This window comes from Gopherus evgoodei, chromosome 2 (assembly GCF_007399415.2).
Source record: "Gopherus evgoodei ecotype Sinaloan lineage chromosome 2, rGopEvg1_v1.p, whole genome shotgun sequence".
NCBI classification, from domain to species: Eukaryota; Metazoa; Chordata; order Testudines; family Testudinidae; genus Gopherus; species Gopherus evgoodei.
In genome coordinates this window covers 66,417,785-67,571,217 of record NC_044323.1, presented here as the reverse complement: position 1 = coordinate 67,571,217, position 1,153,433 = coordinate 66,417,785, and the positions used below count along the sequence as shown (strand labels likewise).

General features: G+C 41.4%; 4 protein-coding genes and 1 pseudogene across 12 annotated transcripts; 2 read left to right on the top strand and 3 right to left on the bottom strand.

The window, feature by feature from the left end:
- Positions 1-115,209: 115,209 nt before the first annotated feature.
- On the bottom strand, positions 115,210-115,561 carry LOC115644876 (histone H4-like). Its single transcript, XM_030549333.1, has one exon. It carries the CDS (start codon positions 115,540-115,542, stop codon positions 115,231-115,233), a length of 312 nt encoding a protein of 103 aa, XP_030405193.1. The 5' UTR covers positions 115,543-115,561; the 3' UTR covers positions 115,210-115,230.
- Positions 115,562-183,552: 67,991 nt separating this feature from the next.
- On the top strand, positions 183,553-702,424 carry TBC1D5 (TBC1 domain family member 5). Of its 4 annotated transcripts, XM_030550914.1 has the most exons (25): positions 183,553-183,755; positions 221,471-221,532; positions 261,451-261,522; positions 352,506-352,608; positions 386,308-386,436; positions 437,109-437,175; positions 458,747-458,855; positions 460,854-460,943; positions 461,053-461,124; positions 464,317-464,384; positions 474,487-474,589; positions 480,863-480,951; positions 482,416-482,466; positions 482,561-482,630; positions 493,421-493,593; positions 549,858-550,000; positions 563,852-563,958; positions 580,458-580,543; positions 597,946-598,205; positions 607,303-607,368; positions 623,854-624,017; positions 651,614-651,713; positions 686,066-686,145; positions 686,841-687,017; positions 698,279-702,424. In XM_030550914.1, the coding sequence occupies exons 5-25, from the start codon at positions 386,337-386,339 to the stop codon at positions 698,570-698,572; spliced, it is 2,469 nt and encodes an 822-aa protein (XP_030406774.1). In that variant the 5' UTR covers positions 183,553-183,755; positions 221,471-221,532; positions 261,451-261,522; positions 352,506-352,608; positions 386,308-386,336; the 3' UTR covers positions 698,573-702,424. The 4 variants fall into 4 exon arrangements, with proteins under 4 accessions (XP_030406774.1, XP_030406773.1, XP_030406775.1 ...); XM_030550913.1 differs by lacking the exon at positions 352,506-352,608; XM_030550915.1 differs by lacking the exons at positions 261,451-261,522; positions 352,506-352,608.
- Positions 702,425-772,052: 69,628 nt separating this feature from the next.
- On the bottom strand, positions 772,053-978,292 carry PLCL2 (phospholipase C like 2). Of its 6 annotated transcripts, XR_003998822.1 has the most exons (8): positions 978,048-978,283; positions 976,552-977,095; positions 853,778-856,264; positions 849,160-849,363; positions 824,666-824,741; positions 796,965-797,074; positions 777,369-779,568; positions 772,053-772,064 (listed from the first exon to the last, which is right to left on the bottom strand). XR_003998822.1 is itself a non-coding variant. In XM_030550908.1 (7 exons), exons 2-7 carry the CDS (start codon positions 976,864-976,866, stop codon positions 779,389-779,391), a joined length of 3,372 nt encoding a protein of 1,123 aa, XP_030406768.1. In that variant the 5' UTR covers positions 976,867-977,095; positions 978,228-978,292; the 3' UTR covers positions 776,598-779,388. The 6 variants fall into 6 exon arrangements, 5 of the variants coding, with proteins under 5 accessions (XP_030406768.1, XP_030406767.1, XP_030406769.1 ...); XM_030550908.1 differs by lacking the exon at positions 772,053-772,064 and having other exon boundaries at positions 776,598-779,568; positions 978,228-978,292; XM_030550907.1 differs by lacking the exon at positions 772,053-772,064 and having other exon boundaries at positions 776,598-779,568.
- On the bottom strand, positions 879,370-879,465 carry LOC115647306 (annotated as a pseudogene).
- A 132,293-nt stretch (positions 978,293-1,110,585) lies between the features above and the next one.
- On the top strand, positions 1,110,586-1,149,328 carry DAZL (deleted in azoospermia like). Its single transcript, XM_030549332.1, has 10 exons — positions 1,110,586-1,110,639; positions 1,110,997-1,111,088; positions 1,112,042-1,112,093; positions 1,112,853-1,112,919; positions 1,113,331-1,113,467; positions 1,120,202-1,120,279; positions 1,138,037-1,138,087; positions 1,147,119-1,147,226; positions 1,148,157-1,148,255; positions 1,149,275-1,149,328. Exons 1-10 carry the CDS (start codon positions 1,110,601-1,110,603, stop codon positions 1,149,326-1,149,328), a joined length of 777 nt encoding a protein of 258 aa, XP_030405192.1. The 5' UTR covers positions 1,110,586-1,110,600.
- Positions 1,149,329-1,153,433: the final 4,105 nt, after the last annotated feature.

Sequence of the window (1,153,433 nt, the reverse complement as noted above, 5' to 3'; positions counted from 1 at the left end):
TAGCATGCTAGTGTTCAGCAACTACCGCAGGTAATAAGAGAGGCATTTTTCAAAAAAAAGAAAGAAAGAAATCATGGTCTAGTAATAATACTGAGGGGTTTGGCTTTTTTTTTTCCTCGGCAACAGTTTACAGCAGGTACACCTTCTCCACATTCATTAGCAATGCTAGAACATGACAATTCACTGCAGAAAGGATGCAAATTACAGCACACAAGCTTTGTGTTGCTGGCTTCAAAAGCATATAGGTAATATAAATATAAGATGGAAACATACTAATGCATTCGAATGCTGGTACACTTCTACCAATTCCTGTGTTATTTTCCAGAAGGTTATTTCCCTGATTTTTCCCTCTGCTAATTAAATCTTTATTTGATTTATTTTTTGTGTTAAAGTTAGCATCTGGCTCTCTCCTTCTCTGAATAAATTTTATTGAATTTTAAATAGATATAGATATATAATGGACATATCTAAATACAATCATATAGAAAAATCATATAGAAAACAACACTATGCATGCACTGGCATCCCAAAATGTACAGAATATATTATTTAAAGTGTTTGTTACTATTGCAGATTTCTTTAGTAGGAAAGACTAAAATGCTTCAATCATAGTAAAGAGAAAGCCTAGTTAGAGAGAAGGATCAAGAGATAAAGGCTAAAGAACAGAGAAGACCAGAGACTGTATTGTGCAAGATGCTGAGTACTTTCACTGAAGTCAGTGGCAAATGAAGGAGCACTACATCTTCCAGGATCAGGCCCACGTGGGCCAGAACCTCAGCTGGTATAAATCGGCTTAGTTCCATTCAAGTCAATGGCCATCTCCTCAGCTGGTGTAAACTCAATGTAGTTATGCTGATTTACACTGAGGATCTGGACCAGTATTTCTGAATCTCAGTATATAGGAATCTGTTGCCCACATCTCATCTGAAATCATTATAGATGTTATTGGTGATGGGGCTTGATATGTCCACGATGAAATATTTCTGCTCCTCCTTAGCACGTGCATTTCAGAATGGCACTGTACAATTGTCACAAAGACATGGTTGTCGGGGCAGGGGGGGTTATACCTATCACAGAGATGGCTGTTTTCTGCCTTGCAATGTGCCATTTCAAATGTGCACTCATTCAGATCTGTCTTTTTGTGTCATGAACCAGACAAAGGAAGGTTTGGGGCAACCATTATTTTTCAATAGGTTAAAGTGTCAGAGGGGAAGACCTTTCTGCACTTCGGCAAAGCAATGAAATGTTAGTTAAAATATACACTTTGTATGCTATTGAACAAAGGTCAAATACAATCCTGGTTAGTAGTGATGGAAAGCTATGTCCAGCAGATGGCTGTCTGGAGTCCTAAGTAAAATGGGATTGGTGGTCCCAAATCAGTTCCCAGTAGACAGATGCCCATCTAAAAACAGAACAAAGAACCTAATGCTAATTGGTATCCTTGTTGTGCATCTCAGCAGAAAGACCAAGGGTTGGATGAGTATGGAGGCTGACCTATCCTCTTTTCCCTACAGAGGGTTCCTGCCAGACCCATATGTAGGCTGCACGTAGAAGTTTGCTCTACCGTTGTTCTTGCTCTGCCTATTGTGTGGCTAGAAGATTTTTGGTCTTCTAGGCTGTTAATCCAACAACATTCACAAGCACAAAAGACAATAAAAACACTCCCTTGCATTAGGAAGTTATAATGTTTGAGCTGTAAAATGAAAAATAGGAAACAATTGCAGCGGGGGTAAGCTGGGACATAGCTGACACCAAATAGACGTTTAGGACACAATTCTGTATGTGAAACAGTCAATTCACCTCTCCCCTTGCAAGAACATAACATTAATGTTTAATGCTAGTAGCAAAAGTTCAACGTTCTCTGGAGTGGAGTGAATGAAAGTGTACATAGAGTTAACACAGTGCTCTGTGCTAGCCACTCAGAGAAGCTGGGAGGGCATTGATTTAACAATAAAGAAAACAACAGGGAGAGTTCTAAATGCCTGTTGCCAAAGAGAGGCAATTCCATTCTCTAGTAAACCCTACTTCATAATCCTAGCTTCTCATCCTTGATAGCCCCATGACTTTACATCTAGGATCCAATTAAGCCAGTCAGAGTTTTGCCATTGTTTTCCATGGGAAGAGGATTAGGCCCATAGTCAACAAATCAGATCTTCTTAAAAAAAGGTCAGACGTCCATAAACATAAATATTTCAGGCTAGCTAATGGACTGGTTTTCACATAAAGGTATTCAGATAAGACACCAAGCCAGAGAAAGATCTGACAGTAGTGGCAGAGAAAACACTAAACCAACAGTTAAACAAGCAAACAAAATTGTTAGTTGTACAAATAGAGCTATTGAACAAAGGTCAAAGAAAATTATCCGACTGCTGCCTAAGAAGTTGATTAGGAGACTGCATTTGGAATACTGTGCACAGTATTGGTCACGTTAATATGAAAAAGATATTATAGAAATTGAGAAAGTACAACAGCGGGCAACCAGCTTTGAGCAAGGACTCATAGATCTTAATTATTTTAAAGTGTTGGAAATATATGCCCCCTGCTCTTTGGGGAGGGGAGATTAAAAGGGACTAAAACAAAATTCAAAAGAGAACAGAGCAGAGGAAAGTAACAAAGGCCTTGTGTCAGATGGAAAATCATGTCAGATGGAAAAATTAAGCCAAGGATAAACTGGCTATTAAAAGAATTAGGGTGAAACTCTGGCGCTTATGAAAGTTAATGTGAGTTTTACCACTGACTTCCATGGAGCCTGGATTTCATTCTTTGAGTGAAATGTCTTTATAAAGAGAATAGTGAATTTAGGTGGTCTATACTAAATTAAGAGGCGCTACAGAATCTCCATCGATTATAAACTCAATTATATAAATATTTGGAAGGTAAAAATAATAGAAGGGAATAACGCTGTAAAGTCAAATACAGGTGGACATATTGGGCCAGCTCCTCAGTGGATATAAAATGGCACTGAAGTGAAGCTACTGGTTTACAGCTGAGGAACTGGCCCTTTGTCCTAAAATGTAATGTGGAATATTCAGTGCTATATAAATGAAACCCCAACTTAGATGTTAAAATAATACACCCACAGACCCCCACCAGCTATTGCAGTATTATTAATGCAGCCTCCTTGGGACAGATTTTCAAAAGATTTTTGTTGCCTTATAGATGCAGATGGTGGGATTTTTAAAAGCACATAAGCATAACTTTCAATGCAATTTTGCTTAGGCATTTTGGAAAATTCCATTAGGTGCCTAGCTGCATCTGTATGTGACTAAATTCCTTTGAAAATCTGGCCCAATGAGCCTAAGCAGCTCATCTGATATATAGAATCCTGCTGAGGTGCTCCTTAGGGGGGCAATGCCTGCTACAATACCTAAGCACAATGGGATGGATCCATACATTAATTTATATTTTTCAATCTTTTATGGTTAAAGTTAGAGACTTCGTTATCTCAAAACAATTTTTGTTGGTCAGATCCTGTTATGGGTGATATTCTGCTTACTAAGGCAGAGCGAGCTCCTGTTTGATTCTTACTATTTTTTTTTTATTTAAACAGAATATAACTCAAACACTAGAAAAACCAAAGCCTGGTAGACTGTGGCTGGCAGCTCCTTGCTATCCAGAGCCCTGCCTTCCAAAATATAGGCTGACCATTGGCCTCTCTGGTCACATCCCTACACAACAATGACAAGCTACACCACACATCATGTAAGCAGTCTCATTCCAATTCAATAGGACTATTTGCATAAGTAAGGCAAGTAGGAAACAGACCTGCATACGTATATTATTAATAGTGGTAAAAATCTGATGTCTGGCATTGAAATTATTTTGACATATTCCTATTGCATTGTAACTGTGTCACCAACAGGGCAGGAGGGTTCTGCCTGTTCTTGCGCTTCAATTAGTCTGCAGTTATAATGGTCTGGTAATGGAGTCTCCATAGAGTTACACTTAAATTGCTTTCCCCATCCTCATCTTACATTGTAATGGCATTGGAACGGGGTCTTCACAGACATGCCTTGCAGTCATCATTCATCATTGTGAAACTGGTGTTCTGCTAAATAAACTTTCCATGACTTTTTAAATGATGAACTCATCACTCAAGTGAACAGGAAGTTCATGTAATCTTGAAAAACAGGGTGAGAAGGAGGCTTGGAAGATGTTTTGTAAATGCAAATATTGTCATTGTTAGGAAACCTTTTTGTTTTTCAGATACCAAAAAGGTCTTGGTCCATTTTAAGGATTAAAGACTTAATCCTGGAGCTTTTCCTCAGGGAAAATTCCCAAGCATTGTATATATTATATTTGATTTAAATTAAATATTTTAATAAAATAATATTTTAAAGTTTATTTTGGAGCTTAGGGAAAAGGATCCAAATGTGAATATCTATATATTTACTACTGATTAACTAGGTTACTTAATAGATCCATACCAGCTCTAAATCCCCTCCAAAACATAACTGTAATAGTGCAGATGAGTGAACTGATGTGGCCAAGTATGTCAAACTGGATAGTGGGTTTGTAAAATGGATAGACTTTTATTTGGGATTATGTTGATCCTGGCAAACTTTTTCACTACTTACCAGATTTTATAGCTCTCCAAATAAATGTACTGATCCATCTGGCCCTTGGGTTTACTTAATCAGCTGTGCTTTATCAGGAAAGAGTATGTGCCCGGTTTTGGCCTCAAGAGAACTGGTCTGACACTAATGGAATTTCATTGTTTTCAGTGAGTCTACTCCCCATTCACAGTGGTGTAAATCCAAAGAGAGTGACTCTGAGACTTAGGGCTGCTACTACAAATAGGATTCAAATTCTCAGCTTACGCCTGCATAAATACTTCTCAACTCAGAATGCAAACATCTGTGACCTGACACTGGGTTGCCATGGAAAGGATTGTAATGGTATAAAGCTGGATAGAATAATGGGCAAAAGAACTATAGTGAGTTTTTCTCTTTAAACCAAGTTTATTGAAATTCCACATCAGGCTCACAAACTATACTTTAGGGACAGTGCCTGTGTCACCACATGGAATGTATTGTGCTGCAGAGTAGAAGGTCGTAACAGTGAGACTAGACTAGCTTTTCTTAGCCAGAGAATTGGCTAAGGCTGTGGATTTTGGAGTTTTTTTGTTTTTTTGAATTCTCATATGACTAGTGGGCCTGATTCTCAGCTGCTTTGCATGTTGTATAGTTATTACCCCTGTGCAATGTGAGCGTGCAACATGAGGGGGGTCATACACCACCATTCTGATTTGTTAGCAATTTCTACCCACTTCACACAGCTGTAAATGAACAACACCAGATGCAAAACTGTGGAGAATCAGATCCAATAACTTTTGACAGCTCCCAGAATACTAAATGTAAGAAAGAGATGAGTGGCAGTTTAGCAGGCTAGCTGCAAAAAGAAAGAAAGAAAGGAAGAAAGAACAGCAAGGGGCAGAGGACACTACTTCCATAGATATTTAATCACACAACCCAGGAGCATACAGTACTTGATGATACTACAGTATTTGACAGGCCAAAAGCAGAAACAGTTCCTTTTTGGTATTCCTGGAGGAGACAGCGTAGTGAGCCATGACTCACCACCTGCCCGACATGAAAACTACCACAGCTTACAGCAAGCTTTGAAAGAGATGTGCACTTGTATCTCCAGGTCACAAATGTTTCCTGCCTTATTAACATAAAGATTCTACAGCAGAAAAAAATTGCCTGTTTTCTTAGGATATTGCAAAAATAATTGAACAATCAAAAGGTCTTTCACCTGTTACAATGTACATACAGAGAAACTTAAAGTATTTTTTTTTAGTCAAAGTGATCATGCTGCGACTAGAATTTAAGATACAGATTGATTGATCTCTTTAATCTAATACTTGTTCATGGGGAGGCTGCTTTCTTTGTTGTGGTGACACCTGCTAGTGTCATTAAAGTTAGAGGCTTACTGTATTTCTATTATAAATGCTGGTTTGGGGATTTAATATCTCAGCAGATTTCCATTGCTTTGGGTTAAAAACTGGCCTGGAAGTTGTCAAGCCAAAGGCACACACATTTTTTTAAAAAAATCTATTCATTTGATTGCTACTCCCAACATGAATTAAAATCAGCCGGAATATGAACATACCATCATCACCTGTACTGGAAATGTGCTGAAGAACTGTATACTGATGTAATAATAAAAAAAAAAAACCTATGTGAAAGACCAAAGGCTGCTCTGCAGCAGATGGCCGATGTAAAGCCAGCAAGTCTGACCACTTGAGGATTCACCCTGCATGGAGGAATTTTCCAATAGCATAGGCATCTGTGGCGGCTCCTGCCTCATACTCGTCTACCTGTTGGTGCAGAGTACAAGGCTAAAGCATGCCAGTGCTCCAGTATTCCTAAATTTCGGAGCCAATGTAAATCAGAGCAGTCCTGAGGCTGTTCTAATCTCTTCCAGGGACTGGTCCAGCAACTGAACTGCCCTAGTATCAGGAGAGGGACGTAAAGGCAATCTGAAGTCAGCTAGTGCCATCTTTCTGAGCTGAGCTAAGCACACCTGGGCTGCAGCTGAGAATCTGGGCCAACTGTATCAAGCAGGAGGAAGATAACTAGTGTGATACTGTAAGGATCAGTTTAAGGTCTATTGAATATCTTCATTAATGATCTAGAAAAGGAAGTAAACAGCATACTACTGAAACTTGCAGATGAGTCTAAATTAGGAGGAGCTTCTTAACATCAGTCAGTACACAGAAATAATACAAAGGGATCCAGAGAGATTAGAAAAATGAGCAGAAAATTACAAAAAAGGCCTAACTTGGAACAGTGCAAGTGAACAAACCTGCGGAAAAGCGTATTTGGTGCTAAGGAGAAACTTAGAAAGCAGACAATCCTGAAAGACTTTGCAAAACAATATTCATTTAATTTATCCACATTTATAACTCCCTTCTCAGACTCTGTAAACTAGACAAAAATGGTGTCCATTCTAGAATTACACTTGAATCTGTAAGCAACAAAAAAGACTGTAACTGACTTGGGCAGAGACTGTTTTCTTTTATACTGGCTTGTAGAGTGCCTACCACAAGGGAGCCATGACACTTGATTACTATACCTAGGCATCACCAAAACAGAAATAATAAACAATAACAAGAAGTCCATTGCATGCTCTGTAGAATGAGAAATAATGGTGTCAGCAATGCCTAGCTATCTGACTAGCTGACTAGTCTTAGGTGCTTAGCCTAAGCATGAAACCGTTGATACTGCAAGCCTGGATGCTATTAAAAAAAAAAAAAACAACCTAAGATTTAAACTGTTTCTTTTTTGGTTCTCTCTTTTCTTTTCTTTTTTTTTAAATGTAAACACTCTAAGGTCCCCTTCCTCCACAAGTCAGTCCTCGCAGCTTCACCCACACCCACTCCCAGCTTCAGTTCTCATACCCTTATTCCATTTCCTTGCAATATACAATGCTCTCTCTCCATAGAAATTAGCAGTCCTCAGAGGTGATACCATGTTTCATATCAAGCAAATTCAAGTAATGTTTTTAAAAGCTCTGCACCTAAATTGTGCCTGCAAATTATTTGTGCTTTGTGAAAAGGCATGGTCCTCCTCCCACTCTCACAGCTAGACTGTATATTCACATGCACCATACACAAAGAGAGAGAGAGAGAGAGAGAGAGAGAGAAACCTATGTGCAAATACAGACACTTAGTGCTAGTGTCCAAAACTCATTTGCTTCCTAGAATTTTCCTTTATTCTTAACTTAAACACTGCAAATATGCTGAGCTTCTCCTTGAGTTGGATATTTCTAGGACCTCTTTTTCTGACTTCTATCCCCTCTCTTGCCTTAGAAACTGACCAGCTTTTACCATTCTAATGAGATCCACCTGATCTGGCTGCCAAGTTGAGTCAAGAATAGCTCTGTACTGCATCACCCCAGAGGACCCTAGAACCTGTAATGCTGTCACATGTGCATGTGCAAACAGGTTATTGTGTATGCAAAACATAGAATGTGTGTAAATCAGGTGTCAATTTTTTTAAAAAACAAATTAACTCTCTTTGATCACATTTACAAGAGAAAGCAGTTATTTATTTGTAGAGGTTGGTAGAAACAGGAAACCACCCTTCTCTAAACTATTTGTTCCCTAGCTCTAAATGTTCAATAACTTCCCAAACAGGGGATGTATTTTTTATTCATTATGCTTATTTTTCTGTAATTTACATTCTTATTGATTTAACTGTATTTTTACACATTATTTACCTCTGTCGCCCTCTGCAAACTCTTTGTAAAGCTTCTACCTTTCTAGGAATTTCACCAATTTATCCCTGGGAGCATGGCTATTTTTTAATCACTATCCATACTGTAGTAAATATAAATGACAAAAATCATCAGACATATGTTGCCTAAGTTGTATAAATATGCATATATGTTAAAGATGTGGTAGCAGGCAGGTGCACAGGAAATCTGCATAAAGTTAACAGCTACTGCAGCAATAATAAACTGATGTCACCCTTTCAAATGCTAGTCAGGATTTTGCAGACATTAGCCATCACCATGTGCTTTGAGCAGTGGCACTAATACTGATATCATGAAGCTGGCAAACTTTCCCCTCCTCCCTCCTTCCCCTCCCTGTAACAAAGAAACAGAGTGAGTTCATTAAAGTATAAATGCCATTTTCATCTTGTAACATTAACTGTGTTGTCTGTATCCCAAAGGTACTGAGCCAGTCAAAGCAAACAGCTGTGCCACCTACTTGCAACAGTTGTACGCCCACCACAAAGCACCAGTAGGAGGAGCAGGTTAAAGAGAACCGTAAAGCTGATAGTGTACCTCACTTCCCAGTTTACTCATTAGCTCGAGGGAAATTTCATCCCTTTTGAGACTATGCACAGTATGTAGAGCTCGTAGCACTGAGTATTCTTTAGCAACTCAACTCCTATAAACTACCTACTGCATTTTTATGTTCCACAATCACATACACCAAAACAGTGTTTAGCAAATTAACATCAAGCTAAATAAAAGGCATATCAACCAACTTAGCAGGCAGCTTTAGATGCTTCTGTACAAAGGATGTTGTGTGATCGTTAGGCTAAGTTAGTTGTATTTTCCTCACATTCTCATTTTTCAGTTTGAGAATAATTGGGGACAAGTTTAACAAGAACATTAATTTATTTTCACAGGTTTTAGCACTAACCCTGATTCCTAAATCATATGTAAATGGAGGAATAAGGCAAGCTTGAGGAGAGAGGATAGGCATTGATTCAGAACATCCCCTTGAGTAGCCTCCCCAGACCACAAGCTAGAGCTGGCTTATCACAACCATCCTCTCCTAGGGTGACTCCTGGGGTACAGTGACTCTGCCAGGCTTGGAGAAGTGCAAATTTTATATCAATGAGCAGTGCGTGCGTGCGTGCGTGCGTGCGTGTGTGCGTGTGTGTGTGTGTGTACATGAGTTCAGCCCATGATTTGCAAATTTCCACAGGCAGGCAAAGCATGCTTTGTTTTCATTCTATGAGAGGTGAATAATATAAGTCTCCCTCCTGTTTCCGACTCAGCTTTCTAGTCCCTTATGTGTCTATGCTGCAATTAAACACCCAAGTCTGGCCTGTGTCAGCTGACTCAGGCTTGTGGGGCTGGGGTTCCTGGGCTATAAAACTGCAAAGTAAATGTCTGTCCTCGGGCTGGAGCCCAGGCTCTGGAAACTTCCCCCTTCATGGGGTCTCAGAGCCCAGGCTCCAGTCTAAGCCTGGACATCCACACTGCAGTTTTATAGCCCCAATGCCCAAGCCCCACAAGCCTGAGTCAGTTGACATGGTACAGCCAGGAGTGTTTAATTGCAGTGTAAACATACCCTGGTGTAGTCTAGAAGCAGGAATGTGAGTGGTGAGTCAAGGACTGTATCAGGGTGAAAAGAAATCAGAGAAATCACACACACACACACACACACACACACACACACACACACACACACACACACACGCAATGATGTTTGCTTGCCCCATAATTTTATTTTGGTAAGTCTTATATGATCTAAAAGCAATAGCCCTACTCGCAGCTTCTCATGAAGTATTACATGGAAGTAAGATTCCCTAACACCATTGACATCCATGGCACAAATACAACTCCTGCAGCTCTGCTAAGTGATGTTTACTTGAGGACAATATTTGCATATCAATGGATGTTTAGGCCCTATAATCCTGATCCTCTGATAGAATAACAGGAACCACACAATCAGTATTGAGTGTTCATTTAAAAAAAGAAAACACTTTTAACTCCAGCATGATTAGTTGTGAGTTTCTTCCTGCCTGTTCAATATAATTAACTAGGGTTTTATCTTACCATTATCCTTGTATGCATTAGGGACTCAGGCTAGGAACTTCCTCCTCCTAGGACTCTAATATACTCTTATCTTTTTGTACTAATTGAGTTATCTCAGACTGTCACACCCCTAGAGAGCAGTTGAAGGAAAGATGGAGAAAAAGAATCAAAATCACACTCGTGGATTATTTGATCTCAAAGAACTGTCATTGAGTAAGTATTTGATCACCCACTAGAACACTTGCAATAGTCTAGTTTCCTGACCTTTTAGAAAATGGTTAGGGGAATCCCACTGCTTAGCTCAACTGCACTATCCTACTGTCTCCAATTTCCTATTATTTTAGAACTGGTTATTTCAGTATCCCTCAGTAGCACTGAAGACCACCACTACTTTTCCAGGAATTCAATTTCAGTAAACTTTATTGGCATACCAGCTTATACAAGTGTTGCCAAAGTTAATCCATTAAGGATCTGTGTATTGGACATGTTTATCAATAGTAACGAGATAAATAGGTTCCATGCAATGTTTCCATTTTGCAGTACTGTCCATTTCTGATTTGGCTGCAGGATGGCGCTTGCTGTGAGGTTGTTTCTGCTATTACTTTCTTTTCTCCTAAAATTCTATTGAATTCTCATTTCTCACTATTTAGGAAACTATTTGCTCCAAAAAAGACAGTTCTGCATAACAATTATACTTGTGCACTTGGCGCTAAATTTAGAAGCATTGCTGCTGTACTCAATAAAAAGTTAAAAGCTCAGTAGGTCAAAAAGTAAAGATAAGTTGTGGGGTCAGTGACACATTCTTGCCAGAAGTGATAGCACTGGCAGAATGTGCTTACAGACAATGTAATGCACCTAACTATATAGTTACCTTTAATTTAGCAGTACATGCCGTACATTCTTATTTTCCATGACCTTTTGGGGTGAGACTTGTTTCTTCAAAGAATCTATCTTGGCTTGGTATGTTATCACTATAATACTACATTAAGATGAAGGCAAGGGCTTGTAAAACTGTCCAAAGGAGTAAAACATCTCAAGCAATCTCATTGTGCCACGTTATCCCCAACCGGTTAGTGATTCCCAGATGGACTTATTACTGTACATGTCATTAAAAACACAAATCATTGACCTGGGTGACTAGTTATGAACTATTCCATATGTCTCTACTGGGGCAGCTTTTTAAAAAAAATTGATAAACTATATAAAAGACATTAAAAGGTTCAAGGGATCAATGTGTAGCTACTGGGTATGAATGCTAGCATTTCTCTGTGAATTAGAAATGTATAACAAAAATTCTTAGGAAATATCTTGAAAATAAGTTAAAGGTTTTGGGATTTGTCCTTCTGGCAAAAACCAAATCCATTTAAACAACATTTTGGTCTAATAATAATATATTTTCAAAATTCATTTTCTTTAAAAGAGCGTAGGCTATTTTAAAATTAAATAAGTGAAACAGAATGAATCAATAAAGTTCTGTGGGTCAAATTTTCAAAAGCCTCTGAGAGACTTAAGTGATTTTATCTTAGGTGCTTTTGAAAAATTTACCCTATATTTTCTGTTAAATTGGGTATCCTGACTATATATTATATTGTGACCTTAGGCACAGTTCCGAGCAAAGGATGAGTGAATAAACTGCACCACACCAGGATTAGCCTCAGGAGGCATTGTGACACCCTGCTATCTACTGGAATTCACAGCCCTGAGTTAGGTGCCCAGACTCCCCCATTCAATGCATCAAGAGAGTTAAAAAAAGGATTCACCAAAGCCAGCAAGATCTTCAAAGGTACTTAGTCAAAAAATCTACTGCCCATACATATAAATAGCTATTTTAAATGTTCATCTTTAAAAAATAAAGGATTGATTTTCTTTACACTTGGCTTCATTTTTAAGTTATGAAATCTACAAAACAGGCCAATTTAGAAGTCTTTAGCTTCAGCACTTAAGTACCTGAATCTAAAATATCTAGTTGAAACACATACAAAAAGTGTATTTTAATGCTTATATAATCTAATAATAAATTTACAAATTATGAACAAACTTTCCAAAAAATATTTAGCATTGGCTGAGATCAAGAAAGTAGAATATGAGGGTGAAAAGTATCTGTCTTAAAAAGTTTTGAACAACTGATTGGTAGAGGGGTATAAATAGAAACCAGAACATAACTAAAATGATGTCTCACTAGCCATATCCACTATATTAGGACAGGCAATGATTATGACTGATTTTCAACTTTCCTAATTAGATGTAGAAATAGTAATTGTGTTAGTACAGATTTAAAAAAAAAAATTAAAAGATTAAGAAATAGAAAACAACAGAAATATATGCTATTGGAATCAATATAAACAAAATCGACTGGCTTTATAGAAAATATATAGAGTATATAGAAAAATTATACTTTTCTCACCAGACCACAGAAACAGAGAATGTCCATTGGAGATTTATTTCAGGCTTCATTGTTTAATTCAAAGATATACTTAAGTCCCTATGTTTTCTGTAGAGCTGACAGAAATTTTTCCATCAAAATGTTTTTTCAGCACAAAGTGGCTTTTCAAAGGCATGGAATTTTTCACAAAATATTTTTATGAACCCCTCCTCCCCTCCAAAAACACCTTTTATTGTCATTTTTGGCAACAAAACTCCATATTTTTTCCAGTGTAAATTTTTCTAGCTGAACTATTTCAAGTTTTGATTATTGAAAATAACAAAAGAGGAGGAGAGGGGTTCAGTTCTTCAACAAAAACTCCGAATATTTTGATGAAAAATGTTGACAAAACAAAACAGAAGTCATATTCAGCAAAATTTGCTAGCTTTATTTTTTGTGAGCTCTCTATTTGGCAGTTCATTCCACTTCTGCAGCAAAAGTGTGCTCCAGAATCTAAGCTTTAGTTTAAAAGGAAAAAGAAAACTTGAAACAATAACTCTAAGGGAAAGACTCAGCCATGTAAGTTCCCAGGGAGATAAACAGATGAGGTTCTGCTGTGCAAGAAAAGGGTCTGGATTCCAGGGGTCTGTGCATGATGAGCACAGTGCTCAACTCAGTGGGAGCTCCTTGTGCAATCGCTTATTGATGGGAATGAGCAGAATATAGAAGGCTTAAGTATAGGGGGCAGATCCACACCATGGCTGGAGTGCCCTGCAGCTCCCTGAGGTTTTTCTAACTTACACTGGAGTCTTGGAAGGCCCCTGTATTGTACCCCTATCCCAAACAGTAGGAACAGTGTAACTGAAACTCAGATCCAATGGTGTCACTGTGTTAGATGGAGTGGTGGATAATGGAGGCATATTGGGGCATCTGATGCCTGGCATGTGGTAGTGAGGCAAGGAACTAGGAGTTTAAGATGCCAAAATATTTCAAGTCACCCATTCCTTACCCTCTGGTGTGTCTCATTGATCGAGCCGGAACCCTCAAATGAATCTGAAATGCCTCCTACCCCCTCCCAACAGCTCGCTCTCAAGTTGCCATCCCCCCTAACTTTGCACCAACAACTTCTGCAATTATACATTGTCAATACAAAATTCTGCAGCACTGTGAATACAGTGGGCCATTGAAATTAATGAAGCAAGGCAATTTACACCAGCTGAAGATCTGGCCCTGTAAATTTTGGGACTAAAACTAAAAACATTCCAACACTGAGGGCTCCATTGAATTTAATACCAAAATAAATAACGCTGTTGGTAGGATTCCTTTTAATATAAGAGGTCCAATTTGTTGGATCTGTCAAGCTAAATTTCCTGATCCTGGCCAAGGGCTGGTTTAGTCCCAGGCACAATTTAGAGCAGCCCATTTTTGCCTGGCCATGCTTAGGCCCAAGCATGCCAATTTTATATCAGCTAGAGATTGCCCCCATCCTCTCTCCCACACACATGCTGAATCCACAAGAGGTCAGTTAAGCCAGTTTCATGGCTCTCTTGTGTTTCCATAACACAATGCCTCCCAGCACTCCCCCTACATGGCTCCAGACTTCTTACTAACAGCACTATCTAACTCCAAGACAATACAACTAAATTAGAAGTAGTTCAATTAGAAGGATCAAGTAGCCACAATTAACTACTATGGACATGATCTGGATATAAGGGAAAACAGCATTTCTTTAAAAATAACGAAAGGCTTAATGTTCTACATGGGCATGCTTGAATGGAATGTGAGAGGGACTTAGACAAGTGGACTAGCACCAAATAATAAAGTACCAATTTAAGAAAAATACACCAGCCAAGATTACAGCAAATTATACACTCCTGTACCCAAGCAGCATTCACACTCTTGAATCAGAGATGTGCATATTTAACTCCAAGGATCAGCACAGAGCCCTTCATCTGTATGATATTTCCTTAGCAGAGAAATCCACATTTTTCACTCCTCTTGTATTTGCAAATGGCTCAACCATTTTTATTAAACTTTCTGAAAAAAAATTGTTCCCTGACTGACAAGAAGCATACCAAATTTCAGCCCAAAAGGTAGAACTTTGAGATAGTTTTAGTCATTTGGAAATGACCTTTTCTGTGAGAAACAATTAGACAGCCTTACATACAGATATCATTCTACATGGCCTATAAACTTATCAGGATCTAAGCAGAAAACTTCCCCATATCCTTCCTGACTCAAGCAGAGAGAGGAAAGGACCTGGCTGCATCTTCATTCTTGCCCACTTTTCCCTCCCAGTTAACCAATTCTCCCACTTTATGCTTGTGCAACATTGACCACACAAAATGAGACAGTTGGAAACTCATAGGAAAGAACATTGACACTGACAGTCAGATTCTGATCTCAGTCACACTGATGTATTGTCATCAGGATTCGGAGTCAACACATTGCTGAGAAGAATGGGGCAGTTCACAGCTCTCTTGGAGCTGTTGTTCCAGGCTGTGTCTCTTTGGACTACAGAAGAAAGCACCAAACTGCTTTACAGTTAGAAGATTTTCTTCACAACCGTAAGGGCTAGAAAACATGTTTTATTTTTAACTGCAAACTTAAATTTACCAAAGTTTGAAGGCCCACAAGGAAACATATGCAGGACACTGGCTGGTCCCTACAGCCTTAGAGGACCCTCTCAAGAGTGGGAATAATCTCTGAAAAGAAGATAACTATCTGACTCCAAGTGCCACTTGGCAAATAAGAAGATATTCAGAAGTAGCCTTAGGATATGGCTACACTTAAGCAGCGCTGGTAGTTACAGCTGTGTTCATGCAGTGTGGCCACACTGACAGCTACCAGTGCTGCAGTGTGGCCACGTTTGCAGCACTTGCAGCGCTGTTGGGAGTGGTGCATTGTGGGCAGCTATCCCACAGAGCACCTCGTCCCATTTTGGCGCTGTGGCTTGTGGGAAGGGGAAGGAAGTGTGCAGGTCTTTCCGCTTCCTGTTCCAACGCCCAGTGGTGCTTTGCTACACATTCTGAGCAGTTTGGCGGCATTGTGAGTCTGCAGCACGATTTCTGAGATTTCTATTACAAATGGAGCCTGAGCTGCTGAGGACCTTGCTGATGAATGTTGCCAGCACATCATGCATGGCAGTGGACCTATTCCTTCAGCTGCAAAGTGACAGTGAGGAGTTAGACGATGATATTGAAACGCCTGACGCTCAAGACACTCAATTGCTTGTGGCAGTAACAGACGTGCTCAGCACCGTGGAACGGCGCCTTTGGGCTCGGGGAACCAGCACTGAGTGGTGGGATCACATCGTCCTGCAAGCCTGGGATGACGAGCAGTGGCTGCAGAACTTTCAGATGAGAAAAGCCACTTTCATGGGACTGTGTGCTGAGCTCGCCCCTACCCTGCGGCAAAGGGACACAAGAATGAGAGCTGCCCTGCCAGTGGAGAAGCGGGTGGCTATTGCAATCTGGAAGCTGGCAACTCCAGACAGCTACCGATCGGTGGCGAACCAGTTTGGAGTGGGAAAGTCCACCGTTGGAATGGTGCTGATGCAAGTTTGCACAGCCATTAATCGCACCCTGCTAAGAAGAACTGTGACTCTGGGGAACGTGCAGGACATTGTGGATGGCTTTGCACAAATGGGTATCCCTAACTGTGGAGGGGCAATAGATGGGACGCATATTCCTATTCTGTCACCACCCCACCTGGCATCAGAGTACGTTAATCGCAAGGGGTATTTCTCCGTGGTTCTGCAAGCGCTTGTGGATCACCATGGGCATTTCACTGACATTTACTCAGGATGGCCTGGAAAGGTGCATGATGCACGCATCTTTCAGAACAATGCCCTGTTCAGGAAGCTGAGGGCCGGGACTTTTTTCCCAGACCGCAAGATCACAGTAGGGGACGTTGAAATGCCCACTGTGATCCTTGGAGACCCCGCTTACCCCTTAATGCCTTGGCTCATGAAACCGTATACAGGGAAGCTTGACAGGAGCAAGGACCGGTTCAACTACAGGCTGAGCCGGTGCAGAATGACTGTGGAGTGTGCTTTTGGCCGTTTGAAAGCCCGCTGGAGGTGTCTTTATGGGAAGCTAGATTTGGGGGAAAGCAGCATCTCCGCTGTTATATCCGCGTGCTGTACCCTCCATAATATTTGTGAAGGGAAGGGTGAAACATTCAGTGAGGAATGGACCTCCGAGGTTCACCACCTAGAGGCTGAATTTGCACAGCCAGAGAGCAGGGCTACTAGAGAGGCCCAGGAAAGGGCTTCAAGGATTAGGGATGCCTTAAGGGAGCAATTTGATGCTGAGAGCCAACAGTAATGTTTGGTGCCTTTGCTGTGCTCCTTTCTACCTTGGGGTACAGTATTTACCACTTTCTGCAATAATAAAAAGTATTGTAAAAGCCATAAAATCCTTTATTCAAAGTACAGTACATAAAAGGCCAGGGGGGTTAGGGTGGTGGACTGTACATTCAGAGGTTTGAATATGTCCTGTTTGGATTGCTGTTCAGTGTCTGCTGCACTTCAGGATTACTATGCTGCAGAGTAATGGGGGTGGAGTGCACAGGGTAAGGATTGTAGTTATCAGGGCTGGTAGGTGATCGTACGGTGTTGGGGGCAGCTGGGGGTAATAAGAAACTGGCTGCTGGAGAAAGGTGTTTTGTGCAAATACTGGGGAACAAGAAAGAGAGCTTTGGGAGGGGTGTGGGTTACCACGGTACAGATCTGCCTGCATGGCTACGAGAGACTCGAAAGAGTCAGTTTGGCAAGCCAGGAGGCTTATCAGGTTCTTTGAGGTTTTTTTGGTAGCCAATTCCTTTCTCTTGCTTTCTGTTTGCCTCAACTCATACATTTTCTCTCTCCATTCCTGCGTCTTCCTACTTTCTCTGTTGTAGTGATTCATAACTGCTTTGATCAATTCTTCTTTTGATTTTCGCGGATTTTTTCTCAAGTTCTGCAACCGACGTGAGGCCGGTGATCTGGCTGCTTTAGTCAAGGTCACTAAAAAAAACATAGATAGAAACATGTAATACACAGAGGCTACATTGTTTATTATCACACAGTGAAGGAGTTTGTAGACTTTATGTAGCATCATTCCCACATACCTAACATAACACAGAGAGGCCAGGGAAGCCAAGGCATGGCGAGCAATGGGGTGAGTGTTTCTGCCCCGACTCCACCTGGGAGGGGGAACTGACTGATGGCTCACTGGGGTTTATCTGCACTGGGTAGAGGAGGTAGCTGGTGGCCTGCACAGGGGACAGTAGGGAACATGAAGCTGGCGACCTGCTGGCGGGGGGGGGCGGCGGTCGGCGGAACTGCCGGCCTGCTGGGGGGGGGGGTCGGAATGCACAGCGGTGCTGGCGACCTGCTGGCGGGGGGGGGGGAGAGACCGGAACGCACCGCAGTGCTGGCTACTTGCTGGCGGGGGGGGGGGGGGAGACTGGAATGCACCGCGGTGCTGGCTACCTGCTGGCGGGAGGAGGGCCGGAACGCAGCGCGCTGCTGGCAACCTGCTGGCGGGGGGGGGGCCGGAACGCACAGCGGTGCTGGCTACCTGCTGGCGGGGGCGGGGGGGCCGCGGCAGAAATGCCGGCCTGCTGGGGGGGGGTCGGAACACACAGCGGTGCTGGCTACCTGCTGGCGGGGGGGGAGACCGGAACGCACCGCGGTGCTGGCTACCTGCTGGCGGGGGGGGGAGACTGGAACACACTGCGGTGCTGGCTACCTGCTGGCGGGAGGGGGGCCGGAATGCAGCGAGGTGCTGGCTACCTGCTGGCGGGGGGGAGCCGGAACGCACAGCGGTGCTGGCTACCTGCTGGTGGGGGGGGGGGCCCGGAACGCATAGCGGTGCTGGCAACCTGCTGGCAGGGGGGGAGCCGGAACGCACAGCGGTGCTGGCTACCTGCTGGTGGGGGGGGGGCCCGGAACGCACTGCGGTGCTGGCTACCTGCTGGCGGGGGAGGGGAGACTGGAACGCACCGCGGTGCTGGCTACCTGCTGGCGGGAGGGGGGCCGGAACGCAGCGCGGTGCTGGCTACCTGCTGGCAGGGGGGAGCCGGAATGCACAGCGGTGCTGGCTACCTGCTGGCGGGGGGCGGCCGGAACACAATGCGGTGCTCGCGACCTGCTGGCGGGGGAGAGGGGCCGCGAACCTGGCGCCCTGCACTGAGTAGTATCCCTAAATTCTCAACAGGGTTTTCTACTGCCAGATATATCACTGCTGTGTGTTACCTGGGAAGAGAGGGAGGGTCTTCTACAGCAATGTGGATTTCGCCCTGGTCCCTATGCAGCTTGCCTGTGTGCAGCCATGGTCCCCCCACGCCTCGCTGCACAGTGGATCGGACGAGTTAGCCTGACTGGGACAAGGACCACGGTGGCTCTCCCTATAAACTTGTGAAAGCACATTGCCCACGCTCTGGCTGCAACTTTTCAAGAGATTACCGAGGCCGATTACAGAGACTTGATAGAGCAAATCAATGGGCTATTCCACGTTTAGGCATGCATGCAGGCAGCCATAACCCAAACCGTCCTCTCCCAAAACATAAAATCTGCTTACCCCGAGCATGCTCCTCTGCTTCTTCTTCACCAGCAACTTCCCGCTGCTGAGACTGGCTAGCCTCCTCCTGGCTTGAGAAGAGCTCCTGGCTGCATGCCTCCTGGGACTCCGGGGTGTTTCCCCTCCACCCCAGTAGCCTCACTCTCGGCTTCCTCTACACCCTCCCCCACTTCTCCCTGCTCTGAACTCTCCATCGTGCTCCTAGGATTGGCAGTGGGGTCACACCCAAGTATGGCATCCAGCTCCTTGTAAAAACGGCGGGTCGTGGGGGCAGCTCCTGAGCGGCTATTTCCCTCACGGGCTTTGCAATAAGCACTTCGCAGCTCCTTAATTTTTACCCTGCACTGCAATGCGTCCCGTTCATGGCCCCTTATCAGCAAGGACGTTGATATCTGCCCATAGGTATCATAATTTCTCCTGCTGGAGGGCAGCTGTGCTTGCACAGCTTCCTCACCCCAAACACTGATGAGGTCCTGCAGCTCGGAAGTGTTCCATGCTGGGGCTCGTCTGGGGCGTGGAGGCATGGTCGCTGATTGATTGATTGATTGCACTCCACACCTGGCTGAGCAAACAGGAAGGGGATTTTTAAAATTCCCAGGGCATTTAAAGGTGGGGTCAGCTGAGCCCAGGGCAGTGGAGGGTGCAGGATTACCAGAAAGGCTTAAAAGGTATGCTGGGATACCTCCTTATACCCCGGAGGTCAATAAAAGCACTGGTGGGGTCCACACTTGCTGACCAGCGCTGGATCACCAGCACTGGAATCGCTACACCCGAGGCACGACCGGGTGTACAGCCAGCAGCGCTGGCCGTGCTTTGCAAGTGTGGCCACATCCTGAGCTGCAGCGCTGTAACCCCATCACCAGCGCTGCAACTCTCCAGTGTAGCCAAGCCCTTAATTGTATCTATACAGAAGGATGAGACTATCATCTTCCCTAACAACCAAGAACCCAGCAGAGACCTTTTAAAGAGTATCATCTCCATTAAGTTGTCGCCTGCTTGCAAGCAGCAGCAATAACGGCATTCACCAGCTTTCAGATGGAAATGATCAGAGGAGAGTTCAGCAGCTAAATTAATGCTTTGCTGGGACATTACATATGTACCCATGGAATTAGCTCATTGTGGCACTCAGCCGTAGAACTCAAGGGCATTAGGAATCACTTCTCAGCCTATGCCTAAGGTGCTGTGATTCCTCAGAATGTAGAACACACACATACACACACACAAATCAGCTTTCACAAATATGACATAATGCCAGTGAAATATTACTTCAATGAAAAATTAAAATGAAGATACAATGCCCTGGAAAGCCATCTGCAGCGTGCAACAGTGCTAATGCATACTGATGGCTATTTTTAATTTATATTACAATAACTTTAAGTTTAAAGTGGCAGGAGAATGACCACAACTTAATTGTGCCTAAAGGCACAGTGGGAAAAAAAATCACAAACATCTGCTCTTTTGGAAAGTAAGTCTCCGCTTACTGGTGGATTTCAATAATCAGCAACCAAAAATAACTTCTGTAGTCTGAACTTTTTGGGCAATCAGTTTATTTCAAATTATCCTGCCAATGATAAGAGAAATAAGATTCTTCTCTGGGAGATGAGATGCTTTTTTCCCCTCACCAGTGCTTCAAAGAAAAGATCAGAACCTCTCTCAAAAGCTCAAAGTGCCCACTTGTGTTGACTAATCAGGGACCAAAACTGGGTTACGCAAAGAGAACAGTAAAGAAGAAATTCCAGTGCTACAAGATATCCTGGAACCAAGATCAGCCCGAGAATAGAAGAGGGGACCCTTAGGGGTGAAAAAGGAGATTGGGATAGACATATTAACTGAAGAGAAGAGCTTGAAGTGTTCAAGAAGCAGAGGAGTCTGAAGATTTGATGGAGAGACTACAGTAATATATATAGACATTCTATGAGTGGAGTAGTAGAGAATGAGAAGAAAATGTTGATTTATAAACAAAAAAATATCTGTAACCAAGGCCTGAAACTCATTAGATCATTCGGTTCATCCCAGTGCTCTTTCAGCTCTGCTTCAAGATGGTACTCACAATTTCCAGTGCCCTTGATGGAGTATCTCACTCCTGGGAGGTTAGAGTTCAGATATCTGCCCCAACAGTGCTTCACCCCATCTTACAAGTTTTCATATCCAAAAACAGTTATCTAAAATACAACTAACATTTCAATCCAGTCCTGCAAGGTGCTTCACCTCTCACATAGTCTTCATTTTAGTCCCAAAGTGACCTATCTCCCACAAAAATTTGGTACTCTCTTACGTGTACATTTTGTGCATCAGAAAAAAATAATCTTGAAATGGAGGTTGTATAAACAACCATTTGCACTGAAGGAATGAACCCCACAGCATTTTAATTTCTCTGTATCAATATTTTTTTGTGTCCTTCATTTGGTGTCATGTCACACTTTGTGTCCATCATTTGAGTGTTGGTAGCTCGGCAGGCAAGCTAAGTACTCTCAAATCCAATAAGCTTCAGTGGGAGTTGAAACAACGAGGAGTCCTTGTAGCACCTTAGAGACTAACAAATATATTTGGGCATAAGCTTTTGTGGGATATGACCCACTTGATCAGATACATGGAGTGGAAAATACAGTAAGCAGGTATAAATATACAGCACATGAAAAAATGGGATTTGCCTAACCAAGTGGGGGGTCAGTGTTAAGGAGGCCAGTTCCCAACAGTTGACAAGAAGAGGTGAATATCAACAGAGGGGAAATTACTTTTTGTAGTGCTAATGAGGCCAATTTAGTCAAAGTGGATGTGGCCCACTTACAGCATTACAAAATATGAAAATATTATCTATTAGATGGCTTAGTGATGCCACTCTCATTCTAACAGGTTGTCCATTACAGGCCAATCAGTCTATGACTTCTTAGCCAAGCTGTGTTAGATCAAGATCATATGTCCAGGATGTCAAAAGTGGATTAGTTAGGTCTCCTCCATAGCTGAAGGGAAGTGAGTTCTTTGTTGTATCCTAGGCAGACACTACCATTACCTCATTTTCCAACCACCGATATGGGTCTAAATCATCCTTCCTCCTTGAATAATTTTGTATGGATATTAGGCAATATCCACCCAGTTTCACAATAGTAGTTATTATGGGCTATTTTTCAATGACTCTACATAAACATGGCCACAGGCTAAATCCCTAGATGGTCTGAAATGGGGCTTAACTGAATAACATGCAAGTTATGTCAGGTTGAAACAATAAACATCAATATTTTCAGAGCTAGTAAAATTTGGAGCAGACAGGACAGTCTGTCACAAGATTATAGAAACATCTCGAGATTCTGGTGGTGAAATCTCACATTACCCAAGCTTCAAGATCATGGCAAATTACTCTGATGTCAACTGTAGAATTTCTTGCCTAACTACAGTATATCCATCAGGTAAACTATGTGGCTTGATTACACTAGGACACTTGAAATCTATTGCTCTCAATTTACATTGAGATGTTGGCTGGTCACACCTACTTTCATGATCAACCAATCAAAAATATGTATGTGATTTTCCATAGAAACACCTCTACCAATAGCCTGAATATGCTGAAATAACCAATTACATCCTGGCACACTCAGAAAATACATAGCAACAGCAATGACAGCATGGCAACAGCAGCTGCTGCACAAAGGAAAAATTAGAAAATTACTCTTCAGAAAAAATACATTCCGCTAATTCATTTTGGTTATATTTTTGTGCATGAAGGTTCAGTAGAAAAACAGGAAGATATATACTGTATATACAGTTAACCTTATTTACAGTAGAATCCTCTTACTGTATAGTGATTAAATTTTATTTAAATAAAAAATAATTTCTCTTTAAGAGGAGATTCACTTTAATCATAAATGCAAGCTGCACAATGCAGTTCATTGAAAGAAATAAGACTTTCCTTCTACTTATATATACAGAGTATATAAACAGAGTTTCGCGGTATCAGAGTTGACCATGAGCCATTTGCACTGTATGTAAAATGTATGATGACTTGAGCATGAAGTAAATTATCTTCACCAATGGGAAGACATCTGATAACTGATGAATGACACAACCATTGAGTTATTGGATGTGTCTCTTTCTGAAGTAAGATAAATATCATATCAGGCCTATGCTATCATGTTTTCTTTCCATACAGCATGGTGTTTGCCATATTATCAGATTATCTGCATGATTTTGCACTTGTTTAGAGGTGTTTTTAAATAGCCATACATGAAAGCACATTCAGCCAAAACAAATTTAAAGTGCTATGGTCCAAATTCTGCATTTGGATGTACATGAACGGCTGCCATTCCCTCCAACAGGAATTTCTCATTTTTATAGACAGAACTTGTCCATCAGAATGATTAGATTGTATTTGCCTTACACCACACCAGCTTTGAAAAAGCAGTGAACAAGCAAATAGTTGTTGTTGTTCTCTTTGGAGTGGGCGGAATGGGCATTTCCTCATCAGAAGTATCATTTGAATTTAAAAACAGAGCTACAAAATGTGGTAACATACATTGCTATTGTGAGAACAACAAGAATGCAAAAGAGATTCTGGAAGAAAAACTGATTTTCACAGTGACTGTGTCATGTGTCTAAATAACATTTCTTGTATTTTGTCTCATTTATAGATTTATACCATATTCTCCTGGGATACTAAAGTAACTCATTTGTGTCACTCTAGTTAAGAATCAGGTAGTTTTTCTAGTCTAAATCCTGACATTCTATAGCTATTATCATCAGCAAAGTTAATCTACTCCATGGTTAGGCTTAAGTGGATTCTGACATGCTAGAAAAGTGACTAAATAAGAGTTTATCTCACAATGTGTAGTTATGTAAATAATATACAAGATCGTCTAATGGATTCCAAGGTAACAATAAGGAGGGCTAAAATATGGAGTTTCAGCCTTATCCCTGCACTTCCTGGCTTCCATAAGCAGGGCCATCCGTAGGGGGGAGCAGGGCCTGGGGCAGAAATGATGAATCCGTCACTTCCAGGACTGACCACGCCAGCCAATCACACCGGCCTGTGAGGCCCCCAAAAGCACGGGCCCCAGAGTGGTCGCCCCAATTCGCCATACCGAAGGGATGGCTCTGTCCACGGGTTCAAGTCTGATTCCTGATACGTGTCAGCTTTCTGTATACATGTATACATTTTTCTTCTTTGAATTCTGCAACCTCTTCAGATCAGTTAAAAATTATTAAAAATTCAATAACCTCAGCAACATATTGATGATGCCAGTGATTAATTATGAGCCAGATGGTTTGGTGGCAAGAATTAAAAAGTTAGGAATTCGAACTTTGTTTATAAAATAGCCCACAATGTTGACTTTGTAGGCAGTAACAGCTATGTCCATGATCCTGCAAAGACTGACACACATTGACTTCATTGGAACTGTACTACTTAGCAGGAAAGGATAGGTAATAACTGATTATGTCAAAAAAGCTGCGGCGTTTAATGCCCATTTTGCTTCAATCTTCACTAAAATGGTTAATTGTGACCAGATGCTTAATACAATTAGTATTAACAACAAGGTGGAAGAAACACAAGCCAGAATATGGAAAAAACAGTTTAAAAAACATTTAGATAAGTTAGATGTATTCAAGTGGGCAGGGTCTGATGAAATTCACACTAGAATACCTAAGGAACTAGCTGAAGCAATCTCAGAACCATTAGCAATTATTTTCAAGAACTCATGGAGGACCGATGAGGTCCCGTGGGACTGGAGAAGGGCAAACATAGTAACTTTATTTTAAAAGAGGAACGAAGGAGCCCAGGGAATTATAGACCAGTCAGCCTAACTTTGATACCTGGAAAGATACTGAAACAAATTATTAAACAATCTATTTGTAAATACTTAGTGGATAATATGGTTATAAGTAATAGCCAACATGGATTTGTCAAGAACAAATCATGCCAAACTACTTAATTTCTTTCTTTGATAGGGTTACTGGCCTAGCAGATGGGGGGAAGCAGTAGATGTGATATATCTTATTTTAACAAGGCTTTTGACACAATCCGACATGACATTCTCATAAGCAAACTAGGGAACTGTTGTCTAGAAGATGGAATTACTATCTTGCTATTACTATTACAACTAAAAAGCCATACTCAAATAGCAGCTATCAATTGGTCACATCAAACTGGAAAGATGGATTCCAGAGGGATCTGTCCTATCTCCAGTGCAATTCAATATTTTCATTAATTACCTGGATAATGGAGTGGAGAGCATGTTTATAAACTTTGAGGATGATACCAAGCCAGGAGGGTATGCCAGCACTTTGGAGGACAGCACTAGAATTCAAAATTACCGTGATTAATCAATAAGATGAAATTCAGTAAAGATAAGTGCAAGGTCCGATCCTTAGGAAGGAAAAATAAAGGCATGTACACAAAATGGGAAATAACTGGCTAGGCAGTAGTACTGCTGAAAAGGATCTGGAGGTTATTGTGTGTCACAAATTGAACATGAGCCAGCAATGTGATGCAGTTGTGAAAAAGGCTAATATCCTTCTGAGGGGTATTAGCAAGAGTGTCATATTTAAAACGCAGGAAGTAATTGTTCCACTGAGCACTAGTGAGGCCTCAGCTGTGGTATTGTGTCCAGTTTTGAGCACCACACTTTAAGACACATATGGACAAACTAGAGAGAATCCAGATGAAAGCAACAGTCTCCAAATATGTCAAAGGCTGTTATAAAGAGAACAAGTAATCAATTGTTCTCTATGTCCACTGAAAGTAAAAGAAGAAATAAGGGGCTTAATCTGCAGCAAGGGAGCTTTAGGTCAGATATTAGAAAAAAAATTTCTATCTATAAGAATATTTAAATACTGGAATAGGATATCAAGGGAAGTTGTGAAATCTCTATCACTGGAAGTTTTTAAGAACAGGTTAGATGAACACCTGTCAAGGATAGTGTAGGTATACTTAGTCCTATCTCAGAGTGGAGGGATGGATTCAATGTCCCTTTCAGCCCTACATTTCTAGGATTGTAGGATAGATCGACTTCAGTGGGGCAACTCAGAGTGTCTAAAGTTGAGCACATGCATAAATCTTCACAGTATCAGGGACTATGCCATTTTTAAACAGAAGATCTTCACAAATAGGGGGTTAATATAAACATCATAACCATAAGTGGGGCCCATAACTGGCATATACAAAACCAAAATGTCTATGATGTTCTCACAGCAGTCCAATCACAGCTGTAGATTTCACCATATTGTGCTAGTAATCATTCTGCTTATTATTTGGCCCCATCTTGCAAGGTGCTATGTAAACGTAGAGGCAAACCTTTCCCCTGCCCAGAAGAGGTCTGAAGCATAAGTTCAAACTTTAAGGCTTGAGATGATCACCATCTGAAGGCAGGAAGACACTTCCCTTCATTTATATTTGTAATACAGCATGGCCAGAGGGCAGTAGGAGAGTGTTAGCAGGGAGCCTTATTCCCTGCAAGGAGAGGAAGGTTTGCTATAGATTAATTAGAGCACCTGAAGCCGATTAGAGCACCAGCAGTCAGTCATGTGATAAAAACCTCCTGCTTCAGTCAGACAGTGTAAGAGCCGGAGCAGGAAGGTTTGGTTGGAGCAGAGAGTAGTTTGAAGGAGTTGGAGCAGAGAACAGTTTTCAAGAGAGACCAAAAGGAAAGTTTGGAGGAGTGCTGTGGTGGGCTGAGAAATCCAAAAAAAACCCTAGGTAAGGGGCACCTGGCTTATGTAGAAGGAAGGCAAGAAGCCCCTTTACAAGCTGAAGGGCAGGAAAGGGAAGTAGCCCAGGGGAAGGAACTGCTAGTTCAAGTGGTTCACCCCAAACCTCAGGGCCCCTGGGTTGGGACCTGGAGAAGAGAGCGGGCCCAGGTCCCTCCCTTCCTCTCCACTTTCCTCCTCAAGGACAATAGTGGGGTAATTAAAATACTGATTCAGAGGCAAACAATGGCACCTTGAACCTTCCCCAAAGAAGAGAAAGTGCGAGACCCAGCATAACAGTACCGGCAATTTGCCACATATTATTGCACAGCAAGACACATGATGGATGTTAAAACACTTTCTTCTAATATCTAACTTTGGCCACTGTTGGAAACAGATTCCAGACAGGATGGACCTTTAATCTGTTCTGGTATAGCATTTCCTCTGTCCTTTTGTTCTTGCTCAATAGGTTGTTTGGGTGGTTCTGAATTTTATTTTTGGATCCAACAAAAAATCTCTCAAGGATTTTTGATCACGACTTCTCTGAGGGACGGCAGTATTTTCTGAAGTGTTGTTTATTGTCCTTATGCTACATATATAATTGTTATGCTTCATCTTCTACTTCTCTTCTTTTTATTCTATTGATCAGATTCATGGCAGACATGTCTATGATGAAGATCATTATCATCAGTTACAATCACTCTCTTTTATTTTTAGCTAACACTCCTCTTGGTTGTGAATGGTGGGGTGTGCATTGCTGCTAGCAGAGTACCTAATGGCTGATTTGGCTATTATCATTTCTCAAACCATCAATGAACAGTCATTATTGTCTTTCCACTTCTCTTTTTATTGTGAGAACAGTCACTTATCTTATTTCTCATGAAGCTCTCTATTTTGTACATTAGCTGCCATTTTAATCCTCTTTCATTCTAATATGGAAAGTTGTTCAACCCTTCCCCCCCACAATCCATTTCCTCTACTAACATTTACGAAACACTATGCAGGATAAATTACCCATTGGCCATGTGAATCAAAGTAAGATGCAAAATCAATAAGCTTTAGCAAAGGTTCTGTTTTCTCCCTCCCTTGCTAGTACACAGAAACAATATCTCTTTTAAAATCTCACGTGAACACATACCTTTCCCCCCTTTACCGTGTAATTTTCCACTCTCCTCCTGCTGTTAATTTAACTCCCTATGGGCTAGATTGCGCTTTTACACTTTGCCCTGTGTAAGAGGCTGCAAGTAGTTGCACCACTCAGGAGCAGTGCAGAGCTGGAAACATTTCTCAGAGAAGCATATCCCTTTCCCTACTCTTCCTTTCCCCAGAAGGCTAGTAATCTGCTACTGCCGAGGTCCCTGCCCTGCTACTGCCCAGCTATAATGCCTGATGGAAGAGGGGGAGCATTAAGCCAGAGTTCCATACTTCCCACCCACCCACCAATTTGCTCAGTGCTCACTTATCCCTGCATACCAGACCCAATATCCATCACCTCACAAAGCTGTGGTGAGGTGGAGTCACTCGCCTTCCACTGCTACATGGTCAGAGCTAGGCTCACAACTGGGCCCTATAGGCTTTGTAATACACTTTATAGCATATGTACCATAGAGAATAAGTTTGTTTTGTGTTTTGCAACATGGCGATTGATCTGGTTAAGAGAGGCTGCAATCTCCTCAGAAATATTTTCTCACCAGGCTTCTCCAGAAGCATTGGTGCTTATAGGAATTACCACTGGTATCAGGAGAAAGTTAGGCTCTCCCTTCCACAGATGTGAGAGAGGCCACCTGATTCTGCAGCCTTTGCTTACACACTCAATGGGAGCTGTACCTGAGTAAGGGATGCAGCAGAATCTGTAATCACAGTTCAGCAACCAAAATGCCAAACATAATGATACAGAAAAATTACAACAAGGAAAGTTATTGTCAGTCTCACCTCAAGAATTCATGGTCTTGTCTGGTTACTGGGATATTGATGAAGGTTTCTGACACTATCTCTGTTGTCCACCATCTGAGGGCCAGATTCGGGTACCCTTTTCTGCTGTTGAGTAGCATCTTAGCCTAGGAATGTTGAATGTTGAACCTCCCACAGAGTAAGGTACAACTTACTGGGAGCAAGGATATCGGAATCCAGCCTTACAGTAGCTGTCATTCCATCCATATTATCTCTAAATCACTCCACTGACTTTCCCTTGACTTCTGTATCTAGTTTAAACTTCTGCTCTTTACCATCAAGGCCCTATACAACTTTGCACCCTCCTGCATCATAGATCTTGCCTCTTATTGCTTGCCTACTACCCCTCAATTACAAGGCCAACAATGCCAGCCTTGGTGCCCCATCCATCACCCTCTCTGTGCCATTTTCTCTCACATCTATCATATATATCAAATGCTGCCCCAATCCATTTCTCCAAGCCACCACTTTCTGCTCAGTCAGCTCTTTCCTAAAAATTCACTTCTTGAAATCTCTCCTCTTTTTATGCTGCTGCATGTGTACTTGAAGTAGAGAGTTTACAGTTTGGTTCAATGGCTCTCAGGACCCCCACTATAAAATTGTTCCAGCACCTCTGCACAGGTTTGTTCGATGCTGTCCAGTGAGAGAACATCTTTTGAGTGTTAACACTGGCCACCCACTTGATAAAAGCAGGCATAATACTAAAAATACCCAAGGCCAACTGTCTCTTCCTCCTTGCCCTTCACATAACCGTCTTAAAAAAATTGAGATCAATAGCAGTGCTGAGGAAACTGATGCACATGCAGCAGGTGGCAACACCTGTGTCCTATTTCTAGCTCAGATAATATTCAGAAGAGGTAAAGAATGAGATAATGATGCAGAGTCAGAAAGGAAAGGGAAAGTATTGCTGTGGCCCAAGCAATGACCCTGTGATGGGGGAAGATTATTCTGTGACATGGGCAATTGAAGTGATATAGGCAATTCTCTTACCCTTTCTCTCATACAGCCAATGTTGACACACTCCACAGAATCTGGCTGCTTTCATCCAAGCTATTCTATAAAAGCAGATAACACCTGTGTACCAGATACATAAAGATGTATGTAATCTGCTCATGATCTATTTGCAGAATGTGCTAGCTGTCAGTTGCTTGATGTATGGTGGGTTGGTGGGAAAGAAAGAAAGTAAAAGAGAGACTGGCTGACTCCATAGCAAAGATTTCTTTAATTTTTGCTGTTATTTTTTTCTTTCATTCCATATCTGTTTGGACCCCACATAATCATTTTGGGGGAAATAATATCAGGTTTATCAACCCTTAATCCACATTTTTTATGAACTGAGATTTACCGGCCTAACATATTTTTGTGGTGCCCACAGATCCTAGCAAGTTGGATATTCCTATACATGACCATCTCTAATCCACAAACAGATAATGACAATAAATATAACACAACTCTGAAATGAAGGATTTTTGAGTTTTCAGATAAATACAGCAATATATTCTTATTTCATAAGAGAGGTAGTTTCTGTCAATCAGCCTGAATTCCCTTTAAGCCTCAAACAGATAAATCACATTGAAAGGCTTATGCATTTTCACAAGTGGATTTATGTATAAATACTTGCTCTGGGTCCAGTTCAACACAACAAGAGAAGTCAAACATTAGTCCGTATTTGCAGATCTTCACTGAAGTGTTTTGACATAAACTGCATACAATTCTAGCTGAAAAGTGCCGTGCAGTTTGGAACAAACTGCTACTTACACTTACCCTGACTGACACAATTAATAGCTAAAAATAAAATGTACGCTAGATACAGTGATCACTCTCTGATTACAATGGAGCTATCTTTCTCACAAGCTTCTCATATACTAATACTTGCCATTTATCTAGCACTTTTCTGTATTGTATATGATGATTTCCTGGGTCAAATGCTGAACTCAGTTATATTGGTGTAAATGTAGGATAACATCATGGAAGTCAGTGAAGTTACTCTAGATTTACCCTGGAGAGTAAAATTCCCTCATGCCCCCAGATTTATAATAGATAATGGTCTTCAGTCTTCAGCTGACCTCAGTAAGAGTTTAGTGGAGGGGCTGCTTCTACTCAGTAACCATCCCCATCACAACACAGAGCAGGGGTTCTCAAACCGAGGGTCAAGACCCTTCATGGGGTAATGAGGTTATTACAATGGGGTGTTGCAAGCTGTCAGCCTCCGCCCCAAACTCTGCTTTGCCTCCAGCATTTACAATGGCGTTAAATATATTAAAAAAAAATTATTTATAAGTGGGGGTCACACTCAGAGGCTTGCTGTGTGAAAGGGGTCACCAATACAAAAGTTTGAGAACCACTGGCACAGAGCAACCTAAGGGCTTCTCTCAACTGAGATGACTGGAAAAGGCCCCACGGAGCTGGTATGTGACTTGAGGATTGTTGAAGCACAATGAAATTCTGGCCATATCATTTTCCTCCTGGGCTGCTCTGCTCTGTTATATTCTGGGGACAACATGTAGACTAACCCCCAGTACTGGATTGCCATGACAGGCTCTCTGATGCCCTCTCCCCAATTCTCTGTGCCAAACAAGTCAGACACAGGGGGCATGTTAGCCTCATATCTCTGCAATGAGGAATTCTGCTAGAAACAGTAAAATCTTTAAGAACAGTAGAAAATGTTAAAGGTGCTTGACTTTACTTAGATTAAAATATTTGGGCACAGCCCAGAGTTGTATTGTCTGTAAGAACATGTTCCATTCCACAAACATGTTGCTTTTATAAGCACAGTATATTCACTGGCTTGAACTAGTTTTCAGTGGTCCCGATGAAAAAGGGCTGGATTCATTAGACCTCCAGTACTGTTGTTTTGTTCAATTAGTTTAATTATCAGAAAGAACAAAATGCAAGTAAGATGTATATGAGCCTGAATTGAAATGGGCTGGTTTTGGAAAACAAAGCATTGGTTTCAATGAAAATCTACTGGTGTTAGTGAAAATCTTCTGCCTTGAAAGAAAATCTATTAATTTCCATAAAAATATAGTGGCTTGAGTATGCATGGATTGGTTCCACTGGGGATGTTTTGGATTCAATGAAACTATTAGTTTCAAAGTATATTTATCCAAGCAGTAAAAATGTATAGGTTAGAAGAATTAAAGAGGCATGATGATGGCTGCCCTGAAGTCTGTGATCTGAAATAGAACTCCTATTAAAATTGATTAAATTGACTTAACAATAATATGTTCAAAATTCCCAGATAAAACCTACTTTGATATGGCCATATCTACACCTTAGGAAAACTAACTGTATCAAGATTCTTCAGGAATCTATGAATACGTGATATTACTTACCTCCTCTGCCCCCCAAAAAAGTAAGTATGGGCAATTTAGGCTCATTTTCAATCAAAAGTGCAAGCAAAATATAATGGTTATTTTTTCTTTCTTAGGGTCAAATTTATCCCTGTACAGAGGACCAGTACAAGGTAATGCACTATTCAAATCTCACTGATCCCCCTGAGGTCTTAAGAGAGGCTTAAGCAGAATGCAGGCTTGTGTTGTCTGTCTATCTTCAGAGGGTTGCCAGCCCTCCCAGAATTGGCCTCAATCTCCTGGTGACTATTAAAAGCAATCTGGGAGATTTTAATAGGCCAAAGTCCATTCAGCAGCACAAAGAGGCTAAGGCATGCTCCCTGGCTTTGCACAGCTCCAGGAAACAGACAGGATGTTCGCTCCTAAGCACAGGGGCAGCCAGGGCGTCTCTGTGTGCTGCCTCTGCCCTGAGCACCAACTCTGCAGCTTCCATTGGCTGAGAACCACAGCCAATGGCAGCTGTGGGAGTGGTGCCTACAGGCAGAGGCAGCACGCAGAGCTGCCTGGCCACCCCTGAGCCTAGGAGCTGCTGCCAGATATGCTGCCGTTTCTAGAAGCCACCCAAGGTAAGCACCACCTGGCCAGAGCCTGCACCCTTCATCCTCTCCTGCACACCAGTTCATCGCCCCAGCCCTGAGCCCCCTCCAGCACCCAAACTCCCTCCCAGAGCCCATACCCCCTCTTACACCTCAACCCCCTGCCCCAGACTCAGCCTGGAGCCCCCTCCCACACTTCAACCCCTTGTCCCCACCTCCCAGCGTAGAGCCCGCACCTCTAACCCTCTGCCCCAGCCTCAGCCCAGTGAAAAAGAGTGAGGGTGTGGGAGAGTGAGCAACGGAGGGAGGAGGGATGGAGTGAGTGGGGACGGGGCCTTGGAGAAGAAGCAGGACAGCGGCATAGCCTCAGGGAAGGGGCGGGAAATGGGTATGGCCTCAGGGAAGGGGAGCAAGGGTGTTTGAATTTGTGCGATTAGAGAGTTGGCAACCCTATTCGCACTAATTGACTGCATCTCTAATATCAGAAAAAATGTGTAATATAATACTATAGAATAACAGAAGGCCTGATCCTGCAAAGTGTGTGCAAGGAATGTTGGATCGAGCCTATAGTTTTGTTTTGTGTTTTAAACTTACATCTGTCTGCTGCATTGAGCTGCTTCCAAACACTTGCTACTCTGAGCAATAAAAACATTTAAAAAAAACATCTTTCACTATATTTTCCCATGAAAACAGCAGTGTTTAAAAATGCAGAATTAATTGATAGGTGTTTCAGTTGCATCTTGTTTCACAATAGGGCTGTGGCTAAAGTTACAAGTAGGCTTGGCAAAAAAAATTTTTTTTTGTAATTTTGATGGGTAACATAGATGTTTGTTTTAAAGCATTTTTATTTATTTAAATTTCCACAGTTGCATTAAATTACAGGGTAGGTGTCCAGGCACTGGGAGAGATCAGACAATAATTATTTAATGACAGTCATTATTAAGATTCAAAAATGTAAAGCTTTACAACTGATAAAATTATCAACATCACATGTCAAAATATGCAAAGTAAATATCCTTAACCCAAACTCTAATAAGTTCTCAAGCAGCATTTTTCGTACATTGCCTATCTCTAGATATCAATTATCAATGGAAATATTTTGTCATCAGTTTCTGTGTGTAGAGTGAAATCAACATTTACCGGCATCTACCAATAAAAATTGAATCCTTCCAAGCCTAGTTATAGGTATTATGTTGCAAACACAACATATGGAATCACTCAGGCTTCTGCAGCTGCTCCCATTGTAGAGATGGATCCTGAGTGATTCTAAAAGTTCAGATATTTGTTTTGATTTGTCTATAAAAATGTATCAGTAACTTTATTATTTAGTTTGTCCTGCTGACTAACACAGCTACCCACTCATGCTAAAGAATGCACATAATACAAAGGCTGCTAAGTGCCTGTACTATTTTTATAAGCAAAAACATCAATAAGTACTTGACTTTGAAGTTTTTACCATCCATTTTCCAGTATGACTCTGAATGATAAAAGAAAACAATCTTCAACTTGCTGGTTTGCGGTGTACAATAAAGCATGACTTTTTCATAATGGGACCTTGGTTTATCCCCAGATAGACATGCTCATTTCCCCTAATTCACAACATAGGCATGAGAAAGATAATTTTTACATAGTTATAGAATTGAACCTTCCCGATAGCCAGAACTATCCAATATTTTCACATTAGTCAGTAGTAAATATCCCAGGTCCCAATCCTGCAACTGGATCCCTGTCAACACACCCATTATGACAATTACAGGATCATAGCCCAAGCCAGTCTGCATTTAGTACTTCTTATGGGGAAGGGCAAACTGTTCATCTCATCACAGCAGAGAGCATTTGCCTGTTGACATCACCTCTTTTTTACTGGCATGTCATCAGTTAAAAGCTTATGGCTGCTACATATGAAAAATAATGCTTTTGATTGTATTTTAATGTAGTAATTAAGCGACATTCAAGGTATCTTTCACACAGAAAAGGATTCATGCATGAAGAGTCAGAGGGCTATCGTTCATGAAGAGAGGAATCATTTCTTGTCTAATTACACATTTTAAAGAGGCAGTTGAGCCAGATTCTTAGTTGGTGTAAATAAGCAGAGCAAAGAGCTATGCCATTTTTACACCATCTGAAGATCTGGTCCAGCTGACTCCAATTTAGAAGCTTTAACATACATCCAATTCCTAAATAAAATGTACCTTTAGCAAGCTGGATCAACTGGGTTTTACTTAGATTAACTTTGGATAGTAGGAGGCAAAATGGCACAGGGAAAATATACTTCCATTTTTAACAAATAACGTTACTGTTATAAAGCTTATTATTAAAAACACACATTGGTCTATGATATCTGACATACAGCAGTAGTTCTCTACCTTTAGGCCTGGTCTACACTACGCTGTTAAACCGATTTTAACAGCGTTAAATCAATTTAACGCTGCACCCGTCCACACTACACTGCTCTTTATATCGATTTAAAGGACTCTTTAAATCAATTTCTGTACTCCTACAAAACGAGAGGAGTAACTCTAAAATCGATATTACTATATCGGATTAGGGTTAGTGTGGACGCAAATCAATGTTATTGGCCTCATTATTTTACAGTAGCTACCCACAGTGCACCGCTCCAGAAATTGATGCTAGCCTTGGACCATGGACGCACACCACCGAATAAATGTGCCTAGTGTGGACGCGCACAATCGACTTTATAATATCTGTTTTATAAAATCGGTTTAAGCTAATTCGAATTTATTCTGTAGTGTAGATGTAGCATTAGTGCAGAAAATAAATGTGCTTTCTCCAATATTGTGACATGATAGCTTTTGGTAAGTTTTGAATTCATAGTGGGACTCACTGTACATGTGGGAGAAAGGCTTTCTCCAAGTTAATGGGAATTTTCCTCAAGTAAGTATTGCCTACAGTGAATTCTTATTTTTTAAGTTCTCTCTAAAATGGTCATCTATCTATTGTGATTTATTATATGCTATATCTGGGTGGAAATTTTTGAGCTATCAGAGAAATTTCCCATCCCATATCAGAATAAAAATATACATCTCAAAAATGTTCGTGAACTAAAAGTCCAAAAAATTGTTGGGTCAGATGAATTGAGATATTCTGTTTTGATAATTTCTAAATGGCTTGTCTGAATTTTGACCTTTTTTATTATAATTAGTTTACATTTAAAAATTTAACGTCATTTGGAATTTTTCATTTTCATTTTGAAATTTTTTCCAAAAAATTTTCAAGTTGAATAATGCAGCTGTGTATATTAATAGAGCCATTTTTAGACCTTATTGCTTTCTCCTATAGCACAGCTGTATTTTAGTCATCTTATTTTTATTACTATTTCTGTATTTTTATTACTAGAGAGACTAAAAGCCCCATTCTGGAAGGTGCTGTACAAACCCCAAAGAGACATAGACCTTACCCTAAATAATTTACAGTCTAAGTGTCTGATCCAGCAAATGTTTACACATGTAAGTAGTTTCATTGATTCAGTGAAACTACTAACAAAATAAGTAACATTTCTCACTCAAATGTGTGTTTGCAGGATTGGGCGCTAATTTAAGACATGGTGTAACAAATGGATATAATAAAACTTTGGTCCCAAACCTGTAATCTTACCCATTTGAGAAGATGCTTATTATGCTCATGCAGTATCCCACTGAAATCAGAGGGATCCAACATGAGTTCAGGGGCCTACCCATGTGGACCTGACTGCAGGACAGTGGTTTATAGGAAGCAGAAAGGAGGAGAAAGGATGAGGAAAACAAGTATTAGATCACTGTGTTGTGTCAGCTGGAGAGCACGTGACTTGATTATTAGTCCCATTTACTTAAAAATATCAGATGGGTTGGGACTTTTTGTTTATAAAACTTCCAGTGTCTTTCCATTCCAATGCATATTGTGAATGTTTATTAGATATATAAATCTCCACCTCTGCCTATTTCCAAGTTTTAAAACAATTATTATAAACATTTTACAATTTCAAAAATGAAAACACTGCAAAATAGTATGATCAGAAAAGTCCAGTGTGTGTACTGGATACTATCTTTTCATCCTGGCCACTCCCTTTCAAATGTTCAATCACCTCCACAGAGAGCCAAGCCCTCTTGAACAGAACAAAAGTAACACATAGTTAATAGCTGTGATGTCATTGGGGCCCTTCGAGTAAAGAAAGTGTCATCCCCTGCTGTTCCTGATGCTGCTGCACTTCTCTGCCTGCCTACTAGGGCACAGTATATAACATATGTACTACTTTACATGCGACAGCTCAAATGTATCAAGCACTATATGAAATAACAACTATTTCAAATTCCACAGATCTCAATCTTGACCAAAACAATTCTCTAAACAGATTTCACTTTGAAAATCATTACTGCCTTTCCCTACCATTCATAAAGCCTCAGAATCATATTCAGCTTCTGGCACAAGTAGGTGAAATGCCCATTGCATCAGGGGTGAATTTGACCCTGGGTCAAATACTACCTGACCTCTAAAATGAATTGAATTATATACTTAAGAGCAATAGATAACAATGAGGACTAGGAAACCGTAAAGCACAGGAGCTGTGTCTTGTAAATCTGCAACTCTGAGCTACACCCAACTTTGGGCAAAATTCTGCTCTCAGTTATATTGATGTAAATGTGGATTAATTCCACTGACTTCCATTTAATTGCTCCAGTTTTACATTGGTGTAAACAAGAACAGAATTTGGTTGAGGAGCTCTAGGCAAGCTGAGAAATTGCCCTCCCAGAACATGTATTTCAATATCATGCCTTGGGTGATGGCAAAATCACTATCTTTATGCTTTTCCTGCACTATCAAGCTTCCATGAGCGATAGATACATCTTTGTGTTTTCTTGGCTGCTTCTTGGATTAAAAAAAACACTGGGTTGATTTTTTTCCATTTTATAAGAATATACATCTTCAAGTCTAAATAAACAAAATGTATTCACTCCTTAATTGGCTTTTATCGAGAGACATTCTTCCTTTCAGCTAAAAAAAATGTATTCTTTGATGTCTTCATTAAAAGATCTCACCATTTATATATATATATATGGCCTGGTAAGCTTTTGTCTCCAACTTTGATTGTTCCGTAATGCCAAGAATGCCATTTTAAATGTGTGTTATTTTTAACAGGGTTTCTGTTAAGCAATGAGGTGGATATTAGTCTTTAAATCTAAATTTAAACAGTATAAGGAGTGTAGCCAATTGAAGTAAATCATAATTGCTAAACAGGATTAAGTTTGCAACAGCTTCTTAAAAGTCTGTAAGACAGTAGATATAAAAATAGATCCAAAGAGCGGAAATACATTTTGTATGTAGCTTCTATGCAAGACCTTCACTCTCTGAAATTTCAGTATTATGAATCAGCTGTAGTGCAATAATAACCTTAGTAGTCTTACATTTTCACTCAGTGCAAATAATTTATGTTTCACATGGTGCTGCTTTCTTTCTGAACTGGCAAATGTCTTCAATGGTAGAAATCATGTGCTACCAATGATGATGTGCTATCAAACTGAATTTTCTTCTTACACATTAGTAAATTAGGGCAATCTAGCTCAATCGCTCTAGCTCATACAGTCTTCAGGTCTGATCCCACAGAGCTCCATTAATTTTAAAGGAGTTCTATACATGAGGTGTAATTCACCACTGGTAGAAAAAAGCTCTGCAGTCCTGAAGAGGAGCTGCTCAAGGCAGGGCTGCCCAGAGGATTCAAGGGGCCTGGGGTCTTTGGCGGCAGGGGCCCCCGCCGTCAAATTGCCGCCAAAGACCCGGCACTTCAGCCACAGGTCCCGGGGAGGAAGGACCCTCCACCACAGGTCTTAGGGGCACTTCAGCGGCAGGTCCCAGAGTGGAAGGACTCCCCGCTGCCAAATTGCTCCCAAAGACCCGGAGCAGAAGAAGCTCCAGGGGCCCGGGCACCGCAAGAGTTTTCCGGGGCCCCTGGAGTGAGTGAAAGACCCTAGTTCAGGGACCCCAAAAACTCTCATGGGGGTCCCTGCAGGGTCTGGGGCAAAATGCCCCACTTGTCCCCCTTCTGGGTGGCCCTGGCTCAAGGAGGCTGCATGCAGAGTGGATGGTCATGGTTCCTGTTAGAAAAGAGTTAAGATTGGAAGTATGTTTCAATAGAGTCCAGCAAACAGTGTACCCCTCCCCACAGAAAAATTGCTCTCTTTATAAAACAGACACCTTCAAAATACCCAAATGCTAAAAATGCTTAAAATGAACAGTCAGGCAGTCAGGCCAGTTCTATACTACTGTGTCATCCTTCTTCACCTTCTCTCACCCCAACCAACTTTCCCTCTAGTCCTCTCCTGATCCCCTTCCCCCAACCTATCCAATGATCCTCAGTCCTCTCCATCTCCCACTCCATGCCCACCCTGGAGTCATTTGCCACCCTATCCCATGACCCCACATTCCATGCTCTCTTGTCTCCTGCCCCCATGCCAAGAGATGCTCCCTGTGTCAGACTGCTGCAGGCTAACAAGTGAGCCAGCCCTCTGATCTCTTACGCACCAATTAATTCCCCTGGAGAAGGCTGATTGGGGAATACGTGGCTAATTAGCTGATTAATCTGGGGTTTGATGAATCAATGACCCATCAACTGAGGGCTACAAAAGAAGACACAGGAAGGATGTGAGGGAGAGGGGATTGGGTTAGCTGAGCCTAGTATGCTCTGAGATCCCAAGGAAGGGAGAGCGATATTCCTCTCTGGCCCTGTGGGAAAGAGGAAGGAAACCCTATAAATACTTGGCTGCACAAGACTATATTCGTGTTGGTGATGGGAATGTAACTAAATAACATGGAGGTACCACTTGATGGAGGGGCTGGGCATCAGAGGATGGGGACAGAGCAAGCCCCGTTTCACTCCCCATTTCTTGCTCCTTGAATAGTCTCCCTCTATGCCCCCAATAATTTGTACTCCCTCCTCTAGACCCCTTTCATGCACCACACTATCTCTTAAGGTATCATCCAATCCCTTGATAGTCCTCTATATAACCCATCCATACCTTCGCCTGTCCCTTGCATACATAATCTCTGTCTCCCCCATGGATCCTGCACCCCCTCCCGTGAATTCCCAAATATCCTTGTCCTTCGCACCTATTCTGTGCACCCTCTATGAACTCCAGTCCTTTGCCTACCTTCTGTACTCATCTCTATGCCCTCTATCCCTGTCTACAACCTCTCTGTACCCCGTCAATCCAAAAAGTATTACGATTATATTTGACAAACCACTCTGAAAAGTTACCTACTGTGAACAAAAGGGAGCAAGCGAAGTTTCAGGAGGATTGAATTCTTTTAAGGAAAGTGAATCCTACCAAGCTGAAAATCAGGTTTATAATAGGAAGCTAGCTTCTGCCTTAATTGTGGAGCAGCTACTGCCGTGCCATAACACAACAGATGGAAGAGAAGGAGATAGATATTCCATTATTTCATGTTTACTAATTTGGTCTCTGAACCTGCAAATATGCACCGGAGTAACTTTACCGATGTGAAGAGTCCTATTGAGTGTGCGCACACATACACATATACACACAGACATATCTATACACAAAGTATCTAAATATATTATAATTCAATCATCTCTGTGGGTGGGCACTGATGAGGACTGAAGGGCAGAACTTGTGAGATGCTGAGTGCCCAACTCCCATTTATGGAAACATTTCCCATTGGTGTCTGCAGGGAATTGGATCAGGTCCTTAGTGGGTGCCAGGGGGCAAAAGTATCTTCAACCCCGACCCTAAGAAAAAGCAAAACTCTGTAAATATATATATATATATTAATGGAAGAAAGAGGAATTTGATAGTAATGAATATAAATTGGAAGTTAGGCATTGAAAAAAAAATTGATATGGGAAGCCAAGGGACACAAGCAGAAATCTCTGTCCAGCAGATTTAAGGACAATAAGAAGGAGGATTTTTTTACTACATTAAGAAAAAAAGAATGTTGACAATTATATTGATCTATTACTAGATGGAAATGACAAAATTATCAATAATGATGTAAAAAAGGCAGAAGGGTTCAATATATATTTCTGTTCTGTATTTTGAGAAAAAACAGGTGATACAATATCATCATGTGGTGATGATAACACTCTTTCCATTCCACTAGTATCTCTGGAGGATGTTAAGCAGAAGCTACTGAAGTTAGACATTTTTAAACCAGCAGGTTAAAAACAACTTGCACCCAGGAGTTTTAAAAGAGCTGGCTAACAATATCACTAAACCATCAATCTTGATATTCAATAAGTCTTGGAGCATGGGGCAAGTTCCAGAAGACTATGAGAAAGCTAATGTTGTGGCAATTTTTTAAAAGGGTAAATGGGATGATCTGGATAATTATAGGCCTGTCAGTCTCATATCAATCCTGGGCAAGATAATGTAGCAGCTGTTACAGATTCAATTAATAAAGAACTAAAGGAAGATAATATAATTAATATAAATTAACATGGGTTTATGGAAAATAGATCCTGTCAAACTATCTTGATATCTTTTTTTGATGAGATTACAAGTTTGGTTGATGGGATAACAGTATTGATGTAATATAGTTATATTTTTCTAAGGCATTTGACTAGGTATCATATAGCATTTTGATTAAAAAAATAGAATCATATAAAATTAACTCAGCACACATTAAATAGATTTTAAAACTAGCTAACTGATAGGTCTCAAAATGTAGCAGTAAACAGGGAATCATCATCTAGCAGGTCTGTTTTTAGTGGGGCCCATAGGGATCAGTTCTTGGCCCTATGATATTTAATAATTTTATCAATGACAGAAGAAAACATAAAATCATCACTGATAAAGTTTGCAGATGACACAAAGATGGAGGGAGTGGTAAATAATGAAGAGGACAGAGTCACTGAATCAGAGCAATCTAGATCATGTAGTACACTGGGAGCAAACAAACCATATGCATTTCAATATGCCTAAATTTAAATATCTGGGAATAAAGAGCGTACACCATACTTACAGGATGGGGGACTCTATCCTGGGAAGCAGTGACTCTGGAAAAGGTTTGAGGGTTGTGCTGGATAATCAGCTGAATATGAGTTCCTACTGTGACACTGTGGCCAAAAAAGCAAATGTGATCCTGATATGCTGTAGTGGTTCAGCGGTGGGGTTCCTCCGCCTCCGGGTCTGTAGGGAGGCCAGTCCACCCCACTATGTCCCTGGGCATCCCCTGTCATGGGGAATTAGCAGCATGGCAAGAGTCTATAGCTCATTCCTGTAGTCAGAGGCTGAGCAGCAAGCACAGTTAGATGGGCCCAAGCCCTCAGGCAGGGTGGGGCAACAAACATCTATGGCTTGGGCCAAGCAGCAAGGGTTCGAGTATCCTAGCTCCAGCGGATGGCTGACACACAGTGGCTCTTTGGTCTAGAGAGGGGGAAACTGCCGTCCCTGGGTTGGGGTGGCGGGGGGGTGCAGGCACAACCACTCTACTGTGCCCTGGCCCAGGGCCCTAACGGTGGCAGCGGGATCTGCTACTGGGTGAGCAGGGATCCTGACTACAACACACTGACCTATGCTCAGGCGGTGCTGCAGCCAGACTAGTGTGGGCTGCACCTTGCCCATTTCCTGACTCCTCCTTGGAGTGTACCTGGTCCTGTAGAGGGTCTCCAGATCGTCCGGGTAGAAGGCCTGTGGTAGTGCTGGCAGCTTCTCTGCAGTTGGGTCAGTATGCAGCTTTGGCCAGCCCTCAGTTTCCCAGGGGGCGGCAGCAGTCTCACAGCTCAGGAGCAAGCAGGAGGCATCCGCTCCTCCGGCGGCTGCAATCCAACTGAGACTTTTATACTTCCTGCCCAGCCCACTGACTTCCATCAGGAGGGACAAGCATGGCCTGGCTCTGCCCACCAAGGCTCAGTGAGGGGTTCCTCCTGCTCCGGGTCCATGGGAGGCCAGTCCGCCTCACTACAGATAATCTCAAGTAGGAGTGGAGAGGTTATTTTACCTCTGTCTTTGGCACGGGGCAAATGCTGCTGGAATACTGTGTCCAGCTCTGGTAAGCAAATTCAAGGATGTTGATATATTGGAGAGGGTTCAGAGAAGAGCCATGACAATGTTTAAAGGATTAGAAAACATGACTTACAGTAACAGACTCAAAGAGCTCATTCTACTTATTTTAACAATGAAAAGGTTAAGTGGTGACTTGACTGCAATCTATAATTATCTACATGAGGAACAAAAATTTAATAATGGGCTCTTCAATTTAGCAGAGAAAGGTATAGCACAATCCAATAGCAGGAAGCTGAAGCTAAACAATTTCAGACTGGAAATAAGGAGTACATTTTTAACAGTGAGAGTAATTAACCATTGGAACAAGTTTCCATTGTGATCACAGTGGTCCCTTCTGGCATTAGAATCTATGAATCTATAAATCCCTCTGTGCCCCCAACCAAGCATGAAACCTATTTCAGTCCACAAGAGTTGCAACTCATGGCATTCTACTCAGAGTAGGATCTCACACAACAAATGTTCCAAAGAGATCCTTTTTTGGAAGACACTATCACAACAGGGACAGTCCAACTAATAAGCTTCAAGAAGAAAGGCAATAGAAATGGAAAGAATTGATCAAAGGAGTAGATGTGACCCACACAAGTAGGAAAGCATGGTTGACCATTTGCAAGCTGAATAATGATCTGAAGAAAGTAGAGCAACACCACATCACAGCCAATCAGGTGGCACACCTGATTCTGCTCAATGGGAAATCTCTGAATAAGTAACCTATTAATTAGATGGAAATCTGATCTGGAAGAAAATACTTTCAGCATGCCATGCACCACAGATGAACTCAAGGCTGGAATAAATCACTTGAAGAATGGCAAAGCAGCTGGAAGATTACTCATTTTGGTCTTGCAACCAAGTTATGGTATTATGTCTTTTTAACAATTGCTCATCAACCCTTAGAATACCTAAATTATGGTGATGACCCCATGTATTAGCTCTATTGAAGTCAGGGAAGGATGCCTCTGATCCAAAGAACTGCAGGCCAATATCACTTCTATGCGACCTTTATAAACTTTAGAAAAGCCTCCTTCTCAATCGCGTCTCACCTCATATCAAACAACATTTAATACTGCAGGATTTACAAGCCGGATTTAAACCAGGCAAGTCCTATACTGGCCAAATATTAAATATCACTCAGCATTTAGATGATGGATTTGAGAAAGGGATGATAACAGTTGCTGGGTCCATAGATCTGTCTGTGGCATACAATATAGTCAACCATCAAAACGTGCTTGCCGAAGTCTACGATATGATGCACAACTACCGCCTAGTGCAGCTCATCCAATCTCTTCTGAAGAACAGACTTTTTATATAAAACTGTGCAAGAAACAGAGCTGCTGGAGATGACAACAAAATGGCCTCTCACAGGGCAATGTGTTAGCATCATTCCTTTTCAACATATATACCAATGACTAGCCCATACAAAGCAATATGAGGAGCTTTATATACACCGATGATCTATGCATCATGTCACAGAAGAAGGACTTTGCCACTGTCAAGAATAGACTTACATGTGCACTGAGCAACCTCTCAATTTATTACAATGAGAATCAGCTTCATGCCAATCCGACCAACATACAGGTGACAACCTTTCACTATGCCCTCAGGAATCCAAGCAGAAACTAATCATCACCTGGATGGAATCCCACTGACTAATCACCCAAACCCTATCTACCTGGAGGGTGATATTGGACCAGACACTTTCCTTCAAAGAATATGTAGAGAAGACTAAAGGGAGCGTTAGTGCCCATAACAACATCTGCCAAAAGCTGGTCACCTGAAAATGTGGAGCCAATCCAGTTACTTTGCGGACCACTGTTATTCCCATGAGCTACTCCATAGCAGAGTATGCATGTCCAGTGTGGGAATGATCCATCCATGCTAAGAAATTAGACCCTGTTCTAAGCAACCATTGTTATGGAATAACAGGATGTCTAATGCCAACACCAAAGGATAACCAAAGGTGGAAGGTAGCAAGCCAAAGGGAAAGATTATGGCAGATGGAAGATTCAAGGCATCCATTGTATGGTCACATAGGAGTAATCAAATGTGTTAAATCGTGAAAGAGTGTTGTGCCTTTGGATTCGACAGCTGGCAAGGCATGACCAAGGTTGTGGAATGAAAGATTACACGCAGTGGGACACACTGAAATAGATTTGGAACCCCAGGAGGGCCTTCCCGTAGGGGCCAATACAGACTGGTCAACGTGGTGATGCCTGAATCCCCTGCACGTGCAAACTGGCAGATCAAAGACTAATATGATCAAATTGGACTTCTCTAATTACACGAATATACGTGAGTGCAGTGAGGTGCAGACCATGGAACACCTGCTTGTTTGCTGACTCTTTGAGGAGACCTGTACGAAGGAGGATCTTGCTACAAAGACGGAAAGAGCCATTACTTGTGCACATCTAGTTTGTGACAAGGACACAAGAAGAAGAAGACACATCTAATTTCACACAGAACTTTGCAACATCTAGGGCCATCCCTGCATTTACATCATATGCAAACACATAAACCAAAGCCATTGCAAAGACTCTGGATCCACATATCTCTAATAGAGCTGATATACAAACGGCAGGATTATCATCAGCTCATCCTCCTCAGAATGCAGAAGAACATCTTGTAGCAACACAATACATTTAATGACATTCGATTGTATACAAAATTCAGTAATTTGCAAAGGGTCTCCAGTCATGAGTGAGAATTAATGAAGTTCTACTGTAATAAAATCTTACTTCAAAATACAGAGTTTTACCAGAACATATGGGATTATAAAAGTAAATGTGCATCACACATAATCTTATGCCACATTATATGGCACATTTTTTAAAAGGAAACACCCACAGGTCTGAACAACTTTATTTTTATGCAAATTCAATATGCACTGAGATGTGCTTACTTGTCACTTTTTTGTTGTATCGCCACAGTGCCTTAGGGAGGTATCATGTCTCACTTCGCCTTGCCATTGTCAGTCTACCTTTACAAATACTCTTACCATTTCCAAGCAAAAGGACTTCTGGCACTGCAAAACAGTTTTCTGTTCACATCTATCTTATGTGACACGTAGAAAGAAGCCACTGTAAGAGCTATGTAACCCAATCCTCCTTGGGAATTCAATACGCTGCACAACTTATGCCCAACCCTTCACGATTTTTATAATCATAGCCATCATCTTTTTATTATGTCTTGGACTTGAAGAGTCCTGAAAGCAGATGTAACTCATGATGACCTGACTTCAATGGGAGAATGAACCAGGTGGCTAATTGTCTCTAAAACAAATACACTGATAATTAGCAGGAGAGCACAATGCAACAGAAGCCTAACCACCAACCTTTATTTAACTTAAGCAAATGGGTGAGCAAATGGTGCAGCTGCATTGTACTTTGACAAGTTAATAAGGGAGTCATACTTCATCTAGTCAGCTACACTAGCCAAAGCATGCCCTCAGGACCAGATATCAATGATTCTAAAATTGTGAACATAGACAAAATGTGGAAAATTATCAGCTCTCATATGGAAAAGCTCTTCTTTGAAAACTCCCTGGTACAGCAGGTTAAATGCCTTAGCCTTGCGCCCTGGAAACTGGGTTCAAATCCCCCTTAGGTCAGAAATGAAAATGAGTGTGATGGTCTCATCTTGCTTACCATTTGTCCATATTATAAAACCAAGCACAGTTGGCAGTCTCTACCGAGGAATAGTCTAGGAATGAATGGCAGAGCATTGCCTGTCAGGACTGAATTGCACTGGCAAAGGAGCATAGAGAGTGTTGCCTGCTCACAGTATGCCTGGCTTTAGCAAACATCACCAATACCTCATCTTTAAAAGCACTAAGTACCAGATTTGTCCCATAAAATGTGAGGGAAGAAAAGGTATTAGAGACTCAATGAATATGCTCACCACTGACTACTCTATAAACAGTATCAAAAGAACAGTCAAAGCAGAGCACAATGTAAAGGACTTAGTGCAAAATACCAGAGCACTGTTGACGGAGAGGTGGAAAGACAAACATTTCCAGGTAATTCCTAATGGTCTTTTTTTTATTTGTGAGAATGATCAGAGAATTCAATACTTTCAAGTGCTGAGTATAATGTTCCTGCTTCTGTCATCTTACTTCAGCATTAACCAGTTTTTATGGGTAATACAAATGCTAGGGAGATTGTTTGATGATCTGGAAATATATTGCAGAGTTGGAGATGAAGCCTCTTTATTGGGTAACTAGGTATCTATTGCATATATATTTCTTAAGACTTTTACACAAAAATACAAAGGGGCACTTATCCAACATGCTAATTCCAGTTCAGAGTGAAAGATAGTTTAGTCACAGCCCCTGTTGGAGCAATTCACATACACATCAAAATTTAGTAGTGGATGAGAACTGGAAAACAAAACTGACATTAGCCAGAGGGCCCAATTCACTGCTGTGTCACTCCACATTTACCCTCGTATAACACTACGGGTACATCTACACTATAAGATTATTCCGATTTTACATAAACCAGTTTTGTAAAACAGATTGTATAAAGTCGACTGCACATGGCCACACAAAGCACATTAATTCTGCCTTGTGCGTCCATGTGCCGAGGCTAGTGTCGATTTCCAGAGCCTTGCACTGTGGGTAGCTATCCCATAGCTATCCCATAGTTCCCGCAGTCTCCCCTGCCCCTTGGAATTCTGGGTTGAAATCCCAGTGCCTGATGGGGCAAAAAACATAGTCGCGGGTGGTTCTGGGTACAGCTTCACCCCTCCCTCCGTAAAAGCAGCAGACAACCGTTTCGCACCTTTTTTCCTGGCTGAACTGTGCAAACGCCATAGCACAGCAAGCATGGACCCTGCTCAGATCAAGACCACAATCGTGGATGTTGTAAACACCTCGCGCATTCTCGTGCAGTCTATGCTGAACGGGGACCTGCAAAGCCAGGCGAGGAAGAGGCAGCTACGGAAGAGCGGCAATGAGAGTGATGAGGACATGGACACAGAATTCTCTCAAACTGTGGGCCCCTGTGCTTTGGAGATCCTGCTGGTAATGGGGCAGGTTCCAGCCATTGAACGCCGATTTTGGGCCAGGGAAACAAGCACAGACTGGTGGGACCGCATAGTTTTGCAGGTTTGGGACTATTCGCAGTGGCTGCGAAACTTTCGCATGCGTAAGGGCACTTTCATGGAACTTTGTGACTTGCTTTCCCCTGCCCTGAAATGACAGAATACCAAGATGAGACCAGCCCTCACAGTTGAGAAGGGAGTGACAATAGCCCTCTGGAAGCTTGCAATGCCAGATAGCTACCAGTTAGTTGGGAATCAATTTGGAGTGGAAAAATCTACTGTGGGGGCTGCTGTGATGCAAGTAGCCAAAGCAATCATTAAGCTGCTGCTACGAAAGATTGTGACTCTGGGAAACGTACAGGTCATAGTGGATGGCTTTGCTGCAATGGGATTCCCTAACTGTGGGGAGGCGATAGATGGAACCCATATCCCTATTTTGGCACTGGAGCACCAGGGCACCCAGTACGTAAACCGCAAGGGGTACTTTTCAGTGGTGCTGCAAGCACTGGTGGATCACAAGGGACGTTTCACCCACATCCACATGGGATGGCAAGGCAGGGTTCATGACGCTCGCGTCTTCAGGAACACTACTCTGTTTAAACAGCTGCAGCAAGGGAATTACTTCCCAGACCAGAAAATAACAGTTGGGGATGTTGAAATGCCTGTAGTTATCCTGGGGGACCCAGCCTACCCCTTGATGCCATGGCTCATGAAACCATTCACAGGCAGCCTGGACAGTAGTCAGGAGCAGTTCAACTACTGTCTGAGCAAGTGCAGAATGGTGGTAGAATGTGCATTTGGCCGTTTAAAGGCGCGCTGGCGCACATTACTGACTCGGTCAGACCTCAGCCAAACCAACGTTCCCATTGTTATTGCTGCTTGCTGTGTGCTCCCCAATCTCTGTGAGAGTAAGGGGGAGACCTTTATGGCAGGGTGGGAGGCTGAGGCAAATCACCTGGCCGCTGATTACGCACAGCCAGACACCAGGACAATTAGAAGAGCACACCACGAAGCAGTGCACATTAGAGAAGCTTTGAAAACGAGTTTCATCACGGGCCAGGGTATGGTGTGACTGTTGTGTGTGTTTCCCCTTGATGAACCCCCCCCTTAATTGACTCATTCCCTGTAAGCACCCTACCCTCCCCCTTCGATTACAGCTTGCTTAAGGAAATAAAGTCACTATCGTTTAAAAATCATGTATTCTTTATTAAAAAGTTATTATAAAAAGAGGGAGAGAACTGACAAGGTATTCCAGGTGTGGTTTGGGAGGAGGATAGGAGGGAAGGAAAAGGCCACTAAAAATATTTCAAAGTAATGACAGCCTTTTGGTTGGGCTGTCCACAGGGATGGAGTGGGCAGGTGCACGAAGCCTTACACATCTGGGTGAGGAAGATATGGAACATGGTGAGTGGTGAGGGTGGTTACACAGCGGCTGCAGCGGCACTTTGTGACCCTGCTGCTGTTCCTGAAGCTCCACCAGACGTCGGAGGATGTCAGTTTGATCATGCAGCAGCTCCAGCATTGCATCCCATCACTGCTGATCTTCCTGCCTACACCTCTGATCTTCCTGCCGCCACTTCTCATCTCGAGCGTCCCTCCTCACGTTCGTCCCTCCTATCCTCACGTTGGTCTTTCCTGTCCTCACGTTCACTGGCATCTTTCCTGTAATTTGATACTATGTCCTTCCACTCATTCAGATGAGCTCTTTCATTGCGGGTTACTTCCATGATTTCCGAGAACATTTCATCTCGCATCTTTTTTTTCCTCCACCTTATCTGAGATAGCCGTCGGGATGGAGTAGGGAGGCTTGAAAAATTTGCAGCTGCATGAGGGAGGTAAAAAAGGGAGAGAAGTATTTAAAAAGATACATTTTACAGAACAATGGTTATACTCTTTCACAATGAACAACACTATTCACCTTACATAGCACATGTGATTTCACTACAAGGTCACATTTTGCATCTTAATATTGAGTGCCTGCGGCTCTGGTGTTAGAGATCTCACAGACGCAGGTCCGGGCAGCAGAATTCAGCTTGCATGCGGCCATGGTAAGCCATTGTCTTTCGGCTTCTGCAGCCTTCATATACACAGTGCCCTCCTTTCCCAAATACCAAGCAAAGCCTGTTCAGTGCTGCTTCTTTCCTGTTAACATGCAGCAGCAGAAACCACCCCCCCCATCCAATTCTCTGGGATGATCGCTTTACCCCTCCCCCCACCGCGTGGCTGGTCTCATGGAAGATCACTGCTAATCAACCCCTTTCACCCCCCACCGCATGGCTGGTAGCAGGGAAGATCCCTGCTAGCCAAACACAAAAAAGCTCAGCGCCATTCCCCCTCCCTCCCCCTGCTTGGCTACCTACAAGGAAGGATTTCTTTTAAGCAACAGGCAAACAGCCCAGTAGGAATGGCCATCTCTGTCCCCTTAATTCAATTCCTGAAATTCAACCAGGTTACCATGAACGATATCACTCTCCTGAGGATAACACAGTGAGATAAAGAACGGATGTTGCTTGAATGCCAGCAACCATCGGGACCATACGCAGCTAGGCTTTGTCATGCAGTGATACCAGACTACTTGCTACATGCATGGCATGGTCAAGTGTCCTATCACGGTGGATGGAATAAGGCTGCCTTACCCAGGAACCTTCTGCAAAGGCTTTTGGAGTACCTCCAGGAGCGCTTCATGGAGATGTCTCTGGAGGATTTCCGCTCCATCCCCAGACATGTTAACAAACTTCTCCAATAACTGTACTGACCGCGAATGCATCCCAGGTCCTCAGGGCAAATCAATCATTAAAAACGCTTGCTTTTAAACCATGTTTTATATTTACAAAGGTACACTCACCAGAGGTCGCTTCCATGGCTTCATTGTCTGGGCTAGAGGCTTGGGAGGGCTGGGAGGGTAATTCCGTCTGAGTGAGAAAAAGCTCCTGGCTGTTGGGGAGAACAGAGTGCTGTGTGCTCTCTGCAAGCTCATCCTCCTCTTCCTCCTCCTCCTCATCTTCCCCATCTGCAGAATCCTCAGCCATGGCTGAGATTACCACCCCCACCTCGGAATCCACGGACAGGGGTGGGGTAGTGGTGGCAGACCCCCCTAGAATTGCATGCAGCTCAGCATAGAAGCAGCATGTTTTCGGCCCTGCCCTGGACCTTCCGTTTGCTTCTTTCTTTTCTGGTAGGCTTGTCTGAGCTCCTTAACTTTCACTCTGCACTGCACTGAGTCCCTGGTGTGGCCTTTCTCCATCACAGCCTTGGAAATTTTTTTCATTTCGTCTTTTGGAATGGTGTTCTGTTAGCACAGAATCCTCTCCCCCTATAGCGATCAGATCCAGTACCTCCCATGCGGTCCATGCTGGAGATCTTTTTTGATTCTCAGGAGACTGCATTGTTACCTGTGCTGATGAGCTCTGCATGGTCACCTGTGCTTGTGAGCTCTCCACGCTGGCCAAACAGGAAATGAAATTCAAAAGTTCGTGGGGCTTTTCCTGTCTACTTGGCCAGTGCATCCGAGTTCAGATTGCTTTCCAGAAAGGTCACAGTGCTGCACTGTGGGATACCGCCCGGAGGCCAATACCGTCAATTTGCGGCCACACTAACCCTAATCTGATATGGTAATACCGATTTCAGAGCTACTCCTCTCGTCGGGGAGGAGTACAGAAACTGGTTTAAAGAGCCCTTTATATCAATATAAAGGGCCTCGTTGTATGGACGGGTGCAGCGTTAAATCAGTTTAACTCTGCTAAAATCGGTATAAACGCATAGTGTAGACCAGGCCCACTAGTGCAAACAGCAGGACACCTCACAGAAATGTGCAAGGAGGTTAATGCCCAACTCATACTCCACACAAGCTTGCACACTGGTGTAAAGTTGGCAGTGGTTAATCAGGCCCAGAAAGTGAGATTGTCCAATCTATTTTTGCTATCCAAGGCAAGCAAAGCATAAAATGGAAACAGACCAGGAAAATGGTGAGAAGTAATTTTTTTCCAATAACATGTTTCAGACTTCCTGCTTTAATAGTCTATGGAACTCTTATGAACATGATCAAAGGGAAAAAATCATAAATGTGATAAATAGGACAACATTGCACTGAGCTTGTATGGCAAAGAGGATTGGTTCCCTTTCATTTCCTGCAGTTCTGGCGGGACCCAACTGAGAGTGCCAATTCAGGACCAATTGCTCAAACAGGGCAGTTACAGCCCTAGGCTGAGGTTTTTCCACCTCTAAGGCAAACCAAACCAGCCAGACAAAAATGACTTCAGTTTCACCCCACTGGCTAACCACAAGTCACACAAGCAATTTCCTTAGACACTCCAGTCTCCCAGTATCACCACCGGCGCCACTTGTCCTGGAGATGAATGGTTATGAAAACCAACACCCCAGTAAAAGAAAAAGGTTCTCTCGATCCCAAAGGACCAAGCCCCAGACCCAGGTCAATATACACATCAGATCTTACCCTCAAATCACACTGTTGCCAATCCTTTAGAATCTAAAATCTAAAGGTTTATTCATAAAGGGAAAAAGATAGAGATGAGAGTTAGAATTGGTTAAAAGGAATCAACTGCATACAGTAATGGCAAAGTTCTTAGTTCAGGCTTGTAGCAGTGATGGAGTAAACTGCAGGTTCAAATCAAGTCTCTGGAGAACATCCCCCACTGGGATGGGTCATCAGTCCCTTGTGTAGAGCTTCAGTTTGTAGCAAAGTCCCTCCAGAGGTAGGAAGCAGGATTGAAGACAAAATGGAGATGAGGCATCAGTCTTATATAGGTACTTCCAGGTGTAAGAACACTTATTTGTTTTTACTGTGGAAAATTACAGCAAAATGGAGTTTGGAGTGACATGGGCAAGTCCCTGCATACTTTGCTGAATCACAAGGCGTATCTGCCTCCTCTCAATGGGTCAATTGTGTAGCTGATGGTCCTTAATGGGCCATCAAGCAGGCTAAGCAAAGCTAACACCAACTTGTCTGGGGTGTTTCCCAGAACTGCAGCACCAATTTGAAATACAGACAGTATACAACCAATACTTATAACTTCAACTACATAATGATACAGACATACAGACAGGATAATCATAACCAGTAACCCATAACTTGGTCTTAGACACCTTATATGACTCCCTTTACATAGGATTTGGTGCCACTACAGGACCTTGGTTGCAAACCATGTTATATATGGTCCCAGTTTATATCAATAACGACACAATGATCAAAGGGAAAAAGTCATAAATGTGATAAATAGGACAACATTGCACTGAGTTTGTATGGCAAAGAGGATTGGTTCCCTTCCATTTCCAGTTAATCACAGCTACTGAACTTCATTTTGATCTGGATTTTACAAAATTCTTGTTGTATTTCAGCTTCTGGTACAGAGGTTTCAGCAAAGAAAAAGAATAAAAGGAAAGTGTTCAGGGACCATCAGAACAATAGCTCCTTCAAAATCCCAAAAAGTCTGCTGAGGCTTTAGGTTTGCAGAGTTTACTTTGGCAAATAGATAAAACATTGGGGAAAAAAACACTCCTCTCTAGTCTTGCTGCTTCTTAAAACAATTGACTATTCACTAAGCCCCATGTACTTTCTTCTTAATTCATAAATAATTAGCTATAATTTAATAGTCTAGGTAAAGAGTGGGTTAAATACCGCTCCTTTCCATTTTTATAAGCTGTTAAATAGGGAATACAGTAGCAGGTAGGATTTTTTTTTCTTTCTCCATATCATCGTCATTTAATTGTCACATTAAAGGACAGAAATCTAGATTCCTGCCAAGTTCAAAATAAGCTTGGTATTTATTATCCGCTCATTGAAATGTATACAAACATTAATAAATAAATAGTAGGCAAGAAGCAGTTTGCTAGCTTTGAAGGGATATGTACTTCTACTTCACTTACTATTTAACTATGGTAAAAGTTATACTCATCAAAATGCTCCCAGAGCCCAAATCTTCCTGCACTCTGCCCAGTAAAACCATGGTTTACTACTGTCTGGCTCCTGCCTAGCATTTGTTGTTTGACTCAATTAATTTGCTGAATAGCTGGCAAAGTGCCATCATTTGAGCCATTTGTGACTTTAGTTTAGGCATATTTTGAGCTTCCTTGCTATTTGTTAGGCATCCCCTTGTCTTTTCTAGATCTCTGGGAAAACTTTCTTTCTGTTGAAAGCGTGAAAAGACGTAAATTGTGGGAACTAGGATTCCATAGTTCTTTTATCATTTGAAGGATTTAATGAGGATACTTCACAAATAAGTAATATTCAAAATATATCTCTTCAAATGGCCATCATGGTTCTTTTCTTGAACCCAGTGGTCTAGTTCCAGCAGGCATTAACAAACATCCACCCAGTTCTGAAAAGCTTTTCCCCTGAGAATAAAAGTGGGCAGCATCTGTCACATAGCACACTTTTCTGTCTGGAGCTACAGTCTCATCAGAATTAGTTCTGTTTCTATCCCCAATTATACGGCAATTGACGGTAGAAAATGAAAGGCTGATGTTCAAAGTTAACAAATACATTTATTAGCTTTGTTGGAATGATTGTTCCTCTGAAAACAATCATTATAAAGATGGCAACACATCAGAAGTTTTTCTTTTAAAAAATAATAGCATTTCCTGCAAAATAACATATATATTTGTAAGGAGGGAACATCTCTAGAAACGATGAAAATCCTAACATTTCTTTTTTAAACTTTGTGTCAGTAATAAGCTGTGTACCAAAGCACACTGAAACCTTTTAAATACAAGGCTGCAAACTTCTCCCTTTCATTCAGAACTGAAACAAATGCTCCTTTATAATTTGTATCTTCCTCTTTTTCCTCAGGATCATTTCCTTATTTCATAAAATATGTTGGTTATGGGGAAAAGAAATAGTGCACTCTCACATTAAGCAGGAATCTTTATTTTCTTTCCTCTCTAGCCATTTTCAAAATTCTATTAGACACTTCATTGAAATATTGATGCCTTCATACAATCACCTGTGCATTTTGCCTGGATTTTATTTTCACTCAATGGTGAACTGTAGTGCTTCTTGTACATAAATACCATTAGCACCTTTATGTTCATACTGTAGGAAGCCATGGTAATAAATTTCAGCTTCATTTCCTCTGTCTCAATGACTTAAAAACAAAACAAACTCATGAGAGAAGGGGTGGAAGTTCTGAGTGTGGCTACACATCAGTACTAGGGAAACCACTTCCCCAAAATAGACACGTGGGTATGAGGCCTGTCTTTCCTTCTGTCAGGCTTTTAAAAAGTGAATTATACACAGTGAACCAATTTCTGCCCTCGGTTACATCAGTATCTAGTGTTAGAAAATGTCTATGTACTGTACTGATTCCAAATATACTGTACCACTCTACTGATATTATTTTTACAAGTTTGGAATGAAGGGAGTAGTTACATGTTGAATCTTCTGGACTTTCAGTACAAAACAAATGTGCAGAGGGTTAATTAACCTGTAAAACTCATTGTGACAAGATATCACATTTGTCAAGACTTTAGCAGGATTCAATAAGAGATTATACATTTAAATGAACAACAAGACCTTGGGAGACAAGTCAGTCCTCTCCTACAGACAGCCCCCCAGCCTGAAGCAAATACTCACCAGCAACTACACACCACACAACAAAAACACCAACCCAGGAACCAAACCCTGCTACAAACCTTGGTGCCAACTCTGTCCACATATCAATTCAAGGGGCACCATATTAGGACCTAACCACATCAGCCACGCCATCTGGAGCTCGTTCACCTGCACATCTACCATTGTGATAGATGCCATCATGTGCCAGCAATGCCCCTCTGCCATGTACATTGGCCAAACCGGACAGTCTCTACACAAAAGAATAAATGGACACAAATCTAACATCAGGAATCATAACATTCAAATACCACTAGGAGAACACTTCAATCTCTCTGGTCACTCAATAACAGAACTAAAAGTGGCAATTCTTCAACAAAAAACCTTCAAAAACAGACTCCAACGTGAAGCTGAAGAACTGGAATTAATTTGCAAACTGGATATCATCAGATTAGGCCTGAATAAAGACTGAGAGTGGTTGGGTAATTAAAAAACCTAGACTTAATTTCCCCAATACTAATTTCTCCCTACTGTTACTCACACCTTCTTGTCAACTATCTGTAATGGGCCACTCTCTTACCACTTCAAAAGTTATTTGTCCTCTCTTGGTATCCTGCTGTTAATTGATTTATCTCGTTAGACTGACCTCACACTTGGTAAAGCAACCCCCATCCTTTCGTGTACTTATGCCTGTTCCTGTATTTTTCACTTCATGCATCCGATGAAGTGGGTTCTAGCCCACGAAAGCTTATGCCCAAATAAATTTGTTAGTCTCTAAGGTGCCACAAGGATTTCTTGTTGTTTTTCCTGATACAGACTAACACGGCTACCACTCTGAAACCTGAAGAATATTCAGAGTTATAATAGCAAGGATGAAAAACAACAGAGTTTTGGAAGGCATGTGATACTGGGTACAAGCCAATGTCTAATAATGGAGGTTAGAAAGAAACTTTGCCAGGAAGCAGGTCATTCCATATATGTCTATTACAGAGTTTCTTGCATCTTCCTCTGAACCACTAGCTATTGTTAGACACAGGACAGTGGACTATATGGACCGTTGATCTAATCCAATATGAAAATTCATGTTTCTGTACGAATTTAACAGAATCTCAGCTGCCTCCGACTCTTCCCCAAATAAGTTTAAAGGTGGTCAGCTTTGTTTAATAAGGTTGTGGTTAGTGTCCTTGTTTTACTGTGTGTGTTTATGGGAGTGTGGCTGTTTGTCTGTCTCTCCTTCTTTGGCTTAATAAACATACAAAAGAAGAATGATTTTAGAGACATGTACCAAGACATAGAGAGGATCAACAGAAGACACTGCAATCTGAAAGATGTGGCACATTGGATGGGGACTGGAATTCTCCATGTAAACCCCAGCAAGGAGCCCAGCAGAGATTACTGAACTTCTGAAAACAAGAAGCCCTTACTCATTAGTGAAAAGGTAGTTCTGATTATTTCTGTGTCTATTCTGGCGATATGTCCTCAGAGTCAACTTAATGAGAAAACATTGGTGATGGGAATAAACTATAATAATACAAATATAACAGCAAGTGGGGAGGAATGGAGATAAAGATGGTTTTAAAATAAGAAATGTCTCTTATAAGTGCTGGTAATATGGTGTGGTGACGAGAGGCCAGATAGAGAGACTAACAATGTCAGCTACTAGTCATGCATAATCATTCATGTTCTACAACCGCATGTTGCCTGCCTTTATCTTTTTTTTTATTATCTACCATTAACACAGCTTTTTGAACAATTATAAAAGTCTTGTAAGATAAAACACTGAAGATTAGATTCCACCTCACCCTCAGTGATGTGCCAGAGGGGGGGGAAGGGCATAAAGAGCTTCCTCTGTGTACAGGAGCCAAGTATAGTCTCATTGCTGGCAGCCCTGGCCTCCCAAATCCTCTCGCACCCTATGCACTGGCCAGCAAAATTCCTCCTGGGACCCCTGTTACTGTAAAGCCCCTCATTCCCTTTCTCTTCTCCTTCCTCAGTGCAGGCTGTGGAGTTAAAGCCACTGTCTGGGCCTATATACAGTCAAGACTCCTTGGCACAGTTACAAGCCAGATAAAGGCATCATACTTGTCAAAGGCTCGTTGTTCAAACTTCAGTGGAGGCTGACAACATTTGTGGTGGGAGGGAGGCAGATAGCGGGGAAAGGATATTCTTTGGAAAAGGGTGTTCTGCTCCCAGAGCAGGACGCTGTTTCAAACTGGTGAAGTTTATGAAGCTTTCTGCCTGAGACCAGCAAGTACACACAGCTGGCACAAGCCCCACTACTGGACAATCTCCCAGGAGCTCCAACCACAGCCACTGTGATTACACTTTGCTGTGTCCTGGCTCTAACCTCTTCAGCAGAGTTCCAAGTCTTAAAAAGACAGGACTCTAAAACACACATCTGGCATTCCACCCCAAAAAAGGCTACATTTATTCTAATATCCACATTATAACCACTGAGTTCCACAAAGAGAAGGGTCTTAGTTATTACTGTAATTAGTACTGTTTGCTCTCTAGGATGGATTTTCTTTATTCAGTCACTTTCCATTATCTGTTCCTCTAGCTCTTAGTGTCTGTAACTGGGCAGGTAAATCAGCTGGAAATAATCAGAGTAGACCCCCATCTTCCTTGCCTAATTTAACTGGCCATCTCCCTCTCTCTCAAAATCCAAACCCTTTCTTATTTTTAATTTCCGTACATGCTAAAGATATTCCCGTTAAAGGAATAATTCACTTAACTGAATTAAAAAAGAAATCCCATGTCAGGAGTCCTTTAAGCATTGCAATTCCCAATCATTTAACCCAAGCTCTACGGTGAAGTGATAATTAGGTGTTAAAAGCTAACCAGATAACCGCAGAAGTCTCTCCAGACAGCCATTAAATATCCAAACAAGAGTTAAAATAATAAAATATGACTTTCTCAGAAGCGTTCAGACCCTAATAAATTTTAAAACAGTTTAAAAACATTTGGAATTACATTGGAACATTGGCTTGTCTTTATAACCTCCCTCCACTGTGACACAGCCCAGTATGCTATAAAGGCATCACCCACTTAGACAACTCAATATTCATGACAAATACATAATTCTTTTAAGCCAGTTAGATCTACTTTGGCCCCTTCTCTCCAGTGGGTATAACACACTGAAAAAAAGTTCTCACTGATATCCACAGATAAAACAACATGATTCCTTCATAGCAGTGGATTTTGAAATATGTTTTTCATATTAAATCTGTGTAAATGCTATGTTATAGAGACAAAAATTCATTTAGTTGTTTCCTTCATACAGTGTCTCTATATGCTGAATTCACATGAAATCTGAGACTTGCCATTACAAGATCTTTATCATATACAATTCAAAGGTGCTTTGCAATGGTGTAGATTTCTGTACATTTCATTCTCTTCCTTTCTGATGCCATTTTTACACTGATTTTATTTTTCTGCAAGGATTCCAAGTTTTAATTCACAAAGAAGGTCCCCTGAGACATTTAAGAAGTTAAATCACTTGCATCATGTCTCAGGTGATATGCCAATAATTTTGAAAGATATTTCCTTTATCGTGATGCTAAGAAGCATCTGATAAATCATGATAATCACTATCACTAGAATAGAGTACTTACCTGATCAATCATTTGACCAGCATACCAGCTGATATTGTAATAACTCTCTGATTAACTGGGTCATTTCAAAACAACATTTGAGTGTATTCCACTATTCTCATAAGTACAAAAACACATCTTTTAGATCCATATATAAAGTGATGAATTTGGCCCACCCTCGTTTTGGTTGTTGTGTTTCCCAGACATTATCTAGTTTTCTTTCAGGTAGATTCTTTACTTCAGGAAAGATGACAACACACTGCAATTCCTTATCAGATAATGTTTTATTAAGCTACAGACCAATAGCTAAGAAAACAAGGAACGTAAGACAACATTTTCAATTATTGAAACATTTTTGCACTTCATACCCTTTTTTCTTCCTTTATCTATTGTTTAAGGACCAGTTTTCTCCTTTCTTTCTAAAGACACTAACAATTTCACCCAAGAGTCTCCAAATAATGTTTTCTCTCAAAAGTTTGAAAATTATTCCCCAGAGAAGCCTTTTCACAAGCCGCCTCAATAAACTGACTTTCCATTGTCACCTTAGGTGTCTGGACAACTGCAATGAGGTCTCCACTGTTTTGTCTAGCCCAGTTTGGATCAATTCAGGCTCATAATGGTTGTAAACTTGCCCTAAAAAGGTGTACAAAGGAAACATACATTTAGCATACAATTCAATATTGTCGTATTCCTAATGCAATTAGCATCAAGACAAATAATAATTAGCTTGTGAGACACTTTAAAAACATACTAAACACATTTATGTAAAAATTACCATAATATCACTAACACAAATATGCACATACGAAAACATCTAAAAGTAAACATAACATTTGCACATAGTAAATACCCATATGTCTCAGTAAACACAATTTAAAACTTTAATACGGCAAATGATTTCTTTAATTGATGCTGAAAGATTAAGTATGTGCCATTTTAGGACTAAATCCCAACCTGTGTTGTGTGGGTGCACTAATGAGGGAAGAGAACAAAGAGGACTACTTACCCCTATGCCCTGCATGCCCAATACTTTGTTGAGTCCAAGGAGAAAGGTGTGGCTAATGTTCATGCCAAAACTACACAGACCAAGAGAGTGTGGCCTGCTGTTTTGATGCTGCAGCAAAGCCCCCTGTCCCCTGAACATAAGCTGCATTCAGCAGCTGACCAGAATATACACAGCTCTTTTTTGGAGCAACAGTAACATGTTCCCTGCCATACATTTGCTCACTGCCTCATTGAACCATCCTGTCTTGTGCTGAAAGGCTAACAAAGGGCCCCTCCATGAGGTGATTGACATTCAATTCCTCTCTCTCCATGGCTCCTGACAGTAAGGGCTGGATTTTGCCCTTCATTTCCTTAATCATTGTCTGCTAGGGCCCTGTACTGTTCTCCACTCACTGCCTCAGATAGTCACATCTGTTCCTTTGATTTCCTGTTTCTCAGACTATGCTCAGAGTCACTTTTCGAGGCTATATTAGCAGACAGTAAATCAATAATAATGAAAACTTAGGTTAGTTTTCTGGAATGTGGTTTCTGCAATTTGATTTTGCTTCCTGATACTCTTCTCTCCTTCTTGCTACTGGGTTGTTTATTATGCATAATAGTTTTCTTACACTTGTCTATAGTAAACATACAGATAGTTTGACAGGATTACATTCTGCCCTGAGTTACTCTTTTTCAACAAGGTGCAGTCCCACAGTGTTTTTACAAAAGATAAGTTGTGCTGGCAGTCCCTGGAGAGCAATAACTCTTGTCAGTCTGATGGACTCTGTCCCTCTAGCATGGACATCTGAAAATACAAAACATAAACTAATTTTCCTCCCAATTGTTTCCTTTGGCACTGGACCAAATTAACTTCCCTTTAGCTCCTTACAAAGCAAAGGCTATTTCCAAGCTTAGTGGATGTTTCAGGAGCGTAGCTGAGACCATATATGACTTGGTTTTCAGACCCTAGGCTGAGTTTCCACTGCTGGACAGTATGCAAAATGAAAATATCATTTAACTGGTCAACTGGACTACTGTGGTATGGAACACCAAGATGTCATTTCCATGGAGTCACTTTTCTGATCATTTTTGTACAGTAAAATTTAAACACACCATGACATATGTTTTTACCCACTCTCCCTGTCTATGGCAAATACATTACTCAATGATATTAATGTTAGTGTTCAGGTAAATTAAGTCAAGAGTCCTGCATACCCCAATGCAGCTTTTACATATTCTAAACCAGATCTATTGCCTGAATTTTTCTTCAAATCCCTGAATGCAAAATAGAAATTGGGCAGCAAAGTTTATAGCTGAGACCCTGCACTCATAAACAGCTGCAGTGAACCATAATTTTTCTTGAAAATGAGATCCACACTGCCATGACATTTTGATTATGAATGTTAGTGTGTGAATCTGAATCCCAAATGTTCTGAATTTTGGGAATTTCATGCTGAAGCCAAATCCCTGAGTTATGCTGTTTGCCATGATCAGGACATGGGCAGACAAACCTAGTGGTCACAACAGGAATCAGGCCAAGTCAGGTACCAGGGAGTAAGAGTTTGAGACAGGTCAGTGGGCAGACCAAGAATCAGGCATCAGGAGGCAAACTCGGTCAGTTACCAGGAGATCAGGGTCAGGCATCAGATTACAGACAACAATCAGATAGCAAAGTCAAGGACAGACCACAGCTGGAAGCTGGAGACTAGGGTCTATCACAAGCAGGGTCTGGAGCAGAGACAGAGGCAGTCTTTTTTATTGATGAGACGGTTCCCCTTAAGTACTGGTACAGGCAGTGGGGGGCTGCCACTCAGGTCCTGCTGCGTGGTACTTCCAGCTAAAAAATGCTGGCTCCAGCCCGAACATCTACACAACAATTTTTAGCCCTGCTACCAGAGCTACCGGGCATGGCTGTGTTGCAGGGTTTTTATCCCTCCTGTAGATACACAGCCTTAGCCTCCTGTGGTGATGCACAGTTGTCAGCAGTTTACAACTCCAAGTTTTCAGCCCTGCAGTATCTTACACTTGGAGTAGTGGTCTCATAACAGTTTGTCTGACCCTTTCAAAAATACTTCCTGGGGCTGGAAATGACCCCATGTTGTCCTTTAATGGGAGAATAGACCAGGTGATAAAGGAAGGAGATGTATATCACTGAGGAAATGGTTAACAGACCACAATAACACAGGCAGACAGGATGGGTAGCCACACCACTGCAACTAACTAAATTATTAACACTAAGCAGTTTAGGAGCTTAGCTAAGAATAAGCAGTATATTAGACACTGAGTAGACAGAAGCAAAGTGTAGCATTCCATTATCAGTCAGATAAAAAAATTGTTTTTTGCCCTGAAAAGAGTCAATTTAAAACTCAACTATAATAGCCCAGTCTTTGCCCATCATGGGGAAATATGTTGTAAAGGGCTGTAACAGACCCATTTTTTGCATTTGCAAATAAGAGTGCTTACGCTCCAACTACCATTGGCACTCACAATCCTGTAGCTAGAGGTTCAAGTACTTGGATGAAAACCTGAGGTTACAAACTTTACTTATGCAAATCTGCACACACAAAAAGAAAGCTGCCCCTTCTGAAAATCTGGCCCAGAATGCGGGTTACACACATATGTATTTTTGCAAGAGTATCTTAGGACTCAAGTTTTGAAAATTTGGCCTTTAGGGAGAAGCTAATTGCATCCACATGGAGCTATTTTTAAGGGGTACATTTCTATATCATACCTCACACTTTAGAGCATCTGTTTAACTCACTAAACAACAGCCTGTTAACGCTGAAGGTGATCCCTTAAAATCTGTGTTTGTTTGACCAACACTGAGTAAAATTAGAAAAAAAAATTAAATGAAAGCAGCTGGTCAGCTACCAGCCACAATATTGGCCCAATTTCCTTCACAGGAAACATTGCAGTAATCTTTTATTTCTTTTTTGCCCTGCTTGCTGTCACTGGAGTGTAATATTTCTTTCATGCTGCTGATAGCTCAAGAGCACTTCTGTTGGATTCAGATTGTAATGCATGCTGTCACCAAGACACTCAGAGCATAGTCTCAATTCAACAAGCTCAATCCCATGTCAAAGTGTGGAGAAGAACAACAGCCTGTTAACATCTCGACCATGCAGATATCATCTCAAGGTTTGCTCCTTTTTTTGTGGAAGCCAGTGGTTTTCTTCCTCTGAACTTTTGTAAATTTCAAGCATGTCTTCTATGACACCCACTGGTAATTGAACCTAGGTTTCATTTGAGCCGATCTATGCACACATTCACTTCAGGGTCACGCATCCAGTTATAAATGACTGGTCCAGGGAGTCTCTCTGTGCTGTATGAAAACTACCTTTGAACATCAGATCCCCTTTTTTTATTTTTAATCTTTTTTTTCTTTCAGTTTAGGAATAATAAAAAAATGTGGATGCCCAGGCTCCGAGCTCCCTGTCAAGTATTTAAAATTACAAATTCAAATATACATTTTAGTTACCTCACCCTCAGCCAAGATCATACAAATACTAATGATCACATCTCTACCCACTAGTATCTCAGTCTCGCCAACTCTCCTTAAAGATGCCTTAATATATATTTAGGTACTTAAATCTAGCCATTCATAGTTGAAAATTTTCCCCCAGGCCTTGACTACACTACATTTTTTGTACCAGCTGGACTGTATCAACACTAGGAGTTGGATCTGGATAGCTACATTGGTGATGTGTCTTACTCTCAAAAGACCCTACTCTGGTATATTCAGGGACAGGAATTAATGCTCTTTCAAACCGAACCAGTTTTGTATGACTCCTCTTTCACCAAGCTCCCTACAGACAAGGACAATAAGCCATTTCTCCGTGGATTGTCCCTGGCCAGTTTTGCATGTTCTTCTTCGTCCAGGGAGCATCTTTGTTTCCATACTGTCATGATATTTTTAAGGGTTTGAATGCCATCTTTACATAATATTTTTTGCAATGGGCCTTTAAGCCTAGTCTACACCACAAGAGGTTTGTTGATATAGCTGTACTGGTATAGCTATATAAGAAACCCCTCCTACTGTAGATGCAGCTTATAGCGGCAAATGGGGAAGGCAGAGGTTAACTTTTGGGAAAGCTATGCCAGGAAAAGCACTTTTTTGCCATTCTAGAAGTGTTATTAAAAATATCACACCCCTAGCCAACTATACCAGCAAAAGTTTCTAGTTAGACCTGGCTTGATATAATTATATATATGGAATAATTACATTGATATAATTATATATATGGAATAATTACATTGGTTTAACTATTATGGTATAACTTGTTCATAGGTCTGGGATGACACCTCCCCACTACATGCATAAAAAGATAGTAGATTCACCCACCTTCAGTAACCAACAGTGTGTTTATCTGGAAGCTATATGGAGTTTAAGGGCTTGTCTACCTGGAGCATTATACTACTTTAAGGTATAATATGAATTTAAACCAATATCATTATAACCTCTGCTGCACACTCTTATTCCAGTGTAACAGGGTCTTTCTCCAGTTTAGTTAACTTTGTTTCAGAAACAGTTTAAGCTAAAGTGGCAAAAGGCACTTTTAGTCCAGAAAAAAATTGTTCATATGGAGAGTGATACCAGTGTAACTTTAGTGGTTTAATTCTATCTGTGTAATTATACCAATACAACTTCCCTTGTAGACAGATACAATTGGTTCATAGGGCAAGCTAAAAGTCCAATATCATATTTTCAGATATAGCTCCCTGTGACAGCTATCATTTGCATTTCAGCCATTTGCATTTCTTCTTGCAAATTAAAAAAAAAATCAACTGAGATTTGCAAATGAGCAGCGGCAGCCAGGTGAAAGCAATGAGGTGAGACTGAGGGTCTGAAGATGAAGGTGAAAGCATAATAAGAAACTACAAAATATCAGCTTAAGCCAATGAGGCCACTTTTGCTCCTACAAAACTTGGTGCATCCAAACCTGGAAGAGTCTATATGACTCTGTTTGCACAGCTTCAACAATTCTCTTTTCTAAAAAAGCAGTTACTGATTTACCATAGTGCAGGTTACTACATAATTCTCATATTACACACATATGCTGTGCAGTTACCATTGTAAACCTAGATATTATTCATAACATTAAAATAATGAGAATATAAGAATGGCCATACCGGGTCAGACCAATGGTCCATCTAGACCAGTATCCTGACTTCCAACAGTGACTGACGCCAGATGCTTCAAAGGGAATGAACAGAACAGGGCAATTTATCCAATGATCCATCCCCTGCCGTCCAGTCCCAGCTTCTGGCAGTCAGAGGTTTTGGGACACCCTTGTGGATATTAAAATAACAATATATTGGAGGAATCATTGCTCCCATTTTTGAAACTGCATTAATGCTCAATATTTATGTAATATATGCGTTTAGAAGATACTGTATCAAGGGTTGGTTTTGAACTTCCTCACTAGTATAAAAATCTTTGTTTTCTGGGAACCCATGTTACTCAAATGAATGATGGTTCCCTTGTTTTATATAATGGTAAAGGACAAATATATATGCACATGTTCAAAAATACATTATACATTTTATATTTACTGTATGTGGCACTCTTCATGTAAAAAATGTCTCAGAGCACTTCACAGAATATATCCAGAGACAGAGCTATTGTTTGGGGAAAGCCAGATTAAACAAACATGCCTGTAGTCTTGACTTGAAGGCATTTCTGGAATTAACATTCTGAGTCTCAGCTGGCATCATGCTTCAGAGCTGGGGGCAAAACAGGCAAAGTCTTTGGCACCTAATAGTTTTTAGTGATATTCCTGTACAGACAACAGCCCAGCATTTTATAGAACTCAAAGTCAAACCCTGACATGTGCATTAGGGGAACCCAAAGGTTTAATTAGATATTCAGGGGACTAAATTATATAGTTCTTTCAAGACAACAGCAGGATCTTGTAACTGACCTGATACCTACCTGGAAGGCATTGACATTATCTTAATATAGAAGTGATACATTTCATTCGGGTTATTAATATTCAGGGCAACTGAGTTCTCCACAGGCTGTGATTTGTAAAGAGATCTGTGATCAGGGATTTATCGTAACCTAGACTAGAAGTGACAAAACAGTGGAATATTTCAGTAATTATCTGGGACTGCAGTGTTCCCAGTCTAACCTGTTTATAATGTTGGACCTAGGTTTATTTGGCATTTGATGCAAAGTAACAGGTGAAGAGGCCGATTCAAATTCCTCCTTGGCTTTGACCAGGTTCTCCACCATCATGTTCATGACACTCCCTGGCTACCTTCAACCTGTGAACTCCTCCCAGTGCCCCAGAGGCCTTCTGATCTCTGGTGTCACCACCTCTACTTTGACTGAGAGAGAGAGAGAGAAATATGAAGTACAGCTTTCTAAGTGGGGAACAGAAGAAGAGTGGACAGTTAGGAACTTCAGTCTCTAATGTGGTCTGTTGGCACAAGAATGAGGAGGGTCCAGAGACAGGAGGTTGTGGATAATGTTCTGCTGGCAAGTTGGTTGTAAACATGTGTAGGGCCCTATGTATAGATTATATCATTTTAGCACATGCAGAAACACCATCCACTTCTGATGAGATCCTCTCTGCCTGTGCAGATATAGCATAGTTACATTGTATATTGGTTTTAGAGAATGATATTCATAGAATCATAGACTTTAAGGTCAGAAGAGACCATTATGATCGTCTAGTCTGACCTCCTGGCCACAGAATCTCACCCACCCACTCCTGTATCAAATCTCTAACCTATATTTGAGCACTTCAGCTATTGAAGTCCTCAGATCATGGTTTAAAGACTTCAAGGTGCAGAGAATCCTCCAACAAGTGACCCATGCTGCAGAGGAAGGCAAAAAAACCCCAGGGCCTCTGCCAATCTGGCCCGGAGGAAAATTTCTTCCTGATCTCAAATATGGCAATCAGCTAACCCTGAGCATGTGGGCAAGACTTACCAGCCAGACACCCAGGAGGGAATTCTCTGTAGTAATTCAGATCCCACCCCATCTAACATCCCATCACAGACCACTGGGCATATTTATCACTAATAGTCAACGACAAATTAATTGCCAAAATTAGGCTATCCCATCATACCATCCCCTCCATAAACTTATCAAGCTTAGTCTTGAAGCCAGATATGTTTTTTGCCCCCACTACTCAGGGCCAGTGCAACCATTTAGGCAACCTAGACGGTCACCTAGGGCACTATGATTTGGGGGGTGCTATTTTCTTTGGCAGCGGCCACAGCAGCGGATCTTCGGCCGCCCCGGTCACCACCGGAATTTAGGTGGAGGGAGCTGAGGCAGAGGAGCGCGAGGAGGGCCACCTGCAGCAAGTAAGGGGGGGCAGCATGCAGGGGAGCTCCTCCCCAAGCACGCTGTGGCTGCTTCACTTCTCTTGCCTCCCAGGCTTGTGGCACCAATCAGCTTAGGCACTGCAAGCCTAAGAGGCGGGAGAAGTGAAGCAGCGACGGCATGCTTGGGGTGGAGACGGAGCAGGGGTGAGCTGGGGCAGGGGGAGTGCCTCAGGGCGGAGGGTGGTAGGTGGGGAGCTGCCACAAGGGGGGGGCGGCTCAGGGCAGAGGGGGGCAGCTGCCATGGGGGGCGCCTCAGGGCGGAGGGGGGGAAGTATCTCAGGGCGGGGGGGTGCTCAAGGTGAAAATTTTGCCTAGGGTGCGAAACATCCTTGCACCGGCCCTGCCACTGCTCCCCTTGGAAGACTGTTCCAGAACTTCACTCCTCTGATATTCTAGTGCATAACATTAATTTCTTTCTTGTTCTGCAAAGGTGGATTCTTCCCACCCACCTGTTGTAGTAATTTAGATAGAATATATGGGCCCAAAGAGTCAAAGGTGTTAATATGACCCTGTCACTGTCCAACATTAAACAGTGTTAAACAAGGTTTGGGGTTCAGGATACAGAAATCTCAGCCTGCTTAGTACCATGGCAAATATGTCATAAAAAAATCATTTTGACCTTTTATGAAAGATCCAGAAAAGATGAAAAAACAGTGAAAGCATCTGAAATATAAAATATTACATAAGACTTTTATTTTAACACCATCTCTTGTTCCCTTTCCGTTTAGCTGGAGAGATTCTTTAAAGGAAAATAGCCCTTATTTGACAGCCTCTTAAATGGTAACCAGGACATCTCTCAGAAGTAAGACAAAGAAGGCCCAGGGTTCCAGGAGATGATGACAGCAACAATGGGCAAGCTAGCTCCTTCCTGTTCTCTTGTCAGCCAGCATTGTGGTAGCCAGCTTTCATTAAAAAAATGAAAGAGGAGTGGTGAGTAGACTATCCCATCCCCTCATTAGTTTGTCCAGCAGTTAGGCCTAATTTCTGACACACTAATTTTGTCCATTGATTTCTCTTGCTTACCAAGCATGATTTTTAACATAGTCCTTCAGTTATATCAGTAGGCTGTTTTGTTTATACTAATTCAGTTTTTCTGTCCCCTTTTGCACTTCTTCCCATTATTACAAATTATGGTGACATCTTATGAACTTTCACTCACTTTTCACGGTAACATTTCAGGGTAACTTTGTAGGCCCAATTATTACAAGTCTTCCCCCACCCCATTTCAGTCCATCCCCAACTAGGAATAAAAGAACAAAGTACTGTGGCATAAGTCAATTCATCAGTAACCTTTGGTACAGCCCCTTTTCACCTTTTACATTATTCCCAAACCATCTTGTACATAGAATTATTTTAGTGTTATTACCACACTAGTAGCACTTATTACCCGGAGCAACACAACCTGGGTATAGCAAACGTCATAGTTTCTAAACGGTGCAATGTGATGTGTAGCATTCTTTGATGATGTCCCCAACAGACAGATTCAGGGCAAAGATTTTATTAAAGTGCCATGAGAGAATAGGATTTATGGCTGGTATTTATGAAAAGCCTGCACCAAGATCATAGAATCATGGAATATCAGTGTTGGAAAGGACCTCAGGAGGTCATCTAGTCCAACCCCTTGCTCAAAGCAGGATCAATCCCCAACTTCCTTTAGATCTTCCTTTAGAGATGGGTAATGTTACATATTTTCACTTCCATGGACTGGTGCTACCACACAGGGCACAAGGCAATGCAGAACGTCCTTTGCCTGGAACTTCTGTGCAATTCCAACATTGTTGCATTCATGAATTTCCAGTGCAGTATCTGAAAATGCAAGACATCCTACACATCCCTCCAGATATTTGTCTCAACCAGACCCTGAGGAACATTCACATTAACATGTCTCCAAGAGGGTTCCCAGGCCTGTACCCTGCCTCTCCCTTATAAGGAACTCCTTTCTTCTCCAGAATTTTTAATGGCTGCTGGGTGGTTGCCTCTCCAGAAGGGTTTCAAGAGGGCTCATCAGCATAGTAGAAAATAGACTATTTCCCATGTTGCTGAACTGTTAGGGGACAGGCACAACTCTCCTCCCTTCAAGACTGTATAGATTGTGATAGCCACCCCAGCAAGCTGTAATGGGAACAGCCAGCTGGCACCTCAGGAAAATCCTGGGGGAGTCTCCCTGAAGACTCCAAATGGAAGGTGAGGAGGTCCCAGGACCCTTGTGGAGTAGTAAAGGGCATTGTTAAGCAGGTTCCTGAGCAATGGAGTATTGAACTTCCTGGATTGCAACAGATCCCAAACCCACTCTGATTTCAAGTGAGTCCAGGGTTCTATGCTGCACTTGATAGACAAATAGTCTGATCCATTAAGATAAATCTATGTTCCATCAAACAAAGGGATCTTCCTAATAAGGACATGAATAGGAGTTATGGCTTTAGACTGAGAGATACTATTGTAGTGTAGAGTCCAGGAGATGGAGTCACTTCACACACACACACACACACTTAAAATATGTTATCAAATCAGGCACCTTGGGGGCTGTGATCAAGCCAGGTTCAAAAGTTCTAAAAGCAGGAATCATAATGGAAGATATTGTCAAAACTGTGCCTTTTGCCAATGACAACCTGTACTAAGAACTATAAAAGGGTTTAAAGAATTATCATAGCATACCAGGGACATCATAAAAAGTCCTTAATCCATCTATGTCTTCTACTATTACATTGTTCCTCTACTTCCCCGATAAGAAGAAAAATGGGTTTCCCAGAAGTATCATCTGGCCATGCACCATAGAGTTAAGGAATTAGGGTTTGCCAGATGTGCCCAAATTCTTTTGGCAGCCTAAACCGCTGGTGGAAAGACCTGGGTTGGCTGGCACTCATGCCAAGCCATGGGAGCAGAATATCTACATGAAACCCCACCAAACAATGAAACACAAATCTAATTGAGTGAAGCTGCCTACGTTTACAAATAGGGCTAAGATAAATGTTTTATCTCTCAGTTCAGTGTTCATACATTTCAGCAAAGTCGTAGCACTCAGATATTTGAAAATTATGTGATTTCAGAAAAAAATTAAAAGGAGTACCTGCCCTTTTATATTTCATCCAAAATTATGATTAATTTTACTCTATTTTTAAAATAGTTCTCCATTTAACTCAGATATTTTGGTGTATGGATTAGCAAGCATTCAGTGTCTCTAGAGCTTTAAACAAACTGTTTTAATGAAAATATAACCTGAAATCAGGCAGTATTTTGAAAAAAAAACAGTTTACTGGAACTCCATTTCTCCACTGACATTAAAAATAGTCGACATAACTCTAGGATGAGGCAGAAATTTAACTTTCGTACATTTTTATTACACCCAGAATATCAAAGATAACTGGATTTATTCATAGAATGGCACTCATTGAATTCAGTTTTCTGGTACAATTTTCTCCCTATATAAACCCATAAAAATGATGTGTGAAATATTAGGAATGCTTAAAACAGCTGCTGACGTATACTCGTACAGAAAGGATAGATAGATTGCAAAATGTTTATGCCTTTTACATTTTTTACAGTATTAATAAGGAAACACTGTGATTACCAATCAAAAAAGACTCAGGAGTGCTGCTTGTAAAGTGCACCATTATAAAGATTTATATCTGTATCTGGGGAATAATATAGAGCATTGATATTTTAAGGAGCTCAATTCAAAATCTCTTTATTCAATGAAAGCCCATGAGAGTGAAATATATTTTTTCCTGTGGCTGCAGTGTGAGCATCATTGTTTGATTATGATATGAGCTGTAGAAAAATACACTTTCTCCTATATATATATGTGTGTGTGTGTGTGTGTGTATATATTTCAGAATTAATTATAAGGGAGTTTTCCTCTATTTCACTGAAATTCTTTGCAATGTGGCATTAGACAACCAAATGAATACCAGTTCAGTGCACACACATTTGGTTAACTCCAAACAAGACAATATCTGTATTGAATGTACATTACTTGAACAGAAAGGTACACCTCAAGATACTTGGAATCAATATTTGCTTTACGTATATTTAGGAACACAGAACCAAGAGAAGCGAAAAAAACAGACTGACCACTAGATTGTGGGGGGAATTCACCTATCTTATGACACTTTGTTTTGTTGGTAACATTTGTATATACTTTAGGCTAAGTTCTGCAAACCTCCTCCCACTGAATCAAGAACTGGTTCTTAATAATCATTTAATAGAAATTGTTGTTTTTATCCTACTAAATGTTCATAAACCGGGATTAGTACATGCTAGAGTAACATATAGAAATATTTGTATTTACTCCAGGTAAGGCTTAGTCAAAGGTTGTGCTTAATCTGTTACCTATTGTAAAACCATTTGTGCATCATCTAACATTTGGTAAAATTATTACATTTTTCTCTGCAACATGACATGTAACATATTACATTAGTAATATATAAAAACTCAGATATCATCGGAGTAATTACACAGGTTAATACAGAGCAAAGTATTATGCTTAGGATGACTATGGCAGCTCATTTCTTAAGAAGCAGTTAAAGTTAGGAAACCACCAGAGCAAAACTATACTTTAAAAATACATTTGTAAAGCATTTTACAGTTTTTTCAATTTTTTTTCTGGTACAGCAAAGTGTCTGGTCTCTCTTCTGGTTTAGAGATATCTGGTGTTTGTTGAACCACATTGGACTTTCTCTGTGTTAAGTCAGATTCTGATCTGACATCTGGGGATCACCTTATTGCATACTTTCAAAATCGTGGGACTTCACATATGTCATGCCTTTAAAAAATCACAGTCTAGGCAATAAAGATGGTTTCAGCAAGTAAAAAAATTAAATAAAACAGGTTGTAACATGTTAGTATTTTTATTTCTTCCATGTAATTGTTGGAACTTCATCTTCTGTCTGGATTGTCATCCTCAATTCATGATATACATCAAATCCACGGGGCTGGCCCAGCTCCCCACTCCTCCCCATTGGCTCTCTCCACAGCATGCAGGCAGGGTCTTTCCTGTCCCAACCCTCTTCCTGGCCTTGGGTTGTTTTTTGTGTGAGAGGGGTTTTTTTCAGAGGGGGATGCTTTGTTTTATTTTATTTTGGGAGGTTTTTCCCCTCCGATTTGGGGGGTGGCGTGTCCTGACATGGGGACCCTGTGCAAGTGCACATCATGCATATTGGTTAATCCAGGCCTGCCCAAAATGTATCATATAATTCCCAGATCTGCATAGCTTGCTCTGCAAGAACATGAAAACAAACAAACAAACAGCACAAAGGGAAAGATTTTCAGATTTACTCTTAGCTTTTTAAAGAACCTGCTGCAGAGATTGTATCTGACAGTGGGGAGCTTTCCCTCTAGCTTCAGCTTCCACAAGAACCAAGCATGAACATCAGAGCCCCCAGAGACAAATAAATGCCTAGCATTCCTGTCTGCTTCATCTGTTTTCACTAGTCATATGATGAGAAAATAAATACATGATCTTGTTTTTAAAAGCAGCTATTGTATTGAACAGTGGGTGTGTGTGCAAGCCAGTTGCTAGGGTTGTCATCTAGGCTCCAAGTGCAGGCCTACGTCATTTACACTCAACAATGCAAACCAAAGTTCAGGAGTGGAAGATATTGAAGGAAAAGGGCAGCCAGTGCAGCCATTACTTCTGCTCCCACAAGTTCTTACAAATTGTCAGATTATAGTGACAAGTGTGCTCTGACAGTCAAGCTTGTTTCCAGAGTACCACGCCTGCTTTCTCAACACAAAGAATAGCTCAGCGTTCTGTCTCAGCAACGCGTCATCTTCAGGAAGGAAATTTCGAGCCCAAAAAGGGAGGGAAACAGCAAAAAGCCCTTGTTCCTTTTTTATTCCTTCAAAAGTGATGGTTAAGAAAGCCTATCTACAACTATATATATACTTCAATCATGCACTCATAAAATTCCTGATTTATATAAAATTTGAGGAATTTTATGAGTACATGAATTGATAGTCTTGAATTTGTTCCAGACTATAAGAAGTTGAAAATCATGTCATATGCCATTCAAAAAGTACCAGTAAGGTTTCCTTGTTGCATAATATCTCACATTTGCAATTCTCATACCTAAACTATGAGCTACTCTTCATATATCCTTTCCTCTTAAAGGAACTTCTAATGGAAAAACTCATAAAGGATCTAATTCTGATGCCATGCCAGTTATACACAGGTGTAACTTTATTGCCTTCAGAGGAGTTAGTCCTGATTTGCACTGTTGTGAGTGAGATCAAATTCAGGTCCAAAGAGTTTTCACAAATTGTCCACACAAGACTGTGGTATTATGGCCTTGGTCTTTTTAGGGGCATTGTGAGGGGTCTCACAACTCTAGGAATTGCTCCATGAGTTCCGATGAACAAAAGGAATATACAGGCTACAGTATCTATTACGCAGACAAGAAGCTTCCTCCCCATGGTATGCCCAGCCTAATCCATGGGGAGGGGAATGGGGCCATGGAAATGTGCACTCTCAAAGACTCACAAAGGGAGCAGTCTCAGTTATAGATTCATAGACTTTAAGGCCAGGAGGGACCCTACAGATCTTCTAGTCTGACCTCCTGCACATCACAGGCCACAGAACCTCACCCACTCACACCTATAATAGACTTATAACCTCTTATCATAAACCTAGTCCCAGATTTGGACCTTAGCGTCCAAAATATGGGCATTGGATAGTTGTCTGGACGAGTTACCGCATTTAGCTTACGGTAGTCCACGCAAAAGCATATTTCCCCATCTGGTTTGGGTACCAGAACCACTGGAGATGCCCATGCACTGGTAGATGAGCGGATTATACCCATCTGTAGCATGTTCTGGATCTCCCGTTCTATAGCAGCTTGGGCATGAGGAGACACCCGGTAGGGTGGGGTTCTAATGGGGTGAGCATTACCTGTGTCAATGGAGTGGTATGCCTGTTCAGTCCGTCCTGGGGTGGCTGAGAACAATGGGGCGAAGCTAGTGCACAGCTCCTTGATTTGCCGCCGCTGCAGACATTCCAAGGTTTTAACATTGTGTCCTGATATCCAGGCCTCATAATTTTTCCCAACGTAGTAGGCATGTTTGGGAAATGACACATCTGGTTTCCACTTTTGGGTTCTGAAACGCCGATGGGCATGATCTGGAGTTATCCCCATTCTGTATCTGGCCTTGGTTTGAAAAAGTTTATAGTCGTTTATGTTCTCCTTAGGCATTTCAGCTGCCACCTCTGCTAAAGGTCCACTGAGCTGTGGCCTCAATTCTACCATGTACTGGTCTTCAGAGATGCGGTATCCAAGACAGGCTCTTTCAAAATTTTCCAAGAAGGCCTCAGTGTCATCACCTGCCTTGTAGGTGGGAAATTTTCTGTGATGTGGAACCATAATTGGCGAAGGGTTGTTAGGATTGGCTGGCGCATGCAGCCCAGCTTGCGCTAAGTCCAGTTCATGTTTTCTCTGTTTTTCCTTCTCTTCATTTTCTTTTCGTTGTTTTTCCATTTCTTTTTGTTGTTTTTCCATGTCTCGGCGGTGGGCCGCCTCTTCTTCTTCTTGTTTCCTTTGGTGGGCCACCTCTTCTTCTTCTAGTTTTCTTTTGTGGGCTGCCTCTTCGGCTGCTTGTTCTCTTTTGTAGGCTGCCAGTTTGATGCTTTCTTCCTTTTCTTTCAGCTCCACCTCTTTTTGTCTTTTTTCCAGTTGTCACCTATGTTCAGCTTCTTTGATTTGTTCTTCGGCCTCCATTTTTTGTATTGGAAGGCATGGTTCCTGTTTTCTCGTGTTGGGGTGCCCTCCGGTGTTTATCTTCTGAACTTCAGGTTCTCTCTTGCCTCCTGGCGTCTGCCTAGCAACAGTGCCTTTTTCCCTTTCTTTCTCTAGCTAATTTTTTCAATGTAAAGTAAACCAGAAAAACCACTTTATTTGCATGAATATAGTGCTGGTATCTGCCTCCTAATGGGAGTGCTACTGTGTGACAAAAGACCCTTAATAGTCTCTTAATGGTTTCTTGCTTAATATGCAAGCCACAACTGCCAGAGAGAGCAAAAAAAAAATCTCTCTGGTTCCCTTTTAAAACCAAACTGTTCCTCTCTGCTTAAAAGCCCCTAGCAGAGAAAAGAAAAATATAATATTCCTACTGGCTTCTGGATTCTATCTATCCCACCGCTGCCACCATATCATAAACCTAGTCCCAGATTTGGACCTTAGCATCCAAAATATGGGGGTTAGCATGAAAACCTCCAAGCTTAGTTACCAGCTTGGACCTGGTAAAGCTGCCACCACCCAAAAAATTAGAGTGTTTTGGGGCACTCTGGTCCCCCCCCAAAAAACCTTCCCTGGGGACCCCAAGACCCAAATCCCTTGAGTCTCACAACAAAGGGAAATAAACCTTTTCCCTTCCCCCCTCCAGGTGTTCCTGGAGAGATACACGGACACAAGCTCCGTGAATCTAAACAGAGGGAGTCCACCCTCTCTATTTCCAGTCCTGGAAACACAAGCACTTCCCTCTTCACCCAGAGGGAATGCAAAGTCAGGCTAGTAAATCTAACACACACAGATTTCCCCCTGACTTCTTCCTCCCACCAACTCCCTGGTGAGCACAGACTCAATTCCCTAGAGTTCCCCACTAAAGGAAAAACTCCAACAGGTCTTACAAAGAAAGCTTTATATAAAAAGAAAGAAAAATACATAAAAATGGTCTCTCTGTATTAAGGTGACAAATACAGGGTCATTTGCTTAAAAGAATATTAATAAACAGCCTTATTCAAAAAGAATGCAATTCAAAGCACTCCAGCAACTATAGACATGTAAATACAAAAAGAAAAACAATAGAAACCTTACTGCATTACTATATTGTACTTACAACTTGGAAACAGAAGATTAGAAAGCAGGAAACAGAAATCCCCTCATAGCCGAGAGAGCATACAGGCAGAAGAACCAAGGACAAAGGACTCACACACAAAAAAACCCTCCACCCAGATTTGAAAAAGTCTTGTTTCCTGATTGGTCCTCTGGTCAGGTGTTCAGATTACTTCTTTCCAGGTGAAAGAGACGTTAACCCTTAGCTATCTGTTTATGACACCTCTGGCTGAGTTGCCTAAGTCCTCAAATCATGATTCAAAGAATTCAAATTACAGAGAATACACCATTTACACTAATTTAAACCTGCAAGTGACCCATGCCCCATGCTTCAGAGGAAGTTGAAAACACCCAAAGGTCTCTGCCAATCTGACAAATATGGCAATCAGTTAGACCCTGAGCATGTGGGCAAGACCCACCTGCCAGACACCTGGGAAAGAATTCTCTATAGTTACTTAGAGCCCTCCCCATCTAGTTTCCCATCACCAGCCATTGGGGAAATTTGCTACTAGCAGTCGCAGATTAGCTACATGCTGTTATAGACAGTCTCATCATACCATCACCTCCATAAATTTATCAAGTCTGTCTTGAAGCCAGTTAGGTTTTTTGCCCCCACTGCTCCCCTTGGGAGGCTGTTCCAGAACTTCACTCCTCTGATGGTTAGAAACCTTCATCTAATTTCAAGCCTAAACTTATTAATGGCCAGTTTATATCATTTGTTTTTGTGTCAACATTGGCATTTAACTTAAATAACTCCTCCCTCTCCCTGGTATTTATCCCTTTGATATATTTATAGAGAGCACTCATATCTCCCCTCAACCTTCTTTTAGTTAGATTAAACAAGCCAAGCTCTTTGAGTCTCCTCTGATAAGTTAGGTTTCCATGCATCTGCTCATCCTAGTAGCCCTACTCCACACCTCCTTCAGTTTGAATTAATCTTTCTTAAACATGGGAGACCAGAATTGCACACGGTATTCCAGATGAAGTCTCATGCCAGTGCCTTGTATAATGGTATTAACACTTCCCTGTCTCTGCTGTAAATACCTCACCTGATTCATTCTAGAACTGTATTAGCCTTTTTTACAGCTGCATCACATTGGCAGCACATAGTCATTCAATATAACCAGGTTTTTCTCCATCCTCAGTCACTTCCATCTGATAAGTCCCTAGTTTATAGCAAAAAAAATTTTGTTGTTAGTCCTTAAGTGCATGATCTTGAACTTTGCACTATTAAATTTCATCTCATTTCTATTACTTCAGTTTTCAAGGTCATCCAGATCTTCTTATATGATATGCAATACCTCCCAACTTTGTGTCTTATGCAAAATTTATTAATACACTCCCACTTTTTGTGTCAAGCTCTTTAATAAAAACGTTAAATAAGACTGGTCCCAGGACCAGTCCCTGAGACACTCCACTAGTAATCTCTCTCTTTAGTAACAGTTCTCCTTTTGATCTCCTCTTTAACAAGTTCCTTATCCACCTTTTAATTCTCATAATCCCCATCTTATCCAATTTAACTAATAATTCCCATGGGGAACTGTATCAAATGCCTTACATAAATCCAAGTACCGTATACACTTATTCATAAGCTGAATATTTTGGGTAAAAAAGTGATGCATCAAAGAGCAGGGGTCGGCTTATAAATAGGTCTATACCAAAATTTGATTATTTTAAACTCTATGGAATCATTGAATTGAATATCTAATACATTGTCATTTTGTTTACCTGAAGCATCTGCAGGCATGGAGCCCCTCAGCTCCCTGTGGCTGCGGTTCACCATTCCCAGCCAATGGGAGCTGCGGGAAGTGGCGCATTGGCTGGGAACGGCAAACTGCGGCCACTGGGAGCTGAGGGGCTCCGTGCCTGTGAATGCTCCAGGTAAACAAAACGTCCCAACCTGCCAGTGGCTTATCCTGACAGGACAGGAGCCAAAGTTTTCCAACTGCTGAAATATAGGGTCAGCTTATGAAAGGGTCATACAGTTTTTGCTATTTTTACCTATCCATTTTCGGGGGTTGGTTTATAAATGAACAGGCTAATGCACGAGTATATACAGTAGATTAGATCTATTGCATTTACTTAGTCTAAAAAATCAGTTATCTTCTCAAAGAAGGATGTCAGGTTGGTCTGACACAATCTACCTTTTGTAAAACCCAGTTGTATCTTATCCCAATTACCATTTACCTCTATATCTTTAACTTCTTTCTCTTTCAAAATTTGTTCTAAGACCTTGCATACAACTGAGGTCAAACTAACAGGCCTATAGTTTCCCAGATCACTTTTTTCCTTTAGAACATAAGAATGGCCATATTGTGTCAGATCAATGGTCCATCTAGTCCTGTATCCAGTCTTCCAACAGTGGCCAATGCCAGGCGCTTCAGAAGGAATAAGCAGAACAGGTAATCATCAAGTGATCCATCCCCTGTCGCCCATTCCCAGCATCTGGCAAACAGAAGCTAGGGACAATTCAGAGCATGATTTTGCATCTCTGCCCATCCTGACTAATAGCCATTGATAGACCTATCCTCCATGAACTTGTCTAGTTGTTTTTAGAACCCTGTTATAGTATTGGTCTTCACAACATCCTCTAGCAAAGAGTTCCACAGGTTGACCGTGTGTTGTGTGAAGAAATACTTCCTTTTGTTTGTTTTAAACCTGCTGCCTAGTAATTTCATTTGGTGACCCCTTATTCTTGTGTTATGAGAAGGAGTAAATAACACTTCCTTACTTGCCTTCTCAACACCAGTCATGATTTTATAGACCTCTATCATATTCCCCCATAGTTGTCTCTTTTCCAAGCTGAAAAATTCCAGTCTTGTTAATCTCTCCTCATATGGAAGCTGTTCCATACCCTTAATTGTTTTTGTTGCTCTTTTCTGTGCCTTTTCCAATTTCAATATATCTTTTTTGAGACAGGGTGACCAGATCTGCACACAGTATTCAGGATGTGGGTGAACCATGGATTTATATAGAGGCAATATGATATTTTCTGTCTTATTATCTATCCCTTTCCTAATGATTCCAAACATTCTTTTAGCTTTTTGACTGCCACTGCACATTGAGTGGATATATACCTTAAAAATAGGTACTATATTAGCAATTCTATAGTCATAGAGTACAACCCTCAAGTTTACAGATTCATTAGAAATCTTTGCTATGGGGTTGCAATTTCATGTGCCAGTTCCTTTAACATTCTTGGACGGAGATTGTCCGGGTTCCTTTAATTTAATCCCACCAAGCTGTTTGAGTTTGACTTCCACCTCGAAGAATGGGGAGAGCAAGAATAATTGACCCCTAGCACCACAATGCTTCCACACAAAAGGTCTGGGACAAAGTAGCATGCTGATTAATACACCAGAATTGGATGCCTATCACAAAAAATTTTCATGAATAGTTGTTCGTGTCTGTTTTGTCTCACTTTCCACAAACACTCAAGTGCTTGACTTCTATTCACAGGAATGTTTGCAGAAAGTAAATTTTAAGCTTACGTGCTTGAGTACTTGCATACAGAGAAATTTAAAATCAATTGTGTGAGTATTCAAATAATCAGATGGGAAACAGAGTTCTCCCCCTCTCCTTGCCATAGCCTGGTACAGGGACAATTAAATAAATCAGACAAATATCTGACTACCCCCTTTGCAACTAGAATTACATATGCACATACAATTAATTTTGTGTCAATGATTGTGCTTATGACACACAAGTCAATACAATGCACTTATGTCATGGCCCAGTGTATATGGCCCTGGACTGGGAATATCAAGATCTGGGTCCTATGCCCAATACAACAGCCAATATTGTTACTTTCCATGACTAAGACACTTTCCGAGCCTCAGTTTCCCCATCTGTAAAATTGAGATAATACATTCTTATCTAACATTCTTTGAGATTTACAGATGAGAAGTGCACTATAAGTTCTTATATTAATATTACTGTTTGTTATATTTTACAGAGAATGAGATCATGGGACACTGCTTGTTACAGCAGGGGGAAAGAGTTTTCAAAACCCATCATTAGAGCTCTGGCAGAGCATTCAGGAACAGAATCAGATACTGACAAAAAACCAAAGGTTTCCAAAGTGCCCACTGATTTTTGGATACCTGAGTTTTTGGGTGCCCAGCTTTAGACACTGAGGGCAAAACCCTGGCCCCATTAAGTCAATGGGAAATTTCTATTTATTTCAGAGAGTTCAGGATTTCACTTTTGGTTCCTATAAATTTCACCCTTAGTTCTTAATGTGTAGAAATTTAGCTCATAAGTCACAAGTAATATATATCTGCAGAGGATAGCCTGCTAAATTGTGGTTCAGGTTAAAGTAGTGACAATGAGGTGGGAGGAATAAAAGGAAAGAGACATCACATCTATCAGAATGTAAGAGACAGGAGATTAAGAAAATAATGAAAAAGAAAAAGAAAACATACAAAAAGGCAATAATAAGGACCAATATGGGACATACTGGCCAAATTTATCCCGACTGTAACTACTGAATAAAAGCAGATGAACTGAGCTTGCTAACTATTATAAAACAATATGCACCAATATGAAAACAACCAGAAGCTGAGCACAAGCAATTTAATGAAAATTAGTTTTATTCTCCCTGAGTATTAACTGATTCCACAAACTCAAGAAAAAGGAAATCCACATCAACATGTGGCAGTTTATTTCACACTAACCCAGCCAACATACATTGAGTATCATACTCTTTACCAACCACACAAATGTCCGTTGAAAGGAGGAAGGACACCTGGAGGCCCTAACCTTAAAATTAGATCTGTGAACGTTTGCAAAAAACACCCTATTAACAAGCTCTCTTATTTATTTTCTAGTGCTGCTAGATCTCTGTGCTTTGCAGCTCTCTCAGTTCACCCCGCTGCAGCTTTTCTAGTCTGTAAGCACTTATTTGCAGTAACTCATGCTATAGAGCTTGATCCCCAGGGGCGGCTCTAGGATTTTGCCACCCCAAGCACAGCAGGCAGGGGCTACCTCCGGCGGTTTGCCTGCGGAGGGTCCGCTGGTCCTGCGGCTTCGGCAGACCTTCCGCAAGCGTGCCTGTGGGAGGTCCTCCGAAGCTGTGGGACTAGCAGACCCTCCACAGACACGCCTGCAGGAGGTCCAGCAAAGCCGCGGGACCAGCGGACCCTCCGCCGGCAAGCCACTGGAGGCAGCCTGCCTGCCACCCTTACGGCGCCGGCAGAGTGCCCCCCGCAGCTTGCCACCCCAATCACGCGCTTGGCGTGCTGGAGCCTGGAGCCACTCCTGTTGATCCCATGCCTTCTTCAGTCTCTCCCTCTCTCTCTCCAAGGACTTAGACACAAGCACCATTACAGATCAATAACTTTGCATACCTAACAGCTGGGAATTTCCCTTTTGGGAGCAGGGCAAGGAGAGGTCAATTAATTTAGCATAGAGAATTAAGTGACTGGGCCTAATTTTGAACCACAGGTACTTACAAGGAATATCCCAATCCAACATTTAAAATCACTAACTGGCACATAAGGCCTGATCCAAACTTATTGAAGTCAATGGAAAGACTTCATGGGCTTCGGATCAGGCCCATAAAATCCCATTTTATGGCCTAGAGTCAGGGATAATTTGAGTACCCAATTAAAAGTTTGAAAATGGGGCCATTACCATTTCTTTTTTTTCTTGCATGTAAACTTCCACTGCCCTCATAAACCTAATAATAGGTACACGAGTTCTATTCTTGGATTTATTAATAAAGAACAGGCCTTTTTGCCAGACTTTTTCCAGACTTCATCAATCAGTTCACTTCAGTTCTAATTAGTTTATGTTTAATAAGTAAATTATAAAGGTTACCATTAAAAGTCAGCATTTAGCTATAGTTACCACATCACGGTGTCTAACTACCACAGAATTTCCCTGTGCTTAGACTAGGAAATGGTGGCTCAGATGCTGGGGTGCTTTGGAGAGGGTCATTCAATTCTAGCAGGCTCGCTTTGTGTTGCCAAGACCTTGGATTCTGATGAACACCTGGTTGCCAAATAGCAGCAGACTTATCAATTCTGCTCCAAAAGAGGATAAGCATCTTCACTGCTCCCACACACCACAAGGCAGATAGCAATAGTGGCACCCTGCCTTTTTTTTTTTTTTTACAAGCATTTTATTACCATTGGAAATTGTGGTTCTCTATGGTGTGTGTGTATGTGTGTGTTTTGCCAAACTACAAAGAGAATTAAAATATTTTTAAAAGGGGGAAGCAATAGACGGTATAGGTAATTTGGGCGGGACCTATAAACCATTGCCTTATCTTAGGCCAGAATAGAGGTGAGAATTTCTGTCACACTACAGTCCTCTGTTCTTTTTCTTTTCTTTTTTTCTTCCGACTCTTCCTCACTCACCAGTATTTTCATCTATGATGCCAACTAGTTTGCTGATAAATACATTACATACCTGGGAGTATGAGATGTCAACAGTATAGCACACATTTGCCAATAAGTTAGGAAAAACAAAAAGACGTAGCAAAAAACCATTACTGAGGACCAGGGGACATGTTACTGCTCTGCTGAGGATGAATGTGCTTTGAAAATTCATTTACACATTGTCACTCATCCCTTTGTGGTTAATTCCTCAACCCTTTTTCAATTGCAAACATGATAGGTCTGAACAAAAATTTGTCTGGGCCTTTCTCAAAAAAATCAATGTCTGAAACATGACTCAAGCAAAGCAGATCTAGGGTCTGATTTTGTCTCTGACTTACAACAGGTTTACACCAGTGTAATTCCACTGACTTCTGTGGAGTCATTGTTGATTTAGATTGGCGTAAATGAGAAGAGAGACAGGCTAAAATCAATCCTAACATCTGAAGCCAAAGTCAATGATATTGTGCCTTGCAGAACCACAACTGAGTTTGACCCTCATGTTTGCTAATGTTAGTATTTATGGACGTGATCCAAAGCCCACTGAAGTCATTATGATCAGATTGTCCAAAAGAAAACAGATATGGAAAGGGGTCAGACTGCATGGTGATAAAGATGCAACATGTTAACCCAATATACTGAATAATAAAGAGAAAAACATAATTTTTCTTATTTATTGCATATAAAGTTTTGCCAACTCCTTGGAGACAAAGAACTATAGCCCAATAAAGGAATGTCAGAAAAATTAACAACAGAAGCTACCGATATTGAAAGCATAATATTATTTGCCAGGGTTCCCTGATAAAATCAGTAAATTTTTAAGAAATAATTAAATACCTGTCCAAAAATGAGAATCAAGGCCCATTTAGGCAAATGTGAACTAAATTAAATATTGTAGCTCATTACAAATGCAGTATATGAAACCCACATGCAACCCTATTGAGTTACTGATAAATTGAAATTTATGCACCAGTGTAAAAGAGTCACTGGAGTGAAAGGCATTGAGTCAACTTCTATTGGTACCATGTCATTCACACTCATGAGAACCAGTCACAAAGTTTAAGTCAAATATGGCTAAATGTAGGATTTGGTTAAATGACTGCAACAATAACACAGTTTGTGGTTAAACATACTGGGTGAAATTCTGACCTCATTGGAATCAATGGCAAAACATCTATTGATTTCTTTGAGGGCTTAATTTCATCCATTGCCTAACATATAGGTAGTGTATTCTGAGTATTAAGGAAGTCATAGAGTTTAAGGGCAGAAAGGACCATCGGCTCATCTAATATGACCTCCTGCAGTTCACAGGCCACTAAACACCACCCAGCCACCTTCAGCTCCTTAATGATAAATATAACTTAAAATACATAGAGATCATCATTACACCTTCCATGTGTACCATCCTCTGGAACATTAAGAGAGAAAATCTGCTTGCTTTCACCTTTTAAATGTGTGCTTAGTGCCCTTGGAAGCACAGCCTAAATTTTCCTAAAGACCCTTTGGGATTCCTAGATTCTTGCATGAGGATCCTGTGCTAGTCTTTCATTCTGGACATTACTGAAAAACCTATTCATTGTCAAATGAAATACAACAAGTTGTCATGATTAAAAATTACCATCCTGGCCATCATAAATAAAGCCATTTTCCTTCTCATTTTTAAGCATTCTGAGAAATCAGTGGGTAATTAGGGGAATATGTTTATCAATCTATTTATATACTACGATTACTGTAATGCACATGAGCAAAACCGAAAAGCAATTCTTTTAGATTTCTGCACACATCTACTTGCTTGTTTTCTATTGGACAGGCCCTTCATTAATAATCTTAATTGTATGTATTTTTTTTTGCTCTTTCTTCCCTGATATATAATGCTCTTCAAACGTGGCTCCTATATTTTGTATTAAAGCCCCTTAAGCTCTGGGTTTTGGTATGTCTCCTTGGGTAGGTAAACATGACAGAACAAAAGTGCCTGGAAATGCAAACAGTCTCTGAATTATTATGCCTATTACTTTTTATTAGTAGTAAAAACAAAAAGAAGCAAGGAACAGTTCTATTTATGGAGAGCAGTTAGAATATAAATAATAGTAAAACGTTAAAACTATAAAACTACTTATGCCATATTAATTTAATTCTAATAAAAAGTAGGCTTAGGTCTTGCCTCCAACACAGCAAATCTGGTGCAGCTTTGCTTTCATCCAATATTTATACTCAAAAACATTTTGGTTTAGGAAATAAACTAGTGATAAAAAATTACAGTCTCAGAATATTGGGCTTTGACTAGTCCCCTGCTGCCCTTTATATTAGGTTTCAGTAAAATACAGTACATCTTGCTGTTTTATTTCATTGTTTGTTGCCCATGCAAAATCCTATTGTCCAGCTGCCCGGCATAAATGAACAACAAATCAGGAAAGCACAACTGATTAAACTAGGTCAGAATTTTTGCCTGCACAGTTAGAAATATGACTTTATTCAGGTTTTCGTACATGTTTACATCACCTTGAATAGCCATGAGGAAGCCTATTGATGGACCATTTCATTTTTAAGTGCTTACAGACAAGCAAGCCACGCCAGCTCTCTTTAGTATGAATTTTCAAGTTGCATTTTTTTGCTGATTTTTTTTATTTTTAATTATTGCAAATCGGGTGCCAATCCTGCACAGGGTTAAGCAGTGCTTAAGTGCATGGGGAGAGGAACTGTGGTACAGAGCAGGTGCTCCAACTGGCAAAGCTGGCATGGTAAATGTACATTGTGTCCTCCACAGTTTTGCTCATCCCAGCCCAGATTGCCCCTACTGGGTCTGTGCGCAGAAGGGACCCTCCAAGCACAGATCTCCCTGCTGTGCAAAAGGTCAGCTCAGTCACTTCTGCAGCACAGTACCTCTCTCTCAGAACCTGCTTAGACTCTCCTGCATGGTCTCGGGTCCATAAACGGGAAGAGGATAGAGCAGGGCAAGCCAGCAGAGGAGGAGTGTGTAGATGGCAATGCAGATGCCTGCAGTTTCTTGCACGTTCCCTGTGGATGACAGCCTGTGGATTCTGGGTGAACTGCCAGGTTTGGAAGTTGCTCCATGACTTTTCCTGTGCATGAGGAAAGAAAGGACAAGCCATCAGATGGAATGACATGGGGAAACTTCATGAGGGGACCTTCACTGACCCCTCCCCCATGAGATTTTCTGCAGGAGGGGACAAGTTGGTCCCTTGAGCCCACATCTTACCCAGTACTGGCAAACCTCTTAAAAATCATGAGTCCAGTTTACAAATCATGAGGTTTATAATCACATGCCTCCAGGTGCTGGAATTTAAGGAAAACACCAAAGATAACAAGACTGTATGTTGTGAACTATGAAGCCTTTTGTATTCTATGCACTGAATCTTCACAGGTCTAACAGCAATTCTTGCATGCAAAGTTCTATAGGCTTCCAGAGCTTTTGCCTGCAAACGAGGGGACATTATTGGGCTCCAGACTAGAAATTGCTTTTGTTCTTAATTGTTGTTGGTTTTCCTTATTCTAAAATAAAGCTCTTTTTAGAAAGAAAGATCATGTTTGCTCTTTGCACATGAGAACATAACAGCTACCATAAGAACAGAACAATGAGGGAGCATGTTTGGAGAGCAGGACAGTCAGTGCATCTTAATGGACTCCACACCATGTTGTGTGCTGCTTTTAAAGACTTGAGCAGCAGCCATCTTACATTAAAAAAGCCTGCCTTTCTTCTTGAGTAGAAGGCCCTGTTCTGCTCACAGTAATGCAGCTCTGAAGCTCAGTCTGGAGGAATGTGATGTAATAACAGGATGTCACGGAGACAGAGAGTTCTTTTCCCTATTCCCCTCTCATTTCTGAAATGATCAGGTCACATTCCATTTTTTTTTCTGTGTAAATACACCACTATGGGGGTACAATGCATGGCTGGAAAAATAAAGTATTTTTCTGACATGTTACTAAGGCATTGAGATTCCTCACTTGTGAAGGTCATCAGCCTCCTTGAGGTTTAGGCTGGTCAAAATTACCTGAACACAAATGTATGTACAATATTGTAGGTGCATAGGGTGAAATTCTAAAAAAGTCCATAAATCCAGAACAATCTGAATTTTTGTGAGGTGCTGTCTAGGGCCTATGGAGTGTAATAGTGACTACTGTCTCTCTGCACTTTGTTCAGGTAGGAGTTTCTGGGTGTGCAGAAAATGTGGACCTAGTAACCCATCACTGGACCATCTCCAGAGTGCTTTTCCACTTGGCCTTTTCCTGGCTGGTGCAAAGCTCATGGCTGTGGCGTATAGGAGACAGAGCGACCTTCCCCTAGACTGCCACTTTTCTCATCCCTCTCCCCAACCCCCGCAGCATACTGTGAGGAATCTATGTAATGACCCTTAGTGAAGGGGATAATTTTACTTCTAACGAAGCACTTCCTTTGTCCATTCACAGGTGAATGGCATGAAATTCCTGCTGGGCCCAACTGTATTAAGTAAGAATGTGACACTTCACCAGAGCTCCTTGCTCATTTAAATAGTTACCCAAAATGGCACTCATTCTACTGCCCTCTGTTTTTACACAAGGTTTGGTGTTGCCTTGGATCAAAGCTAAAGCATTTCCAGTTGACTGAAAAAACAAGGGTAAATGTTTGCATTGCTGAAATTCACTCTGGTGCCATAAATGGATTTAAGGCAAACTGAGTTGTATAAACAAAATAAAAAGATGGCATTTCAACAGAAATATGTAAAAAGATACTGGGTAGAAATACTTCAGAGAAGCAGTCTGCTTAGTTGTAAAATGAGTTTAAATTAGGCTTTAAAAAGGATTGCTAAATCCTGACACATATATGAGCAGCTTATTATCATGCAATTGTGCAGTAGTTGCTTGATCTTGTTACTGATGTGCCACATATGAATAAGTGATTAATTACCACAAAGGCTAAAACAGAGCAGAGTGAGAGTACTGTAGCTCACCCTGAAAGAGGGGCTTAAACACGTTTATTGCCCTTTAAGTGCATTTCATTAAGGCCAATTAAGGAATTTCATGTCTTATTAGAAAAATGAAGTAGATTTATGAGGTTTTTGTTGGCTATAAATGCTGGTGCTAGCAGATACAAAACTGTGCAGAAATGTAGTAGTTAGGAGCTAAGAAAATATGTAAAGATGCACACAGAAAGCAATTCGTTGCACTAAAGAACCAGATCAACACGAAGGTGATCATTGCATAGACAAAACAAGCAGCAGTAAAACCACTGTTCACACTTTCTTCCAGTTTTCCTCATTAAATTTCACGGTCAATTTCTGTATACTTACTCACTTTGGGGCCTGATTCTCCGCTGCACCTTACATGCAGTGTTCAGCTGTGCAAAGTTCAAACTGAGTGTAAAATGCTACCATATATTCATGGGAGCTTAAATTCATAACTTAGCTAGCCACTAAGAATCATGGACTGAATAGAGACACTAGGTTTAGTGGGGTTGTTAGTAGGTTATAACAATCTGTAATCCACTAACAACCTTCCCCCGCCCGTCAGCTGCTTTCCCCCATCCATTTCTTCCTCCCTATGACTGGAAGGGCATTACAGGCCACTTCATCTTGAGTGATTCCTTGAAATATGTGTTAACTACTTATGCTAAACAATCTGTTCAAATCTTGTATTCAGTTAGTTTTCCAGACCTGAAGAAGAGCTCGGTGTAATCGCCAAAGCTTGTCTCTCTCACCAACAGAAGCTGATCCAATAAAAGATATTATCTCACCCACCTTACCATTCAGATTTGCTAGTTTGTCTTTTTGCACAAGGCTCAAGATAGTGGAGAATCAGATTTGTTGCCCAGCACTGTACTCTAAATCCCACTCCTGTTAGTTTAAAGTTAAACTCATATGTACAAGTTTGCAGGATGGGGCTTTATTCGAAACCTCTTCATGAGAATACAATCCGGCCTGATGCACTAGTTCAGAAAAGCAAAGAACATGCTTTAAGCTGAGTCAGTTGGAGAACATGCTCAAGTACTTTATTCAACAGAGATAAACTTAAGCATGTCTGAAAAGTTCAGCATGTGCTTGAGTGTTTTGCTGCACTGAGGCCTAAAACACTATCTCCCATATATGGGGCATGAGTCTGCATTCCCTATAGCCACAGGAGTTCTGGGTACAGAGGCTTGGTCTCACATTTCTTTTGAACAGAAATTAATTTTTAAAAAATTAGTTAACTCTAAAAATGACTGTTTAAACACCAGAGGGGTAGCCATGTTAGTCTGGATCTGTAAAAGCACCAAAGAGTCCTGTGGCACCTTATAGACTAACAGATGTCTTGGAGCATGAGCTTTCGTGGGTGAATATCCACTTGTTTGTGACAAGCTTACAAGGCCCAGAAATGAAGCACAAGTGCTGACACTTTCTTCTTGACTCAGAATGTTATTAAGCAGGGCAGTGGAAGAAGGGGAAAAGCCCAGCAGTATACAAACTTCATCTTGAATCTGCAGAATAATGTCAGCTTGTGTCACAGTCTTAAGGTTATTTCAATGGAATTTACTTGGTTTATTTATTTGTTCATCATTATCCTTTGGTACTGTAGCTGCTTCAGCACCAGCCCAGTTTCTAGGCTCCATATATACACAATCTAGACAGCTTTTTTACACATTATAAGTATTTATAAATTTTTTAAAATGTGCATTATTTTCTCAGTGGACCAGAACAGCTCTGTCAATTGGGGGAATATGTATTTAGAAATGTTTTTTAAAATGCACATTATTTACCCCGCAGACCAAGCTGCGCCAGTATATCATGTATAGTCTTAGCCACCTAATTAAAAATCTTATGGAGCTTCTTTGAAAAATGTTTACAGTGCATGTGCAGCAGCAACTTTTGGAGTTTTATTATCTCAGCCCTTTTATTTATTTTTTTTCAAAATACACAAAGCATTTAGGCATATTATGGTCTAATCACTTGCCAAATTTCATGTTAAACAGAAGTTGTATAAAAGTTAGACAAGCACAAAAAAGCATCAAAAACTGATCAACTATTTTTGTGCTTTTTTCCTTTTTTTTTGCACAGCACTCACATCATTTTAAAACTAATTTTTTACTTTTTAATTCAGTGGAAAAAAATTCATTCCCACACTGAGATTTCTCTGCTGTCTTTTTTAATTAGGTTTTAATAATTTTTTGTGCCAACTTATTTTTAAAGGTGTTCCTACTAGAAAAAAAAAAAACCCTGACAATATTAGACCAGCACAATCCTGTGCTGAGGTGAGGGAGTGTAAATTCAAAAGCAGACCAGACCACATAGGGTGACCAGATGTCCCAATTTTATAGGGACAGTTCCAATATTTGGGGCTTTGTCTCATATAGGCGCCTATTACCCCCACACACACACACCTTGTCCCGATTTTTCACACTTGCTATCTGGTAACCCTACACTGGCAGCTTTTGTCATGAAGGACTTGTGGACTGGCTTTTTCTGGGGTTTGTGAGGTGTGAAGATTAGGATGGAAAATATTTGCCCATGCTCATGTTGTATTTCAGGGGTCAGCAACCTTTCAGAAGTGGTGTGCCCTGTCTTCATTTATTCACTCTAATTTAAGGTTTCGCATGCCAGTAATACATGTTAACGTTTTTAGAAGGTCTCTTTCTATATGTCTATAATATATAACTAAACTATTGTCGTATGTAAAGTAAATAAGGTTAAAATGTTTAAGAAGCTTCATTTAAAATTAAATGAAAATGCAGAGCCCCCCAGAACAGTGGCCAGGCCCCAGCAGCGTGAGTGCGACTGAAAATCAGCTCGTGTGCCGTGCCATAGGTTGCTTATCCCTGTTGTATTTAGCTATCAGGATAGCACCACTGTAGTTCAGAGCAGCAGTCACAGTACTCTCAGCATTCTCCCCGGACTCTTAAACAGAAAGTATTGAAGTTTCTACATATAAGAATTGTGAAAGGGCATTTTTTCAGCTTGGTATCTGAGTTCTTTTTCCAAAGTTTATTAAGACTTATGGATACTTCTGAGCGATTGAAAATTTCATTTTTATTTCTACATCACCAACACAAACAAACATTACATAAGCATAAGCACATATTACCATTTTTGGTAATTCCGAAAATCCCCACAATAATTGAGAGAGTGCAAATTAATTAAGTATGTTGCTCACTGGGATAGCTTCATGAGATGTTATATCTAATTTTTGTAAGGTTTCCAGATGGTCATTGATTTTATCGGAGATGGAAAAATACTTTCTTTGATGGTATTTTGAGTATGTAACATGCTTAAATAAGCACTTGAGATCTTGTTGAAAATTGAAATAGCAGGTTTAGGCATTACAGCTGTAAAGTATTCTGGTCCAAACAGAATCTTATACATCTTAGGAAATAGTAAAGTAAAGGATAGAAATAGTAACATGGGCATTGGCCCTTCTTGGACTGTGCACCTCCAAATAGAATTTTTTCTTTAAGTATCTTTGGGTGAAAAAATTGGAGATGAATTGAATATGTAGTAGTTCTGGAAGTAATAGTACTGAATCAGTAGGCTACATCATGCTTGTGACAAGGCTTTGCTTTGGGATACAATGGTTGGAATATCAGTAAAACAGCAGTAGAGAGGTGCATATTGAATTCCCCCTGCATATTTGCACCTTGAGTGGGTCTATAGCATGTACTTAAAGCATGAGAGGGAAACAGAAAAATGCAAGAAAATAAATCAGTGTAACCTCTGCAGCGTCTACAGATATAGATACAAACATACCTTTGTTCAGTTATCTGCTAAACAATCTGATTCACCATTTTCCCATTGCATTCTTTTTTAAAAAATGTTGGTCAAGACTTTTCCAAACAAAATACAACTTCATAATGCTAGAGGTGTGTATGATAGGCTTCCCATCAAGCTGCCATAGACACCTGCATCTCACACACACACACATACCCTTTGATCACATAGCTTTATGTGTGTAAGACAGCAGCAGTATGCTGCAAACTGGGAGACCCTAGAAATAGGAAGCACACTTGGAACTCAGGCTTCAGACTCCTGGAGGCAGAGAATAACAGACCAGTAAGGCCTGCATTCACTAGCCAGGGGGTAGGTACCACCTGCAGATTTATATAGTGCCACAGAAGTTTTATCCAGAAGCAATTCCTCATTCTTCCTACCAGCCCATTCTAGTAGGATGGGCGTATAGGTACCTGGAGAGAAAGGAGTGGAAATATGTATAAAAGACAAGATTAAGGACAGTTGTTAAAAGATATAAAACCTTCAGGTTAACCAGTTGCTAAAAAACAGTTATTTGCCCTCCGTGGCTCACATGGGCACTGCTTTCCGCTGTCTTGCAAGTTGTCCAGTTTCAGTCTCTTGTTGAGTTCATGGTCTCTCACTCACGAAGCCGGCAACCATGGGGTGAGTGGAATGTCTCACATTGCACTTATGGTGGATTAAAGAGCAACACTGATGATTTCTCAAGTGAGTTGCATCCTGTCCTCAATCATAAGAATACTGGCCAGATCCCAATATGAGATCTTGAGGGTCCAGGTGTTAATGTAGATTAAAAATGGTGGACTCTTCAGGCCTTCATCAGGCATATGGTGGATTCTCCTATCCAAGGGAAGATCAGGTGGGCTTTATCTATGAGCAAATGTTTTGATTTAAAATTCTCTCAGCTCAAGTGAGACAATTGAGAGTATGGGGCTCAGGCTAGAAAACCTACTGTGCTGAGAAAGGAGAGCACCCCGATTTGGCTGTAAGACGGCACTGCACATTCATGTGTCTGAAGTGGAGTCTGCATGACAGAAACACGTTCCTGATAATCAAGGGTAATTTGAAAGGCAAACAGTGACCAGAAGAGCATACTAGCCAGCAGAAGACTAATCCTGAACCCAGCTCCATACACAGTTGCACAGCCTGCTGCAGTGCCAGGGCAGATGCTAGGGAAGAGACTACCCACAAACCTAACAGACATACAGTCCAGAGCTTGGCATCTGGGTTCTTCAGCTGCCAACCTTGCCTCATGAGTAGCCACAATGGTTGGCTCTTGTGCAGAAAACAACAGAGAAAGAGGCTAAAGAGGTCCATGTGCCACACTGCCAACAATGGGAACAAGCTGTGCCAAGTGAGTATTGCAGTTTCATGCATGTGCCAATGTGCTTTGGAACTGGTTTCAAAAGTAACAGCAGAATTCCTCCATAAAGCACAACAAGCTCCAACATCAAGAACAGTTTTGCTTGCTTTTATCAAAATTCTTTCTTCGGCATTTTTTCATTTTCATTCTTGTTATTTAGCTAAAAATCCAATATTTGTATCTTTAACAGGCATGGCCGGGAAGTCGCTGTCATCCCCCCGATCCATAGAAGGATGAATACCAATAAAATATTTTCTAACTTAGCCAAATATGAACACAGCATGAGTTTATTTCATACCCGAATTACAAAGGTGACTGTGAACCCCTCATTCTCACTGAGCAGTTACTCACCCAAATAGCCCCATTAACTCCAGCCCCATTACTTATGTGAGTAACTACTCAGCAGTGTGAGTAAGGGGTTTTCAGTCTTGCCCTAAGAGCCTGATTCTGCCAGCCCTAGTCATGTTGAGTCATATCTTACTCTGCTAGCAAGGAACTTCAGAAGAGTCAGGATCTCCATGTTTATTCACTTGGGGGCAGAAATATTTTCCATCAGAAAGGTTCAGCACTAAAGGAAAATTGTGAATGGCTCCCCCCCCCCCCAATCTGCATCTCTGCTGTACTGGCAGGTAACTTTAACGCCTCCCCCTCCCTCCTCCCCCCTCTGCCTTGGCAATTAGTAGCGATAATTCCTGCTGCCCAAATGCTTTAGAGACACCTCCCCGTAGGAATTTGCAGGTTTTTACCATCCCCCACATGGCTAACTGCCAGGAAAGGTTTTCTATTAAAGGAGCAAGAAAGCAGAAACGAAGGAATGGTCATCTCTGTCCCCTTAATAAAGTACATTAATTTTTAACAGGTGACCATGAACGATATCACTCTCCTGAGGATAACAGAAAGAGAAAAAGAAATTATGCTTCTTGAATGCCAGCAATCCCCAGGGCCATTCGCAGCTAGGCTTTGTCATGCAATGATACCTGATTACGTGCTCCAGGCATGGCGTGGTAAAGTTTCGTACCATGGTGGACGAAATAAGGCTGCCCTGCCCAGAAACCTTCTGAAAAGGCTATTGGGGTACCTCCAGGAGTGCTTCATAGAGATGTCCCTGGAGGATTTCCGCTCCATCCCCAGACATGTTAACAGACTTTTCCAGTAACTTTAATGCCAGCTACTGCATGCAAGCCCTCATGGCAAATCAATCATTAAAAAACGGTTGCTTTTAAACTATGGTTTTTATTTAAAAAAGTACACTCACCAGAGGACGCTTCCACGGCTTCATTATCTGTGCTACTGGCTTGAGAGGGCTGGGAGGGTACTTCTGTCAGGGTGAGGAAAAGATCCTGGCTGTTGGGGGGAATGGAGTGCTGTGTGGTCTCTGCCATCTCGTCCTCCTCCAGTTCCTCCTCCACATCTTCGCCGTCCTCAAAATCATCAGCAGTAGCAGAGATCACTACCCCCACCTCTGAATCCACAGACAAGGGGTGGCTTGTCGTGGCGCAGTTACCTAAAATTGCGTTAAGCTCCTCGTAGAAGCGGCATGTTTTGGGGCCAGATCCGGATCTGCCCTTTGCTGCCTTGGTCTTCTGGTACGCTTGTCTGAGCTCCTTCACTTTAACTCTGCACTGCAACGAGTCTCTGCTATGTCCTCTCTGCCTCATGGCATTAGAAATCTTTTCAAAGGTTTTCTCATTTCGTCTACTGGAACGCAGTTCTGATAGCACAGACTCTTCTCCCCATACAGCTATCAGATCCAATAACTCCTGTGTGTTCCACGCTGGAGCTCTTTTCCTATTCTCAGGAGACTGCATTGTTACCTGTGCTGCTGAGAGCTCCACGCTGGCCAAACAGGAAATGAAATTTAAAAGTTCCCGAGGCTTTTCCTGTGTACCTGGCCAGCAGTAGAGTTCCTTTAGCTGTGCAGAGCAGCCACTGGTGCACTGTGGGATACCTCCCGGAGGCCATTAACTTCGATTTCCGTCCACACTAGCTTAAAATCGATTTTGTAAAATCGATTTTAGGGTTACTCCTTTCGTTTAGCTGGAGTACAGAAATCGATTTTAAGACCCCTTAAAATCGATTTTAAGTGCCTTGTAGTGTGGACGGTTACAGCGTTAAATCGATTTAACACTGTTTAAATCGATTTAACGCTCTAGTGTGGACCTGGCCTATGATTTACACTCCTCTAGTGTGGACTAATGCACCATGTAGACAAGTCCTTAAAATCTAGCCTGCCTCAACCCTGTCTCCTTTTTTGGACCTGCAGTTTTGTGGGTGCAAGTAACTACAAGGTAATTCCTATAGCTTAGATGTGCCCCTGACAGTGCATACACATCAGGCCATTACATAGCTTCCTACATGAGATTTTTAAAAGCACTCAGCCTTGGTCTAACTCTGCTCCCACTGAACTCTCTGATATAACTCCCACTTACTTCTCTGGAGTGTGAATTAAGGCAATGTACCATTGGCTTCAATGGGAGCAGAATTAGGCCAACACTAAGTAATCCTGAAAATCCCTAATATAATTCTCGGCACAAAAAAGGTGCATGGGTCTTAGAAATTTGGCCCCTAATGTTCATACTTTATCTATTGGATTAATTACAGTATACACAACATTCTTTAACCTTCCAGTGAATTCTCCATTCATTGGCATTTGGTTTTTGTTACTGCACCTGAACTCAGTTTCATTTCCAACATTTTTGTTGGTCATTGTTGTTAAAGCAGTCAAGCTTCCACAGTACTTTGTAGAGGATGAAGGCAGCAGTACTTAAACATTAAGGAAAGGTCTGAGTGTGAAGAAGTTCCTTCCCCAACAGAGTAGTAATAGACGAATTGTGTTTGCCCGCATTTAACTAAATACTCAGGAGCAGTTTTTTGTGAGTGAGCATAAAACCCCCAATGAGGTTAATGGAACTATCCACTTAACCAGGTTCACCTCATTTGCAACCTGCTGTGTGATTGAGGTTAGATCTCTTGTGAACAAAGACCTGATCCTGCTCTTGTTAAAATCAAGGGCAAAGCCATCACTGGCATCTGTAGGAGCAGGAGCAGGAGCAGGCCTTGCTGATGATGGGTCTTATAAACAAAAAAATCAACCAATTTAATTGACAAAGTCCAGGTACCCGACTTAGCTAACGTACTGTACACAGTGTATCTGACTAGACGTATTAAGCTTTTTGTTTGTTTGTTTTACTTTTCTCCCTTTGAATCTTTAGGTGCAGGCCACTTTCAGAGTATGGGACTAGACAAGTGTTCTGATCTAATATGGTAAATCCTGTTTTCTTAAAAACCTGCATTTAGATCCTTAGATGGTCTAAATTGACATACCTCAGTTTACTGCAATGGAGCTACCCCAGTTTGCACCAATGGAGGATCCGGTCCCCATTTTCCAAACACAGAGAGTTAGTTACAAATGTTATTGGAAACATGGCCCACAATGTTTTTTATTTACGATATGTGGGATAAGCAAGGCAGGTCACAAACAAATACTAGACATCACTGACATGCAGTAGAGCCTCATCTATCCAAAACTTCCTCTGATCCAAAACAAGGTCGTATCCTTCAATGTCTCTGCATTACATTGAAAATCACCTACTTTAATAATGACAGATAACAAAGGCATGACTCTCCACATATTGGACTTCTGTGGTTTCAGTTCTTAGGGCACAATCCTGAAAAATCTGCCTATTTCCCCTCATCTCAGCTTGTCAGGTAGGCCATGAGTGGTTGCCTAACTAACACATAAGGACTGGGGAAGTTTGCTTTGCGCTTATCCTTATGCTCCTACTCCATGAAGCAAGCAAGACAAATTATTAATGCTATCATTTATAAGTGTCACTCATCTCAGAATACAGTCTCTGCCATGTAAATCAATGGCTACAGTTCATAAAATGTTACTGCATTACCAGACGGATTTTCTCCAGTCACCCATTCAAAGTTCACTCCTGTTCTCAATGGCAAAACTCTCGTTGGCTGCAGGAGCAGACCCTCCAGTACATGCCTAATGTTTTAAGATAAAAAGCAAGGAAAATCATGCTGGATTTCTTTCTCAGCTATCACAAGTATAGAGCCAAATTCAGCTCTCAGTAGCACCTACAACCCACCCCCATTGACATCTGAGAACAGAATGTGGTCCATGGAATGCAGAGAAAAATAATCTCATTTTGATCTGGAAAAACTGGGCTAGTTTCATAGAAGGGTGTTGGACTGAAAAATTAATTTGGACTGGAGAGACAGGGATTCTACCCCGCCCTACCCCTATTCCCCTGCAAAGGTCTTCTGGACACTCAGACTGGGAGACATCCATTCTTGTGCCAGTCACTAGCCTCACATCTAAACTTCATTGATCGAGATAACTGTTTGCTAAAAAACAAAGCTCCCACAATTTAATCCTGACTGATCTAAATTCAATTTCCACAAGCTCAACATTGACCTATGCAAAACCAAAGCTTAACATTCACTTGCCTGATTCTCTAGCAAAGTTCACTGGAGATCATTTATTTTCTCTCCTCTTCCCAGTCAATATGTACATTCTTTCCCCTTTCCAGTCAGCAATGTATATTTTCAGTGGGTACTTCAGCTCATAGTTTCAATGCTTGTATAATCCCCAGATATTCACTCCAGTTCTTTTATTCACACTTACTCACCAGTGTTTATTCCTTTTATTCTAATTTCTCTGCTTGTAGACAATTGGCAATGTATACAAGGAATTCTATTTTACTGGACAGATTTTGTAGCATCTATGATGCATGTAAAATACTTCACTTTTAACACAGTTCTAAATCTGTTCTTCAGCAATGATATTCTCCACTTGCGACTTCAATCTATTCAATATGACTTTCAACATCACTTTGCTTGGATGGCTAATTGAGCTTATGGTCCAGTAATTTTGACACAACTGCAGGTTGCTTTTCTTTGGCACAGTGATGATTAGTGGCTGTGTCCAGGTGGAGGGCCACTCATCGGTCTGACAGATCTTGTTGCAGATCTTGGTGAGGAGATCTATTACTATTTCTCCTCCGAATATCATCAGTTCAGCTGGGATGTTGTTAAAACTGTAGCCTTTCACAGCTGTCTCCACTTCTTCCGGCAGTATTGGAAAATCATCCTCCTCTGTTGAATCTGGGCTGTCTAGGACACTAGGTTCTCCATTTGTCTGGTGGTTGTACAGATTGAAGCAATTTGTCCACCTATTAATGATGTCCTTTTCCTCTGTAAGGCTGTTCCCTTCTTTGTCTTGAATTGCATTAGTTTTGGTCCATCTTTCCTTCATCAGATTTTTTACAATCTGGAAGGCTCGTTTAATATTTTTATTATTGATACACTCTTCAATTTTAGACATTGTTTTTCGATTCATATCTCCTTGGTCCCCACCTATCCCCTCCAAATTCAGTGAATTCTGAAACAGTGTTAAAAAAATAAAAATAAAATAAAATAAAATAAAAAGCATCAGCCATGTCTAGAACCTGTTTTCAATGCAAGCCCAGCAATCTAAGTCAGACCTATGATGCAAAGATACTGGATCCATCCATTTCCCCTTCCAGGTAAAATCATTTTATATAAATTCATACACTATTCATAAACACGATCCTCAGTTACTCTATCTACTGGTTGGGGCAGGGACTGGGGTTAAGGCCCTTGTATTCCTTTACACCCGAAGGCCTCTGTATTCTGGGCCATGCAGGAGTCTGCTTGGCTCCTAGAATAAGTTACAGCAGCCCCTATGGGCCCTGGGAAGCAAAGATTAACTATAGTGCAGAGCATTCTGGACACACCTCTTACACCAAAGGCTGGTAGAAGGACTGGTGTAGAGCCCTTACAACAGCTCTGCACAGCTCTAGGAGCCCCTGGCTCAGTACATTTTCACAAGGGGTCATTTCCACCTACTTTAAGGCCCTTTTACCCTGCCAGCTCAGCATAAAAGGCCTATTGTAAGTGGAAAAAAATCAGTCCCCAGAAGCTTATGCACACCATACAGTAGCATATCATACCATATTATATGCTTATGCACACTGTACCAGGCAGTCTATATTTAGGGTATTATTGCATTACTTTAGATGTCATTCTTGATCATTATCACCAAGCACATTGCTTCCGCTTGCACGCAAAATAAAAACTACACTAATCTTTAGCTATACAATTCCGGAATCAGTCATATATTTTTCCCTTCACAACCCAAGTACATGTAGAGAAGGAAACAAAAAATTAAAAATATTAGCTGTTGCCTTTTGACTTGGCTGCTCAGACAATAAAGCAGCATCATAAACTGAATCATGGAAGTCTGCAGTTTTCATTGCTCCCTTTGCTGGTATTACTTCATGGATATTGGAGCCCTTAGGGATACTGGAATATGAATAAAGATTTTGTTTTAAATCAGCCGTTTTTTCTTGGTTCTGTTTCTAAAAATAATGCAGTTTGCAAAAAACAGAAGGTTTGGTTTATAACACAAACAAAATTGTTACATTCTGAATGGGTTGTAAGTACCTGATTCTTTGCCTTTTTACTCATCCCTGCTTAAAAAAAAAAAAAATCTGCAAATCCATTTGCTAACCAGCTGCACCTCTGTACTGAACAGATAACAACCTGTGCAAGCCAGGCTTTGCTGTGAATCGGTGCTGATAGGCCTGAATCTCATAGCTTTTTTTAAATGCTAATGACAAGAAACATTTCCTAAGCCAAAACGCTCTTGTAGATCTGTCTACTTCTATTATGACTGATATTTGCTTGTAAGTACATAGAACACTTGTTCACTGTGCCTTATCTGCTATGGTGCAGCATGCTGACCTACATACCATCCAGCACAATATGATGCACAAACATCTTCTATATAATTTTTCATTTTCGACTTTAAAACAGTAGAGGCAAAATAGGATTGCTGCAAATCTAACAAAGAGATGGCATTATTTCCAAGTAAAAATGTGCATTTTTCCAAAGAATTTATTTGTCTAGCAGCATGAAGTTCATACATAGCAATGCTTAAAAAGAGTGTTGAATTACGATTAGGAAGGAAGGACTTAGGAAGAAGAACAAACCACATCTTTTCTGCTTACATAGAATAATTAAGCTAACTTATTTCTCATCACAATTAAAAGTTCAGCCTTTATGAACTGTGTTTTCGCAGTGTCACTAAATGCTGCTGATATAAGAATGCTGAAGTAAGTTTGATAATAACAATAAAGAATGAAGGCTAGAAAAGGATACAGTAGCTAAGGGAACTGAAATGATAGTCTATTACCTGCCATTGACAATTAGCACAGAACTACAGTATTTATGATTTTCGGGTGGTGCGTGCTATGTTGAATAAACCTAACCTTTATGGAGATATTCGTCCACTGAATTAAATAATTACTATATCTGATTTTATTGCAAATAAATACAGGTCTATCCATTGCACCTACATTTTTCATACTAGGTAACAGAAATATAGCTGAAAATATATCTCAATCTTGTGAGGAAAATGTACTTAAAGAGCTAAATTTTAAAAGAAAAAATGAATAATCTTATGAAACAGAATGTCCTCATCAACTGTGAACATTCCTAACCAGTACGTATATGTAAATTACTTGGCAAATCTTGAAAAACTGTCCTGTTAACTAATAGATAAAGAGGATACTTTGTATTGGCTACAGCTATTATTTTAAAAAAATGTATAACTAAACATGATTCCTGCATACTAAAACAAGCTAAAATCGTCTTAGCTGTAATACCTGTTTTATAACTATGTGCTTGTGTATATATTGAATTGAGCTGTATTTATTGCAAAGTTATTACCTGAAAATGAAAAATACACTATACAAATTATAAGGAAAATGAACTTCTACTTCTACTGTAAGTTTAAATGAACTATGCAGTCTATATTTAATACATATTAATTTTTTTTTAAATAAGAGTTTTTATACCCACCAGGCACTGGAATATTTTCCTGTTACAGTGAGTTAGATCCACAGCCAACCCTCAAAGCAATCAATGGGAGTGTTACCATTGGCTGGATTAGCCTGGTAGCCACAAAAAGGATTATTCTGGTTCATCACTATATTTTTTAAGCAGAACTTGGTAAGTCACTGTTAACATGTACAATAACCTCTATTTACTGGGGTAGGGAGTGTTTGGGTTGAGTTGGGTTTTTTATATTCTAATAGCTTCAGCCTAGCTGAAGCTTTTGGTCTTGTCGGTTTTGTCTGGAATGTTTATAATTCAAAGGGGGCTTTTTTGTGTACGTTTGATAGATTTCTACTAACAAGACATACAGTGTTTTGATTCCCGTTCATTCTACATCATTAATAGCAACAGATATCCACAGGTATCTCTATAAGTCTAACTTATTAATGACTTGTACTGATGTGATTTCCAAAAAAAGCTTATTATCAGCACACTTTCTGCAATTACACTGCAGACAAAGTTTAACCATTGGATAAATTGCTCTGAATAGATTTGGCAACATGGGAAAGATGCATTTACCATTCAGATATCAGAAAGGTATTTCTAATTTCCTTTGTGATTTCCTAATATTTGTCAGACCAACATTGTCTAGAGCAGGGGTTCTCAGACTTCTTTGCATTGCGACCCCCTTCTGACAACAAAAACTACTACATGATCCCAGGATGGGGAAGTGAAGCCTGAATCCACCCGAGTTCTGTCACCCGGGGGTGGGAGGGCAAAGCCAAAGTCCAGGGGCTTCAGCCCCAGACAAAGGGCCTATAACCTGAGCCCCGCTGCCCAGAGCTAAAGTCCTCAGGTTTCAGTCCAGGGCAGTGGGGCCTAGACTTCAGCCCTGCGCTCGCACAAGTCTAAGCAAGCCCTGGCGACCCCATTAAAATGGGGTTGCGACCCACTTTGGGGTCCCAACCCATAGTTTGAGAACTGCTGATCTAGAGAACCTGCAGCTCTCCCTCATTTCAGTCACCCTTAGGCATGCACACGTTGCTATTCATCTCAATAAGACCACTGTCACGAGTAAGAACTACTCACAAAAGACCAAGATCCTTGCTAGTATTCTAGAATGTAATTTTATATTTCTTAAAGCAAACTGTTATGACGTGGTGTTTACATGTTACATCCTGGATGCTTTTCACACTTACAACATCCATCAGGAGCAGGTGTTATGATGATGCCCAATTTACAGATAAGGAAAGTGCGGCACAGAGAGGTTAAGGGTCATATTCAAGGTCACATGGAAGTCTATGACAGAGCTAGGAACTGAATCCAAATCTTCTGACTCTCAATTTTGTACATTAACCAGTAGACCACGTGGCTTCATCTGTAATTCCTGGAAAACAGTTGGATGCTTAAATAACCCAGGACATCTTGGAAAATGTTATCTTATCCATAAATTTTAAAAGGACTCTGTGGTCTCCATATTATGATAGCATTGGACAGGTAAATATTATCATACTGAATGCTGATTCTTTCCATTAAATGGCATTTTGCAAACAAATTAAGTCATCTAAAACAAATTTAGCTAGTGTCTAATTATTAGTAGAGTTCTGTGAATAATGTATTATTCAGTTCACAGGCAATTCAAAAATATCAGGTAAAAACATCATTTTGGGTTGACCCAAACACAAAATTTTTCAGAATTTTCAGCAAATCAAAAAGTTGGAAAAAAGTTGTTTTGGGTTCAATAAACTATTACATAGATTTTGGGAATATAAAACATATTTTAAAATAAAATTAAAGAAAATTTTAAACAAAATGCCATTTGAACCCAAACATTAACTTTTTAAGGGTTTTTTTTAACCAAAACAATTTGCAGAAATTGACACAAATTTGCAACATTTTGATTGTTCCAAATCTACACTTTTCACCAAAAAGCACTTCAGGCAAAAAATTTCACCCAGCTCTACTTATTAGTCATCATGTCCTGAGCAGATCACTATTTACCGCCCTATTCTTCATCTTGAGCAGCCTAAACTCCCACTGAAATGAACAGAATGAAAGATGAAACCCTCATTTTGGAACAAACCTGCAGTGGAACACTGTTATGTCTTTTAGAAAATATTCCTGAAAATCTCACCGAGAGTTTTTTAGGGTGACCAGACAGCAAGTGTGAAAAATCTGGACAGGAGGTGGGAGGTTATAGGAGCCTATATAAGAAAAAGAACCAAAAATAGGGGCTGTCCCTATAAAATCAGGACATCTGGTCACCCTAGGGTTTTTTCACAATAGAGTAAGGGCTTTATTGTGCTAGACTGTGCAGATTGTGTGGAGAGCTTGCAAGCAGTCTTCTCCCCATATCATTCACTGACATCACTGTGTAGGGGGCCAATAACAAACCTAATACTTCTATTTGTGTAGAGCAGGAGTAGTCAATTAGTTTTTGTCAAGGTCCAGATTTCTTGGTCAAGATGTGGTCAAAGTCTGGACTCCAAAGAAACATTTTTCACACCACATGTGTCCCTGTTCAATGAACAGATACAATGCTATGTAATAGACTGAGGGCCTATTGCAGGGGTGGGTCAGTAGGTGGACTGTGGGCCAAATCCAGACTGCCAAGAGTTTTTTGACCAGACCACGAAACTCTGGGGGCCATGGGCAGTTAATGTGGGTGGGGCTGATGGAGGTAGAGGACTGGCTGCATGCTGGCGGGCTTGGGGGAGCTGACATGGAAAGCAGGGTGGTGGGTGCCCCCCTACCATCTCTAAATGGAGCCCCAATCCTGGGAGGGGCTGACAGCAGGAGCCAAACAGATGCCTGGGGCTGACTCATAATTGAGGAGCAGTTGTTCCCCCACCCTCCCTAAATTGAGCCCTGCCAGGGTGCACCAGGGCTTGGGGCTTCAGCTGAAACCCCAGTCTGAAGCCCCAAGCTCTGGCGTACCCAGGAGGGACTGAAGCCATGAGCCCTGACATTCCAGGTGGGGCTGACACCCCGAGTCCCGGTATAAGTCCTAGCGGAGTCCTGGCATGCCTCAGGTGAGCCAGAAGCCCCAAGTCCCAGCACGCCTCCCACTCATGCTGGGGCTTGGGGCTTCGGGTGCACCAGGACTCGGTGCTTCAGCCTATGGGGGAGGGGCCCTGCAGTCTTGGTGCACCTCCTGCAGGGCTGAAGCCCCAAGTTCTGGCACAAGTCCTGGTGGGACTGAAGCTGCGAGTTCAATTTATCCCTGATCCCTGGGAAAGAAAATGAAAGTATGGTTAAGGTTCCTATCCTTTTGACCAGATGTATGCATAACTCAAAGCCATTCTCTATTTTAATAAAAGAAAATGAGGTAATACTACAAAAATAACTTCCTTTGATCCTAGAAGCGCTTTCATTACAAAGTTTGCAAGCCGGGGAATAAAACACTTTAAATAAAAAATTAATGCAAAAAAGCAAGGCTGGAAGAAGATAGATTTAAGAAATATTGTCTCTTTCTCCTCAGAACTTTTGCAAGAAATATTTTTTGGGAAAAAATATTGATACCCCTTTCAACTCATTCTAGGCACAATTTTACAGGTAGGTTCTACAACTCATTAAAATTTAGCTTTAAAGATGCACCGTAGCATACAATATTACAGTTATCATATGCTCTAAAACCCTGTCTGAAAATTAGTTCAGTAAATTTTATTAATGATCTGAAAGTGGAGGTAAATTTACAGATAATGCTTAAACTGGGAGAATTGCTAACTCAGAGAAATACAAAGAGACTAAAGAGGACAGGCAGAAAATAACAGAATGAGGTTTAATTTGGAAAAAAAATTAAGCTAAGACTTCTGAGAAAAAATTATCTGACACTTTGCTCCGCAAAATAGAAACCTGCTCTTCTGATATGTCTCTAAAGCACTATTCTCACACACCTAGCTCTATACAAATAATAAGAGCCTGATCTGATGCCCTTTGAAGTCAGTGAAAAGACTCCTCTGTACTTCAGTAGGTTTTGGATCAAGCCCTAAATAATAAATACCGTTTTCCTGGAATGCAATACAGTAGAACCTCAGAGTTACGAACACCAGAGTTACGAATTGACCAGTCAACTGGGAGTACGCAATCAGGCAGCAGCAGAGACAACAACAACAAAAACAATACAGTACAATACTGTGTTAAACTAAACTACTAAAACAATAAAGGGAACATTTAAAAAAAAAGATTTGACAAGATTGGGAAATTGTTTCTGTGCTTGTTGCATTTAAATTAGAATGGTTAAAAGCAGCATTTTTCTTCTACATACTAAAGTTTCAAAGGTGTATTAAGTCAATGTTCAATTGCAAACTTTTGAAAGAACAACCATAATGTTTTGTTCAGAGTTACGAACATTTCAGAATTACGTACAGCCCCCATTCCCAAGGTGCTAGTAACTATGAGTTTCTATTGTAATTCTAAAAGAAACCTAGGGGGTGAGAGAGGACAGCAGATTAGACATGATTTTGCAATGTGATTTGCATTTGATAGGAGAAAAGGGCCCATACAGATTTGGGCTTCATAGAAAGAACATCCTCCCATGGAGGAAGGAGATAACAACCCCTCTCCAAACAGCTATATATGACCACACCTCGAATACTATATTCAGAAAGATATTGACAAATTTGAGGAGGGGGGTTAGAAAAGGCCAGCAAATGGCTGAGTGATGGAAAGATTACATTATAAGGGAAAGCTAAAAGAATTAAATATGATGTATACATCTAGTTTGGTCAAGTGAAAAGTAAATAAGGAAAAAATAACAATGTATAAATATTTGAAAGGTGTCAACTCCAAGAAATTAAAGGAACTATTTTGGATGTTACAAGTGTGTGTAACTCAGAGCAAAGGGATGAAATTAAAATTAATATTATTTAAGAGGAATCTAAGTTGAATATGGGGGGGGGAATTCTTGATAGGGAGATCTATTAGTCTATTAATAGGGAAGTAGTAGAACCCCCATCGTTTGTGACATTTAAAATTTGACTGGCTACAGCTCTAGAAAATGTATTATAGCGAATGATCAGACACTGGCATGGAGAGGGTGGGGTGGATCAGATCAGAACTTTATGCCTGTGATAGGGGGCATGGAGGATTGGGTGAGCTAGCAATTAGCACACCTGTCCTCCAGCCCCTTGGCTTTCTGTCAGGAGGGCAGTAGGGATGTCTGGTTCCTGCTCCTAGGCCAGAAGTGATCTGGCCTCAACCCACATCTGGGCCTTTTCCCTTAAGTAGGGTGTGGTAGGGAGACCCAGGCCCAACCTCTTTATCAGATCCCAGCCCAGATCCCTGTGGAAAGTAGTATGGGCAAGGTCCTCTCTGCAGGGAGTGTGGTTACTTCCTATCTATGTGATCCTTCATTTTGAATCATAGCCCTTACAGTCCAAACACTCAATAATTTAACAAGAAAGTCCAAATAAGCAAAGCCGTGCCAGATCTGCTGGTTCTCGAAGGTGATAATGTTCAGAGAAGGCACTGCCTGGGGTCTTACTCACCCATGGACCACTCTCAGGCTCAAACTTCTGCCTGGCTTCCTAGAGAAGGATTCATCTCTCCTGCAGCCCGTCCATCACTCTTTGCTTTGGCTTCTACCTTCCTTTGAACCTGCTCCTCCAGTCAGAGCATGCTCAGCGGACCTGGAGTTGGGGTCCTTTAACCACTTTTGGCCCAGCATAGGGTTTGTATACTCCATCACAGTGTCATGCAACTGATTAGTTACCACATTTTATGCAGAGGGGGTGATTCTGCAAGACACTGAGCACCTGCTGGGAAGTGGCAAACACTCTCCACTCCCACTAAAGTCCAGCCCAAGCCCAAGATAAGTTCTGAATGCAAAAAATGGAAATCTAGAATGTACAAAGGTGCCATCTGAAGGGCAGATTTTGTCATCGTTCCCTATTCTGCACTGCCAATAAAATCACTGAGAGTTTTTCCTTAAAATCAATGTAAGGATATGTCTCTGTGTACAAATATAATAAGCATAGTTAGTGTAAAGGAATATTTTTGAAAGCCAGTGAGCGTTGACTTATTAATCACAATGCAAGGGCTCTCTGTTCTACATTGTAAGATGAAGACATTTGCCCAGCGATAAGACAATGGTTCTACAATATCTCACAGTATCCCTTTATCTTCTTTTCCCCTGAAGAAGATGTCAAGGAAAAGTATCCCAAATGCTTCCCCTTGTCTTTTCAAAAATACTTTTCTAGACAAGAGAACTTAGTCCTGCCGGGGGGATTACTGCATAAGAACTAACAAAAAAGAACCTGCCACCAGATTAAAAAATCAGACCATGACATGGATCATGCTGGAGCACACTAGTCCAAAGAGTTTGAAACAAAAATCAGCTTTTGGTCAGTCTGAACAAAGCTGTGTTCTGATTTAGGGCCAAATTTCAAGACTGTCCTGATGCACCATTATTCAATGAAGTAACAATGTGGGAGATGGTTGCATAAGTAAAACTTATTAAAAACTGCTGGGTTTGAACCATAGTATAGAGGTCAGGAAGATATTCCATTTACAATCACCATTTAGATACTATGCTAATAAGTGGCTTTGAAATTAGATAGCTAGATATACATACTATATTGTTTAATATATCACACAATGTATTGTACTGAATTATTTCTCTATACATTTGATAATTTAATAACTGTACTGTATTTGGGAAGCAAGTCCATTTCATATTAATTGCTATGCCTAATAGAATATAATAGGTCATATAATTTCCTTTGCGCAAACATAGGATGACAACCTGATGGATCTGCATCAGAGTAAAAAAGGTGGAGAAATGCTGCGTCTGCATCTTCATCTTCCATTTCCCCAGTGCTGCAGTAACTTCCATAGGCTGCGTGTGAAAAGGGAGCAACGCTGGGAAAATGACCTCTTTCCACACCTCTTTCCACCATGCAACAATCAGAGAGTAAGGGAAATGAATCAGGCTCCCCTTCCATGCTCTGAACAAGACATCTGGGGCCAGAAGTCATCAGGGAAGCTCATAGCAATATGGCTTCTGAAGGTTCTAGAGGGGGTTGGAGCTGCCTAGGGAGCGGTACAGAGGTGATGGCATTCAACATTGACAGCCCTAACCTGTGGCAGATTTCCCAAGATCCATGAGTTGTTTGGGCTTAAATCCCTGCCATTTTCACAGAACCAAAATGACTCATGGGAATGATGATGAGGAAATTCCATGGGGGAAAACTTGTGGATTTTCTCAGGCCTTTCCCCCCCTCACCCCGCCCCACTAGAATAGCCCATTTATGGAATTCAGTGGCACACTATATAGACCAATAAAAGGACCCATTAAAATATAAATTAGTTATTTGACTTCTGTGCAAGAAATTGATATGGGGGAGCCAAGAAGGAAACCTAAACTGGTTAACTGAAGCAATAGCCAACAAGGCAGTCAAAAACGAGCATGTAAATACATTATTAATTATTTATATTACTATTAATAATGTTTAGTAGTAGTATTGCAGCAGCTCCTAACAATCCCAGTAATAGATTAGGACCCCATGGTGCAAGATACTGTAAAACAGATAACAAAAAGAATCCTGTCCTGGGAATATTACAATCTGAGCAGGTTTCAACCTGGACTTTTTCACCTGTGTGTTTTCGTACCTTTCCTTTGATCAGTAAAGACACAGTAAAGGTCGTTTTGGAAAAGTAAAGACAATTATGGTTTGCCAGATTATTCTACTGGTTCAGCAAATGCTATTAGCATATTTTATTTTAGATCACCAGTTTTATAGTTAATTATATAACTGTAAAATTCACATTAGCATATTATTCGTATCACGTCAATACTGCCCCTGTCAGTATTTGCAAAGTATGTAATACATGTAACTGAGCCTATAACCATATGGAACTAGAGCAAGTTTCTAAATTTATGAATAAGGTTTTCTCTTAAATGCATTTCCTGGGAGTGCACAGAAGCCATCCTTCCATGGGCAGATGTTTACTTCTTCTCTCAGTCTGTACACTTAATTTAACTCTTCTCTCCAATCCCATTATGCAGGTGATAGGCACGGCAGAGTTTTGTGGGTGCATAAGTGAGGCTTAGAACATGTAAATTATTCACCCATACAGAGCAAATGTGGGAGTTTTCACTTATACAAAGTGCGTATCATTTCCCAGGAACAAACCCTGCCTCTCTATGATTGAGAGCAGAACCCTGTAGAAAGAACAGGTGCAGATCCTCTCACGAAAGGGAGGCATGATCTGCAGGGAGGAAAAAGGCTGCAAAGAACTCACAGACATACCTCATGTGGAGAGCCCTGCTTCGTAGTGCAACAACACACAGAAGAGATTTGCGGACAGGGCAGTGGGGGCTTGGGCCATAGGTTCTGCCATTACTATCTGATCTTGCAGTCCTTCCACCACTGGAATGAGAGACAAGAGGCCTGGAATATCCTCTATGAAGGGATTCACTCGCCACTTCACAGTTTTGTGGGGAGAATTCTTACCCCTTGTCCTCATGGATTGCCCCAGCACGCCACTACTCAAGCTAGGCACAAGGGTGTGGCTTTGGAGCTTAAAATCTACATTTGTAAAGTGGAAGCATCATGATAAAGGAAATTATTTAAAAATGCCATTTAAGGGCTCACTACTGATCTAACTAGGGATATAAAATCTGAATTTAAGCTCCCAGAAAGTTTTATCACCAGCACGGCACAAAGTTTATATTATCCAAAGTATTAAATAAGAATTCTATTTCTATCAAATATGCACTGCCTAGCAGCTGGCACCACAGAGTATGCTGGGCAGAACTTTAGCCTTTTATATCTGTGACCTTACTGATGAACCAAACCTTTTGGCTTTATTAGGAAATCTTTTGTTTCGACGTGTGATTTGGAGCTGGTTACTGTGAAAAGAAAGGTTTATGAAGGAAAGAATTGGATCAAAGCAACCCATATAAATTCACAGACACAAGTTTACATTTACCAGGAAACAAAAGAATACACAGTGAAACCAGCGAGTCCCGTTGGTTACACACTCATCTGTGCAAACACTGTAAATTTGGGCTCTACCATGCTAATAGGACGCATTAACTGTGCAGAAGAAATTCCATGATGCATTCTAATGATGTCAGAAACAGAGGCTGTGGTTACCTCGTAACCTCATTTTCTTTTGAATAATGCAGGGTTTCAGTTTTCTTACTATTTTTTTAATGTTTTTAAAGCACTTTTGAATAAAAAAGTAGTTGACTGAAAATTTTGATTGCTATTTTTATTTGCATAGTGACCAACAGAGGGCTAGGCACTTTGCAGCCAGCTATGAAGACATGCTTCCTGCCCTGCAGGCCTTACAGTCTAAAAAGATAATGCACAAATGAGAGAAGGGGAAAGGAGCTCAGCACAAGACAAAGCTACGGAATGATGGAAATAAGCACATGTATCTTTTTCAGTAAGTTGAAGAAGTTGAGCTGGCTGACATTAGTACAAAGCAGTCAGGCAGCCCAGATTTCAGAGCCTTAGTTAATACTGAAGACTGACACTTCTGTATTTTGATTTGGGTTTTTTTAGCTTTTGTCCCTTACTCTAAATATTCCTTAAATGAAAAAAAGGGATACTTTTATTTATTCATCTTCTTTCTTCCCTGTTCCTCACACACCTCCAGCACCTTCTGCAATTTACTCATTCCCATGCCCTCCTTCTTATAATCACACAACTGAATAACTACAACGGGACAGTAATTCCACTTCCTTAATTTCAGGTCAGTTTAGAAATGAACATAGCATAACAGTGTAGCACATCCCATTCCCCTCTTTCATCCAGGCATCCCAAAAATGTCCTACTACCCATGTGATGGGGAAAGAGGTAGATAGCTGTCTAGAGAAGAAAATTTCTTTCTGTCATCTGTTTCCACAGGGATCCAAGTCTAACTCTTTTCCAATGAGTTTTTAACATGAAAAGGCCACAGCACCACCATTGTGTAGCTCTCTCTTCACACTGGAACTGTCAGCTATAGTAAAAGAATCCATGTATCATATTTCCAGTGGAAAAAAGTACACAGATGTATAGTTTGCATTTGTGTACCATGGGGCACCCTTGAATCGTGTTAAAATATGTCAGTCAAGACATCTGGTCAGCTGTCCTAATCCATATTGGGGTTTTTAGACTCCTGTTATGCCCCAATATGCTTTGAACATTGCCAATATGCTTTCTCTGTTGCAGCAGCAGTGTCCCCCCTTTGGTTTCACAGCCCATCCCCAGCATTGTTTTTTATAGTGTCACGTACTGAGAAAATGCAAAACCACATACTGTAGCTCATGTGTCTGGCTAATTAAACGGGCAGGACAAACCTTGTGCGATTAGAAGCAGGGACAGATTGGCTTAGGTCTAGTTCATCTTACGGACTGCAAAAAGAATTAGCTGTCACTTGTGCCATGCAGCAGATGGACAGTTTGCATCCGATTTACATTCAGGCGCCAAAGCCTTTAGAAGCTTTGGCAACCCACTTGCCATCAGGCAGCAGACGTTGATGTCCTACAGATGGTTACAGCAGCCATCTTGCATTTGTGTTGTGTGGCACTGTTGCGCCTCCTTTCTGCACTCAGTATTCTGCTGGTCCTTATTCAATGCCTTTGGAATTATTGCAACCCAACAGCACAGAAAAGTGCTATATCCACCCAGGCTTGGTCATGTCCCAGGCATACTTGTACATTTATTTAAATATAAAGCTCTGCGGGGGGGGAGGGCGGATATGTTTGCACCCATATTAAAAAACCTAGTGGTGCCCATCACAAGCTGTCCCCACTCCCCCTCCACAGAGTTATGCTTTATTTCACAGTCCCTACCTAGAACCCTGACAAATCTGCCTCCTCCACTCACCCAAACCATAATAGCATCATTTCAGAATAATCGCTGATCCCCTTTCCTTATGAATTTAGCTCATCAGTACAGCTTTGCCTGACTTTGGTTCAACCCGTACTAGGTAATGAGACAGAACAAAGAGTTTTCTTCCTGATGGTCAGGCTAATCTTGCTCCATGAATAGCCCAGAGTAATCTGTCAGCAGTGGAAAGCTGTGGCTGGAGGTCTTCCAAAATCAGCTCTTTCACATTTGGTGGGAGCAGTTAGGAATTCTGACTGGCACTATCAGTCAGAAGTCATGTCATTGCTCTGCAAAATGGACTGCAGTTGTCCCCACTAGGTAGAATCAGCCCAGAATATTCAACCGTGTTTTCCCGTCCTGGAGTGTTATTGGGAATTCAGCGAAAGTATCTGATAAAGCTTTAAAAAAAACCAACATAGCAGAGGCCAACTCAGTAATGCATGATTTCCAGTCACTTTAAAGTAATGGATAATATTTGGTGGAGATCTATATATATATATATATTGTCCATTAATGCACACTGGTTACAGCCAGCAAATGAGTACAAAAAACAAACAGTTAATTAGAGCTTTTTGAATCATTGTTATATATGCCGTACATCATTTGCAGGTGCTACAAAAGTGAAAAATAACCATTATAATTACTAGTATTCAAAGATTCATATTTTTCCCCTTGTAATTGATTTAGGATTATCAGTTTTCTTGTTGTTATACAAAAGCCCTGTCAAGGTGTTTCACACGTGTTTGGCTCATGCGTCTTCCAAAAACAAGTCAAAACACTGTTGTGTTTTACACGGTGCAGTTAAAGCACTGAAAAATAGGCCAAGTTTTACCTGGATCTTTATCATGGTTAAATTATCTTACATATGTTTTAATTTTTTTGTTCATTCTTTCTTTCTCTTTCTCTCCCTCTCTCTCTTTTTGTTAAAATACATCTGTGTTTGTTGACTGCCCCAGATTATATCTAAGTGAGGAGTGGGAGTACTTGCACCTGGTACAGTATATGTAGCTTAACAATACATATCATTACATTATTTACAGCTCATTTTATGTTATTCAATACTAAACTGCACATTAACCCTTTGAGAACCTGCATGAAACTGTTCGACAAGGCAGAAGAGATCTGTGTTTTTCATGATTGTAAGAGCACATCTATAATTGTATTCATAAACATGGAAGTGTGTTCATTACAACAGGGATCACCACCAGAGCCTGCTAATTCCTCTCTCAGGAAATCTGTTTCATAATGATATTCCTTACTACACCACACTTGTACTTCTGCTGATAACACAGGTTATAAAAGGGACTCAGTACTGGAGTCAATTAATGTACTGGCTTTTTAACCTCCTTTATTGGACTACATTCGGCACCAAAGGGACCTAATGTTGTGCTGCTGGCAGTAGAAGGACCCAAGTGATGCAATTTCCTGCAGCCTCAGCCTTGTCTTTAGTTCACAGAAGTACACATCATGATCTGACCTCATTAGTCACTGACTCAGCAGCCTCAATTCCTTGACAATATACAGTAGAGTTGAGTAAGGACAGAAAAACTGACTCTCTATATCCTTGCCAAAAGAGGGAATACTATCTCCAGCCTAAGGACTGATCTATTGGAGCCTGAAGTATACCTTTCAAATTCCTATATATACGGTCACCGTGTTCTATATGATGCCAGGAACATGATGATTGATGCCAGAACAGGGGCAATATGAATAAAATGCCATGCAAAAGATTTCCAAATACTTTAGAAATAATTTGAATGGTCACAACATCCAGAAGAAATCATCCTGTTTCTGATGCATAAATTGATCCTTCCTGTCTCTGATCATTTGTGTCACACATGGGTCACATATCTGTCCTAGACCAAAATGTTGCATATGTCGCACAATGCAGAAATAATCCTTAATGTATGGCAAGGAAAGAAATAGGAAAGGAATCCTGCACTATGATGCTGCTTTCCTAACCTTTAAATACTCACCAATATCTCTGTTGCTGAATTAATCATTCGCAAGATTATCAGCAATTTAGTTGCATTTTGTTGGTAATTAGCTTGATAAATTAGCATCTGCAATATAAAACTTGACATCTTATTGTTCCCTCAGTTTTATGGTACTTCTGAAAAACTGTAGCTTACTTTAAAAATGATCATTTCTGTTACAATAAAAACAGATACAAAACCAAAGTTTGACAAGCCTGGTAACAGACAGAAACAAGCTCCATTTACATCCACTGGGCAAAATATCAAAGATTAGTAGTTCATAATGCAAACTTCAAACGTGTGTTTTAAAAAATAAAATTTGAATCCTTTCTCTGTGGGCAGCTGCTTCTAGTGAGTAAAATATATGCTCAATTAATTCATTTTCTGTGTTTTCTGTGGAAAGGCTGGCAAGCAGACTTTGAAATATGGAGGACAACAGAACTGATAGGGAGTATATTTATTTATTTCATGATTGCCTCTGCACGAGTTGGATTTTTTGAATACTAGGTGAGAAGTTAACCCTGTTGTCATCAAATGTCCTCTTTCCGCTCAAGGCCAAATAGTTATGCAGGATGCCAAGGATCTTTTACGTTTTAGAAGCAATTTTCAAAAGGACTGAAGAAGCATCTTCCTAAATAGCATCCAAAGGCGCACCAGTGTGCCAATTTCCTCACTTTCACAATGAATGGAAATGAGGGTAGGTATCTCCCTCTGAAAAAATGCTAAAAATATAGCAATTATCCAGTACAGATGTGATGTTATAAACTCAAGATTCCCTGGCATTTTGTTTCAGCTATTATTTCCATTGCAGAAGACTGTACTAATAGAACCATCCCTATTAATCTGAATTTGAGATATTTCATACAATGTATATTACCTTTCTGTTGCCTGCAACCTTCTGCCAGGTTTTTTTTTTTTTTTAGGAGGTGCTTTGAGAGGAATATACCATGAGAACAATACACAGCTGCTGCTGTATAGAGATATCTAATTGTCAATATTGTGGAATTTCTACAGCTTATTACTTGCATTCAGTCTAATTCTGGGCAAATTGCCAGTCACTTCAGGGACATTCAAGCGAGCCATATTACACGTGGTACGGCATCACAGCTTTAAGATACCCGGCTGTTTTGCCTCTGGCCAGGGAATGTTTGTATCAATGCTGCCGAGTGAAGGGGGGGTAACTACAAATAAAATAAAATTTGTATTTTTTCAAGTGGGCTGCATTTCAAGCCCAGATGTTAGTAATGAAAGATTCAATTTAAGGATTTAAATTACAAATAAATAAAGTATGAAACAGATGTGATTTTTAAGGAAGTTCAAATTATCCAGGAAGAAAAATATCTCTGTGCATGACAAAGTAATCGGGATTGTCTTGAGAGTCTGTTGAAAACAATCTGCTGTGCTAGATACACCCTTAGGACAGGATTGGTTTGGAATGGGAAGGACTGGTGGAGCTTGTCATTAAACAAAAATTGTGTTTAATAAAACTTTATAACCGTGATTAATCCTATGAGGCCCTAAAGGAGTTTGCAGTTTCTGATAAACACATTTTCCTTGTTTGCAATGGTAATGATATTTTGAAGTGAAAGGAATCCAAACAAAAAAACTCTAAGGGTAAAAAAAGACTTGTCAGGTACCACCTATGAAGAAATTACCATGTCACAAAGGAAAGATGGGCCACCCATAAGGGAAGCCTTAGATGATATGATTGAAACAAAAAAAACAGAGGTAGTTGCAGGTCTTCCTTTACTGGGCTCTGATCAGTATAGATTTGCCTAAAAGAGGAATGGAAATTATTCAACGCCATCTAGCATGTGGAGTTTAGAATCCCACATCCAAGATGCAGGTGTTCGCCTATAAATGTATAAAGGACATAACCTACAGCAGCAATTTGAAGTAATACACACACAGACAGCAAGGGATATTGCTCAGCAAGGTACTTTGCTGACCAGCACAAACGTCCAGGAGTACTGATTTTAAAGGGTCAGACCTTATAAGGAGAGTTTTGGAAGAGAATTACTGGCACAGCTTAGCCTCCAAATCCATACAGAGTACGACCCTGGTGCTTCAACGCATAAACAACGTCCATAGCAGTCACAGTCTTCCGCTTCGCATGCTCAGTGTAAGTAACAGCATCTCGGATCACGTTCTCCAGAAACACTTTCAGCACCCCGCGAGTCTCCTCATAAATGAGACCTGAAATACGCTTCACTCCCCCACGACGAGCCAAACGATGAATAGCGGGTTTCATAATGCCCTGGATGTTATCCCTCAACACCTTCCTATGGCGCTTAGCGCCTCCTTTCCCGAGACCCTTGCCTCCCTTACCACGACCAGACATATTCGCTAGAGTTGCAAACAAAGCTGCTGCTGAGAGTGAGGATTGAGGTCTTGATTCAGCAAGGTGCCTAAGTACATGCCTAACTTTAAGTATTGAAGTCAATGGAAGTAAGTACTTTGCTGAATCTTGGGTCTAACTGCTGTTTGCCATTACAAAAGCAAGTTTCAAATGTGAGGAGAGCAATCAATAAATCTATATATACAGGTTCTTGAATGGACCCTCCTCATTAATACCTGAACATCTAACCTGTTTTTTTAAGGTTGAAATGATTCCACAGTGTATAAAAGAGAAGAGAAGTTTGGATGCTCCCTCAAAAAAGTATGTGGATGCAATAGTTACAGAGACTGAGGGAAACAATAGCTCCATGTCAGAATAGCTCCAAACATGAAGTACTGAATAGGGTGGGTGAATATTTTGCTACGTGCCTTCCACCTAGATTCTGCTTGAGACTCCATATACAATAGTTCAGCTGACTTGCATGTATTATACATACTGCATACTAGTTCTGGGTAACTGGTATGGCTTTCCCTTGCCCCAGAAGACAGCCTTCTGTCATGTGAACTCTTCATGACTTTCCGGAACTGCCAGCAACCATTTCAGCATGATTCTGATTGGCACAAAGCAATATTGTCTGTGTGGCATCAAAAGGGATTTTTTTTTAAATATGAGAACCTGAAAACTTTCAAGATGCGCTACAACCAAAATCCTTTAATGGACTTTCACATTTTCTGTAGTTTTTTTAAAGGTTAACTTTTGTTTGAGACTTCTGAGACTGGAGTCCTTTGCCTGCTATGTCTCAATTTGCTTTCACAAGGCACACTACAGCATGACCCTGTCTATCTCCTTGTTCTTTCTGAAAGCTTTTTCATTTCCTTCAGCATTTACAACTTCTTGCAGTAATTTCATATTGCCTGGATAGTACTGTATACATCCTTACTGTAAATGAAGAAAATAGACAAAAATCTTTGCACTACCATATCATGAGCAACACTCACAGTAAAAGAAAGGAATATCATTTCTTCATTGGCAAAGAGATGGCTTGGATGATCTACTAAAGTCTTTGCAATTTCTAACTTCTATGATCCTAGAAACATACACAGCCCTAAGACTGGGTAAAAAAAGATAATTGGGGCTCAATTTAAAGTTTCTGGCAATACTATTGAACAGTACAAGATAATCAGCACAAACAGCAGAGCCACATAATCTTATCACCAAGTAAAAGGGAAATATAGAGGACTCCAACTGTAGAATGCTGTTTTTTTTCTAGACAAATGGACAAATGAAAGTTGGGGTGACGATGTGCACATGGCTGCATGTGTGTTTTTCTCCTCACTGCACAGTAAGCAAAAGCTTTTGTCTAGGGAACATGGATGTGAAGGCTGGATCCCACACAGGTCCAGGGCCACCCAGAGGATTCAGGGGGCCTGGGGCAAAGCAATTTCAGGGGCCCCTTCCATAAAAAAAATTTGCAATATTATAGAATACTATATCTCATGGGGGCCCCTGAGAGGCTCAAGGCCTGGGGCAAATTTCCTCCCTTGCCCCCCCGGCAGCCCTGCACAGGGCAGAGTGCTATTAACTGATATTCACTTCAGTGGGAATTGAGAGCACCCAGCACCTCGCAGGGCACTCTCTGTATCTTGCACAATTTGGGCCTCTGTGCATTGGCACAAGGATGCATAGTTGCCTTAGCTAGATCTGGCACTGTCTGTCCTGTCAAGCTACACTGATGAACTCTTTCATTTTAGAACAAAATTATAACTACCACAGACAACAAAGACCTTAATTTAGCAAAATACTTAAGCACATGCTTAAGTTCCATTGAAGCCAATGGGACTTAGCGATTTTATAATGGGGTGCCCATCCCACACAAGGCCTGAGGGGTTTAAATTGGCTAGGCATGCCAATTAACTGCCCAAGATGCACCTGAAGAAGAAGACAGGGAACAGACCACAAATTGGAAATGGGATCAGCTGGGCAGGAACAAGAGGGACCTGTAAAAAGCCCAGGAGCTGTGAGCAGCAATGGGCTGTAAGGAAGTAGTCTAGAGTCATTCCCTGGAAGGTGGGAGCTTGGGCTGGCAAACCCAGAAAGAGGGGGAAGACAGATAAAAAGGAAGAAACCATGGGAAATAGCAGCAAGGGGTAGGACTGTATAGACCTTGGCTGCTTGTTATGGGGTCCAGGGACTGGAACCCAATGTAGAGGGCAGGCTTGGGTTCTCCTACCAGCCACTGGGTAGTGGTGTAGGGCATTGGAGAAGCCAACTGAACAGCTGGTTTGGAAAGACTTTGATTTTTCCAGGCTGAAGAGGAAAGACTTAGTGACCTGGCCAGAGGGCCAAGCCATGAACAGGAAGCTACATCTCTGGGAATGAGAGAGGCTGCAGGGTGAAAGAGATGATGTGTAGAGACACCACCAGAAGGCAGTGCCTGGCCAAAGCTAATCTGCAGAGCTGCCAAGAGAAGGCGCCATTTGAGGTGAGTGCACCCTGTGACATGTGATTAAAGGTAAGCTCATGTGTAAGTGCTATGCTACCTTTTTATTCATACTGAGCAGGCAGTGATTTAATTCTTTGAGCTACTAGCCCTGTGTTAGATGTTTCCTCAGATTCTGTGGTAGCTAACTGAGAAGTCATCTTCCAGTTAAATCAAAGGGGGCAGGGAGTAACTCATAGAGAAGATTCTACATGGACAGTGTCACTCAGAACAGGAAAACAAGTGGATATTCATTTATCATTATTTATATGCTCCAAACATGGCAGCTCAGTCATTTTTCTCTCAGTATTTGTATTACAGGAACACCTTGAAGCACCAGTCAGGCATGAGGACCCCATTGTGTTAGATGATGATCAAACATGTAATAAGACAGTCCCTTCCCCAATAAGGCTACAGTCTGCCTTGCCTAGTGTTATCCTTCCTTGCCCTCATAGGGATGATAGTTTGGAAAGATCTATAGGTACAGTTCTGCTAGTTATGGAGGCATTCAAGCCGGTGTGGCTTCATCCTTGCCCAACAACCACATCACACATCTTAACTTATCATTTTCTGTGGTCTTTTGAGTATAAGTGCACATCTGCAGAAATATTTCTAAAGCTACATGTAAAGTTTAATGTATAATACATAAACAACAGATGCACAAGTGCATCTTGAGATGAACAAATTCTGTGAGCATATTCATAATTAGAGATTATAACACACTGCAGACTTAAGGAAAGATATTTTCTATGAGGAATTATAGGCATTGATGCATTGCAGAGTGAGGGGATGTATTTCAATCATGATTTTTTTTTTCCAATTTATAAAGCTACCTAAAGGAGTAGGTAAATGAATTGATAGGTCCCATGCTATAAAGGTTTAGGCTTTAAAAGGAAGCTTAAAGTTGCTACACATCTTGCAAGTGGCACACTTCCTCTTGGTTCGCTCAGACACCAGAATATTTGTGTGAGCCGGGTAGAGCATTGTTATACCCATTTTACAGTAGGCTAAACTGAAGCAGACTTGCTTGTAAGGTTTTTGTAGAGCTAGGAACAGCTATCCGCACACCAGACTCTAACACTCACTATCTTGTGACTAGTGCGCCGCAGTTAAATTACCTATTCAGGATGCTGCCCTCTGGCATTCTATAATGGGGTGGTCACCCGCTCCTGCCCTGAGGGGTTTAAAAACAGCACAGGAGTGGGCTGTGCCTGGGGCAAGAAGCCTGGGCTGATTGGGGAAAGTAGGCTCAGCTGAGGCAATGAGCCAGGACCCAGTCAGTCCCTTCCTCTCTGTTTGTAGTGGGAGATGGCTGCAGGGAGTTAGAGACAGGGTACTTGAGTGGAGCAGGGCTGGGGAAAGGCAAAGGAGCCGGGGAGCTCCAGCCTGGAAAGCCCCAGACTGCAGCCTAGCATTGGGCTAATAGGTACTGGGGGTTGCAGAGGGCAGCCCAGGGGTAGGCCAAGGCAGCAGGTCCCAGCCCAACCTTGCCAGTGATGAGTAGGCTGATACTGCAATCTGCCCTAGGGCATGGGGGCTAGACAATAACTGTCAGCCTCAAACAGAGGTGAGGAGGGGATAGTGGGTGGGAGTTAATTGGGGAGGGGAGACCCTAAGACAGAGGGGTTACTGCCAGGGGGCAGCTCCCCAGATAACAGGGGACCAGGTCTGGGAGGAACACGGAGGCTAAGCGGTAGCAGAACACTGCCCTGCAGAGGGCACTCCAGAGGCTGGAGAGCTAATTCCTGGAAGACCCCAGCAGGAGGCAGTGCAGGGGTGAGTCCTGCACCCTTACACATTCCAAGCAGGAAAGAGTAAAAAGTGTGATGGTCTGGGGATGGGTGCACTGATTTTGCCACTATTGTACCTGTTCCATGGGTTAAAAGAGAACTTTGGTTTCCAGAGCTGTCAGTCTGGCAGCTTTCATGAGCACTAAATCAACTTGTAAAAAATGGAAGCCCTCAATGGAATTATAGTTCTGTAATTCAGTTATTTATTCTATATTTAATAATCCCTTTCTGTGACACACATTGGAGATATAGGAGATACACTCATAAACTTTTGAAGATAAACCCATTTCTTTCCCAGGAGGTTCCAGTCTGACACAAGCCATTACTGAAGATTGACAGGAAATGTTCTGGTAGCCAAGACATGCTATACAACAGGCAGAGGATATTTAAATGATTTATTTGTGGTGAGGTGTTTGAGGAGCTGCTAGGCCTCTGCAGAAAAGAATTATGGAGATACTGCACCACCAACCTCAGATAGTATTTTGGGGGATAAATTAAATTATAGGACTTTCAGCCTTCTCACGAGTCAGAGTTGGATCATTTCTTAAACCCAGGGTTGTTTTTCCACACCTATTAGCCAGATATCATTCTTTTCTAATTAGCAAGGTGAAAAAGCTAAAGGTTTAAAGTGCCCTTGGGACTCCTATCCTCAGAGGAAGATAGAAGAATGTATTTTGATCACCTGCTGTGCAGCAAGAATTTGACAGCACGTCATGTTTAATCAATTTCAAACTCAATAATGCAAACTCAGTAAAAGTACAGAAGCAAAAAGTGGGGAGAAATCTTCCAGAAATCTGACTGACAAGAAATACCAATAAGTCAAAGTACCCACAAAGAAACTAGAAGATTTGGGTGGCCTTAAGGTGACACCAAGTTTTCTGCAAATAAAAATGTATTTTACTCCTCAAATACATAAACACAATACTCTAGGATGTGGGTTCTCGGTGAATTTTCACCCAGAAGGTCATAAATTAAGTGAATTTGGTAGCATCCTTTTTTTGCCCTCTTGCTGCCACTACATAAAAACCATGCACCAGATTCTGTCCCTATTTATACCCATGCATGTCACAGATTTCACAAGGGTTGTGTGGGTATAACAGAGGGCAAAGGTTGGCCATGTTTCTCATAAAGGTTATGTATTTTTGAATGCACAAAATACTAGCCTGAGAGATGTGGTGAATCAATTAGGACTTACCACTAAGTACCCCCAACTTCTTAAAATTAGGAGGAAGGGCTAAAATGAAGTGCCTCCTTTCTCTCCATCACTGTCTTCACAAGGCAAAGGAGCTTTATCATGCCTTGCAGGGGCTAAGGAGATGAGGAGGAGGAGGAGGAAAACCCTAGTTTATGAATGAAAACATCTTCAGAAAAAGAGTCCCGTGCTTCTCTACATGGGAATAATCAACCTAAGGAAAGGGCAACTTCCCCAGCCGCATGTCATACTCAAGCTGAGAGACACGTAGTACAGGAATAAGGTTGGTGTGACAGAGTGAGGGCAACAGCAGCTGATCCAGCATGCTGATCACTGAAACTTCAATTAGTTGACCCATGCACACCTGAATATGGGAACTGTGCCAGATTGATAGATTAAAGATAGGCTAGAGACAGCTAAAACCTCCTTACCTCAGAGAGTACAGGAAAGAAATGCAAGAAGAGGGGAGAGAACATGAAAGAGCTGTAAGATGGTAGAGCCATAGACACAAAAGGTCTCTCCCATGCTGGGCTTAGGAGTCTTTAGAGCCCCAGATAAAGTTAAAGCTGCTGCACACTCTATAAAGGTAGGGGGAATGAACTTTGTAAATAAATCACTGGTTTTCTACCTGCAGGAGCAGTATGTTTCTCTGGAATGAGGCAGGAGCAGAGCATGTGCTTGCCAGAGATGGGAGGTGGACAGCAAAGAAGGCTTTAAGCTACCTTTGTGTCCTCCTGCATCTGTACTGAGTGCCTGACATAAAATAGAGCAGTTTCAGGGCTGATCCATATTATGCCCAGCAGTCCAAGCCCTCTAGAGTCTGTGTGCCACCCAAGCACACCCAGAGGACAGCATGCTCTGGACACACTCCCCTGACATGCCTTTGCAACTGCTTGAACTAAAGGAATACTTCGGTAGCTTTAAAAAGGGCCTTTATATTCTGCGACCAGCCATTTCTCTCTCACACACAGTTCCTGTTCTTCCTTCAGCTAAAATCAATGGCAAAAATACCTTGTCTTGACATTAGTGGCACCAGGCATGAGTGAGCGCTCTACTCCCAAGGATATCTGTGAAAGCTGGATTAGGCCAAATGCATTCATTCAAAATTTATCTTTTTTGTTTTTTTCACAGTTTATTCTCCTTGAGCGTGGTGTTGCTGGCTCATGAGTTTTTGAGGATATTTAACTATATAGGGTTTAAACGAGGGGGTTTTATAATTAGAAGAAAACAAAGAAATTAGATGACAATAGAGAAGTCAAAATTTCAAATACTGTTTATTTGTCATTACTGTTCAAACCTTGAAGAAACATATTTACTACCAGAGAAAATCTAGCAAATTCCAAGCCAACCAGGTTTTCCAAACAAGAGTTATAAGGGGCCTAAATTAAGGCTTTATTATAGAAGCTTCTAGCAACCTTAATTATAGCAAGGCTACTGCCTCTCCTTACTGTCTGCTCAATTTAAACCAGTTTACACCTCACACCAGCCCTGATCCAGCAAAGCACATATGTGCATATGCTCAATCTTAATTCATTGGGATTAATCACATGCTTAAAGTAGAGCATGTGCCTTCATTCTTTGCTGGATCAAGGCCATAATGCAACATCTTTGACATCTGATTGGCTTAAGAATTTGAGCTGCTGTTTGGGATCAGTCACCAATGCCTCTTTCTCTGCAGTCAATATTCCCTTGCATCTCAGTAATTTGACTTTCCGTTGTTTATGCCATTAACATCTTGTTAATGCTGGGCAGGTGTTTCCCAGGGCAAGGGCTTCCATTAACTGGATGTCAGTGGGACAAACACAGGAGAGTGGGATTACTGGAGCTGTGGGAAACTGGCACAGTATCTGAAACTGTGCTGAGAAACAGCATGGTGTAGAAATTTACTTTTTAGAAATGGTTTAAGGTTCAGATCTTGTGTCACCTATTTGACTAAATTATACTTGCCTCCAAATCCCTGCCCCCCTCTTTTTCCCTCAATGTAATATCTGAATCAGCAGATTTTAAATACTCAATATATCTTTAAATGCCAATGCACAACAAGTATAGCAGGTGTTTAATTGCCATTTAAAGATCCACATTTTTCACATTTTATAATCACAATTAAAATTAAGCAATAACACCAAAGGAGTTCCGGTATGCAGCAATAATACTTACCCATATAGTGAAATTGATAAGGATCCAGATATAATGATGCCCATTGTAGTAACCCTGTGGTGACTGATTGCTATTCTGCTGTTAGCAAACAACCAAGAAATACTTTATTTTTTCAGAATTATCAATTTGTTTCTAGGGTATGAGAACAATGAAAACCTAGAGGGAGAAAGCAATAGTTAGTGAGGTATTAAAACAGTTATATAACTAATAAAAACACTAAATCAAGTTAGATATGCAGCAGTGTGTCATTTCTATTTTAATAAAAAAGTACATTATTCTCTTCTCAAAATTACAAAATTTTATTTTTTACTCATTGCCAATATAATCGGAAAGAAAAAAAGTCATAAATCTACAGTTTCTGGAATTGTCATTTATATGATTTTCTTCCCTTTAAAAAGACACAATAAAACTGGCATGTTCATAAGATGATCTATTTGAAAAATTATTTGCATCCATTTTTTTGGGATTTTTTTGAGGGGAGAGCTTGGGGAATTGCAAATAAAACGTTTGATTTTCATAATGTCTCTATACTTTCAGTGTTTGGATCTAGGCATGGGAGGGATGTAAAAGACCTCTTTTCAGGAGATGCTGTGGATTGACCTCAAGACAAGGCTGAGGCTGCAGGAAATTGCATCACTTGGGTCCTTCTACTGCCAGCAGCACAACCGTATGTCCCCCTTTGGTGCCAAATGTACTCCAATACACATCATGATCTGACCTCATTAGTCACTGACTCAGCAGCCTCAATTCCGTGACAATATACAGTACAGTTAAGAGTAAAGACAGAAGAACTGACTCTCTATACCCCTGCCAACAGAGGGAATACTATCTCCAGCCTAAAGACTGATCTACTGGAGCCTGAAGTATACCTTTCAAATTCCTGCTGCAACATTAAGAGATGTAATAGATTGTAAAGGAACTGTATTGGATCCAGGCTCCACTGTACAAAGGGAAATGAGGGGACAGATAAACTGAGTTTATTATAGTACAAGCTCATGTAAAAGATGTGAATATATCCTCCAGCATTTTTTGAATAACAAGTTAAGTGTTAACTTGTTATTCCTCAGCTTAAAAAAAAAAGGCAAATGATGACACTTATATGCCAAGAATGACACACATGCTTTTGGTGAATTGACATTCATAACATATTACTTGGTAGTGTGGGGCCCAATCTTGTGGTCCCAGCTCAAGCAAATTTCCCTTTGATGTCCCTAATTTGTATAGTTATGTAGAAACAGCTCAAAATATCATTATGATCTTGGAACACTCAAAAGAACATGTGGTCTGGGTGTTGGAGTGTTAGAAAAGGTGGAGAGAAGAAATGGCAGCCGCTGCTTAGGGCTTGTCGATAGGGTGTTGCAATGTGCACTGAAGGGGTCTGGTTCTAAAGAGCACTAAAGTGTTGGGCATTAATTGGTCTGCCTAGACCCTGCTGGTGTACACTAAAGATTCCCTAGTGTGCTTTAATGTTGTGCTATTTGCTGGATCCTTATAAATATTAACCCTTTCATTCACATAATGAAACAGTATTTTTGTCATGAGAAACCAACAATTTCTAAGGGACTTCTAGAATCATAGTGCCTGATCATGTCTGCAAGCAGAGACGAGCCCAAATTGGGTGAGTGGAAAGGAGACTACCACTTCCACAGCATCCCCCTCCTCCACCTCAGTCTTCTAGGGAAGTTTCTCAGTAGGGACTCCCCGGGGAGGCAGGGAATTCTGGGAATGAGAAGTATTGCATCTGGAAAACAGCTGTTCTCAGTAGCATCACCTCCTCAAAAGCTTATTAGAAATACAGGTAAAAGGGGAGCTGGTCAGCCAAAATACAGACACTGGGATAGATCCTTAGCTGGTACAAATCAGTGTAGCTTCATTGACTTCAGTGGAGCTATGCTGAGGGGCTGGCCCACTGTTTGGGGCTCGTAATCAGGTCCCTGTATACCCTGCAGCACGGTGGCACCAAATTCTGCTGCAACATTAATGTATTATACTGCCCTGAAATACCTTTCATTCCCATCCCACCCCCATACACTGGCACAGCTAAGTCTCATTAACACAACATTCTGCTATGATTACTTTTTGTCTATGACTATTTCTGAGGATGGGTTGTGGTGGCCTGGTTCCAGTCCTCAGCTCTTGCATCATTGTCCAGATGACCCTGTTCTGAGCCTCCTTCCCCCTCTATGCTCTAGAGAGGAGAGGACTTCTAGCCAGCTTTGTGGGGTCTCTTCCTTAGCTCCTCAGGTTTTGTGTATTGCACTTTCTCAGGGAGCCCAACTGGTTCTACATTTCTGATTTCCTCTACTCAAAGGTAGCAAGCTGGACTCCAGCTTGGGGTCCCAACCTCCTACTGCCTAGATCCAAAACGTATGCACCGTAATCCAATGAACTCTGTGTTATGTGAAAAACTGGAGAATGAGGGGCATTGCAGGCAGGTCCTAGCCAAGCAAGGATCCAGAAAACTGAAGGTTTAACATGTGACTGTAGCAAATGCTGTGGCATGTTGGAAAAATATCAGATTTCCTGGCTGTACACTTGCAAGTCCACTGGGCTCTGACTGAGGTGAATGGGACAGTTCACATCCTTCAAGGCTATTATTTCAGGCTCTCTGCAGACTCAAGTGACACTGAGTTTACACTTTATCCATGTTTTTGAGACTTTCTCCACAACCATGAGGGCTGAAAACATTTTTAAATGAAAGCTGAGATTCTGAAGCCCAATTTTGCAATTAGGGGTGAATTCAGCACCCATGGAATCGTAGAGTACATCTTGCAGTGATTGAGTTTGGATGGGTCAGGTGGGAGAAGGGGAAGGATTACTAAACTGAGAATTCTGAGCCTTAGGAGGTTGAGTGGGAGAAGGGAAATCTGAATTGAGGTCTGGTAGATGGGAAGGTCTAACCAGGAGGAAGTGCTGGGTATGAGTATGGTGATATTATGTATTCAGTATTACAGTAGTGTGTATAGGCCTCAACTGAGATCAGGGCCTCACTGTGCAAGGCACTGTACATATACATAGTAAGAAACAGCCCTTCCCCCAAAGAGCTTACAGTCTAAACAGACAAAGGGTGGGAGAGAGAATACTGAGACAGTGAGAGGTCTTCACTATGTTGAAGACACCAAGCTCTCTGTTTCCTTCACATCAGAGCTGGTTGGTGAGTCTTTTTACAGATGCATTTATGATGTGCTTAACAAAATGTATTCACTTGGTCCAGTTGGCAAACTCAAGTGTTGCATCAAAAATCTTTGATGGGAAGTATCAGCATTTTTATAGTTTTTTTCCTTTTGCGTGTGTCTAATAACAGGGAAATAGCAAACAACAGCTGTGTAAAAGGGAAGAGCATACATAAATAATGGCTCATGCTACATAATGTGGAAAGATAGGAAATTCAGATAGGGAATTTCCCCAGATTGCAACCAGATGCATTGTGAATAGATTACACCAGAGTGCAGCACAGGAAGAGAGTGGTGATAACACATTGTGCCAGAGTGTAGTTCTCCGCAGGGGAACTTGTGCTTATCTGATAAGGACAGACTTTCTTTTGGGGCAAAGCCTGATGCTACCTTACGCAGAGGGCACCAAAATCCAGAGCTCTCTGAGCACAGAAGGAAGCACATCCTACTGTGAGCGTGCTCACCTACGCACTGATGAGCTCTGACAGTGGTTCTTGAGGTGAAACCCTGTCCCATTGAAGTCAATGGCAAAACTCCCACCTCTCCTGATTCTCTGACTGGGGTGGTGTGGGTCTGTACTGCCCTTGATTAAGGGCTGTGCCTGTCTGAGCCACATTTTAGGAGAGTTGTCTGTGGATGGTGAGGGTTTTTTTATCCTCCCCTGTCTCCCTGGATCTGAGGATGCTGCCCTAAACCAAATGATGCCAAATAATACCAGAATTAAACTGGTTACCTTTTAACTCTGTGTTCAGCTTGGTAACAATATATTGTCTGGGTTCTGAAACAATCTCATGTCTGTTGTTTTCCAGATTGGTGCCATTTAGGCATGTCACACTGGAGATGATGGAGAAAGGAGGCCTGACTCTTATGGTCTCCTTACTGACCACATTATGTCTGCATAGTGTAGCAAAAATAATGACTGTAGCTACAGGCTGAGACTTACAAAGGAGCCTGAGGGAGTTAGGAACTCAAATCCCTTTGTATCCTCGGGCTTACGTTGACTGTATGCTGTTCCTGTGCTAGAATGGTATATGGGGACCAGAGCAGTGGCCAGAATTGGCCCCAATTTTTTTTAAATGATTTTTGTGCCTAGCATTGAATGATTAATCACCCCAGGAAAAAGCAACATCACATGCTCCTGCAAAAATCTATGTCTTGCTTTAAGTGTAGGAGTTAGCTTGTACTTTTATACAGGAATGTCAGCAAGTGTATACATTTTGGACAAGCATTACCCGTGTTCATTCTTGTATATTGAAAAAAACAACATAAACTCTTGCCAGTGTATTGTTTGCTGGCAGTCGCAAACAAACCAAATGCTGAACAGTCATGTTTCATCCAACAAGCTTTGCTGCTAGCCAAATGCACGCTTGCAGTTGTTTGGATGAGAAAGAGACTACCATCCATTCACCTCTGTATTAAGGATGTGATGAACTGTGCTGTAGCAGAGTAGTAATCAATCTTTTGGAAAGAACTAATGTGCATTCTTACTCCAGGACATGGCAAAGAACGTGGTCTTTTTAGACCCACATCCTGCAAAACAGCTGTAAGCCTCGAACCATACAGATGGGGTAAAGAGAAACCCTAACACCCTCATCGACAGGAACCATATTTGGACTCTCAGACATTGACCTATATTCTGTTTCCAGCACCTCTCTCTTTGTACTGCTTTAGTGGCACAAAAAGGGGGGATAATTGGCCTGATCTCCCCAGATGGGGCTTTCCCCATTGTGGGGGAGTCCTCAAGTTGGCTTGCAGCCACCACAGACAGCGCTATGCCACCTCCTCTGTAGTCTCTGACATAATGGGCAGAGAGAGGTGGGGAAAGGGCAGAGCCTGAATGCGGTGGACTCTGCCAATCCCTTGATGGATGGCTCCCAGGCTAGAGAATCAGGAAGCCATTGGAGGCTCTATGACAACCTCCCTTTCTGTTGCACCAAGAAGAGCTTTCATGCTAAGCAAAAATATGGCCTCTCATATGGGAACGTACTGTCTACTTTTATATTAATATCCTTTTGAAATATTAGGTCAAATTAATCCAGGATTTATGCCATGTTATTTGATTGTAAACACTGGAGGGGAGAGTCGCCAAAGTGGAACATCAGTTGTGGGAGGCTCTGGCACTGGAAAGTAGCTACAGTCTTTCTCTCATCAGGGGACCACAGGGAGCCAGAGCAGCACAAAAGGTGGGTGGGACAGCTGGGAAAAGGTAGCTGGAGGAATCTCTACTGTAGAATATTCGAAAGGTAGGAGCTGCTCAGGAGCTATAATTGAAAACTGCTCCCCCTCATCCCAAGAATAGAGGCAGTCCAAGGACAGTGGCAGCAGACACTGCCTGTTCTCCTTCAGGGTAAAGTTCCAGTGGGGTAAGGGAAGGTGAATCTGGCCCTTAAAGTATATTGATAGGCAGCAGCCTGTTGACATGATATGTCCCGCAGTTAGAAACCATATTCTAAGCACTGTAGGTGTCCTCTACATGAGGAAATCTTAAATACAGAGTTTAAAAATATCCTGCAACTTACAGTAACTCCACCTGGCAAAGAAATGGATGCATTCACAGACTACATTTTCTGAGCATGCAGCCAGAAAATACTATGGGAGCCCTCTTAAAAAAATAACCATTAATGGAATAAACCAGTTAAAATAATTCCTTTTTCGTGCACAAAGGTTATGGGTTTAATAGATTTTACTGTATTAGCACAGAATTGTACTTTCGCTTGCTGTAGCTAATCTTCAAGGAATACACATTAACACACTGTATTTTTCTACTGTGTTAGTTAATATTACAACTAAGGCAGTATTATACTCATTATGAACCTAATAACTAACACATGATCACAAAGCCTTATGTTAACACTTTAATGCAAAGATGTGAAATGAATAGAGTCTGTTTCGATGGTTATTAAAGACTCTTGCTTAAAGAAACAGGGAGCAATGTATAGTCTCCTCCTAATCACTTTAGAACCTACCTGAAATTCCAAGAACAACAAATTCAGCCAGCTTCACATGTAGAACAGATGTACCATCAGGGTTTAGATGTTTAGTGAGACACTGAGAGCCTTTATTGAGCAAAAATAATGTGTGGCAAAGCAATTGACATCAATGGAGTGACACCAGGGATTAGTTTGGCCCATTGACTTCTTATTGGAGTTATTTAGGCTCCAGTAAGTATTCACTGGTTTTAAAGAAACAGATTGTTGCACATGTTATCTGACAATATGAATGTAAAAACATCTCACAATCACAGACCCTTTATAGGATATCCTAGTTGACTTTCTCTCTGTATTTTGCATCCTTTCTTTTTGTGTCCATATTCCCCTTTGTGTTGCCGTGCATTGCTATTTTGGCTACCAGCCTCTCCTCATGACTGACTAGCCTTAAGCACAAGTGACTGTTTGTTACCCTGGATCAACTGCAAAACTCACAGGCTGGCCCACTCTTCCTGTCTGGCAGCGGGTCAGAAGGGGAAGATTATTCACCATCATTATCTCAACGCCAACCCTGGTATCTCTTCCCATAGGGCCCCAATTTTGCCTGGGATCCAGCAAATCATAAATCTTCCTTCATGCCTTCCTGACCCTTCTTCTCACCTGTGGCACAAGCCAATGCTATTGCCCCACATCCTACCTTCCAATTCTCATGTCTGTTCTTCTAATTTTGCTGCCACTCTTCATGCATGTTACATCCTGCCCCTCACTTATACTCTACAATATGATTGGCAGATTTTGCAATCAGTAAGGAGAGTCACTGAACTTCCATTCAATTTTTCTCTCTTCCAGCCAGTTAGCTTTAAAGGGACAAACAATGAAAAGAACAGAAACTCAAAAGAGTTGGTTGATTCAAAATGATTTCCCTTCACAAAGTTTTCTCATTGCTTACCATATGTTAATAACCTAAGTATAATTCTTAATTTAAATCACTGAAACTTTGTTGAGGAAAATTTCAGGATTATAAAAATAAAAGGTCCATTTCTGCAACATTTCTGGGAATTAATATCCCATTGGCACAGAAAATAATATTATGACATACCTCATGCCCATAAATGGCAGTTGGCTTACACTGATACATATTACTGATGATGACACATTAGCAAGAGAGATCCAAGGCTAACTACAACCAAAAAACCTCCATCTTAAACCTCCATCTTAAACGAAAACAAATATGACCTGTATAGCTATCTGCTTGTGTTGTAACAGGCATTTCTAGGCTCTGGATTTTTGAGGTTGTGCTTACAGGTGCTCCGATAGCCAACTGTTCTTTTATGAATGGGTGTAACTTCAGTGAAGCTAGGTTTAATTTGATATTATATGAATCTTCATGGAAGCCAGGAATAAATTAGGTCCATGGTGCTTTGGACACTATTGAAATCCTCAAAAGTACATAGGTGTCTACTAATTTCAAGGGAGTTAGACACCTAAATAGCTTTGAGGATCTAGGCCTATATTTTTTATTTTTGTTTTAGAGCTTTTTTTCCGGTGCCATTATCTGACTTGCTTTGAAGGATTGCAGCCTTTTCTCTGATGTTACTACTATACATACACAATGATTTCCCAAGTATAGTTGGTGTCTGTGGCAACATAAACTATGTTATTAGCAACCAAAAGTGTCCATGAATTTAGGGTCTTTCCCTTTTCCAATGCACATGCTCTGCCTGTGCCCAGGAATAACTCAGCTGAAAAGGAGCAGTGAAGGACTGGGAGTAGGAATCATTGTTCTGTCTCCCTGCCCTCCATTGGCAGTTGCCAGGGAAGCAGACAGCATCTCTTAAAGGGGTATTGCAGATTGCTCTTTTCCCCCCTGCAGCTCAACCTAGGAAGTTCATGTTATTTTCCTTTAACATCTTGATAATGGCACTGCCAATAAATAATTTTTGTGCTAATTTTCTGGTCTGGTATTTTCCCTCCTTTGGACCAGATTGTGCCTGGCTTTCTCCTGGATGCACAGAGGAAAAAAAGCTAACAATCTTTTCTCCACACCTCATCAATGTGTATTAAGTGTTCTCCACGACAAATCCACAGAGGAGGTGAGTCCATTCCAGCCACCAGATACAGTGTGTGGGTCTTTCCCTTAAACTGCACAGGCTTGTGCTTTTAGTCCCTGGTTGGTGGTCATCACATTTGTGCAGCCCCTGTAAGAACTAGGCAGAATTACAGCACCTTCTGTGCTTCCCCATCTCTCCTGCCTGGAGAGTATGGCTCTGGCCTTCAGACACACCAGCCACAAGAGCTGACCAGCTGTGTGTGTGGCGGGGGGCAGTTAGCTGCATCCTAAAAAGGTGAATAAGAGTAGGTGTGCAGATACCACATACCAGAAAGCTCCAGAAGGCACTCTGATTCCTCACTTCCTAAGTCAATATGACTTATGCTTCTAAATCATGCGGGTGCTTTAGAAAATCCCACCCAAAATGTGTAACTGCCTCTCTGAGCCAGGAAATACTTGCTGGACCTTACAGCTTGTGACTGAATTCAGAGGTGTGCATTTCATAATTAAATACATTGAGTCATTACATTGAGGGGCTTTTTGAGTAATAAATGCAAGTACTTGGTGCACAACTAAGTTCATATGTTTATATATATATTCCACTTCCTCCAAGCAGAGACTATGTAAAATAACATATATTTGTTATGCCTCAATTGTGCCATCCTCCTCATATTGAATAGTGCTTTACTACACAAGTAACAGGGCCGGCTCCAGGCCCCAGCACCCCAAGCGTGTGCTTGGGGCTGCACGCTGCAGGTGATGCTCTGCCGGTTGCCAGGAGGGTGGCAGGCGGCTCCGGTGGACCTCCCACAGGCGTCCCTGTTGAGGGTCTGCTGGTCCCGTGGCTCCGGTGGAACATCCGCAGGCACGCCTGCTGGAGGTCCACCAAAGCCGCGGGACCGGCGAGCGGCAGAGCACTCCCCGCAGCGTGCTGTCGTGCTTGGGGTGGCGAAATGGCTAGAGCCGGCCCTGACAAGTAATCCCATTGCAACTTGCGTATTAAGGCAATGTAAGTATTACTGAGACAGGTCTGAACAGTCTTACTATTCCTAGAATTCTCTTTTAAAAAGCACAAATACTATGAGAGTGAGAGTGCCACATGAGAACTATTTTTCATGGCAGCAAATCCCCAGCAATATAACATTTCTAGTCATTAAATACTGCTGTAATTCTATAAGTGACAAAAATATTGAAAATTTCAGAGTGGCAGCTTTGATTTGAAGATACACTTCATTGACTATCTAATTCACTCCTAATGATATAATCATTGGTGAACAGTAAATGCAACTCAGAAGGTCAGAACTCTAATAGCTTTTATATCCAAGGTGCTCTTTTACTACTGATTCCTCTATTTTACTTTCAAAAAAAAGGGAAGAAAGTATTGCTTGTTTTAGAGTGGGTGATAGAAGGCACCTACACAAAATGAACATTAATGCAACTGTAGGTGTGAATTGGTCCTAAATGAAAATATTTTCATGACAACTTTAAAAATACATACATACATTAATTTTTAAATGAAGCTTCTTAAACATTTTAAAAACCTTATTTAGTTTACGTACAATAATAGTTTAGTTATATATTATTGATATACAAAGAGACCTTCTAAAAACATTAAAATGTATTACTGGCATGCAAAACCTTAAATTAGAGTGAATAAATGAAGACTCAGCACACTACTTCTGAAAGGTTGCCGACCCCTGCTTTCGATTAACTACTGCATTATGTTCCATGTGGAAAACAAGTTCTAGATGCCCTACTCTTTGTTTACAGTAAACAATCAATATTTTACTATCTTACCATATTTAACTTTACAAGTATATCTAAATCTCTTTCTTCTAGCAATTCCAGTACAATTCTCTGATCACAACTCACTGTTATATTCAGATGAATTAATGATTCCTTGAAATACACCATGCAAAGGAATCCATATTTCATCTGCATCTATTTCTCTTACTCATTACCTAATCTTTCAAACCACAAATCTCTATGCAGCTCTTTGTGGATTTAAACAAAACATGTTCTACTGGTTTCTTCCGGTTTCTTCCTTAGCAAGGATAAATCGTACCCTATCACAGACCGTTAAAGGAAGGCCAGCCAAAAAAGAAAAAACAAACAAAACATCATATACTAGATAAATAGCTACATGTGTCAAAATGGTTGCTGAAAGGCTTATGAACTTAATTACAGAACTGCCTTTGACATTTGTCTTTCTGCTAAATTCCTTTTGACTTTAGTGAAGACATTGATAGGTGACCTGAGGTGTCTCTAAGGGTACATCTACTCTACGGGATTATTCCGATTTTACATAAACAGGTTTTGTAAAACAGATTGTATAAAGTCGAGTGCAAGCAGCCACACTAAGCACATTAATTCGGTGGTGTGCGTCCATGTACCGAGGCTAGCGTCTATTTCCAGAGCGTTGCACTGTGGGTAGCTATCCCATAGCTATCCCATAGTTCCCACAGTCTCCCCCGCCCCTTGAAATTCTGGGTTGAGATCCCAGTGCCTGATGGGGCAAAAAACATTGTTGCGGGCGGTTCTGGGTACAGCCTCACCCCTCCCTCCGTGAAAGCAGCAGACAACCGTTTCGCGCCTTTTTTCCTGGCTGAACTGTGCGAACGCCATAGCACAGCAGGCATGGACCCTGCTCAGATCAAGACCACAATCGTGGACGTTGTAAACATCTCGCTCATTCTTGTGCAGTCTATGCTGAACGGGGACCAGCAAAGCCAAGCGAGGAGGGGCAGCTACGGCAAAGCGGCGACGAGAGTGATGAGGACATGGACACAGAATTCTCTCAAACTGCAGGCCCCTGCGCTTTGGAGATCCTGCTGGTAATGGGGCAGGTTCTAGTTATTGAACGCCGATTTTGGGCCCGGGAAACAAGCACAGACTGGTGGGACCGCATAGTTTTGCAGGTGTGGGACGATTCGCAGTGGCTGCGAAACTTTCGCGTGTGTAAAGGCACTTTCATGGAAGTGCCCTGCTTTCCCCTGCCCTGAAACACCATAATACCAAGATGAGAGCAGCCCTCACAGTTGAGAAGCGAGTGACAATAGCCCTCTGGAAGCTTGCAACGTCAGACAGCTACCGCTCAGTCTGGAATCAATTTGGAGCAGGAAAATCTACTGTGGGGGCTGCTGTGATGCAAGTAGCCAAAGCAATCATTAAGCTGCTGCTACGAAAGATTGTGACTCTGGGAAACATGCAGGTCATAGTGGATGGCTTTGCTGCAATGGGATTCCCTAACTATGGGGGGGGGGGCCATAGATGGAACCCATATCCCTATCTTGGCACCGGAGCACCAGGGCACCCAGTACGTAAACCACAAGGGGTACTTTGCAATGGTGCTGCAAGCACTGGTGGATCACAGGGGACGTTTCACCAACATCCATGTGGGATAGCCAGGAAGGGTTCATTACCCTCACATCTTCAGGAACACTACTCTGTTTAAACAGCTGCAGCAAGGGAATTACTTCCCAGACCAGAAAATAACAATTGGGGATGTTGAAATGCCTGTAGTTATCCTGGGGGACCCAGCCTACCCCTTGATGCCATGGCTCATGTAGCCATACACAGGCAGCCTGGACAGTAGTCAAGAGCTCTTCAACTACAGGCTGAGCAAGTGCAGAATGGTTGTAGAATGTGCACTTGGCCATTTAAAGGCACGCTGGCGCACATTACTGACTCGCTCAGACCTCAGCCAAACCAATGTCCCCATTGTTACTGCTGCTTGCTGTGTGCTCCACAATCTCTGTGAGAGTAAGGGGGAGAACTTTATGGAGGGGTGGGAGGCTGAGACAAATCACCCGGCCACTGATTACGCACAGCCAGACACCAGGGCGATTAGAAGAGCAGACCAGGAAGCGGTGCGCATCAGAGAAGCTTTGAAAACGAGTTTCATCACGGGTCAGTGTATGGTGTGACTGTTGTGTGTGTTTCCCCTTGATGAACCCTGGCTTGATTGACTCATTCCCTGTAAGCAACCCACCCTCCCCCTTCGATTACAGCTTGCTTAAAGAAATAAAGTCACTATCGTTTAAAAATCACGTATTCTTTATTAAAAGTCATTATAAAAAGAGGGAGAGAACTGACAAGGTATCCCAGGTGTGGTTTGGGAGGAGGATAAGAGGGAAGGAAAAGGCCACTAAAAATATTTCAAAGTAATGACAGCCTTTTGGTTGGGCTGTCCACAGGGGTGGAGTGGATGGGTACACGAAGCCTTACACGTCTGGGTGAGGAAGATATGGAACATGGTGAGTGGTGAGGGTGGTTACACAGGGGCTGCAGCAGCACTTTGTGACCCTGCTGCTGTTCCTGAAGCTCCACCAGACATCGGAGGGTGTCAGTTTGATCACGCAGCAGCCCCAGCGTTGCATCTCACCACCACTGATCCTCCTGCCGCCACCTCTCATTGCGTCTCTTGTCTCTTCACGTTCGTCCCTCCTATCCTCACAGTTGGTCCCTCCTGTCCTCACGTTCGCTGGCATCTTTCCTGTAGTTTGATACCACGTCCTTCCACTCATTCAGATGAGCTCTTTCATTGCGGATTACTTCCATGATTTCCGAGAACATGTCATCTCACGTCTTTTTTTTCCTCTGCCTTATCTGAGATAGCTGTCGGGATGGAGTAGGGAGGCTTGAAAAATTTGCAGCTGCATGAGGGAGGTGAAAAAGGGAGAGAAGTATTTAAAAAGATACATTTTACAGAACAATGGTTATACTCTTTCACAGTGAACAACACTATTCACCTTTCATAGCACATGTGATTTCACTACAAGGTCACATTTTGCATCTTAATATTGAGTGCCTGCGGCTCTGGTGTTAGAGATCTCACAGACGCAGGTCCGGGCACCAGAATTCAGCTTGCATGCGGCAATGGTAAGCCATTGTCTTTCGGCTTCTGCAGTCTTCATATACACAGTGTCCTCCTTTCCCAAATACCAAGCAAATCCTGTTCAGTGCTGCTTCTTTCCTGTTAACATGCAGCAGCAGAAACCACCCCCCATCCAACTCTCTGGGATGATCGTTTAACCCTTCCCCCCACCGCCTGGCTGGTCTCATGGAAGATCACTGCTAATCACCCCCTCCCCCCCACCACATGGCTGGTAGCAGGGAAGATCCCTGCTAGCCAAACACAAAAAAGCTCAGCACCATTACCCCCCCTCACCTCCCCTCCCCTCCCCTGGCTTGGCTACCTGCAAGGAAGGTTTTCTTTTAAGCAACAGGCAAACAGCCCAGTAGGAATGGCCATCTCTGTCCCCTTAATTCAATTCCTGAATTTCAGCCAGGTTACCATGAACGATATCACTCTCTTGAGGATAACACAGTGAGATAAAGAATGGATATTGCTTGAATGCCAGCAATCACCAGGACCATACGCAGCTAGGCTTTGTCATGCAATGATACCAGTTTACTTGCTACATGCATGGCGTGGTCAAGTGTCCTACCATGGTGGACGGAATAAGGCTGCCTTGCCAAGAAACCTTCTGCAAAGGCTTTTGGAGTACCTCCAGGAGAGCTTCATGGAGATGTCCCTGGAGGATTTCCACTCCATCCCCCGATATGTTAACAAACTTTTCCAATAACTGTACTGGCCGCGAACGCATCCCAAGTCCTCAGGGCAAATCAATAATTAAAAAACGCTTGCTTTTAAACCATGTTTTATATTTACAAAGGTACACTCACCAGAGGTCGCTTCCATGGCTTCATTGTCTGGGCTAGAGGCTTGGGAGGGCTGGGAGGGTAATTCCGTCTGAGTGAGAAAAAGCTCCTGGCTGTTGGGGAGAACGGAGTGCTGTGTGCTCTCTGCAAGCTTGTCCTCCTCTTCCTCCTCCTCATCTTCCCCGTCTGCAGAATCCTCAGCCATGGCTGAGATTACTACCACCACCTTGGAATCCACGGACAGGGGTGGGATAGTGGTGGCGGACCCCCCTAGAATTGCATGCAGCTCAGCGTAGAAGCGGCATGTTTTCAGCTCTGCCCTGGACCTTCCATTTGCTTCTTTGTTTTCTGGTAGGCTTGTCTGAGCTCCTTAACTTTCACTCTGCACTGCACTGAGTCCCTGGTGTGGCCTTTCTCCATCATAGCCTTGGAAATTTTTTTCATTTCGTCTTTTGGAATGGAGTTCTGTTAGCACAGAATCCTCTCCCCATATAGCGATCAGATCCAGTACCTCCCATGCGGTCCATGCTGGAGATCTTTTTTGATTCTCAGGAGACTGCATTGTTACCTGTGCTGATGAGCTCTGCATGGTCACCTGTGCTGGTGAGCTCTCCACGCTGGCCAAACAGGAAATGAAATTCAAAAGTTCGAGGGGCTTTTCCTGTCTACCTGGCCAGTGCATCCGAGTTCAGATTGCTGTCCAGAGCGGTCACAGTGGTGCTCTGTGGGATACCGCCCGGAGGCCAATACCGTCAATTTGCGGCCACGCTAACCCTAATTCAATATGGTAATACTGATTTCAGCGCTACTCCTCTCATTGGGGAGGAGTACAGAAATCGGTTTAAAGAGCCCTTTATATCGATATAAAGGGCCTCGTTGTGTGGACAGGTGCAGCATTAAATCGGTTTAACTCTGCTAAAATCGGTATAAACGCGTTGTGTAGAGCAGGCCTAAAAAGAGGGCACCTCAAGCTCCCTTTGAAGCCATTGAGAGTTTAGGATGTGCAAATACAGGACTGGAACCAAAGTTTGAAAACTCTTTGGCGGTTTTTGTAAGAAATATTCAGTGAAAAATTCCAAACAAGTTTAATCATGATTTTAAGATGTACTCTTACCACGAGTTACAACTTAACTCTCCAGCTTCAAAACTTTAAATGACTCATGGTCATTGATGTATTTTCTGTGCAGAGGAATGATGAAGAAATGATAGATACAGATTAAAGATGATAGTCAAGTATAGTAGACTATAAGGCCCAGTGATTGTTCCCACTTGTTTACCTTTTCTGCCTATGAATGTTTAATGATCCCATCACTACAGTTTTTAGGCCTCAGTTTAGCAAGGTCCTAAAGCACATGCTTAAATCCATCCCTATTTGGGAAAATATTTAAAGAGGTACTAAACTTTAAGCAAGTGCATTAAAGCCAATGGAACTCATACCTGCTTAAGTTAAACACATGTTCAGGGCTGGATTTAGAAGCAGGCGACCTCAGTCTAGAGGGGTGCCAGACTCAGGGTGCTTCTTTTTGTTGTTTGCGACAAAAGGGAAAATAAAATGTTTGAAGAAAAATGTAAATACAGATTTACAGATCCTAGCATGCACATTTATCATCTTATATGACAGGGACAAATCATGCATCAAAGTTGTGAAATGGGTTACAAATGCAATAAAAATAAAGTATTCAAAAGTTTAAGAGATAGAGGGGGCTGCTGAAAACTAAGGTTGTCAACCCTCCAGGATTGCCCTGGAGTCTCCAGGAATTAAAGATTAATCTTTAATTAAAGATTATGTCATTTGAAGAAACCTCCAGGAATATGTCCAACCAAATTTGGCAACCCTACTGAAGATGCTCCTCACCTGGGGTGTCATTTGGTGTAGGGTCAGCCCTGCACATGCTTAAGCGCTTTCCTGAACAGGGATGGCTTGCTGAATTAGAGCTTCAGGCACCAATATCTTTGGTCCAACCTTGCACCATTGAAATCCATGGTAAAATTCCCACTGCATTTATTGGAACAGGGATCATAATCTTTCTTTTAAGAAATTGAGTTGGATGAGTATTTGACATTTATATTTTTGTATGTGTTACTTACATTTGTACTATGTAGTTAATTAGGAGAATAACGTATTTTTAAAATAGTATCATTTTGCAAATGTCACTAATTTCTCAAAAAGCATAATAAAAGATACAAATGATAAGGATTTTAAAATTAGGGAGGTGGGGAGTGATAGTATAGATGGTTGTTGGGTCTCACTCTTGGCTAAGCAATTGTATGTGTGTGAGAGAGAGAGAGAGAGATGCTCACTCCAATGTATTACACATTTTTATTTATGAAAAGGAAAGGAGCAAAGAGCTATAAATGGGAATAAAAGACGTAGCAAGTACTTCTGAGGTAAAGAATGTGAACAAGATCTTCATTCTGCCATATCCTAACCCACCAAAAAAAAATAAAAACTACTTAAACAAAAGGGAGCTCACCTGCTTGGCAGTTAGCACTTTGAATGTTGTGCACTCAGATCCCAATGCTATATCATGATTTTTTAAAAAAAATTACTGGACCCAGTTCTAGCTGAGTAACCTGTAGCCATCTTAGTGACTAAGCCACAAAAGGTCATATAAACTGGCTGTAAACCAGAGTGACCTGGATCCTTCAGTAAATCAGCCCAGTATATAAGATTAATGGAGCTGTGTAGGATGGCACTGTGGAGATACTAAGGGCAAACAAACTCATAAATTCTTATCCCTGTATTTCTATCCCTGACCCTCTTTCTCCCCTAATTTTTCTCATCCAAAAATTGAACACTCAAAAAAGTTCAGTTTTTGATCCCAAACTGAAATATTTTTGATGAAAACCAAAATATTTCAATTCTGAAATGCATCATGGGATTTGTAATTTGTGTGCTGCCTCCCCTAACAAGAGGGGAGACTGTGGTGCATCATCTGACCAGGGAGTCCTATATATATATATATATATATATATATATATATATATATATATATATATATATATATATATTGCTAAAACAGATTTTCAATTGAAATATTTCAGTTCTCAATTTGTCACCAAAAAAATCAACATTTTCCATGGAAAAATAACTTTTTTTTTCATTTTCATCAATTTTCCACCGTGGGAAAAAAAAACAATTTTCTGACTAGCTTTAGTCACAATCCTATCTCCCCAATCTCACCATTACTACTTTTCTACCAGTTCAGAGTAAGTGGTTAAAAAATAAAACCTGGAGACAATTTAGTTATTCAATGAAGAGATTAAAAATGAAGAGTTTCTTAAATTATTTTTGTTTTTACCAGTGTATTTATTTTAGTCTATTTCTTTGTCCTGTCATCTGGCTGGCTACCATTCACCCTCTCCTAGCTTGTTTCATTGTAACTATGTGCACAACTAGTTATATAGGCAGCAGTCAGGCCAAGAATAGAATGCTCAAGAAATTTGAGTACAGTACTTGAAAGAGTATCAGAAAAAATAGACTCATGTCTGTCTAGGTTTGCCCTAAGATTTATCTCCCCAGTATTCATCTCCACCCCCTATAAAGTGAAGGAGAAAGAAAATGCAGATGCATAGATGCACTGATACTGTTTTGTCTTTTCTGAGTTGAGAAAAAGGATGACGACAAGGTCTGAAGCTTTTGTATTTTGTTGTACACCCTTTCAGTATTCTAAGTAGATCTTAATATTTTTCAATATTCTATCATGAACTACAGTACTTCATGGCTAAGTAAGTTTACACAGTCTATAAAGTATATCATACAGGAAGATCTGGATGACCTTGTAAACTGGAGTAATAGTAATAGGATGAAATTTAATAGTGAAAAGTGCGAGGTCATGCACTTAGGGATTAATAATAAGAATTTTAGATATACACTGGGGACACATCAGTTGGAAGCAACAGAGGAGGAGAAGGACCTTGGAGTATTGGTTGATCACAGGATGACTATGATTATGAACTGCCAATGTGATATGGCCGTTAAAAAAGCTAATGTGGTTTTAGGATGCATCAGGCGAGGTATTTCCAGCAAAGATAAGGAGGTGTTAGTACCGTTATATAAGGCACTGGTGACACCTCACCTGGAATACTGTGTGCAGTTCTGGTCTCCCATGTTTAAGAAGGATGAATTCAAACTGGAACAGGTTCAGAGATGGGCTACTAGGATGATCTGAGGAATGGAAAACTTGTCATATGAAAGGAGAGTCAAAGAGCTTGGCTTGTTTAGTCTAGCTAAAAGAAGGCTGAGGAGGGATATGCTTGTTCTTTATAAATATATGAGAGGGATTAATATTAGGGAGGGAGAGGAATTATTTAAGCTTAGTACCAATGTAGACATAAGAACGAATGGGTATAAACTGGACACTAGGAAGTTTAGACTTGAAATTAGACGAAGGTTTCTAACCATTAGAGGAGTGAAGTTCTGGAACAGCCTTCCAAGGGGAGTAGTGGGGGCAAAAGACGTATCTGGCTTTAAGACTAAGCTTGATAAGTTTATGGAGGGGATGGTATGATACCAGCTTAATTTTGGCAATTGATCTTTGATTACCAGCAGATAAGTATGCCCAGTGGTCGGTGACGGGATGTGGGATGGGATGGGATCTGAGTTACTGCAGAGAATTCTTTCCTGAGTGCTGGCTGGTGAGTCTTGCCCACATGCTCATCGCCATATTTGGGGTCGGGAAGGAATTTTCCTCCAGGGCAGATTGGCAGAGGCCCTGGAGGTTTTTCGCCTTCCGCTGCAGCATGGGGCATGAGTCACTTGCTGGTGGATTCTCTGCAGCTTGAGGTCTTCAAACCACGATTTGAAGACTTGGACATAGGTTTGTTATAGAAGTGGATGGGTAGGGTTCTGTGGCCTGCTTTGTGCAGGAGGTCAGACTAGATGATCACATTGGTCCCTTCTGACCCTAAAGTCTATATGAGTCTATAAGTCTATGAGTATGGTTTGTGTACATAACAAGAGCCACTGTCCTTGAATTCAATCTCACATTGAAGTTACTGCCTGAAGAAATGTTTCCTAGTACTTTAATAGTTTCCTTAACTATGTGCTCGTTGTCCTAATTACAAAAGTGGCCTCTAAATTTCAGCATCCAAGTTATTTGCACTTGCAATATTGGGAAGCCATGATTTTATAGATCTCCCTGTTTTCAAGTGTGCAAAACTGGACAAGCAAAAACACTTAGTTTGCTCACAGATGTTTAAGCAGAGGTTTCTCTAAGCAAGATTTAAGATTTTTCTAGTCCCTCCTCTGTATATTGGAAAAAGTGAAGACACTTCTTTATAATTAGTGTTTTGCTGTGATATTTAAGTGTTCTGTGTATATAAAATTTAGCTCAGATCCAGGTAGGCAAGCCTGCCAAGATAGGCTTTTCTGATATATATAAAAAGGCAAAATATTTTGTCTTTTGTTTATAAATGCTACTTATTTTTTGTCCTGCTTCATCAGGTACCTCATCTTTCAGGAAGCAATCTAAGGAAGCTGAAGGTTTTATAACAGCAAAGCTACCACTGACAAAAGTAATACATACTAAGTATACACCTCAATGCTTTTAATGTTTCATTAGTATTTGCATGAAAGACAATTTCGGAAACATTTGTAACTATAGCTGTTTTCCCATTATGCAATTTTTTTTTATTTTGAGATTTCAAACATTTTTACTATTCTGCATTGGGACGAAACAGAGACTTTTCAAGAAATTTCACAAAAACCGAGGGAGAGGCTCCAGAATAACCAGTAGCTTGGTGGTTAAGGAACTCATCTGGTTCAAGTCCCTGCACTGAATCATGCCAAGCAGAGCTATAGAGTCAATTCTCTCTATTTCAGTCTCCTCTGTTCAAGCTGTTCCACTTTATATAAATATAGGTTCCACTATCTTCCACACCTAAGGAGAGTGCCTAACTACAGAGCTATAATCAGTCTTGCCTGCTGGCCCCATGAATATTTAATTATTTAAACAAAGTGAAACTGCTCCAACATAAGAACCCCACTATGGAATACCCAATAGCCCAGCAGTTAGTCTCATGTAGGCCATGAGAAACCTAGGTTGAAGTTTCTGTTCTGTCTGATTTGGAACAGGACTTGAACCTGAGTCTATTCACATCCAAGGTGAGTGCTGTAACCACCAACGGTGCTGATCTGAGGAATCTATATTTATCAGTCCTGGTTGATATGGAGGGCCCTTTATATGTATATCTGTGTCAGACTGCAGACTCCATTTTGGATGGGGCATTCTTAACTTTCTGTTGCTCTATTACCTCCGTGCTGGACAGGAATTCCAAAGGCTAATGGCAAAGCTAATAATAGAAGGTTATTGACTTAAATGCTCTCCTGTTGAAACAGAATTATTCTACACAATAAGTGGCAGGGCTGGCTCCAAGCACTAGCTAAAGAAGCAGGTGCTTGGAGTGGCCAATACAAAGGGGCAGCTCTCCGTCCGCTATTGGGGTGGCCCATCCAGGTCTTCGGCAGCAATTCAGCAGTGGGTCCCTCAGTCCCTCTCTTTCTCTTTGAGCTGCCACTGAAGAGGAAGGGAGGGAGTGAAGGACTCGCCACTGAACTGCCTCCGAAGAATGGAGTGGCGCAATTGAGCTGCCGCTGAAGTGCCGCCAATTGACTTTTTTTTCTGCCACTTGGGGCAGCAGAAAACCTGGAGTCAGCCCTGGTAAGTGGGCTCCTATCCAAGATAACTTGTTTATTGGGGAAGAGGCTGCCTAAATATGAAGTCACTGCATAAAGGTTTGGAATTACATGAAGAGGCTGATATGGGAGTCATCTGACTGAGGGACAGAAAGGAAAGAGACAATTATCAAATAATTGTTTCCCAGGTAGGTTATGGGATGTAATCAAGTCACTCCTTAATCTTCTCTTTGTTAAGCTAAATACATCAAAGTCCTTGAGTCTGTCGCTATAAGGCATGTTTTCTAATCCTTTAATCACTCTTGTGGCACTTCTCTGACCCTTCTCCAATTTATCAACATCCTTCTTGAATTGCAGACAACAGAACTGAACACTATATTCCAACAGCAGTCACACTAGTACAAAGAGAGTGTGTTTAAGTTATGGGGGGAAATTGAGGGGTCACCATTGGTTCTTGGGGCAGGGCTGAAGGCCATGTGGTCTCAGCTCTCAGAAGGTGGTGCTATATAGAGAATTTGCACAAATATAAGAATAGTGCATGGTCCATGCTCAAATTCCAGAAGCTTAAAATACCTGGGGATTCAGCAGCTGGCTCCCCTTCCTCCAGTCTTGTGAGTGGCCAAGAGGGGGTGCTTGACTGGACCTGTGACATGGTCAGTGTCTCCCTGGTTTTGACCAGAAATTCCAGCCTAGACCTGAGAAACCTGTGCTGTGAAACTTTCAGGTCCAGCAAAAACCACTTAGTTGAAAAATTCCCAACCAGCTCTCCTGTAGCCTGTCTGCCAGATGCCAATGACAGGAAGAAGAGCCAGGTTCAATCTGTCTAGGGATTCTCCAGTTTCCTTCCCTTTCTAGTAACTATTAAAAAAAACTTACTTTCTGAGCTAGAGTCTCTGATATAAATTCTCTTTGCTTCTTTCACTTTCATGGAGCAATGCCAATTTATTCAAGCTGAGGATTTGACCTTCTGTCTTACGCTATGTCTACACTACTGCTGAATCAACACTCCAGCATTCGATGCACTGGGAGTCGATTTAGCAAGTCTGATGAAGACTCATCAAATCAACCACGGGTCACTCTCCGGTTGACCCTAGTACTCCACCCCAAACTAGAGGAGTAACGTAAGTCAACGGGAGACACTCTCCCGTCAACCCTGCATGGTGTAGACACTGCAGTAAGTCAGCCTAAGCTATGTCAATTCCAGCTACATTATTCACATAGCTGGAGTTGTGTAACTTAGGTTGACTTACCACAGTAGTGTAGACATAGCCTTAAAGTGGGAAGGTCAAAGGTGGAGGAGGAGAGAAAGCAAGATGATCCAGCCAGAAAGTATGGTCTCTTGGTATTGGGACACATCAGGAAGGAGAGGGACCTCATCAGGAAGTGAAATAAAAAAGGACACTCTTGAAACTATCCCCAAAGCCCTTGGGTCCCAAATAACTCTCCAGATCTCTTCACACACTCTAGATAGAAGGGATACTTGGAATGATACAGAAAGGCCAAGTTCTCTGCTTGTGATATGGGAAACTGGGGCACAGATCAAAAGATTATGCTCCCTTCTGAGATACAACTACTCGAGCTACAACATTACCAAGATCTATGGGATTTCTTGGGTCAAAATGTCACAGAGATGATCTGCCCACTTGATAAGAGACACCCTCTTAAGCCCTTCCCTTTCATAGGCATACTGGTGGGATTCACGGAATAGGCAAGAGAGGGTTAAAGATTTAGGGCAGAAAGGTCCAGCTGTCTTCTATGCCAAACAGGAAGAGGAGGCTGAGGGTTTGTGTGAGGAGGAAGCCATTCTGGTCAAAGCAGCTGGAGATTGTCAGACGCTCAGAGTGAAAAGGCCAGTATTTATTTCCGGTTACTGTTTGTATGCTGAAAGGGAACAACTTTATTTTGGAGACTGTTGTGAGGGAATTTTCTGGCAGTGCCAGTTATGTGGGCATGAGCGTGGGTAGTATTGTCCTCTGAGGTGTAAAACGGTATAGGCTGTCAGTCTCCTCTGAGTGCTAACAGGCTACGTTCCTTTTCTCCTTTAAATTGTTTGTCATTTGCCGCACTATTACAGATAGACTTAATCTTCCAAAAGCACATTACGCTCTAAAATGTTTGCAGCTAAAAGCATCATCATGACTTTTTCACAACTTGTTAATGGAACAAAACCCAGTTAGATACTATGTTCTAGATATTGCAATGGGTGCTTATTCCTGCATTCACTGAACCCATCAGTGGTGTTTCACAGACATCAAGGAAGCCTATTTGTTTCATAAATCATTGTACCATTTCAAAACCTTATGTATAAACCAGAAATATTCTTAAATATTAATATTAATAATGAAAAGTGGCACCACAACATCTTAAGCAGTCTAAAATGTGGCATAGTCAGATTTAGTTTGACTTTCATTAAATGATTTCTAAAAATAAGAATATGTCATCAGGACTGACCTCTTGCATAGTGGCTCAATGCAGTGGGGGACCTTATTGCTCTTGAGGATGCTGTGCTTCATTGCTTAATGCCCTACAACCATGCCATTGTTTTCAGCTCTAAATGTGAGATGGAAAGAAACCCACACTTCAGGATTTTAAACTACTTTTTGAAGAGCAAGAAACCGTTAAATCTTCAACCCTGAATGGGCTCGGTGGAGAGAGTGCACTTACCAGCACAGCACTGTCAACTCTCATAATGTCACTGTGAGGCTGGCAATATTTGATGCTATCCCTAAAACTCCAGCAGCTGAAATCAAGAGATGAGGTGAGATTAAAACTTAAAAGTAAGTTTCTAGCCCTCGTGTTTGTAGAGAAAATCTTGAAACTGTGAAGTGAGTGCACCTGAGAGGCCCATAACTAAAGATAACCCAAAATTTAGTAATGTTTTAAAATCTCAGAATTTTAAACCAATCTCATTATTCTTTGAATGCTTGGGATTGGCAATACTGCTAGTAATATTATCTACTGTAAAGTTACTTTCTCTGGGTCTCAAAACTAAGAATACTACAGGTGGGAGGAGTTGTAATAAGAGAAGACTGGGGGAGAGAAATATCAGTGTAGATGATATGTCAAAAATGCTACAGTAGAGATCAGTGCAAGGATGGGGCACTCAAAGCCGTAAGGATTAGCTGTGATATTTGAACTGTCACACCTTTATGCTGTAATAGGAAACATTTAACCCACTGATATAGTTCAAGTAGAAACATTTTCTTTTTGACTTACAAAGAATTGGTTCTGCCCATTAAACCACTTATTGTGCATTAAGTCATTCCTAAGAAGTGCATATCATTTGATTAATATTACACTAATGATGTAAGCAAAGTGATGTATTTCTCTGGTAAATGTGTGCTATCTTTAATAGAAAGTGGAGATCTAGGTCAGGATCCTATTGAAATCAATGGAGCAATGCTGAATTATACCAGCTGAGGTTATTGCCCCCTTATCCCCAATATGCTCTAGGTTCTGAAATACGAAATACAAGCTATGTAACCAGGTTGTCTAGTCAGCAACCCTTTGTGACCTGTCAGGGCAGACTTCCCTGCTGCAGGCCCCTCATGGTTAGCTGTCACCCTTTAGCTCTGGTACAGTGATGCCTTAGCCCTCCATCTAAATCACACTGGAGTCCTACTTTTTCCAGCATGTCTGAGTTCAAAAAAAAAGAAAAAGGAAAAAAATGAATCAAAAGTTAGGTTTGTCTGAAGATTCATTGGCTGGACCCTGCCCTTCTGCTCCAGGTTTGTCTTTGTGTGGGCAGACCCTTCTTGTTCACCTTCCTAGACCTAGTCATTCCATCCATCAAATGGCTTGTCAAGGTAACAAGCTGTTTTACCTCGGCAGGAATCAGGCTTCCTTAATTTAAGAAGTAGGAAAGCTCTGATCCCCTTCCTGGTCACAGTGGTCAGCCTTCAGCTGGACTAGGCCTCCTCTTTTTAATTCCCTTCTCCACTCCTGACTTGGGCTGCAGGTGTAGCAGGGATTAACTGGGTCTACAGGCTCTCCTTAACTCCCTCAGTGCCAGTGTGGAGCCTATTTGCCCGCATCACAAGTCCCCAATACAGTACAACTCCAGAAAATCATAGGGATTTTCTCATGGTGAAACAACATTTTGGGATCTCTAGAACCAGAATGTAGATTTCACTCCCTATCCTGAAGAGATACTTCCCCCTGGGATGTGGAGGCATAATAGACTCTGCCTTTGGCTGGTCAATGATACTCTAACTAGAGCTATGGAGAGACAGGTCATTCTGTTTCATGGAGCCTCACTCTGCAGCATCCTGCCTGGCAAGCTGCAAAGGAGCTGAGGAACCAGGAACCAGCTGGGAGTTTAGGAGTTTGGGAACCAGGGCTCTGGGGAGGTGGGATAGCTGTCAGGAAACCACAAAAACAAACAATCTCTGCAAAACATTTTGATTTCAAGGAATCCGTGTTCTCCAAAGGAAAAACATTCAGTCAGAAACTTTCCAACCAGCTCTAATCCTAACATTAAGGCACGAGTGGAGGAGGGAAGGATTTTCCCTTGGCAAATGGTGATTGTCAGATAGAGAAGAAAACATGGGAGGCCACTTGGCCCCAAACTGAGATTTCCCTAAAACACAGCTCCCTTGCAGAGTTTTCAGGGAAGAGGAGACTGAGTCTATTGGATGTTCTGACTTGGGTTTGGGAGTATAGTGGACACAGAGCAGCTTAGCTGCTTCAGCATGACCCTGGGGATGTAAAAGATACTCTCATGAGCAAAACCGTTTACTCAAACTGTGTGCAGGTGAGATAATTTAACTCCTCAAGATGGATCTAAACCCCAAAGTAAGCTTCATAAACATATCAGACCTCCTCAAATTTAGGATTTGAGATTTAGGTTTGGGCCAGTTTCTATACATGATCATCTTATAATGCTGGAAATTTAAAATATTTTTCATTTCATGTTACACCTTGGGACATATTTTCAAATACAAGCACCAAAAATGGATGCAGTCTTTGACACACACCTGACTTGCATGCACATGGACTGTGATGCCCTGGGGCAGCCTTTGATTTGCACACACGTTAAAAGTATTTGAATATGCAAATCAGGGAGTGTGAACATTCACTGATGTTTGCATACACATGAGTCTATAGTCTGTAAGGCCTAGAAGTGTACCAGGCATGTTTGTGCAAAAACATTTGAAAGATTAGTCCTTAAAATGGAGTGATTTATCTTTACATAGATATATCTTATATGTTATAGGCAGGGGTGGCAACACCACCTATGATTAAGGTCACCTGGGACTTCCCAATATAAGACCTTGTTTTCAGTGCTTGTAACTTTGCCAGATTTGAACCATTTGGTCTGCATTTTCCATGTTGCATGTTGGTCTCCTCCTCAGACTAACTTTATAGAAAATTTCTGCCAGTATGGTTTAGCCATTTCCAAGAACAAGGCTAGGGGAAAAAATACATTGTTTGAATGTCAAAAAATTCTGGTGACATTTCTTTGAGAAACTCTACTGCCCCCATTCTTTGGCGCGGGAGCTTGGCATTTGGCAGGAGAGTGTAAGGGATGTCCTTTTTAGTCCCAATGAAAACCTGCCCAGTTTCGACCAAGTTATAAGTCTTTGAAAAATTGCAGTTTGCACATGCTCCGTAAAGATTTGCTATAGCTTCACAACTAAAATCACTGAAGATTCCATATACACCAAGCATGAGGAGGAAGCTGACTGATATAAAAGCAAAGAGGATAGGAGCTGGACCTGGGGAGGGAGTAGATTGGGACAAAGAGCCTGGGAAGGGAGAGTGGAAACTAGACGCTGGGGTAGAGACTGAGATTGGCTGGGCAAGGACACTGGGACTGGAAGATTGGGAGAGAGACTGCGAGCCAGTGAGCTGTGCAAGACTGAAGCTGAATGAGGAGCTCAAGGGAGACTGAGACAGGGAACCTGTGGAGAGTGGGGGGAAGGAGCCAGGAGGCAGAGGAGGCAGATCTTCTGAGAAGCTGAGTGCAGAGGGATAATGGGAAGAGGTTGGGCAAAGAGACTGGGATAAGGCACACAAGGAGTTGAGGGGGGAGTGGATACTGATTGGACGAGGAGCCTGGGGAAGAGAGTCTGGGACTGGGGGACAGGGGAGGGAGCAGTGTGAGGCCAGGCAGAGAGAGGGAGAGATCAGACAAGGAGCCAAGAGGGGAGGAATTAGGACTGTGTGGACAAGGAGACTTGGATTGGGAGAGACTGCAACTGGGTGGGGAGGTGAGAAGGGGGAGTCCGGAAGGCTGAGACTAGAACTCGTAAGGAGACTGGGACTGGGATGAAGAGTCAAGGGTTAGGGAAGAGACAGAACTGAGACAGAGCCAGACTGGAGGGAATGGGACAAAAAGTGCCAAGTTTATGGGAATGGGCAGAAGAGTCTGTATCCATAAGAGGCACACTCCCCTCCATAATCTCAAATGTAACCCAAGATTCCATTCCTCTGATGTCAGCAAATATCTGTGGAACCCAACGGCAACATTTCCCATCCACCTTTAGTGCTGGTCCAGATATAGGATGACAGCTTACTATTGCTGTCAGTTACTCTGTTAGTTCAAGTGGAAGAGGTCTGTGTGGTGGATCTAAAGGTTCCAATTTTGCTAATGAACCATGTGACTTTCAATATGATGGGAGAATTTCAGGGGAGGGAGGGTCAGTTTACTCTTTTACAAAATTAGAAAATAAAAAAAATCACTATTCTAAAAGAACATTATTAAAATTGTAAAGTCAACTACTCAAAAGTCTGATACAGTCTTGATCACATGCCATTTTTCCCCAGAACCTCTCCCTCACTCATTGCACAGGACAAATCAGCTCTGGGGCTATGCATTAAAGAAAACTATTGTCTACAGAACTCTTGCTCTCATTTGTTACAGTAGTTGGAAGGTGTGTAGTGAATGAGGCAGGGAAAGAAAGGAGGGTCCCGTGGTTAAGGCAGTTGAGTGGTGCTCTGGAGAACTAGATTCTATTCCAGCCTCTGCCACAGAGTTCCTATGTGATGATGAGCAAGTCACTCGACTCAAACTTTTCACAAGTTGTCACTACTTCTACGTCCCTGTTTTCGGGGTGCCTGACTTGAGACCAGAAGTGCAGATGAATCTCTGGGTGCTGAGCTTGAACATATAAGATGCATATATAATTGCACAGACAACCTTAAGTCTGGCATTTCTAACTTTTGAGTGCTTGACTTGGCCACCTTAGTGTTTTTTTTTAATGGTGTCTGGGGTGTGTGTGTGTACGTATCTATAGATAAAGAAAATAAAATAGAACTGTTGGTTTATATGATTGATTTATGATTAGTGGTCCAATGAGCACAACTCCAGATCTATTTTTGCCTAATTTAGGGCTACAATTTGTCACAAGAACACACCCCATATCAAGATGTAGTATATGTCAGACCATAAAATTCTTACATGCACAATTTCTAAAAGGAAGATTCACCTGTATAAATGTAATCAAAAATGGTTATTCCTTAAATTACTATACCAAGAAAATCCCACATACATGGTGATATGTGCAGTGTATCTGAGAGCACGACAGCATCCAAGGGTAGAAAATAAACCCATAGTTATGATTTTAACTATCCTAAAAGAGAATATCCTAAAAATAAGCACACGGGATATGAAAATATGAAAAGTTGAAGCTTCAACAAGAAGTAGCGGTAGCTGAATACAGCATGGAGTATTTTCTCTATTAATCACTGCCAACATTTCTCCACTTGCAGGTTATTTCAGCAAAACTGCTCACCCCACTGGAATTATTGTACATTAATGGTAAGTATGTTTACAATAGGGTTAAAGCTGAATAAATAACTGAAAATTGCTGTGCAGCATAGGCAACTGCCAGCAAAAATGAGGAAGGAGTTGATATATGGGACACGTTTAAAAAAAGAAACATAGAATCTGGCAACCTTTTCAGGGTTTAAACTATACTCTGATAACGTGACCACAGACAATTTACAATTGCCCTAAACCTACAGTACTGCAAGTTATTTCCACAGGACACATGGCAGAGCAGAGCAAACTGTCAGTATTTACATGTTCACTTAAAGCCTGCCTGCAGGAGTTTAATAAAAGGTGTGGGTAAATGTCAAGCACCAATGTTACTATGATCTCTGTAGGGGGATATAAGAGAAAAGGAAACCCTCTGCCTGTTTTGAAAAAGTTTTAGAAGTGTATATACTATAGCGCTGTCAGGCATCCTAATGGACCAACAACATACATTTTTATGTACGTTTCTAAACACTGGCATCCCAAATAAGGCTCAGTGCAAAAATTACACAGAACCTTGCCTGTGATTCAAGGAAAGGTCACTGAATCCAAACTCTTTCCACAAAACATTCAGATTTGACAAACCATCATTTCCCAACAAAACTATTGCATTGGAAAATTTCTGATCAGCTCTCATTGCTGGATTGGCCCATTTTTCAAAATTCAAAGTGCTTCTAGACAGCAGACCATTGAGCAAGAAGCATGATTTATATATGTCAGGAAGGCAACCATTTATCATTGACCCACCAGGCACACACACTTTAGTAGAAATATTACGCAAGCTGCTTAGTTCTTTTTTGGTGAAGACAGTTCACAGTGTCAGTGAACAAGATGTCCAGCAAGAGGCAGCAGGTTGTAACCCTTTCTATGTGCTAACCCCAAAACTTTAAGAAAAAAACCAATTAAAACAACTAGAAGTTCATTGGCAATTTATTAAGAGTGAAAACACAACTCTGCTTGGTTTTTACATTATTTGCTAGAGTCTGATCCTTCCCTGCAGATATCAAAAAATTGTTGGGTCACTTATGTTTCAGTACTTAAATCTACAGATAAATCTTCCTCCTTCTGACACCATAACTGTAACATTTATTTTCCTTCATTATAGAAAGAGGATGTTATTTTGTCAGGAAAAAGGTGACACTATTAGATATATTTAAAATATCCAGCTAGTTCTAAAATTATTCATTCTAGATGTAAAAAAACTAGTCCTGTTTAGAGCAGAATTTTCTGATCATGGTATTTTTTGCTTGTCTTGTTTCTTGCCAAGCTTAGATTAATTAAAGACCAAAAGTATTATATTGTTTTTATTATGACCATGTAAAAACCTTCCTTACTTCTCAAATTAAAACTCAGGATGGTGGTTCTGAGCTAGATATGGTTCTGATATTGAGCAAACCAATTTAGATTTTTGAGACAGCTGCCTGTAACTAAACATCTATGTAATGATTATTCTCAGGCCAATCTGAGCAACAATAATTGTCAGATTAATATTATAAAATAGAGGTTTGTGTAAATTCTTTCCTTTAAAAACAATTCGCTGAGAACTTGTCTTTCTAGATAAACAGTTATGAATTATTTATATTGATTTTTAGAATCTTTTTCCATAATATTTAGTCTCTTGTTATGAATTAATCTGAATTATTAATTGATACATTAAAAACACCCACATGCTATACCAAATTCACTAGAGGAGCACTAGCTTTTTGATGTAATCTGTGACAGGAGTACTTGTAAAGAAAGGTACTGAAGCTGGTCTCTGTCTTGAAAGAACTGCCCTTCAGAATCAATAATTCCAAAAAACAGCATGACAGTGAAGCTGTTGGGTAAATGTATGGTAAATGGGTTTGGGGTTTTTCTGCGCCAGCATGTGAAAAAAAAATCCAATCACAGAGCCAAATGCTGTCCTCAGTTTGTCAGGCCCTGAGGATCTTAAACCCGGGTCAATGGGGTGAATCATCACACTCCTATCCTGACCCAGCAACTCCCAGACAGCAGCCTGGACCAGGGACCATGAAGAGCAACTGAGGCACAAGCCCCTCCCCTAAACTCTGACTGGGAGAGCTCTATGGCTCCTGATTGGGCTGCAGTCCCTATTTAAGCCAGGAGAAAAAGCAGGAAGTTATCTAAACAGCTGGGCCTTACCCTGCCCTGGACCACTTCCCTTGTGTTTACCTGTTTCTGGCATCCTGACCTGCCCAGACTCTTGAAACTGCCTTCTGGTTCCTGCCTTCTGGTATTCTTGCCTGATCAAGATTCTGTCTGCCTGTTGACACCTATCTCTTGGTTTTGGTACTTGGGTTGTCACTTGACTCCTATTTCCTAGCATTCCAGACAGGCCTGGTTCTGCTAATTAGCTCCTTGCCCCTGCATCTTTGGCCTATGCCTGATGCTAGCCCCTAGGTCAGGCTACCATGCTGGGCCCTGACGCTGCTACACCAAATTAACCCTATTGAAGTCAATGGGGTTGCTGTGGCGAAATGGACAGAAAATCATGACCCATGATGTCCAGTTTCAAATTAATGTGGATTTGTTTTGAGGGGCAAGGGAGGGTTGGATGGGTGAAATTTGCCCCTATACAGCAGAGGATCTAGGCACCATTAACATCCTACTTAAGCCCTATTTGGAGGATTTAAATAGGACAGTTTTTTGGAGGGTCCTCTGTGTAGGGATGAATTTCACCCAGATGCAAATAAAAAAGGCTTGTGTCACTGCTTCAGAGAGTGTCATGCATTGGACCACCAGCTGGTCATCATTTTTGTTAGGTTGGGAAGCTGAAGGTTAACCATATTGTGCTAGTCCTGTACAAACACAGGACAGTCTCTGCCCCAAGAAGAATACAATGTAAGTATAAGATAAGAGACAACAGGGGGATGCAGGAGTCAGCATGACTATTGTCAAGTTACTTGTTGGCATCACAGCAAAGGAGAGTTTTGAGGGGGTATCTGAAGGGGGATAGTGAAGTGATTTTGTGGATATTTAAGGGGAGCACCTCCCAAGTGGGAGGGGCAGCTTAGGAGAAAGCACAAAAGTGCTTGTTCACAAATTTAACAAGTAGGTGATAGAGGCTGCTATCATGGGCCAACTGGAGATAGGAGTTGGTAGCACAATAGGAAATGAGAGGATAGGTAGGGTGGCTTTTGTTTGATGTGATGGTGTCTGTAGCTGACCAATGCCGCAACTGGCTGAGGACTAAATATTAAGTTCTTTTTATATTAATCTAGGTCAAGAGAGTTAGAAATTGATACAAGATTATATACACTGTTAGTTTAATTTCCTCTAAACCTACTCATAACGGTACAACAAACCAATAGATATTTTAGATAACAGAAAATTCTCCAAACATGAACTAATTTGTAACGAAGTCATTATTGCTACCATTACCTCTTCTGAAATTCTACCATGACCACAATGTTTTTATTTTTTATTAGCTCTGTACAAATAGTATGTAACTTCCAGCATATTCACTGATCAATATTTTCTCCTTCAGTACTCTGAGAAAATAAGGGTATTCAAATGATGTTTTCTTAAATGCCTTAGAAGAATGTCTAAGGCATCTGAAATGCCAATAATGCTAATCTGAAAACAAAAATATAACACTCATCTTCCCACCCCATCTCCTATCACTCATGCACAGTTTCATTGCACAGTAGGTAATTTTCCACACAGAGATGATCAAGTTCTGGAATAATGGTAAACAATACTTAAGTGCAGATCGAAGCTCACCATAAAACTTATCACTCTATTCTTATCAAAACATACAAAAAATTTTCACTGGAGGAATGGCAGAAATGACATCTATTTTGTGCATTAGGGATTAGATCCAAAGTCTATTGAAATGAACGGGAAGACATCCACTGAATTCAGTGGCATTTGGAGCAGGCCCTAAATCATCTTTTCTCTTCTGTTAGAGTGGAACCATATGTTTCTCTTTAATTTAGTAAAGAAGAATGAGTTATCTACTTATAGCACAAAAGAGCAGAATCACTTTGTCCTGAATTTATGTGGCTGAAAAATTATGGTTGGAATAGCCAACTTATAAAACTGTTTGTTTTTTGCTATTGAGATGTTTAAATACTGTATATGCAGTGTGGGCCCAATCATGCTCCCACAGAAGTTAATGACAAACCTCCTATTGAGCACAATGGGAGTAGGAGTGATCTCTGGGGGCCAGGTTTTCAAAAAAGTCCAGCTCCAATTTAGGCACCTCAATAAAGTGACCAGATTTTTAAGTGGTTGACTCCCATTATTCTCAATGACAGCAGCTGAGTGCCTAGAATTTATAATAACCTGACCCTGAGCGTTCTGATTTATGGCCTAATAACATATATGTATTTGGAAGGTACATTAGCCATAAATAACACTTCAGTGCTAGGTTGTCCCTTCCCATAGAGGAATCTCATGGGTGGGGATACTGTGAGGGTGACCTTAGTTTCCAAGTAATCATCTCCTTGGGTAGGACACATTTTGGGGCCTACACTGGTAGGGAACAAAGATGGAAACCTAGGAATCTTGAGTAATGAGGCTATTGCTAGGAATGCAGAGGCATCTGAATAGCAGACTGGCCCTTTCACCCTTTTAGCATCCATAAAGCTCCCTGGGAGCACAGCTTTTGAAAGTGCAGTAGCAGATGAGGAAGGGACATAGCAGCAGGTAACACAGCTTCAAGCTGAAAGTTCATTGGGGAAAAAAAATCTGTCCCAGAGGTCATTGTGGAATATCCACATAGTGAGTTCTGTCCTTGCCTGGGGTAAGTACTTGGATAACAGATATCTACTAATTCATTGTGATATATGTAATTGCTTCTGAGAAGCACTAATGAAAGAGCTGATGCAGGGTCATAAAATGCCAGACAGGCTATAGAATAGGCTAAATGAGGGCTTATTTGAGTGTGACTAAAAGAAACATTTACTATTAACTGAATGTTACTCTAAATTCATGGAGATTTCTAAACAAAAAAACAAGTGGTAGCATGGTGATTGTCCACGTCAAATCATGCTCTGCAAGTAATGGAATACCAGAGTTTCTGATTTCTGATAGCTGACTCCAATTCACTGGTCTGAAAGGTCAGAAGTTTGTGAAGACCTGTTTGGGCACTTCACCTTGTTGGCAAAATATCTACATAGTAAGACAGCTGAGAGAGCTAATCTGAAAGATATTTTGAAGAAAGCTAGTTACGACAACAAAGATCCATAGCTAACCGTTGGATCTTTGAAATATAATAGAACAATAGAAACTGGCTTCCCCAGCACAGATGGAAATGAGCAGATGAAAAATGACTAGCTCCCACAAGACCTCAGTTACTCAAACCTAAACAAAACCAGACATAAATACAACTGGAAAAAGTGTATCTTGGTGCTAGCATTGAATTAGTTCAGCAAATGAGAGGATGTAATACTACTATAGGAGTGATTGTACTAAGCCTATGAGCAAGCCAACTATGAACTAATTTTTTTCCAGGGTGTTGAAATGACTCAGTCTGTGCAGTGTGCTGAAATAGTTGAGTATCTCCCAAGTATTTTATTTAATAAGAAAGCAGAAAAGGAGGAATAATGCCATAGAGAGGGAACAATTCCCTCTTATCTGCCCTCAAGAAAGAAGCCAACTCCACATGTGGAAATAGACAAGATGGTCTTAGCAAGGATGTTGGTTCAGTTTTCCAACCTTGCTAATTCTGTCCTTGGATATACACAATGACAGCATTTGGGCATTCGTCTTTGTGCTTCTTTATAAAGATAATTGTTAGTGTGATGTGCTAACAAATTTTGAAGATGAGAACAAACCCATGTAAAAAACTCAAAGAAATGAGATCTTTTTTTGGCCTAAGAAAGCTGGCATATGATTTATATAATCCCCCTTGAAACGTTAGCAACTTTTAAATATTGTTGAAGGCATGTATAGCTTAATTAGAATTCTGCAAGTAACTTCTAAATTCACTATGTAAAGTATAGTGGGGGTGGGCCCAATCTGGAGTTTCATTTCCCAGACTAGCATAAGCTAAAAGAGTAACAGATGCAATGAAGGGAGAGAGGGCTGTGTTATACAGTGATCCTGTACCCAAGCAAGGACTTGGAACCTTGGCAAGAAGTATGGCAACTGAGACACCAGACCTGAAAAGCGAAAGACTATAAAGAGATGGAAAATGACAGTGGCTAAGAAAAATTCGGCAGGGCTCCAAGGAGGATACAGGAAATCTCTGGGGAAAGAGGAAGAGTTTGAAGAGTCTGACTTAGACCAACAAAAACAGGAAATTAAGCTAAAAGTTTGACAAATTAGTTATCAGCTCATCACTCTGCTGGGTAGTTCAGTGATATCAGGGCAAAAATGAGTGTTAAATTTTGTATATGCTGTAACAAGGAGGAGTAACTTAGCAAGCTGAGTGGAGTGTCCTATCTTAATTCTTGGTCAGCCCAGACATGTTCTACTGAGAGAGATTTTTGTATGTAATTTTTATTATATTTTATTTATGCATTGTTATTAGCAAGATCAGTGTACAAAGGGAAAAACTAAAACACAAAGTTCTTCACATTCTATCAGGTCCTAATGAAATGGTTACACTGTCCCCATTGACATTTAATTCAAAGGCGTTCGAATGCAAGCCTCTTGCCAGGATTTTACACTGTTACAATGTACTGACTTCTACTGACGGGATTTACTTCGCAGTGTTTCATACTGTAAGAATAGTACCCACTGTTCTTATTCATCATACCAACTAGCAGTTCTCCAGAACCATTAATTTGACTGAGTACCTATATACCATGGTGCTGGACACATTACAAATACCCTAGATAGAATGTTAGTCTGCATAACAGTATAATTCTGTTGTAATGCTTTTAGTTTCACAATAAAGACACTGGGGCGAATTTTCAAAATGGGAGCCTCCCTTTTGCTCTCATATTTTTGTGTCCACAGTTTAACTACCTGACTTCAAGTACCTGGCAGGTAAGTGAGGTCCAATTGAAACACACACACACACACAAACACAGTTAGCAGTAGCAAAAAATTCAGGTGCAAACTTTTCAGGTCCAAGTGGTACCCATTTGCATTGGGATCTCAACCCAGAATTCCAGTGTTTTTCTTTTTGTTTTGCTTTTTTTGCCAAAAGTTTTGAAAGACAAGAAAAGGGGAGGGGAATCCACAATCTGAGGCTTTCTTATGGTTAGAAAATTTAGTCTTTTTTTAACCCATGTTACAAATTCAGTTTCCACAACAGTTAACAATAAAGAATGAAAACCTTTCCTTTGCTTCACATGGCCACTTGTACCTGTGCTCCTTTCTACACTAAGCAACAGAGAAAAGGATGTGTTAGTGATAGGAAGAGTATACACTCCCATTACAGCTAGACACTGTGTGTAGTTGATTTGATGAATTACACTGCATTAGAAGGGGAAATACCTTCTGTGAGGCCAGGAATAGGCTCAGATTGCTGATCTATGCCTGTGAGATAGACTAATGACAATGGAAGTAACTCAGTTTGCAGGATCCTCTATTAGAGGGATAATAGTTCGAATAAAGGAGCACCATCACAATCTTTGTTAGTAGCTGCCTTGAGTCAGCCTGGATGATCAGTGACTGACTGGACCACAGAGATGTTCAAAAACAGTCAAAAGGTATGTCTACACTATGGGATTATTCCGATTTTACATAAACCAGTTTTGTAAAACAGATTGTATAAGTTGAGTGCACGCGGCTACACTAAGCACATTAATTCAGCAGTGTGCGTCCATGTACCGAGGCTAGTGTCGATTTCCGGAGCATTGCACTGCGGGTAGCTATCCCGTAGCTATCCCATAGTTTCCGCAGTCTCCCCCGCCCACTGGAATTCTGGGTTGAGATCCCAATGCAAAAACAGTGTCGTGGGTGATTCTGGGTAAAAGTCGTCACTCAATCCTTCCTCCGTGAAAGCAACGGCAGACAATCATTTTCCTTGGATTGCCCTGGCAGACGCCATAGCATAGCAACCATGGAGCCCGTTTTGCCTTGTTACTGGCACCGTATGTGTACTGGATGCTGCAGACAGACGCAGTACTGCAGTGCTACATAGCAGCATTCACTTGCCTTTGCAAGGTAGCAGAGACAGTTACCATCCCTATTGCACCATCTGCCATTGTAAATTGACGATGAGATGATGGTTATCAGTCATTTTGCACCGTTTGCAATTGGAAATTGGCGATGGTGGTTATCAATCATTTTGTACCGTCTGCTGCTGTCATGGGTGTTCCTGGCTGGCCTCGCTGAGGTCAGCCGGGGGGCGCATGGACAAAAATGGGAATGACTCCCCGGGTCATTCCCTTCTTTATCTTTTGTCTAAAAATAGAGTCAGTCCTGCCTAGAATATGGAGCAAGTGTATTAGAGAACCAGAGAGCACAGCTGCTCCGGGTCAGAGCCCCTGAGATCCCACAGAAATGATGAGCTGCATGCCATTCTAGGGGGTGCCCCTGCAACAACCCCACCCATTGCTTCCCTCCTCCCCCAACCCTCCTGGGCTACCGTAGCAGTGTCCCCCCATTTGTGTGATGAAGTAATAAAGAATGCAGGAATAAGAAACACTGACTTTTTAGTGAGATAAAATGAGGGGGAGGAAGCCTCCAGTGCTATGATAGACCAGGCAGGACATTAAACGGTCGGGGAGGGGAAGAAGCGCAGCCTCCCCTGCTGTGATAGTCCAGGTGGTACAGAATCTTTTCTTTAGACATGAAAGGAAGGGGCTGATGGAGCTTAGCCTCCAGTTGCTATGATGAGGACGGTTACCAACCATTTTGTACCATCTGCTGGGAATGACCGGGAGTCATTCCCATTTTTACCCAGGCGCCCCCAGCCAACCTCACCGAGGCCAGCCAGGAGCACTCATGGGCTGATGATGAAGACGGATATCAGTCATATTGCACCATCTGCCACCAGGAAGGGGATGCTGGTGTTCAGCGCTGCAGCACCCCGTCTACATCATCCAGCAGCATCCAGTAGACATACGGTGACATTGAAAAAAGGCAAGAAATGATTTTTTTCCCTTTTCTTTTGGGGGGGGGAGGGTGTAAATTGACGACATATACCCTGAAACACCCGGGAAAATGATTTTGACCCTTCAGGCATTGGGAGCTCAGCCAAGAATGCAAATGCTTTTCGGAGACTGTGGGGACTGTGGGATAGCTGGAGTCTTCAGTACCCCCTCCCTCCCTCCATGAGCATCCATTTGATTCTTTGGCTTTCCGTTACACTTATCACACAGCACTTTGCTATGGACTCATAGCCTGGAGATTTTTTCAAATGCTTTGGCATTTCGTCTTCTGTAAGGGAGCTCTGATAGAACAGATTTCTCTCCCCATACAGCGATCAGATCCAGTATCTCCCAGACAGTCCATGCTGGAGCTCTTTTTGGATTTGGGACTGCATCGCCACCCGTGCTGATCAGAGCTCCATGCTGGGCAAACAGGAAATGAAATTCAAAAGTTCGCGGGGCTTTTCCTGGCTACCTGGCCAGTGCATCCAAATTCAGATTGCTTTCCAGAGCGGTCACAATGGTGCACTGTGAGATATCACCCGGAGGCCAATACCATCGAATTGGGGCCACACTAAACCTAATCCGACGTGGCAATACCAATTTCAGCGCTACTCCCCTTGTCAGGGAGGAGTACAGAAATCGGTTTAAAGAGCCTTTTATATCGATATAAAGGGCTTCGTTGTGTGGATGGGTGCAGGGTTAATTCAGTTTAACGCTGCTAAATTTGGTTTAAACACGTAGTGTAGACCAGGCCTAAGTAAAGCTGCAGATGGGGGTGGGTGTCACAAATTCCTTTTTAATACTGGCTCTAGTTCCAATTCAAAAGCCTCATCCATACTCTGCCAGAGTCATCTTTTGCACACACATACTTTTAGGGCCTTCTCATACAGATGCACCCTCATCAGGAGGGGAGGAGATTAGGGGTAGAGCAAATTATAATCTAGAAGAAAATAGGAAGGTTTAATTAAAAAGGAGTTTATACAGACCTTAACTGAAGGAAAAGCAGGATTTTCCATGTATAAAGAGTAACTATATACACTATGAAGGATTTTTTGTTTGTTTGTTTTGATTTGTTGTTTAGTTTTTTTAATATAAAAAACAAGATTAAAATTAAAATATCCCTGAAAAGCATAGTTCTGTGTAACAAAATAGCAGTGCTGTACCCAGAAAAGAGTTAACAGTTACATAGCTATTTATACCACAGAAATCAGGGAGGAAGAACGTTCATTTGAAACATACTTTTGTCAGATTCCAAGTTCCAGAAGACTTTTTCCTTTTTATGGATTTATGGAAAAAGAATCCAAAGACAAAGGTCACATGTCTGAGTGTAGGGATTCCTCGGGAATTTTTCTGAACTTTATACAGTGCCGCCAAAATACACTGTATGGAGAAAACCTAAGAAAACTGAGGCAGCAGTAGAAACTGAGCAAAGTCTGAAGGTGGATTGTTTATTTTTTGTTTTATTTTTTGCAAACAGCACTTATGACTCTTGCAGTTCTGGAAAATGACAGTCAGTACAGTGTAAACAGGGAAGGCCCAAGAATACTGAAGAGCCCAGATCCAAAGTTGTAGTCAAGGAACACATTCTACAAATCAAGAGAGACTTGCAAATATAGATTTTGTACACTCAAAAAGTAGAATTATGGTGTTTTATTGCCCAGTTATGTTTCTCATGAATCCAGTTATAAACAAACAGCCATTTGGAATGGAAACCTTTTAGACAATTGGATGAATTTGGATCCAACAAGTCTGCATAAAATATTTCCATAACTGAGTATTTTAGGAAAAGGAGCTTATTTTTCATGTTGTTCTTATTTTCTGCCTCTCTTCCAGCAGAATATACAAAAATAGTTGTGGTATCATCCCTTTTTTGAGTATTCATGGGTATTGGGCTTGATTGGGTAGAGTTACAGAAATAAATACCCCTTTTTGAGGTCTCTAACTTATGCCCAACAAGACTACAGCACAATGGTTACAATATACATCCTCAGTCACAAAGGTGAGGTACAAATCCCCCATCCAGACCTGTGTATATGAGCTATGCACAAACAAGTAACCTGGGAGACGAAAACCTTCCCAACAGCATTCAGGCAGAGTGCAGGTCACCCATGCAGTCACTGCTCAAATTCTACTATAGCTCATGGACTATCGTAGTGGCCTAAATCCACACATATTAGTGGGCAGTGAATCTACACATTTTGTGGGCACAGTGGTCATGCTCCTATAACTAACCTACACAGTCCACTCATATTCCCATTACCTGTGCGCCAATGGAGCAGGTCACCACAGTGCACAGAGAAATGTATGGATGTTTTGCTTCCTAACTTCTCCCTGCAGCAGAATCATGACAGTTCTACTGTGTTCTGGCCCATTCAAATGACATTTAAGTTTTGTATCTCTTCAAGATGAAATCTACTTGACTTTTTAAAAGCCTGGGGTTTTTTTCACTTAAACAAATTTGGTTGAAAAAAATCAAGTAAACATTTTAGCTACACAGTTATTAAAAATGGTAAACTTTCATTTTGATTTTAGAATGGCTCGTGGTGCCATATTTTAATGATTAAAATGATCAACATAGCTTATGGGCCTTATCCTTTTCCCACTGAAGCCAGTGGGAGTAGGAGTAGACCCTAAACCATTTAGAAAACAAAACAAACTGGGAAGTTTTCAAAGAGAAAAGAGAGTGCAACTGGATGCCATAACGATATATGTAAAGAAGCTTATTCCACAGAAAACATGACCATGACATGATTATTTTTACATGGATAGGCCTGTAATATTTGGTGTTGTATTCTTTCCAATGTTGTAGTTAACTTTCTTGAATTTTATAGTGATGACATACAACAAAAATTCCCCTGGGACTAATCACAAATATTTTCAAAAGATGAGGCTTCGTTATATCTTTGTTCTTTGTATCTTGGCTTTTGTTAGCGCATTTTAATTAGGATCTGGTATCTGCAATAAACAGTAAACATAAAGAGCTTTGCAAAAATGTATTAGACTGTTTGTTTTCACACTCTAATGCATATTTGCACAATTTTACCATGAAAAAAGGAAAACATGCTAAGCTCTTGGGCTCTATCCCAAATGTCCTGGAATAGAATCCGGAAATTACTAAGAATGCAACCAAATCACATCATATTTCAGCAATTAACCTAAGAAAAAAGGGTACATTACCTATGTGAAAGACAGTTTTGTGGAAGGCATTTGAGAGGGAAAGAAGCTTCAGGAAAACGTACATATTATTATTTAAAATTTGGTTTCATTCTCTTTCATCTGGGAAAAGCCTAATAAATTCACTAAGGTCAGAAACTTTTGTTCCTTTCGCTACAACACAGACAAAACCGTTGTTCATCACTTAGACCTAAATTCATCATTTAGCAAATGATATCCAAAAGAAATCACAAAATGAAAATACTGACTGAAATTCACAGCAGCCCCACTTATCCTAAGAGTTTCCTGGATACTAAAAGCATACAGAAAAACAAGTTTATATATAATCTGGGAATTTATGGGGTAAGTGAATTTACAGTGGATGACAGAACCTAGATTCTCATAACAGAGAGTTTCAGATTTAAGGGGTTCAGATAAATAGATTTCAACATGATCTTATGTATACTCATTGCAAGAAGGCTCTAGGGACTAACATTATTTCTGTAATACAATATAACACTATTAAAAAAGTAGAATAATTGAAAATGCCACTTGTCAAAGACAGATGTACTTTCATTTTAAAGTATTCCTATCAAACTCTATCAGAAAACTTGAAAGGTTTAAAATGTGGCTCTTGTGAACACTTGTTATTGATATGACACCTTGATAGAGTTTGAACGTGACACAAAAGCCATAAAAGTATATAAGCAATTCTAAGGTGTAAAGTGATTTTTTTTTCCACCAGAGCTAGGCTTTAATGTGTTTCCAAATAAAACACAAGATTAAGTAATTTATTTTGTCATATGATTTATTTATGGTCTGAAACACAGTAAACAACAGATAAAAGATACAGACTCAGATGTCAAAGTAAAAGATGAAAATCATTACATTTTATTAGCAGAAGATACATAAAACTGCCAAAATGAACTGTAAAGAGAGAGGAAGTGTTATACTCAGAGGTCCCACGTCTGAGTTGCATTTGTTTTTCCCACCTCCCCTAAAGGGGAATAATAGCTCTGAATTTAATTAAAAATCTATTTTTTAAGATTAAAGTCATGAAAAAGTTAAAAGACTGGATCACAAAGAAGAGTAACTGTAAGGATCTCAGGGAATTTGAACTGATGTACTCCCTTATATTTTATTTCCTCTAGTCTATTGGTGGGAGGATCACCAGAGCTGCATAGGAATTGTTAGTCTTGGATAAAAGGAAGGATTTTATAAACCAATTAATTTTTCATTAGATTTACATAAATTTTAGTAGCAATAGTTTAATTCCAGTCAAATTATTGCAAAGAGAAGAGTCACTGCAGAATGCAACATTATATAGTCTATTAATTTGTTTGGGATTTTAGAACCCTGATTCCTAACCCCACTTCAATGCTTTGGACATTGTTTCCGATAAGATTTTCTTTACATATCAAATTAAAAAATGAGAACAGAAAAATCAAACAAAAAAAAGACTGGTAGAAAAAATTTCCCAAATCTTGAGAGTTTTTTAAAAGAGTGATAGTATTCAGACAGAACATTTAGAGAAGATGTTATATTTGATTTAACATATTTATATGAATGAAATGTGTAGGGTACCATGTAAATAATATAGAGCTAAATAATAGGACAAAAGCATCATACAATGAAACACCAGCTTCTTAAACTGCTCCCTCTTCATCTACCCCATTATCTCAAACAACGTGCTGTTGCTTCAGGAAAAGTTTGAAAGAACCAATCAGCCTTGCAGCAGGCTGTGACAATCACCAAATCTGAACTGTGGCAGTCCAAGGAGGCAGGGGAGCCGGGGGGGACATGGCCTAGTCAACAGCCCTCTGCTGAGTGTGCCCTCCCAAAAGGCACCTACTGCTCAAAACAGGTGTTTAAGCATCTTAGCTGATCTCAGGACTAAGGGATCACATGGAGAAAGGGGCAGTGTCTCAGCTAATGAAAAGGCAACACATTTAAGGCTTTGTAGGTCAAAACTAACTTCTGCTACTTCACCTAGAAATCAATTGGTTGTTAGGGCAGATCACAGAAACAAGTGTAAGGGAAATGTCATTTAAGGAGCACAGAACTACAAACTCCATTTCATGCAGTCACTGAACACCTTTCAAATGTAGCCCTTTTCATAGTGCATTCCTGGTCCTGCAGTTCTTACTGAGACAAAAATCCTCATTTTGCCTCAGGCAGAACCGTAGTGCTGCACCCAACATGTAGATGTAGGTCTGCATACAGTGCTCACCAGTGCCAACTGAAATTGAACAGATCTTTCTTTGCTGTATGATTTATAATTTTCTTGATCCTCACTTCAATGGAAATGCTGTGTGTGGAACGATGACAAGATTGGGCCCTGAGGCAACAGCTCTGTAGAAAAACGAAGGAATGAAATTGCCAGAATTTTAAAGAACCAGTTCTCCAAGTGGGGCCAAACCCTATACATCTCATCCATGCAAGTCGTTAATGGGAATACTCATGTGAGTAAGGAGAATAGCTTTAATCCATTATGGGTAACTATTTGTTTGCTGAAAATAAGCTTTATCTTTTTGAGACTATGTCCTTGGTACCAACATGCATTTGTATTCATTTCAGGTAGTTGACATTGTGGATTGTTTGCTACCTCATCAATCCCAAGATATAGATAAGTGTGTTGGCCTTCATCTAGTTCCTAGTGGATATTTATCTATATTTATTCCAAAACCAGCACGCATTTTACCATCTCTACTACAAAAAGGCTCAACTGGAAACAGAAGGAGCTTTCCATATTTAGACACTTGCAAAACTGTATGTGGAAACTTGCAAAACTGGCTACATAATGCTTAGCACAACCCATCCCTCACTTTCATGAGCAATAAGTTATTATACAAAAAATTCTAATTCAGGTAGCCATTCAAAATATCTTAGCCTTGCTCTTTTAAATTCTACAGTTCATAATAACTTGGCTGTTCTCACAGTAACTATTTTAATGGGCTACTTAATGACCTCAGTAAAGTTCATAATAACTCAGTTCATTTTTATGCAATTATGTAACATATTTTAGCTGTTAAAGGAATACAGTTACTGTTTCTTGCATGTGTGCCCACACAGAGTACTTTTTACTGATGAACTTACAAAATGTAGAACCTTCTTTATAGTATTCAATTCCGGAGCAGATGACAGGGAAAAAAATAAAATGATCATGAGGATATATAATAATAAATTGTTAATCTTTATTGTTTGATGTTCCCTGAGAATCTTGGAAGTACAACTATTTTCCCTTCGAATTTTGTCCTCTGTTTGCCCAACATTTTAATTTGTTGTTTTTCTAGCACTGAAGCAGCCAGTATGGCTTTACCTTTTTCATGCATTTCTGTTGGTGTGTTAAAATCATACTATTGTATTAGTAAAGGTGTCAGTAGCAATGTGCAAAGCTCTGGAAACACAGTAGTATACTAGAAAATTGCCATGTAGTCCACCAATTGCTTTTCCTTTGTATAAAAGGCACATTGCTTGTTAATTACACACCACAGTACATAGAACAGAGGGAAGTCAGGCAGGCAATGAACACATTGAGCTGTATCATCCCCTGTAGTGTAAAAAGGAGTGTAGAGTAAAAAGATGAACCAAAAATCTACTTTCAAACAGAGCAGTGTAAAAAGCACCCTAAGTCCCCATTAACTCTAGGTGAGTTTGTAATGTGAGCAGAAATCAAGTGGTGTTGTTTCAATGAGTGGGGATGTTTCCAATAATGAAAAGGCAATGTTTACCTCAATGCAGTAAAAGCATCTGCACTTACATCTCTTGGAGACCTAATATCTTGCCAATCATATGTAGCTGTAGCAATCAGATGTGGTATTAGAGCTCTCTGTTATATTAAGAAAAGAGGTAATGCAAGGCAGCAGATACTATCAGTTCAGGCTGATATAATGAGGGTACAATTGAAGAAGGATAACTGTGGAAAAGGAATCATCTAAGCCAGGTTACATGGGCAAGGAGGCACCATTTTATGGAAGTGGGGATCATAGCTGGCATAAGTACAGACGGTTGAAGCATTCACCATATGTGGGATGTCTGAACTGATACATTAGTTCTTGCTGGCTTTCACTGAACTCATGTCACTTCAAAGAACAGGCTGATTCCTAGTGGTCTCCAATGTCTCATGCAGCATATAACTACCTCAAGAATTAAACAAGCCAAGCGATAAAAGCATTCTGAGTATAAATGGTGAAAGATAGACTTATCCTGTGTGACACACAGTCAGGAAAATATTGTTTAATATTGACCATCACAGACAATAGCTAAGAAGCAGAAAAAATATCCATAAGAGACATCTTACCAATTATGAGAATAATAAATCATGGATGTAGAGCCCCAGCACGTACTAACTGAAAACAGAACACAGAATGGCATATATTCACAAGGAGACAAGTTCAAATTGATGCATTTTTCAACAAGAAACCATCCATCCCATATATACAGTGTTCACAGAAGAGCAGTGATCCTACAGGAGCATCATTAATGGCTGTGTTTGCAGGTGCAAAGGTGAAAATGAGCATTTGATTGCTGTCTTGGCCAGAAGTTGCTCCCTCTTTACTTGCATGTTTTAGCTGCTTCTAGAGGGCAACACAAACCTGAATGGACTTGGCCCTGAAACCATCTTTCTAAAAGGCTTTGCCTACTTTTTGTCACATAGGGGCCTCATCATAGGAGTCTTTCCACTGATTTCAAGGGGCTTTAAGATCAGGCCCAGAATGCATAATACATTCCACCCTCATGGCCCCTACTCATGACGGCAGCATTGTGCTACTTTTTTCTTCTGTATTTTGTCTGCTAGGATGAAACACTCTCATGCTTTTCAATATGTTTCTAGCACATTTTGTAGCAATATGTGTCATAGAATCTTGCAAGTTCATCCTAAAATGGTAGCTGATTTGCTAGCTTTGATTTTTCATTTGATCAGAAGTAGGTGATTTTTTAAATATTCCCAAATGCTCTTGATTCAGGCTGTTAATTAATCGCGATTAAAAAAATTAATCACGATTGATCACACTTATAACAATAGAATACCAATTGAAATTTATTAAACATTTTTGGATGTTTTTCTACATTTTCAATGTTGATTTCAATTACAACACATAATACAAAGTGCACAGTGCTCACTTTACATTTTTTATTACAAATATATGTATTGTAATAATTATATGATAAACAAAAGAAATCGTATTTTTCAGTTCACCTCATACAAGTACTGAAGTACAATCTCTTTATTTTGAAAGTGTAACTTACAAATGCAGTTTTTTTGTTACATAACTGCACTCAAAAACAAAACAGTGTAAAACTTTAGAGCCTACAAGTCCACTCAGTCCTACTTCTTATTCTACCAATTGCTAAGGCAAACAAGTTTGTTTACATTGGCGGGAGATACTGCTGCCTGCTTCTCATTTACAATGTCACCTGAAACTGAGAGCAGATGTTCACATGGCATTGTTGTCGCCAGATATTTACGTACCAGATATGCTAAACATTCGTATGCCCCTTCATGCCTTGGCCACCATTCCAGAGGACATGCTTCCATGCTGATGATACTTGTTAAAAAAATAATGCATAGATTTAAATTGTGACTGTACTCCTGGAAGGGGACGGGGGAGAATTGTGTGTGTCCTTCTCTGTTTTACCCACATTATGCATAATTTCATGTTATAGCATTCTCACATGATGACCCAGAACATGTTCATTTTACAAATACTTTCACAGCAGATTTGACAAAATGCAAAGAAGGCACCAAGGTGAGATTTCTAAAAACAGCCACAGCAATGGACCCAAGAATCTGAAGCACCTTCCAATTTAAGAATCTGAAGCACCTTCCAAAATGTGAGAGGGAGGAAGTGTGGAGCATGCTTTTAAAGAAGTCAAAAGAGCAACACTCTGATGTGGAAACTACAGAACTCAAACCACCAAAACAGAAAATCAAGCTTCTGCTGGTTGCATCTTACTCAGATGATGAAAATGAACATGTGTCAGTCTGCATTGCTTTGGATCATTATCAAGCAGAACCCATCATCAATGTGGAAGCATGTCCTCTGGAATGGTGGTTGAAGCATGAAGGGACATATGAATCTTTAGTGCATCTGGCACGTAAATATCTTTCAACACCAGCTACAACAGTGCCATGCGAATGCCTGTTCTCACTTTCAGGTGACATTGTAAACAAGAAGCAGACAGCATTATTTCCTGCAAATTGTAACCAACCTTGTTTGTCTGAATGATTGGCTGACCAAGAAGTAGGACTGAGTAGACTTGTAGATTCTAAAGTTTTATATTGTTTTATTTTTGAGTGCAGTTATTTTTTGTACATAATTTTACATTTGTATGATAAACAGATTTTGCTACAGTACTTGTATGAGGTGAATTGAAAAATATATTTTTTATTTTTTACAGTGCAAATATTTGTGATCAAAATAAAGTGAGCACTGTACACTTTGTTTTCTGTGTTGTAATTAAACTAATATATTTGAAAATGTAGTAAACATCCAAACATGTTTAAAATAAATGGTATTCTATTATTGTTTAACCGCACGATTTATCGCAATTCAATTTTTTAATCGCTTGACATCCCTACTCTTGATATTTATAGCCTGGATGACATTCATAGAGGAGTAAATCCTGTCCTCCCTTGCATGGTGTACACGTAAGCTTGAGAGGATTAGATTTTTATTGGTAAATGGCAATAAGCATCGATTTCACTGTGCACACACAAATCAACAAAAGACATTTCCCTCAATGATGATAGAAATTTACAGATAGGCAAAGTAAGAAAAATGCTGCTTGAGAACTTCTTAGTTTGATTTAAGAATATTTACTTTGTATACTTTTATATGTGGTGGTGACAATTCATGTTTTAATGGTTATATAAAGCTTTAACTTTTTGAATTTCAACATCTACTTTCATTAAATAATTATTGTCTGACTTCTCCCTATAATTTCCTGCAACTTCAAAAATTTAAATTAGTAATAATTCAACAAATTCTTAAAATACACATTGATATCATCCATTGAAATTATATAGATATATATTTTTAAAAATGAATTCTTCCAAGACTATGTACAATGCACAGAACGCAGCAGAATCACACCGTGCTGTGATTCAATGCAACTATGCAGATCAAATAGTCCAAATCACTCTTATGATAAACTCAGTAGGAGCTCCTACTACAGTCAATAGGTTCTAGCAGCAGCAGCAGACATTTTGTGCCTGTAAAGGGCCGCACCTTTTGTAGGGATGGTTGATGTGATGAGGGGGGAAACAGTCATTTTGCTAATGTAAATAGGCATAGCTCTACTGAAGCCAAAGAAGCTATACAGATCTGACCCAGACACTCTATTCCAACCCGCCAAAGTAAAGGCAGAGAGAAAACACCTTGTAAATACAAGCACATTCTTGTTGCAACGGTTTTCTTACCCAGGCAAAGGAAGCAAAAACCATGGCAAAAAGAGCTTAAAACATATTGGAGCATTCTACCTTTCAGCCAGCATGAGAAACATCAGTTTAAATAAAACTAACACTGAAAGAAATACATTGTAGCACAAATTAACATTTAAGGTAAGCCATTTTGGCAGGAGACTGCAGATATCCTTTTAACTGCTACTTATTTTTGCACCACATTATATGGGACAGGCTCATTAAAATAAACATCTTGTTAGCTTGTCTTTAAAAGTGAAACTGATAACACATCAGATTGACTCATGCAATTCTCGTCTTTCCAGTATAGAATGGCTCTTGTATTACCATGCAGCCTTCACAAAAGATGACCAGCAAGCCTTGTGTTATTCAATCATAGGTTACTTTTTGTGGTACGTTGCTTATTGTCTGTTTTCATCATACTTTGCTTTGGTGTTTGTAACAATTTGGACCGATATTATAAAGCTGTTACTGATTAATAATGTCAGCAAAAGAATAAGAAAACAAAGTGACTACATTAATAATTGAAGCATCACAATTATATGACCAAAATAAGGAATTAAATTAGAAAATGTAACCCAAATCCTGATCTCTGAAGAGGTTTCCTAAGTGCTATGGTAATACAAATAATTATTATTAATAATAAATTTGAGTATTTCTCAAGTAAATCACTAAAAGACTTGTGTTAAAGGTGAAAGCACAAAGTTCTTCAATGAGTTGCTTAATCAGTAGTCTCCCAATGCACTGGTCAATTCTACACAATACTGGGGTAGATTCCTATATCACCTCATTAAAATACATTTGACAAATAAAAATTTAAAAGGAACAGAAGATAAATTAAAATATACACTTGGAAGTTCTTTTGCTTCTTTGGGAAATACAGAAAGGAATTTTGATTATTTTTGATGAGCTTGCTGTCTTCATGGGGACAGATTGTGCCACCATTACTCATTAGGAAGTACCTAGGATTTCAATTGTTTTCAAGGAGACTACTCCAGAAGGAAAGTACTAATCAACAGGAGGAAAGTTAGCAGAACCTGGTTTTTAGGTTTTCTTGTGACATTTTTCATAGAAATTGTGTAAGAAAAGTGCTTATTTAAGTTCAGTTATGGAACAGAGACAGGACATAACATGGAAAGAAAATAAGGGAAGTTGAATTTCTGATTCTATACACATGCACATGAGTAACTTTATGCACATGGACTTCACTGAGTGTTGGATCAGGCTTCTTATTCAGAGGTAAATCAGTCTTAAGTGAGAGCGGATATTTTTGCATAGACAAAAACTATTTGGGAATATATTGAGAATGAAGGTACATGGTTTCTTTTTATGTAATCACACACAACTGGAATAATAGAGATAAGATGAACAGATGAGAATAAAAAGGGTTTGTATTGGAGATTCAATACTCTATTATTGAAGGATAAAGAATTTCTAATAGCCATTCAAATGAAAATCAAGGAATATATAAAATTTATTTTAACTCTGCATTATATCATATAGATTGAAGGCTTTCAAAGTGACTTTCAGAAGCTGGATTTTTAGGTGTATGTCATTAAATTAGGGAATGCCAAAGGCAAGAAAAATTGGAGCTATTAACAAAGCTAACAATAAAAAAATTAGAACATAAAAAACTCCCATAGTAAAAAGCTTATGTAGAATTGATACAGATGAAGGAACTATTGAATAATATTGCTGTTAAAGAAGCCAATTATTTTTAGAGAGCAAATACTATTTCTATAATTCAAATAAAACTGGTAAATGGTTAACTGTTTAAATAAAAGGGGAAGAGAAATCTCAACATAGCAGCAATTTATACAAAACAAAGGGTGATAATGAACCAATAAGAATAGGATAAGTGATATCTTTAAGGCATATTATGAGACTAGAGCATCTGGAGATGAAATCCAAATTTGGGGGTAAAAATTAAAATCTTAAATTGTATGTGTCTTTTTAAACCAAAGGAATAGAAAGATGAACCATTTATACTGGATGAAATTTCAACGAAGGAATGAAATAGTTAACACTTGATAACACATCAGGAGAAGATGGCTATCCAACAGAATTTTTTTGTACTGTCTTTGAAGCAGTGGGCCCTTTGATGCTACAGACCCTTTTTTTTTTTAAACGGAGCCACAGGCATAAATCAACATGTGATGCTATTATAACATTTATATTGGACAATGATAAAAGATCTACTTGATTGTTCAATTTGTCACCTTATTTTTCTAATTTATTGCAATAATACCTAAAAAGTGAGCCAACAGAATGAGTGAGGTGATGAAACAAATAATTCATGGAGATCAGATTCACTTCATCATATAAGCTTCTATCAGACAATATGAACAAAGTATTGAATATTATTAGTTGTGCCCAAAATATTTCATCTTCAATAACTGGCAGTAGCAATAGATTCTGAGAGAGGGTTTGATCAGAATGATTGGCAGTGCTGTATATATTTGTTTGAAGTATTATACTAAAAGGAGGGCCAATTTTGTTCCCACTGAAATCAGTTGAGAAACTCTCACTGACTTCAATGCTCAGGGTCAATGGCTGGTTTCAGGGAATCATTTATTAGACGATTAAAGGGGTGACCCTTTTCAGAATTTCTCTAAGACAACTCTTATCATTAATGGGTATGAATCTGAATTCTTCAATACAAAGAGAAGAACTCTGTCTCCGTTATTATTTTTGTTGGCTACTGACTAATTGTGATGGGGCATCTGCCCCACAGTGGCAGAGAAGGAGTTGCTAGAGTCCTGGGGAGGCTGCATGGGAAGCAAACAATAGTAGAGGGGCTGTGAAGAACAGCCAATCAGGGCCCAGGATGCCCATAAAAAAAGAGCTGCAGGCCAGGGTAGGTTCAGTTGCTGTTGGAAGCCTAGGGAGTAAGGACTGTGTTCCTAGATAGCTGAGAAAACTGTAAGCACCTTGGATAGAGCAGTTGAGGCCTTGAGATAAGGGCGAAGAAAGTGCTGGGGCCCTGGGAATAGAGGGAATGTCCCAGGGAAATAGAGCAGCATTGACTGAGGTTACAAAGGAGCAGCAGGAGGCTGCTATATTCAGGATCCCTGAGTTAAGGGCCTGGAGTAGTGGGTGGGCCCAGGTTCCCGCCCACTAGCCATTGGGGAAATGGCTGGAGTGTGAGAGAGAGATACCTACCCCCAGGAGGGGGAAACACAGACAATGACCTAGCCGGAGGACTGAGTCGAAAAGAGACCACTGTGGGTCTGGCAGCTGAGAGAGAAGCCATAGGTGGGAGCAGAGACAGAGTGCTGATGTGCAGACTATGGACATGGGTATTGGTCTCGAGCTAATCTCTAGCATGACCAGGAGGAGATGCTATTCTAATGATGAGGGCTGTATCCTGTGACACTCATGCACACAGTTAATGAGACAACATGTGTTAATAGAGGAGATTGTAACAGACATTACTGAGGTGAAAGTTAATCTAATGTGAACAGTGTGCTGCTCACATAATTTCTTATGAATATTTATTAGGTAATGAATTTCACACCATAAGAGTCAAATCTTGCTCACCTTATTCACTAAAGTAGATCCATTGACTTCCTGGTGTATGATCATACATCGAGCAGGGGTCTTAATGCCCCTAATGTGAGGCAAAACTAGCTTCCATTGAAGTCAGTGGCAGATCCCCCCATGACTTAAATGAATACTCAGTTTCATGGGAATCACATTTGATGTGACTGGGGAGAATTATCCCAGAAAGTCAGGAAGGACTGGCTGCACCTGTTTATCCTCCTTTTTTGTTTGTCTTGCCATGAGGAGCAAAGTTAACCTTGTGATCCAGCTGCTTTTTCAACCACCCTGGAGTATTGGAAAAAGGGGGTAGTAAAAATGTATTGTAGACATAGACTCAAATGGTGTTTTTCCACTGAAGAGATTAAAAGAGGTGCCAAGTTGGCAGCCTGAAGTGCCTCCAAGATACTCTATACTGGTACACTTGTATACTTGTTTGAGGAGGTACTATTTTCCTCTGTTTATATAAGTAAAGTTTTATGTTGGGTTTTGTGGGACAATTGGTTTCACAAACTAGAACTCATTCAAACGCATCCTGATACTTGAGATCAAGAAGGAATATCCTTTCCTCCCCGTCCATTGCTTAAACTTGCTGGATTTTTCATGCCCATCCCCCATACATTGCTTCAACTAGTTGGATTATTTTTTCACCTTCCACTAGACCACTGAGTAGAAACCTTCCAGTGAGGACAGAAGTTTGAAGGGTTGGTACTCAGGTTGGTTGCAGTAGTGTATGGTTAATTGCCCGGTTCAAAATAACTTTTCCAAATGGTGCACTTTAGCTACAAAGCCTGGGATTTTTGTTAGTAATATCACAACATGACAGGTGGAGTCCTCTGCAGTAGAAGTTGATTTGTTGTGGTTTCCTTTCCAATAATTTTTCATAGATTTGGGAATGGGTATGTTAAGAACAGGGCCTGGGTATGTAAGGGGTATGGAGGAGAATCCCATTCTTATGCACAAAGATAGCCCCCCCCCCCCCGAAAAACAAATGCTTGTCTCGTGTTCGTATGGTTTGTGATTTGCAGTTTGTGGAGGGGTTGCATCTGATTGGTATCTAGGCATGTGGTAAGTACCCTCAAGCTTCATATTATTTAGTACCACAGGGACTATTAACTGCTGGGTAACACTGCAGTTTGAATGATTGGATTTCAATAATGGTTGCTTGCAGCCTTGGCCTTTAATCTAATTACCAGTGTGCTGTGTTTTATTTCTGGTGTCAGCAATGCAGGATCAGGCCCTCTGAATTTGTTTACTAACTACTAATAAAATTGGACTTAAAAGTCATGCTTCTCTATCAGGGGTTTAATATAGGATGCATACAAGACATTCCTTACAGAGAGATATTTAATTGGTTAAAGTATTAGAAATGTCATGTATCTTGTGATCTGGAAGATATTTTTATTTAAAATGGGCTGAATAAATGAGACGTATAATATCTTAAAGGTGACATAAGCTACCCTCAGTTACCAATATAAAAATATTAATTGCTATGTGATTGCTTTATTCAAACAGCTTATTTAAATAGATTATCAGCAATAATATTTCCATTTGTTTCTTATAAAATAAATAAGGTCAGTGTTATTTTCCCCTCCATTATTTCCCCTTCCCTAGCTGCCACCATGTGCTGGCAACAGCATGGTGAGAACTTTCTTTGGCCTTGCAAATGATGTGGAAATGAATCTGATTTTTATTTTTAAATTGCAGTTTAATTTTGCCATAATATGCAGGCTTTGTGTGAAATATTTTTAAGATTCAGATTTTTTGCTGAAGTGCAGCCTTTCCTACACAGATTGGAGTTTCGCTGCACTTAGCTCCATTATCATGTACACTGACTGCAATCTGATTCACTGGCTGTTGTTCATCAGCACACTGCTAGTATGCTGATCACTGAATTGTGACTATGGCCATGTCTACATCTAAAATTTTGCAGCGCTGGTAGTTACAGCTGTATTAGTACAGCTGTATAGGGCCAGCGCTGCAGAGTGGCCACACTTACAGCAACCAGCGCTGCAAGTGGTGTTAGATGTGGCCACACTGCAGCGCTGTTGGGCGGCTTCAAGGGGAGTTCCGGGAACGCGAGAGCAAACCGGGGAAGGAGACCAGCTTCGCCGCGGTTTGCTCTCTCGTTCCCGGAGCCACCCTGCAAACCGCAGGGAAGGAGAACCGCTTGCTCGGCGGTTCGGGGAACGAGAGAGCAAACCGGGAAAGGAGACCAGCTTCGCCGCGGTTTGCTCTCGCGTTCCCGGAGCCACCCTGCAAACCGCAGGGAAGGAGACCTGCTTGCTCGGGGTTCCGGGAACGAGAGAGCAAACCGGGAAAGGAGATCAGCTTGATTACCAGAGGCTTCCTCCTTCCACGGAGGTCAAGAAAAGCGCTGGTAAGTGTTTACATTGGATTACCAGCGCTGGATCACCAGCGCTGGATCCTCTACACCCGAGACAAAACGGGAGTACGGCCAGCGCTGCAAACAGGGAGTTGCAGCGCTGGTGATGCCCTGCAGATGTGTACACCTTCAAAGTTGCAGCGCTGTAACTCCCTCACCAGCGCTGCAACTTTCTGATGTAGACAAGCCCTAAGAAAGACTTGGGTTGCATCTTTCATCCCCATGCCAATGCAGAATTGCAACCTCTTTTTATTTAGTGCTAGGTCTGCTCTAGTTTTAAATAACTCAGCTACTGAAACTTTTCTCAGAATCTATTCCACACACTAGGGCCCAAGTCTTACAAACAATTTACGCACATGAGTATCTTTAGGGTTAGAGTTAATCCCAGTTAACCCTGCTTAACTGACCTTGATTTAGGAAAGCACTTGAGCTTTAGTGAAATCAATGAGACTAAAGCACATGCCTAAGGGCTATCTACTGGAGGAAGGTTTTTTTTTAAATCAGACTGCCTCATGCATATTATTTAACTGGCAATAAGTAAGCTGCAGAAATAGTGTGCACACGGGACACGGTCCCTACTTTCAGGTCTCATCACTGTGTACACATGACAGCAGTTTGCTGCATACAAAGCTCAGGGAGTTCTCTGAGGGTATCCCATGGCCCTTTGCCTACCCGGTCTGCAGTATGAATTCTGGGATTTTTCTCACTTTGCATTTTGGGATGCATAGCAGAAGCCAAGCCGGTTAAAATGTTAGAAAATCTAATGCTTCTATTGTCTCCGCCCCATACTTCCTTTCCAGGTGGACTAATGCCATTTTTGAATTGCTGTCATGCACCTGGCTTTCATGGGTCAGCTTTTCACTGGCCTCCTCATGTTTATCCACCAATGAATCTTGCTGGTTTTCCTCAGGGGGTGGGAAGCAGGCAGCAAGGTCCACAACCTTCTTGGGTTGAATAGTCATGTAATTGTACAAAATCTTGTTCAGCTCCTCCAAAAATGGACAGGTCACTTTTCCACTGCTGGACTTTTTCCTAGCATCCCTGGTTTGAATGTAAGTCCTCCTGAGCTGCTTGCTGTTATTCAGCACTGATCAGTGTCCTGGTTGTAGTCTTTAGTGGCTATCTGCTTAGCAATGTCCACATAAAAGTCTTTACTCCAGGGACTAAACACAAGAGCTTCCTCTACCAACACTTCTCCCCAGATGGTAGTGAGATCTAGGGTCTCAGCATGGCTTCAAGCAGCTGCTCGAGGCATGTTGTAGGTCTTCTGGAGTATTATTGCAGGAATGCTGATATACTTGAATCCATGAACAAATGGGCAAATTCTGGACCCACACCTGTTTTTAACTGGGGAAAGTGACATTGGGTCAACTTTACAACACAGCAGTGGAGGTGCACAGGTAAGCAGATAAGTCACTAATGGTTGCTCACAAAGCAGTGTGGGCTTGCTGTGGAAGACTGCCAAAATAGTGCACAACAGCATTGCATGCCCATGAAAAACATACTGAACCGAGTCAATTTGCTGCAATTTTCTTAGTTAACTTTGAAAGAGGGCTTCAGAGTTCCCAATAAATACAGAGTTAGTGCGCTATAATTAATTGAGTTGTGCATACACGAGCATTTTTAAACCAGTGTAATGTAACTTAATCTTATTTAAACCTCTCTGTAGACCAGCCCTAAGTGTTTTCGACTGAAAATTATTCACATTCATAGATGTTTGCGGGGTTGAGCCCTGATAGACCTTGTCATTAGGAACTTTACCAAATATTCAGCCTCTATTATCCTTTATTCACTTGCAACTAAGGTGACCATATTTCCCAAAGGGAAAATGGGACACCACCAGCTGCTCAACTGAGCACTCCCTCCCTCGTAATCTTCCCCCTGCCGCAACTGTTGCTAGTCACTGGAACCCTGCTGGCCCCCAGCATGCTGGAACGCTGTCTCCCCCTGCCCCACACAAGGCTGGTCTCTTCACTTGCCCCCCCCACATTCCTCCACACCTCACCCCACTTTTTTTTTTTTTAACAAAAGTGGGTATTTGTCCTGTTTGCTCTTGCCAACTTATCAAATCAGCAAGGGCAAACTGGACAAATGCCCAATTTTGCAAAAAAAAAAGTTAGGACAGCTTAAAAAATGGGACTGTCCCAGCCAAAACTGGACATATGTTCACCCTACTTGCAACTTATTATTCCTCCTTCTAGCCTTAATCCTGCAATAAGTATGGTGCACCATACCAGACAGGTGCAGCAGTCTGCCCACTTACTATCTGTTTTAGGTTTGTTTTTACTCCTTTAAAAATAAGTAGATGGTTATGTCCCACTGTAGCATGGTACTGGTGCAAAAGCACCTAATTAGCCCCTGCCCAGTTAGCTCCAATCAGGGGAAGCAGATTGGGGCTGATGGAAAAGCCTTGATGCTGGCCTGAGGATTGGCAATACCTGCTAGCCTGACAAGTCAAAGGCTAGGAGGGAGCCAGGGAGGGAACTGTAGGTCCCTAAGCTGAAGGCTGAGTTTGCCTGTAAAGGGGGTGACTCATCTTGTAAAGTTTGTATATAGACAGACACTGGTGGTGGGACAACCTTAAGTAAATAAAGACATGGGTGTTGCACAACCCTGAAGCCTCTCTGAGCCTTATTGAGGGCAGTAAGTGGGCCCCAGGAAGAGGGGTGGATCATGAACCTTTACACCCACCTTAGCTGTGTTTTATCTGAACTATAATTTTTCCACCTCAATGCATCATTCCATACTCTTCCTTCTTAATAACTCTGTACTGAATCCTCTGCAATATGTGGGAGAAGTAAGCAATGATGCCTTTTTATCAAAATATAGTGCATAATTTTCTTTCTGTAAATATTGTTTTAAAAAATCATGATATGCATGTTTACTTAAAACGCACAGCTGTTTGGTTCCCTATCAGCATATAGGCAGTGTATTTTGGTTAGTTCTCTGGAAGGCATAAACAGTAGTAGGTGGGTAGGACTGACTTTTGTGCATCTGACAAGAAAACTGACTGCAATGATACCTGATCTGAACTCCCTTACAAATAAATATTTTAAGACTCAAATATTTCAGTTAAAATCTGCATGTTTAAATTGACTAAGCCACAAGTACTAGGTTGAGATTGCATCTTACATTTTGTAAAAAAACAGGAAATCTGTATGATTGCAACACAAGCTGTAACCTTGCTAACCTACACATATGTTCTGTATTATTTTCTATCTATTTGGTGAACAAACCGTGGAATCCACATGCCAGGGGTTTGGACACATGCTGACTGAATCTCTGCCAGTCCCTTACCAGGTGAGAGTTCTGGAAGTGATCAATAGGAAGTGCCAGTCAGCATTTGCTAGACTTGCTTATTCTTAAATTAGCTGTGATCTTGTACCTGGCTCTCTGTAAACTATCCTTACTAAGGACTATGCAGGGCAATCTTAAACTATCAGAACAAAACCATCTAAGGCCTCAATCCTGTAAAGGCATATGCATGTAAGCAGTCTCATTGAAGACAATAGGACTATTCTTATTAGGAAGGTTAAGCATGTCTGTAAGTCTTTGCAGGATTAAGGTTTACATTATTTAAGTGCAATAACAGCACCAGCAAAAATGAATTTAAAATATAAAACCTGCTTTTGCAAACCTGGGCAGTTGAGAACATCTATTGTGATATGATCTCAGCTGCCCAACATTTTGAAACACTTATTTTGCTAAGTGTGTTTATCTTTAGACAAATGTTAGATAGCTGATTATGTGGTTTTTAACATAATCAGGATCCTCTATAACACTAAGTAAATGTAAGGAAAGATAAATGGAAATTTAGATCTCTCACAGAAAATACAATGATTGGAGTGAAATGGGGGATATAGAGGAAAACCTTGTCTATATTCAGCAGGGGTTTTTTAAAAACAAACAAACTGGTAATTAACTTTAAATTGCTGTTACTATAGTAAGCTTACAAACTTTACTCTGCTTAAGTTAGGGCAGAATGTTGAGGCAAGCTGCTGTAAAATACCATTGCCAGCAATCTAGTATTTACATTCGTTTCTTTTTTCTGTCAAAAGCTGGGGGAATTAAGATTACTATTAGGCTGCTAAGAAGGTACAATTTCTTCGTAAGAAAATCCTTTGCCAAGTTAAACAGCTAGGTTTTCTTAAATAACCAAAAATGGCTTAGAGGAACCTGCTCAGTTCTTGAGATAAGGAGAATAAGATACCTTACAGGTATATTTTACATGATGAATGTGTTATATTTTATAATTTTTTTGGTATCAGAACTGGTCAACATTTCTTCCTGGTTCATACCTATATTGATATAAAAATACCACTCTATTCTAATAAAATGCAATCCAGGGAATTTGTTTACTTTTTAAATAATCATAAATATATAGGTCCTTATATATGCTGCTAATATTTTGCTGCAAGTTAAATGAACTTCCAAGTGGCACAGGCTCTTATAATTGTAAATTTTTGAACATTTCTAATGGAGAAAGGGCCCCGGCAAACAAATGTAAAAAGATTTACTGAATTCCTAAAATGAACCTCTTACTTAAGGAAAGTGTGTCTTTTTGATACACTCAAGCAGACATGCTCTGATACAAAAGTCTGACTTGGAAAATCAGATATTTTGCCTCATCTGAATAATTACTAGCTTGCAGAAAAATGTTTGCAGTGTTGAAATTGCTGTGTTGGTGCCAAGCTAGAAGAGAGACAAGGTTGATGAGGTAATATCTTTTACTGGATCAACTTTGGTGGTGAAAGAGACAAGCTTTCAAACTCTTCTTCATGGCAAATATCAGTATCCCATTTCCTGGCAAGTTAAGCAGAGGGGTGCACAAACGATAGTAGCCAGGAAGACACTGTATTACAGTGACCAGCTGACTCTTTTTAACTGGGCAAGAATTAAAGGCCTTTATGATGATAGGTGAAGTATAAAACAAGAATATTGGGGTCCTACTTCATCCTGCACTGGACCTCTTGAGTTCCCTTCCAGTCCTAAAATTCTGTGTCTATTCAGTTGAGCACGACCAAGTCACCTACACTTTTCTTTCACTTGGAGTTAATTTTAAAAGTGTTTAAAGTCTCTTAATTTGACAAGGAGTTTTCCATGTACATCTGAGGCTGGTCAGTCATTGCCAAAGGCCCAGTGAATTAAATTTTCTTTAAAGTATCTCATTTTAAACTGTGGGCCTACATGCCCACCTCCACCTCACAGCTGGCTAAACTGTAGGCATATTGTGATACAGCATGGCCAGAGGGTAGCAGGAGAGTATTAGCAGGAAGCCTTATTCCCTGCAAGGGGAGGAAGGTTTGCTATAGATTAACTAGAGCACCTGAAGCCAATTAGAGCACCAGCAGTCAGTCACGTGATAAAACCCCCTGCTTCAGCCAGACAGTGTGGGAATTGAAGTAGGAAGGTTTGGTTGAAGCAGAGAGACAAAAGGAAAGTTTGGAGGAGTGCTGTGGTGGGCTCAGAAATCCAAAAGAAACCCTGGGTAAGGGGCACCTGGCTTGTGTAGAAAGACGGAAGGCAAGAAGCCCCTTCACAAGCTGAAGGGCAAGAGAGAGAAGTAGCTCAGGGGAAGGAACTGCTAGTTCAAGTGGTTCACCACAAACCTCAGGGCCCCTGGGTTGGGACCTGGAGAAGAGGGTGGGCCCAGGTCCCTCCCTCTCAACTCTCCTCCTCAAGGACACTAGTGGGATAATTAAAATACCAGTTCAGAGTCAAGCAATGGTGCCCTGAACCTTCCCCAAAGAAGAGAAAGCATGAGACCCAGCATAACAGTACCGGCAATTTGTCACACTATATAGAAATGCATTGGGCTCCCCACAGGGTAAAAGGCTCTGAATAAATGTGAAATTGGTATTTGTGCAATTTAATGTAATAAAATACATTGTATGTTTATAGTGCTGTCTTTGAAGGCTTTCAAAGCACTTTTGCCCACCACTAGCTTCACAGTTTCCCAAATTACATGGAATTTTCAAAAACATTCTTGTGAGGGGAATCAATGAAGTGCATGGGATCACACCCCTCTGGCAGTATCTCCTCTCCGATACTGTCTTCTCTCACCCACAGATCAATACCTTTCCTCTCCCAATTCAATTTGTAATTCTCTATGGGCATGACCAGCTGGGGAATGTTTCTGCAAGGGACATGGTAGAGCCTCTGCTCCACACATGGCCTTCAGGGTGTATGGGGGACTTGGTCCTGTGGCCCCTGGGGTATGTGTGTGTCCTGACTCAGGGTTGGGGTTGCTCCATAACATCAGTTGCTCAGGCGGTTGCTCCATAACATCAGTAATACACTGGCCTCCGCTCCACCCTAAAACACAGAGTCAGGAAGCTTCATGATCAGCCTCCCCCCTGCCAGCCTCTCTGGTGGGAAAGAGGGAGGATATTGGATTGTGACCGCACAGCCCACGCTCAGGGACAGCGAGTGCGGCAGAGGGATGGAGCAAGCCGGGAGGGCCTCGTAGAAGGGGCGGGGCTTCAGGGGGAATCAGTGTTCTGCAGATAGACGGTTGGGAATCCGAGCTTCCAGCCTCACAGTTCGCCTTCCCTTGCCCGCGCGGGCCTTGGCCCTCCCTCTCCTAGCGCTGCTCGGCCCCGCCCACAGCGGGGTCGGGCCGGGCGAGCGCGAGCAGGCGCGCTCCTGCAGCTGCGGTGGGCGGCCTCCGCTTCCCTGCAGCCCGGGCGCCTGCGTGCGGGAGGTGGGGGGTGCTACGCGCGCGCGCACGTACGTCTGTGTGCGGGTAGAGCCCATCCCCTTCCCTTTCTCTGCCCCGCTTCCCTTGCGGGTCGCTGCCGGGCGGCGTGGGTTTGGGGTCTGGGCAGCACGGGGGGGCGGGGTAGGGAGAGAGGCTGCGCCAGATCTTCGTGCCGCAGCGGCCGCAGCAGGTAAAACCAGCCCCAGAGCATCTTACCCTCCCCCCCAGCCTGACCCACTGCCCGCCTCCGCCCAAGCCTCCTGCAATAAAAGTGACCCCCCCCCACAAGCCTCCCTGACCCCTTCACCCCATACCTCTCTCATCCCCCAGCTGACACTGAGTTGCAGCAGAAGCGCTAGGAAGTGGCGGTGAGGCCTGTATGCTAGAACTGCTGTGGGCTGCCCCTTCTCTCGCCTCTCAGAAACTTCCTCAGGGTCATTTTGGGGAATTGATCGGTGCCTGGAGGTTAATTTATTACAAGTTGAGAGTAGACAGTGTCAAGCAGATTTTTTTTTTCCTGTTTCCCTTTCTTTCCTGGCTGTGGAAGTGGATGGGGAGGAGGGGGCATGATCTGCCATCAGATTTTTTTCCCTGGAGAGAGAGACATTTTTGTTTGTTTTCATTCCGCTCTTGGGAAGTTAAGAAAATTCAGCGTTCCTCCCAGTTCCTTATAAATAGTTCACAGAAGTTAGTTTTTCCTTCCTGTCCTTAAGCCCCACTCCTCCCCATCCCTGTTCTTTTCACCTTTTGGTTTCAGTTCACCCTAATTATCAGTCGGTTGCCTTAAAAAGCTCAGTTTCAGACATTCAATTGTTCCCTTCAAATTTGTTTTCTTCTCCTCTAGGGTATAGTAGTTTGAGTTACTTAGCATAAGTTTCAAGGCAAGGACTGTTGTTAGCATACTTTCAACTGTTATAAACTGCTGTATACTCTTAGAGTGCTATACTATATCTCCATAAGTAGTTTGGTTTAGCTAGAGATCCTTGTGGCTTTTTTGCATCATGGAGCCTTTGTGGACTAATCCTAGAAAAAGTTTTGCTGCTGCCATATTGGCACCTTGCCTTAGTGCTGTGATTGTACATGTTTGTAAATGTTTAGAAACCATTTATTTATGTTAGGGAAGAAGCATGTGGGTATAACATTGAGTGGGAGCCAGGAGACATGGGTTCTTTCCCCAGTTCTGCCACTTGCCTCCTATGTGACATGTGAAATACACTTCTCTGTACCTCCGTTTTCCCCCATGGCAAAAATTGGTAATAATACCTACCTTTGAGATTTATGGAGGAAAAGCTCTAAGTCAGAAAAGCATTGCTATACGAGTGACCATCATCTTTGCTTTTATAAAATGTGCTAATTGATGGATGTTATTTTTATGTCTGTTTATTACACAGTAGTTATTTGTTTACTTGTATTATCTCTGTCAAGGATTTTAGGCCAAAAAAATCCCTACAAATGTTTTACAAGCAAATCTGGTCTACATTGTTGACAGTGAAAATATTTAATTAAAAAATGTAGAGAGATAAAGTGGAATTAGTAACCTCATATTATATAATGTATGCATACCTCAGTTTGAGTCATCACATACTGTTATGTTTGGGGCTTGGCTGGTTGGGATTTTATATTCCTTGATAATGGCCCACAGAGAAAGGAACCTAATGCTTTTACTTTTTTCAAACCAGTTTGTGTTTTGAAAATGTAACAGATGTATGGCTTGCTGTCATTGCTGAGAGGTTAATTGTTAAACGTATTTCTAAAGACTCACCTAATAAGGAAATCTCCAATTTTGGTAGTGGAAGGCTCTAGCCGCTGTCCCTCCGAAGTACATAGGTGAAAGAAACGAAGTGGAATGTAAGTTCATTGATAGTAGTTGATCAATTTTCAGCAGGCTTTTCTATTAATTATTTATATTGTGATGGCACCCAGAATGTTCCAGGCAAGTGCTGAGGGAGAAACCCCCTGTACTGAAGAATTTGTAGTCTCAAGAATTTGATTATTTTTACAGCTTCATTCTCGAAGTTAATAACTTCAGTTACTCCTGAGCCAATGAAAACAGAGTAATTGTCATCTGTTAGACATACACATGTGGCAGAGTGTGCGTGCGTGTATTTTTTATACTTTGCGATGACTTCATAATTCAAATGAAGCTACAAATAGATCAATTGAAGGCAAAAGCTATTTCAAGAAGCTATTCATGGGCTCTCTGTTGGTTCACAAGGTAGGGTGGAGACTCTGTACCCTTTTTAGTACCATACCCTGCTTCCAAAGTGATAGGCTTGAGTCTTTGTTTCTGCTGCTTATGTTTTCATCAGTAGTTAAATGAAAATGGAGATACTGGTGTAAAGTTCTTTCAGTTACACTGATGAAAAGCACTGTTAAAAGCTATGGCTTTTGATTATTATCTAGTCACAGTAGCATATCAGCTGAAAACCAAGGTGGGACCTGCAACTGGCTTAATGACCACTAACTCCTACCAACAAACTTCTTAGTTTTTAAACAGAAATTAAATGTCAAAAATCTTCCTTAACACAGAGGTAAGGTTGCTTGATGATAGCTTGTGCCCCTCCAGAATGTTCAGTTCAGCAAAACTCAGACTTCTGAAAACCAGGAAATACAGAATTAAGGAAAATGCTCTGAAAATTAAGGAAAATGCTCTGCCTTCTTTGAGCAATACACCACAATGCCCATAGCGTACATACTCGCACTATGCCTTTTCGCTGTAGTGGACAGGCAATACCTGCATTTGCCTTACACACAAATGCTGTGCCTACTCCCCCAGCAGAAGACCACACCTGTTAAATTTAACAACCACATTATACCCTTTTACAACCCCTTCATACTTAAACATAAGAGATCACTTAAACGTCTACTTTCTCCTACCCATCATTAAATCCACAGACTGCTTTGATATCCAACCTCACTACTGACTGTACCTCTGGCTACTGACACAATCTATACAATTCTGCATTGAAATGATGCAGACATTTGTGGGGACTCAAACCCAGATTTCCTTATATCACAGTCACATCTACATGATGCCCCTCAAACTAATCCCCAGATAGCCTCATCTCACAGTCAGAGCTCTTCGAACCTGTTCCAGGTCCATGATTCAGTACAGCTAACACAAGGAATACAGCTGGTATGCATACAGATAATTCCAAAAATGGCTATTGCAGCACAAGCGTGGGGCAGAATTAAGGTTTTGTGGACATTTACTTTAATTCTGTATTTCAGAAATTTGAGTTTTGCTAATTTTGACGTTCTGGAAGGGCACGAGCTACCACTGGGCAACCTTAGATCTGCGTTAACTAAATCTTTTCCCATTTAATATCTACTGGTTTAGTCTGTCCTCTCTTTGACCGTATCTAATGTAATCAGGTATCAGAGGGGTAGCCGAGTTAGTCTGTATCCTCAAAAACAACTAGGAGTCCAGTGGCACCTTAAAAACTAACAGTTTTATTTGGCATAAGTTTTTATGGGTAAAAAACCCACTTCTTCAGATGCATGGAGTGAAAATTTCTTGTTGAAGTCTGTTTTTGAAGGTTTTTTTGGTTGAAGTATGGCTATTTTTAAATCTGTTATCGAATGTCCAGGGAGACTGAAGTGTTTTCCTACTGGCTTTTGTATATTACCATTCCTGGCCCCACAGGATGCCAACATTTTTATGGCTGACTTAGAACAACTCTTCCTCATCTCGCGTCCCTAGTGCCTTCAAAGAGAAACTGCAGAGCTACAATTCATTTGCAAATTTAACACCATTAACTTGGGCTTGACAGGGACTGGAAGTGGCTGGGTCACTACAAAAGCAATTTTCCCTGTCTTGGTATTGACACCTCCTCATCAATTATTGGGCATGGACCACATCCACTCTGATTGAATTGGCCTTGTCAGCACTGGTTCTCCATTTGTAAGGGAACTCCCTTCTCTTCATGTGTCAGCATACTTATGGCTGCATCTGTAATTTTCACTCCATGCATCTGAAGAAGTGGAGTTTTTTACCCATGAAAGCTTATGCCCAAATAAATCAGTTAGTCTTTAAGGTGCCACTGGACTCCCTGTTGTTAATGTAATCAAGTAATTATCATTGCTCCCTTGCCAACTCCCAGTTTGGTGATTAATTTATCTTTATCTGTTATAAATCACAAAATAGTTACCTTGTGCGGTGCTTTGCCTTTTGTGTTAGAAAAGTATCACCTATAATTTTTAGACACTCAAATGATGTTTTACTACTGGCTGAATGAGACCTCCAGCATGTGTTTCTTATTGCAATACATTCCCCCCTCCCGCCACATGTTATGGACAAGTGTTTAAGGAGTAACTCAGCTATTCTCTGTTTTGATTTGATTGTCTATAACATACTCCCACCAGTACCCCTGCCTAGATTTGTTAGTTAGCACAGCGTTTCTCTAACTGGGGTCTGTAAGGGTACTCCAGGGGATCTGTGGGCCCCACTGATCAACTCCTTTCCCTCCCTCCCTCCCTCAACTCTTCCCCCTCCCTCCCAGTGCCTCCTGCATGCCAGGGAACAGTTGTTCCCCTGATGTGCAGGAGACGCTAGGAGGGAGAGGGTGGAGTGAGAGTGGGGTATTGGGGAAAGGGTGGAGCGGGGACGGGGGCCTGGGGCTGAGCAGAGGGACTTGGGAGTCTGTGAAAAATTTTAAATCAATATGGGGGTCCTCAGGTTGCTAAAGTTTGAGAACCACTGAGTTAGCATATTGATCCATAAGTATTCAAGTTACCGTGGTTCTGAGTTATTGATAACCCTAAACTATGAATGTATGAACTATGTTTAGCATGAAATTCACATATTTGATAAACATGCCCATTATTATGTAGTATATAACTTTTCTTTATATATGCTTTGAGAGTAGCCTTTTCTTTTTACCGGGAGAAATAAATATGGTTATTTGTTAAAACAGGATTGGACTTACATTTCAAGAAAGGCATGGGGTCTTAATGGACCCTCTAGAACTGTTACTAAATATTTTTGATATTTTAATTTTATTTCCATGTAATATCAGAATGGCCATGCTGGATCAGACTGTTGATCATCTGGACTAGTATTCTGTCCCCAATGGTGGCCAAAACCATATGTTTCAAAGGAATTTTTAACCCCCCCATAATATATAACTGTAGAATAAGTTGGCTATAGCAAAGGTTTCAACAAATTCCTATATCATACTAGTTGGCATGTGGCCTAAAGCATGAAAGTTTGCATCTTTTAGAATACTTTTTCTTTTTAATATACATCTTCTGTATTGTGGATGTTTTCATTATCCAAATATCTCACCCTTTTACAAATACGACTAAGTTCTTGTTTTTTATTTAGCTAGCCACAATAATGCTCAGCTCTTATGAATGGTTAGAGAAATGTAGAACACAGCAATACATATGAGTAATTTAAATTATTTCTTCCAGTATGCATTACCTTGCATTTGTCAACAATAAATTTAATCAGCTATCATGCTGTCCATTCATCTAGGTTTTGTAGATATCTTTGAAGTTCTTCAATCTTCTGTAGTGTTGACTAATCTAAATAATTTTATTTTTCTGCCAGTTCTGCTGTATGGAGCTGTAAGAAACCCCACCATTAACCTTTTGCCATGCTGAAAATAGTCCATATGCATTTTCTGTATCTGTAAGCCATATTCTTTTCTATAGTAGTAATGTACTACTTATATCATAATTAATTTTCCTTAACAGCCTTGTTATGAGATATACTGTCAGAGGCCTTTTTGAAAGTGTTTTTTCTTTACCCACTATTTTGTTGATTATATATTTAAAGAATTCCTGTAGATTAGAGAAGGCCGATTTTTCCTTTGCAGAAGCAGTATGGGTTTATTTCTATTCAGTTTACAGAGGATGCATGTGTTACCTAAATTATCTTCTGTAAGACAGTTATTTTGTACACTTCTACACTACATTAAGTAATTCTATAAGATCTTCTTTGAAAAGTAACTTGTAAAAATGGCATTGTAGATTTTATGTTAATCTCATAATGGTTCCCATATAAATGTGCTCTGTTTGGTATAACTCTGACTACAACTTGAATAAATCTGAGTATTAAAGTGCCATCTCTACATAGCCACTTTTCAGTCTTTGATCACAGGCTAGTCAAAAATGAGCAAAGAATTTTCTCTACATTATTCATGTGATTAATACTTACTGGTATTTTAGTGCTTTCCATCTATAGATGTTCGTGCTTAATAAAGGTGAATATCATTTTCAGTGAGAGGCTAGTGATTTGTCCAAGGCCTAACAACAAGTCAATGATGAAGCTGTAATCAGAACCCAGGACTCTTGATATCCCATCCCAGAGTCAATCCACCAGCATGAACCAAAATATTTGATAAGTCACTTGATTTATTGTTTGTCCTTTCTCTTCCAAACTTTAAAATCTAAACACGTTAAATAATGGTGTCTTTTAAAGAAACTCCAGAAATATAATGAAGGAGCAGGCTCAGAATGAAGAGTTGGTACTAGTGCATTCAGGAAGAATGCAAAGAAGTGTTTAGGAACATAGTTGCTGCTAGAATAAAGCCATATAAGTCAATGGAGTTAGTCTAGAAGAAATTTTGGCCCTTAGTTTGTAGATTTAGTCGGGATTGTTTTTAGTTTGTAGAACAGTACTGATGCCTGATCTTGGCTGCCCTGCTTTCCTCAAGTCTTTTGTACTGGAATGATAGTGGCTGGGGGTATTGGAAAGTGGGGCTGTTTTATGTTCAGTGAACACAAAGTAATTAGGAAATAAGCTGTTAGTAAAGAAAGTTCTGTGCCTACTTCCTTTCCACCCCAAAAATATAGAATATCTCTACATAGAACCAAATACTGGACATGGTTACTTGAAAATGGGTGCTTCGCTTGACTTTCAGTTAGTCATGAGTCAGTGACATCCTGTTTCCTCCTTTAGGCCTCAACCTATGTTGGGGGGGAAGTTAATAAATTCAGCTAATATATCTGTTCTTCTTTTTTCCTTTGGCTTTTTATATCACTTCTGTATGCTGAAAAAACAAAGCAGGTGCTGCTTGTGGTGATACCTGAAGTTCATCATAATATCCCTGAATCTTTATGTACACTGCATCCAGTTGTTTAGACTAGCAGGCCAAGAATTTGATTTTGGTTTTTTTTTTTTTCGAATTGTAGACACTCATTTTCACTTAATGCTTATCCTGCCTATGCCTTGTTACCTTTTTTCCAGGAAAAAAGTTAAGTTAACAGGTAACATTTAAAATAATCTATTCTTTGAAGTGTTCAGAGAGCTGGACTCTTGTAACTTTCACTTCCTAGTCTGATGAAAGAACAGTGAACAGCACTGAAGAGGAACATGTTACATGCAGGAAGTTTGTGTTTTACTGTGATTAAAGAGAACTGCATTTATATCACTCTGCGTGTCAAAGCCATTGCAAAACTTTTTGAAAGAAATCAGTGGTTTGTATACACTCTTTCTAGCTGGTTACCCAGTGTTTGTATTATTTTGAGTTTTTTGTATCTTCTTAATAATGAAACCTGCCTTAAAGAAGGGAGATTGATTAAGTAGTGGTTGGTTACTTTATTCCTTCTTCCCTGGTTTATGAATTTGCCTACAAACTTACTTACATATTTCCACAATGACATACTTTAAATTATAACATTAAGGATAGAAAAGCTGCTCTTAGCCCCAGGCTGAATCTTTCTCATCATGGGACTTGGGCAGATGCAACTTCGGAAGGAAATTCCGTATTTGGAGAGACGAGTTGAAAACATTTTTGTCAGATCATTTTTTTTTTTAAATGGCAGCTATTTGAAAGATTAGATTAAATCCTGGGAGAGTTGGCAGAGAGTAGCTGAGGTGGTCAAAGGTGACTGCTAAATTTATCACGTGGACTACACCTTCACATGTATAGGAGAGCATGTGTATAATTCATGTCTGTGATAACTTTGCCCATTAGAATGAAGTGTGAGTTGGAGGGGAATCAGTCCTGATGAAACTGGATGAGGAAAAAGCAAGGAACAATAGTAGCTACTGTCACTGGACATAGGTGCACTATGAAATTATGCCCAATTGAGACTGATTTAAGGTCCCCAATACAGAAGAAACAAGTGACGACATAACCTGGTTCCAAACCCAGCTGAACTTGCATATGATTCTGGTAGCAATTGTATGCACGCCACTGCTTTAGTGAAAGGAGATGATTCTGGAGAATCCTGAACCTGTCAAACAGGACTCTGTACCATTGGGATTTGATAATCTAAGTGAATCAACTGGATAAAGCCCTCTCCAAGACTGGAAGTTTGCCAGATCCGGGTAAGAAGAGAAACTTATGTTTTAGCTAGACTTTGTGGGAAGAAGCTGGAGAAGAAAGAGTAAATAAGGGTATAAGGGCGAGGGAGAGGGCAAAAGAGGAGACAGACATTGAAGAAAACTTGGGAAGAGATACGCCATGATTTATTGTAGTAAAGAAAAAGTGGTGTAAAACCAGTACAAAAATGTAATGCACTCTTTTATTGCCCTAATTAGTATATGTTGTGGGATTGTATGACCTTGGTTGGCATAGCAGTACAGGTATTTTTCTCCCAGGTTAGTAGGTTTTGTCCTTGGTCTAATCATGTCAGTTTTTTTCTGAGCTCTGGATACTGGAATTGGAATACAGTACATAGCTTTTTACCTATAGATCAGAAATTAAAATCTGAAATAGGTCAATAGTGAGTGAAAGCCATTGCCATTTTATAGCTGTTTAATGAAACTTTTTTAGACTGCTACTTGCTGGAGCTGGCATCTGACCATGGTTTTAACTGTCACCCTTGTTGGTAATCTCAGTTGAGGTAGCTCACAACTAAGTTGAGATAGGACACAAGGGGGTTAATTATCTCTCATACCCTCGTTCCCCCCATGTAACCTAAACTCAGAACTGTTCAGGGAACACCTCCACTTTGAGGATATCAGAGTCCATATAGCTCCCGCCATGTGAGCCTGAAGAAGAAAGAAACTGCTGGGATGGGCTGCCTAGAGATGCAGCTGGCAGGACCAGAGGTGAGCAGCTGCTGCAGGGACTTTCAGACACTGATGATGTTGTCAATGCTAGATAGCTTTCTACATTTTTTACTCTGGACTTTCTCTCTCCTTTGCTGTTTGGCTGCTCACTTCAACTCCCTCCCACCTCCTTCCTCAGTTGTTTTTTCAGCCTAAATCTGCATGATCTCCTTCCCCTCTCTTCCTTTGTCTCTCTTTAGCTAATCTCCCAAAAAATCCCAACCAAAAAGTTTAATCATGCCCCAAAACCCACAGTAAAACACTGAAACAAAACACAAATTGTAGCACTAACGTGACATTTGCTGACCATCACACTTTTCATTGTGCTTGCATATTATATTTTCTCCATTAATGATTTGTCTGCTTTGTCTATTTAGCTTGAAAACTCTTCAGGGCAGAGACTGTGCAAATACGGAATAAAAGAGGAGTGCCTACGTGATACCATAATGTAAATAATAGTGAGATGTAGGTGAGGAAGGACAGATGTCATATCAATACTATTACATGGTTAATCACTGAAGTGCAGAGCATGATGGAGTACTTTCTAAGATAAACAAGTAGATGATTTTGGCTAATTGTAGGTGTAATGGAAGAAGTAGGCCTTGTGGTGGGATATAAATAAAAATAAGGCTTTTTTGAACCATCTCATAGAGGGTATTCATGTGCTGCTGGGATTATTAAAAAAAATCTTGGAGCTGGCTAGGGGAGAGAGAGAATTAGGGTACAGAGAGGCAGAGACATGTAGAGTCTTAAAGATCACTGGATAAAGCTGAATTTCCTTGTTAAAGTGTGAAGCCATGGAAGTATTTTAAGAGTAGGGTGATCTGGTCAGATCATCTTACTGGCATCATTTTGAATGGATTGGAGGGAAACTGATGTAGGTTACACTAAAGGGGGGAAGTTGCAGTAGTAAACTCTGGAGATGAGTTTTAACTGTGTGGACAATGAAAAGGTTGGATCTTAATTATATGGGTGAAGAGGTAACAGGGTTTGGACATGGCCTGAATGTGCAGGGCAAAAGCAGGAGCTGAGCCTGAGGAAGGGACAGGGAAGATAATGATGTGTTTGACAGGGATAGAGGGCTCAGAGAACTTTCAATCCAGCACTTCTCAAAAACATTCTGTTCACTTAACAGAATAAAACCAATCGGCATTAGTGCTTTAATGATTACATTAGACTTTGAGACTTACTCTGCAGTGTTTGTGCTATGTATTGTATATATTTCCCCTCTAGTTTAAAAAAAAAAATAAAAAAAGTCAAGCTGCCTGTGGGTCCCTAAATTGCCAAAGTGTTACATTTTAACTAACATCTCTCATTTGCTATGACCAGACTACTCCTAACATCAGTAATCAAATTAACCTCCAAGTAAATGAAAAAATTGAGTACTAATTCTGATTATTTCCAAGTCAGTGAGAAATTACCTTTCAAAGCCCTGAGCTACAATTTTCAATGATTTCATCATTATATGTTATTAGGGACAGGAATAAAATAGCTGTCGTTTGACTTGGGTCCAATTTTCAATATATAGCTAAGGATTTTGATTGGTAAAGATAATAGTTACACCAATTTATATTGCTGTTTATTTTGCTGAAATTTTCAAGAATAGAAATATACTTTTAATTCCAAAATGCTTTTGTAGCAGCCAGCACAACTTTCTTGTTTTCTAACAATTCGTCACTGTACTTAGCTGCAGTATTCAACAAATATTATGGCTGTCTGGGTGTAGACTGACGTGTTAACTTCTTTGCTGCTCCTCTTGGGACTGGGGTTTCCCCAGTTCTCTTGCCTTTGACAATGCTCACATTTTTTCCTCTCCCATTGATTTGGCATTCTCTGGAATTAAAGATGGGTTTCCTTTTCGTAGTTTTCAGTCTCTACTACCAATATTGGCTACCTTAACGTAGTTTTTGGAATTTAAATTTAAGAGGATATTACCAAAAATAAAGTGTTAGGTTATTCCTGTGATAAGCAACCATAGCTGTCTGAATTTAGTAACAATCTGTTGATTTAGCAAGTTGAAAATGTTACATAGCAGTAAGCTGCTGTCCCTCCTAATAGCAGCATGTTGTGTCTTAACATCTGTCTTAGTCTTTTATGACTGATCAAGCTGTGCCCATGGTCAGTGGCTGTCAGTTTTGCCTTGACTTGTCTCCTTGTGTAGCCAGAAGCCCTCTGTTTTTAATTCTCTGAGGGCTTTATTAGCCCAGGTGTTAAGTCTTCATTAGCTTGTTGTGTATTATGTTGGCCTTTAATTCAAATATCCTTACACAATTACATGTAACTACAGATTTAATTAAGTCCATACCTATTTTGTTTAGCTCCACTACTTGGTTATAAAGTCATTCTTGTGTGCAGGGCAAGGTTTTTTATTTTCCCATTTTAAAAGATGCTTTAAATGTGTATTTTAGACTTTCAAATTGGATACTTTACACATAATTACTAATTAAAGTCAACATAATTACCTTTGACGCTTTGTATCCAATTGAAGAGTCTTCATCCCAACTTGGTGTCCGAGTATTCCTGTTTTAGGAGTGTCTCTCTGATTGGATAACATACACTGCATAGATGCAATAACAAAATTATAATAGTTTAATATTAATTCTGGTTTATTAGATAGTCAAGGCACCAGCTGTCACAAATATTCATTGATCTGCTTCATTGTGAAAAACAAAATTATATCAGACAGCTTTGTTACAGCAGGTAAAATGGTTCTTTCTCAAAAACAGAACTGAGCGATCAGTAAAGTTTTCAGATTATTTACAGTAATAAGAAATCTTGGAGCACTTAATGTTTGGACTTAACTTTATTTAGAAATTTAGCTTGCACATTTCAGTTTTACAGCTCTTCAGCTTACTCACTTTAAACAATTGTTACGGAAAACAAGTCAGGAATGTTGGTTCCAGGAATCTCTGGAATCTTAGATCCAACATTAAGAAAAATGACTGCGGATGGCAGGGAAATGGAGATACAAATGCCAATAACTAAGCATACACCTATCCTGTCAAAAATCTTAAATGATTTAATTGTCTTGATTTACTTTATTTTGTCATGTGAATAGAAAATTGAGCAAATTTCTTCTTGCAGTATCATTCGAGATTGGTATTCATATAGTGCTGCTTTTGACCCTGAAGGTAATCCCTCATCACGAATGTTAAAGAACATTGATTACATTTTCTAAGGTGATGTATTTTGCCTTGGTAAAAAAATATGAAAGATTAGAAACTACACTGTATAAAACTTGTGTGGACATAATTTCTGCTGTTTATATTTGACTTTGCTTCATGTTTAGATTTTGTTATTTAGATTATTTCATTAGCTATTTTTAAAAATAGTCATTTATACTGCATGTAAAACATAAGGTTAAAATGAAATGAATTCCTCTAATGGAGTGGAGCTCTGGATAGGTGCCTTATAAATAATAAATAAAATAATGCTGTCTCTTTCTGACAACCATATGATTTCATAAAATTAGTTTACTGTGAAGTACAGCATTTGATACTATACATGACTCAAAAGATGAAGCTTGTACGGTAGGAATAGAAAATTACTTCTGCACAGTTTGCTTTTAAATTAGACATTTCATCTCACTGAATATATTTGGGTTGCCACAGGCTTTCTCCAGTATTGGAGATCATTTTTTTCTGTGTTGCCTTGTTTTGCTGTTCTCGTGACATTGTCATTGATAAGGAAATTAATTGACCTGACAGGGGTCAGACAAAATATCTGTTGTTTGCCCATATGTTTTGCAGTATGTCAAACATACACTTGTTGTTATGGATTCTTATGTAAAATGGTAATAATGCTAGCATGGTTAAGTGGAGTAATGCATTATCTTCTGGATGCCTGCTGAGTAAGCACTTAGTTCATGAAGTCGAACATTGCCGTTCTAGGTTGCAGATTGTTTGAGATTTGTTCCAGGAAGGGAAAATGGGTCTGTTCTCATAGGCGTGGAGTCATGAATGGCATTGCTGCTGACTTCAGCAGTTGAAAAGCCACCATTTAAATAAACTTTGAACTAACTGTTCAATATAATTACAATCAATATATATTTACTAAGAGGCTTGAGAGGGAGGGTGAGTGTGGAGCATACCAGGCAGTTATCAAGTTAAGCCACTTTCTCTTCATTGCTTCTGCCTTTGTTTCTGTTCGTTGTGTATATGTTTCTATTGATTTTTGGTGTAGAGGCAGTGGTGGTTGAAATGTGTTTTAATGTGTACCAATTAGTTATTTGCCTTACAGGTTAATATTTTGTTCCAAATGCAGTGAGATTTAAAAAATAGAATCCATTTCAGTTTTTCTATTTCAAATAAGTAGTAGCAGGAATACTACTGAAAAAGGTTGAATGAACAATACATGCATTTCCTAAAGAATAAAGAAGAGATGGTCAGAGCTATATAGGGCCTTGAAAGTGATTATAGGAAATTTGAGCTTGATGTGCTGTGGGAACTAAGGGAAGAATTTGAAGAGAGCAAGTCAGATGGTCCGAGTGATGACCAGGAGACATAATTATCTTTGTGTCTACAGTTTTTTTAGGAATAGGAATGGGGTGGAAATGGGTGTTGTGGCAGCTAGTGAGGAAAAGGTTAGAATAAGTAGAAGTGGCGAAGACCTGCCTGATGGTTTTATCTGTGTGGACCAAGGAAGATGTAGATCTTACAAATGTAATGAATGAAGTTGCAAGACTGGGATGCTCTCTGGAGGTGTGAAGACAAAGGGGGCTAAGGGGAGTTTCAGGTGACCCCTTGGGTTATAGGTCTCAAAGACTCACACAGGACGATGGTATGCACACAATGAGAATTTGTGAGGATTAGGGAGAGGAGATTTTTGTAGGAAAAATCATGTTTTGCTGTTAAGTTTGAGTTGATGGTAATAATCTCAACAGTATATTTTATGGATGTTACCTTTTTAGCAGGATGAATTTAGATAGCATTTGTTTCAGGGAAGTATCTGATTTTGAAACATTTAAAGGACGCCATCAAAATTTTGCCAAAGATTTCATCTGAGAATCAGAGTACGCATAAATGTAGGAATTCAGTCTTTGGAGTAGTTTTTTGGGGAATGCAAGAAAAAAAAAATTAAGCAAGTGGCTAAAACTTTAATTTACAGTTAATATTTTGAATCTTGTTTATTAATGACATTGGCATTTAAGTGACAAAATCATAAAAGTAAGGCTAGTAGGTTAAACCAGTATCATAGACTGTTTTCTGATCCTGATGTTCATAGGCCTTGGTCTTACATGTTCACCTTAACTTTTTCCCACTAAGGTTAAGAATTTCCGCAAATACACTATGACTTCTGGCATCAATAAATTCATTGAGGAAGAAAGGTGGAGTATGTCTCAGAGCATTGGGAAAGATTTTACATTTGGATTTGAAGAAACTGACTCATTTTATATATGTAGTCAATGATCAGTGCAATTATTTGAGACTTGACTTTTTTGTTCAATGTGCTTGACAGAAAAAAATGCAGCCAGCCCTGTCAGGCTTTTGTTGCTTAAGTTTAGTTCTTTGACTCACTGACACTATAATGAGGCGTAAACAAGCACCCTTTCTTTGAGTTTATAGTGTCTAGTAGATTCCTAAATTAATAGTACTTGTTTAATAGTTATTAAACCATGTCGCTTTAGTAAGATTTCATTGTACACATGAACATGGAACAGTTTGCTTATCAAATAAGATTACTTAAATTATTTGCTTTCACCTATTCACTTGAAGTATAGTCCCACTAGCAGTGCATGACATATCTGTGCTACTACATCCTTTTGGGTTCTCTATACACTTTTTCTGCACTCTGTGCAAAAGGAGCCCACATAGGAAGGCAGAGTTATGCGGCTGTTGCTCCTGATGAGCAAGCTAATCTGAGTGTCGGCCTAGTGGACTCAAAGCTGGATTGGCTCCAGGCTTGTTAAGACTTCACAACTGCCAGCTGCTTAGAATCCTTTTCTAGTAGTGAGACATGAAAGAAAGTAGTGTCAGGGAAGGGGACACTTGGGTTTTGCGGGATGAGGTCAATGTCCATTCATATTCGATCCCAAGTTGCCTTCATCTGGTGCTTATTGCTTTGAACTGGGGGCTTCCTCCAAGAACCCTCTTCCCTACTTCTTTACACTCCCTGTTCTTTGGGAGTTATCCTCTCTGCTTCATGCTGTCCCTTGCGGAGGGGTTCCTTCTCATTCCTCATATCTTCTGGTTCTGCCCTCAACTGTTCCTGGCACCCAACTGCTTGCCAATTGCTGACTATCCCTGCACCATTTATGTCTTCTTCCATGTCTAGTCACTCGTTTTGCGCCTTCCATGTCTAGTCACTCGTTTTGCACCATCCTATTTCTTCCCATCCCCAGTCAGCCTATCCCTTCATTACCTTTCCCATGTGTGTCTCTCACTAAACACACTGGTATTGGGAATATTGTTAGTTGCTGCTGATCCAGAGCAGCAACATACAATTTTGATCAGAATCATGGAGAAGTAATGGGGGTAGAATATGTACACTCCCTTATGTCCATTCCACTTCCCTACATTGGATTCCTCCACAGTTCTATATTTTTGTCCCTCTCCACCCTCCCCAAAAATCTTTTGTGCTTTTATTATCTTATTTTGTTTCTTTACCTGGTTTCAGCAATCCTTTCTCTCCCCACCCATCTACTTGTCACACATACACCCATGTTCTGGTTCACTCTCATAGGACTGAAAATTTTTGCGAAATACTGAATAAACAAGGACTCTCTGGTGTTCAGGGGCAGCATGCAGGTGAGAAGCCAAGCCTCCTCTTTTCCACTGTTGCTGGAAAAGAGGACGGCTCTTGTATTTTTACCTCTCCCCTAGGAATTACTATGGGACATTCGCCATTGAGTAGGTATGATAAATACAAAGCCTCCAACCTCTTTGGCTGTTAAAAGGAAGAAGGGGGATGTTCTTTGTTTTTCCTCCTTTCATCATCTTTACTGAAAAATCCTGGAGAGTGATAGAAGCTAGTAGAGTCCTGAATTCAAATTTAGTTTCTAATTAAATGAGTTTGATCTTAATCTATTCCTGAATGGACACCACATAATTTACTGGTGGTGGTGGTCTCTATTTAAAAGGCCCAAAATCAGAATAGCTTGGCTATTTCAAGTTGAGAAAGAGGTACATTCACATAATTATCTGAGGAAACTTACACAGCTCACGCTGTACCAGTCTCATACCATTGCAAGTAGGCCCTCAGTTCACATTTTAAAAACACATTTGTAGAGTAAATATTGATATAGATATTAAAAGCAAACTGATTTTGTTAAATTAGAAAAACTTAGCAAAATTCATCTTGCTTGTTCACCTGGGAAATAATAAAGGTCAAGTAAAATATCATTAATTTTTTTCTTCATTTTCATGGAAAAGGTGGACAGATTTTGTGTCTGGGCTGCCAACTTTTCAATAATTTGGTAAGGCAACAGAGAAGTCTATAGGGAGAGGAGGAGGTAAAGCTTTTTCTGCCCCCTTCCCCTGGCCAAGATATTGCTGCCCATCTATAAAGTGAAGCATTAAAAACTTTTTCCTCTGTGGCAAAACATTTTTCCCTGATGAACTGGAAAAATGTGTAACGTAACTGTTATGATCATTTATAAAAACTCAGTGGAACTTATAAGATTTTAACCAGGGTTTAAAAGACTTGGTTTAAAAGACTTGATTTAATCATGGATTTCCACATAAAAGCATTCTTGTTGGTTGTTAGAACTTTAATACATATTCGTCACAACTCCGAGATAGATGTAGGTTTCATTTTTAGAAGGTACACACTATATATTTTTAAAGTGATTTATTTGAAAACTTTTCAGATTAGTTTTACAGCTATGTTAGAAAATGAAGATTGTGTAGTTATTTCATTTACCAAAGGTTACTGAAGCAGATATTTATGAAGTCATTGGGAGGTGAACTATCTCCAGTTTAACAGGTTAATCATTAATATTTGGAGGATTTTCTTGCCATGCTGTATTAGGAGAACATCACCAGACAGACATTTACGTTGTTTTATTTAACTGAAACAAGATTATGTATTCTGGATTTTTTTCTTCAACAGCAAACATATAATATTTTAATAAAACAAGCATATTACTTTTTGAATTTAGCTAAACATTCAAGTTTTTTAAAATCAGCTTTGTTTTTGTTAAAATTGTTTTTAACTAAAATAGTTAAATGAAATATTAAATCGCCTATGTCAGCCAAGTCAACGTGAGAAACTTAAAATATTGGCTTCTGCAGCTAACTCAGTCATCTTCACCTTCATTTTCCTGTTTGTTCATAATCTGGAAAAGAAAAACAGGCTTTCTTGCTTTTTCAGGTCCCAAACAATTTCTCAATTTGGAATAAATTAGTCCAAAGGAGAAAAATATATTCTTTCTACACCAGCAGCAGAAGCTACTGCTGTTAAAATTGAGATTATCACTTCAGTGGTCTCTGAATCCAAGTGCTTAAGTGACCTCCAACAGTTCACTGGTATGACTTACTTTAAAACATCATCAGCAAACATCCATTTCTTGAATGGTTCACCCTTAGCTCTGAAGTTTATTATAGTTTGAATTATGGAGGGATGATTGCTGGATGTCCATGTCATAGCCAACTCCTCCTCTTCAGCAGTTAAGGTTTGACCCTGGTACTGAGTATTGAGAATATTTGCAAGAAAATGAGCTGGACATAGTGCTTGTCCCATTTGGTTTTTTATGCTTGTAATTTAATTCTGTCACTGCATATTTCTCTTTTTAAGGTCTTACTGAGTTTGTTCCAAATTTCAACAGCATCAACAATAAAACAGCTATTTCCCTGCTACTGAAATAGGCTTCAGGGTACTCAGCATGTGTTCAACTTTTCTCTTAAGCCCAATGTTGAGAACTTTGGCTATGACAGTACCATCTATTTTTTCACAATTTTGTTCACAAACTTGTCATCAGATTACGTCAGTTCTTGATATAGTGCTCAAAACAGTTCACTACTGAGTTCCATCACACATCTTGTGGGAGAGTTAGCTTGGTTCCTCCCACTTTTTTTCAGAGCAGCTGCTGCAAAGCGGTTTTATGGAAGTATTTTGCAATTTCAGCAACATTAGACTTTATTTCTGGAACACTGAAATCTCTGGCTAGGAGGTGCATCAAATGAGCACTGCAACTGTATGTTATTAGCTTGAGACTCTCTTCTAAATATTTTGTTCTCATCTTGGATACATTTGCAGCATTGTCTGTGACCAAGCTGCATACTAGACATTTGAATTTTTTTTCAGTTTGATAGCTTTTACTGCCGCTACTTTGTATGTATTCTGCTGTGTGTGCATTTCCTGATGTATCAATTGTTACTGTAAGGAAGACATTCCCTTCTTCTGTTGTCATACAAGCACATACAACAGGATCATCGTGGACACTGCTTCACCCATCAAGACTCAGGTTAACAATTTTACTCTCTCGACCTTTTGCACAGTGCTCAATTTCTCTTTCATACACTTTATCCAGCAATTTGCCTGTGACATCTGCACTGTTGGGTGGACTGTATCCTGGTCTTAATGACTGAACCATGTTAATGAAGTGTAGGTTCTCAATCATACGGAAAGGAGAGTTTGTTGCATAAACAAACGGCAATTTTTTCATCAACTACCTCTTTTTGTAATCTGCTGGTTCTTATCACCAACTTATCTGTGGTTGTTTCTGGATGGTGGAGATTTTTTTTCTTTTTGTTATAGTGGATATATTGTGGCTATGTGACTTACATGATGGGCCTGAAACACTATCATTGGCAGATAACTCTGAAACTATAGGAAATGATGGTGATCTTGAAGATGGATAGTTTTCAGAAACCTGTATGTTGAGGATGGATTCTCCTAAACAAAATAAGTCAATGCAGTTACTTAATTATTATTACCATACTGCTCATTTAGTATTACTCATTGCATTCACTGACACTCAGTACTACTTTAAAGATGAAATTGTAAAAGCAGGCTTTGCCTTTTTCAGCTATTTATTTTTTATCACAATTGCATCTAAAATGATAGTACCATAGAGTAACAACTATATTTTTGCTCAAACATGAGAATTCAAGAATAGTCCAGAAGGAAGACAGGCAGTCCTCATGAAAGAAGTATGAATTAAAAAAGTTTACCAACCTGAAGATCCTGCGTGTTCAGACATGTTCCTTTCATCATCTCCAAGGCAGCTTCCTCCTGAGCAGGAACACTTCTCATGATATTGTTTCATTCGGGCAATAAGGCCTTGCATTTTTGTTGCACTGTTTGCATTTTACACGCATGTCTGTCTTACCCAGAGGTAGAGAACTTAATTAAAATATTCCCAAACTGGGTCTCTTTTACAACCTGCTGCCATTATAGGTTTCTGTTTCTAGTCAGAGAATGGTATGGTAGATCTCAAATCAATGAACGCTACACTCTAAGACTTCTGGAATATGCTGCTCAGTTTCACTTTTACAGCGTCAGTGAATACAGTTGTGATGCTTCCAGGAGTACCTAGGGTTGAGAGGCATCTTGCTTCTACTGCCTGTCCTTCCTTTCTCACATTTATCTCCAGACTACTTCTCCTTGTCCAGATCTATTCCACCCCCAACAATCTTCTACTCATTGCACTTTTTGAAACTTTGCACTTTTAGAGAGAGGTAAGGGATTGCCTCTGTGTACAGAAATTTGCAGAGGGACAATAGGATTGAGGTCTGTTATTTCTCACCTCTATATATTTATTTAAAAACATTTTTGTTGTTAACAAGCATGTTATCTCTGGAGAGACAACTCCACAGTTTGAGAACAGCAAAATTAAGCATCTCTGATGTTATCTTCTAGACTGAGCACTGAGTCTCATTGGGGAGATAAAAAGATTAACCTAAATAATCTATACAGAAGCCCCTGAAGCCCCAGAAGATTGGGTCCCTAATCCATGAACTATTGGAACTCATTTGCCGAACTTTTCTTTAACATTACATGAATATATTGTCTCATAGTATAGAATTAGAATTTATAATCCCTATTCCATGATGAGACATTATAGCTCAAAGATATGTCTTAATTGAAACTATCTTAGATATTGTTCTTTCCTGAAAATATTTTATCAAAAAATCAATTTTTTTAATTAAAAAAATCATTGATTTTTATCCACCCCGATTTTAACAAATGCTATCATGGATGCCTAGTATTATATGTAACAATCTTTGTTTCCCTGATTTTCCATTCCATTGATAAATGTTAATAAGTAAGGGGTAAAAAGCTTGAAGAAATTACAAAGCATAAATTGGAGCTCTCCAAATATTTATTAGTAATCCTAAAGATAATGTATTAAATCAAAGGGAAAAATGCAACTTTGTGTATAGATTTTTGTTTTCAGTTGAAACTGAAATCAGCCAATGAATCATGCTGAACATAGTTAACAATAATTACTTTTAAAAAGCAGTGTTACAGGTGTGATCTGTCAGCAGTCAGCAATTACTCCCTGTAACAATGCTGCTGTACAGGCCATTTTGAGTGTCCATTGGACTATGTGAATAGGAGTTGTGATCTGGAGTTGACACAGAGAAACTGAGTGTTCTGTTGAACAAGGGTAAAATACTCTGTTTCCGGTTCCAGTTGTCTCCAAACTAGGATACTTTTTTCTCCTTGGTGGCATAAGTTTAGGTAACAGATATTTGTTGCTAGTGCAGTTTATAGAAACACAATTAGTAATCTGAAACATTTTACCTAATTTAAATCTCTCACACAATTTATTTTTATTAATGCTTTTTGTTTTTTCCCCACTGTAAGAACTTCATTCTTCAGTATCTGATCCTATTAATGAATGAATTGGACTCTGCTCAAACTCTGTTACATAGTGGACAGAAAATAGCCTAACGCAGTACCGTTATTTTATGTAAAATAATTTCTCTTAATGGGAGATTTTGCTTTATTTAAAGGCATGTAAATATTAGAAGGTTGACAGAATGAGATGTAGCCTAAAATGGCAAAAAGCATATTCATAATCGCACATATAATGCAAAAAACATTAAAGGAACACAAAAGATGTGTATTCTATTTAAACACAGACTGCGGATGTTCTCATAGCAACTTTAATTAGTTCTCAGTGAATACAGTTGTGATGCTTCCAGGAGTATCCAGGGTTGAGAGGCACCTTGCTACTGTCTGTCCTTAGTGTGAGGAAGTCTTGTCTGTGCCTGCTATTGAACAGCTCTCTGACTCCACCAGCCTCTGGCAACTCAAGCCCTATTTTACGGGTTAGTGTTAGACACATACACACTCCCAAATCTTCCAATCATTGCTCTAGAGTCCTCAACTCCTCTTCTACTGAATGCTCACAGAACTCCCAGATTCTGTATTTCTGAAGGAATAGTGTACACCAACTTACAAAATTTAACTCAGGATCACCACTTGCTTAACACACAGCACTTAGATTTGTTTACAGTGAAAACAAGAATAAGTTTATCATCAAAGAACAGAGATTCAAATGATTGTAAGAATAAAAACCGATCACTCTGGGTCAGATCAATGGCCCATTTAGCCTAGTATCCTGTCTTCCCATAGTGGCCAATGCCACATGCTTCAGAGGGAATGAACAGAACAGGGAAGTCATCAAGTGACCCATCCCGTTTTCCACTCCCAGATTCGGGGAATCAGAGGCCAGGGACACCCAGAACATGGGATTGCATCCCTGACCATCTTGGCTAATAGCCATTGATGGAGCTATCCTTCATGAACTTATCTACAGTAATTCTTTTTTGAACTCTGTTATAGTTTTGTTCTTCACAACATCCCCTGGCAACAAATTCCCCAGGTTGACTCTGCATTTCTTTGTCGTCATTGTCGTCAAACCTGCCTGTTAATTTCACTGGGTGACCCTTGGTTCTTGTGTTACGGGAAGGAGTAAATAACACTTGCTTATTCACTTTCTCCACACCAGTCATGATTTTATGGACCTCTATCATATCCCCTCTTAGGGCTTGTCTTCACTACCATGCTAAATTAGTGCTAAATCGGGAGAGTGTCTCCTGCTGACATAGCACAGTGTAGCCCCCTCTTTAAGTCCATGTAAGTTACGTTGCTCAAGGGTTGTTTTTTTCCCACACCTGGAGTGATGTAATTTACATCGACTTAAGTGGTAGTGTAGACATGCCCTTAGTCATCTCTCTTCTAAACTGAAAAGTGCTAGTCTTTAATCTCTCCTTTTACAGAAACTATTCCATACCCTTAATTGTTTTTGTTGCCATTTTCTGTATCTTTTCCAATTTTTATATATATCTTTTTTGAGGTGGGGTGACCAGAACTGTATGCAATTTTCAAGATGTGGGACTATTGGAAACAAAGGATTACACATAAAGCAAAATCATAACCTTTTGTTTTTTAAGTGCTTAAACTTAATTCACAAGATGCTCCCGTTTCTTACAGGGAAGTCCTTTTCTCATCTCTTACAAGTCCTTTTCTCAGCATTTTCAGCCAGGACGGCTGAGATTCCCCTTTATAAGATTAAGCTTCGGGTAATTTGTCTTCACACACTGTAGGATGCCAGAGCACGTGTTTGCACCCCAGATAGACCAGACCTTTGATCTTCACCTGAAATACAGGTCATCCCTCCTCCCCACTGTTTTCCTCTTCCTGTTAATTTCCTTCAGAAGTCTCTGCAAGCTTTTCATTAGCTTTTGACTCATTATGCTAATAGTCTGCTAGTGTGAGAGAGACTGGTTCACCAGGGAGGTAAGTGCCTCCAGTCTGGAGCAGTTTTCCTCAATGCATGCTGTATTTGATAGAGAACAGAATTTTCAGCATGTATAAATAACTGCTCACACAGTTTCTGGTCATACATCTCACAATGATGACCAATGTGACACCGGCTTTCATTAGGGAATTTACAGGGGTGAATGCAGGGGATTTCTGTACCCGTATGTATGCTTGTGCACTCTGCCACTTGGCAACAAGAGGTCCTTGTGTCAGAATACTTTAGTTAGACATTTGGGTTTTCCCATGGTTTGGAGTTCAGAGCCACTTTTTTTCAGTAGTTTAAAAACCTCAAACAGTGTCTTAATAGAAATGAGTTTTTATAGACGCTCATAATCTGAAAACAAAGTAGTTTGCCAGCCTCCATTACCTTTCTGCATTTCATGATTTATTCTATTTAAGAATATATAATCTTAATGTAACATTGGTTTTTACATTATTTTGCATTTCATTCCCTAGTTTTTGTTAGAGAGAGAAACTTCTCATGTATGTTAGCATTCACATTTCTCCAGCTAGGTTTTGATGTTCATACACTTCTTGGAAATAAACGATATTCTGGAAGACAGAACTCAGTACCCAGGGAGGGGAATGGAGTGATGAAAGGGTTATTCATATATTTCTGTCCTGTTGGCATCAGCACAGCACATCCAAAAAAGCAAAAGATGAGAATTATCAATTCATTAATGGATTCATAAATAGAAAACATTTGAAAAAAATCTGATATAATACTTGATCTTTTGCAGTACTGGCCAGTTGCATGTGACAGAGTTTGAGTGTAGGTATGTTCCCCGAGTTTGTTTTAAGAGAGATCCTAATTTGTAAGAAAAACTTCTTCTTGATGCTGCCAATAAGTTAGACACAGATAATAATATTCTTCATCAAGAATACAAGTTTTTCCCTTTACTTTTTTCTCATACTTAAATAATTTTTCTGTTTCCCATTTGTAATGGCTAGTACAAAGAAATGTATCGCTATGTGACAGATTTTTCTTTCAGTTTTGTGGGGCACAGCATTTTGTTTTAGTTATTTATTTCTTTATACAAGGCTCCACTTAATCAGAGCTCCAGTGCAGTTGATTAACCAGAAGGAATTGCTAAACCCTACATCATCATTTTCATCTTTTGCAGACAAAAGCGTTTCCCTCCTTTATATTGAATGTTGGGGCACTCATCTTTGCTCCTTGCTACCATAAGAGGCTCCAAATTTGATGGTGTCAAATTCTGAAATTCAGACCATCCATACAAGTGGTTTGTGTTGATGTATTTCTCCCATTGTAGTGGATGAAACCACCTTGTTCACTGTGTGCCAATGAGGGTGGCTGTTCTGATGAATATGAAAAAGTGTGTAGTCCAGTGCTTTGTTCCATTCCTCTAATTTATGATACACATAATAATGGATGATGAATGAGATAATCTATCAATGTTTTGGCTATCTTAAAAGGTATACTAAATCAAAGAGGAGGAGACTAAGAAAATAATCTTATAATACCTCCAAGAAAAGTAAGCTAGTTCCAGCGTTATTTATTCGGCAACATGAAAAAGTCACTGAGAGAAACTTTGAAAGGGAAGTGCTGCAGTTAGTGAAACAGTAACATAACTCAGCATTCCACATGTGGATTTTATGTCACATTACGTGCCAAGAATTTTAAAGGGACAGGGTACAGTTTGAAATAATTTCCATGTATTTAATGATTTCTAATGTCTTAAAATGTAGAACTTAAGTGTGTTCAAATAACTGTTTTGCTTCACAGATGCAATATGTCCTTCCTCTGCCCTACATTCATTCCTACTAATGGTGAAAAAGGCAGCAGTATTCTGTTATTTACAGATTTACATTAACCATTCTGGTGACATAGGGCTGTGCATTGTTCTGGGAAACTCCTGTTCCATAGAGGAACAGAGTTTCATACAGTTAAACTGTTGCTATATTTTCATATTTAATATTAGCAAATGTGGGGACACTTAGCGTATTTTACAATGGTGGATAAGATTCAGCAATGAAGTAAAAAATGCTGCTGTTTTTAGAGGTGTTAAAACAGTCTGAATGTAGGCTTGTTTAGTAATGGTTTCAGCTTCACATAACTTTTAGAGCAGGGGTGGACAAACTATGGCTCGGGGTCCGTATCCGGCCCTTCAGACATTTTAATCTGGCCCTTGAGCTCTCACCGGGGAGTGTGGTCAGGGGCTTGACCCGCTCCACATGTGCTGTGGCTCCCGGAAGCAGCGACATGTTCCCGCCCCCCCCAGCTCCTATGTTTAGGGGAAACCAGGAGGCTCTGCACGCTGCCCTCCCCCAAGCACCACCCCCGTGGCTCCCATTGGCTATGGGCCGGTGCCTGCAGATAGGGGAGCCCTGATCCCCTTCCTGCCCTCTGAACCCCTCGGTCCTAGCCCAGAGCACTCTCCTGTACCCCCAACCCCTCATCCCCACTCCAGAGCCGGCATCCCCAGCTGGAGTCCTCACCCCTGCACCCCAACTGCCTGCCCCAGCCCAGAGCCCCATCCCACACCTTGAAGTCATTTCTGGCCCCATGCCAGAGCCCTTACCCCTCCTTCGCCCCAACCCCCAATTTCATGAGTATTCATGGCCTGCCATACAATTTCCGTACCCAGATGTGGCCCTCAATCCAAAAAGTTTGCTCACCCCTGTTTTAGAGGGACTAACTTTTTTTCTTCTCCCCCAGCAACAGTTTTCTTAATGTTCACTCGTATGTTAAGACTCTAATCAGCTATTATTTTGAATTCCCGTGAAGCCTGACTTTTTTTCCCTAGTTACTTTTGAAGAACATTTAACTTTTGACCATCTCCCATAATCTCCAGCTTCCACAATCATGTTCTATTTAGGTTCTGATACTGTACTCTTTATTTTAGTATCAGAGTATCTGCCACATCCTTTGGAGGGCTCAAACCACCAAGCTATTTCACAACTGAATGTACTTGGCCTTTGCACCACAGACACGCAACACTCACCTCCAGGTTGTTCAAGTTTGTGTATAGAAGAAAGGGAAAGGAAATTCATTTCTGTCTCACACAGAGCCTATCTCAAAACACAAGATTTTGCTTCCTTGTGCTAGTGAAAAATATAAACAGATACTGTAGCTATATAAAATGCTCATTAAAAACTATTAAAATTAATGTTTTTGAAATAATAGTAAACAAACTTAATAATTAAAAATAAAGACCACATACTTTGTAAAATTGACAGCTTCAGGTAAAGTATCTGTTTCTATATTTGTTCCCTTCATATTACAAAACAGAGAGAGAGAGTATCTGATTGTTTCCTGTATCAGTGCAATTTTAATTGAGATGTATGAAAAATGTAATTTTAAAATAATTTTGAGACTAAGTAACTTGCATCCACATGCAGACTTGAAACTCTTTTTATTTGTTTTGTTCTCCGCTATATATATATTTTTTCCTTGAGCATCAGTGACCAAAAGCGACCATAGTGCTTTGGATGATGCCTTACTACTATTAAACTATTCATAATCTGTAAAGACAAATGCGAAGTAATGCACTTAGGGAAAATCAGACACACACATACAAAATGGAGAATAAGTGGTTAGGTAGCAGTACTGAAAGAAAGGACCACAGGTTATAATGGATCACAGATTGAATATGAGCCAACAGTGTGGTCTTGGTGCAAAAAAGGCAAATGTCATTCTGGGATGTGTTAATAGGACACAAATGGTAAGTGTTCCACTCTACTTGTTGGCAGTTGGAGTATTTATGGGCACTATACTTTAAGAAAGATTTGAACAAATTGGAGAAATTGAGGAGGAGAGCAACAAAAATACAAGGTTTAGAAGAAATGACCCGTAGAAAAAGTCTAGAGAAGAGAAGGCTAAGGATGCACAAATCTTCAAATATGTAAATGATTTTAAAGAGGATGGTGATTAATTGTTCTCCATGGTCACTTAGGGTGGGACAAAAAGTAATGGTTTAGTTTGCCATAAGGGAGATGGTGTTGGAAACTTTGTAACTATAAAGATAATTAAGCACTGGAACAGGCTATCTAGGGAAGTTGTGCAATCCCCATTGCTGGAGGTTAAGAAAAGGTTAGACAAACACCTATGTGAGATGGTAGATATTTGTATTCCTGTTTTAGCACAGGGAGATGGGGTAGATAACCTTTTGAGGTCCATTCCAGTCCTACATTTGTATGCTTCTATAATGATTCTTGGGTGTCTTCAGTGAGAAAATAATGCAAGTTAAAAACCTACCATCATAAATTTTTGCTACCTGCATTATTTTGTAGATTTCCCAAATTAAATCTGATCTGTCTTCCTTCTCCTCAATCCATCTGTTTTTTATTCAATTGGGTCTGGAATTCTTCACATTCTTGGTTCTTTAACTTATAAATTGTCATTAGCAAACTTCACCAATTTGCTTTCTACTACTTTTATCAAATCCGTAATAAATACACTAGACATCACTCATCTAAAGTCATTTCTAGTCCCCGATTTTCCTTCTGATGAGTAGTTGGTTAGTATACGTACACACACAGAGCTTTTATTTTTCTTCGAGTGACAGCTCCTGTGTATTCCACAGTAGGTGTGCATGCTCGCCACATGCACTGGTGCCAGAAGTTTTTACCTTAGCAGTACCCATATGGGGGGGAGCTTTGCTGCGACCCGTGGAGTGGTACCTCTATATTGCACTGTAAGGGGAGCTGTGCTCTCCCCCCACCCTCAGTTCCTTCTTGCCACCAGTGAAGGTAGTTGGAACTTCGTCCTCCAGCCTTGCTGCAGCTTCTCTAGTTAGCCTTAGTAGTACAGTTCTTCAATAGTTAAATAGTTTCTCCAGTTAGTTGTCTGGGCTCGGAGCATGCCCCCTGCCCCAGGCTTCAAGTCGTGCGACTCCTGTTGCAATTCTATGCCAAGAAGTGATCCGCACACGCAGTGTCTCCACTGCTTGGGCAAGACCCATGTAAGTGAGCGCTGTAGGATCTGTAGATCTTCCAAACTGTGGACTAAGAGGGAGAGGGACATTAGACTTCACGGTCTCCTAATGGAATCAGCGCTGGCACCGGCATGCCAAACAGATTCAGTGCCCAGCACTGCGTCTTTGGTACAGAGTGAAGTCCCCTCAACTAGCTGGCACTGCTCCCCTTCAAAGAAGCAAGGGAAGACTTAGCGGCACCGAAAGATAGAGGTGAGGCTGGACCCAAGCTGGGCAGCCTGCGATCCCCCTTGGGACCCAGACCTCGGACTCATGTTGAACAGAGCAGCCCAGTCCTGTCCGTGCGTGCCTCCTCGACGCTGGAGGTGGCACAGGCTGCGCATGACTTTTTAACTCTTCTGGTTCCTGGAGTGCTGCTGAGATGGGCCCCCAGTCTTGAGGGAAGCCACCACTGGGGGCACAACAATCATCCCTGACACGGCACAGTCCCCGCTCAGAGGACCACTCGCCACCTTGCTCGATGTGGTCTTCCTGCAGCTCACGCCAGCCCTCTACCCCGCTTAGGCTAACTGGCTTGCCACCTGTGAGGTGAGGGAGCCTCGGGGCTCCTCTACGCCCTGCAGCTGGGGACGCAGGCACTAGGATAAGTGATGCTGATGCTCCTCCTCGTGTCAAAGCTGCTGAAGGTGATCCTATCGCCACCAACGTAGACACTCCGACTCGAGCTCCTGCTCTACCAGATATCGTGCATGGGACTCATCTTGCGATTCACCGGCACCGAACTGTCGTAGCTCTGGCCCCCAGAGCTAGTACAGGAGCAGCACCTTGTATCGTCCCCTTCAGAGAAATCTCCCCCTCACTAGACCTGATGTTGGATGCTTTGGACCTAGGCTGGGGAGCCCATATAGGTAACGTTGAAACTCAAGGGGGATGATCGGCCTTGGAATTATCCCTACACATAAACGTCAAGTAGCTCAGGGCGATACGGCTGGTGTGCATTGCCTTCAGTGGGCATCTTCACTGGAAGATGGTCAGAGTCCTCACGGACAATATGGCTGTGATGTATTACATCAACAGACAGGGAGGAACACGCTCCTCGGCCCTATGCCTGGAAGCCCTGACCTGTGGGAGTTCTGGATAGCCCACGATATCTCCCTGCGAGCCTTTCACCGACCCGGCGCCCGCAATGTGCAGGCCGATCACCTCAGCAGGGTTTTTTCCTACCAGTAGAAGTGGTCACTCCACTGGGAGGTCGCCCTACAACTCTTCCGAGAGTGGGGAGTTTCCCGGGTTGACCTCTTTGCAACCGCCTAGAACTGACACTGTCCCCAGTTCTGGTCCAGGGGAGGGGCGGGAAGGGGGACAATCTTGGATGCCTTCCTCCTTTGGTGGTTGGGCCAACTCTTCTATACCTTCCCACCTTTCCCCCTTATAGGCAAAGTCCTGCAAAAAGTAAAAGCAGACAGGAAGCAGGTCATCCTCATAGCCCCGGATTGGGCCTGTCAACACTGGTACGAGACCCTCCTGCAACTCATAGTGGCTCCCCTGTGGAGGCTGCCGCTTCACCTGGATCTCCTTTCCCAGGAAGGGGGATGCCTCCTCCACCTCAACCTGGCCGCGCTTCACCTGACAGCGTGGTTGCTCCATGGCTAAATGAGGAGGAGGAGAGGTGTTTGGAGAACGTCAAACGAGTTCTGTCCTGCAATGGGATCTAAACCTACTGTTGTTCTGCCTCGCTGGTCCTCCCTTTGAACCCTGGGCCTCGTGTTCCTGGTCCCACCTGTCATGGAAGGTAGCATTCCTTGTTGCTATCACATCAGCTCATCATTCTCGGAGCTTAGGGCCTTGATCTCAGAACCCCGTTTATGGTCTTCCACAAGGATAAGGTCCAACTTCTCCCACACCCTGCTTTTCTCCCGAAGGTGGTCTCCACCTTCCATATGGATCAGGACATCTTCCTACCGGTACTCTGTCCTAAGCCCCATTCCTGGAATGAGGAACACCGTCTACACATGCTAGATGTGCATAGGGCACTGGCCTTTTACTTGGACCGTACCAGGCCATTCTGGAAATCCTTGCAGCTGTTCGTTGCATTGGCTGAATGTATGAAGGGGCAACCAATTTCAACCTAGCGCGTTTCTCACTGGATCACCTTGTGCATACGCACGTGTTACGGCCTGGCAGAGATTCCCCTGCCGCCTATCGTTAAGGCTCATTCTACGTGAGCTCAGGCCTCGTCAGCCGCCCAGGTAGCTCATGTCCCTATCCAGGACATAGGTAGAGCTGCCACGTGGTCCTCTGTCCACACCTTTTCTTCACATTATATGATCGTCTCCCAAGCATGGGATGACGCCGGGTTTGGTAGGGTGGTACTGTGTCCCGGAAACTCCTACCCACCTCCACATCACCTACTGTGGAAAACATATGAGCAATCACTCGAAGAAGAAAGGACAGTTACCTGTTCTGTAACTGGCGTTCTTCGAGATGTGTTGCTCAGGTTATTCCACATCCCGCCCTCCTTACCCTCTTTTGGAGTTATCTGGCAAGAAAGGAACCTTGGGTAGGGGGAGTGCACAGCTCCCCTTATAGCGCAATATAGAGGCGCCACTTCAGGGGTCGCAGCGGTACTCCCCTCTGTACGGGTACTGCTAAAGGAAAAACTTCTGGCAATGGTGCACGTGACGAGCACGCACACCTACTGTGGAATACACCTGAGCAACGCATCTTGAATGCCAGTTATGGAACAGGTAACTGTCCTTTGCATACCTACATTTAGTAAGTGACAGTTACTGATTATTGACACTTGCTTTGTAATTATTTTCTTTAATCTCAAATCAAGGACATTACCAAAATTTTGGTAATCCAAGTAAATTGTCTTCAATTGTCTCCTTATCCATTAGCTCAAGGTTTCGCAAACATAATTGCACCATGACCCCTTTCTGACAATAAAAATTACTACACGACCCCAGAAGAGGGGACTGAAGCCTGAGCCCTCCCAAGCCCCTATGCTGTGGGTGGTGAGGCCAAAGTCCGAGCCCCAGTGTTCCAGGCAGTGGGCCTATAACCTGAGCCCTGCCACCCAGGGCAGTGGGGCTTGGGTTTCGCCTTGGGTGCCGGGGTGGGCTTTGGCTTTGGCCCTGGGCCTCAGCAAATCTAAGCCAGCCCTGGCAACCCCATTAAAATTGGATCGCGATCCACTTTGGGGTCCTGATCCACAATTTGAGAACCACCTCTTTAGCTTATTTCCACTTTCAATTAATACTAAAGAGTTCAAGTCATTTACCTTTACAGAAGCAAGGCTGGTCTGACCAAATCAGTTTATATTTATCAAAGTGTTAATTACTTTTACAATCAATTTTCTCCCAGAGCTAAAGTGTGATTAAATATGTTTCTAATTTCTAAAATCACCCTTTTCTTTGTTCTTTTTTTAAACTTGAGGCATCTTCAGGAATGGGAACTGTTGCTTGTTATAAGAATATATTAGATAGCCATATCAGTGCATCTGCTATCTTACCTGATTTCTGTTGAAATTATTGCCTTCTAGTTCTGATCATTTATTATACTGGAGTTTTACAGCTTATTCCTTAAACCCTTCACTTGATGCTTACTTTCTGATTAAAATGGAAGCTATTTTTTAATCAGACTTTAATATAGGTTATTTTGTATTAATGAGTTTTGAAGAGCTGCAGACATTCTACTTACTTTGTGTATAATTACCTTAGATAAGCTACAAACCTGTATGTGCTTTGTACAACTTAATGTATCTGACCATACACACATCCTACATCTTATGATCTCATTCCATCCTTTTCTTTATCATTAGCTATAATTATAAAACATCTTTCATCTCTTCTGTAAGTGAAAGCAGATGCTGATGTTACTCATTGTTGTGCTAAAAGATGTATAAAGGACCCATAGGTCCACCCACATTTTCCATAGATTATGAAATATTCTCATCAGTGCCAACAGTTTCATTAATGGGGGAAATGGACAATTCTTGCTTTGCAACTGGCATAGTATAGCTTCTTGTGAACTGTTGATAGTTAAGGCCTAAATGAGGAGACCCCTTGGCTGTGGAATGAGACCAAGCCTGATCTTTTTGAGAACAGGATGAGACCTATTTTTCTGTAGATGACTTTTGTCTGGAAGAAGAACCTGACATCACGTCTCAGAGATGATGATTTTAAAACATGCACTAAGTAAAACGGTGTAATCAAAGAATGGTGGAGGATAATTCATGGGGAAGTTCTGTGCAATTCTTAACATTGCATTTGGTGCTACAATGATGGGCAAATTATAATATACAGGTAATTAGAAAGCATCTTACTTTGGCCATTAAAATAAAACTCTGTCTCAATTACCTCTTTGTGGAGATGATTGTTGGAATGCATTGGTCTTAAACCACCTTTCTCCTAGAAAGTGTTTTCCTTTAGAAATAAGCATCCTAATAATACAGCTGTGAGCTCTCTTGGATGGGATTTTGGGAGCTTATTAGAATCATATCTGAGGTACATAATTTAGATTTTTTCAGAGGACTGTTCTCTTAGTTATCATATTTCAACAGAGAAAAGAACCTTAAATATTAAAATCTGACCAGCAAATAACCACAAAATCATCCTTTGTTTATTCTCTATTTACTTAATCAGCATTAATGTGTTTCATCATTTCTGTTTTAGTGGATAATAAAATGTTTAAATAAAGTAATTTTATTTGTATAAACTGTGTAAAGAGAAATATCTCTGATAGTAAAATATAATTTATCATCAAAAAGAGGATCTTATTGTAGAATACAGTTTGTAATAAAAATATTTCCCTGATCATATTTCAGACAATGTAATATGACCAACTGTAATGATGAGCATCTTGTAGGCAGATACTAGAAAAGGAGGCATAGTGGAAATTGATAGAATTGTGTAAGGGATATTGTTTTCAAAAAATAAAGGGATTAGTAAAATATAGGTTTAATGTTGATAATAAAAATACATTGATTAGCATGCATATCCAATGATTGATTCTATAAATATGAAAGTCGAATAATTATAATTGTTAACCATGGCTTCAGGTCATGTGAGTTGTCAGATTAAAAAAAAATAACTAGAGGAGAAAGAGGTTAATTTGCATATATTTAATGTGGCATGCTGTACATGTGGGAATATGAGATAAACATTTGCTAGTGATCAGTTAGTTTTTTCCTAGGAATCACCTATTAGGAAACCTGGCTGCTAGATATCTACAGTGAACTGCATGTTGTATTAATAGCCATTGATTCAATAATATATTGTCTAATAAGGTAAAACATTCTGCATTACTACTTTATAGGAAACAGTGTGGAGAGGACTATATAAATTGTATCCCATCTTAATGCTTTAGGATTTATATATAAAATATGCATGTCAAGGTGAAATATCCCCCCTGTGTGTCATGGAAAAGTTTGGCCTTCCAAAAGAAGAACTTAGCTAGTATTGGCCTAAAATGATAAGTCATAAAAAGAAGGTCGCTGAAAACATACTTATATATAATACCACTACATACACTTAAAATGCTATAGCGGCAGGGCTGCTGCTGTAGCTTTTAAAATGTTGACACTCACTACACAGGCAGGACAGATTTTCCTGTCACTGTAGTTAATTCATCTCCCCAAGAGGTGATAGCTAGGTCAGCAGAAGAAATTTTCCATCGACCTAGCTCTGTGTACATTGGGGGTTAGGTCGGTGTAGCTACATCTCTATGTAGATTTTTCACACTCCTGAGAGACATCACTGTGCTGATGTAAATTTTCAGCATAGACCAGCCATTGGTCTCCAAACGTCCAAGAAGTCTTTTCCTAGACCATACTGAAGGTAATTCTATAACTATTTGATATGCTGGATTATTTTAAAAATCTTTAGTTAAGATTCAGTAATAACCCTTCCCCTGCTATTTACAAATTTGAAAAATCAAAATCAGTAGGAAGAATAATGGAGGTGTATGTATGCATTCTAGTCATATACAGTACAAATAGTACAGTAAACTACAGTCATTGAAGTATGAAGATGAAATATAAACAGGAGGTTTTTGATCAAAGCACAAAAAATCATTAATATATTAAAAGTGTGGTAATTAGAGAAAACAATTGGAAAAACAGCCCATTCCCTTGAAAGTCTTCAGTGTAACACCCAGTACTAAAGTTCCTAGATAGAATGACCCACTGAAGTCAAAATTACTTTGATATTTAGATACAAAATATTTCACATAACCTCATAGCAGTTGAAATCTTGGAACCTATGTGAATATTAAATGATCAGAACCTTTCTTTGCATACAATTTGGTCAGATTGAGATCTGATGCATGTGTATATCTCTTCCCCCTAAGGTCCCTTATTTTTGTTTGCATTTTTATTTAGAAAGCTTCTCCCTCTTGGTCCTAATTTTAAAATTATATACTTTTCTTAAGTCCTGACTGTCTTCTCTGGGACACTGTTTACTCCATCAGAGGTAACAAATAGTGTGTTCTTGTGACACTGGCTAGTGCCTGCAAACTGAGGAAACATAACATCTTCATCCAAGGTAATTGATGATGCTTTTATAGATGCAGATGTTACCTCCATGGAAAGTTTTAGGCAACCTCAACTGTATTTTATAAACTCTTGTTTTCAGTCACTTATAACTTTGCCAAACAGCAACCATTCAGGGTGAATTTTTATGCTTGCTCTCTGCCTCATGCTGAATTTGTTTGGAAAGCTTTTCAGTAGAAATAGTGCAACCATTTCAGAGAATGATGTTAGGAAAACATAAGTAGTTTTACCAGTGTTAAAATTTTTCCAACCATTTCTTTGATGAGCTATAGTGGTTTTATGACTTGAAGCAGGAACTTGAAATTAGGCAGAGGGATGGTGTTGGATTCAGAGACAAGTGCTTTGCAATCTCAGTGAAAATCCATTGAGACTTGGCTAAGGATATAAACTTTTAAAAATCATAATTTGTATATCAGTGGAATTCATTACACTTACTGTTAAAATCTCTGTCATGCCATTTGTACTGAACATACTCCAGTTTCCAGAGCTCCTTACATATCCAAAGGATCTCAGAAAACTGGACAGTTGGTCAAGAAAATGGCAAATCCAGTTAAATATTGATAAATGCAAACTAATGTATATTGGAAAACATAATACCAACATAATACCATACAAAATGCTGGGGTCTAAATTAGCTGGTACCACTCAAGAAAGAGATCTTTGTATCTTTGTGGATAGTTCTCTGAAAACATCTGCTCAATGTACAGCAGCATTCAAGAGAGCGAATAGAATGTTAGGAACCAATTAGGAAAGGGACAGAGAAGAAGACAGAAAATATAATACCACTATATAAATCCATTGTACATCCACACCTTGAATACTGGGTGAAGTTCTGGTCACCCCATCTAAGAAAAGATACTTTAGAATATGAATAAATACAGAGAAGGGCAACAAAAATGATTCGGGATGTGGAACAGTTTCCATAGGAGGAAAGATTAAAAAGACTGGGACTGTTCATCTTGGAAAAGTGATGGCTTAGGGAGGATATGAAAGAGGTCTATAAAATCACAAATGGTATGGAGAAAGTGAATACCCCTTTACATAACATTTGAAATAGGGTCTCCCAATGAAATGAATAGGCAGCACATTTAAAACATATAAGGAAGTACTTTTTCACATAATGCAGAGTCATCCTGTGGAACTTGTTGCCAGGGGATGTTGTGAAGACCAAAAGTATAAGGGGTTCAAGAATGAATAAGATAAATTTATGGAGGATAGTTTCATCAATGGCTATTAGCCAAGATGGTCAGGGACGTAACCCCATGCCCTGGGTATCCCTAAACCTCTGACTGCCAGAAGCTGGGACTGGATGACAGGAAATGGATCACTCTATACATTTCCCTGTTGTGTTCACTTCCTCTGAAACATCTGGCACCAGCCACTGTCAGAAGACAGGATACTGGCTAGATGGGCCTTTGGATTGACCCTTTGGCTATTCTTATGAAGTTTTCTGCATTGCTTCCCTTGCACCTTTGCCTCCTACTAACCTGACAACTCACATCACTTTTGGTAAGAGAAAGAGATGTTTCTCTCCATCCCCGTATCCCAGGTTGTGCCCAGTTTTTGTGGGGTGTGCGTCTCAACCTGCCTCCCAAACTGGCTATGCTATCTTTAGATTTTCCAGATTCTCGATGAGGTGATAAGTTAACCTTCAAGCTGCTTCCTGTTTCTGGGAAAATGTTTCTTTTTTTGCTCCCCAGCCTGTCCCAAGGATTCCTGAAAGGGCTGGTGGGGTGCTCCTTGCCAATCCTTCTTGCAGTCTTTCTACCATATGCTGTGCGTATGGCAGTGTAAGATGTTTCTTCCTAGGTTTTCCTAATGCTGTCTGGGTCCTTTCAAAGATGACAGAATCTATTGTCCTCCTTGATCCTTCCCTGGCCCTCTTAGAGCTACTGGTCTTTAAAATAGCTGCAATCTCTGCTAGTTTAGGTGCCCCCAACATAATGATGTACAAATGTATCTGAACAGAGGAAGTGAGCCTCTACCTTGCCAAAAAAGGAAGAAAAATAAGTAGGTAACTCCTGAGGCCCTTATGGTCCAAATTAAGCATTAATTAAGAACAAAGCACAGTTAAAAACCTCGCCACTTACCTTGACTCATACTTTTATAAAACATACTGATGAATATAATTGTTCTTAACTCTACTGTAATTCATTAGTGAATATCACATTGTGACACACTTACAAATAGTAAATAAAGTCCTGTAGCTTAGTGGTACAGTGTAGAAACTCAGATTCTAGAGGCTCAGGATCAAGCCTGGTTCATTGTGTATCCCAGGAAACTCTAAATCCTTTCATCTATGAAGAATTCATGCTGTGTAGTTTGAAGGAGAGTAACATTACTAAGGAAAGTAAGTTTGTTTCTTATTCACATAATGAAATCTCAATACAGGAGAAAATATCTTCTTTAGGTACAGCTCACTTATCCCCAATTTAGAAGATTATATCCTGAGACAGGTGCATTTCAGATTCCTTAAAATAGAAGGAACTATTCTAACAAATGCTGTGTTTTAGGGTTTGTAGTGTTAGCTCAAAAGAGAGGTGTGCTTTTTCAGGATGACTATATTTAGCCAGGAGGAATAGTCCTTTTTAAAGCAAATTGAAACGAGAGTATGAGAGCGTGAAATTATCAGCAGCGCTAGTGCACATTTACATTACTTCTACATACTCTTTTGAATGACCACACAACAGAACAAGTACTTCGTTTCCACTGTGTTGATTTTTCTTGACAAAACATGGCAGTCTATCCAAAGGAGGTTTTTTAGCCAAGATAAATATAAAATTTATGATTAAGCAAGTGTTTCCTTATTATAATCCCTAAAGAGAATTTGAGACTTGTTAAATATAACGTGTCTAAGTTCTTTTAGGAATGAATTTTCATTTGTACTTTGAATGCAGAAATACACACAAACTAATGCAATTTAAAATCTTATCTGTAGAGGAAAACAATTCTGCCTACCCATTTTCTTTGGCTTGAATAGCAATATTCATGAGTATGTGACATTTGTTTAGTGACATACTGTAATTTTTGTACATAACATCTTCATTCAATTTCACACACTTGTACAGAATCCAAAAATACTTGTAGGTGACATTGCTTATAAGGGTGTATTACGAAAGGGGGCTCATAAGTCTATCTCAGTTTGGAGAGTACAGGTAAAATCAATGCATGCTTAACGTTTCCTTTAAAAGACTATTTACAGAATACCACTTTTTGAAGCAAACTACAGTGTGTGTCAATATCATGTATTAAAATAAATGCAGAATAAAGGCTGTTTTATGAGGGCAGTAGTTTCTTGACTCTTCTTGGTGTCACTGTTGGATTTGGAGTGCCGTGTTCTAATTACATTGTGAATGAATTTAGATAGTGGAAATTAAGTGGTCTTGTGTTCTTTGCAGGGTTATGAGCTTCCAAAATCCAGAGCATTAGATGTCAGCCAAGCATTTGTCCTTCTTACGTTCTGTCTTCACATTTGAATTAGTGCCAGTTTGCACAGATTGCGTGTCAGTTTAAATACAAGAAACAGGCCTCAGTTTGCTTGAACTCATTCCACTAAAGACTTCTAAAAACTTTAGGTAGTCTGCAAACAGCAATGGTTGTTTCACATTAAGTTGCTTTGTGGAATTATAAAACAGCTTTTCTTGTGCTTTCAAATAAAATGTTGTCATCTACTAATGAATGAGATACCATCTGTAATAATTAAGGTTATTATACTTGTTTTCCCCCTGCAGCACAACTTCTAAAGGTTTGGAGAAGACAACGAGAGAACCACCAAGAAGGCTATAGAAGTATTGTAAGTACTGCACTGAGAAGAAAATGTGAATTAAGAGTGTTATAAAGAGGCTGTCCATTTATATTTGGGAAAAATGAGCTACATAAAAGGATTGCATGTAAAATACAGAGCAGGAATTGTAGGAATCGTGTTAATAATTTATAAGGAAAAAACTGCTGCCTTGTAAAATCTGAATTGTATCCTTATACAGTGTAATCAGGAATTTACCAATAGCAGTGAAAAATATTTCTCTATCCAAAAAAGATTGATCTACGTTATATACATTTGTTTATTTAAAACTATCAGAATTTAGAAAATTATTGTAGTTTTGCAGATTTGTCATTTGTTTTAGTGACTTATTGTTTAGGTTATTTTGCAGAATTATTTATTTGCTGATTTATTTATGTATTTCATTATTTATTTATTTGATTATTTAGTAAATTATTTATCTGATGAATTATTAATACATCTTCATGACATGCTTTAAATTATTTATAACTTAATTTTGAGTTTATTGCTTTTCGACGCTGCATTGTTACTGACTAGTTTTTATTTTTTTTCTTGGTTCTTGAAAATTAAAGTATTAGCTCTAAGGGAAAAGTATAGTCATTGCAAGATCTATAGATGTTTTCTATATGAAGTAATTTACCCTATAGAGACACATTGTGTATAGTTCTATTTTTCTTAACATTACTGTTTACCTTCGAGTTTTTACCCTGCTTATTCCTAGAAATATAAACATGAAATGAGTGACCTTCAGGAGCAAAGATTAAAAATGTATAAAAATAGGATTGTTTCTTATACAGCTTTAATTACCATTCCTACAGTTGTTGAAATCGATCCTAGCATTTTTAGTAAAAAAACAAACAAACAAAAAAACAAAATTGGTGCTTTTTTGATGAAGCCTCTTGATAGCAAAAATAACTACTTCTGTTAAGAAAAAATGGAATTAAAATCACAAGAACTCTTCTCAAGGGGAGAATCAGTCCTACTGAGACCATTTTAAACATATGATACGTATAGATGTATATGTAAGATTAATATTTACACATAACTAGGAGGAATAAGTGGACCAGCATGTAAGAAGTGTTTAAAATTCTTGACTGCATATTTTTGTAAATGAATGGGGAATTTATAAATTCCCCAAACTTAGCATTTGTGTATTCCTATAGGTAAATAACTGTTAGCCACTATTTTATATAATTCACAAAGAACCATTCTTAGTGTACTGAATATCGTGACCACTTTTTGATGGTGTTTTCTTTAGGCAGTTCTCTTAAATCTGGGTTTTTACCCAATGAAGGATTGATGTAATGTGTAAAACCAAAACTAAGGGTTAAAAATCTTGCTTCCTATGAGTGTCAACTTCCGGGAGTTGTGTACATACATCTGAGGTCTGAAAATGTCTGCCTTACTTACGGCTGCTGTGATTTGAGAAGCTATCAATTTTGTATCTAAAGTTATGTGTTTAGATTCTGGATCTAATAAGTAAATTGCTTCTCTAATCTGACTCTACCTGATACTAGGGTTACCAGATAGCAACTGTGAAAAAAATGGGACGGGGATGGGGGGTAATAGGTGCCTATAAAAAAAAAATTCCCAAAATGTGGGACTGTCCCTTTAAAAACAGGACAGATGGTCACCCTACCTGATCCCCTGTGGGAAAGCATACTCTACCTTATAGGAAAATGTTATGATTAGGGCCTTTTTGCATAGCATTGAAGGGGGTTTAATGAACAGAGCAAAGCAGTACTTCCCTTAGAAAAGTGCCGTGTGCATAACATGGCCTTTATTCTGTGTTTAGTGCTTGAAATGAATTACTATATACTTTAAAGTTTTAACACAGCATGGAAAGGCTGCATTGTACATTTCAAGTTAGGATGCTCTTGAAATACAGTAGAAGTGGCCTCTGTAGACAGGTTTCACTATAGAACTTAAATTATGCATGTGTATATCCAAATTCCTTATTTTGAAATATTGAATATATGAATATTTAATTGGTATCTTGCTTTAGTATCTTCATATGCTTGCCTTAAAGGAAGCCGTTTCCTTTGATTTATATACATGGATTAAAAACGTGTGTACAGTATGTATCAATGGCTTTTTCTCTCCACAATATTACATGAACAGCTTCAGATGATAGCTAAAGATTTTTATTCTAAGAGTTACCACTGTTGTGTAAAACATGCAGAAGTGGCATAACTCCTTTAGATTCTTTTACATTCCAGAAATATTTTTTCACATGTTTGGAAAGGTCAGGTATATTGCAACTTTTAATGCTCACATAAACCCCCAAATATTTTCATTATTTGGAGAAGAATTTTATTTTGATTTTTTTTGTTTTCTCTTTATTTGAATACTTTGGTTAAAGCTGCAAACTCCATGAGAGTTCCTGAATGTACGTTAATATTTCGTGGCATGTTTTATGAAATTTTGTACTGTTACTCTTATTTTCCTGCATACATGAAATCTTATTGTTCAGTAAGGCCTATTACACATTGTTACAGATAACAGCAGGTAAAGTGCTGTCAGTATATTCTGCCTCCAGTTTTTCATAGTATGAAACATTTCCTGAAATATGAATTACTATAGTTATAGGGGTAATATAATGAAGCTTATGTGTTGGCACTGAGAGTAGCTACCTTGTAATTATGACAAGTGAAAGTACAGCCAAAGGTCACATTAAGCAGGAGATTTCTTTCACACCTAATCCTTTTTCTGGATGGCGCAAAAAATGAATTTGGTCCCTACACTACCATATTTTTAAAGAGAAAAGGAAAGCACTGATTCAGTTGCCATGAAATGTTTTTTATGGCTTATGTATTATTTTATTCATAGTTCAAGAACTTATGCATAGAACTTTTGTATGTTGACTTAAGTGCTGCTACACTGTTCTAAAGTAACTTAAATTCTGGATAAAATTATACAGTATCAATAAATAATATTTCTTCTTTAATATATTTTTTAACATATATATTTAGTTAAAAGCATAATTTCAAATTCTAGAAAGAGAAATGTGTGTCCATGTGTGCAAACTGATGTTTGTATTAATGTGTTACGACTATAACGATGGTTTTTCTCTTGCAGTTCAAGTGGGAAAATGCTGATTTAATTTTTAACAGTTTTGTAGGTGAATTTTATCCTCTTATAAAGTGCTAGGTTCACTGTCTTGGTAACTGAAGTCTGCTATTTAGCAGCAGAAAAAGGAAGTAGAAGCCACTCCATGCTGACCAACCGTTTTTCAGCCCCATCTTAAAGGGTTCCTATTATTAAGGATGAGAGAGTAGTTCATTTCGTTGGGCTATTCTGTTCTTGGCCTTGTGCCGAAATTGCCAACCAAGATGCTAAAAATGACAATAGTTTTTGTGTTGTGGATACTTGTTTATCAGGCAATGAAGTGAAACTACTAATGCACTTCACATTAGCTACTGACCAGCCATGGGATAGAGATTTTATGTCCTGAGATTAGGTGTACTACTGACCTGAATGGTATGGTTCCATAGAAGTCAGATTGAATCCTATTTGAACTCCTGACTTGTAGATGAAAGGATTTGCATCCTCTTAGTAAATCCCCCTGAATCATATAGACTCCCTATTGTGTTTGTTTAATATTTCAATGTTTAGCATTTGTCTTCTTTTGTCCCCCTCTCCCTCTTTCCTGTTCCTATGGAGTCTGTGGAGGAGCACTGCCATCTAGGAGTTTATAATGTCCTCCATCACCATGATAGTATAGAGACACCAAGAGAAGTAAATATCTCCCATTCAGTTAGAGCGAAAAGGTGGGTGAGATAATCTCAGAGTTGGTCCAATAAAAGAGATGAACTCACCCATCTTGTCACTCTAATTGCCTGGGACCCACATGGCTACAACTACACTCTCCTGTAATTTTAATCAAATAACACCCCTGTGAAAACTACAGCAATTGTGCTTCCATTTAAAAGTGATAGTAGGGAAGTATTAATGTACTTCTGGCTTATTAATGCAGTTTAGTTTTAGGAAATAAGGAGAAGCCAGCAGCAGATGACCAGTCAGTTGTCTGCAAAGCTGTTTCCTTTGCTTTATATACATGGATAAAAACGTGTGCACAGTATATATCAATGGCTTTTTCTCTCCACAATATTAGATGAACTACTTAGATAATGAAAACTTAAAGATTTTTATTCTAAGATTTACCACTGTTGTGTAAAACATGCAGATGTGACATCAGGCAACACAGTCAGTTTTTGAAACTGAACCTATTGCTGCTTCATGGATGAAATGGCCCAATGTGCTTGGTCTCAGGCAGTGTTTTCTCTTGCTACTGTGAGGCTTATCTGTGTCATCCTAATGACACAGGGTAAGTCTACAGTGCAAAAAGAGGAGTGTTCTTAACTTGGATTAGCTAACCCAGGTGAAAATAGTACTGAAGACATGGCAGCTCTGCTTTTAAGTTGGGTTAGCAGCTACGGTTATAGGTTTCAACTTGAGCTGCTAAGGTGAGTTAAAAACACCAGTTGTCATGTCTTCACTGCTATTTTAACCCAAATTAGCTAACCTGAGCTAAAATCTTTTTTTTCAGTATACACATACTGTACCAGAATGTAGGTTTGAGAGGAGACTGGTGATCCCATCTTTAAAATTTATCTATCTGTTTTAGAAGAGTATGCTCCAAGAATTGCTAGAGAAATACTAATAAATATCTTAGAGTAAAGTATTTGCTGTGAAAATACATGTATTGGATTAGATAAAATGAAGGTTAATGAAACTGATAGTTTTACCTCACTTACTAGAAAAGAGACTCTACAGCATATATTTTCAATCTGCAATGTAAGACTGGTTAGAACTGACAGTGATGGCAGCATGACATTTTAAAGAAAAATTGCAGGCACCTTAAAGAAAAAATATTAGGTTCAAAGAAGGTGAAGACCACAGAATGTCTACTATTTTAAGTTAAAATGTCCAGAGGCACAATATTGATTTAAAAGAAAATTCACAATAAATCTTTGCTGCAGTGACCAGGAAAAGAAAATTGTCTTGGGGGGAGGAGGAGGAGATTTCCTCTAGAGAAATTGCTGTACCAAACCTAAGATCACACTCTATGTTGTGGTCAAAGTGGAGTAAACAGTTGTTCTTAATTGAACTCAAGAGTCCCAGGGGAAGACAGAGTTGTGGAAACATGTGAAGTCAAGAGGAAATAGCATAGGCATGAGAAGGCAGTATAATGATAGGAACTTGTGGGCATAGGGCTAACAGCAGGCGTGTGCTTTTGGACAACCTGTACTGGGACTTTGATGAGCATTTGTGAGCAACACTCGGGATAAATCTTCTAGTATTGTTGAAGTATAATACTTTCCTCAACAAGAATATATTTGTGTGTACACATAGGTAATATGTATGTATATTATACAGTTATTAAGCACTCAGATAATGCACCCATCTCTGAGAGAGCGGAATGCAAGTATTTTGTGCCACCAAGGGGCATGAATACTTATATACCCACCCTGCTCCTAACTCCCTGGTGGTTGAGTCGGTCAACCACAGGGAACGGCAGGGCCAGCCAGCCCCTACCCCAAAAAATAAAGATTCAAGGAGGCTGGACTCTTTTGGAAGGAAATTATATTTGTCCTTGAGCTTCCAGTTATGGGTGGCGAACCACCAGGCCCTCTTGGGCCGGTATGAGTTCAGTCTCTCCAGGAGCGTGACAGGAAGGAGTTCAAAGTGCTGGTGGATGAGGGTACAGCGGCCACCAGGGCAACTCTGCAGGCAGATTCGGATGCAACTGACACAGCCGCACGGTCTATGGCCTCTGCGATGTCCATGTGAAGGGTGTCATGGGTCCTGCTCTCTGGGCTATCCAGCAAGGTGCAGACCTCCTTGCAGGACCTCCTGTTTGACAGCAAAGCTCTGTTTGCGGAACAAACAGATACAAAGCTGCATGGCCTGAAAGACTCCTGCACGACACTTCAGACTCTGGGTCTCTATGTTCCGGCTTTGGCTAAACCTAAGTTCAAGCTGCAGCACACTCCCGCTCAGGCCACCCACCCAAAATACCACACTGCTTATAAGAAGTTGCGAGACTATAAGAGGTGCCCACAGAGGCAGTCTCGGTCTGCTCCCCAGCCTGAGTCCTCCAAGGTCAAGCAGGTGGGGAAAACGCGGTTTTGATGGGACGCCCAGGGGCGCTGTGCCAGTTCTCATCAGGGATCCAGCCTCAATAAAGCTTCCCTTCTCCAACCGGTTATGTGCTTTCCTCTCTGAGTGATTGCAGCTGACCCTGGACCAATGGGTCCTCGACGTCATCTCCTGGGGCTACACCCTCGCGTTTACTTCCTCCCCACGCAATCACCACTCGCCCCTGGCCCTCCTGGGGAACACTTCAAATGAGGCTCTGCTCGAGCAGGAGGTTGGGTGGCTGCTGGGCCTAGGAGCAGTGGAAGTGGTAGCTAGGGAGTTCAAGGGTAAGGGGTACTACTCCTGCTATTTCCTTATCCTGAAGGCCAAATGGTGGCTTAAGTCCATCTTGGACCTGCGAGGCCTGAACCAATACATGATGAAGCTCAAGTTCTTTTTCGAGTGCTTGCTCTTACCCATTCCAGTAGGTGTGCGCGCGCCGCGTTCACGTCCGTCGGAGACTTTTACCCTAGCAACACTCGGTGGGCCGGCAGGGTGCTCCCTGGAGTGGCGCCGCTACGGCGCCGGTTATGTACCCCTGCCGGCCCGCCGCTCCTCGGTTCCTTTTTACCGCCGTATCGGTCGTTGGAACTGTGGAGCGCAGCTTGCTGTTCTCCACCTCCCTAGCGATTCACTCGTCTTCTCTTATATTGTATATAGTTCGATCAATTGTAGTTAGTTATTGTTATTTAGTAGTTTTGTTTGTGGTATTGTAGATAGTTTAACGGGATTGGGGGTTAGCCCCTTCCCCGACCCCGGTACCGGGCCCATGCCCGGCTCACCGGGCTTCAAACCGTGCGCGATCTGTCGTCGGCCGATGCCCACTGGTGACCTGCACGATGCCTGCCTTAAGTGCTTGGGCGAGGCTCATTTGACAGATAAGTGCCAGATCTGTAAGGCTTTTAAGCCCTGAACTAAAAAAGAGCGGGACGTTCGCCTCAAGCAGTTACTGATGGAGGCGGCGCTGACTCCCCACTCCTCGGCACCGGCACCGAGATCAACTGCTTCATCGGCACCGGAGCATACTGCTTCAGCGAAGACTCCGAGTCACCGACCTTCTCCAGCATCAGCTTCTACCCGGCACCGCTCACTTTCACCTTTGAGCAAGAAGCGCAAGCCTCCTGCGGCTACTATGTCCACACCACAGTCAGAGCGCTTAGCCAGGCCGGACCGCCCGGCACTGCCGTCTGCCGCGGCATCTACTTCCACCGCACCATTGATTCCGGCCTCGGAAGAGCCGTCGAGTCCGGTGCCTACCGGCTCCCCGGCGCGGGCCGTGGTTGAGCTTGTCGTGCCCTCCACTCCGGAGACGTTCTCTGCGGCATGGGACCTGATCGCCTTAACAGAGCCTGAGCTGCCTCGACCCCCGGCACCACCGGTGCGGGTCCCTCAATCCACAGGCAAGCCGGCACTTGTAAGACCTTCTTCGTCGGTCCCGGTCCAGGTCCCGCAGACGCTCATGGTCCCGCCATCGATCTTGGTCCCGCGGCCGCTCGCAGTCCCGGTACCGTTCCCCGTCACAGTACCGGTCGTACTCGCGGTACCGCTCGAGGTCCTGGTCGCCGTCCAGGTACTACCGGCACCGTTCCAGATCCCATCATCACTCGTGGCACCGGACTTCCCGCAGCCGATCTCGGCACGACGGCTCCCAGCAGCGGTCGACCTCCCGGCACCGCGCTGGTCGCAGATCCCGGTCACAATCTCGGCACCGTCGAGGCTCTCGGCACCGCTCCCCGACACCACGTAGGGACGGTTCCAGTGGACGCAGGGACCATCACTTCACGGTCTCCGCCCCGCCATGGCCATCTCGTCAGCCATCAATCTCCTCCCATGCCAGGTCGGCATCCTATGGGGACTCGGACAATCAGCAGGACCCTCATCAGTGGTCCTTTTGGACACCTTGGTCCTACCATCAGAGCCAAGGTGCCCCACATCCGCCGCCGCGCTCGGGCCCCTCCGAACATAGGGCGCCAGAGGCCACGGTGAGCAGACCTCCTCCAGTGGGTACAGAACATCTCCCAGCGCAGGTCTCGGACGTGCAAGAACCACCCCAGGACGTTCCACAGGACCAGGAGTCGCTTCAAGACCCATTGGTCCCCGGGGTCTCTTCCTCTTCTTCACCAGACGAGGCAGTAGCAGGGACGGCCACATCTGGACCGCCCCCAATCGACCTTCGGTCGCACCAGGACCTCCTCCGCCGGGTCGCTTTTAACATAAACCTACCCATGGAGGAAGTTCCTGAGGTGGAAGACCCAGTAGTCACCATTCTATCAGCGGAGGCTCCGACAAGGGTGGCCCTCCTCTTCATTCGTACCATACAGGCTTGGGCAGATACAATCTGGCAAACCCCAGCATCCGTTCCACCTACAGCCAAGGGGGGTCGAACGCAAATATATGGTTCCATCCAAGGGGTATGAGTACCTATACGTACACCCTCCCCCTTTTCCTTAGTAGTCCAATCCGTTAATGAATGAGAGCGTCACGGCCAACAAGCCCCTGCACCTAAATCGAGGGAGGCCAGACGCATGGACTTGTTGGGAAGGAAGATCTACTCCGCGGGAGGCCTCCAGCTCAGGGTGGCAAATCAGCAAGCCCTCTTGAGTAGATACAATTATAATACCTGGGAGTCAATAGGGAAATTTGTAGAACTAGTCCCACAGGATTCCCGCCAGGAGTTCTCGGCTCTCCTGGAGGAAGGGAAAAAAGTTGCACGGACCTCCCTCCAGGCCTCGTTAGATGCCGCTGATTCGGCAGCTCGAACTGTCGCCTCCGGGATTGCTATGAGGCGCATATCGTGGTTGCAAGCATTGGGTCTGCCACCCGAGCTGCAGTATACGATACAGGACCTACCATTTGACGGTCAGGGCCTTTTTTCCCAAAAGACAGATCCTCGCCTCCAGAGTTTGAAGGACAACCGTGCGATCATGCGTTCTCTGGGAATGCATACGCCGCAAACTCAGAGGCGATCTTTCCGCCCGCAACCCCAGCGCCCCTCTCCCCCACCTTGGCCAAGCCAGGACTTCTCCAGAAGGAGAGGCCATAACTCCCGGAGACGCCAGTCTGGCCCATAAGGGGGTAATAACTCCGGCCCCACCAAACCACCGGCGGGACCGAAGCCAAACTTTTGAGGTTGCGCCTGAGAGCTCTGTACCAATTACCTCCCAGGATCCTTTTCAGTTCGCCAACCGCCTTGCCGCATTCTTCCCTGCATGGTCCCAGCTAACATCGGACCGCTGGGTTCTCAGCACGGTGGAGTGTGGCTACCGTCTTCAGTTTATTTCGTCCCCTCCTTCCCACCCTCCCTCCCTGTCCCTCTTCAGGGACCCCTCTCACGAGCAACTCCTTCTGCAGGAAGTTTCCAGGCTCCTTGCGTTGGAAGCTATAGAGGAGGTTCCAGAGGACCTAAGGGGAAGAGGGTTCTATTCCAGATACTTCCTAATCCCCAAGGCGAAAGGGGGCCTCCGGCCCATCCTGGACCTGCGAGCTCTGAACAAATTCATCACGAAGTTCAAGTTCCGTATGGTATCCCTGGGAAACATTATACCCTCCCTGAATCCCGGAGATTGGTACGTTGCTCTCAACATGAGGGATGCATATTTTCATATTGCGATTTACCCCCCACACAAAAGGTTCCTTCGCTTCATGGTAAATCGTCATCACTACCAATTTGCGGTCCTTCCCTTCGACCTCTCCTCGGGCCCTCGAGTATTCACAAAGTGTATGGCAGTAGTCGCCGCCTACCTCCGTCGCCGTCAAGTCCATGTTTTCCCATATCTTGACGACTGGCTTATTCGAGGGACCTCCGAGGCTCAGGTTACCGCACACGTAAATGTCATCAAGGACCTATTCCCCCATCTAGGTCTGATCCTCAACCTAGACAAATCCATTCTGCTTCTTACGCAGAGAATAGAATTCATCGGGGCCATGCTGGACTCGAATCTTGCAACCGCCAGTCTACCTCCACAGAGGTTCCAGGCTATAGTCTCCCTCATCCAGAGACTACAAGCCTTCCCAACAACCTCTGTCCATACCACCCTCGCTCTACTCGGCCACATGGCTGCGTGCACTTTCGTGATGAAGCACGCAAGACTATGTATGTGCCCTCTCCAGACTTGGCTTGCCTTAGTTTATCGTCTGCGCAGGGATGCCCTGGACATGATAGTCGCAATCCCAACAAAAGTGCTGGACTCCCTCAACTGGTGGCTGACACCTTCCCTGGTGAGTGCCGGTCGCCTGTTCCACCCACCACAGCCTTCGGTGTCGCTAACGACGGACGCTTCATCCCTGGGCTGGGGTGCACACTTAGGGCAACTTCACACCCAGGGCCTTTGGTCCTTGCAAGAGCTGAGTCTGCATATCAATGTCCGTGAACTGAGAGCGGTCCGATTGGCATGCCAGACCTTCCAACACCATCTACAGGGCTGTTGTGTTGGGATTTTCACGGACAACACAACGGCCATGTATTACATAAACAAACAAGGAGGCACACGGTCTTCCCCCCTTTGCCAAGAGGCAATGCGACTGTGGGACTTCTATATAGCCCACTCGATAGACCTCGTAGCCTCCTTCCTTCCGGGAGTCCAGAACTCTCTCGCAGATCACCTGAGCAGGTCTTTCCTGTCCCACGAATGGTCCATCCTTCTTTCTGTATTCCGGAAATGGGGCTTTCCCCAAATAGACCTGTTTGCCTCAAGGGAGAACAGGAAATGCCAGGTGTTCTGCTCCCTTCAGGGCCGCTCCCCGGGCTCTCTGTCGGACGCATTCCTGATCCCCTGGAAGGGACGTCTTCTCTATGCCTTTCCACCCTTTCCCCTAGTCCACAGAGTCCTGCTCAAGCTCCGCAGGGACAGGGACAGACTGATCCTGATCGCTCCGGCATGGCCGAGGCAGCACTGGTATTCCATGCTGCTTGACCTATCCCTAACGACTCCGATGCCACTGCCACTCTGCCCGGATCTTATAACGCAGGACTTTGGCAGGCTTCAACATCCGGACCTGCAGTCCCTGCACCTGACAGTGTGGCTCCTGTCTGGTTGAACCAATCCGAGCTCTGCTGCTCTGCCGAGGTTCAGCGGGTCCTTTTGGGAAGCAGAAAACCCTCCACGAGGGCGACATACCTCGCCAAGTGGAAGCGGTTTTCTCTTTGGTGTGCACAGCGTTCCCTAGTTCCGGAGGCCGTTTTGATCCCTATTATCCTGGACTACTTGTGGTACCTCAAGGAACAAGGCTTGGCACTCTCTTCAGTAAGGGTGCATTTAGCCGCAATCTCCACCTTCCATCAAGGGGAGTCGAACAGTTCCACCTTATCTCACCCGACCGCCTTCCTGGCACACATTCCCATCCAGGAGATATGCCGCACAGCTACCTGGTCGTCAGTGCATACATTCACTTCTCGCTATGCACTCGCTGCGCAATCAAGAGACGATGCCGCCTTTGGCTCAGAGATCTTACATTCCACAACGTCTCACTCCGACCCCCACCGCCTAGGTAAGGCTTGGGAATCACCTACTGGAATGGATATGAGCAAGCACTCGAAGAAGAAAAGACGGTTACTCACCTTTGTAACTTCTTCTTCGAGATATGTTGCTCATATCCATTCCACACCCGCCCTCCTTCCCCACTGTCGGAGTAGCCGGCAAGAAGGAACTGAGGAGTGGCTAGCCGGCAGGGGTATATAACTGGCGCCATGGCGGCGCCACTCCAGGGGGTGCCCTGCCGGCCCACTGAGTGTTGCTAGGGTAAAAGTCTCCGACGAATGTGCACGCGGCGTGCGCACACCTACTGGAATGGATATGAGCAACACATCTCGAAGAACAATAGTTACAGAGGTGAGTAACCGTCTTTTCCGCATGGTCTCTCTGGCCTCCATCATGCCCCCCCTGGATCCCGGGGACTGGTACGCCGCCCTTGATCTGCAGGACGCGTACTTCCACATTCATATATTCAAGGGGCACAGACACTTCCTCCATTTCATAGTGGGGCAGGAACACTACCAATTTACGGTCCTCCCGTTTGTCCTGTCCACTGCCCCCTGGGTATTCATGAAATGTATGTCGGCGGTGGTGGCAGCCTCTGGTGCTGAGGGGTCCGGATCTTCCCCATCTGGATGACTGGTTGGTTAAGGGCAGCTCCCGGTCACAGGTGCGGGATCACGTGGGGCTCCTTCTGTCCACGTGCACTACTTTGGGCCTGTGGGTAAATAACACCAAATACACATTAGTCCCGGTTCAATGCATAAAGTTTATTGGGGCTGTCCTGGATGCCTCATCGGCCAGAGCCTCCCTCCCACCAGACAGGTTCGAGACCCTGAAGGGGCTCATCAACACGGTCACAAGGTGTATGGTGAGAACAGCCAGACCATGCCTCCAGCTCTTCAGTCACATGTCAGCGTGCACGTATGTGGTCCATCATGCCAGACTCAGGATGAGGCTCTTCCAGCTCTGGTTGGCCTCAGAGTTCTTCCAGGCCAGGGACAGGATGGAAAAAGTTCTCATGGTACCTGAGCCAGTGATCACCTCCCTATGGTGGTGGTCCTCCCCAAGAAACATACTCCAAGGGGTCCTGTTCAGGGACAGGGCCCCATTGCTGGAGCTGGTGTCCGACACGTCGGACCTGGGATGGGGGACCTATGTGGGGAATGTTCAGACCCAAGGTCTATGGTCGGCTCAGGATCTGACCCTCCACATAAACATCAAGGAGCTCAGGGTGGTACGGCTGGCATGCATGGCCTCCGCTTGCACCTGGAGGGCCAGGTGGTCAGGGTTCTCATGGACAACACGACCTCAACGTTCTACATCAACAGGCAAGGCCGAGCCCGAACCTCTGCCACAAAGCCCTCAGGCTGCATGATTTTTGTATAGCCCATATCATCTGCCTACAGGCCTTCCATCTGCCAGGCACTAAGAATGCGCGAGTGGATGGATTGAGCAGGGACTTCTCCTCTCAGCATGAGTGGTCTCTCCACCCAGAGGTGGTGCACAGACTTTCCCAAGTGTGGGGAACTCCCCAGGTGGACCTGTTCAGACTCGGCAGAACCATCGCTGCTCCCGGTTCTGCTCGGGGGGGATAGGCTGGGACGGGGCGCTATCTCTGATGCCATCCTCCTGTCCTGGTCAGGCCAGTTTCTCTATGCCTTTCCCCAGTTCCCACTGATCGGCATGGTCCTGGAAAAAATAGACACCCCGGCATGGCCCAGGCAGCATTGGTACGGGACCCTCACGGGCCTGGAGGTTGCCCTGCCACGGCCGTTGCTGTCCCACCCGGACCTCCTCTCCCTGGACCAGGGCCGCCTCCTCCACCCCAACCTAGCGGCACTCCACCTCATGGTGTGGCTGCTCAATGGTTAGGTTAAGAGGAAAGGATGTGCTTGGACGGGGTTCAGCGCATCCTCCTAGAAAGCAGGCAGCCCTCCACTTGCCAAGCTTATTTGGCAAAATGGTCTCGGTTTTCCAGATGGGTGGATGAGCAGGGTGTTTCCCAGTGGCCGCCTTGATCCAGTTTATTCTGGACTACCTCCTTCATCTTAGAGCCCAGGGCCTCGTGCCCTTGCCAGTTGAGGTGTACCTGGTGGCCATATTGGCCTTCCATCTGCTGGTGCAGGGCCATACGGTATTCTCCCATGCTATGACCAATTCTTAAGAGGTTAAATCACCTCTTCCCATATGTTAGGCCCCGTCCTGAAGTGAGACCTAAACCTGGTGTTGGCTCATCTCAGGGGGCCCCTGTTTGAGCCACTAACTACGTGCTCCTGGTCATACTGCTCGTGGAAGGTGGCCTCGCTGGTTGTGATCATGTCAGCTAGGCGGGTCTCGGAGCTCGGGGCCCTGATCTCCGAGCCCCTGTACACGGTGTTCCATAAAGATAATGTCCGGTTCCCCCTGCACCCTTGGTTCCTCCCGAAGGTGGTCTCCACCTATCACGTGGGTCAGGACATTTTTCTGCTGGTCCTCTGCCCCAGGCCCCATGCGTCCAGTGAGGAGCGCAGTCTCCACACGCTGGATGTGAGACGGGCTCTGGCTTTCTACCTGGAGTGGACTAAGCTGTTTAGAAAGTCCTTGCAACCATTCATTGCCTCAGCCGAGCGTATGAACGGTCGGCCGATCTCCACTCAGCGGCTCTCCAACTGGATCACTTCGTGCAGCCGTACCTGTTATGACCTGGCAGCAATTCCTCTGCCACCAATTGTGAAGGCACACTTGACTGGGGCGCAGGCCTCGTCGGCTGCCTTTTTGGCCCATGCCCCCATTCAGAGCATTTGTAGGGCTGCCATGTGGTCTTTAGTTCACACATTCAACTTGCACTATGCGATCGGCTCCCAGACCAGGGATGACACTGGGTTCAGCAGGGCTGTGCTCCATCCCGAGAATTTGTGAACTCCTACCCACCTCCCAACAGATATCGCTTGAAATCACCTATTGTGGAATACACATGAGCAATCACTCAAAGAAGAAAAGAAGCTACCTTTCCATAACTGGTGTTCTTTGAGATGTGTTGCTCCTGCTCTCGTTCCCCTCTGTCGGAGTTGACCTGGCAAAAAGGAACTGAGGGTTGGGGGAGCGTGCAACACCTCTTATTTTGTGCCATGGAGGCGCCACTCGAAGAGTCTCTGGGGCACTCCCCTACGGGTACTGCTATGGAAAAAGCTTCCAGCACCAGTGCACATGATAAGCACGCACACCTATTGTGGAATAGAAATGAGTAAGACATCTCAAAGAACACCAGTTATGGAAAAGATAACTGTCTTTTTAAGAGTGCCTCTCCTTCCTTCAATGAGTGTGTGGACCACCTCGAACTCTAGGTTTTTATAAGATCCATCATCATGGTATCTCAGTGTCTCCATGAGAATTAAACATTTCCCATTCAATTAGCAATCAATTATCATCCCTGTGAAAACTATAGGAACTGTGCTTGCATTTAAAAGGGATCATAGGAAAGTATTTAATGTACTTCTGTACATTATAAGTATTTAATGTACTTATTAATGCAGTTTAGCTTTAGGAAGTAAGGAGGCACCAACAGCAGTTGGAGATGACCATCCAGTTCTCTGCAGACCAGCAGTTGGTAGTGCATAGACCATAGTTTGAGAACCACAAACTCAGAACACATATGATAGATTTCTCTTTTCTCTTTGTAGGTGGGCTGACTCATCCCTGCGGCGCCTCCTGCTGGTCGCCCTCAGGAATTAGCTCAGTCCAGCCCAGAGCGCCCTCTGCAGGCTGGTGATCTGCCTTCTAGCTACTGGCCCAGGACCCCGGTGCCCCTTTAACTGGGTCTCCCCCTCCCAGGGGAACCTCCACCCCGCTATCCCCACTTTACCTCAGTATTGGCTACTCCCCAGTCTCCATCTAGCCCCCTGTTCACTGGGGCAGACTACAGTATCAGCCACTCATCATTGGCAAAGGGGTTTGGACCTGCTGCCTTTGCCTACCCCTGGGCTGCCCCCTGCAACCCCCAGTACTTCTTGGCCTAATGCTAGGCCACAGCCTGGGGCTTTCCAGGCAGGAGCTCCCCACTCCTCTGCCTTTCCCCAGCCCTGCTCCATTCTAAGTACCTTGTCTAGCTCCCTGCAGCCAGGCCCTTCTCCCTCTGCAGGCAGAGGGAGAGTGTTTGCTCTTGACTTCCCTGGCCTTTTTATACAGACCAGCTGTGGCCTGATTAGGTGTGGCCCAGCTGCGGCCGCTTCCCCAATCAGCCCAGCTTTTAGAGCTGGGCTTTCAAGCCCTGCCAGGCCACTTTTTAAACCTCTAATGATTCAGGCTAAGTCTATGCTAGGAGTGCTTTGCTGATATAGCTGTAGAGATGTACATACCAGCAAAGTACTACTAGTGTGGATGCAGAATATATCAGCAAAACTATTCTTTTGCCAGTGTAGCTTATTCCAGCTCCCTGAACAAAATAAACTATAACAGCAAAAGTGCAGTTCTGCTGGAATAACTGTATCTACACTAAGGGTTTTTGCTAGTATAGCTATGTTGAACAGAGATCACATGTCATCACAATCTGACACAGTCATGCTAGCAAATGTTTGTGGTGTAGAATTGGTCTTACATAGTAGCCATACACTATACAGTGTATTTTTAATCACTGACAAAGTCTTCCACAGGGGTGTCAAACCCTAAAAGTGCCCCCTCCTGGTCACCCTATGTGGGGTATTTCCCTCCCTTGGTATGTGGGGAATCCAAGTTCTGTGTTCTGGATTCTCCGGGGAGTGCTAAGCTTTTGGAGCCTCAACAAGCTGCAACAATTGTTCCTTCCTTGGTCTCTCTGGCACACTTCCTGGGCGATGACTCTGCTATCCCTCTTGGAAATAGGTCTCCCCAGCCCAGCTGTCCTAGGCCTCAGGACCTGTGCTGACCCCTGAAATAACCCAGTAATTTATACCACCCCTGTCACAGAGCTCAACCCCAAAGATGTGAAGTTTTTGGATTACAATTTAGCTCTCTGTAGTTGTGAAACAGTTGACATGCATACATTTTGCACAGTCTACACCTTTATACCTTTTTATATTAATCATGTAAACCACAGGAGACTATAGATCATTAAATAATAAATCTGAAACCACAATATCCCTCACTTTCTAGCTCAACCTTCCATTGTGAGTCCTGGAAGAACCATCTTGGTCCAGGAAGGCAGGCAGGACAGGTGTCCCCTGCCTCATGCAGTTACATGGAGAGCGGAATCTGCCTCATGGATTAGAGAAAATGGCCCTTTTCCTATGTGTTTCTTTATTTTGGAAGTCTAAACATTCCTTTGTATCTGTCTGGGGTTGTTTGCTACAGGACCTATCAGCAATGGTTGATCCTCGTACATATAGGCATTTGTGATACAGCAAGTTTTCATAATACAATTTCACAATATCAATCAGAATTCATAAGTTGTACAGTCATAGCCCCAGTACATCACAAAGTGTAACTGGGAGATGAAGCAGCTAACTATAAAACTGACTTAGCTTCACACTTAAGTGTTCTGTATATGCCCAAAAGTTTCCGTTATTACTTTGTTGTACTTAATATAGTGTACGTTGTATAAAATTGATTTACTATTGTATTTTACTTTCTGTATATAACTGTTTTGTCTAGCATATACAGAATAGTATACAGAACTTTAAGATGCTTCATGGTTTGTGTAGTTGTAGAAAAGTGTATATTACAGAATTTGAAAAATATCTAATTGTGTAAATAAAATAGAACATACTTGCAAGGGGACATATTTAAGACTGCAGTGCGACTTTAAGTTTATAATTTACTGACTTCAAGCACTTAACCAGGCAACCTTAATTTCTGCTAAATTTAGTTATGGTACTTCTCAGAATGATTTTCTTGAAAGAAAAAAAAATCTGTAACCTTTTGCTAAGCTAAACTCCACAAGAACACTAATGTACTTTTAAATCATCATAGTATCTGAGTGCTTCACAATCATTAAACACCTATTTTACAGATGGAGAACTGAGGCATATAGAGGTTCAGTGACTTGAAGGTCACACAGGAAGTCTGGGGTAGAGCAGGAAACTGAATCCAGGTCTGTCAAGCCCCAGGCTAGTGCTATAACTACTGGATCATCCTGCCTCTGAATATGTGCTCCCTCCTGCAAACATTTAGGCATGTGCTTAGCTTAAAACATGTGACTAGTCTGAAAGTTGATGAGTATGTTCTCTTGCAATCATATATTTAGCAAACACCCACCGCTTTCAAAATGCTGTCTTCATCCCGGACTCTAGCCAGCTAATGCATTTCACATATGGTGGTAGCTGGATTAATGTTCCTCACTCTTTTGTGAGGATCAACAGACATTAGAAACGTTGTTAGTTGCTGTGAAAATAGTCAGCAAAAACATGGAGATTAAAGGGTTTTATCATCCTCCAATTTCATAGTTGTCTGTGGTGTAGGAGAAAACAATGAAGAGACTAACATTTCTTTGGGCATAAGCTTTTGTGGGTTAAAACCCACTTCAGATGCATGGAGTGAAAAATACAGTAAGCAGAATATATATTATAGCATATGAAAAGATGGGAGTTGTCTTACCAAGTGAGGGGTTAGTGCTAATGAGCCAATTCAGTTAAGGTGGAAGTGGCCTATTCTCAACAGTTGACAAGAAGGGGGGAATACCAAGGGAGGGAAAATTACTTTTGTATTGCTAACAGAGCCAATGCAATCAAGGTGTCCCATCTCCAACAGTTAACAAGAAGGTGTGAGTATCAGCAGAGGGAAAATTACTTTTTGTAAGGACCCATCCACTCCCAGTCTTTATTCAGGCCTAATTTGATGGTGTCCAATTTGCAAATTAATTCCAATTCTGCAGTTTCTCGTTGGAGTCTGTTTTTGAAGGATTTTTGTTGAAGAATTGCCACTTAAGTCTGTTATTGAGTGTCCAGGGAGATTGAAGTGTTCTCCTACTGGTTTTTGAAGGTTACAATTCTTGATGTCTGATTTGTGTCCATCTTTGGGGTAGGGACTGTCCATTTTGGCCAATGTACATGGCAGAGGGGCATTGCTGGCACATGATGGCATATATCACATTGGTAGATGTGCAGGTGAACAAGCCCCTGATGGTGTGGCTGATGTGGTTAGGTCCTGTGATGGTGACACAATACCAGAGTGGAGTTGATATGCACGGGCAAAGTGGAGGAATGATATAAGCTTTGAGAGTGAAGTATCTCCTAATATACTTTCAACTTAGACCTCAGCAGGAGAAAACTTGTTGTTATTTTAAGATTAGGCTACTTTAGTTATATTGTTTTTTGGTTTTCTGCTGTGCTGAAAAGATGTTTAATATTTAGTAATTCTGTTTTAGAATAGATTAGCTATTTGAAAAATATGTGGCTTTAAGGAAGCATTATTTCCTATTTAAATTGCTCTAGTGCTAAAAATGTGTATCTTACTTTCTAAATGCAGAAGATTTTCCCTGCCCTAAAGAACATAACATGTAAACATAAATTGTTCAGAGTTGTTTATAAGATTTGATGCTCATTGTTTCAGAGAGTGCTTAAGTGTACATTATAGGAGCATGCTGTTCAGTGTTATCTCCTTACTATTAATTGTTGATTACTGATTACTCTCGCCCCTTGCTCCACCGATATGGCTACCAGGTGCCCGTTATCTACCGGGTAATGAGCGTTGGGGTAGGGCGGAGGTTCGATCACTGGATGCCCTGGGGGGGGGTGTCAAGTGCCCAAGGGTAGCGACGGAGAAAACGCAAGCAATCACTTTTAGTGTTAAAGAGAATGAGGGTTTATTAACTAAGTCACAGACTAGGATAAGGGACAACACAATTAGTTACAGCTTGGGCTTACAATATAATACCAGAACGAATAATACAAATACTGCGATTACAAATAGAAGCTGGCCCTGATATTTTTCCAAGTCCCAGTAATTATTCAGGTCGTTCCAGGGGTTAGTAAAAGTGATATTGGTGCTATTAGTAATCATAAATGCAGCAACTAATTTCCCTAAACAAATTGTGAGGCTCGACTGGTCCCCCTTGCTTTCAAGGTTTCCTGGTCAATGGGTTTCCCCTAGCAGGAGCCTTGGGGCGGCTGGAATCAGTCTTTGCCTCTTATCTAGCAGCACAGTTATACTTAACAGCTAATTCTACTTACACATACAAACCACAAAAGTTTCATTACGGCCGGCAAGCGGTTAGGCTTCAGGAAACGCGTGAGCCGAGAGAGATCTTCAGGTTGATCAGGCCTGGGTACGGTTCGACGGGAATTCGAGTTCTCTCCGCCCGTCCCCGGGAGGGGGCCGGCAATATATAGCAAATTTTTCGTCATAATTTATAATAAGCCAATTGCGGAGTCGCGAGTGGCTTATGCCCATACAAGGGAGGCAATTGGGCCCCAACATCCCTACCCAGGAAGCAACCGTCGCGGGGGAACTTCGTCCCTCCAGGCCAGCCGACCACAAGGTTGCTTTTTCCTGTTGCAAGTTCTGCTTTCTAAGCGACTACGTGACCAGTGGCAGTTCTGGGGGCTGGGGGAGAAATCTGTTGGGGGATGGAGGCCGGAGCACCCGTTGTCTGGCCCTGGGGCCCCAGCTTGGGGGTTTAACATTAATGATTATAGATAGGGCCCTACCAAATTCGTGGCCATGAAAAACATGTCATGGACCATGAAATCTGGTCTCTCCCCATGAAATCTGGTCTTTTGTGTGCTTTTACCCTATATTATACCAATTTCACAGGGGAGATAAGACTTTCTCAAATTGGGGGTTCTGACCCAAAAGGGAGTTGCAGGGTGGTGTCACAAGGTTATTTTAGGGGTGATGGTATTGCCACCCATACTTTTGTGCTGTTTTCAGACTGGGTGGCTGGAGGATGACGGCTGTTGGCCGGGAACCCAGCTCTGAAGGCAGTGCCCTGCCAGCAGCAGTGCAGAAGTAAAGGTGGCAATGCCGTACTGTGCCACCCTTACTTCTGCGCTGCTGCCTTCAGAGCTGAGCGTCTGGAAAGTGGTGGCTGCTGATTGAGGGTCCAGCTCTGCAGGCAGTGCAGAAATAAGGGTGGCAACACTATACCATGACATCCTTACTGCTGCTGGTGGCAGCTCTGCCTTCAGAGCTGAGCTCCTGGACAGTAGCCTCTGCTCTCTGGCCACCCTCCTCTGAAGGCAGCACTGCTGCTTGCGGCAGTGCAGAAGTAAGGGTAGTAGTATTGCAACCCTCCCACCTCCTACAATAACCTTGCAGCCCCCCACAACTCCTTTTTGGGTCAGGACCCCTACAGCACCATGAAATTTCAGATTTAAATAGCTGAAATCATGAAATTTACTAATTTTGAAATCCTATGACCATGAAATTGACCAAAGTGGATTGTGAATTTGGTAGGGCCCTAATTATAGAGAGATAATACTTTATATAGCAAAAGCAACTGTTCAACATTTTGTTTCATTGTTTTTACCATTGAGCGATTTAATTAACTCAAAAGACAAGACCTGTTGTTAAACGTCTTTTTTATAAATACCCACAATAGTTGGAAGGAAATAAATGTGACCTCAAGTCAGTGAAATGAATGAACAAACAGAACACCCACATATTTGAACAACTTTTAGAAAAATCTTGCCTTTAGTAGTAGTAGTCTATAAATGTACAGTATTAGTCTTAGGATTTTGTCCACAAAGTGAATGGATTTCATGTAATGTTCCTTGGTTTTACTTTCTGTCTCAAAACACTTGTGAAGGGATATAATGTACGTTAGTTATCTTAGAGTACAGAAATTTTAAATCAGGACCTAATCTGTTAAGTGAAGTTGTCCATTGCTTCTAAAGGGTGCTTGTCAACCATATGGTGAATGAAAGTAGTGATAGTTTAGAATTGCATGCCTTCATGAAAAGGAGTGACAATCATTAATATGATTTGGGGACTTCATGACTTATGTGTATTGGAGAATAATGGAGAGTTTCATTTTTAGGTAACTCGTCTGAATCCAGCTTTGATCAGTAATGAAAACATTTCTGCCTTGTGATGGTAGCTTGGTGACTCATGCACACTTATTTAGTGGCATCTTAATTCATTCAAATTACTGAAACTCCACCACAGCTGACAGCCTGTTCAGTTTCAGTAGAAAGACTAACACCTAAATAGATTTGGAGGCTGAATTTATTTCTCAACTCCAGAGATAATCTGCTTACAACAACAACAACAACAAAAAAAACCTACAGCAGGGACAGTAACTTGTCTGGAAGCTGTTATTTTGTACCCATTATATTGATAAACAGAAGTCATAGAAGTCGTATCTGCAGGACTGTCAGTCCAATAATCAAATAGACCAGAGCCTGTTACAAGGATTTAAAAACCAAAGACAATGTAAACAATAGCAGTAGGGATGAAGAGAAAAAACATAATTTGGGTTGCTTACCCAAGTCTAATGAGAGACATATAGATCCTGTAGTATGTGTCACAGGCCAGAGATAGGGACTAGAGAAATTTGTCTTTGATATTATGTTCAGCCACTTCTAAGCTCTCAGAATAAGGCTGTTGTTTAAAAAAATGGGAAATTCATGAGACAAATAGGCAGTCTGTCAGAACTTCATGCTTTATAACATCCTCTTTTCTGCCTTCCAGGGCTGGCAGGGAGTTGAACAGAGGCAAAATGCTCAGCTTTCTAGGAAGAGCTATGGCTCTTGTAAGCTGTTCAGATACCCTGCTGCTGGTGGGTTGTATAAATATCTAGATGGATAGATAGAAGTGACTTGTCATTCATTGACCCCCATAATCAGTTTTTCATTGGTGTGATGGTTTCTAAAAGGGAGGCCTGTCCAGTTCTCCTAGCTAAAAATGTGGTGGCTTTAATGTGAGTCCCTGAGGATGGAAGAGGAGGAGTGACTTTGATGAGAAAAATGGGTGTGGTCATAGGTGATTTGACAAGGGAATGTCTTCCCTTCTGCCTTTTAACCCTCATATGGAAGAATAATGCAAAACTCTTAAAATATATACAGCGGTTACTAGAATAATGATGGTACAGTCCCTAATGGTATAATGCACTGCTTCTAAAACAGTTAAGGCTGTTAAAATATTGGTATCTTGATAGAGAATTTCAGAACATTGTTTCTGATATTCCAGAATATAAATCTATGCAGCCACTCAGTTTGCAGTCACTGTCTGTTTGTCTTTAAACATGAATGAATATACTGGGTGGTATTGAGACTACACTTTACAAAGTTAAAATGGTCTATGTCCTGACAGCTCCAGACCAAAAAATTCCAGTTTTGATTATTGGACTACTTCCCCACACTACGATTATCAAGCATTTTTTACAAAAAGAGCTCAAGACTTCAATCACCAACTATATATCCCGGGCAAGACTCTCACACAGCCGGCTGTTGTTCTCCCTGCAGTGACCTGGACCAGGCAGCCTAGCATCTGCTGCTGCTTTCTCTTCAGTGACCCCAGCCAGATTTCTTTGAAGCCTATTGCTGATTTTTCCTGCAGTCACTTATGCTAATGTCTTTTATATGCTACAGCTGTTTTGTAAGGCCTCTTCACTTTTCCTTTTTCTATCTCTGTCTTTTTTTAAAAACTTGTAAAGCGCTCTTTTTTTCATCTTGAGTTCCTGGGTAGTGTTTATCTTAAAGATTGATACTGTGAATATTTTTGTACAAAAAGGGGAGAGGAAAAAAAAAAGAGCACATGCCAGCTGCTATGGATTATGGGGGAAACAAGGTGACACTAAAAATATTCCATGCAGTCTGGCCTCTTGATAGCCTGGGGAAGATCTTGAGCTGAGTTAGTTTTATTAAGGTGAAAGAAATTAAGGTGAAACTGCTGCTGGAGGAATGGGATTGAGTAAAGATATTGCATGCAGAAACAGAAGATAAAATGGGGAACAAGTTTTATTTTTGTGATCAAGTAACAGTGTGAAGAAATATATTAATGTTTAGTTAAATAGATTTTTTTATTTCCAATTAATAATACATGACACAAATATAAATAATCTCGGGATGAAAGTTTAGCACTTTAATATATATGAATCAACTATGAAGTTTAGATGTTATACTCTGAGAAATCTAGTTTTTCCTCAGTTCCTAGACGGTTTATTTAGATACCCCTCCCCCCCAACCATCATTGCCAATTGAAGTTGTGGAAATTCCATATGTATTGGTGAATTATGCCTCTTCTAAAACCAAACTGCCCTGTCGTGATCTCATTGTCAATGTTAAGTAACATTGAGTTGAGGAAGAGGCTCTCAAGTTTTCCATGATGACATATTAACAGAGTATCTTGTGTGCCTTCCCTTCCATTTGCAATCACATAACATCGCTATGGCAATTTAACAGTTACTTACATGGAAGAGTGATGTTAGAAAAATATGTAGTCTATATTTTGCTGCCTTTAATGTGATTTAGTAGCTGGAAATGAGGAGAACCAGCATAATGTGATCAGCCACCACTGCTTGGATCACCATCTCTTGTGGGTAAAAGTTTGGGAATCACTGGTCTATCAGTACTTGAATGGGAGGCATCCAAGAAAAATGCATGTTGGTTGCAGAGCTAGTAGCTAGTAGTCTTGCTTCTGAGTTCCTACTTAACCAGGGACCTAATATGATGATATAAGGCACCGTCTTTCTGGTGATATATAAAATGTTAGAGAATGATGGCCACTTGCGATCATTAAAGTTCTATGGCACTACAGTAGAACCTCAGAGTTACAAACTGACGAGTCAACCACACACTTCATTTGGAACTGGAAGTATGCAATCAGGCAGCACTAGAGACAAAAAATAAAAGCAGACACTTAAACTACTAAAAATATAAAGGGAAAGTTTTATAAAGGTCTTACATGGTAAGGAATCTGTGTCTGTGCTTGTTTCATTTAAAACAACATGGTTAAAAGCAGTATTTTTCTTCTGCATAGTAAAGTTTCAAAGCTGCATTAAGTCAATGTTCAGCTGTAAACTTTTGAAAGAACCATAACACTTTGTTCAGAATTATGAACATGTCAGAGTTAAAAACAACATCCATTCCCAAGATGTTCGTAACTCTGAGGTTCTCCTGTACTTTGCAACAGCAAGTGATCTTTCTCTAAATTCTGTATTCTGCTCAATTCTGCTTTTGCAAATCTTTTCAGAAAACACAGCTTGCGTTTGAAAGAGTGTCATTATGCACTGGAAAATATATGTAGGGGAAAAATTCTGCACAGACTAGAAGGAATGGGGTATTTGACTTAATACTGTAGGCCTTTTCCATCTCTACCTTATATCTGTGACTCTAGTAATGTTAGCATTTTTCTAAGATAAAAAATGTTGCGAAGATTGCAAGGACTTCAATGTAATTTGTTAATTTACAATATGAAATTATAAGGCTTTACTTGCAAACTCCCCCACTAGTCCTACAATCAGTGGTTCTCAACCTTGTCCATACTTGGACCAAGTTTTTTATACCATGATCTCCCTCTTTTAGCTAGAATCTTGCCTTTCTCTCACATAGTAAGACACCTGGTTATGACTCCCGTATTGAGAACTCGTGTGGGCTAAATTAATTAAACATTCTGTACATGTAGGTGTGTGTGTGTAGATATATATATGAAATTTAAAGAATTACTTTCCTGTGATGCTAATTTGATCTTCATGGAACAAAGTACAGTATTCTACTCTTACTGTACTTTTGTTTTTCTCTGATATATTCAGAACACACAAAAATGCATCATTTCACAATTTTAGTTTTTTGATGAAAGCAGAGGACTTCAATAGCGATTTGTTTGACCTAAATCAACAAGCAATTTAAGGTGATACACTTACACAAACATTTAAGTTTAAGAATAATTAACGAGAGTGATATGTAAGATCTGTCCAGAACAAAACTTGAGTAAAAACATGATATTCAAGAAATTGAGTTAGTTGAGAAGAGATTTCCAGTTGCAGAGGAGAGGATCAGAGGGGGACACACTAAAAAAGCAGGTTGGGAAATATGTGAAAAAGGGGAGCAAAAACTTTTCACGCTCTCCACCCTTGCAAGTCTTTATTTTGTGGTAGAAGGACTTATGAGCTGAGGTGGGAAAAAGGGATGTTTGGTAAAGATTCTATTTCTACACAGACTTCTAAGAAAACACGAGAATACAAAATAGTCTACTGCGCAGCCTTTCAAAGTCTCAATCAAGGTTTAGTTCTCTTCCTCATGTCTTAGTAACAATAAAACATAAAAAACAGGATCTTCCTCAATAACACTTTTTGCCACTCCAACCCATAAATCCTGACTAGTAGATAAAAATGGGGGCATGAGTAAGAAAATAAGGCTCTTGTGATCAAAAGTTTGCCTGACTGAATGTGGTGATTGGTTTCCAGCATGTGGAAGAAGCTCTTCTGATCCAGTTAGGCTTTTGTCTGTTACCTTTTATTTTTCTTTGGTTGCCGTAGCTTTTTGTTTCTGCCAAAACACCTACCTTAGAGTTGGATGCTCTTGTAGATAATTTTTAAATATTTTTCTCCTCAAGCTGATAAGAGCTCTTTGTGCAGAGATGACCCCACTGGTTGGTTCTCACATCTGCTCTAACTGGTAGATAAAACCTTTGAAGAAACAACCCTCTGATTGCATCCTGTCCTGCTTCTAATAAAGGATCAAAGATTTAGTGCTTTAGAGTGCACAGAAGCCCAGCAGAAGTGAATCCAGCTCATTCAGCCCCAACATTTCACCAGTTCTGCATGGCTTCATTCGTCCACCTGTTGGGCAAAATGCACGGTAAGGCCTGCAGGTGACTGTTGCATCTGGGGTTGCCTTAGGCATGGTAACTACAGGAATAAGGCAGTCCTTTCTGAGGGAAAAACTTCTGGATACAAATTAGCACCATTCTTCACTTTCACTTACCATGCTTGTTGTTGACAGGGTCCTGACCTTGTCACATAAAGCAACATGAAGAAGTAATTTACATCAGTATATTTTTACCTTGTCTGTTCAGAGAAAATCATAGCACCCTTGCATGACTCTGGAGACTCTAAATGTCTGGCTTACCCCAGAGCACCAGATCTTTCCTCTGCCAGGATGGAGAAAATCTAAATGAGGCCAGTTCGTCCTGCATGATATCCCTCCTTTCTCTTTCTGATGTAATGCCAATTCCTACCTTAACTCTACATATACCAGTCTTTCCATTCTTCAAGAATGTTTTTCTTATTTGAAGAGATGGAAAAAATCAGTGTTCCTCTCCTGCAAACTCGATATCGACAGATGATGCAGGAACTGTTATGGATGAAATACCTTCGGAGGGAGTAGTTGGATTTCTCAAGAGTCAGACTTTTCAAAATGGGTATTCTGCCTGTGCTGACTAGGTGAATAGCTTGCACATTAAAACTAAAAGATTATTCTCTAGGGTCTGTGGATGAGGAGAAGCTATTTTGGCTAGGACTCCAGACATTCATTATTTGATTATTTTATTTAAGACACGTCATGATGCGGGCTGTTCCTAACAAGAAATTGCACCTCTTTAGATACTTCAGGTGGCTTTACACCTTCATAGAGATGTGGTTCATGTGGCCTAAGGGTAGATTCAGCGTCTGGTAAGTAGACAAGAAATCTGCTCCACTATTTGATGCCTTGTGGTCCTGAGTGGGATGGAAAGTAGTGGTGTCCCTTAAAAGCTACAGATGTCCTTACAAACATTCTTTTATAGAGATTATTTGGCAAGGGCTCAAGTAAAATAGCTGGAAAAATTGGTATCCAAGGAAGATGGTGTATAAACATTCTCTCCTAAATAACATTTCTCCTCCCTTATTTTAGATTTTTTTTCTACAGTCTCATTTGAACTTTCTTTGTAGTAATATGCCCTGCCAAGAGGTACAGCTGTGGATGATCTTACAATACTCCAAATTTGTTTTGTTTGCTCTTTCTTTAAAGTGGGAATAGCTTTGCGGTGTCTCAGCTTAGAACAAAGTTCTTTAAGAAGAAGTGTGAGCAAGGGTGGTGATGAACGTAGTGACAGATCGATGTCAAGATGTTAATTTCTTTACAATTGACTGTACGATTGACTGGAAGTCAGGAGATTTGGGTTGATTCCTGGTTTTAGCACTGATTCTGCTATATGACCTTGGGCAAGCCACTTAGCCTCAATTTTCCTCTGTAAAATGGAGATGACACCTTTCTCTCCGACGTGAGATTGAAAGATGAAAAATGCTATATAAGAGTTAGGTATTATTCCTAAATATCCTCTCCCTTTGCCTTATATTTATACTTTGCTTGGGTATACAAATGGTCTGTGATCAATAAACATGAAGGGAGGAAACTACAGGGAGAAAGGTGAAAAAAATCACACTGAAGTTGACTGTGATATAGAAAATTGTGATCTTATGCGTTAGCTGGAGAGTTATCAAAGCTGATATTTTTCAAGTTCTGTTCTTGTTTGTGTTGTACTTAAATTATTGTAAAATGCGAGATTCCTGATCATTGCATATTTCACAAATCAAAAACTAAACATTCCTGGTTATGGCATTCCTATCAGTCTTTCATTACAGCCTGACTAAAGGTCCATTGTCAGTTTCTTGTATATTGATGCAGCAGCTATTGTGTTTTGAAGAAACACAAGAGAACATTCCTTTGTGGGTTCCCACATGGAGGTGGTGAATTTTTAGAGCAGCCGGTAAGCTGAAGATGAAATTCCGGCTTTATAGGATTTCCATCCATTGCAGAGTGGTATCTCAAACATTCCCTCCCCCCCATCCCTAAAAAAGGGATTTTACAATTCTGCTCTCTTAAAACTGATTTACTAGTGCTTGTATGTTCAGTTGATTTGGGAAGCTTCAGCCTATATCAATCAAGAATCAGTATTTGCTTTTTCATCAGAAAAAGATACAGATCAAGCCCCATTTACTTATCAAGATGGTTCCATCCTATATTTTTCATTTGGATCAATTTGTTCTGTCCATAACAAGGTACCATCATGCCCTTGGTATGAGGAACTTTGCATAACTATCCAAACAAGTCACTATTGTTGTTGTATTCAGTGTGGTTGTAGTAGTGTTGTTCCCAGGATATTACAAGAGACAAGGTGGGTGAGGTAATACCTTGTATTGGACCAACTTCTGTTGGTGACAGAGGCAGGCTTTTGAGCCACACCCAACTGTTCTTCAGGTCTGGAAAAGTTACTTGAAGCATTACAGCTAAATGCCAGGTGGAACACAGAAACACTGGATTTATGGCTTATTACAAAAATATGTAACCCACTAACCCCTTCTTCTTATCCTATGACTTCAGAGGTTTTAATGGATCACTCTACCTTGAATGGTCTCTTAGAATATGAGCTAACTATTTGTGCTAAAGAATCTGTTTCACCTCGCATTTAGCTATGATGCTCACAGTACTTTTACCAGATCTGAAAAAGAGCTCTGTGTGGCTCGAAAGCTTGTGACTCACCAGCAGAAGTTGGTCCAGTTAAAGATATTACCCCCTCTACCTTGTCTCTCTGAGCAAGATACTGGAAGTTAAAAAGTCAAATCATCTGTTTGCTGTTTCAGGGCCCTAAGGAAAGTATGCATGACTCTTAAGCTTCATTGTCGTAGTCTCCACTTACTGATTCTGCATCAAAGACATACAGGCATATCCCAAGCATTGTTTGCTTAGAAAAATGGATACCACAATGAGTAATTTGCATACATGTGAGGGAGGAAAGGGAATGAAGCTGATGTGAATGATGTAGGACTATCTACAGAGAGAAAGGAGAAGTCTTGTTCATGAGATCTGGGTTATTCTTCCCAAGAGGAGGAACCTTTTACAGGAGAAATATGCTGTATGCCTAAGCTGTCTATTTTTTTAAAAATTACTTCTCACCTCAACATTCCACATGTCCCATTTGACTGACTTGTCTTACCTAGGACTGGGAGACGGGGGAATAGTTAGGGGATGCCACCTTGCTGGATGGGAATTGCTTATACATGCCTCCTGGCTGCTGCTGGCTAGTATGGGCTGCAGGAATAAGCAGAATGGTAGGCGAGGCCTCACCTGTTATCTGCTCTTGACAGCAGCAGAGCTGGAATCTGGAGTAGAGCTGAAACTGGCAGAGTGCTGTAGCCTGTGGTCTTGAGCAGTATTAAACAGCCAGCAGCAAGTGGATGAAGAACTTTGAGCCAGTCCCTCAGACCAACTGGAAGACTTCCATTTCCAGTCCCTGTATTGGCTAGGAATGCATAGTGGCAAGTTGTATCCGGCTCACAATGCTGTTCTCAAGCTGAAACGTCTGGGTGGCCTATGTGGGCCTTTCCTGTATGTTTGTTCTCTTCGGTATGTTTTTCAAGGTACATCTCTTATGTTTGCTATGAGTCTAGGTACTGTTTTTGTCCCACTGCTTGAGAAAGCATGGAGAATGGCAATTTCTTGCCTTTTAATTTGGTTTTTCCGTGTTTCATTTTTGTTGCCAAACTGCACTGGGTTTTTTTGTTATTGGTTTGGGGCTTTTTTAAGACCCCGTTACCCATATGAAGGAATTTTTTTCAATCCCTTTAGAAAGTAGCTGTTAGAGTTTGACTGAAATATGACAGTATTAACTGAATCAATTATAGCAGATCAGGTTCTAGAGCTGAACTGAAGGAAGGAGACCTCTTACTATCCCGTAGAGTTGATATACAAATTTTAGAATTTTAACTCTTAAAGGCAAAGTTAATTGATGATGTTTAAGAAAAGGACATATAGGGGCCAATTAATTCCTTTTCACTTTTCATTTTAGAGAATTGTTTATACAAGCTATTTTGTATTATTTAAAGTAGTGTAAAGAAATACCATAGTTGTGATTTGTATGTTGAGTTTTTTTCTGGACTCATGTAGTTCATACTGTAGTTTTCTCTATATTGAGATTAATGAGGAGAAAAAGGGTAAGGCATTTTTGTTATGGCCAATTTATTTCATTTCAGACTGTATTATCATTTGGTGAAAGCCCTATTGATCAGCCTTCAGAGCTTTTCTTCTAAGCACTTAAAGTTTGAGTTGTTTCAGTCCCATAGGACTGAAAAGAAAGCTGTTAGTACCATGAAGTTCTTCTTCGTATGTTTCCAACAGCTTGACTCTTCTTCTGAGAATGCAAAATATTAACACATTAATGTTGTTAACCCATTTAGTACAAAAATACATTTGGAAGCAAAAATATTTTTTGTATCATCAAAGTCTGGGTGGTTTCTTCCATATGAGTACAGTTTCTTAAAGCTGAAAAATGTGTTATGCTGTGCAACAAACAGATGCTGCTCTAACAATGCAAACCATTATGTACCAAAAATGATCTCTGTTTTAATCATAGATGCTGATTTAATGAGACAAGACTAGCTTATATCAAAAATGGATTTAGGGTGTGATTTTGTTTTCTCTACATAATTAATAGAAATATAGTATCTTATATACTCTAAATTTGAAAGTGTACTATAGTTTTATATTATTTTTATGCTCTTTGGTCCTAAATCTGCCTTGCGTAATACTCTTTTCCCCTCTTCATGCTTTGAATTAAAAGACATATCCTAGCAAATCTATAGTATAGTTAATTAAAATTTGATTTAAAATAATTAAGATATTTCCATAGGTCTTCTCTTCTTATAGCTGTGAGAATATTTAATCTCTCTTGGTTATTTTTTTTTCTATTTTACGACTTCTCCAACCTTCTCCCATCCAATGGCTTTGTTTTATGTTTACGTTGTAGGCTACGTTAGCAGTTTCTCTCTAATGCTGGTATTAATTCATGGATCAGAGAGGCGATGCTGATCAATATGCTCGGTTCATATCTGTACCTTATATCTTGAACACACTCCTGATCCCCTGGGAATGTTTCATTGTTGCTGTCCCTCCAGTTTAACTTTCTAATTTTATTCCATGGATATTCTGATTCCACATTAGTTACCAGATCTAATCATTTAAATTTTTCTGTCACCAGATATAAATAGTGATTGACAATTTTACCTTTAGATACAGTCAGATAATATACTTGAGAGGAAGCAGGGAGGAATCTTCCTATTGTGTTTCTAATTCCACTGAACCCAGCAGAGTTAAATGTAGTTTGGATGCACAGGGAAGAATTAATGATTGGAAGATACAGAGTTGGTAAATTATTTATTCTGGCCCTGAGGAAGCTGAAAAGCTGAGTGAAAGACTAATAAATCATTTGTGGTAGTGCTGGTTGTCACTTCCAATTATTTTAGACGGTTTTGTGATAAACTGCAGCACCTGCTAGGTATCCCTACACCATCCCTTGATACTTGCAGTGCAGCTTGTTCAGTCGATTATCAAAGGCAAGTTTGTCTAAACTTTCTTCAGGTTGGAGAGAGAATTACTCTTCCCAGTCGCCCCAAATCCCATTTTTGTTAACTTCCTTTTCATTGCATATGTGAGCTAGGTGCAGTATGTGATGTACAGAGTAGAGAATGCTGAGTGATACTGTAACATTGAACTATTTTCTGTTGATCCAGAGGTGTGTGCATAAGTCTAACTGGCAAAGACTGCTTTTATTTCCTCTTAAAAGTAACTGCTTGAAGAAATGCATCCCACCTTATCCTCTCCATGATAACTATAGTAAGGTTCACTTCAGACCACTAAGCTGGTTCCTGACCTGAAAGGGGAAAAGAGACCACTGAGGAGAGAGGGACAGGTGTTTCACCTGCTGTGACCACTCAGTCAGAAGCAATGACAAAATAAAGGGACAGGAGAGCAGCAGAGGGAAGTCTCCTTCCTATTTCAGAAACACCCTGGAGCTAGGTTGAAACTGCAGAGCAGATTGTGACTTCAATTTCAACTCATCTTGTCACCTGCTGGCTTCTCTTCCTTTTCTTTCAGGAAGCCACATCTAGAATGCTTATTGTCTGCAAGGAGGACCTGTCCCTCTCGACCTACAGCATGAGGAGTCAGGGGCAGGGGGATAGAGGCAGGTAAATTGAGGAAAGAGAAGAAAGGAAAGAAACCAGATGAGGGAACTGAAGCAGAGTGAGATAAGTGAAAATATAATTTAGAAAGGGAGAAGTGAGGGAGGGACTTCAGAGGGTGAGGAGGGGAAATTGGATAGGGGAAAAAAATTGAGGTAACTGGCCTCAGATAGTATGGGCAGGTCTGCAGTATAAACTTTTGCATTTCAGAACTGAAAACTTTAAAAATATAAACCAGATATATACACATTACTCAGATGTAATAGGGCTTTTACATTGGTGGTCTCCTTTGCAAAAAGGTAATTTACAAGGTAGGACTTAATTATCTTCAAATAGCCCTTAAGTTTAAGGGAAGGGCTGCTATATGTTAAAGAATTCAAGAAAATATAGTTTCTGTCCCACTCCAAGAGTTCAGGATTAATGTCCCATATTGTCTCAGTTGTGGCTCTAAGTGAGTTTCCATAGGTACAGGTTTAGGAACATCAGTTTGGGCAACTAGCTGTAAATCAATTTAAAGAGCGCTTTAATCAACTTTCATCACCAGAGAGAGGGTAGAGGAGCATCAAATAATCAGCTTGAAGTTGCTGAGGCCAATTCACATCCCCATTACTAATGGAAAAATAGGATTTATTTCATGCCTGGGTCCAAAAGACTAGTTAGTGAGCCCTAGATAGTATCTCTTTTTGGCCTACAATAGAGTCAGTGGAGAATCTTTCAGTAGCTCTTTCATTTAGTCTTCCTGATCTGGTCCATCCAAAGAGCACAAAATACAAAACATTTTGAGCTACCCTCTTGAAACCATAGCTCCAGTCCCAGAGGGTTAGAAGTGTAAAGGAGTTTATCTGATCTATTTCACCATCCCAAGAATCATAGGAGACCTGCATGTGGTCTTGGGTTTGAAGAGTGATTTTTTTTTGTCTTGTCTTCAGGGTGTCAAGCTTCAAAACAGAGTCTGAGTCGTGTCGTTCAGGTGAATGATTATCAGCGTGTATTCATTTTCAGTCTCAGTGTACCTACATTTAGTTATTCTGTGCCAAACATAGGCTGTTCTGTTTGGCCTAACTACAATTCCAAGAACCTTTATCAAGGTCATGGCACTGCTGGCAACTGAATTAAGAAAACAGAGGTTGTGTGCTAGCTGATTATTTCAAACTGAAGCAATTGGCCACACTAGTGATTAATAAAATTTGCAGCATCTTGGAGACCAAAAGTTGGATAATTGAGGAGAAGAGCTCCGTTGTCTTTTCATTGGGCTTGTTTTATCTGGAGGTATGGTTCAACACTAACCTTTTCTAGCACAGAAAAGAATAATCAAGTGAACATCCTAGCTACTCTCCAGAGGTTTCAGTATGGGGCTACCTACAAAACTTAAGTTCTAAAGCATTGAATCTTGAAGTGATCCATGAATTGCTTCAGAGTGTGGTCTGAATTAATTCTAGAGCCGACCCCCCCCTCCCCAAGAAGTTCTGTGTCGCACACAAACAAGCTTTATCCTTATGGTAGAGAGTTCCATTGTGCCAGAGGAGCATAGTTCTTGATCATGGTCTTCATCGCAGAGCTTTAGGTGGTCTTTTAGATGTCCTGGGCCCAGATCATGGAGGGCCTTGAAAATGAGGACTAAGACCTTGAACTTTATTTACTATTCATGGGAAGCCAGTGTAGAGAGTGAAGAACAGGTTTAATGTGTTTCCTGTAGCTAGTGTTGCTGAGAAGACATGCTGCAGCTTTCTGAAACTATTTCTGAATTTCCCAAGTGCAGTGCTTCATGCCCAGGTTTCATATTACTCTAGTCCAGCCAAGAGTGATAAAGGCGTGAATAACTGAGGCCAGGTCATCATCAGCCAGGAAGGGACAGAGTCTGCTAGCCACCTGAAGATGATAGAAGTTGTTACTCATTGATGCTGCTATGTGAAAGCTTAGCATCAGCGAGGAATCCAAGAGTACTTAAAAACAATGTCCAGAATGAGTCAATTATGGATGTGTACATTCAAAGGAGACTGCACAATGGCTGCAGACTCTTCAAAATGCTTTCCTCTCCATCAGTACCGTCTCTGTCTTGCTCAGATTTAGATTCAGCCAGCTGTTCTTTGTCCATGAACTCTCATCCAAGCAATAGGCTGTTTTGGTAGTAGTGGTGGGATTGTGTGGTGAAGAATAGGTAAACCTCTGTGTCATCTGCATTTTAGCACTTGAGTCAATGTTATGTGACCAGTTCACTTAGTGGTTGCATGTACATGTTGAAAGAAATGGAAGAGAGAATTGGTTCTTGTGGGAGTCCATAAGTGAGAGGTCTTGTGGTGGAGTTGCAGTTTCACATCACTATTTATTGGGTATATCCCTCCAGGAAGGACTGTAACTAGTGTATTAACCTGGACCCCTGCTGCCTCTTTCAAGTGAGAAAGTAGCATCTCATGGTGTTGAATGCTGCAGAGAAGTCCAGGAGGATGAGAATGGTTGTCTGCTCTTTTTCCATTGATGGAGGAGACCCTCCATAGTGCTCCAAGGGCAGTTTTGGTTCCATGTGCTGGACTGAATCCAGATTGTGTCAGGTCTAGACTGTTAACTTCAGGCTAATCTAACTGAAGCCTCCCTTTTGCTAGTTTTCCTTGCTCAGGAAAGGTAGGGTTTAACATGGGCAGTAATTAGTTGGTATCTACTTTGGATACATTGGTTTCTTCAGTGTTAGACTGCTGACACTGTGTGTTCTGACACTGGCTGTTTTGGTCAAGAATGTGTCAGTTCCTCGTGACTCTTTCACAAATCAGGAATGTCCTGGGTTAGAGTCACAAGTCTTGGATTGAGACTCCTTTATGGTGGCGAGAACTTATTGTGTGTACTTATTTGTGTGTACTGAACTCTGGGAAGGCAGAGGTTGGGCTTTTGTGTGGTTATAGACAGTTTGCAGTTTGAGAGAGCTTCCTGAATGTAATATTTTCAGTGAAGTAGGACTTTTTTGGGGGTATGTAGTGCTAGTTCTGATACATGTTGTAGGCAGTCAGGATCCATGAAGTGATTTACCACCCTGGAAAACTCCTTGGGATGGGATTTGGCATCTTCAGTGGAGGATGATTGGAAGGTACTCTTGGCCTATAACAGGGGTAGGCAACCTGTGGCACGCATGCCGAAGGTGGCACGTGAGCTGATTTTCAGTGGCACTTACCCTGCCCTGGTCCTGGCCACCAGTCCGGGGGGCTCTGCATTTTAATTTAATTTTAAATGAAGCTTCTTAAACATTTTAAAACCTTATTTCCTTTACGTACAACAATAATTTAGTTATATATTATAGACTTATAGAAAGTGACCTTCTAAAACATTAAAATATATTACTGGCACTTGAAACCTTAAATTAGAGTGAATAAATGAAGACTTGGCACACCACTTCTGAAAGGTTGCCGACCCCTGGCCTTTAATATTGCCTCATACAAGGATTTGGGGGAATTGTTTCATCCTGTCTGTTTCAGCCTTTGTTTTCCACTGTTGATGTCCAAGTTTCCTCCCCTTTCTATTTGGTGCAGAGTGTCAAAAAACCAAGGTGATCTCTACTGGAGATGGGGAGAAGGGGCTGTTTGGGAGCCAGTGTGTCAATGGTTGAGGCTAGTGTACAATGAGGATGATTCACCAGATTCTTGACTACTCATCTTGTGGTTGGAGTACTGTGGTTTAGTAGTCTTTGGAATCTGTTGAAGACCGTGAGTTTTCATAGTCAAATCAGGATCATTGGTTGGTCATGTTGCCTGGGGGCTGGAAGATTTCTAATCACTGGCTTAATGAGATTATGGTATGTCCAAGACAGTAGCTAGGTTGTACTGTCCTTGATCTTGACATCTAGGCTGAAGATCAGGTTTCTGGGGTTTGACCTAACTCTCCCATAGATCTTTGTCTGCTCAACTTTTGAGATGCTGTGTCACCTGCCTGTTTCAGGAGGTCATGCAAACAGAGATCTCCCAAGTACTATTTTCAGGAATAATAGTGAAGAACTACAATAAAGGTAGGACACGTTTTGTTGGTCCAAACTGTTGCTTTATTTCTAAAACTTCCTAGGGGTGAATCAAAATTCTGTCTGTCCATAATACCGTGAACAGTGTATAAATACTAAGTAACCTGCAAATAAAACTCTTCTGAAATATGAGGAAGGGAAGACACTATTCTTTTGGTCCCTCACTAATGAAACTGTTGTGACTAACTATACAGTAATTAACTCTTAAGAGTACTTAACTCTTTTTTACCTTTATTGTTAGCTGAGAGAAATTACAAATAACACTTGATATCTAACACTCTGCTATTTAAGATTAGGAAACAGAGCATTGATGTTTTTTTTTTTTTAGCTGTTGGTTGCAATAAATGTGTACCTTTGTTTGAAAATGTGTAATGAGATGTAATTATTTATATAATCAATTACTCATTCCAAATTTTTGTTGTTAAAAATGGTAGATTTAAGGCGGTTTGTGTGTTTCTTTTGCCTGACAATGTATCAGAATCAGTGTTATGATTTGCTTTTGTAATGTTTTCTGTAGAATTTGCACTGGAGTTTAGACTTAAGCTTTCAGCTTAAAAAATTTAAGAAAAAAGCTGTTATACCTGTTAAATTTTATAACTGTTAAAATTTGTAGTCAGAGTTCTACCCCTGTTCCATATAAGGATCTCTTGGATTGATTATAAAGGTATGTCTATACTTATAGCGATGTGTAGCGTACAGACAATGCACACCCAGCTAGCACCAGTATAAAATAGCGGTGTAGATGGTGAGGCACAGCTGAGGTGAGTAGAGTACTCTACATGCCTGAACCTGCAAGGTATATACTGTACTCTACATGGCTCTCTACACACCCTAGCAGTGCCTCCCGCTTCTACACTGCTAAAAATAATAGTATCCTGCTGCCTGCCTTGTTGTCTCCACCCTGCCAGAACCTTTCACTGCCATGTGTAGCTACACACTGCAGTGACAAAGGTGTACACAGCCTGTTTTTACTATGGTGTGTAGTGCCTGTACTCTAGTTGTTGCATAGAATACAACCAAAAATGGAGTTACCTAGGGCAGAACTTGTTTAGAATAGCATGTTGCAGCTGGGAGACATTGTAAGACAAAATGGGCATTCTGGATGTTGGGTAAATCAAGGTGGTACTCTGTTTTCTGAGAGTGCACTTCAAATTTCAATCTTCAATTATATTTCAAGTATGTAGTTTTTATTATTTTTGGTTTGCTGAGATTTTCAACATCACGGTTACTGGAAGATTTATTATTTTAATGATGCATTGACGCAATATTTGTATGATGTATTTGAGTAAAGGTGGTACCAAATCATATGTTGCCTCTTAAGAATACTGTTAAATCACATGGAACTATTTAAACTCACCATTAATTACTTTCAATAACAGCAGTTTTGGGAGGAATGTCATACTAGCCTAGTTATAGATACACATGATTCTGGCTGCTTGAAAAAGTTTCTTTTTAGATATATTTATGAAGTGGTTGCTTGATTTCTGCGGCAGTAATAGTTACATTTTGAAGAGGAGGAGGTGTGTGTTGTACAATTGTAGAGTATAACATTGTTGACTCTGGTAATTGTAATAGAACAGTGGTACTATTAGGATCCAGATGGAACTTTAATCTGGCTTCTGATTGAGCAGAGTGTCCTTGTAGAGTCTCTTAGCATCTGCTTTGAAAATGTATATGACATTATTCAAAATTTGTACCAAATTAAACCACCTTCAGGCTATAATTCAATTTTTCTTTATTGAGAAATGTATTGTCAACAAATTTATGCCACAGAGTAAAATCTACACTGAATCTATTATTTATTTGGCTATTAACTGGTCATTTAGATTACTGTGATTGAATTTCAAATGACTTCAAGTTTATATTAGGAATAGAAAGTTTCCAGTAGCAAATATGGTCAGATAATGAAAAAACCCTGAACTTCAATCAATTGACATGATGCAGCACAAACCATTTCTATTGGTTTACATTTTTATTTATAAATACCTCATGAGATTTTGTTTCTAGATATTTCTAGTGGGTCAATCTGAGATTAGTTTTTGACATTTGCATTTCATCAGCAATCTTGGAAAAGTATTGGAAGCATTTAGTCCCATTCATTTAACTTGTGTCAAAAGAGTTAGTTCCTCTTATGTCTTAATTGCTTGCAATTGTGTTTTTTGTAAGTCCTTTTATTCCAGAAGTTTGCTGCATTTAATAATTATACTTTAAAACTGTATTTTGGAAACTCCTCTTCCTTCCTTTCCCTCAACAAATGGACACGCTGTAGTTGATTTTTGATAGGATTTCCTTTAGCAAATATGGCCAGATACTTTTTGCTAGACTTAAAATAATTGACATGATGCGGTGCAAATCATTTCTGTTGACACATTTATGATATTGCCTGGCAAAATTGACTAGTTCTGCTTGAAAAGACTGAAATCATTTTACTTTTAAGATAAAAATCTGAGACTTTAGTGTACTGGTGGCTCCTGCTGAATTTTTCCAGCCTTAGGAACATTTTGTTCAAAACCTCACAGTGCAGTTTGATCCAATCTTGATTGAGAGCTGAGCAGTTTTGAAAATCTGGCCACTCCTTTCAGGTGCCTAAATAGGAGGTATGCTCTTTTGGAAATCTGGTCTATAGTCTTTTATCCATGACTATTGAAGAATTACTACACTACTGCTAATTTTGATAAATGAGCCCTTCTCTTGAATAAGTCTTTGCTTCCTCCAAATTCTCTAAGCCTTTGGTGTTTAGATTCTCTAGCATATCTTCACCCTGTCCCTGGCATAAAACTATTCAGGAAGGTTGCACAGAGCATAGGGGTCTGTTGTGTGTGTTTCCCACCCTAATTGCATCCTTCCGGTCTTCCACAGCAGAAACTGACTGACATCTCTGTTGCCAATTTGACAAAAGATGCTGATTCAGTGAAACTACAACATTTTCCACAAAACCTTCATTGGGAAAGCTTTAGCAGAGAGACAGAGTGACAGACTGGCTGGGTGGTTAGGGTATTGGCCTGGGATGTAGGAGATCCAGGTGTTCAAGTCCCTGCTGTCCCTGATTGGGATGGAAAAACTCTGCTCTACACAAGGAAGGAAGAGATCTGATCCTGGGCCTACTATATCTCAGGCCAGTACCCTTGCTGCCAGGCTATAATGTGACATGTCCATGTTTTTTTATTCAATGGTAGAATGAAAACAAATTTTGAAAACTTGAAAGTTGCTGAAAAATGAACGGTCATCCTCTGGTCAGCTGTAGTTACCACCACCTACCTTTTAGAAGGGTTATTGCATTCCCCTCCTCATCCTCTTCCCTAATGTTGCTGAGTGGGGAAGTAGAATATTCCTCCCCAGTATCCCAGTTCTTGAGATTAAAAAAGAACCCCAGTTTCCTGATCTTGCTGCAGCAGCTCCCTCTTGGAATGAATAGAAAATACACCGGTCTTGCTTACAACTGCATCCCAGTAGGTGTGAAGTTAAAACTACTATCATATCTTTAACTTTAGGGGTGAAGAAGGGACTGAACACATTTCTTAAGGTGAAAACAGAGATCTTTTGCCTCATTTGGTCTGCTCTTGGTAAGGTGAAACTCTGCTTATGGTTCTATTTTTTATTTATAAAGACTGAATTATAAGAGACTTGCACTGTATTGCATGTATTGCTTTTATTAATGATAAATAACAATAAAAAAGTTATCTTAGAACCGATGAAATAAGAACATTTGTTCACAAATAGAACATAGCAATAAAAGACCATTTTATACCAAATAAAACAAAAATAAATTCTGTTTTTATCTTACTGGTAGATAAAGGGTAATGCAAGCATATATTTGACATATTTTTGTAGCCTTTAACTGTATATAGGAAAAAGTCCCAGATGTCTATGAAAATTCTTATTTTCAATCTTTGGTTTGGGAAAAGGTGGTGGTTGAGTGCTTGGGGAAATTATAGTGATAGAAAACTCTTAATAAGTATCTCATTGGTATGTTAAACTTTGAGACAGACTATGGTAAGGAAAATATCCACTGTATTAAGGTGTACTCTTTGTGAAATTATATTTGTGAATTTACAGACTGTTTTCATTTTCTGCGAATAAGTTAAAGCAATTAACTACCTTGCATCTGAAAACTCAACTCCAGTTACATGCTCAAGGACACTATTTTAAATTGGACTTAGTTTGCCTCGCTTCCTACTACTATGATGGGACTCCTACTCCATGGCTGGGACCCATTTGATCTTCAGAACTTGCTTAGGAAACATTGTCACTGAACTATAGAATAAGGTCTTAAATAAAAATTACTTGAAATGAGAACACTCTAGGAACAGACTTCTTCCAGACATTTTAAAAATGTCACTGTGTAAATTTCTCTAGGTTTTGTGCATCCCAACACTCAGACTGGAGCAATGTATTGGCTTCATGCATGCATACTCAGGCCATTGTTGATCCACCACTGTGCTGTTTGTAATGAGTCCATCTCTGTGAATCCCTTTTTCTAACACAATAAACCAAACACGCTTCTCAGAAAGTAAAAGTATGGGGAAAAATATTCTGTTGTGTATATAACTAGTTATACCACCCTCATCGCCACAGTATCTTCGCATCTACCACTTTGACTGCTTCTTATGGAACACAGAATTTGCAATGGCAGTGCTAATGTCTCCACACCATCCCACTAATTTGCTGGGCCTCAGTCTTCACCTAGGGGAGACAGTTCTTGGTATGTGAAAGTGGCTTTTTCTGTTGCTTATTTGGTCCTTAGTATTCCTTGTGAGATGATTGATATTAGTACGAATTGGTACTAACTGTAGTGATGGTTTAAATTTCATCACTTCTAAATTAGGATTTCTAGCTGAATTTTTAAATTAATCTTTTGAACATTTATATATTCATTCAGATTTAGAAAGACAGGAATTATTTATCTTACTTTGGACAGTTGATCAAAAACACAATAAAATCAATATAACAATATGAAAAGAGAAACAAAATGCAGCCCACAACATATAGTAGCTGAATAGCCATACAGCACAAAACAGATTAAAAAGAAATTGCCCGCCTTCCTTATACATCATTTCTTGGAGAGTATTTGTTTCCTCAACCTCCATCTTAAAAACAAGTTTCAGAGGGGTAGCTGTTTTAGTCTGGATCTGTAAAAGCAGCAAAGAGTCCTGTGGCACATTATAGACTCTCAGACATATTGGAGCATGAGCCTTCGTGAGTGAATACCCACTTCGTCGGATGCATCCGACGAAGTGGGTATTCACCCACGGAAGTTCATGCTCCAATACGTCTGTGAGTCTATAAGGTGCCACAGGATTCTTCGCTGATCTTAAAAACAGGAGCTCTACAGCATAGCCACTAAGCAAACAGATTTGGGCTATTTCTGATCATAAGTGGAGTGCATTCCAAAGGAAAGTGGCTTTCAAGGAACTGATCCCCCTTGTGTGCTGAGATGAAGTACCTCCATAGATCTTAACTATGGCAATAAGGGAGAGAGATATGACCTCTTAGACAGGAAGGTCCTAAAACATTTAGAATTTTATAGGTAAATTTCAACATTTATTTTCATCTGGAAACCAATAAGCAGCCAGTGTGGCTCATGTAGTACTGGTTGAATATGCAGTTGGACATTCTGCTTAATTAGCCAACTCCATGTTCTGTACTAGCCTTATCTTTTGAATGGATTTCAAATGTAGCTCCAAATCGAGCATAGAATCATAGAATATCAGGATTGGAAGGGACCTCAGGAGGTCATCTAGTCCAACTCCCTGCTCAAAGCAGGACCAATTCCCAACTAAATCATCCCAGCCAGGGCTCTGTCAAGCCTGACCTTAAAAACCTAAGGAAGGAGAGTCCACCACCTCCCTAGGTAACCCATTCCAGTGCTTCACCACCCTCCTAGTGAAACGTTTTTCCGAATATCCAACCTAAACCTCCCCCACTGCAACTTGAGACCATTACTCCTTGTTCTGTCATCAGGTACCACTGAGAACAGTCTAGATCCATCCTCTTTGGAATCCCCTTTCAGATAGTTGAAATAGCTATCAAATCCTCCCTCATTCTTCTCTTCTGTAGACTAAACAATCCCAGTTCCCTCAGCCTCTTCTCATAAGTCATGTGCTCCAGCCCCCTAATCATTTTTTGTTGTCTTCTGCTGGACTCTTTTTTTCCAATTTTTCCACATCCTTCTTGTAGTATGGGGCCCAAAACTGGACACAGTACTCCAACTGAGGCCTCACCAATGTCAAATAGAGGGGAATGATCACGTCCCTTAATCTGTTGGCAATGCCCTTACTTATGCAGCCCAAAATGCCATTAGCCTTCCTGGCAACAAGGGCACACTGTTGACTCATATCCAGCTTCTCATCCACTGTAACCCTCTAGTTCCTTTTCTGCAGAACTGCTTCCTAACCATTTGGTCCCTAGTCTGTAACAGTGAATGGGATTCTTCCGTCCTAAGTGCAGGGCTCTGCACTTGTCCTTGTTGAACCTCATCAGGTTTCTTTTGGCCCAATCCTCTAATTTGTCTAGGTCCCTCTGTATCCTATCCGAACTCTCCAGCGTATCTACCACTCCTCCCAGTTTAGTGTCATCTGCAAATTTGCAGTGTGTGCAGTCCAGGCCATCCTCCAGATCATTAATGAAGATATTTGACAAAACCGACCCTTGGGACACTCTGCTTGAAACCAGCTGCCACCTAGACATGGAGCCATTGTCAGGGAATACATCCACTGCTTTTCCCTCATCCACAGACCCAATTATCTCCTCATAGAAGGCAATTAGGTTAGTCAGACATGATTTGTCCTTGATGAATCCATGCTAACTGTTGCTGATCACTTTCCTCTCCAAGTGCTTCAGAATTGATTCCTTGAGGACTTGGTCCATGATTTTTCCAGGAACTGAGGTGAGGCTGACTGGCCTGTAGTTCCCCGGATCCTCCTCCTTCTAGATTAGCTTTTTTCCAGTCATCCAGGACCTCCCTCGATCACCATGAGTTTTCAAAGATAATGGCCAATCAGGGCCGGCGCTTTCATTTAGGTGGCCTAGGCAATCGCCTAGGGCACCAGGATTATTGGTGGGCGGCGTTTTGCCGGAGGGGGCGGCAGGCGGCTCCAGTGGAGCTGCCGCAGTCGTGCCTGTGGACGGTCGGCTGCTCACGCGGCTCTGGTGGACCTCCTGCAGGCACGACTGTGGCAGCTCCACCGGAGCCACGGGAGCAGCTGACCATCTGCAGCCACCGCTGCGGCAGCTCCACCGGAGCTGCGGGAACAGCGTGCGGGGTGGTGAAATTGCCGTGCGCCTAGGGCGCTAAAACCCCTAGCACCGGTCCTGTGGCCAATGGCTCTGCAATCATATCCGCCAACTCCTTTAGCACCCTCGGATGCAGCGCATCCGGCTCCATGGACTTGTGCTCATCCAGTTTTTCTAAATAGTCCTGAACCACTTCTTTTTCCACAGAGGACTGGTCACCTTCTTCCCATACTGTCCTGCCCAGTGCAGCACTTTGGGAGCTGACTTTGTTTGTGAAGACAGAGGCAAAAAAATCATTGAGTACATTAGCTTTTTTCCACATCCTCTGTCACTGGGTTGCCTCCCTCATTCAATAAGGGGCCTACACTTTCCTTGACTTTCTTCTTGTTGCTAACATACCTGAAGAAACCCTTCTTGTTACTTTTAACATCTCTTGCTAGCTGAAAGTCCAAGCGTTACAGTAATCCATCCTTAAGGTACAAGGTAAGTGAGTCTAATATCTTATTATTGGACCAACTTCCATTGGCAAAATAGACAAGCTTTCAGTGTACACAGAGTACACATACTCTTCTTTGGGTCTGGGAAACAGTGTCACAACAATCTCTTCCACCTTGTATTTTGCTTAGCATAGGTAGTTAATACATATTTCAAGAGATCATTTAAGATGAAGTGGTGACAGTCATGAGAGAGACAACTTCCTAAACAAATGCAAATAACAAAAAGCTAATACTGAAAGGTGATTGTCCAGCAAAAATTTGGAGTCTAGTTGGATTCCTAGTTTCCAAACATAGACTCATAGACTTTAAGGTCAGAAGGGACCATTATGATCATCTAGTCTGACCTCCTGCACAATGCAGGCCACAGAATCTCACCCACCCGCTTCTGTAACAAACCCCTAACCTATGTCTGAGTTATTGAAGTCCTCAAATTGTGGTTTGAAGACCTCTGCAGAGAATCCTCCCGCAAGTGACCCATGCCCCATGCTGCAGAGGAAGGTGAAAAACCTCCAGGGCCTCTGCCAATCTGCCCTGGAGGAAAATTCCTTCCCAACCCCAAATATGGCGATCAGTTAAACCCTGGGCATGTGGGCAAGAGTCATGAGCAAAACTTGGTGGGAAGACATCTCCAATGGATGGACAGGTACAATTTTTGCCTTATCTTCAGGTTGTATTCTTCAACCCACCTCATCACATTTGTCTTACCTGAATTGACTCTCTGCCAGTTTCTTTATCCATGCCCAAATCTCCTCCAGACAGTGGAGAAGGAAGTCAGTTCAGTACCAGCATCTGGGTGAGAGGAGATTAGAACACGGATAAGTGTCATCAAATTGCTAAAGATGTTACAACCCATGTTTCCTCACTCGTACTCCTCACAGCCTCATATACTTATTGAACAAGCGAGAGGACAGGTGGAAGATTGTACAACACCATGTGGTTGCTCTTGTGGTAGATGTACAATTGCCCAATATTACCATCTGGGATTTGGTTGAGAGAAGAATGAATTCATTTAAGAGTTATGCCATCAACTTCTGCTGAAGACTGCATGTGTGTGGTGAAAACCTCATAATCAACTGTGTTGAAAGCAGCTGAAAGATAGATGAAACCAGCCTGGATACGTCATCTTCATCCATTGTTAGCTCATCCAGCAATGCAGCAGGAATAACCCAGGTCAATGCTTAGATTAATGAGAGTCAAAAAAATGGGGCATCTAGATACTGAGTGATACTGATTATTCTAACTCTGCAGATTTGTTTAAAAAATTTATAATTTGAGTGCTTCTGAGGAATTTACCCACTGTCTCTTGAACATTTCTTGTTAAAATATTTTTACAGAATTCTCATGTTTGTGAAAGTTATAAAAGCCTCTTATGCTGCTTTGTAATCCTGTTTTCTATTTCAGTAGCCCACAAATTCCCATTATTTATATACATTCAGACAATTGTTTAAATTGGGTTAATATTTGTTATGTTACATGTTTTGAATTGTGAAAGACCTCATATCTATAAACTAGCTGCCATTTTTATTGATAAATATGACAATATTTTAACTTCCTTTAAAGAATTGATTACAACTTTTATTGCATATGGATCACAGTTAGAGCTGTTTCTTCTGATTGATCTTATCTCATAATGTAGAATTTACAAGCTAAGCACACTGCAAAAAGGACAACATAAAGCATGCAATATAAAGCTGCTTCCTTCTGATATCAAAAACTTTCTTTGCAGCTTGAACACACCACCATATGTATAGTTTGATCCCCGTGAAATGGTGGTTTGCATGTCAGCTACAGAACTGAAATAATTTGAACCCCTGTGTGTTACTTGCATGAGTACAGTAACAGGAGTCATAGATCCTGACAGAGACTTTAAAAATTGTATGCTTGACAACAAAGGTTTCTATTTTGCATTGTTACTTTGGTGGCAGAAGTGCAGAAAATAATGAGTTAGTTCAGCTGGGCTTTTACCCATTAATATTGGCAAACTTAACTCCTCTACATTAAAAAATTAAATCATACACTATGTATCTTTAATAAATTAAGATAATTTTTGTTGCAAAGTAGCAAAAAATCTGTTAAACTTGAAAAGAGAATAGATGAAAGGAAGACAATTATTTAATGTTTAGATTTTGAATGTCAGCATGACCTATGTATGTTTAAGGAAGACACATTTGTCATACAGATGAAGCTGTTTTTTCCAGACCTCACTGTTGACAGAATCTCACCTACTTCTCCCATTTATTATGATAATAGTCTACTGGATGTCGTATGCTACAGACTAATGAAGTTGTCTGTCTGTTACTACGTTGCATATACTGTGTATTTTGTTTCTTTTCTTTGAATTTAGATAATATTATATGCTCTTTGACATTTGTGGAGTTAATTTACAAGAAAAGAAAAAAATGGGTGTTTAATAATTAAGAGCTTTTGAGAGTAATTTAAGGGATTTTAGTTTTTCCAAATGCAAGTATCCTTCATAAATGTTGAGACACGTCATTGTGTTTAGCTTGCATCTCTTGAGGAATGGTCAGACTAGAAACTTTTGCAGTATGCATTAATTCACTTATGGATAAAAGAGTAACAATGTAGCTACTATATGCAACTGTCAGTTTCCTAAGAAGCTTATTAGATCATTTATTTTTGTCTGTTATGCTTATATATCTTTTATTGTATCGTTAAACTTTTTCAAATGCACATTTGGAAAATGTCACCTTCTGGGGTGCAGTGCAGGCCAGTGGGAGGTTGTCACTACTTGTCCTGTAACCTTGAGTGCCTTAAAATGTTCTGCTGCTGAACCTGGCCTATAAGCATGCACTGAGTGTCTGTATGTTGAACAGCCCTGGTTCAGCAAGTCTGACTCCAGCAGTCTGCTTGTTATACCACAGTCGCACTATGGTCTTCCACCAACCTTGGTTCCTCTAGTCAATAGACCACAGCACAACGACAATTTCTGATTTCCGCAGAACCAACTGTCCTGAGATGTCCAGTCCTCCCTTAGAACACTGAGAAGTAATAATGTCTGTTGCTCTTTTAAAGAGACAAAAGCACAGCAGCTTGTTGCTTTTACTGGAGTTAATAATCACTTCAAGTCAAACACAGCATTGGGTTGATCTAGAGTGAAAGTGAAACAAATGTGTTTAATCAAAAAGAGAGAGGGTTTGCGTAAGTTCAAGTATGAGGGATAAAATCCTGAATGGTTACAAACAAGTAGAAATGAAAATCACTTTCTACTTACCAAAACATCACAAAACTACAGTCTTGTTTCAAGGTAAAATTATTACCACACCTCCTTCCAGCAAGATGGCTGACTACCCTCTTGGTTAATCTCTCCCACAAAGTCCAAAATGCTCAGTTCAGTTTTCTTAGTTGAAAGAGAACTTGAGGTTCTTTGCCCGTCTCTTTTGTAGTCCAGTGAACTTCTTAAATGTATCTTTCTCCAAGTCCAGTGTCTTTGCTGTGAGGTAAGTACCATGGAGTTAGATGGGGAAAGTTCTATGCTGGTTCTTCCATCCTGGTGCTTTCTACAGTGCAAATTGATCTGTCTCTACTGCTTCTGACATGCCAGCCAACGGCCACTTGATTGTGTTTGCATCTGGCTGGAGGCATCAGCCTTTCCTTTGTCTGGAAAAAAAACTGTTTACTCGTTCCCCAGACTTGTCTGCTTCAAATGCATTTTAGTCCCATATTTCTTTCACATTTGTTCATTCCTTTAGGCGCTTAACATACATACACCATGCAAGAATATTAATAATCAGTGGATTATTGGTTTTACAATCATACCTTAGATACAGACTGTGACATAAGTGAATTGGGGTACTGAACTGGGCAAGCCAACTGAAACTCACTACCTGATACCAGTGAGCCCCTTGTCCTCTGGTGGTGGAATGTTCGTAAGGTCACAGAAAACAAAATTGTTTCTATCTAAATTTTAGCAGATGTTAAGTCCAGCAACTCCTTTAGAGCTCTTCTCTTCAGTGTATATAATATAGATATAAGATAATAAATGTTCCAAGAGCACAAAGTACAGTATGTAGCTGATTTTAGTGACAGTGGCAAAGGATGCCCAAAATTCTTCTCTAAAGCCTACAAAAGAAATGGCTAAGATTTGTTATTCATGATAAATTTAAACTTGACATCCCTCAAATGGTGTCTGTCCTCTCCCTTATTTTGCCTTTAATTGAGTTTTGGTGCAGTATACAGTAGTGAAACAGTGTAGTGTCTTACAATTCACATTTTGTGAGCAATTTAAGAGTTTCCAGTCCTGTCTATTCAAAATGTGGTCACTTTGCTTCTGTTTCATGCATGCACAACTCTATGGAGGATCATATTTCTCTGTTTGATTAGAAAGTTGTCCAAGTCTAGAAATCTGTAACCATGTAAATACATTGAATTTTTGCAGTCTTATTCCCTAAAATAATTGCATTTTTTTTCCTATAGCAAGAATATTTGGTCTCAGTGGTATGACTATGTAGCGACAAAGAGGGCTTACTGTCAAGGAAAACTGTTGCTACTTTTATCCATCTTGTCCAAATATATACTAGTCGTTTAAACACCAGTGATCATGTAGTTTCAGCAGTTCTAGGTGTATATCCAGACTGTAGATTTAAGCTGTCAGTCACCTATCAAGTTTTCATGGTCAGGTTTGTTTAGACCCTGTGGGTGAAGGTAGGAAAATTCATATTTCGTTTTCTTCTAGGTGTATATACATGAGAAATGCTCCAGAAGAATAATACTAGGTGTTTGCTGCAGTTAACGTGGGGGAACAAAACATTGCAATGACGTTTCAAAAGAGAATTAGATCCGTTGCACTTGAAATCATGGTCTGAGATCATGCATTGCTTCTGTCATAACTTTAGTCCCAGATTTGGACCTTAGCGTCCAAAATATGGGGGTTAGCATGAAAACCTCCAAGCTTAGCTACCAGCTTGGACCTGGTACTTGCTGCCACCACCCAAAAAATTAGAGTGTTTTGGGGCACTCTGGTCCCCCTGAAAAACCTTCCCTGGGGACCCCAAGACCCAAATCCCTTGAGTCTCACAACAAAGGAAAATAATCCTTTTTCCCTTCCCCCCTCCAGGTGCTCCTGGAGAGATACACAGACACAAGCTCTGTGAATCCAAACAGAGTGACTCCCCCTCTCTGTTCCCAGTCCTGGAAACAAAAGCACTTTCCTCTTCACCCAGAGGGAATGCAAAATCAGGCTAGCAAATCCAACACACACAGATCTCCCCCTGATTTCTTCCTCCCACCAATTCCCTGGTGAGTAAAGAAAAACTCCACCAGGTCTTAAAAGAAAGCTTTATATAAAAAAGAAAGAAAAATACATACAAATGGTCTCTCTGTATTAAGGTGACAAAATACAGGGTTAATTGCTTAAAAGAAATATGAATAAACAGCCTTATTCAAAAAGAATACAAATCAAAGCACTCCAGCACTTATATTCATGCAAATACCAAAGAAAAGAAACCATATAACTTAATATCTGAGCTCTTTGTCCTTACACTTAGAAACAGAAGATTAGAAAGCAGAAACTACTTCTCCAAAGCTCAGAGAAAGCAGGCAGACAGACAAAGACCTCAGACACAAAATTCCCTCCACCCAAAGTTGAAAAAATCCGGTTTCCTGATTGGTCCTCTGGTCAGGTGCTTCAGGTGAAAGAGACATTAACCCTTAGCTATCTGTTTATGACAGCTTCATGCGTCTTTCCTGTAGCAGAAAATTCAGATTATGATCGGTGGTGTGGTATATATTGAAGATTTTCATTTTTGAAGTCAGTGAAAAAAACTCTTGCTTTAGGTTAGGAGCATTCTGACAGTACTGATCTAAAGTGTTCTGGTACACCAAAGTTCTTGCTTAAATGATGGTCTCTTGAAAGGTTTTTCTGCCTTTCCTTTTTCTACTTGTGTGAAAGGTTTTCCACTTGCTTTATGTAATGGCCACCGAAATTATTCTTGGCCTACCTTCTTCCCTTTTCTCTCTTGTGAATTTTTTTCTATTCAGTTAAATCTGCTGTAATTTGGGAAATGTTTCCTAGATCTACAGGTTTGGAGTCATATATACTAGAAAGGAAGAGTTATCTAGGGAAAAGCTCCGTTATAACACCTAATTTTCCTTTAAAAATGAATTTTGAGATGCCTAAAAGACTTTGCCATATTTCATGAGCTGAAGCAAGAGGGTGGCTTGTTCATAGGAGTAGATAGTGTGGATCTATTTGCCAGCCTTCCTGTATCTTGTTGTGAAACCCTTGAAGTAGAAGATTACTTTGTTCTTCAAGGAAGGTAAATATTTTAGCAAAAATACTCCGTTCTCTGTAAGCTCCTGAAGGGAGTAGCTCAAGTTGCAAGACTGCAATATGTACAGTAGATACATTTGGACCAAATCACCATGTGAAGCTGCTATTTTTGAAGAAAGGCAACAGATAGTAAGTCTCAGGAAGAGGTTCCTATATGCTTTCCAATACAAAAGTTCCTGTAAAGATGGGGGAAAGCCAAAATGTCAGTGTTTTTTTTTGTTTTTTGTTTTTTTTTTAATGTCCATTGCCTGGGCTAGCCCTCACTTAAACTGATTTCCAAAACATTGTTTTGATCACTTGGAAAGCAAAATGTGCACAACCGGAATACCAAGTAGGTATGAAAATATGGCAAAAAATTACAAATTTGACTTGCTTTTAAAGTCCAATTAACTCCTCTTCCCAGAACTCAAACCAGAATTTGTTACCCAAAAATTCTATCGTCCCACATCTGAAATGCCTATCAAAACCAATTTTCATTTTGAGTTAAAATTGATATTACAGGTTTTGATTTGTGCTTATGAACCTTCGCTTACCTGTTTCAAATTAGTCCTTTGCTGTACAACTCAGTCTTTTCAATCCATGCCTGTGTTTCTATTTTAAAAGTGTATAAAGACTAAATACCTTTGTTGTTACTCTGAGAAAATATTGAAAGTTTGAAGACCCGCAAACATTGTACAATTCCAAATAAGAAAATCAAACTTACCTCCAAAGTGATTTGGGTTTTTGTAACAGAATGCAATTGTAATACATTAAATTGAAGGCACGCCTAACCATATCCAGTAGAATGGCACCTTTTTGAGTCCTAGTTTAGTATAAGTTTCAAACAGAGAAAAGTTTGTGATGCAATAGTAAATGTTTAGATCTTTTTCCAAAAAAGAAGAAAAATAGGGTATTTCTAAATGGATTCTAGTAGTGTGGCATCAAATCTCAGGATATTTTTATTGTCATGTGGACAAATATAGAATAGTTAAACTGTATACGTAACTGTCTTAATTTCTGATAGTGGGGTTTGAGTCACTTCAGACTTCGCCTTTGTCAAATGGATATGTGAATTGGTTTGCTGATAGAATCAAAGAAACCCTAATTGCTTTACCTTTTAGCTATTACATTATTAGGTTGATGTATCAAAACCTAACCTCTCAGAAAAACATTGTAAGATGAAGTGAATTGATGTCATAGCACAAAATTTTATTATGTTTTGTTTTAGTATTGTAGTCTCAGCTATATATCCTGGAGATTTTTATTTACTTGTTATGGTAACTTGAACTGATGGAATCAGAGAAGGTTAAACTCTAACAGATTCAAAATATGATCAACTCTGAGTATGCATCGTTATAATATTTTCATAGACAGGTAAGTCAGAAAAACACCAATAATACTTGTTATAGTTTTCAGCTTCAGTGCTGGCGCGTATCATAAAGCAAATCTATAAACTCTTAGTTCTAGGTATAGCCACAAAAGTAAAGGATGGGTTATTTAGTTAGACTCAAGTGGGTATTGACATTTGTATTGCCGGAATTTAAATATTATTGCTGGATTGCTTTTAACAGCAATTCGGTGTTCGTATGATATCAGTTTAAGTAATTGTTTAGTTCCATCTCTTCTCTTGTATGTTGATTTATATGCAAGTCTGTTGCATTGTCTTGGTATACCAAAAATGGTTAGCATATAGACTTTATCTGAGGTATTTTGCTGAAGCCAAGATTTTGCATTTAGGAGAAGAGATTGCAAGAAGAAGACTACTTCCAGCACCGTGCATTGAGTAAGAATTTTAACTCTGACAAGTAAAGTAATATATCAAATCTTACCTTCAGTACATTTTAATCTAATATGATAAATGATTCTCTTTGAGTGATTTGGGCATTCAATGCAATAGTGGAGTTCACCTTTAAAGCTTCTGAAGTGTTTTATAATCAGTTCTTTGCTTATTAAAAACTTTATGTAATCCCTGAGGCCATTTTATAAATTGACACTATTTAAATTTATAGATGACATCTTGGCCCTTTGTTTTTTGCATGCAATGTCACTTCAGCTCTGAATCCAAGTTTGGGAATATGTATTTAATTTGTATTTTAGCTTGAGTTCCATTAAATTATATACTCCACCCATCCAATTGGGTCAGTTAAGCCAAAGTGAGAGTAATGGCTTGGTATAAAAATTAATGTTAATTTATGAATCATTTTATTTGTGAATTAGCATCCTAATAGTTAAAGATTCTGGTGGTGTGTGATAGCACAGAAAAAGAATTCTCCAAATACCTTGTACATTAAGTAGACTACCAAATATTTAACATTGTTAGAACTCAGCACAGAAGATATCAGGTTTTAGGACATGAATGCACTTAGTCTCCCTAAAGTAGTTTTACAATCTCTAAACACACCTTGTTGAGAATAGGTATAATCTGACGCATCATAGAATCTTACTGATTTCAGTAGAAGTCCTTCCTTTTCTTAATCAAAGTCAGTTCAACTACACAGGAAAGTGTCTTCGGCTACAGTAGTGGCTGACTCATGAGCAGAACTATAGAGTTACTAGTTGTTCATAGCTGCAAGCCAGCCTCTGGGCATCTTTCTAAATTTGCAAATGTAATTATACAGTAGACTTCCATAAACAAATTTTGTTTTCCCAGCTATAATTAAAACAGCTTTTCTTGCCTCTAGCCTGTTCCCTTATCTTACAACCTACCTCCAGATCTCCCACTGCAGGTTAGTGCTATCTAGTGAAGCTGATGTATCTAGAAAAAATAGAATGTCTACTCTTTATCTTTGCAAGGATGGTTTCCTCGTCGCATAAGAGCCTGTCTTTCTCTCTACTGTACTCTGATTTACATCTCTCAGGAAGCTAAATATTGTACTCAAGGTTGTACAAAGAATCGTTAACTAACGTACTACTTTTTATTCTGAAAATTCAGTTGGCTTTGTAAATTAAAGTAATAGGTAGGAAATCAGGAAGTGCTGAAGATGAAATAGTTCAATGAGAAGGGGAATACACATTTTCCTATTACAAGCACTTTACTTTCCTGCAGTTGTATTAAGAGTATAATTATTTTTCTACTGGTTGTGCATTAGGTTTTCATACAGATAGCACTGCATGCTCACTGATGGTACATGTATCTAACACAGAGGTTTTCAAACGGGGGGTGTGTGCAGGAATGTTTGGGGGAGGGCAAGCGTCAGGTGGCTCGGGACAGCCTCATGTGTCAGGGCATGGGGAGGGAGCACCACCTCCACCCTCTGACTCACCTCAACAGACCACCAAGCCTGTAGGTCAGTGTCTGCGATGACTGCACTGTTTCTGGAAGCCTCCATGCCCAGCGGTGGCTTTGTCCCCAGAGATGGTCATACGTTCCTTCCCTGACCCTGAAAACCCGAGGGAGGAGAGACAGGTATTGTATCTATTTTTGTCTGGGTTGGGAAGGGGCGCAACTAATAAGTCTAACTCAAAGCATGGGGCTCAGCTCAAAAAGTTTGAAAACTGCTGATGTAACGTACACAAGATTACTCTTTTTATGCATAGTGGTTTGTAGTGCCAGCCAGGGGTAAACCAGAAAGGAAGAAATGAAAAGTCATCCATAACATAGGTTATAAAGTTTCCATATTCCATGAAGCCCTGACACATGATCCTCTCATTATACTGTACTGAGAAAACTTAATGTTGAATATGTAATAACACAGATGTGTCCAGATATTAACAAATACATTGCAAAATAGGAGCTCTGAAAATCACAATGCAGGATCAAAATAAAAAAGTGGTAACGGCTATTATGTATTTTCTCAGTTTTATGTGTTGCATCTCCAACCCCAAATTTATAAAAGTAGAATCCAAAATGTTTTTATACCAAACTGATAATCTCTTTAGAATGCTATGTTGTTTTTACAGTTTGAACAATCATTTTTTTACCTTTCAGTTTACTACGTTTTCTAGGTCATGTAATATTTGTTGCATTTCTTTAGTATGAACTAAAAAGAGACTACTGCTGAATATGCTAAAGTAGGTATTGTTGGGTTTTTTGTTTTTTAGCCTGGCATTTAAGTAGACGAGTAAGAATCATGTTTAATGCTGCTTTGATAATAAATAGTACTATAATTGATTGTTGATAGAAACCCTTAAAATACATTTTTATGGTTGAAATGAACTTTGGGTAAACAGCATTCAATTTGCCTATTAAAATAATTCACTGTGTATTGTGGTTGCTTTGAGTATTAAGGAGGCAAGACTTTTCCAGCAACAGTAATTGGTTGACACTTTTTGACCTTAATGCAAAGCTACAGTATTTAATGAACAAAAAAGGAGAATAAAGTTTTGATAAATAAGGCAGTATTCCTGAAACCTTTAGAAATATGGTTGAAGTCTTTTAGTGTTAGATTGACGGTTTCTTCTTTTGTGAAAAGAATAAGTGAATAAGGTTATATTTCATGTTTTCAGATCTTCATTCTGTCATATAAATAATAGACTGCTGAAGTGTGGAAGTGTCTGCATTCACAGCTTCAGTAGACCTATATTAGTGAGCTTCTTACCCCATTTCTGGATCTTGTAATCCTTTTTGCCCACTTGCATTGGAAAGAATTTAATTTCTAATCTGGAGAAGTGGGACATTAATAGGTACTCCTCAGTTTTCTTTTAATTCTTTAGAATATCTGTATTCCCCAAACCTTAAAAATACCATGATTATCCACTTTTAAATGAGACTTTCTATTTCTAATCTTTAATACAACATCATGTTGGCTTTAATATTTTTACTTTTAAAAATCCTGTAAGTTATATAGAATGTTAGGAGTGATAGTTGTCATAAAAATACAATACATATATCCTCAAAACCAAAGCCTGATAGAAATTTCCAATTGACATAAATGGGAAGACACTTACTCAGTTCATTGAGACTTGAATCAAGCACCCTCTTTTTGGGACTTGGGACATAATCAGATCTTGATGAAATGAAACTTGTATGTCTAGTATAGGACCTTGTTACATTAATTGGCAGAAAACAAGATATATATGCAGTGTATGTGTATATGTGTGTGTATATACATACTCATATTACATATACATGATATTCTTATCAATAAAGTAGGCAAATACAACTTAGATGGGGCTACTATAAGGTGGGTGCATAACTGGCTGGATAAGAACATAAGAACGGCCGTACCGGGTCAGACCAAAGGTCCATCTAGCTCAGTATCTGTCTACCGACAGTGGCCAATGCCAGGTGCCCCAGAGGGAGTGAAGCTAACACATAGTGATCAAGTGATCTCTCTCCTGCCATCCATCTCCATCCTCTGATGAACAGAGGCTAGGAATACCATTCTTTATCCTTCCAGGCTAATAGTCATTTATGGACTTAGCCACCATGAATTTATCCAGTTCTCTTTTAAACATTGTTATAGTCCCAGCCTTCACAACCTCCTCAGGTTAGGTATTCCACAAGTTGACAGTGCGCTGTGTGAAGAACTTCCTTTTATTTGTTTTAAACCTGCTACCTATTAATTTCATTTGGTGACCCCTAGTTCTTGTATTATGGGAATAAGTAAATAACTTTTCCTTATCCACTTTCTCTACATCACTCATGATTTTATATACCTCTATCATATCCCCCCTTAGTCTCTTCTTTTCCAAGCTGAAGAGACCTAGCCTCTTTAATCTTTCCTCATATGGGACCCTCTCCAAACCCCTAATCATTTTAGTTGCCCTTTTCTGAACCTTTTCTAGTGCTAGAATATCTTTTTTGAGGTGAGAAGACCACATCTGTACACAGTATTCAAGATGTGGGCATACCATGGATTTATATAAGGGCAATAATATATTCTCAGTCTTATTCTCTATCCCCTTTTTAATGATTCCTAACATCTTGTTTGCTTTTTTGACTGCCTCTGCACACTTCGTGGACACCTTCAGAGAACTATCCACGATGGCGCCAAGATCTTTTTCCTGACTCGTTGTAGCTAAATTAGCCCCCATTATATTGTATGTATAGTTGGGGTTATTTTTTCCAATGTGCATTACTTTACATTTATCCACATTAAATTTCATTTGCCATTTTGTTGCCTAGTCACTTAGTTTTGTGAGATCTTTTTGAAGTTCTTCACAATCTGCAAGATGGTCTTAACTATCTTGAGTAGTTTGGTATCATCTGCAAACTTTGTCACCTCACTGTTTACTCCTTTCTCTGGATCATTTATGAATAAATTGAATAGGATTGGTCCTAGGACTGACCCTTGGGGAACACCACTAGTTACCCCTCTCCATTCTGAGAATTTATCATTAATTCCTACCCTTTGTTCCCTGTCTTTTAGCCAGTTCTCAGTTCATGAAAGGACCTTCCCTTTTATCCCATGTCAGCTTAATTTACGTAAGAGCCTTTGGTGAGAGACCTTGTCAAAGGCTTTCTGGAAATCTAAGTACACTATGTCCACTGGATCCCCCTTGTCCATATGTTTGTTGACCCCTTCAAAGAACTCTAATGGATTGGTAAGACACCATTTTCCTTTACAGAAACCATGTTGACTATTGCTCAACAGTTTGTTTTTCTATGTATCTGACAATTTTATTCTTAACTATTGTTTCGACTGATTTGCCCGGTACCGATGTTAGACTTACCGGTCTGTAATTGCCTGGATCACCTCGAGCCCTTTTTAAATATTGGCATTACATTAGCTAACTTCCGGTCATTGGGTACCGAAGCCGATTTAAAGGACAGGTTACAAACCTTAATTAATAGTTCCGCAACTTCACATTTGAGTTCTTTCAGAACTCTTGGGTGAATGCCATCTGGTCCCGGTGACTTGTTAATGTTGAGTTTATCAATTAATTCCAAAATCACCTCTAGTGACACTTCAATCTGTGACAGTTCCTCAGATATGTCACCTACAAAAGCCAGTTCAGGTTTGGGAATCTCCCTAACATCCTCAGCCATGAAGACTGAAGCAAAGAATCCATTTAGTTTCTCCGCAATGACTTTATTGTCTTTAAGCGCTCCTTTTGTATTTCGATCGTCAAGGGGCCCCACTGGTTGTTTAGCAGGCTTCCTGCTTCTGATGTACTTGAAAAACATCTTGTTATGACCTTTGGAGTTTTTGGCTAGCTGTTCTTCAAACTCCTCTTTGGCTTTTCTTATTACACTCTTACACTTAAGCTGGAGTGTTTGTGCTCCTTTCTATTTGCCTCACTAGGATTTGGCTTCCACTTTTTAAAAGAAGTCTTTTTATCTCTCACTGCTTCTTTTACATGGTTGTTAAGCCACGGTGGCTCTTTTTTTAGTTCTTTTACTGTGTTTCTTAATTTGGGTTATACATTGAAGTTGGGCCTCTATTATGGTGTCTTTAAAAAGGGCCCATGCAACTTGCAGGGATTTCACTTTAGTCACTGTACCTTTTAACTTTTGTTTAACTAACCCCCTCATTTTGGTATAGTTCCCCCTTTTGAAATTAAATGCCACAGTGTTGGGCTGTTGAGGTGTTCTTCCCACCACAGGGATGTTGAATGTTGTTGTATAATGGTCAGTATTTTCAAGCGGTTCTGCTATAGTTACCTCTTGGACCAGCTTCTGTGCTCCACTCAGGATTAAGTCTAGAGTTGCCTCTCCCCTTGTGGGTTCCCGTACCAGCTGCTCCATGAAGCAGTCATTTAAAGTATCGAGAAATTTCATCTCTGCATTTCATCCTGAATGAAATGTTCCCAGTCAGTATGGGGATAATTGAAATCCCCCACTATTATTGGGTTCTTAATTTTGATAGCCTCTCTAATTTCCCTTAGCATTTCAACATCACTATTACTGTCCTAGTCAGGTGGTCAATAATAGATCCCTAATGTTATATTTTTATTAGAGCATGAAATATCTATCCATAGCGATTCTATGGAACATGTGGATTCGCTTAAGATTTTTACTTCATTTGAATCTACATTTTCTTTCACATATAGTGCCACTCCTCCTCCTGCACGACCTGTTCTGTCCTTCCGATATATTTTGTACCCCGGAATGATTGTGTCCCATTGATTGCTCTCAGTCCACCAGGTTTCTGTGATGCCTATTATATCAATATCATCCTTTATCACAAGGCACATTATCCTCTTCCATCCTTTGTTCCTGAATATAAGCTGGAGATTCTCTATCATCAGACTTTCCCCTAAGAGAAGTCTGAGTCCGATCCATATGCTCCTCTGCAGCAGTCGGCTTTCCCCCATCTCCTAGTTTAAAAACTGCTCTACAACCTTTTTAATGTTTAGTGCCAGCAGTCTAGTTCCATTCTCTCCTGTACAGGCTCCTCCCATCCCAAAAGTTTCCCCAGTTCCTAATGAACGTAAACCCCTCCTCTCTACACCATTGTCTCATCCACGCATTGAGACTCTGAAGCTCTGATAACCGTACTCAGAGAGTAGTTATAAACAGTTCCCAATCCTGCTGGAAAGGTATAACAAGTGGGGTTCCGCAGGGGTCTGTTTTGGGACTGGCTTTGTTCAATATCTTCATCAGTGACTTAGATATTGGCATAGAAAATATGCTTAAGTTTGCAGATGATACCAAGCTGGGAGGGATTGCAACTGCTTTGGAGGATAGGGTTATAATTCAAAAAAATCTGGACAAATTGGAGAAATGGTCAGAGATAAACAAGATGAAGTTTAATAAAGACAAATGCAAAGGGCTCCACTTAGGAAGGAACAATCAGTTTCACACATACAGAATGGGAAGAGACCTTCTAGAAAGGATTATGGCAGAAAGAGATCTAGGGGTTATAGTGGATCACAAGCTAAATATGAGTCAACAGTGTGATGCTATTGCAAAAAAAGCAAATGTGATTCTGGAATGCATTAACAGGTGTGTTATGAGCAAGACATGAGAAGTCATTCCTCCACTCTACTCTGCACTGGTTAGGCCTCAACTGGAGTAATGTGTCCAGTTCTGGGCACTGCACTTCAAGAAAGATATGGAGAAATTGGAGAGTGTTCAGAGAAGAGCAACAAGAATGATTAAAGGTCTAGAGAATGTGAACTATGAAGGAAGGCTGAAAGAATTGGGTTTGTTTAGTTTGGAAAAGAGAAGACTGAGAGGGGACAGTTTTCAGGTATCTAAAAGGGTGTCATAAGGAGGAGGGAGAAAACTTGTTAATCTTAGCACCTAAGGATGGAACAAGTAGCAATGGGCTTAAACTGCAGCAAGGGATGTTTAGGTTGGACATTAGGAAAAAGTTCCTAACTGTCAGAGTAGTTAAACACTGGAATAAATTGCTTAGGGAGGTTGTGGAATTTCCATCTCTGGAGATATTTAAGAGTAGGTTTGATAAATGTCTATCGGGGTGGTCTAGACAGTATTTGGATCTGCCATGAGGGCAGGGGACTGGATTCAATGACCTCTCAAGGTCCCTTCCAGTCCTAGAGTCTGTCTGTCTGTCCTATCTATCCTATCTATCTAATAATTTTGGGGAGGAGAAGAGGAGCAATTGATCACTGATTAAACAAAGAAACAATAGGCAGCCTTAGTCTGCTATATGTTGCATCTAAAATGAGCTATTAAGAACGTGTCTTAAGCAACATGGGTCATCGCCTGATAGCAGGAACGTGGTTTGAGGACTTTCTCTTAATGGAATGAAAAGTATGTATGTAAAAATCTCCTTATATATAAACATATCTGACGAAGTGAAGGATCTTTATCTTCATCTTCCTTCTTCTAAATACATCTCTACCTTGATATAAACCTATCCTTGGGAGCCAAAAAATCTTAGTGCGTTTTAGGTGAAATTGTGTTATACTGAACTTGTTTTGATCCACCGGAGTGTTCAGCGCCACCCCACCCCCTTCCCCGGAGCACTGCTTTACTGCATTATATCCAAATTCGTGGTAGCGGTGTATCATATTCATTCTTCTAGATTACAACATCACAGTAACTTGAACTGTCAGGAACTTGTTCAGTTTGACATAGCACTGTTGCCTCCATCTCCCAAGTTACACACATGCCTACTGTCAGTGACGAATAGTCCTCATCTGACATTTTCATTACTATTTTATTTCCTAAAAGTAGGATTTGGATGGAATAGCATTGTTATGCATTTTCATTGGTCCGCATAGTCATTTTTCCTGCTTTCAAAAGTCACTGGTCCTTGATGCTTCAGAGAAAAGTGAAAACTCTCCATTCGTGCTCCTGACCAATTGCACTTGTTTGCAACATGGGAGGTTTCCTGTCTAACCCTGCCCACCTATACCCTTTATTTCGTAGGCAAATTCCTTTCCTCTTACTTTTCAAGATCAATAATTCATTTTGTAATCTGATGTCATACGCTATGTAAATCTTGCTGTCTTTTATTTCCACTGCTCTAGATTGTCTCGTTAACTTATTTTTGTATTGATTTCTCATTTCTGCTCATGTCATTTTCTTCCCTGTATTTTTTTTACGTCTCAAATCTTTTAACTTTCAAAACTGGAAAATCCACTTCTCAGAAATCTCTACTGGTCACCTCTACATCTTAAATATAAAAAATACTTCTCATAGTTAAGAATTTAAATTGGGGTTAGGGTAATTGTTGATCTTCTAGGCCACTTCAGAGCTTGACTTGTCACTAACTACCCTTTTCCCCATAACTGATGTCTGTGGACGCTCCTCCTGTAGCCCTTTATTTAATTCAATGTTGCATACTCAGTCTTCAGTGTGGTGCAGATATCTGCGTGGTTAAAGGGGAGGGTAAAGAGAGAGACAAACATGAGATGAGTGAGGATGATATGGAAAAGTAATATTTTAGTAGAACGGAGGAAATAAGGTAGTCAAATGTCACTAGCAGATATCCTAAAAAATTATATACTATGAAATTTTTTTGAATGAAAACATAAATGTTCACACACACTTTCGAATATCATTAAATAATGCAATTATATGAACACAGTAATATCTCCTCTGATAATAGTTATTTTCCATTTATACGGTAGCTGTAACTTAGAATGCCATGGTTTATGTTATATGCATAATGGCTTGTGGCATCACATTGACATGAAATAACTGGTGTCACCATTGTTTTCAAAACATTCCTGCAGTAATACTTTGTTTTCCTACTATTCACATTTTATTTAAATCAAAGGTAGAGATTTCTGTTTATTTCTGCAAGACTTAGCGACTCTGAAAGCAGCACTGCCACCGCCATCAGCAGCGCAGGACTGCAGAAGTAAGGGTGGCTATGCCATACCAGGCATCTGACGAAGTGGATATTCACCCACGAAAGCTCATGCTCCAATACGTCTGTTAGTCTATAAGGTGCCACAGGAGTCTTTGCTGCTTTTTCATATAACCATTTGTAACACATACTACTCAACGTAGAGTGTGACTGATAAATTTGTACACTAGAAGTCTTTGATGATTATAACACAGGGAGAGGAATTCACAATAGTACTAAGATGTAGCCTGACGTAGCCTGAAATAGAGGAAAATAAAAGTTTATGTTGAATTTTAGAGAATATTTCTAATGATGGGACTTTGGAATTGTCTCTCAAGAGACGTCGTGGCAGCTCCATCACTTGGATCATTGCCTGGTAGGTCTTTTCTATCTCTTAATTTGTGATTCTTTGTAATTTGATCATATGAAATAATTATCTGAGCAGAACTGAAAGTTCAATTTGTCCAGTGTTATGTTTCTATTTTATTAATAGATTAATGGATTGTAAAGCAAGAAGGGATCATTGTGATAATCAAGTGTAACCTACTGTGTAATACAGGCTACAGAACTTCCCCCAAAATAATTCCTAGAGCATATTTTTTAGAAAAACAGCCCATCTGGCTTTACAAATTATTAGTGATGGAGAATCTACCACGATCCTTGGTGAATTGTTCAAATGGTTAATTACTCTCACCATTAAAAAGATGCGCCTTATTTCCAGTTTGAATTTGTCTAGCTTCAACATGCAGTCATTGGAGCTTGTTATACCTTTCTCTGCTGGATTGAAAAGCCCATTATTAAATATTTGTAGATACTTAAAAACTGTAATGAAACATCCATTAACTGTCTCCTTGTTAAGATAAATAGACAGAGCTCTTTGAGTCCATCACTATATGGAAATCACCACAGTAATCTATAATTTCTCCATGCAATAGGTCTAATTCACAATTAAAGAAGTTTAGCAATTCATCTAGTGTTTTCCCCAGGTGCATCTCTTGAACTTACCTAGAAACAAGATTGACCTCAGAGATTGTCAGAAATTTTAATCTAGCTGCCTGGTTATTCTGATGAATGGGTCGTGTTCCAGTAGTGTCTCTGGACTGCTGAATGATCTGAGAATACAATTTAAAGAAAAGATAGATTATCCTGTTTATAGTTGAACCACCTGTCAATGATAAGCAACATAATTTTGTTGTGATTTTTTTTCAGGAGTCTATTCAGTTTCCTTGGTTTTATTGATGGCATAATTTCTTGTGTCTAGTCCTAGTCCTGCCATCTATGAACATATTGATTATTAATTTGTGATACGTTTCCAATAGTTTTCCAAAGCCTAAAGTCCACTGTCCTTTAAAATGTTGCCTCCTTCCATGCCTTTCTTTACTGTGTACTTAATTGCATAAATAGACTTTTCTCACTTTAATGTCAGATATAAGATGATAAATGCTCCCAAACAGTTGATTTTAGTTCTTGAAGATGATGGGTTGATAGCATTAAATATTAAAGTCTGCTTTCCCCAGGCCAAATGGAACATAGAATTCATCAGTAAAAACTTTCCTATGCCTTCTTACAAATGTGGCTCATTCATGACATGGAAGGATGATTCAAACTTATTCTGACCTTCCTGACAAAGGAATATTTGGTAATGATGCAAAGTTTGCTTTTAAATGCTTCCTAGTTTTACCTTAAATAGCTAGATTATATTACTTCAATATTTGCAATATTCTGTCTGCTTAGATTAGGAATAACCAGGTTAGAAGAGAAGAGTTAAAGAAGAGCTCTGTGGGAGCTAAAAGCTTCTCTCTCACCAATAGAAGTTGGTCTAATAAAAGATATCACCCCACCCACCTTGAGTTTTATGTAAGGCAATTGAAAATGTTAAGTGCTAACACTGCTGATTTAGAATATTGCCACTGGTCTGCTGGAAAACACCAGCTCATACTGATTATAGGCCTCCAAAATGCTTTTTGATAGGAATACCTTTTGAGCCCAGTGGTCGGTGATGGGATGTTAGATGGGGTGGGATCTGAGTTACTACAGAGAATTCTTTCCTGTGAGCTGGCTGGTGACTCTTGCCCACATGGTCAGAGTTTAACTGATCGCCATATTTGGGGTTGGGAAGGAATTTTCCTCCAGGGCAGATTGGCAGAGGCCCTGGAGGTTTTTTGCCTTCCTCTGCAGCATGGGGCATGAGTCACTTGCTGGAGGATTCTCTGCAGCTTGAGGTCTTTAAACCACAGTTTGAGGACTTCAGTAACTCAGACATAGGTTAGGGGTTTGTTACAGGAGTGAGTGGGTGAGATTCTGTGGCTGCATTGTGCAGGAGGTCAGACTAAATGATCATCATGGTCCCTTCTGACCTTGAAGTCTGAGTCTATGAGCACTACTGGCCTGCATTGCATTCAAACCAGTAGCTATTATTAGTTTTATTTTATATGCAGGTGTATGGAATGCTTTGGACACTCACTTTTTTTATTGCTATCCACTTTCAAGGAATTATCTTCTTTCCAGAGACACTCCCTCAGTAGAGGGGAATAAGTGTTGAATGGACTAGGTGTGGGTCACGCTGTTCATTCATACGAAGCCAGACATGTCTATCAAGAATTGTCAACACGACAGTAAAGTTACTATAGAAATACAATGTAGACAAATGACCGCGTCATTAACACTTAATGAGAACTGGCAAAGGGGACTTCTTGAAATATGGATGGGTTATTACCTGTGTGACCATATCCATCTCCTTACCTGAACTGGGCTGTTGAAAGGAAGGGAGTACATGTGAAAACAGAGTGACTGTTTCAAAACCCTCATCCTTTTCAAAGGACACAGGCGTTAGGGAGCTTTTATAAAATACTTGCTCTCCTGGCCGAGGAAAGGGAATTCCAATCTGAGATCTGTTGGCCAGGGTTAGGGAGGTGAGCTGCAGACCTACAGTCTATCTTTCAGGCTAGTGCAAAGAGGGAGCTCCCTAACTGAGTTAAAGGAAAAATGACAGATTATAGGCTTTTCTTTACAATTTTAATCCAATGTCTCTGATCATTGTATTGCCGATGACTAATAAATGTCTTGTTTTGAAAAGGCTTTCCTTTATTTCTGCAAACTTTGGCTGATCACATAGCTCCCAAGAGAATAAGTCCTTGTCTACATTACACAGGCTCTTCTGATACTGATATAGCTATGCTTGTGGAGTCTCTAAGTACAGAATGCAGGTTACGCCATGAGAAGGAATTTTGCTGGCATACTCACACCACCTCCCTGAGCAACATTAACTATGCCAACAGAAGCACTCTTCTGTCTGCATAGCTGTGTCCACACTGTTTTTTTGCTAGCATAGCTGTGTTGGCTAGGAAGTGAGATTTTTTTTTCCTCACACCTCTGACGGGCATAGCTATGGTGACAAAACTTTATTGTAGATCTGGCCTAAATCGCCAGTGTGTTCTGGGCTCATTTAGATCTGTTGAAGTGGGGTCACAGTGAGAAACAGAAGCGCTGAAGCCCGGGACTGAGTCTCAGAGTAGAGGAGTCTTGGGACTCCCTTGAGCAAAGTGGAAGGCCTATCAGTAAGCAGAGTACATTTCCAACAAGGGTCAGAGGCTCAACATTCCCTGTAATATTTTGTGTATGTGTGTGCATTTTAAAATATATTTTGTGTAGCCACAGTTGCAATAGAAGCACTATACAGTAAATTAAAGAAATAGAGCCTATGCATCAGAACAATTTTCATGCCTCACTCAATTCCTAATGTAAATTAGTAGGAACATTGGTTATCCATTTGAGAAATTGAGTTGGTATAAAAATAAAAATGCACTTATGGTGTGTGGTGCTTTGTGTATCATCTTGGGAGTGTTTTTCTGTTTATCTGTCACTTGCATTAGAAAAAGCAGTCACTGGCTGCAGGTGACATTAAAAATTAAAGGTTAACCTCAATTTCTTTACTGACCAGACATAGGGCAGAAAGTTCTTCTGGATGTGTGCCTGAATTCTGGAACTATCAAAAAGAGATTTAAGAAGTGAAGACTTGTAGTTTGGTGTTTTATTTTTTTCCCTCTGCATGTATGTGTGGGTATGTGATTTTAATATTATCATATATTCTTATCGGTTGCATTTGGTTATTTCAGTAGCATTTCTCATCGCAACCAAGTGCCTGAAATTTGAAAATGAAATTGTAATTCTCTAGTTACAAATTGCAGTGAGTTCAGGTTATAGTGGCCTTTATCAATTTCGGGATGACTTGCTCTTAAAACTTAGAAAAATGTTGAATTGTCAAATGCTTATGTACCAGCCAACTATTTAAAGAGCATGTGATAGTTTCAGAAATAAGTGAAAATTGTAGTTGAAAATCAGTAGAAAAGCTTTTTTTAAAAACTCAAATTCTTTCAATGTAAATATAAATCAGCTGTAATTTGCAAGTTAATGAACAGTGCTGGAAACTCTTCCTCTGAATGCCAAGGGTTTGGACAAGAATGGCCTCTCCCTTCCCTTAAGTTTCAGGTAAGCCAGATTTAGTAGGGTGATAGTGTTATGTATCTCTCATCTCTCAGTGTACCACTGGAAAAAGTCCTCTGTACTAGTTTGACTCTAGCATTAAGGAACAGGTGGTGAAAAGTGTTCTCTGTGTAACCTGCATATATCTTCTGTTCAAGAAATAGGTCCAGCATGTTTATTCAGTGGTGTACCTAAGCCAGGAGCAAACTTTTTGGCATGTGTGCTGCAAAGTTATTACAAATCGACGTTCTGGCTTAAGCTCTTCTAGGGCTGCTGCTCTTACCAGCGTTTTGCCTCCTGACTTTACTTCATAGATTCCAAGGGCAAAAGGGACCATTGTGATCATCTAGTCCAGGGGTTGGCAACCTTTCAGAAGTGGTGTGCCGAGTCTTCATTTATTCACTCTAATTTAAGGTTTTGTGTGCCGGTAATACATTTTAACGTTTTTAGAAGGTCTCTTTCTAGAAGTCTATAATATATAATTAAACTATTGTATGTAAAATAAACAAGTTTTTTAAATGTTTAAGAAGCTTCATTTAAAATTAAATTAAAATGCAGAGCCCCCTGGACCGGTGGCCAGGACCCGGGCAGTGTGAGTACTACTGAAAATCAGCTCGCATGCCGTCTTTGGCATGCGTGCCATAGCTTACCTACCCCTGATCGAGTCTGACCTGTGTAAAACAGTTAATAGAACTTTCCCTAAATAATTCCTAGAGTGTATTTTTAGAAAAACATCCAATCTTGATTTAAAAATGGTCAGTGATGGAAAATCCATCATGACCGTCGGCAAATTGTTCAAATGGTTAATTACTCTCAATGCTAAATATGTATGCCTTATTATTTCCAGGCTGAATTTGTCTAGCTCCAACTTCCAGCCATTGGATCTATACCATTCTCTTCTAGATTGAAGATCTCATGATTAAATGTGTTCCCCATGTAAGCACTTATTGACTGTAATCAAGTTACCCCTTAACCTTCTCTTTGTTAAATTAAATAGATTGAGCTCTCTAAGTCTTATCACGATAAGGCATGTTTTCTAATGGCTTCATCATTCTTATGGCTCTTCTCTGAATCGTCTGATTTATCAGCATTCTTCTTGAATTGTGAATACTAGAATTGGGCACAATATTCCAGCAGCGATCACACCAGTGCCAAATAAAGAAATAACTTCTCTACTTCCCCTGCTTATGCATCCGTGGATCGCATAACTCTTTTGGCCAGTGTGTCACACTGCAAGCTTATGTTCAGCTGATTATCCACCTCAGTGCCCAAATCTTTTTCAAAGAGAGACTTCTTCCCACAATAGAATCTCCCATCCTGTAACAATGGCCTGTGTTCTTTGTTCCTCATAGACTCATAGGTCAGAAGGGACCAATATGATCATCTAGTCTGACCTCCTGCACAAGGCAGGCCACAGAACCCTACCCATCCACTTTTATAACAACCCCTAACCCAGGACTGAGTTATTGAAATCCTCAAAATTGGTTTGAAGACCTCAAGCTGCAGAGAATCCACCAGCAAGCGACCCATGCCCCACGCTGCAGGGGAAGGCGAAAAACCTCCAGGGCCCCTGCCAATCCGCCCTGGAGGAAAATTCCTTCCCGACCCCAATATGGCGATCAGCTAAACCCTGAGCATGTGGGCAAGACTCACCAGCCAGCACCCAAGAAGGAATTCTCTGCAGTAACTCAGTTCGCATCCCATCCAACATCTCCCCGCAGACCACTGAGCAGACTTATCTGGTGATAATCCAAGATCAATTGCCCAAATTAAACTATCCTATCATAACATCCCCTCCATATACTTATCAAGCTTAGTTTTAAAGCCAGATAAGTCTTTTGCCCCCACTACTTCCCTCGGAAGGCTGTTCCAGAACTTCAATCCCCTAATGGTTAGAAACCTTCGTCTAATTTCAAGTCTAAACTTCCTAATATCCAGTTTGTACCCATTCGTCCTCGTGCCTACATTAGTACTAAACTTAAATAATTCCTCTCCCTCCCTTTGTTCCTAGATGTATACTTTTACATATAACCGTATTAAAACACACATTATTTTCTTGTGCCCAGTTTACCAAGTGATCCAGATTGCTCTTTATCAGTGACTGGTCCTTTTCATTTTTACCACTGCCCCAATTTTTGTGTCAGTTGCAAATTTTATCTTCCCCTCCTCCCCCTGGACCCATGAGAAACACACCTACTTGATGGTGATTCCCCATTTACAGTTACCTTTTGAGACCTATCAGTTAGCCAGCTTTTACTCTATTTAATGTACACCATGTTAACTTTATATCTTTGTAGTTTTTGAGTCTAAATGATGCGCAGTACCAAGTGAAATGCCTTACATCAACACTATTACCTTTATCAACCAAACTTGCAATCTTATCAATAAAATATCAAGTTAGTTCAACATCATCTATTTTCCATAAACCCATGTTGACTGGCATTAGTTATATTACCATTCCATTATCTGCTTGTTAGACTGACAGGTCTTTAAATACCGGGGTCATCTCGCTTACCTGTTTTAAGTATTGGCACATTAGCTTTCTTCCAAACTTTTGCAACTTCCCTTTTGTTTCAAGATTACTCGTGATAACATAGTTTGTATATAATCAATATATTTATTGGTTTATTTTGACTGCTAAGTGAAAAAGAACAGGTAAGAAAGAAAAATGAAATTGTCGGCATGATTAAAATAGACTACTAAAATGCACTTGCTTCCTTTTTCTTTGCCAAGGGGTCAATCTCTTCTATCTCTTGCTGCTTCTCCACTTACACCTCCATTAAAAATGTATTTAGAGGATGTAATGAATATGAATGTAAGAGAGAATCTGGGGATTGAGGTTTTAGGAACCCTAATATACAGACCATTTCTAGCGTTGTACTAAAATGACACGTCCATGTATTGTACTTCATAATAAGCTTGACATAGAGCCTTTGGTATTCGGTAGATGTGTTTTTTTTGTTTGTTTTTCAATCGTTGGATTAAATTACATCATTCTTTGGTGGAAAAATATGCATATTTCACACGATTTACCTATTTTTTTTGTTGAACCTATATTTTAAACCAAGAATTTCTTCTAAGATACAAAGTAAAATTTAAATACAAACAAGTTACTTATTTTTTAATTCAATCCAAAAATAGACTACTTTATGTTTTTAAAGTCAGGGTGAAACTTTGTACTTACTCATTTGTTGGGTAATCAGGCTGCTTTATTTTTAAGTTAGATAATAATGAAATTGATCAAATATTTAATTTACTAAGTTATGTACAAGGAAACAAATATACTGTGTAACTCTACATTTATTTACCATGACTTCAGAAATCTGATGTAAATTCCCAGAGTAAGAGTTGATCCTCCTCTTTTTGATTCCTGGATTTATTTGCATGGTTACATTACATACTGCAGTTCTGTTTCTTAAAGGTAACTTGTCAGGCAGATTCACTTGCAAATGCCACAGCTTCTGTATAGAACTGCACTGTAACACAGATTTAACAAAGTTATGTACTAATCTTTAACAGCGCTATTTGAGGACACCAATAGTATTACAAATAATGTGTCTACTTCAATAATCTGTGGCTTGTGGAGCAAGTAAATTACCCATATGGTGCACCAGTATGCAGCACGTGCTGGGCTGCTCGTGTATCTGCAAGAGTGTAGAATATATATATATATTTTTTAAATGAGTCCATTCACTGTAAGCTCTCTTCCATGTTGTACTGCAGTATGGAAGCTTTATGAACTTAGTGCTTGTCTACCCTTAGAGTGCTGCAGTGGTGCAGCGGTGCTACTGGAGCGCTTAGTGACTATGCTACCAATGCTAACAGGAGAGCTTCTCCCATCGGCGTAGGTAGTCCACATCACCAAGATGCAGTAGCTATGTTGATGAGAGAACCCCTCCCATTGATGTAGCGCTGTCTACGCTGTTGGTTACATCGTCATAACTACATCATTAAATCCATACCCTTGAGAGATGTAGTTAAAACAACACAAGTTGGTAGTGCAGACCAAGCCTTAGTTCTTCTACTTAGTTGATAGCTCCATTGCAAGGGTGAATCAGAGAGAGAGAAGTCCATTGAGCCAGACTCCCTCCCCTGTTGTAGCAACACGTGCAGGATTTTCAGCTATAGGGACGGGGAGAGGAACAGATTTAAGATTGAGCTGCATTGCACAGCAGTGAAATTGTTACAACAGATTCTCACGTGTGCGCACGTGCACACTCACATCAAGACTAGTTACTTCGTAGCTTTATCTATCAATAGTTGTTAAATCACCTCACCAGCCACAGCATGTTTTCCTGTGATGAGGTGGCATAAACTCCATAATTTCGAATGCTAGCCAAATACAATTCTAGCTCTCTTTTACCTCCAGTGCTGAACCCTGCCCCCGTGCACATGCAAATGGCTTAACATTCTACCTTCTCAAAGTAGGTAATGTTCTTTGAATCTGAATTCATTCAGTCTCAAATTCTCATTAACATATTGAAGATCAGGATAATTTCTGACCATCAGTTTTTCATTGGGATCATTTTAATTGAAATCCCAAAATCCCCAGGTATTGATTTGGTCTGTATGAAGCTAATAATTTGAGCCAGTTGATATAAAGTTTAAGGCTTGCTCCAGGTCACAGTGAGTGATCTCCACTGACTGATTCACCCTAAACTAAGTTTCACTAGAATAAGGTGGTTCTGCAGAATCCTACAAGAGTCTTTTCAGAAGGGTGTTAAAGTACTACTATCATCAATTACCCTGGCATTCCTGAATGTCCATTCTAGCAAGACCTTTTTGAATAAGTGTAATGGTAACTTCCATTTGATTGTGGTAAAAATGGTCAAGCTAGAGTCAGAAGAATTGTTTGAATGACAGATTGCATTTGTTAGTTATGCCTTGGCATAGAATCATAGGACTAGAGAGTTATGCTGTGTAATTTTAGGACCATATTAAAGCACATTCAGAGGGTTATTGGCATCTGTAGCATGTTTCACATCTATTGCTTTGCAAGGAATTTCCAGAGCAACCACATGGAATTCTGTGTCTGTGGCGCCTATTTCTGATCCCTCCTAAGGTCACATCTCCAGGCATAGTTCCTGTGGTGTCCACTGCTTCCTTGGGCACCTTTGAGGAGCCAGTAGTTGCTGTTCGGCGTTTTTGGCTTGGTTTCCCCCTCTGGATCACTGATTTTATACCTTTGACCTTCACTCACATCCCGTTTTTTTTTTCCTTCCATTTGTTTTTCCCTGTGATTAGTTGATGCCTGGGTCCAGTGGCTTCTCCCCTTAAGCCAAGGGGGCAGGAGGTCTTTAGTAATGGGCAGGCCTACACCCATCCATACTCAGCGCTTCAATAGGTACATGGAATTCTGTATTTTTACAAAGTATTATTGCTTTAAGCTCTTGGGTCATGAATCTAGTTTTTCCCTTTGAATGGTACAGGGCCTGTTTCTAGGGTTAACATGAGATTTAGTTTTATTTTGGAGGGGTTTTGTAAAATATTTCAGGAATAGGGATCTATTTTATGTCTTTTGGGGAGAAATTTTCTTTTACTGAATGAACTATAGAGATGATAATAAAGAGGAAATCCCTACTTTACTTTCACTACGGATTTGGGTACACAACTTACATTTTTCATAATGTTTTATTTGTATCGTAAAGGTGAGACAGTGCGGGGAGGCTTCTGCAACCCCAGTAGATACCTAATAGTAAGGTGGGTTTAGTGACCTATCGAGAGCTCTGGTATTTTCTTCCTGTTTTGAAAGTGACCAAAGAGTGGAGAGATTTTATTACACATACCTTCTGAGAGCACAAATTACATATTGTTTTCTGTTTGCCCATTTAGGCTTTGATTTAGGAAAGTAATTAAGCATTAATTACTTAATAAATCTTAATTTGTGAGTTTTGTCAATATCAATATAAATATTTAAATAATTGTTAGTACTGTAAATGAAAAGAAGCTGTTCTGCTTTTATTTTTTATATCAGGTTGTATTGGGTAGAGTATGTCTAGTTTGGTTTTACTGTTAAACTTTAAAAGGCACTTACAGTTGTAAGCTCTGTCAGTAGTAGGGGTAATGGGTAAAATGTTTCACTTGTGAATTCATCTAGCTTCCTGTGATCATGTATTAGGTCAAAGAAAGGACAGATTTTAACAGAAACCCTTACTCCAAATGAATAGTGACCGGAAGCTGGATTGAATAGTACAATAATTATACATTGACTATCATGCAATTAATTAAATGCATTTTGATTAATGGAATGTTATGATACATGAATGATTGGATATAAGTTGACTGTTTCAGGTTGTATCTTGTGTGTGGCTATCCTAGATATGTAAATTACATGCATACTCAAGCAAAATGATATTTTTCAGAATTTTACAAAAAATGCAAATTGTTTTTGCTTTGTTCATTAATTTAGTTAATTAATTCCTTAATTAGAGGTTAAGCATGCTTAAATATTTTAATTCTTTAATATTTTTCCCACTTAACTTATTACCTTATTACATTTACTATACAAGAGGTCAGATTAGATGATCTAGTGATCCCTTCTGGCCTTAAACTCTATGGCTCACTCCAGACATTCCAGTGTTTTTGCTTTGTAGGTAATGCTGTGCACTGGCCCTCTTGATTGTGCAGAAGCGGGATTTTGACAAATGTAGCCTCTCTTATCAGAGGGTAGCCGTGTTAGTCTGGATCTGTAAAAGCAGCAAAGAATCCTGTGGCACCTTATAGACTAACAGACGTTTTGGAGCATGAGCTTTCGTGGGTGAATACCCACTTCCTCAGATGCATGTAATGGAAATATCCAGGGGCAGGTATATATATGTGTGCTAGCAAGCAAGCTAGAGATAACGAGGTCAGTTCAATCAGGGAGGATGAGGCCCTGTTCTAGCAGTTGAGGTGTGAAAACCAAGAGAGGAGAAACTGGTTCTGTAATTGGCAAGCCATTCACAGTCTTTGTTCAATCCTGAGCTGATGGTGTCAAATTTGCAGATGAACTGAAGCTCAGCAGTTTCTCTTTGAAGTCTGGTCCTGAAGTTTTTTTGCTGCAGGATGGCCACCTTAATGTCTGCTATAGTGTGGCCAGGGAGGTTGAAGTGCTCTCCTACAGGTTTTTGTATATTAGCCAAGCACTGAGGTACAACCGCATCTGCTCTAACCCCTCAGACAGAGACCAACACCTACAAAATCTCCACCAAGCATTCTCAAAACTACAATACCCGCATGAGGAAATAAAGAAACAGATCAACAGAGCCAGACGTGTACCCAGAAGCCTCCTACTGCAAGACAAACCCAAGAGAGAAAGCAACAGGACTCCACTGGCCATCACATACAGCCCCCAGCTAAAACCCCTCCAACGCATCATCAAGGATCTACAACCCATCCTGGACAATGATCCCACACTTTCACAGGCCTTGGGTGGCAGGCCAATCCTTGCCCACAGACAACCTGCCAACCTGAAACATATTCTCACCAGTAACTGCACATCACACCATAATAACTCTAGCTCAGGAACCAATCCATGCAACAAACCTCGATGCCAACTCTGCCCACATATCTACACCAGCGACACCATCACAGGACCTAACCAGATCAGCCACACCATCACTGGTTCATTCACCTGCACATCCACCAATGTAATATACGCCATCATATGCCAGCAATGCCCCTCTGCTATGTACATCGGCCAAACTGGACAGTCTCTACGGAAAAGGATAAATGGACACAAATCAGACATTAGGAATGGCAATATACAAAAACCTGTAGGGGAGCACTTCAACCTCCCTGGCCACACTATAGCAGACCTTAAGGTGGCCATCCTGCAGCAAAAAAACTTCAGGACCAGACTTCAAAGAGAAACTGCTGAGCTTCAGTTCATCTGCAAATTTGACACCATCAGCTCAGGATTGAACAAAGACTGTGAATGGCTTGCCAATTACAGAACCAGTTTCTCCTCTCTTGGTTTTCACACCTCAACTGCTAGAACAGGGCCTCATCCTCCCTGATTGAACTGACCTCGTTATCTCTAGCTTGCTTGCTAGCACACATATATATACCTGCCCCTGGATATTTCCATTACATGCATCTGAGGAAGTGGGTATTCACCCACGAAAGCTCATGCTCCAAAACGTCTGTTAGTCTATAAGGTGCCACAGGATTCTTTGTAGCCTCTCTTGTTATTGCTGTGTTAGTGCTTTCTTGCACATTTCAGCAACACAGAGCTAAGAGGCCTAAAACATAGGGAAAATGTTGCTCAGATTTCTTTGGCAAAGCAGAGGAAGAAAACCTGTATGCACATGCACATACTAGTGAATGAACCAGTTCAAATGCTTTGTTCATAGAAGTATTTTAATTATATGATTAATAGAGGAAGAAGGCGGGTGGGAAGGGTTTGAAGGTTCACATCAACTTGTTTGTTTTTTCCAGGAAATTAATTTAGAATATATGCTTTCTTTGAGCAGTTTATCCTTCTGTTACTTGGGGTTTTCAAGATTGTATTGGTTATGTTAAAAGAATAATTGTCACTTTATTTTTTCTTCTAATTAAATATGCAATTATATAATAGCACTGATTTATATGAAGAAAGATATTACTGGCTTTGCGTGGTTGTTGTTAAGGACCTTTTGAAGTTGGAATTAATCCTTGATTGGTGATCTACTTTCTGAATTCTTATGGTAATTGTTTATTGCCTCCCTTTATTATCTTGTCCAGCCAAATTCTTTATTGGAATGCTTAACAGAAGTGCTTATGTCCTTTTAAAAAACTGCTGTAGGCACCTTAGGATTGGAGGTGGAATACAGAGTGTTACACTCCTAGATTTTCATCTATAGGATCCAGGAGTCATGTTTAAATGGCTTTGCTTTTTCCTGTGATTAGATTCCAGAGTTTTGATGGGCAGCTCCACTAAGATTTTGCTGTAATGGAATCTCACAACTCTATCATATCCTCTCTTCTTCATCGTATTTGTAGGGCCGTGGGGTTGGGGGGGGGGGATTGCCTAACGATAACCATGTTTCATATCAATATGTTAATGTCACCCTACTCTGTCTGCTCATTGTCAGGCACAGATAGGCAGATTTCTGCTGTCCCAGTGTCTAAGGGAAATGGGTACTTACATGGAAAATATCTGGCTCATTCTTAATCTAGGAAAGAGAAATGATAATAGGCAGGAGAAGCATTTTGAGGGGCTGTTATCTCACGATTGATTGATAACCTTTGCTTTCGATTTGTCAAGCTCATCCACTAACTTTGTGTCTTTTTACGCTCATCTCTGCATATTGATGTCCACAAAGCAGCAGTAGCCAGAAGACTCTTCTTCCGTTTCAGTGGTCTAGAAGAATGTGCCCCTATCGCACAAATGTGGACTTACCTGTAGTGTTCTATATCTTTGCACTTTACCTCTGGGCAGTTGTATTTCATTCTACTTTAGGTTGGCCTTGAACAATGCCTTGAAAAAAACAGTTCAACACCTATCTATCTGCTTCATAAAGCAGACCAACACTAGTACACTGTACTTATGATTTATTCCACTTGCTTGAGGTGACTAACATATTTCTATATGTATGTAATGTTGCCCAGATATAGAGGAATCAGCACCATAGAAATGACTTGTATGTGTCCCAGGCTGTGGTAGTTACAAAAAGCGGTTGCTATCAAGTGTCTAAAACCATAGTTTGCAAATGTCATATAAAGGCCTAACAAAAATGTTTTTCATCCCAATATAACATTTCACAGTATAGGAGTCTCATTTGTTAAATTTTAAATGCACAAGAGTGGGGGTGTCAGGGTCAGGCCCTAGGTATGAAATAAACAAAGGAAATACAGCTAGCTCTCATCATTCCAGAATCAAAGTGAAAGTGGTGACGTGCACGTAAAAATTTGCAATCTGTATTAAGGATGTATGGTGTTAGGTATCAGAGTTGTATACGTATTCTTAACAGGTGATTTCCATAGTTTTCCATGTTGAAAATTTCTTAATGTATGTAATCATGTCTTTTTTTGGAGTGTTGTTTTTGAAACTTAACTGTTAGCTAATGAAGTTTTCTATTTGGAATTTCGATTTTTTTATGTTTGTGGTCTTTGGTTACAACTCTATAATTAACACAATGCTTTCAAAACATTTTGGCAATGGATAGGCAAATTGAGTTTTGATATGTACAGATGCAAAAGGAACTACTTTTTATTTCATAAAGCTAGTGGTAATTAGTAGGTTGGAGTAAATTGTAAAGATCTATGTAAAATTATAGAGAAAACTATGAAAGGCAGTTTTATTTAAAAGTTTTTAAAATGCCTGTTATGCTTAATGTGGTCCAAGTGCAGAAGGAGACCAACTAAAGGAACAACTGCAGTAGGTTCACATATTAAGTCTAGCTCCCTGTTTGCACAGAAGTAAGAACAATTTAGAAGTAGAGGCATAACTCCTTTTACAGAAAGCATTTAGTTTTTAGCCATTGTTTCAGTTCTTGGACAGCTTCTTTATTTTCCATGGGAGTTTTCACAGCTTGTAATATACATAGAAAGTTAATGATGAAAGTAGTAAAGTAGTCTGTGAAACCAAAAATTAGAGAATTTGCAAATGTAAAATCATAATTTACATAAATGTTATAGTTAAGAACACTGTGAATGTAAATATGCCTTCATCTACTCTGTCCTGTAATGCCATTCTTTGTCCAGTGGGAGATGAAGAATGATTTGAGGCTGCTGTTTAACCTATTATAACAGTTTGAAAAAAATTAAATAGCACTGATGTAAATATGAGGTGGGAAAAGAGTATTTATCTCCATTAAGTTCACAAAAAACAGCAGAAAGAATAACAGGCGGGTGGGTGTGCATTAAGCAGTGAAATCCCTAAATTCAGACACTAATTATAAGCACAAGGACAATTGCCTCCCACATACTTAACTGTTGTTATGGGATTTTTCAGACAGAAAATATGCTTCACAGTTCTTCAGGCACTAAATATGGATTTTATTTTCCATCCTTTTTTTTAAACCTGATACTTAAAGTTCTGATATTAGTGCATGACAGCCTAATGCTGAAGATTGAATTCAGTGTTAATTACTAGGTAAGTTTAAGTCTTTGTGCTGTTTTGCCATTTGATATAGGCCTCAGATTTGATCTAAACAAATCCTATACAGTTTTTGTTTTCAGATAAGAAACTGTTGCAACACTATGCTCTGGTGATTTAGGGCATTGTTTGGTTAACATGCTTTGCTTTAATTGTTTCTGATTCCTATTAGCTTTCTTTGAATTAGACCAGTAGTTCTCAAACTGTAGTCTGTGGATTATCAATGGTCTGAATAAAGCTATTGAATCATAGGATACTGGTTGTTTTCCTTGGTTTTAGATGATGCATTCTGTTAAAGAAGGCTAAAATACTTTCTAATATTACTTTTCCATTTAAGCAATTGCTCTAGTTACTACAGAGATGTCGAGTAACACTTAAGAGGAAGGTAGGTAGCCCAGACAGTCACAAACAAGGAAGGAGATGATCTATAAACATGCAAGAACCCCTGGTCAGGTGACTCTTAACATTAAAATTTTAGGTTAGAAGAGACCATTGATGATCATCTAGTCTGACCTGCATAATATACGCTAAAGAATCTCATCCAGTAGTTTTTACATTGAGCTCATAACTTCTATTTGAGTTATAACACATCTTTTAGAAAGATATCTAGTTTTGATTTAAAAACTTCAGATGATGAAGAATGTACCATGTCCCTACCTAAGTTGTTCCAGTGATTAATTACTCACTGTTAAAATTGTGTCTCATTTCTAGTCTCAATTTGCCTACCTTCAGCCTCTATCATTGGATTTCTTCATGCCTTTTTCTGCTTGATTTAAGAGCTGTATAGCATCAAACTTTTCCCTCCTGCAGGTACTTGTACACTGTGATCAATTCATCTCTGAAACTTTTCTCTTCAGTAACCAAATATACTGAGCTTCTTAAGTCTCTCTCACTACAGGCAGGTTTTCCAGATGTCTAATCATTCTGGAATTCTTTTCTGTGCCTTTTCCAATTTATCAACATCATTTTTGAAGTGTAGACACTAGATGAGGATGCACTATTCCAGTAGTGGTCTCACTAAAGCCATATACAGAGCTAATAACACCTCCCTACTCCTATTTGGTATTTCCATACTCACGCATCAAAGATCAGAGGGGTAGCCATGTTAGTCTGGATCTGAAAAAGCAGCAAAGAATCCTGTGGCACCTTATAGACTAACTGTTAGACTGTTAGTCTATAAGGTGCCACAGGATTCTTTGCTGCTTTTATGCCTCAAAGAATTGCATTCAGCAGCTTAGCTAAAACATCACAGTAAGAGTTCATCTTCATGTATTTATTTACCATGACTATATCAAGTCTACTTTTCAGAGTTAATTGGTTCCCCCCCTCCATCTTATATGCTATTCTTTGTTCCAAATGTAAGTAATGTAATATGTAAATTCGTGTAATATGTACCCTTAGATACATTTGATATATGCCCCATTTGGAAGGATTTACACTTACTTTGGCCCAGTCAGAATTCTAACTAGTGCTACAGCAGTGAAAAGTCAGTGACTAGGCTTTAACTATTTTATATGGTTTATATATTTAAAAGAAAATGACCTCATGATACATTAGAACCTTAATAATACTGCACAAAGAAGGTTTTACAATGTGTTTGACTTGTTCAGAGACCTAATAATACAGCAAAAAATCACCCTTCTTAGAAGTCTGCTTTTAAGATCCAAGGGAATGAGAAGAAATGTTAAGAATTATGGATTACATTTCTTGGATTAATATTTTTAAAGTTTATTTTTAGGAACAGAAGCACAAAAATCCTGTCTTAATCTTTCTATTTCTTTTAGTTATGCTGCTTATTTAGCTTTTAGTAACTTGTAATTTAAGATCACAGTTATTAGGTGTATTTCTGCATTTTATATATCGCTCCCAGATGCTACAGTATTAGTTTTTATCACTGCATATTTTATGAAATGTCAGCCTTCTGTTGGCTGTTCGCACAGCATTGTTAGTGATCAAAGCCACAACATAAAGGCGAGGAATCTAAACAGTTGGCTTATCTTTGTCCTTCATTGTGACACATATACCATAAAATTACTTTACTCAAAAAGCAAAAGCCTCATGTAGCATGTTTTGAAAAGATGAACTTTTTTGTGAGTCTCAATGAAATTGATAAATTCTTTTTACAATATTTATATATATAAAAACTGAAGTTTGCAGGTATGTGCTTTTTAAAAAAAATTTTTTTCCCAAAATTTTAAACTTGCACAATGTGTTCTTCTTAAACATAACTGATCGGTAAAAATTTTTCCTCATAAAATTTTTTTGAAATGATGACCGTATATCTTAGCAAAATCCATGGTGTATATGACATAACTTTTCTGAGAGACTTACAGAATGTAGTTAGCCCTACCATGCTAAATCCATTTGAGCTAAAAACAGGAGAGTTGAATCAAATTTTGTATTATGGATACTATTGTGAATGCAAAAAATATTTGGTTTTCATTTTGTCAGAGTGGGAAATTTTTTTGATCTGGGTTGTATTTATAGTTATGACCCTTGCCATATAGATATAAGTGGGCCCTTAATTTTCCTGTTTGCCTTTAGTGAGTTCTGAATCAGAATTGAAGTGATACGGTGTTGTGGAAAAAAATCCACAAAACCTCTACATGCTCTGGAGAGATTCTGTAGGAATAAAAATCTTGAATGATTTTGATCAGCTGTTGTGTATGCCCTGCACAGCAGTTGGTTCAATCAATTTTATGTTTTGGGATGGTTTTATTAAAACGAGCTGCTGCTTTCAGTAAATCATTGAGAAAGATGCTAACTTTGTACATGCATTTTTTGGCCTGTAGTTTACCATGCAGTTTCTCAAATTAGTGTGCTTGAGTCCATTCACAGAGAGGTGGATTGGATCAGTGACTCTTACAATGCAGGGTGTGTTATCTGGAGTATGCAATGAAGAAAGTAATTTAAAAAAAAAGATTATGATGGGAAAAATATTTTAAAAAAACCTTTGGTAGATGGTCTTTAATGGTTATCTAGGGGCAACATTATCATAATGATCTGATTGGTCAAGAACAGGAAAGAGAGTTCACACAAGAATCTGTCAAGTGGTGTAAAGAAAGAAAAGAGAGTCTTTTTTTTTGTTAAATGTTTTCCCTTTTGAGTGACTTAATTTTGTATATTGCTGTGCCCTGCTCTATGGCTGGCTCTCTGATCACTTAGAGACTGTGTTCGAAACATTCTTGCATCTATGTAAAGTTAGATCAATTTGATAGAGGAACATCTTGTTTCTAAGAGAAGTCCTATGAGAAATAATATCTGTGTAAAGGGAAGAAAATGTTTTTATCCCAAATATTGAGATAAATATTTTGTTAAATGGAGAAGTATTTAGTTACTTACTGCGTTTAGGAGGAAAGGAACCTGCCATTTATGGAGTAGTTGCTGGTATGTATTGTATATAATAAGGAGTCAGGGCAGTAACGGAAATTTGCATGGGTCATGCTATAAGGCAGTTCCTTATGGTGAAGATGTCAATTTTCATTTCAGTTTCCATCTGTTTTTGTCATCTGTTCTGATATGTTTTCCAATTGATTTATAAGCTTCCTTGTAGTCCCTCATACCCCACAAGAGGGCCTTTACCCCAACGGAGGGCAGATGTTGTTTCTACCACTTCCACCTTTGGATTTGCTTCAAGTGAGGTGGTGGCTTTACACTACTCGACAAGAGCTCCAGTAGCAGGAATTGCTGAGGGGAAGTGCTGAATCAGTCTGCTCTCAGGCTATGTCTTCACTGACAAAAAAGTTTGGTTTTACAACGGCATAACTAATGTGCATTTGCTTTCCTTGCTCAAAAACATAGTGTAGACAAAGTACTTTATCTTACCCTGAGGTAAACTAGGTGAGGTCAACCATGGGTTAGGGGTTGATTGCTGACCTCACTTAGCTACCTCATAGTGAACACTACAATTGTCTTGTGTCCACTTAGGATTTTACAGCAAGATAACTATCCCGTTTATCTCGCTGTTATTGTTTGGGGTTATTTTAATTTCCTTTTATGTCAGTGAAGACAAAGCCTCAGGCTGTCCTGACTGTGCTGCATTTTGAGCCAACACTGACCACATTTTGCCCTGTCCTGTCCTCTTCTCCCCTTCCAGAAGAGGAGAACATGGGGGTCACATTGAGCTACTGCAATCTTCTTTCCCTGCTGGACTTTCCACCACCATGGCTACATAAATTGAGCGAATCTGTCCGTATGACTGTAATAAGCAGTCAAGCGATTGTTTGTTTGTTTGTTTTGGTGAATTTAGGGAATACGTCAGGCCAAAAATCAAATTCACACATACAAGCTTGGTTAAGGTTGAAGGCACATACTGGTGGGTTGAGTGCAGGTTACTGTAAAAAAGTTTGATTAAAAATAACATTGGAGAATGAGGAAAAATTTCTCAGAGGAAAATCAGACGCTCATATTAAGGATCCATAAATTTCATTGTCCTGAAGACCCCAGGGAGGCAAGACAGGACACCAAGAGTGTGGTTCAAATAGGCCACAATTATATTAGGTAACATATCTGGGAAACTGGTAATACCTCCTTCCATCATATGGATGACCTGGGGGCTGCTGTCAGTGTCCTGCCCCTCCCTCCACCCAAATTGCACACATTTAGCCTGGTCCGAGCAATGTTGCTGGAATCTTGTTGCCCTTCCCTCATACTAGAGCTAAAGGAGTGGTCTACTTGCTTTACCAGACATTAGGAGAAGGCACTTCCTGACGAAGATGAGGAACAGGATTGGTGATCCTAATCTGCTTCTAATTTCAATTTACCAGGGAACGAAACTGTTTATTGAATAAGTTCCTACCTGGAACACTTGCAAAGTTGTGACCAATGTAAATTTTGCAGCCTAATCTACCTACTGTCTCTGGTCTCAAATGCAGATTTATGGGAGTGGCCACACTCCAACCCTCCACCTGGCACCCTGCTGACAACTGCTTACATAGAATCCACCAAGCCCATTACCAGTTTGAAGCTCCTCCCCAAGGTCCTATTGGTGGAGTCCCAGAGCAGCCGTTACTGCTGCTGGCTTAAGCAGGCCCAGAGGACCTAACAGGAAGCTGTCCAAATAACTTATCTCCTTTCTGCACTGGACTATGTGCCTCGCACTTCCTGCTTCCCTGGCCTGACTTCTTGTCATCCTGACCTGGCTTGACTCCTGGTATCTGATTTTGAGGTTCCCGACACCCAGTTTGTTTCCTGCCTCTGATCTTGTGCTATTCTGATCTGGCCTGACTCTAGGTCCTGATTCGTTGTTCTGATCTCACATTGGTTTCCTGCTTCTAGTCTCCCAGTATCCTGACCCAGCTGACTCTTGACTCCTGTTTTGTCACTGGGGATTCCAGCTCTGACCACTAGGTCTGGCGGCCTTGCTTGAATGGTTTGAAGGAAACCATTGGAGGTTCTAGGGCTTCATTAACCAGTGCTGCCATCTGTTTCAGATGCATCCCCAAATCTATGCCTCTGAGCAGTCCAAGATTGCCTTGGTAATCAGCCCGCTGACAGGAGATGCATTAGATTAGACACCCCCCCGCCCAACTGGAAGGCCAGAACGCAGTGCTGTCAAATTGGGATGCCTTTCTCCAGTCAATATCAACCATCTTTGAGCACCGAGCTCGAATGGCCCAGGCCACTCTGAGGAGACTCTGGTAGGGGCAAGGCACAGTGGCCTCTTACGCAGCATGCTTGCACTGCCTTACAGCAGACAGAGAGTGGACCATTGCAAAACAGCTGTACCAATTCCGGTGGAGCTTTCAGTAAGAAATCCAAGAGGAATATGTGTAACAGTGCCTACAGGCATACATGCCCTTGTGGACTGCACAGATGATTAGCTGAGGAGATAAAAAAGAAGAGAAATGAGGTTCCCTGCAGTCCCTCTACCATTACCTGACCTTTGGTATTGCCTGCGGAAGCTATACAAGCTGATCTGGCTCATCAGCAGCTCACTCCTGAAGAAAAGGAATGGTGCTGTTGGCAGCACCTGTGCTTCTACTGCAGTGAACCTGGCTGTGCCATCTTGGTCTGCCCCGTACAAACACTGATGAGCTTGGAGAAACAAGCTAGTCCAGGCACTGTGAGGGGAACTGACCTGGTCCTTGAGAGAAGAGAATTTCCCCATACAATAGTCCTCACTGAGATATATCCTGAGCCCTATCCAGGGGCTTCCCATTTGCAGGTGTCTGTCCAGCTGTGCATCTGAGGGAACCGCGAACAGATTCCCCTCCAACAACCCCTTGTTGATTCAGGACCAGCAGACAATTTTATGGATGCAGCTATGGATCAGACCCTATAGATTCCCTTGCAACACAGGGCCACACTGGACAAGATTTAATCTCTTGACGGCTCTCTGCTGTATTTGGGTTGGGTTGTGGAGGAGACTGGCCCCCGGGTGACTGTTGTTCAGGGACACAGAAAAATAATACAATTTGGCATGATCAATTCCCCGCGTTTTCCCCTGTTGTTTGGCATCTCCTGGCTAACACTTCACGACCCCCCACAGTCATCAACAAGAACAGACTGTTACTTTCCCATCAGAATTCTGCCAACGGCATGGCCAGGGATCAGTAGGCATTGCACTCAGGCTCAAGAAGGTTCAAGTAGGTTTAGTCTCCTTCACTGAAACACCTACTGAAGGAACTATGGAATTCACCCCATCCAGTACTATGATTATGCTGACATCTTTGAGAAGAAGAATGCAGAAAGCCTCCATCCTCATCAAGACTATGGTTGCCCCAGAGAAATCCAGTCAGGGGGAAGATACAGTTTGGGTGGATATACACAATGTTGGAGTTAAACTGGCTGTGTTGCAGAAATACCTCCAAGAGAAACTGGCCTGGGAGTTCATCCGCAAGTCAGCTTCACCAGCCAATGCCCCAGTCATTTTGGTTTAAAAAAAAAATATGGCGGCCGTTGCCTCTGTGTTGATTATTGAGCCCTAAATCAGATAACAGTCCTGAATCACTATCCGCTAGCCTGATCCCTGAGTTGTTGAACTGTGTGGTAGCTACCTATGTATTTACTTTACTCTAGAGAGCTTACAATCTCATCCTTATCCAAGAGCAGGAAAAATGGAAGACTACCATTCAGACCCGCTGGCTACTTTGAATATTTAGTTGTGCTATGTGAGTTGACTAATAACCCAGCAACATTGTGGCACTTCATTAACCATGTATGAGACCTGCTGAACCCAGTTTGTAATGGTGAATTCTGATGATATATTGATCTTGCTAGATGATCTGGGCCAACACATCGCTCACTTCCGCACAATCCTGGAGAGACACTGACAACATTGTCTTTATTGCTAAATTATAGAGGTGCTCAGTTGAATTCCTGGGTTTCATCCTGACCCCGCACAGAATCAAGATGGATCAGCACAAGGTCCAGGCTGTCTACAACTGGGCACCTTCCCCGCCCGGCAATGTGTGCAACCTAAAATGTTTTTTAGGCTTCACAAACTTTTACCAAAGGTGCATCTCGAACTTTTCAAAACAAACCAAGGCCCTCACTGATCTTCTCTAGAAAAATAGCCAGTGCCCAGGGCCCAGCAGGCACTGATGCAGTTAAAGTTTGCCTTCACCACTGCTCCAGTATTGGCCCATGCTAGATGTGCTACAAGTTTTCATTATAGAAGCCAATGCCTTTAGCATAGTGATTTGAGGCAGTCCTCTCCCAGAAGCACTGATACAATGAAATACTGCACCCTATCGTGTACTACTTGAGGAAACTTACTCCTGCTGAACGAAATGATATCTTCTACAAAGAACTCTCAGCAATTAAGACTGCCTTTGAAGAGTGGCAACACTACTTATAAGGGGCCTTTATCTGGTCCAAATGTTTACCAATCACAGGAAGCTGGAGTAACTGCATAGGGCCAAGGCACTAAACCAATGATAGCTCTGGTGGGCCCTATTCTTTTCCCAGCTCAACTTTACCCTGACCTACTACCCTGGGACTAGAAATGGCAAGGTTCTGAATGTATGGCTCCAACCCCTGAGAATCCAGAACCATCCCACATTCTCAAGTCCTGTAATTTTCTGTACACAACCTACCACCAGGATTTGCGGATGAGCCCGAGCTCTGTCTCTGGAATTCTACCCAATCACATGGTCATTATCAGCTGAGAACCACATGACACCTGGGGAGGGGATAACATTCAGAAGGGACCTCATTTGTGTTCCACCAGTACCTGCAGTTCTTTAACTGTGCTATGACTGCACCCTGGCAGGACACATGGGGTGATGTAAAACCCAACAATTAGTATCCAAGTACTTCTGGTGGCCCTGTATGCAACCCACAAAAGGGATGTTTGTTGCTTCTTGCCAGGTGTGTGCCTTTAACAAGATCTCATGCCAGAAACTGTGAGGTCTCCTCCAACTGCTGGACACCCTGTCTGGGCCCTTCGAGGCCATCTCCTTGGACTTTGTGGCAGAACTACCAGAATCCAGTGGCTTCATGGCCATCCTGTCAGTGATGGATTGCTATTCTAAAATGTCCCACTTAATTCCCTGCACAGGTTTACCCTTTTGCAGGGGAAGCTGTCTGGCTCTGGATAAACAATGCGTAGTCCATTTTCAAGGCCTCCTGGGTCATGTCATCTCCAACAGGGGTCCTAGTTTACTGCCTGCTTCTGGCACGAGGCATTGTGTTTTTTAAAGGTCTATGTGCACCTGTCCTCTGCCTACCATTTCCAGTCAAATGACCACACAGAAAAATCAACCAGATCCTGGAGCAATACTTATGATTCTACACCAAACATCACCAGGTTGAATAGAAGCTGACTGTTGTAAGAGGCCTGAAGAGTCATCTTTGGCATTGGGAGCCAGGCCTGTCAGTGGGAGACTAGAGAAGTTTTGGCAATAAGGGAAGAGTAGTTTCAGGCAATGATGGAGGTTATCATCCCTGTGGTTCTGTTGAAATTGTGTTTTGGGGCTTTTAGGGAAGTTATAACCCCAGTTTATTATTATTTGTGTTGTAGTTGCACCTAGAGACAGTGTACAAACATAAAGAAAGACACGGTTCCTCCTCCAGAGAACCATTTAATTTTAAATGAAGATGAAGCAAGGTGGAGAAAGAGCAATGGGGAGAAATGAGGGTAACAATGATAATTTAGAGCTTTTTCTATATTAACTATCTGATATAGGTATATCAATGAGCCCCATTTGCCATGTACCTAGCCCGCAGAGGGCACTTTGCTTAGACTCTGAGGCATATATAATTGGTGAAGTCTCAGATTTCAGTGGAATTCTGTACAACTAAAATGATTGTCATCATGAGACTGCAGCCATTTTGTATTCATAATGTGCATTTTGATTTTTTTTTTGTATTCAAATACTACAAATTGCAGAATGGTAGCCGTGTTAGTCTGTATCAGCAAAAAGAACAGGAGTACTTGTGGCACCTTAGAGACCAACAAATTTATTTGGGCATAAGCTTTCGTGGGCTAAAACCCACTTCATCAGATGCATGCAGTGGAAAATAATGTCTGAAGTGAGTTTTAGCCCACAAAAGCAGTACTCCTCATTCTTTTGACAAATTGCTGCTATTCATGTATGAGTAGAATGTTCATAATATCTTTAATAATTTTTATCATCAAACCTCTTGTAAAATAGTCTTAATGGAAACTTAGCATATTATATAATGTCTCAATTCTGGGTCAACTAATTATTTTAAAACCGAATGGTAAAATACCAATGTGGCCATTATTCAATTTTAGGGATACATAGAGAAAAAAATACTTTTTTGAAGAAAATGAGGGACTGGTTCTGTTTTGCAGTAATTGGAAAAAAGTGTTTTCTTCCTGAGTTGGAAATGTTTTTTTAATATCAAGTGTTTGGAGCTCGTGGGGGAGGAGGGTGTTTAATTTTAAAATAACTTATTTTGGGAATAAAAATGGCTTGCTGCATGTGTTAATTCTTTTGAAAAGAGGTGTTGTTACTGTCAGTTGATAGCAGATTGCTGGGACATAGAACCAAAGACATCTCTGGTGGCTGCTTTGAGGCACCTGTCAACCAATGGCGTGCTACCACTTGATGTGGTGTTTTGGCTAGCCTTACAGTTCATGGATCCATAACCTTTGGAAGCAGAGGTAGAAGGGAGGCAGTAGTCATGCCTCCCAAACCTGTGGAGAGTGTTAGTTCGGAACTGTGCCTTTTTCCTCATACAAAACACTAATCTCTCATATCAGGCTGACCACAGGAGTGCTCTAACTCTCAATGAATGTCTCGCTGGCTTAGTATCATGTGAAGGACTGCAGGCCCATTTAAGCTTAGATGTAGGTGTTAGGAATCAGTGGGCTGTTGCATTGAATGTTGAGATGGGGAAGAACATGACAGACTGGGCAGCTGTAACTTCCTCCACACACACACATTGTCTTGTTGATTCTCAAATCTTTCAGACAAGTGAAGCAGAACTATAAGAAAACCAAAGCTAATGTAGAATGTGTACAAAAGCAGTGGCATGTACTCTTCTGCTTCTCCTTATGGTCTGCAGCCACAGTTCACCTAATAACATTGGTATGAAAATATTGGTGCACAAAATATTAGACAAGCCAAGAAATTTTCCTTTAAAAAAGGGTAAGAAATATCAGTATTTACAAAATGGGAAAACCCATGACTGGTAGGAAGGAAATGAGTAAGGTATATCTTTATTCATAGCCCGAGACCTGGTAAAGAAGAATCTGGTATAATCTTACAGAATCTAGAAAATAGTTTCTTTGCTTAAACAAAATTAAACAGTTAAACTCTGTCCATTACTCCGAATTTTCTTCCTTTTTTAGATTCATTCCCTAACCTTAAATATAGTTTGTGTGAACACATTACAAGAGCAACTTTTACATTATAATCCCACTTTTTTGTGGCTATTATTGTGATCCACTTGTACTATTTTCTCTGTGTATGTTAATACCTTGAGGCTTGAGAATAGGGGACTTTTTAAATAACATGAATTTATATCTCTAATAAGAAATTAATTATAAAAGTCCCCAATTTTTTGCTCCCTATTTTAATAAGAGCTAAAATTGATTACAGAGATACTATAAATTGGAGTTTAACTCTTTTGGGTCTGTTGTCTCCCGTGTAAATCTCATGGCGTTCAGACATGTCATGGATTAAGAAAAAGATGTGTCCCTTTTAGATTTTATTTAATTTTATATAATAAGTAATTGAAGTAAAATTCTTGTACTTGTGCACAACAGGTTTATCTACTTTCGGGTAACACTTTCTGAAATATTTTTTGTTTACAATTCACCTGACCCCTCTTCAACCACATTTAATGTTCTATGTATCGTGAACACCTCCCAGGAGTATACAACTTCAAAAAGGGACAAAGTCAGCAGAAAGAGTGGTCTGAGCATTTATGCGTTAAATATGCATGTTAATTAGAAAAAAATTGAAATATGAAAACAGATGTTACATAAATTATTGTAGTCCCAGCATAGCAGTAACTTATACACTGACAATAACTTTTATATGTGCATATGCATGTGTATATCTGTTTCTATATTTCTGAACAGTGATGCAACTCCTAAGTGGGTAACACTAGAAAAATAACTTCTTGTTTTAGCAGAGTCTTGGCGCCTTGGAATTGAAACTTTCCTCCAGGGGAATTCCTGTCCTGCAGCAAGAATTTGATTGGGTAATAGTGAGTTCCTTTAAAATACACTGCCTGCCAGACAGGTCTAATCTTAAGGCTCCAGGACTGTTCTGCAAGTAGCTGAGATATTTTCACAGAGAAAACATTCTTACTGCCTACAGATGTCAGAGATGCTGGAATTTTAAAATGTAACTCCAGTTGAATTAGGGTTCTCTTAGACCATCTTTCATCCTTCCATATCCTATCCTTTAATCTTGTGTCTCGTCTCACTGTTCCGCAATATACCCTGTTGTGAAAGGACCGCTTCCCAACAGCCAGTTAGCAGAATGTAACCTAGCAGCAACTAAAATGGTGAGAAGTTGTAAAATGATTGTTTTAGAGCAGGGTTTTTCTTATATTATAAACAGCTGGAATTCATTTGCTTTCAGTACAAATGTATTTTGTTTTTCTAAGATACTTCTGATTGATCCAATTCTTCCAAAATAAATTCTGACATAATTGGAATAATTACATAACTGTATCCACATTAAGAAACAGACAATGCATAAAAATGTGCACTTTGTAAACTAAGTATTCGAAAAGTTGACTTCTGAGCGAATTAGATAAAGATGCAATAAAAGGAGACAATGAGGATTACAGAACTTTTTTTATTCTGTAATGTAAATTTCAGATAATTAATCCAGGATAACATTCTGCTTCTCTAGCATATTGTTTGAACTGTTATATTGTAACTTTTACAACTTTCTTCCTTATCATATTTTTAGTTCTGTAAAACCCTACACATATTGTAGGAAGACACAAAGGCTGCAAGAAGTAGATGACAAATTCTGAAAGAAGAGGAATGACATTTCTAGCCAATTGCTGATATTGAAGAGTTTTCAAAATAGTGTTCAGGGTATGCGATTGGTGTTCTAGTAGATGCATTACAGTATTAAATGTGGGAGAGTGTAGTACCATATGAAAATCTATTAAGGAATACCTATTTATGTGTTGAAGAGGAAATAAATTACCATAATCTAACATTATACCAATAAATTGAGTTACCAGCACAGATGTATTTAAACAGGAAGAAAATGTGTTAATCTTTCACTACGCATGTATTCATTCACAATGTGAGAGTCAAGTTGCATGGGGGAGGGAGAGGAAGTTGTATAAAAGGAAAGTAGAATTGTTCTGGCTATGTGCCTTGACCTTTCAGTAAAAAGCTGAATATTTAGTATCTGGGAGTCTATCGTTCACAACCAATTCATAATGAAATTCAAATCCTAGTTTATGCCCCTTTTTCCTGGCTCCTTTTGCAAGAGAGAAATAGGATTAAAACATATTTTTCAAATGTCATCTATTTTGGTTGGCCTGTAATGAGTGTCTGCTTTGTATTTCAGTGATGATCTCAAATATAACTTTTTGCCCTTAAAATAACTTAATTTATTCTATGTTACTGGTTGCTTCACCTGGATTTGCTTCAGACCTTAGCAGTTTCTAGCTTCTCTGTTTTTGCGTTTATAATCAGCTGCCACAAAAAAAGTGAATCATATAAAAGCAAAGATTGAAGATTGACAGACCTGGACTTCAGTGTAGTGTTCAGTGCTGGACCAGTGACAGCTGAAGTTCCAGTACCTAAGGAACCACTATTTGCTGCATTACATTAGATTCCTGGTCTTCCACAGCTTTTGATCCTAGCTAGCCAGGACAAGTTGCAAGAAATCAAATCTTTAAATTCTGGCATCTTAATTTATAGAAAAATTATTTTTGATAATTTTAAGAATTTAAAAATTGGTTGATTCTAACTATTCTAAGAGCCTGCAGCCTGTACATATAAAATCAGGTGACCTTACAAGTTTTTAAGTGCTAAAATGTGAAAAATAGCACCTATAAAACATCTTGGCTCTCAGTAACTCAAAAGAAGGCAGTCAAACTTTTATAACTTCTGTTTTTGTCTGTCTTTCTGCCACTGAAAGCTGCAGAGAAATGAGTGGAACTGATAGAAAACTTTTCTGTATTTTCCGATGATGAAATCCAAAACCTCCACACATTTGGATGCCCAAACATATTATTCCCAGACCACTTGTATTTCAGACCTCCTATTGCTCACCATGCATAATTATGACCAGTATGTTTTGAATACTTCATCGGTCTCCCAACACCTATATTTTCCTCACACCTGGATTCTTACGTATCAGTAACATTCTGAGAAAATTGTAGTTCTAGAGGTAATATAGTTTACAGCACATAAAACATTAAAGGCATGGTTTACACCCAGTTCTATGTAGGTTTTTTTTTTGTCCTCCCCTTATCACTCTACTATCAGAGCACTTTCAAGTAGTGCATTCTCGCAGTTGAGCCTGGTCCCTTTAACGAGAGTGGTCCAGCCTACTTGTAATCAATTGCTTTTTGCCCTTTATCCCTCATTGCTGGGCCTAATGAGGGATACAAATTAGCAGGAAAACTCTGTGGGGAGGATGTTCTTAGAGATCAGAAAGTCTCTGGCAGGAACCCGAGTTTGGGAGGGGGAAGAAGGAACGGTACTGTATTTGCCCCTTTTTTTGGTCTCTGCTGTTGCCTGATTATGTACTTCTGGTTCCAGATGAGGTGTGTGGTTAATTGATCAGTTCATAACTATAGTGTTCGTAACTCTGAGGTTCTACTGTACATAGATTAAAAGATAATCATACTGTAATGACAGATATTAGGTATTTGAAGAAAATAGGATTTAACAATGTGTAAATTGCAAAAATATTGTAAACTCGCCTCTGCTGAGAAACTGACCTTTTGCTGACAATCGTTACTAGCCACTGGTCCTCCTAAACGGGCCTTAAAAATAGGTAAAAGAACAATTTTCAACATCATTATGGAAAACATGATTGAAGCTCAGTGAAGGTGTGTTGAAAATCTCTTCCATCTGCACAAGCAGTTAACTTTGTCTCCACACAAGTTCATGGAGACTTGTTCATGACAACTACTGTTAATAATGGGTCAGTTTCCTAATGTAGACAGGGTTGATCTGTGTACAGACTGCTGATGATAAAAGTTTCTTGCCTTTTTAGCACTGCACCTTGCTTTACAAAAGTAGGACAAACATAAGATGGTACGTACAAAACATTTGTCAGACTTATCTTAGGACAAGCAAAGAATATATTGACCCGCTGAAACATAGGACAATCCCACCAAAGATGGTGGTGGTAATAATTATATAACATTTTCATTTGAAGAACTTGCTGTGCTTTACAAATATGGCTAAGTATTATCCACAATATAGACTGCAGTTCAGAAAAACATCCCTATTCAGGAATGGTGCTTAAGCATGTGCTGAAATAACTTTGAAAGTCAAGGACATGCTGTAGTGATTTCCGGAATCAGGGCTTTACAGTTGGAGAAGTTGAGGTACAGATAAAATTGCCTGCATAAATACACATCCTGGATGTGGCAAGGACCCATACACAGACATCACAGTTAAAGAGTGCGTTTCGGCTTTTGACCACTTCATACTGAGCTTTCTTAGGAGAACTCATTGCTGATACGTGTGGGGAAAAACATGGAGTGGTAGGCTGGTGAGGTACTGGAATATTGGATGATCAGGAAACAGGTTGGGTGTTGGAAGGAAACCATAATAGCAGACAAGAAGTCAGCACACTGCTAGCAACTGCAGTTGAACTGGCTAGCTGAAAAGCAATTGTGACAGCTGCATGCCATTGGCATACAATAGAAGGAAACTTCCCTTCTCTCCCAGACTGGGGGATTGGAAAGGGGGCGGAGTTTAGAGGTGAAGAGACAGAGAGAAGAGATGCTTACCAGTGTGTTTCAGTTCATCTAAGAGCATAGAAATCCTTTGATTTTTTTTTCATCCTGAGTGCACCACTGAAGTGGTGTCTCTGGACCTAAATGGTTAACTCTGAATTTCTTGCCTTCTCTTGTGTTGTCGTATTATTAATGCTATAATGTATTTAAGGCCAAAGAGGTAACCAAAGAGAAATCATCCATAGAAGTATTTGAGATGCTGCACTTCAATGGATTTTCCTGTCCCCCTTTTAAAGATCTGTAAAAACACTGAGTTTTTAAAGTGCATGTTCAGACAATAGACTAGCAACCATTTGGGAGCTGTTGTGGCCTTTTCAAGAACAGTACAACAGAATATATATTACATCAAATATATTTGTACAGTGGGCAAAATATTGAAAGTATCTATTGGCATGGGCTGTAGTCAGCGTTTAAAGTTAAAATAGCCTTTTTTGAATATCAAATATGATGAAGTGGTCAGTTAACCTAATGAGTCATTTGTGTAATAAAATTCACCTTTTTAATATTGATGTTAAAAGCTGTCACACAAATGCAAAAAATCTAATCAATAAGCTCTTATGATCTTGAAATGTAACAGTGCCTGAGGTGTTTTTCAGAAGTTGTATTTAAACAATACAAAAATCGCAGCCTTATTACATGATCAATTAAATAGATTTTGTTAAAGCCAAACAGAAACAGCAACTGTTCCAGTTAAAATTCTGTCTGTGTTGGGCAGCATTGCCTTAATATCAATAGCAACCTTATCAATTAAGCTTACCGCTTCTATTGGGCTGGACTAGTGAGACTGGCTTTATTATTAGTGGGAAGTTTTACTTTTGATATGGTTTTTGTGTGTGCGTGCGCACGCAGGTGAGGTCATATGTATGTAAATAAATATATTTTTCTTTACTCTGATTTGATAATCTGATTGCCACTGTTAGCTGCAGATTAGAGAGAATTTTGCCCTGATGGTGGGTTGTACAGCCTTGACATTGTTTTAATCTGATAACGAATGGCTTTAAGTTCATGTTCTTTCAGTTGTTGGCAACAAATCTAAACCTGTGTTTTTTGGATTTATGAGGATAAGTCCTGCTTTGGCAATCTTGTAGATCCTCAGGAGAATAGTTAAACAGTGATTAATCATTGTTTCTTCACTGAGTGTGCAGAGAAGAATGGAAAAGCTGCATTTCACACTTCTGAAGCAATTAATCCCCATGATCTTAGCCAGGTTTGTCTTGTAGATAAGATGGGATACAAAACTGTACCTAATTTATCAATGTATGCATGCCATAAAGTATAAAACACACAATTTATTTCGTATCATTTATAGTCAAATGTAAAAAAAGAGTGACTTTGCCATATTCAAGAGTGTTTTACATTACCTTCATATAAACTAAGTACCAGAGATTACAATGGGATTCCTGTTTATTGTGCACATCTGGTGCAGTCACTATGCATTTTCTCATTCACTTGCTGGCATTTTTAGTGATTGTGGCATAAATCACCTTGCTAATCAGAAACATAAGTGACGGGAAGTCATCTCCTTTTTTTGAACAATGGGAAAAAACATATGGCTGCTTAGACAGGACTTGGCTGTTATACTATTTATGTGGCATTATATTCTGTATTTAGAATTTCATATTAATTGCAATGGTTTGATTGAAGGCATAGAATGCCCAAGGTTTATGGTCAAAGTATTTGTTCTATGTTTTGTTCATGACACACTTCATGCTTAACTTTTATTGTACACCTGGAAACAAAGGTGCAGTTTCAACATAGAATATATGTTAAAATACAACAAAATGCTTTCAACCAGTTTTTAATTAGTGTGATATAGGTGTTGTATGTTTTGAGTGGTGCCGTATAATCAAAAGTTATTGCAAATTGCATGGTATAAACCTGAAAGAGGCAAAAGAAAATATTCGTTGCTAAATTAGTCCTGCTGGGGAACATATACTCTTTAAAGGCCTGATCCGGCAAAATATTCCAGGCATGGTACTTATTATTGGATGTATTTCACATAGTAATGCTTATAGGATTGTACAAAATTAGGTTGGGAATCAATGGTGGTGGTTTTTGAAGGAGAATGGCCATGGTAGTTCTGTATCAAAATTCCCTTTGGGCCAGAGTTTAAAAAAATGTCAAAATTGTGTCAACAAAATGTACAAGATAATTACTCACAAAACTGCACAAAATGTGATCACATTTTGCCTCTAGTCCCCTTTTATGTATATGTACATATTTTTTCACTTCATTTGCTGTCACTTAACCAGTGTTTGATCCATGAAAAAATGTTTACTCCTTAGCCAAATGGTTTATTATTCTTCATAGTTCCAGTGAGAAATTTTGTCAAAACACTTCTGAAAGTCTAGATTAACTTATATCCAACTAGCAACACTTCTATCTGCTGTTTTATTAATTCTTCTAAATAATTCAAATTTTGTTTTATTACATAATAATACTATAATAATATGGTGCCATGATGATTTTCTCCTAACCAATTTAACACATTATAATAACAATAATGGGATATACTCGTTTATGAATGGCAAAGTGACTGGTATGCTGTGTCTAATTCAGAAATCCTGTTCTAGCACAGGAAAATTAAGAGTTTGATAAAAATTAATTAAGATTTCTCAGATCTGGAGGGGAATTCCAAATAAAGTTGCCTTTTGTTACTTTTTTTTGAGGGCCAACATGATGACTCAGCTGGTGTCATGATACAGGAAACCTTGATCCTTGACTGACTTTGAGACTCATGCATTCCAGGCTCTAGGGGACAGAATAGGATACAGAGAGTGGTGGTCTGAGTTGCAGGGAAATGGCAGTACTATTAATCGCTCTCTGGCAATACAGATTTGCAGCATGTATAACGTGGGAAAAGTAGTGAGTGGGAGAGTAAAGAATAGAGGTTACAAACTCAGGGAACACTCTTCAAACTATATTATATTTTCAGTCACCTTCCATTCCAAGGAACTAAGAGCTTGCTTGTCTAAGATTCAAATTTAGGACAGTGACTAAACCGACACTTGAAAGTCCTTGTTTCCGAATGCTCTATCAGAAAGTCAGTTTTTGCCACATTATTTTTTTAGCATATATTTGTTACACTGCAAAATGATGAAAAGATAGGTAGATGACCTGAAGATACCATTTATGAAGAATAGACAAAGAATATATATTATAAAAAGGTAATTAATATATGTAACTTTATTATATTTTTACAATTTTTAGTACAGTTTTGGTGCTGGTTTACCTGTGCCCCATGCCCATTCAATTGTCATTTTCAGTGTAGATCACAAATTGAAATTCAGCTTTCTAGGCCAGGGTTTTCAAAAATGGGTGCCTGGAGCCAGACTGTGAAATCCGTACATAGGGACCTAAATAAATGGCATTTTAAAAAATGCTAACCCCCTGCTAGCTCCCACTGATTTTCTTATTGAATCAGTTGTACTAAAATATTAATTCCTTGTTGATAGAACTTACCTAGTTTGGTATAATAACAAGCATCTTCTTCCGATAATAATTTTGTAATATGCGTCATTGATATATATTGAAGTGAAGAGTTAATAAATGGTACTTACAAACAGTGCAGCAGTGGTCAAAAATGTTCATGACTGAAAACAAGACCGTTGTCTGATTTTGCAAGGTACTGCATGGTCGTCATCCTCTCCTTGTTGAAGACTCAGCTTGAATATCCACAGTACTTCGTAAATCAGGGTGGAAGTGCAGTGACAGAGCTCTGTTGGAAAGCTGGCACATTGCCTTGCCACACTATACTTAGCTCAAGTCAATAGTGTAATCCATTACTTAATAAACAATAAATTCACCAATAGAAATTTTAAAAGAAAGCAAATGGAAAGTAAACAGCTATCCTCTTCATCGTAACATCTTATGTGCTGTTAGTGTTTAGGTATGGGGATGTGATATAAGTCATTCCTCTTAAGACAGATTCTTGTCCTCAAGGAATTCCATTCCTCCTCTCTGCACTTTTCTTATAGCTATCTCTACCTGATACACCCAAACCTGTAATTCCTTGCATGTAAAGGATTCTGAGGTGGATACCCAACATATGTTTTTTAAATTGAGAATTTTGGAACTTTGGATAAAGGCAGCTTGTCCAGTTAGCCTCCCCTCAGTGGCCTCCTTAAGGAGGATGTAATGGAATGTTAAAATGTATAATACTGTTCAGCCACTAGATGGTCCTGTGTGTAAAATCTCATTTAAATGCACCTCAGCCGTACTTGGCAAAGCCTTACAATATCTTATAATGAACACATCTGGTGTATATAAACAAGCTCCATGCGCAGTCTGTATCTGGTACAGAAGAGCATGATATGGTGTCAGGAGTAAACTAGAATCAGAAACAGATGTAAACCAGCAACATAGGTAGTGGGCAGAAGGAACAAAGCAACAAAGGTTGCAGGATCTCATCAACATGCCACTCTTCAAGGCCCCAGAGAACTTCAGCATTGAGAAATCTTCACAATGGATATCCTGGAAGCAATAGTTTGCAAGATTTCAAATTGCAAACAGAGAAAGAAACTGGAAATATGTATATATCTTCTCAAATTTATACTATGGACAAGCAGCTAGAGTATCTTTTAAAATCCTTTGATTTACTGAAGACAGTCTCAAGGCTGACTATAAGAGGGTCTGGCTATGTTTGATGCATACTTGATACTTCAGAGAACTGTGGTTTATGAAAGAGCATGTTTTCACCAGGGAATTCAGGAAGTGAGGGAAATGTTGAATGTTTTATATAAGCTCTGCGTACATTGGCTGAGAACTCTGATTTTTGGAAATGCAAAACATGAAAATATCAGAAACAGGACAGTTATTGCTTTAACAAAACAAAAGGTAGGAGCAACTTGAAAAACCTGTAACTAGCTTAGAAGCTGTGAACAGACACTTGAGTGTTAAAAGTCGTCATTATAAAAGCTCGAGGCAGTGAGAAAGAACTCCGAGGCTAAGAGTGACAAATTCCAGCTTCCATGAGCAAGTGTGGAAAAAGTCATATACTAAGAAAGGATGCTTGTCCAGCCAGAGGCACATGATGTAATAAATGCATGAAATATTGACATTTTGCATCTGTTTGCTGCACCTAAGCAGTCAGTGAGCTGACTCATATTACAGACAATCTAGAGCCATTGCCTTTGTCTGGAATCTGTCATTTGTGATGACGGAGAGCCTGCCTGGAGAGTGAAATTGAATAACCAGGTGAAAACTATTAACTTCAAAATTGACTTAGGAGTTGATGTCCGTCATCTCAAAATCGCCTTAAAGCTCAGAGCTGAAGTAACCTGATACAGCTCTGTCTAGCCCTGGAGGTATTCTCAGCTGCAGGGGCCAGTTCACCACAGAAATAATTTACAAAGACAAAAGATATGTATTCAGAGTATATGGGATCAAAGAGCAATAACCTTCTTAGCCAGGATGGCAACCATGATGGGCCTTGTGAGAAAGGTGGAAGAACTTAAGTGTTTGTTTGTTTGTTTGATGGCATTGGTCTTTTGAAAGGAGATTCAGTATGAATCCATTTGAGACAATGTTGAACCATAGAGTATACAAACACCTCTATCAGAGAGACCTTGGAAGACACTAGCTGCAGATTTATGTGAATTCAGAGGTTTATGCAAATTTACCTGGTCACCGTGGACTATTTTCCAGGTGTTTAGAAATAATGTACTTGAAAGCCATAACATGTTGCAATGTTATCAAGAAACTGAAGTACACTTTTGTTCATTTTGGTATTCCAGAACAACTTGTGATGGACAATGGATTATGATTATGATTTTGATATTACTAGCAGCCTGCATTACCCATAACCTAATGGAGAGGCTGAGAGAGTTGTACAAACAGCCAAGAAAATCCTGCAGCAGGAAGATCCATTCTTTGCTCTTCTGAGGTTCAGAGCAAAACCAGTAGAGGCTCCTGGATAGAATCCGCCACAACTCCTGATGAGAAGACAACACAGATTCTTTTCCAAAGTTGGAACAGTAATTCTATCTCCAACATGTCCAGACATGAAGAGAATAGCCAAACCAGATAAAAAGGCTAAAAAACCTTATGAACACTTTACAAGCGACATCACTTGGAGAACTGCCAAGTCTAGAATTGTGTTCATGTCTGTTTAGATGGGGAAAAGTGGTTAACAGCTCAGGTATCATGAAGAAATAGAATTCAGTGGCAGATCACACGTGATCAAGATGAACAATGGAGATTCAACAGAAACTGTTGACATCTACAGTTCCTTAGAAAGAACAATCAACAGAGAAAACTACAGATGGCAGATGCAGTACAAGAGGAAGAAGATTCAAGGATTCCAAGCTGACCATGGCCAGTTGGTTCAACTAATGGACATCCAGATGACCAAGTTATGATGTGTTTGGGTCATGTAATTAGAAAACTAGCATGATTCAGAGACATTTAAAAGACTGATATGTACTGAACTTCAAAGAGTGCGATAGTGTAAATATTGTAAATAGTAGGAATATAGAATTTAAAGGGGGAGATGTAATAGAATGTAAAATTGTATTATACTGTTCAATGACTAGGTGGCACTGTGTACAGAACATCTTATTGAAATGAACCTCAGCCGTACCTGCCAGAGCATTAAAGGATCTGATAATGAACACATTTGGTGTGTATAAGCAGCTATTGTGACCAGTCCATATCTGCTATGGAAGAACATGACAGAGGGTTAGGAGGAGAGTTGTCTTCAAGCAGTGTGGGGGGTGGGGAACGTCTGATTATCAGAAGGACCTCCACTTCTATGATGAATGGTCTAAGGAGCTGCGGTGAAGGAAGAATCTGGAACTCTATTCTGGGAGAGAGCTGCAGAAAAGAAGTGTGTTGATTTAAACTGACTTTTAGTCCATCTTTTAGCCATATGAAACCTGTACCTGGAAATGACATTTAAGTCATAGATAGCCACTAGCAAGTGGGTGTGCATGTCACTGATTGTCTGTGCACCTTCTTCCTGCTTCATTAGTCTGTGCCCTATCCATTCTCATTTATTTCACTTCAGCCAATAAGGATATCAGAATGAAAACTGAAGAAGACAAGAAGGGTGGGAGAAAAGAAGGGAAGTAATGATTTTATCGTTGATGTCACAGTACCACCATTTAAAAGAGAAGCTCATTAGAGAACAGTGGGTGGCAGGGAAGGAGAGGAGACACTGAATGTTCACAGGAATTAGAGACACTGGGTATGTCTACACAGCAAAGAAAAATCTGTGACTGGTCCATGCCAGCCAGATCAAGCTCGCGGGGCTTGGCCTGTGGGGCTGTTTCATTGCTGTATAGACTTCCAGGCTTAGGCTGGAGTCCAAGTTCTGGGATCTTCCCACCTCTCAGGGTCCTGGAGCAGGGGTTACAGTCAGAGTCCAGAAGTCTATACAACAATGAAACAGCCTCATAGCCCAAGCACTGTGAGCCGAAGTTGGCTGGCACAGGCCAGCCACAGGTGTTTAGTTGCTGTGTACAGATTCCCAGTGAGCTATGACACTGCTACAGGATAACTGTAACTCCTGATATTTCACAAGAAAAAAAGTTAACAGATCCTTAATCTTTTAGGGAAACATGACCTAAGGTGACAGCATTACTCCATGAGTGTTGGAAGCAGTTTTAATAGGTTAAACTAGACTGTTATGTATGCACTGTCTGCCAAAGACCTGCATTTTGTTTTACACTCTTGTTGTACCTTGTAGAAAAGTTGCAGTTTAAAAGGACTTTTTAAGATTGATAGGTGTTAAATCTCCTCCTCTGTGTACCCCTCCCCAATCAGGAAACTATTTTTATTTCAATAATGGTCATACGTGACTTCAGAGTGCGTGCAAACTGTACAATGGTATCTTTACTTCCTACCTCCCTATGTTCTTAGGAGCTGGGTGGATAAAATCATTTACTTCATTTTAATGTAGTTTTTTAAAACTTAAATTTGAGTTTACAGCCATCTGTCTCAAGGGCTAAGCTCACTTTAAACTATTCTAATCATTTAAATTGAGGAAAACCAATCAGCTCAATATGTTGAATCAATATGTCATGCTTTGCATATCTACATATTTTCCCTCATATTAAGATCCATGACACATGTACTATACGATCTATAAATAAGATGGATAAAAAATTGGATAGCTGGGATTGTGGAGTGACTGCTAGTGTTCTCCAGAATTCAGTACTTTGGTTTTGGTTGTGGACAAGCTTTTGCCCAATCAAAACATGTTTCATATTCAAACCAACTGATTTTAACAAGAAGAATAAATGGAATGAGTGTGAGAGAACTGAATGTATTTTTTTCAACCAGGTTTTCTAGAACATGGAATCTTCATCTGCCATCTGGCTTGTGTCCATAGCCTGGAATAGAATAGAAGATTAGCCTGGCTTACTTCTGTCGTTCCATTCAGTTTCTCCATCGTGAGTGAACTCATTCAAATAAAGAAAACATTTTCTTTTCACCTGTTGAAGAGCCTACCTCAGGCAAAGTCAGGTTTTCCACTTCAACAATCTGCATTTAGGTGGTTAATTTAGGTAACAGATCAGAAGTTCTCAAATGTGGTCTGCGAGCTCCATTCAGGTGGTCCGTGGATAGTTACCTTTAAGGTGCGCACCTGGGAAGCCACACACCTAATTAGTGGAGCCACTGTGTAATACTGTGTATTATGGGGAGAATGGAGGTCCAACAGACTTTAGTGCTCTCAATAGTGAAGGTTGCTTTTTAAAACTTGTATCCATGGACACTGGCATTCCATCAAGAACTGTAAGTTGACAGTATTAGAAATATATTTATTATGTGACAGTTGCTATATTTTTGTTAGTTTGCAGAACATATACCTAGTGTTCAAAAGGGGTTATGGCAGCAGAAGAAACTTGAGATAAATAGAGCACAGGGGATAAATGTAAAGTAAGAGTGAGTGCTGGCTCACTGACCCTCAACTAATTGCATCCTCTCCACCTTCTCTAAAGTTGTTTCTTTTAATCTTCCATTGATTCATTCATTATTACCGTTATTCTTGTTCAAATGATTTCAGTTTTTACTGCAGAGCAGAGAAACTTCTGCTCAGTTTGAATACTGAATATAAAAGACTATAAAACATGTTATTGTATAATGAATATTTTTCATCTCCCATAAAGTGTGAATTGTATTATATATTATAAGTCTGCTCAGATAGACTAACTCCTGAGTACTAGTGGGGAAACAGAGAGAGAGATGTAAATATAGTCAGTGGATGAAATTAATTTAAATAAATCTTACAACAATTTTTATTCCAACATCAGTCTTGAGTCAGCTTTGGCCAAGAGAGACTATCTTCATTATCACCAGTTAAGACAAAAAATATTGTTTTATCTGTTAAAGTACTTCTTAATAATTTAAAGTAGTTTCACAGGGTGATGTGCTATGAAAATATGGTGGGGACAGATTTGCTGTAAAAATAAGGATTTAATATTTTGTCAGATGAAGTACACTTTAAATGTAATTTTCTCATTATTTATTAGGTACAGTGTAAAGCTGAATATAGAAATGTCAGATATATATGTCACTGCCTACCTGACCATATCAGATTTATTGTTATGGATTGGCCTTGGCCTTTGAGCCATGTGTAAAGAACAAAATTACAACTATTAGTCCCAGTTAGTTCTGTTTCAAAGAGGATTAGATCAAAGCATATTTAATTAACTGTAATGCATGACACCAGGGTCGACATGGACAGTTCCTGCAGCAGGTTAGTGAGGGGCTAGTGAGATTGCTGCAAACTAATTGTTTATGTAGACTAACCCCATTCAGGGGTTGTAGTGACATCATAAACTATGAGACCTGTTTATAATGTCACCAGAATCCCCTGATGAAATTATAACCCAATAATTCACTGTTACCTTTCCCTATTTCTGGGAAAAACAAAGAGTAGTAATGCAAGGTATAAATCCCCTCCCCGCCCCCAACCTCTCAGTTCTGTCTATCTAAAGAATGATGTATGTATTATCTTGATGTTATCTACCGCTTCTCTGTTGCACAAATAATATTCAAGTGAGTCAATGAGTCAAATACTACTTGCTTATTCAGTATGGAGGAGTACGGTGCAATAGTTAGAGCAAAGGATTAGACGTCAAGAATTCTAATTTCTAATGCCAGCTGTGATACTGACTTTTGGGCCCTGGTACTGCAGGTTACTCCATGAGAGAAGACCCCAGTGTTATACCCCACTGAAGTCCTCACATGCCTGATACCATTCTGGATCAATGTGAAAAGATGGTTACTTACCAGTGTTGTAAGTGTTCTTTGAGATGTGGGTGTCGATGTGTATTCCACACAGGTGTGCATGTAACCAGCACGCTGAAACCATTGAACTTTGCTTAGCAGAACCTGTTGCGGATGTGCTTGTGCCATCTGATTCTCTCAGAGCTATATAAAGGCAATGCTATCCTGACACCACCCCCTGTCAGTTCCTTCACACCAGAATCTAAGACTAGAGACTCCACTGCAGAAGGGTTGGAGGGTGAGTTGTGGAATACTTGTCTGTACCTGTATATCAAAGAACAGTTAGTATGGGTAAATAAGCATCTCCTCTTCTTTGAGTGGTTGCAGACACGTATTACGCTTAGGTGACTCTCAAGCAGTACCAGTAGGAGGTGGGGCTCGGAGTCTACTTAAATAACTAGTCTGACCTAGATGTCATGGTAAGAGCTTAATGTTTAGTAAAAGTATGTTCAAAAGGCAACATAGCCCTGCAGATGTCCAGTATTGAAACATCTCTGAGAAATGCAATTGATGTCATTTGGCCCTTGTTGATTGAGCCTCTAATTGTTTGTGGAGGTGTGGTCTGAACTACATGCATCCGACGAAGTGAGTATTCACCCACGAAAGCTCATGCTCCAATACATCTGTTAGTCTATAAGGTGCCAGAGGACTCTTGGTTGCTTTTACAGATCTGGACTAACACGGCTACTCCTCTGATACTTGCCTCCATAAACTCTGGTAATCAGGAATGTATCCACCTGGAAATCGTCTGCATGGAGACTGTCTGACTTTTCATCCGATCTGCATAAGAGATAAAAGTCGAGGTGATGAACAAAATGGTTTAGTCCTGTCCAGACAGAATGTTAAAGGCCACCTCATATCTAACGTATGAAGATGCTGATCATCTGCATTTTTGTGTGTTTTAGGAAACAATACAGGTAAGTAAATTATCTAGTTAAGGTGAAACTATGTGAAGTCATTTTGGGCAAAAACTTCAGATGTAGCCTCAAGGACACTTTATCTTTGAAGAATTGTGTATACGGAGGCCTGCCCTTAGGATATGCAGTTCACTGACTATGGATGTTATAGCAACAAGAAAGTCTGTCTTTTGGGAAAGGAGAGACAACGAGCACGTTGCTGGTGACTAAAACAGAGGACCCAGGAGGGTAGCATGTACGGTATTAAGGTTTCCTTCACAAGTAAAAACAGGCAGACAATGCCTTTTAGAAATATCATTATCAAGGAGTTTTAGAAAACTGACTGTCTTGGTATTGGAGAATGGAACACTAATATCACCACCAAGTGAATCCTCAACAAGCTAAGAGCCAGACCTGTGGACTTGAGGTATAACGAGTAATCCAAAATGTCCTGAACACAAGATAACATTGGCTGAATTCCCTTAAATGTTGATCAAAGCGAAAAATGCTTCCACTTGGCCAGGTAGGTAGTCTTAGTAAATGGCTTTCTACTATCAAGTAGGACACTCCAAATTGCTTCCAAACATTGCCCTTCCTCCTAATCTAATTGTATACCATCCACACTATGAGGTATAGACTGCTTAGCACTGGATGTGCAAGCTGGCAGTGGTGTTGAGTCAGTAGTTTGGGAAGGAGAGAAAGAGATCTGGGAAGTAAAACAGGCTGAGAAGGGTAGAGAACCAACACTGTCTTGGCCAACCCAGTGCAAGTTTCAGTTTGTTATGGTCCAACTTCAGTTTGAGGATAACCTGAGAGATGACAGGAAAGGCATACATCAGGACCAATCCCCAATTCAGCTGAAAGGCATTGGAAAAAAACCCCTGGGCTGAGTCCCATTCGCAGACAAACTTGATGGCACTTCTTGTTGTCCTTTATTGCAAACAGGTCAACTGACAGAATGCCCATCTTCTGGAAGATAGACCTCACCATACTGCTGTTCAGAGACCACTTGTGGTTCTCAGCGAAAGTTCTGCTAAGATGGTCAACCAACTGGTTTTGAGAGCCCCGGTAAATGTGTGGTTGTGGGCATGATGCCAAAACTTCATTGCTCTCTGACAAAACTGATTGGCGCAGGCTTCTCCCTGTTCGTTCACATAACACATAGGGTGGTATTGTTGATGAGTCTGTAAACTGCTACTCCCTTATCTGATCCCAAAAGGCATAAAATTCGTTGTAAATGGCTCAAAGCTCCAAATAAGTTCATAGGAAAAGATACTTCCTGTTCCAACCACACAACCTGAACCTTTAATGTCCCTAGATGCACTCTCTAACCTATGGTCCTGTTGGATAGAGGATGGGCAAAGGGAACACCCAGACATAATTGTTCTGTTCTGCCTACCAATGTAGAAAGTTCAGTATCTCTGGAGGCATTCAGACAAACCTGTCCATTGACTGGCAGCACAGATGCTAGATCAACTTCAACTGTGACTGAAGAGGATTAAGATGTGATCTCACATGCTTGACCACAGAAGTCCATGCATCCATATGAGCAAATAGGCACACATTGACTATAGCTGAAGGTTGAGATTGGAGGTCCAGACACAGGCGTCAAACCAAATGGTCTAGAATTGTTCATATGGAAGAAGGACCCTTGAATTCGTAGAGTCTAGTACAGACCCAGTGAACTCAGTTTTTTTTTTAAATCAGCGTTGATTTTCCTTTGCTGTAAATCAACCCCGGTTGGTTAAAGAGGTCCAGTTTGAACTGGACATGACTGAAGACTTGTTCTTTGGATCTGCCCCTCACTAGCCAATTTTCTATGTACAGGAAGACATGAATTCTCCTCCTTCTGAGATAAGCTGCTACCAATGTCATGCATTTAGTAAATACGCATAGGCTGACGACAGGCCAAAGGAGAGAACCATGTACTGATAAATTTGACCAGTTTCTGGGAACCTCAAAAACTTCCCATGATTTGGGAAAATCATCACATTGAGATAACCATCCTGAAAATCAAGAGCAGCAGACCAGCCCAGTGCGGGAAGATTAGTAGCAAGGACAGCCATGTGGAATCTCACATATTGTACTGTTGAGAGCGTGGAGATTGAGGATCGGTTTCTAATCATCCCTTAGATTTGGGGATCAGAAGGTACCAGGAGTAGAATCCTTTTCCCCATTAAAGAGGAGGAACCTCCTCTGTAGCTCCCATAGCACAGTCTGGATATTCTGTAGAAATAGTGACTCATAAGTGGTCCCTGAAAAGGGACAGTATGTGTGTGTGTGTGGGGAGGATGGACAGGAATTGGATGGCATAACTTAATCCTATAGTGTTTAGGATTCAGCTCTGAGTTATTGCTTCACAAGCATTGTAGAGGCAAGACAATCTCTCTCTGAGCGGTGGTTTTGTATTTGAGATGTTCACAACTGGTTTACTGCTCTTGATATGCAAGTAAGTGGAGGACAATGGGCTGATTGGTTAAATTAGATCCATAAAGTCTTCTTTCTGTGATTTATACCTCTCTGAGGGAAAGTCACTGCTGATAAGTGCTGTTGCTGACCCCCAGAACGATATCTTTGTGGTCTGAATATAAACCATCAATAACTGAAATGTAGCAACTAAGTCCATAAAATAATGCAACATCTTGTCCATTTTCTTAAAAAACAAAAATGACCATCAAGAGGTAAGTCTTCAATGCTCTGTTGGACCTCAGGAGTTATGCCAGAGCTCTGTAACCATGAGCCCCTTCTCATTGCTATAGCTGAGACCATAAGTCTGGACGAAGTATTTGCCACATCGAGTGCTGACTCCGAAGACATCTTTACCACCAAACAGCCTTCTGCAATAAATGCCTTAGTTTTTTTCCCTGGAGGATTTTGGCAATTTAGCCAAAAACTTGGACAATTTGCAAAGTCATATTTGGATAATATGTCTGCTGGGGGTAGTGCACATTTGTAACAGAGTTTGAATAAACTTTTCTCCCCATCCAATCTAACCTCTTAAATTCTCTGTCTTTAAGTGTGGATTTATATCTCCCCTGCTGTGATCTCTTGTTTGTCGCTGTAACAATTAGGGAATTAGGAGCTGGATGTGAGGAAAAAACTCTTGAAACCTTGCATGGGGATCTAATAGCTCTTACCAGTATGCTTTGTGGTGGGTGTCAAAGATACTGGGTTATTCCACTGAGGCTTGGCAGGCTCTAATATTGCTCTCCCAGGACTCTCCCAGGAGCTGGGGACTGAAGAATATCCACTAACTTATGGGTGTTCTCCTGAGCAAACTCAGCCTGAATACCCACGGTCAACACCATTTGTCTCAGAGATCTTTATATGAGTTAGGCACTGGAGATGAAGAATTCAGCACTGTAGCATCAGTGAAGAGGAAGGAGAGATGTGAGACAAATGGAACCTCCTATAGCAACATAAACAATGAGGAGTCCTTGGAAATGCATCTGATGAAGTGGGTTTTAGCCCACGAAAGCTTATGCCCAAATAAATTTGTTAGTCTCTAAGGTGCCACAAGCACTCCTTGTTGTTTTTGCTGATACAGACTAATACGGCTGCCACTCTGAAACCTATAGCAACATGTGGCTGTAACAAGGGCTTCAATTTGCACCAGCTCAGAGGGAGCCCTCTCAATTTGTGGTTGCAGCACAGGTGGCTTAGGAGGGGAAACTTCTGGGACAACAGGTGATCTTACCCTGGACTAAGCAGAATGAGGAACCTCTCAGGGATTCCAAGGAGGCCATTGTGGATAGGAGTACAGCATTGGTGGCCTGTAGGAGCTCGGCCAGGGAACCTTTATCCCTACTGTTGGAGTAATATCGATTCTGATAAAGATCGTGGCTCCCAGGAGGTCTTGATGATCTTCGTAATCAGTATTCCGAAGTTGAAGGAGTGAGCGGTCTCTGTACTCAATCCTGTAGACCCTTCCACAGTAATGGAGGAGCCACTCCAGGCAGAGCTAGTAAACACTCCACATCTTCCACAGCCCGGAGCACTGATCTCATCAGTACAGATGAGGGGACAACAGATGGCATACTGTCATCAGGAGGAGGGAGAAAACTTGTTCACCTTAGCCTCCAATGATAGAACAAGAAGCAATGGGCTTAAACTGCAGCAAGGGAGATTTAGGTTGGACATTAGGAAAAAGTTTCTAACTGTCAGAGTGGTTAAACACTGGAATAGATTGCCTAGGGAAGTTGTGGAATCTCCATCTCTGGAGATATTTCAGAGTAGGTTAGATAAATGTCTATTAGGGGTGGTCTAGATAATATTTGGTCCTGCCATGAGGGCAGGGGACTGGACTTGATGACCTCTCGAGGTCCCTTCCAGTCCTAGAGTCTATGAATCTATGAAGGCACCAGTACTGAAAACAAAGTTGGTATCAGCCCTGCAGATATAAACTGCATCGCAGTCGTCATCAGCACCAAAGATAGTATTGGTGCTGCAAACTCCTTGGTACTAAGCAGGAAGCTGACTCCAACTCTGCCCTGTGGGTATGAGGCAGTGTGGATGATGATGATGACAACAGCGATAACTCTGCAACCAATCCAGGAGGTGCTAAAGCCACCCAAGATGAAGCCACCACAGTTTTATGCTCTTGAATAAGTGATAAATCAAGAGCAGAAAGGTGCAACAAATCCATTGCTGCCTGATAGGCGACCGTATGAAAACAGTCAGTGTCAGTATCTCTGTTGTAGGTACTGGACTCTATGGGATACCAGCATTAATGGTATGGTGTCCAACTAGTCTTGCATCAGTACTGGAAAATGGATTGAGGGTCCACTTCTACCCCACGTACTGGAAAAATCATGATGCCTTTTTGCACGCCTCTTAAAAGGGGAGGAGAAATCTCTCCAAGCTCTGGAGCAACCTGATTGCATTTTGGGAATTTTTTCTTAGAGAACCAGAGGAAGGAGAGTGATCTCTCTTCCTTGTGGGCTCAGAATCCAAGTCTGGTCATGGAGCCCCAGGCTGTGGTGGCTCATATTCTGTTTGTGGGGAGACTGATGATCTGCCCAGGTGGGCCTCATGACCTACTCCATAGGGTGCTACTTCAAGCACAAGTCTCTAGCCATCTGTATTCCCTTCTTGAGTGACTTACAGATAGAGGACCTTTCCTTAATGTGCCCTTTCATAAGGCACACTAAGCATGATGGACAATGTGAAGGAATCACACCCGGCTAAAACTCTACTAACTACACTGAGCGAACTAACCCGTTACTCAACTATTTAGAGAAAAACCCCATAGAAATACTGTGATGGAGAATGTGAGGTGAGACACAACACTGAACACTCCAACTCAAGCCGCAGGTGGAAAGAAGGAACTGGTGGGGGGCCTTTTAAAGCTATGGTAGGGGGCTACAAGGACCAGAGGGTTCTCTGGCTTCAGTGTGCCAGGCATGCACACACACGAGTGGAATACACATCTGCAACTACTCAAAACAGAACACAGGTTCACTTGGAGTAATTTACAGGATTGGGGCCTTGGTATATGATTGAGTGTCACTTAATTTCTCTGTGCAACTGTTTCCCCATCTGTAAAGTAAGAAATGCACCACTACAGGGTTGTTAACATTAGTAATGTTTGTAAAGCACCTGCTTAATACTCAGATGAAATGATCTGTATATGTGCAGAGTATAATTTGTTGTTCAAAAATACCTAACTCCTCCGCTGATAAACAAGTTTTTATCCAGTGACTTCTGTCATTGTAAATGATAGGGTCAATCAAACTCTTGAAACACAAATTGTGTATTGAATAAAAATGTCGGTTTGCTTTTGCAGCTTCTTAATATAGCAATTGTAATTACTATAGGGTCTTCATTTTAGATAAAATTTACCTTATGTATCAGGGACCCTGTCTGGCAGCTGTTTGTCTAATGCTATCATACCTTTTCCACCTTACTTTGTTTAATGTTCTGCAATGTCTTTTCAGTTATTTTTCTGAATGTTATTAGTACTTAATAAAACTCAACTATTTTTGTAGTTTGGATGAAAACAAATCTCGCTTTCCTACATTTTGATTGGTTGTTTGGTTCAATGGTAAATAACATGATACTTTACAATCTATTTAAAATTTGACTTTTTTTTAACCTTTTCTTCTAGAGGTTTTCTTACCATTTTCAACTTGATTAGCAAAAATGTGTATTTGTTTGTCGAGATCTATTTGTACTTATGCATGCCAAGAAGCAGTGAAGGCTGAACTCCCTCTGTAATTTATTTTCAGTGTGTAGTGTAAACTGCTGTGCTGTATATACATTTTATATTTATGTCAGAAAAGGGTTGCAGAGGGGTGCTTTAAAACCACCTTTTCGGCTCTAAATAGCTATTGTGTACATATGGTAAGGTACTGCTGCTTAACAATTAGTAACTGCTTTGATGAAACTAAATTACATGTTTAAGTTCCCATCAGGAAGTCGCTTCACATATCTGTATTAATGTATTCAAGGCTTGAGAAGGAAAGTTAATTTTCTAGCTTAAATATTTAATTCAAGCTTAAAATTTAGTCTGTAATTAGAGCTCCCAAATGGCAGGAACATGGAGTATTTGTCCATTTTAATTAGATTGTTGTTTACCTATTAATTATATATCATATCTTGTCATATAGTTTTGATGGTAACAGATGGTGCTAGGAGTTAGTAAGGGTTTGAACAAAATAAGATTCCACATGATTTATTAAGTTGCACTTTATTAGTGCGTGGTCTGCTTTAGTCAGGTTATTCTCTGGAGTAAGAACTTTGAAACATTTCACACTAATTTTGGTGAAATTCTTTTATGGGCTCTGTGGAAATATGAAACTTAAAAAAGAAGAGATGCAAGTTTTTTTGTTTGAAAGAAAAAATATTACAACTTCAGAAAAAAGAGAAATATCCTATCATGTTGCATAGCCGACACTGAAGCTTTTTATTTTTTAAAAAGCAGCATAAATCTGTATGTATAAGGTATGTTGTATCTATAGCAGTTAGTCGTCTCAGTATGGAAATCACAATATTTAGTAAAGAGATTAGAATCTGCAAGGTTAGGTGTCAGAGTTTGTCCCAAATTGAGAAAGGGATAAAAACAGCACACTCCATTTCATGAATGGCAAATTCCGATGTCAAGTGAATAACTGTACATTTGAGTGGCAAAATAGCAAAATACTAGACGTTAGCACTCTGTTAAGCACGAGAATTAAAGAAGATTAATATCAAAAGCAAGTTTTCAAAGTTCTGTTATGGGTTGAATGAGTCATATATGATATGACTCATATAAAAACTAGTTTCCTTATCCTTTGGCAATGGCTGAGTAGACTATTCAACAGTCTATGTGGGCACTCTTTACCTAATTCTCTTTGCTATGTATGCAATGTAACTTTATTTGTCTGTAGTGTCTCTGTTACAAAGTGTATCCAACAATGTTTTACAGAATTAATTCAGGGAAGTATATTATAAAGAAATATATGGAAAAAATAAAAATGATGAGTTTAATTACAGTATTCAGTTTAAGATAAGGAGCAGAGGGAGAGAAACTGAAGTTTAAGTAAGGGCAGAAAAGGATTTCTGTTGAAATTTGAAAAAAACTGCAGTAATGATGGGAGAATATAGGATTGCTGTGGGAATGTGCTCATAAAGAGTATTGAGTTGTGGAAAGGGCATGGAGAGACCGCACTAGTTGAGAGGAGGAGAGATCTGGGAAATAGAGAGCACAACAAGGCAAGGCCCTGAGAGAGACTGAGCTGTTCATGGAGAAGTTTAAAATACAGATCCTCGTCACCATGAGAGAAATGTAAGTGGTTCCTAAAGAGAATAAGGATCAGGTAGAGGTTGAGGATGCAGCTAATATGGCATATTTGATTCATGTGAGAAAGCAGGCAGCCCCTTGCTGTACATGTGTAGAAAATGAATTCTAGAAACTAAGGCCAGCCAGCAAAGGAATGTAAAAGATCCATTGTCTGTCTGAAATTTGGGGGTTAACTGAGGTAAGTGAGTCCTTAAATGCACATTATCTTTAGCCTAGAGAATTTCAAACCTGTTGTGGGTCACTGGAGGAGAAAGCTTCTTGTCTCAAACTCCTTATCTCCATGTTATATCAGAAACTTTATGCTATAGAGCAGATGATTATTCTCAAATAGGCTTGTGTGGCAGGCCAACCTTGCTACTTGTATGCATCAGCCTCCTAGGGTATGTCTGTGCTGCAAGTAGACACCCGTGGCTGACCTGTGCCAGCTGACTTGGACTTGCAGGACTCGTACTAAGTGGCTGTTTAATTGCAGAGTAGACATTCAGGCTTGCAGCCTAAGCTCTGGGATTCTCCCCCCTCACAGTGTCCAAGAGCCCGGGCTCCAGCCTGAACATCTACATTGCAATTAAATGGCCCCTTAGCCCAAGCGTTATGAGCCTGAGTCACCTGGCATTGACCAGCCATGGGTTTTTAATGGCAGTATAGATATACCCCTAGAGGCCCTGGGGGTCTGTTCCTGTTGGCAAATAATATATCTAAATAAACAGAGATATTATTTATACTATCTTTTTCAAGATTTAATTGGGTCCATTTTTATGTAGCTCTTTTCCCCAAAGTTAAGAAACATGCATGATCATAGTACAGTAACAATATTTGTGTTTTTGACATGGACTCTTAGTATTTCTTTTGAAGCCACAGTCAGAGTTTTGATAGTGAAAAGTAAACAGATGGCAACAGTACATGCACTGATTTCAAGACTTGCTTCAGTGGGCGACTCGACAAACAGTAGATCCACAAAACTGCTTCCTTGTTCTGGCATACAGTTTGTCCACACACTAGCAGGAATAGATTTCTTATGCTGATACTAGCTCATTCCCCCCCTATAACTTTTGTCACATATTCATATTGTGTATACTGTGACCTTTCTGGTTTCATAATTTGCCCCTTAAAGCATGTTACTTTTAGATGTATTTGGTAAGCATGCCTGTGTTCAAATCAACAGGAGGTAGAGTGAGCAAGCGGAGGTGTTTGTGAGTGTGTTATATGCCTTGGATGTGTTCCCAAGCCCAGCAGCATTTCATCACCACCTACATCTTAAAAGAACTGTGACACTGAAGCTATGCAGATTCCTTAGCTAGGATAAGCTATGGGTTTGTCTACATGGTGCATGTCCATGTCAGAAGGGTATATAAATTCTAGTGCACGCTAGCCTGTCGCACACTAACTGGCCCATGTAGCCCCTGCTGATGTGCCCTAGAAGTTCCCTGTTGCACATTAACATACTGTTCAAAACTATATCAGTGGATCCCAGGGAATGCCAGCAGGGTCCACCTGGGTCAACTGTAGTATGCAACATGCTACTGTGCACTAGAGTTTACACCACTATGGTGCAAACTAACACACCAGGTGGGCAAACTCTAAGTGACTTGGCCTATTACCTCCTCTATGTGCGAAAAGACCCCCTTCTTAAAATGTGACCTTTTATCTTGTTTGCTCAGATATGAATTTTTCATAGAACTGTTAAAACTGTAATGGATTTTTAGTGACTGAAATGTAGTGATTACCAAAAAAAAAATCAAGACAATGTTAGTTTCAACAAAATATTCCACTAAATACACAGAGGCTGAGTTTGCATTATCAGCATTTATTTATACATTTTGTATAAAATGTACAGGGGTAATTTTTACTCCTTTGACCCTATTTATCAAATGTGATAAAATATGCTCTCCTGCCACTAATAGCAGATGGAAAAATAAGTGAAGAGCTGCATTAATGCAGTCTTATCCAAATTTATATAAAATATTACAAAAATAAGAGACATAACTGGGTCATTGAAATGTTCCTTAAGAAGGGCTGCTTTATGCAACAAAATTACACCACTTTTAAATACTGTAGTTCATGATATTCTTTAAAAATAAAAATTAAAAGCTGATGAAAGATGATAAAATGGCTCAGCAGGATTTTTAGTTTGTTTTAAAAGCTTACGGTGATTTAGGCCAATCTTCCCTTAATAATGCAAGTATAAAATAGTTTTTCATAGCTTACAAACAACAAAAACAGTGAGACTTTATCTAAGGTGTCAGAATATCAAGGTTCTAATCTGTTTTACTCCCATGAGATGGAAAGGTTCACAGCAGAATCACTGTCTCTGAGTTTATTTACAGTGTCTCATAAGGCTTCTGTTTTACCTATTTGATTTTGGTTTGCAGCACTTGTAATTTCTAGAAAGATTCAGTTTTCACATTTGGTTCTTGAATTGTAATTGTCTGAATGGGTAGTTGTAAAATGTCCAATTAATACAAAATACCTCATGTAAACCCTGGGGTGCATTAAGATGACGTACCTTCATTTTTCAGAAGTGATTGTTCATGTGGTGAGATAAATGCTGTTAGTAGGAAAATGAACACTCCACTTTTATATGCTGGCTTTGTGGGGATGAGATGCATTGTTTATGTAATGTGGATATAGATATGGGAAGTGGGCTTCCCACAGAAGACTGCCACCAAGCAAATATTTACACTTAAAAGTATCTGAGCACTTAGATGGCATTAATAAAAAAAGCTGCCTTTGTCAATATGTGTGAGAAAGTGTGGTTTCGAGTGCTGTGTGGGAACAACTGGGCCACCCTAATACTATCACAATCTCGATGTTGATGCTGCCACTTTTGATGTCATAAAGTGATTGCCTCCTTCTTCTTCAATAAATGCCAGTGCCCACATGAGCTAAGGATTACACAGAGACCACACACCGTGCATTAAAATATCAAAATGAAGAAAATAATTCTGCCACCAAAAGATGGAATTTCTGGTGCAGAAAACTAGACTAGAATTTGAAGGAAGGAGAACTCACAAGCATGGAATATGATCTATTAGTTCCTAAGAGAATCTGAAGAACATACCGGGAACCTTTAACAGAGATATTTTGTCATCTTGTCTATAGAAAAGATTTATGTACTAAATTAATAAATAGCATAACATGGAGGTACACATCAGAAAAAGTTTTTTCTTTCTCACCCACTTTGATCTATGTTCTTATGCTACTGTCACGGTCAATTTTTATATAGGTTATTTGCACCAGAAGTTAGTGGCCTCAGGGAAGTTTTCAAATTGCCCACAGGGCTTCTTCATCCATGAACGTTTTTCATGCTGAATTTTCCCATTGTATTTAGTTGGCTCTGTTTGGACTCATGAAAACATTTTGTTGTGCAGCAAGTAATCAACACCATCTATTTTTGATTTCATCAGAGAGATATGGAGACGTGCAGTATAAGTTACATGTGGGATGCTAGTCTTATCAATGTAAATAAAAGAATAAACTAGCCTAGTAAACAAGAAATAATTGGCATCAAACACCTCATCTTGTTAAATTACATTTTGGCAGGAGCATTTATTCTGATATCCAAAAACAACCCCCTTCTTTATTAGAAGTTTGCTTTATGGTATAAGTACAGGGGAATGGAGAAGCATACTTGAATATTAAAGTCTGAACATAATGTTTGACTTCATTGTTTGTCAGAGAGAATTTAGCTTACCTTATTTAGTAAAAGCCTGATGGAACTTAAAAAGGGTTACTTTATAAGAATGAGGAAATGGTTAGCCTGTTTCTTTGCTTTGTATCAATGAGTTGTTTGTTTAAAACCTCAGTTGTTAAAGCTTTTGTTATGAGGCTGAAAACTTGGTAATAATTTTGGACCAGAATTTGATGCACATCTCTCCTTTTACCCAGTGATGAGTAGTTACTCCCACAAGTAGTCCTACCAAAACAAGCAAAGTGACTTAGGGATGAAGAAGGGTTGCAGTCTATCTGGAAATTGCTTCTAGGATAGTTGTTACATTATCTGGTTAGATTATACCAGCAGTTCACTGTTTCTTCTGTTTCCATGGGTACCAATTTGATAGACTAGAATGAGGTTATGGTCGTCCATATCAATACTGACTTGAGTCATGTAAATGGGAGTCTTATTCTATTGACCATTAAGTTAATGCTGTAGACTGTTAATTTACCCTTTCAGAATACAGATTGTTACTAAATATATACTATATTATGATATTAATGGTGTGTTGCAGTGTTTGAGACCTGTAAAGAGAGGTGCAAACATTACTATATTGAGTACCCCTAAGTAGTGTAAGATGACCTTTGAAGCCATTCAGATGTACTTAAAATGTGGTGTCTTCATTCTTAGTCTGCTTGTATTGAAGGCCCGCAAGGTATTACAAAAGTGAATCATCTTCTACTCTTACCTGAAGTAATATTCCAAAATGAACTTTGTTGGTGACTTCACCTCACAGCGGAAGAGTGTTCAGAACATGCATAGCTTCTCACAGCTCCCATTGGCTGGGAACGGTGAACCATCCATCCTGGGCACACCACAACGATCCATTGTCTACAGCCAAGCACTGAGGTTCAACCGCATCTGCTCTAACCCCTCAGACAGGACCAACACCTACAAAATCACCAAGCATTCTCAAAACTACAATACCTGCACGAGGAAATAAGGAAACAGATCAACAGAGGCCAGACATGTACCCAGAAGCTTCCTACTGCAAGACAAAGCCAGAAAGAAACCAACAGGACTCCACTGGCCACACATAAGTCCCCAGCTAAAAACCTCTCCAACGCATCATCAGGGATCTACAACCCATCCTGGACAATGATCCCACACTTTCACAGGCCTTGGATGGCAGGCCAGTCCTCGCCCACAGGCAACCTACCAGCCTGAAGCATATTCTCACCGCACCATAGTAACTCTAACTCAGGAACCAATCCATGCACAAACCTCGATTGCCAACTCGCCCCACATATCTACACCAGCAACACATCACAGGACTAAGCAGATCAGCCACACCATCACCGGTTCATTCACCTGCACGTCCACAAATGTATATACGCCATCATATGCCAGCAATGCCCCTTTGCTGTGTACATCGGCTAAACTGGACAGTCTCTACGGAAAAGGATAAATGGAAACAATCAGATATTAGGAATGGCAATATATAAAACGTGTAGGAGAACTCTTCAATCACCCTGGCCACAACATAGTAGATCTTAAGGTGGCCATCCTGCAGCAAAAAAAAACTTCAGGACCAGACTTCAAAGAGAAACTGCTGAGCTTCAATTCATCTGCAAATTTGACACCATCAACTCAGGATTAAACAAAGACTTTGAATGGCTTGCCAACTACAAACCAGTTTCTCCTCCCTTGGTTTTCACACCTCAGCTGCTAGAAGAGGGCTTCATCCTCCCTGATTGAACTAACCTCGTTATCTCTAGCCTGCTCTTGCTTGCTTATATATACCTGCTCCTGGAGATTTCCACTGCATGCATCACCCACGAAAGCTCATGCTCCAAAACATCTGTTAGTCTATAGGTGCCACAGGACTCTTTGCTGCTTTACAGATCCAGACTAACATGGCTACCCCTCTGATACTATAGATAAAGTTAGTTTGTATTCTCTCTAGTACTAAGCAAATTTCAAAAGTTAAAATTTTATTTTATATCTTATAAGGTATAGAATATTAAACATTAAAATGCATAGTATTGAAAGAAAATCTAGATTTACCATTACTTCATGTGCAGCTTACCTTCCAGGGCTCTTCAGAGGTTTGCGATGTCACTAGCTGCAGTTATAACACCAAGCTGGGAACTCCGATCCATGATGGAGCTGCATTAAAGAGAGAAATAAGTGTCTTAAGTTAGTGGTTAAGTTGATGGTCATGCGCTGTTAATTTGAAAGCAGTTGGTACATAATGTGTTTTTTCTTTTTTGAATTTGAACATAACCTTTAATGTGGGGGTTGAATAGTTTGGGGTCTTACAGGGATATACAAATCATTTGTGATAAGGCAATTGGTTTGAATCCAACAGGAGTCAATAGTAAGCTAAAGTTACTAATACCTGATAGTAGATAAACATGCAATTCTAGTTTAATTTCTAATGGATAACGTACAGCATCCCCAAACCCTCCATTATGATTGGCACTCTTGCGGGTTGCCTTAGCAGACTCAATTGCCTTCTCACCTTAGAATGTCCTCTCAGATTGAAGGCTATATTGATGCATCAGTGAAAAAAGCTTGTACTGCTACTGCCCATTGTTATGCCTGCTATGTGGATAGCAGATGTCCATCTGACATCTTTCTTAAAGATTAAACCTGGCATTTAAAAAGATAAGAATCTGTCAACTCGCACTACCCCCAAATCCAGGAAATTCAGACTTAGTTTCTTACACCATTGTTCTCACATATTGCAAGCGTATGAGAATAGCGTATGATCTTACATGCCATATGTGCAGCAAAAGGTGGGGCATAGTGGAATGAATTAAGGATGTAGTGAGAAGCTTTTTCTCTGAATTCCTAGAATTGTAGATTTAGACCCTGAACATTATTTTATTATACAATTATTTTTGTGTTTATGTTCTGTTTTGATCACTGTTCAGTATTTAAACATTTTCAAATGTGCAAAGATTAATGTTTAATAAAATTGCTTGGTGTTTCAACATCTGTGTTCGAGAACAAATGGCTCACTGGAGTGCAGGAAAGCTTGTAAAGTTTTCAAATGTATTGAGAATGACGAAAGTTCAGTGAAGAGTTTGCTTTCCTCATTACAGAACTACTTCTGTGGCTGCGATTACACTAAGAGCATCTTTAATTGCTTTAAAATCGAATGCATGATAAGAATGGATTAATTTGATTTTTCTGTTACTACAAGTAGCAGATGGTTTATGTCTTAGGAATGCTCATGTTGTAAAATGAGATCCCCAGCTCATTCGTGATTGGTCACTGTTAATGAAGCATGCTGTGCTGATTATTGATTTAGAAAATGAGGATGACATGAGTATTGTGTGTGTTGCTGTAATAAATTAAAGAGGAGTATTTTAATAGCCAGCAGACATACACCTTAAATAACATGAAATATTTGATTTTCTATTCAGGTGGTCTCTGCCCTGTCAAAGTAATTTTATTGTTTATTAAAAAGATGTACTTTTATAGTTTCAGCTAACAAGCAGATGGTCGTCTTTACTTATTTCTGTTTTGTATCGCTGTATGACCGATCAGATGCATGATAGGAACCCAAATTAGCTTGTTGTCTGCAAAGCAATGGTATAGCCATGGGAGGAAATCTTTTGTAAGTTGTGTGTGTGTGGGCATGTCTCTCTTTTTACATTCTGTAGTGTTTAATCCTCATTTGTTAGTCTGGGAAGTGAAGCTAAATGTGCTGAAATGCATTAAAAGTTTTCAGTTTAACAGTTTTGATTCTTTCACCTTCAAACTTTTGAAAAATAGAGGAGAAGAATGTAGTTAAAACATTTTAGTTATATAGAATCACATAAACCTTGAGTAAATTACATTTCTAAATCATGTAACAGGTACATCATAAAAGCGAAAGTAGTAGTTTATAATTGCTCAGTTATAACTGTAACTTTTAAGCTTCACGTACTGTAGCAGCTGTGGATTGTGGTGTTAGTCAAGGTCCAATGGTGCATAAGTGACCTGTATAGTAAAATATGACCTCTTAATACAAACATATGGATTCCTGCCTTGTGCTTAGTGAAGAGTTCCTATAGCATATTCTACAGTTGTAAAGAAACACACAAGGACAGTTTTGAATGCTCTGTATTATAATAATATATAGTACATTTCACATGTTAAAGAACACATCATTGTTTTTTTCTCTTTTCAGTTTGCTCTTTTCATTCAACAAACATGACCTAAATCTTTCTTCCTTGACCACAAATCCAGGTTCGGTGCACTAGACTCATATACCTCAGAGACAACTCTAGCCAATTGTTTATGTATATGAATGTGAACCTGGCTCTAGTGCCAAGAGACAGAGCCCTCATGCCCATTAATTTTTGTAGGTATACTGGGTGGCAGTTTGGTTAATCCCTGTTGTGAGCCCTGCCTGTTTCTGACTGGGCATTTCCAAACCCAGATGGAGTGAATCCAGTAATTGCTTCGGGGACACCTTTTAAAGTCCAGTGTCTGCAAAGGCTATCTAGGAATTTATTTTTGATAAGGAGGAACAAGGGGAAAGGTAGTCCTCAACCACTGCAGCCAGGCATTCTCCTATACTATGATGACTGAGCTGTCTCCTCTTTTGGTCCGTCTATGAGAGGTGGAGTTCAAGGGATTCTATCCCATGCTTATGTACATGCTTTTCTGACAGCTCTTTCTTGGTATCTCATAGACTTTAAGGCCGGAAGGGACCATTATGATCATCTAGTCTGACCTCTCCCATATTGCAGGCCACAGAACCTCGCCCACCCACTTCTATAGCAAACCTATAGCCTCTAGCTGACTTACTGCAGTTCTCAAATCATAAATTAAAGACGTAATTTAAAGTTACAGATAATCCACCATTTACACTACTTTAAACCTGCAGGTAACCCATGCATCATGTTGCAGAGGAAGGCAAAAATCTTCCAGGGTCTCTGCCACTTGACTCGAATGAGCTTAAGAAGGCAGCTTAGAAGAACTAATGTTTTGGTCAACACGTCTCATGATATATAGGATATTAGGATCATTTCTGTCTTGGGGAAATATGTGGTTCCTTCTCTCATCCCTTCCTTCATTGTTCAGATGGTGAAGATCATGAATGGATCAGTTGTAAATGGACTGTTTGTTAGAGAAAGATGGCCGTCATATATGAGCTGGAGATGAAAAATTAGAATCCCTGATCCCCCTTTGTTATGGTTTACTATAAGTAAGGCTAAGGGCAGGTCTTAGTGATCGATATATCAGGGATCGATTTATTGCATCTAGTGTAGATACGATAAATCGATCCCTGATCGCTCTGCCGTTGACTCCGGAATTCCACCATTGCCAAGAGGCAGAAGCGGGGTCAATGGGGGAGCGGCAGCAGTCAACCCTGTGCCATGAGGATGTGAGGAAAGTCCATCTAAGATACGTCAACTTCAGCTACGCTATTCTTGTAGCTGAAGTTGTGTATCTTAGATCAATTTCTTCCTCTCCCCCCAACAGTGTAGACCAGGATTAAGATTTAGTCATGGGTATTTTTACTAAATGTCATGGACCGGTCACGGCAATAAACAAAAATTCACTGCCAGTGACCGGTCCGTAACTTTTTTACTATAAATACCCCGACTAAAACTTAGCAGCTCCTTGGGCCCTGGGACACAGCTACTCTGGGGGGCCCCATGGGCCGACAGCTGGCCCCAGGTCTGGTGGCGGGGGCTGACTGCACCATTCCACCTGTTTCTTCGAAGCCCCTGGAGACCGCTGCTCTTATGGCCTCCGGGGCTGCCCCTGGGACCACTGCTGCTTGGGGGCTGCTGCTGCTCCAGCAGCCCTTGGGGCTGCCCAAGCGGCTGCCCTGGAGTCTATCCCAGCAGCCAGCCAGTGAGGCTGCCTCCATTGGCCTCCAGCAGCTGCTTGAATGGCTGGCCTTAGGGCCAGCTGCTCAGGCGGCCCTGAGGTCAGCTGCAAAAGTAATTGCAGCTACAGAAGTCACTCAGGTCCCAGAAAGTCACGGAATCCATGATCTTACTGACGACTTGCAGACTTAACTATAAGATACAGAAGGGGACAACACCTTAATTGTTCAGCCTGTTGGGCATCCTGTATGGGAATCAGTGCATTATAACATTTCAGATGTCCTTGTACTCAGGGCAAAATCTGTCCTCCTGAAAACAAGTCAGCTGTACTATTAACAATGCTTGGAATGCGGTGAGCCCTGTAGTATATGCTATAGATGAGGCAGGCAGTACAAAGGCTCATATCAGTTGCATAACTTGAGAATTTGGATGTCTAGTTGTTAATGTGTGAGCTGCTGTCTTATTCTCAGACCAAAACAAAACCTTTTTATCTTCTTATCCCACAACCTGGAAAAACTTCAGAGGGATAATATTGTGGTGAGTCCAAATTCACACCAGTTTAGAGACAGTCTCTTGAAACTCATAGCTCTTGCATAGCAAACACTGAAATGCAGATCCCTGACTTGTTAGAGTATATAGCAGGAGTTCAGGTGACTGATGCTATACAGTTGCAGATGCATACTCCATTCTCATTCTAAAAGATAGCCTACTGTATTGCCATTCCTGACTCTTCCTTTGACCTCCTTGCGGTGATGAGCAGGAAAGATGGGACCACTGAGTTAAAGTTATTGCAAAAGGTGAATCCCAGGATCTCACATCCATGTCTCCATCCACCTCCCTTAATTAGTCCCTTTTTTCCTATGTAAGCCTCAGTTTGCCAGTAATTATCTGTCTACCCCAGATTGGTCAAGGTCCTGATGGAGTCTTTTTTTTCTGGCTCTCTTTCATCTTCCAGCAGGAGAAAATTGCAAGCTGGCCCCCATATTTCTAGCAGTTGTACAGTTAGATTTATATAAGAACAATGCTCTTGCTTAAATGCTCAGAGTTGTCTTTCCCTGTTAGGGGAACTTTCGGAAGTTTGGAAGCCCTTCTTGATGGGGAGATAGTGGAAGACTCGCTGGTGCATCTGTGACCAACAGCCTGCTGGTTCTGAATTGAGGCTCCACACATGAATGAGATATCATGAGTGTGTTATTTCCTCAGATATAAATGAGGGCAAACACTGCTCCACAAGAAACACTTTTACTGTGATGCCTACAAGAAATCACCCAACCAAGAAGACTAATTTATACAACAGTCAGAATTAGCTGATTGTATCATTTATTTTAAAAGTAAGATGATTTGGAACCATCAAGGAACCATTAAGTTGTACAATAGCTACGTTGTGACTACATGGTATTTTCATTATTTTCACTTTTGTCTCCTTGACACTCATTGTTTTGTTTCACACTTGCCATGTATTGTATCAAATTAGGCTCTAAGTTTTTTGTGGGGCAGAGATCATGGAGCAGAGGCCAGGCCTACCTGTGCATTTAATTGTACATTGCCTAATGCAATGGGGCCTTGATCCTGACTGAAGTTCCTAGGCACTACCACAGCTAATCAATCCACCTCATATGTACAGTACAGTATAGTTTCTACTAGTGTATGTTCTCAACAACAGTGGATGGCTGGAAAACCCCCCAGATATTTAGACTCTAGAGTGTCTAATCTCTAAATATTGTTTTGATTTTAATAAAGCAGAAAAGCTAGCTAATTACATTCAAAATTTAATTCCTTGTATCTCATTTCTTTCGGGGAATTTTAAAGATTTTTAAACACTGTATATTTTAGCTAATGTACTGAAAAGAAGTTACCTCTATGGTGGGACCTAGTTACCATTGAGCAGTAGCAAACGAAACTGTTCCCATTTATTGTGACTTAATTTTTTCCCATCAGTAGTTTTCAGTGCAGTGGACGGTGGCAGTAATATCTGTAACACCTGGAGGGCAGAAAACTCATTTACCATGTATGTCCCAGGCAAGAATTGAACTCAAATCTCAAAAGCAAAAGGGCACTTAAATTACTGTGCCACCTATCAATTTATCTTGAATAGCAAAAATGCATTACTTTCCTACATGTAGGGTAATGTTAGTGGAAAGAGATTATAACAGCACAAAAATTTAGGTAGATTATAAATGTCTATATGTATATATGTATGCCTATGGTATTCTTCAGTCATTTGGGGAGATATAGTTTTGTTACCAAGCATAGCAAGGGCTGAAAGAGCTTTGCAGACTTACAGGGAAGGGAATATTTCACAGGAGCAGCCCACTCACCAGTTAAAGGGGTGACATCTGTGGATTCTGAATTGTCCAGGTCTCAGCTGAATTTATGGTAACTCCAACATTGGCCTTGTAACATAAAAAGTAAACGGAGAACATTAAATGCCTCGTTAGACACAGATGATCCTTTGGGGGGAGGGGCGGAAGAACTCCGTAAAAGATTAAACAATATCAAACCATTTTAAAATAGCTTATTGCATAGCTGCTGATGAATTGAATGTTAATTGTAGATAATAGAATGCAACACGTGTAAACTTCCCTATATCTTGAGCTAACTTAGAATAAAATGTCTCTTTATATCAATTACTGTATACTAGTAAAGATCCCTACTGTTTTTGTTTTGTTTTGCTTCCTAAAACCCCCTGCTGCTGTTGATTACACCTAGATCTGCTACTGATTGCAACTGTTAAAAGGCAAAGATAGTGTGGATGGTTGCTGAATCATTTAATTGTAGAACTAATAAGATGTTTTCTCTGGGACATAACAGAACTGACTATATTAATAACCATATGTAAACTGTCCTCAAAAACTCCCATTGCTTTTAAATTTTTTTGTAGATGTGAATCTAGTACTTTAAAGCTTAATGTGGCATGTTGGGTACAAGTTTCTTTTTTGATATGGTTGAAAGGAAGAGGTGAGGACGGAGGGGAGGGACCTGAGAGAAAATATGTAGTAGAGGATTTTCTTTGAAATCTTACATTTACAATTGTGTTTAAGTGCACTGTAGGAAAATTGAAATGAGTAGATAATTATATGAATAAAATATCATCGATGGAATGTTAAGGTTGTGATTATAGCTGCATAAAATTTCAGAAAATTCAGAGTTAAAGGAAAACTGGTTAAAATTCATAGTGTGTATTTAAAAACAAAATTCCTTACATATTGCTTCAGATTACTAAAGCTAAAACCTTTAAAAATCTATTTTGCTTTCCACCATTAATAATGATGCATTTGTCAGTATGGGTGATTTTAATGTTTCACTTCCTGGCTTTCATTAACTAGCACAACACAGTGGAATGCTTAAACATCATCACATTTACAGTGTATTGCTTTGAGGGTTTGTAAAGTCTTATTTTAATCAAATGTCAATATGGGGAGGAGCTTAGGTCAACTTGACATTATTCTATCAAGGTTTCCACAATAATTTAAAATCTTTATGTGTAGGTGTTTTAATAATGTCTTTAATAATGTGGAAATACTACATATATCTCTCAGGTTATGGTAAAAACACATTATTTTAAGTGTAAATAACAATAGACAGTTCCACTTATTTTATCATGATTAATTTTTTCACAGTTTTAATGATTTAAAAGATTTTTTTGTTTAAAGTGCACATGTAGTAATGCATAATGCTACATAAATCCAGCTGTAGAAGAAATGAAGTTACTCAGGGTATGGCTACACTCGGAACTTTAAAGCGCTGCCGCGGCAGCGCATTGGAGTGTGAGTGTGGTTGCAGCGCCCGCGCTGAGAGAGAGCTCTCCCAGCGCTGCGTGTACTCCAGCTCCTGATAGGGATTAGCTTGCAGCGCTGGGAGCCGTGCTCCTAGCGCTGCGGCACTGTTTACACTGGCGCTTTACAGCGCTGTATCTTGCAGCGCTCAGGGTAAGTGAGTGAGAAAGTTCTCACCTCTGAGTGAGAAAGTTGCAGCGCTGTAAAGCACCAGTGTAGCCAAGGCCTTAGTATAGTATTATTTGCCAAATAGCATGTCACTTTCCCTAGTGTTGTGTGCTCACATAATGAAAGATGCTAGTCTCCCTTATCTGTCCATCAGCCATCCACTTCAAGTTATACCTTTAACTTGCAAAAGCCCAAATGTGGAAATCAGTGTGTGACAAAGACCTAAAATGACAGAGAGAAAGGAAAGTTGAAATTCTAAGTGTGTAAATTATTCTTCGTACAACCTCAGTTTTCATGACTTTTTATTACTGACGAAAATAACTTTCAACAGTAAGAGTGAGGGGACACCAAATGTGTGTGGAACTTCTGGACTGAAATGAGTGTTCTCCCTCAAAATGAGATATGTTTGAGAGGCAGTATGCTGTAAGGTGTTGTGCCTTTGGGCTGGTCCACACTAGGGGGGGGAAATCGATCTTAGATACACAACTGAAGTCGAATATTTAAGATCGGATTACTCACCTGTCCACACCGCGCGGGATCGATGTTCGTGGCTCTCCCTGTCGATTCCGGAACTCTGTTGGGGTTGATGGAGTTCCGGAATCGATATAAGCGCGCTCGGGGATCGATATATCGCGTCTAGATTAGACACAATATATCGATCCCCGAGCAATCGATTTTAACCTGCTGATACGGCGGGTAGTCTGGATGTGGCCTTTGTGAGGATTTAGATGTGTTTGAAACAGATACCTATGAGACAGGACATCTAGAAGAGCTTTGCTCCACTACAGATTCTCACCAGCTAACTCAGATAAATGATAGTTGGAGCTCTCATTTCTTTGTTTTTTAATTCTAATTGTTCCTAACTAATAACTGAATTCTGAGTATCCTAAAGTCATTAATTACATCTACATTGTTGCTATTATTTTTATGACTAGAAATGAATGCCTACGTTTTTTCTTTAGGCCATGTGAATACCCATGGTAGGAGCAAAGCTTTCAGTTACGTTTATCAAGGTGAAAAAAAAATCAAGAAATACCATAAAAGTAGGAAACATAGCACCTGTTTTGTTGATTGCCAGCCTTGCACTGAAGATTTCAAGGGTAAAAAAACCCAGCGCTTGACTTATGCTCTTGGGAGGTAATGTTGAAAGGATACATCTCTCTGAATTGGAGACTGAATCTCAATATGAACTTAGCTTCCCCCAAAATTTATTCAGGTTTGGGTAAAAATTTCCAGTACATGAGGAGTTGCAAGAGGAAAATAGGTTAGTTGAGGAGAACAGAGGAATGTTCCTAATCCCCTGAAGATTTGAAAAAGGGCTAGTTAACCCCATTCCTGGGTCTTCCTTAAAGGCAACTGGCTAAATTAATTCCAGGGTCAGTTCCTTGAGTCAGTGAGGCAAAGGAAGGTTGTAGAATAATCCAAACGTGGCCCCCACAGACTTCAGCTGTCGTTTATTTCTTTGAGCACTTCCCATTCAGGTCAAGATCTCAATACATTACATCAGTTGATCTATAAAGAATGATATGTAAATCAGTAAAGCTTTGTCTAAGGTAACCTATAGAAAATGTTAGTTTTCTCAGGGCTTGGCTACACTGGAGAGTTGCAGCGCTGGTGAGGGGGTTATAGCGCTGCAACTCAGGATGTGGCCACACTTGCAAAGCACAGCCAGCGCTGCAACTCCCTGGTTGCAGCACTGGCTGTACACCTGGTCTGCCTCGGGTGTAGCGATTCCAGCGCTGGTGATGCAGCGCTGGTCAGCAAGTGTGGACGCCACCAGCGCTTTTATTGACCTCCGGGGTATAAGGAGGTATCCCAGAATTCCTGTCCACAACAAACCAGAAGAATGGCTGAACTCCGATCTCCCTGTAGCTACTTGCTAAAAAAACAAACACAGCTGCTCTTTGCTCCAGTGAGCGAGCCAGCGAAGGCAGGAGAATTGCTTTGGAATGTTCAAAGCTGTTTGCTTGAGGAGAGAGGGGGGAGGGGTAACGTTGAGCAACTGTTTATGTGGTCTGACGGCTATTTAGGAGTGCATAGTTAGCATTTAGTGAATAAGAAACAGGTGGGGGAAAGGTCAAAACTTTTAAAATGATTGAAGGTAGGCACTGTGTATCTTCCAGTCCTTAGAACTTGCAAGGCAGGGAGCTGTGAACAGTGTCAGCTCCAAAAATCCACTCTCTCTGTCTCCCCCACGCTCCCTGTCACATTCCACCCCACCCCCCCTCTTTTGAAAAGCACGTTGCAGCCACTTGAATGCTGAGATAGCTGCCCACAATGCACCACTCCCAACAGCGCTGCAAATGTGGCCACACTGCAGCGCTGGTAGCTGTCAGTGTGGCCACACTGGAGCGCTGGCCCTACACAGCTGTACGAACACAGCTGTAACTACCAGCGCTGCAGAACTGTAAGTGTAGCCATGGCCTCAATTTACAGAGTTAAGCCTAGCCTTTAATGCCATGTTAATTTAGTTTTTTGTATATATTCCCTATGTTTTTTTAATTAAAAAAAATCCTCTGATGGAATAATTCAAACAATAGAAAATATGTACTTAAGTCATCATCATACCTTCCAATACCTGTTTTGAAACAGGTACTGTGTGGTAGAGAGTACAAGGGAATAGAAGTGTGTGAGCTGAGATTGGTAGAAATAATAGAGTTGTGGAGGATTCATCTTACCCCTTACACTCCTGTGAAGGGAAATGAGAGTACACATGAGTAGAAGAGATCTCAAGTCTTCCGACTGAGGTCCCTTTCCCTACAGGCTATTAGAGTCCACCAGCTATCTCTTGAGTCCCTTACCTGTGTTTATTTCTGGGAGCTGGGGCCTCTCACCTGCATTGCATACCGGCCACAAGTTGCAACCAAACTGGGGACTCCGCTTCTTACTTATATAATTCATTATTAATCTAAAACCAGGCCTCCAACATGCTGTGAGGAAAGTGAAAAAATCTGCTGGATGTCCTTACCCTGAGGGAAAACTTCTTTCCTGATCCTAAAAAATTTGTGATCTGGTCAGATCCATAGCATTTTGGAAATGCAGTGTGAACTGTAACTCCATTAAAAAGCGGCAATGGAAGGGTGGCAGCTCCTGCATGCCCAGAAAGGATTTGCATACAGTGATGGAGCCCACAGATCTTAGAGCCTGGTCTGAGGTTGGCAAGGGGAGGTGGGAAGCCTCTCCCCTTCCCTCCCTAGGCATAATTCCAGAAGTGGTTTGGATTGACAAATTGGAGGATTGGGCCAAAAGAAATCTGAGGTTCAGCAAGGACAAGTGCAGAGTTCTGAAGCCAGGAAGGAAGAATCCCATGCACCGCTACAGGCTGGGGACCAACTGGCTAAGCAGCAGTTTTGCAGAAAAGGACCTGGGGATTATAGTGGACAAGAAGCTGGACATGAGTCAGCAGTGTGCCCTTGTTGCCAAGAAGACCCTGTCATAAACAGATAGCTAAGGGTTAATGTCTCTTTCACCTGTAAAGGGTTAACAAACAGTGACCTGCAACACCTGACCAGAGGACCAATCAGGAGATAAGATACTTTCAAATCTGGGTGGAGGGAAGTTTGGGTGTGGGTCCTTTGTTCTTGGGCTGTTCTCTCTAGGCTCTGAGAGTGAGCACACATACTTACAGGCTCTCTAATCTTCTGTTCCAATTTTTTAAGTACAAAAGTAGAAAGACAGTTTAGTCTTTTTAATTGTTTTTCTGTATTTGCAACTGTGTATCTGGCTGGTAGAGTTTTACTGTGTATTTGGGTGAAAGTATTCTAAATTGTATTTCTGCTGGAGAAAGCTTTCTTTCTATTGTCTATAAGCTGAAAAACCCTGTATATTTACCATCTTGATTACAGAGACAAGTTTTATGTTTTTTTCTTCTTTTATTAAAGTTTTCCTCTTTTTTAGAATCTAATTGATTTTTTGATTATCTTTTGTAAAACTCCAGGGGAGGGAGTCTGCACTCACCAGGGAATTGGTGGGGAAAAGATCTGGGAGGAAGAAAGGAGAAGGAAGAATCCCTTTGTTTAGATTCAAGGAGCTTGAATCTGTATATTTCTCCAGGAGCCCAGGGAGGGAACACCTGGAGGGGAGGAGGGCGAAGGGAAATGGTTTATTCCCCTTTGTTGTGAGACTCAGGGAATCTGGGTCTTGGGGGTCCCCAGGGAAGGGTTTGGAGAGACCAGAGTCTGTCAGGTGCTCTACCTAAGTCCTGATTGGTGGCAGCCTATCAGATCTAAGCTGGTAATTAAGCTTAGGGGAATTCATGCTAGTACCCATATTTTGGACGCTAAGGTCCAGATTTGGGAATTATACTATGACAGGCCCCCCATTACAGAAGGGATATGGACAAATTGGAGAGAGTCCAGTGGAGGGCAGTGAAAATGATTAGGAGTTTGGGGCACATGACTTACGAGGAGAGGCTGAGGGACCTGGGGTTATTTAGTCTGCAGAAGAGAACAGTGAGGGGGGGATTTGATAGCAGCCTTCAATTACCTGAAGAGGGGTTCCAAAGAGGATGGAGCTAGGCTGTTCTCGATGGCAGATGACAGAACAAGAAACAATGATCTCAAGCTGCAGTGGGGAATGTCTGGGTTGGATATTTGGAAACACTATTTCACTAGGAGGGTGGTGAAGCACTGGAATGGGTTACCTAGGGAGATGGTGGAATCTCCATCCTTAGAGATTTTTAAGGCCCAGCTTGACAGAGCCTTGCCTGGGATCATTTAGTAGGTGTTGGTCCTGCTTTGAGCAAGCAATTGGACTAGATGACCTTTTGAGCACAGATAGGGAAGGCTTCAGACGAACTGAACCTCAGGTTTCCAGGCAGGTACTGAGGAGCACCATTTAAAGTGTGTGTGAGAGACACAGAGAGAGATGTCAAAGTTAATAGCATGTTTAAAACAAACAAAATGCACAGTCAACCTGTGGAACTCCTTGCCAGAGGATGTTGTGAAGGCGAAGACTATAACAGGATACTGGGCTTTGATGGACCTTTGATCTCACCCAGTATTTCTGTTCTTATGTTCTTAGTTTTGCTCCCCTCCTCTTCCCCTCTCAGGCATCCCACCCCCAGCAGCCTGACCCTTCTGGTCTGTGAGCCCCTACATCCATCGTCTCCATACAAATTTGAGTGAATGGCATTCTGACCTGGTGTGTGGGGTAACAGCACCCCGAGGGCTTAACCCGGTCAAAATGTGGTTGAGCTGATGACTGGGTGGCCCGTCAGCTCAGCACCTTGTGTCTCTAGTGTTGCCTGTCCCCTGCCAGCCCAATCAAATCCAGGCTCCTTTCTCCCACACCAGCTAGACAGGGGTGAGATATGTTTAAAAATTAGATGTCCTTCCCTGTTACTAACTTTTAAAAGATAATTTGCTTTTTACCTTTTTGATTTACATTTGACTGTGCCAATGAAAATAGATGCTACTTTTATGGTTTCTTATAGTCAGTTTATAATCCATTTCACACTCTGATTCTCCCACATTAGCATGGGGCTGCAGTGTTTGGCTTCGAATACCAGGAAATTAAATTCTTTTTAAAATAAGTTTTTTCTTTTTTTTTAAATTTCAGGGAAATATTTGTATTGAGTTTTATAAAAACTCTTAATCACTTTCCTCCAAAAACAAAATTTGAGGTCTCAGTTGAGAGAGACTGCATTTAACCTGTAGAAGTGCCAGTGTACTAAAATAGTAATGCACTTCATTTTTGCCTCTCTTCTCTCTAGTTAAATTCTAGAATTAAACTATAAGATAGTGCAAACCAGATGTTATTCTAACAGCATTGTGAGGCGTTAGAGAAAAAGCAGCATCATGTGCACGGATAATGAAATGATAGGGTTTTTTTGTGTGTGTGTGTTGCGTATATATGCTACAGATTTAGAAACTAGTGCTGGAAGGGGAACAGCTAATCTGAACTTCAGATATTTGTGATATTTTGCTGGAGCATACTGTACATGCAGTAAAAATGTTTAAAAACTGTAAAACATTAGTTGCAATACATATTCATTTATTCCATACAAATTTCAGTTTTAAAGTTACAAAGCTCAGCAAGGGACTATAATAATATCTTGTGGAATAAAGGGTCAAATGGTTTACTTTGGCTTCTTAGTCCCTCTGACTAATTATCCAAATTCATTATTCTTTGATTAACAGGGAGAATAGGAGAAAACTATTCTGTTGTTTCTGAGAAGAAAAGTCACAGAACTTACTTTTCTTCTTCTGTTCCTGCCTTCCTTTACTTTCTGCAAAGACTAAGGTATTGTTGTACTCCTTATTTTAAATTAATATATAACAACATCATATTTGGGTGGTGTAGGAGTTGGCTTTCCTCTTCAGTCTGATTTGGTGTTATTTTCTTGAACTTGTTTTTTTCAGAGTTCAATCTTATCATGCTTTAAATAACGAATGGTGAGAATATGGGATAATATATTAGAGGTCCAGGGAAAATAGATTTAATCTTTTACCATGTGACAAGTGAGTCTGGAGATGGCTTTCTGGACTTGCACGTAGGGTTCTCAAAGACATCCAGAGATAGTGGGGTTCTGGTTACAAGTAAACTATGTTTTCTAAATGCAAATAGTGAACATTCAACCTGAACTCTGAAAGTCCAGCTGCTGTTCTTTTTGACTTTGACATAACTAATAAAGATTCTGCAGTTAGAATTTCATTGTACTGATGTGAACCAGGATAAAATGAATCTTGGAATATGTATGAGTATAGTGTGTGTGTGTGTGTGTGTGTGTGTGTGTGTGTGTGTGTGTGTGTGTGTGTGTGTGTGTGTGTGTGTGTGTGTGTGTGAGAGAGAGAGAGAGAGAGAGAGAGAGAGAGAGAGGAAACAAATGCAAACTGTAAAGAGGAGCAATAATAGTCAACCCTAGTTCCTGCTTCCTCATCCCAAACATGAAAAACCAGATGATCATGTTGACAATCGCCTATTTGCTGTTGAACTCTTCTAGTGTACCAATGTTTGCAAGAGGTGTTTATTTGCATACTAAGATCAAATATCTGTACTCAACATGAGCTTTTCGTTGCAGTTTGCAGAAAGGTCAAACTAAAGCTCACCAACTCACGGGAAACAACTGCAGTCCCATTGTGCTTTTGCAGAGTATTCTTTTCTTAAACCCCTATCACCACCTCCTCCATTTCTTTGGCTTGTCATGAACAGCTCAATCAGAATAAAACCCAATACTCCTAACAAGAAACAAGCCTTGTGAGGGGAAAAAAATCACATTCTTGGCAGAAATAGTTCCCTTATTTAACTTAATAGCAGGCAAGTATGCATGTCAAAAAACACACTTGTTTGGTGTGAGGTATGCGATAGCTGATCAGTAAAGAAACTTAATTGCTGCTCAGGGTTTAGGTCACTGTTCATTCATTCATTTATTCCTGGAGCTATGAACTATTCATATGTTGCCACAGTATGTTACTTACACAAGACTGATGGTGAAGGAAATAAGAGCTTAGATGCCTCACAGATATAGACATTGGGGGATTAACATGTCTACTTCATTAATATATATGTGCATACATTAATGTTGGAGTATTGAAGTTGTTTCCAATAAGATCAAAATAGCTATCTTTCTTAAGGTCTGCTGTAGCCATTAAAAGTATTTTAAAAATCAGCATTAGCTTTATCAGTTTCTTAATAGTTTGACTTTTCTCTGTTTCTTTTTGTTTGTCAGTAGGGATCAAAGTGCAGACAAAACCTGCCCTTATTCTGATGCTCAGTTTTCCCTTTATTTTTCCCTAGTAGGTCTTTCCTATCCATCTGCTTGCTCTCACTGAGCATATATGATTCTCTATGGATTGGCATGCATGCATACTATGAGTGATATTTCTGGCAGCATATCCCCTGTACATGGTACTAGGTCTGACCTTCAAAAGTGCTAGGCATCCGTAGTCCACATTTACTTTATCTGGATATATGGGTGCTGAGCACTATTGAAAATGAGGTCCCCCATACCTAATTTCAACTAGCCTAGGAAATGAAGTTGTAATTTCTTAGGGTTCTGGAGACTATATGGATCTGTTACTTGAAAATAGGTCCCCTAATGAAACAGCGCACCCTCCTCCACACCGTACTGCATTGCCACTGCTATTTGTTTGTTTAATGATCTAGCATTCTGGCCCTGCAAAAGTCGGTTTTGACATTGTTAAACACTTCAGTACCAATCTTTATTGGAGCTCTTTAAAATATATTTAGAATGTGTAAACCACTTTGATATATAGAAACACGCACCCTAATGAGATTACATTAAGTATCCTAATAAGATCAAGGCTTGAAATTATGCTTTTCCGGATTTGGATGATATAAATTAATTTTGCTTTAAACCAGTGTCTGTGTTCTAGTTCAGTTTAGATATTGGTTTCAAATATTCTCAGTGCAATTTATTTGGGCATCTCTTTAAATAAAAATCTTCTCTCAATTCTGCTATTAACTTTTCCTCTCATTCCAAGACACTGAAGCTACAGATTATCTTGGCATTGTTGTAATTATTAAACTAGCAAGTAAATTATGAAGAGAAAAACAGTGGCTGATCACTGAACCCTGCTGACGCTGGTCTTTCACTTCTCGTTTGAGTCTAAAAGTAAAATATAAAATTAATACAGTATTATCAATTTAGATTCCTTGTGAACAGAAATCCTCATCACAAAACCATCATACAGAGAAAGTGATTTCTCTTCAGAAAGTCTCTACAAGTACGTTTGAACCTAAAATATACATGAAACTTCTAGGACAGCCTAAATTAATTGTTATTCTTAGTAACTGAATGGTGGTGGCTGAAGTGTTGGGTGGGGAAGTTCATGTACAGTAATATATCAATAATACCCATGTGGTAATTCTTTTTAGTCCATTTTATCCACTAGTCATTGTTGATTATGATTTTGCTGCCAACTGTTGCACAGTTTAAAGTCAGAGGGACTGCAAGAGCAACTAGTCTGACCTGCATTTTTCACCACCCAGCACCTGCATGCTAACCCAACAGCTGAAACTAGACCAAAGTATTACAGATCACAGAATTCTTGCTTGTTATGTACCACAGGCACAGAGAATAACTGTATATTGTTCCTGTGGTATTCAGTGATCTATTTTAACATAGATGGTTATTACACGATACACAAGTGTGTGTGTGTGTGTGTGTGTGTGTATGTATACATATGTATGTGTGTATATTACGGCTGTCAAGCGATTAAAAAAAGAATCACAATTAATTGCACTGTTAAACAATAGAATAACATTTAAATATTTTGGATGTTTTCTACATTTTCAAATATATTATTTTCAATAACACAGAATACAAAGTGTACAGTGCTTACTTTATATTTATTTTTGATTACAAGCATCTTTGCAATGTAAAAAAATCAAAAGAAAATACTGTTTTTCAATTAATCTAATACAAGTACTGTAATGCAATCTGTTTATCATGAAATTTGAACCTACAAATGTAGAATTATGTACAAAAAACTGCATTTAAAAATAAAACAATGTAAAATTTTAGAGCCTGCAAGTCCACTCAGTCCTCCTTCTTGTTCAGCCAGTCATTCAGACAAACAAATTTGTTTATGTTTGCAGGAGACAATGCTGCCCCCTTCTTGTTTACAATGTCATCTGAAAGTGAGAACAGGTGTTCTCATGGCACTGTTGTAGCCAGCATCACAAGATATTTACGTGCTAGATGTGCTAAAGATTCACATGTCCCTTCATGCTTCAACTATGATTCCAGGGAACAGGCATCCATGCTGATGATGGTTTCTGCTTGATAACAATCCAAAACAGTGCGAACAGTTGCATGTTCATTTTCATTATCTGATTCAGATTCCACCAGAAAAAGGTTGATTTTCTTTTTTGGTGGTTCAGGTTCTGTAGTTTCCGCATTGGAGTGTTCTCTTTAAAGACTTCTGAAAGCATGCTCCACACCTTGTCCCTCTCAGATTTGGAAGGCATTTCAGATTCTTAAACCTTGGGTCAAGTGCTGTAGCTATCTTTAGAAATCTCACATTGGTCCCTTCTTTGCATTTTGTCAAATCTGCCGCGAAAGTGTTCTTCAAATGAACATGTGCTGAATCATCTTCGGAGACTACTATAACATGAAATGTATGGCAGAATGCGGGTAAAACAGAGTAGGGGACATACTACTCTCCCCCAAGGAATTTAGTCACAAATTTAATTAATGCATTATTTTTTTTTAACAAGCATCATCATCATGAAAGCATGTCTTCTGGAATGGTGGCTGAAGCATGAAGGAGCATATGAATGTTTAGCATATCTGGCACTTAATAAGTTGCAATGCCAGCTACAAAAGTACCTGTTCTCACTTTCTGGTGACATTGTAAATAAGAAGAGGGCTGCATTATCTCCTGTAAATGTAAACAAACGTGTTAATCTTAGCGATTGGCTGAATGAGAAGTAGGACTGAGTAGACTTGTAGGCTCTGAAGCTTTACATTGTTTTGTTTTTGAGTGCAGTTATGTAACAAAAAATTTACATTTGTAAGTTGCACTTTCATGATAGAGATTGCATTATAGTACTAGAATGAGGTGAAATGAAAAATACTATCTTTTATCATTTTTACAGTGCAAATATTTGTAATAAAATACACTTTGATTTCAAATACAACACAGAATACAATATATATGAACATGTAAATAAATCAAAAATATTTATTACATTTCCATTGGCATTATAATGCTTAGCAGTGCGATTAAAACTGCGATTAATCGTGATTAATTTTTGAGTTAATTGTGAGTTAACTGCAATTGACAGTCCTAGTGTGTGTATGTGTGTGTTTTGTCATGGTATAAATGCCCACTCTGAACTTTAGCATCCAAAAGATGGGGTACCAGCATGAATTCCTCTAAGCTCAATTACCAGCTTAGTACTTGTAGCGCTGCCACCAACCAGGAATTCCAGTGCCTGGTACACTCTGATCCCCCCAAAACCTTGCCCGGGGACCCCCAAGACCCAGTTCCTCTGGATCTTAACACAAGGAAAGTAAACCCTTTCCCTCACCATTTCCTCTCCCAGGCTTCCCCTCCCTGGGTTACCCTGGAAGATCACTGTGATTCAAACTCCTTGAATCTTAAAATGGAGAGGACAATTCACCTTCCCCCCTCCTTCTCTCTCCCCCTCCCAGACTCTCCCTGAGAGAGAAAGTAATCCTAACACAGAGAGAAATTAACCTTTCTCTCCCCCTTCCCTCCTTTCGCCCCACCAATTCCCTGGTGAATCCAGACCTCGTCTCCTGGGATCTCACACCAGAATAAAAAAAACAATCAGGTTCTTAAACAAGAAAAGCTTTTAATTAAAGAGAGAAAAACAGTAAAAATTATCTTTCTAAATTTAAGATGGAATATGTTACAGGGTCTTTCAGCTATAGACACTGGGAATACCCTCCCAGCCTAAGTATATAAGTACAAATTAAAATCCTTTCAGCAAAATACACCTTTGAACTCCTTCTAGCCAAATACACATTTGCAAATAAAGAAAACAAACATAAGCGTAACTCACCTTATCTACCTAGTACTTACTATTCTAAGCACATAAGAGCCTGGATTGGAGAGAAACCTGGTTGCACGTCTGGTCGCTCTCAGAACCCAGAGAGAACAACAACCAAATTCTAACAGCACACACACCAACTTCCCTCCCTCAAGATTTGAAAGTATCCTGTCCTGATTGGTGCTCTGGTCAAGTGACAGCCAGGCTCACTGATCTTGTTTACCCTTTACAGGCAAAAGAGATATGAAGTACTTCTGTTCTATTAACTCTTACTTATCTGTTTATGACAGTGTTAGAGAGCTATATCTAGATCTAGACATATATAATTACATTTGTGTGTGTTAGTACAGCACACACCCCTATCAGCCTGATATGGAAGATGACATCCTAAGGAAACTCTCCAAATTCCTTCAACTTTAGCAGTATGTATTGATTATTCACAATAGTATGACCAATTATTATTTATTTGTATTATTATAGTACCTAGGAGCCCCAGTCATGGATCAGAATCTCAGTTGCTAGGTGCTATATAAACACAGGGAAAAAAATGATCCCTGCCCCAAAGTACTTACAATCCAAGTAGAAGGCAAGAGACGAAAATATAAATAAATATATACATACACACGGAGATGGGGGAGTATAAGGAAACAATGGAACGCTATTGATCAGTATGTTAGGCACTGATATCAGTGCACCAGTAGTCTAAACACTGTTAAGTTTTAAGTATCAGAGGGGTAGCCGTGTTAGTCTGGATCTGTAAAAGCAGCAAAGAATCCTATGGCACCATATAGACTAACAGATGTTTTGGAGCATGAGCTTTCGTGGGTGAATACCCACTTCCTCAGATGCATGCATGCATCTGAGGAAGTGGGTATTCACCCACGAAAGCTCATGCATGCATCTGAGGGAAGTGGGTATTCACCCACGAAAGCTCATGCTCCAAAACGTCTGTTAGTCTATATGGTGCCACAGGATTCTTTGCTGCTGTTAAGTTTTAGGGTCAGTCAGTATACGAGTAAAATATTTATCTTTTTGCTTTAATTTTTAAAATATTAATGTTCTGCTTTCTCCTCTTTAAGCTGGCCATTGGGGACATTTAACACATGCTTCCTTAATAAAATTGTTCTCCTGTCTTAATTATTTCAAGTTCAGACATTGATTTTTTGCTTAGGACTCTTTAATGTATGCTGTATTTTAGAAAATTAACAGTAACCATAATACATCCATCTGACATAGATTAGAGGTTGATTACAAATAAAAATGTTATAAAGTGCCCACCTCCCCACTCAGAAGCAGCCCTTGCCCAAGGCCTTTGGGGTTTGCTTATTTTACTGTTTATCAAAAACATAATTATCTTGATGGAAAAAATGCAGAAAGGGCTCATCAGAACTGTTAGGAAAGAGCCAAAGGTTTGTTTTTGTTTTTTTTTTTGTGGTGAGTTTTACATGATGAACTTGACAACATTTTAAGAAGTGAAGTGTTTGTGGTGTTGTCAAGGCTGAATTCCCCACTTTGTCACTCTGAGTGCAGAAGGTGGGGGCCTGCAAGGATTCTAAAAATTAATGCTTGCCACTCCAGGCTTGTATTACGCTCCCAAGGTTACAGCTTTTCTCTGACCTTGTTTTGGTAAATGCTGCCACCAGCCAAATGCAGAAAAAAACTTGGACTCAGGAAGGAGTTCTTGGGAGTACCCTGTGGAGTACCCTCAAGCCCTTTCTCGCACACCCTCCGGGGAAGAGCTGAGCAAGAAAACAAAGACAATTGGCTGTTGCTACCAGCTAATCAAACAGCATATGCTCAAACTTCTTAGGACACCAGAAATCCAATCCTGTTCTTAAAAAAGGTAAATTTTATTAAAAACAAAAAGAAAGAAAATACATCTGGAACTCAGGCTTTTGCTAGATTTTAAAAGAGCAATTCTAAAAATCAAGCACCCAAAATAGCTTTTTTGAGGGTTCAGCTTAAAGGTTACAAGCAAACAAAAGCATCTGGGGTTAGCACAGAGGAGTCCACAAGCCAATAAAAGAGAGAACCCTAATCTTGTCTTTTTAGATATTTTTTAATTTTACTTACATATCTGAGGCTCCAGATAAGCAGGTTTGGTGGTATGACTTGATAATCATTTATAATCATACCTGGCTTAAAGCTGGTTACAGCATTGCTGCTCCATCCCCCTGCAGCCCAGAGAACAACAGACAAAGGGAAAGTTTCTTTCTTAATTTTAAGAAGTTCTACTTTCCCATTGGCTCTTCTGGTCAGGTGCCCCACTCCTTTTCTTTTACCTTTGGGCTTGTTAACACTTTACCTATAAAGTAAGCAGAGAACAGACCAAGAGGGATTTTACAGCTAACTGGCTGGCCAAATGTCCATCAAAGGGAGCTACCCCATCCCCGTTCATGTATCACAGTTGTAATGACGTAAAGAGGTTGTTCTAGTTAGGCTTTCAGATAGTCTGAATAAGAACTGGTAAGTGTTGATTCATTACACTTAATTTTCAGATATCTGTCTATCCTATCCAACTACACTGCAGATGTTTACTTTGGCGATTGCCTTAACTTATGAAAAAACAGTGCATTCTGCCTGTCTTTCTGGCATGCAGCAGTGCACCCAGTGTAAAATCAATCTTGTATCTATATTTCTCCAGAGTACCAGGCATGGATTGTATCAATTTTTTTTACTACTTTGTTTGCTTAAAACCTTCATACCAAGCTTTGGAGCAAGAATAGTAATGACCTTGAAAGTTAATTTTCCAATATTCAATTCACACTGTAACACAAAACATCCCCTTCATTTTGTCTCCTATTTCTCTCCCCTCCTGATTATCACTTAGTTTACAGTAAAACTTTTTGTATATGTTATACATTTTTTCTTTTAAAAAGTTGCACATTTTTCCTTTATACAAGAAATATTTTAATTAATACTTTTTCATTTTAAGAGGCCTTTTGTCTTCATAAACATATAAAAAATTTCTATTCAGTGAGACCAATGTAAAGTTTAAACATCTATGAAAATATAAAAGGTAACTTAAAAATGTGTTTTGTCTTGGAAACTTCTGGCCAGAAATCCCTTTTGGGAAAAGAGGAGCATATATAGTCAGTTTTAATATTTTTAATGCTTTTCACTTTGTGTTTTATAGATTACATAAAGACTTCTTATATTAATATATATTCAAGATTTGGGATTTATAGTTTTTCTCATTTACCTTAACTTATTTGTCCTTAGACACTTCCATCTTCTTCTGAATTTACAGAATCCTAGCTATTGTGCATGCAGATGGAGACGCCTGTTCTTCTTTGAGTGCTTGTTCATGTCAGTTCCATTCTAGGGTGTGCATGTGCCCATGTGCACAATTGTCAGAGACTTTTGCCATAGCAGTATCTGTAGGGTCGGCTGCTGCACCCCCTTGACTGCCACACTCATGTGTCAGTATATCTGGCAGTGCTGACCTTATGTCCTCTCAGTTCCTTCTTACCACCCATGACATTGGTCAGAATGCCTAGTCTTCCATTGCAAGAGTGTAAGCGATTCTTTCAGACCCATTGTAGGTAGTTGTTAGGGACTTAGTTTGACCATTAAATTAAGTGTTAGATAATAGTTTTAGTTATTAGAGTCCAGGCTGGGACTTTGCTGCAGAATAGGAATGCCCCATTCCCCAAGCTTTAAGCCATGTTCATTGTGTACCCGGCCAATGCACATTAGTGACCTCCCATGATAGCTGTTTGAAGTGTCTGGGGGAATTGCACAGAAAAGATAAGTGAAGGATCTGCAAAAACTTTCACCCTCGAACTCTAAAGGAATGGGATATCCACTTGAGAACATAAGAATGGCCATACTGGGTCAGACCAAAGGTCCATCTAGCCCAATATGCTGTCTTCCAACAGTGGCCAGTGCCAGGTGACCCAGAGGGAATGAACAGAACAGGTAATCATTAACTGATCCATCCCCTGTCACCCATTCCCACTTCTGGCAAATGGAGGGTAGGGACACCATCCCTGCCCATCCTGGCTAATAGCCATTGATGGACCTATCCTCCATGAACTTATTCTTTTTTGACGCCATTATAGTCTGTGCCTTCACAACATCCTCTGGCAAGGAGTTCCACACGTTGTCTGTGATGTGTGGAAAAAAATACTTCTTTTTGTATGTTTTCAATTTACTGCCTATTAATTTCGTTTGGTGACCTCTAGTTCTTGTGTCATGAGGAGGAGTAAATAACACTTCCTTATTCACTTTCTCCACATCAGTCGTGTTTTTATAGACCTCAATCATATCCCCCCCATAGTTGTCTCTTTTCCAAGCTGAAAAGTCCCAGTCTTATTAATCTCTCCTCATACGGAAGCCGTTCCATACCTTTGATAGTTTTTGTTGCCCTTTTCCTAACCTTTTCCAATTCCAATATATCTTTTTTGAGATGGGGCGACCATATCTGCACAAAGTATTCAAGATGTTGGGTACCATGAATTTATATAGAGGCAATATATTTTCTGTCTTATTATCGATCCTTGTCTTAATGATTCCCAACATTCTTTTCATTTTTTGGACTGCTGCTGCACATTGAGTGGATGTTTTCAGAGAGCTATCCACAATGGCTCCAAGATCTCTTTGAGTGGTAACAACTAATTTAGACCCCATCATTTTATATGTGCAGCTTTGACCTGTCTCAGAGCTCTCCCGATCGGACTCCACACCTAGTACTTTGGAGTCGGCATGCAGTGCACTGCCAGTGCTCAAGAAGCGGCTGAAGCCCAACGGTCTGTTGGCACCATAAAACAAGGGGGCTTCGGGCAAAGGACCCGTGTTAGGCCACGTGCCCACCCCAGAGCTACACAGGGGTACCACTGTGGTCGGACACCCTAGCCTAGCCAGGGGTCTGCCTCCGACTTCTGGGAGCATCAGGGGATCCTGTACCCTCGTAAGGCCAGCTGTGTCCAAGGTGGCCCCGGTGGCCAAGGACCAAGTAGGCGGGCTGACACCACAGATGCCAGGCCAGGCCAGGTGATGAACTTGGTTAAGGTCTAGACCTCTAAGGGCAAGCTGGTTGTGGGACCTCTCTCTAAACCAACAGAGCATCCTCAGTCCCCGGACTGAAGGTGTTGATCCCTATCACCATGGCCTAAGACCCTGGCACCACAATTTGGTCTTTGGTTAGAAGACCTAAGTCCCTAACCAAGGTCGCCATCTACGAGGCATGGGACACCCGAGTCACGATGCCAATCCCTGTTCTCACAGTACTGCCAGAGATGACTGCAGCGCATATCCCTATCGCCTAGGCAGTCCCCGCAGCATCGATCCTCCTCAGTGCGGGATCGTTCCTGGTTGCGGCACCGGTCTCTGACTCCCTGGTACTGCTCTTCAGGCAGGCACCGTTCCTTTCTCTTTCCTTACCAGTTGCTGAGAAGGGTCAACTGACAGACTCAAGCATCTGTGTTTCTGCCCTGTTGCCAGAAGGGCAGTGGTCCAATTTGGAGGCAGAGTTCAGCCCCTCGCCTGGGTGAGGTGAATCGCCAGTGGCCTATGAGACAGGCACAGCTCCGGTGGCAGTGGCGTGGCAGCAGTGACAGTACTGGAGTCCACGTGGTGTACCCATCATGCTGGTCCCGTAGTCCCACTGTTTCTCTTAGGCCACGTCAGATAAACTGCCTTTGGACCAGGCGGCACCAGCATCGGAGCACAGTGCCAAGTCTGACACGGGAGCATTGCAGCAGGCCCAGACATCCAAGGTGCCGTCCTCCAGCCCACAAGGTGAAGCCATTTGTCCTCCTGTGATACAGCAGCTTCGTTGTCTCTGGATGAGGCAGTGGCGGGCCCCTCGCAAGTGAGCAGTGCCCCTACTCCACTCCCGAAGACTTGAAAGAGCACCAGGTCCTGCTCAAAAGGGTGGCTTCTAACCTGAAATTAGAGGTCAAGGAGCTAATGAAGGAGTCCAATGATCTCTTCAACGTCACATCCTCCTCCACGCCTGCCCAGGTCTGTCCACCCACGGGTCCTGAAAATTGCCAAGTCTGTGTGGCAGATCGCCTCTTCCATTCCACCTACCTCCAAGAAAGTGGAAAAGAAATATTATGTCCCAGCAAAGGGAGTTGACTATCTGTACACTGACCCTCCAGCAGAGTCCATGGTAATGTCTGCCGTCAATGAAAAGGCCAGGCCAGTGGCACACCCAAAAATGAAGGTGACAAGTGACTGGACTTGTTTGGCAGGAAAACTTATTCAACAGCCAGCCTTCAATTTCAGAGTTTAACCATCAGGCCCCACTAGGCAGGTACAACTTCGACTTGTGGGACTCCAAAGTGGTGGTGAGAGGCGCTCTCCAGATGGCCTGGGATGCTACGGACTTGGTGGCCAGGGTGGTTGTCTGCAGTCGTCAAGAGGCGGAGCTCCTGGTTACAGTCCTCCGGGCTGTCCCAGGAGATGCAGGCTACCCTTCAGGACCTCCCGTTTGAGGGAGAAGAGTTCTTTTCGGTAGAGCAGTACTGCAAGCCGCTAGACTGTGAACTTCGAGCCCACGTCTGAGGATACTGCTTGTGAGTCACCTAGAATGGAATTGACATGCACAAGCACTCGACGAAAAAATGTTACCTACCTTCTGTAACTGTTCTTCGAGATGTGTTGCTCGTGTCCGTTCCATAACCTGCTCTCCTGTTCCTCTGTCGTTGTTGACAGCAAGAAGGAACTGAGAGGGCATAGGATCGGTGGCATCTGATATACCGACACATGAGTGAGGCACTCATAGGGTGCTACAGCCGACCCTGGATACCGCTAAAGCAAAAGTCTCTGGCGACTATGCATGTGAGCGCACACACCCTAGAATGGAATGGACATGAGCAACACATCTTGAAGAACAACAGTTACAGAAGGTAGGTAACCGTTTTTTCCTGCTGCCAGCTTTTCACCACCCAATTAGTTGACACTATTAGTCCATCAGAAGTGCCAACTGTTAACCTGTTGTTTGAATAGTGCTCAGTTAGGATATTTTGAGTTTGAGAGTAAGATGCTGCCTCTTAAAGGAAAAAAAAACATTAATTTTTTCAGAAGATTTTAGTTTTTCAGCTATTGATGATCTGATATGAAATAAAATGACTTAAGATAAGCATCTTAACTCTTTGCATATATTTTAAGTTTAGCAATTAAAAAGTTATCAATCCCAAAAACGTAATATTGTAGCTGGATTTAAAGAACCAATAGCAGAGCAAATATTGGAATTCTTTCCACAGTAATTGATTTTTTAGGAGGCTATAGCTTAAATTAAAATATTACTGGACTATTCAGGTTGTTTAACTCATTGATTTAGAATTAGTTTTCCAAACAATTTTTTAAATATTGACTGTTACTGAATTGCTACATCAAACAATATTGGGCCTAGCCATTGCAGCTTTTCTATCCAAGAACAAACCTTGATGAGATTTTGCGCAGTCACTCATGAAAGGTTTAACCATCATTGCTTTCTTTACTTGTCAATAAAAGAGAGTAGAGAGGACTGGGAACTATTGATTTAATCGATAGAAAAGATACATATTCCTAAACCTAACACATTTCTGAAACTAATAATGCATATTTTCCCTATTTGGTGCTATTGTTTGTATATCAAGTTTGGGTGTCCTAATATGATGCTTCCTATCATAAACATACATGAACTGATCTTTCTCCAAGTTATAGAAACCTTACTTGGAAAAAAAAATAATCAGGGAGTTCAAGAAATATTTGTGGCAACTGCAGCACATGTGTATAAATTACCATTTCTCTCCCCCCCCCCCGTACAACTCTTACTATAATTAGCCAGCATTAACAGCAAATGTTTGCTTTGGTTAAATTATTCAGAACATTTATTTTACTTGTCAAAGGTTAGATCAGGTTGTTTGAACTAGTAATTAAATGCAGCCTAATACTTTCGTGTTTATATGCATTATAAGTCCTGTTTCCTGCTCATTCTGTGTAATTTTATAATGTGCAAGGTTGACATTTAGAAAGCCTTTTTGACTCAAGTTCTGTTCTCTAGCAAAGGAGTCAAAAATTTTAGTTCTTATACTGTTGTTCATGTGCAGTCTCAGTAAAACCAATACAGGGATATTTAGAATGTCACAGCTGTAGTGTTTCTTCTAAAATTTTTGGTTTGTTGGGGGCCTTCTTGAATTTTTATAATTGTACATAGAAAAGAGTCATTTGGTAGCACTCAAAACATACATAGTGTGCATTTTTCATAGAGTAAGGCCAGAAAAAAATGCATCTCTTTCACTAAGAAATGGATGGAAGAAAAAAAGCTCTGTACTGTGAAGCAAACAAATGAAATGTGTATGATTTTTTTCCTCTTTGTTCTTAATGTGTTTAAAAGAACTTAGCTTTTTGGCAGGTCATTCCCGTATCACATGCAGCTGGGGTGAAAGTAACTTAAAGAACTTACCAGTGTGCCGGAGTTCTGAGCATGGGTGGGAGGGGCCTTTAAATCCGTGGGGCTGTGGCTGCAGTTGCGGTGGCTGGGACCCCAGGCCCTTTAAATCACTGCAGGAGCCCCATGATAGCAGTAGCTGCAGCGGCAGCTGGGAGCCCCAGGGCTTGGGTAGCAATTTAAAGGGCCTCGGGCTCTGGCCACTGTCGGGAGCCCCAGGCCCTTTAAATTATTGGCCTGGGAAAACTGTCCCCTGCCAGTACAGTCGGCGTAATGGACCATACTGGTTTGGTTTCACCTCTGCATGCAGCCTATTTAATAAGTCAACTAAAATACTTTTGGTATGCAAGTAAATGAATATTGAACATTAAGCTCCCAATTCTTTTGACAGAAAATAGCATAGAGACAAAAGTTTAAAAGAAATGTTTCTAAAAATTTTAAAATTCCACTAAATAAATGTAGTTAAGAGAATGGTATGGTTGTATCAAATAAACATTCACAAGTTAGGAAATGTCAAGGTTAAGCTTGCTGCTTCTTTCAGTAGATGCAGATGTATATTACACTTAGTTCTGTGCATGCCCAGCACATCAGAGCCAGAGAAATTACCTAGCAGTACCCATACAGGGATGGCGCTCATGCCTTGGAGTCGTAGACCCCAGGGAGTTGGTGCCCACGCATGGGGTGGCGCAGGTATTTCCAACCCTTTCCTGGGACCAAGTATGGAGGTTAGAAACCCTGTACCATCCTGCTCCTGGCCTCCTGTTAAGGCAGTACTATTGTCCAGTTATCGTAAGTAACTGTTTTTTATGTATGGAGTCATTGCCTATGCTGGCGAGGGAGACAGCAGGAGCCTTTCCTCACTACCTCTCTGCTGCTGGAGCCTTCCTCAGCTGCAGAGAGCTGCCAGAATCTTTCCCTGCTATAAGGAAAGACTCCTGAATCAGGGAGCTGCCAGAGCCTTTACCTTTCCCTGCAGCGGGGAAAGACTCCAGCAGCAGGGAGGCAGCAGGATGCTATACTGCTAAAAATAACAATGTAGATGGGGAGGCACTGGTTTGGCAAGTAGAGAGCCTGTAGGGTATGTACCTGGGTATATATATACCCGCAGGTTCAGGTGTATTTTTTACTCTACTTCCCTAAGCAGTGCCTTACTATCTATTCTGCTGTTTATACCCATGCTAAGGGTTTACATGGCATATATATTCCACATGCCGCTCCAAGGAGTATGCAGTATACATGTATCCTTAATTAATCCTGTTTGTCTAGTAATTGTGGCATCAAAGGTGTGCTATGTCTCTAAGGCTGTAGAAAAGTTGTGTGTTGTATTATTTGAAAAAGTCAGAAATAGTATGTGATCACTTCAATTACACTGTATTGTAATGTATATGCAAAAGAAGAGGCTTTGAGAGTGTGCATGCAAGTTTAACTTTGTCATTTCCTGACTTTGCTTTACTATTGCAATCTGACTGTCTCTTAATAGACTTTCTAGTTTGGAGGAGAAAAAAATCCATAAAAGGTGAATTCTTGAGTATACAGCCCCAGGACTTCCTATCCCACATCCTTTACAACATCTAAAAAAGGAAAAAAATCTCTCCTCTCACTGAAAAAAAAACAAGCACTGAAAAGAGGAAAAAACATAGCAACCCTTGCATCATTCACTATATAGCATGTGTGATGCACATTGAGGCAAGGGTTCTTGAGGTGCCATGCCTCCTCCACTGCACATACTTTACCATTTTTCACCATGCAGCTGAATTTCAGCCTACCTTTCCTTGGAGCATTGCTAAAATATGTTTTGAAAATCGTACCAATTGTACTGCAGGTGCTGGAAATGCAATTTTCAAAGTCTCACAATTCTGTCTAATCAAAACCAGCTTTCACTGGTGCACATTGTCACGTCACTTCTCATCACTGTCACTTCACTATTACACGCTGTCACTTCTTGATGGTAGTTCAGTTCTAATTTATTTTGCCCACTATTTTATAGATCCACCAAACTACATTTTGTGGCTGAGATAGAAAAGGGATCAGATGCATCTGAACAATATCTTGAGACTGAAAACCACATTTTTTCCCCCATGCATAAGTAACTTAAAAGCCACTGAATTGATTTTCTTAACTTACCTTTCCACCGCCAAATCACTTCTGGGTTTAGAACAAGAATGAGACACTGAAGTCCAAAAGGTAAATTTTCAAGGAGGGTTGTAAGTCACTGAAAAGAGGGTTTAGAATGAAAGTGTATTCTCAACCATAATTGCAGCATTGCTAGCATGACACTAGTGAAACTGTGCATTCCAGGCAATTTTTGTGTTTTGCAGCTTGCTAATTTTTATACTTCTGGTTGTGGGAGGTAGCTAAAAACAAAAGAATACTTTGTACCCTTATGAAAATGATTTAGGGCCACTATGCACAGTACATTTGTTTGTCTATGCATAGTATGAACTGTGGGTTGCTCTGATTGATGTAATAGGTTGTGAATACATGTGGCATACAGAAGACCTAGGATTAGAAGAAAGCTTTAGACTTTTGTTTCTGAAATGTCTACACGCAAACTGGAATTGAAATAACTAAATTTAGTTTTAATTCACATCTTTAATTTTTTTTGGTAAAAGTCTGTGTGGGGGACACACTTATTTCAGATTAAGATTATTCATTGATTTGAGTTGGATGAATGGTCTTAAATTAAATAAAAAAAATAGTTGATCTGTTAATGTGAAATAAGTGTCCATGCATAGATATGCACCAAAATAACTAAATGTGTGAATTAAAGCCAATGAAGTTGTTTCAGTTTGTGTAGAGACAAGCCCTTAGGTGAGTAGGGGAATGGAGCACAAGCCAGCGAGCATCGGTGGACACAGTATTTGATGCATCCTTAGAAGTTAACATGGTACTGTTAAACAGATTTGAAAGGTGAATGGAATGATAGCTAGATATTGGATAAAGCTAAAAGCATTTATCCCAAAATTTAGGGGGATTGGATTAAATGGGATTTGAATCTGAATGTCCTGGTGTTTTGTTTTTCAAAAACCAAGCCCCAGTCATGTTTTTGCATATATCTAATGATCAGTCTTGTTGCTGTGAGGAAAAGAAAGCAAATTATTATAGAAAAATGCTTTCTTGCATGTCTCAATTTACATTTAAAAGACTACCTTTATGCTCTATGGATTGTCTATGGGAAGGTGAGAGCCCCTTACTAATCTGCCATTCCTGTAGTTGATGGATTGCTGCAGACCTACTGACCACATAGTCACCCATTGGCTCAAAGTGGACAAGTGAAAGTTCCGCAGGAGTAAATTTCCAAAATTTAGACCGAATAATTATAAAAAAAAATAAATCTAAAACAGGATTATTTAGTTATTTCTGGAAATTGTTTCATATTCTCGTGTGCTTCTTTACAAATAGAGGTATTTCCTGTCTGACCAAATCATTGTGTCAGTTATTTCTGATGTTTCAGCCCACTGTTCTCAGAACACGGTTAAAACCTCTAAGCCAAAAATGGAACGTAACTTTGAAGTTATGTATTCTCACCATAGGGAATATCATAGTATATGTATTCACCACATTGTTTATAAATGTGGCACAGAATAAATTCAGTGTTTGAAAGTGCTGTTTTTAAGTTTATTTCTAATTTACTGCTCTATGGATTAAAACTTTATAAAAAAGAATCATAACCAGTGTGCAATTTAATTATTTTTATGAAGAATTTGGTGATATTCCTTAGCTCTAGATATTTGACTAGAAAGAATTATTTTAATTGCTTACAGAAATTACACATTTGTAACATGAAAAATATGCTTTCTCTATTTTTATTTTCATACAGCCAATAGATTGGGTAACAGAATATTAGTATCCAGTCTTAAATCATCATAGTGCAGGTTTTAAAATATGGTTTTTACTTGTCACTAAAGAATGAGTCAAGACTTTGACCTTACTTTCTAAAGGCATCTGTACACAGATGGTCAAAAGAATGTTGAGTTTGGATTGAGCTGTGCACTGGGGAACAGAGTAAAAAGTCATGTGGGGAGACACAGGTCCTCCTTCTCTGCTAAAAGCAGAGAGTTCTCCATCATTCTTAGCTGTGGAAGTGAGGGACTTGCCAGGCACAAAAGATTGAAGGAGGAGCATTTAAAGGAACTGGTACCTGGCTGTGAAGAGTCTTTGAGGTGCCCAACTTCTCTGAGAACAGATGGCATAGGAATAAGCACCCCTGTCAAGAGTCCCCTATCTGTCGCCTCTCCTCTAAAGAAAGATTTGTCCCTTGAGTCAACTCTTCCCTCTTTCCCCATCAGAAAGGTGAAGAACACCTGGTCCTGATAGTTCACCTGTCCCTTTGAGAAGAGAGACTGATAAATAATATGTGATGGCCCAAATTTTCAAAAGTAACTGGTGATTTTGAGTACCTCAGGAACACTGCAGCCTATCAATTAATCAAGAGAGACAAGTGAGAGCACATCACACCTGTGTTTTATGTGCTTGACTGTCTTTCCATTTAATTCTGGCTCCAGTTCAAAATTCTGATCTACTGATAACTGCAGCAACATGTGGAACAATGCATTCTCAGTGGCCCCTGACTGTGGAACTCCTTAAACAGGAGATCATATAGGGTCCAGGCCAGAGTAAAATCTAAAACCCTCTTTTTTGCAAAACTTCTAACAACTTAACAACATTCCTCATGTCTAGAAGAAGAGGAAAGAAGAACATTGACCAAGATGGGGAGGAAGGAGATAGAGAGCAGATAATAATTGCAACAGATGTATGAAAGTGGCTCAGTATTTGGTCCTTTAGGACTGTAGTATTATAAATTGCAGTTTATGGCAATTGCACTTGTATTGCCCCTCACAGTCCAGCAAGGACACCCACTCTAGGCTCCTAGTTCCTCAGCCGTCACCTGTCATGGGCAAAGATATGCATCTCTTTCCCTCTTGACTGGGATATTTCCAGGCTGCCCAGCTCCCTGCCTAAACTGTGAGCTCCCCAGCAAAGTCAGGCTGCCCAAGCTGGCCTGCTTTACCCTTCTCCTCAGAGATGGTAAACAGTGTAATTGCCACATAGCTCTTTCTAAGCAAGTATGTTTTATTCCTAAGGTAAAAACATTACTCAAAAAACATATAAAAACAATGAAAGAACCTGCATGCATGCTAATAAGCTTACCAGAGCTCATCCCTGACTCCAGCAAGGACGCTGGCTGGTGAACAGTCCTTCAAACTCTGCCCAGTGACTTTCCTATGATTACCAGTTCATCATTCCTTTTGCTCAGAACGAGAAACCCTCCTGAGAAAGTTAATTACTCCTTCATATGCTTTTTAAAACTTTCTTTATGTAACAAGTGCTCAGCAGACAAAAGGTTCCCCCCACCCTCAGAACTTCTCAGAAACTGAGTCTGTAACAGGGAGTTTTCAGTCCTCTCCTCCTAAGTACTTACTAGGAATTCCCCTTCACACTTTGTGTCTGCTTCGTTGTTCAGTGTAGTCTTTTGAAGCTCACAGTCTTTCCTAGAGATTGCACTGATCTTATTTCCTCCTAAGGAAGTTCCATACAGTCCTAAAATACAGTATACTCCTGTTTAGCCAAAATCCTATTTTCTGAATCTTTGCATTCTCTCTTCCTTGTCCCCCTCTGCAACAGATATCTTGTGCTGGGGGACAAGGAAGAGATTTGGATAATCTGAAAGTTAAGAAAATAGAGCAGAGATCTCTGGCCAGGACAGCGAGGAGGAGGAGGAAGAGTAGAGCCCTGCAAATCCAGGGGTAACACTTTGTATCCATGGATATCCATAGACCATTGTTGTGGATAGCAGCGCGGATGCGGATACAAATTTTGTATCCGCACGGGACTCTGCAGTACACAGTCACCTGAACGGAGTGATTGTCACCCAGCCTGCAGGCTCCAGCTTGGCTCTCTGAATCATGCAATAGCATGCTGGTCATTCTGGGAGTTGTAGTACCCAGCTTGCTTGGAGGGAGGAGGTAAATTGCAGCTTCCAAAAGGGAGTGAGCCAAGTGTCATTTTTAATGATGGAATTGTTCTTTAAACAAGCAGGAGGCAATGGCTGTGTGCATTAGAGCCACTGCAACTGTGTAGGGGTGTCCAAGCCCCCCTGGGGAGGGCAGCACTGCATAGAAGGACCCAGAATCATAGCCTCCCTGCCTAGAGCGGGGAAGGAGGTATGGCAGGGCAGGAGGTCTTGGGGGTGGGGGGGGAATTGACACAGCCCTGTATCCTGCTGCACAGTGACCTATGGAGCTGTTTAGAGCCCTGCAAATCTGCAGATGCGGATATCCACAGACAATTTTTGCAGTTCAGATGTGGATGCACCTTTTTGTATCCATGCAGATCTCTAAGAATGAGCCCCCAGCCATGCGGGAGGACACTCTACTACTGAATGGCTCCTACAGCAACGCGGGGAGCCCTCTGCAGCCCTGCTGTCACAGGGAGTGAGCATGTGGGGTCACCACAGCGGAGGTAAGAGGGCTCCCCTGTGCTGCCGCAGGACTGGTGACACCTGATCCCTGCAGGTGCAAGGTTTGGGGAAGGTTGCAGTTCTGGCAGGGCAGAGCAGAGTCCCAGCTGGGACTCTCTGCTCTGTCTCACCAGGATCACAGCCTCCCTATTGCACAGGGTAGCACAAGGAGCCCTTTGCATCCCCACTGTCATGGGAGTGAGTGAGCGGGACAGAGTAGAGACCACTGGCTGGGACTGTGAGGAGGAATACAACAACAAGCTCCTGGCTGCAGGGGAGGCTACCCTGCTGCTGAATGTCTCCTGTTCTCTTGATTATATGAACTCCTGATTTAGCCAAATAAAATCCACATCCCCTATGCTATTCGGATAATTTGGCGTATACTGCAATACATAAACATTTGCATTTTAATACAATTATCTCCTAAAATACTTAAATTTAATTCAGTATGGGTTCTCTAGGAAATTACAGGACATTGCCATAACTATCACATCTGCCCCTTGAAGCGATTGTAACGAGGGTGCTTGATTGGCACCTGAGGGAAGCCATTGACATAGTTCCCAGACAGAGCACCAGGAACCAAATTTGCATTGCCTTTAACATGAATCACTTCCGTGTCATAATAGTGTCACAGTAAGCTCCATCCCAGATCTTGGCACTGGTCCCTTCCGTTTGATGTAGCTAGAGTGGTCAATGTACACAAGGAAATGTCACCCCAATAAGTAGGACTGTAAATCACTGAGGGCCCACACTCTGGCCAAACATTCTTTTTCTATTGTTGCATAGTTTTTCTGTTAGTGATGTAATTTCTTGCTCAGGAACACTATAGTGCTTATTTTATGTACTTGATACTTACCGTAGATACCATGGTGATGGATTATGAGTTATAATAATAGGTAGAACATACAAATAAAAATGCAGAGTGCAGGGGCATTTCTAAAAACAAAAGAAAAAATTAATCAAGGAGGTGTATAACCATATTTTGTTTACATCTGTTCTATTTTTAATAAAATTGACTTAAAAGCTTAGCCTCTAAGGTATTGCAAGCTTCTGTAAAATATAAAGCCAGATGTTATTCTAATACACTTCTTCAAACCTCTTTAATATTGAGTGGGGGCTCCATTTCTGTTTTGTTTGTTATACACAAGTAATGTGTATATATAAAGGATGCTTGCAAATTCAGTTATGCTGTGGTGTAGGGTGGGATTTTCAAAAATTATGTAGCTGCATAAGTCTCATTGAAAATCAAGGCACTTTTGAAACAGCCCCCCTGTAAGGTGGAGTGTGTGTGTGGTGGTAGTGGAGGAGGTGATGGGAAGGTGACTGGCAAGCACAAGAGGTTCTTGACAGTGGTAGATCCTTTGGTCCCAAACCTGCTTATCACCTACTCCCACCACCTGTGCATTGCTCTATAAGAAAGTCACACAAAGCAGGGCTCCGTATTGCATAGAGTATGTACAGTCCAGCAGCCCCACCCCTCACCTTTAAATTCAAAGGAGCCCTCTATAACGACAGAGGTGGTGTCTGAATTTGCTCCTAAAAAACTCATTTCTGTTATGGATTGTGGTGGTGGTGAAAACAGTGCGTCCTCTACCAGCAGGTGGAGTGGGGTGAAAACAGCACCCTGCCGGCTGTGGGGGGAGAGGATGAAAATAGCACCCACGGATTACAGGAAAGCAACGCAGACGCCAGTGCTGCTTCTGCTCCGGCTGCCTTGGGCTAGCACTGGGGGCTCACAGCTTTGCCTTCAAATATGTGTTTTCACTTCCTAGCTGTAAGTGGGTGCCTTTCACATGGGGGCGGGGGTAGGAGTGGGGACAGGCAGCCCAGATGTGCCTACCTTTAAGATGCAATACAGGCACAGTACAGTATTTGCTTTTTGTGTGTTTGTCTGTTGCTGCCTGATTGGTTACTTCTGGTTTCACATGGTGTCTGATTGATCCGTCAGTCCATAGCTCTGGTGTTTGTATCTTTGAGGTTCTACTGTGTAAGTAATTTACTGCTTACTCTGATAGCATTTGTGTACATCAGTTTCTTCAATGTTGTTCTGTCAAGGAGCAGGGGATGTCCAAACATTTGTTCAGTGCTCTTGTGTAGAATAAAATGCTCTGTATGTAACTGTTGAAATCAGAATCATTGTGCTCAGAGAACCGAGCCTGCCTAGTTCCTTTGTCACTGGAGATTTCATCAGGACCTCTCACCACCTTCACATTTTCAAATTTTGTAAGATAGATGCAAAAATCTTTACCCTGCTGCTCAGGAGCTTAAGGAGGTCAGGTTCGGGGAGTAGGGGGAGGAGAAAAATGAGATGTAACAACACTTGAAAATCACACTCTGAAAAGGGAGTGGACTGGACTATAATTCTTCTCCCCTTTATTCCTCCTCTGCACCCCACTTCCCCAGACAGAGGATAGTACTGCTAGATTCTACTGTAATATCAATAATGATAACAGAGGGGAAGGGAAGTGTGTAGGGCTGCAGTTGGTTTCTCTCTTCTGTTGCTTGTGTAAGAAAGAGACTGGGAATCAAGCCCAGAGTGATTTGTCTCTAAACACCGATGGTGTTCCTCAGCCTCCTATTTTCATTCTTGGAAGGATGCAACATTGGTTGTGATGTGCAGAGCGACAACACAAGCATACTTTTAAAATGTTAGTGTAAAACATGCTTATAATAATAATAAAAATTACCTTGGCATAGGGCATTACCTTGTGATTAATGGTCAGGTGGTGGTAGCAGCCTTCAGCTGTTCCATGGATCATAAATTCCTTCTGGCTGGTCTTTAATTCCCAGGAACTCCCCTGCTCTTAAGGCATTATAGTGTAAATGCAGCCTTCCCATAGAGTAGACTGTTAAGGTACTGCTAAAGAAGCTTGTGAAAAAATAGTGTGAATCTCTGGAAGAGCATCTGTTACTCATGATCCAGTAAGGTTGAAGTAATGGGCTAAGAACAGACACTGCATGGTGGTTGACATAAATGCTGTACCGAGCACAGAGTAAATTGAGAGTGTGAACAATTGGCTATGAGGGATGATGTTCATGGGAAACTTGAGAATAGTTTGTCTGTGGCTGGCCCCCTTGGTTGCCCTGGCTTTCATTTTTCTCTAAATACAGCTTTTCAGTATACACAAGTAAGCTGCTACTCCCTTTGGCATTATAAGTAATTGAAAAACCTAACAGTGATTGTTACACACATCGTATGTATTCACTGGATTGCACTTGAACAACAGTTCAGATTGCACCTTGTCTCCTCCACCCTCCCTCAATGGTACTTTCAACAACTGATGAAACTGAGTCCTTTTTTCACAGTGAATGGGGACCTATACTAGCATTCTTTGTACCTCAGTATGAGAATATGCCCCTTAGCATGTGTATATTGAATGCCCAGGAAAACTAGAACAGAAATATTTTATGTAAATGCCTCTATGCGTGCATGAACACTCTGGGTGTTTCTATAAAAATATTGTCAGACCAGTAAAAGAATAAAGGCTGAATCTTAAATTAATTGCTTACTACTTTAAAACTGTGATATCCTGGAAACTTATTTGATTTTAATACACTTTTAGCGTCTAAGCTAGTTACTATCATTTTGGGTAAAGCTGCAGGCTAAGCTGCCATTTTTTCCAGTTCACTGTTTAAAAGATTTCTTTCAGTCTTGACATTCTTTGGCCCTTTGAGTTACAAAGATATTACTAAAACATAAAGTGCATAGCATTACATCGCGCTTGTGTTCTTGAAAGGAAAACTCTTGAATACTTCCGAGGAGAATAGTTTCCATGCAGTAAACGATATTACACTACTTTAATCTCTCAACTGTATTTGGATACACTATATTTAATTTCCATTTTATTTAACAGTTTTGAAAACAGGTCACTAGAATATACCTTAAAGTTTATTCAAAATATGGATGATTTTTAATGTTTGGACCTCAGTTTGTCACTGATCTTTAAGTGGTTCTCCAACTTGTATACATCGTTGTTTTTTTAAGTATTGGGGAAGGAAAACTTTATAGTGTTTTTTGAAATACTGGGAGAGAGAAATCAAGGGGTGAATTTATATTTGCAGAGAGAGCGTTCTAAAGCCAATTCTGCATTTCGTACTTTTTTGAAACACTTTGTAACTATTGACTTCTGCATCCAGAATATTTTAGACTTAGATTTTAGAATTTTTTAGACTGTTTTTTCCCTCTCCTCTAGGGAGGAATAGAGAGGACCAGTAAACTCCATCAGATTGATCCAATGCAGTTTCTGAGATATAGCTCCAGTTGGTGGAAAGGACTTTGGGAGGCGGATGCAGAGTGGGCTGGAACCCACATCTTCCAAACTTTGGAGCCCCAAGAAGAAGACCTAGATCTGCAGATCCGTGGCATCCATATGGATGCTACTGCACCGCTACCTCAATATAATGCCACCCAATATAACACGAATTTGGATATAACGCGGTAAAGCAGTGCTCCAGGGGTGGGGGGGCAGGTCTGCACACTCCAGTGGATCAAAGCAAGTTCAGTATAACACGGTTTCACCTATAGCGTGGTAAGATTTTTTGGCTTCCAAGGACAGCTTTATATCGAGGTAGAGATGTATTACACCTAGGAGAGACAGGCATGGAGAGTAGCAAATTGTCTGCTCTGCTCGATTCCACTTCCACAACTGAGGATTCTAAAATACTTCTGAGCACCAATCATAGCTATGCATGGCCCTCCCTTGGAGCACTGTGTCATGGAAGGGAGATGATGGAGGGAATAACCGGGGCAGGGGAACAGTCCAATACTTTAATGTCCTCTAGTTTTTTATTAAAAAGACAAGTGAATAAATACATTTCCAAATAAAGAATACTTTATACCAAATAGGAGTTCTTCATAGATATCTTAATAATCGTTTTGGGAGTTAGAGTTGAAAATACAAATTACAATGAAATATAAAGTGTTGATTTCACACCTGCTGGTGGGCAGCTAGGTGCTCAGTGATGTTCTGTTGGCTTACTTTCTGTTGTTCTAGGCTCTGAGTTGCCCTAGCTGTGGAAGAGTTTGCATATGTGGGGACTTGAGTAGTTACTGAGTTCATAAGTCTGGGTGACTCATCAGTGATCAAGCATCTTCCTTTATTGTCCATTTGCTTGTTCTGAAATCTAGGTTAAGATTTTTCAGCTAAAGATATGCCCTCTCCCAATCTTATATTTGAATGTGGAAAAAATTAAGATTTTTCATCAAAGTAAACCAGAGAAATCTGCACAGTCTGTCTCAGTTTCACATGAATTTTTTGTTTTAGAAAACTCTGTTATTGAAGCTGTTATATGCTAGAACCTATTGCCTGCTGTTCCCCTATGTGCATTCTTAACCTGTGTTGGAAAATGGTTGTCCTGCCTGCACAGAGTACCAAACATGTTGAACCCCACTTTCTTACAGTGGAAATTTAATATAGTCGACACTATATCTATCAGTGGGACACTATCTATATCTATCAAAGAAGCCCTGTGTCAAATACAAACCTTTCCTAATGTGGGCAAGGCTATAGATAATATGGTTAGCAGGGACTCCATGGTTCATAATTATCTGGTCCAATGATCTACATGAGGTAAGAAATCCCTTCTCCCAGGGTCCTTATCCCATACACTGCTTAATGTTTTCTTCTATGAAACAACTAGAAGTATTTTGAAGAAGTATGGTAACCAAGAGTAAACTAGCTATCAGCCAAATAAACTTGTTCTGTGCTTTGACAGACTTCTATTTTAGAATTTCCTGTCCTTGTTGTAAGCAAGGACTGGGTTTTTTAAATACAGTGCTCTTTTCTCATTGTAATATGAAAAGTTTTAAACCCTCATGTGAACTGCCAAAAACATATTTTGTCATGATTCCAACTATTTCTATTGTATTTCGTGCCTGACATTTTAATTCACCATTGAGTTTATGTCCTGTATGTTTAAGTGCTAGTAAGACATGAAAGTTGTAGGGTTAAGTCTGCAGCCTGTGCTTTAAAGCTCTTATGATAATTGTTCTTAGGTATGTAGCCCTTCACTGTGGCTCTAGAGACAACTATTTAATAGACAACATTTGAATAATACAAATGTGCGGTTGGTAAAAATGGATTAGAGTTTCAGGGTGGTACCAATGGGTGATATTTAATATTGAATGACATGTATTAAGACAAATGCTTTTATATATAATTTATTTGGCATCGTAAATGCATTTATCTTGTGAGATTCAGACCCCCTGTTGCCATATGAAGTATTCTGGAAAGGTTTGCAGTAAATAAATAATAAAACCACTTTGATATACAATCTAACAATATTAAATATTAAGACTTTCACATGACTGATTTTAATACTTAATTAACTTATTTAGAGTCCAATGTAACTCTGTTTTTATTAAAGATTAGATAGAAGTTAAAATATAGGAATTTTTATTAAATGGGACAAAATTAATTGCATTTCACAATATCAGACTCACTGACTGTTAACATATCCTTCATCAGTGATGTGATCTAATTTGTTTCATTCTGGACCCCAGCTGATGGTAATGTTAACTAACGTACTTCACAATGTCAGCCCATTTTAGTGTTTGCATCATTCCATTTTAATGATATATAATCTGATGCATTTTATAAAACAAAAATGTCATGTTTTGTGCTATCTAAAATTTGTCAAATTGTGCATGTTTCCTCGTAGTAAATAAGTGCACTATCTAAAGAAGATGCTTGTTCAATGGATAGCAGTTGTACTGATCTGTAGAAGTAGTTCAGTAAGGGTCCTGCTGGTTTGGGTCCTAGCTAGTATAAAAATCACTAGTCTCTCTTGAGAATCTTGGCCTAAGGCCCTAACCCTGCTAGTTACTCCATGCAGGGTCCTCAGAGGTTCAGAGATGTGCCCAGGAGGATCATTTAGCAAGATTGGTGCCTAACCCAATCCAGATATATGGGGCACTACCTCATTTATCGTGAATTACTCATTCCTCTTCAAGATGCTGATGGAGTTCTGCCTTAATGAACCTATCAGTCTGCCAACATTCTTTGCCTGCCAGTGTTTAAAAAGTCAACTTATTCCAGCTTTGTTAGAAAGGTCTTTGTTATAATTGGTTGAACTAAAACCTTTAGAAAGTCCACCTAACATTTTGTTGTTACCAAGAGGACATCTAATTGCATTTTACATTGCCATGACTTAAATGGACATAGCAGTTAGCTATATAAAATAAAGTGCTATGGAGACTCACTCAGTTAAAGGCAAGACTACCACTGCTTTCAATCGCAAGAGATCTGCAAAGTAGCTATGTGGTCCTCTCTCTGTTGACTAAGCAATATTGCTTAGGTTCAGCAACCAGCAGCGAACCTGTTTAGAGCTATCCATGCTTCAGACCTCATTTCCAAGATTGCCATTGAAACAGTGAAGGTTAATGTATTTTAAATATTATACTTTCACTTAGTTTTTTTATTAGTATGTTATTCAGTTTGAAATAAGTAATGTTGATATTATGTGGTGATTCTGTTAAGTGTTGGTGTTTTTCATGCTCTGTGTTTTGTGCTAATTCACCAACATACCAATGTCATCAGTTAGCCACTGGACGTTGTATTCTGACTCTCCTGTCCATATTCAGTTAAGGAGATCAATGTTGCGTTGATGAAAACCAAAACCTGGAAAGCTGAAGGGATTGATGGCATCCTTCCAGAGGGGGAACCTGCCAACCCACCTTATAGATCAGACATGTTCATATGAACTTCGGTTCCTGCTCTCAGATGCTACCCTGAATGTGGTCTTTGAACCTTTTGAGGTTCATCCATCATTATATGGCAATATAAGCAATGAAAATATTAAATTTGTCATTCACTATGAGTTGGAATGTAATATTAATAAGGGTTTTGCCTTTCTAAGGTGCAGTAGTTTTGTTTTCCTCATTATACTAGATCTGTGGGAACTTTTTAACTATTTCAGACAATTTTTAACTAACTGTTTATCCTCGTAAGATTGTTACCTGACTTCTCATACCTTTCCTAATAGTAACACTTATTGCTAGGTAAAAGCTGTAGGAGTAATTATTCTGACAAGCAGATATTGTTCAGCAGTGTATGTTCAGATTATATTTTAAAGGTGATGTGGAGCCAAAATACTGCACAATTTCAGTCATGTTCTGAAAGTGTCTTTTGTTTTGTTCCTGAACAGTCCTGTTTGTTTATTAACCTTTCATGGACACTCATAACTGTAATATCTGAGCATCTCACATACATTGAAGAATTTATCCTCACAATATCACTGTGACGTAGGATACATCACAGATAAGGAACTGATTTACAGAGAATGAGGACCTGATCCCACATCACTTGTTTTGGTGACCTTGGCTGTTAATTTCAGTGGAATCAGGATTGGAAACTAAGTGACATGGCCAAAGTCACATGTCTGTGGAAGAGCTGGAAACCAATTCTCAATCTCATAAACCACACTCTAATGCCTTAACTGCAACCATCCTTCCCTACCTTTCTAATAGCTCATTTTAAAACAGTTGTAAACCTGCCTTGTACTTCATGGAGAATCTCTCCTTTCTGAACTAACTCCCTTGATTACGTTGTACAACTGTAAGTAAGGGAAGCTGTGAACCCTCACAAACATGATGCTGTGATACTTAAACAAAACATAAGACCATTACCACTTTGACATATGCTTTTAGCCAGGACATTTTAATCCGTCTGACTTTGTGGGTAGCAAATAATTTATCATTTAGCTAACCATGAGTTTCCTCTACTCATCCTTGGCTTTGATAATTAAAAGGGGAAGGATGCATAGTATATTTTTTATCTGGTATATAATGAAGGACCAAGAACTTTTGGTGAAGGTGGATGAAGTACTCAAATATTAGTGCAAAGACTATATGTAGTTTCAATACATATAATTCACACATACTTAAGTGACCTGTAGAGATAAATTTCAGTAACTTTACCACTGTTATTACGTGCTGAATGCCATTCCTAGCCTTGCCAAGAAGTAGCATTAACATCCTTTTTCCCTGAAAATATGCTTTATTTTTCTTTCAGTAATTATGAGGATAATGTAGTTTGCCTGTGTTTTATGGGCCTTCAACACATAGTGAATGTTTACAGAACTTGATTAATTTTGTAGGTTACCTTTTAGATTGGTGTGGGTTGTCCAGATAAAATCCCTTTCCACCCAGCCAAACAGACTTTCCTCAAGGATATGTCTGTGTAATGGCACAGACCTTGGTGTGGGCTGTACAAGCCCACCTGGAACTCTGGGTACATTCTCACATTACTAGCCTGTGCTGGGGTCCGTGCCACTGTGTCTTTTAGCCGTACTATGTAGATTAAAGCTAGAGTGGGTATGCCTATGTGAGTTTCAATCTGATCTCCAGTTATAAGGTAAATGTACCCTGAGACATGCCAAGATGTACTGAAAGTCATTTTATGTGCTATCTGATAGTCCTGTTCTGATCTGGTATTGCCTTGGCTCTTTTCCTTCTTTTCTCCATCCTGTCCTTATGCCCTCCCTCATTCCTGCAGTTTGTCTGCTTCCCTCCCTCCAACCTTATTTTTTTAGGAAAACTCCATTTCTGCCTTAATGGGCATTGTATAAGGTGGATACACTGGGCTACACCTAATTCTCTTTATATATCCTGTACTTTACACTTCCTAGTATTCCTATCTGATTATATATATTTCAGACTTACAAAAATAATTTGATTAAATTTTACTATTTTAAACATTCCTATTTGTGGTTTGAATAACTCACATGTTCAGATGCTAAGAAGAGAAAATACTCCTGCCTTTGCTTTTTATCTCACATCTTGGTAAGAATAGATTGCACTAATTTTTACTGATGAAATTTCAAGGAAACTTCTTAAATGTTAAATTTTTGAGGATTTTTTTAAATCAAAAGGCAGTTAATAACTGATCAATATTTATATATTATCCACACGCAGCTCCTTTGAATGTGTCTTATTATCTATGTATTACAATACAATTATTTATGCACATGATGGAGTGAAGTGAATTAACGTCAATAATTTGGTATAGTGAACGTTGAGGTATACTTCAGTTGAGGTATACTGAAACTATAATGTGCCTTCTAAATTTCCATTTGAAATTGAAGAATAAAAGGATCCTAGCCCTGTAGAAATGCTGCTGAAGCTGAAAGCCATGTTCCTTTCAAGTTTTACAAATAACTTGAGGCAAGAGGAAATCCTAGACCCACTTTTGGTCCAAGCAGTGACAGTAGAATTAACTGGATAGAAAACCCTGAGTCATGTCATTCGGTAGCCTGTAAATTCTTTCAAATGATTTTTCTAAACCTTATAATGTTTCACAATGAAAATGCTGTTAAATTACATCTTATTTAATATGAACAATATGTTATGGGCCATTACAAATCAAAAACAAATCTGTAAAGAATTAATCTTTCTCAACGCAAGATCCCATGGGTAATCTTAATAGTTTTGTTTGCTTATTTTTGGAAGAACTGGAAAGAATTAAAGTATAAAACTATCAAGAAAATTGCTTGGAATACAAAGAATGGGCAGACTAATTATAATATTGCAGCACTAATCCCACGTATCAGTAACCAAATACAAATAAACAGTGTGATCAATTGTAAGTATAGGAGTCAAAAGAATGTCTCTTCAGCTATTTAAAAGTGCCTAAGTAGTCTGTGTATAGTAAATTATGCCACCAAACATAGATTAGGGGTGCGAAGGCATGATTGTTGGGAAGTGCTAAAGGAAGGAAGGGATAAGGGATCGAGGGGCGGGGGAGAATATAAAATACAACAAATGCATTGGAGCAAAAGCCTTGTTTTGTAGGTAGAGCTCCAAGCACGTTGTGCGTGTTAAACAAATAGCAAGTCTAGAAATCTGAAACAAATCCTATGAATTAACTATGTGAATATTGTTGAAATTGTAAAGACCAGCGAAATGATTTTTGAATCTGATTCTCAATTTGAAAGGCATTCAGTGTAATTGCACAAATTGTGAAGCAATGTCAGAGGGGCCATAACAGCAAGAAGTTAAGTTCTGGCAATAAAATTCTAAATAAGCTTGTGAATTTAGTAAAGAAGAAACTTGAAGGTCAATAGCATATCAGAGAAAACCAAGGCAGAAGCTAAAAAACTCCAGCAAGTGGAAACAGTCCTAAAAATAATCTCTCTGTGGATATTTTCTGGATAGTTTCATAGTTTTAATTCTTTCCAGCTTTTTATCCATTTATCTCTATTTCTCTCCCGCCCTTTTCCAGCTCCTCTCAGACCACTTGGTCATAAACAACTCTCCGTCTTTGTTCTGTTCTGATGCCTAAGAATTCAGGTAAAGCTTGAATCATTTTTACTGTGGTTAAAAATTCTACAAATATTCTGTTGATTAGCATGAAGTTATGTAGCAAAATTGCATTGGAAAAACCTAAAGTGGCCTCACACTCATGTATCAGTCTATGTAACATGCTTGTTTTGAGTTAGTATGTAGAAGTATAAATATATTGAGCATCTAGTCTGTTCATGATTTTTAGCTATACCTCTCTATCCAGAGAATCCCTTTGTTTCTTTGTTTAATACAACATTAGGAGAAGCAAGACATAGAAAAGATATATAAAACTGGGGAAATCTCAAAGATCCAAGGCCCATTTTGAATCAGGAGTTGCCAGCAAACTGTAGGTGTACACCATGTGATTAGCACCATACTTCATGTGAGCAGAAAGAAAAGTGATTGTGAGGTGATTGAATTTTGTGCGTATTTACTCTTTGGTATTGATAGTTCTCTATATATTTATGTTTTTATTTATTGTAAAATATTCTTCCTGCTCCTCTCCTGGTCTTTTAGATAGAAATTTTCCTGATGGGCTTAGAAAGTCAGTAAGCTTGGTAAAAATGGCAAAGAATGACGACCTTAGGTGGTGGTAGTGAGCATTCTATAATCTCTGAAGGGATGGCACCCTTAGATAAGGTAATTACTTAGCTTGGGAAAATCATACATTTCTTTTCTGTGGTAAGCTACCTACATATCTTTCAAGATGTAAAGGTTGAAATGTTTAATAAAGACCCAAAATGTCATCTTGCTTTTCTCATTTCTCTTGAGAATGCTGCTGTGAAGATAATTTTCCTAACCTGCTGTTGTGACAGTGTAAACCCTCTCGTTGCATTCCTTCATTGGCTTCCGATTCTCTAGTACAGGGGTTCTCATGACATATTTTTTGGTGGCCTCAGAGTGCAGCCACCAACTCTTGCTGGTGGCCATGCTAGCAATTTTTCTTAAAATACTTAATTAACTTTAGGAAAAACAAATAAATATGCACATATACATGTCCAGATCATTGTAATTTATTTATGTAGGTTTATTTTGCAGACTCAAAAATAAATATAATGCCTCTATTCTTTACTGGACCTAAACAGAATAGAAACAAAAATAAGGTACTTTGCATGTTTTAATTTTTTTATGTATATATTGCTAGTTAGGAAATCTGCTACTGTGAAAAGTGATTGTTGTATATTTGTTAATATCATTCTTCACAGCAGACTTAATCAGCCGTGGCATGCTGGGGTACAAATTAAGCCCTGGATGAGGAGGAGGGTAAGGAGGCAGGGGGACCAGGGACAATGGGGATCTGAAGGAGGCAGCAGAGGTCGAGATGATGGTGGGATGAGTCCAGGGATGGAGCCCAAAACCCTGCCACTGGGGCACAGAGCACGTGGCCAGAGCCTGCCACCTGTCACTCCAGGGCTGAAGCCTGAGCCACACCATCCTGGTCACCTGCTCCTACAGTATTTGTAGCTCCAGAGGGGTTAGGCAGGCAGCCCCATGGGAGAAGCCACTGCTTTGCCACAGCCCCACCCCAATCACAGCTCAGGAGGCTGTGGCCTCAAGAAAAGCTCCTGATGGCTGCATTTGAGAAATCTGCTCTAGTAGCAGACATAAACTATTTTCTTTGCTTTTAAAGCTCTTTGTGTCGTATTCCCACTCTACCTATCATGTCTCATTCATTAACAGTATGGCTACTGTCTCCTCCAGCCAGCCCATAGTGCCTCCATCACACACTTGTTAAATCGTCAAACAACCACCTTTGTACTTCCATGCTACTCATCACACTTGGGAGCAGTTCCCTGTTAGCATTCATAGACTACCTCATTAATGCTCCTTAAAGCTCTCTTTCCTTTTCTGTGATGCCAATGAGAAACTTGGCAATGATAAGGTTGCTAGTGTGCTGAGACTACTGCCTATATTGCTGACCAATACTATGTCCTTGTTTCCTTGTACTTCCCCATCTGTCTGTGTCCAGTGTGTCTTATTCTTAGATGGTAATCTCTTTGGGGCAGAGACCATCTTACTGTTCTGATTATACAGCACCTCGAACAGTGGAATCCTGGCCCATGACTTCTAGGTGCTACTGTAATACAAATAATAATAATAATACAAATTAAGGATGTCTCAGAAACACCTGAGCAGAAGTTAAGTGATTTGGAATTAATTTTCTTTAACATAATTTTCTTTAATATGCTTACCAGACATATAATGGTAACATGCTAGAAATCAGGAAAGCGTTCTAAGCATTTACAGCATTAAGCTTTCTGCTGCCTTTTTGTTATTGTAAAGTAATGAAAGAAACGCTTACATATTAGTTGTGTCTCTGTTTTCCCTTCCCAGATAATCGCTCTTTAGTGGAAATTGCCAATATGTATCATTCCATATCTGAAACCAGTCACCCGTTGCAAACAGAAGAGCAAGAAATAGGCATTGATCCCTTGCAGGGTTACTTGAACAAGCCCGAAGAAGGTGAGTTTAATATTTCTATACTTTTTACTTTGTACTTAGAAACCTTACGTAAGAGTCTCATGATTGCTATGCCTGTCATAATTTGTTTAATTCTGTCAATGAAGTTGAGCAGGGCAACTTTAAGAACATTTCACAGAGTATATGTACAGCACTCTGATACTAATGAAAACCATGGAAAGTCAACTTTCAATTACAGATAGAAACATTAGCCAAATGTTTAATGCGCTGTCATCCTTTTTTAATCATAAACCAAACAGTGATTTCAGCATAAAAATATTGAAATGAAACATGGCCTTTGTTACAACTTTTTTCAAAGATGGGCTCTTTTGGCTGTTCTACACTGTTGATTTTTTTCTTTGATAAAATTTAGCATTTTATTTTGAGTGAGGTTATGCTGATGAAAAAAGACTGTTTTCTTTTTTTATTCCTTTGAATCATAACACTTCTCTCTCCTGGTTTCCTTAAATAAAAACCTAAAGTAGAACAGGTGGAATTAAAATGGAAATTACTGTGTAACTCAAGGTAAATTAACACAAGGCAGTATTCAGACTACCCAAATGAACAGTGAGAAGAAACTGCTTGCATAATGCAAGTGCTTGTCTGTGTTACTTGTCCTTTCTACTTATTTGCTAGTAATGACAACATGGTTGGTTAGAAGGAAACGATAAGCTTAACAAGATACTTGAAACCTCATCCTTGTCATGAAAACATTCTTCAAGTACTCAGTTATACACAATGACACCTTAACTACCTCTAATTTTCCAGTCATTGAACGCATGTACCAGGAATGCAAGATAAAAAATTCATTTTAAATTAGAATTGAAATGGCTTAGTCATGTGTTTTCTGTGTGCCTCTGTGTAAGTCTGCAATATAATAAAATGTATTAAAGAGAGCAACATTTCAATTTTCAATTCAGATATCAATTATTTTGTAAAAAGCTAAAATCACAGCACTAAGTTTTTACTGCTTTATAAAGCTTTTTTCAATGTGAGGAAAAGTAGAATGGACATCTTGGTGGAACCCATTCTATAAAGGTGGTAGTTTTTTCAAGTGAATGTCACTACGCTTTTACGCTTCACATCTAAAAGGTTAATAGCCATCTTAGTTTGATAAAGCAAATGCATTCTTAGTACAAATTTTCAGAAGCCTAGGAATAAAGATTTATAAAATTCTGAAGTTTTACATGTTTTCCAAATGAAATATTTGTTATGTACTTTAGGTTAGTGGAGGGGTCGGCAACCTTTCAGAAGTGGTGTGCCGAGTCTTCATTTATTCACTCTAATTTAAGGTTGTGTGTGCCGTTAATACATTTTAATGTTTTTAGAAGGTCTCTTTCTATAAGTCTATAATATATCACTAAACAATTGTTGTATGTAAAGTAAATAAGGTTTTCAAAATGTTTAAGAAGCTTCATTTAAAATTAAATTAAAATGCAGAGCCCCCCGGTCCGGTGACCAGGACCTGGGCAGCGTGAGTGCCGCTGAAAATCAGCTTGTGTGCCGCCTTCGGCACACGTGCCGTAGGTTGCCTACCCCTGGGTTAGTGTGTAGCCAACACTGATAAAAAATTGCAAGTTTCTTGTTTAGTTTAAAAAAAAACCTACACGTCTCTCTCAGCTCCGTTTCAAGACAAGTCAAGATTTTAACCCTGTTACAAAAACATTTTAAATTAATTTTACCCTTTATTGTGCCCAAGAGTGATTAGTTACCTTGAATGAACAGGCTTTTAGTTTTCATCCCAACCTTAACATTTCTATGACATACAAAGTTATTAATATTGAATTGATGTTTAAAAGTGCCATTAATTCATTTACCCCAAATGTTCATTAACAATGTAAATGTATGCTGATGTTCTATGAGACAAGGAAGTGACTAATGACTCTTCCCACTAACAACACTTAAAATGAATAGAAACTTCAGATAGCTCATCTTGAAGTAATCAAGGCCCTCATTCAGCTTGGCATCTCTGTATGCTCTAAAACAGCTGTCAACTGTTAAAAATATATACACAACACACACACGGGAAGATAAGGATATGTAAATACATGGTTCCCCCAAAATCATAAGGGGTTACCAACCATAGTACAGTTTTTTTTCACATTCTATATATGTAAATATTTTATATAATGCATCCATTTCATTTTCATAGCTTTTTTTTTTTTACTGTGAAACACATATTGCATTTTAATTTGGTGCCATATGTAAGCAAGATCAATCTTCTACGTTTTATCATTTAATTTTAAATAAAGTATATTTTTGGATTGCTGTGGGAGAGGGCTTGTATATCAAAGCATGTAATTTTCCTTGCCCATCCAATCCGCCTCAGAAATTCAGTGTAAGGAGGCAATCACGGATTCCTAAATGAGTATTCTAACCATTGGGATGGATCCATCTGTTGATCAGAGACTTTGGTAGGGCCCTAGGTATGTGTAATACAACAAGTCAGGCTAAGTGATCATAATGGTCCCTTCTACTGAAATAAATTTAGTCATTCATTGGGAAGAGTATCCCTACGATCATATGCTGGCCTCATATGTGAGCATCAAAGTGTCACTCATGAACCCATTTCTCTCACATGGTAATATGTTGTACTACTAATGTACCATTTGTCTATGCTGGGATTTGAATTTATCTTTTGAATTGCTATCTTAATATTTTGCTAAAATACTGTCCACATCCCTATATTTTAAGATAAACATGTTTCCCTGTTATAGTTGAAGATGTACCCAATATACATTGTTTTGGTTACGCTATTTAGAGGATAATAAAAAATCACTAAAGAATTTTTCCAGGCAATTTTGTCAAGCAGTATAGAAATTCACAAGAGATACAGCATATTGCTTAGAGATGACTTGTAGAATATTGTGAAATATCAGGCCCTATGTGTTATTGTTTTGAAGCGGTGATAGATGTTTAGAGTATTATCTTGGAGACTAAATGGTAAAGGTCTTTATAGAGATGAGTTAAAGAAAATAAGGCAGATCATTAGTAAGTATAAGCATTGTGAAAATAGATCTCATTAATGTCAGAAACTAGTCTGACTTGGCAAGCTACAGGAAATACTAAATTTGGGGAGCATGTATCTTTATTATAGATATAAAATATAGAGTTGTAGGATTGCCACATTTGTCTTTGATTTTCCTGAATTTTTTTTAGAGCCTTTGACTAAAATTAAAGGGGTGATTATTTTGAGAAAAAAAGTTATCCATTCAATTTTTGTGTGGTTAAGGAAATTGGGATTTTGAATCAGAGTGAAATCTCATGAGTGTGTGTTTGTTTGCAATTATCCAAATCAAGACAGCCGTATTCAGGCCACTAATTGATCAATAACAGGAAAGACGTTTTGATTTTTAAATGAGTTGTGAAATCTTTAATTATATTACTGATACTTAGGATCTGTAGAAATCTTCTGTGTAAAAATACTTGCTTATATGTAGCTTTATATTTTAAAGGCACTACACAAACAATTCTTAAAACAGCGCTGTGAGGTAAGTATCCCCATTTTACTGATAGGGAAATTGAAACAAAAGTAAAATTTTCCTTAAGACCTGTGCAAATGAGTTGCAGATTTGGAATCAGCTCCTTCTTATGGGTAACCTGAACACAGTCATGAGGCAAAGTATTTCTTTTCAAAGAATGAACAGAATGCATCATTTCAAGAGTCCAAGCACATGAATGCTTAAATCTGTCCTTCAAGAGGAAATCACACTTTCTACTTGAGCAGTTTTCATAGATAAATAATAATCTCCTGTTAACATGAAAATCTGCATGCAATGTATATTTTAACTAAAAATGGAAACAAAATAAAATATATTTGTGCATTTAAATATAGATTCTTCCTCCATATATAGAATCATAAACCTATCCTGACAGTTGGATTTTTGCCAATCCCTGAACTTCTCACTGTCATCCAGTGTCAGACCTCCACTGACTCCTGTATTTTCTCTCTCTCAACATGCACAGCTGCCTTCTTTGCATCCTGTTTCTGCGGTGCATTCTTGTTCCCATACTGTATTTTTAGGAATTGGATTATTTGTGTACCTGAGATTCATCATGGTTGTCAGTACTACACTTTCTGGACAGAAGAATTTAAATAGGGAGCCACAATATGGATTCTGGACCTGTTCATTTATTAGCGTGTTTCCCCCTTTCAGCAGAGTTGAAATGAATTTCAAGCCCTCTAACCCAAGGATCAGGTATCTAAGTTACTTCTAAAGTCTGATTCTTTGTATGAACTTAAAAATGAACTTTTTAGCACAATGACTTCTCATTCATACTTTTTACATCAAGTAACATTCCAACTACTTATTGTTTCGTGCATGGAGTATTTGAAATGTGGTTGCACTTTGCTAGGGAAAATTCAGGTTTATGAACCTCTACCCTTTTCTAGAAAAGTCTTGAACCCTGGAGATGAGGAGAGATGGTTGGAGGCAGCATTTCAGAATCTGATTTTCTCCATTTCACTATGTACTGTACCTAGCAAATTATTTTGTTCTTTTCCAAGTTCTTGATGATTAAATTGCAGTGAAGTGGTAAAACTTGGAGTAGCTTTATTTCAGAGTTGCAGTAATTATCTGTAACATAGTTTATAGCATTATCTAATTTTTTAATGCACGTTTTGAAGAATGCAGTAGGCGCTGTTCCCCTTTCATGGGGAAGTTTATCCTCCAAGGATAGACTAGAACAATGTATTAATCCATTTCAATATAATTTGCTTAATATTACAATTAATACAGTTAAGGTCACTTGAAATGAAATTATTAATGAATTGGGTAATTTACTTTTACAGTGTCAGTGTGTTCTCACAATTTCATTTGCTTTAATTAGTTTACAAGCTATTATTTAATAGCATACTTCACATAGAAAAATGTAATATGTTCTTGGCTTCTGTTAAAGGAAAGGAAAAACTTGTGATGAGTTATGAGTGATTTTCTTTTTTAAAGAGGCTGTTAGATGTGAGAGAGGAAAAGGGTGATATAGTTAGAAAGATAGATATCATAGGGTATGACTGAAATGAGCACAATCAAAGAGTGTGAAACTGCCCATCTCAGGGGCCAGGTCAATATGGGTCTGTAGTATTTTACAATACTTTGACTACATACATGCTATAGTCTATATCAGGGGTTGGCAACTTTTCAGAAGTGATGTGCCGAGTCTTCATTTATTCACTCTAATTTAAGCTTTTGCCTGCCAGTAATACATGTTAATGCTTTTAGAAAGGTCTCTTTCTATAAGTCTATAATATATAACTAAACGATTGTATGTAAAGTAAATAAGGTTTTTAAAATGTTTAAGAAGCTTCGTTTAAAATTAAATTAAAAGGCAGAGGCCCCCGGACCAGTGGCCAGAACCCAGGCAGTATGAGTGCCACTGAAAATCAGCTCGCGTGCCGCCTTCGGCACATGTGCCATAGGTTGCCTACCCCAGTCTATATTTATTTTAAAATGTACTATGCGTTTATTTAAAAACAAATGTGACGTTTCTCTTGAACTCCTCTTTACCATCCTCTTTGGGATGGTGAGCCTCTGGTTGATCCACTGTGGTGATATGGCAGTGGTCCTGCTTTTGTTCCTATATTTTGAATAGACGGAATTGGGCTATGACAAGAGTTTCTAATCATGTGAGCACAAGCACCTCAGGCTAGGAATAACTACAAGAAGAACATAGTGCTTTTGGGACTTTCCCTCAGACAGATCACTGCTGCTACTTATGACCATGCCTGTTAAAGCTGAAAGTTCAGAAATCTGGAGAATTTATGCAAATAACTGAATCCCCTAAAATGCATGTTTGATGAATATATATTGCCTTACTTAAATGACAGAAAATATCCTGATTACCAGTACTTAGGACTAACAAAGCTGCAGCATGATTTGAGCATTTGGAGCATACAAATTGCTATGTTCCTGGATGGCTCTGGTATCTTCTTGGGTTGGTGTGCAGGTAACTCTGGCAAATTCCTAAGCTGCTGCTCCTTGTCTTTTTCAGGACAGTCTGGAGCTCTGGTTGAGTTGCTCGCTGTGCTATATACCACTTTCCCTGGATGGATGGAAGTTCTGGCTTTTCCAGCAGTCAGTTGGGGGAATGCTCTGGATGGGCTGCAGCCCCTAGCTGGGTCCAGCTCTGGCTGCTCATGCCTGCTGCTTCCTGGCTGGGTTTGCTGTATACTCGTTATGGCTGCTGTTCCCTGACTTGCTTGCAGGCTTGAGAGATGGCTAAAACACTACCCAGTGTTGTCCAAGTGCTAGCTCCAAGTCTGTGGTGCTGGGTGCTTTGGGGATCAATGGTATAGGCTACATCTCTGTGGTTAGAGTCCTCCTGGGTGGGTCTCTATGGTTAGTCCTGAAGGAGTCTAACTGGAGAGATGCAACCTACAGTGTCCCCTCAGCTCCACCAATCAAGAGACATAAACTCCTAGGTGGGAGCAGTTCAGAAAGTAGCTAAAACTAGGAGCCTGCTGGCCAGAGATGGTCTAGATAATACTTGCTGCTGCCTCAGGGCAAAGGATCAGACCAGACAGCCTTTTGAGATCTCTTCCAGTCCTACATTTCTGTGATACTATTTAACGAATATGAGTGACCCTGCAGCCACTTGCTCCCAGCTGTCGCAGTATGGCCAACCTTGAGAGTAAAATCATGAGGGTTTAAACAAAATTGTGGTTTGTTTTGTCTTTTGATTATTGAAACCCCCCTGCCCATCTCCTGTCTGTGTGAGACAATTAGTGCTGCCCACTCCCCAGACTTGTTGAGTAAGGTTATTTTGGCTCCCTGTTGAAGGAACTCTCACCTACTTATCTTCCTGTTCCTGCCTAGCAATTAATTCTGCCCCCGCCCCCTTCAGTTCAGCCCACCATCAGTTCAGCTTGCCCCCCGCATCAGTTCAAGCCTTCCCTTAAATCTACCCCCCATCACTTCAGTCCATCCAGTTCACAACCCCATCAGTTCATCCTTTACCCCCAGACCAGCCTTCCCCTTCACAGCCTCTTCTTTGCTCTTTTTGGGTTCTTCATCCCCTTTCCCAGACTTGCAGTGTTGCCAACTCTTGAAGGTTTTGGTGAGTGACGTGATTTTGGCTGGGGTTGGAGCCAGTCTCAGGATCAAATGAGAACCTCTAGCCCAGGGGTCATCAGTAGGCAGACAGCAAGCCAAATCTGGGCTGCCAGATGCTTTTGAACAGACCCCAGTATTTTTAATTTACTTATTATTAACAGTACTATTGTTTATTATTATTTTCTTTGGTATCTGGACCTTGACTATAGCTTCGCCGAGAAATTTGGACCTTGACAAAAAAACAAATTGACTACCCTGGCTCTAGCCAATCTGAGCCCTCTGATTGGCTGCCTGGCCCACTTGCCCACCTTGTGGGGCAGAATAACTAATTAGAGCAGATATAGGCAGATCTCTCTTCCTCTCCACCCCCTGTAGCAACCTGGAGCCATCCTCACAGGATGGGATGAGAGAACTAAAGAGCCTTGCTGCCTCCTCCCATCACTTCCTGAGAGCAGCAGGGATGGGACAGTGCCTCTGCCCCTTCACTCCCTCTTCTCCCTCTCTGCAGGCACTCAGCCTGGGTAGGGGCAGAAGGGAGGTGAAGAGCCCCTGGAGCCACCCCCACCCCACAGCCTGGAAGGAGGAGAGGGCACCCCTCTGTGTTCCCCCAGCACTGATGCCAAACAGAGCTTGGTGACAACTCTCCATTGCCATTACTGAGACACATTATCTCCTGGTGTCTAACTTCTATTCCAAATCCAGAAAGCACACTTTAAAAATAAATACATTACTCGTCAACTACTACACACACACCTCACAATGATTATGAATCTTAGCAAGTTACAAGCTTTCTATGGATACATTACATGCTGCTCTTTAGGATAGTTTGTAAGTTTTAGGTTTAATACAGTGAGTTTGTCAGGTTTGAAGTGAGAGATGTCTACAAAAAACAGGGGACGCTTTGCCAAGGGGTCTCTGCATCACACACATCCTCTTCAACCTAAATATATTTTGCTTTGTTTTTTCAATATATTCTAACACTGACATGTTTAATCAAAAGCAATTCCTTGTTCATCACCCTCTTCTGTCTGTAAGCCAGACTGAAAATTTCCTACATATCGTAACACGCACACATCAAGCCCTCTGCACTTTACTTCTCCCTCCGTCATCTACAAGAGTTAGGTGGGGCTGGCCACTTTAAGAGACAGGTCGCTGCACTAGAAGGATCACAGGTCTGATTCAGTATGGCAATTCTACTGACACAATTCAAGGCACAATTGTTTAGCCTTGTGCAATACTAAGACTTTGAATGGGAGGCCATCAGATGCAATGACAAAGGATCAAGACCTCTTAAAGGTAGAAATGAAACTTTACAACAATACAAGAGCTCAACCTATTTGAAGAGAAACAGAAAGGTTTTCAGAATAACACAGAGGAGGGAGAAGCACTCCGTATCCATTCATTGAAGAACCCCCGGTAAAGCGAGGGTACTTTCATGAACATTTGGATCCTTGTACTTGTGACACTGGCCAGCTTGACAACAAACTGAACTTTGGTGGTGGTGTTGGTGAGGGATTAACCTATTTTATTATATTGGAGAGGTGACTATTGATAAGTGTCGGCCCTCGTACAAATTTTATGATTTTGTTTTGTATTGTAACCATTTCTTTCCACTACTCTCTCTTGTTTCTAGCTAAATCTTTATTCTTTCTTAAATCTACTTTTATTTTATTATAAGCACTCACAAGTGCTCTGTGGTTTACAGGAGTGGTGGTTTAAGTTAAAAGCGATAAACTGTACTTTTGGATGCAGAGGGTCTGGAACTTCTGTGAGTACCCAATGTTGGGCTGGATATCAGAGTAATGCTTCAAAGGGACTTGAGAATTGGGCTTGGCACCTATTGTTAACCTGCCAGGTGAAGTTAGGACTGGCATAGCCCAGAGGAGTGACTGAAAGACTGGAGGTGGTAGGAAGCTGACACTCAGCTACCACAAGAGAGACTCCCTCATGCTCTATTCAGGGGTTAACAAAGTGACTCTCAGTCCTGGGTGCACCCCAAGAACTGATACAAAATGGAAAACTGCTTTTGAAATCTGTGAAACTAGAGAGGATGTTTTTCATATGATCGTAAATTCGAGCCTGGAGCAGGATGGTGATGCAGGGCTCAGAGGTCTTCTGTACCGTTCTGTACTATATAAGTTCTTATATAATCCTTGCCATTGTAGTATCTGAACGCCTTCCAGTAGTGTATTAAGCAGTGTGACTAACATATGGCATGTGAGATATGTTCTTTCTCTCAGTTTCTCCCCAGGGGAAAATTGTGTGTTCCATGTAGTGTTTTGTTTTGAGGGATTTTTTTAAAATGTAAATGCTGGTGTGCATATATAAAGGTAGAAGAAGTGTGCCTTGCACTTGGAGAAGACAGTGGTGAGGTTTGTGATGGTCCTTAATTCCTTTGGGAGTTCATTCCACAGTCTCATACTAGTGTCCAAAAAAGTGCTATCTTCTGAACCTTTACCTTTATGGTAGAAAGTCCCATTCTATCTGAGGAGCAGAGTTGTTGATCATGATCCTGGTCCCAAAGCTTTAGTTGATCTTTTAGAAAGGCTGGGCCCAGGCTACTCAGCACCTCGAAGATAAGGACAGAGCTGCAGGGATAAAATTTCACTACTGCATAGAAGAATGAGCTCTATTAAGTCTGCCTCATATTGTGGTGGCTGAGCAGAAACAAGGATATTTTCTGCATCTTCCAACACCAGATGCTAACATAACACTGTTTTTAATATTCATTTATTAATAATAGCTACTGTTTAGTCTGCTTTTAACAGTAACAGAATTGTGGTGACTACCAGGCCATGGGAACACTTCCTCTTCATTTACATTTTGCATTAACTGTACCTGTCACTTTCTCTCTCAATTCTACTTTCATTTCCTTTTCTAATTTCTTTCTTGGAAAAACGTTCTGAATTGGATATCAGGCAGGAGGAAAAATGGTAATGCTTTAAAAATATTACATTACATTATAAAGCCAGTTGACGATGGATAATACCCAACATTTTTATTTAAAAATAAATTGTATTTAAAGTACTTTTGGATTTTACTGTATTGTATAATTGGTGTTAATTAGTTGTAGACTATAGGCATGCCCCAGATCACCTCATGCAGAACTTCAGAGTAGAAGGGTGGGTTTTACACCGGGCCCCAAAGATCATCAAGCTCGTGCTCCGTGAAACTGAGGAAGGAAATGAGTTGCCACACTTTGACCCTCCTTAATGACCTGCCTCAATGTTCAAATCTATGAACAGTTAAAGCACAGACTTGTGAGTTACCGGGACCCAACCCATACATGGTTCTATAACAATCAGCAAGTTTGCAGCTGAAAATCATGTGATTTTTCTACCTATAGCTAACACTGCATAGCTATATCCTACACTAATTGTAGCTTCATGAATTGTGCTGTGCAGTAGTCCAATCTGGATATCACAAAGGCCTGCATAGCTGCCAGTCAACATATAGGGAAACTGTCATAAATGGATTGTCAAGGAGACATGAAAGAAGGCCTTCTGGTGACAGAATGACACTTGATCTAGATGTGCATCAAATTATGAACATCCGTCCTTGACAGTAAACCCTCTCAATAATAAAGGTAGGGACACCACCATCAATGCTTCTCCTAGTTTTTCTTGCTATCCCTCTTGTCTCTGAGGCCTATCAACTGTGCTTTCATCTTGATCCCTATTGTAGCCAGGGGCGGCTCTATGTATTTTGTTGCCCCAAGCACGGCAGTCAGGATGCTTTCAGTGGCGCGCCTGTGGGAGGTCCACTGGTAACATGGTAACACAGGTTCGGCAGCGAGCCTGTGGGAGGTCTGCCGGTCCCGCATCTTTGGTGGACCTGCCACCAAATTGCCGCTGAAGCCGCGGGACGCGGATCTCCCGCAGGCATGCCACTGAAGGCAGCCTGATGGCTGCCCTTGGTGCGCTGGTGTCTGGAGCCGCCCCTGATTGTAGCTAAAGTAGATGCCATAGGATCCAGGTTTGATTAAAACAAAATGCGTGAGAGTTTCAGCCTACTTCGTTTTTTTAGATGAGGGGTCCGATGAAGACACAACTTGTAAAAGTATGTGGTTTGCAAATTAAATGAAAAGGGAAGTTATTTTTTAAGAAAGCCGCATCATTTTAAATTCATTTTACTGGCAGTCTGCAGTTCTGAACAAGAATAAGATTTCTATAAACATGATGTTTGTAAAGATGACTATACCTCTGTGCATGGTTCTGTCTCTGTAGTCGTTCATTATAGTTAAATGACGTAAAAAATATTTTTGGAATGATCAGTACTTTGACCTACATGGTTCACTTACTGTGGCTGCCCTTAAGAAGGTTCTTCCATTTGTGGGAGCTTATCAGTTCTAGCAGTATTCTTCATTTTAAATGTAGGCACTCCTCTCAAATGGTAGTCTTTAAAAACAGAAGACATTTTTCAAGTGTGACCATTGTAATTGTAATTAACTGTATATTAAAACTAGCTCATTGCGAGTAACATAGCAGTACAAAAGGAGGCCTTCATTCTCTCCTTTTACATTTCATTGAAAGTTGATACAAAAATTATGAACGTGCAGTTATACATTTCACACAAGTGATTCCATGCGAAAAGAAATAATTTCATTCTTTATTTCTATGTTTCTCTCCTGCATTGGGAAGAGACAGTTGGATAGTATGTGATTAAATAGTAATATGATTAAATCATAGTATGATTAATCATAGTAATATGATTAAAATTATATAATAAACATAGTTTTGAAAGGGAATATATGTACAGTACATGTCTATATAATCCTACATATCAAATCTCAGGATGTTAATTGGATTTGTTTTTTCTTTGGTATCGTGAAAGAGGAACACATGAATCATAATCCTAAATGTGGGTAATATGTTGGATTGATCAGTTTGTACTCAAATATTTTTGAGTTCACTTCTGTTCTTCGATGCAGAGGAATGCAGGTTGTACAGTAGTTACGACCTGAACAAGCACAACACAATAAAGCTGGAGTTAGTCCTATGTATCTCAAGCCCTTAGTTTGTTTATGCTATTTTGATTGCCTTAGAAACTAATTTCTAAACTGCAGCAAAATATGTCAATATGTACTGAAATTTTCCTGACTTTTGATTTTTTGATCATTTCCTTTTATTTTTAAAGATCTGGAATTTCCTGTTTTAAAAATTAGGGAATTAAGCCTTGTGTTTCATTTAATTGTCAAAAGCTTACCCTTGCAAAGGTCAGATTTTAGGCTTCAGATCAGTAGGCCTAAAAGTGCCTTAATCTTTTGCCATCTTGTATAACTTTGCAGTGTCTTCTCTATAGGTGCATAAGTAAGTAAAGGTGCTCAGCATGAGGGGAAAAACAAAGTACCATAATACTTACTAGCTAATTTCTTACTATTCACAATAAGATGTTTATATTTATCAACAATCTGGCATCTTAACAAAGAAAGATAAGCCTACATTTAGGTGCCACTACTACAAACAAAGCAGCTGATGCTTTAATGAATACCATACCGAGGGCCATGCAGGACATAAGGCGAATTAAGCAGGTTACAAACTGCACATCTTCTATTTAGATATAGGAGATTTCCCCAGCACTGACAATTAGTTGTACTGATCAGGCAAGCAGACAGACAGAAACAGAAGGAGACCATTTGTATCAATTTGAGTAACACAACTAGTAATGAAGTAAAATAGCCACACAATGTAGTTTCACCTCCACTTTGGAATACACTGTTCCCATCTCCACAAAATAAATAAATAAGTGCGGCATTTAACAAAAGCTTGTTTTCTGTTGTTTACAAATCGAGCACGAAGGAATAATACACTTCTAACCCAGAATATTTTTTTAAGAAGAAAACATTTTCTGGACATACAAACAAATTTGAATCTCAGTAACCTGACAGCTTTGTTTAAACGCGGAATGAGTTTCCTTTTATGAGAATCTTTTCAAAGTACAGCAATTCAGCTGTGAAAACCTGAATACATTAATGATGACAAAGAACCTCCAGAATGAGCCAACATTTGCTTTTGTTCTTTTACAACATTTCCTGATGAATTGCATATACAAAAGTGTTACAGGTTATTTTAATTTTCCTATTTTACTTTGATAACAAATGTCTCTACTGTTTATCTTTTCAGTTACAGTACCTTATTATTACTAATCAACTTTAATTATTTTTAACAAAATGATTGAGACTCTTTTTTTCCCTCTGACTTTTTCTGTATAATGGACTGTCCTAATACTGTTTAAATTAATGGCAAAGTTCCCATGGACTGCAGTGGTAGCCGGGTTGAAGGCAGTATGGTTTAAGTGAGGCAGTAGTGTAGGCCAAGCTACTTAAAAGTCATTGGTCATTTTGCCTACATTTTTGGGTGTCCATCCTGAGATGTTATAAAAGGACCTCATTTTCAGACGTTAGATGCTCAGCAGTTTCTGAAGATCAGGCCCCTGTTAAGGTATCTCAAATCGAGTACCCAACATCATATTTTTAAAAAATCTTGGCCTAAAGGTTTTACTTATAAGAAATTAAAAAAAAAATTACAGTAACATTCATGTTCTTGTCTAGCTTTAGACCTAAACGTGCTCAAAATTCAGTGAACCAACAAAAGCAAGGGCGCAGGCCAGATGGGATTAGAAACACCATCCTAACACATATGTGTACATGGTTTAGTTTGGTACAAATTCCATGTAGTAGCTCCTTGTTGATAAACAAGGCCCTTTTTGTTTTTGTTTAACATTTCCCAGAAATGTATCTGTTTATTGCACAAAACAAATGGGTGAAAATTGGTGCAAGAATTAACTTCATGCTTTTCTGGGTAAAATACCCAGGTTAATATTGGATGACAGGAAGACAGAACAAATGCAACAAATAAAGAAAAAAGTAAGAGTACTTATGATCCATGTTCCCGTTCCAGAAGGAGAGGGGGCAGGTCAGTTTCCTGGGCCACACAGGTTACTGAACCACTCTCTCTCCTTACAGAGTGGGGAGTTGGATCTGGGAAGTACCAGCACTTCTATTTTTAGGACTCATGCACTGGCGTACACATACACATGTACTTGGTCGTGTTTATCTTTCACTAGATTGCCTTACTTTAACACACAGACCCACATTTTACTCCTGGGGGAATTCTGCGCCACTGCGTAATGCAGAATTTTTCAGAAATAAACGTGTATGCAGAATTTCCTTTTCTCCACAGAAATGGGCTGCAGTGGTGCTAGCTGCCACTAGGGGCTGCTGGACCTGGCAGAGCCCAGCTCGCACATAGAAGAGACTGCTGGAGGGAGGGGAAGGGAGCTAGAGGGTTCCTGGCATGTGCAGTTCCCAGCATGCCCTGAAGGAAGGAGAAGGTGATGCACAGGAAACGCCATGCAAGCCTGGGACCGAGCATCAAGCTATTTCTCCTCTGGATCCCTGGGCTCTTGGGGTGGGAGGTGGGAGGGGAGTGTCTAGACAAGGGGGAGCATGGCATGGCTCTGGGGAGAGGTGGACGTGTGGGTATCTGGGCCGGGGGTGTGTGGGTATCTCTCTCCCCAGCTGAGCTCTGGGGCGGGGGGGGGGAAGGGGGGCAGAGAACAGGAACTGGGTTATCATAAGGGTTTCTTTAACTCTACTCTGGGAGGAATTTGTTTGTGTCTGTATTGTTACAGACATACTTGCTGACACGTATTTTGAAATAAATTACCCAAATAATTGAAACTGGTGTGATTATGTAGTGTTATTTTGACAAATAAAATTTGCAGAATTTCTTATTTTTTGGTGCAGAATGCTCCCCAGGAGTAACATTTACACTTAGACTAATCTATTAACATAAACACAACTACCTTATGTAATATATTGGATTTTCTTAACATAATTAGTATTTTCATGTACTTAAGTGGTCTAACATTTGGGTAAAAGTTGGTAAAAACTTAAAATGAAGGGGCTTGTTGATAGCTGTTTTTTGGTATTCAAGTTTAAAAAGAAATACTTTTTGTAAAGTTAAAAATGCAGTAAAAACACTTGTACTAAAATGTAGCGGATTTTTTTAGTCATTCATAAGTATTCATTAAAATTAAAAAACTAAAAAACCCAGGCTTTCCTGTAAAATCATAAATATTTGGAAGATGGTATGATGTCAGAGTGGGTGCATGTAACATTACTAAGGCTTTTATGACAGATTTTTCCCACGATTCAGATGGAGCTATTTATATGCTATAGATGTAACTAAAAAAAAAGTAGTTAACTTTTTCTTATGTTCAAATATTGTGTGCCTCAGTACTTCCAGATTCCCACCTGAAGTATCAGAAGTGCAAAAATATTGCCCAATTGGATGTTCTTTCAAAGTTTCTAAACCATTTTGATGCACCAGGAGACTTAAGCAATTCTTTGAATTACTAGGTGCTTAGTCTGTCACTGCAACTGTAGTTGCTATACTAGGCTGACGGTTACTGAAACTCAGTGCAACTCACAAATTATTTGATATAATAATATGTTCATATTAAGTCTGTGGATAATTTAGATAAGATTTGATGCAAATGGAAGAGCCATGTTTTTAATGTTATGCCATATAGGTAAAAAGGTTAAAAAAAGAAGCTGCATAGGAGCATATGTAAAATATAATAGCCATTTTTCAAAAAATAAATAAATCTGTTTTTCTTTTTAAATAGCTAATGCCCTTCCCAGTTGTAAATAAGTCAGTTGTGGTCTGTCGCTTGAATCCATCCCATGTATCCTTCTCATCTGTCTGCATTTCCTAATCAAATTGAATTCAAATAGAATCCAATCCAATCAAATAGAATCGGCAATTTACTGTTTAAAAATGTATAGTATGTCATATACATTACATGAAAAAAGAATGCTTTCTTTTAAGGCGAAAATGTCATATTTTGGTTAGGGTTAGAATACCTCTTCCATATGCTTGCCCCTTAATTATTTTTTAAGATACTATAGTTGCTTTTGTTTATTTTTTAATTCAAAAATGTAAAAGCTTCACTGAAGGAGGGAAAAAAACCCATAAATCTGTCCATTAGTACGCCTTTTTACCTTGCACTCAAATGAATTCTCATCAAATTTGATTTGCTGACTGGTGGCCAGAACAGATGTTATCTTAATGGAATAGAGAAGAAAATTAAGCATGTTGAGCCACAGAGCCACCTTCAAATTTCTGCGACCTGGTGTTATTTTTTTCTTATACGAGTATGATTTAAAATGTTCTAAAACTTGTTCTTTGCAAATGCTGTACAAAGCTCAGCTCTGAATTCTCACTCGCCAGCTGACTGCAATATTTTATTTTTAAGATTGATTTTATTTTACTTCATGAAATAACATCTCATTAATGTAGCATGTTTAAAAATAATACACTTCCAAATCTGAGTCTCCTATCCCAACCATACAAGAAGTATGACATATACTTAAGAAAATTCCAGATTTTTTGTAAGTGTAAACTGGCTGTATACAGTTAATTGTGAGTTATTCTAACCATTTACCTCAGGTTTCTGTTGGTTAGAACTCAGTGAATCCCAGCTTTTTGCTTTAAATATTCTAGTGTTAACATAAAGACTTTTGTGAATTTGGGCCCCAAATAAAATTTCATCAGTTTAATTAATAAACAGTTTTGTATGCTTAAATGATGAGAATTCTTCCTAATCTGATAGCTCGCAGGATGCCAACGTGACAGGTTTAAGTGTGTGGTCTACATGAGGTGAATTGCACTCTGGTCGTGGCATTAATTCAATGGCAGTTAATTCAGTTGTTCAAACAGGTTTTTAATGCTGCTGTGTTGTAGTATAGCTCCATCTCAAGTAAGCTTCTCACTTGAAAGATGTCATGGAAAACCCATATTGATTGGGGTTGGGCTCTTCCTCATATTTATGCACTTTTGCATGCAAAAACTATTTTGTTTGCATAAACAGACAAATTAAAACAACAAATTATTTGTGGTTGTGAAAAATATGATATAGTTTTTCACACCTCTAAGCTGATAATATCTTGCTAAGATTCTATTGTAGAATGTGTTAGATGTGTTTGTACTTAACAGTTTGATTTTAAGATTCTTGTGGAAAATTTCCTTGGATGGTAGGATCGTGACATCAGGGTGAGTCAGCTAGTTAAAATAAAATTTCTATCTTTTGCATATTTCGTTCCTGTTGGTTAAAGTTGCAGTTCACAATAGTGATATTGAGGCTTTTAAATGGACACTAGTATAAATTTCTCAGAATGGTTGATGTTAATATTTTACTCTATTTGTAATACTATGTGAGAACTTTGAAAACATCTTATTACTATTTACTCCTTTGTCAAATATGTTTGATTTCTGTAGAATTTGTCAACATGACATTAGATACTTGGCTTGGGGCTTTTTCTTTTGTTTCTTAAAAAACACCATTGATTGTCATCAGAGTGGAGGCTAATAACATCAGAAACTTGTTCAATACAGTTGATGTGCAAAAGTGCTAGCTCCAAACCAGTGTATATTAACGCATGATGATCATTTGTATGCGGGGTGCTTGAACAATATGTATAGCGGGGGTGCTGAAAGCCATTGAACCAAACTGTAAAACCTGTATATAATGGAAACCATTGCAAGCCAGGGGGTGGGGCAGCACCACCAGCACCCCTAGTTCCCGCACCTGAATGTGACTCAACAGGGGGTTGACTAAGCCTACTCTGAAGAGCCTCCTGTGGCATGTGCGATGTCAGCACATTTTGCGACTAGGATTTGTGAATTTGAGATCCATGCTGGTTATTTGCTATAAAAGAATAAATGTATAGACTGTTCATGTTTTTATTTCTTGGCACCAAAATGGGCATTAGAAATATAGCGAAGATTGTAGAGGAATTTAATCCACCAGATTGTTTAAAGTAGGTCACATGTTGGGCCTAAATTATTTGTAAAAGCAGCAAAGAGTCCTGTGGCACCTTATAGACTAACAGACGTATTGGAGCATGAGCTTTCGTGGGTTGCATCCAGTGAAGTGGGTATTCACCCACGAAAGCTCATGCTCCAATATGTCTGTTTTTACAGATTGAGACTAACATGGCTACCCCTGATACTAAATTATTTGAGTACCCTTTTGAATGGTAGCTTGAAGTTTTGTCATGGCGATGAATTGATTTTGTTGCAAACTCATAGAATGTTATATGAATTTATGTACGCCATCTATAATTAAGAATTTAGTTTTATTTGTTTGAGCACTTTAATATATTAATCAACAAGTAGTTTCCACTTATAATTTTTGCCACTATTTTAAAGATGTTATTATAAAGCATTACAGTTTTACTTTATTAATTACAGATCACTTCTTCTGGGGTTATACTGTGGCTAATTAAAATAAAATTACCTTTAAAATTCATCACTTTGACCAAAGTATGTATTTAAGGATGAGATTCTTTACATTTGGATGTTTACAAATTATGATGTTTAATCTTTGCCTAGAGGTGGGGCGGAGTGTCTGAAAGATAGGATGGTTAACTAAAATGACTATAGAGGCAAGTAATCTTCCATTTTAGTGTATTTCTTCTTCTGAATAAGTTATGTTCTAATAAAAATTAAAGAGCAAGTTGCATTTGGAAGATCAGGTCATCGTAATTCATTGACATTAGGCCACATAACTGAATAATGTCTTACTTCAGTGAAATACATCAAATGAGATCAACAATTATGACTCATAAACATGCCTCGCAGGCATAAAACAGCAGGGAATTAGCATGTGAGGTTGATAAATATGCATGTAAATAAGCTCCCAAAGGAATAACATGGGTTTGATTGATAGGTTTAGAATTGGAACATATGTAAACCCCTTTATTCCTCATTCTGGTGTAGCTAAGTAAAGATGCATTTTACTTGTTAAAAAGTTTCAATAACTTTGTAAATCTTAGTGCCACATCTGTTTCTCTGTGTGTGTGTGTGCGCGCGTGTGCGTGTCACTTGTGAGATTAATTGAATTATCTACAGGGTAGATAGCCCTCACACATAGTGTATATGGAATACCGTGGGAGAGGGTGGGATGGATGTGTGGGTGGCGTGAGGTAAGGATCTTTGTTAAAAGTCTAGTTCTATATTTAGAAATTGTCAGCTTGTAAGTGACCCTGCCAGCAGGCAGGGGATCTTGGGGGACAACTACTGCACTGGTGGGGTGCAAAATAAACTTTATTAAGAAAATGCAAAAACAGGGAAAATTCAATAGTGAGGGGTATGGGGTTTGTTAAGGTAGACAGTTGGGGAGGGGTTTCTTTTAGTAAATAGTATAGGGGGTTTCAATAGTGGGGTACAATACAGTGGGGTACAATACAGTTGGTAACCAATTAACACTGAAGTATAAATGTAACAGGTAGCTAACAATTTCTTTGTAAAGGGTGTGTCACCGCAGCATATAACCAACTAATAGTTATGGGTAAAATGTGTTAAATAACCAACAACTCTAGGTAAAAATGTGCCACAGTGGTGTAAATGTAAAATGTGAGGTGTGTCAGAGAGAAAAAGGGTAACCAATGGGGTTTTATGCTAGACTTCAGTAATACAATTGAGGTTTGGCAGCAGTAGGAGCGGGGTGAACACGTGGGGGAGGGATTAAAAGAAAGAGAGAGAGAAAGGCAGTAGTAGAGGAATAGAGGTTGGGGGACGGGGGAAGAGGAGCACGTGGTGGAGCAGTGACCGAAGGCAGAGGCGCTGCAGAGGGAGATTTAAACTCAGGGAAACACAAAGAGCAGACAGGCTGCAAGTTTAAACAGCAGAGAGACTGCAACGAGTGACTGGGGAGCTCGGGGGGAGACATGGGCAAGCTTGGGGGGGGTGGGTTAGGGCAGCAGGAAGACAAACTTAACCACAATTATACAGAACACAGCAAAATCTTATTTATGATCTAACTTAACCAAGACTACACAAATTAGCAAGTAACAACACAATGCAACAATTCTTTTTCAAACCTAACTTACAGAGCACAATACAAACAATTCTTTAAACTTAACTTAACCACAGCTATGCAAAATGAAATTACAACTTATCTAGACTAAGAACCTGATTCTAATAGGTGCACCTTACACTATGTCGATTCTTTGATCAAGAGGGGGAGCAGTTCCAGAGGGCAGAGTGGTGTGTGCCCAGGGTACAGCCCTGCTGGGGGGGTGGCTGCAGCAGTGGGGCGGCTGGAAGCTGACGGCCCAGGATATAGTCCAGGAAGGCACAGCTTATTAGCGGCACAGGCTTATTTTTAGCAGCAAAGGCACTGCGGAGCAAGAAACAGATTACAGATACAGACCAAGGAGTTAGCTTGGGTCTGTCTGCTGGGGAAACAAGGCCAGCAACTAGGACAGGGAGAGTTTGCAAGAGGGAGTTCTTACCAATCCCCAGGACAGCAGCAAGCACAGAGGCAGGAACAGCAGTAGCATCGGAGGATGGAGAGAGGACTCTTTTCGCTTACAATAATCAGGAGATCTCCAGGCACGAATTCGTTGTTCAGAGGAGGGGAGTTTAAAAACAGGGGTACGCTCAAAAACAAACGAGAGCGGGGAGAGGGCCTCTCCAAAGACCCCTAGCTGATCAGACCAGGTGGCAAAGCAAGGACCTTCTCCGAGGTCTGATCAGAAAATGTCCGGCTTTAAAGGCAAACTCAGGCAGTTTCCCACCAGTACTTTTGATTGGCTCCTCTTGATACAGGGGAGGGGAGAAGGCAGGGAAAGGCTGCAGGTAAGCATAGGCATGCCTGGGCATGTTCTGAGCCACAGCTATGACTCACATGCTTAATTAGTTGGCCACTTCAGGTCTTGCATTTCTGGGCAGCGCCCCCCACACCGAGCCCAGGTCTGAACAAAGGAGCCAAACAAAGAAGCAGGAAGCCCCCTCCCTAGGCAGAGCAATGGCTTCAGTTAGTCTGTACAAGCCATTCCTATGAATAGGGCTGTGACTTTAGTTAGCACAATGGCCGGGAGGGGCGGCCACACAGGACAAACAGAAAGGAGAGGGGAAAAAGGAATGCAGCAGAGGGACAGCTGTAACAGACAGTAAGTAGTAAATTATCAGCATTGGTAAAGGTGCCAGTATATTTTTTTTCTCTAATTATATTTTGCCCTTAAAATTCTTAATCTATTTACATTGTACTGTGTCACAAGTGCTGCTACATTTGAGTCTGGCAGTGATTCCCAGAAGCCCCCATTGTGGCGGAGTTTTATACTTGATTGCTCGAAGGTAACTTCAGAATGTCAGAGGTATTGCTCACATTAAGAAAAAAGGAAGGTTCATTTAAGCCACCCAACACAGAATTATTCTGTGCAAAAACTAGATTTGCCTCCCCATTGATTGGAGTAATAGATACTGTACTCTGTGTGTGTATGAATATTTATAAACACCTTGGCTTGCCAGATGCAGACCAATTGGTAAGTCATGGTCATGTGACCTAATATACCTTTGCTCCATTGCCATCCCTACCTAGTAAGTAGTGTTTAATCTCAAAACTTTTTTCTAACTTTTGGCTGAAACAGGGTTGCATGACTCTGTAGCATATAATAGGGAAGCTAAAGTAGCCTTAGCACAGCCACTGTAGCTGTGTTCTTGAGCACACTTAAGCAGCATAGTAATTTTTAAATGGTACTAAAACATGTCCTGACTGAAGTTTTTATAGATCTAGAAATTCCAGCGGGCAGTAATGCCCTCAGTTTTCAGGTATTGTAGGTATCCCGTTATCCGCCACTTTCTTAACCGCAGCTGGGTAATAGGTATTCATAACATCAAATCCAATCTGCTTGTGTTTATAGAGAATATAGCCTACTAGAAAATGATGAGTGCAGGAGTTACAAACCGAAGATTAATATTATAAATTGGAGAGGCAAACATTTTAATCAAGAAAAAGTTAAAACAGTTAAATATTTTTTAAAACAATATTTAGTATCCTGATACTGATGTATATATTTAGTATTTTTTCAATAAAAACTGTGTAAGAACAATTTGTTATGCTTCTACTGGATGGTACACACTGTAAATGAGATGTTTGAATTCATTCAAGGTGCCAAAGAACTGTGTTGCATCTTACAACACATCTTGTAGTATTGCCTGCAGAGGTGTGAGTGTGCACATAGATTTAGAACAGATATCTGCCAGTTAAGATGGCTAAACTATTCCCATGTTTGCGCACATACATTTTCTACTGTGTTCATCTTTTGAACTACAATTTCAATGCCTGGTGGGAGGGGTGTGGGGTAGGGCGGGGAGGGGGGAAACCTAAGCAAAACCACTTCTATTGTCGGACTTTTGAGAAATGGACAAATTAGTTTTCCTATCAAGTTAGATTTTGTACACCCAGAGAGACACTCTTCAGCCCATGACATGCATCTGAGGAAGTGGGTATTCACCCACGAAAGCTCATGTTCCAAAACGTCTGTTAGTCTATAAGGTGCCACAGGATTCTTTGCTGCTTTTACAGATCCAGACTAACACGGCTGCCCTCTGATACTCTTCAGCCCCAGACCCCTACCTCCGTTTGCTGCTGTTCTTCATTTGAATTATAATAACCTCAATCAGAAATGATTATAATAACCTCAACCAGATGGAGATCCTATAAGCAATGTATATACATATTATACAGTCTCTATAAACATAATAAAATGCTCCTGTTCCCAAAAGATTATGCTCTAGTTTAAGCCAAGACTAAGAGAGGGGTGACACCAACAAATGATGGGTATGAAGGTAGTTTGTTCCCTTCATAGACTGTATATACAATTTGATTCAGAGTTTTCTTGGAGGGACTCTTATTAATGGAGACATATAAGCAGATCAGTTTCGGTTGTCTCAGTTCATTTCCTGCCTGCCTGTGCGATATTACTCCTTTTCATAGAAAAGTTTCCTACATCTAGGATAACCTCTTGGGCCACCAAAAATTAGCAGAGCACAGAACCAGAAATGCAACCCTTGTTTTCCAAGAGTTTATTTATTTACAGCAGTAGTTGTGGAAGCATTTACAATCTATTACCGCTGGCTGAACCCTACCCTTTCTTAATGGCAAAAGAAAGAACAACACCCCTGGGATCCCTGCTAAGAGATTCCCTTCAAAGGATATTTTGACAATCTACAGCCCACCCTAAAACATGCAATAATCCAACCATTACTAAAGAAATTATCACTTGTCACTGGAGACCTCTCAAACTGTGGTCCAGAGTCTAATTTCCCTTTTCTAAGCAACCCAATTCAGAAACAAACAAAAAATATCCAACATCTGCTTGTTAGCTGCTAGTATTCTGGTCAGGCTTCATGCCAGGGCATGTAGATGACCACCTTCTGTTCATAGGCAATGGAAGTGCATGCTTATCTTCCTGGATTTCTCTTGAGCATCTGATACAGTTGATTACCAGATAGTCTTACCCTAGCTCAAGAGACGGTATGGCTAATGGAAATGTCTGAAAGGGTCCAGGTATTCCTTTGAGATAGAAAACCAAAGGGTCATTACAGACCATTTCTCCATTGCTAGAGTCCTCTCCACATACTATCCAATATGTGTGAAGCCATTGGAGAGCTGGTGAGATATAGTCTGACTTGACAGAAGTGTGCAGACAACGCCTAGCTCTGCATCTTACGTCAAATATAAACAGCACCATCTCCAGGCTTTATCATCACCTAGTCAAAATCAGTACTTGCACGAAGAGCAGCTAGCTCAGGGGTCAGCAACCTTTCAGAAGTGATGTGCCAAATCTTCAATTATTCACTCTAATTTAAGGTTTCGCGTGCCAGTAATATATTTTAATATTTTTAGAAGGTCTCTTTCTATAAGTCTATAATATATAACTAAACTATTGTATGTAAACTAAATAAGGCTTTTAAAATGTTTAAGAAGTTTCATTTAAAATTAAAATGCAGCGCCCCCTGGACTGGTGGCCAGAACTTGGGCAGTGAGAGTGCCACTGAAAATCAGCTCGTGTGCCACCTTCGGCACCCGTATCATAGGTTGCCTACCCCTGAGCTAGCTAAAGCTGAACCTATGCGAGGCTCAGGTGATATTGATAGGACAAGGGAAGCACTTAAAAAACAACAACAACAACAAAAAACCCAACCACCTTACTTCTGTTATATCCCTTACTACTTAGAGCATTGAACTTTGGCAGTTGATGTCTTTTTGGATTCCTCAGTGCTATTGGATATCCAAAATATATGGTTGCAAAAAACCATCATCTTGCATCTGAGAGTGACTATAAGATTGAGCCCCAATGTATTAGATTCAGACCTGACCACAATTATTTTCACTTTTATTACCTTCAGGTTGGATCATTCATATAAGAATGAAGCCACATACTTAAGAAAAGTTCTAGGTGGTACAAAATGCAGCAGCTGATCTGGCTCCCCATTTATCAGAGTCCAAATAAAAATTATCTTAATGTACAAATTAATCCATGGTATTGGCCTTAGTTTCCCTGAAAGAGGTATTTATTCACATTGAGGGTCGGGGAGTGCCTTAGTTTTTTATCTCACAAAATTGTGAATGCTCTTGGAGGACAAAATGCACATCATCTTGCATCTGGATAACAAGTTTGTTGGAGAAATGCTGAATGTGGAACTTATCAGTTGTCCACTAGCAACTGCCAAGTCAAGGACTGAACAGAAGTGCTATGAAATTTTCTAGGCATCCTCAACACGGCCTCTCAGTCTTTGCATACATATTATGTTTCCAATTGAAATGCCTTATACCTGATTGTCTGCTATGAGAATTTAGATTTTTTTCTGACTTTAGTATCAGGAATTTAAATTCATAGACGGTTAACAAATAGATACCAGATTTTTGAGTATGACATTTGCAATTTGATCTTATCTGTAACCAAACCACTTTTCTCCCTACTTCCTCCAAACAAACTGGATGGATAGTAAAGGGACCGTTATCTGTATCAAACATAAAGATTACTCTTGATGAGTACAATAATCAGTCTTCAAATTCAGAAAATATATTGGCCACGTGCAGGCAGCTGAATATTTGTAAATAACATTTGTTGATATGTATTCAGTTCACCTGTCCCGTTTCACCAATATCAGTGTGTGATACTAACAAACCTGAACTAGGTGTACATGAGCTAATGTGCATTTAACTCTGCCTAGTCAAGTCTTTGGTAAAGCACTTGTAGGTTAAGCTGAAACCATCAACAACTGACCATGTTATTCAGTTCCTCAGTATCATAGTTCATCTCTGTAGTGTGGGTGTGACTACTGGATGTGCAGGTCTCTGAGCATGCCCAGTGCAAATTAGGTGTTTCTAGGAGGCTGACCAGTCAGACTAAAGTGAGTGCTCACATTGTGAAGTGCAGGGTCTTTCTCCTGACAAACATGATCTGAGTGCTTACTAAAACTTGCAGTCTCATTCCCTGATAAAAGCTTTAAAACAAAAGATGAAAACAGTGTGTCCTAGAAGTAGTGTAAATCTAGGCACAGGAGGAAGAGTTTAAAAACATGGTGTTCTTACCTGTTAACAATCTCATAATGTCACTTGGTTGCATTATTGTGTTTGTGTAATTGATAACATGATTCATAAGAATCTTGCATTTTCTGTAAAATAACCCTGATTCACCCTTTAGTGCTGCTTGTTGCCTTACTTTATGCAACTGAAATCATATGTAATTTATCCCTCAAACAATTCCCCCTTGGATTTCTCATGCACTGAAAAGTCAGATACCTGACATTACTGTGTAAAGTTAAGTGCTTGGGGTTAATGAATGGCATTAAATTTTATGAGGTCATGTCCAGTAGATGTTAAAAGAAGCTTAAGGGAACTTTATCACTGATCGAAATTAACAGTTGGCACGAAAGAATGCCTCAGGGAGTTCAGTTCTAAGTAAAATAAAATTAGTGGTATAAAAACTAAAATATAGAGTCATTATGATTAATGTAAACATTTTTGTTAGGTAATTGGTTACATGTTGCTATAAAAGGAAAAGGACTTCACTCAGATATTGAAGTAAGCTAGTTTGAAATGGAAGGATATTGTATTTTGAAAGCAATGTTTCTACTCAAACATCTACATTTGGTGCAACATTTGTATTCTTTCAGTAAACATATAACCTTCAGGGCTGTATTTATGAAATAATCAGTCTCTAATTATTTACAGTAGGTTTTTTTGTGGGCCAAATGTATGTTCCCAAGTGGAGTACTTGATTTTTTTTCATTCAGCCTTTTTTTTTCTATCCGTGTGAACAACCTATGTTATGGACCAGCTAACAAATTGTGTTCTCCAGATAACTAAGGTTTGTATTTTATGGGTAGCTATTGGGTGGGATGAAAATATTTTTGAAAAGGAAAATGGCCAAATTAATTTACGGATAGATCTGTTTTGCCAATTATGTGGGAAATTTTGTTTGTTACCCTAGTATTCACGTGCTGTAAGTTTCATGTTCTTCATTCACTGTCATTCCATTAAGAGCAGAAAGAGAACTTGTGCAAACACACAAGCTCTATATTACTCACTTTGTCCTATGACCTACAGTAACTAATAGTATACACATTAGGATACATATACATTCTTTGCTGCTCCATCACTTCCCAGATTACATTATGCTCTCATGTTTAAGTACAAAAATACAGTACTGTTTGCATTATTCCAGTGTCATACATAATTCAAAGGGATTTATGGCTTATTGAGGATTTTGGAAAGGGGTCAGATCAGGTACCCCATCAGATGCCCAATGGTATTTTCTTTCTGCCCCTTGCATGATTTCATTTTGGCAAAACGGGTGTTACATATTCTCCTTACAGAGTTAGATAGACCAACCACAAAAAACTGACTACTACTAAATGTTTTTTGTTGGCTCCTATTATTGTGTAAACTAAATTGTGTAAACCTTTTTAGATAACTTGAAATATAATTGGGGTGCAGGAGGGGGTGAGGTCTCCAGGCTGGGTGTGCAGGCTCTGGGGTGGGGCCGGGGATGAGGGGCTTGAGGTGCAGGAGGGGGTTCTGGATTTGGGGTGAGCTCAGGGCTGGGGCAGGGGATTTGGGGTTGGGTCTGGGTGTGGGCTTACCTCTGGCAGCTCCTGGTCAGTGGCACAGTGCAGGGACTAAGGCAGGCTAGTCCCTACCAGCCCTGGCTCCATGTTGCGCCCAAAAGCAGCAAGCAGGTCTGGCTCCTAGGCAGAGGTACAGCAGGTGACTCTGCATGCTGCTCCCATTGACCACAGTTCCTGGCCAGTGGGACTGTGGAGCCAGTGCTTGGGGCGGGGGGCAGCGTGTGGAGCCCCTTGGCGTCCCACCTAGGAGCCAGACCTGCTGGCCACTTCCGGGGCACAGCATGGAGGCAGGACTGGTAGAGACTTCCCTGCCTTAGCTCTTAAGCACCACTGACTGAACTGGGTCTCTTTTCGACCAGGTATTCTGGTCGAAAACTGGAGACCTGATAATCCTAAAAGCTTTGTAAAAATAAGTTCTACTCAAAAGTAATGTTTTCCGTTTGGATTATGGGAGATTCTTTCCAGTGCAACGTTGGATACCTAATCCAACAATTGCTTTTAATATTCAGTTGACATTGTTTGCTCCACTTATATGGAAAGAGGTTAATTGTGTTCCAGTGCTGTTTTATAATTTTATGTTTAAAATGTAGTCTCCAGTACCACCTCTTGGTGCTGGTCTAGCGACTGCATCAGGTGGTCAGTCAGAGTCAGGTCTTCTAATGCTGAGTGCATCCAAAGAGGCCAGGATTTTCTTGTGTCAGCTTGCAAGGGCATATAGGGTTTGGGTAGCCAGGTGGTGTATGCTGTATGCTTTTTCCAGGGTGGGCTTCCTTTATATAGACCAATTCAGTTGAGGCAAGGGGTACTCTGAAGGGCCTGGGAATCTCAGGTATATGAGACAGGTTGGGGATTGGTGCTGTCTTCTTGGCCATTAATGTTTAATGCATGGGGCTGGCTGCCAGATACTGGTATTAAGTTAACATGATTTTGTTGTCTTAATAAAAGTTTCCGTCAGTTTCCTTTTTAACCATGCACTTGGTTTGTGTCTTACCCTCTTGAGTATGGCAATGGCAATGCATTCTTTAAATTCTACCTAGATGCAATCAGATTATCAGGTTCCTTTTAAAATCAGTCACATAATAGATTTGTAATAGAATGCCAACATGTTTTTTTTGTTTTGTTTTATGCATGCTGCTCTTGATTTCACAAATATTTGTCATCTTCTGCCTCTTGTGCATTTGTATTTAATAGTGTTAAAATATATCAAATAGTCACCCTTGACCCCGCTTGCCTCTCCAACCACCATCTTCTCCATCTCCCTTCCACCTTTCATCTCTAAGTTCATTGAAACTGCTTTTTACAATTTCTTTCTGGATTTCCTCTGCTCCATATCTATTTGTAGACCCTCAATAATCTTCCCCCTTGCACTCAACTGAAACTACTCTTGCCACAGTCTCTAATGGCTTCTTCTTAGCAAAATCTGAGAACCAGTACTCTATGCCTGTGAGTTGTTGGCTGCCTCCGACACAATTGACCATGCAGTTTGTCTTGAAATCTTGGCCTCTTTGGCTTCTGTGACTCTGTTTTCTCCTGGTTCTTTTCCTACCTGTTTAACTGCTCCTTCAGATGTGTCCCTTGGATGATACTCCTTATCCTTCTCCCGCTTTCTATGGTGGTTCCACAGGGCTTTATCCTTGTCTCCTTCTCTACTCCCTGTACACTTTGTCTCTGGGTAATTCTATCTGCAAACACAAATTCAACTACCATCTCTGTGCAGACAAATCACAGATCTACTTCTTTATTCCAGACCTGTCTCTTTCTGTCCAAACTAATATCTCCCCCTGTCTCTGACATCATCTTCTGGGTGTCTAGCCATCTTCTCAGGCTCAGCATAACTATGACTCTTCCTCAAGCTCTCCTCGCTACCTCCTTTCTTGATCACTGTGCTCAACCCCACCGTCCTGCCTGTCACTGAGGCCCATAAGCTGTGTATCATCTTTGAGTCAGATCTCTCGCTTGTCCTTACATCCAAGCTATGTCTCAATCTTTCTGATTGTTTATGCATAACATCTTTAGGATACAGCCTTTCGTACCCATCCACATAGCTAAAACTCTCACCTAACTTCTTATCTTGATTATGACAAATGTAATGTTGTTCCATTCATATTCATTCATAATGTTGCTGCAAAGATTATTTTCTTAACCCATCACAATAACCGTATCACCTCTCTTTTTGCATTTCTCTGCTGGCTCCCTCTCTTTCTCAAACAATAAATGACTTGTTTTCACTTTCAAGGCACTTCCTGGACTCTCCACTCCCTGCCTATCATCTCTCACTCAGTATCGAAATCATAAAGATGTAGGGCTGGAAGGGACCTCAAGAAGTCATCTAATCCAGACCCCTGCGCTGAGGCAGGACGAAATAAATGTAGGTCATTTCCTGATAGGTTTTTCTCTAAGATGTTCTTTAAAACATCCAGTGATGGGGGTTCCACAACTTCCCTTGGAAGCCTATTCCAGAACCTAACTGCCCTTATAGTTATACTGTTGTTCTAAATATCTAAACTAAATATCCCTTGCTACAGATGAAGCTGATTCTTCAAGTGCTGGTACCTGTATGTGTTCCACTATAGGTGCACATGCACTCCAGGTGCCTGGAGCCAGAGAATTTTGAAAGCAGAGTCCGTTGGTCTGCACATGTGTTCTGACTCAAATTGTTCTTCTGACTGAGGAAATAAAGGGCAGGGCAGATTGACTGCCTCTCCAGTTCCTGCTCATAGCTGCATAGTGCACGTCAGAACCTCCAGTGTCTAAAGCTTCGGCTTTCTTCTTTATCTGTGAAAATATATTTAGATAGCTGTAACCAGTTTTTACCTGTTACTTTTAGTATTTTATAGTTAGTCTCCCTGACCTAGTGAGCACATGCCATCCCACTTCTAGTATCCTGCTTGAGTACTGAACTATGCCCAGCACTCTGGGCTTCAAAATTTGTTTTTCCTGCCTGCAGTCCTTCTCGGTCAGCAACAAGCATGAATGCTGGTTGTGCTGCCTTTGAGAAGCCCACATCATGGCAAGATGCAGTGTCTGCTGTTCATTCCTAAGCCGTACCTGGAAAGGTTGGGAACTTCACCTTAGAAAGCACCTAATGGAAAAGGCTATGAGGCCGCAATCAGCCCTAGGCTGGGAGGATCCTTTCGGTACATCAGCCTGACTCAGCAAGTAGTGCACCTCCTACTGCTATGTCCAAATCAGGAGCTAAGCAGTCTACCCCCAGAGATCCCTCAGTGGGGACTTGTCTGGAGAGAAGAGAGCATTCTCATAAACACAAGGCTGAGTTTTCCTCCAAAACCACTTTGAAGAAGTCAAATCCAGCCCTGCCTAAACTGAGCACTAACTCTGCCCAAGAGAACTTAGAATGTATTAAGTCTCAGAGGCATGATGATAAGAGCCCACAAGTCTAGGGCTCCATAGGCACCAGATCGTGATGTGATGGTACCATGCTTCTGGTGCCTCCCAAGCACAAATCCCAGGATCCATCAGTACTGATGAAGATTAACAGCTGAGAGCATCTGTCACCTGCAGTTTTGTCTTTCTTTAATGACTGTGGCACAGACTATCTCTTCTGTGGTTCCAGTGGTTCAGGCAGACAGGACCCCTCTCAAGCTGGAAAGAGTTGAGACCTACACTCCTCCTGAGGATATCTTCACCTTTCCAAACCTCAAGGCTCTCACTTTTTCAGCTGCCTCCCTTTTGAGAGAGGTTATGACTCCAGCAGGGGTGCAGCCCTTTGAAAGGAGTTTGTCTTAATTCCATCTTTGGGCTATAATATCTCTTCAGTGTCACCATTGGTGGAACCAAATCAGTTTTCTCCTCATAAGGAGATTCTGAACTGCCAGATGAAATATTATGCCCTCCCTCCTCTTCCAAGACACACCTTCCTGGACAGACGATCTGGACCAATTGAGTCCATCCCCTACTTCATCCTCTGCCTCAGAATTGGTTCCTCACACCTTGGGCACCATCACGACCCTCATTTAACTCCTCCTGTTGGCCATACTGGGGACCATGGGACCAGTAAAATCTTGCAGAGTTTGTCTGTTCTGCTAAGGAGTCACGCCTTCCTCCCCTTTGAGGGAACAACTCGAGTACTCCCAGATTGTACTGAGGAGGAAGAGTATGCTCCAGATCTGGCGAGTCCACCAGATCTCATGAGATTGCAGTCTTCGTTGCCAGATGTGGTGGTAATTCCGACGTGTCTGTCAGCTCCTGATGACTATAAGCAATTCCAAGGGAGTTGCAGATTCCTCTTGAGGATCAGGGTCCTCAACACAAGCTCCTGGACATCCTTCAGTCCTCTAGCTCCAGTAGAATTAACATAATTAACAAAGCCATACTGGAGCCAGCTACAGTGGTCTGGCAAACCAGAGCTTACCTGCATACTTACCCCTAAGAGGGCAGAGAAGTGGTACTATGTCCCAACCAAGGGAATAGAATTTCAGTTCTCTCACTCTGTTCCTACTTCTTAATGGTCCAAGTCATGTCAGAGAGATATAGGCAGCAAACCCCCTGAACTATTCTGAGTGATAAAGAGGGGAAGTATCTTAATTTATTGGGAAAGGAGGGTCTTCTCTTCTTCTAGCCTCCAGTTCAGGATAGTCAGTTACCAAGTACTACTGGATAAACATGGCTTCCTGAACCGTTGAAAATTCTCTGACTTTACTGACAGTCTCCCAGAGGACAGATCATGTTTCCAGACTCTCATAAAGGTAGCTAAAATGTTGCCAGGATCATTACCCAATCAGCAGTAGATGTATCTGATGCATCTTCGAATGCAGTGGCTGCTGTCATCATTATGGTCATGGCTCCATGTTTGGTTTTCCCAGAGAGATCCAGAACACCATTGAGGAGCTTGCTTCAGTGAGACTCTTCTGTTTAATCAGAAGACAGGTGAGTCCTTATACATTTTAAAGGACTCCAGGACTTCCCTCCACTCCCTAGAAATATATACACCTGCCTTGAAGAGAAAATTCCACCAGCAATATTATAAGCCTTGACCAGTGGCTCAACAGTTCTTCCACCAGAGACTTTGAGCCACTTTGTAAGAAGCAAATAGTTCAAAAGATCTGCTTCTCCACACCTTCTGCAGCAGATTCCTCATTCCAATCCCAGCCCTTGGCTAAAAATTATTTTTGACAGGAGTTTAAGAGCTGTAAATCATGGAGTCCAACACAGTTTGGGGGTTTTCTAGCACTTTTTCAACACCTGGAGTGCAATACAGACAGACAAGTGAGCGCTCAGCATCATCCATTCTGGCTATATGAGAATTTGCATCCCCACCCCTTTTTTGGGGGGCCACTCTCAAGAACATTCTCAAACAAAAAGTGGAATCTCTCTTTAGAGTGGGTTCCTCTTGAATATCGAGATTTTACTCAACATATTTCCTAGTGCCTGAAAAGAAAGGCAGTTGAAACCCATTCTCAACCTCTGCCATCTCAGTGGCTTTATTTATGAACTCAGGTTTCACATGGTAACGTTGGCATTTAAAAAAAGACATGTGGTTTACAATTTTCGACATGAAGGATGCCTTCTTTCACTTGGACATTCATCCCACCCACCGATACTTTCTCTTCCCCTACCTCAGTGATTGGCTCCTTGTCGCCATGTCATGCCTGGAGGCCCAGGCATTTCTCTTTTTTCTGGTGGTCAGCATAAACGCCAACAAATCAGTTCTTATCCCACTGTATACTTTGGACTTCATCAGGGTGTGCCTACATTCCATCACTGCAAAGGCTTACTTGCCAAGAGACTGGTCTTAGGCTATGAAGATTATCACTGACCAGATCATAACCAGCCCCAGAGTGCCTGTCAAGACCTGTCTCTCTCTCCTAGGTTAAGTTGCCTTTTGCAAGACTCCACCTTTGTTGACCACCAGCATGGCTTCAAGCTGTGTACTCACCAAACTGACAGTCCATGAGAAACACAGTGACTGTTCCCACCAAAGTGATATAATCCCTAGCATGGTGGAAGAATTCCCATCATATTTGTGTCTGCATTCCTTTCCTCACCTCCTCCCCAGTCAGAATGATTATTACCGACACGTCCCTGTTAGGTTGGGGAGCTCACATAGACATCTCAAGAATCCAGGGTGCACATCAGTGTTCTAGTGCTAGGAGCAGTTTGAAGGGCTTGTGAAACATTTCTCCTGTTCTTCAAGGTCACCATGCTCCAATAATTTCAGACAACCATCTTTTACATCAACAAACAGGGAGGAGCGAGAGCTACCCTGCTGCGTACAGAAGCGGTCAGTCTATGGAACTGGTGCATTGGCAACCAGATTACGCTGCCAGTATTCTACCTCCCAGGAAACCTCCCAGAATGTGCTAGCAGACTGTCTCAGTAAACACTGTGCAGATGATCACAAGTAGGAGCCTCACAACTCTATGGTAAATAGTATATTTTCCCTCCACAGGGGAACTCTCCCAGGGACCCGTTTGCCTCCCAAGCAAATAGTAAGTGCAACATTTGCTGTCTTAGGGAAGCCTTGGTTGCCACTCACAGGATGATGCTCTACTCCTACCATGGCCAGATCTTCTGAACTGTGCCTTCCTCTACTACCAATCCTTCTTTGAGTTTTGCTCAAGATTCGGCAGGACAGGGCATAAGTTTGTGTCATTGCCTCCCACTGGTCCAGACGGTGGTTCTTCGAGTGATTGCTCATATCCATTCCAGTTATTTAGGTGTGCGCGCGCCGCGTGCACGTTCGTCGGAGAAACTTTTACCCTAGCAACCCAGGCGGGTCGGCTGGGCGCCCCCTGGAGTGGCTCCGCTATGGCGCCCAATATATATCCCAGCCGACCCAGCCACCCTTCAGTTCCTTCTTACCGCCCGTGTCGGTCGTTGGAACTGTGGAGCGTGGCTTCGCTGACCTCCACACTCCCTAGCAGCTCATTTCGCTATTGTTGTATATAGTAGTTATAGTTTATTGTTGTACATATATATATAGTTAGTTAGTTATCTAGTGTTATTAGTGTAGTTCTTAGTTGTAGTTTGAGGGGATCGGGGACCCCCCCCCTTCCCCGCACCGGGAGCCGGAGCTCATGCCCGGCTCATCGGGCTTCAAGCAGTGCTCGGCTTGTCACAAGCCCATGCCAGTCGGAGACCCCCATGACTCCTGCTTGAAGTGCCTCGGGGAGTCGCACTTATCGGCCAAGTGCTCAATCTGCAAGTCTTTCAAGCCGAGAACCAAGAAGGAGCGGGACATTAGATTAAGACAGCTCCTTATGGAAGCGGCCCTGACACCTCCGCCCTCGGCACCGAGCACAAGTCAGCCGATAAGCAAGGGCACCGCCACGGCACCGAGTGCTGCCACCAAGAAGCCGGCACCGAAACAGACTCCGAGCCGCCCCCTCTCCCCAAGGCCGAAGGCGGCGAAGGCGCAGATCATCCCGCCACCAATTGCCTCGCAGTCAGAGCCTGCGCCAAAGACGGATCGCCCGGCACTGATACCTGTCGCGGCACCGTCTAAACCGGTACTGTTGACTCCGACCCCACGAGGGCCGTTGAGTCTGGCACCTGGTGGCTCCCCGGTGCACACAGGGGTAGAGCCCGCTTCGCCTTCTATCCCGGAGATGTTTGTCGCAGCGAGGGATCTGATCGCGATCACCGAGGCACCGTTGCGCTTACCCCCGGCACCGCCGGTGCGGGTACTCCACTCCATGGGCAAACCGACTCTGACCAGAAGAGCTTCGGTCAGCGTAGCAGACCGGCACCGCTCCAGATCGCGGTCCCGCGGGCGCTCTGCATCGAGGCATCGCTCATGCTGTCGACGTCGATCTCGGTCCCGACGCCGGTCAGACTCCCAGCACTGATCACCTCGGCACCGGTCGAGCTCCCGGCACCGGTCACCTCGGCACCGATCACGCTCCCGGCACCACTCAGGCTCCCGGCACCGGTCAACGTCCTGAGCGTCAACCAGGTACTCCCGGTGCCGCTCCAGCTCACGGCACCGCGGTGGGCGCCACGCCTCCAGGAGCAGATCAAGACAGAGGCACTCGGGATCCCGGTCGACCTCCCGGCACCGAGCCGGTCGCAGGTCCCGGTCTCGCTCTCAACACCGTCACCAATACCGACACCGGTCACCACTACCCAGAGGTGTAAGGTCTGTCGGTACCTCGGCACTGACTTTCGCCGCTCCACCTTGGCCATCTAGAGGCACGTCGGCATCCTCCCAGGCGGGTAGCTACTATGAACGGGACCAGGATCCCGAAATACCACTGGGAGTGTTCCAGGACCCCCACCCGCAGGACGCGGGTACCCAACAGTGGGGTTTTTGGACACCCTGGGCATATCATCAGACCCAGGGTTCCCCCGTGCCCCAGACACGTTCTACCGCCTCAGAGCATCGGGTGCCAGAGGCCACTGTTTCCCGCCCCCCCCCGTGGTTGAGTCGGATAAACAGCCGCCACCAGACTCCCCGGGTCAGCTCGAGCAGGAGCCAGGCCAAGAACAGCAGACCGCACAGGAGGCCCTCATCCCCGGAGTATCCTCCTCCTCCTCCTCGCCAGATGACACAGTGGCTGGGTCTTCAGCGTCAGGACCCCACCGATAGACCTCAGGGCCCACCAGGACCTCCTCCGTAGAGTGGCCCTCAATATCAACCTACCTGTGGAGGAGGTCCCAGAGGTTGAGGACCCGGTAGTGAGCATCCTCTCGGCTGATGCACCTACCCGGGTAGCCCTCCCATTCATAAAGACTATCCAGTCTACCGCCGATAACTTGTGGCAGTCACCAGCCTCCATCCCGCCGACAGCTAAGGGAATGGAAAGGAAGTACATGGTACCCTCTCGGGGGTACGAGTACCTATATGTCCACCCTCCTCCTTCCTCCCTAGTTGTCCAGTCCGTCAACGACAGGGAACGGCACAGCCAACAGGCTCCGGCCCCTAAGGCCAAGGAAGCTAGGCGAATGGACCTTATGGGGCGCAAGGTGTATTCGGCTGGGGCCTTGCAACTCCGTGTGGCCAACCAGCAGGCCCTACTGGGATGTTATAACTATAATATATGGGCGGAGGTGGGTAAGTTCTCCGAACTTCTACCCCAGGACTCATGCTCGGAATTTAATGCGTTCCTGGAGGAGGGTAAGAAGGTGGCCAGGACCTCCCTCCAGGCCTCCCTCGACGCGGCTGACTCAGCAGCCAGAACCCTAGCCTCAGGAATAACCATGAGGCGCCTTTCATGGCTTCAAGCCTCCACACTACCTCCGGAACTCCAATATACAGTCCAGGACTTACCCTTTGATGGGAAAGGGTTGTTCTCGGACAAGACAGACTCCAAATTACAAAACCTGAAGGACAATCGAGTCATCATACGCTCGCTGGGGATGCATACACCTTCCACCCAGCGTAGACCCTTCAGGCCCCAAGCACGACGCCCATATTTCCCACCCCGTCAGAGGCAGGACCTCAATAGACGGCGTGGCAGGGGGGGCCGCAGACGCCAATCCGGCTCCCAGGGAGGCCAAAGCCAAGGGCCCTCCAAGGCACCACCGGGCTCCAAGTCCGGCTTTTGAAGGTGCGCCCGGGGACGACATACCAGGCGCAAGACAGGATCCTTCCCCTACCTTCTCCAACCGCCTCTCCCACTTCCTCCCGGCGTGGTCCTGGTTAACTTCAGACCGTGTGCTACGCACAGTGAAGCACGGATACCATCTGCAATTTGCTTCCTCGCCCCCTTCCCTCCCCCCTTCCCGGGCCCTCTTCAGGGACCCCTCTCACGAGCAAACCCTCCTGCAGGAGGTTCGTTCCCTCCTCGCGGCGGGAGCTATAGAGGAGGTACCTCTAGGCGAGAGAGGCAAGGGGTTCTACTCCTGATATTTTCTGATCCCCAAGTCCAAGGGAGGTCTCAGACCCATCCTAGACCTGCGGGGCCTCAACAAATGGATGCTCAAGTTGAAGTTCCGCATGATCTCCCTGGGAACCATTATCCCATCCCTGGATCCTGGAGACTGGTATGCTGCCCTCGACATGAAGGACGCGTACTTCCATATCGCCATCTTTCCACCGCACAGGAAGTACCTTCGCTTCATGGTCAGGCATCAGCACTTCCAGTTCGCAGTCCTACCCTTTGGCCTCTCCACGGCCCCGAGGGTGTTTACCAAGTGCATGGCCGTTGTGGCCACCCACCTCCGTCGGCGGAAAATCCACGTCTTTCCGTACCTCGACGACTGGCTCCTGAAGGGGTCCTCCCAGTCACAAGTGCGGAGACATGTCGAGGCCGTTACGGACCTCTTCTCCCAACTAGGCCTGCTTCTCAATGCCGAGAAATCCAGCCTGGTCCCCACACAGAGGTTGGACTTCATAGGCGCGACCCTGGACTCTACCCAAGCCAGGGCTTACTTGCCTCAACCTCGCTTCCAGACAATCGTCGTGATCATACGGAGCTTGCAGGCCTCCCCAATCACCTCAGCTCGCACCTGCCTCACACTACTAGGGCATATGGCCGCATGCACTTACGTGACGAAGTATGCCAGGCTCCGAATGAGGCCCTTCCAAACGTGGCTTCACTCCATATTCCGCCCGGGCAGGGACCACCTGGATGTATTGGTGACGGTCCCCCCCGACCCTCTCTGCTCCCTCGACTGGTGGCTGACCCCATCCCTAGTATGCGCGGGGATGCCGTTCCATCCACAGCAACCGTCGATGACTCTGACAACCGATGCGTCATCCCTGGGGTGGGGAACCCACTTAGGACACCTGCGTACCCAGGGCCTTTGGTCGTCCCAAGAGCTGTCACTCCACATAAATCTCCGGGAGTTGAGGGCAGTCCGTCTCGCCTGCCAGGCGTTTCAGCGACGCCTACGCGGCCGTTGTGTTTCCGTACTCACGGACAACAAACACAACGGCCATGTATTATATCAACAAACAGGGGGGAACCCGTTCGTCTCCCCTATGTCAGGAAGCCATTCGACTCTGGGACTTCTGCATAGCCCAGTCGATACATCTGGTGGCATCCTTCCTCCCAGAGGTCAAGAACACGCTGGCGGACAGACTCAGCCGATCCTTCCTATGCCACAAATGGTCGATCAGACCGGATGTCATCCATTCCATCTTCCAGAGGCGGGGATTTCCCCGCATAGACCTCTTCACGATCATGTCCAACAGGAAGTGCCAGGAGTTTTGCTCCTTTCAGGGTCTCTCTCCCGGGTCGATCACGGACGCATTTCTCCTGCCATGGACCCGCCACCTACTGTATGCCTTCCCTCCGTTCCCTCTGGTGCACAAAGTCCTGTTGAAACTACGCAGGGACAAAGCGCATCTAATCCTGATCGCACCTGCGTGGCCCAGACAGCACTGGTTCACCGCCTTGCTGGACCTATCGGTGGACCCTCCAATCCCCGTTCCTCTCCACCCAGACCTGATTACGCAGGATCACGGCAGGCTCTGTCACCCAGATCTACGAGCCTGCACCTCATGGCGTGGCTTCTGCGTGGCTGAACATGGCGGAGCTCAGCTGTTCCGCACCGGTCCAGCACATCCTCCTTAACAGCAGGAAGCCTTCCACTTGCTCAACGTACAGGGCCAAGTGGAAGCGCTTCTCTTGCTGGTGCGCTACTCAGGGGGTGAACCCTACGCAGGCCCTGATTCCCACGGTCCTAGACTACCTCTGGTACCTTAAGCAGCAGGGCCTGGCGACATCCTCCTTAAAGGTACACTTAGTGGTCATATCCGCCTTTCGACCAGGAGAGGGTGGCCACTCCGTATTTTCCCACCCCTTGGTCGCCAGATTTGTTAAAGGCCTGGAGCGTCTCTACCCCCCCGTATGCCGCCCTGCTCTTACCTGGGACCTTAACTTGGTCCTAAACAGGCTCACTCTCCCACCATTCGAGCCACTGGCGACTTGCTCGCTCACGTACCTGTCATGGAAGGCGGCCTTCTTGGTGGCCATTACATCGGCCAGACGGGTCTCCGAGCTCAGAGCTCTCACAGTCGACCCACCCTACACCGTCTTCCATAAGGGCAAAGTGCACCTGCGACCCCACCCGGCGTTCCTCCCTAAGGTTGTTTCTGCCTTCCATACCAACCAAGACATCTTCCTCCCGGTCTTCTTCCCGAAGCCACACTCTTCTCGGAGAGAGCAGCAGCTACACTCCTTAGATGTACGCAGAGCGCTCGCTTTCTACATTGAGTGAACAAAGCCATTCTGGAAGTCCCCTCAGCTGTTTGTGGCGGTTGCAGAACGGATGAGGGGTCAGCCAATCTCCTCTCAGAGGATTTCCTCCTGGGTGACTGCATGCATTCGCGCATGCTACGACCTAGCTCGTGTCCCCTCTAGCCACCTCACGGCACATTCCACGAGAGCTCAGGCGGCGTCGGCAGCGTTCCTGGCGCACGTGCCTATCCAGGAGATATGCTGTGCAGCGACCTGGTCATCGGTCCACACATTCACCGCACACTATGCGCTAGTCAGACAATCAAGAGATGATGCGGCCTTTGGCGTAGCAGTTTTAAATACCGCCACATCTCACTCCGACCCCACCGCCTAGGTAAGGCTTGGGAATCACCTAACTGGAATGGATATGAGCAATCACTCGAAGAAGAAAAGACGGTTACTCACCTTTGTAACTGTTGTTCTTCGAGATGTGTTGCTCATATCCATTCCAAACCCACCCTCCTTCCCCACTGTCGGAGTAGCCGGCAAGAAGGAACTGAAGGGTGGCTGGGTCGGCTGGGATATATATTGGGCGCCATAGCGGTGCCACTCCAGGGGGCGCCCAGCCGACCCGCCTGGGTTGCTAGGGTAAAAGTTTCTCCGACGAACGTGCACGCGGCGCGCGCAGACCTAACTAACTGGAATGGATATGAGCAACACATCTCGAGGAACAACAGTTACAAAGGTGAGTAACCGTCTTTTTTGATTCCCAAACATCCTACATATGTCATCTCAGGCACCTATCATTATTCTTACATTTCCTGATCTCCTGACTCAGAGGAATGGCAAGATCAGGCAACCCCCAGCTGCTTCATCTCAGAGCCTAGCTTTTGAAGAGAGATCATCTTTAGAGCAATCATGTTCTGAAGCTGCCTGGAATGTCCTTTTTAAAAGTAGGAAGGATTCCACTAGGAATTACTTGCCAGGTGGAAGCATTTCTCTATCTGGGCATATGAGACATATTTCTCCAGAAGCCATAGGTATACCTTTCATTCTGGACTATATTATTTCCGTTAACACGGCAGGATTTTTCCATCAGTTCCTTGAGATGTGCAATCCGTGCATACAGAGCTGCTTGGTCTTCTCTCACCCTCTGACTAGCATATTCTGGAGAGGCCTAATCCAAACCATTCTGCCTATAAAAAGCCTGCTTCTCAATGGGACTTGAACCTTGTGCAGGTCACATTCCTGGTAGTCATTACCTCAGCCAGAAGGGTTGGCAAGCTCGGGATGTTGATGGTGGATCCTCCCTACACTATATTCCATAAGAACAATGTTTCATTACATTTGCACTCTAAATTCACCCCCAAAGTACTCTTTCACCTGAACCAATCTAGCTACTTACCTGTGTTTTTTCCGAAAACCTCTCACATCCTCGGAAGAAAGGGGGCTCTGTTCCTTTGACATTCAGTGAGCCTTTTACCTGCAGAGAATGAAAACAATCTGCAAATCTCCTAGGCTATTCGTTGCCATTGTGGAAAGGGTCAGGGTTCAGGCTGTATTCTCTCAAAGAATCTCAAAATGGATTTTGGGCTGTAATTTGCTCTGCTGTCATGTGTCTAATGTTCCCCCTCATGGGGTAAGAGCTCCACAAGTGTGCAGGCAACATCTATGGCATTGCTTCAAGGGGTGCCTCTACTTGATATGTATCGATATAGATATAGATATAGATACACATACACGTGGAGCTCAGTCTTCATGTTCATTAGACTTTGCCTTGGTACAAGATTCCTCTGCTGTTGCATCTGTTGGGCCAGCAGTCCTTCATTTGGCTGTGCCATCTATGACCTCACGCCTTTTGAGCACTGCTGTCACACAGGAGTAATTTATAAAGTCAAAATGGCTGAGAATTTAAAAATTAGGCAATACAGATCCCAGATCCCAGGGGTGACTGAACCTGATGATATTCTACAGAAAAATAGCACTCAACCATGCTTATAACTGTTTCCTTGTTTCAGACTGACTAAACATACATTCTAGGGGCTGGTCTACGCTGGGGGGGTATCGATATATGCAACTTCAGCTACGTGAATAGCATAGCTGAAGTCGAAGTATCTTAGATCGATTTACCTCAAGTCCTCACGGTGCGAGATCGACGTCTGCGGCTCCCCATGTTGACTCCGCTAGGGTCGCTCGCTCTGGTGGAGTTCCGGAGTCGACAGGAGTGCGTTCGGGAATCGATATATCGCGTCTAGATGAGACGCGATATATCGATCCCCGAAAAATCGATCGCTACCCACCTATACGGTGGGTAGTCTGGACATACCCTAGGCTTCAGAATGAGACACAGGCAGAGTGACAGTCTTGGAATCTTTTTATATAGATAATAGGTATATTGTGAGAACCTTCATTTTGGTATAGGAGTAGCATTCTATTTCTAGTTAAATTTAGTAGGCCAGATTCTTCTTCAACTTATGTTGGTGTAAAGTCAAAGTAGCTCAGTTGTTACTCCAGATTTACAGAGATCTACAACTTGATTCAAAGTCTGCCCCATTGTTTCCAAGCCAATTTTAGTTGCCAGCGTGCTAGGTATAGTTTCCTGTAGAAAGTGTTCCGTTATTTTAGCCAATAAGAGTTTTGTTCTAAGTATTTAATAGCAATTTCTAAGTATGGCAAAGCATCAAGAAGGCAGAAAACTTCCTGTCCTATATAATCGTCAATCTTTTGGCTCCAACTTTATTAGAATCGTTGGGCATGAAGCAGTTATTCCTTTTGGTCAGTTTGAAAATGAAAACAACATTTAACTATGATTTATTTTTCCAAAATAGGATGATTGTATATACTTGTATTTTACAGTTTGTAGTCTTAAATTGAGTGCAGTTGAAGAAATATTGAGCACACTAAAGAACCATAGTAACCCTGAGATTTAAAAAGGAAGTGGTGGTATATTTTTGCTATTATTAAAGTAAAAGGTCTCCAGAGACCACCTTTATACCCTGATTGTGCACATCTAAAACTAAGCAAAGCTGTGTGACCAGTGTTGTCTCAGGAGGATGCTGAGTCATTAACTCCTATTTATTACATCTCGGCTGGATTATTGCAATTTACTGTTCACAGGCCTTTCAGGCTGTGTTTATTTTAAATTAAAATTAGCTGCAACATTCTGGATGCAAGCAGTAAGTCACTCAAGATTTTGTCTATCATGTTATAGCAATTTATAGCAATAGTTCCAGACTGATTCAAAGATTTTTCTTTCTGTGAAAATATGATTATTCATGGCCTTGTCCATTGCTGTAATAGACCACTACAACCTCTTTATTTCACTAAATACTCATTTTATGATCTCTAAGGACTCTCTTGAGGTTTAGAGGTGGCCATTATTTATTGGTTGCAGACAATCCACTTGATGCTGGGATGAATGCAGCACGGAGTAAATGGAGCTAAATCTTACTGAAGTGTTTGTGTCAAATTAATTGGTGATTTAAACACTAATTTAAGTTACATGTTGTAAATGATTGACAGCAGTAAGTGTAACTGGCACAAATGTGATATTCAATGCATGAAACAGAAGAGGAGCAAGAAAATCAGTGTGGCCAGAATGGGTGAGATAAAGCATATTCACTATAATCTAATTTCATCTTCTGCTAACAGCAATCGCAGGACTCCTAGTACTAAACTATCAGACTATAACCAGGTATATGTTGGGAAAATAACACCGCGGGGCACAGACTGTCCAATAAGTTCCTGGATTGCATTGCAGACAACTTTTTATTTCAGAAGGTTGAAAAAGCTACTGGGGGGAAGCTGTTCTAGACTTGATTTTAACAAATAGGGAGGAACTCGATGAGAATTTGAAAGTAGAAGGAAGCTTGGGTGAAAGTGATCATGAAATCATAAAGAGTTTGCAATTCTAAGGAAAGATAGAAGGGAGTACAGCAAAACAGAGACAATGGATTTCAGGAAGGCAGATTTTGGTAAACTCAGAGAGCTGATAGGTAAGGTCCCATGGGAATCAAGACTGAGGGGGAAAACAACTGAGGAGAGTTGGCAGTTTTTCAAAGGGACACTATTAAGGGCCCCAAAGCAAGCTATTCCGATGCGTAGGAAAGATAGAAAATGTGGCAAAAGATCACCTTGGCTTAACCACGAGATCTTGCATGACCTACAAAATAAAAAGGAGTCATATAAAAATGGAAACTAGGTCAGATTACAAAGGATGAATATAGGCAAACAACGCAGGAATGCAGGGGCAAGATTAGAAAGGCAAAGGCACAAAATGAGCTCAAACTAGCTATGGGAATAAAGGGAAACAAGAAGACTTTTTATCAATACATTAGAAGCAAGAGGAAGACCAAGGACAGGGTAGGCCCATTGCTCAGTGAGGAGGGAGAAACAGTAACAGGAAACTTGGAAATGGCAGAGATGCTTAATGACTTCTTTGTTTCGGTCTTCACTGAGAAGTCTGAAGGAATGTCTAACATAGTGAATGCTTATGGGAAGGGGGTAGGGTTAGAAGATAAAATAAAAAAAAGAGCAAGTTAAAAATCACTTCAAAAAGTTAGATGCCTGCAAGTCACCAGGGCCTGATGAAATGCATCCTAGAATACTCAAGGAGTTAATGGAGGAGGTATCTGAGCCTCTAGCTATTATCTTTGGAAAGTCATGGGAGACGGGAGAGATTCTAGAAGACTGGAAAAGGGCAAATATAGTGCCCATCTATAAAAAGGGAAATAAAAACAACCCAGGAAACTACAGACCAGTTAGTTTAACTTCTGTTCCAGGGAAGATAATGGAGCAAGTAATTAAAGAAATCATCTGCAAACACTTGGAAGGTGGTAAGGTGATAGGGAATAGCCAGCATGGAATAGTAAAGAACAAATCTTGTCAAACCAATCTGATAGCTTTCTTTGATAGGATAACGAGTCTTGTGGATAAGGGAGAAGCGGTGGATGTGGTATACCTAGACTTCAGTAAGGCATTTGATACGGTCTCGCATGATATCCTTATCGATAAACTAGGCAAATACAATTTAGATGGGGCTACTATAAGGTGAGTCCATAACTGGCTGGATAACCATACTCAGTAGTTATTAATGGCTCCCAATCCTGCTGGAAAGGTATAACAAGTGGGGTTCCGCAGGGATCTGTTTTGGGACCGGCTCTGTTCAATATCTTCATCAACGACTTAGATGTTGGCATAGAAAGTATGCTTATTAAGTTTGCAGACGATACCAAACTGGGAGGGATTGCAACTGCTTTGGAGGACAGGGTCAAAATTCAAAATGATCTGGACAAGTTGGAGAAATGGTCTAAGGTAAACCGGGTGAAGTTCAATAAAGACAAATGCAAAGTGCTCCATTTAGGAAGGAACAATCAGTTTCACACATACAGAATGGGAAGGAGTATGGCAGAAAGAGATCTAGGGGTCATAGTGGACCACAAGCTAAATATGAGTCAACGGTGTGATACTGTTGCAAAAAAAGCAAACGTGATTCTGGGATGTATTAACAGGTGTGTTGTAAACAAGACACGAGAAGTCATTCTTCCACTCTACTCTGCACTGGTTAGGCCTTAACTGGAGTATTGTGTCCAGTTCTGGGCACTGCATTTCAAGAAAGATGTGGAGAAATTGGATAGGGTCCAGAGAAGAGCAACAAGAATGATTAAAGGTCTTGAGAACATGACCTATGAAGGAAGGCTGAAAGAATTGGGTTTATTTAGTTTGGAAAAGAGAAGACTGAGAGGGGACATGATAGCAGTTTTCAGGTATCTAAAAGGATGTCATCAAGAGGAGGGAGAAAACTTGTTCACCTTAGCCTCTAATGATAGAACAAGAAGCAATGGGCTTAAACTGCAGCAAGGGAGATTTAGGTTGGACATTAGGAAAAAGTTCCTAACTGTCAGGGTAGTTAAACTCTGGAATAAATTGCCTAGGGAGGTTGTGGAATCTCCCTCTCTGGAGATATTTAAGAGTAGGTTAGATAAATGTCTATCAGGGATGGTCTAGACAGTATTTGGTCCTGCCATGAGGGCAGGGACTGGACTCGATGACCTCTCAAGGTCCCTTCCAGTCCTAGAGTCTGTGAATCTATGAATCTATAAATTGAACCCTGGCATACCCAGACTAAACTTTTACTGACTTCACTGGAAGAGGTATTGCATGTCTGCTGGCCAGTGCTGTGCGGCTCCCACAAAATGTTGAATCGGTGCACATTACTTTCTGTTTACAGCCACACATTGACCAGTTACACCACTGTTAACATCATCATTGAATTTGGCCTATTCTTCCTGGAAAGGGCTTACACTAAGTCACAACTGCATGTGTATTAATATAGTATTGGTGCACACCTACCACCTGAGAATCCTTCCCAGGCACATCATGGAGGGCTTATTTTCTGTTAGAATATGTTCATGATTTACATATTTTTTAAAAACAGCTTAAAATTCGTTTTGGGAATGGAGGGTTGTCTTAGTAGATAAGTAAAAGACAAGAGTAGCTAAAAGATGATAAATCTCACTCTCTTCTCTGAAGGTATTTTTGTTGAATTTAATTTACATTTTAAACTTTTAAGTGGCATATTTGAACACCATCTCCGTCCCACATAAATCTGGCCATGGTTGCCCCCTGGAGTTTGTGGATCTGTAGTTGTTACTTTAAATCCTTTTTCTAGTTACAAAAATAAAAGTCCAATCTTTCTAAATCAAAAGTGAGTTAAAGAGGTCAGAGAGCCACAAAGTATTGTGGAAACTACAGGAGAGGGGATAATTGAAAACTGCTTCTTCTCCACTACCCTGGTTGGTTGGTCTGTTTTTATCTGCTACTCCTTCCTTCTGTTTCTCCTTTCCTTGGCCTCCTACCACAGCAAAGTTTGATTGCAAAGCACCCTGAAAGTGGGGGCTGTTTCAGACAGAAGAGGTAGCATGGAAGATGTTACAAAGTAAAAAATAGGATAAAAATATTTTATAATGTAGTGCTATTGAAATTCTTCGAGTAGAGTAATTATGAACTTGAAGACACAAAGGGTCAAATTTTCAAATGACCCCACTTAAATTTTATCCCAATTTCATGCACTCCTTTTTTATTTTGTGTACATTTCCTAGCCATGTTTTTGCCCTCACAAATTCACTGTGGGCATACAAATCTTTGTATTTTGCATATGAAAAGTTGTGCATGTAATTCTTGGTTAAACTATTAAAAACAGATTTTTTTTTTTGCTTAAAGAAAACATAATAATCTATTATGCACCTACATTTTGCCATGCTTTTATATGTATACATCATTGCAAAATGCCAGTTTAGTCTAGCAAAGTAGAAATCCAAAAGACAGATCAGATCAAGTTTTTTGCAATCCTGGTTATTCTTGCCCATACAAAATGTTTTCTTTTATAAGTGACTGCAAAACAGTGGAAGCTTCTCAGGATAGATTTTCCTACCATATTGTTCACCAGATATGCTATCTTTCCCTACTGCTATAAACAGGCTCTCATTCTGCTCCTTTATGTGTCAGTTTTGCCTACCCACTTTCAGATGTCACCATCCTCCACTGTTGCAAAACTAGTCTATGCGTGGGTACTGTGGAATATCTTGCTCCAGTGTCCGCTTTGCTGAAAACTCAAATATATATAAGGAAAATATATCTCTCTAGAAATGTGCAAAAGCTAATCAATGTTCAGGGTAATTGCTCTCATTTTGGTTAATTTGCAAGATGAACATATTACACACTTCATGTAGTGCAAGAGTTCTTGACCGTTGGTGAGCATGGTGCACAATTTTTAACTGTTCACATGCATCTCATTACCAGAATATTCTTTTTCATTTATGGCAAAGATTGTTTTGACACAGTATTAATATTTAAAATGCTACCAAAAGATCTTTAAAAAGCAATGCATGCATGCAAAGTATGCATCTGTCAATGCCTAAATTACTTCAGAAGCAAGGAGGGGAAAGGTTTGAATGTAAAAGATTGCTCTAATGTGCTCACCAAAAAGTTGCATCATTTTTATTTCAGACAACTTCAACAACTTTCTCAGAGTGAAATGTTCTTCTCAATTTTGTAGCCTAATAATTATTTTATAAATATCAGAAGTGCAGTGCACTTAATTCTTTAGCTGAAGGCATTATTTTCAGTTTCTGTACACTGCTTCAAGCTTGCGCCATTCAATCATTTTAAAAGCTTATGTGGTGTAAATTGAATTTAACACTGTAGCTGCAAGGGTGTTATGTAAAAAAGTCCAAGAGAGCGTCGGAGCCTAGGATCTTATACAAACGATTGAACTTCAGAAGTGGAGCAGCTACTGAATCATCTTAAACTCTCTAGTACCCTCTGTTGACACGAATAGGTAATGTCAAGCGTACTCTGTTCTTACTCCTTTATTAAATGCATAAGATAGAAATCAATATATCCATTACATGTTATTTTGTATAGACTAAAGTTATGTAGTACAGGCTTAATTTGTGGTGTTCATAGATCCTGGTTTTACTTTTATTTTATCACCTTCAGTCAAGTTAGACCAGTTGAAGATTTTACTGATTTGTCTGTTTCAGCTAGTCTTTTTGTATTTTGTGTTATTTTTCTTTGCCGCAGAGATCCTCAGGACATTGCAAACTACATATATCGTGCTGTAGAAAATCAAATCTCCTGTTCTTTTGTAAACCTTTCAATTTTCAGACTGTTCTTTCAAAATAATAGGAAGCCTAGAATCGCCCATGCTAAAATTAAGAATTTATAACTGCATGGAACAGATGTTTTCATAAACATTTGCTATAATTAATTTCAACTAGGGGATTGAAGGAACAAAGCAGTTTTTCCCTCTTCAAAACTTTATTGCTTTTTCCTTATGCAGCGAACTCAGAAATCTTAGCTTTAATATTGTTAATGAAACAAATTTACTCTTCTGTTTAGTTTTCACTGTGAGAAAAAAAAGATTAATTTGTACAGGATAATGGCCTTTGAAACAATGGAGGAATAAGTTGAATTAGAAGCGTCATGTGGAAGGAATGAAAATACTGAGGATGAGTCAATGAGTTAATATTTTATGAGGCCAAAACTCTATGCTGTCAAGTGTCAGCATCCCTTAATTATTAGAATAATTTTATGTGAATCAGTTTGATATTGAATATATACCTATGGAGTGAAATCTGATGGGATTTGATGTTTGAAGAGTTGTGAACCTTAGTGTTACAAAGAAGCAAAGGAGTCTTTTGTGACATTATATATAGTTTTAATGCATAGTATAATGCTTATTGTATGTTGATTACCCCTTTATACTCAAGATCTGCAATCTGTTAAGTAATTTTTTTGTTTGCATTACACAGCAAACACATTTTGACTAACATCAGTCTTCCATATTTGTGTTGTCGCTGGGTGTTCATTTTGTTTAACAAAATGGTCTTCTAATAAAATAGCTGATACTGCCTTGCAGATGTGTTCTGTTTTTTCAGGGCTAGGGCTTGAAAAGAAAGTACATTGTAGAACCAGAATTTGCTGACATTAAACAGAAAAAAAATGTTTTATCACTATTTTCTTCATCTCATTTCTGTGAACAGAATTTTTTTTCTCTATATAGCAAAATAATCTTTAAAATAAGATTTTTTTTAAAGTTTCAAAATAAGCACAGCTTAAATTTTCTATACCTGAAAGCTCAGTACAGAGTACAAAGTACAGCTGCAAGGAATTTTGAGTAAACTAGTATTCTTGACTTATCTGTCGTCTATAAAATGTACTAAGAAAAATAGGTAGCTGTCACTAAAATTACATTTCAGCTTTCAATAACCATTTAATGAGTAGCGTAATTATATAACTGTGGTACCTCAAGTACTTCACTCAATAATTAAAATAATCTCATCTTTAAAGTGAAAGCTCTATAATTATTATTTGACTTAACCAGGACCACTGTTATGATCTCCAGTGGCATCTCTGATTGTTCAGAGTGGTTTGAAAGTACAAATTAAAATTGTATAAATCATTAAATTATTAAGCTTTAAATATGCTAAAACCAAATGTAACGTGGTATTTGAAAGTCATGCTATAGGAATTTACAGGCTTATAAAGTAAGCAAATACTTGTCTGTTACATTCTCCTTGTCTCTCAGCATAAAACACTGCATTGTTAATAATAATAAACAAGTGTTTTATATAAACTAAACTTAGAATTGTTTTACAGCTGAAAATAAAGATGTTTATTAACAAAATTCATTTTCAGTTAAAAATAAAATTTTAAGAAGAGTGCAAACTTGTCAGCAGGAAGATATCTCTTCATTCTGGCAAGGGTAAGCAGCTTTTGCAACTGGGGAATGCACGATCTGATTTCCTAAGTGAAATCACTTTTATCTCTGATTCTGAAACTGACAGCCTCAAAGCCCTTCCCTGCTTAGTGCAAGGTTTAAGAAAATAGTTATGATTTTATAATATATATGTAGAGCAGTTTCTTTTGTGTTAAATATACTTTCCAAAGATGTGAGATCTAAAGAGTTCACAGGTATTTCTTCAATAGGTATGAAAGTAGCAAAGGGCAGCAACTCTTCATTTCAGAATTCTGAACTAGTAGTAGAAGCTGTTTAGGATCAGATCCCATTCCTTTTCAACAACTAGCCTTGTACAGTATCACATTTTGACTCTTAAAATGCCAGCATGTCGAGGGATGAGGGACTGGTTTGCTCAGAAAGACAATCTTTGCTGCCTTGGTTATGAGTTTTATTTTATCCTAGGGCGGGAGTTACTGAAAAATAGTTTTCATTTGAGTTGTCATTGGCTTATATGAAATAAGTTAGTAATAGTAGTGTCTAGTTCTTGGATAGTGCTTTTCATTCTGAGATCTCAGAGTGCTTTACAAAGCCAGTTGGTATCATTATGCCTCCGTTACAGATCAAAAAACGGAGGCAGAGGGAAGTGAAGTAAGTTGCCCAAGGTCACACAGCAGCAAGGTGGCAGAGCCAGGAGTAGACTCCAAGCCTCCTGAGTCCCGGTGTGAAATTCTATTCACTGGGCCATATGGCCGTACCTCTTGGACAAGTGTTTATTTGAATAAGCATCATAACTCAATCTTGATGGGAAAAGACCAAGGATTCAGGGGTATTGATGGTGGACCACCCTCTCTTTTGTAAGTAGTCTGTCTTGCTTGGAGGCATGTTGCTGAGGCAATGTGAGGGAAACTTGAACTGCTCTGGCCGCCTTCTGTGGAAAGAAAACTTCATTTTACTATTCACTTAGTTACAAACGTTTCACAATATATAAATTGACTTCAGATAGGGAAAACATATTTCTTTTTCATCCATTTTTATTAGGCATTATCTTTTAAAAACATCTTATTCACTTAGGCTTGTCTCTACTTGTTAAACTCAAAACTCCAGATACAAACACCTTTGAGGTCTGGGAAAATTTATATCCAGAACTGAAGTTTGAGACTTGAGGTCCTCTCTAGTTACAATTAATAACATTATTTAAGGTGGAAGGATGAGACCTATCCAGGTAAGGTTGTCTGTTTCTTAGCCATGAAACACATTTGCCAGATAGATTAAGATCACTTACATATGCACTTATACATTGCTGCGTTCAGTATCAGTGTATCCTTGTCTTATGACTAAGGTCACTTCTTTCATTTTTGTTTGTTAGGAGGATCCCATGAGAATGGAAGAACACATCATGCCTTAGACTCTGATGGAACATTTATTTCTTACAGGTAGGTACTTGTTTGCTATTTTTGTTTGACTAGAGTGGGAATCATCACCTATTTAAAGCCAAAGAGCAGTCTGAGATTATTTGAGAATATTATACAATTTAAACTGAAGCATGCTTTTTCAATAGATTGATTTGATATCTCGTTTCTGATTAATTAGTGAATGCTATGAAAAAACAGATTGATTTGTGGAGCATATTTTTTTAGAGGGAGCAAGCTAGTTAAACATTTCAACAACAAAAAGCTCAAATGTCCATGAAGTGTGTTTTTTAAGTGATGGTGCCAAAGTCGAAGTGTGTCACTTAAGTTCAATCATGTGCTAATACAATATTTAATTCACCAGGATCATCTTTGTGATCTTCTGCAAAGTCACTGAATCTACTGATCACATGGGAGCCTAATAGCACTTAAATTGTAATTCACAAGAGAATTAAATGTTGTTGGTAATATGTAATTTTGATTTATCATCTGCAATCATGACACTATTACATCTCAATTAGTAATAAATACTAGAAATACCATTTAAGGAAAATAGAATACTAAGTTAACTTTTTTGTTACCATTGTCATCAGAACTTTGAATCTTGCTTGAGTAAATGTTTGAGGATGTTTGTACTTGAAAACAGAGAAAGCTAATAGGAAGAAAAATTCAAGTGCTGCTTCCTGTGTTAGTTTATAACTTAGATTATGGATAAAAGTGGTAGAAGTGTCATTTCAGACTTTATATAAACAAAGAGCCAGTTCCATTATTAAATTAACATTTGAGAACCGTCCGTGATTGGGAAAATCCATAGTTTTGGTACAAGTATAGTGTAAATTATGTCTGCATAACGAAATCTGATTCTTAAATGTGCAGTAAGTAAAACCATGCTAATCATCAGAGTCTTTCAGATTTATTTATGCAATGTGCTAATGAGAGTCTCTGAACAAATACAAAATATCAAAATGAATAACAGAAATAATTAACAAACTTAGCGAATGTTAACTAAAGAGTTGAAAATCTCCACCCAAAAAAGATCTTTAAACCTCTCAGGCAAAACAAAAACCAAAACCTGTGTAAATAGATAGACCTTGCAGCAATCCCTGAAGGATCAGCAAGGAGAGTGAACTCAGAAATTGAAGGCTCTTGACTGAGAACATGCTGCCGTTATTTTCAGGACATTTAAGTCTGGAAGCTGTTATCTCAAGCACCTCAGCTGATCTCAACTTCCAGATTATAGCATGAAAGGAGAGTCTGTTTCATTTGGGAATTGAGAGTACCCTGCACTTTGCAGGATGGGACCCGTAAAGTAAAGTTTTCTGCACAAAGGAACTGCAGTCTGAGTCAAGTCCTACAGGCAAGATTCTAGCCCACACTAAAGCCCCTTTGCACTGCTTGAGCCAGGAGGATGCCATAAAGCTGCACTAAAGGGACAGCAAGGGATTCCTCCTGTGTTAAGAATTCTTTGCTTGGGTAAAGGCTTCGTTGTGTCACTGTCTTCCAGCTTAGGGGTGTAGAGGGTGAACCAAGGGAGGGAGGGGCATACCTATAACACGAACTGCATCTTGTCAGTACCTGGCTGTGCTGTCATGTCTTTGGGGCTGTTAAAAGCCAGTGTAACAGAGCAGCCCTGGCATTGCTCTAAGTTATGGTGGGGAATCGGGGAGCACAATGTTGTCTTTTGTTCTCCCTCAACCCTAGGAGTAAAATATAATAGTATCTTGGTCACACCACTACTGAATAGTAAGTGCATTCTGAAAGAGATGTTTCCAACCCAACTTTATAAAACTACCATTGAAGCTAATAAATATTTATTGCAGTGCCAGAGTATTAATTTATTATTATAATTAGAGGCAAGATGATAAGCAAGGTAATACAGTATATTAAAAAAACTTTGGCTTTGAATAGTTGGCAAATCAGTGTTGTTATTAAGTAGCATTACAGTACTTAAGTTGTGAAATGAATGTTTTCTGCTCAGCGGCAAGTGGCTCCTACCATATAACAAGATTGACTCTAAATTTGCTGATAGGTTTGAATGTAGCATTGATAACATGCAACACAGAGCTGTGACTATGTTAAGGTGAACAGGCAAAAACTTGATGAGCAAGAAAACATGAATGTTAAACTACATTGATTTTGTGCGGTGTTGTTGTAGCAGTGTTGGATATTAGAGAGACAAGATGGGTGAAGTAATACCTTTTATTGTACCAACTTCTGTTGGTAAGAGAGAAAAGTTCTTGAGCTTGCACAGAGCTTGAAAGCTTCTGTCTCTCTCACCAACAGAATTTGGTCTAATAAAATATATTACTTCATCCATGTCTCTTTAAACTACTTTGAAACATAATGGTGGTAAAGATTTTACCTGTACATACATGTTGTTTGTTTACTAATCTGTTTCCGTGCTGTCCGAGTATCCTTCAAGGATGTAATTCCATCAGAGAACATTTTTAAATGAATATTATTTTGAGTAAAATTATTTTCGTGAGTAAATTACTAATTTGATAGACTATAGCAGCTCCTGACCGTTCTATTACAGTTCACCATAGGTCAGTAACCCATTAACAAAGTCTCTAACAGACAGTAGTCTTTTGTGTCAATGCAAGTGTAATACGTGCAGTTAGCTGATGTGCACTAAGAGCAACTGAAAGTTTTCATTGGAAGAAACAAATTTTCTTGGATGTTTAAAAATAATATGTTTCTTTTAAGTATCAACAGCAGTTGCATTCGAGTTTGATTTAGGAAAAACAGGTAGTTACAGGTGCTTTAGAACGTTTGAAAAGTGCAGTACTAACATTTTTTTCGGTTGTTAATTAATCCCAAGAGCTTGTTTTTTAAACAAAATTTGAAAATAAATGGTTTAAAAGTTTTAGTCTGGAGTTAATATTCATCATCAATTAAAGGTTCGTATGTCTGATTTTTAACTACAGCTATACTGATGGAGCTGCCTTAGTATTTGTTACTTGAAATGTTTTATACATAGTCTGCATCTTTTTAGGGTGTGTGGATTTTGTTTGCATTTGTTATAGCGGATGTAGTTAATTCTCCTTAAATTTAGATGAGTGGGTGTTTTCTCTTAGCTAATTAAGCAGTGGAAATGGGAAGTATGTGAGATTGGGACATTTCTAAATATTCTGGGAAGTTTATGGATACATCCTGGTTAGGTAGCAGAGAATTTGTTAGTTGATCTTCAGCTTCTGATTCAGATTATTCTGTGTGTGCTTGAAAAGAAGCTTTAGTAGAGTAAGATGTGTTTAAATAGTCTATCTTTGTAAAATATCATTGAAAGCCTGAAGTTCACTAATGGTAACATTTAAACCATGTGGATTGTTTGTGGGTTTTTTAGTATTTGAGTGCTCTTATCATTAATAAAACCTGAATTTGATTATTTTGGAAGAACTTGTTATTTCCATTAAATGTGTGTTTGATCTTAACACTGTGGTGGTGTCACACCACCACAATGGAAGCTTTTGCTAGGTGTGCAAATTATTCACTTGGCCAACAAATGAAGCTGGACTCTAACCTTGCTATCTGTAATACAGTGTCACTGGAAAGTAGAAATATTGTCTTTCTTTACTTCTCAAGGGCAGCTGACCCCCTCCTCGCCAAAGAGGTGAACCCCTTGCCAGCACATGTGACTACAGACTATTACATTAATCTGTTTAGCCGTAGTACCAGCTGCTTGCATGTTTTTAATTATCTTATTAGATGGTAAAACAGTGACCTATGAAATAAAATGAAGGTGAGTATTTTTTAACTTTTTATTTTACAAGCTATTTTTCTAAATTTATTTTAATGATCTAATTGTTACTTTTAGGAAGAGCTATAGATGCAGATATTCATTTTGTCTGTATAGAATCTAACATCTCGAGGACACTTATTTTCTTCAAAGGAGTTTTCGTACATTAGACCTGCTAATAACAAAGATGTGGACTGAAAAAGCTCACTTTTTATACTTTTTGGTTGATTAACATATGTTATGATTCTGAGACTTATGACCAATATGCTTAAATAATTTCTGAATAATTTTTTGAATCATACATGACTGTAATTCTAGATTCCCAGTATATCCCAACAAAACCTTTTCTTTAGTGGGGACTAATTTCCATGACAACATTTGATCATTCAAAGTTCTGGGATGTGCAGAAACTGTGTTCTCCTCTTTCTGCTGTATGCAGTGTTTTTGTATGTGTGTCAGTTCCAGGATATTAGAGAGACAAGGTCAGTAAGGTAGTATCTTTTATTGGAAGTTGGTTCAGCGATATTACCTCTCCCACCATGTCTTTCTAATATCTTTGGACTGACATGGCTACAACATCAAAATTTTGTCTGTCTAACTAATAAAATATATTACCTCACCCAACTTGTCCCTCTTCTGCTATGATTCAGGCAAAGCAATGATCTGGGTATGAAAAGATGTTGGCACACAATCTTCCTCTTCTTGACAGGCTCTGCTTCTCAGTTGTTTCCTCTCTCCCTGCAGTTTGGTCTTGCTGGCTGAGTGTTTTCCTGTGCTCCAGCCAGCTTCTGGAATCCCTATGGAGTACACACCAAAGAAAGGAAGCAAGAGAGAGAAGCTGTGTCTCCATTTCTCCATCCCTCTCTAGCTGTCTGTCATAAGGCTAGTTTGCACAGTGCTCCCATCTTATGTACTACTTGTCTTCCCCTTGCTAAGAAGTAGCTTTTTCCCATCATCACAATCATCCTTGGTTGTCTTCACTGATTTTAGTAAAACCACCTGCAGGCAAGAATATGGCTCCTATTTATCATGTGGCCAAAGATCTCCCAGAGGAGAGGAAAATAGAGGCAAATCTGGAGCCCTCTGCCATTACAGTTGCCCCTTTTCTCCTCCTGCCTTCTATGTCCTCCATAAATAACATCAAGAGATTGTTCCTATGTTTTTTCACATAGCTCAGACTAAAAATTAGAGCAGAAGACCTACTGGACTCCTATCTTTCTACAAGGAAGTTCCTTTCAGAGCTTCACTTCCTGTCCACCCTTCTGTTTCCAAGATCAAAGAATCCGGCTATCCCAATCCCACAAAGCTTGCCCTTACCAAGAAACCTGAAAATTGATGGCTTCTCAGTTTGGTTCCCATGCTGACAACAAGGCCTCCCAATTAAGATTTGATTTTATCTGTAAAACCTCAATCTCTCCTTGTTAGTCCTCTGTTCTGACCCTTTGAATCATTGCATTTGATAGCCTTTGACCTTCTCTTAGTGGAGATGGCCTGTTTGGTTTCTGTCTCTTCATCTCCATGTGTGTGTACTCCAGTTCTGATTTTCTGTGAGGGGAAGGTAATCCTCTGTACCCATCCTGGTTTTCTCCTTATGTGATTTTTCTCTGAATACCAGGAGTCCCTAAAAGGCCCTCTGGCATTTCCTGCAGAGAGCTTTGAAGATTTGTATTCTTCTCTAAGTCATTCAGAAATCCCCTTCCTTTCTCATTATGTTGTGTGCAGCTCTCTCCTATCCTCACAATCCTCCTTGGTTGTCTTCACTGATATTTTTTTTTTTAAACAATCTACAGGCAAGAATATGGCTCCTTTTTCTCATGTGGATATGTCTTATCACTTTTTTTAATCCAGATTCTTTATTCCACGGCTGATCATCTCTATACAAACCTCTTCCTGGCCACTCCAGTAGAGGAATTTCCACCTTTTTGAACCAAAAAGGAAGAAGTCTCAGTTGAGGCATTTTGTCTAAACACTACTGTGTGGCTCTAACTAGTTTAGCTAGCACTGATGGCAGGTGCTTTCTGTTCTTCCTAAGTAGTGGAGCTGCTCTTTATTTTCTGGGAAGCAGAGAAGGTAGTGCAAGCCTCCAGTGTAGTTGTCCTTTTGGGTACAAGACATGGGTAAGTGGTTAGAAATAGGAGGGTGAGTGCAAGCTAACATGCTTGAGAAGTTCTGAACTGGAGATCAGAGCCTATGAGAAGAATTGGGTGCCAAAATCATCTTTACCCACAAGGGGTCCTTGAGAGTTTGATGTTAAAAGGAGAAAAAACAAGGATTGGCATTGCCTTCCTCACATCCCCAAAAAGCATTTCTACATTTTTTAATTTTTTCGTACAGGAAAAGTACAGTGTGTACAAGTGTCATAGTATTGTGAGACTGTGTTTTTCATGAATTATTCAGTTGTTCACTGTGTGCACCCAGTAAATGAGTCCCTAGTATCTGATCATGTTGAATCAGGATCCATCACTGAGTTTAGCTTTCTGATTCAAAAAAGAGCTGATAAAAACATGGAAACTGTTGATTCCATAAGAAGAATGTAATGGTTGTCTTCTAAACGTCTGGCAAAGGGTATTCCTTTCCCTGTCTTTCATTTCCCCATATTAATTAAATTACACTACTTTTTTCCATTAAAGGTTGGTTTCCTCTCCTACTCTGATTTCAGACACGTCGGTGAAATGGGTCTGTTCATGAAACACCAGTTCAGCAGTTTTCAGGGACATTGGTTGAAACTATTTGTACATATAAGAAAGCCATCAATAAGGCATTCTTGATGGAAGGTGTCTGGGTGAAATCTCTAAGGCTATGTCTACACTGCAATTAAAAACCCACATGTGGCCTGTACCAGCTGACCCAGATTTGTGGGGCTTGAGCTAAGGGGCAGTTTAATTCTGGTCTAGATGCTCAGGCTCAGGCTAGAGACCAAGCTTTAGGGATCTGCAAGGTGAGAGGGTCCCAGAGCTTGGGCTGCAGCTGACCCCCAAACATCTACACCTCAATTAAACAGCCCCTTAGCTTCAGTTAGCTGGGCTGGGCCGGGCCAGGCCAGCTACGGGTGTCTTATTGCAATGTAGACATACCCTAAGTGCTCCTGTAATGTAAGTAAATAAGAAAGGTGCTCAGTTGTGGAAGTCTGACACAAGAAGTCAGAATGAATTCAAGTCTTCCTTTGTTTAGTGAGCACTTCAAGTCCCATCTCTTTGCACCAGCCTCATCTTAGTAAGAGATGGTGATAAATACACAAGCAGCATCCACGGATGGAACAGAGAACTTTGTCCTTACAAGGATCAAGCTGAAGCTAAATATTATGATGAATGTCTCAATATAGAAATAAAATGCAGTAGATATCAATACAGCTTTTGCCTAAAATTGTAGCAGACAGTCCACTGAGAAGAGTGACCAAGGAAATAGCACCTAGTTTGACACACATACAGTGTAATGAACCTGGTATAACATTGGTTGGAAACAATATAACTTACTGATGATTTTTAGATATAAATGGTACCGCTAGATGTACAGGTATGATTTAGATAACCACAGAACATATGCAAAGAGGTCCTTTGGTAATCACAGATACAAATGACATTTTCTTAATTGGCAAAATATATTCCGGTTGTTGATCTACTGTATGCACACAGTAACCACAGTGGTTAAATGTACTTTATATGAGTGAAAAACATTGCACTGGTTGCTAAAATGTTCCTAAACCCCAGCAAAATTAAAAACCACAATAATAGAATTACTGTTTGTTCTGAAATCTGAAGGAGGAGACACCTGTGGTAAGAGGAGGGAACAGAAAATGCATTTAACTGATAAACATCATCTTCCAAAACACAGTTTAATGAAAGGGTTATGATGAAGAACAAAACCTGTAAATAAGCTGCGTAGCATTTGGGGTCAGTCTTGTCCTATTTGCAGAATTTAAAAAAAATGTTCTAATTTATAGTAAGCACTACCAGTCTTTTAATCTTTTTTTAAATAAATAAATAAACTATGTGCATTAATGTCATTGTCATGGGATTTAAAACTTTTTATAAATCCCCCTATATCCTACACAGTCTGACAACTGTTCATTACTAAAAAGAGCATGAATTAAAATATTTATTAAAAGTTCTTAAGCACTGCAAGTCTAAGTAATGCAGTATCAGGATTCCTTTAAAACTCAAAGCTCAAATCATCTTTGTGCCAGTGTAACTGAAATTGACAGATAAATGGCACTACAATCTTCTTGGTATTGAGTTGTACATTTTCAGATCTTAATCATACTGGCATTTCTCCTTGGAGAGAAAAACTAGTCAATAAGGTTCTTAGTGACCTAAAAGCAAGAACATCTGCTGCAGAACCATGAGTGAGTTGTTGGCTGACTTCTAGCAGCAAGGGAGCCTGCAGATGATCAATTCCTTTCTCAGCACTAGGTGTCATTGCAGCCAGTAGGATTTTAAATGAGGGAGTATTGTATTGCAAGTTGCAACAGAACTACTGCAGCTTGCCCAAGATAACTTGGTTTTCATATAGATTCTGCTGAAAGTAAATAGGATTAGTAATTTCATTTTGCTAAAGAAACTACAATGCTGAAGTTATATGTAAGGTATATAAACGAGCTGAGGACTGATTAGTTTTAGTCCAAAAAGTTTGAACAGAAATTTTTCTGAAACTAGTGTTAAACTGAAATAATTCTGAAGAGCAATGAGCATCATCTTTGCAACATAAGAATATCTTGAATTTAACCTGCTGAATAAAGCCAATCTGAGCTAATAGGGAAAAAATAGAATATTTGTTTCATGAAATCACTAAGTCACTTGGACATGATGATGGTGTCAAAATAAATAGATTTGTAGAGAGAGAGGACATTTTTATGTCTTTCTAACCAATAAGAGTGCAATATGCTCATGAACTAAAAGAAGTTGTAACTGAGTCACCCTGCATGTCCTCATAATCAGTTGCATAAATGTTTTGAAATTGTAAATATGTGTACATGCTTTTTTTTAAACTCTTGTAATGAGATATCTCTGATGCAAGATAACTCTTTCCTGATAATTCTTCTGTGCCCTAGTTACACCAGTGCAGACTATCTCTAGTGAGGCAGGTGTCAACAAAGAGAAATATAGAAATGTTGGTACCCTCTAGCAGCACAGTTGCACCTCTACCCTTCCTGTGTGACTCTCTTTAGCTTGATGATTGTCAGAGCTGTAACTTTTAACTTTCATTATTAGCATCTACAAAACACTACAATTTTAGACCATCTTGAAAAGCAGGTGTTTGTAGTGGTATAACGAGGGGACATAAGGGAAGTACTTGGGGCCTGGCTAATAGTTTACTAGTAGATATAAATACAAGAAATGGGAAACACAAATCTAATGTTAGACCTATTTGTTGCCTGAATATTAACTTAGGAGAACTAGTACATGGTACCTGGAGGACTCACTAATTAAAAAAAAATGACTGTGCAATGCTAATAAAAAGTGTGCAAGGTCCTCCACGTGGTGACCTCACACAACTTATTAAAATGGCTTCTGTTCCAGAGGACTGGAGGGTAACAAAGATGGTACCTTTATTTACAAAGGGCTCTAAGTATGATCTGGGAATTAGACAGGCCTTATATCGTAAATGGCAAGTTGGTTGAAAAAAAAAAATGAATTCCCTGTAACACCATGCTATGATAGGATCTAGCCAACACATTTGTGTCAATCAAAATCGTGTCTCTCTAATCACTTGAAATTCTTTGTGTGTCAATAAATTAGTGGATAAGGGAAAAGCAGTGATTATGACTTATTTCCTTCCAAATGCATTGTGGACAAAATCCATTAACAGAGGGTTCTTTAGCTAAGTAGTCATGAGGTGAGAGACAGTATTGTCATGGATCAAAACTGTCTGGGATTAGAAAACAAAGAGTAGGATTAAATGGTAAATTTTCTTCTTAACAAAAGGTTTCTCACGGTCCCCTACTAGTTTCAATGCTGCCAGTTATATTAATGTTCTGATAAGGTAGGTGAGCAGTAATGTAGCAAAATTTACAGATATGACCAAGTTATTTAGGTTAGTGAGGACCAGTGAGGACTGAGTAACTGCAGAGGAGCCTAACCAAACTAGGTTTAATGGGCAACACAGTGAAGTTCGATGCTGATAAATGCAAAGAGGAAAAAAATATTAATCTACTTGTATACCTTACATGGTTCTAAATAACTTTCCTGAGTGGATACTGCTCTTTGAGCATCCTCAATGAACACCTCTACTCAATGTGCAACTGCAGTCAAAAAAAAAACCCAAACAAGATGTTAGGATGTACAAGGAATGGGATAAAGAGCAAAACAGAAAATATTGCAATGTATTATAGAAATCAGTGGCATGGCCTCATCTGGAATATCAGCACAGTACTGGCACCCCAGTTTCAAAAAGGATATTGCTGGGGGTTCAGAGAAGGGCAGCATGATTTGATTGATATGGGGCATGAAACAACCTCATAACAGATTGGAAAAAAGTTCTAATTATTTGCCTTAGAAAGGAGATGAATAAGAGGGGTCATGATAAAGCATATTAAAATATGAGTGATATAGAGGAAAGTCGATCAGGAGCTTCAGTTCTCCTGTCTAATAACACAAGAAGGAAGAAGCATTCAATTAAATCAAAAGTGGCAAATTAAAAACTTACTTTTACACATTGTGCAATTAGGCTGCCACATCCCTATCTCATTGCCACATGTCACTAAGGCCAAGATCTTCGGAAGATTGTACATATACCTCTACCCCGATATAACGCAACCCGATAGAACACAAATTGGGATATAATGCAGTAAAGCAGTCTCTGGGACGGCGGGGGAGAGGGTGGAGGGGCAGTGCTGTGCACTCCGGTGGATCAAAGCAAGTTTGATATAACCGGTTTCACCTATAACACAGTAAGATTTTTTTGGTTCCCGAGAACAGCGTTATATCGAAGTAGGGGTGTGTATATATAGTTAACAAGAATATCCAAAGTCTTATAGTTAATGCTAACAAATTTTTGAAGGGATATTAAACCTCATGCTTCAGAGCTAAAGACAGCTTCTAACTATTAGAGATCAGAATGATACCTGTTTGGGATTAGGATAGCAAATTACCCCACATCTGTCTCCTGCAGGTTTCTCTGAAGCATCTGGCGTTGGCCACTGTCTTAGGATACTAGATGAACTACAGGTCTGATCCATTATGGCAGGTTCCTGTGCTTATCAGTTGATGAATTTCCCTGTCCTGACTAGGTGGTTGAAAAGTCTTTAGTAGAATGAGCTTAGATCTTGACAGAAGAGACAGCATCCTCCTTGGAGCTTATTTGGTCATTATTGCTTCTGTTGTCTTTTGTCATGTTATCTAAGATTTGCAGAACAGTTAAATGTAGCTTGAAACATAGTACCACCCACAGACTTCCTGCCTGACCATGGAAAGATTGCTCTGCTTCTCTTTGCCACAGTTTTCCCATCTGTAAAAATGAGATTTCTGTACCTCATAGGCTTAATATATTGATGTTTATGAAGAGTTCTGATACCACAGTGATTGCTGTAGAAAAGCGTATACAAAAAAAAAAGCACTCAGCTATATTCTTCTGGCAGTGGACTTGTGGTTATTACTTAAATGAGGAGAACTAGCAATGCAATGTCATGATGATGAAAAGTACAGCTTTCTTACTAGTTACTGGAATTCTCAGAGTTCTTGCCTCCAAGGTCCTCACTTGCTTTCTCTCCTACCTCAGTTGTAAAGAGTTTCTGTCTCTCTTTCATGCAGGAACTAGGGACGAATGTGCCATTCACCTCTCATGGTCTCTGCAGCTCTTTCTCAGAGCAATGGAATTTTCTGAGTGCATAGCACTTTAAGTGCCTAAATGGGGATCATATAAGTACCTTAGATAGATAAATGAGACCTGAGTTCTTTGGGAAATCTGGCTTTTAATCTTGAACCTTGCAGCCATGGGGATTAATATGACTTCATAGTGGACTCAAGATTTTCTCCGCATGCTATATCTGTGTGGAACTTCTGGACAGAGCAGGAAAAATAATTGTATTTTCCAAGCAAAAACAGTCACTAGTCCAAATGGGGAAAGTGATGCTTGAGGGTGAATAAACTATCTTTGTTTCAGGTTTGTTTTGCTCTACATACTTGAGTGGTCCTCAAAAATACCGTTCTTTTGATTTTTGTGCAGTAAATGCCTGTACTTTCATCACATTGCTTTCTGCTACTTCCCCTTTTTAAAATACCATTTTATGCTGTCATAAATAAAACAAATTCTGTGTGTTTCTTGGATGCATGCAGGAGCTGTATGTTTGACAAGAGCTGTTGCTTTCATTTAAATGTAAATATTACATTTAGATATTCAGATTTTCTCATCAATAATGACCTCAAATTGCAGAGCATAAGGCACAATAATTAGGGAAATCATTTAGTCTGACAGCATATAACATCAATAACTTGTTGCTTCATTGGGTGCTTGTGGAGGTTGAGTTGGGTCGCAACACATTTAAATAAAAACATTTTAAATACGTAAACTGAATAAAAATGGCAAATCAGGTTTACTGGGCCCCAGGTACATTGTGCTACTTCACATCTTTTTTTCTGACAGTAACAGCATTGCTTAAATGTTCTTTTAACCTATTTCTTTGGGGGTCATTCTGCTGGGGATCCTTTTTTTCCCCACTTGAGTAGTGGCCCAGAGCAGGGAACCAGACTGGGAGATAGACCATGATCTGGAATCTAAGTGTAAATGTTTGAGCCTCAACAGTAGTGTTATAATATCCTCTCCTGGGCTACAGTACTGTGTGTAACATTTGTTATCTGAATATTGTTTTAAGGATTAAACTGTTGTGATTCATAATGAAAAAAAAAATCTTTAAAAATAAGTTTAAAATATTTCCAGATACAGGAAGCAGAAGAGCCGTGTACAGTTCTTAATTGCCTTTTAGATAGTATGAGTTCCCTCATTACCTGTGATTAAGCTAAAAATTAAGTCATTATGGATAACAGTGTTTATCTGGTTGATCTTGGCACCTGCAGTCCTAATGCTCAAGCTTTTCCCATTTTGCTGATGTTCCTAATTTCCACCTCTTATACTTCCACTGATTTTAATGCCTGGTGTCCAATATGAAATCCTACCTTGTTTGAATACTATACTGTGTAAAGGCTCATCGTTGTAGCTGGTAGCCTTCCTAGGACATGTGTTCATGTAAATCAACAGGATCATAGAATGGTCCTATTTTTGGATACAAAGTTACCTGATGTGGATTAGTAGGATTTCGACTCTCCCTTCCTCTTTCTCCTTTTGATCTATCTGAATAGAACTTATTTATTTCATAGTGTCTTTGGGTAGGCCCAAACCACATTCTTTAGCATTTTGATGTCCATATATTTTACTTTAGGTTTTCCATTATTTTGTAGATCTGGAGTCAGCAGCAGATCTGGGAACTGCTGGCATAGGAGCTAAGCTTTATTCATTGAAAAGTCTCCCTTTCAGCTCCCCTTCCAGAACTACAACAGCCAAACCGCGTCCTCTTCAGAATAGTAGAAAATTCTTATTCAATAAACACCAGAATTATTTACCAGAACAAAATATTCTTATCCTTCTCTGTTTTGGCTCCTAATTACATCCTTTGGACTGGATTTCAGAGAAATAATTCCTCTCTGAGACTTTGCAGTCTCCTGCTACTTTGCCATCCCACTGATGCAGAAAAGGCAAAGAGGGTAACACATCTTTTTCAGAAGCACCTAAGTGATGTAGAAACAAAGTACCATTGACTTTTAATACGTATTAAGCTTATGCCAAGGCCACTTACAAAAATGGGGTTTAGGAGCTGAAGTCTCTTAGGCCAGCATGTGTGAAAATTTTACCCAGAGTACCTAGGTCAAAACTATAAACTCATAGACTTTTATGATCAGAAGGGACCATGCTGATCATTGCAGGCCACGGAACCTCACTCACTCCTGAAACAGAAGTAAAATTCTGCCCATTATTCTCCCTCCTTTCCTACAAGGTATAGTACTTTCTTTTTCCTTTAAATGTTACAGAGCCACTCAATTCACCCCGGCTCGGGAAAGGATCACACTGGATCCCTCCTTCACACCTGTATCTCAGCCAAGTGGCAGGGTGTGGCAGGCTGTCCCAGTAGTTCAGCAGCCATGGATAAAATGGAGCTGCTCCTACTCTCTGAGTGGACTCCACCTTCTTGTGGTGTGAATTCCATCTCCTGGGGCAGCTTAATGAGAAAAGTAGTTTCAGCTGCTGGCACATTTAGTTTCATCTTAGCAACCACTGTTGCTGACTGTAGTACTTACAATGCTTCTGCTCCCTTTCCAGCTGCACATAGGCAGTGGGAAGGTGGTGCAGCCGCTGGTGCTTAGGCCTCAGCAGAGCAAGCCAATGTCGTAAGGATTTCTGATTCTCAATTTCCAAAGAGGTAAGTCATCTTTTTATTCTTTATGGGGCCTAGTCATTGTTCCTTCAAGCTCAGCAACCAAGCAGTGGGACCACACAGAACATGCTACAATGGTTTTCACAGTGAAGAGCAGCTTCTCCTGTGGGTCATAGCATCTTTAACAAAAGTCTTTCCTTTTGGATCCATGCACTTATGCTCAGATTTCAGGTCGTTGTGCGGATCCCATGTTAGTTCTCCTCCAAGGGAAAGATCATCTCCAAGAAGTTAATAAATAGGTATCAGAGAGATGGGCAGAGGAAACCATTGAGCAGCGGTATGAGAGCAGTACCCTTGATCAATCAATTTTGGGTTCTTTGAGGCAGCCCAACATTTCACAGTCCCTGTCTGGCTCAGACCATCAGCAATAAACAAAAAGCACTTGGGAATTATTTGAAGGCCAAAGCTTCCATTACTTCCCAAATTATTGGGTACTAAGGGAAAAACACAAAAATACACTTAAATATTTAAAAGATCCGAACAGGAGTCTGGAAAAAGGAACACAATGAGGCAGCAGAAGATTTTTTTTTTCCTTCTGGACCCTTTTTTTGGAATTTCCAGCTAAACCACAATAAGCACAAACAAGGCACATCACCTTTTGCCTGCAAAGATGCTAGGGTCACTATCCCAGTTACAGTGAGGTACAGTGATTCCCACAGGTGGATGGGTGGAATTTCAAAAGAACTCACAATTTTAAAAAAAGCAGTGAGCTTACACAGGTCCATGCAAGGTATACCTGTGGATTCATTTATTCTGGGATACCTCTCTAGAAGATAACCTGTACATGTGGTCATGGCCATTGAAGGCTCATCTCCAGAAGAAAATGTCTCGTACCTTGAGCATTTTGCTGTAGGATACATTTTACTTGATTAGTGGATAAGATCATTCAGGTCCTCCAGAAAATGAGCATTTACCTTTCTTCATCCAAATAGAGTAGGTGAGAAAAACAGGTGTAGGGGACACGGGATCAGAGGAGTCCACTTAGGCATGGTACTTACTCCTTTTCCACGCATACCTTTCCAAGTGGGGAAGCATGAGACAGACACTTCAGTTTTGTGAAGAAGGCACCTCTCCTCGCTTCATGGATAGATATTAGAAATAATCAGTAACTGATTCTTGCTACAACCCAGTATCTCGGGTACCTAATGTTTGATCCACGACATCTGATATCTTTGAAAAAAAATCTGCTTTAAAGAAGGCATTTGTCTCCTCCTGCAGATTCATAGAATTAGAGTCGTGAAATGTAGGCCTGGAAGGGACTTCTATTGATCATCGCATCCAGAGCCCTGTGTTGTGGCAGCACCAAGATCATCCCTGGCAGGTATTTGTCCAACCTGTTCTTAAGCATCTTCAGTGATAGGGATTCCACAACCTCACTGAAAAGCTTATTCCAGAGCCTAACTATCTTTATAGTTAGAAAGTTTCTCCTAATATCTTAACATAAATCTCTCTTGCTGCATATTAAGCTCATACTTCTTATTCTACCCTCACTGGGCATGGCAAACAATTGATCACTGTCCTCTTTATAACAGCCCTTAACATATTTAAAGACTGTTGTTAGGCTTCCCCTCAGTCATCTTTTATTAGCCCAGTTTGTTTTTAACCTGTCCTCTTAGGTCAAGTTTTCTAACCTTTTTATCATTTTGTTTCTCTCCTCCAATTTGTCCACATCTTTCTTGAAGTGTGGTGCCCAGAACTGGACACAGTACTTCAGCTGAGGCCTCACCAGAGCTGAGTAGAGTGGGATATTCTTCCTGTGTCTTACATAGGACATTCACGTTCATACATCTCAGAATATTAGCCTCTTTCACAGCTGCATCACATTGCTGAGAAATATTTACTTTGTGATCCATTTATAATCCCCTTGAAACCTTTTCAGCTGTTATTCAGTCTAGCCAGTTTATTCCCAAAATGGGAACTCAGTGTGTGGTTGTGTTTGATTTTTCCTTCCTCTGTGAAGTACTTTGTACTTGTCTTTTTTGAATTTCATCGTGTTAATTTCAGGCTGATTCTCTAATTTGTCAAAGTTGCTTGGAGGACAGGATTAGAATTCAAAAGTGCTTGCAACCCCTCCCAATCTAATGTCACCTTCAGATTTTTAAAGCACACTCTCCACTCCATTAGCGAAGTCATTAATGAAATATTGAATGGTATTGGACCCAGGACTGACCACTGCATGCCTCCACTTATATGCACCCTACCAGTTTGACAGCAGACTATTGATATCTATTCTTTTAATACAGCCGTTCAACTAGTTGTGCACCCACCTTATAGTAATTTAACCTAGATCACATTTTTCTAGTGTGGTTATGAGAATGTTATGTGGGACAATGTGAAAAGCTTTGTTAAAATGAAGATATACCAAATCTACAGCTTCCCTTTCTCCACTAAACCAGTAACTCAGTCAAAGATGATTTCTAAGAGTTCATTGTTCTTTCTTGTAACTTAGAGAGTATGCGTGAATGGTGCAAGCTGGAATCTAAAATTCCTTTTCATACATATGAAAACACTTTATATTCAAGAGGGTAATACAGGTGTTAAAGAATAGAGAAGAGAAAGAGAACTGAGGTGTCTAAGGGCTCGTCCAGACTGGGGGTGGGGGGAATCGATCTTAGATACGCAACTTCAGCTACGTGAATAACGTAGCTGAAGTCGAATATCTAAGATCGAATTACTCACCCGTCCAGACAGCGCGGGATCGATGTCCGCGGCTCTCCGTGTCGATTCCGGAACTCCGTTCGGGTTGATGGAGTTCCGGAATCGATATAAGCGTGCTCGGGGATCGATATATCGCGTCTAGATTAGACGCGATATATCGATCCCCAAGCAATCGATTTTAACCCGCCAATACGGCGGGTAGTCTGGACGTACCCTAAGAGAGAGAAACTGACTCCTTCAGCCACCTGCAGACTAAACGTTCATTCCAGAGATCTGCCTCCCTTCCCATTCATGAGCATAGAGTACTTTTTCACATGAAAGTAATGCAGCCATCCCAAATTCACTCCAATAATACTTTTATGCCACACACTTGCCATTAAAGATGCAGTCAAAAGCAAGGTAAGAAATGTAGAAGTTAAGGTTCTATAAGTAACATTATTTCAGCTGCATGTTTTCTAATGTAAACTTCAAAATATGACCATTAATATATTAGGCTACACATTTAACCCGTTAAGGAGGAATATTAAATACAAACTATGTGCAAGACAGCCTAAATATTAGAATTTGCATTTTCCTTTATTTTAATTATGCAATGCAAATGTTGTATCAACACATGCTTTTGCATTTAATTTTCTACTATGATATAAAACAATTGCTTCTGCTTATTAATGGTTTAAATCAGGGGTCTGCAACCTTTCAGAAGTGGTGTGCCAAGTGTTCATTATTCACTCTAATTGAAGGTTTCGTGTGCCAGTAATACATTTTAATGTTTTTAGAAGGTCTTTTTCTATAAGTCTATAATATATAACTAAACTATTGTTGTATGTAAAGTAAATAAGGTTTTTAAAATGTTTAAGAAACTTCTTTTAAAATTAAATTAAAATGCAGAATCCCCCGAACCGGTGGCCAGGACCCGGGCAGCGTGAGTGCCACAGAAAATCAGCTTGCGTGCCGCCATTGGCACCCATACCACAGGTTGCCTACCCCTGGTTCAAATGGTTCCAATTGGCTCTTGAAGTTCACACCTCAGTGAAGCAAATGGGGTGTGGTAGACCTAGTTCCAATCTTCATTACTCATTTCATTTTGACTTATAAATTTTCTGCAAACTTGGGTTAACGAAGCACCTGCGTATGAGTTTACTTTGTGGAGGATACATCATCTTTGAAGGAAATCTTTTAAAAAGTTTTTTTTTAAAAATGAAAGCTAAATATTTGCTGAATGTTGTAAAATGTCACCAATATAGTAAATAGCCCGAAAATTGTGGGATTTATGGTTTTTTTAAAACACCTTGTCTTCTTCAGTCTCTGATTTAAAGCAAGTTTTCCTGGCTTATTTTGTGTTAAATTCCAAATAAATATTAAATTTCCATCATGTAAAATGTCTGAGCAGCGACCTCTGTGCATGCCTGGCTGGTCAAAGAGCGTTGTTGAGTGATGTCCAGCAGGGCAGAACTTCGTTAAACTCTGCTATCGAGTGTGCTCAGAGTAATTTTTGGCAGTTGCTTTTATACCTTTTTGTTTGTTTGTTTTTCCACAAGTCCAAACAGGGTGTGGATTATGTACTTGCCAAATTTCAGCTTCAGCGGTTTTACTGTAGGTCTGTTGAAAACATGTCTTCAGAATTTAGTTACACAGAGAAAAATATATCATTTCCACTCTAGTAACTCAAACTGTTGAAGTCATTTTGCTCAAATTTTCCAAAATAACTTAGGCAGAGAGCAAGCCTAGAAATTTTCAGCACAAAAGCAGAGGAATGTTTTGGAAGTTTTACTGATATGTGAAATCTAAGTTATAGTGAGACTTTAAAAAAAATTAACTGGCAACTTCTGTAATAAACATATTGGGACAGATTCTGTTCTCAGTTACGCTTGCTTACCTCTGCACTAACTCAGCTGATGTTAGGATGACCAGACAGCAAATGTGAAAAATGGGGATGAGGTGGGGGGTAATAGGAGCCTATATAAGAAAAAGACCCAAAAATCAGTACTGTCTCTATAAAATCGGGACATCTGATCACCCTAGCTGACATGGCCATGTCAGTGCAGAGTAATTCAGTGAATATAATTCATTTTAAAACTGTAACTGACACCAGCATCTGACCCAGTGTGTATATAATAAGCTCTGCTTGGCAGCTGTTATAATGGCATCAGTAATGCTTCAAAACTGGTTAGGAAAGGAAATGAAAAATACTGTGTCCAGTAGAAACCACAGGGGAATTTAGGTAGGCAGAATACTATAGTTACTCATGTTTAAATTTAAACAGGGGCCAGATTCACCCTTAAACTGTGTCCACTTTACACTACACATCCAACACAAAGCAGCCCTAAAGCCAGAATAGCCAGCCTAGAAGCAAGATCCTCTGGTATAGACAGAGCTGGCTCTAGGCACCAGCGCTCCAAGCATGTGCTTTGGGGCGGTACTCCAGCTCCTTCTTTTTTGTTTTGTTTTTTTGTTTGGAGCGCAAAAAGCCAGGAGCCGGCCCTGAGTGGAGGTGAGCTGCGGCGGTGGGGGGTGTGGGGAGGGCCGCAGGAAGTAATCGGGGGGGGAGAGGGGCAGAGGAGCCGCTCCCCTCCCCGCAGCTCACCTCTGCTCCACGGCCGCCTGCTCCCCTGAGCGTGCTGCTGCTCTGCTTTTTCCGCCTCCCTCCCAGGCTTGCTGTGTGAATCAGCTGTTTTGCGGCAAGCTTGGGAGGGAGGGGGGAGAGGCAGAGTGGCGGCAGCATGCTCAGTGAAGCAGGCGAAGGGGAGGTGAGCTGCGGCAGTGGGGGGCGTGGGGAGGGCCACAGGAAGTAACCCTGGGGGAGGAGGCAGAGGAACCGCTCACCTCCCCAGCTCATCTCTCCCTCCCACCCCCAGCTCATCTCTCCCTCCTCCACCAAGCGCGCAGCTGCTCTGTTTCTCCCCATTCCTGCCTGGGAGAGAGGGGTAGGAGGGGAAATGTGGCGCGCCTGGGGGAGGAGACGGGGCTGGGGATTTGGGGAAGGGGTTGGAATGGGACAGGGAAGGGGCGGAGTCGGGGTGGGGGCGGGAGGGGGGTATGGGAAATTTTTTTTGCTTGGGGTGGCAAAAAACTTAGAGCTGGCCCTGAGTATAGAGCCAGCTCAGTGACTTATATCGTGTCATGCCTCCTTCTGGCTGACATTGTAGGGGTCAGAGCTGGCACCCTGGCAATCTGCTGCCATATGAGCCAATTAGGCATGACCAGATGTCCCGATTTTATAGGGACAGTCCTGATATTTGGGGCTTTGTCTTACATAGGCACCTGTTACCTCCCACCCCCTGCCCTGATTTTTCACACTTGCTGTCTGGTCACCCTAGAGCCCCTTGGGGCTGTTGGCAGATGGCACAAGTTTAAAGCAACCTTTAGCCCAGACAGATCAAAATTGAGGAGCCCAAAGATTTCTTAAAGCAGCCTTCACATACCGCCCCAAATTTTGTTCACCTCTTCAGCTGCAGCCAAGGAACTGGGCCTTGAAGTAAATCATTAATGTAGAAAACAATGCTATGAGAAATTCACCTCCTCTTAACTGAAAAATGACATCTTCACCAGCATAGTGCCCCAACAGTCACATTTGGGGGTATTTGTTTAGAATGATCTCAGAGGAACTGGGGCGGTGGTGGTGGGAGAAGTTCTTACAGCACCTGCCTGACTTATCTTGACCCTATTTAGGCAATGATATCTGATATGATCACATCTTGAGATTAAGAGTGATTTCTCCATTTCTGGTTTAGTTTCTTTCTAGGAAACCAGGTGAATCTCCTAAGAGAGGGACATAACTTTAACAACAGCGCCGCCATGCTGCTGAGGCACATATGCCCCTGAATATGTCCCTGATGATTTACAGTAAAATTACTATTTGAATTTGTGATTGACTTCAAGAAGTCTTTCTGAGAAGGTCTAGGTTACTTTACTTAGATCATCAAGTGGCTAGTAGTATTCTTGAGATTCAATTCAGAGGAGGATGTAGGAAATATAGGTTTAATTCTTCTATTCAAACTCAGTAAATGGTTTGGGACAATTAATTTCCAATTGTTTCCCAGTAGAGCAGATTTACTTGTATATTAATGAGGCACAGGTGTTAGGCCCCTGGTGTCTGCATGCCTGGGAGGCATATTTAGGTTGTTTATCTAGTCAGCCATAGGTACTGCAAGGTACTCAAGCTTGCCTTTAACAGTTTATACAGTGAGGCTTTTTAATTTTTTGATGTTTTTTTAAATTTGCTAGCACCTGTTAAAATTTTAAAACTGATCATGTAGAAAGAAGTTGAAGTGATTTCAATAGTAAATAGCACTAAATGTTAAAGAAAGTCCTCTTCTATTATGCTTAACTGCCCAGCTTGACATTAAGAAGAAAAGAAGCTTCATTTATGCAAATATGTCATGTGAGGAACTAATACAGTCAACAGTATACTTTTCTGTTGTATATTTTTGGAATAGGTACCTCTTTGTCTATGGCTGAAACATGAATGTTCTTATATTAATATTCATTTTTCTTGTTTATTCACTGAACTGCAGTACCAATATTTTAGAGAAAATGGAATAACCTCCATAGACATTATGAATTTCAGTTGCTGGCATAATTATAGCGATCTACATATTCATTAAATCCAGAGAAGAAATGTGTCCAAAAAGACAGCCATGCGTTCAGAAACAGTACACAACTAAATATATACATTAAAAAAGTTCCCTTCCTTCTGCTTATCCAAAATTACTTAGTGTGATATAGCCCTTAAGTCAGCTGAGGGTTTTTAATAATGTTCATTCTTCTTTTCTTTCATGTAGTAAAGAATGGGAAGAACTATTTGTAAACAACAATTACTTGGCAACAATACGGCTGAAGGGGATTAATGGGCAGCTGAGAAGCAGCAGGTTCCGTAGTGTTTGCTGGAAGGTAAGAAGAAAATATTTATTTACAGTTTGTGGTTGCAATATATCAACACATTACCTGATGCGTTGGAAAATTATTGATGCAAAGAATTACTGAATTTTCCAAGAGGCTTCATTCCAATGTTTTCCTATCCATTTTATAATTCATAGGACATTTGCTAATCATATTATGTTGCCTTAAAGCTGAATTACTGGTGATAGTGAAAAATTTATATGAAAAAACATCTTTGTGTTGCGTAGCATTTTATTTTTAGTGTACAATTCCGTGTGACACATCCATGTTTCCTGATACTGTTTTTACATTGAAAACATGCATGTTGAGTGAAAAGGGGGACTTTGGCCTATAATTCATATTTTAGGAACTAACTTTGACTTGTTTATAACCTACATACTGCCTCTCCTAAGCAACAACTGGAGAATCTTTCCCAATAACAATGAGAAAATTAGGAGATTCTTGGCCTTTTTGTAGTTAGTGGATAATGTAGAAACTTCCAGTCATGCAAAACAAGAAGGCCATCAGAAACCTTTTTTCCTCCTTGGGCAAAATAAATAATATTGAGATACACAGGATGGAGATCTACAGTAATGTGTAACACAGAGGTCAGAGCTTTCTCTCTCTGATAGAGGAGAAAGTTTTCCCCAATACACTTGCTGTATGTGATGAGTGATAACTTAAGTTACTTCACTTGAGGTGGAAGTTTTTCAGCTTGACGTTAGTACAAAGACCTACAAAAAGAAACGTAAAATACACAGAGTAAGTGAAAGAAAGAGAAGTAAGAAATTGAATGTATACAATATTAAACAGTTTTACAATTTATAAAAAATATTTTTCTTCAGGAAAGATAAGAAAATGTCTGCCCCAGAATTTGTACCCAAACATTTTTGCACCAGCCTATTCCACCTTGTGTCCTAGAATTAGTTGCCTAAATCTGTATTTAGCCACCTAAATAAATATGGCGTGATTTCTGAGGTGCTGAGCACCCACAACTTCCATTTAAATTAAATGAAGAGGAACTTATCATCTCTGAAAATCACGCCATTTTAATTTGGGAAACTGTCTGTTTTTAGGATACGTGTTTGAAAATGTGGTCCAACGTTTTCATTAAGTTCTTAATATTGAATATTCTAAAAAGAATTGTTTGGAGGAATTTATGTTCTTGACAGTATCTCCTACTATTTTAAGAATAGTTTAGAATCTTTAAGAGAGAGAACTTTTACATCTTTTAAAAATGATCAAATCCTACTACTGTTTGTCCATATCTTACATCTAGTTCAAATAATCTTCCCCAGTTCAAAGGGGGAAATTTACCACCCTGCGTGTCTGATCCTCTAACACACAAATATAAAAGAACATTTATCCTCTAAAATTCAGAGCTTAGACTACATAGTATCTGGACCTCATCTGCAAAGTCAGGCCTGTAAACTACCTCAAAGAAATGTGGAGGCTTTTTTTTTTTTTTTTTTTGGGTCCACAGTTGCCTTCCAGTTTATCTCAGAATATATTTTTGAATACCTAGCTTCTCTTCTGTAATCTCATTGGTTGTAAATATGTTGCATCATCTCCATTCATGGTATGCCTGCAGCTCCAAGCTTGTATTTTTCTACTTTGATCTCTTCCTATATTTTTTATCTGCTTTGGGAACCTGAATCTGCAAAGGCAGATCCTAAGCTGATGTAAATTGTCATAGCTTCACTGATTTCGATGGAGGTCTAACAGTTTATACCAGCTGAGGTTCTGCCCCATAGATTGTTGCTGGACCTTTCTGTTGTATCTCAGAACTAGATTCTAGCTTCTTATCAGTAGTTTTTGGAAATCAAATTCTGAGGCCTAGGTATCACTTCTAGGTGTTTTACTATATCATACTTGTGTAGAATCTTTATATTTTAATACCACTTCTCATCCTTGAGATGATTTAGACTGTCCTATAGGACTTTTATTTGGAAAGTTACATTAAAGTGATGAAAATTCTTCTCTTTCTAACATCTTTTCCTTTGTTGATAGCTGTTTCTAAATGTTCTTCCACAAGACAGAAGTCAGTGGATAAATAAAACGTCAAAATTAAGAACATGGTATAACAAGATTAAAGAAATAGTAAGTAGAATATAAAAAGCATCTTCCACTCTATGCCTGGATTTTGGAACAGTACTTCCGATATGAGAGAAGTCTGAAAGTAGAAACCATGTTCTGTTTTTCCCCCCAGCATATTACAAACCCTCGAAAAGCTGGACAGCAGGATTTGATCATCAATAATCCACTTTCACAGGATGAGGGGGTAAGCTGAGCTTCACTTGTATCATATGTTGTGCATGCAACAACAACAACAAAATAATCTTGGTGCTCATCGTCGGATTGGCAATAAGAGAACTCCTGGCCTGTGAAGACTAAATGGGAGTACTATAGTGCCACTCCTAAACTGAGCTGCTGTTGAGCAGTGGTGCTGCCTCTCCAGGAGCTAAGTATTCTGCCTATTCAACTCTCCCCACTGCTGATGCATTGCTGAGTAGGAGATCAATATTGGGATTTGATTCCACTTTCACTGAATCTTGCCAGTTGGTTGGCCATGCAATATGGCTTGTATCATCAGCTTTCTTACTGAAATGTCTGCACTTTTAAAACCAAATGAATTATTGCTAAGTGAATATGCAATGGAACTAATAATGATTTGCTGCATATTTTGAAATATTGCCTGTTAAAATAATTATTCTTTATTTTTTCAAAATAAATGTAAAATGCTGTACATTAATATCAATTGAGTTGGTTAGATAGCATGTCCAGCAAAATATTTGTAAGTTGATTGGTGATTTACCACGCATGAAGATTCTCAGTCAAATTGTGGGATGAATTGCTTTCAGTCCTGTATTATTAAAACATGTTTACTATTATGTTCTCTCTCTCTGCCATTTAATAGTTAAAAAATTAGTATAATGAGATAGAACTGGGATGAAAAAGATCATCAACCCCCACTCCTTTTAGGTCATTTAAAGACTTGATTTTACACACAGGGTTGCATGAACTTATCATTCTAGGCCGGGGGTTCTCAGCCTCAGTGCTGTGACTCTCAAAAGGTGTCAAAGGCTAGTAACCACCCTGCCCTTCCTGTGTTGCTGGATGGAAGAGATGTCTGTTACAGAAGAGATTGAGAACCACTGTTCTAGAGTCTTGAGTACTCTTTGTTAGTAGGGGATTATTTTCTGTAGGTCATCACAAGCGAGGAGAAATTAAGTCTTTGTTATCGAGGACCTAGAATTTAAAGTAATACCAAAAACATGAAAAACATGTTTGGCCTGATTTTCAAAAATGCTGAGTAGCCAGCAACTCTTATTGAAGTTTGCAGGAGGTGTGGGAGTGCAGCACTTTTGAAATCAAGCCACTTAGGTGTGTACATTTAGATTTAGTAGCCTAAATTGTTGCCACCCATTTTTAAAGCTCTTAGCTGCTGTTCTTAATAGTGCTGTGTCTATTGCACAGTAATATATCATTAAGCTATTTTATTAATCACCACTTTTCCAGCTTGTTATGGTTTTGGAAAATTTTGGTTTTAACGTTTGCTAAGTAATTCATGACGATTCAGAAGAGAAATACAATTACTTGGCTGGATTTATGGAATATGCATCTGTTTTACAGATATTTGTGCTGGAGCAGTGTTCTGTGCATTTCTGTTTTGTTCTCAAATTAATAACCAATAACTGATGTGTTTTAATTTATTACTATGTTCACCTGTGTTGTATAGAGAGACATTTGAAAGGACAATTGAGTTATAAAACAGAACATCAAAAGCCAGATAATGAAAATAGGATCATCTATAGCCTATAAACAAGGAGGGACTTTACATGCAATAGATCCAAACATAGGTCCAGTTATACACAAGCCTTGGAGTCATCGCATTTCTATTGTATTGGTGGTCTATACAAAGGGAGTCCAAACCTCCGTTCTGCACTGTGGGTGAAAAAAGGCTAATGAGAAGTCAAAGAGAACGTGGCAGGGCAAATACCAAGTGAGTTCAAACGTACCACAGACTCTCAGTGCCAAATCAAAAGTAGGAATAAAGCAGCGGTCGATCTTTATGCATCCGTTTATACAGAGGTGCTGGAACAATTTGTATAGTGGGGGTGCTGAGAGTCATAGAACCAAACTGTAAACCTTGTATACAATGGAAACCACTTCAATCCAGGGAGTGCAACAGCAGCCCTAGATCCAGCACCTGTGCCCTTATATCCAGTGGGGTAGCCAGATCCACCACACCTTTGTGCTGTCCTGGGCCTTTTTAGCCATGGGGATTCTGTTTCCCTGCTCCCTCACAGTGTCTGATGAGCAGACACTCTTTTCTAGGGCCTTACTTAAGTTGTAATCTGAGTGTCATATAAGAAGGTGTAACTAAGTTTAAGTTAAGTGAAGAGAGAGTGTTAGCCTGGATGGGACAGTGTCAGATAAACATTTAAATATTTTAACGTCTGTTTTGTTTTTCACTGTTTGTAGAAACTAACGAAAAAGTTATAGAAGCTAAATAAAAAAATATTTCCATACTAGTTTTATCCTCCAGCAGTTAGCAGACATTGATTTACTTTCCCCTTTATTTCTTGTGTAGTATAAGCCACGATGGTAATAAAACATTTTATTTTCTGTAAACAATTCAAGGTTGTAGATGTCCCTGTTTTCTTTTCCTGGCTTGATATTTTGTGTACATGTGTAAATGTCTTTTCAAATCTCTCTCTATACAACACAAGAGAACACAGTAATATAGTAAAATAAATCAACAATTGGTTATCTGCTGTGAATTTTGCCCCTTTTGTGCTCTGATCAGTACTATCAAGCCGCCCATTGAAAGGGTAAAATGAGCAACCTTCATTCAGGTTAGCTTTTGGGAGAGGTTGGTGAACAGGACCTGGATGGCAGAGGAAAAAGAGGAGCACAAATCCAGATACAGAAGTCACTGAAGTTAACTTAAACTATATTTTAGTTTAGGCTTTTTTACATTAACAATTAGTTATCTCCTTCTGCTCCACATATGAGACTCTTCTTTGCATAGTGTATTTGAGGGACTAGAGAGATGTCTTTTGTGTGACTCGTATTTTATTGTCATGCATTCCCCATTTGATTTATTTCTGCCAGGGCTCAATAGTTCACTTGCACATAATTGGCCAACGTGCAAGTTAAGCCAATTTGTAACTGCTTCTGAATACTTGAAAATTAATGTGGTCAAGTGGATTGTGCATGGAGCTAGGAAGGCCAGAAACTCATGAGTTTTAATCCCTGCTCAACACTGACTTACTGTGAGGCCTGGGGCAAGTCACTAACCTAGCTGTCTATTTCTTCATCTGTAAAATAGTGATAATACCTTCCTCCCAGCGATGCTGAGGATTAATTGGTTAAATTTTTACAGCACTTTGCAGATAGAACTTTCTGTACAAGACTAAGGTATTGTAGTATTTTTTTTGTTTCATGAAATTATTTTGCCTTTTTTCAGTCCCTTTGGAACAAATTTTTCCAGGATAAAGAGCTTCGAGCGATGATTGAACAAGATGTGACAAGAACGTATGTAGACCTATAAGGAACTTTCTTTTTAAAATTCTAACTGTTTTTTTATGCTGTGTACACTGCTTTGTCTTTCTTGACCTAAAATTTCATTACAATACAAGGATTGGTGTGTGCGTGTATGGAAAAGTTTTCTTTGAGAGAAAAAGGACAAAAAAGTATTGAGTTAAATATTAAGCTCTAGAGATTTGTTGATGGTATTGAAATGACGTTCTCCTAAATTAAGATATTAGGAAATGTTATATTAAATATAAAATACATTTTCTGTATGAAACAAAAATTGAGTAAGAGAACCTGAAAAGTCTTTTAACTAAATTATGTTCATAATAAAAGATTGAACAGATGATTTTCTGTAATTCTTAACACTTATTCAATCAATAATAAAAAGCAGTATGTAATTAGTGAGAAGTGTCATTCATCGAGAGAAGTTTAGCATTTCTATTTTTAAGTATCATTTTTCTAGTGTTGTTTGTCACAGATGCCTTTTAAAATTTGCCCTAACATCTCTGTGACTATTCTTTCATCTTTTTGACCCTGAGGTTATTCCTGTTTAGAAACTTTTCTGAGTTAGAATACTCAGTTCCTGAAAATATTGGATTACTGACTGCAATGTGTAAATCTAAGTAAATTCAATTATAGTTTTTTTAAATATGTGACATGTCACTATACTATACGGTATACATTTTACTTATAACTTGAAATAAGATAGTATTGGTCTCAGTCTTTTAAAAAACCTTACCTTTAACACATTTCATTTACTATATAAATGTATAAAAACAAAGCAATAAGGAAGAATCATTAATATCGGTTTCTGGAATATTTTGTATGTCCATCCCTAGACCTGTTTGAATGAATTTTTATCTGTAGTATAATTAAAATGTGAATATGCTTTAATATAAGTTCTCACAGATGGTAATTTTTGTTTGTAAATGGAAATGGTTCAGGATGTTCCAAGATTAAAATATATACATATCTAAACTATAAGTGGGGAATGAACATTAGTATAGTGATAGATAATGGTAGTTAGAGGACCATTGTAAAAGACGAATATAAAGTCCAGACTGCTCTGATGTTAGCAATAGAGCACAATGAATGGATATCTGTGTTGTCCATTTATCTAAATAAATGTGAATAATGTACATTCTGCATGGCCATTTATCCAAAATGTTGTCTGCTTCCAAAAATAACAGTACTTCATCACAAGTCATCGGTATCGAAATAAGTCATGAAATGTGAAAGTTAACATTCTCACAGTAACATTAATTTACCTACACTGCACATGCGGTACATACTTATTGAATTGCTAATTATAAAACATGTTATATGTAAAGTGGGTGAGTTAATTTTTCTATGAAAATGTTAGATTTTACATTTCCTGGCTTTTGTGTTTAAAACAGTTTTTAATGTTGCATTCATAATTTTTCATTTAAATTCTTATTAAAAATGGGTTGGCGGAAGGTAGGCTAAACTATCAGGGTTTGCATTTAATGGGACTCTATCAATTTTAAATGTCATAAATAAATATAAAATGGTTTGGGGTGCCATTTTTATGATTCCCACATTTTAAAAAAGTTTTCATTTTCCTTGTCATTGCAGTCCAATGGATTAGCTTGCTATACATGTGATTCTGAGACATAAGCTGCATACACAAGCACAAAGTAACCACATCAGAAAAACTGGAAAAAATAATTTTCTTTAATCTTTCAGTTACAGTAATCTTAAGTATAATAGTAGTAAGCATTAATAAACTTGGACAGAAATGTGATTTTTTTTTTTAGGTTGGAGTTTCTGTAATAGGCTCTAAATTTTAAATTTCAAAATTAATTTAAATAAATGGGACTGCGAGAGGTGTGAATTCATACTTTTTCTACTGCTGAAAACATTTTTCTACAAGGCTGAGTTAATATGGCAGCTGCATACCTGAAAGAGCAACAGAAAGATATAATTGTAATTTGCATTTTTTGAGAGTTATGGTGTATGTTTCAAGCAGACATTTATAATCCCCCCTGAAGCCAAGTTGGAACACTGCATTGGGAATGTCAGAATGTGAGCATGGCTTATTAGTCCTGCTAAAATTTAGCAGGTTATTCAGCATATTCAGAACTGACTTTTAAATAATTTAATGTTTGAATATTTTTCAAATTAAATCTGGCAAAGGGGCCTATTCCTTAATAAGAACTATTTACAAGCAAAGTATTAAGGTTTTTGATAAGCCAATTTTAAGTTATTCATGATGAAAATCTAAATGATGAAGTTTCTTGTTTCGCTGTCCAAGATCTGAGAGGTATCAGAATTGATTTTTCTGTAGCTTTACAGAAATATTCACTTCTGAGCTTTAACTAAGCATGGTTAGTTTCTGCCTCAAATTAGAAGCTTTTCAGAGAGCTGTGAAACTAGGTGGTTATAGCGAAAGTACTAACCTAAACTTAATTATATGTAACAGCCACTACCAGCCAGCCACTATAATACTATATTCTATTATTCCACTAAAAAAGAAATTCCTATCTGAGCATACACAATAGTTACTCATAGTAGATGTAAGAAAGTCATGATTAATTACTGTCATTCAGCAAATGCACTAAAGAACAATGCTGGTGTATTTTCTATTAATAAAATAGCTAAAGCATAGCTTTTAAAAGTTCTTCCCAGCTCTCTGTCTCAGAAACCCACTGTTTCACCTCAGATGCAAAAAATTATTTTCATGCTATAAAATGTGTACAAATGATTTTGTTTTGTGAGGATACATCTGTGTACTCAAACTAAGATACCAGTCCACTCACTGGCATCACCTTCTTTTCTTTTAAGTTAGGATTCTGAATAGCCAGTCTTGAACCTGTCTCTCAAACATTCCAAGTTAAGATAATTTGTAGGGATGTCCACTGGACCGTCTCCTGTGTTTTCCCTTTTACAATAGAACCTCTGCCTGCTGCTAAAATGGATTTGTACATCAAGATCTATATATCTGAAGGAAAAGTAGTGGCAGTTGCTATTTTTTCAAAGAAAAGAAACTTAGGTTGGGGGAGGTGAAGGAGGTCTTTCCAAGGTTATGAGAGAGCTGGGAAGAAAGGAGCATCTCTGCAGTTGACGGGCCTATCTACCACAAACTCACTGAATTCTCTCTTTGAAGCTACTTACACTTTTGGCCTTCAACATCACCTTACAATGAGTTCCACAGGTTGATGGTGTGTTGTATGAAGAAGTACTTCCTTTTGCTTGTTTTGAACCTGCTGCTTGCTAATTTCATTGGGTGCCACTTGGTTCTTGTGTTGTGTAAAGGTGTAAATAACGTGTCATTCATTTTCTCCACACCATTCATGATTTTATAGGCCTCTATCACATCTCTTTTCCAACCTGAACAGTCCCAGTCTTTTTAACCTCATACAGAAGCTGTTTCATACCCTTAATCATTTTTGTTGCCATCTCTGTACCTTGGTGAGGGATGATTTCCCTTTACAAAAGCAATTTTGACTCTTTCTCAACAAATTGTTTTAACACAGGTCTGATAATTCTGTTTTTTACTATAGTTTCAACCTCTTATTTTGGGGAGAGGTATTTTTCTCTTTGCCCTACTGTGCTTGCTGCTGTCTTTCCCCTATTTGGCATAATTCTTTTGGGGTGCCTAGAAGTTCATTTCTTCACAGGCCACGTGATGTCTTTGGGTAGCCCAGTATTCCTGGGGAAAGGGACAATTTCTTTTCTTTCCTCCTCCAACCCCAAATTGTTGAAATAGTAGCAATAGTTTCTGCATTTCTGGCAGTTTCTGCAATCCTTGGCAGGGTTTTCCCACCCATGCTGATAAAGTACAGCCCAGCTGAGCAGAGGGTGGGGGATATGTCTGAGAAAAGAAAGAAAAATATGCCTCTGGAGCCCCTAAATATCTTAAATTAACTTTTAGAAAAACAGTTCACTCACTCTGACTTTCACTTGTATGAAGTGAGAGTATTTTTTTAAAGCAGACTTCAGTGCTCATTCATTTGCTTCCACTAGCTGCAGTAAAACATGATGAAAAAATACCTGTTTTTAATCTGATCCTCACTCTGAGCTATAATTAGACGTAGTACCCTAGTTTGCTCTAAAATGTTTCCTACTTCTTTTGATCTGAAGGGACTGTACTTCTAAAACAGACTTTAATTGTACACTAATATTCTCTGCAAAATTCTTCCTGAGCTGATAGTTCTCTCTTATGCATCATGGTCTCTTGTGTTTGCATTTACCATAATTAACACTTCAGCCAGCTTATTCATGAGTTCATTATTATCCTTCCTTCCAGAATCTCTGATATTGCTAGATATTCAGAGATATCTTTGTGTATTTTTGAGTTTTCTGTGTTTCTTTCTTTCCTAAACTCCATAGGGCAGGGCTGAATAACAGTCCTTCATACATAATCTCTTCAAAATCCTAAATTATGTTGATTGCCATCTGCTGTACTGTACCTTTGAAGTCTCAGATGTGTCCTTCCTTTACAGTAATGTGATTATTACAAATGCAGACAAGTTTCCAACTGTTGGTCTAACATTTTCCCCATCAAATGCCAGGAAAATGTTACATTCTTCAGCCGAATACCAAGGCCATAACCAGGGCAGGGTGAATTGAGTAGCCACCTAGGGTGCACAGCTGGCGGGGGAGGAGACAAAAAAAATGAGATGGCCAAAAAATACCCAACAAAACAGTAAGCGGTAAAGACCTGCAGTGAGACTGGGATCCACGGGTCCAGTTACCATACCATGCCACCCTTCCTTCTGTGCGCTGCTGCTGGCAGCGCTGCCTTCAGAGCTGGGCAACCGGAGAGTGGAGGCTGCTGGCTGGGACATTCATGTTGTTTGCAGCATGGGAGGACTGTTTTGTTTTTCTTTTTAATCCCGCTCCCATCCTGCCCTGCAATACCTGCTCCTAGTTCCATCTGCTCCCACATTGCTTGTTGAATTTTTATCCCACTCCCGCTATTATGGCAGCAGGACCTGTGGGATCCCAGTCCCACTGCCCTCTGGGATTGGGATCCTGCAGGACCCGCTGCCTTAACAGTGGGAATGGGATAAAAATTCAACAAACAGTGCGGGAGCAGGTGGGAAGAGTAGGTATTGTGGGGCAGGATGGGAGCAGGATTAAAAAAAATAGTCCCGCGCAGGACTTTAGTTGGGGGCACAAATATGCTTGCTCGCCTCGGGCACTAAAATCTGTAGTAATGGCACTGCCTAATACCTTTCTTATTATCCTCAGCGCCACAATTTTCAAGTCACTTAACTGTGTCTCAATACCTGACATTTGTATAGTGGCTCACATCTGAGGATTTCAAAGCATTTTTCAAGTATTAAATAATTAAGCCTTTATTATTTTTGTGAGTACCCACAGTGTTGCTAACTCCCACAGTTTTCTCTCAAGTCTCATTACAATTGGTGTTTTTCTTAATCTCAGCTGCTGGAATCAAAGAAATATGTGAGAATTCATTTCATTTAAAGAAATGGTTCTGGCCCTCATGGTTGTGACGAAAAGCGTGAAAATGTGAACCCACTGAACCTTAATGGCTCAAAACCCAGCAGCTAAATGAAGGAACACCAAATTCATCTTTAAAATTATTTCCAAATAATTCTCTTTATTTGTTAACATTTGGGGTTGGCAGTATTGTATCCAATTTGCAGCTGGTTAACCTGAGCCACAGAGTTAAGTAATTTACACAGCCAGGCACAACAGGAGAGTGCAAAAGCCAGAAATAGAAGGCAGAAATACTGTTCTAACTGGAGTACCTTATGCCCTGTTCATATTTTACTTTACATGAAGCTTTTATTTTTGGATAATTTGTAGTCTGGTAGTACCTAGAGGCTCCATTATGCGTGGCACTGTACAGTTTTATCCACAATCACTCACTTGTCTTTCTCCAAGCAGATATTTCATGTTACGCTTCCTTTTGGGCTATAGTTTCTGACATAGGTACTGATGCTAGACCTGAGATAATTAAACTGTTCCAACCCCTGAGCACCATCTGAGCCTCTATCTATCTAATCTATCTTTCCATTGTATATTTGCAAATTCCTTTTGAATGGTCAACACAATAACAACAAAACTATTCTCTTTAAAAAATAAATGTAAATAATGAGCCCTATGCTGCAGTATTTCACTTATTGTATCTCCTCCCTCAACTGTTCTTCTATAGCCTTCTTTCACTGTTATCATCTACGACAGAGGAAAAGTTTAGAAGAGGCTGTTCCAATAACATTTAAAACACAGTTCAGTTATATGTTAAAGATGTATGTTTGCCCAAATTTTTGGATTTTTTAAAGGAACCAACTTCAACCTCTCACAACTCTCCCTCGGTATCACATTTTTAATCTAACTGAAGCAAAAACATTTCCATGAGTAATTGAATAGAATTGATTTTGGCGTGTTAATCTTGATAATCTGCCCAATGTTATAATGTTAAAGAAGAAAAACCTGCCACATATTTGGGTGATCACACCAAAATAGCAGCTTGTGTTTACGTTTTCACACTCTTTGAGGTGGACAGTAGAGACATATGAATGACTATTTTATGTTCATTGTTCCTATGTAATATACACAAAATACTTGCTTGTGCGCACACAACCAGGTTTCACATATGCACCTATTCACAGCCTGGAAAGTGAAAACTTAAATACAAGGCATTTTTGAGAGTTGTCAGCCACTGCTGTGTGTTTATTTTAATTAATAGAAAAATTAAGCAGACTTTCAGGAATAAGTGTCAACAATCAGACTGCTGCCCAATAGACCCTATACTTCTCAGTTATCTTTTGAAGTGTTCTTCTAGTCCAGAGGTGCCAACCTGTGGCTCTGGAGTCACATGTGGCTTTTCAAAATGTAATATATGGTTCCTTGTAAAGGCACCGACTCTGGGGCTGGTGCTAGAGGTGCCAACTTTCCAATGTGCCGGGAGGTGCTCACTTCTCAACCCCCTGGCTCTGCCACAGGCCCTACCCCCACTCCACTCCACCCCTGAGCCTGCCGTGCCCTCGCTCCTCCTCCTCCCTTCAGAGCCTTCTGCATGCCATGAAACAGCTGATCAGGCGGTGTGGGGAGGAAGTGGGAGGCACTGATTGGCGGGGCTGCCGGTGGGTGGGAGGCTCTTGAGTGTTAGGGAGGGGAGCTCATGGGAGGCTGCTGACATATTACTGTGGCTCTTTGGCAATGTACATTGGTAAATTCTGGTGCCTTCTCAAGCTCAGGTTGGCCACCCCGTTCTATTCCTTTGTCTAGTTCTCTGCACCATACCCTCCTCTTCTGTTTGTTGCTGTTTCAAACAGTCACTATTTCTCGCAAGTCTGGGGCCTTCTCAAATACAGGCTGCTTTGGTGTGGGCTTATTTTTTGAGGAACATCCTGTTACTTTAAATCCTTCAGTTTGCCTCTCCTTTGACTGTTCCAGTAGCAGATTATACAGGAATACATTGCTTGCCAGTAGTTGCACATAAATATTTGCATTGCCTCGGATTGCTGGGCAATAGGATTTTCCTCAGCCTTCTCACATCTTCTATTTCCTGCTTCTTAAGTTTTTTTAACACTTGTTCATAGGTTATTCTCTCCTGTCATAAATTTTATTTCTGCAAAAGTATCAAGTGATTTCTTGAAATCAAGGTGGTTCCCCAGACTGCCACTTCTGAAAATCTGATATAGGACGATTAGGCATCACAGAAAGTTTCAATAGGACTAGGATAAATGGGAGTTTGCTAGACTTCAAGAATTTCAGGAACCAGGAGCGGCGCCAGGGTTTTTGGCTCCCTAGACGGGGGTCCTTCCACACTCCCAGTCGCTGGCTGCAATTCTGTGGCGGGAGGGGGGGGGGTCCTTCCACGCTCCGGGTCTTCAGCGGCAATTCTGCGGTGGGTCCCAGAGCGAGTGAAGGCCCCGCCGCAGAATTGTCACTGAAGACCTGGAGCACGGAAGGACCCCCCGCCACCGAATTGCCACAGAGAGTGGCAAAATGCCATCCCTCCCAAATCCTAGCGGTTGCCTAAATGGAAGCGCCGGCCCTCTCAGGAACCCTATTATTTCTTCAGTTTGAATGCAACTCCCATTATCTATTAATCAGATCCCAGAGTTTTAGGTATTACTTGAGCAGTTTCCTAGACATCTTTGTAACATAGTAAAACATTAATTACAGCATCCCTTTTTATAAAAATACCTTAAGAATCCACAAAAATAAGCACAAATTATTGAATTTCGATATAAATTAATCTTCACACTTGTACTCTCTGTATATTGTTTTGACGATTTATAAATCAGTGAATGTATCAGTTGCACTATTTTTAACGGCTTCCTTTGTCTATTTTTTAATCGTGCAAATGGAAATGAGGACTGAGTACTGATCTTGAAATAGCAGGATAGTCCTAATATTTCAGTTACAGTTGGCAACCTCAATCACATTCAAAACATTCAAGCAAGTATATTTTAATTATTTGAGGCCTTTTGTTTCTTCAGTGTTTCATTTTCCTGAAATAAAATGTTTAGTAGTCTCTTTTGCCATAGCACGAATACATCCTGAGCTATTTTTGAATCCTTTAGTGCATAACTGATCAACCAGTGGGCACAAACTGGAAGTAGAAGCAATTGGAGATGTTGTGGTAGGTCACATACTGCCTCCTGAGAGCAGCACAGTCCCCAGTTTGCTCGATCTTACAGCAGGAGTCTGGGTACAGGAGGGAAGGAGCCTTCCCCCCTTGCTTTCCCACTTCCTTGCCCCATTCATTCCAGCTTCTTACTCTCCCCTTGAGCAAGGGTCTCTTCAAGGAGAAGCCATGGGATCTCCATACTTTGGAACTCTGGCAATGGGTATCATGTTCTTATATAGCACACTGTCTTGTGGCTTAGATTCTCCAGGTCAGTCACATTGTCTGACTATGCCAAAAGAAGGATAGGAGACACTTGATATGGATTTAATCAGGCTGCAACTTTATTATTAGACGTCTGGGACTACCCGGAAGATAAAAGTGTACAGTGCAGGCAACTCCATGTTCATTGAAATAACTATCCAGGGCTTCCATCCGCCCCCCTACATTTTCCATCTAGGTCCTCCAGCCAACTCATGGCTTGGACCTTACCATCCACCTCCCTCTCTCCCTCTGCCCCCCTCTCCCAGTAGGAAGAGTAAGGTGCGCTGTAAGAAGGGGGGTTGGCTCCCTGCCATACCAATCATAGGAGCCCTGAACCACTCCCCATTCCGTTCTTTTAACCAGCACCTCCTTTCCAAGTCCTTTACCAGGCCATTTATCTGGTCACTGGATGCCTTCCCTGTGGAGTACCTGCACTAGACATCTGCCCCACACTTACAAAATAAGTTCTGACATATAGCTTTATCCCCCTTTCCTCCTCACCATAATAGGTCCTCTCTGATGCCCGATGTGGGGAAGGTGAAAAAACCCCACTCTACCTATGCTAATATGGTGGTGAGGGGAAAATTCCTTCCGATCCCTCCTAAAAAGGAGTGACTAGTGCAATTCCCACAGCAAGTCCTAACTTAACCTGATATTTGCACCTCGAGAGGTGGGAGGGTGAATGCTGCCTTGCTTGCTGCCTGGAGAAAGGGCTTCTAACACCAGGGTTTGTGCCTTTCAAAAGCATCCACCCTTACGTTCCCAGGGGATGAATCAGTGTCACCAAACTGATCTCCAGCCACCTTTTTACAGCAGTTTCTGACCTCCTTCCCGCCCCCCCCATAAAGCACTGCTACCTTCCTGCAGCAAGCCTGGACAACGTGTTCTCCCCCTCGCCCGGCTTCAGGCTTGATTACTTACAAAAAATTTGGTAATCAGAACAGTATACCTGCCATTTAATTTTATTCTTGTATAACTCTAGTCTTTAGTCCTAGAGTATCATGCCTTCAATGTGATATATACTTAAAGGCTTGATATATGCTAAATTATATGTTTCACAAAGTTTTGTTTGCAAAATAAATACTTCAACTTTTTCCTTTAATTGTTATTCCAGAAGAACCCCAATACACAGAAAAAATGGGTAACGGAGAACAGATATAATAGCATACCTAGGACTGTTTATAGATGCCCAGGTGTATATCTAAATCAAGTGTCTAAGGTAATTTTTGTGAGCTATGTGATTTACATTAATAATTTTTTTTTCAGATTTCCTGAAATGCAGTATTTCCAGCAAGAGAGTGTGAGAAAAATTCTTACAGATGTTCTGTTCTGTTATGCTAGAGAAAATGAGCAGTTGCTTTATAAACAGGTAATGCAAATATCATACAGGTGGCATCCATTGACTCAACATTTTCTATAGAGCTTGACAAATGATTGAACAATAATGTAGGTTTTATTGTATCCAAAGTTGTATCATAATGCTTAAGCAATCAAAAAGCTACTTGTCAGCTACATGGTAAGAAATGTAAGCACATTCAAGTACATATGCATCCTCCTCATGATAAGACATTCCCTCAAATTGTCTTCTGTAAGCTGCTGAATCTTATCTTCCAACTTTTCTGAATGTTTATTAACAACCTCTTTTAAACGAAAAGCTTTTCTGGACTTAGATGGATAAATACTGAATATATGCACCAAAGTTAAAATATATGATACTGAATAACAATATAATGAAGTTGAAGGGTTAATTAGGGATAATCAAGCAGTTTTACAACATACGTAACATTTGAAATTCTTCTGATTTCTACAACATAATGCAGATATACTGTACGTTCGCTCTTTGGCCATTGACCATATACTGCAGCACCAAACTATGATGCAATATAGTCGGTGCAGCTGAAAAGTTTTTATCTTTTTATCTCTATATATGTTAATACAAGTTCCATTATATTACTAGATAGAATATCTACTCAAACCAATAGTCTCCTATTGTTAAAAGGTTAAAGATAACATTTCAAATGCACCAATTGTGCATTCATTTTAAGATGAAAGCTAAATACAGCATTTGCACCTCAGGTTTTAAAATGAGTATAATGTATAAATGCTTTAACAAGACTCATGTAGAGTACTTAAAGGAACAGAAATCAAAATATTTTATGTTTACTTTTTGGAGTAATTCAACATACTGTGCTGAGACTAAGAACTGAGTAACAATGAACGAGGACTAAACTGTAGAGAAACCGGGGGGGTGAGGGGAGAGAGCTCAGTGGTTTGAGCATTAGCCTGCTAAACCCAGGGTTGTGAGTTCAATCCTTGAGGGGGGCCATTTGGGGATTGGTCCTGCTTTGAGCAGGGGGTTGGACTAGATGATCTGCTGAGGTCCCTTCCAACCCTAATAATCTATGATTCTGTGTACATGGACAGAAAATGATTTATGACAAAAATGCAGAGTTGCTATAAGCATACAAATATTTTATAATATAGTGTATCCTTTCACACATTCTGCAACCACTCCATTCCCCAGCGAGGAAATTGAGTCTCATGAAAAGATTGGCATATTTGAGTGAAACTCATCAAGAGCTGTCTTATAGATGATATCGAAAATCAAATATACAGTTAACAAAAACAGCAAATCTCTATCAGCTGGCTATTTTTTATTTTGATGGACTGCGAGTGGAGTGCTACCTTGTGTCATGGAGAGAAAAAATTAGATCAGCAAGCCATATTTTTCAGGGCACTGTTGTGGAAAACACTCCAACAGTACCCAGCCTTCCTCATTTCTAGTATATATAACCCATAGTATATGCAATGAGGAGGTGATGGGGGAGAGGAAGATCGCATTCTAGCTAATTTAGTGTATCATTTATTAAACAAGAAGTATAATTTCACCTCTTTGATATGACTTAAAAAGACTTAATTACCCCCTGCTTGTGTTTAAAAATCCTGTTGATTCCTTAAGAGAAATAATACCTTGCTACGTAAGGCTTGAATATTTAGCTAGATTCAAATTAAAAAAAAAAACAAACCCACCCAGAGTTTCATCACAAGCTGTTAAAGCTATTATTTTGTACTAGGTGACACCCCGTTTAACATAGACCATATTGTTAATAGTTATGGGATTTTATTGAATTAATGAGACTGTTATCATGTAGTAGAGTGTCTTGCTGAGTTAATTGAAACTGCAGAGATTATATAAATGGTATTAATGAACTTTGACTGCCTGATGCCTCGGCTTTAATAAAGACTGCTTGGTGGGCTAAATGAACATAGGCAGATAAAGAACAGGTTCAATTTTGCGAGCCTACAGGCTGTTGAGAAAGAGAACTTCTTTTTACCTCTGTTTTAACTGGTATCATTTCAACAGTGCAGTAATTTCAGAAGAAAGTTGTCATGCCAGTAAAGGGAGGGGTAAAGGGCAGAAAATAAAATGAATCGGAATGGTGAAAATGGCTAATATCTATGACAAGCCTTCAGTGCAGTATTCAAGAATTGTGGTGCTCTGCCAAAGTCACAAAACACCCAACTAATCTTTCTCTCCTTCGTCCTTCTTTTTCCACTCCCATCACCACTGCTTGTTTCAGGATCTGCATTCTTGAACCAAAAATGCCTCCACAAAACTATCGTCAATAATAACCATCTTTTCTTTGTATTCTTGGCCCTCTTGCCCATGGATGACTCGTTCTTTCAAAGGCCCTGTCAATACTGTGTCAAGGATTAGCTGACAAAAAATACTGCGTATGTGGTGAGGTCAACATATAATTTTTGGTCTCTCTTAATCCTGTCATACCTGTCCATGGTAACCAACTCATTCATGACCTACACCCTTGCTTATTTCATTTTGTATCTAGGAATGAAGCCACACATCCCAAAATAGCTTCAGCTAACAAAACATGGCACTCCTCTGCTTAGCAGTTAGAGTTGCACATCATTCAAGTATTCATGCTGGCTCCCAAGAGAGCCACAATGTCCAGTACAATGTATTTGCCCTGATATTCAAGCCCTTCGTGGGACTGGCCCTAGCTACCTTCGAGATCCCCTCTGCCTTTGTGATCTGGATCTCCCATGACAGCTACATTCCTTGGTATATTGCAACAGTTAACTGGTAGGGGGAGATTCATGCATGCAGTAGATAACATTTTTACAGGAACTGGACCTAAATTCTGAAAGTCAATCCTTTAAGAAATTGGTGTAATAAGTTTTAGAACTAAATACAAATGATGTACCTTTCTCTCAGTTTCTACACACCAAACACTTACTTGTACACAAATGTAAACAAGCAAACAAAAACCTTTTATCTTATTGAAGCTATTTCTCTGAAAGGCTAGTGTGGAAGAATGAAAGCTTGTTGTTGTTAGTTCTGGGTTTAAATATTTGGGAGGCACCCTGGGTCTACAGTGACTTGGGTCAATATAAACCTAGCTAGATTGTAGATTTCCAAGGTCTCGAACATTATTATACCTCATCAGTTATAAAAGTGGTCAAGTTCACAGCTTTTAATTGAAACTGTTACTGTACTTAAAAAAAATTAATGCACAATATCAGCAAAGTTTACACTGCTTTCTTACAAGGAGCAATTTGTATGTTTGTTCAATGTGTGTAGAGTGTTGTCTTTGTAGTAGGTTTCATTGTCTTTTTTGACCAATATATAAAGTAAGATTTTATTTGACTAGCAAAATATACTGCTCTCCTAGTCATATTTATGGGTGAGTAGAATTTTACAAAACAGTAATAGAGACTTTTAAGATTTAAACATCAGTAGATCTTTGATTTTCTAAAAAGCTTTGGTGCAAGTAGAAGTATAAAGCAAGTATGTTTATTTTTCATAAAAAATGTAAAAATTATCTTAACATTATCTTCAAAAGGCCGTACAAATTTGGGTGCCAAAATTCTGGCTCTAGTTAATTAAAGAGAAATAAAATAATTAAGCTAAGCCATTAGGTCAGCCATTGTTCATTCATAATTGTATTGTCTTTTTCTAAATGTATCAATTTGTATTTCATTTCTAGAAATGCTGTATTTCTGGTTTTCTTTTAAGACCAGAGACACTATTATGAAATCAGCGTTTTGCTGTTGACAAGTGTCATAAAATTATCTGAATTCTGTCAACCCTTTTATTAACACTAAAAAGTTCTAGTAAACTATTGATTTACTGTAGAAAAATGTGTGTATAATACACTAGTGGCTTCTACTACCAAGCCCGAAAGCTCTAAATGTTTAAAGTGCTCTTTTAACTGAAGGATCAGAGGTGTCTTTTTGAAATCCTGATATTTTATCATCATTTGCTTTGTACTGTTTTATGTGGATAGTCACTTTCTGATTCTGCTTTAATCACAGGTAGTTATGCTATAATATTAGGAAATTGTGTGCTGTGCTAGGCTCTTATCTTCTATAACTAATCCTATCTTATGTCCTTTTATGTTCTTACTCTGTAGTTTGTATGTTTAATTTTGGTAGTCAGCTTGAGTTAGACAATCATTCTTGGCAGGCCTCATTTCTCTTACACAATTTTTCATATGTGTGGGGTGATAGAAGATTTAGACAACAGTAGATTTTTATATTTATTCTTAACTTTTAGGGAGTGGGAGTCAATAACATTAGAGCCTATGTAGCCTGCAATTTATCTCTATAGTTTTGGTACTTTTGTCTATCTTCCTCTCTCTGGCCTTACAAACTCTCCTTTCTCTTCTCCATTCCCATACTCAGGTCCATACCTCTCTCCCAAACCTGGTGGTGCTAACTATGATCTTATCACAAGTCTTGACATGTTTGATTATTTGAAGGCAGCTGTTCATGGAATAATCAAATGCTTTAAATAAAAAAACACCCAGACATACATTTCTAATCCTCATTGTTGCAGAGAAAAGCTTGAAAACATTACCCAAATGTTCCCTAAAAACTCAGAAATCAGAAGGCAAAGAGAAAACCTTCCAATGTATTGTTAAAAATCTTATGACTAGGAAGGGAGGGCTGACTCATGATTTTGAATGTGTAGGATTGGTAATACTGCAACCTCTCTTATAAAACCTGCCCTTCAATATCTGTGTCCTCTTCAAGGGCCACCCCCTCCCTACAATATCCTGCTCCCTTGTGTTCTAGGAGTGGTATTGAACAGGGAGTTTCTTTTCAGCATACTACTGCTGTTGTATTCTGGCACCCCTACATTCTACAGATGAGCAGCTCCTCCCTCTGTGGGCTTTTGCTGCTGAAGGGACCCATCTGTGGTTCCGGGCTCCATGTTGTTTAACTGGCTGTGACACACCGTCCACATGAATTGCATCATCTTGTGGCAGGAGGCTGGAATGGCAGTGTAGTAAGTGGTCAAGAAGGTGATTTGTGGTCCTACCTGGGTCGGATACTTTCCTAACTGGCATGCAAAAAATCTGAATACACTCTAGGAATTTTAGGGAACCTAACACAGAATATCCAATTCTTAATACCCAGTTGTCCCTGAAAAGAATGGTGGGTTAATTGTCTAAGTGAGCTGCATGAGAAATACAGTAGTACACATATTTATGAAATTACATCTGTGAAAATATTTCATGTGTGCTAAGGTGTCTGACTGAAACCCGTACTGCATGGCATTTTCTCTCACACTGCATCTGTTTCTGCAAAGGTTGTTGTTTTTTCTCTTCATTTAAAAATTAAGGCTGGGATCATCAAAGGGGCCTAAGGCAGTTCAGGCTTCTTTGACGAACCAGCTTGACATCCTAAGTGCCTCTGATGGGGGGGTGAGGGGGGGAAAGCTTTCAAATGTAACCTCAGTACGTACAAATAGAGGCAGAAGCAATAATTTGGAAGAGGTTTGCTTTGCCTTTTTAATCTCCTTAATGGGGTTAATCTTTTCAGCCAAGTGATGACAATTTAAAATGTCAATAATGAAGTATTTCACTGCTGATCATTCTTTGCAAAACATTCATCTGATCTAAGATTGTGGGAGGAGTTTGAATAGGCATCATCACTGGTTCGACCTCTGTACTTCTTGACTCAGGGTTTTTTGGGTTTGCACTGTAGATACCAAACATCTGAAATAGCAGTATTAAGGTTTTGCCACATATTGGCTTGCAAAGGTTTTATACATCTTTCCGAATAAATCTTTCATATAACATAATGAAGATACTTTAAAAAGAAATCTTGAGTTTTGGTCTCCATAGGCATGGGTATCTCATTTTCTGTTTCCCCAAATGGCTGCCTTTATTTTTTCCAAAGGCTACTGAGATCTCAGATTTAGAATATTATCAAATGAAAGTCAGTTTAGATTTCATAATTTGTCCTTATTGCAGATCTTGATACTATAGCTCATGATTGTAATTATCATGAATAAAATTCATATTTATGAACATAGATCTTGGAGTAACTGCCAGGTGCGGGTTTGTCTACCCTTGCCAAATTGTTGTCTGTTACGTAATGAAAAGGGAGAATAACTTGCTTCCCATATTTTATAGGCGAATAAACACTTAGATTTAATCAGAATTTAAAACAAAACCCATTGATTATGAATCAAGTCTAAGAATGTAAATTTTCTTGCTTTTCATTATGCTGCTGTTGCTTATATTATTGGCTGCTGGATGCTGAGGTGGAGCATTACTGTGCTGGTGCATGAATGAAACATCTTATTGTACTTCTGTTTCCTTTTAATGTTTAGGGTATGCATGAACTTTTAGCACCTATAATCTTTATCCTGCATTGTGACCACCAAGCTTTTTTACATGCGAGTGAAGCTGCACAACCAAGGCAAGTGTTGAATATTTATCCATGTAATATAGAAATTGTCACATTTTCCATGTTATTGTAGAGTTAAGAATTAACTGTATCTTCTGTAGAATTAACATATTGGCTTTAAGGTCTATCCAGATAAAACTGATAGTTAAGTTTTCTTTTATTAGTTTTTTGTTTTATCATGATTAATAGGCTAATCCTTGAGATTATTAATTGTCCCCATGCCTCCATGAAAGTGAAAAGTAACTCATAAAGGGGATTTTTGGAGAAATAGTAATTCTTACATTTTAGTCAGTGAAAAAGGGAGAGGGACCAACCAGGGGAAAAGTTTCAACTTAACACTGGTACATATAGTGCTTTAATCTCTATCGTTGTAGAGAGGAGGCAGATCAGAGAGGTCCAGTCCAGGAATGGATAAGTTGTGTATCAATATTTTCTTCTCATACCTTTAAATAATCACTATAGAAACAAATTTCAGTGATAGATAATTCTTTCATCCCATACAAGATTTTTAATAGCTATATTATATGACTGTCATTTAACTTTAAAGTAATATTAAGTTTAGGCATTAGTTCTCCATTTCATGAAAATAGTGTACACCTAAAAATTGCAACACACGATTGTCCCTCAACTAAATTCAGATGCTTTTTATTCCCTTTCTCCATGAATAAAGCTTTTACTTGTTTTTTTAACAAGTTGCCTGCTTGAATCACTTAGTGTTGTGCAGCCATATTTTGCAGTTGTCTTACTACATTTGCTTTTGGAACCCAGCTGCATTAATATAATTTAATTACCCCTATTATAACATAACCTCTCTTAGCAAGATTGTCTAAAGATCAGTGTTAGCATAGGGATGGAGTGTGCTTACATGTATTTGTTTTCATTCAGTGTCTATCATTAGAAATGCTGAAGTTGCATTATAGGATGCTCTTCAGTGAAAAGTAAGCTTGCAGGATGCTCAGAATAACCATGTAATATGCATCCCATCCCATCCCCGCTGAAAAGTGAGCTAAGCAGCAAAGTAGATGGATAAGAGGTACTGTCACTGATTAATTGCTGTTAAAATACAATAAAAATAGAAGCTATTAAAACAAAATTAATTAATGTTTTGATATTGCATATTTGACCGGTAACCATATTTTTTTTGTTTTGGACAAACAGTGATAGATTGTGCAGTAATCAATTAGTCTAGATCAAGCATTTCAAATAATACATTGTGACATTCAGTAATTTGTTATTTGGAATAATTAGATGGTTACTTCATTGTAACTCAGACAGGGCAGCTAATTTGTTTTTGATCTTTAAAGAAAGGAAAGACTTCATTTGTTCAATGGAGTTACTCTTTTTAATTAAAAAAAAGACTAGTTTTTCTCATTTGCACTTTATACCAAGTTGGCTTATAAGTACATAATAGTACATGAGGAACACTGACCAAAAATAAATATTCAAATTTTGATTGTTCATTCTTGGCTGTTTCAGTGAGGAAATGAAAGCTCTTTTGAACCCTGGATATCTGGAACATGATGCCTAGTAAGTTTTAACAACTTCCTGTTGTCTTTACATTTCCTTTACTTCTGTGGGCAATGTATTATCTAACATCAGTTTTCCATTTTTTCCCCCTCAGTGCAATGTTCACACATCTTATGAAAACTGCAGAACATTGGTTTTCAACTTTTGAACATGACGGTCAGAAGGTAAATATTGTTGTAAAATATATATATTTATAGTACTTGCAAGTGAACATGCTTTAACACAGCAAAATGAAATAAGTTGAAAGTAACAGTCATCTTCTTAATTAAATAAAAAATAAATTCCTTGTGGGTTTCCTGAGTATCCTTGTTGGTTGCCTCACTTGTAGAAAGTTATCTAGTTGACTGCTTGTGTAGATTGAAGGAGAATATTGTAATTGTAATTCAGTTTACAATTTGATGTTCAATCATGGTAATCATTATGTAGAGTAAAGCAGATGTTTGTCTTGAGTTTGTTCTGGGCAGAGACTTCTGTCTTGCATACAGTTGTTGCCCTGACCTCCCTCTAATGATGATGATGTGTTCACCTATTTAGGAAGAATAGAGTGTGCAAAACAGGATGGGGAGTGGCACTCTGTGATAAGAATTGACATTACCTGTTTTGAGTAACTGATTACTCAGAAGAAATTTGAATGCTTATGGATCCGTGTCCTAACAGACCACTAAAAAACATTGAGAACAGGATGATTGCCTGCTTACAGGCCTATCTACAATGTGTCCAGGGAAAAAAGCTGTGTGATCATAGGAGATTTCACTTAGAGTGACCATATGCTGGAGATCTCCTGCTGCCAGTACTAAAATATCTGTGGAATTTTTAAACATTATATATGACAATTTTGTAACTCAAGAAGTGTTGCAGCCCACACGAGGGAAATCTTTATTGTCCGGCTGTAGTGAAAGGAAGGCAGGATACGCTCAATATGATTTTAATCAGGCAGCAACTTTATTATTAGATGTTTAGGACTGCCTGACAGGTAAAAGTGCACAGTGCCGATAAACCCAACTTCATTCAATAACTTCTGCCAGCTCCCTGTCTTTTTCCATCCAGGTCCCTGAGCCAATCCATTTCTGGGACCTTCCTCCCTCCACATAGGAGAGTTAAGGTGGGCCATAAGAAAGCGGGGTGGGCTCCCTCCTATACCATTCATAGGAATCCCGCACACCCCTGCTCTCTTCTGTTCCTTTAACCAACACCTCGTCTGTCCTTTATCAAGCCATTTATCCAGTGACTGTATATACCTTCCCTGTGAAGAACCTGCATTGCACAGTCGCTCCACACTTACATATTGAGTTGTGACATATTAGCCTAACTCCCTTCATGCCTCACATCAACAAATCCCTCCCTGAACCCAATGTGGGGAAGGCGAAAAAATCTCCACTCCACCTAGGCCAATCTGATGATGAGGGAAAAATTCCTTCCCAGCTCTCCTAAAAAGAGGTGGCTAGCACAATCTTCACAGCAGGTCCTGATCAGACCTAAAGGTCATGGAGGATGGATGCTCTATGGAACAGGACACTTGGGCTTGCCCCCTTTTTAAATCCTTCTGCCCTTCTGGTCTCAGGGGATAAATCAGTGACACAATGCCTGACCCATTCCTCGATTTTGCAGCAGCTTCTGATCTCTCCCCTCCCCACCCACCGATAGACAACTGTTCCTCTTCACTAAGCCAGCCAGATATTTCCCCTCCCCCACTTAAAGGTGCAGTGCGGTCATTAGACCTTATCCTAGCAGATAAAGAGGAATTGATCACAAAACTAAAAATTAATTGTTGTTTAGGTACAAGTGATCATGACTTGATCACATTTATAATATGCAAGCAGAATAAAATCAAGAATTGTTACATATATACCTGTGCTTTAATAGCTCCAATTTCACAAAACTGAAAACCATTAGGAGCCAAATCAATTGTGAGGAAGAATTTTAATCAGAAAAATGTGAATGATCATTGGGAGTCATTTAAAAACACCTTACTAGATTCCCAAAAAGCCACAATTGAGGAAAAAGGCCATACTGATTGATAAGTCTTTCTGGTTTAGAAGGGCAGTGAAGGCAGCTGTAAAAATTTAAAAAATAATATATAACAAATGGAAAACAACAGACTGGATGTTTTCTGAAAGATTTGCTCTAGCACCTTTAATAACGCCTCCCTGTTCACCTTGACCAAGTGTCCTCATGGCTTCATGAAAATATCCTTTTGATAAATGTTTCCAAAGTTGAAATATTACACTTGGACAAGAAGATCGTACTCAGGCAGATTGAATCATCTCCTTTTCCCGCCTCAACTCGGATTTCCTATTTGTCTTCACTCTTGGTAACTTAATAACACTGCAGTCTCCTTCTCTTCTTTCCTCAACTCTCTCATCCACAGCTACTTATCTCCACCTCCACAACACTGCGAGTGTATCTTTGCCTGAATTCCACCTTTGCTTCACTCCTGATCTGTGCCTTCATGTCCTCTCTTCTTAACTATTGAATTCTTTGTTACCTCTTCTTCCCCGGTTTCTGCTCTTTAGACTTAGACTTAAGTTTTCTGCATATTTTAATCACATGCATAAAGCCAGGCTATATTAGTTCATTACTCTACTCCAGGGGTAGGTAACCTATGGCATGGGTGCCAAAGGCAGCACGTGAGCTGATTTTCAGTGGCACTCTCACTGCCAGGGTCCTGGCCACCAGGCTGGGGGGGGTCTCTGCATTTTAATTTAATTTTAAATGAAGCTTCTTAAATATTTTAAAAGCCTTATTTACTTTACATACAACAATAGTTTAGTTATATATTATAGACTTATAGAAAGAGACCTTCTAAAAACGTTAAAATGTATTACTGGCACATGAAACCTTAAATCAGAGTGAATAAATGAAGACTCGGCACACCGCTTCTGAAAGTGCTGACCCCTGCTCTACTCCATTAAGTTTCTTATTTATTTCAAAATTTAGTTAAAACAATGCCAGGCCCTTGATAGTTTCTCTCCAGTTTACTTGTTGTAGCTTGTCTTTCTGTACTTTTACCCAAGCACCCTTTGCTCATGCAGCACTGGCCTCCTTTCTCATCCTCATTATGCAACAAAATTCCTGTATTTTCCTACCTCATGGACACTCTTTTCAAATCTAAGGTTTTTTTTCCCCTGTATATTTGTCTCTTAATTTCTTTCTTACCTGATTATGTGTTTTAACTCCCTGGAGTGTTTTGGGACAGTTTGTATGAAAGACATTATGTGAAATGTAGTCATGCTGTGTATGACCCAGACTCATTAATAAATTACTTCCTAAGAGACCTTCAGGTTTGAGTTCACTTGCTGCACTTCAGTTTTCTCCTGATCTCAAAAAGAATATCAGAAGTTCATGAATTTGTCGGACCAAACTGTAGTTTTCTGGGTGCCTGATTGTGTGCACTTAAACCTGTATTTAGGCAGGTGAAAAAGAGTGGTGTTCTCCCACAGCTCCCATAAAAGCAACTCTTTTTATCTAGATGCCTCAATATAGCCTTAAGTGCATATCTCTAGGTACCTGGTATAAACATTTTGGCCTCAGTTAGCTGGGGCCAATAAGGTATGTACTTAATGGACTTTTAAATAATTGCCTGTAATTCAGGTAAAACTCTTGTTATACATTTCATTAACTCATTACATAGTCATTTTTATTCTAAATGATGCTGTGAGATGTGTCTTTCGTCACCAACTGTTCAGAACTCAGCTTATTAAACATTTAAATTGTTCCAACTTCTTAGTAAAACTAGTGAAGTTTGAGCTTGAATTTTACATTGAAACTAGCTAAGTCAATCTAGAGATTTACAGTGCTTAGGTAGAAGGTAAAGGTTTACATTACATTGCCTTTTCCATGACGCTTGTGTAAATAATTAGCAATACAGAGCATATGGATTAATATCTAATTGCATATGGTTTTGTGTTTTTATAAAACATGTATAATCTTTAACAACCCTTTGTCTTTTACAATAATTACTTTGAGGGTTGGCCATGTAATAAAGTTTGAAACTTCACAAATGAGGTAGAAGAAGCATGTGCTATGTGATATGTGTTAAATTTTATAGCCTCTAACAGTTGGTTCCATTACTCCCAATTGCCATTAGAGGAGCTTCTTCAGCTACTGCATTCCCTAGTGGTTAATGAGAGAAATCTGTCTGTGTTTTGTATGTGTATGTTGTCCTAGCCTTTCTACTGCTATATTGCTTTTCTCCTAACACACATATGCATTAATTACACTGATGTGTAATTATACATTTATATCAACCATCTGAGTTCGTTCACTTTAGGGCATATTTGTTTATGTGGCAAGGTTTTGGAGATGTTCTTCCTCATGCTTGATCTAAAATGTTGTCATTGTATTTGGCTCCTATAGATATTCATATTTGTTCTTATATCTTCTGCATGGCATATAGCACATTTCTGGACTCCCTGTACTATCTGCCTATTTGTCTTTTATGGTGCAACTACTCTCTATTTGGGAATTAGTGTTTGTGATTCAGGTTAACAAAAGATAGTTGAATCCTGGCTTGCATTAAATGTTTTCTGAAAAATGTTCATTACATCAGTTTTCATTTCATGGAGCTTATTTGTTGGGGTTGGCAAGCTAACATAAAAATAGAGTATGGAGTTCAACACAACAGTATACTGTCAACCTGTCTTTTCTACTTCTGGAGACAGATATGATATTTTCCATTGCCAGTGACCGTTTTGGCTGGTGATGGTGCTTTAAATTTCAGTGTCTTTTTGTTGGAATCAGTTCTTCCCCATCAGTTTGATATGATTTACACATTGTCATAAATATGTTGGAACAATTTGATTTGACTACATGTATAGTCATTTTCTTAGCTGGATTAGAGGAAGGAGTACACCAAATATATTGTAAACATTTTTCTCATTCAGCCTGGAACACATCAAATCTGGATGTCTGCATCGTCACTGTATTGCTACATGGTCAAATGCATGTTCCATCATACCACATACTCTTCATGGCTCTTCAGAGTAAGACATGCTGCATTGCTATTAGTGTGATTAATGTCTTTGATATTAGAAATTAACCATTAGCCAACATTGTGGTTAATTGCTGGGATACTGATGTGCTGCAGTTAGATGCATACTCTCTACTTATATCTCTTAAAAACATATGCCATTTGATGCACTTAGCCTCAGTGATGAAATATTCAGTCAGCAATATGTCACTGTTACATTATGTCGAGGTCCACAGAAAGTGCATGTGAAGAATGACTCTCAGTTTTGGCATACTTCCTTAATATTCTTGATTATTTGAAATAGACTTTTGATACTCAGAACCTTGTTATAGCTTGATTTTGATATACTGATAGCCAAACTTGTATGGGTGCTTTAGCCTAGTTTCTGACTTCACAGGCGCAGTTTTGTGCCTACAGTCAATTGTGAGCACAAATGGTAGCATTTTGTTAACCAACTGTTGTATCGGTTTTGAGGTGCAATCAAGTAGTTAGATATCTAAATATAATAATTTATGCCTGTAATTAAAGGAAGTTTTAAAAATCAAGGTCTTAATGTCTCCAATAGTATGAGAGCATGCAGTGACTAGACTGAAAAGGCCAGATCCTCAGCTATTGTAAACCGGCATCTATCAATTGATTTTAATGGGTTATACTGATGTTACACCAGCTGCAGATATAGCCTATGTGTTTAGTGCATATTATAGATGTGTTCTGTCCATAGCCTACCTATTTTAGTATGCCTTACACAAAGACAGGAGGTAAACAAATGGTTTCAAAGGTAAATGGAGATGTTTGTGCAGGAAGTCAGTAAGACAGACATGAATTCTTACTGTATTGTACCAAATGAAAGTGAATGTTTTTCTTGTATTCCTGCATTTCTCATATTGTTTTTCTTGTATTTCATACATAGAGAATAAACACTCCTTTTCCATTTTTTTGGCATTTTAATTTTAATATATAACTAATGAAATAGTAGAAAGGGTCACAAACAGGAGGAGGAAACGAGCAGTGGAGAAACAAAAAGCCAGGCAATACTCCTGGGGAAATTCTGCACCACTGCGCAATGCAGAATTTTGCAGAAATTAATGTGTGCGCAGAATTTCCTTTCCCCCACAAAAATGGGTTGCAGTGCTGCTATCCGCCACTAGGGGTCACTGGACTCAGCAGAGCCCAGCTTGCACAATGAAGACACTTCTGGGAGATAGGGAGCTCGAGGGTTCCTGGCAGTTGCAGTTCCCAGCATGCCTTGAGGGAAGGAGAGGGTGGTGCACAGGAAATTCTGTGCAATCCTGGACCCAAGCATCAGTCTGTTTATCCCTCTGGATCCGTGGGTTCTGGGGCGGTTGGGGGGTGGGGGGAGATACTGGTGTCTGGGCAAGGGGGCACTGCAGGTAGGCTCGGGAGGGGCAGGGATCTGGTCTCAGGAGGGAGGTATGGTTGAGCTCTGGGGAGGAGAGCTTTTGGGTGTCTGGCCCCCCGGCTGGGCTCTGTGGGGAAAGGGGGCAGAGAAACAGGAACTGGGTTGTTATCGGGGTTTCTTTAACTCTCTACTCCCGGGGGAAATTTTGCGTGTCTGTATTGTTACAGACATACTTGCTGACAGGTAGTTTGAAATAAATTACCAAAATAATTGAAACTGGCAAGATTATATAGCATTATTTTGACACATAACATTTTCAGAATTATAAAATATTGTATGCAGAATTTCTAATTTTTTGGCACAGATTTTTTTGGTGCAGAATGCCCCGGGGAGTAAGGCAAGCTAGGCAGAAAGAAAGCTGGCCAATCTGGTGACCTGTTTCTGAAAGACTAGTGAGAATGGCGAGCAAGGGAGGAGTCTTCCTATGGCCACGTCCAGACTAGGTATTAAAATCGATTTTAGATACGCAACTTCAGCTATGAGAATAACGTAGCTGAAGTCGAATTTCTAAAATCGAGGTACTCACCAGTCTGGACGGCGCTGCATCGATGTCCGCGGCTCTCCGTGTCGATTCCGGAACTCCGTTCGGATTGATGGAGTTCCGGAATCGATGTAAGCGCGCTCGGGGATCGATACATCGCGTCCAGACTAGACGCGATATATCGATCCCCGAGCTATCGATTTTAACCCGCCGATGCCGCGGGTTAGTCTGGACGAGGGCTATGATTAGCTGTGGGTGACGACATGTATCCCACTCTTCCTTTCTCACTTCAAAGCATATACTTATTGTGGCTTTTCAGGCGTGGCCAGTTATGCTTACTGAACTCTCTCCTTGTCTCACTTCCTCTCTGTGCTGCTATGGCTCAGTCATTCTTGTTCTCCATCAGCCCAAGAGAGTGTTCAGCCCATCCTACCCCCAAACAGCAGTAGGTTATGATCACCTTTGTCTTTATGCAGGGGAGGAATCCTCCTTTCCGCACATGGATGAGGCAGTATCGGGTTTACGGTGGCCCCATAGTACCAGCCCACATGCAGAAGGGGCCCCCAAGCCTGGACCATGGCCTCGCCCCTACTCTATCCATGCTGTGCTCCAAGGCCCTGCCCTCACTCAATCTCTTTCCTCCAAGACCCGACCCACTGATCGCTCTTCACTGCCCCTTCCCATTCTGCTTGCTCCTGTCTGATTTGACCTCTGCACATCTACCAGTGTGATATATGCCATCATGTGCCAGCAATGCCCCTCTACTGTGTACATTAGCCAAACCAGACAGTCTCTATGCAAAAGAATAAATAGACACAAATCAGACATCAAGAATTATAACATTCAAAAACCAGTCGGAAAACACTTCAGCCTCCCTGGTCACTCAATTACAGACCTAAAATTCACAGTTCTCCAACAAAAAAAACTTCAAAAACAGTCTCCAGTGAGAAACTGCAGAATTGGAATTAATTTGCAAACTGGACACCACTAAATTAGGCTTGAATAAAGACTGGGAGTGGATGGGTCATTACACAAAGTAAAAATTATTTCCCCCTGCTAATTTTCCCCCTAATGTTACTCACACTTTCTTGTCAACTGTTTTGTAGTGATAATCAGAATGGCCTATTTCAAAGTATTTTTTCTCCTGCTGATAATAGCTCACCTTAATTGATTAGTCTCGTTAGAGTTGGTATGGCAACACCCATTTTTCATGTTCTCTGTGTATATATATCTTCCTTCTGTATTTTCCACTGCATGCATCCGATGAAATGGGGTTTAGCCCATGAAAGCTTATGCCCAAATAAATTTGTTAGTCTCTAAGGTGCCACAAGTACTCCTGTTCTTTTTGCTGATGCAGACTAAGGGTACGTCTTCACTACCGGCCGTATTGGCGGGTAGAAATCGATTTCTCGGGAATTGATGTATCGCGTCTCATCTAGACGCGATATATCGATCCCCGAATGCGCTCCTGTCGACTCCGTAACGCCTCCAACACGAACGGTGGTAGCAGAGTCGACAGGGGGAGCCGCGGACGTCGATCCCGCGCCATGAAGACGGTAGGTAACTCGATCTAAGATACTTTGACTTCAGCTACGTTATTCACATCGCTGAAGTTGCGTTTCTTAGATCGATCCCCTCCCCTAGTGTAGACCAGCCCTAACACGGCTACCACTCTGAAACTTGATTCCATTGGTGTTTCAAGATGCCAGCCTAGTGATACTGAACACTGGCAGCTCAAGCCATGTATTGCCTCCACTGAAGCCCCAAGCTTCACCTGTAGTGAGAATATACTACTCTATCTCTGATCTGCAACAGTTTGTGTTTCTATTTAGGCACAAAAGAGACAGAAAACTCTCCTGAGGCTACGTATCTCTCCACTGGGGATGAAGAGAAGGGCAATGAATGTTACAGAGATCTGGCATTCCCATTACTTAGAGATAATGTGACTAAAATAATCAATCTCTTATATACAGAAGACCATCCATGATAGGCAGTCCAAGGTGGTGGTGGCTCCCTCTGTAGGTAGTTTGGCATTGTCACCCACCATTTCCTGTACAGGTTGGTAGATGGGCAGCCAGCTGGGAACTCCAGCTAGTAAGACCAGAAAGAGCCAATGTGGAAGTCAAAACTGTAGAGTGTTCTCACTTTTTCTGCCCTGTGCTGATTGGTCATTTCCTCCAGATCTCCCCTTCTTGTCTCTCAGACTCTTCTCCTAAGATTCACACCACACCTGCCTCTCCTCCCTTGCCCCTTCTTCCTCCTAACTAAAGCCACACACACATCTTCAAAAAAATCAGTGAACTGACATGCTGTTCGCTGCCATCACCTAGTTCACTCTGCTTGAGTGTAATGCCCCTTTCCCCACCCTGTCTGTGTCTTGTCCATTTGGATGATATTATCTCTTGGTTTCCTTGTATTCCTCCAGCTATCTGTATCCATCCATCGCCTCTTGCCTTATATAGGGGCTGTAAGTGCTTGGAGTCTGGGACTGGTGTTTTGTTCTGTGTCTGTACATCACCTAGTGCATTGAAAACCTGGTTTATGACTGGAGCTCCTGGATGCTGTGATGATAAGAATAAATATTAATAAAGGGAGTGTCTGTTTAAAAAAAAAATTGTACCATATAAAAGATTCTACCATTTCTTGTAGCTTTCCTTTAGAAATGAGTAGAACCATTCAAACCAGCTGTAATGAAGAGCATACTCTGTAGCTAGTCCGTGGCTATGAGGTTAATAAGGGACTGCTACATTGTTATGGGGTAATACAATGCTCCTAATCTGATGAATGGTTCCCTTTTAGTAACTCAATTCCTGGGAGTTCATATTTCATACAGGGAAAGCCATTTGCCTCACTTTGCAGAGTGACTGAGCTGCAAGCCTCTGTGACACACACCTTACTTTTCTCAGGAATAAGCTGGTGGTGTCAGTTACAGTTTAATCATCCTGCTGTGGAAATCCCTTTGTAGGCTTGATGTCAAAAAGGTTCCTATGCTTTTATCTGGGTCAGACTAAAGCTTTTACAATGTCTACCCAGGTTTTTGTTTCATTTTACGTTAACTTAATAGATTCCACTGTCTCCAAGAGCATTGTGTCTTAAATAGCTGCCTTACTGCTCTCATTATAACAGTCTTGTGGGCCAGCAATTCAAAGACCATGTCAAAGCCCATTCTGGGCAGAACAAAGCCTGGATCCTACAAATACTTAAGGATATAAAAGACTTTTATTTGTGAGACTACTCACAGTACTTAAAGTTCAGCATGTGCATGAGTGTGTACAGGACTGGGGTCTCAGTTTTCTGTGGCAGTGAGCTTTGGATTTATTCCATGAAAGATTTTGAAAGTCAATTAGATGTTTTTTTTTCTGCAAATTTTCATTAAAATCTAGGGACTTTGATTTGTCCTATGCTTTCCAGAATCAGATTTGTATTAAGCTGTAAACCTTTCTGGAGTCTTGTGATCACTTTCCCCAACCCTGATATTGTTTCACAATTTCTCTATTTTGTGGTTTCCCACTTATTTTTTTTTCAGTGTGGTATCTTATTCACCATATCTGTTAATTTTAAAAGTTTAACAGTTTAGGTTGGCATGTTACTTCACCTGAGTTTTCTCTTTTTTTAAAAAAACATACCTTTATAAGAAGACTGGTCCAAGCACATTCACTTTGTTTCTTTTTAAAAAAAAAAGTTTGCTTTATTAAATTTTTTCCATTTATTTGTTACTGGATTTTTTAGTGCCTGAGAGTAGGAAATCTGCACAGACTTGTGATTCTGTCATTATGATGACATTTTTACGCTTTACCAACAAGGGAGCATATTGACCAATAGAACGAAGTTAACTTGAAGTGAGGGGCAGGTGCCTACAACAGGTTGTCCTGAGGCACTCCTACTACCACAGAACTCTGAGCGTGAGTAAGGTGATTTCTTGAGATGTTTACTTCAGAAGTCAGTGATTACGGGAACGTAATTATTTCTCATGTACATCTATACTGACGTTTCATGCAAAGTGTTTTAATTTTTTTAAATAATAATAATTCATTCAATAATTAAAAAATAATAATTCATTTCCTGATTGTTTTTCTGTCTTTAGGAGAAAGATGCAATGATGACGCCTATACCATTTGCGAGGCCACAGGATTTAGGTCCATCTATTGCTATTGTAACTAAAGTAAACCAGATACAGGATCACCTGCTGAAGAAACATGATATTGAGCTGTACATGCATCTGAACAGGCTAGAAATTGCTCCACAGATTTATGGACTGTAAGTGTTTATAATGCCTTCTTTACTTTAATTGCTTGCAATTTGTTTTTCTTAAAATAGGGAATATTTGCCCCACTTGTTTTAAAACATTGTCTTCTGGAATAAAGGGAAATGTAATTAAGAAAAAGCACTACTTAGTTTTGCGTGCATGTGCTTATTCTGTTAACCACACTTCATAAATGGAAAATGCTTTATTATATGCCTGGAAGTATTCTGAAGTATTTTTGTACAACAGTTTTCTGAAGTATTTCTTTGAAATATTTTTGAGTTGGAATTTCTAGAAAAAGACTTTTCTAATGTCACCCATCTTCAGTTTTCTAAAATGCAGAAGTTCAGTTCAGTATACATGGGACAGTTGGGAACCTATGTATACAGTTGCCATAAGAGAATATGTTGTAAGTAATGCTGACTAACAATTTTACCTTAAGTTGGGCTTTGTTGTGTTGTTTCCTTGGATCTGAATATTGCAGATTTATCAAGGTTGGTAGACTATCTGTGTTTTTTACAAATGTTAAGGTTTTATTGTGATCTTTAAAGATGAAGTCTATCTTGAATCTATAGTAAAATGGAAGGCATATTAAGAGATGTACTCATTTAAGATCTAGAGGATAATGGAACTGAGAACAATAAATAGCTTAGGTTTATAAAGAACACATTTTATCACACCTGGTTGTTTTTTATAAAATTACCTTCATCTACTAATTTTGTAACATGGTATGAATATATTTAGACTTTAGTAAAGTCTTTGATACAATCTCCTGCATAATCTTGCAAAGTTAAGCTAAGTGGGCTGTGATGTGAACCCTATCGCATAAATTAAAAATTGTGTGAAGGGGCTGCAAACAAGGAAAGATAAATGACAAGGTGTTAAAATTGGGGACAGGGCAGATTATCTAGTTGGGATACCGTATGGGTCTCATTTTATTTAATAATTTCACTAATGATCTGGAAGAAGAGGCAGACAGTTCTTTACTGAACTTCACAAATCATATTAAATTGAAAAGTGGTATAAGCATCAATGAGGACAGAAAAATAATGCTCACATACCTTGAGAGTTTAGAAATATGGATAAAAAGAAAAATAAGAAACAACTTGGAAGAATACAAACTGATATGCTGGGACAAAACTAATCCATAACACAAATATACACTGGGAAGGCAAAACCTGAAACTCAGTATTGGTGAGGAGTAAACATGGAAGGCAAAGTAGATGTGATTTTGTGGTACGATATGGCAACAATAATAGAACAATGTGTTCTCAGGTGACACACAGGTAGAAAGGGTGGAGACTTTATGCTTGTGGGATGAAACTTAAAACGAGGAAAGCTTCAGAGAGTATCAAGAAAACTTTCTTGACAGGGAGGTATTAAGCTGTAAAATTATCAATAGAAGCAGTGAAAGCCCATCAGTTAGGACACTTTTAACCTAGGCTGGGCAAAGCTCTAAAATATGTATCATAGAGAACAAACCAGCATTGGCAAGGTAGCGGAGTAGATTTTCTAGCAGGTCATTTCCATTACGAATTTCTAATTCAGTGTGAAGTACTTGGAAAAAGTGAGGAAAAATAATGTGAGCATATTGTAATTATTCTTGCCTCTAGTGCTGTCAGATAGGCATTTTTCTGAATAATGGTTTCCAGTTGTGCACAAGTTCACTGCTTCAGATGCCAAATTTTGTGTTACAGTTAATGGTTTTTGAACTAGAGGAGACATTTCTAGTCATTTTAACTATTAGTAATAGTTGCTTTACATTTCCAGCTTAAGTAAGGTAACTACATCAAGGGCTCATGAGAGCACTTTGATTAAATTAGTTGCAAAAAGTGTTTACTAACAAAGAAGATTTGGTTTGGTTTAGTATTTAACCGTAATTTAAACCTCACAATGCACAACCCTGGGAATATTCTACTAAAATGGTGCAGGAGCAAGAGGAAGGAGGTAAGATAAACAGCAGAGTGAAAGGTTTGTAATATGTAATGGATTTGGGATAGCCAGTTAGACTGAGTTTGGCAGGCTGTAGGTCTCTTTACAAATACAACGTCTTATAACTTTTCATACTTTCAATTGTAGGTGAAGTGGTAAATATTTGTTTATAATTTATATAACTTCATATATTTGCTTTTAACATTTTACATTTAGCAGCAGTCATTCTTCTATTTGTAATGACAGAGAAACTTGTTCTGATCAGGAGTCTAGTCACCGGGTCAGGATTTTGTGTATGCTTTTATACTAATTTTCAAAATTTTCTTGCTTATGTGGCTAATATTCAGAAATATGACTTGGTTACCTCCTTTAAAAAAAAACTGTATACTTGAGCACTAAATCAATACAATACTTGTGGTATGACTAATAATTTTGGTGGTTCAGATCAAGCATCTGAATGTTCTGCTTGATGATTTCTTTATTTAGTGCTAGTTTTATTTGAGACAGCAATCAACAATATCTATGTTTGTCCATACCATATGGCTTGCTGAATGAGGGACCAGAGATATCTGACCTTGCATTACAAGCTCTATGATAGGACGAATTACATCACAGTGATGAAAACAATTTATGGGAGGAAAGGTTCACTAGTGGGTTGTGTGTGCTTGTGGTCTCATTCAAATTGAAGGGGTAAAAGTAGGATGGAAACGTTCGTAATTCACTGTACAGTAACTCCTCACTTAAAGTCATCCCGGTTAACCTCGTTTCATTGTTATGTTGGTGATCAAACATGCTTGTTTAAGGTTGCACAATGCTCCCTTATAGCGTTGTTTGGCAGCCGCCTGCTTTGTCCACTGCTTGCAGGAAGAGCAGTCCATTGCAGCTAGCTGGTTGGGGCTTAGAACTAGGGTGGACTGGCAGCCCCCCTATCAGTTCCCCTAAGTTCCTTGTGCAGCAGCTGCCCAGCAGGCTACCAATTGCCAGCAGTTCAGCTGTCCCTCTCCCCACTGCCATGTGCTGCTCCTGTCTTCTGCCTTGGAGCTGCTCCCGGAAGCCTCCTGCTTGTTGTGCAAGGGAGGGGGAAAGTGAGGGGCTCATGTCAGGGTATCCCCCTCCCCCCTACTTCTGCCCCCCGCTTACCCCTTCTCCATATAGAGCAGGGTGGGGACAGGATAGGGCTCAGAACGGAGAGAACTTGTTGGCCGCAACTGCTGTCTCAACTTCCTGATTTTTTTTAAAGGCAAATACTTAGAGTTGTGTTAGCGTACTTAAAGGGGCAATGCGCATCTCTCTCTCCCCCCTCCCTCCACAAGATTTGTGTCTCAGTCTCTGTCTGCCATGCTGTCTCCCCTCCCCTCCATTCATGCTGCCTTGTAGAATGTGAGGCTACATTAACAACGTGTTAACCCTTGAGGGCTCAGTCCAGTGCTAGTTCATCATTTAGCAGTAAGGCATTCCTGGGAAGTATCCCACCCTCTTCCCACCTGTAACTTTACCACCTTAACCAAGCTTCACAATCATCATTTCTGTGTACAGTATTTAATTGTTTTTTTAAAAACTTACGCTGTGTGTGTGTGTATATATAGATAGATAAAAACATTTAGTTTTTTGTCTTGTGAAAAAAATTTCCCTGGAACCTAACCCCCCCATTTACATTAATTCTTATGGGGAAATGGATTTGCTTAATTTTATTTCACTTAAAGTCAAATTTTTCAGGAACATAACTACAACGTTAAGCGAGGAGTTACTGTATTCATCTTGTAGCCAGAATAGTGATATTTCTTTGGATTGTATTAAATATACAGAGAATTTGGCCATTAGAAAGAGGGGCCCAGGAGACTAATTTTTTTTTTTAAATCCACGACATTGGGACCTGTATTCCTGTACCCTGCCATTGAGAATCTATGCTGGCCAAAAAGAAAACCCCATTAGGCGTGATAAGCTAGTTTACTTTTCATATCCATTTAGTCTTTTATCTCTCGGATGCCGAAAATGGGTGCCAGATGTGGTCGTTTTAATATGGACACGTGTCTACTATGTGAAATTTGACCACCAATTCATTTAATATATAGTTGGCCGCTGTGCATCCTTCAGATAATTTTTCAGCGACTACCAACATGGGCTGGGTTTGAATGAGCAAAATAAAGTGAAAGGCTATTTAACTCTTTATTAACCTTATGAGTTATTTCCCGTGTTTCTGGGGTTTTTAACGCTTTAAATAGTATGTGTCTGGATAAGGTTTTTTAACGTTCATGTTGATTTTACACATTGAGTATGCAATGCAAAATAAATGAATCTGTCTGTTATGTCTCGTTTGACTATTTTTTAGTTGGAAAGTAAAATGTACAAAAATATATTTAAATAAAACTGTAAATTGATTACATTGGTAGTTCAATGACAGGCTTCCAGACAATAAACGTCCCATAAATTTTTTTTTTAAAGTTTAAATCTGAATAGAAGGATTAGATACTTAGAGAGGTTGACAGACTGAATATTCAGTTTAACTGTAGAATTAGATGGGTTAACGATGATTAATGTCCTAGATTAAATGGTATTTAAATGTTAATTTCTCTGACCCTTACATCTAATTCATGTTAAAGTGCAAAATAATTATTGCAAAACCATTTTGTTGCTTCTTATACAGGCAGTGTTTCCAGTGTCAGCTTTAAGCCAGGCTGTATTCTCAACTTGAGAAAGGAAATTTTTTAAAGACAAGGTTTTTAAGGCATTTTCTTCCATTTAAAGTAATTTGTACTGGAGGATTATTTTACATTTCATTTAAAATTTGATGAATAAATTAAAAAAGATATTACCACGTAATATTTTTACAACTAGTTGTTTTATGTAATAAGGGTTTCAGAATGAATTACATATATTAATATTGAACTGAATGAAATTCTCAAGAATCTGCATGCAATAACTGCCATCAGGTGATATTAATGTTTATCATATGGGTTCATAAAAAATAATACACACAAACACAGTGCCACATGTCCTGAGTGTAAAAGCTTTCTTTATGAGAAAATTGACACCATTGGCTTATACTTGGAAACTGCTTCATCATAACACTGAAGGCAGATTATATACCAATATCATATTGGTTAAACAAATTCTGTATAAGCACATCCGTACGAATATAAAGCTTTTGTAGAGTTTTTTATAAATATTTCATGACAGTTTTGTCTGAGCACAGAAAAAGCTCTCCTTTGAACAGTATGTGTCAATGTCTTTGCTCCCCCCATGGTTCCACTTTATGAAGATGAGTCAGATAGCTAGGATAGCTTGTTGTTGGCACTGCAGTGTGAGGTTCAGATTCAGGCACTGTAGGTTGATATTAGAATTATATTCCAGTATAGCCATGTGGTAGCAAAAAATATTTTTGTTCGAGCGTAGTAGTAGCAAGTTTATAGGGTAACTTTTGACACCAGTCATTAGCATAGATCAGTAGGTAGCATTAGAAAGGTTGTGTTACAGAAAAGACAACAGCAGCTGTGCAGCTCCACTACTATTTTTGTTAGCTGCTTTGCTTATGAGCTCTGCTGTAGGGCTTCCACCTGTTTCTCTTTCTCTCTCATGCCACCTCAGTACAAGCCAGAATTCTTTCCCCTAACTGTATCACTCTTGGGAGGGAGAAATGAAATGAAAGAATTTCATTAATACAGTAAAGGAATATATGTATTACTTCATCTAGGAAAAAAAATTAGCAGTGTGCAACACTGGAGGGGCTAGTCATCACATTAGGAGATAACTTTGATGGTGTCCTGAAAATGTAACCACAGGCATCACTCCTCTTCAAGGAAAAGCCAGAACACCTCGATTTTTACCTATGCCCTTCATACTTCCCCTCCAAAAAGGAGAGAAATAGTCTATGGCATAGTGCAAACCAATTATGTTAACTCTATAGTTTTAATCCACAATGATCAATTAGCTGGACAGCAGTTACAGTAAAAACAAATTTGATTGACTCTTCAGTTAATAGAGAAACCATCTAATCTGCCTGTTGATACTGAAACAAATTAACATATAAAAATCAAATAATGGTATAGTAAAAACTAAGCAAATGCAAACTTTTGTCCAGCAAAGGAAAAATTAAACTTCTAAGTATTTGGGACTAAATTCTGGCCTACGTTAAGTAAATACAACTTTCATGGACTTCTTGGGTTGAATTTGTCCTGTAATGTTTTATTATTTGAATTAGGCAGAGCATTGCATGTAAAAGGGAAGCTTTTGGAAAGCATATTCAGTACTTTATAATCACTAGTCTGACCTACCTGTAGAATGAGTTTATGCTAATTATGCCCACATGTCTTTCTAGGAAAATTCATAATCCTCTGCCAATCCCACAGATTAAACCATGTGTAAGTGTAGTTCACAGGGATCTAAGATGGGTTTTGTTTTTGTTTTTGGTTTTGGTTTTTTTGGGCTGGGGTTGGATCAGATATTAGCTTTAATACCTAAGAGTTTATGGATTTGTTCTGTCAATCATCTTTTGAATAGCAAAACAGTAGTAGTAAGGAAGTTACAAATGCAGAAGTAAATGTTAAGGTGAGAAGTCGTCTGAAGGTCATTTGGAAAGCTGTGTTTTATTTTGATGTGGGAGGGACTGTCTGAGTAGCTTTTCACTATTTGAAATAGAGGTTGTTTATCTGTTCTTGTCATATGGTTCCTCATGATCAGTAGATGTAACTAATTTTTGTTTTATGCAAATAAATGTGAGTAATTCCTGAAGCATCACAGTTAAATACCTTATTGGGGCAACAAATAAATGCCAGTTAGTTCTGTAAGATTCATTTCTTTGTTTTTAAACCCATACTACCTGCTTTTAGTTTTCTTAAATGATTGATATCCTCACTGCTTCTTGGGCTTCTCCAAAAGTTTGCAATTCTTTTGATTGAAACAGTGCCTTCTGTTCTTTTACATTTTCTTGTGCTGTTGTGTATTAGACTGGAAATGATAGTCTGATACATTTGAGCTTATATCCTCTTTCCCTCACCTTCACAAACTGTATACATTTAGACTTAAGATTTCCTACTGTAGCGTCTGCAATGTTAGAAGCCTACATTATAAAGAGAATGAAAGATTGGGTGAGGAGTGGAAAGTGTTCATCTGTCTTTTATTCTCTTGCTACATAATTATGTGCTGAGATGATAATGAGTAGTACTGGGTGGCTGTGAGGATGGAATGCAGATTTGTCATTATATTGTTCCTTGATGCAGGTGGTGTGCTTCCCGTTTGAAGTACAGGGAAAAGTCTGTTATTTGAGAAAGAAGCATAGCAAGAAAGCTTCCATTTTGGCTTTTGTCATAATGTTTTTTAAAACAAACTTGGCACTATGAAGCATATCTAAGCATTATAATCCAGTAGATTTATGGGGAATGAATAGCTTCTGATGCATGGGCTTGTAGGATGAATTTAATATTCCGAGAGATATGGAAGGCTGCCATAGGTTCAATTTACTGTAATATGAAGATTTAAGCTAACTAACAGTTATAAAGATGGAACAGTAAAGGGAGAGAATCGTTACAGTGAATTCATGAAGCGTTGTTTACATGAATCAAATATACACTTGTCCTTTGTTAACCTTACTGTATATTTGTGCATTTCAACTGCTTAGATCAATCATTGCTGCTTGCTCTGACTCCTGTTATTTTCTTTCTTTCAAGAGAGGGAATTATAGTCTAGAAAACTTAGGATAAAAATGAGTAGTAAAAAAGCCAGTAGAGCTTGAATGACTGTTGGGAAAATAATTCTCCGTGTGTATAGGGCTCCAAGTTCGTGTCAGCACCGTGTATACCACACAGGAATGGACAATCACTTTTGTATCCTGCTATCAATCCTTAGATAAAGACCAATACTTTTGAAGACTAAAATGTGTCTCTGATATCCTTTATTCTTTCTAATAAAACATGGGTTTACATGAAAATCGTGCTGGTGGATTTAGGGCTAGAACTGCACAAAGGAGAAATAGTATGGCAATATCTGCCAACACAATTTAGAGATTGAAGAATTTAAAATTATGTATTCTCATCATACAACTCTGCACCCATGGAGCATGGACAAACAGCTTGGCTCAGATAAGGTTGATTTTATCTACAAGTTCCTTAGAAAAGTATGTGAAATACATAAATCTGTAACATAGTGAAGACATCCAGTTAACCAGGTTATTCACCACACTGAACAGCTCCAATGACCAGGACTTTATGGATGTTATGATGAAAGCAAAGAAAACGTTTTTCACTTCGTGCATTTCCACAAGACATCCTAGCGTTTAATGTTACGATAGGTATTATTCAATTGAGACATCTGCCACTGGCATGGTAAATTTTTCTTCGCAATTCACTTGTCCAAAGCTATCTATAAAGCTTGGAACTTATAGAATCATCTGGAAACAGAATTTGACTGCCCATTTGTTATGCAGTACTTCTTGCAGGAAGCATATTACTCCGTTGCCCTGAGGCAAAGGGCCTTAAGAAGCAATTGTATTGATGATCAAGGACAGCAAACCATTGTATCTTTCAAAGACTATTGACAGAATGATCTGTTAAAACAGTACTCATCTTCAGAGCCATTTAAAATCAAACTGTTATCAAGATGGTGGGCCAATGAAATTACTAACTTTTGTCCCAAATGGCATTGGTGCTTCTGACTTCATTATATTCATGATGAGGTTCTCAAAACCATACTCAGAAATACAGATCCAGAAGATAGCCTGCTGTGTGCAAAGCCAGAAGTTCCCGTATGTGTCCTGGTGGCCAAGTAATTAGAAAGTAGCCCAGAAGTGTTGTTTGCGTGGGAATTTAGGTCACCCAGAACAATCGGTCTTAGTCATTGCTGTGGAAACAAGTATCAAATAGGAAAGGAGCAAGGTTAACTCAGATTGAGAGGCATCATGAAGACCTATCCACCAAAATCATCCCCATCTTAATTCTTTCCTGGGAATCTCACACAAAGTGAGGCTCAAAGGAATCATTTTCTACATCTGATACCTCCTTTAACTCCTGGGAATGATCATATATCTCCATCAGTTATTAAGAATGATAATATCATGTATGGAAGTCCTCTAGTTGGACCTGACCAGGGGAACAAGAAATAGTCTTTCTATCCCCATTGATCCTTTGCTGTCTGGAATAATGGAGTTCAGAAAGACCCATAATGCAGTGAATCCCACTAACATACCATCTAGAGAAATTATAATAGACAAGTGTCTGGCACTAAGATGAGGGCACACTCAGCTCAAAGAATGTGGTCCAAACAGATATCAAAACATTGTGCAACACCTGGACTAACTTTCATATGATATTATCCAGTGGCGATGTTAATGTTGTTTAGGTTAGATACTGAAAACACTGTTATTATGGTGGCTTTGAGAAAGCAATCAGAAATGGTATAGCCTTCTTGATTTCAGGTACATGTCCATCATTTATTATCACAGTGTGAAGGTCTGCTTAGATACTCAACTGTTTTCAAATTATCAAATAACAGGTCTCATAGTCTCTGATTTTCCATTTGAGTCAGTCTGTCCAAAAGATTGCAATCTTTTCTTTTTTGCTGGGGAAATTTGTTCCTGTCTTTAGTCCTAGGGCAGACTGACTGCAGTGCACGATATGTGGGGCTGAGCTATAAGTCCATTCAGAAGCTTAAACTAATGCAGAATGTGGTGGCCCATGTTATTGGTGTTTCTTGCTGTGAGAATATGACATCAGTGTTCTATGATCTCACGGTTAACTTCCAGGGAAAGTCTAAGGTATTGGTTCTGACCTGCGTAATGGCCTTAGGGCCCGCTTATCAGAGAGACTATTTTCTCCCTATGTGACTGGTCTTCCCTGAGCAGAAATTATGTGGTATTTTGTACTACAGTACAATACTTTAGAAAGGACATGTGTGAATATTTTTTGGTCATTAAACTTCCTAACAGTGAAGTAAGCTTTCCTAATAAACATTACTTCCTCAAGGAGATTATCTGAACTCTAGATGTCAGTGGATAGCAAATCAGATGTGAGTTTGCTCTATGCAGTGTTGTTGTAGCCATGTTGGTACCAGGATATTACAGAAACAAGGTAGGTGAGATAATAATTCCTCATCCACCTTGTGTGTCTAATGAATTTGCTCTGTAATAAGAACAAAAAAGGTCTAAACAGTTTCAGGCTGCATACTTAGAAGTGTCACAGCTTCAGAATTACATTTCTGGTGCAAAAAGAGCTGAAGTATTTCTTTCAGTTGTGAGCATCACGTTACCAGAAAGGACATGCAGGAGAAAAACAGACTCTTGGATTTTAAGTGGTAGGCTGCAACTTTAGTAATGTAACAGTGAGGAGGGGAGGTTTATGCCCACCCATCTCAAATATCAGGCATTTAACTAGGTCTAGTGCCAGGTTACAGACCTTCATCCATATAACCAATAACCCTGGATAGACCCTTTGGCCTACCCTCCAGGCCTCAGCTCACTTTTGAGTCCACATATTTTCCCATCCCTGTGGGGTTGGTAAAGAGTACTAAGGGGGACTTTGGTCTATGAAGACTTCAGGTCTCCCCTACTCCTTACAAGCACAGCGTCCCCCAGTGAAAATGCTGAGTCCTCATTTACCTGTTTTCGTTTGTTTCCTCACTAGAACGCCAACCATCAGCTGCGACAACTGCAGATTCCTGTATTAGCTCTTAGTATTAGACTTTTAAATCCTAGTCTTCTTACTCCAATCATGCCTTCGCAATGCTGCAAGGAAGGTAAAAACCCCTCCATATGTCAGCCATTTGGCCCAGTATGAAAAAATTCCTTCCTGATCTCCAAAACAGGAAATTGTTCACACCTACAACATCCTGGAAATGCAGCTCACAGGCTAGGCTTATTGGAAGAGAGATCAAAGCAGCTGAAGAAGCAAAGCGCTCCTGCAAACTGAGGAAAAGTTTAAATGGTTGGAACAGGGAGCATGGGGGCCAGTCAGCTCCAGCATTTTGGGGCATGCATTCTGCTTTCCCTGAGAACAGTTCATCCCCTTCTCCGGTCCAAGGGTCCGGTCCAGATATTGAGCTGTGGGAGGTTTCAGGCATGGGCTCCCCCCCAGCACACTCCTCCCTTTCATGGATAGTGCATTCTCCCTGTGCTTGAACCAAATGTGTATATCTCCTAGGGTGACCAGATGTCCTGATTTTATAGGGACAGTCCCGATTTTTGGGTCTTTTTCTGATATAGGTTCCTATTACCCCCCACCCTCCATCTCAGTTTTTCACATTTGCCGTCTGGTCACCCTATATCTCCCCTTCTGAGATGAGGTGGGGAAGAATGGAAAAGTGGAGGGAGTTCTGCAAAGAAAATAAAAATCATTAGAAGCTCATTGAATTGACTGGAAAGAATAGTATGTGAATGCTAAGCAGTGACATAGCACAAATGTTAGAAAGGTGTAAACATCAAATCATATCCAAGTAGTGTGTGCAATATACACTGAACACTAGAAAGGATAATGGGACCTTTGATGACTTTTTCAATTCTAGATGTTGTTCAGCGTATTTAATCTGTGGAGTCACTTCTTTAAAAATAAATTCTTTTAAAAGGAATTTTAATTCTCCATTTTATTATTTCAGTTACACTAGTGAGGACAACTTTCATTTTGAGGCAATGTCACATCCAGCATATGAAAGCATTTAGTCGTGCATCATGCTTCACTATTCATTTGAGGGGTGCAGCTGTCCCACTGAAACACATGCCCTAATGTCTTCTGTGTTTAAAATACACTTTTACATGATAGCTCTGTGCTGCAGTTTTCAGCATGCCCTGTGATGTCACAAAGCAGCTGTGTTGCATTACACTTAAATGGTATTAAACCTTTACATTTTAAATTAATATATTTCTTTTCCGTGATATAAATAGAATACATAATAAGCATCTGTGGGATATGCAATTAATGTCACTTGTGAGGAAAGACCTTCATGATGCACTTGGGCTTTGGCACTCTTAAATTACAAGCTCTTTACTACACTCGTGGGATAAATTCCATATCCCCCAGATGCTTATTATGTATCGTCTATGTCCCTTAATTCCTATTAGCTGGATTAGCAGTTGTTGTGATGTTGAGGTTTATGGTAATTTAACTGGGATTGTTCTCTGTGATCAATACATAAACTTTAAAAGTTTAGTGATTTTATTCTGTCAATTCCAACATGTGCAATGTGTCACTAATTGTTACCTGCACGTACAGGAAACCTTTGGTCATATGTGAATATTTGTGCTGTGCTATGTTAAAAATAATAATAAGCAGCTGAGCAATATGAAAATCTAAATAGATAATGTAAAAATGACTAGAATGACCATAAATATACTGTCATTCTGATGAGAATTCTTTGAGAGGAATAATTCATATGTTAAACTGATAAAATAGTTAAAAATTGTAGAAGTCCTGATGTTGACTCTCATAACCGTAGTATATCAGTGCATGTCCATTACATAATAGTTGTATATTTATATTTTAAGAAAAATCAAAGTATTTAAATAGGAAAGAATGAGTTGGATTGCACAGATTTTACTTCTGAAATAAAAGGAGAAAGGGTATGTGTTTGATCCTGAATCATCCAGAGAAGACTCCTTGGTCTTTTTTCTTTAATTTTATTATTCTTATAGCCGCAGCCATTGTCAAAAGGGCTTGTCAGATTTGTACAAAATGTCACATATTAGTTACCAGCTCAAGAGCAAATAAGATTGTAACAGGACTCAATAAAGCCCTGTGATTGATTGTTTTATATTCTAATTCATGCCTATTATATTTTATCTAATTTAATAAAAGTCTAAAATGATGATTAATCTTTTCACAGCAGCAGTTGCTGGTTCATCCATTACATGTCCAAACTGAATTCCACTCCCAAGGAGTTAACTACTATTTTGAACTTAGTGTGAAAAATATCATTATCAATTTCATTAATCTGATCATCAAATTTTAAAAAGTCAACTAATAAAATCCATTACCACACATCACGCATCAAAGATTAAAAACTGGTCCTTAGTGGCCAGGAATAGTCAGACTTAAATTCCCGCAACATATGTTTAAAGTGCTCATGTGACGTTATTGTATCTGTAATTATCAGAATGTTATGTTTATTAACCCAAGGGAATTAAGATTCTTGTTTCATGAAAAATTTAGCATGCATATTAAATTGATCATGAATTCAGAGCCTATCAATATATATGCGGCTGTTATATATAGATATTTGATCAGCATACTGATCGTGAGAAATTTTTGTTTTTCCCCCTTGGATAACATTGAAGAAATAAATGTCTATATATCAATGCCTTCACTTGGCTGCCTTTGTATGAAGGAGACTCCAATGTGATCTAGACTTAAACATTGCGGAAAACAATCCTTCTGGAGGGAAGCTTGCATGGTGGATGCTTCCTTTGTATCAGTGCTATAACTAATAAAACTTCAGCTTCTTTGAGGCATGTTTCCAGATATGTGCAGTACTTGTTGGCCAATCTATAGTCAGCAGATTTACTGCTCTACAGCCTGAGTAGAGAAACGGTTGCAAAAGTGCACAGCTGTTAAGAATTTTAAACTTGATAAGCCTTTATCCAATTTTTCGTTGTTCAGGTGTAGGGAAAGCAGTGACTGTTCAGTAAACTGACTAATGATTACCCCAGATAACGAGTCAACAAATTCAGAAGAAACAAGACCTACACACTAGTGAAGATGGAAAAAATCGTAAAACGATTTTCTCAATGTCAATTGAAGCCCAAAATTTTGGTTTTGTGAAAATGAACTTCTGCAAAGTCCATTTCATCAACAGAAATTGAGTTTATTTTCATTTAAATGAAAGCAGTTCATTGTATTAAACCCAAACATTACAGAAACCAACTATAGTATGAGAACCAGAAAATGAAACTGACTATAAACAAAAGTGAAACTGGCAGGTCTAGTTTTATTGTCAAGATGAATGAAATGCAAAAGTAAACTAACACCATAGGAGGGTTAAAATAAATGTTCAATAAATTTTTATAAATAGTGTGTTATGGAAAATACAATAATTTTAAAACTTAATATCTCTTTTATGCAAATACTTATTTGCTGATTTTAAACATTTGCAAGACTAGGATGTATTTTCTGTGGCTTCTTCAATAACCTCTTGCTACAATATATAAATAAATATAATGTATTAATTTTACAGGTATGTTGGGTCTTTACAGTCCTGCCAGACTAGTGATAATAAGTTGATAGTTGCTGATCCTTTTATCACAGATGTCTAGACAGGGTTTTTGTTTATACTTGTACTGTAGACTTTTACAAAGCATATTTGAACTTAGGCCATAGTGCCCCTCTAGCCATTCCCTGAAACTCTGCCCACAATTCTGTCACTTTGAAAACTCATCCAATTAAATTGCTTCCAAGCAGTTTCCTAGGTAACCAACACACTGTCACAGTAAGAGGACTACCACACATTAGAAAAAAACAAAAACAAATGGCACAATTTCCAGTTTTTCAATACGTTTGACTTATAAAATGTTACCAAAAGATTAATATACTAATTTTAAATATTATGTACTGTAAAAACAAATAGAAAATAGGTATTTGTGACATAATGCTTTTATCTCTGCCCATTCATTAGGAAGGAATTATATAACAGATTATTGCAAAATATAGTCCCTTGTTTGACTCCAGAAATAGTGGTTATAAGTAGCTTCCCATTCTGTGCCTTACAGTACTCTTAGGTTTACATATGTAGAATTTCTATATAACTGTTGGTATGAAGATATTGTTGTCTTACCATATTTCCTTGCCAGTCAAAGTGCCTACTAGTGTGCATTGTCCCTAACGTAAACAATTCACAAAGGGGAACAAACTAATATGAAAATTTTAAGGTTTTTACACCCCTCCCCCCATCATTATTTATTTTATATTGCCCAAAAAAGTGTGTTGAAGCAAACATAAAAATGTGAAGTCTGTTCCTGAAAGACCTTCATCTTCCATGCTTCACTCAGGCCCCACACTGAATGGAAGCATGGCAGGCTTCTGGCAATGCTTCAGTCAGTGACTGGCTGCTGGCTGTGTTTTGTGCCTCCTCCAAGGGGACTCTGAGTACATGGCTCAGAGCACTGTGCAGGAGGTTCTTAGCACCCTGATGCGTGCTGGGCTTTATCATGATTTTAATCCATAGTGTAGGTGTAACAGAATACTCTGCTGCTTAGTGTGGCTTCATCCTGGATCATCTCCCATTTTCTTGTTTTACCTGCTTTATCCATGTGACCCCTCTGTGAGCAGTTGTTTTGTAGTGGTTGCTGATGCAGGTACGTAGGGTGGGAGGACATCTGCTTAGCCACATTTTTCCTTTCCCCTTCCTTCTTTCCTATCTGGGTTTTCTCCCTTCTGCTTCATAGGAGCCCTATATCATTTCTACTGGCAAAAGTGTCGCTTACAGAAATGATATTTCAGGATATTAGGTCAGATTACCCACCAAAGGTGAATTATCTGTTTATAGATTTTCATGTATTGGGTTTATCAATATTAGATATGCTCAGTTACTTGTATTGCGAGTATATGTTGATCTTCAGATATTGGGAAAGAAAGGGGATTAGGAGAATACTTAACTCATGGATGGACCAAAAATATAAGAAGTTAATGATTTAAAACATTAGTTTTACCAAACACTGTTTTTTTTAAACCCCACATTTTAGTCTATAAAATTCAGACAGTTGTGAAATCTTGGTCTTTTAACACTGCATTGACTTACTTTCTTTTGAAATTGATCTGCTTTGCTGATGAAAATGTTTGGTTTAGGACAATGTTTTCTTTTTAATTAAATGTGTTTTAAGTTACCTGATTTTAATACCTTTTTTGCACACCTCCAAGGAGAGCAACTTAAACAGAATACTATTGCCCCGTAGATTTGAATAATAGCAACAAGATATTACTAGGACCAAAAATGTGCTGTTACTGCTAAATCATTTTTAACCCCCAGGGAAAACTAGTATCTAAACCTCATTGAATATATGTTTTATATTAATTGTCATGGGTTAGAGAAAAGCAGCTCCACTTTTTCCATTTTAAAATAGACAACACATGACATGCTGTACCTGTGCCTTTCTGGTGGCCCTATTATAACTTTAAGCTTTCTCTTCATAAAAAACAAACAGCCAAATTTTCAGAGATGCTGAGCACTCAGATTGCCTATTAAAGTTACATGTGCTGCCATTTTGGATTTGGCTTCGTTCTCTACCTGTGACACAACGCTCTTCTACCCTATTCTGAAGTAATTTTGGCGTTTCCTGTAGAACAACTTGTAATGGATTTCTTCAGGACTCAAATGTACCCTTGGGATCCTCTTTCCTAACCACTGATTTACTTCACAAGAGATGTTATTTGTGCTAAAAAGGTACCTCTGAGTCTCCAAAGTGCCAGTTCACCTGGTACCTTTTTTTATTTTTTTTAAACTGCTACTGTATCTGGCAGCAGACACACAATCTGCAAAACCATTGATACAGACTATTCACAGAAACAAACCAAATCATTGTCAGAAAAGAAGTTAGCACACTGAACATATTGATGGTGAGATGAGGTGAGGCTTGCAAAATGGTAGCACATTAGAAAAACTGAGCAGAATGATAGGAATGTGGGGTAGAGGCATGTCAGGAAGGGAAGACAGAGCCCTCCTCACAGGATTGCTAAATTTAGTCTGCTTGGCTGAAACCAGTTTTTTTCTCCTCATATTTCAGTCAATGAATTATGCAAGAGGGTTTACGTCACATGACCAATCACAGTCAATTGGAATGTCTGACAATCTCAGGATGAAATAAATATCTACTGCCTGTACCCGAATGGGGAGGAGGGGTATGGGCGTGTGTGTGAGTATAATAAATACAGTGCACATTTTAAACACAATATAGGTTTCCATAGACTGTGTGTGTTTGTAGCTATGGATAAGTTCTCACATACACAGATTTTATTTTAAAAATAAATGTTATACTGTTTAGCTAACTCCTAAGTAACAGAATGGCAAAAATATCTAGTTAAACTGGTTTCTGTGGGGTTTTATTCTTTTTTCCGTGTTTCCTCCAGTTGTAAAAATTATAGTGATTACACATCATAAAGCCTATCTGTAATAAAACGCATCAGCTGGCCAAGGTTTTCATCGCTCACTCAATAATCCATTAATACAGCAACGCTGCCCAGGCATCTTTATAATACCAACTCGGAGGTAATTTTAATCAGCTAGACCAGCTGGTATTTAACAGCAGCTGCTGGAGACGCCACAAATATACTCAATAGCTGACATCTTTATTTGCAGTTTTTCAAGGGGAGAAGAGATCCTCCTGTGGTTACTTATATTGAGCATTAACAACAGCAAAAAAGTATTGAGTATCAGAGGATTATACCTGAATGGGGGGTGTGGGGGGGGAGAGTTTATACAAAAAATAAAAATGGTTGATTCTTGGAGACAGAGAGAGGTTTTTGCATGAAGTCTTCTCCATAAGCAAAAATACATGCCGACTTTGTTGGAGTTGAGAACCTTTTCCTGGTACATTTACACTAATCTCCGACATCATTTACAGCATAAAATATATTCTGCAGTGCTGCATCTTCCTGTCTTTCTGAAGCGTTCCTGTCTTTTTATAATATAAATATGTCATAAATAGTGTTCTTGCTAGAAAAAGTGGTGCTTGCTTCCATGTGTTCAGTTTTAGCTGATGCATACCATCTTTTTATGTTCCTTGTTTTGTTTTAGTGCGTTGATACACAGAGTTTGTGTATATCTATACTTAAACGTGTGTATGTATATAAATATATAGTTTGTTTATACATCTGTACTTCTCATCTTCTCTGTAAGAGTAGTGATAAATTTAACATTGCACACTACTCAGTAGTAAATGTGGAATACCATTTCACATGGGGGGGATGTTAGGGGGAAGCAAGCAGAGGCAACATGAATTTAACAGTCACAAACACATTATAAATAAAATTTTAATTACACTTGGGGGAGCTTGGCTTACAAAGCTCACAAATCCATAATGGAACTTGCTAGTAATAAAGGCCTGATCTGTTTGTTAAACTCCAATATTCCCCTTCTCCTGTACCTCTTCTTTTATATAAAGCTTCAACTTCTGAGTACCAAATTGCTAAAAGTTCTGATTTCATTAGTAGTTTCTTCTGCCAGATACAGAATTTCATATTTTCCTATTAAGAAAACAGTTATGACTCTTAGGTGGGGAAGGAGGAGTACAGTAAAAAAATGTAAGGAGAACTATTTTCTTTGGTTATTTATGTATGATGTGGTATAGCTGATTAATTTAATGCTTAATATGAATGACTTGTTGGAAATAATTTCCAGTTTCTGTTTTGTGCATATGTGTATGTGTGCAACGTGTAATATAACGTCATCTTCATAATGAAGACCTAGATGGATTCATGGAATAATTTCAATTGAGTTATGCACCTTGAAATACAGAAGTAGTAAATTTGTTAGAGGCATAGTTTTAATACCAGGGGCCCTTATAATGGGAAGTACTCCATATTTTCCTTGTGCTGATATTGTCCTTCTAAGATTAATATTTCAGAGCCAAAAGAAGTACCAAGAGAGAAGAAAAACCCGAATACATAGTTATTAAAGATTAACTAAATTTCTGGTGAAACCAGTCATTTGCAGGTACTTTCATTTATTAGTGCCAGTGAGTTACCTCTTTATAGCCAAATAGGGATCTGTCCTGTTTGAGACTATGAATAAATACTTAAAATTAAAATCCAGTGACAGAATGGATTACTGAGATTGCAGTTTGACTAAAAATTTACTTAGCAAACATATTTTCTTGTATTTGCAGTAAAAAGAGTCTGTTTAAGTTTGTTTAGTGTGTTTGACAACAGACAGTTTGATATATTGCTGGGCACAGCGGTAGGTTGGACTTGAGTGATATTAGCTCTCAGTGTTTTGATTAATGGTAATTGTTTTGATGAAAAGGCATGTTTTACGTACAACTCATAGTTCTGGAAAACAGAAGTCAACTTGTAACATCTGTAATTACTATTCTGAGCTAGCATATAAAAAGAGCCCAGAGAACATGCAAGCAAAGCACAGCAGGGTTTTTGTGTGTGTTTATTTTGTATTGTGTTGCATTTACACACTGTTCCTCGTGTCAGAAAATAAATCTTGGCATATTGCTCTTTCGTTGAACATTATGATGTGCTTTGTGACACTGTACTGAATCACAAAGCCTAGCTGAATCTTGTAATGGTTAAATGTACCTATCTGTTCATCAACAAAAAATAAACTAGAGAACCTTGATATTTTCAGGCAAGAAATACGAATGTGTTCATCCTTTCTGAGTCTGGATTCTTTTGTTAGAAAGACACTGCTTTACTCCATTGTCAGAATGTATATTCTATTTTTCTAAGGATACGTTTTGTTTGGAAAATATTTCATAGTCTTTTTGCATCATGAAAATGAAATAGTTGATAATTTTTGTACTTTGGTAAATAAAAGATTGCAATGATAGCTTCAGATTCAAGTGAATATCAGCTTTGTAAGAAGATGTCAAACTCATATTGCTAATATCTTTCATTTATATAGTGCTTTTTATGCAGAAGAATGCTGATTTCTAGAAAACGTAGATTTTAAGCCAAAAATACAATTAAAAATACATCTCCTTGTCCCTGCATGTTAGCTTCGAAGTGCTCTTCATCAGCTTCACGGTCAACGCCAAAAAATCTCTCTTCCATTTTTAGGATGCAAAAAGTATCGTGAAATGAATACACTGGGAGTAGTGTAAACCATCTTTAGAATATGAGAACATTAGTTTTACAGGTTCCTTATTTTATTACAGGCTTTCTTCTCATATTTAATATTTTGCAACACATTCTAAAAGAAGAAATGAGCAGATAGTGCTTTTCTCTATTTGAAACATGTAGAGGCATCAAAACCTACCTGAATTGTCCCCTAGGCAGTATTAAAAAGAAAGCAGTAATAACAACACTGTAGAGGGAGGGAACTAGATTTCTAAGTCTGGTGCCAATGTTTGTAGTCAACAATGAGACATAAAAAAAAAAAATTGTAGTTCATGTTGATAATAGCAGGATTTGAGGATTATATTATTAGAGCTAGCCTAAAAATATTAGCACACAAGTCGTGTGTAGCCTTTATATAAGATATGCTCTATTATATATTTTGGGGGGAAATAAAATCTGTAAAGCATGAAATTGTGGTGTTACAAAATGATTATTTCTAAAAGTGAATTATCTCATTCTAAAGTAGAACTAGCTTGGATTGCGCTGTCAGAAGTCAGGTGGCTTATTTCTTTGCAAAATACCAATTAATAAAGAAATGCTTTAATACACACCTAAATCCATGACCTGAAAATAATGCTATTTTTTAATTTTCCTTCTGGTTAACAACCATGTGTCATTGTGGTATCTTTTATTGAAAGGAACTTTATTTAAGTAGCATAAACTTGTTGGATGGGCTTCAATTAAATGATGATTTGTTAATGCAAATGTGTAGCGAATGACTGGTAGTACATCTGTCTCTTCATCCATAGGCCATTACTGTGCAGCATTAGCACATGATTGTGAAAAACTGGAAATCATTATATGCAGGTAGTACATATTCAATCAATTCTGACCTTATGTCTCCTACGAAATAAAAAAAAAGGATGTAATGTAAATAATATTTAATCTGAACTGACAAAAAAGGAGAATCTTTGAATATCTGTGGTTCAAGCTGTTAGATGATGTGAGGTGACTGCTGTTTGGGATTTATTGTTATTGGTGTCCCCAGTGGGGAACAGCCAGCACGTTAATCCTCTGTTACTCCTCCCACATGCTCCTCCAATCCAAATAAGTTTTTCTGTTTGTTTATATTAGAAAATAAATATTCTGCTTATTTTGTAATTTGGTATATATTTCCTTAGTGGAGGTGGGGATGGAGTGGGGAGCTTTGCACTGATGACCAATGTTAGCCAGTTAAGCAGGCGGTGACAATTAATACAAAAAAAAAATGTACAATTAGCTTCAGCTCCATAAGTGTCTAATGAGCCATTTGTCAGTCTTTTGGTGAAATAAACTACTCTATCTTAATTCTCCACTCCTGCAGCAAATAAATAGAAGTTATGAAACACCCGGGCAGCAATAAAATATAATTTATTTCATAGGGCATGACAGAACTCTTTACGTATCTAAAATGAACATGTTATTTACAAACGACTTGTAATACTAATATAAAAAAGGATTCCAATGCTAACTGCTTTAGTTATGCACTAGATATGTTTTTTCCTGATTTGTTTAATCATTTAAATGTATAATTACTCCTAAAGGCATGTGAGCTAAAATGACTCCTCCTGATGTGATTAACTCATAAAGCCCAAAAGAACCTCAGAAAAGAACCTGTGAAATGCTAGGGACCCGCATTCTGCAGGTGAAGACATTGAGGATTTGCTGGAAAGAACAAAATAATCATTTATTTGGCAACACTTCTCTTCCTGTCCTCTTTGGCCTTGTCAATATTAGCCTTATTTTCTTAAAATTTACCGCCACTGCCATTGTTATTGCAGCACCACTATTAGTGGGAGGGGAACAAGTGTAGACAAGCTGCCAGCATTTTAACCATGGTCTCATCTAGACCTGCTCTGAGCAGAATTTGATGACCAGCCACCAGAGCTTTAACCATCAGGGCTCCACATGTAGTTACCAGCAGTGCAGCTGCACTAGTGATAGAAAAAGTGACAAGCACAGCACTGCAATTATCCTCCCTCACCCAACTGGCCCCTGTATTAGACTGACCGACCTATATTGTCAGACATAAGGAACTGAGCTCTTCCTCTATTCTGTGCTCTGATTTTTAGCTAAAATTTACATACAGCACAATACAACTGAGAAATGCCATTCTGCAGCTGAAGACAGAGGACACCAACTTGGGAGGGGTTACAAGCCCTTTGGAGGACAGGATTAGAATTCAAAACACCCTTGACAAATTGAAGAATTGGTCTGAATTCAGTTAGGTGAAGTCCAGTAAAGACAAGTGCAAAGTACTTCACTTAGTATGGCAATTTTTAAATGCACAGCTATAAACTGAGGGAATAACAGGTTAAGTAGTAGTGCTAATGGAAAAAGATCTGGTTATAGTGAATCACAAATTGAATGAATCAACAATGTGACACAATTGCAAAAAAGACTAATATCATTCTGGGGTGTATTAACAGAAGTGTTGTATGTAAGAGACGGGAGGTAATTGTCCTGCTCCATTCAGCACAGGTGAGGCCTCACCTGGAGTCCTGTGCCCAGTTCTGGGAGGCACACTTCAAGAATATATGTGCAAATTGGAGAGGGTCCAAAGGAAACCAACAAAAATGATAAATGGGTTAGAAAACCTGACCTATCTGGGAAATGTTTAGTCTTGAGAAGAAAAGGAAGGGGTAGATAATTCTTCAAATCTACTAAGGCTATTATAAAGAGGATGGTGATCAATTGTCCTTCGTGTACATTGAAGGTAGGACAAGAAGTAATGGGCTTAATCTACAGCAAGAAAAAATTAGGTTAGCTATTTGAAGAACTTTCTAACTGCAAGGGTAGTTAAGCTCTGAAATAGGCTTCCAAAGGAGGCTGTGGAATCCCCGTCACTGGAGGTTTTTAAGAACATGTTGAACATATGCCTGTCGGGGATATTCTATGTTTTTTTGATCCTGCCACAGTGCAGGGGGCTGGATTTGATGACTGATTGAAGTCCCTTCTTTCTACAAGTCTATGATTTTGTGTAATGTCTTGGATCCAAACTATATTCCCAAGTATTTATTTACTAGTAAATAATTTAAATAAAAAACCAACCAGATGTAGAGGGAAAGCAAGAGGTACGATATAGGAAAAGAAAGCTGGATATATTGTCCAGTCACATCAGAAGAAAAAGGGTGAATGTGGTTTAATTAAGGCAGTGGCAATGGATGTGGTTTAATTAATCTGCAACTTTATTCACTAAAATTTCTGGTGTGCCTGGCAGTAAGTTGTACAGTGCAAGACATCATCATTTTCTTAATCATTTCCACATAATCTCCAGCTTGCTTCCAGCCATTCTGCTGGTGGGACCTGACCACCGCCAGGAGTGGCTCCAGGCCTCAGCACTCCAAGTGCACGCTTGGGGCGGCATGCTGCGGGGGGGATGTGCTCTGCCAGTTGCTCTGTGGGAGGTCCACCAGAGCCGCGGGACCGGCGATCGGCAGAGCACCCCCCATGGCATGCCACCATGCTTGGGGCGGCAAAATGTCTAGAGCCGCCCCTGACCACCACCCCCTTATATGAGGGTTTAGGGGCCTATAAAGGAAGGGGATGGCTCACTACTTTACAAGACACAGGAGTCCTCTTACTCAGCTCTCTTAAGGGATGCTTTCCTTCAGATTCTTTTCCAATCCATTTTATCTGATTCCAATATCCCTTCCATAATGAGTATTGGACTGGACATCCACCACAATTTTTACATACTAAGTTGCAACATTTATAACATTACCCTTCTACCTCACCAACGGGTTCCAGACTTGCTGTGGGGAAGGTGGAAAAAAAAAAACCCACTCCACTTTGCCAATCTGGCAGTGAGGGGGAAAAATTCATTCCCAGTCCCCAAGGAAAAAATACATCTATTATGAGGCTCTCAGCAGATCATGAAGGGATCCTATCCCAGCCGATCCATGTAAAAGAGACCTTCTCTGGGACTGCATAGGATACAAATTCCACCTTCCCAACCTCTTCTGATCAGCTAGAAGGCAATCCGCCCCCTCCTTGACCTGGTCCAGCTGCTTCCTGTTCCTACTCACTCCATCCAGGTATAGTTTGTCCTCCTTCCCCTTCTGCTGCGTAGGGAGCGATTAACCCCTTTTCTGCCAGCCAGCCAAACAAGGACTCATCCCACATGCAGTTGTGGTGAACACATTTTCAGATTATATTTGAAAAGAGGTGAATCATTAAGGCAAAGAGATACATACTCCTCTGTATGACAGAAAATTCAGAGAAGATTCTGACCTGTCACAAAAGGAACAGAAGATAGTGCTGGATGATAAGGGAAACTGCCCAAGAAAGTAAAAAGAAGCAATGTCACTGCATTAGTCTGGAAGAAGTCCACAGATTTTTTTGGCGGTTTAAAATTAATTTTTAAATGAATAGTTATCCAGTTCATTTGCTTGAAGGTAAAGTTGTTCTGCTTGCCTTGAAGAACATAGGCAGCAACATTCTGGAAGGCAGTGAGTTGGGGAGACCATATAGTAGAATTGCAGTAGTGAAGGGTAAACTGTTAAAGACATGGTTAGCATTTCAGCCAAGGTGAGACTATGGCTGTAGAGGAACCACAGACAGCGTTGTAAATGTAGTAGCCAGATTTGGACAGATATAGAACAAGGGAAATCATGACTAAAGAAGGGAAATTCCAGGAAAATTATGGACAGTAACATTCATAATGGTGCTGAATTGATAATAAACATAAGTATATCATAATCCACTCGAGTACACTGTAAGGGAAATCCAGCTTTGGCAAGTGATTGAGCAAGATGATTCAATAGATATCACACATGAGAGTAATTGGGGAGAGATTTCCAGACGAAAATTAGAAGTTGCAGGTAATGGAGGTGATTTAATAGTTCTTTCATATTCGCTTCTGGTATTGAATCACGATCTTGAATTAGTTCTATGAGTGGAGGAGTCTCGTGATGCTAGGTACAGTGTTACTGGGATGTAGGAGAGAAAATTTGCCAGACCACCACAAAGATTTCATAAGACATCCAAGGCTGAAATTTTGACTTTCCTAGAGATATCTTCTTCTGTGCCTAGAGCAGTAGTGTTGCCTCCCTTTCTTCCTATCAGTAAAGTCAGGTTTTTTAAAGTCCTTGAAGTGAATATCTAATTAACCAGTATCCTCCTCTAAAGACCTCCTTATGAGAGCAAGGCTAAGAGTCTTTTAACTCCAGTGGTCCCTTTTCACCTCAGATGGGTGAGTCCTCCCCATTTTGAAGTGGAGTTTGTCTCAGAGAAGTTCTATCTATCACCTCATCATTTTTCAAGGATGCATTGAAATTCACCAGTATCTGAAAAAGACATCACCGGAAATGTATTGCCATTGATTCTGTTCACCCACCCAAGGGAAGAGAATGGATGTTGTTAGTTCCTGAATTCCAGAGAGAGGTTGGCTAAGGAATACCATGGATCTCAGCGAGAAGGAGGAAAATTGAGCATTTTCTAGAGATAGGCAAAAGCCTGTCTATCTGCTGACAAAAGATTGTCTGTTTTGCACCTCCAAGATGCTTTCTCACAATGCACACTTCATACATCACAGCCACTGAATGTATTTGATGTCTGATAAGAGAAATGGCACTATTTCAGCATGTTACATTTAGACTAGTGTCAGTGGAAAAGGTATGCAATTACATAGCGCTTTTAATACACAGGTTTCCAAGTGCTTGACAAGGGTTGGGAATAATTATTAAACTCCATTAATATGGAAACGGAGGCATGAAGAGTGGTAATTTGCCTTAAGATGTTTCCTGATTCCTAATCTGGTGCCCTATCCACTGAGCTGTGCTGCCATCCCAGGTTGACAATGCATGTTATCTGAAAAATTAACTAACAAGGACAGCACTTTGGAAAGGATTTACATGAACTTCCATAGCACCATCCTGCTTATTTCTTTTGACACTAGTACGATAGGTTCCACTGTCTGTAAGAGGTTCGTTGTCTAAGGTTAATTCTGAATTAAACAAAATCTCAGTTTGTTCCCTAGAGAGAAACAGAATACTTAGGAGCTCCTCCAGACCACAACTTATTTCAAAGCCTTCCTGAACCAAGACATGATCTGAAAAGTTGTGGATTTGGTGGAGAATGTTTGCTAGAGACAACAAATTTCAGCAAGACAGCAAATTTCATCTTAGTCCTGATGGATGCAACCATTTTTGTGGTACACATTGCATGCCTCCATTTGGTTGCAACCTCAGTGGAGCCTGAGGTCTGGTCACAAATCACTAGATTTGAGTGTATCTAGGGAAAAGCCTGTAAAAATAACAGTCAAACTGCAAATGGGAAAGTTTTCCAATCCAAATCATAGTAACTACTGATTCAATTAGCTTGGGACCCAGAAGCCGCAGAAGGTGATTTCAAACCAAACTCTCTCCAAAAAGTTCCTGTCCACACACATTCTGGAGATTAATTCAGTTCTTTATTCACATAGGGCTCTTAAAGACTTGGAATCGTAGTCTCATGTGGGATTGGGCAGACTCACACAAGTTGTCAGGAAAGAAAAACTCAATTCCAGCAGAAGGAGCTATCCTCCACTTCATCCCACTGCCATTTCCCTGCCTGTAAACTAGTTGTTTTTCCCAGTCAGTGAAGGTGTCAGATATGTAGGAGGTCACCTGTGCTCTTCATACAGATTAAGGGGCATCCTACAGTGACAAGGAGAAGCAGAGGAGAAGGGACTGTAAATCATTCCCCTACTCCCACCTGCCATCGTGTTGGAATGTAGGCATTTTGGAAAAATATCTGCTTTATTTTGGTGTTTCTCCCTAGATTTAAGTTCAAATACTTTTTCTTTTTAAATTTTGATCGGTTTCTTTAAAAAAGTCATATAATTCAAATGAGTGTTATCTTGAAATGTGTGTAATTTCAAGTGTATGAGCATGCTACAGTTTTCTTGCCAAAGAAGTGCCAAAAAGTGGCCCCTCAGCCAACATTTCTGAGAAGTGTGAACATTTTTTCAATTTTTATTTCTTTTCTGAAGGAACTCTTCTTACTGGCCAGAAACCTGCAAAATTCAGACAAATGAAAATGAGTGTTTTTTCTGGCTTCTGAAACTGAGCAACTGTTTAGGATACACAAAGGGCTTAAATTCCTGTCAAGGCAAAAAGGTTGACCCAATTTTAATTATGGTGTTCCTATTTCTGTCTATAAAAATAATAGTCTTAAAACAGTGAATTAACAGTCAAATGTCCACTCGGTTTATTTGTATTACAGTAGTGTCTGAAAGCCCCATCCAAGATTGGGATCCCATTGTACTAGGCATTGCACAAACACACAAAAAAGCCCTGCCCAAAAGCTTTTACAATTGAAGTAAAGCAGTTTAAAGTGAGAGGGTAAATTGAGGCACAGAGAGGGGAGGGGAAGTGACATTCCCAGTGTTACAAAGCAGGTCAGAAATAGAAGAGAGGTTTCTCGGGATTCCCAATCCAGCCTCCTAACCATTAGACCATGCTGTCTCTAGCGGTGACTCATCCTCCATCTCAGTGCAGACAGCATTGTGTTCTTGAGGCCCTACACAATATAAAGCATGTTGCTGGGACAGTGAAGAGTGGGACAGTGCCTGAGAGAAGACAGCCTTCAACTCCCTCATCTGCCTGAAAAAGACTGACTCAGAGAGTTCCCTCTCTATAACTTTCTCCCCTCTTCAACCATCAGGTTGTGGGCAGAGGCCTGCAGTCAGTTCCACTCTGAAGATGTGGGCTAATGGATGTTTACTGTTGGCTGTTCTTCCCCATGGAGCATTTGTTGCTCCCCTCACCCACTGTCCAGACACTGTACCCGCTGCAGATGAAGAAAAACCGCTTCCACTGTTAGGGACTGGAGCTGAACCCAGTAGCCAAATTGCCCACATATCATGATGTGCAGTTCAACTCATCTGTCTCTCTCAGACCCTGTGCCCCTTAGGGCCTGTGAAAGGGACCAATGTTCAATATGGAACCCAGTGTGGGTACACATGTGCCTCATGTGCAATATCACATTTATTTGGAATAGCAGTGTCCCTCAGGGCCATGCTTCACCCTGTGCTGCCTTGTGCTCCCATGCAAGAGCATAAATGGCAGAGCAGTCTCAGCCCTCCCCCAGGTCCCTCTGATGACCAGTGGTGACCAAATGGAACCTGGAGTGTCTGAGATCAGTTTCTGTTCTTCTGAACATTCAGAATTCTAACCTGTGCAGAAACCTCTCTTCATCCCCTTTTTGAAAAAGAAGGAAGAAGACGGAGGGAGACACCGCCCCTTTACCTCATGATTGATATGCTTCTTATCCATAATTAGTAATGTTGGGCTCTAAACTCAGTGGGTTCAAACTCGGTCCTTGCTATGATCCGATGCCATTAATCAATGGGCACAGGAGATGTCTGAGGGATGGACACATCCTCAACATGTTTTCCATCTGCCTCTCCTCATCCTGCACCCAAAAATTTCAAGATGCAAGGCTGAAACTACACCTAATGGAACCATCCATCAAGGTTACATCCAACTCTGGAGAGGAGACAAGAAGACTATCTTCAGCAAGTGCCCCAGCTAGCAGGCACTGCACCTCCAGCTCCAGCAGAGAGAGAAAACAAAAGAGAGTGCCAATAACTTTAGCGATGGTGCTGGCATCCATCACCTCGCACATTAACCTTACCCCATCAGCATTGGCACTGACCCTCGACAGACAAACCCAGTGCCAGCCTCTTTAGATGCCGAACAGCACTCCTGCACTGAGCACAAACACAGCTCACCATGGTCAATGTGACCAGGCCACAAGGAGGACTTGAAGCTCAGAAATACCTTTTGAGGGCATGTACCTATTTAGAGCCTGAATGGATGAGGTGAACCATTCCCTCAGGGAATTGAGGGCAATGCTTAGATCCTTGGGGATTTATACCTCAGTGCTGTACTGCAAACTCTTCCTGTATCAAAGACTCAGACACAGAACAGTGTCTTATTCACAGGTTGCCAGCTGGAATATCTACCCAAAAAGTGACTGCTCTAGTCTAGGAGGTGCGAATCCTCCTCCTCCTCCATCAATACCAAACTTCCTCCCAGTGGCAGCAGGCAGTTGAGAGCCCGTGCCAAAACCCACAATGAGGCTGACATTTAGAAATCACTCACTTCCCTTCATCAAATGCTGACAGACATTATGGCCGGTAGATGGGTGCAGAGCATTGTCACCCATAGCTGCTCCATCCAGTTCCTTTCCCTTCTCCACTCCACGGCCCCATTTCTCTTCAGAGACCCTTCTCATAATACCTGTTACAAAAAGAAGTGGTCTTTATACTTGATATAGAAGCCACAGAAGTGGTTCTGCAGGACTACAGGGGAACAGGCTTCTACTTCTAGTACCTCCTTATCCCCAAGAAGGATATCCATCTTGTCCCAGATCTCAGAAGACTGAACAAATACGTATGCCATCTCAGATTCAGGATGGTAATGTTTAACTTTTGATGCATTCTCACTTCTGGCTGAGGATTGGTTTGTGGCTTTTGGCTTACAGGATGCATCTTTCCACATTGCCAAACACAGAAAATACCTAAGATTTTCAGTGGAGCCCAAACACTCACTGTCAGTACAAAGTACTGCTCTTCAGAATCTTCATGACTCTGAGAGTCTATATGAAATGCCTCACTGTGGTGGTGGCACACCTAAGGAAAAAGAGGTATTCACGTCTACTTGTATCTGGATGATAGGCTGATCAGAGGCCGATCACATCAGGAAATGCTGAGAAGCCTCAGTTGTGTGTGCTTTCTGTCTTTACCCAGCTGGGCCTGTTGGTGAACTATGAGAAGTCATCTCCCATCCCATCACAGCCAGTAGAGTTCATAGAGGCCAGGATATATTCCGTGACAGCAAGGGCATACTTATCTCAGACAGATTCCTTGCACTTCAGTCCTTACTGTACATGGTGATATCACACCTGGCTACATTAGTATAAACTTGCCTCATGTTGTTATGCCATAGTTCGTGTGTACATGCATGATGCCACTTGCCAGATTGTGCCTGAGGCCTCTACAGGTCAGGTCATTTTTCATCACAGAGATTTTCAAAATGGGTAACACACATTGCATCTCACTGTGCTGCTAACTGACTGATGTACATCTCCCACTGACTATTAAGGCTTACTCCACCAGAGTCCAAGCAGCATCCTTGGCCTGTTTCCAAAATGTACTGAAATGTGCAAGGCTGCTACATGAAGCAATCCATTCACATTTGTCAAGCATAATGTGTCAAGGTAAGAGATTTTTGGACAAAAAGTTTATTCTCTGAAAATGGCATTTTTGGGTCAACCAAAATTATTTGGCAAGTCAATATAGTTTCATCCACAAAACAAAACAAAACAAAAACAGAGGAGCTAAATTCACAAGCAGACTTAGGCACTGTTCCACTTTGTATAAATAATTAAATATTCATCGGAGCAAGGACTGGAATCTGAGTCTTTCCCCGCCCCCCCACCGAGTGCTCTAACCAGTCAGGCAGAGTCTCCCACCTTTCAGATGAGTGCTCTAACCATGAGGCTATAGGGTATAATGAATGAATTACTACCCTACAGATAACTGTGGTTCTTTGAGATGTTTCAGTCTGTGTCGATTCCATGACCCAATCTCCATCCCCACTTTTTGGAATCCTCAGCAGTCATGGGCTTTGAATTGTAATGGAACTGAGTGAATGTTGCACCTTTTATACCCTCAAAAGGGAGCAGAAGGAGGTATAGGGCACATGCATAGCCCTGAAAGACAGTGCTATTAAAAATAAATCTCTCACAAGTGAGATGCATGTGCACAGACACTGGAATCCACACTGATTACAACAATCTTGAAGAATCACAGTGACTATAGGGAAAGTGTTTTTTGTTTAGGCTTTAAACTAATTTCAGCTATGGACTCAATATTCATTTTCCACAGATGATTGTATGAAAAAAATTTAACTTGCTCGAATATGTCTGAAAAGTTAATACTAAAGGGGTGTGAATGTGGTGAGTAAGAATTCAGTTTCTTATTCATCCACTATCATTTTTCCAACTCTTCACCTTGCTCTACTTCAAATGTTATAGAACCTATTCCTGAGCTGACTGCGAAAATTCCTCATTCCCCCAACCCTGCAGTAATTTTATTTTGCTGATATTTCTGAGTTACTAGTGAGTTATGCAAAGCACCGTTGTCTTTGAATACTGCATATTATGCTAGTTTTCTAACTGGAAAATCAAAAGATGCGTTACCAAGTTTTATATTAAAGGGATATTGTCAGTTTGAAATCTTGTTAGTTTAAAAATGAGTTAAAAAACATTTCAGATACACCTCCCCAGAGTTCCCTGCCATTTCTATTTCTTTATAATCATTTTGCTATCTTTAAAAATTATATTTCTCTCTCCCTGATCCAGTACTGTGTGAAAGATCCACACAAAGGGGAGAAACTTCCTACACAAGAAAAACTGTGCAATTAGGATTACAATATAAATATAAAGTGCTGTCAAATGCACAATGTAAATGAGCTGGGAAAATAGAGAAGTATTTTTTCCCTGATCCCATTCAATTACAGTAATCTTTGTATGTACATTTCCAGAAAGAATTGTTCCACTGTCCTTTTAAAACACTTCATTGCGATCACCTAGAACTTCTGTTTACAGCTCCCTTCCAAGGCCACCTTCCCCATCCCATGTCCCCAAAGTGCATCAGCTCCGCTTCATCAGTAGGCTATGCAGAATCTCTGCATAACAAGATGTTAGTGTTCCTAACGCCTTTTAAAGGAACTAAATCAGTAACATACTGGATCCCAAATGTAGATGACTGGGCAAGTCAAGTTGAGGGTTCTCTTTGATTAGTTGCAAAAAATCTATTTGGTTTTGATTGACCTGCAGCTGTAAGTACATTTGTGTCTTAACTGAATTACAAGAAGGGTTACAAAATTAATACGTTTTATAGCTTTTGCTGTATTTTTAAACAGTTGTAAAAAACTTCCACTGATTAACTGTGGAACATGGTTTAAAAAGTTCTTTATTACGATAATTACATTGAATCTTCGGGATGATTTTTGTATGGATTTATTTTGACCAAAAAGAAGAAAAAAGGCCAGTTTTTTTTTTAATTTGTTTAGAAGGATAATTCTCACAGAAAGGTCAGTTTAGGTACCCATCAGATCTGCTAGCCAAAGTGACAGTGCTGCTGTCCCAGCATCCCTGTGCTTATAGATATAGATTTCAAATGCATTGTAATGCATACCTCAAAGGTGTATAAAATCATAATAGAACATTTTATCATGACTATGTAAGGGGAGGGAACATACAGTCTGAATGGGTAACCATTGAAAACATTCTGTTCAAGGCATTTGACACTAATTTTACTGGTCAAATCCTTCTATGAAAAAAGTCTATCTTGACAAGCAGTTTACTAGATCCCTTTGCAGGGAGAGCATGCCTTGATGGGTTGTTGCATAAGCTATTTGACATTTGTCCCCAGTCAGACCGGATGCCACATGAAAAATTTACTCCAGCAAGGAGCTCCCAGGAATAAACAGTTCTCTAGCGTTGCTCACAGGGGACTCAGCAAGGTGAGCGGAACTTCAACTTGTCACGGATGCTCTGTTCTGACAAACATAAGTAGATGCTAATGGCTAAATCGTGACAGAATAAAGTCCCACAACCATATGGCTAATTGCCACAACAATATCTTCAGTGTTATTAATCAAGTTTTCATAGTGTGCCATGATAATTGGAATAATTAGAAACAGCATAGGCATTGCTTGCCTCTGCTACACATACTGCAGACAGGGACCTGGAACAACCGCAGTTGCACTTTCAGTACTGTTTTTTTAAATGCTTTTCTTTCCAGAAAATACTGTGGTTAATTAATGAATTAGCTGTTTGCCATTAGAGTCTTTTGTTGCTAGCAGGGCTTCTGAGGTGGCGCCTAGGTAGCTAAATGACACCAGTAAGCCCCTTGTGTCCCTTTTTAAAGATGCATTATTCCCATAAGGCAGGAACCACACAGCAGAGAACTTTGCCACTCCGAGATACTGTAGATTATAACACTTGAAAGTTCTTACTTTTTTACATTAATTTGTAAAGCATACATCTAAGTATGTATGAACAAACAAAAGAGCCTCAATGTATAATACTTTTGCTGTATAACAAGTTTAACAAAAGCAACCCACTCCCCAGTAAGTAGTGACTAAATTAAAGTAGAGAGAAGCAATATCTAAATAAATATGGTTAGATGTACAAAAAGAACACGTCTGTTGCTCACATTTTCCTGTTACAGAAACTAAAAGAATTTTTAAGTTGTAACTATTTTGTGAGCTACCAGTACTGATCAATGTAAACAATAATTACCAAATATAACTTATCAAAACCTGTTCTTCCTTATGCTGTATGGTAGTGGAATAGATCTGAATAATTATACTCTACCTCTGGAACTAAGGATATAAATAAAACAGTGTTTGCAGCAGTTTTATTTACACTGAATAGCTGAATTATCTTGTCTTTCGTACTGGAATAGTTATTCACTGGACACTGATGTCTGGGACTGCAATATCAATGAGGAAACACTGGTGTTTCTTAGCTGTATGTATAAACATCAGTTGACTGGTCAGTAAAACTGTCAGATTGATGATAATGACTCTCTTCACTGGGTATATGAAGGCATTTAGCCAAACTAATGGATTGAAATGGACTGCAACATGTATGGCCTCTGAACAGCTTCTTAATTTGGTTTTACAGTTTACAATAGATAAAATATTGAATTCAGAGACAATATAAATGTTCCCTCTCCCTATTTTAAAAAAAATGCTTTCCTGATTTGAGAAGTACCACACAAGGAGATTTTGAAATGTTATATATTTAATTACACGTGGGCCTGCAGCAATCAAAACCTGATTTTGATCAAAGGCAGTAGGCATTCTGTTTCCTTTGCACCCAGTCTCTTTTTAATGATGACTCTTAAGGAGAAAGCAGTGTAACAGTCTTCTTACAATACAAATAAGATGGAAACACATTTCTGCAATCAGGATTCTCTACCGTTTTAAGGGCTGTCCAGGATGATACTCTGCTACAAAATAATGGCCTGATTTAACAACAGCTCTGAGCGTGAAACTCCCATAAAAGTGCCTTGAGTTGAGTTGGTGCAGAATTGGGTGCTCCAAGTGCTTCACAATAATTAGGAATCTTGGCTGCTGGGTAGATGAAAAAGGACCAGTGAATACAATATAAAACTAATCTCTTTCCAAAGATCTTACATCAGATTCAGCCTCTTACCATCCCCTTAATTCTTTCTCTCTTCCCTACCTCCCTGGCTTGAGGTAGAACAGGGTTCAGCAACCTTTCAGAAGTGATGTTCTCAGTCTTCATTTATTCACTCTGATTTAAGGTTTCACATGCCAGTAATACATTTTAATGTTTTTAGAAGGTCTCTTTCTGTAAGTCTATAATATATAACCAAACTATTGTTGTATGTAAAGTAAATAAGGTTTTTAAAATGTTGAAGAAACTTCATTTAAAATTAAATTAAAATGCAGAGCCCCCCGGACCGGTGGCCAGGACCCGGGCAGTGTGAGTGCCACTGAAAATCAGCTCACGTGCCGCCTTTGGCATGCATGCCATAAGTTGCCTACCCTTGAGGTAGAACAGTGCCTGAAGTTAGTTTTGCGTACGTAACTACTTAAATCCACTTAGCAGGTTTTATCTGTCCAAATAATAAAATAAATTGTGGTTCTAGAAGGAGTAGTCATCCATACAGATAGATTTCTATTACGTTAACGAGACCCAAATCCCTCTCACTAGTGCTAGTAATATATTTTTGTATTCTGGACATGATTCCTCCTGAGGTATTAGACGCTTCCCGGGTTACGCGAATCTGACTTACACAAACCCACACTTACAGGAAAAGTTCCATAAGCCTTTTTTTTGCGTAATTGTCAGGTATATGTCCCCAACTTGCGCACGGTGTTCTGGAACAGAACGCTTGTGTAAGTTGGGGAGCGTCTGTACTTAATGTATTGATAGGTTAACTGTATTTTGCAGCTGGGAATCCTCACACCAGTTTCAGCATTCCCTGTGCTTTAAATCTAAATATAAGCTTTTTCGATTGTAAGTGGTTTGGCTTTGTACATTAAATATATCAAAGATGTACGCTCACCACTTTTGTGCAGCTAAGCATTCAGTTTTACCATTTTCTTGTTAATGCGTAGTTTGTGTCACTGGCCATACTGCCATAGTTGATTTTACTGTGGAAAACTGTTGCATCTCCTTTTTCCTGAAATCTAAAATTGTCTCCACTATTAACTAGATTCTTGATAACATAGCAGAGGAATACATTGTATAAACTGTAAGAAGTAAAGGCAGAATGATGACATTTTCAGGTTGTATTGTTTGAAATGATGTCTGGACTTTATTTGTGTTTGAAGTAAGCTGCTTCTCTGGGGTTGTGAGGCACCTCGCTACCACCTGCATTTAGCGTGAAGAAGTCTTGTACCACATCTGCCATGGGTCACTTTCCCTACACTACCAGCACCGGCAACACAAGCACTCCACTGTAGGACACACAGGTCCTGCTATCAGGTTAGCAATAGGCACACTACAGCCCTCCAAGCATCTTCGTGGAGTGTCCAGCCGCTGGTCTCTTGGATATTCACAATATTCATTGAACCAGTGCTTCCAAAGTAACAGTACATCCCACCTTACTGGTTCCACCTCAGTTCACTGCTCTACTTAACTCGCAGCACCTACATATGTTTATAGTGAAATCAAATACGTTTATTTAACAAAGCATAGAGAGTCAAGTAGTAACAACTAGAAATATGGGAAACAAGTGGTTACCTACAAAATTAAATCGTAACACACATTCTAGAACCTAAAATTAATTAACAAGGTACTCTCGTGTCTAATAGAGCATGGCTTACCCAAAAATCTTGTAGCATTGTATAGCCAGGCTGACTGTGTGCCTTTGTTCATGAGTCCTGCACACTGTCAGTTTGCCACCTAGATGAAGGATTCAGCATGTCTCTTTGCACTCCAAGGTATACCAGACCAATCCTTTGTCTTTACTCATAAACAGGACAATTCCCTGGTGTATATTTTCTTCCGGTAGATTCCCCCTCTCATAAATTTTTCAGTTTCCCAATTTGCACCTGATTCAGTATGCAAATAGGCTTACAGTGTGAAGCATACAATACACAAATGGCCAGACAGGAAAATAGATGATAGTTACCTCCTGCCTGAAAGGAATACCTCTGAGGTATGTTACCTCCTGGTGACCTGCCTGAACTCCAGGATCTTAAAAGCATAATTTTTAGTATGGATACATTAACTATTATCAATACGTATATTTTGCAATGATTCCTGTAAAACCCTCTACACACCCTGTGCCTTCTGCCAGTGAGCACCACAGGTTCCCTGGATCACAGTTGATTCCTCTAGTTCAGTTATTCTGTTCATATATTGAACATTTATTTTACACTGGCTGTATAAAATGATTGTCCAATTGTCCTGCAGAATGTCATCAGATTTTGACAGTTCTTCTTCGAGTGATTGCTCATATCCATTCCAGTTAGGTGTGTGCGCCGTGCGTGCACATTCGTCGGAAAACTTTTACCCTAGCAACTCAGTGGGCCGGCAGGTCGCCCCCTAGAGTGGCGCCATCATGGCGCTTGATATATACCCCTGCCGGCCCACCCGCTCCTCAGTTCCTTCTTACCGCCCGTGTCGGTCGTTGGAACAGTGGAGCACGGCTTAGCTGACCTCCACTTCCCTAGCTACTCGTAGTTCTCGTATATAGTTATGCAGTTATAATCCTTTTATATATATATTTGTATAGTTATACGTTTTTTCTTTGCTAACATAGTTAGTTTAGTAATTGTTAGCGGGGTTCAGGAAGTAGCCCCTTCCCTGCACCCGGTGCCGGAGCCCATGCACGGCTCACCGGGTTTTAAAATGGGCTCGGCCTGCCAGAAGCCGATGCCGAAGGGAGATCCACACGACTCCTGTTTGAAGTGCCTCAGGGAATCACACTTGACAGCTAAGTGCCCCATTTGCAAGGCTTTTAAGCTGAGAACAAAAAGGAGCGGGACTTTCACTTACCCCTCCACCTTTGGTGCCGAGCGATGATCAAGCGGCTGGCAGAAGCGCCTCCTCGGCACCGGACCCCGCCGGTACTGCCAAGGCCTTTCGGCACCGGCCGTCGCCGGCACCGAAGTCAACTCGGCACCGCTCCCTTCCTCCGAGGTCGAGAAAGCCTACGATTCCTGCTGGTGCCTGACGGCTCCCCGGTACGCGCCGTGGTTGAGCCCCCTGCTCCTGCTGCTTCCGTGCCACCTGCATCGCAGCCAGAGAGCTCGTCTAGGTCGGATTGCCTGGCACCGACACCTGCAGAGGCACCGATGACATCGGCACCGTCGATTCCAGTCCCCCAGGGCCATTGAATCCGGTGCCTGACAGCTCCCCGGCACGAGCCGTGGTAGAGCTTACTGCTCCTGCTGCTTCCGTGCCAACTGCACCGCAGCCAGAGAGCTCGTCTAAGTCGGATCGCCCGGCACCGACACCTGCTGAGGCACCGACGACGTCGGCACCGTCGATCCCGGTCCCACAAGGGCCGTAGAATCCGGTGCCTGACGGCTCCCCCGCACGCGCCGTGGTTGAGCTACTGCTCCTGCTGCTTCCGTGCCAACGGCACCGCAGCCAGAGAGCTCGTCTAAGTTGGATCGCCCGGCACCGACACCCGCTGAGGCACCGACGACGTCGGCACCATCGATCCCGGTCTCACAAGGGCCGTAGAATCCGGTGCCTGACGGCTCCCCGTCACGCGCCGTGGTTGAGCTACTGCTCCTGCTGCTTCCGTGCCGAAGGCACCGCAGCCAGAGAGCTCATCTAACTCGAATCGCCCGGCACCGACACCTACCGAAGCTCTGACGACCTCGGTACCGTCGTTCCCGGTCACACAAGGGCCGTCGAATCCGGTGCCTGACAGCTCCCCAGTATGCACTGTGGTTGAGCCTGCTGTTCCCTCCACGCCGGAGACATTACCAACGGCGAGGGATCTCATTGCCATGACAGAGTCGATGCTGCCTGACCCCGGCACCGCCGGTGCGGGTAATACAGTCTCTTCATGTGACCGTCCTCTGTCAGCACAGCAGAGCGGCACCGTTCATGATCACGGTCCCGCAGACACTCCAGGTCCTGTCGGCATGCCCGACACCACTGGCAGTCCCGGTGCTGTTTTTCCTCATCGGTACTGGTCGCACTCGCTGCACCGGTCGGTATCCCGTTCGCCGACCCGCTATCGGCACCGTTCCAACTCCCGGCACCGCGACAGCTACCTTGACTCCTGTAGCCTCTCCCCGAGCCTCGAGATCTCGGTCGACCTCCCGGCACCGTTCTGGTTGCGAGTCTGGATCTCGTTCCAGGTACCCGTATGCCTCCCGGTGTCGGTCCCTGGTGCCAAGTTGGGCAAGGTCCGATAGAGTCAGAGACTCTGCCTGTGCCTTCTTTTAGTACCTCCATGGCCATCCAGACACGCATCCGTGTCATCCCACATGCGCAGATCTTATGCTCAGGACCATGATTCTGATATGATGGCCAGCGGGCGCCAGCCCCGAAACCAAAAGAGGCTTGGCGAATGAACCTGCTTGGCCGCCAGGTGTACTCTGCAGAGGCCCTGCAGCTCTGGGTAGCAAAGCAACAAGCCTTGCTTAGCTGCTATAATTATAGCACCTGGGTGAATGGAGGACGGGGGAAAAAGGTACCCAGAGCGTTCCTCCAGGCCTCGTTGGACGCAGCAGACTCTGCAGCCAGGACTCTGGCCTTTGGTGTCACCATGAGGTGCATCTCATGGCTTCAGGTTTCAAACCTCCGGCCGGAGCTGCAGTATGCCATTCAGGATTTACCCTTTGTTGGTAAAGGCCTCTTCGTGGCAAAGACAGCCCCAGGCTGCGAAGCCTGATGAACAATAGGGTCCTAATGCGCTCTCTCAGCATGCATATGCCAGCGACCAAACGCAGGCCTTTCTGTCCCCAGCCGCCATACTCTGTGCCTAGCCAGAGACAGGACTTTGGCAGACGGCGAGGCCAAGGTGGTCGCAGACGAACGTCAGGACCCCTAGAGAGCCAAGGTCAAGGTCCCTCGCAATTACCACTGGGACCAAAGACGAACCTTCCAAGGTGCGCCTGAGGGCGGTGTACCAGTCACAGGCCGGGATCCCAATCCCGCTTTCTCCTCGCGTGGCCCCAGTTAATTTCAGATCGCTGGGTCCTGCACACGGTGGAGCATAGGTAGCACCTCTAATTTGTTCCAGCCCTGTCCCCCTTGAGGGACCCCTCTCACGAGCAATTCCTCGTACAAGAGGTGCAGACGCCGACTGACGAAAGGGGCAAGGGGGTTTACTCCCGTTATGCCCTAGTCCCCCACTCGAATGGAGGTCTCAGACCTTCCTACTCCTGCACGGACTCAACCGGTTTAGGATAACGTTGAAGTTCCGCACGGTATCCCTGGGAACCATTATTCCATCCTTGCCTCCTGGGGGCTACTATGCCGCCCTTGATATGAAGGACGCGTACTTTCGCAACGCCGTCTTCCCTACGCACAGGAGATACCTCCGCTTTCTAGCCAACTGTCAGTACTTCTGGTTTACGGCCATAGTCGCCGCCTACCTTCGCTGATGTCGGATATGCGTTTTTCCGTATCTGGATGATTCGCTTATCCGAGGAGACTCTGAGACACAAACCACTCAGCGCGTGGGCATCGTCACGGTCTTATTCACAGGTCAAGGCCTGATGATTACTATAGAGCAATCCACTCTGGTTCCCACGCAGAGTTTGGACTTCCTAGGGGCTATCCTGGTCTCCTATCTAGCCGGAGCTTGCTTATCACAACTGCGGTTTTAGGCGATGGCAACAATCATCTGAGGTCTGCAGGCTTTCCCAACGACCTCGGCTCGTACTTGTCTCAGTCTCCTGGGTCCATGGCTGCCTGCAAGTTTGTAACCAAACACGCCAAGCTCCGCCTCCGTCCTCTCCAAGTCCGGCTCACCTCGGCGTACCACCCGGACAGGGAGCCAATGGTCATGGTAGTCACCGTTCCCTCGAGCACCTTCGGCTCCCTAGAGTGGTGGCTAACTCCCTCCCTGGTGTGGGCAGGGATGCGGTTCCATCCGCCCCAGCCCTCACTGCCCCTGACGACGGACGCGTCATCTCTCTGAGTGCTCATGGTCACCTCCGAGCTTAAGGCCTTTGGTCTTCTCGGGAGCTGGCATTCCACATCAATGCCCCAAAAATGAGAGTAGTCCGCCTGGCGTGCCAGGGGTTCCAGCGGCGGCTGCGAGTCCGTGGTATCTCGGTGTTTACAGCCAACATAATGGCCATGTGCTTCATAAATAACCAGGGAGGGACATGGTCCTCCCCCCTTTTGTCAGGAGGCCATCCATTTCCGGGACTTTTGCATGGCCCACTCGATGGAGCTGGTGACGTCCTTTCTCCCAGGCGTTCGGAACGTCTTGGCGCTTTGACTCAGCAGGTCTTTCCTGTCTTACAAGTGATCACTCTGCCCCATGTGAGGTGTTCTGCTTTCCAGAAGTGGAGATGTTTCCTCACATAGACCTGTTCGCTCACCACGAGAGCAGAAAATGCCAGATGTTCTGCTCCTTCCAAGGTCTCTCCTCGGGATCGATCTAGGACGCATTCCTGATGCCGTGGAAAGGCCAACTCCGTTATGCCTTCCCACTGTTCCCACTGGTTCATTAGGTCCTGCTCAAACTCCGCAGGGGCAGAGCGTGCATCATCATGATCACTCCAGAGTGGTCCAGGCAGCACTGATATACCACGTTGCTTAGCCTGTCAATAACCGACCCAATTACCCTGCCACCCCACCCAGACCTCATCACTCAGGGCAACGACAGACTTCGTCACCCGGACCTGCAGCCTCTTCGCCTCACGGTGTGGCTGCTGCGTAACTGAGCCGGGGTGACAGGAAGCCTTCCACCTGGTCAACGTACCGGGCCGGGTGGAAGCGTTTCTTGTACAGCTGCAATACGCTCGATCTTGCTCCTGCTGGGGTCTCGATCCCCTCTATTTGGCCTGCCTCTGGCCTTCAGTGGCAGGACCTGGCGATATCATCGCTGAGGACACACTCAGCAGCCATCTCTACCTTCCAGCCAGGCTAAGGTGGACGTTCCGTGTTCTCACACTCTATGGGTTCGAGCATAGGTACCACCTCTAATTTGTTCCAGCCCTGTCCCCCTTCAGGGACCCCTCTCATGAGCAATTCCTCGTACAAGAGGTGCAGACGCCGACTGACAAAAGGGGCAAGGGGGTTTACTCCCGTTATGCCCTAGTCCCCCACTAGGTTGAGGTCACTCAAGGGCTTGGAGTGCTTGCACCCTCGGGTGCGCCGCCCAGCCCCAACCTGGGACCTCAACCTAGTTTTAACCAGACTTATGTCTCCCTCATTCAAGCCGTTCACGACCGGCCCTCTGCTATACCTGTCTTGGACAACAACTTTCCTCGTATCTGTTACATCGGCCAGACGGGTCTCCGAGCTCAGAGCTCTTACAGTGGTTCCGCCGTACACTAGGTTTCACAAAGACAAGGTGCAGTTATGATCGCACCCGGCTTTCCTCCCTAAGGTGGTTTCGGCCTTTCATGTTACCCACAGCTCAACGCAATGGGCACAACCATTGCACTCCTTGGACATCTGTGGAGTACTCGCTGACAGAACCATTTCGTAAGGTGCCCCAGCTCTGTCACGGTAGCGGGCCAAAGGGAGGGCTTGCTTGTTTTCCTCTCGGAGGATCTCATCTTGGGTGATGGCGTACATCCGCACTTGTTATGATTTGGCTCATATTTCCCCAAGCCACATCATCGTACATTCTACCAGGGCTCAGGCTTCATCTGCCGCCTTGCTGGCTCGTGTTCCTACCCACGAGATCTGTCGCGCAGCTCCATTGGTCCTCGGTCCATATCTTTGCTTCGCAGTATGCCCTGGTTCAACAGTCAAGAGATGCTGTAGCCTCTGGCTCAGCAGTTTTCATTCTGCCACATTTCACTCCGACCCCACCGCCTACGTAAGGCTTGGGATTCACCTAACTGGAATGGATATGAGCAATCACTCGAAGAAGAAAAGACGGTTACTCACCTTTGTAACTGTTGTTCTTCGAGATGTGTTGCTCATATCCATTCCACACCCGCCCTCCTTCCCCACTGTCGGAGTAGCCGGCAAGAAGGAACTGAGGAGCAGGTGGGCCGGCAGGGGTATATATCAAGCGCCATGATGGCGCCACTCTAGGGGGTGACCTGCCGGCCCACTGAGTTGCTAGGGTAAAAGTTTTCCGACGAATGTGCACGCGCGGCGCACACACCTAACTGGAATGGACATGAGCAACACATCTCGAAGAACAACAGTTACAAAGGTGAGTAACTGTCTTTTCCTATTCAGTCCTCTGGGATTAAGTCTAATCCATTTTAAAGGAAATATTAAGCATCTAACCCATAAGGGATTCTAAATTGCCTGCTAGTCCTAATGTGTGGATGCCCTTCTGATGTGAAGGTGCTATATACGGGACCGGCGCTAGGGGTTTGAGTACCCTAGGCGGACAGTAATTTCGCCGCCCCGGGTGCTGGTCCCGCGGCTCCGGTGGAGCTGCCGCAGTGGTGCCTGCGGAGGGTCCGGTGCTCCGTGGCTCCAGTGGAGCTGCCGCAGTGATGCCTGCGGGCGGTCCATCGGAGCTGCGTGAGCAGCCGACCTTCTGCAGGCACGACTGCGGCAGCTCCACCGGAGCCGTGCGAGGAGCCGACCGTCCGCAGCCATCACTGCGGCAGCTCCACCGGAGCCGCCTGCCGCCCCCTCCGGCAAAACGGCACCCACCATTTATTCTGGCGCCCCAGGCGATTGCCTGGGCTGCCTAAATGGTAGTGCCGGCCCTGGCTATATAGCTATTACACCAGTTGTTTTCAACTTGTGGTCTGTGGACCCTAGGAATCCACAGACAACATCTAAGACTTCCAAAGTGGTCTACACCTCCATTTGAAATTCTTAGGGGACCGCAAATGAAAAAAGATTGAAAACCACTGTGTTAGACCAACTCAATTCTCCTGTTAATAAAGGGCATATTTACATTTTTTTGTAAAATACAGAATATTTTATATAAACCTCACTGACAAAGTGCCCTCTTTTCAAGAATATCTATTTAGACTGAATGTTCTATAAAATATTTGAAAATTCATAAATATGAGGATGGTTTATTCCCTGAGGGTTTGTTGACAGATATGAAGTCTTGTTAGAAGAGTCTGGGTAACTTTTTGCCAAACTCTCCATTTCTCATGAGCCCCAGTTTAATCTTAAATATATGCAAATACTTTGCACTTTTATAGCATTTTCATTCATTTATTTCAGTGCTTTACAAAGCTCTCTAGGAGTCTTCATCTACATTTTTTGTAGATGGATAATCTCACTAGTGTGTTAAGATTAAGACAAGTTTTCCAATAACTATTCTATTGCTTTATGGATACCTTTTTTCGGCCTCCAGTAGCTCAGTTGCCTGACCTCTTTACTGAAAAACTTCCTTCAGTGTAATGGAAGAAGTTTATGTAGTACACTGTAATGTGACAGTATAATAATAAAGTGGTGGTATTCTGGATTACATGTTTTAAAATGATGGATTACAAATGTACACCTGTCATAAACAGATAGCTAAGGGTTGATGTTCTTTTACCTGTAAAGGGTTAACACAGGGAACCAAACACCTGCCCAGAGGACCAATCAGGAAACAAGACTTTTTCAAATCTGGGTGGAGGGAAGTTTTGGGTGTCAGTTCTTTGTTCTTTGTCTTGGGTCTGTGCCCTCTCGGCTCTGAGAGTGATTTTTCTATCTCCAGGTTTTCTAATCTTCTGTTTCCAAGTTGTAAATACAAGGATAGTAAGACAATAGGTTTATATTGTTTTTTTTATATTTACGTGTGTGTAGTTGCTGGAATGTGTTAAATTGTATTCTTTTTGGATAAGGCTGTTTGTTCATTTTTTTTCCTTTAAGCAATTGACCCTGTATATTGTCACCTTAATACAGAGACTATTTTTAATGTCCTTTTCTTTCTTTCTTTTTTTATAAAGCTTTCTTTTTAAGACCTGTTGGAGTTTTCTTTAGTGGGGACTCCAGGGAATTGAGTCTGCAGCTCACCAAGGAATTGATGGGAGGAAGAAGTCAGGGAAAAAATCTCTTTGTGTTAGATTTACTAAACCTGACTTTGCATACCCTCTGGGTGAGGGGGAAGAGAGATTAGATCTCTCGGTACTTGCGTTTCCAGGACTGGAAGCAGGGAATCTCCTAGGGTCGTCCAGGGAGGGGAGCCTGGGAGGAAGTAACAAGGAAACAAGGGGAGGGGATTATTTCCCTTTGTTGTAAGACTCAAGGCATCTGAGTCTGGGGGCCCCCTAGGGAAGTTTTTGGGGAGACCACAGTGAGCTAGGCACCGTATAATTCCTAGCTGGTGGCAGCGATACCAGGTCCAAGCTGGTAACTAAGCTTGGAGGTTTTCATGCTAACACCCATATTTTGGACGCTAAGGTCCAGATCTGGGAAGAAATGTTATGACAACACCAGTAGTAAAGTCTGCTGCTTTAATGCTTGTGATGGGGAAGTCTCCTACATAGAATATGAATGGTAAAAGCTTGATAAAACATTTCAGTACATATTTGGACATTTAAAAAAAAGTCAATAAAATTACGTTAATCCTTTTTATGATAGAAAGATAATAAATGAACTTTCAGATAAAGCTGACTGTCTTCATTGTCCTTGATTATTCTACATGGAAATGTAGTAACTCTAGCAGAATTTTAATACCCAAGGTGGCTAAAACTATATATACTGTACAAAAGAAGAATGCAGCTTCAGTGAACCCTATTGTATGTATCCCCAAAGCATTAGGTGTAAAGACATTATCTAATATAGTCTAATGCCTTTAAAATAGCCTTTATGAAACACTGACAAATAATTGTTTTCTAATATAGTTTTCTATTTTAAAATTTATGTAGCCTGTAACTGCCAAAGCAAACTTTAATCAGTGCGTTCTCATTTTTGGAGAATAAAAAGCAGGAGGAAAGAGTTCAAAATTGCTAATAGCTGATACGCTAGAAGTATCACTAATTTAGCAGTGACTTTTTTGTTTCTGTAGGTTTATTGCTACATACAGTATTTAAAATCATGCAGCCATATTATTTTTGTTAAAAAAGAAAATGTGCCCATTACTTTGCAGTGTTTTTCAAAAAGCAAATGTATAGGTATCATCACTAGTTAAGACTGTAATTTTGGAATGAGTGTAAATAATAAACAGTTGAAATTCAATAGCCATTCTTGCATTTCTCTCTTCTGAACATGGATTTTTGTCATTGAAATACATTATTTTATAGCTACAAGAGGTGAAATCCAGAACCCATTGAATTCAATGGGAGTTTTCACACTGTAGTCAGGACAGGATTTCACCAAAGGAATATAACAAAACTTTGTACATTTCTACTTTGTTTCCCACGCTATTCTGTGCTACCCAGTTTACTTCTGTGCATCATTAAAAGGGACACAGTTGTCCCTGCTTTTTAAAGTTGGCTGTTGTCCAAGCTCTTCCATCTCAGTTACTTTGCAGAAATATAGCAGTCTTTCTCAGTCTCTACCCTTGGGGGAAAAAAATACATTACAAGGCAGACTACTTCTCAATGAATCATACTTCTAGCAAGACAGCTGGAAACTTGATCACTTTTCCATATTTTTTGTTCCTCTGTATCATGTCCAGAACTGGGGCCACAATTTACAAAAATGAGTGCCTCGAGTTAGACTCAGAAGTCCAGAGTGAAACAACCCATTTTGAAAATCTTGGACTGGTCCTCCAAATACTTCCATTATTAACAAGCCTGCAAGGATTGAAATGTCATCAACTGATTTTATAATTCTAGGTCTAGATAACTAGCGAAGTACAGCAATTATTCTAATTAATTCTTATTCACATTTTATCTTGAGGTTCTGTTTATAATATTCTATTGAAGTGGTAATAAATTAATAATACATGTTTTAATAAATGCACAGTGAATTGCTATATTCCAACAGCATGGCTTTTAAACCTTACTGATAGTCTTATAATCATAGTAATTACACATAACCAACAAATACAACTCATGTCTGTAACACGTTTATAACATCTATTACTTATTTCCTCTTTTTAAAAAGTATTGTTCACTTGGAATATTTAATGTTAAAGTATTTTTTATCTTTTGCTACTTAGTAGGTGAGAAAGCAGTTAAAACCAGTGAACAACATTCTCTGCAAAGACCATGATCAAGTGCTCTAATTGAATTAGCACTATTCTATTCTTTATCTAAACTTTTAACCACACTCATCCCCATCAAATATCACCACTTAATATAATTATTACCGTCATAATATGAAAGTCCATATAAGTCTACAGCTCCCTCATTCCTTCCTTTTAAGGCAGCTGGGAGATTTTTTCAGTGGCCCCTCCCACTTTAAACTTCATGTTCTTTGTTGTTTTTTTGTTGTGAACGTGGGAATTGAAAGTTGAAGAGGTAAGTTTTATACTTCTTTTTGAAAGTGGAGAGATTGTGGTCCCTCCCACCCCTGCCAGAACTGAATTCCATTGTATTGAGCCAGCTGATGGGAAAACTTTGTCTTATACTTTCATGAGCTTTGTCCTCCAGGCTGACAATTTTATAATTTTTGAGAAACATGGTAGCCTCTGAAGATTGTTAGCATGGAGAAGAGAGAGAGAGAGGGGTCTTACAGATATCTTGGTCCAACACAGCAAACTGAAACTGCCTGAGGTCAGATAATACTGGTCCCTTCTGGCCTTAAATCTGTGATTCTGTAATACTACTAAGGAAAACTTTAGAGTTAAGTCTTTCCAAAATGAAATGTTCTTTACTTGATGTAAAAAATGAGTGCCAAAGCTAGAGAGTAAAGCAACAAAAAACTGTAGTCATCTGTCTTTGAAATACAATGTGGAAATAGAGTAAAATCAAAGATCTATAAGTCAGAGAGAAGAAATCTAAAGAAAGCCAATCCATTAGATAAAGAAAAGCTTGTCCAGCAGTAACATGCATGTTATTTCTGTTATGTTTTGGGGTTTTACATTACAGAAGGCCAATGAAATAATTGCAAAATTAGAGTGGTCTTCATAGATTTTAAGGCAGGAAGGGACCTTCTGGTCTGACTTCCTGCATAACACAGGCTGTAGAATCTTACCAAAGTGATTTCTGCCTCAGACCCATACCTTCTGTTGGAACCATAGCGCATATTTCAGAAAAACATCCACTCTTGATTTAAAGACTTAAAGTGATGGTGAATCCATGACATCCCAAAGTAAGTTATTTCAATGGTTAATTACGTTCATTATTCAAATTGTACACTTTATTTCTAATCCCAGTTTGTCTAGCTTCAATGTTTTGTGCTCCTTCTCATTCTGTACAAGTAAACATCCCCCTTCCTCTATCTCTGAAATTAGTTAGGGGTTGGGGGGGGGGCTCGAAGGGCAAAAACCCCTTTTCTTCCAGCCACACTGGACAAGGACCCACACATACTGTTGCAGTTAGCACAGTATTTAAGCATCTGCACAAGAAAATAACTTAATCTTGCTATGGAAGTTAAGGAACACCATGCCTTTATATATCTAGATAAGAGTTCTTATAGCAAGAAGTCAGCATGGCCCCCCCAAAAATATAATTGGAACCAGAAAATCCAGACAAATCATAGAAGCTACCTAGCACTGGAGTTGAATAGTGGAAATGGTTCATGAGTTTCAGGCAGCTGCATGCTAGTTGTGTATAAAGAGACAAGCCCAGGCAGCACACCACCTGTCCAGCTAGCTGTGACACATAAGACATTCATATGGAAATATCAGCAGTGTGCCATAGATCCATACAACAATACAGTTGTATTTAGATAGTGATCTCCCCCCAAAGCACTCATTGCACCGTCCAACAGAACAATTAAAAGGATGGTATTTTATTTAGTTTTTTAAGTATGAAAACAAATGAGGGAGATTTAAGAGAAGGAAACCCCTCACCCCCATGAGCTTTGCATTGTGTTCTTATCTCTGATTTTTAGGAGAAGCTGAATAATTCTTCAGATCCCAGAAAACGTGCATCTTATCTTTTTCACTTTTGTAGGAAACAGGATTTGCTATAGCAATGAGTGTTACAGAAATATCTAAGATTCATAGATTTTTAAGGACACATGGAACCATTACAATCATCTTGTCTGTCCTCATACACAGCATAGACCATAGAATTTCACCCAATAATTCTGGCAATAAGCCTGTAATTTATTGCTGAGGTATCTTTAGAGACACAGACATTTCCATTCCTTCAGTCACAACAACTTAAAGTATTGGATGGATTTTTTGATTGTGACTATCTCCTGATATGCCATTTATGTAAGGATGCTTGCTATGGAAGTTGGTCTATGTACTGTTCTCAACATTAAGAACTAGCACTTTATCAAGCAGAGAGTTTCCTGACATGCTACTTACAGCAAATTCTGTGGCCTGTTATGAATTTCTTTTTCTTCCTCTCTCCATCTTAGAGAAATATTGGTATATAATAAGGCCTTATTTTTGAAATGTTCTCAATTTTTATTAACTGTTGCATGCAGCCCCTTCAACTCTCTTATCTATGGTTATGAGGAGTGTTTCATGCAGTGTTATGATTCATTTCAGTAACACCTCTTGTGTGAAAGGACCCATTAAGATTCCTGGTCAAAAAAGATTGAATGGGATTATGCTCCAGACGTCCTTCCTTTACTCTTTTTTTGTGTTGGTTGGAGATTGTTCCATCTCTTTGGGACAGTCTATGTGAAATCCCCAAACTGTGTGCAACTGCAGGGGGCCTTAATAAACACAAGATTTATTAAGAGACAGAAAACTAGAGAAACAGACTATGTAACATACATAATCTGAAATGCTGCAAAAGATCTAGATGGGTGCCCTTAGTGATGTTACAAGAAAGTAAACAATGTCTTGCATTTCTAAAAAGTCATCTATTCTGAATGAGCTTCTCTTTTTCTCTCCTCTGACGGTTTTTAACAACCAGCAAGTCAGAGGATATGTCTACGCTATGGGATTATTCCGATTGTACATAAACCGGTTTTGTAAAACAGATTGTATAAAGTCGAGTGCACGCGGCCACACTAAGCACATTAATTCGGCGGTGTGTGTCCATGTACCGAGGCTAGTGTCAATTTCCGGAGCGTTGCACTCTGGGTAGCTATCCTGTAGCTATCCCATAGTTCCCGCAGTCTCCCCCGCCCGCTGGAATTCTGGATTGAGATCCCAATGCAAAAACAGTGTTGCGGGTGATTCTGGGTAAATGTCATCACTCAGTCCTTCCTCTGTGAAAGCAACGGCACACAATCATTTCGCACTCTTTTTCCCTGGATTGTCCTGGCAGACGCCATAGCATGGTAACCATGGAGCCCGTTTTGCCTTGTCACTGTCACCATATGTGTACTGGAAACAGCTGACAGACGCGGTACTGCAGTGCCACACAGCAGAATTTATTTGCCTTTGCAAGGTAGCAGAGATGGTTACCATCCCTATTGCACCGTCTGCAATTGTAAATTGGCAATGAGATGATGGTTATCAGTCATTTTGTACCATCTGCTGCTGTCATGGGTGCTCACTGAGGTCGGCCGGGGGCACATGGACAAAAATGACCCGGGGGTCATTCCCTTCTTTGTTTTGTCTAAAAATAGTCAGTCCTGCCTAGAATATGGGGCAAGTCTACTAGAGAACCAGAGAGCACAGCCGCTCCGTGTCAGAGCCCCAGATATCCTGCAGAAATGATGAGCTGCATGCCATTCTAGGGGGTGCCCTGCAACAACCCCACCCGTTGCTTCCCTCCTCCCTCAACCCTCCTGTGCTACCATGGCAATGTCTCCCCATTTGTGTGATGAAGTAATAAAGAATGCAGGAATAAGAAACACTGACTTTTTAGTGAGATAAAATTAGGGGGAGGAAGCCTCCAGCTGCTATGATAGTCCAGGCAGGACATTAAAGGGTGGCGGGGGAGAGGAGCGCAGCCTCCCGCAGCTATGATAGTCCAGGCAGTACAGAATCTTTTCTTTAGACATGAAAGCAGGGGGGCTGATGGAGCTCAGCCTCCAGTTGCTATGATGAGGACGGTTACCAGCCATTTTGTACCATCTGCTGGGAATGACCCGGAGTCATTCCCATTTTTACCCAGGCGCCCCCGGCCGACCTTACCGAGGCCAGCCAGGAGCACTCACAGGCTGCTGATGAAGACGGATATCAGTCATATTGCACCATCTGCCACAGGGAAGGGGATGCTGGTGTTCAGCGCTGCAGCACCCCGTCTACCAGCAGCATGCAGTAGACATAGGGTGACATTGAAAAAAGACGAGAAGCTTTTTTTTTCCCCTTTTCTTTCCGGGGTGGGGGGAAGGGTGTAAATTGACGACGTATACCCTGAAACACCCGGAAAATGTTTTTGACCCTTCTGGCATTGGGGGAACTCAGCCAAGAATGTAAATGCTTTTCAGAGACTGCGGGGACTGTGGGATAGCTGGAGTTCTCAGTACCCTCTCCCTCCCTCCCTCCTTGAGCGTCCATTTGATTCTTTGGCTTTCCGTTACGCTTGTCACACAGCACTGTGCTGTGAACTCTGTATCATAGCCTGGAGATATTTTCAAATGCTTTGTCATTTCGTCTTCTGTAACGGAGCTCTGATAAAACAGATTTGTCTCCCCATACAGCGATCAGATCCAGTATCTCCCTTTCGGTCCACGCTGGAGCTCTTTTTGGATTTGGGACTGCATCACCACCCGTGCTGATCAGAGCTCCACACTGGGCAAACAGGAAATGAAATTCAAAAGTTCGCAGGGCTTTTCCTGTGTACCTGGTCCGTGCATCCAAGTTCAGATTGCTTTCCAGAGCGGTCACAATGGTGCACTGTGGGATACCACCTGGAGGCCAATACCGTTGATTTGCGGCCACACTGACCCTAATCCGACATGGCAATACCAATTTCAGCGCTGCTCCCCTCATCGGGGAGGAGTACAGAAATCGGTTTAAAGAGCCCTTTATATCGATATAAAGGGCTTCGCTGTGTGGACGGGTGCAGGGTTAAATCGGTTTAACGCTGCTAAATTCGGTTTAAATGCTTAATGTAGACCAGGCCAGAGACAGCTTCTTGTATTAAATGTCTCGACATATTCCCTAGTCTGTATTTCCTGGGATACTTCAGTTAAACTTTTCAGGTTACTTTGCTCTTCCGCCTGCATTCTCATTCAGAAAGCTATTTACATACATGTAGCTAGTGATTAAATGAACTGCATTTGAAATATCTCTCATGCATCGCAAATCCATCCAAAATTGTGTTCACTACTTGGGAGAAACTGTTTGTTTTGATTTTCCTTTACAGCGTAAAGTTCTTTTGAAGTTGTATATGCACAATAGTTATTACTCACTCTTGTTTCACATCTTATTTCCATATGATACCATACCTGAAAGGCTGTCTGCTGTTCATTCTAGCCTATTTGATCATGCTTTTATACGTTCAATTGTTCTAGCTGAAGGCGTAAACCTGAATGTAATTTGTTGTTTGTACTAGATCTGAGTTCAAAGAGAGGGCTTTCCACTTGTGTATAATTTTCTCAGTATCAATTCACCTGCAATATTAATTCTGGTGTTTCCTAATTTTTGAGTGTTTGATTTTGCAATCTTAACATTCTTTTAAGGTAGGGTTTTGGAGTGTAATTTCCTAAGTTTTTTAAAAAAGTTAAATTGAAAATCCCAATTATGTCATGTGGAACCATGCTGACACCCTCCACCCCCATCAGTCTCAGTGGATTTGGGATCTTCAGCTCCATGGCACAGTTCCCTACCCCTTGAGCTAACAGAGTGATTGATAGCAACAGCAGGCTCTTATCTTCTATGTGGACCTACCACTACAAAGGAATGACATGCACACTTTGCCAGTGCGTTTTGCTGCTGTTTGTTAGTCAGCAATGGTATGTACCGACTCAGCAAATCCTGAGTTCTATTGCAGATTCTGTAGGGGAATTACAGACCCTTCTGCTGCTGTCCTCCCACCCATCCTTCTCCTTGGCTTCTGCCCTTTTCCCCACCTCACCACTGCTCTTAATCTCCCCCATCTATGGCTCATCTATTGCTTTTGTCTCCCCTTTCTTACTGTTTCCGGCTCATTGCTCCTCCTTCCCCAGATGCCCCATACCTGTTCCTCTCCCCCTCTGCATTTGAGTCCGGCATCTTCCTCCTCCTGATTACTGTCTGGAGCCCAGCAAGGGGAGCATTGAGAGCACAAGTGTCTTAGTTCCTATGCCTGACACCTTAACAGCCCTGGACAATTGTGAGGGGCAGTTGCTCTGTGGGGATGGTGCTTGTGCAGTCCAGCAGGCATGTAGGAATTATGAGGGGATGGACCATGTTCATTCCCAATGGAATCTTCAGAGAAATTTAGCTGTCAAATTAATACGTCTCTATTGAGCATGTGTAAGCTAAGATTTTTTTCAGAGCATTATAAATTGCCAGGTTTGAGCGCACATTCATGGAGATGGTGAACAGCAAATCACAGACATCAGTGTGACCCATTGCCAAATTTCATGTCTCTCCTCTGACATATGGAGGACTACAGCTTGTAAAACAAACAAACAAATGTTAACACGGGCAAAACATTTTTCCTACATTTGTTCTTACAAACAGATAAACCACTTTATCAAAAACTAGAAAAAAAGAAAAATCAGCCTGAGGCAGACACCCAATATGGAAAATTGCAGTCTGAGAATAAATTTGGAAAAGTTATAACTGGAAAACAGGATCTTATACTGAAAAGTATTGGGCAATGTTAATCATAGGTGTTGCTCTGTGTACAGCATGTAATATATTGAAAGATTGGCATTACTCTTTATTATAAACACAAACCTTTACTAGCTCTGTTGCATGTGTAATGCAATATTAAGTCTTGTCAATTCCCTGTGAGATTATTTAGCAGCATGATCACTGCTTCAAACCTCCCTTCCAAAGAAGTCATAATTGTCTGAAATACATCTGGTCTTATTAGTGCAGGCTAATGTAAGGGGACTCTTTTATATTTGTCTCATTGAGGAGGAGTCAGTCAGCTTGTACATAGCCTGTAGCGATGGGGCCTACATTTCACTCAAAAGTCAGAGTCTTGGTTTAAGAAAATCACCTTTAGCTCTTAGTTTGGGGATTCAGTGTTCTTAGAACTTTCAGTGACTATTTCTGGATTCATGATTTAGCCCCATCCAACTAATTTCAAAATGCCTGAAGAGTAGTCTCTGTGTTTGTGGTCCATGTTTGAAGTTATGCTACACCCTTCTTACAAACATGGCTTCCCATCTATGTGTGTTCATCTGTTTTGCTCCAGTGTCTTCCATTGTGCTGCACTAGCTCTCCATCATAACTACTCCCATTCTGTTACGTTACTTCTACTTTCCTATCCCAAGTCTTAAGGCTTATGTAGTTCAGGTCAGTAATTTTTAAAGATTTCATTGCTCTTAATGAAGAAGGAAGACACATATACAGATAAAACCTAAATGCCAAATCAATAGCTAAAATAAAGTATATGGCTTCTAAATGATACTGCTTATAGAATTGTCCAGTTAATCTTAATCAAAATGGTGGCGATCTTTATTTAAATCTGGTAAAGACTGGGTCATTCCGATAATTAATAGATATACCAGAGAATTGATGTCCTTTGGTTTGTTCTATTCTGTATGGCCATTAATGAATCATTATCTCTTGCAAGTAATTACTGATCTCTTGAGAGCTGTGGTTTAATTATATGGGAATCATAAGTAGAAGCTAGGGTTAGGTATTCCAGAGGTAAATAGTAGTACTCTTGGATGGTTTATTGGTGCTTTAAAAATTCTGGACTTTTTGTTTTTGTAGAACTTAATTGTTAAGTAGGTCTGGTAAAATATGAATTATTGTATTATTGCAGGGGATAAAAGGTACACCGTTGTGACAATGTAACAGATATAAAGCAAGATTAACAAGACAGACTAATAATTAAACCATAGCCAACCAGCAAAGAGGAAAAGCGGTTATCTTGTCCAATGCTATCATTAAGTGCAACTTAAATTCTCTGTAAATATTTGTAAGATCCATAGAAGCATGTAAATTTTGAAGAAAACGCTCCAATGTAAAACTTGATTCATTAAACTAAATGTCCCTTTTTATAAATGTAAAGGCTCATGGAAATCATGTCATATGGCAACATGGTTCATAGGTGATAGGATCCTTGGGTTACAGATGCTATGAGCTAAATGTTACAGAAGAAGAGAAGTCACTATGCATGCATTTACAGTGGTGTGAATTGTTTGCTCCCATTAGGACAAAGGGGTTCAAATAATGGTAGTATCATGGTTGCTAAAGGAGTCCAGTTGTTCTTCTGCACTCTATAACTCTGAAACATGATATCTCTGGAGACTGAGATTTAACTTTCCCAGGAGAAAATATAAAAACAGAATAAAAGGAATAATTTCTGCTTGAGCAGAATAAACCTGCATCCACAAATGATTAACACTGCATAATGAAGTAGTAAAGAAGCAAAAGAGATTTCTAATAAGTCTAATAACAAATCCTATTACACCATAGTGTATATTTTCCCTTGAAGTGTATTAGAGTTTTATCAAACCTCCCGAATTAGATTTCAGTAGGTTGTGAGCAAAGTCTGCTCAAATGCTTCAAGCATAGCTGAGCTTTCACTCCTAACAGCTTGTGCAACATGAAAGTTGTGGGTTTAAGGGTGGGAGGGTTTGTTACTGCAAGTAATAGGCTTCATGCAGAGTTGGGGTAATGTTTGTGTCACCATCGGATAATAGTTTCCTGTAGACTAGGCACTGTAGGGTAATGTGCCACTATATGGTAAAACACCTTATACAGAACATTAAATGTGCTAGATTAGCCTTGCTTTGAGTTAAAACAGTGGCTCTGTTTTGTTGCAACACCCAGCCTTAAAGATAGGATTTACAGAAAGTAGTAGAAATAGGGGAGGCAGCGCACATTTGATTTTAGTGGAGAGAAGAACATTGAACATTATAAAGTAAACAGTTATATTAATTTTTATATTAACAAATAACAGATTGACAGAAGAGCACAGATGTAAGATAATTTTATATGCAAAGTTTAAATATTTTGGTTTTAAAACTGTAATGTTCCTTATGGGGGGAAAAAAATCTGCTTAGAGTTCTGCAAATTCTGTCTTCAACAAAGGTTTATTACTGTACAGTGGGTTAGCACTCATACATATACAGTTCCACTAAAGGAAAAAAAAATTGGAATGAAAGTTTTGAGAAGTGAATGGAATCTGATTCATAACATGAGCTTCTTTTACTGGGCACAGATTCATGCAACAATTAAGTTTTCCTAAATTTGTAATTGATTGATCATTGGCTCACATTTGTGTAGAAATGAACTTCTGGTACAAGGCCTCCCCCAAAAAAATTTGTTACTTTATAATTCCAGTGAGATAAGGTACAAAGATTGTCAAATGGCAACTCTTGGAAGTAAGTTTAGTCTAGTTGTGAATTCTAGCTGCCTTTTAGTTCCATTTTTCTTACATAAGCTGCCAGCTTTAAAAAGTGGCTTAATTTGCTTAGAGGAAAATTATAATAAATCTCTCTTTTCACTTTCCATTGACTAAAAGATTTTATGGTAAATAAAGTATATATACCAGTTAAGAATATAATTATTTCCTTATAAGCCCAGTATGAAACCACTTTAAATGTAATACTACTATTACGTGCCATTTGAGTAACATTTTATATTTTTCAAACAGCTGTAAAATGTTAATCCTTGCTACAGACCTGTGAGATAGGAATAATAATACTAGCAACCTATTTTATGATGTGAAAACTAAGATATACAGAGGCTGACTTGCCTGAAACCACAGAGTGATGAGTTCTTAGTTAACACTGCAATGCTCACTCTGCACTATCAGTGTTGACCAAATACTGCATGTAATCTAGATAGATCTCCACATTTTGGTAAATATGAAAACACATGTATATACAGCATGGAATGGGATTCTACTTGTAGAAATGTCTCTAAATTTTATTAAAATTGAAGTATACATACATAATCAAAATGGTGTATATAACATATTTTTTACATACCTGCAAACAGTGTAGTTTCATAAAGGGAAGAGGTCCCTTTCTGGTAACTCCAATCCAATCCATAATGATTCCTGCTTCATATATCTGGACTTTTTGGAGGTTTAAATGAACCACTGGCTTCATCCTGCTGCTTAGCTCTTCCAGACCTACTTTAATGATATTTTCTCACCCTCTTTTTAAATCAATATTAATTTAAATGTACTAGATGATAATATGCAGACTGGTATACAATTTCTCCACTGTGTCCCGCACGTACAATAACATTTTAGTCAATTGAAACTTTTGAAGTCCTTAATGTATTTCCTCCTATAACTGTGTTAGGATATAGAACAGCACTTCCCAAAATAAAATTCTTAATAAAAAGATTGTCAAATAACTTAATGCTTTTTAAAATTCCATACATTGTTTCAGATCATGTCTGATTTTATGATAAATATGTTGACTTAGTAATATTTGTAATTATTTCTACTGAATATATATCAACATATTTTTTCTAGGCGATGGGTAAGGCTCCTGTTTGGACGAGAATTCCCACTCCAGGACCTTCTTGTTGTCTGGGATGCTTTATTTGCTGACAGCATCACCCTGGATTTAGTTGACTACATTTTTGTAGCCATGTTGTTGTATATTAGAGATGCCTGTAAGTATCAATTATCTTATGATCTTTTTTTTTTAAAGTGCAATCCAAATTTTTTAAAAGAAAAAGGGTGGAGAGCATCAGAAATTTCTGAATTTCATTTTGAAAGTGTTTTGTGTAATTGAAAATTACTTAAAATGCTAACTACAGTAGGAGCCCCTTGTTACCAAATGTGGTCTGATATATTCATGAAAGACATTGAATGTTGGCGTTAAAACCAAGATTTGTTTTCCGAATATTGTTCTTTTTTATACAGGGTTGTGAGTTGCATATATAAAGCAGAGTTATACAGATATGTGAAGAGCTCCATCTTCTGACAAAGCTGACATACAGAAAATGTCTCCCTTTGTGGAAATATCTTTATGCTGTTCTCATTCATACGAGGAATAGAGAATGTTAAAGGCAGTGATCATTTAATCATAATTTTCTAACATATATATTTAAGGAAATTTACATATGGAGATAAAATCACATATATGTTATGTTTATTCTATGGGAGTATATTATTTAAATAACAAATGACTTAAAATTATTTTAACATGCACCTCTGAGATTTGCTCAATGGTGAAATCTTTATTGTGTTAATGGTGTGCAGTAGATACATCTGAATGTTAGGCTGGGACAAGTAAGAACATCAAAAGTTAAAGTTAACACTCTATCCTTAACTTCTATCTTTGTGAATGGGGGGAAAAGACACTAAATGATTAATTAAGGAGCTCTTATTTATAAACGAGAACATATTTCTAGTCATTACAAGTGTAAGATACTGGTTTTTTTAAAAGGACAATACGAATCACATCTTTCCATAATGAGATGTATTTATGTCGTAAAATATGTATCACTTTTTATTATAGAGACAACGTGGGTGAGGTAATATCTTCTGTTGGACTAACTTACTACTTCTGGTGAGAGAAAAAGATACTTTCAAGCTCTGTGTTGATCAACAGCGTCTCTCTCTTACCAACAGAAGTTGGTTTAGTGTAAGATATTACCTCACCCGTCTTGTGCCTCTCAGATTTAGGGACGGACACAACTACAATAACACTATACAAATTTTATAGCGCACTTGTGAAAATTTTACACATGCCCATTGCCATTAGTTTATATCAGTACTTTAGGTCCAACAAGATCTAGGGGACACAGTTCCAAACACATCTGTGCCTGCTATTTTAGAGTCCAATCCTACAGATTCTGAAGCATGTGCTTTATACATGCCCTAGTTCCACTGACTGTTGTGGGACTATTTATGTACATAAAGTTAATCGTGTATAAGCACTAGCAGAATAGGGACCTTAGATTCCTCATGATGATGCTGCCACTGAACTCATTGTAGCAGTTTTAAAATGCCTGTTTCTGTTTGAGAATGACCTTATTCAAAGCCATGATGGTCTTTAAAAGTAAATCTGACTGTTGTTCAGATGCATTAAGCAGAACTAGTCTTGAAAATTTTGTTGGAAAAATGTAGTGTAAAACGTATAGTAACAGATTTTTTAAAAAATCAATATTTTATTTATTATGTTACCCTCTAAAAAAGGATGGTGTGGGAAAATGCACACATGAGCATTCCCTAAACTTTTGGTTTCTTGCAGACTTAGACACAAGCACTGGTATGAAGTAGCTATGAACTGAAATAGTGTTCTGAGAATCAGTATGGGATCAGCATATCAAGCTCCTCTTTTACTTTTCAGTTCCCATGACTAGTACAGCCACTATAAGTAGCTTTTACAAATGGGAGCTAGTTTGCCAAAGCCAGATATACTGTATTTGCAATTCATGGCAGAGCACCTTCACTGTTTAAGGAAACATAAATATAAAAATAAATAACTTAAACTCATGTAGACATTTTTAAGCTTATGAGGGTGGTACAGCAATGTAGCCAGACATAAGTACAGAATATACTGTCAAACCCAGACTCAAAATAGGTATGGAGGCTTTTCATATTTCTTGACTTTAGAGAGAAAGTGTGTCTGTGGATCAATACTCAGTATGCTTTTACAGTTTTCAGCAATTTTTTTTATCATTGCTAGTAACTGAGCTTTGAGGAGAAAACAAAACATTTTAGAAGTCTTGTGATACTAAGTTCTGTTCTGAAATTTTTTAAAGCAAATATTGTGGAAAAACTTCCATTTGTAGTATTAATTTGTTAGGGTCTTGTTTTGCTTTAATTAAAAATACTCAATAGTAATTACTCATCCTTTAAATGAATGGACTGGAAAGTTTGAAATTTAAAACTCTATAAATTTTAAACAATGAGAGTTAATATTAGATGTTCTAAGACAAACTGAATGATTGCAAAGCCAACCACAACCTATGATAAAGCTGTAGTAATGACAAGATTTTCATGTATAAAGTTGCCCTTAAATACCGTGCATGTTAGATTTTTTAAAATATTCCTTGTTTGTTTTTTGTTCTCGCTGCCATACATACAGTATTCCGTTTTCTTGTTCTCAAGAGCATGGCTTCCAAAAACTCTATTTCTGCTATAATTTTATTCTGTATTTTAAAAATAGACTAGATATGAAGCAAAAAATTTAGATTGTTTACATATATTACCTATGAAAAATGTGGTTGTAATGACATGATCATTCAGAAGATTACGGATATTTAAGCATGTTCATGAAGTTCCGATTCTAAAACCTGCCCTGCACAGATGCACCTCTGTAAACATGCAAAGCCCCATCAGTCCATGAGAGTCTGCACAGGCTGACAGAGCCCACAGTTAATGTCCAATTTCAAGATCAAGGCTTAATGCATTTTTGTGGTCATAAATTATCTGCCATTTTGTGGAAAGATTCATGCACAACATCAAAGGTATTTTCCTATCTGTTAAATCTTGGATCTGAAGTATGCACATAGCCTTTTCTTATGTCAGGGTGGGGGAGGCAACCTAATGCTCGTGAGCTGATTTTCAGTGGCACTCACGCTGTGCCTGCGTCCTGGTCACCGGTCTGGGGGGCTCTGCATTTTAATTTAATTTTAAGGTTTTTAAAATGTTTAAGCAGCTTCATTTATTTACTTTACATACAACAATAGTTGAGTTATATATTATAGACTTAGAGAGAGAGACCTTCTAAAAACGTTGGCACACCATTTCTGAAAGTTCATGACCCCTGTGTTAGAGCATGGAAATATATCGTCTCTATGAGCAATAGCTGATGAGTTCAGAAAGGAGGTTTGAGGACATTTATTTCATGGGTTTTGTTTCACTGCATAAATGTGCAACTGTAGTACCACTGCATATTTTTGTATTTCAGAAAAAAATAAATCAGAAAATACAGCAGTGAAATGTCTTTTCTTTCAAGGAAAAAAAACAGATAGGCTGCTAATGTTTTGCATATTTGTCTGATGTGAGTCCATTGTCAGTACATCAGCATTTGATACTAGCTGAATCGGCAAAATGACTGCTTTTCCATTTGTACGATTTGTTTCAGCTTTAAAACCAGATATGTCCATTATTATTATTATTGCATGCCCAAAAGTGTGCTGGATACTTTGCAGAAGTAAACGAGCCACAGTCCCGGCTCTGAAAAGTTTACTTAGTATTTTTGTGATATCTGTTATACAACAAGATGTTCAGGAAGTTATATTTATTTCAACTAAATGGCTATTCTATACGAAAAATTATTATGTAAAATAGAAGGGAAAATCAGTATCGCCATTCCTGTGTTGGGACTCCATCTGGATGCAGGAGGTCAGACTAGATGATCATGATGGTCCCTTCTGGCCTAAAAGTCTGAGGACTAGGCAACGTCAGACATTACACTACTAGGCATCACTTGGCTGGCAAGAAATTAAAACTTGATCACAGACAGGCACAGTTAATCTACAGACCCCTGCCTCTGCCCATGAATGGTTGCTGGGTCGAGGGAAACTGGATCTTTCTTTAATGGAGGAGCACCAGGGAAAGATCTATTTCATATTTCTGTGAGCACAGAATGACCAGTGTTCATCAAGACTGCAATAGATGCCCCATCACCAGCGATAGGAAAGATCCTGACCAAGTTTTGGAAAAACAAAGGTTTCATTTTCTTAATTAGCCATCTGTTGTCCTAGGCAAATATGGTGTCCATTCCATTTACGGTTGGCGGTGATCATCATGAAAACCTTATAACATCAGATGATTCTGAACCCGGACTTTCTTTATCCCGACATTTGTCTAGTGTCCCAAGGATTCACTAATCTTGCATATTGTTAACAGTCAGAATGTACCCAACTATACTTCCTTCTCTTTATATTATTTTATTTATCTTCAAATTTTGTTACATTTTGTTCTTATTTTGGAGTGTCTTATTCCTCACATATTATATTTTTACAAGTTCTGTGGTTCATCAATCCCTAATAGAGAAGAGTCACTCTTCTGTCAAATGTTTATTTATTTCCAACTATCCAGAGCCTGATCTTCGAGATGTTACAAACACTGAACTGTTGGAAAATTAGACCTTTTGTGTGCACCCACATCAGTTTTTCCGCACAGCGTTTATAAAGATCTTTAGTATGCATTCATGTTACAGACTCATATGAGTTGAACATTCCATACAATTTAAAATAACTAGATACAAAGGGAGACCATTTAACTGACTTCTTGAGATAATCAGTGGGATTGAGCTGGTTCATTAAGTTAATCAAACAGGTGGCTTTTCTGATACTGCCATTTTGTTCTCCAGTATGTTAAGATCTAGTCCTTCTGGTTGCTAAGAAAACCTTCAGAATGTTAGCTGAGTATAAATTGCCTGAGATGGGCTACAGACTGAAACAATAGTACTGAAAGATGTGAACTGCCCCTAATTCTATAACTCAGCCATAGTTAAGATGGAGACTAGTTTACTATTTAGCAGCCCATTTGTCTAAGTGCTCTAAAACCCACATATTTTACTTGGATTCTCTTGAAATTTGCTGTGCCTCATGGAAATCCATGATAGTTGTCCAAATCTGAGATTGTTTAATCCAATGGTTCATGAGTTACAGCCCCCTCTTTAAAAAACAAAACAAAAAAAAAATAATCAAAATTTTATAGTTCTTTTAACTTCTCTTTGCACTCTTCTGAGGATCAAACTCTAGCTTGCTTTTTACCCAACAACTCAGAATAGATCTCAGCGAGTGCCGTGCACCCATTATTCCTTTCGAAGAAGCATTATTTTAAAAATTATCCAGGGTAAAATTTGGACCTACAATGTGGCTAGGGTCAAGATGCTTGCACATATGTAGCAGGACTAAGGCTCGTTGAAAGCTCGAGTGTTTGCAGATAGCCGGATATCAGAATAAGTTGGTATGCTAAGTAAGATGGCTACTTGAACCTGAGCAGCACCATGTGCATCCTACCTGTGGCTGCTTTCTGAGAATGTGTTTTGTACATGTTAGTTGCTCTCTGGATGCGTTCTGCAGAACTTGCTTCTGGAAATTTTGCCCTGTGAACAAAATTTCTGGTTTAAGAGTCAATACATCAGAGTTCTCCAAAATCCACATGCATACTCCAATTCTGCTTTAGAAGTATCATCAAGGAAAATAACATTAATTAAATAGAAGGAAGATGAAGGACACTAGTCCACAGCAACATTAAGGTAATGTAGTCATGCCATATTCTCCTCACCCATTTTCTGAACCAATTGGATTGAATGTGACCAAACCAAAGCAAGTAGCAGTACCTCTCATCCCATTCAGCATGGTCAAAGTGGTTGCTGAGCATCAGGAAAGTATCCATAATGGAAAACTCTGTTTGAAGGACAGATTGACATTGACTGTGATGCCAGGATTCTGTGATCAGTCAAAACAGTAATTTATCTTGAAAAATAAACACAGAAAACAAATTTCAGCATTCTAAAATAACAAACCCCAGATAATATTTTCCCCACAAACTGCTATAAAATAATCAAGTAGTGCAGAAACTATGAGGACATTGAAAAACGGTGCTCTAACCCCAAAGACAGAATTTTTTAGACCTCTTTTCACCTCTATTAAAATGGAAATGCTGGTGTCTCCTTAACTGTGCCCCTACTACTGCCCTGCAACTTTAATCCTACCTTCTTGGAGTGATCTCCCAGCTTGCCTTGACAGACATCATAGCACTCTGTCCTTCCAGATGGAGCACTTTGGGGATGCAGCATAAGGATATAGCAGGAGAAACTGTCAGACCTTGTCCTCACTAAGGCAAAAGTCACATTTAGAGCAGACTGAATGAGCATCATCTCCCCTATTCTTGACTGCCCCAGAGTTCCTAGATGTCACTACCTGTTGACCTTTGTGCGAAGGATTCCCTCTGGAACATTATGTATCTCTGACCTGTAGTGCACTGATATCAAGTATGCTACCAGATTTCTCTGAATACCCATAGCAAGAATAGACTATTGTGTTGCTTTACTTATACAACACACACAAATGAGTGGTCCACGATCCCTTTGAGAGCAGATGCACCTCTCCTTATATCACAGTGTGATCTGTGGCAAACTGGTACAAAGTAATCCCTGCACCAGTCAATACAGCTGTCCCTAGCACAGTGAAGGGAAGTTGGAGTGCATAAAAAAGAGAGAGAATACAGTTCTGTGGGACTCAACATTCCCATATAAAATGGCATATATAAACCTCTACCTCGATATAACGTTGTCCTTGGGAGCCAAAAAATCTTACTGCGTTATAGGTGAAACTGCGTTATAGCCAACTTGCTTTGATCCACCAGAGTGGCAGCTCTCCCCTCCCCACCCCGGAGCACTGCTTTACCGCTTTATATCCAAATTCGTGTTATATCAGGTTGAGTTATACTGAGATAGAGGTGTACTTAGTTATGCCTCATGTCTGCTTATTGTCGGACAGGCTGAGCTAAAACATTTTTTAAAAGGTCTCTATATAAGTCTAGATATTATATAACCAAACTACTGCTATATGTAAAGTAAACAATGTTTTCACAATGTTTTAGAAACTTTATTTAAAATTAAATTAAAATGCACATCTTATCAGTTTTGTGTGATCCTTGCCCTTGCTTTTCCTTGCTGAATTTTCCAGTGTCTAGCATGTATTTGTATACTTTAAGCTGCACACAGGCTTCTGAGTGATCAGTTGTTAACCGGCTGGCAGGAGGTTAGCGGCTGGAACCTCAGATTGGCAGCTGAGATGAGTGGAACTGGCAGCTGGTAGGGCTAAGCAGGACCGGAGGCCTGGACCATGTCTGGGAGGGGGCCTGCGCTGGAACTCCAACTGGAAACAAGGTGAGTGGGGCTGCTGTGGGGACCCTGGTTGGCAAAGGGCCAGCAGCCAGAACCCCAGAGCAGCGACTGAGCAGCTCAGCCTGCCGTCCCTCTGGGGCTCTGGCCGCTGGCTCCTGCCAGCAAGGTTCTCAGCCCACTGCCAGCCTGGGGTTCCTTCACCCAGGCCAGCCGCAGGCACTGAGTGGGACCGGGAGCGGGGACCCCTGCTGGCAATGGGCCAGCAGCCGGAACCTCATAGAGTCTCAGCCTGCCGCTGCTCTGGGGTTCCGGCTGCTGGCTCGTGCCAGCCGGAGTCTCAGCCTTCTGCCAGCCTGGGGTTTTTCATAGATTCTAGGACTGGAAGGGACCTCGAGAGGTCATCGAGTCCAGTCCCCTGCCATCATGGCAGGACCAAATACTGTCTAGACCATCCCTGATAGACATTTATCCAACCTACTCTTAAATATCTCCAGAGATGGAGATTCCACAGCCTCCCTAGGCAATTTATTCCAGTGTTTAACCACTCTGACAGTTAGGAACTTTTTCCTAATGTCCAGCCTAAACCTCCCTTGCTGAAGTTTAAGCCCATTGCTTCTTGTTCTATCCTTAGAGGCTGAGGTGAACAAGTTTTCTCCCTCCTCCTGATGACATCCTTTTAGATACCTGAAAACTGCTATCATGTCCCCTCTCAGTCTTCTCTTTTCCAAACTAATCAAACCCAATTCTTTCAGCCTTCCTTCATAGGTCATGTTCTCAAGACCTTTTTAATCATTCTTGTTGCTCTTCTCTGGACCCTCTCCAGTTTCTCCACATCCTTCTTGAAATGCGGTGCCCAGAACTGGACACAATACTCCAGTTGAGGTCTAACCAGCGCAGAGTAGAGCAGAAGAATGACTTCTCGTGTCTTGCTCACAGCACACCTGTCCTTCACCCAGGCCAGCAGCAGGCACTAAGTGGGACCAGTGGTGGGACCCCGGCTGACAGGAGCCGGTGGTGGAAACCCCAGAGTGGTGGCAGGCTGAGCGGCTCAGCCTGGTGCCGCATGCCATCAAAAATTGGCTCACGTGCTGTAGGTTGCCGACCCCTGTTCTAGAGCATCCAGTGTCACTACTGTTACTCTAATAGGTATGTTGATGAAAAGCCCTGATGCACAACCAAAGGAAATTCATACACAAACATGTTTGTGAGTCAGATTTAATAGCCCTGGTGAAAACTTTTTCTCAGAAGGAAAGAGATGTGCATCTGGTGTTACCTCTTTGTCAGGAAGGCCTGTATGCTTTGAAACACAACTAACAGTGTGTCCAGACAACGCAGAATTGTTAACCTGTATTTATTCTGATACAACTACCTACAGAAGGTCTGCCAAGTTAAATTAATCAAGGCTCTCTTTCTTGTAGATGAGGTTTAGTATGTCTTTCAGAAGGTTCCAGCTGGTTCTATAAAAAGGCTGCTAAAGAGATAAAGAACATCACAGAAACCATCAAAGTGTTTAGAGGACGGTGTGTCTACTTTCCTCTGGAGCCATTGAGACAGATCACTATCACTCAAATAAGGCAGTTTTCATAAAGACAAGATGCTGCATTCCATAGTGAACAGAATTTCCAGAAGCCATAAACCACACAACAAAAACCATCTCTGACAGTTTAATATTATCTATATTTTCTCATGCTGAAGAATGCTCAACATCTGGCAGTTTTTCTCTTTTTGCTTTTTTCAGGTACTGATCATTGGAAAACTTTCTTTCTCTCCTTGTTTAATATTTAGGATACAGGTTGCAATTCTTTCTACAGCTTATCTAATTGTTATCTAATTTTGCATTTTGCATCTCCTATTCAGCATGCTTGGGAAGGCTGTAAAATATGTAAACACAAGTAAATTTGCCCTTTCAGGAAAATGCAAACATATTTTGCAAGCAGTCGTAAATATGTAAAAATATTTCCAGTTCGTAGGCTAGCGAATTCTTGTCTCACACATATAATGATGTCCTGCAGAAACTTTTGCTCTTTGTCCCAGAATCCTGCTTTCAAATGAATGCTGTCCTTTAAACTAAACTGAATAGGAAAACAGATGAAATTAAAACTTGCAGGCGTTATGTTTAAAGTCATTTACTAGTCAAACCAATGCTGCTAGTTCAGACAAAATCCAGATAAGAAAAAGTTTTATAGCGTGAGTTAAACTTTATTTATTTCACTGCATTGAATTCTTATCTGCCTCCCCAAATTTTTTCAACAATGTTCAACTCTTCGCCCAAGGTGGATCGTCCTTGCCTTTTTATGCCGACTTCCCAGGTGATTTTCTCTAAGTCAAAGGGAGTTCGATTGGGCTATAAAGTAGGAAGCTTTTAAAAAAATCTGTTCTGAAGGAGCTCATTTGAATTAGACTGGAAGTGATAAAAGTAATAGCCACTCTTTATAACTTTAAGATTATGTACAGTTGCAGCTTTGTTTGACAAATTGTATCATATAATGAAAACAATTCAGTACAAGGACCAACCATTACAGAAAGGCTAACAAATTGCTTATTCCAAGTACTAATACTGGATTTCCCAATATCCAAAAATGGTCATGATGGGTTATTTTGTGCATCAGAGAAATATTTACCATAAGGAAAAATCTTTCCTTTTCTTTTTCCTGTAGCTGCCCTCTCAACTAGAGGGTTAGCTCCCTCCTGGACAGAACAGCCAAAAAAAAAGCCTGTGGCAAATATCTGCCAGGCCATCTTTCTGGATGTCTTTCATTATATTTCAAAAGACCGTACAAGTGCCATAGCATGCTACTGTGCTTGGTTATCCCTAAGACTGTCCTTTCTACCACTTGTCACAGACATTTCTAGATTTTTCCCTCATCTGGGATATGCCATCCTCTCATGTGTAGTAGCACAGAGAATTAGAGGAACCAGGAAGCAAGATTATCTCTGAATTAGCTGTTTCTCCTTTCTGGAACAAAGCTTCTATATTACAATATACTATATACTTTCCTCCGTATTGAGGAGACCCTTCTTTTTCAGTACTTATTTTTATCCTTGAGAAAAGTTAGCTTTTCCACAATACACTAGGTTTATTTCTGTTACTTTCTGGTGGGTATTAGAGGCATTCAAAACTTTGCAAGTCTCCTTAAAAACTATTTCAACTTATTTTTCACAAAAGAAGATAGGATCAATTCTTGTTTTTACTTTTTTCCTATCTACTGAATTTGAAATTTTTTTCCCTGAGGAAAGTTTGCAGTCATTGTCCAGACAAAAGTATAGTGTATTTCTACTATTGTGTTTAGATTTTAACCTGTTCCATATTTGGCAGAGTTTCACTTCATACTTCTTTTCTTTGCATGATTTTATCTTTCTTGCTTTTGCCTTTGAAATGTTATTTTATTTGACTGCTACTTCAGTTTCCCAAGAAACTCTCCATAGGCGGTAGTGTTGTTTAGTGGGTAAATAAGAGGATTGTGAGACCAAACTCCTAGGTTTTATTTCTGGCTATCCCATTGGTTTGCTGTGTGGTCTCAGGGAAGTCACATAATCCTTCTCTGTTAACCCTTCTTTTAAACGCTTATTAGAGTACTTTTTTACTGTGCCTCATTGGCAGATCTTAGTTGATATTACAGTTCGCCTGAAGTCTGTTAATGATGTATATTTCATGGCAAAGGCAAATTGATAAGAGGGTTTTGAAAAAAAGTAAATCCATGCTACCACAATGACCAGCTGAGATGGAAATTGGATAGTTCTTGTAATGGGGACATGGACTTCGGCATTTCCTCCCAATGTTACTCCTGATCAAACTCTTTTTTATGGAAAAGTTACTATCACCTACCCTGATATGATAATGAATTCTAATGGCTTGGTCTTGATAAGCAGAGCAGGTAAGAAATATGGTGATATTTCTCTGGACAGGAGGGAGAGGCTGTCAGGTTGACCAGGGAATTATCACAGAGGGACTAGATTTGTAGGTATGTAAGAGGTTCTTTTCTTCTGCTTGTAAATTAAGGGGAATATGCCTCAGTGGGATTTACAAAGTTTTCAGATGAGGTTTGCTAGGCAAACCATTTCTTTTGTTTCAATATCATTTTCTCTCTACTTTTAATAAATCTTTTTTAAGAAGACCACAGTTGTATAGGCTTACTCACATACTTGGCCTCAAAGAAATGTGAACCCATCAGTCTCTCTAAGGAGAGGAGCTGAAGGAAATTTCAGCAACCTAACTTTTTATTCCGAGTCTTGGTCAGACGAGGCCCGGGCAGAGATGGTCTCTCCCATAAAGATGTCTCGCAAAAGACTGGAGACAATTGAGTACAAGGGGAGAGCCTAATGACCAAGGAGAGGATGTGAGTGAGTGTAGGGTGGGGGATGAATGACAAAGGCACTTCCAGATCCATGTATGACAGGCCCTATACTATATACATGAAAAGTATTTATACTGCTGAAGAGCCTACCTTTCTATTCTATTCTAGATCAGTTTTTATATGGCTCTCATCACAGTAATGTCTAAGCACCTTGCAATAGTGCACATCTGTCATGTGTTGTTTGTTCTCTCATCCTTTCCCCAGAGGAAGAAGCATGTGCAGTGAACTGTCTTTTGGTAGGGTTTTTGTGTTGAAGACCCAAATGTACCTATTTCTATGCGCTTACATTAGAGAAGGCAAGGTCAGAGAAATGTGCCTTATACTTGGTGTAGAAATAAGTGAGGTCTGTGACGGTCCTTAGTTCCTGGGAGATTTCATTCCACAGTCTCAGGCTGCCTTTGGAGAAAGTTTTGTCTCAGTGAGTTGAGCTTTATTCTTCCCTTGAGATAAGGTTTGATTTTGAAATTTAGCTTCCTTTTTTTTTATAATGCTTCCAATGAAATTTAAAGCTTTACTGTAATTCTCTTATAGTTAGAAATACCAGTTTTATCAGTGTTTAAATCTTCATCATTTAAATAAATTTGGGGGTTTTTTTCAATTTACTCATTTTCTCCTTAAAAAACAAACAAACAAACAAAAACTGAGGGGGGAAAAGGAGCATAAAAATTTATCTCCAAGTCCCCAAGAAAGAAAAAGAGAGAGAGAAGATATTTAATACCTTTTAAATTACAAAATAGAAGACTGGCTGGCATGTTAAAATGGAAATACTTTAGTTAAATGTCTATACTTTATAGAAGCATTTAGAATTTAGTATCCATTTTCAGCATTTTTATTTCCTCTAATAAAATAAAAAGTATCCTAATCATAACTGCTGTACAGTGTGTTTAAATCTGATTTAAAGATGATAATTTGATTGATTATATAATATGTGGTAGTTGCATTATACTCGGCTGAAAGAACTCTGCCTGAGACTATTGTACTTGTGTTCTTTATGCTAGCTTTGTGACTTCAAGAAGAAAAAACAGGTATCTGAATGTGAACAAGAAAAACAAAAGGATTGAAAAAGAACAGGCAGAACAGATAAAGGATGAGTAGGATAAGTGAGTGCTTTACAAATGAAAGCAGATGTATGAAATTACAAGCTGTCGGATCAGCAACGGAAATGAAGATGATAAAGTGGTTCCCTACACAGATTATAATTATTCATTTTGCCCAGTCCTGCATCTTTTCCCCATAATTCATTTGGGGGGAGGGAGGGGTACAGGAGGAAATGAGGTTTACTCACATGAAAGAAAAAAAATCAGATGGTAAGTCTGCATGGTCACAAAACAATAATTTATTTTGGCTTTTTTATTGTATCAGAATAACTTTGTATGTTCTGCAAGGATATTTTCTCACTTAGGATTCTGACTGTTCTCAAAACAGTAAAGTTTCTTTACAATTTATTTACAGTTAATATTGTTGGAGGCAGTCTGTATGGTGCACAGCATAAGCATCATTAATAGGCACTGCTTTGACAGCTGTAGCAGATGGATTGCCTGAATTTAAATAGAGCAAAAGAAATGAAGTAGTTTACATAGACCTGCCTGAAAAGATGTGTTTAATAATTGCACTCATAATTAGGTTGATTTGCCAAAAAAGAGAGCAAGCAAACACCTACAAGGTGTACTTAGCTTAGAATGGAAATGTTCACATCTCTTTACAATGGGAGATGAACTTCAGGCAGAGAAAAGTCTGTTCAAGTCACAAAATTCTAAGAGGTATGTTAAAAGTATTTAAAAGTAAAAGCAAGAATTCAGAATCCTTGGCTGTTCAAGATTTTCAGGCATTTCTCTGGGATTCTCCAACAGGTAAATGTAGGAGCATGAACAGCAGAGATCCAAATATTACACAGGCTAATGTTAAATGAGGTCTTATCAAAAATAGAATTTTAATTAATCTAAAGAGAACAAAAAGTGATAGATGATTGTTTAATAATATCTATTTGAAGAGCATACAGAGTATTTTAGTAAAAAATAGTTGTAGGGGAAAGTGTTTCTTCATGAAAGAGAACATAACTAATTGCATCGTAAATCTCGGGGTGCCCCGCTGAAGTCAATGGGAACTTTAACATTGACGTCCATGGGCACAGGGTCGAGCCCACACAACACATAAGGCTTGATTCTGTAACCTCTTCCTTGTGTTAAGCAAAACTTGAGTTCAGAGGGTCTGTTTGTACTCATCATGAGAACGTGCTGCTAAATCTGCCCATGACTGGTGTGTAGTAAAAAATGTTTCCTTTAGAAGACCAAAACATGTGTGTGTATATTCCCCTCTTTTTATTTTTATTAATTTTTATTTTTTAGTGATCTCAAGTAATTATCAGACCTGTTTGGGACTTCTGATGCATTATCCACCTATAGGAGATGTACACTCACTCATCCTAAGAGCACTGTTTCTCAGAGATCCAAAGGTAAGATACTCATTGCTAAATATTACCAGTACTGGAAATAAACCTCTTTAATAAAATATTCCAAGTGCTACAAAATGAGACACAGTATTCTGCATTGGGGGAGGAGGGGGGCAGGGAAGGGAAGGGAAACGGGGACATTCTTACTTATTGACTACTCATGGGGAGAATTGTCTGGTGAAATTAGATTATGGTTCCTCCAGGTTTTAAGTGGTCATCTTCATCTTCTGCCCTTGTGCTAAGCAAACAGCTCCAGAAAGTCAAATAACTACCCAGTAAAGGTTTTCCCCACTTGTTAGTAGTTCATACTAGTCAGTAGTTCATATTCTTCACAGAGGACCACATGCCAAAGTATACCTACAGGGCTATGGTAAAATATATTTATATTTAAAGTGTAGGGTAACGTAAACTGTCTTAGCACAATTTCCTAGTAGACTTTTATACATGTGATATATTAATTCTGCAAGCTAACTATAGCTGCGCCTAGGGGGTCAGTAGCATCCAAATGTAGTAGAATGTCATTTTTTAATTAAAAATGAGATCCACTTGTACTCTTCAAAGTTTCACGCAGATTTTATTTACACTTGTTAAAGTGTGTTCTTGTTTTACTAATGTAATGTTTCTGACATCAGTAAAATTACTGATCTACGGGTTTTAAAAAAAAAAGAACACTGCAGCTTTAGAGCTAACCTTATATTTAAAATAAAGTATTTGATTTAATGCTGTGGATGACAGTCTTCTCAGTATCTGGATCCTTAGCAGTTCTCAGAAGCTGTGCTGCGAGCTTTAGGATTGTCTGAGCATGTCACATCACTAGGTTGCCAATGGACAGTCTAAGATAGCTTCCTTCAAGTCACCTCTGAATAGAAGAATTTCTGCACTTTTATCAGTTGGTGACTGTCTTCTGCAAAATGTCATTCGATTCTGACATGTATTCTTTTATAGATTAAGAAAAATTGTCTCCTTGTTTCTGTGTCAGTTTTCTGCAGAAATCTGTGTCCTCACAGCTGCTTGCCTCATTCCTCTTGTGCATAGATTTCTTTCAAGATAAGAAATAAAATCCGTCATCTCCCTGACGCTTAAGAAAGTTTGTAATATTAAGTTTGTTTTTTTTTAAGATTTAGGCAGCAGACTGTGAAATCAAACTATTCAGCATTTACATACTTGCCTTCTCTTTTCAAAACAAAGCAGAAATATTTTTAAAGGGAAGATGTTGAGGGGAGGGGGAAGAAATTGTGCTAAGCCATCAAACTGAATCTGGCACGTTTAATTCAGCAAAAAGAATATGTTGGTACATGAGACTAATTTAATAATGATTAAAAATTCTCAAACTGCCCTGTGTGTCAGCTCAGGCAATGTGTGTATAGATCTTCCTACTAGCAGATGGGGCCAACCTCCCACTCCCTGACTTCTTGCTCAATTGTTTTCCTGTCTCCAGCAGATGGAAGCTGACAAGCTAAAGACAAGGTCCACCCATTCTGAGCCTCATGAGACTTCAGTTTCATGCTATACATCCTAATGCATGCTTTTGTAGGGTGCATGTAGCTCTGCGTTGGAGTGAAAAGCAGGCTGTGTCCATCCTGCAGTGTTTAGCTCCATGTCACAGTGAAAGGATCTGGCAAGGGGAAGCAGCAGGGAAAGACTCCAACAGCGGGGAGATGCCAGAGCCTTTCCCCTCTGCTGAAACTTTCCTTGCTGTGTAGGAAGGCTCCGGCAGTGGGGAAGCAACGTGACCCTACGCTGCTAAAAATAGTAGTGTAGACATGGGAGGCACTACTTGAGTATGTAGAGAGCTATGTAAGGTGTAGACCTTAAGATTCTGGCATTGTCTTTACTCACCGTCTAAACTGTGCCTAATCGTGCCTCACTGTCTACACTGCTCTTTATACCCATGCTAGGGGGGCATGCAGTGTATGTACTCTTCATGCCGCTGTAAGTGTAGAAATAGCCTAAGAGAGGTCTGGACATATTTCTTACCTTACCTTTCAAGTAGTCTTCTGTTCAGTGAGAAGAGCCTGCATGAAAATGAGCCTTTCATCCCTAATTGTATTACCATGCGGATAAGGATAATTAAGACCATTCCCCTTTTTCTACGCAAGATGATTTCCCCCAATACTTGTCACAAAGTGATCCTCCTTTTTTTGTCTGTCCTCACAAACACAAATGAAAAGTGCCTTCACATCCACTGTATGGCTGTGCTTGTCTACTTGAACAAAACTCTGGAAGTTAGAAAGCAGATCTTCCCAGAGGTGGTGATGATGATGGATTATTATTATTTTGATATGTGCAATCCGGTGAAGCCAAGCGACAGCATTCTTATCAACAATGTTCAAGGCCCTAAGACCTCCAGAAAGTTGAGTCATTTTGCAGTCCTCAACAATGTGAGAGAATGAAGAGCCCTAAGAAGGGCTTAATAGCCTCTCAGATGACATTGGCTTGCTGGTTTTAAGACTGCAAAATGACTCATGAGAGAGGGGATATATACTCCCTTTACCTGTTCCTTATTTTCCCTAGACAAACTTAAAGGTTCATCTCTGTGTCCTTAAGCACATGTGAGTTAAACCCAGTTTCTAAATGAGTTGGGATTCGTTAGTAGTGGTTTGAATTCTGTGCTGTGGAAGACTTACATATTAAATATTGTATAAGTCCATCATAATTGCCATGGATTGAAAGAAACGAATGAAAAGAAAGGAGTTCTGTGGTTGTTACGCAAGGATGTATGCATCTATATCTGCAGCCTTTTGGGTCACAGAAACTCCAGAAGTCTGTATGGGGCTGTGTGCTAGTACACGTGGGAGAATTAAAATGTCCTCTCTGCTGCAGGTGTAACAATAGTTCGATTCTTCTTTTCTCCCTGAGGGGAGAGGCAAAGAGAGGCTAGAAGGCTCTACAGAGTAGTGTAACCTGGAAGCTATGACTAGCACATTCAGTACTTGCTGACTTCTCTACCCCTTAAGGCTTTCCTGTGCACTTCCCATTAGGAACATTAGATGCAGAAGGCATATTACAGTGGTCCCCAACCTTTTTGTCTGGCGGGTGCCAGACAAAGGACTGTGGCGGCGGTCGAGCATCCACCGAAATGCCGCTGAATTTCTACGGCGACGCCTCTCAATGACACCGCTTGTCAGTGGCAAGCGGTGTCATCAAGAGGCGTCAGCAACATTTTGGCAGATGCTCAACCGCTGACCAGGACGCGGGCACACCGCGTTGGGGACCCCGGCATATTAGGTTAAATGCAATTTGCCTCCCGTGAGCTAGGGCAGGTTCCCTGTAAAGTTTCGTCTGAGGCTTTCTATGATTTTAATTGTGCCGTTCCATGGAGCTTCCACTGTACTCTATGGGCAGTTGTTCATGGTCCAGTATGACTTGTTTCACATAGCAAGTGCGCTCAGTGTCTTGTAAACATGTAAGGGAGACCTGGTCTCTATCCGTCAGAGCTTGAAATCTCAACTGGACAGACAGTTAAGTTCAGAAGTGTAGTGGAAGGAGCAGGGTTTCAGCTTGAAAGCAGTGTAATATGTATTTCTTTGGGAAGTTATCCTTGAAAGATAGCTAAATGCCAAATAATCTCACTCTTGAGGAGTTTTTCTTGCGGTCTAGACAAAACTGTAGAAAATATTATGTGGGGAACAATCTTGCCATAGCCTCTGGGGAATGGAGTAGATGGACCTAACTAATGTGGCTTTTCCAGCTCTGGATCTATGATTCTGTAGTCAATCTGAATTTGCTTTTTCTTCATTGCATTTCTTTATACCTCCTGGTATCAATGCCACGTACTTCCTCTGTTGTCTTGTTGAGGATTGTTGGTAAGGTTTTGGCCTGATGGCCCTCTCACTTTTTGTAGACTGAAATTGATAACTGTCATTAGTGGAAGAGCCTGGAAGTGTCCTGGAAACAGAGCATACAGCTCTGTAATAGCCAACAAGTTAATGCAACTGCTTCTGAGGGGAAGCATAGAAGATTTCATATTTACAGAGCCACATTTGGGCCTACATAGTGCCCAAAGTGCATTTGATTATCCCCAGTTGGTAAGAAAATCTGGAATTCAGACTTGAAATTTGAAATCTGTGTTGTTGACCCCACTCAGGGCTACACTGGGAACTCGCTTAGCCAGATGCTTATTCCGAATTTTCAATTCTTCAGTAAGCAGTAATTCTTCTCAATTATATCTACCGATGGGATTTCTATCTATTTAGGCTTTTTCAGAATAGAAAGTTGTGTGAAAACTGACTTTATATGTAAAAGTGTGTGTGTGTGAAGTGAGAAACTGGAGCAATAGTAGGAATTGTTCTTTTAATATACCCAAAGGAATTAATTGTAGGTGTGTCTCTGAATAGAATACCACAAAAGTACCTAATTTTTTCCATTTTTTTTCATATCACCACTGTTGGGTAGTGCTGTGAATTTTCAAAGCAAATACTGTTAGATGAACAAGTAGAGATGTTGAGAGAGAGCAGTCAGAAGAATGTAAAGTGATTAAAAACATAGTTCTAACTAGAGTTGTTCAAATAAAAAAAAAATTAAAAAACCCAATTAGAAATAAAAGTCATCGAAAATGTGAACATATTGTGTTCCTTAAATAACCAGATGTTCTCTCCCTCCTGAAGGCAGTCAGGGCTCGGAATAAAAGGTTTAAAACTATTGTTTTAAGTTGACTGTGAATTTTGCAAATCTGTTTTTACCCTTTAGCAAATAAAATTCTAATACAGCAACATAAGCAAAGTAATTTTCATCTTTGGGTATTCTTATTTATATGGTGTTGTGTGTTGAAGTGTTAACCTTATCACAGTGACTTATTATAAAACTAAAGCACTACATAGAACATTACCATTTTCGATTACATACTAAGAACCTGACAACCATCCTTTGTTCGAGAGCTTACAATATTTATCCAAAATATTTCTGCAAAATAAAAGTTTGTCTGCAAACCTTTTAGCAGGAATGGTTGTATTACTTGCGAGCAAGCTAGTTAGAAATAATACAGTTTTATTCAACTCTGAAGTGTTACTACTCAATAACAGTCTATTAAAATATCATTTAAAATGTTATATTTGGCTGTTTAAAATTAACTCTTATTCTGTTTGTCTGATTTTTTTTCAACATAGTATTTTAAGAAATTTAGTAACATTTTAAAATATTGGTTTAATATATTAATGGTGAATTACAACAGAATCCCTGTACACATGGCATCTCAAAGATGCTATATTAATTAATCAGAACTGATATTACAGTGGCTACCTTAGAAAGTAAGCAATAATATATGTTTTTAAGGTCATGATCCTACATATAATGACCAGCTAGAGGAATTTTCATTTCAGCCTTCAACACTCATCATGATCTGTGCAGTAAATGGCAGGAGAAAAAAAATTACATTACTAAGATTGTGAACTGAGCTGTTTGTACATTATTTTCAGCTGAATTTTCTTCTTAAGTAGCTGCTGCCACATCTCAGAGATTTCTCTGAGCTGGTTTCATGTGCCTGAAAGGCTGTTTAGCTTCTCTTTCTTCTTCTTCAGATAAATTCTTTTCTATACACTCATTAGCTGAGGTGCTTCTGAATAGCTGGAACTATTCTTTGAAAGCTGCCGTTATTTCAGAATTGTTTGTTTCAATGTTTGTGAAAGGAGAGGAGCAGGTTTTAATTTGTTTTGTTGGTTAGCACTGTGTGCAATCTGTCATTAATTACCACTCTTTAATGACCAGATTGTGGCCAATCCGGAGTTAGTCTCTTTCAGCATTTGGACATTAGCGACTCATTAATTAATATCTACTCGAGGTGGAATTTTGATATCTAGTTTATAATGGCTAGTTTATCACTTTAGAGTAATAGCAGCTACAGTTGTCTCCCTTCTCCCCAAATAATTCTTTATAATGCTTATAATTTATTTTTAAATAATGTATGCTGTTCAACCATGAGTCAGCTGACTCATTTCTAGGAGGCTGAAAACTGGGCATTGGCTAATTTTTTTAAGTGCTCTGTGCTGATAGGGAGGGAAGAAAGAAGGATTTTTAAACACTTGTGGAGCAGATGACCAGGAGCTTTCAGTGGCTCAAGTCCCAGCCCAGCTCAGCTTGCTTTTCTAGTCCTCCTGACAGAGTTACCTCACTAGCAGCTAAAGCCAGAAATCAATATTGAGGAGGCAGAAGGCCAGAAGTGAGACAGAAATGAGGTAGGCGCCATGGGTGAACTTGTAGGAAGGGCAATCAGGTGGGAAGTGTGAGGTCACCAGTGCTCTCGAAAGAGGGCAAGATGTTCTTGCCACTAAGTGATGGGTTTGAGGTCGAGTAAGAAGGCCTGTGTGATTGTGACAGAAAGGGAGGAAGATAGTAGAAAAAAAACTACTAATGGAGAAGAGGAAGTTAGGAGAAACTGAAGACAAATGAATTTATCTTTAACTTTTCAGTGGTAGAACACGGAGAACCCTGATATTTGCCCTTAGTGTGTGAAGCATTAAGGTTCCATATATTTAACAAATGCATATACATTTTAAGGACCAAAAGTATGAAGGGTACTTCAGCCTTTAGCTTTATACACACAGTAAATTCCTGCCACATTAAAGCATTTAGATGGTTAACTACCTGATTTACATATGTAATAAGATAGTTGTAATCTAAATACTGTTGTTTGCCTTCCCAGTTATATGTGCTTGCAATTGACTGCCAGCCCCAAATAGGAGGACAATTTTAGGATCACATTTTGAAAACTATAAATATACGTTCATTTTAAAACACAATTGTCTTGAGTTTTCAAGTTCAACTCTTGTGTTGTCTTTCACTGTTAGAGCAAAGGTGATACAGGCAGCTACCAATTTAATGAAACAGTGTTTGGAATAGCCATATTGTCATAGGCCCGTATAAAAGTAATATATGCACAGTGAGTCAATAGTTACTATTCGTTTACATATATTTAATTTAAAACCAACATATCCCAGGCACTTTTTCAAATATTTTGATATATTAAAAAACTAAAGGGTCAGTATTCATAATAAAGACTTACCCATCCTTGCCAAAACTGATCCCCATCTTCCCAAATATGCCAGTCATTTAATCAACCTATCATAACTTAGCCTTCCCAGCCATAGCATCTTATAGATCTCAACCAGTATTTTCAGGAAAAACCTTGGAAAACAGAGTGATCAAAACTAATCAATACCATTGGACCTCCCCGTTAAGCCAGGGGCTTGTTACCTAGAGAACCTGCATCAGTCATCATAACCCTGGTGGTAACACATGGAATGTAGAGGCAGTTTCTTAGCTAGCTGAATATATTTGTGATAGTACCATTTATATTGTCAGTTTAAATAAATAATGGAGATACACCTATCTCCTAGAACTGGAAGGGACCCCCCCCCAAAGGTCATTCAGTCCAGCCCCCTGCCTTAACTAGCAGGACCAAGTACTGATTTTGCCCCAGATTCCTAAGTGGCCCCCTCAAGGATTGAACTCATAACCCTGGGTTTAGCAGGCCAATGCTCAAACTACTGAACTATCTTCATAACACTTGGTGGATGGGCATCTTAAGTAACTAATAGCATGCAAATATTATGACAATCCACCTTAATCAGCAAGTGCATTTAAATGGAAATGGAGATTTGGGGAACTCAGAGTATATCAGAATAATTCCTGAAATTAGTTGAGAAATTGGGGTGAGTTCAGCGAAGAACCACAAGAATGATTAAAAAGAATTAGAAAACATGCTTTATCATAGTAGACACAGAACTCAATCTATTTAGCTTAACAAAGCAAAGGTTAAGGGGTGACTTGATTACAGTCTATAAATATCTACATGGGGAACAAATATATAATAATGGATGACTCAGTCTAGCTAAGAAAGGTATAATGTGTTCCATGTCTGGAAGTTGAAGCTAGCCAAATTCAGACTCTAAATAAGATGTAAATTTTTAATAGTGAGAATAATTAACTACTGGAACAATTTACCAAGGTTCATGGTGGATTCTCCATCCCTGACCATTTGTAAATCAAATTGGATGTTTTTCTGAAAGAGATGCTCTAGGAATTATTTGAGGGAAGTTCTATGGCCTGTGTGATGCAGCAGATCACACTACATGATCACAATTATCCCTTCTGGCCTTGGAATCTATGATTTGGATGCTGCTCTACAAACCATGGTGTGCCTATAGTCAAGTGATATCAAAGCAAGAGTATGGTAGTGTTCCAATAGTAAGGAATTAAGCAACACAATTACTGTGCCATAACTAATTTACCTGTCCTTTGTATTTCTATAAAGCAATATATACAATTGCCACATAAAAATCTTGGTGAGGTAATGGCTAGTCAAAAGAAACATTACACATGTTGATAACTTCATGACCCCAAACATTTTTTTAAAAGTTCCTTGAATTTTCTGACTGCTGGGTACCCAGGCAACTTTAATTCTGCCCCTATAGAGAGACCCTGGCAAAAAAAAGCAGTACCGGGGGGTATTAAATGTAGAGATGTGGTGTTTGAGGACATGGGATTATTGGGGAAGAGTTGGGGAGGACATAAATAGGTAGGGCAGAAGTTCTTTTTCTGTACTCCACTGTGGTAATGAATCCCTAACCAATGTCAGAGAAGCTCCATCTTCTAATAAGCGAGGTTTCCTTATGGTGAGATAGAAAGACAGGAGAGAAAAAGACTGGCATTAAAATACCCAAAAATAATGTCACCTCCAAACAGCAAACTGATTTTTAAAGACCGAATCTTTTTCTTCTTTGAACAGGAGAAAATAACAGTGGTAGAGGCAAAAGCAAACCTGATAATGTTTGATTTTTTTTTTTTTTAAGTAAGAGTGAGAGGAAAATGAAGCACCTTGTAGCTCTTAATTACCTGGTGCCAATAAAACTTACTGCACGTGAATTTGTTGGGGCTGTTTCTTTCAAATGACTACTTTACTTCTATTTGAAAAGCCATCTAAAGCTACTGATCCTGTCCTAAAGAATAACGATATTAGCTATCCAATGATATAATAAACCATATTTAACAATGTTAGAATGAGGTGATAATGGTTCTTCTTGTGTGCAATCTGACAATTCAATTAATCACTTCTATTTTGTGAAGTAGTTTATCAAAAAGTACCACTTAGAACAATTTCTCTCTAATGAAAACTTCTCCACATCATAGTTAACGTATTTAACTAAAATTTACAAAACAGAAACTGAGAGTTGTATAAAATGGATTCTGAACTTCTTAATATATGCAAGAAAGACTACTGTACTATGTCTAGTATAGTGTGATAAAATTATAGTGCAGGCTATTTTGACATGAATTCAGATATACTATTGGTATGCTGACACTTAAATTCAGCATAGTAAATATTAATATATTAACCATTACAATATGTACAACTCTTAACTATATTATAGAATATTTCTGTCATCTCATTTTTGACTGGCAGGAAATTTTGGGTGTCAAAAGAAATTGCAAGATACATGTTATCCTTTTCAGCCACTATTTTATGGATAGTTAGGTTTGGAGATTTGAGGTGGAGTTTTATTCTTTTAATCTTTTTAAGGAGCAACATTTACCAAAGTGTGTCTGCAGCTTCCTTTATTTTCAGATTCCCAAAGTGAATAGATCTTCCTATCCCGTGACTCCAAAAACTTAACTTGTCTCCATCCTTCATGGATATAGGCATAAATACCATACCACTTTTATTGTGGTAAGCAGATATGTAGATCTCAGAAGGTGCCTATTCCAGTCCTTTAGGAACCTCTTTCAAATTTTTTACATATCACATTGTATACAAAACACAATAAAATCATCATCTTTGCTCTCCAGATAGCATAAATATAAAAATGTTATGTTTTAAATCTGAAAACTTGGAACATGGGCAGGGTTAGAAGCAAGTCTAGCTGTGTGTTCCATTTTTAAGCTTGGATTTCCCTTTTCTAATGCTGTAAAACTTCTATTTACTAGCCATCTAAGGTTTTGAGATACCAGGTCATAAATCTGTCATTGGTACCCGGGCTCACTATTTAGTTACTTTACTTCTGAAAACAAGGGTTCAGGGGAAAAAAAGGGTGATTAAATTGAAACACAGATTGAAATTATGTGGTTAAGCAACGTTGTTTATGCAAGATGTGGAATTTACACAGGTTAGAACATTAGCAGGGTATTTTTTCTGTCTGGAATACTGATAAAGGCTGGTTTGGTATGCTTTGATCTGCCTGTTAAAAATATGATGTATTGTAAAAACATAAGTGAAAAAGAGCATCAACTAGTTAGGACAAGGAGCTAAAATATATGTGACCAAAATTTTCTTTAATTCAGTTAAAAGATATTATTTAAAATCTAAATTAACATTTTTACCATTTTTCTTCTTCTCCAGAGAGAGAGAGAGAGAGAAGACCATAACGTACAATAGTATGTAATGCAGACCATAATGTAAAATACTTTTCTAGCATTTGAAACTCCCACTCACCGTAGGGATGCAGACTTGATATGTAAGGAAACTGGAGTCGGTCATTATTTCTAGTTGGTATGAGTTCAGGGAGTTTTTGTTTTTACCCAGTGAAGTGAATTCTTAAATTCTTTTGGGGCATTTTATTTGTTTCAGGAAAAATATTTCCTTGATTTTCCATTCAATCAATTGACATACAATAGTAATTCGTTGTACTTTTATAGCATTGTCTGTAGGCAATTCTCAAAGGTATTTTTATTTTTGACAAGCATTAATTAATTGAAGCCCACAGCATCCCTTTGAGAATGGTAAGTAGGTAGTTTACAGATAAGAAAGCTATAACACAGGGAGGGTTATAGCATATCACTACAAGAACCATTGACAGAGTTTGTCTCCTGACCCCTGGTGTCATGCTGTGGTTAGTAACAATGCTGTACCTCTTCTTTTGATGCAATGTTAGATGTTAATATAGATATGGTAACAAAATATAGATTGGCTTATATTTTAATCCATTGGCACTGAACTCGTTTACAGTGAGCAGTGGGGTATGGTGTCTGACAATACTGTAAAATAATAATGCCCCAAACAGTCATTACTATACAACATATAACTTCATTTCTTACAATCAGGTCTTTTTGAGATGTCTGAAAGTTTACTAAAAATGTTGAGCTGTTGTTTATATCTTATTTGCCAAACGCATAGCAAAGATATAGCTTCTTGGATACATAACAAAGAAAAAGAGTGGAGAGGTTACATTTTCTGGGCACCTAAGCTATTAGGTAGTCATTAATATGCACAGTCAAATTAATTATTGGTGCATAATGGAAAGTGACAGCTGTGAAACTGAACAAACTGTCTTCCTTATCTGCATTTTAGTTGTACTTCACTTCTGTTCCCAATCCACATTTTAACTCTGTATGTATCTATTTTTATTGACGCGTTTCTTCTATTGCATTAGAGAAGGAAAAAGTACAACCTTCACAGTGAATATGGGATCACAGATTTCCCCAACTTTAATTACAGGCAAATGAAAAGGAAAAAAATTAGCATTTTAATATAGAAATATCTTAGGCTTTAGAAGAATTATGATAAATCTAATGTTGCATAGTGAACTAAATAAGGATATTACAACAAACTGTCTCCTTAGAAATATTTGTTTAAATAGAGGCTACGATACTTCATCTTTATCTTTTTTGGATAATTATTGCTATTTCAGGTGGTTTCTTGTTCCAGGTTTAAAATACTGTTAGTTTTTCAAAAAATTATAATTGGCAGCATTTCTTTGCTATAAAACTACTGGATGGAAAAAAAATTCCAGTTTGCTTGTGAGATAATTATTTTAGTGAGAGCTTTGTTCTATGTGAGATAATTACTTTGGTGAGAGTTTTGTTATGCGTATATAGTTCACTATTTCTGTTTCTTTCTCACTTGGTGGCATTTAGGTTATCTAGTTTCAGTTGCAATCTATTAAGCTAAGTCTTTTTCAGTGGTTGAGGTTTTCCCACCTGTCTAGCCTAAAACACCTGCAACATATGTTTGCATAACCCTGCAATGCTTTGCGTTTTGGGCCTTGAGAAATTCTCCCAGAGCTTTTTGCTTATAAACAGCTGAGCAATTCATTTCTCTAATGACGAGTGTTTTTCCCCTGGCATTGAGGCAATAATATGTTCACTAAAATAAGTCTCATTTTTCATCAGAGAGGCACATTTTAGACATCGTTTTACAGTGCTGTTTCATCTTCTGAACTTTCAGTATCTGGAATATTTAAAAACAAAAGGAAGGAGAGGAAAAACTAAATCTTAAATTGTGTTCTGTAGATTTCATCACCAGCACCTGCGCGCACACACTGGAAACCACCACATACTCACATAGTTAAAGCATTAGATTTATGTTAGTAAAAAAGCTTCCTTGATATATGATACAACGATCTTTCTATGGCTTGTATCACTGAAGCTTGCCCCATTATAAGATATTTAACTACATAAATAATTTTATATAATTTTCTTGTTCAACTTTTTTTTAATTACATGATTTGGGTTTAGCAAAACATTTTTCCTTTTTTCCCACCAGTACCTCAGTAAAGTCTAGCTCAGGGAACCAGGCAGGCATGTTAGAATTTCTGTGACCACTGATGGTCTAAGCAATCAAATGTTTCACTCAGTTTTATCCGAAATGCTATCTAAAGTTATAACAAAGAGTTTAAAGACATGAAGCAGAACCTTCGCTGGTGTAATTCACACCATCTGAGCATCTGCCTGATTGGGTGAGATTCTCACCTCTGCTCCCACTCCTTAGCCAACTAAAATGGCCAAAGGTAAGTGAAGCATCTCTCAAAACTAGGGATCTGGTCTGGAACAGAGAAAGACAGCACAGATTGTCCTTGGGGACTCCCTTGCAAGCCCTGATGTTAATATATGCATGGAGTTGACCTGGGCATGGGAGAGGTCTGGCTGGGGGTGGGCAGGACCCAGCCCATGATGCTGTAGAGTTTTTGGACAGCACTGCTTTCTCATAGGCAGGTTGCTATAATTTAGACAGCCGCTCAGGACTGTCTAATTATGCAGAGGGCTGTTGCAGTTCTCAGAGTGGCTTAGAATCAAGATGGCACAAGGGTGACTCAAAGCCACAATAGTCACCCACTCCCTCTGGGCTGTGAATTCTGTGCTGTGCTTCTAAGAGATGCAGCACAGAATCCTTCACACGTATAGCCCTACTTTACATGCTTGTTACTATAGCTCTGCATAATATTTGCCCCTTTTAAAATCTGTTAATTCAAAATTAAAACGTTAGAATGCCTAACATAGGCTATCCAGTTATAAAGGAGAGAATTGAAAAGTAATTGAAAAACCCGCAGAAGGTTGTTAAAAGAATGGTATTTACCATTCCCCTATAGACAGACTATGGATTCCTAGACTCTTCTGACTAATGTGACATCCCTAGAAGAAAAATCCATGGTAATGCTGCATTTCACAGACCTATAGAAAGGTAGAGGAGGAGTTAATTTGTTAATCTTCTTAATATTCTTTTTATACTCTTTATCAAGGACAATCAGCACATAGTACTAAGGTTAGGGTGTAGCAGATGTAAAGTATTGATCAAAGTACTTACAATAGTTGAGAAATAAAGGTATGAAAACTTTACTAACAAGTTATTAAACATGTAACTATAACTATACTTAATTGGAATCTACTTGGGGAAAAAGTAAAATTTGGTTGTGAATGCTCTGGTCAGTAGATCAGATTAATGTATTCTATGTGTCCTGAATACACAGCACATCTAGTACAGGGGTGACACAAAGTTGGGTATGTCTAGGAGAGAAATTAGTTTGAAATTGATAGAGAAAAAAATTGCATTTTTCTAGGAGTATTTCTCATCATGAAACTTATGCAATGGATTTTTTTTAAAAAAATATGAAAAATAGAGAAGGGGCTATCAATAAAATCTGTGTGTCAAAATCTTAATTTCTGTTACTGTCTGTTTGAAATGCAGCTTTCAGAAATATTGACTATGTTTAGGTTAGTAGTTTTCAGATATCTGCATGTTAACATGTATGTCAGGTTTTTAAAAATAATAGGATTTTCTTAGAGGATATCTTGCAGTGCTAAAAACCATTTCCAACCATAATCCTCTTGGTTTTTATTGCCTTACATTTTAAATGCTGTTTTTTCAACATCATTTTTTCTGAGGATTGTTTCCAACCCCCCCTTCCATGTAATAGTACTTTAAACTGCTTCTCCCTTTGATACCAGTAAGCCTCACGGGAATTTAAACAGGCCCCACTGAAAGCAATACTTGAGCCTCATTCATGCGTTCAAGTTAGATTATTATTCCTATTAATGGCTTTAAGTGCTTAGATAGTAGATCAGCATTTCATGCCTTGAATTGCTCGTCATTTCTGCATAAATATGTATTTCAAGAAATTGCTCCCCATGATCTCATCCCTCACTTTCTTCCAGAAAAGAAAGTAGCATAATCCTTTCTTGATTTCTTGGAAGTTGGAAAAGAAACAGTTTATTTTTGCTAAAACAAAAAAGCTATGTCCAATTTCTGGAAACAGGTTGCAAAACTGGGCATGTGTGATAGCCTTGTGAAAGTGAATTTTTCAATTGAATCTGAATCAACTGGAAATATGCCAGTAATTTTATCTTCTTCCTCCTCTTGTACATTGGTTCAAATGGTCATCAGGTCTCATAAAGAAAAATAGAAGTCTATTAAATTTGTAGGAGAAAAGTTACACTATTTGATTACTAGTATAGTAGTCATAGAACCATCAGTTATCCTCATCATGTCAGTTCAGATTCGATTATCATAGAAATGCATTGAATTACCAAACCAGAGCAATAGTAACTAAAGCTCATTCATTGTTATTGCTATCAGTTGACGAGGACTGACTTACAAGCCATATAATGGGACAGAGTTATGCAAATATTGTTATAACAAGAGAAGAAAAATGTATGGTGACCATTACAGTGCAGGTGACAGAATAAATGGGAATTTGTTTTAATGCTTGTCTAATAGCCTCAAGTTTTTTATAACACTGCAACCAGTACATATTTAAACAATGTTTAATGTATTCCTGTAGGGAGGAAAAGTAATTTAATACAAAGGTAAATCTGACAGCATGAAAAAGTCAGGAAATTCTCACTGAGGGGTTCCATCACCAACTTTTACTTAGACCCCAGCAATCCTTCTGGCCCTTTGATATCTATTGACTCTTTAGCGTTAACTCTTCTTCCTTTGTCATATGCATTCTACAATATTCTGTTACTTGAAATGCAAACCACACCTACTCCTAAAAACACGAGAAGACTGGTCAAAAAGGAAGGGTTTCCATCAATTTCCTGGAGAGTGACAGAGCATGGGTTCCCCAGCCCATTACAACAGTGGGCAAGGAAAATGAATTTCCCACATGCGGAGGTGGGAAAGCATATAAGAAAGTTTTCCATTCCCTTGTGTACTCCCAGCACATCAAGATGAAAATGTAATGTACTTTTTCCTTGTTTAAAAAAAAAAAAATTCAGAAAGCATATTGTATTGCATTGATTAATAAATTGTATGTATTACAATAAATACCAAAAGAATGACGTCAGGATATTTCAAATTAATGTATAAAAGCAAGAGGGGAAAAAACAGTTTTAGAAAAGAATAAGTTTGTAACACAAATCTTTCAACAGGTATTTATTTGTATCAAATAGTGCAGTTTTATGCACTATATTTAGATTATTGCACAGAAAAATGTATTACTTTAATTTATCCCTTTGAATATTCATGGTGGAAGGGATAGCTCATTAGTTTGAGCAATGTGAGTTCAATCCTTGGTACATAATTCTGTGGTATAGGTTCTTCAGTATTCCGTAGAATATTAAGTCCCAAAATAAGTAATTTAAGTTCTACTTAAGGCAAAGTATATCAATACATTAGTTTATCTGAGGTGAAAATAGGGACTAACAGACAAACTCTGTTTTCAGCATTAATTGTGTACAGGATAGTACAATGGAATCCTGGCCTAGATTCTGAATACTGTGAGGTTTGGGGGGGAAAAAAGGTTCTGTGTGCCATCTAGTGGATATATTTGATTTGAGCAGCAAAACATAATTCTAACATTAAACCAATCTTTGTTTAACTAAAATGTTCACTAACAAGTCGGTACATTAACTTTAAATTAGAAATTATAGCTTGTCCTTACTATTAATGTTTTATTTAATATGATCTCTTTATAGGTAGATGTTTTAGTGATACACTTCTATAGTCAGAACCAGAGAAAAGACAAAACTAGCTTGGAACAGAACTTCCCCAGAAAGTTCAGATCCAAACTCGAATATTGTAGCTCAGTCCCCTTTCTACATGGATGAGTATATGCTTAGTTATGGTATTTGTATAAGAGTCTTAAAGTCATGAGATGATAACAATGGAATCTAAAATATTTCAAAGCTGGCTTTCTTTTTTTATATATTGTTCCTACCTTTATCAACTATGGTCCTGGGAATAAAGAAATGAGTTTTTAATCTATAATCCTTATTAACTTTTATATTAAGAGACTGATGCCTAATTTTTATCAAATATTTTCAAACTTAAAACATTGTAACACTCTTTTCTGTAGAAAAATCCAAGACCGGTGACTTACCAATTCCAACAAAATTTAGATTATTACAAAGCACGTGGAGCAGACTTGATGAATAAAACCCGGTAAGACACTTTCATATACATTGCATTTTAATTAACACTTACCCCAAAATAGTTAATATTTTATATGTTGCTTTGATTCAAAACAGGAATTATGCAAGCAGTATATGGAACACAACTGAATATTATCATATTTTAGAAATGTAGGGCTGGAAGTGAACTTGAGTTGTCATTTGTTCCAGCACCCAATGCTGAGGCAGGACCATGTATATCTAGACTATCCCTGATGGATATGTCTAACCTGTTATAAAAAGTGTTCAGTGGCAGGGATTCCACAGCCTCCCTGGGAAGCCTGTTTCAGCATAACTATCTTTATAGTTACACATAGTTTTTCCTAATATCTAACCTAAATCCCCCTTGCTGCAGATTAAGCCCATTACTTCTTGTTCTGCCGGCAACATGGAGAACAATTGGTCACTATCCTCTTTATAACAGTCCTTAACTTATCTGAAGACTGATATCAGGTTCTCCCTCAGTCTTCTCTTCTCAAGACTCAACGTGCCCAATTTTTTTAACTTTTCCTCGTAGGTCAGCTTTTCTAAACCTTTCATCATTTTTGTTGCTTTTCTCTACACTCTCTCCAATTTGTCCATGTCTTTCTTAAAGTGAGGCTTCTGGAACTGCACACAGTCCTGCATCTGAGGCCTCAGCAACATCAAGTAGAGTAGAACAGTTATCTCTCATGTCTTACATACAACACTCCTGTTAATACACTCCAAAATGATGTTAGCCTTCCGTGCAACTGCTTCATGTTATTGACTCAAGCAATTTGTGATTCCATATACCCCTGGTTCTTTTCAGTAGAACGACTGCCTACCCAGTTACTTCCCATTTTTGTAGTTGTTCAGTTGGTTGTTTTTTTTTTCTTCATAAGTATAGTACTTTGCACTTGTCTTCATTAATTATGTTGAAATTAATTTTTTAATCTTTGCACAATATTCTAAAAAATATTATTACAAAGCGTGCTATATTCTAGCTTGCACACTCTCTCTCCCAGGCTAGGGTCTTGTCTACCCTTGCACTAGCTTAAAACTGATCTAGTGAAATTGGTGCAAACCACTGTATGGACATTCTTCAATCAGTCTGTCACAGCTTCTATTACTTTATCTTATTCCTTTTAAACTGATTGAAGAATGGCACACAGCAGTTTGCAACAGTTCAACTAAACCAGTTTTAAAACACATCCTTGGTTAAGCCAGAGATCTAAATTCCATTACACTAGGTACTGTACAATCATATAACATAAAGATGGTTTCTGCCTCAGAGCACTTAAAGTCTAAGTATAGCGACCAAGTTTCCAAACAATACCCAGTCAAAGCATAAAGGGCCAAATCCTGCTTGCCTTACTTATGGTTTTATTTCATTGAAATCAGTGGGTCTACTTTCGTGGTAAGGAAAAGCACAATTTGATCCTTAAAATACAAGATGCATTTGTAAGACCCATGTTTGTAGTGCTATCTGACCAAAAAGCTCTGTTTTATTAGAATAACCACTGTATGAGCAAACTACTACAAATGTAAAAATTCCAGGATGGGTTTAATATTTGTATTTTTTATCAGGCTTAAAATGAGTTGATGTTATCCCATGGATTGCAAACTTTGGATATTGAAATGGTGGTTACGGAATGTGCTGCCATGCCCGTGCTAATCTTATCATTGTAAAATAAATAAAAGGGCCACCAATTTTTCACACACCTCTCCTAATACAGTACCAGCTTGCAATGTGCAAGGAATTTTAAATTTTGAGGGACTGGAAACATAAAAAGCTTCTTTTTTCTAGGTTCTCTCTGTGTCTTATGATGATATCAAGTGACAATTTGCGAAAAAGACAATGATATTACATCACAATGTGATTAGCAGTGTTACTGTACTATAAAATAATGTTCTAGTTATTTGTCCTGTTAAGAAACTTAGAAAGATGGCTATCCACAGGAGGATGTCCTGCCCCAGGAATCATGGTATTCTTTTTGTATTAACCGAGCCTCATTCCTTGATCTGTAGGGTCCATATTCTTGCTGCTCCTGCATTTTGACTTGTGGCATGAGGACTTTGTTTCTTTCTGATGGACAGGGAAAACCCAAAATATAGTCTCCACCTGAGCTATCCTACAGAAGATTCTACAACCTTTCTTCTGCTAACCTCCAAGTCTGCATTCTTCGTACTACTGTTTTAGGAGGCCCAACTGTAGCTTATTATATTTTCTCTCTCTCTCAGGTATTCTCATTGTACACTCTTTAGTGGAACACCCAGGCACTCTATTAACTCCTACCGCAAGACTTCTTGACCAGTTTGCTTCTGAAGAGCCCCTTGGTCTCTTTTTCAAAATAAAGGATCTCTAGGATTTCTGTGTCCTGCACACACTTGTGGTGTGCTGCAGCTGCTTGCTGTTGTGTCTCAGATGGGCCATGCTGCAGAAACATACTAAAGTATAATTGTAGGACTTATGTTCTAGTGGCTCTCCCTGCAGCTATCGTGGAACTTGCATGATAACAGTATTGCAGCTGCTGGCAAAGCTTTCTTCCCCACTTGAGGCTTCCTGGAAGGAGACAATTCTAATTAGGGCTGTCAAGCGATTATTTAAAAAAGTAATCACGATTAATCATGCTGTTAAACAACAATGGAATACTATTTATTTTAAATATTTTTGGATGTTTACTACATTTTCAAATATATTAATTTCAGTTACAACAGAATACAAAGTGTACAGTGATCACTTTATATTTATTTTTTATAACAAATATTTGCAATGTAAAAAACAACAAAATGTATTTTTCAGTTCACCTCATACAAGTATTGTTGTGCAATCTCTTTATCATGAAAGTTGAAATTACAAATGTAGAATTATGTTAAAAAAAAAACAAAAAACCCTGCATTCAAAAATTAAAGAATGTAAAACTTTAGAGCCAACAAGTCCATTCAGTCCTACTTCGTAGTCAACCAGTCACTCAGACAAACAAGCTTGGTTACAATTTGCAGGAGATAATGCTGCCTGCTTCTTGTTTACAATGTCACCTGAAAGCGAGAACAGGCATTCGTATGGCACTGTTGTAGCTGGCGTTGCAAGATATTTACGTGCCAGCCACACTAAAGATTCATATGTCCCTTCATGCTTCAATCACCATTCCAGAGGACATGCTTCCATGCTGATGATGGGTTCCACTTGATAACAATCCAAATCAGAGTGGTCTGACACATGTTCATTTTCATCATCTGAGTCAGATGCTACCAGCAGAAGGTTAATTTTCTTTTTTAGTGGTTTGGGTTCTGTAGTTTCCACATCAGAGTGTTGCTCTTTTAAGACTTATAAAAGCATTCTCCACACTTCGTCCCTCTTAGAATTTGGAAGGCACTTCAGATTCTTAAACTTTGGGTCGAGTGCTGTAGTTATTTTTAGAAATCTCACATTGATACCTTCTTTGCATTTTGTCAAATCTGCCGTGAAAGTGTTCTTAAAACAAACATGTGCTGTGTCGTCATCTGAGACTGCAATAACATGAAATATATGCAGAATGCCGATAAAACAGAGAAGGAGACATACAATTCTTCCCCCCAAGGAATACAGTCACAAATTTAATTGATGCATTATTTTTTTAACGAACATCATCAGTATGAAAGTATGTCCTCTGGAATGGTGGCCGAAGCATGAAGGGGCATACGAATGTTTAGCATATCTGGCATGTAAATACTTTGCAGCGCTGACTACAGAAGTGCCATGCGAACACCTGTTCTCACTTTCAGGTGATGTCGTAAATAAGCAGGCAGCAGTATCTCCCATAAATGTAAAGAAACTTATTTATCTTAGTGATTGGCAGAATAAGAAGTAGGACCGAGTGGACTTGTAGGTTTTAAAGTTTTACATTGTTTTGTTTTTGAGTGCAGTTATGTAACAAGAAAATCTGCATTTGTAAGTTAGAGTTTCATGATAGATATTGCACGTCAGTACTTGTATGAGGTGCACTGAAAAATACTATTTTTATCATTTTTACAGTGCATATACTTGTCATAAAAAATATGTGAGCACTTTGTACTCTGTGCTGTAATAGAAATCAATATTGAAAATGTAGAAAAACATCCAAAAACATTTAATACATTTCAATTGGTATTCTATCGATATAAGTGCGATTAATTGCAATTAATTTTTTTGAGTTAATCATGTGAGTTAGCCGATTAATTGACAGCCCTAATTCTAACCATTACATGTGGCACTGGAGGGTAGAGCGCTTTGATTCTGACATAGTGGCGAGATGAGGACAGACACATGGATGGATTTTAACTCGCAGGCCACAACATTTATTAAGTTTAAATGCAGGGGAGAGCCAAAACCTGCCCATCATGTAGGGGTTACAGGGCTCCTACCATATAACCTGTAACTCTGAATGGATGTCCTCAGCCTAACCTCTAGGACTCTGCTCACCCCACAATGGGGACAGAGGGTGCAGAAAGGTGGAGACCTTGACTGGTGAGGACCACAAGCTCTGAACTCAACCCACGAGGGCCACAAGATCTCACCCTATCCCATGACCCCAAAGTCCATCACCAGAATACCAGGTCTTTTATCCTTTTAACTGCACTGGAAACTGGCCACAAGTTGCGACAAGTTAACTCCACCAGGTAGCTGAGTTGGATACTAAGCACATTCCTCTGTAATCCACTGTGGCATGAAGGTGCTGCAAGGGCTGTGAAAAACTCCCCAGACCTCTGCCAATTGTCCCTGTTGGAGAAAATATTCCTTCCTGACCCCCTATGCAGGCAATGGGCTAGACCTGCAGCATCTGCCAAACTTTTTTCCCATTTCATGTTCAGATGTGATTGGGTGGGACTGCTGGAATAGAGCTGAAAAAGAGCATGGCCCATGCTCCAGGTGAAATCCTGGCACCTGGGGAATGCTTGCCAATGAGCAGCACTCCCTGTCCCACATGTGGCCTTGTGGGTTCCAGAGACTCTGACAGGGAACAAGCTACCTGGTTTCCCTACTGAGTCTCCTTCCCTTGCTGCTGGGATTATCCCCCTTTGCAGCTGGCCCAGTCAAGTTCCTCCACTTGTTGAGGTGGGTAGATGGCATATGGAATTGGTCTGGGTGCAGCTCTTAATTAGGTTCAGTTTCTGCTATGTAGTTTAAATACTTTTTAATTATTTGGGGAATAGATGAAGGGTCCATCCATTCCTCCCTACCTTTCTTGCCTGTAGGCAAAGTGATAAAGGATTCTCCTGGTACTATACTGATGGCAAATATTATAATTTGTTTCATACAGTGAGGTACTTTCTTACCACCATATAGTAATGGTGAAATACTCCTAGAATACTGCATCAGACCCTAGTGCCTCAGTATATCACAAAGATGTCAATAAAATGGAGAGAGTTCACTGATAAGAGCAAAAACAATTAAGGAGTTGCCAGAATGACACATGGTATAAGTTCAAAACTACTAATCAAGACAGCTAAACTGCTGTTGGGAATAAAGCTTCATTGCAAAGGAAGAGGATAAATACCAGTGTGGTAGAGGAATTGTTTAGCATAGGTCAAAGAAGGAATAAATAGGAGGAATGGATTTTAACAAAGAAATATTTAGGCTGTATCATTTCAATAGTATTGTATTTTGATATACTCTCCCAAAAGAAGTGGTGGCCTCTTTAAAAAATATACTGAACAAAGCACTGGAAAATATATCATTAGGGATTGGCTCTGCAATGCGTGATGAATGGATTCAATAATTAAATGGATCTTTTAATCTTTAATTTCTGAGATTTTTGATACATTTAAAATATCTTTACAAATCTACACTATATTGCTTAATTTATTGTTTTAAAACTTTTAAATGTGTCATTCATGTAGATTTTTCTCTTCTTAAAACAAAACATTTTAATCTTAGCAGAAAACTGAAGAGATTGAATCATCTTGTTTAAAAATATACCATTCATAGTCAAGGTCAATGATGCTTATTGTGATGAAACAAAATTGTTTGCTTCATAGATTGGTTTCACGTCTCCTTGGCATTCATGATTTTAAACCGATGTCTTACTTTTAAATGCATCTGCTGATAACTCTATAATATAATCAATCCTCATTTTTCTTGTAATTGTCGTGCATGTTTGATACATTTTGATGGCTCAAGTGCAGACATTGATCCATGTTTAATGGCTTCAATCATTCTTTGCACTAGTATACAAACTTAATGTACGACTTTAGGTGGTAGGAAATAGATATATTGCCCTTATTCTTCTGAACTTCAATCTGGTGTCAAAGCATCTCATCCTGCAGACCTAATGCCCTGTCATTGCTTGCGTTTCCTGAAACTGCAACTTGAGGAAGACACCGCATAACTCCACTTAGGGATCTGAGGGAAAAAAATAGCATCAGCTTTTCGTGGCAAGCCAGTAAAGTACCAAAATCATTGTTTGGCTTCTTGTGTTCGTGTCCTGAGGTGATCATTGCCAATGCAAGGTCAGTTCATAAGAGACCTGAATCGTGGCAAATGTTTGAAGCTGAATAACCAATTCTCATCTAATTCTCAGATGATATGTAACAACCTTTTATAGTTATGATTAAAAAAAAAAGTTCTCCAACAACATTGCAGACCTCTGGGTCTGAGTTGAGTGGTTTGGGGTTTTTTTTTTTGTTGTTTTGGTAAGTTAAAGGCACATTCAACCTGCCCCTCTCCTACTCCTCCCCGAAAATTCTAAATAAATATTTCTCCTGCATCACCATCTAATTTTCATGTTCTGGTGTTAACTGGATTATGTCAGAGCATCAGTGCCTTTGTTCCTTTCACAGCCTACCAGAGAGCAAGGCTTCACTTCCCTGCTAGCACTTATGGTCTCTGCCAATTCAGTTACTGTACATGATCAGTCAAGATCTCCAGAAATTCCAGGCCTGGTAGTCAACATAGATAAGTCATATCCATGATTCCAGGACATACTATAGCCTATCATTCTCCTTCCAAGACACTGTTGTCATAAACAGATAGCTAAGGGTTAATGTCTCTTTCACCTGAAACACCTGACCAGAGAACCAATCAGGAAACCGGATTTTTTCAACTTTGGGTGGAGGGAATTGTGTGTCTGAGTCTTTTGTCTGTCTGCCTGCTGTCTCTGAGCTTTGGAGAAGTAGTTCTATTTTCTAATCTTCTGTTTCTAAGTGTAAGGACAAAGAGATCAGATAGTAAGTTATATGGTTTCTTTTCTTTGGTATTTGCATGAATATAAGTGCTGGAGTGCTTTGATTTGTATTCTTTTTGAATAAGGCTGTTTATTCAATATTCTTTTAAGAAATTGCCCTGTATTGTGTTATCTGAATACAGAGAGATCATTTGTATTTTTTCTTTCTTTTTATATAAAGCTTTCTTTTAAGACCTGTTGAAGTTTTTCTTTACTTCAGGGAAATTGAGTCTGTACTCACCAGGGAATTGGTGGGAGGAAGAAGTCAGGGGAGATGTGTGTGTGTTGAATTGGCTAGCCTGATTTTGCATTCCCTCTGGGGGAATAGGAAAGTACTTTTTGTGTCCAGGATTGGAAACGGAGAGGGCAAGTCCCTCGGTTTGGATTCACAGAGCTTGTGTCTGTGTATCTCTCCAGGAGCATCTGGAGGGGGGAAGGGAAAAAGGATTATTTCCCTTTGTTGTGAGACTCAAGGGATTTGGGTCTTGGGGTCCCCAGGGAAGGTTTTTCAGGGGGACCAGAGTGCCCCAAAACACTCTAATTTTTTGGGTGGTGGCAGCAAGTACCAGGTCCAAGCTGGTAACTAAGCTTGGAGGTTTTCATGCTAACCCCCATATTTCGGACGCTAAGGTCCAAATCTGGTACTAAGGTTATAACATGGTGGCAGTAGGTGGGATCTAGACAGAATCCAGAAGCCAGTAGGAATATTATATTTTTCTTTTCTCTGCTAAGGGCTTTTTAGCAGAGAGAAACAGTTTGGTTTTAAAAGGGAACCAGAGAGAATTTTTTTTTTCTGCTCTCTCTAGCAGTTTGTGCCTTGCATGTTAAGCAAGAAGTCGTTAAGGGCTATCACCAGTCTTTTGTCATGCAATAGCCCTCCCATTAGGAGGCAAGTACCAGCACTTATATGCATGCAAATAAAGTGGTTTTTCTGGTTTCCCTTCATTGAACATTAGCTAGAGAGAGAAAGGGAAAAAAGCACTGTTGCTAGGCAGACTCCAGGAGGGAACAGAGCCTGCAGTTCAGAAGATAAACACCGGAGGGCACCCCAACACAAGAAAACAGGAACCATGTCTACCAGGACAAAAATGGAGGCTGAAGATCAATTCAAAGAAGCTGAACACAGGCGACAGATGGAGATAAAAGAAAAGGAAGAAAACATGAAACTGGCAGCCTTCCAAAGAGAACAGGCAACCCAAGAGGCAGCACACAAAAGAAAACTAGAAGAAGAAGAGGTGGCCTACCGAAGGAAACAAGCAGAAGATGAGGCGGCCCACCGCCGAGACATGGAAAACCAACAAAAACAAATGGAAAAAGAAAATGAAGAGAAGGAAAAACAGAGAAAACATGAACTGGAGTTGGCAAAATCTGGGCTGCATGTGCCAGCCACCCCTAACAACCCGGCACCAATTATTGCTCCACAGCACAGAAAATTTCCCACCTACAAGGCAGGTGATGACACCGAGGCCTTCTTGGAAAATTTTGAAAGAGCCTGTCTTGGGTACAGCATCCCCGAAGACCAGTACATGGTAGAATTAAGGCCACACCTCAGTGGTCCTTTAGCAGAGGTGGCAGCTGAAATGCCTAAGCGGCAAATGAATGACTATAAACTTTTTCAAACCAAGGCCAGATACAGAATGGGGATAACCCCAGATCATGCCCGTCGGCGCTTCAGAACCCAAAAGTGGAAACCAGAGGTGTCATTTCCCAAACACGCCTACTACATTGCAAAAAACTATGAGGCCTGGCTAACAGGAAACAACATTCAAACCTTGGAAGAACTGAACCTCCTCATACAAATGGAGCAGTTCTTGGATGGTGTTCCTGAAGACATCACACGGTACATACAAGATAGAAATCCCAAAGATATCGCTGAGGCGGGGGAGATTGGAGCCAAATGGATGGAACTGGCAGAAAGCAAGAAAGCTACTGTCAAGGGGAACGATTACCACAGGGGGCACACAGATCATAAACCCTACAACCGAGGACAGCCAAAGACCCCACACACCACCCAAGTAAAGCCACAGATACCCTACTCTTCAACCTCACCAGTCTCCAGTAACTCACCTCGGCCCAGTGACCCATCAGATGGAAGATGCTTTAAGTGTAATGAACTGGGACATATCAAGGCCAACTGTCCCAAGAACACCATGCGAGTACAATTCATTACACCTCCATCACACCAAAGATCCCCAGGCCCAGATGCCTCTCAAATACCCGTGGAGCGAAGGGAAAATTTGAGAGTGGGCAGAAAGAAGGTTACTGCGTGGAGAGACACGGGGGCACAAGTGTCAGCTATCCACCAATCCTTCGTTGACCCCAAATTCATCAACCCAAAGGCCAAAGTTACAATTTACCCCTTCATGTCACAAGCTGTAGACTTGCCTACAGCTCAACTGCCTGTCCAGTACAAAGGCTGGTCAGGAATGTGGACTTTTGCAGTCTATGACAATTATCCTATCCCCATGCTACTGGGGGAAGACTTGGCCAACCAGGTGAGGCGGGCCAAGAGAGTGGGAATGGTTACCCGTAGCCAAACCAGGCAAGCTTCCAGACCCATTCCTGTTCCTGAGCCGTCCACAGAGGCCCCGTCTGTGTTACCAGAGACCCAGACAAAGGTAGTGGACCCGGATTCCATGCCTACCACTGAAACAGCCACAGCATCTCCAGTCCCAGGCCCGGAACTGGAACAGCAACCAGCACCAGCAAGTGCAACCACATCTTCAAACTTAACGCCAGTGGGCGCCAGCGAGCCAGAACTGGCAGAAACAACAGACAGCCATACCCAAAAGGCTCAGCCAGAGCCTCAAATACCCTCAGGTGCACCAGCGGAGAGCGGTTCACCAGCAACGGAAACAAACCCATCACCTACATTGCTTCCAGAGGGACCAAGCCCAAGTCCACAGTCTGAGGAAGAACTGGTGACCCCAGCCTCAAGGGAACAGTTCCAGGCTGAGCAGGGAGCAGATGACAGCCTTCAGAAAGCTTGGGCGGCGGCACGGAGCGCCCCACCGCCTCTCAGCTCTTCTAATCGATCCCGGTTTGTTATAGACCAAGGACTTTTATACAAGGAAATTCTTTCTGGTGGACACCGGGAAGAATGGCAGCCACAAAAACAGTTGGTGGTTCCAACTAAGTACCGGGGGAAGCTCTTAAGCTTAGCCCATGATCATCCCAGTGGCCATGCTGGGGTGAACAGAACCAAGGACCGGTTGGGGAAGTCCTTCCACTGGGAGGGGATGGGCAAGGACGTTGCCAAGTATGTCCGGTCTTGTGAGGTATGCCAAAGAGTGGGAAAGCCTCAAGACCAGGTCAAGGCCCCTCTCCAGCCACTCCCCATAATTGAGGTCCCATTTCAGCGAGTAGCTGTGGATATTCTGGGCCCTTTCCCAAAAAAGACGCCCAGAGGAAAGCAGTACGTACTGACTTTAGTGGACTTTGCTACCCGATGGCCAGAAGCAGTAGCTCTAGGCAACACCAGAGCTAACACTGTGTGCCTGGCCCTAACAGACATCTTTGCCAGGGTAGGTTGGCCCTCTGACATCCTTACAGATTCAGGGTCTAATTTCCTGGCAGGGACCATGGAAAAACTGTGGGAAACTCATGGGGTGAATCACTTGGTTGCCACCCCGTACCACCATCAAACCAATGGCCTGGTGGAAAGGTTCAATGGAACTTTGGGGGCCATGATACGAAAATTCATCAACGAATTCTCCAATAATTGGGACCTAGTGTTGCAGCAGTTGCTGTTTGCCTACAGGGCTGTACCACATCCCAGTTTAGGGTTTTCACCATTTGAACTTGTATATGGTCACGAGGTTAAGGGGCCATTACAGTTGGTGAAGCAGCAATGGGAGGGGTTTACGCCTTCTCCAGGAACTAACATTCTGGACTTTGTAAGCAACCTACAAAGCACCCTCCAACACTCTTTAGCCCTTGCTAGAGAGAACCTAAAGGATGCTCAGGAAGAGCAAAAGGCCTGGTATGACAGACATGCCAGAGAACGTTCCTTCAAGGTAGGAGACCAGGTTATGGTCTTGAAGGCGCAACAGGCCCATAAGATGGAAGCATCATGGGAAGGGCCATTCACGGTCCAAGAGCGCCTGGGAAATGTAAACTACCTCATAGCATTTCCCAATTCCCCACTAAAGCCTAAAGTGTACCATGTTAATTCTCTCAAGCCTTTCTATTCCAGAGACTTACAGGTTTGTCAGTTTACAGTCCAGGGAGATGATGCTGAGTGGCCTGACGGTGTCTACTACGACGGAAAAAAAGACGGTGGCGTGGAAGAGGTGAACCTCTCAACCACCCTGGAACGTCTGCAGCGGCAACAAATCAAGGAGCTGTGCACTAGCTTCACCCCATTGTTCTCAGCCACCCCAGGACGAACTGAACGGGCATACCACTCCATTGATACAGGTAATGCTCACCCAATCAGAACCCCACCCTACCGAGTGTCTCCTCATGCCCAAGCTGCTATAGAACGGGAGATCCAAAACATGCTACAGATGGGTATAATCCGCCCATCGACCAGTGCATGGGCATCTCCAGTGGTTCTGGTACCCAAACCAGATGGGGAAATACGCTTTTGCGTGGACTACCGTAAGCTAAATGCGGTAACTCGTCCGGACAACTATCCAATGCCACGCACCGATGAGCTATTGGAGAAGTTGGGACGTGCCCAGTTCATCTCTACAATAGACTTAACCAAGGGGTACTGGCAAGTACCGCTAGATGAACCTGCCAAGGAGAGGTCAGCATTCGTCACCCATGCGGGGGTGTATGAATTCAATGTCCTTCCTTTCGGCCTTCGAAATGCACCCGCCACCTTCCAGAGGCTGGTAGATGGTCTACTAGCTGGACTGGGAGAATTTGCAGTTGCCTACCTCGATGATGTGGCCATTTTTTCCGACTCCTGGCCCGAACACCTACTCCACCTGGAAAAGGTCTTTGAGCGCATCAGGCAGGCAGGACTAACTGTTAAGGCCAAAAAGTGTCAAATAGGCCAAAACAGAGTGACTTACCTGGGGCACCAGGTGGGTCGAGGAACCATAAACCCCCTACAGGCCAAGGTGGATGCTATCCAAAAGTGGCCTGTCCCAAGGTCAAAGAAACAGGTCCAATCCTTCTTAGGCTTGGCCGGATACTACAGGCGATTTGTACCACACTACAGCCAAATCGCTGCCCCATTGACCGACCTAACCAAAAACACCCAGCCAAATGCCGTTAAGTGGACTGATGAGTGTCAAAAAGCCTTTACCCAGCTTAAGGCAACGCTCATGTCGGACCCTGTGCTCAGGGCCCCGGACTTTGACAAGCCATTCCTAGTAACCACGGATGCATCTGAGCATGGTATAGGAGCAGTACTCATGCAGGAAGCAACAGATCACAACTTCCATCCTGTCGTGTTCCTCAGCAAAAAACTGTCTGAGAGGGAAAGTCACTGGTCAGTCAGTGAAAAGGAATGCTATGCCATTGTGTACGCCCTGGAAAAGCTACGCCCATATGTTTGGGGACGGCGGTTCCAACTACAAACTGACCATGCTGCACTAAAGTGGCTTCATACTGCCAAGGGGAACAACAAGAAACTTCTTCGTTGGAGTTTAGCTCTCCAACACATCACAGGAGCTTCTAACAAAGTTGCTGATGCACTCTCCCGTGAGAGTTTCCCAGAATCCAGTAGTTAAAAAGTGTTCTTAAAATATAAAAGTCTGTTAGTTATGTACTTAGTGGTATATGTAAAGGTGCATGTGTTGTATTACCCTGGTTATTTTCAAGTTCTAGAAGGAAATTGCCGCCAGTGAGCTTCCCCACTGTCTGCAATTTGGGGGGCGTGTCATAAACAGATAGCTAAGGGTTAATGTCTCTTTCACCTGAAACACCTGACCAGAGAACCAATCAGGAAACCGGATTTTTTCAACTTTGGGTGGAGGGAATTGTGTGTCTGAGTCTTTTGTCTGTCTGCCTGCTGTCTCTGAGCTTTGGAGAAGTAGTTCTATTTTCTAATCTTCTGTTTCTAAGTGTAAGGACAAAGAGATCAGATAGTAAGTTATATGGTTTCTTTTCTTTGGTATTTGCATGAATATAAGTGCTGGAGTGCTTTGATTTGTATTCTTTTTGAATAAGGCTGTTTATTCAATATTCTTTTAAGAAATTGCCCTGTATTGTGTTATCTGAATACAGAGAGATCATTTGTATTTTTTCTTTCTTTTTATATAAAGCTTTCTTTTAAGACCTGTTGAAGTTTTTCTTTACTTCAGGGAAATTGAGTCTGTACTCACCAGGGAATTGGTGGGAGGAAGAAGTCAGGGGAGATGTGTGTGTGTTGAATTGGCTAGCCTGATTTTGCATTCCCTCTGGGGGAATAGGAAAGTACTTTTTGTGTCCAGGATTGGAAACGGAGAGGGCAAGTCCCTCGGTTTGGATTCACAGAGCTTGTGTCTGTGTATCTCTCCAGGAGCATCTGGAGGGGGGAAGGGAAAAAGGATTATTTCCCTTTGTTGTGAGACTCAAGGGATTTGGGTCTTGGGGTCCCCAGGGAAGGTTTTTCAGGGGGACCAGAGTGCCCCAAAACACTCTAATTTTTTGGGTGGTGGCAGCAAGTACCAGGTCCAAGCTGGTAACTAAGCTTGGAGGTTTTCATGCTAACCCCCATATTTCGGACGCTAAGGTCTAAATCTGGGACTAAGGTTATAACAACTGTATAGCCAGTAGAACTGTGGGGTCCTGGTTCATGACTAGGGCTCCTAGGTACGATGGTAATACAAATAATTGCTTCAAGTTGATGAGGATGTATAGTCTAAAGCCTGGTCTCAGTACTAAATGCATTCAGAGCACTGAAGTCAGAAAGTGTACCAAATATATCAGAGTCAAGACTTATGCTCTGAGCCTTAATACTCTCAATGCACTTAGCCACCAGTGTGTGCCCTGAACAAATTTCCTTATTATTAATGAGGCAAATAACTTAAGTGCATTAAAATAGCCACTATAGTTGAAAACAAAAGAGAACAATAATAAGGATTACATTATGATATATAGATCCAATCCTGAAATCATTATTCAGTCCGGATCCTCTGTGGCAAATACACCTCTACCCCGATATAACACTGTCCTCGGGAGACAAAAAAACTCACCGCTTTATAGGTGAGACCGTGCTATATCGAACTTGCTTTGCCCCCCCCCCCCGTTCCTTGTACCCTGACTGCCCCTTCCAGAGACCCCCATCCCTAATCACCCCCAGGACCCCCCGTCCCCTGACTGCTCCGACCCCTATCCACCCCACCCCCTTACAGGCACTCACCGGCAGCAGCAGGAAGCAGAGCAGCCCAGCCCCAGCCCACTCCACTCCGTCACCTTCCAGCCGCGGCGCTGCGCTTCCCACTGCCGGTGAGTGCGGGAAGGTTGGGGAAAACCAGCTCACGTCCCCCACCTCTCCACCTCTGCACTCACCGGCAGTGGGAAGTGGAACAGCCCAGCCCAGCCCCCCAGCCAGCTCCACTCCACCAGCTCCCAGCCATGGCGCTCCACTTCCCGCCAGGCAGGTGAGTGCAGAACCTTTCCCCAGCCGCCCCCCAGTGCCACAGCTGGGGCCAGGGCAAGGAAAGCGGAGCGGGCTGGGGCCACATCGCTCCGCTTCCTGCCTCAGGTGAGTGCAGGGAGGTTGGGGAAAGGATGCCGCCCGTACTCACCTGTGGCGGGAAGTGGAGTGCTGGGGCTCGGAGCTGGAGGAGTGGGCTGTGGCTGGGCTGCGCCGCTTCCACCTTCCTCCAAGCCCCCTCCCACGAGCAACACGGCCGGGGACGGGGCAAGGGAAGCAGAGCAGGCTGCTCCCAGCCCCCCACTAATCCCCCCTGCCACTCTGGGACTGCGGGGCCCTCAAAAGTGCCCTCCCACCAGACCCTGAGGGGGGGAGCCCCTGACCACCCCCGAGACCTTGTACCCCTTATCGAACCCCTCGGCCCCAGCCTGGACCCTTAACACGCTGCTCTGAGCAGCATGTCAGAGCTTTACCATGTTGTATGTGAACCTGTGTTCAATCAGGTCACGTTATATCGGGGTACAGGTGTACTTAGCCTTGTATACACCTCAAATAACCAAGCTGAGTTTAATATGGGGTAGGAGCAAAAGAAAACGAATGTCAATTGTCAATATGATTCCGAAGGATAACATACTATACCTTCAGCGTAGTAGCCGTGCTAGTCTGTATGCGCAATAAGAACAGGAGCAAAAACAGACCCCAATGAGAGATTGCTGAACTGGAATTAATTTGCAAAATGGACACCATTAAATTAGGCTTGAATAAAGACTGAAAGTGGATGGGTCATTACACATTATAATATAGACAGACTTCCCAACCTAACGCTTAAACAGAGGTTGTTTGTGTATTGCCTAGACTGTTCACCAGATAAGTATATGCTCTGTGACTTCATAGACTTCCCTTGGTACTTTGTATCAGAGGGGTAGCCGTGTTAGTTTGGATCTGTAAAAGCAGCAAAGAATCCTGTGGCACCTTATAGACTAACAGACGTTTTGGAGCATGAGCTTTCGTGGGTGAATACTGGTGCATCTGAGAAAGTGGGTATTCACCCACGAAAGCTCATACTCCAAAACGTCTGTTAGTCTATAAGGTGCCACAGGATTCTTTGCTGCTTGGTACTTTGGTTGGTCATCTCATTTTCCCAGTGCACTATAATAATTTTTTTAGTTCTGTTGGCAGCCAGCCTAATTACCTTTAAAATGACTAGTAATATCATACACTTTATTTAAAAAAGTTGTTCCGTGCATTTAAAATTAATCAAAGTGCCATACAACTATTCACTTCATGCCTGATCAGGGTCATGTTCTTGGTCTTTATTCTTCCAAAGAAAAAAAGTAAACAATTTCTATCCATGAAAAAGAGAGAGAATTCCTGGGAAACAGAGGAAAAAGAGTATCCACAATGGCATAATGCACTTAAATTGTGGAGTTACAAAGGACCCATGTTTATTTCCCCCTCACACACACTGTTCCTCACACCTTCTTGTCAACTGCTGCAAATGGGCCATTTTGATTACCACTACAAAACATTTTTTTCTCTCCTGCTGGTAATAGCTCACCTTAACTTATCACTCTCATTAGAGTGTGTATGGTAACACCCATTGTTTCATGTTCTCTGTGTGTGTGTGTGTGTGTGTGTGTGTATGTATGTATGTGTGTGTGTATGTATGTGTGTATGTAGATATATAATATCTCTTCCAACTATATTTTCCACTGCATGCATCTGATGAAGTGGGCTGTAGTCCACGAAAGCTTATACTCAAATAAATTTGTTAGTCTCTAAAGTGCCACAAATACTCCTATGCTATACCTTAATTTCCATGAATTGTAGCTTCTTAGAATGAGTTCAAATTGCACAGCATTTGCCAAAATCTAATGTTTTCATTGAATGGAGCATTTCAATTTCCCATTCATACTTGGGGTGAAGTTTTCCTCAAATAGGTAAAACAGCAATTCTCAAACTGTGTGAAAAATTGGCTGGCAATATGGTAGCTTTCTTTGTTTGCATTTACAAGGACCGTGGAATAACATTCCTTCACTCACAGAAAGAAGGGATACAGAGCTTGCCACTTCATTATTACAATATTCTTTTCTGGGCAGCTCATGAGGTGGAATGATCAAGCCCAAAGCTGTTGATAACCATATTCTTTAACTGAAGTAACGCTTAGCTGGATTAGCCAGTATGAGAGCACACTGCGTAACGCAAATGGAGGAGCAAAAGAACAACACAGAATAATCAGAATAGAATGCACATGCCATACGGTAGTCTAACTTTTTCGAAGCGCCATTCCAAAAAAAAACATTGTTTGTACCACAGTTTATATGTGGCCTGGTTTTACTAAGAGTCAGTGGATGCCATAAAAATGCACAAACTATCCTTGCTCCATAATGTAGCAGTAGTGCTTTTGTCAACATATTACAGCATTCAATATGGATGGGAATACAACAGAGTATAAATACTCTTTTCAGTATAAAGCTTTCAGTTATATTAAACTCCATCATGATCACCCACTTTGCAACATTCTCAGCATTTGCCCCCTGTTGACACTGTATTTGGATTTATGCACAAATTCATGTGTGCATGTGAAATTCTATATGTGTAATGTCTTTGTGCCTTAGAAGATTTTTTCCACTCTTTGAAAAACACTGTATATATTTGTAATGCTCTATAAATTACTAATGATCGTGATATTTTCATTTCCATTTTATTTTTCAGTGCCAGTGCAAAGGTTGCTCCACTGAACATTAATAAAGTCTCCAATAGCTTGCTTAATTTTGGTCGAAAGCTGATTGCCCCAGCTATGGCTTCAGGTAGTCCTGCAGGCCCAGCTATTAGCGCTAGCAGCAGCAGCTTTCCTTCTGCTGTAATGCCCATCAGGACTATTGTGGAGCCCCTCCAGCACCAACACCTGCAGGCGCAGCAGCAACAGCAGAGAATGATGAAATCGGAAAGCATGCCAGTTCAGCTGAGCAAAGGTAAAAATGAGACATAAGAAAAGACTCTAGGTGCGGCATGGAATTCCACAAATCTCAAAAGGAATCTTGTGGTCAAAAATTAGCCCAAGAGGGAGAAATTTTTTATATTGATTTTATCTGGTATTTCTATAGATTAACATTGCTGAAACTGAATAGTCAACTTGCTGCTAAACTTAGACATATTTTCTATGTACTGTGGTATGTTTGCACCTTAATGTGATTCAGTTTAGAAATTGTGGCTGTAGAGAACATACAAATAGGATTTTTCTATCTTTTAAAATGAACAAAAAATGTTCAGGGAAGAAATAGTGGATAAAACAACCTAACACAAAATCTTAGCTGCCCCTTTAGATGTTATTTTCTTCCCTCTTAAATGGATAATGTTACATTTTGGGCTAGTTGAGGAAATGGCTATCAGGCATAAAGCTCTTACGTAACAGTACTAGCTGAGTACTTATGAAGGAACATAATGTCACTGTAAAATGTTCTGTGATTGATCCATATCTTATTCCATTCAGAATGCTGGTGTCTGATTTTGATTACAGTTAATAGCATAAAACATATTTGCTTTTGACAATTGGCATTACACCTGGAGGGAGCCACTACTCCTTTTAAGAAATACTGACTTTTTTCTTGAGGCTTAAAATGATTCTATTTCCTACATTTCTCAATTCATTTTTTTTTTTTTACAGTCAGTAAAATAAATAGTGGGTGATCTAAACCTCAACCACAGTACAGTGAACTGTACAGGTGACAGACTTATGCTTCTTGGGCTAATGATCACCAAAGAGGTAACATTATTCTTTATAAGGAAGGAGTATGTAGACTCTGTGTATTCATTTCTGTCTACCTCCAAGCATCTTCTAGTGGATTATGAGCTTGAAGGCTGACGGTTCTCCTGAGCCCCACAGTAAGCACACAGCAGGAAGTTACTTTTTGGTCAGAGCTGAAAATATATGGGGAGGAAAATAATAATACAAAAATAATACTTTGCACATCTAGGACCCAAATTTCCTCCTCCTTCTTACCTGCCATATCAAGGGTCCTGATGGGCCAACTCTAGCTTCTTATCAGGCATCATGTGGCCAGTGGCTATTGGTTGAGCAGAACCCAAAAGGACAGTCACAGTAGCCCTCCTTTTCCTACACATGTATAGAGTAATTTGAAACACTTTTCTAGGTGCCTGGCTGAAGTCCAGCTAAGTCGTTCCTTAGCAACGCCAACTCAGACTTGGGGCACTGCAGAAACTGCCCCAGCAAGGCTCTACAATCTGTAAAAGTGACGTTCCTTGCATAGTGGTAGTTGTAAGTGGGCTGAAGGAGAAACTGGAAATCAATTAGTTCCTTAATGGCTCTCTGTTGAAGCAGGGCCCCATCTGACTCACAGGTAGAAATGTCAGACAACCCAATCGTGCTCCTATTGAATCTTTGATAAAACTCCTAGTCACTTCAGTGTAAGCAGATTGGGGACTGAAGAGAAACAATTCCAATGATTTTTGATCTTTTTAAAAATAATATTCCTCTTCAGCAATTTCACAGCCCCGTTTTCTTTGTCCCTATTTTTTGTGGGGCAGGGTGGTAATAAAGTGAGGTCCTTGTAAATTTTGGAGGTTGTCTGCTTCAGAAAAAAGGAGTGAACGAGCTGAGAACACTAGATATGTCTACACTAGGAAAAAGGTGAGTTTTTACATCATGACAACTGACAGCAAGTTGTAGTTCTATCTAGATTTAGGTGAACCCAAAGGTTTCCCTGTCTACTAGGATTTTACAACATGCTACCTGTCACATGTTAGCCATCATGTTGTAAAAACAGCCTCTAAATACAGTAACCAGTGAGAACAGAGATTTGTGGGGGTCAGTCAGAGCAGAGAGATTTGTAATCCTGCTACAGTTGTTACAAAAGTTACCATATAATGTTTATTTACAACTTCCTGCACAAGTAGCAGTACAGGGATTTACATGCTGTACTGTTACTGACAAATAATAGTAGGGATGCAAGTTAGAGATCGAGAACCAGTCTGGGTACAGGGAACTTCATAGTTGGAAAAATCCTACAGTTATACTTCAGTAATGTACAGCATCCATGCATTATGTTAGACTATTCCATTTCAATATAATGAAGGGTAATAAGCATCTTTGTGTATCTGTAATTGGTATTTTTCTTTAGTCCAGTATTCTGTCACAGGTTTACACTGATTTAAGATTTCTCCTTATTGTTTAATATAGCACCATTAGATATGATTTAAAGACCAAAAAGACTTCAAACCATTAACTGTGTCTAAATTTTTTGTGTATGTAGTGAGAATGGTAACGATTGCTGTTTTCTATATTAGTTGACTCTACTGTTTGTTTTTCTAAATAGATATTTCAGTTTTCCTTTTATAAGATACAGTTGATCAGTAATTCTAAATTGTGGCAAACAAATGAGTCTAAAAGTGCTGTGATTTAGTTTTTTGAGAAACCAAGCCCAAATGGCTATAGAAATGTTAACTCATGTTTCTAAAGGATTATCAGATGTTACAACCATGGTCAAAGAGAAAGTAAATTAATATATATAGAGCAGCTGATGAACACAGATTCCTTATCTGCCTAGAGACATTGCTGTAGCTAGACACATCACTGTCTTTTTGTAATGATTATTTTGCAGATATTAGCATCGTGAAAGAAAGGGGTGCCTTGGGTACCTTCCACCTTAGATCTTTCTCTTCTCATGTAAACAAAGCAAAGACTTTGAGATGTTGCTAATATGTACAAAAACGTAATAGTTTGAGACCATACTTATTTTTTTAAAACTGTAAGTAAGCTATTTTTATTATCATGGTATAAACTCAGGATACCATGAGGATTTTATAGGGGATTATTGGAGATCGGGGATGTGTGCATAGATGGGTCTGGTAGCTAAGGTGTGGATGTGCCTTCTTCCCCTTGCTTCAACCATCTGCTTTTTTCCTCCTCAGTTCTCACCACTGTATCTCTCCTCAGTTTCCTTCTGCCACACACATTCTTTCTCTCTGTTGCATTTGCTCTTAGGCTCTCATTCAAAGAACACTTGTGCACATGTTTAAGTACATGAATGGGCCCCCTGAAGTCAGGGGGACTATTCAAGTGCATAAAGTTAAGCCATGTATAAGCATTTGCAGGATTGGAGATTGTCTTCGTTTTCACTCTCACCCACATCTTTCTTCTTTTTATTCCCTAATGCTCTCAATACACTTCCACTATCTGGTACTCTCTCGTGATCCAATTGAGATGACTAGAAACATGGATACCAGCCCAAAGTCCAACAGATACCAGCACTTCAAGTAGTGCCTACAGTCTTATGCTGTACCTGGTTCTGACATGTGGGGAGAACTGGCTATAGATGCCTGCTAAGGGGGAGGCTTTAGCTAGACCATAATAACAGATCCAGGAATGGTCCCTCAGGTACATATGCGCTCACCTATTCTGCTGGCAGTTTCACCAGCTCAGCTGGCTGACAGCTCCTTGAGGTGACAGTATGCTGTTCTTTACAAAAACAAAGCACTGTATTCTGTAAATCTGATCAGTGCAGACCCTGTAAAAGAGGCATTCCTGGTTTTTCAAGATCATGATTATCCTAGTTGTTTTGAAAAGCTGAAGTTATGGCATTCATTTACATTAATGTATGGCGGGTTGTAACCATGGTGGACAAGAGAGATTGCTTACTCTTTTCTTGGGCTAGGGGTATGGGAGTAGTCGGTTGCAAAATGTATTGCATACCTGACAGAATAAAGCCAGCATCTGTCCTGGATGGCATAGCTCTTCCAGATTAACACACCCTGCTGAACAGTCACCAACTAGCTGTGGCAGCAGTTGCAATAGTGGTGTTGTGCCTGTTGCTGCTTCTTCAAGTAGTGTGCCTGTGAGGCTTCACTGTAGGTGTGGCTGTGTCCCTGCGCTGCTGATCGGAGAACTTCAGCAGCAGTATCTGTTGGGCCCACACATGCGCTGTCTCTCCTCTTGCTGCACCATGAGGCTAGGCAGCGCACATGGGCTAAGTTCCTTCTCAACTGCCCCTGGCTAGAGACAGAGCCTTTAGCTGTCCATTAGCAAATAGATAACTCTCCTTTTCGGTTGTTAATCTTTAACTTTTAGAAACCCTTTAGCCTTTGATTTTTATTTGTCCATGCCCTAAAGAAAAAACAAGAAAAAAAGAAAAGACCCCTGGTGTTGGGGGCATCCCTGAACAAGGGTATGCCCAGCTCTTCAGACTTCAAGAAGTGTCGCACTTGCAATCCTGGTCATGGGCCAGCACTCTCAGCGCATTCACTGCCTCAGCAAGGGCCACATCCAGCAAAAGAGTTCCCTCTGCCAGCAGCTCTGACTGAGATTTTGCAAGGACAGAGAGCTCCACCAGAAAATCATCTTTATGGAGATGGCTCTCTGAGCCCAGCCCTCCAGAAGGCATGCGTCTTCCCCTCAGCCTTCGACTTCAAAGGATAGTGGGCCAAAGAAACAGTTCGGAGACTACTCTCCCAGGTCAGAAAAGAAAGCAGGAAGTCCCCTCAGCAAGCTCAGGAATAGCCAAAAGCAATCACCTTCTCAGTATCCTTGGCACTGCCGGCACAAGGATCATCCAGCACCCACGCCTCACGGGAACCGTCAGTGTCCAGTGCCTTTGATAGGCCCACAGACTCTTTGAACATGAATACTGAATCTTCAGTACAGAGACACAATGGCAAATCCCCTAAGAAGCTCCTAGTACACGAGCTGTCATCTGTACCAGTGGTGGCATTGGCCCGTTCAGCACCAGAGAGATCAGTATGTGTGAGGTCCCTATCTCCCCTGGCACTACCATCATCACTCAGATACTCGGTAAAGGCAGAATTCCATCAGGCTACTGACCTGGCTATGTTGGAAGCTCCTGGCTCTTCACCCCTTGGTACTGAGCCATGGCCGACCCGGGCTATTCTCCCATAGTCATGTCATGCCCCTTCGATATCGAGTTAGGGATCGGTCAGTAAGTCAGAGAGGGTTTCTCTGTACTCCTCTCAAGCTCCATATAGGGCCCAATATTAACAGGGTCTGAGAATGTGTCACCAGACAGCACCATCACCATCTTGGTATTGTCACCCATGGGCATGTCCACCAGGCCCTAAGCCACCCTAGTGGCCATACTGGGACCCCCTTGGTGGCGCACCAGCAGCCTGCCTCATGGGCACCGAGTATCATCCTGGACCTCAGAGTTCTCAACAAGTTTGTCAGAACTCAGAAGTTCCAGATGGTCACACTATCAATGATCATTCTGTCACCAGAACAGGGAGACTGGTTTTCAGCCCTCAACCTGCAAGGGCTGGTTTTACTCTGGAAAACAACCATTACCAATACAGGACCCTTCCCTTCAGATTTTTATCAGCCCTGAGAATATTTTTCGAAGTTTCCTCAGTGATGCCCACATATTTAAAATCTCAAGGGATAATGATCTGTCCTTACTTAGATTACTCTCTTTGGTGCCCAGTCACTTCAGGAGGCTCATCAAGACAGTGAGGGCATGATGCACTCGTTCGTGAAACTGGACCTTCAGATGAATGCCCAAAATTCACCCCTCACACCAGTGCAACGCCTAGAATTCATAGGGGCCGACCTAGATGGACTACAGGACAAAGCCTTCCTACCTCAGGACAGATTTCTGTCCCTGATATCACTTACAGACATGACTCAATGCAGCCCTCAAGTGCCAGCCACAATCTGCCTCCAGCTCCTGGGGCATATGGCAGCCGGCATGGTGGTGATTCCACATGCCAGACTTCACGTGTGTTGCCTACAGCTGTGATTCAGCTTGATTTACAGGCCGAATAGGGACAGATTGGATAAACCTGTCACTGTCCACCATGATCAAGAACTCCCTGGACTGGTGGAAGAACCCAGCCAGTGCATGCAAAGGAATCCCTTTCTTTCAGTGCTACCTTCATCACTCCTTACCACAGACACATCATAGGCTAGGGCATGTATTTAAACTGTCTCACAGCGCAACACAAATACCATACATCCCAACTTGAGGATCCTCCACCTTAAAGCATGGCTCTTATGTGGCTCCAGCACCTATAGATCTCATGCTCAAAGGATGTGCAAGAGGTTCTACTACCCAGTAGAAAGTCCTTCACACAACACACTTACCTTCAGAAATGGTCCAGGTTCCAGATTTTGTGCACATCCCAACAAATCTCTCCAGTGTCAGCAGCTCTTTCACATTCTGGAATATACTCTGACACTTAAAAAATCAGGGTTATCCCTGAGTGCTCTCAAGGTTCACCTAGCTGCTTTTACAGCATTTCACCAGGCCATAGAGGGTACTCCGTACTTTTGCACCCAACCACTAAAAGGTTCCTTAAGAGAATAACAAGTCTCTTCCCTCAACCTCAACTTCCCACCCCTCGTGGTACCTAAACCTAGAGCTGAAAGGGCTGTCTGGGCCCTGTCTTTCACTAGCATACCCATTGATGAAAACAGTCTTTCTGGTTGCAATTTTCTCAGCAAGGAGAAATAGCAGCTCTGATGGCGCATCGCAAGTACACAATATTCTTCTCTGACAAGGTTAAATTCAGGCTGCATCTGAGGTTCATCCCTGAGGTGACCACCTCGTTTCACGTGAGTCAGTCTGTTCACCTTCCCGCTTTCTACCCCAAGCCTCACTGAGACAATAAGGAGGCCATATTGCATACCCTGGACTTTAGGAGAGCCCTTGCTTTCTACCGCAACAGGACAAAGGCCTTCAGGATGTCCCTTTGACTATTTCTCTCTATGGCGGAAAGATCTAAGGCCTCAGCAATATCAGCCCAAAGACTCTCCAAGTGGGTCTCGAATTGCATCAAGCAGTGCTGCCAAATTCATAACATGGCCCCTCCAGATTCGATCCATACACATTTCATGAGATCTATCTCCTCATTTGTTACCTTCCTCACGGATGTTCCCATTTCAGAGATCTGCAGAGTAGCAACGTGTCATTCCACACCTTCGCAGAACAGTATGTGAGCACCGGGGACTCTGTCTCCGATGCCATCTTTGGCTTCACAGTACTGTCATCTGACTAACTCTACTCCAAAGTCCCAGCCCTGCAAGAGGATACTGCTCAGGAGTCACTTACAGTGGAGCACCCTTAGGGACACTACTCAAAGAAGAAGGTTACCTTATGTAGTAATGGTGATGCTTCGAGATATGTGTTCCTATGGGTGTTTAACAACCCGCCCTCCTCCTCTCTGCTTCAGAGTTCTCGCTGTTACTCTGTGGTAGAGAAGGATCTCAGGACGGTTAGCCCGCGCGCGCTGGTTAGCCTTGTGGCGCAGCACAAGGAGAGACAGCACACGTTTGGGCCTAATGGACACTGCTACCGAAGTTCTTCAATCAGCAGCATAGGGACGCAGACACACCTACAGCAGACCACTCATAGGGGCTCTACTCAAAGAACCATTGTTACTACCCAAGGTGTAAGTAACTACTTCTTCCACCTGTAAAGTTGCTCACAGTACATTTATAATGAGGGGAACTTATTTTTTATCAGAAGTTTATTTTTAAAAGATCAATAATTGGTGTTCTTTCTTCATTTTAAAGTTTTTGTCATGTGCTGAATTCTTGTTAGGATAATGCCTATGCACTACAGTAAGGTAAATGGGGAACTGTAGACTGATCTAAAAGAATACAGTTAAAAATCTGCAAATTCCAGATTAGTCTGTAATGGTACAAATAATAGTTGAACTGAATACCAAGGCACTGAGGGTGCCACCTAATTGAAAAATCAAATTCTGCTAATATTAAATTAACCTTACTCAGCCTACCCTACATTACAGGAAAAGATTGGGCATCAATACTGCTTTCTTGTGCAAGATAGCATGCTAACAGCATAAGAATTAAAATATTTTCTTGTTCGTACTGAAGGAAGGACTTCATGGTCACTGAGGTTAAATTTAAAGCTTGAGTTCAGTGTACTGTATATAGCGCTTGTTATCCTAAAAGGAAAATAAATGTGATGGTGAAAATGTCTCTGGAAAAAAAACTGGCTAAGTTGTTTCCCTTTGTGTGTCACAGGATTTCTTGTATTTTCAGAAGCCACTTACTCTTTAATTACCAGCTGGTGATGTGTTCATAGAAGAAAAGAGTTTCTCCTTCAGTTCATCTCTGTGATATTGACTGTACCTAATTTTTGTATCATTTAAACTACGCTATAAGATTTAGTTTTCCTTTAGGGTCCTTGACTGAAAAAGGCTTTTGATTTGAATGCCATTTTATCACAAGCACATATTAAATGACCAATATGAAAATGAAATGCCACCAAAATTATGTTCAGCTATTGGAGTGTCCAGGCTACTATTCATTTTGCATGTTTACCTTTCTGAAGTAGTTGTAGTAACACAAGATCTTTGTAATCAATATAACATTATGACATGGCACTCAACACAGTGTATTTGAATTCACTATATTTTAACTTCCTGCTGATTATGTCTGGAAAACAAGTGTGTTGTTTCTGGGGCAAAAGGGAGCAGCTGTGCTTACTCAAAGCAGAGCTACATAGTAATGAATAGAATAAACTGCAGACTAATAAATCTGTTGCTTTTTTTGTTGATTTTCGTACTGCATTACCGATAAGACAATTTCATACGCGATTAAGACAACGCATATTAAAATCAGCAACATAAAGGTGTGAGTTTAGCAGCGCCCTAAAACAAATTGCCACAACTAAACATATTTTGCTTCTAGCACTTCACAATAATAGCACAACACTCTGATACTATTTTGTGCATTAGTATCAGTTGTACTATCATTGTGAAGAGCCAGAAGCAAATCATGTTTAGCTGTGCAAATTTGTTCACATCTTTATGTAAATAAAAAAATCGTTTTTACGCATTGGGGTTTTTTTCCAGCATACCTGCTTTATTTAAAAAAAAACACACCTTTCTTTGCCAAACAGCCCATTAATTTTTGCCAACTCTTTTACACATTTTTCAGCTACTGTTTTTGCTTGGTTCATGTTTCTTGTGTGGAGTTAGTGTCACCATCGTTCAGTGAACCAAAGGTTAAAAGACTATATTTCAATCATTTGTATTTGTTCTTGTAAAAATCCTAAGATGTTTTTATTTATTTACTAGGAGATGTAGTTACAGGCAGCGAAGCACAGATGTCTGTTCCTGCTCAGAATCTAACAGCCCTCCAAGGTACAGTTGCTATGGCAACTCATAGTATCTCTTTACCTGCAGCATTATCATTGGTCTGTCAAGGAACCCCCCCCACTGATTTCATCTGTGACGTTTCCATTTCCAGTGCTTATTAACTCACTGTCCTCATCCATCCACTGAGTGGCACTGTTGTTCAGAAGAAAAAAGGTTTCCCTTCAATTCATTAACATGATGATGCTGAGTGTGGCTGTGATACTGATTTACATTCACTATGTGCCAGCTTCAGTATTTGCTAAAAATCTGATTTATCTTGTATTTTGTAGTTAATTACACATGTTACTTTGTTAATATTCAGGTGCTCTTTTTTGGTGCATATATTCACAATGATCATCTTCAACTGAGACATTTTGGACTGGAAGCTTGCTGTAATTAGCAGGAGATGCACTTTTATAGTTTACTTAAAGAGAAGGCTTAGCTGCCTGAATGTGAAATATTTAGATATAGATATCTGTAGGTTAAATTGTTTTAAATAAATTGAAAAACTGAGTTGAAAAAATTTATACCACTTAGAGTTTGGTAAAGACAGGGGAATTGTACAGTAGTTTGCATGAACTTTGAAAATCATTAGCAAAGTCAAGTTAATAAGAAACAACACCTGTGGAAATCATTCTTTTTCAAATTTCAGTACTACAGCCTAGTTACTGCAACTGCCGTATTATAGATTAGCACATCTGAGTACTCTTTCACTTCTCCTTGAAATCCTGTCCTACTTTGGCTTTCATGGCATAGTCCTCACTTTTCTTATCCTCTTCCCCTTTTCCTTGGACTTCAGAGGGCTCTCTCCTTGATCCTTATCTTGCTCCATTCTTTATCCCTGGACAGCCTCCTCAGCCAACATGGATTCAACTATTATCTTTATGCTCACCAATGACAAATCAACTTCTCTACGGCTGATCTGTTTTCCTCCTGACCGGTCCCTGAGTTCAGTATGGCTCACCAGTGTTTGTTTCTGTTTGCCTCATCTACAACTCCCCCTTAGTAAAGCTAAAACCAAACTGTTTTTTTTTTCTTCCTAAATCGTCTCCACTTTCCCCATCCTCCACTGAAGGTACTGCCACCATACTTGAGGCTTACAGCCTGGAAAGTAACTTTAGCCCCTTACTCTTATTATTCCCTCATATCCAGGCAGTATCTAAATCTTGCTGCTACTTCCTCCAGAATGTATAGAAAATCAGAAACTTCCTCTCTCTGTCCTGAAACGAAAATGTTCATAACCTTTCTTATCCAATTTTGATTATCACAACCTCCTCCTCTTTAGCCTGACTTATATCTGAGTCATCATCTCCAATACCTTCAAAATGCAGTCACTAATATTCTTTCCCCTGCACACCAGTCTGTCATCCCCTCTCTGAGTCCTTCTCCTGGCTTCCCATTGTACTCTGCATTCATTTTAATCTCTCATTTTTGCCTTCAAGGCTCTGCACGCCTCCACCTCAGCCCTTTCACCAACAATGCCAACCATGATATACAATTCAGTTTCTTCTCCTAACCCAGCATCTGCACCTTTTTCCAGGGGTAAAGAAACAGAGCCTTTGTAACCACAGGACCAGATAGAACATCAGCTGCCTTTAGCAGCAGGCAAATAGTCAGTGTTGTGGGAGCACTGCTTCTTCTGGCATGGGGAACGTATGGTAGCTGGAGTACTCTCTGCATTTTGACTTGGCATCCTGAATCTCTGTGAGCAAATAGGCAACCATTTCTGCATCCATGCACATGTATATACATAGTAAACATACTGTGTGGTAGTGTGCTCAGACTAGTCTTACATTTAGTACTGCATCGTTTTTTATTTTCTTCTTTACATTCCTGTGATGTTTTTACCTTGAGGTTTCTGAAGTCCGTTGTGCCTCGATTGAAGGGCTCCCCCCATGCATGTTTCCATTCTAGAAGGTTGGACTATTAGTATGCTATTTTGAGCTCCTTTTAATGAGGATGGAGTGTATTGATCTTAGATTGAGTAGCAGCGGGGAGAGGGTTGTTGTGATTCAGTGATGTTCCAAGGTTGCTAGTTGAAGTACTAGAGAAGAATGGGCTGTATTTAGCTAGTGGTATTGTCTCGTTACTCTATATAGTTCTGTTTGTCGCCTTCTTACACATTGTGGCAGCACATTTGAGGAAGGGGTTCTGTTCCTTATTTATTTATTTATTTATTCTGTTCCTTATTTATTTATTTTGATTCTACTTGATTTTCCCAAATTATATGCTTCCTTAGATGTCCTCATTGTGGTTAGCCATTCTGTAGGGTGAGTGTACTATGCCATTAGTTGGTAAGTGTGGTGAATCAGTGGGACATGACACACAGTCCCAGATGTTATTTTGTATTTACTCTGCTGAGGTCCTGAAACCTGTGCCATGCAGGCAATGTTCAAATGTGTTCTTCCAACATAGAGTGAAGATTCTTAAGTTTTCAAAAATGGACACAGGTGGAATAAATCTGAAATAGTTGACAGAAGCATTATGGTAAGACTTTGTGATTTCTACAATGCAAGTCTCAAGGGAGCTGCAACTCTGCCAAATTTTAGACTGACAGCGTTGGAGTTTGCTATTTAAATGGGTCCTGTTTTGTTAATCAAAGCATATAGGGCTGGTTTGACTTTCTTTGATTTGTTTTCTCCAATTTTAGATTTGGCAGCCTTTCTGGTCATTGATGATAGCCTGTTTTAATTAATTATGATTCGCCCCTTGTCATAAATAGATAGTTAAGGGTTAATGTCTCTTTTACCTGTAAAGGGTTAACAAGCTCAGTGAACCTGGCTGATACCTGACCAAAGGACCAATTGGGAGACAAGATACTTTCAAATCTTGGTGGAGGGAAGTTTTTTTTTTGTGCTTTTTGTCCTGTTCTTTGTTCTCTCATGGGATTAAGAGAAGCCAGACATGTAACCAGATTTCTCCAATCTTACTGAACAGCCTCTCAGGTTCCAGATAGTAAGTAATAGATAGAAAGCGGATTAGATTTATGTTTGTTTTCTTTATTTGCAAATGTGTATTTTGCTGGAAGGATATTTCACTTCTATTCGCTGTAACTTATACTTAGGCTGGGAGGGGGAGTCCCTCTGGTCTAGGTGAAGCTGAGACCCTGTAAACATTTTTCCATCTTGATTTTACAGAGATAATTTTTACTTTTTCTTTCTTTAATTAAAAGCTTTTCTTTTAAGAACCTGATTGATTTTTTTATTCCAAGGGAACTGGGTCTGAACTCACCAGGGATTGGTGGGGGGAAAGGAGAGAAGGGGGAGGGAAAGGTTAATTTCTCTCTGTGTTAGGATCCAAGGAGTTGGGATCAGTGTCTCTCTCTCAGAGAGAGTCGGGGGGGGGAGGTGAATTTCCTCTCTGTTTTAAAATTCAAGGAGTTTGAATCACAGTGATCTCCCAGTGTAACCCAGGGAGGGGAAAATCTGGGAGGAAGAAAGGAGAGGGGAATGGTTTATTTCCCTTTGTTTTAAGACCCAAGGGGTTTGGGTTTTGCGTCCCCCAGGGAAGGTTTTGGGGGACAGGGAGTGTACCCAAACACTATATTTTGGGTTGGTGGCAGCGTGATAAAATCTAAGCTAGGAATTAAGCTTAGAAGGTTCATGCAGGTCCCCAATTTCTGAACACTAACGTTCCAAGTGGGAAAGAGACCCTGACACCCCTCCTTTCTGATTCTTGATATGTAGTTTTTGATCTTCCCAATAATTGTCGATATCACAGTAGTGCCCACCGGAATGAAGTAGACACAAAGTTCAGTGGTGATTATTTTCCTTAGGTTTTCTCAAATTTATGTGCAAGTTCTTTTTTCATAGTCTAGTGTCCATTTGAGCAATCATAGACTCTAAGGTCAGAAGGGACCATTATGATCATCTAGTCTGACCTCCTGCACAATGCAGGCCAGAGAATCTCACCCCTCCACTCCTGTAACAAACTCCTAACCTATGTCTGAGTTATTGAAGTCCTCAAATTGTGGTTTGAAGACCTCAAGCTGCAGAGAATCCTCCTGCAAGTGACCCATGCCCCATGCTGCAGAGGAAGGTGAAAAACCTCCAGGGCCTCTGCCAGTCTGCCCTGGAGGAAAATTCCTTCCCGACCCCAAATATGGCGATCAGTTAAACCCTGAGCATATGGGCAAGACTCACCAGCCAGCACCCAGGAAAGAATTCTCTGTAGTAACTCAGATCCCACCCCATCTAACATCCCATCACAGACCACTGGGCACACTTACCTGCTGATCATCGAAGATCAGTTGCCAAAATAATTGCCAAAATTAGGTTATCCCATCATATCACCCCCTCTATAAACTTATCAAGCTTAGTCTTAAAACCAGATATGTCTTTTGCCCCCGCTATTCCCCTTGGAAGGCTATTCCAGAACTTCACTCCTCTAATGGTTAGAAACCTTGGTCTAATTTCAAGTCTAAACTTCCTGGTGTCCAGTTTTTATCCATTTGTTCTTGTGTCCACATTGGTACTAAGCTTAAATAATTCCTCTCCCTCCCTAATATTTATCCCTCTAATATATTTATAAAGAGCAATCATATTCCCCACCCCCCCACACCTTCTTTTGGTTAGGCTAAACAAGCCAAGCTCTTTATGTCTCCTTTCATAAGACAGGTTTTCCATTCCTCGGATCATCCTAGTAGCCCTTCTCTGTACCTGTTCCAGTTTGAATTCATCCTTTTTAAACATGGGAGACCAGAAATGCATACAGTATTTCAGATGAGGTCTCACCAGTGCCTTGTATAATGGTACTAACACCGCCTTATGTCTACTGGAAATACCTTGCCTATTGCATCCTAAAACCTAATTAGTTTTTTTAACAGCCATATCACATTGGCAGCTCATAGTCATCCTGTGATCAACCAACACTCTGAGGTCCTTCTCCTCCTCTGTCACTTCCCCAATTTATAACTAAAATTCTTGTTGTTAATCTCTAAATGCATGACCTTGCACTTTTCACTATTAAATTTCATCCTATTACTATTACTCCAGTTTACAAGGTCATCCAGATCTTCATGTATGATATCCTGGTCCTTCTCTGTTTTAGCAATACATCCCAGCTTTGTGTCATCCACAGACTTTATTAGCACATTCCCACTTTTTGTGGCAAGGTTAGTAATAAGAAGATTAAATAAGATTAGTCCCAAAACTGATCCCTGAGGAACTGCACTAGTAACCTCCTTCCAGCCTGAGAGTTCACCTTTCAGTATGACCCATTGTAGTCTCCCCTTTAACCAGTTCCTTATACATCTTTCAATTTTCATATTGATCCCCATCTTTTCCAATTTAACTAATAATTCCCCATGTGGAGCCGTATCAAATGCCTTACTGAAATCAAGGTAAATTAGATCCACTGCGTTTCCTTTGTCTAAAAAATCTGTTGCCTTCTCAAAGAAAGAGATCAGGTTGGTTTGGCACAACCTACCTTTTGTAAAACCATGTTGTATTTTATCCCAATTACACTGACCTCAATGTCCTTAACTACTTTCTGCTTCCAAATTTTTTCCAAGACCTTGCATACTACAGATGTCAAACTAACAGGCCTATAGTTACTTATGTCTGAAAAATATAGGTATATATTTATGCTCATCATTTCTTCTGTTTAGTGCTTTCTATATTTTAGCTTTCATAGCATTCCATGTAATTTTTTCTAGTTGTCATTTGATTATCCATTTGTATTGAGTAAGTGTTCCAATTGTTCCAAATCTCTTGATCTCATTTAAGTAATTCCTCTGTAGAACAGTGTTGTTGTGCAGTCCACTGAGCTCCTTGTTGTAGATAGTTTTTCTACTGCCAGGGTAGTATGCCAGGGTCATTTATAAGTATTGGTTTATTTTAATCTTTTCTGTAAACTGTAGTCCTTTCTTTGCGATCAGTCCGATGACATGGTATTTACCAAAAGGACAGTTTGCTGCCCTTTTCCATTTCCTGTGTGATTTATATTTTTGGGGGTTAGTCCTGTGAGAACATGCAAAAATACTTTCACTTTTACAACTCACCTTTTCCGTTATGTGGGTTTGATTGAAACTGTGGTATTATTTGCATGCATGATGCTGTGATGTGTTCCAAGTACTGTATATCTATTTCTGCGTACATTGATGGTATTTGTGAACCTATTGCTACATCATCTGCTGGCCCACAGTGTTCACTAATATAGTTAAAACAGGTTGAGCACAAAAGTATGTAATGGGATCAGATGTAATATAAGATCTGTCATTTTTTTCACATTGTTCTTTGTTTCAATTACCCTGAACAAATATAGAAGTTACCTAGTTATCACTTATTCAGGGGGAAGAAAGCTTATTTAGCTTACCCTTTATATGTTATGTATTTTTTTAGATTTCTTTCTTCTCATTGTATCTTTGATTTCACATTCCTCACCCAGTAAGTTATTCTTATTTTTAGCATTTATATTTCCCAGCCATGACTTAAGATCCTTGAAATATACCCTTCAGATTACATCGTAACTATAAAAATTTTATGCAAAATTCTGAAAAGTTGCTATCAACCATTGTGATGGGTTAGAAAAAGAGATGGTATATAAGGTAGGTAGGACCTAAACTTTCTAAGATTTATTTCTCAATCAATACCAACAACTTGGATTGTATTCAAAAATGACCTGAAGTGTCTTATACTTCCCCCACTGCACCCTAACAGGTATGGATGGAACAATGCAAGTTGCTCCATTCTTTCTTTCTCTGAGAGGGTCCACGTCTTAGTTTTGGGTAATTCTGCCTCAGGACTTTCTCATATGAGAAACACAGGGGTCCTGTACTATCCATCTTCCTTTCAGTGGGTACATGATGCTACTGTGGTAAAATTGTTCAGATAAGGGCTAGCTGCTGAAACTGAGTCCTTACAATATGGGAGATTATGCTGCTTGTCTGGGGCAAATACCAGGAAGATACAGTAGATAGATATCTACCTTCTCAGTTGAGGGGGCATTTACCTTTTGTTAACAAATTTAGTCTTGGGGCCCACTAGATACTACCTACTTTGGGCTTTCAGAGAGCAGTAGTATCCAATATTGTTTTTATTCATGTTCATTATTAAAGAAGGTTGGGACTTTTCCTTTGGGCACTGACCCCTTCCTAATTTTGTCACCTCCAGATTAGTTTACTGTGACATGAAACTTCTATTAACATAAGCAGAAAGTGGCTTCCAACTTGTTTAGCGGTGGTTTTCACATGGAGCATATTACAGCAGTGCTCCATCTGTACTGGATCCCAGAGTGTTTACAAGTCTAATTCAAGGTGCTAATTTGATCTCTACTGCTCTATGTCATTTAGTATAAATCCTGGCTATCTTGGAGATTGCCTCTTTCCTCATGTCCCTTCCCTAGAGTTGAAATTAGCAGAGGTGATTGATTATTGTTGCTGCTGCTGCTATTATCTAAAGCTTCAAGATTTAAACCATTAAGGGATGGAGACAGAGCACTTTCACTGTGTCGCCCTCGTCTCAGGAACTTATTTCTTCCAACAAAGCCAAAGTTAGCTGACTGCAAAGCCTATCAGTTTTTTTCAGTTCTTTCCTGAGGGACATGGCTTAGGAGCTGAAGGTTAGTCTGAGTGAAAGCTGTTTACTCCTTTTAGTTGTCACTGTATTAGATTTTTTTTTGTATCAATGTGGCTTTTTTTTAAACGTGTATATTACCCAAGAGAGCATCAGAGGCCACTTTATAAACTAAATTGCTAGGGAGAACATTCATAAAGCAAAAAATATTGAGAAAAATTAGACTAATTATCTTTTGTAGAAGATCTTCAACCACCATCTCCTACATTCAGAATGATTCCAACTAGAATACCAAATATGGGATTAAAAAAAAAAAAAGCTGAAATTTCAGGAAGTTTGAATTCAAACTAAATTTCAAATCCAAGCCTAGTGAGTCAGGCTCATCTCTATTTGTTATTTAGTCATAAAATACTATGCACATATTGGAGCATTTATAAAATAATTCAGATGATGTTTCAGAGCATAAGGCCAAAAGTGGTGATTATGAATAGAAAAGTGCAGGAATCATCCTGAATTGTGTTGTGCCTTAGCAGTGTTTTCCATGGCAATGGTTTCATGTTTTATCCTGAACCTTGTTTTTTAGCCCTGCTTTGTCATCATTTCAGAACCACACTGAACATTGTTTTCTACTGTAGAAGATCAATATCAGGCATTCAATATATTCATTCATTTATTTAGACAATTACATTTTAATGTGCAACTTTCAGCGTGCTACCTGAAGCCTTTCTTGTTTCAGTAAAGCAGCTAGAAAAATAGCAGCTTTGTTGGATCGTGAGAAATATGACCCTTTTTAAAGGTTCTTGTAATTTTATAATTTCTGCTTTCAAAGATGGCCACCATCACCCACACTTTCCAATGGGGCTGAAGCCAGGCTGACCATGTAAAGGTTGAGAAGAGAATGGAAACTGGGAGTGCATCAGGGAAGGGGGAATGTGTTAGAGGATGGGACAGGAAGCTCTGAGAGACAGAAGGCAGGGTGAGGTCAGTGCAGAGAAATGTAGAGAGACGGAGACAGACTTGGGGGGGAATGAGGGAGAGGAAGGCAAAAGGAAACTACAGGGAATTCGGGGAAAAGTGTGAAAAGGTTTATTCATCACCTTTTCTACCCCTCAGGAAGCTTATTGTACATTCAAATCAATCTTCCTTGCATTCTGCTCAATTACCCATGATCTGATTCTGCAGTGTATGGTGTCTTATTTACTGTTGTCTGAAGAATTGGCCAGGACACAAGATTTCAATGTATCCAGTTGTTTGTTTTTAAATAGTTTTCATTTGAAGCATCTTCCCAAGATCACATGTTTGTTTGGGTTTGTACGTTTTCTTTAAGAAAAACTATAATTTTATCCAAAAATTAAACCCAGTATTATGTGCAGTACATATTGCAAGTATCAGAATGCTATTGAGAACTCTACAATGGGACCCAGCCAGCCAGAGTCTCTTGGACGTCTAGGAGACTTTGCATTGGTGGACCTCATTCTAGGATCGAGGCCTTAGATGACACTGCAGAGTGTTAATGTATTTTCTAAATATATATAATAATAAAAAGTAGACTTGTGTTTCCTAGTCTTTTAATTTTTATTAATCTGTGGTGTTAATGTTCCATGTGGCTTTTTGGTATCTTAATCTCTCTCTTGCTTTCTACAGCCTTTTCTAACTTTGTTTTCTATTGTAGTTTTCTATTGTTTTATCTCTGTATGGTGTAGATTTATTATGGAAACACATTTCGAGGAGTAAAACTGCAGTCCATATTGGAGGGAGGAATGTGATTTACCACAGATAGGGAGTTGTTAAATTTTTCAAAATAGTTTAAGCAACAACCCTTACAAAATACAGACCATGCTAGTAGCTGTATGCAATTATATATAGTATGTGCAAGAGTGAAATTGACATAGAAGGTTGAAGCAGCAATAAGCTTTTTGTAAAATCAAGGTCAGATTGTAAGGAGATTTACCAGAAAACCAGTGAGTAACTTTATATCTGTGCACGCAGGTCACTTCCTTTTGTGAATAATTTTTGATGTCATAGAGGTTAGTAAAGCAAAAGGGATTCACAGTTAGAATAGCTGACCATCCAATGTGATGACTGTAGTGTACACTGAATTCACAGATGTGAGCATGTATGACATCAAATATAAGGCCCTACCTAGTTTGTGATATTGCAGAAATTGCAGATCCTGCAATATTAGGATTCCATCGCCATTTTGTCAACCAGGTGCCTGACAGTGGGACACTGGCTGCCAGCCACCTGGTGCTAACAGAAAGACCCCAGCCACCCGGGGCTGATGGAGGGAGCCCTTTGCATTAATGACTGTAATATGGATGCACCAAGTGTCTGGTTATCAAAAAAAGTAGTAGGCATAACGTCGTATGTGAATGTTTATATTGTTCCAGCAAATTTTTCTGAAATAGGTTTTCTCTGGCTTTTCCAAATTACTGCAATTAATAAAGGTCTAGTATTATTTTTCCGCCATTTTCAATGTCTTGTCCACAACTCAGCTGCAATTATTTGACAATCATCCCATGATTCAAGTAGGGTCCTAATTATATATCAATTCACAGAAGCAGCAAAATCAGAAAAGAGAAGTGAGAACGAAAATAATTACAGAAGACTTAAAAGAATCCTGATCCGTAATTTCTCATGGCATTTTATCACTTTTTTCACTGCAATAGTATTTAACTTTCCTTTCAAATTAGGATTTTGTGCCCCTTATACTAGATCCACTTTCCCATATGCACCTTTAAAAAAGCTTTTTTAAAAACCCTAGCTCCGCTTTTATCCTCCATCCCAATTCATCTTTGCAACCCTACTGGCAGTACATCACTTAATGAAAACTGGGATATTAGTTGTTTTTATTATGGGGCTATTAAATTAATATTTTAAATATTAAAAGCAACCCTGTGGACCTAAATAAACGTTTTTGTTTCTTGCCAAGGCTAACTCTATTGGTAATATAGGAATTATCATTTTGCATCAGATCAGTGGGCCATCTAATCCATTATCTTTTCTCTGATAGTGGCCAGCACCAGATGCTTCAGAGGAAGGTGCAAGAAACCCCACAGTAAATTGCCCCCTATGAAGGCCTCATCCTAATATCTGATCGTTGTAGAGCGGCTTAAGCCCTGAAGCATGAGATTTTTATATTTCTTCCCAAAATGTGATCAGCATTAACTGTAATAACTCTAGATTTCCATCCTGGTTAAGTTCTTGACCTAAACATCACCATGTGGCAATTATGCACTGTGTGAATAGTTTTTCCTTTTCAGTTTTGAATTTGCTACCTATCAATGTCATTGAATGTCTCCTTGTTCTTGAGTGATATGAGACAGGGAACAGAGAAGCTCTTGATCTACATCTTCTATATTATTTGTAGGTGGTGCTGTTCTCTTAAAACCACTGTCATATTTCATTTTTATCAACAGTAGTAGAGGCAAAAGCTGTCTTAGCTCCCTGAATACCTTACCTGTTGTGAACTCAGGGACCTTGAAATTTTTTTCCCCACTACGCTAAACAAAAAATCCATAGGACTTGGAGAAGTGTAGCTCCACGTGCCATAGTGCCATGCAAACATTAGGCAAGTGAAAATAAACTTTTTTTCTTTTTTTTTTTTTTTTACATAATGTTCAGTGGAAACAAGTATTTCCTTTTTGGAACTCGCATCTCCTTATCTTCAAAATGCTTCAGTTCAGCTGTTGAGAACATTGATTGGATCAGCTGTTATGAGGCAAAGTATAAAAACAGTTGGGTGTACTCTGAACTTTCTTTCAATATTCTGATTTGCATATTTCTAAACTATGCTTCAGAGAAAATGGGCAGAGTAAGACGTAGGGTATCTTTACACTGCAATTAAAAACCTGTGCTGGCCCATGCCAGCTGATTTGGGTGTGTGGGGCTTGGGCTGTGAGGCTGTTTAATTGCAGTGTAGATTTCCAGGCTCGGGCTGCAGCCCAAGCTCTGGGACCCTCCCACCTCTCAGGGCCCTAGAGCCTAGACTCCAGCCTGAGCCTGGAAGTCTACACTGCAGTTAAACAGCCCTGCAGTCCAAACCCCAGAAGCCTAAGTCAGCTGGCACAGACCAGCTGCGGGTGTCTAATAGCAGTGTAGACATATCCATAGGCTTTAAGCGCCTAATGAATGATAGCACGTAACAGGTGACGAGCCCTATATTTATATTTCAAATGTTATTATGAGTCGAAGAGCCAGGAGCTTATATGCTCAACCTTTCCATAATGTGAATTCATTTTATTTTGTTTTATTTTATGTATTATAGCACTGCCTGGTGTGCTCGATGCTGCACAGGCGTATAGGAGGATACAGTCAGAATATAAAAAAATGTATGTGTTAGCTCTGCACCACTATGATAGAAAATACAGTTTTGGGGCTAGCGGATCAGAAGGGAGAATCGACTTTCTTTTTATACTTATTTAGCAACCCTAATAAGCTTAATGCAAGTTAGTATGGATTTCTCTGGACATGTTGAAACAACTGATAGTAACATTTATAAAGGAAAGTCTTTGAGAGTTGGAACTAATTCCTATGAATTTGGTGTAACTTCTCAAAGTGAAATCAGCCATATTCTGTTTGTTTCTCATTGGTGCAAGAAGATTAAACTGAATAGATGATTTGCGTCTATTAAAATATTTACATCTTAGTTCTTTTCTTAGGGGCTCTTAATTCTCATAGACTCATAGGTCAGAAGGGACCAATATGATTATCTAGTCTGACCTCCTGCACAAGGCAGGCCACAGAACCCCACCCATCCAATTTTATAACAACCCCTAACCCAGGACCGAGTTATTGAAATCCTCAAAATTGGTTTGAAGACCTCAAGCTGCAGAGAATCCACCAGCAAGCGACCCGTGCCCCACGCTGCAGGGGAAGGCGAAAAACCTCCAGGGCCCCTGCCAATCCGCCCTGGAGGAAAATTCCTTCACGACCCCAAATATGGCGATCAGCTAAACCCTAAGCATGTGGGCAAGACTCACCAGCCGGCACCCAAGAAGGAATTCTCTGCAGTAACTCAGTTCCCATCCCATCCAACATCTCCCCGCAGACCATTGAGCAGACCTATCTGGTGGTAATCCAAGATCAATTGCCCAAATTAATGATCCTATCATAACATCCCCTCCATATACTTATCAAGCTTTGTCTTAAAGCCAGAAAAGTCTTTTGCCCCCACTACTTCCCTCAGAAGGCTGTTCCAGAACTTCACTCCCCTAATGGTCAGAAACCTTCGTCTAATTTCAAGTCTAAACTTCCTGATATCCAATTTATACCCATTCGTCCTCGTGCCTACATTAGTACTAAACTTAAATAATTCCTCTCCCTCCCTAATGTTAACCCCCCTGATATATTTATATAGAGCAAGCATATCCCCCCGCAGCCTTCTTTTGGCCAGGCTAAACAAGCCAAGCTCTTTGAGTCTCCTTTCATAAGGCAGTTTTTCCATTCCTCGGATCATCCTTGTAGCCCGTCTCTGAACCTGTTCCAGTTTGAATTCATCCTTCTTGAACATGGGACACCAGAACTGCACACAGTATTCCAGATGGGGTCTCACCAACGCCTTATATAACGGTACTGACACCTCCTTATCCTTGCAGGAAATACCCCGCCTGATGCATCCCAAAATCGCATTTGCTTTTTTAACAGCCGTATCACATTGGCAACTCATAATCATCCTGCTATCAACCAGTACCCCAAGGTCCTTCTCCTCCTCCGTCGCTTCCAACTGATGCGCCCCCAACGTATATCCAAAATTCTTATTATTAATTACTAAGTGCATGACCTTGCACTTTTCACAATTGTATTTCATCCTATTTCTATTACTCCAGTTTACAAGGTGGTTCAGATCTTCCTGAATAGTATCCCTGTCCTTCTCCGTGTTAGCAATACCCCCCAGCTTTGTGTCATCCGCAAACTTTATTAGCACATTCCCGCTCTTTGTGCCAAGGTCAGCAATAAAAAGGTTAAATAAGATCGGTCCCAAAACCGATCCTTGAGGGACTCCACTAGTGACCTCCTTCCAGCCTGACAGTTCACCTTTCAATACGACCCGCTGGAGTCTCCCCTTTAACCAGTTCCTTATCCACCTTACAACTTTCATATTCATCCCCATCTTTTCCAATTTAACTAACAGTTCCCCATGCGGAACCGTGTCGAACGCCTTACTGAAATCTAGGTAAATTATATCTACCGCATTTCCTTTATCTAAGTAATCCGTCACCTTCTCAAAGAAGGAGATCAGATTGGTTTGACACGATCTACCTTTAGTAAATCCGTGTTGCAATTCGTTCCAATTACCATTGACCTCTATGTCCTTAACTACTTTCTCCCTTAAAAATTTTTCCAAGACCTTACATACTACAGACGTCAAGCTAACAGGCCTATAATTACCCGGATCACTTTTATTCCCTTTCTTAAAAATAGGAACTACATTAGCAATCCTCCAGTCATACGGCACAACTCCCGAGTTTATCGATTGCTTAAAAATTCTCGCTTATGGGCTCGCAATTTCACGCGCCAGTTCCTATAATATTCTCGGATGGAGATTGTCCGGGCCCTCCGACTTTGTCCCATTGAGCTGTTCAAGTACGGCCTCTACCTCAGTTGCGGTAATATCCACTTCCATATCCACATTCCCATTTATCATCCCTCCATCATCGCTAGATTCCTCACTAGTCTTATTAAAAACTGAGGCAAAGTACTTGTTTAGATGTTGGGCCATGCCTAGGTTATCCTTAACCTCCATTCCATCCTCAGTGTATAGCGGCCCCACTTCTTCTTTCTTTGTTTTCTTCTTATTTATGTGGCTGTAGAACCTTTTACTATTGGTTTTGATTCCCTTTGCAAGGTCCAGTTCAATGCGGCTTTTAGCCTTCCTCACTTTATCCCTACATGTTCTGACCTCACCAAGGTAGCGTTCCTTACTGATCCTGCCTTTCTTCCACTCCCTGTAAGCTTTCTGCTTTTGTCTAATCCCCTCTCTGAGTTGCTTGCTCATCCAGTTTGGCCTACAACTCCTGCCCATGGTTTTTTTCCCCTTTCTTGGGATGCAGGCTTCCGACAGTCTCCGCAGCTGCGACTTAAAGTAATTCCAGGCCTCCTCCGCATTTAAATCCACTAATTCCTCCATCCAATCCACTTCCCTAACTAATTTCCTTAACTCTTTAAAATTAGCCCTCAAGAAGTCAAAAACCCTAATCCCAGATCTACATTTGTTTATCCTTCCATCTAGTTTGAACTGAATCAGCTCATGATCACTCGAACCAAGGTTTTCCCCTACCACCATTTCTTCTACGAGGTCCTCACTGCTCACCAACACCAAATCTAAAATGGCATCCCCTCTCGTTAGGTACTTCAACTACTTGATGAAGAAATCCATCCGCTATCACATCCAGGAAAATCTGACCCTTATTATTCTTGCAAGCACTCGTCCTCCAGTCTATATCCGGGAAGTTGAAGTCCCCCATAATCACACATTTCCCCTTTGTGTTTACTTCATTAAAGACATTAAAGAGGTCTCTATCCATATCCCAATCAGATCCTGGCGGTCTATAGCACACCCCAAGCACTATCTCAGGGGAAGCTCTAGTTGCTTTTTTACCCAGTGTGATTTTTGCCCAGACAGACTCTGTCTTATCTATTCCATCGCTTGTTATTTCGCTACAGTTAATTTCATCATTGATGTACAAGGCTACACCACCACCTTTGCCTTTCTTCCTGTCTTTTCTAAACAGCACATAGCCTTCAATACCCGTGCTCCAGTCATGAGTACTATTCCACCAGGTTTCGGTTGTCCCTATAATATCCGGTTTCACTTCCTGCACCAGTAACTCCAGTTCCTCCATCTTGTTACCTAGGCTCCTCGCATTAGTGTACAGACCTTTTAATTTTCGGCGTTTGGCGTCAGTGACATTCTTTCCCCCGTCGTGCAGAGACCTTCTACCACCAGCATCACCCGTTACTCTGGTTTCTACTCCACTATTCCTCCTTGGATCAATTCTTGGGACCGCAAGGGTATCCCCTCTCACTTTGTTTACTTCCCTCTCCAGGTTATATTCCGGCGTGGAGATCTCCCGAACATCTCCCAACCATCTCCCCCAACTTCCTAGTTTAAAGCTTTCTTGATGAGGTCGGCGAGCCTCCATCCTAGAATTCTATTTCCCTCCTTGCTTAGATGAAGTCCATCCTGAGCGAACAGTCGTCTATCCGTAAACGCTTCCCAGTACTTGAGCTGTAGTCATGCAGAACAACTCCCAACGATGGAAGAAAAGTAGAAAATAGAACATCATAAAAGTCTTTCTTCACAGCCATATATATATGAATTCTTTAAACAAAAAATTCTTATCCATTTCCATCCCTTTTCCCCCACCACATATTGTGTGTAAGACCGAAGGCTTCACATCAATCTTCTCATATTAATTATGTGTGTCATACAAATTACTAAGGAACCACTAGGTATCATATGTGCTTATTAAGATTTGGTGTTGTTTTTCTATGCTCTCTCATTAGAAATATACAGAGGCCTGTATGTCAGAGTAGTTCTCCATATGTCACAATGCATACAGACACTTTAATTTTGCAAAATCTCATTCTGTGTTCATCTGCTTATGAATCTCAGTGAGCAGCACATGGGAGCAGGTCTACACTACAGCAGGGATCAACACTCTGAGACTGAACCACCAGCGGTCGATTTAGCAGGTCTTGTAAAGACCCACCAAATTCACTGCAGATCACTCTCCAGTTGATCCCTGTACTCTACCTTTGAAGACAAGTAATCTCCCTTCAACTCCTCATAGTGCAGATCCCATGGTAACTTGTCCTAAAGTACATCAACTCCAGCTACGTAATTCACGTAGCTGGAATTGCGTAGCATAGGTCAACTTACTGCAGTAGAGTAGACATAGCCTGAGACGCAAAGTATTTGATCGAGCACTTTTCCACTGATTTAATGATTTGTTGCTCTGTGCTTGTTTTACAGGCCAAAGTTCAAAAAATGTCAGTTCATCTCAAAGCATAGAGAGCTTGTCTGCAGGACGTGAATACACAGGATCTCCTCCTTTGTCTGCATCCAAGAAAGATTTCTTTTTCAGTACCATCTCCCGTTCTCGTTCCCACAGCAAAACTATGGGCAGAAAAGAGTCTGTAAGTTCCTGAACATTGTGAGCTGGTTTGGGTTTGGTATTTTTTCCATGGCATATTGTTTCACTTATTGGAATTGATATTCTTTCTTATTAATTGTTTGCCTTTGAAAATATTCCCCAAGCAGAAATTAATGACAAACCAGAAATCACTGAAGATATTTGTATAATATTGTTTGCTAAATAGCATCTGCTCTTTGCTCTCAATCCCACAACCGTACATTATCTTCTGAAGCCTCTGAAAGTCTCTCGTGGGCCAGATCAGAGGAGAGACTCCTGCAAGTTCATTTCTTTCATTAGACTTCAGGAGTGGGCCTGAAACTAATAAATAGTTCAGACACTGACTTTATAGTCATCAGATCCAAATGTATCCCCCTTAAATTCCCTAATATACTAGAAGTTTCCCACAATGTCTGTCACATCTGTATCCTACAATGACAGTTATATCTCCAAGCAGCCACTTTGTTAAGCCACAAGAAATTCTTATATAAAAAACTTATTACTTTCATGTAAGGAAATCTGCTGATGTGATAGGTGCTGTGTAGAACTTACCACCTTACTAAAGAGCTTAGAGGAGATCTAGTTTGATTAATCTTGTGTGTTATGGGCTCAAGCTCCTTCACTGAAATAAAAAATAATTAATTTAAACTTAAAAAAAAATTTTCTTCAGCCATCGGCCTCACATAATCTTTCTGATTGTTAGAGACATATTTATGTAATGAAAAACTGTAGAGTTTTTTGCTCAGAAATGGAGGGAAAATGTACGTTTTCTGTGTTTTTACAAATTTATGTTGATAGAATTTCCTGTTAATTTCACCAAGTAATTGTAATAGCAAAATTTCTGTACTATACCAAAACTTTCAATATTCAGAGATCCCAGAAATACAAACGCACAATGATAAGTTAAAGACAGAATGGAAACATTAACTGTGAATGTCATAACTTTAAAGTTTTAACCCTAAGATTACAAATAATATAGATTTTTCTGTTTGGTATTTAAAATTTGCTACCTTACTGGAAAAGTTTTTTTTTTTTTAAATATTATATTTTTAAATTTAAGACCTTGCCTACTTGTTTTTCAAATGAAGAAAACATGTCCATTCAGCTTTTTACTCAGCTCTTTTCAAACAATATACTGGGAATAACGAAGACACTGGAGTGGGAGTTACTTGCTTTTTCCTTTTATTGGGGTGCCTAAAGATACAAGTATATAAGGCCTTGTCTACACTGGCAAGTTTCTGCACAGTAAAACAGCTTTCTGCGTTGTAACTCCTAAGATGTACACGCTGCCAAGCCACTTAGTGCACAGAAACTAAGAGGCAAGAGGTGTAGAGCTTTCTGCGCCAGCACAGACACCCTGGTCAATTACAGTGCTGCGATTGGCCTCCAAGAGATGTCCCACAATGCCTGTTCTTGCCCCTCTGGTCATCAGTTTGAACTCTACTGACCTCAGGTGACCAACTGTGAGCCCCACCCCTTAAATTCCTTTGGAATTTTGAACGTCCCCTTCCTGTTTGTTCGTTGATGCGTCCAATGGTCTCAGAGCATCTTTCCAGGTGACCATGTCTGCTCCATACACCAGGCGATCCACCACTTGGAGCAATGCTGAGCTGCTGGACCTCATCAGCATTTGGGGAGAGGAGGCTGTCCAGTCCCAGCTGCACTTCAGCCATAAGAATTATGATACCCATGGACAAATTTCACAATGCATGACACAAAGGGATCATGACCAGAACACACTGCAGTACAGGGTCAAAGTGAAGGAGCTATGGAACGCCTACCAGTGGAGACTTCAGTGGCTCACGTGCCAGTCAAGAGTGGACTGAGCCAGGAGGAGAAAATCTTGGAAAGGATGTGGAGGGGGAGGAGGATCCAGAGGCAGAGGATGACTCGGAGCTCAGAGAAGCATGCAGCCAGGAACTCTTCTCTACCCCGGAGGAGGCTAGCCAGTCACAGCTGGCAGAGCTTGGCGAAGCGCAAACAGGAGAGGAGGCCCCTGGTAAGTAGCTTTGATTTTCTGGAATCGCTGAAGCGAGTTGTTGGGGATAAGAGGGTTGCAGAAAGCAGGCTTGTATCTGTATGATGCACGTACCACACATGCCTAGTCTGAGCAGCAGAACAGGGTGTTGATTGATTCCCTCACTTCATGCCTCAGATCTCCACAGAACTCGCATGGAGATACTGGGCAATCCAGTATCCTTGGCAGAGCTGCAGGTTCCTTGGCAGAGCTGCTTTGTTTCTTGCCCCATTAAGGGTAAATTTGCTGCACCACTCTGCCATTACAAGGGTGATGGGGGGACCATTGCTGCACACAGGTGAGCCATATAAGGACCAAGGCAGAAGCTGCAGGCTTGGAGAAGACCTTCACTTGATTCCCTGTTCACTCTCAGCAGTGAGATATCTTCCCTAATGAACACAGCCTGTGGAATATGTGGGGACAGTAATGACTATAAGCCCCCCCTACAGTGCTGGCTCTCCCCAAGAGCCACGTGCCCAGTGTACAGTACGGTCCTGGAATGCTGATTTTCCCTGCCCCTGCAGTTATTCACCATTTTGAAGGTCTTGTGGCTCATGTGTGCTTGCTGGGGGTCAGCCAGTTAGTCACAGGTATATGAGTACAGGCTGTGTTTTTAAATCACTGAATCAGTGGTCCGTGTGTTGCAAACAATACTGCTTCTATAAAATATTGCATTTTGGTTTCACAAATATGACTTTGGGAGCCCCGTCTCTCTCTCTCTGTTATCACCGGCTGAACGGCTGCACAGAATTAGAAAGCGGCCACAAAGAACTGAAGAGGGATTTCTACATGATGTCATTATGCATTCTGCAGCCAAGAAGCAGGAATTGGAGGAGTGGCGGGACAGCGAGAAGAGGGACCAAACAGAGAACATGGCACGCCAGAAAGATGTGCGACCTTAAACTTTATGGAGCACCAAGTGGATGTGCTCTAGGCACTACTAGCACTGCAAACCAAACAGCTCTGCACCCACCCTCCCCTGCAGCCACTGTCGCAAAACTTTCCCATGCGCTCCCGAGACACCACCAACACATTCTTATCAACCTCCTGGCTCCAGTCTATACCTGCTGCATTCCACTCCTGCCCCATCACAGTCCAGCCCTGCGGACTCCCAGTACCCACTGCACTCAACACCTGTCCCTCTGTAGTTTAGCCCTGCTGAACTACAGTACCTGCTGCACTGGACTTCAGAGGAGAAGGTTAGATATGATATCTGGACATATACAAATCTTTAATCATCCTGGGACCCCGCCTCCTCCTGAGACCCTCCCTTTCCCTATCTCCCTCAGTGCTGATGTGTTTGTTTCTCCCTCCCCTCTGGTGATTGTTTTTTAATAAAAGAAATGTTTTGGTTTGAAAGCAATCTTTATTCCATTAATTGAAAGCAAAAAGGGCCTTGCAAAGCAACAGACAATTTTCTTACACCTTCATAATTCATCGTCTGCACCAATCACAATCACCTCCTAATATTACAAGCGCTGCACTCCTGAGCATAACAACAAACATTAGTGCCTTTCAGCTTCAAATTGCTGATCCTTATGGCCCCTCGCTGGGCCCCTCTAATGGCCTTGGTCGCTGGCTGTTCAAATTCAGCCTCCAGGCACTGAGCCTCAGCAGTCCAGCCCTGAGTGAAGCTTTCACCCTTCCCTTCACAAATATTATGTAGCGTACAGCACGCGGCTATAAGCATAGGACTATTGTCATCGGCCAAGTCCAGCCTCCCATATAGGCAGTGCCAATGGGCCTTTAAACATCCAAAAGCACACTCAACGGCCATTCTGCACTTGCTCAGCCCACTGTTGAACCGCACCTGTCAAGGTGCCCTGTGTATGGCTTCATAAGCCACAGCATTAAGAGGTAGGCAGGGTCTCCCAGGATCACAGTGGGCATTTCAACTTCCCCTACAGTGATCTTCTGGTCCAAGAAGAAAGTCCCTGCTTGCAGCTTCCTGCACGGGCCAGTGTTTTGGAGCAGGATGCAATTAATGGCCCTGCATACTTCCGTCAACCCATTCCAAACTGGTTAGCAACCAATCAGTAGCAGTCTGGAGTAGCCAGGTTCCACAGTGCAATTGCCACACACTTCTCCAACGACAGGGCAGCTCTCATTCTCGTGTCCTTGCGTCGCAGGGCTGGGGCGACCTCATCACACAGTCCCATGAATATCCCATGAATGTGGTTTTCCTCACCTGAAAGTTCTATAGCCACTGCTCATCATCCCAGAGGTGCATGATGATGTGATCCCACCACTCAGTGCTTGTTTCCCGAGCCCAAGAGTGGCCTTCCACTGTGGTCAGCATCTCCGTGAATGACACAAGCAATCTAGTGTCGTAGCTACTATGCATGGCGAGATCAATGTTGAGCTCCTCTTGCCTTTGTAATTTAAGGAATAACTCCACTGCCACTCATGACGTGTTAGAATGAGCAGCATATTGATCAACAGTGTGGGATCCATTCCTACAGAATGAAGAGGCAGAGTGTGCAGTACACAAACCATTGAAAGATGGCATCAAATGCAGATGGAAGCACAGGGATTGCTGGGATGCGAAGCAATGCATCACGGGGCATCAGGACAGGATCCAGAATGCCCTGCAACTCCCTCTGCCTTCCCACAATGCTTAGTGGCAGAAGAAAAAGAGATGCTTTGTGGGATAGTTGCCCAGAGTGCACCGCTGCAAGTGTGAACATGCTGTTGTGCAGGCAGTTGACTCTGTGAACATACAGCGACGGTTTCCTTTCAGCACTCTCTGAGTGGCGCTGTAACTCTGCCAGTATAGACATACCCCAAGTAGTGTTTTTCCAGTTACAAGAATAAGCTCCACTTGAACTGCTCTAGTCTACTTTGCTCTGTGCGGGCAGACTCCCCTGCATCCACAGAGAGCCCCACATGCAGAACAGCTTGCAGAATCAGGGCCCACGAATGCAAGAAACATTAACTCCTGGGCACTGCCTGAGGCACAGTGGGTTGAGTTACAGGACAGAATGGAAACCTTACATCTCTCTCCCTGCCTGCCTGAGACGAAGTAAAACAAAACACATTACTTAAAATGTATTTTTGTAGGGATTTTAAGTATAAATGTGTATATTTTATGGTATAATTTAAAAGGGTCTAAATCTGAGCAATTATGTCTACAGGTTGTGGTCTGGCTATCATGCTTAATCTCTTGTGTGTAAATGGAGTTTAAGACTAGTGCCTCTTTTATACTGTAATACTGGATCTACAAGAGTTTTCTATGATACCACTCATGCTTGCTTAGAGTCCCTTGAGAATCCCATTATACGTTTTCTGAGTAATTGATTTTCTCAACACTTCTGTTGTTACTTTGTGTTTTCTTTTCTTATTTTCACTGGATTACTTGAAGAAAGGTTGAGGGAGGGAATGTTTCAAAGGAATAAATCTGTAGTCTCGGTGTTATGGTCCGTTTATGAAAACGTCTCAGAATCACTAGTAAATTCATAACATGGCAGTCTTAAGCAGAGCACAAATTTTCCTAAGGGTTCTTTAAATTACATCATATGCTTTACACTGTAGTACCTCAGAACTAAAAAAATTGAGCCATATTTACTTCCGACCACTAAAACTATTTCCCCATGTTCAGCTTTTTGACTGCCTTGTTGTAGAACAGAAGTGTTTTAATTCACATCAGCTACTAATGGAAAAGTTTTACTTAAATTTGCTCTTGATTGCTAAGGATGATCACTTGTTTGCATTTCCTCACATATTTTATAAAGGGGGTGAGAACAAATAGTGCAGCCCAGTGTCCCAAAGTAAATTAAGTCAATTTCTCTCAGGCCAGTAATTTATAGCTGATTCATTGAGAACTGTTTTGAGAGGGGAAAAAGAGGCAAAGGACTTGAAAACATATTGGGTTCACTTTATTGTTGAATTTATTTTCTATATTGTGACTGATCTCATACCTTTTTGGTAGATGATAGTTGTATTACTGTTTAATATTTTGTACATTTTGCCAATTCTAGTTATATTATGGATTATGTCCAAGAATTTTTTATGGAAAGCGACTCTAGTGGGCACTTAATCATACCTCAGTCATTTTTAAAAATGGTTTTGATGTATTTAAACATCAGCCATTACTCATTTTATGGACACCAGAAAAGCTCATTTCCCACCCTCAAAGGTCTTTGCTAAGAAAAGAGTGAGAGGAGGAAAACATATACACAGAAACACATGCCCTACGGTGAGGAAATTGCAATAATTTAGCCCCACAAGTAGAGCAGGGCAATTTTTGTAAAAAATGCAGTTTGTCAACCCAAAACAATTAGCAAATTCATGTCAAGTTTAATAGTTAAGAGCCAAACTGAGAAAATCAAAATGTTTCAGAATGTATCAAAATGAAACATTTCATTTCAACCCAGCTTGAAATGTTGTGTTTTGACTTCAGGCATTTTGATAGAAACACAGGATTAGAGTCACAAAATGCTGGGAAGAGTGCAGGAGGACCTCCCTTATACAAGAACATTTAGCCCTGTGATCAGGGTATTCACTTGGGATGTGTGAGACCCCATTATGAATTAATAGGAATTGCCACTGTGAATGACAATGAATAGTCAATCATTCAGAGAAAGAAAATGAGAATGGTTCTATTACCCTAGTGGTTAAGGATGGGCGGCACGTGCCTCCCGCATTTGGGAGGCTGGCCCGAGCGCCAGAAGCAACCCCCAGTGCCAAGACTATGACTAGATGATCATAATGGTCCCTTCTGACCTTAAAGTCTATGAGTCTGTGCAGTGTGGGAGACTCAAGTTCAAATCCTTTCCCCATGTCAGGCAGAGGAGGGAATTTCCTCCCACATCCCAGCTGAGTGCTCTAACACCAAGGCTAAAGGTTGTAAAGAAGGTTCCCTCCGCCCACCCAAGTTTTGTTTTAACGTGACTCAATTTTTTTTTTTACTTTCTGATTTGCCAAAAATCTCATTTTCTATTTGACCTAAAGCTTTTTCAAAAAAAAAAATTCAAAAATGCCAGCAAACCAAAAAATCCATTATTTTTCCAGCTCAAGGTTGCAAGATTGTTCTGAGATAAATGGATGTAGCTTGCATACATTTTTCAAATTCTGAGTCATGACCAATACATTGGACTTCACTTGGAAAGGACATGATCAAAACTGATTCTTAACTTGATTCACTGCCTCCAGCTGAATCACTTTGACAAGGAGGAGCAAGACTAGGGGGAGGAATAGCTCAGTGGTTTGAGCATTGGCCTGCTAAGCCCAGGGTTAAGAGTTCAGTCCTTGAGGGGGCAATTTGGGGCAAAATCAGTACTTGATCTTGCTGTGAAGGCAGTAGGCTGGACTCGGTGATCTTTCAGGGTCCCTTTCAGATCTATGAAATATGTGTATCTCCATATATATTAGACTTCTCATGCTGAGGGTCTCTACTCCTCTAAAAGAGCAAAATTCCTGTTAAGTGCTGAGAAGGTGATGTATTTCCTAAACCCAAAGAGTGATGAAAATACATTCACTGTTACTGTCTTCAGAGACAAGGGCTATTTACATTTTTAGCTGAAAACTTTAATGCTAAACTTGAGGTGCTGGGGGTGCTGCCACACCCCATGGTTTGAAGTGGTTTCCATCATATATAAGGTTTACAGTTTGGTTCAATGGTTCTCAACACTCCCACTATACACATTGCTCCAGCACCCTGGCTTAAGGGCCCCTCTTGGCAGGAATACTTGAAGTAGAAAGACTCTGGGGCCATCACCTCACAAGGAGGAGCAGCTTAACTGTTATATGAAAAGCATCTGGTGCCCTTCGTCCTCCCAGCAGCAGCAATCATGATGGAAAAGAACAGCGGTTCTCAAACTGTGGGTCAGGACCCCAAAGTGGGTTGTGACCCCATTTTAATGGGGTCACTAGGGCTGGCTAAGACTTGCTGGGGCCCAGGACCCAAGCTTAAGGGCTTCAGCCCTGGGCATCAGGGCTCAGGTTACAGGCCCTCTGCCTGGGGCTGAAGCCCTTAGGCTTCAGCTTTGGCCCCCTGGCCTGGGGAGAGGGGGTTTTGGCTTTGCCCCCCACCCTGGGGTGGTGGGGCTTGGGCAGACTCAGGCTTGGGTACCCCCACCTGGGGTTCTGTAGTAATATTTGTTGTCAGAAGGAGGTCATGGTGCAATGAAGTTTGGGAACCCCTGGAATAGAGCTCTGGCATCGTTTCCTCTCATTACCTATCTCCCCCACCCTATGAGCAGACTGTGGACAGATTTGCAGCCCTTCGTTTCACCTTCTTTCAACTACAAGCATTAAGAACATTCAGTTCCTGTTCTTGGCAAATAGCAGGGCTGACAGCTCTTAGTTTTGGCAAACATTAGAGCTGTCTGACACCTGTCTCTGGCAGGAGATATTGGGCTTGGCTTTTGGCCACAAAGAAGTGTTAAGATGGAAACTGTTGTATCCAAGATTATAGTTGGTCTTATCAGCTGTTTCATTACTTCTCAGGTTTGACTCAAGTGACAACATAAGACATACAGATAGCACTGTGTCAACGGGAGAAGCCCTCCCACTAACACAGCTTCTATCTCTGAGGGAAGTGGAGTACCTCCACCCACAGGAGACGCTCCCTCATAGGCATAGGTAGCGTCTTCACTAAGTGCTACAGAGGCATAACTGCACTAGTGTAGACAAGCCCTGGGATCTGCATTTTGCATAACACCTCCGAAAATCAAACCACTGATTTAGCTGCCTCACTTCAGGCACCCAAGTTTGACAATTTTGACCATAGATTACAAAGCATAAACATTCAAAAACCCTTTCATAAGCCGACCGTATATTTCAGGGGTTGGAAAACTTTGGCTCTTGGCCCATCAGCGTAAGCCGCTGGCGGGTTGGGATATTTTGTTTACTTGGAGCATCTGCAGGCATGGAGCCCCTCAGCTCCCTGTGGCCATTGCTTGGGAACGGTGAATCGCAGCCACAGGGAGCTGAGAGGCTCCACGCCTGCAGACGCTCCAGGTAAACAAAATGACAGTGTATTAGATATTCAATTCAGTGATTCCATAGAGTTTAAAGTCATCAAATTTTGGTGTAGACCCGTTTATAAGCTGACCCCTGCTTTTGATGCGTCACGTTTTTTTACCAAAAATATTCAGCTTATGAACGAATGTATACGGTATAATGTTTTAACAAAATGTTTGTGAATTCATATTTAATATGTACCTCACATTTATTCAGAAATACAAATGTCCCAATGCAATGCCCTTTCTTAATGACAATCAAAACATTCCTAAAAATAAATGTTGTATAATTTAAACTATTATAATAACTGCTTAATGAACTTATAAATGTTTTCTTGTAACATCTCATTGCTTAATCAATAGTTTGGGTCTAATATAAAAAACCCACTTCTGCTGACATTTGAGTATAGTATATTAAGTTTAATTAATCAATGTGAAACTGTAATTTATATTTCAGGAGATTTTTCAGTTTTGCCATTCCGATGTGATTATCTTGATTTTGATATGAGGCCAAATTCAATTCAGACACTTGAAACTTGGCATTTGTTTAGTTTTTCAATGCCATGCTGACCTTGGAAATAGAAAGCATTTAAATCTGACAGGCCGCCAGGTCATCTAACCAAGGTTTGTAGAGGTACTTTTTAGTTCTGTTGGAACTGTTGCACTGTTTTCAGTTTCCTTCCTTATGTAGCCCCAACATTGCTGTTACTCAGATCAAAGAGCTGTGAGCATCAGGAAAGGAAATGTTTTATAAAAGAAGCTTTCTCTCTTACATGTATTGATATGTTTATGTAATTTTTGTTAAAAGGTTTTTGTTGACAGCTTCATAGTCAGCTGTTACACATCTTCATGCTTCAAGTAATTCCATTTAAATAAAAACAACTGTGGTGTGGGGTATAAGCAAGAAGTGAATTTTTAGGAAGTTTAACAAGAAGTTATACAAATGAAAACTAGGGTTCAGTGGTTCTCAAATTATGGGTCGGGACCCCAAAGTGGATCACTAACCCGTGTTAATGGGGTTGCCATGACAAGCTTAGACTTGCTGGGGCCAGGGACTGAAGCCAAAGCCTGAGCCCCACTGTTTGGGACTGAAGCCTGAGGGCTTCAGCCTTTGGCAGTGCTGCTGAGATTACAGGCCCCCTACCTGGGGCTGAAGCCCTTGGACTTTGGCACCCCTTCCCCTGTGGGGCGCTGGGGCTCTGGCCTATGACCTGGGGTGGCAGGGATTGGACGGGCTAAGGCTTCGGTCCCCCCTCCTGGGGTCGTGTAGCATTTTTTTTGTAAGAAAGGGGTTGTGGTGCAATGATGATTGAGAATCCCCTGCTATAGTTACATAAGGTGAATGAGATCACAACAAAACCATATTGTTTTTCAGGCATATCTGAGGTCAATATGCTGACATACAGATCAGATTTGTAAAGCCATTTGGAAGACATTAGAAATGTGTAGAACAGTGAATAATCTGTAGTCTTTTACTGGCTAAAAGAGGGTTAAATATTTAAGTCCTGCTGAAATCATGTGTACCAGTAATAATGCCTATTTCCACATCCTGACCCATCTCTACATAGTGACAGTGTAGAATTAAATAATTTGGCAGAAAGCAACAAGAGGTTTTAAAATTATTGGACAATAATTAGTGTCTGCTAGGGAAGATGCAATAAAATTTCAAAATCTTGACTGATTCGAGGGTCTGGGTAAAATCTTCAGAAGTGCCTAAATGACTTAGGAGCCCAGGTCCCATTTTCAAAAGTGATATAGGCATTCAGACACCCAAGTCACATTGACATCCAAATTCAGTGGCACTTAGGCTTCTAAGTCACTTAGGCACTCTTGAAAATGTTACCCTCTGCATTTTTTTCCTCTCTTTAAATTATCTAATAGTTTATCTGAGTTTCCATTTTTGCATATGTTAGTAAACTGAACTGGACTCTCATAAAAAAATATGTACAGTACCATTCCAAATCTAGATGATCTGTTTTTTCTCCTTGAAAGAAATTGTAGGTTTATATATCAATTTAGGATATGTTGCAGTTTTTTCATGTTCAGTTAAATCAAGCTTCTCCCCACAAAAACAGCAGATCTTGTACTTTTATTGTAGCAAGTTAGTGTAAATGTTTACATTTGTAAATGTTTTGAATCCTTGCATAATTACTATACTTAAGTATTACCCTTCTTAAATTCTGAACATTATAATCAGAGCTCCCAAAAGATCTAAATAATGAGGTCCAACTCCAAAACTCTATACTGAATCATATAATGAATCACATCACAGAACAAATGTATCATTTGGAATAGAGAATATTTCGCTGATGCTTAAGAAACATTTTAAAGTGAAGAAAATATAATTAGTGATTGAATAAATCTAATATATTTAACAAGCAAATGGAAAGACTGAAATGTTGTTCATGATGTATTGTGTTTCATAATTTAAAAATGTCTTTTTATATTATGAATCAAATCAACATTTTGCAGTGGCAAAAGAAATCACTTGTGAAAACTAAATGAGAATTTATTATTTGGAGTCATTAATCTATAACAATGTATGCTTTTGGAATTATTAACAAAAGACTAGATGGAGGAAATATTGTAACTAAAGCACTGAGACAGCAGAAATAAGAAAAAAAAATTGCATAAATATATCATATCTAGTAGGCAATTCAATAACATTTTACTAAATATTTTAGAAACACCATGTTGGAGTACAATACATGCAACTATATTCACTCCAGAAATACATGGATTCAAGAATACTCAGTATCCTTTTTCAAAGATCTTTAACATCAGAAAACTTGTTTTGGGGGATTTTTTTAAATTGTGGACAGAATACTGTGACTGTTTTAGTCTCACATTAGTCTGACAGTCACTAATGTATGTATATCTAGAATTAAAAGGAAAAAGCCAGCCAAACATAATAGTAAAATAATCATAATGGGAAAAGAAAATCAGAAATCTCCTAGTTTGTTTATATATTTATTATCATTTCTGTGGTACTCATCCCCATATAATCTGAGCACCTACTTATGGATATAAAAGCAACATCACAGTAGGATGTTTTTTAAAAGTATTACAGACAATGTGTGCCACAATGCCTATACCTGAGTATGGCTTTTTCAGGGTTTTTTAGGTTCATTTGCACCCACAGCAATCATTAATCCCCACTAAAGTCACAAATCTGAGTGGTGCTGGGACACCATATGCCTGGTCACAACGCCCAGAGCGGAGTGCTGAGTCCAGCCTTGTGCCAGTGCTGGGTGAGTGTGGGGCATGCTCATTCTCCAAACCCTGCCCTCTACTCTGAACCTGGATTAAGGTTGTGGTGCCATGGCAGAGGGTGCTGCTGAGCCTGACCAGTGTCCCACTTGACTATAACAAGAAACGCTTAGTAGAGTGCACCCATTGAGTCATGAGGCTCCATCTGTCCCTGTTATAGCTAACTTTACTAGAATTTCTGTTCTAGGGGGCCATTTCCAATTCTTTATTCCCTTTTCAGTTTTTATATCTAGCTGAATTTGCCAAATTTGTTGCCAGTCTTGTCATAATTTGTATTCTACATCATGGGCACCAACTGGGGTTTTTCCTCCTTTTCAAAGCATGGAGCCCTCTCTCTCTCTCTCTCTCTCTGTTTGTTGGGTTTTTTTTAACCCAAGAAGCCCACTCTAGCTTCAGGATGTACTGCCAGCAGGTGGAGCTGTTTAGAGAACCAATTGCCTCTCTAACTCCCCAGTGTCTTTCCTCCACTGGAAGATGTGGGAAGTTCCCTTCTCTTTTCTCTGTCTCCAGGCAGGAGCTTTTTTCATGATATGTATATTCTTTTATTTTTCACCCTGTCTTTGGTGCTCCCTTGGTAGGGAGAAGATATTTTTAAAACAGGACCCTACCGGACAGTGGTATTGCAGGAGAAAACACAGCAGTGTAGCAGGCTCAGCTAAGACCAAAGAGGCTTCTGCTGTGGATCAGTTGTGCAATATTGCACCACTCTGCAGCAACGTGGCACACAAGCCTTACACCATTTTGGGGCGCAGATTCAGCAGTGCAGCAGTGGAAGCCAGCTTTTCAGAACCTCTAAGCCAGGGATCCCTGACCATTTGGTGCTCCAGGCCAAAGTAGAACATAGCAACAAGGGCAGACTACAGCAGTAGCAATGTGGCAGGCAAGCCTTCACTTGTTTGAGGCTGAAATTCAGCAGCAGGCCCTGGCATTTTGGAAACAACAAGCCAGAGGTCCTTGGCTGTTTTGTCCCCTCTCCTGGCTTTCTTCTTCTGACTGAAGTGAAATATAGTGTCCAGGAGCATCTTCAAGAAGCTGCTAAATGAGAGGGTTATGAAAAACCCACAGCACAAGATGCCCTGCTCCTTTCAGCTGCTACAGTAACTACGTATTTTTGACCCAATTATTCCAACAAGGGCCTTAGCCAGTCCTTGTTATGGTCGGTATCTTGAATCCATGCCCTGTCACTGGTTCTGTCAGTCTCTCTCTCCTTGGGGGGCAGGTGTGACTCCCAGAAGTTCTGAAACCAAAACAACAGGTTTAAAAAACCACTACTGGCTGAGGTTCTCCATTTTTGGTACCAGTTTCCATTATATCAAGGCAGTCCAAGGGTTCTGTGCACTGGTCACGGTGCACCTCTGAATGCTACAAATTTTCGTGATTATCAGAACCAGGAATCAGATTCTTTTCTGCAGCACTGTGAGAGCTGAGATAATGCCACTCAATTCCAAGCAAGAGGTTGTCCTAGGACACTCATCAGAACAGCTTTTTAAAAGTATAGCAGCTAGAAAGGTGATTCTCTTCCTTAAGTTTCCATCCAGAATTGGATGCCATTCATAAAATAGAACACCAGGGCTACTGTTGCATGCTAGAGCAAGAAAGCACAAGCTAAAAATCCTGAGTAAAACAGGAGGAATTCTTTTTCCTGGAGCTGAAAGTTTTGCTGACTATGTATTACATTGATTGTTTGTTTATAGTACTGCCAACTATTTGCTGGGTGTTTTCCAAGCCCTCATAAAGGAGCTGTGCTCTGAGGCACTCACAACATAAGACATCTAAGGATTAAAACCACATGCATTTGAGCAAAAGAGCAGTATGTAGGTTACGTATTTAAGCAGGTGCCAATGGGATGCTATTGAACAAGAACTAAATCATTTGAAGTTAACAGAACAGTAGTAGCCTAGGAACTCATGGTCTCAGACTCGTTCAGATGTCAGTTCAGCATCTTTGAAACTCCTGATTAGTGGGAAATTCTATTTCAGGATCCCCTCAAACTTTCACACCTATGGCACATTGAACCCAAGAGGTTTTACCTTCTGGAGCATGAATATTCAGGAAAGCTTATGAACTTCCTGCTCAATTCTATGAACGGTTTTCAAATCTGGGCATTTCAAGGGTTCTGCGAACTTGAACCTGGTGGTGCTCTTGAAAGGACAAAGTTCGTCTGTATCTCACAACCAGGGACATATTGCAGTTCTTTCTAGGTGGGCTCTTGATTGGGTTTGAGTCCTACCTTCCTGTCGGACCAAGGCTTAGTGTTAGGAGACATATTCCTTGTAGCATATTCCTTCTACATCTAGCCCTTTTTTAGCAGCACTCTCACATTTCCCAGGACCTTTAAGCTGTGTCTCTTCAAAATCTGTCTGGAATCCTTATGTGCACCTTTTCCCTGGTGAGGTGACTCTCAGGGCTGCATCAGGATTCTCTGGTTTTCACTTGAACCAATCTTCTTAAATTTGCTTTCCTTATGTTCAAAGCCAGGGATAGGCAATCTATGGCACGCGTGCTGAAGGTGGCACACAAGCTAATTTTCAGTGGCACTCACACTGCCCGGGTCCTGGCCACCGGTCCGGGAGGCTCTGCGTTTTAATTTAATTTTAAATGAAGCTTCTTAAACATTTTAAAAACCTTATTTACTTTACATACAACAATAGTTTATTTATATATTATAGACTTACAGAAAGATACCTTCTAAAAACATTAAAATGTATTACTGGCACGCAAAACCTTCAATTAGAGTGAATAAATGAAGACTCGGCACACGACTTCTGAAAGGTTGCTGACCCCTGGTCTAAGCCCTTCAACTACCAGGATAATTAGTTTCACTCTTTAGCCGTGATCGAGACATACAAATTCTGTTTATGCAAAGCTAATGCTTGAAGAAAATGTTAGGATTAGTTGGCTGCCTAAGGAAGGGTGCAAATCATTCACTATTTCCAGCTGGATAATTCAGGAATTTGTCAGGCCTCCTACAGATTTTTCACAAATTACACTCCCCTTCCCCTTCTGTGAGGGCTCACTTATTCAGGAACCTCGCCATTTCCTGGCAGGACAACTCAGTACTTCATTCAAGTAATTTTACTGTGTGGCTGCCCAGTCTCACTGTATTTTTTTTGCTTTATCTGTTACTTTAAAGTAGAAGTATTGTCTTTATCTTATATTATTTTTGGAGAAAAGGTTCTGCAGTTTCATTCTTGGTTTTCTTCGTTAAAATCTTTCATATGACGGAGGAAGGAGAGAGAATAAAAGCAAAAACTCCAGACAAACAAAAAACAATCTTCAGATTGAGTTTTTTCCCTCTCAATTCAATTTTATTCATGTTTTAAGTTTCCCTCCTGTTAGTGGGGATTTGTTTTGCTGCTGACAACAACCCACTTGTAAAATATCACAGAGCAGCAGTGAAAGATCTAATTTGCTTAGCTAGTTGTAATTTTTCATTCTCTGAATTGGCACATGTTGCTTCGTGTCCCTCCACCCAAGGCGTCACTTACTTTTGCATCAAATTCCAGTTGGAGGGGAAATGTTGCAATCAGTCCTTTTTCTCTTGCAGAACATTCCTGCAGAGAGAGAGAGAGAGAAAAATGGGGTTTCCTCATATTGGGATCATTTCCATTTTTTTGTATAATAAATTAATAAGATGCAAAAGATGAAGTATCCTGCCTGGAAACAGTGAATCTTTCATAATGATTATAAATCAGAATGTATAGCTTGTCTTCTCAGCATAGGCAGTTGGCTGGGATGTTGGGGAGGCGATCAGTTCTCTGAATAGCTCCACCTCCTGGCACTACATTGTGAAGCTAGGGAAAGGGGAAAGTGGGGAAGGTTAAAGAAAAAAAGAGGCACCTTGCTGTTTGGAAGATGAGCAGGAATAGGGTGATTGATGGGTAACAGAGCATCATGTACCAACTTAAGAAAATATTGGGTAGGTAAGTAAATTTTTACCATTTTTCTTTTTTTAATATAATCAACCAAAATGGTTCAGCCATTTTCAAAATCAAAGAGTAGGAGCAAAAATACTTTTCCTGTGATTTCCTATGAACAGCACTCATGCATTAGTGGTAGACGTTAGAAATGTGGATTTTGGCAGGAGGTAGTTCCTAAGTCAGAGATGTGTCTTTTGTTGGTCTTTTGCTAATTGGCTGTGACTTGTCAAAGTCATACTGTTTTTTTAAGTACTTTGTGCATGTACACTGGATTTTGAAATGCAATCGTTCAGTTGTTTGCCAGTGTTCTATTAGTTCTGTACATACGTACATAGCTTTGGAAAGTTCATAGGCAATGCTGTGTCTTTCTCTATGATTAATGGTGTACAGAGAAGGAGTCAGGAGGATGAGCATACTAGTGCTCTAAAATAGTATGTATTCTTAGGATGCTATGCTTGGAAATTTGATGGGAGTTGACCACCTAGCTCACTTGAAAATACCAGCCAAAAACCCTGGATAGATAAGAGTCCTGACTCTCCTAGCAATTCTTTCTTCTCTCAGAAATTCTTTAGGTGCTGCCATTTTTAAAAGCCTGTATTACTGTACTGCTGAATCTGACCTTTCTTGTGTTCTGTTTAAGATTGTAACTTTTTTTAAAAGGCATGAAAAATCTACAAATATTTTTGTACCTTCCTTTAGTGAGTTCTTGCTGACTCTCATTAATCCATTATTTTCTAGATATTCTCTGATTCTGTGTTTTGTTAGTTTTTTCAACGTTTTCCTGAATTAAAGTCAAGCTTCTGGCTTTGTAATAATCCTGGATCTTTTCTTTAGCACTTCCTGAAGCATACAATATTAAGTTCCTCGTTTCCAGTGACTGTGTGCTGTTTTCAATAACTTTAAATACAGCCCTTTGAGATACATTGACAATGTGAGTCAGCATATGAAGCCAGACTATATTCTGTTTAATAGTTTGCCTATTGGTTTCTCATTTCCTTCAGAATTTGAGAGGAACCCTATCTGGGTCTGCCATTTGTTAACGTCTAATATCTTAATTTGTCTGTCACCAGATTTGGCATCACCTCAAGCCATTTGAACTCTTCCTCCTTCTTTAGAAAATGTGTACCTGTTTCTGGCATTTGTTCTCAATCCTCTTATGAGACCACACCGAAGCAAATAATTTTTTATTATTTTGTAGAGCCAGCAAGTTATCTGTTTTATGTTAGCTCTTGTGAGTTGTGTTGACTCTTCCACTGATCTTCCTTGCATATTTGAATTTTTTTATTCTCCACAGTCCCCCACCCTCCCACCAATGGTGAGTTTGGGACCTTTATTTTCAGGATTTTTTTCCCCTGTTTGCCTGATTCAGGTGGGATACTTTCTGGAACTCTTGAGAAGTTTTGAAAGGTATAATTCTACCATCGAGCTGGAGTTCTGTCCAGCAGGTTAGTGGGTCAAGATGGTGGCCAAGGCAGAGGAAACAAAATAAACTCCAAAACATGCTTCTGCAGCTCTTGCAGTGCCCAACTTCCTTCAGATATCAAGGACCTCTACTGCACTTGTTTCCTTTCCTTGGCTGACATTAAGCCACATGCACTTAAAGGCCCTGATCCCACTAATCACTGAAGCATCTCTCAGCACGAGAGTGGCCCCACTGACTTCAAGTTATTAAGGTAGTCACTGGTGGTATAATTACTCAGAAAATTAATGTGGTCGGCTGACTAGTTTAACTTGAGCTAAATTAGCATTTTGTGGTATTGCAAAACCAAATGTAACTCTATGTAAGTCCCACATGGTAGAAGGGATTTGTATTGTTGTTCCTTGTCCTGAGTGGTTAGCCAGTGTTTGGGTTCTTGCCAGGTTGTTTGCTTTAAGAGGAGAAATCTGTTATCGAGATCAGATATTTCTTTGGTGCAGTCCTGTTTATTTACAAAGAATGTACACAAGTTCTCATTTCACTGAACACAGTAGGAACAAACAGTGGCAATTTCCTTATTCAGAAATCCAAATTTGCTTTCTCAGTGAGTACTCTATCCAAAAGGAGTTCTTTCTTGGCTTTGTCCCAAGTCTACACTCACAGTGCTTACCTACTTTCTGCTGGCTTTCCGTGGCTTTCTAGTTGCTTTCTGCCTCTGACATGTACAGCTCCAGCCAATCCATGCCCCACTCTTGCATTTGCGATCAATTCCTCTGAAGCATCTGGCAGCCGCTGTCAGAAGACAGGATACTGAGCTAGATAGACCATTGGTCTGACCCAGTGTGGCCATTCTTATGTTCGCAGTGAATCCCTCAGCCCATAGGGCTCAGTCCATACTACACTGGCCAGTGCTTTGGGCAGTGGCTTTCACTACGCACCCATCATCACACAAAGGGACATTTAATTGCTCCTCCATTTAGCCTTGATAAAGGATGCTCAGCGCACCCATTGAATGGTCTGTGATTGATGGGAGCCATTAACACCTTCCAGCATCGCAGAATCAAAACAAGGGTGTCAAGAGGACACTCCTACTAAGCCTATTTCATATCTACCTTGTGATGAAAAGCAACAAAGAATGGTGTGAAATAAAGCATTACCACCATGACTGTTGTTTATACCCTGTGCACACTGTCCATAGGAATGAAATATCTATTTTTAAAAATGTATCAAAATGCTGTGCGTGAAGAATATGTTGGTAGCATTGAAAATATATATAAAATATAAAATTGGCACCCATTGAGATGTAAAAAATACAAAGTATGATTGAGGTTCATAAGTTTGGTTCCACAGTTAGCAGGGAGCACAGAAAGTCTGGTAGCTTGTGTGAATGGCCTATATCTCTGTGGAATTTGAAGGCTAAACCTTCTGCATGAGGGTCAGCTCACCCCACCCCCATGTATGAGAGTAAACTCTGAGTTTTCCATGTCCTTTGTGGGAAGTATTATAGCACTAATATATGAAATAAATCTCAATTCCATAGTTTTATTAATGAAAAAGTCCAAGGAATTTATTTTTCTGCATTTATCATCAGTATTGCTATGAAAAATATAGAGGTAGAAAGTACTTCAAGTTAAATGTTACAGTTACATGGATATTCCCCCACCAACAAGTGATAAAGAACTGGATCAAACAAAAACTGCTTGTCTTCACTTCCATGGGTCTTCATTGCCCATCCACCACCCTACCTATCCTCTCTCATTCACTACCAAGATGTCAACTTTTGCCTCCAGGGCCAGCTCCATTACCCACTTGTTAAGTTTTCAAACAAGCATCTTCATGCTTTCTCTCATACTGCCCCCACACACTTGAGAGAAGCTGTCCGGGAGCATCCGCAACACTAACTAGTTATCCTCCTTAAAAATCTCCTTTTCCAAGATGCCTATAAAAACTTGGCCATGATTAGGCTGCTGGTGTGCTAAGACCACTACCTAACATGCTGACCAATCCTTACATCCTTATACTGTTTGTCTGTCTGATCTCTCTGTTGTCTCTTGTGTTATCATTGGATTTAAAGCTCTCTGAGGCAGGGACCATCTTTTTGTTCTGGGTTTGCACAGTAGCTAGCACAATGCAGTCCTTGTCTGTGACTGTGGCTCTGAAGTGCTTCAGGAGTATAAATAATAATGATTCCATGTGTGACAGGTTGGATCACAGAAAGCCCGTTGGGACTGCCACCTGAGGTGCTGGGACTACCTCTGAGCCCATTTTCCCTGGCAGCTTGGGACTTCAGTACCCTGTCTTGTTGTTGAGCCAGACACACTAGCCTGCTGCAAATAGAGACCCAGGTCTGAACCACGTCCCCCACAAGCTGCAGGCTTAACTGAAAACAGCTTAGAAAGTGCTCCTGTCTCCAGCACCCCAGATAGGCAGTTCCCAATGGGATCCAAAACTCAAATAAATCTGTTTTACCCTGTATAAAGCTTATACAGGGTAAACTCATAATTTGTTCGCTCTCTATAACACTGATAGAGAGATATGCACAGCTGTTTGCTCCCCCAGGTATCAATACTTGCTCTGGGTTAATTAATAAGTACAAAGTGATTTAAATATAAATATAATATAAATATAAATATAATATAAAGTGATTTTAAATATAAAAAGTAGGATTTAAGTAGTTCCAAGTAATAACAGACAGAACAAAGTGAATTACCAAGCAAAATAAAACAAAAACACGCAAGTCTAAGCCTAATATAGTAAGAAACGAAATGCTGATAAATCTCACCCTCAGAGATGTTCCAATAAGCTTCTTTGACAGACTAGACACCTTCCTAGTCTGGGTCCAGCAGTCACTCACACCCCCATAATTACTGTCCTTTGTTCTAGTTTCTTTCAGGCATCTCTTTGGGGTGGAGAGGCTATCTTTTGAGCCAGCTGAAGACAAAATGGAGAGGTTTCCAGGACCTTATATAGTCTTCCTCTTGTGGGTGGAAACCTCTTTGTGCTCCTGTATAAAATAACCTAAATCTGATGGAGTTTGCAGTCACCTGGGCAAGTCACGTGTCTAAGAATGCCATTGTTTACATGTTAGTTTGAAGATTCCCAGGAAAGCTCAGTTGTGGATTGGCATCTCCCAAAGTCCCTTGTTTAAGTACTCCCAGTTACTTGAATTAACCCCTTCACACAATGTTGACCAAATCTGCCTTATGTGCTTCTGTCATAACATTTCTTCCCAGATCTGGACCTGGGAGCGTCCAAAATATGGGTGTTAGCATGAAAACCTCCAAGCTTAGTTACCAGCTTGGACCTGGTATTGCTGCCACCAGCTAGGAATTATACAGTGCCTAGCTCACTGTGGTCTCCCCAAAACCTTGCCTGGGGGACCCCCAGACTCAGATGCCTTGAGTCTTACAACAAAGGGTAATAACCCCCTCCCCTTGTTTCCTTGTTACTTCCTCCCAGGCTCCCCTCCCTGGATGACCTTAGGAGATTCCCTGCTTCCAGTCCTGGAAACACAAGTACCGAGAGATCTAATCTCTCTTCCTCCTCACCCAGAGGGTATGCAAAGTCAGACTTAGTAAATCTAACACAAAGAGATTTTCCCCCTGACTTCTTCCTCCCACCAATTCCCTGGTGAGCTGCAGACTCAATTCCCTGTAGTCCCCACTAAAGAAAAACTCCAACAGGTCTTAAAAAGAAAGCTTTATATAAAAAGAATGAAAAAGGACATAAAAGGGTCTCTGTATCAGGGTGACAATATACAGGGTCAGTTGCTTAAAGGAAAAAAATGAATAAACAGCTTTATCCAAAAAGAATACAATTTAAAACATTCCAGCAACTACACACATGTAAATACATAAGAAAACAATATAAACCTATTGTCTTACTATCCTTGTACTTACAACTTGGAAACAGAAGATTAGAAAGCCAGGAGGTAGAAAGATCACTCTCAGAGCCGAGAAAAGAACAGACCAAGAACAAAGAACTCACACCCAAAACTTCCCTCCACCCAGATTTGAAAAAGTCTTGTTTCCTGATTGGTTCTCTGGTCAGGTGTTTGGTTCCCGTGTTAACCCTTTATAGGTAAAAGAACATTAACCCTTAGCTATCTGTTTATGACAGCTTCCTACAGCAAACACTTTAAATACAAGCATAGAGCCAACGCTCATAACTTCAGATACAAAAATGATACATGCATACACATAGGATGAATATATTCAGTAGGTCATAACCTTTGCAAAGATATGTTACATGGCATATCTAGCCTAAAACATATTCCACTTATGTCATATTTACACTCATAAGCATATTTCTGTAAAGCATTATGGGATGCAACATCACACCATGCTTATTTTTAAATTCCATTTTATATTACTCATCAGTGGGAAGTGATGGTTTTAAATGTCAGTACGTGTTGGTGAGCAAGCACGCTGCTGGCATGGAACATTAAGATTCTCGGGGTGTCAAACAGCACAAAATTGTCATGGGTTCATCTGTTATATATTGGCTTGTTAGCAGGGCCGGCTTTAGGAACTGCAGGGCCCGATTCAAATACCCGGCGGCTGTCTGGGTCTTCGGCGGCACTTTGGTGGCAGGGGCTCCTTCACTCACTCTGGACCCCCTCGCCGCCAAAATGCCACCGAAGACCTGGAACGAGTGAAGGACCCCATGCCGCTGAAGATCTGGACCGCCGCTGGGTATGTAAAAAAAATTAAAAAGGTGCCTAAGGCTCAGGGCCCTCTTAAGTGCAGGCGCAGGGGAATTGGCCTTAAGCTGGCCCTGCTTGTTAGAGTCAGAAACAGAATTGAAATAGACTGTTGCGACAGAATGGAAACATTAGGTGCTATTTTCTATCAAGGGTATGTTTGTGTGAAGAAAATAAGTGGAAGAATTAACATAGTGTGTTCATTTGTCTGCAATGCGTCTGAAAGTTATAATAGGCAGATGTAAAATGACACTGATAACCTGAACACATACTCTGTGTTTATGTTGTGAATAAACATTTAAGACCCTCTAGTGAATTTGTGCCAGATCCCTGTTTCCAACTTTATTTTTCCTCTTTGATATCCTTTTAATGTTCCAGTATTGACAAGTTCGAATTCTACTGCCATTTTAACAGGATCTAAGGAGGGACTTGCTTAAATTAATGTAATAATCTACTTTAATTTATTGTTCAAGGAGTTTGACATAAATAACTTTACATGAGCCAGATTAAGTAGTCCCTTTTTATTGCTGCTAAGTGTCTATCGATTCAGAATCATTCAGCTGTAATGCAGATGGACTTTTCCCATGCTAAATATTCTCAGCGATTAGTAAACTTCTGCAAAACACAAAGAATATGAAATCCAAGAAACTATATCAACCTTTTACAAATTCATTCAACTTTATTTATTAAAATAATGCTGTTCATGTCTTTGGTAATCTATCTTGATAAATTATCAGATCATTTAATTTTCTTTAGTTCTTGAAAAATATTTTGTTTTCTGTTCAGTTTAAACATGTACATAACCCAGAAAACACTAAATATAGTTGTGCCCTTCATTCCTTGGACAACAAAAGTGAAGGTTATATGATAACATAAATGGAGGGAGGGGACTAACAGCCCTATTTGTTTTTGCATTTTGATGCATTTCTTTGATGCCTGGACAGTTTGGTATTTGGATATTTATTATGCAGAAGCAGAACACATGTGTTGTGAAAAGACTGATTTATTTTCAATTGAAAAAAAATACATTGTGATAAGAGTAGCACCTGCTAAAATCATTTTTCTTGAGATCTTGGATTTTATATACTGCATCGTTTCAGAGGCCTTGAACATAGCTTCTGCCAACTTAATACAGCTTGCAAAGCAACGAGCTGTGAAAAATTAGGATCACAATGTCATGATCATAAAACCTTCTGTAATATGTGCATAAGGCTATTTGAATGATTTCAGTTAGTCACAACTCTGAACTTTCTTGAATCCCATGAAGCTTGTTGAGTTACAGCCTAGACTGCAGGCACCACTGTTTTTTTTTATTGTAAGTCTTTCAGTCAGGAGGAAAAATCCAAAATATACTTTCCAGTGTCATCTTTGTATTGAGATGGGAAAACCGGAAAGGATTTGGGGGAACAGAAAGTTGCAGAAGCAAAATAAACGTAGAAGTAGAGGAAATGAAGCAAAATTAAAGCAAAGAAATGAGAGGGATCATAAACAAAAAATGAAACAATGTGCATGGTCAAGGGAATCATCAAATGTAAGAGAAGGTCTGAATACAGATGCAAGGAAAGAAGAATATGAGAGAAACACAAATAAGTGAATCACCTTTGCAGGCTTTAGCCTTACCAGAAGATAGAACAGTTTGGATATAATATGTGGAAATAGTACAAAAAATGTTCTGCTTGGACTAAGGAGAAATTTAAGTCCATTTTATGTTGTCAGAGGAATGTGAACCAGATTACCTGTCAGTTATAAACCCACCTGCTTCATTTTCACTTTCAAATTTAGTTCAAGGTGTTGCTGATTATCTTTAAAGTTCTGAATGGGCTGGAACTATGAGGGTGTGGGTGAGAGTTTCTGGGACTGAATTTTGCAGAATTTGTTGTAGGGCTGGGGGAGAGGGGGTATTTCTCATCATCAAGATTCATTTCTCTTTGTCTTCCAAGCCAGGCACAATGGCCCACTTGTTTGATTTAGCTGTTTTTTGATTTGTTTCTCCTCCTCACAACATGATCCCCAGTGCCTGACTGCAGCAGTAGTGATTTTGAATAATGCACTACACAATGTGGGTAATTTTATTTAGTATTATAAAATGTTGAAAATAAATGCCTAAATGCAGTTGTTGTTCTATAAACCTTTAAAATGAGTTAAATTAGTTTTCTCATACTGACAGCAGATTTTTTTCTGTGGTCAAGTGGTCAACTTCACAGAGTTATGGTTGAATTATTTTGAACCCCTTTTCACCTATCTCCACCCCCATCAGGCTGACTGACAGGCAGTTCAGTTCCCAAAAGAATTACAGAGGATGATGTCTTGGTTTTCATTGATATTTATGTAAGTATTTCCTAGCTTTACACTGTGTAGTTTGGGTCTTTCACAGATACATTGTTTGTAGCATCATGCACAGTCATTGTGTATGATTCTGGGAGAGCACACTTGAGAGAGCAGCACAACACATTTTAGCACCTACAATACAAGTTACAATTCCTGATGCAACTCCTTCTCTCACATTTTTAATTTTTTCGTAGCCTACCACATAGTGGTATCTCGCTGCATGGTATCTTTGTATGCAGCCTCGTTTTTCCTTCTGATTGCCATGCCTTTTCTTTCTTAGTACGTGTTTTTTCATTATAACTCAATTCCTTGTGATCTGCTTTTGGGTCAGGGAAATTCTTCTTTGCCTGCCTACTATTTTACATACCTGTTACAGCACTTACTCATTCTTAGTCCTGTGATAATGTGTAACACAGAGATCATATTCAGTGGTGATTTGGCTGTTCAGCAATGGAAATTATATCCAAGAACTCTCAGGCATGTTCTCAGCAAAGTGTAAATGCAGAAGTTTGCATTTATAGGAACATAGAGCAACGGTCTGACAGAAAAATTCATGTAATGTGATGTGAACTAGAATCGAGAGAGTTGATGCACCTTTGTCTCATACTGTTAGTGTAAGGATTTATTATAAATATTGGAAAAGAAGGAAAATATGTTGAGTTGCAATTTCCATTTTTACATTTGCAAGGCATTAAAAAGATTCCCGTTTCCCAGGTTAAAACAAGAATGTTACATGGACATTGTAGGTCTTTGGTTACTCTTCAGTCTTACTATCAATCTCTTCTAGGAAATTAACTGATACTTAGTATAACTGGAGAGTTTCATTTTACTGTCTAAGAGTCCACAGCTGCACCAGGAATGTTTTGAAAAACAATTTAGTCTGATTTTGATTCATGAATGTGAAGAAAGATAGAAGTGTGGGAAATACAGAACTATTTATTACCAGAAGTTCAATTTCCATGTCCAGTTCCACAGGAATGACATTGGTTTGTGTATCTGTGTTTAAATTGTTAGTTAATGCTGCTATTGCAAGTTGATTGTATATGAGTTTATAGTAAAATGATCGAATCTAGTCTCCTTTCTCAAGCTGGTAACTAAGTATCAAAAGTAGTAACAGGAAATAGAGTAGATTATTTTCTGTAGTCATTGCAAGATGTAGTTGCTAGAGAGAGGTCTTTAAGTACTACATTTGTTGATAGAATTGTAACAGTGTGCAGCCCAGTTAACACTGTCAGTATTTCGAATTTCGAACTTAATTTACTTATCAGCAATTTGTTTATGACTTGACATTAAAAAAAATGACAAAGAAGGTATGTAAGCTGAAAGTTGTGTTCGTTTACAGGTTTTTCTTGCAGAATGCTAATTTAAACAAATGCTTTCTTTTAAATAGTCGGTGGTGGATACAGGTCATCTGAGTGCCAAGTTTCCTTCTCTTTGCTGGGCCCTGGCTCTCAGTTTTCTGATAATCATTAATTTAGGATTAATTATACAGCCAAATCAAGGTTGTTTTATCCTTCTACATTGTTGTTTTCCTGTTAATACTTAATTCACAGTCTGAGGAGCAACAGCCTCAGCCAAGAAAGACTGTAATACATCTGTAAGCCTCCCAATGTGGAGGAAGAGGAGGAACTCAAAAGTGACCTTTTTTTGCATACTGCTATACTGTGAATAACAAAAAAACTTGCTTGAACAGGAAGGATGATTAATCTTTGGAGCAACTTTTCTAGGGGCATCGTAGATTCTCCGTCACTTGTCTTTAAATCAAGATTGAGAGACTTTCTAAAATATATGCTCTGGCTCAAACAGAGGTTATGGGCCTGATGCAGGAATTACTGTGTGAGGTTCTGTGACCTTTGTTGTACAGGAACTACATTATCATAATGCTGTCTTCTGACCTTGAAATCTATGGATCTTGAAAAATGTACTTTAAAAATATTAAATGCATGTTTACTGAACAGACCTTAAAGATTCCATAAGAACGGTCACATTGGGTCAGACCAATGGTCCATCCAGCCCAGTATCCTGTCTTCTGACAGTGGCCAATGCCAGGTTCCCCAGAGAGAATGAACAGAAGAGGTAATCATCAATAATCTATCTCCTATCGCCCATTCCCAGCTTCTGGCAAACAGAGATTAGGGGCATCATCCCTGCCCATACTGGCTAATAGCCATTGATGAATTTATCTAGTTCTTTTTGAACCCTGTTATAGTCTTGGCCTTTACGAGATCCTCTGGCAAAGAGTTCCAGAGTAGCTGTTCTACAGTACATTGGTTAAAAAATATTTTCTCCCAAATATTACACAAAATATGCATTTGGAGTTGTAGTTGGTCTATCATGGAAATACAGGGTTTTTGGTTTTTTTTTTCAAATAGAGCATGATTCATTAGGTAAATAAAATGAATGCCTAAATACATGGTGAATAAGTATATGTTTAGCCTATACTAAATATTCAGAGTGGCTAATCTAAAAGGCCAGTGTTTTGATGGGATATGGTGGAATTTTTAGGGAGGTTATAGTAACAATGTCTAAAGTATGTCACTGTAGTCAGTGTGAATTTGCATGATTTGTGTAGGTTCATGACCTGTCTCTGTTGGATTAGGTTTGCATAGACCAAAATACATATTTATCCAGAAATGTATCCTATTATCTCCATCAATGAAATGTAATTGTTAACCTTTCATAAAACATTGTATGGGAACTGATGTTTTGTGGTTTGGGGTGAGGGGGTCAACTAATTATTCAACTAATACGAATAAAAAATAGTCCATTAAAGGACAAAGATATCATTAAGAATGATGAAAGAAAGAGAAGTCAAAATGATTCCATTTCACCTACAAAAGAAAAACCTAACTCTGTTGTTTCCAAGACGTACTCATAGGCAAAAATGAGAACATAACCAGTGGAATGTTCCAAACATTTTAAGGGCATTGCTTATCAATTTTATTGTTTGTTAGGTTTCTTAAAGCTTATCCTTTCAATTGTAGGAGGAAGAACTGGAGACTCAAATTTCATTTCTCCAAGGACAACTAAATGACCTAGAGGCCATGTGCAAATACTGTGCAAAAATGATGAACACACATCTTGGTAAGTGAAGTACCCTAGACAATTAATGCTGGCCTATAAATCTTTCTTGAGGTTTTTTCCATGTTTGCATACCTGAAATTATGTAATAGTTCTGTAATATAGTGCATATAACTTTGTAAGTCATGTTATAAACTGAATTAATGTACCAAATTGTTGTAACAGCTGTTTCTAACCACCATTTTTTTTTAATCTTAACCTTCTTGCTTTTAAATGTGGGTGCTTTTTAGCCTATTGATTAACATAAGAATAAAGAGCAGACATGTTGGGACAGATGGCCTTTTCTTGTTCTTATATTTCTTGTATTCTAAAGGACCACACAACTCAGCTCGTTTTACAAGTCCATGTGCAGTTCAGCTGTTACACAGTGATCCTTGATACATTGAAGTATGTTTGTGGAAAATCTATATATTTTCATCAGATGTAATGGAGTGGTGATTACTTTTTTTACATAAAAATGTTTTGTTGCTCCAGTTACCAGGCTGGTTCCTAATCTCTTCTGCCACTTACTTCTTGCTCTGACATTAGCAGCAGAAGACATGAATTAACAAATAATTGGTGTATTGGGAAATGGGATCAAGAGTGAAAGTTATTGGATTTATATACTACAAAGGCAAATTGGAGAAAAAAACTGCAGAGGAGCCCAATGTATGTGTTATGTAGACACAATGAGCAATGCTCTTATAAAATTATATTGAGCCAAATTCCAGGAATTGCCCTAGTCAGCCACATAGTGTAAAAACTGCCAGTATTACAGCCCTCACTAGAATCTTCCAGCCATGTTCTTTTTGGGAAAGCAACCTTCACTTGGACCTTCCAGTTGTTATCTCTCTGGCTCTGCTTCACCTGCCGTTTCCAGTCCTGGATACCTGGTGATATTCTAGGTAACATGTAGTCAAAGCTTTTTGTTTTTCTAATTGCCCATCTTTTCAGTGCTCCAGAGTATATAGTCATGGAGAACGAGGCTGCTTCTTGACACCTTCTGTCTTTGTACAATACTTAGTTCTAGTCCAGTGACTCTAAGTCTAGTGAGGCATATTTTTGACCACTCAAGATTCTGAATTTGTACTAATGCCTTTTTGATGTATTTTGCATTAAGGGTTTGCCTCAGTAATCTAAACATCCCATTTTCTCCAAGCCAGTTTTAGAGCAACTAGTCCTTTGGAAGCTCTTGAAAGCTTTGGAGCTTAGTTCCATGTAATGTGGCATTGAGCTTCATAGTGTTCTGGGTCTTTCTCTGGTTCCCTTTCCCCCCCCCCCCCCCGTTTCTCTTTCAGGATGTGGTCCTTTTCCTGAAGACCACAGAGGTAGGAAGGAAGAAGGCCGAGCTGCCTCGGGAAGTTTGGATGTAGCACATGGGTGGACAAACTATGTTCTGCCTGGCCTGGGAGGCTTGCCCCCGGCCCCTCCCCTGCAATCTTCCCTACTCCACAACCTCAGCTCGCTCGTTCTGCTGCCAGCGCAATGCCCTGGGCAGTGGGGCTGTGAGCTCCTGGGGCAACACAGCTGCAGAGTCTGGCCTGACCTGGTGCTCTGCGCTGTGCAGTGGCATCAGCAGCAGCGTAACCCAGCTCCAGGCCAGCGGCACAGCTGTAGCGCTGCCAGCCACCAATGCTCCAGGCAGCACAGTAATGGGGCAGGGAGCGGGGGGGTTGGATAGAGGGCAGGAGAGTTCGGAGTGGTGGTTAAGGGGGAAACGGGGTTGAGTGGGGGCAGGGGTCCCGAGGAAGCAGTCAGGAAGGACTGGGGGTCGGATGGGGTGGCGGGGGCAGTCAGGGGAAGGGGTTCTAGGGGCAGTCAGGGGACAGGGAGAAGGGGTGGTTGAATGGGGCAGGGGTCCCGGGGGGGGCCGTCAGGGATGAGAGGAGGGGTTGGATGGGGCGGTGGGGGTTCGGGGGCGGTCAGGGGACAGGGAGTGGGGATGTGTGGATGGGGCAGGGGTCCCAGAGGGGCCATCAGGGAACAAGGGAGGTTGGATGGGGCAGGAGTCTGGGGGGGTGCAGATAGGATGTGGGGGCCAGTCCATGACCCCCTCCCCTAACCGGCCCTCCCTACAATTTCCAAAACCCGATGCGGCCCTTAGGCCAAAAGTTTACCCACCCCTGATATAGCAGGAAGTTATGCTGCAGGAATTGAACATGATATTTTAGGTCTATCTGGAACTGTCACCTGGACCCAGTGAGCTTTGAGGGGGACCACCTGAAAAGCCAGCTGCTAAAGCCATCCCAGGGGACTCCAGTAAGCCTGGTCAGAAGCCAGTCTAGAACAATTTGTCCTTGAAGCAAAAGCCTGAGTTTCATCACTCAGTATTGGTGCCACTCAACCAACACAGTCCCAGTTTTCTTCTCTGCTCAGCAGATCTGCTTCACTAGTTCTCTTGAAGCAATCTGCATTCTTCGCTTTGAAGCCAAATGTTCCAGGGCATACTAAGGCCTGGCATATCCTGGTGGTGGTACTGAACTCCAGCTCATGGGAAAAGGTGTCATGTCCACAAAACTATTGAGCACAGGAAACAGTGAATGAGAGCCAGCCACCCTCAACATACCACTACCAAAGCCTGCAGCGTAAGCACTCCCTTCTTGAACCTGTGATACTGAGCAACAGCCTTCTTAAGACAAAGTATTTTTGTTTAGTAGTTGGAAGAACCTTTATGCATGTCTATCTTGTTTAAAGCACTGCCATCCCATAATGTCAAGCTGGGCAGGATTATCTTCTTCAGACACCCCCATGGGTGTCTGTGCCTGAGTGTCTTTGTCTGGTTCTCCCTCTAAGTATGTCCTTTTAAAACCTTCCCAGCCTTCATTGTTCTTCAAGAAGCCTCCTGGTCAGATAAATTCCTAGGCTGCCCTGAGGGGCCATGGTTATTGGAACAGTGTCATCAGATTTAATATTTCTGGCTTTGTCCCTTAACAACCCTCAAATGGAAGCTGTTAGACAACTATCCTGACTAACTAACTCTGCCTGGGTTATCCATGATGGTACCCTACTGGGGAGAAGTTCATCAAAAATATTCATGCAGAAAGCACAATTCCAGTGACAGATCAAGGTACACTATTAGCAGTTATTAAAGAGCACCCTAATATTCGTCATACTGAGAGCACAATTCTTGACTTGGCTACTCATGTTAAGAGCTTCAGCGTTGACCTGTCCTCTCTCCAGTCAACATAGTATGCTGAATTACATGTGTGAGAGCTGGGAGAGATTCATGAAGACAAGGAATACTGTTTGAATGGACTTTTATTTACAATAGTCCAAATTTTACCATAGAATTATGTATTTTTATATAAAAACTCTACTACATTTGCCGGTCATTTTTTAACAAAGATACTGTGGCAATTTATCACAAAATTATCTGTAGAATAAATGAGTGTACTGATTATCAAAAATATTTAATAGTTGCAGAATACATTTCCCGTCAAGTTATCTGAAAATGACTTGTGATCTTCTGAGTAAGTTTTTTACTCTCCTTCTGCTATGGGAATATATTTATTACCACCAGTGACTATAATAGTTCATTATATAGGTTACATATTTTTCATAGTCCAAAACTGCTCTAAACCACTCTTAAATCCTATATCCTACTTTAAAACTTTGAACCTCTTGTAATTATCTTTTTAAGCAAATCCACAATTGTACTGAGTATACATTTTCTTTTACATAATAGCCCTTTGTATGAAAATAATTTTGTTTAAAAAAAAATCTTTTGCACAATTTTCCACGCCACCACAAAATGACATCATAATTTTTTACCTAAAACATGCCAATTTGTTACCATGGGATTGAACAAGAGATTGCCAACATTATAAATTCACTCCATGGAATCCGAAGAAGGAACAGATGGGTAGAATGGCAATTTTTGTTTGTGTATATGCACAAAAGCTTTCTCATTAAGTGCTCATCTACTTCTTTTGCTGCACCACACACTGACGACATAATTATATGTTTATGACTTGGCAGTATGGGAATGAATGATGTTCTATGAATATTAGAACTTAGTAGCACGTGGAGAAGTTAAAACTTGTTTTTTATGTGTGATGAAAATGAATTGAAATAGGTTTATGATCTCTGAGATGGTTCAATAAGATGGATGTGCAGAGCTTTAACCTTCTGGGATTTCCTTTCTCCAGTTTAATATAGCAGATCCGCGCACTTAGATCCATGCATGAGAATGACCATTAACTTCCCAGTAAAGGATGGCATGTGCCATGGCTGCTGAGAAGGTCTAGTGACTCTTAACGCATCCAACTGCCAATCTTTAGATTTGTATTAGTGGCTAGGAATGCCAGATTGGAAGGTAGATCTTGATTCTCTTCCCTGCTCTGCCACAAACTTGCTACATTTCCCTTAATGTTTCTCTTCACATGTATTGGTTTTCTTCAGGAAATAATATTCTGATCCTAGTGTCCTTAATACTGTGATAATTTGTTCCTATATTTTAAAATATTTTCAACATTTTTCTTATGAAAGGTATACTTAGTGCACCTCAGGATGCAGTGCTTCACAGAACTTTAATTTACTTGTTAAATATTACATACAATTTAACATTTAATATGTTATATCCTTATTCATTATTCCTTCTCTTCTCTTTTACTACACCTCTACCCTGATATAATGCTATCCTCCAGAGACAAAAAATCTTACCGCGCTATAGGTGAGACTGCATTATATTGAACTTGCTTTGGGCCTCCTGCTCCTTGTCCCTTGACCGCCCCCTCCAGAGACCCCCATCCCTGATCACCCCCAGGACCCCACCACCTACCCAACCCTGCTGCTCCCTGTTCCCTGACTGCCCCAACCCCTATCCACACCCTCCACCCCCTGACAGGCACTCACCAGCAGTGGTGGGAAGTGGAGCAGTCCAGCCCACTCCACTCCACTCCACCAGCTCCCAACCGTGGCGCTCCACTTCCCACTGCTGGTGAGTGTGGGGGAGTTGGGGAAAGGACGCCCCCTGTACTCACCTGCAGCAGGAAGAGGAGCGCCGCGACTCCAGCCCGCTCTGCTTTCCTTGCCCCGGCCCCAGCTGTGTTGTTCGGAGGATGGGGGTGGGAGGAAGAGTTGGGGAAAGCTCCAGCACTAACTGGCAACAGCAGAAGCAGAGCAGCCCAGCCCCAGCCCGCTCCACTCTGCCAGCTCCCAGTCACAGAGCTCAGCTTCCCGCCGCAGGAAAGTACGGGGGGTGTCCTTTCCCCAACCTCCCGGCACTCACTGGCAGTGGCGGAAGTGGAGCAGCCCAGCCCCAGCCCGCTCCACTCCGCCAGCTCCCAGCCATGGTGCTCCGCTTCCCACTGCAGGTGAGTACGGGGGGGCATCCTTTCCCCAACCTCCCCGCACTCACTGGCGATGGGAAGCGAAGCGCTGTAGCTGGAACCTGACACGCTGATCCACCAGAGCGCTGCTTTACCGCGTTGTATGCGAACCCGCATTGTATCTGGTCACGTTATATCAGGGTAGAGGTGTATAATGTAGAAGCATCATCCTAGCAGGTTCAAAAAATGCCCCCAGTGTGGTCATAGAATGTTCCTTAAGGACAAATGTGACCTCTGTCTGATGTCTCAGAGCAGATCATGACTAACCTGGTCTGTGGGATCTGTGCCAGACATCACCATGGTTTCTCAGATCCCACAGTGACTGCCTGAAGGCTCCCCGGTCCCCACTGAATTTGTCATGAAAGTGAGTTTGATGTATTAATTTAATATCAAGTCAGTCTGGAAGGCCTCAAAGAGAAAAGCTGCATGTGTTCCAGAGCCAAGTATCACAGCTGGACATTAAGCGCTAGCTGGTTTGGCACAGATCCAGTGACACAGGTTCTAATACTGGCATTTGACACCCCCTAAATATTCAGTGCTCCAGCATCATCAGTCCAGTTTCTTCTGCAGCACAGATCTAAATCTGGATACAGTCTAAAGCTGTGGGGCAGGGACTGTAATGTATTATATGTTCATACAGCACCTAGCACAATTGGGCGTAACAGGGTTAAGGCCTCTGAGCACTACTGTCTTATAAATGTTAAGTAAACGTTAAATAATAAAATAGAGGTGAACTTTGAAATCTATCGTTCACCAGCAGTGGTCTGGCTTTAGCAGGAGGTATGCCAGTTTTCACAGCTGCTCAGTGATAATGTAAACTTGTTTGGGGGAAAAGATAAGAGGTTAACATGACCTTTCATTCCTTGGGGTCTGTCACTGTAATGCAGAGGTTCTCAAACTTCATTGCATTGCAGCCCCCAAAAAATTATTACATGACCCCAGGAGTGGGGATCGAAGCCTGAGCCTGCTAGAGACCCACCATCCTGTACAGGAGGGCCAAAGCCCGAGTTCCTTCGCCCTGGGCAGAGGGGCCAAAATTGAAGCCCTCAGGCTTAGGCCACAGGCAGTGAGGCTCGAACTTCAGCTTCGTCCTGAGGCCCCAGCAAGTCTAATGCCAGCCCTGCCAACCCCATTAAAATGGAGTCACAACCCACTTTGGGATCCCGACCCATAGTTTGAGAACCACTGTAATGGAATGCAAAAAGAATGAGGAGTACTTGTGGCACCTTAGAGACTAACAAGTCTAAGGTGCCACAAGTACTCCTTCCTTTTGCTGATACAGACTAACATGGCTACCACTCTGAAACCTGGAATGGAATGGAATACTAAATTGTATGATACTGTTCAGCCACTAGATGGTGCTGGGTGTAAAATACCTCATACCTGGCAGAGCTTTAAAGGATCTTTTGATGAATACTTCTGGTGTGTATAAGCAAGCTCTGTAGCCAGTCTCCTATCTGGTACAGGAGCATGACAGTCATCCAGCTCTTTGCTTGGTCTTAATATAGAAAAAGAGAAAAGCATTTGTCAAGAAACCAGTCTGCATAAGGTAGTTCAGCATTATCAGAATGAAGGAGCAAGGACTTGCCTCCAGCAGAGGCCTTTCAGTCTTAAGTTTCAAACCTGTAAATATTGAAAACCTGAACATCTCCAGAATGATTAGCAAGGCACCTAGTATTTGCTTTGGAGACCCTTCTTGTGAGATTAAGAGACAGTTGTAGCAATATCACTTTGAATGTATGGGTCTTCTGCACTGTTAAGCCAGTCTGCACATTTGGTTTGGGAAAATCCCACCAAGTTGTCCAGCTCAAGTTATATAATTGAGTTAAGTCGTACCTAGAAGAGAGATTGTAGGAAACGCAGTCCTTCCGGACAAAAAGTGCTATCAAGCCCATGCCATTAGTCTAGATACAGTATTTGTAAAGCGTGTGCAATGTAATACTGAATTTTTGTATTAAGTATAGTGTGATAAGACTGAAGATTATGAAATGGTAATTATAGCTGACTTTGCAAGCCCAGGTTGAAATGAAATGTTTTCTTATCTGTAGGAAATGAGTAAAATAAAATTAGTTCCCTTTTATTTGGGGCCTAAGTAACATAATCCATACTTTATAAACTCAGTGTTATTAAAAGTCCTGAAGGGGAAAAAAAAGCACCTCACCATCCTGCCCTTTAATTCAGAGAGGGCTGTTTCTTTTGTAAAAGAGCAAAAAAGCTTTAAAAGACTGTTTAAAAAAAACCCCTCCTATTAATAAAGTTTATTTCATATTTTTAAATTAAATGTATGAAACAAAAGGTAGCTGTGTAGCTGGCTTGTCAGAGAGCTGATTCTCTACATGCTCGGATATATTTAGAGAGAGCCTTTTCTGTTCTATAATCCAAAAACTGTCAGTGGAAAAAATGAAATATCTAGCTCAGTGGTTCTCAAACTTTTGTACTGGTGACATCTTTAACATAGCAAGCCTCTGAGTGCAACCCTCCCCTTATAAATTAAGAACACTTTTTTATATATTTAACACTATTATAAATGCTGGAGGAAAGCAGAGTTTGGGGTGGAGGCTAACAGCTCGCGATCCCCCCATGTAATAACCTCGTGATCCCCTGAGGGATCCCAAACCCCCAGTTTGAGAACCCTTGATCTAGCTAATGATAGCAAATTAAAACTTTATGGAGTTAGTCCAACTGGGAAGGACTTGCACATTAATGATATATACAGTGTATTAATGTTCATTGTGTATCTAAGTAGAGCTTTAAAGTGTGATTCCATTCTGAAAAGTGACTCTGGAAATGGCATTGTGACATTCCATGGTTATGCCTTCTCAATAATGTGTTTTGTTTATAATTTAAAAGATGTTTTTGATGACTGCCACCTTTACAGTCTAAGTCTGAATTCTGAAAGTCAGGCTGGATTCTGTCACATGCCTTATCATTACATCTCTACCTCGATATAACGCTGTCCTCGGGAGCCAAAAAATCTTACCGCGTTATAGGTAAAACTGCGTTATATTGAACTTGCTTTGATCCACCGGAGTGTGCAGTCCCCTCATCCCAACCCCTAGAGCACTGCTTTACCACGTTATATCCAAATTCATGTTATATTGAGTCACATTATATCGAGGTACACCTCTACCTCAGTATAACATGGGCTGGGAAAACGGAACTGCCCTGCTGAATTCTCTCCCTCCTTCGGTACGCTTCTGTCAGCATCTCCTCTCAGGCAGCACCAAACAGCTCAGTCAACCCCTTTCTAGCTTAGGCCAGCAGCTATAAAGTTTTAGTATCTCCTTCGATCCTACTTTCAGGGCTGGGAAGAATAAACCATACTAGCCTGGATGAAGCCAGAAGGGGGCCATTCCCCAACTAATAGCTTTCCTATTGTTCCTCAAGGACCCTTGGCATTCTCTATGACAGTAACTTATCTTTGTCATTTACTTTCTTGCTGGTTTCCCCATACAGCCCTGTGTAGCAAGGCAAGATAATATCACACAGGTAAAATGAAGTGCACATTATATTTATAAAAATAATGTGAGTATTTCCCTCATTGACTATGCCTCAGTTAGGCCTGTGTTAATCCTTGTTTTTTAAATAGATGTCAGCAAGGGCATTATGTAACCTCCCTTGTATTTAATACCACCATGTAACCGGTTGGAATTTCAGACTTGTCTGCACACAGAAGTTGCACCAGTTTAACCTAAATCAATTTTTAAAGCCCCGTATGGACATTCCTATTGTGGATTAATAATGGTTTATTTTAGTTTATCTAATCCCTGTTCCCAGTTGATTTAAACGAAACCAAAATAAGCCAGCCTGGGTTCAGTTAAAAGCAATGTCCACGCTGCCTTTGTCACCAATTTAACTAAACTCTTTAAAATTGAACCTTAAGTTAAACAAGTGTAACTTTCTCATGTTGAACAAGCCTTAGTAAATAACTTTGTTGATGATGCACAAAATGGACTAATTTCAGAGTAGCAGCCGTCTTAGTCTGTATTCGCAAAAAGAACAGGAGTACTTGTGGCACCTTAGAGACTAACAAATTTATTTCAGCATAAGCTTTCATGGGCTACAGCTCACTTCTTCGGATGCATAGAATGGAACACACATTCTATGTTCCATTCTTTGCATCCGAAGAAGTGAGCTGTAGCCCATGAAAGCTTATGCTGAAATAAATTTGTTAGTCTCTAAGGTGCCACAAGTACTCCTGCTCTTTTTAAAATGGACTAAAATACTCCATTTACTCCCTCTTCGCTACCAGGAGTGTAATGCAGTAACACACATTTTTTGCAACAAAGTGAAGACAGTCTGGCTCTGAATATATAAATGGAACAGATCTATAGAATAAGAGAGTTCTTTTTTGGAATATTCAGTTTGGTAAGTATGAGGATTAAAGTCTCAGATTGAATGGCATGCCTTCACAATTTAGCTATGCACTCTATGGATTAATATATTCCTTCACTATAATGGATTAACAGATGAAGGGGACCCAGTTTGTGCAGCAGATCTAGTGGCACCATAAAAATGCCCAGTACGGTTCCTTGGCCAGAAGTCAGCCCATTCATTAAAATCACAAAGTAAATTAGAATGAATTAGATTTCCTAATCTAGATTTAGACTCACTAATTAGTGGGAAGGTATAAAACTGCTTGAATGAAGTTAAAGACAACTTTGTTTTCACTGAAGAGGTGTACTGCAGATGGATGGAACAGCAGATTACACTGGAAGGACTATTAGAACACCATCGTAGTCTTGGCACTATATGCAGGAAACTTAGATGGTGTCAGTAAATTTATCAAATCCAAACAGTATATTGAGAAGCCCAGGGAACAAAATGGAGGCAAACAAAGGAAAAGAACATTCTTCTAACACAGTTATAATTAATGGGAAGAAAATTATACCTTGCAACTTGAATCAATTTTATTTTAAGTTAGAGTTCTGGCGCAAGTTCAGCATAACTGTCAATAATGCTTCTTAAGGATTTCCAGATACATGTGCAGATGTGCTGGAGTATGTGCAATATTATTTTGGCAACTTACATTGGTGTTTAATGTAAATTACAGTCTCTTTCATCAGGCACAACATTTTGTATCCAGAAACTGAAACAGTGGATATAGAGCCCAGCCATTCATTTTTAGACTCAGTTAAAACTTTTCGGCAGAAATAAGACAGAAATGACTCACTAATCCCCAAATGTACCCCACAAATGCCTAGATAACTCCTCATGATGTGATGTCAGTCTTACGAGTACTGTACTATCTTCAGATAACAGGTGTGACACTACTGCTTTGCAGTTTGGGGGAGAATCCATCAGTGCTAAAATAAACGGAAAGCGACTGAGTCCTACGATGAATGAAAAAAAAAACTTTGTTTTTCTCTGTTTAGGTAGGTGATAGTGAAGATATGGGAAAAACTGAGGGGAAATAGATATCTAGTCATAAACAGCAAAATACAAACTAAATATAATGGAATATAACAGGGATAAATCAAAACAATTAAGACAGTGTATAGTAGGATTATTAGATCACCCCATAGCCTTTCCACCTGTCTCCTCAAGTTGGATTTTCATCTGAAGCTGTTGCTACCACAAATTCCAACCCTAAACTGAGAGGACGGAGGAAAAAACCTGTATTTTAAATTAGGCTCCAAATTTTTGAATACACCATACAGTACTTAAAATTGGACACTCTAGTTTTAACTCTCTGTGACTCTCGTTATTAGCATTTTAAGATGTCCTAGCATTTTTCAAAGTTACTGTTACTGCAGAAAGAATACATTACTCAGTAGGGCAGCATGCCATTGAGGCATCCAAGGCAACTGAGCCATGCGTACTGGATATTTATTTTCTGTCTCCGATTCTAAGATTAAAGTGTTTTGGTTCAGTTCACCTCAGAAGAATTACAAACTGTGCAACATTTAAATCATATGTGCTCTGTGGATTTTAATCTTCTAATTCATTGCAAGGTTGTTTTTGTGACTGGCAATACAGCTTCAGCAGCAGAGGAGAGTTTTTCTTTTAGTTCATAAATGTAAAGTAGTACTTTGCTTCATATAATATTAAACTATTGAGGATCCAATCATGTCATGGAAGTAAAAATATTAGTATATTAATTCTTGCACTTCAGTTTGCTTTAATTTTAACTTGTTTGACCTAAATTGTAGAAGTTGTGTGTGTAATAGAAAGAGAGAACCTGAGACAAGAGGCCTATTACAAAGGGCCTGATGTAAGGCCTAAGGCCCAAACTGAAGTCAGGTCCTACTGATATAAAGCAAAGTTTGCAAGAGTCAGGGCCTGTTACAAAACATGCCTACTTGCAAGTTCACTGAACTTGGCAAGAAGAGGGTTGGTGTTGCAAAAATACAAGCAGTCCTAGGAAGTGCTAGGCACAGGACACTTGCATAAACACATTCCAGAAGGATCATACCAGAATATCTTGATACCAAATTATGGTAGAAGATGATACAGGGACACACTGACCCTCCTAAACATAGGGTCATGGTGACAGGGTGATGGATAGAGAAGTTCTTCTTCGAGTGCTTGCTCATATCCATTCCAGTTAGGTGTGTGCACGCCACGTGCACGTTCATTGGAAGATTTTTACCCTAGCAATACTCAGTGGGTCGGCTGGGCGCCCCCTGGAGTGACGCCACTATGGCGCCGGATATATACCCCTGCCGACCCAGCCACCCTTCAGTTCCTTCTTACCGCCCATGTCGGTCGTTGGAACAGTGGGGCGCGGCTTAGCTGACCTCCACTTCCCTAGCTACTCGTAGTTCTCGTTCGTTATCATTATATAGGTATATAGTTATAATCCTTTTTTATATATATATATAGTTATATGTTTTTTCTTTACTAGCATAGTTAGTTTAGTAATAGTTAGCGGGGTTCAGGGAGTAGCCCCTTCCCCGCACCTGGTGCCGGAGCCTGTGCCCGGCTCACCGGGTCTCAAACTGGGCTCGGCCTGCCACAAGCCAATGCCGACAGGAGATCCGCACAACTCCTGTTTGAAGCGCCTCGGGGAATTGCACCTGACAGCTAAGTGCCCCATTTGCAAGGCTTTTAAGCCCAGAACAAAAAGGAGCGGGACTTTCACTTAGCCCTCCGCCTTCGGCACCGAGCGCTGGTCACTTGGCAGGCAGAAGCGCCTCCTCGGCACCGGACCGCGCTGGTACTGCCAAGGTCTCTCGGCACCGGCCGGCACCGACGTCGACTCGGCACCGCTTCCTCTCTCCGAGGTCGAGAAAGCCTAGGACTCCTCCTGCTTCTGTGCCAACTGCACCGCAGCCAGAGAGCTCGTCTAAGTCGGATCGCCCAGCACCAACACCTGCCAAGGCACCGACGACTTCGGCACCGTCGATCCCAGTCCCACGAGGGCCTTCGAATCTGGTGCCTGACAGCTCCCCGGTACGCGCTGTGGTTGAGCTTACTGTTCCCTCCACGCCGGAGACATTCCCAACGGCGAGGGATCTCATTTCCAAGCAGCACCATTCATGATCACGGTCCTACGGACGCTCCAGGTCTTGTCGGCACTCTAGCTCCCGATGCCGAGGGGGAGAGCAGTCCCGGTGCTGTTATCCTCCTTGGTACCGGTCGCACTCGCCGCACCAGTCGGTATCCCGTTCGCCGACCCGCTACTCTCGGCACCGTTCCAGCTCCCGGCACCGCTACAGGCACTGTGACTCCCGTAGCCGCATCTGACCTCAAGCCTTGAGATCTCGGTCGACTTCCCGGCACCGCTCTGGCCGCAGGTCCGGATCTCATTCCAGGTACCAGTACGCCTTGGTGCCGAGATGGGCAAGGTCCGATAGAGACAGAGACTCTGCCCATGGCTTTTCAGCATCTCCATGGCCATCCAGACACGCATCAGTGTCATCCCACGTGGACAGCTTTTATGCTCAGGACCGTGATTCTGATGTGCCCACCAACAACCTGAGAGCCCATCAGGACCTTCTAAGGAGGGTAGCACTCAATATGGACCTCCAGGTGGAGGAGGTCCCGGAGGTAGAGGACCTAGTAGTGGACATTCTATCGCCGGATGCCCGCTAGAGGGGCCCTACCCGTTTATTCGGATCATCCAGGCGAATGCCAGTACTATACGGCAGTCCCCAGCCTCTATCCCTCCTGCGGCCAGGAGTATGGGTACCACCTCCAATTTGTTCCAACCCTGTCCCTCTTCAGGGACCCTCTCATAAGCAATTCCTCTTACAAGAGGTGCAGACGCCGATGGACGAAAGGGGCAAGGTGTTTCACTCCCGTTATTCCCTAATCCCCAAGTCAAACAGAGGTCTCAGACCTGTCCTAGACCTGCGAGGACCCAACCAGTTTATGATAAGGTTGAAGTTCTGCATGGTATCCCTGGGAACCATTATCCCGTCCTTGGATCCTGGAGACTGATATGCCGCCCTCGATATGAAGGACGCGTACTTTCACATCGCCATCTTCCCTCCGCACAGGAGATACCTCCGCTTTCTAGCCAATCGTCAGTACTTCCAGTTTATGGTCCTGCTGTTTGGCCTTTCTGCAGCCCCACTGGTATTGACCAAGTGTATGGCCGTCGTCGCCGTCTACCTCCGCCGACGTTGCCGACGTCAGATATGCGTTTTTCCATATCTGGACGATTGGCTTATCCGAGGAGACTCCAAGACACAAATCACTCAGCATGTGGGCATCGTCAAGGACCTATTCACACGTCTAGGCCTGATGATCACTATAGAAAAATCCACTCTGGTTCCCACGCAGAGATTAGACTTCATAGGAGCTATCCTGGACTCCGATCTAGCCGGAGCCTGCTTACTACAGCCGCGGTTTCAGGCGATGGCAACAATCATCCGAGGTCTGCAGACTTTCCCAAAGACCTCAGCTCGCACTTGTCTCGGTCTCCTGGGTCACATGGCTGGCTGCAAGTTTATAACCAAACACGCCAGGCTCCACCTCCGTCCTCTCCAAGTTTGGCTCAACTCGGTGTACCGCCCGGACAGGGACCCAATGGTCACGATAGTCACCTTTCCCTTGAGCACCCTAGGCTCCCTAGAATGATCGCTAACTCCCTCCTTGGTGTGGGCAGGGATGCCGTTCCATCCGCCCCAGCCCTCAATCTCCCTGATGATGGATGCGTCATCTCTCGGCTGGGTCACCTTCGAGCTTAAGGCCTTTGGTCTCTCAGGAGCTGGCATTCCACATAAATGTCCAAAAATGAGAGCAGTCCGCCTGGTGTGCCAGGGGTTCCAGCAGCAGCTGCGAGGCCGTGGTGTCTCAGTGTTTACAGCCAACACAACGACCATGTGCTACATAAGCAACCAGGGAGGGACATGGTCCTCCCCCTTTTGTCAGGAGGTCATCCATCTCTGGGATTTTTGCATAGCCCACTCGATAAATCTGGTAGCGTCCTTTCTCCCAGGCGTTCGGAACACCTTGGCGCATTGACTCAGCTGGTCTTTCCTGTCTCAAGAGTGGTCAGTCTGCCCTGATGTAATGCATTCTGTTTTCCAGAAGTGGGGATTTTTTTCCCCACATAGACCTGTTCGCTTACTGCAAGAACAGGACATGCCAGATGTTCTGCTCCTTCCAAGGTCTCTCCCCGGGATCGATCTCGGACGCTTTCCTGATGCTGTGGAAGGGCCAACTCCTTTATGCCTTCCCATCGTTCCTGCTGATTGATAGGGTCCTGCTGAAGCTCCACAGGGGCAGAGCACGCATCATTATGATCAACCAGGCAGCACTGATACACAACGTTGCTTGACCTGTCGATAGCCAACCCAATTACCCTGCCACTCCACCCAGACCTCATAACTCAGGACCATGGCAGGCTTCGCCACCCGGACCTGCAGTCTCTTCACCTCACGGTGTGGCTGCTGCATGGCTAAACCAGGGTAGCAGGAAGCCTTGCACCTGGTCAATGTACCTGGCCGAGTGGAAGCGTTTCTCCTACAGGTGCGAAATGCTTGATCTTACTCCTACTGAGGTCTCCATCCCCTCTATTTTGGACTACCCCTGGCCTAAAACAGCAGGGCCTAGTGGTATCATCGCTGAGGGTACACTTGGCAGCCATCTCTACCTTCCACCCAGGCTAAGGTGGACGTTCTGTGTTCTCACACTCTATGGTTTCGAGGTTCCTCAAGGGCTTGGAGCGCTTATACCCTCAAGTACGCCGCCCAGCCCCAACCTAGGACCTCAACCTGGTTTTAACCAGACTTATGTCTCCCCCATTCGAGCCGTTAGTGACCTGCTCGCTGCTATACATGTCTTGGAAGACAGCTTTCCTCGTAGCCATTACATCAGCCAGACGAGTCTCCGAGCTCAGGACTCTTACGGTGGTTCCGCCATACACTGTGTTCCGCAAAGACAAGGTGCAGTTACGACCACACCTGGCTTTCCTCCCTAAGGTGGTTTCGGCCTTTCATGTTAACCACACTCAACGCAATGGGGGCAACAATTGCACTCACTGGACATCCGTAGAGCGCTCGAATTTTATATTGAGTGGACAAAACCATTTTGTAAACCCCTCCAACTCTCTGTTGCGGTAGCAGACCGAAGGATAGGCCTACCCAGTTCCTCTGAGGATCTCATCTTGGGTGATGGCGTGCATCTGCACTTGTTATGATTTGGCTCATATTTCCCCAAGCCACATCACCAGGGCTCAGGCTTCATCTGCCGCCTTGCTGGCTCGTGTACCTACCCACAAGATCTGTTGCGTAGCTCCATGGTCCTCGGTCCATACCTTTGCTTTGCATTATGCTCTGGTTCAACAGTCAAGAGATGCTGCAGCCTTTGGCTCAGCAGTTTTATATTCTGCCACATTTCACTCCTACCCCACCGCCTACGTAAGGCTTGGGAATCACTTAACTGGAATGGACATGAGCAAGCACTCGAAGAAGAAAAGACGGTTACTCACCTTTGTAACTGTTGTTCTTCGAGATGTGTTGCTCATATCCATTCCAAACCCACCCTCCTTCTCCACTGTCAGAGTAGCCGGGAAGAAGGAACAGAAGAGTGGCTGGGTCGGCAGGGGTATATATCCTGCGCCGTAGCGGCTCCACTCCAGGGGGTGCCCAGCCGACCCACCGAGTGTTGCTAGGGTAAAAATCTTCCGACAAACATGCACGCGGCGTGCACACACCTAACTGGAATGGATATGAGCAACACATCTCGAAGAACAACAGTTACAAAGGTGAGTAACCATCTTTTTTGTTTGAACCAACATGTACAAGGTAAAGGGTGGTAACTAACCATGTCAGAGTGGCAATAGGTAACTTGTTTGTATCAGTCTATAAAAGAGAAGTCACAGAGGGGCTGTCTTTGTCCGGCCAAGATGAGAGCGGAGAATCCCACCACTCACTGAGCCAAGTCCTTTGTAATGGGCATACATGTCTTAGTGTACCTGTAGCATGTATAGGAGACAAGGACCATGCTTCGTTAACAATAAACCTGGCCAAGCACCTTCAGCACTGAGCAGTGATCTGTAGCCTTCTTTGGCAGTTTGATCAAAGTCTGCTGTATGGGCTGTCTGGCCAGAGCCAGTGCAGAACACAGAGAGAGCACACACGCAGCCAACAACTGATAACAGGGTATGATCTGATGTGATGCACCTAGTTGTTTGGAGGAAGAGTAAATCTCTAGTTGTTCAGTTGAATGAAGTGAGCCCATTTCCCGCTTTCTAAGACCTTAAATCTATATTGCCACCAGTCACCATAGAACCTGAGCACAAATGCTCCAAACTCCACTCTCAACCCTCCAACAACTAAATGTGCAACACTGACCTTTTTCAATGAGACTTTTACTGAGGAGCACAACAGTGGCCTATAGTATCTATCTCTCACACGCAAAAAATGTCCAGATGCATAATATCTGACAAGTTCTGCAGTTTGGGTCAAACATGTTAAAACTAAAGCTAACTGGAGTGCAATAATGAATTAGCTTAGTTTTTGTATAACCCTTCCACTTGAGCAAATAGGTTGGCAGCAAAGTAGTAACTAATAACTGCAACAACACTTAACAGATATAATTAGAATGCATAGATATAGCTGAGAGCGACTACACTAAGGGATGGTATAAGCTTTTATTGGCCTGAGTTTGTGATGATGACATATTCCCTGATGGCAAAGATCATCCCATATTCCTGCTGTTAAAACAGATATACCATGCTCTGCCATTATCTAGTCTACATATGCCACATATTCATAGAATAACTCCTTTAACAATATTTTAAATAGATTATAAAACCTTTATTGGTATTAGGTCTGTTTATCTAGGTTTTATTTATTTATTTTACTGTGTCACAATAGTATCTTGTAAAACCAGGCTCAGTTTTTACTGAATTCAGCTACACAGACCTCTGAAGCAGAAAATAAAATATGTTTTAGAAACCTCTATAATGACCTAAAATAACTTTTCCATACATATACTTTTAACGCTCAGCATCTGCAGTCTGTTGGATCAGGAAGTGAGTGCTTTATATCAATAGAAAGTAGAGAGATGCAGCTCTCCACTGGAATAGGTTGCAATTTCTAGTTGTAGTTGATAGATAGTAAGTCTGTCACTGGTGCAGGAATGAATATTATTTGGTTTGCACATCAGATCATTTGGGTTCTTTTAAATTATTTCTGATGTATGCGTGTGTTGGCAGAAGCGGAAAAATTCCACAAATGGGGAGAAAGAAGGAAAACTTCTTCTGACAGGTTTTTTAAAAAAATAAATACTGTTTGAAACAGTGCAGAAGTTTGCAGTTTTAGAAGCAACCTGAGTAGAGATGGTTTGATGAGCAGTTGATGGTGTGCCATAAATGCAGTTTATTGCATAGATAAAGCCTCCATGTATTTGGCTCTGTTGTGACCAGCCTAGCACAAGTACAAAAGATGGGGGTGCACCCCCTGGCGCCACTCTGCAACAGCCAAGAACAAGGACTAGTCTAAGTCTGAGACCACTGACATTGCCATGTTTTTCATAGGGGCTTGCCCTGCAAAGGGGGAGAACACACTGCAAGCTGTCAAAAGGTAGCACAGTGCCCACGTTCTCCTGGCACTCCTTCCAAAGTCATGATGCTTCTTTTGGGCTAGTGCACCTCTGACCTGTGTATTTATATGTACCGCAGGTGCTATTAAAAAAATCAACAGTTACCACTTCTCTTTTACTTATGGGAGAATAACTGGTGTTTAACATAGCGGCACATTAACTGTTGGTAAATAGTTGACTTTTTAAAGGTGACTACTGTGTATGAATTACAAGTATATTGTATATAAATACATACATGAAATATATTACAAGAGGAACCCAAGAAAAACCAGCTGGAGGAAGTCTGAAATATTGGTTTCTTTTAACCAATATACAGTTTTCCATTAGCTCAGTTTCAGGACTTCACACTTAGGATGACTTTAATTTGAGTAACAATGTAGTCTGCACTACAATGTAAAGTTTACACCAAGTGAACACAGGTCAGTCTGTGGCCACACTGAATAATGTACATCGTAAAGATGTAGCTTAGTCTCAGCTTCATTTGCCCCTCTGTATTCATCATTGCCGTTTGTTAATCTCAAACTATCTGTCAGATGAAGCAATCAGTTTTCATTCAATACCAGTTCATTATACTGCAGATAAAAAAAAATTAAATTTCATGAATTTGCATATCAAAGACCCACATCCCTTTACCATTTAAACCCTTTTAGGCACTGCTTTTGAAAACAGTGCAATGGAGATTTATTGAAAGATGGCACCCACAAAAGAGAGAGGTGGATGAGACTTTGATTACTTGATAGTGTTGTCTTCATATGCAAAACAATTAACCTTTCGTAAACCCATCAGCTTGAAAATGAAAATAATTCACTCATTGTCATTTGGGGATGTTAATTATGAAAAGCAAAGGAAACTAATGGAAACTTGTTGGGTTTTGTTAATGAGCATCAACATCTATACACTATACTGCATTGCCTGTCTGTATAGGTCATGCAAAGATATTAATTTTCAGATCTGACACCCAACTTTAAATGAGGTATATGGATTCCAGTTTCATATTCAATTCAGTTATAAGGAAAATGCAGGATTTGTATGTGAAGCATGAAACACACAGTCTTATTGAATCCCTGACACCAGTGTGAACTCAATTGTTCTAGTCCTGTTTTGGAAAGATTTAGAACTGAAATGAAGCATCTTTCATCTTAGTGTCCCCAGGTTAAGTATCCCTTACCAGGGGCTTAAATTGATAATGTCAGTGTTGCAAGTTGCTAGCTCTCCTTCATTCTGACTTTGGAGAGTGTTCTTGGTAATCACAGGCATGGCTGTAGAAAGGAAAACTAAATTTAATGTGATTCTGACAGTGTGCACAAATCATTGATCAAGAGCCAACACAGGCAAGGCAGCAATCATAAAAAAAAAAAGCCTGCAGCTATTTCAAGATTGTTCCTCTCAGAAGGTGTTATCTGCACATAAATGCCACAAGAGACCTAGGATACGAGTGGAGATTAGCAGGGGAGACATTTGCCGTAAAGAATGGGAAAAAGAGAAAGAGGAGGAAATGAAGAAGTGAAGTGAACAAGTACACTGAAGAGATATCTCATGTTTAGCGGTTTCCATTCCTCTCTGCCACCTCTGATCATCAACAGCAAATTTCAGTCCATTACTGTCTCTTCCTACTTCCGGGTTCTAACATATGAAATAAACAGAACCCCACCTTTCACTGGTCAGGATGCTATAGGGTGCCACACTAGTTGGTGGCTACATTAGAATACGTTTCCATTCACCTTAGGTCTTCAATTATTGCAGCAGTTCTTAACTGACTCAAGCAGCTCATCCTTTGTTGTACACTCAGTGGCCTTGTAGTCTAGTAATTTTTTCTGGAAAGTGATAATTTTCTAAACCGCAGGAAATTGTCTACAGTTTTCCTCTATTGATACTTTTTTTTTTGTTACTGCTGAAAAAAAATCTTCCACATAACAGATGGCCTCTAGTAGATCCATGCTCAGTATCCAGGGATTAAATCCATGCATTCCAAGCAGTTCCTTTTTGATGGGAGAGGTGGTCCTTGAGTGGTACTCACAGTATCTTTCTTGGTTCTGGAGACCAATTTACAGATGTGCTGTTTCCTGGTTCTCCTCTAAAATTCCATTCAAGGTGTTATTTTGTTCTTATCATTATGCTCTCCTTTTTCCAAAGATGTAGAGTACAATCAAGAAAGGTAATTCAGGAAGTGTTTGTTGTAGAGCAGTGCTTCTCAAAGTTGGGCCACCGCTTGCATAGGGAAAGCCCCTGACGGGCCGGGCCGGTTTGTTTACCTGCAGCATCCGCAGGTTCGGCCAATCGCGGCTTCCACTGGCCATGGTTCACTGCTCCAGGCCAATGGGTACTGTGGGAAGCTGTGCAGGCCGAGGGATGTGCTGGCCACCTTTCCCACAGCCCCCATTGGCCTGTAGTGGCGAGCCACAGCCAGAGGGAGCCGTGATCAGCCGAACTTGCAGATGCAGCAGATAAACAAACCGGCCCAGACCACCAGGGGCTTTCCCTGAACAAGCGGCGGACTGGCTTAGAGAAGCACTATTGCAGAGTCTGTATTCTTCTTTCATATGGCATTTGAAAAGCAAGGGGCTAGGATTATAATTAATTTTAAGATTTGAAAGCCATTCTAATGCTTCTGGGATAGCTAGGTGGATCCCCTTTGTGCCACCATTGTAAACGGGAATGCAGCGGTTGTCTGTCATGTATTGCATGATTTGTGCCTCACTGTGGTCACAATATGATTCTTTGATTTTTCCATTTGTGGAAGAGATATCCAAATCTTCCACACATTGTCCAGACATGGCTGAGTGCAGTCCACTGCCTGTGGGTAAGGCAGAATCCCAGGACGTGCTTTGTTGGATTTTTCAATCAAGGCTTTGTTTGGGATGTCACAAGCAGCCCATGATTCAATGTCCTTTCCATTGACCTTCAACGCTGACGTGGGGATCCAGAAAGGCTTCCTGGATTTGAGTCGAGAGAGTGGCATTGAATTGAAGTATTGGTATATAGGCAGGTCCAGAACACACAGAATGCTATTGTACTCTGGACCACAGCAGTGTCTTACCTAATGTTGGCTGGCACAATGACCGTCAAGACCGGGATCCATGGTATTGGCATTGATTTGAGGGAACCACTAACAATCTTGAGTACAGCATTAGTTTTTGGTGTCAGCAAGATTGGTGTGGGAGCAGTTGCACCAAGCTGGCGCACAGTACTCCACTGTTGGCAAGATCAGTACTTGTGCTGAGGTTTGAAGCATGCACGTATCACATCCCCAGCATACGCCAGCGAGCTTCTCAATGATGTTAACCCTTGTCTTTATCATCTTTTTGGTGGTGTTGATAGCTCAGCATCTGATCAAGGTGTCTAAAGGATACCATGGATTGTGGTTATGCAAAAGAGGCTGATCACAAAAGTCCACTTTCAGCGGAACTTTGGCTTCATGGTTATTCAAATGGAAGGCAAAGATGAGCATTTTGAAATGTTGAGTTTCAGTCGTAAAGTTTTGAAATATGTCTCTAGGGTCCAGAGGTGGTTGTTCATGACCATTTCTGTGGCCTTCAAAGAGGACACTTGTGTTGCTAGAATAATGGTATCTGCATAGATGAATTTAAAGGAGGATGTGACCAGAATATCGCTGGTGCGGAGATTGAAAAGTGCAGGCACTAAAACGGATCCTTCTGGGAGGCATAGTTCAGTCTCTGTAATTTGCTGCTAGATTCACCAAGGTGCACGGTGAATATTCTGTTACTCATAGACTCATAGACTCTAGGACTGGAAGGGACCTCGAGAGGTCATCGAGTTCAGTCCCCTGCCCTCATGGCAGGACCAAATACTGTCTAGACCATCCCTAATAGACATTTATCTAACCTACTCTTAAATATCTCCAGAGATGGAGATTCCACAACCTCCCTAGGCAATCTATTCCAGTGTTTAACTACCCTGACAGTTAGGAACTTTTTCCTAATGTCCAACCTAAATCTCCCTTGCTGCAGTTTAGGCCCATTGCTTCTTGTTCTATCATTGGAGGCTAAGGTGAACAAGTTTTCTCCCTCCTCCTGAAAATTGCTATCATGTCCCCTCTGTCTTCTCTTTTCCAAACTAAACAAACCCAGTTCCTTCAGTCTTCCTTCATAGGTCATGTTCTCAAGACCTTTAATCATTCTCGTTGCTCTTCTCTGGACCCTCTCCAGTTTCTCCACATCTTTCTTGAAATGCGGTGCCCAGAACTGGACACAATATTCCAGTTGAGGCCTAACCAGCGCAGAGTAAAGCGGAAGAATGACTTCTCGTGTCTTGTTTACAACACACCTGTTAATGCATCCCAGAATCACATTTGCTTTTTTTGCAACAGTATCATACTGTTGACTATATTAAGCTTGTGGTCCACTATGACCCCTAGATCTCTTTCTGCCATACTCGTTCCTAGACAGTCTTCTCCCATTCTGTATGTGTGAAACTGATTGTTCCTTCCTAAGTGGAGCACTTTGCATTTATCTTTATTGAACTTCATCCTGTTTACCTCAGACCATTTCTCCAATTTGTCCAGATTGTTTTGAATTTTGACCCTGTCCTCCAAAGCAGTTGCAATCCCTCCCAGTTTGGTATTGTCCGCAAACTTAATAAGCGTACTTTCTATGCCAACATCTAAATCGTTGATGAAGATATTGAACAGAGCCGGTCCCAAAACAGACCCCTGCGGAACCCCACTTGTTATACCTTTCCAGCAGGATTGAGAGCCATTAATAACTACTCTCTGAGTACGGTTATCCAGCCAGTTATGCACCCACCTTATAGTAGCCCCATCTAAATTGTACTTTCCTAGTTTATCTATAAGAATATCATGTGAGACCATATCAAATGCCTTACTAAAGTCTAGGTATATCACATCCACCACTTCTCCCTTATCCACAAGGCTCGTTATCCTATCAAAGAATGTTATCAGATTAGTTTGACACGATTTGTTCTTTACAAATCCATGTTGGCTTTTCCCTATCACCTTACCACCTTCCAAGTGTTTGCAGATGATTTCTTTAATTATCTGCTCCATTATCTTCCCTGGCACAGAAGTTAAACTAACTGGTCTGTAGTTTCCTGGGTTGTTTTTATTCCCCTTTTTATAGATGGGTACTATATTTGCCCCCTTCCAGTCCTCTGGAATCTCCCCCATCTCCCATGATTTCCCAAAGATAATAGCTAGAGGCTCAGATACCGCCTCTATTAACTCCTTGAGTATTCTAGGATGCATTTCATCAGGCCCTGGTGACTTGCAGGCATCTAACTTTTCGAAGTGATTTTTTACTTGCCCTTTTTTTATTTTATCTTCTAAACCTACCCTCTTCCCGTAAGCATTCACTGTATTAGACATTCCTTCAGACTTCTCAGTGAAGACCGAAACAAAAAAGTCATTAAGCATCTCTGCCATTTCCAAGTCTCCCGTTACTGTTTCCCCCTCCTCACTGAGCAATGGGCCTACCCTGTCCTTGGTCTTCCTCTTGCTTCTAGTATATTGATAAAAAGTCTTCTTGTTTCCCTTTATTCCCATAGCTAGTTTGAGCTCATTTTGTGCCTTTGCCTTTCTAATCTTGCCTCTGCATTCCTGTGTTATTTATCTATATTCATCCTTTGTAATCTGACCTAGTTTCCATTTTTTATATGACGCCTTTTTATTTTGTAGGTCACGCAAGATCTCGTGGTTAAGCCAAGGTGGTCTTTTGCCACATTTTCTATCTTTCCTAACCATCGGAATAGCTTGCTTTTGGGCCCTTAATAGCGTCCCTTTGAAAAACTGCCAACTCTCCTCAGTTGTTTTTCCCCTCAGTCTTGATTCCCATGGGACCTTACCTATCAGCTCTCTGAGCTTACCAAAATCCGCCTTCCTGAAATCCATTGTCTCTATTTTGCTGTACTCCCTTCTACCCTTCCTTAGAATGCAAACTCTATTATTTCATGATCACTTTCACCCAAGCTTCCTTCTACTTTCAAATTCTCAACGATTTCTTCCCTATTTGTTAAAATCAAGTCTAGAACAGCTTCCCCCCAGTAGCTTTTTCAACTTTCTGAAATAAAAAGTTGTCTGAAATGCAGTCCAGGAACTTATTGGATAGTCTGTGCCTCGCAGTGTTATTTTCCCAACATATATCTGGATAGTTGAAGTCCCCCATCACCACCAAATCTTGGGCTTTGGATGATTTTGTTAGTTGTTTGAAAAAAGCCTCATCCACCTCTTCCACCTGATTAGGTGGCCTGTAGTAGACTCCCAGCACGACATCACCCGTGTTTTTTACCCCTTTTAGCCTAACCCAGAGGCTCTCAACACTCCCATCTCCTATGTCCATCTCTACCTCAGTCCAAGTGTGTACATTTTTAATATATAAGGCAACACCTCCTCCCTTTTTCCCCATCTATCCTTCCTGAGCAAACTATACCCATCCACACCAACATTCCAGTCGTGTGTATTATCCCACCAAGTTTCAGTAATGCCAACAATGTCATAGTTGTATTTATTTATTAGCACTTCCAGTTCTTCCTGCTTATTACCCATACTTCTTGCATTTGTATATAGGCATCTAAGATACTGGTTTGATCTTGCCTCCCAGGTTTGCCCTGACCCTCCTTTCTCTCTGCCATTATAGCCCATGCTCCCTCCTATTTCCAACCCATCTCCCAGGTGTTGTTCCCCACTTACCTGTGGGCTTTGCTCACCTGTCCCCGTCGAACCTAGTTTAAAGCCCTCCTTACTAGGTTAGCCAGTCTGTGCGCAAATAAGGCCTCATCAGACTCATCATAGAAATGCTGGTTGATTGGCTGGGAAAGCTAATGATGACTTCAGCAGGAGACCTTTGCACCATACATTATCCTTTGCAAAAGAAAGATCAATGAATGCAGCTGCTGTTTTTAATTTTTGCTGGTGGCCGGATTCTGAGTGGGTGGCTAAGGCCAGCACCTGGTCCCAGCAGTTGCGACTGGTTCTAAATCTGGCCTGCTCTTTGGAGACCAGTTGCTCCAGTATCAGCTGTAACCTTTGAAGTAGGAGCCACTCCAGCCGTTACAGTAACTGCTAAGGAGGGAGACGGCCAGTAGCTGTTCGTAATGTACTGAATGTTAGTCTTTCGATGTTCATTTGAACTTATTTAATAGGAAACTAAAACTCATTAGGCACAGTGCATACCGTTTTTGTATATTTATACATATTAACTTTACACGTCATCAAAGAGCACAAGTCTTCTCTAAATAGTGCACTAGGACCTGCTGTGGATTATTTTACTCATCCATCTTTATACAGAAAATGATAATGTCTAATTTAAACTTTAAAAATTAGTTTTCTCACTGAGCGGAAAAATTGAAATCTTGAATTTTTTCAATACCTGTTTCATGAATGAATTTTCATGGGTGTTGTTTACAAGTTTGGGTAAGTGTGAGAGCAGGATATGAATGTTTATTATTCATTGTAATTCTACAACTGTTACAGCTAACCTGTTTCCAACCAACATTTTTATCAGTTTGCCATGTTTGGGCAGCAAATTACATTATTTTCCTTGGGAATAGTTATTGAATGTTTGGTGAGATTCCCACAGTATTTAAATGAAGCGTTTGCTTGACAACAAGTTTCTGAGATTTATTCCTAACCAGTTATGCAAAACACTTTTAGGAGGTATCACTCGTAAATACGCCATTGTTGAAAACAAAGCAGCTTTTGTTTCATATAGTAGCTGAATTCTGAAAGTGCGTGTGGCTCCATTGTTCTTTATGTTGAGCTATATGTGACTCATGTCCTGCTCTGCCCCTAGGGTTTTGATAGCTTTTGAACTACAACCACCATTTAACAACGTTGGAAAAAAAATATGTAAAGTACAGAAATAGATTTACTTGGCTTTGCAAATAATTTATAAGCCATATAATTCAGTGGTTCTTCAGTGTATATCAGTGTTTATTCTGCAGATAGGAAGATGCTCTCAGATTTTCTTTGATTTGGGCTTGATACTAATGCACGCTTTCATAAAGGTTTTATTATATTATGAAAAAATCATAATTCAAGAATTACAGTTCCATGATAGGATAAGTATTGTAAAGCAAAATGTTGCCATTCAGCTGTATGAATAGAAAAAAAAATTATCAAATAATATATAAGATCTCAAACCTGGGAGAGTAATAAAATTAGATGTGTGTGTGGGTGGGTGGGTGCTTTAATATAGAACAGTGGAATCTGCCCTTTTGCTCCATTCCTGCACAGCCAAAGCTTCCTCAGCAGAGGAGCTTGAGCTGAAGGCAGAGCTGGGGGCAGAACTGGGGATGGGTGTTTTCCTTATTATTCACGTGTTACCACATCAAGGTTTGAATTGTTGAATTAAGAAACCGTAGCTATGAAAAACCAGAATACCAATGGATATTTCCACGTCATGTGGAGCGCCTTGCATCTTCTGTTTTGTGCTTTATTCTCATAGCATTTTAAAGGTCAGTGTCCCACATCTGAGGTATGTTCTGAATTACTTATTTTCTCCTCCTTACCCCACCCAGTTAGTCTTTGTGCATACTTGTTTTATAACACGTTTCCATGCATGTGTGTGTGAGGGGGAGGAATAGTGTTAGAGAGACATAAAAACCCTGCAAAAGCTAAAGCCTGATGATTCAGGTTCCCCACTGATCAGTTGTTTTCCCCGGATATTAACGTGTATTTTGGGTGCTGGATAGTTTACAAAACTTTCTGTAGTAAAAAGACAAGCGTTATTTGGGAAATAATCAGAGTTCGGAGTTAAAGTAGTATCGCCATATATGACACATTTTAACACTCTGCCAGAAACTTCTAATACCAATTATTTAGTTCAGTGGTATTCAACCTGTGGTCCATGGACTCCTGGGGGTCCACAGACTATGCCAAGAGGATCTGCAAAAGGTTGTCGTTACCATAGAACAGTGGTTTTCAACTTGTGGTCTGCAGGCTTCTTTGGGTATTTAGACTATATCTAAGATTTCCAGAGAGGTCTGTATCTCCATTCAGAATTTTTTAGGGATCTGTAAATGAAAAAACATTGAAAATCATTGATTTAATATAGTGAGAGACTGCAGCAGGGCAGGAGGACAATATTTAATACAGACCAAAATAATGAATAACAGGAAACATATTCACAAAGGGATCTAGCTTCATATTAATTCCATCCTCTATAGTTCAGCTTCTTTGTAATGTACCTTGGAATCATAGGATTAACATTCGTCACTGTCCAGTTTTCATTCTTATGTTTTAGTCCATTGTTCTAGTACATAGCTACAGCTGACGTCTTAAAAACTGCACTGTACGGATGCTAAATAATGTTCATGTAATCTAGTAACTTGAGGCCATCTCACCCCATTTCCCCTGGCTGCTTTTTACACCTTATGCCCTGAAATCTTTTCCGCTCTGGGCTTTCATGGCTCTTTTGTTCCTTCTAACTCTCTGATCATTCCATCAGCATCTCATTTGATGTATGGATCTCCACCCCTTTTTCCATTTTATGGGGGTCTATTGCTGTAACACGCTTCTGGAAATACCCAGAGCTGTGAGACAGCTTTACCTCTCTGCCTCAAGAAGAGCAAGTTTTGCTGGTGAGTAGACCTCCGTGTCCACTCCATGACACAGCAGCAGCAAATCACCTTCCTCATCAGCAAACACCTGGCCCAGACCTTGCCTAGCAGGTAACAATCAGCATAGTCCAGCTCCCAGGCTCCTCAGAGATGTTTCTCTGCAATGCCCAGCTCCTCCCACTGTGCAATCACAGAAGATATGAAGTTCACTGTTCTGTCAGACATAGCTTATTAATTTAATGGAGGTAAATAGATCCATCTTTTCAAACACAGCACTGAATTGGTTTATAGTAAAAGTAAAACAGGTTTATTGACAAAAGAGCATGGATAAAGTGATACCAACTAAAAGAGATAATGGTTACAAGAAATGGTTACAAGAAATGGTTACAAACAAATAAAAGTGGAAAAAGGAATCTAAACAGCTAAAACTTAATCTAGCAAGATGAAGTTTTTGTTCAAGATGGTTTTTCTGCTCATCCACAGTCTTCTTTCCAGCTTTTTACTGGCTGGCCTGGCCAGGACCTATCTCAAAGATGAGATCACTTGATTTCTTTGTCTCCTTAAGGTGAGAGATCGAGATGGAGTCTCTCTCTGTTCCTTGTATTCCCAAAGGATTTTCTTTTCTTACAAGTCTGGAAGGCCTCCTGGGGATTCAGTCTCCTGTCTCTCTCTGGGTTTCAGGAGCCATGTTAGTTCTGTCTCTCGCATTCCAGCTCAAGATAACCCCACTGGTTTAGCTAATATGTAATTGAGGTAAACCCACATTTCTTTGTCTAGAACAGACCTATTTATCAATTTTACCTAGGCTGGAATATCTTTGTCTTAAACATGCTCTAGTAACGTCATTCTTAACTTCACGTGTAAAGTTAGAATATACATTTTTACGAAGATCTTAATAACCAACATGTTGCTAGCTTTCATATAATATATTTCACAAGACATATTTTGTACAAATATTATTGGTGTGCAGGGAGTGAATACAAGACTTGTCCCTTTTTCTTCTCTCTTTGCATCTATCTCTGGGTGATCTGATCTGGTCTCAGTTACCATCAACGACGTGAACTACCATCTTTACACTGATGCTTTTAGATCTGCCTTTCTAACCTGTCTTCTTCTGATCCAGTTCTAGATCGCATCCCCACTCTCTCTCATCTCATTCTGCATGTATTAAATTTAACATGGCCAAACTGTACTCCTTTTGTCTCCTATGAAACCTTCTGCAGTTCCATATTCAGTCACATTTGACAACACTACCATCTTTTTCTCTGTTGGTCATGTCTGTAACAAAAGCTTTGAGTTTTCATTCTTTCTTGCAGGGTTTTTTGTTGTTGTTTTTTAAATGCTGATGATGACAGGGCATGGTGTTAGTGATATAACATTTTTATTAGCAAGAGTTTAGGATGATAGCATTATTCACAGGTAGCAAAGCATGGTTCCCAGACGAATGCCAGTAAAGGGGTAGATTTGCATAAAGCTTAGTACTGTGGGTGGAGAAGGACAAAGAGAAGCTTTTCCCTTCCCTCGTTGCATTCCAGTGCAGCAGGTATCAAGCATAAATTTGTTGTTCTGTGATGTGCCTCTGAGGCATGGCACAGAAATCAAAGCCCAAGGAGAGTGGAGGGTTAAGGTGAATGGAGAGGTTCCTGGCATAGTTTAATCAGCTCTGGGGGCCTGCCTGAGTTATGGTAGCCTCTCTGGGCTGCCCTATGCGCTACAGCATGGCCCAAAATCTCCCTGGCACTGTGTACTGTGGCATTTTCTCTGAAATACCCATCCTGGACTGGGTAAATCCCCTGTGCCAGGGCTTGCAAGGGGGATCCTTGAAGAACAGACTTTCAGCTGTTTTCCTTCTCCAGCCACATATAAGACTATTAAGCTCCATTTACTCTGCTCCAACTCTTTTACCCAAAGTAAAGGGGAGAGAGCAGAGGTGAGGATTTCACTCTTGGTACCCAAGGACCAGGGAACTGTAGCATCAGTGCTGGCATTAGGAACTAGCAGAACTAGAATTGCGCAGTGCACACTTAAATGAATTGAAGGGGTCCATAGATGCTATTGCTGTGTATATTCATAAGTGCTTCCTGAAATATTTCCAGAATCAAGTTAGGAAGGTTGCACACCTGAATTGGGATGGAAGTGGAAGTAGCCAGCTGACTAGATTCTCTAAGGGTAGGTCTGCACTACGAAATTAGATCCATTTTATAGAAGTCGATCTTTAGAAAATGATTTTATATAGTCGATCATGTATGTACCCACTAAGCGCAGTAGGTTGGCGAGTGATGCACTGTGGGTAGCTATCCCACAGTCCCCGCTGCCCATTGGAATTCTGGGTCGAGCTCCCAATGTCTGATGGGGCAAAAACATTGTCGCAGGTGGTTTTGGGTGCATGTTGTCAGTCTTCTCTCCCTCCCTCCTTGAAAGCAACGGCAATCAATCGTTTCGTGCCTTTTTTCCTGGGTTACCCGTGCAGATGCCATAGCACGGCAAGCATGGAGCCTGCTCGGCTCACCACTGCTGTTGTGATCATTGTAAATACCTCACACATTATCCTGCAGTATGTGCAGAACCTGGGTAGGAGACGTCAGCATGAGGACGATTGTGAGGAGGACATTGACACAGATGTTCCTGGAAGCATGGCCTGTGGCAATTGGGACATCATGCCGGCAGTGAGGCTGGTTGATAGTGGAATGCCGATTCTGAGCCCGGCAAACAAGCTCAGACTGGTGGGACTGCATAGTGTTGCAGGTATGGAATGATTCCCAATGGCTGCAAAACTTTTGCATACGTAAGGCCACTTCAATGGAACTGTGTGAGTCGCTTTCCCTCGCCCTGAAGTTCAGGAATACCAAGATGAGACCTGCCCTGACAGTTGAGAAGCGAGTGGCAATAGCCCTGTGGAAGCTTGCAACGCCTGACTGCTACCGGTCGGTCGGGAATCACTTTGGAGTGGACAAATCCACTGTGTGGGCTGCTGTGATCCAAGTAGCCAAGGCAATAAGTAACCTTCTACTAGCAAGGGTAGTGACTCTGGGAAACGTGCAGGTCATAGTGGATGGCTTTGCTGCAGTGGGGTTCCCTAATTGTGGTGGGGCGATAAATGGAACACATATCACTATCTTGGCACCAGACCACCTTGCCAACCAATACGTAAACTGCAAGGGGTACTTCTCAATGGTGCTGCAAGCACCGGTGGATCTCAAGAGATGTTTCACCAACATCAACATGGGATGGCCAGGAAAGGTGCATGACGCTCGCGTCTTTAGGAACTCCAGGCTGTTTGAACAGTTGCAAGAAGGGACTTACTTCCCAGACCAGAAAATTACCATTGGGGATGTTGAAATGCCTATAGTTATCCTTGGGGACCCAACCTACCCCTTGCTCCCATGGCTCATGCTCATATACAGGCAGCCTGGACAGTAGTAAGGAGCAGTTCAACTATAGGCTGAGCAGGTGCAGAATGGTGGTAGAATGTGCCTTTGGATGTTTAAAAGCTCGCTGGTGCTGACTAGGTTAGACCTCAGTTCAACCAATATTCCCATTGTTATAGCTGCTTGCTGTGTGCTCCATAATATCTTTGAGAGTAAGGGGGAGATGTTTATGCCGGGTTGGGAGGTTGAGGCAAATTGCCTGGCAGCCAGTTTTGAACAGCCAGACACCAGGGTGATTAGAAGAACACAGCTAGGTGCGCTGCACTGAAAACCAGTTTCATGACTGGTCAGGATATGCTGTGACAGTTGTGTGTGTTTCTCCTTGATGCAAAACCACCCCCTTTGTTGAATTTACTTCCCTGTAAGCCAATCCTGCTCCCCCCCTTCGACTACAGCTGGCAAAGGAAATAAGGTCCCTGTTATTCTGAATCCATGCATTCTTTATTTATTTAAAAAAAAAGTGAGATCACTGACAAGGTAGCCTGGGTGGGGTGTGGCAGGAAAGAAGGACAAAGCCGCATTGCTTATTGTAGCCACACCACAAATCAAAGCTGTTTGAATGACAGCCTTCTGTTGCTTGGGCCATGCTCTGGAGTGGAGTGGCTGGGTGCCTGGACCCTCTCCCCTACCCCCACCCCCACGTTTTTGGGTGTCTGGGTGAGGAGGACATGGAACTTGGCGAGGAGGGCAGGCAGTTATACAATGGATGCAGCAGCAGTCTATGCTCTTGTTGCGTTTCCTGCAGCTGCACCAGACGCCTGATCATGCCCGTTTGCTCCCCCATTAGCCTCAGCATCTCCTGATCACACTCACTGAATGCTTTCCAGGCTTTGGCCACTAAATGCCTCCATGCATTCACCTGTGCCCTATCAGTGCGGGAGGCCTGCATGAGCTCTGAAAACATGTCATCGCGGATATATTTTTTTCACCTTCTAATCTGCGATAACCTCAGGGACAGAGATGATATGGGGAGCATAGAAACCTTTGCACCTGCAGGGGCGATAAAAAGGGAGAGTAAAATTTAAGAAGAGATATTTCTGAGAACAAAAGGGAGACTCTTTCACAGTGAATCAAGCAATTCACAGCAGACAGTACATGTGCTTTAGGTACATGGTCGCATTTTGCCTTTTCTATTGAGCGCCTGCCAGTATGGTGACACATTACACACGGCTGGGCAACAGAATTCGGTTTCCAGGCAGCCATGGTAAGCCAAAGGGTACGCGGGGTTGGCTTCTTCCGCCTTCATAACATATGGGAATGGTTTCAAACTGCAGTGCTCTCTTTTCCCACAGCAAGCAATGTGGTTGGGTCTGCCATTTAAAAGGAGAGGGGTGTGGTTTTGGGTTGGATGTGCAGCACACCCCTCCTCCCACCCTGTGGCTATTCCCTTTTAGCCAAGCGCAAACAGCCCAGCATGAATGGGGTCCTTTTACTGTTCCCTTACAAAAATTCCCCTATTTCAACCAGGTGACCATGGATGATATCACTCTCCTGAGGCTGACACAGAAAGATAAAGACAAATGTTGCATGAATGCGACCAAAACCCAGGACCATTCGCTGCCATGCTTTGTGCTGCAATAATTCCAGACTAGTTGCTACTGGCTTGGCATAGTAAAGTGTCCTACCGTGGAGGATGAAATAAGGCAGTCCTCCCCAGAAACCTTCTGCAAAGGCTTTTGGAATACCTCCAGGAGAGCTTCATGGAAATGTCCTTGGAGGATTCCTGCTCAATCCCCAGACACGTTAACAGACTTTTCCAGTAGCTGTACTGGCCACGAATGCACCCCAATTCTTCAGGGCAAATCAAACATTAAACACAATTGCTTGTAAGCCCTGTAGAGTAGTTACAAATGTGCACTCACCAGAGTGCCTTCCCTGCCTTCAGGGTCTGGGAACCCGCTTTGGGAGGGTATTGGCTCCAGGGTGATGAGATGGTCCTGGCTGCTGGGAAGAACAGATTCTCCACTTGTCTGCTCCAGATTCTCCTCCTCCTCCTCCTCTGTGTTGTGTGAGACTCCCTGCCCCCTTTGCAGATGTCCACGGACAGTGGTGGGGTACTGGTAGAGTCCCCCCCTAGAATGGCATGCAGAAGCAGCATGGTTGGGTCTCTGACCCACAGCGACCGTTTGTCTCCTTTGTCTTGTGGTAAGCTTGTCTGAGCTCCTTAACTTACATGCAGCACTGCTGTGTATCTCTGGTAAAGCCTCTCTCCACCATTCCCTGTGTGATTTTGACATATATATTTAAGTATTTCTTCTTTTTGATCGGAGTTCTGCCTGCACAGATTCTTCTACCCATACAGCAATCAGATACGGTGTCTCCCATCACTCCATGCTGGAGCTCGTCTGCAATTCTGGCAAGCTCGTTTGCAATTCTGGCACTTCATGGCCACCTGTGCTGCTGAGCTCACCATGAAATGAAATTCAAAAGTTCCCAGGGCTTTTCCTGTGTACCTGGCTAGTGCATCGGAGTTGAAAGTGCTGTCCAGAGCGGTCACATTGGAGCAGTCTGGGATAGCTCCAAGAAGCCAATACTGTTGAACTGCACAATGCTGCATCTGCACTACCCCAAATTCGACCCAAGAAGGTGGATTTAGCTCTACTCCCCTCACCAGGGAAGAGTACAGCAGTTGATTTTAAGAGCCCTTTAGGTTGAGGAACGGGGTTGGTTGTGTAGCCGGATTTCTTATAAAATCAACCTAACGCTGCTAATTTTGACCTAACCTCGTAAGCGTAGACTAGGGCTAACTTAATATCTGTGGAGATCATGAAGGTTATAGCCATCAGCTTTCTTCTAGGGATCAGGAATAGTATGTCTGTTGTGTGTCCTGATTGATTCAATTGGCAATCTGGTAATAGCACACCATCATTGTGGGAGTTCTGACTGGTGCATAGATTTGGCTAGCCAAGTTTCTAATCTGCTTCTACAATAAGTAAAGGTGCCAAGCTATAGGTCTATATGTGTGTGACTGTTTGCATGACAGCATGAGACATGGTGCTAATTTCTGAGCATGCTCATGCTGACTGAAAGTTGGTGGCAGATAAGTACTAAGTGATCATTTAGGAAAATACTGTTCTTTGTGTTGCAGGAAATATTCAAGAGGTCATATTACAGGAACACTTAGAGAAAGAGGATGAAATTCTGATATCCCTGGCAGGCTTGAAGCAGGTACAGATATTGACTGAATTCAGCTTTACAAATATTAATATATTAAGTTTTACAAATCCTCTTTTTCTGGAGGTGAAATTGAACCATAGAGAGGTCAAGTTTCCTACCCAGTCCTAATTTCAGGAAGTCTATGGTGGCCTGTGAGTAGAACCCTGGTAGCCTTATTCTCAGTTCTGGGCTTTAACCATCACTCTTCCAATGCATAACATACACTGCATTCAGTATTCATGCCTCTGTCTTCTGTACCAAAAAAGCTGATATTCTGTGTGTCATTTGATTTGAGGAAAAAGTACTACATTCCTTTAACGAGAATATTACTAAACAATGTGCATCTGTCTCTAAGAACTATTTCATTAGGGTTAGCTCTAGAATATCTTTCAACTGGAATACCATAATATATGTCAGCTATGTGAGTGCTGGGGAGAGCACATAGGTGGTTTGTTCTTTTTAAATATCTTAGGTACTTTGTGCTTTCCAGTTTCTGGTAGAACCTTGTTTCACTGGTGCTTGATCCTTTAATCAGTGCAAGTATTACCATTAATATTGTTTTCTTCTTCAAAAAATATAGTAAATCGTTTAAAAAAACATAGTGTATGAAAGGCAGACTGTCTGCTTTGCGTACATTAGCCCAGGCTTCAGATATTTTAGATTTTTCCTAATGTTCTGAATTATTTGTCCTCCTGTTCGGCAAATAGATCAAGGATATTCTAAAGGGTTCCTTGCGTTTCAACCAGAGCCAGCTGGAAGCTGAAGAGAATGAGCAAATAACAATAGAAGATGATCATTACTGTTCCAGCAGTCAGAACAAGGAGATGGACGATGCCCTAAAAGGATCTGTTATGGCAAAGCAACACTTCCTCTCAGCGCTTCAGGTAAATACATCCATTTCAGCCAAGTTGCTGATACCCTAATGGAAAAAATGTGGCATTCAATAAACATCTTTAGAACATTTTTCTTATGTTCCTAAAATTTCACAAATGTCTTGTGACAATTAAAATAATTTTTTTTTGTGATTCAGACATTTACCTAAGAATGTAATGTAAAAAAATTTGTTCCAATTAAATAGCTTTGTTTATAAGTTGATACAATAGCAAATAAGACCTAGAGTTCCCTTAGCTGAATGAGTTTTCCCAGGGTTTGAATTATCCATTATCAGAAAGGAGACAATGTTGTTCGCTGCTAGATAAGGCTCTGAGCCCAATCCTACTCCCACTGAAGTCAGTTTCAAAACTCCCACTGACTACATTGGTGCAGGATCGGGCCCTTTGTGAATAGGTAAATCAAGTACAGTTGTTTTTTGTTTTTTTCTAAATAGTTATCTTGGCTTCTTCTCAATAAATTAGTTTCATATTTTAAAAGATTGAAAATATATCTTTAAAGAGAGTTATAAAGGTATTATTGGTGCTGGGGATTTAAAAACTGAAAGAAAATGTTTTCCTGTGGGTAGACTATTCTCATTGCCTCTGTCCTCTAGAATTTCATTATGCAACAGCTGATTACTGCATTGCACCAATGTATCCATATTCACATGCCAAAAAAGATGCTGCTAAATCACTTTAACCTTCCATTCCCTTTCAGTTGTTTGAGGTTTCTGTATTGGCTTTCTCCTTGAATCAATACGATGTTTTCATCCCACATGAAAAACATACGGTTACAAGGCAATAGATTTATTTCCATCCATAGTAGCACAAGGTTGCATAGCACACGGTTTTTGTCATTTAGTTGAGCTATGATCTTATATGAACAATTAACTATGTATGCAGATTAATAATATAATTATAATTCCCAATAAGAGCACCTCAGCGGAGTTCTGATGTTAAATCTGCCATACACCAGCGCCAGTATCAATACCAACAACACTGGGAAACCAATAACAGCATTACCATTGCCATGGTCCAGTCTAGGCTGTGCTCAGTTTTCTACTACAGCTTGTTGAATCAACTCAGCAGTGCTGAAGGAGTGAATGAAAGCAAATAGAAAGAAGAAATACTTACCTAAACCTAGTAAAACAGGATGTTGCGGTTTATAATAAAAATTTTCTTGCTTTTAACAGCTGTTAAAAATTGTATTTTAATATTAAAAATAAAATATATCTTATTTTACTTAATTATGTTAGATGCAAAGATAAAAGGCTTTTAAGTTTGTTTACAAGTTCATTTATAATGGATGTTGTCACGGATCCTAGCGAGCGCCCCTTCGCGGCCACCTGCTAGGACTGCTGTGAGGGGAATCCAAGCCTCTCTGCTCTAGCTCCTCAGGAGTGTGTTAGGCTCATGGAATCTGGGCAGAGTCCAGCCACTGCCCCAATCTCAGAGTCCCTAGACACACGCTCAGGGTGAGATCTTGTAAGTGCACCCCTTTTCTGAGTGTTTTAACCCTCTGTCCAGCTGCCTAGCCCCCCTTCAAGACTATCTAGTACTTAAACACACCCCTGTCCCAGAACACCATTCCCAAAAGGTGTGAAGCTTCTGGTTCACAATTTAAATCCCTCGGGTGCACCACAGTAGTTGTGAAGCAACCTGCACACACACGCTTTGCTCAATCTATCAACCTGTACTTAAGGATGCTCTTAACAGATAAAGCAGAGGAGAGTACAGATCATCTAAAACATCCTAAATGCAGCATCCCTCACTGGCTTATCCTTCTCTTGGGATCCTTGGAGGACCATCTATATTCCAGCAGGCAGCAGGGCTCTCCATCTCCTTGCCTGCCACTGCAGCAGCCTCCCTTGCCTTAGCAAAATGACTCTCTCCCCTAGTGCCTCCCTGTGAGTCCTTTAATAGACTCCGACTGGGGTCACATACTTCTTTTGTTCAGCCTTTTGGTAACTTTCCACTGCTCCCCTCCCTTTAGACAAGAGGAGAAAGTGGCTTCTCCAAGGTAGAGCAAATCTGTTGTCCCAAGGTGTTTTACTTTGAATAAACTGTCACTGAGTGCTGATTAATCACCATTGTTTCTGGCCTGGCAGAGGCATGGCACAACCCTGCTAACTCATAGGGGATCCCCATACACATATAGGTATTCCATTATACAATTTCATAAAATCATTCAGAGTTCAGAAGTGATACAAAAAGAACTCCCAGTTCATCACAGATGTCATTACTGCATTTAACTGTGGTTATTAAAACAAGGCTTTTCTGCCATATTGAAGGCAGTGGTTAAACTCCATTGGTAACCTGCTGGAGTTACATATGGGCTAACACAGGTTTAACCAATGCCTTCAATATGGCAAAAAAGTCAGGTTTTAACAAAAGTTGTTAAAGCAGTAATGACATCTGTGATTTATGTAAGCTCGAAAGCTTGTCTCTCACCAACAGAAGTTGGTCCAATAAAAGATATTACCTCACCCACCTTGTCTCTCTAATATCCTGGGACCAACACAGACACAATGGGATTGCATATGGGAGTGCATATGTAATGACAGCCCTTATTTTGGTACTATAGCTTCTCACTCTTTACATAAAAAATATTTTTGCCTTAGTATTGAAATGGCAGATGCCTTATTATTAATAATCCTTAACACTGATTCACAGTATAAAGTGAAAGATACAGTATAACACAACACACTGTGTTAGATTGTGCAAACATTACTCAGGCTGGAAAGGATTTACTCTCACATTGTTATTATTGGGGCTGTTCATGGGTAACTGCTGGCAAATGTGAGTAAGGGTTGTGCAATCTAACCCTGATAAAACATTTAATACGGTTTTGAGCTTTAAATGGTTAATATCTGCAGATTATAGTACATTTACAGTTTAGGGTACAGTGCATTTATTCTTATTAGCATTCTCTCATCTTATCTTCTGGGAGCTCCACTTATAGTAATGAGCATCAGTTTATTATAGTAACAAAAATAAGAAATTAGTTTTAGAACTGCTTATTGTTGGGAAGAAATATTAATACCCCAGCATTCTTTGCTGTTTCTGACTACATTGTGTTTTGCTTTAGTAGGTAAAATCAAGTAAAAAGAGAAGACGTTTTGACATTATGTAATCAAAATTAAGAGATAAAAACTGCTAAGTTTAGTAGCCTGAGAAATTAGAGCATTAGTTAATTCTTTTCCAAACAGGACCACAGTCCAGCTTTTTAGTCTTAATGAGGGTAATGTGCTACAATGATGTTTCCAAGTCAAACTAGAAGCATTTTCTGAATACAGCAGAAAGTTTAAAAGTTCTAAACATTAATTATTTAGAACACGTCGTGTTGCTTTAGTTTCATTCCTATTTAATGTATTTCCAGCAAAATACATTTTACTACATTTGTGGCTTTTTTCCTAGTGCAGTAATGTGAGTAATTCTGTTTAGTATGGCCTTTTATGGCTGCTGAGTCTGTTATGTAGAAACTATATTTATATTCCAGAACCTCTGGAAAATGTTTTGGGCCCAAATCTCTTCTCATCTACTCTAGTCTCACACCAGTGTTACTCAGTTGACTTCATTGGCATTACTGCAGATTTATATTAGTGCAAATGAGATTGAAATCTGGCCCATTGTCTTTCATATTTTTTTAGATACTGGTCATTTGTCACTTCATTAATCAAAAAAGAAACTTACATCCCACCACGTATCTCAGTTTCCCCATCTGTAAAATGGGAGTAGTGATACTGACCTCCTTTGTAAAGAAAACACTTGGCAATACAAAGATGAAAAACGCTATATAAAAGCTAAATAATATTATTTATACCACTCTACTATATATGTTTGGTCATAGTGGCACATTGCTCCAGCACTTGACATTTTATAAAGAATTACACATATAAGGAGGACTTTTTTTCCCTAATGCTCCATTTTTAACTGTGCTACAGTGGAATAAGAAAAAGCCTCAAATAAGATGTGCAGCATTAATTTCAGTAGCAATACAGTTGATAAATAGAAATCTTGCATTGCTAAATATTGTATAATTAACTCATTATCTTTTTACCTAGCCCAAGAAGGAGACAAAATGAGTTGCTGCTGTTTTTCCAGGCTTACTTAAAATGTATTCTTCTTGTTAGCTTTAACCAGTTCACAGTATGCAGGCAATTGAAATAAACCTGATACTAGTATCTGATATTCATCAGGAAAAAACTTTTGGAGAAGCCATATGGCACCAGGTGAAAGGTTGTTTACTTTCAAAAGCTACTGGAAGTATAATTCTGTCATTTTTCATTTATTCAGTAGTGGCAGCAGATGGAAGAAAACATGGTTCACGTCAGTACGAGTTTCCTGAAATAAACAGACAGAGCAAGGAGTGGGGAGACATATTTTTACCTCTGGAAATACCAGCATCAAAATAATAGTGTGTTCTAAACACAGACCTATATTTATAACAAGCCTTTATATCATATTGAAGGGAATGGGTACATATTTCTACCAAACCCAGGTTTAGGGGCCCAAAATTTGGGTAGCCTAAAAATTGAAGAACATAACCATAAAGAAAAGAAGCTAAGAGATGATGCTTTTTTTTTGTCCAACCAGGCAACAAACAGCACATTTCAGAATTTAGGAAGCTGCAGTAACAGGCCCCCAGTAGAACTAGCTAAGGTGGTGCTTGTTCACTGCCTTAAGGAAGTCAGCCTGTTTGCCTTACAGATATCTTCAAGATCGCTAGCACTGGTAACCTATTTGTAAGTGTGTTGCTAGGTAATGCCTTTGGTTCCCTAGGGTAGCAGCCATCTTGGACAAGAGAGCTGGGAAGACTGAAACAGGGGCTAAGATGATGCCATCAGACTGGAATTATGAAATACACTCAGTGCTCAAAATTAAATTTGTATCTGTGTGTCAGGGGCTTCCAAAAGAATGGGGAAAAGTGGATTATGTCAACTAGGGGTGTTTAAAATAGCTTTCATTACTGCTGTAAAAAGAAAAAGAAGGCCATGAAATTTGAAATGGAACCTACAGCCCCAGAAGACCTTAATCTGGCCCTCTGTAATGCTATGTGATGAGTGTCCATGGAATCGAGCAGGAGACTGTTGATTAATTTCTGGAGCTGAGCCGTTCTTTTACACTGTCTGTGTTCTCAGAGCCCTAGACACAATAGCTGATTAACTGACAGACAATGAAGATGGTAATTCAAATAGATCAGATGAAACAAAAACAGTAATTAAAGAAAAATTATATGTTTCACCATACAAAACGTGTTTAAATAGTGTAGTGTCTCTGTTTGTAAATTAGATCTGTTTGTTTGTAACTTCTTGAAGTAGTGAAAACATGTTTTTAAATTCACAAAAAGAGTAGAAAATTTACTACCAGTCAGTTTTAACTACTTTATGACTTTACTAAATAGTTTTTGGAACTCCTAATAATAATTTTTTCAATTTGGGTTTTATTAATTTTATAATGGTCATCTGAAGGAAAATAAATTAAGTTATTTTAAAAGGGATGTGTGCATGTAAAGATTAGCAAAAATATTCAGCTAAAGTCAGTTTTTTAGATCCATTAATTATATAATTGTTAATTGTTGTTGCTTGTGATTTGTCATATTTTTGTTGCTACACTGAACATAAGATGTTTCAATTTGTATTACACAGACAGTATTAAAATGGGTAATTTATTTATAGAAGAAAATATAAATAAAAATGAGAGTATTTAATATTAGTTATATAAGCAAGAAAATTTTTTTAAAATAGTCCCTATTGATAGTGGAAATGTCTCTTGAATCCCTTTAATACAAACTTTTCTTTGTTCTTGAGGTACTGAGTCACAATTCTTTGTTCTGATCTTTTTCACTCTCAGCTGATATTTTGCCTTGTTAATTTAATAATTTGTAGCAGTTACTTACATAATAGCTAGTAGCATAAGTTTCCTATATATCCTGTACTTCAGTCCTCCCAATCCATTGGTCGACTGAAGACTTTCAAGAAAGTACTCTTGTGTAATGAACAAGAGAGACAATGGGAAATGGCTATCAGCAGTAACTGCGGTAAAATAAATTTGGCAAGAGCCCATGGGGTACCTAAAGGCAAGTTATGGATCACCAGTACCTTAATGACACACATAATTTTAGGTACCGTATTACTAATCTGTCTCTCATTCACGCTGTTCCATATCCTTTATTTTATTCTTTTTTATTCTCTACCAGAGCCTCCCATCTCTTATCCTAAAGTTACATTATGCTAGGAAATATAACTTTGCCTGAAAAATCATTGTTGATGGAGTTGCTCCTGCTTAATGCACCATTGTCTGTTTGAGCCTTACATAACTGACACACGTTTCTACAGCTGCTCCTTCCGCTTCTTTTCCCTTTTCTCACTCTTGTGTTACTGTGAATCTAACAAGTTAGAATCAAGTTCATCTCACCTCAGGCTAACACAGAGTCACTGCTTATCCCATGTCAGACTGTTTGCCAGACTGTATTCTTACTCAGTGGCAGCTGCATGAAATTGACTAGGCACCCAGTCATGATCCCTAGTAGGTGAACAAACTGCTTCCTGTACAGGAACATGATATTAATGTTTCTTATGGAAAAAAGGGGAGATAATCTGCCATCCATTCAAGGTAACAGATTGCAAATTTGCTATTGAAAGATTTTCTGCTCCGCTGGATATACCATTAAGTCTCATGAATCAAATTGCGGCCCTCTTGAGGCACTGCAGTTGTTCCAGGTGGTGTAAAAGTTTGGTGAACAAGCCACCACATGGGCTAGGTGGAGATTCAGATCACTCTTCAAAATGTCATTTTACACCAACTTCTACAAGCCAAAGGTTCTCTAATACTAGGTCATCAACCAACAGAAAAAAATGTCACTGTAATTCTGATTTCAAAAAATCTTCAATACTATAATGTATGTGTAAGATCCCAAACAAAGATCATCTAGTTACGTAGAACTATAAGGAACTGCAGTAATGTGAGAGAGATGTACTTTAGTACCAGTACAAGCTCCAGTACCTAGTGATGTATTTTTAGTCTCTCTCAACTTTATATTTCATGCAAAGTAAACAAGTACTTTTAGCCATTGCTGTTTTGTTAGTTAAAAAACATATTTTTCCCTCATCTGCCCTTCTGCAATGCTTGCAATGAGTCAAATTCCTCTTGCTGCTTCTCCTCAGGGTTGAGGTTTCAGATTTGAGCATTGGGGTCATTTTTCATAGAGGGACTTTTGAGCATGGAATTAATTCCATCCATGTATCTAACCAGGGTCCTATTTAGTATCTTTAGGACACAGCGCAAGATACATTTGTATTCTCTGAATTTAACTGTTTGTGCACCTAAAGTACTAAGGGTATTTGTCAGGTCAGTGGGTAGAGATCATACAAGTCAGCGTAGACTTGAGTGCTTTCTCATATCGATTCCAATTAGGTGTGCGCGCCACGTGCACGATCATCGGAATATTTTTACCCTAGCAACACTCGGTGGGTCAGCTGTGGCGCCCCCTGGAGTGGCACCCTTATGGCACCAGATATATGCCCTGGCCAACCCAGCGCCCCCTCAGTTCCTTCTTACTGCCTGTGATGGTCGTTGGAACTGTGGAGCAGCTTAGCTGATCTCCGCTTTCCCTAGCATTCACTTTAGTACCTGTTAATAGTTTCTGATTAGTTAATAGTTGGTTATAGTTGTTAATAGTTGTGAATTACTTCGTATAGTTAGTTAGTTTAATTAGTGGGGGAAACAGGGTCTTCTCCCTTCTCCCCTATCCCAGTACCCAGGCCCATGCCTGGGTCTCCGGGCTTCAAACCCTGCTCAGCTTGCCAGAGGCCAGTGCCAATGGGAGACCCTCATGACTCTTGCCTAAGTTGTCTGGGGCAATCCCACCATGCAGACAAGTGCTGCATTTGCAAAGCCTTCAAGCTGAGGACCAGGAAGGAGCGGGACTTGAGACTGAAGCAGCTCCTTATGGAGGCAGCACTTAGCCCAGTCCCTTCCTCTGCGTACTGAGACTCGGCACCGTTGTCCTCGATGCAGAGTGCGCCTGCGACACCAACCGTTCCAGCACCGTGTTCAGACTCTGCGAAAGACTTGCAGCACTAGATCTCCCCAGCACCTCCACCACCATGGCGCAGGTCTCTGTCTCCAAGGCAGAAGCAGCAGCAGCCCAAGCAGGTGCCAGCCACTTCTTGTTTGTTGGTGTGGCAGCCGCCGACACTTCCCGTACCGCAATTGGAGCCACGTCCATTGCCAGAGCGCATAACACAAATATTGGCTCCTGCACCGTTGACTCTGGCGCCGCAAGGTCTGTTGAGTCCAGTGCATGTAAGCTCCCTGGTGCACACCACAGTCGAGCTGTGATTACCCTTCACACCGGAGACCTTTTCAACAGCGCGGGATTTGATCGCAATCTCAGAGCCGACTCCTTTGCAGCCAGCAGCACCTCTGGCACAGACAGTGCTGTCGAAGGGAAAGCTGTCCCTCATGTGACCGCCATTGCTGAGTGAAGAACAACAACACCAGTCCTGGTCCCGATCTTTTTCCTGGCACCCATCACAGTGTCGCTCGCAGACCCGGCACCGTTCTCGCTCTTGGCGCTAGTCGTACTCGCGACGCTACACCAGCTTGCAGAGATCCAAATCGTGTTATGGACTCCCGGTTCTGGTCAGAGCTGCACTCGACCCAGAGCCGATCCCAACACTAATCTCACCGCAGGTCGCCATCAAGATCCAGATCAGGCTCCCAATACCGATATGACCGCAGCCACGGATCGCCGGCATCAATGTCTCAGTACCATTCTGCCTCACGGCACTGGTCCCCGGCACTACGGCACTGTACAGCACCAGGGTACTCGGCACCAGCACATTCAGCACTGCCTCTGCGTCGTTGCACTCGCAAGGTGGCTACCACGCTAAGGACCAGGGAGTATAGGCCAGTGGCTAGAAGAAGGCGAGGACCCAGGCCACGAACCCCCACAGTGGTCCTTTTGGACCCCCCCCGGGCTTACCATGAGGCCCAGGGGGCTCCTTTGGGGGCTTCCTGTTCCTCCCCTTTGGAGCCCCGAGTACTGTAGACCACTGTGTCTCGCCCCCACCCCGGGAGGCTCTGAGGCAACTGCTCCAGCGCCAATGCAGGCCCACTCTCCTAGCATGATGGACCTCCACAAGAGGCCCTCACACATATCCCGGGGGTATCTTCCTTATCCTGGCCCGATGAGGCAGTGGCAGGGACTATGGTTTCTGGCCCTCCTCCTATGGACCTCCGCGACCACCAGGAACTGCTCCACAGAGTGGCGCGCAATATGAACCTCCAGGTAGAGGAGGTGATGGAGTAGAGGACCTTGTGGTGGACATTCTGTCCGCGGAGGCACAGTCCAGAGTTGCCCTTCCCGTCATACGAAGCATACAGGCCAGTGCCAAGACAATCTGGCAATTGCCAGCCTCTATTCCACCTAGGCCCAAGGGGGTGGAAAGGAAGTACTTTGTCCCTTCAAAGGATTACGAGTACCTCTATACACACCCCCCAGCCATGCTCCCTTGTTGTGGCTTCAGTCAACAAGAAGAGCAGCATGGTCAGCAGGCCCTGGCGCCTAAATCAAAGGACAATAGACGCCTAGACTTGTTTGGGTGCAAGGTGTACTCGGCTGGAGGCTTGCAGCTCAGGGTGGCCAACCAGCAGGCACTCCTGAGCCGATATGACTATAATTCGTGGCACTCTATGGAGAAATTCAAGGAGTTGGTTCCACAGGAGTCCAGAGAGGAATTTGGGGCTACAGTAGAGGAGGGCAAGAAAGTGGCCAGAACCTCCTTGCAAGCCTCTCTGGACACAGCAGACTCAGCAGCTAGGACCCTGGCCTCGGGCATAGCCATGCGCTGCATCTCGTGGCCGCAGGTCTCTGGCTTACCTCTAGAGTTACAGCAGACCGTCCAGGATGGCCAGGGCCTATTCTCCAAGAGACAGACTCAAGGCTGCAGAGTCTGAAGGACTTGAGAATTATCATGTGCTCTCTGGGAATGCATACCCCAGTAACACAGACCACAGCCTCAGAGGTCATACCCTCCCCCTCGGCCGAGACAGGACTTCTTTAGAAGACGCGGCCGAGGTGGTAAAAGGAAACATGCTGGACACCAAGCCAGCCAAGGCCAGATCCCTCCCAAGCCATCCGCAGGGCCTAAGCAGAACTTTTGAAGGTGCACCCAAGGACGGAGCACCAGACTCTATTCAGGATCCTTCCTCGCCTTTCCAAAATCATCTCTCCCATTTCCTCCATGCATGGTCCTACGCATGGTAGAAAGGGAATACTCCCTCCAATTTGCTTCCCCCACCCACCTGCCCCTCTTCCCCGTCCCTCTTCAGGGACCCTTCTCACGAGCACCTCCTTCTACAGGAGGTTCAGTCACAATATCTGCACTCCCTAGACGTTCGCAGGGCCCTGGCCTTCTACATTGAGCGAACGAAACCCTTCAGGAAAACGTCACAGCTCTTTGTTGCTGCGGCAGACCGGGTGAAGGGCCTTCTGGTCTCCTCCCTGTGCATCTTGTCCTGGATCACATCATGCATCCGTGTGTGCTATGACTTGTCTGGTGTCCCATCTTGCACCTTACTGCCCACTCCACGTGGGCTCAGGCTTCATCCTCTGCTTTCCTGGCACATGTGCCCATTCAGGAGATACGTAGTGCAGCGACTTGGTCATCGGTGCATACCTTCGCCGCCCACTATGCAGCAGTCCAGGGGTAATGCTGCATTTGGTTCGGCGGTCCTTCACTCTGTGACATCTCACTCCAACCCCACTGCCTAGGTAAGGCTTGGAAGTCACCTAATTGGAATCGATATAAGCAAGCACTCGAAGAAGAAGAGACGGTTACTCACCTTTGTAACTGTTGTTCTTCAAGATGTGTTGCTCATATCCATTCCAAACCTGCCCTCTTTCAGAGTAGCCAGCAAGAAGGAACTGAGGGGGCGCTGGGTCGGATGGGGCATATATCCGGCGCCATAAGGGCACCGCTCCAGGGGGCTCCACAGCCAATCCACCAAGTGTTGCTAGGGTAAAAATCTTCCGACAATTGTGCATGCGGCACACGCACACCTAATTGGAATGGATATGAGCAAGACATCTTGAAGAACAACAATTAAAGGTGAGTAACTGTCTTTTATGTCAGTTGTTGGCAAGAATTGTTTATTTTTCCTATGTCCAGTATCACAATGATGGGTATAATAGAGATTTTAAAATAAAGATGTGGTTTTTAGTTTTGCCACTTAGTCTAAATCATTTCCATGCTATTGTCTCACAGGCAACAGCTGAAACAAGCGGAAATTCAGGGAGCAGAAGCACTGATGACTATATCCTGGTTTCCAAAGAAGAGGAGGGAAATAAAGGTGGTGTTTCTGAGCATGAGCTGTCACTTCAGGCACACAAGGAGATGGCAACAAAGAATGAAGCTCCATCTCATTCATCTTTGGTCTTTTCTGATCCACTCATGGGCTCCATTTCTGCCTCCTCTAGTAACCTGAGTTCCAGCCCTGATGATGATAGCAATAATAGCAAGGATTCTGACTTCACTATTGTCAGCCCCTTGGACATCTAATTAAACAGCTTGGAGAGCTTGTGAGGTCAGTTACTAAACCTCAGCTGAAATAACTTTGATTCCACAGGGCTGGATGACTGACTCAGAAGGACAGAAGGTATATAAAGGTAACCCATTTCAGATGCTAAAAGCCTAGCTAATAGATCAGAGCACAAATTTGGTACAGGCAGTATATTGCAACCCTCCAAAGAGTATACAAATTTTGTAAAGATTACCTTAACAGCTGCAGTAGTATCCAGATCTAATATACAACTACTGGTAGCTGTAGGGTTATCTTAGCGGCTTCTAGAACGATCTTACTATTTACTTAGTTTCTCACCACATAGAATAACCTGCAGCATATATTCCAATGGATACCCAGAGGAGAGGAGACAAAACTACAGTTAATACATTTACTTTTTCCAACAAGCCAGGTTAGGCTTATGCTGGGTGGGAAGGGAACTATTTCGCTAGAGATTATGGGTAGAAAATGAGGGGAGACGAATCAAAGAGATGCAAAGCATCCTTCAGCAATTGGTTCAGCAACTGGCATCAAGATTACTGGAGTCACAGCAAAAACCTCTGACTAGTACTCTGAGAGAGAAACTATAAAAGATAAGACTAGCCCTTCAGGTATAGGAAAACACCAAATTAAATCTGAAATAGCCTCTTTAAAGCACTGGGAAGCTTGAATCTATACTAGTTAAAAGACTTCTAGTATTTCTGAGTGAGGTGGTATGGGGTTTGTGTGTTGGAGTAGTGTTCCTTTGGAATCTGTTTCTGTAAATGTTCTAAGAACTGTACAGCCTCTTTTATGTATAAGAATCAAGTCCATTCATGATAGATGGTGCTGTAGTTTTCCTTCATTGCAATTCTGTTACAGTTTAAGAAATAATTCACTTAGAAATGTGACTTGGAGTTATCCCCATTTATTTGATTAGAAGCATTGTCTGTTGTCCCAGAGGAGTCTTGAATTCCAAGGGACTATGAGATTCCTTTTCCTCTAGCCAGAGAAATCTGAGTGGTGACTTTTGCTGAAGTATAACTTTTAGTTCTCAGTCAACACATCTGTTCTGAGGTATAGAAATATGCTGGAGGCATGGCTTTGAAAAGGAGTGGATGTGGTTTGAAAATGAAAATGATATGGAGACTGATTCCAAATTACGGAGTTGTTGAAAATCATCCACCTTGCTGGAGTAATTTGTTTGTTACTGTGATAAGGAGAGAAGGCAAAGGAGAACTCTACTCAGATTCCTAGGGATGTCTGCAACAAAAGAGAGTGATAAAATGAAAGAACTTCTACTACTGTGTCTAAAAGAGATTCACAGTTGGAGAGATTAAAATGTATATGCTACTAATGGAGAGGTGAAAACTTTCCTTTGCAGATAGCTTGATTAGGTTTGATCTTTCCTTCTGAATCTAAAGGAAGTTGCCCTTGCTTTGACTTAAGTATGCCGCCAGGTTTATTCTCAGTAGAAGAGTCCTGAGTTCTTTATCTTTAATCCCACAATAGCTGGTACAGGTTAAAGACACAAGTTTGTGTCTCATTTTTAAGACTTCCTCACTACTGTGTTAAAGTAGAACCAGCTGTCAAATATTGGAAAGGATGGGGATCTGAACAGCAGAGTCCTACTTCTTTTTGCCTAATTTTTTTTTCCTCAGAATTAGCACTATCTCTCTTATCCCGAATTATATTGACTAATTTCACTTTCCTTGGGAAGAATTATTGTTTAATGAGATTAACATGTCTAAATCAGTGGTTTACTAGGGAAATTTTAACCATCTGATGGTGTTAGATCTGAGTAGACTGAAATAAAACAGCTTCCAGCTATTGGGTGAACATAACTTGCCAGGGAAGGAGGAAAAGAGCTCTGAGGCACTCATAATTAAAAGCACTTTATATCGCAATGCTACTAACCATGTATCCTCTGTATACAGATAGAATGACATGATCCCCATTGCTGGTCAAGAAAAAGGCAGTGGTTCAATGAGGTCAAGATTCTAATTAACTCTCTAACTTGTTTCTCTATTCTGAAAAGGAAATCTCTTTCCCATGAAATGTGGAATGCATCTGATAATAATTGTGAGGTTGTTTTTTGCATTCCATAATCATTCTTTAACTCTTTGAAAGTAACAAAAAGAAATTATTAGTAAATGGAAGCCTACTTTTTCAGGAGCTCTGAGGAGATACACTTATAGAAAGAATGCCACTAAATTACTATATATACAACAACAACAAAATCTCTCCACATTTATAGGATTTTATTTTACAGGACACATACAGTGTTACCATGCAATAACTTTGTAATTGCATGGCAAATGTTATGTTGTTTAATAAATGGTACATACAATGATCAATTCATCTGCAAGTAACTGGAGTTAAATACAGTTTTTCAAAATTAGGTGATGTGATATACTGTAGTTGGCTCTTAAGGGTCTAGTGTTGACTGAAATTAAAAGGTAATTATCACATAATTACAGCGTAGCCACCACACATGTACACATTTGAAAGCCACCATATAATTCTTCCAAAATTATTTGTGCCTTGTAAAATCAAGAAATACTGGAATGTTATGAGCAGGTTTAGCATCATGTGCGTGACAGGTTGAGGTGCCGCGTAGTCATGATGGCTGTTTGTTTTGCTGAAAAATCTTCAGTGCATAACATTTTGGAGGGGGTTTTATGTTGGTTTAATTCTAATCCTCTCATTTCTACATCTTCACAAAAAAACATTTCAGGATTTAACCTGCATGCTTGTGTGCAGGTTTATTTTGTATCCCTGGGTTTGTGCGAGTGTTGGAGGATTAAATAACTGTTAATTTAGAGCCTTCAGGTTTTTCTAGCATTACCACTTCCAGCTAGAGTTGTTGCTGATGTGGCACAAAGGTGAATTTGCTCAGGAAGTGCATATGTAAAGCTGGGGAAAGTGTTACGCACATCCGAAGAATCAAGAAGTACCATGTATCATAAAAACAAAATCTTCAGTGACCACAGCAGTCTGGCATGGGTAAAACACTTCATTTTTTAATCTTTTTTTAAGCATTCTTTTGTTTTTTGTCCATTTACTCCAGGGATCACATTGTCATTCTCTTGAACAGTCTCAGTGCCATAAAAGAATATGATTTGTACAGTTCTTTTATTCTTTAAATTTAGTGGTTGTGTCATTAATATCACATTTTTAAGCAAAGCTGAAAGTATCAAACTTGTTTTTAAAAACTCACAAGTTTGTAATAATCGGTGAATCTCCCTGTTGGCTGAATGTCTATTGTGCCCTGGGATTTGAACAAATCCTCGGCAGTAGAGAGACATTAATACAAATGAGATTTGAGTGAATCCCACTAGATGAATCCACTTTGATTATACCATGTCTCTCTACATTCCAAATACCATTTGTGGCTGCTGTTTGATCATACCAGAAATGTCATTAGACTTTTTTATATACATTAAGCTAATGTATAGTTTGAACAAAAGCTATAGTTTGGACGAAACGACAGATAATTACGCTATCTTGCCTTATGTTACAAATATACCATTTTAAATTGCCATTTTAAAACACAGGATTATTCGTTCTTCCAAAGATGACCTGCTCATAATGTTCATGGATAACACGTAATCTGATATAAAATATATGCATTGTAAATTACAGATAAGTGGAACTTCAAAAATATACCTGAGCCAATTTGAGGCTTATTGTACTGTATCTCAAGTCTGTACCAAATGATTGTTTCAAGGCTTGTGCATGTAATGTCAGTCATACCTTACTGCAGAAAGGCAGTCACTGTATTTTGACTGGGTATTCATTTAGTTGTGGAAATGTGTATCTTCACTCTGGAAGAATGTCTAACCTGCTTTATTAAAGAAAGAACTAACAAATGCAAATTCTTTGGGTGTCTGCTTTTATTCTCATCAACAACAACAAAAAAGGTGGGAGGAATCTGGTGAATAGGGATTAAAATATTACAACTATGCTTTCCCAAAATAGGGATGCACAGCTGCTTGAAAATAATATCTAGCTCTTATATAGCACTTTTCATCAGTTTATCTCAGAGCACTTCCATTGCTGCTTACATAGAACTGAAATCACCACCATTCATTACTGTTATTTTATTGTAATTGTATACATGAGCTAGAAAACACAAGTGATTACTATGTATTCCATTAAATCACATGTTAGAATTTGTTTGCTATTTCATTAAACTGATAGTGTGCCATATTTACTGTATTGAAAGTAAAGGGCCAGAATTTAAGATAGTGAAAAGCAGTCGTTCCATTAAATTCAGTATTACTAGTTTAATAGATTCCAAGGCAAAAAGGGACCATTGTGACCATTAATGTGACCTCTGGTATTACAGAGGCCATAGAACTGCCCCTAGAGCACTGTTTTTCAATCCGTTGGCCATGACCCAGTACTGGGTCGCAGCATGTAAGGCACTGGGTCGCCTTGCTCTGGTCAGCACCGCTGACCGGGATGTTAAAAGTCCTGTCGGTGGTGCTGCCCAGCTAAGGCAGGCTAGTGCCTACTTTTTCCAACACCGCACTGCGCCCCGGAAGCGGCCAGCAGTGGTCCAGCGTCTAGGCAGGGGGACCATGGGGCTCCATGCATTGTTTTTACCCTGAGCCCTGGCTTCACACTCCCATTGCTGGCCAATGGGAAACCGGGGGGGAAGGTGATGCCTGCAGGTGAGAGTTGTGCGGAGCTGCTTGCACACTTCCACCTAGGAGCCAGACCTGCCGCTGGCCACTTCCAGGGCACAGCACGGTCCATGCTGGCTGAGCCACCAGAGGTAAGTCCATGCCCCAATCCTCTGCCCCAGCCCTGAGTCCCTCCTGCACCCTGAACCCCCTCCCAAACCAGAGCCCCTCCTGCACCCCTAACCCCTCTCTCACACTCCAACCCCTTGCCTCAGACATGAGCCCCCCCCAATCCCTCTCCCACACCCCAACCCCTTTCCCCAGCCCTAAGCCCCCCAGAGCCTGCACACCCAGCCCAGGGCCCTGACCCCCTACCACACTCCTCATCCCCAGCTCTGTTGGGTCATGGGCATCAACAATTTTCTTCAACTGGGTCCCCAGAAAAAAAAGTTTGAAAATCACTGCCCTAGAGCAGATCTTTTAGAAAAACATCCAGTCTTGATTTTAAAATTGCCAGTGATGGAGAAGCCACCACAACCCATGGTAAATTATTCCAGTGGTTAATTACCATCACTGTTAAAAATCTATGCCTTATTTCCTGTCTGAATTTGTCTAGCTTCAACTTCCAACCATTGGGTAGGGGTATAGCCTTCTCTGCAGATTGAAGAGCTCATTATTAAATGGCACTGACAGACTAATCAAGCCACCCCTTAACCTCCTCTTTGTTAAGCTAAATAGATTGAACTCCTAGAGTCTATCACTATAAAGCATGTCTTCTAATCCTTCAGTCATTCTCATGGCTCTTCCCTGAACCCTCTTCAATTTATCAATTTCCTTCTTGAATTGGACACAGTATTCCATCAATGCCAAATTGAGAGGTAAAATAACCTCTCTACTCCTACTCAAGATTCCGCTGTTAATGCATCCAAGGATCACATTCCCTCTTTGGCTATAGCATTATGTTGGGAGCTCATGTTCAGTTGATTATCCACCATGACTCCTAGATCTTTCTCAGGGTCACTGCTTCTCAGGATAGAGTTCCCCATCCCATAAGTATGGCCTGCATGCTTTGTTCCTAGATGTGTACATTAAATATAGCCGTATTAAAATGCATAATGTTTGCTTGAGCTCAGTTTACCAAACAATCCAGATCACTCTGTCTCAGGGACCGGTACTTTTCACTATTTTCCACTCCCTCAATTTTTGTGTCATCTGCAAACTTTAGAAGTAGCGATTTTATGTTCTCTTCCAGGTCATTGATAAAAATGTTAAGTAATGTGGGGCCAGAACTAATCCCTGTGGACTCCACTAGAAACACGCCCAAAAGATGATGATTCCAGCTTCATACTAAATAATATCAGCTTACTCCAGCCGAGGTCCCAATATTTTTACATTTTTTTCTCAGCCCGTCTATTTTTCACAGTAATGTCTATTTCATATTTGTAAATGTTATCCATAACCCCTGCTGTTCTCATATTTACATAATACTAACTTAAACAGGCAAAATTATTAAATTCAGTTTACATATTTAGGGCCTGATTCTGCATGGTAGTGTTTTACTTGTAACTACCATTTATGACACCCAACCTCTGTAACATCACTTAGAACTCATCTGCTCTAAGGCACAGGGTGGCTGTTTGAATACAGGCATAGAAGCCTTAACTTAGTCAGTTTCTTTGCTTTTGTATGTCAGACCTTTAATGCTACTTCAGCTTTTGTATGTTATGTGGCTGCCTTAAGTGAAAACCTATGATAGTAATTAGACATGAAAAGGTTCAATTTGATAAGTGCAACTGGATCTGGCTGCAGGCTAGCTCAATCTTCGCTGTTTTTTCAAGAAAGATCAGGATAGTTGCTTCTTGTCATTTCCTGTGGCGTTGAGTCTGCAACACTGCCATTGTAGTAGCTATCTAAATTTAGAGATGAAAGAATGTGCTCCTAACCAGCCTGCTGCCCCCTGCTTACAATATTATTTTAACCACTAACAAGGAGCATTAGTGGTTAGAAAGACTTGTGCCTGCCTCCAAGAATTTACAGTCTACTGAGAGTGCGCAACCTATAAATGGTAAACAAATGGAAGGGCTGCAAGGTGAGGGTTTTTTGTTTTGTTTTGTTTTTTGTTTTTTTTAATATTGTAAGATCATCAGAGTAGGGCCCATCTTTGTGTATTATGTTTGTACAGTGCCTGAGAAAATGGGTCCTGCTCCATGACTGGGGCTTCTGCATGCTACCATGACACACATAATACACTCATCATTTCCCATGGCTTGCCATTGCAAACAATGGGCTAGATTTAATTCATGATACAACTGTTTAAAGTAATGGAATTATATCCAGGGAAGAATTTGGCCCATTACCACCAAGGTAGAAAGTATAATTCAAGAGACTTGGCAGTGTGGTAAAGGCCTAATACAGAACAGAGCAATAATGGCCCAGGAAATTATAAATTGTACCTGCCTATACCCATGCATAAAAGATTCTAAGTGTTTTCTATAGTACTCATCACTACAGCATCTATATGCTTTGCATGTAGCAATCAAGATACATTTGTGCAAATATATCTTCATTTGTAAATTGCCAAGTGCTAGCTGATGCTGAGATGCAAGGTGGATGGAAAAAATACCAACAGCAGAGAGAAGCCACAGGAGTTTCAGTTCACTTGCACTGCAAGAACTTCAGATGAGTTTCCCGTTAATTCAGCACCTTCATTGGCCATCATGGAGTGCATGAACAACTACACAAGCACCAAAGGGCTGAGGAGACTCTGCAGCTGAACAAACACTGTCAGTCGTAGAGCTAATCTGGGGAAAGCTGGAAGTTTTCACAGGTTCTGCCTTTCACTCTGACCATTTCTCTACATGCAGAGTCTCCTCTCAGCTATGAACCTTAACAGTGTCACAATTAAGGCTCCTTCCGATGTGTTTTCTCAAGCTTCTAATTGCTAGGAAGCATTCAGAGCCCCCTAGAAATAGACATGTCAGTATCTGAGGCATCCTAACAGGATTACGCCTATCCTATCACACGGTCCGGCTATCAGACCAAGCTTTGTTCTTGCCAAGTCAGCTCGCTCCCTGGGGTTAACTCCATCTGGGCTTTCTCAAGGAATCCAGGAAAGCTGTTTTCAGCGGGGGGGGGGGGTGTTGTTGCTTTAATTAGGCCTTCTTAACAGAACATAATCAAAACCTTTGCAGAGTCTTCCCTCAAAGCCTGTGCAAGCAAAGTGGTCCCTTTCCCAACTCTGTCTTTAACTTCAGTAACAAGACTTCTTGTCTCTTACCTCTGAGCCTCAGCAATAAAGGGCTCCAGTCTCCCTTCCTCGCCATTTGTTTTTTCTAAGGCAGTTCCCCTCTGGAATAGATCCAGTAGCCATCCATTGGGAGCTCCACCTCTGGCCTCTCAGCTTTCTGCTGTGTTGCAGTTTCTGGTCTCCAATTCTTGCTGCCTTCTTTTACAAGGATCAGCTAATTAAAGTCTGACTCTTCCTCAGGTGCAGCAGGTGGGGCTAATCAGCTAGCTCCAGGCTAGCTGATCTATTCATTTACTGGTATTTTTCCCAAAGGTTCGTGTTTCCAGAGGAAAAGAGGCTGCACTCCCTCAATGTTGGATGGAGCAATCATGAGGGCAAGTGTTATCAGACCAGAAAATCTCTAGTTGAATCTCTGGATGCATCATTCCATGTTATCAGTTGGCTCCTATACCGCCCATAGACAGGATGAAGCCCAGTAGTGCAGCATTTCTTTGAGGTTAAAGAATACTGGACATTTGTAAGGCAGCCATTTGGAGCTCCATCTTTACAAAGCATTATGCCCTGGCTCAGGCTTCCTCAGCAGATGCACCAGTGGGGACCGTAGTGTTACAGTCATCCATATCAACCTTCTATTTGAATGGAGCTTAGCAGTCGCCCATGTGTGGAATACACATAGGGACCAGCGCTCAAAGAAGAAATGGCGGTTACTTACCTGTAACTGGAGGTTCTTTAAGATGTGGAATGCCTGTGTGTTTTCCACTACCTGCTCTCCATTCCCTCTGCTTCAGATCCTATCTGATTTGTGGTGAGAGATGTTGGTCCACAACACCTTTTATGCTCTCAGCTTGGAATACCAAGAGAGAAATTGCACATTTGCAGACCAATGGACATTACTTGCTACAAATTTCCAGTCTTAGGCACATGGAGTGTATATGTACCTCAGACATGGAATACAGATATCTCAAAGAATCTCCAAGTAAGGTAAGTTACAGGTAAGTAACCTCCTGTTATTTTTCCAGTTCAAAATTCCTATCACCACAAATTGGAGCTGTTGTCCATCTGGTTGCAATATTTAGTGATGTCAGAAATGCTATATTTTGAGATGTAAGCAATTAAAGGCTTGAGGCTGAAGAAATAACTTTTGAACGATCAGTTCGGCCACCCGTTCTCATGTTTCAGACCCTATTCTGCAAGTAGTCAGGTTGCTATCAAAAGGACTTTTCATGGAGTTAAGGTACTATTCAGTGTGACTGCTACGACTGCTGCTTATTCCACTTGTTGTCTCACTGTTTCCTTGTGCTCCTGTCTGTCTGTCTCCACAAGTTTTTCCTCCTCTGAAACAGAGTGTAAGCTCCTCTAGGCAGGAACTGTTTTCTTGGTATAAGTTTGTACAGCACCAAGCACAAAGAGGACTCTGGCCTCTAGGAGCTACCACAATACAAAGAATAAATATATGTAAGGGTGAAAGTTTGTGATCCTAAGTTATGTGGAAACCTTGCATTTTGAGTTTGTACCTCAGGCTGATAACGTTAGAGTTATCTTGTAAAAATATGAATAAAATTATGACCAATGAATTGCATGTTTACTGAACAGCGAAGAAGTTGGGGTAGTGGGACAACTCCCCACTAAGTTCACTTTCTCAGTTCTTTTTCTCCTGGAGCATGCAGTGCCTATTGAGTCAAAAGTCTGGCGGGGGGGGGGGGGGGTTATATTGAATATAGCCCACAAGAGCATGAGCTGTTTACAGTCTCCTGAACAAATTAATTCTTCGTCACTGTGATCAAAGCTCATCTTCTGAACATGACAGAATTGAAGCACTTTGTGGCTGGAGGACAGTCACTGACCCAGCCAATATGCTTCTTATTTTGCTTCTTATTTTGAAATCTTACTTAGGTTGAATGAAGGTTTTTGCAACAGGTGTTATCCATACTCAGGCCACTTACCCAGCTTCTGATAAGCTTATCAATGAGCTTTATTGCCCACTGTTTTTTTCCATCCACACATGCCTTGTCATTTTTATTCCATATTATAAATGGTTACTATTTGTAGGTGGTGATGGTCTAACATGCTGAAGTCACTGGACAGTGACCTCTGTCCCATGACAGCAACGTACCCTTTTGAAATGCCAATTCATGCTATGTTACTGGGGCCAGGAAATAAAAGCCAGTCTTTAACCAGTGCACCAGTGTGTTACCCAACTTAACAGTGCTCACCCACACAAACAGAGGCAGTGGCTGGGAAACTGAAACTGCCTGTTTAAGCTGTGCTGGAGATCGTAAAGCGGGGCAGGGATGGAGAAGAGGAGGCATCATTACTGGACCAGAAGCCTGATTGACATGGCAGGGCAATGCCCTGCAGGCTTAGGATAGCGGAGGGACTGCCCAGACGTGCCCTGAGATGGAGGAGGCAGCGTTTGGGCCAAGAGAGCTGGGCACAGGGAGCAGGAGGGAATGCAGACTCTCAGTCACTCTGAGGGGAGCAGATAGGATCCCAAGACTCTACTCCAGAGCAGACTGAGTAGTAGCCTCTCCCACTAGGCCTCCGCTCACCTGAAACCAGGGGTTGCCCAGGACCACCAGAGGCTCACTCCATCTGGAAAAGAGACCTGTCAGTTTCCTACACAAAAACCTCTCATTACCAACCTCACTAACCAACTACAGCCTGTGGGGAGACTTTGGGCTGCCCCTTTTTATTTCTGGACTCAGCGTGCAGGATTTGGATTATTTGTGGGGAGGGAATGTTTAACTATTGCTTTGTGATGGGCTAATCGTTCAGTTCTTTGTTACCTTAATTTTCTAGGGCTGGATAAAATGAAAAATTGTCACTTCTTTTCGAATGGCAAATAGGGGGTCTGGGCCAAAAACTGTTTTCAGCTGCAAACTGCTGACATGTTTTGCTAAGAGTTTTGACAAAAACTATTTTTTTGTTTGTTTTCATCAAACATGCTCTGTGGAAAAAGAAAACATTTTCCAAACAGCTCCAGTCAGTTCCTTTTCTCCCTGGTTTGGGCTTTCTTTTCTTTGAATCCCATCTCTTTCTAGAATAAACTGTTCATTTCTCCTTACAATCTGCTGGTCCTTGATTCCATCTAAATATAGGTCTTTCTTATATCCTTGAGGGCTATATGAATTTATTCACCCAGCCACTATGTAGCAGCCCAGGCACACTAAGAATCTGGTTTAGCACCAGTAACTAGCAAACTCCAAGGTTGCACCTGTCATCAGCCCAAGAAGTACAAGGAACACCCATTTGTCCTAAAGTGGGACACAGAGCCAGCTGCCTTTGGAGGCAGAAATAAGTGAATTCTAACACTTGGGCAAAGGTACTCTGGGGCAGCTAATTATGTTACAGCTGCATTCAGAGGAACCAACCATGACCGGGGCTGCATTGCGCTTTGTGCTATACTAACACCCAAAGAGAAACACTCCCTGCTTACAATCAAAAAAGGCAAGAAGCACACCAAGGGGAAAAGGTGAGCTACATCATACAAGCAGAGTGCTCAGGATAACCAGCACATGTCTTTTTGAGGGAGGCAACAAGACAAGCAGCGTACAAAGGGCAAGAGAGAGGCAAACAATCACAACATGGCATTTTTGTGATCACTAGTTATATAGTGACAGGTTCTATCCATTAGCTACTTTCCTAAAGGTAATTTGCTTGTTCAAAGACACAATGCAAAAGAGATGCAGGCACAATGTCCAGACTCCCCCTCACCAAGGTATTTGACTTCAGCAGTGTTGCTGAGGCAAAAGGGCCATCTTTTGTCATTTTCAAGCTCCTGTCTCCCATCTGCCCATATTGGCACGCTAACTGATGGTGGTCCTGGAAGGTGACAGCCAGATTATTGTCTATTGAGAAAAGCTTGTTTGATATATAGAAAATACAACAAAAAATGAGTACTTGTGGCACCTTAGAGACTAACAAATTTATTTGAGCATAAGCTTTCATGGGCTACAGCCCACTTCTTTGGATGCATAGAATGGAACATATAGTGAGGAGATATATATACATACAGAGAGCATGAAAGGGTAGGAGTTGTCTTGCCAACTCTGAGAGGCCAATTAAGTAAAACAACTCCCACCTTTTCATGCTCTGTGTATGTGTATATATATATATCTCCTCACTATATGTTCCATTCTATGCATCCGAAGAAGTGGGCTGTAGCCCACAAAAGCTTATGCTCAGATAATTTTGTTAGTCTCTAGGTTTCAGAGTAGCAGGGTGCCACAAGTCCTCCTGTTCTTTTTGTGGATACAGACTAACACAGCTGCTACTCTGAAACCAGAATATACAAGATGGTTCCTGCACTAAAGAGCTTTTGAGGATGGGTGGGGAAGGGACTGGGCCAGGGAATCTGCTTTGGGGCAGATCCTCTCATCCCCCTCCCTGCAGTATATTCTAGCCAGCAGACTGAAGTGGCTTCTGTTGAATGGCTCCACAGCTGCTCCATGACCTGCTATTGACATGTTCAGTATGTATAATATGCGTATGGATTGTAGATGCACTCTAAAAATACTAGTCGAAGATGAGTTTGGGGGCCTGGAAAGGTAGATGTGCCTCTTTAATCAAACCCAGCACAGAGGGAAGCACGAGTCTTTTAGTGCTGTAGCCCTGCTGGAATTTTTTCCTCAAATGAGTCAGATTGTAGCCCCCTTGACCCACATGCAGAGGGGTCCTGCACACAGTGATCACCCCATTGCACATGGAAGTGGAGAATCAGCTGCCTCTGGCACCATCCTCTCTGTGAGGTCTAAGCACTGTGCTGAGGAAGGGAACAAAGATGTAGGAACCATGGAAGGGGGAGGAGGTGGGCTAGGGTGGAGCTCTGGAGAAACTTGTCCCCTGTCAACCCCAAGGTCCTTAATTATAAAAAGTAACACAGGCTCAGGCTGTGTAGGGCCTTCTTTACCATGTAGCTTCCCTCCACAAGGGCTGCTACTGGTGCAGGGGGGAAGTCTCTGGCTGCACAACTCCATTAGAACTGCCCTCCCAGGGGAGCCACGAGGAACTGGAATTATTGTGGCGGTACTGGGCTTTCATGGTGAGATGGTCCTGGTCTCCTGTGGGATCTGCCAGGTTAGGGTAGGCTCAAAAACCTTCTTCCACAGGGAGATAAATCTTCTCTCTCTCCCCAGATCACAACAAAGTCATTCAAGAGACTCTCTGTACCCACTTCACTGCCCTTCTCCAGTGCCTAAGAAAACCCAGAGTTCAGTCTCTAAGGCTTTTCAGGAACCATTGCACAGGGGCAACCTCCCTACATTCAAGTCCCAAAAGGAATGAAAGAGATGAATTTAATGAAATAACTTTATAATATTTTATGATAGATGTAAATAATTTTTACAACATAATATGGCTCTTTTATAATCCATAGACATTCTCTTCACAGTTATATAAACATAAAGACATAAATCAAATCTGAACAGTTCAGTCCCCACAGAAACAGAGTCAGAAGAAACTCACAGTCCCCAAAAGCTTAGGTTGAGTTCACCTGAGTCTGTCTTTAATCACCAAATCTATACAGGCTGCTGAGTCAAAAGCAACATCTTCCCTTCACTTGCTTATAAGAATCTTCAGCTGGAATCCATGCAGCCTCTTCCTGTTGGTCTGCTGAGATCACTGCTAGCCAACCAGCTAACTGATTAACCAACCGCTCAGTAGAGTATATAGATTTTAAAAAATCCTTACAAGAAAATACAAAACGGAGAATTGCAAAACAGAAATGACTTTTTCCCCGTTATCACCGTTAAAGTTGGTGAATCGCACTAGTTGAGACAATTTAACTAAAGCAGTGTGGCTAAAAGTATATAATTAAAATAGAAACAAGTATTTTTCCTCCCAATTTCCCTTGCCTATAATGAACAATGCCGATTCTTCCCTGATGGAGGGTTAATATCCCTAACCTCCTGCAAGATGCATCAGAATTAGGGACACCAGCCTGCTTTCTGCTACTGGGCTCAGCTCCTCCCAGCTCACACAGGGCACATGGCCCTCTGCAAAGCAGCTGCCCTGTCTGCTTGCTCTCATGGAGCCTGACCCCAGCAACAGGGCACTTATTGGAGCAGACCCAAAACTACCACACCCAATTCCAGAAGCTTCTGGCTGTGGAGTGCTAAATCTGCCTAGTAACAATGACCCAGACACAATTCACTCCTCTCCCCCTCCCCCCATGGGTCTCTTAAAGAGACAGCTCCCCATTAGGCACCTGGGTTACCTCCCCATGAGGAAACGCCTCACAGACTTTCTCCCCAGAACTCCCTTTTCATCCAGGAGCAGACCGTTTGGGCCCGGACTAGGAGTCTAACATTTCATGTCATTTAGAACCAGTTGTTTTTCTGCCACCACGTCAGGATCCGGAGGCCCTGCTGATTTGCTGACGAACAGGGAGTTAATTCCCCACATGCTGCTCGCATGGCTGCACAGGGTGCGGCCCTGAGGCAGAGCTGAGGGCTCAAGGCCCAGTCAGGCCCCGGGGAGGTGAACAGGACACTACCACAACAGCCATCCGCGTGCTGGGGGAGAGAACGCAGCGCTAGTTACCACTAGGCTGGATGCCACCACAAGGTGAGGTTCTTGAGTTTGATTTTGTTTCTCTTGTAACCAATATTCCCTACACCCCTCCGACTGAAACCTGGAGGAAGGAGCCTCCTGACGGACCCACTTCACTCTTGAATCAGTTATTCCTCCTCAGTCCTTCCAGCTTAGTGCCCTGTTTGACAGAGCCATTGCTGACCACACAGGGAAGTACTGGGTTACTTTCTAACAATGCATAGTGTCCCTTAATCAGGGGAAGAGTAACCCTACTGGCCGACTCTAACAGAGCCCTTGGTAACAGAGCGGTTTGCTCCTGGATCCGAGTGGTAGTTTCTGCTGCTTTGTCAGGAGTGAAAAGCTTTCACGAGCAAATTCCTTGCATCAGATTTCATACTTGGAAACAGAGCCATTTGCATTGTGCACAAAAGGGCTGTAATTTGTGAAAGTGCTGTAGCGCCAAGGAATTGCTAGAAAGGGAGAAGGGAAGATGTGAATTAGCCTTGTTTGTCACGTTCTGCACATCATGAGAGCTTTAACACTAAGTAAAAATGAAAAGCAATTGCACTTGAAGTGTACCATATGGTGTGTCATTAACTGTACTAGTATTAGTCACTTTAATATGCCTGCCCTGAAGTTTGCTTTTTCTGTAATGTGAATTTTGCATTGACTCCAGTAAGAACCCATTCCTTATACTCTGGCTTTTCCTTTTGGCTTTTAATTGCAAAACTTTACTCTTTATTACTTGTTGCACCTTGATGTCTCTTTCCAGATTGGGGTGTCCATCTCCTCCATTTTGTAGGCACTGTACAAACACCTGGCAAGCAATAATATCTGCCTTAAAGAGCTTAAAATAGAAGTGTAGTAATTATATGGCTGGAACAGTCAATTCAGTAATTAATTAATAAGAGCATTGTCAGAGATGATGTGTTGGAAAGAAAAAGTCTTGCTGGCACAGGAATATAGTGATTGCCAGTGATTACAATGTATAATTGGTCATACTGTCACCCATGAGGAAAATCTATCATGAATACGGCACATGTTTAAAGAAAATGAGAGAATATTTTAGCATAAAACAATTTCTCTATCTTAAATCTTTAGTATTTCTTCATTATCTTCTCAATGCATTTTAAAGTTCAGCAGAAGTTTTCTTCTCCTTAACACTTCCCCTCTTGCAATTTTGTGACTGGATTTGATTTCTGCTCCTGCCACATAAACTGTGGTTTACAAGAGTATCAGTAATTGACCTTTTTTGGTGTACAGCAACAAGAGATGTGCAGGCATGAATAGCAGCAGCCTGACACAAATCAGTGAGTTACAACCCTGTAATGAAACATTCATTTGTTATCCCTGACTTCAGTAAGCCACAAACATAATCAGAATCTCTGGTTATCAGGGAGGTTAGTTTTTTGTTCAAGTAAACAAACACAAGTAGTAATCAGCACAGTGGCACCATGCCCTGTTGTTACAGGGTATTTATACACGCTAAAAAGCAGAAAATGTGTAATTCCAGCTATTATCAACGATGTTGGTAAAATGTTAAGTGAAGAACTCTTGAGAGCAAACAAGTATGGTACAAACCTCTCAGTCTGACCCAGTGCTAGTAAGAAATGGTTGTGGAGGCTGGAGGAGCATACGGGTTCAAATATACACACCAGGTCTCCCTCCCTGCTTCAGAATTCCTACATCCAGAACTAGCATTGCAGCAGCCTGTAGGGTTTGGTGCAAGCAGATATCGTTTTAGAGCATTACAATTCTGACTGAACTGCGAGCTTGCTGTCAGAGGCTATCCGTATCACTTTGTGTTATGAAGGGTTACAACACAGTAGTCATGGCAAGCTGTAACAGATCAGCCCTTCAAAGGCAGTGTGTGTTGCTTAGGTAAAGATGTGCTAAAGCCAGATGTTGCCACATGTCTGTTGTTAAATCAGTGAGCCTGAGCTCTCATATTCACTCCATTAACGCCTGCCTTCCTTTCCCTGCTTCCATGGATCTTGTAAACAGTCATCACTATACAACACTTTGTATTTAAACAATTAGAAATCATGGTCATAGAAGATGGAAACAGGCTATGTCACATATACTGCAAATAGGCCCAGCCAAGTTTAGTGTTGATGGACTCTAGTGGTTTTTAAGATTATTATAAAACATTTATATTCTGGTATCACCCAAAAGCCTCAGTTGGGTTTGGGGTTTCATTGTACCGGCTTCTCTATAAACACACATAAGACGGTCTCTGCCTTGGAGGGTTTACAGTCTAAAAACAGACAACAGCAGCAAGGCTGGGAACAGGTTTATGATGCAAAGACAGGCAAATATGGTGTTGAGTGTTCGTTAGTTACATGCCTTATTGCTGAGGTATTTTTGTTTTTAAATAACAGCTCTGAGTTCCAGCTATTCTGTTCATTTCACAAAGACCACTGCACAACCATCAATTGCTCAAACCATTCAGGTTTTCAGAATATGTCAGATGAGAGACTGGTCAATCCTCTTCTTTCACCCCAGTTTCTCCATTGTATTTCTCAGTCCTATAGTTTCCCCTCCACCTCCTCAAAGCAGTAGCAGCCATCACACTGGATTAGGGATCTCCACCTAAGGAATTTGCAGAGCAGAATGTTTTCTGATAACATGACTGTCAGGGTTCCCTCCCTACTCTGAACTTTAGGGTACAGACATGGGGACCCGCATGAAGACCCCCTGCGCTTATTTCTACCAGCTTAGGTTAAAAACTTCCCTATTCCTTGGATTAAGTAATACTGCCACCACCAAGTGATTTAAACATTTAGAGAGGGCCACTTGGAGCCCTACCTTCCCCAAATATCCCCCCAAAACCCTAAACCCCCTTTCCTGGGGAGGCTTGAGAATAATATCCTCACAAATTGGTACAGGTGAACTCAGACCCAAACCCTTGGATCTTAAAATGATGAAAAATCAATCAGGTTCTTAAAAGAAGAATTTTAATTAAAGAAAAGGTAAAAATTACCTCCGTAAAATCAGGATGGTAAGTACTTTACAGAATAACAAAAGACTCAAGAACATAGCGGATCTCCCCTGTAGGCAAAACCTCCCTCTAGATAAGGAAAATCACAAGCTAAAATAAAAGTAAGCTAACGCATTCCCATATTATTACTTACTAATTCTAATTGAGTTGGATTGCTTGCCTTCTTGATCTGTCTCCAGCAAGCACACAGAACAGACAAAACAAAGCCTTTTCCCCCTCCCCAGATTTGAAAGTATCTTGTCCCCTTATTGGTCCTTTTGGTCAGGTGCCAGCTAGGTTACCTGAGCTTCTTAACCCTTTACACGTAAAAGGATTTTGTGCCTCTGGCCAGGAGGGATTTTATAGTATTGTATACAGAAAGGTGGTTACCTTTCCCTTTATATTTATGACGATGACACTTTAGCACAATACAATTCCAGATTTCTTGGGCCAGATCGTTTGCCTGCATAAGTCAGCATAATTTTATTGACCTCAGTGGAGAGAGAGCCATTAATACTAGCCAGGGATTTGTTTCCTTATATCTCACCAGGAAACAGCTATTTTGTCTCAAATATCTCCTTGCCTGGCTGATGGAGGTGGTTATTGCTAGCCTTGACGTGGCAGCACAGCCCATCAAATAATGTAACACAGTAGTTGTCCAGAAGCTATTCCCAAAGAACAGGCATAGAGGGGATCTCAGAACTTTTCTTTTAAAGCAACAAGAGCCTCTCTTTAAGGAGTTAAGATGTGCTTATTTTAGAAAGATTGCCAGCTAATAGATGAAGCTAACGTAGCATTTTGCACAGCAGTGGTGCTGCTGCAGCTGCAATTCAAGTAACCGTGGATTGGCCAGAGTCGGGACATTCACTTCCTATCCCATGAGGCTGGAAAAAGAAGCCCAAAGAGAGGAAACGAATTCAGTCTGCTTACTCCACTTCTTCCCACTGCACCACAGACCAGCAATGCAATTTGCTAATGTGTCAGGTTGAAAAATATTAGAACAGTAACAATAGTCCAGGAGTTTGTGGACACTGACCTCTCTCTCATGTGACAAGGGTGTAGCCTCTGCAACTCCAACCATGGAGCCAGAACTAGAGATCTGGTATTTTCCAAGCCAGCACTTCTATTGGATATACAACTTCTAACTGTCTCTTGGTTCTGAAAGATACAGGATGCTGGCAAGGGTTTTGCCTCGTGGAACCAGAAGGCTGTACTGAAAGTACGTAAGAGGGAGTCTGTGTGAAAAGCTTCTTATGCTTCTGCTACATGCTGGTTTCCACAGATACGGGCAGTTAGGTTTAGCAATAGTTGCTAACTACCCTGAATCACACAGAAAAACCCAAGTGTGACTGACTGAGACGTTGTCCATTTCTTAGAATTCAGCACCTAGCTTCAAGGAAAGTCTAAAAGAGTAGCAAACCACAGCTAGCACCACAACCTCAGTCATCAACTGAAGAGATAGCGTGACAGTCTCAGATGATAAGTTAGTGACCTTGGATCCAATTTTGCTGTGAATGTTAAATTGGCTGACCAAAGAGGTAAAGTAACATTCCTATCCTGAGCCAGATGTGCAGCTGGAGTAAATCTGCACAGCTCCTTTGACTTCACTGGAGGAATGCTGATTTACACCAGCTGAGCTGGCTCCCATCTCAGTCCCTCTCCCCTACTTTCTGTTTCCAGTGTGGTTTAGGCGTATTGTTAAGAATATTGTTACTGATTAAGGGTCAGATCCTGCTGCTATTGAAGGTAATGGGAGTTTTACAACTGACATCAGAGTGAACAGTCACCAGGCCCTCATATAGATTAATGTTATTTAATGAGTATTAATGTATTATTTTTCAATGGAGAGACTTTATATTTATTTTATTTGGTCACTTGCTGGCAGAAACATCAAAGCATTGTCCTTGGAACTGAACTCCAAGAGGCTATTAATCCAAATCCTCTTTCCCTCAGCCTTTCCATAACCTGGGCACCTTTTTTTTTTTCCTTTATATTTTTACCAACATCCATAATCCCTTGCTGATCTATCCCTGGCTTCCGGATATTGCTGTTCAGTACCACGTGTGACCAGAGGTCCATATCCCAGGCAGGAGGCAATAAAGAGAGTTAAAAAATTATTTTGAGTGCGAAGCTCTATCCTCTGCTCTCTTCCGCTAAAGCCAGCCTTCCCTTTTACAGGCCTCATCTGCAGCAGTGAAAGGAGCATGAGTGACCACAATAGAGCTCTTTGGAAAGCTAAGTGTACCAAATCCCAGTAATAAGTATCCTGTCCTGAAAGGGCACTCAACCCCCACCAGCTCTGCTCTGCAGTATGAAGCTGACTAAAAACAGAATACAGCTGTACTCACCAAAGGAGTGTGACCTGAATCAACATTAAGACAGGATTTGTGGCTCATAGAGGGAGGCGTAGAGCAAGCTTTTTTAAAAAATGAGTTTTGATCAATAAACAAGGGTTTAAACAGGAAGCTGAACATATAATTAAAATGTTGGTAGGCAGCCATGGTTATAGCACTATCGTTGATACTATGTTCACAGTTCCATTGGAATCCTTATTTTAGATACCTCCACGCTCTCTCACAAACTCTACCTTTGGGTCTGAACCAGTGAGTTCTCTGTATCTAGTATAGGTTAGAAAGGATTTTTTTCCCAAAAAAGTTTAGTATCTCTAGGACACCATTTTTCACATTTAAAAAAAAAAGGTACTATTTAAAACTTTGACGCATTGTGATTGTGTGGCCTCTGATTTACCAGCTAAAAATGAAGGTAAATCCATCCAAAGTATTATAGGTGTAAGAAAAGAGAAATTGATCCCTGCACACTGCTAAAAACAGAGTATCAAGTAATATTTTAAAGGACTTACTTGAATCTAGCCACATTAAAATAGACTTGCAAACGTCTCACATAGTGAATTTAAATGCAGATGACTAAGAATTGCATTCATTATGTTAGGGATTACTGAGGAGGCTGTTCATGAAGTAACAGATTTATTACATGTTTGTTAGGAGTAACACATTCTTCCAATGAGCCTGAAAATAAGAAAAATATTAGTCTGCCTCCAATGCTTATTTCTCTCTATTCAATAAATTTTTAGGAAGGGAGATAAGGGACAGAGTAAAGATTAACTCATGATTACCAAAGTAGTTGTAAAACTGTCATAAATTTTCTGGCAATACTTGGCTTGGCTATACTAGAGAGTTGCAGCGCTGGTGAGGGGGTTACAGCGGTGCAACTTAGGATGTGGCCACACTTGCAAAGAACGGCCAGCGCTGCAACTCCCTGCAGCGCTGGCTGTACACCCGGTCGAGCCTCGGGTGTAGGGATTCCAACGCTGGTGATCCAGCGCTGGTCAGCAAGTGTGGATACCCACCAGCACTTTTATTGACCTCCGGGGTATAAGGAGGTATCCCAGCATACCTTAGAAGCCTCTCTGGTAATCATGCACACTCCACTGCCCTGGGCTCAGCTGACCCCTCCTTTAAATGCCCCGGGAATTTTAAAAATCCCCTTCCTGTTTGCTCAGCCAGGTGTGGAATGCAATCAATCAATCAATCAATCAGCGACCATGCCTCCACGCCCCAAACGAGCCCTAGCATGGAACAATTCCGAGCTGCAGGACCTCATCAGTGTTTGGGGTGAGGAAGCTGTGCAAGCACAGCTGCGCTCCAGAAGGAGAAATTATGATACCTATGGGCAGATATCGCAGTCCTTGATGAGAAGGGGCCATGAACAGGACGCGTTGCAGTGCAGGGTCAAAATAAAAGAGCTGAGGAGTGCTTACTGCAAAGCCCGTGAGGGAAATCACCACTCAGGAGCTGCCCCCACAACCCGCCGTTTTTACAAGGAGCTGGATGCCATACTTGGGTGTGACCCTACTGCCAATCCTAGGAGCACGATGGAGAGTTCAGAGCAGGGAGAAGTGGGGGAGGGTGTAGAGGAAGCCGACAGGGAGGCTGCTGGTGTGGAGGGAGACACCCCGGAGTCCCAGGAGGCATGCAGCCAGGAGCTCTTCTCAAGCCAGGAGGAGGCTAGCCAGTCGCAGCAGCTGGAAGTTGCTGGTGAGGAAGAAACTGAGGAGTGTGCTCGGGGTAAGCAGATTTTTATGTTTTGGGAGAGGATGGTTTGGGTATGGCTGCCTGCATGCATGCCTAAACGTGGAATAGCCCATTGATTTGCTCTATCACGTCTCTGTAATCTGCCTCGGTAACTTCTTGAAAAGTTGCAGCCAGAGCGTGGGCAATGTGCTTTCTCAAGTTTATCGGGAGAGCCACCGTGGTCCTTGTCCCAGTCAGGCTAACTCGTCCGATCCACTGTGCAGCGAGGGGTGGGGGGACCATGGCTGCACACAGGCAAGCTGCATAGGGACCCAGGGCGAAATCCACATTGCTGTAGAAGACCCTCCCTCTCTTCCCAGGTAACACACAGCAGTGATATATCTGGCAGTAGGAAACCCTGTTGAGAATTTAGGGATACTTGAGTGCAGGGCACCAGCTTCGCGTTCCCCCCCCAGCCCCGCGGTGCGTTCCGGTCTCCACACCCCCTTCCCAGCAGGCAGCCAGCCCCGCGGTGCTCTCCGGTCTTCCCCCCCGCTTCCCAGCACGTAGCCAGCCCCGCGATGCGCTCCGGTCTCCCTCCCCCCAGCAGGCATCCAGCCCCGCGGTGCGCTCCGGTCTTCCCCCCCCCTTTCCAGCACGCAGCCAGCCCCGCGGTGCTCTCCGGTCTTCCCCCCTTCCCTTCCCAGCACGTAGCCAGCCCCGCTGTGCGCTCCGGTCTGCCCCCCCAGCAGGCATCCAGCCCCGCGGTGCGCTCCGGTCTTCCCCGCCCCTCCCGGCAGGCATCCAGCCCCGCGGTGCGCTCCGGTCTCCCCACCCCCTTCCCAGCAGGCAGCCAGCCCCGTGGTGCGCTCCGGTCTTCCCCGCCCCTCCCGGCAGGCATCCAGCCCCGCGGTGCACTCCGGTCTTCCCCCCCCCCTTCCCAGCACGTAGCCAGCCCCGCGGTGCGCTCCGGTCTTCCCCCCCCCTTCCCAGCACGCATCCAGCCCCGCGGTGCTCTCCGGTCTTCCCCCCTCCCTTCCTAGCATGCAGCCAGCCCCGTGGTGCTCTCCAGTCTTCCCACCCTCCCTTCCCAGCACGTAGCCAGCCCCGCGGTGGGCTCCGGTCTGCCCCCCCCCAGCAGGCATCCAGCCCCGCGGTGCGTTCCGGTCTTCCCCCCTCCTTCCCAGCACGCAGCCAGCCCCACGGTGCGCTCCGGTCTTCCCCCCCCCCTTCCCAGCAGGCATCCAGCCCCGTGGTGTGCTCCGGTCTCCCCCCCACCTTCCCAGCACGCAGCCAGCCCCGCGGTGCGCTCCGGTCTTCCCCGCCCCTCCCGGCAGGCATCCAGCCCCGCGGTGCGCTCCGGTCTCCCCACCCCCTTCCCAGCAGGCAGCCAGCCCCGCGGAGCCCTCCGGTCTTCTTCCCCCCCGTTCCCAGCACGTAAACAGCTCCGCAGTGCGCTCCGGTCCCCCCCCCCCCCTTCCCAGCAGGCAGCCAGCCCCGCGGTGCCCTCCGGTTTTTCCCCACCCTTCCCAGCAGGCAGCCAGCACAGCTGTGCGTTCCCCCCCCCCACCAGCAGACCGGCAGTTACGCGGACTGCCCCCCCCCCCGCCAGCAGCTCGCCACCTTCCTGTTCACTACTGTCCCCTGTGCAGGACACCAGCTACCTCCTGTACCCAGTGCAGATAAACCCCAGTGACCCATTGGTCAATTCCCCCTTCCAGGTGCACTCGGGGCAGAAACACTCACCCCATTGCTCGCCATGCCTTCGCTTCCCTGGCCTCTCTATGTTATGTGAGGTATGTGGGAAGGATGCTACAAAAAGTCTAAAAACTCCTTCACTGTGTGATGATAAACAATGTAGCCCCTGTGTATTACATGTTTCTATCTATGTTTTTTTTAGTGACCTTGACTAATGCAGCCGGATCACTGGCCTCACGTCGGTTGCAGAACTTGAGAAAAAATCCCCGAAAATCAAAAGAAGAATTGATCAAAGCAGTTATGATTCACTACAACAGAGAAAGTAGGAAGACGCAGGAATGGAGAGAGAAAATGTATGAGTGGAAGCAAACAGAAAGCAGGAGAAAGGAATTGGCTATCAAAAAAACCTCAAAGCAGATGATAAGCCTCCTGGCTCGCCAAACTGACTCTTTCGAGTCTCTCGTAGCCATGCAGGCAGATCTGTACCGTGGTAACTCACACCCCTCCCAAAGCTCTCTTTCTTGTTCCCCAGTATTTGCACAAAACACCTTTCTCCAGCAGCCGGTTTCTTATTACCCCCAGCTGCCCCCAACACCTGTACGATCACCTACCAGCCCTGATAACTATAATTCTTACCCTGTGCACTCCACCCCCATTACCCTGCAGCATAGTAATCCTGAAGTGCAGCAGACATTGAACAGTAATCAAAACAGGACATATTCAAACCTCTGAATGTACAGTCCACCACCCTAACCCCCCTGGCCTTTTATGTACTGTACTTTGAATAAAGGATTTTATGGCTTTTACAATACGTTTTATTATTGCAGGAAGTGGTAAATATTGTACCCCAACGTAGAACAAAGCACAGCAAAGGCACCAAACATTACTGTTGGCTCTCAGCATCAAATTGCTCCCTTAAAGCATCCCTAATCCTTGAAGCCCTTTCCTGGGCCTCCCTAGTAGCCCTGCTCTCTGGCTGTGCAAATTCATCCTCTAGGCGTCGAACCTCGGAGGTCCATTCCTCACTGAATCTTTCACCCTTCCCTTCACAAATAATATGGAGGGTACAGCACACGGATATAACAGCGGAGATGCTGCTTTCCCCCAAATCTAGCTTCCCATAAAGACACCTTCAGCAGGCTTTCAAACGGCCAAAAGCACACTCCACAGTCATTCTGCACTGGCTCAGCCTGTAGTTGAACCGGTCCTTGCTCCTGTCAAGCTTCCCTGTATACGGTTTCATGAGCCATGGCATTAAGGGGTAAGCGGGGTCTCCAAGGATCACAGTGGGCATTTCGACGTCACCTACTGTGATCTTGCGGTCTGGGAAAAAAGTCCCGGCCCTCAGCCTCCTGAACAGGGAACTGTTCCGAAAGATGTGTGCATCGTGCACCTTTCCAGGCCATCCTGAGTTAATGTCAGTGAAACGCCCACGGTGATCCACAAGCGCTTGCAGAACCACGGAGAAATACCCCTTGCGATTAACGTACTCTGATGCCAGGTGGGGTGGTGACAGAATAGGAATATGCGTCCCATCTATTGCCCCTCCACAGTTAGGGAAACCCATTTCTGCAAAGCCATCCACAATGTCCTGCACGTTCCCCAGAGTCACAGTTCTTCTTAGCAGGGTGCGATTAATGGCTGTGCAAACTCGCATCAGCACCATTCCAACGGTGGACTTTCCCACTCCAAACTGGTTCATCACCGATCGATAGCTGTCTGGAGTTGCCAGCTTCCAGATTGCAATAGCCACCCGCTTCTCCACTGGCAGGGCAGCTCTCAATCTCGTGTCCCTGCGCCGCAGGGTAGGGGCGAGCTCAGCACACAGTGCCATGAAAGTGGCTTTTCTCATCCAAAAGTTCTGCAGCCACTGCTCGTCATCCCAGGCTTGCAGGACGATGTGATCCCACCACTCAGTGCTGGTTTCCCGAGCCCAAAAGCGCCGTTCCACGGTGCTGAGCACATCTGTTACTGCCACAAGTAATTGAGTGTCTTGAGCGTCAGGCGTTTCAATATCATCGTCTGACTCCTCACTGTCACTTTGCAGCTGAAGTAATAGCTCCACTGCCATGCGTGATGTGCTGGCAACATTCATCAGCAAGGTCCTCAGCAGCTCAGGCTCCATTTGTAACAGAAATCTCAGAAATCGCGCTGCAGACTCACAATGCCGCCAAACTGCTCGGAATGTGTAGCAAAGCACCACAGGGTGTTGGAACAGGAAGCGGAAAGACCCGCACCCTTCCGTCCCCTTCCCACAAGCCACAGCGCCAAAATGGGACGAAGTGCTCTGTGGGATAGCTGCCCACAATGCACCACTCCCAACAGCGCTGCAAATGCTGTAAATGTGGCCACACTGCAGCGCTGGTAGCTGTCAGTGTGGCCACACTGCAGTGCTGGCCCTACACAGCTGTACGAACACAGCTGTAACTACCAGCGCTGCAAAACTGTAAGTGTAGCCATACCCTTAGACCCTAGCTGCAAATTCAGCAGGGACCCGTGCTTGGTGAAGTTAACAGCAAAGCTTTACATGTTTCCGTAGCTGAGACACTACTGTGTGCAAATGTCAACTTTTTTTTGTCAATTCCTTGTATTTTTATCATGCAAAAATTTAACAAATACAGTATTGTAACTTACTATATTTAATATTTTAAATTCGCAAGGGCTGAAAAGTTTTAAATTCCCTCCCTATTCCTTCCTCCCTGCCACCGTCCCTAACCTTTGCCATCTTTTTTCTCAATGTCACTTCTCTTCCTGACCCACAAACCACTGTTAGCTAACTGGCAATAGTGGATTTCAGAAGAGAAGCTGCTGCTCCCACCTCATTCAGAGTGTTGGGTGGCAGGGCTTCAAACAACAAGCAGCAACAGTAGGAACTCACTGTCCTTTGATGGATACTGCTACCAGACAGGTTTGCAGAGTGAGGCTGGTCCAGTGGGTAGGATGCTGACCTGGGACGTGGGAGGCCCAGATTCAATTCACTGGTCTGCCACAGACTTCCTGTGTGACCTTGGCCAAGTCATTTTAGGGCCAAATTGTAAAAGGTATTTAGTTACCTAAAGAGGCAGATGGACACTTAGTGGGATTTTTAAATGTGCCTAAGTAGGATCAATGGGAGTTGGTTCCCTAACTGACTTAGGTGCTTTTGAAAACCCCACAAGGCGCCTATCCGCATCTTTAGGTGACTACTTCTGTATCTCCGCTCCCCATCTATAAAATGAGGATTATAGCACTTCTGTACTACACAGGGGTGTTGTGAGGATAATTGCAAGGTGCTCAGATACTATGGTAATGGGAATCATATAAATTCCTTATATAAATTTTTGTGGCCTACTGGACCACAAATTAGCAAGGAAAGAGAAGAGTCCAGAGAAGGGGCGTGACTTAAGGTCATGTACATTTACCCACATTGTAACGTGCTTGTCTGATACAGCTACTGACTTCGTTGTACAGCTGCAAAAATTGGGCTGTTACAGACATACCTGCTACTCCCTTTTGTTTATAGTGTCCAAGTATCAAATAAACCCTAATAGTACGAGCACTAGTCATTTCAAAAGGAGTTTGTTTGCTAATATACTATTGTAGCTTTCTACAGAAAAGGCTTGGCTGGCTTTATATCTTCTTTGTGGAACGATCCAGTGCGGACAAAAAAACGTTTCCAGTAAAGCTGAGTAAGACGCACTAATTATGAAACAATGTCACCAAACACAATCTCTCTCTATCATGAAGGAATGAGAGAATCTAAGGGAAGTTTCTTTAACAGCTTCTGTCAAAAAGACCCAACAAAGTGCAATCCAGAGCCTTAGAATTCCACCTGTTCTGCAAAATGTGAGAGGTAGGTGGGTTGTTTGTTTTTTAAATAAAGGAACTCAGTGTCATCCAGTAGAAGCCACCTCCTGAGGAGGAAATTCCTGCAGAACAATTGATTTTTAAGTAGCTAGGACTGTAACAAGTCTATGCTGTGGATTGTTAGCATCTATTTCCCTTCAGTTATTTCTACAGAGCACAGTAAACGCAATTCTGTCACAGTGGTAGATTTAAAGACTGGATGGAACAAAGATACCAAAGCAGGAGGGGGGGGGTGAAGCTGAAATCAAGATGTGGTTGTAAAGAGCCTGAGAGAGACTATTTGTGAACTGATAGACTGTGTAATGGTTTTGTGTAAATATCCTTGGATTGTTGGGATTTAATTTTGTATATGGATAATGCAGTATGGCCTTTTATGCAGCTACAGGGACTTCTCAGAGAAAGCTGATATCAGTGCAGATGAAATATTATTTTACTGTCAATATTTCTCAAGCCATTTGTTTGTAAATAAATGCGTAACTTGTTTACTGTTGTTAGGCCTTTTTTCATTATTTTTAAAGTAAAAATAATGCACTTCCAATGTTTATTTAGTCTTAAAAGGAATGTTGGCAGATACTAGTTAAGATGACTGGGAAACGGAAAGGAATATTCAATAGGTTATATGGAACTAGTTTTCAAAAGTTCACTACTCCCACACTGTTGATTTAATACAATCTGTTTTATAGGGCACACCAAAAACACATTCTGGCAGATACATAGCAATCCTGAGCTGGCATTGTATCTAGCTATCTATTCTAGTGTCTTATACTTTGGCCCATCACTGTCGTATCTGAGTGTCTTCCATGTGAAATGGATTAGCAATAACAAAGTCCCTAGTGAACGTCATGGGGTCTCTGGCATTGGAAAAGTCAGCTGGCTTTTTTTGTTTGTTTGTTTGTTTGTTTGATAGCTGCAGTTCTCTTAGAAGGAGTTGCAAGAATTTTTTTCGGGGGAGGAAGGGCGGGGATTAAGGTGGTGGTGTCATGGTTTTGACATTATTGTCTTGGCAAAAAGCCCATTTTGAAGAGGAGGTCTTTGTGGCATTAGATTGTAAACTCTTTGGGACATGGACTGTCTTTTTGCTCTGTCTATGCAACCCCTAGCATAACAAGGTCCTGGTCAATGATTGGCGCTCCTAGGCATGACAGTAACACAAATAATTTCCTAAAGAAGAATATATCTGCTCTGTGGAAGTTCGTTCCATAGCCAAATGAAGAAAACATGGAAGGGCACCCACAGGTACTCTGAGTATTCCTTAAAATATTTATTGAGGCTTTTTTGTAAAATATACCTGAACTCAGGAACTACACTATAAATTCCTGGCCTTTAAGATACTTTTGCAAATTAAATAAAAGTAGGGAATTTTTTTTTATTTTATTTTTCTAAATCCTCATCAGGTAAGAATGTCATTGATGCTATTATATCTTTGTGACATTTGGGAACAAATCTGGACTCAGTAGGAAAGGTCTGTCAAGCAAACCCAGATTTTTTTCACCTCTCCTGGTGCTATTGGTATGTCAAAGGTATTCAGTACTATTAGTGTATATAGTTTACACATTACTTTGAGTATAAGTATATTCATAAGTATGTTGGATAATTTACCAAATGGAACTATGTTGCTAACACATTGACCATGATTCCCAAATAAAAATACTGAAAAGTACAAAAAAAATTTAATCTACCCTTAAAAAGCATATTCGTAAAAACACATACATGTCTTGGAAGGAAATCCCTCCCAGCCAATCAGACATCAAGAAATTAGATGGGGGATGTGAGCCAAAAATTCACATCCTGCTTCTACTTTTCCAAAAGTTGTGTTTTTTATTAAATGGGTGATGAAGTACACGCAGTCAGCATGCATGTCCCTGGCAAGTAACTACAAGTAGCAGAAGCATTTTGGGGGCATGCAGGGTTATAACACAGTCAGCATGCACTTCGTATTCTGTATGCTGTACATCTCTGATTCAATCACTTTGAATCCAACAGCCTGCCAGCAGTTATCACAGGCACACTTCTGTGTGTCTCAGACTTGGTGAATGTTAGCAGGTGACCTGCGGTCCTGAACTTCCCCAGACCTGTGTACTCTGAAATGTCCAACGCTCAAGTGCAACATTCAGAGGAACAATACAGGTCATTTGTTCCTTTAAAGAGGCAAACCCAACACCTTGCTACATTAACTGAAGTTAAAATTCACTTTAAATCAAACACTGCACTGCTTATTTAGATTAATGGTCAAACAAGTTTATTAATAAAAGAAGACAGTATTTGAAGTGGATTCAAGTATAAGAGATACCTGAATAAACTGTTCTTTGTTGGGTATCCTTCAAAAGAATCCACTTTAAAGGTTCACTAGACTCTAAAAGAACTCGGGGTTTTCTGCCCCTTTATCTCTTTCACTTGAAAAGACCAAAGCACCAGCACCTTTGGGCCTCTTGAAGCCATCCTAACCAAGGACAGGTCAGACATCATCTTGCTTGAAGACTGTGGGTGAGAAAAGCCATCTTAAACAAAGCCTTGAACCAAAACTTGCTAGATTAAGCTTTAGATTTTTGGATGGATTTTCACTTTTATTTGCCTGTAAGTATTTCTAACTTTTTAGCTCGTATTCTTGAATTCACTTAAAATCCTATCTTCTTTTGTTAATAAACATGTTTTATTTTTAATCTAAATGAATCCAGTGCTACATTAAACTCAACTGTTTGGTAACTCCAGTTAAAGTAATGAAATATTGAATATTGACTCCTTATAGGGGCAGTGGACCCTAATATTTGAACTGTCCAGGAAAGGGCTAGACAGTGCAGAACACATTTTTGGGAAAATTCAGAAGTGGGAGTGTGTCGGGGTCACCGTACAAGTGGTAACCAAGGCTGAAGGAAGCCACAGTGGAGTTATAAACAGGCTGCTGAGAGCAAAGCTGCTGAACCAGGGCTGTCAACCACATAAACACACAGGGTATGACCTGCATGCTGGTAGGCTGGTTGTGAGCAGCCCAGGTTGGGAGCTACAACACCAAAGCATTATGAGGCAGGTGGGGATACAATGCCTCACAGCATCTTGATTGCACCCCAGAATGTGACATCTGGTTTACACATATTTTAGCCCTAATTCCAGCATATATTCATAACTCTTAATGCCCACTGCATACATGCATCACACAAGAATATTAATGATCAGTGAGTTATTAGTAAGACTAAGATTTAGTCATGGGTATTTTTGGTAAAAGTCGTGGACAGGTCACGGACAATAAATAAAAATTATGGCCCGTGACCTGACCATGATTTTTACCAAACATACCCCTAACTAAAACTCTACTTCTGGGGTTCTGTTGCTCAGGGGGACCCTTGCTGGGGTGGGCCCTACTCCAGTGCTGGAGGTTGACTGCCCCCTGGCCACTGCTCCCGAGGACAGCTTTCTGGATGGCCTCCAGACACCCCGTGGCTGCCACTGTTTGGGTGCCCCAGGACCACCGCTGCTCGGGCAGTCCCCAGAGCTGAACACTCTGGGACTGCTGCTGTTCCTGTGGTCCCCAGAGCCAGCTGCCTGTTTGGCCACTGTTTGGGCGCCCCAGGACCGCCGCTACTCGGGCAATCCCCAGAGCTGAACACTCCGGAACTGCTGCTGTTCCTGTGGTCCCCAGAGCCAGCTGCCTGAGGCCGACCAAGCCGCTGCTCACACACTCCTCGGGGCTGCCCCCAGGATAGTCTGTCAGACCAGCTGCAGTGGCCGCTACTCAGGCATTCCCAGGAGCCAGCAGCCCGGGGCTTCCCGAGCAGCAGCTGGTGTGGCTAGCCCTGGGTCACTCCAGCTGCGGCAGGTGCAGTTGGCCATGGGGCGCCCGAGCAGCTGGCCCTCTGACGGCCCTGAAGTCAGCTGCACCAGCCGCTGCAGAAGTCACAGAAAGTCATGGAATCCAGGACTTCCGCAGCCTCAGTGAAAGAATTGCAACCTTAGTTATTAGTTTTAAAATGATACCTTACAAGGCATATTTTGTACAAAGATTATTCCAATAGCATGTCAAGTGTGAGTACAGAAGTGCTTACTATCAGACAAGCAGGCTTATTTGTGCTATATTACTTGGTGTCAGCAGCTCTTGTCCTAACTGACAACTCACTACACCCAACTCACTAATGTCATAACCTGTATTTAAAAGGCATCATGTAAGATCTCAATGGAAAGCTACTATCATGCTGATCATTAATATTATTGTGTGGTGTCTGTATGGAGGACAAATTCAATTTTACTAACATTGGAAAGCATGTTATCAAAGTGTGTCTGCCAGACGGGGCTAAAGTTACCTCCCTCTAGATAAAAGAGTCCGGTGGCTCCTTGAAGACTAACATCTGAAGAAGTGGGTTTTTTATCCACGAAAGCTTATGCCCAAATAAATCTATTAATCTTTAAGTGCCACTGGACTCCTCATTGTTTTTGTGGATACAGACTAACACAACTACCCCTCTGATACTAGACAAAGGAGAGTGGTTCTGCCACCTTGAAGGTGCATTTTGGCAATGGGAATGCAATTTATATGGAAGGTAAACAGGGTCATCAAGCTAACAAGGGGGGGAGGTAACCCTTCAGCATCACAGCACTGGGAGGAAATTGCAGGAAAGAGAATAATTTGCATTTTAGCAAACACGAGCAAAGGAAGAAACCATTATGGAGTTTCTTTCATCACCAGACTCCATGTTGCCTTCCTCACAGCTTGAATGCACTTTCGGGGGGTGGCCTTCAGAAGAATCCATTTCAAAGGTTGACTGGACTAGGAGTGAAGAACCTCAAGTTATCTTTCACCTAAGAATACAGAGAAACCGATCACCTTAGACTTTGTGGGAGATCCTGACCAGAGAAGTGGTTGGTCATCTAGCCAGAAAGTAATGTGATGAAAATCTTAATTTGAACCAAAACTGTAGTTTTGTTAAGTTTTAGTCTCTAAAAAGTGTAGTTCACTTTTATTTGTTTATAACCATTTCTACCTCTATCCTTTATACTTGAACCCACTTAAAATCCTGTCTCCTTTTGTTAGTAAACTTGTTTTACTTTCAAGCTAAACCAACCCAGAGCTGTGTTTGATTTAAAGTGAATGTTAACACCAATTAATGTGGCAAGCTGTTAATTTTTGTCTCTTTCAAGGAACAAACAAACCTTTATTATTTCTCTGAGTGCTTCAGGAGAGGGCTGGACATGTCAGAGCCCATGATTTGGGGAAAATTTAAGACTGGATGTGTGTTAGGGTCACTATGCCAAGTGAAGCCTGAGTGTGGCAGAGGTGTAACAAGCAGCCTGCTGGAATCAGAATTGCTGAGTCATAACTACTTACACCCCAGGGCAGACAGAGTGCCTTACTGGTCTGGATTTCACACCACAGTGTGACAGTAGAACGTAACATACATGGAGCACGTTATTTATTACATACTGCTCCATGGTCTGCACTGGTTTTGTTTGTTTCAAGGTGCACTTCAAAGTGCAGGTCTTGATCTATAAAGCTATATTTGGTTTAGGTCCTGGCTGTCTTAGAGAAAACCATGCTCTCCATGTCCTATCCTGGTGGTCATGATCATCTAAGGCAGATGAGATAACAGGCCCCAGATTGAAAGGTCTAGGATCTGACAGTATGGTGGCCTAGGTAAGGGCACTTTGATTCTGGAATCCTCTTTTCCCAGCTTATTCAGCAATACCTGAATTACTGATTTTATTTTATTATTTATTTATGGCATGTTGCAAGTGCTGTGTATTTAATCTGGCTTTTTTTAGTGGGTTATTTAAGCAAGTTTGGAAAAAGTTGCTTAGTCCTTTAGCTGACAGTATTTTTTTTTTTTGTTAATAAATGTATTAATGTACAGGCACCAAGAGAGTACTGAAAGTAGCCATTGAAATATTCCAGAACAATAAATCGCCAGGTGAAGATCAAATCATTGCAGAACTGCTTAAAATAAGTGGAGAGGACAACATTAAAATCCTGCTATGCCACTTCAGTTTGATATAGGAGAAAGCATACACCTCAGAAGAATGGAAAAGAGGGATCATAATCAAATTCCCCAGAAAAAGAGAGTTGAATGATTGATTGTAACTGCTGTAGTCTCAGGAAAAGTCTTCTGTGCAATCATAGAATATCAGTATTGGAAGGGACCTCAGGAGATCATCTAGTCCAACCCCTAATCATCCTAAATAGACTTAGAGATTCATAAATAGCAGACCTGGAAAGCAGTCTGGTTTTCACCCAAATCAATCTTGTGTAGATCATTGTTCATTTTCTGTGAAAGATGAAAACAAAGCAACAAATGGCACTTGCCAGCAGTCTTGATTTTTGTTTGTTTCCAAAAGCATTTGATAGTCAATCGAGAATTGCTGTGGCAGGTAACACAAATCTATGGAGTCATCAGCAAAGTCATTCAGATTTTTAAAAATGTGTATCAGAAAGCTCAGTGTGCAATAAAGAGAAACCAAGAGCTAACTTTTAACGTTAACACTGGTGTCAGGCAAAGCTGTATCTTGTCCCCCACATTGTTTGGAATTGCTATTGACTTTGTTACTGACAGTCTGTCACATACAGAAATGGGCATTGCATAGACAGATGGTGAGTATGGAGACTTAGACTTTGCAGATGACATCTGTCTTATAAATAATCAGTTGACTGTATGCTGCAAAAGACAGATGGTCTTGCAAAGTCTGTCAAGCAAATAGGTGTTCTTATCAATAAATCAAGAATAGAAATTTCGTAAATTAATTTACCTACCACTGATGTTTATCTACTTGGAAATCAAAGTCTTTAGAACCGTTAATAAATTTACTTGTCTGGGAAGCATCATTCATGATACATAAAGTCCAGCATAGGTAAAGCAAATGCTGTATTTCAAAAATGTAATACAGTATGGAAGTCCAATGGGATTAGCAAAAACACCAAATTTAAGTCCTTTCAAAGCAACATCCTAAATGTCTTCCTATGGGGAGCTGAGTCCTGAGAAAACCATAAATCTGTCCAACAAAACTGAACAGCTTTCAGTGCATGGGTCTATAGAGAATATTCAGAGTAAAATGAATAAGTAATAAAGAGATCTTAAAATGGGCACAGCTACCTACAACAGTACAAGTAATACAGAAGAAAGGATGGACATATCTGGGATATCTTTTAAGAATGCCCTATAATAGGCTACCTAAACAAGCACAACCCCAGGGCAAGAGATGGAGATGCCAACCTAGAGGCATAATAATGACAAAAGTGGCATTGATACATCTGAATATAAAAGACCCGGGGAAAATGAGCCTAGGCTAGAGATGACTGGCACTGTTTGACTTCTGCCTTATGCACCTGATGGTGTTGGAGGAATGATGATGATGCCAAGAGTGCATATAAGTACATAATATTTATTAAATAATATACAAGATAAGCTCTGTACAGCAGAAATAGATAACTGTCACCTCTTACTGCAAGAGGTATACATGTCATGCTAAGGTACTGCTAACAATTTTGCATATTTGTCCAACGCTGAGCCTTTCCGAAAACACAATGAAACATTTAAAGCTCTTAAATGTCAGCAACAGGACCAGTAAAGACCAATATCCTGAATTATGTAGGAGGAGACTCTCTCCAAGCAGTTGCTCTTAAAGGCTTGACTTTTTTCTTGTACATTTGCTACAATAGCAATGATGTTAATGGAATACGAGTTTGTGTTTGTCATTAATCTATCAGCGGGAGTTCACTTAGTGGAACACAAACTTGCTGTCTATTAATATTATCATTTAACTATTGTGGTTGACAGCACAGCATCTTCACAGCAGGCACTGGATGAATTCTGAGAGCAGTGCATTATCTTTTAACTTTATTGGCACTTCTGAAAACAAGATCATAACAACAGGGCTGGAACCTACTATTGTGCAGGATGACACTACTTACTGTATGTGAACTTACATCGCTAGTTGGCCAATGCAGCTTAGATCTTCAGACCAAGTTCTGAACCAAGCATATGTTTGTGATGTGAGGGGAAAGTCGAGGGTTAATAAAGAAAATGCCAGCAAGTTAATACCTTGGCTTCACTAGCAAACACTGCTGTAGTATGTCTTTAAGATATTTTCTGTACACACAACAGGGAAAGGGGAAGGGCTTTTAGTACCTTTGGTATGGCAAAAGAAAAGTTCCATGAATTTCCTGGATTCTCTGACTCTCTTGAAGCTTCAATATAGGTAGAGTAAATTGTAAGGCCTAGACAGAAGGGAGTTCTATGAACTTACATAAATAACTGAAGTGTTCACAGTTGTTTAGCTTTCTTTACCTACCTACCCCCTTTTACTTACACACCCATCTCATTTCAAGACACTCCCTATTCTTGTTAGCTATGGTTACTGTGGTATAGGGGCAGACATTTTAGTTTGAGCCCTGCTTCATACAGACCCCTAAATTTCTGCCCTGCATCATAGGTGTTTGCATTATCAGAAGCAATAAAGAATCCTATGCATTCAAAGAATAGAATCTGAGTTTGAAGTGTATTCATTTTTTAAAAGCACTTTTATCAATATAAGAAGCTGCTGCTTTTCCTAAGAGTTAGTCCCAGCCACAATTTATAGTGGAGTTTTCAGATAATTAATACACTGTCCATGCAAAATAGTCTGTAGAATTTTTAGGTAACCATGTGGTTGTCATGTAGCCTTAGGATGTAAAGAACATGGGGAAGGAAAGGTCATGTTACTTTCTGGCTGAATCTTTGAGCTTTTAGTTTCATGGTGGTGAATTTTTTCCTTTGCAGTTCTGCCATGCAATGGGAGGTTTAAAACAGAATCCATTTTGCATATCCCAGTAGACAGCCAAGCCAATTCTGTGCTATTCTAAATTAGGTACCATGTTGGGGTCATCATGAAATATACTTTGGTCTAATTTGAGTGTGTGAAGTCTGTAAGGCCCCCTGCTCATTCCACAAGAGAAAATATGTAGGTTAATAGATTCAGTTCAAGGCAAGAAGAAACCATTGTGATCATCTAACCTGACCTCCTGTATAACACAGGCCATAGAACTTCTCCCCAAATAATTGTTGGAGCATGTCTTTTAGAAAAAATGTCCATCCCTGATTTAAAGAATCCACCACAACTCTTGATAAATTGTTCCAATGGTTAAATACACTCTCTGTTAAAAACGTTTGCCTTATTTCCAGTATGAATTTGTCTAACTTCACCTACCAGCCATTGGAATGTGTTCTACCTTTCTCTATTAGACTCAAGAGCCCATTATTAAATATTTGTTCCCCATGTAGGCACTTGCAGACTGTAAGCAAGTCACCCCTTAACTTTCTATTTGTTAAACTAAATAGCCTGAGCTACTTGAGTCTATCACTAAAAGGCATGTTTTCTAATTCTTTAATCATTCTCATGGCTCTTCTCTGAACCTTCTCCAATTTATACTTGAAGAAAGGTATAGGTGAGTGGAGAGTAGACTCTCATTTCATTTCAGAGATTATGCAGCCTAATATCTAAGACAGAGAAGACCAAACTGTAGCCTGTAGACCACTGTTGGGGCCATGGAGAACTGGTGTAATTGACCCCTGCTTGGGCCAAGAGCAGGGTTTGAACCTGGAACCTTCAGCGCTATAAGCATGAGCCTCTGCCACTTAAGCTAAAGGATGATGAGACTGAGCCCAGATCTGTTAGTGTCAAAGGTCAGGTCTACACTACGCATTTATACCGAATTTAGCAGCGTTAAACCTATTTAACCCTGCACCCGTCCACACAACGAGACCCTTTATATCGATATAAAGGGCTCTTTAAATTGGTTTCTGTACTCCTCCCTGACGAGAGGAGTAGCGCTGAAATCGGTATTGCCATGTCGGATTAGGGTTAGTGTGGCCGCAATTAGATGGTATTGGCCTCCGGGCGGTATCCCACAGTGCACCACTGTGACTGCTCTGGAAAGCAATCTGAACTGGGATGCAGTGGCCAGGTAGACAGGAAAAGCCACACGAACTTTTGAATTTCATTTCCTGTTTGCCCAGTGTGGAGCTCTGATCAGCACGGGTGGCCATGCAGTCCCAAATCCAAAAAGAGCTCCAGCATGGACTGTATGGGAGATACTGGATCTGATCGCTGTATGGGGAGACAAATGTGTTCTATCAGAGCTCCGTTCCAGAAGATGAAATGCCAAAGCATTTGAAAAAATCTCCAGGCTATGATAGACAGAGGCCACAACAGGGACTCAACACAGTGCTGTGTGAGAAGCGTAACGGAAAGCCAAAGAATCAAATGGACACTCATGGAGGGAGGGAGGGGGGACTGAGGACTCGAGGTATCCCACAGTTCCTGCAGTCTCCGAAAAGCATTTGCATTCTTGGCTGAGTTCCCAATGCCTGAAGGGTCAAAAACATTGTCGCCAGTGGTTCAGGGAATATGTCGTCAATTTACCCCCCTCCCCCCTTCAAAGAAAAGAGAAAAAATCATTTCTCGCCTCTTTTCAATGTCACCATATGTCTACTGGATGCTGCTGATAGACGAGGTGCAGCAGCGCTAAACAGCAGCATCCTCTCCCCTGCCCTCCCCTCCCCGGTGGCAGACGGAACGGTACAATATGACTGATAGCCATCCTCATCATCATCCTGTGAGTGCTCCTGGCTGGCCTCGGTGAGGTCGGCCGGGGATGCCTGGGCAAAAATGGGAATGACTCCCGGTCATTCCCTTCTTTAAGTTTTGTGTCCTGGAGATTCAGTCCTGGCAGATGGTGCAATAGGGCTGGTAACTGTCCTCATCATAGCAGCTGGAGGCTGAGCTTCTCCCCGCCCCCTTTCATGTCTAATGGAGATTCTGGACCATAGCAGTGGGAGGCTGTGCTCCTCTCCGCCCCACCCTTTAATGAGTAATGGAGATGTCCTGCCTGGAATATCACAGCAGCTGGAGGCTGCCTCCCCATCATTTTATCTCACTAAAAAGTCAGTGTTTCTTATTCCTGCATTCTTTATTACTTCATCACACAAATGGGGGGATAACTGCCATGGTAGCCCAGGAGGGGTGTGGGAGGAGGGAAGCAACAGGTGGGGTTGTTGCAGGGGCACCCCCTAGAATGGCATGCAGCTCATCATTTCTGCAGGATATCTGGGGCTCTGACCCGGAGCGGCTGTGCTCTCTGGTTCTCTAGTAGACTTGCCCCCTATTCTAGGCAGGACTGACTCTATTTTTAGACAAAACATAAAGAAGGGAATGACCTGGGAAGTCATTCCCATTTTTTGTCCATGCGGCCCCGGCCAACCTCAGTGAGGCCAGCCAGGAGCACCCATGACAGCAGCAGATGGTACAGTATGACTGGTAACCATCATCGCCAATTTCCAAAGAAGCAGACGGTGCAATAGGGCTGGTAACTGTCTCTGCTACCTTGCAAAGGCAAATGAATAATGCTGTGTAGCACTGCAGTACCGCGTCTGTCAGCAGCATCCAGTACACATACGGTGACAGTGACAAAAGGCTAAACGGGCTCCATGGTTACCATGCTATGGCGTCTGCCAGGGCAATCCAGAGAAAAACGGTGTGAAATGATTGTCTGCTGTTGCTTTCACGGAGGAAGGATTGAGTGACAACATTTACCCAGAATCACCCGCCACACTGTTTTTGCTCCATCATGCATTGTGATCTCAACCCAGAATTCCAATGGGCAGGGGAGACTGCAGGAACTATGGGATAGCTACCCACAGTGCAATGCTCTGGAAATGATGCTAGCCTCGGTACATGGACGCACACCGCTGAATTAATCTGCTTAGTGTGGCCACGTGCACTCGACTTTATACAATCTGTTTTTAAAAAACGCTTTCTGTAAAATCGGAATAATCCCATAGTGTAGACATACCCAAAGAGACTGCCATTGCCTTTAATGGGCTTTAGATCAGCCCTCTCTAGACCCTAGGCTAGGGGTTCTCAAACTAGGGGCCGGGACCCCTCAGGAGATCGCGAGGTTATTACATGAGGAGTCGTGAGCTGTCGGCCTCCACCCCAAACCCGATTTGCCTCCAGCATTTATAATGGTGTTATAAATTAAAAAACCTGTTTATATATTTAAGAGGGGAGTCACACACAGAGGCTTGCTATGTGAAAGGGGTCACCAGTACAATAGTTTGAGAACCACTGCCCTAAACCATTTAGCAGGCAGCTATAACAGACTCTGGGTATGTCTACAGTGTTGCTGGGAGTGAGCCTTCCAGCGTGAGTAAACAGACTCATGCTAGCAGGGCTCAAGCCAGAGTGCTAAAAATAGCATGTGGACAATGCAGCTTGGGCTCTCAAGTCTAGTGGGTCAGAGGTTGCACAGTCAGCCTTAATTCTGGCATTGCATAACTTGAGTGGTTGACTTTGCAACTATGTTCTGCTGATATAGTTTTGTGTGTGTAATATTTACATTGCTGTTTTTCTTAACTATGGATGTGAATGCCATACAAAAATACACACTATGCAAGTACAATTTGCTCTTAAACATCTTTTGAATCCAACTGGTCTTTGAATTAATTTTAAATCTAGGTTTGCATGGCAGGCACTGGGTCAGTTTCAAAGACTGACCTATTAATTTTGATTGAATGTCTTGGCTTTAAAGTGCCCGAATAAAGCACAGTGGGTACTGCTGCTCTGTCTCTCTCACTGAACGTCTTAGAAGACTGCAGGAGAAAATTTAGAAGAGCTAGCAACAGAAAAAATAGTCAGGAACATTTGTTATAAGCTTCTTGTTGCTCTGTACAGAAGTAATTTATCCCATATTATTTTCTTCTCAATTGGGATAAAGAGGAAGCTCCTTTTTGGAGACGGTTGGCAGGTTTGTCTCTAGCTGTCTAGTATAGCTGCGTGGTTGGCTACAGTATAAGAAAGCACATTGACCAGTAAGTCCTGAGGTGAAACCTCTCAAACATCCAGTATTGTGTATCCTACATTATGTATTGAAGACAACACATTGGGCTGTGGATTTCCTACATGTCTGGGAGAAGGGGACCTGTGTGAGATCCCAAGCTAGGACCTCTCAAAGTCAGTTGGTAACAGCAGCTAAGGTGTAAAGATGGTTAAGGTTAAAAAGGAGAAGGAACTTTATTCCATTTACATCTGTAATGTTCTATCCTTTTATTGGAGCAGCTTCTGTTGGTGAGGGAGACAAGCTTTCGATAAGAGCACTGTCTGAGCTTCAGGGCCGGCTCCAGCGATCTGCGGCAATTCAGTAGGAGGTCCTTTGCTCCGAGTGGGAATGAGGGACCCTCCGCTGAATTGCCGCTGAATATCTGAAAGTGCCACCCCGCTCCGGAGTTGCTGTCCCAAGCACCTGCTTGATAAGCTGGTGCCTGGAGCCGGCCCTGCTGAGCTTAAAGGCTTGTCTCTCTCACCAACAGAAGTTGGTTGAATAAAAGATACTACCTCACACATCTTGTCTCCCCTTAAACTATGCAGCCTGTGCTTCTTTACCGTAGTTTGTCTGGCAACAAATTACCCTGTAGCAACATCCAGGAGATCATTACAGTTACCACCCTCCAAAATGCATGATATGTTTAATAGAAATTACTCATATCCTCTGCCACAGAAGAATCTCTTATGATGAGTCGGAGTAATTAGATAAACCATTAGAAAGACAAAGTTTGAGATAAAGAGCCTGCACCATAGTGCTTGTATAAAGTGAATCGAAAAATACTGTTTCTTTTATCATTTTTACTGTGCAAATATTTGTAATAAAAATAATACAAAGTGAGCATTGTACACTTTGTATTCTGTGTTGTAATTGAAATCAATATATTTGAAAATGTAGAAAAACATCCAAAAATACTGAATATGTTTCAATTGGCATTCTATTGTTTAACAGTGTGATTAATCACGATTAATAGTTTTGAGTTAATTGCATTAGTTAACTGTGATTAATCGACAGCCCTAATTACAATCTCTTAAAACATTTAAATAAAAAAGCAAATATGCTGAATCCAGGAGTCTCTATCAAAAGCTTTTTAAGTTAAAGGCTTTTCTCTAGAACAAAAGATTTGGGGCGGGGGGGAGAACATCTAACTTTTGAGATCAGGCTTTATAAATATGGCACAATAGATAGGCAAGTAGGAGCTGGAGCTTCAGTCACTTTCACTTAGGCATATTTTAAAATTTTCCCAGGTTGGCCTGAAATAATCAGTTTACTTCACTTACTACAGTTAATCCCTCTGTTTAATAAATCCTTTAGTTGTAAATGGGACAGGTCTTGATGAGAAGTTTATGTATCCAGAACATTTCAGGTTGTTTTGTTTAATTAAATTCCAGTGACCATCCTAATGCAGCTTGACAGAAATCATGAGCAAAAAGTTAATTATCTAGTAAACAAAAAATATCATTCATATTTTCTAACAAACTAATATGTAAAATTAATAAGAATCTAAAACATTAAGCTATATAATTGCTTAAATAAGTGTATACAATTATATTGTGCCCACCTAGGCAGCAAAAAGAAGATGTACCAAATCTGGTGCAAATGCTCTATTTAGTTGTAAATCAACATGTTTTAATGATTATATCAACTACATGAATGCACCTGTTTTTAGAAAATAACTGAAGTACAAATGAAAAAGTTGATTAAAATCTATGGTGATTTAAATCACTGATTTAAATAGCCTTGATTTAAATCAATCTGGACTGCATAGCAGGATGGGTTTGATTTAAATCATTACTTAAGAAGACTTGATTTAATCATGGATTTCTATATAAAAGTGCATTCTTGTTGGTTGTTATAACTTTAATACATATTCTTCACAACTCAAAGAGAGATGTATGTTTCATTTTTAGAAGGTACACACTATACATTTTTAAATGATTTATTTTGAAAACTTTTCAGATTAGTTTTACAGCTATCTCAGAAAATAAATGATTGGTTATTTCATTTACCAAAGATAACTGAAGCAGGTATTTTTGAAGTCATTGGGAGGTGAACTATCTTCAGTTCAACAGGTTAATCATTAATATTTGGAGGATTTTCTTGCCATCCTGTATTAGGAGGAGACCATCACCAGACAGACATTTAATTTGTTCTATTTAACTAAAACAACAATGTTACGTATTCTGGATTTTTTTCTTCAACAGCAAACATATAATATTTTAGCAAAACAAGCATATGAATTTTTGAATTTAGTTAAACATTCAGGTTTTTTTAAATCAGGTTTGTTTTTGTTAAAATTGTTTTTAACTAAAATAGTTAAATATTTTAAAACAACAACAAATTAAATCAACTATGTAAGCTAGGTAAACATGAGAAATTTAGAATATTGCCTTCTGCAGCTAACTCAGTCGTCTTCACCTTCATTTTCCTGTTTGTTCATAATCTGGAAAAGAAAAACAAGCTTTCTTGCTTTTTCAAGTCCCGAACGATTTCTCAATTTGGAATGAGTTAGTCCAAAGGAAGAAAATATTCTTTCTACACTGGCAGAAGAAGCTACTCCTGTTAAAAGTGAGATTATCACTTCAACAGTCTCTGAATCCAAGTGCGTAAGTGATTTCCACCAATTCACTGGTGTGGCTTTCTTTAAAACATCATTAGCAAACATATATTTCTTGAATGGTTCTTATTCCCAAACTGGGTCTTTTACAGCCTGCTGCCATTAGAGGTTTTCCCTTCTAGTCAGAGAATGGTATGGTAGATATCAGAAAGACCTAAGACTTCTGGAATGTGCTGCTCAAACAGTTTCACTTTTGTTTCTACTGCCTGACCCTCCTTTCTCACATTTATCTCCAGACGTCTTCTCCTTGTCCAGATCTGTTCCGCCCCCAACAATCCTCGATTCATTGAACTTTTTGAAACTTTGCACTTTTAGAGAGAGGTACACAAATTTGCAGAGGGACAATAGGCTTGATGTCTGTCATTTCTCACCTCTAGATTTATTTATTTTAAAACATTTTTGCTGTTAACAAGCATGTTATCTCTGGAGACACAAATCCACAGTTTGAGAACTGCAAAACTAAGCATCTCTGATGGTATCGTCTAGACTGAGTACTGAGTCCCATTGGGAAGATAGAAAGATTAACCTAAATAATCTATACAGAAGCCTGTGGAACCCCAAAAATTGGGTCCCTAATCCATGAACTATTGGAACTTATTTACAAAACTTTTTTCTTAAACATTACATGAATACATTGTCTCATACTATAGAATTTAGAATCCCTATTCCATGATGAGATATCTTTGGGCTATAATGTATCTTAATTAAAACCATCTTTAGATAGGTTTTTTCATCAAAAAGCATTTTATTGAAAAAATCCAATTTAAAAAAAAAAAATTGATTTTTATCCATCCTGCTTCATAGTATAAATGGGCCTTAAAACAAACATGCAGGTTTAAAAGTGATTATATAATTTAAAAGTGCTGAATTCAGATAAAAAAAATAATTGATTAAAATTTCAGAGATTTTGAAATTTGCAGACTCAGACTCTGACTCTCCACCTTCTCTGGGCTTGCCAAGCCACACATCCTCCTCCCAGGGAGTCACTGTGGGCTGCGTGTCTCTAGCAGCCCAGGCACACCTCTCTTCTCCCAGGGAGTCCCTTCTGCTCTAAGCTCCTGGGCTTAATACAGGTCCCTCTAGTTCCTACTCAGTTGAGCCTGTTCTGCTTAAATCCCTGTGTCCTGCCTCCTTCTGCAGGTGCAACCTGGGCAGTTAATCGGCCAATTTAGCCATCTTAACCCTTCCAGGCCCGTGTAGGGTGGACACCACATCACAGCATCATACATAAGGCCCTACTAAATTCACGGCCATGAACAATGCATCACGGACTGTGAAATCTGGTCTTTTGTGTGCTTTTACTCTATACTATACAGATTTCACAGGGAGAGACCAGGGCTTCTCAAATTGGACGTCCTGACCTAAAAGGGATTTGCCGGGGGTTCCAGGGCCATCCCTAGACATTTGGGTGCTTTATGCAGCCCCCCTGGCCTGGCCCTGACCCCAGGCCTCCCCCCGAGTCTGGGAGGCACTAGTGTAGGGGGGCATTTGTGGAGGTCCCGCAGGCCCAGAGTGGCCCCAGGAATTAGCAGGGGGCTGGGAGCAGCCTGCTCCACTACTCTCGTCCCAACCCCAGCCATGTCACTTGGGGAGAAGGTTTAGGGGAAAGGGATTCCCTCGTCCTGGCCCCAGCCTGCTCTACTCTGCCAGCTCCTAGCGGCTGGGAGCTGATGAAGTGGAGCTCCGCTTCCTGCCGCTGCCAGTGAGTGCAGGGTCGCTGGGGGCAGAGGTGGAATGGGGGCGGGCTGGGTGCGGAGCAGGAGGGAAGAGTAAGAGGCAGGATGGAGGGAATTGTCCAGGGCCGGGTGCGGAGCAGGAGGGAAGAGTAAGAGGCAGGATGGAGGGAATTGTCCAGGGCCGGGTGCGGAGCAGGAGGGAAGAGTAAGAGGCAGGATGGAGGGAATTGTCCTTAGTGGGGGGGGCTGGCTGAGGGATAGGGCTGGTCGCCCAGGCCGGTGCTGCCGCATATGCAGCATGCGCCTGCCTAGGGCACCATGAAACTTGGGACAATTTGGTGCCCCAAATTTCATGGTGTCCTACACAGCTGCATATGCCTAAGGATGGCCCTGGGGGGGGGGTGCATCGCAATGTTATTTTAAGGGAGTTGCAGTATTGCCACCCTTACTTTTGTGCTGCCTTCAGAGCTGGGCAGCTGGAGAGATGCAGCTGCTGACTGAGAGACCAGCTCTGCACACAGCAATGCAGTAGTAAGAGTGGCAATACCATACTGTGCCATCCTTAATTCTGCTCTGCTGCTGGTGATGGCTCTACCTTCAGAGCTGGGCTGCCAGGCAGCAGCCGCCGCTCTGCAGCTGCCCAGCTCTGAAGACAGTGCCGCCGCCAGCAGCAGTGCAGAAGTAAGGGTGGCAGTACCACAACCCCCCTATAATAACCTTGTGACCCCCCCCCAAAAAAACCCTCCTTTTTGGGTCAAGACCCCTACAATTACAACACCGTGAAATTTCAGATTTAAATAGCTGAAATCATGAAATTAACAATTTTTTTAATCCTATGACTGTGAAATTGACCAAAATGGACCATGATTTTGGTAGGGCCCTGCCCCTAATCATGCACAGATCCACCCTGACCCTGAGTGCATGCTCTCCCTTCAATTTATAGTTGTGGGCCTCTCTTGCCTTGGTGCGCTAGGTGAGCAGAAGTTCAGGCCAGCACTCTGTAAGTCTGGCAAAGGCAGTCCAGTTGAAACAAAAAGTAATGAGGCAATTTTGTATCATGACCAGTCAAGACTGCACAGTATGTGCTGGCAATACCAGCTGTTATATCAGAGAGAACTCACCCCCGATTCTGACCATACGATGAATCCCTCCTCTTTTTTCTTTCTTAGACTTAATGTAGCCACACTGAATTGTAACACTGGACCTTCCATCCAGACAGCACAGCCCCAGGCAGGAGTGGCGCCAGGTTTTCTGACGCCCTAGGCGGATGGCCATTTCGCTGCCCCCCGCAGTCCCGGTGGACCTAGCGCAGTCATGCCGGCGGACGGTCCACTGCTGGAAAGGCTCCGGTGGAGCTGCTGCAGTGATGCCGGCTGGCGGTCCGCTGGTCTAAAGGCTCCGGTGGACCTGCCACAGGCATGACTGCGGTAGGTCCTCCGAAGCCTTTAGACCAGCGCACCATCCGCCAAAATGACTGTGGCAGCTCCACCGGAGCCTTTCCGGCAGTGGACCGTCTGCTGGCATGACTGCGCTAGGTCCACCGGACCCACGTGTTGCCCCTCCCCCCCTGGCAAAATAGCGCCCTCCAAAAATTCTGGTGCCCTAGGCCATTGCCTAGGTCGCCTAAATGGTAGCGCCGGCCCTGGCCCCAAGGATAACTCACTCTTTCCTCAACTGACAGAGAGGCACATTCAAATCTGCAGCACGACTGCCAGTCTCCGGATCCTGATCTCAGTGCCAAACCAGGGAGGAGAAATCTGTGAGCTAGGACTCAGCATTGACAAGTATTCAGCTGTAGCATACTGTCATCTTAACCCTGGCTGCATTTCTTCAAGCCCGACAACTCAACAACAGGGCTTTGCCTTGGCCCAGATCCCAGAGGGATCAGAAGCTGTCAGTCATATCTCCCAGTCAGGGGTGAAAGTAACTTACAGGACTTACTGGTACGCTGGAGTCCTGAGTGAGGGTATGGCCTCATCCGGAAGAGGCTGGGCCTCTCAAGATTTAAAGGCCCTGGGGCTCTGGCTGTGACTGGGACCCCTAGGACCTTTAAATCATCCTGGAGCTACCAGCTGAAGAGGTGGCTGGGAGCCCTGGGCTCAGAGGCGAATTAAAGGGCCCGGAGTTCCAGCTGCCGTGGAGCTTCAGGCCCATTAAATCCCCACCTGAGCCTGGCTGCCCGAGCTCTGGTGGTGCTTTAATGATTAAAGTTAACCTCCATTGCTTTAAATCTCTTTCTTAGATGCCATATGCATTGTAATTCTTGATACCTGTAAAAGGGAGCTGAGCAGAGTGGCAACTTGAAGACATGAGGCTTACTGAGTCACCCAATTTTTGGGATACATAATCTTGTTCCTGGTTTGTGGGCCTCTCTCCTGAAGGGGCATGTAAAATGATTAAGAGGAAACTGGCACTGGCTCTTTATTTCCCACAAAACCAACCATTCCCTGTAGCAAGAAGACAAAAGAAAAGCAGCTGGAGGCTGCTGTTTAGTGTACTTTTCCAAAGATATTTCGCAAGAATCACCTAAAGTGCTGAATCATTGACTTGTGTAAACATTAGGTTAAAAGAGAAGTGAAGCACAGTCTCTTCCTAAAGTGCTGTATTTTTGCCAGTGCGAGTTATGTATGATGTTAAAAAAGTAATATTACCTATAGTCTGCATTATGGAGAGCAGGGCCCTATTGTGCAAGGCACTATATAGTGAGCTTAATCTTGCAAAGTGCTGAGCACTCTGGTCTTAAGCCACAATCCTCATGGTGCTTAGGTAGTCTAAGAATGCTTTAATATGGGGGGATCTGAGACATAATGAACTACCTTTTACCCTTGGTGTTACACCCATGCAGTCATTAATTTCACTGAAGTTATGCGGTGTAACTGACGCCAGAATTTGCCTCCATGTGTGATGCAAATACTTACATGCAGAGTGATTTAGGGAGAGTTCTTTACAGCTAATTTTTTTTTGATGATGGGGGAGAGGAGGTGAAGGGAAGCCTTCATGTCACTGTAGTTTTTTGTGTTTAACACACACATTTTTTGAAATGTGTATATAGAAAGGATAACAACAGTCATCAATATCCTCAGATATACAGATATTTGGACACCAGACAATGCAAAGCAAGCTAATCGTTATGGGTTGTGATAAGACGTACATTTTGTATTTGGGCAGAACATTTTTGATCTGTGTTGAACAAATTCCCTTTGCACGTTGCAGAATCACTGCACTATTTGCAGCCTTTGCTCAAGAGAGGCCCTGGTGAGATATAAACCAGAGATGTGGTGCAAAGCAATGAAGGCTGCATGCCACATATGCCTCTTTGGTCCCTGGCTTTCACAAGTATTAATTCACTCAAGTGTTTTTTGAAGGGGACTTAACTTTTAATCTTTGCTTCTGTAAGCTTGTTTCAGCATTACTAACATTTTAACCCATTAGTAATGGCTTGTGCTTTATGGTTCATTGTCTCTATTTTATTTGTAAAGTACTGCAAGATGTCTGCATAAGTACAAAAAACCCTCCAACCCTAAGCAATGTGATTGACTGAACTGCAGTCATTAGAGAAAGTAAACAGTGTTAAGCATGATATATTATGTACAAAATCAACTACAGTTGTTTGTCCATTTAAAGTTCACAATGTACAATAGCTAAATGGACTCTAATTTAATTTTAACTGAAATCAGTAGCCAATTGTGTCAAGTATTTTATTCTATAAAAAATTATATAATACGTTGAGGCAATTTTGAAACCCCAGCTTCTCTGTCTACCCAGTCCTAAAGATTTATACATGCAGTCAGCTGAAGTGTGTATTCTTGTTTATATAACATCAGCACAGTAATAGAATAACCCAGTGTGTTGTGCCCCCCAGCCTACTCCATCTAAGGGCAAAATTATCTGTGTGCCTTGTGTCTTTTTTTAATACATTATAAAATAACAGTGAAAGACTGTTTAGATAATGAACATAATGAAAAAGTTACTGTTCAAAGTGTTGTATTAATTTAGGTCCACATTATTAATTATTCTCAAATGTCATTAGTCAAACCAAAATCAAAACGGAAAATGTCATAAAAGATCTGTTCATTCCTTTTCTTTAACACATTTTACTTGTGCTGCTTTTCACGTGGAGTTCTCAATGCACATTGGAAAGGTGAGTATGTGTTTTTGTCGACATTTTACAGATGGAGAATCTGAGGAACAGACATGGTCAAGGTCAGACAGCAAGTCAATTGACAGGGTCAGTGTAGATGTGCGGACTCATCTCTGTGGCACATCCTGCTGGTTGTCCTTGGGAATTAGCTCATTCCAGCTCCAGAGCGCCCTCTGCAGGCTGGTGAGCCACCTGTCCTCTGGCCCCCGTGTCCCTCCCGGACCCGGTGCCTCTTTTACCTGGGATGCTGCCCTCTGGCAGTAACCCCTTTTTCTTTGGGGCTCCCCTCCCTGGAAACCCTCATCCACTGTCCCCACGTCGCCTCAGTGTAAGACTACTGCCAGTCATTGTCGAGCCTCACGCCCTGGGGCAGACTGCAGTATCAGCCTACTCATCACTGGCAAGGAGGATTTGGACCTGCTGCCTTGGCCTACCCCTGGGCTGCCCTCTGCAATCCCTAGTACCCCTTGGCCTTCTGCTAGGTTGCAGCCGGGGCTTTCCAGGCTGGAGCTCCCCATCTCCTCTGCCTTTCCCCAGCCCTGCTCCAGTACCCTGTGTCTAGCTCCCTGTAGCCAGACCCTTCTCTCTCTGAATGCAGAGAGAGACTGTCTGGGCTCCTGGCTCACTACCTCTTATAGGAACCAGCTGGGCCTGATTGGGACATGGCCACAGCTGAGCCTGCTTTCCCTCAATCAGCCCAGGCTTCTTACCCTAGCCACAGCCCTCTGCTAGGGCTGTTTTAAGCCCCGAAGGGCAAGAGCGGGTAACTGCTCCACTACAGTCAGGAATAGACCCCAGGTCTCCTAAATGCCAGTTATGTGCTCAGTCACTAGATCACAGCCGTCCCTTAGCCTTGGCCCATATATTCTAGAACAGTAAATAAATTAGCCACTGCAACAATACATTTCAGGCTCTGACTTACAACATTTTGGGTTTCTTCAAAGGAAAGTAATGTAGAGTGGTTTGGTCTAAAAGTCCAACAAGAAAAATTCTATACCCCTATACCAACACACAAAAGCATCCCTACAGGCTGGCACATTTCTTAACCTCATAGACTTCAGACTGGGGACTAATTCTTCTGATTTATGGTATCAAGCCAGCTAAATGCAGGGTCTATTGCTTTCTGATCACTTCTAAGCCCTCTCCTGTGCTTCTAGAATTGCATCATGCATACATTAATAGAAAAATACTTTCTTTTCTGATCTAGTCTGAGCAGGTCTCATTTTATGTACACATAAAAAAAACCCTCTTGATTATGGCCATGGCATAGAAATAGCATTATGCAACTGCTGCCTTTTGTGGCATAATCAGATTTACTGTGGCATACCATGCCCTGCTGCCTGCATCTGTACAGTAAGAACTGAGTACTCCATGGTTGATGAAAGTAAAGACTTAAGGAAAACCACTCAAAAATCCAGCCGCTGGTTTTCAACATTAAGAAAACATGCAACCCACTTCCTGCATCACATACCGTAAACTAAGCTCAAAGAGCCAGTGGAAAGTAATTCAAGAAAGACAAATCTGTTGTAACTGTGCAATAGAATGAGTGTGAATATAGAAAGCCTTTGTGTTGTTAATAAATTTCTATTTGAGAAAGGAACAATATCTTTTTCTTGTTTTCTTAATCTATCTGTCAGCAGCTAGTATAATGGACCAAGATTGGAGGCCTCAAAAGCATAATCTCTGCTGCTTCTTGAGTTGTGTGTTTCTGTATTATTTTTCCAAGTATTTCTTCCCTTCAGGGCCAGCAGGTTTTTTAGCCATCTGTTCACTCATAAGGTTGGCTGCTGCCCTCCACCCCAGAGGTAGCAGCCTGGCAGTAGTGCTGGCTATATGTAACTGCTGAAGCAGTTTGCGATCCTTTGCAATGAAAGGCACTATATTTTACATTGTTGTTTTTAATGAACAGTGCTAATTAGAGATGGAAAAACTACTTCAGATAAATTAAGAAGCATCCCTACCTTTGTGTGAAAATTTTCACAGTACTCAAGTGGAATATTCTCTGAATTCCCTTTGTCAATCCTGCTTGGCATTCCAGGTTCTGGACCGGAAGCAGGAATGATATAACAGTGACAAAGAACATACCCGGGGTATTTCTGGCCCAAGGAGAAGCAGGAATCTGCAAGAGCCTGGCCTTGTGAGCTGCAAAAGAGTCTGACTGATGTGAACAAGAAACTATATTTTGGATGATTTTTTTCAATTCAAACCTCCACAGATTTTGAGGTTTGCCCTTCGCTACTGCTATGTCTCTTTAGCCAGCAAGTAGAAGGCGCTCCGACCTAGCACGCTTTGGTTTCCATCCTCTGTCCCAAAGACTGACTGTGACCCACTTTATAAGGAAGTCAGCAATTCTGCGTTAAAACTGCTTTTTTGCCATTTGATAGTTACATTTTCTTTTTCTGGATGCAGGGTGAGATTTGAATTGGGTGCTTTGAGCCCACAAATCACATACAGTGTAAGGGCCTGCTTGTGACTGAAATTTCAGCGTTTCATTAAGAAGCCAAAGGGATAGAGCAATGCTAAGGACTAGAGGGGAGACCTTCAAAGCCTTAAAAGACAGCTGGGCACTCAGGTCCCCCTGAAAGCAAATGGTAGCCTAACTCCCAATTGTGCCTGTGAAAATCCACTCCCCACCCCCAACTGCTGTCCAAAGCCCAGAGAAGTCACCAGAAAGACTCTCCTGGCCTTCAGGGGGTTTAGGACCAGCTCAGCAAGAAAAACAAAGATTTTTATGGCCATTGTTAATAATAAAAATAACACACACACCCCAGCGCCAAGGCTTTGCTAATTAGGACATGTCTGCTCCTAAGACTGTCAATGGCAGGCTTTCACAGCCTCTCCTTATTGTCAGCCCTCCAGCATTGTGAGCCTAAAAATAACGTCTGTAGCAGCATTTTTTAAAAAATAAACCTCCCCGACCTCCCCAGGAGCTACTCCAAGTACTTGTTGACCTGTCATTTGTCTGATTCAAGTGCTGTTATTGTAGTGATGGCTCAGGGGACCTCACTTGATGCCTTCCGAAAGCAACCTCCCAAACTTTAGTGTATCCAGCTAAGAATACCAATCACTGGCGAAATTCCAGCTTATCAAAGCTAGGCACAGTGGGCATTAATAACCAGTCACTGCTTTTTTCCTTCCCGGCAAAGCAATGAGACGCAGGCAGGCTGGAACCCCTCCACAAAGCTGCTGAAGATGTGTTTACGTGATTTTTAAAAAGCAAATTTCTTCGTTCACCCTAGAAGCATTATTGATTTAATTGAAGAGCTCCTCTGGGGGTTGCACTGGGGAAAGGTTACAGCCTGTTAAGACAAAATTATCTCCATCAATTGTCAGCTCTTTAACCTAATGATGACAATCATGAGTAGCTCACTCTACTCTGCAGAATTACATAAAGCACGTAATTAGATTAATTGGCAAAATAATATTACGAAGAACTCGGCTCAATATATCACTGCTGGAAAGAGGAGGCACAAAAAAAGCAATTCCATCTGAATGAGACCTTGCTAAATAGTCAGTAATAGTTATTTTATGTGGGCGGTGTGTGTGGAGTCTTTGTTTTTGTGTTTTTATTACTAAAATAATGCTTTTATTCCGGTTCAAAACTGGAAAAGCACAAACCCATTAGAACTTTTCAGCAATGGCTGCCATCGTTTTTATTTGACTGGTACTTGCAATGGGCACTACTTAGGAGTGCCAGCAATTGATCCTGTGACTTGGAATGAATCAGTAACTATGGCTCTTTGCTGGTACCCAGTAGAAAGATAGTATAAAGGTAGATAGGTAAGGAAACATGATTGCAATGGCTCTTCATCGGTGTGGTTCTGGCTTAGACTGATGCAGTGCTTTCTCAGTCCTCCCATAGAAGAACAGATAAAAACAATGTACATAAACATAATACTGACCAAAGCTGAATGAAGCTCTGGAGAATGGGGTGGACAGAGGGTACCATTTAATAGGTTTGATGAAGACATTAGAAGTGAACAAAAACTAAACTTAACATTTTCTGGCAGTAAGTACCATCCTGCATGGGATTTGTTCATTAACAAAAGGCGAGTCTTAATCTGTATTTGGTCTTATTCAGATGATAGACCTGAAATACAGACTGAAAACAATGAAATGTCCGTTGTTTTTGCTTCTGTTTAATGTGATGGTCTTGTTTCAGGCTACATCTATGCTACAGTTTTGTCAACAAAATTTATATTGGCAACCCAGAAGCGTTATAATTACATTGCTATTGCATGTTCACACTGCACTCCCTCTGTCAGCAGAGCGCATCCACACTTGGTGCTCTAGCAGTGACAGTGAGAGCAATGCACTGTGGGTACCTATCCCACAGTGCTACAGCTATCTTATGCTGCTATGAATTCTCGGTTGGCAGAATAGATCACAGCGCATCATGGGTGCAGGCTCAACATCCCATGATGCATTGGTTTTTGTCCCAGCATTCCATGGTCTTCTGGCTTCAGTTTGTGACATTTTTCAATGGCCCTTTTTCGTCCACCCACCATCTGTATGTGAAAGAATGGATCCCATGCTGCTCTCCAATGCTCTTCTGTCATTAACATATCACAGATGGCAGTGCAGTTAATCATAAAGTTCCTAACAAAAGGATTCAGACTTGCCTGACCTGCTGAGTGACATTGGAGTAAGATAAGATTGCTTCTGGCATTCACGGATCAGCTGCACATGGTGGACTGTTGCTTTGGGGCTCAGAAAACAAGCACTGAATGATGGGATCGCATCGTTATGCAGGTCTGGGCTGAGAAGCAGTGGCTACAGAATTTTCAGATAAGGAAAGCCACCTTCTTGGAACTGTGTGAGGTGCTCACCCTAGCATTGCATGCAAGTACACCAAAACGAGAGCTGCCCTCTTGGTGGAGAAGTGCATGGCTATTGCAGCGTGGAAGCCAGTGACTCACTACCATTCAGTCACTAATCACTTTGGAGTGGGGAGATCGACTGTTGGGGCTGCGTTAATCCAGCTGTGCAGGGTCACTAATCGCATCCTGCTGTGAAGGACTATGACTCTTGGCAATGTGTGGGAAATAGTGTATGGGTTTCCCTAACTGCAGAGGGGCGGTAGATGGCATGTGTATCCCGATTTTGGCACCAGACCACCTAGTGATGGAATCCATCAATAGAAAAGGGTACTTCTCCATGATGATGCACTGACATAAACGCTGGTTGGTCCAGGAAGGTGCATGATGTAAGTATTTTCAGGAACACTGGCCTATACAGAAAGCTGAAGATGGGGACTTTCTTTCCAGACCAGAAGATTCTGATGTAGGCTGTTGATCTCATATGATCCTGGGCGACCCAGCGTACTTCCATGGCTTATGAAGCCATACATAGGAAACCTGGATAGCAGTAAGAAGCGCTTCGGCAATAGACTCAGTAGATGCAGGATGACCGTGGAATGTGCGTTTGGCCGATTAAAGGCACAATGGCAATGCCTTTATGGCAGGTTAGACCTCAGTGAGGAGAATATTCCCATGGTCATAGCTGCCTGTTGTATGTTGCATAGTATTTGTGAAGCTAATGGGGAAAGGTTTGTTCAGGGGTAGACTGCTGAGGCTCAGTGCCTGGCAGCTGATTTTGAGCAGCCTGATACCAGGGCTATTAGAGGGGCACAATGGGGGACAATTCAAATTAGGGAAGCCTTGAGGCAACACTTTGAGAATGAGAACCAGGAATGTATATTTCTGTGCTGCAAACTGCAGTGCTTCACTAAATCGAACTTTCCTAGGAAGCACGTGTGATGGTTCATGGTCTAGGATTTCAGTAAGCAAAAGATTAAACTGCCTGCATATGTCTTGCTGCCACCTGCTATCTCAATTTGTAGGGCATAAATAAGGATCAATTATCTTTCAGATTCTTTTTTTTTTTATTAAACAAGCAATCAGCACACATGCAAACGCCTGGTGGGATAAGAAGGGAGCAGGGAGGGACAGACAGTCAGAGCTGGGCAGAGGTCCAGCTATCATTCTGAAAGCTGTCTGAGGGGGTGTAGTGAATGGGAAATTGAGAATTTCTGGAAAGCATCAGGGAATGCATGGATGGAGGGAGGCGGGGCATGAAAAGAGTTCTGAATTTGCTGCAGGTGAGCGCAGGCACACATCTGTTCTGACTGCAGCGTTATGAGGGACTTGAACCTCTCTGATGCTCCATTAGTTTTATAATTTGCTTGGTGGCATCCTTAATAAAGTCCTGATTTTCTTTTCTGTCCCACCTTTCAATTTCTCTCCACTCTCTGCATTCCCTTTTTTCTGCATCAAAGTATTACAAGACCTCCCAGAACATGTCCTCCTTGCTCTCTCTTGGCCACTTTCTTTTCTGGCAGGGGCATGTGTGTAGGCAGTTCCCCTGAAGGCCACATCCACAGAAGCACAAGAAACAACAGACGGAAGCATGATTGTTAGTTCATGCATAGCATTGAATCATTACAGTTTAGCACACTTCTTGTAAGATACCAAGCACTTCCTCAGTGTCTCTTGACGAGCACACATCTCGGCGAACACCCTAGGCATGGTGAGTTTAGCCAGGGGGCGAGGGGCTTGTACTTGGGGTAAACAGCAGCGGTGCTTATGAAAGGGTGGTGGTGCAGGTGACTAGAGACAATATTGTAAATCAGGGGTAGGCAACCTATGGTATGTGTGCCAAAGGTGGCACGCAAGCAGATTTTCAGTGGCATTCACACTGCCCAGAGCCTGGCCACTGGTCTGTGGGGGCTCTGCATTTTAATTTAATTTTAAATGAAACTTCTTAAACATTTTAAAAACCTTATTTGCTTTACATACAACAATAGTTTAGTTATATATTATATACTTGTAGAAAGAGACCTTCTAAAAACGTTAAAATGTATTATTGGCATGCAAAACCTTAAATTAGAATGAATAAATGAAGACTCGGCACACGACTTCTGAAAGGTTGCCGACCCCTGCTGTAAATTCTACGCTTTTCCACAGGCAGGGGTCACTGAAGCAGATATCTCACTCCTGCAGGTAACCGGGGAAGCAAGGCTGCATTTGCTGATTGCAGAGTGGGAAGAAACAAAGCAGCTCTGCCAAGGAACCTCCAGCAGAGGATTGCTGAGTACCTCCAGGAGTGTTTTCTAGAGATCTCTCTGAAGAATTCCCATGAAATCTCAGTGTGCATCAACACACTCTTCTGCTGTACTGTTTAGATGCACATGGAAATGTCCAGCACACAGAAACGCAGCCAGCCTTGTCCATTTCTATCCCTTCTCCCATCATGTAACCAAGCACCATTGACTCAAAACAAACAAACAAACAAACGCAACAGCATTTATTGGGGTCTCCTCTTCTGCTCCATGCTTGCCAGACTGGGAGTGCTGGGACTGGCGAGACAACTCCGGAGTGGAGAACAGTTCTTGACTGGCCTGACCACCTGGCAACCCTACAGCAGGCTCCACAGCATCCTCTAACTCTACCTCCTCATCCAGCAGTGGAGTTCACTGCTGATCAGAGCCATCAGGATGGGTATTGTGAGACCTCCTGGAGGCTATTTACAGCGGCAAAACCAAGCACGGTGTCTACACTTGGACTTTTCTGCTAAAACTTTGGTGCAAAAACCCCTGTCTGTCATCGAAGAGGTTTTATTTTGTCACCAAAACAAGGCAGTTCTGTGACGAAAAATGGCATTGCAATGTGTACATCTCCACTGTTTTGCTGCCCAAAGCTGCCTTTTGCTGACAAAACTCCCTAGTGTAGACAAAGCCTTAGTGTCACTTCAGCTCAGCACTTTCAGGTAAGACACTGGTGCTCCAAGATCATGGACAGTTGGATGCATCTTTCCAGCAAGAACATTAAAAGAACTGTCCACAAAGCTCTCTGAACCATTACTGTTGATTTTTACCATGATCTTGGGACACTGGGGAAGTTCTAGAAGACTGGGAAAAAAGTAATCTGCAAATATTTAAAAGGATCATTGGAATGACCTACAGCGTTACAGACCAGTTAGCCTGAAACTGATCCTAGGCAAAAGCACGATAAATTCATGTGGGATGCAATCAGCCACATGGCCCCGCTCCAGCTGGGTAGCAGGGTCAGGAGCTGCTCCACATGGCTCTCAGAAGCAGTGGCATGGCCCCCCTTTGGCTCCTATGCACTCCAATGGCCCCACTCCAATGGGAGCTGCAAGGGTGGTGCCTGCGGATGGGGCAGCGTGCAGAGCCACCTGGCTGAGCCTCTGCATAGGAGCCAGAGAGGGATATGCTGCTGCTTCTGGGAGCTGATTGAGGTAAGTGCAACGCGGAGCCTGTACCCCTGAGCCTCTTCCCATGCCCCAACCCCCTGCCCGAGCCCTGATCCCCCTCCTGCCTGCCAAACCCCTCGATCCCAGCCCAGGGCACCCTCCTGCACCCCAAACTCCTCATCCACAGTCACACCCCACCCGCACCCCCAACCAGACCCTGCATCTCTTCCTGCACCCCAATCCCCTGCCCAAGCCCGGAGCCCCCTCCTGCACCAGAATTTCTCATTTCTGGCCCCACCCCAGAGCCCACACCCACAGCCAGAGCCCTCACCCCCTCCCGTATCCCAACCTCAATTTTGTGAGCATTCATGCCTCACCATACAATTTACATTCCCAGATGTGACCCTCGAGCCAAAAAGTTTGTCCATCCCCTCCCTGGTCTATGACCTATGTCATGCAGGCGGGCAGATTAGACTATCATAACTGGTCCCTTCTGGCCTTAAAAACTATAAATGCTTCTCTCTGTCAGAGCAGCAGAGAGTCGTGTGGCACCTTATAGACTAACAGACGTATTGCAGCACAAGCTTTCATGGATTTCCACTACATGCATCCGACGAAGTGGATATTCACCTACGAAAGCTGATGCTCCAATACGTCTGTTAGTCTATAAGGTGCCACCAGGACTCTTTGCTGCTTTTACAGATCCAGAATAACATGGCTACCCCTCTGATACTCTCTCTGTCAGGTGTCCAGGGGAGGCAGAAGAGGTGTAAGTTGCTAGTAACTTTCAATAGACCGGATAAAACTTAAATGTTATCCCTGCACAGTGACAATTCTCCTGCCAAAGAAAAGGTGCTTCTGGCTGGAGTTTGCTTTGTTTTCTATTTAAACTTCAGAATAAACAGGAGTTACGGGAATTGGAAATTAGGCTGCATGCCCCAGTTGTCACATTTGAAAGGGTAGGAGCAGCTACAACATAACACCCAGCCCCCACCATGATGACGGTGATCGGTTCAGAGCCAGGCCTGTTGTGGGTCCCCAAGAGAGCTCTCTGGGACCAGTGGCGAAGTGTTCTTAGTAATGATAGTCATAGATGCAATGTTTTGACATTGATGCAATGTTTCAGAATGAAAAATCAAACACTCAGAAATGAACAAACTTCGAGTTAACTTCGAATTTCTGCCACAATTAACCCATTGTAGCCTAATATTGTATAGTTTACGGTGCAAATTAAATACTTAAGAAGGAAATGAGTATAGAAAACACTGTGAGCCAGACTGACCCTGGCACTAGCCCTAGGGGAACAGGCATATGGAACCTTCCTCCCAACTCCAGCACACCATCACTACACACTCAGACCAGCACGTCACACCATCTCTTAGCCCAGGCTGAATGTCATGCAGTCAACTGGGTAGTAGCTATCGTTAATCCTCTTGGCAGCCACGGGTTGCTGAGATACCGGCTGAACAAGTAGCCAGTTCCAGCTTTTCTGGAGTAGCACAAAGGGAAGAAGGCAGTGGCTGGTGAGTGTGACAGGCAGGGGATGTGGTGGGCTAAGATGGGATGGGTGGGAGAAGTAGGGAGGGAACAGATGCTTTTAAGAGGACATGAACTGTTGGGGAATCAGGATCTGTTGTGGGGGTCAGGAGCTAATGGGAAGGACAGTTTCTGATGTTAAGCAGATAGGCAGCGTGCAGAGGTTGGACAGCGTGGAATTGACTTCAAACTCTCCTTCCCCTTTAAACCCCACCCAAGCTAGCACATGGGAGGAGAATATAACTTACCCTAATGGCATAGTCCCATCCCAGCTGCTGGGACACTGCCTGACTGCATCCCATTGCTCTTTGTAGGAGTTCCCTTGTGATATTTTCCAACCAGGGAGTCAAAGTCAATTGTAGGAATTGGGAAACACAATTAAAGGTGAGCTGCAGACAGTAAAGTGTGTGCCCTTTAATCACAGACTGAAAGTTAGTTAGGTTTTTTAAAAAAAGATATGTATTTTCATTTTTTTTGAACGATCAGGCCCTGAATTCCTGCTTTTTAACGGAGTACTTTAGGAAGTACTTTGGAGCATCTGGAGGGAGACATCACAGGTTGATTGAAACCTGTTCTGCTCTGCCAGCCTTTTAACTGAGGAGGAGGGGAGTTACCACAGCCCTCCAGCATAAAGGAGGAAGTAAGAATCTGATGCTGCAAATATAAACTACAAAGCAGAAAAACTTTAAAGAAAAAACACCCCTTTGTCAGCAAGGGGAACAAACACAGCTTTTTGTTTTGTAGTACGTCTTTTAGAACTTAAACACAAGTAAACAAAGATAACTGGCCTTTAAAGTTCACTTTCTTGTGGCTTGAAGCTGATTCCCTGTCTACAGTAGGCTGGATATGGAATGAGCATTTGCTGCTAAATAAGTTCTAGAAAATATTGTAAGTGTTGAATAGCAAGTATTGAGACAATATATATTATTACACACACAAAAATAGTTACTAAAAATACTCTAGATTATCAAAATGGAAAGAGTTTGAAGCATCAAAAAATTTTTCCAGCATTTCTGCTGTTTACTCTGTTTCACCTCGAGTGGGCAGTGAAACTAAACTGTTCAACTTATGGCATTTTCACTTGCTATTTGTTGTCACTACCACTTTCTGATGCTCACCCTCAAGCCCAGTGCTGTTATCTTTGGACTTTCAGCATTGCGGGGAACGAGCTAATGAAAGAGATGAGGTTTTTTGTTCATGGCGGTGTTTGTCACCGTTTCTTGAAACCACGCCTGTTTGTCCCAGGGTTCAGTTTACACAACCTAAATGTTGTGCCTAAAACCAGTTGACTGTTAAGCTTTTGAGAACTGTATCAGAACAGATTGTACAGTATGTGGTAATATCTCTTGTTGTGGGACACTAGTCTAGTGTTATATTTCCTCTCTTGAAACTTCCAGTTGAGGTTGAATTAAATCTAGTTTACTGCAGCCCTCCCACCTCTTAGTTCCTGATAGATTTATATCAGTAGAAACCATTGGAAGTGTCTCAGCTTTCAGCTGTTTTTTTCGGCCTCACTGCGCAACATCATTTACATCAGAAATAACTGGCAATGCAACCAATGTCCTCTAATCATTCCGCCACTTCTTCGTTTCTTCTGCCACACTAGATCTGCTTCAGTGTTCAAGGGACAGTGCACACTGTGCACATGCAGGAGGGAACAAAGTCCCACAGCAAGACATTTAAATGCCATAAAATGTCACAACACCAGGTAAAATGAGGATTCAAGAAGGAGGCAGAGATAGAGTTTATTGGCAAATGATATGCAGTTAATAGTCCCTTGCATGCGTTGACTTCACACAATGTTTCTATGCAGTTTTAAATGTCTTCTAAGTGTATAAATTCCATGCAAATGTAACCTTTATTATGAGAGCATCAATAATAGGAAAATCTAATTAAAGGCTAAAAGGCTTGCTAGAAATGGAACCTTTTTTTCATATGGAATCAGTAATGAATGAAATGACTTCCGTGAAGGATATTATTTCAGATGACTACTGACAAGTACAAAGGAAAGCCTGCCTATCGCAACATTTTTTAATTAATGTCTTTCCCCCTTGCACACACACATCCCCTCCAGTCCCTGTGTGGTCCTGGGTGAATTATTATTCCATGTGCCTGCATCAGAATATATGAAAAGAGCAGCTGGACCGTCAAAAGCCTCTCCATTTTGCTTAACCCAAATCATTAACATTCGGACACTTGCCACATTGCCACAGTCTATTATACCCAACACCATGGCTGATGAATTACATCTCTGTCAGTTGTCCTGTCTAGCAAATTACCAGCATGTGAAGAGGAACCCAATATCATTATCAGCATTACTGAACACGATGGACAAAGTAATGGCAGGCTACGTTTCACTTGTTCGGTGTTTCCCCAGTGAAACCAGACCATGGTGTCCTTCAAACCATAATGAGAAACACTACTGAGAATATTGTCAATCCAAATAACAGAAGAAATGAGGCGTGACAGTTCAGAAAATTGGGGATAAGTACAGTAACAGAACCAATTACTGGCAACGGGGGTTTTTTTTCCTCCATGTTTCAGTCTAAAATGACTGCAATGACCCAGTCAGGGCTGTTACCTAATTTGACATGTATCGTGATTTTTCCTTTGTCTGCCTCTTTATGCCTGCTGAGGCTGGGAGTACTTTGAACACTGTACAGTTTCATTTAGAGCCTCTTTCTTTCCTTGAATATATATATCTGAGTCCAAGCCATAAAAAGGAATGTGTGGACATTACATATTGCACTATAAATGGATAGTAAGACTAGCCCTAATCCCTGTCTGTCTTCTGTATTATATACATATAGAGGGGTTGTGAGCATTCTTTAGGCTTTTCCACTAGCTTGCTAACTTCATTTTTCTTCCATAACAACAGCTGAAAGTGTGTGCTATTAAATCTCCTGCCAAACTATTACATGCCATTTGACTTACACTGCACTCTACTATGAAAGCACCAGGTAGAATTCTCTAGAAAACAATGTACAAAATAAATGCATGTGAACATTAAATAAGAGAGCAAGGATTTCAGGGACATAAGAATCTTGTTAGTAGGAAAAGTCCTTCAGACTTTACCTACCCTGTAGAGCTGGGGAAATAATGGCTTTCTCGGTTCTCTGGCAATTTTGAAAAGTTGAAAAATGTGTTTTGAATTGGACTGAAAATGAACATTTTTTTGAAAGTGTTTGTGAATCAAAAGCTAAAAAGGAAAAAAATTGTTTAAAAATAAATCCTACATATTTTTTAAAAAATCAGAAATGTTTCATTTTGACATTTAATTTTATTTTTAAACATTTCAAAATCTTTAAAAACGCTTTGAAATCAAAACCTTTTGTTTACTTGAAACAAACAGTTTAGTGAAATGAACATGAAGTTGTGAAACAGTCTGGTGTCATTAAATCTGCATTGTTTGGCTGAAAAATAGTTTCTGTTGAAAAATTTAACCAAGCTCTACTATCTAGTGCTTCCATCAAATCCTGGATGTAAAAGGCCTCAATCCCCCACCCCGCTTAAAAGTGTTTCAAATGGCCCAGAGCACAGGGGCAAGTCCATTGGGAGCTCTCTTCAGAGGCTAAAATAATTCCATACTTTTTAATGTCTCCTTCCCTGTTGGAGGCAACGACTTCCCTACTCTGAAAGTGTGTCCGACCACATTAGCACTTTGCTAATTGGAATAAACTTTTTTACAGATGTGTTGAGAGCATTCTACACAGGACATGATAACTGATGGGTGATCCCTGGAGTTTGCTTCAGTCTGTGTTCACAACCAGTTTCTCCCATTGCTTGCCCGCACTCAGGAAAAGGAAAGGAGTAGTCACAACCTTAACTGTCTACAAATTCAGCACATTGTGTCAGTTCCAGCTTGTCTGAAGAGGACTTGAAAGAAACATCTCCAATGAGTTCCAGCTCATCCTGGATTTGAAGCATTTAACCAAGTATCTGAGGAAGGCCTTTTTCTCACTCAAGACCTTGAGGCCTACCATTAAAGTGTAGTGAACTCTGAACAGTTTCTAGAGAACATAGACCTTCAGGTTGCTTCTCTTTGTGGTTTTATTCTTTTATTCTTCTGATTCACAGACAGTTCCTGAAGGTATATTAGTTTCAAAAGCACTTCTGATCACCTCTACCTCCTCCCACCTTAAGCTTTCATAAAGGTAGTCCTAAATTACATGATGGGTTGCTATAAGCCCCTTCAGAACTGGAGGACTCAGCAGCAGCAGTACAAGTAAAATCCAGATATTCGTCAAGGATGCCTATGTCATCAGTCTCAAGAAGTGATTTCCTCCCCTCTCCCCCTGAAATTGGTTTACCTGTAGGCTCTGTTCAACACCTGGATAGTCATTTCCTCAGAGGACAGGATCTCTAAGGTGAGGGAGGAGGTTTGGGGCCTGTTGGGAACTGGGAAAATTAGTGCAACCATGTCAAGTTTCCAGGCTCCCTTGCAGTTTGCACGAACCTTGTCCAGTGGGCAAAGTTCAAGATATATCCATCATAAGCTTCCGGTGCGTTCTGGTAGGAAAGTGATTGTCTCATTCCTTTTGCAGAAAAGGAGCTGAAGTGGTAACTGAGTGTCTCTTATTCCACTTCTGTGCAGTAATCATGAAAGATGCCAGTCTGCAAGAGGCTGGAGCCAACTGGGAAAACAAGGCACTTTGGTACCTGAGAGAAGAGCCTCTGTCTATCAGAAAGGCTGTAAGCAAAGCTAGCCCTGCTACGCTGCAGGTGTACTACCAGTGGAAGCACATTCAGATCCAGAGAGGCAATGGCAAATAGTGCTAGTATGGCAAATCTGAGGGAGGAGGAGGGACTGGAAGTTCCAGGATGGTGCCAAAGCTCACAAGGTTTGCCTGTGGGCTAACACCCATCTCTTGATCGTCTCAGCAGTCAGTAAGTTTTACAAGAATGTTGAATGTGATGGTAGACTTGCTGAGTCTCCCCCTTTCTGCAAATCGAATGACAGCTGCCTGTCAGATTGCCTCACAGAGTTGACAGTTCTCCAGATACACATAATGGCCATCAGCAACATTGCAAAGATTAGGATTTATGTTCTGGGATCAGGTTCCCCTGGTTGCTGGGAGTGGCTTCTCCGTTGTACCCCTGAGAAGTCAGTCTTGATCTGCCTTTCTCCCTTTCCATCTTTTATGTCAGTTGCTAGTGATTTTGGCACAGGAAAGAACTACTTTAATTCTGATTACTTGGAACTGGCCTGAATCCCCAGAAGAAGGATTGAGTTACTGAAATCCTGCATGTTACCTGTGGCGACTGATTCTCTCACAAAGCTTCTGCAGTGTATAAGTATTCCTAGTAGTCATAGGCAGCATGTAACAGAAAAAAATCCTCTCTACAGTTTTGGCAGTGTGCTACAATGAACGTAATTACTGTGTCCTACAATATGTTAGAATTCATTTCAAATTTCAATTACGTAGGCACACAGGAACAGGAATTGCCATGCAGGATTAAACTCATGGTCCATCTAGTTCAATATCCTGTCTCTGATAGTGGCCCCGCACCAGATGCTTCAGAGTTAGGTGCAAGAAACTTCCTAATAGAGGTTGGCTTAAACCCTGAAGCATGAAATTGAATCTCTCTTCTAAGCTTTTTGTTGGCATTAACTGTTGTAACTCTGGATAATATTATTATCTGTATCTTTCTGAAGATACTTGCAGAGATTTTTTTGACCTCAATGACAACATACAGCAATGAGTTCCATGGTTAATAAAGTTGTGTGACAAAGCATTTCCTTTGGTCGGTTTCAGATTTGCCATCTTTAAATTTAATTTAAGGAATTTACCATATACCTACATCCTGTAAATGTTAAGCATAGATTTAGTAGACTCTAAATGATCAACATCATGATGCTCACCAGTCAGAGGAAGGATGGTCAGTCTCCCATGGATGTGTATCTAAGTGGTCTACATGGACTATTCAAAACAATGAGAACTGTCCAGTGGGCTGCCTGTTATCCTCTCTACTCTGTGTCATCTTTGCCACTAAATGGAGCAGGATATTTGTTTTAGATCCTGCTCTAGGTTGAATCTTGGATTATTCCTTTGGAGTGTGTTGTGATTTTCTTCAGGCCTGGTTATAATAATAAAAAATAAAGATATACCTATTTCATAGAGCTGGAAGGGACCCTGAAAGGTCATCAAGTCCAGCCCCACCTTCACTAGCAGGACTAAGTACTGATTTTGCCCCAGATTCCTAAGTGGCCCCCTCAAGGATTGAACTCACAACCCTGGGTTTAGCAGGCCAATGCTCAAACCACTGAGCTATCCCTCCCCCTTGGGGAATGCTATGGGGTATTGCAATAGCACCTGACATGGGAAAGGCAGGGTTCAGTAGGATTTACACAAGTGTAACAGAGGCTAGAGACATTACAAACACTCAAGAAGTTAGAGAAAATGTACAGCTATATCAAAGACAAACTGTATGTGATTTTATTGTGTTGAAAGGGATCATTCATTATAACAGAGACGTCTCTATATCAGCTGTGTTTTTTTTCTTGATTTAGAGTCTTACATCTCAGTGTTACATTTTGTTGATAACGTAATGAACATTAAAATGACACATACTATTTCTTTCTTATAGTCAGCGGTAAATCATAACTCTTATTAGCACTTGCTGCTAGTATTGCAAAACATCTAATTTATGCTTCTAATTGTTTTGAGACAGTGTTTATACTTGATCATTGTTTTTGCAAGCATTAATACTGCTTTTATGTGTATTTTCCCTCAGATGTTATAGCTGCAGCAGAGAATAAATGTAAGAAGAGATCAAATCACATGAAGAAAATACATTTCCTTTTGCTAGAACACTGCACTGCAAATGGTGAGTTATCGGTTAATGGCGGGACATCTAATACAGAATTTACATCTGATTTTGAGCTATCACAATTCAGAAGTCAGTCCTATGAAATTGTACAATTTAATCCCTGAAAGAACAATCCATAATACCAAAGATACCTGCCATTAAAACCAATGTAGTACAACTTCTCTGCTGAGCCCCTGAAAAAGGAGGGCTCAGTTAATGATTCCTCTCTAAGGACTGAATATTTCCCTAATCCAAGGTTCCCGGCTCCTATATTCAGTCCAGTCCCAGTATCATAAAAGCTGTGCAGGCTCTTTCCTGTGGGGTGCTGAGTGCCCTCCACACATACTGGCTTAAGAGGGGGTAGAGGAGGGTCAGCTAGTGTCAGGGTTGGGCCCTGTAAGAGCAAGGGGTCATAGTAAACCCAACACAGTTTTAAGTTCTGAGAGCTTGGGAACCACCAGAGCTTCAAATAAATGTTTTATACAGTCACAAAATTAGAAATCACAGCATTCTGCCAATTCCATTAGGTTTGTGAGCTACTGGTTGCTAAAATCATGTGGGAAAGACAGGTGCAAAGTTGACTGGCCAGTACCAATGTTTCCAAGCCAGCAAAAGCAATGGCAGAATCGATTTTTTTTAAAAACATAGTGGCTACATAAAATGTAAAACCAAAATACTTTGCATAAGGGGCTCTGCTACACTAGGGTCTTTATGGAATGTTACTGGCAGCCCACTCTTGCTATCTCCCTCCAGTCACAGAAGGATCTTTGGAAGGAAAGGGCTGTCCCTGGCAAAGTGTGCACTCTAAAGCAGAGAGCCTTGGAAGGAGACCTCTGGAAGCTAGTTTCCTGTGTGGTATAGCTATGCTATAAGAGATGGGCCTTACTTCTCCAACCAGGGAAATCTCAACTTCATTTTCAGTGTACCTGACAAAACGTAAATAAGTGTTGGCACTTGATATGCTTCAAGAGGAGGTGTTTCTGGTAATATGTCTTTCTTAATCCTTTGTGTTTGAGAATGTAATTACTACTAGAAATGGGTCCAGACCAGAGCCACAGATCTCAAGAATTCTGAAAGAGATGAGGATCTGAAGCATGGTGTATCTTTAAGACTTTTTTAACCGAATGGGAGAAACTCCAAAGAGAAAGATGTGCTAAGCTTCCATGCCAAAGTACATAATAGTACATGCTGAAAGTGTAACACAGGTTCTTTTGTGTTACTGCACAGCACAGCCAACAGTACAATAGATTAACAATATTGACATGGCCAGTTCTTGGGAACCCAGAACCTATTTGCTCAGTTCATATCCATGTTCATGGTGTGGCTTACATTTTAAAACCTACTATACAAATGAACTAAGATCAGTAGTCTGAGCAGTATACGCCACTGGAAAATCTCTAGAGTGCAGTGTGATTTGCAAAACAACATCCAGTGAAACCTATTTAAGTGAACAAAGGATTATTCAAAATTGTCTGCCTTCACCACTACATGAGGGTGGATTGGTGTGGGTTGTGCATACACATCATTGCCCCAACACTAATACACAACCCGTTTCAAAGTGGCTTACAAAGGAAGTTAAATATAATTATCCCCATTGAAGAGGTGGAGTAAAGGGAGGCATAGAGAGGTTAGGTAACTTGCCCAAGATCAGGAAGCAGTTTTGTGGCAGAGTCCTGAACAGCATCTTGTGCTCTCAACTCAGTGCCCTAGCTAATGCTGTCACCTCCGCTACAAACAGTGAAGGATGCTCCAAACAATGGAAAAGAAAGTTATTAGTTAAGAACATAACATGCCCCTGCAAGATAGAGCTCTGCTTTCTGCTGAGGCACCTACGTTTCCTCAAAGAGGGGCTCTTCTTTTAAGAACCATAGGAGGCTCATTGGAGCAGAGGTCCTCCATAGATGGCTTGTGAACACCAAGTTCCTCTGATGTGCTTCTCCTACCGCAGCTCAAGCCCATCTCTCCTCATTGCAACCCCCACAAAACACTTTCCTGGTCACCCTGTTCCATCATTTCTCATGACTCACCCACCTCAGCTTTGCAGGGTGCTATTGCCTGGTGTGTCAGGGACCTGAAGGGACATGAGGGGTGGGTGGGTAGGGCTATAAAGGCCAGAATGGGACTGTGCAGGGCACTGGTATTTAAAGAGGTCTCCCACGACAGCTTCTTTTTCTCTTTGATACACCAGGCAGCACTGCTAGAAGAAGAAAGTGTCTCTAGACCAACACTTCACCAAAGGCTTCCTGTGACACTACTGCCTTAGTGCACCAGGGAGCCCAGGCAGCAGCACGGAAGGAACCCTGCAAGCTCCACTGTGTTACAGAGGCAATAGTCTGCCCTCAGACCCTCTGCAAGGCCCCTCCTGGATATAGCTCCAGTACCACCACCACTCCTGCTCCTTTTTGTACAAAACCCTCTTCTACCCACTCACCGGCCCCTCCAAATATCCATGTTTAACTCCTCACTGATGCCTAAAAGCCGCACTGACTATCCGCATGTACCACTCCAATCCAGCATGTTCTGGTGCTGCTTCCTAGTGCATCGAGAGCTGAAGCAGCGGCTCTGAATCCCCCCTCTTGCCCGCCACACAAACCCCTTTCCATGCCCAGTCTTTGTGCTCTCAGAACACCTGGGCTGCTGCCCAGTCTGGCTCCTTGGGCCCCATAGGGGCTCGGTATGGAGCAGAGCTGGGGCATCAGAGAGGGAGATGTAGCAGCATCTGAAAGCAGAAGTAGCCAGCAGGAGCTGACAGTTGAAAGTGTTTCCTTACTGAGAACAGACAACTTGTAATGACTAATGGGAACAAGAGCTGAGAATCACTCACCCTCCCCCCATAATCCTGCTAGCTCTGATCAAGCTAGTGTGCTAAAAATAGTGTAGCCATCATAGCACTGGCACTGGCAAGCAGCAGCACAGAGTAACCACTGTAAGAACAAACCAAGCAGGTCTTCGGCAGGAATGTGCACTGGCCGGTGCTGTTGCTGATGCCTGTGCTACACTGCTGTTTTCGGCAAGCAGCTTGATAAGAGCTAGCATGAGTATGTCTGGATAAGGATGGGGACACACACACACACACACACACCCCGGGAGCTGATGTGGAGTAGCCAGTACACGTTAGCTACTGAAGCTTTATTCCCAGTGTCAATAAGCCCTTAGTCCTGCTTTAACAGCAAATCTCAAGGCACCGTTAGCTGTGGCGCTAGTACTATGCCTGGCTAGCTCACTGTGTGGATACTGTGTAGCCATAAGGCTAGTTGCACTTGAGCTCAGTTTAGAATCTAGATGAACTGAACTCCAGCATAAACTGCTCTTCACAAGATTTTGAGCCATGGTTTCATAGGGGTAAGGTTTGGATGACAGCTTGTCATAACTCTCCTACTCAGATCTGAGCCTTAGAGTTCAGAACATGAGAAGCTAGCATGAAACCTCTAAACTTAATTACCAGCTTGGATCTGATATCGCTGCCACCAGTCAGAATTCCAGTGTCTGGCTCCTCCAAACCTTCCCTGGGTGACCCCAAGACTCAGATGCCCTGAGTCTCACCACAAAGGGAAATAACCCACTTCTGTTCCCCCTCTTTACCTCCTCCCAGATTTCCCCACCCTGGGTACTCTAGGAGATTCCCTGCTTCAAGTCCTTGAAACACAAATACCGAGAGATCAATCTCTCTCTCCCCTCACCCAGAGGGTATGCAAATTCAGGCTTAGTAAATCTAACACAAAGAGATTTTCCCTTCCCCCGTCTTCTTCCTCCCACCAATTCCCTGGTGAGCTGCAGACTCAATCCCCTTGAGCCCCCACTAAAAAAAAATCCAACAGCTCTTAAAAAGAAAGAAAAAGACATAAATTTGGTCTCTGTATCAAGGTGACAATATACAGGGTTAATGGTTTAAAAGAAAAAAAATGAATAAACAGCCTTATCCAAAAAGAATACAATTTAAAACATTCCAGCAACTACACACATGTAAATACAAAAAAACAATATAAACCTATTGTCTTACTATCCTTATACTTTCAACTTGGAAACAGAAGATTAGAAAGCCTGGAGATAGAGAGATCACTCTCAGAGCCGAGAGGGCCACCGAACCAAGACAAAGAACTCACCCAACAATTTCCCTCCTTTGACATTTGAAAAATCTTGTTTTCTGATTGGTCAGGTGTTTGGTTCCCTTTGTTAACCCTTTACAGGTAAAAGAACATTAACCCTTAGCTATCTGTTTATGACACACCCCCCAAATCGCAGACAGTGGGGAATCTCACTGGCGGCGATTTCTTCCTAGAACTCTAACATAAACAGAGTAATACAACACATGCACCTTTACATATACTACTAAGTATATAACTAACAGACTTCTACATACGAAGGACAATTTTTAACCAGTGTATTCTGGGAAACTCTCACGGGAGAGTGCATCAGCTACTTTGTTAGAAGCCCCTGAAATGTGCTGAATTTCAAAATCAAAATCTTGGAGAGCTAAACTCCATCGAAGAAGTTTTTTGTTGTTCCCCTTGGCAGTATGAAGCCACTTTAGCGCAGCATGGTCAGTTTGTAGCTGGAACCGCCGTCCCCAAACATATGGGCGTAGCTTTTCCAGGGCGTACACAATGGCATAGGATTCCTTTTCACTGACTGACCAGTGACTTTCCCTCTCAGACAGTTTCTTGCTGAGAAACACGACAGGATGGAAGTTGTGATCCGTTGCTTCCTGCATGAGAACTGCTCCTATACCACGCTCAGATGCATCTGTGGTTACTAGGAATGGCTTGTCAAAGTCCGGGGCCCTGAGCACAGGGTCAGACATGAGCGTCGCCTTAAGTTGGGCAAAGGCCTTTTGACACTCATCAGTTTACTTAACTGCATTTGGCTGGGTCTTTTTGGTCAGGTCTGTCAGTGGGGCAGCGATTTGGCTGTAGTGTGGTACAAATCGCCTGTAGTACCTGGCCAAGCCTAAGAAGGATTGGACCTGTTTCTTTGACTTTGGAACAGGCCACTTTTGGATAGCATCCACCTTTGTCTGTAGGGGATTTATGGTTCCTCGACCGACCTGGTGTCCCAGGTAAGTTACTCTGTTTTGGCCTATTTGACACTTTTTGGCCTTAACAGTTAGTCCAGCCTGCCTGATGCACTCAAAGACCTTTTCCAGGTGTTCTAGGTGTTCGGGCCAGGAGTCAGAAAAAATGGCCACATCATTGAGGCAGGCAACTGCATATTCACCCAGTCCTGCTAGTAGACCATCTACCAGCCTCTGGAAGGTGGCGGGTGCATTTCGCAGCCCGAAAGGAAGTACATTAAATTCATACACCCCCGCATGGGTGATGAATGCTGACCTCTCCTTGGCAGGTTCGTCTAGCGGTACTTGCCAGTACCCCTTGGTTAAGTCTATTGTAGATATGAATTGGCCACGTCCCAACTTTTCCAATAGCTCATCGGTGCGTGGCATTGGATAGTTGTCTGGACGTGTTACCGCATTTAGCTTATGGTAGTCCACGCAAAAGCGTATTTCCCCATCTGGTTTGGGTACCAGAACCACTGGAGATGCCCATGCACTGGTAGAGGAGCGGATTATACCCATCTGTAGCATGTTCTGGATCTCCCGTTCTATAGCAGCTTGGGCGTGAGGAGACACCCAGTAGGGTGGGGTTCTAATTGGGTGAGCATTACCTGTGTTAATGGAGTGGTATGCCCGTTCAGTCCGTCCTGGGGTGGCTGAGAACAATGGGGCGAAGCTAGTGCACAGCTCCTTGATTTGTCGCCGCTGTAGACGTTCCAGGGTGGTTGAGAGGTTCACCTCTTCCACGCCACCGTCTTTTTTTCCGTCATAGTAGACACCGTCAGGCCACTCAGCATTATCTCCCAACCTACCCTGGCAAAAATGTCTGTTAGTGCCTGGCACACAGCTTTAGCCCTGGTGTTGCCTAGAGCTAGTGCTTCTGGCCATCGGGTAGCAAAGTCCATGAAAGTCAGTACGTACTGCTTTCCTCTGGGTGTCTTTTTTGGGAAAGGACATAGAATATCCACAGCTACTCGCTGAAATGGGACCTCAATTATGGGGAGTGGCTGGAGAGGGGCCTTGACCTGGTCTTGGGGTTTTCCCACTCTTTGGCATACCTCACAAGACCGGACATACTTGGCAACGTCCTTGCCCATCCCCTCCCAGTGGAAGGACTTCCCCAACCGGTCCTTGGTTCTGTTCACCCCAGCATGGCCACTGGGATGATCATGGGCTAAGCTTAAGAGCTTTTCCCAGTACTTAGTTGGAACCACCAACTGTTTTTGCGGATGCCAGTCTTCCTGGTGTCCACCAGAAAGAGTCTCCTTGTATAAAAGTCCTTGTTATACAACAAACCGGGATCGATTAGAAGAGCTGAGAGGCGGTGGGGTGCTCCGTGCCACCGCCCAAGCTTTCTGAAGGCTGTCATCTGCTTCCTGCTCAGTCTGGAACTGTTCTCTTGAGGCTGGAGACACAAGTTCTTCCTTAGACTGTGGACTTGGGCTTGGTCTCTGTGGAAGCGATGTAGGTGATGGGGTTGTTTCCGTTGCTGGTGAACCGCTCTCCGCTGGTGCACCAGGTGGTATTTCAGGCTCTGGCTGAGCCTCTTGGGTATGGTTGTCTGCTGCTTCTGCCAGTTCAGGCTCGCTGGCGCCCTCTGGTGTTGGGGTTGAAGATGGATTTGCAAGTACTGTCGTCAGTGCTGGCACCGGTTCTGGTGCTGGCTGCTTTTCCAGTTCCTGGTCTGGGACTGGAAGCACTGTGGCTGTTTCCATTGTTGGCATGGGATCCGGGTCCACTACCTCTGTCTGGGTCTCTGGTAACACAGACGGGGCCCCTGTGGACGGCTCAGGAACAGGAATGGGTTTGGAAGCTTGCCTGGTTTGGCTACGTGTAACCATTCCCACTCTCTTGGCCCGCTTCACCTGGCTGGCCAAATCTTCCCCCAGTAGCATGGGGATGGAATAATTGTCACAGACTGCAAAAGTCCACATTCCTGACCAGCCTTTGTACTGGACAGGCAGTTGAGCTGTAGGCAAGTCTACAGCTTGTGACATGAAGGGGTAAATTGTCACTTGGGCCTTTGGGTTGATGAATTTGGGGTCGACGAAGGATTGGTGGATAGCTGACACTTGTGCCCCCGTGTCTCTCCACGCAGTAACCTTCTTTCCGCCCACTCTCAAAGTTTCCCTTCGCTCCAAGGGTATTTAAGAGGCATCTGGGCCTGGGGATCTTTGGTGTGATGGTGGTGTAATGAACTGCACTCGGTTGGGGTTCTTTGGGCAGTTGGCCTTTATATGTCCCAGTTCATTACACTTGAAGCATCTTCCAGCTGACTGGTCACTGGGTCGAGGTGGGTTACTGGAGACTGGTGAGGTGGAAGAATAGGGCATCTGTGGCTTTCCTTGGGTTGTAGGTGGGGTCTTTGGTTGCCCTCGGTTGTAGGGTTTATTGTCGGTGTGCCCCCTGGGGTGTTCGCTCCCCTTGACAGTAGCTTTTTTCTTTTTTGCCACTTCCATCCATTTGGCTCCAATTTTCCCCGCCTAGATTACTGTTTTGGGTTTCCCATCTAGGATGTACCTTTCTATTTCCTCAGGAATACCATCGAAGAACTGCTCCATTTGTATCAGGAGATGCAGCTTGTCCAGATTGTTAACCTTTGTTCCTGATATCCAGGCTTCATAATTCTTTGCAATGTGGTAGGCGTGTCGGGGGAATGATACATCTGGTTTCCATTTTTGGTTTCTGAACCGCCGACGGGCATGTTCAGGTGTTATCCCCATTCTGTATCTGGCCTTGGTTTGAAAAAGTTTATAATCGTTTATTTTCTCCTAAGGCATTTTAGCTGCCACCTCTGCTAAGGGCCCACTGAGCAGTGGCCTCAATTCTACCATGTACTGGTCTTCAGAGATGCTGTACCCAAGGCAGGCCGTTTTAAAATTTTCTAAGAAGGCCTCAGTGTCATCACCTGCCTTGTAGGTGGGAAATTTCTTGTGATGTGGAACAATCATTGGCGCAGGGTTGTTAGGAGTGGCTGGAGCATCCTGCCTGGCCCGCGCCAAGTCCATTTCATGCTTTCTCTCTTTTTCCCTCTCTTTACTGTTTTTGTTGTTTTTCCAGTTCTCGTTGGTGGGCTGCATCTTTGGCTTCTTGTTCTCTTTTATGGGCTGCCAGTTTGATGTTTTCTTCCCTTTCTTTCAGCTCCACCTCTTTTTTTCTTTTTTCCATTTGTCGCCTGTGGTCTGCTTCTTTGATTTGTTCCTCGGCCTCCATTTTTGCCTTGGAAATCATGGTTCCTGTTTTCTTGTGTTGGGGTGCCCTTTGGTGTTTTTTTGTTTGAACTGCTGGCTCTCTGTTGTCTCCTGGGGTTTGCCTAGCAACAGTGCCTTTTTTTTCTTCCTCTAGCTGATCTTTTAAATGTAAAGTAAACCAGAAAAACCACTTTATTTGCATGTGTGTTGTGCTGGGTACTTGACTCTCAATCGGAGTGCTATAGTTTAACAAAAGATCCTTTGTCAACCTTAATAGTTCCTCGCTTAATATGCAAGCCAAACTGCAACCAGAGAACAGAAAAAAAAATTCTCTCTGGCTCCTTTTAAAACCAAACTCTCTTTCTCTGCTTAAAAGCTCTAGCAGAGAAAAAGAAAATAACATTCCTACTGGCTTCTGGATTCTTATCTTTCCACACCTCTGCCACTCATGTCATAACTCTCCTACTCAGATCTGAACCTTAGAGTTCAGAACATGAGAAGCTAATATGAAACCTCCAAACTTAATTACCAGCTTGGATCTGATATCACTGCCACCAGCCAGAAAATTCCAGTGTCTGGCTCACTCTGGTCTCCCCAAAACCTTCCCTGGGGGACCCCAAGACTCAGATGCCCTGAGTCTCACTACAAAGGGAAATAACCCACTTCCGTTCCCCCTCTTTACCTCCTCCCAGATTTCCCCGCCCCGGGTACTCTAGGAGATTCCCTGCTTCAAGTCCTTGAAACACAAGTACCGAGAGATCAAATCTCTCTCTCCCCTCCCCCAGAGGTTATGCAGATTCAAGCTTAGTAAATCTAACACAAAGAGATTCTCTCTTCCCCCTGTCTTCTTCCTCCCACCAATTCCCTGGTGAGCTGCAGACTCAATCCCCTTGAGCCCCCACTAAAAAAAAATCCAACAGCTCTTAAAAAGAAAGAAAAAGACATAAAATTGGTCTCTGTATCAAGGTGACAATATACAGGGTTAATGGCTTAAAAGAAAAAAAATGAATATACAGCCTTATCCAAAAAGAATACAATTTAACACATTCCAGTAACTACACACATGTAAATACAAAAAAACAATATAAACCTATTGTCTCACTATCCTTGTACTTACAACTTGGAAACAGAAGATTAGAAAGCCTGGAGATAGAGAGATCACTCTCAGAGCCGAGAGGGCCACCGAACCAAGACAAAGAACTCGCCCAACAACTTCCCTCCCTTGACATTTGAAAAATCTTGTTTTCTGATTGGTCCTCTGGTCAGGTGTTTGGTTCCCTTTGTTAACCTTTTACAGGTAAAAGAACATTAACCCTTAGCAATCTGTTTATGACACAGCTTGCCTGTAAAACACGCAGGTCACTAAGAGTTGCTGGGTGCTACATCACAGTCACTGCAGGCGGCAAGGAGAAAGCAGTATTGTTAATAAAATTACATTCACACCGTGGAAACAGGTGAGTTGTACAAATGGAAATTTCTGAACTGCGAGTGCACTGGGCTGGCTCTTTATAGACTGTTTCATTTGATTAGTAGATTGTAGATGCCATTTTTAGTCATCTCAAAAGCACTTCCATTTTTCATGCTGGCAGTTCTGACTTTCTTCTGCTCTGGCATCAAAACAGGAAAAAATGAATACGGTAACCAGCCATGGAGTGTTATAAAAAGCAGGGCTGTCCTTAGCCAGAGGCAGAATAGGCAGCTGCCTAGGGCACCACTAGGTCTGGGGGCACCACTCTGCGAGAGCCTGAACAGACGGGAAGCAGTGGAGCATGTAAGAGCAGGGCTGCTGGGTCCTAAAGAGAGCCGAATGCAGCACAGTCTGAGGGAGGGGATTGGCTGCTGGGTCCTCTGGAAGGGGTGGGGGAAGGAAATCACCTGTGAGTGTGACTCTTTCCCCTGGCATGAGGTGAGGCAGGCTCGGCGACTCTGGCAGTATCCTTTGTTGTCACTCATAACGTCCATTCTTCTCCCCTCTGCCTCACAGAGCACCCCCCGTTTCTCTCTCCCTCCCACGGAGCACCCCTCTCTTTCCCCTCCCCTCCATCAGGGCTGGGTTGGTGAGGTGCTGGGCGGGAGGGGAGGCTGGTGGCTGCCTGCTGAAGAATGAAAGTGAAAGTAACTCACTTCCTCGGCAGGCAGCCAGGATTGGAATGGTTGCACAGGGCTGGGCTGGGGATAGCCAGATAGCATGTGCGAAAAATCAGGACAGAGGTTTGGGGTAGAGTGAACAGATGTCCCACTTTTATAGGGCCAGTCCCAATTTTTGGGTCTTTTTCTTATATAGGCTCCTATTCCCCCCCACCCTGTCCTGATTTTTCACACTTGCTGTCTGGTCACCCTAAATAGGGGTAATTGGTGCCTATATAAGACAAAGCCCCAAAGATCAGGACTGGCCCTATAAAATCAGGACATCTGGATCTGATCACCCTAGCTGGGGAGCACATCTCTCCCCTGGGCTGGCAGTGATCCATCTCATCCGGGGGGAGCTGCACAGGGCAGGATGAGCTGCTGTGGCTCCATGGGTGCCCCGTCCCTGAGATCAGATGCTGTGCTAACTTCACCATGGTCCGTTGGGCTGGCAGTGGTGCCCATTGGTGTGTAATCGGACCTGAGGGTTTCCTGCTGCTGTTGCCACTCTGCACCTCAAGAGGTGGATTTTGGGGTCCTGCAGTTTTCCACCTATTTCCTCCTCTACTGAAGCTGTTGGACCAGCAGGCTGGATGGGTGAGCCAAGCATGAAAGCAGTACTGTGTTGCCATTTAAAGTGTCATTTAACAATTTTGTTTGCCAAAAATGCTTGCTAACAATCCTGAATTCAATTTCAAAAATTTTTTTTAAAAATCAATATCTTAGCCAAAAACAGAAAATTAAGTTGTTGATAATTATTTGTGACAAGTTTGATATGGGGAAGGGAGTGGGCCAGTTTTCATCAGAGAAACAAAAAATGTTGACTGACTCTTCTATAGCCCTGTTACTGCTAAATAGAACCCTCCAACAATGTAATATGCTCATCTCCTTACTAAGGTATAGAGCAGGGGTCGGCAACCTACGGCACACGTGCCAAAGGTGGCACGAGCTGATTTTTGATAGCACGCAGCGGCGAGCTGAGCGGCTCAGCCCACCACTGCTCTGGGGTTCCGGCTGCTGCCCCATTGGCACCCAGGGTCCTGGCGCCACTCAGCACCCACTGCTGGCCTGGGTACCCCCAAGGAACCCCCGGCTGGCAGCGGCTGAGCATGCCGGCAGCTGAGACCCCGGCTGAGCCACTCAACCCACTGTCGGCCTGGGGTTCTATTCACTCAGCTTGCAGTGGGCTAAGCAGGACTAAATTCAACGAAATAGGAAAACAAGAGCAACTAATGCCAAAGTGCAAGAGCCTAGAGCAGTGGTCTCCAACCTTTTTCGTCTGGTGGGCGCCAGATGAAGGACCGTGGTGGCGGACAAGCATCCGCCGAAATGATGCCGAATTTCGGCGGCATTTCGGCAGATGCTCGTCCTCCAGCCAGTACGTGGGTGCACTGAGATGCCCCTCCGGGCGCCGGGGCACCTGCAGGCACCGCGTTGGGGACCCCTGACCTAGACAGCCTCCTGAAGCACGGTGATCGTTTTGATTTAAATGGACTTGAACTGTATGAAAAACTGAGTTGTTGCCACATGCAAAATCGATGATGGACATTGTAGTTTATTCATACCAGCAAACTTGTTGACATATATCCTAATGTGTACATTGCCACTCGTATTCTACTGACAATTCCTGTAACAGTAGCATCAGGAGAACGGAGTTTTTCAAAACTAAAGCTCATTAAAAACTATCTCCACTCTACAAGGAGTCAGGAACACTTGACTGGTCTTGCTATTCTTGCAATCGAACAAGACATCACTTTGTCTTTGTCATACGATGACATTATTACTGATTTTGCAGCCAAAAAAGCCAGAAAAATTGCTTTTAATTAGAAACTAATCCTTGTTTCAATACCTCTTCATATAAATTTCCAATAAAACGTTGACAAATTTAAAAAAAATGATATTATTTGCATTATTCTGTCAAATCAGAATTTTTTCTATAGTGCTACTTCTTTAGTGCTAGTCCAGCAGTGCACTTAATTAAGTTAAACTGGTTTTAATAACATGCATGTGGCAAGTTTTCCAATACTGTAAGCTTATGTTTGTGTTGCTAAGAGCAAGACAGGCACGGGGGCATCAGTTTAATAATCTCGTCTAGGGCACCATAAATCTTAAGGACGGCCCTGATAAAAAGTATTTATATACAGCATGTAACTATTGCTGAAAGGCCCGATTCATACACTATTATGTGTACTACCTAGGATGGCAGAATTGGTGAGATTCTAAGGGGGCAAAACAGGGCATTGAAAATAGGAGGATAAATAAGAGAGAAATGGGGGAATTTGTACTCTTGGCATGAAATCCTGGCACTCTTGCAGTGTTTGGGGCCAGGATTTCAGCTGTAGAACTCAAACTTGAACTCCATTTTGGACCCTTTGTGAAATGGGGGGTGGAAAGAAAGAACTTAAAACCGACAGTTTTCCCCCAGGTAAGGCTTCCATTTGTTAAGGGATTTCTAGTATGGTGTAAAGTTGAACTAGTTTGCTCCTATACTGGCCCACCATCTGGAGTGTAGGGCATGGCCAGAGCATGCTGTACTCCAGGGAAACTTGAGGCTGCTCTAAACTATGCTGGAATGACTGAAATGGCCCATGGAGGGCTCCAGAATCAGGTGGCCACAAGGGGCTCTTTACAAGCCCTCCTCCTCACCTGCACTCTGTGCTTTCTGAGTGCAACTAAAGATGGAAGTTCCAGTTTAGCTTGGTACCTTTCCTGGGCAGGGACTGTTCCATCCTTTGTCTTGTGTACAGAGCAGAGCACAGGGTTGTGTGTATTTTCTTTCTTTTCTTTCTTGTGTGGCACTCTTCTCTCTAGCTTAACATTGACTATTTCTTACCAGGGCTGAGAAAAGGCAAAAAAAGGCAATTTGATGAAAACCCATATTCATTTGTTGGGAACATTTATCACAATTCAAACATACGTACAGTGAAAACAAAGGATATGAAGTTGAAACCAACTATGGTTGGTTTTGTTTTGTACTGAATACCTAGAAAACAACCAGCAAACACAGTCTTCATTTATAACCTGAAAATAAACAGAGTTAAAAATGGAGTAGCAAATAAAATAACTTGCATTATGGATACAAGGACGCCTTGTTAAGGAAACATAACTGAAAGAACCTCATTGACAACTTTGATCTTGAATTTACAATGCCTGGATTACCACTAGCATCATTTCAAGTGTAAACACTTTGTTCTTCTAAGATGCATATGCCTTCTGGATGTCCAAGTCCCTCTCATTGTTCGATGTGTTTTATAAGCTCATTTTAAGACATATTAGATACAACTCTGGGCCATGTATGAATAATGCATGAATGGTTTCCATTCAAAGCAACAGAAAGCAATACTAGAATGTAAAATGTTGGTGTTTTGGGTGGTGGGGTTTTTTTTAGGTTGAATGAATACATTTTATTTTTAACTGTGCTTTTCTGCTTTACCTAAGCACAATTTAAGCGTACATGAGAAAAAGGCATCATAATAGTCATTTCTGGAAATACTAGTTTTGTTTGTGTTGGGTAACTGTACATCTAGTGAGCATGGAGTCATGATTAGTTGCAGTCCCATACACTTTTGGTTTTAAAATTACTCATAGGTCAGATTTAACTCATGCAGTATACTGCCTTTTTTTCCTTTCTTTTTAGGTTGCTTGCCTTTTGAACAAACAAACAATATTTTAGGCAAATCTTAATCCCTGATCTCTGTCAAGGATGTAATGTGCCTTAGAGAAACGTGTAAATGGAATGAGTACCTGAGATGGTAGAATTCTGATTATATGTAGTTTAAGAAACAGTCTCATTTATGGTATTTTATAATCTGCCATACTGTTGGTGGTGCAAAGTGATGCTGGCCAGAATTCCTGTTGGAGCTTTGTTGACTTGTGGTCATATTAAAGGACAAAACACATTATAGTGATATTTTCCAGATTGTTTTCTAAAGCTATTGGCTTTCTGCTAAAATCAAAAGTTGTCAGTAAACACTCACTGCAAGTAGGTTATTGAAGTTTCTGATAAATATTTGTTTACAGTGAAATTGCCCTTGTACATTTGTAGCCCAGTTCATTCCTCATTCCCATTTAGTTTGTGAAAAATACATCAGGGATGCATTTGGCCTATGCAGACTAATTTCGTATTAACTACTACTAAGAATGTTGCTTGCTTCCTATCCATTTCACATGGATTCAGGGATCTCACAGCTGACAGCCTTGGGAAAGATCACTTAAAGAGCAATGGTGACTATCACCATATTTTACATCTTTATATGACAGTCAATGGAAGTTTTGCCTAAGTAGGAGCATAATATTTTGGGCTTGCAGTATATGATCTGCTTACTGGGAGTTGAGTGAGCAGCACCTGCTACAATCAGCTCCTACTCTGTACAGAATGTCATTTAGAAAAGCAACTTCAAAGGGTACTGCATAGAGTGCGTTCAACTTCTTTAACGACTAAAGGTTATTGTGTAATCAGATCAATGTAGGCGGACTGCTGGCTCTAGGGAGAGCTCCATTAAAGTCAACAAGATTCTGTGTAGATGAAGAGGTCCATTCATACAGCTTTCATTGCAGAATCAGGGCCTTGGTTTGGTATAAGTTAAATCTCCGTCTGGTGTAAAGTGCCACTCAAGGATTCATTAAAATCCCCCCTGCTGAATAGAAGCTGCATTTTAATCTTATTTTTCTTTGACTATATTGCACTGTGTGATGATACACTGCACTTAAATCAGAAGCCCTAATAGATGGCTCTAAGTTTGTATAATAACTTAAAGGTACAGTAGCTAATGTACTCTTAATCTAAAATAAATAACAGAAACAGGTTTTTGACAAACCTCGTAACTGAGATATCACCTATTGTGTATGGAAGAAAATATTTTTAAACTGAAAAATAAAGTTAAAGTTTAGTTAAAAGATTTACTTGCATGGGAGAGATATCACAAAACTTGCTTTTAATGTGAACACTTCACTTCACAGAATGTAAAATTATTTATAACACTTTACTCGCAGTTTGGTCACTTTTACATTAGCTGTACACATTTGCTGAAGTTCATAGGTATGTATCGTCTTCAGGCCTAGGCTATATCAGACTGATTGCACATTTTCCTTTCACACAATGGCTCTCCTATAGTGCACTGAAGTGTCAGTGAGAACTGTCTAGTTACATTCACCTTTTTACTTATGGCTCAACAAGAAAAAAAAATTCCCCTTCTAACCCAAATACCCTCAAGTGTCTAAAATAAAATCCACATTTTTTAGATAATGTGTAATTCATTTTATTGACCTGATTTTCATAAGTTAGGTGCACAATTGCATACCCATGTATTACAAACAATTACTGAATTTTGCACAAAAATCAAGGAATTGCACACCTAATTATTTTGAAAATCAAGCACAGTCACAGTCCACCTATGAATCCACCTTCCCTTTTCAGCACACTTTACTGAATTATGATATATTTTACATATATACATTTTGGCCAGTAGGATAATTTCCATGTTAAACAATTTCATTGCCATCACACGCAGAATTGCAAAGTATGTTCACAGTTTTAATAGATTGTAATTAGCTTTTCCAGTTGTGCTTTAAAAACTCCAAATATAGTTTTCAATATTAAGTGCAAAGCAAATGTCCTGTGCAGCTACAATTGGTTGCAGAGTTATAAACTCCAGAATTATGAGCAGAAAGTTCCCTCATTCTCCAATTTCATCACTTGACTTTTCAGGTATGGCCTCCAGGCTTCGACGGGGCTTTGAGACTTCTGCATTTTCAGTGCCTGGTTTATTGAGTCCACATGAAAGAGCGGCATAATGGATTTGTTTCAGATTCTCCAATGTCTCATTTTTAGCATATTTTAGAAGATCAGCTTGTCCCTGTAAGAACAAATACAGTTAGAACATACAGTCAATAAAAGGATTCTTTTCGGATTTATTGTACAGTTGCCCTACTCATGAAGATCAAAACCAGATTACTGTGCGTTAGTAAGAAGCCATGCTGCTTGCTTTCTCTGGAGCCAACTGGATGTATAAACAAAAGAACAGAAACCCTCGCTATCCAACAGCTTTCAGAGCCGGTTTTTAACTCATGCTGTTTATTAATGCAGACAGATGTGGGGATTCATTTGTACACCTCACAGAGCAGTTACATGCTTTTCTTTTTTGTTTACCAGCAAGTCTCTTCACTCAACAGTAGCCTAGTGATAAACCTAAATAAGGGCGTGTGTCAGAGAAAGCCCTTGTGAGAGGGGTAGAGAGGACTGAAAACTCAGCTGGGTTACACTGATGATGTTTCCAAGGAATTGTATTTGTCCTGCTGTACTACGCGGAGCTCAAGGAGAAGCTCAGAGAAAGGACAGGCCTAAAACAGGAATTGCTGTCCCTCCCTCCCTTCCCTTGGTGGAGTCATGCTGTCATTAGCTAGGCTCTCCCTACTTGCAGCTGTGCTGAGGAAGAGCCAAAGAGGTGAACCACCACGAGGCAATGCTGCTACAAACACCAACTCCTCCATATGCTATTTCCATGCAGGAATCCATGGGCTGACCATGCTACAGAGAACAGCCTCTTCCCTGAGTCACTGCACATAGAAGACTTCACAGAACCTGTGTAGAGAGGCTCCTGGGGCAAAGGAGACTACATTTGCACTCTCTGGAGGGCCGCCCTTTGCTCGCAGAAGTAAAACAGGATAAGCCAGTTCTGAGTAAGCATACCAGATCAGTATAGAACTTGCTAAAGAATGTTACGGTACTGACACTTACAACTGATGAAAAATATTTTCATATGGAATCAGAATGTACCAAATTATTTCTGTTTGAGCCACACAAATGGAAAACGTTGTATACAAAAAAATATTCCTCATTGAAATTGCAATTGGCAATGCATGTTCCACGTATGGGGAGTCAAGCAACAGAAAGTTCAGCCACTGCGGCACTGGCTTCAATAACTTTCTAATTCTTTCATCTGTTAAAGGAAACCAGGACTTCTTTTTTTTCTTCAAACATGACAACCAAGAAAGTCAATTGAAAACATTCCGGTAGAACAAGTGAGTCATAGTGAGAGTGCATCTGTTTCTAGCACAAGTTGTTATGTGGATTAGTTAGAATGCAGTTTTAGAACTTTAACCAGGCTGTTTGTTATAGGTTGTACTGGTGGCTCAGCCTACAGTTAAGCTTGCCTGACACTCCCCATTAAGAGACTCCGTTGCTTACAACTATGTGAATCTTTAACTGTTTGGGCTGAAATTTTCCATACTGCCTCAGCCTCAAGCTGATTTTTTTTCTGAAAAATCTCAGCATAAAATATTCAGTCATTTCCAATAACAAGATTACAGAAAAAAGTGGGGTTTTCTGTCCATTAAAAAATTCTTGAGACCTTTTCTTTGAATGGCTCTAGTGTTCGATATTTTAAAGCAAGGACTTGTAATTTGGCAGAAGGATGGCCTTTGTATTAGGGATGTGCCTTTTGATGTAAAAATATGCTTGTTTGGCCAAGTGATAAGCCTTTGAAAAATTGAAGTTTGCACATGCTCAGTAGAGATTTCATCAATTTAAGCAGCTAAATTTCCAGAGTCTGTCCTCAGGGAGCATGTGCCTGCATATGGTCGTGCATGTTCTATCCAGCCTAGGGCTACAAGTGTGAAGCCTGATTTTCTCTGTAATGGTTGCTCCCTGTTACTTTGGGCTGGGCCCTAGAACTACAAGTAGGGAGATGGTCTTTCCTGTGCTATTAATGCCCATGCTTCTGCCCAGGTCACAGGGGGAGGAAGCTGTCTGATTCAAACGTAGAGGGAACAAGAGCTGGACTGTGGGTAGATGGGGGGGGCGTATCTGGAACTGGGAGTGGGGACTGGGTGTGATTGGACAAGGAGACTGGCCGGGACTGTTTGGGAGAGAACACTGGGAGACGGTGAGAGAAATTCAGGGGGGCTGGGAGATAGTTAGCTTATGGGGAGAACACTGAAATCAGACAAGGAGCTGGGGACAATTGGGACTGACTGGACAAGAAGACCAGGACTAAGACCTTCTGGGGAGAGCTGAGAAAGAGCCGGGGTGCTGAGAGAGAACAGGGACTGACTGGGAGCTGGAGTGGACAGGGTGACTGATGCTGGATGACAAGCCTGCAGAAGAAGAGTGGGATGGATGGGAGGAGGACCCAAGAGAAGAGAACTGAGAGTGGCTGGACAAGAAGACTGGGACTGGAAATGGTGAGGTAGAGGGGAGAAAAGGAGAGACTAGGTCTAGGACAGTGAGCCTGGCTGGGGAGACTAGCAGTGGTTAGGTAGGGAGACTGGGCCTGGGTAAGTTAAGAAGAACAGTACTGGGGCAAGGAACCAAGGATGGAGAAGAACAGGACTAGGACAAGTTGAAGGGAATGGTGCAGAATGAGTCAAGTCAGGGGAGAGGAATAGGCAGAAGAGTCTGTGCCCACTAGAGCACACTCCCATCCAGAGCCTGAAATGGAACCCAAGATTAACAAATAGCAATAGGACTACCTGGGGGGTGCAGGGTGAATGGCACTCTTTTCCCATTGGGTTTCTAACATAGTTGCTGACAGCAAAGGGATAGTGAGACTCAGTACTCAACTCAAGTGGCAGAGGTCAGTGCAATGGCTCTAAAGATTCCAACCCTGCTGATGGACCATGGGGTTGTCAATATGATGCCACAGGATGGAATTTCCACACCCCCCCCCCCAGTTTGCTTGTTTAAAAACCCAGGAAATTACACACAAACTCTGTTAAAAGTCCACTCCTGAGGTTGCAAAGTAAAGCACTTCAATGTTAGGAAATGCCAGAATTCATTTTCCCCCGGTGGAGAGGTAGTGTGACACAGTCTTTAATTACATGATTACGTACTGTTTTTCCACAGGACCAATATTCAAAAGTTCATCATTCTTTCAAACTAATTCACCCCAGAACAATACAAGGCACCGTTCCTTGGTAAGGGCTATTACAGTGACACATTTCCTTTCTTTGAGCCCTGCCATTTTGGCTTTGAATTTTTTTTTAAAAGTCTTGTTTCCTTTTTTTGAATATCCCAAAGATTAATCAATTCCAAGGCCAGAGAAGACCATTGTAACCATCTAATCTGACTTCTTGTATAACACAGGACTCCATCGAACTCCTCCTATCCCCCAATAAACAGTTGATAGTTGGCAAGTCAAAATAAGCCAAATAATAGCCTTTCTTGACAAATAAATCTAGCCTCTTCGGTTTATTTTCCCTCAGCAATGCTCTGTTCTTGCCATCTTGTTGGCCACCATGATAACCAGGGTGCCTGTAAAACATTCCACATCTCGAGGTGGAAATTGCTATTTTCTGTCCACTTTCCTGGATGTGACAGCAGTTGTAGCTGGGGTCCGCTATAGTGATTGGGCTGAATCCATTATTGCCTCATTTATAGGTCAGGCTATCATTCCAGAGCAGTAGATTGCAAAATATTCACTAGCTTGTGGGTGGGCTCCTGCACCTTCTCCAATGATAGCTGGAGTGCCGTTGTTTTTTTCCAGAAGTCTTGTAATGCCTTAAAGCAGGGGTTCTCAAATTGGAGATTGGGACCCCTTAGGGGGTTATGATGTGGTGGGTTGTGAGCAGTCACCCTCCACCCCAAACCCTGCTTCACCTCCAGCATTTATAATAGTGTTAAAACATTAAAAAGTGTTTTTAATTTATAAGGGAGGGTCATACTCGGAGGCTTGCTGTGTGAAAGGGGTCACCAGTACAAAAGTTTGAGAGCCACTCCCTTAAAGTCATCCAGTTGTGGGGCCCTGAAGAGCAACACTGCTTCACCCAGAGATGATGACAAAGCAACTGGCCTTGAGGAATCTAATGGAGGAAGGGCTTGTTGCCTCTTGCTCCTCCTCATGACTACAAGACACCTGAGTTAGTGGGAGTTCGGGCGCTGCTTGAGTTGCTGAAAAAATGAATGAAGGAGCCTCAGGCATGTATGGTCAGTCTGAGTAGTCTTTCTTGCTTCCCATGAGATGACCAAGGTGCCCAACAGGGTCACAGAAGTATGGGCCTTGAGGGCCTGGTGTGAGGAAGCATGTTTCTGGGAGTGATGAGGGTCCCTGGAATTCCTAAGGAGGTAAAGGGTAGTGGTAATACTCTCAGTGAGTACACATGATCATACTTGTGATCATCACCGAAGGTAACTGAGGATGCTGAGGAGACTGAATACTCTAGATCGGGGGTGACCAATCTGAGCCGGAGAAGGAGCCAGAATTTACCATTGTACATTGCCAAGGAGCCACAGTAATATGTCAGCAGCCCCCCCATCTGCTTCCCACCTTCCCCTTCCTCCTGATCAGCTGTTCTGTGGCATGCAGGAGGCTCTGAAGCGAGGGCATGGCTGGCTCAGGGGTGGAGTGGGGGCAGGGCCTGTGGCAGAGCAGTGAGCACCCCTCCCCCGGCACATTGGAAAGTTGGCACCTGTAGCTCCAGCCCCGTAGTCGGTGCCTATACAAGGAGCTGCATACTAATTTCTGAAGAACCGCATGTGGCTCTGGAGCCACAGGTTGGCTATCCCTGCTCTAGATCCATCACAGACGCTGCAGATCTGGGTGTTGCCGGCAACTGCACTGGGGTTCTTGATGCCAAAGAGTCTCAGCACAGTCAAGGTGAGTTAGGTTAAAAGAAGTGAATACCCCAGTTCTTGCGGGATTGGAAGGTCTTGATAAATCTGGCTGCTGCTGGTACATGCATTCTTGGGGTAGCTGATCCAATCAGTGCTGGAGTTCAACTCTTGACCATGTCTACCCCTCATGACAGTGCTGACTTTGCTACCAGTGCTTGGGTAAAGTGTATTTTTCCCCATTGGTATTTCATTCATATAGGCCAGAGGCTCTCTAATTTATTTTGCTAGGCCCCCCCCTTTGAAAATATTTCAGGCTGTGATAACCTTCCCCCCACAAAAAAGACGATAGCAAATTACTAAACATACTCATAGGACCATACTTGTGGTATTGCCACTCTTACCTCTGAGCTACTGCTGGCGTTGGCACTGCCTTTAGCCTTGGGTGGCCGGAGAGTGGCGACTGCTGTACCCACCCCTACCCTTCCAGCTACCTCCCTCCTCCCAGCAATAGATTTTGTGATCTCGCAACCCCCTTACAATAGCCTTGAAATCTCCTATTGGGTTGGGACCCCCAGTTTGAGAAACACTGATATAGGCAGAACTATTCCTAAAACTTTCCAAACAAATTGTAATTAGGAAGTGGCAAAGCTTCAAAAAAAAAGTCTCTCAAAAGGTAAGAGTTTCAAAAAATTCTTAATGACTGAAGATAGGGGGAGTGGTGTGACAGAATGGAAAGGGTCATGCAATCTCAGCTATAGCGCTTACTGAAGTAACAGCAAAACACAGTAACATGGACTTTAATAAAATAAAACCAAAAAGCTCCTTTGTACAGATTCAAAGAGTTGTCTTCTCAATTCAGAACTCAACAGTTGGCCAAACACAGTAATTCATTTGTTACAGGTTAAATGACTAGACAAAAGCCCAATCCTATAAGCCCTCTAAATGAGGAACTATTAGGACATGCAAAACCGATCCTCAACTCCTTATATGTTGTTACAGAAGAACCCAGTTTCTTAACACACTATTTGATCCTGATTCACAAAGCAAAGTACTTTTATATACAATTGATTGCCAATTGAAATATATGTATGCATTGAAATTGTGGGCCATTCACCCTTCGTCGTGGACAGTCACACCCCATGCTCTGAAAATCTATGCTGCAAGACCAAGATGTATGCCAAACCCATGCCTTCCAAAATGAATGCAAACCTAACCAATGGCTCAAACAAGAGTGATATGCAGACACCATAATCCCGAATGAGTTAAAGGAAAACAACATTCAAGGAAACAAAGCGATCAGCTACCCCAAAAATAACCTGATCTTTAAAGGCAACTCAATCCTGGAACCTGAACCAATTCCAAAACTAAACCGAGATGCTGTTTGTTGGCTCTATAGCGATGTTAGTTCCACCAGCCTTTCACCTCTGAAGAGCTGCCTTCAAATCTGGGTTAGGTCAAAAGTGAAATGAGCTTAATTCTCTGAATCCAGTCTCCATTTGAAAACTGTCCACATAACCAAGATATGCTACCACCAAATCTGACATGGTTGGGAACCAATCTGGGGATGGGAACAGTAAGGGGTTTGCATGTCACAAGGAAAATTGCGAGGAAGCTGCCATTCTGGACTATAACGACTGCTGTCCACTAAAGAAAGGAACAACAGAATAAAGCACAATAGTCTATTTCATGTACAGAATACACCTGCTAACCCAAAACCCTGTTATCTGCACCTCCACATTATCAGAATTCCTCATCATGAGACAGATGAGATATCTGCCTTTACAACATGTATCTCATGCGGGAACAAGGAAGGGATTTGGATAATGCAGAGGTTCGGTTAAAAGAGCAACCTCCCCACCTCAGCCAGGACCCACGGCCAGGAGGATGACCACCTGGCTGTGGGGAGGCCACCCTGATGCTGAATGGCTCCTGTGGCAGTGCAGGGAGCCCTCTTCAGTCCCCACTGTCACAGGGATTAAGCGTGTGGGGCTGTGAAAGAGGAGCTGCAGAGGGCTCCCTTCACTTCTGCAGGGCTGTGGACACTCAATCGCTGCAGACACTGGCCGCCGGGGGTGGCGGTGTCTCTTCTCTGCCTTGTCAGGACCGCCGCCTCACCCTCACACCTTGTGCTAGCAGGCATTGGCTGTCACCAGCTCAGCGGCAGCACATGGAGCCCTCTGCAGCTCTGCTGTCACAGGAGTGAGTGAGAAGGGACAGCAAAGATCTCCAACCAGGACTGTGGGGAGGACAATGACGAACTCCCGGCTGTTGGTGAAGCCATCCTCTGCTGAAGGGCTCCTGCCTTCTTCTTCATCAGAGCTCTCGATTATCTGAACAAAATGCATGTTACTGGCATAACTGGGAGAATATTGTACAGTAGACATTCATGTTGTTCATAAGTGGTGATTGCTCTTAGAAGATGTTGCTGCAAATGAGCACCTACTGTATTAACATTTGTTCATAATTCACAAAATGAATTCAGTAGAGTATTGCTTTGTGGCCCATTATGTAGTAATTGCTTTAAAGGACATCAGACTTCAACACTGATATTCATTTATAAACTGTTAAAAAAAGAGATCATGAGTTAATATGCAGTATCAATTAAATTTCCTTAATGAATGTACATTCTCATTTACCTGAATTCTACCCTAGAAGAGCAACTTCATCAGCATGGAAAAGCTCATGCTTCACTTTGATATTTTCAGGTATGAGCTGTAATGTCAGATCTGAATAGAAACTGAAAGGTAATTAAAAAAGGAAAGGGGTTTGGGTTTATCATCTCCTCTACATCTGTGAAATGAGATGTTGGCTTTGATCCAATGTGACACAATAAGAAGTAGAATGTCTCAACTGTTTTACAATTTCTTTACTCTGTATCCTGTACTGAAGCTTAAATTTTTTGTCACAGATTCTACTGTATCTGTCATTATTATTACTGTATATTTTACTTTTAAAATGACTTGTTGGCCAGAAATTAAAAAGGAAATAGGAATTTAAAGAAATGGGAGGGCAGATACCACAATGCGGTGGTCATAGAACAGCACTGAGCCACCAGATTGGCTGGCTCAACAGGGTGCTCCAATGTAGTCTGTCTAAAAGGCAGCAGTATTTGAATAAGAAAAGGATTGGCACTGGCATGTTGATAAAATGCAGTTCATCTTGACTTGAATATGTATTGGTTACACTGTGCATCTTTTTTCTAGTGCAGGTATTTGTGCTGCTTCTTGTACATGGCTGTGCAGGTTCTTAAACGTCCTCCTTTCCAACAAGATGGTAACCATCTCCAAATAATCACCACTGTTGATTTTAGGTTGGGATGATTATGAGGTGGAGGGCATGGAATTGATGGTAAACTCCATAGTTGTAGGCCATCAGAGAGAAAAAGCATCAAACCATCAATTACCTGTGCTGATGTGACTTTGTATGAGGACACCCCCTTGCTCTGAATGAGAAATGGTTGGTGTAGGTGCCACAAGGTAGGCCTTGGAGCTGGCACTACTACATAGTCTGTCTTTGATCAGCTGGGGAAGACCAGGCATGTGTCCTTGCCAGGTCAAAGATTCAGAAGGAGTGGCCATCATGAGCAATTCTTGTGTTTAGGTAAGTTTTGTTTAAAACATTGCAGTCTTGTAGCCATTTTGAATAAACAAGGAGTTCATGCTGGCATTTGGGTGGGCCCTCAACAATTGACAAAGGGTAATTTTGTAAGTATATTTATAAATAGTATTTAGGTACAGTACCCGCCTTATTGTTTCATTGATAACAACCGCTTTGCACTGTATGGACTCACATTCATTAAGTGAAATTTGTACCCATTGTGCTCAAATTGGCAATACTGAAGAGAAGCACTCTTCACCAAACACACATATTGTGGGATTATCTGCCCCACAAAAAACCTGCAAGTTTGAACACAGTATGTCAATACTTGGGAGCTAACCTACATTCAGTACCAGTTAAGCTACTCCTAGTGCTGCTGCTCATTGTCAAGAATTTTTTTTTGGTAGTGTAGACAAGCTGCATGTGAAGAACATCTGAGATATATTTGACAAACAGAATCTCTAAGTCTATGGGTGAAACCATTCTATGGTTTAGAAAACTGTCAACATTTTGTGACAATAATGGGTTGTGAACCCAAGTGCTGGTGACTGATACCAGTTTCCATCCTACCTATACTTTAACAGTAGCTTAACATCAGAAGAACTTTTGTGGTTAATATTTAAAACGGATATTTAATATTTACATAGCAAAATTCTTCTGGTCATTAAATTTTCGTGTTTAATCCCTTTAAGGCTTTCCTGAACTTTGACTGGGAGCAATTTTCCACTATTCCAACTGGAGTTCAATTGCCCCAATTAAAGAGAATCAATAGCTATAACTTGAAGGTGAAATACAGCTTACCATATATACTCATTCATAAGCCGAATTTTTTAGTAACAAAGGGAAGCACCAGAGATGGGTCGGCTTATGAACAGGTATAGAGAGGGAGAGGTGGGACACAGCCCCTCCCCCCAACAGAGGGAGCAAGGAGAGGCAGCACAGCCAGCAGAGACAGAAGGGAAGAGGCGAGGCCAGAGTCTCTCCACTTCTGGCCACGCTGCTCTCCCCCGAGTCTCCAAAGCAACTGCAGCTCTGGGGCTGGCAGGCTGCAGCCGTGCCGCTTGGCCCTATTCCCCAGAGCAGGCTGTGGCTGCATCGCCCAGGTGCCGGAGCATGCTGTGGCCATGCCGCCTGGCTCAGCCCGCTGGAACATGCTGCAGCTGTGCCACCCGATCTGGCCTGCTGGAGCAGGCTGCGGCCGTGCTGCCCAGGCTGCTGGAGCAGCTCCAGCCAGCTCAGAGACATTCTCCCCTGGCCCTCCCCGATAAGGTGGGAAAGGATGGGATGGGGACAGGACCGGCGCCAGGGTTTCTCGCGCCCCAGGTGTACGGCCATTTTGCCGCCCCCCGCGCTGATCCCACGGCTCCGGTGGAGCTGCCGCAGTCATTCCTGCGGAGGGTCTGTTGGTCCATGGCTCCGGTGGAGCTGCCACAGGCACACCTGCAGGTGGTCCACTGGAGCCGCACGAGCAGCTGACCGTCCGCAGGCACGACTGCGGCAGGTCAATCGGAGCCACCTGCCGCCCCCCGGCAAAATGCCGCCCCCCCCGAATAATCCTGGCGCCCCAGGCGATTGCCTAGTCTGCCTAAATGCTAGTGCCGGCCCTGGATGGGGAGAGTGTGCGGTCCCAGGCTAGAGGTGGGGTCATGTAGGGGGTGGTCACAGGGGTTACTCCCCTGACTCCCAGCTTCTCCCCCCCCCAAATTTCCCCACCAGTTGTTGTCCCGGCCCGTCAGGGTAAGCAGCTGGCACACCAGGACACTTTGTTTACTTACGTTTACCTCTGTGCCTGCGGACGCTCAAGGTAAACAAACCATCTCTGCCCACCAGCGGCCTATCCTGATGGCCCGGGAGCCAAAGTTTGCTGACCCCTGAATTATAGGGTCAGCTTATTAACGGGTTATAAAATCTTTTCCATTTTTACTAATCCATCTTGGGGGGATCGGCTTATAAACAAACTGGCTTATGATCGAGTATATACGGTAATTTGTTTAGAAATTACATCGGCTGCGTACTACATTCCTGACCTTTCCCTATGAAGGAGCTGAGATTGACCTTTGGTTTTCAGCATGAGGATGTTTTTGTAGTGTTCAGATTAACATGACTTTGCTTTTTTATAAGAGGTTATGCTTTTTGCTTAAAAGAAGTAGACTGATTTCGAATAGCCATGGGGAAATACAGAGCAAATAAAATGAACCTGTATTGTATATTTTTCCTTCTTGATGCATAAAGATAGCCTCAAAAAGTATATCTATACTGCAACGGCTGGAGGGACAGTCCACAGCAATGGTTCTTAATATTTAAGATGTGCTTTCCTCAGAGGAGTGGATGGAGTACTGATCATACCCACACACACATTATGGGGCATGAACACTGCAATTAGTGGGTGTGCTGAAAGGAACTCTCTGCACCCTCTTCAGGGCCAGTGCAAGGATGTTTTGTGCCCTAGGTGAAACTTCCACCTTTCCTCGCGCCTCCAGCCTGACACGCCCCCCTCCCGTGGCAGCTCCCCATCCTCCACCCTGAAGCACCCCCCGCCGCCCCAGCTCACCCTGCTCCGTGCATGAGCACGAGCACCCCAAGGCCGCTTCACTTCTCTCGCCTCTCAAGCTGCGGCGCCTAAGCTGATTGGCGCTGCAAGCCTGGGAGGTGAAAGAAGTGAAGCGGCCATGGCATGCTTGGGGAGGAGGCGGGGCAGCGGTGAGCTCAGGTGAGGAGTTCCCCTGCGTGCCCTCCACCCCTTACCTGCTGGAAGCGGCCCTCCCCGCGCTTCCCTGCCCCAGCACCCTCCACTTAAATGCCAGTGGCGACCGGGGTGACCGAAGATCCGGCTGCCGCAGTCGCTGCCAAAGAAAATGGCGCCCCCCAAATGCCAGTGCCCTAGGCGACTGCCTAGGTTGCCTAAATGGTTGCACCGGCCCTGACCCTCTCTAGTCTCAACTGTCCCTATCAGACCCTAAATTTCTGATGTAGTACTTTGACCATTACACTCAATACCTTGAACTACACGTAAAGTCCTAATATAAAGTCACAATATACATCTTCATGACCACAGCTCACACTTTTTCTTTAGCTCACAATACATGCACTACAATCACTATTAAAACTCCATTTAGTCTGAAATCAGAGTACTTCCAGGAATGAATTACAATCTTATTACCTAGTGACTCTGCCTGTAGAGGTGAAGAAAACAATGTCAAACTTCAGTGGCATTAACCAGTTAAAATATCTATATTATAAATATAATATACAAATAGACAGGTCAATCTTTTTTTTGACAAAGTGACACCTCACAAAAAGATTGTAAGTGTGAAGTAATAATGGCAAAGAACTTTAATATCCTCTGATAAAAAGTGATTTATACACATGATTATTATTATTATTATATATAAAGTTTCTGCAATTGGTAGGAATATCTATTGGTTTTAAAGTTCATAAGAATGTCAGTTGTTTTTCAAACTTCTCATTAGGATGAATATTTAGAAAATGCTTTTTTAATATATGGTAGTGGTGGAAGGGGCAGATTTTGCAATGTTCCTGTGGAGTACACAATAAATACAAATGAAACTAGAAACCCACCCAGCACTGATGGAGAAAGAAACTCACACAAACAACAAGTTTGTATGCCAGCGATATGCAAAACAAGAATACTGTAGTAGATTTAAAATTAATTATGCGGTCAGTGCCTATCTTGGAGTATATTTAGAATTAATTGCTAGTGTCTCAAACAAAGTAGCTGGACTTTTAAAAATTGTTTGCAGAAATTTTAAGAAAGTGGACTTGTCTTTTCATTTACCATCATATGAAAGCCAAGGACATACATATAGTGTCTTGCTGCACCTCCACAGTCAGTGAGCACCCGGATCTCTTCTCTATTAATGATGTTCAGTGGATTTTTCATGAAGATAACCACATGCATTATTTCTTAAATTATTTTCAGGGGCTCCACAATATTGTACCCTTCATAACACAAGCTCATTATGCTTGTATAACATAAAATATATTTAGAGGAAGAAATAATTATCCATATTCTATCCTGTTTTCCAGTTTTGGCAAAAGAATTGATATTCGTACCTGACATGTCTAGAGATATAAAGAAAATGCTAATATTTGAACTGTGATGGTTCTTAAAAGTTTTTCTTTGGAGAGGGGTGGGAGCAAGTTGAAGCTAGTAGACAGTTAATGCACTCAGAAGTTTAAAATCTCTAACTTCCTTTTTTTTAACTTTTTAATTTAAACACCAAAAATTTTCAAATAATAAAAATATATAACCACATTTCACAAGACTACCTAGAGATTTAAATACTAATGATTTCACTGTTCTTCAATTAAGTATTACAGAGTGGATATATATCAAATTCCAAGCAGCTCTGCTCTCACCACAAAACTGTAATTCATGGATCAATGGGAAAAGGAGCTGAATGAATATGTACTTGCTGGAGGCCTGGGAATCAATTGCGCTAGAAGTCAAAAATGCTTCCCTGTGTCATTAATAGAAACGCAATACAATCGGGATATATTTTACACCAGCATGAATAATCCCTATATATCCCAATACACCAGATTTATACTGGATAAACTGTGTACAAAACGGGCTAGTGTTCTAAAAGTTTTTCAAGGAAATGCATGCATATAAATCCAAATCCTGCATCCGATATGACACCAAAGTGGTTAAATGCTGTGCCCAGTAAGTTAATGGAAACTTTGCCACTGACTTCAGTTGGGTCAGGATTACACCCAGCACACTTAATGCAAATCCCTGTGTGAGGTTGAATGAACAGATCATGATTGCTGGAACCTTGGAAAAATGACCCTGGTGTCTGGCTACTCAGACAAACAGTCTAGTTGTGCCTGAAAGTTCTGTGTCTCAGCCCCACAACTTTTTCAGGCAGAACAAACACACTTTATATGGCCTTTGTTCAGCTATTCAAAATTTGGCATGTGCTGACCAAATTCTAACTGTAAATGTTGTCATAACTTAGTCCCAGATTTGGACCTTAGCGTCCAAAATATGGGGGTTAGCATGAAAACCTCCAAGCTTAGTTACCAGCTTGGACCTGGTACTTGCTGCCACCACCCAAAAAATTAGAGTGTTTTGGGGCACTCTGGTCCCCCTGAAAAACCTTCCCTGGGGCCCCCAAGACCCAAATCCCTTGAGTCTCACAACAAAGGGAAATAATCCTTTTTCCCTTCCCCCCTCCAGGTGCTCCTGGAGAGATACACAGACACAAGCTCTGTGAATCTAAACAGAGGGACTCCCCCCTCCCCGTTTTCCAGTCCTGGAGAACAGAATTACCGAGAGTTAATCTCTCTTTCCCTCCTCACCCAGAGGGAATGCAAAATCAGGCGAATAAATCTAACACACACAGATCTCCCTCTGACTTCTTCCTCCCACCAATTCCCTGGTGAGTACAGACTCAATTTCCCTGAAGTTTCCCAGTAAAGAAAACTCCAACAGGTCTTAAAAGAAAGCTTTATATAAAAAGAAAGAAAATACATACAAATGGTCTCTCTGTATTAAGGTGACAAATACAGGGTCAATTGCTTAAAAGAATATTGAATAAACAGCCTTATTCAAAAAGAATACAAATCAAAGCACTCCAGCAACTATAGACATGTAAATACATGATCTCTGTACTCACAACTTGGAAACAGAAGATTAGAGAGCAGGAAATAGAAATCACTCCTCATAGCTGAGAGAAAAGCTGGCAGACAGACAAAGACAAACTTCCCTCCACCCAGAGTTGAAAAAAAAATCCTGTTTCCTGATTGGTCCTCTGGTCACGTGCTTCAGGTGAAAGAGACATTAACCCTTAGCTATCTGTTTATGACAAATGTGCCTAACAATATAGGTCTAATTTTTCAGAAGTGTCTAGAGATTCTGGGTGCTCATTTTGAAACAATTTAAATTTAACTATGTTCTGAGCACCTCTCCTCTGAAAATTAACCCCCTACCTCTAAAGTGGGCACCCAAAAAAGGAATCACTAGTCACTTTTGACAGTTGTGGCCCTGGTTCACACTGTTGTGAGGTGCACAACTTGCAACTAAAATAACCAAGACCTAGAAGAACTGCTGTCTATACTGCTATTAGCTTAGAGATCCCTCATCCTTTTGATGGAGGCAGGTGAAAAGGACGAATCTATGTATGGAAAACACGGAGGTCACTAAATTAGTCTGTTACTAAGTAGATGAAGTATTTAAATTTGAAAAATCATAGAACCTTCTTTAATATTATGAAAACACTACAGTTGTAGTCAGCCACGTATTGGCCATATCTGGGTCCCCAGCATGTTGAGCTCTACTTAACTGTACCTTTTTCCTCTAGTATTTTTCTATTTTGATATTTCTCTTCTGATGACATTGTAATATTTAATGATGTGCTCCACGCCTCTGCTATAAAGTAAAGTATTTTCATGTATTTCTGTAACCAACTGATGTTTTTCTGTGATTTGAGAGCTATTTTTCCTCTTTTTTGTTCTCTTCTCTGTAGAGGCCTCCTATTTATGTGTAGAGACACCAAGGGGTCTTTTGGGTAAGAGTAGTCTGGAATGAGGGGAAATATCTTGGCTTTACATGAGAATTAACTCAATAACATATTAATATATTTTCTATCTCTAACTACTAGGAACTGATAGTACTTTGCTATTGTTTGAAAAGGTGTACTCACTAAAAATGAGGAGTAAATTGGAGCTCCCCTATACATATAGTCCAAGGTAACACTTTAGCTTTCTTATGTGATGGCCTATGATTGGATTGGATTTAACATATACTTTTATTTCTCTCTCTTAATAAATATGTGCTGCTGAATAAAAGAAAATGCTGCATAATATGTTCTGAATATATTTAATTTTACTTTGCATGTGTGCTCTCATCTAATCCTCTTTGTTCAAGAACAACCACCTGGGTTGAAACAGTCTCTATTTAAGACGTTATGTACTTCAGTCAGTTGCCCTATTGATCATAGTTTTTCCAAGCCATATAAAGTTGGTTTTAATTTTTAAGCCTCTCTAATATAGCATCCTCTCAAATGGCATGGTACTATATCACTGACAGTACCACATTTTGAGGCATCAGATGTTTTTTACACCTTACTCTAAAGCATCTGAGACTGGTTCAAGTCTATGACTGAGACCTGGATTACCAGAGTTCAAGAAGAGAGAGACCTATCTGTCTTTCATCTTCCCCATTTACAAAATGGGGAGAATAATAATAATTAAAGGGCTGCTGCGGTTGTCTAATATTTGTAAGGCACTTTTCAATAATGTTTTACATCTTCAGTGTGGCATATCTCCATCATCATTTGCCACATACAGAGACAAGGTATTGACTGGATGGCTCATTGGTCTGTTCTGCTATAGCATTTTCTATGGCACAAGTGGTACCCTTCTGCAGATGGGAGTTCAGTGTGGGAGGAAACAAAGCAAGGTGAACATTAAAAAGCTCTGTCCCCTCAGAAGGAAGAGCCTGCCACCTCCCAACCTTGTTGGTCCCAAGAGCATGGCATGTGAGGGTGACAGGCCTTCAGTACTGTGAGTGGTCTACCATACTGCTATTCTGCCTCCCCCCCCAACCCTAGCATTATGGCTCCTGCAGACATTGGGATGCCACTGACCAGACATTGCAATTACAGAATACTCTCTACACTCTGACTAGGATGCAGACATGAGGTCTAAGTTATTGTTGCTTCAGGCAGTATTAAATTAGGTAGGAATAGCCAAGCTGATCTCTCATGCTCAGGACACAAATGTGCAGCAGATAACTCCTTCCCCTCATGCCCCCCACAGTGTTGGACCATGATCCCCCGATGCATCCAAAGAGTCCCAAGACACAGAGGAATGATGCTAAGATCCACCAGATCTAGCAGAAGCTGAGGGACAATCTGGCCCCTTTAACTTTAAACAGAACTTGGAACCTTACCAACAGAATTTGTTACCTGTGAATGTTCTAATGAATCTAACCTATTTTTGTTTCTCCCCAGAGTTGGGATCAAAGAGGATTTTTGCCATCTTAAATACTCTGAAAAACACAGCTCAGCATCTGTCAGCTGAAATGGATAGCAAGTGTGGGAGAACAACATGGGGATGATGGTTTTGTATGTAATGTTTTTCTATAACGGAATAACAACACGAGTGTGGGGAGAACTAAGCTGAGAAGGGCGTAGAAGGAAAATTTATTTTCAACAATTAAAAGAGACAGGGTTTAAAAAGCATGCATTAGAGGGAGAAAGAAATGAAACTTTTTTGTAATTAAAATAGATTTTACACTTTATTGTAGGGATGAGGTACTCAGCTGGACAGGGGACAGGGAATTTTTACTAAATTTAAATAGAAATCTGTTTAAAATGAGTCTGGAAGGACTGAATTGGAGAAGTTAAGGGAGGCAGCTGTGATAACTATCAAACTATTTTACGCTACTGTGCAGAAAGACTGTAGACGACAAATGTAGAAACGGTTCTGCATTTTAACTGTCTGAGGGTGTCCACTTGGAAACTGTTTACACTACATCACTTCATGTTCACTCAAAATGTAAGCAAAATGTGCTTAAGAAAAAGCAGAGGGAATTTCTAAGTCAAACATACTCAGTGACTCAAATCAGAAGTATTAATACATTTATGTATACATCATTAAACACTATTCATCATAGATTACTAAAAAACAACACTTGTATTTATTTCCTATTTCGATATGCATTTATCTCAATACTGCTTCTCCTTTTCAAATCATTGAATAGATTTTGAACAACTGCATAGACTCTTCAGAGCCCTATTTATTCCACAGAAATCAATAATCACTGTCCCATACGTATATTTAGGACCACAGGGGACCCTGTTAACATTAAAAGGTTTTATAAAGAACATATCAAAAACTAAACCAAACAAAAAACCCCAAAGAAATTACAATGGTAAAATTCAGTGTACTTGTCTAAATTCATGTTGACAGCCTGTTACTCTTTCAGGATACCTGAGATAATTTATAAAGATAGTAAAAGAAATGAGATCAGGTCACACAGTGACCACTAATTTGATATATAAGACAGTATAATTATAAGACCAAGTGTGAATGGAATAAATAACATAATTGCCAGCACTAGTGAAGACCCATTACCTTTAAAATTGTAATATTCCAGGTAAAACTCTCTACTGCTTTCTGTAGTTTCCTTTCTTTTAAACCTTCTTTTGCTCCTATATTGTGTAGGTTTTCATGGAACTCCATTGCTGTGGAGGGTGAAGAAGATGAATTTAGTATCTTGGTATTTACTTTGAATTTTCATGATGGTAGAATTAGATTTTTCTAGAAACACTTCATATAAATAGCTTCCTGGAACTGCTGTAAAAAGCTTTGATAAATCTGAACTGGAATAAGGCAAAGATGAGAGACTGAAAATAAAGTCATAATGATAAAACAAACTGGACAGGTGAAAAATCTGCACATTTTTATTCTATACCGGCAAATGTTCATGTTTTCAGTCATACAAACTTAACCAACGTGTCAATGTACATGTATTCTCCAAGAAAAAGGTAGCATGTTGTAAGTTATTACTGGGTTATATAACAGCATTACCATCTTTACTGTACAAAAAGCCACAGTACTTGCAATCAAATTCATTGTACTATATATAAAGGTCTTTTTGTGAGTTGCTGTAATATGGAAACAGTTAACTTCATGAAATGTTATCATCTGACAAATGTATTTTGCATCCTTGTCTTTCATGCATTAAATCTAGATAATGGATAATTTGACTGAATCATAGCATTGTTTATACCAATGGACACAAGTTTATTCTTTAAAAAACGTAACTTGGTCCCACATTCCTGTTGTTTCCATGTCAAATATGGTAAATTTAGAATAAAAACACTGATATCTTCTTCATACAAGGACAGAATTGGCTGCCTCATGTGCCCAGGCAGTGCAGCTAGTATGGTACCGCTGCACAAAGAGAAGGGCAGCACACAGGGAACTATGCTCTGTGGCACTCCATCTATGGCTAGGTCTACACTATGAGCTAGTGGTTTGACTCCTCTGCTTGTGTACACAAACTTGCACTAGACTGATGTCAAGTAATTGTCTTATTGCCACACTGTAGCCTCAGGTTGGGGATTCTGTTCCACACCCCTAAATTCCCTGACTCAGAAGATGTGGTCTATAATGTACAATATTGTAGTAATGTCATGCAATAACATACAGATATGAACAAGACACATAAATTTTTCCTTAATCCCCCACCTCTCGTGTCTCTACAGGTCAGATTTATGTTTTTTGTGTTTAGACTTCTTTTTCTGCTCAGGGCAAACTAAGTGTTCGACCTGTTCATAACAGCCACATGCAGTCATATGTCAAACCCAGGTACATTAAAAAGGTTGAATCCCAAAGCTATCATTTTAAAACTTTTTTTACAAAAGCTTCATAAATTGATTTGAAAGACAAAGTTGTCATTTTTGCATTTATTACATTTTTAAACCAACTGCAAGGAAAACTAAAATAGTGAATTCCTTATCTGAATTAAACTAATGTATCATTTTTATTTAAAAACATTAACTTCCTCATAACTCTGACTCAGTCTCTGGAGTGCAGCCTGACTTAAACTATTCATTACGTATTTGCCCAGCACAGATTATCAACCAGCTGAAAAATTAAAATTCATTCATCCATAGTATTTATCTCCTGTCCAAATAATCTACAATCAGTTTAACAATATGCCTATGGATAGACTTGTAGACCTACAGCTACAACGTCCAACTCCTACTACAGCCATGAAAATACAACTTTTCTTATGTGTAGTTGGAGTCTTCTAAATATGTTGTTTCCCCAGATCCACAGTTTTGGATACACAGTGCTGCATTCAGCATCTTAGAAGCAACGCAGACCAGTTCTACAGGCGATAGGTACACAGGCCCTGCCTCTTCATTTCATAACCATCTTTCCACCAGTAATAAATTCAAAGACGGGGAGGAAGGAATGCAAGTGTGGATGCAATGCATTCAGAATGATAGGTTTCAGAGTGGCAGCCGTGTTATGTTGTATCCGCAAAAAGAACAGGCGTACTTGTGGCACCTTAGAGGCTAACAAATTTATTTCAGCATAAGCTTTCATGGGCTACAGCTCACTTCTTCGGATGCATAGAATGGAACATACAGACAGGAGATATTTATACATACAGAGAACATGAAAAGGTGGAAGTATGCATACTAACAGGAAGAGTCTAATCAACTGAGATGAGCTATCAGCAGCAGGAGAAAAAAAACTTTTGAAGTGATAATTGAGATGACCCATAGAAGGTGTGCAGAGAACTTAACATAGGGAAATATATTCCCCCATTCCCAGTCTCTGTTTAAACCTAAGTTAATTGTATCTAATTTGCATATTAATTCGAGTTCAGCCGTCTCTCTTTGGAGTCTGTTTTTGAAGTTTTTTTGTTGCAAAATTGCAACCTTCAAGTCTGTCACTGAGTGGTTACAAAGGTTGAAGTGTTCTCCCACTGGTTTTTGAATGTTATGATTCCTGATGTCAGATTTGTATCCATTTATTCTTTTGCGTAGAGATTGTCCGGTTTGGCCAATGTACATGGCAGAGGGGCATTGGTGGCACATGATGGCATATATCACGTTGGTAGATGTGCAGGTGAATGAGCCTCTGATGGCGTGGCTGATGTGATTAGGTCCTATGATGGTGTCACTTGAATAGATATGTGGATAGAGCTGGCATCGGGCTTTGTTGCAAGGATAAGTTCCTGGGTTAGTGTTTATGTTGTATGGTGTGCGGTTGCTGGTGAGTATTTGCTTCAGGTTGGGAGGCTGTCTGTAAGCGAGGACTGGCATGTCTCCCAAGATCTGTGAGAGTGAGGGATCCTCTTTAAGGACAGGTTGTAGGTCTTTGATGATGAGCTGGAGAGGTTTTAGTTGGAGGCTGTAGGTGATGGCTAGTGGCGTTCTGTTATTTTCTGTTGGGCCTGTCCTGTAGTAGGTGGCTTCTGGGTACACTTCTGGCTCTGTCAATCTGTTTTTTCACTTCAGCAGGTGGGTATTGTAGTTTTAAGAATGTTTGATAGAGATCTTGTAGGGGTTTATCTCTGTCTGAGGGATTGGAGCAAATACGGTTGTATCTTAGAGCTTGGCTGTAGACAATGGATCGTGTGGTTTGTCCTGGATGGAAGCTGGAAGCATGTAGGTAAGTATAGCAGTCAGTGGGTTTCTGGTATAGGGTGGTGTTTATGTGACCATCGCTTATTAGCACTGTAGGGTCTAGGAAATGGACCGCTTGTGTGGATTGGTCTAAGCTAAGGCTGATGGTGGGATGAAAACTGTTAAAATCACGGTGGAATTCCTCGAGGGCTTCTTTTCCATGGGTCCAGATGATGAAGATGTCATCAATGTAGCGCAAGTAGAGTAGGGGCGTTAGGGGATAAGAGGCAAGGAAACGTTGTTCTAAGTCAGCCATAAAGATGTTGGCATACTGTAGGACCATGCAGGTACCCACAGCAGTGCCGCTGACTTGAAGATATATATTGTCCCCAAATGTGAAATAGTTGTGCGTGAGGACAAAGTCACAAAGTTCAGCCACCAGGTTAGCCATGATAGTATATCCCTGATGGCTTGTAGTCCGTCTTTGTGTGGAATGTTGGTGTAGAGGACTTTCACATCCATAGTGGCCAGAATGGTGTTTTCTGGAAGATTACCGATGGATTGTAGTTTCCTCAGGAAGCCAGTGGTGTCTCGAAGATAGCTGGGAGTGCTGGTAGCATAGGGCCTGAGGAGAGAGTCCACATAGCCAGACAATCCTGCTGTTAAGGTGCCAATGCTTGAGATGATGGGGCGCCCTGGATTTCCAGGTTTATGGATCTTTGATAGCAAATAGAATACACCTAGTCGGGGTTCTAGGCATGTGACTGTACAGATCTGTTCCTGTGCTTTCTCAGAATGATGGGGTTCAGAGCATACGCAAGTTTACTCAAGACTGGATTGATGTTTGGGGATTGGGAAGGTAGCTTTAGGGCTGATTCTGCACTATGACTGAGCTTGGATGTTTTGACCAGTGGCTGCTGCAATGAACTGGTTGCAGGTCTCTAATTCTCAGTTGCGCACCCCCACAATGGATTCTATGCCAGTGGAGAGTCAGGCATAGTGAAACTCTGATTCATCCCTCTCTCCCTATCATGCATGCATACTCACATCCAGAAAACTTTCGACAAGTACCCTCATTCCCCTACTCTTGGGATGGGAGTGGTGCAGCAGTAGGAGATGGTAGAGTTGGTGGAAAATTCCCGAAGGGGAATTCTCCACTAACTATTTTCAGCTATTTTAATTGCCATTTTGTGCCATGTACACTCTGCAGAGTGGCTTCAGCAGAACAGAAACTATGGTCTTGAATTTTTACAATACACTTGACTATGACCAAAGTTTGCTTTCTACCAGCTCAGGAAAAGCCATGCTAGCTGCCAAGTAAACCTGGATTAAGACCATGTGATGTGTCTCACCTTCATGAGCACCAGCCTACATACACACCAAAATATTTTAAGAGGCAAAACAAAAACATCCAATCCTAAATCACCAATCTTAATTAAAATAGGATAACAAGTTTTAAAATAATCTAGTAAAATTAAATAATTTAATTTTCTATTAATTACTGGCAACTCTTTCTTTTAACATATATAGTCTTTGAGAAGTGCTAACACACTAGGATAGGAGTATGGTGTAACCAATCTCACACTTTGTGTGAATCAGTCCTCTGTATTGCTTTCATCCTATTACAGAATCAACAAGCACTAACATTAACATTATTTTTATATCTTCAAACCATGGTTCTATCTTTTACAGCTTCATTTTGATTCAGGTCTGAATCAGTCCTTGAAGCTTTTGCAAAAATGTTTTGCTCTTGGGAAAAACATGCATTTCAAAATGTTTGGAACGTTGCAACAAACAGATATTTCTGACTGAATGTACTTAATGGATGCTAGTTTTCCCACAGGATTAACTTGTGTCAGAATATTTTAAGGTCATTTTTATAAAATCTACCAAAACTCACACTGGATTATCAGCAGTACTACTATGTTATGTTAGTATTGAAAGTACTGTGCATTGACATTGCTATTGACTGGAACACACTTTACAATTTGCAGGGCCTCAAGCTGTTTGAAGGGAGAAAGATGAGTCTATGAATTGCCTCCGTTTCCAGCTCTGTTGCTGTATAGTGAGAGGTGTGAAAGATGCTGTGGTGTTGCCTCTCTCTCCAGTCCCACAGCTGGAGAGAGAACTAAACTCAGTATAGATATGATTTTGTAAGGTACTAAGCATTATGGCCCAGATTCAACAAAGCATTTAAGCCATAGTCCCGTTGAGGTCAGTGTGCCTATTCACATGTTTAAAGCTGAGTTGCTGGATCAAGACCAGAGTGTTCAGCACTTGGCAGGATTGAGCTCAATGTGACTTGCAGAAGCCCCAAGTAAACAAGGCACCAAATGGCTGCTTGTTTTGCTTGTGATTCTTTCTGGCCATTTCTTGCATTACTACTAGCTAACAACTGATTAAAAAAAAAGAACAAAACAGTAACAGACAAATGACTTTAAACTGATGTAGACTGAGAAGGGAATGAAGGAGGAAAGACATGGCTTCTCATTCAGAAATAAATGAAATGGGAAATGCATATTTGCACAAAATCATGTAAAAACCCCTTAAACTAATATATACTTGTAGTGAAAACGTATCTATAAAATTAAATACAGACTATATCAACTGGAGACATAGAAAATATTGTTTTTGCAGGATATAATTTTTTTTTACAAGTGCAAGTTCAAATTTAGCTCATTAATATATATGAAATGAATCTAGTACTCAAGCAGGTTTAATTACTTTTATTATTCTTAGCTCATTAATATTTTGGACTGTCTGATTGATAAGACACTAGACTACACTAAACCTGAATTATTAGATTATTCAGAGCTGTATTCCTGTATACACCATCTGTCTAATTCACAAAGCACAAGTTACCCATCTTTTCTAGCTTTGCTGACAGCTGTCAAAAATCGACAACAAGCTAATGTTTCTGGGAGATTATGAGGATTACATATGATACCCAAGAATGCTAAAGCAACTTTCAGCTGTTAATGATTCACTATGTTTGTGCAAGGAACAGGGCCGCCTGCGGAGGGGGGGGGCAAGAGGGGCAATTTGCCCCAGGCTCCGCAGGGGCCCCCACGAGAGTTTTTAGGGGTCCCAGAAAACTCTTGTGGGGCCGGGCCCCGGGGCTTCTTCCGCTCCCGGTCTTCGCTGGCGGGTGAGTCCTTCCGCTCTGGGGCGGAAGGAGCCCCCGCCATCGCATTACCGCCGAAGCGGGACCTGCCACCGAAGTGCAACCCGGTCTTCAGCAGTAATGCGGTGGCGGGGAGCCCTTCCGTTCAGGAGCCCGCCGCCGAAGTGCCCCAAAGACCTGCGGTGGGGGCCCCCTGCCACCGAATTACCGTCGAAAAGCGGGCTGCACTTCAGCGGCGGGTCCCACTTTGGTGGTAATTCGCTGGCGGGGGGCCCCTGCCGCGGGTCTTCGGGGCACTTCAGCAGCGGGTCCCAGAACGAAAGGGCCCCCCGCTGCTGAACAGGGCCGGCTCTAGACATTTCGCTGCGTGGGGGGCCCCCTGCCGCTTGCCGGTCCCATGGCTCCGGTAGACTTCCCGCAGGCATGGCTGCAGAGGGTCCACTGGTCCTGCGGCTCCGATGGAGCATCCGCAGGCATGCCTGCGGGAGGTCCACCGGAGCCACCTGCCGCCGATGGCCCCAGGCCCCCAGAATCCTCTGGGCGGCCCTGGCAAGGAAACCCCCCAGCAAAATATATAAAACACACTGTTACTCTCAGAGAATAAGAATATCTGGTTTTCTTTGCTAGGACCAAACTTTTAGCTCTTCTTCGAGTGCTTGCTCATATCCATTCCAATTAGGTGTGCACGCGCCGCGTGCACGTTCGTCGGAAGATTTTTACCCTAGCAACACTCGGTGGGTCGGCTGGGCACTCTGGAGTGGTGCCGCTATGGCGCCGGATATATACCCCTGCCGACCCAACCGCCCTCAGTTCCTTCTTACCGCCCATGTCGGTCATTGGATCAGTGAAGTGCGGTTTTACTGACCTCCACCTCCCTAGCTATTCGTAGTTCTCTAGTTATTTTTTTGTGTATATAGTTCAAAGTTATATAGTTTTAGTTAATTTTTATCGTTCATAGTGTATAGTTAAGAGGGGTTCGGGGATTAGCCCCTTCCCCGCACCTGGTGCCAGGGCCCATGCCCGGTTCACCGGGTTTCAAATCGTGCTCGGCCTGTCATAAGCCGATGCCGATAGGAGATCCACACGACTCCTGCCTTAAGTGCCTCGGGGAATCTCACCTGACAGATAAGTGTTGCATTTGCAAGGCTTTTAAGCCGAGAACAAAAAAGGAGTGGGACTTTCAGCTAAAGCAGCTCCTCATGGAGGCGGCTCTTACCCCTCTGCCTTCGGCACCGAGTGCTGGTCAATCGGCGGGCAGAAGCACCTCCTTGACACCAGACTGCGCTGATACTGCCATGGCCTCTCGGCACCGGCCGTCACCGGCACCGAAGTCGACTCGGCACCGCTCCCTCTCCCTGAGGTCGAAAAAGCCTAAGACTCCTGCTGCTTCCATGCCACCTGCACCGCAGCCAGAGAGCTCATCTAAATTGGATCGCCCGGCACTGACACCTGCCGCGGCACCGTCGATTCGGGTCTTGATAAGACCATCCTCTGTCGGCACAGCAGAGCTGCACCGTTCACGATCACGGTCCCACAGTCCTGTCGGTGCTCCCACTCCCGACACCGCTCGCAGTCCCGGCACCGTTCTCCTCCTTGGTACCGGTCGCACTCACGGCACCGTTCAGTATCCCAATTCGCCGGCCCGCTACTCTCAGCACCGATTCAGCTCCCGGCACCGCTCCAGGCACCGTGACTCCTGTAGCTGCTCCCGACGTCGAGCCTCAAGATCTCGGTCGACCTCCCGGCACTGCTCCAGTCTCAGGTCCCGATCTCGTTCCTGGTACCGGTATGTCTCCTGGTACCGGTCCCCAGTACCGAGTAGAGCAAGGTCCGCTAGAGACGGAGACTCTGCTCAGGGCTTTTCAGCCCCTCTATGGCCATCCACAGCTTTCCTCATAGCCATTACATCGGCCAGACGAGTCTCTGAGCTTAGGGCTCTTATGGTGGATCCGCTGTACACTGTGTTCCACAAGGACAAGGTGCAGTTGTGACCACACCCAGCATTCCTCCCTAAGGTGGTTTCGACCTTACATGTTAACCTGGACATCTTTCTCACGGTCTTCTTCCCAAAGCCACACTCAACGTGACGGGAGCAACAACTGCACTCCTTGGACATCTGTAGAGCGCTCGCATTTTATATTGAGTGGACAAAACCGTTTCGTAGAACACCCCAACTCTTTGTCGCGGTAGCAGACCGAATGAAAGGCCTACCTGTTTCCTCTCAGAGGATCTCATCTTGGGTGATGGCGTGCATCCGCACTTGTTATGATTTGGCTCATATTTCCCCAAATCACATCACCGCGCTTTCTACCAGGGCTCAGGCTTCATCTGCTGCCTTCCTGGCTCGTGTACCTATCCAGGAGATGTGTCGTGCAGCTACCTGGTCCTCGGTCCACACCTTTGCGTCACATTATGCTCTGGCTCAACAGTCCAGAGATGATGCAACCTTTGGCTCAGCAGTTCTGCATTCTGCCACCAACCCCACCGCCTAGGTAAGGCTTGGGAATCACCTAACTGGAATGGACATGAGCAAGCAAGCATTCGAAGAAGAAAAGATGGTTACTCACCTTTGTAACTGTTGTTCTTCAAGATGTGCTGCTCATATCCATTCCAAACCCGCCCTCCTTCCCCCCTGTCGGAGTAGCCGGCAAGAAGGAACTGAAGGGTGGCTGGGTCGGGTGGGGTATATATCTGGCGCCATAGCGGTGCCACTCCAGGGGGCGCCCAGCCGACCCACCGAGTGTTGCTAGGGTAAAATCTCTCGACAAATGTGCATGCGGCGCGCGCAGTCCTAACTGGAATGGATACGAGCAACACATCTCGAAGAACAACAGTTACAAAGGTGAGTAACTGTCTTATATGAGAAAAAGTCACACTTAATTCAAGCTATACTACGTCTAAAAAGAAGATTTTTTTCTTGATTTAGGCTATAGCTCATTCCACGCTACAACTCTAATTCAGCATGATCAATGTAATTAGGGTCAAACTGAAACATTTAGACACTGGCCTGAGTAGTGTGAAAGCTGGCTAACCCCCCTTAATAGATTATAAGCGGCCAGTAGGTGGGGGGGGGGGAGTAAGTACTGCTCATAAACACAGTAGCTTGCATTTTTGCACTATCTCTTTTCCTCTGCCTCAAGGCAAAAAGATCCTGCTCCAAACCAGTTAGTTCTACTTAGATAAGGGGAACATGAGATTTTACACTTACCAATCAAGTATTAACACGCAAGGGTCTTTGTCTAAATGTGCATAAAAGGTTTGTGAAATTTGTGTAAGACAGAGTCTTTTGTACCAAGCTACAGGCTCTCCTTTTTCTGCAAAATAAAGCATTTTTCCTTATCCCTGTCAGGCTGTTAATTGGCTCTCAGCTAGGCAAACCCAATATTTCGGTAACAGTTTCTGGCGACCCAGACGGGACTCTCCTAGCTCGGACATTGGACTCCAGACGACTGCGGTGAACTAGGAGCGGCGCCACTGGGGTGCTTAACCCCTCTTCTTCACTTCTCCGCAGCCCTGGGGTTCGTGATCCGATAAGGTGAGCCCTAATAGGATAAGGAAATACTATTTGGTTCTGGTTAGAGGCGGGCCTCTTATCTGATTATCTGGTTCTGGTGCACTATCTGGTTCTGGTTCTGTTCTGTTTAACCGGTTACTGTTGTTTTTCTGCTCTGTATACATTTGGGCGTTAGGAATGTGGGCGGAACTAAACCTCCCGTTCGTAATTCCTTGGAGTGGAAGCCATGCATGGGAGGAAGCTCTGAGGTTGTATTGAGATCCTTCTGTCCTGTCCCCTGTAGTGGTCAGTGTAATAAAAGTAGGAAAACCTAAATTAAACTGTAATTCCTTCTGCTCTCTGTGTAATTCTCTTTTCTGTTTGAGTGTCAGCAGACAGATTGGTGGGTCTCTAAATCTCTAAATAGTTAAATGCCAATAAATTATGCGATTTTGCCCAGGTGGCAAGCCTCACAAGTAAAAACTCGGGTAGTCTTAAAAGTAAAAATGTTTTAAAAAAAAAACCAAAAAGGTTGGGGGTAAGTTAAAAAGCCCATCCTCCTAGCTAAACTGGTAGTAAAACAAGTTGGTGCCCATGGAAGGGGCGGTTCAGCAAAAAAAGCAAAATCGGGCCCAGGCGGGCAGGCAACAAACAAAAAAATTAAAAAACAGGTTAAAAAATCTAAGGGTATAGTAAAAAAAAAGTAAGTAAGTGTAAGGATAAAAATTTCAAATACCCAAAACAATATCTTAAAATGGTAATTTAAGTTAATAAAAGTGGCTGTTAAAAAACAAGCAGTAATTTAAAAAAAAGTAAAAAGTTAACTCTGTAGTTGCTAAAAAAAAACAGCAGTTAAACTTTGTAAAATGCTAAAAAAAAAGTTCTTGATGTCTTTAAAATGTTTGTAAATAAATTCAGGCAAAAAATTATTAAATTGCAATCTTTTGGCTATAAACAATTTAGCTAAATTAGCTAAAAATATATATATACAGTGCTATGTAATTAAAAATTTATTAGGCTCTAAGGGGCACTATAAGTGGTAATGTTTTCTTTCAATGTTTAAAAGCAGGAGTTAAAAGTAAAAAGTAATCACAATTCTGGTAAAATTAATTATGTCCCTTTTGAGGTAAAAATCTTTAAGCTATAAATAGCTTTAAATCCAAAAGCAAGCCAAAAAGCATCTATATTAATGCAAATTATCTAACTAATAAGGTAAAAGCCATTAAAACCTGGGCTGCCTATAAAACTAATACAAAAAAATATGGGGTAATTCCTCTGTTTTGCCTAAAATCAACAAGGGTATTTGTATATTTAGGTAATAATTAACTGCCCAAAAGGGGCAAACCTCTGTTTTTTTGTCTTTCAAATAATCAAAAAAAACTAATGCCAGCTAAACAGCATTCAACATATCATACATTTACTGGCACAATACAAATTATGTTTTGTGTTCTATGTTCTGTCTTGTGGTGTTTGTCTCCTGGCCAAAATTGTTGTGTTTAGTGTTTTCATAAAATGGTCTGGTTTAAAATCAGGCAAAGGGGTTAAATTAAAATGCAAATACTTGTTTTATTCAACTTAAAATACAAAGTGTTTAAATAAATAAAAAAAAATGTAATATACTAAAGTCTAATGCATTTGCTTAAATAAAAATAAACAAAAACTTCATTGGCCAAATCTTTTAATTAAAAATTGTTATTACAATTTGCATACCAACAGTTTTTAAAAGCAAAAACATAAAAAGTTAACCCGCTCCCCATATTGTACATGGGATCCTTCTGGCTACCTCAAATTTCTAGCCAAAGGGCTAAAAATGGTAAAAAGCTATTAAACTAAATGTTGTACTAAATAAACTCCTCAAAGTAAATGTACTTATCCTGGCTTGTTGCTCCAAACCTCTGTAATAAAGTTATTTTAGTAAAAGGGTATATGTGGCATACATTAAATAATAAAACTAATATATTATATAATGGCAAAGTTTATGTTTTCGTTGTTAAAAAAAGGTGTATAAATAAAAAGTAAAAGTTTGCTTTGTAGGTTAAAAAAAGCCAAAAAACAAAACAAAACAAAACAAAATAAATTAACTAAAAAAAAAATAGCTAGCAAACTGTAAATAAAACACTGGCTCCATTCAAAAACACTGCTCACAGCTAAAACTTGGCTAATAACCAAAAAAAGGGGGGTGCCCAAGCAGCTATAAAATCTGCAAAACACTGCCAGGCACTAATAAAATGTGTTAGGTTTCTTTTCTCACAGGTAAAGAAGCGCTACCCAAAAACACTAGCAGCCCTGCCACTCCTTAAAATCAAAAAACTAAATCAGTATAAAAATCCACCAACAAAAAACTGCTCTGGCTCCATGCTAAAAAGTCCTGTTAACTACCAACACCTGTGAAGTGCCAAAAACTAACTGCTTAAACCCATAATTCTCACTGCAAACAAACCCCTCCACATCAAAAAAATTCTCCTGCTAATAATTAGCCTATTTCTCCTTCTAGCTCCACTGTGCCTTCTAAACAGCAAAAAAAACAAAAAACAAGGTGAAGTGCTTGTAACCTCTCCCTTATCCATTAACAAATCTACTGTGCCTTTAAATTTTTCTAAAAAATCAAAACCATTGCAGGGTAATGTGCTGGTAACCTCTTCCCTGTAAAACACTAAACCATAACTGTTTCAAAAAAAAAACAAAACACTCACTCCACTAAAATTGCCAAAATCCAAAAATTCCTAACTAAAAAAAAAATTAAAAACTAACCCTGGTAAAAAAACAAAAAATCACACACTGGCAAAAAAAAATTTATAAAACCCATGCTTGGGATTGTAATATTAATTAAATTTTGGGGTTTGTTCTACAGGATGCGCCCTGTGTTCTAAATAAATCCTTCAGTATGTATTGCTCTCCCGAATTAAATTTAAAATAACAGGTACCAGAGGCACCTTGTTGCCCTTATCATCTCCCCTGTTACTCTATAATACGCACCCTCCTAGGCTATTAATGTCAATGCCTCTTAAAAGTACCTAAAATTAGTTAAAGGTATACAACCAACAAATGTAATATAGTACTACACCAAAAAAATGTATTAAAATATCAATAAACTGTACCCTGCAACTCTTTTCCTCTGCCTCAAGGCAAAAAAATCCTGCTCCAAACCAGTTAGTTCTACTTAAATAAGGGAAACATAAGATTTTACACTTACCAATCAAGTATTAACACGCAAGGGTCTTTGTCTAAATGTGTATAAAAGGTTTGTAAAATTTGTGTAAAACAAAGTCTTTTGTACCAAGCTACAGGCTCTCCTTTTTCTGCAAAATAAAGCATTTTTCCTTATCCCTGTCAGGCTGTTAATTGGCTCTCAGCTAGGCAAACCCAATATTTCGGTAACAGTAGGAATAGGGAATAATGTGGAGCAAAACTGTCACATGTAGAGAGACAATGTTTCAGGGTAGTACAACCTCTCCCTGAGCAGCCAAGTGCATTTGGAATGATGCAATCTGCTTTATGCAGTACAGCTGGCTCACTGTGCATGCTGGCAGGCCACTGCACCACTGCCTTCCTTGAATCAACAGGCACCTCTGGAGAGACACCTAAATAAGCAGTAAAACCATGACAGGCCTTTGCGTGGGTCATTCAAGGTTGGGTGAGAGGCTCCTTGCATTCCTCCCAGTATCTGCAGATAGGTTTGTCACAATTTATCTCTGAATGACTTTTTATAAACCTCCTGTCATAGTATCTAGGCTTAACTGGTAAATTAAACACCACAATCCATTAGTTAAAATGGTTCACAATATAGTATAACACTTCCCAGAATGAAAGATAGCTATCATTATTAATAATTAAAAACAGCAATCTAGCACTGCTGCAGAGCCAATCAGATGCTGGACTGAGTGATGTGCCAATCAAATACTTGACTGAAATGATGAGTCTGAAGGTGCAAACTCTGGCTCCAGCAGACCACCAGAGGGAACTAGCACTCCAGTGATCCCAGTCATTATGATAGCACATAAAACGACATACAATCCATAAAATAGCTAGATCCCAAACCATAGCAAACCTCATAGATTAAAACCAACACCTTAAATTATTTCAGAAGGAGATGAGAAGCCAGTGCAGTTCCTGGATCAGAGATGTAATATGCTCACATGGACCCACCACATTATTAGGGAACTTACCACATTCTGTGCTAACTGAAAGCTCTTTAGTAGTTCCTTATTACATTAACCATTGTAACTGCACCAAGAATAAACAGACTAATTTGTGCACCTTCAAACTTCTCTCAGTTAACTTTATCAAAAACAATTATTACAAAGATGAGATCCTGCTAAACAGAATAGGTAGGGCCCTACTCACCAAATTCACAGTCCATTTTGGTCAATTTCACAGTCATAGGATTTAAAAATTGTAAATTTCATTATTTCAGCTATTTAAATCTAAAATGTCATGGTGTTGTAATTGTAGGGGTCCTGACCCAAAGAGGAGTTGTAGAGGGGTCGCAAGGTTATTGTAGGGAGGGTTGCAGTACTGCTACCCTTACTTTTGCGCAGCTGCAGGTAGTGGAACTGCCGTCAGAGCTGGGCAGCTGCATAGCAGTGGCTGCTGCCCGGGAGCCCAGCTCTGCAGGCAGAGCTGCCACCAGCAGCTGTGCAGAAGAAAGAATGGCATGGTATAGAATTGCCAACATTACTTGTCTGCAGAGCTGGGCCCTCAGTCAGCAGCTGCCCAGCTCTGAAGGCAGCAGTGCAGAAGCAAGAAGGCTTAGTATGGTATTGCTAGTCCTACTTCTGCGTTGCTGCTAGCGGGGCGTCGCCTTCAAAGCTGGGCACCCGGCCACCAGCTGCTGCTCTCTGGCCACCCAGCCCTGAAGGCAGTGCAGAAGTAAGGGTGGCAATACTGTGGTCCCCCTAAAATAACCTTGTGACCCCCCCCCTGCAACTCTCTTTTGAGTCAGGACCCTCAATTTGAGAAGGCTGGTCTCCCCTGTGAAATCTGCATAGTATAGGGTAAAAGCACACAAAAGATCAAATTTCATGGTGAGAGACCAGGTTTCATGGTCTGTGATGCATTTTTCATGGTCGTGAATTTGGTAGGGCCCCAAGAATAAGTAATCTGAGGGTTTAAAAATATGACTTCTGATTCTCTTCTGGATTTTTTCCTGAAGACCCATGGCTATGGGTCTTCAGTAGCAAAAAGTCAGTCTGTGGGAGCTCCAGTAGTTTAAGTATCTGATAACCAAGCCCCCCACCCAATGATTAAGGGCTGGCCAACACAGCCCAAAAAGTGATTCAGCCTCACAGGCAGCCTCTGCTCCATCACAGAATACATCAAATCTGCCTTCCCCTGGAAGGTCTTTTCAGGGAAGACAGCAGTGAATACAACTGTCGTCCTCCAGGATGAACTCACTTCTGTGAACAATCGTCCCCAGGGACACAGGGGTTTGTCACCAGCATAGGTGAATCAAGCCCTGGGAGGTCACCCCCTATTATAAATATCATCCCTTAACTTCCATCCAAACTTGGTTCCATTGTACAGTAGCACCTCAATGTACATCCCAATATCACCTGCACATAGTCATCTACTCCTCCTGACTTACATTATGGCCTTTTGGGGACCCTGAGAGACTAATTTAAAAAAATACACACTTGTCCTCTCAACTTTTGAAGCAGATAGGGTTACTTTAGATACTGCCCTTCAGCTGATGGATAGAGATTCTGCCTTAAGACTGCATCAATCACTTATATTTGAATAAATATAGCATTTACTTACAAGATATAATACACAAATAAGGCAATTCGTGAATCAGATAAACAAATTAAAAACAAAGGACTTTAAGCAAACTCACATGCACTGTTCACTAATTTACGCATGAGGCTAAATATTTTGTTACATGAGATAGTGAACAAAAAATACTTCTGAGTGGGAAATGTGGAGGGCACAGCACATTTTAATGGGCGCAAAAATGGAAGTCAGTGTTTGAAAATCTGGCCCTTAACATGAAGGGCTTGGTTAGGAAGAGAAACAGTGTCATTTTACAAGTTACCCTACCTTCACAACTCAGATCATGTTAATACTCTATAGTTGTTAAAGGAAAGGATAACAGATTAGCATGAATCAACATCAGAGCTGAAAGTTTGAACAAAACACTGCCAGTTCTTACTCAAGTGATTCTCACAGCATACGTGTCTGCTCTAAATTGCAACAAATTTTCACCTTACATCTAAAGCTCTCTAATAATCAACACTTAATTATTTCTAGATTATCAAGTTCTTTCCTTTCACGGCAAATCACTCTGTGCTTTCCCCATGCACACTGGATACTCTGCATTTTCAAGTCCCCCCACTAACCACCATCTCTCTTTCTCTCTCTCTCTCATGCACACACACACGAAAAAATGATTGCCATCTAATTCCTCCACCCATCTGTTGTAGCAGATGTATCTGTTTTAAGCTATACCACATGACAGGGCATGAACTGTTCTACATTAATTCACACCTAGTGTATTGTGACGGACGAGACGAAAAGTTGATGCTGCCAACTAAACTAAGCATGAACTGATATGGCAATTCACATACTGGAATGTCATTGCTATGACATACTCAAACAAAAACTCTATTTTTAAATGATAAAACATACAAGGCAAATTGAATGATGCAACTGGCTGATAGGAATTTTGAGCCATCAGTTGTCAGAATAATTCATGGCTTACAATTTAGGTTCACTTTCTGAAGCCTAAACTGTAATAATTACAGTAACTGCTAACAATTCTTATCAGACAGAAACAACTTATCAGACAGATGTAGAAGCCTGTATCGTTATTAATTTGCAAATGAGACACCACACATTATCATTTTGCTGTTGCTTAATGTACCTAGAGTAGCAGACAAAATACATTTCTCGTGCTGTCCAATGTATTAGGTATGTCAGCTGTGAAGTGCTAATGTTCCATCCTCAAAATAACCAGTTCCATTTTGGGATATTTGTACCAAGTATAATAATTTACACCAGTGATGAGCATCAACCGAGGGTGCTTGTGCTTCCCCAATGGATATCACTCAGGGAAAAATTTCCAGTGAATATGTGTAGGACACACACACATACAAAGAGTGGGCTTCACATGTGCAATCACTCAGAGAAGTTGGCTAGTATTTGATTTTAGACATTACAAATTTAACAGTGCAAAACATTTAGACTGAGATTTTTTCAAAGTTGTCTAAGGGATTTGGATGCCCAATTTCCACTAAAAATAATGAGAACTGAGCATCAAAATCCTTTCAGTAGCTTTGAAAGTTTCAGCTTTAAAGCTTAATGCAGCAGTATAGTATTGTTTGCAGTGAATTCAAATAATAATAATTGCATGAAATAAAACTTAACAGTTCTCAACCTTACTTCCAGGGAAAGCAAAACTCAAAGTTGACAGTGAATAAAATAAACAAACAAATTATGTTTGGAAAGATGGCTTTCTTTTCCACTTCAGAATCAACAGTATTGATTAATATAGTGATAAGAGTTTCTGCTCCAGTGGGTGATTCATGATCTTTTCTCTCTCTTCAAATCTCTAGAACGAACATAGCAAACTCTTCCTCAAAACAGATTTTGTATGGTCACAAAAGAACTTGAAACTGGATTTTCTTTAAGTGACAAAGTCCAGCAAAATGCCTCGCACCGGTGATAGAGAAGGCTAAGTGACATTTTCATTCAGGTGGCAAATAACTTGGGAGGAATTCTACTGGAAAAATCATCATTTATTTATAGGAGTCGATAGAGGCTTTTCAGATTCCATCATTCCCATCACTGTAAACTCACTTGTCATAGTTTAAAAGCTTTTTCCACAGGTATCTGAGTTAAATAGGAAGCTATCAAATCACCTATAGTTTTATAAATTAAAAAATTAGTTTGATCATTATTACTTTTAAAAATTGTCCAAATCACATAAATAATAGGATGAAATTTTAAAAGCAAATGAATGTTAACTGGCCCAGAAACTATTTCAGATAAAACTACACTCTAATGAAGTGTACAACATAAAGATTAAGTCATAAAGGTGGAAAAAATTCATTGCCTCAGGGCTTCCTGTTTCTCACAGCAGACAGATGGATGCCTAGAAATCAAACATCACTAGACTTTATTACAATGTCCACACTTTATTATGAACAAATATTATTCACTAATGATACAGAGAAGGCAGAAGTGGCTCAATAGATCTCTCTTCTTTGCATTTGGAAAGAGGTTGGATGATGTAGTCACATCTTACAGTGGCAATGAAATATTCCTATTCCAACACTAGCTAAGGAGGATGTTAAACAGTAACTAAAATTACATATTTTTAATCTGCAGAATCAGATAACTTGCAGCCAAGAATTTTTTTAAAGAATTGCAAAGAAGCTCTCTAAACCAGTGGTTCCCAAACTTGTTCTGCCGCTTGTGCAAGGAAAGCCTCTGGCAGGCTGGGCCGGTTTGTTTACCTGCCGTGTCTGCAGCTTCAGCCGATCGCAGCTCCCAGTGGTCGCGGTTCGCTGCTCCAGGCCAATGGGTGCCGCTTCCAGCAGCTCCCATTGGCCTGGAGCAGCGAACCGCGGCCACTGGGAGCTGCGATCGGCCGAACCTGTGGACGCGGCAGGTAAACAAACTGGCCCGGCCCGCCAGAGACTTTCCCTGCACAAGCGGCAGACAAGTTTGGGAACCACTGCTCGAAACCATTGATGTTGCTATTTAACAAATCTTTAGACTCTAAAGAGGTTCCAGAGGACTGGAAGAAAGCTAATGGTGTGCCAATATATTTAAAAGTTAAATGGGACACCCTGGGTAACTGAAGACTGGATAGGTGACATTGATCCAGGGCAAAATAATGAAAACGCTGATACAGGGAGAAATCAATAATGAAGTAACAGACAGTAGCATAATTAATGCCAATCAATATAGTTTTATGGAAAATAGGTCTTGTCAAACAAACTTGATATAATTTTTTTTATGAGAGTACCAGTTTGGTTGATAAAGGTAACTGTTGCCATAACATTGTTAGATTTCTGTAAAGCACTGGGATATAGCACCATAACACATTTGCATTAAAAAATAAGCACTCTATATAAAATCAATGTAACACAAATTAAATAGACTGAAACGGATAGATCTCAAAAAGTAACATTAAATGGGGAATCATCCTTCATTAGGGGTTTCTCTACTGTGGTGCCATACGTATTTGTTTTTGGCCCAGTGCTATTCAATATCTTTATCAAACATCCAGAAGAAAATATAAAATCATTGTTGGTAAAGTATGCTGGTGACACAAAAATTGGTCAAGTGGTAAATAATAATATGGACACATCTGTTATACAGAGTGATCCTAAGCTGGGATCATTTGAACAACATGTATTTTAATACAGCCAAATATATGACCATACATCTAGGAACTAAGAACACAAGCCATACATAATTGGGGGCTGTGTTCTGGAAAACTGACTCTATAAAGGACTTAGAGGTCAGCCAAATAACCATTTGAACATGAGCTTCCAGTGTGATGATAAGGCTAATGCAATGCTTGGATGTATAAACCAAGGAATATAGAGTGGGTGCAAGGAAGTGGAATTAATCTGGCATACAGCATTAATGACACCATCATTGGAATACTATGCCCAGCTCTGTTGTCCATACTTCAAAAAGGGTTTTGAGAAATCGGCAAGGGTTCAGAAAAGAGCTACAAGAATGATCCAAGCATAGGAAAACCTCCCTTATGGTGAGAAACATATGATGCTCAAACTGTTACATTTATCCAAGAGCAGGTTAGGTGGTGATATGATCACTATCTGGAAGTACCTACAAGGAAGGAAGATTTCTGATAAAAGAGGGTTCTTTAATCTAGCAGACAAGGCCATAAGAAGTTCCAACAGCTGGAAGTTGAGCTAGACAAATTACCACTAGAAATAAGCAAAACCTTTTCCAAAATGAGGATAATTAACCATTGGAACAATTTACCTAGAAACATGGGGATTCTGCATCACTTTAAATTTTTAAATCAGGATTAAATATCTTTCTAAAATATTTGCTATAGCTCAACCTGAAGTTATGGGCTTGATGCAGGAATTACTGGAGAGGTTCTATGGCCTATATTAAGTAGGAGATCAAACTAAATAATCATAATGGGTCCATTTTGGTATTAAAATCTGTGGATGAGCTTCAGAGTCTGTATGTCAGATGAACAGAGCTGGAGCTGTGTAAATAATTTCTAATAGCCTGAGTTCTGGCTGGGAGAAAATTCTGCTGTTTCAGCCTGTCTTTGGAAGATCACTTTCCTAGCCCTGAAATAGGGATATCAGAAGTTGGGAGAAGCAAGTTGAGGTAGAGCCACAGCACATGGTACTGTGGAGACTGCGCGTACTAGGAGGGTATAGGAGACTGCTGTAATTTGGACAAACCTCGAGTGGCCTGTCTAAATCACACCTGCTCCCTTATCCAGCCACAACATGGGCAAAAGTGGCTTAAAGTCACCTTCACCCATCTTACCTCTGTGCTACAACTCTTACTGGTGCAGCACAGAATCTCACCCTATGAAACTACAAACTGTAAAGATCAATCCTGCACTATCAGGGAGATGAATAAGATGAATTAACCAGTTTTTAAAGCTTTTCTCACCTCTGCAAGTTGAAACTTAGCATCTGAACAACAGAAAATAAATGTAAATCCTTTTGTCGCTGGGGATAAGACCATCCATGATTCACCTTACTTCATACTCCACCTTAAAGGTAGTGTGTGGTATATAAAAATCTTGCTTACCTTATCTCACTCTGACCAATCCCCCAGTAAATCTGGTGTTGGCACACACCACCAATCTATGCTAAAATAAGCAAGGAGGCACATTTTGATACTAGTGTGCCTGGGAAGATCCATGGACTGGGCAAGAGGGTAGCGGAAAACTAAAGCAGCTACATGGCCCTTTCTCGCTTTTACAACTGCACCTGCTTATTTAAATTACAGATTTGAGAGCTATGCCTGGTGTACCTGCTGTGGAAACTAGATTTACACCATTCCTCTGTAACAAGCCTGATGGACAATCATCAATTTCACCTTTGAGCATCAGGTGTTTTCTCATTGTGTCTTCACTGTAGATATGCTGGTGCGCACACACACACGCACACCAATTTGAATCTTCTAAACTTGAATTTCTCTACTCAGACCCTATGCCACCAGCACTCCCAGCTATCTCCGTGACACCACTGATTTCCTGAGGAAACTACAAAGCATTGGTGACCTTCCAGAAAACACCATCCTAGCCACCATGGATGTAGAGGCTCTCTACACGAACATCCCACACACAGATGGAATACAAGCTGTCAGGAACAGTATCCCTGATGATGCCACAGCACAACTGGCTGCTGAGCTCTGTGCCTTTATCCTCACACACAACTATTTCAAATTTGATGACAATATATATCTCCAGATCAGTGGCACCGCTATGGGCATCCGCATGGCCCCACAATATGCCAATATTTTTATGGCTGATCTGGAACAACGCTTCCTCAGCTCTCATCCACTCACGCCCCTTCTCTACCTACGCTACATTGATGACATCTTCATCATCTGGACCCATGGGAAGGAGTCTCTGGAAAAATTCCACCACGATTTCAACAGTTTCCACCCCACCATCAACCTCAGCCTGGACCAGTCTACACAGGAGGTCCACTTCCTAGACACTACAGTGCAAATAAGTGATGGTCACATTACCACCACCCTATACCGAAAACCTACGGACCGCTATGCCTACCTTCATGCCTCCAGCTTCCATCTCCCGGCACATCACACGATCCATTGTCTACAGCCAAGCACTGAGGTACAACCGCATCTGCTCTAACCCCTCAGACAGAGACCAACACCTACAAAATCTCCACCAAACATTCTCAAAACTACAATACCCGCACGAGGAAATAAGGAAACAGATCAACAGAGCCAGACGTGTACCCAGAAGCCTCCTACTGCAAGACAAACCCAAGAAAGAAACCAACAGGACTCCACTGGCCATCACATACAGTCCCCAGCTAAAACCACTCCAACGCATCATCAGGGATCTACAACCCATCCTGGACAATGATCCCACACTTTCACAGGCCTTGGGTGGCAGGCCAGTCCTTGCCCACAGGCAACCTGCCAACCTGAAACATATTCTCACCAGCAACTGCACACTGCACCATAGTAACTCTAGCTCAGGAACCAATCCATGCAACAAACCTCAATGCCAACTCTGCCCACATATCTACACCAGCGACACCATCACAGGACCTAACCAGATCAGCCACACCATCACCGGTTCATTCACCTGCACCTCCACCAATGTAATATACGCTATCATATGCCAGCAATGCCCCTCTGCTATGTACATCGGCCAAACTGGACAGTTGCTACAAAAAAGGATAAATGGACACAAATCAGATATTAGGAATGGCAATATACAAAAACCTGTAGGAGAACACTTCAACCTCCCTGGCCACATTATAGCAGACCTTAAGGTGGCCATCCTGCAGCAAAAAAACTTCAGAACCAGACTTCAAAGAGAAACTGCTGAGCTTCAGTTCATCTGCAAATTTGACACCATCAGCTCAGGATTAAACAAAGACTGTGAATGGCTTGCCAATTACAAAACCAATTTCTCCTCCCTTGGTTTTCACACCTCAACTGCTAGAACAGGGCCTCATCCTCCCTGATTGAACTACCTCATTATCTCTAGCTTGCCTGCATATATATATATATATATATATATATATATATATATATATATATATATATATATATATATATATATATATATATATATATATATATATATATATATATATATATATATATATATATATATATACACACACACACACACACACACACACACACACACACACACCTGCCCCTGGAAATTTCCACTACATGCATCTGACGAAGTGGGTATTCACCCACGAAAGCTCATGCTCCAAAACGTCTGTTAGTCTATAAGGTGCCACAGGATTCTTTGCTGCTTTTTACAGATCCAGACTAACACAGCTACCCCTCTGATTCTAAACTTGGGAAGCTGGAGTCAGCTCAAAATCAGAAGTATTCTCTCAATTAATAAAAACCTATATCATTTAATTTAATTCTAAATCTCAATAAAAAGTTTTCTAGTTACCTTTTCTCTTCCACGAAGATTATCTCAAAGTTTTTATGAATAAGTGATCTACATAAATGCAGCATACGGTTATAGTGTTGGAAATGAAAAAAATGATTAGGAGTGAGATCCTCAGTGGCTGTAGGTCAGTATAGCCCCACCAAAGTCAATGGATCTGTGCTGATTTAAAGTAGCTGAAGATCTATGTCAAGAATTTTAAACTTTCAAAGAATGATAAACGGTAATGGATATGGAATGGGAACCAAAGCAATATTGCCTTACAGTATAACCTCAGGGTTACAAACACCTCAGGGATGGAGGTTGTTTGAAACTTTGAAGTGTTCGTTATGCTGAACCAAAACATTATGGTTGTTCTTTCAAAAGTTTACAACTGAACATTGACTTAATACAGTTTTGAAACTTTACTATGTAGAAGAAAAATGCTGCTTTCCCTTCTTTTTTTTTTTAGTAGTTTACATTTAACACAATGCTTTACTGTATTTGCCTTTTTTTGGTGTTTCTGCTGCTGCCTGACCATGTACTTCCGATTCCAAAGAAGGAGTGTGGTTGACCGGTCAGTTAATAACTCTGGTGTTTGTAACTCTGAGGTTCTACTCTACTATACTTCTTCATTATTTAGCACATATAAAATTCCTGTAAGGATGCAGATATTTTATTCAGAGCAACACAACTGTGTTCAGCTGAAAGCAATGTGTTGATTTTTAGAAAACCAACAGAGCCATTTGGATTTTGTTGAAACTTAAAAATAATAAGGAAAACATCCAGCTTACCAAAAAGTTTATACCTTTCAATTTTTGCTTTCATAAAGTATAAAACAGGTGCAAAAGCACCACTATGGGATAAATCAGAAAAAGAGCAAAACTCTAGCTTATTCAATGCATTGTTAACCAAAATGAGCAAAATTATTGACTTACTTCAGAATTAGTTTTGAATTTTAACAGATACACAATAATCTTATTATTCACTTAAACCTGGAATTGGTTTAATTAAGAGAACAAGTCCAGTTAAAAGATTTTCCTACTGAGCTTGTTAATGACAATATATATTTACTGTATGTTCGCAGGATGAGGATTTATTCTTATTTTAGCAACTCTTTTCTTGTTCTTCTCCGACACTGGTTAATAGTGCAATTTCCTTTTACTTACAAAGACACTAATTATAAAAGTGGATAAGCTTTTACTCAGAGTTAATATGCTATCCCATGAAGAAATTCATTCTCAACAAAAATCCAAAAAGCTGACAGTTCCAGAATCCAGAAAACTGACAAAACCCTAATGCAACAAGCATCTGCTGAAACCAGGAAATTAACAGAGTTGGAGATGAAGTCTTTGGACATCTCCACTATGTAAAGGTTTGGATCAGCTCATCTATTTTAAGATGTACGTCAGTGGGACTCTGTAGAGGTGAAGCTATCCAAGACAGCAGATCCTATTTCACAATCAGGAATTAAGCCTATTGTGTTGTACTGTAGGATACTTTTGGTGAGGCTCCATCTGGAGTACTGTGTCCAGTTTTGGGCCCCACACTACAAGAAGGATGTGGAAAAATTGGAAAGAGTCCAGCGGAGAGCAACAAAAATGATTAGGGGGCTGGAGCACATGATTTATGAGGAGAGGCTGAGGGAACTGGGATTATTTAATCTGCAGGAGAGAAAAATGAGGGGGGGATTTGATAGCTGCTTTCAACTACCTGAAAGGGGGTTCAGAGAGGATGGTTCTAGACCAGGGGTAGGTAACCTATGGCACGGGTGCCGAAGGCGGCACGTGAGCTGATTTTCAGTGGCACTCTCATGGCCCAGGTCCTAACCACCAGTCCTGAGGGCTTGGCATTTTAATTTAATTTTAAATGAAGCTTCTTAAGCATTTTAAAAACCTTATTTACTTTACATACAACAATAGCGTAGTTATATATTATAGACTTCTAGAAAGAGATCTTCTAAAAACATTAAAATGTATTACTGGCACGCGGAACCTTAAATTAGAGTAAATAAATGAAAACTCGGCACACCACTTCCGAAAGGTTGCCGATCCCTATTCTAGACTGTTCTCAGTGGTAGCAGATGATAGAACAAGGAGTAATGGTCTCAAGTTGAAGTGGGGGAGGTTTAAGTTGGATATTAGGAAAAACTTTTTCACTAGGAGGGTGGTGAGGCACTGGAATGGGTTACCTAGGGAGGTGGTGGAATCTCCTTCCTTAGAGGTTTTTAAGGTCAGGCTTGACAAAGCCCTGGCTGGGATGATTTAGTTGGGGACTGGTCCTGCTTTGATTAGGGGGTTTTGATTAGATGACCTCCTGAGGTCCCTTCCAACCCTGATATTCTATACTTATTTAAATAACACCAAAGTCTCACTTCAATATTTATAGAATCATAGAAATGTAGGGCTGGAAGAGACTTTGAGAGGTCATCAAGTCCAGCCCCTTGAGCGGTAAACCAAGACCGTCCTTGACAGATATTTGTCCAACTTGTTCTTAAAAACTCCAAAGATGGGGATTCCACAGTCTCCCTTGGATGCCTATTACAGACCTTCACTAGCCGTATAGTTAGAAAGTTTTTCTTAATATCTATTCTAAATCTCCCTTGCTTCAGATTAAGCCCATTACTTCTTGTCCTACCATCAGTGAACACTGAGAACAACCGATCACCATCCTCTTCATAACAGCCTTTAACATATTTGCAATTGTTATCAGGTTCCTCCTCAGACTTCTTTTCTCAAGACTAAACGTGCAGTTTTTTTTAAATCTTTCCTCATAGGTGTGGTTTTCTAAATATTTCATCATTTTTGTTTCTCTTTGGACTCTCTCCAATTTGTCCACATCTTTCTGACTATGTCTATGACGCACACCAGTGGTGCCAGTGTATGTGGGTATCTGTAGCTACACATCACAGTGACAAGCAGGCTGTATCCACACTGCAGTGTGCAGCAACATGTCAGTGAAAGGCTTGGCAGTGGGGAGGCAGCGAGGAAAGACTTGACACCTGCCAGAGACTGTCCCCATTGCTTCCCTGCCAAAGAGTCTCTCACTGTGGAGGGGAAAAACTCTGGCAGCTCCCAGCTGTCAAGCCTTTCCTCACTGCCGAGCTGGGAGCTGCTGGAGACATGTCCCACTGCTGGAGCCTTTCACTGTGCCAAGGAAAGACTTCAGCAATGAGGAAGCAGTGGGACACTACACTGCTAAAAAGGCATTGTTTGGGTAAGTAGAGAGCTGTGTATGGTACATACCCCCAAGGTTCAGGCACATCCTTGCTCTACTCACCTCTACGCATTGCCTTACAGTCTACACTGCTATTTATACCTATGCTATGCACTGTACCTCTCCAAAGAGTAATGCTGATGCAGGGCATTATTCTCCTTAATGTTCACCTTTCCCATTTAATGTGTCTCTTTTCCTCCCTTTTTAACTAACCTTTAACATACTGACTTTGAAAAGGTTTTCTTCCGGATCACCCACTTTTCATTTTCTCTGGTTACATCAACACTTCGCTCCACTGGCAGCGGCACAGAGTGTATGTGTAGGTACAAACCGCAGCGAAAAGCAGCCTGTGTCCACACTGCGGTATCAGTTACACGTGAAATGCTCCCACAGAAGGGAGGCAGTGGGGAAAGACATCAGCAGCTTCCCACTCTAGCTTGCCACGCTTTAACTCACCACATACACCAGGCCTAATTTCTCTCCAGCAGTTCTTCACATCAAACAATCTCAAGGTTTATTTACATAGGGCTTATTTACACTATCAACTTTTCAGACCAGCCATTTGCCATATTTACATGAATTGTCACACTAATACAGTACCGTACATGATTCAAACATCAACAGTGTTTTTCTTTATTCAGTACTTCTAACTCTTCTGTCAATGCAGATTCATAACATTAGTGCAACAGCACAACTTAATTTCCATAGATATGCCCTACACTTGTATACCCATGTGTATTAACCCCAGACTTCCAAGATGGCATGGCTGTTAAAAACATTAGCATTTCTGTAAGGTAAGTATTCTTATTCTCAGTTTGCAGATGGAAAAGCTGTCCAAAGTCACTGAGGAAATAATTGTCAGATCTGGGATTGGAATTTAAGGCTTGATTTAGCTGGTGTTGGTCCTGCTTTGAGCAGGGGATTAGACTAGATGACCTCCTGAAGCAGGATGCCAACTGATCAAATGACCACGAGCCAAGAAAACCTGGGTTCTTATTCCAGCTAAACTAATTTATGGCATTTTGCAGCAATTCGTTTGATGCTCCTGGGCTTCTTCTAACCCAAATGAACCATATGATATTTGAGTAAAACTGCAAATTGAAAATGATGAGAAATGAATCACTGATTGTAAAAAATATGCCTCCCTAATCTTTCATATATCCTCAACATAACAAAAGTCTAATGATGTGTATTTTATATTTTCCACAGTCTAATGAACAATTAAGAAAACACAATGTTCTAACCACTTTGGCATTAAAATACATCAAGTACATTCTAGAAGGTAGCAACTGTTTAGACCCACAGTGCACATGATACCCTTCCCCTATATCAGCATACTGAGCAACACCTCGGGCATACACTTAGAAAGTATGGCCTTGAATGTGTGTAGGAATAGCGCAGTATCTCTCATTCATAAATATATCAATGTGTATTTTCTATACTTTATCTTTGTTTTATTAAAATAGAATATGTCAGCAGGCTACTGTCCAATTATAAAAGTTAAAAGGATTAAAAAGAATGATTTCCAAAATTCAGTTGAAATGCCAAAGACCCCACTGTCCATGATTAAATCAGTATTGAGTGGGTCCATTTTTGCTGCTTTTGTGCCTGCATAAATTTGAATAATTTTGTTTTGTGTATTAGTGGAATAAATGAACCCAATCTAAGGTTTTGTAAAAAATCAAAATATAGGAGAAATGCCTTACTGTATTTTAATTTTTCAAAAAGAGAGCCTGCACTTACCAGCCTTCTGACACTGTACTATCTTCTCATATACACTATTTGCGGTTTCGATCAGAGTCTTGATGGTCTGAATCATCTGCAGAGAAAATATCAGATTAAACTGTTCAAACATATATTTATAAAATTGTCTTAAAATATTAATCATGATTGGTACAGTTGTATCTTTGAAAGATATGCGCTTAAACTCTGGACTATTTAGTTTTGAAGCCACAAACATTATTTAAACATCTATTATTAGTTTTTGCATAACTTTGTTTTCCTTGTTGGTACCAGGCAGATGGATGCTCCAAACTTAGCATGAAGGAAGGAGGAATGTGGTGTTGGTGGTTTGGGATTTGTGAAGAGTTTATAAACACACTATGGTTACCATTAGCCCACTGTTTGTCAAAGGAAAGGGGAAAAAATATTCCTATTTACCAGCTAATTCACATTCTATGGTTTGGTCAAGACAACCTGGATGCTGTTTCCTCCTCCTCCTCCTCACTCTGACATTCAGGATGACAACCAATCACCATCCAATATTTTCTGTTCTCTGTGTACTCTCCCTCTGCTTTTCCAGATTGGTTCCTTATAATTGCCTTTTTGTAGCTTGATCTGTAGAGAGAAAACATCCTATAGAGGAAGAAGAAGAGACTCAAGGCCAAACTAAAAGAGGGAGTTGGAAGGTGAAGGAGTAGAAAGAAAGGGAACCACTGACTTCTTCACCAGCTCTTTCTAGAGAGAGTTTCTTATGGAAGCCCTGCTCTAAGCAGCCAGGGACAGATTTGTAAAGATATGTAAGCACCTAACTCCCACACCAATCAGTGGGAGTTAGGCACCTAAATACTTTAACAAATTTGGCACTCTGTAATCAGGGATGCATCCACAGATGCCTGCACTTCCAGTCAATAGTCCCTGGTGAAGTGTATAAGGAATGCTAGGCAGCAGGTTTGCTGCAAAGTTTGTTCTCTGCTATCTCTGCTCTCTGATCCAGCAGACAGCAATTGTTTTAGTGGATCAAATTATACGTTTTACTTGAAATTTTCTTTTCTCTGAGAGACCATGTTCCCTGTGCTGAACAGGCATCTGCATAAGCTCTACAGCAAAAATCTCCCTTAAGATAACCCACCCGGGAAAGAGTTACTTCAACAAGCACAGTTGAGGAGGGGTTCCCTCATCCACTTTTTTTTTTTTTTTTTTTTAAGTGTTTTCAGTCTGAGAGAAGCAGATGTTGCATTGAGCAAGGGATGAACCAAACTGGAGAAAAAGAGGAGAAAGCCTTAGATTCTAGGTCACAACGGGTGATCTTCTTGCCTTTCACACTGAGTGAGGAGGAAGAACCCAATGTCTGCATTAACATAGACCATACCACAGAAATTTAACTGTAGCTTTTACTTCCAGTTAACAGAAAGCTGAGCTAGACAAACTAAAGATTATCACATCTCTACCTCGATATAACGTGACCCGATATAACATGAATTCGCATATAACGCGGTAACGCAGTGCTCCGGGGAGGCGGGGCTGTGCACTCTGGTGGATCAAAGCAAGTTATAACATAACACAGTTTCACCTATAACACAGTAAGATTTTTTGGCTCCCGAGGACAGCGTTATATCGAGGTAGAGGTATATTTAAAAGTAATCCTGGCCCTTTTTCTAGGACTACAAGGTTATAAGATACATATGTTAAAATACAAAGAAATATGTAGCAGCTCAGATCTCATGTTTAAAGGTAGAAATAAACAGAACATGAACCACAACTGCAGGGTTCTGTTCTAGAGTTTGGAGCCCATTATTTCAAATTGGGTTATTCATTTTATACAGCTAATCCTCCCATTCCTAGTTAGCTCTACTTGATTTCTGATTAGATTCCAGAAGTCCTTCAAAAAGAAGAAAATAAAATGCATATCACAACATTAAATAATGAGAAAAAATTCACAACGACCTTAACTGAGCTACATTTGAAATAGTAGTGCTGATCTATTCCTCTGTTGGACTATGTACATAAACACCTTATACTTGGAACCCATAGAGGCAAAAGTTGCCAGATAAATAAAATTGAACTGATTACTAGATAATTAAGTACTGTATACTGAGCATGATAACATTTTAAACAGTCATATTTTAACTAAGAGAAAGCTGTAACACTCAAAATATTGTATGTCACCGCAAAAAGACTTTTCTGAGAATCACTGCAAGCTGTTTATTCCTAATTTTTCCTGAGAAAGCTGTAAGAGTATTTTGTTTCATGGTGTTCATCACTAATGATATGTTTTCAACAACAGTTAGAAATTACAATTAATCTGCTCTGTAGATGTCCTTGAAAGACAAGGAATTTGCCAGTTGTTTCAATATGCATGTCATGAAGTGTGTGTTTGTTTGCTTCTGTAATAGGCTTGAATACTAGGAACCAAGATACAGTTGATTTAAATCACAGATAGCCTTGCAATACCAGAACATGTTATTTTACTAACTAGCTGTAACAAGACTGCACAGCTCCCTGTGAGGAGAGTCCTGTTGATTTGAAAAATGAAAATCACCTTGGAAATAATTCCCTGAGAATGTGTGGACACTGTTTTAATCAGAATGCCAATACACAACAATTGGGAATCCAATTTACAGCTATACAGTGCAATTAAAAGCACATATGGGGTTTTTCCTAAAGAGCATTTTAATGTGAACAGAACAGGGCAAATATTCAGAAAGGAGCAGTTTGAGTTAATAACATGGTCACTCATAAAAACCTGCCACTTGCCTTACATCAATATTTCTTGAATTCTAGGTATTCTGTGTAGTATATAAGAGGAAGTAAAAGGGAATACTGCAGATACAACGGTAACCATATCTACTTATGTAAGGCAAAACTGATAAGTTTTTAAGTTTAAGTTTTTAAGACAAGAGACGTCATGTAACTAAAAATCCATTCATCTCTTTGAAAAGCTACCTCAATGTAAGACAAACAACATCTTAGTTTTGTACTGACAACAAATCCTACATTCTAAACTTTTCAGCCATCAGTGTTTAGTATCAAATGGTTTTTAACTCCTCACTATGATCATGAGTTCAGGTCCTCATCATTTCCCATCTTTATCAATGTACACCACCCCCAATACCTACATCACTCCCACTCCAGACATTACAGAACTCACCCACTAATGGCTATCTCCCTTGTCTATTTTTTTATCCGTGTCACTCTGTCTTTGAATCCCTACAATAGCTCCCACTGCATCAAAGCCAAGTTTCTTGTCACTGTCTTCTATACAACTCCATAGTACTACCTTTATTTTGTTCCAAGTTGTTCCCTTCCCCTTTCCTCCCTCTATATGATTCTCTGCTTTTCCCACAACTGTCTCTATACTGTCTTCGTACCAGATCCACTACAGAGAACCCCTTCCTTAGCTTATCAGCACTTTGCAGTGTTCAACTCCCTCTGAAGAGACACGTCTGCCCTGATGCTTATAGGAAACTTGCTGACTGGCAACAGCAAGCTTAGGAGAAAAACAGAATCATTTTAATGTCACATTGTATTACCAAGACATGGCCAATCACTCTCTCATGACTGTACTTTGATATGGCACCTTTAATCTATTTTTAGACTGAGAATCTTTGGAACAAGGATTGAGCCCAATTATGCTCCCATTTATTTCAATAGGAGTTATGGCCCCCAATACTGTTCTCACTGATAAAAGAAAATGCTAAAGCTCACTATGTGCAATAACTAGTAAAAAGACACCCTCTTGACAAATAGAAATCAACCTACATTGTATGTGTTGCTGCCTATAATACAGGTACAGCAAAGATAGCTAAAATTTGGACTTGTCTTGCACGGATGGTTTTCAAACTTTTAAACTCTATCTGCTATTATCAACAGTTCTTTCACTCTAGAATCCCTTCTGTGACAGAGCTCAAACATGCAACAGCCTGTAACTATGTTACAGCAGAGAGAAATTGTGTTGCCCATTCAAAACATTTTCTCCTGGAACAGCTTTGAGAAATATTGGTGTTGCAATATATTAGTTTACTGCCATATGTTTACATTTAAGCAACATTACTATCATAATACCTATATCATTTTAATTCTGGCCCAAATTCAGCTATGTCTTATATTCAGAAAACCTGTCTGTATTCTGCTTCCTTTCAAGAATAAATTTTATATGCATCAGACAAACGCACTACTATTTAGAAACAGCATAATAATCTCTTTCAAGAAAAGTGGGGAACAAGTATCAGAAGCATAATAAAACTGCTCCTTATACTTTGAGGCAATGCAATGATGTCACGGAGTGAGAGAAGGGAGGCAAGTCAAAGATAAACAGAAAATCTTAAATCAATACGCCTTTTTTATTTATATACTGTATCAGCAAAGTAGGTGAAGTAAATTAGTTTAATTTCACAGGTGGAAGGGAATTTAACAAAATAGTTGCATTAGTACGCATGTATCATGTAGTACGCATGTATCATGGAGAGGTAAAAGTTATAATCAGCTTCTACTACAAAGCCTTATTTAAGTACTTGGTAACTTTCACTTGAAAAAACAGATTGGCCTGAAAACAGACAGATCTTTCAGTAAGTGTTTTCACAATGTGTGAAGAAAACTTGTGAAAGTGCTTTTGAAGATCATTAACAATTATTCTAATATGAAACTGAATTCAGTCTAAAATATCTCCTTCTAGGGCAATAATGGCTTGTTTCTAGTCTTCAGCCTTCTTTGAAAACACATGCACTGACTATATTTAAAGAAAACATAATGTAATTAATTAAGCAAAGTTGTTAATCTTTGCTATGGATAGGTTAAGGGCCAATTCTGCTCCATTTATTTCAGTGGGAGTTATGGGGCCAATCCTGTTCTCACTGACATAAACAGAAGTTTTTAAGTGATCTCACTAGATGCAGGATCAAACACAAAATTGTGTGTAAATAGGTTGCTCCCTTTTATTTGCCTACATTTCAGAAAGAACATAGGGTCAGTTAATTAGGTTAGTTCAGACAACAGCCAATTTAATGAGCTGAGGATCAACAATACCATCTCTTGCTTAATCACACAGAAATGGAAAAAGTGGGTAGATGCAGAAATGACATATGAGCTCCAGTCTGGCCAACCTTTTCATATTGGAAGGTTGAGTCTGCTATGAGACTCAGACGTTCCAAAACAACATTTTTTTTGTAGCTTCTGTTCTGAGTCAAACCTTGGTCATAACATTCTCTAACAATTGTTTGACTGACAGGTTCTGGTTAACATGCTACAGAAGTAACTAAGGTAAAACATGACTAGGAGAAAACCTGGACATATCAAAACTAACAATATTTCCAAATGTTGCTAGGGTGCACGATGGGAAGCAAGCACTGAACTCAAAGGCAGTCTTCCTCCCCACCCCAAACAGAGAGCTGAATATCCCAATAATTTTCCTCTCCTGCCATCTTCTTCCAAGAGTACATTGCAACAAAAACCTCACATAAACAAGAATTAGATAGAACACTTTTCAGAATGAATAAGCACTGCACCACAGGATCATTACGAGAGGGGTGTTACTGCAAAGTTCTCGCACACAGCAAGCTTCACTCAGTGGTCCCAGAAGATGTTGGATCTGAATGTGATAGGTCTGGTCTGAGAAGCAATCATTGGGTGGTTGGGTGGCAGTGTTGATATTTTCAACATGAATTTCAGTTTCTATGAAACAACGGTCACATAGATATGACTAGCAGGATGTTAACAGAATGAAAATATAGGGGCCAGTCCTTCACGTAGGATCAAGTCCATAATGATGATTTTGGGACTATCTTACAGTAAAATTGTACATTATACTTCCAGAATAAGATATTTTAAGAAAGGCTCATGTCATCCTTTTTTTTTTTTTAAAATACGATTCCCCTGCGCTCCTCAGAGCATACACACTCTTCCCTTCAGTAAGTGCAGTACATGTATATGGTTGCTGAACTGTTCATCTTCCAGACTGATCTGATGTACCAAATTCTTTTGTATCCCAGCCAAAATGATGACTTCATGAAAATATAAGTTGCAAGGCCTGTGACATATATAAGGAGGCCTGTGACATTCTTTATTAAAACTTACTTGAGATAAATAATATTACACAATAATATTTATCTCAAGTAAGTTTTAATGAAGAATGTCACAGGCCTCCCTATGCAAGGGGGATAAAAATCATTGATTTTATTAGGGGGGATGACTGATTTTTTATATAAATGGATTGTTTTATTTTGTTCTTTAAATTACAAGATGTTTTTCTTTTTAAAAGAAGACCAGTTTAAAATGAAATCCAAATATAATACAAAATAGGTTAAGGGTTGGCCCTAAACTTATTATAATCTTTTAAACAGTTAAATAAAACAAATATATTGAAGATTGCTTTTCTCTATAAAGAAAGTTAAAGGCTGCTTTTTTATATGAATCATAGAATCACAGAAGAAGGAATAAGGAGAAAAACATCCAACTTTTGAGATCAAGCACAATAGGTCATGTACTGTATTAAGCGCTTATCCTGTGGGGGAACCAAGGGCTGTGTTACTGGGTGCAAAAGTCATCACAGGCATTGAGACTTAGCCTCTGACTCCAGGAGACATCATCAAGTATCATTAGGATCATCCACTGAGCCCACCTGGGTGATCTCATACTCCTATTTTATAGGTTCTCCCTACCTGAGCTCTGCTGGGTTCAGTTATCAAATTAACTCTCTACTTCTTAGAAAAACACTGATAGGCCCAGTAACTATCAGCCCTTGCTTTTGGATAGTTCTGGGCACTTCATGAATGGCCTTGCTCAGTTTCCTTACATGTTTACACAGACTGAGATACAAACAAACAGAAATCCATTAACTTCTCCAGTAACTCTCTCTCTCTCTCTCTTTCTCTCTAAACAAAAGACTGTAGTGCAAAGGCACATGAGTTACAAAAGCAAAAGTCTTGGATTGTTGTTAGTTCTTGTTTTTCTGGGGGTACGGTAGGGATGGGGCAGAGGAGTTACGTGACAAGGGGGAAGGAGCTGTGTGTGCAACCCGCAAGGAGCAACGCTGATGTCCAAGCAGCACAATCTGGGAAGAAGGAGCATATTCTTCAGAGTGCAGCCTCTAGTATTGTCAACGACTGGGAACTGGAGGAAAAAAATGCCTTAGATTCAGGTCACAAATACCACCCAATCTGGGAATATTTTCAAGAAAGTCCTGTACTTCTAGGTAAAAAAGAAACGTGCACCAAATGTGAATAATGGAACAAATGTGAATAATAAAGAAATACAAGGTCTGGCTATCAGAATGAAACAACATTATGAAAAATGCTCCTCAGAAAGCAATGACTTTGAAGATGATGACATGGACATATCTGAATTATCTTGGTCAACTGCTTAGTAAATTTATTATGAACCAATCTTAAGGACTGCCTACCATGTATTACTATGCTAGTAAATGATGACTTAGATTATTGTCATAAATTTGTGTTGGGGGTAGATTACTCTTACTTATGAATTTCAAAATGTTTCTGTTCAAAATATAATTGGTATGTTAGTTTGCTGTGGGACGATTTATGAATTACATTTTCACTGTTACTACTGGACTTCTGAAATGATTTTTTAATTGCTCAATATAGTCAGGTTTCAGAGTGGTAGCTGTGTTAGTCTGTATCAGCAAAAAGAACAAGGAGTACTTGTGGCACCTTAGAGACTAAACAAATTTATTTCGGCATAAGTTTTCGTGGACTAAAACCCACTTCATCAGATGCATGGAGTGGAAAATACAGCAGGAAGACACACACACACACACACACACACACACACACACACCATGAAAAGATGGGGGTTGCCATACCAACTCTAAGGAGAAAAATCAATTAAAGTGGGCTATTATCAGCAGGAGGAAAAAAAAACTTTTGTAGTGGTAATCAGGATGGCCCATTTCAAACAGTTGACAAGAAGATGTGAGTAACAGTAGGGGGGAAGATTAGCATGGGGAAATAGTTTTTAGTTTGTGCAATGATCCATCCACTCACAGTCTTTATTTAGGCCTAATTTCATGGTGTCCAGTTTGCAAATTAATTCCAGTTCTGCAGCTTCTCGTTGGAGTCTATTTTTGAAGTTTTTTTGTTGAAGAAATGCCACTTTTAGATCTGTAACTGAGTGCCCAGGGAGGCTGAAGTGTTCTCCCACTGGTTTTTGAATGTTATAATTTTTTATATTTCATTTGTATCCATTTATTCTTTTGCGTAGACTGTCGGGTTTAGCCAATGTACATGACAGAGGGGCATTGCTGGAACATGATGGCATATATCACATAGGGTAGATGTACGGATGAACGAGCCCCTGATAGTGTGGCTGATGTGGTTAGGTCCTATGATGGTGTCCCTTGAATAGATATGTGGAATTGGCAACGGGGTTTGTGCCCACACAGCAGCATACTTGTAGCAGCAGTAAAAGCTCTAACAAACTGAAAAAAAATTGAAGTGTCAAGTGCACAGCTCTGTCACAGAAATGTTGCAAATGTAGCAAAGATGATAAGAAATCTAGAAGTTAATGAAAGGAACCTGAAATTTATAACATGTGGGTGCAGTTCTCATTTCAGGCATCTTTTAGCCAAAGATTTAAGTACAACTCAGGAATAAAGGAAAAATATTGTTGAAATTGCCAAATACTTCAGCTTCACTGAATCAAGTAGGAGGATCCAAACTAATTCTCCAAGATGTATGAAGAATTCCTTGGTTGACTGTTTTGAGCTATTTATTAAGAACTAGCCTATCCTGAGGATAATTTATGAAGAAAATTGTGACTGACAGAATGCTGGGAATCAAAAGCTAAGCCAGCACTCTGATCACTTGAACACCAATTAATTCCCCCAATGTGACCCTAACTGTGCCTAATTAGTGGATTAGAATGGGCTAAGGAGGACTAACATCTTAGTCCATTAATGCAGAGGGTGGAAGGCAGCACAGGAAGAAGTTCTGGGGGAGAAAGGCAGGTTAGCAGAGCCAGAACCAAGAAGAATCTCTGGGTGGAGAGATCTCATCCCTTTCCTCTCCACTCCTTTTGTCAGAGGAACTGATGTTGTAAGTGGTGTGATGTATAGATTGCTGGAAAGACCAATGCAAATAAACTACATGTTGGTCATTAACAAATGAAACTCTGATAATAGGCTGTGCAGACTGAGAAGACAGGAGTGGGACCTCACCCTGCACAATGACAAAAATTGATGGAACTATCACAGCCAGAGTAGTCAACATCAGACTAAAGAGAAATGTAAAAGATAAGCTGAATATACAGAAACTTACTTCCATAGCCCTGAACAAATTGCAGAAAGATTGCTGCTGTATTGCTGATGCTGTTGATATTTGGAAAGAACTTCAAGAGACACTACTGGCACTGATAGAGTGCACAATGCAAGAGCAACAGTGGGAGAATTTCAGAAAATCCTTAGTCTAATAAGGCAATGGAGGTGAGCAGCCAAGAACCATAGGTCTGCAGCCAGTGGTATAAGGGTTTCCAGCTCGCCATCACACAGCTAGGAGATGGAATACCCACCTCTGCCAAGTTGAAGTATTGTGCTCTTCTGCCATTTTCCTTGAATAGCAAGGCTTTATAACATCTGCATGTTAGACACTCCAGTTTTCAGCTGACAAATATATCGGAAATACAACTGCAAAAGAGACTTAGCTAGTGAACCAGTAAACAGCTTTCACCAGGAGTAAAGTTTTCCAATGACTACTCCTAGATTAGCTATCAGAGAGGAAAAATATCAGTCCAGAGCAAGTCCCCAGTAAAGCATAATTACAGTAGCTTTCTCCCCACTCCCCCCACTTTTTACTTTTCTTCTTCTATCCCTTTTATTTCATATGAAATTTTTCAATATTCTTTGGCACTGGTCATGCTGACAAAACAATATTTGTCCTAATTCTAGACAGATATTTCAGATAAGTAGCTGAGAGACTGCACACCTAACCCAATTGTCTTTGGGTCATTCTTTTGGCATTAATGGGTGATATACATCAATAATTATCAACATATCAATAATTAGGTAATATATATCAATAATTTTATCAAACTCAGCTGCATGCATGTAAATAGAAATCTATTTTTACTATGGCTACAGTGGTTGGTGCAATAGACACCTCCAATTAAAAGAAACGTTTAAAGTCAAGTTTTGTGGCAGCACACTGATAAAAGAAACTGCAAACAAGACAGCAATCAATAAAAACCTCATAATAGATCAGCCGGGATTTGGCCCAGACAATCAAAGTCGATTTATAATGAAGTGTAACTGATCTTTCTACTGTTGCAAGTGCTGTCCCAAATTGAGAGTATAAGAAAACAAAGCTTCTGCATGTTACTTATGTGTACAACGTGTACTTGTCCCCAATACTTCTCCTTCTTGGAAAAGACAAAGATCAGACTAAATTTGTCTGGTGCCAGTGATTCATTCGGAAAGCTTGTTTTCATTATCTCACTAAAGGGTAAAAAGAGTAGAAATCATACTTAGAAGCCAGGCAAAATTCCTATTCTCCCCAGAAAACAAATTTACATTAACATTCTGTGCCCCATAGGCCTCTGAGGTACCACCCTGCAGTGGGAGTGGTGCAAAGGTATATTCAGAGGAGAATTCCTTACTGAACACAATACTATGGTGCACATCTGCTGCTACACCACACTGGTGTTTGCAGCATACTCCTTCCGTGTGAGGGGAAACAAGGCCATGACCCCTCTTTCTCGATGTCTCTTCTTACCCCTGTTGCGGGGAACATCTTATTCCAAAGGAGAGTTATGAAAAGAGCATCCTTTCTCTCTGAGGAGTAGGGCGGACTGCAGTTGTACCCCTGTGCTATGAAGGAGAATAAAGGAAGCGGCCTCCTTGCACTGATTCACCCTTGAACCTGATGGAGAAATAGGACATGATCTGGTCCTACATGTGCAGTGTCCCAAAAATGAAAAAGGAAAGAAGTAAAAACAAACCAGTAGTACCAAGGTAATATAAAATTTATCAAAACAACAAATAATCCACAAATTCTCCAGTAACAAGTCTACATGTCTCTCAGTTCATTATGAACAGAACATTTAGGAAAAACTCAGGATGGAAAACAGAGCCAAGCAGATGCTGCTTCCACATCTCAACCAGACCTCCTCTACATACAAAGACATTAAACTCCTTTTAAAACTCAATAGCCATTTCTACTTACTTCACAAATTCCTTCACTGACACCAAACACTTGGCTTCTCAGGGAAAGAATGATAAATGAATACCAGCTTATTCTGTGATATCAGATTGTAAGTTGAAGTTGATGGAAGAAACTGCTGAGTAAAAGGTAGCAATTAAAGAAGCGGGACATAAACTGGGGGATGGAAAGGAAAATATCCCAGGTCTACATACAGAAACAGAGAGAATAGCCTGTCTTAGAAAAAATTAATAGACCCATCATCTTTCAGGCAGATGATGACAGACAGCAGTGCAAGCAGGCCGGTATGGCGTTCCAGCAAGCTATTTACAGCCGGTACAGCGTATTGGAGGAGAGGGGCTGGGGGGCAGGTCTGGGAGTTCTTCTCCTTTCCCCGCTGGGAAGGGCAGCGGGGAAAGGAGCAGAACACCGGCAGCCACCCCCAGTGGCTCTACTGCCTGCTCCAAGCCTCTCCCCCAGTCCTGTCCCAGCAGCAGGACAAGGACAGAGCCCCCCTCCCCAGTAACATGGGAGGAGACAGGGAGAGCCTGGGGGCCCTGGGCTGGGCGGTGAGGAGTCACATGGAGTACCACGTGGGGCGGTCACATGTTCACCATAGCTGGTCCCCTCTCCCCCCGCATGTACCAGTAAGATATGGATTTTACTTGCACCTCTGATGACAAAGCAGGTTCAAGTTAACCATTTGATTCAACCATCAGCTTGTAAATGGGACTAATGGAAGAAAGAGAGGAGAACCCTGTGATGTACATTCAAGGGCATATAAAAAAGAGGAGAAATTCTGACTTCACAGAAGTCACCACAGAGTTCCCATTCAGGACAGAGCAACTTGCCCTCTGCATCATTTGACACTGAAGCCTGAACATTAAAAAACATGCAAGCCTTTGAACCTGCCCCTGGTCGACTGAAAGTCCTCCCATAAGCCTGCTGCCCCTTGTGACTGCAGGTTTGGCAGCATAACCTGAACCTGGCTTGGATGACAATTTGACTGAAATGCTACAAATCTAGTGAGGAGTGACACCTGATGAAAATTTAAATCTTCCTCAAGGAGCTATCTAAGCTGTTCACTGTAGTTTCCATAAATATTTTAATCTTATTTCTCTTGCTATAACAGATTAATGACCATAATATCAGTAACTATTTAACTACTTTTTAAAACCAGAATGTGTAGATATTAAATAAAAATGGTATAAATCAATGCTAGGGTTATTTATAATACTAAACTACAGTCAGTGATCTGAGTTTTCCCTTAAATCTTCACCACTGAAGTGTATCCAGTTATCTGAATAAAGATGGTTCTAAGTCCACATGGAATTGATAGTGAAAAGGAACATACTATACACAAAGCCAGGGAGACGGGGGACGACCCTACAATTCCTCCTTTTAATTTAAATATTGCATTATTTATGGCAAGTTCTGTACCTTAAAACATGTTATTTTACCTGATCAGCTTGATATTGTAAATGAAGTCTAAAGGAAAAATGGAAGATATAAAATGGCAAAACCCTTGAATTTTCATACCGTTGCATAAAATTTAGTCAAACAAGTCCTACTAAAGTCAGTGAGAACTGTGTGGCAAAACACAGTATGCAATGCTGTTAAAGTTTAAGGAAATGTGTGATTTCTATCAAAGTTTATTTCAGATTTAGATTTTTTATTTTTGAACCATTGAAAAATATATTGTTTCTCCTTTAAAAGTTTTGATACAGGCACATTGTTCATATAATATTTTCCAACAGAAGGAAAAATTATCCTTAAAGCTAAAAGGCAAAAATGTGTGTCTAAAATTGTTTTTTCTAGCATAGCTGTGGTGCAGTTGATACTATCAAAATCATCTGACAGCTAAAAACAGTAGCATGGACCACCTGATCTGCATTCACCGCTAGGAAAGACTGTCTACCAAAGCCAGTCAGAGGCACTGGCTTCCTCCAGGCCATGGGGGTGCTCAACCACGCCGCTGCTCCAGGCTCCACCCCACCCCTTCCTGCCCTTGCTCTGCCCCGAGCCCTGTCCCCACCCCATCCCATCCCTTCACCCAAGCAGCCACCCATGCTCCACTCCTGCCCCCTCTCTTCGCGGCCAGTTCCACACCCTCCCCAGAGCACGCCCTGTCCCTGCTCTTCCCTCTGCCCCCCCCCCCCAGCATCTCCTGCATGCCACAGAACAGCTGATCTTCGGGAGTCATCAACTATGATTGTCTTAACAATGATGTTGCCAGAGAGTTGCCAGGGTAAAGTAAACTGGTTTTCTCAGTAGAATTCTAGAGGATCTGGGACTTTAACCATCTGGCTGAAGTTGATCAATTGGTCACATGACAGAGGGGAAACAACATATTTAAGACCAGGATCTGTCCAGGCTCTTCCTCCTTCTCACTGATCAAACACTGACTGACAACAGAAGGACCACAGTAGGGGCTCTAGCTGCTTGACACACAGACTGAACCTAAAAACTCACAAGAAAAGGTGAGCACAGACTTTGGAGAGAGCATGTAGATTTTTGGTGTTTTACCTAAAGAGCTGTAACTCTTCTATGCTTTGAGAGTAAAAGTTACTGAGGTTCTGGAAACTCCTGTGCAAAGCTCATGCTCTTTACATTATCTGTTCTGTGGCTCTGAAGAGTTAAACTATAAACCAGAGCACCCATAACAAAGTAGGACTCTGGAGGAGAGCATGCAGAAGCAAAAACCAGTTAGCTACGTTTTGTAACTGTTGTTCTTTGAGATGTGTTGCTCACGTCCATTTCATTCTAGGTGTGCGCGCGCCCACATGCATGGCTGTTGAAGATTTTTGCTTCTGCGGTATCTCTAGGGCCAGCTGTGGCGCACTCTAGAGTGCCGCGTTCATATTGTGGTACATCAAGCGCTGCCAATGCCCTCTCTGTTCCTTTTTGCCGACAACTCCGACACGGGGGCAAGAGGGCAGGTAATGGAATGGACATGAGTAACACATCTCGAAGAACAACAGTTATGAAAGGTAGGTAACCATTTTTCCTTCTTCAAGTGCTTGCTCATGTCGATTCTATTCTAGGTGACTCACAAGCAGAATCAATGGAGGTGGGATCAGAGTTCATAGTCTTGTAATTTGCAGCACTGCTCTGCCACAGTCAGCATTGCCTTGAGCCTGTTGGGTCAGCGCCTAGTGTGATGCAAACGAGTGGACGGACAACCAGGTTGCAGCCCTCTTGAAACAGCCCCTGCACCAGGAAGTTTGCTGATGACGCTGCGCCCTAGTCGAATGAGCTGTCACAATCACCAGTGGGGCACTTTTGCCAGCTCATCGCAAAAGCAGATGCAGGCTGTGATCCAAGACTAGATTCTCTGGGCTGACACTGGGCAACCTCTCATCCTGTCAGTGACAGCGACGAACAACTGCATTGACTTATTGAACGGCTTTGTTCTGCCTATGTAGAAGAACAGCGCCCGTCTGATGCCCAAGGTATGCAGCCTGCGCTCCTCATCCATCGCATGAGACCTTGGACAAAGGACTGGTAAGTAAATGTCTTGACCAGTATGGAACTTGGAGATGACCTCAGGCAGAAAGGCCAGGTGGGGATGCAGCTGGACCGTGTCTTTATAAAAGACCATATAGGGCGGATCCGAAGGGATCACTCACAGGCATAGGCTTGCTGCAGTCTGAGCAGGGCTTAAATCCGGGAGACCGTGGCATGTCCCACCTGGGACAAAGTCCTAATGGGACCCTAACAATTAAGTAATTACTTAAGTATTAGTTAGTTAACAACTACTTAACACTATCAAATGCAAACTATGTACAACGGTCCTAAAAGACGAAGTTCAGAATGGTAGAAATTGCTAGCTCTTGCTAAGTAAGAAAGGCACTCCAACTGACCACCACGGGTGGTAAGAAGGAACTGTGAGGGTATAGGGCCGGCAGCACCTGATATATAGAGGCGTGAGCGCGGCACTCCAGGGAGCGCAACAGCCGGCCCTACGGGTACTGCTAAGACAAAAATCTCCAACAGCTGCACACGTGGGTGCACACACACACACACATCTAGAATGGAATCGACATGCGCAAGCACTCAAAGAAGAACTGGGGAGATCTGGTCTCTTTTCAGGACCCAGGGCAGTTGGACTGCAAAGTCCACATCTACAGGAAGGTGCCAGACAGGGAATGTCTACACTGCACACTAACTCTGGGCTCTGACTAAGTCCTGCCCCCACAAACCAGTCAGCAAGCACTGAGGTGCCAGGTTCTAGGACTCTGCTAGGGGGATGGGTGAAAGACCAAGGGCCTGCTGTGACTCGGGTCCAAGCCTCACCATTTTGTAGTGTGGACGCAGCTCAAGCTGCAGATCCAAGTCAGAAGGTCTGCATAGTTCAGTGTGGATGGTTAGTGTGACTATGAGACCCAGGGTCCAGCAATTGTAAAACCAGCTTTACAATGCAGTGTGGACACTCAAGTGTGGGCTTGGAAACATTGAATCCACAGACATAGGTTTACAATGCAACGTACACATACTCACTGAGACCCAGAATTAGAAAACAGTGACAGGACACTGCCGTGCCCCAGCAGGCTTTGAAGCACATGGAATCCAAAACTGAGTCCTTATGACCACCCATAAAGGGGACCTAGACTTGTTCTTAACAATTTTAATCAGAAACTGAAGATTCGATACTAGATGTTAACCTGATTTGCAGTGTCATGGGTTGCTCTCTAGAATGGAAGTTGCACAAAAGCTTCCTTATGGAACACCTGCAGTATGCCGTTGGTGATTATTAATGTCTCCCTTACAAACAATGGATCCAGTTCTTCCCCCTCTAGCTTCCATCAGCCAGGAAAGGCATGGGCCCAAAGAACAATTTGTGGAACAATGAGTTCTCAATAGCTCTAGTAACTCTGATGAACCTTCACAGCCTAAACTCAAGCAGAGAAGTCTTAACCTTTGTACTCTCAAGACACCACTCTCTTTGTACAGAAGCAGACAGCTCAGTTTGAATCTGCTCTATTTTACCATAATGTAATCAAAATCAGAGATTCAAATCAGCCAACAAGAATATCAACTCCGTGTATGTCTATACTTCAAGACAGAGCTGTACATTCCAACTTGAGGAGACATAGCAATGTTAGTCCTGACTGAGCTAGAGTGCTAAAAATAGAGTGCAGCTGTGGCCGTGCAAGCACCAGGAGAGGCTCGTTGCCATTACTCATTATGGCGGATGGTCATAATATAAGAATGGCCATACTAGGTCAAACCAATGGTTCATCTAGCCCAGTATCTTATCTTCTGACAGTGGCCAATGCCAGAGCGAATGAACAGAACATGGCAACTGAGTAATTCTTTGTCATCCAACACAGTGTGACACAGGGCCAGAAAGGTTAGGCAACTTGCAGGCTAATTGACCTAAATTCAACTTTTAAAGACATATTAAAGAAGTATATAAATGGTAATTAGGGCTATTCCTTATAAATACCTAACACAGCCATGTTAGATAGACTAGAGCTTTGAAATGCAAACTTGTATTGTTAAAGAATTAGAGGTAATGTTAATTGTGTGTGTTTACTGGTATCTTGGTAGATGTTAACCATGGAAATAGATAGTTCCTGTCTGTTACTATATCTGTTAATTCAAAGATCAAGATGTTAACATTTAGATGAAACTTGGGTGTGAACTCATTGTCTATATTTCACTTCAGGCAGTTTGGGTGATTATGTCACATGATGAAATCTCCAGGAATTCATCCAACCAAAGCTGGCAATCCTATCTTTCACTTGGCTGTCTGGGAGGAAGCCTATAGGCTGGGTTGCTTTAAAGGAACTGTGTTTTGGCTTCTGTGTAACCAGTAAGGTATTGTAGAAGCTATTTTGTTGCTGGCTTGGTGAATTTAAGTATTAGAATACCCACCAGTTTTTGGGATCATCTATCCTATTCTTTGCAGATTGCCTTAACTGAGCAACCTCAGTGTGCCCCCCCCCCGGAGCCCCAGTCATAACCAGTTTCTGGCAGTCAGAGGTTTAGGGACACCCAAGCATGGGGGTTGCATCACTGATCATCTTGGCTAATAGCCACTGATGGACCTAACCTCCATGAACTTCTCTAATTCTTTTTTTGAACCCACTCATACTTTTCATTTTAGCAACATCCCGTTAATGAATTGCACAGGTTGAATGTGCATTGTGTGAAGAAGTACTTCCTTACGATCGTTTTAAACCTGCTGCCTATTAATTTCTGGTTCTTGTGTTATGTGAAGGGGTAAATAACACTTCCTTTTTCACTTTTTCCATACCATTCACTATTTTATAGACCTCTAAATCATATTCTCCCTTAGTTGTCTCTTCTGTAAGCTGAACAGTCCCAGTCTTTTGAATCTCTCCTCATATGGAAGCTATTCCATACTCCTAATAATTTTTGTTGCCCTTCTTTGTACTTTTTCCATTTCTAATATAGCTTTTTTGAGATGAGGTGACCAGAACTGCATGCAGTATTCAAGGTGTCGACGTACCCTGGATTTATATAGTGGCATTATTATATTTACTATCTTATTATCTGTCCCTTTCCTAATGGTTCCTTACATTCGGTTAGCTCAGAGGTAGGCAACCTGCGGCACGCGAGCTGATTTTCAGTGGCACTCACGCTACCCGGGTCCTGGCCACCGGTCCGGGGCCTCTGTTTTTTAATTTAATATTAAATGAAGCTTCTTAAACATTTTTAAAACCTTATTTACTTTACATACAACAATAGTTTAGTTATATATTATAGACTTATAAAAAGAGACCTTCTAAAAATGTTAAAATGTATTACTGGCATGCAACACCTTAAATTAGAATGAATAAATGAAGACTCGGCACACCACTTCTGAAAGGTTGCCGACCCTTGTTAGCTTTTCTGACTGCCATTGAACATTGATGGATGTTTTCGAAGAGGTATCATGATGACTCCAAGATCTCTTTCTTGAGTAACAGCTAATTTAGACCCCATCATTTTGTAGATATTGCTGCGATTATGTTTTTCCACGTATATTACTTTGCATTTATCCACACTGAATTTCATCTGCCATTTTGTTGCCTAGTCAGCCTGTTTTGTGAGATCTTTTTGTAACTCTTCACAATTCGCTTTGGACTTAACTATCTTGAGTAATTTAGTATCATCCGCAAACTTTGCCACCTCACTCTTTACCTTTTTCTCAAGATCATTTGTGAATATGTTTAACAGCACTGCTCCCAGTACAGATCACTATGGGACACCGCTATTTACCGTTCTCTACATTCTGAAAACTGACCATTCAGTCCTACTTTTTGTTTCCTGTCTTTTTAACCAGCTACTGATCCATGAGAGGACCTTCTCTCTTATCTCATGTCATGTCAAAAACTTTCTGAAATTCCAAGTACACTATATCCACTGGATCAACCTTGTCCACAATTATTGACCCCATCAAAGAAATCTAATAGATTGGCGAAGCATGATTTCCCTTTAGAAAAGCCATATTGCCTCTTCCCCAGCAATCACATTCATCTATGTGTCTGATAATTCTGTTCTTTATTATAGCTTCAACCAATTTGTCAGGTACTGAAGTTAGGCTTACTGACTTGTAATTTCCAGGATTGCCTCTGGAGCGTTTTTTAAAAATTGGCATCACATTATCCTCTCAGTCATCAAGTAGAAAAGCTGATTTAAGTGACAGGTTACATACTACAGCTTGTAGTTCTGAAATTTCATATTTGATTCCCTGCAGAACTCTGGGGTGAATGCCATCTGGTCTTGGTGACTTATTACTGTTTAATTCATCAAAACCTCCTCTATTGATACCTCAGTCTGCAGCCGTTCCTCAGATTTGTCACCTAAAAAGAATGGCTAGGTGTGTGAATCTCCCTCACATCCTCTGCAGTGAAGACCAATGCAAGAATTAATTTAGTTTCTCTGCAGTGATCTCGTTTTTCTTGAATTTAACTAGCTCCCTCATTTCTGCATACCTCCCCTTTTTTAATTTAAATGCTACTGTGGTGTGCTTCTTTGGTGCTTCCCCCAAAAAGGTTACTAAAATTATATGATAGTCACTACTACTGACTCAAGCTCAAACACTTGATCAAGTGTGCGACCAGCTACATGAATTGAGCTTTGATAATCCCATAGTTACCATAGTAGCCATAAAGCCCTGAACTGATGCTAAAGATTCATCATCCACATGGATGCTGAAGTCACTGAGCACCATCTAATGTCAACTGACAAAGATTTGGGTTTGGAGAAAGATAATTAATAAACCAAGACTAGCCCAGCTTGACCCTATCCTAGGACTCTCATACAATATGAATAAACTATGGTTACATCTATACATGAAGCTCGGTGTGTGATCTCCAGCTCAAGCTGACATACTTATGTGAGGTCTCATTAAGGTCACATCCTAAAAATAATAGTGTAGCCGCAGTAGCACAGGCAGTGGCAAGCAGCAGCATGGGCTAGCCATCCCACCTACAAAGTTGCCCAGATTCTCTGGATACATATCCAAGGCAGCTAGCCTATATTGCCGCTCGCAGCAGCATGTGGACATCAGCCCATGCTACTATGGCTATATTTCTATTTTCTGTGAGCTATCTGGATGACAGCTAGAATGCGTATGTCTACTTGATCTGGAACTCACATCCTCAGCTCCAACTGTAAACACAGCCCATATATGATACAGTTTTAGGCTAGGAGACCACCTACATGGTATAGACACACCACCCCATCTCCAATCTCCCTTAGGCTCATACTGTACCAAAACCTTGACTGATACCAACTGTGTCAAGACAGGTCAACCATATTATCCAACCAGGTTTCGGTAATACTTGTTAGATTACGGGCTTCATCCAGACAGACAGGTTCTCTGTAATAATTGGCTTCTTTTGTATGATGCCCCAGCATGCACTTTGCTGGTATCATCGCTCTCATCACACTGCTGCAGACTGGGGACAAAATAAGTATTCTCTTCCTTGTCATTGCACAATTTAAAAAAAATTTCACTATTCCTATTGTTTATCCTGTAGAGTATATGACATTAGGAAAAAATGCAATGGTGTGGAAGAACCACTTGCCTTATTTCCAGGCTTCAGTCTGCAACACTGTTCAGTGACAGGTGTGATGACAGCAGCAGAGTGCATGCTGAAGTATCACACAGAGGAAGCTGCAGTTCATGAACTTGAGGGCAAAAAAAATAAAACATTGTTAAATGGTGAAAAAATGTTACAAAATGTCCCCTTTACTAGTCCCTAATCAAAATATCCTGATGCTTTTATAAGGTGTACAGATTACATTCAGGAGTCTTTTGTAGCTTCATCAACCTAGGAAAATAAGCATCTTAGTATTCTGGGAAACAGACTTAGGTGATTCTCATTACTTTTTTTAAATTAATATTCTGAAAACATGCCCTGACTCACTATAGTGTACACAAATATGAAAGATCTTCCTTTTTAAAATTCCTGGGTAAAATTCTGGTTTCAGTGAAGTCAGTGGCAAAATCCCCATTGTCTTCTATGAAACCAGCACTTTAGCTCCTGTGGGTATCATTTCTATCTTTCTTACCAAATGTCCACTTTACCCACAATATACATTAAGCATCCAATTCAACTACCACTAAAGACAACATATGTCTTTCCGCTGACTTCAAATGCCTAGTAAAACATACCCAAAATCCCAGAATTTCAATGACACTGTAGTGAATGCTGACTGACTAGAATAATTTTTTATGCATTGAATCTTTTTGTCAAGAATATGTAAAATAACAAGTATCCTGAGATGTTCTAATTAAGTCATGCTTACTTGACTAAGTGTTTCTTTAATAACTATACTGTTCCTGTATTGCACTAAAGACATTTTCACCGGTTTTATCCCTGCAGTATTGTATTCTTTATTAATTACTTTATTGCAGACTAACTCTTTCATTGAAGAGGACTTGCATCCTATCATAGTTTATTGAGCAAATATATAGAGCCCTCTAGTCACTCACTGTGCAAACAAATTCTACTGAATAACTGTTGACCACTTTGCTAGGGTAAATGTTTACTGTAGTTTTTACAGCCGGGAAAGCATTTCTGTCAAAGAACTGTTAAATATTAAATTATTGTATCTGTCTGAGATAGACTGACCCTGAAACAGTGGGTGCTTTGAAAATATCTGTATTAACCACATGCCACATCCAGAATGAAACAACAATGTAAACCAAAGATAGCCTATGCACTTACCATGGTAACCAAGGTTTGTTTGAAAAACATTCCACAAGGTAATGTTTGCTGTCACCCTGATTTCACATTGATAGTAAATGACAAATTGGAGCAACTCTGTTAAAACATAATTCTGAACAGACTGTGAGGCACATGCTAGCACAAAGTAAAAAAAGTAAGAAATTATTATTATGGAGAGGTGACAGTCTCTCTCTAAATTAAGACTGAATTTGTCTTCCCACTATATACCTAAGTTAGGAGGTAGTTGTGAAAACCAACAATAACAGGCCAAAAAACAAAAAAGAATGTCCTTGGGATTTGTGAACAGAAAGTGTCCTTGCCTGGACATCTTAATTTCAATTTTCCCCAAAACGTAAGAAAATGTATATACAGTGTCACAGACAGCTTCAGGCTCCCCTTTGCGGGGTCTACCCCATTAAATAATTATAAAGCACAGGCTGGATCCCCTTCATGTCCTTCCTCCATCTACTGAAAAGGCTAATGTTTATATAGTGACCTTTATTTCCCATCACAACTTGCCAGAAACTAGGATACTAATATGGCTGCCAACAAAAATGGTTACCCACCATTTAATAACTATTGTTCTTCAAGATGGGACGTTCATGTTGATTCTAATCTAGGTATGCATACGCCCATGTGCACAGTGATCGGAGATGTTTGACTTAGCGGTATCCCTAGGGCCAGCTGTGTCGTCCCCTTGAGTGCCACGCTCATGCCCTGGTATATCAGGCGCTGCCAGCACTACGCCCGCTCAGTTCCCTCTTGCTGACAACTCTGACAGAGGGGTAGGAGGACAGGTAATGGAATGGGCATGAGCAACACATTTTGAAGAACAACAGTTATGAAAAGGTGGGTAACGATTTTTTCTCCTTCAAGTGCTTGTTCATGTTGATACCATTGTAGATGACTCCCAAGCAGAATCCTCAGAGGTGGGCTCACAGTTCAAGGCACTGCAGATTATAGCACTGCTCTGCTGAAGCCAGCGTCTTCTCAAACTTGCTGGGACATGACCTTGATCAGAAACGCCAGGTGCAGGCATAGCTGACTTTTGTCCTTGAAGACCATATAGGGCAGTTCCAAAGTGAGCCCTGATCTCTGACCCTCTATGGGCTGACGTTATAGCAACCAAAAAAGAAACCTTCCAGGAGAGAAGCAGGAGGGACCAGGAAGCCAAGGGTTCAAAGGGATGACCTGTGAGCCTGGACAGCACAAGATTCACGTCCCAAGGAAGGCCAGGTTCCTGGATGTGTGGGTAGAAGTGCTCCAGCCCTTTCAAGAATCGCATTGTCAAGTGATGGGCAAAGAGAAACCTGCCCTGGACCAGGGGCTATAGCAATGAGATGGCCACCAGGTGGACTTTGATGGAAGAGAGGGAGAACCCTTGAAGCTTAGAATGCAGCATTTAATCCAGGATGTCCTGAAGCGAGGCCTGTGAGGCCTGAAGGTGCCACTCCGAGGCCCAATACTGGAATCTTTTCCATTTTGCCAGGTAAGTTGCCCTGGGTTGAGGGTTTCCTACTGCCGAACAAAACTTGCTGAACACAGGCCAAACATGCCCTTTTGTCCACGCTCAGCCATGCAACAGCCAAGCTGTCAGGCGCAGCACTGCCAGGTTCAGATCCAGCAGGTTGTCGTGGTTCTGAGACACCAGATCTGGTTGAAGAGGTAGCTGAAAAGGCGGGCTGTCGACAGGTCCAACAGCATGCCGAAGCAGTGCTGATGGGGCCACGAGGATGGCGCTCTTTCTCTCCTGTTTGACTTTAACCAGGACCCTGTGGATCAATGGCACCGGCGGAAAGGCATACATGAGTGCCCCAATGCTCTGCTCCTAGTGTCACCAACCTCAGAACAACCAGAAATTTAGACACATTTTCCATCAACAACAATAGAGGTTCCTTTTTATCTGTGATTTAGGTGTAATCCCAACAATTAAAAACACCTTGAACTATAATATCCTAATCTTACAATAATTACACAGTACGGTATCATTTAAACCAAACTGCATCTGTGTTTACATCACTGAGCCATGCACAGATCCCATAGTCCTACTTGAACTCCTAGTTAACTAATTTTTCTTTCTACAAACAGTGCTACTGTTTGAGCTCCTCTTAAGTATGAAGGGTCTGGTACATTACTATTCCAAAACTATTTGTGCCAGGAAATTAGCTCTAAAATGTAACTCTATATACATATTTTCAGATCCTAGGTTAATGGTTTGATTTTCTAATTTTTTTAAAAAGGGAAACAGTTGAGCTGTTTTGTTTAAAAACACAAAACTAGTAGAAAAATCCTGGAAGAGAATATCTACATTTCATCATATTCCAATTTTAGAGGAGTTCATTTTAAAAAATCAAAAGCTCTAACCCTGTGTGACAGATTGTCTCTTCCCCATGCCATATTTCCGCAACTGAAATCAGGTGGAGGTTTTAAACTGTTGGTAGGTTGATTTTCCTCCTTACATATACATAATGTAAACTTCACAATTTATCACTCTGCTACAGAATTCATATCCTTTAGTCTTATTTTACACAGTTCTTTCTTTCCTCATGCAGTATACTTCTGAATTTTTTATGTATTTCTGAGTATTTCTAAAGACACCACTTACAGATTTGCTAAAGTTTATAATAGCTAAAGTGAAAATTAGAGTTGACTATAGAATGCACAACTGCCAAAATAAATGAGACATACAGGAAATATGCAGCATATACATATTATATATGTATGAAAAAAAGGGCAGATTTCAACAGTATCATGCTGCTCATAAAATTACAATTTCTAAAAACATTCACATTTTTGGCTCTTTGAATTAATGATGAAAAGAACTACAGCTCTATAAATTCAAAAATGTAATGTAACAAATCATTGTACACCTGTGAAAAAGCTATCAATATGCAAAAAGTTACAAGTTAATGCATAAACAGGTAAATTTCTAACATATTTACATACACTAATACAAAATCTTGTGAATCTGTATGAGGTAAGAGGTATTAATTTTTACATTCACCGCACATTAAAAACAGTGTCAGATGCTGAATGTTCATGGGAATAAATTTTCAAGCACAAGTAACGAAGCATGAAATAGGAAGTCACAGATTAGAATGACCTTTGAAAACAGACATGGTACAGTATTTTATAAAAAGCAAGTCTTTCAAGCAGCATACATAAATCACAAAGGACTACTCACCATGTCATATGCAGTTACAATCTTTTTCAAGACCTCTGGAACAGTCCCCTGGATCTCCATAGTGGGATACTGATCACTGAGATTCAGTAGTACCAAGGGTGCACTATCAGGTCCGACCAAGCGGGTAGACACTGCCAGAATACATTGCATAAGATTTGCTACAGGAGAAAGGCCACATAATTCTTTGAATGAAACTACTGCATTCTGTTAAAAAGAAAATAAAAAAGTTACTTTACAGTTAACCATGATTTTTAGTCTCACATTCATTCAGTTTAATAGACTTACACTTCATTGTACAATAGTTATAACCAAGCGACAGTGTAGAACTATTAGTGGTTTTGTCCTGGAAAAATGGCAGTTTTCCAAAGCAAACAAAGTACCACAGATATTTGCAATATTTTATTTATCAGAGATATTAAAATCCTGCTACAGAAAATAAATATTACTTAAAATAAAGAGGTTATAATATACTACTATTAACTTCAAATTTTCAATAAATATAAAAACAATGAACTACTAATCCATGTTGATTGAACAAGCTTTTGAAAATCTTCAAAAAGTACTTAAAATGTTTTTTTTTTAATTCAAGTGCTTAAATGTTATGTGCTGAATGTCTCAAATAAACTTAGTAAGGTGGAGGGGGCAAGTCAGTTCATTTGTAACTTTAAACATACCTATTGTATATGTCAGCATTCTCCAGACATGCTGAGGATCTGCTGGCTCCCACTTGGTGTGATGCCAGAATGCTGCACACCACTAGTGATGTCACACTATCACTTAGATGACCTTCTAGGAGTATTTGTTAAACCCAATATTGTACATATTCCAAAGTTAATAGTATTTTTATATTGTAGGCTAGAATATAAAATATATATGTTTAAACTTAAGAAACATTGAAATATTGTAAACATCAGCCATTTATCTTAATCCTATAAAATGGTTCCAGCCTCCAGTCAATTCCCATGGTGGGAGTGCTCTCCACCATAGTGAATTTAGAGTTGTTGCACTAAGTGGGAGGTGGCAATCTGTGGCAAGTCTGGAGTCTGTGGACCTGTAAGAGAAAAATCAGTAAGTTTAAGTAACAAATGTTCCAAGTGCTCCTCTTACCTTGGTCATTTGGGATATTCTGCACATATTTTAAAGCATATGACAAGTTTATAGGTCTTAAGTCACATTTTTACTTTCTGAAAGACCTTTATACTGCCAGAGGGGTGTAAAGTGGTTTTAGTGTAAATGGGAATCAGGGCTTAAATGCTTAGGCCACTTTTAACAGACAATCCACATCAAGTTGACTTCAAGCTATTTTTAAATGAACATATTATATATACATTTGTATACTTAAATTATTTCCAGTACAGTGACTGGTACATCACTCAATTATTAACATAAATGTTTAACTGTGAGAGTTAGCCATTGGAACAATTTACCAAGGGTTGTGATCGATTATCCAATAGTGACAATTTTTAACTCAAGATTGGATGTTTTTCTAAAAAAAATACGTTCTAGGAATTATTTTGGGGAAGTTCTATGGCCTATGTAACAAGGAGGTCAAACTAGATGATCACAATGGTTCCTTCTGGCCTTGGAATCTATTAATTTTATGTTTCAAATAATTCATTTTCAATTTTTAGTAAACCAAGGCTATTTGTGATTATTAGATTGGAATTTAATAAAACAATAGGACATCTGAAAAGACAGACCTTATCTTGCTTTTCATTTATAGATTTCAAACTTTACAAATGTGGATAAGCATTACAAACAGCAATTTTACAGAAAATACAGGGAAGTTAAGTGGCTTGTTTAAGGGCACATAGCGAGTCAGTGGCAGCATAGTGAATAGAATTCAGGTCTTCTGACTCCCAGCTTGATGTCTTACCCACTAGCCCATGCTGACTTTCACGATTCTTTGCCCTGCACTGCCAAGCAACTTGGATGTTCTATACCGTATCCAGTATAATCACAGACATCATACATTCAGCTGTGGTAGTGATACCAGCTTTTGTATTAGTAACACAATGCATATTGCTGACTACAGAAAAAAGGCCTAGATAAGGCTAAAGGGATTCTAACGAATACTCAGACAAGATCTTGGTGTAGTTCATTATACTTCTAAGTGTACTTTATTCCATGAAATACTTTTCTATTTCATATTTAAAATAAACTAGATACCTAAAGTTGTCTGTCTTTCTAGCTGCTATATCATGGCAATTATAGTAGTAAATAGATATGTAATTAAGAAATTAAACCATTTCAAATTCCCTGACTTATACATTTTGCAATTGTCTTTATTTTAATGGATTTTTTTTTTAGGCCAGTTTATACAGGGTGTAGCACACATCATATTAGAATTTAAATTTTATAGATATATTATGCAAATCTGTCAGTTAAAATAATCAAAATTAGCATTCTATCATTCACTTCAACTATACCCCTCTTGGGAACATTTCCAGGTATGCTACTGATAAGTTGGGAAGATGTAAATACATCTTTCAGAGTAAAAGAATGAAATGCATACAAGGAAATTCCTTCCCATGCACTGACCCTAAAACCCCTACTAAATTAAGTTTTTCAAAAACACATCAATCTGAAAGATAAAATAGCATACTAGTTATGAGCACACTTTCTTATTGTATATTCAAGTCTTAAGATCCAGGTTTCTCCTTAAGGCACTCTAATTCCATTGTGTATAAACTAGGAGATTTTTTTTTTTTTAGAGTCTTTCGTTAATTACAGATTACATTCATATCTAGTCTGCAATCTGAATCTCATTTACCAGTCATAATCACGCCTCATTTTGCTAGTGAACTTTGCTTATGGAATGGAATAGGAAGTTGCAGGAGACTGGATACAATTCATAAGAACAAGTGTGCAACACATCATGCAAATCTGTCAGTTAAAATAATCAAAATTATTCTATTATCTGCTTAAACTATATCTGTCTTGGGGACATTTCCACATATACTAGTAATAAGTTGGGAAGACGTAAATGAATCTTTCAAAGTAATAGAATGAAATCCATAGAAGAAAACTCCTTCCCAATCACTGCTCCTAAAAACCCTAATAAAATTACATTTTTAAAAAACACACCAATTCTGAAAAATAAAATAGCATGCTAGTTATGAGCACACCTTCTTATTGTATATTGATCTTAGATCCAAGCTATCCTAGCCAGTACACAATGGAATAACAGACCTTCCTTAATTACAGATTAGATTCACACCTAGTCTGCAATCTGAATCTCATTTACCAGTCAAAATCATGCTTCCAAATTTTGTTTGTGATCTTTCCATATAATAATGTCCTTGGCATAAATCATACTGAATGGAATGGGGAAGCTGCTGGACACAATTCAGAAGAACAAGTGTAATCTTTAAAGTTTGCAATACTGTTAAAATCTTTCATTATTACAACTTTCAACATAACTTTATTCATAAACAAAAGTTATCTGCACTGATATACAGTACACACACCCTTTTAGAATCTGGAATTGAGCCTCAAGCATGTTTCTTTGACTGAGTTTTTCTTTAAAGTCACATAAAATAAGATTTAATGGATAACTTTTTTGATATGGTTATACTTGATTTTATTTTTTAATGCTAGGACTTTTACTGTAGCTTTTATATACACCTCTACCCCAATATAACGCGACCCGATATAACACGAATTTGGATATAATGCAGTAAAGCAGTGCTCCAGGGGGGCAGGGCTGCACACTCAGATGGATCAAAGCAAGTTCGATATAACGCAGTTTCACTTAAAACGTGGTGAGATTTTTTGGCTCCCGAGGACAGTGTTATATCAGGGTAGAGGTGTAGTTAAAAGCTTCATCAAACAGATTCTTATTCTTTACATTTTTCTCTACCGTGTTCCAGATCAGCAGTTCTTGTACCAAGAATGTTTATCAATGATGCAAATCTAACAGTGGGATCCATAACCCAGTATTTTAGCCTACACTACTTCCTATCATTCTGCGATACTATATTTGTTTGATATTGCAGTCTTTAAAACACCCTTTTGGGGAAGAAGGAGTAACTCCATCCTCATTTAATATGTTTGTAAAATACTAATGGTCTTTTGGATTCTGGTAAGGGAAGGATCTCTTTGAAAGGTCTGCCAGTGATGTGAGGAAATTTTTCACCTCATAAAGACATGGGAAAGCCATCACACTATGTTTCATTTACAGGGTCCTTGAGAATTCTTTCAGATATGAGGGGGTCTCTGAATACACAGTAAACTGTTCACAAGTTTTATTATTGTTAGTAATGTTTTCTCCCTGAACTTCTATTTTACTTAATTTCTTAAAGCTGAAAAGTAGCCTCTACCTTTTTTTCCAGTATATATAGTGTACTCTTCTCAAGAAATAGGGCTGGTTAATAGGCTTGAATTATAGCACAACCCATGTGTTTGTACTAGGAGTTATCTTAATAGACAATATTATCCAGCTGCTGTTCAAACAGAGTCTGTTTTTAAATTCATACAGTGTAAAAACATGATAAATGAATGATTTATAAAATGCAGTTAATATTTACATATCTAGGTAATACACACTGCAGACACACCATAATGCAAAAGTACAACTGTGGCACAAACATTGATAATTTCATCGTAAAAACTGCACCTGCATATTTTCTCTCAGATCCGTGGCATCCCGTATAGGCTGGAGAGCATTCTTGAATACTTCATCTATGGTTTTAATCCATAATGTTCTCATAGCGGCATATTCCCTGGATTTCTTTCCTTTCCTCACTGAGAGGCCCCGTTTATGAGGTTTCCCACCACCCCTTCGATTAGTAATGGCAACATGTACAAACAAGAAAGCATGTGCTAAAATTTCTCCAGTTAAAGATTGCAGTGGAACATGCCGATAGCCTGCCTGTAAACACTCAAAGGGAATAGTGTATTGCCCAATAAATTCATCCCCAATGTAATCATCATCTAGTACTACAAAACGCATGACAGCGAGTTCAGGAAGATTAATTTGAAATTCAAAACTTTCATCAAAAATTGGATTGTCTCCATTTTGATGCACAGTTTTTGTCCTTTTTTCTGCACAGTCTGCTGGGATTCCATGAATTTCTACATATACATAAGGATCTACAACATCACCTTTGGCACCGGACCCTTTGGGTTTAGGAAAGTTTTGCCCACTAATAATTTTAACATGAAGGAGCTGAGGTGAAACTCCAGGCACAGTATCTTTTGTATTTGCACTGAAGAAGGATACTTCCTCTCGCATGATGGCAGGACGAAGGACATAACCACAATTCCCATTTTGTCGAAACCAACCAATGTTAAGGTCCATCATTAAGCCAGGTGTCTGAAAGTTCATGGCTACTATCTGACAGCCACACTTCCAAAAATCCTGGGGATTCATATTACTAGAGTCAATCCTCATAGGGCTAGGAAAAACCCTGGCAAGAAAACGTTTATTGTAATTTACAAAGTCTCCTGGATTTTCATTGGCATACTTGCTAGCAAGCACTTCATTAAATGAACAAACTTCCCAGTATTTCTGGAGCTGAAAGGAGACTTGAAACTCTTTGAACTGAACTGATTTACATATGCTTACCAATTCGGAAAGCTCTTTGCAAAGCTGAAATCGTTTCACTATCACAGTATTCTGTTGTTCTGCACCCTCTTTCCCTACTCTTTGTGACATTTCTGCTCCTTCATCTTCATCTGTAACATCTCCCTCTAGCCCAGAGTAATTAGAGGAAAGCTTCTTTGCTTTAATTAGTATTTTCCCTTTAAGTGAGTCAGGTGAGGGAAGATAAGACTCTTCTATGTTTGGAGACTGTGTGTGTAGCTTATCGCCCAAAATTTTCTTCATGTGTTGAACCATAACTTTCTGCTGCTTAATAGAACAATGATTTTCTAAACACAGAATAAGAGGGTATTCTGAAGCAAAAAATGCATACTTGTTAATAATGTCAATTACACTGCGGAAGACTATCTGTGATGTCATTGTATGTCCTGTATAAATTACAGGCTCATTATCTGGACCATCCCATACATCCAATTCAACACTTCGGCAACCCATTTTAAGAGCACGAATATATCCTGTGATATCTGATGGACCTCGGAACTGGTCCTCTATCAAGTATGTATTGTGAGATGAGTTTATGAAATAATGGGATAAAGGTTGTTTCATATCCTGACAAACCTTTTTATGCTCTGGATCAAATATATGACAGTCAGGTGAAGTAAGATAATTAGTAAAACCATCTATTGAGAGCCAGCCCTTTTCCTGGCCCTCTTTTGATGGTTCATATTTGTGAATAATTTCAAGACTTATTTCTTCTGTGACATGTGCCATTCCCTGTTCTGCTTCTAAAAACATCATAAGGTCCTTGGTATCTAGGAATTCTTTATTGCTGGAAAACTGAACCAATAAGAAGTAGATCTCAGGTCGGGTACAAAGTTCATGGAAAACTTCAATAAATTCTTCCTTTGTGACTTCAGTATCAGTTTTGTCCTTGGATCTATGTAACTCTTTGAACTTCAGCTCAATTTTACTTGTTTTTAAACCCGGATTTAATTTTTTTATAAATTGAACAGCTTTATAAAGGGCTATATGTCCAAAATTATCTACATCAGTTTCACTGAACATTTGTGAAACCCATGAAGTCCGCATATTATCTTGGCTACTTTCAATCATATCTAGTGTATGTTTTCCATAAGAAATTAGGTATCTTAGCCCAGTAACCCAAATGTTTGCAACATCTGCTGAGTTAGCAACGAGATCTAGAGACTCATAGTTATCTCCATAAATAATGGAAAATGCACAGTCTTCTGATATCTGGTCATAAATTCCATTGCTGCGGAATATATCTGTATTTTTTCCTGTTCTCACTTCTTTGACTGATTTAATATCAATCTTTGCTTTTTCTGAATCCTTCTTTGAAGGTTCCCAACGCAGGGACTGCATATCTGCATCTAAAAGAAAGTACCGGTGATATACTCTCGAGTTGGACCGAAACTTTCTGAGCTCAGAGCCTTCAACCATTGCATTAATACAGTCACTTGCACTACTGATCTTCTTCTCAGTCGGCATGCTGCTAAATGATACAGTCTTCTTCCGTTCTCTCTTTTGTTTTGTACCATCCTGTGGATTAAAAAAAAAGTCAATATGAGCTTGTTTATAGGACATGCAAAATCTTTATGTTCAAAGTTCAAAAATTAACTGAGGAAAATCTAAGAAGGTATGTTGGACAACAAATCTTTTCTTCTGACACCACAAATGCAAACTTTGACACATTAACAACTGCTTAATGATTGTGTTTGCATAACTATGTATTTGGCATTTTAAAAAACATGGGTTTTTTTGCATAACAAAGCTTAGGTTTTGTATGCCCACAAAATTTAACAAAAAAGATTTTAAAATTAAAAAGAAAATGCATAGTATTTTGTTAGTAGCAGCATGGTGAAATAGGTATCTCACATTCTACTAACAAGATGGTGGGAAGTAATCTGTTCCCCTGAGCCCTCATGCAGTCCCTGTAATCATTTGTACATCCCTGACACCGTTTTAAATAGAGTGCTTAGATATCATGGCGATAGGATCCTTAGAAATATCAGAGACAGACTGATACACAAATAAAGAGAGGGGTCATGTCCTCACAGAACTTACAATCTAAGTACTGACAGGCAAAACAACATACACATAGATCTTCCTCCCTCCCTATCCTGCCCACTGAACATCTCCAATACACACTCTTCCCAACCTGAACTGGGGAAATTTTCCACTAGCCATATCTAGCTGCTTTATGGCAGCTTAATGATTTTAGCAGTCAGGACAGTCTGATGGAGAATATTGAGATGTACAGGAGTGATTTTGGGGGATAGTCTTTGCTAAGATTATTGGGGTTTAGAAAGTGTCACATAAGAGGAGTATCTTAAGGAAGAATTTGAAGGAGGACAGGTGAAGGCATGGAGTACCAGGTTGGCAACAGTGGTTCAGCCTCATCTTCAGAACAATGATTCACTCCCCATTTCTGTTCTGTTTTGACCCTAAATTTTCCTTATACATTAAAAAGTCATTTTCTGCAGTAGTTAAAGAAAAACAATACCACTTACCCAGCTCCAATCAAACTTTGTATCCAGTTTAAGTTCACCTGAATGACAATAACCTAGTGCAATATGTAATGAGTTTCAAAAGAGAAATAATTACATATGTTCATTATCTTGCACCATTCAGACAGAAATCAGACTGAGAAAATTTCTAGGAGTGTTTGAAAAATGGCCACATCTTGCAAAAAGATTCAACTTCTTGTCTGTAAGTTCTAACGCTATCCTTCTCATAGAAGAACCTCTTGATATCAGATCTCAAGAACAGCAAATTTTCTATTTGTATAATCCTGCAAGGTTCAACTAATTACTTTTCCAGATTTGTATAGAAAAGTTTTGGTGGAGTGTTTTGTTTTGTTTTGTTTGTGAGGGAGAATTTTCTCCCTAGTACTTTTCCTCTGGAAATCTGTTTAATTTTCATTCCAGAGCTAGCAAAGATTGTTAATACGGGCAGTGGCAGGGGTACTTTTACTAGATTGTTGTCACTCCGTTCAAATAGAATATTTGAAATACAGATACATTTCCACATAACAAATTTCCTGAAACACTTTTATATGTAATCAAAGGATACTAATAAAAATATGCATCTCACAACACTGCTTACGTGGTACCCTACATATAGCACCTAATCTAATAGAGAAAAGGCAAAATGCCTCTCCATCAGTGCATTTGGAAAATACTCATTTAAATGTGAAAATGGAGAATTCTGTTTTTCTGATTTAATATGTGACGCTATCTTGCCAAGTGTTTAATAGATTTAGTACTTGTAGTTCCATATAAAAATATAAATTTATCAGACACTAATATTGCATCTTTAACAACAGCAAAATCTGTTTTAAGAGACCACTTAGGAGACCAGCAAAAATTAGTTGCCCTATAAACATGTCTTTGTTAAGATAAGTTCCTGTCTGCATCCTAAAGATTTGCCCATACCGGTATTGCCCTGGCCTGTTCCTTTGTCAGTCAGTGTTAAAGGCATTCTGAACTATATGCATTTCCTCACCTTTTGGGGGCGAAGCCAGACTTTCAGGCACCTGCTCCCCTACTTGGTGTAAACTTTGCTTGTACCAATCAGAAACGAACACACACAGTTTTTGGGCCCCGTCCCCTATGACACTTTTATGATGTCATAGTGAGTATTTTACGCTGGTCTGCCATGTGCAGGCAGAAGAGGAGAAAGAAAAATGAATCCTGTGTACCTTGTACACACCCGTAACCGAGCCTGATCACCTCGAAGCCTCTCTCAGCTCACGTGTTTTAAGCAGAGTTTTTACATTTGCCGGAAGTTATGAGTTGGTTTGTATTCATAAGTATTGGTTATTACTAAATGCTGCATCCGTGTTTATAAATATTGTTTACTGCATCTTTGTTTATAAATATTGTTTAATAGTAAATACTTTAGCCATTGTATGTTTTAAGTTCCATTAACCCTATTAGCTAATCATACGCTGCTCCCCTACCCCTTGTAACTATCCTCAATAAAACTTTTAATTAATTAATTTTAGTTGTGTGCGTGCCTGCAGTTTGCATCGTGACCCAGACTCTCCTTGCATCCCTTACCTATACAGTCTATTGCCACATGCAGCCTGGTAAATAACAGCTCTGCATTTTTCTTTCGCCCCTAAAAGTACGAGGCAATCTACAGTCTTTTAACTACAGATCAAACTAAACCACATTGAAAAACTCATGGGATTGCTTCTTGGAGTTGGTCCTTAATTATAAATTGTTCTTTAAGTATTTTAGATTTTCAGCAACAATTTGATAAGTGTTATTTTCTGAGTTTCAATAAAATTCAGTGATAAATTTAATTATTATTTGCATGGAAGGGTCATTTATTTTTATGTTCTCATTCTAATTCTCATTCTCCAACAGACTAGCTCAACAGCACACTTGCATTGTCTCTCTCAAAACAACCATGTCTAATAAGTGGATGGCATGGGAAGTCTGAATCGTTTTGTGCATTTTTGAAATTTTTTAAAGACAGAACAAATGAAATACTACTTCAGATTAATACTAGGATGGATAAAAATCAATGATTTTAAAAAATTGGATTGTTTTTATTTAAATCTTTTTTTATACACTGTGTTTTGAGGGAAAAAACCTATCTAAAGATAGTTTTAATTAAGATACATTATAGCTCAAAGATATCTCATCACGGAATAGGAATTACAAATTCTAATTCTATAGTATGAAACAATATATTCATGTAATGTTTAAGAAAAGTTCCACTAGTTTGTGGATTAGGGACCCAATTTTATGGGGTTTCCGGAGCTTCTGTATAGATTATTTAGGTTAATCTTTCTATCTACCCAATGAGACTCAGTGCTCAGTCTAGAAGGTACTCATCAGAGATGCTTAGTTTGCAGTTCTCAAACTGTGGATTTGTGTCTCCAGAGACAACATTCTTGTTAACAGCAAAAATGTTTTAAATAAATAAATAATATACCGAGGTGAGAAATAACAGACCTCAACCCTATTGTCCCTCTGCAAATTTGTGTACACAGAGTCAATCCCTTACCTCTCTCTAAAACTGCAAAGTTTCAAAAAGTTCAATGAAGATTGTTAGGGGCGGAACAGATCTGGACAAGGAAAAGTAGTCTGGAGATAAATGTTAGAAGGGAGGGTCAGGAAGTAGAAACAAAAGTGAAACTGTTTGAGCAACATATTCCAGAAGTCTTGAGGTCTTTCTGAGTGTAGCCTTCATTGATTTGAGATCTACCATACCATTCTCTCACTTTAAGGGAAAACCTATAACGGCAGCAGGCTGCAAAAGAAGTTTGGGAATATTTTAATGAAGTTCCCCTACCTGTGGATAAGACAGGCCTGTGTGCAAAATGCAAACAGTGCAACAAAGAAATGCAAGGCCTGGTTGCCGGAATGAAACAATATCATGAGAAGTGTTCCTGCTCAGAAGGAAGCTGCGTTGAAAATGATGAAAGGAACATGTCTGAACACGCAGGATCTTCAGGTTGCTAATCTTTCTTATTTCATACTTCTTTCTTAAGGACTGCCTGTCTTCCTTCTGGACTGTTCTTGAATTCTCATGTTTGAGCAAAAATTATAGTTGTTACTCTATGGTACTATCATTTTAGATGCAGTTGTGAGAAAAAACAAACAGTTGAAATAGGCAGATCTTCCTTTTACAATTTCACCTTTAAATTAGTACTGAGTATCAGTGAATGCAATGGTAATAATAATTAAATAACTGCATTCACTTATTTTGTTTAGGAGAATTCATCCTCAACATACAGGATTCTGAAGACCATCCACCTTCAAGATCACCATCATTTTCTATAGTTGCAGCGTTATCCACCAATGATAGTGTTTCAGACACATCATGTATGTCACATAGCCACAATATATTACCTGTAGCAAAAAGTAGTAAAAATCTCCATTATCCAAAAACAACCATAGATAAGTTTGTGATAAGAACCAACAGATTACAAAAAGAGATAATAGAAAAAATTGCCCAGTTTATGCAACAAAGACCAGGATACAGTCCACCCAACAGAGCAGATGTCGCAGGCAAATTGCTGGATAAAGTGTATGAAAGTGAAATTGAGCAGTGTGCAAAAGGTCTAGAGGGTGAAATTGTTAACCTGAGTCTTGATGGGTGGAGTAATGTCCACAATGATCCTGTATGTGCTTGTGAGACAAAAGAAGAAGGGAATGTCTTCCTCACAGAAACAATTGATACCTCAGGAGATGCACACACAGCAGAATACTTACAAGAAGTAGCAATAAAAGCTATAAGAAATTGTGAAAAAAAATTCAAACGTCTAGTATGCAGCTTGGTCACAGACAATGCTGCAAATGTATCCAAGAGGAGAATTATTTAGAAGAGAATGAAGAGAGTTCCAAACTAATAACGTACAGTTGCAGTGCTCATTTCATGCACTTCATATCCAAAGACTTCAGTATTCCAGAAATAAAGGCTAATGCTGTTGAAATTGCAAAATACTTCCATAATAACCACTTTGCAGCAGCTGCTCTGAAAAACGTGGGCTGAACCAAGCTAATTCCCACAAGACATGCAATGGAATTCAGTAGTAGACTGTTTTGAGTACTATATCAAGAACTGGCCTAATCTGATGATAGTTTGTGAACAAAATCGTGGAAAAATAGATGACACTGTCACACCCAAAGTTCTCAACATTGGGTTTAAGAGAAATGTCGAACACATCCTGAGTACCCTGAAGCCTATTTCTGTAGCTTTGAACAAAATGCAGGGAAATAGCCGTTTTATTGCTGACACTGTTGAAATTTGGAAAGAACTGAGTGAAATCTTAAAAAAAAAAAAAAAGAGAAATATGCAATGACAGAGTTAATTACAAGCATTAAAAAAACAACTGAGACAAGCACTATCTCCAGCTCATTTTCTTGCAAATATTCTCAATACTCAGTACCAGGGTTATTAACTGCTGAAGAGGAGGAGTTGGCTATGACATGGACATCCAGCAATCATCCCTCTATAACGCCAGCTATAATAAAATTCAGAGCTAAGGGTGAACCATTCAAAAAATAGATGTTTGCTTATGATGTTTTAAAGAAAGTCACACCAGTGAACTGGTGGAAGTCGCCTATGCACTTGGATTCAGAGCCTCTTGAAGTGATAATCTCACTTTTAACAGCAGTATCTTCTTCTGCCAGCGTAGAAAGAATATTTTCTTCCTTTGGACTAATTCAGTCCAAATTGAGAAACTGTTTGGGACCTGAAAAAGCAGGAAAGCTTGTTTTTCTTTTCCAGATTATGAACAAACAAGAAAATGAAGGTGCAGGTGATTGAGTTAGCTGCAGAAGACAATATTTTAAGTTTCTCATGTTGACCTGGCTGACATGGTTGATTTAATTTTTTTTTTAATATTTCATTCAATTATTTTAGTTAAAAACAATTTTAACAAAAGCAAACCTGATTTTAAAAAATCTGAATGTTTAACTAAATTCAAAAATTCATATGCTTGCTTTGTTAAAATATTATGTTTGCTGTTGAACAAAGAAATCCAGAATACATAACGTTGTTGTTTTAGTTAAATCAAAAAAAATTAAATGTCTGTGATATTCTCCTAATACAGTTGGCAAGGAAATCCTCTAAATATTAATGATTAACCTGTTGAACTGGAGATAGTTCACCTCCCACTGACTTCATAAATACCTGCTTCAATTACCTTTGGTAAATGAAAAAAACAATCATTCATTTTCTGCTATAGCTGTAAAACTAATCTGAAAAGTTTTCAAAATAAATCACTTTAAAAATGTATAGCGTGTACCTTCTAAAAATGAAACCTACATCTTTCTCTGAGTTGTGAAGAATATATGTGATGTTGCACTCCATATGCTTTATAAAAATATGTTTAGAAGTGTGAATATGATGTAACTGGAATATGCTTTATGCAAAAGGTCTCCTGTAAGATATTATTACAAAGCTTATGATCTACTGGGTGTGTTTATCCCATTTGTTTGCATGTATTATTTCTATGTCTGGAGTTAGGAGAATAAGATATAAACTTGTATTACTGATGTAAACATGTTAAGTGGAAGCCTTTAAGGGTGCTTCAGAATCTGTCACCTGTAAATGGTTCTGTTAACTTGCAAACCTTCTGGTGTACGTGCTGACCAGCCTTGGAAGAATGGAGACTAAGGTCTCACAGGACATGTGAGCATGTTACATGATACTGGAATCCATCTTAAATCTTGTGCTTTTCCATTTAGAAGGAGGGGTGGAAACCCAGAGAGAGACAAAGCATTCCCGCCTTCTGCCAAAGTTATAAAAGGTGGTAAAGCAGAACAAAGGGCGGCCAGTCATGAGAAATCCCCGATTTACCATGTGAGCTGGAACTAACAAGATCTATATCAAAGGAAAGGATTGGGCCCAAACTAGGAAGGAGTCTAGTCTGTGAAAGAAGCTTATTGAAACATGTCTGAGGGTGAGATTCACCTATACTCAGTTTCTTAATGTGTTAGAATTGCATGTTTTGTTTTATTTTGCTTGGTAACTTACTTTGTTCTGTCTGTTATTACTTGAAACCACTTAAATTCTACCTTTTTTACTTAATAATATCACTTTTGTTTATTAATCAAGCCAGAGTAAGTGATTAATACCTGGAGGAGCAAACAGCTGTGCATCTCCCTCTATCAATGTTAAAGAGGGCGGACAGTTTATGAGTTTACCCTGCATAAGCTTCATACAGAGTAAAACGGATTTATCTGGGGTTTGGATCCCATTGGGAACTGGGTGTCTGGGTGCTGGAGACAAGAGTACTTGCTGAGCCGTTTTCAGTTAAGTCTGCAGCTTTGGGGGCGTGGTTAAGACCCTGGGTCTGTATTGCAGCAGGCCAGCATGTCTGGCTCAATAAGACAGGGTTCTGAAGTCCCAAGCTGGCAAAGGAAATGGGCTCAGAGGTAGGGGGTCTCTATGACCGAACCCGTCACAATGTATTAAGGTTATAACAACCAACAAGAATGCACTTTTATGTAGAAATCCATGATTAAATCGAGTCTTCCTGAGTAGTGATTTAAATCCAATCCACCCTGCTGCCCTACATCCTCCCGGTCCACTTTGGGATAGTTAATGCTTCTAGCAGTGCTAGCTATGCTGTCCTCCATACCTACACTCATCTGAACATAAGGATTGTAATTGTGATGGAAAGGTGCACAAAGATGTTAGGCTTTTTGCATACTCAATCCATTCCTAGAGTCTTTAATGTGCTCCTCTTAGTGCACTACTTAGCAATTTTATCAGCTTCTCAAAAATATACAGGTTCCTTCTCTTCTTTACATGTAATTATGGTAACCAGATGTCTCTATTTTTGGGTCTTTTTCTTATGTAGGCTCTTATTATCCCTCACCCCCTGTCCCAATTTTTCACATTTGTTGTCTGGTCACCCTACATGTAATGGTTTGTGTAGTCAACAAGTGACATGCTATAAAAGTAAATATGTAAATAGTTGAGATATAATCTCTAAAATACCTTTCAAAACTCTTTGTAAAAATAACTTACCACTGAAGGTTCTCTCATACAAATATAGATCTACCATCCTGGGTCTGTCATAAACAGATAGCTAAGGATTAATGTCTCTTTCACCTGGAAAGGAGTAACCTGAAACACCTGACCAGAGGACCAATCAGGAAACAAGACTTTTTCAAATCTGGGTGGAGGGAAGTTTTGGGTGTGAGTTCTTTGTTCTTTGTCTTGTGTCTGTGCCCTCTTGGCTATGAGAGTGATTTTTCTATCTCCTGGCTTTCTAATCTCCTGTTTCCAAGTTGTAAGTACAAAGTTAGTAAGACAATAAGATTTATATTGTTTTCTTTTGTGTTTACATGTGTGTAGTTGCTGGAATGTGTTAAATTGTATTCATTTTGGATAAAGCTGTTTATTCATTTTTTTTAAGCAAATGACCCTGTATTTGTCACCTTAATACAGAGAGACCATTTTTATGTCCTTTTTCTTTCTTTTTACATAAAGCTTTCTTTTTAAGACCTGTTGGAGTTTTTCTTTAGTGGGGACTCCAGGGAATTGAGTCTGCAGCTCACCAGGGAATTGGTGGGAGGAAGAAGTCAGGGGGAAAATCTCTTTGTGTTAAATTTACTAGCCTGACTTTGCATACCCTCTAGGTGAGGGGGGAGGAGGAGGAGAGATTAGCTCTCTCGGTACTTGTGTTTTCCAGGACTGGAAACAGGGAGGGTGGAGTCCCTCTGTTTAGATTCACAGAGCTTGCTTCTGTATATCTCTCCAGGAACCCAGGGAGGGAACACCTGGAGGGGAGGAGGGGGAAGGGAGATGGTTTATTCTCCTTTGTTGTGAGACTCAAGGAATCTGAGTCTTGGGGTCCCCCAGGGAAGGTTTTGGGGAGACCACAGTGAGCTAGGCACTGTATAAATCCCTGGCTGGTGGCAGCGTTATCAGGTCCAAGCTGGTAACTAAGCTTGGAGGTTTTCATGCTAACACCCATATTTTGGACGCTAAGGTCCAGATCTGGGAAAAATGTTATGACAGGGTCATTAACTCTTAGTACCACCTACTACTACAACAACAAAAGAGGACTGATTTTTGGAGGTTTTGAGCTTCCCCAGCTTCCACTAAAATAAATGGGAACTATGGGTGCTTGGCACCTTTGAATATCAACCCACTTATATAGGTGTCTAGTGTTAGCACCCATGTTTGAAAATGTTGGCTTAAGAGACCCCAAGTCAGTAGCAGAGCCAGAAATAGAACCTAAGTCTACTAGTCCTGTGCCCTATGGACTGGCTTTATGCTGACTTCCTAGGAAAACTGAAAGTCCTTTTAACGTTAAAGATGTCCAATATCCAGGCTACCCAGAAACCACTGCAGCTGCAAAATCAAATTTGTTCTGAGTTGAAGGATACAAAACAAATATTGGTAAGACAATATTCGTCCTTCAGAAAATATAATAGACTTACCTTGAATCAGCTATAAACCTTATGATGGTTGACATTTACAGTGAAAAAGCAATCTACAGGATAACACTGAAGCATAACTGTTCATCAACCATTAGTTCATCATTAGGGGAATCAAAAGAAACCAAAACATCTTGCTCAAATATTAAAGCAGCCTGAGAGAATAATTGCACACATCATTAACTTTGAAATAAAATTAAATGGAAGACTATTAGCTACAAAGTTAACTGGCATGCTTGCTCCCCTTACACAAGAGGAATCACAAATCCCCCAGAGCCTGAGAATAGTGTTTTCACATTTTTCTAAAAGTTACAGATGGAAACAACACTGAACTCCAGTACAAACCTCCGTCTAGACTGCGTACCCTGCAATACTAACTTCCACTTAAGGGTCTAGCTCTGAAAAATATTGCAGCAACAGAGTTTCTAAGAGCAATGATCCAAATGGTCTTTTCTACTTTCACTGATGTTATTCATTTAAAAGAGCAGTTTCATCTGGCAGTAACATAGGAAGAGGAAAGCCAAACATGAGTTAATAATAAGCAGCAACATTGGATCTTATTTCTTCCCATACTTTTCTTACCCAGAAGACATTATTCATAGCTTGGCACTATGCCCGTCTGCCATTAGAGCATCTAGTGAGTACTTAATAGTCTGACAACTTTCTGCTGATAGATCCATTCTGACTAGCTCCTGATCTGAAACATAAACAATTGTTCACTCTCTGGATGATGGTCTCATTTCAGAAGTCAAGCTAACAAGGCTGAATATAAAGGAGCAGATCATCAGCTACTATGTTATGACAATTAACACCAGCTGAGGATCTGACCCAAATAAACTTAGCCACCAGGATCACCTGGAACCCTGGAAATATCTCAAGTCAGAATGGTCTAAACAGTAGGTCTAAAAATGAAGGCTATTCCATCTCCCCATAAGTAAACTTTTAAATCTTACCTGTCACGGACAAAAAGGTGTGGTTTTGCAGGTTTTTGCTTCTTTGTGATGGTATAATATTTGTGGGGGGTTTTGTTCTTTTAGAGGATTTTTTTCAACTTATTTTTACTTTATGATTACTTTTATGATTTACTTATGGTTTTGTCCACTTTGTTTGATGGAGGACTCCTTGGACTATTTGAGGACTCATGGGATTAGGATACCATAAAAGACTGAAAGATGGCTCGTGGGGATCAGGATCAGGGATTTTTAATCAGACTATTCAAAATTCTTGGTTTGTTTGTTTTTGTTAACACACATGCACGAAAAGTTCTCTGTTAATGATTCAAACACCCTTTTCCCTCCCTTAGAGCCATTCAACCAAATCATAGTAGTTAAAATCTGATATTCCTTAAATAAAAGGAAGCAAAGAAATAAAACTTCAAAAACTAATAAAATTCAGTTATGATTATGAAAGAATAACATATTGAATACAAAACAAATTTGGTACATCTGATGACCTATATAAACGTTATGTTAATTACTATAGCAATGAGGAGTTCTGTCATAATTTTGGTATAGTTCTGGCTGCCCATTGAGACATCCTAAAAGGGCCTCATTTTCAGAGGTTGAGGGCTCAGTATTAGTTCAGTTCAATATATCAGCCATGTCTAGATGGTTAGCAGTATTGCCCACCCTAAGCAATTAAAAAACATGAGTCAGGTTGCAAAAATCATGATATTGTCTTAAAAATCAAGAGTTTTTTAAATAATAAATTTTGCATTCTTTTTATTTGCCTTCTGATTTTTGAGTGCTTAGGGCAGTGGTTTTCAACTTTTTTTTTCTTTGGGGATCCTAAAAAGTTTCAAATGAAGTTGTGGACCCCTCTGGAAATCTTAGACATTGTCTGCAGACCCCGATCACAGGTTCAAAACCCCTGTTCTATGGTAATGACAACATTTCATGAACCCATTAGACATAGTTTGCAACCAGACATTTAAATAAAAACAAATGAACATGCATCTTTGTGAGGAAGGACTATAATTTTCAATATGCATTGAAATAAACAGTATACTTCTCATTTAGGGGCAAAAATATACTCCCTTCTCCCCAATAAATATTGAAAAGCACACTTCACATGTGCAACTCCTCACAAATTACTGGCATGATTTTGTAGCAGCCAAGCATGAGCTGTTGCCATAAATCAATACTGACCAAAAAAAGATTAAAAAAAAAAAAAAAGAGGTCCAGTAAATGGCAAAAATAGAGTTTTTCATATGAAAAGCAATATAAAGATTGGCAGGTTGAGGTATAACAGAAATACGTATAATCAATTATCTGAACAATTATAATGCATTGACAAGCAGCTGGGAGTTGCAGCCTAAAGCCTCAATTTACAGCCACTTTCTGGCCCACATGTTTAAAATTCTGGAGACTTCTGCCATGGGACCTCATAGCTACCCTTCTTGAGACATGCAACATATGTCCTTGTAGACTGAAGTATTGTGGGAAAAATCAGGCACTGAGCTTTAACCTTTCAGAAAAAATATGCAACATCTGTATTTTGAGTTACTATTGCTTTGTGTATTATCACCAACTCAGCCCATAAAAGTATAATTCTTTCCCAAGAAAGAACGCAATAAAACCACTTAATGCTAGTCTGAAGCCAGATTGCAGTCCATCAGAAAAGCTTTGACAAACTTAAAATCTATTTGATTGCAATCTTTTAAAACATAACTTTGAAACATGATTTGAGTAACCAATGCATGCAGTTAGCTTAAAATACTAATAACGCTGATCTACTTTTAAAGCCTCAAAACTAGTCCTAAAGGTAAAGTTCTGAACTAAGAACTGACAAAACTCAGAAAATAAAAATTAGTGTTCATATTCAAACTGCAAAGCTAGCAATGTTAATGTGGACATTCTGCATGTCTCAAAAATGTATGTACTATACTTGTAACTGGTTACTGTAAATGTTACACGTAAAGCTTAAAGGAGATTTACATGGGTTACTTTTTAAATATCTGAACTGGAAAGTGTTGAAATTAAACACTACAATTTCAATTTCTTTGCTGTTGCAAGGGACATTAAAATAATTAATTTTTAGATCTCTTGCTGTTCTCATATTTTTAAACCTAATTTAGAACCGGGGACATAGAAGTGCAACCTGGACACTGTATGCAGCCCTCCACAGTATGTAAGTCTGCAACTGAAGTTTATACATGTGACCCTTCTGCCAGCAGCTAAACCACAGCATAACAGAAAAAGCATGCAATCAGCTACTTCCGTTTGCTTGTATTGTTATCGTGAATTAACAAAGACAAAGGTAGGAGATATCCCTTTATTTCCTGTTCTGGTAGGCATATGGAAAATGGCAGGGGATCAACACTGGCTAGGCAAGTGGATTCATCAGCAACTGGCTTCAGGGAGCATGATGTGTTGACAAATGAGAGGAGCTGATTTGGAATAGTTGCAGCCCAGAGCTTCCATCTGTAATTATGATGCAACCCACATGTCAAAACAGTTTAGTAAGCTGTTTTTAAGAGCATATATTCTATGATAAAAGGTGCACTTGATCATTTACCCTTCTAAAAGAAGGGTACATATTTCACTACACATTTGTAATAATCAAGACTAAACTAGTCCATTAAATGTGTTTTTCTAAAAAACAGAAAATTAACAAGTAGTTTGAAATATATTATACACTGCTTGCACTACTGATACAAAAGGTGTTGCACCCACTTCCATCATGTCTGAATTCGACCCTTGGTGTTTCTAAAATTTGAAAACTAACTACAATAACCAGGCTCTCTGTATTCTGTGGTTTGATGTAGACATCTGAAGTAATGCTAAGAGTCAGCTGTAGCAAGAGTTATCGTAACTGACAGAAATTTGGCTATGTTTATTTAGCAATAATGCAGGAGTAGCAAACTTGATAATAGTATCAGATGATAAAAGGATGGTGGCAATAATTATATAGTTAAGCACACTTAAAAACAATCTTAAAAAAAACCCAAGGAGTTAATGGTGGTCACCACCTCATGGGATGGGGCCTTTTGTGTCTTAACTGAAAAAATTAAGTAAGTGGTATCTCAGGCAACTGCTTATACTGCTGTAGATTATGGCAAATGCAATGAGTGAGTGAAGTACAGACTGGTAGTCTAAACTTTGAATTTTCTTTAGTTGATTACAGTTCATCCTTCAGGGAAGAACTTCCAAGGATCTTAAGCAAATTAGGTGCCCAGACCCCATCAAAATTCAATAGGAGTTGGGGGCCTAACTCACTTGGGCCCTTTTGAAAATCCCAGAGCCAGTAATTAACCTTTTAAAAAATTAATATAGTTATATTGCAATAATGATTTGTGTAAAGCTAGTAAACAGGAAATAGCACAAAACTTTCCATACTAAATTGTGATATTCAAAAAACACAGTGAGTAAAAGTCAAAACAAAAACTGCCTGGAGTTGAAAGGTTATCAACCCCAAATGGATATGTGAAGGATATTTCAGTCTCCCTAAATTCTTATCTACTGTGAAATGAAAAGATTTACAGCCAGAGAAGTGGCAGAGATTACCCCTTAAACATCCAAGAATCCGGCTTTATAGCTTCTTTCTAACATATACTGATCTTTACTATTTGGCTCAAAACTTAGCTAAAAAAAGAGTCCTTGTCATTTCTATAGGCAATTATTATACTGTGACAGGGGTACAATATGCATATTGAGGTTCTAATATTAGTGCTCACTATATATTCATTACATTTTTGCACAATGCATTAAATGGCAAAAAATTAGACACACAAAAAAGATTCACTTACATCAACACAATCAAAGAGAAGTTAACAATAGTTATACAAATCAGAACAGAGATGAATTGCAATAAGTTGGAATCACTTTCTTCACATAAAATAAAATCTTGGATCGCAGAACAAAAATCTAAAATGATTTATTAAGTAATCATTTCAGAAAATGACATTTATTTCTTTGAACATTATAAAAATTCTTGCACTCATGCTAGAAATTATATAAGTGCAAGTGAAGTTTGGCTTTGGTCAAGTAGTACATAAATTAACTTGTTCAATCAAGCAAATCACTTTAGTATAATCTATAATAGCCTGAAATATGCAGAATTACTTTTCCAAATCTATGACATTAACAGATCATTACATAGTAGGTCCAAAAAGGGTAAATACAAAATTAAGCATATTAGTTACTCAGCTAATTGAATGCCATTAAAAATCAAGTAACTAAACTAGGATTAAACCTTGTTGAGCTGCCTGTTTTTTTTTCCCAAAATAACTTCAACACTAGGGCCCTACTTGAATTGTGAGATGATTGTGAAAAAATGTGGCAGAGTTACAGAAAAGTAATAAGGGACTTTATTATTTGCAGTAATAAAGTCCATTATTACTTTTCCACAATTTTCTGCTGTTGGCAACCAGGGATTGAGAGCTGGAGACTGGGGCTGAGAGTGGGGGCTCCAGCTGTTGGTCGCCTGGCGTTGAGAGCAAGGGCCAGAGCTGACAGGAGAGAGCTCCTCCTGTCAGCTCCACACATGGCAGGGCTCCCGTTGTCAATACTGTGGTGGAAGCCTAATATTGGGGAATCTGCAATATTGCAAGTAGGGCCTTATTCATAGAATCCTAGAATATCAGGGTTGGAAGGGACCTCAGGAGGTTATCTAGTCCAACCCCCTCCTCAAAGCAGGACCAATCCCTAGACCAGGGGTCGGCAACCTTTCAGAAGTGGTGTGCCGAGTCTTCATTTATTCACTCTAATTTAAGGTTTCGCGTGCCAGTAATACATTTTAATGTTTTTTAGAAGGCCTCTCTCTCTAAGTCTATATATTATATAACTAAACTAGTGTTGTATTGTAAAATAAACAAGGTTTTCAAAATGTTTAAGAAGCTTCATTTAAAATGAAATTAAAATGTTGATCTTACGCCGCTGGCCCGCTCAGCCCACTGCTGGTCTGAGGTTCTGTTCACCTAGGCCGGCAGTGGGCTGAGCAAGGCCTGTGGCCGGGAGCCCGGCAGGCAAGGGTCCAGCAGCCAGAACCCCAAACCAGCAGGAGGTTGTGCGGGGCCGGCAGCCGGGACCCCAGACCAACAGTGGACTGAGCGGCTCAGCCCACTGCCGCTCAGGGGTTCCATCCGCCAGCTCCTGCCAGCCGGGATCCGGGCTGCCGGATCCGCTCAGCCCACTGCCAGTCTGGGGTCCCGGCCCTCCCCACATACAGTGGGTACCTACCTTCTCCCTGGTTCTGGCCCATTCCCTTCCTCTCTCTGCACTGAGCTGAGGCTGGGAGTGCACTGAGCACAGGGCTGGGGGTGAAGGGTCTGGCCAGGAGCTAAAATGAGGGATGAGGCTCAGGGCTGGTGCAGGAGGTTTGGGTGTGGTGCACTTACCGAAACAGCTCCCATTTGATGTGAGGGATGCAAGTGGGAATGTATGTGGGAGGGGGTGTAGGAACTCCCATTTGGTGCTTCTTGTGGGGGTGAGGATGTGGCGGGTGCAAGAGTCAGGGCAGAGGGCAGGGGGCAGAGGGCTGGAGTCAAGGCTGGGGGCTGGGTACATGGGGGGGTAAAGGTGTCAGGGCAGTGGAGGGGCTGGGTATGTGTGGAGGGCGAGAGTCAGGGCTAGGGTTGTGGGGGGGATGAAGGAGTCAAGCAGAGGGCTGGGTGTGTACGAGGAAGGTACAGGGCTCAGGGCAGAGGTCTGGGGGGTAGGCAGCCCTCAGGGCAGGGTGTGTGGGGGGTGGGGAGTCAGGGCTCAGGGCTGGGTGACTGCCCCCCTAAGAACTCCCAACCACCCTGCTCCCCTGACTACCCCTCCTGGGACCTCTGCCCCCAACTGCTGCCCAGGACCTCACCCCCTATCTAAGCCTCCCTGTTCCTTGTCCCTTGGCTGGACCCTACCCCCTACCTATCCCTTGACTGCCCCAACCCTTATCCACACCCCCATCCCCAGCCAGATCCCCAGGACTCCCATGCCTATCCAACAACTCCCTGCCCCTTGACAGAACCCCCAGAACTCCCGACCCATTCAACCCCACCTGGTTCCCTGCCTGCCCCAACCCCTCTCCACACCCCTGCCTCCTGACAGGACCCCCAGAACTCCCGACTCATACAACCCCCCCGCTCCTTTCCCCTGACTGCCTCCTCTAGAGACCACCCCCGTCCCTAGCCACCCTCCCAGGATCCCACCCCCCCATCCATCACGCCCTGCTCCCTGTCCCCTGACTGCCCCACCCCTTATCCAACCCCCGCTCCCCTGCCCTGGACCCGTTACCATGAGGCTCCATGCAGAGTCAGATATGCTGCCCTGTGGGAGCACACAGTCCTGCCCCTTAAAGCGCTGCGCGCACGGCGAGACAGCTCCGATTGAGTGGGGAGCGTCTTTTCCTCCCCGCAGAGCCAAACACTGCACCACAGGAGCGCGCAGGGAAGCATGGCTCCAGGGGTCGGGGGAGCATTTCTGCCTCCCCGCAGAGCCAAACACTGCCCTGCGGGAGCGCGCAGCCCCAACCCCTAGAGCGCTGCGTGTGCAGCAGCAGGGCCGCGGGGGAGGGGCCAGCACCTTGCTGCACTCAGCCCGGCAGCGTGGACCCCACAGTTTGCTGTGCCGGGAGAGTGGGGCCATTTGCCCACCCCGTGTGCATGGCTATGCTTCTGCTCCCTGCCCCTGCGGGGGAAGCGGAGGGCAGAGGAGAGCAGGCTGGGCTGGGCAGGATTTTTAATGGCATGCTGGAGTCTGAGCCGGCTCCAGCATGCCATTAAAAATCGGCTTGCGTGCCATCTTTGGCAAGTGTGCCATAGGTTGCCAACCCCTGCCCTAGACAGATTTTTGCCTTAGATCCATAAATGGCCCCCTCAAGGATTAAATGCACAACCCTGGGTTTAGCAGGCCAATGCTCAAAACCACTGAGCTATCCTCCCCCCTTCACCTAAATGAAGTAGCATTCCGAGAGACAGAGAGAGAATTAACTAGGATCTGCCTGAGATCTGTTACCTTAACTAATTAAGAGATAAAGAAAATGCTTGGTTCTGATACAGGGGACAAAATAGTAAAATCTGGCAACAAGACAAAACAGGGGTAAAGGACACATGGACAGGTCTATTGAGGTAAAGAGAAGACATTTATCTTCCAAACTCATAGTTGAAAGAATAGTCCAAGTAAAATGGGACTGCTCAAATGCATGTGTGTATGTAGCAGCATAAAAAAAAATCATACACAGCATGTCATGCAACATACAGAATATGCAAAAAGCTGAGCCAACATTTCTTATGGAATGGTAATTTTTGCATTTGCTGGCATTTTAGTTGTACAACTTTATTATTGCCTTAACACTTTATTGCTTTATTATTGCCTTCTTTTTGCATTTCAAATATATAATTAATGAATATTGAATTTTTGTAATATTACTAATATGTAGAATTGAGATTTATTATCAATATTATTTTTCAGCAATAATTAAAAATAGGAATAAAAGTTATGCCAGCTTTTAACTTGAATTAAAGTCATTAAATAAAACTGATACCATGGAGCATGTGTCATTCCGTGGCTAACTGGGTGTATATTTTTATCTTCCCTGGGTAGGTATCAGTTTTAGAAATAAAGTACTGAGACAGCACAATTTTCTGTTTTCACATCTGTTGACTTTTATAGCATATAGTTACAGTACAAGTGCAATACAAGTTAATAGATCTGCTTTTGGAGTAGAATTCAAAATGTATAGGACCAATAAAGAAATTTAAAAAAAATTCTCAAAAGAAAATTTTCCATGCAGGCAAGTGATCCCCAACCAATCACAAAGGGTTGCAGTTTAGGAAAATCTTTTTTAAGGTGAAATGTCCTAAGGCAACCTGGACCTCAAACACAAATGTATGGTAAGAAAATACAAATTGTCTCAATTTTTTGAGAGCCAATATTGTGGGAATTAGCAATTGTTATATATACATAATATTTATGAGTATATCGCATGCAGCATTTGGATACATTTTTATTGCTGAGTTCAATTAAGTCAAGTTATCGTCTTGTCCCTTATTCCATCTCACTTTCCATGACATAATTAACCTTGTATACTCTTCCTGAGGCATAAATGCATAGTCACCGACTCTGTGGGTGCCCCGGGACTCAAGCACTCAAAAAAAAAAATAGGAGATGCTCAGTACTCAAGAAGTGTGTCCTTGCCTGCATTCCGCCCCAGTGTCCTGCCCCCACTTGGCCTCTTTCCCCCGTGGCCCCACCCATGCTGTGTCTCTTCCAGCCTCTGCTCTGCCGCTTCCCCTAAGGCATCTGCCACTCACTCCTCTCCACCCCCTCCCCGTCACTTGCCCTTAAGGCATGAGGGGGCAGAAAGGAGTGAGCAGCAGGCAAGAGGCACTCGGGGAAGGAGGCAGAGAGAAGTGAGCGGTGGGCAGGGGGAGTCTCAGGAGAGGGGGTAGAGAGGAGCAGACAGCGGGTGCTTGGGGGAGGGGGTGGAGAGGAGCAAGTGGTGGTTGGGCAGGGAAGCCTTGGGGCAGGGGATGGAGGGGCGCCAGCAGAGGGTGGGCAGGAGAGCCTCAAGGGAGAGGAGCAAGCAGCAGGTGGTGGGGGGGCGGCGCTTGGAAAGGCGCAAGCAGTGCGCAGGGGAAGGAGTGGAGAGGAATAAATGATGGGCAAAGGGACCTTGGGGAAAAGGCAGAGTAGTGGCGGGGCCTCAGGGGAAGAGGCCGAGTGGGAGCGGGGCCTTGGAGTGGAGCAGTGGTGGAGCACCCACCAGCGCAAAAAAAAAAGTCAACACCTGTGCACAAATGAATGAGCGAAAACAAATGAGGAATTTAGCAAACCAATGGGCTGTTATTCTGTTATTAAGTGTTGATTATAAGGAAACCAAGGTAAAAGCATAGGCGTGGAAGTAGGGATGCGGGGGTGCTGCAGTATCCCCAGATTTTATGCAGGGTGCCGGCTGCACACGTGGGGTCCCACCTGCTGGCCCTGCTCTGGCCTGTGGGTGAAGTCCTGGCTGCTGGCCCCATGCCCTGCCTCAGCTTGGGGGGTTGGGCGGAGCACGAGGTAAAAAGTTTGGGGATAGTTTTTGCTGGCTTTCAGCACCCCCACTATAAAAAGTGTTCCAGCTCCACTGGGTAAAAGTAAGTGTTCATTTTCAGCCTCAAGTGGAAAAGCTGATCAATCAATACACCCAGGATTTTTAAATGCAAGCTAGTAGCTTCTACAGCTGGCTGCAAGTAATTAAATTTCACTTACTGTGCTGGCCAGCCGGACATCAGGATTATTCTTAGGTTAGAGGGATGGAAAACTATGTAAGATATATTTTATTCCTTATGGTTAAGTCACTGAGGATTTGGAGATACTTTAAAGGCTTCAAATGAAAAATCCTATTTGGACCAACAAGATGTAGAAAACTCTGTGGCTTTGCTTTCATCCTTCAAAATAGAATAAAAGCCTCACTTTCGCACATACAAAACCAAAATTCAAGCATCTCAATATCCATCTGCATCTTCCCCTCGGAATAGTGCAATTACTTCATCAGCATCACAGATTATTTAATTTAACCCTCTTAACTAGTCCTTGTGTCTTTAACATTATTCCAATCCAGAGAACTAATTACAGAACAGGTCTACAATGGTCTCCAGGTCTTAGTCTGGACAAGAGAAGACTGAGAGGGGACATGATAATAGTTTTCAAGTACATAAAAGGTTGTTACAAGGAGAAGGGAGAAAAATTGTTTTTCTTAACCTCTGAGGCTAGGACAAGAAGCAATGGGCTTAAATTGCAGCAAGGGCAGTTAAGTTGGACATTAGGAAAAACTTCCTGTCAGAGTGGTTAAGCACTGGAATAAACTGCTAGGGAGGTAGTAGAATCTCCATCATTGGGGATTTTTAAGAGCATGTTGGACAAACCTTGAGTGCAGGGGACTGGACTAGATGACCTCTTGAGGTCTCTTCCAGTTCTATGATTCTACGAATGAGCAAATGGAGAGGAAATGTGCTCTCTGGGAACCTGCAGATCATGCTGGAACAGTGCTTGTGCATGATATTTCCATTCACAGTAATTAGCATTTTCATTTCCACTTCAATAGCATCAAAATTATTTTTAAAACTGAGTTAGTATTGCAGTTAAACAAGACACCTTTTCTTCTGAAAATTGTAAACAACACATCAATGAGACTTATTATTCAGAATGTTGAAATACATAAATAGAAGTTCTGAACAGAAAATTTTTAAAATATTTTTTCAAGTATTCATAGATGTAACTTGGATTTCACAGAGAGCACAGTATTATCTCATTTCTTGTTTCTTGTGTAAATAATAATTTGTCTAAATTGGTAAAATATCTTTCATAATACAGCTGTGTGCCTTCACAGTTTAAAACAAAAATGTGTACAGATGACCTATAAAGATAAGTAGACAATTACGGTTGAAAAGTTGATAGAAAGTGTTTTGTGAAGCTTAGAAGATGCTCTGCATTATTTTCTAACACATTTTAGATCTTTACCAACTCTAAGTAAATGTACATGCATATTATTATTTACAAATGGAAAATGCTTTCTGTTGAACAAGAACAAATGTTAATATATCAAGGCAAAAAGGCAAGATACTATAGCACTATTGATACTATAACAGCTAGTGCACACAGCCAAAAGTTAGATAACCTGGGTTCTATTCTTGGCCCTAACATTGGCTCACACTGAAGCCAATGGCAAGACCCTAAACCTCTGTGTGTCTTAGGCCCAGATCATGCAAGAAGATACAAATGTGCTTAACTTTACTACTGTGAATTCAATAAAGTTAAGTACTTGCAGAGGTGTTTGAAGGTTTGGAGCCTTAGCGTAGAGCAGAGTCCCCAACCTTTTTCATCTGGCAGGCGCCACACGACGAGCCACGGAGGACTAGGGTGGCGGACGAGCATCCGCCAAAATGCTGTCGACAAGTGGCGTCATCCAGAGGTGGCATCGTCGAAATGCTGTTCCAACACCTCTGGATGACACTGTTTGTCAGTGGCAAGTAGCATCATCCAGAGGTGTCACTGCCGAAATGCCGCCGAATTACAGTGGCATTTTGGCAGATGCTCGTCCGTCGGCCAGTACGCAGGCGCACTTAAGATGCCCTGGTGGGTGTTATGGCATCCATGGGCACCGCATTGGGGACCCCGGCTGTAGAGGAATGAGGCTTTAATTTCCTCATCTGTAAAATGAGACAATATTTCTTTATCTTTGTAAAGCATTTTGAAGTCTTCAGGCAAAATGATATTTTTCTTAAAACAAAGCAAATTAAGTCTCCTTAATTGTTTGTAGATATACTGCATGCCAGAAAACAAAACCAAAACCTTTAAAAATGTTTTGGGAGAACAGGACTGCCAAGTGTCATGCATTGCACCCGACACTCACACATTTGGCAGCCCTGACTCATTCCTGCAGCCCAGCTGTGATATCAGCTGTGGCACAGGTTCTGTGGGCAGCTACTTTGCCTCCTCTCTGACTGCTCCCCTGGCTTGATCTGAGAGGGGAAGGAGCAACCAGCAACAGTGACAACTGGTGTCAGTGCCAGCCCTGTCCCCAACCTCCCCGCCAAACCTTTTCTCAAGCTTCCCCTTCAACCATCCCCAACAGCTCCATGCTTTTCTCAGACATCCTTTGACAACTCTTCCATCCCAGCACCCACAGACACCTTGATCTTGGGGAATCATCCCAAGACAGTAGTTCCATCTTCACACTCATTCTGTCGTTCCTCTTACTGCAGAGACAAACAAGACCACAATGTACAGGCACCTTTAAATCAAAGATAAAAGCACTGATTACGAATATAGGGTCTTGCAAAATTTTACCCACCCATAGGGAGTAGTAATTTTTCCAGGACAAGTATTACCAACGTCAACAATTTCTGCAGAATCTAAGCTTTTCCCATTTAAAAAAAAAGAATTGTGTGTGTCTGTATTATATATGTAAAAAATTGCAACTTAGTAAGTTGAAATACCAGAAACCTTGAGTAACATTAAAAAGTTAATCACTTTCAGAGGCACAAAGTGGAGTTATTTTTCACTGAAAGTGGCTACCTAACTCCCAGTTTCAAATTTAAAAATCTTCCCTTTTACTTCTAGAGATGTAGCCAACATTATTCAGTTTCCACCATAGACTAAATTATAGTGAAAACAAATCGGGGGGGAGGGGAATAGCTGCATAAAACAAATTACTTTATATGATTTCTTTAATACGTTCCATTTTCTGGTTAGGAAACAGTAAGAATGGTTTATTTGTTTACTTTAAAGGCAGAGGAAAAATCACAGAATCATCTGAGCAATTGGCTGAACAAGAAGTAGGACTGAGTGAACTTGTAAGATCTAAAGTTTTACATTGTTTTATTTTTTGTACATAATTCCACATATATTTGCAAGTTCAACTTTCATGATAAAGAGATTGCACTATAGTACTTGTATTAGGTGAGCTGAAAAATACTATTACTTTTGTTTTTTAGTGCAAATATTTGCAATGCAAAATAAATATAAAGTGAGCACTGTACATTTTGCATTCTGTGTTGTAACTGAAATCAATATATTTAAAAATGTAGAAAATATCAAATTTAAATAAATGGTATTCTATCATTGTTTAATAGTGCGATTAATCCCACAATTAATCACAATTAATTTTGTTAATCGCTTGACAGCCCTACAAAAAACTTGCATAGCCACAAAGCAGGAAAGGAGCCTTTCCACTTGTATGGCCTGCATAAACAGAATGGAAATGCCTTCACTCAGGTGAATTGCAGGGCGTTCTACAAAGGAATGAGCAGCAGTACAGGTCAGCTGACCCACCAACATGAATTTGCGTGTCATCCTTGCGCAGGGGCCATGCTAATCTTCTCTGTATCCATGCAGAGAAGGAATTCAGTATTGCATTTTCCTTTTGATCCAAATGGCTAGTCAAATTTTGGGCCCATGGAGATGTTCTAGTTCAGAGATTGGCAACCTTTGGCACGTGGCTCGCCAGGGCAAGCACCCTGGTGGCCCGGCCAGTTTGTTTACCTGCTGCGTCTGCAGGTTTGTCCGATCGCAGCTCCCACTGGCAGCGGTTTGCCGCTCCAGGCCAATGGGGGCTGTGGGAAGCTGTGCGGGCCGAGGGATGTGCTGGCCACGGCTTCCCGCAGCCCCCATTGGCCTGGAGCAGTGAACCACGGCCAGTGGGAGCCGCGATCAGCCAAACCTACGGACATTGCAGGTAAACAAACTGGCCTGGCCCACCAGAGTGCTTACCCTGGCGAGCCATGTGCCAAATGGTTCCGATCCCTGCAGGGCTTTGGAGCTGTGCTCCGCCTCCAATCAAGCTCCAGCTCCAGGCAAAAACCTGCAGCTCCATTGCTCTGGAGCTGCTCCACGCTCCAGATCTAGGCTCCACTCCAAAGCCCTGGATCCCTGTTCTAATTGGAAGCAGAAATTGATCAAGTCTGGCATTTTCTTTGATGCAATTTTGTTTATTGTGTCTATGAATGCAGAAAGAACCAAGAACAAAAAGGAGCAATTTCTTACCTTACAGCCCCAAGCTTTTTTTAGCCAACAGACCCAAAAGCTCTCTAATTTTTTTTCCAGGGCCACACTGTCTTCACAAGCTACTACTCCTAGGCTTTCTTGTATTATTCACCCTTTGTTTCTCTCTCTCTGTTCTCGACTGTCCATTTCTGTGTGTTCTCTCATACACCTATCAAAACAATACTCAGCCTAAAAGCTCCTGGGTAGATTCACGCACACCTTTTGTCTTAAGTGATATTTATCTTTACAGTTATGTTAACCGCAAGGTGAGTTCACACTTACCAACCTCAATAGGTTTTTAACCCAACTCATAACAAGCTTTCTCCTTTAAAGGGCTATAACATTTTGACTGTCCCCGTGAAGGAGCCCTCAGCACAGGGCTAGTGCTAAATCCCACAATCTAGCCCTTCTAGTATGTCTACATTGAGACAAAAAAGCCACGGAATTTCAGAGTCCAGGTCAGCAGACTTGGGCTTCAGGGACTAAAAATAGCAGTGTAGACATTTAGGCTCAGGCTGCCACCTAGGCTCTGAGCGCCTTCTCCCTCGTCTGGGCTCCAGCCTGAGACCAAAGTCTATTCTGCAATTTTACAGTCCCACAGACTGAGCCCTGCAAGCCCTAGTCAGCTGACTCTGGTCAGTTGTGGCCATGCTGAAGGTCTTTGATGCCAATGGTTTGGCAAAACTTTCAACTGTGGCTTCACTGCCAAGAGTACTTCACCTGTGACACTAATACATATGTGGTAACTTTCCAGAAAGAGCTCTAGTCATACTGCTATTACTATACTGATTGTGTTGCATTAACACAACATATGCTGGCAGGCACGCTCTCCAAATTTTCCATACAGAACAAACAGATTTGTAAGAAGATTGTTACACAGTTACATTAGCAATAACAACTACAAAATTAAGGCTGCAAATATTGTGCCATCCTTAAGTTTCTATGTTATATTATGGGAGTGCCATTCATGGTTCCATAGTTAAGAATGAGCTGAGTTTTGCCATTAAAAGTAGGAATTAAATCACATTGTTATATGTATCAAAATACAGCATATCCTCCTCAAACTAATAGTATGTAGTCTTTAGGCAAATAATTAATTTTATGAGACTTCACTAGTAAATCTGTTAATTTGTGACTTAAAATAATTTTAAAAGGACCCATTAATAAATTCAGCACCGTGTTAGGCCATTTTTAGGTTAAAGTAAGTAAATACACACACACACACACACACACACACACACACACACACACACACACACACACACACACACACACACACACACACACACACTCTCTCTCTAAATAGACTGAATTAACAGCACCTCCTATTATGGTTACCTAACACTTCCCTTTATAAGATTCTGTTTTGATTTGCTTATAACTTTGCAAGATTTCAACCATTTGGGCTGAACTTTTCCATGTTGGGTATCTGACTCAGGCTGAATTCTCTTTGGAAAATTTCAGCCAAAACCGTTCAACTGTTTCTGACAACAAGATTGGGGGGGGGGGGGGAATATGTTTTGCACTACTTAAAAAAATTCTTGAGACCTTTTCTTTGAGTAGTTCTACAGTCCATAGACGTTTGAAAAGGGATTTGTAATTTGGAAGTAGTGTGACCTTTGTTTCAGGGCAGTTCCTTTTGCTGTCCCTGTGAAAATGTGCCCAAATTTGTCCAGGTTATAAACCTTTGAAAAATCATAGTTCATATATGCTCAGTAGAGAATTTTTAGAATTTATCAGCTAAAATTTCCAAATTATCCTCACTGAACATGCTCAAATCTCTCACAGTTCCTAGTATTGACCACACTCTGCATACACCATCCTCTCACAGAGCAAAAGAGCATGGTCCATCCCTTCGCAGGTCCTACGTATGACCGATTGTGTATGTGCCAGTCCCAGAGAGCAACTAGGGAAATATTAATGCAATTTTACAAGCACCTATAAGACCCTATCTGGAATACTGTGCACAATTCTGGCCACCCATGTTCAAGAAAGATTAATTCAAATTGGAACAGATATAGAGAATAGCTACTAGGATGATTATCAGGATGACATTAAAAGAGCTTGGCTACTTTAGCCTAGCAAAATGAAGGCTGAAAGCGGATATGGTTATTTTCTGTAAATACATCAGAGGGATAAACACCAGTGAATGAGAAGAGCTATTTAAGCTAAAAGACAATGCCAGCACAAGAACAAATAGGTACAAACTGACCATGAATAAAGTTAGACTGGAAGTAAAAAGGTTTTTCACCATAAGAGGAGTAAGATTCTGGAAGAGCCTTCCACTAGCAGTATTGGGCACAGGCACCAACTTTTGTTTTTGCCAGTGGGTGCTTTTGAAGAGGCGTGTGTGTTTGGGGGAGAGGGGTCTGCCAGTTTTGGGGGGAAAGAGACCGAGCAGGGGCAAGGCCTCAGGGGGAAGAGGCCAAGTGGGAGCAGGATGCTTTTTTTTAAATAAACCTAGGAAACTACACACACAATAATGTTAAAAGAACATTATTAAGATTGAACAGTCTAGCACTCAAAATTAGGAAATTCCAGAATTAAGGTTGCCTGTGCAACTTCAATTTGGCCCTCTTGTGCATAAGTATATGTAATAATTAGGATACTGTCTTTAATTACATAATCTTGAACTATTATTTTTCCCTTTTCTATATGTTGAAGGGAATTTTCTTTTACATAAGAAAGAGGTTGAAGGTAAGTTTCAGCTCTTCAGCTTTTGACCAAATAGCTTATGTTTGGATACTGTCTCATTCTTGATAGCACATAATGCCACCTATACAATATCATTTAAAACACTGCTTAAATATATCACTAAACCATCCATACCTCTGGACTTCCCAATGCATCCTGCCTTCTATTATTATTTATATTATAGTAGTGCCTAGATACCCACAGAGACAGCCTTGTGGTAGGCACTGTACAGACCAATGATTAGAGACAATCCATGCCATAAAGTGTTTAACACCAGATGCAACAATTGGGTAAAGCAAACAAGTAGGAGAGCGAAGGGGAGGATAGACAGGGAAACAGTAATATCAATGTGGTTAGCAAAGAGGCTTAAAGAAGTTCTCTCTGACACACTATACAAAAATTAAAACTTTGAAACACATACAACTTCAGTGTCATACAGAGATGAGAAAACGTGTCTCATAACTTCTTGTGTAAGAAATAACTCTAGCCTAAAGCCAGGTGTATACTAAAAAGTTAGGTCAACCCAGCTATGTCATTCAGGGGTGTGAAAAATCCACAATCCTGAGAGATGTAGTTAAGCCAACCTAACCCACAGTGTAGGTAGCACTCTGCCACCTCTTGGGGAGGTGGATTAACTACAGCAACAGGAAAAAACCCTCCCGTTACTGTAGCAAGTGTCTGTACTGAAGCGCTACATATGTGCAGCCACAGCTTTTCTAGTGAAGACATAGCCTCACACTACCTTGATCTCTTGGTAGTCTATTATTTGTAATCTTTACAATGGTGACAAAAACAATATAATCTTTTGGTTTTGAAGGGGAGAGGATCTTTACAGATATTTATTTTCCTGATTCATAGAATATCAAGGCTGGAAGAGACCTCAGGAAGTCATCTAGTCCAACCCCCTGCTCAAAGAAGGACCAATCCCCAGACAGATTTTTGCCCCAGATCCCTAAATGGCCCCCTCAAGAATTGAACTCACAACTCTGGGTTTAGCAGGCCATTGTTCAAACCACTGAGCTATCCCTCTCCTCCGTAGGGCCACCATCCAATCAGTCATGTTGGCGGAAAATGTGAATATATTCCTCCTGCCCAAAATGCAATAAACAAGTTTTCAAAGAAAAACAAGTAACAACCTAAGATATCACTGCTTTTAACATTCATTCCTTGTTGGTATTTAGAAAATGCATTTAATTTATGCTTAAAACATAATCACAGGGGAAGAAGGACATTGATCAATCTGAACACTGCATCAAATGCACTTTTTTTCTTTAATTCTGTTAATTATTTACTGTAGTGAGAAGTGGTTAAGAAAGGACTGTGATCTATCAATATTTCATAGAGGAGACCTGTAAAACAGAGGAAAGAGACGAGAAAGAGGCTAGAAAATCAGATAATCAGGCGTAAAGGACTTGTTCACCTTCTGTGAACCGAAAAATACTAAGTACTGTACATCCTACTGGAAAACATATTTTAAAAGTAAATCACAATCTAAACAATGTTCAAAATATTTTTATCAAGCACAGACCCACTAGATAATGAATGTTTTACCAGCCAATTACAAATCAACAGACAAAACAATTAATATATTTCCAAACAATATTTTCCCCAAGTTCCTTTTACAACTTTAATAAGCTTTTTTTTTGCATGCCTTACCACAGCAAGTTGAATGAGCTTTGATGCTTGTCCTGAAAAGATCACTGGCAAACCATCACCTAATACAGTCCGAATCCAAGCAGTTAATAAGTATCAGAGCTAAAGTATTAGCACTACATCTGGAGAAAAAGCTCATGTGAAAATATACAACATCAAAGACAATGATTCTTGACATCATGTCTGCAGAAGTACAGCGTTGCCTACTTTTGCAGTTTTATCTCAAACATCAGGGTAACTGGCATTTTCCTTAAATCCATTTTTTTTCAGCTGCTACAGTCAGGTGAATATATGAGAATCTCAATGTTTGTTTAAAAAAATTTGCTAGCTCTCATGGTTCATAAAAAAAAGTATGAAGATGTGAACTCTGTAAACCGAAAGCTTCAGAAACCAAAATGCAAGTAAATAGAACTCAAAATGTAATTTTAACATTTCATGATTTTTTTAATGTTTGGGATTGACAATGATGGAATTATACTGATGTAATAGCTGAGTTTTGAAAGAAAAGATAACAAGTAGAAAAATAAGTATTAGATATGATAACTGTATACCAATTTTTAATGGATAAGGAGTGTTAGGACTATGCCCCCAGTCTTCCATAAAAATATCCACAGGTTTAAGAGCTGAAATATTTTAAATGCATAAACTTGCTTCAGACAATTTGTACTGAAAATTCTGCACCTGTGTCACAAGCAGTAAAAAATGTCAAATTATGGAGCACAAAATCATTCCACTGATACTTAAATATTGAAATAAACCATCCAAACAAAATGTTTTTTCCAGCAATGACTGAAACTTTGCCTTGTTTTTAGGCTGTTCCAAATTAAATTAAATTAATGTGTCTGCCCCAAAGACCTCACTGACATGTCAAGTACAGGGAAGGAGGTTCTTGATGTGAAAACAGGTCAGCATGTCTCCCAGTGATGACACAGTGGCCGAAACCAGCAGAAGTAAGAGGTGAGCAGGTCCAGATGGGAAAAAAGTGGAAGACAGGGGAAAAAATATCACGCAATAGTTACATTCATTTTCCTCACCCCAACCTGAAAACCACAAGATGCCTTCCAAAATTGTCTGATTATTTAGTGAAGATGTCTAGCAGTTTGCTCTATCAAATGGATCTAGCATACAGGATGTAGGATTCTCTCCATTCCAATAATGACCCTTTTGCTATAAATTACTTGCTCCCTATAAATCAATTGGCCATATTTCTACTCTGATGTAAGTACTAAAGGAATGCTGTCTTGTAATATTTGACAGAGACCTTCTCTAAGCATTTATCTTCACTATTGTCTGTTCACAACATAGTTTTAAAATGCTCTCAATACTTTCTTGATCCTACTTCTTCACTGCTGGGACGTGAATCATGTTAATTCCAACTCAAATGGGAGATTCAAATTTACGGGAGATTCAAAAGGGATATTCAGGCACCACTGTACATAAATCACTGTGCTGCACAAGATACATTTGAGAGTACTCCTACTGACTTAATTCCCTCAAGTATCACCCTTAAAAATGAAGCCAGCCTGGAAGTAAACAGCAAACACTTGAGCTTGATAATAAAAAGTCTGAAGAACTGTACGTGTATCCATCAACTCTCCAAATACTTTAATTAACATACAAACTAAAATTAAAAAATTAGAGCCTTCTCATTTCTCACAAAACTGAAGAGATTATTAGACAGTAATTCCAATATATGCATTCATAGAGAACTTCTTTAAACCTCCTGCCTTCCAGTTTAAAGGTACAAGGAGATGTTTACGAAAATTCTCTTATTACACATTAGATGTGGCCCCTAAGAAAGATATAATGAAAAATTAATCAATCCCTTAAACAATTTTATGAAGATCTCTATGCATTTCTATATTTTTTCATCACAATATGACTTGCCTTGGGCTAAGGAAAACTGGAAAAGTTCTCTTAATAGTCTAAGGACTAGAAACAATTAAAAGGTGCTAGTAACTATGCCCGAGCTGGAGGAGGGACACAGACAAAAAGACGGAAGAGTGCTGAGATGCCACTGGTTTGGTGCTTTAGAAATACAAAACAGTAAACCAGTTCAAATTAGATGGACAGGGAAATGACATGCTGAATGAATTTGATCCAATACTTATTAATAACTTTGTTAACTTTTCAATGAAGTGTTTAAATACTTGATCTTAAATAAATATTTTCCCCAAGTCCTTTACGCTTTATTTTAATCATGGAAGAAAAACAAGAACAGCGAAAAATTACCATTACCAGTTTGGTGTTTTACATATTTTATTATCACCCTGACATGGAGAATGCAATTTCAAATCCAAAACCGTACCCCATCTACTCGAAAGTCTTGTCAGCTTGGTTACTCAATTCTTGCTACATAGGCTTTGTCAGTAACAGAAATTAAGAATCAGTATCAGAAAAACCATTCTAAATCTAAAAGATCTGGATGCTGAAGAAGTATTATATTATATCAAATAGAAATGTTTTTATGAAATCCCAGATATGGTTCAAATTTTGTTCCATTTTTACAAAATGTATCAAATATACTTGGCTTCAATTAGGACCTAGGTGTCAACAAACGGTCTGCTTTCTCTCCGTAGAAGCCTGTGACATTAGGACTACTGTACCCCTTTCAGAAGTCTGATTTGTCTTGCATATCCCCAAGTTTCACCTCACTTAAAAACGACTTGCTTACAAAATCAGACATAATAATACAAAAGCGTCACAGCACACTATTACTGAAAAATTGCTTACTTTCTCATTTATATTATATAATTATAAAATAAATCAATTGGAATATAAATATTGTACTAACACAGGGGTAGGCAACCTATGGCACGCATGCCAAAGGCGGCACACAAGCTGATTTTCAGTGGCACTCACACTGCCCGGGTCCTGGCCACCAGTACGGTGGGGGGGGGAGGGGCGGGCTCTGCGTTTTAATTTAATTTTAAATGAAGCTTCTTAAACATTTTAAAAACCTTTTTTACTCTACATACAACAATAGTTTAGTTATATATTATAGACTTATAGAAAGAGACCTTCTAAAAACATTAAAAAGTATAACTGGCATGCAAAACCTTAAATTAGAGAGAATAAATGAAGACTTGGCACACCACTTCTGAAAGGTTGCTGACCCCTGTACTAACATTTCAGTGCATAGCATATAGAGCAGTATAAGCAAGTCACTGTATGAAATTTTAGTTTGTACTGACTTCGCTAGTGCTTTTTCTGTAGCCTGTTGTAAAACTAGGCAAATATCCAGATGAGTTGATGAACCCCCTGGAAAACCTCTGCTTATCCCAAGGGTTAGACATACCCCTGGCTGAGAACCACTGCTCTATTTCACCCATATGTTGCAAATTTGGTTGCAACTCTATTTCAGTGTTTTGTTCTAAGTTGCAGCTCTATTTCAACCCTTTACTATTGGGTTGTCTGAAAACTTTTGCCTCACTGGACATATTAATCACCAGTTTCCTTGAAAAACAAATATATGAATTAAACCTTGTCTTCACTTTCAAATTCCCCAGTTAGTTAAGGCTTTGCCAAATATTTCATTCTTGACTTTTGGCTGCACAATGATGCTAAGATGGAATTTTCAAACTTGGTATAGATGGACCAAAGTGGATTCAAACATTGCAACAATTACATGGTCTGAAATAAAGTCTGTATACATGATACAACCAGAGTAACTACAGACAATATGGGAATACTCCCACACTGTTGCACGTTTAAAACAAAATGAACCAATTCTGCACAAAGATAAGGAAAGATTTTCTGTGTATTCTGATTAGACACAACAAATTTTTCTTTACTGTCATAATGATCTACGTTCTAACAATGGGTATGCAATAGCTCAAATTTACATCTCCCATTTATCCACAAATGGAATTTTTATGGCTTTCTCAAACAAAATTTTAATAAATATTTACAAGTACACATCTTAATTACTAGATTATAAAATAGGTAACTAGATCCTTGTATTGCTCTCTGTACTAGACTACGTATTCGAGTCTCTCAAAAAGAAAATAAAAAATGTCAGATTTTTTATTTATTCAGAAAGTTCCAGATCTACATGTGTGTTCAAACTTTAAAATGGTTCTATAATTAAAGGAAAACAAGAAACTCCCACATTTCCAGCAGTCTTAAGCACTTCTGCATACAGCTTGTAACCTTCACTAAATGCTACCAGGTAGGATGCTTGCAACTTACTATATATGACTGATGAAAACAGTGCTGCAGATGTAAATTATCCCCAGGTAATTTACAGAATGATACTAGGATTGTCCTCCGCCAACATTTGCTATCCTGTAAACCAGGCACATCACAAAATCTCAGCTATTAAAAAAACACGTTTTCCTCTGGATGCGACTGTTCTTGCCTTCAGAATGGAGATTTTCACTATTTTTACAGATATATATTGTAAGTCAATATTGAAGTCAAGACTCTTTCTTTTTTCCAAAAGAAAACAATTTGTTGGTGCCCATCAAACCTGGAATATATAAAGCCAGTCTCTTAAGCTTCTCAAGAGCCAATATAATTTCATATGGTGCTTCAATATGAGGTGGTTTTGGAAATATAAAGCCTTTAGTGATATTATAGGAGGACACTGAATTATGCTGATTGCCTTACTAGCCAGATTTTTATTTATAAATACATAAGAGTAGCCCAAGCAAAAGAACATGGAGGCCCTTGGTCAAACCATTTTACTCTTCTCATTCACTTATTTGTATCATACCACTATATTTGACACTAATTCTTGAATTAATTTAAACTTTATATTTCCTGTACTATTACAGAACAATTGGGCAAAATGAAGATAACATGAAAGCCTTAACTTTGAATTTCCTTGCTTTCTTACAGTTAATCGGCATTTGCTAATCATTTTAACAATTTTCATGAGAAAAATATATGGGGGAGAAGGAACAGATGGGGGGTAATTTAAAAAGCACAATAAAGACAAACATGCAACTGTTGGTGTCACTAAGCATAACCCTACGTAACTCGGGAGGGTGGAAGGCCACAAGAGTATGGAGCCTTCCTGGTTTTAGGCCTCAGCAGACAAGAGTCCCTCCATGTTTGAACTTTAATCGACCTAAAAGGCCAGGTGTAATAGCCGTTATCAGTTGCAACAGTTCTAACTGGTCTAAAGCAGAAATAATGAGGCCTGTGCACCTTTAGCAGAAGGACAAGATAACTTGCAGAAGGAAAACTTACTAACGAGCTGCCGCGGCCAAGATTACTTAATGCACCTGCGCTTACGTAATTGCTACAGGGGGAGGAAGGAGGAGGAGGGAGGGGAAACAGGGGATTGCTAGTCAGTGAGAAAAGTTCTCATGGATATAAAGGAACAGACTGCTTGTTTTAGGTGTGCTTGATCTGAGTCAATCTCCCTGCACCGCTTTGAGATCTCAAATAAACTTGGTTTGCTTCTCCACCCTGGTGTGTTTATTGGCGCGGCACACCAGGCGACGGACCCCCCTGCTGTTGCTTGGCCTCAGGCAGTTATCTGCCGGCAACAGTTCTTGGCGCCCAACGTGGGGCATTGAAGCTAAAATTAGCCTTGCCTGGATCCCTTCTGGTGGTCGATGGATTGCGGCGACGACCGACGCCCAGCGCGCACCGGTGACTTCACCGGGGGCCTCAGCGGACACGCAGTTCGACTGACCCCAGAGGGCACAATGGTGCAATGCGCTCGAATAGTGGAGAAGCAGTTGAGGGCGACGGTGAGGAACCGGTCCCTTGGATAAGGTAGGAACAGTCCAGTGGTCTGGATTTTTGCCTGTTATGACCTGGGGACGCCCAGTGTCACCCTAGGATATGGGGCAGGGACAGAGTACAGGCAGGGCATGGTGTACACCCTTAGAATGCATTCTAGCAAATTGGGAAGTGCTTGGATCAGATCCACTAACTAAAAGCAAACTAAAAAGTTCTGTATAGTAGACTGGCCTCAATATCAACTAGAGGACCAGAAAGGTGGCCACTGGAAGGATCACTTAATTATAACACGATCCTCCAATTACTCCTGTTTTGTCAGCAAATGGGTAGCTTCTGAAGCTGTTTGTATGGAGAGCTCTTGTAAAAATACCCCACTGTAGCTCCAGTTCTTCCCTCTGTCTGGCAGAGTGCAAGGATCCAAAAAGCAGGTTAGGGATAGTGCAGGGACAAAGAGGGACCTGTCTAGAAAGGGGAGACCCTATGTCCTAGTGCACTCTCTCCCTGTTGTAGCTAAAAAGCAAGATCAGATGCAGAATGGTACTGGGGGCCAGTGTGAGTGACTGTTACCGGAAGACGCCCAGAGTACCCTGTGAAGCAAAAGCTCGTGACCAGGACTACTCTAACGCAAGCCCGGTAACTAGTGGATCTTTAGGAGGTCCGACCCATGGTGGGCTGACTTGGCCTGGCATCGTCCGGTGAGGAAGCTGCCTGGGTCTAGGAGTGTGTGTACCCATCTTCCCTTCCCCTTTCCTTTCCGTGTGGGCTACTGACAGTCTGATCATCTCACTGGATGCAATCAGAGTAAGCGGCGCTGTCTCCGAGAGACTAGCCGACGCTCTTTGCTGAAGGGAGGTGTAGGAGGGTCATGGCCATCCTCGTTAGCCTCTCCTGTGTGAGTACCCTGTAGGGAAAAATCCTTAGTTTATGAGCCGCTAGCGCGGACAGGGCACCCTCCCTGTGTGTGTAAGTGGAAAATGGGTGGGGAGCAGTCTAAACATTCCATCTCATCCCCTAAGGGTACCCCAGCATATTACATGTACGTACATTATAGTTCAACAACCTGCAGGTATTTAGAGAATTGGAATATTTACACGCGTGAAAATCCATCTAAAAATGCCCACTAGAAGGTACTTCAATCTAGGTAAGATCATACATCTAAGAGGAGCGTTTAATCACTAAAAAGCCCTGACACAGGGTGAGCAAATTTGTCTATTGAGGAAAGGAATGGGTTAATTTAAAAATCATCTTGGCCCAGGGATGGAAGGGGGGGATTGCTCTGCGTTCAAGGTCAAGAATCAAAGCAGGCTATGCTAAGTACAAAGAAAAACTGCTTTCGGCCCCAGCTGGCTGTGAAGGAAAAAATATAGACAGAGGTGAACCAAAGGCAATACAAGTTACAGAACTAAGATTACATTTGCAAAGCTTAACTGTCCAGTAAGATCCAACAGTGTGCCTTTGTGACCCCGGAGCCGGTGTGGCTTGGTGACACTGAAGAAGCCGCAGGCAGCTGACCTGGATTGGAATCTCTGAAAGAGACGCTGCAGAAGATTCCAGGGTGCAAGAGAACAGCCCTCCAAAGAACGGAAGCATGTTAGAAATTCTGGACAAGCTGTATACAGGATAATCTCCAGTCCACCTCTCCCCCCTTCTCTGAACATTATACTCAGAAGTGGCCAGTCTGGACGTACGTATGTGGGTATGAAAGGGGCTTGGGGCATTAATGTTTTCCTGAGTGATGTGGGAGCGTTCAACACTCTCTGTTGTTGTTTTATTAATGAAGCTTTAAAATTCAGTTATATGGTGTGTTTTCTTTATCTTCCCCCAACGATCATGTAGTGTCAGCCTGATCACCTGACACAAGGGATAGATTGGTAACAGAAATTTGTCACAGTTTGGTGAGCAATTAAGAAGGGGGGAGCCCTGCAGAATTTACACCATCTATTTGTTTTACCCTTGTTATTTTGTGTTTGCTTTGCTTGGTACTGTTGGTGTTATATGTTGAGAACTGCATGAGTAAAAGTGAGTCCTAATAGGATAAGAAAACGCTATCTGGTTCTGGTTCTGTTCTGTTTAACCGGTTACTGTTGTTTTTTTGCTCTGTTCATTTGGGCGTTAGGAGTGTGGACAGAACTGAACCTCTTGTTCGTAATTCCTCGGAGTGGAAGCCATGTGTGCGAGAAAGTTCTGAGGTTGAATGGAGATCCTTCTGTCCCGTCCCCTGTACTGGTCAGTGTATAGAAGTGGGAAAGTCTGGCTTAGACTGTAATTCCCTCTGCTCTCTGTGTAATTCTCTTTTCTGTTTAAGTGTCAAATAGATGAATGAGTCTCTGGGTAAACCCTCTAAGAATAGTCCTTTAAATTATATGTTAAGTAAATGGCCTTTGCCCAATGGGCCATGTGGTTTTGTCCAGGTGGCAAGCCTCATGAAGGAGGACTCGGGTAGTCTTGTGAGTAAGAATGTTTAAGGGAAGAGACCAGGAGGGGTGGGGGCTAGATGAGAAGCCCACCCTCCTAGCTAAACTGGTAGTGGAACAAGTTGGTGCCCATGGAAGGGACGGTTCAGCAAGAAAAGCAGGATCGGGGCCAGGCAGGCAGGCAACAGAGAGAGAGAGAGAGAGAGAGAGAGAGAGAGAGAGATTGGAAAGCAGGTTGGAAAACTTTAAGGGTGTAGTGGAAGGAAGGAGTCTGTAAGTGTAAGCATGGAGATTTCAAATACCCAGGACTTACTTGGAATGGTGATTGAAGTTGATAAAAGTGGCTGTTGGGAGACAAGCAAGTGATTTAAGGGAGAGTGAGAAGTTAACTCTGTAGTTGCTGGAGAAAACGGCAGTTGAACTTTGTAAAAATGCTAAAGAAAAAAGTTTTTGGTGTCTGTGAAATGTTTGTAAATAAATTCAGGCAAAGAAGTTATTGGATTGCAATCATTTGGTTTGGCTATGAACAATTTAGTTGAATTAGCTGAAGAATGTATACAGTGTTATGTAATTGAAAACCTGGGCTGCCTATGAAACAAATACAAGAAACTATGGGGTAATTCCTCTGTTTTGCCTGAAGCCAACAAGAGTATTTGTATATTTCAAGCGATGATTGTCTGCCCAGAAGGGGTGGGTAGACCTCTCTTTTTTGTCTTTCAGATAATCAGAGAAAACTGATGCCAGCTGAACAGCATTCAACGTACCATGCATTTACTGGTACAATCGAAATCATGTTTTGTGTTCTATGTTCTGTCTTGTGGTGTTTGTCTTGTGGCCGGAATTTTTGTGTTTAATATTTTTATAAAATAGTCTAGTTTAAAATCAAACAAAAAGGTTAAATTAAAATGCAGATATTTGTTTTGTTCAACTTGGAATACAAAGTGTTTGGATAAATCAGGAGAATGTAATATACTAAAGTCTAATGCATTTCCTTAAGTAAGGAAAAGAAATTTCATTCGCCAAACTGTTAATTGCAAAAATTGTTGTTAAAATTTGCATACCAACAGTCTTTGAAAGCAAAGACATGAAAAGTTAACCCACTCCCCATATTGCACATGGGATCTTTCTGGCTACCTCAGATTTCTAGCCAGAGGGCTGGGGATGGTGAAAGGCTATTGGACTAGAGGTTGTATTGAGTGAACTCCTCAAAGTGGGTGTGCTTGTCCTGGCTTGTTGCTCCAAAGCTCTGTAATAAGGTTATTTTAGTAAAAGGGTGTGTGTGGCATATATTAAATAATAAGACTAATTACTGTATAATGACAATGTTTATGTCTTCATTGTTGGGAAAAAGGTGTATAAGTAAAAAGTGGAAGTTTCCTTTGCAGGTTAAAAGAAGACAAGAAAGGAAGAAGAACAAAGCACAGAATGAGTTAACGGGGAAAAAAAAATTAGCTAGCAAGCTCAGGCTATAGATAAGACACTGACTCCATTCAAGGACACTGCTCACAGTTAAGACTTGGCTAACAACTAGGAAAAGGAGGGCTTGAATTTGCCCACACAGCTATGAGATCTGAAAAACATTGCCAGGCACTAATGAAATGTGTTAAGTTTCTTTTCTCACAGGTAAAGAAGGGCTACCCAAAGACCCTAGCAGCCCTGCCACTCCTTGGAACCAGGAGACAGGATTGATGTAAAGGTCCACCGACAAAAGACTGCCTTGGCTCCATGCTGGAAAGGCCCTTATTAAGTCCTGCTACCTACCAACACCACTGTGAAGTGCCAAAGACTGACTGCTTGGACCCAAGATTCTCACTGCAAAAAGACCCCTCCACATCGGGAGAATTCTCCTACTGATGATTAGCCTATTTCACCTTCTAGCTCCACTGTGCCTTCTGGACAGTAGGGAAAAAGTACAAGGATGCTGCACCACGACTGTTTCGGGAAAGAAGAAGGAACACTCAGAAATTGGCAAAGTCCAGGAATTCCTGACTAGAAAGGACATTAAGAACTGACCCTGGTGAAGAAACAAAGAATTATACACTGGTGGGAGGACATTTGTGGGACCCATGTTTGGGAATGTGGTATTAATTGGGTTTTGGGGTTTATTCTACAGGCTGCGCCCTGTGTTTTGGATAAATCCTTCAGCATATATATCTCTCTCTAATTGGATTTTAAATAACAAGTACCCAAAGAGTTTGTTCTGCTACTAGAAATTTTACCCGTATTGAAACCATTTAGTGACTAATAATGTATGCTATTAATGGAAATGCCTTTTGACAGTACCTGAGAATAGTTAAATAACAGGTGTATTATAGTACTACACCAAGAAAAGATGGTATTAAATATAACTGAGGCTGGGAAGGCATTGCAATGGGATCTAATATGTTTAGGAACTCGTGATTTCCTAAATGACCAGCTGATGGCCATTCGGAGTGATCTTGAGTACCAGACTTGGCCCACTGCCCTTACAGACGCATCAGGAATACCATCTGATCTGTGATCATGGAGACATACTTGGACACTTCCTGGGTGGAAGTGTGGCTTCCCAGGGCTGGGTGTGCGCCCTTATAGGGGATGAATGCTGTACTTATGTCCCAGAAAGCGCACAGGATATTAACAAGCACATCCTGTCAGCCAAACAGGCTTTTGAACAGTGGAAGGCCCAGGAAAGGAAACCTACTCTTTCTGATTCCCTCTGGGGCTGGTTACTCAACCTGGGAGAAATAGGGGAAGGCATTGTTCACCTCCTGCTCACTGGTGTGGTGTTGTGTATTGTTACTCTTCTCTTGCTTGCTATAAAGCACTCCAGCTCCCTAGAGCTTAATCACATGTTATCCTTTAAATGTGAGAACACTCAGCCAAAAGTTTGTTGAGTATTCTCAAAGGAGGGAGTTGTTGGTGTCACTAAGCATAACCCTACGTAACTCGGGAGGGTGGAAGGCCACAAGAGTATGGAGCCTTCCTGGTTTTAGGCCTCAGCAGACAAGAGTCCCTCCATGTTTGAACTTTAATCGACCTAAAAGGCCAGGTGTAATAGCCGTTATCAGTTGCAACAGTTCTAACTGGTCTAAAGCAGAAATAATGAGGCCTGTGCACCTTTGGCAGAAGGACAAGATAACTTGCAGAAGGAAAACTTACTAACGAGCTGCCGCGGCCAAGATTACTTAATGCACCTGCGCTTACGTAATTGCTACAGGGGGAGGAAGGAGGAGGAGGGAGGGGAAACGGGGGATTGCTAGTCAGTGAGAAAAGTTCTCATGGATATAAAGGAACAGACTGCTTGTTTTAGGTGTGCTTGATCTGAGTCAATCTCCCTGCACCGCTTTGAGATCTCAAATAAACTTGGTTTGCTTCTCCACCCTGGTGTGTTTATTGGCGCGGCACACCAGGCGACGGACCCCCCCGCTGTTGCTTGGCCTCAGGCAGTTATCTGCCGGCAACACAACTATAAAAACCTCAGATCTCCTATCAGATCTCACACACTAAACTGTGTCAGTCCAGGCTGTATTAGGTTAGGAAACCTCATGTTACTTTTCATAAGACCGGGGTATCAGCCTTGTTGCACCAACAAATTAAAGTCAGGGTAAAGGTATTCTGCTTCCTTAAATATTCAGTGAATTTTCCATTGGTATTCTTCATTTGCTGTCTTGAACTATTTGTCTGTGTTCCTGTACACAGTTAAACTACTGCTACATTTCAATCAAGAGGTGGCATTTCTTCATAAAGGTATATATTCTAATACAAGTACATTATACTGCATCTAACTTTAAAAATGTCCTGCCGTTCACAAGTTACTCAAACTCTGTGAAACGGGAATTTCATTTTGATTATACATTACTAGTGCTTAATGGAACCTGTGCATGGAAAGCAGTACTTAGAAGAGAAATTAATATACAGATTTCTTGTTTGAATCAGTTTCAAAATACCCCTCAGGTAATTCTAATATATTCATTGTTCTTTCCTCCCGTTTTGTTTCACAAAGCTTATGAAAAGTTCCTGGTAAGTGTAATTTATTTTCTTACGTATGTTAAAAAGTTCTTTCAAGTTTAACCACCTTTGAAAAATTTAAATATAGAAATTACACACAAAACAGCTCTCATTTATGCTCCTTTTAGCACTACATTGTTACTAACTTTAGGAGTCACAATGCTTGAGAGTAGTTTCAAGATTTTTTCCAAAAAGAGAATGGCAATTACTTTCATTTTCAATTCCTTTCTTATTGTTTTGATCTCAAAATGTGTTCCCTCTTTTTAACTGTTATGTACAGTACTTAAAATAAATGGAAACAAAGCTTTGAGCTAATTCTACAATGACAAAGCAAAGTGCACAATTTTAAGAACATGAAGATCAATAGCAAGTATGTTACCCCAACCTGAGCACATTATTTACTTGGGCATTTGAAAAGTGATAGTTGCAGTTTACTTGTAAGTATAAAATGGCTAAAGATTAATTATTGAGGTGAATAATGTAAACAGATTTTCAGTTCCTGTGGGACCCATCCAGCAAAATATTATTTCCAGAATTTTAAGTAACATAAGCTTCAGAAGTAGCTATACAAGGAGAAGGTTAGTCTCCCATGAAAGACAATGCAAAAATGACTTCTCAGAAGCAAATTGGAGATCAATTGAGGAGATGGTGGAAAGGAACAGGGAGGAGGGAATCATGGAGAGTAACTTTCATGAGAACCTGTGTGGGTGAGGAAGGAGAAAAATGCTTTCAGGGTGACCAATAATCCATATATTATGTTTTTGTAACTCACTCCAGAGAAGAGAGAGGTGCCCTGCTATCTTCCTCCCTGGGATTAGTATTTTCCTCTTAACAATCAGGGAAACTTTAACCAACACTTCCCCCTCACTTTTTTCACCTATCATTGCTAAAAAAAAAAATAGATTCATATCAGTCAGGGACAGCCCTATACATCTGGACTACTCCCTCCTTACAACGTTTTCCCAGCTGATAAACACATCCTCTCACAGGCAGCAATTCTGAAGGACTACATGAGTATGCTCAAGGAGTTCCCCCAAACCATGTTGATGCTATAAAACAATCTAGGTAAACCAAATACAAACTCAGTCCCAAAGAGTACAGATGCAGAATATCCATATCACCTTTCAAAACAGGGAATCTTCTGCAGCTACAGAGCTTGAGAAGATTGTTTATCTCCCTTAGGCCAGCAGGAAAATAAGGGGCTTATCAGCTGGATTGGGCCTTATGAGTTTGCACTGAAGATACTGTCAGGCTTCAGAGGGGTCAGGAAAGATTTGGGGTCAGATCCTGTCCCATGTCAAAATCCCTTTGTGCTCCTCCCAAAGCTGCTCTAAACAGGCAGTTAATTTCTCCATGGTGGGAAAATCCATGAGTAGCATAAACTGGTGAAGCAAGCTCTATGCTGTTTACCTTCTCTTTACCCTGAGGATACTGTAGCTTATGCCTAGGGCCAAGAAGTCCCCCGGTCAGCCCCAGGATCCACCCCAGTAGGATCGGGGACAGAACAGTGTCATAAAACTGCTTCCTCTCTCCACCCCCAACCTCATTTAGGGAAAGCACTGCTCTGGCTCGCCTGAAATTTGAGCCCTTGGATTTCAGGAGCAAGTTATTCTTCATTAGTACGTGAACACAACACAAGATAGTCCTTCTTAGTCTATATTTATTTTATTCAAAAATTCCCAAACTTTTTCTTAATATGGACTACAACTTGAGAGAGAGATTTGGACACTTCCCCTCCCATTAACAATCACACAGACTGTCTGCCTTTTCATTCCCAAACAAATATCATGCCTATGCTTAGGAAACCATTGATTGTATTGTAGTGGTCTTGTAGTTTAACACATGAAAATTGGGAGGGGAGCCTGTAACATTTGGCTAGATAACTCTTTGTAACTTCTCCTGAAACATACTAAAAAACACTTGATAAGATTATGGTGGTTAATAAATTAATAACCGGCCAACTTCAGGAACACCTGATTGCTTTCTGTATTTTTCAGATCATGTCCTATCCAGGTTTCAGCACAGAAATGGCACTCATACTTCAGAACAACAGACAGAAATCAATTATCCACACTAAGACTGCTAGTTTACTGATTGCCTTCAACACCCTTGACAATGAAGTATTGCCAACCTGCTAGGTGGAATCACACTGAATTGGTTCCACTCATTCCTTCTGGATAGGTCCCCAAAGGGTGGCAATCAGCACCTCGTCTTCTTCTACCAGGTCCTAACCTAAAGAGACTATCAGGCTCAGTCCTGTCCTCTCCATCCAGTTCAACAATCCAGCCACTAAAAGAGACTGAGATATGTACTGTGGATTCCAATACCTTCAATATGCAGAAGATACTCAATCTTTACTTCTCCATAAAAAAAAAATGAAGACTCTTTCCTTAAGGACTCAAATGCCTGACAGGGAAACAGGATGAATAGCAAAAGGCTCAAGCTAAACCCAGATATAAAACAATCCAGATGCTGCTGATCTTTACGACTTTAAACTATACTACCGGTAATCTTCAGTGCTCAGCCTTTGATTCTTGTTTATATTATGCTTGTCTGCCTTTAAAAGGATTTGTTCCTAACTTTGTCTTCACTTTTTCCTGCTATAAATCAAATATGCTCAGTGAAATGGAAAAAAATTATCTGTGAAGGCAATTATTTCTAATAGACTAAATGAGGGTCCATAATCTGCAATGCTTCATGTTAGCGCTAATTTAATCTGTAATATTTTCCCTTCATATTAGCCTTTGTGGGTGTGTTCCTGTCGAATACTATTTAGTCCAAAAATCTCTATTTCCAAATTCCTTAATTCTTGTCACATTTTTTATGAAGCAGACTCAGTTTCTCCCCACAATGCACCAATACTTCATAGGTAATAAGGTATCAATTTATAACACATACAACTCTCCACACAAAATACAACAAATCCAGTTGCATGGATGTGTATTTCAATCACAGAAATTAGAAGCATAAATATCTATTAGAGCATCAAGTCCATACACTTGCTAGTGAAAAAGGCAATGCTGATTAATAAAATTTGTATTTGAAAACTATCTATATGGTATTATATATATTGTGGCATATTCATTAAGCTATATTATTAGTGATTCTTTAATTTTTGAAAATAATGTAATAAAAATCTTTTATGAATGTCTATACTATAAACATGAAATTCAAGAAGTCCATGGATATAGTAATCACACTGGCCCAACTCTTCTAACATGACTAATGATTTGGGGTCCCTCAAAATTTTAGGTGCCTAATTCAAGACAGTTGAAGTGACCTGATTTCTGGAACTTGCTGAGCACCCACCCTCTGAAAATCCAATTCTTTTAAAAAGTGGAGCAAGATGGGCACTCAAAAACTGAGTCACCCAAAATCACTAGTCATTTTTCAATATGTTCTTGAATTAATGGCAGTCCTTCAGATATTAAATACTTGTTTGGCTTGCAACCACGTTTACAGCTGCTCCCTAATACCAAATATTGTACTTCAAGAAACTGAACAACATTGGTGTACCATGCCAGATTTTTGTACCATACTTAGCAGTTTACTTACTTCAGCTGTGAATGTACTACCTATGCAAGCATTTCTACAACTATTTTATTTACTACATGCCCTAATCAAAGAATGGCTATGCAGAGAAAAATATCACAAAATGTTTTAGGGATCTATACAGTGTATTATTTTGCTGCTTCAATCTTACTTAATATTTTCATTAATAACTCTGTCACATAAAGTAAGACAGTGCTAATAATTTACTGATGACACAAAGTTGGGTGCCACTGTTAATATAGAGGAGGATCAGATTATTATATAGGAAGAATTACATGTCCTTGAGAACTGGAGTAATCGAAATGAAATTTAATGATATAAATTGCAAAGGGATTCATGCACTTAGGGACTAATAAGAATTTCTGCAATGATCAAGGGCCTTATCAGTTGGAAATAAGAAAGGAGAAGAATGACTTGCATGTATGAGCCACCAATATGATGTGGTTAGGAAAAAGGCAAATGCAATCCTACAGTGTACCAGGTGAGGTATCCCCGCAGAGTTAAGGAAATATTAACACCATTCTGCTGAGCACTGGTAAGATCTCATCTGGAGTACTGTGTACAATTCTGGTCACCCATAGAATCACAGGAATGTAGGACTGGAAGGACTTTCATAGATTATGTAGTCCAATCCCCTGCACAGAGGTAGGACTAAGTGTTCTCTACACTGACAGATGTTTGGCTAATCTGTTATTAAAACCTCCAGTGATGGAGATTCCACAACTTTCCTAGTTAATTTGTTCGAGTGCTTAACTATCCTTACATTTAGGAATATTTTCCTAATGTCTAACCTAAATCTCCCTTTCTGCAATTTAAGCCCATTACTTTTTGTCCTGTCCTTGTCCTGGTCAAGGAGAACAATTTATCACCCTTCTCTTTATAACAACCTTTTAGGTACTTGAAAGCTGTTATGAACCTCTCCCTCGCCCCCACTGCAAGTCTTCTCTTCTCTTCTCTTCTCCAGACTAAACCATTTTTTTTCAATCTTTCCTCACTGGTCATGTTTTTTAAACTTTTAATCATTTTGCTGCTCTCCTCTGGACTTTCTCTAGTTTCTCCACATCATTCTCAAAATGTAGTGCCCAGAACTGGACACAGTACTCTAGTTCAGGCCTTATCACTGCTGAGTAGGATGGAAGAATTGCTTCTTGTGTCTTGCTTACAGCACTCCTGTTAACACATCCAAAATTATGTTCGCTTTTTTTTGTGACAGTATTACATTGTTGACTCATATTTCATTTGTGATTCACTATAACACCCAGTGCCTTTTCTGCAGTACTGCTTCCCAGGCAGTCATTTCTGAGTTTGTATTTGTGCAATTTATTATTCCTTCCTAAGTGTAGTACTTCAGATTTATCCTTATTGAATTTCATCCTATTTCTTTCAGACCATTTCTCCAGTTTGCAAAGATCATTTTGAATTCTAATTATGTTCTTCAAATCATTTGGAACCTTTTCCAACTTGGAATCATCCACAAACTTTATACTCTCTATGCCATTATAAAAATCATTTATGAAGATATTGAATAGAACTGAACCCAGGACATTTCCCTGAGGGATCCCACTCATTGTGCCCTTCTAGCTTGACTGTGAGCCATTGATAACTACTCTCTGAGTATGGTTTTACAACCATTTGTGCGCTCAACTTACAGTAGGTTCATCTAGGCTATATTGCTGTAATTTTCTTATGAGAAGAAGTCATGTGAGACCATATCAAAAGCCTTACTAAAGTCAAGATACATCACATTTACTACTTCCCCCTTATCTACAAAGCTCTTTATCCTGTCAGTGAAGGATATTAGGTTCATTTGATATTATTTGTTCTTGACAAATGCATGTTGACTGTTATTTATTAACTTATCTTCTAGGTGCTTACAAATTGATTATTTGCTCCATTATCTTTCCATGTACCAAAGTTAAGCTAACTGCTCTATAATTCCTTGGGTTGTCCTTATTATCCTTATTAAAGTACCTATATTTGCTTATTTCAAAGTCCTCTAGGATCTCTCCCATCCTCCATGAGTTCTCAGAGATAATTGCTAATGGCTCAGAGTCCTTATCAGCCAGTTCCTTAAATATTCTAGGATGTATTTCACCAGAGCCTGTAGACTTGGAGACATCTAACTTGTTTAAGTAATTCTTAACTTGTTCATTCCCTATTTTAACCTAAGACACACACATACACCAGTGATTTTTACTATGTTGTCCAATCACTGTTAATCTTTTTGGTGAAAACTGAAACTAAACATGTTCAAGAAAGATGAATTCAAACTCTAACAGGTATAGAGAAGGTCTACTACAATGATAGGAAGAATAGAGAGCCTACCTTATGAGAGCAGGCTAAAAAAGCTTAGTTTGTTTAGCCAAGCAAAGCAAAGACTGAAAGGGGATATGGTTGCTCTCTGTAAATACACTGAGGTAAACACCAGGAAGGGAGAAGAGCTATTTAAGATAAAAGAACAATACTGAATCAAGAACAAATGCGTATAAACTGGCCATGAATAAATATAGGTTGGAACTTAGAAGAAAGTTTCTAACCATTAGAAGAGTGAGGTTCTGGAACAGCATTCCACTAGCAGTAGCGGAGGCGTACAACCTCACTAGTTTTAAGATAAAGGTATCCAGCTCTATGAATGGGATTATATTAGGAGGCTGCCTGTGATAGCAAGAAACTGAACTCTATTAACCCAACATCCAGCCCTATATTCCTGTAAACTGAAGGATGACCTCTTTGAAACAACATTTCCACAAATCCATGTTATATAAATGAATACTGGTACTCCAATCCTGCTTAAGAGTAAAGGTGAAGTTCACCCAAGAAAGAGATTCTAGGTACGTACAGAATGTACTGAGATATAATTCAGTAGTAGATACAATTCAAACCTATAATTGATTAACAAGAGACTTTAAAAAACCCTCCTAAAAACAACCAACCAACAACATTCGTTCTAGAGGGCTGACACTTAAAATTAAAGGTGGACAGTCAACATAAAAAAAAAATCACATTACTTCTTATACTCACTAATAATAATCACTATTATTTCTTATACCCACTTTGTTAAAGGTAACACCTAAAATTATTGTGATGAAGAGCTTAAATAAGAATTTCCTCCATTATTTTCAATTTGTTTACTTTGTGTGTTTAACAAAATGTTGTGTACAGGCAGTTTCAGTGTACAGTCAGTCAACAGTCATTTCTCTCTGTTTCTGTGAGTCTCACTTTTTTTTTTTAAATAAACATGGGAAAATGTGACTGTAAAATCATAAATTGCCTGGAGGTCAGGAGCAGTACCATGAAACTACTTTTAAATCCATTTGATAAAAAATTAACTGTCAAATTGATGGTGTTTTTAAGTATCACACCCATACTGAGTCTTTGGTTTTTTGTTTGCTTGTTTTTAAGTAAACAGCATCAATGTTAAACAAAACACTTGTGTCTTTTACAGATCTGTGTTGGTGAAGCTTTTCTTTTCAATGTCCAGTGCCACTCCAACCTGTACTTACCACAGTGTATAAAGGCCACAAAGGACCAGAACACCCTGTTGTAAAGAGCATGCACTGAATGTTATGGAGCATTGTGGGCTACAGAAAGTTAAGAGTAGATCTAAGGACAGCTCTAACATATGCGAGGAGCAGGGCCAACCCATGGCACGGGCAGAATCTAAACACCAAGCCTCCCCTTCTTTCCCTCTCTATGGCTGCTCGTTCTGTCGCTGCATCTCTCCATCATTAGCAGTATTGCTATATATATACTGAGATGAAGATAATTATACTTTCTTTGTTTCTGCTGTTTTACTTTTTCTTATTCTTTTTGATTTTTCAAACAAAAATAAAAATCTTGGGCTTCAATATGATAATGGTACTTATACAAATGAGTAGACCAGCTTTCTTCAGAACTTCAAAAAGTACCATAGCAGTATTGCCAGCACCAACCATTCAAAAATAATAAGTCAGGTCCCCCCAAAATCATGACATTTTTTAAAATTGCAAAGTTTGTATTTTTTTAATTAGCCTTCTGGTTTTTGAGTCTTTGGGGATCATATTTACAAGTTTTTCTATACAACCATGAAAACTAGCAATCTAATTATTTTCTAAATGAAAATTGAGAATCTCACATGACACTAGGCACTAAGAAAAACACAGCAACACTAAACTTGCAAAAAAACAAACCCTGAGCGTCAGCAATGCTGAATAGCAATAGGACACGGTTATTTCCCCGCAAAATACATGTAATTTCCATTAACGTAAATAGAAATTAGACATATGCAATACAGCAGAACACATTCACAGATATTTTTGGATAAAATCTCTCCATTCATTTCACACTCACAAATTGCTGAGTAAATTAGGATAACAGCAAATATTAATTCAAGAATGATCACCTTACTTCACAAGCAATGAGCCCTGTAAACATTCGCGCACATGCTTAACTTTATGCACTGAGAAGTCCCATGTACTTCAGTGGGACTGCTGACAAAGGATATGCATAAATGTTTGCAGGAATAGGGCCAAAGCACCTAGTTCTTAGCTATAGCAATTATGCCTCTACTTTATGTAGAAGTGCAAGTCATAACATTTTACTGCAAACAAATTTATTTCTTTTATTGGCTAGGAGAAACCCAAGGAACAATGGCAATAACTTTTAGCCTCCTGCAGATCTATAAACCATAATTAACTGCTTGTCCAACGTAATACTGTGCCTTTGGCAGGTGATAAAAAACTCACTTTGGCCAAGCAATTAGTAGGTGTGCATTAACAATAAATTTACAGTTGCATTATACAGACATTGGGACTTGAAAACATTTACAAAATTGAGGTAAATCAAGTAAAATTTTGTTTGAACCTTTAAAATATGAAGTAAGCTTCACATTTTAACTAATTACCCCTAGAACCATACATATAGTACTATACAAAAATAAAGCACATAAGCTTTTTAAATAAATTAATTTTGTTTGCTAGAAAGGAAGCACACATGCTATATATTGCAAAGAATCATGATGCTCACAAGTCTTCATTGTTTATTCAGAGTGTTATACCAATTGTATTAGACCAATAAAAACCAGCAGGATCTTATTAAAGGGGACAAGGCAAAGATGCCACATTTATTATTATAACAATTTATGACTAATAACTAATATCTTAATTCTTATACACACACATTATACCTATTACCTATACACACACACACACATTTACATTATACCTAATACCTATACACACACACACACATCCACATTCATTAGGTGTTCTGCAGCTGCTGCATAGTTACCAGTCCTGAAGATAGCTTAAGTTTATGGCTTGATTTTGCAGCTTGGGTTTGTAGCTTGTGGCAGCTAACTGGCCAGGAAAGCTGGGCACAAGGCTGAGCTGGATCTCTGTTGAGCAGGCACCGATGTTCTTCCATGTTGGCAGCAGAATGTTACCCAGAGTTTCTCATCTCACCCTTCTTTTTTATAGGCTTTTAGTTTTGGATTCAAAGTCTATAGGTCTTGCTGTGTCACGCTGCCTCTGGGTTTAGATTGATCACTCATCAATTGCAGGCGTGACTTTCAGCCTTGGACCTGGCTTTGATCTTCCTTCTGTTGTCCTTTTCTTTTTAGGGTGGATGCTTCTTACTTTGTTTAGGGCTGTTGTCTAGGTCTTCAGCCATTGGTGTTTGAACTTTATCTCATCAGGACAGGCTGGGGCTGGAGGTTGATTCCATCATTCATACATACCTCATTCACACATCTAAACTAAACTAATAAGATTACAAAAATGAAGGTTGCAAAAATGAAGTTTGCAAAAATGAAGGTTTGCAAAAATGAAGGTTGGAGGAAGCTTTTACAAAATGGAGTGAGTGTTTTAAAATGGGGTTTGAATTACAATATGGAACAGAAGTTACAGTATAGGCAAGTGTAGTGAATGGTGAACAGAAGTTACATTAATAAAGTGAACAATTGAAAACAATTTCATTTATCAGTTCTACAAGAGCTAAATATGTATTTACTTTAAAAAGAAATCAGATTACGTACGAAAATGGAAAGATTTCTCACCCCTATGTGAACCCTGAAGTCTGTGGAGTAGTCATAAAAATAAATAATTGGGTGACAAGAAGCCGTCTGTGGCTGACTTCAGAGATAAGTTTATCAGCAAGGAATGAGCAGTAAATAAAGAGTGAATAATAATTAATATTCCTAGCACAACACTTATAGAACACTTTTCATCCATAGACATGAAAGTGCTTTAGAAAGGTGGGTAAACGGACACCACACAACATACTTCCTCTCTTCCAGATCATATGAGGTTCATTTGTTCTCATTTACTGTAAATATTACATGTAGTCCATAGCTAGATCATTGAATCTCTGTCCATTCTCCGTATCTGCAGTCATAGGAGAAATTATTCAGGTTTTTTTTCACTATTACATAACTACTTTATACAAGTTTTGTAGTGGTAGGGGTTTAAATTCACTAAATACTTGTATAGCTTTGCTATCTTAATATCTGGATTCCTGTACAGTCACTCATCTATAAATAATACAAAAAGAGAAAAAAATCACCTGAGAGATTGAATATCAATACTCTTTTTATGTTAATAATGTAGCTTTACAATTCTTGTCCCACATGGCAACTACAGGTAAAGAAAGTGCAGCTTCCCAGAAAATTCATTCAGCTGCTGTTAATCAAAAAAGCAGGATGATACAATCAGTCAGCCAATAAATAAAGGATCAGAATAGAATTAGAACAGTAGGATAAAGGGGGGAAACGACTAATTTAATGCTTTATTGATCTTCCCAATACCACTTTATGTACCATTTTGTCATTTCACATTGTATCACCTCTGCTATAAACTTCATAATCATAATGTTTAGAGTTTCTTCTCATTTGAAAGTCTTTCCATGTCTCTCATAATAGATCTTCTTCATTTCTGTATTACCACTTTTAAGATGGGGTAATCAGAACTGACTAAAGTATTCAAGGTAAAGATGTACCATCAATTTCTATGAAGTTTTTAGTATTGTTCTCAATCCTTTTTTAACACCCTAACATCATGACTCCTTTTACAATCACAGCTGCAGAGAAATTTTCACTGAACTGTGCAGTTATGCCTAGGTCTTTCCCCTGAGTAATTACTGTTAAATTGGAATCTATCAGCGTGTATGAGTAATTCAAATCAAAATAATGTATGTCAAAAGTCTTGTTTACACTAAATTTCACCTGCATTATATTCCCAAAATAAAGGTCCTTCTTAAGTTCCTTGCTGCCTTTTCTAGCTTTGATGAACTTAAATAATTGTGTCACATGCTCTTCTTTTCACCTCACTGTTTACTTCTAAAGACCAATCCCAGGACAAAAACTTGGGTAACCCACTATCAACATCCTGCTGCAGGTGAGACACCTCAATATTTATGGAAAAATATTAATAAAATTAAGTTTAAAAATATTAGGTCACTAAACTTGCCTATTCCTTTACTGAAGCTCACAATATATTTATCAGATTTCAGAGTAGCAGTCGTGTTAGTCTGTATCCGCAAAAAGAACAGGAGTACTTGTGGCACCTTAGAGACCAACAAATTTATTTGAGCATAAGCTTTTGTGGGCTACAGCCCACTTCATTGGATGCACAGACTGAAACATACAGCAAGAAGATATTTATACACACAGAGAACATGAAAAGGTAGAAGTAGCCATACCAACTGTAAGAGGCCAATCAACTGAGATGAGCTATCATCAGCAGGAGAAAAAAAAAACCTTTTGAAGTGATAATCGAGATGACCCATAGAAGGTGTGAGAATACTTAACATGGGGAAATAGATTCATTTAGTGTAATGACCCAGCCATTCCCAGTCTCTGTTCAAACCTAACTTAATTGTATCTAATTTGCATATTAATTCAAGTTCAGCAGTCTCTCTTTAGAGTCTGTTTTTTTGTTGTAAATTTGCCACCTTCAAGTCTGTCACTGAGTAGTTAGAGAGGTTGAAGTGTTCTCCTACTAGTTTTTGAATGTTATGATTCCTGATGTCAGATGTGTGTCCATTTATTCTTTTGAGTAGAGACTGTCCAGTCTGGCCAATGTATATGGCAGAGGGGCATTGCTGGCACATGATGGCATATATCACGTTGGTAGATGTGCAGGTGAATGAGCCCCTGATGGGGTGGCTGACGTAATTATGTCCCATGATGGTGTTACTTGAATAGATATGTTTCAGAGTAGCAGCCGCGTAAGTCTGTATCCGCAAAAAGAACAGGAGTACTTGTGGCACCTTAGAGACTAACAAATTTATTTCAGCATGAGCTTTCGTGAGCTAAAGCTCAGTGGCACTGCTATGGGTACCCGCATGGCCCCACAGTATGCCAACATCTTTATGACTGACTTAGAACAACGCTTCCTTAGCTCTCATCCCCTAACGCCCCTATTCTATTTGCGCTACATTGATGACATCTTCATCATCTGGACTCATGGAAAAGAAGCCCTCGAGGAATTCCACCGTGATTTTAACTATTTCCATCCCACCATCAACCTCAGCCTAGAGTAATCCACACAAGCGGTCCATTTCCTAGACACTACAGTGCTAATAAGCGATGGTCACATAAACACCACCCTATACCGGAAACCCACTGACCGCTATACTTACCTACATGCCTCCAGCTTCCATCCAGGACACACCACATAATCTATTGTCTACGGCCAAGCTCTAAGATACAACCGTATTTGCTCCAATCCCTCAGACAGAGATAAACACCTACAAGATCTCTATCAAACATTCTTAAAACTACAATACCCACCTGCTGAAGTGAAAAAAAGGCTTTGTTGCAAGGATAGGTTCATGGGTTAGTGTTTATGTTGTATGGTGTGCAGTTGCTGGTGAGTATTTGCTTCAGGTTGGGAGGCTGTCTATAAGCAAGGACTGGCCTGTCTCCCAAGATCTGTGAGAGTGAGGGATCATCTTTAGGGATAGGTTGTAGATCTTTGATGATGCGCTGGAGAGGTTTTAGTTGGGGGCTGTAGGTGATGGCTAGTGGCATTCTGCTATTTTCTTTGTTGGGCCTGTCCTGTAGTAGGTGGCTTCTGGGTACTCTTCTGGCTCTGTCAATCTGTTTTTTTCACTTCAGCAAGTGGGTACTGTAGTTTTAAGAATTTCCCATTGACTGCATAAAAGCACAAGACATGATAAAAGAATCCTACATAGGTGTGGAAAATCCACTCGAGCTCAGAGTGAAATGACTAAGCAGAAGGATGATTTCTTACCTGTCAAGTACCTATCAGAGTCCTTTAAATATGCCTATATCACTGCACACTGTTCCACAGTTTGTTCATTCCTATGTGTCACTACAATTAATGATAGTCTATTAAACTGGAGCATAGCAACCAGCAGGTCACTAAGAATGTAAGCTCTGGATGTGGGCTGTCACTACCTGCTAGAACACAGGGAGAAAACCCATTATCTAAGCTGCCAAAAAAAAATATGTAACACTTTTGGGGTTTAGAGAGCATAGCCTCTTAGAAATCCTTTTCCTATGGGGGGAGGTGAGAGTGAGAAAAAAGGAGGGAAACTCCAGGGGGGGGTCTGGAGCTCGGAGGGAGAGAGAGGTGGCAGCAAGCAGGCCCTCACAAAGTGAAGCAGCAGAGAACCTGCCTGAAGCCTGGGAAAGACAGGGCGGCCGATTTGGGACACCCCAGGACAGGAGCCAGGAGGAACATTGTTCCAGGAAGGAATCGCCTGAGGAAAACAGGCTGGAGCTGGACCTAGTATCACGGCTGCCCAGAGCTGCATGGGGCTATGAGTACTGGGGCTTGTGACTCTGCATTGGGAACAAGGAGGGAGGTTGCTAGATAGGTTAAGTGGGGAGGAAGTGGGCACCGGAGGGGTTTGTTGGGGGAAAGTTCACTGGCACCGAAGACAACCAGGAGCACCCAAGACTCACCACTGGACTGGAACTTCGCTCAGGACTCCTGAACTCTGTGTGCAGACACATTGCTCAGTGTCTGCCCTTCCAGACTGTGCCACCACTGGGCCTGTGGGGCCTTCGTTTGGATGCAACCCTGTTCTGCTGCTCCCCCTATATTTCCCCTTGTTGTTTTACTCCTCTCATCCCTCTGTAAATAAACATTTCCTTTTCTTATATCCATTGTACTTTTCATGTGGATGTGGGTGTGGGTGTTCACTCTGGGGGGGCTGGAACAGGTGCCTCGGAGTGGAAGGGATTTTTCCTGCTGCATTCCTGCGCGTGCCTTCTCTTGGCCAGAGCTGCCTGCAGAGCAGTCTCCATCTTGGCCACGAGGGCGCTAAAGTTACAAACATTAGGAAACCTAATTAACAAGAAGGCATAATCATTTTTCTCAGTTTTTAAGAGATTAACTTGCACTGTTTTCCTACTAGAGTCATCCTTTTATTTCAATCAATTTTGTTTATTGGAATTAATGTTAAAATAAGCAGAATTTTTTTTTAAAGTTTTTATTTCAGACTGTGACTGTTTTCTTGTTGATGTTTTCTAGCAGTTAAGATGCTACATTTTTATACTGCCTTCATTATTCCTGTGTCTTTCCATTATTTGCCCATCTAATTGTCTATACAATTCAAGATTAAGTTTTGAAGTGCATTCTTCGTGTTGAAGGATCTTTGTATTATTACTTTTAGCTACAGGAAGTGATCCATATTTATGTTCACCATATCTTAAAGCTATATTCATTATTTGTTAGTGATCTCTTCTTTTGCATTTTCTAGATATCAGACCTTCACCCACTTTATAGTAAAAGTCTTACCACAGAGTACTTTAGAAGATTTTGATTGCTGTTTTAAAAATAAGCTGAAGACTTATTTAATCATATACTAAATTCTCCTTAGTTATTACTACTTTAATTATACATTAAGCTAATGTTTACCTTTTGAAAAGCACAGTGATAAATTAATAAATAATGACACTATCTGCATTGCAATCAAAGAATTCAGAAACAAATCACTTAGTTTTAATACAAACGTTCATGTTTTGCCTCAGTATAGTTTCAAACATCTGCACTACAGCCTCCAGTATATAACCCTTCTATCTGAGCCAATATAACCCAATTCATATAATTTTGTTCTATATTTTAACTCAAAGCTTGTTGGAATTGTTATAGATAACATACATACAAGTGGCATGCATGAAAATATGTACGATTGGGGCCTTAAATGATATAATGATTTTATTTAACAGAATTATGTTTTAAAAAAATAAATATAAATAGGTAACGCCTCAAAAAAAAGATATATCAGAATTGGAAAAGGTTCAGAAAAGGGAAACAAAAATGATTAGGGGTATAGACCAGCTTCCGTATGAGGAGAGATTAATAAGGCTGGGACTTTTCAGCTTGGAGAAGAGGAGACTAAGGGGGAATATGATAGAGGTCTATAAAATCATGAGTGGTATAGAGAAAGTAAATAAGGAAGTGTTAAGTATCAGAGGGGTAGCCATGTTAATCTGGATCTGTAAAAGCAGCAAAGAGTCCTGTGGCACCTTATAGACTAACAGTTAGTTAGTCTGTAAGGTGCCACAGGATTCTTTGCTGCTTTTTAAGGAAGTGTTATTTACTCCCTCTCATAATACAAGAACAAGGGGCCACCAAATGAAATTTAATAGGTAGCAGGTTTAAAACAAGTACAAGAAAGTATTTTTTTCACGCAATGCACTGTCAGCCTCTGGAACTGCTTGCCAGAGGGTGTTATGAAGGCAATACTATAATGGGGTTCAAAAGGGAGCTAGATAAATTCATGGAAGATAGGTTCATCGATGGCTATTAGCCAGAATAGACAGCAAAGGTGTCCCTAGCCTCTGTTTGCCAGAAGCTGGGATTGGGTGACAGGGCATGGATCACTTGATGATAATCTGTTCATTCCCTTTGGGGCATCTGCCATTGGCCTCTGTCAGAGGACAGGATACTGGGTCAGACCAAAGGTCCATCAAGCCCAGTATAGCTGTTCTTATGCTTTCAATAATTTATGCGCCAAATACTTGACTCATTGCCTAATGCCCTATGTTCGACAAAAGCCTCTGACACTGGCAGAGCTGATCTTCCTTTTTGCTTCAAGAATCCAATGTGACAAGGCTGAAGTCCAAGCCTTCCCAACTCAGAAATCCCATCTGTAGAACTCCCTCCCTAAGGATTCTGGTACAATCTAACTGGGTTGCTCTTAGAGACTCTGATAAATTTTCAAATCAGTACATTCTTCACCATTTTAGCCTCTCCTCTTCATGAGAGCTTCCTAAAGATAACTCTTCCTTTTACCCACTTATTGTTAATTGTAAAAACATCAGGTATCTCTGGGGCCTTTGGACTGAAATTATTTTGTTTGCATACTACAATCCAGATGTTTTGATAATGGGAATTAAAAAATTGAAATAAAAATAAACTGTGCTTAAGATCTGTTTACATATACGTAATTAAACACCAGTGTTCAAGGGCAGTAGGGAGCTTTTTTGTGTGGATAATTATTAGATTATATGACAGTTTTAGTATTCTTTTGCAGGTTTAGACCTTGCAGCTTTCAAATTTCCCATCTATCAAGACACAAGGTGGGTGAAGTAATAATTTTTAATTGGATCAGCTTCTGTTGGTGGAAAGTACAAGATTTCAAGCTACAGGAGATCTTCAGCTGTGGGGAAGATAACCGGAGTGTCTAAGCTAAATACAAGTTGAGATAGATTGTTAAACGTACGAGGTTCACACATGCTGAAGGAGACCATGTAAAATGAAGTGGGCAATTAAGGGTTAGCAGGAAATAGAGTGTGTTGCAAATTGTTGTCATGAGCCATAAAACCAGTGTCTCTGTTAAGTCCCTGGTTTTTAATGTCTAGCAGAGTTATTAATTTAAGTTCCCAGATTCACACCTTTTAAAGGTTTTGTGCAGGTTTCCTTTGAGGACAAATATAGAATCATCACTTTGTGAAAAGTGTTTGCCCACTGATGATGTGGTGTTTTTGTCATTTATCATTTTTCTCTGCGAGCTCATTTGTGAGTGTAGTGACTCTCTGGCTTTCATGCACATAGTAGTTGTTGGGGCTTTTGATGCACTAGATGAGGTACCCCACATGCTTGTGACAGGATCCATGAATTTTGAACAGTGCATTCCGGGGCATATTGATCATCATGACAGTGGGAATACGTCTGCAGGTTTTGCATCTGTTGTTCTGGCAGGATCTAGGGCCATTTTGAATTGATGTGTCCTGGTCTGTGGGGAATTTCCTTCTGATGATGAGCTTGGAGAGGTTGGGTAGGGTTGTTTGAAGGTCAGAAGATGGGATAAAAAAACAGCATATAACTCATGGGAAAACATTTTTCACAAAGCGATCTCTCCATATTAGACCTCTCAGTCCTCATCCTCAAAGGAAACTTCCACAACATTTTCAAAGGGCAAGCTTGGGAACTTGAATTCAAAACTCTGCTAGACACTAAAAACCATGGACTCAGAGATACTGGTTTTATGACTACTTACAACAATTTGCAATACTCCCCACTGGCTGCTCACCTCATTTTAAGTGGTCTCATAGGAGCATGTATGAAGCTCTTATAACTAGGGCCCTACCACATTTACAGTCCATTTTGGTAAATTTCACAGTTATAGGATTTTTAAAATAGTCAATTTTATTGTTTCAGATGTTTACATCTGAAATTTCACAGTGTTGTAACCATGGGGGGGTCCCAACCCAAAAGGAGGTCATGTGAGGTCGTAGGATTGCCATCCTTATTTCTGCACCGCTGCTGGCAGAGGTGCTGCCTTTAGAGCTGGGCAGCCAGAGAGCAGCAACTACTGGCTAAGTGCCCAGCTCTAAAGCCAGCGCCACCACCACCAGCAATGCAAAAGTGAGAGTCACAGGATATGTGGGGGAGGCAGGGCCAGCCTTACAAGGTGGGCAACCACCCAGGGCCCCATGATCAGGGGGCACTGTAACTCCCTCTTCCCCCACCACCCCAAAGCCTCTTTAACACCTAAGCACTGAAACCGGGGAGGGGCAGGGCAGGGGGTGCCCCAGATGGTGGCGCCCCAGCTGGTGGCTCTTACCGTACAGCTGGCTCCAGCTGCTACTGCCAGCAGGACTGGGGAGGGATGGAACTTCCTCTTCCCCTGCAGAGGCCACTCCTAGGGCCAGGTCAATTCCACCTCCAGGAATTTCCCCCAGCTGCAGAAAGCTCTATGGTTGTGCTGCCTTCAGAGCCTAGTGTTCCACCCTGACTTCTGTGCTGCTTTTAGAGGTGGGCTCCCAGCCAGCAGCTGCGGAGCTTCTTGCAGCTGGGGGAGTTTCCTGGAGGCGAATCTCACCCAGCCCTCCAAGCAGCCCCTGCCACGGAAAAGGAAGTCCTTTCCCTCACTGGTCATGTCCTTCTCTTTAATCTCCTAGCTTCAAGGCGTACTGCAGTAGCCTATCTCCCAGATGCAGCTCCTTCTGAGCAGAGCCACTTACTAGCTTTTATAATCCCCTAAATAGCTGGATTTCACACTCCATGACACGTTTTTCATGGCCGTGAATATGGTAGAGCCCTGTTTATAACTTACTATCTATCCCAACTTGTGTTTATCTTAGACACTCTGCTTATCTTTCCTAGGCCTGAAGAAAAGCTGTGTGACGCTTGAAGCTTGCACCTTCCACCAACAGAAGTTGGTCCAATAAAAGATACTACTTTGACTCCTTAACTCTCATATATCTTGAGACCAACACAGCTACAACAATACTGCAACTATCTGACAAAAAGGAGATCATAGCCCGTTGTGGGACCCTGAGAATCCAATATTTACTTCTGGCCCACTGTTATGAACACCCTGCCTTTGCTAGCAACAGAGCATAAGGGAACGGCAGAAAAAATCACTTGGAATTTGGCTTACATGCAGTGGTTCAACACCACCACTCTATCAGGAAATGTTTGGAGAGGAGTAATATTGTACAGGTATGGCATGAACTTCACTGCTGTTTTAGAATTACTGTTCAGTGAAGTATTCAAGACCTATGCCTTGAACTTCATTCTTATTTGAAAAGGTTTTAAAAGAAAGAAAGAGTTTTTCCACCCCTTTCCTTGCCAAATAATTTGGTATACCCATAAAGTATTTGAAAGGGTGCAAGTTGCTGGTCTGTTTTTCCAGCCCAGGAACAACTCACTGCCATGCCCAAGTCTCTTTCAGGTCACAGTTTTATTCTTCAGCATAAAACTTAAGCAAAACATCACCAAAACCAAAAACAAATCAACACTGATCTACAACTCCCAGAAGCTTTCCCCTCTTGTCTCTCTCACTGCTGAAAGGAGAGCATGTCCTTCTCTTTAATCTCCTGGTTTCAGGGCCTACTGCAGTAGCCTATCTCCTAGATGGAGCTCTTTCTAAGCAGAGCCTCTTTCTAGCTTTTATAATCTCTTTCTCCCTTCCTAGCTGGGTCTGATAATCAGAGTTGCCTGCCTCAATCCTCTGGCCCTGTTACATATGTATACAGACACACACACACGCCCAGTGCACTCTACACCTGACCCAGATCTTCAAAAGGTATTTAGGCACTTAACTCTCATTGAGCTCAATGAGAGGTAGGCACCTAAATACCTTTGAGAATCCAGACCTTACTGCATAGGCCAGAGAATATTCTACAAGACATCTGACAACACAATTAACATAGTGGTCTCTTAATACATATTGTGTGTTAGCCCTCCAGGGATTAATTTATGAAATGAGACAATACAGCAGTTACAGACCCCAGAAATTTTCTTAGTGATGAAGGACTCAAAAGGGCACAAGAACAAAGTATCCCACTGCATAGGAAAAAGACAGGAAGTATGGCAAGAGACAACCCAGGCTTAACCAGGAGATCTTCAATGATCTGAAACTCAAAAAAAGAGTACTACAAAAAGTGGAAACTTGGTCAAATTACAAAGGATTAATATAAACAAATAACACAAGTATGTAGGGAGAAAATTAGAAAGCTCAAGGCATAAAATGAGATTAAACTAACTAGAGATGTAAAGGGTAACAAGAAAACATTCTACAAATACATTAGAAGCAAGAGGAAGACCAAGGACAGAATAGGCCTGTTACTCAATGATGGGGAAGAGGGGAGGACAATAACAGAAAAGTGTTAAATGACTTTTTGTTTGAGTTTTCATTTAAAAGGTTAGTAGTGATCGGACATTTAATATAGTGAATGCCAATGAAAATGAGGTAGGATCATTGGTTAAAATAGGGAAAAAACAAGTTAAAAATTACTTAAACAAGTTAGATGTCTTCAAGCCACCAGGGCCTGATGAAATAAATCCTAGAATACTCAAGCAGCTGACTGAGGAGGTATCTGAGCCGTTGGCAATTATCTTCAAAAAGTCATGGAAGATAAGAGAGATTCCAGAGTACTAGAAAAGGGCAAATATAGGGGCAATCTATAAAAAGAAAAATAAGGATAATCCAGGGAATTACAGACCAGTCATTTAAACTTCACTACTCAGAAAGATAATGGAGCAAATAATTAAGCAATCAGTTTACAAACACCTAGAAGATAACAATGTGATAAGTTAACAGCATGCATTTGTCAAGAACTTCATAGCTTTCTTTGACAGGGTAACAAGCCTTGTGGATAAGGGGGGAAGCGATAGATATATAGCTTGACTTTAGTAAGTCTTTGATACTGTCTCACATAACCTTCTTGTAAACAAAGTAGGGAAACATAACTTAGATGGAATTACCATAAAGTGCATGCATAACGGGTTGGAAAACTGCTCCCAGAAAGTAGTTTAGTTTATCAGTGGTTCACAGTCAAGCTGGAAGGGCATATTGAGTGGGGTCCTGCAGAGATCAGTTCTGGGTCCGATTCTGTTCAATATCTTCAGCAATGATTTAGATTAGAGGTAGGCAACCTATGGCACAGGTGCCGAAGGCGGCACATGAGCTGATTTTCAGTGGCACTCACGCTGCCCAGATCCTGGCTATCGGTCCGGAGGGCTCTGCATTTTAATTTAACTTTAAATGAAGCTTCTTAAACATTTTGAAACCTTATTAACTTTACATACAACAATATTTTAGTTATATATTATAGACTTCTAGAAAGAGACCTTCTAAAAACATTAAAATGTATTACTGGAACACAAAACCTTAAATCAGAGTAAATAAATGAAGACTCGGCACAGCACTTCTGAAAGGTTGCCGACCCCTGATTTAGATAAAAGGCATAGAGAGTACACTTATAAAGTCTGCAGATGATACCAAGCTGGGAGAGGTTGCAAGTGCTTTGGAGGATAGGATTAAAATTCAAAATGATCTGGACAAACTGGAGAAATAATCTGAAGTAAGTAGGATGAAATTTAATAAGGACAAATACAAAGTACTCCACTTAGGAAGGAACAATCAGTTGCATACGTAAAAAATGGGAAATGACTGGCTAGGAAGGAGTACTGCGGAAAGGGATCTGGGGGTCATAGGAGGTCACAAGCTAAATACAAGTCAACAGTGTGACACTGTTGCCAAAAAAGTGAACAACATTCTGGAACGTATTAGGAGAAGTGTTGCAGGCAGGACGCGAGAAGTAATTTTTCTGCTCTACTCCACACTGTTTAGGCCTCACCTGGAATATTGTGCCCAGTTCTGGGTGACACATTTCAGAAGAGATGTGGACAAATTGGAGAAAGTCCAGAGAAGAGCAACAAAAATGATTAAAGGTCTAGAAAACATGACCTATGAGGGAAGATTGAAAAAATTGGGTTTTGTTTAGTCTGGAGAAGAGAAGATTAGAGGGGACTTGATAACAGTTTTCAAGTACATAAAAGGTTGCTGTAAGGAGGAGGGAAATAAATTATCCTCATTAACATCTGAGGACAGAACAAGAAGCAATGGGCTTCTAATTTTATGTCATGAATCAATATTTAGAGTCCTGAAACTAACAGACCAATAACCTGGTCATTTTAACATATTGGTATCATTGTTTATCCTCCTTTCTATTGTAACAGCACCACTTGACTGGTCCACATCACTCTTCATCTTAAAGTAGACATAATAAACTTTCAAATGATGTGTGATGGGCACATGTGTAAAGAGGATACATTTAGTCAACAAAATGTGTGGTGTCTTCTGCTCACCTACAAGGGTATGTAGCAAAACACTATATTACTTGTCTAAATTATATCAGAAATGAAAAGACAGGATTACCAGTCTATGTTTGTGACGAAATTTCCTACACCATTTTATTAGTGGCTACAGTGCATATTCAGTAGGCAGTTTCAAGCACTTGCCATGACACAGTATGGGCACAGATTACTTGCAAAAAGCACTTTCCCCTTTTAAATTTATGCACAAATTATGTGCATTTGGTTTTATTTCAAACCCTTCTCTTCACCAAAAAGCTTTAAATTTAAAATACAACATACTAATTGAGAGAAATGACACTAATTCTAGATCGTGGTCACATGCAGCCACTAGGGACTTCTCATGCAGCCATAGCTTCCTGGGCAGTGATAAGGGGGCAAAGCATAAACATACAAATACCACATTTCACAGAAACAGACTTACTAGCTAGCAAGTAAAAAAAAAACAACAACCACCATTTGTTTTATTAGGGCTGTCAAGAGATTAAAAAAATTAATTGCACTGTTAAAGAAAAATAGAATGCCATTTATTTAAATATTTTGGATGTTTTCTATATTTCAATTACAAAACAGAATACAAAGTGTACAGTGCTCACTTTATATTTATTTTTTATTAAAAGTATTTGCACTGTAAAAAAATAGTATTTTTCAATTCACCTAATACAAGTACTGAAGTGCAATCTCTTTATCATGAAAGTTGAATTTACAAATGTAGAATTATGTACAAAAAATACTGCATTCAAAAATAAAATGTAAAACTTCAGAGCCTTCAAGTCCACTCAGCCCTACTTCTTGTTCAGCCAATCGTTCAGACAAACAAATTTGTTTACATTTGCAGAAGATAATGCGGTCCTCTTCTTGTTTACAATGTCACCTGAAAGCGAGAACAGGTATTCTCATGGCACTTTTGTAGCTGGCATAGCAAAATATTTATGTTTCAGATGCACTAAAGATTCATATGTCCCTTCATGCTTCAACCACCATTCCAGGGGATATGTATCCATGCTGACAAGGGGTTCTGCTTGATAACAATCCAAAGCAGTGTGGACCAATCCATGTTCATTTCATCCTCTGAGTCAGATGCCAACAGCAGAAGGTTGATTTTCTTTTTTGGTGGTTCAGGTTCTGTAGTTTCCGCATCAGAGTGTTGCTCTTTTAAGACTTCTGAAAGCATGCTCCACACCCCATCTCTCTCAGATTTTGGACTGCACTTCAGATTCTTAAACCTTGGATCAAGTGCCATCTATCTTGATCCAAACCTTGGATCAAGTGCCATTGCTATCTTTAGAAATCTCACATTAGTATCTTCTTTGCATTTTGTGAAATCTGCAGCGAAAGTGTTCTCAAAATGAGCAACATGTGCTGGATCATCATCCGAGACTGCTATAACATGAAATGTATGCAGAATGTGGGTAAACCAGAGCAGGAGACATACAATTCTCCCCCAAGGAGTTCAGTCACAAATTTAATTAACACTTTTTTTTTTTTTTTAAAGGAGCGTCATCCGCATGGAAGCATGTCCTTTGGAATAGTGGCCAAAGCATGAAGAGGCATAAGAATGTTTACCATATCTGGCACGTAAATACATTGCAAAGCTAGCTACAAAAGTGCCATGCAAATGCCTATTCTCACTTGCTGGTGACACTGTTAATAAGAAGAGGGCAGAATTATCTCCTGTAAATATAAACAAACTTGTTTGTCTGAGAAATTGGCTGAAGAAGAAGTAGGACTGAGTGGATTTCTAGGCTCTGAAGTTTTACATTGTTTTGTTTTTGAGTGCAGATATCTTAAAAAAAAAATCTACATTTATAAGCAGGGCCGGTGCAAGCACTAGGCAAACTAGGCAGCTGCCTAGGGTGCCGAGATTTGGTGGGGTGCCAAAAAGCGGTGCCTATATATAGGACCAGATAGCCATCAAAACGCAGGCTGCAGATCCCGGACTGTAGGGAGGATGTAGATAAGAACCACTCCCCCAATGAATTGCTCTCCTGCCATTTAGGCAACCAGTGATTAGGAAAGTCCTTTGATTAGATCGCAGACTATAGGGAGGTGATAAGAACCACACTCTCAATGAAGTACTCTCCGACTCCTGCCATTTAGAAAGCCAGCAAAGTCCTTTGATTGTGAATCGATAACTGGACAGATTGCTGTCTTGGTAGGTACATTATTACAGTACTAGCTCCTCTGTCTTGTACATTGCATAGCAGCAGCCAGAAGGAGAGTGGAGCAGCTTGCGGTGGGAAGTGTAAGACCCCCCGCTGGGGCTGAGCTGTGCTGTCAGTGTGGTACAAGTGGGGCCAGCTTGCACATGGCATGCTCCACGGAGAGCAGGCTGCAGGTTTTCCAGGCAAAGGCTCTGCTCCCTGGGGAGAGAAGGGAGGGCGATCACAGCTGGCAGGTCTGCGGACTCTCTTGTGTGGTGGGGAGGCTAAGCCGTTTTAACCCACCTCCCTGCGCCCCAGCTTTCTACCCTCCCGACCCTGCTTTGGCGTGAGGGACGTGCACTCTCTGCCTTCACAGTCCTGCCTGACTCCCATGCCCCCCTGCTGGAGTGAGAGCAAGACAGACTCGTGAAGGCAAAGCAGGCCATATGCTCCCACTGCCCTGTTGCAAGTGCACTTGGCCCAGCGCTGCTGCATGCCAGCGAATGGAGAGGATAGTGCCCATTTCAACTCGCGGTTCTTTGAATCCTACCCCGCCCGCTGCCCCCCTCTACTCCCAAACCCGGTCTGCTTCCCTTCCCCTCTCCAGCCAAACCCGATCCTCCCAGTGACCGAACCCGGTCTGCTCCCCTTGCACTCCCCAGCCAAACCCAAACCCCCACTGACCGAACTCGGTCTGCCTCCCTTCCCCACCTAACCTGATACCCCACTGACTCAACCCGGTCTGCTCCCCTTCCCCATGGAAAAATAAATTCTAAATGATAACATGTTACTCTATGACAGTATTGTGTATAATGTATGTGATTTATTTTAAGATCCATGCTATGTTGTACAAAGTGAAAACAATAACAGTGTCAGCACTGCTAGGTTATTCATTTATTTTCATTAAATATGTAGACTAAATAATTAAATTAATAAATTTACATGTATTAATTCTAACGAACAATGCCATATTATGCAGTATTCACTTGTTAAAGTTTTTAATAAGTGATGCGGAGGTGGGGGGGGCAAGGTGGAAGTTTCACCTAGGGCACAAAATATCCTTGCAATAGCCCTGTTTGTAAGTTGTACTTTCAAGACAAAGAGATTGCATGATAGTACTTGTATGAGGTGAATTGAAAACTCTCTCTTTTGTTTATCATTTTTACATCAAATATTTGTAATAAAAACAATATACACTTTGATTTTAATTACAACACAATACAATATATACGAAAATGTAGAAAAATATTCAAAATATTAAATAATTGGTATTCTATTGTTTAACAGTGCAATTAAAACTGCAATTAATTTTTTTAAGTTAATCGCGTGAGTTAACTGTGATTAATCAACAGCCCTAGTTTTTATTCTGTTTAGGTCCAGTAAAGAATAGAGACAACTGTACATTATTTTTATTATTGAGTCTGCAATAAAAACCTACATAAATAAATTTAAATGATTTGGACATGTATTTGTACATATTTAATTTACTTTAGGAAAAACAAATAAGTATTTTAGTAAAAATTATCAAAGTGGCCACCAGTAAGAGTTGATGGCCACACTCTGAGCCCACCAAAAATTTTCTTGTGATAGTTCCTGCATCTCGATAACACTGTGCAGTGTTCTGTTGGCAGCTTCTTCCCTTTCCTATAAGCCGTGCCTGAACCTGTTTTCAATACATTTGTACCGAAGATTAGCATCTTCCTTGGCCTTCAGAACAGCAGTATCACCTGTTTATTAGTTCTAGTCATGTTTGTTAGAAAAGAATAGAGGTCAGGCAAAGCTGTACACTGAAGAAAAAGATTATTTGTAGCTAAAGCGCTGTCAGTTTAATAAATCAATCTGCTATTTATAGCAACTTGGATCAAAACGTACAATCCATAGGTCTTGTTCCATAGGCCTCAAACTTCATATATGCAGATAGAAGAAACCACAATTTTAGAGCCAATTAGACAAATTTCAAACACAGTTGTTCTCTGTTCTGGCTCAGCGCTATGGCAGAAAAGGAAAAGCTATCGTTATACTCTGCACAACTCCTATGTATAGAATCATAGAATCATAGGCCTGTAAGGGACATCAAGAGATCATCTTGTCCAGTCCCCTACACTCATGCCAAGACTAAGTATTATCTAGAGCAGGGACTGGCAACCTTTGGCATGCGGCCCACCAGAGTAAGCACCCTGGCGGGCTGGGCCGGTTTGTCTACCTGGCGCGCCCGCAGGTTCAGGTGATCATGGCTCCCACTGGTTGCAGTTCGCCACTCCAGGCCAATGGGAGTTACGGGAAGCAGCAGCTAGCACTTCCCTCGGCCTGTGCCACTTCCCGCAGCCATAGGCGCCGACTCCATGGGTGTTCTGGGGCTGGAGCACCCACGGAAAAAAATTGGCGGGTGCTCAGCACCTACCAGCAGCTCCCCACCCCACTCCCCTGCTCCAGCTTACCTCCGCCTCCTCTGCAAGCGCGCCACCGCGTCCTGCTTCTCCCTCCTCCCTCCCAGCCCTTGTGCCGTGAAACAGCTGATTCGCGGGGCAGGGAGAGAGGGGGGAGGGTGGGGAACACGGCGCATTGTGGGAAGAGGTGGGGCCGGGGCGGGGATTTGGAGAAGGGATCCAATAGGGAGAGGGAGGGGCGGAGTTAGGGGAGGGACTTTGGAATGGGGGCGGGGAAAGGGTGGAGTTGGGGTGGGGCCAGGGGCGAGAGGGGCACAGGCACCCACCGTGACAGAGAACATTAGCGCCTATGCCTGCAGCCTGCATTGGCCTGGAGTGGCGAACCGCGGCCAGTGGGAGCCACGATGGGCCAAACCTGCAGACATGGCAGGTAAACAAACCCTGGCGGGCTGTGGGCCATAAGTTGCTGATCCCTGACCTAGAGCATCCCTGACAGGTGTCTTGTCTAACTTGTTCTTAAAAATCTCCAAGGATGGAGATTCCACAATCTTCCTAGGCAATTTATTACAGTGCTCAACCACCCTCACAGAAAGTCTTTCGTAAAGTCCAACCTAAACTGCCCTTGCTGCAATTTAAGCCACTGCTTCTTGTCCTGTCCTTGGACATTAAAGAGAACAATTTACCTCCCTCCTCCTTTTAACCAACTTTTATGTACTTGAAAACTTATCAGTCCCCTCTCAGTCTTCTCTTCTCCAGACTATACAAACTCAATCTTCCCTTAGAGATCACGTTTTCTAGACCTTTAATAATTTTTGTTGCCCTTCTCTTGAAGCGTGGCTGGACATAATACTCCAGCTGAGATTTAATCAGCACAGAGTAGCAGAACTACTTTGTGTGCCTTTGATACTTATACTTTGAAACTGAGCATTCCTCTCTGTCTTAGTGTTCTTCCACCTATGCAAGAATAGCCGTCTGTTTTTTAAAAAAAGTGAAATAAAGATGGAATATTGTGGTTTTCTTAATTTCAGTATATGGTATGAATATCTGTTTTCAACATCAGGATATAATTCACACCATCTATTTTGTTGCCATTTCAAAACATTTCTATATAAAAGGAAATTCATGTTCCTGATCAGGAAAAAGGATCTCTTCTATGGGTAAGTAGGATATTTTACTAGGTGAACATCATGTTTTGCACTAGATGATAGAAGAACACAGTGAAGAAGTAAATGGATCAGTGTGAGGGAGAAGGAGAAAAGCTCATTGTTCCTTTGTGTGCGCATGTTCATGCATGCAAACAGACACAAGCACACAGATTGTGTCCTCATTGGTGAGTTTGTTTAATCTGGAGAAATGAAGACTATGGGGGGACATAACAGTTTTCAAGTACATAAAAGGTTGTTACAAGGAAGAGGCCAAAAAAGTATTCTTATTAACTTCTGAGGATAGGATAAGAAGCAATGAGTTTAAATTAGGCTTGTCAATTAATCGCAGTTAAATCACATGATTACCTCAAAAAATTAATCATGATTAAAAAAAGTTTAATGGTGGTTGAAGCATGAAGAGACATATGAATCTTTGTGCACCTGGCACACAAATATATTGCAATGCTGGCTACAACAGTGCCATGTGAACGCCTGTTCTCAATTTCAGGTGACACTGTAAACAAGAAGCAGGCAGCATTATTTCCTGCAACTGTAAACAAACTTGTTTGTTTGAGCGATTGTCTGAACAAGAAGTAGGATTGAGTGGACTTGTAGACTCTAAAGTTTTAAATTTTTTTATTTTTGAATGCAGTTTTTTTGTATATAATTTATATCTGTAGTTCAACTTTCATGATAATGAGATTACACTAGGGTACTTGTAATGGGGGGAATTGAAAAATAGTATTTCTTTTGATTTTTACAATGCAAATATTTGTAATAAATAAATAAAAAGGAAGCACTGTACACTTCGTATTCTGTGTTGTAATTGAAATCAATATATTTGGAAATGTAGAAAACATCTATTCTATTCTATTATTTAATAGCACTATTATATGCAATTAATTTTTTTAATCTCGTGATTAATCATGATTAATTTTAATTGCTTCAGAGCCCTAGTTTAAATTGTAGCAAGGGAGGTTTAGGTTGGATGTTAGAAAAACTTACTGTCAGGATAGTTAAGCAATTCATTCCAGTACTTAGAAAGGTTGTAGAATCTTGTCACTGGAGGTTCTTAAGAACAGAACAGTGTCTAAAGCTCAGACATGGCAGACTATGCTAGCAAACCATCTGAATGAACTGTCTGTATTCATTATCCAAACTGAGTGTAGTGCAAAGCATAAACAATAAAAATGGTGAAAAGTAGAACTGTAGAATTTTTAAGATGTTCCTTTTTTATCTTTTTAATTGGTGTCTCAATAGGGGTATTAAAGTACTATAAACTCTGTGCATCTCTCATGGTATCATGAAGACAAAGGATACCCTTATCATTCACACACAGGATTAGGAGTCAGGAGATCTATGCTTTTTCTCTGGCTCTACATATGCAGTAAAGTAGTCCTGGTGGCATCAATGTCCTCTAAACGCCTATGTAGTTACTTACATGGACCTTCCCAACATTTCCTAAACTCTGAGTAGGTATACCACTAATGCAACATGCACTTCTTGCATAAAGACTGAGTAAAATAGATATTACTTTATTAGTTAGAAAAAGATTGCTCTATTGGAAGTCATCTATTTCAGTACCACATAGGCTCTCCCAAGCTTACCTGGGGGTCTCAACTTTGAAAAAATGATGTGATATAAGAAATCTGTACATGACAGTGACTGATCTGGAGCTTCTCTAATAATTTATGAATAATGTATGTTGGTCTAGTTATGACTATAGTAGAACCTCAAAGTTCCAGACTTATCGATTAGCAAGATGCTGTCTGGAATTGGAAGTAATCAGACAGCAGTGGAGACACACAAAAAAGCAAATACTTTACTGCCTCGAGGCTTTAGCTCGGGGCTCAGGGCTTCAGCTGAAGGGGGTGGGTGTTAGAGCTGCAGAGGGTCAGGGCTCCCAGTGTGTGTGTTGTGGAGGGGTTCAGGGCTTCTGACCCTTGGGAGCGCTGGGCTCAGGACTTTAGACCTAGTGGGAGCACTGGTGCTTGGGGCTTTAGTCCTGTGGCTCTATTCCCAGCTTCAGCCCCACAGGGGGCACTGGGGCTCAGGGATTTAGCTACGGGGGGAGCACTGAAACCAGTGCTCTCCCACCCATAGCTAAAGCCCTGAGCTCTGGGTGGTCAGCAGGTGTTCAGTACCCACCGGTTGGCCCTGCTGATTAGCTCCTTCCCCTTCCCCCGCAGGGTTGAAACTGGGAGCGGATCCAAAGGGCTGAAGCCCTGAGCATTACCCAAATATCTAAAGCCCTGATATTCATGAGGGTCAGAAGCCCTGACCCCTGCACTGCCCGGAGCTCTGCTCCCCCCAACAGTGGCTGAAGTCCCTAATGTCTTGTTCAGAGTTACGGACAATCTCCATTCCTGAGGTGTCCGTAACTCTGAGGTTCTACTGTATATCAGATTAACTTAACAAAGAGTGTTTGGGAAAGCAGGTCAGAAGGAAATCAATGACTCAAGATAAGCCACTTCTCAGCAAACACTTGAGAGTGTTTAAAGGGACAATTCCAGGCTTATTAGCTTTGATGATTTTTGCCTCCTGTCTAGCCAACATAAATACAGAAGAATAAAAGAACTACAGCAGTGTTTAAAAGAGTACCTCCCTCACAAATGGTAACAGCTCCAGAAAACCAGACTCAGATGCAAGCATCCTGCTGGGAGTGTATAAAGAAGTTAGGCCTGCCTCTGTTACCACTGGGGATGATAAACTTTAGATAAGATACCTGTATATTGTTTTAAAATATTTTTTCTCTAATGCTTTGTTCTTCTTGTTAAAATAAACAATACTTTGGATTTGCCATACCCTGAAAAGAACTATTATTGTTCTATCCATATTATATTACTGATGAAGGTAGACATACAGTAGAACCTCAGAGTTATGAACTGACTCATTGACCACACACCTCATTTGGAACCGGAAGTACACAATCAGGCAGCAGCAGAGACACACACACAGAAAAAAAGCAAATACTGTACAGTACTGTGTTAAACGTAAACTATTAACAAAAAATAAAGGGAAGTTTTAAAAAGATTAGACAAGGTAAGGAAATTGTTTCTGTGCTGGTTTCATTTAAATTGGGATGGTTAAAAGCAGCATTTTTCTCCTACATAGTAAAGTTTCAAAGTCAATGTTCAGTTGCAAACTTCTGAAAGAACCACCATAATATTTTGTTCAGAGTTATGAACAACCTCCATTCTCAAGGTGTTTGTAACTCTGAGGTTCTACTGTAGTATAAACTTCTGTGGACTTCTCTTATGTTGATGAAACTAAGTAACTTTATTCCTGAATACAAATGTCTGGCAGAACAGGAATATTGGTACTATTTCTGTTACTGATACTACAAGCATAATTAGCTGTAGTTCTAAAAGAAATTCCCTTACTAAAGGGATAAATTCTGCCACCATCCCAAATGCATCTCCACTGAATTCAAGAGTTGCATGAGTGCAAGCCAGGACAGAATGTGGCTCTCAAATATCAAAAACAATCTCAAACTGAAATCAAATTTCTTTTGATTCTATTTATCCCAGGTTGTGATGCTGAAGAAAATACTACCCTATAGCTAAGTGTATCAATGCTCCTTAAGTCTCAAAGCTAGTTACAGTAGTGCAAGTATCTTTGTGAATCTCAGTACTTTCGTTTGTCCAAAAAAGTGTTTTACCCACCACATCTCTGAGAAATCAGCCAATTTATGGTGGTTGAGGGACCTAAGTGAGGTGACATTTATTAATTTATTATGCATAATTTTTTAATTGTTAATGTATATTAAAATGTGATCTATCTGATTGTATCCTCTCTCCTCACTCTGTGTATGTTGTATTCTTAGACTAAGCTTTTCAGGACAAGAGCTGTAACTATATATGTTTGTAAAGTGCCCAGAACAATGAGACTTGATAGCAGTCCTCTAGCAACTGCTGTAATACATACTTTTATAAACGATTTGGTGGAAAGTATGAAAGTTAGCTAATCTTAGTCTCTTTCTGCAGCAACTGTTAAGACAGGTAGAGTATCAGAGGGGTAGCCGTGTTAGTCTGGATCTGTAAAAGCAGCAAAGAATCCTGTGGCACCTTATAGACTAACAGACGTTTTGGAGCATGAGCTTTCGTGGGTGAATACCCACTTCTTCAGATGCATGCCAGGTAGATACACTTCTGCTGGAACTACAGTTGTTCTCCCAGAGAAATAAATGGTCAAACTGATTTCACTGTTTGTCTAAGGCAGCAGTTCTCAAACTGGGTCAGGACCTTGTTTTAACGGAGTCGCCCAGGCTGGCTTAGACTTGTTGGGTCTGGGGCCAAAACCTGAGCCCCACCTTCCATGGGTGAAATCTGACGGCTTCAGCCCTCAGAGGTGGGGTTCAGGCTTTGGCTTCAGCCCTGGGTGACAGGGCTCAGGCTTGAGTCCCCCCTCCTGTGGTCATGTAGTAAGGTGGGGTTCGGGCTTTTGCCCCTTCATCAGGGTGGCAGGCTCAGGCTTCAGTCTCCCTTCTTGTGGTCATGCAGTAATTTTTGTTGTCAGAAGGGGGTCATGGTGCCAAGAAATTTGAAAACCACTGGTCTAGAGAACAGTTTTTTATAACTATTCAAGATTCTTACAGATCCTCCCATCATTATAGCAGATATACCAGAAGCTCTGTGTGTAAACAACATAAAAGACAGAATACAGGCCTGATTTCTTCTTTGTTAATCTGGTATAAAGCTAATGTAATTCCATTAAATTTGATAAAATTACTCTGGATTGGCACTTCAGTACAACAAAGCCCTGTAACTCTAAAAATTACTCTCTGCAATGGGTTTTATTGTCATAGTTTCTGTAAAGTGTTTAGAAAGTGTTGAAGTGGTCCTGTTCTCTACAGTATTATATTTTTCCTCATATAACGAACTAGGAAAATTGCTTTAGGGCAACAGTGCAAGCTTTATCAGATAACCCTGTCTTACAAATTCTACCACATCTTGATATGACTGATGAACACATATCCAGTAACAATGATCCTGAAGAAGCAATGTTAAATCATACAGTATTTCCAGAACATAATCCTGCTTGATTTCATAGAGTTTAAGGCCAGAAGGAACAATCAGTTCATCCAGTTTGACCACCTCTACATCACAGGCCACTAACACCCACACATTAAACCCAGAAACTCTGCATTCAGTTTCCACCTAAATTGTTCCTATTACACCTTCTATTACTTTAATCTCGTTTGCTCTGAGTATATCAAAAGGACTAAAATTGCTGGAAATCTCTTTTTATTGACATAGAAAGTGAGCTCATTAATGAATGGCAGAAAGTGTTTTGCTGCCTCTACTACCATTTAGCAGCTTGCCAAAAAGCTTACCACTCAAGTATTTTGTGCAAACTAGAGTGCTTTGCCTCAAACTACTTGCCAATGCCTCAACCACAAGTGGCTTCTAACTACCACATATAAGGCCACTGACCTAACCATAAACCTTAATTTATATACTGCTGCATTAGAAAGAAAGGATAAAAAAAATCGGTCTCAACATGAATATTAAATTCTTATCCTTCAGAGAAATTTGTTTATCCACATAAAAATACCTCCGTCCCCCCAGAGCACTGCATTACCGCATTATATCCGAATTTGTGTTATATCGGGTTGTGTTATATCAGGATAGAGGTGTATTTTATGAATCTACAATGTCTTAGAAGAGAAACCTTAAAAAACTGCAAACTAATAAAAAAATAACCTATGTGTTTAGAACAAGATTCTGTAACTTCACAAATACTAGAGCTGTAAGTCTGCTCTATATCACCAGGAAAGTTCCCAAGAGGTAAATTTACAAGTTCACAGAGAAACCTGGGTGGAGATGCTCAATTACTCCATCAAATTTCTTGCCTGCAGCCCAGGGTAGCAGACCAGGTTCCCACAGATGGATGGCATTAGTTCTTGGATCTAACTGAAGGAAATGTGCTTCTGGGCTACTCAATGTCAGGATAAATTTTGCCTCTGGAAACAGAAAGAAGTGGATTTTTTCCTTCCCAGAAGGCTACAAAAGCCAAGAGATGGGAGGGTTGCCAAAGAACCTTATATCTTCTGCAGGGTATCATAAATCTTCTCACTAAATTGGGCTTCCAAACATAAAAGGGCTTCTACTATGGTCAGAACTTCTTTTGAAACACTGGAGCTCTTTAACCAGTAAGGCTGATGCACACTAAGTGTGACCACTGCCTTGCCAATAGTACCAGAAGCATCCTATGCTTCCTCCGAAGCATGTTTCACCACCATCTGACCCTCAGACTCAATTGATTTAACTTCCTTTTTCACTTCAAATCAGATCTGATTTTAAAAAGACAGCAGCTTCTCCAATATGAGGAAGTCAAATTTAACAAGTATATTTTTGATAGCTGATGATTTTTGCCCTGCAGTATGTCTGAGGAATTATTGCTTATCCACCAATATTACTAGAGTCTAGAGTCAAGAGCCAAAAGTATTCAAAAATCTGTTTGAGGGACTTGACAGACATGGCTAATCCACCGTGAAATAGGATGCATTAAAACAGGGATTAGCAGAAGTGTCTTACCAGCTCCAGAATACCTTCATTTATAGGAAGAGCATATATTCTGTTTACCTAGGATGAAGATAGGAATAAATCAGCATCAGTGGGCTCTCTCTGGACTGCAGTAAGCTAAATATCTAGACAGCCCAACAAGGTACAGAGATTTAAATAATTTGGATTGTTTTTTCCAACAACAGATTTCAATCAGGTTTTATAAAAACAATGCTTTAATGTAAAAGTCTGTGCTATCACAATTTTAGATTGGAATTTATAATCAACTAAATTATAAATATTTTTAATATTTACTTATTTCAATGCCACTACTGATAGGGTCTCTTATCTGAATTTTGCACAACTACTATAGGTAAAAAAAAAAAATATTGAAAACTAGAGACCTGACTTGTCTTGCAGTTCAATTAATTCCAGCTTAAACTACTTCTACATATTCAATTGTCTCAACCAAGGTAAAGGAAGTCCATGGCAAAGCCAGGTATTGCACCCATCACTCGAGTCAGAACCACAAGATCATCTTTCCTCTTCTTGTAAGCAGAGCACATTCAATTAATTTAGAATCAGAAAGGTCATCTCGTCTACCCATCTCCTCTGCCAAGATGCAGAATTTAGAGGTGAACAAGAGAAGGAAGATGACATAGTAGTTGGTCAGGAAGGTGGATTCAAGCTTTTTTAGTTGAGGATGTTTCTTTTGTGAGGGGAAGGAACTAGAGAAAAATTATAAATAAAAAGAAAAGTCAGGGTTAGACAGTGTCACAGGAGGAGATGGGGTTCATTGAGACAGGAGAGTGATTAGAGAATGAAAAACCACAGCACTGGCAACCTGGAAGGAGGAAACAGAGTGTTGGGGGATTAGGGAAGGTCATGTTGATCTTATTTTCTGTTTGAAAAAAGTCTGCAAGATTATGTGAAGGGAGGCAAAACAAAACAGGTGTAGGGAAAGGGCATTAGAAGACAGTCAAAGGTGGCAAATAAGCAGCTGGGGTGTAGATATTTGATTCAATGAGGATGGAGAAGTAGTGCTGTTTGATTAGGAAGATGACAGAACTGAAGGAGACATGGACAAATTTATACTGGAGGAAGTCCTCCTCCAGAGGCACTCAGCAACATGAGAGCATAAGCATAGGAAGTGGAAATTGTGGCAACCAAGGGCTTGGGGTTATTGGGGCATATTTAGTAGTGGGAGTGATGAAGTTGAGGTGGAAGAGACCATGACTGAGTGGAAAGACAAGGAGCCAGAGACAAATGATGGCCACTGATGGATGGGAGATAACCGGAACTCTGGAGGAATGGGCTTGAGGAAGGAGACGGATGAAATTCAAGGCAAAGAGCTGCTGAATAGACAGAGTGAACTCTGATAGAAAGATCAGAGAGGAAACTGTAGTTAATGAAAACAAGGTTCAACGAGTGTCTGTTTTTCTGAGTGGAAGAGCTGATCCAGATTGAAGATCAAACAATGAGGCAAAGGAAAGAAGAACTAAGGACAGTTTTGTACTTTGATTTGAAAGAGTCCCTAACATTATACTCTAGCAAGGCGAGTCCTCTGATTTAGCCATAGGACCAAGATTTAGGAGAGTTATATTAAATTCTCAATTGTCAGACTTCATATGCAGCTTGTGCCTTATCTTTGCTTGTGACAGAAGAGCATTCAGCACAGTTTGAAGGACACAAAGGACATTTATACATCCATAAGCATGAGCCATGCAGTGCTGGTACAATTTAAAGCATATATTCCAGCAGATAGCCCAAAAGAGCTGATAAACCATAAGAATGAACTCACTGCCAGGGAGAGGGGACCTGGAATCTTCCAGTAGCTGGCTAAGCCAGCTTTAGAGCCATTTTACGCTGGTGAAGTCCTAATACAACCAAGGAATGAGAACTGCATCCGACGAAGTGGGTATTCACCCACGAAAGCTCATGCTCCAATAAGTCTGTTAGTCTATAAGGTGCCACGGGACTCTTTGCAACTTTATTTCTGTGTATTACCTCACAGAATTGAGGTGAGACAAATTTATTAAAATTAGAGAGGTGCTCAGATGCTATGGTAATGGAGACTATGTAAGCACTTGTATCATCTCTCTCTCTCTCTCTCTCTAGTAAATACTCAATTATTGGTAGTCTTGAACATGTTGAACATTACTTTGAATGCCTGCCATGTTAGAAGAATGGTTTTGTAATTGGAGGATCTTTATTTTTTTTAAAACCTTTACAAGGTCCATTTATCTGATTACAAAGAACTGACAATAGCTGGGTACACACAGAACAGGAGTGGGTCAGCTGCATCCTGCTATGCTCTGCAACAGGGTACAATAAGGAAAACATTTAGGTCTTGTATTTAAAAAAAAAGAGCCTAAATAAATCTTAATATGTTCATTCTTCCTGTGTCATTCTGACCTCTTGCTCTCGTGAAGAACTTCAAAGGATTATTTACTTTTTCTATTCAAGCATACAAGTGTTTTTACTGTTAGTCCAATTTTTTTTATCATACTTAATTTGATGGGTAATGTTTATCTAAAATTTTAAGAGAATGTATAATAAAATAGAAAAGGAAGTTGCCCACTATTCTTTTGTGATATCAACTGACTTAAAATTATGCAGAATGAATGGTTTCAAGAGAACATTTTCGTGTTTGCTCACTGACCTTATAGTTCATAATGCAGCACGATTTTCTTTGAAAACAGAGGCCTGATACTTATGTTCACAAGCTTTTTACTTCTTCTACCTCAGTTTTAGACAAAAACTGAACCATAACATTGTCCACAAAAAATTAAAGCTTCTCTTGTATACAGACAAATAGAAGAAGAAACAATTCAACAGGGATGTACCTACAGAGGTAATGTGAACAAAGTAATGCTGCAGTGACACTAAAGAAATACTTTCATAAATAAACCCTTTATAAACATTGATCCTACTATATTTATGTTACAGTCTTACTATGTCTTACTTAATTTGACAATTACACATGCAATCTCTCTCTCTCAGATAGATCACACACACACTATTGATGCTAATTTTCTGCTCTTATCTGACTGACCCTTGCACTATTATATATACACAACACTAAGCTGCAACAGTTGCTGATTTTTATTGTATTAGTAAGTGCAAAGTGCAATATTGATACAATTTTACTGACTTTGCTTTTTTCTTTTAACAGTGAACACAAAAACAAAACAAAAACCAACAACAAAACTCTGCTTGTCCCAATGGCTCTTTACCATTTTACAAATCACTCCCTCACAATGAGTTTATAAAATACATGTCTATGCCATATATATTTTCTTATTCTTAATGTTAAAACATATTAATGTACTTTCTATTTTACATTTTGAAAGACCAGAACACACAGCAATAGGTACAGCCAAAAGATTAAGTCATGCAAAAAATAAATAAACTAGTAGAAATATTACTAAATTTCCTGAAAGTTCTTTATTTCTACCTTTTAAAAAGATACATAGTTTGAGAACTACAGAAATGATCTTGACATATTCTCCTTAAAAGTTTGCTATAATTTCATATATAAAACTTGTTAGTGAAGGAATGGGAGAAGATAGCAAGAAAAAATAAAGAAGCAAGGGGAAAAAAACAGAAATTTTATAATTAAAAATACTCACTCCTGCAGCAACATACATATTTCCATGTTAAATCAGAGCAATAAAACTACACTGAAATGTTCAATATTTGTCACTGGTAGAAGCCCCACTATTCTGTAGTTCTATCCAGGACAATTTCTTATTCAGCCCATTACTCCTGTTTGGAGAAGACAAATTCAGAAAGCCTTCTCCATAAATGTGTGGGTGTCTTTCGCAGCTCTAAGCTCAGATGCCAAGCTCAGGGATGTATTTTTCCATCAGTAACCGTGTTCGCGGCTGCCTTCCCAGCTGGTCATTTCTCAAGCCTTCTGACTGGCTTGCTTGTTACCCTGTTCAGATATTGCATGCAGAGCCAGTACATTCCACCTTGCACATTGGTTTAATTTCTTTTGTGCTCAAAAGGCTTTCTTCCTAATGCCTGCATTTGTTTGCTGCAGAAAACCACAACATGGTCCTAGAGAGCCCAAATACACAATCTACTTGCATACTGAGTTTTCTGGTCAATGAGAAATAAAATTGGGACTGTCTCTGCTTTCTCAAATAGAGAAACACTTTTCTTTCCCAATCCCTTAATCACTGGTGGAATGTCAGAGTGTACAGTATATGTAAACAAAGTGCCTCAGCTGACATCATCATGAAGGTTACAATATCACGATGGTAGCATTAAATGTTTGCCAGTTTAGCTCTTATATATCTTGAATTGAATTTAAAACTGTTCAACCATCAAACTGAACCTATGTGTGTCAATGTAACTAGTCATAGGAAAACAGGTTCAAGTTGGCCTGAAATTTTCTGCTAACCTATAATATTTTAAATAAAAATACACTTAACACCGAGAGCAGTTGTCCTCAACTTCAGAAATACGATTTGTTTCTTCACAGCTGATTACCTCATAGGTGTAAAGCAGAAGTTTCCTAAATCAACCTCTTATACTAAAGGCATTTTAAAGAAAGAATTAAGACTTTTCAAGAGCACTCAACTTTGGCTTAGCTCTGCTTCTGCTGAAAGAGTTTTATCATTGACTTCAATGGGAGGAAAATTAGGTCAATACGGAGTACTTTCGAAAATTCCACCTCAAAAGTTTATATGAAAGGGAAACAAAATGAAGTACAACTGTTAACAAAGCTAGGACCCAATCTTGAGGGGCAGGGCAGGAAAGAGGCATGGAACTTACAGATGTGCTTAAATGACATAAATGAGACTACTCACCGGATATCTGGAGATCCTAGTCACGTCTCCATAGTTAATGTTACATTGACGTTTGCATTTAAAACAGAGATTCAAGTACTCTCTTACATATGATGAATTCAGTGTATCCTCTCCAAAATTAGAGAGCTTCCTCTTTAAAGTCAAAATGAATTTTCGGAGAGTTGACGAATAGATTTGTTAATTTATTTATGAATAAAAATACATTTTAAAATGAGTCCTCCAAAAGAGTAGCACCTTGTAGCAGATTTTTTTTGTCCTAAATGACAGGCAATATCTGTACAGACAGAAACTGGCAGAGAGGAGAACCGTGAATAGAGCTGGTGCAATGGGTAGACTTGGGGGAGAAAATTAGAATTAATCAATCTTTTTTCACCAATATTTATCAAAGTTTATTCTTCAGGAGATGAAGAATTTAACCGACTCAGAGAAATTCATGAAGAATTGCCTTAGTCCAAAATGGCCACCACTGTCCATTGTTTTCAATGAGACTGAGGACATAAACTGCCCTTAGCAAAGGGGGCTGCTGCTTCCCATTGTTCCCAATGGGAGTGAAGCGGAACGTAGGGGGTGCAGTAGGGAGAGGAAACTGATGTGTGAGCACATGCAGGGAAATGTGGAGGTTGGACAAACAGCTATAAATTTCCCTCCACTAGCCAATATGATCTGCCTACTTTGCACTGCTTCGAAGTAGCATTAAGCAGACAAATCACACCAGTGAGTATCACTAATGTTCAATTAAGCAATTTAAGCTTGATGTTAAATATTGTCAAATCTCAAAGCTAAGCATATTTGTATGTCTTTGCAAGATTGGGGCCCATGGTTGTCTTTTTGTTAACATTTAACAACTGTATCTCCTGGAAAAGCCTTCTGATAATGATTCCTTAGCTACAACACACTTACTAGCCACATTGTCAGCAATCTACAGTCAATTTTTAACATAGTTTTAGAGCACCAAAAGAACCAACTTGAGGTATGTTAACTGAAAAATAAATATGTAAGACTGGAAGATCTAAACTAGTTAAAGAAAAGGGAAATATATTTTCTTTGGTCACAACCAAATGCATTAATCTTGCTAACAGGACTGTATAAGCCAGTGGTTGTCAACGTGGCGCCCGCCGGGGCATTTATGTGTGCCCACCTAGTGCCCAGCAGGGGAGAGAAGCTGCAGCCCCACGCCTGCTGGGGATAGAGAACTCTGGGGCTGCTGGCTGTGGGCGCCGGTGTTCTCTGTCCTCCCAGCTTCTCTCCAGCTTCTCTCTACATTGCCCAGAACTGGTGCCAAAAAAATCCAAAAAACAAAAACAAAAAAAAATGCTCCGACTCTGCAGAATGGACAGAATGCCGTCCCATAGCATGTGCTCCCCCAGGCACATGCTTGCTTCACTGGTGCCTGGAGCCGGCCCTGTATGTGAGTAATTGTTGGCACCCACTAAACTCTTCTGAAAACATGAATGTGCCAGTGGCCATAAAAAGGACCACTGGTATAAGGAATGAAGTCCAAAAAGGCTAATATTTGAAAAAAAAATGCCCAGAAGACAACACTGAAAAGGTCTTTCCGGAAACCTAAAAAAGTACTGATTACATGCCAGTGTCAACTCCAGAAGATTGTTCTGAATACTGGGGTAATGGAGGCACTAACCGGATGTTTTCCCCTATCAAAAGATTGGGGAGGAGGGTTGGCCACTAAGTAAACATTGATAGAAATTTTTAGAAATTGCTAGAATTGTGTGTCATAGCCCCTTTGGATAACTTCTGATCCCTCACATGTCCAAAGTTGTATGTGCTTCAAGAGTCAGAAAAGCATGTTACCAACCTTTTGTGGACTTATCCCAGCATTCTTGCTTTATCCAGAGGACTAACAAATATGGAGAAATAGCAGCCAAGAAAATACAGTTTATAGCAAAAGCGCCAGTAATAAAATGGATGTGTCTAATTAACCAATAGAAGCTTGTAAATTACAATCTCTGTAGGGACTGTATTTTAATTCCTTTGATATTAAGATAATGTTTTGATATTTAATTGCTTTGAGATTAAGAATATATCTTAGTCGGTGAAAGCCTCAGAGGTAGAGCATCATCTCTTTTTTTCAGATCGCCCAGACAGGTGCCTTGCCAAGAGGTTCACTACATAGCTTATCCACTTTTTGTGTTGTTAGCCACAGATGTATTCTGGCTACAGTACCGGAAGCCATACACCATATATAAAGTGGACAGTCTACGGAAAATCTTCTGCGAGATGAACAAATTTCACTGTTTTCTTTGGAAGAAGGGGAATTCAGTAAGGAGTCTGTTCTTGCCAAGACTGCTCTAAACATGTTAATGATAATACAGAGGCTCCAAGCAATGCCAAGGATTATAATTCCTTCCAAGTGAGGATTCAATTCTTCAGTTTCTGAGTTCTCTGGGAAAGACAATCTCTCCTTCTGAGCCATCAGGTTCAGAGGTTGAAAGGTTACCCCTTGTTATTGGCAATGAGCTGGCCCTAAATGACGCTTTTGGGGGTTTTTTAATGCTTTTTCTTTATCACTGCTTGTCTAACTTGGTCTTCCAAGCCAAAAAGAAATCGGATGAATGGGAACAGTTTGCATCTTATTTTGTCTTCACCAGTACTAATGCTTCAGAATTGATGGAGCCTAATTCTTCTTCAGAAGAGGTGAGAAAAGTTTTTTTTTTCCTGCGAGTTTAGCTTTTGGAAAAGTGGTGGTTGGAGAAAAGTGTCTTTAATTTGTCTTCTACTTAGGCTGAGGGTTCATTAGTTATGAATCATTCAGGAAGGTCTCCAACACTTTCAAATTCAGACTGATCTCTTTAGTTGCCTTTAGTCTCACATCGTTACCCTGTTGTGAAGTCACTGAGAACAATCTTTTAATTTCATTTTAAGATCACTTGTTTTTCTTTTTTTCCCCAATGGGAACAAAACATAGCTTGAGCAGATTCCCACAGACAGCAAGTACATGTATCCAAAATTCAATCTTAATGAGTCAGCAATAAATTTCTTCCTGACGTAACACAGGTCAGCCTGAACTCCTTGATGAAGTATATCAGGTAAGAGGAGAAGAGATGAGGGTCATAACATACAGCCATTTTAAGAACTCAGGAGGAACCATCCCTTCTAGCTGTGGATGGAGGCCCCTGAAAGTGAAGAAAGAGGTGAATGGTGGTGGGGGGAAAGACCAGCACTTACATTATTCTGAAGAGGCTCTTTTTGGGCAAAGGCAACAGCAAGGACCAGAAGTTCTTGAATTAAGGAGACCTAAGATATTGGAGAAGCAGCAGAATGCTTACATGGCAGCAGAACACAGGAGAACAGCTGAAGAGAGAAGTGCTATTCTGACCAGAAATGGCTTTGATGTGTACTATTGCAGTTTCCCACCATTCTAGCAAGAGCAGAGTTTTGAAGTTCTTACATCTGCTCCAGCTGCTTTTCACTGCTCTACTAGCATAAAGCAGCTCTTTAACCAGCTCCCCAACCATTCACCTTGTACCGCTGCTCTATGCTACCCCTCTTCTGGTTCTCAGAATAGGGAACATGTCCAGAATAGTTATGAAAGGTAACTAACATTGTAAAGTTCCTTTCCGAGAAAGTATTGGACATTATAAGTATATTGCATTTACAAGTCTATTTCAGATATTTTAAATACAAAAAAGAATTCTATATTCCGTTCCATGTTATGCTAAACACATGTAGGGCTTGTCTACATCAGAAAGTTGCAGCGCTGGTGAGGGAGTTACAGCGCTGCAACTTTGAAGGTGTACACATCTGCAGGGCACCACCAGCGCTGCAACTCCCTGTTTGCAGCGCTGGCCGTACTCCCGTTTTGTCTCGGGTGTAGAGGATCCAGCGCTGGTGATCCAGCGCTGGTAATCCAATGTAGACAGTTACCAGCGCTTTTCTTGACCTCCGTGGAAGGAGGAAGCCTCTGGTAATCAAGCTGGTTTCCTTTCCCGGTTTGCTCTCTCGGTCCCGGAGCCACCCAGCAAACCGCAGGGAAGGAGACCTGCTTGCTCGGGGTTCCGGGACCGAGAGAGCAAACCGCGGCGAAGCTGGTTTCCTTTCCCGGTTTGCTCTCTCGGTCCCGGAACCCCGAGCAAGCAGGTCTCCTTCCCTGCGGTTTGCTGGGTGGCTCCGGGAACGCGAGAGCAAACCGCGGCGTTCCCGGTTTGCTCTCTCGGTCCCGGAACCCCGAGCAAGCAGGTCTCCTTCCCTGCGGTTTGCTGGGTGGCTCCGGGAACGCGAGAGCAAACCGCGGCGTTCCCGGTTTGCTCTCTCGGTCCCGGAACCCCGAGCAAGCAGGTCTCCTTCCCTGCGGTTTGCTGGGTGGCTCCGGGACCGAGAGAGCAAACCGCGGCGTTCCCGGTTTGCTCTCTCGGTCCCGGAACCCCGAGCAAGCAGGTCTCCTTCCCTGCGGTTTGCTGGGTGGCTCCGGGACCGAGAGAGCAAACCGCGGCGTTCCCGGTTTGCTCTCTCGGTCCCGGAACCCCGAGCAAGCAGGTCTCCTTCCCTGCGGTTTGCTGGGTGGCTCCGGGACCGAGAGAGCAAACCGCAGCGAAGCTGGTTTCCTTTCCCGGTTTGCTCTCTCGGTCCCGGAACCCCCCTTGAAGCCGCCCAACAGCGCTGCAGTGTGGCCACATCTAACACCACTTTCAGCGCTGGTTGCTGTAAGTGTGGCCACTCTGCAGCGCTGGCCCTATACAGCTGTACTAATACAGCTGTAACAACCAGCGCTGCAAAATTTTAGATGTAGACATTCAGTTAGTGATTGTGCCAAAGCTATCCATCAGCAGCAGGTGCTATGAAATCCATAGTTTTGGGTTAGAAATAGAGCTATATTAAAAAGGAGTTTTATTTTAACTGCAATTTGTCTCCTCATAGAATGTACTTCCATCAGTTTATAAAGTCTATTAGATTAGTCTTGCCCAATGTACTACTGGAAGAAACATATGCTATTTTCTTGTGCCAAAGTTTCCTTCTATAAATAACCTGATGCCAGTAACAACTAGAGAATGTTCCAAAGCTGGAATCATGCAGCAATCTACAGTAAGAACATATTGATGGCAGAAAGGAGAAATACACACTCCAAAAATAAAAAAAAAGGGGGGGGAAATAAAACCCCTTGAATATTTTGGATTTTTTTTAAATCAGAATTTTTCAAAATTTAAATCAGAGTTTTTGATTGCTATTTAAATTGTTGTTCTTTTTTAAAAAATAAACTTGTTTTAAATTCAGATTTCATTTTATACAAAATATATTAAGGTCTAAATTGATAATCATAGAGTATAAGGGTTGGAAGGGACTTCAGGAGGTCATCTAGTCCAACCCCCTGCTCAAAGCAGGATCAATCCCCATACAGATTTTTGCCCCAGATCCCTAAATGGCCCCCTCAAGAATTGAACTCACAACCCTGGGTTTAGAAGGCAAATGCTCAAACCACTGAGCTATAAAAAGATAAATATGCTGAATCCATGAGCCTCTATCAAAAACTTTGAGTTAAAAGCTGCTTTTCTGTACTTCTGTACAGCTGTACTATAGGGTACAAGAGACTGGCAAAGTTATTGTAGGAGTTGGGACTCAGCCTCTGACTCCAGGAGACACTATCCTATGTCTCATCATGATCATCCACTGCACCCATCTGGATGAGCTCACACTCCTGTTTTATAAGAACATAAGAATGGCCATACTGAGTCAGACCAAAGGTCCGTCCAGCCCAGTATCCTGTCTACCGACAGTGGCCAATGCCAGGTGCCCCACAGGAAGTCAACGTAACACATAATGATCAAGTGATCTCTCTCCTGCCGTCCATCACCATCCTTTGACAAACAGAGGCTAAGGACACCATTCCTTATCCATCCTGGCTAATAGTCATTTATGGACGTAACCTCCATGAATTTATCCAGTTCTCTTTTAAACCCTGTTATAGTCCTAGCCTTCACAATCTCCTCAGGCAAGGAGTTCCACAAGTTGACTATGCACTGTGTGAAGAAAAACTTCCTTTTATTTGTTTTAAACCTGCTACCCATTAACTTCATTTGGTGGCCCCTAGTTCTTATATTACGGGAAAAAGTAAATAACTTTTCCTTACTTACTTTCTCCACATCACTCATGATTTTATATACTTCTATCATATAACCCCTTAGTATCCTCTTTTCCAAGTTAAAAAGTTGTAGCCTCCTTAATCTCTCCTCATATGGGACCCTCTCCAAACCCCTAATCATTTTACTTGCCCTTCTCTGAACCTTTTCTAATGCCAGTATATCTTTTTTGAGATGAGCAGACCACATCTGTACGCAGTATTCAAGACGTGGGCATACCATGGATTTATATAAGGGAAATAAGATATTCTCTGTCTTATTCTCTATCCCCTCTTTAATGATTCCTAACATCCTGTTTGCTTTTTTGACTGCCGCTGCACACTGCGTGGACGTCTTCACAGAACTATCCACGATGACTCCAAGATCTTTTTCCTAATTAGTTGTAGCTAAATTAGCCCCCATCATATTGTATGTATAGTTGGGGTTATTTTTCGCCCAATGTGCCTTACTTTACATTTATTTACATTAAATTTCATTTGCCATTTTGTTGCCCAATCACTTAGTTTTGTGAGATCTTTTTGGAGTTCTTCACAGTCTGCTTTGGTCTTAACTATCTTGAGCAGATTAGTATCATCTGCAAACTTTGCCACCTTACTGTTTACTCCGTTCTCCAGATCATTTATGAATAAGTTGAATAGGATTGCTCCTAGGACTGACCCTTGGGGAACACCACTAGTTACCCCTCTCCATTCTGAAAATTTACCATTTATTCCAACTCTTTCTTACCTGTCTTTTAACCAGTTCTCAGTCCATAAAAGGATCTTCCCTCTTATCCCATGACAGCTTAATTTACATAAGAGCCTTTGGTGAGGAACTTTGTCAAAGGCTTTCTGGAAATCTGAGTACACTATGTCCACTGGATCTCCCTTGTCCACGTTTGTTGACCTTTCAAAGAACTCTAATAGATTAGTAAGACATGATTTCCCTTTACAGAAACCATGTTGACTTTTGCCCAACAAGTGATGTTCTTCTATGTGTCTGACAATTTTATTCTTTACAACTGTTTCAACTAATTTGCCCAGTACTGACGTTAGACTTACTGGTGTGTAATTGCCGGGATCACCCTTAAAACCCTTTTTAAATATTGCCGTTACATTAGCTATCTTCCAGTCATTGGGTACAGAAGCCGATATAAAGGACAGATTACAAACCATAGTTAGTAGTTCTGCAATTTCACATTTGAGTTCTTTCAGAACTCTTGGGTGAATGCCATCTGGTCCCAGTGACTTGTTACTGTTAAGTTTATCAATTAATTCCAAAACCTCCTCTAGTGACACCTCAATCTGTGACAATTCCTCAGATTTGTCACTTACAAAAGCCGGCTCAGGTTTGGGAATCTCCCTAACATCCTCAGCCATGAAGACTGAAGCAAAGAATTCATTTAGTTTCTCTGCAATGACTTTATCGTCTTTAAGTGCTCCTTTTGTATCTCGATTGTCCAGAAGTCCCACTGGTTGTTTAGTAGGCTTCCTGCCTCTGGTGTACTTAAAAAACATTTTGTTATTACCTTTTGAGTTTTTGGCTAGGTGTTCTTCAAATTCCTTTTTGGCTTTTCTTATTACATTTTTACACTTAATTTGGCAGTGTTTATGCTCTTTTCTATTTACCTCTCTAGGATTTGACTTTCACTTTCTAAAAGATGCCTTTTTATCTCCCACTGCTTCTTTTACATGGTTGTTAAGCCACAGTGGCTCTTCTTTAGTTCTTTTACTGTGTTTTTTAATTTGGGGTATACATTTAAGTTGGGCCTCTATTATGGTGCCTTTGAAAAGTGTCCATGCAGCTTGCAGGGATTTCACTCTAGTCACTGTACCTTTTAATGTCTGTTTAACTAACCCCCTCATTTTTGCATAGTTCCCCTTTCTGAAGTTAAATGCCACAGTGTTGGGCTGTTGAGGTGTTCTTCCTACCACAGGAAGGTTAAAAGTTGTTATACTATGGTTACTATTTCCAAGTGGTCCTGTTACCCCTTGGACCAGATCCTGCACTCCACTCAGGACTAAATAGAGAATTGCCTCTCCCTTTGTGTGTTTCTGTACCAGCTGCTCCAAGAAGCAGTCATGTAAAGTATTAAGAAATTTTGTCTCTGCATTTCGTCCTGAGGTGACATGTTCCCAGTCAATATGGGGATAAGTGAAATCCCCTACTATTAATGAGTTCTTTATTTTGATAGCCTCTTATCTCCCTTAGCATTTCATTGTCACTATCACTGTCTTGGTCAGGTGGTCGATAATAGATCTCTAATGTTATATTCTTATTAGAGCATGAAACCCCTATCCACAGAAATTCTATGGAACATGAGGATTCACTTAAGATTTTTATTTCATTTGATTCTACATTTTCTTTCACATATAGTATCACTCCACACTCCCCTGCACAACCTCTTCTGTCCTTCCGATACATTTTGTACCCCAGAATGATTGCATCCCATTGCGTCTCATTCCACCAGGTTCCTGTGATGCCTATTATATTAATATCCTCCTTTAACACAAGGCACTCTAGTTTACTCATCTTATTATTTAGACTTCTAGCATTTGTGTACAAGCACTTTAAAAACTGTTTATTTGTCTGCCCTTTTCTGATGTGTTGGATTCTTTTTTATGTGAATTTTTCTTGTCTGATCTGGCCCTTACTTTATCCTCTTCCATCCTCTCCTCCTAACTAAAACCTAGAGAATTTCTATCAATAGACTCTCCTCTAAGAGAAGTCTCTCTCTGATCCACGTGCTCCTCTACAGCAGTCAGCTTTCCCCCATCTCTTAGTTTAAAAACTGCTCTGCAACTTTTTAATGTTAAGTGCCAGCAGTCTGGATCCACTTTGGTTTAGGTGGAGCCCATCCCTCCTGTATAGGCTCCCCCATCCCAAAAGTTTCCCCCGTTCCCAACAAATCTAACCCACTCCTCTCTACACCACCGTCTCATCCACACATTGAGACTCTGAAGCTCTGCCTGCCTACTGGGCCCTGTGCGTGGAACTGGAAGCATTTCTGAGAATGACACCATAGATGTCCTGGATTTCGGTCTCTTCCCTAGCAGCCTAAATTTGGCTTCCAGGACGTCTCTCCTACCCTTCCCTATGTCATTGGTACCTACATGTACCACAACCACCAACTCCTCCCCAGCAGTACACAGAAGTCTATCTAGATAGCTCGAGAGATCCGCAACCTTCGCACCAGGCAGGCAAGTCACCATACGGTTCTCCCAGTCATCACAAACCCAGCTATTCTCATTACTAACACCTGCCTTTTCCTAGAAACTGGAGTTCCCTCCCCCAGAGAGGTAACCTCAGTGTGAGAGGATACCCCAGCACCATTTGGAAGGAGGGTCCCAATTATCGGAAGGTTTCCCTCTGCTCCCATTGACAGCTCTGCTTCCCTGGGCCTTACATATTCCTCAACAGTGCAGGGGCTTGTCTGACCAGAGGTGGGACAAATCTACAGTATCCCAGAAAGCCTCATCAACATACCTCTCTGCCTCCCTTAGCTCCTCCAGTTCTGCCACCCTGGCCTCCAAAGCCCGAACGCGGTCTCTGAGGGCCAGAAGCTCCTAGCATCAAATGCACACATATGCCACCCGCTCACAGGGAAGGTAATCATACATGCTGCATTCAGCGCAATAAAATGGATAGCCCTCACTCTAATGCTGGGCTTCTGCCTGCATTCTCTTCTACAGCTACCTAAGTTAATGCAAGGGTTTTGTTTAAATCAAAAAATTTTGAATATAGTTTACAAGTTTAAAAGGATGGCAAGTGAACCTTGCCCCCTTCCCACTCCTCTTCCAAACTCCCTTGCGAAACTCCCTGTTAGCAGCCCTGTTCGCAAAGCTCCCTGGTCACTTGCTCCCTGTTTATAAAGCCCTGGTCTTCTTGATAGCCCCACCCACTAAGGCTCAGCCACTTAACAGAGGCTTCTAGCTTACAAACCTTACTTTGAAGCTTACAGCTTCCAACTGCCAGCCCCAGCACACAATTCTTCGAACAGACAGACAGACAAACACAAGTTGCACACATCAAGTAACTCACAAACACAAACACACACTACAGAGAGACACGTACTCCAAGGGTCCCATATTTGCTCCTCCTTCACCTGGAGAACTCCCTTGCAAAACTTCCTGTTAGTAGAACCTGTAGCTTCTCTCTACCTAAGATCTGACTGGCTCAGTTCTCCAGGTATGATATTTTTTGACCCCACCCACCATGGAAACTTCGTGTATGCCTAGACTGCAAAAATTCCCATGAGTGTTTGTAGACCTTTGCTCAGGCTCAGGCTCAGACTAAGACTCCAGCTTGTAGAGCTCGCACTATGGTACTAAAAATAGCCGTGTAGACATATCCACTAAGACTGTAACTCAAGTACTGAAACCAGGTGAGGGGGCGCGTCTCAGATTCAAAGATCCAGCCTGAGGGGTAATGTCTACACCAGTTGTTCTCAACCGGAGGTCTGCGGCTCCCTGGGGATCTCTGAGCCCTTTCAGGGGGGCGCAGAGCCCCGCAGCTGAAACCCAGTGCCCAAGTGCTAAAGCCGGCACAGGCTTGGCGCTGAGGCGCCCCCCTCCTCACCCCACACCAGCCAGGAGCAGCATGGGGCGGAAGCCGGCAGCCTCCCTGCCCCAGCCGGCAGTGGCACGAGGCTGAAGCCAGGAGCCGCAGCACCCCCGCTCCAGAAGGTCGGAGCCTCCCCTGCCCATACACAGCCCCCAGCTACCTCTCCCTGCATCCTGAGTGGTTTTCAAACTTTTTGAACTGAGTTCCCCCTTTGAGTTATATTTTTTTGGTTGCATCCCCGCTACAGCCCAGACAGGCTGGGTGGCCTCCTGAGTGAGTAGGGGGTGGAGGTGGTGCTCCCTCCCTGTAACCCGCTGTGTGGAGCTGGCTCGAGCCCTGCCAGTTCTTCCCCCCACCCCCAAAATAGAAGTAAAATTATGCCTATGCCCAAGGGTCCCCACCCCCAGCCCAGAACCCCAAGTTTCCCCAACCCCACCGACACCAGGCCCTGGAGTTTTTAATAGCATGCTGAGGGGGGGCTCAGCAAGAAAAAGTTTGAGAACCCCTGGTCTACACAGCTATTTTTAATGCCATAGCACATGCCTGAGTCTGTAGCCCCAGAATCTGAGACTCACTGCCACAGAGTTTGTTTTGCAGTATAGATGTAGTCACACTCTCCTGCGCATGAAACTACCAGTCCTTACTTCTGAATGGCTCTGGGCACTTCAAGTAAATGGTTCTGCTCTGTTTCCTTGCATGTGTACACAGACTACAAACAGAAATCCAATAATTTCTCAACTGCGCTCCCTTCCCTAAACAAATAAAATACTGCAATGAAAAGGTATGTGGCTTACATGAGCAAAAGTCTTGGATTATTAGTTCTTTCGTTTTTGGGGGGTTATAGTAGGCGGCTGGGCAGGAGAGTTAAGTAACAAGGGAGGAGGAGCAGAGTGTGCAGCCAGAGAAGAGAAACACTGATATCAAAGCAGCACACCCTGGAAAGAAGGGACAACATTCTTCAGAGTGTAGTCTCTAGTGTTGATTTCAATCCCTGGGAACTGGGAGGGGGTGACTATCATGTTTTAGTACACTAGTAATTGATGACAGATTATTGTTATAAATTTGTGTTTGGGGTGGATTACTTTTATTAATGAATTTGAAAATGTTTCTGTTCAAAATATAAATTAGTATTTTAGTTGTTTAAGAGAGTATTTGTCAATCATGTTTTTACTGTTACTGCTGGGATATCTGAAATTATTTTTTCAAGCTGACTGGTATGTTGCTAGAGATAAGAGTTTAAACAGATTTACATAATCCTTATAATTTATCAATTCTTTTCCCTATAAACTAGAATAAATTATATAAATTTAAACAGCGGTACAAAGAGCTGCAGTTGGAAGAATCTTTCATTTACACTCTCTTAAAAAAAAAAAAAAACACCATACACCAGTGCACTGAGCGAGAGGGACCTTTTTACTATTTTGTTTCAGCATCCATTTTAGACATAAGGAGTTATGAACATCCATCATCTGCAATGTCTACAACTTCAAAAGTTATCTACTAATAACACCTGCAATGCTGCAACTAAACATACATCAGACAGTAAATTACCTGTATCAAAATAAAGAATAGTAATAATAAATATTAATAAGATTGTATTCATCACCAGTAAGACCACAGATGACTTCATAATCAGGACCATCAAATTCCAGCCAGACTCCATAGATTAAAAGATTGCTCAATTAATTTATGCAACAAAATTCTCCCCTTTATTTTGTTCAGAAGAAACATTTCACTGACACAGTTAAATCACTACAACTTGGCTACCTTCCACCCAGCAAAGGAGCCCTTGCTGAAAAATTGCTGGATACAGTGTATTTGAAGGGAATTGAACAATGTGCTAAAAATATTGTCAATTTTTTTTTAATCAGAGTCTTGGTGGAGCAATGTACACAATGATTCAATAATATGTGCTACTGTGTCTATTTTACAGGATACATCAGGAAATGCTCATATGGCAAAATACTTAAAAAGAGGTAGCAGTAAAAGCTATTAAAAACTGAACAAATATTCAAGTGTCAAGCACAGTGGTGCTCAAACTTGTGTATTGTGACCCCTTTCACAACAGTAAGCGTCTGAGTGTGACCCCGCCCCCTTACAAATTAAAAACACCTTTTTACATTTAGCACTATTACAAATGCTGGAAGTGAAGCGGGGTTTGGCGGTGGAGGCTGACAGCTCGCAACCCCACTATATAATAATCTTGCAACCCCCTGAGGGATCATGACCCCCAGTTTGAGAATCCCTGGCCAAGCCCATTGCTTTGTCACAATGGTGCAATGTAGAAAAGATTAAAATAAATCCGGAAGTTAATGCATGGGACCTGAAATTTCTAACATATGACATATCTTTACCTAAAAAGATTTAAGGACAACTCCAGGAATAAAGAAAAAAGTTGTTGAAATTGAAAACTACTTCAAGAATGACCACTTCACTTCAGCTTCACTGAAAAGAACAAGAGGATCCAAACTAATTATCCCCTAAAATGTATGATGGTACAGTAACTCCTCACTTAACGTTGTAGTTATGTTCCTGAAAAATGTGACTTTAAGCGAAACCATGTTATACGAATCCAATTTCCACATATGAATTAATGTATATGAGGGGGTTAGGTTCCAGGGAAATTTTTTTCACCAGACAAAAGAATATATACATAAACACACACACACACACACTAAGTTTTAAACAAACAATTTAATACTGGTTCACAGTGATGATGATTGTGAAGCTTGGTTGAGGTAGAGTAGTCAGAGGGTGGGATATTTCCCTTACTGCTAAATGATGAACTAGCAATTGGCTGAGCCCTCAAGGGTTAATGCGCTCATTCTACAAAACAGCAGGAATGAGGGAGATATGCGCATTTCCCCTTTAAGTACACTGCCTTGTTAATTAGATCAGCTTGCTGAGACTGCAGCTGCTGCAAGCTCCCTCCATCCTGAGCCCTGGTGTGCCCCCCCTGCTCTATGGAAGATGGGGTAAGTGGGGTGCAGGAGCAGGGGGGAGGGGAGGGGGACACCCTGACATTAGCCCACCTCTTCCTCCCCTCCCCTCCAATCCTCCCACCCCCTGCACAGCAAGCAGGCGTCTCGGGGAGCAGCTCCACGGCAGAGGGCAGGAGCAGCACATGGCAGTGGGAGGGACAGCTGCAATTGGTAGCCTGCTGGGCAACTGCAACACACAGAGCTTAAGGGAGCCGGGAGCTGATAGGGGGGCTGCCAGTCCACCCTGGTTCCAAGCCTCCACCAGTTAGCTGCAATGGGCTGCTCTTCCTGCAAGCAGTAGACCAGGGTAGGTAACCTATGACACACGTGCCAAAGGCGGCACACAAGCTGATTTTCAGTGGAACTCATGCTGCCCAGGTCCTGGCCACCAGTCCGAGGGCTTTGCATTTTAATTTAATTTTAAATGAAGCTTCTTAAACATTTTTAAAACCCTTATTTACTTTACATACAATAATAGTTTAGTTATTTATTACAGACTTATAGAAGAGACCTTCTAAAAACATTAAAATGTATTACTGGCACACGAAACCTTAAATCAGAATAAATAAATGAAGACTCGGCACACCACTTCTGAAAGACTGCCAACTCCTGCAGTAGACAAAGCAGGCGGCTGCCAATCGACGTTAGAAGGGAGCATTACATAACTTTAAATGAGCATGTTCCCTAATTGATCAGCAACGTAACAATGAAACAACATTAACCAGGATGATTTTATGTGAGGAGTTACTGTATATTGGCTATTTTGAGCTATTTAGTAAGAATTGGCCTATTCTGATAATTTGTGGAGAAAATCCATGACAAAATAGATGAACCTATCACAGCCAAAAGGAATCTACATTGGGCTACACAGAAATATAGACAATGTGATGAATATACTAAAACCTATTTCCATAGCCTTGGACAAACTACAGAAAAATTGCTGCTGTATTGTTGGTGCTGCTGAAAGAGCAGAGGAGAAGGCCTCTAGGCAGCATAGAGTGGCTGCAGGGGAGCAGCCAATCAAAATGGCTGCTGGAGCAACAATTGGGGCCAAAAGGGTCATATAAAAAGGAAGCACCAGAGGCAGAGTAGACAGCTCCTGCCTGGAGCTTGAAGAGGGAGAACCGGGTGCCCTGCTGGCTGGAAGAGCAGCAGGATCCTGGACAGGTCAGTGGGGGCAGGCTGAGCCCAGAACCTAGCCAGACCAGAAAATGATATTATGATGGGCCCTGCTGGTCAGGCTAAAAGACTGAACCCAGGGAGGGCTGCCCAAAGGACACCAACTGAGGGTACCAAAATGGGCTCCTCTTGGGTTGTTAAAGAAGGCAGTGTCTCTGGGGAGTAACCGTTGGTACTATGACCCCATACCAGGGCAGTGAGAAAGAGACTGTATACCCCAGAAGCGGAGGGGAAGGAGGGGATAGACAGCCAGTATGTGAGATGGTTCCTTCAGCAGGTCTTCAGCAACTCAGCCCTCTGGCTGAGTCACTGAAGACCTGCTGATTGGGGGCACTCGCAAGAGCTGGGTGAAACCCCCTTGTAAGAACTCCAAGGAAAGCAGGGTCCCACCCAACCAGAAAGGAGGCACTCACAAGATGTGGGTGATGACCCCTTTACAAATTCACTGACTACGTAATCCCTCTATTGCTTTAATAAATCATTTAGTTGTAAATGTGAAACATGTTTTGAGACATTTATGTATCCATAACATTTAAAGGTTGTTTTGTTTCATGAAAATAAATTTTACATGCTGTTTTGTGTGTTTAATTACATCCCTGTTACCATCCTAATGCAGCTTGACACAAGTCATGAGTAAATCTAGTAAATAAGCAACATATCATTCACCATTTTAACATATTAAAAAAATTACAGTTAATAAAGCATTTGAAAATATTAAGCTACATAGTTATAGTGTACCTTCTGAAGTAGCAAAAAGATGTACCAAATCTAGTGTAAAAGCTGTGTTTAGTTATAAAATCAACATTCTAATGGTTTTTACAAACAATGAGAATGCATCTTTCTTTAGAAAAAAATAACTGAAGTACAAAGGGACAAGTTGATTAAAAAATCAATGATTTAAATCATGGCTTTCCATTTGGTGATTTCAGTTGCCTTGATTTAAATCAGTCCACCCTGTTAGTGTGCCTAGCCACAAATCTAGATCAATAATTCAAACTTAAGCAGCAAAAAGAAGAATAAAACTAGTAAAAGCACTAAAAAAAGAAGTTAAAACTGACTATAGGATCCAACACTAAAATGTGGGAGAAGACAAAAATTTGCATCTAATTTAGCATGGAGTTAAAAGATGCTCGCTTATAGCCTACATATTTCATGAAATGTCCTATTTTTCTATACTCAACAAACTGCCATAGATTCCTGCTGGAGAAAATAGAGCTCTTTAATTGCTCAACTAAATAAAATGTGACTTTTGATACTTTGGTTCCTCCTTTATGCAATAAGATGTGCATTTGATTTTGTAAGGTAGAGCTCAAAAGGCTTACTTGACATTAGGAAGCGCAAAAAGATTTATCTTCACTGAAAAGATTTGCAACCAGATTTATAAGAAAAGGTGAACATAGAGGCAATTTCTGAAGAGAATCTCAAAACAACTATGTCAACAAAGAATTAGAGAAAGTGTTCCTTGTGGATAGTGCTCTAAGTTCATCAACTTCATGGTTAGGTGACAGCTACACTAAAAAGGCTAATTTAAAGGTTCAGAAATAAACTTTAGCAGTGGTCTCTACAGAAGTTTTACAATAGGATTTGTCACTAAACGGAGGTTCCAGTGGGGATCCTGTTGTCTCAATTGGCTTCTGTCAGTGTTAAAAGGAAATGTGTGATGTTGGATAAGATGACTAGTTCTCCAACCAGCAGTTTTGTTTTCAAAATACCTTACAGCATTGGTAGATTAGCATTTTTCTTAGAATTAGCACTTCACAGTATCAACCTGGCTATTTCAACAGCACCTTGAAGAACAAGACTAGCTGTGTAGACTGTCATAGCCACAATGGCCAGTTTTGTGGAGATTTCCAAGTGTCTGAAAAGTCTTTCAATAAGACTGAATAGGCCATATTATTTTTTTTCCTTTACAGGAATTCTATTGACATCATCCTCCCATGTCAGATGATCACGCCAACCAAGCAGCACAAAAGGGAAAATTTAGACAGGACCTAGTAATTGAAAAGTCAGAGTCACAAGTCTCAATAGTAGATAAAACAGAGGTCAAGGTCAGAGTTAGCATGATCAGCACTCCAGCTATCAGAGTACACTTATTTATAGAAAGGCATCTTGGCATCAAGAAAACAAAATTATATGCTGCTTGTCAGAGGGTAGCTGGACCTTTGAAGGGGTCAGGAACTCAGCCTACCTCCTACAGGCTCCACAAGGGGAGAATGAGGCAACTCAGATTCACTTGGGACTAATTCGGGGGTGGGGGGAGCAAGAAGGGCAATTTGCTTCAGGCCCCAGGCCCCACAGGGGCCCCCACGAGAGTTTTTCAGGGCCCCTGCAGCAAGGTCCTTCACTCGCTCTGAGGGCCCTGGAAAACTCATGGGGCCCAGGCCCCCAGAGTTTCTTCCGCTCCGGGTCTTCGGCGGGGGGTCATTCTGCTCTGGGACCTGCCGCCTAAGTGCCCCAAAGACCCATGGCGGGGGGGTCCTTCTACCCCAGGACCCGCCGCTGAAGTGCCGGGTCTTCGGCAGCAATTTAGCAGCGGGGGACCTCCACCGCCAAAGACCCCAGGCTCCCTGAATCCTCTGGGAGGCCCTGAACTAATTAAGTCACTAAGTAACTAGGAAGCAGTTAATTAGGCAGGGAAGTACCCAGGCATGATAAAAGGAAGCTACTCTCAATGGGAGGGCTTCTCAGGAGTAACCTGGTGAGGGGCTCACCAAGAAAGGAAGCTAAGGGAGAATGTTCCTAGGTGACGGAGGCTCTGAAATGGAGAAGCTATTAATGCCACATCTCAGCAGAAACTGGCCCCATTTAAGGACTTTACCAGGTAGCAACAGAAGCCCCAAATCAAAGAAATGATATATGGTTCCAAGGAAGGGTCCTCATAGTTTGACTGTGGGGATTTTGAGCCAAGAGGTGAGAACTTTCCCTAGCTGAAGACAAGAGAAACTGATCCAGAAGGGGGTTCTGGGTCAAGAGATCCTCATTGGTAAAGAACCTGGACATAAGGGAAGGTTGATGGACTTCATTAAGGTTAACTCAGCTCCTCCCCTTCAGCTAGTGACTCTGCAGTGGAGGCCTATTTGTATAATGCTCCACCTTGAGTTAAACAAACTATTACCCTAAAGGGGCACTGTTCAATATACATAAGCCTTACTGGACTTCTTGAAACCCACAAGGGGAAATTGAAGTGGAGACATAATGGTGATGCTGCACCAGGCCACCAGGAGGCACTCCAGAGGCATAGTGGATATGACTAACCGCAAATGCTCCAGATTGGTGAATGTATATTTGCATGAGAAAACTTTTAATAGTAATTTATTTCTATTTTATCTCAATTTATATAGTTTTTAATGAAAAAATTTCACACTGTAACAAACTAAATTGTGTTACAACAAATATTTTGTTAAGGAAGAAAAGTCCTTGCTTTTCATAGATAAATTTAAAAATTAATTTGCCCAGATACACAATTAACCGGATAGATATGGGACGGTTCCATGCTGCTGAATTTCTGCCTCAAGTTATGGCAAATGCTTTGAGAGTTTAATGTGGTGGGTGACCATCAACAGTATCTACACAATAGAACTTTAATGCACAAGGAATTACCAACCCACATGAAAGTAAAATATTTTTAAGTAAACGTATAAAAATGTTGCATTAGTCCTAAACCCAAACACAAATTTAAAATATAGAAAACAAAAGATGCTCCAATCTATAAAGTGACTCTTCCCTTCAGACTGCAACAGGTGCAGTACAGAAGTTCCTTCTGTTCTTCCACTGGCAGTTTGGAGAGTGCATGTGGCCTTCTCTCTGGGATGTCATCTCTAGCAAACATTGCTGTTCTCAAAAGCAGGATGGAGACAAAAGAGGGTGAAAACAAAATTTTGATCCATGTATGTAAGACATCTATTGTAAAATGTTGGATATAAGCAACAGACTATTGCTAGTCTAGGAACTACCATAAAAGGAACTGTATTTCAGGAGAAAAAAAAAGTAAAAAATGATGCATTAGTATAATTCAAATTACTAACACTTTTTAAAGAGGTTCCAATTCAACTATTATAACATTCTACCATTTTAATTAAATGCTCTGAGATATAGGTAAGTGTCTATATTTTACAGCAATTAAAGAGAATCAAGCACCACACTGAACTCCTAGACATTTCGGAGTTGTGGAAATTGAAGAGAGGGAGAAGAGAGACTGTCTGGCAGAATCACTAATCAAAATGCAATTGTACTCACAAAATTCTATGCAGTGTCAAATACTGTATTTCCTTGTGATGGATATCCACAGTACTTAGAGTAAAATAATCCTGTGCTTCTTTATCCTCAGTTTCAAAGATTGTCCGTTTTGCTTGAGCAGTTATATAGAATATAACTAATAATATCTAAGTGTATGAGAGATGTATAGCACTGATAGCATCACATCACAATAATTCAAAGTTTTATCACTATGTGAACAGTTAAAACATGAGAACCAGAAACCTAACTATAGTAATGGCATATCATAACTGCTACAGTAAAAGCTGTGACCTTTTTTAAATGACACAGTTAGTTAGGTACTGAATTACACATTCTGATGTCTCTCAGTGATAGTTGCCTCATCATTCCTTGTAGGAAGTGGCTATAAAGTCTGCAAAACACACCCCTGAACATGCCAACATACCAAAGATACTAAATATGAAGAAAAGATAACTGGGTATTTGCCTGGGTATTTGCAATACTAGTGTAACGCCAACGGACCCCTGTCATAGGAGGCGGGCTTGAACCTGGGACCTCTGGAGCTTCGTGCATGAGCCTCTACCCATGAGCTAAAAGCCAACGGGCTGTCAGCTAAGGCCACGTCCAGACTAGGAATTAAAATCGATTTTAGATACGCAACTTCAGCTATGAGAATAACGTAGCTGAAGTCGAATTTCTAAAATAGAGGTACTCACCAGTCTGGACGGCGCTGCATCGATGTCCGCGGCTCTCCGTGTCGATTCCGGAACTCCGTTCGGATTGATGGAGTTCCGGAATCGATGTAAGCGCGCTCGGGGATCGATACACCGCGTCCAGACTAGACGCGATATATCGATCCCCGAGCAATCGATTTTAACCTGCTGATGCCGCGGGTTAGTCTGGACGAGGGCTAAGGCAGTACAGCAGACTCATAAATAGCTAGATATAGCTATCTTCCCCCTTCCTCTGCCCTGCAGCTGCTAAGTAATCTCCCCTCAGAATAAGGACTCAAGTAGATTTCCAGTAAGAAAACTGGGTTCCCAGTGTTACTTATCAGCTTTGTGTTCTTGGGAAACCAGAGTGCAGTACCCAGCCTATCTGACTCACAAAAGACCATCCCCACCCACCCTCTGCTTGAACCAAAACCAATCAGAAGAAAGACTTACAAAAAGCAATGAAAAGGCAGTGGGAGACACACCTAAACTCCTGGGATAAGGAAACTCCCCTAACCTCATTTGCATCGAAGATGGGACAAAAAGGCATCTCTATTAGCATACAGAATGGAGAACAGAGATTCCAAGGCAAGAACCTCATGGGACTCTGGAACCAGAAAAGCTAGGAAGCACTGCATGACGGGGGATCTCTGCTCTAGGTGTTAATGAACCCGCGCCTGCACACACCGAGCTCAGCAGTTATCAGACCAATTCTAGTAATAAATTCTTTATTGTTATCCAAAATAGTGAAGCTCCGCAATTGCACTGTGAGCTCCCTCCAAAGAACACCGCCCACAGCCAGTTCCTATTGTCTAGCCTGAACAAAACAACTTTGGTATACTCCCTTGAGCCACCAGTTTACACATAAACAAATCTAGAGTTCTCCCTTGAACCTACAAAAACCCCTATCCATGCTCAAGTAAGGGCTTGGCTACACTCGAAACTCCGGAGCGCTCCCGTAGCAGCGCTTTGAAGTGCGAGTGTTCTCGCGGCGCCAGCGCTGGGAGAGATCTCTCCTAGCGCTGCAGGTACTCCACCTCCCTGTGGGGATTAGCTTGCAGCGCTGGGAGCTGCGCTCCCAGAGCTGGGGCACTGTTTACACTGGTGCTTTGCAGCGCTGTAACTTGCTGCGCTCGGGTGTGTTTTTTCACACCCCTGAGCGAGAAAGTTGCAGCGCTGTAAAGCGCCAGTGTATCCAAGGCCTAAGTTTGGGACAAAATGAGCAGCTAAAATGGACTGTGTAGGGCAGATGCAGGTTAAGTGTTCTGATGCCTAGATCCAAAATCTGCATCAGTTCCATTGGGACTTAATCTTCCCCTAGCTGATCATGCTGAGGGCTCTGCCTGTCTCCAGCACTCTGGACCCTCAATTACCACCACCACCTTGGACCCCTGATCGAGAGAAACCAGTGTTCTCGCTCTTTTTTTCCTTTGTTTGTTTTACTTTGGTCACTAAAATTGCCTTATTAATTGTTGCACATTACAAACTAAGATAAGTAATTCTACTAAAATTCTCCAAATTATTTTCCTCAAAGTATCTGAATGAAAACTGCCATACAAACATCAGTTAGTGCACTTCTGATTCCTGTGTCTGGACAAGTCCTGCAAGGCCTCTGGCTCTTTGTCTATTCTGATGCAATTCAGAACAGTATAGTAATTTTGGGGATTTGTAAACTATCACGGTCCTAATATACACTTAAGAGTCAAATCTAAAAGATCTTTTCACAACAAAATAATGTTACAACATAAAGGAAGAATGAAATAAGTCACAAAAATACAAACGTTGACAAAAAATTAAATCTACTAGGTATAACTTCTATCTACAGTTATCTCGCTGTGAAAAGCCAAACAGAAAAAATAGTTCTGTCTGCCCCACACAATAGTTGTCTAAATGCAAGATAAAAATCAAATTATATAGAGCTAACACCTCACAATATTATCGCAACTCTTTTGATAGTTGGTGTTTTCCTTAAAGTCCCAGCTCCAGAGTCATATGACTACATGAGCATCAGCTTTCATTTTTTAAAAATTGTTTACATAGGGGCTGGAACTGGAGGTGCTATCGCACCCCAGCTTGAAGTGGTTTCCATCATATACATGGTTTACAGTTTGGTTCAATGGCTGTCAGCATCCCCTCTAAACAAATTGTTCCAGCACCACGATAGCAATTGTGAATGCTAGAAACAAAGACTTTAAAAACATGAAGTGAGGGTATTCCAAAGCCACAGAAACCAGAGGACAAGTGAAAAGAACCCAAAATACATTATTTTTCAAATCTCATCTTTAAGCCATTCTTATGATTTTGGGGGCCTGATTCATGCTTTTTCAGCATTCAGGTTGGCAATACTGCACAAGCACATATACTGTATCTTAAAAAATTATATATATTAATATGTAAAAATCTGAAGATGGTGGATTAAGAGGACAGGAAAGCAACATATGTGAACCACATGCTTTACATTGGAGAATTTTATTATTTTAATAGAAAGAAAGGGAGAGAAGCAGTGGGCGGGAAACAGTTTTCTTTCAGCCATCTGTGTCTGCACAGCAGGGCAATTCAACTAGGAGGTCTGAGGAACACCCAGAAGAAGGGTGGGGACAGGGTAGTTCATTGATCATGCTTATTAGCTTGCTTTTCTTGACATTTTATAGAAAGCCGTCATTATGGGCAAGCAGTCTTACACCTCTTATGTATTCATAATCTGTGAGCTGGGTCAATCAGCGCTCAAAGGTGGGGGAGATTATAAATACAGAATTCAGCTCCTCAGTGTAAGATCCAGAGAAGTGTTGGCTGTCAGGCTAGTCTCAACACCTGTAACATTCTGGATACAGGCTACAGATTTCCTATCTGACCACATACTGAGAAGAGCGAGTCACCTATTAACCAAAGGCCTAAATGCTGCTAACTAGAAGGAACCATCAGATTGTTTACTGACAAAACAAAAGCATTTGGATTTTGTGCTGAGGTCTGCAGTTTCCTTTTTCAAGATCTTAAGAAATACAGGTGATACACACACTCTACACCTTAGGTCACATTATTGACTGAGAAATCACTTTTCAAAGGAAATCAGAGGGCCAAGAATTTGTTTGTGTGTGCTCAAGTGTAAAATTTGATGCTGAAAGCTTTCTATCGTTATACAGATGATAAAAAACAGAATTCCATATGCATTTATAACAATAGCAACAGTTTGTGAAAGATAGCATAACAAGAAACACTGGTTTTACTACCTTACAGTTTGTTTTCAAAATTAAGAAATATTTCAAATACTCTTTACAAACAGTGTATTAAATATAAATGTTTGTTTACTAAGCAACTGTGCGGTACTCACTCTTTGAAACTTAGTGGAGGTTATTACTAACATCTATATTCAGGATTTTGAATGCAATGGTCCAGGGATTTGACTCTATATATACTCTTTCCTTCTTCAATTCCCATCCACCAGCTCAGCAGCAACAAGGAACCCAAATGAAGACTTTCTACCATATTCTGTTTTGTATCAAATTCATGGCTTTGTTCATAACTAAACCCTTTTGCTCTCTGTCAGTCTTCACCAAGTCTAACCAATGCATCTTTGGTCTTCCTCTATTTCTAGTTCCCTTGCACTACGGTACATATTGCCAGGTATGGCGTCCTTTTTGGGCTGTTCTTGACACATATCCAAACCACAGTCATCCTTCTTGAATCTTCTGTAATAGTGTTATTTCCTGCCCTGGCTGTTTTCTTATCACTTCATTTTCTGCAATCTCAACTCACTCAGTATTCTCCTCAGCCCGTTCATTTTAATAGTCAGTATCTCAAATTTGTTGACTTTCTTCATACTCCAACATTCTGAGATGTACAGCAGTATCAGCGTAACAATTGTCTCATATACGCTTATTTTCACTTTTATCAGAATATCTTTAACCTTCTATATCATTCAGAGTTTTCCAAATGCTGTAGCGGCTAGTTCAATGCTTACTTGAGTGTCATATTCAAAATTTTCATTCTTAGATACTAGTCCTCCAAGACACACTTTTTCTGATCGTCTCCAACTTTGACCTTTACATCTTTCTCTTCTCTTCCGATTGCCATAGTTTTCATCTTCTCTGTGCTGATCTTCACTCAGAATTTTCTGCTATCCCAGGCTATCTTGTCCGTAATTCTCATAAATCCTCATTGGTCAATGCTATTAGGTCAATATAATCTGTGAATTATTCACTGTCCTCTCACATAACATAACTCCTTTTTTCCATCTCCCAGTGTTGTACCCATTACTGCTTCCAGTACCAAGCTGAACAAATCTAGCAATAGTGTGCATCCTTCTTTCACTCCTACGATCATCCTGAACCATTCCATCAACTTCTAGTCTACTCTCACCACACTCAGTGATTTGCTATAGTTTTTTGGGGTTGTTGTTTTTTTTTGAATCAGCTTGATGATTTTTTTCTGAATGTCACACAGTCTCAAGACTTGCCATAACTCTTACTGACAAATGTTATCAAAAGCCTGTTGAAGTCTATAAAGTTCTTGTAACAGGGTTAAGAGTTATTTTCTATGTATTTCTGCAATAATCAGTCTTATCACAAATAGCTGATCTATTGTATTTCATCCTGATCTAAATCCGGCCTGTTCTTCTGCAAGCACCAGTTCCCCATACTGCTTCATTCCCCTCTGCAATCATAGCGAATATTTTTCCCAGCACAATCAATAAGCTGATTCCTCTGTAGTTCTTGCACTCACTATTATCACCCTTTCTATAGATTGGTACTATTATCACTTTCCCCTACTTGCTCAGCACTTCTTCTTGCTTGTAAATCTTGTTGAATAGATTGTGCACAGCCCTTACTGTGTTTCTTGCCTGCTTGCAACAGCTCTGTGGTTATGTTGTCACTTCCTGGCACCTTTTCCTTTTTCAAAACTTTCTATTGAGATCTTTACTTCCTCTAAGCTTTCCAGCATCTCCTGTGTTCTGTATGTCTTACAGCTCTTCAAAATATTATTTCCATAACTTATTCTTTATTTATTCATCCTCAATTATTTGTCCATACTTGTCTTTCACCATCACCATCAATTCATATCCCCTAGTTCTTATATTACAATACAATCCCATGCTGCATTTCTTTTTGCATATTCTTCTGCTTCTTTACATTGTTCATTTATCCAGTTGTTTGTCTCTCTTCACTTTGTTTTATCTCTTTAGTCAACGTACTGTATTCAGCCTCTTACATTTGCGTCTTCCTTTTTATTCTCTAGCTACTTACACTTGTCACTCAACTGCAACACTTCATCAGTTATCCACACTGGTTTCTTTGTTTTCCACCTTGTAGCCCAATGCTTGTTCAATAACCCGTGTCATCCCATTTTTATACTATTCCATCTCTCTTCAACATTCTTTACTTCTTTCACCATGCTCTCAATCTGATTAATATGTACGCTAACTTATTATCTGAGCAAGCATTGTTTATATATGATCTGCATAACAGCACACTGCAATTCATCTGCAATTCACAAGTACAAAGTCTATCATGTTCTTTGTTTCCCCATCATGGATAGCCAATGGTTCCTCTGAAGCATTCCTTGTTGAATCAGTGTGTTTGTTAACACCAAGTTATTACTTAGGGTACTGAATTTCTGCCTCTCTGCTCTTTCATTTTCTTCAACAAGTCCAAATCTGCCTATTGCTCCAGTCCAGGAATTCCACTCCAATCCTACTTTTGCACTGCAATTTCCCATAAAACATATATACATTATTCAGGACTTTTCCAAAAATACAACATAATTCACTCTTTGCTGACATGCAAGTCAAAGTGAGATTCAAGGAAATGGGAGCAATATTTGTCCCCATCCCCTTCTAAACACATTCCAGGGCACTGAACTAGGAGTCAAGGGACTGGGGTTCTGTTCCATGGCCTGCCAGTGATGTGTTGTGACACCCTGGCCAAATTTCATCATCTTTTTGTATCTATCTCCCCTTCTACCCAGTCTTATCTATTTCCATGCATGTTTTTACATGTATTTTGCATTCCCCCTATCTCTTTTTTTAAATAGCCTTATTTAACTTAGTTATTTGTTTTTTTCCCCTGCACTTTTAAAGCTGTGTCTTTTTTGGAAATATTAATCTTATTTAAATATTTGAGACTGGGCTCATAAAACAGAATTTCACTAATAACAGAGATCCATTGCATATGACTGAATTTGGTACATTTGAAGTAAGTGTAGTAGTCAATAAAAAAGAATAATATCACAAAATATACTTATCTGGAGACTTGACAGTTTATTTTAATTTCAAAATATATGTACTGCAGTATACTTTGTAAAGTAATACATTATTAGTACACAACAATGTGCCTGAAATCAAATATTTCATAAGAAGTGGGGATACTGTGTTTTTTGGGTTGTTTTTGCCTTTAAAAAAAACAAAAAGATTATAAATTGTGCCGATTAGCAAGATTCTAGTTTATGGAAGGATGTGTTATCTGTTGTATGTTTCTCAGACTATAAGACTATATTCTTATAAACTTTATGCACTATTACCAGCTAAAAAACTTGAGTCATGAGCACTTTCATGAGGGGATGGGAAGTTTTGATTTGTTGTAAGGAAACTTAAAGAGGGGGTCCCCTAGGTTAGATTGTATGCAGGCCCCATTTAGTCTTAATTCACCATTGTGCAGACATTAAAGATTTTAATGGCATCCAACGTATATATTAAAGTGATTGTTCTGACAGGCAAGAAACGTATTGCCTTCATCTCAGGATTATTCACTTCATCTTTAAGAGGCAAAAAGTGTATATGATGTGGCCTAAAACTTCCTCACTCCAGCTTTAAAATGTAAATGATATCCTTTGACAAACTAATTATGACCATAAGCATTAGAGAAATGAGTAATACTAGGCAAAAAGTTTGAACCACTCTGGGCCAGGCAGAAAGCAATAACTAAATTTTGTAACTATAGATTTCTAGTCTGCATATACAAGCACAGATTTTCATTTCACAGTGTTTTACATACAATATATTTTAAGATATTAGTGACCTATATTGCATTATAATTGAATACATCATAAACGTTATATTTCCAAATCATTAAATCATAAGTACAGTAACTACTTTAACAGCATCTGAAATATTACACATATTCTAAACTGATACTATTCCAATGCAGATTAGCAAAAAACAGATGTTATAAAAATCACAAGTTTATATCACTTCCATGCAAAAGAAAATATGCATTTAGTCATGGTCAGATCAGGCAATGGAGTACTGTACAATGTCTTTATTTAAGTTGATATCTAATTTCTTAAGCACACAAGGGGCAATGAAACTGGAAAGGCTCAGAATAAATTCAGCAATTAATTATTCATTTTACAATATTTCCAACAAATACGGATAGTTTGCAAATTATACAGTAAAAACTGAATGTAAGGATATAATTTTAACCAGAGTTTATATCAACTCAAGACCCTTTAGATTTGAGACAACTGGTAAACTCTCAGAAAACAAATTTTAGAGGCTTGGGTCCAAAGGAGTATTCAGATTCACTTTTCTTGCATCTCTTTGCAGTCTGCTGCTATCTAGGCAGGTAGTGAGAATATACATGCTAAAATCTCACTCTCCAGAGTTTCCAAAAGCAGGATTGTAGTAAATTTCACATGCCTACCCATGAAAAGAAAAGAAAAGTGGGGAAACTGAAAGGACAGATAACATGAGACACTGGATTAGATGTGGAGAGTACGGCACACGTGATGCAGTTGATGTCACTAAACTTGTATGTTATATTAATCACAAGTCACTAGTAGTGATAAACAGCAAAAACGTCAACAACCACCACCCACCCACCCACCATGATATGTGGGAAGTTTTCCCTACAAGTGTGGGAGCCTAAGCTAACAATTCCTGCAGTTAAAGTTCAAGCTTAAAGCTTTGGAGGTGGGAGGGAAAAGTCTCCCAGTCCTTATGACTGAGCAGATAATCTTCCAAATGTGAATTCAGTGCAAATCCATGTGGTGTTATCTTCTTAAGTCTGCAGATAAACAGTTTCAGTGCCTCTGCTTGAGCTAACAAATTTTACTGCTACTGCTTGGAAAAGCAACAAGTCCCTGGTCAATTTCACAGCTACTCTTCTGTGAGGAAACTGTAAAATTATCAAAAATCAGGTCATGCTGACAATGCTTGGCAAAGCTATTATGACTATGTCTACACTACCACTGGGACCATGCCTCCCAGGCTAGATAGACAGACACTAGCTCAGCTCCAGCTAGCATGCTAAAAACAATCGCAGCATGGACAATGGCTACCTGAACTCTGACCAAGGGTGTCAGGCAAGCTTGCACTATGGTAAGTAGCCCATCTATTTTTAGCACACTCCCAAGCACTTAATCACTAGGGTGAACAACACAAACTACGTAGAGTGGGGAGGGACAGAACAGCAGTTCTCTTTGGCTACTTCCAGATAGCAGGAGAGGACTATGAGGCCGAGCGGTAGAGATTAGTCCCTTTCATGGCAGCAAAGAGGCTGGGGAGAATGTTTCTTATTTTGAAGTTAAAGGTTAGAGGCACATACAACAGGAGAAGCCCCCAAATAATACAGGGACTGCACCCTAGTAGATATTTCATACCTTCCCTTTTTCCAGTTAAGATGCAGGACTGGGCTTCTTTCCAAGACATCAACCTTGAACCTTTTGTGGGAAATCTGTCTAGCTGCTTCTCATTTGTATATTTTAGTCTACCTTATAGAAACTATTTGGTAAATTTTTCAGGCCCCAATTGGGTTCTTCTCACAGGTGAAAAATGTTGATGCTTTCTCTTTGTTGATACAGGCTACTATATTAGGGAGTTATCTGACCTCGAAATCACTTTCTCTAGTATGAATTTCCAGAAGACTATAAATGTCCTCCTTTCTTCCCTGGACTAGGGGGATTAGTAGCCCAGAAAAGCCTCAGAAATTGTAATGCAATACTTGTGGTTAAGATGACCCAGGTTGAAATTCTGGCCCTCACTACAGTACATCACAAGACTTCTGTTCACTTTAATAAAGCCAGGATTTCACTCAGTCTAGTACAAGTACATACAAAGCCGACCCTATTTTGATTTTCAGATAGAGAAATATGAAAAACTGGCATAATTAGTAGGGAAATTTATTTAATACTAAAAGCAGCAAAAGGCACACAAGAACATCTAGTCAATTACCATATATTCATTCACCCCCATCTTTTTTAAATTAATTTTTAAAAAAAGAGATGGGAGCTAGTGATACTGATAAGAATCAGCTAAAAAAAGAATCTTGAGAGAAACCAAGAAACAGGCAAAAGACTGATTTCAGAGTAGCAGCCGTGTTAGTCTGTATTCACAAAAAGAACATGCGTACTTGTTACATCTTAGAGACTAACAAATTTATTTGAGCATAAGCTTTCGTAGGCTACAGCTCACTTCATCGGATGCATGTAGTGGAAGATACAGTAGGAAGATATATATACACACACACACAGAGAACATGACTGAGTAACTGCAGTTTTTCATAGACGCAATCAAAAGGAATTCCTCAACAGGCAAAGACAAAAGCAAATCACAGATGAGGGCCCCAGTAGGCTGTGCCACTCATTATTTCAAGGTCAGAATGCTCCAACCTGCAGCCTTCTAGAATTTTTTTGCTTTGGGAGTTCCAGCCATTCTTGCACAGGATGATTAAGGACCCGGAATTGGGATCTGAAGATGGTGGAGATATCTTTAAAGAAAGAAAGGAAATTCTCCTGGCATTGAGGCTTGCTATTTTTCAACTACTAAGACACAACACCCGTTGTCACAATGTGTGTATTTTGAGGCCATATCAGAAAAAAGCCAACTCCATGGAGCACCTTGGACTTCTCTTTCATAGAGGAAGCCAGCTGACTTTTCCACTTGCCATTCAGTAAGTGTTCCAGCTTCGTATAGGGAGTCCACTTCAATGCTAAGATGTTCAGTGGAGAGCCCAGCTTGCCATTAATAATAAGATGACCTTTCATGAACTCTATTCATCTATTTTTTTTTAATCAGAAAGATCCCAGAGAGTGACATTTTCCTGTAGTGTAATGCTGGGCAACTGCTGAATCAATCTCTAGAGCATTACCAGAATTTCTCTTTTTCAGCTGACATTTTATATAGTTAAGGGATGGAAGAAAATAGTGCAAACTGTATCAGGAGAGTAGCAAATATTACTGAATTTATTCATAGTTCGTAAGCTTTTTCTTCTTCTATTATCAAAAAGACTCTTTAGGGCCTTGGGAGGATCAAGCAGAAAGTGTTTAATAGTTGTTGGGTTTTTTTGTTCTGTTTTTTAATAACTAGGTAGATAACAAGTTTAAGCTAAGTGCACTAACACAATTATTTAATTTTCCAAATCTAGATAAAGCTTAACAGTAATTCTGGGACAAAAAAATAAAAAGACCCAAATATTTATATACAAAAGAGAGGTTCCCCAAGACAAAATGGCAGAAGAGGACAAATCAGTCTTTTCCTCTGTTTCTGTGGACTCAATTTCTTCTTTGTCAAGCACAGTTAAAACTCTCCAGAAGTTAAGCTGGGTCTTGCTAGATCAGTTTCTCCCATTAAACTCCTAGAGAAGCATGTTTTTCTTCAGTTTCTACCCCACGTGATCCTGGGAGTTCAGTTGCTCCTAATTTTGAATTTATTTGCTGTGGTAGCTGAGGGAAGACTATGTGCACTTACACAAGCCAGAGTAATTAAATAAAAAGATTGAAGTAAGAAAGGAAAGAATACGGTGACTTTCTTTTCCCCCACTAGTAACTGGAAAAGTCACTTCCTTCAGATCCATAAAAAAAAAAAAAACAAAGAAGTTCCTTCCACAGACATTTCTATAGTAGAGTTTCTCCTTCTGTAGAAAGAGAATCACCTGGGACATCAGTGCTCCTAGGCCAAATCTCCAGTTTGCTACTGTTGTTAAACAAGGCAAGCTGTAGTTTAAGCTGGTGGACCAGCTTAAAAAACACACATTAAAACTACAACTTGCCTTGTCTACTCTAGTAACAACTAACATGTTAACTTTTTTTTAAGTGGAGACAAAGCCCAATACAACAGACCCAACACTACAGGATGTACACAGGCCATTCTTTTGTGGTTCTGAGCATAAGCAATAAAGTTAGGACACTTATATTAGTTTTCTTTAAGTAGTGCTCAAAAAATAATTTTTTCCAGACATCAGACACTGACCTCTAGCTAGTTAAGATAGCAATTCTCTAGTGAGGCCAAGCAGGCAGTACCGTGTGGAAGACCTAGGATGGCCCTCTCATCATCTGCTAGAAGACTGGTACTCTAAGCTTCCCTCTAAGACACAGCTCCTAGACATTGCTATCTTCCCCATGTTTCAGATCAGCTTCGGCTAATAAGAAGCTCAAAGTCTGATAAGCATGAAGCCTTTTCCCCCCAAGTGCTGGGACCGGAAGGAAGCTTTACTGCACTCTCCGCCTCCACAAGGAGTGAAAGGGGGAAAAGGGGCAAGACAATGACAGGGACAATAGCATCACTGATGGTTCAAAATACCCCCTCTCTCCAAAGAGAATTTTAGTGGTCCTTTTCCCTATGAGAGGTGGGGTTGTGAAAGTCAGTGGATCTTATCAGATCCTTCACATTGAGCACTCTACTGATGGATCTGCCTGAAGCACACTAGCGTTTTGCTCTTCCATTCTGACTGTGCGCATCAGGAGAGAGCAGCCAGTGCAGAACTAGACAGCCAATATTGTATTCACTATTTTCAGAATATATGTAAAATCTTCAAGAAGATTTCAGGTGGCAGGCAGCAATATACAACTGCCTCTCTCAGTGAAAGCAAACGCAGGGGGTTTCCAAAAGAGTAGGGAGAGAGGGACAAAGAACATTCACATAGCAGATTTCTGATGGAGTGTCCTAGATCCTCTCTGGTGGCCACAACAACTTCTGAATAAACTTTAACTGAAAGTTATTTTGGAGCCCTTAGAGGTGCAAATCTTCTAAAGGTGAATCAGTGTAGTCCTGTCTTAAGTCAGAAGACAGTCTGAAATAACAGGTGTGTGAACTTTCTGTTTACGGTAACTCCTCACTTAACGTCATCCTGGTTAACGGTGTTTCCTTGTTATATCACTGATCTATTAGAGAACATGCTCGTTTAAAGTTGTGCAATGCTCCCTTATAAGAGAGGAAGCTATTTGGCAGCTGCCTGCTTTGCCCACTGCTTGCAGGAAGAGCAGCCTGTTGGAGCAAGCTGGTGGGGGCTTAGAACCAGGGTGGGCCGGCAGGCACCCTATCAGCTCCCCTAAGTTCCCTGTGCGGCAGCTGCCCAGCAGCCTATCAATTGATGGACAGTTCAGGTGTCCCTCCCCCACATTGCCCTGTGCTGCTCCTGCCCTCTGCCTTGGAGCTGCTCCTGAGAGCCTCCTGTTTGCTGTGTGGGGGGAGAAGAGGGGTGCCAATGCCAGGGTGCCCCCTTCCCCCCATTCCTGTACCCCATCTCCATGGGGTGGGGGGACACAACAGGATTCAGGATGGAGGGAGCTTCTGGCAGCAGCTGCTGTCTCAACTTGATGATCTACTTAAAAAGGCAGTGTACTTAGAGTAGCATCAGCGCACTTAAAGGGGCAATGCGCGTCTCTCTCTTGCGTGCGCACGCACGCGCGCACACACACACACACGGTCTCTCTCACACTTTGGAAAGTTCAGGGAGTGGTGCACTCCAGCGGGATAGCGTAGGTTCATCATCACGTTCAGTTTCGCAGGGAACATTTGCAGCCACTGCCATGCGTCTGTTGTGTCTCCTCCCTCCATTTCTGCTGCCCAGTAGAGCGTGAGGCTACATTAACAGAGAAGCATGTCCCTTCCTGAACATATAGAGCATCTCAGAATTTCCTCCAAAGGACTCGTCCCCTGCACAGTGGCTATTATAAATCACAGCACTAGCAAATCCAAAATCCTCTCAAAATGAAGGATATTTTATTTACATACACATTCTATCTCCCATTTAGAAGCCTATTCTGAAGTGCTACTTTTTTTAACCTTACTCTGCAACCTTACATAATGTAATTTTTTTCTACTTTATTCTGCTGATATGCAAATAAATGTATTCAACCATAGCTAGAAGCTAAATGCATTAATCAGCACGGTTTCATATCACTAGCACTGTAAAAGGAACATGTTTATAGCATGTTACTAAACCATTCAAACAAAGCTTCCAGATCCTAGCAAACACATTAATGCCAAACAAAAATTCCCAAACAAACAAAAACCCCATCAGAGCACGTTTCTTCAAAGAAAAAAGAGTTTAAATGTATTATTTGAAAGGCATTCACAGCACTGTCTCATAGCCAATATCTTAAATAGCACCTATGATGGTGTCCCTAGCTTCTGTTTGCCAGAAGCTGGGAATGAGCCAAAGGGAATGGATCACTTGATGATTACTTGTTCTGTTCATACCCTCTGGGGCACCTGGCATTGGCCGCTGTCAGAAAACAGGATACTGGGCTAGATGGACCTTTGGTCTGATCCAGTATGGCAATTCTTATGTTCAGCCCAGTGACTTCCCAATGGTATAATGCAATCTACCACCCTAAATTCTAAAGCAAACTCTTGCCTTTTGCTGCTGAAGCAACAAGCATGCAACACACATCATTTTAGATTAAGTAAACTCAAGAAGGCGCAAGCAGATTTAGAAACTATCTATCCTCCCCAAACAATAGCTGTGGAGTGCAATGATGTATCTACTACAATGGGAGAAGGAAAAGGAGAGGGGGGAAACCAGGAGGGAAAAGTAACAAGATACAATTGTAAGAGAATCTCAGAAAGACAAGAGACTAGAAATTAATCAATCTAGCAGTCATCTGAGAAACACCTTCAGCTCAGTACTCAATGCCTGCAGCCTTCTAGGCCACAGAGCCTTAGAAAGCCATAGATCCTGGCTATACAGCAATCCAAGAATATGTTTGATGAGATCTTATAGAAAAAAAAAAAGAACATTCAAGCTCTCATGGTATTTTTGTAGGCATTTAGGGCTGCCTATATATATCTTTGGCCAAATACTACCCACTGATCATTGTTGTATAGTTTACTGCATACTAGTTGTCTGCATGCTTCCTCCACCCCTGAAAAAAGTTGCTTTTCAATGGTTTTGCACATACTGTAAAACACTTTGGGTATTCTTTGAGAAGTGACAATATGAGAACTCAAGTTATTTAAGGTAATGGTCTACCTCTTTCTACTACATGGTAGTAATGTTCTGTGAATAAGTACCTTCTCATCTCCTGCATTTCATGAATTCATACTTAAAATCCTAGGTTTCCACTGGATGCATCTCTTAAAACACTCCAGCGTGGGTACATAGCAAAAATTAGTTTAGAAGTTGTTTCTTATGAATAATAAAATAATTTCTGTTGATCCAAGGTATTTCCTGAAATGAATATTATACAACATTCTTACTGCCTTATTTTACAAAATTATGGAAGCTTAAAAAATCAGTTGGAGGTAAATAAAGTTGGAGGTGGGATTCAACATATTTTGCCTTGCCAGTTAATGTAAAAAAAAAAAAAAAAAATCCTCCCACCCATGTATTTAGCATGTATAGATACAGAACTAGTTTCAGTGGCTTTATGTGTTATTTCAGCAACACAGAAGTTGAACTCCTGGGACCAAGATGGCTAAAACAAAAACAAAAAAAAATACACATGGGGGGGAGGGTTTTTTGGGTTTTTTACACTAACTGGCAAGGCAAAATATGTTGAATCCCACCTCCAACTTTATTTACCTCCAACTGATTTTTTAAGCTTCCATAATTTTGGAAACAAACAAACAATTTTTTTCCCCTGTTTACTGAGTGTCAGTTAACTTCTGTAAACAAGTGCCTTTACTGAAAGTGACAAAAGCAATTAGCAGACAGAGACCAGTTTAAACAAAGATTCTGGCAGTCAACTGAAAGAATTCCCATCATTTGTTATAACAATATACTTTTATACAGACTAAACAATGAATGTTAAAACAATGTTTAATTTTAAAAAGCTCTCTTCCCATAGTTTACATTCTGTTAAAACATTGCTACCTTGAAGACTGGGAAACAAAGCATGCTGGCTACACTGTAGGCCTGCACTGTCCTTATTATGATGCTGTCAAGCACTAGGTAAAGGAATTCTACAAAGCATCCAGGAACGTTCCACCACTTTTTGGAAAAGATGTCTCCTCTGCTTTTGAGCTGGACAACTTCCTACTCCTTGCTGCCTGGGCACCAGCACGAGGGTCATTGAGAGCAGAGGAGAGACAAGCTCCCTGCTCTAAATTCCAGTTCCCAGTCAGGTGCAGCTAGTATAGGTAAAGTCCTGTAACTATGGGTTGGCTGGAGCTTGCTCAGGTGCTCTTGCAGGGATGCCACATTCCAGTCATAGATAGAAGCTGTGGAAAGGCCGGGGCATGCTCAGTGAGGACAGGAGATTTTAGCTGCTAAAACAGAAGATGTTTCTACTGAGCATGTGTGAACTTTAATTTTTTAGAGGTTTATAGCCTGACCAAATTTGGGCAGATTTTCATGGACAGCAAAAGACAGCCTCTTTGCCAAATTACAAAGTCCTTCTCCAAAGCATGGGGGTTAAGAGCTGTTTAAAAAAAAAAAAATGGTCATTACATTTTTTTAAACTTGGGCAAAACAACATATTTTCCCCGTGTCTTGTTCTCAGAAATGGCTGAACCAGTTTGGCTAAAATTTTCGAAAAATAATTCAGTCTGAGGCAGACATCTGGCATGGAAAATTTCAGTCCAAAGTGTTAAAGCTTGGTAAATTACAAGCAACAGGGTCTTATGACAGGAAGTGTTAGGTAATCTTAAAAATAGGTAGCACTACCAGCCCTGCCTATAATTACACACACTTTCACACCTATTGCTAGACTAAACTCCAATGCAATGCATTAATTTTCAAAAGTTTACAGATCAGCTCTTGAGACTAGCTTCCAAATTTCAGAAGTTAAACTTTTGGCATGAATAAGTCAAGGTATGTCTGAAGATTCATTTGATGTCTTGTTTTGAAGTTTCAGTTGTGTGGGGGAGCACAACAGGTTGAATTTTCTTTTCATTGTTTTAGGAGGAGTATGTCAGACAACATAATAATCTATTGTCCTCTATTATAGAAAGGATAAGTCCTAAACGTCCCCTCCTGCTGGTCTCTTGTGTCACACTGATATTCAGATTCTCTGTATCAAATGAAACTATTAGAGAGGAGGTCAGAGTGCAGGTGGCAGAAATCACAGCATAAACATTAAACTCCTATACTGAAGATGTGATTGAAACAAAGAAGTTTCTCTCTTTCTCCACCATAGCATCTGCAACATCATAGTAAAGGAAATTACTCCAGGTAGCAGACAGTCTAACGAATTTGGTTGCTTCTGATCAGATACTGTCCAGTGTCTAATGCTTGAGGAATTTTCAGTTTACTTCACAGAAAATGATTTAATCTGGACTGGAGTGGCTGTGTCCATGGGCTAAATTCTATGTCAGGAAAGAGAAGGAGAAGTGGACAGTTTCTTTTCTTGAACTGAGTTTCAGCCAATTATGCTCATTTTGGTTCCAGAAATACTTGAAGAACTTTGGGCTATCACCTACACTAGTCTAGTAGTCTAATAGATAGTCTAGATAGTCTAATAGAGAGACAGAGTCCATTATTGTTGGGGGGGAGGGATAGCTCAGGGGTTTGAGCATTGGCCTACTAAACCCAGGGTTGTGAATTCAATCCCTGAGGGGGCCATTAATGGAACTGGGGTAAAAATCTGGGGATGGTCCTGCTTGGAGCAGGGGGTTGGACTAGATGACCTCCTGAGGTCCCTTCTAACCCTAATAGTCTATGATTGTTGGGGGGGGGGAGGGTTAGTCAACACCTATTACAGGCTGCCAACAATAGCTCAATAAAAAGATGCTAGGTCCTTAGTCAGGAAATTACAATCTTGCCTTATCTCAAGCCTTCATTTGTGGAAAAGGTTATTGTGAAGTATCAGGGGCTCATTCACCTGTTACATCTACTAATGTGTTATATGCCATCATGTGCCAGCAATGGCCCTCTGCCATGTACATTGGCCAAACCAGGCAGCCTCTATGTAAAAGAATAAATGGACACAAATCAGACATCAGGAATGGTAACATACAAAAGCCAGTAGGAGAACACTTCAATCTCTCTAGACTTTCTATAACAGATTTAAAAGTAGCCAACTTCAAAAACAGACTTCAAAGAGAAACTGCAGAGCTACAGTTAATTTGCAAATTTAACACCATTAATTTGGGCTTGAATAGGGACTGGGCGTGGCTGGCTCATTACAAAAGCAATTTCCCATTTCTTGGTATTGGCACCTCCTCATCAAATATTGGGAGTGGACCACATCGACCCTGATTGAATTGGCCCTCCACTTGCAAGGTAACTCCCTTCTCTTCATGTGTCAGTATATTTATGCCTGCATCTGTAATTTTCACTCCATGCATCTGAAGAAGTGGGTTTTTACCCACGAAAGCTTATGCCCAAATAAATCTGTTAGTCTTTGAGGTTCCCCCAGACTCTTTGTTGTTATTGTGAAGCAATTTATACAATATCTTTAAGTCCTCAAATTTTCTGGGGGGGAATTCTAGTCTCATTTTAGACCTAGTTATGATACAGAAATAACTGTGTACTTGCTGGACCATCTCCTCATTCTGGCAGTTGACAAAAAAGTATCTATGCTGATTCTTTTAAATCCATCAGCAGACTGATACCACTAAACACAATATTTTGTTAATATGTTTATAGACTCTGGCAGAGATACACAGAGCTTCTCTTTAACTGCTGTCTTGCTAGCATTGTTGTTTGTATTTTAAAATATTGCACGTCTCAATAATGTTTTGATTAGTACTTCTTATAGACTGAAACAAGTTAAAAATAAATAAGAAATGTTTAGCAAATTATGAGAGGAAGTTGCATCATTTTGTAGCATGTTGCATGTATCTCAGTGAAGAAGCAAGGCATGTCTTGTCAGCTTAGAGGCACACCGCAAATTAACAAGGACATTGAGGTGTACTAGCAAGTGCCTTTCACATCACTGACATATGCAACATGTTGAAACCCCTGAGGGCTATAAATATGACTTCATGAAGAGCCTAACAAAAAAGTTATATGATCATTGCCACTTTTATAGTTTAGTGACAGGAATTATGCCCTATCATTGAACTGAGGAGGAAGAGAAGACACATGAACAGAAATAATACTGCAGCTGTTCATCTTTTCCCATAGCTTACTGTGTTTACCAGAAATAAGAGTATAGACAGACACACCTGTATAGGGAATCTCAAAGTTATGAAGCAGCTTCTGGGTCTTCGGGTGGGAGATTTATTTGTATTATCTGACACCCTGATAGATGAGACACCATATACCAGCTAGGAGAAAGGCAGAAACCTGAAAAAGGCTGGCCCAGGAGCAGCTTGATTGAGGGAGCTACATTCTGACTGCTTAGTTGCAAGCCTATTGAGCTATAAAGATCAGACAGCTGCAGATTAAAGTAATGAAAGGAAAAATATCTCAGGAATATGGATTTTATACTGTGCAAAGGAATTCCTACATTAAATGCAATTATATAGGAAACCTTAGCTAGTAGTAACTCCAAGTTGAATATTCTGGAATATTGCTAATATCCTTCATTCTCCCATCATGCACTAGTAAACCATTTAAGTTCATGAGCTCGACATTTAAACTACAGGACACCCCTGCAAGACACACAAACAAGGCACAGTGACATTTCTGAAAACACTGCCTGGAAAAATCCCTAGTATAACATTTCCCATTCTGGGCAGATGGCACTGTACAGAAGAAAGGAATAATAGAGAGAATAGCTTCATGAACACCAATCCACCCAAGACCCATATCTGCTCCAATATATGCAAGTAAAGCAGCAGGCTTTACTGAAAACAATCCATCTTTACTTGTCCCCACACCATCCTTTAATAGACTTGGCAATGTGTACAGCTCCCATGCTCAGGGCTGGAAGCTTAAGCAGCAGCCCTCACCTCAAGGTCATCTTCCGTTTTTCTGTAATACTTAGCTCAGCCACTTGACCACATCAAGCTTCTACGATTATTTCAGATCCAAGTAGCAAACATCCATCCCATGAGGGAGAAAGAAGAGGGTACAAAAAGAAAAACCATGAGCAAAAAATAATTAAATATAGAAAGATGGAAAAACACAGAACAAACAAAAACAGGAAAGAACAGAGAGGAAAGAAGGAGGATAAGAAAACACAGCAACTGTTCAGAGATACAGGACTAATGGAAGTGGGGTGCACTTGTGTGCCTACCTATTACCAATGAAGGTTCAAAGAAAGGATTGGGAATCACTATCATGCAGTCTTTTGGAGTAAAATATTTTTGGGTATGCCAATTTTCCTATACACATGCACTTCCAAAGAATATAATATTAACTGAGACTACTATTGCAATATAAATTTGCTGTTGTCTCTCTCATATTCCAGGACCAACACAGCTACAACAACACTGCAAACAATTTGTTGTTTACAACTCAGGAGCCCAGACAATATTAAACATGCAAAACAAGGTTTCCTGAAACACTGACCAGATGTTACATCAGTTTACAACTAATTACTACCACCGTTCTTACAGTCAGATCCACTAACATAGCTCCGTAATTCAAATGGATTGTAGAGGGTAAGAAAGCTGCACTTCTTGTTGCACACAGGAGTTTTGCTGAGATTTCACATTAATACCCATTTTCATTGGGAAGGGTAGAGTTTCGCCCAGCATATAAAAATAAGCCACTTAGATTCCAAAAAAAGTTGTATAAACTGGACTATGACAGTGAAAAGACATGTATCTCAATTTATGCTACGTAGTACTAGGTGCACAAGTATCAGATATTGAATGTTAAGATAATACTAAATATTGCTGCTAAAATTGTCAGACTGGCTCCTAATGGTAGGCATCCACAGGATTTTCAAAGCACCTTGAATCCTATAGGAGTCAATGGGAGGAAGGGCACTCAGCAACTCTGGAAGTCAAGCCATTTTCAGTTAGGTACCTAATTTAAGGTACCCAATTTAAGGCACCCAAGTCTAAAAGAAATATGGCCAGAATAATCTCTAAAATTATTGGTGTTCACTGGAATTTTTCATTTAATTTATCTAAAATACAAAGTAAAATATATTAATCAGTACTAAGATAAAATACATTAGTGTTCAAATTTATAAAATTGAGAATTAACAATTAGCAACTTTCAGACATCATTGCTTAAGAAATTTTTACAGAAATAGAACTTTAGAGTTAAAGATGATGTGTGTTTGAGACAATACTATACGTGAAAAGATCACTTTAATACTTCCACATTTGTACTCTTTAGTTTTATTATATTGTACCTTGAAACTCTGTATACTTGTTTGGACTTTACAAACATATAAGCTTGCTATACAAACAGAAATCAGTATCACAACCACATGTTACATACAGGACACAACGCAGTATCTTTTTTTGCACTACCAGAGAGGACGACAAGGGTAGAAATTAACACTGATCTTGTATCAAAAGATTTTTGGCAGGTCCAATGAACATTAAATTATGCAAACACAATGTTCAACTGCCTCTTGATGCTGGGTGTGGTGGAACAATAAATATCACTCTGACAGGAAGGGTGGGTACACTGCTGTCAACCGTGTTCCTGGCTGTCCTTGTCCTCTCCTTGTCTCTCAAACCAAGGTCCTGCAGTCTCATAGAGCACAACTTGAGACACACCACTGGGCTAGCTTTTCCTGATATAATTCACTATTATCCAGCTAGCAAAAATACATATTCTCATTTCAGCATATGTTACTACATGTATCCAAAAATGTGTAACAGGAAGACCAGTTATTTATATCAGTCAGTGAAACTCACCTCTAATGCACTTTTAATTTAAAAAAGTGCATTCTTTTTGTGAGATTTTTTTTAAAGCTCTTTAGGCCTATCTGCTGGAGCTATGAAAGATAATTAACCCAAGACAAACTGTCACCTCTTAAAGGCCTTAGGGTTTATAGAAAGGGAATATCTGTACTTACATAAATGGTTATTGTCAGAAATACTGCATCCCTTCCTCCAATGATTTACATAATATAAAGCCTGCCCTTGTCTGTTCATGTTTAAACATTAGCAGCTGAAATCTACATAAAGGTACCAGTAGACAAAGGTTGCTGCTGAGTAAAGTAGAACAATCTATTACTATATGCACTGACCTCTTTAAGGAGGAAGCCTTCATATTTTACCTTCTCCCATCCCCAGTCCAATGAGCGCCTGGTTTTCCGATCACCTGTGTGTGTGTGTGTGTCTCCCTCTCACCTCCCCAATGGAGCCACAAAATTGCTCTGCACCGGTGCATCCACCATCAGAGAAAATAAGCAGGGATCCTGTCATCCACAGCTTTCAGTGATGCTCATGTTTGTTGCCTTGCTAGTAGCCAACAGGCTATGCCTTTTCTTCCACCTGCTCTGGGCTAGGAACCCTCCAAGATCAATACGATATGAAGAGATAACCTGTGTGTAAGTCCCCTTCTCCCCAACTTGTCCACTATGTACAATGACAGATCAAGTCAGCCCCACCAAATCCAACAAATACTTTCAGCCTGAGATGGACTACGTGAGCCAGACCCCACTTCCTGCATCTCTTCCCGCCAAGGCAAGAAGAAATCCCCGCGGTGTGGTGGGGCAAGCCCTCTTACCTTGATGATACTGCTCCTTCGGGGGATGCCGGATTTGCTTTCCCTCTGTTGCATGGTGGAACATCCTCTCGCTTTGCTGCCGGGGCTGCCGAGCTGGACTGATCCTGTCTCGTCTCCGGCCAGAGCGCAGTCCCCATTGGAGACCCCGCCGCCTGCACTGTCAACACAGGATCTACTGCCGCCGCCGCCTCCTCCTCCTCCTCCCCCGTCTCCTGCCTTGAAAGCCACCTTTCCCTGGACAGGACCCGGGGACGAGGGAAGCCCCCCGCCCCTGGTGCTACCAGTGGCAGCACCCCTGCTGCCAAACTCCGCCATCAACCTCTGCCCCTATAGCTGCAACAATATTGCCGTTCCCCTCCACCCCCTTCCCCGGCTGCTGGCTCTTCTTCCGCTTTTTGTAGATTTAAGATTGGGAAGGGGGGGTGTGCGAAAGTCTCTCTCCTCCACAGATCTGGCAGCTGAAATTGTAAAGCTCCTGTAGGGGTGAGGGGGAAATGTCCTCGAGCCTGCTTCTGGGAGCTGCTGCAGCCCTCCTTTTCAGCACCTGGGAAAGGAAAAAAATGAAACGTGACAGTCTCTCGCTTCACATGAGACTAAAGGGGCGGGGGAGGGGGCAGAGAGCTACAACACACACCACGGACTACAGGGAGAGGAAGGCTGAATGAGATCTGCCTGAAAGACAACACACCACAAAACGCACACAGCAATGGAGGGTGGAAAGGTGTCACACACCACAGGAGGTGCATGTGGACAAAAATCGATGCGAAGTACAGCGGGGGTGGGGGGGGAGGAGATAAATCCTGCCTCTGTTATTACTCACTATTCAATATTTTGGAGGAACTACATCATCCAGGCTGCTAAATTATGAAAAAAAAATCCGTTGCTGGTCGTACTTCCCCAAGGGGGAGACACAAACTTACAGGGGAAAACGACAAGCCCAAATAATACAGCCCCGGCTGAGGGGCGGGCTTAGGAGAAAAGTGTCCCCCTCACACGACCAAAAAGACCCGACCCAAAGACAGAGCCCAGATCAAACCAGGAGCCCGAGGCACCAGACACTATTCAATAACAGACCCGCCTCCTAGCCCTGCCGCCCCCCGCCCCCCTGAGCGTTGAACACGTTAGTTCCCGGCGCTCCAGCTCAGCCAGCCTGGGACCGTTACCCTGCCCACCTCCCCGGGGAGGGGCACCAGAGGCGGGGCCGCCAACTTTCTCCCCTCTTCGCTCCCTGCTGAGCCCAGCCACTCAGCACTGCGCACACCCGCCGTGCGCCCGGCCCTGCCGCCGCTCGCCTCACAGGCAGCCCCCCACGAGCCCTTCGCACCCCCCCGGCCGGCCCCAGGCAGCCCCCCACGAGCCCTTCGCACCCCCCCGGCCGGCCCCAGGCAGCCCCCCACGAGCCCTTCGCACCCCCCCCCGGCCGGCCCCAGGCAGCCCCCCACGAGCCCATCGCACCCCCCCGGCCGGCCCCACCTCTGCCCCCAGCAGACACACACCTCCACAGCCCGGGCGCAGGCGGCACCTCCCGCCGCCGCCGCCGCTTCCCCTCCCTTCCCGCTCGCTCCGCGCTATGGTCGCCGCCTCTGCCCGAAGCCGGATACAGAGATTCGCGTGGCTGCTTCCCTCGCCCGCTGCATCGCCGCCTCGCCGGCCCCGGCACCCCCGAGCGCCCTCACCCGGGAAGAATCTCCGGGGACGGGAGAGCGCGACCGCCCGCACGGCCAAGCAACCCTCGGCTCGGGAACCCCGCCGCCAGCACCCCCATCCGGCGGATCAAAGGCACTCCGCTGCGGGGGAGGATTACGTCCGTCAGTCAAATGTTACCCTCCCCGTCTGGGGCTGGCGCCCTCGCTCTGCTGCTTCGCGGGACCCTCCCGAACTGTAGCAATATGATATTGGAGGGAGATGTTTGAGATCAAGAAAGTCCTCCCCCCACCACATCCTCTTCAAAATCAAAATGTTCAGTCTTCCAGCTCCAACCCTCCAGCAATTCCCCAGGCCCAAAGCATGTGTCTGTCCCCATCTGCTCCTATTTTTTCCTGTGGTTTCCATTATCACTTGCTAAGTACATTACAGTGCAGCACTGTTCACCTTAAACCGCAGCTTTGACACAATGTATGTCCCCTCCCACCCTTGTCCCGAAGGACTCTCCCCAATTAATCTATAATGATGTCTATATTAGATCAGAGCCAGGAAACCAGTTCATTCGTGGACAATCGATCCTGCCCATTAACTGCATCCAAAGTGTAAATCAAATTGATTGCACTGGATAATACTGGTACATGCTATACATGTATGATTAAGAGTGATTTCCAAAAAAGAAAGGGAGGGTAGCAAGGAAAAGGAATGGCAGACTATGGTACAGGTAGCAATTTGACCCTGTCTGATGAAGTGACCCACCTAGAAACCTCCCCTTCTACAGTATTTCCATGGTCCCCCAAGGAAAGCAGGCCATTAAACACACACTATGATCATCACTAACCCAGGAATCTGAATAGCACCTTACATCACACTTAGCCCTGTTTTTTTCCTATAGGGCTACTTGCAGAGCAAGGTCTTACTCAACATGAGTGACTGTTTCAGAATCTGGCCAGTACAGTTAGAAAGGTGTACTAATAAAAAGTAGATAGAGTGATCAAGTAGTGGGTTAATCATAGCTTAATGAACAACATAATTCGCCAGTCACCCTGAGAAATATTGACAACACAAAATTATACCATGTTGTACACTGAGACATATGTGGCACATATTTGTCTATATCCAAAATGTGTATACAACAACACAAACAGAAGCACCGTAATGCATGGAGGCAATTATTGTAATACATTATTAATTTCTCCCATCTTCTGACCACAATGTATTTTTGCAACAGGTTATTTAGTCTTTTAGGCCCTGATCCCGCAAACACTCATGCACTTGCTTCCTAACTTCAGACTAGTGAGTAGTCCAGGCTGGAGTCAGAGAGATTACTTGCTTGCTTAAAGTTAAAAAAGGACATAAGTGTTTTCAGGACTCGAACCTTAGAATTGTGAGGGGTAACATTATTAAACCTAAATTCTGGACTTGAAACAACCAAATTGAGTTTTGAAGATATAGGCATGCAGTCATCTTGAATATTCTTCCTCAGCTTGGCATTTGGCACTGCCTGACCAGTTACATATAAAACCCACAATCATTAAAAATTCAAAATGAACTTCGAGTAATGTATCTTCAGGTATGCAAACCACTCCTACCCGAATTTCCTCTCCCAGATTAGCATCATAACCATTTCTTCCAGAGGATAGGATTTATAAGCCACAGGTACAAAATGTTATTAGAATCATTTGTTACACAGCTTTGTTGTTAGTAATGCAGTGAAAAGGAAGATTAATGTTTTCAGCCATTTTGCTACTTAGGATGCACATTAGAGAATCAGTCATCCAACCAATGATTTTCAAGCTTGTAACAAGATTTGAACGGTCCATCCGCAGAAAAAAACAAAGCCTCCCCTTCCCACCTCACTCTATTTGTCCACTCTGTATGGAGAGAGGAGAAAAAGATTTGACCTTTAAATAAAACCTTGGCAGACTTGTAACTAATGATGCCAGGAGCAGCAAGCAGCCCCACCAGACTTTTTCATGTGAGCACTACAGATACATATCTCCAGAAGCCCTCTGCCCACAGTGCTGATGATTTTAGAAGTGCAGGTTTTTGATACAAAGCAACAATTAAAATATCTCTGAATCTTAGTTTAAGAAGCATATACGTGCCAGCAGGTGCTATACTACACATGTAGGTATTTTTATAATAGTGTAGTGCAGTTTAGGCACCTAATAACTGCTTAAGATATAGGTATCAAATATTGAACTTGAACCTTTGGGCCAACAGATTAATGTAATAAAGAAAACCAAATTGTTATGTTTTTGAGATTTCTTCTGTGACTCCTTATTCCCTGGTGTTCATTATTTCCTTGTTCTGCCTACTTTAGTAAAGAAACAATTACAGTTTTGTCACAAACCTAATTTTTTAGAGGATTATAGCTCAACCATTTTATTCAGATATATAGTTTAGTACATTAACCATAAACTCTATTTCTCCACACAAAATAGAAAATTGCTGAAACTTACAAGCCAAATGTTCAGAAGCACCCAATAAAATTGGAACAAGTGAGGAGTCCTTACTCACCCTAGACTAGTCTCCCTAGTGAGCACATATTTACTCAGGTAGTCCTGTTGAAGTCAATGAGACTAGTGATTTAAGTGCTCAGATGTATAAGTTAATGACTCCATAACTGGAGACATCTTGGCCTTGATTTACAGAGCTGAGTTCCCGCTCTCCCAAACATTTCAGTACTCCTGAAAAATCAAGCCCAATGTCTCTAAAGTGCAACACTCAAAGTCAGTGGTCACTTTTGGAAATGGTGACCTTGGGGTTCAATCCTGTGAAATACCAAGTGCCATAGAAGTCAACAGAGCTTGCAGGCACTCAGCACTTTGTACATATAGAACCTCAGAGCCTTATTTGCTCCTACTGAAGTCAATGAGAGTTTTGCCTTTGACTTCAGTGAGACTAGGATGAGAGCTTTAGGACCAGGTTTTCAAAGGTTTAGTACTTGAAAATGTGCTAAAAGCACCCATGTGCCAAACTCTCTGTGGGAGTTATGTACATAGGCACTTTTAAAACTCCTACTAGGTGACTAATTGCATCTTCAGGCATCTAAATACCTTTGAAAAGGCCTTAGTCCTTAGTGTGGGTAGATAACTGACACTGCATGAGAAACTGCTAAATTACATTGATTTCTCTCTATTTTGGGAGAAAGTGTGGTCCAGTGGATAGGGCACTGCCCTGTGACGAGTACTGTTCACAGCTGTGCCACTGGCCTGTCATTTCACTTCTTTGTACCCCAGTTTTCACACGGGTAAAATGAGGGCCATATTTATGTTCTTTGTAAAGTGCTTTGACATCTATGGCTGAAAAGACTTTTGCATTATTATTATTTTTATAAGATGTTCTTAGCCAACTGTTTTAATTGTTATAATGAAATGAGGATTATTATAACGGGAGCCAGAGAACCTTCTATGAGGATATTTAACTGAAAAACAGCTGCTATGCATGCACAGCAGCCAAGTTTTATAAAATCTTACTAAATATCAAAGTTCCATAGTTAAGTAAAAAGCACCTGTTGGTCTATTCCAAGTCAAGTATTAACTTGCAAGCATTAAGGGCCTACAAAAATGGGGCAATTAACCCCCTGATCCATAATTAAACTGACCTGTGAAATGAAAGGCCAGATCATTAATATCCTAAGCACTTTTACTCATTAACATTTTTAAAAAATATTATTAGCAATTATTTTGAACAGATGAGGCTTTACTGTAATCTCTGCTTAGAATTTGTTTTTTCTCCACTATAAGATTCTTTACAACTCCAGTAATTATCTTGTATCTGATTTGATTCAATAACTAAGGTCCTGATCTTATAAATGTTTATGCGCGTGAGTAAAGCTACACATATGAGCAGTCAGTAATTGATCTAAAGGAGAATTTAGTTATCAATAATGTATTATTACACATTTGTAGATTATGAGTGTCTCTGTGTGTATGAAAGAGAGCATACGTTTTTGAGCGTGAGAATGTGACTGTCTATGAGAGAGAGATAAAGAGAGCAGGTTGGTGGATGAACACAGCCAAATTAACAGATTTGTTTCTTGGAAAATATTTGTGGTTTTTTTTGCACTTGCAATTCATTATGTTTATATTTTTGGAAAGTTCATTTGACCAGCTGTTGCAAGATAATCGCTTCTTTTCTATATTCATTCATCCGTACCAAACATTCTTAGCCTACTGACTGCAGGGTGAAGGACTCTTTAGATCTCTCCCACCCGTCATGCCGAACAGTTTGTCTAGAAATCCACCGAGCTTTGCAAATGAAGATTAACAAGAATTTGACACGCTGTCTCCCACCAATCTCAGTATTTGAATCTGTGAGGGGTTATTGTCCAATCCAGCATCACTCAGAGGTTCTTCATTAGATTGGCTGTTACCAACCTACCAGACTTTGTCAGTTGGTTGCAACTGATGCAGCATCTTCATATTCCAGGTCACATTATTTCTCAGCATTTCTGAAAAACAGGCCATTCCTTTAGGTTTCTAACATAAGATCTAGGGCCAAGATTTTCAAAAGTGACTAGTGATTTTGGATGCTTCACTTTTTGGGTGCCCAACTTGACATATCATAAAGGGATTTTCAGAGGGTGCATGCGCATCACTTTCTGATAATCAGCCCCCTCCTTAAAATCTCAAATTGGGCATGTAAAAATGGTACCCAAATCGCTGGTCACTTTGGAACAGCTTGGCCTTGGGACCAGTTTTAGGCAGCCATCTTCTGAAATCTTGGGTTATCTGAAATAGAAATGGGATTATATAATATCTTAGCTGGTTGTTGTTTATTTGCATTCCTAAAAATAATTAAGATCTGAACTTTTCTTGATTTACTTTAATGTCATTAATTTCAGAAAAACCTTAAAATCTCAGGCTACTAGTATTTGAGATTGTTCTGGGTAAAAATTCCAGAAATCTTAAATGCACTCAGATATCTCAGTCATTTATAGGGCAAAATGTCTATTTACAACCCCCATGAAAAACAGATACAGCTGATAAGACTTGAGTCATGAGCATTTAAATGGTAGTACATATGTTTTACCAGAATGACTGGAATAACAAATCTGTTCTTGAAGTATTTCTGATACATCTTTAAAGGAGCACACAAATACTGTTTGCAGACTCCTTGTTAACATACTGAACTCTGACCTCTAAGGAAAGCAAGGAAATGGCAGAGTTATATAAAAGGGCTGAGAGCCAGAATTCTGCAGTAGAATGGATTTCATTTTGTTCTTGTTATATTTGCTAGTAGCTATTGGAGATGTTTAGTAGTACTTAACTCATTGAACATGAATGCATCTCAAGGGTCGTGGACTCTGTAAGTACAGGAATCTGACTTTGCTACTACAAGAGCCTGCGTATCAAATAACTAAGTACCTGCAATACTATTTTATGACTTCATACAACCTAGACTTTGTTCCTGCAAACTGAGTGAAATGTTAAACTCTTATCTACATCCTTCATTAGATTCTTATGTTGAAATGAAAATGTGTAGGCTTTAGTTGGCAACTGCAAGCTGATATTACCTTGCCAATTCTCTTAATAATATTATACATTTCCCTAGTTCAAGACAGGGCCCCAGTCTCTCACATTATGGGAGATTAGACTAAATTAAAGTGTCTCATTTCTGTCTTCTGAATCTCATCTATTGTGTTCTTCATTTTATCATCTCTGTGGTGGCAACCAATGGGTTTGTAGATGCTTAACAAGTATAGCGGTGGTTTTGTGTCTGGTTTTTGAAAGTTACAATACATAACTTTCTGCAGGTCAAAAGCTAGACTTATTTCTTCCAATTTACTCTGCTAGCCAGAAAGCTGACAATATTACAAAGGAAATTAGTGATATGAATAAAAGGGGAATTAGACTCCCAAAGTGAATGGCAGACAAAATTCAATGTTTTCCACTTTGGCCTAATAACCTCTCAGTAACGCCATGCATATCTCAGGACTCCAGTAAAAGTCTGCAGCCAAAGGTGGAAGCCAAATATGAATTGATTAAGCCATGACTAACAAAGGTTTTTGAAAAGAGTCCATGAAAGCACGGTCTCCTCTTTACCCAGTCATTACAAACCATAACAAATATGATCTGTTATAATAAGAGCTACTGCAGTGAAGTGCTGCTGTTGCAGCATGATCACTGTTCTGTTACAAATTAAGGTCAAATACAATCTCTTTCTATGGACTAAGCTAACATCTCAGGGAAAAATGACTGAGTACTTTCCCTAGCAGAATGTATTTTAAAAGCATTCCATTTTATACTAATGTAACTAACTACTTTAATTGATGTTCCAAAAACCAAATGAGTAAACAGCTATCTGCTTACTACTTTGTTGAGGTAACAGTGATTTTATTTTACAAACAGACAATGCAGCTCCTTACTGAGTACACAGATGGAAGGAGTCTGTACACCACGATATTCCTTGCAATGGAAAGTTATAACTTGTGTTGCTAAAATCTGGTACAGATATTCATTTTCAGGGTACAATATTTGGTGGACTTATGCACTGACTTAAAATGTCCCATTCTCCTCTAAGCTATGTCCTTTGAGGCAATCACACAGTACAAATTATTTGAAAAGGAAAACAGCACTGAAACATGGTAGAATACAGCCCACTTGGGCTATTTGGCATGGAGACTGATGTCAGCTCAGCAAGCACTGGATATTGTGTCTTTTGCTTGAAGAACAACAGTGTATATTTCAGTATCTGAGTAGTCGCACTAATTTCAGTGGAATTGCTCACAATTAGCTCTTCCCTATGAGGGCAGGCAGGATTGAGCATGTTACAGTGTTCTGCAGTCTCAAGTGAAGTCAACCTTACTTTTTAGTATGTTAGTATTTTGTCTTTCACCTCTTTGAAAACAAATTGATAGTTTAAATTATTGTTTGTTTTAAATAACGAGCTTTTCAGCAATAACATGTGATAAAATGTTACAGTATTTATAGCTTAGGATAGATATTCAAAAACTTCTTGACTACAACACACATGTAGGCTTTATGGTTGAAACATCAAGAAAGAAGAATAGAATTATTTTGAACACTTATGGTGCTGTTACAACCAACTAATAGCACAGCACCAGAAAAATCTCGTTACCTCACTGCAAACATTTGTATTGTAGCTGAACAAAGTTAGAGTCCTGATTGTGCTTAGGTAGTATATCTTTTTATTGTATTTGTCTCATTTTTCCTATCATAAAGACATTTAGTGCATCAGAGAAGTGCCAGTACTAAAAGGAATACTATTTTACAACAAAGTAGACCAAAGTCAATATATTGTGACCTTGTTTTCTATCTGAATAAGCAGGAGATAAAGTAGGGGGAGCTCAGCTTCCCTTCCTCTACCAAAAAGCAGAGAAAGTGTTCTCTAACTCCATCTTTCTAGCATGAGGGAGTTTGCTCCTCCAGATCACCCACTTTGTTCTGGCTTGTGTGGGGAGGATTCACCAGGAAGGGAAATCTGAAGTAGGAGCAGCAACAGGAGCTGGTGCCTGCTTGAGGAGCTTCTGGGACTCCTAGCCTTTCTGTGCGTAGGTAGACCAAGTCCTCATCTTGGCGAAGTCTAAATGATGGTTTTTATAGGAAAACAGCAGGGGACTACAGATGTTCCCTGGTACAGTTTCATACACTGCACCATTGCACATATACACACTATTTTGCCTTGCTGATCACTGGCCTGAATTCCTTTCAGATATATTTCTTCTCTGGTCCCCCTTCTCTTCCTGTGTCTCTTCATCACAAGGTGATGCAACACCATATCTCCAATTAACATCAAGACCTGTGAGAACACCCACTAAACTTGGCAAGCTCCCTCTTCTATTTTCATCTACTTTAACCACTGTAAATCAGGAGAGCTAATATACTCTGAGTGGATTCAAAGCTTCTACATGTAGTAGGAGTAGCAATAGCACCAATAATTGTACAGGCATGATCCTGTATATGTGCAGTGGGTTGTAATGTGTATGAAAATGGAATTACCAGTAATTACCAGTAACAGGTACCACTGTTTAATGTGATGCAGTGTAGATAATGAAGGACAGGGACTAATCTATGCAGGCTTTAATCTTCGAAGTCTCAAGGAGGCTCACTAATGATCTGGAAATATTGGTGTTTATGCCTGTCTGTTTGGAAAACTTGTGCTCCTTTTTGCACCGACCATCCCAGAGGTTTAAGCACTGGTAACACTGCTTGCTAGTTCTGACTTCAGTACTAAAAAAAAAAGTTGCTTCAGTTGAGAAAACAGCTTTCCTTGGCTGGTTCCTTTAGTGTTTTGTTTGTTGAGTTATGAATAATACTTTGTTTCACATTTTAGACCTTTTTGATTTCTGGATAGTGATTATGCATACACATACATACACACACACACACACTCGTGATAGCATTACCCTGATTGCTTCCTTCATTTACAAACTCTTTGTTGAGTTTCATACTATATTTTAAAATTTTTCAATAAAATAGACATCACTTCTCTCCAGAAAATAAATAAAGCTACAGAAAGTAGATGTAAAAGATGGTTCTAGCTAAGATACAGAAATGAGAGAAGTATAAGAACTCCACATAGAGTGGTGTCCTGGTAGCAATTATGGGGAATGCCTTGCAAAATATATATTACACTATTTGCAAATGGAAACAAGAATCCCCTCTCCCCCAAAAGAGAAATTTTATTGCCCAGGAGCCTGAAAAGCAGTAAGTTGCAGAGCTATCTACTTTAGTTCCTTTTATGGTTTGGAATATATTTAAGAATTTGAAAAATAAAAGCTTTGTTAATCCACTGGGAGCTCAAAATGAATTGCTTATGAAAGCACAGATTCCTTAAGCAGTTCTAAGGAACTGGGGTTGTTTTGTCTCACAGCTCTTTTTCTGAAATATGTCTTCAATTTCCTAGTATGTTTTCCAACTCTAATAGGATCAACATATGACACACATACAATGCACAGTAGTTCTCTCTTCTTCTTGTATGTGAAGGGTTGACCTTCTAGCTCGCAGAGTCTCTTAAATATAGCATCTTGTCAGGGAAGCAAGGCTTCCTGCTTGGATTTAGCCTTTAATCTAATGCTTTGAATATTTTTAGAACATGCTAATATTGTTAAAAATACCATTCTGCATATATAAATGTGGTTTTTTTTTACTAGCAGCTCATATTCAGATATGCCCTTCCCTATGCTCTATCTTACTTAAGAAACAGTGCTGCATTTTAAGGTGATGTGTGTGCTCCTTAGTCATCAGGCTGGCAGAAACTCCGTATAATACAAGAAGGAGGACAGCTATTCCCTTTGGGAGCAAAAAGTGCTGGGTAACAGCTAGACATTAAATATTACACACCCTGCGATCTATGGCTGTAGTTAAAGAAGTTGCTTTACTACACAGGATTTGTGCTCTCCATATGCTGTGTTGTCATCTTTGGTATGTTTTGTCATTTTGTCCACTGTGATAATGTCAAACGCTGTTCTCACGCCCCCACCAACCCCATAAAAAAGTAGCAATTTAGCACCTCAGAAGAAAAGGGATAGATCCTTAGCTGGAAGCTATGCTAATTTTCACCAGCTTTGGATCTGAACCATAGTACATACAATATATTGACACTACTCTGGTCCACTTAGTTGTTAGTACTACACTTGGGCCCACAACATCACATTCACTTCAGCCTGTGTATAGGAGGGATCAAACACATCCAAATCTTCTCTTTTCTATGTAGTAATGAGAAGTTGGATAGTTCCACTGCACAGCACATCTTCCCTATTGAACTTTGCAGAAGATAGCCTCCATGTGGAGAGGAGAGGGCAGAGTTAGGAGGGAAGGAATGTCCTCCATCCAATGGCCAAACTCTTACTGAAGCTGCATTAGCTTTTGCATGATTCCCACTCCCTCATACTTTGAAAGAGGTGCCTGGAGCAGCAGAAGGCAGAATTTTCATAGAACTATAAGAATGGCCATACTGGGTCAGACCAATGGTCCATCTATCCCACTACCCTGTCTTCAAACAGTGGCCAGAGCCAGATGCTTCCTAGAGAATAAACAGAGCAGGGCAATTTATTCCCCTATGAATTTATTTAATTCTTTTTTTAACCCACTTATACTTTTGGCCTTCACAACATCCCCTGGCAATGAGTTCTACAGGTTGGCTACGAGTTGTGTGAAGAAGTACTTCCTTTTGTTTGTTTTAAACCTGCTGCTACCTGTTAATTTCATTGGGTAACCCCTGGTTCATCTGTTATGTGAAGGGATAAATAACACTTCCTATTCACTTTCTCCACCCCATTCACAATTTTATAGACCTCAATCATAGCTCCCTTTAGTCATCTCTTTTCTAAACTGAAAAGTCAGTCTCTTCTCATATGGAAGCTGTACCATACACATCTACCCCAATATAAGGGGACCCGATATAACGCGGGTTTGCATACAGTGCGGTAAAGCTCTGACACGCTGCTCTGAGCAGCTTGTTAAGGGTGCCAGGCCAGGCCGGGGCCGAGGGGTTTGATCAGGGGCAGAGGGTCTCAGGGGCGGTCAGGGGCTCTCCCCCCGCCAGGGTCGGGGGGGCAGGAGCTGTGGGAGGGCACTTTTGGGGGCCCCACACTCCCAAAGTGGCCAGGGGGATTAGCAGGGGGCCAGGAGCAGCCCACTCTGCTTCCCTCTCCCCAGCCCCAGCCATGTCACTCAGGGGAAGAGGCTTGGGGGAGGGGATCCCCCCTGCACTCACCAGCAGCAGCGGAAGCAGAGCAGCCCCAGCCTCTCCACTCCGCAGCCGCAGTGCTCTGCTTCCCGCCACAGGTGAGTACGGGGGGCATCCTTCCCCCAACCTCCCCGCACTCACCGATGGCAGGAAGAAGAGCAGCCCAGCCCCAGCCTGCTCCACTCCGCCAGCTCCCAGCCGTGGCGCTCTGCTTCCTGCCGCAGTTGGGTGCAGGACCTTGCCCCAGCTGCCCCCCAGCAACACGGCTGGGGCCAGGGCAAGGACAGTGGAGTGGGCTGGGGCCGCATCGCTCCGCTTCCCGCCGCAGGTGAGTGTGTGTGTGGGGGGGAGCATCCTTTTCCCAGCCTGCCCACACTCAACGACGGCGGGAAGTGGAGCAGCCCGGCCCCAGTCCGCTCCACTCCGCCAGCTCCCAGCCGCAGTGCTCCACTTCCCGCCGCTGACAGCGAGTACCTGTCCGGGGGCTGGGGCTGGGAAGGGGTTGGAGCAGTCAGGAGACCGGTGGGTTAGCTAGGGAGTGCTGGGGGTGATTAGGGACGGGGGTCTCTGGAGGGGGCAATCAGGGAACAAGAAACGGGGCGGGGGGCAAAGCAAGTTTGATATAAGCGGTCTCACCTATAAACACAGTGAGATTTTTTGTCTCCCAAGGACCACGTTCTATCGGGGTAGAGGTGTACTTCTAAGCATTTTTGTTGCCCTTCTCTGTACTTCTTCCAATTCTAACACATCTTTTTCGAGATGGGGCAACTAGAACTGCATGCAGTCTTTAAGGTGTGCGTGACCCATGGATTTATAGTGGCATTATGATATTTTATGTCTTATTATCTATCCCTTTCCTAACGGTTCCTAAAATTGGGTTAGCTTTTCTGACTGCCACTGCACATTGAGCAGATGTTTTCAGAGAACTATCCACGATGACTCCAAGATCTCTTTCTTGAGTGGTAACAGCTAATTTAGACTTCATCATTTTGTATGTATAATTGGGATTATATTTTCCAGTGTGCATTACTTTGCACCTATCAAAATTGAATTTCATCTGCCATTTTGTTGCCCAATCATCCAGTTTTGTGAGGTCCCTGTATAACTCTTCACAGTCAGCTTTGTACTTAACTATCTTGAGAATTTTGTATTGTCTGCAAACTTTGCCACTTCACTGTTTACCCCTTTTTCCAGCTCATTTATGAATATATTGAACAGCACTGGTCCCAGTATAAATCCTTGGAGCACTCTGGTAGTTACCTCTCTCTACTGTGAAAATGGACCATTTATTCCTACACTTTGTTTCCTATCTTTTAACCAGTTACTGATCCGTGAGAGAACCATTTCTCTTATTCCTGACTGCCACTTTGAACCTTGTCAATGGCTTTCTGAAGGTCCAAGTACACCATATTGACTGGCTCATCCTTGTCCACTTGTTTGTTGACACCCTCTCTGAAAGAATTCTAACAAATTGGTGAGACATAATTTTCCTTTACAAAAGCTGTGTTGACTTTTCCCCTACATATCACATTCATCTATGTGTCTGATAATTCTGTTCTTTACTACCCTTTCAGCCAATATGCCTGGTACTGAAGTTACATGTACTGGCCTATAATTTCCAGGATTGCCTCTAGAACATTTTTTTTTAAATTGGTATTACATTAGTGATTTCCCAGTCGTCTGGTACAGAGGTTGATTCAAACAATAGGTCACATATCACAGTTAGTAGTTCTTCAATTTTATATTTGAGTTCCTTCAGAATTCTTGGGTTACTACCATGTGGTCCTGGTTTCTTATTACTGTTTAATTTACCAGTTTGTTCCAAAACCTCTTCTCTTGACACCTAAATCTGGGACAGTTCTTCAGATTTGTCACCAAAAACAAATGGCTCAGATGTGGGAATCTCTTTCAAAGCCTCTGCAGCGAAAACCAAAGCAGGAATTGATTTAGCTTCTCTGCAATGGTCTCATCTTCCCTGAGTGCTATTTTAGCACCTTGATTGTCCAGTGCCCCACTGATTGTTTGGCAGACTTTCTGCTTCTGGTGTACTTTAAAAAAATGCTGTTTGTTTTTGTGTCTTTTGTTAGTTGCTCTTCAAATTCTTTTTTGGCCTGCTTAATTTTATTTTTACAATTCATTTGCCAGAATTTATGCTCCTTTCTATTTTCCTCAGTAGGATTTTACTTCCAATTTTTAAAAGATGTCTTTTTGTCTCTAACTGCCTCTTTTACTCTATTGTTTAACCATGGTGGCAGTTTTTTTGGTCCTCTTGCTAGTTTTTTTTTCCCCCAATTTGGGGTATATCTATAGTTTGAGCTTCTATTATGGTGTTTTTTAAAAGTTTCCATGCAGCTTGCAGGCATTTCACTCTTGTTCCTTTTCATTTCTGTGTAACTAACTTCCTCATTTTTGTGTAGTTCCTCTTTTTCAAGTTAAATACTGCTGTGATGGGCTTCTCTGATATCTTCCCCTCCCCCCAGAAAGATGTTAAATATAATTACATTGTTGCTATTATTAAGCAGTTCAGCTATAATCACCTTTTACACCAGATTCTGTGCTCCACTTTGAACTAAATCACAAATTGTCTTTCCCCTTGTAGGTTCCAGGACTAGCTGCTCCAAGAAGCAGTCATTGATGGTGTCTAGAAATTTTACCTTTGCATCCCATACTGGTACAAAATCTATATGGGATAGCTGAAATCCTCCATTATTGTTGGGTTTTCTGTTTTTGTGGCCTCTCTCTCCCTGGGAGTTTCACAGTCACCATCACCATCCTGGTCAGGTAGTACATTACTACTGCTACACTCTTCCGTATCACAGAATTTCTAGAGATAGAAATTTCATGGTACAGTTTGAGTCACTTAAGATTTTTACTATATTTGACTCTAAACTTTCTTTCACATATAGTGCCACTCCCCACAAATGCTACCTACTCTGTCATTCCTATATATTTTGTACTTTGGTATCACCATGTCCAATTGATTATCATCATTCCACCAAGTTTCTGTGATGCCTATTATATCAATATTCTCATTTGATATTAGGTACTGAAGTTCACCCATCTTAGTATTTAGACTTCTTGCATTTGTATACAAGTACTTACAACATTTGTCAATATTTCATTGTCTGCCTACGCGATGTAATTGAATAGTACTCTTGTTTGACTGTTTCTCTATAGCAGGGGTTCTCAACCTTTTCCTTTCTGAGCCTCCCCCTGCCCCTGAACGCGCTATAAAAACTCCACAGCCCACCTGTGTCACAACAACTGGTTTTCTGCATAAAAAAGCCAGGGCTAGCATTAGAGGGTAGCAAGCAGTGCAATTGCCTGGGGCCCCACGCCATACGGGCCCCTGCAAAGCTACATTGCTAAGGCTTCGGATGCTGCCCCAAATGGTGGGGGTCAGAGCCACAGGCTTCAGCTCCATGAAGTGGGGCTTCGGCTTTCTGCCCTGGGCCCCAGAGAGTCTAATGCTGGCCATGCTTGGAGGATGCCCTGAAACTTGGCCACAGCCTCCTGGGGGCTCCAGACCCTGGCTGAGAACCACTGCTCTACAGTTCCTACCTGTACTTTATCAACTTCTATTCTCTCCTTTTTACAAGGCTACAGAGTATCCCCTTTAATAAATCCTCCCCTAAGAGACATTGCTGTTTTAACTGTGTGCTCCTCTGTACCTGTTGGTTTCCCCAGCTCTTAGCTTAAAAACTCCTCTAAAACCTTTTTAATTTTAAATGCCATCAGTCTTGTTCTGTTTTGGTTTAGATTGGGCCTCATCCTTCCTGTAAAGGCTCCTCTTTTGCCAGGAGGTCCCCCAGTTTCTAATAAATCTAAATTCCTCCTCCAAAAACAATCATCTTATCCAAGCATTGAGAAACTGCAGTTCTGTCTGTCTAACTGGAGATTTGCATGGAACTGGAAATATTTCAGAGAATGCTACCATGGAGATCCTGGACTTAATCTCTTACCTAGCGGTCTAAATTTGGCCTCCAGAATCTCTCTCCATGTCACTAGTATCTACAAATACCATGACTACCAGCTCCTCCCCAGCACTGCACATAAGCCTGTCTAGAGTCTTAAAAGGTACTATGGGATTGTTTCCCTCCACTGAAGCTTGATGTTCTGCTTCCCTGAGATTTTCAGCTTCCTCAATAACATGGGGGTAGGACTTCTCTACTGTGTCCCAGAAAGTCTCGGCTATGTACCTCTCTGTCCTGCATCACTGCTAGAGAGGAACCAGGGGACTCTAGAGCTGGTGCAGGAGTACAGGGCCTCCAGTTGTATGATTCTGGCCTCAGATGAATCTACTCAGCCCTGTAGCTTCTGAGGAGATTCAGCACACACGAGAACTCCAGTTTTCCCTCACGCCCAATTCAAAGAGGAATCTGTATAAAACTCTGCAAATGGAACATTATAAAAACTATGTGACTGGAGATTTCACCTGGGACGAAATACAAGTAAGTACTGTAATTACAAAAAAAATGTTAACATGGAGTTAAGATTGAGAGTACATGTCAGTATATAAGGGTAAGAATCTGGCTAAGAGTTTTGTAAATACCTTTACATTTTGCTAACCTACATAGTTCATAATTCAAACACAGACGGGCTCTCCTTCCCATTCCTTGGCAAAGAGATTTAAGAATAGGGTGCTATCGTGAGATCTTATATCATTCAGACTTAATTATTTTCCCTGTATATTGCACAATATATAATAGTATGCTATGCAGTATTATAAATAGTTATTACTATACTGTCAAATTAATAAGTGTCAAAGAGTCCTGTGGCACCTTATAGACTTCTGTTAGTCTATAAGGTGGCACAGGACTCTGTCGTTTTTTTTACAGATCCAGACTCACATGGCTACCCCTCTGATGCATAAAGTGTACATTAATTTGACAAGTAATGTACACTTTATGCATGTTCACTTCCTTGGCCTGTCACAAAAATATAGTAATTTGTAATTGTCTTCCCTGTATATTAGGGCTCAATTTTGAGCATTCTGGCCCCAATCCAGAAAAGCACTTAGGCATGTGCTAAACTTTAAGCAGGTGAGTGCTCCCACAAAAGTCTAAAGGATGACTCATCTGTTGAAAATTAAGCCCATGTTTAAGTGCTTTGCTAGATTGGGCCCAGAGTGCTCAGCTGTTTGAAGAACAAGCCCTTTGTGAGGTTATACTATAAATGTAGGTGCTGAAAAAAAATCATACAGTACTTACATTTCAAATTATTTCAAACATGCAAGTCTAGACTTGATACCTAATGATTGTATCAAATAGTCCATCAGTATGAATGGAGGCCTAGGATTACTTCCAATTAACATCAGATTTTTTTAATTCTTTGTTCTATATGACTAAAGTGCCCTGGGTTGTTCAAAACCTAAAAAGTTCTGAAGGGCTCTTTCTTGGGTCTCAAAGCCTGCATTATGGTACATGTGTGTGATAACCTGAGAAGAGAACACAGGGAGCCTTTGTCACCCCCCTCCCACACAAGAGGGTTAAATCTGTGCCTCCAGAGCAAGGTGGTTTCTATGTTGCCCAGCACACCACAGCCTCAGGGAAGTATATTCTGACCCTATTGCATGTGGCCAGACTCTAACAAACTAGAATACATGGGTTAGTAAGGGAGCATCAAGGTACACTCGGCAACATATTACATCTAGCCTGCCATGAGTCATCTTACACTATGATGGCAGGATGCTTCTAGTGCTGGATGCATGGTTGACACAGGCCTACTCTCTCCCCTTCATGACCATATGTGAAGTATAGGACTTAGCTCTGACGTTTTGCAGTTACTTTTTAAGAGAAAATCCTACCTTACTCCACACATATGCATGGAATGGCTATCTGCCAGCATTACTGGTACATGTCTGTTGTGTAAGGATCATATGCAGAGGCCCATAACTCTGCACACCATAGAGTGCTTTGCATCCCAGCATAGAGAAAGCTTTTCTGGGTCCCTCCCTCTCACATGTAGCACAGAAGGCACTTAGAGTTATAGATTCATAGATCCCGAGGCCAGAAGGGACCATTGTGGTCATCTAGTCTGATCTCCTGTCAGGGGTGAAAGTAACTTACAGGACTTACCGGTACTGCTGGAGTCCTGAGGGGGGTGTGGTCTCATCCGGAAGAGGCGTGGCCTCTCAAGATTTAAAGGCCCTGGGGCACCAGCTGTGGCTGGGAGACCCAGGGCCTTTAAATCAACCCGGGGCTCCCAGCAGAAGAGGTGGCTGGGAGCCCCCTGGGGCTCAGGGGCAAATTAAAGGGTCTGGGGCTCTGGCTGCCCGGGGGGAACCCTGAGCTTTGCGGGGCTGGGGAAGGGATTTAAAGGGCCCAGAGCTCCTGCCGCTCAGGGGAGCCCTGAGCCCTTTAAATCCTGGCCCCTGCCCGGCTGCCACTGCTGTGGCTGGGATTCAAAGGGCTCTGGGCTGCCCACAGCGATGGGGAGCTCTGAGCCCTTTAAATCTCAGCTGTGGCCGAGATTTAAAGGGCTCTGGGCTGCCCGCAGCAGCGGGGAGCTCTGAGCCCTTTAAATCTCAGCCACGGCCGGGATTTAAAGGATTCTGGACTGCCCGTGGCTGCCCTTTCAATCCCCACCGTGGAAGCCGGTGTGGTCCAGCATGGTGTACTGGCTCTTGCCGGTATGCCGTACCGAACTGGCTTACTTTCACGGCTGTCTCCTGTATAACACAGGCCACAGAACTTCCCCAAAATAATTCCTAGAGCGGATCTTTTAGAAAACATCCAGTCTTGATTTAAAAATTGTTGATGATTGAAAATCCATCACTACATTTGGTAAATAGTTCCAATGAAGTGAGAGTAACTAACTAAAAAGGTATGCCTTATTTTTAGTCTACATTTTGTATAGCTTCAACTTCCAGCCATTGGACAGCAGCCTTGAGGCCTGACAAGAAGATTCAATCAAGTCTGGCTCCTGTGACCCACTCCTCTACAGCCTGTGTTTTCTGGCTGCATCTGGGTCCAGGAATTGTCTCTAAGAGCTCAGTAGAGACCTTCAAGAGACTTCAACAGATAACATGATTTTGGAGTCATAGCAATGACTCCAGAGGTAATGTAACACCCATTCCACTATGAGCGCTAGTTTTGACTCTTCAAACTTTCTCCAAATAATTTCTCATGCTGTGAAAATTCCCATGCTTAATGTCAGACTAGAGTTTTCATTCTGAAGATTTAGTTTATAAAAGTTATCCTGTATAACTATCTACATTGGGAAATGAAAATTATTATTCATTGAGATTCTTAACAGGGAATTTCCATGTTTGTGTGTTTACATTTTTAAGTGTAATGCCATTTCAAAATTGTTTTTGGAAGTAGGAATAACTTAGCAATCATAATGAAAGGTAAAGTTTCTCTAGGACTATTACATTAGCTTGACTGAATCATCATCTGCATGCATAGCTTCATATTATATATTAACTCTTTGCCATCACTTTAATTCCCGGGAGCACTGTTACAAAGCAATGATTTTTCCAATACTTAATAATCACGGAAATGACCAACATCTAATCTGTGCATTACCCCCTATCTGCCTTACTGATTAGCCTCAGTTAAAACAGTTAATTGCTTAAACTGACTGTTTATATAGCATCAGTATCATTTTAATTAGTTGATGGTGGGGGGGGGGAAATCTAAATTTAATTCAGTTCAAGTCAGATAAATCCATAAAAGTTTGGAGGCTGATTCAAATTGCATCTGAATTATATGAACCTTACAACAGTTTTGAGGAATGGTAAGTCTTGCAATAACAGACTCTTTAGCAAGAGTGTGAGGCTTCCTGCTTCTGGCTGAGTCAGAAAGACCATGTGAAAAGACTTTCTGTTTCTGATCTCAGCCAGAATCAGGAAGTGCAAAGCTGCAAGAGAATAAAAGTTAACCAAACCTTTTCAACCTCAACAGCAGTTCATTTGAGTTTGATCAAAGGTCACACTGGTTCATCATTTATATAAACCAATTCACCCCTCCACTTAATTTTAATTTGATTTTCTGTTGCACATAAAATGGGAAGTTATGCACAGACTGCAATCCTAGTACTTTATGTTTCTATATTGCTGAGAATATCATTCTTTCTTTTTGTAAGAGAGTGTTTGGCTTTCTTGACTCAGCAAATCTCTTGTTCCTTAATTTCCTTATCACAAGGAAAAGAAGCCCTGCAACTCAACAGCTAACAGTCTGTCTAAGAAAACACGAGCTTTGCTGATCTTGAAGAGCTGTTATGTTTCAAGAGTACCAATCCTAAAGTTTACTTTTCCTGGGAGACCTGTCTGTAGATTATCACTATATTTCTACTTCGTTGTTACTCTAAGATTAACATAGTCCCTCGTCACATTTAAGAAAATGTATACTAAGAAATACTAATTTTCCTAGTTCTGAAAAAGACAAGTTTTTAAACATGATTTGATAGAGTAAGCTTGATTATAGAATGTAAGCACGTCTCTAAATGAGTCTGGTTTTCTGTCCACAAAAAAAATTAACAACTTGGGCCAAACACTTCCGTACTTAGGGAGCTCAAACCCACCTGAAACACATGCCAAATTGCCAGTATTTCCACATACTTAGAGTGTGCTGCCCAGCTTTCTCTTTCTTTCTTCCTCTGTATCCACAAGGTTCGTCCCTCCTGCTTGTTGCCAGGCAACAGAATGATACTCTGTGCCTACACGTCCAGCAATCACTGACATTGAATTTTAATGTTGCACAGTTTCTTAAAGAAGGAAAATAAAAATATCCCACAATACACAGTCTGATGAACATCTAACATCCCAAGAAGTTTTCGAGGCTTTAAAATGTTGTTCTCTCTGTCTCTCATGCACTCACAAACACACACATTGTGAAACCTCTCAGAGGAACTCTCATAAAAGTGTGAACCCTATAACACTAAACATATACTACAATATTACTCAATACAGAAAAACCTCTGCTGATACTCACACCTTCTTGTCAACTGTTGGAAATGGGCGACATCCACCTTGATTGCATTGGCCTCATTAGCACTACAAAAGTATTTTTCCCTCTGTTGATATTCGCCCCTTCTTGTCAACTGTTGAGAATAGGCCACTTCCACCTTAACAGAATTGGCCTCCTTAGCACTGACCCCCACGTGGTAAGGCAACTCCCATCTTTTAATGTGCTATAATATATATACTGCTTACTGTATTTTTCACTCCATGCATCTGATGAAGTGGGTTTTAGCCCATGAAAGCTTATGCCCAAATAAATTTGTTAGTGCCCGAGGTGCCACAAGGACTCCTCGTTGTTTTTGCTGATACAGACTAACACGGCTACCACTCTGAAACCTGTTTACATTAGTTTTGTTACTCCACACTGTTAATAATTCCAAATACAAACATGCAACATCTACACACACTTACATAAATCTATGTCATAATCAATGCAGGATTATAGCAGTGAGAAATGTTCATAACTCTGAACAAAAGGTTACAGTTGTTCTTTCAAAAGTTTACAACTGAACAGGACTTAATAGAGCTCTGAAACTTTACTATGCTGAAGAAAAATGCTGCTTTTAAACCATCTTAATATAAATGAAACAAGCACCAAAACACTTTCTTTACCTTGTCAAATAATCTTTTTTTTTAAACTTTCCCTTTTTTTTTTAGTAGTTTAAGTTTACACAGTACTGTACTGTATTTGCTTATTCCTGCCTCCCCCTTTTTTTTTTTTTTGGTCTCCGCTGTTCCCTGACTGCATACTTCAGGTTCCAAATGAGGTGTGTGGTTGACCGGTCAGTTCGTAACTCTGGTGTTCATAACTCTGAGATTCTACTGTACATGATGACACTGGGATTTTTCTGTTTTGTTTTTCAGTTTGGTGCAAATCATTTAAGAACATTTAGTATTTCACTTTTACTTCTGATGCTAGCTATTAGAGATGGATCTAAATCCAAATTAACAAAATTCCTTGTCTCATCCCAAAATGGTATTTTTGTCTGAGAGGGTGGCTTGTGGCTCTAAGCCTGGGTTTGGATCTGGATCCAAATTTCATCTTAGAAAGATATGAGTCCGCCTCCAAATAACACTCTGACCTTTCAGATAGTTTGGATTCAGATCCAAATTTCACACTTCAGTTCCAACTAATTTTTATGTAGCTTCAAAGGAACTCAAAGTTGAAGGCTTTAGTACAGTCTATCTCATGTCTCCAAAATCAGGGAAATTTTCAACTGTAAACCAGTGTTCTAGAATCTAGATAATCCCACTGGGCTGTAGAAGGCCAGTGAAGTGAATTATTAATAATTGTGAAAGTATGTATCTCCAGCTCCAAAGATATATTGCATGAATCTAAACTAGTAGCCTCACAAGTATATATTAAACTAGTTTATTTTAAACAGTTCCAAAAGAGGAGTTGAATCTATAGAATAATAGAGGGTGTGATTTCTCATTATACAGTGGTTGAATTGCTTTTTCAACAGTTTTATAAGCAGTTCATTTAATAATTAAGAAAGGCAGAGTCTTTCATCTAAGTCAGGGGTTCTCAAACTGGGGGATGGGACACCTCAGGGGTCATGAGGTTATTACATGGGGGGCAGGGGGGTCACAAGCTGTCAACCTCCACCCAAACCCCGCTTTGCCTCCAGCATTTATACTGGTGTTAAATATATTTTAAAAATTGTTTTAATTTATAAGGGGAGGGGGAATCGCACTCAGAGGCTTGCTATGTGAAAGGGGTCACCAGTGAGAAAGTTTTAGAACCACTGATCTATGTTGAATTTTATATGCCTAAATTTTTCTAGATATAAAACTCTGTGATTAAAGTTTTCAATGTGGATAAAACCCTCCTATTAGCAGGATTTGATCCCTGGACCTTCAAATTGCTAGACAATACAACTACAGTAGGTAACCTCCTCACCCTGAAAGGGGATATGACACACACTTTGCCAATAGATTACACAGCTACTTGCTAGACAGCAGTAGAAAGTTGGGAACCAAGATTTCTAGGTTTTATTTCTGGCTTTCGAGTGGTTACAGTAGTAGTTAGAAACAGCATACCCAAGTTACACAGAGTTGGCATATTATTAATTCCAAAAGGCAGTGTGGATGAGACGCGAGTCAGCTATATTAGATAGCTGGGTTCTATTCCCAGTTCTGACAAGAATGACCTTGTGTACCCTCTCAGTTAATTTATTTGTAAAACGGGAAGGATGATAAGTGATTGCTTTCTAGGTTAGGGATATGAAGCCTTGCTCAATAAAGGCTGTAAAGTGCACAAAAATATAAACAACTGTCACTAGAACACATGTTGATGAGATATTTTCTTTTCTCATCTTATAGTCTGCATCTGCCTGCGAGACTGCAATGCAGGGGCTCATGGCTCTGAGCCTAGGGCCCTTTCTCCCATGCTAAAGAGCATTTTAGAAGGGAGCCTTTCCCCAACTCCTCTCCAAACACAGCCTGACCTAGAAGAACAGGAAGCATAATTCAGGTGAACTATGGTATGTCCTGTAAAGTCCAGTACACCTGTGAGCTCAGGACAGCTGAACCTGCTCCTTACTGAACAATATATAAACTAGCTAGATCTCTTAACTGTTCATTTACAGACCTTTTAACATTTGGATTTTTTTCCCTCAGAAGTACAGAAGTTTTGTGAAGACCATGTAATTTTTTTCTTGCGGGGGAGAAGAGAGTGTTAGCTGGACTCCCCTGAAACACTTTCAGCCTCAACAAAGCTTTTTGTCTGCAAATTGAACAGTGTGAAGTGTACAGGGTAGAAGGGTAGGTTTGGTTAAAACTTCTAAATGGGGCCAACAAACCAAGCAAAACAAATATTAACCTTTCTTATGTACCATATTGAGTCTTCATTTTAAACACACACACTTGAAATTTAGTTGTTTTAAGCGAGGCCACATGACAAAGTAGATTGTGCAATAAAGTGACTATTGACTGGTTTTTAGGCTAACAGTCAATAGTCTCGAAACTATTGACAGCTTATGTAACAACCTATATTTTCCATTCCGTGTTAAACAGCTGTAGGAAAACATTTGCCAGATGTCCACTCTGCAACAAAACATTCCAATTTTTATGGTTTCCTCCTGTTCTGCATGATCTGATTCTTCCTCTACACAGCATTTTCTATTTCCTTCAATGTGCCAGTGTTGCAGTATTCTACTAAAATGTACTTGCTGATGATCTGAATGTTGTGAGTGAAAGTAATGAGATGAGATTCTCATTTTCATCTCTTATTGGTCTGACCCCAACTATAAGAATCAGACTCAAATGCTTTTATCAAATAAAGGTATGCTCACCGGGGTAGGGGAAAGGGCAGCTGATCTGTCCATGCAGACAGTTCACTTCCCATTCCATGTGTCCTGTAACAGGATTACTTGTCAATATGCAACACAGACACAGCATGTTTCTCTTGTTTACAATATATTCAGTTATCCGTGTTGAGATGCTGATTCTGGAGGTACAGTATACTGATAAAACAGCTCTAAATTGCACCCTCTATATCCTTTTTAATGCCTTAAAGTAGATCAGTGGTTTTCAACCTCTGCTCTGCAAACCCCTTGGGGTCCACAGACTATGTCTAAGAAGTCTGCAAACAGTGACTCTGAAAATAAAGTTTCAGATCCCAGAGAAGGCATTCCATTTTTCTGATCAATCAAAAGTATGTGAATACCCCCATCTACAGATTAAAACCCAGAAGTGTTGTTGTTACCATAGAAGCCCACAGTTTATCACCAAATTTGTCACGCTGTGTCAAATGCTGTGCTGAGCATGTTCATCATTTATAGCTGACTGCTGTTCAGTTAGTTTTCAGTCTAAGACTTCTATGGTAGAGTTTTCAATCTAAGACTTCCGCAGACCACAGGTTGAATGTCCAAAGGAGTCCGCACCTCCATTTGAAATTTTTTAGAGGTCCACAAATGAAAAAAGATTGAAAACCACTGAAACTAGAAGGATAAGGGACAGAGTCAAAATATCACTTTTTCCTAGAAATCACACTTTAAAAAAAAATTTACAACATTTTCCTAGTAGTGGGGGCAGAGGGAAGAGAACAAAAGAAAACTAACAAGCCCCTTCCAAAGAAAGCTACTGTGACATTATAACTGCAGTTCCTGTGCAGTGTTACCACCAAAAACAGAGTTTGCATGCTCAGTTTGTTCAGCCTATAGGTGTTTATATGACATAATTGTATGTGGCACAGATGTTCACATGATGTGAGCTCCTGTACTTTGTGCTTTCCCTCCACTCTCCCTGTGGGAGCACGTTAGGTTCCATTTGTCTGACCTAGTAACGGAATGAGATTGACAACAATTCTCCTCTCTTCAGAGCCTGGGTGATGAAAATCTGGGATTTTAATACTGTCGCAGTTGTCAGTTTGGAGGAGTGAATAGATTTGGTGCTGTCAGTACTTTTTAAATAATATGTAATTTTTAGAAAGGGTCAAACTGAGGGGTGTCAGCACTAACAAAGATTCTTTAAATCCCCGCAGTAAGCGAGGAAGGATTGGAGTGGTGTCATTCTTCAGTTGCCAAATCCTTTACACACCATATGCTGCCCCAGAAGATAGATCCTAGACGTGTCACTGACAAAACTTGTGACAGAGACAGTAGCAGGACCTAGATTTGCTGCTACCATTTCCCCGTGCGCTACTGCATGTGCTCTTTCTTGCAGTGAAGTGTGATATAGATGCTGCATAAGACAGTGGAGCCAGTTTTGACATGAGAAAAATAGAGACATTGTTCTTCCCATTTGTATATGGTTTATCTTTACATTTTAGTTTATCTTTTAAGCATTACATTCTTTTCTCAATTGTGCCTGGCAGATTTCCAAACTGAATCGAAAAGGCTCTTACTACATTTGCAGAATTCTTTGATGCTAACATGATTCTGCACAGAACAGCTTTGAAGAGGTCTGAGACTCAGTTCAGATTTAGCTGTGAACGTGTCATTTCTTCAGCCATTCTAAAAGAGTTCAATGGAAGCAATATAGGCTAAGGCCCAGGTCTACGACGGTACTTAGGCATCTAACTCTCAAGTTGAGGTGCTTAAGTCCCCGTTTTGGCTCCACTGCGATCCACACTTTTGCCCAACCCAGTAGGTGCCTAAATTCACTTGGTGCCTAAGTTTTCAGGGTAAAAGTTCTATACACACCTATGTTTCTGCCTTTAGGCATGCACACTGCTGTCTTCATCTAGGTATTTGGATGCTTAAGTCCCAGAGCAATTAATGATTGGAGGGAAGATAGGCATTCATTTGCCTAAATTGTGAGTGGGGCCCGATCTGGTACACATGCTCAGAGGTCACTTGCCAGATCAAGTCCCATTCAAGTCTCCACCTTATAACTTTTCAGACAGTAGAGCACTTGCTGGGATGTGGGAGACCCCGGTTCAATTGCCCCAACTCTGTCAAAGGGGGAGAAAGGCTTTGAACATGGGTGGGTCTCCCATCTATCAGAAGAGTGCTGTAACCACTGATTTCTGGATATTCTGACGTGGGGCTCCCTCACTGTCTTTTGCTGAAGCTGATGCACTGTGGCTAAATAATGAAAGTGACTGGAGCAGGGGGACTGGGCCCATGGTCTCCCACCTTGGTGCCCCTATCCTGGGGCTCTGGCAGCGGAGCTCCACCGGTGATTTAAAGGGCCTGGGGCTCCCCGCAGAGCTCTTTAAATCACCGCTGGAGCCCTGCTGCCTCTACCCCGATATAATGGGGTTTCAGCTATAACACGGTAGGGATTTTTGGCTCCCCACCACCATGTTATAGTGAGGTAGAGGTGTTTTCCACTGAACAAGACTGCTCCAGCCTTCTGTGTGGGAAATTAGTGACCTTATGCTTCCCTTACTTACACTGGTATAAGTTATATAAAATATATATTATTTTACTTTTACTGAAGTCAGTGAAGTTATGCTGGTGTAAATGAGAGAATGGTAAGGCCCTATGATTTTCCACAGGGTTTCTGTAGTTTATAAAAAGCATTGGATTAATACAACCAAAGTATATTTTTTAAGTATTGTCAATGACTGCATTCAACATAACTGCAAAGATTAAAATTAATGGGCTAAATTCTATCCTTTTTTACAATTTCTATTAAGTGATCTGGGTTACAAATAAATAACTGAGGATAGAAGTGGGCCCAGTGATTGCAAGGTCACATTTTTGTTCAATACCTGCTAATGTCAAAAAAAGATTTTTAGTTTGCATAAAATTACACAAATTGGCATATAAAGTACTGCTTAGTGGTACAAAGGAAATCAGTTTCTCCCTAAACAATTAATTAATTCCGTGCCCTACAAGTTCCACATCAAATCATTATGCATGCCTAACACCCCAACTTCAACTAGTTACGCTTCTCCCAGCCCCATATCAACTAATTCTGGTCCTATCAGCTTTACAACAGTTACTTTTGTGTGCCTAGCCCACACTAACACTGTGCACACCCGGCCCCAAACCAATTAATGTTGTGCTCCAGCCACATTTGCCCCAGCCCCACAGGACACCCCTGCTCCTCCTGCAGCTGTGGAAGTTTCACACTCATCACTCAGGCCTGGGGAGGCAGAGTCTGAGGGTTATTCATCCCACCTCCCAGCCATGAAGGAGGATAGTTCTTTAGACCTCCACCAAACCAGGAGTTGCAAGGAGGAGTCATCTTATGGATTACAGGAGGGATTGGAGTTGCCCTAAGCTGCTGTTGTGCTCTTTAGCTCCCTCTCATCCCCTCCCTTCTTATAAATATGATATCAGCTGTCCCTTTCCCCTGACTGACTATCTCATGATCAGTGGAACGGGAGTCAGAAGGCCCACGTGCCCTGGGGGACTGCTATTGACAGGACATCAGTGGAGCAGAGAATGGATGGAGTTAAGTCTGGAAGCAACTCAGCCACGTGGACACCATCACTTCAGTCTATCTTTCCTTCCAATCCTCCCCCCAAGTCACCATCGTCTTCCTGTATTTTTGACCCAATATCAAGTAGAGACCTCAGTTGTATTTTAAGCAACCCACAATAGAGTCTCCTGTAGGTTACCAGCATGTATTTATTCAATCTTTATTAAAAGTCCAACCCCTTCTAGGGGTTGTTCTTTACTTGTAGGTTAGATTTCAGTATAGAATATTGGGTGGGATTTTCCAAAGTATCTATAGAAGTTGGTTGCCACCTAACTTTCTTAGGTGCTTTTGAAAATCCCATCCAACAATTTAGCACTGATGGAAAGCCAATATTGGTTGGCTTTTATGCTTTTTAAAGTGGCAGCAGAGATTTTCATTAAACTTGTGTGGTCAGCTCAAAATCCCCAAAGAAGAAAATATAAACAGTGTCATACTCCCTCATCCAGCTGTCAGTGTTCATTTCTTGTTCTGAGGATCAGAGAAACTCTAGTGCAGGGATTCCCAAACCGTGAGCCATGGCTCCGTTAGGGAGCCACAAAAGGTTCATGGAGGAGCCATAAGTGTTTGGGGTGGGGGGAAGGAATATTTTGGCTTTCTAATTAAGTGGCAATTAAACTAAGCTTAAAAGTCACCTGAGTTGTATCTATTGGTCTGTCTCATGCTGCTACTGTTATGTCTATGAGCCTTTCTGGGTAAGTTTATGCTGCATCTGAGAATGTGCCCTGTAGCAGTCTGCTGTTGGGGGGAGGAGGGAATTCACCCCTTCCTGGGGCGGCTGGGAGCCTGGCCGCCCTATTACCTGGGGTGACAACAACAGTTCCGGGCTCAGACCCTCACGCTGGGGCTGAGCAAGCAGTTCAGTTTATAGAGCCCAGGCCCTGGATCATGGCAGGGCAACAAACACTGGTGCAGGGCTCAGACCCTCAGGCTGGGGCTGAGCAAGCAGTTCAGTTTATACAAGGTAAAAGGCCCAGGCTTCTGGGCCTGAGCGTTGGGGCAAGGGGGAGACTGCCACCCGTGAGTGGAGCGGCAGGGGGGACGCAGGCCCGCCCACTCCTCTGCGTCCCAGCCCGGGGCCCTAACAGCAGCAGGCAACCTGCTGCTGTGTCAGTGGGGATCCTGGCCACAACACACTGACATTGGCTCTAGTTCTGCTGCAGCCAGACTACTTCCAGACTCCTCCTCGGGCTTACCTGGATCCTGGGGTCGTCCTCCACAGGGTCCAGGTGCATGGGTTCGTCCCAGCCGGGGCTGGAGGGTAGGTCCGGCAGCTCCTCGGGGTAGCGAGCATGGGGAAGCTCCGGCAGCTCCTCTGGATAACGAGCATGGGGGGGCTCCGGCAGCTCCTCTGGATAATGAGCACGGGGAAGTTTGGGCCACTCTGGGTGGCTACCCTGGGTTGCAGGAGTCTCCCAGTCCCGAGTTCTCAGAGGGACATCCACTCACTCCAGCCGCTGGGGCCTCACTGAGCTCGGAGGGCCCGCCTTTATACTTCCGAGTCAGCGCTTGACCCTTTGCGGGGTGGGCTCAGAACTCTGTAGCTCAGCCCAGTCCCGCCTCCGGCTGGGCTCTTCATCCACCGGGGTGGCTGGGAGCCAGGCCACCTCATTACATGCCCCCAGGTTAAGGTGACCAGATAGCAAGTGTGAAAAATTGGGACACTTTTTTTTCAGGGGGAAGAGTGGGGGGCGGAGGAGGTACAGTTGTGTATACAAGACAAAGCCTCTAATATCAGGATGTCTGATCACCCTACCCCTGGCCCAGCTGGACAGACTCACATTAGCTTATCTCAAAATGCCTTAGAAGCATCTTATGTTATGGCAATGCAATCTGCAAGCCAGCACACACCATTGGTGAGACCCTTAGAAGAACTCAGTATGTGGTGAGGTGACCACGTGTGCCAGGCGACAATTCCACTCACTCAAATTTGTCCTGGACACACCCTCCTCAACATGTGTTTTGCATTTGCAGAAGACTTGGGGGCTCTAACTATGGAAATCTAAACACTTTTAATGTTAAATTAAGGCATGAGCTGAATGCAACTTGTCCTGGCTTTTAGTTATCTCCTCAAATCTAGCATTCAAAGCAAGGCTCCAGAAGGTCAGTGCAATGACTTTAAAAAAAAATAAATAATCTCAGTTGTGTCAATCATCCATCTCTCCACCCATTTAAGCTGTGTTCTGACTCATGACTGGCAAACACAACACAAATAAAAACCCATACGTAAAAAGAATAAATACATCAAAGCACATCTTAGGGCTCAGCCAAAGCACATCCATCTCATTCAGCTGCCAGGAACTGCTCTCCAGTGAATGCAAATTTTACATTTTTTCCCTCTACAATTGCTAAAATAGAGAAAGATTAGAGATCTTACCCAAACAGTCTTTATAATGTATCAGAGACATTAGTTCCCATTGCACTAATGTCTCTTTAAAATCATAAATTTGCCCGTAATAGCAACCAGACACAACTCTTCTCTTATTTTTCCTTGCTGACAAAGCATGTGATAGTTTGGAGTGAGATTTCATGGTTAGAATATTTTGTACTATTAAATCTGTTCCTTGTTTATATCCATGCTAGCCATAATTTCCTGCTGCTTATTGTGTTTAGAAAAACTAGTTCATTTCAGTGATTCCCCCCCGCCTTTTGTTGAGAATTATGCCAAGGCTGTCTTTTGTTCGTTTCTCTTTTGTTGTGTCAAGAGTACTGCTGCTAGATATGAATGCAATGATCTCTCTCTGGATGCATTCACTGTATTAGTGTTGACCATAAAGGACCAAATTGAGTTCCTAACTCCGTTTTTATCTTGTCCTTATTCAGGCATATAAGGGTGTGGACTCACCCCTGAGGCATCTACTGCTGGTCGTCTCCAGAAATTAGCTTGTCGCAGCTCCAGAGTGCTGTCTGCAGGCGCTGGTGATCCACCTTACCTCACTCTGGTCCCTGTGTCCTTCCAGGGACCCAGTGCCCCATTATCTGGGGTGCTGCCCCCTGGCAGTAACCCGACAGTTCTGGGTCTTTCCCTCCTAGGGGAACCCCTACCCACTATCCCCACTTCACCTCAGTCTTGGCTATTGCCAGTCATCGCTTAGCCCCCATTCACTGGTACAGACTGCAGTGAATCAGTCACTCATCACAGACAAAGGGGTGTGGATCTGCTGCTTCTGCCTACCCGTGGGCTGCATCTTTGCAACCTCAGTACCCAGCTGGCCTTACCCTAGGCCTGCAGCCTGCGGGGTTTCCAGGCCAGAGCTCCCCAGCTCCTATTGCCTTCCCCCAGCCCTGTTCCACCTTAGGTATCCAGCTACGCTCTCTAGCAGCCAGGCCCTTCTCCCTCTAAAGGAAGAGAGAGAGTATTTGATCCTGGCTTCCCTGGCCTTTGTTGAACCAGCTGGGTCTGTTTGGGATGCGGCCACAGCTGAGGCTGTTTTCCCCCAGTCAGCCCAGCTTTTCCCCTGCCACAGCCCTCTTGAAGGGCTGTTTTAAGTCCTTTGGGCAGGAGCGGGTGACCACCCTGCTACAAGGCAAATTCCCATGAAAGTCAATGCTGCCTAAATAAGTCCTTCCTTAAAACACACTTCTCCATAAAAATCCAAGTTGTCCTCTCAGAGAAGTGCTAACCAACCAGACAGTGTAAAATCTCCACTAGTCCAAACACAAGTTGAAGAATCACTTGATGAATGCTAAACTTCACCTTTCAAACACTGCCTTTCATTTCATCATAACCTTTTCAGCCTTTATACATTTCCCCTTCAGATTGTTATAAACTCATCAGGGCAGGGAACATAGCCCAGATCCTAGGGTATGGGGGTAGTAAAGGGTGCAGCTGAGGACTGTCTATGCATGAGACCTGAAGTCCTGATTTGTACTCCCTCATTTCTAGTGCTGTGTAGAGCCAGTCCCCTTAAACAAGTGAGAGCATCACTCTAATTTATACCAGCTGCAACAGTTCCAAGGACTAGAACAAAAGCCAAGGATTGACATGGTGCAGGGCTCTCATCTCCTCCCACCACATAACCATTTCCTTGATATACCAGTAGCAAGGTAAGGGAAAGGGGTAAGTGTTCTTACATTAGCTCTATGCCATGAGAGGATCACCCTTAAACTAAAGTGTTCCTCCCTGGACCAGTTATTTTGTCAGTAGGGTCAATTGTTCTGTCACTATTGTGACATAAAGCTGCTGCACTGCCCTAAAAAATCTGGCCCCTTGTTTTCACAGGAACACAGAACTGGAAGGGCCCTCCTGGGTCATAGAGGGTATGTCTACACAGCAAAGAAAAACTCATGGCTAGCTCATGCCAGCTGACTCAGGCTCCTGGGGCTCAGGCTGCGGGGCTGTTTCATTGCTATGTAGACTTCCAGGCTTGGGCTGGAGCTTGGAATCTAGAATCCTGCAGGGTGGAAGGGTCCTAGAGCTCAGGCTGAAGCCCGAGCCTAGAAGTCTCCACAGCAATGAAATAGCCCCATAGCCTGAGCCCCACGAGCCCGAGTCAGCTGGCATGGACCAGCTGTGGGTTTTTCTTTGCTCTATAGATATATACAGTATCTACTCTCCTGCTGTTACAGGTGATCCAGGCGCATAAGCTTGTTCATAAATTTATCACTGGTTAAGTTGTTTGCTCCCACTACTGCTATTGGGAAGCTGTTCCAGCACCTCACTCCTTTCCTGCTTAGAAACTTTTTTCTAACTTCCTGCATAAATTTATTCAAGTCCAGTTTATATCCATTCATTCTTGGGCCAACATTGTCCTTTAATTTAAATAGCTGTTCTCAGTCCCTGGCATTTACCCCCTGATATATTTATCCACAGTAATTATATCTCCTCTCAACCTTCATTTTGCTAGGCTAACCAAGTCAATCTCTTTTAGCCTCCTCTTATAAGATGGGTCCTCCATTCCCCCTGCACCTCTTCCAGTCTGAATTCATCGTTCTTGAACATAGGGATGAAGAATGTATATCATTCCGATCACCCATCTGTATAGCATCAATCTGTCATTGGTAGTCTATAAGTTATAAATGTTAAATAATGTTTTTGATAGTGTTAGCAATGGCAAGAAGAATTTGATCATCCTGGAAACAATTGCAACCCTCCCTTCCATATCCTGTTGAGGATTTCAGCATTTATTGTTTAAAAATAAATCTAAAGTGCCCTTTTAATTCAAGACCAGTTTTACTAGTCTGGAAGGTACTCTGGTTACAAATTCCTTCTATAATTCTATTTTGAGGAATACAGTAATCTGAAACTCCAAAAGAGAGAACACCACAGATGCCATTAGAGGACTGAGAGGAAGCACTTCCCAGGGTTAAATGAGTCTACTGGTGGTCTTTTCAATAATAATTCCTTTGATATTTTGAGAGATGTCTACATGACTGGAGACAGGATGGATTTGTGGTTATTTGCTGAGTATTTTTCAATAAAACACTGCTTGTTCAAGTATGTCACACTTGGGGTACTGGTAAGGGAGTAAGACTATGGCTATGATTTGAACTTTTAAGATAAGGAGCTTGTGAATGGTTTTTGACTTGAAACGGACAAATGTGTGTGAAGAAGAGTTATGGGGACTGGCCTATGAGGTATTTGCCAGTGGGGAAGACAAAGGAGGATTGAGATGCCACAGTACCTAGGAGAAAAAAACAGAACTGCTTAATTTTTTTTGTCAAAAATCTATGCAAACCTGTTTTTCCCTAATGTGGCCCACTAGCAAGCTGTCTGGTTTAAATAAGAAGGGAGTGCTATAGAAGGGAATGAAGGTAAATTAAAGATGACAAAAGTAGAATGGCATCTACAAAAAATGTAGAATATGTTTCCAGGAGCAAAGCAAAAGCCTGGAGCTGGGTATTAGGAGTTACAGTTCCTGTGGTCAAATTCTCATTTTGATCAGCCACAGGAATTACTCTGGTTTTACACCAATGTAATGACATAAGAATTTGACCCCAGTTTCTATTTCTGCACTTGCTACCAACTTGCTTGTGACCTTAGGTAAGTCATTTATCCTGCCTGGTCCTTGCACGCTGTGCAGAGAGGGTGGCAAAGGAGTCCCCACCACCCTCCTGTGGCCCATGTAAGGGCTAAGCAGAACTGGGGTATAGGGCTGCTACTGAGATGCTCCTCAGAGGTGCACGATGCCCCAGAACTGGGATGGAGGGGTGGGGAATAGGCAGAACCATAGCTATTCTGCCAATGGCTAGGGTGGGAGGGGGAGGAGAGAGTATGATACATCCCTTGAGTGACAGATAAAAAGGATGATGGTGGGTAATAAATGGAGGATCACACCCACAGGAAAGGGGAGAGAAGAGAAAAAGCTGGGAGGAAGCTTATGTGCACAGTAGGGATGTAAATAGTGTTTGAAAAAAGTAAACGTTTAAACTGTTAAAATTGTACCAGTTAAACGTTTAACTGTTAGACTCCTCTGTCACCCCGCGCACCCAGGATCCCTGCTGCCGCCCTGCACGCCCGGGATCCCTACTGCCGCCCTGCACGCCCAGGATCCCTGCTGCCACCCTGCACACCCATAGCTCTGCTGCCGCCCTGCACCCGGGATCCCAGCTGCCGCCCTGAATGTCCATTGCTCTTTTGCTGCCCTGTACCTGGCATCCCAGCTGCTGTCCCCATGTCAGGGACTCTGCTGCCGGCCCCACGCCTGGGGTCCCGGCTGCCGCGCCCAGAGAATCTGTTAGCTGCTGGCCCCACATCCAGGGCTCTGCTGCCATCCACATGCCTGGAGACTCTGCTCGCTGCCGGCCCTGTCCCCAGGATCCCCAGGGCTCTGCTCCTGCCCCACACAGGACCCCCCCACCCGGTGCAAGGCCAGCAGCCAGGACCCCAGGAGCAGGGCGACAGCCAGGACCTGTGGCATGGGGCAGCAGCCAGGACCCACGGTGCAGGGCTGGCAGCAGAGTCCCTCAGTGGGGTTTAAATGTTAACCAGAATAACTTACGAATAAGACTGATGCTTATTGGTTAACTGGTTACATTTTACATCCATAGTGCACAGCAGCAACCGTTGTTCTGCTCTGGACGGTACTGAAACCAAGCTTAGAAGGATCAAAGACAGGAAAGAAAATGAACCAAACAGCAGATATTAGCATGATCCTTCAACAAGGCCAGAAGAAGGGATAGCAGAAGACTTTGAGCAGAAATTAAGAAGTGAAGATATTTCCTTCTGGGTGTGCTAAGTGATACTTATGAATAATGAATGATAACTTTTGATCATTTGTATTACCAGAACATCTAGAGGCCCTGAGATTGGGTTCCTTTGTTCTAGAAACTGTACAAACACATAAGTAAAACAATTGTACTAACTCAAAGAAGTTGCACTATAAGTGAACAAGAGTGGCACAGAGAGATGAAGTGACTTACTCAAGGTCACACAGCAGAACCCAGGACTCCTGACTTCCAGTCCCAGGCCAGATCCACCAGACTACAATACCTCCCTATTAGTTTAGTAGTAAAGAAGAAAGAATGTAATCTATAGTTTGCACAAAGAAAGTAGGATGGTGTGCTGCTCTCTAGAGCAACCAAGCTGGATGAAATCCTGATGATGAACATTGGACAGAATGCTTCTTCTGAACACACTTATGCTGGTATAAATTGGGAGTATGTCCACTGAAGTCGACAGTTCTACACCTTGTGAAAGCAGTGTAAGGGAGAAAAGACTCATGCCCAGTGTGTTGCCTGCTGCCCATATCAGGAATAAAAACAGAGAAGTAGAGAAGCAACAGAGATTATATCAGATTTCAGGGAGAAGAGGAGGCTGATAGCAAGATCTCTAGAAGTGGATTATAGCACCATGAATGGGAAGAGAAAAGAGCTGAAAGATTCTAGAGACAAAGAGTTGGTGCATAAAGGAAGGGTGGGCTTTACAGCACATTCACCCTTCTTTTTGTGAAGTGGAAGCTGTTTGAGGAGCTGGAGGCAGGAGACATCATTTGAGCAGATTGCAAACCAGTCTTCTGGGCAGGGCCGGCTCCAGGCACCAACTTATCAAGCAGGTGCTTGGGGTGGCAACTCAGGAGCGGGGCGGCACTTTCAGCTATTCGGCAGCAATTCGGCAGAGGGTCCCTCACTCCCACTCAGAGCGAAGGACCTCCCGCTTAATTGCCGCAGCTCACGATCACGGCTATTTTTTTTTTTTTTTGGCTGCTTGGGGTGGCAAAACCCCTGGAGCCGGCCCTGCTTCTGGGTCCAAAAGTAGCTGCTTTTTTTAGAGAGCATTAATCTGGGAAGTAAAGGAGAGGAAGAATATACTCGCGTATGCAGAACAATAGAGAAGGGATAACAATTTTTAAAGACAAAACAACAAAAATAAGGGGAGACAGGAGTGAGTTCATTATGAGTGTATATACAAGTGCTAGAAGCAAGGATAAGATGAAATGGGAGCAATGGAACTACATGGAGAAATTCATATCCTGACTGATCTACAGGAAAAAACAAAAAATTGGGGTGATGAAAAGAGGAGTATATGCTCGAATTCAAATTGGCCATAAGAAAGTAATTCTGAATGTTTAAGCTTTCTTTCATGACTGACTTTTATAATACCTAAAGACAATTTTTGTATGCTACTAAAGTGAGAATCATGAGATTATGTATATTATTCCTGTAGTATTGTTGTAGCCATGTCAGTCCCAGAATATTAGAGAGACGAGGTAGATGCGCTAATATCTTTTATTGGGCCAACTACCATTGGTGTGAAAGACAAGATTTCAAGCTTATACAGAGCTCTTCTTCATGTCTGAGAAATTTACTCATGGCTTGTCTTCACATACAGAACTACAGCAACACAGCTGCCCCGGTACATCTGCCCTGCTCTAGTGCTTTAGTGAAGACATCAGTGTAGTTAATCCACCTCCACGAGAGGAGGTAATTATGTTAATGGGAGAAGCTTATCTACACCAGGGGTTAGGTCAGTATAACTTCATCACTCAGGAATGTGGATTTTTCACACCCCTGAGCAACACAGTTATACCGATGCAGGTCTGTAGTGTAGACCTGGTCTAAGAGTGTCATAGTTAAATACAAGATGGAACAGATTGTTTAGCATAAGTAGTTAACACAATTCAAGGTGAAGTGGCCCATTAAGTAGCCACCCAAATACCCCAAGAGAACATGGTTCAATACAGAAATAAAACCCTCTCTGACCACACACCCCTAGTGCTCACCTACCACTTCACACTGGAACTCATATGGGTATCGTCAAACAACTATAACCTATGCTCAGTGGGGATCCCATCCTGAAAGAAATTTTTCCTGAACCCTCTCTTCTGGCCTTCAAACAACCCCCCAGCCTCTCCAAGCACATCATCAGAAGCAAGCTCCCCACCAACAAGGCAACTCAAAGCAGCACCAGACGCTGTCGGAACGGACGCAAAACTTGCAGACATCACTTCACTGCTACAATGATCAACACAACATACCTTTCAAGATCCATGGGTCCTACACATGCTTATCACAACATGTGGTATACATCACCCAGTACACTAAATGCCCCAATAACAATTATATGGATGGAACCAGACAATCAATATGTTCTTGAATGAACTCATGCAGGAAAGGGATAAGAGACTAAAACACCATATCACCAGTGGTAAACACTTTTTACAAAGTGATCACTCTATATGTGACCTATCAGTCCTTATCCTCAAAGAAAACCTGATCACTTTCAAAAGATGAGCCTGGGAACTTAACTTTGCTAGACACTACAAATTATGGACTGAATAGAGACACTTGATTTAGGCTTTATTACAACAACCTATCACCAACTAAAACCCTCCCTACAGCTGCTTCTCCCCCTGCCAACCTTCCTTTCCTCCCTATGACTGGAGGAGCGTTAACTTCAGCTTGAATGGTCCCTTGACATATGTGTTAACTACTTATATTAAACAATCTGTTCCACCTTATATTTAACTATATCGTTCTGTCATTCTATTTTATTGTGCTGTAGCAAGGAAAAGAAATAGACAACAAAAAAGATTCAGCTCCAAAGGAACTTAATCAGCTCATTACTGACTAGGCTACAGCTATGTTTTCAAGAGAGACATCAAAAATAATTCTCAAGACTCAGAGCACTTGATTCATCAGGACACTTTGCCAGTCTGTAAAGGAGTCCTGACAGAGACAGAAGAACAACGTAGGACCATTTTCAGTGGGCAGAGACCATAGATGAAGTGCAAAAATGCAAGCAATTGCACACTTAGATACTTCAAGTGAATGCAGCATTTTCTTTCATAAATACTGACATTTCACTCCACATTCTTTATGAAAATTGCTTATGATATGAATATGACATCATTTCTGTATCTGTATCTGAAGTTAGGAATATTGACCATGTACACCTCTATCCCGTTATAACACTACCCGCTATGACACGAATTTGGATATAACGCAGTAAAGTAGCCCTCCAGGGGGGCAGGGCTGCACACTCTGGCAGATCAAATCAAGTTTGATATAACGCGGTTTCACCTATAATGCGGTAAGATTTGTTTTGGCTCCCGAGGACATCGAGGTAGAGGTGTATCTGTATTTCAAATGTGTACTTTGGGTGCCACTCCCACTAGTACTGCGAGTACAACAATGGAAAAGCCAAACAGGGCTAATGGGCCATAGCAGAGACAATGCACTGTGAAAGAGCTTAGTCTTACCGGGGACCCTCCAGACAGCCTACGAGTAATGGCTTGCCACAGCCCTGCAGAAACATGGGCCTGAGTCACCTGGTACTGGATCCACCCCTTGGAATGCCAGTGTTCTTCCACTGGGAGACAAAGGGTTCCCACCATACACAAAAGCTATATAAGGCTGGGGAGTGACATCATCAAGATTCTCTCCTCTGCTTCCCCACCCAAAGAGACACTGAAAAACACCTAGAAGCAAGAACTGAACTGGGGGAGAAGGGCTGAACTCAAGTTGGAAGGGCATCCAGCTTATGACTAATAATACCTAAGGTCTCAAGTTGGAGATCAGTGCAGCTGCCTTTTCAAGACTTTCTGTAATCTGCCTGCAACAATATCTAGGGTGAGGAATTACTATTTGTAACCATTTCTTTAGTGAAACTAAGTTAGTTTGGTTTTATTTGCTTAGTAATCTGCTTTGTTCTGTTTGCTATCTTTTTAACCACTTAAAATCCACCTTTTGTAGTTAAAACTTATTTCTTGTTTATAATATAACACCCAGTGTATGTAATTTCTAACTGGGCGGGGATAGAAGTTGTGCACATCTCTCTTCCACTGAGGAAGAGGGAGGATTTTATGAGCTTGTGTTGTACAGAATTTTCTATACAGCACAAGACAGTATTATGTTGGTTTATCACCCAAAAGGGGGTGTGCACGAGTCCCGGGACAGTCCTCTCACACAGAGCTGACTTCAGTCTGTCTCTGCAGCGGGTTGTGGCCCTACCTGTGTGTATGTGGCTTGAAGAGGCCGGAAAGCCTAATTCAGCAAAGCAGGGAGAGGGAATCCAGGATGGTTGAGCAGGAGAGGCTCAGTGAAATCCCAGTACATTAGGTGGCATCCCAAAAAGGGGGGTCCAACCCATCACAAATGCTATAAATGAATGCAAATAATACAGTATATACAAAGTTAGACAAGGCAATTCCTCGCATATGTTTGCACATAAACAAAAACCTCTACTTTCTGGAAAATTGTCTCTCAACATCAACATCCACAATAACTAAGAAAGACTTGTTTGATGTTATTGGCGTGTCTGATCAAAAAAAAAAAATCATCCAGCATACAGGTCCTAGCACAAGGCCTTCTATGCCACTTAAACCTACCCACTTCAGCCTTTCTGCACTGGGAAGGATTTCACCTCAAGGACACTTGCTCTGATGCTACTGAAATATTTAACCTCATTAAGTCCTAGAATATTTCCTAACAGTAGTCTGAGGCTCATCTCTCAGCCCTTTAAAAACTAAGGTTTGGCCAAGACTCATAGTAATTACAAATGATCCCACAATTTAAAAGTCAGGTTTACTTCTCAGTAAGATTTTTTTGGTCTGTAAAGCCAAAAAGGCCTTTAGTTACTTTACGTGGTAGTGCAAGAGTCCTTGTACTTTGTACTTGACTATACTTTAATTAAGAGCTAGTACTGTGTGACTGAATGCACCACTATATTCACATTCTGCACATCATTGTAATAATCTTTGTATAAAATATGCCTTGTGAGGTATTATTTGAAAACCAATAACTTGCTGATCAATATTATCATGGTAAAATGTGTGTAGCAACATTATATGTAAAGTTATGGGTATAAGCTGAAATTATGACTGAAATGTGTTTACCAGACAAGTGTGGGGTTGAGGTAAACCTGTTCCTCAAAGACAAAGGACAAGCTAGTGCCTCTAGTGAGGGTGTCATCAACATGATTGGCAATAGGGTGACCAGACAGCAAGTGTGAAAAATCAGGATGGAGGTGGGGGGTAATAGGAACCCATATTAAAATTAGCCCCAAATATCGGGACTGTCCCTATAAATTGGGAATCGGGTTATCCTAATTGGCAATCACCAGTCAAGTGGGCATTCTTTGGCAACGGAGGGGAGCCGGAATAGATGGATCTACATTTAACACAACAATAAAATGGAACTTCTTTTACCACGAAATTCATGTCTCTGTCCTCACAATGGGAAGGAACTTTTCCTGAGGGTTACCCCTAGATAAATGCATTTCAAAGGTGACTGGATTATAAAAGTGATTTTAACTGATTTTTTTTGCACTGTGAGCTGAATAAATCCTAAGATAGGTTTGTCGTTAGACAGCTTTACAAAATCAAGCACAGAACTAGACACATCAGTATATTAAATGGAAATGTTCTCATATCTCTAATACATGAGGATTTTATTGACTAGGTTTAGAAATTTGAAACATTACCTTTATTTTTAATCCAATCTATTCCTAGATTGTAAACCTTCTGGGATAGGACCATCCTTTTGCTCTGTGTTTGTACAGCTCCTAGCACAATGGGTCCTAGTCCATGACAAGGGTTTTTAAGTGCTATGGTAAGACAAATAATAAATAACAACCAGTAGACGTGTCACCTGCCTAATACAGCTGGTGCCACTCCACTGCATCAAGTTCTGGCTAGCTGACTTGGGGGCATGCCCAGGCTCTTGTTTACCTGCTGACTTCAGGAGGCAGGTGCTGGGAAAGTGCACAACACATCTTTATGCAGCCAAAACAAGGAATGCTGTTCTGTGTGCAGCCTCCTGCCTCCCCAGAATCTGTGCCAACAGAATAGCTAAGAGAATCTCCTTACAAGGAAGGTAGTATTAACCTCTATATTTATGTTCCCTAACACTTTCCACCATAAAAGTCTTGCAACCTTTCTATGATAAGCTTTCACATCTCCATTGTTTACGCAAGCCTTTGATATTCTGCAAGGGAATAGTCCTCTTCTGAGAGGAGGTCTTTTCTTTGTCCCATGAAATTCTGTTCAGCTTTTGCTGAGTTACAAACTGTTAAATATTACTATTTCCCATCTCATATGTTCCTCAGTCTGCCAAAATAATAACTAAGAAAGCCCAGCACTGTAGGATGATCTCACTCTGCCACCAAGAAGCAGCAGCACACCTTGTCCTAGGTACACTTAGGAGATGCTGGAGTTGCTGCAGTGGAGGAAACAGAGTGGAGCTGGGCTTCCCCCTAGAACTCAATCAGTATATAGCCTTGCCTCCTTCTGGGACACTGCATGGGCAGGAGCTCCCCCAATTTCTTGAGGAGAATAAGAGAAACTAAGCACGCAAGACAGCTGAGAATTCTCCCTCCACAACACACACAACTTTCCTGAGCCCAGCAGTCCATCCCCCCCGAGATAATAGCATTTCTCTTTCTACCAGCCTATGGAGTTTGTCCTGTAGCTGAAGTGGAAGCAATCTGTCCTGCAATGAAGTCCAAATCCCACTGATGGTGCATGAGGAGAAAGTTGTTTGAGTTTCACATAATATAATTTTTTATCTTTTTTTTTAAAGAAAACTAGGAAATTCTATTTAAAAAACCTAAGTTAAAAGAATGTTATCTAGGTTGCAGAGTCAAGCAGTCAAAAGTTAGGAATGCCAGACTTATAGCTGACCGTGCCTAGATTGATGCCCATTGTGCATATGTATATGATAAAGTCTTTTAATGACATGATCATATACTTTTTTTCCACATAACCCTGGCCTCATTCATTGCACAGATATAGACACACAAAAGGTCAGAATTAAGGTTGTGCGGGCAACTCTAAATCTGGCATTTCCTAATTTGGTATGCTTGACATTGCAACTTCAATAATTATTTTTATGTATTTTACCCCCTATAATGGGAGGCACATTCAAATGAACACATTTCACACAAAAATAAACATAATGACACGAATTTTCTTTTTTTCTTTTAACGTGCCTCTTAAAATAAGAGAAAAAAATAATGGAAAAATGTTAATGCAGTGTTACAAATCAGAATTATATACACTAATGTCAGGAAATTAAAGCTTTATTCCCACAGCAACTGTAACAGCACATTTGCACAGATATAATGAGTCATACACGTAGCATATAGAATACCACCATTTTCACAAAGGGGTCTGACTTATGGTTGCCATGGGAACCCTGAACTTTCTAACATGGGTATGCACAGTCCTACTGCCTCCTATGATGTTGCATTATCTTTGAGGAGGAAGAAGAGTTAACACTGAATATCTAAATACTCTCCTTCCATACCCAGTATCATGCTGTAAGAAATCTTGTATCAAGCCATAAAAACTCTTCTGTCTTGCCTCTAGCTCACTATTTGCGTGCCTTAAATCTCTTATCTTCTTTCCTACTTTCCGATTTTCTTCCTCTTTTGCTTGTCTTCTGTTCCAGGATCACAGGCACACAGGATCCATGAGTGAGTAATGAGGATACTCTAAGATTAAGTGTAAATAAAATCCTCCTAAGTGAAGTTATTATATTCAATTAATAGAAATGTATTTTAAAACTGTCCCTTGACTTTGAAGCTGCAGTGGCAGCTGTTGCTGTCAGTAATCTTCACTTGTGCAGTGTTGCATTGGCTCTCTCAATAAGTACTGCTGCATAAGTCTGGTGTGTTCTGATGACATGAAGAAAAGAAATTTGTCTGAACTCTATCCTTTAACCTGTCTGATTTATATTTTACTGTCAATATCCTGAATTTTGGAAAGTCTCTTACCTGATGTCTATCTATGTAAATTATACTGGTGCATTTATGAAGAAACTGAGGATGGATTTTATTTAAATGTTCTTGAACAATTCAAACACCTTGAACAGCATCTGCAGGTTGTTTTCTAACATTCGTGGATTTTTGTAGAGGGAGCATAGCTAAGTGGTTAGAACACAGAAATGGAAATTGGGATTTACAGGTCTGTTGCAACATAGGTGCTTTAACATGCACGATTTCAGCTTTAAGCTGAATGGCCCGGATCCCGGGGGGGCAGGCGTGGGGCTCAAGTGGAAGAGGCGTGGCCTCAGATTTAAAGGTCCTGGGGCACCAGCTGTGGCTGGGAGTCCCAGGGCCTTTAAATCACCCAAGGGGATCCCAGCTGCAGAGGTGGCTGGTAGCCCCTGGGGCGAACTAAAGGGCTTGAGGCTCCAGCCACTGTGGAGCTCCAGGACCTTTAAATGCCAGCCCCAACCTGGCTGCCAAAGCTGCGGGTTGGATTAAAGGGCTTCTCTGGGCTCCCCACCATGGCGGGAAGCCCGGTGGAGCCCTTTAAATCCCGCCTGCAGCTCCGGTGGCTGGGCCGGGGCAGCATTTAAAGGGCTCCTCTGGGCTCCCCACTGTGGCGGGTGCCCGGCGGAGCCCTTTAAATGCCGCCCCGGCCCAGCAGCCAGAGCTGCGGGCAGGATTTAAAGGGCTTGGGGATATAATTTTCAGTATACGCGGTTTTCGTTATGTGATAATCGCAGAACGGAACCCTTGCGTATGATAAGACTTACCTATATTTATTCTAGTCCTCATTCTGTCCATGACTCTGTGTGAAAGTGGACTCTTCATCTCAGTTTCCTTCATCTGTAACAGCGGGTATCATCTGCAGATGTGTTCTTTGTAAAAAGGGAAGTCTGCATACACAGTGCCTTAAACTATGCACACATGTATATGAAATAGCAATAGTACGATGTGTGGGCATAAAATTAATGGCTGTGAAGGTGGTCCTTTAGGACTCCAAAAAGCTGAGCTTTATTTTGGAACTTGCCCTACCATAACCCCTACTGTCATCAGTGTCATGTCTGCTTTTTTGTTCTGATGTAAGATAATCAGCTGAAGACACTGGCTATTGCTTTCAAACCATACAATATATATACCTGGAGGTCCGCCTCATTCAAAAATACTTTAAGAAACCTTTGAACTGTTTGTGTTCTCTCTTGCTGTGGGAAATATTGCTGCATATACTCATGTGTGCTTCCAGCAGCCAGAGAGATTCGATACACAGCATACTATTCCCTTCATGGTTTATGTACAAACTGAGGTGAAGGGACAAAATAAAAAGGAGTCATATAAAAAATGGAACCAGGCCAGATTACAAAGGATGAATATAGGCAAACAACACAGGAATGCAGGGGCAAGATTAGAAGGCAAAGGCACAAATGAGCTCAAACTAGCTATGGGAATAAGGGAAACAAGAAGACTTTTTATCAATACATAAAAGCAAGAGGAAGACCAAGGACAAGGGTAGGCCCACTGCTCAGTGAGGAGGGAGAAACAGTAACAGGAAACTTGGAAATGGCAGAGATCTTAATGACTTCTTTGCTTCGGTCTTCACTGAGAAGTCTGAAGGAATGTCTAACATAGTGAATGCTTATGGGAAGGGGGTAGGTTTAGAAGGTAAAATAAAAAAAGAGAAAGTTAAAAATCACTTAGAAAAGTTAGATGCCTGCAAGTCACCAGCGCCTGATGAAATGCATCCTAGAATACTCAAGGAGTTAATAGAGGAGGTATCTGAGCCTCTAGCTATTATCTTTGGAAAGTCATGGGAGACGGGAGAGATTCCAGAAGACTGGAAAAGGGCAAATATAGTGCCCATCTATAAAAAGGGAAATAAAAACAACCCAGGAAACTACAGACCAGTTAGTTTAACTTCTGTGGCGGGAAGATAATGGAGCAATAATTAAAGAAATCATCTGAAAACACTTGGAAGATGGTAAGGTGATAGGGAATAACCAGCATGGATTTGTAAAGAACAAATCATGTCAAACTAATCTGATAGCTTTCTTTGATAGGATAACGAGTCTTGTGGATAAGGGAGAAGCGGTGGATGTGGTATACCTAGACTTCAGTAAGGCATTTGATACAGTCTCGCATGATATCCTTATCGATAAACTAGGCAAATACAATTTAGATGGGGCTACTATAAGGTGGGTGCATAACTGGCTGGATAACCGTACTCAGAGAGTAGTTATTAATGGCTCCCAATCCTGCTGGAAAGGTATAACAAGTAGGGTTCCACAGGGGTCTGTTTTGGGACCGGCTCTGTTCAATATCTTCATCAACGACTTAGATGTTGGCGTAGAAAGTACGCTTATTAAGTTTGCAGACGATACCAAACTGGGAGGGATTGCAACTGCTTTGGAGGACAGGGTCAAAATTCAAAATGATTTGGACAAATTGGAGAAATGGTCTGAGGTAAACCGGATGAAGTTCAATAAAGACAAATGCAAAGTGCTCCATTTAGGAAGGAACAATCAGTTTCTCACATACAGAATGGGAAGAGACTGTCTAGGAAGGAGTATGGCAGAAAGATATCTAGGGGTCATAGTGGACCACAAGCTAAATATGAGTCAACAGTGTGATACTGTTGCAAAAAAAGCAAACGTGATTCTGGGATGCATTAACAGGTGTGTTGTAAACAAGACACAAGAAGTCATTCTTCTGCTCTACTCTGCGCTGTTAGTCCTCAACCGGAGTATTGTGTCCAGTTCTGGGCACCGCATTTCAAGAAAGATGTGGAGAAATTGGAGAGGGTCCAGAGAAAAGCAACAAGAATGATTAAAGGTCTTGAGAACATGACCTATGAAGGAAGGCTGAAAGAACTGGATTTATTTAGTTTGGAAAAGAGAAGACTGACAGGGGACATGATAGCAGTTTTCAGGTATCTAAAAGGGTATCATCAGGAGGAGGGAGAAACTTGTTCACCTTAGCCTCTAATGATAGAACAAGAAGCAATGAGCTTAAACTGCAGCAAAAGAGATTTAGGTTGGACATTAGGAAAAAGTTCCTAACTGTCAGGGTAGTTAAACACTGGAATAAATTGCCTAGGGAGGTTGTGGAATCTCCATCTCTGGAGATATTTAAGAGTAGGTTAGATAAATGTATATCAGGGATGGTCTAGACAGTATTTGGTCCTGCCATGAGGGCAGGGGACTGGACTCAATGACCTCTCGAGGTCCCTTCCAGTCTAGAGTCTATGAGTCTATGACATAGTGATGAACAGAGTAGCCAGAAGCATTGTGTTTCTAAGCATCTAAGGAAGACTTTGGCAAATAAGAGCTTGTCTACACAAACATTTTACCACTTTGACTAGTCAGTTAAAGCAGTACAACCCTGACAGTGTGGACACAGTTAGTTATACCGGTACAAAGGGTGCTTATACTGGCATAGCTTATTCCATATGGGACGGGAAATAAAACTATACTGATATAAGGTCAGCCGTTATACCATATAACGCTCACATGAATGGTTATACTAATATAATTATAGCCATAAAAAAATCACCTCTCACCACCATACTTATATCAATAAAAGCTATATGTAGAGCAGGTCTTAATGTAGGTAGTAATCATCATGAGTGAGAGTTTTCATTGAAGGTTATAGTAAGTGGCACAGGTTGGTCAGGAAAAATATAATGAAAAAAAGTGGTGAAAATCAACATCAGCAGGACCAAAATCTTAATAGCAAATACAAAAATGCTCACCAGTACCTCAAGAGCAGGCAGAAGGAAGGCATACAGTACCAAGGCATTCACAGAATGCTGCTATCTAGCTCGGGCAATGCTTGTGAATGGCTACGAAGACTGCAGTGTACACTTTTTGTTATGGTCTAGTGGCTGAACATGATGAGATGCAAGACATCATAGAACCAGAAGGTTCATTTCAGGCTAATGTGCAAGCAGAGCTGGAACAGCTATGGGCCCCATTATCTGATAAAGGTCATGGAATTCACATCCAGCTTATGCAATGTGCTTTTCTAGAAAACGGCCTTATGAGAGAATAAGCCCCAATGGTATTTGTTGAATAATACTGATCTTATTCATTCAAATTTTAACCCCAACTGTAAATAATTCCAGTTGTTAAAAAGACACACTTACAGAAGTTACTAAGAAAGGAAATACAATATTTCATTTATCATGATATAGAACCCTTACAATTTGTCATTGAAGATGTGCTTATATGACCATTCTGTACTCCTAAGGATACATTTACAATGAAGAAGATATACTGATGAAGACAAGTAAATATCATTTGTTTATTTCTTAATTCTTCATATTTATTAACTTTTCTATTATAGAGTAAGAGAACCATACAAATAGCAATAAGAATTATTTTGCAAACATCCACTGAAGTACAGTAGACATCACGGCAGATTCTATTGGGTCAGAATCTGTTCAGTTATACCCAGACACCCCCATTTGCATCAATGGGATTGTTCAACTGTCACAGAGCAGAATCCGGCTACAGTCTCCCCAGATCCAGAGGGGACAAAGGTAGCATCAATAGATGTCGCTCATATAGCAGACAAAGGCTTAATAAAATCCAGTGTCTAGAAACTGAAGCTAGAAAAATTCAAACCAGAAATCAGACACACATTTTAACAGTGATAGTAATTAACCATTGGATTTGGTAAATTCTCCGTCGCTCAATCTTTAAATCAAGACTGGTGGCCTTTCTGAAGTACACAGTCTAGTTCAACCACACATTATTGAGCTTGATGCAGGAATTTCTGAGTGAAATTTCACGGTCTGTGTTACGCAGATCAGACTAGATGATTATATTAGTTTCATTTGATCTAAAATATAATCTACCTATCTATGAGCATTCTCCATTTGTAGAATTATAGTGCAAATGGCAGGCGCTTCCCTCAAAAAGCAGTGCCCTGGGTTTATGGATTTAATACACAGGGTTCTCATAGATTAAAGCCAACGAAATCTAAACACACAACACCATAACTGTCTTGAAAACAAATTCATTAATATATTAGCCAAATGTAAAATAACATTTGCTATTTAGGTCTTACATATAGGCGGAACCCTCTCCTGTGAGTCGAGACGTTTTAATTCATCACTATTCAAAGAGTACACTGGTTTGTGCAATAAAACTGAAGGGAACAGAGTGATAAGAATGAAAGTTTCTCTGATTAAAACAGTAATGCTTAAAACATCAAACTAATCAAAATACCAGCTTGTACAGTGAGGAATAAAATGAAGCATCATAAGCAATAAAAACTAACCGGTACAACATAGGAAACAGCTATACAGTGTCATAAACCTACAGACTTCTAATAGCACCTCATATTCAGTTTAACAATTCAATTTTACCGATGAACAATTTTTACCACAATAGCGATGAATATTCAAGTCAGCCATTGATTTCAGTACTGTTATCCCCTGCTCTTTTAATTTTTTCCAGGAGTCTAAACTTATTGAGGGTAAGAAAAAAATTGTTTTTAGTGGCACATCCTACTTCACAAACCAAAGCAGAGTTATAGACCGTTTTTATTTAAAAACAAAAAAAAAGAAGCCATTTCTCTGCTATCAAAAGCTTTCGCTTTGGCTGGCTTAGCAGTTAGCACTTCGACAGTTGCCAGGAAAGATTAGGATTTTTATTATAACCTTCGAATATCAATTATTTTTCTGAGTTATCCAAAGTCTGCGAGCCTTTTCTGTAGGTCTGCTACTGTCAGAGTGAAGACAGTGTCTGAATATTTTTTTATTGAAGGTTTTCTTTTCTGGCTGCAGTAAGCTACTTACCTGTAGGAAGGGTCTTCCACAATATCAAAGTTTAAACTTTGGAAAGAAAATCTCTAATCAAACCAGAGACAAACCAGACCCCTAACTATGAAGAATAGCAACATATTTTTGTTTGATTCCAGTTTTCCCCAATGGTAATCCTTCTTTCCTTCATAATAGACAATTTTTTCATGTACACAACACCTATGTGACCATAAGTATAACTCAGAGTTTGTCTACAGTAGAGCACTCAATTATTTATGCTTCTGTATGTGAACTTGCACCAACTGATGCACCATTCATCCAGGACATCCACACCAGCCAGCTTCAGTTGGCATCAGGTTTCCCTTTGACTCCACTCTTGGGTCTGCCTTACTCAGAAAGAGGAAGATGAAGGGCTGTGAGAAGCTACCAGCCCAACTACTATCTCCTGTTGTAGACCCACCTGTGAGAAACCATCTATGGTTCATCAGAGAAAAAGTATATGACAATGAAATATCAGTGGTTCACCAGCTGAGGAGTTACAGGCCTGAAGCCAGGAGGATTTAATGATGATAATAAAAGTCATATAAGGAAAGAGGTCAGATGCATCGTCAGCTGACAAGCCATAGCTGATCACTGGTCTTAATGTAAATGAGAATTAGGCTACTTGGGCAACATTTTAAAAAACATGCATGTGATTTAGGAGCGTAAGGCCAATTTTCAAATGTGATGTAGGCCCAGATCCCCAATTTAATTTTTAATTTAAATGGGAGATAGGTGCCTAAATACCTTTGAGGGTCTGGATCTAGGTCTTTTCTGAAAAAGGGACTGTAATGGGGGTGTAGCAGGCCCTTTGAGACCCCCTGCTAGAGGCCTCATGTCCCTACCACACCCTGGCCTAGGAAAGGAGCAGTGAAGGTGGGTTCTCCAGGCCTTCCTAAGAGAGGCTGCAGGGAAGCAGCCAATAAGGGCACAGCAGGCTCAGATAAAAGGAGCTGCAGGGGCTGAACCGGTCAGTTCCTGGCTGGGACGAGAGGAGTAAGGAAGGGAGCTTGGAGCTCAAGGGAGAACCAGAAGATGGGTTCTGGTGGCATTCGGTGAGGAAGGAGAGGAGTAGAGAACGTCAGCCCTGAGGTAAGGGTGAAGAGGAAGGGGCTATGTGGGAAGCGGCCCAGGGAATAACAATAGCAGCAGCAGCAGCAACTATTAAAGGATGCAGCATAGGACTGTTATTTGTAGGGTCCACAGACTGGGAGTGAGAGTAGTGGGCAGACCCAGGTCCACATACCGACCTGGAGGGAAGCAGCCTAAGCCTGAAGAAGGGGATAAGATGCAGTACTAAATGCCCAAGAAAGGAGCTACATTTAAACAGGACACCAGAGAACTCCTGAGGACAATCTCCAGAGAGAAAGCCCTTGGGGCACTGCTCTATACCAGGGCAGCCGTGGTCTTAAAGCTAGTCCAAAAGGGGCTAAGTACTGAGCCCAGAGATAGGGCTAAAGCCATTAACACGGGTTCAGGCACTGGCCCCGTTGGACCTTTTACCTCAGAAGAGGTTCATCCATCCTTTCACCTATTAATTGACTGAATTAGCCAGAGGCTGAACCACTGAAAACCTGCCTGATAAGAGTAATAGCTGACAGGGGACACCATAGGCAGAGAGAGTGCAGGTTTGCATCCAGCTGGCAGGAGGCACTCATAGGAGGTGAGTGTACCCCGTCACAATGACTTAGGCTCCTAAAACACATGTATATTTTAGAAAATTTGTTGCCCCTTATCTCAGCTATAACACACCAATAAATGTACATTTGATAACTTTACTACTGTTGCATTAATGTAAAAATCTTACTTGACACCCTAATCTGGCAGATTTTAAACATGACTATGATTTTCCCATATGGTGTTTCCCAGTTATATTTCTGATTATGTATGTTAAAATTTATAACTTGGATATGGTTCCATGGAATTAACAATACCAATGAGCCAACATATCCTGTACTTGATTACATGGAAGTAAATTAAACTATTCTACATATAATAATGAAAACTCAAGGTGCGCAAGCAAGAATTTATTTGCAATATGTATGAGAATTAGAAAGAAATTGTTCTTTGAGAATTGAAAAGCAGAGAAACTCACGATTGACCAGAGTGATGGGAAGAACAGAAGTATTTTCTAAGGGTCTAGCTACACTACAGCTGATAGGGCACTGACACTGCAGCTATGCTGCTGTAGCGTAGCTGCTTCCTACATCGACAGTAGGGGGATTTCCTGTCAATGTAACTAATCCACGTCCAAGAGGTAGTAGCTAGGTCAACAGATGAATTCTTCTGTTGACCTAGCCATGTCTACAGTGGGAGTTTTGTTGACCTAACTATGGCACTCAAGGCCTGAAATTTTTCACTCAATGGCACTCAAGGCCTTGAGCGACAAAACTAGGTTGATCTAATTTTTCAGAGCAGACCAAGCCTAAGGGAGACTATCACTCTGATGCACAGTTGTGCAAGATATTAAGTAAATGAAGTTGAATAGGTAAGTGTTATTCATTGCAGAATTCAGTGAAGGGCTGCCATATCTGATTATATGCAGGGAGTTTACCATTTTTTCTGTGTGAAATAGTCTCACATTTAGCAGCTGCCATTAAATAATCCACTAATGAAGTTGCTGCAGCCTTCCATGTCAGAAGGATTTCTGTTTAGTTAGCTACAAAAACCCACAAGAAGTGAATGTGTTTCTTCTTCTTCTTATGGTTTTGCTTAATTTAAAAAAGCCCTCCTATTAAGAAGAGTTTGTTTTCACTTAGCTTTTGTCTCTGCTTTGCAATTCATAGTGTTTCACTGCCATCTTGCTTGGACTATTGCAATACATTTATTTTCCAGTCTGCTTCTGGCTGCAGGTAATTAGAAGATCCAATCCCCGTCTGTCCATCTGTTGTGTTAAATTAAAGTAATTCCTTCCTGCATGTGATTATTTACACCATATAAACAGGGCACAGGCACCAGTGCACAGAAATCCAGTAAACTGTAATTTAGAGGGGGAAAAACAAAGCTAAGATTATGGGGCTGGCAACGTTTATTTACTGAATTTATGATATGAATAAACATATGTAAAGTTAGTGGTTTTATTAACTATTTCAGTGCTGCCTAATGTATTAGGAACTAAGATATGGTTAGCTGGTTTATCACCTTAAAACTGTGAGTCTGGTAGCATAGAAATCATCTAAGAAACACATTAGTTAAATCATTTTCACTAACTGAGTGATCATAGCAGGTTTTTGCAAGCTCCCTGCTGTGAAGATGGAGTGAGCATGTTGTACTATTCTGTGAGATGCTGTTGACTGGAAAGATTATGGCTATTTTCTTTTTTAAAAAATGCCTAGGACTTTATTAAACATCTGTGAGCAGTGAAAGAAGTCACTATATTGACACAAAAATGAGTACACCAAACACTTTCACAATTCCTATGTCCTTCATTGCTACAGCATGTATCTTTTTCAACTGGAAGAGGGTTAATGTGGACCAGGTGTGAAGCCATGTAGATCTATTTCACCACATTCTAGTTCATCCGTTTTTTACAGCAACCTAAACTGGTGTCTAGAAAGCTGATTATCCCATTAACGCCAGATCCTGATGGTAGAGCGAAGATAAAGTTTTCCATGATCCCATGATTGTAAAATGTCTGAACAAATCCACTACAGAGTTGTGCTTCAGAATCTAAGCTTTCATTTAAAAATAAGAGTTATTATTCTATCCCAGGGGTTATGAAGAAAACTTTAAACATAAACCAAGTGTAATTTAATACAATTTTATCTTCCTGAGCCTGCTGAGAGCCTAGGGTTGCCAACTTTCTAATTGCTGAAAGCCAAACACCCTTACTCCGCCCCCTTCTCTTCCTCTTCTGCCAAGGCCCCACCCCTCCTCACTCCTCTACCTCCATTGCTCATTCTCCACCCCCTCCTTGCTTATTACCCTCTCTCCTGGGACATCCCTGCTGCCTGCAGAGCCAGGCTTGGAGAAGCTGATGCGGAGCCAGCCTGCCTGCCTAATCAGGGCACAGCAAGGGTTGGCCCCAGGAGCAAGGGGCCAGGGCAATCAGGGCATGGTCCCCGGAGCAAAGGGCCGGGATGCGGAGGGGTTGACTCGGTCCCCATAGTGAGGGGCTAGGGCAATTGGGGTACGGCAGGGTTGAAGCAGGGGTGGACAGGATCCCTCCCCCAGGCAGTGGCACCTACCTCTTGAAGCCCAGTCTGGAAGCCAGCCACTGCTCTCTGTCAGGTGTCAGCAGCTGAGCAGAGAGCATCTCCTCCATGTGGCTCCAGCTGCAGCTCTTCCTGCCCCCCAGTGGTGGAGGCTGGTTACTGTGCCCAACTGGACTTTTAGCTGACCAGGTGCTGCCAGGTTCAGTTTTCGACTGGATGTTCCAGTCAAACTGGACACCTAGCAACCCTATGGCAGCCTGAGGAAAAATGCTCTGATTGGTGGTAACTGCCCCCTCATTTCAATAAGGTGTAGACTCTGAAACCTAGATATGAAAATCTAAATACCCTGATTAACTATTTCACTGCTGTTCATTTTAGCAGAAGCAATCACCTCTCAAGCCCCTACTGTCCTCTCCTTAGCCATCAAATTCTCCATCTTTGCGTGACAACTTCTATTATGCAGTGTATGTCATCAATGCAAAAATCTGCAGCAAACTCAAAACTAAAAAGATGGGACCAATCTAAAATAAAAATTGAATGTAATAGAAATACCCTTGCATGCTACTGTCTTAGATTGTATTATCTATTTTCATGTGTAGTTCAATAAAAATCTATTTAAAAATTTTTTAAGTTGTTACAACATTTTTGCGGTGTGCTGCAGAAACCAGATGCTTTGCAGTATCATTTAGTCACCCAACTTGCCACAGAACACATGGGCCTTTGTGTATAATGTACCTATTTTTGTCTGATAGACTCTAAGGTCAGAAGGGACCATCATGATCATCTGGTCCAGGGGTAGGCAACCTATGGCACGCATGCCGAAGGCGGCACATGAGCTGATTTTCAGTGGCACTTACACTGCCTGGGTTCTGGCCACCAGTCCGGGGGGCTCTGCATTTTAATTTTAAATGAAACTTCTTAAACATTTTTAAACCCTTTACTTTACATACAACAATAGTGTAGTTATATATATAGACTTATAGAAAGAGGCCTAAAAAGATTAAAATGTATTACTGGCAGGTGAAAACTTAAATCAGAGTGAATAAATGAAGACTCAGCACACCACTTCTGAAAGGCTGCCGACCCCTGATCTAGTCTGACATCCTGCACAATGCAGGCCACAGAACCTCACCAACCCACTCCTGTAATCGACCTCTGGCTGAGTTACTGATGTCCTCAAATCAAGACTTAGAGACTTCAAGTTACAGAGAATCCACCATTTACACTAGTTCAAACATGTAATGACCCACGCTGCAGAGGAAAGCAATAAAACCCCAAGGTCTCTGCCAATCTGATCCAGGGGAAAATTCCCTCTTGACCCTAAAATGCTTGTCCTCCAGGGATTCAAGGGTATGGTAAATGGTACAGTATGAACAGCTGTAGGTTATTATAAATATAGAAGGTAACTTCAATAAAAAAATTCTGTTTATAAACTGACTTCATATTCTTCTCCATTTTATTATAACATGTGAATTGAATTGGGGATATGCAGTCAGCCATAAGCAGCAATACATACTCTTTACCTCCTGAGTTTCTCTAGATCGGCTACTCCTCTATATTGTTGTAGTTCAATATTATTGTCAATTTCCCCCCCAAAATAAATAAAGGACCAGCTCCAAAGCCATCCAATGGGGAAAAATACCCTTTGACATCAATGTGTGCCCTTAATAGTCAGTATCTCAGAGATCAAAATACACATGCTATTTCCTTCCCCCCCGCCCGCTTCACAGTAGTAAATCCTTCTATGGGACCTACTCAGAACACTAAGGGAAAATATATCCCAGCTGATACTTCTATAATGGAAATTTTAAAAAATCACCTTCTCTGTGGTGATGAAGAGATTTCCAGCATACTCCTAAGAGACTAGAAGGTGCTTTAGATATTGCTTCATCAACTCCACAAGTTTCCCTAATTGTCAAGGTACCTCAGAATCTAGTTACGCAGAACCAAGCAGTGCAAGAGAGGCTGGCTGAAGATATTTACTACACTGAAGAATAGCTATGCATCATTTCTTCAGGAAAGTGCAACATTCTAACTACTTGAGTACAGCACTGACAGTACAAGTTACTTCCCACAGACATCATCTTTGTGTTTCTTGTAAATCCCAGCAAATTACGTGCCATCTTCAACTTACATGACAACACAATATCCCTGAAGTGATGCAGCACACTTGAAGATACACATCTAAAGGCAGCATTGTCTGAATAATACATTTTTCTCTGTAGTTTGTTTCTCTCTGTTACAGAAATCAAACTGACAATTTAATTCATGATAGAAAATGTCATGCCCATTGACCTGACATAAGGGTAAAGTATATCAGGAAAAGTAGATAGTTTTATTGTACAAATAGTCCTGTTTCCCTGAAAAAGTATCTAGTGCTGGGCAAAAGCGTCACATTATTGTACATCTTCACAATAGCATATATAACCATTCAGAAATATATTAATATTTTGAGGGAATTTGTCAATGCTACAAATATAAGCTCTTTGGGCCAAGGAATGCCATGGTGGTCTGTTTGAGGTTATGATCAACGACTGGGCTCCTAGGCACTATGGTAGAAACACTAATAATAAATATAAATGGGAGTTAAGTGCCCAACTCACTATGATTTTCAATGGGACGTAAGTGCCTAACTGTTCTTTGCACCTTTGAAAATCTCCCCCTTAAATTCTGTTCTATTCTTTATAGGAAAGAGACTATTGCAGTCCCTTCTCTCCACATACTCTTATCCCTGTTTTTAAAGAAAGCTCATCTGAATAAATTAAGAATCTAGGAGATCTTTTTAATGCAGAATTAATATTACAAAAGCCACCCAACGCACGATATCAGTACACTCCCACTAGAATTAAAAAGAGAATTACTAAATTTCTTAAATTTATGATTTTTCATGGATTAGAAACATCTGTACCTCTATTGGTTCAGATTTATAATGGCCACCAGAATCACCAGATGCTGAAAAATTCAATGCCCAAACATCAGTGTTTTTGCTTTACGTAGAAGCTATGATTAGGAAGGTAAGTATTGGTATCCCATTTCAAAGACGGGAAAGAGGCACAGAGAGATGCAGTAAATAGATTTTACTCCTAGTCCTGTACCTAAACCATTTAAACATTCTTCTTTCCAGTATAAAAACTATGTCTTCACTCCTCGCACACAGATATCATTTACCAGCACCATCATCACCTCACAACTCATTGCTGCTGGTGGGCACTACTCCAGCTGGCCTTCTGCTCCTGGTGCCACCTACTGGTCCTCATTAGTAGTACCTCCTTGGTACTGCTGACATCCTCTGTCTGGAACTCATAGATTCCAAGGAACCATTATGATCATCTAGTCTGACCTCCTCTATAACACAGGCCATAGAACTTCCCCAGAATAATTCCTAGTGAAGCATTGTTACAGCTGCTCTTCCTGAGGGGTGGGGAGAATGGCTTCCCAGCATCTGCAGGAGAGCCCTCTGCTGGGAAGATGTTCACATATGTGAGAGAAACTGCTGAAAAACAGGACTGTCCTTGAAAATGTCAGGTCACTAAATGCATAAGATACTCCAAGCTAATACTTTTTTAGGTGGCAGCACTATAAACAAACACCCCTTTTTCCCCAATTTTCAGTGACAAATATCTCAATTAGGTGAACAACTGAGAGGCAGTTACATAAAATATTTGACAGTTACACATTTCAAAATTTTCATCCATCAGTCACTCCAAAATACCTGTTTGCATTTACACGCTTTCACCTCCCCAGATCGTTGTCAAGGCTATGAGCATGCACTAGGAAAAACAAGAGGTGTCCAACAATGTACACAGTCTGACTGCCTGTGTAACTACACACAACTGACCTGTTTGTGTGTTACCAGTTAAGGGTAGTAGTTGTAAACACAAGATTAACAGCCCATGCAGGAAGAACATATGTTTCGCATAAACAGATAGTATGTCATAATTGTAATAGACATGTTTGTGGACTGCAATATATGAAAGGGGCCATTTTCATATTAGTTTACATATAAATCAGTCTCTCAGTCAAGATCTCACATAAGACCAGTACGTAAAATATATGCTACTTATATAGCTTTAATTCATAGTATTGATTATATTATATTTTGGAGTATTACTCAAAAAATCCAGTCAACTTCAGGTTTACTCCAATGTAACATTGCAGGATATGGCCCACTGTGCATATTACATCCAAAAAACATTAAAAGAAGATAACCTATACAACCTTAATTCGGCCTCATGATGATACTGTCTTTAGTTACAGGGCCATCCTTAAGATTTATGGTGCCCTAGGCGAGGTTATTAAACTGGTGCCCCCGTGCCTGTCTTGCTCTGAGCAACACAAACATAAGCTTACAGTATTGGAAAACTTGCCACATGCACGTTATTAAAACCAGTTTAACTTAATTAAGCACACTGTAATGCTGATGGACTAGCACTAAAGAAGTAGCGCCATAGAAAAAATTCTGATTTGACAGAATGATGCAAATAATATCATTTTTTAAAATTTGTCAACGTTTTATTGGAAATTTATATGAAGAGGTATTGAAACAAGGATTAGTTTTTAATTAAAAGCAATCTTTCCGGCTTTTTTGGCTGCAAAATCAGTAATAATGTCATCGTATGATAAAGACAAAATGATGTCTTGTTCAATTGCAAGAATAGCAAGACCAGTCAAGTGTTCCTGACTCATTGTAGAGCGGAGATAGTTTTTAATGAGCTTTAGTTTTGAAAAACTCCGTTCTCCCGATGCTACTGTTACAGGAATTGTCAGTAGAATACGAGTGGCAATGTACACATTAGGATATATGTCAACAAGTTTGCTGGTATGAATAAACTGTACAATGTCCATGATGTTTTTGCATGTGCAACAACTCAATTTTTCGTACAGTTCAAGTCCATTTAAATCAAAATGATCACCGTGCTTCAGGAGGCTCTCTAGGTCAGGGGTCCCCAACGCGGTGCCCGCAGGTCCCGGCGCCCGCAGGGGCCTCTCAGTGCACCCACGTACTGGCCGGAGGACGAGCATCTGCCGAAATGCCGCCGAAATTCGGCATCATTTTGGCGGATGCTTGTCCGCCACCATGGTCCTTCATCTGGCACCCACCAGACGAAAAAGGTTGGGGACCACTGCTCTAGGCTCTTGCACTTTATCATTAGTTGCTCTTGTTTTCCTATTTCATTGAATTTAGTCCTGCTCAGCCCACTGCCAGCTGAGTGAATAGAACCCCGGGCCGACAGTGGGTTGAGTGGCTCAACCAGGGCCTCAGCTGCCGGCATGCTCAGCCGCTGCCAGCCGGGGGTTCCTTGGGGGTACCCAGGCCAGCAGTGGGTGCTGAGTGGCACTGGGGGCTGGGAACCCCAGAGCAGTGGCGGGCTGAGCCACTCAGCTCGCCGCTGCGTGCTATCAAAAATCAGCTCACGTGCCACCTTTGGCACATGTGCCGTAGGTTGCCGACCCCTGCTCTATACACTAGTAAGGAGATGAGCATATTACATTGTTGGAGGGCTCTATTTAGCAGTAACAGGGCTATAGGAAAGTCAGTCAACATTTTTTGTTTCTCTGATGAAAACTGGCCCACTCCCTTCCCCATACCAAACTTGTCACAAATAATTATCAACAACTTAATTTTCTGTTTTTGGCTAAGACATTGATTTTTAAAAAAAAATATTGAAATTGAATTCAGGATTGTTAGCAAGCATTTTTGGCAAATAAAGTTGTTAAATGACACTTTAAATGGCAACACAGTACTGCTTTCATGCCTGGCGCACCCCCCCCCAACCTGCTGGTCCAACAGCTTCAGTAGAGGAGAAGATAGGTAGAAAACTGCAGGACCCCAAAATCCACCTCTTGGGGTGCAGAGTGGCAACAGCAGCAGCAAACCCTCAAGTCCGATTACATGCCAATGGGCACCACCGCCAGCCCAATGGACCATGGTGAAGTTAGCACAGCATCTGATCTCAGGGATGGGGCACCCATGGAGCCACAGCAGCTCATCCTGCCCTGTGCAGCTCCCCCGGATGAGATGGATCACTGCCAGCCCAGGGGAGAGATGCGCTCCCCAGCTAGGGTGGTCAGATCCAGATGTCCTGATTTTATAGGGCCAGTCCTGATCTTTGGGGCTTTGTCTTATATAGGCACCAATTACCCCTATCTAGGGTGACCAGACAGCAAGTTTAAAAAAATCAGGACGGGACGGGGGTGAACAGGAGCCTATATAAGAAAAAGACCCAAAAATTGGGACTGGCCCTATAAAAGTGGGACATCTGTTCACCCTGCCCCAAACCCCTGTCCTGATTTTTCGCACATGCTATCTGGCTATCCCCAGCCCAGCCCTGTGCAACCATTCCAATCCTGGCTGCCTGCCGAGGAAGTGAGTTACTTTCACTTTCATTCTTCAGCAGGCAGCCAGCCAGCCTCCCCTCCCCCCAGCACCTCACCAACCCAGCCCTGATGGAAGGGAGAGGGAAGAGAGGGGTGCTCCATGAGGGGGGAGGGAGAAACAAGGGGGTGCTCTGTGGAGCAGAAGGGAGAAGAATGGACATTATGGGGACAACAAAGGATACTTCCAGAGTTGCCGAGCCTGCCTCACCTCACGCCAGGGGAAAGAGTCACACTCACAGGTGATTTCCTTCCCCCACTCCTTCCCAGAGACCCCAACAGCCAATCCTCTCCCTCAGACTGTGCTGCATTCGGCTCTCTCTAGGACCCAGCAGCCCTGCTTACATGCTCCACTGCTTCCTGACTGTTCAGGCTCTCGCAGAGCGGTGCCCCCAGACCTAGTGGTGCCCTAGGCAGCTGCCTCTTCTGCCTATGGCTAAGCATGGCCCTGTTTAGTTACATAAGCACACAGTGCTTTTTCCACTGGACCCATGCCTCATTCAGTGCATGGGGACAGACCTGCTCTAGAGATGAATCAGGACTGTGTAGTGAAGGAAACTGTTGTTTGTAGGACCCCTGCCTCATTTGTTGCACTAGTTGGAAGGTGTGCATGAGTGAGACAGGGGATTTCAGGAAGTGAAAGGAAGTTCTCATGGTCATAGCAGTTGAATGCTACCCCGAAGAACTGTATTCTATCCATGCCTCTCCCACAAAGTTCTTATGTGATGCTAGACAAGGCACTTTAACCAAACCCTTCACAGGTGGTCAATAACTGTGCGTTCTCCATTTTCTGGCATTTGAAATCCTGGGGCTTCGTTTGCAGGAGTGCTGAGCACTCATAGCTGCAACTGGGGTCAATGGGAGCTGTGGTTTGAACACTTTAAGTGCAACGTACTCTGAAAATTCAAAGCCCTAGGTTTCTCAAACTGGGCATTCAAAATTAGTGAATACTTTTGATAATTTTGGCTTTAATCTCTGTGCTTCAGTTCTCCATGTGGAAGACCTGGGTCCATTCAGTGTCTAGCCCTGGTAGCTGAAAAATGAGGACAAAAATATGTATTTAACAGCTGCCTCATTTACTAAGCCTCATCTATATTGTGCGGTGATTGAGGCAGGGATCCTGTTGGAAAAACAATGTGTGTTCAAGAGCAGCTGGAACTGTCCTGTGTGCCTGATACGTTTCATCACAGGAGATGATGCAATAATGCCATGATGTCAGCACTTCATGCCCAGCTGCTGTCTGGCAGAACCCGTAACAGTCTGACCTCAGATAGCAGCACCAGCCAATGAATTTGGGAGAAGATGGCGTAGACTAGAGTCCTTCAAGAACTGGATTGGGATTCACAGGGGAAGAGAGAAGAAAGAAGTGACAAGGGAGACCCATTAAGGCATGTACCATAAATAACTGCACAGAGGAAGAATCATGAGCTGGAGAAGGAACCCTGAGGGATCATGTGGAAATGGAAGAGGGTGGTGAAGGATCATGGAGAAGAGAAAGAGGGACTATGAGCAGTTGCACAGAGAGGAAGGGATGGAAACAAAAATAGATGCATAAGGGACATGTTACAAGGGAAGAATGACAAAGCAAAGGAGAAAAAGGCTACATAGGTGTGATGAGTCACTCAGAAGAGCCACCTAGGAGTATGGGAAACTTCATTCCCGTTTGTGTAATGCCCCCTCAAGAAGGAGGGTTAATACAATTCCCATGTGTATTCAAGGGGCTTTATCCCCCAATTCTAGGGTTGCCTTGGGTGACTGGGCTTTCCTGCTGCTTTATTCCTGAAAAAGGCAGCACTAAAAACACCCATTTTGCACATGGCTCCATGGATGACTTTGTGGATGAGTTTCACTGGAGGGTTTGGTTGCCAGTGGAGACATTCATTTCACACATACAAAGTCAGAGGCTCTGTGCTGGTGACAAGCATGGGGGCTGGGAAATAAAATCCAGCCCCAACCACAGTAGAGTGCAGGAGTGCAGCACAGCTCCAGCAGCTACTACTGTAGCCTGTGGGCTGGAATTGTACATTCCCCTGCACCATTCCACAGGATAAGTGATAGCGGGTGCTTTTGCACAAGCCCTGGGCACCAGGATAATTTTATTCCATGTGTCTTGTATTATAGGCAGCACACATAGCAACACCTGTACTTCAGGCTTCCCAACACTTCTCACTATAAGCTCCTGTTTTCAGTTGCTTATATCTTTTCTCGAGCTAAAATTTTCCATATCGGGTGTCTGCCTCAGGATGAATTTTTTGGACTGTTTCAGCTAAAATGGTCCAGCCTTTTCTGAGAATGAGGTTTCACTGAAAAGCTCTAGCATCTCCATGCTTTAGAGCCAGCGACTGAAATCTTGCAGAAGGATTGCCCCGAGGTCAAGAATGTACCTTTTATTATGTCTGTGAAAATTCACCTAAATTTGGTCATGTTGTAAACCATCCCAGAGCTGAGCAGGCTGTTTCCTGCAATTTCTACTCCCAGCTGCCAGGAGCCGTTTTGGAACCAAGCACTAGAACTGACTGCAGACTCTCTCTCTCTCTTCTCTCTCTCTCGTAGTCTCGATACTCACCTCCTGGTGCCCAAGCAGCCTGAAGGGGAAGGAGGAGTTGCTTAAGGGGAATGCAGAAGGGTGATGAATGGAAAGGGAGGAGGAAGACATGAGCAGGGGGGCAAGGGCAGGAACAGAAGGCATAAGGGAAGGACAGGAACAAGTGGTAATGGGTGGGCATCAGAAGGATGTGCAAGAGATAGGAGGAATAGCAGGGTGGAGGGATGGGGCAGGAGCTGAGAACAGAGAAAAAGGAGTGGAAAGGGACAAGGAGAAAGTGAGGAGTAGGCAGGGGCAGAAGGGTCTGTAACAACTAGAGCACCATCCTCTATATAACTGGGGACTGAACTCTATTCCTGAAACTCAGCATTCCTTTACTGTCTACCTAACAGCTGTGAAACCTACCAGCAAAGTGTGACTCCATCACCCATGAACAGCAGGACCACACAGAAAACAGTTTGCTATTGCTATCAGTTATTCTGTTAGCTTACCAGTAAAGGCCTGTGCTATGGATCTAAAGATCCTGCCCTGCTGTTGACCAGAATGGGAAGTTAGCATAGTTCCATATGATGTAATTTTTATTTTTTCAATTTTTAAGTTTTAAAAAAGAAGTAGGAAATTACATTAAAAATAACTAAATAAAAAGAATGTTAAGGTTACAAAGCCAAACACTCAACGTTAAGAGAAGCCAGTATTAAGATTGGTTGTGCATTTATTATAATAATATTTATTATTATAGTAATCTGTACTTGCATCTAGAGATCCCTACCAAGATTGGGACCTCACTATGTTAGGCACTGCGCAAATAGTGAGGGACAGTCCCTATCTTAAAGAGGCATACACTCTAAATAGACAAGACAATGGGGTGGGGGGAGAAACAGAGGCAGAGTGACTTGACCAAAGTCACATGGCAGGTGAGTAGCAGCACCAGGATTAGAACGCAGGTCTCCTGCCTCCTAGTTTATCCACTAGATCACATAGCATCCCAGGAGTGGATATGGCCATTTTTAATAGCGATAATAAATTCAGTAAATATTAGTAGAAATGAAGTGCAACATTAGACCTGTAATTTGTATAAATAAAACAGACAAGACAGACCCTGCGGTAGTGCTAACACATGTCTAATTTATAGTGGGACTAACTGCCTCCAGTGACATAGCAACTCAGCTGTGATTTCAAAGGGACAGGTTCTGCTACCCTTATTTACACCAAGAACTCCTCCCATATCTGTATATGTATTTTCCTTCTTGTATTCTGTCTTTTCCTTTGCTTTGTTGTGTTTTGATTTTTTTGTATCTCTTCCTCTGTCTGATTTTCCTTCCTACCCAAGAATCAGAGCTCCCAACTTGCCCTTTTCAGATTTTTCTAACTTCTAAGAAGTCTCAATGAAAAGATCTGCACATATCTGACTTGCTACTGACAATATGGTTTATTAGGGCCATACATTCACTCTTGAATTTGAATAGCTATATAAAGCACTCAAATTTGTTTGCATGAAGTACTAAAACTAGGATTCAAAGACTATTACTGACCTTGCAAATGGATTGCATTTTACTCCCATCACCTTAGTTTCTCCTAAAATTACTCTAGCCAAGAGTATGAAAAAAAGCTGTAGCTATTTATTTTTTAAAAACTGTCATGTACGTTAATCACTGATGGATCCAAGAACAGGACATCAAAGCACACACACAGTGCTCCTGTTAATTTAACTTTTGAAACATTGTTACTTCATGTATTGGTGTCAACAATAAATATCTTGTTTTTCTAGATCAAAGAGACTGTAAAATATGGAGTCAGATGACGGCTGTCAACAGAGCATCAGATATGCACGCTCTTTCAGGATTCTTTAAACAGGTGCAGCTGAAGATCATCTCACAGGGATTTTGTTTCATTCATTAACATTTGTGAAACATGAAGATATTATGGTGATGAGCACCCAGAAAAGCCCAGGAGGAATTAATAATTTGTGTTCAGAGAAGGGTTTTAATGGTGTGCAGTAATAAGACCTGGAGCCACACCTTGAACAATGAGGATACAAATATTTTAAAGATAGGTCTTATGTTTGTGGACCCATCCTCCATGAGTTCTTAAAGATAATTGCTAATAGTTCCAGGATTGCTTCAGTTAGTTCCTTAATTACAGAAGGGTGAATTTTGTCAGGATCTATTGACTTGGATAAATCTAACTTTTCTAAATATTCTTTAACCTGTTCTTTCCCTATTCTGGTTTGCGTTCTTTCCCCCTTGGTTTTAATATTAAATTGTGTTAAGCATCTAGTTACAATAAATGTTTTTAGTGAAGACTAAAGCAAAATAGGCACTAAGACACCTCAGCCTTCCCGGTGTTGTCCATTATTAGCTCTCTTTCCCCACTTAGCGGAGGGCAACACTTTCTTCATCCTCCCCTTGCTCCTAATGTATTTACACAACCTCTTCTTATTGACTTTTATGACCTTGCAAAGTATAACTCATTTTGTGCCTTAACCGTTCTGGTTTTGTCCCCATATGCTTGCACTGTCTTCTGTACTCATTCGTAGCAATTTGTCCATATTTTTACTTCTTGTAAGATTCCTTTTTGGTTTTCAGGTCATTAAACAGCATTGAGATAGTTTAATTAAGTGTGCTTAATATTGTCAGTTGAGTTTAATTGGAAGTGTGGCTATCACGACCTCTGAAAATCACATCATGTGTGCCTATTATTTGGTTCCCCAAAATTAAGCTATTTAAAATTATGTACTTTTAAAAAAATTGACTTGCTCAAGGCCTCAAAACAATTAATTTACAGAATCATGAACAAAAAAACCCAGACTCCTGACTCCCAGTCCTGAGTATTTAACAACATAGCCTCCTTTGTAATGTCTAGTGAAATAATCAATCTACAAAATAAACATATTAAACAAAAACAGGCAATCAGGACCTATGTCCTAGGACCCTGCTAGTGAGATTGGTCAGAGCCTGACTCCCATTGTGACTTGGGTCCAAGCCCTGTAATTTTGCAGTGTGGATGCAGCTCAAGTCATAGTCCCAGAAGGTCTGTATAGTTCAGCATTGACACCTTAGCATGGCCATGAGACCTGTTTTTAATGCAGTGTGGATGTTCAAGCACAAGCCAGGAAACACCAAGTCCACAAACTGTCTCACAGTGGGGTCTACAGTGCAGCATAGACATACCCTTAGAGACTCCAGTCCATGACCCCAAGTTCCATGAAGAACTCTAGCAGACACCAATTAAATACTCCAAAGAGGAAACATTTCCTAGTGAACAAACCCAGTGTACTGTCTCTGCACCTTTGAGTTTTGGTGTCACTCTTCTAGGACGTCTGTGTGTTTAAGCTGGGCCCAGAGTGACAACTGCCTATCATCAGAGTGTGTGAGCTTGTTGGCATTGAGTGGATAGAGGTTTGTCTGTGGGCAGAGCATGAGAGAGAACCACCATCTGTTTTTTCCAACTTCGATCATTGCATATGGGCATCTTAATACATAGGGTCTGGTTTTGTCTCAAGAGTTATCTTAGGCTGATATGACAAACTAAATTAACTCTATTTTTGAGCTTTTCATTATTGTCATTAACAATCATTTTATTTCCTTAGCACCTAGGACAGAACAGAAAGGCAGTCCCTGCCCATGGGTTCACAGGTCTACATTTTAGAAAGTTTTAAGCTGTTGCGTATCAAAGAGGGGATTTTCCAAGCTCTTTGTAGGTTTTGGTGATACAGTACTTTTTGTAGTTACACATCAACACCCATTTCGATCAGGCAACATAACCTGTGCACAGCCTTGTTTTAGCTGTGCTCACTGGGATAAGTTTAGGTAAGATAAAGATTACATTTGCTATTTTGGAAGGCTCTGTGTTTTTAAAAAGCTTGTCAAGGCAAAGTCTTAGTATAATCTGTAAGAATTAACTACAGTTGTGGGGTTTCCAGGGTGGATTCCATCATGTTTTCTAATTCCTGGATCAGAGATGTGTAGAGAGTGGAACTTTCATTTTCAGAACCATAAAGCTGTAAGAAATTGGAAATGTTGCATTAAAAGGCTGAGTATGCCTCTTAAGGCTACACTATTTTGTGGTGTATTTGAAAAATCAGAGACAGATGAAGTGAGACAAAATTACAGAGAACAGAAACCTCTAGTTAAATCAAGCTTGTAAAGTAAAGTGTTCCCTTGCCAGATTGGAAAAAAAAATGGCAAGCTAGCTAGGGTAGAGTGAATGAATTATCTTTGATCTGGGTACTGATGCTATGCTTACTTTTACAAATTCTCAAGCCTTACTATGGGAGATTAGTATAGTTATTTTGCTTAAAAACATACTACTGCTTGGCTGCATCTTCCCAAACATATTACCTATATATAGTATAGAAAACAAACAACTTGCAGATTTTTTGTGGAGGTGTGTAGTCCTTTGTGGGGAGTGGCTCCTCCGCTGTGTCCATGGGTGGCCAATCCACCCCACTATGTTTTCGGGGGTCACCTGACATGGTGGGAAACAAAGTCTCTCAGCTCCAATCTGTACTCGAGTGAGGCTGCAAACCAAAGTCAGTTAACTCAGGCTTTCCTTCAGCTAGCCTGAGGGAAGAGGAGACTGCACCCACTGCTTGGGTGGCAGGGGGGACACAGGCCCTCCCACTGCACTGCATCCTGGCTGAGGGCCCTAAGGGTGGAGGCAGGGCTGGCTTTAGGACATGCGGGACCCAATTCGAAAGAGCTTCCGCTGAAATGCTGCTGAAGACAGCAGCAGCAATTGAGCTGCCCCGAAGATAGTGGCGGCAATTCGGCGGCAGCTCAATTGGTTGCCGCAGTTTAAGGTGGCACTGCCACCAAGTCAGCGGAGATCCAAGCTGCAACATGCTGACTCACCCTCTGCCAGCGTTGCAGCCAGACAGGGGTCTACTATCCCTGGGCCACTTCCACACTCCCCCTCCCAAGATACCTGCTGGTCTGGTAAGGTAAGGTGATTGGCGGGGGATCTCAGTTGCCAGCAGAAGCTCTGCCAGGGTTGGGTCAGCCGGCGGTCCAGGCCAGCAGTCTGTCTCCTACGGGGTTGGGTCATCCAGGGGTCCAGGCCAGACATCTGCTTCCTGTGGGGCTGGGTCATCCAGGGGTCTGGATGTCCGGGCCAGTCATCTGCTTCCCCCAGGTCAGGTCAGTCCAGGGTCCATGCGGTCTGAGCCAAAAGCTCAGCAGTGGCAAGCACTATGCAAAATATGTTCATGAAGATTCTGATCTATTTATACGTATGAATATTAACTATAGTACAGTAATTCAGAGCCAGTAACATTTTTAATCTCAAGTCCTCAAATTAGCTTTGCTGCAGAAGCCGTTTGGTTTTCATATTAACAAACAGTTTAATTAAATCGGTTTATGACAGGCTCCCTCCCCCCCATAAGCTACACTATCAGTGTGTTAATGATACTTCAGGTGATAATTATGCACAGCATACTTTTAAACCCTTGTAGTGTGAAGTCCTTATTCTGTTTTATTTTCTCTGGAACCAATTTCTTCTAGGCAAACCTTGTGTGAAGTAAAGAGAGGGTTAGTGTCACGAATGAATGGGAGAAGTTAGTTTAAGAATATTTGCATCAGTGAGGACAGAAACACACTTAGCCAGCGTAATTACAAATATCCACAGATTTAGAGAAGCCAGGGCTGGAGGGCCAATTGCCATATGAAGACAAGATACAAAAAGACACTAATAGCCACAAGAACAGAAAATTAGGGGACATTCTTAAAGTGCCTAACGCCCATTGGGCTTCTGGCTGTATAGAGCCAAAGAGAAAGCCAGTACAGAACTAGGAACAGAGAGGAAGGGTGCTAAACCAAGTAGATCAGAGTTAGAGAAAGAAAGCTGAGAATCAAGGGATTCTTTGGATAAGCCACTCAAGGAGGAAAAGACAGAGAGGTGGTAAAAAAAGATCACAGGGGTACTTGGCAAGGAAAAAGATGACAAATTAAAATCCTTGTTATCTTATACATTTTCTAACTGCTCAAAATTCCCCAAATAGCAGGAAAACTAATCTTATGTCAAAATGGAATGTGTTCTGTGTAAGGGTGTTGAGTCATGAGAACAACAGATATTAAGGGAGAATAAATAGAAAGCAAGCTCTTACTACTAGAAGGAGAAAGGCAACTAAGGACTGCACAAGATAATATCATGGTGATGGATGAATGCACATAAATTCTGTGCTAGTTTAGCATGCATTAGACGCTGTGATAATAAGAGTTTTCCAAATGCTGCAAAGGAATCATTGCAGTAAGAGGATTTTTACATATATCTTAAAAATGAACTGCAAATGCAACATTAAAATTCTGTTTACTTAATCCATAGGTGCTGATATCCTCTCCCCAGGCAGGGGAAAAGGAGCATTTAGCGCTACTAAACATATAATTTAAAAATTCAGCATAGATCCCAGTAGGTGGCCCCACACCACAGTCTCAGAATATATCATTCTGTGACAACCCAATTACCAAGGAAACACTTTTGATGCATGGATCTGGCCTACTGAGGGCAACTATGTGTAGATGTTCAGCAAATGGCAGATCTTCTTATACCTACTTAGGCAGATGCGTGTTCCCCACCATAGTAGGAGCATCTTCCAAATATTTAAACATAAAATAACAATCTCTTTTTTCCCAGTCAGAAGCAGAAATAGGAGGGTTACTTTATAGTGGGGGTAAACACAGAAGTTTACTGGCTATTATGTATTTACAGAAAGAATCTTTTTAGGGGACTAGCTGAATAGATCCAGCCAGCAGGACTGTGTGTGACATCAGAAAGAATGTTAAAAAGGTTAATTTTTAGTTGTTTACGTGCTAAATGCCCCACTTATCCTAGTTACTGAGGGCACTCAGACAGTGAAATAGAGAATTTTTGCATTTGCAGTTTGCTTTTAAAGTATGTGAATTCTGCTTGGAACAAAGGGCTCTAACAAATGTTTAAATGTTCTCTTGCATAACTGACCAACAGTGTAACATGAAAGCTTTGCTAAGTAGTTGCTTTAAGGACCACTTTTCTACTCTGGGACTTCTAACAGATTAATTTCTCTCAAAGCTTCCCCAGCCTGCAATAATGTTAAAACCAACTCTGATAACAGGACTTATCATGATTGCCTCCCTCCCAGCTGGGACCAAATTGTTTTAATTTGTTTTTTTTATTCAATATGCAATTTTTACCGTAATATGTCAGTGGGCTGGCAACATTAGCAGGAGCTTCTGAAGAGGACAGTTAACAGGACATAATAAACATACCAAGATGATAAAAATAACAACCTGTGGCCTTGTCATAATACAAAGTGTAAAAGGGAGGGAGACTCTTTTCTTTCCATGGGCAAACAATAATGTGCTCTTTCATTTCCTTGGTAGGCCCTGCTACTTCTGTTGGACTGAGACATCTACAAAGCAGGTTTTGGGAGCAGACTCTCAACCAGTGGAGATGGAAAAGGCTCCCAACAGCCCGTGCTCCCAGTTCTAGTAATTACAAGCAACATCTAAACACCACACAACACCAACTAAATCATCCCAGCCAGGGCTTTGTCAAGTCAGGCCTTAAAACCCTCTAAGGGCAGAGATTCCACCTAGGTAACTCACTCCAGTGCTTCACCACCCTCCTAGTGAAATAGTGTTTCCTAATATCCAACTAGACCTCCTCCACAGCAACTTGAGACCATTGCCCCTTGTTCTGTCATCTGGCACCACTGAGAACAGCCAAGCTCCATCTTCTTTGGAACCCCCCTTCAGGTAGTTGAAGGCTGCTATCAAATCCCCCCTCACTCTTCTCTTTTGCATACTAAATAAGCCCAGTTCCCTCAGCCTCTCCTCGTAAGTCATGTGCCCCAATCCCCTAACCATTTTCGTTGCCCTCCACTGGACTCTCCAATTTGTCCACATCCTTTCTGTAGTGGGGGGCCCAGAACTGGATGCAATACTCCAGATGTGTCTTAACCAGTGCTAAATAGAGGGGAATAATCACTTCCCTCAATCTGCTGCAATGCTTCTACTAATACAACCCAATATGCCATTAGCCTTCTTGGCAACAAGGGCACACTGCTGACTCATATCCAGCTTCTCATGCACTGTAATCCCCAGGTCCTTTCTGCAGAACTGCTGCTTAGCCAGTCGGTCCCCAGCCTATAGGGGTCCAAAGGATTCTTCCATCCTAAGTGCAGGAATCAGCACTTGTCCTTGTTGAACTCTGTGATGGAGTTGGGACTCACCACTGCAGCACCTCCCACTGGTCGCCTCTGGAAATTAGCTCAGTTCATGGAGAGCGCCCTCTGCCAGTGTCCATCATCTGTTCCTCGCTGGTGTCTGGACCCGCGTTGCTCCCCGCTCGTCGGCGTCCTCTTCAGGCCACTGTCCTTCGGCAGTGCCCCCATGTCTATTCTCACCCCCTTCCAGGGGTGGGGGGGATTAGCAACAGCCCTTGCACTGGCCTCAGTGGCCAACCATAACCTCCAAAGTCTAGCCCCTTTCTCTCAAGGGCCGGCTGCAGTTTGTTTCAGCTACCCTACTGCATGGCCAGGTGCAGTACAAAGGAGAAGGGGGGGACCCAGGCCTACTCACTACTCTGGGTCCCAACCCAGGGACCCTTTAGTGGCAGCCTCCTGCCCTCTTTCTCTCCCCTTGTACGCCTCTCTCTCTGGGCTACTTCCCCTTCAGCCCTTTTGCACTGGCTAGGTTCTTCCCTCAGGGCCTGCAGCCTGGCAAGTAGCGGACTGGAGTTCCCTTCTGCTTGCCCAAGCCTGCCCAGTACTGCACTGTGCCAGGTGCTGGTCTCCACACCTTCCCCTGTGTGGAAGACAGACCTTCCCCTCTGGGAAGCCTTTATATAGGGCCAAGCTGAGCCCTGATTGGCTGTCTCCAATCTCAGCCCTGATTGGCCCCCAATAAGCCCTTTCTAATTGACTGCCAGCCTGCGCAGCCGCTCTGGCCTACTCTAGCCCCCTCTCACATGAGGGTGGGGCAGCCGCCCCACCACAAACCTCATCAGACCCCTTGTGGCCCAATCCTCCAATTTTTCTAGGTAATTCTGGACCCTATCCTGACTGTCCAGCATATCTACCTCTCACCCCAATTTAGTGTCATCCACGAAGTTGCTGAGGGCACAATCTATCCCATCAGCCAGATCATTAATAAGGATGTTGAACAAAGATGAAATACTGCATGACATAATGGTCAAGTCAGATGACCAACAGGACTACCAAGAGCAAAGGAGGAGTGGAAAGTGCAGAGGGAGACAACTGAGCAGGAAGAGAGAATGGTCATGCAGTTCCTTGAATAGGACTGGAGGTTGAGGATGGAGGACAGAGCGTAGCAGAAGGACCTGTTTGAGAGGCCACACACACTTGTGAGCTCCAGCCCCCAATACCACCCCAGACACCATCACAGGTTGCCACAGAGTCTCCTTCATTATACCATTTTCTGCAGCCAATGCAGCCACTAGACAGTTCTGGCATTGGCTGGGCTATGTACCATTCAATGAATTTGAATAGCCAGATGTATCCTGCTTAATCCACCCCTGTACAACTGCATACAACACACAACACATTCTAGCAAGGGCAAGGAGAAACAGCAAACAGTGGACATTCAGTTCCACTACAAGTAAGACTATACTGGTTGCCCTGCAGATAATTATTCAGTTTTGAGATGCTTTTGCACTGCTGTGGGTGGATGGTTCTACACAGATCCTGCTCTGGTATCCTGCTGTTAGTTAACTATGGGTTTCCCTTGCAGGAGTCATGGTGACCCCAGCCAATAAGTTCAGGACATGAGACTACAGCAACAGCTGCTTGCACGCTGACATGAATCACCTAGTACTTGCTTTAGAATTCTTGGGGAGCTACAGATTTTCTGAAACTGTTTTATAGGGACTTGCCTACAGTGTAGGCAATGTAGTGCTTCAGTGTAGATACTACCTACACCCAGTGGAGTGATTCTCCCTCCCATCAGCATAGTTAATCCACCTCACTGAGAGGTGCTAGCTAGGCTGACGGAAGAATTCTTCCATTGACCTAGTGCTGCCTACCCCAGGGATTAGGTCAGTATAGCTATGTCTCTCAGGGTGTGGATTTTACATTCCTGAGAGACATAGCTATACTGATATAAAATCTTAGCGTAGAATTGGCCTAAGTAAGATGGATGCTTGCTTGGGCCTAAATTCCAGTCTCAGATATACACACGGCTTTGAGGAGTGTAAAAATACATCAAATGTTAGGGCCCAGCTAAATCAGAGGCAAATTGCCTTGGGACAGGCAAGTTGAGAGTATAGTATCAAATCTGGGCAACAGTAGTCGGTGTACAGTAAAGCCTGGATGGCCTGGAATCAGCTCAAGGTTCAAGGTGACATGGTTAAAGTAATCTCTAGAGTAACTAAAAGCCATATTAAAACAGTGTAACAAAGCAAATGGTGAGGAATAACTAGGGCTTTACAATATCCTGAGGAAAAAAGTTATTGGAAACTACATATCAAAGGAAGGCTCTGTGTTTGTGAAGGGAGGCTACTGATTAGTCAAGAAGACCCAGAGGAAAAGGATTAGTGACTTAATTGGATGTCAGAGATAAAAAAAGCAAAGGCAGTGAAAGTTAGTGTACGAAGACTGTAAAGTGTCTTTCTTCTGAAAATTTAGCCTTACAGTATACGTGAGGAAAATGATTTGATTCCTTTGACTATGGCTTAGGCCTTAGAGCAGCAGTTCTTGTCATGACAACCTCTAAGAGGGAACAATGTTTTTGGAGATTAAGGTGGTCTCTCAACAAAACCCTGGACAGAGTAAGAGATGGTAACTACATTCAGAGGGGGTTTTCTCTGCTCATGGAAGTACGAAGACTGAATTGTTTCTCTGATATGTTTTAAACAAACATATCTATTTCACTAAATAACTGTAAGATGTGCCTACACCTACCATATTATTCAGAATGTTTGTTATAAGCTTATGTATTAGTATCTTTGCTAATATTTGATCCTCTTTCTCCCCATAAGTACAATCAGTATTTGTATTTGGTTGAAGGTTCTTTGAGACCTTTCCACTTTCAAAGTATTTATGGAAATACAATGTGAATATTATCAAAAGCTGTTCTACAGCTGATCACACACATCATCCTGACTATGCACTTTACTCACCATCTAAAGGGACAAACAGATTTGAGAGGCTCTATGAATGATGGGATGAGAGATGGCAAAAAGTCAGTCAAAATATTTAGCACATTTCCTGTCCAAATTGTTTCATGAACATAAATTAGTCCTCACAACATACCAGTGAATATTATCCCCATTTTATAGGTGGGGAAAACCAAGGCATGAAGCTGAAGAGGCCTAAGGCCCACAAAACAAGCCAGTGGCAGAGTGCAAGATTAGAATTGAGGAGTTGCTGACTCCCAAATCTATTACATTCCTAAATTAAGCTTTAGCATAAACTTCAGAATAGATATTCAAAAGAAATTAAAGCTCTCTTTAATAAATACTGCAATTTATTAAGATAAAAAATTTCAGGTGAAATCCTGGCACCATTGAAGTCTATGTTAAAGCTCTCATTGACTTAAAAAGAGCCAGGATTTCACGCTTTAAGTAGTCACAAAGAGCAAATTTAGCCCTTGATTACAACAATGTAACTCATTAAAATCAGGGAGATAGCACAGGTGTAATTAAAGGGGGAAAAAAAGAGAAGAAAAACTTGAAAGTATTTCAAAAAGCAAAGAAGTAAAGCAACGGACATGGCTTAACAGCTATTGTTGAAAAAGTATAGAAGTGTATGTCAGAATGACATGGTATAATCCCTGCACTACAATGTCTCATCTGTTTATCCATAACTAAGGAGTCCTTTAGAAGAGGAGGTAAATAGCTTAGTATCAGTCTCAGTACTAAGAGAAGTCAAAAGGTTCAATTACATCTCTTATCCTTTCTTTCTCCCTCTTCGATGGAAAAAAACCCCAGACATCTGAGACAAGCATAAAGTAATGAGCTGAAGTGGCAGGATTTGATCAGGGATAATCTGTTCTTAAAGATATTAATAAAAATCGCCTTTTAAAAAACAGATTAGAGCTTCAAGCAATGAATGAGAGTATCTTCTCTCTCTCCTACATAGTGTCTCTTTTTCTCCACCTGCCTTTTTCTTCCTGCTGACAAATTATGTCACTGTTTTCTTAAACCTATGCAAAAGTTTTATTATTTAGAAACATTTCAGAAAATTGTCAATTTATTCAATGCAGCAAGTGAATTTTGAGTAGAAATCTCTAATTGAGGAGAGGACTGGTACATGCTGATCTGTTCTTGTGCTAGTCACTGTAATTTACACGTCTCTGTCTTTAATTACTCTCCAGGGAATACAGATTTTTTATTAACTATAAAGTTCGAACTTCAAGAGCAGCTGAACTATTGAGGAGACTAGAACTTTGAAGACACGGCTAACTAGGGCACTGAAGTTAAATTATGCATGCATAAACCATCTAATATAGGGACATGTTAAAGATTTGTTGCCTGTGCCTTGGTGACTGCTGCCCCTGACTTGAGTCATCATTTGGAAAATAAAGTCTTCAGGCTTCAGTGGTCTCATCGTTACAGTGATTCCACTTTCTTCATCAAGATTTAGCACAGGCCCTACACGTCATATTAATAATTTACCCCTAGAAAACCTATATATAGGCTTAACTCAGAAAAGATCCAAAATCATTGTCCTGTCTAGTTCTTAGATGACATGTCTGTATCACAGAAACACCAGCTGAGTTTGCATGTTGGACAGTGTGTATTCAGATGGAATCCAGGATTGAAACAGCAGGGGTATTGTGCTGTAAATCAAAATTGTATGTATTGGAAGAGCGTCCTGGGGGAAAAACTTGCACAGAATCTCCCTGCATCATGCTGATACCAGCTCGTGCTCTCAGTTTCATCAACACTAAACATAAGTACATTCACCCCCATCTCAATCTCTGGTTTAAAAACATGCACCAAATTGTCAGTTAGGTTCATTCATATGCCTAATTTAAACACACAAATAGCCACTGTGCATACAAGTTAGACAGAAATTATTGTAGATAACATACATATGACTAAAAATCTGGCCTTATTACTCCGCCTGGTTACGGAAATCAATAGAATTTCCCTAGGAAGAATTTGAGCCCATCAGTTTGAACAATACATTTATAGATATAGCTTTTGGTGTGTGAATTAATGTGTGCTAAAGGTCATCTGCAAAAGTTTTAGAAAGCATGTAACATTTCAATTCTGAGCCAAATTACCCAGTGAGGGTAACAGAGCACTAAGCACACTAGACAACTACAAAATTACATCTTTTAGGTGGATGGAACTATTACTTATACTCTGGAGCCAGATTGCCTGCTTGTGTGGATGCATAAACAGGGGAATCTTGAGTAGGAGTAGAGAGGTTATTTTACTCTTTATTTGGCACTGATGTGATTGCTCCTGGAATACTGTATCTACTTCTGCTGTCCACAATACAAGGATGTCGATGAATTGGAGAGGATTCAGAAAAGCACCAAGAAGGATAATTAAAGGATTAGAAATCTGTGATAAACTAATAGTTTGAGGTCATTGAGTTTGACAAAGAAGGTTAAGGGTGATTTGCTCACAGTCTGTAAGCACCTACATAGGGAATACAAATTTGATAATGGGCTCTTTATCTAGCGGACAAAGGTATAACAAGATCCAGTGGCTGGAAATTGGACAAATTCAGACTGGAAATAAGGCAGACATTTTTAACAGGGAAGGTAATTAACAATTGGAACAATTTACCAAGGGACAATTTACTGTGACAGATTCTGCATCACTGACAATTTTTAAACCTTTTTTTCATGTTTTTAAAGATATGTTGTAGTTAAAAAGGAATTATTTGGAGGGGGAATTCTATGGCCTGTGTTATACAGGAGGTCAGACTAGCTGATCACAATGGTTTCCTGCTGGTCTTTGAATCTATAAAAAAGCCATAAAAGGAGACAAGAGCAAGAAAAATCCTGTGGGATTCTCCTTGTGCAGTTTCTTCCACAGTCCTCAACTGGGGGCATATCTACATTGCAGAGTGCTCCCATGCTTGTCAAGACCACCTGCAAATGTTCACCTTGCAAAGCTGCATGGCCTGCACCCACCTGGTCATGACAACAATGGTGCTGCAGTTACATGGATTTCGTGCTAGGATTTCTGGGGGCATATCCCAAGGTTCTTAGTGCCTAACTTGAGGCACTCTAGGAATTGTTCTGTGATGAACTGTGGAAGAACTTGTCTGTCATTCCCAAGCTCCTGTTTGGAAGTGTTCTTAGCTTCCTAAAATATTTAGCCAAGGCCCTTCCAGTTCTATATGCTCCTTGCTTCTATGTGTTCCACCCCTCTGGATCCAGCACAGGAGGATGAGCTGTTGTTCTTGCTTGCAGCTGTGATGTTATTACAGCAGGATGCAGTCAGAGGGTAACTGATCATTGGTGTGCATTTTAGCAGTGACTGCCAACCCTCAAAAGGCAAAAGCAGGTCTTGGAGGGGAGCTCAAGCATGACAAAGTGAAGATACGTGTTGTACTCTGCAATTGCTATGAATTCCACATATCTAGACAGGGCTTCTGGAACAGGACAACTAACACATTGTAGTGAGATCATATTGTCATGCAGATCCAGGGTGAGCAGCAGTGGCTCCAGAATTATTTCCACATGAAGAAGCAGACCTTTATGGAGCTTGTGTGAAGAATCTGCCCCAACCCTCCAGTGCTAGGACATACAAATGAGGGTGGCCATATCAGTCTAGAAGCCAGTTGCTACTGTCATCTGGAAGCTCATAACCCCAGAACGGCTACAGGTCCATGGCTAATCAGTTTGGTGTTACCTGTTTGGACAAGAGACCTTATTCCCTCCAGATAATATAGTTAACAGTAAGTGCAGAGACCCAACTGATATTTTAGGGGACCTCACATACAGTATACTGTGATGGCTCGTGAAACCATACTTGACATCAGAACAGCTGTCAGAAGAAGAAATGGTTACTAACCTTTCCACAATTGTTGTTCTTCAAGATGTTATGCACACGTCCATGTGACCTAAAGCAACCCCTGTATTCATACCCTGCACACTACTTTAATAATCTTTATACAAAATATAGCTTGTGAGTTATCATCTGAAAACTAACAACTTGCTTGTCAATATTTGATGGTGAATGTATGTAGCAACATTATATGTAAAGTTATCAAACCCCATGTATAATGTTATTAGCTCATGTTCAAAACCACACAGCCCTGCCAAGGCAAAATGTATTAAACAGCTCTATCCTAACAAAGGAATGTGTGTTTACATCAAATTTACATATATGTAGTAAACAGGATCATTGAGACCACAGGGGGAGGAAATGGCAGGAGACACAGCAAATTTGTATTTCAGCAAATACAGGTGGGAAGAGCATGGGGCCTCCTTCATCACCAGGCTCCATGTCTCCTCCTTTACTGTTTGAATAAGAGATAATCTTTAGAAGAATCCACTTCAGTGAATCACTGGACTATAAAGAAAGGGGCAACGAACCCCAAGTTCTCTCTTTTTCATCTAAGAAGACAAAGGTATCAGAATCTTTGGGCCTCTGGGAGAGATTCTGACAGAGGAAAGGATCAGTCACCTTCTTCCTGGAAGACTGTGGTTGAGAAACTTGTTAGATTAAGTTTTAGACTGTAGCTGTGTGTTTTCACTTTCATTTGCTTGTAACCATTTCTTTCTCATACTTGAATTTACTTAAAATCTTATCTTCTTTTGTTAATAAACTTGTTTTTTTTTTTAAATTTAAACCAACCCAGTGCTATGTTTAAACTGAACTGTTTGGTACTCCAGTTAAAGTAGCACACTGTTGAATATTGAATCTTTAGAGAAGTAAAAAACTTTCATATCTGAACTATTCAGAAAAGGGCTGGACAGTACAGAATACATGTTTTTGGGGAAATCCAAAACTGAGAGGGGTATTAGAGGCACCCTGCAAGTGGTCATTAAGGCTGATGGAGGCCAGAGTGTGAATGATGTGTTGCTGACAGGATGCTGGGGCCACAGCTACAGGACCAGGGCTGCAGCTATACACAGACACTCTGGGTTTCACCTGCATGCTGGTAGGCTGTTTCTGAGGGGCCCAGAAAAACAATGTAAGGTACCCAAGGTTGCCGGACAGGCAGTGACAACATCTCAGTGGTCTGGATTGCACCCCAAAATGTGACAGTCCATTCCACTGTAGGTGGGTGCATTCCAGTGCACAGTTGTCAGAGTTTTTCCCTTAGTGGCACCTATTGATTTCCCTTAGCACTCTTTGGTGCTTCACACATAGTGTGTAGGCATAAAGGGCAGACCCATCCCCACAGTTCATTTCTACTGGAAAAATCCAATAGAGACAGTAGGAAGGCAGGTCATGGAATGGACATGTGCAACACATCTTGAAGAACAGTTACAGAAAGGTAAGTAAATGTTTCTTTTTCACTGAGTCATTGCACATGTCTTTTCCACCATAGGAAATTCACAAGCATCCCAGCTGGAGGTGGGTTCAGAGTCTATTTGAACAGGGATGGAGGACCACTCATCCAAATTTAGCACAGTCTCTAGATTGTTAAGAGACAGCATAGTGAGAGGCAAATGTGTGACATGATGACCAGATTGCTGCTCCTCAAATCTCTGTTATGGGAATATTAGCCAGAAAAGCCACAGAGATCTCTTGGGATCTAGTTGAATAATCCAAGTCTCTATTTGGTAACTTGACATTAGCCAACATGTAGCATAGGCAAATACAACTAGCTATTCCAGACAATATTCTTTGAGTGTGAAACAGGACTGGCATCATTCTGTCCACAAACCGCAATGAACAATTGAGTCAAAGACTTGAAAGGTTAGTCTGTTGCAGACAAAATGCTAATGTTCTCCATGAAGCTTTGGGAAGAAGGTTGTTAAGAAAATTGCTTAGCTATACAAAAAAGCAGAGGCCACTTTTGTAAGAAACTTTGGATGAGGATGAAGGTAGACTTTGTCCATGGAGAAAACCATCAATGGAGGATCCTATACTAGAGCCCTCACTTCCCCATTCTCCTGTCAACATAATGGCTACTAAAAACTACTGTCATCAAAAGATGTACAGAGAGCAGATCACTGAAGGTGAAGTGGGGAGGAGAGGGAAACCCATTAGCTTTGATAAGAATAGATTCAGGCTCCTAGTGGAATAAGATTCTGTACCCGTGGAAACAGTCTGTCCAAACACTTTTAAAAAATATCTTACAGTGGTGGGTCCAATTGTTAACATTTTGGTTGAGTTCTGGCTCAGGTTCACCAATATTTCCTAACTCTGTGGTTCTGTTCCAGTTCAGACACTTTGAACCTATATGAACCAGTTCAGATACACTTCCTGCAGATTAATGCGACACTCTACTAGCAAAGAATACAATGATAAATATCTCTTTCACTGTAGAAAAATTATTTATTTTTTAAACAAATTAGTTACATGCATTAGTACTACATCCTCCAGAACTTTGTCAGTCATATTTCACTGCTGAGATGTCAAAATGAATTTCAGCCCAGAAAATGCCATTTCTACACTGACTTGCACAGCACAGTGGTTTTCAAGGTTTTTTCATTTGTGGGCCCCTAAAAATTTTGAATGGAGCTGCAAACCCCTCTGGAAATCTTAGGCTTAGTCTGTGGACCCCCAGGGGGCTGTGGACCACAGGTTGAAAATCACTTGCTTGGCAGAAACAAGCATTCACCAGGAATTGGGAGGCGACTGGAGGGAGGTGTTCTGGGAGTTATAGTTCCTCTTCTATGGGCAGTCCTCTACCAGGGCATAACAAACAGGAGAACTATCAGTCTGAGAACCCGCCTCTCCCCCTCTTCATCCACTTCATGGGAAGTGTAGTCTCTGCCCCTCTATTTCTAGGGTTGGAGCAAAGAGAGACCCTTCCTTAGGACCCCCCAAAACACCCTCCCTCAGCACCTGATTACTGAACCTGTTATTTTGAACGGGTTATCAGTTTTTGGGGGGTTTTTTGGTTTGGGTCCAATTTGGGTTCAATGTGACTGAGAGGCTTTCAGTTTGGGTTCCATTCGGATTCACTCAAAAAGACCTCTCTGAGCTGGTTTTTAGGTTCTGATTCAGTTGACTACCTGGTGACAAAGAAGCCCCCCAACCCAGGTATGAGGCACCTGTGGACTAAGGTAAAAGACTCTTTTGCAGACACTAGCCAGATCCGTCTGACAATCTAGGGAGGATAAGATTCAATTTGGCATGTGAATTGACATGACTAGTGGCTCCTCCTTGTTGAATATACCTCAGCCAACCAGCCTTGTAGCATCTGAAATGCAGTCTGGCATACTAGACTACGTAAATGCATGCTGCCATGTGACCCAGCAACCTTAAACAGTTTCTAACTGTGATGAGAGGGATAAGCCTCTAAGTCCAGAATGATGCTTTGGATTGCATGAAACCTTGCCTGTAATAGTAAGGCCTTGGCCATTATCAAGTCCACAACTGCTACAAAAATTCTATTTTATGAACTGGAAACAGGATTGACTTCTGTGTTGATCAGCATGCCAAATGCATTGAACATGGATCGGATAATGCTGGATGACACCTGTAACCCAGATCATCATCTTATCAGCAGCCATCCAGGTAAAGAAAGATGTGGACCCCTGACCTCTGGAGGAATGCTGCTACACTACCATACACTTTGTAAATACTTTGGGGCAGCCAAGAGACCAAAGGGGAGCACTGTGAACTGATAATGGTGGCCACTGAAGCTGAATCTCAGAAATTCCTCTGTGGCTCTGATGAATCGCCATGGGAACATAAGCATAATTAAAGTCAAGAGCAGCATACCAGTCTCCTGGCGCCAAAGAAGGAATAACGACTATGTGGACTTTTGATTTTTTTTTTAATGAACTTGTTTAATTCCCTCAGATTTAAAATAGGCCTGAGACCCCCTTTTGCTTTCAAGATCAGGAAGTATCGGGAGTAAAGCCTCTTTCCTCTGAGCAAAAGAAGAACCTCTTCTCTAGCTCGCTTACAAGAAGAAGTGATTGTCTCTCTTGCAGTGACACTGCTTTGTGAGAAAGGTCTCTAAAGAGGGATGGGGAAGGGGGATTGGAGGGAGGGGTAGAAATAACTTGGAGTGTTCATCCTATTTCCCCTGTACTTAGAACCCACTGATCCATTCTGATGTGGGCCCAAGCATGATGGAAGTAGGACATGCAGTTTGCAAAATTTTGGGAGAAAAAGAACTAATAATCACTCTCAATCCACCCATATAAATGAGCTCTTGGAGGATGGCACCTGCCTTGATGAACTGTCAGCTGCAGAAGCAGCGGGTAGTAAAGGATGTCTGTTGTAACCTATGCTCCTCATCCTTGGCGTGACCTGGGTTTGAGGGGCTGCTGAGGATGGAATGCTTTTTGTTGAACAGCTAGGGTGTGCTTTCACACACAGAGGATGTGGAAAAAGCTAATGTACTCAATGCTTTTTTTACCTCTGTCTTCACGAACAAGGTCAGTTCCCAGACTACTGCACTGAGCAGCACAGCACGGGGAGGGAGGTGACCAGCTCTCTGTGGAAAAAGAAGTGGTTCAGGACTTTTTAGAAAGCTGGACAAGCACAAGTCCATGGGAGCAGATGCTCTGCATCCGAGGATGCTAAAGGACTTGGCAGATGTGATTGCAGAGCCATTGGCCATTATTTTTGAAAACTCATGGCGATTGGGGGAGGTCCTGGATGACTGGAAAAAGGCTAATGTAGTGCTCATCTTTAAAAAAGGGAAGAAAGAGGATCCGGGGAACTACAGGCCAGTCATCCTCACCTCAGTGCCTGGAAAAATTATGGAGCAGGTCCTCAAGGAATCAATTCTGAAGCACTTAGAGGAGAGGAAAGTGGTCAGGAAACAGTCAGCATGGATTCACCAAGGGCAAGTCATGCCTGACTAACCTAATTGCACTGCTACAGACTAGGGACTGAATCACTAGGCAGCAGTTCTGCAGAAAAGGACCTGGGGTTGCAGTGGACGAGAAGCTGGACATGAGTCAGTGTGCCCTGTTGCCAAGAAGGCTAACAGCATTTTGGGCTGTGTAAGTAGGGGGCATTGCCAGCAGATCGAGGGACATGATCATTCCCCTCTATTCAACATTGGTGATGGCCTCAGTTGGAGTACTGTGTCCAGTTTTTAGCCCCACACTACAGAAGGATGTGGAAAAAATTGGAAAGAGTCCAGCGGAGGGCAACAAAAATGATTAGGTGGCTGGAGCACATGACTTATGAGAGAGGTTGAGGGAACTGGGATTGTTTAGTCTGCAGAAGAGAAAGACTGAGGGGGGATTTGATAGCTGCTTTCAACTACCTGAAAGAGAATGGTTCTAGACTGTTCTCAGTGGTAACAGATGAAAGAAATAAGGAGTAATGGTCTCAAGTTGCAGTGGGGGAGGTTTAGGTTGGATATTAGGAAAAGCTTTTCACTAGGAGGGTGGTGAAGCACTGGAATGAGTTACCTAGGGAGGTGTTGGAATCTCCTTCCTTAGAAGTTTTTAAGGTCAGGCTTGACAAAGCCCTGCTGGGATGATTTAGTTGGGAATTGGTCCTGCTTTGAGCAGGGAGTTGGACTCGATGACCTCCTGAGGTCCTTCCAACCCTGATATTCTATGATTCTATGAAATACCCAGGAATTTCAGGTTTGCATCAGAGTCATTGAGACTATGCAGAATCTCATCATTTTTTTGCTGAGATGGGCAATGGCCCTTCAAATGGGAGGTCCTGGACTGTTGAACCTATGGAGGGAGGCCAGAAGACTAACCAAGATGTGCACCTCATCATGATGGCAGCTGCCAGGCCATGAGCTACAGGTTCGGCTGCATGGAGACCTAGTTTGGCAACCAACTTGTCCTCCTCAATTAATGGCTGGAACTCTTGTTTCACATCATCTGGGAGCTTGTTTTTGAACTCTGTATGCCACAGGGTGAAATTGTAGCACCCCTGCAAAGCTTGTTGGTTTGCAATGCAAAGCTGTAACCCACCTATGAAATAAAGCTTCCTCCCAAATAAGTCCAGCTTTTTGGCCTCCTTGTTCTTTGGGGTTGATGCCTGGGGACTTTGTCTCACTCTCACTGGCTGATGACACTATGAGGGAACCCAGAGGGGGATGATTATAGAGAAGACATAGTATCTCCTTGCAACCCTTTTTGCAGTAAGCAGCAGGGAAGCTGGGGGTCTGCCAAAGAAAATGCTCTAAAAAGTGTCATAATAGGGAGAGCTATCTTAGCCAGGGCTGCAGATGCCAAGATATCCACAAGCTTGTGAGACTTTTCCTGGACCTCCTCCAGGTGGATGTCCTAGGCTAAAGCCATCCTCCTCAACAACCGCCGAGGTGTCTTAAAATCATCAGGAGATAGAGAAATAGGTTCCACCACAATTGCCTCATCAGGAGATAGGGAAGAGGATGTCAGTTGAAGTGAAGGCAGTTCCAGTTCTTGCTCTTCTTGTGGATGCTTGTGAAAGGAATCCTGAATCTCTCAGTGCCAGGCTCAGCATGGATCTAGGGTGTTTGCAGCATCAATGCTCCTGATAGCAGTAGATGGAGCCAAGTGAGGTGGATGCAGGGACGTCCTTGATTGGGCGGGGGGAAACCCAGGGGTTCCTAAAGGGTCACTGGTATGGCCCTGTGTGAAACTATACCCCATAATCTTCATAAAAATATTGTTATAATATGATTATGGCATAACTACGTGTTTTATGTGTTATATCCTTGGGGCAGCCGGTTTAGGAAGAAATCACTAGAGGTCAGACAGCAGACAGCTAACAAAACTACCATTTATTTACAGATACAGAGATCGCCTAACTGGCTGAAGCTGGCTGGGCTATCCCCTAATAATCTAACTCAGTTGCCATAGGAACAAAAACCATGACAACCAAATACACAACATATTCCTCCGCCCCTAATAAGAACACCTCCCTAAATAAAACGCATACTAACTAGAGAAGGAGGGTAGACTGCCTCCATTCCAGCTAAACTCTGGGGATTATTTTGCCCCATAACCGTGGGTTCGCCCTAGCTAAAGATCCAGCCGATGAGGAGGCCTTCTGTCTCTAGGTGGATTACGGAGAACTTCTGGTGTTGTTGCACCCGAAAGTACCATGGGCTCAGGGTCCGCAGCATGAACAGGTGAGGAGGTGGTATCAGCTTGTGCTGGGCAAAGGGGTATCTCAGCCTCCGGCAGTAATGGAGAAGAACAGTCAGGAACAGGTGATTCGTGATTCGGTGTCTCACCAGAAGAGGTGAAGTCAGACCACTCAACTGCAGATGTGTCCTGAGGACTGGCATGACCTGGCAACAGCTGATCTACATGTCGCCACCAGGTAAGATTCTCTGCAGTCTGGACTGTGTAGGCAACAGGTCGTGTTTGAGTGATGATCGTGGCAGGGACCCATTTAGCTCCGGAAATATAATTCCAAGCCAAAACTGGCTGTCCCGGGCTAAAGGTTCGGTCTTTTGCTCTGGGTGCCTGTCTGATGACTTGATATTGCTGCTGATGTTGCACAATTTGTCGGGGTTCAGAAGGTTTCAGCAGATCAAAGCAAGTGCGCAGCAGTCGTCCCATCATTAGAAAGGCCGGGGATGCCTCGGTCGTAGCATGAGGTGTGTTTCTGTAGGAAAGTAAGAAGGTATCCAGATGCTTTTGAATAGAGTGTTGTCCCCTTGCTGATTTCAAAGCATGTTTCATTGTCTGTACAAATCTTTCAGCTAATCCATTGGTGGATGGATGATATGGTGCTGATGTGATGTGGTGTATCCCATTTGCCTTCATAAAATTTTGAAACTCCTGAGAGACGAACTGCGGTCTGCTGTCGCTCACAAGTTGTTCTGGCAGACCAAAATGACTAAAGAGTCCCCGTAGTTTTTGGATAGTACTCTCTGCAGTAGTGGACTGCATTATAGAGACTTCTGGCCATTTAGAATGGGCATCTACTGCCACCAAGAACAATGCTTCCTTCAAAGGGGCCAGCGAAGTCAATGTGAATACATTGCCATGGGTTTTCAGGCCAGTCCCATGGGTGTATGGGTGCCCACTGGGGTGCATTCCTCACACCCTGACATGACATACAAGCTTTTGCCTTCTCTTCAATAGCACTGTCCAATCCAGGCCACCAAAAATAGCTTCGTGCAATTTCCTTCATGCGCACTATTCCACAGTGACTGGAATGTAGCTGTTCTAACATCTGTGATCTCAGTGGTGGTGGAATAATGACACTTCTCCCCCACAACAAACAACCAGATTGGACCGATAACTCCATCCTCCTGGACATGTAGGTAACAAGGTCGGGTGAGACCGGAGAGGTTTGTCGAGATTTTCCATGCATCACCAGGTCCATAACTTGGGACAATACTGAGTCAATGCGAGTTGCTTTCTTTAACTGAGTAGCAGTGATAGGTGTATTCTCTACTATTCAAAGTAGAAGATTTCCTTTTGGGCACTATCTTGATGTTTGATCGGCAAAGGCAACCTTGAGAGACCATCTGTATTGCCGTGTAGAGTGGATTTCTGATATTTGATTTCATATGTGTGTGCTGAAAGTAACTATGCCCAACGTTGCATACGACTAGCAGCTAATGGGGGAATGCTTGTGTAGGGTCCAAAAATTGAAGTCAAGGGTCGATGGTCTGTGAGAAGAGTAAACTTCCACCCAAACAGGTACTGATGAAACTTCCAAATTCCAAAAACAATTCCTAATGCCTCACGTTCGATTTGGGCGTAGTTAGTTTCTGCTTTGCTTAGAATGCGTGAAGCAAAAGCAATAGGTCTCTCTTCTCCCAAAGGCATCATGTGTGACACGGCTGCTCCCACTCCATAAGGGGAGGAATCGCGGCCAATTGTAGGGGTAAGGATGGATCAAAGTGTGTTAGAACTTCAGAATTTAGCAATGCATCCTTAGCTTTGTTAAATGCAACATCACAGGCTTCAGTCCAGTTCCAGGCCTTGTTCTGCCCAAGGAGCTCATGAAGTGGTTTTAGCAGTGTGGCTAACTGTGAGATGAACTTTCCATGATAGTTCAGTCGTCCTAAAAACGAGTGCAGCTGGCTTACATTTCGAGGTAGGGGAGCCTCCACAGTAGCTTTAACTTTTGCAGGGGTCTTATGAAGACCTGCAGAATCAATGATGTGTCCCAAATACTCAGAGGGCTTGAAGAATTCACACTTGTCTTTGAGAACTCGTAGGCCATACTCTTCCAGTCTTTGTAGGGTAGCCTCTAAATTCTTGAAGTGATCCTCTTCATTCCTTCCAGCAACCAGGATATCATCCAGATAGCACTGAACTCCTGACAAGTCACATAAGATATGGTCCATAGCTCTCTGGAGCAGGGCGGGGGCAGATATTATTCCAAAGGGTAGGCGACAGTATCGATAAAGCCCTTATGAGTCATAATAGTCAATAGCTCTTGGGACTTTTCATCAACATGCATCTGTAAATATGCTTGACTCAGATCAATCTTACTGAACTTTTGTCCCCCAGCCAGGCCTGCGAAGAGGTCATCGATGTGGGGAAGCGGGTATTGCTCTGCGCACAACACTGGGTTGACAGTGACTTTAAAATCACCGCAAATCCGGAGAGAGCCATCTTTCTTCACTATTGGAAAGACAAGAGTGGCCCATGGGCTATGGGTAACTGGTATTAGGACTCCATTGGTGACCAGGTGCTCCAGGTCTGCTTCAACTTTTTGGCCTGGTCGCATATGGCACAGTTCAGGCTTTCAGATATTTTGGTGGACTGTCAGGTTTAATGTTCAATGTCACAGTGATTCCCTTCATACTTCCCAAATCCTCTCCAAAAACAGCAACATGTTTCCTTAGTATAGGGGTTAGACTGGTTTCTTCTTTAGTCATCCAGTGCACTTCTGCCCAGTTCAGCTGAATCTTCCCAAGCCAAGACCTACCCATTAAGGCTGGGTAGTTCCCTCTCACCACAAACAGTGGCAATTTAACAGCCTGTCCACTGAGCTCCACCTTAACATCAATAGTGCCCACATGGGCACAGCTTCTCCCGTATAGGTCTTCAGAACAGTTTTTGTTGCCTTAAGCGGAAGATGCTGTAGCTTTTCTTTATACACAGTCTTGGAGACCAGCAAGAGGGCTGCACCGGTGCCCAGTTCCATGCGTATAGGTTTGCCATCCAACAATGGGGTTACCCAGTATTCATGTGAGCCCACTGCCAAAGACAACACATGCAGTGGCACTTCCTCTTGGGATGAGGTGTCACCTTGATCATCCTGGGTCTGCTCTAGGGTATGCAGGGTTCCTCTTTTTGTCGGCCAGATCACAGGCTTCTTTTTCTTTTGTTTACAGGCACACTCAATGTGTCCCTTTTTGCCACGATGTCGACACACCAGGTCCTTACACCAGCATTCTGATGCCTGATGACCTGGCTTACCACAGCGGTAACATTCCTGACTCTGCACAGTTTTGTGGGTAGGTTCTTGTGACACTTTTTGCACCCTAGGGGATGCACCAATGCATTGCGCCTCCCTTGTAGCCAGTTCCATGGAGACAGCAATATCAACAGCCTTCTGTAATGTAAGCTGAGCCTCTGTCATTAGGCGCTTCCGTATAGCTTCACTGTACAGGCCACACACTAACCTGTCACACCGGGCATCATTTAACATCTCTTTAAATTCACAGTGTTCTGCTAGCTTTTTTAAAATTGCTACAAATTGTACAACTGTTTCATCTTCTTTTTGGTCTCTTTTGTGGAACCGATATCTTTCAGCAATTACCAGTGGTTTTGGGGAAGAATGGGACCCCAGGATTTCCACAATGTCACTGTAAGATTTAGTCTCAGGCTTAACAGAGTGTAGTAAGCTGCGTAGCAGGGAGTAGGTTTTAGCCTCTACAACACTTAAGAATATTGGCACCTTCTTCTCTTCTGTAATGTCATTTGCAATAACAAAAAGCTCAAAACGCTCAGTATACACCTGCCATTGCACTATATTCTCATCAAAAGGTTCCAGTGGCCTGGTCAGAGTAGCCATGATTTTTAGTTTCACTTTCACAGTCAGTGCAACACGCAGTTTTTTTGTTTGTTTGTTCTTTACCTTGACTTCTACTTCTTTCTGTTACTGGAGCAGCACCGGAATCCCATCTATCGTCACCACTTGTTATATTCTTGGGGCAGCCGGTTTAGGAAGAAATCACTTGAGGTCAGACAGCAGACAGCTAACAAAACTACCATCTGTTTACAGACACAGAGCTCGCCTAACTGGCCGAAGCTGGCTGGGCTATCCCCTAATAATCTAACTCAGTTGCCATAGAAATAAAAAATGTGACAACCAAATACATAACATTATGCAAGATGGGTCTTGTGAGATATCATTGGAAAGGTTATGATTTACCAAATATGATTATCCTATTTGAATGCTTATATCATTTTTATATCTGAAGTGAGGATTATTGACTATGGAACAATTGACAGTGGGTTTACTCCTGGGGAAGGCCCAACAGACAGAATGCAATCAGTCTGGATGAGCCATTAGGGAGAAAAATACGATTTTGAAGATGCTAATCTCCCACCTTCCTGAGAAGCTTCCTGGGATGCTACAAACAACTTTTGACTCATGAGTGCTTTGACACTGCAGAGTCATGTGATTAAGTCACCTGGTACTGGATTCCATGATAGAATATCAGTAGTTTTCCACGGGGGGGGGGTGAGGGGGGAACCACATTGGCAAACAAAGGGTTCCCACCATATGTAAAACCTATTTAAGACAGGGGAGTGACTTAAGGTATGTCTTCACTAGCAACGTTAAAGCGCTGCAGTGGCTGTGGAGTCACGGCACCAGCGCTGGGATAGAGCTCTCTCCCAGCACTGTAAAACAACCACCCCCCTGAGGGGAGTAGCTCCTGGTGCACTGTCTTGTCTACACTGCAGCACTGAAACTTGCAGCGCTATTTGGAGTGGTGCACTCGGCTACACTTGCAGCTGTACAGCGCTGCCGCGGGAGAGCTCTCGCAGCAGCGCTTTGAAGTGCGAGTGTGGTTGCGGCACCAGCGCTGGGAGAGAGCTCTCCCAGTGCTGCAGGTACTCCACCTCCCCGTGGGGATTAGTTTACAGCACTGGGAGCCGCACTCCCTGCACTGGGGCACTGTTTACACTGGTGCTTTACAGTGCTGTAACTTGCTGCGCTCAGGGGGGTGTTTTTTCACCCCTCTGAGCAAGAAAGTTGCAGTGCTGTAAAGCGCCAGTGTAGCCAAGGCTTAAGACTTGTGGGAAGTTGGAGGGAGTCACAGGACATCCTGGGCCCAGTCCCAATGCCCCATGATATATTGCTTCACATCCCAGCAATCTCTGTGCTTCCGTCCGCATTTGGTGCCTCTTTCAACAGTTTATGTACTGCATACCCGCCTCTTTCAGGCTGCAGGAATGGATCCCGAACTGCTGACCAGTATGCTGCTCGCTCTGACCAACACATCACGAGTGGCAGTGGAGTTATTCCTTAAACTACAAAGGCAAGAGGAGCACAACATTGATCTCGCCATGCATAGTAGCTATGACACAAGATTGCTTGTGGCATTCACAGTGGAACACCTCTTTCGGGCTCGGAAACAAACTCTGAGTGGGGGAGCACATCTTGATGCACATCTGGAATGCTCAAACAGGTCCTTCTGATGGACCTAGTCCTTTCCCTATCATGCTATCTCAAGCACGACCATTATATCCTCCCTCTCTGCTTTCTCCTTCCCCCCTCTTCCTTTCCTTATAGTCATCCAGGTATCCATCTGGCCTACACCCAAAGTCATGCAACAGCTCATCTCTGAGCCTTTTCCTTTTTCTATGCTGGTTCAGGGACATATCCCCAAGAGCCAGGGGTGGCTGCCTTGTCTCAGATAAAGGGAAAGAGAACAAGGGATGTTAAAATGAAAGCCTTGCAGAAAATGAAAAACAGTTAAAGCATCTGAAATGTAATTATAATAAAAGGATTTTTAATGGGCTCAAAGCTGGGTAAATGCACAGGGTAAGCCTGCAGTGTAAATGTATCAAGGGAGTGGGAGAGAGAAGCACTCTGTATAACTTTACTTCCATGTATCCCAGCCATGCTGCATGCCCCACCCCTCATAATGGGCAGATGCCCAAATTCTGAGGCAATTCTATTTATTCAGATGCATGTGTCATGTGGGTCAAATTCACCCATGATGTGAAGTGAGACGTTTTAGTCCCTGGTGGAAGTTGACCCCTATAGATATGGTTTTCGTTTTAAAACAGCAGTAGTTCAAATAAGCAGAGGCTCACATAGTTTATCTTTACTGCACTTACTAGTGTAGAGCCACCTTTCCCCCTGGTTATCTTCTTTAATGCCAATCTGCTTACAGGTTTTGATGGACAGGTCTGGGTTCTTCTGGATCCTGCTACCCACTCAGCGGGGGTGTATCTTCTTTATTTTTTCCTATGAATTTATTTGGCAGTGCCTCCACCCTCCTCGCTCCTTCCTGGCAGGGTCTCCAGGGCAGCTTGGGAAGAAAATTCTGACCACAAGATAATTCCCACTTACTTGCCAGGTAGTTGGAGACTTCCAAGATATAACACAAACACATACAATACATTTAACACAATAATTATATTAAACAGGAGACAAATATAGCCGGGTAAAATACTATTTTTAGTTTCACCGGTGCCCATGCTGCTAATACCTGTGACTTTCCCCAGTCATGTGACTTGATGTAACAAATATAAGATTAGTGTCCCATTAGTACGCATATATTATTGGGGTCCTTGATGACCTATGACCACAAAATTCTCTGCAGTGGTATAGCAGTGTGGCTAACTGGGTTCAGTACAGCCCAAAGACTCACAAGTGGGAGAAGGTGGTAAATCCCTCCACAGGTTTAATATGCAGCAGGTTATAAAATCCCCAAACCCTTACTCCCTGGCTTGAGGACAAAGTTCAGGGAGTAAGGGGTCCCCAAAACAAATTCCATGACTGACTAACTAAAAGATAGTGCACTCACAAACTCCATGAATGATCTTCAGGTTCAGAGATGACTCTGGACTCCTCAGTCACTGCAGAAGGGCTGATCTCTGCTGGCAGGGATCCTCTTCAGGCAGGAATCAGGCTGCTTCTGTCCCGGGATTTCCCCTCACCACAAAGAGGTGCAGGGCTCAAAGTGCAGACTATACAACTGTACTAAAATCCAAACTGTAGTCTCCTAGCCCAGGGTCCAGACACACACACAGCAGGCAGCAGCCCTGAACTAGCAGACAGAGCAGAGCAGACCATGTGGTGACTGGTCTCACCTAGGGAGCTGGAGGGCTAACTCAGCCTGGCTGGGAGAGTTTCCCAGCAAAACTCTACAAACTGGGAACCATCAGTGGAGAAGGAAAAACCCAGCTGAGGGATCTTGCTTTCAGGTCCCTAGAGGCCAGTTGTCAGGGGGAACCCTGCATTCAGGCCTGGGACTCCCCAGCTCCCCACACAGCCAGTCCTGCCCTTGCTCTGGCTGGGTCCAGACTGACTCAAAATTAGCTTCTCCCCTTTCCTGAACTCCCTGGGAAGGGCATCTCACTTCCTATTGGTTGCTGGGCAGACTCTGAGTTTGCCTTGGCTCCCCTTCCCTACCAGGGACAGTGTGCCTCTCCCTGAGCTGCCAGCAGACAGAGCCCCAGGAATCTAGGTAATCTCCTTGGGAACTACACTAGGGCAGGGGTCGGAAACCTCTGGCACACAGCTCGCCAGGGTAAGCAACCTGGCGAGCCGGGCCAGTTTGTTTACCTGCCGCATAGGCAGGTTTAGCGGACCGTGGCTCCCACTGGCCGTGGTTCTCTGTCCCAGGCCAATGGGTGTGACAGGAAGCCATGGCCAGCACATCCCTTGCCACTTCCTGCCGCCCTCATTGGCTTGGGATGGCAAACCGTGGCCAATGAGAGCCGCAGTCCGCCAAACCTGCCGACGCGGCAGGCAAACAAACTGGCCTGGCCCACAAGGGTGCTTACCCTGGTGAGCCGCGTGCCAGAGGTGCCAACCTCTGCACTAGGGTAACAAGAATACCAGGGACCGCACTCTGGTGTATGGCAGCAACTTTTTCCTTACCTGGAAAAAAAAGAACAAGTCAGTTTAGTTTTGTGTCTCAAATAAGTTATTCTGTAGCAGGAGAATGAAATTTCTCAACAATTTCCTAAAATGGGGATGGCTGTTATTGTTTTGTTCCTTTGTTCCTTCCAGCTTTTTAAGTTCTGTCCTCATAAACAGGGGATTTCCAATATGGCAGATGTAGGATACACTGTTCCTTGTTTATACACTTAATTGAAAGGTGAGAGGTGGCAATCTTACCAAAATGACATTTAAATTATCTTCCTTTTCCTCCAAATCATGCAACTTTTGAAAGAGTGCAATTTTTAAAATTTAGATCTTTCAAAAATCAAATTCTATGGGAGTTTGGGCAATTAAGATTACATTATTATTTTGTATGCAGTATTGTTGTAATTGCCATCTTGGTCCCAGCATATTAGAGAGACAGGGTGGGTGAGGTAATATCTTTTCTTGACCAAATTCTGTTGGTGAGATAGACAAGCTTTCAAGCTCACCCAGAGCAATTCTCGAGGTGTGGGAAATGTACCCAGAGTGTCACAGTAAAATACAACATGGAACAGATTGTTTAACACAACTAATTAACATAATTCAAGGGACCATTCAAAGTGAAATCGCTCTTTTCCCTCTGTGATTGGAGAAGGGTCAAGGAAAAAAATGCTGATACAGGTTTTAAGCATGTTATTGACTTCTGTAATAAACCATAAATCCAGTCTCTCTCCAATCAGTCTATCATTTTTAGTATCTAGCAAAGTCACAACACACCTTTCAAGATCCATGGATCCTACACATGCCTGTCATAACACGTGGTGTACCTCATCCAGTGCACTACATGCCTCCCCACTCCCCCCAGGGCAAAGCTGCTGACCCCTGGGTATATACACTGCCACTCTGCTATTTTCAGCACACTAGCTTAGGGTTTAACTTGATTAAATACACTAAGGTACCTTGTTTCTACTAGGTTACTAAGAGTTAGTGATCTTGTAAAAGCCCCACCTTTTTTCCTGGTTATAATACAGGGCTGAAACTCTGTTACTGGCTTCAGGGCCCCAGAATCTCTCTCCATCAGAAAATCTCTACTAATTGGTAGTAATGCATCAGACTGAAAGCTTTCACCTCTCAAACACAATATATACAAGTGTTAAGAAAAATATAAATGCTTAGATGGTTGTATTTCACAGTACTTCTCTCCTTCACATCATCATATTCAGATGATACACTGGAGAACTGAATTAATAGTAAAGGCTTTCAACCTGTGAACAGGAACAAGATGGATTTGTGCCTAGGATTGCTTCTTTATGTATAAAGAAAAATGTGGGATATATGGAGGTTTAAAAGATATTCAGATTTGCAGGAAATGTTGCGTTGCACACATATGCGTTGGTTAGTATCTCAGAGTAGACTATATCCAGGTAGTGGACTAGAATTTACAACTTAGAGGGAAAAACATATGTCTTAGTAAATACAATACTAATTATACCCTCTGCTCTATACCAGCACCCCACCCTGGAAAGTTGGGAGAGCAAAGGGAAAGACCACAAGATGCTGGACATTCTACAGGGGGCTTTTATAAACCACACCAAATTTTGTTTGGGGATGGCCAGACCCCCAGCATGGCCACAAAGGGCACCAAAGCACTTTTTGTGTCCTTTCCCCCACTCCTGTGTCCAACACAAGAATAGAGCACCACAGAATCTATGCCAAAGGGCTATTAAACATACAATTTCTTATACAGTTCCCTGTGTACCCATTCATGTACATGAGGGCTTGTCTCAGCATGGAGTTATTCCTGATTAACTCTGTCTGTGGATGCTTTTCTTCCAGAATAAGTATCTTGTTCCTGTTTAGCTAAATTCAATGTATAAACAGGCCCTAACTTCTCTTCTGAACACAAAATGGGAGTCACTTTAAAGCTACATTTTAATAGAGAGCATTTTTCCTCAACTATACTTTGAATCATTTCAGCAAAATCTGATTCTCTTTCCCCCTCCTGATGCAAACAACTCACATGTCACTACTTTGATTTACAGCAGAGATTATTTAACACAATTCTGAAAGTAATATATGTACAGGTTATGGCAGCAAATAGGATTAAGTCAACTGGAAATGTGTGGCATAACAGTTCCAGTAATTCTGTAACAGCTAGTCAAGATAAATGTACAATTAAGAAAATAAATATTGTTCGCAAGGCACTCATCAGGATACAGAGATTTTCATGTGAAGTTTTGCTATAAACAAGAGGCAGGCACAGCTTTTGTACAGAACAAGAGAACATTGCTGCAGTCATTGAGAAAAACAGGCACAGCTTTTTATACAAACATTCTTACACTGATGAAACCACTCAGGCAGATTCCCAAGAGGTGCTGAGCACTCAAGACTTTGACTGACATCAATGGGAATTTGAGGTAATTAGCACTTCTCAGGGTCTGGTCCACTAATTTTCAGCGTGTGAAAGGAAAGATGAAGGTAGAAAAAAATCTTCCGTTCCAATGGCTGAAAGGAGGTTCAGACAAATTACCTCCAGATTTACTAGTACTTCTGACAGAGCAGAAGCCAGGGAAACAGAAATACTGTTTTGTCACCACATATTGCTGTGATATTTGTAGTCCAACCTCAAGGGTAAAGTACATGAAATTGGGGAAGGGCCAAAGCACTCAGCCAGTCCCCAAGCAGTGCAAACGCCTAGGCAGCCTTTATGACCTACCTTAAAAAAAACTGAAGTGAAGCAAAGAGCATCAAGAGCTTTTTTGAGCCATGCACCTTGCAGAGCAACCTCACCTCAGATTTACAGAAAAACAAATTAACACTGAAATCAAATATAGCCACCTGTGCATTAAAGTACATATAACTTAACAACATTAGTCCTACACAGAGATCAAAGGAAATACTGTCAAGTTTAGACTCCTGATCAGGCCAGAACAAAAAACCATCTTCCCTGTCTTGGCTTCATCCAGAACTAGCCCCTACTAGAAGCAGCATTTTATCTGCCCTGTAGGGTACTGATTGGCCTCTGCCTGCTCCCAGGCTTGCTAGGTGCAGGAGCTTCTGCCAGCAGCTGATCATGGGAGGCCTGTCTATGCAACCCCTGGACATTCAAGCTTGCTGCTCTTCCCTTCCTTAAGGTAGGGTATGCTGAGGAAACAAGCTTTTGGCAGGTGGGTAGCAAACACCAGATACTCCCCATCACAGACAGGAACAGGGATGTTGGCATTTCAATTCAGTCGTGATTTTTCTGGATTAAGTCACAGAACTGGCAAACGTAAGAGCTTAAAATGCAACAATGGTGAGGCAGAAATCTCTTTACTATAGGATCTGAATCCTGCTGGATACAGACCCTCTTATCCAACAAGTTCAGAAGTAGTATGAAAAACTATGGCAAAATGTAAGTGATTCTCAGATCTCACACTGCTAAGACACTGACTCCTTCTTTACCTCCATATGGAAGAGTAGTTTGTACAGCTTTTATATTTATTTCCCCTATTCTTAAGCTAATGTATGCAAATAAATGAGGGTGTCAGAACAGTCGCAAACAGTATTTAACATGCTGTGTAAAATCTGACTGTGCATTGCTCTGCAGTAAGAGACATAAAAAGCCTCTATATAAGAACAAGAAGACTAACAACATATCTCCTGAAATCAATGACCAAACTTACCGCTGGTGTATGCAAGTGGAACTCCACTGACTTCCCTGAAGGTTCACCCACTTTTATCAGCAGAAAATTTGGCCCTGTTTGTCCAAACTCTTCATGGTACTGTATATGAGAAATATATTCCCTCTATCCATTAAGCTATGAAAGAGCTGCTTCATGTCATATAAGCCCAAGACATCATAATATATAATACGAGGCTGCCTAACTGGATATTGTGGCTACAGCTGTTGGAATGAAGAAAGTGAATGTGTAAGTCCGTTGCAGTGATGAGGGAAATACTAGTTGTTAGTACAATCATTGCTGAACAAATACCAGTCACAGAAGCTTTGGAACTTAGAAACTGCTAGATGTTAGCTTATTCTATGTGCAGTCTACAATAGTAGTGTGAGAGTTAGGAAAAGAAAAAAACAGGCTTAGTCTGTAACTCCTGTGTCTATGGTGAATTATTGTCATGGGGCTCTGCCTTCAAAAATACCTCCATGTGGCCCTGCAGGTGCATTGCCCTGAGCACTCACTTGGCTTCCTTCAGTCAATTACTCAGACTCAATTATTACAAAGGATATGCCCCCTCATGGGGGGTCTGGTTTATTAATTCTTTCTACAGAGAGTAACTCCTTTCTTTAGTCACTCAAGTTCACACCCACTCTGGGTCCATATATGTGTGTAGCGAGGGGGCCTCACTCCCCGCCGCGCCTGGGAGGAACAGGCCAGGAGAGGTGCGGCAACGGGCGGAGCCACCGCTGCCTGTCCCCGCCCCCCAGAAGTCAAGGGGTGGGACAAGAAGTATAAAAGCCCGGCCTCAGTGCTCAGTTGAGAGGAGGCTGCTGGAGAAGGCAGACGCTGGGCCCCAAGCTCCTGCTGGGCCCAGCCTACCCCATGCTCAGTATCCAGAGGAGTGTTGGCCGGACCTGCGCCGTGCTCGATACCCGGAGGAGTACTGGCCTGACCTACCCCGTGCCTGGTACCCCGAGGAGCTGCCTGAGCTTCCCCACGGCCGGCCTTTGGAGGAGCTGTCGGAGCCACCCGACGCCCAGTACTGAGAGGAGTGGGCTGGACCTCCCGACACCCAATACCCAGAGGAGTGGGCTGGACCTCCCGATGCCTGGTATCCTGAGGAACTCATGGTCTGGGACCCACTGGATGACGCCGGCGGATGGCAGGTACCCAGTGAGGGGGAGGTTGGAAGTGGCCCGGGGGCAGCCAACTCCAGTCAGGCTGCAGACTCACCTAAGCTGATGTCAGTGTGTTTCGGTCAGGATCCCCCACTGACCACCAGTGGTGTTGACCGCTACTAGGGCCCCGGGCTGGAACACAGTGGAGTGGGAGGGCCTGCGTTCCCCCTGCCACCCCTTCAAAGGTGGCAGACTCCCCCTCCTCCCTGGCCTGAGGAGACCATTCCTGGTGTTTGTTGGCTCAACCCCTCCTGAAGGGCCTGGGCCCTGAGTCGCTTTTTGCTCTGCCTTGGGCCAGGGCCTGGGCTTTCTGCACCTGAACTGCTTATTGCCCCGCCCTCCCGAAGGCCGGGGCTTCAGGACTGTCTGCTTGTTTGCTCAGCCCTGCAACCAAGGGCCTGAGCCACCAATTAACTGTTTGCTTGGTTGCTCAGCCCTGCAACAAAGGGCTTGAGCCCCCTATTAACTGTGCCTGTTTGCTCAGCCCTGCAACAGAGGGCCTGAGCCACCTGTTAATTGTTTGCTTGTCTGCTCCGCCCTGCAGCCAAGGGCCGGAGCCACCTGCTAACTGTGTCTGTTTGCTCTGCCCTGCAGCAGAGTGCTGGAGCCTTAGGTGACCGTGGGCTGCCGCACAGCCCCGAAGCAAGGGGCGGGCCCCGGGCCAACGGAGCTCGGTGAACTGGTGTGGCTCCCCTCCGCCTTCAAGGAGGGTTGAGCCCCGGTCCCACTCCGCTACACGTGGTACCAGAAGTGGGGACTCACTGCCCGAGATGTGGGCATGAGCCCTTGACCCCTGCGAGAAGGGGGCAGGGGGAGACCGCTCCCCCCTGGCGACATGGACCTAACCAAGTTCCTCACGGCTTTGATGGAGACCCAAGAGTGACAGCAGGCAGCCCAGCTGCAGCAGCAGCAACGACAAGAGGCCGCCTGACTACAGCAGCAGAAACAGCTGATGGAGCTACTGGGGGCCCAGCAGCACCAGCTGATGCAGGACTTGGCAACTCGGACTCAAGAGTTTCAGCGGCAGTGTCTGCAACAGCTAGAAGGCACACTCCCCCGCAGCCCCAACCCCCAATTGGGGGGGTCAGATGGGACCCTACGACCTCTCCGCCTGTCTGGCTGACCAAGATGGGCCCCCATGATGACCCTGAAGCGTTCTTGGTGACCTTTGAGTGCGTGGCCCAGGTTGCCGGGTGGGCCCCGGATCACTGGACCACCCTGCTGGCCCCATACTTGACGGGAACAGCACAGACCGCGTACCAAGGCCTCTCCACCGAAGACGCCAAGGACTATCCCCGAGTAAAGGCGGCGATCCTGGACGTGCTAGACGTCACCCCAGAGACCTTCCGACAGCGATTTAGGGGCCTGACCTACGGCACTGGCACCCGGCCCCAGCTGATAGCTCAAGAGCTGAGGGACTTGTGCAAACGGTGGCTCCAACCCAACCGGCGAGGCCCTGAAGAACTGCTCGAGAAAATTGTTCTGGAGCAGTTTCTCCACATCCTCCCGTCTTGGGGAAGGGCCTGGGTCCTCTGACACTGGCCCCCGACGGTGGCGGTCCCTGTCACCCTCATGGAAAACTTTCTGGCGGCCGAAACCTCGGTTGGGCTGACGCCACGAAATCACCCGGCTGGGTCCGATTGCCCCCACTTGGAGAAAAGGGGGAGTGCCCACGACGAAGCCCAAACCACCCACTGGGGCCAGGAACCCCACCAGCAGCAGCCCGAGGGCCTGGCTCATTGCAACCTCGCGGGCCCCGAGGCCTGACCGGAAGGCCCGCAGCGGAGCCCCCCCGTGAGCCAGAGGAATGGGTCAACCCGGACCAGGCGGCCAGAGATCGGTCCTTGCTTTTCCTGCGGCAAACGTGGACACCTCCAACGGGACTGCCCGGCAATGGAGTGCGACTTCGGGCAGGTCTGCGCCGGGGAAAACCGGGCCTGACCCCCGCAACCGCGAAAGGTCACCGTGCCCGTTGTCGTTGGTGACTGCCAGACGCGGGCCCTGGTTGATTCGGGCTGCGGGCAGACCTTAATTTGCCAAAGCGTCGGCATCGCTGAAGACCCGCGACTCAGGACGATCCAACTGCAGTGCATCCATGGCAATGTGCGGCCGTATGCCAGCGCCCAAGTCTCCCTTTCAGTGGCTGGGGTCACACGGACTCTCGTGGTCAGCCTGGCCCCGCGACTCGCCTACCCTGTGATCTTGGGGCGGGACTGGCCAGAATTCGTGGACGTTCTGCGGTCCCACCCGCAGGAGAGCCCAGAGGTTACACTCACCTGCGAGGGAGACTGAGTCGCAGAAGGCGCTACAGGAGGGACTGACGGGACGGAGCCGGACAGCCAGGCTGATGCAGTAGACGAACCCCGCCCGCAGATGACAGGCCCGAGCTTAACACGGACTTCTGCCAGGATCAGAGGGAGGACCCCACCCTGAACCAGGCATATGACCAGCTTGCAGCGGTCTACGGCGCCCCGATTGATTCAGGCCGCGCGCACTTCAAATTACGGCCCCACTTTAAATTACGGCAAGACTGTCTCTACCGCGCGGACTGGGATCCCCATACGGGGGAGGTCTGGACGCTACTGTTACTACCGCGTTGCCATCAATGGGCAGTAATGAGGCTGGCCCATGATGTCCCTGCGGCCGGGCCCTTAGGCCAGGAGAAGACCCTCACCTGGATTTTGTCTCGCCTTTTCTGGCCGAAAGTGCACCAAGAGGTGCAGAGATACTGTGCCTCCTGTCCAGAGTGCCAACTGGCCGCCCCTTCGCGGACGGCCCCAGCCCCCCTGATCCCGATGCCCATCATGGAGACTCCGTTTGAGCGGGTGGCCATGGACTTAGTGGGACCCCTCCCGAGAAGTTGGGCCAGGTTCCTCTATATTTTGGTCACTGTGGACTATGCCACCCACTTCCCCGAGGCCATTCTGCTCCGGAGCATGACCACCAGAGCCATTGCTGATGAGTTGATCAAGGTCTTTGCCCGCGTCGGCCTGCCCCGGGAGCTACTCACCAACCAGGGGACCAACTTCACCTCCCGGTTGCTGCAGCAGGTCTGCGCGCTCCTCGGGGTCAAGCAACTGTGTACCTTGGTTTACCACTCGCAAACTGATGGCCTTGTGGAGCGGTTCAATCAGACGCTAAAGGACATGATGCGCAAATTCAGCCCCGAGGACCTGCACCAGTTGATCCCACCCCTGCTCCTGGCTATCCACGAAGTGCCCCAGGCTTCCACCAAATTCTCCCCCTTCGAGTTGTTATATGGCCGTCTCCCGAGGGGGCTCCTGGACCTCATGCGGGAGACCTGGGAACAGGCCCCTTCTCCCACGCCGGGACTTTTGCAGTATGTCTTCCAGCTCCAAGATTGTCTCAACCAAGCCGGGGGGCTTGCTCGCGCGAACTTGAAAGCGGCCCAGGAGGCCCAAGCCCAGACCTATAACCGGGGGGCGCAGGTTCGTGAGTTCCAACCCGGAGACCAGGTGCTGTTGCTCTTGCCCTCTACGGAGTCCAAGCTACTGGCCCGCTGGCAGGGGCCCTATGAGGTGATTCGGAAAGTCGGGCCGGTCACCTATGAGGTCAACCAGTCTGACCGCCATAAAAAGACTCAGAGATACCATGTTAACCTCCTGAAACCTTGGCGGGAGCAAGAGGGGCTCCTGATCAACCCCTGCCCCCCTGAACCAGAACTGGGGCCCCAGGCTGGTGCACCCGATGACCCCACGACGCCTCAGCTCGGGGAGACCCTAACCGAGGAGCAGCGGACGCAAATGGGCTGTCTCCTGCAGGTGTTTCGTAAAACCTTCACCGCCCAGCTAGGCTGCATGACCCTCGAACATCATACCATCCAGACAGAGCCCGGGGTGGTGATCCGGGAGGCGACAAGGCCCCTACCCCATTGGATGCGACACGTCATAGAGGAGGAAGTGTGGGCGATGCTAGAACTGGGTGTCATCGAACGATCGCAGAGTGAGTGGCGTAGCCCCGTGGTCTTGGTCCCCAAACCAGATGGCACCCAGCTCTTCTGTATCAACTTTCGTCGTGTCAACTCCATATAGAAATTTGATGCGTACCCGATGCCGCGGGTGGACGAGCTACTGGACCGCTTGGGCGAGGCCTGCTTCCTCACCACCCTCGATCTCAGCAAGGGATATTGGCAAATCCCGCTCGACCCCACCTCCCGGGAAAAAAACACGTTTGCCGCCCCTTCTGGCCTCTATCACTTCACCCGGATGCCCTTCGGCCTCCATGGCGCCCCGGCGACGTTCCAGGGACTTATGGACCGCTTTCTTCGCCTGCACCACAAGTACAGGCCCAACTCCAAAATATTTAAGTGCCCTTACCACCGTATTCTTGTAATTTAAGTATGAATATCTATACTAGGAATGCTACAGCAGTGGTTATTTACAGCAAGTGCTGGGACAACCACCTAGAATGGGTAGCCGCGGTCCTACAGGCCCTGCGAGAGGCTGGATTGACCGCTAACCCGAAGAAGTGCCGGATTGGTTGGCAGGAGACCACCTACCTCGGATACACTATCGGTGGGGGACAGGTGCGGCCACCCATGGGAGAGGTCCAAGCCCTAGCCGCCCACCCATCCCCCACCACGAAACAACAGGTACGCCGGTTCCTCGGGTTGGCGGGCTATTATTGGAGGTTCATCCCTAGCTTTGCAGCCCCGCTAACGGACCTCCTCACTAAAGACAGCCTGCGACGGATAGAGTGGACCCCTGTGTGCGACCTTGCCTTCCAGACCCTCAAAGACTGCCTCTGCCGGGAACCTGTCCTATACAGTCCAGACTTCTCCCGAGGGTTCGTCCTCCAGACAGACCCTTCCGAGGTAGGGTTGGGCACGGTTCTGTCTCAGGAGGTGGAGGGCGAAGAACACCCCATTGTCTACCTGAGCCGGAAATTGTTTCCACGGGAATGGCACTACGCTGTGATCGAGAAGGAAGCCTTGGCCGTGAAGTGGGCTTGTGATGCCCTCCGATATTACCTCCTGGGGGGCACTTTCCTACTGATCACAGACCACGCCGCGCTCCGCTGGCTGGCACAGATGAAAAATAAGAATATGCGGCTCATGTGGTGGTACCTAGCGCTGCAGCAATATGCTTTACCATCCACCACCGGGCCGGTAAAGAGCATCTCAATGCCGACTTCTTGTCCTGCCATGCGGAAATAGAGGGGCCTGACCCCGATGGACGGGGGTCAGCTTTGAGGAGGGGGGTGTGTAGCGAGGGGGCCTCACTCCCCGCCATGCCTGGGAGGAACAGGCCAGGACAGGTGTGACAATGGGCAGAGCCACCGCTGCCTGTCCCCGCCCCCTGGAAGTCAAGGGGCGGGACAGGAAGTATAAAAGCTCGGCCTCAGCGCTCAGTTGAGAGGAGGCTGCTGGAGAAGGCAGACACTGGGGCCCAAGCTCCCGCTGGGCCCAGCCTACCCCGGGCTCGGTACCCAGAGGAGTGTTGGCCGGACCTGCCCCGTGCTCGATACCTAGAGAAATACTGGCCTGACCTACCCCGTGCCCGGTACCCCGAGGAGCTGCCTGAGCTTCCCGACAGTGGGCCTTCGGAGGAGCTGTCGGAGCCTCCCGACGCCTAGTACCCAGAGGAGTGGACTGGACCTCCCGACGCCCGGTATCCTGAGGAACCCATGGTCTGGGACCCACCGGACAACGCCGGTGGATGGCAGGTACCCAGTGAGGGGGAGGTTGGAAGTGGCCTGGGGGCAGCCGACTCCAGTCAGGCTGCAGACTCACCTAAGCTGATGTCAGTGTGTTTCGGTCAGGATCCCCCACTGGCCACCAGTGGTGTTGACCGCTACTAGGGCCCCGGGCTGGAACGCAGTGGAGTGGGAGGGCCTGCGTTCCCCCTTCCACCCCTTCAAAGGTGGCAGACTCCCCCTCCTCCCTGGCCTGAGGAGACCATTCCTGGTGTTTGTTGGCTCAACCTCTCCTGAAGGGCCTGGGCCGTGAGTTGCTTGTTGCCCCGCCCTGGGCCAGGGCCTGGGTTTTCTGCACCTGAACTGCTTATTGCCCCGCTCTCCCGAAGGCCGGGGCTTCAGGACTGTCTGCTTGTTTGCTCAGCCGTGCAACCAAGGGCCTGAGCCACCTATTAACTGTGCTTGTTTGCTCAGCCCTGCAACAGAGGGTCTGAGCCACCTGTTAATTGTTTGCTTATCTGCTCCGCCCTGCAGCCAAGGGCCAGAGCCTTACGTGACTGTGGGCTGCCGCAAGGGGCGGGCCCCGGGCCAAGGGAGCGCGGTGAGCCAGTGTGGCTCCCCTCTGCCTTCAAGGAGGGTTGAGCCCCGGTCCCACTTCGCTACAATGAGTCCCAGTAGATTTTTCTTGCACTGATCAGGAGGTCCTCCCGGCCCCCTTCCTGGAGCTGGAGTTGTACTTTAAACAGTCACATTCTCAAGACAAGAGTTCCCAGTTCTCCTCCTTGAAGCTGAGTTGTAACTTAGGCAGTCCTTCTGCTTCTCCTTACAACAAGAGTTCCCCCAGCTCTGCTCCATGGAGCTGAGTTATAATTTAGGACAGCTATAAGTCTTATCCAGCTTCTCCTTAGGCTGGCCCCTTTTCCACAATTAGTCCCCCTGCTCAGAGGGTCAGCAGGCAGCTTTCTCCTGCCATGAGGGAACATATAAGCTGGTTCCCCTCCTAAAGCTCATACCAACTGGTTGAGTGAGAGGGATGCGTGGCCTCATCCACTTGTGCGAGGCTCCTCCTCGTCCTGGGCACATAAAGAAACAGTAATTGGATTTCCTCCCAAACACTGCGTATTCCCAGGACTGCTTCCTATCTACCTATAATTCCTAGGTCCTTGTACATACAAGACCATTCAAAATCCTAAAGGACCACATCACAGGATAGGGATGAGCTGTCCCCTAATAACCATTACTCTTAAGGGGGTGGACTACCCTGTCACAAATCACATTTTGCATAAAGACCAAAAGATTTATCCCTTGGCTATGCTGTTTTAGAGTTTTTGTTTTGTTTTTGTATATCTTAGTGTTGTGGTATTTTGAGGAGATGGGAATGGTAAAGTGTAAAGAACCTAGAGCACAAGTTCCTGTCTAGAACTAGAACAAGAAAATGGGTGCTAAGTTACAACACAGAAGTACTTTTCCATTAATTTAATGGATCTGCTTTTATGTACATTTTATTATGAGCATAGTAATAAAGTTGAAAACTTGTCTCCTCTCTTCCTATATTAACAGCCCTAACATTGTTAAGACTCAGTTGTATTAGTGTGTTTATTATTTTAATAGATGATGCCATTATACAAATTTATTTTGCTACTATATCTCATAGGGTGATCTTAAAATGTAATGGTCTTATATTTATATTTCTAATGGATTAAAAAAATATATGAGATCACTTCATCAACCACTGAAATGCCACCACTGTGCAAAAAGGCAACTGTTTATAATGACATGCAGCAATGTAGTAACTCAGTAGTTTATAGATGAAAATCAAGAATACCTTATTAAAAGTGAAGCAGTATTTTAGGCAGGTAGAATGCACCTACTTAAACTGGAATTTGTCCCAAGCACTAAGATTAACATCCTATTTATGAAGCATATTGTGGGATCTATTGACCATAAATTCTCATCCAAAAGACTTATGCACCTTAAACAATGAACTGAGAAACAGGAGTGAGGCTAGCACATCCAAATGTTTAATTGCTTTCAAGTTCTTTAAATTCAGGCCCAACTCCAAAATATTTAAGTGCCCTTACCACCGTATTCTTGTAATTTAAGTATGAATGTCTATACTAGGAATGCTACAGCAGTAGTACTGCTGCTATGCCACCATAGCACTGTAGCGTAGACAGTACAGCAAAACAAGGGGTTGTTCTGTTGCTTTGTAGTAAATCCACCTCTTTGAGAGGTACAGTACTAGGTAGGTCGACAGAAAAATTATTTTATTGACCTAGTTGTGTCTACAGAGGGGATTAGGTCCTAAGTACACTGCACAGGGTGTGAAATTTTTCACTATCTTGTGGGTTGCAGGTCACAACCTGTTTTAGGTGTAGACCAGGCCTAAGTAAAGCTACATAGAATGGCCTTGCTAAGTCTTACCATTAAGAATAAGATTCTGTTACTTTCATCCCTACGTTAATTTGAAGTAATTTAATTGATTACAGCTCCATTATGAATGTTTAAATTTTATTTTATTTTACTTCCAATGACTATGCGCCAAATTCCACAGCCTGTACTCAGGCAGAACTCTCACTGAAGCCAGTTAGAGTCAATACAACACCTAACAAGGACCAGTTTAGCATTAACTAAATCTGATTTCAATTAAACTGATGCAAACCCTGTATGGACACTTGTTTCAGTGTAATAGTGCCTTATTTCAGTGTAGCTTAAACAAATTATAATGTAACCTTCCCCCTTCCTTTCAGCTTGCCTTCCCTTCCCCCTTCCTCTCCTACGATTCTCAGCCCCTCTCTCATCACAGATGCAGAAGTTTCTAGTCACTCTTCTCTTGCCCCAGTGATCGCATCCCTCCCATTCCATCTCCAGATCTCCCTCACATCCACTCTCATCTTCACACTTACTTTTCTCTTTAACTTCTTGCTCTCGTCTTGCTCTTTCCTCTCACAATACAACCAGGCCCTAGTCTCCCTCTTAAAAAGACCCACCCTTGGCCCCGCTTGCATCTCCAACTACCACCCCAAGCTCCCTTCTCCCTTTTATCTCTAAGTTCATTAAAGGCACTGTGTACTATCACTATCTGGAGTTCATCTCCTCCAGTTCCATCCTAGACCTTCTCCAATCCAACTTTTGCTTCTTAAACTATCCTGAAAAACCACTCTTTCTAAAGGCTCTAATGACCTCTTCCTAACTCAAAACCAGTACTCCATCCACATCCTCCTTGATCTGTCTGCCACTTTTGGCACCTTTGACTTCTTTTAGAAATGTCCTTCCGTGGCTCTGTTCTATTCAGGTTCTCCTCCCACCTCTCTAATCATTCCTTACCTTGCCCTTTGGAAAATCCTCCTCACCACCCCTCCAACTTTCTCTGCGGATTCCACAGGGCTCTGTCCTTGGTTCCCTTCCCTTCTCCCTCTACATCTTATCCACAAACACAAATTCAGCTACCATCTCTATGCTGGAGACTCACAGATCTACTTCTCAACCCCAGACCTGTCTCCTTCTGTTCAAACTAAAATCTCAACCTGTCTCTCATACATCTTCTTGTGGATGTCTAGCCATCAGTGCAAGCTAAACAAGGCTAAAGCAGAGCTCCTAATCTTCCCACCTAGCCCCTGCCTAGTACCTTCTATCTCAATCACTGTGAACAACACCAGCATTCTACCTGTCACTCTGGCTCATGACCTGGCTGCCATCTTCAATCTGGACCTCTCTCTGGGTCCTCACATCCATGCTATATCTAAATTTTGCCAATTCTTTCTGGAAAACATCTCTAAAATATGGCCTTTTTATCTAGAGCTCAAAATCTCTTCCATCCCCTCATCATCTTGTGTTTCAGTTACTGCAATGTCCTTTTCTCTGGCATTGACAAATGCAAAGTGGATTAAACTGATACAGAGGAAAGCACTCTGATTCCACAATAAGAACATCCACACATGGAGTTATTCTAGATTAGCTATTCTGGAATATGTAGACAAGCTCTATTTGTGTTAAAACTACAAACTGCCTTGACTTCACTAGGATTTTATTTCATGCCAGGCCTTGCTGGTATAAATTATATGGTTTCCTGAGTGATATCGGCAAAAAGATTTTTTCTACCAGTATGATTTTGTCTACACTAGAGCTTTTGCTGACTGTTATATCAACAAAAAATCACATCTCCAACTGACAGCTACACCAACAAACTTTTAAGGGTAGACCAGGCCTTATACATCACATGCTAGCAAACACAAGTTAACAGAACACCTTTTTTCCATTGAAGACAAGCCCTCTGGTCTTGTCCACTCCAGGAAGAAAAGTGTTTTTTTTTTTTTAAAAATACAACAGATGTTTTAAAATCTTAGGGTAAAACACAAACTTCTGCTGCCTGAAACAAGTATTTGGGGAATGTACAAACTAGTTTTACATTAATTGACAAAAGAAAGAGAAACCTAAATCCTAGTACAGAAGCATGGATTTACCTCAATCAGTTAACATGTGCTAAAACTACAGTTTGCTTTATCTGCACTACAGTTTTAATGTGTGTTAGCTAATGTCTTAAAAACACACCTACTTTCTTAGTGAAGAAAAGAACTAGGAGTGTGTGTGTGTGTGTGTGTGTGTGTGTGTGTGTGTGTTGCTTGCATTGGCATAGATCAAAAGTAACTCCATTGACGTCAAAAGTAGTACGCTGGTGTAAAACCAGTGTATGTGAGAGGAAAATCAGTCCCAGTATTCATACTGGGGGAATAATAGCAGAAAAAACATTAAAATAATAATTGATGATGTCTTTGCATCATGTGCAAGCAGTATATAGCAAAAATAAGTAAATAAATATATACATAAAAGTTGTCCTATCGTGTTTTCCCAGGAGAAAAAGTGAGAATAATCCACATAAGAAAGTGTCAAAAACAAGGAAAGGCTGGAATACCAGGTTCATTCAGACATAATTGATGTGATTTTTGATTGGTATGTATGTTGCCAAGATACTACAGTTATGGACAGATGACACATGCTTATACAGATAGTTTGGATTTTTGTTGTTGCTTTGCAGCACATCTTTAAAATCTACAGAAATATGAGACGGGGGCTAAAGTGCTCCTACTTATACTGCAAGCTTTTTGGGGCAGGGACTGTTCTGTTTGTACGCGACAGCAATTCTGGGCCCCAGGGAAGAACAGTCAATGGGCACACTTCCGGCACGGCCAGGGCTTCCACATGCTCCCCCGGATGCCTTCGCTGCTGCCACTACCACCCCACACATGCCTAGGAGCCCAGTGGCCTGCCCAGGCGATTTAAAAGGGCCCGGGGCTCCTGGGCCCTTTTAAATCGCCTAGACCTCTGGGCAATTGCCCCCTTTACCCTCCTCCCCATCAGCGGGCCTGGTACAGTTCCTAGCTCAATGGAGACCTACCTTATGAGTGTTGCCCACAGATGCTAGTGCTATACAAATAATAAATAATAATACATGCCTTCCCCTCAAGCTTCAGAGCAGTTTCTCCCCTGAGCTGAAGGCAGAATGTGATCTTTTACTTTGGAACCTTACAATCCACCTTTAAGGAATTCTGTATCACTAAGAACTCAGCTGCTTTTAAGCACTGAATTAAACACACATTGCATGCTAAGTTCTTTAGAAAATCTGGCCTTTATTTAAGTGTCTAAATGAGAGCTGAGCTTTTTTTGGGAGTGTGGCACCACATCACAAGAGTATCCTGTCTCTCTTAAGTGACACTGGGCACTGACTTGTTGGTTGTCAAGAAAAACTAGTAAAGGAAACAAGTTAAGATTTAATGTTTTCCCCATGCCTTCAAAATATAATGTTTATAAACCCTACATTTATAATGTAAGAAAGTAGCCTTAAAGGCATCCAGCCTTTGGAGATTGTGTTTTTAATGAGCTGTTGCATTCAGTATAGTAACTTTGATTTGGGCCACAAAGCTATGCTTTTGGATTGAAAACTGGATAGATGCCAGTGTTTTATTTGAAGGCAAACCATACACTGTGGTATAACAAGTCAAATGGAAATATTAAGGGTATGACATAAGCAAAGAAATTCAGAGTTAATAAGACCTAATCACTCCAGAGTGATTATGCAGAATTAATTATTCCTCCCTATAGTAAGTGCAGCACATATGCTGTAAAACCCATAGACTACATATGCATCATATGAAGAAAAGATATAGCAATATGTTTGGCCAAGTCTACACTACAAACTTACACTGGTATAATTACGTTGCTTGGGGTATCCACATCCCTGAGCAATGCAGTTATACCGACCTAAACCCCTGTATAGACAGCGGTATATCGATAGGAGGGCTTTTCCCATCAACATAGGTACCACAAGGGTGGATTAACTATGCTGATGGGAGAAGCTTTCCTGTTGGTATAATAGCATCTTCACTGAAGTGCTACAGCTGTGCTGCTGCATCGTTTTAAGTGTAGACCTGCCCCATAAATCATTTACACAGTGTTACATCCTGATTCCACTGAAGCCAATGCCAAAACTCCTATTGACTTCAGTGGGACCAAAATTTCACCCATAATGCACAAAGTTGTTGGGGTTGTGCTACAGGATTTTCATGCAGCAAAGAATCCTGTGGCACCTTATAGACTAACAGATGTTTTGGAGCATGAGCTTTCGTGGGTGAATACCCACTTCGTCAGATGCATGTAGTGGAGATGTCCAGGGGCAGGTATATATATGCAGGCAAGCTAGAGATAATGAGATTAGTTCAATCAGGGAGGATGAGGCCCTGTTCTAGCAGTTGAGGTGTGAAAACCAAGGAAGGAGAAACTGGTTTTGTAGTTGGTAAGCCATTCACAGTCTTTGTTTAATCCTGAGCTGATGGTGTCAAATTTGCAGATGAACTGAAGCTCAGCAGTTTCTCTTTGAAGTCTGGTCCTGAAGTTTTTTTGCTGCAGGATGGCCATCTTAAGGTCTGCTATAGCGTGGCCAGGGAGGTTGAAGTGTTCTCCTACAGGTTTTTGTATATTGCCATTCCTAATATCTGATTTGTCTGTTTATCCTTTTCCGTAGCGATTTTCATGGAATATTATAGAAAAGCCTTAGAGTCATGGAGACAAAGTCATAGGTATCATAGCAAAAATAATGGAAAGTTTGTGCTTTGTGATTACAAAAGCGCCTTTACAAAACGGAACCACTGCCTTTTATTGTGAGGGTTTTTTTTAGTGATTGGGAAGCTTTTCTTGTTCACTCAGCTAATGTCATTATTAGGTACAGGAATCTTTATTTCTTTTTTCCCTAAAAGGTTTGCCTTGAAAATTATGAGGGGCATAATTAAGAGAAGTGTTGCTTTTGGATCAAAGCAGTAATAGGAAATTAATGGCAGTTTCCCTATATCAAGGGTGAGGAGAGGGTAAGTGAAGTCTACATCTAAGCAGACAGGAAAAGGTGTGCTTTTGTGTGCATGTTAAAGGTTGACTTTTGAACCTGAACTTATTGGCAGAGGAATAGAAAGCAGTTAAAAAGTCCAGTAAGAAACATAATTTAATTTAAAACAACAAAAAAAACCTCATGACTTTTTCAGGCAGTCTCAAGATTTTTGATTTCCTGAGCATGTCTGACTCATGATTTTTGATCTCTTGAGATTGGCAGTACTGTATTTCCAACTTCCATGATTTATCATGAGTCTTACAATAATTGTTTTTCTTGAAGCCTTAGCTGCTGGAGTCATATGAATACATGAGAATGTCTGCTTTCGTTTTAAAAATAGTATATTTCCGGCCTATATGGTTGGGGAGAAAAGCATGAAAATGTGAACCAAGTGTTCACTAAAGGCTCAAAAACCACAAGGCAAATAAAAAAACCCTAAACTGTATTACTTTTTAAAAAATCTCATAGTGTTAAAGCCAATTTTCAGAATGGAGACAGGTAAATAGTGGTGTCCCCGAGGGGTCTGTACTGAGACCAGTACTGTTCAACATATTCATAAATGATTTGGAAAGAGGTAAATAGTGAGGTGGCAAAATTTGCAGATGATCAAAACTACTCAAGATAGTTAAGTCTAAAGCAGACTACAAAGAGTTACAAAGTCACAAAACTGGATAACTGGGCAACAAAATGGCAGATGAAATTCAAAGCTGATAAATGAAAGTATTTCACATTGGAAAACATAATCCCAACTATACATATAAGATGATTGAGTCTAAATTAGCTGTTACCATTCACAAAAGAGATCTTGGAGTCATTGTGGATCAGTGGTGGGAGTGGTCCGTCAGGGTAATCCACTAGTGGGCCATGAGACAGTTTGTTTACATTGACCGTCCGCAGGCACGGTCACCCACAGCTCCCAGTGGTCTCGGTTTGCCATTCCCGGCCAATGGGAGCTGGGGGAAGTGGCGTGGATTGCAGGGACATGCCTGGATGCTGCTTCCTACAGCTCCCATTGGCTGGGAACAGCGAACCGCAGCCACTGGGAGTTGCAGGCAGCCGTGCCTGTGGACAGTCAATGTAAATAAACTGTCTCACAGCCTGCCAGCAGATTACCATGATGGGCTGCGTATAGCCCACGGGCTGCAGGTTGCCCACCACGACTGTGGATAGTTCTCTGAAAATAGCCACTCAATGTGCAGTCGTAGTCAAAAAAGCTAACACAATGTTGGGAATCATTAGGAAGGGAATATATAATCAGGGCCGGCTCTAGGCACCAGCAAACCAAGCTTGAGGCGGCATAACTTCAGGGGTGGCATACCGAGCCCCATTTTTTTTTCTTTTTTTTTTTCCCTTCAGCAGTTGCGCACGTGGAGGTTTTTTTGTTTTTGTTTCTTTGCTTAGCGTGGCAAAAAACCTAGAGCAGGCCCTGTATATAATACAATGGAAAATATCATATTGCCTCTATATAAATCCATGGTATGCCCACAACTTGAATACTGTGTGCCGATTCGGTCACCCTATCTCAAAAAAAGATATATTGGAATTGGAAAAAAGAAAAGGGTAACAAAACTGATTAGGGGTATGGAACAGCTTCCATATGAGGAGAGATTAAAAAGACTGAGACTTTTCAGCTTGAAAAAGATATGACTAAGGGAGGGTATGATAAAGGTATATATTAATCATGACTGTTGTGAAGAAAGTAAATAAGGAAGTGTTATTTACTCCTTCTGATAACACAAGAACTAGGGGGTCACCAAATGAAATTAATAGGCAGCAGGTTTAAAACAAACAAATGGAAGTATTTCTTCACACAACGCACAATCAATCTGTGGAACTCTTTGCCAGAGGTTGTTGTGAAGGCCAGGGTTCAAAAAAGAACTAGATAAGTTCATGGAGGATAGGTCCATCAATGGCTATTAGCCAGGATGGGCAGGGATGCAAAATCATGCTCTGAAGTGTCCCTAGCTACTGTTTGCCAGATGCTGGGAATGGGCGACAGGGGATGGATCCCTTGATAATTACCTGTTCTGTTCATTCCCTCTGAAGCACCAGGCAGGAGACTGGGCTAGATGGACCATTAGTAGAGCCCTGCAAATCCACGGAGATCCGTGGACCATTTTTGCGGCTAGTGGATCAGATGCAGATACAACTGTGCAGGGCTCTACTCACCGGCAGTGTCTGACCCGTGGCATCTGGCTCGGGCAGCCCAGGGGGGCACAGCATGCTCGGGGCAGGCAGCCAGCAGCCCGGACTGGGTGGCAGGTTGGAGTCGGGGCTGTCCAGCACCTGCTCATATGCCACTTCCTGTCCAGCAGCTCAAGCCTGGCCATGGGGATTAGAGGCCCCGGCACCCCATCCCTCCACCCCACTGTGATGCAATAATCACTGCTGCTGCCGTGTGCGGTTGCTCATGAGCCCCCAGGAGCAGCATGCAATGCAATGTCCCTTCCCCACAGCCTCACCCCCTCATGCTACCCCTTCTCCTCAAGACCCCCCTGCTCTGCCCATTACCCCCAGTTCCTATCCTCATGCTGCCTCTTTCCTGTAAGGCCCTGCCCCCCACTCGCTCCCTTCTCCCCCCACCACATCGCTAGCCCTTTTGGGATGGCTTGCTGCTGTGGGTGCAGATGCAGGTAAAAGATGGCTAGCAGATCATGGGTCGGATTGCAGGTTGATACTGGCGGATGTGGATCAGATGCAGATCCACATTTTTGTATCTGTGCAGGGCTCTAACCATTAGTCTGACCCAGTATGGCCATTTTTCTGTTCAATCTCATTTTTTGAGGCCTACCTCATGATTTTTGAATTTTTGGTGTTGACCGTCTGGTTTCTAACCCCAAGATTGTGGAGAAAGTTTAAAAACATGAACGCTGAATGCTCTAATATCAGAAGGCAAATGAAAATAATCTAAAATGTGTTATTTTTTTAAATCTCATTATTTTTAGGTAAATGTTTGGGGCCTCATTTATGATTTTTGAATGCTTGGAGATGGCAATATTGTCAAAGTATGAGATAGAGGACTACTGGCAAAGTGCTGAATGTTATTTCCTTGACCCAGTCAGCTGGCATCAGTCAGAGCCCTAAGACATTAATACCCTTGTCACACGACAGGGGTCAGTATCCATTGTCTATAACTACAGAAGGAATCCCCCAACCCCGGTTGCAGAGTAGCTGTGAACCTTATCCACAGATTCTGTGGATCTGTTAAGTTTTCTGCCACTCTGTGTGTGACATTTTACACAAAATATTTAATTAGCAAATTTGTATATAACCACAAACTTCGCTGATGGCCAATGTGCCCTCCTCCAAGTAGGGTAGGACACAGAGATGAATAAAATTTGGGAGTTGAACCTGGGATTGGCAGGTGCTGGGTAGATGGGTAGGTACTGGAAGGCATTAGGGTATCTGGGTTCAGTGGCTGCTGGCTTTCTTGGGTCAATGATGATGCTTTCTGATGATGATGCTGGGAACAAAGCTAGGGCCAGTACTAGGCTCCTTACTGTTTCTGCTGCTGCCACCTGCTTCATTTGTTCTTGCTGAAACTAATGACATCTCCTTGCAGCAGCTTCCTTTCATGCTTGGACCCAGCACAGGGAGCAGTGATACTGCCTATTCAGTAGGTACCACAGTGGCCCCTGGTGACTGGCATCAAATATCACAGGCTATTTTGGTAATCCAACCGAATGTGTGTTATTTCAGACGGGCCGCAGAAACGTCTGACAGGCTTTCAAATGTGTGTCACACAGGATGTGTGGCACTTTGCAACCCTCGGCCCTGTGGATTCTTATGTGACCCTCCGGCCAAGACAGAGAAGGAAGAGGATCTGAACAGTGTCAGCAGTGTCAGATCCCTGTGGCTTGCCCCTTACTGTCCCTGTGTGATTCCTCACTGAAGGAGCCTGAAAAACTCAGCTTTGTGCAAGAAATGTGCCACCTTTGAGCAATCCTCCTGGATCCCAAATCTAGCTTTTACCCCACTTTGTTGAGTGGAACTGGACTGGTTCCACCACTGTCTGTTGAGTCTCTGCACCTGTGAAGGCAGAACTGGATTTTGTCCTTAGGGAAGTTTCAGGCTGTCTGTAGACATAAAAGAATAACACCAAAACTAAAAGTAAAAATCCCATTGTGAGTGAAAAGGTAGAAACAACAGTAAAATTCTCAAGCATCTGTTTCCAAAAAGAACTGTTATTTGAAACTCCGTCTCCCATCCCTACTCCTAGCCAGGTCTGAGAAATCCTACCTTTAGTGCAACAATTACAAAGATGCCAAGACATACTTTAGAAATTGATAAGCTGATAGAAAACAACAGAGGATGGAGAATGAAATGTGCACAAACTCAATAAATTCCAGTGCTTCTTACAGCAACAATACACCAGGTCTATTTTCTCCAGCAATTAAATAACACCATTGTCACTACCACTGCTAAATTATGAATCTGGATCATTCCACATTTATAACAATAAATCCTGCATTTAGACCCAGTGCTAAAAAGAAATGTTTTCAGTGGATGCCACCATTCACAACAGGAAGAGTCCATTCTGGTAGTCTCTGAGTCAGATATGAACAAAATTGGATCATTTTCCAGAGATTAAGATAAGGCGGCTATTATATATTTCAGATTCTACTTATATATTGGCTGCATAACAGCTGCTATCAAGTTAAAATCTGTAATACTGTATTGGATGTACATTTTGTTGTCATAGTTATTGGGAGGAGGGAAAATAATAATATAACCTACAGGGAAAATTCTACTTTATTTTATACCTGTTTTACACTAGTTCCTTCAGCATTGTGGCAGAGATGTAAATGACAGCAGATTTTATCCCAATGTGTTCAAAGACAAAGTTAAAGAAAATATGGGCTGACAACAGAAGCATATTGTGAGACCAGGCAACCTCTGCTGAGGTTTATAAAAATTACAAGATCCCAAATTTCTGTCCACATTGCCAGGAAACTATGACTAAAGTACGTGTGTATTCAGGCACATATTTCTACTTGACTCACTAAGTCTGCTGCAAAGTTTTCCTTTCAAGCATTGAAGGAATGTGTATTGTTTTTGATGATTCTTTTTATGCATGTATAAGTGTTTCTTCACCTCTGGTTAGGGTAAAAATCAGAATGGAAAGACATGGCAATGATTTATTTAAGAGAATGTTTTTTATTCTATCCTAAAGCAAACTATTCCTTTTTCTTCACTGACTGACTTCATTTGGGATCAGACTTCAAGAGAACCCAGATTATGAGGTCCAAGTTCAAGAACTTTTTTCCTGTTCACTTTGAAATGAATTTTATTAGCCATTTTTACATTTGTGATCAGCAACCCCTGCTTAAAAGCTCTGATTTGTTTTGTACCTCATCACTAATTTCTTTTGAAGCTGATTCCAATACCCTTAGTGAACACCTTGCAGAGAATACTACCCAATTATCCAATTCTTTTTGTAATCCTTTTTATTTTTTAAGAAGTTATAATATAGAAAGGCATATGTAGTGCAGGTTATTGTTTAGATACATTTCCAGGACATCTCAATAGTCAGCACTATTCTGGTCTGGATACAGGGCAGTTTGAGGCTGAGTCAAATGACTGCTGCAATAATGATTAATATATTTGTTACCTGTTTATGGAATGATTATTTTTAAGATTAATCATGATTTTGCATGCAGTTGATGACTTAAGACTTATTGGCCAAGAGATCTCACACAAGGAGAGAGTTATTCTCATGGGTGTACTATCCTTTGGAAGGTAAATATAAGCACACACAGTGGTACAAAATTAATAATGTTCTTGGCATAGCTACGGAAGCCAGTTCCATAGTTTCTGAGCTCTCACACACCACTAGCTTCCAGCAAAACTATGGGCTTAGATTACAACAATACGGCGGCCTTAAAAGATACACCACTGCATCTCTTCCCCAATGCTTTACCCTACCAAGGCTAATAAATATAAACTTCTATTATTCTGTTCTCCTAAAGAATATTGATACCATTGCAGTCCTAAGAATATGACAGTCCAACTTCTAGCAATGAGAGATGGGCAGTATGTCTTAGGTTACAACAATACAGTGGTCATACATGGCCACACCATTATAAGGGGCTTTTGAATTTATCAGACAGAATACACTGAAGGTTAGTCAGGGTGGATGGACTCTGTGTTTGTGTGTGTTCATGTGTGCGATGCTATCTGAAGAGACAAGTAATCATTTCCAAGCCTCTGACAGCTGCTGGGACTGGATGACAGGGGGATGGATCTTTCCATAACTGCCCTATTCTATTCATTCCTTCTGAAGCATCTGGCATTGCCCACTGTTGGAGAACAGGATACTGGGCTAGATGGACCATTGGTCTGACCCAGTACAGGCATTCTTATGTTATGTTCCTCTAAGTTTATACTACATTAATTACTTGGTGTTGGCAGCTGTTTTTTTGAATGCTGTGAGCAGTCATTCTGCTGGAACTCCTTATTCTTCACATAAAGCTTGGGACAGTTTGATTTCAGCTGTGGTGAGTGCTATCCATACCTCCCTACAGTGGGAAATGAAAAAACCTGAGATTTTCATCCTAGCTCCTCCCCACATTCTTGTCCCCAAAGTTTCTATTTGCCACTGACAAAATCAAAAGGCATAGAAAAAATATATTTGGGTGTTTTTATTCAGGAAAATAACAGCCCACAACTTAGCCCATTGAGTGACATCTGAGCTTTAGGGATATTTCACTCTTGTGTTATATTTCCTTATAGATATAAAATGCAGCATGAACCTTCACTATGTTGGGAAATCTTCGTTCATTGTATACTCTGCATTGCTGCTCATTTGTGTAACTGAATAAAATACAAAAACAAAGAGGTTGCACTTCTTGGTAGTTGCTTTCCTCCTTCAAGGTCATTTAAATCAGAGAAACATGATGTTTAAGAACACAAGATCTGTCTTTGTTGTAGCCTGTCTAAACAGGACTCATTTGTCTGCTACTCTTCTGTTCTGTTCATCTCTTAAACATCTGGAGGAATCAGGCCTGAAAATCTGAACGAATCCACAACAGTCTCGGTCCAAAAGCCTAAGGTTAAACAGGTATATGGCAGTATCCCAACCCTCCCTCTTTATATACCCCTCTCTAGATATAGTACTTTAATGTGCTAATTAAGAAAACATCTGAGGGGAGAAAGGAGGTCGTCATAGGACCCAAAGTAACAGTGAACTTCATCTCTTGTGTCTCTGATTCCTGGGTCCCTAATTTCCCCACCTAGATCACATAATTAACCTAGTTTACTCATAAAAGGTGATGGTGCAAGCTAAAGAAAAAGGGAAGAGTAAGGAGGAAAACTCAAACAGAAAATTACCAATTTCTAGCCAGAAACCTCAGATAATTCTGATTACCAATCAAGAGAATGTTCCAGCAGCCCTGGAAGACATGGGAGAAACAATGCAAAAATGACTTCAGAAGATGGAGGTAGGCAACAAGCAGCTTTCAGAACAAGTAAGTGCTATTTCCACTCCACTAAACAAACTCCAAAAGGCAAAATCAGATTTTTGGAACAGTTGGGGTGGGTAATTGCCATATCTGAGGAATGTAGAACAGGGAAATTCTGAGTTGTGGACCTGAAAGATTAACAACAAATTCAGGACTGCTGGAAAGCAAGATGAAGGACTTCAAGGACAGTTCAAGGCACCCCAATAGAAGTCCTGTGAGTTTTCCTTAGGGCAAATAAGAAAGTAATATGTTAATCTGTACACATCCCTTGCTGATTTTTTTTTTAACATGGCATTTGGAGTCTGAATGCAAACTCAGTAGGCTGCGTGCAGATTTCATTTCTTTCTATGCTAATAAGTAATTCTTAAATTTTCACAATGAAGTAGGTTATACCATACAGGCAGGACAAACACTTGGATTATGGCAAAAATTCTCGGAGTCAATCTATTCAGGAATGAGGAAAAATATTCAGACTGGAGAGAGAAATGGAATCTAGTTTCTTATAAAGGAATCTGACTGATGTCATTATAGAAATATAGAAATTATAGAAATATACAACAAATGATGCAAGGTTATTTGATACATCTGAGAAGGCAACTGATTTTCTATATCACATTGAAGAATCTCATGTGCCTTATATATATATACATATATACACACACACGAACATTTCAGCTGAACACATCAAAAGGATGCTGTATATTGATCTTTTAACTGGGCTCTAACAAGAAAAATTGTTAATATTCAAGGAAAGAGAGTAAGGAAAAAGACATGGATACTCTCAGAAAAGCTAGCTGAACTACAGCTTGTGTGGATATTTGGAGAGAAATGCATAAGAGAAATTACTCTGAAATGCATCTCTTACTCTAGAATTGATTTAATTTGCACTGATAGAAGTAATCTTCACATGGTAGAACAAAGTGAGATAAATTATATCATTATTTCAGATTATGCCTCTTTGTGGGCTTTAATGAGCAGTTCATTGGGACCAAAACAGACAAAGCACTGGGTTTTTATGATAATTTATTGCAAAATGATAACACAGTTAAATAGCACAGGTCAGACATCAAAGAGTATATGTGTAACAGCACATCTGTGAGTCCACCTTCACAGAATAATTTCCTGTCACTGTGGCAATGAAAATAAGTGGCATGAAAGTAGACTGCAGTATATTTTAAATTACTTAGAAATAAATTTGGGAATTTATGGGGATAAACAATTTAAACAAGTTTTACGCAGTGGGAACGATCAAGAATTCCTACAACTGCAAAATAAAAAAAAATAAAAAAAGGAGTGGCACAGAGCAAGAAATAAAGATCAGAAAATATCCAGACCATGATGGGTTTTCACTAATATATATCAATTTTTAGGGGAAAATAATCCTCATTATTAAGAAGGGTTTTGTTGAAACTCTGAAAATTGTCCCTAAATTGAGACAAATGTATAGGTTTAAAACATAAGGTAAACCTTTTCTCCACTATATATATCCTTTTCTCCAATGTCAAATACAGATTTAAAAATACTTGCAAATAAATTAGTAATGAGAATCACTGGAAAGTTGATTAGTTGTGACCAAACAGGATTCAAAGCTATCAAGCAGTCTCTGCACACAGTCTGAGGTGAACATTAGAATCTAATCCTTCAAAAAGATCCTCATACATAGACTTTTGTGCTGTCATGGATCTCTTTGTAGAAGTAGGCCCTTAAACTGTTGGCCTCTGACTGGTCTTAAATACCAAGACCTTTTACTTCTTTCCTTAGATAAAAAGTGTTTGACTGAGGCCTGGTCTACACTACAGCATCAGGTTGACGTAAAGCAGCTTAGAAAGCCGGCTCCCAGGATCCTCGCTTCCTGCTCCAAGTGGGCTGCCACCCAGGCTCTTGGCTCCCTTCTCTGATCTGGGCTGCTGCTCTCAGCTCCCCGCCGGGAGCACGGCAGCCGACCAGACTTCAGGCGCGGATCTCCCCGCTGGGAGCCCAGTTACCGTCCCTGGGCTCTCCAGGCCCCACTGGGAACAGGGCAGTTGCACTGCACTTCTTGACTCCCTGTCGGAAACGGGGCAGCCAACTGGACACAGCACAGATCTCCCTGCCTGGGACCTGGCTGGCCACCGGGATCTTGGCTCCCCACTGGGAGCATGGCAGCCGCCCAGATTCCAGGCACAGATCTCCAAGCCAGGAGCCTCACTGCCCATTCTCCCCCTCCTTCTCCCCCTGGCCCCCACCACGGGGGTCTCAGCTCTCCGCTCTGCACTGAGAGCAGAGCTACGCTTGGCAGGGCGCTCCACACCCGGAGTCTGGTCAGCTGTCATGCTCTGGGTGAGGATGCACACCACCAACAGAGGGCAATATGGACATGAATGTCTGGACTGGGATTTTTAGCCCTGCAGCCCTCTTAGAGTGAATCAGTTGACCCAGGCTGTGAGATTTGGTGCAGCGGGTTTTTCTTGGCAGTGTAGATGTCTACACTGTGCAATTAAAAATCTTTGGCTGGCCCATGCTAGCTGATTTGGGCTTGTGGGGTTCAGACTTAAGGGGCTGTTTATTTGCTGTGTATACATTTGGACTTAAGATGGAACAGTTCCAGAGCCTGGGCTGCAGCCCGTGCCCAGACATCTACACCTCAATTAAACAGTCCCTTAGTCCAAGTCAGTTTAGACATACCCTTAGAGCAGGTGTGGGAAAACTTTTTGGCCTGAGGGCCACAGCGCGATTCCAAAATCGAATGAAAGGCCGGTAGGGGAGGATGTGCCTCCACAAACAGCCAGGCATGGCCTGGCCCCCAACCCCTATGCAACCCCCCACACTTCTCGCCTCCTGACAGCCCCCCCTGGGACTCCTACCCTATCCAATCCCCCCCCTTCCCTCTCCCCTGACAGCCCCCTTGGGACTCCTGCCCCATCCACAACCCCCTGCTCCCGCCACCCCATCCAACCCCCCCTTTCCTTCCTGACTGCCCCCTGGGACTCCTGCTTCCATTCAACCACTCCTGTTCCCCACCCTCTGACAACCACTCCAAACTCCCCTGCCCTCTTACCACACTGCCTGGAGCACCACTCAAAGCACCGGGTCAGGCTGCAGCTCTGCTGCCTGGCTACCCAGAGCATTGCGCTGGCAGTGCAGTGAGCTGAGGCTGTGGGGAAGGGGGAACACTGGGGCTAGGCTCCAGGGCCAGGAGCTCAGGGGCTGGGGAGGTGGCCCGCAGGCTGTAGCTTGCCCACCTCTGCCTTAGAGACTAGCATAGATACCAAGCAATGGTCCCAGTCCTGTTGTCACTTAAGTCATAACAGAACTCCCACTGGCTTTGATTGGTACAAGTGCATGTCAAAATTTGGTTAGAAAGAGAGAGTTCTCTTATGAAATTCTATATTACAAAAAACTTCAGTTTGAAAGTGATTGTTAAAGTGAGGAAATCAAACTGAAACCTCTTCTCCAGGGCCATGTTTTAACCGAGGACCGATTAAAGGCGGTAAGAGTCTCAAAGGATTATTAAAATTAACACCTACTGAGCAAAGTCCTCCCATTTGATGGAAAGAGCTTATGCTATACAGCAAACTGTTACCCTTTTCACTGGCGGCCAGGGGGAAGCTACAGGGCACACACTAAAATACCTTTCCCACCTCCAGAGAGGTTAGAGCAATACCCACCCCAATCCAACCCCAGATTAAAGGCAGGGTGGGAACACCTCGAAGAAGTCAGTCCTCGAGCAAAGCCTCCCTCTCTCCCTCCCTCTTCCTACTGACAAACAGTGCCCCTCTGGGTGTGGCCTTTCCCCGCCCCCTTCCCCGCACTGATTACTTAGAGGCGGCTGGCCCAGGGGGAAGAGCTGCTGTTTTAGGGGGTAGGCGGGAGGGAGTCGGTGGGGTTAGTTTTTACACGTGCATGGGCGCTGTCCCGCGTGCGGGGAACGATGGTGAGTGGGGCTGGCGGCGGGGCACCAGCTGAGGGGGGTTAGCGATGTGGTTTGGGGCCGGTGCGCTCGGTCCGGGGGACAAGGCCGGGGCTCGGGGGGTGGTGATCTGAGCCTTGGTGTGGGAGAGTCCGGGGGAGGGTTGGGGTCCAAAGCCGCTGGCTAGTTGTAGCTTGGGAACGGGGTTCAGGGCTGGCTTGCCTGTGGGGAGGGGCTCGTCACGGCCTGAGGCTCAGTGGGACTGAGGTTGGGGGTCACCGGCCCTTGCATGGGCGAGGTCCCATGTGGGGTGGAAGCGGCGGGGCTGGAGGGCGAGCGGTCGCTGCGGGGTGCAGTGGGCCGGCTCTCCCGAGGGCAGGAAGCCGGGGCGGCGAGAACACAGCGCCATGCCTCGCAACCGCCGCCATTTTGTTGCAGCCTCGCTGGCGACGCCCGGCCTGTTCCGCTCGTTCCCCGTGCGCGGGAGCCCAGCGCCAGGGCGGGCGGAGCGAGGTGCTGTGGCCGCGGCCCCGCCCTCCCACGCGCGCATTGACTGCGCCACATGGCCCCGGTTCACCACGGGCGGGTTCGGCTGCGGCCCGTCCCCTGCCGGCGTGGGAGCGGTCCCGGGTACTTCTCTGCAGTCACACACTAGTCTGCGCCCAGGGGGGAAGCCGCGGCCCGCTGGGGTGGGTGCTACTGGATGGAGCAGCAGCCGACGAGCGTGGGGAGTTGGGCTTGCTCCCCTCCTGCCTCGCTCGGGGGCTGAGATTAACCGGCCTGTGGCGGCATTTCCCTGCTCTGATGCCCCGTGAGGTGGAGGCTTCAGCGCGAGGTCACCGATGTCTCAGATCAGCTGGTCTGAGGAAGCATTTTCAGAAGAGCGTCAATCATCCTCTTCCCTTCTGCCTCTCTCTCGGGCTGTACGGCGTAGTGCCCCATATGAGGTCAGATCTTGCAGACCGTTTGAAATGCATGCTTCCCTTGGTCTCATGGCAGGGTCTCCACTGGCAGTAGTGGGTGCAGGCACTGCCTGGTAAAGTTAACTTCCACTGGTGTGCCTGCTACTATGGAGACTTGCCTACGCTACTGTGGAAATGCATAACAAAGCAGTTCTGATTTCTGTATATTATAGTTACATATTTCAGCTAAAGTAATGTTTTAGTTTGAATTTTTTCAAAAGCAATTTCATATTATAAGCTTGCTATGAATTGCTCTTAAAAAAAACCAAACAACTGCAGTTCTCAGATGTGTGTGTTGAAAGTACTAGAAACTAAAACGTGCATTTTTTTCTCTATCAAACTTTTAAAGGCCAAAAGTGTACCTTATTGTTTTTGAGAGAAATTAGTTCTCTTTATGTGAATTCTTTTTCAGGGTGTACTAGGACATATTTATCTCTCACACATAGTTAATCATTTACTAAATAAGAATAAGGAGATTTTTCAAGAAAATGCTTGATGCTCTTTGCACATCCCCTTTCACTATATCATGCTGTTGTCTGTTGGGGGATGGGTGTGGGGTGTGCTGCATTGATGTGATGTTAACAATAGGACTACACTGATAAAAACCATCTGAAGATACTAGCAATAAAGAATCTCAGTTGCATGGTAGCCATTGTATTGTAGCTCTCAACATGTACTATGCTCTGTACAAACATATAAAAACTGCCTTTCCTGCAGGTGTGCACAGAAAGCTGTCATAAATAATTGGCTTTAAAATATTTCAAATGGTGACACTAATTCAGTTGACCTTTGTATGCTCAAAGCTGATCGTTTAATATTTTCTTTTTTTGTAAAAGCAAATGTTTTAGTGGCTTGCCTTTCATATTTAAATGCAATTTTGCTCTTCACGTTTCACATTATTTCATTTATGGTAGCATGACACTGCTATATTTTCTAGCTACTGCAATGAGGTCCTAAACACACATAATCCAAAAGCCACTTCCTATCATATTAACAACTTGATTGTATATCCGCTTTCAGTCTGTACAAGTTCTGTTAAGTATTAGACCGAGGTGGGCAACCTATGGCACGGGTGCCAAAGTTGGCACGCCAGCTGCTTTTCAGTGGCACTCACACTGCCTGGGTCCTGGCCACCAGTCCAGGGGGCTCTGCATTTTAATTTAATTTTAAATGATGGCTTCGTAAACATTTTAAAAACCTTATTTACTTTACATACAACAATAGTTTAATTATATATTATAGAAAGAGACCTTCTAAAAATGCTAAAATGTATTACTGGCACATGAAACCTTAAATTAGAGTGAATAAATGAAGACTCAGTACACCACTTCTGAAAGGTTGCCGACCCCTTTATTAGACACATACATCTAAGCCAGTGGTCCCCAGTGCAGGGGTGTATGTGGTGGGGCAAGGGCCAGCCCCCACGGGGGGGGGAGGAATGGGAGCACCCCCACCATGCTCCCCAAAGCTCTGGCACCAGTCATAGCTCTGCTATAGCCCCAACTGCAGTTCTGCTCCACTCCCAGGCCAGCTCCGCCTTCAGCCCAAGCTCCTGTGCTGAGCCAACTGTTAAATAATGGAATGGGGCCATGGACAGATTTCATTACTCATAAGAGGTGTGTGTGGCGTGACAGAAAACATTTGGACTCCACTCATCTAAGGTACCCTTTCTCCCCATTCCCCTTATGTAAGCTATTTTATATTACCAGGGTCATTTATCAGCTAACTGCTTTACTTTTGAATTGAATTTAACACTGGGACAACAGACTTTTCACCTTGAGTGTCTGTTCCAAAACTATTTGCTAGAGAATCTTTGCACGCTTCCAGCCTCTTATAAGAGTAGATAAAAATAGAGGTTGAATTAATTATCGATAAATAATTGTATTGGTCTATGTGGGTGCTCAAAACTTTTCCAGTCATACCTCACCCCCTTTATCAATAATGGAATCTGTCTGTGCCCGTCCTCCAATTACTGCACAGCCAAGGGTTCCTTGGCAGCAGAGCTTGGGTCGAAGGCAGAAGTAGGGGTAGAACTGGGGATTGGGGAAGAGCTGGGGCTACAGGCAGAGAAGGAATTAAGGGGACCTGCTCTGGGGACAGAACGAGTGAGGGTGGAGCTGGGTCTGGAGATGGAGCAGGACTGGGTGCTGAACAGGGCTGGAGGTACAGCTGGTCTGGGAGCAGCGTGGGACCGGAAACATGGTGATCCCTCTGTGCTGCCTCCCCCCCCCCCCCGAATGTTCCTCCATGTCCCCCCGTGGGGGACACGTCCCCACACTTTGAGAGCCATTGATGTATGTACAAGAGAGAAATACTCCTAGCTGTCAGCTGCAAGACCCAAGTCCTGAAAAAGTTGATTAAGGTATCAACTAGCTTTCAAAAAGCATGTACAGTACTTGGCTAATAGCTCCACCTGCTGCTTGATGGGTAAACTACACTATACTATTATAGGGAGCCATGTTCCTTCTCCCTTTCAGGTAATATGCTGTCATGGTAACTGCAACTCCTGTATGTAGAAATGCTGCACATGTGGGTGCAATACCAGGAGTGTGAGTAGACATTACATATCTTTATATTCTGAGCAGGGTGTGGAAGGAGTGGAGAAAGGTCAAACTCAAATTCCCTGTCTAGGGAGAAAAAAGGCACAGGCATATTGCTCTGGGGTGGGCTAATTGAAGCTCTAGTGAGGATACAACAGAACTCTTTTTTTAGGTTTGAGGTTTGTTTCTTTTCATAAATATCAGCTCTGCTTTATTATAAATATTGTAGGGTATAACAGAGGCCCTGCCTATTCAGAGGCAGAATAGGACCTAGTGCTACAGCAGCAGCAATGCCTACATTCTTTGGCAACTGTCATGAAATGCCCTCCATTTCCATCTGCCATCTTTTTCTGTACACCTATCTAAGGGTCATCAATTTTCTATCAATTAGTACTTTCAACTATCCCTCTATTTTTGAAAATGGTTTTGGCTTTTTTTTCCCCCACTAACTTTTCCAAGGCAGCCTCGCTGCACTCCCTGACTTTTGGTTCCTGTGATGTTGGCCGGCCAGCCAGCCTGGATCAGAACCTCTTCCTATTCCCCTGTATAATAGGGAAGGGTGGAGCTTGAAGTCACCTGCCAATGCTGGCTACTCCTAACTGCTATGATGCTCTCCAGGAAGCTCAACTTGAGATCTTACACTCTTGGTTCACTTGGCTTCCTGGCTGCAAGTTAGATTCCTGTTCTGGTTCCCCAACTTCCTGCTGCCTGACTCTGTTTGACAGTAGAGAGAGCATACACTGTAATCTGTTTAATTTCCCATTGTCATGAAATCTGGGGAATAAGAGGCAGCTGTAAGAAGAAAACATAATTTCGGATGCATGGCTGCAGTAAAACAGCAAATGGTATGACATAAATATTGAATTCCTTGGCATTTGGAATCTGATTTTACAGGCCCCAGATTGAGATGAATGAGGCAGGTCACCCTACTACACTTAGAGCTGTTGTTGCAGGCTGTGTGTTCACTCAAATATATTACTGCTTCAGTTTAGTCAGTTAACCTTCTAGGTTTTATTTCCAACCATGAGGGTAAGAAAGACTTGGGAACTTCAGTTCTCATTTTAGAGTGTAATTCTCCGGTAAAATGTAAATTCAGTGGCCACGGAATATACAGGGCTCTTGAGAATAGGCCAGCATATATGGCTATAGAATCTTTGCCTTATGGGAGCTTAAAATGATAACTTCTTGCTTTTTCCTCATCTAGGACTTTTGCTAACGCCTTGTTATACAAATCATAGCGGCTGGAATAAGGGCCAACAGTCTACATGCTTGCATTATATAGATTCCCATTTGGGATGGGGACAATGAGAACTTTAGGCCAAATTGTCTGAAATGGGCATTCTTTCCTCCTGACAATTGAACTGGAATATGGCTGAAATGCACTGTGACATTACAGACTCGGAAAGGTGATCTACCAGGGAGGAAAAAAGGCACATACCCATTCTTTGCTGCTTTATTTGTAAGAAGACTTTTCTTAAACTTGTCTCAACACTAAAATTGATTTGATCTATTCAGGAACTCATGGATAATTGGAGAACTAGGACAATTACGGGAGTAACACCTGAGCAGTTGAGAGGTTAAAAGATTTTTAATTGGATTGCATCTAACGAAGTGGGTCTTCACCCACGAAAGCTCATGCTCCAAAACGTCTGTTAGTCTATAAGGTGCCACAAGGTTCTTTGCTGCTTTTAATTGGATTGTGTAAATCTGGGCCATTAGCCTCTCTAATCCCAGTGCCTGATGCTTTCCCGCAGATGTTTATCTCTAGATTCAGAAGTCTGCAAAATTCTCTCAAAATTCACATTCGAGTCTTCCAGCAAAACTAGGAAAAATCATAGGAACATGCTCCTAATACAAAGCTTAAACTTCCTGAACTAAATTAAGGTCGTGTTTTATGCATCAAAAGCAGAAAAAGTGTAACTTTATCTTCCCTTGCAGGTCATTTTGTAGCTGGACTTAAGAAATTACTAGCAATGAAACTTGTTAGTTTCATTTCTCTCTCTTCCAAGGTTCACTTGACAAATCAAAAACCTGTCAGTGGCGCCAAACTAGTTTGTCTAAACTAGTGGAAAAGTGTCTAAAGTATAGCAATACAAATCACTGCAAGATGTACATAATAGACTAATAGATGACTGATTCATTGAGAGGCAAAAGGCTGAAAAAGCCTTCAGCCACCTGAGGAGAAGTACCCCGATAGCCATTGAATTAATGTATAATGGCTATTGCAGTTTAAAATATTTTTTCTGAATACTGTAAAATAGACTTCACAGAAGAACAATGACAGTTTTAAAAAAAAAAGCAGGGAAAGATGTAAACATCTGTTTTAAGTCAAATTACACTTTGTAAAGTTACCTTTAACTAAATGAATTACATTTTTTTAGCCTTATGGTTCAAGTTAACCTTCTGAATGTAAAATGATGTAGTGTGGTCTTCCTGAGATCAAAGAAAAATGTCTCCAGTGCCTCTGCTGCTGCTCATGGTATGGTCAAGCAGACATAACAATGTGGAATTAAGTGGACCGTGGGTACTTTAAGTGTTGCGGTTCAGAATCTTGTAGGAACTAGCAAAAATGGCAATTGTCATTTTTCACTCTGCTTACAAAGCCATGAGTTGTGGCAGGTACTGGAGACACTCAAAAGGCTGTGGAAAGATAGTGTAACAGACTCCCTTTGCAATAGTGAGGAGGGCTCTGAAGCTTGGAAGGAAAGAGGAAGAGAAGGTCCCTCTCAGCAGCTGCAATGAGAGCTTCATTCCCTTGGTACAGGGGTGTCCAACCTGAGCCTGAGAAGGAGACAGAATTTACCAATGTACATTGCCAAAGAGCCACAGTAATATGTCAGCAGTCTGCCATCAGCTGCCTCCGCCCCCCAGCTCCCAGTGCCTCCTGCCCACCAGCAACCCTGCTGATCAGTGCCTCCCACTTTCTCCCTATTCCTTTGAGATCCTATAGGTATAGCCCAATCTCCTGTTTTGTGGCATGCAGGAAACTCTGGGAGGATTGGAGGGGAGGAGCGAGGGTACAGCAGGCTCGGGAAGGAGTGGAGTGGGTGCAGGGCCTGTGGCAGAGCCCGGGGTTGAGCAGTGAGCACCCCCTGGCACATTGGAAGGTTGGCATCTGTAGCTCCAGCCCCAGACTGCACATCAACTTCTGAAGAGCTGCATGTGGCTCCAGAGCCACAGGTTTACCACCCCTGCCTTGGTAGTATCCCCCTCTGTAAAGCATGCGTTCAGGTATAGGTCTTGTGTGCCTAGAAAGTCAAACTTATTTTTTCAGAGCCAGCATGGGGGATTGACTTTCAAAGTAAAGGCCTCTTCTCTGAAAACTCCCTGCCACTTCAAATTAGCATCTCAGGTATTTTATTTGATTTCAGCTGCTTCCTTATCTTCAAAACACAGCCAAGAGACAAGAAGAAACCTTCTCCCTCCCCCAGCCCCCCCAATTGTGCACTTGCAAGCAGAAAGTGGACAAACAGCATCTGAGGGGGGACCAATAACTGGAGATAATTATACTGTTTTTCTTCACAGCCACTGGCATCTTCTGGTTTGAGTCCTGATTTGGTTAGAGGTTGGCTTAAACAGATTTCGAGTCGTCCAGGTCCAGTAAGAACCATGTCCATCCAGAGCTAGGTGTTATGTTTTGCATCCTGATGGCAATGCAGTCTAAATCTCAGTATTGCCCCCAGATATATTGCCTACACGGGCATCAGGAAGATTTACAGAGTGGAACATTGTGGTACTTCTTACATAGGAGAGCGCTGTCATGGCAGGTGGATGTTTTCCTTCACACTGGATCCTGTTGAAGATCTCTGATATAACTTTGGTGCTACATTCATTTAGTATTACTTTGATCCTGTTCCTGCAAATGTTTGGAGCTCATCTTCCAGAGAAACGAAACAAAAGAAAGGAAGTAACATAAAATATTATTTACCACAGCACTGAGGCTTCTCTTACCTTTTTGCTGCTTTTCCCATAGATGCCTGGCATACTCTTGTTCTTTCCCTGCTGGCTTTTTCCCCTCAGTTGAAGATAACTCCTTTTGACAATCCAGAAAAGTATTTTCTTTTTTATAGTCTCATTTCACTCCCGTTTCTGTAGCTGTGTAGTTTGAGGTGGGACATAAATCACAGCAGGAAAACCATAAGGGATGTCTAGCCCATCTCTCCAATTATAGCGGAAGGCTGTTATGGAGGGACCAATGGCTTGAAAGAAAAACACAGATGAATAATGGGAGGGGGGAGAAGGAAGATCGACCTATATGAGCACCCTTGTCTGTAAATCAGATAGATGTGTACCTTGAAGAATCAAGGAAGTTTCTCTTACGAAAAGAGATGAAAGAGAAGTGCCCAGTCCTTTCTGTGTAACACCATTGAGGAGAAATACTTCGTCATGTACAGTAGCACTTCATTCCTGTGAATATGAAATTAATGGCAGGGACACCTGCAGGAAACAAGCTGAGATTGCTGGTTTCTACTTTTGCATTTGATAGCTACCTTTGGTCAAACTGTACTGAAAACTTAGGATGTAGCTAAACTGAGGATGAGTTTCCATACAATTACCACATGTCTGCTAGGTATCCTAATTATGAAAAGTTATCATTTTAAAGAGTGCAAAAGTAATTGCATTTAGTAATTGTATCTGGATATTTAAATGATAGCTCTAGCCTAAAAGGGTTTTGAAGGGCTCTGGAAGTAGAGTTGAAAAACTAACAAAACTCCATTGCTGATTTCCACTAAATTTGACTACCATTCCATGAGTTTGCTTAGAGAAACTTGAACTGGTTAATAGCCAGGCACAAAAAGATGAGGATCCTATAGGTATATCCAGGGAAATAGCTAGTCTTGCTGTAGCAGTCTTGTGGGAAGCTACGTATATAACATTCTATAAAAGTTGTCTTAGTTCATGCACAAAGATTGCATTGTATTCAATTTTCTTGATACAGCAATATTTGTTTCTTGGTATGCAAAAATCTGAGTAAAAATGCCATGGGAAGAGTCCTCTCAATCTACAAATGCTTACCTTTATTGAAAATGTTTAAGGGACTGCATTCATGGAGCCATTACACAGATACACTGACCTTTTTGCAGATGACGCTCTACAGCTTGGTTCTGGCATTAATTCTTGTGGTGTTGCTACCTATTTTTAACAAGTATTTTGTTTGTACAAAAGGCTCAACCAGTCAAGACTTACTTCTTTTTGAGGGCTTGGAAGTTGTGCTGCTGCTCTCTCAGATTTTAAATTTATTCCTTTAGGGCGGTGAGGCTTAGGGGAATAATTAACGGTGTTTGCCCAGGAAGTGACTGCATCATTAAGGATTCAGTGTTGAGGATACTGCTTTGTTCCTTGACTCTTGTTGACTGGGACAGGTTTGGGTGAGGAGCCAGGGATGGATGAAGAGTTTGGGATTCAAATAATAGAGTTTGGGGGTGGAGCCTGGGCCTGGCTAGGCAGGGAGTTTGTGGTGAAGAAGCAGAGGGATCTGTGTCCTGCTTTTGACAAATGTTTGAAACCCATTGACAAAGTGTGTGTCAAGTTCCCCTCTAGTGTTGGTCCACACTGAGACTGCCAACCTCTACTGCTATCAGTTTCTTCAGTGTCACAAGTGGCAGAGATCTGGCTGGATTTAAAGCAGGGGCAGACAAACTTTTTGGCTGGAGGGCTGCATCAGGTTTCCAAAATTGTGTGGCGGGCCAGTTAGTGGAGGCTGTACCATCCCCAAACAGCCAGGTGTGGCCCAGCCCCGCCCCCTGTCTGACCCCTCCTGCTTTCTCGCCCCCGACGGCCCCCCCAGGGACTCCTGCCCCATCCAACTTCCCTGTGCCCTGACAGCCCCCACCACTGACTGCCCCCTGCCACACCACCCAACCCCTCCTCTCATTCCTGACTGCCCCCTGGAAACCCTGCCCTCATTCAGCCCCCTTGTTCCCTGCTCTCGGACCACCCCAACCCCTATCCACACCCTGACCACCACCCCAAACTCCCCTGCCATCTGTCCAACCCCTCTGTGCTCCCCTACTGTGCTGCCTAGAGCACTGGTGGCTGGCGGTGCTGCAGCCGCGCTGCCCAGAGCAGCAGGACAGGCAGCTGCGCTGCCCCAGGAGCTCACAACCTCACCGCCCAGAGCATTGCACCGGCAGTGGAGTGAGCTGACGCTGCGGTCGGGGGGAGGGAAGAGTAGGGGAGGGACCAGGGTCGAGCCTCCTGGGCCAGGAGCTCAGGGGCTGGGCAGGAGGGTCCTGTGGGCCCGATGTGGCCTGAGGGCCATAGTTTGACCACCTCTGATCTAAAGGTTCCAGTCCTGTAGATAACTCCTGTGGGTGTCATGAGCCACCTGATGGAATTTTTGCTTTTCAGTTAGCTTTGTGTTCTCTATTTAAAAAAAAAAAAAGAAAAAAACAGCCCAGGAAATCACTTGCACACAACTTCATGAAAAGAATATTAAGTTTGCAAAGTCAAACTCTCAGAAGTTAGAGAAATGCCAGAATTAAGGTTGGCTGTTCAAACTTAATTTGTCTGCCTTGTGCATCTGTATTGTGACTGTCTTTGATTACATGATCATTTACTGCCCCCCCTCCCCGCCCTGGACTCCATCATTCAGTGCACAGGCTGAACCTGCTCTGAGAATGAATCAGGATTGTGAATGGAAGAAGGCTATAGGACCCCCCCCCCAATTTGCTGTAGATATTGAGCATGCATGTACCTATTGCAGATACTAGGAATACTTGCCCAAAAGGCCCATCCTCTCCTCTGAGAGGACAAAAAGGGGCGGGGGAGTGAAGGTCATAGAGCTGATATAGTGTGTGTACTGTTTGTGGATAGTGAGACAGGCTGGGCTAGGCCTGCCACAGCTAAAGACCTGCCCTCTTTAGCTGAGGGAAATGAGCCATTGGACCTAGGTTGCATGTGAGTAATGGGGATAACAAGTTTCAAAACAAAACAAAAAAAACTGGAGAAGGGAGTGAAGGTCAAAGGGCCAAAACTGTGTACCTGTGGTTCTGGGAGATGGTAGACCTAAGCCTGCCCAGAGCTAAAGGCCCTCCCCATCAACTGGAAGGAAGGGCGGACCAGTGAACCCAGACCACAAGTTGCAGGGATCAAGAAATGGAAAAAATGATGGTAGTGAAGGTCAGTGAACCAAAACTGTGTGGTAAATGAAGCAGGGGACCAGAGGAAGGAAGAAGATGGTCTCATGGTTAAGGCAATTGATTGCTACCTTGGGCAGCGATTCTATCCCTGCCTCTGCCACAAGGATGTTCTGTGTCATGCTAGGCAAGCTACTTAAACCACACGTTAAAAGTTTGGCCACTAACTGTACGCTCAGGTTTTTTTGTTTTGGGGTTGGGTGTTTTTTTTGCATGCTCAGCTTGGACCTGTGGGTTCTAATTTGCAAAAGTGCTGATCACTCAGTTGTAGCTGAAATCCATGGTAGCTTTGCTTTGAACATATGAGGTGCCATGTATTAAATTTTATTTGAAAAATCAGACCCTAGGCACCCAAGCTTAGTGGATGCTTTTGACCTTCGTTGTGATTCCATTTTCCCTATGGCTAAAATTAGGATAATTAGATCTGACTAAATAATTGAGTTTAGTGTAGTGGGAGAATATAAATAATCCGTTTGTTTTGGTTTAAAACTGACTTCTTTTGTTTCTTGCCAAAATGAAAAACCAGAAAACAATTTTGAAATAGTTTTGACTTAATTCAAATGGACAATTTTCTAAACAAAACATTGAGTTGAATGAACACTTCTTTGGGAGAAAATCAGGGTTTTTTTAGTTGAAACTATTCAAAAATTGGGGTTAAATTGGTAAATAGTTTTAGTACTCTAAAAATGCATTTTTATTTGAAGAACTTTGTGCAGCTTTTATAACAACACCCACATGAAGTGAGATGGTAATATAGCTTCACAACTGTGAAGCTCGCTGATACTACAGTGAGTGCCGTAGAAAAGCCCATGAGGAAACTAATAATTCATTCTTTGGAGCATGGTTTGAATGGTGTGCAGTAAAAGCAAGGGGCCACTCATGGCTTTATGGTCTTTGAACAAAATATTGTATAGTTGTTTGTTCATTGAGTTCCATCCATTCTTTGCACTAAGTGAAGCTGGGGTCCTGTGGAAAATAGTATGTGATTATGTAATTAAAGACTGTATCATAATGTGTAAACATAAATGCATGCAATTAAAAGTTGCGTGGGCACCCTTAATTCTACTATTTAGCTTTTGAGTGCTTGACTTAAGATTGTTCTTTGAATGTGTTTCTTCCTGTTTATATATGCGGGGAGGGGGGAGACATGGTGGCCTGTGTGTACACTCTCTATTACAAACGTAAGTGATTTTTATAAGTCACATAATCTTAAACTATTCAGACTGTTTAAGACAGTTGCAGATCTTGATAGACCTCTGATTTGATGTAACTTTAAATTGTGACAGAGTACAAAATCTCTCCTTCTAAAGGGGATCATAGTAATGTGATCCTGTTAAGAGCTAGTTGTAGTGGCTATAACTTTTTTTTTTTTTTTTTTTTTTTTTTAATATAAATTTCTTCCATGTGTAGCTGCTGGGTTTTGTTCTGGGATTGCTCATACACAAGTGCTGCATTAATTGTTTAAGGATTTTTTTTGGCTAGGATAATGTAGAATTCTGGAACTCTGCAAGCAGATCTGGCAGTCTTCTATGTTGGCTAACTCTTTCTTAAATCCCATTTGATAGATATTGAAGTGCATTTTTCAACAGTTTCATTGTAGAATTAGTATATGTTTAAAGTGACCATGGACCTTTGAGGAAAAGCAGTTTTAACTAACCCTACTTAATCTATTCTAAATTCAGCTTAGTGCTAGGTAAAGAGAATAAATACTGAAAAACCAGCCCATGAAGTAGAATTAATTCAGAACATATGTTTTTCAGAAAATTATTTGAGACATTTCTGTTCCAAATAGAGTAAACTGGAAATGGAAAGTATTGTGTCCATGGGAACACTTTGAAGTTTTAGTATCCTAAAATGTAGTATATAAACAGTTATAATATGTACTTTATCAAACTTGCAGTCTGCAGCAAATCCAGAGTCCCAATGTGCAAGCATCTCCAGGGAGGATAACACCCAGTTGTCGTCAACAACCAATCAAGGATATGTTTTACCAGAAGGAAAAATCATGCCGAACACAGTCTTTGTTGGTGGAATTGATATAAGGGTATTTACATGTCTTAACTTTCACATATATTCTGTAGTGGTTGGACTGTTTTTTTTTTTTTGGGGCAGGGAGAGCAGAAAACAGACTTCTTTTAGGATGTGGCTGATCCCATGGCATCTACCAGTTTTATGGTATTGCACTGCTGTGAGAGACCTGAGTTCAGTTCCAGTTTTATCCCTGAACTAGGTGAGCAGCACTGAATTGTGCAACAGTGGTGGATGGGTTTGAAAGTGGCTCCTGCTTCTGTAAACCACTTAAAACAGTTGAACACAAGTTTGCAAAAGGAGTTAAGATTTTCTTGTGGTGGCCAGTGATGTATCCTTTTTTTTTTTAAGCTAAACAAATTCTGTTCCTTAGATGGATGAAACAGAAATTAGAAGCTTCTTTGCACGATATGGGACAGTGAAAGAAGTGAAGATAATCACTGATAGAACTGGTGTTTCCAAAGGGTAAGTAGAACATGAATGACTTGCCTTGGGTCATTAAAGCCTTTTCTAACCTAGTAAAGTTGATAGCCATAAATCACCAGAGGAAGCAGTACCATATGTAGGGTTGAGTTAGTCCAACTCTCCAACACACTGTTAAAATACTTGAGCCCTGTCTGTATCACTACTTCCAGAAGCGGTGAATTACAGTTAAGCAGTTGGCTCGTATAACTCAGTTTAAGTATAGCTGATTTTGTAAAGAATAATATGGTATGTTTTAGCTTACTTAATAAATCTTGCTTTTCAGGGGGCATATAGGGCATATAACTGCTGAATTGGTGGAAGCAAAGCTTCAAACTTTCCTTGTCTGCCAAATGCAGCCAGTTATTGATGGGATAGGATGAAATTCTTATCTTACGTTATTGTTCACCCAGAAGAATCATGGATCCACTTCCTAGGCATGAGCTTTTGGAGCTGGAAAGAACTCTTCTGTCAGCTTCTCTATACCTCTTGCCCCAAACTTTCCCCTGCAAGTTGTGATGTACCTTGGATAACTGGAAGTCTTGGTTATTGGTAATGTGCTAGACAGAAGACCAATTTTGATTTAAAACTACTGTGTTGTCCATGCTTAATATAATAAACTCCTGTTGCTCTAAGTCTCACATCAACTCTGTGATGGGACCAAATACTATCCCAGTTTCCCAAATTGGCGAAATGAAGACAGAGATTAAGTGAATTGCACCAGATCGCACCCAGTCTGAAATGAGAATCAAATCCTTTTAACTGGATGCTAGCTGGCACCTTGTAATAAATACACCTTCGCATCGGTTTTTGGTTTGCAGAGTCCAAGGGAAGGATATTGACTTGGACTTGTCTGTCTTTTGGCATACAGTAACCCAATTTTATGCTTTTGAGTCTTGTTCAAAACAGGCTTGTGGGTTGTGCAGTAGTCACACTGAACTTTTTTTCCTTTACAGATATGGATTTGTATCCTTTTTGGACAATGTGGATGTTCAGAAAATAGTGGAAGTAAGTTACTTAGCTATTTGAGGATGTTCATATTCATATCTGTATTCTGTAACAAAGAATGCAGTACGGTGGTTGGTTTGTGGGGGTAATAACAGGAAAATTGAGCTGTCTAAAGGTTAAATGAGAATCTGGACTAGATTAATAGGAAGAGGCAAAGTTTAAGACTGAGCATTCAAAATAGCTGATTACAATCTTTCTAAAATCATCCCTGCTCTTGAAGTGGGATTTTTTTACACAACTTACTTAGCCAAAAATAAGACTAACACGTTTTTAGATTTATTGTGTGGAGGTGTCTGTTCAAAGTCCATTCTGTCCACTCCTAGCTGCCATTCAAACACACTCGAGTAGTTAAGGGCAAGATACACTGACCAAATTATGTAAAATCTGCACTATGAACTGAAAGAAATGAGAGAGAGAGAGTACAAGAGAACTGTAGCCTCACGGCTGTGAAAAAAGGCTATAGCAGTGAGATGCTAGACTACTAAAAATAGCAGTGTGCTTGAGCAGAGTAGTTTATATACCCTGGGTGTTCAGGTATGTAGGGAACTCTACTCTTCTAAGCTGTACCTCACTGTCCACACTGCTATTTATACCCATGCTAGGTGTGCATGCGGTCTCTGTACTCTACATGCTGCTGTAAATGTAGGTGTACTTTTAGATTGATGTAAAAATAGTTATTGACCTGTCATTGAATCTGAAAGTATAGTAATATGGTTTTTCTGTGTTTCCCCTCTTCCCACACCACCACCACCACCCCAGTCACAAATAAACTTCCATGGTAAAAAACTGAAGCTGGGCCCAGCAATCAGAAAACAACAGAATTTATGTAAGTACATCTAGACTGGAACTTGAACTTGTTTCCTCATGAAAGGATGCTGGCTTATATGTAAGATATTAAAGTAATTTATTTATCTGTGATATTTACAATCTTGCTTTATTAGTATTAAAAGTACTACAACTAAACTAAAATCTAAGTAATTACCAGTCAATACTGAGACTTTTTTTACTTGGTTTTGGCAAAGAGAGCAAACTGATAAATTTTGTACTATCAAAATGCCCCAGCATGTAAATTGCAAACACTGCTGAACTTATCAGTTATCCTGCACTACTTTTTTAAATTTAAATTTTAAAAAATTCATGGAAAAATACATATCTGAACTCAAACAAAACCTTAATTTTGGGCCTAAACTACTGTTAAACCGTTTTGGATCATCTTTCCTTTGTCTCTCTAAACTAGGTGCTTACCATGTGCAACCCAGACATCTGGGTTTTAATCCTCCTGTGCCACAGTTTCATAGTGTGTGGAGTAATCAAAACACAGAAACATACATGCCTCCCCCAGCTATGATGAGTCCAGTAACTCAGTACGTTCAGGTAAGATTATTTCTTTATGGTCTGATCTTGGATCATAACTGAGTTCTTCAAAGCACTAGAATATAACACTTTTGAGAGCCACACTTGCATGGCCTCTGAAATATGTACAATAGGAACTTGAATTTTTGACATTCAGGCCCCTAAAAATGAAAATCTAGCTGTAACAATAGCAAATAAGCCAAGTGCGGACAGTATTGTCCTCTAAATTGACAGTTCTGCCTGCTTTAGAAATACCGCCTCAATATGTCTTTCAAATGAGTCTTCTGCTTTATAGAATCTTGGTATCTGCAGCCAGTTACTAACCCACAAAGTACCTCTGTACTGTGGAAGCTTTGTAGCTAAGAAAAACAGTGAGGAGTCCTTGTGACACCTTAGAGACTAACAAATATATTTGGGCATAAGCTTTTGTGGGCTAGAACCCATTTCATCAGATGAATGAAGTGAAAAATACAGGAGCAGGTATAAATATATGAAAGGATAGGGGGGGTTGCTTTACCAAGTGTGAGGTCAGTCTAACGAGATAAATCAATTTAACAGCAGGATACCAAGGGAGGAAAAATCTCTTTTTTGAAATAAGAGAATGGCTCATTACAGACAATTGACAATAAGGTGTGAGTAACAGTAGGGAGAAATTAGTATTGGGGAAATTAAGTCTAGGTTTTTTAATCACCCAACCACTCCCAGTCTTTATTCAGGCCTAATCTGATGGTATCCAGTTCGCAAATTAATTCCAGTTCTGTAGCTTCACGTTGGAGTCTGTTTTTGAAGGGTTTTTTTGTTGAATTGCCACTTTTAGGTCTGTTACTGAGTGACCAGAGAGACTGAAGTGTTCTGCAGGTTTTTGAATGTTATGATTCCTGATGTCAGATTTGTGTCCATTTATTCTTTTGTGTAGAGACTGTCTGGTTTGGCCAATGTACATAGCAGAGAGGCATTGCTGGCACATGATGGCATATATCAGGTTGGTAGATGTTCAGGTGAACGAGCCCCGGATGGTGTGGCTGATGTGGTTAGGTCCTATGATGGTGCCCCTTGAATAGATATGTGCACAGAGTTGGCACTGAGGTTTGTAGCAGGGTTTGGTGCCTGGGCTGGTGTTTTTGTTGTGTGGTGTGTAGTTGCTGGTGAGATTTGCTTCAGGTTGGGGAGCTGTCTGTAGGCAAAGACTGTCCTGTCTCCCAAGGTCTGTGAGAGTGATGGATCGTCCTTCAGGATAGGTTGTGGATCCTTGATGTGCTGGTTTAGTTGGGGGCTGTAGGTGACAGCTAGTGGCATTCTGTTACTTTCTTTATTGGGCTTGTCTTGTAGTAGGTGACTTCTCAGTACCCTTCTGGCTCTGTCAATCTGTTTCTTCTCTTCATCAGGTAGGTATTACAGTTTTTAAGAATCTCTATAGAGATTCTTTAGGTGTTTGTCTCCATCTGAGGAATCGGCGCAAACGCGGTTGTATCTCAGAGCTTGGCTGTAGACAGTGGATCGTGTGGTGTGGTCTGGATGAAAGCTGAAGGCATGTAGATAAATATAGTGGTCAGTAGGTTTCTGATATAGGGTGGTGTTTATGTGACTATCGCTTATTAGCATCATACTGTCTAGGACAGTTGTCAGCAACATACAGCACACGTGCCAAAGGCGGCATGCGAGCCGATTTTTGCCTGGCAGCAGGGTCCTGGCTGCTGGTCCCACTCAGCATCCTGCCAGCCTGGGGTTCCGTTCACTCAGCCAGCAGGAAGCTGAGTGGGGCCGGTGGCTGGGACCCCAGACTGATGGCAGGCGTGCCCCCTGGCTCTCCCCTCACCACGCTCGGGTTCTGCAGCTCCCGGGAATGTGAGCCACCAGGGCGTGGGGCCCTGAGCCTGCTGTGGGGGGGTGGCGGTGGTCGCTTGCACTCCTGGGAGCTGCAGAGCCCGAGCGCAGTGAGGGGGAAGCCGAGGGGTGCACGGGGACCACTGCCTGCATGCATCTGCTGCAGGAGTCCCCTTCGCCCCCTCCCCCCCACCCCCGGGGTGGGAAGCACTGGGTCGCAGCCCGGGCAGGTGCGCCCCCCCGGCTCCTCCCTCACTGTGCTCGGCTCTATGGCTGCTGGGAGTGTCAGCCTCTGCTGCCCCTCCCACAGCCTCAGCACTCCACATGGAGTTGGAGTTTTGCCTCCATGTGGAGCCAGTGTCTCACTGGCATGGGCATGGTAAGGGGAGTCCCGGAGGGCAGTTGGGGAGCAGGGGGAGGGTTGGTTGGGTCGACAATTCTGGGGATCCGTCGGGGTGGGGAGTGGTTGGATGAGGTGTGGGAGTCCTGGGGGTCTGTCTGGGGGAGGGATGTAGATAAGAGTTGGGGATAGGGTCCTCCGGGGGCAGTTAGGGTGGGGAGTGTCTCAGGAGGGGGCAGTCAGGGGACAAGGAGGGAGGGGGTTCTGACGGGGATGGGAGGGAGTGGATGGGGGCAGAGCTAGAGCAGGGCTCTCCCCGCTTTTTGATTGTTGAAATATGGTAACCCTAGGTGAGGGGGGAGCCGGGGGGCTCATGAGGGCTATCGCCCGCATACATCCACTGAAGCCTGCAGGAGCCGCTGTGGGGCGCCGGGCCACAGCCTGGGCAGGAGGGGCGGTGGGGGGCATGGCTGCTGCCGGCTAGCAGCACTGCCACCTTTGCAGGGCTGCTTCCCCCCTGCACCGCACCAGCCCCTCCATGGCTGGGGCTCACTGCTGCCGCAAGTGGGACACTCTGTGCAGCCTCTCAGGGAGTTCAGGGGGCAGCGAGTGGGGGAACCTAATCTGGGAAGGAGCTCTTGGACACGGCTGGCCCCTGGTGTCTATAAAGGCTCTTTGGGATTTGCCCCTCAATGAACTGATGTGCAAGGGGATGGGGGCAGTGCAAGGTGGAAGTTTTGCCTCGGGTGCAAAATATTCTTGCACCAGCCCTGCCCCAGGGGGTGCATGCACCCCAGGTTAAGAACCACTGCACTAAACTAAGATCTGCATCTTAATTTAATTTTAAACGAAGCTTCTTAAACATTTTTTAAAAGTGTTTACTTTACATAAAACAATAGTTTATAGACTTAAAGAGAGAGACCTTCTAAAAACGTTAAAATGTATTACCGGCATGCGAAACCTTCAATTAGAGTGAATAAATGAAGACTTGGCACACCACTTCTGAAAAGTTGCTGACCCCTGGTCTAGGAAGTGGACCTCGTGTGTGGATTGGTCCAGGCTGAGGTTGATGGTAGGGTAGAAATCGTTGAAATCTTGGTGGAATTCCTCAAGGGCCTCTTTACCATGGGTCCAGATGATGATGTCATCAGTGTAGCACAAGTGGATGAGAGCTAAGGAAGCATTGTATGTAGGGAGATTGTTGATTTCAAATAAAGCTAAAGCATAAGAATGGTCCTACTGGGTCAGACCAAAGGTCCATCTAGCCCAGTATCCTGTCGTCTTCTGACTGTGCCCAGTGCCAAGTGCTTCAGAGGGAATGAACAGAACAGGTAAGCATGAAGTGATCCATCCCCTGTTGCCCATTCCTCGCTCCAGGCAAAAATCTTCAGCCTGGTAATGCTACAGAATGGAGCAAGAAAAGAGAATGGGGGAAGTAACCTAGCTTATAAGGGTATGTCTACATCTACAATTTTGTAGCGCTGGTTGTTACAGCTGTATTAGTACAGCTGTATAGGGCCAGCGCTGCAGAGTGGCCACACTTACAGCAACCAGCGCTGCAAGTGGTGTTAGATGTGGCCACACTGCAGCGCTGTTGGGCGGCTTCAAGGGGGGTTCGGGGAACGCGAGAGCAAACCGCGGGAAAGCAGGTCTCTTTCCCCGGTTTTGCTCCAGTGTTCCCCGAACCCCTGAGCAAGCAGGTCTCCTTCCCCGCGGTTTGCTCTCGCGTTCCCCGAACCCCCGTGCAAGCAGGTCTCCTTCCCAGCGGTTTGCTCTTGCGTTCCCCGAACCCCCGTGCAAGCAGGTCTCCTTCCCAGCGGTTTGCTCTTGCGTTCCCCGAACCCCCAAGCAAGCAGATCTCCTTCCCCGCGGTTTGCTCTCGCGTTCCCCGAACCCCCCTGCAAACGGCGGGGAAGGAGACCTGCTTGCTCGGGGGTGCGGGGAAGGAGATCTGCTTGCACGGGGGTTCGGGGAACGCGAGAGCAAACCGGGGAAGGAGACATGCTTCCCCGCGGTTTGCTCTCGCGTTCCCCGAACCCCCGAGCAAGCAGATCTCCTTCCCCGCGGTTTGCTCTCACGTTCCCCGAACCCCCGAGCAAGCAGATCTCCTTCCCCGCGGTTTGCTCTCGCGTTCCCCAAACCCTCCTGCAAACCGCTGGGAAGGAGACCCGCTTGGGGGGGGGATTTGGAGAACACCGGAGCAAACCGTGGGGAAGGATACCTGCTTGATTACCAGAGAGGCTTCCTCAGGTATGCTGGGATACTTGCTTATTCCACAGAGGTCAAGAAAAGCGCTGGTAAGTGTCTACACTTGATTACCAGCGCTGGATCACCAGCGCTGGATCCTCTACACCCGAGACAAAACGGGAGTACGGCCAGCGCTGCAAACAGGGAGTTGCAGCGCTGGTGATGCCCTGCAGATGTGTACACCTCCTAAGTTGCAGCGCTGTAACCCCCTCACCAGCGCTGCAACTTTGTGATGTAGACAAGCCCTAAGAGATCTTGAGTAGTTTGGAGGTTGCTCCCAAAGCACACAATTCTTCACATAACACTTGAGCTGAGAAACTTATTTGAAAAATCTTCTTGATTTTCGCTTGAGAGTAAGTTAGAGGACTAGTGTACAGCATCCCTTTTATTAACAAGGTATGGAACAGCAAAGCTGGCTCTATCAACACTTTCTCCGGGCAAAACAGTTTGTTTGCTTCTGGATTGGTACAGTACCTTTGTGTAAAACGCAAATATTGCACTCACTCCTGTAATATATACCATTATTGTGGGCATGACCAGTATCACCATTTCAGTGATATCTTTATACATCTAATGAGGGGAAATGGAATGCATGCTCATACATGTCTATGCAGTAGTCTTCTAAGCTGTAATCATGCTTTGTTCCCTCCCAACACCACATTGGGCGGATCCCCTAATAGCTTTTCCTCTCACCTCCCCCAAACCTCATTGCCTACTAAATATGACCAAATCTAATATTTATTGTAAACAGGCATGCAACCCATGGTGAGTTAAGAAAATAACTTACTAAAAGTAAAATACTTGGTAAATGTGCACTGAGTTGGCTCTAAAATGTGAAGGAAATTTGGGGAATGGGAATGATTCTAATACCTCATATGCTGAAATAGTTTTAAGTAGACTGGAAGGGCTTTACCATTTAGCATCAAACAAGAGCTGTAACAAACCAAAAATAAACTCTCTGTAAAACCTTACTTCAGTTTTCCAGTTGCAAGTCCTCATTAAACAACTCTTAATCCGGGGTTCTCAAATCTCATTGCACTGTGACTCCCTTCTGACAACACATTACTTCATGACACCAGGAGGGGGGACTGAAGCCTGAGCCCCAGGTGTGGGGTCAAAGCCAAAGACCAAGCCCCACTGCCCTAGGGAGTGGGCCTGTAATCTGAGCACTGCCATCCAGGGCTGAAGCCCTTGGGCTTTGTCTCTTAACAGTAGGGATATGACTTTGGCTTCAGCCCCAGCAAGTCTAACACCAGCTCTGGTGACCCCATTAAAACAGAGTCGTGACCCATTTTGGGCTCCTGACCCACAGTTTGAGAACTGCTGTTCTAGATAAACCTTTAGTTAAAGGAGAGTAGGGGGAGGATTTTAAAAAATTCAATAGTGGAACACTTTGGAGAGAGGGGCAGATATTTCATTCTAACTCAACTGCTTGAAACCTTGCATATCCTCAGAACAATCTACTTCAGACTTCTGTTGATGTTAAACTAATGGAAGTGAGTTGTTTACTTTGCCTAAACTCAGAATCTGGTTAAAATAAATTCATTGTTAGAAGCAACTACTTCCATTCCTGTTCAAATGCAGCTCACAACTAAGGGCTTGTCTATATAAATGTTTAGTGCACAGAAAGCTAGTGTGAGTTAGATTATTTACATGCCAGCTTGCTGCAAACTCAGTATTTGTCAAGAAGCCCTAAGGAAAGTTCTGTGATAGGTGTATGTTAAAAGTTTCATTGAGGCTCAGTGAGACTGACTTACTCTGTGGCAAGCCAAGGTTTGGGTCTACAGTGGGGATGTCCCGTATGGAAACTGCTCCAGTGCAGTGAAATCCCACCAAGCTGCACTCTGTGGCTATGATAAACACTGGCCACACAGGATGTTACTGCACAGCAAGTTGATGTGCTGTAGATTCACCGCATGGCTTGCCACTCTGTAGGTAGCTGTGTAGACAAGTCCTTAAGTTCCCTTTTGAAAATAGGTCTTAGACACTTAGGATGTGTCCACACTGCGATCAGAAATGTAACTACTGGCTCATGTACACATACCCATGCTAGCTGTCATCAAGCTTCTGTGCTAAAAATAGCATGTAGCTATGACTATGTGGGCTATCCCCCCTGAGTATACCTGACTCTCCACAGATGTATTTGGGCAGCTAACCTATGCTGCTGCCCATGTAGCTGTGGCAGCTATTTTTAGTGTGCTATCTCAATCAACTGGTGCTGGTAGGTTTACCAGAGCCAGAAATTATACCTAGTAAATCTACCCAGTGTAGATGTACTTTACCTAATCTCTTTAACCTATGAAATGCAAAAACTTTGTGTTTTTTTTGTTTTTCCCCCCCCCAGGCATACCCTTATGGGTCGCAAGCTGTGCTGATACAACAGCAAGTTCCTGTAGGATACCAGCCTGCCTACAACTATCAGGTACATATTTTTTAAAAATGGCTTAATTGATTAAAAAACTTAATCGTGAATCAGAATATCTGAACATTCTGATGTCTAGATGTTGGACCTCAATTTGTTGGTTCAATGCTTTTTTTTCCCCACCAAATCTTTCTCCAGTTGATTTGATAAATTCTTTGTTTTAGGGCTGTTGATTAATCGAAGTTAACTCACGTGATTAACTGAAAATGAATCCTGATTAATCACATTTTTAAAAAAAATTAATCTCCATTATAATAGCACTATTAATAAACAATTGAAATGTATTATATATTTTTGGATGTTTTTGTACGTTTTCAAATATATTGATTTCAGTTACAACAGAGAATACAAAGTGTACAGTGCTCACTCTGTTTTTTATTACAAATATTTGCACTGTAAAAATGAATTGAAAAATACCATTTCTTTTGCTTATCACCTCGTACAAGTACTATACTGAAATCTCTTGTGAAAGTGCAACTTACAAATGTAGATTTTTTTTTTCTTTTTGTTATGTAACTGCACTCAGCCAATCTAAAACTTATAGAGCCTACAAAGACCACTCAGTCTTTATCTTGTTTGTCTTTGGGATTGGCTAAACAAGTTTGTTTACATTTACAAGCTGCCCGCTTCTCACCTCAAAAGTGAGAACAGGTGTTTTCAAGGCACTTTTGCAGCTGGTGTTGCAAGGTATTTACTACCAGATATGCATTCAGATACCCCTTCATGCTTTGGAAACTATTCTAGAGGACATGCTTCCATACTGATGATGCTCATTTAAAAAATAATGCATTAATTACATTTGTGACTGAACTCCATGGGGGAGAATTGTGTGTCTCCTGCTCTGTTTTACCCACATTCTGCCATATATTTCATGTTATAGCAGTCTCAGATGATGACCCAGCACACGTTGTTGTTCATTTTAAGAACACTTTTCACTGCAGATTTGACGACCAAAACACAAGAAGGTACCAATGTGAGATTTCTAAGATAGCTACAGCATGCAACCCAAGGTTTAAGAATCTGAAGTGCCTTCCAATATCTGAGAGGAGTGAGGTATGGACTATGCTTTCAGAAGTCTTAAAAGTCTCTGATGTGGAAACTATAGGACCCAGACCACCAAAAATAAATCAACTTTTTACTGATTGCATCTGACTCAGATGATGAAAATGAACATGCGTCAATATGCTCTGCTTTGGATCCTTATCGAGCAGAGTTCATCATCAGCATGGATGCACGTCCTTTGGAATGGTGGTTGAAGCATGAAGGGACTTATGAATCTTTAGTGCATCTGGCATGTAAATATCTTGCGATGCCAGCTGCAGCAGTGCCATGCAAACACCTGTTCTCCCTTTCAGGTGACATTTTAAACAAAATGCGGGCAGCATTATCTCCTGCAAATGTAAACAAACTTGTTTGAGCGATTGGCTGAAAAAGAAGTAGGACTGAGTGGACTTGTGGGCTCTGTGTTTTATATTGTTTTGTTTTTGAGTGCAGTTATTTTTGTACATAATTCTACATTTGTAAGTTCAACTTCCATGATAATGAGATTGCACTACAGTACTTATATTGGGTGGATTGAAAAATACTATTTTTTACAGTGTAAATATTTGTAATAAAAATAAATATAAAGTGAGCACTGTACACTACGTATTCTGTTGTAATTGAAATCAATAGATTTGAAAATGTGGAAAACATCCAAAATATTTAAATAAGTGTTATTCTATTAACAGAATGATTAATGTGATTTTTTGATTGACAGCCCTACTTTCTTTAAAAGAAGATGCATACTGGCAACATTCACACATTCTGAGGATTTTCTGCTGGGTTGCATGGTTGTTTAGAAACTGTTTGCCAGTAAACAATAGACAGCTGACCATGTTGCTAAATATTCTGATGGAAGAGGGCAGGAGTTCTCCAGACCATTATCTGGCTTAACCAGGAGTTCATTAATGATCTGAAACTCAAGAGTCCTACAAAAAGTGGAAACTAGGTCAAATTACAAAGGATGAATATAAACAACACAAATACGTAGGGACAAAATTAGAAAGGCCCAGGACAAAATGAGATTAAACTAACTAGAGATGTAAAGGGTAACAAGAAAACATTCTATAAGTACATTAGAAGCAAGAATAAGACCAAGGACAGGGCAGGCCTGTTCCTCAGTGGGAGATGGGTGGGGGGAGAGGGGAACAATAACAGAAAATGTGGGAAATGGCAGAAGTATTAAATGAATTTTTAGTTTCAATTTTCACCAAAAAGGTTGGTTAGTGACTGGATGTTTAACATAGTGAATGGCAGTAAAAATGAGGTAGGATCGGAGGTTAAAGTAGGGGAAGAACAAGCTAAAAATTACTTAAACCAGTTAGATGTCTTCAAGTCACCAGGGCCTGATGAAATAAATCCTAGAATACTCAAGGAATTGACTGAGGAGATAATCGCTAATCATAGACTTTAAGGTCAGAAGGGACCATTATGATCATCTAATCTGACCTCTTGCACAATGCAGGCCACAAAATGTCACCCACCCACTCCTGTTTCAAACCTGTGTCTGAGTCATTGAAGTCGTCAAATCATGGTTTAAAGACTTCAAGGTGCAGAGAATCTTCCAGCAAGTGACCCGTGCCCCACGCTGCAGAGAGAGGCAAAAACCCCCAGGGCTTCTGCCAATCTGCCCTGGAGGAAAATGCCTTCTTGACCCCAAATATGGCGATCAGCTAAACCCTGAGCATGTGGGCAAGACTCACCAGCCAGACACCCAGGAAAGAATTTTCTATAGTAACTCAGATCCCACCCCATCTAACATCCCATCACAAGCCATTGGGCATATTTTATCGCTAGTAGTCAAAGACAGCCTAATTTTGGCAATTAATTTATCCCATTATACCACCCCCATCATAAACTTATCAAGGTTAGCCTTGAAGCCAGATGTGTCTTTTGCCCCCACTACTCTCCTTGGAAGGCTGTTCCAGAACTTCACTCCTCTGATGGTTACAAACCTTCATCTAATTTCAAGTCTAAACTTCCTGATAGCCAGTTTATATCCATTTGTTCTTGTGTCCAAACTGGTAGTGAGCTTAAATAAATACCAGGGAGGGAGAGGGATTATTTCTCTGAAACATTTATAGAGAGCAATCATATCTCCCCTCAGCTTTCTTTTGGTTAGACTAAACAAGCCAAGCTCTGAGTCTCCTTTCATATGACAGTTTTTCCATTCCTCAGATCATCCTCGTAGCCCTTCTCTGTACCTGTTCCAGTTTGAATTCATCCTTCTTAAACATGGGAGACCAGAACTGCACACCGTATTCTAGATGAGGTCTCACCAGTGCCTTGTATAACAGTTCTAACACCTCCTTATGTCTACTGGAAGTACCTCATCTGATGCATCCCAAGATCACATTAGCTTTTTTCACAGCCATATCACATTGGCGGCTCATAGTCATCCTGTGATCAACCAGTACTCTGAGGTCCTTCTCCTCCTCTGTTACTTCCAACTGATGCCTCCCCAGTTTATAACAATAGTTCTTGTTGTTAATTCCTAAATGCATGACCCTGCACTTTTCAGTATTAAATTTCATCCTGTTACTATTACTCCAGTTCAGAAGATCTGGATGACCTTGCTATATAATATCCCGATCCTTCTCTGTATTGGCAATACCTCCCAGCTTTGTGTCATCCGCAAACTTTATTAGCACATTCCCACTCTTTGTGCCAAGGTCAGTAATAAAAAAGATTGGTCCCAAAACTGATCCCTGAGGAACTCCACTAGTAACCTCCCTCCAGCCTGACAATTCACCTTTCAGTACGACCCGTTGTAGTCTCCCCTTTAACCAGTTCCTTATCCACCTTTCAATTTTCATATTGATCCCCGTCTTTTCCAATTTAGCTAATAATTCCCCATGTGGAACCATATCAGATGCTTTACTGAAATAGATGTAAATTAGATGCATTGCATTTCCTTTGTCTGAAAAATCTGTTACCTTCTCAAAGGAGGAGATCAGGTTGATATGGCACGATCTACCTTTTGTAAAACCATGTTGTATTTTGTCCCAATTACCATTGACCTCAATGTCTTTTGACTACTTTTTCCTTCAATTTTTTTTTCCAGGACCTTGCAGATATCAAACTGACAGGCCTGTAGTTGCCCGGATCACTTTTTTTCCCTTTCTTAAAGATAGGAACTGTTAGCAGTTCTCTAGCCATACAGTACAACCTCTGAGTTTACAGATTCATTAAAAATTCTTGCTAATGGGCTTGCAATTTCATGTGCCAGTTCCATTAATATTCTTGGATGAAGATTATCTGGGTCCCCTGATTTTTGTCCCATTAAGCTGTTTAAGTTTGGCTTCTACCTCGGATGTGGTAATATCTACCTCCATATCCTCATTCCTATTTGTCATCCTACCATTATCCCTAAACTCTTACTTTGCCTCAGTCTTTAATGAGGCTAATGATTTGTTTAGATATTGGGCCATGCCTAGATTATCCTTAACCTCTACTCCAACCTCGGTGTTTAGCGGTCCCACTTCCTTCTTTGTTTTCTTCTTATTTATATGTTTATAGAACCTTTTACTGTTGGTTTTAATTCCCTTTGCAGGGTCCAACTCTGCTTGGCTTTTGGCCTTTCTGACTTTATCCCTACAGGTTCTGACCTCAATAAGGTAGCTTTCCTTGCTGATCACTTCCATCTTCCATTCCATGTAGGCTTTCTGCTTTTTCTTAATCACCTCTCTGAGATGCTTGCTCATCCAGCTTGGTCTGCAACTCCTACCTAATGAATTTTTCCCCTTTCTTGGGATGCAGGCTTCTTTGACTTGAAGTAATTCTGGGCTTCCTCCACTTTAGATCTCTAAGTTCTTCAGTCCAATCTACTTCCCTAACTAATTTCCTTAATTATTTAAAGTTAGCCCTTTTGAAATTAAAAAAAAAAAACCCTAGTCACAGATGTATTTTTGTTTATCCTTCCATTTAGTTTAAACTGAATTAGCTCACGATGGCTCAAACCAATGTTGTCCCCTACAACCGTTTCTTCTATGGGGTCCTCATTACTCACCAAACCCAAATCTAAAATGGCATCCCCTCTTGCTGGCTCAGCAACTACTTGGTGAAGGAATCCATCAGCTATCGCATCTAGGAAAATCTGAGCACTTGTCCTCCAGTCTATATCTAGGAAGTTAGTCTCCCATGATCACACAATTCCCATTAATATTTAGTTCATTAAAAAGGTCTCTATCCATATCCATGTCGGATCCTAGTGGTCTATAGCACACCCCAAGCACTCTCTCAGGAGAGGCGCTAATAGCTTTCTTCCCCAATGTGATTTTTGCCCAGACAAACTGTCTTATCCATTCCATCCCTTCTTTCTTTTACAGTCTACCTCATTATTGATATGCAATGCTACTCCAAGACCTTTGCCACCTCTGTCTTTCCTAAACAGTACATATCCTTCAATACCTATGCTTCACTCATGACTTCTGTTCCACCATGTTTTTGTTATCCCTATAATATCAGGTTTCACTTCCTGCACCAATAATTCTAGTTCCTCCATTTTGTTACTTAGCCTCCTCACATTGGTGTACGAACTTCTTAATTCTTGCTGTTTGGCTTCACTCACATTCTTTACCTGATTAGGCCCAGATACTCTATCGCCAGTATCACCCATTAGAATTGTATCTACACGACCCTTCCTCTATATGTCCATTCTCCTGTTCATGACAATATCCTTTCTTGCTTTGTTTTTTTCTCTCTCAATGTTAAAATCCAGCATGGAGATTACCTGGACATCTCCCAGCCATCTCCCCGCAATTCCTAGTTTAAAGCTCTCTTAATCAGTTGTGCCAGCCTCCATCCTAGAAGGCTATTTCCCTCCCTACTCAGGTGAAGTCCATCCCGAGAGATCAGTCCCCTGTCCATGAATCCCAAAGCCATCCTTATAGCACCACTGCCTGAGCCATCTGTTGATCACCATAATCTTGTCACACCTTTGTTGCCCTTCTCCAGAAACAGGCAGAATCCCACTGAAGATCGCCTGAGCCTTGATTTCCTTAAGTGTCTTCCCCAGCCTGGCATAGTCTCCCTTTATACATTCCAGTGAGAATCTAGCCATATCATTTGTTTCCACATGAAGGACAATCAGCGGATTCTTTTCTGCTCCCATTAGGATCCTCTTCAGCCTCAGGTCCACATCGCATATCTTAGCACCCGGCAGACAGCACACCCTTCTGTTCTCTGGATCAGCTCTGGTTACAGGCCTGCCTATTCTCAGTAAGGAGTCCCCAGTCATTTAGACCTTCCTTTTGCTGGTGACAGTGCGATTCCTCAGTCTATCCCCTGTTCCCTCTGGCTGCAAGTCCTCTCGATTCCTATTTCACCCTGCAATCCTCCACAGCTTATCCCGTATCTTCCTGGGATTCATGTTTGATGTCCTCTCCATTGACTCTTCCCCTCTTCTTATAGGGCTAGTATCAGAGGGGTAGCCATGTTAGTCTGGATCTGTAAAAGCAGCAAAGAGTCCTGTGGCACCTTAGACTAACAAACGTTTTGGAGCATGAGCTTTCGTGGGTGAATACCCACATGCATCTGACGAAGTGGGTATTCACCCACGAAAGCTCATGCTCCAAAATGTTTGTTAGTCTATAAGGTGCCACAGGACTCTTTGCTGCGTATAGCGCTAGCTGCTCTTCTCTTCTTCCTTGCCCTCTCACCTTCAGCGACCACCTGCTGTGTGCCTTCTCCATTTTCCAACTCCGCAAACCTGTTCCTGAGCTCTCTTGCTCCTTCACTAGCCCGTCTCTTCCTCTGCCTGGTTCGCTTAGTCACATGCTTCCACCATCCACTTTCCTCACCCAGCAGTCTCCCCTCAGAGTTGGTCCTGCTTACATTTGCTTGAGCTTTTCCCTTCGGTCTCATCATGTCTTTGCTCCATCATCTGCTCAAACCCCCTTCTAAACTCGACCAGAGTTTCCACTTGCATCTCCAATCCTCTGATCTTTTCTTCCATCAGCTCTATCAGGCAGCACTTCATGCAGACAAAACTCTTTTCAGGTACCCCCTCCAGGATCATGTACATGCCTCAGCTTCCACATCCAGTCATCTTTATTGTGTCTTCAACTGCTTGGGTCACTTCAACTGCTGCCTTTGTATCTGTCATAGGCTTCCCACCTAAACTCTGTAAATCTGGGAGAAACAAACCAACCCAGAACACCACCACCCACAGTAAAACAAACCCCCAACAAGCACCAAGACGCTGCTAGAACACTGCCCGCTCCCGTCAGTAGCCTGTATGTTCCTCTGCATGCCTCTTAGTCTTTCCAAACACTTCCCCCTCCCACCGTAAACTCCTGTTTATAGCTCTGTTTGCTGGCTCCTGTTCCACTGCAGCTATCTATGGGTCAGATATCTTCAAAAAAGTCATGGACGATGGGAGAGATCCCATCAGAGTGCCACTATATTTGCCCTTTTCCAATCTATAAAAAGGCAATAAGGGCAACCCACGGAATTACAGACCAGTCAACTTAACTTCGGTACCCAGAAAGATAATGGAGCAAATAATTTAAGCAATCAATTTGCAAATACCCAGGAGATAATTAAGGTGATAAGTAACAATCAGCATGAATTTGGCAAGAACAAATTGTGTCAAACCAACCTAATAGCTTCCTTCGATAGAGTAAGATGCCTTGTGGATATGGGGGAAGCGGTAGATTTGGTATATCTTGACTTTAGTAAGGTTTTTAATACTGCCTCGCATGACCTTCTCATAAACAAACTAGGGAAATACAGTCTATGTGGAGCTAATATAAGGTGGGTGCATAACTGTCTGGAAAACAACTGCTCTCTGGGAATAATCAGTGGTTCACACAATCAAGCTGGCAGGGCATATCAAGTGGGGTCCCACAGGCATCAGTTCTGGGTCCAGTTCTGTTCAATATCTTAATGATTTAGATAATTACAGAGAGAGCACACTTATCAAGTGTGGATAATACCAAACTTGGAGGGCTTGCAAGTGCTCTGGAGGATAGGATTAAAATTCACAATCAGTTGCATACATACAGAATGGGAAATGACTGCCTAGAAGGAGTACTATGGAAAGGGATCTGGGAATCATAGTGGATTCCCATCTAAATATGAGTCAATAGTTTGCCTTTAATTAAAAAAAAAAAAAGGCAAACATTATTCTGGGATGTATTAGCCAGGAGTGTTGTAAGCAATACATGAAAAGTAATTCTTCTGCTCTGTTCTGCGCTGATTAGACCTCAACTGGAGTATTGTGTGCAGTTCTGAGAGCTACATTTCAGGAAAGAGGTGGACAAATGGGAGGAAGTCCAGAGAAGAGCAACAAAAATGATTAAAGGTCTAGAAAACATGACCTATGAGGGAAGATGGGGGAAAAAAAATTCGGTTTGTTTAGTCTAGAGAAGAAGACTGAGGGGTGGGAGGACAGAACAGTTTTCATGTACATAAGTTTGTTAGGAGGAGGTTATTTTGGGGGGGGGAAAAAGGTTCCCTTTAGGATAGGACAGGAAACAATGAGCTTAAATTGCAGCAAAGGTGATTTAGGTTGGACATTAGGAGAAGCTTCGTAACTGTCAGGGTCTCTAAGCACTGGAATAAACTACCTAGGGAGGCTGTGGAATCTCCATCATTGGAGATTTTTAAGAGCAGGTTAGACACACGTACATACGTCAGGAATGATTTAGATAATACTTGCTCTGCCATGAGTGCAGGGGGCTGGACTAAAGACCTCTTGGTCCCTTCCCATCCTATGAGTCTATGATGCAAGCAATTTGGTGAGGAAGCTTCAGTAACTGCTTGGGAATAAGTAAAGAGTCTGCACAGCAGTGTGGATAAAAATGACTTTAAAAAAAAAACAACAACCTGATTTAAATGCATATCTTCTTAAAAAACAAAACAAACTAAACTTACTGTAATCCTATTTAAATAAAAATGTTCAAGCACACATATTTGCTGCTGAAATGTCAGACTACTGAACAGCTAGAAGTCACTGGCTAAGCAACTGGAACCAGTTGTTTGGTTTAGCACTTCAAATAATTCAGATCACTAACTGCTGTTAATTGTTTCTTTAGTAAATCAGTTTTAAATGCTCAAACAAGATTTGATAAGCTTTTATTATGTATCAGCACATCTAATGTAACTTTTTTTAAAAAAAGCTGTTTTGTCAATATTTATGAATGCCAGTTGCCATACAAATGCGGTTTTACACACTACATGAGTAAAATTAATCATGTAGTACCTAGAAAATGATTACATTCATAACACAGAGGGTAAAAATTGAGAATAAGAATTAGACTTTATTTAGGAAAACTTAAGTACAAATTCAAAACAAGATTAAACTGATTGTTTAAATCATGTTCCCTATTTCCTAATTTAAATTGCTTTCATTTAAATAAAACCACCCTGACCTACAGTAAAGAAGTAGGAAGTGCAATGTGGTGGTAAAACTTACTACATACTTAATCAAAATACTAAGGGCTGAATACCTGTTCTCCATAAATACCATGACAGACGTTATTCTTGACATGTCTTTGGGTAACACACACTGCGCTACAGACTTTTATGTGTAGCATGTTTTTGCGCATAAAACTGATCTCAAGCACCTCGTGCTCTTGCCAAACACCATGTGGTATTCTAACATGCCTATTGCATTATTTTAAAAAGTTTTTATAGAGTACTTCAGTTGAACTTGGTACAATTTAAACTGATAATGTGGCTTTCTTAAAAACATAAAATATTCTGCTTGGTGAAGAGATATTAATCTAGTTGTGGGCCTTGCATGCTCTATTCAAGCTAGGCTGCAAATATCTTCACCAAATGCTTTTAAAGGTGACATGCAAAGGAAAAATGAAAAATGGGTTTGAGCCCTCTTTACATTCTTCAGATACAAAGAATGGCAAAAAGACAATTTGAGAAGCAAGGTGATCAAAATATATATGTGTGTGTATAATTTTTAAAAATATTTGGATTGTCAAGTCTGGTTTTCCCTGGATTTGCTAAAAGATTGGAGATTTCAAATATGTATTGTGAGCTTTTTCACCTTTTAACTGAGACCTCTTCTTCTAAGAGTTCCTTAGCCATTTGAGTTATAGGAAAGTTTTTTAAAGTCTAATTTAATAAACACCCTCTATTACTTAGCTTTCAGTCTTAACATAAATAATACTTCCTGCCAAAGAATGCATCTGATACCAGGAAGTGAGCATCCCCAGCCTGAGAGGTCTTGAAGTTCAGCTGTGTCTAAGCAACTGAGCTGTGGGTGCAGCCAGAGCTATCTGCAGGATGGCTAGAAGTCTGTGTAAAGGCTCGTAATCTAATCAAGATTATTAGTCAAAATGCTGAATTTAATGGCGCAGGCCCCTATAGTTCTCCTCAGCGCCACAAATTACTTTGGTCAAGTTGTCAGAACTGATCAGTGATTGATCAGGCATCCAGCATCACTAGTCACTCAGGCAAAAATTTAGGATTTGGTCTTGATTTGTGAAGAACTCTTGGTAATTGGCTGCTTTGCAGAGCCTTTCTACCATTTCTGAAAGAAAGCATAATGCAGATCCTGATGCAAATACTGTCCAACAATATATTATGTCAGGATGGCCAAATTTTCTGAGCCACATACAACAATCTTCAGTTTTAGAGCCAGCAGGTGCCTGCTGGGGCTTGGGGCTTCAGCCCTGCAGGGGGTACCTGCTGGGGCTCCAGCAGGAGCAGAGCTGAAGTGCCAAGGACGCCCCGCCCCATCCGTGTCCTGCTGTGCAGAAGCTGCTACCTGCAAGGCAGAGGTCCCAAGCTCTTTTCTCCCCTCCAATCTGCGAGGTGGAGAATGGGAGAGGGCAGCAGGGGGAACTCCATGAGCCACACTTGAATTGTAAAAGATATGCCTGGGGGCATTCTGTGACCAAACAATAAAAATTCTGTGCACAATATTTTAAAATTCTGCAAATTTTATTTGTCAAAGTAAAGCTATCTCATCACACACTTCCAATTATTTTGTTAATTTATTTAAAAATGCCTATAAGCCAAATATGTCTGTAACAATACAGACACACTCACACTCGCTCTTTCTCCCTCCTCCTCTCTCAGGAGTAGAGAGTTAAACCCCTGTGACACCCCAGTTCTTCTTAAAGTGCTTGCTCATATCCATTCCAGTTAGGTGTGCACGTGCCGCGTGCACATTCGTCGGAAGATTTTTACCCTAGCAACACTCGGTGGGCTGGCAGGGCGCCCCCTGGAGTGGCACCACTATGGTGCTGGATATATACCCCTGCCGACCCATCCGCCCCTCAGTTCCTTCCTACTGCCCCTGTCAGTCGTTGGAACAGTGGAGCGCAGCTTAGCTGATCTCCACCTCCCAAGCTATTCGCTCGTTCTAATCGTTATTGTGTATATAGTTCAATATTCTAGATTTCTAGTTAGTTTTATTAGTTATTGTATATAGTTAAGAGGGATTGGGGATTAGCCCCTTCCCCTCACCTGGTACCGGGGCCCATGCCCGGTTCACTGGGCTTCAAACCGTGTTTGGCCTGTCATAGGCCGATGCCCACAGGAGACCCTCACAACTCCTGTCTCAAGTGCTTGGGCGAATCCCACCTCACAGAGCCTACGCCACAGTCAGGGCGCCTAACTAAGTCGGACCGCCTGGCACCGTCAACTGCTGCGGCACCGACGTCTTCTGCGCTGTTGATTCCGGTCTCGCAAGAGCCATCGAGTCCAGTGCCTACCAGCTCCCCGGCACATACTGTGGTCGAGCTCATCGTGCTCTCCATGCTGGAGACGTTCTCTTCGGCAAGGGAGTTGATTGCCTTGATGGAGCCCGAGCTGCCTCAACCCCCGGCACTGCTGATGCGGGTTGTCCAATCGTTAGGCAAGCCCGCCCTGCTGAGACCATCCTCGCCCGGCACCACCGAATGTTGCCGGTCACGGTCCAGGTCCTGCAGACACTCTCGGTCCCGTCGTCGATCCCGGTCGCGACGCTGCTCGCAGTCCCAGTACCGCTCTCCATCTAGGTACCGGTCATGCTCGCGGCACCACTCAAGATCCCGTTCGCCGAACCGATACTCTCGGCACCGATACTCCAGGTCCTGGCACCGCTCGCGGCACCATTCATCTCGCCGCTGATCCCGGCACAGTGATTCAAGGCACCAGTCGACCTCCCGGCACTGCTCCAGTAGCAGGTCCCCATCTCACTCTTGGTACCGGTACGACTCCCGGTACCGTTCTCCGGTGCCACGTGGAGACGATTTGACTAGTCGCAGAGACCCTCCCCAAACGATCTCAGCTCCTCCGTGGCCTTCTCAGCACCCATCCGTATCATCCCATGTGGACAGTGCTTCCTATGGGGATTTGGACACTCACAGCAGGTTTGCCCAAGGATCCCACGGCCCGGACCAGGAACCTCATCAGTGGTCCTTTTGGATGCCTTGGGCTTATCACCAAGCCCAAGGTGAACCCGCTGTGCCATCACGCTCCGGTCCGTCAGAACACCGCATGCCAGAGGCTACTGTCAGCCGACCTCACGCTACTGGTACAGAGGAAGCTGCTGCCCCCGCACCGGACCCCCACAATCTGCTGGCTCCAGATGTCCCCCAGGATCAGGAGTCAGTACAGGATCCACTCGTCCCGGGGCTTTCATCCTCCTCCTCCTTCTCTCCGGATGAAGCAGTAGCGGGGACATCGTCGGGCTCGCCTCCAGTTGACCTTAGGTCACACCAGGACCTCCTGCGGCACATCGCCCAGAATATCAGCTTGACGGTAGAGGAAGTTTCAGAGGTGGAGGACCTAGTGATAAGTATCTTGTCAGCGGACGCACCAACCAGAGTGGCCCTGCCGTTCATTCATTCGATCCAGGCTAAGGTAGACACCATCTGGCAATCCCCGGCATCCATCCCGCCCACAGCCAGAGGGGTCGAACGGAAATACATGGTGCCATCCAAAGGATATGAGTACCTATATGTGCATCCCCCTCCCTGTTCATTGGTGGTACAGTCCGTCAATGAGCTGGAGCACCATGGCCAGCAAGCCCCTGCACCTAAATCAAGGGAGGCTAGGCGTATGGACTTGTTGGGACCAAAAATCTATTCTGCGGGAGGCCTCCAACTCAGCGTGGCGAACCAACAAGCCCTGCTGAGTACATACAATTACAACACCTGGGAGGCGATAGGAAAGTTTACAGAGCTGGTCCCGCAAGACTCTCACCAGGAATTTACAGCACTACTGGAGGAAGGAAAGAAAGTAGCTTGGACCTCTCTACAGGCTTCGCTGGATGCCGCGGATTCGGCAGCTAGAATGGTCGCCTCTGGAATCGCTGTGCGACGTATATCATGGCTGCAAGTGTCAGGCCTGCCACCTGAACTTCAGCACACTATACAAGACTTACCATTTGATGGCCAGGGCCTGTTCTCACAGAAGACGGACTCTAAGCTACAGAGTCTGAAAGACAACCGTGTAATCATGCGTTCGCTCGGAATGCATACGCCACAGACTCAAAGAAGATCTTTCCTCTCCCAACCTCAGCGCCCTTACCCCCCGCCTAGGCCAAGGCAAGACTTTTTTCCAGAAGGCGAGGTGGTAACAACCGCAGGCATCAGTCTGGACCTCATGGGGGTAACAGTTCCGGTCCCACCAAGCCAACAGCAGGACCCAAATCAAACTTCTGAGGGTGCGCCTGAGAGCAGTGTACCATCTTCAGTTTACTTCACCCCCTCCCTCCCAACCGCCCTCCTCGTCCCTCTTCAGGGACCCCTCTCACGAGCAACTCCTCCTGCAAGAGGTTCGGAGACTCCTTGCAATAGGGGCTATTGAGAAGGTAGTGAAGGAATTAAGGGGCAAGGGTTTTTATTCCCGATATTTCCTAATCCCCAAGGCGAAAGGGGGCCTCTGGCCTATTCTAGACCTGCGACGATTGAACAAGTTTATGAAAAAGTTCAAATTCTGCATGGTATCCCTGGGGACCGTTATCCCATCCCAACACAACGGCCATGTATTACATAAACAAGCAAGGAGGGACACGATCCTCTCCCGTTTGTCAAGAAGTGATACAACTATGGGACTTTTGCATAGCCCACTCAATAGACCTGGTAGCATCCTTTCTCCAGTTCAGAACACTCTGGCAGATCAACTGAGCAGGTCCTTCCTGTCTCACGAGTGGTCCATCCATCCGGACATTCTCCATTCTGTCTTCCGGAAGTGGGGGGTTTCCCCACATAGACCTCTTTGCCTCCCTAGAGAACAGGAAATGCCAGGTGTTCTGCTCCCTGCAAGGTCGCTCCCCGGGCTCCCTCTCGGACGCATTCCTAATCCTGTGGAAGGGGCACCTATTTTATGCCTTCCCACCCTTTCCTCTCTTCCAGAGTCCTACTCAAGCTCCACAGGGACAGAGCCCAACTAATCCTGATTGCTCCGGCATGGCCGAGACAACATTGGTACACCCTGCTCGACCTCTCTATGGCGGACCTGATCCCCCTGCCACTATGCCTGGACCTCATAACGCAGGACTTCGGCAGGCTTCATCACCCGGACCTGCAGTCCCTTCATCATGGCTGCCGTCTGGTTGAGCCAGTCTGAGTTACGTTGTTCCACCTCAGTACAACAGGTGCTGCTGGGAAGCAGAAAGCCTTCCACGCGGACAACATATCTCGCCAAGTGGAAGCTCTTCTCCCACTGGTGCGCTCAGCATAACTTTATCCCTGAAGGTGTATTGGTCCCCATTATCTTGGACTATCTATGGTCCCTCAAGGAGCAGGGCCTGGTGATTTCTTCTCTAAGGGCCCATGGTTCCAGATTCCTCAAAGGCTTGGAGCGGCTGTACCCTCAGGTCAAGTGCCCAACCCCTACCTAGGATCTAAACCTTGTGTTAGCTAGGGTTATGGTCCCCCCCTTTCAGCGTTTCGCCACATGCTCACTGCTGTCTCTTTCCTGGAAGACAGCCTTCGTAATCGCTATCACCTTGGCTAGATGTGTCTCGGAACTTCGAGCTTTGACTGTGGATCCCCCGTATACGGTATTCCACAAGAACAAAGTACAGCTGCGACCGCACCCAGCATTCCTCCCTAAGGTGGTGTCTGCCTTCCACGCTAATCAAGACATCTTTCTACCAGTCTTTTTCCCGAAGCCGCACTCATCGTGCCGGGAACAACAGTTGCGTACTTTGGATGTCTGCAGGGCTCTCGCCTTTTATATCGAGAGGACGAAACCCTTCCAACGTTAGCCCCAGCTCTTTGTAGCTGTCGCAGAGCGCATGAAGGGCATGCCAGTCCCTTCCCAACGGATTTCATCTTGAGTGACATCCTGTATCCGGACATGCTATGACTTGGCTCATGTTCCAACTGGCCATCTCACCGCCCATTCTACTCGGGCCCAAGCCTCATCTGCCGCTTTCCTGGCCCATGTTCCCATCCAGGAAATATGTTATGTGGCTACCTGGTCTTCCATCCACACCTTTGCATCACACTACGCATTGGTCCAGCAGTCCAGAGACTATGCCACCTTCGGCTCAGCGGTCTTACATTCCGCAAGGTCTCACTCCGACCCCACCGCCTAGGTAAGGCTTGGAAATCACCTAACTGGAATGGATATGAGCAAGCACTCGAAGAAAGCACTCACCTTTGTAACTGTTCTTAGAGATGTGTTGCTTATATCCATTCCAAACCCGCCTTCCTTCCCCACTGTCGGAGTAGCTGGCTAGAAGGAACTGAGGGGCGGATGGGTTGGCAGGAGTATATATCCGGCACCATGGCAGCGCCACTCCAGGGGACGCCCTGCCAGCCCACCGAGTGTTGCTAGGGTAAAAATCTTCCGACGAACGTGCACGCAGCGCGCACGCACCTAACTGGAATGGATATGAGCAACACATCTCGAAGAACAACAGTTACAAAGGTGAGTAACAATCTTTTCCTGTTTCTCTGCCCACTCCTCCCTTCCTGAGTCCAACTGGGAGTATGACACCCACACTCATCTCCCCACCCCCCAAAGGACAGAACTCCCCACCTGGCTCAGATATCTGCACCCCTTCCCCCAGAGGCCAGCCACAGGGTCCCCCAACCCAGATTCCAGCTATGGTCCCCCTAGCCCAGCCATTCCCCATCCCCACCCTCCATAGCCAAGGGATCCAGAGACAGAAACAGCCTGATGTTCAGTCCCAGGCTTGCATGGAGTTTCCTGCATGCCACTCTCTCCTTCCCTCAGAGCATGGTGGGAACTGCAGCTGCCAGGAACCCTCTAGCATCCTCTCTCTCTCCCTAGCAGTGTCTTCTATGTGTGAGCTGGCCCCTAGTGGTGGCACTTCAGCCCATTTCTATGGGGGAAAGGAAATTCTGTACACACAATGTTAATTTCTAAAGTGAGCAGTGGCACAGAATACTCTTAGGAGTAAAAAGAGCTGCATATGGCTTGTGAGCCACAGGTTAGCCACCCCTGTATTATGTCAACAGGCAAGAGGGTACCTACAACTCCTTTGTCAAGAAACTTACACCCTTAACATAGTTCTCATGGACCGTATAGATCTGTCATTTGTTCCCTTATCCAAGGCACTCTACCACTTCACTATTAAAACAGCCTTCCTGATAGCTATGACTTCAGCCAGAAGTGTTGGTGAAACTCAAGCACTAATGGTATATCCTTCTTAGACGGTATTCCAAAGTGTGGTGCTGAGATTATAGCCTAAATTCCTTACAAGGTGCTGTTGACTTTAATTTAAACCATGCCCTCAATCTCACGGTTTTCTTCTCCAAACCCTATTCAAACATAGGGAATGCAAATTGCCCACTTTATCTTCAGAGCCTTTCTTTATTGACTAGCTAGCACAAACCCCTTCAGCTTGCCTAAGAGAGACTCCTATACAAGAAATCTGCAGAATAGCCTCATGGAGTTCCGTTTCTATTTTCACAAAATATGTCCTACATTTGGCATCTAGGTCAATTTTGCAGTCTGTATTTAGTTAGATATAAATATAACTCCTCAAACCTCCTCCTCTTCCCCACCCCCACTTGCTTTGGAACCTGCTAGAACTCAGATCTACATGGACAAAGACTGAGAGCACAATTCCTTTATAGTTAAGGCTAAGATTTTGTCATGCATATTTTCAGTAAGTCATGGACAGGTTGTGGGAAATAAAGGAAAAATTCATGGACACTTCTGACCTATCCTGACCTTTTATTAAAAATATGCATGACAAACATTGGGAGCTGTGGGGGGTCCTCCTGCAGGGGTCTGGCTTAGACCTCGGGGGCCCCCCTGCCACCTGTGGCTGGGAGCTCCTGGGGCATCCCCACTGCCCATGCTGACTGGGAGCTCCTGGGGGTACCCCGCAGTTTCCAGCAACCACAGGTGGTGGTTGGGGGGACCCTGCAGCTGCCAGGTGCTGTGGGCTGAACTCATGCAGGTCTCTGGAAGTTAAGGACTCCATGACTTCTATGACCTCCGTGACAGACTCGCAGCCTTACTTATAGTTACTGTGGTTTCAGATGTCTAGTCTGTGTAGCTCCCTGACCTAGCCTCTATCCCTGTGCTTTTGGAGTTCATGTTTGCTGGGGTTCTGAATTAGTGAGGGAAGTGAGAAGCAGTAAGGGCTGCACTAGCCTACATATCTTCATGAGGCATGCATGAAGAGACAATGCTGAGGGTCAATAGGTCTGAATTAATGTGCATGTGCACCACAATAGTGGCCACTCACATACTTACTTCCAGGAACTGCAGTTATTGTAAGTATTCTTTGCACAACTCAAATAAAGGATAATTCTTATTTATTAAATCTTTAAGGTCCCACCACAGTGGCCTCCTGGGGAGCAAAGGAATTACATTATACCTCCGGTAAGGTGATAAAACTTACTGCATGAAACTTCAACCTTCTTGTCTGAGTGGTGGTCTGCATCTTAACATTTGTAAGCAAAATCAAACTTTTATTGGTGCAAAATTTCTCTGCAAAGAGTAGACCTCTCTGGATTAAATGCTGACAGTGGTACTTTTGACTGATATTGCTGATTGGTAAGTCTTGGTTTAGGGTTTCGTACTTGCATGGAAGCTCTCTTAAGGAAGAGTTTCTTGGGAGAACAAAAACAAGTTTCATTTCTTTTTTTCTTCATATTCTCCCAATTAATTCCCTGGGAGAGTTCTAAGGCTATAAAATAACATAATTTGAACTACTCCTTTTCATGGAAGATTAGAGGGGATAAAATGATAGCCTTAACTTTTTTCTTCAAGACCTGTACAACGAGGGCTTTACTACTGCTTATTGATTGTTCCAATTATTTTGAAAGGCTCTCTGATAATGTATAATAAAGCAGACGCTTGTAGTATTTCTGAAAGTGTCTACAAATTGCTGAATCTGGTTCCTTCCAAACCCTACTGAAGGAGGATAGACTAGTATCTCTGCCAAATTGAATGGACTGGCAACAGTGATTGGAAGCTATCAGCTCCAACTCCCAAAGAAAGGTAACTTTCCATGGCTTTGCAGAAGTAACAAAACATGTAATTCTTACTCCTATTTTCCTTTTAGAGACCTGTAAGAATTTTATTCTACTTGTATAAGACCTGAAACTTGAACCATTGTCCACATTTAATCCAGATGTATTTTTTTTCCCCGTTGGAGGATCTGACATGACTTCCCTTTAGGAATAATTATTTTAGTGCAATGAATAATTTGGCCATGATTTGAAATTGTGCTGCTTGAGTATATGGAAAGGATATGTGCACAGTGCAATTAGACACTGGCGGCTGGCCTGTACCAGCTGACTTGAGCTTGTGAGGCTTGGGCTAAGGGGCTGTTTAATTGCAGTTGTAGATATTGGGGCTTGGGCCTGAGCTTTGGAGTCTGAGCTTGAACGTCTACACCAAAATTAAACAGTCTCTTAGCCTGAGCTCTGTGAGCCAAAGTCAGCTGGCGTGGGCAAGTTGCAGGTGTCTTAATTCCAGTGTGGGGCCTAGTCTATCTCAAAGTTGATATACTTCTTGGTTTTTCTTCCTGTGAATGGTATCTCTTCAATGCCATTTCTCACAGTCCCCCGATAGGATGTGTGGGGGATTGGAAATAATAATAATCACTTTCCCACGCTGATATTTTGAGTCTCAGGGATGGACTTCTCTTTCACAAACTGTTGCAGGTGTCACCACTTATCCCTATGTTGAACAATTACTCAGCTCAAGTCATAGTTAAGAACACACTTATATTGTCCTGGTTTTGAGTGGGTGGGGTAGATCATGTGTACCAAGCTTTCTTGGTAGCATACTCTAACCTCTAACATAAAGGGAGAAATCCCTGTGCTCAATACATTCTTTGCAGGGAAAGTCTGTAGATCCATTACAATGTGTCTTCCTTCTACTGGAGCTCACCAGAAGCAGAATCAGGCTTATCGCTCACCACTCACAGTGGTCTGGAAGTGGCCATACGCCTGAATTTCTAGCCAGTTTAAGATGCATAACATTTAATGTTTAAAGGAATTCATTCTAACAGGCTACTAAACATTCTCCTAAAAAGCAACTCATAGTTCCATCCCAATTACTGGCTGGCAGACACATAGTATGCATTAGAGACAGGTGCTACAGGGTGAGCTGTCTTTCAGAATAATAGTGCTTATATTGGGTTAAAAGGATCAGCAGAATTTCTCTAGAAGAAACACAGCTTTTTCAATGAGACGTGTGTGTGTGTGTGTGTGTGTGTGTGTGTGTGTGTGTGTGTGTGTGTGTGTGGTAAGTACCATATACCTTCATAATATAGTGCTTCATTATGGCAATGTATTAACTATTTTATAGTTTGGAACAGAAAAAATAAAGCTATTAATTGTAGTAGTCTGAACACAATGTAAACAAGTAGGGAGAACAGACCTTTTTAGGAAGTAAATTTATCACAGATTTTTGTGTAGGTGGTTTCTCAGAGGGGCAGTGACCACACGGGTGTTGTGGTCGTATGAGTAATCAGCCAAGCTCCCTTCCTTGATTACAGCAGTGTTTCTTGTCTGAAGCGTCAGATACCAGCACATTTCTTGTAATGCTTAGTTATAACTTAAGAACTCAGTCTAAAGCCATTCAGTAAGTATCTTCCATTTGGGGTCCATACAAGGTAGGAGATACTGTCTGTCACATCATTTTTGCCTTGATAAGCCATTTGAGCCATGAAGTGATTATTACTTTTGTGCAGTATGTCTCATGGAATGGCATTGTACTCATGAATCTTTCACCAGGAGACTACTGGAAGTTCAGTGGCTCTCAAGGATTTTTGGGCCTCTGTTTCTTAGTGCCTTGGATCCCCCAGAACATCCCACACCAGATTCTTTCTGATGGCAATCAAAAACTATATACCTTTGCTCTCTTCGAGCTCTTGGCCTGGTCTTTGCAGTCTATTGGCTTCAGCTGTGAACACCTTTTCTTCCCTTACTGTCCACCCAAATTAGATACAATTCCCTTTTAAAATAACCCTTTCTTCTTTGAGTGCTTGCTCATATCCATTCCAGTTAGGCGTGCGCGCGCCGTGTGCACGTTCGTTGGAAGAGTTTTACCCTAGCAACCCCCGGTGGGTCGGCTGGGTCGCCCCCTGGAGTGGCGTCGCCATGGCACCGGATATATACCCCTGCCAACCTGACCACTCCTCATTTCTTCCTTACCGCCCGTGTCGGTCGTTGGAACAGTGGAGCGCGGCTTAGCTGTCCTCCACCTCCCTAGCTCTACTCCTTGTTTCTTCACTATCGTTGTTTATAGTTATAGTTAGTTTGATAGTTCTTGAATAGTGTAGTTGCAGCGGGGTTTGGGCATTATCCCCTTCCCCGCACCCAGTTCTGGGGCCCGTGCCCGGTTCACTGGGGTTTAAACCATGCTCGGCCTGTCATAAGCCATTGCCCACAAGCGATCCCCACGACTCTTATCTAAAGTGCCTCGGGGAATCGCACATTATGGATAAGTGCTGTATTTGCAAGGCATTTAAACCGAGGACAAAGAAAGAAAGAGAGAGACTTTCACCTGAAGAATCTCCTCATGGAGGCAGCTTTGAACCCTCCGTCCTCGGCACCGAGCGCTGAGCACTCTGCTAGCCGCGCTCCTCCGGCACTGGACCGTGCCGGCACCGCCAAGACACCGAGGCATCGGCCATCTCCGGTGCAGGGACCTGCTCGGCACTGATCTCTCTCCCCGAAGCAGAAGAGGTCGAAGTCCTCCACTACCTCTATGCCCTTGGTGCAGACGCAGCCTCGTGCGGACCGCCCATCACCTGCACCTGCCGTGACACCAACTGCTGTGGTACTGTCGACTCCGGTCCCGCGGGGGCCATCAAGTCCAGTCTCTGAGAGCTCCCCGCTGAGGCCTGTGGTTGAGCTTACGGTCCTCTCTACGCCGGAGACGTTCTCCACAGCCAGGGACCTTATAGCCATGACAGAGTCTGTCCTGCGTCAACCCCCGGCACTGCCGGTGCGGGTATTACACTCCAGAGGCAAGCCAGCCATAATGAGACCTTTTTCAGTCAGCTTGGCAGACCAGCACCGATCACAATCCCAGCCCCGGCGCCGTTCGCGATGTCATCGACGATCACGGTCCCGACGCCTCTCGCAGTCCCGGCACGGATTGCCTACTCGGTACTGGTCATACTCATGGAATAGATTGACATCTCAGCCTCTGGCCCAATACTCTCGATACCGCTCTCGTTCCCGGCACCGCGACTCTTGCAGCCGTTCCTGCCGCAGACCTTCGAGATCCAGGTTGACCTCCTGGCACCCCACCAGTCGCAGGTCCCGGTCTCGCTCTCAGCACCGGTATGACTCCAGATACTGATCCCTGGTGCCGAGGAGATCACCACCAACCATCAGAGAGGGACCCTTACCATGGTCTTTCAGCTCCTCCATGGCCATCCCGGCACCCGTCCGTGTCTTCACAGGCAGACAGTGCATATGTCCAAGACAGACGCCTATGTGCCCGTCACGATTTTCCATGAGCCCCAGGCTCAGGATCATGGACCTCAACAGTGGGCATTCTGGACACCTTGGGCATATCATCAGGCCCAAGGTGCACATCCAGGCCCATCGCGCTCTGCCACATCAGAACACTGGGTGCCGGAAGTCACCATAAGCTGCCCTCCTCCTTCTGCTTCGGAGAAAGTGTCCGTCCAACCACAGGACTCCCAGATCCCAAGGGAGACAGAGGCTGTCCACCACGATGAGTCCTCGACTGACCCACTTGTCCCAGGTCTCTCTCCTCATCCTCCTCCCCTGCCGAGGCGGTAGCTGGAACTCGTCTGTAGGCCCTCCACCAATCGACCTGAGGGCCCACCAGGACCTCCTCAAGTGTGTCACACAAAATATGAACTTGCGAGTCGAGGAGGTCCCAGAGGTAGAGGACCCAGCGGTGGATATTTTATCTTCTGATGCCCCCACAAGAGTGGCCCTCCCCTTTTATACGGACAATCCAGGCCAATGCCAATACAATCTGGCAGTCTCCGGCCTCTGTCCCATCTGCTGCCCGGGGAGTGGAACGTAAATATATGGTGCCCTCCAAGGGCTACGAGTACTTATATGTCCATTCTCCCCCTCCCCCTTGCTCCCTCGTTGTCCAGTCGGTCAACGAGAGAGAACGTCCTGGCCAGCAGGCTCCAGCCCCGAAATCAAAAGACGCAAGGTGCATGACTTGCTGGGGTGCAAATTCTATTCTGCAGGGGCACTCCAACTCTGCATGGCTAATCAACAAGCCCTCCTTAGCCGCTATAATTATAATACCTGGGCGGTGGCAGCGGACAAGTTCAAGGAGTTGCTCCCACAGGACTTCCGACAGGAATTTGCGACCATCCTGGACGAGGGGAAAAAGGTGGCTAGAACCTCCCTCCAGGCTTCCCTGGACGCCGTGGACTCAGCGGCCAGGACCCTAGCCTCTGGGGTTACTGTGAGGTGTATTTCATGGCTGCAAGTCTCAGGCCTTCCCCCGGAGCTCCAACATATAATTCAGGACCTCCCCTTTAAAGGGCAAGGCCTATTCACTGATAAGACAGACCCTAGGCTGCAAAGCCTTAAGGATAACAGGGTCATTATGTGCTCACTGGGCATGCTCACGCCAGTGACTCAGCGCAGGCCCTTCCGCCCCCAGCCACACCACTCTTACCCTCAGCCCAGACAGAGACAGGACTTTGTTAGAAGGCGGGGTAGAACCGGTCGCCGGAGGCAGTCAGGCAACCAAGGGGGCCAGAACCAAGGTCCCTCCAAACCTTCCACAGGGCCAAAACCCTCCTTTTGAAGGTGCGCCCGAGGGCATCGTACCAGTATCGTCAAAGGATCCGTTGCCTCCTTTTTCCAACCACCTCTCCCTTTTCCTCCCTGTGTGGTCCCAGCTAACGACAGATCACTGGGTCTTACGCACGCAGGAATTTGGGTACCACTTCCAATTTATTTCACGCACCCCCCTTCTCCCCCTTCCTCGTCCCTCTTCAGGGACCCCTCTCACGAGCAACTCCTCTTCCAGGAGGTGCAGATGCTCCTTGCCAAAGGAGCCATAGAGGAGGTACCGGAACACGAATGGGGCACGGGGTTTTACTCCCGCTACTTCCTAATCCCCCAGGCAAAGGGGGGTCTCAGACCTATCCTGGATCTGCAGGAACTCAACAGATACATGATAAAGTTGAAGTTCCATATGGTATCCCTGGGGACCATCATCCCATCTCTGTATCCCAGAGACTAGTATGCCACCCTCGTTGTGAAAGATGCGTATTTTCACATAGCCATCTACCCACCTCACAGGAGGTTCCTCCAGTTCGTAGTCAACCGCCAACATTTTCAGTTTGCGGTCCTAATGTTTGGCCTCTCTGCAGCCCCAAGAGTATTTACGAAATGCATGGCTGTAGTCTCCGCCCAACTCCGCCGCTGTCGGATACACGTTTTTCCGTATCTAGACAACTGGCTCATCCGAGGGATCTCGGAGGCACAAGCGATCCATCACATCTGCATTGTCAAGGACCTTTTCCTACATCTAGGCCTAATGATCAATGTGGAAAAGTCCACTCTGATTCCCACTCAGAGGATAGACTTCATTGGCACCACCCTGGACTCCATCCTCACCAGAGCTTGCTTACCGCTGTCCCGGTTCCAGGCAATGGTGGCCATCATCCAGAGTCTGCAAGCTGCTCCCTTGACTTCAGTTCGCACTTGCCTCGGTCTTCTGGGTCACATGGCAGCCTGCATGTTTGTGACGAAATATGCCAGACTGCACCTCCATCCTCTCCAATTGTGGCTCAACTCAGTGTACCGACCAGGCAGGGATGCCATAGACATAGTTGTCACCATTCCCCCAAGCATCCTAGGCTCCCTTGAGTGGTGGCTGACCTCCACCCTGGTGTGTGCAGGGCTGCTGTTCCATCCGCCCCATCCCTCTGCGTCCCTGAGGACGGACGCATCATCTCTCAGCTGGGGTGCTCACCTCGGGCATCTATGCATGCAAGGCCTTTGGTCATCTCAGGAACTGGCCTTGCACATCAGTGTCCAGGAGCTAAGAGCAGTCCACCTTGCTTGCCAGGCGTTCCAACAGCACTTGCAAGGCCGTTTGTGTGTCAATATTCACCGATGACACAACAGCCATGTATTATATAAACAAACAAGGCGGGACAAGGTCCTCGACCCTTTGTCAGGAAGCCATTCAACTATGGGACTTTTTGTATAGCTCACTCTATAGACCTCATAGCATCCTTTCTCCCAGGGGTTCGGAACACTCTGGTGGATCGCCTCAGCAGATCCTTCCTTTCTCACAAGTGGTCGCTTCGCCTGGACGTTATTCTTTTGGTCTTCCGGAAGTGGGGATTTCCCCGTGTAGACCTCTTCATGTCCCGCGAGAACAGGAAATGCCAGATGTTCTGTTCCTTTCAAGGCCTCTCACAGGGCTCGATAGCGGACACCTTCCTGATACCGTGGACGACTCACCTGCTATATACTTTTCCACCATTCCCGCTCGTCCACAATGTCCTGCTGAAAGTATGCAGGGAGAGAGCCCGCTTGATCATGATCGCTCCAGCGTGGCCTAGGCAGCACTGGTACACCATGTTGCTAGACCTGTCAGTAGCCGACCCTATCCCACTACCTCTTCACCTGGACCAGATAACTCAGGGCCACGGCGAACTGCACCACCCAGACCTACAGTCCCTCCATCTCATGGCATGGCTCCTGAGTGGTTGACCCAGTCTGAGATGCGTTGCTCTGCCCCAGTGCAACAAGTACTCTTGGATAGCAGAAAACCTTCCACTAGAGCAACATATCTGGCCAAGTGGAAGCATTTCACATGCTGGTGTGGAGAACGCAACGTTCTTCCTGCCGAGGTCTCCATCCCCACCATCTTGGACTACCTCTGGTCCCTTAACAGGGCCTAGCGGTATCATCTTTGAGGGTGCACTTGGCGGCCATCTCTACCTTCCACCCAGGGCAGAATGGTTGCTCGGTGTTTTCACGTCCTATGGTATCAAGATTCCTCCAGGGCTTGGAGCGGCTATATCCCAAGGTACGCCGCCCCGCCCCAACCTGGGACTTCAACCTCATTCTTACTAGACTTATGTTGGGCCCCATTTGAGCCATTAGCAACTTGCTCCCTTCTCTACCTGTCCTGGAAAACCGCTTTCCTCGTGGCCATCACCTCGGCAAGACGAGTTTCCGAGCTCCGGGCTCTCACGGCGGACTCTCCATATACTGTGTTCCACAAGGACAAGGTGCAGTTGCAACCACACTCGGGCTTTCTCCCCAAAGTGGTATCGGCCTTCTATGTTAACCAGGAGATCTTCCTTGCGGTCCTCTTCCCGAAGCCACATTCATCGCACAGGGAGCAACAGCTGCACTCCCTATACGTCCGTAGAGCACTTGCTTTTTATATCGAGCGGACAAAGCCCTTCCGCAGAACCCCCCCAACTCTTCGTCGTGGTGGCAGAGCGTATGAAGGGCCTACCCGTTTCCTCACAGAGGATTTCATCCTGGGTGACATCGTGCATCTGTGCTTGTTACGACTTAGCTCATGTTCCGTCGGGCCACCTCACGGCCCACTCTACCAGGGCTCAAGCCTCATCTGCTGCTTTTCTGGCTTATGTGCCCATCCATGAGGTCTGTTGCACAGCTGCCTGGTCCTCGGTCCATACCTTTGCCTCTCACTATACCCTGGTTCAGCAGTCCAGGGATGACGCAGCCTTTGGCTCTGTGGTGTTACACTCTGCGACATCTCACTCTGACCCCACTGCCTAGGTAAGGCTTGGGAATCACTTAACTGGAATGGATATGAGCAAGCACTCGAAGAAGAAAAGACGGTTACTCACCTTTGTAACTGTTGTTCTTCAAGATGTTGCTCATATCCATTCCAAACCCGCCCTCCTTCCCCACTGTCGGAGTAACCGGCAAGAAGGAACTGTGGAGTGGTCGGGTCAGCAGGGGTATATATCCGGCGCCACTCCAGAGGGCGACCCAGCCGACCCAAAGGGGGTTGCTAGGGTAAAAATCTTCCAACGAACGTGCACGCGGCGCGCGCACACCTAACTGGAATGGATATGAGCAACACATCTCGAAGAACAACAGTTACAAAGGTGAGTAACTGTCTTTTTTTGAGGGGGAAAGCTGGGTCTAACTTCCAGCATTACACTGCGAAATGTATCCTGGTGAACCAGTCATTCAGTTTATCTGGAAGGAGCAATAGATACTCCTGTGTTGATGTTTTTCAATTTTTGAAAATGTCAACACATCAAAAAAAAAAAAGAAAAGTAAAAGTTGCTCTGCCTTAGTGGTAGTTGAGGACCAGGGGCCCAGCTACTGTTCTTCCAAACTACTCCAATTCAAATGGCAGTAGACCCACGACCATCCACCTTGGGATGAGGAGCACCTATACTTTCATTCCTTAACTGCAACACTTAATTATACAGGCTTATACTCCAGTAAACTACCACTGCAGTGAAGTAGAGCCAGAAGTTATCCAAGCAGAATGTTCTGTTCCAGAGCCTGCACAACCATCTGGAAACAGTCCACAGAAGGCAAGTGTTCACTCTGAAGATGTATATTCTTAAATGTCACCATATAACCTATTTCTAGGAACTTGTGTGGAAGAAAGATATAGTAGATAGGGCACAGTCCTGGGTTCAGTTTCTGCCTACTCTTAGACTTTGGAGAGACTTGTCCAAGGTCACAGGCTACCCAGTGCCTCAGGTTCCCCACAGTAACGAGTGGTAAATACTTCCTTAGTGTGAGGTTATTGGGTACTATGATAGACAAATGTATAAATCAGCATTAATTCAGCAAGCAACTTTGTTTAGCCATATGGCTTGACTTACAGTGAGAATCACATGAAACAAGGTACAACTTGGTTTTTTCAGTTAAACAATTTTAATTTTATTTTGCTTCTGACAATTTTGTGGAGTCAAAAATCATTGGGGTGTATCACACTTGTCTTTCTTTTGAAGTCTCCTAGTTTAGGAAAGGGAATCATGTCCCCTTCTGGTTGCAGATCCTTATCTTTTGGGACTTAAATTTAACTTGGTATTCAATAGACATCACTTGCTCGTATTGCCAATTAGTAATAAATTCTGGCTTGTGAGAAGGAGATGGAACACTTCTTTGGTCAGTGGCATTTCAGGTGTGGACTAGGTTACTGAGGAAACAAGTAAACTGCAATCTCTCCTTCAGATAATTCTGTAAAACCCCAGCCTAGTAACTTCCTTTCACAAAGAAAAGAAAAGCTTCTTATAACTCTGAGGGAAAGAACAAAATTGTTGTTGTGAATATATTCATACAGTTTAAATATAAACTAGCAAATATACTGTAGCAAATAAGTGCTTGATAAATATTGACACTTACCAGTAATCCTGAATGTTTACACTTCAGAGTTTAGCATCTGATTTATAGACACAATAGTTAATAAAGTCAGTATTGTTGTAGATGCATCTTACTGAAAACATGTATTTCAGAAGTCTGTGGATCGAAGCATACAGACAGTGGTATCCTGTCTGTTTAATCCCGAGAATCGTCTGAGAAACAATCTTGTATCCCAAGAGGACTATTTCAAGGTACGGGTAAAAGCAAACTTTAAAAATTTGACCTGTCGTTTTTCTTCTACCACTAAATACTATGGTGACAAGTATGGTGACTCAAATGCTGAAAGACTTGTTCAATTTTTGCAACTGTAGGCTGCTCTGAACCATATCTATGTCTGGCTCTGACACGTACTGTGATTGCTTGATTTTCTGTAGAGATCTTTGATATAACTATTGCAGTGGTATTTGGAAGGTCTTGAATCTTAATACCAGTGCCCAAGACAACCTTTATGAAACCACTGATGGCCTTGACTTGAATTAGATTGAACAGTGCAATATCACAAACCTGCACAAAAACTGCTATGCAATTCAAACTGGCAATATTGGCATTAGCCTTTTCTTCCACATTACATCTTTTTCCATAACATTTTCCTTCAATGAGAAATAGATTAACCTTGGTCTGTTTGTACTGAACAAGCAGCAGTTTATTCCCTCATCCAGAGGATGACTTGGGTTCTATAAATTGTTCTTCAGATCTGTCATAACTGTATTCTGACATTCAAAATCAGTAAGAGTTGCTACTGCAGCTGTTCCAGCTGTGAAATGGAGAATGGTGGCTTATTCTTGGACTTCTCAGGTCTAAGGCCTTAATGCTTCCAGTCACTCTCAGGGTTGGGTTGTTTTGTTTTGCTTTAGTTCACAAATGCGTGTTTGGGCTAATTGCAACTTGTGATCACACTGTTTTTATGTGAACACACCTTGGTATCTTCTGATTAAACTCTCCATTAGGATTTTTTAAGGCTGTCTTTCTGAATCTTTGAATAGTTTTTCAGTTTCTACTTGTTTTTTTGCAGAATAAACACTCCTACTCTATTATCTGAACTAAAAAGCTTTATGTAAAATCTGCATTTTCAGAACATGGGATTTTGAAGGAGCAAAATTTTAAAATATATTTCTGCTTTATGTAACTTACATTACTTCATTATATTGTATCTAGCAATATTGTTACCTTTCAGTGAATTAAAACTATTTTTCTTTCCCTTCCTTCACAGGAGAAAAGGGTGCATCACTTTAGAAGAAGTAGGACAGTGCTTAAAAGTGTTTAACCAATGACACTTGAAGACTTACAGTGCCTGTTTGGGGTGTTACTGTTCAGTGTAGCAAGATGTGCTGTACAATTATATAATCTTATGGAAAAAGTTACTTCAAGTTGAAGTTGTTCATATTTACATGTTATCTGTTCCTAGATTTTTTTTTGTTTCTAGCATTTTAAGGATATGATCGACTAGAAAGTTTCAGTAGTACATTACTTGGGTTTTGTCCTTTCACTTGATGCTAGAATATGTTAAAGTTTTTTAAGGAATTTGTATGGAAAGATTACTCTTGGTTTAATTTGTAAATGTGTGAATTTTCTTCTGGGGTTTAAGGTACAGTTTGCAAGTTGCACTTGTTTTCTCTTAAAACACAGCTTAAATGCTTGACAAGTTTAGCTCGTAATTCAAAAGTTGAACTAGAAATTTGCCCAAAAGGTAGTTTTTAAATTACGTTCTTAATCAGTGGAACAGAAGACATCAAGTTGTAACTCAGTTGAAGCCCTTCAAGTCTATACCCGGTATTATGTTGCTGGTTCTCTACAAATAATCCAATCAATGGAGATTACATTTATTAGTTACAGTTTATGCACCTGGAGTCTGAGCATCACTATCAGTTTGATTGGAAAAAGTAATTAAGAGAATTCTAAAATTCCTAGATCTAATTCAAAGAAAAACCCAAGAATATTACAAGCAACATTAACTACTCAGTGGGTTACACTTTTTTATTGAGCAAATTTTAACAATGCCTGTATCTTAAAATTGTGGGAAAATATTGACATTAAAATAACCTTGTTATATCACACACATTGTTAATCAAAGAATTTTGTAAGGAAACGTTTTATAATAATTATGTAGATTTTAGAGTTTCGTATTTGAAAAACGTAATAAATTTTTTATTTTTTTTTGTTTGAGTTGGCTTCCTACTGGAGATGCTAATTACAGTATTGCAGCTGTTGACACAAGTGTTAAATTTTGTCTTTCTAGATGTCACTGTATTCTCCCAGCAGCAATTTGTTGCAGTACTTGTGCTATGTTCAACATTATCCTGTTACACAGATTTGTAGTAACTGGATGTTGCTTAGCAAATGTAGCTAAAACTAGCAGCTAAAGATCAAGGTAAAGAGTCTGTCTAATGAATTTGTTTGAGACCATAGTACAGTCTTTGCTTTTAGACCAAAGTTGAGCCTCTTCAGAGATGATGCACTGATCCCTTAAAAGACTGACTAAGGTGATCTGACAAATTCAAAATAATATTGGCTCCAAAAAAGAAATCATATCCAATGTTGCCCAGGGTTATCTGAACCCAAAACTATGGTAACTTCTATTTCCCCCTCTTCAGGGGATTTCAGGAATAAATCAATGGGAACACAGCTTCTCCATGTGGTAAATGATTGATACAAATGTCAGTGCTTTCACTCCCTCTTCCCCCCCCCAATCTATTTTAAGTTTACAGAACACATCTAAAATAGCAATAGTCTAGTGCAACCCAGATATAGTTATCCAAAGTCTGAGATCATGTCAAGCAGTCAGCAGCAGGTTTTTGGTGGCTAGCCTTACTCTTATCCATTGGGGAGTGGGTTGTCACCCTCTGAGCTCACAGAAAACGTCTTGAACTTACACACTCTTATCTTTTAATAGGTTGCTCAAAAAAAAGCACATCTCATAGTAACCCCTTACAAACTAACAATTTTCCTAATATCAGCAAAACAACTCTGTTTGTAGCATCAGCAAAAACTCAATCAAGAACACCTAGATCCATGGTTAACTAGCCACATTTCCACCTATTCTCATGGTTCTTCCAGTTCTATTTCTGTATCAGCAAAACTGAAGCTGCAACTATTTCATGTGGTCGTGCAGAGCTGTTATGCACGACTATGCTGTGTTCTTGCTTCTAATTAATGATGGCTGAGTGCACCAAAATCGCTGTGGTTTTGTCAAGTCTGTTTCTCTCATAATTCCAGCTCTTAGTTGCCACAGCTGAGTATGAAGTGGGGAGAGAACTGATGTTCTGGGGCCTTAGGCTCTCCAAGATGAGACTATACAAAAATGTATAGGTGTTGCTTTGGAGTGTGACACAAGTATATGTTAGTAAACATCCAGAAGAAAGCATCTCTGGGTATCAAATATAGGCTGTTCAGAGAGAGGCTTTGAATTATCTGCAGGTACTAAGTTGTGCCAGTATTTTAAAAGGGTAAATGGAATGCCCAGTAACTATAAACCAGTTAGCTTGACATCATCCCGGGAAAGATAATGGGAAGGTTGACATGGGAAACATCCACTAAAGAATTAAAAGGATGGTAACATAATGGCAATCAACATAGTTGTGTGGAAAATAGGTTTTGTCAAACTTGATATTGTTTTTAATTGAGAATACAAGACAGAACTACCTAAATTGAAATTATATACTTAAATTCTTTATGATTTAATCTTAGTGTTACACAACATTCTGATTTTTTGTTTGTTTAGTCCTAACTTTTCAATATAGCCCATATTACAGGGATTTAAAAACTGATGGATCTCCCGAAGTAATTGTAATGAGTTACCAGACTATATGGGAGTGTTTCTAGTGTGGTCTCTTAGAGATCTGTTCTTGGCCCAGTGCTATTTAATATCCAAGATTTGGAAGAAAACAATCATTGCTATTAAAATTTGAAGATGAACATTTGCAGTGATAAACAACAAAGAGGATAGGTCAGCTGTAGAGGTCACTGGATCATGTGGTCAGGAGGGCTTAATTGAATGTGTGCAGTACTGCACTTGGGTGCGAGGTCGCATACAGTGTGGGAGATAATATCCTCGAGTAGAGCAGTATTGAAAATGATTTGGGGATAATGATAGATAAACAGCTGAACACAAGCTCCCGTTGTGTGCTATGGCCAAGAGGGCTTACACCTCTGTGGAGAATGTAAGCTGGGAAGAACAAGTTGGCGAATGGAGGTGGTATTACACTGCATTTGGCATATAGTTGAAATACTGTGTCCAGTCTTGATGTTAACATGTCCAAAAGGATGTTGAATGACGTGAGGTCTGGAAAACAAAGCCAGTAAATCAGAGACTTAAGAAGTTCAGTCTGTTTTATTCAAAAGAAGGTTGAGGTTCACTTGATCCATCTACAGCTATCTGCATGGGAAAGATTTCTGGGAGTAGATAGTTCTTTAATCCAATGGAAAAAGGTGAAACGAGAGCCAATAGTTGGAAGCTGAAGATAGACAAACTTAGGTTAGTAGTGTGCTAGTAGTGTGCACATTTTTAATGGAATAACAAATTGTTGGAACAACTTACCTAGGTATATGGTGGATTCTCCATCATTTGAGTTCTTTTAAGATGGGATATCATTTTAAAAGGTCCCAGGCCACAACCAAAATGTAAAAATACATGTTTTGTTGCATGGTGACCTATAAATGGTGACACTATGGCTGACCACTAATAAAACCTGTTGAGGGTGTTTCCTCATTATGAATAAAAAAACTAGGAACAGATTAGTAGGTTGGCTTCATTGGGAGAATTGCTGAGGGACTACTCTCTCTCCTGCTTCAGAACTTGTGTGGAGATCCTTATAGGATTATGGATAGCATGAGACAGAGCTGATACAGACCACTCCATGCCTTCAGGTATGTTGCAAAAGATTTGCCTTTTTTTGCTCTTGAAAAGATAAAATCTGGTCACTAATTTTGTAATTTACTCTACTTCTCATCAGTAGTAAGTTACAAACATACGTTTCTGAGCAATTTTACAGTAATTGAAAGTGATTCCCCTGAAGTTAACAGAGTTCTCTACTTTCCATATTTTGGGATTCTTTGTTCTCTGCCACTGTCTTAAGCAACTAACACTGTGCCCTTGCCTTTGTGACTCAAAATCATATATTTTGTCAACCCCCCCCCCCGTTTTTGAAAGGTAATTGTTTTTTCATAGATGCAAATTTCATTTGGCTTAACATTTTTCTGGTTGGTTTTATGTAGCAACTATTAAGAAACTAATTACAAAATGAGACTAAAAACAAAGTAGCAAAACCTCCAAAAAATATAAAAGGAAAATATCTGCATAGAGTACATATTTTGTGTTTATTTGATAGTCTTACCAATAACACCATCTGGTGAGTGTTAATTGTTCTGGATAT

Excerpts from the sequence above, each read along its gene's own strand:
- PLCL2 (XM_030550908.1), bottom strand. The coding sequence starts at position 976,866 with ATGGCGGAGTTTGGCAGCAGGGGTGCTGCCACTGGTAGCACCAGGGGC. Across the intron at positions 824,742-849,159 it reads TTGTAACTGCATATGACATG|ATGATTCAGACCATCAAGAC; the intron begins GTGAGTAGTCCT and ends TTTTCTCTGCAG. Across the intron at positions 797,075-824,665 it reads AGTACAGTGTCAGAAGGCTG|CAATGGAGTTCCATGAAAAC; the intron begins GTAAGTGCAGGC and ends CACCCTCCACAG.
- TBC1D5 (XM_030550912.1), top strand. The coding sequence starts at position 372,673 with ATGTGGGGTCACCACAGCGGAG. Across the intron at positions 563,959-580,457 it reads TGTTTCTCAGAGATCCAAAG|AAAAATCCAAGACCGGTGAC; the intron begins GTAAGATACTCA and ends TCTTTTCTGTAG. Across the intron at positions 624,018-651,613 it reads CTATGGGCAGAAAAGAGTCT|GAGGAAGAACTGGAGACTCA; the intron begins GTAAGTTCCTGA and ends TTTCAATTGTAG.
- DAZL (XM_030549332.1), top strand. The coding sequence starts at position 1,110,601 with ATGCCGAACACAGTCTTTGTTGGTGGAATTGATATAAGG. Across the intron at positions 1,111,089-1,112,041 it reads AGAACTGGTGTTTCCAAAGG|ATATGGATTTGTATCCTTTT; the intron begins GTAAGTAGAACA and ends TTTCCTTTACAG. Across the intron at positions 1,112,920-1,113,330 it reads CAGAAAACAACAGAATTTAT|GTGCTTACCATGTGCAACCC; the intron begins GTAAGTACATCT and ends TCTCTAAACTAG.
- LOC115644876 (XM_030549333.1), bottom strand. The coding sequence starts at position 115,542 with ATGTCTGGTCGTGGTAAGGGAGGCAAGGGTCTCGGGAAAGGAGGCGCT.